This window comes from Pongo abelii, chromosome 12 (genome assembly GCF_028885655.2).
Source record: "Pongo abelii isolate AG06213 chromosome 12, NHGRI_mPonAbe1-v2.0_pri, whole genome shotgun sequence".
In the NCBI taxonomy this organism is placed as follows: domain Eukaryota; kingdom Metazoa; phylum Chordata; class Mammalia; order Primates; family Hominidae; genus Pongo; species Pongo abelii.
Genome location: NC_071997.2, coordinates 130,356,325 through 131,479,819, shown reverse-complemented (window position 1 = coordinate 131,479,819; position 1,123,495 = coordinate 130,356,325). Strand labels below are relative to the sequence as shown.

The following is a 1,123,495-nucleotide window of genomic DNA, read 5'->3' as shown; positions in this document are numbered from 1 at the left end:
GTGCATCTAGGCATGTGTGATGTGCGTGGCGTGTGTGTGTGTGCATGTGTGTGCTTTCCAGTTCCCGATGGTGGACGTCTCTGGCACTGCGCCCTTCCTTCTGTGATGTGCTTTACAGATCCTGCACCTCCTCCTGCTCAGAGCTGCCCATGGTCTCATCCAAGGAAAGCCTGAGTATTCCTCTTCAGTATCCGCGGAGGATTCATGTATGTTTCTGCCTCTGGCTTCTGGGTCCTCATCTTCAGTGACCTCCACAACTGGTTTCTGTGTCCTCAGGGTCACACCCTAGATTGTATTTGTACTCTGAATGCCTCTCCCTGGCCCAGGGCGCCCCTCATCCTCAGCCCCTGGCTCCAGGAGCCACTTGGGTCTACAGAGCCACATCCCCCTTGCTTCTCTCAGGGGCACGATGTATCCTGGGGCCTGTGCTGGTCCCTCCTGCCCCTGCAGGCTGGGTATGGCTTCCACCTGCTCCTGGCCAGTTACCCACCCTCCACTATGTATCGTGGGAGTTGTGCTGGTCCTCCCAACCCCTGCAGGCTGGGCACGGCTTCCATCTGCTCCTGCCTTTGGGCTGTGGAAGAATCAAAAAGGAGACGAAGGGGAAAGAGTGGCCACTCCAGGGTGGACATCCCACTCCCAGGCAGTGTCCAGCCCCTGCAGAGACCTCAGCTTCATGGAGAGCCAGGAGGTCCCATGGGCTTTGCTGGGTCGAACACGGGTTTCCATGACTTTCAGAGGCTCCATGGAAGCATTGAGAAGGTTTAGAAAAGGAGGAGGTCGTGTTGGATTGGGGTCCAGGGACCTGAGTGTGGGGAGCCCACAAGGGTGGGCTCCTGGTGGGCTCAGACCCCCAGGTGGCATTATCCTGGCACTCTCTTAGGGGTTAGAGCCCGTCCCCTGTAGGACACCTCCTCATCAGGACTGGACTTGAGGCCACTGTGGTGAGGCAGGGGGTGTTTAGGGGCAGAGAAAAGTGCAGGACCCATGGGTGCACAGGGGCTCAGAGGGCTTCCTTCAAGCTGCTGTGGGCAGTGCAGGGCGGGGAGGAAGGCAACTGGCCAGTGCAACCCACCAGGTGCAGGTTCCTCCCTGGGGCCTCCCTCTAATGTGTCACTCCACAGGGGGGCCAAGCCCTTTGGAGGATGAGGAGAAGGGGCCACCCTTTCTGCAAAACCCAGCTTGCCTTTCTTCCCTAGGCTGCACTGAATTCTGGTGGATGTTTGAGTCATTCATTCATAATAGGAATCCCTTAAACATCCACAGCAGGACCAGGTCAATCCTGGCTGTAGACAAGCAGCTTCACCATCTGCATCAAGCAGATGCAGGAAGGGGCACTCTCTCTCAATCCACATGGCCCCACTGGGTGGGCGAGGGGAGGGGACAGTGGGAACCCTCAGTAGGGTTCCCTGGCAGCAGTGTCAGGCAACACATCCTCCTGAGAGCCTAAGGTGAACCCCGTGCAGGGTGAGGTGGGTTGGCCGAGGCGGGGGTGCATCTTGCACCTTTGACCTTTGTCTCCTGGAGCAGTTGCAATGCTGGCTGGGAGTGCACCCTAGCGCGTCCTTCCAGGCTGCGGTCCTCCACCCACTGGGAGCTGATCCCCACAGCCAGGCTCAGGCCCCACGCCTGCCATCCCTGCACACCGACTCCCAGAGGCCTGCGTGACACCAGACTCTTGTGCCGCCAGGTCCTCCTCCCGTCCCCCTTTCACCATCCAGGAGTGCTATGGCCAAGCTGCCTCACATCCCACCACGCGGCAACCCCGCTGCAAACTTCCCAAAACATCAGACAACTGTGCTTTTTATGATGGAATGAATACATTCTCAGAGAACTTTCCTATGGAATTCTTTGAGGGCTTATTTAACTTATCCTGGTTTATTTATCAGGCTCTTAGTCATAAATTTCAGAAGCCCTTTTTCTTCAATGTCTGAAGAGAAAATATGTGACTAAAATATGCTGAGTGTCACTTTCCTTTCTGGCCTCTCCCCCTCCCCCTCCCACTCCCTCTCCCCCTTCCTCTCCTTCTCCCCCTCCACATCTGCCCCAGGAGCCCCCACCCTGAGGGGATGGAGGTCGAGATGCCCGGGAGCCACTGAGGAGCCTGAGGCAGGCGTCCAGCACCTCTGCCCCCAGACAGGGCTCCACAGAGGCCACCGGTGGCCGTGGCATGGGGGCGACTCAGCCACTCCAGGCCAGGCCGATGGCAAATGGGTCCCCGAGCGCCCTGGGAGCCCGCAGAGGATTTCAGTCTCCATCTGGTGGGCGAAACGAGGTCACTACAGATTGTGAGCAGCGCTGACATCAGCAGGGGGGCCCAGGACCCAACCCAGGGCCAGGAGGGGACGGAGGTGGCTACCACACACTAAGCAATTAATCCACCAATATTTGCCCAACATTTGCGGAGAACCATCTATGTGGCAGGCCCTGCAAGAGACAGGAAGTTACACTCCAACGCAAAGACATGTGCATGCATGCAGTACGTGTAAGGTCATGCACTGCGACCTCTGCAACAGATGGACAGAGTTGTTCTGTGCAATCCCCTAAGTGAGCTGAGCCCAGAGCCTCGGGCAGGGCCCGGTGCCAGCTGTGCACATAGTCAGTACGGAAACCAACGTCAGCTAGGGAGACCAAGGCCAGTCCAAGTAGCAGGTGATATTTGACCTGGGCTTTTAAAAATGAGTAAGTGTGCATAGTAAAGATTCGGGTTTAGAAGTCGCTCCAGGCAGAAGCAGGAGGTTGGACAATAGCCACATTTTGGAGCAATTTCACAGGAAGGTTTCAAACCCAGAGGGATTTCTCCTCAGCCCTGAGAGCATGAAATTAAACCGAACATTGCAGCTGAGATGAGGGGGACTCTGTTTCTCTTTGCAGCAAGGGAAGGGGCCAGCACTCCAGGAAACAGCTGCCCATGGACAGCGTCACCCAACAAAGTCTCCCATTCTATACACAAGAACCCGTCACATCATCCTATAGTGAGAGCCGTATACAAAATCTACCATTCTATACACAAGAACCCGTCACATTATCCTATAGTGAGAGCCGTATACAAAGTCTACCATTCTATACACAAGAACTCGTCATATCATCCTATACTGAGAGCCGTATACAAAGTCTCTCATTCTATACACAAGAACCCCTCATATCATCCTATAGTGAGAGCCGTATACAAAATCTACCATTCTATACACAAGAACTCGTCATATCATCCTATACTGAGAGCCGTATACAAAGTCTCTCATTCTATACACAAGAACTCGTCACATCATCCTATAGTGAGAGCCGTATACAAAGTCTCCCATTCTATACACAAGAACTCGTCACATCATCCTATAGTGAGAGCCGTATACAAAGTCTCTCATTCTATACACAAGAACCCCTCATATCATCCTATAGTGAGAGCCGTATACAAAATCTACCATTCTATACACAAGAACTCGTCATATCATCCTATACTGAGAGCCGTATACAAAGTCTCTCATTCTATACACAAGAACTCGTCACATCATCCTATAGTGAGAGCCGTATACAAAGTCTCCCATTCTATACACAAGAACTCGTCACATCATCCTATAGTGAGAGCCGTATACAAAGTCTCTCATTCTATACACAAGAACTCGTCACATCATCCTATACTGAGAGCCATATACAAAGTCTCCCATTCTATACACAAGAACCCGTCATATCATCCTATACTGAGAGCCGTATACAAAATCTACCATTCTATACACAGGAATCCGTCATATCATCCTATACTGAGAGCCGTATACAAAGTCTCCCATTCTATACACAAGAATCCGTCACATCATCCTATAGTGAGAGCCGTATACAAAGTCTCTCATTCTATACACAAGAACCCATCACATCATCCTATACTGAGAGCCGTATACAAAGTCTCCCATTCTATACACAAGAACTCGTCACATCATCCTATACTGAGAGCCGTATACAAAATCTACCATTCTATACACAAGAACTCGTCACATCATCCTATACTAAGAGCCGTATACAAAGTCTCCCATTCTATACACAGGAACTCGTCACATCATCCTATACTGAGAGCCGTATACAAAATCTACCATTCTATACACAAGAATCCGTCACATCATCCTATAGTGAGAGCCGTATACAAAGTCTCTCATTCTATACACAAGAACCCATCACATCATCCTATACTGAGAGCCGTATACAAAGTCTCCCATTCTATACACAAGAACTCGTCACATCATCCTATACTGAGAGCCGTATACAAAATCTACCATTCTATACACAAGAACTCGTCACATCATCCTATACTAAGAGCCGTATACAAAGTCTCCCATTCTATACACAGGAACTCGTCACATCATCCTATACTGAGAGCCGTATACAAAATCTACCATTCTATACACAAGAACTCGTCACATCATCCTATACTGAGAGCCGTATACAAAGTCTCTCATTCTATACACAAGAACCCATCACATCATCCTATACTGAGAGCCGTATACAAAGTCTCCCATTCTATACACAAGAACTCGTCACATCATCCTATACTGAGAGCCGTATACAAAATCTACCATTCTATACACAAGAACTCGTCACATCATCCTATACTAAGAGCCGTATACAAAGTCTCCCATTCTATACACAGGAACTCGTCACATCATCCTATACTGAGAGCCGTATACAAAATCTACCATTCTATACACAAGAACTCGTCACATCATCCTATACTGAGAGCCGTATACAAAATCTACCATTCTATACACAAGAACCCGTCATATCATCCTATACTGAGAGCCGTATACAAAGTCTCCCATTCTATACACAAGAATCCGTCACATCATCCTATACTGAGAGCCGTATACAACGTCTCCCATTCTGTACACAGGAACCCGTCACATCATCCTATACTAAGAACTGTATATTAATTCCCTATTTCTCAGCCTCTGCTGGTGAAGTTTCTGCCTCTTACTTCTGAAGTCCAAGCGGTGAAGAGCCCTCAGCCCACAGGTCTCAGGGTGGCAGGAATGAAAAGGCAGCTCCGAGTCTGCAAACAGAACCTGTCTGTTCTGTCTCAGAGCCATCAGGTGCCACCGGCACAGGAGTCTCTACTTACATGAGACACGGAGGGGAGGCTCCCTCTAACTTCCAACAGGAATGCAAAATGCGCCAAGCCAGGCGCAGTGGCACACACCTGTGGTCCCAGCTGCTCGGGAATCTGAGGTGGGGGATCTCCTGGACCCAGGAGCTTGAAGCTGCAGTGATCCGTGATTGTACCACCACACTCCAGCGTGGACAACAGAGTGAGACCTTATGTCTTAAAAAATATATATTAAACTAAATGTATAATTACTAGGCTTGTCTAATTTCTAAGTACGAAAAGCAAAACATAAGGAAATTTTGCAGCTTGTTTCGTGACTTGTTGCCTTCTTTCCTTCTAAGTTGGTGTGTCATCTGAGAGAGGGCAAGGTGCAGGAGCTCTTGCTCCGAGAACATGTCATCAAGCTCTCGGCTGGTGCAGGCGGCCAACGACATTGTGTTCCCAAGTCCTCCCTGCTCAGAGCATGACCTTGGCTGGTCCCGGTGACTCACATGCAGCTGGTTTCCATGGCAGCCGGACCCATCACTCAGAGCAATGCAGGTTGACTCAGCCCTGGTCTGTCCAAGTCTAAATTTCCTCTTCTGTAAAATGGGAATAACCTGCCTCCAATGGTGAGAATGAGGTGGGGTCAGCCAGGCAGGCAGGGAGCACAGTGAACACTGCCTGCCTTTACGTAACCCGGGAGGCCATCCCCAGTGGGGCCCGAGGCATCACAAAGGCCCCTGCTTGCAGGATGCTCAGAGTTTTCTGCTGTCTCCACAGCTAGCATCCAGCCTCACAGACACCCTCAGCCCAGGTGAGGTCCTCAGTGTCCCCATGTTGAGTGTCACAGGGAGATGCCAGCAGGACCCAGCTGCATCTTCCTCAGGGGAGGCCTGGACGAGGCTTCTGGGTCGGGACGTGACCCTGGATGGGGCACCAGGCAGCCGCAGTGAGCGGCCAGGACTCAGGCTGTGGGGGCCTCCCTGGCCCTGCGTGGGGGTGGTGTGGGGCCAAGGAAGCCCCAGGCCTTCAATTTAGGATTTGCTTCATCAAACGGATCAATTCAGGCTCAAGATAAGCAGCCTCAAAACTCTCTCCCTGGAGAGCCAGTGGAGCTTCCTGTTGGAACTCAGTCCCGTGGGACCCTTCCAGGCAGAGGGTGGGGGAGGCTGCGCCCATCCCTGCCACGCCTGGCCCCCACCGTGTCCCTCGGTGCACCGCAGACATGTTCTTCTGCTGACCTCCACCCTGCAGACGAGCCCAGGTCTGCCCCTGACTGTGTGGGACACAGAGGGGCTCTGCCGACCCCGGGGAAGGAAAGAATGGGAGGAATGGGAGGCGCTCGCAGGACTCAACACAGCCGCCTGGGCCCAGCCTCTCCTCACGCAGGCCAGGACAGCTGAGTGAGATCCCCCAAGGCCCCTTCCTGTCTCAAATTTCTTCAATTTTCACAATTAAAGGAAGAGAAGAAGAAAGACGTGCTCTCCTCTCTCATGCCCATGGCTTGATGACATTTTCTTCTAAACACTGAAGATCCTCAGGTAGCTGGGACCCTGTGGCTGCTCCAAAACCCCAGCACGTGTGTCCGTTTTCCCAGGCGAGTGAGTCCTGACTCCCCACTCCTGCCTCCTTCTGGTCTTTTTTTTTTTTTGAGACAGAGCCTTGCGACGTCACCCAGGCTGGAGTGGTATTATCTTGGCTCACTGCAAGCTCCGCCTCCCAGGTTCAGCCATTCTCCCATCTCAGCCTCCTGAGTAGCTGGAACTACAGGCGCCCGCCACCACACCCAGCTAATTTTTTGTTTTTTTAGTACAGATGGGGTTTCACCGTGTTAGCCAGGATGGTCTTGATCTCCTGACCTTGTGATCCACCCGCCTCGACCTTCCAAAGTGCTGGGATTACAGGCATGAGCCACTGTGCCCGGCCCCTTCTGATCTTCTTAAACAAGTTTGAAGCTCTCCATTTTTCCAGGCGAGTCCTGGCTCCCCACTCCTGCCTCCTTCTGATCTTCTTAAACAAGTTTGAGGCTCCAGGTGACAATCATGGAGGCCTCATCCTGCCTGCTCAACTCGGCAACTCGGCGGTTTCCCCCATGGCAGGTGGCGAGCTGGACCCTACCCCACCACAAGCTGCATCTGCCCCGCCTTCTCAAAGGCAGCAATTCTGGGAGTCTGATGGCTTCATCCAGAAAATAAAAAGGAAAGGCCACGTGGAAGGGTTTTGTGCAGGGAGCCACTGGCCCAGCTACCGGGCCAACCCGGGAAGAGCAGGGTGAGGAGGGGACAGGAAGGGCATGAGGAGTGGGTTTTGCCAATGCTTCTAGCCAGAGACTATGCACGCGGCTTGAAAAAACCCTCTCTTCAGCTCAAAAAAGCCTGGACTTTGTCCCTAAATAAGGGGGTATTTTGTGGCTCATCATCTGTAGAAGGAGAACTCAGAGGAAAGGGCGTGATCACAGCAGTGAGGCACACTGAGAGGGGGTCCTTCCTGCGCTATGAGCGGCCAGGCAGTGGGGCTGTCCTGCCGAACCCCACACAGGGCCCCTCACCAGCAGGTCCTCTGAGCCCACCCTGGCACACAGTGGGCTCTTTTGGGAATGGACCCGGGAAAGCCAAGTCGCCCCAGCCTGCAGGACGCCAGGGCAGGGGCAGCCCCTTATGCTGGCCTCCCCTGGGCCAAGTTCCACCTCTCCTGCCTTCCTCATCTCCTGAACCCCCTCCTCCTCAGCCACAGAGAGAGCTCCCCCGACCCTGGTGAGTGAGGTGGTGACAGTGACAGCTGTGGCCATGAGTGTGGCTGGGGAGCTTTGTACCCAGGTATTGTCCTGGTGCCTCACATCTGCTAAGTCATGTCATTTTCAGGACAATAAATGAGCGCAGGAACAGGCAAGAGCTGGTATTACCCCATTTTACAGACAAGGAAACTGAGGCACAAGGCGATTAGTGCTCGTCCCCAAATCATAGAGCTGCAGAGTGGTGAAGATAGAACAAAGCCCCAGCCAGCCAGAGGCCCTGCTCACCACACTGCCCTCATTCTAGAAGGTTCTGCTGTAAAACCAGTCCCCCCCATTGTGGATGGGACCAACAGAGACTCAACCACACAGGAGAGAGGGATGGAAGATAACCCGGTACACAGAGCACAGGGACGGCTCTGACAGCTCCTGTGCAGCCAGGCCAGTTGAATACGCAAGCGAGCGACCGTGCCCAGGCTGTCTGGACTCCATGTCCATGGCCTGGGTCACCCTCAGCCAAGTGTGGAAACATGCAGCTGGGGGCTTCCTCTGGCCGAGCATGGCAGCTTTAGGCACTATGGCCAGGCAGATTTTCTTCTGCACCACAGTGTCCTCATCCCAGGCTGGTCTCTGCTGAGGAGCTCACTTTCCTGCTCTGTGCGGTGCCCCCACCTTGGTAACGGAAAGGATTCCACCCTGCAGAGAGTAAAATTGCTGGTGCTCAATAGGGATGCATGCACGGCAGTCGCTTCCTTGCAAAGCTACTGAAAATCCATGGGGCTGGAACAGGGCCTGGCCTCTAGCTCTGGGGCCCAAGAGTGAAGGGGGCTAGCCCCTCCACACCTGTGGGTATTTCTCATCAGGTGGGATGAGAGACTGAGAAAAGAAATAAGACACAGAGATAAAGTATAGAGAAAGAACAGTGGGCCCAGGGGACCGGCACTCAGCATACGGAGGACACGCACCGGCACCGGTCTCTGAGTTCCCTCAGTATTTACTGATTACTATTTTCACTATCTCAGCAAGGAGCATATAGCAGGAGAACAGGGTGATAGTGGGGAGAAAGTCAGCAAGAAAACATGTGAGCAAAGAAATTTGTGTCACAAATAAGTTCAAGGGAAGGTACTATGCCTGGATGTGCACGTAGGCCAGATTTATGCTTCTCTCCACCCAAACATCTCAGTGGAGTAAAGAGTAACAGAGCATCACTGCCACCAGCATCTCTCGCCTCCAGCCACAGGGAGGTTTTCTCCTATCTCAGAATAGAACAAATGTACAATCGGGTTTTATACCGAGACATTCCGTTCCCAGGGGCAGGCAGGAGACAGAGGCCTTCCTCTTTTACTAATCCTCCTCAGCACAGACCCTTCACGGGTGTCGGGCTGGGGGACGGTCAGGTCTTTCCCGTCACATGAGGCCATATCTCAGGCTGTCTCAGAGGGGAGAAACCTTGGACAATACCTGGCTTTCCTACGCAGAGGTCCCTGCGGCTTTCCGCAGTGCATTGTGCCCCTGGTTTATCGAGAATGGAGAATGGCGATGACTTTTACTAAGCATACTGCCTGTAAACGTATTGTTAACAAGGCACACCCTGCACAGCCCTAGATCCCTTAAACCTTCATTCCATACAACACGTTTCTGTGAGCTCAAGGTTGGGGCAAAGTTACAGATTAATAGCATCTCAGGGCAAAACAATTGTTCATGGTACAGGTCAAAATGGAGTTTCTTATGTATTCCTTTTCTACGTAGACACAGTAACAATCTGATCTCTCTTTTCCCTACACAGCAGGCCATGGGGAGTCAGTGGAGGAGAGGAACTGGACTGTGCACCCTTCAGAATCCCCCTTTAAAGTGGAGAGCTGGGGACTGACAGCGTGCCTACAATACGGTGTACCTGCGCTCAGTAAAGAGACCTGCTGTCAGTCCATCCTCCCACAGCACCAGCACCCACAAGTGGGGACTGCAGAGTGGGTTTGCTAGGAAGAGGAAGCATGATGTGCAGAGTGGGCAGTGCAGCAGACGTGGGAAAAGCAAGAAAAGAAAAGGCAAAAACAGTGGAGAAGGAAAGCCACGGTCATGCCGATGAGTGCGCTGCCCCCTCTACCCGGCCTCCAGGAGTCTGATGACTTGACTTCTTTCATCCTCTAAGCCAAGATACTAGGAAAGCTAAAACGAAGGGCTTCAGGCTCAGGAAGATCGGAGGCAGCAGTGCTGGAGCTGGCTCTGTAAATTTTACCGACTGTTAGATTTTCCGAAAATTTGTGAGCTGGTTGATGGGTTTGTAGCTGGAAGTCGGTCATAGGTAGAGGGAGAATTTACACCACAGAAATCAGCTAATGCCAAACCTCAGGACTCCCCACCTTGACAGCAGGTGGGGGACACTCGCCACCGCTTCTGTGGGCCCCACAGGACACTCGGCACTTCTGAGCAAGGTTTGCTTGTCTGCAAAGTACGGGCAGTAATCCATAATGGCAGGGCTGTCGTGAGGTTCAGAACAGTGTAAGTGCAGTCTGCAGCCCAGCTTGATAGAAAACATGTTCAAAAAGCATTAACCAGCACTGATGTTATTACCTTAGACGCACCGCAGGCCAGCCTGGTAGGTAACCAGAGACCGTTCTAAAACATTGGCCCTGCCGATCAAACAGAAACACAGGCTGGGAAGCCTATTTTTTTAGAGGGTGGAGGAAGCGCCGCAAGATTTTTCCATAGACCTACGGAAATCAGTTTTTCCAGTTTCTGGAGCTCATTTCAGGACATGCCAGAAAGGCAGTGTTTCATTCCTGGGCTGGCTCTGCGAGGCTGCCTTCTTGAAGCTTCCAAGAGGAGGCACGGAGGTTCTCGGGATGGATGCCCTGCAGGGAGGGGACATCCTTCAGCTGCTCTACCAGGAGCCACATGATCAGGGCGGAAAAGTCGGGGGCTTCCAAGTACACAGGGACCAGAATCTCCCAAATTCCACTGGAGACAGGCCAGCGTGCCCGTTGGTCACAGACGAGAGGCTCCCGGGGACACAGCCTTGAGGAAGTGGCAGATACCTCCTCAAGTCATGCCACACCCAGACCTTACCCTGGACCATCTTCAGTGGCACACAAACCTCAAACAATGACCACTTCCCCTGCGAGTGCCAGGCCCCCAGCCCTCCCTCCCACCCCACCTGCACCTCCACGTCCTCAGCCCAGCGCCCTCCAGCCACAGGTGCAGGCACCGTTTTAAAGTTGGCCATTTCTCACATTGGACAGTGACCTCCTCCATCATCTTGCTGAGGCACAAATCTAAGTCATGTGCATTTCACTAGCTAATCGTTAGGGGGAAAATTAGTATTTGTGTTGATGGCTAGTACTGACCGCAAAAATTAAAAGAAGGTGAAGTGGGCTAAGACGACAGTGATTTATAGCCAGGAAAACAAATGTTTTGCATAAATATGAGAGTGGAATGCTAAGTTTGGTGACAGCTCATATCAGTGACAGAAACAAGAAAAAGCAATTTATGAAAAGGTTTTATTGTGTGCTCCAGCCAGAATTTATTTTTATTGCTTCATAAGTGACTTTAGCTTTGTTTTATAAAACCATTAAGGTTCTGAATGGGTCATCAAATTTTCCAGTTCTGTGTTATTAAATTTTAGGAGGAAAATGATGTGCGATGATGGAATGTGAATGGGCAGCCGTTGGTGGATGTTTCAGAATGCTTCCCTCGAGAAGCCTCACCGCGGAGTGTCCTTCAATCAACCTCAGCCCGTGCTCACTTACCACCTTGATACCCCCGTTCCTGAGTCCACATGGCACCTCCTGGTTGCCACAAATGTTCCCGGGCAGAGCTGTGCCAGCACCTATGAGAGTGTGGCCCATGTTTGCTGGTGATGTCCTGAAGGAGGCCCAGGTCCTCCGGGAACACGCAGGGCTGCATAAAGCACACATCCTCACGTTGTCTTAGAGATGATGGGCTTTCTAAGTGTAAAGCACTCTGCAAACACACACGTCGCCTCCTGACCTCCTCCGGCTGAGCACCTGCACCCCTTGGTCTCACCAAGTCCCGCCCCTCACTTCTACCCAAGCTTTACTCCTGGGAGAGGCATCTTCAGCCCGCAGAGAGCGTTTCGTAAATTATTCATCCAACAAATGTTTGGCTGTCTCTTCCATGCCAGGCATCGGGTGCGGCCCAGGGTGCTGGACTCTCTGTGAGCCCACACACAGGCTGCGGCAGAGACAGTCAGTCCGGAGGTTGTGGGTGATGCATGATGTCAGAGGGCCTGGGAGCAATGCCATGTGTAGCCGATGTTTGCGGGAGCCTCTGTATAGTGTGGTGGACCCGAATCGCCAGCAACAGAGGACACGTGCACCTGGCGGCAGCCTCTGGAGATATGGAGCCCTTGTGTGCTGGGCCAGGGCCCAGGGACCTGGGAGCCAGGGCTGCAGCTTGCGAAGCTTGGGCAGGACTCAGTGTTTCCTCCCAAATGATTCAGAAACCTCTGGAAAGTTATGAGAATGAAGGAAATCGGGCTGATGTCTCCAAAGGACTCTTCAGGCTTTGGGGTGGGGGGAGCGAAAGCTGGGAGAACGGGGCAGGGTGGGCCTGTCCATGTCTGCACGCGGGCCCAAGTGGTAGACATGGCAGCGATGAGGCAGGGGCACAAGGGAAGAGGAGGTTCGGAGCAGGTTTGCTGGAGCCCATCCTCAGATGGGCGTCTCTGTTGAGGTCGAAGAGGCCCTTGATGGGGCTTCAGAGTCTGTGACATTCCAACTTGGAACTACTGCTGGGTTCACGTGGAGGTGCAATAATGATAATAACAAGTTTGGGGGTTCTAGTGTGATCTTGCTCCCCATGGGTGGATTCCATACACTGGTGACTTATAATGACTTCACATTTCTTAGTGTGACAGAAGCCTTCAATCTTGAATACAAACTTATTCAGGCCCACAGGCGCTGCTGTAAAATGTCCTGTGGAGAAGGTAGAGGCGTCCAAAACTGCCTTGTGAACTGGCTTTTGCTGGCAGCATTTAAATCCACTTCCCTCAACCCCCAAAATGGAAAAACAATTTTCATTTGGAAGAGCTCTGGATGCCGTGGTCGGCAAGAACGACCTTCTTGGAGCCTGCGGTTTCCTGTGGGGAGGGGTTTCCTGTGCCCTGGGCCACGCGTGGACTTCTCTCCCTGAGGCAGGACGTGGGTTGGGGAGTTGGGTCCCCAGGCTTGAGATCTCTGGGTCCATTGAATCTCAGCAAAACACTGGCTCCCAGAAGAAAGGGGAAGCTGGGCGGCTCCCATGGGCCAGAGCTCCCCTGAATGCCCTGCTCATCCCTCCCACCCACAGCATTCCTGAGCCCACGGTCAGGCCACATCCTGGGGGACAACCCTGTGTGCTGAAGCAGCTGCGGCCATGCCTAGGCCACAGGGGAGTCCCCGACACAATCCCGGGAGGCTGTGGTCCCTCGCTGTACTAAGTCACCCTCTATACTAAACCACCTGCTACACCAATAAACCAGCCGCTACACCAGTAAACCAGCCGCTACACCAGTAAACCAGCCGCTACACCAGTAAACCAGCCGCTACACCAGTAAACCAGGGGAGTCCCCGACACAATCCTGGGAGGCCGTGGTCCCTCGTTGTACCAAGTCACCCTCTATACTAAACCACCTGCTACACCAGTAAACCAGCCACTACATCAGTAAACCAGGGGAGTCCCCGACACAATCCTGGGAGGCCGTGGTCCCTCGTTGTACCAAGTCACCCTCTATACTAAACCACCTGCTACACCAGTAAACCAGCCGCTACACCAGTAAACCAGCCGCTACACCAGTAAACCAGCCGCCACACCAGTAAACCAGGGGAGTCCCCGACACAATCCTGGGAGGCCGTGGTCCCTCATTGTACCAAGTCACCCTCTATACTAAACCACCTGCTACACCAGTAAACCAGCCACTACATCAGTAAACCAGGGGAGTCCCCGACACAATCCTGGGAGGCCGTGGTCCCTCGTTGTACCAAGTCACCCTCTATACTAAACCACCTGCTACACCAGTAAACCAGCCGCTACACCAGTAAACCAGTCGCCACACCAGTAAACCAGGGGAGTCCCTGACACAATCCTGGGAGACTGTGGTCCCTCATTGTACCAAGTCACCCTCCATACTAAACCACCTGCTACACCAATAAACCAGCCGCTACACCAGTAAACCAGCCGCTACACCAGTAAACCAGCTGCTACACCAGTAAATCAGCCGCCACACCAGTAAACCAGGGGAGTCCCCGACACAATCCTGGGAGGCCGTGGTCCCTCGTTGTACCAGGTCACCCTCTATACTAAACCACCTGCTACACCAGTAAACCAGCACTACATCAGTAAACCAGGGGAGTCCCCGACACAATCCTGGGAGGCCGTGGTCCCTCGTTGTACCAAGTCACCCTCCATACTAAACCACCTGCTACACCAGTAAACCAGCCGCTACACCAGTAAACCAGTCGCCACACCAGTAAACCAGGGGAGTCCCTGACACAATCCTGGGAGACTGTGGTCCCTCATTGTACCAAGTCACCCTCCATACTAAACCACCTGCTACACCAATAAACCAGCCGCTACACCAGTAAACCAGCCGCTACACTGGTAAACCAGCTGCTACACCAGTAAACCACCCGCTACACCAGTAAACCAACCACTCATTACATCGGTAAACCAACCACTACACCGGTAAACCAGCCACCACACCAATAAACCAGACACTACACCAGTAAATCAACCACTATACTTCTAAACCAACCACTATACTGGCAAACCACTCATTACACCAGTAAACCAACCACTACACCAGTAAACCAGTCACTACACCAGTAAATCAACCATTATACTTCTAAACCAACCACTATACTGTTAAACCATTCATTATACCAGTATACCAGCCACTACACCAGTAAACCATCCACTACACCAGTAAACCAGCCACTACACCAGTAAACCAACCACTACAGCAGTAAGCCAGCCACTACACCAGTATACCAGCCACTACACTGGTAAACCAACCACTACACTGGTAAATCACCCATTACACCAGTAAACCAACCATCGCACCAGTAAACCAGCTACTACACTGGTAAATCAACCACTACACCAGTAAACCAACCACTATACCAGTAAACCAGCCACTATACTGCTAAACCAACCACTACATCAGCAAACCAACCACAATATTGGTAAACCAACCACCACACCAGTAAACCAGCTACTACACTGGTAAATCAACCACTACACCAGTAAACCAACCACTATACTGGTAAACCAACCACTATGCCAGCAAACCAACCACCATGCCAGCAAACCAGCTACTACACTGATAAATCAACCACTACACCAGTAAATCAGCCACTATACTGCTAAACCAGCCACAATACCAATAAATCAACCACTACATTGGTAAACCAGCCACCAAACCAGTAAACAAGCCACTACAAAAGTAAACCAGCCACTATGCTGGTAAACCACCCACTAAACTGGTAATCCAAACACTACATCGGTAAACTAGCCACTACACCCAGTAAATCAGCCACTATACTGGTAAGCCATCCATTACACCGGTAAACCACCCACTTACATTGGTAAACCAATCACCATGCTAACGACTACACTGGTAAACCACCCATTACAGAAATAACCACTATACCAGTAAACCAGACACTGCACCATAAATCAACCACTATACTGATAAACCAACTACTATACAAGTAAATTAACCACTATACTGGTAAACCAACCACTATATGAGTAAACCAGCCACTATACCAGTAAACCAATCACCATACCAGTAAACCAGTCACTATATCAGTAAACCAACCACTCCACCAGTAAACCAATTATTTTATGAATAAACCAGCTGTTTCTCCAGTAAACCAACAACTACACTAGTAACCTGGCAGCGATGCCAGTGACCACCACAGGGACCGCCCACCAGCCAGGGCAGTGGCGCCCAGCTCTTCCAAAGCAGACGTGGTCCCTGCAGCCAGAGAGAGCCAGCCCCTGGCAGCAGAGGCCGGGTCGTCAGGGACCTGCTGCATTGGTTCCAGGAGCCTTTCCAGAACTCTGCCTGGCATGGTCCTGGGTCACTTCCAGTCCCCAGCTGGGCAGAGGAGAGGACACCAGTTTTCCTCCACGCATTAGTGACAGAGAGCCATTGAGGATTCTTGAGGAGGGAGGGGACTGAAGAAAAATATGTGGTCAGCGGTTTCGAACAGGGATTTGCTAACCTTGCAAGTCTCGTCATTACAACAGAATGAAAAGGGATATTTGACATATTTTATTTCTCAAATTGCAGCTACAGTTTTGAATGCCCTGATTACGTTGTGTTGATTAGTGACCTAATGATCTCTCTTTTCTTTTACATCGTTAGATTTCAGACTGAAGACAGTGCAGTGGGTCTGGAATAAATGTTTGTGACACAGGGGACGTGGGTTCCAGTGCTGGAGGCAGCTGTGACGGCCGCAATGCAGGGAATGTGGGTTCCAGTGACGGCCGCGACGCAGGGGACGTGGGTTCCAGTGTTGGAGGCAGCCACGATGGCCGCGACGCAGGGGACGTGGGTTCCAGTGACGGCCGTGACGCAGGGTATGTGGGTTCCAGCGTTGGAGGCAGCCACGATGGCCGCGACGCAGGGGACATGGGTTCCAATGACAGCCGCGACGCAGGGGACGTGGGTTCCAGTGACGGCTGCAATGCAGGGGACGTGGGTTCCAGTGTTGGAGGCAGCCGTGACGGCTGCGATGCAGGGAACGTGGGTTCCAGTGACAGCCACAACGCAGGGGACGTGGGTTCCAGCGTTGGAGGCAGCCACGATGGCCGCGACGCAGGGGACATGGGTTCCAATGACAGCCGCGACGCAGGGGACGTGGGTTCCAGTGACGGCTGCAATGCAGGGGACGTGGGTTCCAGTGTTGGAGGCAGCCACGATGGCCGCGACGCAGGGGACGTGGGTTCCAGTGACGGCCGTGACGCAGGGGATGTGGGTTCCAGCGTTGGAGGCAGCCACGATGGCCGCGACGCAGGGGACATGGGTTCCAATGACAGCCACGACGCAGGGGACGTGGGTTCCAGTGACGGCTGCCACGCAGGGGACGTGGGTTCCAGTGTTGGAGGCAGCCGTGACGGCTGCGATGCAGGGAACGTGGGTTCCAGTGACAGCCACAACGCAGGGGACGTGGGTTCCAGTGTTGGAGGCAGCCACGATGGCCGCGACGCAGGGGACGTGGCTTCCAGTGTTGGAGGCAGCCGTGACGGCCGCGACGCAGGGGACGTGGCTTCCAGTGTTGGAGGCAGCCGTGACGGCCGCGACGCAGGGGACGTGGCTTCCAGTGTTGGAGGCAGCCGTGACGGCCGCGACGCAGGGGACGTGGCTTCCAGCGTTGGAGGCAGCCACGATGGCCGCGACGCAGGGGACGTGGCTTCCAGTGTTGGAGGCAGCCGTGACGGCCGCGACGCAGGGGACGTGGCTTCCAGTGTTGGAGGCAGCCGTGACGGCCGCGACGCAGGGGACGTGGCTTCCAGTGTTGGAGGCAGCCGTGACGGCCGCGACGCAGGGGACGTGGGTTCCAGCGTTGGAGGCAGCCGTGACGGCCGCGACGCAGGGGAGTGAATAATCAGCGTGTGCTGTCCAGGCAGCAGGTTCCAAGCAGTCGCTTTCCTCCTATGACTTTGAAAAGTGATTTCCTTGTCGGTTTCTTACTCACTGTACTATAAACTGGAATACAAGTATGGACTCAACATAAATGCAAATCGATAGAAATAAAATTGTGGCTTTTAAATGTGACATGTTCCATGAGGAGTAAAGAGTTGGAGGCGGCCGGGCATGGTGGCTCACGCCTATAATCCTAGCACATTGGGAGGCCAAGATGGGCGGATCACTTGAGCTCAGGAGTTCGAGACCAGCCTGACCAACAGGATGAAACCTCATCTCTACTAAAAATACAAAAATTAGCTGGGCGTGGTGTGCATGCCTGTAATTCCAGCTACTCGGGAGACTGAGGCAGGAGAATTGCTTGAACCCAGGAGGTGGAGGTTGCAGTGAGCCGAGATCGCACCATTGCACTCCAGCCTGGGAGATAGAGTGAGACTCCATCAAAAAAAAAAAAAAAAAAAAAAAAAAGAGTTGGAGGAATCCTGATATGCAGGAAAAAGATGTATCTGTAAAGCCCTAATAAAGGCCTAATAAAGGAGCCGAGGCCACCAACCAATAGGACATGAAAGGCAGGTGGTGAGAAGACCCAAACCAGAGCTGGTGCCGAAGGACAACGGCTTTCCCCTCCTGCAGGTGAGTCCAGGCAGTCAATGCGGGGCGGGGTGGCCGGCACTGTGACACCCACAGTCATAACGGGGTCTGCGTGGTGGCCTCGTAGAAGGGGCAAGGCAGATGCCTGTGAGAGAGCAAGGGGGGAAACGAGGTCCCAAAGGGAGGGTGGGTCAAAAAGGAAAGGGCTGCAGAGGGTGCTGTCCTAAGGCAAGGGTGACCTGTGTACAGTTCCAGAAGAGCTTTGCTACCCGGTCTGTGCAGCTGCCTGGCTCTGGCATGAGATGGGGAGAGCACAGGTGGTTGGGCAGCTGCTGGGAGCAGGTCCCAGGCAGAAGCTGAGGACATGAGAGGGCACAGGAGAGGTTCTTCCTGCCCTGAGGGCTCTGAATGAAAACTCTAGTATATATGGTGGGGGCTGAGGATCTGCCGGAACCCCAACCCTGAGGGGATGCATGCTCCCTATGCATACCTAGAGCCTCCTCCCCAGGGGTCTAGAGCTCAGCTCTGCCTGAAGCTTGAGGCAAGGTAAGGAGTCGCTAAGCAGCTGGCCCTGGGGGCGTCGCCTCAACCACACCCAGGACGCTTGACCAAGCAGAGGGACTGGTCTCAGGGGCTGTGATAGCTGGAGGGATTTTTTTTTAAATTTTATAATGTCAATAGCTTTAGGGGTACAAGTGGTTTTTGGTTGCACAGATGAAGCTACAGTGGTGAAGTCTAGGATCTTAGTGCACCAGTCACCCAAACAGTGCACATCATACCCAAGGCATAACTTTCCATCCCTCACCCCTGTCTGCCTCCCCACCTCTGAGTCTCCAGTACCCATTATACCACCCTGTATGCATTTGCTTGCCCGTAGCCTTGTGTTCCCACTTATAAGTGAGAACATAAGGCATCTGGTTTTTTATTCCTGAGTTATTTCACCTAGAATAATGGCCTCCAGCTCCAAACAAGTTGCTGCAAAAGACATCGTTTCATTCTTTTTCATGGCTGAGTAGTATTCCATGGTGTACATGCAGCTCTTTATCCCCTCATCAGTTGATGGGCACTTAGGTAGATGCCATATCTTTGCAATTGTTAGAAGGATTTTTTTAAGCTGCAGCCTGAAGTCTCAAGAGTTCCACACATTTACAGTGGTGTCTCCCCACGTTCTCTCTGCATTTTCTTCCATGTTATCTCAGCCAGCTCAAACTGCAATAACAAAACACCACAGATGGGCGGCTTAAACAGCAGACATACATTTCTCTGAGTCTGGAGGTTGGAGGTCCAAGATCCAGGTATGAGGCAATTCTGTGTCTGGTGGGGGCTCCATTCCTGGCTTGACAACAGCGGTGCCTTCTCACTGTGTCCTCACGTGGTGGAGAGAGTGCAGCCCTGCCATCTCCTCCCCTTCTTCTAAGGACACCAGTCCTATTGGATCAAAGCCCCACCCTCATGGCCCCCTTGGACTTGATTTACTTCCTTAGAACCCTTTCCCCAAATGCAGTCATCCTGGGGTTTGGGATGTCAATGTGTGGATTCTGGGGAGACAGTTCTGTTTATAGTGGACAGACATTTTTTCTTAGACATCTAAGAAAAGAAAATCCTCCCCTGCCTTCCCACTCCCAGGAAAGAAGCCAGCAGGGGTGAGGCCACCCAGCCCCGGCACACGTCCTGCAGAAGCTGGGGTCCCATGGGCTCTCCCTGGAGAGACAGAAAGCTGTCCACACTTGGCAGCCCCAGTCCACACCCTAAGGATGCTATCTCCACACCTGAGCTGCCCACTGTCCTGCCCCCACCCACCGCGCAGGGTTTCACATGTCCCAACCTCCCCTTTCTGGCTCTCCTCCCAGCGTCCTCTCTTAAACTTGCAGTCTGTAGCTCATAGGGGTGACGAGTTATGAACCAATCTCAGAAGAGAGACAGGCAGGGTCACATTTGGGTGGCAGCAGACCACCACCTGCAGAGACCAGGTGGCAGGTCCTTCTGGAAGGTGAGGGACACACCACCAGGGACTTAGGGCACTCCACCTACAAGGTTCTTAGACCCTTATTCATACACGGGGGATGGGCACAGTATTTCTACAGCAATCCACACTTCTGAATTGCCACTGATTTCGCCAATGAAAATTAGTTTCAACATATATTATGTCAATTAACAAACTCAATTGCAGGCAGACCACGATGGCAGAGGCTGATGGGCCTGTGGTGGCCACTGCAGGGTGAGGCTGCCAGGCCTGGGGAAGAGCTCCCTGACAGTAATTGTGTGTGAGCTGACCTTCCCCCAGGTGTGCTTTACAACCAAAGACATGTGTGTTGTATGTGTCCGTATGCACACACACGCACACAACATCACAGGGATGGACACAAGGTCACAGATGACAAAACCCGCTTCAATGGGGATGTCAGAGAACAATTAGAAAACCAAAACTGTCCTGCAGCTAGTCATCATGCCAATCTGATAGATAATGCATGATCGTTATGTTAATTACTTTCAGGGGTTAGTGTCAATGTCTTTCTAACTTTCGGCCTCAATGTAGACATAGCTCAGCTGTGTCTACACAGCTGGGCAAGTCCTCCTAGCACTCTGACTTTGAGCTTTCCCTTAGGGGCTCAGAGCTGTCTTTGTCTCTGAGTCCTTCTTTCTTCTCTCAATCTCCTGTGTGGACTTGAGTCCTGCAAATGATCAAAGCTGGAAGGTCCAGTCTGGAGTCATTGCAGAGTATGTTGCTCATGCTTCCCCAAGAATTATTTCATAATTGCATTTGCAGTGACCAAGAAGGGGAGGAAACAACAGCTCGGACAATTCAAGCTTCAAAAATCTCACCCCTGGGAGAGGAGTCATTCCTCCACCCACACTGGCCCACGCCCCACCCCAGTGGATTTTCCTGCTGGGAAAACAGACCACTTTGCAAGTTGTTCCTTGGATACTCGTGGTCGGAGGAGGACGGCGAAGACTCTGTACGTAACTAGATGTCCTTAGTTCTTAGACGACCACAGTGACTCAACTGCCCTCTGCCTCCTGAAGGGCAAGGCTAAGAAGTAAAACAAAACAAAGTAAAAAGCATGCGGGGAACACCCTGTCCAGAACCGCCCATGAATGCCTACACTATGAGGTAGCCTCTCTGCCTAGGAAGGGCCCACGACTTGCTGCCCTTCTCCATCCCAATCTGCACTTTGAGATCACCAAGAGAAATGCTGACTATCCCAAGACAGATTCAACTGCCAAAGTGAATGGTGTGGACCATCAAATAAGGTTAAAGGAGACCTCCCAGCCTTGTGCCAAGGACAGGGCACTTGCTCATGAAGGTTGGTTCCCCTCATTCTCTCAACTTCCACTCTTCTCTCCAGAGCCTGGGTACCTTGAAAGGCATTGATTAAAATAGTTACAGCAGTCTTGCAAGAAAGTGTGGTTAAGAAGTGTAGGATGCCTTATCATATAAGTGAAATTAACCAGTGTGCTCAAACTAAACATGGGCATTACAAAGACAGTCAATATTAACACAATGGAAATTGCACTTAGGGTCCAGACTTACACATACAGAGCTAGAAATGATGAGTGGTTATCTGTGAACTTAAAATACACAAAAGCATGATATTTGCCGAATAAGTTGGTGCAATTACACATTGCAAAGAAAATATGTTTAAAGGGGTTATAATAAGGAGGAGGCAGAAAAAAAGCCCAAGTTTGTTTTTGTATTTAGATTCAAAAATATTCAGTGAAACAACAAATATCCTTGGGCAACAACCCTATCCAAGCAGAAGGCAAGCTGTGAGCCTGGCTCAGCGAGAAACACATTGGAAGCTCCCCTTCCTCAAGACAATGGAGAAGTAAGAGGCCAGCATACAAAACGTTTTTCAAATTATCAAAACCAGAACATTTCAGATACAATAAAAGGTGGTGTGAGTTGGAAAAGGATCATAGAAATGGGGCAATCATTTTCAGTTGGAATGGAGAAGTTCTGACAGAAAAATGTGATATCTGATCTGACTCTGAAAAGGTGGATAGAGTGGGCAGAGTGTGGAAAGGTACAAACACCAGGAAAGTATTTCTGGGAGCAGAAAGGTGGATTCAAATACCTAGAAGTAAAGAGGAGTCAGGCTTACGGGAGACAGAAAATAAATTCAAACTACCAAGCAGCCAGCCAGGGGAACCACAGATGCGGCCGCCTAGATGGGCAAAGACAGAGGGCAAGGCACTTTAGCTCCAAAGAAAGTTGGTAGGAAAAAAGCAACAAAACAAATACATGAAAAAGCAGGCAGGGGCCAGACCCAGAGCATTCTCCAGGCAGGTGGAGTCCTCCCTTCTGCTTGGTGAAGGAAGAGTGTGGTTGGGGGAGGCCGGACAGGACGGGAGATGATAGCAGGGCAGACAGGCGGTGAGGGGCAGCGGAGGAGGATGAGACGGGGACCCTCTGTGGAGGGGAATCTGGAATACCCGACACACTGCAGCGTGAGGGTGAGTAAGATGAGCGTCAAAATGCATCAGAAATGCCAAGTGTTCACGATCCGCTGGGGTATGTTAGAGCAGGTCTCATGGACAGAAGGAGGAAAACCATTGAGTGGATATTGGATAAACATTGGTCTTCATCTGTTTGGGCAGTGGTAACAAAGTGCCCTAGATGGGGGGGTCTAGAAACAACAGACATTTATTGCTCACAGTTCTGGAGGCTGGAAGTCCAAGATCAAGGGGCTACCAGGGTTGCTGTCTGGTGAGGGCTCCATTTCTGGTTCACAGATGGTGCCTTCTCACTGTGTCCTTACCAATGGGGCAGGCGAGGGAGCTCTCGGGGTCCCTTCTACAAGGGCACTAACCCCATTTATGAGGGCTTCACCCTCATGACCCCATCACCTCCCAGAGGTCCCAACTTTTCATACTGCTACCTTGAGGGTTAGGTTTCAACATGAATTTGAGGGAGACACCAACATTCAGACCATGGCAATGTGAGAGCCTTTTCTAAGTTAGATACAATACAATTGGAAGGGAATAATGTTATAAAAATCAGGCAAAGAACCTGAGATTCTGGAATAAATTGGATGTCTGAATGTTTCATACACATATCTCCCTGGAAGGCTTGAAGGCTCATCCTTCCAGGACACAGTTTTTCAGTTTATCTGGGGCTTTGGTCTCATGGGTCGATATAGTTTGTGAAGGAATTAGAAGGGAAAAAATTTAAATAGAAATGAAGGGAGGACAATGGTTAAAGAAAAGTCACAAAGTTTAGGAAAGTCGGCTGAGATAAAGGGCACCTCTGACACTCGATGATGGGAAGGGACCAAATGCATGCGGGTTCCCTCGACCATCAGCACAGTTGCCTTGGACGAGCGGCCTGTGGTCAGTGACCTGAATTCAAGGCTGCGAGACACAGATGGAGTGGGTGTGGTTCCTATCTGTCCAGATCAGTCAAAGTCGTGCACGTGGTTCCTATCTGTCAGATCAATCATAGTTGTGGACAACCTCATGGGAAAATTCACCAGAAGTGAACACAGTGTGGAAACAATGGTGGCTGTTGTGGAGACAGTTCCTCACGGGGCCCCTAGGGTCCCTGTGCAGGCTGTAGGCAGAGGCACTGAGACCCACTGACCCCCCACTGTCTTTTCAAGTATGTTTGCTTAGTGTGCAGCCTTGGGAGACACAGACAGTGCTTCCCTCTGGAGAGGAAAAGGCAGGTCTGCTCAGCATCCACTGTCATGATGTGTCCCTCCGGGGCAAAGGCCAGTCAGTCTCACAATCCATGGTAGGACCCAGATCCCCTGAGCTCAAGCTCCTTATCAGTGATGCAAACCCACAGCCACACTCACCTAGGACTTAGGGAACAGGGAGAGCAAAACCTCAGACTTTTTATAGTTTTAGCTTTTGACACTAGACATCAGAATAATTCTGAAAACCAAAGACAAAGAGATAAATCTTTAAAATGCCAAAAAAAAATAACACGACACTTTCAAAGAGCCACATTTAGAGTGTCAGTTGACTTCTCAACAGATAGAAAACAAAAGGCATGTAGTGATGGCCTTGGAGTGTTTACAGATTGTATATAACAATCCATGCCCAATAAAGATGCTTTTCCAAAATGAAGGTGGAAATCAAGATGTTCCCAGACAACCAAAACTCATGAACATGAGGCAGGACAATTTTTTTTGGAAGAGTGGAAATGCTAAAAGTAATAAAGAATACACAAAATGGTAAATATTTGAAGTAAACCTACATAAAGATCTAATATTTAAGACAATAATAAAAATGTTTCATGCATTTGAAACATGGGATAAAATGCAAGACAAAGCCCAAAAAGTGAAATAATTTAAATACATAAAATGTAGAAGTAATAATTTAGGATAGACTGTGTCAATGGTGAATTTTTGGCAAAAAGTAACCATTGAAATAATAGTAAAAATGTTAACTATAAGCTAAGAGGCAGAAATAGAGAAATAAAAATCTTGATTCATTGATAAAAACACAAGGAAGGAGAAAAATGAACATGGGGCAAATAGAAAATAATAGATGGTGGATTTAAAATAAAATACAACAGTAATAGTATTAACTGTAAATGGACTAAACATGCTAACTGAAAAACAAAAATTATCTCTCTGGATAAAACAAAAGATCCCATGGTACACTACTTACAACAACACAGGGGCCAGACCAGTGAAGATCTACTTTAAACCTCAGCACAAAGAAGTAATAGGGTAAAAGGATTGAACAAGATACACCACAAAGTTCAAAACCAAACATATCCAATTTTAAAAACTGATGCAACTAATTAAGAGAAAAGACAGACTTTGCAAGTTTGTCCAACCCACTGCCCATGGGCTGCATGCAGCCCAGGAAGGCTTTAAAAGCAGCTCGAAACAAATTCGTAAACTTTCTTAAAACATTATGAGCTTTTTTTGTGATTTTGGTTTTTTTAACTTATCAGCTATCACTAGTGTTAGTGTATTTTATGCGTCCCAAGACAATTCTTCTTCCAATGTGGTTCAGGGAAGCCAAAAGATTGGATACCCCTGCTTTAAAGCAAGAAATATTACTAAAGATAAAAAAGGATATTTCATAAAGATAAAAGGTTATTATTATTATTTATAACACTACGTAAAAGGAATAATATGTTAAGCCTAGTAGGATTTATTTTACTAATGGAAATGGGTTTTATATTTAAAATTAGTCATAGTAAAGCAACATAAAAACAGAGTAAAAGATAAAAACTATATGAGGATATCAATAACTGCAGAAATATTATATAATAAAACTCAACATCTATTCATGATTCAGACAAAAAGCAATTAAAAAGAAACCTCAGTTAACCATAAGCACAAGGATATTTCCCAAATATGTCAGAGTATTTACAAAAATGCCTATACCTATGCAATAATGGAATACTGAAGACACAACTAAGGAAATTGGAAATGAGACAACAATTTCCACTAACTCCATTTCCTTCAATATTGTACTAGAAATACTAACTGAAGACAATGAGGTAAGAAAAGGAAATTTAAACATTAGAGTTAGAAGTAGACAAATAAAACCTTCATTATTTGTCCAAACAAAAATATTTTGAATGTAGAACTTCAAAAAAACTATAACTATTTAAATTAATAAGTTAATTTATTAAGATTGCTGAATATGAGGTCAACATCCAAAATTCAATTGCGTTTCTATATGGTTGCATATCTAGAAAGTGAAATTTTAAAAAAATTACAATACCATAAGAACATCAATACCAAGAAATAAATCTAACAAAAATGTGCAAAACTTTTATAAAAGACTGAAAAAAAAGTTATTGAAACCTATTAAAGAAGTTGTACATAAAGACAGGAATATACCACGTTCACAAACTGGAGGATTAAATGTTAAAATTGTCAAGTGAGCCCAGATTGATTTATAGATTCAATACAATACAAATCAAAACTCCTGCAGGCATTAGTTTTGTTTTTGGTGGAAATTGACAAGCAGATATTAAGATACATATGGAAAGGCACAGGGGCCAGACCAGCGAAGACCATCTTGACAGACAGCAACTAAGCTGAGGCATTCATATTACCAGACATCAAGACTACTTTTATCAGCCTATAGCAATTAAAACAGTGTTGATGCAAGGTCAGCAAATCACAGTAGAAATTCCAGAAAGAGACACACTCACATATACAGTCACTCAATGACAACCGAGGTGAGAGTGCAGGGCCATGGGCAGAAGACACTCTTTCAACTATATGTCATGAAAAGTAAAACACAAAATCCTCAGCCCTCCAACTGACTGAACAGCCCTCCTCTTGGCCACAGGGACCCCAGAAAAACCTGAACTGAGTTCCTGGCCATGATGGGATGGGAGGTGGTATGCTCCTCATGACACCCCTCCCTCGCCACCACCATTAGGCTTCCTTCCCTAAGGGTTAAAGAGAAACCAGCCCTTTTGGAAGACTTGCTCCACTGCTGATTCAACCAACTTCATCACTGACCCTCCCTTTTCATGATCTTGACTCAACAACCAACAGCATTCCTTCCTGACAGGAGACCACTGGCCATGGAATGGCTCTGGCCACTCTGCGGGGAATGTGCAGGGAGGGTTTTCATATCCTCTGCTTCACCTTTTGAAGTCAGAGAGCCAAAATCTCCATGCTCAGATCAAACTAACCCCGCCAGGTTTTGAACATGTGATCCATGGAGAAGCATGAAGCTCAGGTACACGTGTGCATGCCATCTTTTCACAAATATTAATGATTCCTATACCTTATTAAGTATGTATATTGGCTGTCCCATTCTGAATAAATTTCTGTCTTAGTTTTTCCACCCATGTAGTACCTGTTTCCAGCTTCAGACTGGAGGCTACCCTTCCCAGCCTGTCAAAATGGCCACTCTTGCACTCTTCACAAGAAATAAAGCCCTTCTTTCCAAATGTATGAACCTCCTCATTCTTCAGCTGACAATCACCAGGTCAGCTATGCATGAGTCATAACATTAACCTGAATCCCTGCAATATGATATATTTAAAAATCATTTTCAAGTGATCATCAAACCTGGAAATGAGAGGTGAAATTATTAAATTTCTAGAAGATTACATAGGAAAACATTTATTTTTTATTTATTTATTTTTTCCTTGAGATGGAGTCTTGCTCAGTCACCTAGGCTGGAGTGCAGTGGCATGATCTCGGCTCACTGCAAGCTCCGCCTCCTGGGTTCACGCCATTCTCCTGCCTTAGCCTCCCGAGTAGCTGGGACTACAGGCACCCGCCACCACGCCCAGCTAATTTTTTTGTATTTTTAGTAGAGACGGGGTTTCACTGTGTTAGCCAGGATGGTCTCGATCTCCTAACCTCGTGATCCACCCGCCTTGGCCTCCCAAAGTGCTGGGATTACAGGCATAAGCCATCACGCCAGGCCCATAGGAAAACATCTTAATGCTCATTAAGCCTTCCTAAACAGGACACAAAAAGCCCATAAAAGAAAAGATTGACAAGTAGGACTTGACGAAAACTAAGAACTTCTGTTCAATTAAGAGAATAAAAGGCACAAATTGAGAGAAGAAATGTAATATATCTATATATATATAAAATAACTCATATCTAAAATATAAGGGTATATATTCTTATATATATAAGGGTATATATTCTTATATATATAAGGATATATATAGGTAATATAAGACATTACAAATCAATAACAAATTGAAGATAATTTATTTTAAGTGAGAAAAAGACTTAAGCAAGCACTTCACAAAAGATGTTCAAATGATCAAAACACACATCTGAATGGGCTCGACCTCATTAATCATCAAGCAAATGCAAATTAAAACCATAGTGAAACACCACTCCTCACTGCCAGAATGCCTGCACTTTAACGCTGCCAACACCACATGCTGGAAAAGACTTGGAGCAGCTGGAACTCTGATCCTTCGCCGGTGAGAATGTAAATCAGTAAAGCCTTTAGGGAAACATTTTGACAGTGTCTTATACAGCTGAGCATGCAGGAATTCTATCACACCCAGCAACTCCACTTCTAGGCAGGTACCCACCTGCAATGCATTCACATGTGCACCAAAAGACTTGTTCATGTCCACATTGTTCATAATAGCCTAAAACCAAAAACTATCCATCAGTACTTGGTTAAATAAATTGTGGTATATTTAACATGAAATACGACCCAACAATGACAAACACACACACACACACACACACACACACACATAGATGCCCAAAACCACATGAATGAATCACAGACAGGATATTAAGTGGGAAATGATACAGACAGAAAACTACGTACTGTCTGATTTTATTTGCATGGAGTTCATAAAAAGAGGCAAGATGAATCTGTGGTAGCGAATGTGCAGCCAGCATTCTGTCTTGACTGAGCGGTTGTTACTTGAAGGTGTTAATAAACTGTCCAACTTCACTGGGCTAAAAGCTAAGATTTGCGGGCTTTGCTGTGTAAATGCTGTACTTCAACAGAAAGTTCACCCAAAATCCTTATGCTTTGGAGTTTGTAGCATTGAAAATATTCTCTTCTTTTAGAGGGAAGAAACTTGTCTCACAAAAGAAACCCAGGAAATATCGCTCCAAAAGAAGTTTAATATCAAAGTGAAGGGAGGGAATGAATAAACCAAGCAGAGGCCAGTTCTCCTCTTGGGTGGTTCGCGACAACCATTTCACCCCCAGAATCCTGACAATGCCATGCTCTTTTGGGGATTTCTAATGGCAGCAGCTTTAGGCTTTTCCTCAAGGGATCCTATGAGATTCCTGGAGGTGGGATTGTGCTGCGGCAGCTGTGGATCCTTCCCACAGCGAAGCGGGCTTCCTGCGGGGGCTCTCACAGCAATCCACGGATCCTTCCCGCAGTGAAGCCGGCTTCCTGCAGAGGCCTCACAACAATCCACGGATCCTTCCCACAGTGAAGGGAGCTTCCTGCAGAGGCCTCACAACAATCCACGGATCCTTCCCACAGTGAAGGGAGCTTCCTGCAGAGGCCTCACAACAATCCATGGATCCTTCCCACAGTGAAGGGAGCTTCCTGCAGAGGCCTCACAACAATCCATGGATCCTTCCCGCAGTGAAGCCGGCTTCCTGCAGAGGCCTCACAACAATCCACGGATCCTTCCCACAGTGAAGCGGGCTTCCTGCAGAGGCCTCACAACAATCCATGGATCCTTCCCGCAGTGAAGCGGGCTTCCTGCGGGGGCGCTCACAACAATCCATGGATCCTTCCCACAGTGAAGGGGGCTTCCTGCGGGGGCGCTCCCAACAATCCACGGATCCTTCCCACAGTGAAGCGGGCTTCCTGCAGAGGCCTCACAACAATCCATGGATCCTTCCCGCAGTGAAGCGGGCTTCCTGCAGAGGCCTCACAACAATCCATGGATCCTTCCCACAGTGAAGCGGGCTTCCTGCGGGGGCGCTCACAACAATCCATGGATCCTTCCCGCAGTGAAGGGAGCTTCCTGCAGCGGCCTCACAGCAATCCATGGATCCTTCCCACAGTGAAGCGGGCTTCCTGCAGAGGCCTCACAACAATGCATGGATCCTTCCCACAGTGAAGGGGGCTTCCTGTGCGGGCTCTCCCAACAATCCATGGATCCTTCCCGCAGTGAAGCGGGCTTCCTGCGGGGGCGCTCACAACAATCCATGGATCCTTCCACAGTGAAGGGGGCTTCCTGCGGGGGCTCTCACAGAAATCCAAATAAGCAGCCTGTGGTTTACCGAGAGCCGTTTCACATCCACACACTCACTCCATTGCTGCCTTCTCCATGAATTTAGCAAACCATGAAGACTATACTTTCTTATATCCCATTTTCTGCTCTCTCTCTCCAACCTGCCTTCCTTCTTAGCAAAGCTGCCCCGCCAGTTCCCAACAATGGAATTCCCAGCTGGTAGATTAAGAGATTGCCACAATGTCCAAGGCCAACGTTCCTCAGCCATCTCCTCCTTCAAACCCCGCAAACCCATAAGATCTCAGCACAGAATCCACTTTATTAAAACCAGAAAGTTTCCGTCACTAACTCTTAAGACTCTTTGAGACAGGCAATAACACAGCTTGGCCATGTCATCCTGTAGGATGGGGTCTGTCCTCGCAGACTGGGATTTCCAAGTTCTTCCTAACAGCCACATTTTTTTTTTCCTGTTTGCAAAACTCGGAGATCAGTGAAGCCTTTTCACCAAATACAATAGTTTGTTTCTTAGGAACCTTCTGTCACTCATGGGGACTTTTCTGACTGGTTAACCAAAAACACACACACACACACACACACACACACACACACAGAGGAAATGTCATTTTGTCATATATTTTTCTGTTACACATTTTTTTGTCCCAGATCTGGCAATTGGAGTATGGCTATAAAAGTTGTGCCATCTTCCAGTTTCATCTTAAGTGAGAACTTGGGATTTCCTGCTTGATGAGAAACCAGAGCTGATTCCTTCTGCACATCTGCAGAGTTCCGCACTGAAGCAGAACCCAGCAGAACCCACAGAACCAGATTAAGAGCTTACACACGTGTTACCACAGGTGTGAAATGCCTGACACGCAGGACGGGTTCCCCTTCTATGTCCTCGTGGGCCGTGGGCACCCTACAGGCTGAGCCGGGTAAACAGTGTTTGCTGGAAAGAAAACAGACACAGAACTCGGCTGGCCATCACGCCTGTGTGCCCACCCAGGGGTTTCTTCAGCTGGAAGCCAACGCTGTTGTCAAACCTCATGTGGCCTCATCCTGCGCCAGCAGGAGTGGGAGAGAGTCACCGAACCGCTCATAACCCTCGCACTCCTCCTCAGCCTCCAGCCAGGGCACCTCTGCTCCGCGCCACATCCACACGCACAGACGTGCTCCGTTTCCACTCCCGCTGTGGACACACAGTCTTCATGTTCGGAGGCCTGCGTTGTGCCCTCCCTCCCCCGGTCACTCTTCTGTTTCTGCGGCTGTCCCTAGACGCTGGAGGTGCCGGGAGGGGAGGTCATGCTCCCTCACAGCCGCCCCTCGCCCCCCAACTCACTCATGTGCTTATTTCTCCACTTTGTTTTTCACCAAACATTCAATAAGCATCTTCCAGCCCCTCCTCCATCCCAGTCCCTGCGCTAAGCCTGGGGCTGTAATGACAGACAATGGTCTAAAGAATCGCAGAGACGCAGAGAAGGCAGAAAAGGAAAGAAAAACAGTCACAATGTGGCAGAATAAACAGGTATGAACCTCGTTTGTAAAAAGAAGCCAAATTCATGCCATTTATCCAAGTAAAGTATGTGGCTTACAAGCAAGGCTAACGGAGGTATTTCAATAAGGCTTTCTTTATCTGACAGCTTGAAGAGCCTATATCTTACACCATTTATACAAACTTTCAGTCAATTCATTACAAATAGAGCGGGCTCAATTCAACAATAGTTACACAGTAATCTCTCATGGATTTGAGTAGCATGTTGCTCTTTGAAGTATACTTTCGATCATGGATATACAGCCTTAATACATTTTTGTTTATATCTCACCTTTCTTCCAGAAAAGATGAGAGGTATCCCATCTGTATGAATCTATGAACAAACAGAATCCACAATGGGCAGAATATGTGTGAGCCAACTTCAAAAAACATTTAAAACTCCAAAGGAAAGTGTGTTGGTCCCAGATTAGAGGGGCGTGACTCGCTGCGCTCACAGGCTCCCCTCTGCTGTGCAGGGTTGCGCTCCAGGGGCGGCTAAGAGGGACCCCATTATTCACGGCACAGTAGTCAGGGTCTCAAGGATAACGACGTGCCAAGTCCCACTCCCACGCCCTGGCTCCACCCTGGGCGTCCCCTGCTTCCCTCCTTTTTGCCCCATGGGCTCCATACCAGCTGCTCCCTGAGAACTCGCCCAGGCCTGCTGGGTTGGTGTCTTGGCCTTGACCAGGCCCCGGGCTGAGTGCACAGAAGGTCTGGGAGACACTGGGTCCCCTGGGGAATGAGGCTTCCTTCTTCCAAGTCGGGCTGGATTCTGCGGGACTCCTGCTCCCTTTCTGTCCCCGCCAGCGCACTCCGAACCACCGTGGGCGCTGCCCTGCTGAGCTCTCACGGGAGTCCCAGCCCCCGGGTCTCAGTCAGCACTACCCACTGGCCAGGTTTCCTTCACCACTTGCCCGCTGGACCCTCCAGGACCATAAGCAGAGGTCAAACGTGGATGTCACAGACCCTCCTGAAGGTCTAGAATTCGTGGGTGAGAGCAGAGAACCCGAGCCTGGTCAGTCCTCCCAGGACAAGCGTAAGGCCCACCCTGAGCCCCACACAGGGGTCTCCCAGGACCCCTGGGGTCCGAGCCTGAGTGCCTTGCCTCCTCTCCCAATATTTCCTGTGGAAAATCTCCCCCCACTTTCAGGACAATTCCCATCTCCCTGCCTGAGGGGTGGTCTCACTCTAGAGGTTATTCCCTCCCCCAGCAGCAGCAAGAGGAGCAGTCGCAGAGCCACCCAGCTGACCCCTGCCCACCCCAGGCTGTGCCTTCCGAGCATGCCCGGCTGTGCAGATGGAGATGGGCCCCTCGCTTCGTCTCTCTCTGTCCTGTCTTCTTCCTGCCTGTTGCTGTCTTCTGTCCTGGCTGTTTAAAAACACGACACAACCTGTTCCCAGGCCCAGCAACAGTTCTCTGAGATCATCTGCTCCAAATTTTCTTAAGGAATAGGAGCATTTTCCTAAAACCAGCCTGGTCTGTAAACACCTCCCTGGCCCGAATAGAGGCTTCTGTATTCCCAGCTTCTGAGCCTTCACGGGGCCTGTGCTCGAGAACTACCCGCTTTTCCATCCATCAGAGCTCAGCATAGGCGCCAGAAAGCCTTCAAAAGCAGGTCAACTTTAAAAACCTGAGCCACTGTCTACCATAATTTGTACTTATTTATTTGCTTGCTTGGGTGCTGTCCTCTGCCGGCTGCGAGCGTGCCTGTCTCATTCACCTCTGAATCAGCAGCACCTCAGACCCCATCTGACTCAGCACCTTGGGGGCCCCTCTTCCCACCCCAGGACTCTGGGCATAGCCTCCTCACCCTCTGGTCTAGGCTTTGGTGCGGATTGCCTAGGGATGCCCAAGGAGTGATTTTTGGCCTCAGATTGACTCTTTTTTTGCCAGTCTAAACGTAGGTTATATTTTTTGCCAAGTTTTAATCTCACACCCCAGTTATATTCAAATTTGATTTTCCAAATGTCCCGGAAGCACATGCCCTGTTTCCTAATGAATCTCCGGGGTTCTTCAGAGTAAATAACAAAACATAGCATTCCTGCTTTGGGACTCCAGCCCTCCACCCTGGGGAGCGTGTGTCTCCCTGACCATGGTCATCTCCTACTAGACCAGAGTTGAGGAAGGAGCCGGGAGTCCCAGGCCGATGGAGCTGAGCCCAACTGAGCCCCGAGGAGAGACCGTGGGGCTGCCTGAGAGCATCAGCCCAGGGCAGTGGCAGACAGGAGAGGATGGCAACTCTCGAGGGACGTGGGCGGCCATCCACAGGCTGAGGGGGCGGGTGCCTGTCTTCAGGCTGCTCCTCTACGCAGGCCCGAGCCTGTGATCAAGGAGTCACCCAGAGCCCAGTTATGTCTACGGGAGCTCTTCTCAGAGAAACGGGCACAGACACCTCTAAGATGGTCCCTGGAAGCCCATGAGCTAGAGCTGTGTTCCAGATTCAAACGTGTTCCACATATCCTATGGGGAAATGGCAGGTCATCCAAGGAATGGAAGTCATGGAAAAATATTTTTCGAAACCATATTTTTTAAAATGTTCAAATAGTTACTGCCACCAAAGAAGGAACAGAAATCCTCCAGAGGAGTGAGCTCCACGTCACAGGGGCATTCAAGCCCATCCTCCCAGGAAGATGCACATCCCACAGCTGCTCAACCAGAAGACAGCTTGTCACACCTTATCCTCCCAACCGGACAGCTTGTCACATCTCACGCCCCCGGGTTCCACTGTGTGCTCCATGGCAAAGCTCTGCCCTTTGGGCTTGGGGTCTGGGAGAAGATCCCTGGACACTTGGAGGTGTCCACGGGGAGGTACACAACTGTGTCTCCTCAGCCCTTCAGATGAAGAGGGAGCTGCCAACTCTCCATGCGTCAGTACAGAGTCCGCCGAGCTACATGCAAAGGTTCAACCCAGGGCTGATCCACACAGGCTGATTCTCACCCGTGCCTGAGTCCTCCTGCCTCGGTGACCCTTTAGGTGAGTTGAGAGCACTTCTCGGGAAGTAATCACCTTGGACCTCAGCAGCTGCACAGAGATTTGGGTGAAGGCCATCCCTTTCTGGCCCCAGGTCCCCTGCATAAAGCACTGACTCAGCTTCACCTGTCCCTAGGATGAGCCTGGCTGTCCTGGGGAGGTGAGGAGCCCCACCCCCTGCAAATGTGGAGGCCGGGCACACCACAGGTGTTTATTAGAGAACTTTTCTGCCTCCTGGTCTGCAATCAAGAAGATGCTCCTTAGCTCATTAGCTTTACGGACAAGTTCCGGAAGAGGAAGACCAGGCCCCCCAAACTATCAAGGTGCCCACGATGACACCCAGCTCCTCCCCCACCCCCTTACTCCCGGGGTGCTTCAGTCCATCAGGCTGTGCCCTGGCTGCGGCCCTGGCTCCTGGCCTCTCCTGGCTGCCACTTCTCCGTGGAAAGCTGAGACCTCAGGACTGGGAGTGGAAAACAAGGAGAAGGAATGTGGAGGTGGAACTTGGCAGAGGGTGAGGCCGGCCCTCCCTGTGGTCATCTCTGCCCAGCAGGCTGCCCTCCCCGCCCAGATTCCTATCCAGGCCAGCATCCCCACCCCTGGCCCCACCCACAGGGGCCTCCCTGGAACCTGCACTGTGGAGACTGGGGGAGACCGAGTGGGGAGACCAGGTGGGGAGACCAGGTGGGGAGACACACCGGAACAGGGACACCCCATCCCCAGGGAATCCTGGAGCTACACTCTGAAGGTGCAGCTTTTATCCTAATGGGCTGGGCTCCCACACAGATGTGGAGGCAGCACCGCCTGCAGCAGTCCTTGTCAGTGGCCATGGAGAGCCTGTCCCTCTGTCCTCCCACCCTGTCCCTGTCCCCACCCTGTCCCTCTGTCCTCCTGCCCTGTCCCTCTCTCTCTTCCCTGTCCCTCTGTCCCCGCCCTGTCCCTGTCCCCACTCTGTCCCTCTGTCCCCGCCCTGTCCCTCTGTCCCTCTGTCCCCACCCAGTCCCTCTGTCCCTATGTCCCTGCCCTGTCCCTCTGTCCCCCAGTACCTCTGTCCCTCTGTCCCTGCCCTGTCCCTCTGTCCCCACCCTGCCCCTCTGTCCCCACTCTGTCCCTCTGTGCCTCTGTCCCTCTGTCCCCGCCCTGTCCCTCTGTCCGAACACTGTCCCTCTCTCCTCCTGCTCTGTCCCTCTGTCCCTGTCCCTCTCTCCCCACTCTGTCCCTCTGTCCCTGCCCTGTCCCTCTGTCCCTGCCCTGTCCCTGTCTCCACCCTGTCCCTCTGTCCTCCTGCCTTGTCCCTCTGTCCCCGCCCTATCCCTCTGTCCCCGCCCTGTCCCTCTGTCCCCGCCCTATCCCTCTATCCCTGCCTTGTCCCTCTGTCCCCACCCTGTCCCTCTGTCCCCACCCTGTCCCTCTGTCCCCACCCTATCTGTCTGTCCCCACCCTGTCCCTCTGTCCGAACACTGTCCCTCTCTCCTCCTGCTCTGTCCCTCTGTCCCTGTCCCTCTCTCCCCACTCTGTCCCTCTGTCCCTGCCCTGTCCCTCTGTCCCTGCCCTGTCCCTGTCCCTCTGTCCTCCTGCCTTGTCCCTCTGTCCCCGCCCTATCCCTCTGTCCCCGCCCTGTCCCTCTGTCCCCGCCCTATCCCTCTATCCCTGCCTTGTCCCTCTGTCCCCGCCCTGTCCCTCTGTCCCCACCCTGTCCCTCTGTCCCCACCCTATCTGTCTGTCCCCACCCTGTCCCTCTGTCCGAACACTGTCCCTCTCTCCTCCTGCCCTGTCCCTCTCTCCCCACTCTGTCCCTCTGTCCCTGCCCTGTCCCTGTCCCCACCCTGTCCCTCTGTCCCCGCACTGTCCCTCTGTCCCCGCACTGTCCCTCTGTCCCCGCCCTGTCCCTCTGTCCCCGCCCTGTCCCTCTGTCCCCGCCCTGTCCCTCTGTCCCTGCCCTGTCCCTCTGTCCCCGTCCCTCTGTCCCCACCCTGTCCCTCTGTCCCTGCCCTGTCCCTCTGTCCCCACCCTGTCCCTCTGTCCCTCTGTCCTAACACTGTCCCTCTCTCTTCCTGCCCTATCCCTCTGTCCCTCTGTCCCTGTCCCTCTGTCCCCGCCCTGTCCCTCTGTCCCCCATCCCTCTGTCCCCCTGTCCCTCTGTCCCCACCCTGTCCCTCTGTCCTCATCCCTCTGTCCCCATCCTGTCCCTCTGCCCCCTGTCCCTCTGTCCCCACCCTGTCCCTCTGTCCCCACTCTGTCCCTCTGTGCCTCTGTCCCCGCCCTGTCCCTCTGTCCTCACCCTGTCCCTCTGTCCCTCTGTCCAAACACTGTCCCTCTCTCCTTCTGCCCTGTCCCTCTGTCCCTGTCCCTCTCTCCCCAGTCTGTCCCTGCCCTGTCCCTCTGTCCCTGCCCAGTCCCTGTCCCCACCCTGTCCCTCTGTCCTCCTGCCTTGTCCCTCTGTCCCCGCCCTGTCCTTCTGTCTCCACCCTGTCTCTCTGTCCCCGCCCTATCCCTCTGTCCCTGCCCTGTCCCTCTGTCCGAACACTGTCCCTCTCTCCTCCTACCCTGTCCCTCTGTCCCTGTCCTTCTGTCCCCACTCTGTCCCTCTGTCCCCGCCCTGTCCCTGTCCCCACCCTATCCCTCTGTCCTCCTGCCTTGTCCCTCTGTCCCCACCCTGTCCCTCTGTCCCTGCCCTGTCCCTCTGTCCCCCGTCCCCATCCTGTCCCTCTGTCCCCATCCTGTCCCTCTGTCCCTCTGTCCCCACCCTGTCCCTCTGTCCCCATTCTGTCCCTCTGTCCCAACACTGTCCCTCTCTCCTCCTGCCCTGTCCCTCTGTCCCCGCCCTGTCCCTCTGTCCCCGCCCTGTCCCTCTGTCCCCGCCCTGTCCCTGTCCCCACCCTGTCCCTCTGTCCCCGCCCTGTCCCTCTGTCCCTGCCCTGTCCCTCTGTCCCCACCCTGTCCCTCTGTCCCACTGTCCCCACCCTGTCCCCTGTCCCTGCCCTGTCCCTCTGTCCCCCATCCCTGTGTCCCCCATCCCTCTGTCCCCCTGTCCCTCTATCCCCGCCCTGTCCCTCTGTTCTCGTCTGTCCTCACCCTGTCCCTCTGTCCCCGCCCTGTCCCTCTGCCCCTCTGTCCCTGCCCTGTCCCTCTGTCCCTGCCCTGTCCCTCTGTCCCCATCCCTCTGTCCCTACCCTGTCCCTGCCCTGTCCCTCTGCCCCCACCCTGTCCGCTCTGTCTCTCTCTCCTCCTGCCCTGTCCCTCTGTGCCTGCCCTGTTCCTCTGTCCCCGCCCTGTCCCTCTGTCCCCCATCCCTCTGTCCCTCTGTCCCCACCCTGTCCCTCTGTCCCTGTGTCCCTGCCCTGTCCCTCTGTTCCCACTCTGTCCATCTGTCCCTGCCCTGTCCCTCTGTCCCCACCCTGTCCCTCTGTCCATCTCCACTCTGTCCCTCTGTCCTTCTCTCCCCCATCCCTCTGTCCCTCTGTCTCCCGTCCCTCTGTCCCCGCCAGTCTATGCCCTGTGCTCATGGATTTTCCTCACAGGAACTTTCATTTTCACACAATGAACAAGCAAATGCAGCACTGGGTGAGGGCAGGGCCCCACCTCTCAAAAGGACAACTCAGTCTTTCCGAAGACTTCCATGGCCACCGCCGTAACCTCAGCCTGGAACCCTGGGTCAACAGTGCTCCCCAAAGCTCTCCAAGAGGGGCTGCCACCCCAGGGCCTGGACAACAGCACCCGTTCTCCCCGCACAGGTCTCCACCGGCCGGCAGCCACCCTGGGCTCCACTTGGCTCCTGGACATGAGAGCTGGGCAGGGCCTTGAAGAAGCTCAGTCTGTTTCCCTGTCACCCACACCCGTGTCCCTCATACCCATGTCCCCCACACCCATGTCCCCGACACCCATGTCCACCCACACCCGTGTCCCCCACACCCATGTCCCTGACACCCATGTCCACCCACACCCGTGTCCCCCACACCCATGTCCCCGACACCCATGTCCCCGACACCCATGTCCACCCACACCCGTGTCCCCCATACCCATGTCCCCCACACCCATGTCCCCGACACCCATGTCCACCCACACCCGTGTCCCCCACACCCATGTCCCCACACCCATGTCCTTCACCCACACCCGTGTCCCCCATACCCATGTCCCCGACACCCATGTCCACCCACACCCGTGTCCTCCATACCCATGTCCCCACACCCACGTCCCCCACACCCATGTCCCCCACACTCATGTCCCTCACCCACACCCACGTCCCCCACACCCATGTCCCTCACCCACATCCATGTCCCCGACACCTCCGGCTCCAGCCTTGCTCAGCACCATGGGCTGCACTGTGGCCTCCGGTCCCCTCAGAGCTCGACTGTACTTGGAGACGGCCCATGAAAGGAGGGTACACAGAGGGCCTAGAGGGGTCCATGTGAGGACACAGGGGAGGGCCCTGCCCTACCCGCAGCCCGCAGCCCACAGAGAGGCCCAGGAGGACCCCGCCCTGCCGGCCCCTCGTCCTGGACTTCCCGCCTTCAGAATTGCGAGGAAGTAAATTCCTGTGGTTCAGTCCAAAGTCTGTGGTGTTTTGTCATGGCAGCTCCAGCAGATTAATACACATATCACATTAGATGTTACTATCGGGGCCACAAGGCCAAGGCTGGACCCTTTATGATGAGGATCCTGGCGGTGTGGAGGAAGAAGCATGCTCTGACGGTAGGTGGCAGAGCCGGGTCACACCACAAATCCCCCACCCGGTGCCCCAGGCCTGCGCAGACCTGGGCAGAGCTGCCCGGTCCTTCCTTGGCTGAACGGAGCCTCTGCCTGTAACCTGTGTGTGCGGATGCATTGGTCTCCAGCACCGGGGAGCGGCATGTCTGTGGTGGAGCAGACAGACCACGCAGGGCCCAGGAGCAGGCGCCCAGTGGGTCCCATTTAGACACCCAGTGTGACTGTAACTGCTGGGTCTATGCTGATGTAAACTGCAAATCTCAGAAGAGTCCTGCAGGAGGGGCACAGACCACAGATATTGTGAGAACAGACAGCAGCCTGGCTTAGAGGGGACAGCTCAGAAGCCCGGGGTCCGGAGAAGGCCAGGAAGTGCGAAGCGCCTTCCCAGGGGAGGGGCCCAGGTAATAAGGGGCTGTCCTTCTGGCCGCAGCTTCAAGTTGAACCAGCCCCAAAACTATATATAAGACAATTGAACTAGGGTGCCCAAACCCATGTCAACCTGAAAACACAAACCTACTGAAAGTTCATGTGCTGAAGTCTGTTCAGCAGGGACCCTTTGGTGAAGAGTCAACCTAATGACGCCTCTCTCAGGGGTGGGAGTGAAAGGTGCTGTGGTCTCTGCCTTCAAAGACCCTCTGTCCTGCGCCTGCAAGGCCCCTGCACAGAGCAGCTGAGAGGTCCCCGCTGCTCCAGCCACTGGCAAAGCTTCTGGTGCCCCTTCACTGACCCAGATTTGCTTTTTAAAAAACCACCAACAGCAAATATGGTGAAAAAATCACAATCCCTAGTGCCAAGTCTGACTGCCTGTGTGCAGAGAATTCTGAGGCTGTATTGGAGTCTTGAGTGAAAAACCCACAGAGGCAGATGAGAAGTCTACTTTTGACTCTAACAAAGGTTCATTGAGAATTTTCCAGGTTCCAGACACTGTGTGAAGTGCCAGAGATCTAGGGGGGAACAATTCGAACTCTCTCTTCTGAGAGCATAAATTTCAGACAGAAATCCAGACAAAAACAATTTGTGGCCATTTTCTTTTTTCTTACTAATAAGGCCTGTGTTTGCTATTTCCCAGGCAGCAATTTGCACATCTGAAAACTTGTCTTTCTCAGTCTCTGTTGCAGACAGTAATAGCCCATGTCATACTCTGGCAAGAGAGAGGTAGGTAGAAGCTTTGGGGTGGGATTGCTATAGACTGTCTTAAAAGGGGGACAAACCCAACCAACAGGCACCACTTTGCTCTTGGACCTTGTCTCTTCCTGCTGCTTGAAACGAGTAAACAATGGCAGGAGCTCCAGCAGCCTCCATGAGGACGTGTGCACAGGGCCCAGTGCAGCAGAAACGTGGGCCTGCCAAACCAGCCTGACACTCCCACTCCCAGATTTATGAGTGAAAAATGTATTTTTATAAAAGTGACTGTTCCTGGGGTTTCTATTGTAATAATCCACTGTTCTTTGGGAAATCAGCAGCTGAACTCAATCACTAGTGTAACACGAGTAAACAAATAAATCAGGCAGATGATTCTGCTTGGCCTAAATGCTGCAAAGGAAACGACCAGGACACAAAGCACAGAAGCAGGAGGAAGGCAGCTTGGACCGGAAGGTCTGCAGAAGGAAGGACTGCCAAGCAGGGCTGTGCAGATGGTGAGGGCCCAGCCGCAGATAGGCTCTCCAGGCAGAGGTCTTGGCAGACCCAGAGGTTCTGAATCCTATCCAGCCACGTGCCGCCTGAGAAAGCTACGTAGACTAGACGGCACCTCGTGCATGGCAGGGACGTCAACAAAGTTGGAGTGGGAGAATCCCACAAGGCAGGGGCTTGTAGATCTGGGAAAGGATTGCAGATTTTATTCTTTAAGCAATAAGAAGTCACTGGGGGGCGTTGAGAGAAAATGAGCTAGCCCAGGGGCTGCCCCCTGAATTCTGGCTGTTGTGTTGGCCAGGATACCTGCTAGGCCTGCGGATGCGGGAGGTGCTGCTGTATCTCTGCCCTCCCTGCACTGGGAGCGGCGGGCACTCGCTCTTTAGTTACAATGACAAATAACGGATCCAGACCTGTCCAGTGTCCCCCGGGGGCACGATGCCTCCAGCTGAGGACCACTGCAGAATGTCTTCTGTAAAGAGAGGAAAGTCAGAGAAATGGCAGAGTGGAGGAGGGGACACTGGGCAGGTGCGGGGGCAGAGAATGTGGGGAGAAATGCAGATGTTCAAGATGCATCTTGGAGAAAATCCTGTGGAATTGGCTGGTATGTTACATTCTGTGGTTATTAAGGGGACAAGCCTAAAGGCACCTCGGAGGCACGCCTTGTTCCGGCCACATTCAGTGGCCAGGCAGGGCCTGCCTTGTGGGTGCTGGATTGCGAATGAGTCACACCTGTCATTTCCGGCCAGATTAGGCCAGCTGGGCCAGTTGCCCACCGTGCACCTCTCCGGCCTTTGCGGGAGGAAGCCCAGTCGGCAGGACTCCGCTCCATGCCAGGGACGCAGCCCAGGTCCCGGCAAACATGTGGAGGAGCATTTTCCCTGCGAGCGCCCAGCCTGAACAGGAGGGAACGACGGCGGAGCAAGCCCGCGGTGCGTGATGCTGGTCATTTATTTGCCGCAGCTGCCAGCACACGTCCGCTGACCTGACGAACACGGATCCTGACCTCTAACTTCACACACGCACCCAGGCTGAAATGGAAGCACCAGCCGGGGCAGGTGGAGGGGCTGGAGGAGAATCCAGAGGTTCCTGGCAGGTACGTGGTGGTGACCCACTCCTCGGATTTCCACAGGGAGACGTCAGGTAGCGGCCGGGCCTGAGGCTCGGGGGCCGGGTCTGGGCTGCAGAGATGCTCGGCGCATCTCCGCCTTTGCTGCGCCAGCAAGAGCACTGCCTGCTGTATCCCACGCGTCCTCATCCCAAATCCCAGATGAGGGCGCTGTGGCCTTGGCCACCCCCACACGGCGCCTGGGCTCACATCTGGGTGGCGGTTTTTCCTGCTGCACCACCAAGGTGCCTTGGCGCTGGGACTACAGGATGCACAGAGGACCGCGTGTGGTGGACGAGAAGCCAGCCTGGCCCGTTTGTGCGAGCGCGGCCCCTAAGCCCGCAGGCTGCTCTGCTGGGAGGGGAGAGTGGGAAGCGTCCTCCGGGTTGGTTCCCAGTGGTCCCAGCTGGAGGCAGAAATTCCATCTGTCTCACAACAGATGAGTATTCTCGAGTGTGGGAAAGCAACACAGACCAGAAACTTATCGGGGGGAGGAAAACTCCTCCTGATAAGATGCAAAGGAGCCTAGAACAAAAAAAAATTGGCCCAAGGAGCAAGCCCCAGTGGTTCAGGATAATTTCAGGATAAACTGCCCCAGCTATTGGCAGATGTTAAGAAATACTCCAAGAACTCAAGGGCAAGACACACCAGCCTCCTAACAGAAACGGCACCCCTGCCCAACCACACGCTGGAAGGTTCCAGAAGACCTTGGCAGGGCCAAAGACGTCAGTCAAGGTGATGGATAGCTCAGATCGCCAATATTTCCCATCAAAAGTAGCACTTAGTAATAATTCCACACTCATGGGGAATACTTTGGGCAAAACTGGAGAAAAAGCCTTTGAGTTTCCTAACACTCACTATTGCTCACGAAGTAGACATCACATTAAATGCAGTAAAAGAGCAAAAAAAAAAATGGCGGCGCGGTGGTTCATGCCTGTAATCCCAGCACTTTGGGAGGCCGAGGAAGGCGAATCACGAGGTCAGGAGTTCGAGACCAGCCTGACCAACATGGTGAAACCCCGTCTCTACTAAAAATACCAAAAAAAAAAACAAACAAAAAATTAGCCAGGCGTGGTGGCGGGCGCCTGTAGTCCCAGCTACTCAGGAGGCTGAGGCAGGAGAATCACTTGAACCAAGGAGATGGAGGTTGCCGTGAGCCAAGATCATGCCACTGCACTCCAGCCTAGGCAACAGAGCAAGACTCCATCTCAAAAAAAAAAAAAAAAAAAAAAAGCAAAAAATTAAACTGGTGGAGGACAAAATAATTTAAAGAGTGAACAAACCTAAATGACTAGTTAGTTATTCTAACAGTAGGCAAATGTCACACTGTTATTACACCTTTCCTGTAAAGAAGCTATGCTCCATTGTGGTAAAAAAAAAAAAAATGTACCTGTGGTTTATAAACACAATAAACCTTAAAATGCAAAGCGGTGCCATGGCCTTCATGTCAGTATCCCTCAAAGTGTCTAACTCCCCAGGTGATGGTTCCAGGAGCTGGGGGCCTTTGGGAGGTGATGAGGTCATGGTGTGGAGCCCCATGGGTAGATCTGTGCCCTTCTAAGAGGCCCCAGAGAGACCCTCACCCCTTCCCCCAGGAGAGGTCTGTGAAATAAGAAGCAGTCCTCGGGAGACACCAAACCCATGGGGCCTTGGTCTTGGACTTCAGCCCCCAGAGCAGAGAGACGAGTGTCTGCAGCTCGTAAGCCCCATCTGCTGTGGTTGTCACAGATGCCGAGTGACCAAGGCAGGTGACAGAGGAAGCTGGATTCGCTGCACATCTGCTCCATCCAGGCCTCTCACAGTGCCTGCAGCATCCCTGTCCTCTGGGAAGAGCCCTTGCTGTGAGGAAGAGCCCTGACACTCCAGCATGTGCTTTGCATAAAAGCTGCTGTCATCTTACAGACTCCACAAGTGACCAGCCCAGCCGCAGGCACTGACTCAGGCTGCCAGGTTGCTGCCCCTCCCTGGGACTGTGAGCAGGCATCTGGCCACAGAGAATCCTGGACTCGCTGCCAAGAGCCAGATGCTGCCTGCTGGGACCCGCCAGGTGTCCTGTTCCCAGCCGAGCAGAGGGGCCTGGCAGAGAGGCCCAAGCCGATGGCGGGGAGAAGCAGAGACGAGGCCTGGGTCCCCACTCCCATCTCTGCTCCTTTGAACTGAGGTTTTGTCACTGGCAATAAGGGTTCTGACTCACACATCTGCTTAAGCTGTGGTTCGGGCACTTAACATTTCATCTGAAGTTTTCTGAATGTCAGCCAAGCCTGTCAACTCGGCATCTAGAGCCTTTGAAGTCCGTAGGAATCTACAGATACAAGTTGTAGAGAAAGGAGGTCCAAAGAGATAAAGTGTCAAAGGACATTATAGTAAATGGTCTCAAACAAAAACCTCCAAAGACTGTTTTCCCACCATAGCACACTGACTCATAACGAACAAGAAGACAGGGAATTTTGCTGAGCTTGGTGCTTCAGGAACGCCTAGAAAGGGAAGAGGCTCCTACCGGTGGTGCTTGAACTGAGGGGCAGCTCCTGCAGACATGCTGGCCGCCATGGAAACAACAACTGGGCTGAGCTGAGACCTGAGACACAAGGTCCCCTTGCTCCACGAGCACCCGGGGACCCTCCCCTGCACGCCCCAGTGCTCCTGGGCTGGAAGCCACATCTCTCCAACCTCTGCCTTCGTCTTTTATTCCCATCCTCAAACAAGGCCTTCTGGCCTGCCTCCCTCCCACGGCCACCCCAGCCCCTTCTCATTCTGCTCTTCGCGAAGCCGCCAGAAGGTCCTTTAAACTGTGAGTGCTTCAGCACAGTGGGACCCTCCCAGGCCTGTGGCACAGCACCCAGTACCCCCAGCACACAGGCCTAGCCTCAGGCCCTGCACAAGGCTCTGCTGCCCCCTGGTCTCCCACCCCGTAGACTAGCGTCCACTTCTCTCCAAGATCTCAGCTCAGCAGACATTTCACCCTCCAGGAAGCTTCCAGAGCATCCCTTGCTGAGAGCTTACTGCCCTCTTCTCCTGGACACGCTGGGCAGCCCATCCCTGCACCTGAGCCTACTCTGTGATCAGGCCAGACATTTTCATTTGCCCCACTGACCAGGGCAGAGTTGGGGGTGGGGACAGTGGCTGTTGTCCCTGTGTCCACAGGGATGCACACAGCAGGCAGGGGGCTGGCAGCCTTCCCGGAGCGGGGGCCCATGAGAGAGGAAGCCCCCCGGGACTCTCTGCAGGGCCCAGGGACGGAGCGCACGGCAGCACTGACCTGCAGCCTCTGCCCAAACGACTCACATAAACACAGGCACACAACACAGAGCACAGACACATGCATGCATAGGCACACACACGGGCCATGGACGTGCACATACAGAAACCACAGATGCACGCACACAGATCACACACACACATGCAAACACACACACCACAGATGCACACACAGATCAGACACACACATGCAAACACACACACCACAGATGCACGCACACAGATCAGACACACACATGCAAACACAAACACCACAGACGCACGCACACAGATCAGACACACACATGCAAACACACACACCACAGATGCGAGCACACAGATCAGACACACACATGCAAACACACACAGCACAGATGCGAGCACACAGATCGGACACACATGCAAACACACCACAGATGCGAGCACACAGGTCAGACACACACATGCAAACCCACACACCACAGATGCGAGCACACAGATCAGACACACATGCCAACACACCACAGATGTGAGCACACAGATCAGACACACACATGCAAACACACACACCACAGATGCACACACACAGATCAGACACACACATGCAAACACACACACCACAGATGCACGCACACACATCCGACACACACATGCAAACACACACCCCACAGATGCGTGCACACAGATCAGACACACACATGCAAACACACACACCACAGATGCACACACACAGATCAGACACACACATGCAAACACACACACCACACATGCGAGCACACAGATCAGACACACACATGCAAACACACACACCACAGATGCGAGCACACAGATCAGACACACACATGCAAACACACACACCACAGATGCACACACACAGATCAGACACACACATGCAAACACACACACCACAGATGCACGCACACAGATCAGACACACACATGCAAACACACACACCACAGATGCAAGCACACAGATCAGACACACACATGCAAACACACACACCACAGATGCAAGCACACGGATGAGACACACACATGCAAACACACACACCACAGATGCAAGCACACGGATCAGACACACACATGCAAACACACACACCACAGATGCGAGCACACGGATCAGACACACACATGCAAACGCACACACCACAGATGCGAGCACACGGATCAGACACACACATGCAAACACACCACAGATGCGAGCACACGGATCAGACACACACATGCAAACCCACACACCACAGATGCACGCACACAGATCACACACATGCAAACACACACACCACAGATGCATGCACACAGATCAGACACACACATGCAAACACACACACCACAGATGCGAGCACACGGATCAGACACACACATGCAAACACACACACCATAGATGCGAGCACACAGATCAGACACACATGCAAACACACCACAGATGCACGCACACAGATCAGACACACACATGCAAACACACACACCACAGATACACGCACACAGATCAGACACACACATGCAAACACACACACCACAGATGCGAGCACACAGATCAGACACACATGCAAACACACCACAGATGCACGCACACAGATCAGACACACACATGCAAACACACACACCACAGATGCGAGCACACAGATCAGACACACACATGCAAACACACACACCACAGATGCGAGCGCACAGATCACACACATGCAAACACACACACCATAGATGCGAGCACACATATCAGACACACATGCAAACACACCACAGATGCACGCACACAGATCAGACACACACATGCAAACACACACACCACAGATGCACGCACACAGATCAGAAACACATGCAAACACACCACAGATGCGAGCACACAGATCAGACACACATGCAAACACACCAAAGATGCACGCACACAGATCAGACACGCACATGCAAACACACACCCCACAGATGCGAGCACACGGATCAGACACACACATGCAAACACACACACCATAGATGCTAGCACACAGATCAGACACACATGCAAACACACCACAGATGCGAGCACACAGAGCAGACACACACATGCAAACACACACACCACAGATGCACGCACACATATCAGACACACATGCAAACACACCACAGATGCGAGCACACAGATCAGACACACACATGCAAACACACACACCATAGATGCGAGCACACAGATCAGACACACATGCAAACACACCACAGATGCGAGCACACAGATCAGACACACACATGCAAACACACACACCACAGATGCATGCACACAGATCAGACACACACATGCAAACACACACACCACAGATGCAAGCACACAGATCACACACACATGCAAACACACCACAGATGCGAGCGCACATATCAGACACACACATGCAAACACACACACCATAGATGCGAGCACACAGATCAGACACACATACAAACACACCACCGATGCACGCACACAGATCAGACACACACATGCAAACACACACACCACACATGCGAGCACATGGATCACACACATGCAAACACACACACCATGGATGCGAGCACACAGATCAGACACACATGCAAACACACCACAGATACACGCACTCAGATCACACACATGCAAACACACACCCCACAGATGCGAGCACACGGATCAGACACACACATGCAAACACACACACCATAGATGTGAGCACATGGATCAGACACACATGCAAACACACCACAGATGCACGCACACGGATCAGACACACACATGCAAATACACACACCACAGATGCACGCACACAGATCAGACACACACATGCAAACACACACACCACAGATGCGAGCACACAGATCAGACACACATGCAAACACACCACAGATGCGAGCACACAGATCAGACACACTTGCAAACACACACACCACAGATGCACACACACAGATCAGACACACACATGCAAACACACACACCACAGATGCGAGCACACAGATCACACACATACAAACACACACACCACAGATGCGAGCACACTGATCAGACACACACATGCAAACACACACACCATAGATGTGAGCACACAGATCAGACACACATGCAAACACACCACAGATGCACGCACACAGATCAGACACAGACACACACCACAGATGCATGCACACAGATCAGACACACACATGCAAACACACACACCACAGATGCACAATCAGACACACACATGCAAACACAAACACCAGAGATGTGAGCACACAGATCAGATACACACATGCAAACACACACACCACAGATGTGCACACACAGATCAGACACAAACACACACACCACAGATGCGTGCACACAGATCAGACACACACATGCAAACACACACACCACAGATGTGAGCACACAGATCAGACACACACATGCAAACACACACACCACAGATGCACACAGATCACACACGTGCAAACACACACACCACAGATGTGCAGAGATCACACATGCACACACATGCATACGCATTCACACACACAGAAATCACACACACACATGCAGAGATCATACACATACACAGAGATCATACACACACAGATCAGACACACACATGCATGCACATGCACACACACAGATCATACACACGCAGGTGCACACACACACACAGCCTCCTGCCTTCCAATCTTCCTTTTCATAACGACCTGCAGAGCTAAGAGTTGGGAAGGTGAAGAGAGACCTGCAGGACAGCGCGCAGAGGGGAAGGAGGGCGCTGCCGCTGCGCTGGGACACAGCAAGCTGGAGGCAACCACTGCCCCAGGAGCAGGAGGAGGTCCTTGTGGGGTCAGGGCTGAGGAGCTGGACACCATCAGTGCCTTTGGTGACGACCACAGACACAGCTATCCCAGGAAAGTGGGAAAACAGGTGATGCGGAAAACAGGCCTTGCTGACTCCTAGCCAAGGAGGGAGGTGCCGGGCAGCTGGCGATGGGCACGGAGCACCCTCGAATCTCTCACGTCCCAAACCGGGCTGGGCCCCAGGGCAGGGCACCCACAGCAGAAGCTGAGCACGCGGAGGCTGCACCAGGAACCGGATCATACGCATACACAGAGATCATACACACAGAGATCACAGACACACACGTGCAGGCACCGGCTGCGTGGCTCTGCACACCCTCTGGGCTCCCCACTCTCGGCAGCATCTCTGGTGTCGAAGCTTCCCCTGAGTCTCAGAACCTCCAGGCGTTCCCTGGCCTCGCCCTGGGAGATCCTGTGATGCCTCCTCTGGTCCCCACTCCTCAGGGTTTGTAGGCGGCATTGGAGAGTCTGTATCTGAGCAGGTCCATGCTGTCAGGCTCCATCAGAATAAGCATGGATTTACAGGCAGAAGCCCAGGTGTCAGCCTTGCTCCGTGAACTTAGAAAAGTCGTTGAGTAAACGAAACCTCAGAATCTCCTGAAAATGAGGATTGTTCTCAAAGTTGTTGACTAAAATCAGATCCAAGTTCACTAAGCCTATCAAGTTCGCTTCACTGGCTCATAAAGTTAGGAGAAGGTTGTCTCAGGGGTGGACGCGCCTTCCCAGGGCTGGCTGTGTCCCTCTGAGATGGAGGCTGGCACCTGGCTCCAGGCTCACTTTCCTAACTATGTAAAGAAATGGTCTCATCTCACCAGAGGGCACCAGGGCCCCTTCTGGATTTGGGAAGGGGGCTTGGGAACTGCCTTCTCTGCTTCAGTAGGTGGTGAGTCTGGTGAGCATCTCATTCCAGCGGCTCAGACTATCAGCTTTGGAGCCTTTCTTGGCCCCTCTCTCTAATAAAGTTCACTTAACCAGTTAGAAATCATGCTGATTCTACCTTCAAAACTACTGTGCACGATTTTGGGGACTGAATCCCACAGCATTTCAGGGTGAGCATTAAGGAACAAGACGCATTGTACGAGGTGAAACTAACAAGAGTCAGGAGGAGAAGAGAGGTGCCCTGGCCTGTCCCCCATCCTGTGTGGCCGTGGACAGTGTCTCCTGGCCAGAGGAGTTGCCACCTCCCTGCTCCGGGTGCTGCAAAGTCTCCTGGCAAAGACGTGGGACCACGGGGACAAGAGAAACAGAAACAACAGTGCGATTCCCATGTCTTCAGTGAGCTTGGCTGCAGCCCTCCTGGGGAGAAGCTTATTCTCCAGGCACCCAGGATGAGGCACTGGCTCAAGGTCGCTCGTGATAGCTCTGCTCATGGCCTCTGCCCTCTGCTCCGTCACCAAACCCAAACCAGGGCGTTTCACTCTTTGGCTTAAGATAGCAAAGCCTTCCTTCTCCACCCGCAGGATAAGCAGTCTTCACAGTGGCCTAGGACGCCCTGGAGGCCCCAACTGTGCTGTGCCCTGGCCCCTCCTCTTCCTGCTGCTCCCTGCTCACCCAGCTCAGAGGTCTCCCTGCTGCAGCCTTTGCCTGCCTCTTCCCTCTGCCGGCAAGTCTCCTTCACAGCTCTGTGCATGCCACCCTCCTCCGATCCCCCAACCACCTTGTTTAACACCACACCCAGCTCACATCATCACTCTCCAATCCCCGTACCACCTGGTTTAATACCGCACCCAGCTCACCCCACCACCCTTCGATCCCCCGACCACCTTGTTTAGCACCGCACCCAGCTCACCCCACCACCCTCCGATCCCCCGACCACCTTGTTTAGCACCGCACCCAGCTCACCCCCCACCCCCCAATTCCCCGGGGCCCTCACCCTGTTCAACTTCTTTTTCCATAACACTATCATCTTCCAGCATTCGATGTGATGTTCTTATTAATGATGCTTATTGTTAACTGACTGCCACCTGTCCCTCCACACCCACCTGACTAGAAGGGAAGTTCTCTGGGGCAGGGTCTCTGTTTTGCTCACTGAGGCATCGCCAGTGCCTAGAACATTGCCCTGAAGATACCAGCCCTCAATAAATATGTGTTCAAGGAATGAGAGATTGGACAAGTGCTGACTGACACTCCCGCGTGTCAGGAACTGTGCTGGGCCCTGGGACGAGAGCTGGACTTTAAAAACAATACTGTGAGTGGATGAGCCGCGGCCTGTGCCCTCAGGAGCCCCTGGTCTCAGGGAGGCATGGATCTGTGTTGCTCATGAGGATGGGGCTTATTCACGGAGCTGGGCCTGGGACCCCCGGGGCCCGTTCCTCCATCATCTGCTGACCATTTCCAGCAAGGATGGTCAGCAGCGTCGCATCTGCCGATGAACAAGCAGGGGAAGGGCACTCTGTGTGTGTCAGACTCTTCCCAGATGTGGAAGATTTGCCTTCCCAGAGAAAACCCGGCTCATCAGCCTGCAAACCACAGACGTGCAGGGATCCACAGGGCCCCACATCTGGAGGTGACATCATTGTGTGTGTGCCCCCAACCCAGTGATGTCAGGCCTGCTAAGTCCAAAGTCCAAGCCATAGCTGACCTGCCATGACCTCCTTAGCCATTCTTAGGGAGAAGCTGTGACCCCACATGAGACCTGGAGATGGAAGAGGCAGGCTTAGGGCTTAGTCATTTGTTTACCAGGGTCTAAACATGGTGCTGGGGAAACAGGCCAGAAATCCAAACAAGCCTCCTCCCGGCTTCCCGCCCAACGCTCCACCTGGAGGTGCCCCAAGGCTCCCAGACGCTGCCCATGGTGCCAGCTCCCTTTAGGACTGTCCAACGCTCCACCCGAAGGTGGCTGAGGCTGCCAGACGCTGCCCGTGGTGCCAGCTCCCTTCAGGACTGTCCAACGCTCCACCCAAAGGTGGCTGAGGCTCCCAGACGCTGCCCGTGGTGCCAGCTCCCTTCAGGACTGTCCAACGCTCTACTCGAAGGTGCCCTGAGGCTCCCAGACGCTGCCCATGGTGCCAACTCCCTTCAGGACTGTCCAACGCTTCACCCGAAGGTGGCTGAGGCTCCCAGACGCTGCCCGTGGTGCCAGCTCCCTTCAGAACACTCGTTCCTCCACCTCCACTCGGGGGAGCCTCCTGCACTTGCCCTGGTTGTGTCGTGAGGCTTGGATTACAAATGTAAATATGCACCTACAGAGAAGTGTCTACTACATGTAAACACACCTCTATAAATATTTACCAGTTTATATTATAGATATTTGCATAAACATGTTCTTTTTCTGGGTGGATAAATAACTGTCTGGGCCAGTGCACAGCAGACCCAGGGCCCCTGGTGCAGACAGGCATCCCTCCTCCTCCCTGAACACCCCTGGGAAAAACAGGGTTCCCCAGGTGCCTTTCGAGAAAGAGGGAAGGTTTGGGTTTGCCAGGGATGGGCACAGCCTCTTTAGCTCAGCAAAGCTGGGGAAGGCTTCACCGCGCACTTGGTCTCGGAGCTGGGCCTTCTGGGATAAATGAGGCTTTGTCTGCTGAGTGTGGGGAGTGGGTGGAGGGTGTCCCTGGCAGACATGGCCAAGTGTGGAAGGCCCCTGAGGCCTCGGGGAATGGAACCAGCAGGGCTGCAGAGGGGTCAAGGCCAAGCTACGGTGCCCCTTGTACTCATTCTCTGGACTAAGCAGATGTGAAGCAGGGAAATTGTGTAATGTGTTTTGCTTCTTAGAATGATCATGTGGGCAGCAGAGCGGAGAGTGGTTGGGAGCACAAGGTTCAGAGAGGCAAGAGGACACGAGGCAGTGGTCGGAAAGACAGGTGAGCACATTCTGCAGCTGGACAGAAAAGGTGGCATTCACTGAAATGAACGTGGCTTTGGAGGCGCAATATGGAGACTATGACGTAATTTAAAACGTGCAGGGATGGATTTCTATGCCCAGGAGTGGCTGTGCAAGAACTGACCTCTGCTGTTTTTTCTATAAGCCAACAACACCCTCTGCATGGGCGGAAACCCGCTTCAATCCCTGTAGATCCCGGCCCCGCCTTCAATCAGGTCATGCCAGGCGCCCGGGGTGGAAGCCAGCACGAGGAGTCGGGAAGAGGGTTCCTCCCCACCCACCCGACGTAGGACGCTCTCAGCTGCCCCCCCGGGCCTGTCGCTTCGGGCCTCCAGGGTTCTCTCCGCTCCCTGGACAGCCCCTCTCATTTCCCACCCAGATGCTCACATTTCTTCTAGGCCAGCCTGCTCCTCACTTGGCCGTCTGGCTCTTCTGCCTTGCACCTTCTTCTAAAGTGCTCTAAATTCTCATAAGGATCTAGGCTTTTGGAAAATCACAGGCAAGAGAAAAAAAGAAACAAACAGGACTCCTGAGCTTTGGGCCAGCTGTTTTCTCCCCTTTGGTGCTGAAGTGGAATCGGCCACCTGCTTACAAGGACGGCGTGAGAGGGGAAAGGGGAGGAGCAGGAACATGCATGAACCCGATAGAACAGAGGGGATGATGACCATGAGAATAACGGATTATTTACTGGGCATTGCGCTAAGTATCCCACAACCGTGTCATTGAATCTGAAAATAATCCTAGACTAGAAATCATTATCTTTACTTTACAGACGACATAACCAAAGTTCAGAGAGGCTAAGCAACTTTCCGAGAGTCACACAGCAAATGGAGGCTGTGTGAAGTCTACGCAGCTGAGCGCCTGCCCTGTGCTGTCGGGTCATGCTGCCCTGTCCAGGTCACTCTGGGAGGTCAGCCCACCAGGCACCAGGTGGTTGCAGGGGCCCAGGTTCAAGGCCCTTCCCCGCTCCTCCCCTGGGGTCTCCAGTGTGCTGGAATCTCCGTCTTCTCACCATAACCTCACCCCATCCCTGGATTCTTCCCAAGGGCAACCCATGGGTGATATCGGTACAACAAATGTCACCAGAAGGAATTAAGAAAAAACTTAGAACAAGATTTTAAGGAAGAAAGTGAATTTCCCACACCAAACCCCAGTATTACTGAACCGCTTTTTGATGATGAGTCACCATCTGCTAAGTTCTCATCAAAATAGATTCCACAGGTCCCATCTGCCGGGGTGAGCTGGGGAGACCCCTGCACCATCCAGAGAGCGGAGATGCTGCTCCTCCCCTGGCTTAGTGTGGTGACGCCTCCCAAGTCACAGGAGCACACGGGGTCATCGGCACACCTGGGAGCACCCTTGGCCTTGGGTGCCTGTGCCTGGGTTCGCTGGATTTTCCACCAAATCAGCCAGGCTGGGGCTGCCATCAGACCCGTGCCTTCTGCGCACAGATGCTGCCTGACGTGGTGCCCAACTTGCCAAGGCATCAGGTAGAGAGAACGTAACAGATGCGAGTGTAGGGTTGTTTTGATGGTCTGAATAAGCTACCATACCTACTAACTTAGACCCCCTTAGGAATCAAATGTACTTGTTCTTTGTGTTTTCAGTGTCAGGAAAATACATTGTAACCAGATTGGACAACAGCGTCGTCCAACCTGTTTAAATTGTCGATAGAGGGTGTTACAACAGCTGTCCTTCTGCCCAAACTCTCAGTTAGTGATCCCCCATGCCAGGGCGGAGCATCTGACAAGGGCACTGCAGGTCCTGAATGTGCAAACACGCAGAGGATCCCCCCGCCGATCCCCATCCCAAAGACGGGGTCCTCCGTGGGCCCCCGGGGGCTAAGCAGGGCTGGCCGTGACAGGAAAGGCTGCACGTGCCCACGGAACTTTCCGATGAGTGAGTAAGCCCCAGACCTCTTGTCCAACAACATCTTCTTAGACCCCAGTCAGGAACCTAAACACGCACACACACACACACATACACACACACAGAGCTATACAGCCATATAGACACACACACACAAAAACAGACACAGACACACACACACATACACACAGACACACAAACACACAGACACACACATATATAACCCACACACAGACACAAGCATACACAACCTACACACAAACACACACACACACATACAACCTACATACAGACACACACAAACACAGACACACACATACCAACACACATATACAACCTACACACACCTAGGCATACACACACAAACACACACACATATACACAACTATACACATATAATCTACACAGACACACATATACACACCTACACATACATATACAACCTACACGCAGATATACACCAATACACACACAGACACACACACAAAAAACCACAGACACACATATACACACATACACACACATATACAACCTACACAAAGACATACACACACAATACAGACACAGACACACACAAACACACAAAGATACATATACACACCTACACACACATATACAACCTACACACAAAGACATACACACACAATACAGACACAGAAACACAAACCCACAAAGATACATATACACACCTACACACACACAGCCTACAAAGACACACATACAGATACAGACACATACACAAAAACACAAAGACAGACACACACAGACACATATACAACATATACACAGACACACACATATACACACCTACACATACATATACAACCTACACACACACACAGACATAAAAACTCACAAATACACACCTACACACACAAAGACACATATACAACCTATACACACAGATACAGAGATACAAACACACACAGTCACACACGCACTTATACACACCTACACACACACACACAAAGATACACAGACATATGCACAAAGTCACAGACACACACACATAGACACACACAGACACATACTTACACCTACACGCACAAACACACACAGAGACACAAAGACACACACTTATGCACAGACACATACAGATACACAGACAGCAGGTACATACTTACACACAGGCACAGAGACACACAGACCCACAAATACACATTTTTTTAAATCCTTTGCCTTGTTAACTCTCTGAGACTTTACGTGGAAACTATTCCACAGGGTCTGACGGAGTCACAGATATTGACACATCTCAGCTGAGAAGGGGCGAATGGACCCCTGGGCCTGCGTCTGGTACTCCCCTGGCAGACAGGATGGCTGGAAAGTGGAGGTGGATAAATGATTTTGTTTGTTCGTTTCTTCCACAAACACAGGCTGGCCACTTCCCGTGTGACAGGGACTCTGCGTGGGCCTAAGATAAAAACATCACGAGAGGCAGCGTCTGCTTCCAGGAACTGCATAGGAAGTGAGACAGAGAAGTCATTTCCCGGCGCCTGGAAGCCGCCACGACCCCGCACAGGACAGCAGGTGGGGAGAGGCGGCCTCCTGGCGTGGAAAACGGTGAGGAAAGCTGTCTGCGAGCGGGCTCTGTGCCAGGCAGGAGGCAGTGCTGATGTCGCAGGCAGCCTGTGGCCCTGACTTGGGGACAAATAGCTCCCCCGGCCTGAACGACTTCAGCATCACCCATGTGTGGAATAGCTGTTCAAAGGTCACCACCGCAGATAATTCAATTCAGCTTAGCAGAGTCTGTCTCTTTAAGAAAGTGAAGAAGAGGGCAATATAATTTTTAAAAGTGACAACAGGCAAAATCTAGATTATGTGGAAAATACACCTGAAAGCGGCACCTCCTTTAAAGTGATGCTGGATGCCCAAGATTATTTCTGGGCATTCACTCATTAGACAGGCAACAAACGCCGTCTGAGCAGCTGCCACCAGCCAGGCACTGCCCCGGGCCGGAAGCCGCAGCACGTCCATCCGTCCATCCTCGGGAAGCCTCTTAGCCCCACATCTAAACGCAGGGCACGACTCAGACAAATCACCAAAACGCAGTCTGCGGACTGCTCACATTTCCCCGTGGTGTCTCAGGATGAGGTAATACAGGGGCAGCACTGGGGGAAAGTCCCCAGACAGCAGCGGACGCCAATCCACATTTCCCGCAGCGACAAGCAGGAAAAAAGAGAAAGGAATTCTCGTCTGGCCACGGCTCTGCCTCATCCTCTGAGCATCAGCTTCTCCATCTGTAAACTGGGGCAGTCTGCTCCGCCTGCCTGTCTCTGGGAGGATGTGTGGGAGGGGATGGCCGAGGGGCTCCATGGAACGAAGGGCCTTCCTACAGCCATCCTGCACTCAAGGTTTGCCCGGCTCACAGAAGGACCTGGCCGACCGCCACAGAGCCGACCTGCAGACGCAGGTTCTAAGGAAGGCCTGGGCGATCCTCAGTCTAACTGTGCAGCTCTCCTTGTTCATCTGCCCACACTCTGAACTCCAGAGCGTGCTGAGGCCAGAGGACCCTGTGCCGAGTTCTGTTCAGCTCCCTTTATCATGTGTTCACTCACACTCCATTAAAACAGGGAACAACCCCTCTGCGCACCCCAAATTTCCCCCTCTGGGGTATTAAAGTACATGACGGGTAAGAGCTTGCACCAATTAATACAACAGCCCACAAAATGCCAAGGGAGGGTCCAGCCGCCCTCATGGACTGAGCGCTTTCTACACAATACACGTTGTACCCAGTCCTGGGCTACCAAGGAGTGCTTCTGACCAAATGTGGTGGGGAACTCAGGGAAGGCTGGAGGCTCAGGCTGGAAAGAGGGGCGGAGGTCCACCTGAGTGTAAAGGACCTGAGTGGGAGGTCCATGTGGAGGGAGGTCCTGAGAGGAGGAGGAGCATCTGGGTGGAGGCAGGTGCAATCACAGGAAACCAGCCTGGGGAGGGGGCAGAGTCAGGTCGTGTGGGATATGGCAGGAGGCGCAGGTGCTGGGCTGCACCCTGCAGAGCAGGAACGGGAGACGTGTATGCACAGGGGATGGAAAACCCCACTGAAATGATCTTAAGTAAAAAGAGAAATGAGTCTGTTGGCTCATATAATGCAAAGCTCCTGGGGAGGCTTGAAATGACAGCTGGGTCCAGATGTTCAAAGTGTGTCTGTAGGTCCCAGACTCTCTTCCTTTCTCCCTCACTCCTCTCTCTCTCTGAAGTTCGCCCTCTCTTTCCCATCTCTAGCTCCACATCTGCCCCAGCTTCTCCCCTCCACCTTTCTGCTCCTTCCAGCTCTCTTTCCTACTCTCATCCTCATTGCCTTCACCTTCCACTCAAGACCCCTCTCCACACGTTGGCTCCCAGCAGATCCACATGCACGTTAACCTGAGTGTTGGCTGTCCCAGTAGACAGGGTTCTTCTGCTTCCGAAGACTTCCCCAAAAATTCCTGGATAAAAAGTTGAACCACCTTTGGTGATGTGCTCTTCCTGGAGGCATGGCGGGGGCGAACATCCCCACCATAGCCACCTGGACTGAGAATAGGGGAAGACTGAAGTGCAGCTGCCAGGACACAGCCTGGAGGAACTGGGCACCCCGGCTCCAGGAGGACTCAGGCCAGGCATTCTTCGCAGAGATCCAGGTGGTAGAGGGCAGGGAGGGAAACCAAGGCATATCAGAAGGAACCCCAAGGAGGTCAGAGCAAGTCTGAGAATACTCAGAGCAGGCAGAGACCTTTCCCAGAGAGGGAATGAAAGAAATTTGTGGGAGAGAGGTCCTTGGGGTTGACCATGAAGGACAGGAAAGATGAGGATGGGCTCTGAGGTCACCCCAGCCACCAAAAGCAACAGAAAAGACCCCTGTGGCCTCACGCCCTGTGTCCACAACAGCAGGCTTCTCTCAACCCACGGAAGGTCCCTGCAGACCAGTCCAGATGCACAACCCACGGAAGGTCCCTGTGGACCAGTCCAGATGCAGGTGCACAACCCACGGAAGGTCCCTGCGGACCAGTCCAGATGCAGGTGCAGTGTGTAGGCGTCTGGGCAGGCAGAGAGGAAGGGAACAGTGAGGACACACCAGAGCTGCTTGGCCAGTCTTCTGGTTTGTCCAGGGACTGAGTGTTGCTGATAGTTGAGGCCACATTCATTTTTGAGATCTGCAGATGTTAGATGTTATTGATTTCTAAGTGCAATAAAGTTGAGTAGCACTGATCTAAAATACTTCCCCTCAGTCTGGTAGAAATACAGCCATTAAGGTTTGATTTAGAACCATCATTAGGAAGAATAATCAGAACACCAAGATCCTTTCTTTCCTGGCACAAGCAGGCTCTCAGCCATCAGGCATGTCATAATCTTGGAAGGTAAAACCCAAGCACATGGGCACTAACAAGTACTTCTGGGGAATTTTAACAGGAAACGCTCTCCCTCCCTGCCTCAACCCTTGGAGACACCACTTCTGCACGGTGGTGTTTTTCAGCTGGGGAAGGTGAGTCAAGAGTTTGACTCATTGAATGATTCTTATGCTTCCCTAGTTTATGTCCGATAATGGAGAGGGGATGATTAGTAACACAGATGCAAAAGAAGCCCTGCCTCGAACCACTTTTCAGAGACAAGTTCAGGCCAACTCTGCTCCGAACACAGATCCAGTTCCATCTCAACTTGGAATAAAGATTCCCAGTCCAGGTAAAGGGCACTCATCATCTTCTCACCATTGCCTTCATAGGAAGCACTTGCAAATGCACCTGCCACAGCTTCCAGCCTCACACCTGCCCTTCCTCTCCCTCCGCAGGATGACACCCATCCCCTGGGCGAATGCCCCATGTGCCCTTGAAAACAGCATGTGCAGTTGTTGGGTGCAGTGTTACACGGATGTTGATTGGATCACGGGAATTGGCAGTACTTGAAGATCATCTAGGTCTTAACTTTTTTTTCTAGTTATTTTATCAATTGCCAAAAGAGGAGTATTAAAGGCTTCTGCTTTGTGAAAAAGTCTATTTCTCCCTTTAATTCTGTCACTTTTCATGCAATCATAATTATACACTGGTAACTTATGCCTTCCTGATAATTTTTCCTTTTATTACTATGAAATGTCCTTCTTTGTCTCTGGTAATACTATTTGTATTCAGTCTATCTGGTATTAACATAGCCATCCAGTCTTCTGTGCTCAATGTTTCCATGGTACGATTTTTGCCATCTATTGAACTTCTACCTATGTGTATCTTTAATTTTAAAGCATGACTCTTGAAAACAATACTGGGGTTGTTTTTATTCGCTCAGTCTCCTTTTAAATTATTTTTAATATATAATGTGTAATTATTAATTAATATAATGTCATCATGGATACAATTTGGTTTAAAATTACCATTTTTTTCTGTGTGTCTGTTCTGTTTTTGTTCCTCTGTCTTTCAGATTAAGTCTTTTTAGTATTCCATCTAAATTTACACTGCATTTTGCTATATCTCTTTGAATCATTCTTTTTAACAGCTGCTCTAATTATTGCAATAGACACATGTCATCTTTCACAGTTGGCTTGGAATTAATAGGACACCACTTCCTGTAGAGTGTGGAAAACCTGCAGCTGCACAGTCCTCCTCAGTGACCCTCCTGTCATAAATGTCAGGTGTTTTACATCTGTGTATGTTGAAAACCAAGCCAAACAGTATAAATTTTCCTTTCCACGCTCACAAATTTTAAATAACTAAGAGAAAAAGAAGTAGTCTTTTATATTTGTTCTGATACTTACTGTTTCTACTTCTCTTTCCTCATTCCTAAATATCCAAGTTTACGCTGGCACTCTTTCCACTCATGCTGAACAAGTTCCATATGAAGACTTTCACCAGGCCAGGTCTGTTAGTGACAAATTCTCTGTGTTTTGCTTCATCTGGAACTAAATTTATTTTGCCTTCATCAAATGGATTTTTTGTTGACGACAGTCTCCTCTTTTAACACTTTCAAGCTTCACCTTTATGTGCCGGTTTCTAGAGAGAAATCTACAGTCACTCAAATCATAGCTCCACTAAATGTAATTGTGCTTTCAGTTTTAATGCAAAATGTGGGACAGATGGAAACATGCTTTCTTTGAATTTTAAATTCTATGCTTACTGGCTAAGGAACACAGTAAAAGTAGCTACGTTTTTTGTAACCTGTGAATGTCAGAGAGAAGGAGGAAGTGGTTCTTTCCTAACATTGCTCAGCTATGCCTGCTGAGGCTCGCCAGTGTGCCTTATTTACTGATGCTCCTGACCACGCCCATCTGCTACAGCCACCCTGTCCCCAAAGCACAGGACACCCGCTGGCCCCTCCAGTGCAGCCCGCCACAGCTGAGCCACCACAACTGGACACCCACTGGCCCCTATAATGCAGCCTGCCACAGCTGGGCTATCACAACTGGACACCTGCTGGCCCCTCCAATGCAGCCTGCCACAGCTGAGCCACCACAACTGGACACCCGCTGGCCCCTCCAGGGCAGCCTGTCACAGCTGAGCCATCACAGCTGGACACCTGCTGGCCCCTCCAGTGCAGGCTGTCACAGCTGAGCCACCACAACTGGACACCCGCTGGCCCCTATAATGCAGCCTGTCAGAGCTGAGCCATCACAGCTGGACACCCGCTGGCCCCTATAATGCAGCCTGTCAGAGCTGGGCTATCACAACTGGACACCTGCTGGCCCAATATAATGCAGCCTGCCACAGCTGAGCCACCACAACTGGACACCCGCTGGCCCCTCCAGTGCAGCCTGCCACAGCTGAGCCATCACGGCTGGACACCTGCTGGCCCCTATAATGCAGCCCACCACAGCTGAGCCACCACAACTGGACACCCGCTGGCCCCTATAATGCAGCCGCCACTGAGCATCACAACCGCAATTGGCCACTGAGATCAAAACCCCGCATGGTCCTACCTGAGGCTTCAAGTCACGCTTCTTCACTCAGCCAAAGGTCTGTGCACACGTCGTTCTGGCCCCCAGATTCTGCTCCTTAAGATATGTGGCTGTTCCTCAACACTAGGGGAAGTTAAAGCCTGAGTTCAAAACCCATCGAGGCATAAGCTCAGAAGTCACACGAATGAAGATCGAAATGTAATATTATTACCAACAATTGATAGCGAAGAAAATGGCTTCTTCCTGGTTGCCTGGTGAGTGTGTTAGAATTCCCTTCCTCCACCCTGTGTCCCTCAGTCTAAATCCTGGGACAGTCCACCTGAAGGGCAGCTTGGTCCACAGAGGTGACCTGTATTCATGATATTTGCTCCTACCATCCAGAGAGGAGAAACAGAGACGGAACTCTTCTCTGATGAACCCCACCGAATGAGCAGAGTCCCCAGCTGCCTCCTGTTACTGGGGAGGAGAAAGGATGAGGCCCGGAGCCCACCGAATGAGCAGTGTCCCCAGCTGCCTCCTGTTACTGGGGAGGAGGAAGGATGAGGCCCGGAGCCCACCGAATGAGCAGTGTCCCCAGCTGCCTCCTGTTACTGGGGAGGAGGAAGGATGAGGCCCGGAGCCCCCCGAATGAGCAGGGTCCCCAGCTGCCTCCTGTTACTGGGGAGGAGGAAGGATGAGGCCCGGAGCCCATCGAATGAGCAGGGTCCCCAGCTGCCTCCTGTTACTGGGGAGGAGGAAGGATGAGGTCAGGAGCCCATCGAATGAGCAGGGTCCCCAGCTGCCTCCTGTTACTGGGGAGGAGGAAGGATGAGGCCCGGAGCCCATCGAATGAGCAGGGTCCCCAGCTGCCTTCTGTTACTGGGGAGGAGTAAGAACTAGGCCAGGAGTGACTTGGGAAGATGCCTTCTCAGAAACCAAAGCATGGTGGCATGGTGTGCCCAAGGTGACTTGCCTCTTGTCTTTGGGATAAAATAGAATCAGCACCTCACCTGTGGCCTGGTCTTCCCTGGCTGGCTGCTCTCTCAGGTGATGGCTGAGGGTTCCCAGTGCTCCAGCCCCTCCTCACCTATGCCCCACGGATCTGCGGCCCAGCATTCCTCTCCCTTCCAACTTCTCCTCCTCTAAAGGCCGTCCTCGCCCTCCCCACCTTCCTCTGCACCAAAGCCCCCGCTCGTCCCTCGCTGTGGCCTACGGGCTTAGTCCTCTCCGCGCTTCTCACTGCATTGCCTGGTCTTGAGCTTCATCTTTCCCACCATTAATACCTCCAGTGCAAGGCTGTGACACAGATCCTCTCCTTGAATAATTCTAGTCGGGCTCCTCTGAACTCTCCTCTCAACGGGGTCCTGATTTGGGGGCTTTTGTGTTCTTTTATGCAGTGTCCAATTTTATCAAAAATCCCACTAAATCATTTTAAGTGGAACCCCATGCCCTTGCTGCCTGGTTATCCTTGATATCCGACCGGTTCCCCATCCTCCCGTTGTCCTGGCCTGGCTTCTGTGGGACCCTGTTCAGTGGCTTACCCTGATACTTCCTCTCCCAATTTTCCACCCACTGACCACCCCCTGCTCCTGGCTGTAAAACCCCACGTGTCCTTGTTGTATTTGGAGTTGACTCTCATCTCTCCCCACTGCAAACCCCATTGTCATGGTCCCTGCACCTATCCAAGTGCCCCCCGCAGTCCCGTGAATATAGCCTGCCTTCCTATTTCTAAACAAGTTTCAGGATAACCTTTTTCATCAACATTTGACAAAGAATCAATGTTCAGTAAGTATGCGCTGAGTGTCCAGTTACCAGTCTCCTTCCTACGGGCATCTCAGGGCAGACCACTGAGGAAAGAGGCTCAGGAGAGGCAGTGATGAGGGGAGGAGATTGGAAGGGGTGGTTTCAGGGTGGGACCCAGGCAAGGTACTGGGCCCTGACTGGGGTGGGAGGACACAAGGAGACTGAGGGGGACAAGGAGTGAACAGCCTCCGTTTTACAAAAGCCTTGGAGGCCAGAGCCCCTTCCAAAGGACAAAAAGATTCTGTGTTCATCCTCAAGGAATTCTGGTTTCAGGACTTCCTCCCATGTTTAAAGAGGCTGGCCAAATCCCCCACTCAGGGTATCATTTCCGTGTGTGATTTAATTGGGTGATGTGCAGAAAGAGATGTAGTTATTCTTGCAGTTTCCACGCAGAAAAAGACACCACTCCCACACCAACAGAGCTTTGTCCACGCCGGTCAGAGCGTTTCTTTTATGATGTGTCCACGAGGCTGCCCACGGCAGTGCACCCGGCCTCGCCTCTTCCTGCTGTGTGTCCTTCTGAGGTGTCACAGGCATGGAACACACCACAGCCCATTCACTTGGGAGGCAACAACCAAATTACCTGAGAGCTTGGGGGAAAATTACCAACGAAGAAACGCGACAAGGAGCTATGGGGTCCATTTATCTATTAAAAGAAGAAATGTGACAAGGAGCTATGGGGTCTGTTTATCTATTAAAAGAAGAAATGCAACAAGGAGCTATAGGGTCCGTTTATCTATTAAAAGAAGAAATGCAACAGGGAGCTATGGGGTCCGTTTTTCCATTAAAAAAAGAAATGCCACAGGGAGCTATGGGGTCCATTTATCTATTAAAAGAACAAATGCAACAAGGAGCTATGGGGTCTGTTTATCCATTAAAAAAAGAAGTGCAACAGGGAGCTATGGGGTCCATTTATCTATTAAAAGAAGAAACACAACAAGGAGCTATGGGGTCCATTTATCCATTAAAAAAAGATTCAAAACAGCAACAATGATCATTGCTTGAGATGAAATTTTCTAACCTGTGCTTACCAGAATTGAAAACTATCTATATTCTAATCCACAATCAGAGAAAAGAAAACCTAAAAAAAAAAAAGAATCTATCTTCTGATTGCAGGTCTCTTTTTGCAGTCAGGGAAACGTGGGTCACTCCGAGAGCATTCCCTCTCACGGGGCCAGAGCTGAGGCTTCTTGAGGACTCCCTCCCGGAAGACAGCGCTTTGGTTATAGAAATTCCTTCACATTTCACATGGTAACTTTAGCCCTCCCCACACTGTTTGGGAGGCCCGGGGCTTCCCCATCCTCATCTCTCAATAGGGCAGAGACCCTGCGGGCCTGAGACAGTCATGGGGGTGGAGGGAGCTGGGCCCAAATCCAGAAGCACTGGCCCTGAACCTACCCTTCCCACTTTCCCATACTCAGCCTCGAGTCAGCAAAACCACACCCACACCTCCTGCTGGGAGAGGGAGGGACAGCTGGTCTCCCTAAGTCATCTGCTCTTATAAGAGAGAAAGACAAAAAGAGAGAGGGAGGGAGACAGAGACAGAGTTCAGTAATTACTCATGCCTGTGAGCCAATATCACCAAATGAATAGAACAATCCCTACACAAAATCTTAGTGGATCATGAACTCCCAGGAGATGTTTTGGTAATTCAGAAGTGAACAATGAAAACCAAGTTCTGACTGAGTTTTAAAATTGTTGGCTGGAAACTTCTAAGGAGAGCTAGCACGCTGGGTGGAGTCACCGCCTAGCCTTCTCCCACTGGGTGTGTGGGGACCTTGTGCCCAAGTCGGGGGGCTCTGGGTTCCTGGGACAGAAAGGCGGGACCCACAGCCCATGCAGCCACGCACACACAATGGCTCGTTTCAAATACAAGTTGCCAAAAGGAATTTTGGCTTTGTCTATGGGAACAACTATAAGTTTTAAAAACCGCATTTTCCCTCTGGATATGTTGTAAAATGTCAACCTCCATGAGTCTTTTACAAGAGGCATAGGCCTTTAGTATTAAGGCTATTGAATTTATCTCATCTTTAATAAAAGAAGAATTTGTTTTTGAAATTTAACAAGAATATAAATATCTTTATTATGTTAATTACTCTTGAAGGAATTGTAAACAAACAAAGAATGCGAAGCCTTCTACTCCTCAATTAAGTGTGACATTGATTGAAATCCAATGTGAATGTTCTCACAATATAACAAATTACTTCAATCTGGATTTAACCATGCTGCGATTATTGTTGCCCCCGCTGAGGACGAAAAGGGGATGTGTTGGTAGGGTAGGGGAGAGAATGGAGAGAGCAAGAGAAAAAGAGAGAGAGCGAGTCAGGCTCGCTGCCATTATGAACTGCCATCAAGTTCAGGAAATCCGCTCACACATGAATGGCCCCACATGCAAATCAACCTGGGTTTTCCTCCAGGGCTGAGTTATTTGGTTCTGTGACCTTGAGCAAGTCAGTTCCACTCTCTAAGTGGCACATCTTTATTGTGGAATAACAAATATGGAAGGGGAGGGAGTGGGGCTCTACTTCCAAAATCCCTTGTTCTGGAATGGCCTGGCCTGAAAGGGGAGTGGGCCGAGGAGGGGTGTGAACCCAGGTTGCTGGGAGAGGTGAGGGGAGCAGGTGCTCCAGGAGGAGCCTCCGAGGGGAGGGCAAGGTGGGGTAGGGGAGGGCCCTTCAGGGAAGGGGCCAGGGGTGCAGAGTGCTGGGGTCTGGAGCAGGAGATAGACAGTGGGGTCTCAGCACAGTTATGGAAGACTGTGCTGCCCCTCCCCCCCTCCTCTCATCATCAATGTTCTTCAAACTTTTACATCACCCAAAGGGCTCTACTGAAACACACATTGCTGGGCCCCAGCCCCAGTAATCCCAGCTTGGTAGGACAGGAGTAGGCATGAAGAAATTTGCATTTACAATCCCATTTTTAATAGCTACAAAAACAGTAAAATACCTAGGAACACAGATAACCAGGGAGGTGAAAGATCTCTGCAAGGAAAACTACAACACACTGCTGAAAGAAATCAAAGATGATATGAAAAAATGGGAAAAACATCCCATGCTCATGGATTGGAAGAAACAATATCATTGAAATGGCCATACTGTCCAAAGCAATTTATAGATTAAGTGCAATTCCTCTCAAACTACCAATGACATTTTTTTCACAGAATTAGAAAAAGCTATTCTAAAATTCACATGGAACCAAAAAAGAGCCCGAATAGCCAAAGCAATCTTAAGCAAAAAGAAGAAAGCCAGAGACCTCACATTACACAACTTCACACTATACTACAAAACCACAGCAACCAAAACTGCATGGTATAAGTACAAAAAAGACACATAGACCAATGAAACACAAAAGATAACCCACAAATAAAGCCACACATCGGATCTTCAACAAAGCTGACAAAAACAATAAATGGGGAAAAGGCTCTTAATTCAATAAATGGTGCTCGAATAACTGGCCAGCCATACACAGAAGATTGAAACTGGACCCTTCCCTTTCACCATATTCAAAAATCAACTCAAGATGGATTTCAAAGACTTCAGCATAAGGCCTCAAACTATAAAAATCCTAGAAGAAATCCTAGGAAATGCTCTTCTGTATATGAGTCTTGGCAAAAAACTTATGGCTAAGTCCTCAAAAGCAATTACTACAAAAACAAAATTGACAAATGAGACCTAATGAAGCTAAAGAGCTTCTATACAGCTAGAAAAACTATCAACAGAGTAAACAGACAACCTACAGAATGGGAGAAGATACTCACAAACTATGCATCCAACAGAGGTATAATATCCAGTATCTATAAGGAGCTTAAATCCACAAGCAAAAGACAAATAACCCCCGTTAAAAAGTGGGCAAAGGACATAAATGGACGCTTCTCAAAAGAAGAAATACAAGCAGCCAACACATATGTGAAAAAATGCTCAGCATCACTAATCATCGCAGAAATGGAAATCAAAACCACAGGCAGACACCATTTCACAGCAGTCAGAATGGCTTTTACCAAAAAGTAAAAAAGTAACAGATGTTGGTGAGGATGCAGAGAAAAGGATACACTTATACACTGTTGTCGGGAATGGAAATCAGTCCAGCCACTGCGGGAAGCAGTTTGGAGATTTCTCAGAGAACTCTGAGTTGAACTACCACCATTCAACCCAGCAATCCCATTCCTGGGTATATGCCCAAAGGAAAACAAATCATTCTACCAAGAGGACACATGCTCCCATATGTTCACTGCAGCACAGTTCACAATGGCAAAGATGTGGAATCAACCCAGGTGCCCATCACTGGTGGATTAGATAAAATGTAGTACATACACACCATGGAATACTATGCAGCCATAAAACAGGACAAAATTATGTCCTTTGCAGCAACATGGATGGAGCTGCAAGCCATTGTAGTAAGTAAATTAACATAGGAACAGAAAATCAAATACCACATGTTCTCACTTATAAGTGGGAGTCAAACACCGGACACTCACGGATAGGGTGAAAGGAAAAGAGATCCAGGGACCCCCAAATCACTTAGCCAAAGGGAGAAGGGAGAAGCCAAGCTGGGAACTGCTTAGGACCAACCTGCCTCCCATTCTATTCAAAGTCATTCCTCTGCTCACTGAGATAAATGCACATCTGATTGCCTCCTTTGGAGAGGCTCATCAGAAACTCAAAAGGAGGCAACCATTTGTCTCTTACCTACCTATGACCTGGAAGCCCCCGTCCGCTTCGAGTCTTCCTGCCTTTGCTTCGAGTTGTCCCGCCTTTCCAGACCAAACCAATGTTCATCCTACATGTGTTGATTGATGTCTCATGTCTCCCTAGAATGTATAAAACCAAACTGTGCTCTCACCACCTTGGACACCTGTCGTCAGGACCGCCTGAGGCTGTGTCACAGGTGCGCGTCCTCAACCTCAGCAAAATAAATTTTCTAAATTAACTGAGGCCTGGCTCAAATTTTCCGGGTTCACAACACAAAGAAGGGAACAATAGACAAGATTAGCAGATGATTTCAAAATGGTCATCTTTCAATAACTTCAATAATTCAGGCTGGGGAGACAGGTTAGAGAGGGAGCCTCAGCCAGAGTGGTTGGCTGCACAGAACGGATGGTGTCCCTTCCTGCAGGGTGGCTCCATCCCACACTTTCCCTCTGCCCTGGCTGCAATCAGGTGTGGCCCAAAAGGCAGCCCCAGAGACTGGAACATGGAGAGTGAGTGAGAGCCCGCTGACCCAGACTCCTTCTAGAGGAGTCACTGGAGCTGGCTGGCGTAGGCCCCTGTCCCACCCTGGGGCGAGGTCACTGCAGAGATGCTCCCCAGGCAGCCCGTCTCCCCAGGTGTCTTCTTCCCCTGCCCCTTCAGGCCCTACAGCCGCCTGCTGTTGACCCAGAGAGTGCACCAGCCTTCAGCTGGGTTCCCTACTTCCTGCTCTGTGGATTGTCCTGATGCTGTCCTCCAGCCACGCAGCCCCAGGGCACTTTCATCTCTCCTGGGATCCTGGCTGAGACCAGTTTCTTAGGGCTCCCTGCAGATCGGAGTAGGGTGGAAGCACCTGTCCTGTTGCAGGCTAGGAAGCTGCCGAGCGGAAACCCAGCATCCTTGCTGAACCTGGGGTGCTGCTGGCTGATCTGGGATCCCCCAAACTACCCGGAACTCAGAATCACCTGGGGAGGTTGCTTCAAATGCATATGCTTGGGTCCCTCCCAAAACCAGAGTCAGAATGTCCCGAGGTGGCACCCAGGAGCGTGGGCCTTGCTGCCGCCATCCTCTCCTCCCCCTTCGTTATTTGGGAGCCCGGATCTACCTTTGCTGAGCACACAACGAATCACTGCGTGCCCTGTGACTGGGACGTGCCCTGTGACTGAGAACAAGGTCACTGCTGTAGGAGGGTCACTGCTGTCTCCCTAGCTCCCAGCACCTCTGTGATCCTGCACGGCGTAGGCGCAATGCGGCCGAGGTCCCTGTCACCCACTGCTGTGCACCAGTGATGCTGCCATCAGAAACGGCCCCACCTGGGCACAGAGACGGCTGGAAACCCTGAACTCAACAGTTAGGTTTGAGAAAAAAAAAAAAAAAAAAGATCAGTTGAAATCCTCCAGTTGATCTTCCTCACTTTGAAGAACTTTGAACTTCTGATAAGAAGGCAGCCTGAGATCAACGACGACAGATCCATCGATTGGTCACAGTTCAGTTCTGTCCCTGACTTCTGTGTCCTTGGAGGACCAGGGCCTGGTTCAGTCTGTTCCCGCTGGGAAACCTTCTTGCTGTGCAGTGAGCACCAGGCTGGCAGGTGGGGACCCTGGCCCCCGTCTGCACCGACCTGGGGGCAGAGACACAAGGCCCCCTGCGGCTGGGAGCCTGGGCTTCTCACGGGTGGTGGCTGCTCACGGGGCTACGGGCCACTCCTGTCCTCACACCCAAAGCAGCCCTACACTCAGGCCAGGCATCCTCAGTCTGGCAGAGTCACTCCCAAGGGGGCAACATTAGCTCGTGGGTGGACAAAAATTCTTGGCCATTGCAATATTTGCGATTCTCGAGAGGGCCAACACATGAACAGGTTTATAGTTCCTGTGTGGGGTCAGAAAAGGAACATTGAAAAGAAGATCTTAATAGTAGCCTCTAATGGCTGCATTGGGACCCACAGCTAATAAAACCAAGGCCTCTAACCTAAAGCTGGCCTCTTGCCCATGTAACTGGGGTTTGTTAACTATTTCACTGGCAGGTACTGGTCATAAACCTGTTTATCATAAACCTGTAGAATAAAGACAGGAGGGAACCAGTCTCCCTGTAGCCCCCACTCAACTGCATACTTACCTTATCGTGTGGGCAGTGCCACCGAGCGCTCATCAGAATCTCAGGAATGTCACGGCTGCTTCACTGCTTGCCTCTCCCACCCTCTGGGCCACACACATCCGCCTGTTAGAAAATGTAAGTGCACGGTGCCTCCTGGAGTCTGCTTTGAGATACACTCTCAGTGGACACTGATTCTGTGTTCCTGGGCTTAAGTCCTCCAACTTGGCTCAGAATAAATCTCACCATGATTTCCCTCAGTTCTAGTGCTTGCTACTCAGCTTTGGGTCAACAGTGGTATTATAATTTCATTGCAGAGATGAGGGCTTGACTAGGAATATAATGTCTAAAAATCCTCCTTAGCAGAATAATAATGAAAAAATGGTAAGGAACACTCCCGGCACACAGGCCTGTGAAAACTGGCAGGTGAAACTCATTGGCCATTCTTGGACTAGATCATGCAACAAATACACGAGAGTTGCTCACGATGTGCCAGGTGCCTCCCTTGCTGTTGGGGGTACAGCAGCAGGTGACATTCTCGACAGCTGAGAATCCTGGCGATTCCACCTGAGGCTCTTCTCCAACCCAGCATCCAGGTTCTAGACAGTTCCCACCCAGAATGTCCAAGACCAGCCTGATGCTTTCCATTGCAGAGCCTGGGGGCAGCTCAGGTCCTCAACCCCTCACCCCCCAGTGACGTGCCATCAGCTGGAGCTGCCAGCCTGAGAACTCGGCAGTACTTGGGTGCTTGGGAGCACAGCTCTGATATGATATGGCTGTGTCCCCACCCAAATCTCATCTTGAATTGTAGCTCCCATAATTCCCATGTGTTGAGGGAGGGACCCAGCAGGAGATAATTGAATCGTGAGGGTGGTTTCCCCCATACTGTTCTCATGGTAGTGAATAAGTCTCATGAGATCTGATGGATTTTTTTGTTTTTGTTTTTGTTTTTGTTTTTTTGAGACAGTGTCTCGCTTTGTGGCCCAGGCTGGAGTGCAGTGGCACAATCTCAGCTCACTGCAACCTCCGCCTCCCAGGTTCAAGCGACTCTCCTGCCTCAGCCTTCTGAGTAGCTGGGACTACAGGCGCATGCCACCATGCCCAGATAATTTTTGTATTTTTAGTAGAGATGGGGTTTCACCATATTGGTCAGGCTGGTCTCAAACTCCTGACCTTGTAATCCTCCCACCTCAGCATCCCAAAGTGCTGGGATTACAAGAGTGAGCCACTGCACCCAGCTGATCTGATGGTTCTATAAGGGGAAACCCCCTTTGCTTGGCTCTCATTTTCTCTTGCCTGCCGCCATGTAAGACACGCCTTTCAACTTCCGCTGTGATTGTGAGGCCTCCCCAGCCACGTGGAACTGTGAGTCCATTAAACCTCTTTTTCTTCATAAATTACCCAGTCTCAAGTATGGCTTTATCAGCAGCATGAAAGTGGACCAACACAAGCTCCAAGGACAGGCGGGATGAGGAGGACGTGTGGCATCCAGAAAGAGCAAAAGGTAGCTCTGTGGTCAGTCAGGTCGACTGGGTCCCTTGCTGGATTTCCATCTTTTGTGCAGTTCAGTGATTGATGTAAAATGTCCTCAACTCAAACTGTCATGGCTCCAGCAGAGAACACACTGGTAAGGCCCAGCAGTCAGACAGAATGTCGTCACACAAACAACTCGGCAATGCTGGCTGATGAAATAGCCATCTCACCCTTTCTGGGGGTTACAGACATCCGGGTCACCTTCCTCCAGTCACTCATTTCTGTCCTGATCAGTGAAGCTCCCTGAAGCACTGACATGTCATTTGGTCAAAGGTCCATTGCCGATTTGGGGCTGTAATTGTGCTAAGTCTGGGGATAAAGAGGTGAAAGAGACGCTGACCCAGTCTTCAAGGAGCATAACTTATTAAAGGGGCTTTCATATAGAACTAAAGCTTCGTTTGCACAATGATGACCGCATGTGCACCACCCAGGGTGGTCCGCAGGAAGACTTGGGTGATGCAGGATCCCAGGCAGGCGGCAGGTGCACATAGCAGGCCCATAGGTCTGCTCATCTGCTTCCTGGAGTCTCTGCTAACAAGAAAAAGATTAGTGCTGTGAGCCAGTCCCAGCGTGATGAGCCAGTCCCAGGCGTGATGATCTTCTCAATATTCTAGAAGGCGATGGAGGGATCCGTCTTATGTGACTGCCACTTTGGGAATCCTGCATTTTAGAAGCCTTGGCCTGAAGCCTCATTTCTGTTGACGGTGCATAGACATCCAAATGCTCTCTTATCTTTCCCCATCAAAATCTTCTCTCCAGAAAGTGCCTTAAGAAAACAAACACATGCAATGGCTTTGAGCAAATGACTGTATCATCTCCCTCAGAGGAACAATGCAATGGCTGACTGTGTCGTCTCTCTCAGAGGAATAATGCAATGGCTGACTGTGTGTCTCTCAGAGGAACAATGCAATGGCTGACTGTGTCGTCTCTCTCAGAGGAACAATCTAATGCTGGCACTACTCCAGGCATCTCAGGTCAGTGAATGAGGCTGCTCTGGGGTCTCAGGACATAGCCAGGGAGGGAGGTGGCGGAAGCCCCAGTGTACCAGCAAGGCACGCCCTAACCAGGGGTTGGGTGGGTGTGGATGATGCCAAATGCACAAACGCCCCACAGAAGCAAGGCTAATACACAAAGTTTAGGCCCCCGTATGATGGCTTGCAACTGGGCAGGTTGCATGTTGTGCAGCTTTGGGAGCTGGATCCACGTGGCAGCCATAGTATGTTTGTATATTTATGGTGAGTTTTCCGGCCAATGGAGGTCATGGGTCTGGAGGAGGGGGATTCATCACAGTGAAGTCTGGGCTAGTGGAGCTGCTGCCATTCCTATCAGTGGCCTTGAAACCAACTCCCCTGTAGCTGACCCGCAGCTCCCCCTTGCCTGCGGAGTCCCCTTCTCTCCTGTCTCCTGCTGGCGTTTCACCTGACACCTTTATGCTCACAGGACACACTGCTTGCCCCAGAACTCCTCTTGGACCCCTCCTCCACATCAGGGAGTGGAAAGGACGGTGCCCTCTTCCCCTGCAGCTCTAGGGGAACCCCAACCTTGATGTGACAAAGGCTGCCTGTTGAGTGCTCCATTCAGATGTGCCCCCTCTTCAGCCCTGCCAGGAGCTTCCCCAAGCCACTCAGAAAAAAATGGTCACCTTCTTTGAGGCTATTGGACCCTGCTTAGCTGTGGAGACTCCCCTGGAGCCCTGAGGCCCTTCCACCTGGGACACGATGTCACTGTCCCCTCCAATGGCTGCCCCAGCCCTGTTCCAGGGCTCCTCACTGCCAAGAGGTTTTCTTCACTTCCACAAGGAGCAAGGAGCCCCTGCTGTGTGCTCCTGGGTGGTCCTGTGCTCTCCTCACCACATTCATCACACAGCCCAACATGTCACTTGTCCACCTTCTCTTTCTCCATGCTCCTTAATGGAGTAGAACCCAGCACAGTCTCTACCTAGTCCACGTCTAGGCTATCTAGTCTATACGCAGTCTATATCCGGTCAATATCTCATCTACATCCAGTCTACATCTAGTCTATAAGTATCTAGTCAATATCTAGTCTACATCTAGTCTAATCTATATCTAGTCTACATCTAGTCTATATCCAGTCTATATCTAGTCAGTATCTCATGTAGATTCAGTCCGTCTAGTCTAATGTATCTAGTCAATATGTACTCTACATCTAGTCTATATCTAGGCCATATGTAGTCTATTTCCATCTATATCCAGTCTTCATCAAGTCAATATCTTTTCTATATTTCATCTATTAATATATGCAGTCTACATCTAATCTGTATGTATGTAATCAATATCCAATCTACACCTGGTCTATAGCTAAGCTATATAGGCTGCAAACCTGTATAGCTATACCGTCTCCATCTAGTCTATAGTCCATATGTAGTCTATACATAGTCTATATTTAGCCTATATTTGGTCTGTATTGACTGTACACAGTCTCCAGCCAGTCTGTATCTAACCTGCATGGAGTCTCTGCCTATTTTATGTCTACCTCGGTCACAGAGCTAGGAGCACAGAGCCGGGCTCCCGGTAGCTGAATGAACAAGTGAAGGAAGAGATGGCAAGATGAATGATCACTGCTAACCTGGACTTGCTTACAGTCTCCGCCACCAAGCTGAGGTTACTCTAGTGCCCACTCACGCTGACAGCACGACAATGCCCCAGGCAAAGCTCTAGCTACCTCCACACACCAGACCAGGGAGGTATTTATCCACAGGGTCCATAAGACAAACAATTCTGGAGCATCCAGAAGTGCCGTTTTCCCCAGTTACCTTCACAGATGACACAGCTGTGGCCCTCGGACCCCTGAGAGGGTGGGACTTGCTCTTTCTTGGCAGGGAAGGGGTTGACCCTGCTGGGATCTGGGCGCAGAAGACGGTGGCTCTGCCCAACAGGCTGCTGCCGCCCCCTGGCAGCTCAGATGGCTGTATCCTTTTTATTTTTTTTCTTTTTACTGACATTTATTTTGTTCAAATAAAATATACTGTTTTCTTTTTTTTTTTTGAGACGGAGTCTCCCTCTGTCACAACCTCCCCCTTGTGGGTTCAAGCGATTCTCCCACCTCAGCCTCCAGAGTAGCTGGGGCTACAGGCACAAGCCACCACGCCTGGTTAAATTTTTTTTTTTTTTTTTTTGTATTTTTGGTAGAGATGGGGTTTCACCTTATTACCCAGGATGGTCTCATACTCCTAAGCTCAGGCGATCCTCCAACCTCAGCCTCCCAAAGTGCTGGGATTACAGGCATGAGCCACTGTGCCTGGCCAAAAAATTCTTATTAGGTAGACAATTTTATAGCTGAAAATTGAGTCTCAAATGAGTTACATAATTTGTCTGAGCTCAAACAGCAATTAACAGGAATGGAGCTCACCCAAATCTCACGGCTTCAGGTGCATTATTTGCAAAAAATACAAAGACCCTGTGACCGTCAGGCTATAAGCAAAGATTTTCACTTTAAAAAGTCACGGAGCCGGGCGCGGTGGCTCACGCCTGTAATCCCAGCACTTTGGGAGGCCGAGGCAGGCGGATCACCTGAGGTCAGGAGTTCGAGACCAGCCTGGTCCAAATGGTGAAACCCCGTCTCTACTAAAAATACAAAAATTAGCCAGGTGTGGTGGTGGGCACCTGTAATCCCAGCTACTCAGGAAGCTGAGGCAGGAAATCGCTTGAACCTGGGAGGCGGAGCTTGCAGTGAGCAGAGATCCCGCCACCACTGCACTCCAGCCTGGGTGACAGAGTGAGACTCCCTCTCAAAAAAAAAAAAAGAAAAAAAACAGTCATGGAGCCACTACCGAAGTAGGACGGTGACAGAATCAGCCATGATTTAGAGTTAAGGTAAGGATGGTGGAGCAAAGCTCACCTGGGCTGTGCTTGTCCCCAGGACTTTACGTCTAGCAGGGAAGAGAACTGCACTGGGGGCGGCGGGCAGAGACTCCTGGTGAGCGGTAAAGTCTGGCCCAGACGCAGGCCTCACGGCTCATGCTGGACGCCTTCCCGGAGATTAGTCACCGACCGTGGATCCAGCTGTGGGCAATGGGGAGATACGGAGATATTTCAAGTAACAAGGATGAGGGGAGGAGAAGACAGGCTGAGCAAACACAAAGACAGGAAAGGTGTGTTTGGAATGCCTGGGGAACTCAGCCACTCAGGAAGGAGGGTGCTGGGGAGGCCTGTGCGCAGGGTCTGGGGGAAGTCAGTCACTCAGGAAGGAGGGGTTCTGGGGAGGGCTGTGTGGCAGTTTCTGGAAGGCTCCCGCTGGGCCCAGGTGCACCGTCTTTTGTAACCACATTCCTGGCCTCGGCAAGGCTTGAGCTATTAGCCACTGGCCTCTAATTGCCAGATGTTCTGGGTCTGATGCGGCTGCTTCTCATCATAACTTCGGCTGCTTCTCATCATAACTTCGTTGCCTTTACCTTCAGGCAGTGTAGGAAGTCAGGGAAGAGGTCCAGAATCTTCTCTTTTCCCTGCTGCCGGAAAGCATGAGTGAGTCTCTGTGTTTTTCTAAAAGTAATTATGGGATGTGGGGGAGGGACTCTGAGCCTGAGGGCTTTAGGGGCAAGGCTGTGCTCAAACGAGCAGGAAAGGAGAATTCAGCTCCTATGCCTGAGCTAAGCACTTTGATAGGAACATCTCAGGTCATCTGTACAGCAGACTCACAAGGTGGACGGTGTAATTCTCTCTGGTTTACAAAGAAAAAAAAGATTTGGAAAGGTCACGTGAGTTGGTAAAGGCCACAGAGCTAATAAATTGCAGTCATTTTATTTCAAGCACTCAGGTTCCTAAAGTTACACGATTCTGTCTTTCGGATGCGAAGCTTCGAATGAGCTCTGCAATTCTATCCGTGTTTCGGGGCTAGCATGGAACAAATCAAAGTTTTAATTCAATGTAGACATTGTCTCTCTACATTTGGTAAAATGAAGAGAGTACCCGACCCAAGGTCAGAGGCAGTGGGTTCGAGTCTTGGGTCCAGCAGTTCCTGACTGCAGGGCATGGGAGGCACCGAGGAGTTAGAGAGAGGCCGCTGGACACAGCGCAGCCCAGAGCCTTCCCGGCAAGCTCAGGGTCCCGAGTATCCACAGAGCGCGCGGCCACAACACGGCGTCAAACATCCTGCTCCCTTCCCCTACACACCCTGAATCATAAGAAATGATGACCAGTGGTCATTCTCTGAGTTAATTTCTGGTGCAGTAATTTTTAAATAATACAAACATGAATGTTTTCCAGGAACTTCCTCTATAAACAGGTGCATACTAGTCACTCAGCCAGGCTCCATTCCTACATCCTGATGAGTTTGCTTCTTGAGGACAAAACAACAAGAAAAGCAGTTTGCATGCTGGGAAGGATGCAGACAATTTTAAAAGCATGTGACGATAACATCACAGAGTTACTTAACTTAGGGTTTCTTTTTTTTCTTTGTTTTTTTTTTTGAGACGGAGTCTCGCTCTGTCACCCAGGCTAGAGTGCAGTGGCACGATCTTGGCTCACTGTAAGCTCCACCTCCTGGGTTCATGCCATTCTCCTGCCTCAGCCTCCCGAGTAGCTGGGACTATAGGCATCCACCACCACACCCGGCTAATTTTTTTGTATATTTAGTAGAGACAGGGTTTCACCATGTTAGCCAGGATGGTCCACTTACAGTTTTTAATTGCGGGTTAATAATCATTAAGGAGGTATGTTTTTGATAAAACACATTGAAGATAAAATTTTCCCTATAACTTAAGATTATGCTCAAGGTCAGAAAAAAATAATAATAATGAAAATCTGGATTTCTATTCCTTCTCTTCCCCAAACCACGGTAATGGAAAAGCCACACCTGTTTACCGTCCATATCTGAACAGTCACTGCAACTGATAAAGGGGTACACAGTGTTTCCTTCCGTCCTCCGCAGCACCAAACCAGTAACCACAAAGCGATTCCTGAAAACTGTGGTTTCTTGGCGGTATTGTACTAGACCATAAGGGTGACATCTAGAGTTATGATGGAAAAAGGATCACTTTGTTAAGTTAGGGACACGTTCACAACATAATGGGAAGGACAACGGAGATGTTAGGCTTTCAACCTTGGCTTCCACCCTCTGGAGTCCCCACAGTTGGAACAAAGAAAACCCAGATACTGTGATGGTGAACACAGACTGAGTTATTTTTAACAAATCCCACAAACATAAAAACAGTCATTACTGGAGTTTCAGGAATCTTCCAGATTCAAACATGCTAACTGACTGTCAATATCTCCAGATTTGGGATGTGAGCATATTTGTTACCATAAATATAAATGAAAGTAAACCTAAAATGTGAAGATTTTAAGCACAAAGGCTTAACACTTGATACATGAAAACCAAAACTGTAGTGGCTGTTTGGTGCCTTTGTTATAGCCACTAGGACGTTAAGGACAACTTGGGAATGGCAACCCATCAGCAGGACTGAGCTAAGGAGCCATAAAGGGGCATGCTTCCTCACAGTGGTGTGCAAACCGGGGTGGATACCGGCAGGCTGGGGTATCGGGCAGGTGCAATGCTCACAGCTGTGTGCAACAGCGCATGGGGCTGGGCTGATGTTGGATGAGCTCTCATATTGTTTGGTGGCCTGGTGCAATGTGGCCAGCCCTCTAGGACCATTTTTCCTCATCTGTAATTACAGGATAATCTTAAATCCGTTCAAGCTGAGGCTCCCAACTGGTCACATGGTGGGGACTTGGATAAACTTAAAGCATGTGATAGCTTAGGAATAGATGACTCTTTTGCAAATACACTTTGCTCACTCATCTATTCCATCTCCGAGATTCTAGAATGTCATGACTAGAATTGTGGGTGGTGATAAATTGGTTTCACCAGAAAAACAGTTGCATGAAACTCAGTAGGTGCCAATCAGATGCCTTCCTGAAACTTTGTCAGAAAACATTTGGGAAGTTCACTAAACGCATGTGAGAATCTTTTGGTGAATGCTTTGACAAACCAAAAACCACAGGCACAACTCATTTTATGCTTTGATTTATTGCGCTTCACAGATAGTGCATTTTTTCTTCTTTTTTCTTGAGTTGGAGTCTCGCTCTGTCACCCAGGCTGGAGTGCAGTGGCGCAATCTCAGCTCACTGCAACCTCTGCCTCCCTGGGTTCAAGCGATTCTCCTGCCTCATCCTCCCAAGTAGCTGGGACTACAGGCACCCGCCACCACGCCTGAGTAATGTCTTGTATTTTTAGTACAGACGAGGTTTCATCATGTTGGCCAGGCTGGTCTCAATCTCCTGACCTCTGGTGATCCACCCACCTTGGCCTCCCAAAGTGCTGGGATTACAGGTGTGAGCCACCATGCCCAGCCCACAGATATAGCTTTTTTTTTTTTTTTTTTTTTTTTTTACAAATTAAAGGTTTGTGGCAACTCTGTGTGGAGCAAATCCAATGGGGCCATTTTTGTGGTAACGTGCTTACTTTGTGTCTCTGGCAACCTTTTGGTAATTCTTGCAATATTTGAAACTTTTTCATGATATCTGTTATGGTGATCTGTGATCAATGAACTTTGACGTTACTATTAATTGTTTTGGGTCCCGGATGGGTTATTCTCCCTCTCTTCAGACCTCCCTATTCCTTGAGACACAATAATATTGAAATTAGACCAATTAATAATCCTACAATGACCCTAAGTGTTCAAGTGAAAGGAAGAGTCACATGTCTCTCACTTGAAATCAAAAGCTAAACATGATTCAGCTTAGTGAGGAAGGCATGTTGAAAGCTGAAATTGGCCAAATGCCAGGTCTCTTGTGCCAAACAACCAAGTCGTGAATGCCAAGAAAAAGTTCTTGAAGGGAATTAAAAGTGCTACCCCAGTGAACACACTAATGATGAAACACAATAATAAGTGAGACAGCCTTATGGCTGATATGGAGAAAGTTTGAATGGTCTGGATACAAGGTAAGTCAGACACAACATTCCCTTAAGCCAAAGCCTAACAGAGTAAGGCCCTAATTCCATTCAATTCTATGAAAGCTGAGAGTCGTGAGGAAGCTGCAGAAATAAGATTCTGAAGCTAGCAGAGGTTGGTTCTGAGGTTTAAGGAAAGAAGCCATCTCCACGGCATAAAAGCAAGGAGAAGCAGCAAGTGCTGATGGAGAAGCTGCAGCAAGTTCTCCAGAAGCTCTGAGATCACTGATGAAGATGGCTGCATTAAACAACAGATTTTCCATGTAGACAAAACAGCCTTCTATTGGAAGAAGATGCATTTCGGACTTTCATAGCTGGAGAGAAGTCAATGCCTGACTTCAACGCTTCAGAGGACAAGGTGACTCTCTTGTCATGGCTGGTGCAGCTGGTGACCTTAAGTTGAAGTCAATGTTCATTTACTTCTCAGAATCTTCAGACCTTTAAGAATTATGCTAAATCAACTCTGCCCATGCTTTATAAATGGAACAAAGCCTGGAGGACAGCACATATGTTTATGGCACGATTTACTGAATATTTTAGGCCCACTCTTGAGACCTACTGCTCAGAAAAAATCAATTATCTTCAAAATATTATTGCTCATTGACAATGCACTTGGTCATGCAAGAGCTCTGATGGGGATGTACAAAGAGATGAATGTTTACACAACATCCATTCTGCAGCCCATGGATCAAGTTATAATTTTGACTTTCAAGTAAGAAATCATTTCATTAGGCTGTAGCTGCCATAGATAGTGATTCTTCTAATGGATTGGGGCAAAGTAAACTGAAACCTTCTGGAAAGAATTCGCCACTCTAGATGCTATTAAAATATTTATGATCCATGGGAGCAGGTCAAAATATACACACTAACAGGAGTGCCTGTTAAAAAAAAGTTGATTCCTGCCCTCATGGATGACTCTGAGGGGTTCAAGACTTCAGTGGAGGCAGTAACTGCAGATGTGGTAGAAATAGCAAGAGAATTAAAGTGGAGTCTAAAGATGGGACTGAATTGCTGCAATCTCATGATCAATCTTGAATGGATGAGGAGTTGCTTCTTGGGGATGAGCAAAGAGAGTGGTTTCTTGAGATGGACTCTACTCCTGGTGAAGATACTGTGAACACTGTTGAAATGACAACATAGGATTTAGAATATTCCATTAAGTTTATGTGATAAAGCAGCAGCAGGGTTTAAGAGGACTGACTCCAATGTTGAAATAAGTAATTCTGTGGGTAAGATGCTATCAAACAACATCCCTTGCTACAAATAAATCTTTCATGAAAGTAAGGCTAAACCAATGCGCTAAGCTTCATTTTGTCTTACTTTCCAAAATTGACACAGCCACCCCAGCTTTCAACAACCACCACCCTAATCAGTCAGCAGCCATTAACACCAACACAAGACCCTCCACCAGCAAAGAGATTACAGCTCACTGAAGGCTCAGATGATCGTTCACTATTTTTAGCAATAAAGTATTTTTAAATTAAGGTATGTACATTTTTTAGACATATTGCTTTTGTGCATGTCATAGACCATAGTATAATGTGAACACAGCTTTTATACGCACCAGGAAACCAAAAAAATTGTATGACTTGCTTTATTGAGATAGTCACTGATTGTGGTGGTCTGGAACTGAAGCCACAATATCTCCCAGGTATGCCTGTATTTATGTCATTTGACATATAATTTTGCACACCAGAAACAGGTATTGTTAATAACAAAAAGCAATAGGAATGTTTCAATGCATTGTACATATTATTAAAACAAGATACATATGGTTAACTTTTGCTAGTTTTGTATTAGGCATTTCATTTAAATTAAAATTGGTATATGGCACTCGTTCCCTCGTGACAGAAAAGCACCTAATTTGTCTTTTGTTGATTGAGGAGTGTTCATCCCATGTTCATAAACATTCCATGAAAGCAGCTCAATTTCTCATTCTAATTTTGAAACGATTTGGCAATTTTAACAACATAATATTTAATTTTCGTTAATATTTCATTTTTCTCCTTACATAGACGAGTAGTATTTTTTCCAGGCCCTATAAAGATGCCCTCAGATCCATTCCAGTTTCCTTTAGAGCAGCATCCTCTATCCTACCCATCCACAGCCTGAGGGGCTCAGCAATTGTCACATGTCATCCCCGACTTCTGACCGCAGAGCCACACATGGCTCAGGCCTGGAAAGGGAGTGTCTTCCGTGCACTGTCCCCTCCTGACCTGCGCTCTTGCTTCTGGAAAAGCATCTGCCCATCACAGACACCTCGGTGTGTCGGTGTGTGAGTTGCTTATACATTCCTCTCTGACAAAGAAATGTCCTTTTCCACAACACAAAGATCCCAGGAGACAAGGGCATTTATTTGCCAGAGGTTTTTCCCAAGAGCTCACTCCCACCTGCCAAAATTCAGTCGGGTTAAAGCATCCCGGCTGCTTCGGAAAAGGAAGTCAACTTTATCTGATACCTTATTTTTAGTAATTTTTTCACATTTAGTCACAAAATGATTAGTGACTAGGACAGTTCTGGGGCTTCTTCCTGGACCTACCTCCTTCCCTTCTCAGGCTTTTCATCTCACCTGGAAAAGTTTTAGCCTCACGTAGTGGTTTCAGTTAAAAAAAATAAAGCCATTCTCCATTTGAAAATGTGACCCATTTATTTGAACTGAAATGCATCATTACAAAGTGCAAACATTTCTTTGGTAATGAACTGAATACAATGGTCATAAAAAAGGCATTTGGCTGTTGGAGCAGTTAGAAAAGTAAATAAATATGTACATTCCACTCCTGTTACAGCGATCCCGCACAGTGGCTGCTAGACACGTTCACCCAGGCACTGCCCACTGATCTGATTACAGAGAGTATCAAACTGGTGATTCCGCAGACATTTTGGGTTGAATTACGGAATTTTTTTTGGTAAATCACAGTCAGCTTCCCCCTTTGGCTTAGACAACACAATTCCTTGTGACTGGACCAGACCGCACATTATGCAGGTGTGCCGCAGGTGTGCCGCAGGTGTGCCACAGGTGTGCCGCAGGTGTGCCACCTCAGTACTGAGACCGCGAGGCCTCCAGGGCGTGTAAGAGGCACAGAATACTCCCAGTGCCTGAGCAACTTACATAACCATCAGCTTTTAGACAAACTTACACATTTCCTATTTTACAGAAATCTCTTCAACAATTTGGTCACTACATTTGACTTGCTGTTTCAAACGAAGTCCACATGTCATGAAACGCCAACCAATTTTTATCAATCATTTACCAATATGAGGATAAGAAGTCAAGACAACCATTTTTACAGATAAAACACATGAATCCAATGACCTTCCTCACAGCTGAAATGCTGCCTCCACCACAGCAACTTGGCCGGCTCGTGCTGGAAGGGTCTGGGTGTCTCCTTGGGAGGATGTGCATCTGGAACATGGGTCGTGCACAAATCACACCAGGCACTGTATGTGCCCATCCTGTCAGAAGGAAGCTGGCCTCCCCCACCCCATGGAAGCCTCGATGCCATACTCCAGTGCTGGACACCTGCCACCCTGAACTGAAATGGCCCGTGACCTCAGGGGCTTCCTCCTCCACCACCTCAGCTGGGCCCTGCTGCGGGCAGGTGGCCCGGACCTTGGTGCCTCGTGTGCCCAGCACTGTGCCTGGCACACGGTGGGTACTCAGGTCAGCGTGCTGTGCTGCACTGAAGCTGTGTGTTCGGGGAAAGGTTGCTCAGAACACAGATCGCTTTGTATTTAGAGAAAAATGGAAGGTTTTGGTCAATTAAAGAGAGACCATGAGGTATGAGAGTTGATTTTCACTGACTTCTAAAAGAACTTTGCATAGTGGAAATGGTTTTTCTGTCATATCTAATACCTAAAAAATGGACAAAATTTCATAAAACATCATGCATTTTAAAAATACAAATGAGGTATAGGGATTCTTTTTTTTTTTTTTTAACGCACTCACACAACCTGAAGTTAGACAGTTCCCGACACTCAAGCTCCTCCTTCCTTGGGAAGAGCCATCCGGAGGCGGCTCTTGTTCAGGACGTGGACGCAACCAGGGCCGGCTGGGAGTGGCGTTGTCAACGCACACAATTGGCCCTCGGCAGGTGTCAGATACACAATGGGATGAAGGAGGATTTTCACATTTGGTTCACAACTAGGCAGTACGTATGCAAGTGACAGCTGAAAGCAAATCTGTTTCTAAATGTGGTTTATGAATGTTCTAATCAAGTGTGGAAGGAGCTGACACACGGGGAGTCACAGGCTATACAGCTGCTTCGAGCAGCGGGAATGTTTGTCTTGGGATTAGATGCTGACGCGTGCTGAAATGTTACAGAGAGCCCAGAGGAAGGAGGAGCTCAGAGGTTCCCAGGGAAAAGGCCGGGGGCTTGCACTGCACCCCCAGACAGTGTCCCTGTGAACACTCTCATCAAAGGTTCTGTTGCATTTTCCAAACACCAATTTTCTTTTTAAACATAGCTTGTGATGGAACCCCGATTTCGGTGAGCCCCTCTGGCAGCTCCGAGACTCACCCCTCCTGCAGGTGACAGGTCTGCCAGCTCCTGGCATCTGAACAAGGCAAGGCTGACATATAGAGGTATCCTGCTTTATTTAAAAAGAAATGGTGTTGGGAGGCAAAATCAATTTAGGCGCCTAAATGATTCAACTGTGCAATTTAATAGTAGCACCAATTTTTCATTTTAAAAGAATTAAATAAAAACCTGAGAAGTCTAACGTGAAGCTAGGACCCCTGCCTGCTTCCCTTCGGGCACCTGCTCCGCCTCCTTCTCTGCAGATGCTCTGGTTGGAAGCCTCCTGCACTGCCTTCTGTAACAGCACCAGCTGGACGTTGTCATGAAATGTCACGAGTTCTGGGTGTTTCCTGGTCTGCAGCCTGCAGCTCCCTGCTATCGGCCACCTGATCTCACGATGGCACAGCAGACAAACTCTGAGGAGCCTCCCAGGAGCCTAGGGCTTTTCCTCCGCCCTCTTGTGTAAGCAGACTGGACAGCAGGCCCCTGGGATGTTCACGGGGACAGCACAGGTGGCAGGGGGGCAAGCTTCTATGAAGCAGGTGACCTGCCCATCCTGGAGAAGAGAGACAAAGCACAGCCTGTCAGCTCTGGGATGGCCTTCAGGTGAGCACAGCCTGTCAGCTCTGGGATGGCCTTCAGGTGAGCACAGCCTGTCAGCTCTGGGACAGGTGTCAGCCACAGCCATGAGTCAGGCCTTGCCCTGAGGCCCCTGCCTTGCCCGCTGTGCTTGCCCTGTGGGCATGGGTTTTGTGGTTCTCTAAGGATTTCATAGTTGCTGACAGGTACGAGTTAATGGGAGCCCCCATAACAAGTCTCCCTGAGGCTCCCATCACACCCTTCCGTCCATGCCCACGGTCCTCTCACCCTGAGGGGCCAAGACCACCAGCTGGGCACATCCTCCCACCTCACACCTGGATCCCCTCGGACTGTGTCTGGGAGTGGGCGTTGTCAGGAAGCAGGATGGGACTAGAGAGAAGGGGGAAGGGACAGGGCTTTGCTCTTCCCCGGTCTGCCCTTCCCAAACCTGACCAGCTCAGGGACACTGATGCGCCCTCTCCCAATGGCCATGGCAAGTGTGGTGCCCAGGCTGGCCCGCTGTTCTCACCATCCTGCCTCCTCACACTATGCCCCAAGCTTTCCACAGAGCCTGGTTCCAGCCAGACGTCTGTCCATTGCCGGCACCAGGGCACCCTCCACCTGCCACCAGTCTCCCTTCTGCAGGGACCCCAGTGACCTCTGTAACACCCGCAGCCCTGATGGGAGATGGGACAGGGACAGTGGTGGGCACGTCAGTGTTTACCCACCAGCTCTGCAGGGAGGAGCTGATCTGCCCCATTCATGGGTTTCCATGGCATGAGTATTCCTGCCACAGCTGGTGGGAGGTGAAGCCAGTACACACAAGCAGCCCCAGGTGGCCCTGCACAGAGTAGGGGCTGCCCGCCCTCTGTGGGGTGGACCATTCTGAGGTTCTGGGTCTCCTAGCACGTCCTCTGTGGACAGAGAGCTGGGCTTGCCTGGTGCTTCCATAGGAGTGAAGGAGGGATGGAGGCCGGCACAGGTGGGCGGGGAGGGGCCTGGCCCTGACCTCTGGCCCACCCACCTGAGTGGTCACATGGGACTCTCGGACTTGGGTATACCTTAGGGCATGAAGACAGACCCCCCCCCCCCCCATACTCACTTTGCATTCACAAATGGTGCATGCATCCTTTTTCCACTTGGTGTTGTTGGCGTGAGATTCGCCCCCGGCATCCACGCACTCTGTGGTACTGAGCCGTGATTCAAGTTTCTTTATCTGCAGCAAAGCAAAGAACATTCATTCATTGGCCACTTCAGAGTAACAGCTTGGCTCTTGTATTAAAAGATGTTATTTCACTGAAAATAATGCCTTAAAATAAACAACATTTGAGGGGAATATTTCTGAAGAACTTTTACAGAATCTCCAATGTCCTTATTAGACTGGCGATGGGTAACCAAACGCCCCAATGGAAGACGTTTCCACCACCGTCCTGTCAAATAAAAGCCTTGGTCACAAAGGCGACGTTCTCAGAGGACTGTGGGAGCAAGATTCAACCAGATGACAAGAACGTCCTGCACCTACACTTCCACCAGAACGAACAATGATCACTCAGAATCCCCAGAGTCAAGTCTGCCTTATTTTCCAAGTAACAACACCACTGGCTTTTCTCTGGAAGCACGGGGCCGTATAACAAGGCGCCCTTTCCAACTGCTATGCCATGCACAGGGGTAGCAGGAGCCTCCTGGAAGGGTCTCCTTCCTCAAACCCTCTCTTGCATCTTGCAGGGCCGGGGCGCAGACAGGGTGACGGTGGCCGGAAATGCCTGGGCCATGAGGTGACCTTGGGAAGAGGCCACCCACAGCACAGCACCAAGCCACAGCAGGGACCCTGCACTGCGGAGGGTCCAGCAATCTCCACGAGTGAGAGAAAAGTAAACTCGCACACCTCATTAAAACCATCCTGATTTGGGGTTTTCTGTCCCTTGCAAGTGAACCTAAACCGTCCGTGATGTCTGAAATGAACACAAATTATTTATCATATATATCCCAATTCTTCTAATAAGCCTTCTCATAAAGCATGTTCAGCCACAGGTGAGGCTGTCTGCTTTGACCGATCCACGATGAGGGATGTGAATAACTTCAAGCCTTCTCATAAAGCATGTTCAGCCACAGGTGAGGCTGTCTGCTTTGACCGATCCACGATGATGGCTGTGAATAACTTCAGCAAGCCACCCTCTTCCTTATTTCAATTAAAAGATCTTCTTTGGTCTCCTGTCAGCCATAAGTGTGTGGTCCCCAGCCTGTACAGGAGCAGTGTCTCACCTATGCACACACCATGCTGAAAAAGGTGGACGCCCCCTCCCCGTACCATCTGCATTTCATAATGACAGCTGGACATCTAAGTCCTAACTAGCCAAACAGCTACTCACTTTGGGAAACGCCTCACATACAGCTTCTAAATGAAAGCCATCTTTCCTGTATGCCTCATTCATTAGCAACTGGCACTTAAGTTACCAAAGCTTAGAACTTTCTAGCTGAAACCATGGGGGAAAAAAAAAAAAAGAGGGAAGCCTCAGGAACAGTGGCACAGGGGCCAGAGAGCACTTAGGGGTGGCAGCCAGGATGGCCTGCGGAGGTTCCAGGTCAGAGAGCACTTGGGGGTGGCAGCCAGGACAGTCTGCAGAGGTTCCAGGTGACCTGCATGTCACCTCTGTGTCTGCAGCTGACCTGCTTTAATTCACAGCCAGAGAGAAGCAGTGACCACGCCGGCCCATGTGCGCCTCTGCAGTCACCAAGATACATGAACATCTCTGCACACATGGGGTGCAGGGAAATGACCACAGACGGAACACACCCTGTGTTGCCGCCGGCCGCAAAATCACAAGGAACATCCGCATTTCTCAGACCTAGCGCTGCCACCCAGGGAGCTGCCCGTTCATCCTGAGGGTGGAAGGGAAGTCCAGCACTGTGGACAGAATCAACAACATGGGAGGGCACAGGGCGTTGGTATTTGCAGACATAGGTGGGGTGGCTGGTCCCCCTCTGCCTCTGCTCTGCTGTCCAGGGTCACCTGTGCACAAGGCCTGCCCTGAAAAACCTTGGAGTTCACAGACCCCCCCTCCCCAGTGGACCCCCCTAGGGCACCCAGGCCCCAGCACGGACCCCAAGGGTCAGCCTGGGTTTGTCTCTGCTTCTCTCCTATTGCCAGGTGCAGCTGAGTGAACAATGCATGCTGTCCACTTGGGCAGCTGCCAGGGGATGGGCACCTGATCTCTAGGCTGCAGACGGAGGAAGACCTGCCACATGCTGTCCACTCTGACAGCTGCGTGAGGACTTGCACCTGGTCTCTAGGCTGCAGACGGAGGAAGACCTGCCACATGCTGTCCACTCTGACAGCTGCGTGAGGACTTGCACCTGGTCTCTAGGCTGCAGACGGAGGAAGACCTGCCACATGCTGTCCACTCTGACAGCTGCGTGAGGACTTGCACCTGGTCTCTAGGCTGCAGAAGCAGGAGGACCTGCCACACACTGTCCACTCTGACAGCTGCGTGAGGACTTGCACCTGGTCTCTAGGCTGCAGAGGCAGGAGGACCTGCAGCTGCACGGGATGAGGGGGCAGCACAGGAGCAGTCAGGGTACCTCTCCCTGTGGCTGGGGGTAACCTTGGGGCTACACTAGGAGATGACAGAAGTTTCTCCCAAACCTAAGGGCTAAGAGTCCTGTGAGTAGGAAAGGAGCTGTGCTTACAGACTAAATGTGCTGCAGACAGCCAGCACCTGCGTACCCTGTAAATCCATCCACACCAGCGGAGTGACTGCACTTCCTTTTATTTTAGCCATAGATCTCAGTCTCTACCCCCTTACGTAAAATCCCAGAGACAACCCCCACCGCAGGCGCTGGAGAAAGCAGAAGTAAGTTCCTGGGATAGGAAGGAGAGGACAGAACTCATTTCCGCAGAGCGCCAGAGAAGAGCCCCGTCTGAAAATCCCTGTGGTCGTACCACAGACACCAGGACTTTCCTCACACCCGGAGAGGCTGGATCAGGGTGTGGAGGGCTGACCTGGAAATGCCTCCTTACCACGCTCTGGGAGAGATGATTCAGTGTTATTCTTGAATAAGAGGCTTAAGAACAGGACTTCATGTTTGAACTCTTCTACAGCATCCTAATCCTGTGTTCCCTCCAGCAAGGTTACCTGGCTGGCAGTCCCACGGCCGTGACACAGATTGCCCCTGCCCAGTGACCCCCATCTGCTGGGAAACCCAGGGACACCAGTGGCACATGGCCCGGCCCGTCCCAGCATGCAGAAATGACACCCCCAAGGCTCCAGGGTCGGGGTCCCGTGTGGGCAGTTGAACAGTCGCCTGGGAATAAAGCACTATACCCGGAAGGTTCGGGCAGGGCTGTGCTGCTGTGGAATCTTGGAGGGGGAGACACAGGCCCCCAGGCACTTCACCTGTGTTCTGAGGTCTGTGATGGTCTTCTGCATTTCCAGAACAAACTCTCTGAAGTCATTTGTCCCAGGTGCATCTGAGCGTGTGCTGAAGGCTGAGGTGCTGTTGCTGAGATGTTCCCCGTGTCTCCCAACACTGGTGAGGGGAAAGGAGGAGGAGGGAAATATAACCTCGGCAGGTCACGCCGGGTCTCATTTCAAGGTTTCCTGGGTGTGCACCGCCCCTGATGCTCTGAGCTGGGTCTCATTTCAAGGTTTCCTGGGTGTGCACCGCCCCTGATGTTCTGAGCGGGCAGCACAGCAGGACGCAGGCTGCAGCCTGGCCCCCAGTGCCCCGGGACGTCCCTGACAGGAACCATCCTCGCCACAGGCCCACAGCAGGATGCCGGTCCTACTGCCCGATGCCCGAAGTGCGAGGGCCCCTCTGCACATCATTTGACCTCAGAGACCACCATACCTGGGTATTTTCCGTGGTCTTGTTTTCTTGGTCGGCTTGTCCTCCTGGTAGCTGAACTCAAGAGACCGTCTGCCTCGGAAATGATAGGAAAAGGCATTGAACTGCCCCCTGGTCCTACAGTCTAAAATGGAAGCACAAAGCAGCATGTCAGCTCTGAAGGCTCTGACCTCGGGGAAATTAAGCACATCCTGCCGACTATGACGTCTTCACTGGCTGCCTGTGGAGCAAACTGTGGCACCTTTCAGTCAGGCAACCTGGCAGCTGGTCTGCAGCTCTTGTTCTCCTGGTCTGAGGGGCCAAGCCTCTCCCCACCTGTGCCCCAGCCCTCGTGACCTCATGGTGCTGGCCGCCCTGAGGACAGCTGGGCGCACTGAGGAAGCCCACCACGCCATCTAACCACACCCTTGCGGAGTTCCCTCCACCCACAGAGGAAGGCTCAGGCACTCTGCCTCGGAGATCAGAGTCTGCTGTTTCTGGGGGTCCCTCCCCTATGGCCAGGTGACAATCTGCACCCTGGAGTGCCTTTAAAATTATACTACACTCCCCGTATCACACTGTCAGACAAAAGGCGGCCTGACCCTGCTTCTCCTGAATGTCGCCCAAACACCTCCTGCCTAGGTGTGGCTCCCACCTGAGCCCCGGGTGAGTGAGGGGCCCTCAGTGCCGGGTCCCTCCTGAGCCCCGGGTGAGTGAGGGGCCCTCAGTGCCGTGTCCCTCCTGGTCCCCGGGTGAGTGAGGGGCCCTTAGTGCCGGGTCCCACCTGAGCCCCGAGTGAGTGAGGGGCCCTCAGTGCCGTGTCCCTCCTGGTCCCCGGGTGAGTGAGGGGCCCTCAGTGCCGGGTCCCACCTGAGCCCCGGGTGAGTGAGGGGCCCTCAGTGCCGGGTCCCACCTGAGCCCCGGGTGAGTGAGGGGCCCTCAGTGCCGTGTCCCTTCTGGTCCCCGGGTGAGTGAGGGGCCCTCAGTGCCGTGTCCCTCCTGGTCCCCAGGTGAGTGAGGGGCCCTCAGTGCCGTGTCCCACCTGGGCCCTGTGGACACACTATCTAACGAAGTGATGGGGTGTTCGGTCTGTCTTGTACATCATCCTCACCCAAGAAAGCTGTGGCAGAGCACGAAAGTGAAGGGCAAATATGGACCTTTGCAAAATGCTAATGTCTCAGGAAGCCACTGGAGTAGAAATTCTATGAGAAGAGAAGAGGCACGTGCAGCATAAACCTCAGACCCCATGCCAGCTTTCCTGTCTCCCTTGAAGGGCAGCCAGCTCCTTCTGGTCTAGCATTTGCCTGACTGGCTGGAAAGAGTATCTTCAAGACAGAGACCTAAAGCCCCCTCTGCCTCCACAGCGGAGCCCATAAACAGTCCCACTGAATGACCCACTGTTTATTTCCACAGTTAACTATACAGCTTCTGAGTAAACCCAGCTGGCTGGACCCCTCGCTGATTCCACCCACAAATCTCAGGAGCAGAGAATGGCAGAGTTTCTTAAAACTCCTGGGCACACAAATACATCATAAAACAGCAGCTGCCTCCCAGACTACCGCAGCCCCTCCCAGCAACACCCAGGGACAAGAATGAGCCTCACTGGCAGGTGGCAGGTCCATCCAGGGCTGTGCAGGTCTGGGGTGGGTCCCCGGTAGAATTACAGGGTGACAGGGAAGCAGCAGGGCCAGGACACGGTCCCAGGCACTGTGGGGTCCCTGCCAAAGCGCACACCAGCCCCAACCCCAGAACTCTTTGATGGGACCTCCATCCCTCCAGGATGGCCGTCTCTTCCTCATGCCCCAGGGCACAGCTGGGCCACCCCTGCTCAGCGGCCTGGCCTGCACCTGCTCTGTGCTGCCCAGGCTGGCCAAGCCAGGAGCAGGCTGGCTTCCCGGACCTAGTGCAGACACCACACAGCTACACTATGGATGTAGGCATCAATGAAGTGAATGATGAAGAGTTGCAGCTCAAGGACATTCGCTTTAAATGTGTCTTTTTATTTTTTTGAGACAGTTTTGCTCTTGTTGCCCAGGCTGGAGTGCAATGGCACCATCTCAGCTCACTGCAACCTCTGCCTCCTGGGTTCAAGTGATTCTCCTGCCTCAGCCTCCCATCTAGCTGGGATTACAGGTGCCTGCCACCACACCTGGCTAATTTTTGTATTTTTGTAGAGACGGGGTTTCACCATGTTGGCCAGACTAGTCTCGAACTCCTAACCTCAGGTGATCCACCTGCCTCAGCCTCCCAAAGTGCTGGGATTATAGGCATGTGCCACCGCCCAGCCCCCAATGTGTCTTTTTAAAAAGTTTAATTGAAAAGTAAATAGCAATTGACATTTGGTTCTGTCAAATCTGAGTTCTGTTTTTGTATTTTTCTGCTGTATTTAGATATGGCTTTTGGGGTAAAATAAAAACAGGTAAAGCTTATCAAGTATTCTCTAAGCTGTGTCAACTTAAGGCCATGCCTGGTATTTTAAGAGGGAAAAGTATCCGGAGGAAACAATGTCAGCAATTGCTTCAGGCAGCTAAGCCTCTCTCACAGTGCCCTGAGAGGAGGAGGGACTTGTAACATGAGGGGAACAAAGACTGGCTTTAAAGATGAAGTCTTTCAAAGAACTTTGGATTTTCTTAGCAAAAGAGCAGAAAACCTGGCTGTACTTCTTAATAAGCAGCTAACAGGGGCCTGGTAAAGTTATCAGAAAATGGGTTTTTGTATCATTGGCTTTTCCTAATCATTTTCAAGAGCACAATTTTCTACAAACAGAACAAATTTTCTACCATGCTTGTAGAAAAGCATTTTGAATTGGATAAACCAGTGAGGATATAAAACAAAAACAAAAACAAAACAAAACAATAAAAAGATATACGTTTCCAACAGATGTAATAACAAGCATGTAAATAATTTGGAAAATTGGGTACCTAGCAAGCATAATTTTATTTTTTATGTGAATTCTCCTATCATATATGCTTCCCTGCATGCATGTGTGGGTGGTGGGGGGGGCCAGATGAGGAGGCAGATGCAGAATTAAATCACACACACCCCCCACAGGAACACACACTCCACAAACACCCCCTACAGTCGCACACAGACACACAGGCACGCACTCTCTAAGAAGAAGCTGCTAAAACACAGCTCTATTATCAATGCAGATATTTCAACGCTTACTAAATTAAATAAGATCTTGGCCAGAAATATTACTTCAGGAAAAATGAGGTGGTGGAGAATATGTGTACAGTGTCTGAACTTTGTATGTCTCTTCTTAAACTACCAAGTGTCCACAGACACCACAAGCTCCACAGAGTGCCGGGTGAGGCCGGGGTCTGGCCCCACCTCCTGGTCACGCTCACCGCTCACCGCAGGTCCCCAGATCCCCCCATTGTGATGGGCCCTGCTTCTCTCACCACAAGAGTGAGTGCTCCACAACTTGGGTTCTAAACATCCCCAGTTTGGTATTTTATGGGGCTCTGATCATAGTTTGAATAAAGCCAAAATTACGTTCAAATTAGTAATGGAAATGGAGGTTAACCAAGACTGGGAGTTAGGAATGCGAAGCAGGAACTCAGCCAGGAGAACCATCGCCGCACACAGCCGGCCACTGATGCCTCTGCTGGGAAGACGGACCTGGCACGCCAGGGCACGAGTGCCGGGGCTGTGGGATTGATATCAGGGCATCCCTCAGCTATAGGGCCCCGTGCGCCAATCATGAGACCACCTCCTACCTGCAGGGCATCTCACGAGATATTTTATAACATCTATCTTCAGTCATTTACGTTACAGATATTTAGAACATTCAGATTAATTTTTAAGAAAACCTGATATATTTGATATGCTTCTTTCATATTTTGATTTTCGTCTTTCATCTGGCTACACAAGTACTGGAGGCTAGACATACATTAGGTTTTAAGGAAAAATTAGGGGCACACCTTGCTGAAGTCTGGGTTTCTGTTTCTCTTAGTGTTTTAGTTATTACGAATGTTCTCCCACAGCATGGCCAATTCCTCAGAATCACCAACTTTGTTTATATTTTTGGCTCCACAGTCCATCTCAGCATGGATACAGCACAATTTAAATCTGAAGCTGAGTATTTTGTTTTCAGTTTTCAAGATTAGGATGACATCTGCAGGTAATTAAGCACCCACCAAGCAGTCACCAAAACCAGGGATGAAAAAGGAACAGACGTGGTGCCCCTGGCACGCACCTTCACAGCAGTCCTGCCACACCCGGAGGTCCACCCTGGGGATCTCGTCACAGCTGCCGTAGCCGTGAGGGAACTCCGCCACCCTGAACACGTCGCTCTGCACCCGGGTGATGTTGTCTGCGTCGTCGCATAGGATCCTGGCCAGCGACGTCTGCTTGATCTGAGTCAGCTGGGCCGGAGAGAACACCCCGGGGTTCTCATACCACAACCTGGATCCCCCAAAATGAAAGCAGGATCAGAGAAGGGCAGGAGACTCACAGGTCACCAGGAGCTGAGTTAAAATCTCCCCCTACTTAGTTCACAGCAATACAGAAACCACTAGGTTTGATTAGGTGTCACTTAAAAATGGACTCACCACACTGCTCACATCCCCTACTCCATAACAAAACCAAAGGCAGACAATCTGATGTAAAAATGACAGTGTTGGCCAGGCACAGTGGCTCACGCCTGTAATCCCAGCACTTTGGGAGGCCAAGGTGGGCGGATCATGAGGTCAGGAGATCGAGACCATCCTGGCTAACACGGTGAAACCCCGTCTCTACTAAAACTACAAAAAATTAGCATGGTGGGGTGGTGGGCACCTATAGTCCCAGCTACTCAGGAGGCTGAGACAGGAGAATAGCGTGAACCCGAGAGGCGGAGCTTGCAGTGAGCCGAGATGGCACCACTGCACTCCAGCCTGGGTGACAGAGCAAGACTCCGTCTCAAAAAAAAACAAAAAACAAAAACAAAAAACCCCACAGTGTTAGCTCTTCTGACTAGCAGCAAAGACAATGGGCAACTTTAAAAAAAAACTGGTATGGCAGTTATTTCAGGTCTGCTGAAATAGTTAGTAATAGGTAGGGTCTGCCTTTCCACTACATTAAAGTAATGTAATAACAGTAGACTAGAGATAAAACACAGATCTTGCCTGAAGCCCAAACTCCTCTAAAGTCCCACAGTGGTTTAGCTGTAGGGACTGTCCAATAGGTTTACAGGAACAGAAATATTCCTATAAATGAAGGGGTGGGAAAAGCATCTTTGAACCTCGTGTGGTTAAGTTTTGAGGCTGCAAGGACATGTAAGCCCAAGGCGGTGCACAGAAGACACCAGGGCCTCAGTGCCTTCCTCATTCTCAACCGGGGACACACAGAAGACATTAGGGCCTCGTGCCTCCCTCATTCTCAACCAGGACAGCTCTTCTCCTCGAGAGGGTGGCTTAGGAGCGTGCTCCCCTTTCTGGTGCACGTGCTCACCTGTCCCCATCTCGCAGGCGCTTGAACTGTGTGCTGAGAAGACACATCAGGGTGGGGCCCAGCCGGCTGCCAGGCACCAGGTCCTCCACCATGAGCGCCGGAAACAGGTCAATGTTGAGTGTCGAGCCATACAACCTAAAAAATAAACAGAAAACTGAAATTTACTTAACAAAGCTGCACGTGGTAAAAAATACAGCAAATATAAAAACAGTTCTTTCTATCACTATTTTACATTATTTAGAATTTTACTTAACAAAGAAAATATTTACTTCTTTGCAGCATCTCTCCACAATGCTTTAAAGGATTTTCCCTACTTTCTGTTATATATGTGAGACACATACACACACAAACACTTTTATTATAACAAATTTAGAAAAGCCAAGAAAACAAGGAAGAAAATTTAAGCCACACCTTTTCCTACTATTCAGGGATAACCACACTTAACATCATAATGTATACCCTTCCAATCTTTTTAAAATAAACATATGAACAATAAACTACATATAGCTAAATGGATAGTTTATTGTTCATGTTTATTTTTAAAAGTATATACATTTTTAAAGAATAACATTTGATTCTACTATATATTGAAAATATATTTGCCATAAAGAAAATTTCTGCTAAGCAGAGATAGGGCAAAAAACTTAGGTTTATATGTTCAGGAACAAACACTTTCATTGACTTCTTCCAATTCCTTAGAAATATAGGCTTATAAGCAACATGTCACAACTTCTACTACAAATCATCTAATCTCAGCTTAGAACTCGACTACACAGCAGATGATGCCTGTTTCAACTGCTATTCAAAGCTCTACTCGATTTTTAACATATATATATTCTATAATTCTCACTGCCCTTTTCTACAAAACTCAAATCAGTGACCACCAACTGACCCCTAGGATCAAGACAGATTTTGTTGCTTACTGAACAAGATGCACACAGGCCTGTGTCCTCAGTGGCCATTGGTCTTACCGTAGAATAAACACAATTTCATGTAAACTAGCATTTAGTCTTTCAAAGACAAATTGTCCCTTTTTCTTCTAAGTTCAATGACATTCAGGCTGAACTTCTAGCTCTAAGATGTCCCCTGGGAGTGAAACTTGGTTGGGAGGACCCTGGCGGCATCTCGTCTGTGGCTGAGGACAGCACACTGGGGCCACCAGAAGCGTCCACACCTTTTCTCAGAGGACTCCCTCCTGCTCTGGGCGGCTCTTGCTCTGGGTGCCTGCTCTCTTCTGTCCCCCACCGCTGGGAGGGACCCCACGTCACAGGGGCTGAAATAGTCACATTCCTTAGGCTCACCAGAGTCTAAAGCCTCCACCTGAATCCAAGGAGCTTCCTCCAGGGAAGAGATCTCGCAGTTCCGGAATGTCCCACGGCTGGGGATGGGCAGCAAAGGCGAGCCCAGGCCAACGCCATGCCATCCACTCGCCGTGTGGCCGTAAAACACAAAGAGATGAGAACTAAACAATCTCTAAAGTCTGCTGAAGGCAACCCCTCTGCCCTGTGAAGTCCTCCTGGCCCCATGGTCTCCGATGGTCATGTAACTTTTCTCATGTTTATGTTTCATTTCCTCTTAGTCAGCAATGGGCTGAGACAGGAAAACATAAATAAAGAGACGAGGGGCTCAGTGTGTGGGTAACGTCCTTAACTTCTTTACCAGGGGCCTAGCATGCAACACAGCCGCGGTCCACCCGGCACTGGGCTCCACATCTAGCTCTTTTGAAATGTTTTGAAATAAGTTTGGCAAAAGAGAGAATCATCTGGGAGAGTAATCTGTGTCAGTTTGGACAAGAACAAAGGAGGATATTTAAGCACATAAAAAACACAGACAGTTCACATCAGTCCTAATTCAGCAAAACCACGATAAAAAATTACACTGGATTAATGGAGTGCGCACACATTTCCAAATGCCAGTAATTTAAGAGCATTATTTAAATGAATATTGGAACATATTAAACTTAATAGGACATCATGTTCATTTAGTCATAACTTACAATAAATTACAAGTAAAAAATCACTTTCCCTTAGAAGGCACAGGTCAGATCCTAACAGGGTATGTCCTAACTTCAGCATTAAGTAACTTAGGAGTCAACTGCAGAGTCCAGAAAATACAGGAAGACAGTCTTAAGAAGAAAGGGTTTTTCTTCTTTTTAAAACAATGTTTTTGAACGGGAATAACATGTCCTAATACACAGTGACCTATAGATCTGATTCATAATCCAAGGACTGAGAAGAATCACAATGGGAAAACACTGATGAGCAATTATTTTGTTTTTATTTATTATTATTTTATTGATATGGGGTCTCACTCTGTCACTCAGGCTGGAGTGCAGTAGCGCGATCTCGGCTCACTGCAACATCTGCCACCCGGGTTCAAGCAATTCTCCTGCTCAGCCTCCCGAGTAGCTGGGATTACAGGCACCTGCCACCATGCCCAGCTAACTTTTGTAGTTTTTAGTAGAGGTGGGGTTTCACCATCTTGGCCAGGCTGGTCTTGAACTCCTGACCTCGTGATCCACCCGCCTCAGCCTCCCAAAGTGCTGGGATTATAGGCGTGAGCCACCGCGCCTGGCTGCAATTATTTTTATTTCCTTAAAATACAAAAAGCAAATAAACTGGTAGAAATAACATGAAAAAAAGGTAGTGAGTAAAAGATGTGAATATCTAGCAAAAAGGAGAGCCACTGAATGTCTCCACTTTGGGGAATTCTGAGTTAATGAGAACCCCACTGTGGCACCGAGTCCTGGGAAGGGGACTGGCTATGGACCAGGCAGCCCTGATCCTACCCCAGTCCTAGGCCTGGGTAGTGCTGTGGTCGCTGTTTTGCCTGTAAAACTTTGCCATTTTTGCCACCCTACGTGGTCCGAGGTGCCCTAATCTACCTGGCCAGCTTTCCTTGTCTCAGGGGTGACAGCGTCCCATTTTGCCTTTGTGGCAAGACAAGGAGAACCGCACCCACAGGTGATCAAGGCTGTGGCTCAGAAGCGGCACCATTTGTGGCAGTCATGGGCAGGTGGCTCCACAGGCCTGGGTCTGGGCAACACAGTGAGTATGGAAGATGCTACAGGCCAAGCCTTAGGGGGCTGGTGGCCCCAAGGGCCCGGATCTGCAGACACCAAGCTCTGCCTCTCTCTGCCCCTGATACAACAGCAGGAACCTGAAGCTGCCCAACAACCACAGTGTCAGTTTTGGTGTTTTCTGGTGCGAATAGTGTATTTTTCTCTGCAGTCAACCCCTCTGCCAGAAAAGTATAGCTCATCTCTAAGCTGAAAATGTGCCACAGCTCAGCAAAATTCCTCTCTTGGAACAAAACAGGCTGGCGGAAGGGCCCTCCACCGTCCATCCACCCCTGGCTCTGCCCCCTCCCCACAACCACGCAGCCACGGGAGGCTGCAGGTTCCCATCTTGACCGTCATCTCACCTCTGCACGACACGAACAAAACTCACATACGGAGACAAATAACACACACACCACAGTTCAGGTGTTCCAGGTGCCTAGGTACACGAGCCATCCCACACAGCCTCTTCAGCTCACCTTTTCAGTTTCTCCCGGATCTCAGGGTTTTTTATCTCATTTTTCAGGTCCTCAAACGTGTGTGCCGCCGATAGGTTGCAGTAGACCCTGTAGTCGTGGTAGGGCGGGATCCCGTGGTCCCGGCCCCGCTGGATGTTGATGGCCGCCAGGTCCAGAGCTACCGTGTGTGCCATGGAGAACAGCCGCTCGGTGAGCTCCGTGTTCAGCAGCTGCGAGGGCACACGCATTTTCCCCGCCACCCCGAACAGCCCCCTGAGAAGCGGATCGATGCCGCCCTCATTCACAATCCGGAAGGGAGAGAAGAAAGCTTTGTGAAGGGGGAGGTGACCTTGTGCAATGGGCTGGAAGTTCTCTTCCAGCCGGTAAAGCAGTGGGTTGACGAGCGTGTGGCCAAACCTGAAGGCCGCGGTGGCGAAGGCGTTGAAGATGCCAGCATTGATGCCGGGGTCGTAGCCCTGGTACTCTCCCAGCGTCCTCATGCCCACCTCCCCCAGGATCTTCGGGAGCCAGTGCTGGTAGGTGATGTGCTGGATCTCGGCGCCCACGATCTTCCTGGTCTCATAGTAGATGGTGTCGCCGTCCCAGTGCGGGTTCAGCTTGAGCAGCTCCGTGGCAATGCGGTTGTGCTCGCGGAACCACAGCGTGTGCATGCTGGTCAGGCCCAGCTGCTCGTTGGCGCGGTGATCCCCGGCCAGGAAGCAGGGGATGGGGCTCTCGTTCTCGTCCCGCATGCACTCAGTGGGCGGCCCGGTGGCGAAGGGGAGCAGCGGCTTCCCGGACCGCTGCACGATGCCCTGCCGCAGCAGGCCGCGGTGGCTGGCCAGGTCGCGGATACTGCGGGCCTCATGCTCCGTGCTCCCGTACACGTTGGATGCGTCGATGTAGGAGGTGAGCTGGTTGATCTGCTCCCGCGGGTACACTGAGTTCATGAGCAGCGAAGTCATGCCGCTGCCGCACACAGGGCTGGAGCGCACGAAGAACATGCAGCGGGCCCCGCTCCTGGCCCGGGAGTCATTGGTGGGGATCATGACAGAGAAGCAGGGGGGGTCGTTGCTGCACACGGAGCTGCAGTGCTGTCCGTCGGAGAAGCGTGCCTGGCTCAGGGCCACCACCGTGGAGTCTAGGTCGTGGTCCAGGAACTGGCCCCACTGCATCAGCATGTGGGTGAACTGCTCGTCGGGTGTGACGGTCTCCGTCCCGATCAGGGTGGTGGACACCAGGCGCGGCATGGGAAGTGCGTGCCCGTTGTACAGTCGGTGGGGGTTGATGCCCCGAGGGGTGTTGAATCCATTCTCGTACACGGATTTCAGCAGGCGCTCGAAGGCGGTCAGCGAGGCGCCCCACATGGGGTGCTGCAGGTTGTTGCAGGTGCCATCATGCGTCCGGTACTTCTGGTGGAAGCACATGTCTGAGCAGTTGTTCACGCGCCGGTGGGCGGTGCAGCCAGACAGGTTTGCGATGAGGTTCAGGTACTGCGGAGACACCAGGTCGTTGTAGTGGTAACCTGGGACATGGAGAAAAGCAAGACGGCACTCAATTCCCCTGGAGGATGTGTGACGGCCCGGTACCCCTTGGCACCTCTGCCGCTGACATGGGGCTATCTACCCCCAGCTCATGAAACCTGTTGTGCGCCATGCAACCAGCACTTCCTGCTGGAAACCTGCTCACCTCTGTTTGGTAAAACTGCTCCTCCCCTCCTCCAGCCCCGAACACAGGTATTCTCTCCGCAGCCCCAGTTTTTGGGCCCTGTCTCCCCTCCCCACTCAGCAGTCTCCTGGTTTCAACCAGCAGCTCTCCTCTGGGAGACCCCTAACCGATGGAGCCCAACCCACGTTCACCAGTCCAGGCTGACACTGCACCAATTTTTAATGCCCTGTGTAAGAGACAGTCACCACACCTCCATACGAGTGCACACCATCAGTCTCCACATGCCACCGAGCAGGGCATTTCCTGACACCTGTCACTGCACATCTCGGTCCACTGAGGCTTCATTCTCTTCCCCCAATGTCCAGAAGATCGCCACTTCCTTTCATGCTGCCTCCAAAACGTTCCCAGCCCCTGTGCCCTCCTCTCCATTCCTCTGGCAGAATCCTGGGACTGATTTCCATGGCACTGGCCTTCAATTCCAGAAGGGCCTCCTGCCTGGTGGAGGTCATCCACACGCCCTCCCCACAGCAAGCACGCCCTCCCATGAGCCTCGCACAGGCTCCGACTAGGTCACCTTCTTGCTCAGAGACCTTCCATCTTTGCCCACTAGCTACAGAAGAAATTCAAAACATGGTAGCCTGGGCCATCACTCCACAGATGAAAGAGATCTTCCTAAGTTCAGCTCCCAGTCTTCGCCTTCAAGACATCTGCTCCAAGCAACAGCTACTCCACTTCCTGGGGTCAGACACACTCAGACCTCTGTGTTCACCAAGTGCTTCCCCCACATATTCATACATCCTAGGCCTTCACCTTCCTCAACACTCCTCCTTTCCAGGCACATGTCACGCCTGCTGAAAAGCTACACACGCACACACACACACACACACACACACACGCACACGCATGCTAAAATGTTTTCCACTCACACATGTACACACTCACATGCAAACATGCTTACAGAGCCACACTCACACTTTCACGTGTGCACACACTCACAGAGTTCCAAGCCATCACTGCCTCTTTTTTCTAAAGTTTCTCCAGCCCATTTCTGCTTGTCAAGATCACAGGTATCACTATGGACACCTTTAAAGAAAACAAGAGACAGCCCCTTTTCTGTGGGGGAGCGGTGTCCATTACACCCACATAAGAATGCAAAGAATTGCAAGTGAGGCATTTTCCAGGCTGGGAAGAATAAGTCAGAAACACACACCCTGGTGTGTTGGGTGGGAAAGGTCTGTGCAGGGAACATGAACACCGGGCTCCCCTCAGCCCCTGATTCTGCTCTGTCTGACTTTTCCCAGAGGCTGAAACAGTGAGCTGAAACATCTGGCCCTATTTTCCAGCTACTCTTAGGAAGTCCTACAGAATTATCAATCTTGAACATCCATACAGCCAAGAAAGCAGAGTGCCAGGAGGAAAAGCATTTCCTCCCAAATGCCTGGCTGGGCTGTGGGGCTGGTCTCCGGGCTTTCCTCCAGAACGTTCACTTTTTCCGTGGCGTTGGCCATTGGTTCAGAGGCAGACCAGACCCGCCAACCAGAGCAGGTGGCACCGACCCTGGCCCCAGTTTCCCAGGACTGGTTTGCCCACATCTGTCCTCACCCCATGCAGAGTGGTCACCCAGCCCGATGCTTGAAAATGCATCAAACCATGTTACTTCTCTACAGGAAACCCTGAGGTTCCCATTTCATACAGAGCCAACGACATATCCTTATATTCGCTCCCAGGCCCTTTCTGGTGGAGCACAAATCTCCTTGACTTTATCAGCCCTTCCCCACCCCCTTTCCAGCCACACTGACCACCTGCTGTTCCACTATGCCCCGACGTGCCCCACCTCCAAGACTCTGCATGTGTGGTCCCCTCAGGTGCTCCAGGGAGGCCCCCTCGCCCTTGTGGGGCCCCTGCTCACATGTCACCTTTGCCCATGGGGAACAGCACCCCATCCCAGCCAGGGCACCACCCACCTCCCGCCTGCTGTTTCTCTCTGGGTCACTTGCTGGGGCTTCTTATGTGCAGGGGCCTCTCTCTGGTTTTCCGTCTGCATTTCTCTGGAAGGTCTGATCTTAGGGCTGAGGTTTTTATTTCTTCCGTTTGTGGCTGTAGGCCCTGACCCAGGACAATGACTGGCATAGAGGATGTGCCCTGACAGGCAGGTGGAACGAATAAGTGAAGAAATGAGTGCCTGCATGTGCATCTAACTGCTGCTTGGGTAAACAGCAAACGTATAAAATGATTTCACATTGTTGGGGTGATCTTACTCTTTCCTTTCTGTCTTTCCCTGAGTCTAAATCTTTCTATAATTGGCATGTAATGACACAATGGACATGCAATTCCTCACAAGGAACAACATCCAACAGCCTGGCTTTGAGGACACATTTCCAGATGCCTTTATTTCTGTGGTGGCGGCAGAACCCACTTGCTGGGCTGCCACAATAGTGTTTAAAGAACTGATCCTGTAACTAAATGAAGAAAGGTAGGGAGTAGCAAGAAATCACACTTAGTAACTCCCTCTTCATTCTCTGGAGAAGAGAACATGGCCTTTCTACCAGGAGACTGGCACCAGGGACTTGGGAAGGGGCTGGGACCCATGCCTGGTACCTCTCATCCTAGTGTCCCCCTGCACCTGACAAGCAGAAAGTGCCCAATAAATACTTGTTGAAATAACAAAATGGGCTCTGATGCTTCTCCCCAAGAATGTGCCTGGGAGGTGAGGCTGGAGTTTCATCCATCAAGAAAAGCAGAAACGTCCAGAGGTCTCCAACTCCAACATTTCCTGCCCTGCCCCGGCCCCCAGCCACGAGAGGCCAGGAGAGGATCAGGAAGCAGGAGCTGCGGAATGCACAGCTTCACATTGGCTGGTGCCCGGGCTTCAGCACCAACAGGGCTCCAAAACCTAACAGGACGGGGCTGGCTCAGAGCAACACTCTACTTCGAAGATGGGGATAAATCACCCTACAGCTCTCAATTCCACATCTCTTTCATTTAACCCTTGAAGAACATTTTTTTGCTCTAATCATAAAAGATATGCTCATTGAAGACAATTTGGAAAACTGAAAAATTATAAAGCAGTTCTTTCATCCCACAGGGACAGCTACTGTTACATTCTCCTCTGTGCTCTGTGTGTGTACGTGTGTGTGTGTGTGTGTGTGTGTGTGTGTGTGTACAGAACCGTGAGTAACCAGCTGCTGCTGAAAACGATGTTTTTACATAAGAAAATCAGGGTCCTCTATGGGTTCATCAATAGTACTATTACCAGCAAGGACAATCATGACATGTAAAGGCATCTGTTATTTACTGGGCAAGGGCAAAGTGCCAGAGCAGAGTGAGTGGGGGACATACCTCCCCCAACAGCATCTCCACACCAGCCTGAGGTGATCTCATCAGCTGCTTTCACAGACCCGAGACTCTTCAGAAACAGCCCTCCTAATATGCATGGCACCGCATTCCCAGGACACAACGTCACTCAGGGAGCAAGCACGCTGCCAAGTCCTCCCTTACGGCTCATTTGCTGCAGAGGGACTGGGCTTGCATAACCCACCCTGGCCAGGATGGCATAACCCACTCAGGGCAGGTGGACCTGCTGTAGCCTGACCAGCACTCCAAGGGACTTCACGTCCCCCAGAGATTCCTATTAAACCAAAGTGAGAGCGACAGGGCTGTAGGGCTCAAGAGGAATCACAGTTTAAGGAAATAATTTCACGGTTCATAAGCACAGTGGGAAAGAAAATGCCGGAACTCTTCCCTAGGAATGTGACTTGACTGAGGCGTGTTCAACCCCATTACTCCGGCCATGGGGGAGGAAGAAAAGGCTTTGGCACTGACTTGTTCCGTTGAGGTCGACCATCAAGCCATGCTGCACATGCTCCTGAATGAGCTGCAATGTCCGTTCAAAGATTTCTCCCGCCCGTGCCTGTTCAACTGTGTAAGGATCCCTCGGATACCGGAACAAGGCCAGCAAATCATTTGGAGAACGAGGACGGCTAACCAGAGTTTAGGGAGAAAAAAAGGAAGAATGAAACAAATTACTGAGGATAAAATTCATAGTACCCAAAAATATAATCATTGCTATTAATATTTCTACAGCTACTTTCTACAACATAATGTACTATACCTTCCTCATCCGAAGTGGGAGGCAACAAAACAAAAACAAAACAAACAGACAAAAACCAGAAGACACTAAAAACAAATAATTAATTAAGTCAATAGAGAAAATCACAGATATTGCATTTCACATAAGATGCAGAAAAACTGCTTTGGAACCAGCAACATGAACAAATACACTAATGACTTTTAAACTATTTGTTTTTGCCAAATCATTTACTCATAGGCCAAAGGAATGAGTTGAAATTTTCAAAGAATGTTTTGGTTGTGGATCACAGCCAAATTCTATTTGAAAAGCACACATCCTTCTGTTATTTCAACCCCCAGAAAACTCAGATGCCCATGTTGTTCATGATTTTTAAATTAAACATTTTGGTCGTCAGATAATCAAATCAAAATTTGTATACTAGAACTGCATGCATTCTTTAATCACTCCCACCTTCACCCTAAAGCTCAGTGATTTGAGGGTCAGCGTGTTTACAGCCCCATGATACCTGTCAAACAAATGTGTTCGGGTTGAGTTTATAGCTCTGTCAACAGTCGCAATCGCTTCCACGATGGAAGTAGCTACAAACGGATCTCCATTTCGACTGACGTCAGGAACTAGGAAAATACAAAGTTGCGTATTACCAGGAAAAATACTGCACAATTACTCATAAAATGATGTCTAGACACTACATCATTTAGCCACAAGGCATACTTTTCTCCAAATGTTATTTCTATTTTTCAAACCCAAACTCAAATTATTTTATCACAAATTCTACTAGAAGCTGTTCCAGACAGCATGAAAATTACAGACTTTAGCTTTTGAAATCATGTTATACTTAAGAAGAAGACAGGAAGTAGTTATAACGTGAAGCATGGAAGATCTTAACGCTACATGCGACAGCATGGGGGGAGGTGTGGACTGAGGCCTCCCTGTGTGGCCAGCCCAGCAGACAAGATGTCTGTGGAGACACCTCAGTGTCCAGCAGATCTCATCCATTCCTCTCATCAAAGGCCACAGCCTCCCCGCACTCCGGGATCCTAACCCGCTCCCTTCTTTAAAGATCTGCTACCTCCATGATCCCATCTTCTCACCTGTGGACTTGTATCATTACACAGGGCAACTCCCTCCTCACACACACCACACACCACACACACACAATCACATTATACACACAGGCACACACACACCACCTACATAGAACATTATACACAGACACACACACTATACATAGCACATTACATGCACGCCACACACAGATCCACACCACACATGCACCACACACAGCACATTATACACACATGTCACATTATACACACACATACCACACACACACATCACATTATATACACAGAAACACATACACCACCTACACAGAACATTATATAGAGACACACCATGCCACACATAACACATCACACACATGCCACACACAGATACATACCACACACACACCACACATATAGCACATTATACACACACAAATCACATTATACACACACACCACACACATCACATTATACACACACATCACATTGTACACACAAACACACATACACCACACACACAAATCACACTGCACAAACACACCAGAGGTATGCACCACACACTGCACATTATACACAGACACACAGACACCACACACACACCTGCCCCTCCTGACAGAAACCTGCCCCCTCCTGACAGCAACCTGCCCCCACCTGACTGAAACCTGTCCCCTCCTGACAGGGACCTGCCCCCTCCTTACTGGGATCTGCCCCTCCTGACAGGAACCTGCCTTCTCCTGACTGAAACCTGCCCCCTCCTGACTGAAACATGCCCCCTTCAGACAGGGACCTACCCCCTCCTGACGCATCCCACCTACACAGCATATTAAACACAGACACACGCCACACATAGGACATGACACGCACACCACACACACACAGAAGATTATATATGCAGATATACACAAAAATCACACATCCATCACACTACACTCAGATACACACCACACACACATCACATTAGACACACATACACACCACACAAATACAACACACCAAGCAACTTATAAATAACACACACATAGCCCACCAAACATATGGATACACACGTCACTATACACACAGATACACACTACACATACCAACACCATAGCATACCACACATACTCATCACACTATATATAAACACACACATACACAGACACACCACTCAACACACACAAATACACACCCCAAACACCACACACAACATACACAAACACATCAAACCAAACAAAGAAACACATACACACAGAATCACACACCTTATCTACCCCTAAAGTTACTGCCCTCTTTCTAGTTCCCTCTTGTCATTCTTTTCTGCTTAATAGTAAGTCCCTAGTTGATATTTTACCAAATAATATAAACTAATTCCAACCAACTTTTATTTTAAGTGATGAAAACAGCTCTAACCATCTCACCCAATGACATGAACCCCAATAAACCCAAAGTTGATTTCATTTTTCTTCAACATACGCAATCTTTTGACAGATGCTGACACAGCCCAACACACCCTTACAAGAAAGCTTCTTTCACTTGGCTGCTGGAACGCAGCCCTCTGTGGGGACCTGCCCGCTCTTGACAGAGACCTGCCCTCTCCTGACAGAAAGCTACCCCCTCCTGACTGAAACCTGCCACTTCCTGACAGGGACCTGTCCCCTCTTGCCTGAAACCTGTCCCCTCCTGAATAAAACTGGTCCCCTCATGACAGGCACCTGCACACTCCTGACTGAAATCTGCCCCATCCCGACTGGGACCTGCCCCCCCACCCCCCGACAGAAACCTGCCCCCACCTGACTGAAACCTGTCCCCTCCTGACACGGACCTGCCCCCTCCGTACTGGGATGTGCCCCCTCCTGACAGGAATCTGCCTTCTCCTGACTGAAACCTGCCCCCTCCTGACTGAAACATGTCCCCTTTGGACAGGGACCTACCCCCTCCTGACTGGAACCTGTCCCCTCCTGACAGCAACCTGCCCCCACCCGACTGAAACCTATCCCCTCTTGACAGGGACCTGCCCCTTCCTGACTGAAACCTGCCCCCTCCGGACAGGGACCTGCCCCATCCTGACTGGAACCTGTCCCCTCCTGCCTCAGACCTGTCCCCTCCTGACTGGGCTCTACTCCCTTTGACTGAGAACTGCCCTCTCCTGACTAAAACCTACCCCCTGCTGACAGGGACCGACCTGGCCCCTCCTGACTGACACTTGGCCCCTCCTGGCTGGGACCTGCCCCCTCCTGACAGAGACACAAACTCTTTCAACTGCAACTTACCCCTCCTGACTGGGCGGGGACCTGCCCCCCACCCGGACTGAGATCTGCCTCCTCCTGACTGAAACCTACCACCTCCTCCTGGGACCTGCCCCCTCCTGACTGCAACTTGCTCTCTCCTGACCGGAACCTCTCACCTCCAGACTGGGAACAGCCCCCTCCTGACTGGAACCAGCCCCAACCTGACTGAAACCTGCCAACTCCTGACTGAGACCTGTCCTCTCCTGAAGGGGACCTGCCCTGTCCTAACTGAAACCTGCCGCCTCCTGTCAGGGACCTACCCTCTCCTGACAGGGACCTGCTGCCTCCTGTCTGAAACCTGTCACCTCCTGACTAGGACGTCCCCCTCCTGACTGGGACCTGCCCTCTTGTGACAGACACCTGCCCCTCCTGCCTGAACCCTGGCTGCTGACTGAAAGCAGCTCCCTCCTAACAGGGACCTGCCCCCTACTGACAAGGAACTACCTTCTCTTGACAGCGACCTGCCCACTCCTGACAGGGACCAGCCCCTCCTGTGTGAAAGCTTCCCCCTCCTGACAAGAACCTGCCCCCACCTGACAGGGACCTGCCCCCACCTGACAGGGACCTGCCCCCTCCTGACAAGGACGTGCCCCCTCCTGACTGAAACCTGCCCCCTCCTCACTGGGACTTGCCCCCTCACTGTAATTTCCTTTCTCCTTGTCTCTTCCTCCTGAGCACTCCATTTCAGCTGTGGGCTCTCTCTCTCTCTCTCTCTCTCTCTCTCTCTGGCTGAGGTCAGTCCTACCCTTGCTCTCTGTTACCGTCCCTGCGTGCGTCCACTCTCAGTGTCTTCTCGCTCATTCTGCCTTGCCCGGCAGGCCTCTGATGCTGGAGCTCCAGCACAGTGACCGGGTGTTCTGATCCTCCATCCTCGGCAGCATCTCCCTGTGTGGTTCCATTTCACGCTGTTGTCTTCATATTCCCAACTTCACACCATCGTCCTGACGTCTCCCTGCAGCTCACTTCATAGCTCTAACCACCCACTCCAGGCTTTTCCCTTTTCCATGCTCAAACAGGACTCCTCCATCTCTTCTTCCCCAGGCCGATTTCTCCCCAGCTGTCTCTGGGTCTCAATGGGTGACACTGGCAGAGCCCAGCCGTCACCCCACAGTGCAAGCCAACTACTGCCAGGCCCCTCAGATCTGCTACTGGCCACGAGCCCAGGGACCAGCTCCACAGACCCCAGCTGTGGGCCCGGGTGCAGGCACTCCTTCTCCCACTTGTCCCAGCACCCTCCACTGTCCTCCCCGACACCTCGCCCCGGACCCTTCATCCACAGCCCAAGCCGAATCTTAGGAAAGCAGACCGGCTCACGGTGCTCCTCTGCTGGGAACTTCCTCAGGGCGTCCCGGTATGTCTGCAAGGACAGTCGAACTCTGCAGCCCGGTCAGCACCAGGACCCCCAGGACTGCCCCAGCTCTGTGCTCCCCACCCCCTCGGCATCGGGCTTATTCTGACCCCAGGACCCCACCCCTCTACTCTCCCGGACCAGGCTGCCCCCTACCACCCCCCATCTCCCCGTGTTCCTTCTGCTCAGAATTCAATACGCAGGCGAGTGCTGACCACCTCTGCTTCCCGCTCCAGCCCATGCCTTGCCCTGCGGTTCCTCACGGACTCCTCACTATCTGAGTGTGGCTGCTCATCTCACTGCTTCCGACTCATCTCTTCACGAGGATCTAACTCCGTGAAGCCGAGTGCCTGGCACACCTGGCTCAGCACTGAGGACAGAGTCCAGCCCACGAAGGCATTTGCTGAATGAATGACCAAGCGGCGGCGACTACTGGTGATAACTGGGCCAACCCGAGGGCCCCTCTGAACCATCTTCTTACAATATGTGCTCACACCGAACTATGGATGGAAGCCTCCAGCCTGATTTATTTCACCGCTAACAAACATCACAGGCATGTGGATTAGGTGAGCTGATTGGTTATTTTGCATATTTGAGGTATGTATTCATGGACAACTCAAATGGCTGAAAAGAATTTCAGCTAGGCAGAAACCTTACTTTTTGGTGTGTATCTCAGAGCTCAAATTTACTAATTTTTGGAATGTAATATTTTTATGCCAATAGGTAGATAAATGAGACATACAATTTTATATAATTTTATGACTCTAACATTTCATTCTTATTAATGGTTTAAGTTGAATTTGTTTTTCTATAAGCAATGATCACAGAAAAATAATCCAAAAGCATTTCTTTATCTACCTTTTTATAAAAAGAAAACGAATCCAACCATAATATTAATGATGGTATTTTTGGGGGATGGAATTAGGGGTGGAAGATTAAATTTCAGATGTAATTAATTCATGTTAAGGTAGTATTTTTCAAGCAAAAAACAAATATTAATTTAAAATAATCCACTGGTTTTTAAGTTTCATCAACTTAATTTTACACTTAATTTTACATCAACTTTACATTTTACACTCTACATACAATGGGAAAATAAGGTCACTTAAGACTTTTCCTAAATAATTCTTAAAAGTCTTTGAGGAATTCCATTACGGTTCACATTTATGTCTGCCATGTTCATGGCACTGAGTGCGGGTCACTCTTCCTGTCTGTTAACAAGTCCCATGGAGAAGGCAGATCAGTCACAATGAGAGTGGAAAAGGCAAAAATAGAGTCACGGGGGAGGGCCAGTGCCTGCGGGGAGTGGGGTGATGGCCAGACGGTCCTTTACCCCGTGAAGGGGGGTTTGTGTGCGTTCTCAGAGTGTTGTTAACTCTAGGGGGACAGAGCTGGAGTGGGGAACACACCACTGATGAGGCGCAGGTTTGGGTCACACCGTAAAGACTCCATGCAAACTAAAGGGTGTGAGTGTCACCCTGGTGGCCACAGGAGACATGGAGAAGGCTCAGGGACACATCATGGGCATCATGGGGTCTGTGGGTTGAGAAAGAGGGGCCAGAGTGACCTGGGCCTCTGTTACAAGAACCTGGACAAGGTGCCAAGAGCCTCAGGGTGAGTGGGATGGAAGTGGTGGGGGACCAGGATGCAAACAGGCGGATGCAGGCATGGAGTCAGGACGGCTCTAGGACCACTGACTGGATCTATGTAAGGCTGCCTACGAGCACCTAGAGGTTCCCACTGAAAGATGCTTCCAGAGCATTCCTGGCCAAAGTCCGAGGAGAGAGAAACTGCAGCTAAGGAATCAGAATCTCTTCAAGCAACCACATTTGCCAAATTGAAACTGTAAATTACACCTGGTCATTTCTGGACAGATGTGGACGACCCCGGAGCAAAGCTCTGCCCAGTGGATGGGCTGCAGGGTAAGACGTTGCCCAGTGGACAGGCTGCAGGACAAAGCTCTGCCCCGTGGATGGGCGTCAGGGCCTGCAGGTGCCTGAGTGGAGGGGAGGGGCTGGCGAGCAGCCCAGCCATGCTTCAGGAGAGTGTCCCCACCTGGGAATCAAGGGTGCTTTGTCTTCTGAATAATTCTGAACAGCCTAAGCCAATTGGCCTGGGACCACACTAGGGGCCTGCGGGCTTTCTTTGTGGATACCATGTGGGTAGATGTGGGCATGTGGCACCTTACCGTTCACACTGAGCACCATGCTCACCGAGGCCGACCCAATGGTGTTCCGGGCCACACACTCATAGCGACCTGCGTCTGCGGGGCCAACGTCGTTGATGGTCAAGAATCCTTCAGGGCTGATGTGAAATTTTCCACTTTCTGTCACCTGAACCCCATCCTGGAGCAAAACAGAATGAAAACAGTATTAGAAATAAGACTAAGAAGCAGAAGTTATCTGACCTAGGGTTGGGGAAGGGGAGCCATTTGTTAGGATTTGCAAATGGAGAAGCTCCCAGGCTGCGCTCAGATCCATCCAGGCTGGAAAGGGAAGGAGACGTGGTCAATTATCCCAATACCAAGCTGGCGAGATAAACTCTTCCCACATCTCATTCTTCGGGAGAACAGAGCTTGATAGCTTGAGGCAAGGATGATTTTCCACAATGAGAAGAGGAGGCACCAATGACGGCTCCCTTAGACACCCGCTATGGTGGGGGGCCCTACAAAGAGACCTAGGAATGTCTCAGAAAGAGAGGGCATTGGCGCCGAGGGCAAAGAAGGATTCAGAGGTAGACACAGAGGGACAGGTGACCTCCCAGCTGAGGCAGGAACAGGAGCAGATGCCTGGGGTGTGTGCGGCGAGGAAGGAAAGGACACAGAGATTCACAGGGCAGTGCAGGGATGCAGGTGGAAGATGGGACCATCTCCGCTGAGCAGTCTCCTTCCACGGGGACCAGTGTGGCCGGCCCTGTGCTCCTGGGAGGGATTTCACAGAAACATGGGTCATGGTGTGTGAGTGCTACCCACATTTTCCTACTGAGCTCAATAAAAACAGCAAAAAAAATGAAATAACGATGAAAACCCTTCCTTATTGATGATGAGACCACAGTTCTATAAGAGGGTTTTTCTTTGCTTTTGTTATTGAAAAGATCAAAAAAATGGAATGCTCCAAGTTCGTTTTGTTCTTATTAGTAAGGATCCCCTGAGAGTATTTTTACCTCAAGGCTTAAGATCTGAATGTTTTTCTTTCTGCTACAGAAAGTCTATAGAGGAGGTGGGCAGGCAGCAGCTGTCCAGCCCATCACACCCCACAGCAGAGGGGAGACTGGGGCGTGGGCACTGGCCTGCCTACCTTGTTCCAGGTGGTGGGTGGTGTGGGTGCCAGCCCATCTACCTTGTATCTGGGTGGTGGCTGGCTTGGGCACCAGCCCGCCTACCTTGTTCCAGGTGATGGCTGGCTCAGGCTCGCCCTGGGAGCTGCACGGGAGCTGCACATTGGCGCCCACCTCCACCGTTGTGTCGCTGGGAATGCTGGCAAACACTGGGGTGACTGGAAGGCAGATGTAGAGAATCCAGGAAAACGAGTCAATTACATCAAAAAACTTCAGAAGAACAAAATCCCCTGCCCTCCAGCAGGCCCACCCAGGGATTCTGGGAGCTTGCAGTCAGTTTCAGAATAGACCCTTTCTCTGCCTCCCAGTGGCCTCTGCACAGGGCAGGAGAGCCTGAAAGGTCCCAGGGAAGATCTGCCCGCCTCCCCGCCTCCCAGGGCAAGGAGAGCAAAGCGTAACCAGTGTCTTCCCTGCTCAGAGACAGACAGCCACAGGGTCCAGGACGGGCTGGCTGCCATGTCCTCCAGCCCCCCAGTCCCTCACCGATGGTGGGGCAGTCTCAGGCATATGCTGTGCCACAGGGCCCACGGAGGACAACAAGCTCTGGGGAGAGCCCGACTCTCGGAGAAGGAAACAGAGGGGAGCTTCCTCCTCTGAAAGAGCAGGAGCGTGGCTGAGTGCCGGGATCGGGGGAGCTGCTCAGGAATCCCACCCCCGCATTCTCTACACAGGCACCCAGAGTCCTGCTAGGCAGGGACGCAAAAGGCAAACCCAAGAAATACAGAGCCAATCCGGCGGGTCAGTCATCAACAGCCTACTGATAACAGGCAGAGGGAAGCCCCTTCTAGAGGTCTGCACAGTCTCAGGACATCCCCAAAGGGACACAAAGAAATCCACCCCTATCCTCCCCGCACGACATCTCTGCCCCACTCCCCATGGTCCCCACGACAAGCTCAGGGTCTGTGGCAACCTGGATTGCTCAGCTCTGGGGGCCACTCATGCTAACGCTGGAGTTAGCACAGGACGCCTGCAACACGGGGGCTGGGCCAGGGGCCTTCACTCTTGCAGAGGCCACAATCAGTGCTACGTCGACTCTATCAGGAGGGATATGAGGTTGTGGGGATTCTTCTCATTGGAGAGAACAGGCAAAGGCGACATCCAAAAAGAACAAGAGGAAGACCAGGGTCCAAGGATGAGCGGGCAGACGGGAAAGAAACCGGATTTGGCCTCATGACACATCATCTGGGGTCTGTGCCTTGGGAGCTGACTTAATTAGACTGTTACTTAAATGACCACCCCAGAAAGGGCAGTTAGAAACAACCCTTTTCTAAAATAATCTTAATTAACCAAGGGAAAAAAACCTGATAGATTTTACTTTAACAAGTCGGTCTTATCCAAGTTCAAAACAACCATCACTGAAAAATAAGCAAATGTTTTCACCCACTAAAGGGACAGCGATTGAATGAGCTACTATGCAGACACCCTGGGGGCACAAGCACAATGACGGTGCATAAAATGCAGAGAGAAGAGCCAACGTTTTATAACGAAGAGTAATACTAACGTCAGCTGCAGAATCTGTGTTTCCTGATAACTGATCTGAGAAAATCAATTCAGTCCACAACCTCCTGGCACCTACCTCTGGGCAGCACAGTCAGGTGGGCCAGGACCTTCTGGGAGCCGATGATGTTGACAGCTTGGCATTCGTACTGGCCCTGGTCGTGGAGGGCAACTCCGGAGATTCTAAGCGTTCCCGATGACAGGACCAGGTGCCGTCGGTCCACGGAGAGCTGGCTCCCTGCGAGGGCATGGGTCCATTACACTGGACGCTCGGACGTATGGAGAACTCCTGCTCTCAAACTGACAGCGTGATCACAGAAGCTTGTCTCCACCTGGGTCAGGGCACCGAATAATTCGGCCTGGCCCTGCATAAGCAAATCTTTGCCTCCCCAGCAGACACCATGGTGATACCTGAATGTCCCCGCACCCATAACTGAGACAGAGGGGTTGACAGGGGCAGAGAACAGAGGGAAAAGCACTACACAGGGAGTCAGGAGGACATGGGGACTCGGGGAGTCAGAGGGGGGCGGATGGCCAGCTGGGAGAACCGGGGAGAGGATTGAGTGCTGGAGATGATGAAGAGTCAAGTGAGGCCCCAGCACATTCCTTTAGGGTATAAACCCCTCCTGTTCTCGCCCATAACTGTCTGAGAAAAGGGAAGTCCAGGGCATGTGATGCAGGCACAAGCCTCCTCCCCAAAGACTTTCAGGAGCCCTGGGTGGGGCCCCTCAGAGGGCTGAAGGGATGGGCTGGCCATTTGGTGCAAGCTGGAGTGGCCAGGAGGTCTCAGGGTCACTGCCTGCATCCCAGGACAGGAACCAGGAGGTCTGTGTAGCTCCTTCTCCAGCAGTTTCAGCTCCTCCCCTCACCCCAACCCCCATCCAGGCTGTGCCTTTATGCAATAACGTGCCCGGCGACTTTCCCATTGAAGGAAGAGGGCTAGGACTGTAGGCAAAGAATGTGATAAAAGGTCATGATGCCGAATGGGGAGGTGACAGTGAGGGCTCTGGGAAGCAAAGTCAGAGCAAAAGCTGTTCGTCTGTTTCAACATATTCCATGACTGTTTCCAGAAAATTCTATCCTCTATGCAAATAGATTCCTTCAAGATGCTACTTAAAAGCACATCCTAGAGACTATCTGAAACAAGGCAGGTGTGAGGGAGTCAAGGGCAGGAACCCCAAGTCTCTTCCGTAATGACACAGCCTCTTAGAGTTTCCTGCCATGATGTCCATGAGGGACGGCCATGCATGGACAGGAAGCCGCGGGGGGTGTGCAGACACCTCTGCGCTTCCCAGTGCCTTGGTCCTGTGGAATCTAGTCCCAGCTCAGCCCTATCCAGAACACGCTGGGGTTGCCTGGGCACAGTGGAAATGTGTGCTTCCTGGGTCTGTGGCCGCAGAGGGAGCAGGCAAAGGGCTGGGGCCTGGCTCTTACCTCCCTTGGTCCAGGCGATGACGGGCGGTGGGTTGCCCTTGGCTTCACACTGGAAATCCACGGTCTGGCCCTCGATAACGACTCTGTTCTGAGGCGTCACAGTGAACTGAGGAAGAGCTTCCGGAGAGAAAGCATTCGAAACAGGACATGTAAAAAACAGCATGGGGTAAAAACGCCACGAAGAAAATGACCACAGTCTTGGCAGACACCTGACCATCAGAAGCAATGTCTACAACGAAGAGACAGAAAGAGGCAGAGGGCACAGGAGAAGATGGGAGCAAAACAGAAAGAAGATGAAGGACGGGTGTGTTCTCAGCATCACCCTGGAAAGCACACAAAGACTGTTCAACCACACCGCCAGCTGCAATGCACACGGGGCACGGATGAGGCCACACTGCAGCTCGTGGACACCAGGCCGACTTACAACAATTCCTCTCAATCCTCACCCTAAACTAATATTTGCAAATGCTTAAAAAAATGCCATCTGGTATAGCTGTGTATGATGATAGTGGTTATTATCGCTGGATGAAAAACATAACTTACAGAATAGTATTGTCTGGTATGATTCCATTTTTATTAAAGTAACAGTCACAAAAAAAGTAAATCCATGTAACACAGTTGCACTGCTGTACGTGCAAAGAAAATCAGAAAGATTCTCGACAGATTGCCAGTGAGACAGGAAAGGGTTGAACAGAGGCTGGCAGAAGGAAATGATTTCTCTATCTCTAATATCATCTCTAATAATTTATCTTTTGCACTTCTGTATTGTTTGAATGTTTTCCAACAAACGTCCCACTTCACAAGAATAACTCATTTTACAGTCAATTAAGCAATGTAGAAATCCATGGCAGAAGGCGTAAAACGATGAATACTCCCAGATTACATCCAAAACTGATCTTAGGGAAGGATTCAAAGCTGTCTGCAAGGTGTATCAACCACCTTACTGCACACACACACACACACACACACACACACACACTCTCTCTCTCTCTCACTTATCTGACAGACACTCCTGCTGGCCAGGTGCTGGAGGTACAGAGACATAACAGCCAGCACACAGAGCCCATACTACAGAGCCTTCTGTTCCAAAAATCTACAAATTGCAATTGTCTGTATTTAGTCCAATGGGGATGTAATGGATAAAAATAAACCAAGTGAAGTGGACAGGGCAGAAGATTCTACGGAGCGTTTGTGGGTACGGCAGCGCGAGCTGGTGGAGGGGTGAGGATGGGGCTGAGCCCTGGCTCTGGCACAGAGGATGGATACCCACCCTGGACGATGATGAACGCGGTGGCATGGACGCTGTCAATGTTGTTGGTCGCAGAGCACGCATACTCTCCACTGTCCTCCTGGACGACGTTCTGTATGTAAAGCCCGCCAGAAGGTGTGATGTTCACTCGCGGGTCAACTGGCAAGGGTGTGCGGTCACCTCTCGTCCAGGAGATCCGTGGCGGGGGGTGGCCTGTGGCGCTGCACTCCAGCGTGACGCTCTCCCCAACCAGCACCTCTGTATTCTGTGGCTGGATTACAAAAGTGGGTCGAGCTGTCACAATTAAACAGAAATTCTCAATTAATTTCTCCCGGTTGGACATGGTTTTTGCTTGATTTTTCGTATGTCAGGCTATTAATTCTATTTACCACTGAAATAGGCAAAACAAACACAATGTAACTGCGTATTTTCTCTTTAAAGAAATGTGCAGACAATAAAAATGGTTCACAGCCTCTGGTCAAACAAAATGCAGGCCACCTGAGAAAAGTGAGCAACCATGATTGGTTAGGAAGAGCTAATTAGGAAGGGCTTTTTCTTAAAACATGTGCCGAACTCCATGGAGGGTTCTTATTTCTAAATAAAATACATTATGTCAATCTTGTTAGACCTTGCTAGTAGTTCTTATTGGCACAAATTATTGTTAGTGAAGTATATTTAGAGTATACCAAAATATCAAATTTACTCACAAAAATGCAAATTAAAAGTAAGCAAGAAATAATATTTTTCAAATTTAAATCCAGAAAAAAGTCCATACAATTTCAAAAGTGTTTCATGTGTGAGTTTGTGTGGAAACAGAACTCTCCCACGCTGGCAGTGGGAGCACACCCTCGCCCAGCCCACCTGCAGAGACGTGGCCATGCATACCGACACTGAAGATGTGCACACTCTATTGCCCAGAAATTATCCTGCTAAACAAAAGCCAGCAGAAGACAAGAAATAACTAATATTAGAGCATAACTGAAGGAGAAAGAGACACGAAAAACCCTTCAAAAAAAAATGAATCCAGGAGCTGGATTAATTTGAAAAGATTAACAAAATACATATTTTGTTAATCAGTTTGACAAACAGATTAGATAGACTGCTAGCCAGACTTAATAAAGAAGAAAAGAGAGAAGAATCAAATAGGATAAAAAATGATAAAGGGGATATCACCTCTGATCCCAAAGAAATACAAACTACCATCAAAGAATACTATAAACACCTCTACACAAATAAACTAGAAAATCTAGAAGAAATGGGTAAATTCCTGGACATATACACCCTCCTAAGAGGGTATTCAAATAGGAAGAGAGGAAGTCAAATTGTCTCTGTTTGCAGACGACATGATTGTATATTTAGAAAACCCCAACATCTCAGCCCCAAAACTCCTTAAGCTTATAAACAACTTCAGCAAAGTCTCAGGGCACAAAATCAATGTGCAAAAATCACAAACATTCCTATACACCAATAATAGACAAGCAGAGAGCCAAATCATGAGTGAACTCCCATTCACGATTGCTACAAAGAAAATAAAATACCTAGGAATACAACTTACAAGGGACATGAAGGACCTCTTTAAGGAGAACTACAAACCACTGCTCAAGGAAATAAGAGAGGATACAAACAAATGGAAAAACATTCCATGCTCATGGATAGGAAGAATCAATATTGTGAAAATGGCCATACTGCCCAAAGTAATTTATAGATTCGATGCTATTCCCATCAAGCTACCATTGACTTTCTTCACAGAACTAGAAAAAACTACTTTAAATTTCATATGGACCAAAAAGGAGCCCATATAGCCAAGACAATCCTAAGCAAAAAGAACAAAGCCGGAGGCATCACACTACCTGACTTCAAACCATACTATAAGGCTACAGTAACCAAAACAACATGATAGTGGTACCAAAACAGATATATAGACAATAGAACAGAACAGAAGCCTCAGAAATAACACCACACATCTACAACCATCTGATCTTTGACAAACCTGACAAAAACAAGCAATGGGGAAAGGATTCCCTATTTAATACATGGTGCTGGGAAAACTGGCTAGCCATATGCAGAAAACAGAAACTGGACCCCTTCCTTACAGTTTATACAAAAATTAACTCAAAGATGGATTAAAGACTTAAACATAAAACCTAAAACCATAAAAACCCTAGAAGAAAACCTAGGCAATAACATTCAGGACATAGGCATGGGCAAAGACTTTGTGACTAAAACACCAAAAGCAATTGCAACAAAAGCCAAAAGTGACAAATGGAATCTAATTACACTAAAGGGCTTCTGCACAAGAAAAGAAACTATCGTCAGAGTGAACAGGCAACCTATAGAGAAAATTTTTGCAATCTCTCCATTTGACAAAGGTCTAATTCCAGAATCTACAAGGAACTTAAACAAATTTACAAGAAAAAAACAAATAACCCCATCTAAAAGTGGGTTAAGGATATGAACAGACACTTCTCAAAAGAAATTTATGTGTCCAACAAACATATGAAAAAAAAGCTGATCATCACTGGTCATTAGAGAAATGCAAATCAAAACCACAATGAGACACCATCTCATGCCAGTTAGAATGGCGATCATTAAAAAGTCTGGAAACAACAGATGTTGGCGAGGATGCAGAGAAATAGGAACATTTTTACGCTGTTGCTGGGATTTTAAATTAGTTCAATCATTGTGGAAGACAGTGTGGCGATTCCTCAAGGATCTAGAACCAGAAATATAATTTGACCCTGCAATCCCATTATTGGGTATATACCCAAAGGATTATGTCATTCTACTATAAAGACACACGCACATGTTATGTTTATTGCAGCACTACTCACAATAGCAAAGACTTGGAACCGACCCAAATGCCCATCAATGATAGACTGGATAAAGAAAACGTAGGGCATACACACCATGGAATACTATGCAGCCATAAAAAAGAATGAGTTCATGTCCTTTGCAGGAACATGGAAAAAGCTGGAAACCATCATCCTCAGCAAACTAACACAGGGACAGAAAACCAAACACCGCATGTTCTCATTCATAAGTGGGAGTTGAACAGTGAGAACACATGGACACAGGGAGCAGAACATCAAACACCGGGGCCTGTTGGAGGGTTGGGGGAAAGGGGACAGAGAGCATTAGGACAAATATCTAATGCCTGCGGGGCTTAAAACCTAGATGACAGGTTGATAGGTGGCAGCAAACTACCATGGCACATGTATATCTATGTAACATACGTGCACATTCAGCACATATATCCCAGAACTTAAAGTAAAATTTAAAAATATATATATTCTGCTAGAAACTTAATCCATAGATATTTTTACAAGCACATAAAATGTCATATGTCCAAATAAATTTTTGTTTGGGCCAGACGTGGTGGCTCATGCCTGTAATCCCAGCACTTTGAGAGGCTGAGGTGGGCAATCGCCTGACGTCAGGAATTTGAGACCAGCCTGGCCAACAGGGCGAAACCCTGCCTCTACTACAAATACAAAAATTAGCCAGTATGGTGGCGCACACCTGTAATCCCAGCTACTCGGCAGGCTGAGGCAGGAGAATCACGTGAACCAGGGAGGCAGAGGTTGCAGTGAGCTGAGATCTTACCACTGCACTCCAGCCTGGGCAAGAGTGAGACTCTGTCTAAATAAATAAATAAATAATTTTTGTTTGTTTTCCTTTTGCCCTGTTGTTTCTTCAGGTCAACCATCCTTATCTGCCATGCTAAAATTCAGAAAGCTCCAAAAATCATTATTTTTTCATAACTTATTTGTTTGCAAAACTGGATCTATCTAGCATAAGGCTACTTATAGTCTTCATTCTACTTTCTGTGAATATCCATACAGTTTGCTATAGGATATTAATACAGTGATTACAGGGTACTATCCCAGACTCTGCTGACAGTCTAAACTGGTATGTGGATTTTACACTATGCTACCCTTCTAAAAATTTCCCCAAGTTTCTGGATATCAAAAGACATCTGGCCCAAAGGCTTTTGAATAAAGAACACAGAACTGTGATAGCTAAAGATTTGGAAAAAAAATCTAAACTCACTCCAAAAGAGAACTTGTTAAATAAATTATGGTGCATTTAGATCATGGAATTCTACGCAGCTATAGAAAGAAAGAGAGTAAGAAAACTCATGTATTAAAAGTGAAAGACTAGAAAGATTTCTAAGATATCATCTAAGAAAAATCACTTGCCTCAAATATGCTTACTTTTTTTGTATATAGATAGGGAAGAAACTACTAAGCATTTTGGGAAGAGTAGAAGGGAATAGGAATTGAGTGGATGACGAAAAGAGCCAGAAGGAAGACGTTCTACCTTTTTTATGTATGTTAATATGTAAGCTGTGTTAATCAAATATTTAAGTATAAATTATAAAAAATACAGAAATGACATTTAATATTAGTATTTCTATCAGAATAACAAACTGGAAACCATGAAGCTACTCACAGAAGTACGAACACCAAAGTCAAAGTCGGCCTTGAGGGCATTTGCAGACCCTTATAACTTAAATTTAGCCTTAAGAGCCTCATGTGATACAGAAGACAAGACACAGATCAACATAGGCCCACGAAGAGAAGTCCAACAGAAAACTGAACAGCAGCTGCATCCCCACAGTGCTGTGTCCTCGCCATAAGAAAGAACTAACTTCAAAACCTGCCTGCCCCACCCAGGGAACGATGCCCAGTAGAAGAGAGAAATAAATCTCATTTAAGTGTTGTTCACCAAAATCTGGTCCTCACATGAGCTTGCTGCCCAACTCGCCCCACATCAGGCAGAAGGAAGGTGATCCCCGACAGAAGAGCTGAGATAAACAAAGGAAGGACAAAGGAAATGGGAACCACGTGGATGCATCCAGACAAACACTAGGAGAACAAAATAATAATGTTTATAGGTTAAAAAAAAAAAAACAGAACTAAGCACATCAACTCAGAGGGATGAACGCACGCTAGAGGGGAAGGTATACTAACTTTAGACTTTGGCAATTTAAGAATGCATTTAAAATTTTCTAGGCTAACCACTAAAAGAACAGAAATGGGCATATAGTGTCCAAACTAGTAGTGGGGAGCAAATATGAAAAATAATTATTTCCAACTAAAGCAAGAAACAGAAAAGTTTGGACAAACAGTTCAAAATAAGAGCTAGAATTTATAAATCTCATATCGTTAACTAGAATAAACATATTTAAATGGATTAACTTTAAGAAAAACTTAGGATTAAAAAAAATTCTAGCTCTATGTTATTTATATTAAACATCTCAAACATATGTACATGGAAAGGCTCCGAGAAAAATGGTGAGAAAAGACACCTGAAAATACGAATCAAGTAGAGGCTGTTCTATTTATCTTACAACAAATTTACCTTGAAGCAAAAAGCACTGATAGAGATAGAAGTGTTACTGATCAAAAATGTAACTCATCAGAAACATAAAAATTGCAAACTTTTTATATGCCCCTAATCACAGAGCTTCAGGATACTGGGTGCGATACACCCCCTTATGGCCCACGGAGACCTACACGTCACTCTATTCCTATTACTATACATTATTACCATAGTCTGTGACCATTTTTTTCTGTAAAGGGCCAGACTGGTCCTGTTTTAAGTTTTGAAGGCCACGCAGGTTTTGTTGCTACTACTCAACTCTGCCATGGTAGCACACAAGCAGCCACTGACATTGTGCAAAAGAATGAGTGTGGTCATGCGCCAAGAAAACTTAATCATAGACAATGACGCCTGAATGTCCTCTAGCTGTCATGTGGTCATATTGTTCTTCTTTTAAAAGTTTTGATCATTTAAAATTGTAGAAAAGTATTCTTAGTTCATAGACCTTAGGAAAAACAGGCAGTAGGCAGGTGTGGACTGCAGGCTGCAGTGTGTCAGCCCGGCCTAGGCTTCTGGGCTTCTCAGGGCTGGTTCCCCCACACTGCAGTGACTCCCTATGCACCGGATGGCGGGAGACTTCATGTGTATCTGAGGGAGCTACACCCACATGCTCAGACTAGTATACTAAATAGGGTTGTTGTTCCTGAGAAAGACACAACAATTCAGATCAAAAGGAGTGAAATTTGGAACTCTAAAGCCATAAAGAGCTGGCTAAATATTCCTGTCCAGGAATCAATCAACCTACGAACATAGTAACTCTCCTAAGTAGTTCATTACTCATAATCCATGGTTATTCTCCTTTGTCTATAACATATACTTAACAGTACTACATAACTTTTTCTCCCTATTTTGTGGATTTTTTAATTCCTTAAAAATAGAGCCCATACTCCTTCTATGAGCAGCAGCTGTGTCTTAACTTCTCTGCACAGGCCCACAGCCCTCTGAATTTGGAAAGATGCTGAATGCCTTGTGCTAAACATGTGGAACGCTGTTTGATTAAGGGCTTTGATTCAGCAGTGCTATATCCTTGGGCTTTCCTTTGAATGGAAAGGTGATAGCCAGGAATTCCCAGTCACTGGTAACTGTTGACTGTGTCTGTGCTGGGATGTACCAGGTGATGCAGAGACCAGGCCAATTAAGGAGCTGGGATTTAAACAAGAAACACCAAAACCACTTACATTGCCAAACAAAAGGTTTTATAACCATAATGGCCTGAAATACAAAATACCAGGGAAACGGCAACCCTGGCATGATTTGTGGCTGAAGCTAAAGGCAGCCAGAAGGTTTCAGAGAGGAAGTTACACCTGCAGCCTCCCTGGGTAAGGGCTCCGACTCTACCGGCTTCTGCACAGGAGGACAGGCAGACCCATCCAGAGGCGTGAACTGATCTGCACCATTTCCCAGAGCCGTGGTGGGTACACCCATCGCCTCACTCCGCTGCTCTGCAAGGGCCCAGCTCCTCCTCTGAGCAAGGGCCATGGATAACACAGGTGGGTCAGAGCACAGTTTGCAACCTGGTGGGGCCCAGATGGATAAGAGGCCACAGCTGGACTTGATGCAGCTGAGACAGTTTTTAAATGTTTTAAATTTAGGTGCCATTATCTTAAACATGAAAATATTGGATAAAAATCTAGATTTGTGGTTTCTTTTACATAATCCAAGCCCTTAGCAAAACAGAGACCTTGTTACCACATGGCAACAGCTGGCTGTGGCTGAGTAGCTGTCCCTTCAGATGACGCCTGGGGGGGTGGGGTCGGTGGGTCAGGGTGTGGCACAGTCTCTCCAGGTTCCCAAGGCCCTCTCTCAACGGGCTGGGCTCACAGCATGGACTGCCCCGGCTGTGTGGACTATGAGTGTGTCCCCAGATGAGGGGCTAACTGGGGACCACAGCACCACTCACGGATCATCTACGACCCTGTGCTTCAAAAGCTTTGTGAGCCAACCCTGGTATTGGAGCTTCAACTTCAGACTTCAGTGTTCATTCTTATTTTACTGAGTTGGGGTGCAAGGAAAGGAGAAGGCAGATAGTGAGGGACGACAATTCTGGACGGAATCCAGGTATGAAATGCCCGCCACATACCTGGAGACCCGAAGTACCTGAGGGTCACCTCTTGCGTCTTCACCTCTCCGGCCACGTTCTTTGCCATGCACTGGTAGATACCCTGGTCCGTCTCCTGTGTGTTCTGGATCATCAGGGTCCCGTCGTCCAGCAAGTTTAGGCGGGAATCTGTCTTCATGCTCAGCTCATTACTACAAAGACAGAAATTTGGTCTGGTCAAGTGTTGAAAGCACAAAGACGTACCTCACCCATCCCCAGCACAGGGGTTTCCAGCCTTGCAGCAAGCACATCAGAACTCGTGCGAAGAACAGTTCACCTTCCAGGGTCTCCTCCTTCCTGGCAGCCCCTGACCTAACAGGCAATTCTGAAAAGGGGACCGTGTATTTGCACATCTCATTCACTCAGGTACTTACCCTTAGGATTCACGTGTTCAATCTATCTACATGTTTTAAAGTGTTCCTAATTCCAAAGGAGAAAGCAATGAACAAAATGGAAAAAATTCCAAGGAAACATTTTCTTTTGTTTCTGGTGAATTAACTAAAAAGGGTGGAAACATTTTTACATTACTAAAAGCCAGAGATGTATCTTTGTGTATTTTATTTTTTTATTTTAGAGACAGAGTCTCACTCTGCAGCCCAGGCTGGAGTACAGCGGTATAACCATTGCTCACTGAATGTCAGCCTCCTGGGCTCAAGCGCTCCTCCTGCCTCCAGCTCCGAAAGCGCTGGGATTGCAGGTGTGCGCCAGATGTCTCTATCTGTATTTTAACAAACAGTGCCTGCAAGCTGCTGACTGGCCTCCCTCTGGGATCTGGTAGGAACCTGTGGCGCTGCACCACAAAGAGGCCAGGACACGGGTGACCCCACCTTCGCATGGCTCGGCCAGTCCTCGGGCAGCAAGGACCTCCCCTGGGCATCACACACACTTCGGGCAGCCAAGAAAAGCTGCAACACCTTTACTCCAACGCTCAGTCTTGCTGCCTCTCATCCTCACCCCACCTGTAACTTCGCTTTAGTTCCCTTTATGCAGAAGCAGGTGAAGAGGAGAGAGGTGACATTGGATGCCACTGAGATCCCAGTCTACGGCAAGTGTGAGGACAGAGTAAGAACAGCCAGGCACGGAGCCCTCTGAGAATGCAGATGGGCCTACAGAGAACTCCTACTTCCAGATCACTAAGACAGACAAGGCATCTGTGAAACAGAAACCCACTTCCTCAGTGCACGAGATTCACCATCTTCCATGCGAGTTTCCTAAGGAACCTGTGCAGCCTGGACCAAGCTGGGTCGCTCATGCAGGAGGAGCAGCACCAGCACTGTGCAAAAGCACTTCCCCGCGACCGCCCTCAGAAACCTGCCAGCGCGCAGCCAAACCGTCGGGAACACTCGAAAGACCAACGCCCACCTTCTCCCAAATCTTCCTCATGCTCTCCTCTGGCTGGCACCAAGCCCCTGTCTTGCAATCTGTCCTTACTCACAGGGCTTGCTGGATGGAAGCAACGTCAGCTTAGGCCCCATAAACAAGACTCTCTGATGTGGCCCAATCCCCCTCCCAGAAACACAGCGAGCCAGCAGGTGAGGCTGGCCTGCAGGTGACTTTGGATGTTAGGTAAGGCCAGCCGGCAGGTGAGACTCCAGCTGGTGGAGGGCAGAGCCCAGCACAGGTCACCAGGCCTCAGGGCTTTGGCTGTAGCTCTGCCATATTTAGCTGTGAGATTTCAACTGTGGGCATCAATTTTTTCGTATATAAAATGTAGGTGTGATGGACTGGGGCCAAATTTATGCTTCCCTGACTTTTAAATGCACACAACATAATACTGCAGAATTCCTCCAGTGTTCTCTGAATTTTAAATCTCATCAACTTGGGAGCCATCCAAGACAAAAGCTGTGAAGAGAGTGACGGCACCTTACAAGCTCCTTGTCCGGCACTGCAGCCAAGGTCAACATGACCTTTCAGTCATGAGGATAACAAAATCTAGAGCTGGAACAAGCCTCCCATGTCCTCTTTGGCATGAACACATCTTCCCATTCTGTTTCTGACAACTGGGGACGGCCAGCTCCCTGCTCCTGTCCATCTCTTCTATAAACACCACCTTGCCTGAGAGCCAAGCCCAGCCCTGTTTGCCTCTGGAGTCTGGAACAATGACTCAGTTTGTGCCTCATCTATCTGCCCGAGTATCACAGGGCTCACATCTCAGATGCATCCCTCTTGCTCCCTCCTGACTAAACATGGCCAGAGAGGAGCAGCGCAGGAGCGCTGGGGCTGGGCCGGCAGGAGGAGCTCCTTCAGAAGCTGTCCTCACGCAGGCAGATGGGAGAAGCCAGGACACGGTGGCTTTACTTCAGGATTTTCTTTTAAGGATTCCTTTCAAAAGGTCACTTTGAAAGTGCTCCACTCCACCTCAGGACCCTCAATGATTTGGCCCCAGGTGCCTTCCAGCAATCTGACCTCATTCCCACCTAGGCCTCTCTGCCCCTGCACCATGGGTCCTGCCCCACCCACCCCCCTTGCACGCCTTTCACCTCCTCCCATCTCTCCCCCTAGACTCCATCACTCCTTAACCAACACAGCCCCAGCTCACAAACCCCAGCGGGGCAGGGGTGCTCCCCACACCTGGGCTCACAGGTGGGGCTCGCTGCTAGGACGCATGTGATGGTCAGCGGTAGGACTTCCCTCTGTCACCCTGACAGCCCGCAGCCGGGGCCATCTTAGCCTTAACAGGCCCACACCACGTTTGTGGACACAAGGGGAGACTTTCTTTGTTTGGGAGACAAGTTAGATCCACACGGGAGCTGAGCGAACCTGTGTCAGCAGCTGCATGGCGCTTCAGGCTCCTGAGGACGCTGTCCCAGCAGAGGTCAGGGCCCCTCCCGCACCCACTCAGGTTGGTCACAATGCCCCAGGTCAAGGCTGCCAACAACAGTGACCAGAGCATACAGGCTGCTGCCAGAGGTCAGCGGGCAGGGAGAGAACGACCAGCACGCTCTCCCTCCCTCCGACCGGGCAGGGCCGCAGTGACGCGTTGCCCAGCCAGGGCACCCCTGTGCTGCCCAGGAGAGAGTAGGGAAGGGGCCCCAGCCTGGCAGAAACGTCGTCACACCCCCTGCCATGTAAGACCGGAAAAGGAGCAGAAATAGTTTCTCCTTTGTACTTTTCCCTACATGGAGGAGGAAGAGTGGGCGTGGGCCTTGGTGAGGAGTGAGGTGTGGTTTGGGCGTCTGGGTGTAACTCCGAGAGATGCGCCGGGAACATCTCTGTTTGGCCCCAACTCACTTGTTTCGCAGCCAGATGATCTCAGGCTTGGGGTTGCCTTCCGCTCTGCAGGTGAAGTACACGGTGTTCCCCGAGGTCACGTCTGCGTCCTGGGGCTCGGAGGTGATCCGGGGCCTTTCTGTGCCCAACCAGAAAATGGAAACCTTTTTAGTCTAAACCATGACATGAAAATAAATGACAACCCACGTTGAGTTCTCTGTGTCCAAGAGGAAACCACAGATGCCCAAAGGCGTAATTCAGCCATAAACATCCCCCACAAAAGTGCCAGACTGGCTTCTCTACAGCCCCGTCTACGGTGCGGATCTACACAATGTCTACGCCTCAGGGTGCCACGTTCTGAGAACCCGAGAGACAGGATGGCTCAGAGCTGGGCAGACGAGCCCCAAATGACAGCCTTCGGCGTCCCCTCAAGGCCCTTCGGGAAAGCCAAACACCTGTGCAGAGTGGATACGCCACGGGTCACTATTTTCAGTGAATAAAAGACAAAAAATAGTACTCTGTAGCTAAAGCATCCCTGAAAGAATAAGTCTCTAAAAGCACAGGCAGGTGGCAGACACCACAGCTGGAGCAACTCTCAGCCTCCCTCCTCCACAGCTGCCCCACCCTTCACCCTCCACCCTGGGCAAGGGGAGGCCTCTCCCGCCTCCTGCGTGCCCGTGACTCCACATGGCTTCCAGGGGCCACCCGAGGGCTGACGGCTCCCAGGCCTTCCTCAAGGGCTGACGGCTCCCAGGCTCCCATCCCTGGCGGCCACTCTGGAGCTCCAGACCTGCACAGGGAGCAGCCTTCTCTAAGGCTCCCTTCAGCAGCCATGAGACAACCACGCCGAGGGCAGGCCTAGGCTTCCATCTCTGCCTCATCACCTCAGTGTGCGAATCTGTCTCCACGTACCTTCTGTGAGCACCACAAGAAGAAAAACACAACCACACACAGGTGTGTACAAGTGAGTGCCTGCAGTGGGGCAGACACAAGGGCGGGTAGGAGTGTGTGTGTGTGCAGTGGAGCTGACTCTGCTCAGCGCTGCCAACCAAAACAAAGGCCTCGACCCAACTTGGGGCTATCAGCAAGGGCTCCTCCAGGATTGCCTCCTTCCGTCTCCCCAGCATTGCACAGCCCAGGTCAGGAGGCTGGGGCGGCTCTGCCCAGCCCTCCCTGTGCTCCCACGTCACTCTGGGAACCGTGCCTCCTCTTGTCTCTCCTCTGCGGCACTGGAGCCCTTGGCTTCATGGAGGTTCTCACCGCTCGGGCCTTAGCCCAGCCTCCCTGCTTCCCTCACACACTCTCCGATTCCCTCTCCTGAGGGCTCCCAGAAAGCTCCTTCCAGAATACAAACATCATCCCAGCATTCCGTAAACCCTCCCATGACTCCCCGTCACCACCAAATCAAAATAAGCTTTCGCTGCTTTCTTCATGATTTAGGCTGCACAACCCTGCAGACATCCTAAAACCCACCTAATTGTACACCTGAACGGGGTGAATTGTCTGGCACGGGAACAATGCCTCCATAAAGCTATTATGAAAAACAAGAATAATCACTGACAGCCAAATTGGAGTAAGGAGTAAAATTATGACAAGGTCTCCAAGGGCACAACCTCAGCACTGGGATTACGGAGAGGCCGTGAGTCGGTTTCTTGGAAAGCCATCTGGAATGAACACCCATAGGAGCATTAGCGGCAACGACAGGGCCTCGGCTGATACACAGGTGCTCGCACAGCTCAGCAGAGCTGCCAAGTTGGGCAACACAGGTCCCTGGGCCCCCCTGAGCACTGAGGGCCCTCCCTTCAGGGACGCAGGTGGGTCAGCTCCTTCCACTGAGGGCCGTTTCTGGGAGCTGTTGACAGCCAGTGCCCTGCAGAGCTGAGGGCGGAGTCTAGGTCTGGGGTGGGGAAGCAGTGCAGGCAGGCGGCTGCACAGGGGTCTGGGCCTCTCTTGCTCCCCAGGCTAGAAACCTGAGTGGTGCAGTATCCCCAGCCACAAGGCCCGCGCTCACTTCTCACTGCCCCTGCCGTAGCTCCAGCAAGAACTGAGCTAGAAGAAACTTACAAAAAAAAACTATGTATTTTTGTCATATTACAAAACCATCACCCAGGGAGATCCTTTCACCTTACCAAAATCAACAGCCGTGTGTGTGCGTGCGTGTGTGTGTGTATGTGTGTGTCTATAAATGGTGTGTTTGTGGATGGTGTGTGCATGTGTGTGTGGTGAGTGTGTGGTGTGTGCGTGTGTGTATGTGCATGTGCGTGGTTTGTGTCTGCATGTGTGTGTCTATAAATGGCGTGCGTAGATGGTATGTGCATGTGTGTGGTGTGTGTGTGGATTGTATGTGCGTGTGTGTGTGGATGGTTTGTGTCTGTGTGTTTATAAATGGTGTGTGTGTGTGTGGATGGTGTGTGCCTGTGTGTCTATAAATGGTGTGTGTGTGTGTGTGTAAATGGTGTGTGTGTGTGTGTCTGTGGATGGTGTGTGCGTGTTGGGCCACTCACCACAGTTCAGTTCTTCCGGGGTGATGGTTGCCACTGAGCGTCCCTGGATGCGTCTGGGATATTCGCAGGTGGCTGCTGCCTGCGCGTTCCCCGACTCCGCATAGGTTTTCAGCAAATCTGCCAACCATAGGATTTCACAGTCGCAGTGAAGTGTGTTTGAGTCCAATCGCCTGTGGGAAGGAAGATGCAGCCGGTGAGACACGGGGTGGGTGGGCTTGTCCATCCGTCCATCAGAAAGGGCTTCCAGGTCCTGCATCAGGAAACATGTGCCAGGCCTGCCGGGCTTGCAACATGGGGATGGGACACGTCTCATGATGGAATCTGAGCCCCAGTGCCTGACTCAGGGAGTGATGTCGAGACACACACATCACCAGGAAGAGCCCGAGGGTGCACAGTGCCCCTCAAGGCACCAACCGGAGAGGCGTGAGTAGCATAGGGCTGGTGCACACCCAGACGTCGGGTGTCGAGTTCAAGGCGAAGGAGTGTGCCAGCGGCACAGGTCAGGGAAGTTTGTGAAGGAGACTGGGTGGGAGCCACTCACAGAAATCAGTAACATGAAAACCACATCCACAAACCACCACCGTCACTCAGTGCCCATCATCACGGGCAGGACAGTTCTATATCACCTCACTCTGGCATGAGCCTTCCCAGGGAGTGTAGGAGGGGAGGGCTGCATCTCCTGGCTGGGGTTCACACCTAAGTTTCCTGAGGTCCAAGCTGACCTGGAAAGTTTCTAGTGAGTAGCACATCCTGTCCCAACAAGGGGAACACGGGCAGGATGTGCCTGTACCCTGGGAAAAGTGTTGTCTCCACACACGGGGAAGAGGTTGTCTGGGGGACAGAGGAGTTCCAGGTAGCAAACACAGGCTACAGGGCAAGGGCTGGAAGAGGCTGGCAGCTGGATGTGAGACAGCCAGGTGGGAAGGGGTTCCCAGGCCCCTCCAGCCGGCCTGCGCACTGGGAGGGATGCACACTGGGGTGGAGCCCACAGAGGTTTGTGCCATTTGTGGCGGGGAGGAGCCTGGCCCTCCTCTTCCTGGGTGGAATTCAATCTGTGAGGCAGGAAGCCCACTGTCAGGAAACACATTATCTTGCTTTGCTAAGGGTCTCTGTTTCCCCTTTTTTTTTCCTTTTTGCCCAATAAATCCCATTTTTCTCACTCTTCAAATAGTCTGCGAGCCTAAATTTTTGTGGCCATGTAACAAGGACCCCATCTTTTGCTGAATTAGGGAAAAGTCCTGCAACAGACGTGCTCACTATTAACCCTCAATGAGGTGGCCCCAGGGCACCCCCGAGATGGGGATGGGATCCCAAGAGGTGCTCACCAGGGCGGCAGCGTGAGGGCATCACTAGGGGCCGATGCTGGCTCCAGGAGGGGAACGGGAGGCTGCACCTCCCATCCAAGGTTCTCCCAGACATGAGCCCAGAGGGGATAGGAACACAGAACTGGCCTCACGACCAGAATCACCCTTTCCCCCGTGAGCAGGTGCACAGCTCTCAGCTGAGGAGGCTGTGAGGGGGACAGTGTCAGCCGCGTGCCCAGGGCACCCAACCTGTGCCCCCAGCTGAAGGTCAGTACAGGACCACAGACACATGCAAGACCTGGATGGTCACGGTTAGGTATGTGGCATCTGGCCAGTCGGTCCTGGCGGAGGGCACCCGAGGAAGCACAGGACCCCCAACCTTCATCTGCTCTGAAGCAGAGAGGGCTATTCAGGAGGTCTGGAGAGGTGGGGCAGCTGGCGCGGCCTCCTCGGCCTGGGACCCTTCAGGGACGTGAGGTTAGAGACTGCTCCGAGCAGACAGCAGCCAGGACACAGCGTGCTCTCTTGATGCAGCTCTGTAAATCTATCACAGAATCTCAATCTGGGGTTGTAGTGTTTGAGCAACTTTAGTAAAGTGAGCAAACAGGAGAGGGGGACCTTGCCAGACACCCAGACAGAGGCTGAGAACAGAGAGAAGGCAGCTGTCAGCAAAATCCAGGCTGTTACCAGTCTGCCCTAAACTTGTCTTCGCTACTTTCTAGAGCGTTTATCTGGTGATTTCTTTCTACTCTCTGTTATCTATCAAATATGGAAGTATTCATCCCATCTTCCTACCCAGGATGTAGTTTTTAGTTTGGCTTGTGATATCTTTATCCTAAAGGAAAAAAAAATCACATATAGTTCTGAAGGTCTATGTTTTACTCCACTTTATTTCACTGAAGAGATAAAACAAACAACATAAGACCACTCTGGAGTTAGGCTTGTCTCTTGGCATTTTCTGTTTCTTTCTAGGTCTAGTTGATTGCATACACTCAGTAATATCTAACCGAAAATAAAGGCTTCAAGACCATGAAGGAAAACACAAAAAGAATGTCACAACTTTCTCCACCAGTACTAAAATGCCTTAATTATAAGAAATAGCTCAGTATAAGCAAAAAGTATATTTGGAAGCCTTAAAAAATGGGTGGAGGCCGGGTGTGGTGGCTCACGCCTATAATCCCAGCAGTTTGGGAGCCCGAGGCGGGCAGATCACCTGAGGTCAGGAGTTCAAGACCAGTCTGGCCAACATGGTGAAACTCTGTCTCTACCAAAAATACAAAAATTAGCCAGGCGTGGTTGCACGTGCCTGTAATCCCAGCTACTAGGGAGGCTGAGGCACGAGAATCACTTGAACCTGGGAGGCAGAGGTTGCAGTGAGCTGAAATCCAGCCATTGCACTCCAGACTGGGCAACAAGAACAAAACTCTGTCTCAAAAAAAAGGGTGAAGATCAGCCTCCTTAGTATGCTGTAGAAAGACATAGAATACAGCACAGAGGTTCTTTCCACACTGGTTTTATTTCTACCAGTAAAATATGCACTGGAATTAAAAATTAATTTGATGAATTTAAAGGTGATTTTTTTAAATGTTGGCTGGGCATGGTGGCTCATGCCTGTAATCCCAGCATTTTGGGAGGCTGAGGTGGACAGATCACTTGAGCTTAGGAAATCAAGACCAACCTGGGCAACATGGCAAAACCCTATCACAAAAAAAGAAAAAAGAAAGAAAAACCAAAAAAAAACCCCACACAAAATTACAAAACTTAGCTGGGCATGGTGGCATGTGCCTATAGTCCCAGCTACTCAGCTGTTTGGGAGAAATGCTTGAGCCTGGGAGGTTGAGGCTGCAGTGAGCTGTGATCATGCCACTGCACTCCAGCCTGGGCAACAGAGCAAGACCCTATCTGAAAACAAAATTTTTTAAGTCTTAATTGCCTATCAAAGGATTAACTACTTGCCACACTGTCTGAACCACATGTTTTTCATTTTGCTCTCTAATGGATTCAATCCACCCTCCATATATTCTTTCTTCCAGAATCAGATTGTTATCAGCATTTCACAATACTTGAAAAAGAACCAGGTGAATGGATAACAGAGAGAAATAAGGCTTTGCAGCAAAGGAAACACAAAAGGTATTATACTCACAATCTCTTCATAGATTCCAAGTGATTAAATGTCCCTGGAACTAAATGTGTAATCCGGTTGTTATGCAAAAATCTGTTGAAAGAGATTTTATAACAAACCAATTTTGAAAAATATTTCTTAAAATGTGTAGAAAAGAATACAAGCAGTCAAATATATATCAGCTTTAAAAAAATCTCAGTGATTACATTTATTTAATACAAATGAATCTGAAAACAAAAGAAATGGATTTTTTTTCCTATTTTGTCAACACTCTCAATTAAAGAGAAAACTTTAAGTCCTATTTCCAAATTGTTAGACTAGAAATATGGACTTTATATTGAAACAGTTTTCAGGTGTTTGGTAGATATTGACCTTAATCTAACCAAGCCAGTGACTGAGGCTGGGCTCTGTGAATGGAAAGGCAAGGAACAACACACAACTCACAGCCTCTCGAGCTTCGGGAGATGCTGGAACGAATCTGGGTCCAAAGTTTCTATGTGATTAAAGTGCAGGTATCTAGAGATGTTAAAAAAAAAAAAAAGGATAACTTACAATTTATTTTCTTAGATCCAGATTTTTGCCCAAATTTTTTTTCCTAGTCATTTCAAATTCAGTTATCGATAGCTCACTCAACAGACTTCCTACATTGTATGAAAAATATATAAAATTATTAAATGATTCGACAAATACAACTGAACACTAGGCACAGACGTCCACCCTAGTGACTGGATAAGGGTGAGGGAGGCCTAGAGGTGTTCACTGAGGTCCTTGACACCGCATGAGAAGGGCAGTGCTGGCCTGGCCCGACTCGGCCATTTTCGCTTCCAAAATATATGGAAAAAAGCAAAAATCAAAAGGATAACTTTAATGATAGCACATACATAAATAGGTGAATACCTTCACTCAAATCTTTTAACTCGTGTATGAATTTGGCAGGGGCATCATCATATACTTTGACACAGATACAAAGATATCCTTCAAGACCACAAAGGAAACAAAAAGAATGTCACACGACTTTCTCCATCAGTCCTGAAGCATTAAATAAGAGACCATCTTTCCTCGGGTGTCGTTGATTGTACAGAATACCCAGTGTTTCTGTTTCTTTCCATTTAACATGTTTCCATACTTCCACAATTTATACCTTTTGATATAACTCATTCTTTCTAATTTTTCCTGAATACGAAATTTCTCATTTTGAAAAGTGGGTTTTTTCCTCTTAAGTCAAACACAAAGTCAGTCTTCTCCCTGGGGTTGCTCTGCTGGGAGACCCCTCCTGCCCACGCAGGTGTCCCCTGCAACCAGCACACATTTTAAATGACTACTTCTTCAGGAGGCCAAAATGAGTAAAGAAGCAGCATGCCAGCGTTCACAGGTCTTCATAATTCCACAGAAAGGAAGAAACCTCAGAACACATGCCTGAGAATCAGGTCTGTGGACATTCTGAGATTACCATCACCACCAGGGCACCAGAGCGCGGCTGCCAGGGCCTACCCCGTCCCAGGGCCAGCTCCCCGGGCAGCACCCACACAGGCCACACTGAGTCTTTGCGAACACCTGCAGCCGGAGGGCCCCCAAACGCAGACTGTCCCTGCCCCTTGCCCCGGGACAGGTCTGTGCTCAGCACTCCACGCACGAATGGGAAACGTGAGGGAAGGGAAAACTGGAGCAGGAAGACAAGGAAAACCGCCGTGGGTGAGCATGACGGGCGGGCACCTGATGCGGGGGTCCCGAGGAAGGCCGAACACGACAGAATCCTTGGAGCCTCGTCTCTGCCGGGCAGTGTGCTGACAGAGCACCTGTGGTTTTTTGGGGTCCTTGGCCTTTCGCAGCCCACGCCAGTCGGAGACCGATGTGAGACCCAGGCACCATCAACACACAGTGGCTGTGAGCTGCTCAGCGAGGTTTCAGTGCAGGCAGGCAGGGGTGGAGTCCCCCAAGCAAAGCCCAGAAGGATGAGGAGGCGCTGACCAAGGGAAGGAAAGTGGGGATTTCAAGCCCTATGGAGAGCGGTGGGTGTAAAAATCCCTCCACCCAGACTCTGCAATGCAGGTTGGCCAGGGGGACGGCTGAGCGGGTGGGACTTGGCACCTGCTGCACAGGTGCTATGGGAAATGACGGTCCAGGGTGCACAGGATCTTAGAGAGGCCGGGGCCCCGGGCAGCCTGGGGTGTCCTCCACCCCTCCCTGAACAGTTGAGAAAACAGGACCAAAGACAGGAAATGGCTCCCCAAGTACACTGAGGTCATCACTGAATTCAAACGCATGTTTCCTGACTGGCCAGGTGTGTTTTCTGACCTGTGTCCACAGCTTCCCAAGGAGCCTTTCTTTCTGGATCAGGGACACTCAGATCTCCCAGGACTGCATCTGCAGGCTCCAGGGCATTCCTGCATTCCGGTCTCCCGGTGTCACCAGGAATGCATATTTTCAGTAGCTCAGGGCTGTAGAGCCGATCCAGGGAAAGGGTGCAGTTCGCCAGGGTCCGGCACAAGCCGCCCTCCCTGGACACACAGCCCTTTGCCCAAGTCTCTCACTGAGGTCTGGTGGACTCGCTTATCCCCTCCCCAACAGCTCCCTGCCTGAGGGTGGGGGTCGGGCTGCCCTCAGGCTCACTGTACAGCATTTAATGAATGGAACCCAAGTCGCAACACCAGAGACCCCAGCTCACCTAACCCTGGGTGCTAAAGGCAGCCTGGCCAGCTCAAGAAGCCCTCCCCATCATCCAAAATTTCAGCGAACATCTACTTGGTGATTCACAGATGTCCTTCCTCATTCAGCCTCGTTTCTCCCCTGACTTGCCCTTTCCTTCCTTAAAAATAACACTAGACTCACCCAGCACAAAGCCAGATGAGGATTTTCCGATCCACTCAGGATTGAAGAACTGTCTGCTATGAAGATTTTCTCACCCCCACTGAGTGAAACGTTTGTTGGATATGAGAACTTGCTCCTTTGCAAGCTCTCCCTACATCTGGGTGTTCCCTGGATACCTCCATGTGTTTCTGCAATGAGCTGCACTGTCCTTCTCTGTAGAGACAGACCTCTTCCCAAATCTACCCGCACCCTGTCCATGCTCACTTGAATCAACACACACTTTCCGAAACATGAGCACTGTGGGTCCTCAGGATGCACAATCCCAGAGTGTTCTCTCCCCCGCACCGCTTGGCCTCAAACTCTCTGACAACATCGCTGTGTCCAGTCAGCCAGTGACCCGTGACCACAGATCAGCAGCTGTGGCAGGAAGACGTCACGCTGCATCACAGCAAACAGCTGCTTTCATCCACATTTCTAAAACCGTGACAACTTGCAACTCCTCGGGAATGGGCTCAGCTTGCCGAGTGAAAGGTGACCGGCCGAGCAAACAAACCAGGACAAAGCTTCCTTTTTACCAGGACATCGTAATGAAAAATCAACATGCTGACTTCACAGCAAAGTACGACTTCACGTTGGCCAAAGAAACTAAGAGCGTTTCATGACATGCTGCATACACTAACTAGAACTACAAGGGAAAAAAGAGTTTTCTCCAAAATAATGGCATCACAGTTGAAGAAATTCAGCTTCATGTGTTCACAGTCATAAGGAGGAACAGTGAACGAGGCAAAGAGCCCTCTCCTCCCCGGGCACCCTGGATATTTCCCCTACGAAGGACGCCTTGATTGGACTTGTGCGCCTGCCTGTCTCTCCTCTAAGTTGTGACAGGGATTCCATTGATCTTACTGTCCTTGGTGTCAGGAAAGCATGGCCCAGGGCCTGGTGCCGCTGTAGGGAAACCAGTGATGCGTCCTGAGGGGTGGGTGGAGGGCTGGCTGGGTGGAAGGTGGGGCAGAGGGCAAATGACTCGCCCATCCCTATTTTTCCGTCATCATGCACGTACTCCCCGCACCTCAGGTAGCACAGTCATGCATCATGCAAACAGCTAGCTCAGTCCACTGGTGCCTACAAGAGGAAAAGAGCCAGGTGGCACCCAAGAACTAAAGCACGAAGAGAAGGGGCACTTACAGTTGCTCTAGAGAGGCAAGTCCCTTAAATGCTTGCCTGTCAATTGACTGGATCTCATTCTTGTACAGATAGCTGAAACAAGAAACATTGGGGAGCATTAGCACACAGACAGGAGGTCAAACTTCAGACGGAAAAGAAGAATTAAATTGACACGTGGAGACAGTTTCACAATTAATGACTATTAGAATGCAAACAAACCATCTGCACGGTGAGTACAGTGCCTCTCCCAAGGGCTTCCCTTCCCTCAGATCTCAAGGGAGCTAAAAGCAACCGGTGCCAACTGAAGGTGATCAAACCCCTGCGACGGGTTTTTCAGGCAACTCAGAGACCTTAGACTATGGCTAATGAATTGCTGACAATACATTTGCTTCAAAGCCTGGAGAAGATAAAAACCATTTTCCACAGGCATGTATAATGCATTGGTTGTAAGATTCTATAACTGATACTGATACATCTCTAAAATACCTAGAAATAATCTGGGGAGTGGAAAACATGAAGACCGAATGCATCTTGAATAACTCATCCCTAGAATTGCATTCTTAGGAAACAGAAGCAACAGAGGCATATTGGAAGAGCCACACAATTGGCCTGGCTCTTTTCTTTGTATAAATGGTGGAAAATCTCAATAGAAGAATCCTATTTCCTAACATGTGAACTTGGAATGCCAGTGTCCATAAATGAAGCTCTGCTGGAACGCCCACACTCGCTCACTCCGCACCGTCTGGGGCTGTGCTGGCACTGTGTGGCAGAGCTGAGTGGTCCCAGTAAAGACTGCGCAGCTCACAGAGGCCTGGTCCTGCACAGAAAACACTTGCCAAGCCCGACCTAACAGATGGAGGATGAAAATTTCCACACCAAGGTATCACAATTCCAAAAAGAGCCCCAAAACCATGTGCATTGTGCCTACCCATCTCAGACATGACTCGCCTTCAGCCAGCTTGCCTCACAACACAGCTCTAGGCCAGCAGCTTGGGGGACCCCAAGAAGGCTGTGAATCTGTGTCTGTGCCCAGACATGGGGAGACCTGCCACTACCCTTTCTTAGAATCCCTGGGCTCCATCTCTGACATAGGCAGATGGGCAAGGCAAAATCCACGCTTTTCCTACTTTTCAAATTCAGGCAGACACGTTTCTTCAAAATTGATTACTTATGCCTGGGTTTCACCTACTCGCTCCACTAAATAAACATTTTTTGTCTTAATGCTTATAATATTATATAATTCATATCCAGAAGGGCCGAGTGTTTGATTGTAAGTAATTAATAATGTCTGGTGCAGGATCCAGTTTAATAGGACCAGCCCTGCTAGCCTTACTTCTTACAACCCATCTAAGTGGCTCTCACATCCTCCCTCCATGCAAATTTGCAGAGCTGACCTCATAAAGAGTTACAAGCCTTAACACGAACCACCCAGAACTCCCCAGCGACCGAGAGCCCAGTGCCCGCAGCAGAGGCCTGGCAAGGCCGTTACTTCTCTAGGCCACATGTGTGGGAATCCTTGAACTTCCACGTAATGCCTGGGCCTCAGTTTCCTCTTCTCTAAAATGGACAGAAGTCATTGAAATTAATGTGTGTGTGTGTGTGTACATATATATATATATATATATATATATATATATATATATATATATAAAGCTCTTACAATATGGCCCCTGCACACATTAACTATTGTTCACATGGGAGTTGTTACTACACTTCTGCAGAAGGCAAGTTTAAATGTAATTTTCTGTGCCCATTTCTTTAAAAAGAAAAATAAAAACAAAGCATCAATGAGAACATTGCTTTAGACGCATTTTAAAAAATGAAAGGGAATCTTTTTAAAGAATACACAGGACAACTGAATCAAACTAACATGTATGAATGTGTGTTTATAAAGACCTTGGAATGTAATTTGTTTTCATAAGAATAGGTGAGTATCGGCTGGCCGCAGTGGCTCATGCCTGTAATCTCAGCATTTTGGGAGGCCAAGGTGGGTGGATTACTTGAGGTCAGGAGTTCGAGATCAGCCTGACCAAAATGGTGAAACCCCGTCTCTATTAAAAATACAAAAAATTAGCCAGGCATGGTGGCGCACGCCTGTAATCCCAGCTATTCAGGAGGCTGAGGCAGGAGAATCCTTTGAACCTGGGAGGTGGATGTTGCAGTGAGCCGAGATCACACCACCGCACTCTAGCCTGGGCAACAAGAGGGAAACTCGGTCTCAAAAAAAAAAAAAGGTGAGTATTGATCATAAATTGTGATTTTCTGCTTCATCATAGAGTTGACCCTTGAATGAGTCCTAACTGTCTCAAGAAATAATTTCATTAAGCAATGTGAATTAAAGGGAAGGCTTATGCCTTGCTAGAAGTAATTGGAGTTCCAAGAAATAAGAGCTGCTCAACCTCTACAAGTATACTTTGGTACTGACTCAATATAGAAGGCTGAAATAATCAATAAATTTCAGGAGAGTTCTTAAGCATTTAGGTTGTACACAGTTTAAATCACAGCATTTAAGTCTCACACAGTTTCCTGAATCAGCACTTATCAAATGTACTCCACTAACGAGAGCTGAGAGGCGGAGGCTGCAGCTGCTGTGTGAAGGGGTCCCCGGGCCTCTCTGGACGGCTTCCCTCCTCTGCCCTGGTCTTTAGTCCATTTCTGAGTCATGACCCACGGCCCCTTCACCACCAGCCTGTGCTTCCTCCACCCCAGTGATCTGTGTCCTCCACCGCCAGGGACACCGCAGTTTGTTATCAAGGGAGAGAGGGAAGAGTTTGGAGTGTGGGCGCTCAGAGCCAGCTGTGCAGCAGATGAGGTTGGATGAGGGTTATTGAAAAGAGATCAGTGAAAACAGAGCATCCCCAACAACTCCACTTTGAACACGTTTGCTGAGTGCACAGTAAGTTGCTCTTAATAATTCAAAACCAGTAACAAAAAATAAAATAAAATATTAAAAAACCTGTTAAACCTATTAAACACACATATACACACACAAGGAATGCTGGCTATCAGCTGACTGGATCTGGATCTACTTTCCAGGAAACAAAAGCCCTCTTCTGGAACTTGCACAACATTCGAAATACCAAAAAAAAAAAAAAAAAAGGGTAAATAAACAAATAAAAGGCCTGCCTCTCATTTTAAAAATGTGGGACAAGGCTTCGTCATGTTTATATGAAATTAAAAATTAACATCCTATGCCACAATGATGGAGGGAAAAAGGATGTATGTAACACTGACAAATATCTCACAGAGGGAATATATTTTAATAAACAGAGTTAAAGGTAGCTCTGTAATTAACAGTCACAGACACAGCTAGAATCAAAACAGATTTCAGAGTATACATCAACAATAACAAGACGACTTTGTTTTACAAATCAAAATAACTAGAGCATTAGGACAAATACCTAATGCATGTGGAGTGTAAAACCTAGATGACGGGTTGATGGGTGCAGCAAAGCACCAGGGCACATGTATACCTATGTAACAAACCTGCACATTCTGCACAGGTATCCCAGAACTTAAAGTAAAATTAAAAAAAAAAATCAAAATAACTTAAACATGTTTAGGTTCACATATGATAAAAATTTCCAACAAAAATGGCTGAAATAAATAATTTTTATTAAAAATAGCTCTTTTTGGAAAGTGACTAAGTCTTAAAAGAATACTCTTCTAAAAGCACATGACACACACTTCTACTCTGAGTGTTTTCTTCACCTTTCCAATTTTATAGCAGGTATGTGTGTGACTGAGACTAAACCAGTACTTTCCAGGAAGCTCATTTTCTAAACTGCAAAACTGATCTCAACGAGCAGAAGATGTGTTAAATGAAAATAAATCGATTAAAATCAGTTTTAAAAAGTGAAATAAAATTTAACTACACAAAAATAAGAGGTGAAATCACTTAGCAGGAGACAGGAAAATCTTCAGGAATTAGTGACATTCCACCGGGGTTAGTTATTTCGATTTTACATGTCACCTGCAGCTGGCAAGGCAACTGGAAACTATTTTGATAGCGGATATTCTGCAACACACCTGTCAGCTATTTATATCGGCAACTCACTGGGTCATCAGTTTCCCCTCTAGAAGCATCATCATCATTTCCAGAGCGCTTTTCAGAGGCTGTGCATTTTAATTTTATGCAATCCACTTTACTAAGGCTTAGTGACGAAACACTAAAAATCACAGAATGTAGCACTTTATATCACTGACAACCTATTTTTATAATCCCAGCTAAATGTTTACTCACCTTCTGAAAATAAAACCTCATTTAAATGAATATATTTACAATAATTCATAAACAGCATGAAATTTAGCTCTATTTTTAAGTAATCTAAATATGGATACCGTAAGCTTTTAGGTTAAAGAACTGATCATTAACTTACAGATATTTTAAATTTTCCAAGTCTTCAAATGCTCCACTAGGTATCCTCTTGATCTGATTATTATTGAGAAGCCTATGAAAGAGAGTCAATAAGAATTTTAAAAAACAACAGAAAACAAACTTCAAAGTTGTGTTAAAACATCCCGACAGCCTCGGAAAAGGTCACATAACAATTCAGTTACAGACTCTCCATCAACATTCAATGAACGCTGAATTCGCAGGACAAAACACAGCTTTAGCGTTTAACCATCATGATGAAAAAGTTGCTCAGCAATGGTGTCCGTACCACTCCACAGCTACCACCTTTTGATACAGTGGAGAAAAATTTCCTTCTCTCCTATAGAAGGGAGTTTGTAGCTTTATCCTGCTGTCTGTTAGAGTTTCTATTGTAGCCAGGACTGTAGCCAGTGCTAAGGCAGTCATGGTGGGGAGGGTGGTCTGGGCGGACAGACGTGCCAGGAAAGGTGGGCCCTGCGGCCCGTGCTCCATTCATGTGCACAGACAAGGGCCTGGGGTGAGAGGCCCCGGACCACTTGCCCTCCAGGGTCAACAGTGAACAGGCGGCCCAGGCAGTCCCACGGTCCCCATGACCCTGCCCTTACACCATCGTGCTCAGTCCTGGTGCAGAAGGGAACCAGCTTCCACTGCACTGGGCGTGTCCTGCAGAGCCTAAGGTCTGCACAGCAACACTGGACCTGGCCCTGCCTGCTCCCTCCGGGCAACATGGGACTGCCTTGAACCCTCACTTCAGTCCACTCCACACTCAGAAGCAGCACTGTCCTGCTCAATCTTGCCACAGAGGAGGTGCAGGAGCACACAGAGGTCAGCCTGACCCAGCAAGGGCAGAGTGATTCTGGAGCAAGTGACCCACGTGAAGGCCAGGGACAAGCTTAGCGGTCAGCATGGGTCCCAATCAACATGCAACAGACAGGCACCCAGCCATGAGACGAGAAACACAGTGGCCACAGTCCTGGTATTCATGGTCCTGGCACTCAGGGGCATTTCCCAGCCTCACTTTCCTGCTCCACTTTTCCCCACCCAAGCCCACTGATTGTGGATGATGAGTTCTACCTACAGGTAAATAATGTAATGATTTCTATTTTTCTATTAGTTTCCAATAGAATATTTCCACTCACAATGTGTTCAAGTTCCTCAGCCGCCTGAATGCCCCAGGTTGGATCTCTCTGATTCTGTTAAAGCGAAGATCTCTGTGAAGAAACAAGAAAGGTATTATTACGTGAAAAAGAAATCTACAAACATCGCTACACCTTTGCTGTTCTTAGTTTCAAAATGGTGACAATGCATTTAAAATATTAAACCACTCAATTCACTCCTTAAATGAATCTTCTTTTTCACTGAGGCTAATAAGTGTATGAATATTTACCTGAATGGTGGAACAACAGTATCACATTACAGAATTTTTTAAAACAGTAATTATGGGGAGAAAAATTACATAAACTACCTAAACAGCCTATCTTTGGCAACCCACTGGAAAATGTTGTGTCGATAAGTCTTAGGATAATAAACCTAGGTTAGGTTTGATGACATTCAAGAAGAGAGTGACGCCACCTGTGCAACTGAGTAAACACTTTAGGGTTTACTCCAGTGATTTCATGAGCTGGAATTCAGCGTTCCTTAGTCAATGACCTAAACTGTTACCTTCATGAGATTTAAACTGAATGTCTCAAAACCACAAAGGTGAACTCAGCATGCTAATTGGGAAAATAGGCTTTCTCACACATGGGTTTTACCCTAATGGTTCCAAACAGGTATTTTCAGTAAAGTTAAACGTCCACTGCTAAGGCAGTTATTGATTTATATTTCAGGGGTGGAGAAAGGATCCGAATAGCCCATGAGAGACCAGAGAGTACGCCAGAATCGACCAGAGACTGAATCTGGTGCTGGAAGGAGAAACACTTCAATTCCTGCTGATCTGATGCTCAGGCAGAGAAAGCTGGGGGGCCCCAGCCACGGAGGCCACGGGCCTGGGGGCAGCACAGGCAGCCAGGTCAGAGGCCTGAAGGCAGCGATGGGAAGTGCAGACACGCAGAGGCATCGGCTCTACCCTTGTAGACAGCCCATCCCAGCTTGAATTAAAACTATAAATTGAACAGGTATAGAAACCACTGAAAAATTAACAGAAAGACCAATTTATTTATCAAATACTCTTAGAAAAATGAAAATTACTTGCTCATAGGTCCAATCTCTTTTAATATCGTCCAGTAGGGATTGGTATGGGTTGAACTGTGTCTCCCCGAAATCCACATGTTGAAACGCTCACCCCCAGTGCCTCAGACGTGACTATGGTTGGTCATTAGGGTATCACAGGTAAGGTCAGGGCATTAGGGTATCATAACATAAAATGTTTATAACCTTCTAAGGAATCCGATTATCCTATGCCAATGTAATCACTGTCAGTAGTTTGTAGAATTGGTTCTAGTTTATGGTTCAATAAGATACTTCAAAAAAAGTATCTGTGTCACTGACAGCAACAGCATCCAGCCTAGAGGTCAGTGAATGAAATGTGTCCCTCCCAGCGCCGCCCCCGTGCTGTGGGTCAAGTTCTCCCGGAGGAGAAGGGGAAGGCGGCCCTCCTGGCCGTCATTCCACGCTGTGCCCTCGTACCTGGGTTCGCTTTCCTCAGTGATACCCACTGTCCACCAAGTCTCCTCAAACGCACCTTCCCCCTGCACTGCCATGCTCCTTTCTAAACAGATGAGATTTTAATTTACATTCATATTCAGAATATCACTAGTGGCTCCACGTACTCTCCACGTAGGAGCTGCTGAAAGTCAGAGGCACCGAAACTGGGAGGCGGTGCTGGAGGAAGGCACGGGAGGGGAAAGCAGCCATGCAGGATGCCCACTCACTCCATACGGAAAACACAGATCAAGTACAGATAAGGAGAGAATTCTGACCAGCTGCAATTTCGGGATAAACAAACGATTGCAAAGAAGCTCCTGGACCTGAGACACAGCGAGCTGAGGGGCTTCCCAGCATTTGAACAGGTAAGAAAGGCTGTCCTGGAAGGCCGAGCCAGGCATCACAGCTTAGAGCAGAAATCAACTCCGACCACATCTAATCCAGAAACCAAGCTGCTCCTCCAGAGCAGAGGATGGAGTGAGCCCCACTTGTTCCGGCTCCTCATTCCCCGTGGGAACCCACACTCAAGGCACGGAGGAGGCAGCGGCAACAGCGTGGAAGCTGGAAAGCAAGATGTGGACTTGGCTCCTAGAGCCTGGGAAGACAGCAGGAAGAGCCACAAAACCACCTTCCTGACATGCAGGCCTTTCCCCAGATCTGAAGTCGATGCCACCAAAACCTCTAGAGTGAAGGACAGAGAGGTGCTGTCCCACACACGGCCCCTGTGCCCTGCCGGACAGAGAGGTGCTGTCCCATCCACAGGCCCCTGTGCCCTGCTGGACAGAGAGGTGCTGTCCCATCCACAGGCCCCTGTGCCCTGCTGGACAGAGAGGTGCTGTCCCATACACAACCCCCTGTGCCCTGTGTCTGAGCACCTGAGAGGTGGCCAGTGTTGAGTAAAAGTGCAAAACTCACACTGGACCTCAAGGACTTCCTACAAACAAATAGAACATAAATATATCTTCGATAAAATTTTATATTGAGTGCATGCTGAAACATGTACAAGTTTGGCATGCAGAGTTCAATAAAACATTTTTAAAATTAACTGCTTATTTCTAGTTTTTTTCACGAAGTGACCAGAAAATGTTAAATTACATAAGTAGTTCTCATCATATTTCTGTGGGATGGCACTGGTCTAGGGTAAGGGGATCATTTCACAACCTGCTCACAGCAGTCAGACCTCCCACCATGTTCCAAGGCAGACCACCAAAAAAGACTTCTACTATGAAGAGGGTAAAACAGACGGTCCCCTTTACTGCAAAGGGGGTTACCTTAGAAGACAAAGTGAAACAATAAAAAAAGAACCAAACTGAAATTCTAGAACTGAAAAATATAGTAGCTGAAATAAAAAGCTCATTGCATGGACTTAACATATTGAATACTGCAGAGGGGAGAGGACTTGGGAGCTACTCAGCATTAGAAATGATCTAATCTGAGGAACAGAGATGAAAAAACACTCATACACCAATATTTATACACACACATATTCATCTGCATGTGTGCGTGTTTACATTTTCTGTCTGATACCACAGCACATGAAAGGAGCTAGAAAGATTGTCACCAAACTGGAGCGTGTGTTTGGGGTGGGCTGACTTACAACACAGCTACATCTACACACGTTACTGGAGGGGACTTGGAGCTGCCTCAGAAACCCTCCGGTGCCAGAGCAACAGAAAGGGCAGAGGGTCCAGGTTCTTGTGGCTCCATCCCCAAGAGACAAGCTCAGGGCAAGAAGACACCACAGACACAAGAAGCCAACGTTCGTTTCAAATATGAACCCCAACTTCAAGGTCACAAAGACAAATGCAAGGGCTGATTTTTGCCTGAATCATTTCTCACTTGCGAGATTCTAGAGAGGTCAGGTGGGGTCTGTTCCACGGCACCAGTGCTTGGCAGCCTGTTAGAAAAGCAAATTCTGGGCCCCACCCCAAATCTCCAGAATCAGAAATTCTGGGAGTGGGTCCCAGTAATGTAGGTTCTAATAAGATTTCCAAGTGATTCTAAGCAAGGTAAAGTTTGGAAGTCATTGTTCTTGGGGAATGCTGAAGATATAATGCAAATACACACTATGTATATTTTTAAGTGTGTGTGTGAGGAGATATAGGAAAAGCATTTGCACACACATGCAAACTCATAAACACTAGTAGCAGGTATTTGCTTGTTTCCTCTGCATTTCCGTGTCTGATCCTCAGCTTACCGGTCATCACTGACATAAAGCTTACAATAAATGTAAAGCAAAACTCTCCAATTAAAAAGTACTTAAATTTAAGTGCCACATGTAAGTGCTCCCCACTTTACAACTTTTAAAACAAGCTTTGCACATGTCTGGGCAGAATAAGACTGTGGAGAGGCATTTGATCCCTGCATTATGTACCTACATATGACTCAACAACTTGAAAAACAGAATTATTATTTTAACAATCATAATAAATAGTTCCACAGATAAGCCTAACGAGGGGAAAAAAACTTCCCCAAACTTTAAAGATTGAAAGAGCACTCAACAAGCCTTCCTTGGCTCTTCCCCGGGGCTCCGTGCTCCCACCCCATCCTCCTACAGTGATGTCTCCCCAAGGGGATGAGGGTACTGGAGAGGGACCCTGGCAGGTGTGGCGGCGTGGCCCTAGCTGTGCGCCACATGCCAATGAGCGGACCGCTGGGTCACCTGCCCTCCGCAGCCACAGGACCCTTCTCCCAACAAGCAAGGGGCTCTGGCACTCCCTCCATGAAGTAAGTTGGCATGATGAGCATGGAGACAGATTCTAGAAAGTTCTGGGAAACCTGTAAGTGGCATGATTACTAAAGCAAGCAGAACACAGATGAACACTGAGGGCTAACATCAGGCAGGTCATCCATGAACTCTTGCTGAAGCCAAGGCCAAAGCCCCAGGAGACCGCGATAAAAATGCCACACCCCTGCCTGGGTAAGCGTGAGGGGTGCATCCCTTCTAAAGCCTGGGGCCCTAAACCATAAAGCACCAATGACAGTAAGCAGTGGTGAACAAGGTCACAGAAGGACGACGAGTTTGTGTGTGAAAAGTCCTTCATAAACAGCAAAACTCTGTAAATATCCATCTTGAACATCCCCTGCAATTCCAGTGGGTCTTATCAGCTCATTCACTGAGCATACGAAGCATGGATCTGGGGCGACCTCTGAGCTAGGCAGCAGCACCTGCACTTGGAGAAGATCGGTGCGTACAGGAAACCCTAGAGAGCTCCCAGAAATGATGACCATAGAGCAAGGTCACCCCCTACTTCAGAGTGACAAAGGCACATCCTGGGGAAATGGTCGAGCACACTAAGACAGAGCACATGAAGGTGGCTGACTGAGGGAAGGGAGGAGAGAATGAGATCCAGGTTAGAAGAAATCCCGCTCCTGGACAAATCGGAATTTAGAAACTAAGAAAGATCTTCCAATTCTGTGAAGAAAGTCATTGGTAACTTGATGGGGATGGCATTGAATCTGTAAATTACCTTGGGAAGGATGGCCATTTTCATGATATTGATTCTTCCTACCCATATATGGAACCAAAAAAGAGCCCGCATCGCCAAGTCAATCCTAAGCCAAAAGAACAAAGCTGGAGGCATCACACTACCTGACTTCAAACTATACTACAAGGCTACAGTAACCAAAACAGCATGGTACTGGTACCAAAACAGAGATATAGATCAATGGAACAGAAGAGAGCCGTCAGAAATAATGCCACATATCTACAACTATCTGATCTTTGACAAACCTGACAAAAACGAGAAATGGGGAAAGGATTCCCTATTTAATAAATGGTGCTGGGAAAACTGGCTAGCCATATGTAGAAAGCTGAAACTGGATCCCTTCCTTACACCTTATACAAAAATCAATTCAAGATGGATTAAAGACTTAAATGTTAGACCTAAAACCATAAAAACCCTAGAAGAAAACCTAGGCATTACCATTCAGGACATAGGCATGGGCAAGGACTTCATATCTAAAACACCAAAAGCAATGGCAACAAAAGCCAAAATTGACAAATGGGATCTAATTAAACTCAAGAGCTTCTGCACAGCAAAGGAAACTACCATCAGAGTGAACAGGCAACCTACAAAATGGGAGAAAATTTTCGCAACCTACTCATCTGACAAAGGGCTAATATCCAGAATCTACAATGAACTCCAACAAATTTACAAGAAAAAAACAAACAACCCCATCAAAAAGTGGGCGAAGGACATGAACAGACATTTCTCAAAAGAAGACATTTATGCAGCCAAAAAACACATGAAAAAATGCTCAACATCACTGGCCATCAGAGAAATGCAAATCAAAACCACAATGAGATACCATCTCACACCAGTTAGAATGGCAATGATTAAAAAGTCAGGAAACAACAGGTGCTGGAGAGGATGTGGAGAAATAGGAACACTTTTACACTGTTGGTGGGACTGTAAACTAGTTCAACCCTTGTGGAAGTCAGTGTGGCGATTCCTCAGGGATCTAGAACTAGAAATTCCATTTGACCCAGCCATCCCATTACTGGGTATATACCCAAAGGACGATAAATCATGCTGCTATAAAGACACATGCACACGTATGTTTATTGCAGCATTATTCACAATAGCAAAGACTTGGAACCAACCCAAATGTCCAACAATGATAGACTGGATTAAGAAAATGTGGCACATATACACCATGGAATACTATGCAGCCATAAAAAATGATGAGTTCGTGTCCTTTGTAGGGACATGGATGAAATTGGAAATCATCATTCTCAGTAAACTATCGCAAGAACAAAAAACCAAACACCGCATATTCTCACTCATAGGTGGGAACTGAACAATGAAAACACATGGACACAGGAAGGGGAACATCACACTCTGGGGACTGTTGCGGGGTAGGGGGAGGGGGGAGGGATAGCATTGGGAGATATACCTAATGCTAGATGACGAGTTGGTGGGTGCAGTGCACCAGCATGGCACATGTATACATATGTAACTTACCTGCACGTTGTGCACATGTACCATAGAGCCTAAAGTATAATAATAATAATAGTAATAATAATAAAAAAATAAAAAATAAAAAATAAAAATAAAAAAAAAAAGAAACTAAGAAAGATCAGGTAATTTGTCTAAAGTCAGTCAGTCTGTAAGCGGCAGAACTAGAAATGCAATTAGAGTCAGCCTAGGGCTGTTTTCTCAGCATTAAAATTGCTCTCATTGAAGGCATTTCAAGAGGTTAATCCTCTCTGGTAGAACTCACCGACTCTGCCACTTACATTCAAGAGTTCTCCCAAGTGTTAGAGCAGAGCCGCTGCCTCTGACCTACTTAGGGAACGTGGACGCCAACACAAGCCCTCTCAAGTTTAAAGAGAAGCCTGCAATAACTATTAAGCATGAACTATGAATTTTTCAATTTACAGTCTCAAAAACAGAACACAGATTCATTTACATTTTACATTTAAAAAGCAAGTGAACTTCAAGTCAAGAAATTTTAGGGTAGTTTTTGTGTTTCCTTTTGTTTTGCTGTAATGTTTCCATTATTCTCAAATCTTAATGTACTAAAAATCCTACTAGGAAAAAAAAATGTCAAGAATTGTAGTGTTTGGAACGAAACATCAAAGTACAGGTTTACACTCAATATCAAAACACAAGTCACTGCAGAACCACAGAACAGCTGAAGGTTAGAACTAAAAGGAAGCTTGGAGATCCAAGTTTTCATCTAATTCCCTCCAGGGATTTTCGCCATTAGATTCCCTTCCACAGTAAACTAAAATGCACAGACCACTTGGTAATGCTTAATTTAATCATGACAAAGTTATGAATTCTAAAAAGCAGTCATTAAAGATTGTTTTATAAAGTTTATTCTATTATAATACCTTCCATAATACTGATTTTTAAAATAAAACAATCTTGACTTTTCCCATATGCAAGTCTCAGATGTGTTTGAATTCATTTTTAAATATAAAAAATTAAGAATTTGGCCAGGCACAGTGGCTGATGCCTGTAATCCCAGCACTTTGGGAGGCCGAGGCCAGCAGATCACCTGAGGTCAGGAGTTCAAGACCAAACTGGCCAACATGGTGAAACCCCGTCTGTACTAAAAATACAAAAAATTAGCTGGGCATGGTGGTGGGCACCTGTAATCCCAGCTACTCGGCAGGCCGAGGCAGGAGAATCCCTTGAACCCAGGAGGTGGAGATGCAGTGAGCCAAGGTAGCACCATTGCACTCCAGCCTGGGCAACAAGAGCAAAACTCTGTCTCACCAAAACAAACAAACAAACAAACAAAACAAAATAAATAAATAAGAGTTTGCCAATTTGCCAACAAATTCAAAGTTACACACTATATTGTTCGGTTCGAGAACCAAAATTATCTCAATTATGGAATGAAAATTTCAGGTCAGAGCATTGAAATGTAAGAAGTTACTCTCATGATGTGATGGGAACTCTTGCCTTTTGTTTTTTCTTGCGCTAGTCATGTAAGATAGGCCTATGTTTCCAACTAACAAGAGCCAGGGGTTACCTGCACAAGCTATGCATTTCAGAGGTAAATTGTCTTTTTCTCAATACATTTTTATTATGACTTTATCTTTGTTGTCTAGATTTGCATTTTTATTTATTTATTTTTTTTTTTGACACAGAGTCTCACTCTGTCACCCAGGCTGGAGTGGAGTGGCACGATCTCAGGTCACTGCAACCACCGCCTCCTGGGTTCAAGCAATTCTCCTGCCTCAGCCTCCCAAGTAGCTGGGATTACAGGCGTGTGCCACTGCGCCCAGCTAATTTTTTTATTTTTAGTAGAGATGGGGTTTCGCCTTGTTGGCCAGGCTGGTCTCCAACTCCTGACCTCAGGTGATCTACTCACCTCAGGCTCCCAAAGCGCTGGGATTACAGGCATGAGCCACCACATCCAGCCATTGTCTGGATTTTTTTTTCTTTATTTTGTGCATCTTAACATGTTACCTAAGATTTTTGATCACATTTGGATCACAATGCTAAAAATTATCTTGAAGCTAATGGCAGAAATATCATTTTAAGCTCCTCATTAAGGTACAGGATTTCAACACGAATGTGCCTTCCTGAAGTAAATCACAGCGATGATGTTGTGGTTCTTTGTCATTTGTGTTGCTCAGCAGTGAGAACACACAGGATACAGCAACACAACCAAGGCCAGGCACAGTGGGAGGCGGAGGTGGGTGGATCACTTGAGGTCAGGAGTTCGAGACCAGCTTGGCCAACATGGTGAAACCCTGTCTCTACTAAAAATACAAAAAATTAGCCAGGCATGGTGGCGCACACCTGTAATCCCAGTTACTCAAGAGGCTGAGGTGGGAGAATCGCTTGAACCCAGAAGGCAGAGGTTGCAGTGAGCTGAGATGGAGCCACTGCACTCCAGCCGGGGCGACACGGCGAGACTCTGTCTCAACAACAACAAAAAATCAATACAACCCAAAGGCTCTTAGACTGTGCTGCTTCAGAGGGGCAAATATGCAAAGTGCTTTACTGATTTTAAAGGTTGGAATTATAACCGATGCCACACGCTCTCTCCCAGGATGAATACAGGACAGAAACCGCCACCCTGGCCCCACTAGGAAAGGCAGGAGGCTGAGTCCTATCTCCCCATCCCAGTCTTGCTGAAAGTGGGAGGCTGGGGGAGTTTGAAAAGCTGCATCCCAAAGCCAGGCCATGTGGTTTTCCATTAACATTTGCCTGACCTAAAATCACTTCAGCGCTTCCTACTAAGGACTGCCTTTCGTCACTGAAGGAACACTCAGAGCTTGTGTTCTGAGAGTCACAGATGGCACTGCTTTACCACAGGGTTGAGTACATCCATGCACTTGGGTTGAATGTCAGAAAGTCTCACGTGGCCCACTGAAGTCTGTGAAGGGTTAGGACTTCATAATGTACTCGCTTCTGTACTTAACAGGTGTGACCTGAGCCACCCGTGCCGGCGGCCACAGTGACACGAAGGGCACGGACGAGTTTCAAGCCTGCACACCGGCAGACACAGGAGAAATGGGCGCCCAGAGTGGACGGCAACGGTGTATTTTGGAGGAAGAGTGGATAGGACCACTGAGGTGGGCTGTGTGGTGCGAGGGAAGCCTCAGGATGCCCCTTACTTCCCCTGCAGGTGAAGGGGAGCCGCAGAGAAGCGGGCTCAAGGTGGGAGGTGCGGGATGGGGTCAGGGGTGTCCGGCTGCCTGGGTCCAGGGCTAGTGCTCATGGCTCCCTGAGACCCCACTGCTGCAGACTGAGCGTTCGCGCCCCGTCAAATTTGTGCTGAGACCTAATCCCCAAGGGATGGTGTTGGGAGGTGGGGCCTCTGGCAGGTGAGGAGGCTATGACCGTGGTGCCCCTCGGGTGGGTGGGATGACTGTCCTTATGAAAGGACCCCGAGAGCGGCCTTGTCCTGTCCACGATGTGAGAGGACACGAGGAGAAGGGCCCTTCTCTGAACCCGGGTGGCCTCAGCAGACACCCAATTGGCTGGTGCTTGATCTTGGACTTCCAGCCTCCAGAGCTGCAAGGGTGAACTGGTAACTGCTGCTGTGTTTACAGGCTGCCCCGCCTATGGATCCTCAGAGAGGCCTGAATGGAGTAAGACGCCCACTAATACCATTAATGAGATCAAATTACATTAGTCAGGAACTGCCTGGCCCTCAGCTAAAGAAACCTGGCCTCAATCCTTTGGCTCTGAGGGTCATTTCTTGTGGGATCCCGGAGTATCGCAAATACCTGAAGGCAGAAGGAGCAGGAGGCTTGAGTGAAGATCTATCCTGGCTTCCAGGCAACAGGAAGTGGGGAACTGCCCATCCTCTCCCCTGCCAGGTGCCGCCCCCCCAACCCCGGCACAGTGTCCCGTCACCAAGGCTTCCTCCAGGACGCAGCGAACAGCCTCGGCCTGGGGCAGGCCCCACCAGGGCTGCATGGACGGGGCCAGGAGCTGCTCTAAGAGAGAAGGGGAGACAGAGGCCGACTCTCCCGCAGGTCACAGATGCCACCCCAGTGACATGTGTGAACCCCAAATATCTGAGACAGGTCTTGGCCAATTTAGAAAGTTTGTTTTGCCAAGGTCAAGGACATGCCCACGACACAGCCTCAGGAGGTCCTGACGACAAATGTCCAAGGTCTTCAGGGCACCGTTTTTTTTTTGTTTTTTGTTTTTTTTGAGACAGAGTCTCGCTCTGTCGCCCAGGCTGGAGTGCACTGGCGCGATCTCGGTTCACTGCAACCTCCGTGTCCCAGGTTCAAGCAATTCTCCTGCCTCAGCCTCCTGAGTAGCTGGGATTACAGGTGCCCGCCACTATGCTCAGCTAATTTTTTGTATTTTTAGAGATGCGATTTCACGGAGTTGGCCAAGCTGGTCTCAAACTCCTGACCTCAGGTGATCCATGCACCTTGGCCTCCCAAAGAGCTTGGTTTTATATATTTTTGGGAGGCACGAGACATCAATCAATATATGTAAGATGAACTTGGTTCAGTCTAGAAAGGGGGGACAACTCTAGGTGAAGGGGGGAACAACACCAGGTGAAGGAGGGGACAACTCCAGGTGAAGGAGGGGACAACTCCAGGTAAGGGGGGGACAACTCCAGGTGAAGGGGGGGACAACTCCAGGTGAAGGGGGGCAACTCCATGTGAAGACGGGGCAGCTCCAGGTGAAGGGGGGGCAGCTCCAGGTGAAGGGGGGGACAACTCCAGGTGAAGAGGGACAGCTCCAGGTGAAGGGGGGCAGCTCCAGGTGAAAGGGGGGCAACTCCAGGTGAAGGGGGGGGCAACTCCAGGTGAAGGGGGGGGCAACTCCAGGTGAAGGGGGGGACAGCTCCAGGTGAAGGGGGGGACAGCTCCAGGTGAAGGGGGGTCAGCTCCAGGCGAATAGGGGGGTCAGCTCCAGGTGAAGGTGTGGACAATTCCAGGTGAATGGGGGGCAGCTCCAGGTGAAGGGGGGGTAGCTCCAGGTGAAGGGGGGGCAGCTCCAGGTGAAGGGGGGGACAACTCCAGGTGAAGGGGTGCAGCTCCAAGAGGGGAGGGAGCTTCCAGGTCACAGGTAGATAAGAGACAAATGGCTGCATTGTCTTGAGTTTCTGATGATCTTTTCCAAAGGATGCAATCAGATATGCATGTCTCAGTGAGCAGAGGGTGGCTTTGAATACAATAGGAGGCAGCTTTGCCTTAAGCAGTTCCCAGCTTGACTCTTCCCTTTAACTTAGTGATTCGGGGGGTCCCAAGACTTACTTTCTTTTCATACAAGTCTTGGGAATCAACCATTATCACATTATATTCATAAAAGCAGATGATGCATTATCCGTCAGTGTATTCTGAGGATGTAATGAGAGGATGCACACAGGAGCTAGTTAGTAACCAACTAAAAATTAACTGAAGTTACAGAAAAAAAGACAACAGTACTAAGAGCACAACCCCGAAGTCGCCCGGCACTGCCCTTCACGTGAGAGTCGTGAGAGCAGAGGGCATGCTGCACACATCCCAGGGCCCTGGGCCTCCCCTGAGGGAAAGGCAGAACGGCTCAGTTCACTCCCAAACCCACAGGACCCACTGAAGACACTCCCTCCACGAAGCCTGGGGTTGGGAGGGGTGAGTGTAGGAGGCAGCCATGTGCCACTCCCCATGAGCCCAGATGCAGGATGCAGCTCCCCATGACCTGGGACGCAGGTGCGGCTGCCCATGACCTGGGACGCAGGGTGCAGAATGCAGTTCCCCACGACCTGGGACGCAGGGTGCAGGGTGCAGCTCCCCACGACCTGGGACGCAGGATGCAGGGTGCAGCTCCCCACGACCTGGGACGCAGGATGCAGGGTGCAGCTCCCCACGACCTGGGACGCAGGATGCAGGGTGTAGCTCCCCACGACCTGGGACGCAGGATGCAGGGTGCAGCTCCCCACGACCTGGGACGCAGGATGCAGGGTGCAGCTCCCCATGACCTGGGATGCAGGTGCAGCTGCCCATGACCTTGGACGCGTGGAGTGTCACCAGCCCTTTTGGAGAGTTTCCTGCGTGGAGTGTGAGGCTACAAGGAGCAGTTCTCCGTCCATTATGGCCTCCCCCAGGCACTCCAGGCTCCCGAGCAGGGCCGCTCAGGCGTCCATGTGGCTTGGACACCCCCGGAGCTTACTGGCTTCTCTGGTCCAGCTTCTTCAAGGTCTCCAGACCTCAGTCAGAGCAAGCACTTGGATCCGACTGGATGCCGGATTCAAGTTCTACCCCATCCTCCGATTACTGGGCTCTCACACCCAGAGACCGTCCCAGCATCTCTGACCTTCAGTGAGAGTTAGGAGCTCCTGGGTTATTCTACGAAATTGGGAGCTGGTCTGTCTAGCACCTAAATATCTATCGGGGAGGGTGGGGCTTCCGGGTCCCACTGTCGGCCTGGTATTCACTGGGTCACAGTCCTGCCTCCATGTGATATCAAGTCCTCCAGGGAGCAAGTGCAGTAATAACTGTTTAAATCACAAATCAGACACAGTCTCACTGCAAGCCACAGAATCTTACATCCCGCTGGCATTGCCAGAAGCCAGTCACCTGCCCCACTAATAATACAACCTGAGACCACGCTTCACTGTTCACCAATCAGCTCTAAGCATCACCTGCCCCACTAATAATACGATCTGAGAGCACGCTTCAGTGTTCACCAATCAGCTCTAAGCATCACCTGCCCCACTAATAATACGATCTGAGACCACGCTGCAGTGTTCACCAATCAGCTCTAAGCATCACCTGCCCCACTAATAATACAATCTGAGAGCACGCTTCAGTGTTCACCAATCAGCTCTAAGCATCACCTGCCCCACTAATAATACAGCCTGAGAGGACGCTGCAGTGTTCACCAATCAGCTCTAAGCATCACCTGCCCCACTAATAATACAGCCTGAGAGGACGCTGCAGTGTTCACCAATCAGCTCTAAGCATCACCTGCCCCACTAATAACACAACCTTAGAGCACGCTGCATTGCTCATCAATCCCAGATGCCTCATCCACGCCTTCAGAACATCAAACTGTCAAATTAAAGTAATCAGAAAGAAATTATGATTTAATTGTGATATGTCTGACTTTTGTGTAAATAATCAACCCACACTTTCCACCCAAATTTTTGGAAGCACGAGGTTGCCAAAAGTCTTCCAAAATGGAACAAAAGAAATCCCTGCAGAGGGGCTATCAGCTGTCAAAGACGCAATAACTACGTAGAAGAGAACAAAAAAGGGGAAGACATTTCCCTGCACGAGGCAGGGAATGAACACACTCTGGGTTCTTCATTAAAACTTGGTGCAGAGGAGGGATTCGTACCAAGGTGCCTAAAGCGACAATCTGCAGATATCCTTCCCCTAGCAACAATTCTGGTGACTGTCTAAAGGGAAGAAGAATCACCAACGTTTAAGAGGAACCCATTTAGGATCTACGTTTTACCACACTTACGTCAGCATCCTAAGGGCTAGAGAGGAACTCTTAAGGCACTGGAAAGTTACACAAAGCGAGAGGAGAACCAGAGAACGGAAACCAAACGCAGGCAATCCTCCAAGGAGCTCTTCTCCAGCTGGAACAATGAGCTTTGTCCCGCGAACAAGGGGGGCACGCCCAGGCCTGGAAGCTGCAGGATGAATGGGACTTCTCAAGTTACCCTCCCACCTCCCCACCAAGTAAACCCGGGAGCTGGTGTTTGCTTTGGAGCTGGCCTTGCTCGAGCTGCGATCGTGGGGCTGGGCTGGCTGTCGGCATGTGCCCTGGCGCAGGCCCAGGTCTCATCACGCACCCTCTGTCCCTGCCATTGTTCTGCAATTAGTTAAAAGGGGGAAACATGCTTCTTACAACCCAGCAGGACGCTTTAGCCGACAAAGCTCCTGGATTTAAAAGAGGTTCGCCCTTTCATGTTCGAGCAGCTCCTCTTTGGTTTGGGCCTGGAGTTTGCCCCTGAGGCCCCCTGTGGATTGACTGGAGGGCTTTGCTCAATCCCACCCAAACACCAAGAACCCAGTCAGCCTCCACCCTTTGCAGGAAGCCTCTTCCTGACTAGAATGGCAAAAATCGTAAGAAGCCAAGTGACTGTCCATCCTCCTTTACAGAGGCAGGAACAGAGGCCGGGGAGGTTCCGCCCTGACCCATGATGGCAGAGGAAGGGGAGAGGGGGTCCCTGATGCAGTCATGCACCCAGAACCCCCGACTCGCCCCGCAAGGAAGAAACAGAGCTCCCTGAGCTGCCCTCACCTCCAGGCCATGGTGTGACGGAACCTCCTCTCCCAGGCATCCGAGTTGCACGGGCACTGGGCACGCACATTTCATAGCAACGGGGGCATCTTTTATGGTATCGATTTGGATCACCTCACTTCCTGTGTGAGACACAAATCACCAAGAGCACATGGAGTCTGGTGTGCCCGGATGGGTTCATTAAGAGCCTCTCTACACGTACAGGTTTTATCAAGTACAGTTTTTTTAAGGAGTCACTGATGATGCAGAATGCTGGCTCCAAAACAGTCCTGCAGCGCCTTTGACCATGGTGTTGTCTGATTTCACAGACAGCATGATGACAGGCATGATCTGCTGAAGCTGCGGGTTCACCGCGGGAGGGAGCTGGTGGCCGGTCTTCCCCACGGGAGCCAGGCTCCGGTCCCTGCGCCCTGGCTCTGATCCCACCCGTGGAACGGCAAAGAACATCCCAGCCCCTGTGCTTGCCGCTCACTCATTGGTATTAGCAGCATATCTGCAGGTCATGAGCAATGCTGACCACAGGTGCGGGGACCATGAGCACAGCTGTTCAGTGAGGAGGCGGCCAGGTGCCAGCAGGTGACCACGGCGCCCGCTGCAGTGAAAGGCTCAGGAGGAGGCCCAGGAGTAGCTATGGCTGCAGGGTCAGAGAGGGCCCCAGAGTGCAGGTGCTTGATCTGACCAGGGCAGGGTGTGTGGGGTTTGCTGAATGGATACTGTGCTCGGCCCCACGGAAGACAGGGTGAGGAAAGGGCCTCTAACAGAAGCCACAGCGGGACTGGGGTGCAGTGGGGCTGGGGTGCAGCAGGGCTGGGGTGCAGCGGGGCTGGGATGCAGCGGGGCTGGGGTACAGCCGGAGCCAGCTCGGAGCTTCCCTTTCTTTATCTCAAACACTCTGAAGGTTCCAAAGTCAGGGCCATTGAACAAGACATGCTCCCGGCGGCGCTCCCACTCCACAACTGCCCAGCCCCGGAAGGCTGGCAAGGCGGCTCCCATCGGTCCTCCCGCTGTCACCCCCATGCGGTGGTGTTATCAGGAGGGGAGGCTTTGGAGGCCACGCACTTTAGATGAGGTCCTGAGAACAAGCCCCATCATGAGATTCGTGTCCTTGTAGGAAGAGGAAGAGACCCAGAAAGCATGTTCCTCTTTCTCCACCACGTGAGGACACAGAGAGAGGGCGTCATCTGCAGACCTGCAAGAGGCCCTCACCAGAACCCAACCCTGCTGGCATCGTTGATCTCAGACTTCCAGCCTTCACCACTGTGAGAAAATAAATCTGTGATTCAAGCTGCCCCATCCATGGTATTGTGGGGCTGCCCTGGCTGCCCTGGCTGCCCAATGCAAACAGCACACACTGTCTCCAAGCCCTTCCCGCCGCCCAGCCCACCAGAGGAGCACACGCAGCTGCAGAGAGGAGGGCATCTGGGTTCCTCCAGTTTTGCACTATTACAAATAGCCCTGCAATGATGAGTTTTCGGTACATCCCATCTGTGATGTGTGTTAATATACTTATGAAACAGGTTCCTAAAAATGGCACTGCTGTGTCAAAGGAGACACACGCCGAAGAACAGCTGCCGTTTGCTGCTCACTTGCTAGGTGTGGGCCACTTCTATAAATACAGGTGTTGTGCAAGCCTGAAGGACAGGAACTTGCTCAAGTCTGACCGTAGCACATGGATCTACAAAGACCCAGACCCAGGCCGCTGGGGGCGCAGCGTTTCTGGGGGACAGGTGGAGACAGCAGCACATGGTGGTGGTATTAGGAGGTGAAGCCTTTGGAGTTGACACACATTAGATGAGCACCCATCCCACCAGCATCCACTTTCCACCAGCACCCACTCCACCAGCACCCACTCTCCACTAGCACCCACTCCACCAGCATCCACTCTCCACCAGCACCCACTCCACCAGCACCCACTCTACGAACACCCACTCCACCACCATCCACTCTCCACCAGCACCCACTCCACCAGCACCCACTCTCCACTAGCACCCACTCCACCACCATCCACTCTCCACCAGCACCCACTCCACCAGCACCCACTCTACGAACACCCACTCCACCACCATCCACTCTCCACTAGCACCCACTCCGCCAGCACCCACTCTCCACTAGCACCCACTCCACCAGCACCCACTCTACGAACACCCACTCCGCCAGCACCCACTCTCCACCAGCATCCACTCCACCAGCACCCACTCTCCACTAGCACCCACTCCACCAGCACCCACTCTATGAACACCCACTCCGCCTGCACCCACTCTCCACCAGCACCCACTCCACCAGCACCCACTCTCCACTAGCACCCACTCTCCACTAGTACCCACTCCACCAGCACCCACTCTACGAACACCCACTCCGCCAGCACCCACTATCCACCAGTACCCACTCTACGAACACCCACTCCACCAGCATCCACTCCACCAGCACCCACTCTCCACTAGCACCCACTCCACCAGCACCCACTCTACGAACACCCACTCCGCCAGCACCCACTCTCCACTAGCACCCACTCTCCACCAGCACCCACTCTCCACCAGCACCCACTCCACCAGCACCCACTCCAACAGCACCCAGTCTCCACCAGCACCTCCTCCACCAGCACCTGCTGAACCACTAGGCTGAATAAAAGGAGGGCCACCTGCAGGAACCACTGGGGGAAGGCTAGTGCTGGTGCTGGTGGAGGCTCTCTGGCAGTGATGACGCCTCTCAACAGCCAGCTCCCACTGCATTTGGGAGCCACGAACCAAATCCTCACTCAGAAGGTCTGGGGAGATCTCAGCTCCCTATAAACAGGGGCCTGGACTTGTAACTGCTCTCTCAGGAGGCAGGAGGCTGACCCAGGAGCTCCTCCTCATCCAAAGCTCCACTGCACTCAACCAGCAGCTCCCATCTCAGCTTCCCAAGATAAGATGTCAAGTTAACTCAACTCTCAAGTAATCATCCAGTAAATTATTTTAAAATCTTGTCAATGAAAATGTTGAGGAATATATATCGATCAAGATCAAAGAAGGTAAAAAGCTATTTTTTCTCTCCAATTAATACAGACTCAGAAAAGAAAACTGAGTTAGTATGAAAAGCATAGGACAGAAAGCTATTTCCAAAGAAGACTGGGAAATAAATCAAAGTATTGACAAGTTGAAAGGAAGAACGTACATTATAATTTTTATTATGATTTTAGGTTTCTGAGTTCAATCAGCAAATGTAAAAATGCAGTGATAATATTTAAATATTAGGCTTCTCTGGGATTTAATGACAATATCATTTCCTTCTTAAGGTGATGTTTCACTTTTTTGTAATGCATCATGTCATAAAATAATCATAACACTAAACCTTGTTTTACTGGGTTCAACTTTTTATAATGAGCCTATAGAGAGACTGTGGAAGACAACTGTTTGGAGGATCAAGTTGAAATGTCAGGAGCCTGGTTCATGTCAGATCACATCACCAACAAAATTCCAAGCAGGCAGAAAGGGGAGAAGAATGGAAATCTAAATTTGCTAAATTCCTCTTCTTCACAGCAGCGAATCCCCAGGGACGGCCTGAAGTTGAGGAGGTCACACATGGTGGTCTTGTCATGGAAAAGCAGCCAGCAGCAGAACTAAAACGAAAACCATCGGATGAGACTCGGGGGTGGGGAAACTGTTATTCTTAGTTTTAGATTTTTTTTTTTTTCTGGAGACGGAGTTTAGCTCTTGTTGCCCAGGCTGGAATGCAGTGGTACAATCTCGGCTCCCTGCAACCTCCGCCTCCCAGGTTCAAGCGATTCTCCTGCCTCAGCCTCCCGAGTAGCTTGGATTACAGGCATCCGCCACCAAGCCCAGCTGATTTTTTGTATTTTTAGTAGAAATGGGGTTCACTATGTTGGCCAGGCTGGTCTCAAATTCCTGATCTCAGGTGATCCACCCGCCTTGGCCTCCCAAAGTGCTGGGATTACAGGCGTGAGCCACTGTGTCCGGCCGTTTTGGAGTATGTTGTATATTTTTTCTTAAAAAGAATACTCCTTTAATTAAAAGTAAATGAATGAGTCACACAGGTGGCCCCTGGTTCCTAGACCTGGTGATCTTGGGGCCCGAGTCCCCAAGCCGCTGCACGAGGCCCCCGCCACCCTCCCATCTCACGTCACAAGCAGGGCCCTCAGGATTCAGACACGCTCCCCAGTGCCTTGCAGAGCGAGATCTAAAGCAACTCTAATTTTCTGCACCAACGATCAATTACCGGAGAAGAAAGAAGGCTGAGCCTCTCCCTGCTACAGTTTTGTGCTGTGATAACTCAGCCTGGCCTCCGGGCTTCCATCCCTGCGAAAAGAAGCAGGTGGATCCGACAGGAGGCACCTGGGAAGTCTGCGGCTCAGAGGTCTTCCTGCCCCCCAGTCCAGAGCAAAATCCCCACCTGGAAAACCCATTCCAGACTCCTGCGGGTGACTGCAGGCTGGGGAGAGTGGGAGGGGCACCTGCCTCTGACAGGAAGAGCTTGGGGGCCACCTCTCTCAACTGGCCGCTCCAGCGCCAGAGGCTGCCTCCCTCACAGCCCGGGGTGGCCGCACAGCGGCTGTGCCTCCAAACGGACCCCGGGTGGGTGGGAGCCTCGGCACCCCCAACCCCCAGTGCTCGTGTGCTCGGGGCCTTGGTGTGTGCTCCTGGTACTTGCAGCTGCTGCAGTGCCTCCAGAGCATGGGGGCACCGACTGAGGGGCACACCTGAGACCCCGGGCCCCTGAGAGGTGAGAGGTGGGCAGCCAGGCAACCCCAGTGCAGCTTGCTCCAGAGAACTGCATCTCCCCATAAGTGTCCTGGGGTGTTCATTGACCCCATTTTTTTTGGTATTGCTTAAAAAGAGACATGAGAAGAGAACTTAAGAGTGCCTCAGCAGGCGGGAAGGAGCTCCCAGAGCCAGGAAGGTACAGGCTCCCAGGCTCTGCTGTGCGGGCTGGGCACGTGGGTCGTAAGGGACAGCGAAGGTTCGTTCACCCTGAAACATGGCCCAGCCTGGGCAACCTACGATAATACTGGGATTGGCAGCTTTGGAAATGGCCTTCAGATAAAAAGCTTCAAGAAAGTGCATCCGTCATCTTTGGTGACCTCCCTGCCACAACACCCATCCGCATCCAGGATACTGTTATTTTTTTCGACTGCCTCATTTATTGCTCTTACATCTGCACTTGATTATTATGGATTTACACGTCACACCCACAGCACCCTTGGGTAGGTAGTTGAGGGGCCAACCCTAGCCCAGGTCAAGCCCTCCAAAACCCCAGGAGCCAATCTTCGGAAGGTTCCCGTGTCCCCTGATGGTCCTGCACCCTGGCCCACTTGCTCCCACGCCTTTGAGAGGAGAGCAGGCCTTGCCTCTGCCAAGAAGACGGGGCTACTGTGGGAGCAGGGACCCTGCCAGTTACACTTTCTTGAACTTCCAACCCCTTCCTCATCACCACCAATCCTCGCCCAGCAGTGACCGAGGGTCCCCGCTCAGGGAAATGCCCCTCCCACAGCAGGCCCAGTGCGCGCGTTCCCTAAAAGGCCAGGTGGGGACATCTTTGCTTGAGGTGCAGATCGTGGCCTTGCAGCTCCTGAACTCCGTCTCTGCAGCAGGAATGCAGCCACAGAAGAGACGACCGGGTGGCTGTGGCCAAGCTCCAATAAGCTTTTATTTATGGTGCTGAAATTCCAATTTCATAAAATGTTCACATCATGAAATATTACCCTTTTGATTTTTTTGAACCATTTAGAAATGCAAAGTGCACAGCTCTTGGGCTGGACAAACCAGGCGTGGGTCAGATGGGGCCCTTGGCCAAGGGCACAGGAAGTAGGGGGTCCCCCTCCAGGCTCTGGGAGCCTGGCCTGGCGCCCTGTCTTGCTCACTCTGTCCAAGATTAACCCATTTCTAGCATTTATCTTTTGGGAGCATCAGGTTTTAGGCTACATGTGAACACACCACCCATTAATACAAAGCCCCCTCCCCCCATCCCCGGTTTACAAATAAACAATACAAATCTGTTTGTTCATGCATATACAGTTTACTCTTTGGGAAAAATAATCCAAAACTTCTTCCATGGGTGTTAAAAAATAAAATTCAGTATTTTTCCTGCCTTCCAGACAGAAAAACTTGGGCAGTTTTGCGATCCTGAAAACTTCTTCCAAGGCCATTTCATTCTGCCCCAGAAAGACCCTGCTCCGGGGTTAAGGGCAAGGACAGTGCGGTCATGAGAGGGAAACAGCCGACGGTCATCTGCTAAAGAACCAGGCACGTGAAACAACTGCAGGAACTCCACATTTCCCGCTAAGTATGTCCGGGAAAACACTGCCGGCCGTCATCTGTCTAATTAGAAACAGCCACAAAAACAGCGACGGAGCGGGAGCCAATTCCCAGCAGAATCATGCAAATGAAATCCCAGATGAAGAGAAGTGGGAACTCAACTCAGCTTCTGCTGAGAAACTGTAAACGCCTTCCTGTTATGAAAACAGGACACAGGTGCAAATAAGGGGCTGTATCTTCTAACTCAAGGAACACGCCACGGTGCCGGGCGGGTGTCGTCCCCAGCATCCCAGAAACACCAAAGCAACTCAGCCACAGGTCGGCCGGCTCTCTGCTGGAGCCTGGTCTCCAGCCCTGGCTTGCAGCAGCCGAACAAGCTGCAGATGGAAACAGCCAGGGAAGTGCAGAGTGGACCACTTCCCAGGCTCTGAGCACAGAGACCAGAGCGGCAGGTAACTCATGGAAAGGCCTCACCTCCCTGCCCAGCCCAACCTCTGCAGGATGAATATCTTCCATACTCAGGGTTAAGGTACTTGCCCGGGGATACCAAAATGTGTGCGTATGACACAGACATAGTTTTTTTCCAGCAAACAATACAGCCCTCACCCAGCTGCCCAATGTGTGCGTATGACACAGACATAGTTTTTTCCAGGAAAACGATATAGCCTTCACCCAGCTGCTCCGAGCAAGTGTTGGTCTTTTCTAATTTGAAGGCAGGTGGTGGAGTGTTGGCCGAAAACAAGGCAACAGCAGGCCTGGGGTAGACTCCAGCTGTGCCACCTGACTGGCTGTGGCTTCCTGGACAGATGCCTGGGCCTCTCTGAGCCTCAGTGTATGTATCTATAAAACCAGGGTGACGGGCTGGGCACGGTGGCTCACGCCTGTAATCCCAGCACTTTGGCAGGCCGAGGAGGGTGGATCACCTGAGGTCAGGAGTTCGAAACCAGACTGACCAACATGGTGAAACCCCATCTCTTATAAAAATACAAAAATTAGCTGGGCATGGTGGTACATACCTGTAATCCCAGCTACTTGGGAGGCTGAGGCAGAAGAATCACTTGAACCTGGGAAGCGGAGGTTGTGGTGAGCCGAGATCATGCCACTGCACTCCAGCCTGAGCAACAGAGCGAGACTCCATCTCAGGAAAAAAAAAAAAAAAAAAAAAACCAAGGCGGCAACATCGCCTGCCTCCCAGGACTGCGGCAAGGACCGGATGAAATAAGAGGTGTACACTGGGAAGCTGGTGGTTAAGGAGGACCAGCGTCGGAGGTGGCAGGCAGGCTGGGCACAGGGACACCCTCTACCTAGGGCGAGGGATTGGCATGCAGGCCCAGTGTGCAGCATCCTCCTCGGAAAGAGACAGGCACCTCCAATCACGTGGTGGGGCCCACAGTGAGGTCCTGTCTGGAGCCTTATGCCCTGGTGGTACCTCTCACGCCCTCCCAGCCCCTTCTCCATCAGTACAGGGGTAACCACCCCAGACACCCCATTTGACCCCAAGGACAAACATAAGGGGCTGGAAAATGATGAAAGGATGCCCAGTTCCACTCCTTCATTTCACACCACATGGACAGGTTCAGATAAGTGGGTCCCTGTGCCTGAAGTCCCACAGCCCAACAGGGGAAGAAAAAGAAGGGGTCACTAGCCTCGCCCCCATCCAGCCCCACGTCCCCAAAACTCTGCTCCCTGACCCACTCTCAACAGCCCCTTGGTAAGCATGATCTCTGCTGCACTCAACACTCCCCATTTTTAACTTGGCTAAGGTTTGCATACTGATGGGAAGACAAATCTGATGTAACACAGCCATCGATCTTAAAATGCTAAGGCCTCCCCAAATCTGACGTCTAGAAACAATGGCCATGAGAAAGCTCCCTCACTATCCTCTTGGCTGAGGCCACTCCTGAGAAAAAAAGGCTGCTTGGCTGGTGAATTCTTGGCCTTCCCCTGACAATAGATTAATGCCTAAACTGGCTGGTGGAAAGTCTGACAGGAACAGGGATTCCGCAGCTGCCTGTCCACTATTCAAGGCCTCTTTGTTCTCGGTTCTGCGGATCAGTCCAAATGCCTCTCGCCTGGGGCTATCTGATTCAACTGGGCTCAGCAGCTTTTCCTGACTGGTAACCACACAACCAAGAAACAATGGGTCCACACACTAACGGAAAAGACTTCACACACCCCTGAATCTTTGTAAACTTCTATTGACAAAAGAAAAACTTGCAACAATAGACTCACCTAATTTACCTAATAGATGAAAAGAATCAGGTCACCAAACTGTTGATGTGGGAAACTTATTTATACAAGGTCTTCTAATAAATGCAGACAGAATCACAAAATAGCTGATCCTGAGCCTGGAACCACATGGACTACTCTACTGACCTGCACCACGGACATCTTCAACTAACCTACCCTACTAACACACTCCATTAACCGACCACCCAAAGCTACTCTACTAACCAACTACCCAAACCTGCTCTACTAACTTTCTCTGCTAACTGACCACCCAAAGCTATTCTAACCAACTACCCAAACCTGCTCTACTAACCTACTCTGCTAACCGACCATCCAAAGCTACTCTACTAACCAACTACCTAAACCTGCTCTACTAACCTTCTCTGCTAACTGACCACCCAAAGCTATTCTAACCAACTACCCAAACCTGCTCTACTAACCTACTCTGCTAACCGACCACCCAAAGCTACTCTACTAACCAACTACCCAAACCTGCTCTACTAACTTTCTCTGCTAACTGACCACCCAAAGCTATTCTAACCAACTACCCAAACCTGCTCTACTAATCTACTCTGCTAACCAACCACCCAAAGCTACTCTACTAACCAACTACCCAAACCTGCTCTACTAACCTTCTCTGCTAACTGACCACCCAAAGCTATTCTAACCAACTACCTAAACCTGCTCTACTAACCTACTCTGCTAAGCGACCACCAAAGCTACTCTACTAACCAACTACCCAAATCTGCTCTACTTTCTCTGCTAACTGACCACCCAAAGCTATTCTAACCAACTACCCAAACCTGCTCTACTAACCTACTCTGCTAACTGACCACCCAAAGCTACTCTACTAACCAACTACCCAAACCTGCTCTACTAACCTTCTCTGCTAACTGACCACCCAAAGCTATTCTAACCAACTACCCAAACCTGCTCTACTAACCGACCACCCAAAGCTACTCTACTAACCTACTTCACTAACCTACTATCCAAACCTACTCTACTAACCTACTCCACTAACCAACCTCCCAAAACTACTCAACTAACCTACTCCACTAACCTACCATCCAAACCTACTCCACCAACCTACCACTCAAAGCTACTCTACTAACCTACCCAAACCTACTCTACTCACCTACTCCATTAACCTTCCACCCAAACCTACTCTACTAACCCACTCCACTAACCTACCACCCAAACCTACTCCACCAACCCACTCCACTAACCTACCATCCAAAATGATATAGTTTGGTTGTGTTCCCACCCAAATCTCATCTTGAATTCCCACATGTCATGGGAGGGTCCTGGTGGGAGGTAATTGAATCATGGGGGCAGGTCTTTCCCCTGTTGTTCTCATGACAGTGAATAAGTCGCATGGGAGCTGACGGTTGTATAAGGCGGAGTTTCCCTGCAAAAGTTCCCTCTTTTTGCCTGCTGCCATCCATGTAAGACGTGGCTTGCTCCTCCTTGCCTTCTGCCATGATTGTGAGGCCTCCTCAGCCACATGGAACTGTTAAGTCCATTAAACCCTTTTTTCTGTATAAATTACCCAGTCTCGGGTATCTTTATCAGCAGCATGAAAACAGACTAATACACAAACCTACTCTATTAACCTACCACCCAAAGCTGCTCTACTCACCTACTGCGCTAACCTACCACCCAAAGTGACTCTACTAACCAACTACCCAAACCTACTCTACTCACCTATTTCAATAACCTACCATTCAAACCTACTCTACTCACCTACTCCGCTAACCTACCACCCAAAACTACTCTACTAACCTACTACGCAAACCTACTCTACTCACCTATTCCACTAACCTACCACCCAACTCTACTAACCTACTCTAACTTACCACCCAAATCTACTCTTTTAACCTACTCCACTAACCTACCACTCAAACCTACTCCATTAACCTACCACCTGAAGCTACTCTACTAACTTACTCCACTGACCTACCACCCAAACCTACTTTATTAACCTATGCCATTAACTTACCACCCAAACCTACTCTTTTAACCTACTCCACTAATCTACCACCCAAACCTGCCACACTGTCTACCACACTATCTACCACACTAATCCAACATATGAATCTACTGTACTAACCTGCCACACTCCCCGCCCTGCCACACTCACCCACTCTGCCCATCCCGCAGGGGAGTCCTGAGCCCCTCCTGTAGGTCACCCCTTTTGTCTGGTGTCCCCACCCAAAGGAATTTAAGCCCAGAGTTTTAGGAGAGAGACTGAGCAATTCCCAGGATGGCAGCTGACCAGGAAGGGTGTTGCCAACACTGGGAACATGGACAGAGCAGAGGACACAGGGGACACAGAGGGTGTCTGGGGCCAGGGGAACAGAAGAAAGGCTAGCGTGCAGCAGGTATGCATGTGGGGATGTCAGAGCCCTGGCTCACCTGACGCGCGCGGGGACGGCAGAGCCCCGGCCCACCTGATGCGCGCGGGGACGGTGGAGCCCCGGCCCGCCTGACACGCATGGCGATGGCGGAGTCCCAATCCACCTGATGCATGCGGGGATGGCACAGCCCCAGTCCACCTGCAAAGACGGTCTTCAGAAGCCCAGGGGCCAGTAACGCAGGCACACACAGGGTGACCCCAGGCAGCACACACAGGGTGACACAGGGAAGAGACTATCTTCAGGAACCCAGAGGCCAGCAACGTCAGCACAGATGGGGTGACACGGGGCAGCAAAAACAGGGTGACGCGGAGCAGCAAACACAGGGTGACGCAGAGCAGCAAACACAGGGTGACGCGGAGCAGCAAACACAGGGTGACGCGGAGCAGCAAACACAGGGTGACGCGGAGCAGCAAACACAGGGTGACGCGGAGCAGCAAACACAGGGTGACGCGGAGCAGCAAACACAGGGTGACGCGGAGCAGCAAACACAGGGTGACGCAGGGCAGCACACACGGGGTGACGTGGGGCCACACACACGGGGTGACATGGAGCAGCAAACACGGGGTGATGTGGGCAGGGCGTGTGTGGTCCTTTTAGGGCTGCTGGATCTCCAGGCCTTTCTAGGCATCCTTTCTCTGGTGATGTCCAGTCCTCTGGTTGAGCCTGGTCTCCAGCTCTGGCCTGCCACGGCCAAACAGGCTGAGGAAGAAATGGCCAGGGCAGGGCAGGGCAGAGCGGGCAGCTCCCAGCACCTGCCACCGCGTGTGGCCCACGGCAACCTGCCATGACTCCAGCCCAAAGAGGGGTTCTTATGGCTGTGGGGGAAGCCCAGCCCCGAAGACCATACCTCGCAGATGGCATGTGAAGGGCACACCCAGGACACGCTGACAGCCATGCAAGGTCCTTGCAAAGGCAAACACTGGGCACAGCAGCCGAGCTCAGATGCCAGGGGCCAGGGGCTGGCTGTACTGGCACAGTCATGGCTCCTTAGACGAGCGAGCCAGCCTGGGGCCCTGCGGCCAAGCCTCCCGCCTGAGTTACTCGGAAGGGGGCTTGCTCCACACCTTCTCACACCACCTGCTCCCCATGTGGGAACGGAGCCAGTGGAGGCAGCCACCCACCTTTGCCCCTCAGCCACAGCCTGGCAGTCCCCTAAGAGCACGCCCCATGGAGACAGGCCCTCCCCAGGCAGCAGCCGGCAGCACCCGACCCAGCCAGGCTCTGTCCTAGGCTCTCCTGGGTGAGGTCCCTGAGTCTGTGCCCCTGGTCAGGGTCCTCTCCCCAGCACGAATCCTTACATAAACCACACAAAGCCTGTGTGCTTCGAGGGTACATGGAACCTAAGAGGGGACACTGGCCTTGCAGGAGGCATTGAACTCCCCGCGGGTCCCCGCTGACCTGCCTGCTTGGCTCCCTAGCGCCCCTGTGCCTCTAACAGTGGCCTCCAGGGCCTCTCTGGACTCTCACCACAGCCCTCCGATTTCAGCCCCCACGGCCAGCTGTTAATCCCTGAACATTTTCAAGTTCAAGTTCTCAGGAGACAGCATTGGCTGGGCTAAGCTTGGCCATCAGCGACTAGCACATGGACCACTGTCCTGGGTCAGGCGCCCACCCGGTTCCAACCAGCTGTGGTCCAGGAGGACCAGGTCATGTGACACACATCTTGAACACTGGATTGGTCAGGGTTCCCCAGAGAAATGGAGACCACAGGATGTGTGTACATGCGTGCGTGTGTGTGTGTGTGTGAGAGAAAGAGAGAGGGAGGGAGAGAGAGATTCAGAGAAAGAGAGGGAGGGATGCAGAGAGAGAGAGGGAGGGAGGGATGCAGAGAGAGAGGGATGCACAGAGAGAGGGAGGGATGCAGAGAGAGGGAGGGATGCAGAGAGAGGGAGGGATGCAGAGAGAGGGAGGGAAGGATGCAAAGAGAAGGATGCACAGAGAGGGAGGGATGCAGAGAGAGGGAGGGGAGGGATGCAGACAGAGAGAGAGAGAGGGAGGGGAGGGATGCAGAGAGAGGGAGGGAGGGATGCAAAGAGAGGGATGCACAGAGACAGGGAGGGATGCAGAGAGAGAGAGAGAGGGAGGGAGGGATGCAGAGAGAGAGAGAGAGGGAGGGAGGGGTGCAGAGAGAGAGAGAGGGAGGGGAGGGATGCAGAGAGAGAGAGAGAGAGGGAGGGAGGGATGCAGAGAGAGAGAGATGCAGAGAGAGAGGAAGGGATGCAGAGAGAGAGGTGGGGTTGAAGTTGAGGAGAGAGGCAGAAGGAGGAGGTGTATTTTAAGGAGCTGGCTGAGATGGTGGTGGCTTGGCAAGTCCAGAGTTTGCAGGGGTGCCTCGCTCCACGCCTTCTCATACCACCTGCTCCAGACCAGAGCCTGGGGAGGCAGCCAACCACCTTTGCCTCTCAGATACAGCTCTCTCTGCATCTCTCTCTCTCTCTCACACACACACACACACACGCATGTGCACACATCCTGTGGTTTCCATTTCTCTGGAGAACCCTGACCAACCCAGTGTTCACAATGTGTGTCACATGACCTGGTCCTCCTGGACTGCAGCTGGTTGGACCTGGGTGGGCACCTGACCCAGGACAGCAGTCCACATGCTGGCCGCTTACCGATGCTACAGCCCTGGGGAAGCATGGTAGTTGCAGCTCCAGTCCAAAAGCCGCCTCTGCTAGTGGAATTCCCTCCTGCTCAGGGGAGGTCAGCCTTTATTCCGTTAGGTCCTTCAACTAACTGGACGAGGTCCACCCACACCACAGAGGACAGTCGGCCAGATTTAAATGTTACTGTCCTCTAAAAACCCCTCCACAGAAACATCCAGAATAATATCTGAGCACATATCTGGGTGCAGTGGCCCAGCCAAGTCGACATAAAATTCAGCATCACAGGCAGGCATGCAGCGTGGCTGAGGGCGGGGCTCCTTCACTTAGAAGGTGCAAATGTGGAAGGCAGCTGAGATGAAGCCAACTTAGGAGAAGTGTCAGAATTCAAACAACTGAACGGGAATAGTTTAAACAACTGTACGGGTTAATTGAGGTGGTTCCTGTTGAGAAAGACCCAGTGTGCTCTTTGAGTTGAGCAAAATAAATGGATGAATCATGTTAATCCCACTGGGCATTCATCCAGGATTCAGCCAACCGGCAGGCAGGAAGCCCCTCTTCACAAACCAAGCCCAGGAAGTAACTGACTCCAGGCTCTACTGAAACAGATTCAGTTTTGCTTGTTGCTTTTCTAAAAGCCTCAAATCAGCCGGTGCAGTGGCTCACACCTGTAATCCCAGCACTTTGGGAGGATGAGGCGGGCGGATCACGAGGTCAGGAGATGGAGACCATCCTGCCTAACACGGTGAAACCCCGTATCTACTAAAAATTAGCCGGGCGTGGTGGTGGGCGCCTGTAGTCCCAGCTACTCGGGAGACTGAGGCAGGAGAATGGCGTGATCCGAGGAGGCGGAGCTTGCAGTGAGCCGAGATCGTGCCGCTGCACTCCAGCCTGGGAGACAGAGAGAGACTCCGTCTCAAAATAAATAAATAAATAAAAGCCTCAAATCAGGCTGTGTTTTAATGACCTCCACTGAGGAAATGAATCATAAAATGGAATCAAGAAATATTTATACCAAATAGTTACTAAGAGACTTAAAGGGGGATCTAACCTAGGGGAATTCCCACATACACATCACTTGTTAGGAAGGCGAGAAAGGCAAGCCAAACTGATGAGTGAATGAGGAAACCCTTTTTAAAGTGCTAAATAAGACAGTTTTATCAATGAAAAAATACCACAGGACAAAGAGGTATGTGAGAAATAATGAACCCGAGAAGTGTTGACAATGGATGGGCTGAAGATGAACTATCAGGAAGTTTCTGAGCAAGCAGACACAAAATAGAATGTGTAAAAAGAATAAAATTAAGCCAAAGCAGTCCCTCTTGAAAGCTCTCCACATGGACGTCTTCACTTCGCCTCAGGTTATTCCGGTCAGCAGCCAGCATGGCCATTCCCTCGTTCCGGGGCTGTGACGCTGACGCAGTCTCCTCTCTCGGCACTGAGTCCTCAGAGTCCTGGTGGCTTGGCAGTCCCTCTCCAATGAGAAATTGAGAACAGGAGAATCTCAACGCAGCATCCATTGCGTGCAATGCATGGGTTATCCCAGCATCCAGATTCTAGCTGGCTGTGATCCTCAAAAGAACTGGGAACATATTCACCCAAATCATTTTCTTTGGAGCTTTATTTTCTCAATAACCAGTTGAAAAAGACCGCTAGACACAGAACTCTGAGGAACCTCCCAGCAAAGGAGGCTTCTCTAACCTCCCCTCAAAAAATATAAGAAAGTTGTATTTTAAAATCAGTGCATTCTGAACTTAGGAAAAAAGAGGTGTGCGTCTACAGGTGGGGCTCCTTCCACAGCTATCTCCTTCTCTATAACCCTCTAGCTAGGCTTCCAACGCCATTCTTAAAATATGGGAGGGGGTACGAGGAAGCAGGGACAGGGCTGTGGCTCAAGGGGCACAGTGCTGCAGGGCACGGTGTGCCTCACAGCCTGACCCCTTCTAGACCACTAGCACCTGACAGCCTGCTGCTGTCACCAGTGTGGGACACTTCACAGTGATTCCTGTAGTGAGGAATGGATGGATGGGTGCATGGGTGGGTAGCTAGATGGAGATATGTATGTGTGGATGGATGGATGCATGCATCATGGATGGATAGATAGGTGGGTGATTATGACTGAATGGACAGATGGATGGACTAATGGATAGATGAATGAATGGATTAATGGATGGATGGATGAATAGATGGATGAGTGATTATGGATGAATGGACAGATGGACTAATGAATGGATACATTGATGGATGGCTGACTGGAAAATGGATGAGTAGTTATGGATGAACGGATAGATGGATGAATGAACTAATGAATGGAAGAAATAATAGATGGATGAGTGGTTATGAATGAATGAACAGATAGATGGACTAATGAATGGAAAAGTGGATGAATGAATGCATTAATGGATGGATAGATGGAGGGATGGATGGATGAATAAATAGATGGATGTGTGGTTATGGATGAATGGAAATATGGATAAACTAATGAATGACTAGATGAATGAATGGATTAATGGGTGGATGGATGACTGGATAAATAGATGGACGAGTGGTTATGGATGAATGGACAGATGGATGAACTAATAAATGGGTAGATGGATGAATGAGTAAATTAATGGATGGATAGAAGAATAGATGGTTGGTTCGTTATGGATGAACAGACAGATGGATAGACTAATGAATGGATGGATTAATGGATGGATAAATGGATAGGTGGTTATGGATGGACAGACAGATGGACTAATAAATGAATAGATGGATGAATGAATGGATTAATGGATGGATAGATAGATGGATGAATGGATGGATGAAAGAGGGGTTATGGATGGATGGGTAAATGTGAATGGATGGGGTGACATGGGCACTGATCCAGGAAAATTATACAATGAAAAAAACATGCACAAGAAAACAAATGTTCAAGACTAACATCAGCCGCCTATTGCCATGCCAATACAAACATCCCACGTGTTTGAGTAAGTTACAATCGTGAGTAACTGTATCTGCTTTAATTGATACTTTTTTAAAAGTTAAAAGTGTTGCTCTGCTGGTTATACATTTTTAGAAATATTTGCTTCATGCCAGGATGCAACGAGTTTCATCTTATTCCCAAAAGGAAGCTTGGCTATGACTAGGAAAAGGAGCATAAATTTAATGACAAGGACTTCAGATAAACTGCAGCCTTTGTTTTCCACTGTTGAAACACACAGACACTGTCGCATTTTGTCTCCAAAGCCATGTTTCTTTCCTACAACAATTCTCAGTGAAGAAATCTTCCTACCTGAAAGTTGTTATAGTCTTATTTTCATCCCCACAGAAAAATATTAATCTAAGAGTTTCAATCAGTGCTAAGTCAAAATTTTTCCATCTCTCCAACATCAGCCTTATATTTTATTTAAAGTAAGTCTGAATTTCCGTTTTTATTGTCTGTACTTCTTAGCAAAGACTTAACAGATCTATGTGAGTATGACACTTTAGAAATCGAGAACTGCTTTTTAAAAAATAAAGACAGGGCTTTGGGAAGGGAAGGGCACACTCACAGATCATGTCCTGGACCCCCAGAATGCAGAAAGTGTTGTCTCAAAAGGGAAAATCAGATGTTTCTTAAACTATAGGTCTGGTCGGTTAGACAAAATTGCCATTCTAAAATGCAGTGAACACTCGGCTTCCTTGTAATTTCCTGTTTGCATCGAAGTATCTGTTTCAATTAAAGTCAGCACATCAAGTAACCACTGACGCTGACCGAGCCCTGCGAGCACACACAGCCCACTCTCCACCCGGAGAACCGCCACTGCCTCATCACAGCCATCCCGAGTCCCTCCTGCTCCCTCCTCCTGAGCCTTGGACCAGCGGCTGCCCCTCCTTCGGACTTCTTTGGCCTCATATTTCAGTGTATCGCACTTAAATGTGCAGGATTCCATGCAAGCCGTAACGTAATAAGCAGCATCCATTGCAAGAGCATCTACTGTGCTTGGCTGTGTGCTAGCAGGTTTGCACGCACACCCTTCCTTACTCCTCAGGACTCCTACAGATGGGGAAGCTGAGGCTTCAGGGGGTGCGGTCACGTCCTCGAGGGAGCACATCTGGAAAGCACAGAGCAGGACCCCAGCTCAAGGCTGGCACATGCCCTGCACCTGCTGCTGGCTCCACCACGCAGGTGCATTTTTCCTCAGCCCTCAGTTAGGCAGCCTTCCCATCCCTCTCAAGAACAGTCTCCACCGTGTCACACCACAGGTCAGTGGAGTCCAACCCCCTGCCCACCAGACCCCCTGTGAGTCAATCGCCCAGAGCCAGCTGAGTTCATCTCCATCCCCAGCACCCGCCGGCAGGGCCTCCACGTGGCGTGTTCTCTCTGACTTCCCAATAGTATAATTAAATATAACAACTTCAGAGTTGATCTAGCCTGAAAGGCAAGATATTTTCTCCCCTAAAGAAGATTAGTTAGGGACTGCTAAACTGTTCACTGTCTTGTGCTATTCTGCACAAGACTGTCCTGTTCCTTTTTTTGTTCTCTTTTCTTTGAGACAGGGTCTGGCTCTATTGCCCAGGCTTGAGTGCAGTGGTGCAATCACAGCTCACTGCAGCCTTAACCTCCGAGGCTCAAGCAATCCTCCTGCCTCAGCCTCCAAGTAAGTAGCCAGGACTACAGGCATATACCACCATGTTCAGCTAATTTTTGTATTTTTTGTAGAGACGGGTCTTGCCATTTTGCCCAGGCTGGTCTCTAAATCCCGAGCTCAAGAGATCCATCCGCCTCAGCCTCCCAAAGTGCCGGGATTACAAGCCTGAGCCACTGCACCCACCCAGCCAACTGTCCCGTTCCTAACGACTAATGTAAACCCTGCAGCACAGATTCCGAGGCAGGTTTCGCTTGAGGCGGTCACACGGCAAGGGCACCTGCTGGCAGGGTCCCTGGGCCCTCAGCACAGAGCCTCTCTCTAGAAGCTACCAGCCGGAGAATACAGTCCCTCCGCATCATTTGCAGATTCCAAATTTGTGACTTCACCTCGAAAATCAGTACTTGGAGCACCTCCGCCATTATCCGTGGACAGGCGCAGAATGGGGAAAAATCAGAGTCACCTGATAACCGGGTCCACAGCTGAGCTGGTGAAGCTGACAGCAGCCCTCTTGTTTCCACTCTCCTGCCGTAAACAGGGTCTTTTTCAAGGTCTATTTAGGGCCACGCATTTCACACTTTTTGTGCTTTTGTTGGTGATTTTGCCATTTAAAACGGCCCCAAAGCACAGTGTTGCCGTTCTGTCTGTGCTGTCCTCACAAGGAACAGGTGTGGTGGAGAAGCTCCACTCAGGAGTGGGGGACGGTGTTCGTGGCCATAGCTCGTTAACAATGTCAGTGAATCAACAATGTACAGAAACAAAGTGTCCTTCAATAGGAATGCACGCGAAACAGGAGGATTTGAAAAAACTTTTGTGGCCAGAGATATAGCCCTGCGAGTCCTCTAGAAGCGAGACAGGCCGGACACTCTTTTATTCAGCCTTCCGGGGCTCTGCAGAACAGGACCACCACGGCTAACCAGGCTCCGCCCCAGGGAACAGCAGGCAGGGTGCTGGGCTGGCTGCTCTGTGAGCTCCTCCCAGTTCAGGGCCCGGTGTGCAGGTCCCACTGTGACTATGGGTCTGGTAAGAACAGCTGACTGTGAGGCAGAGACCAAACAAGACACAGACAAGCCACACGGCGCGAACTGTCAGAACTGTCAGAACCAGGGATAAAGACAGAGCTGGCAAATAAACACACATGACAAGCACAAACGCTAGATGGTTTGGCTCTCAGGGCATACCGAAAATCAAACCATTTGGAGAAAAAACAAATTGTAAGAATCAAAATGCAGTTACTCAGCAAAGAAACATGAGCACTTACACAGGCTGTATTTCCACCATCCCGGGGTCACAGACGGTACCTTTGGCCCCTGACCCTCCCCTCAGCCCTCCCTCCTGACCCGTTACAGGCTTCCCTCCGAAGGTGCATTCTATATTAGTCCTGTAGTAAGTCAGTCACCACTGCTCAGCTACAGAGAACATCCATCCGCAGGAAAATATGAAAGGGGCCAGGAAGAAAACACAACAGGGAAAGCCCACCGTAGGCCAACCACAGTCCCTGGTGCAGAACAAAACCTCCCAGAAGTTTCTACAGCAGGGTCGGGGAGGCGGGTGAGGGATAAAAGTCTACACATTGGATGCAGTGTACACCGCTCGGGTGATGGGTGCACCCAAATCTCAGAATTCACCACTAAAGAACTTATTCATGTAACCAAACACCACCTGTTCCCCCCAAAAAAAGAATTTTTTTTAAAAAAAGATTTAAAAAAAAAATTTTTTTTTAATTAAAAAAAAAATCTTTTAAAAAAAAGATTTCTATACAAATGTGCCCCAAAAACAATCTAGACAGATACACAAAAAAATGCATGCAATCACATTTTGGAAATATTGTTTGCAGGAGCAGAAAAGTAGAAACAAAGAAATGACCCATAATAAGAATTCTGTTAGGCAAATTCGGCCATTTCAAACAAATACTGTGTGGTCATTAACAATGATGATGGAGGCCTCCAATTATTGAACAGACACACAATCATGATATATTCCCAGATTTTAAAACCATACAAAGTGCATTATAGAGCAGAACATGTAGCATGACCCAATTTTTGAAAATAGATACATGACAGATAAATATTAACAGGTACATAAATACTGCTACGCACTACACACGCCTGAATGCCTGTGTGTGTGTGCATCTGAGAACAAAGCCCAACTAATGTTTCTCTTTAATGACAGCAATGTGAGTAATTTGTTTCATTTTGTTCCTGTTTATTTTTGAATTTTTCTAACATGAACATGTGCAACTTGCATAAAAATATTTTTAAAATATGTTGTAAAAGAAAGCTGGATGATGCAATTAGTGGGTAAAAGAGCAGGCATCATAATTCTTAGCTTACAGCTCGTGGAGAAAAAGCTGCTGAGCCCTTGTGGCAAACAGGCCTGGCAGATTATACCCCTCTGTGTGCCTAACCAAACTCCACACCTATAAGAGGTGAACATGGATGGGCAGTTGAGGGGTCCTGGGAGAGAAGGCAGTGGGGCATATTTTCAAAGCTCTTACAAATTCATACACAACTTTAGAATTGCGCTAAGTAAACAGGAAGAGCCGGGGCTCCTTGGCTAAAGGGCAGGACCGCAGTCAGGCTCAGGGCATGGCGGACGGCCCAGCACAGGCAGGGGAGGAGGCAAGGTTTACATCTGAGTAAAACCACTTAAACATCCAACTCCTGGTCCCCAGAAGCCAATGATCCAGGCTGAGAATTCGGGATTCCTGCTGGCTTCCTTCTAAGCCTCCACTGGCGACCCATTACTTCTCTAATTACCCAGGGCACACGTGAGGTCAAACCCAAATCTGTCCCATCCCTTAGAGAAAAGTCTTCAGTTAAGCAACTAGATTACAAGCAATCCGGCTGTGACCTATGGTTCCAGTCGCTGAAACCATTCTACTCTTAGCGCAATAATCACACTGGGCCATGACGCGTACATAAACTGCCTTTAATCCCCAAATGATAACAAAATGCTTCCTGTTAGAAGAGGACGGACAGAGCTTAAAACTATCTGTGGTAGTAGTTGCTACAGCCCACATTAGAAGCTGGGTTGGGAGGTGATAAAATCACTGCAAGTCCCAGAACACAGAAGCAAGCAAAGGGAATATCAACATCACAGACCTCTCTGAAAGGTGATAAGCAGGCAGAGCTGCTCCATCCATGTCAACAGAACACTGTTGAGGAGAGCGTGCACACACACACACACGCACACACACACACGCGCACACACACACACAAATGAACTAGCGAGAGGAAGTTTTAAGAGAGCGAGCAATAATTGTGTGCTATTAAACTCTGGGACAGCTATGGCAAAAACCGATAAGCTCACGGTCCACTTCCACTTCCTGGACACGCAGCTGACCTCCACATCCCAGCACCCTTGCATCTGGGTTTGCTGGACACACAGCTGACCTCCGCATCCCAGCACCCTTGCATCTGGGCTTCCTGGACACGCAGCTGACCTCCACATCCCAGCACCCTTGCATCTGGGTTTGCTGGACACGCAGCTGACCTCCGCATCCCAGCACCCTTGCATCTGGGCTTGCTGGACACGCGGCTGACCTCCGCATCCCAGCACCCTTGCATCTGGGCTTGCTGGACACGCGGCTGACCTCCGCATCCCAGCACCCTTGCATCTGGGCTTGCTGGACACGCGGCTGACCTCCGCATCCCAGCACCCTTGCATCTGGGCTTGCTGGACACGCGGCTGACCTCCGCATCCCAGCACCCTTGCATCTGGGCTTGCTGGACACGCGGCTGACCTCCGCATCCCAGCACCCTTGCATCTGGGCTTGCTGGACACGCGGCTGACCTCCGCATCCCAGCACCCTTGCATCTGGGCTTGCTGGACACGCGGCTGACCTCCGCATCCCAGCACCCTTGCATCTGGGCTTGCTGGACACGCGGCTGACCTCCGCATCCCAGCACCCTTGCATCTGGGTTGAGACGTGTACCGTCTCTCCAGTGCGCTGGGAGCAGAAACAACGCGTCAGCTCCGAGCAGGTGGGAGCAGTGAGCCTTCACATAACCTCCTCTCTTCCCTTCCGTGACAGCTTCGAGGCCAGGGACGGGTGATGGTGGAGCTTCAGGTGGGGCACAGCTGGGATCCTTGGGTCAATGTTAGAGCAGACATGTTCTTACCAAGCCAGACTAAACAGCTTGGCTTGTGACAACTACTCACCTCTGCCTCTGCCAGAAATGGGCAGCCACAGACGAAATGTAGACAGATTGGCCTGGCATATCCCACAGAGCTCAGGCACAAAACACGCAGCTATCCCACGGCTTAGAGCTGAACCTCCAGTGAAGAGCTGCCCAGCCAAGAACATTTGCACGAGGTTTTGTGTGAGTGGGGCAGGAACTCACACTGTTTTAAGGCACTGAGGTTCTGCCGTTGTTCAGGACACCAGCTAAAGCTGAATGGCCCTGACTAACGCAACGGCATTCCAAAGACAGATGGAGAACACCAGGATTGAGTCATTTTCATCTTTTCTTAAATTTGAGCTTGGGAATGTGAATGTGGTCATTATTTTATGATGTTATTTATTTTACCACACCTGCTTGCAGAAGAATTCAGAGATGTCTGCTTTAGAACAAGATGGGATTATAGAGGGAAGACTTTCTCTTCTGTCTGAAACAACCAAAAACCAAAAAAACTGACAAAATATATGAAGCAACTGTTTTCAAGTTATTGGGCATCAGCCAACGAAGCACTGATCCGTGTGACGGAAAACAGATGTAGCCAGCAGAAAACGGCCCCAGCTCATTGCCTAAGAGAGAAGACAAAGCTGAGAGCCCAGGAAGGCCAGGCGGCAGACCAGTGGCAGGACAGAGATGGGACGACTGAGCCCTCCCGGGATAGGCCCAGGGGCCTGCAGAGCGTCCAGCACTGAGCAGAGCCCTGAGCCGCACAAACTGCCCACAGCCAGAAAAGAGCCACCCAAATGGAGCAGGGATCACGGGGCCACACACACACTGGGCCAGAAGTGAGCAGTGCCGTTCTCATCAGCCAGACTGAAAACCTCATGATTCACAGGCAGTTGGTATGGGACATGGAAGGGCCTTGCCTCAGTGGTTGAAGGCGATGAGCCTTAAGCACTGCTCCAATCCTGCCCAACACATCTTAAAAGCAAGACCTTCAAGAACCAAACTGTTTCCATATAACTGCACCAAGTACAAAGCTCAAGGATAATTATAAGAACACAAAAACATCCAGTGCTCACCAAAGTGAAATTCCATTGTCCGGAATCTGCTAAAAAAAAATGATATGGCATGAAAGGAAGGATATTACAATCCCTATTGAGAAGATTAAATTACTCAATTAAAACCAACCCAGAGCTGCCACAGGTGTTAGAGTTAGCAGAGTTAGCAGATTATTAAAATTATATTTATTCCATAAGTTCAAAACATCAAGCAATCATGGAAGGTTTGTTTTTAATACCCACATTTTCTAGAGGTGAAAAATCATAATGTCTGATTTAAAAAATATGTAGAATTAACAGCAAATTAGACATTGAGAAAGAAAGACTTGTTACTTTCAAGACAAAAAATAGAAACTACCCAAAATGAAACACATAGAGAAAAAGACACAGTAACAAAAAATTAAGCATTGGATGAGTGAGCCGTGGCCCAATACATGTATAACTGGAATCTTCAAAGAAGAGGAGACAAAGATGGGGACAGAAAACATAACACCCCCACATTTTCCAAATTTGAAGAAATCTGTAAACCCACAGGTCCAAACATTTAAAAATAAAATTAAATAAAAAATTAAAATCAAAATTAAAAAACCCAAGCACAAAAAAACACAGAGAAAACCACACCAAGGCATAATAATCCAATTGCTCAATACCAGGGATAAGGAGAAAATCTTAAAAGCAGCCAGAGACACACAGATGTTCTACTGACACGATACGGGTGTCAGTAGATTCCTCATGGGAAACAATGTGAGAGGACATTTTTAAAGCGGTGTCGGCCGGGTGCAGTGGCTCACGCCTATAATCCCAACACTTTGGGAGGCCAAGGCGGGTGGATCACCTGTAGTCAAGAGTTCGAGACCAGTATGGCCAACATGGTAAAATCCCGGTTCTACTAAAAATACAAAAATTAGCCAGGTGTGGTGGTGTGCGCCTGTAATCCCAGCTACTGAGGAGGCTGAGGCAGGAGAATCGCTTGAACCCAGGAAGCGGAGGCTGCAGTGAGCTGAGATGGTGCCACTGCACTCCAGCCTGGGCAACAGAGCAAGATCCTGTGTCAAATGTCAAAAAAAAAAAAAAAAAGCAGTGTCAGAGAAAATCACCAACTCAGAATATTACTCAGCAAAATATCATTCAAAAATTAAGGCAAAGTAAAGCACTTTTTAAACATCCAAAAGCTAAAGGAATCGATTACCAATACAGCTGCACTATAAGACTTTTTTTTAGAGCTCTTGAAGTAAAAGAACTGAAATATGAACCTACGCAGAGGAATAAGCAGCACTGGAAAGAACAAAAACATGTCTCTGTTTATTTAAATCTCTAAAAAGATAACTGACAGCTTAAATGAAATAATAGAAGTAGAGTGTGAAGTTTATAACATATGTACAAATAAAATGTAGGACAACAATATCACAAAAATTGGGGCCAGAGAGAAATATACTGCTCAGAGATTTCAGGTTTGGGCCCAGAACACTGAAACAAGTTAAAAATTGCAAAACAGTTATTCACATGAATGTTTTGGTCTCCCAGTACATACAAAAGTTCTATTTTCACTATAATATAGCTGACTAACTATGCAGTAGCGTTACATCTAAAAACTATACATACTTTATTTAAAAAATATTTTATTGCTAAAAATATTTTATAAAACACCTGAACCTTCAGAGAGTTTTCTTCTTTTGGCTGGTAGAGAACCTTGCTTTGATGTTGCTGGCTGCCGACGGATCAGGGTGGTGGCTGCTGAAGGTTGGGGTAGCTGCGGCAATTTCTGAAAATAAGACAACAATGATGTTTGCCATATCTATTGGCTCTTCCTTTCCCAAAAGGTTTCTCTGTCGTATGTGATGTTGTTTCATAGCTTTTTATCCACAGTAGAACTTCCTTCAAAATTGAAGTTAATCGGCCAGGCATGGTGGCTCACACCTGTAATCCCAGCACTTTGGGAGGCCGAGGTGGGCGGATCACGAGGTCAAGAGACTGAGACCATTTTGGCCAACATGGTGAAACCCCGTCTCTACTAAAAATACAAAAATTAGCTGGGCGTGGTGGCACATGGCTGTAATCTCAGCTACTCAGGAGGCTGAGGCAGGAAAATCGCTTGAACCTGGGAGGTGGAGGTTACAGTGAGGCAAGATTGTGCCACCGCACTCCAGCCTGGCAGCAGAGTGAGACTCCATCTCTAAATAAATAAATAAATAAAAATAAAGGCTCACATTTGCCTATCCTATAAAAATTGGAGTCAAACCCTGTTACTGCTTTATCCACTAGGTTTAGGGAATATTCTAGATCCTGTGTTGTCATTTCAACAATGTTCACAGCATCTTCACCAAGAGTAGAATTCATCTCAAGAAGCCACTTTTTATGCTCATCCATAGACACAACTCCCCACCTGTTCTAGTTTATCATGAAGTTGTAGCAATTCTCTCATATCTTCAGACTCCATTTCTAATTCTAGCTCTCTTGCTATTTCCACCACATCTGCAGTGACTTTCTCCACGAAGTCTTTGAACCCCTCAAAGTCATCCATGAGGGTTGGAATCAACTTCTTCCGACCTCCTGTACATGTTGATGTTTTGACCCCCCCATGAATCAAAAATATGCTTAATGGCGTCTAGAATGATGACTCCTTTCCAAAAGGTTTTCAATTGACTTTGCCCAGTTTAATCAGAGAAATCACTGTCTATAGCAGTTATAGTATTACGGAATGAATTTATTAAATAATAAGACTTGAAAGTCAAAATTAGTCCTTAATTTATGGGCTGCAGAATAGATGTTTTGTGTTAGCAGCCATGAAAACAACATTAATCCCCTTGCATTCTCCGTCAGAGCTCTTGGGTGATGAGATGCGTTGTAAACGAGCAGCAGTATTTTGAAAATAATCTTTTTTTCTGAGCAGTAGGTCTCAACAGTGAGCTTAAAATATTCAGAGAACCATGCGGCAAACAAATATGCTGCCATCCAGGCCTTCTTTTTCCATTGGTAGAGCAGAAACACAGTAGATTTGGCATGGTCCTTAAGACCCTAGGGTTGGGGAATGGTAAATAAGCACTGGCTTCAGTTTAAAGTCACCAGCTTCATTAGCTCCTACCAAGAGTGTCACCCTGTCCTTTGAAGCTCTGAAGCCAGGCAATGACTTCTCCTCTCTAGCTATGAAAGTCCTAGATGGCATCTTCTTCCAATAGAAGGCTGCTTTGTCCACATTAATTAAAAATCTGTTGTTGAGTGTGGCCACCTTAATCACTGATACTAGCTGGAACTTCTGGAGAACTTGCTGCAGCTTCTCCATCAGCATTTGCTGCTTCACCTTGCATTTTTATCTTATGCAGTTGGCTTCTTTCCTTAAACCTCATGAACCAATCTCTGCTAGCTCCAAACTTTCCTTCTGCAGCTTCCTTATCTCTCTGCCTTTACAGAAATGAAGAGAGTTAGGGCCTTGCTCTGGATCAAACTTTGGCTGAGCAGAATGTTGTAGCTGGTTTGCTCTTCTTCCCAAACCACTAAAACTTCCTCCATAAACTAACTGATGCAAGAGACCTAGCTTTTGACTTATCTCAGCTTTTGACATGCCTTCCTCACTAAGCTTACTCATTTACAGCTTTTGATTTAAAGTAAGGGACATGCAACTCTTCCTTTCACTAGTACACTGAAAGGCCACTGTAGGGTTATCAACTGGCCTGATTTCAATACTGCTGTGTCTCAGGGAATAAGGCCTGGAAAGGGAAAAGAGATGGAGGGACGGCCAGTCAGTGGACAGTCAGAACACACACAACATTTAGATTAAGTTTGTAGTCTTACATGGGTGTGATTTATAATACCCCAAAACAATTACAATAGTAACATCAAAGATCACTGATTACAAGCCAGCCACAATGGCTCACAGCTGTAATCCCAGGGCTTTAAGAGGCCAAGGTGCAGGGAATGCTTGAAGCCAGGAGTTGAAGACCAGCCTGGGCAAATAGCAAGACCCCATCTCTACAAAATAAAAAATTAAAAATAAATTTAAAAAAAAAAATCCAGCATGGGGGCACATGCCTATAGTCCCAGCTACTCAGGAGTAGCTAAAAGTAGGAGAGTAAGGCAGGAGGATTACTTGCACCCTGGAGGTAGATGTCAAAACTCAGCAAGCCTACTTTAAGTATGTGCCCTTTTAAAATGTCAATTGTGTCTGATAAGAGTTTTGTTATCTCATGTGGACAAAGGTCAAATTGGATAACAGTCACTGGTCAAGCTTCTCCTTCTGATTTAACTGTAGAACAAAAGACAGATGCTCCCACAGGCTCCTCCTGAAGCCTCCAAAGCTCTGCAGGGCTCAGCATGCAACAGCCAGGTAGGACAGAGGGTGTGGGGCTGACCGCATACTGCTTTCCCGTAAACACCCTGCCCTGGTGCTCCGGGCTGCTCAGATGTGCAGGGCATCTGGACAGGAGCAGGGCATGAACCCTGCTTTCCACGGGCAGATGACGCAGGAGGCAGTCAGATCTGGAATAAACAAGACGCCAGAACACGCAGGGCCCTCAGACGCCCGGAGGACGGCTGCCATTCTTCACCTCGGACCTCCGGGCTAGTCTCCTTGGAGGTCTGTGTCTCCCATCCTCTTCGCTTGAAACAGGAGGGAAAGCAACATCCTCCAGAATAAAGAAACCAATGAACACAGCAGTGATGACTGATCTCGTATCTACGCCAGGGAGATCTAACCCACGAAACAGCGGACAGTCTACTCATGGTTTTTGTTCGTTTTTGCCAGCTTCAGTTTACCTTGCGTGAGTAATCATTCCACTGAGACATCTTTTGGATTTACTATTTTGCTGCGGCCTTTTGGATCTGAAGAGAAATTAGATGGGGAAAAACACAATGCCTATTTTTTTCTTTTTTTTTGAGATGGAGTCTTGCTCTGTCCCCCAAGCTGGAGTGCAGTGGCACGATCTCAACTCACTGCAACCTCTGCCTCCCAGGTTCAAGCGATTCTCCTACCTCAGCCTCCCGATAGCTGGAACTACAGGCATGAGCCACCATGCCCGGCTAATTTTTGTATTTTTAGTAGAGATGGGGTTTTGCCATGTTGGGCAGGCTGGTCTTGAACTCCTGACCTCAGGTGATCTGCCCACCTCAGCCTCCCAAAGTGCTGGGATTACAGGTGTGAGCCTCCACGCCCGCCTCAATGCCTATTTTTCAAAATAAACTTTAAAACAAAGAAAACAAAAATTACTAGTGTTATGAATTTAGAAAAATATCTATCAACCAGTTGTATTACTTTAGCATCAAAAGAAGTATGCAGCCACCCACTAACATATGCGTGCTAAGTCACATGCAGGTGGTCCGGCAGCACGCAGAGTTTAACAATTCAACCACCCAGCCTTGATCCTGGGGAGCCACTGGCCCACATAGAGAGACACCACTAAGATATAAAATGTCCTGATCGGCTATTTAAGCATCAAACATGGTAAAGTTTGTCTTCTCTTAAACTGAATTCCCTCAAAAAAGGTACTTTTAAATAAATCACATTTTCTTCTGAACCCCAAAAGCATATGGAACTATCACTATTAAAATAATTAGTAAACCTGGGCGCTGGGAAGCACGAGAGAGCCCACATGTCGGTCACTAAAGACCAGAGGCCAGCATCAGCTTCTCAGCTCCAGATCCTGAGTAGGAGCGGGGAAGATCTCTGTACTCCTGAGAGATCGCCCGATTCCCAGCCCTGAGTTCCCCTCCCAGAGCACTGCTGTGGGCCCAGCAGGACTGCATGCATTTGCATCTATTTTAGCTTCTTACTGTCATGTGCAAAGGAAAAACACTTGGATTCTCCAATCAGAAAGGTATTTATCTCATAATAAGCCAATGGGAATCAGCATAATGCAAGTTGATCTTCAAACTTTTTTTTTTTTTTGAGACTAGGTCTCGCTCTGTCACCCAGGCTGCAGTGCAGTGGCGTGATCCCATCTCACTACAACCTCTGCCTCCCAGGCTCAAGCGATTCTCATGCCTCAGCCTCCCGAGTAGCTGTGACCACAGGTGTGCACCACCAGGCCCAGCTAATTGTATTTCTGGTAGAGAAGGGGTTTCGCCATGTAGTTCAGGCTGGCCTCGAACTCCTGAGCTCAGGCAATCTGCCCGCCTTGGCCTCCCAAAGTGCTGGGATTACAGCCATCAGCCACCACATCCAGCCTGATCTTCCAACTCTTACCTAGCTTTGAGATTCATGAGATCTGCCCTGCAGACTGGAACTTTGTCTTTGTTCTGTTTACATATTTAATTTTGAACCCTGGATCTGTGCCACGGAGGCTCCTGCCCAGACAATGCAACACCCACTTCGCTTAAAAAGGCCCAAGTTTTACCCCAGGTAAGGGGCCCTCATCAGCTTCTGGCCAGTGTGTTCCGGGAAGATCAGGTGCCTTCCATGGCCCCAGAAGGCAGTCATGCACTCCAGACCCAGTGGCAAGGCCTCCTGTCCACTCATGGACGTCTTGAAAACTGGCGTGCCACACAGACCATTTGGTCCATTAAGACAATTCCCCAAACTTCTGCTTGTGCACTGAGTCACGCATTCTCTTTCCACCGGACTTAGCTCTGTCGGAAGGGAACTACACAGCTGCCAATCATCAGCAACTAGGGAAACTGAGTCAGAACACCAGAGAAGCAAGCCAAGTCACCCATCCAGGGGAGAAAACCATAGAATATCGCAGCATGTCGACCCTGGATCAAGCCACGCTTGAAGCTAGAGCTGCCCCTGGATTCAGAGTCACAGAGAAGGATATGCTTTCTTTTTACAACTATTTCCTTGACATATGAAAAAACACAGAGGAGGGAGGCAAGTTCTAACAATAGAAGAAGAGCTCAATTACTCTGACTTCCTAACAAGAGAAAGCACTTTCCAGACACGCGGCACTCATGTACTCACATACTAGTTTTCAAAGGTTAAAGTCATGGTGAGAGCCTAAGGGTCTCATATACTCCCTGGATGGCAAACTGGACATCCCAGGAAAGGTCCCAACACACACTGTCTTGGGGATGGGCCCTCTCTAAGCTTATTTTGAACACTGAAAATTTTCCTCTTCTGGCCACAGAACACAGAGAGCTCTGAAGATCAGCCACCTCCCAGGCTCCCATGCTGAGAAAATGTTTGGTCCACCCACCACCTTGCAAAGATAAATTATCAACATCTAAATACGTTTTAAGTGTCTCTATGGTACTTTTCAATGTATTTGCGTGGCAATAATAAAGTCTTTGACTCTGTTGTGCCAACAAACATGAGCATCATCTGTTCTATGGAAGGCAAACACTGACACTAGCACCTGCAGGACCGTCCCAGCAGACGCATCTGCACATCCTGCATAGGGCGGAGAAGCCCCAGGCTCCCACTCACACCCGGGGACCCTGCAGTCTCCTGCCCAAAGGAGGAGAGGCCTGGCGTCCCGGGGCTGCGGGTGCTCCCAGAAGACGCAGTCAGATGTGAGGGAACTTCCCGGGAGCAGGAGGATGCAGAGGAGGAGGAGCGTACGGAAAGTGCTGAGGGTGGACAGCCAGGGAGTCCCTGGCAGGCGGGCCCCTCTGCAGCACCAGCCAGCCGGCTCCCTGAGTGCCAGGCAACAAACACCCTGTGACCTCTATCTGCGTGTGAGGAGAAGAAGTCCTCTCCGAAAGGCAGCCAATTCTCCAAGGGAGGTCAGGGAAGCTCCAAGGATCAACCTCGGGACCGATGTGACTCAGGGGCCGATGTGACTCAGGGGACGCAGTCTCCTAGACACAGGAAGTCAGTTAAAAGGCCCAAACACCCACTCCCACCTATGGACTATGAGCCCCAGAGGGCCTGAGGGGCCTGCAGGTGGAAGGAGACCCACGGAGCAGCAACACTGGAACCTTCTGCTCATGTGGACACAGGCCGGGAGGTGGGCATCCACTCAGTCCAGACCACCAAGAGTGCAGGGTCCCAAGCGCTCTGCACCCTCTCCCCATCCCCCGTCCCACCAGTACTGCACACACCTGGGGTCATCTTACCACTCCCAGGAAGCCCCCTGACTCTCTGGGGGCCACGCTGGACTGGGGATTCCATGAGGGCAAGATTCCGGTCTCCTTTTCTGTGGGTGGCCCAACACACAGCACACGGCGCGGGCCTAACACCCAGCAGATGTTGAGAATAACTGAGAATGAGGAGCGGCGGTCTGGAGATCCTGCAGGAGAGGAGGCCCCGCCCCGCCTGCCATGGCGCCTGCCTGTGGTTTCTCTGCAATGCCACCTCCCTGAGCCCACCCCAAGCTCCACATGCCCAGACCCCTCCAGTGTCAGGGTTTCTGTCACAGAACTGCAGTTTGGGACAACTCATGGCTTTGCAGCAGCCTGGACTGTGGTGAGGATGTTAGTTTTGATGAGTCCATGACCATAGCCTCAACCGTGGCGCCTCCAGGGAAGAGAGGAAGGCAGGACAGGAGGAGGGCGTGGAGGGCCTAGCTCCAGTGTGTCCAGCCAGCACCCCAGCGGTGTGACCGCGATGAAGAATGTTTCAAATGTGACCTCCCCAAAAAGGCTGGGGTTGAGAGGAGGAAAGGAAGGGGCGTACAACGGCATACTTTATTTTAATACTAGCTTTGAACTACCATTTGTGATGAACTTCTATTGTGTTGGATACAGAATGATTCTGTATTCAAAAACCAACCATTTCTACACAGCTGAACTAAGTAAGGCCTCCAGAGGGGAGGTGCTCTGCAGGAGACCCAGCAGCAAGGCCAAACCCCCAACCGAGCAGCACAGGGCGCGCGCTCCTGCCATTCCAGGAGACCCAGCAGCAAGGCCAAACCACCGACCCAGAAGCACAGGGCGCGGGCTCCTGCCATTCCAGAGCTCCCTTCACACTTGCAACTGAGGGAGCTCAAAGGTCGATCCAAACTGAGTCGTGGATGGGCTTATTCCACTGTTTTCCAAAGCCCCCAAGCCACAAATCAAACAATCCAGTATCAGACCCGCTTAAACACACTCCTGGAGCATTTCGGGGGAAGGAGCAATAAGATGTTTCCCAATGGCTCTGATTTAATCTTTTGGGGGGCTGGGATGGAGGTGAGTCTCTTGAAAGCAAAGGGACAGTGTGATGGTTGGACGGCCCAATTAACTTTGGGGCAGGTTTTTTTTTTTAATTTTCATATATAGTATGTTCCCAATTTCTACCAAAAAATTTTAATAGAAAATAATCACATATACATGAGAGCACAATCCTGGGAGAAAGCTGAAAGTGGACATGAAATGTTGCTTCACGTGTAGCATGTATCATGTAGAACTGTGTCATCTCAAGCAATGCCCCCAGAGACTCTCAAGAGTCTCCCCAGAGTCATCTCAAGACCATGCCCCCAGAGACCCCTCAACAGGATGTCCCCGCAGAATAGCTCTCCCTCTTCCCTCGGTCTCTGCCTCCCCAGGCTGCACTCGCTAGCGCTCGCTCATGACACCCGTCCACTGTGCCTAGGTCCGCACAGCTACACCCTCACGTTCTCCTAGGGGACACGGGACTTGCTAAAAATCACCCTGTTGGAATGCATCCAGCCAGGACTCCATTCTGGCCACCAGCGCTACCCTCCTCCTCTTGGCCACAGGAATAGCGTCAGGAGCTGCGCTTCTCTCCCAGAGCTTCTGTTTCCACCGCCAGAAAATGGGTATGTTCATTTCTCCAGTAAAGTGCTTTCTATAAGGGATTCGATCAACTTAACAGCTACCAGTCTACCTGCCTCACAGAATCAACGTGACTCAACAGCAACATTTCAAAGTATCACTGAAGACTGCAAAAACCCCTGAAAGTATAAGATAGAAATGGATGCAAATGTACCCTTTGAGGAAGTGTTGTGCGAGTGGACGATGATGTCACCCGTCTAGTCTCAGCTCCTTTTTCAAATTCGGTGAGGTGTTTGTGGACGAGCACACCATGCAAAGCGGAGCAGAGGACCCCATGTGTGTCCTACAACACTTATTTTAAAATGTTATTTTCAACAAGCAATTAATATTCCAGGGCAAAGCATACCGCAAGCTTTATGAAACTGACCAGATGTGAAAAATCTTTGAGGTCCCATTTTTCCACTGGCTCAGCGAGAATTACATTATCCAGACCCAGGGAAACCTCACCCGGCTCCATTCTAAAAGTCCACTGCTGTTGAGTGAGATGCCACCGAGTCGTCCAGCCTGGGCTGACCATTCACTGGCTCTGGAAAGAAAGCCTTGGTCTCTCTCCGGAGGAACAATTTCCCAGGCGGAGAGGAACTCGCGCCCCCGCCCCGCCCCGCCCCAGGGCCTCCAGGAAGCGGCCTGCAAACTCAGCGACCCCTGGGAGCCGTGGTCTGTCCCAGCACTTTGTTTCGGAGGTAAGCGCACTGGCCGCCCACTTCCTGAATTGTTCACTCAATTTTTTTACAACTTTTGCAGACTCCTTGCTGGTGCCAAAAAGTCCTCTGGCTCAGCTAAGAAACGTGAAAACTATTTTTGGCATGCAGAAAAGTCGCTACAGGACTAAATTAGAGTCGGCGCCTGAAACGCAGCCCGCGTTCACAGATCCCGAAAATGTTGAATCCGAGTCGCTTCAGAACACAGGAGGCCTGCAGCGAACTCTGGCGGCATCTCGGTACCTGGAGCCGCGGCGCGGAGGTGGGGATTCCTGCTGTGGAGACCGTGACGCGGGGAGGCCCGCAGGCGGGACATAGGGTGTCAACCCCATCTCAACGCATCCGGTTAAACGTTTAGCGCAACTGCGAACACGCTCGCGTGGATGAGAAGCGAAAGAAGAGAAATGCCCGAGGCAGAAACCCGTTCTGAGTCCCGGCTCCGTCTAGACCCGGGCTGCCCTGAGGCTCCGTGACTACCGCGCGGCCCCTCTCGGGAACCCCGGCCGCCCGGCTCGCTCCGGGCGCAGGAAAAGCCCCTGAAAAGCGCGGGGCCCCCAGGACACCCCAGGAGAGGACGCTCAGGGCAGATGCGGGGGCAGTGGGAGCGGGGGCGCCGCGGCTGCGGGAACTGAAGCTCCTCTGGGGAGGCTTCTCCGGCGCGGGGGGATGGGGTGGGCACTGCGCTCCAAGGGGCGGGGGAGGGGGAGAGGGCGGAGGCCGGGGGAGGAGGAGGAGGAAGGGGAGGAGGAGGAGGAAGGAGGAAGAGGAGCGGAGGAGGGGAGCAAACAAGACGAGGAACGGGGCGGAGGGGGCTGGGAGGACGGAGGGGGCTGCGCCGCGCTCGGGGAGCGGAGGGGGACCGAGGGGTCCTGAGCGGGGGAAAGGTGAGCGGAGGAGGGGCCGCGAAGCAGGGGGAAGCGGGAGGCCGGCGGAGCTGAGAGGGGGCGGCGGGAGGCGAGCGGGGCTCCCCCCGGCGGCTCCAACAACTTCCCCGTCCTGCGGGGATTCCGAGTTCCGAACAAAGGCGGCTACGAAGGCCGCGCGCACAGCGCTCTGGTCCGCCCCTCGGCGTCTCCCGCAGGGCGGACAAAGGCCCAGCGGGTCCCCACGCCACGGTCCCCCCACGTCCCCCTTCGGAGGTTCGCTTCTGCGTCCCGAGTCCCCAGGCCCTCCGCGCGCCCGATGGCCCCTCCACCCCCGGCGCCCCCCCCTCCGATCACCCCTGCGCTCCCGGATCTCCACGAACCCCCGGACCCCACGCCCCCGGCGTCCCCCGCCGCACTCACAGGATGGAGGTCTGCGGCGCCACGGCGGGCACGGCCTCCAGCAGCAGATGCATGCAGCGCACGGTGGTGCGGAAGCACAGGCAGCGGCTCGGACACCCTGCGCCCGGCTTCTGGGCGGCCACCACGGCCAGCGTCCCCCAGGCGCAGCACAGCACGAGCGCCAACAGGCAGCGGCGCGCGGGGCCCCTGGAGGGCTTGGCCATGGCCGACGGCGCGGACGGACGCTCGGACGCACGGAGCCACCACGGCCGGCTCCCGACTGCGCCCGCCCGGCCGCGGCCCACGTCCCAGCTGTGCGCGGGGGGCGGGGGGCGCCAGCTGTGCACATGCGCGAGGCTCCTCCCGGCCCCTCCGAATCCCCGAGGGCGGGGCGGGGCGAGAACCCGGGGCCCCAGCGTCCGGCCCGGGCGCCCGCATCCTGGTGGGGCGGCCCGCATGGCCAAGGCGAGCGCTCGGGAGCGCGGAGGAGAGCATTGGCACCCCTGATTCTGCGCTCGGGACCCTGGGGCCTACGCGGAGCTTCTCCACTTCTCTTACCCGTGGTTTCTGCCTGCGCTCACTACGGGTTTTTTAGTTGGCGCCTTGCTGTTTGTAACACTTTTAGAGCGCTTGCTCTGATCCGGGCACGATTCCAGGCGCGCAGGCGCGCTCCTCTCTTTCTCCCTCTCCCTACCAGCAACCACGTAGGAAATTATTTAACGTTTAAAAAAGCCCCTCATTCCTTTTGAGGAAACTAAGGCCCAAGCCCCAAAGCGCACAGCAAGGGAGTCTCTGCGGGAAGATTAGACCCAGGCGGTCCGGCTCCCCGGGGCCTGTCAGCCACCTGCTCTCTGCCGGCCGCCTGGCTCAGCACAGTTGGGAGAATGAAAGGTCCTGTGTGGAGTCCTTGGCTCAGCGCAGCCCCCGGGATGCTCGTGGCCTTCAGTGCGTGCCCTCCTGGGACAGACCTAGGAGGACACCCAGGGAACCCCCCCCCCCCCACGTCGGGTGTGTCTAGAGACAGCGGAAGACTTTGGAAAGGAGGGAAGACACTGCGTGAAATACGCACAGTTAAAGGTGGCGTTCTCACATAGTTCATACATTCTCTCCAATCATCTCACAAGGACCCAGTCTGAATTTCACAGATAAGGAAGGTGAGGCCAAGTTGTTGAACCCAGGCCACAGGGTGACGGTGCCAGATTCAGAGGCACAGCATGGGTGTGTTCCCGTCGCAAACCCCGAGTCTCAGCTGTGTCCCCGTGCTGGTGTTCTAGCCTGAGCTGCGTTTGAAAGCAGCCTGGAATGGGATTGGTGGGTAATAGGCTAGTTTCCTGTTGCTATGTTAAAACACAAAAGCAACTACCACGAGACATAGCCGGGAGGTCACAGGTGCATTGCTGACCACAGGGCACCATCTAAGGACTGGACTCCCGAGACTGCTGGCAGGGGTTCCAGTTCCTTGCCATGTGGGTCTCCATGGCCTGCACACCGGACGTGGCTTGATGCCTCCCAGGGCAGGTATTAGAAGAAAGAGGAAGAGAATGAGAGTACAACGCAGAAGCCAGGGTAAAACCTAACCTAGCCTTGGAACTGGCCCCGCATCACACCTGCAGGGTGCATCCTCAGAGGTCGGTGGCTCCCGCTGACATTCCAGATTCCATCTTTCCTGCAGGATTTTATCCACCCTCTACAGTGGATGCAGCTGACACTCCGGATGCCATTTCTCCTGCAGGATCCTATTCACACACTCTGGTGGGCCCAGCTCACACTGCAGACAACATCTCTCCTGCAGGATCCTATCCACAGACAGAAGTGGGTCCAGCTCACAGTGCAGACATCTCTCCTGCAGGATGCTATCCACACACTCGAGTGGGTCCAGCTCACACTCTAGACACCATCTCTCCTGCAAGATCCTATCCACACACAGAAGTGGGTCCAGTTCACACTACAGATGCCATCTCTCCTACAAGATTCCATCCACACACAGAAGTGGGTCCAGCTCACACTGCAGATGCCATCTCTCTTACAGGATTCTATCTCCATACTTCAGTCTCCAGATGTCGTCTCTCCTGTAGGGTCCTATGTACACACTCCAGGGGTTCAGTTCACATTGTAGACACCATCTCTCCTGCAAGATCCTATTCACACACTCCAGTGATTCCAGTTCACACTGTAGATGCCATAACTTATGCAGGATTCTATCCACACACACTAGTGGTGCATTTAACACTCCGGATGCCATATCTTCTGCAGAACCCTGTCCACACACTTCAGTGGGTCCAGTTCACGCTCTCCATGTGCTCTCGCCTGCGGCCTCCTATCCACACACTTCAGTGGTGCCATTCACACTCCAGATGCCATCTCTCCTGCAGGACGACGTCCACACCCTCCAGTGGGTCCAGTTCACACTCTAGAGGACATCACTTTTGCAGGATCCTCTCTACACATTCCACTGGTGCCATTCACACCACAGATGCTGTCTCTTTGCAGAGTCCTATCCACATGCCCCATGGCTGCAGCTCACACTGCAGACACCATCACCCCTGCAGTATCCTATCCACACACCTCAGTGGGTCCCATTCACACTCCAGAAGCTATCACTATTGCAGGATCTTATACACACACTTTAATGGGGCCAGGTCACAGTCCAGAAGCCGTTACTCCAGCATGATTCTAGCTACACGCCCCAGTGGTCCAGTTTACACTGCATATGACTTCTCTTCTGCAGGATCCTCTCCAGGGACAACAGTGGGTCCAGTTCACACTCCAGTTGCCATCTCTCCTGCAGGACCCTACCCATACACTCAAGTGGGTGCAGTTCACATTCCAAATGCCATCCACCTGCAGCATCCCAGCCTCTCACTCAAGTGGGTGCAGTTCACACTCCAGTTGCCGTCTCTCCTGCAGGACCCTACCCACACACTACAGTGCTCCACTTCACACAGCAGACATCATCACTGCTGAAGGATGCTGTCCACACAGTCTTGTGGATGCAGTTCTCACTCCACATGCCATCACTCTTGCAGGATCCTACCCACACACTCGAGGCAGTCCAGATCACACTGCAGACGTCATCATTTCTGCAAGATGCTATCCATACACTCTAGTGGGTTCGGTTCACACTGCAGATGCCATCTCTCCTGAAAGATCCTGTCTACACACAGCAGTGGTTGAGTTTGGGTCCTACCCAAAGATTCCAGTGGGTCCGGTTCCCACTGCACACGCCATCTCCCCTGCAGGATTCTCTCCATTCACTCCACTCGGTCCAGTTTACATTCTACATGTCGTCTCTCCTGCAAGATTCTATCCACACACTCGAGTAGGTCCAGCTGAAACTCCATATGCTATCACCCCTGCAGGGTCCTGTGCACACTCTCCAGTGGGTTCAGATTAGACTCTGGGTGCCATCACCCCTGCAGGATCCTGTGCACACTCTCCAGTGGGTTCAGATTAGACTCTGGGTGCCATCACCCCTGCAGGATCCTGTGCACACTCTCCAGTGGGTTCAGATTAGACTCTGGGTGCCATCACCCCTGCAGGATCCTGTGCACACTCTCCAGTGGGTTCAGATTAGATTCTGGGTGCCATCACCCCTGCGGGATCCTGTGCACACTCTCCAATGGGTTCAGATTAGACTCTGGGTGCCATCACCCCTGCGGGATCCTGTGCACACACTCCAGTGGGTTCAGATTAGACTCTGGGTGCCATCACCCCTGCAGGATCCTGTGCACACACTCCAGTGGGTCCAGATGCAGATGCCATCACTCCTCCTGGATCCTCTCCACACCCTCCTGTGGTTCCAGCTCACACTGTGGACGCCATCTCTCCTGCTGGATTCCATCCATAGATGCTCTTGCGTCCAGCACATGCCACAGCAGAGCATCAACTGGGAGTGTAAGGACATGAGACAGAACCACTGGGGACCATCTTAGAGGCTGCCTACCATGTGTCACTCTTGAGTTTGTGTAGAACAGGGATGCTTGCGAGAATGCTTCTTCTGTATTTCCATAAGGGCAGAATGCTGGGTGGGAGCTGCAAACATTATGTTCAGCAGAGGAGGAGACAAGAGTCCTAGGCAGACTTCAGTACAGTCCTGCGGTTTAGTACCTGGAGCTAGAGCAGACCCTGCAGGCTATGGACGTGGATGGACCTCAGTAAGGCCGCCCTCACTTTAATACTACCTGTGTGTTCAGGGGTCCCCAGGCCATCCACACTTCTGACTGGTTACAGATTCATAGGTTTCTGAGACCCCCTTCAGCTACATCTCCTGCTGGAACCACCCACACAACAGATGAAAGTGCTGTGGTTACAAATACAGCTGTATTATAATTGATACCAATCTGAACCTCCAAATGAAATACATCAGGTGAGGTCAGGGAGGGTCCCAAATGCAGAGCCTCTGTGCCTGGCCTATGGGATCAGGGCCCATCACCACCCGGCACAGGGACGTGATCACCAACAGGGAAGCTCTACTGAGCTTTGGTGTCCAGAGTTTTCACTGGGGTTTTATGGCTCAAGCAGGACTGATGACTCACTGTCCATGGGGTTGAACTCTCCAGGGAGGCCAGGCTGACAGCACAAGGTCCAAACACTTCACCCTACAAGGTCAGTCTTGGTGATCAGCCTCCATCCTGCGTTCTTTCATCAGCGTCAGCTCAGACATGGCTGGGAGCTCATCATGAATACACACACTCCTGTCCCTGGGGAAATTCCAAGGGTTTTGGAAGCTCTGTCCCAGGAACCTGAGGAAAAGACCCAATTCCTTCTCAAACACACAAGCTTTACATGGATACTCTTGTTTAGGCAAGTGGCACCCGCTGCTGTGTCTGCCGTTTTAAGCAAGCACCCCGCTCACAAGGCGTAATCACCTTTCTGGTCATCTAGGGACCCTTTCCAAGCCATCCAGGTGTCCTAGGTACTAAGGAGTCACACATCTACCCGTAGCACGCTCTGGGGCTCCGTACTCACTTCCAGATGCTTTCCAGACATCTCCACCTCGATGTCCCACAAGAATTCCAATGTTGTGATGTCAGAAACCAGAACATCGCTCTCCATAAAGAATGCGCTTTTTCTCCAGAATCTCTAATGCGATCCTCTGCCAACCTGGAGGTCACTCTCACCTCAATCCCTACCCCGTCCTTAAATACAGCAGTCACAGGATCCTGTTAATTCCTTGTGCCGAGGACTGTTCCTTCCACGTGGCTGTTGGCAGAGCTCTGGCCCCTGGACCACCACTGAGACCCCTCCTGGGCACGTGCCTTTGGGTCTGCCTGGCTCATCACAGAGAATGCCGCTCACAGAGAACGTGCCGCATCTCGGACCCTGCCACCGCTGTATGCAAGCACCTCTCAGCCCCCTGCCTAATGGGGTGGGCTTGGGGCCACCATCTCCGGTGGCTTTGCATCTGTTCTTCCAGCCCCTTCTCTCCCCAAACACCAGACATCAACTTATTTCAACTTTATTTCCTGGCAAACTGCTACTGAACCTTCTAGAATCTGCTCAGTTGCATGGCTCCCTCTGTGCACCCCTCCAGGCCCTGGTTCTCACCGTCTTCCCAGTGTGAATATCCTTCTAGTGCTACAGCCCACCCTACGCAGCCCCAGGACAAGGTTTCCATTCCTAGCTCCCTGTCAAGGCCAGGAGCCCTCAGGGATGGACTAGAACAGTCATTGTTGAGTGAAAACAAGTGTACCGTGCAGCACTGCCCAGCCCCAGATGATCAGGCAGACTCTTGGGCAGCCTTGCAGTTCTGAGTTTGCCCTGACATTCACTGGGGTGGGTGACAAAGACTAGAAACATCTGGAAAAGACCTCTGCATTCTCTGCTTTAAGTTTGCTCAAGTTTAGAAATCATCAGAAACATCGTAATAATGATTATGAGGTCATTTCAGCATCTCAACAGAACTCCAGGGGAAGTGCTGGGTATGGACATTCCATCGTGAGGAGGGGCCCTGTGACTGCAGATACTCAATGCCTCCCAAGTGCGCTGGTGCCATCTTCAAGTGACACTTCTCAGAGTGTCACCCAGTGGCCCAGAGGCTCCCTAGTGTGTAGTCCACCCTCGCTCAGACACGGCGGCCCGTACCTGACATCCACACTCCCCACCTGCTGCCACCCACAGGAGCATTTCAGGGCATCATGAATTGGTGGCTTTTCTTTCCAGTTCAACAGGCATCTCCCAAGTCACCTGTGATGATTGCTTTTATATGTCCACATGGCCACACTCCTCTAGACATTGCTCTGAAGGTATTGCGGTTGTGGTTAATCTCTATCATCAGTTGACCTTAGGTGGAGGAGGTGACCTTTGATGATGTGAGTGAGCCCTGTCTAAGCAGGTGAAGGCATTGAGAGCAAAACCTAAGGTTTCCCAGAAAAGGAGAAATTTTGCCTCAAGGCTGCAGCTTCAGCTCCCGATTTCAGACCTGCTGGCCCCACAATCACCTGAGCCAATTTAAAGAATCTATCCATCAATCAATGTATCCATCGACCCACCAACTCACCTATTCATACATGTACTCATCCTTGCATCCATTCATCCCTCCCTCCTTCTTTCCCTCCTTCGTTCATTCTTCTCCTCTCCCCACCTCCCTCCCTCCCTCCCTCCCTTCTCTTCTTTCCTCCTTCTTCCCCCAATCCCTTCCCTCTTTCCCTCCCTCCTCCCCATCCCCATCCACGGATCCATCCTATGGACCCCATCCTATGTGTCCCTGAAGACCCCCAAGTGGCACAGCATTCGTTTGCATGTGTGTGGCATTGGCAGGGAAGTCTGGGCAGGGGGTGGTCAGTGCAATGACTTGGGCCTGAAAGAATGAGGTTTTGGTGGTGAGCTCTTCCCTTGTGGAGCTGAATGTGCAGTGGTGTGTTTTGTTCACGGCTTCCTGTGTCTGCCCTCTAGAGGCCCACAGAAGCCTCGCACCTCCCTGGCCCATCTGCGGGTGAATTGTCTGAGCAGGAGCACAGCAGCTTAAGCTTCATGTTCTCCGGGTCCAGGTGAAATACTCTCATCCCCTCTGATGGCCACTTTCCAATCCTGTTATCCGCCCCCAGTCTTGTGATTTGTCCCACAGCAAACACTCCTTCCAGGTGCAAGTTGTGCCAAGGAACACTGTTTCGTTGTCACACATAGTACTCAGAGGCGGTGAGTGAAGAGACACTTGGTCCCGGGCGCCCTTCTCTGCACACACTGCCCTGTGTGCTACAGCATACCAGGCAGGGTGCCAGGACTGCAGGCCCGTGAAGACCATGGCGGCGGCTGTCTGAAGACCAGCTCACAGCAGGAGCTGCACTGAGATCTTCTCCTGGGTGCTCATGCTGGGGCCCGAGGTCGTATGGAAAAGGCTTGTCCCCCTTGCTGGATGTCACAAGGCTCAGGTGAGTGGGTCAGAGCTCTGTTCCCAGTGAGTTCCTGGTCAGTGTCAGCTCAACCACAGCAAAGGGCAGCCGGGCAGGGCACCGGGCTCCTGGCAGACCCACGGTGAGAGGCAGCTGCAGGCTCAGAACATACTTTACTGTGTTCAGTTCAGCCACAGAAAGATGAGATGCTAGAATTTAAATGCTAAGCATGGAGAGTCACCAATTCTCTGTCCAAAGCTTCCTCTGTCCGCCAGAGCACTGGGTCAGGCACCCGGGACATGACCAGGAGTGGAGAGAAGAGGGGTCCTGAGGGTCCTCACCTTGTTAGAGCGGGACATGACCAGGAGTGGAGAGAAGAGGGGTCCTGAGGGTCCTCACCTTGTTAGAGTGGGACATGACCAGGAGTGGAGAGAAGAGGGGTCCTGAGGGTCCTCACCTTGTTAGAGCGGGACATGACCAGGAGTGGAGAGAAGGGGGGTCCTGAGGGTCCTCACCTTGTTAAAGTGGGACATGCCCAGGAGTAGAGAGGAAGAGGGGTCCTGAGGGTCCTCACCTTGTTAGAGTCACGTCTTCACTGCTCCTCCCCCGTGGGATCTTTATGTAAATTAAGCTGCACACTTAGATTCCACATTTTTCTCAGATAGGCACCAACAAGGGCTTTCTGCATGCCTAGGTGATGAAGTCAGAGGGTGGAAGGCTCATGTCTGGGAGAGGGGTCCCGCTAATAACCCCCTCCCCAACGGGGGTCCTGGGTGTAGACAGAGGCCTCCCCAGCCCAGGCCCGTGGCACGCTGTGTGCGGAGGTGGGCGACCCTCTGTCCACCCTCGGGGAGAGGGTCTGCTTCCTGCCTTCCATGAGCCGCGCTGGGGCTAGCCAAGGCCTCTGCAGGAGGGGGAGACACCGAGAGGGTTACAGGGTTACAGTGGAGGGAGTTTAATTGGGCGACTGAGAGGTGAGGCAGTTAGGGAAGCAACCAAGCATCTCCACCATGCCCCCACCCTCGGAGGCCATGAAAGGCGGAGGGAGGAACGTGTGAGCCTCACCTAGCTAGATTTATAACTGCAGGAGGGGCTGCCAGGGGCCATGGCTGCAGGTGGACGGCTGGGAGGGCAGGGAGGGCATGTGGAGCCACTGAGGCTGATGCCATCCCCTGGTCACCCAGGAGGAAGCCAGGCAGTAACGGGGACTGGGCAATTCCCTATTAGAGGTTGGTTCCGCACGACAGGCAAGGCAAGGAAGGGCAGAGACTGGACCTGGAAAATCCAGCGTGAGCACAGCACCCAGCCAGCTTCCAGGGAAGTGAGCGGGCAATGAAAACAGACAAGGAAGGGCAGAGACCCTGAGAAACTCACAGTTAGGTGGAAACACAGTCTTAAATGAAAGACACTTAGGCCAAGCGTGATGGCTCACACCTGTCATCTCAGCATTTTGGGAGGCCAAGATGGGAGGATCACTTGAGTCCTGGAGCTTGAGACCAGCCTGAGCAACGTAGTGACACCTTCTCTTTACAAAGATAAAACATATACATTTAAAAAATGTTTTCAAAGCCACGTGGATACAAGCTGCTTGGATGACCACATTAAGTGAATGGCATCTGTGCACTGGCTCTGCGGCCCTGGGCAGCAACACAGAGACAGCAGGCAGAGCGTCCGTCACCAGGATTCTCAGGCAGGTGTTTCGCCAGAGCTCATGCATGTCTGTCCCCAGGCTCTGAGCTGTGGCGCACTCTCCTTGCACATGCCCTGTAGGCTGGGTGAAATGTTGTCACTGAAGGTGAGCTAGGAAGTCACAGGGCAGGTTTCACAAGAGACACATCACAAAGACCCTGCTCATAAAACAGGATGTGGGAGAGAAGCCAGCCAAAACCAAGATGGTGGCAAAAGAAACCACCTCTGTTCATTATACACTAATTATAATACATTTGCATGCTCAATGACGTGCCTGGCAGCACCAAGGCAGTTTACAGATGCCATGGCAACATCTGGAAGTTACCCTATGGGGTCTGAAGTGGGAGGAACCCTCAGTTCTTGGGGAATTCCCTGCCTTTTTCCCAGAAAACTCATGAATAATCCACCTGTTGTTCAGCATATAATCAAGAAATAACCATAAAAATAGCCACCCTTTTATTCCTGTGTGGTAACCACCCATTTATTTCTTTACTTTCTTGATTAACCTGATTTCACTCTGTCCTCTCGCTCTTTTTTTTTTTTTTTTGAGACAGAGTCTCGCCCTGTCACCAGGCTGGAGTGCAGTGGCATGAACTCGGGTCACTGCAACCTCCACCTCCTGGGTTCCAGCGATTCTCCTGCCTCAGCCTCCCGAGTAGCTGGGATTACAGATGTGCACCACCATGTCCAGCTAATCTTTGTATTTTTAGTAGAGATGGGATTTCACCATGTTGGCCAGGCTGGCCTCAAAATCCTGACTTCAAGCAATCTGCCCGCCTCGGCCTCTCAAAGTGCTGGGATTACAGGCGTGAGCCACTGTGCCCAGCCTGTCCTCTCACTCTTGAATTCCTTCCTGCACGACACTAAGAACCCATGTGACCTCCCGGGCTAAGCCCCGATTTGGGGGTTCACCTGTGATAAAGTAAGCTGGTGAACAGCAGGGAAGCACTCTGTGTCTGTAGCTTTCTGTGAGTATGTAATTATTTCAAAATTAAAAGTTTGTTAAAGCTACAAAAATTATAAAAGAAATTAATAAAAATCATTGTCTCAATCTTCACAACAATCATGAACCTTGAAAATGAATTATTGTTTTGTTTATGCAGAAGAGGAACATGAGACACAGATGGGCTGAGTAAGCCCCCACGACAGCAGCAGGGGAGTGAAATGGAACCAGGGTCTCCAGCCCAGGCCACGCCCCCTCCCCGGGATGCTGGCTTGCTCTGAGCCGCGCGTTTCCATCTGTAAATTGTCCGCCTTGTTAGGGCAGCCGAGGACCCAGCATCCCAGGTTCTCTGTGCAGTGTTCATCACTTGTCCTCCAGATCTTCCCAACTCCCACCTCCCCAGCCTGCCTCCCCACTCCTGCGGAGGTGACTGCCAGGGCCCAGGACTCACTGTTGCCCCAAATGCCCAGCACTTAGCCCTCCTCGTGCAAGACTCAGCTCTAACCTCAGGTCCTTTGAAGGCTCCCACGTGCTGGCCCACCTGCGGGAAAAGCTGCTCTTCCTCTGTGCCCGTTATGATATCTCTGTCCCTTCCTCACCATCACGGCACTGAGTGCCTTACCTGCTCACCCACAGGGCCGTCTCCCCATCTGCCCTGTTGGATCTGGTGATTTTATCAGCGTAGGTGCTGGTAACCACGAGGTAATGTGCTGATGGGGAACTGACGGGTTAGTGAGTGGCTGGATGGCTCCTGCCATCCTGGCTGGTGGGGGCATCCCCCCTGGACTGTGGGCCCTGCCGGAGCAGGCATCTGATGCACCCCATGGCCCCCACCCAGTGCGTTCCCTGGAACACAGGCTCTGAAATGTGCAATGTGTGGATTCACGAGGCAGTGGCCAGGAGGGCTCGTGGGGCTTGCTGCCCTGGGGCAGAGGCAGGAAGGCTGACAGAGGCTCTGGGCCCAGCTCTGCCATGTGGTCCTTGGCAGGCGCTTCTGATCTTTGTGTCTTGGTCTCCCTGTCTGTTCAATGGAGCCCACCACAGGTCCTGTGGGCCTCCAGAACCACCTAGAAAGAGCACCTCACATAGGTGCAGGCACAAGGGGAGTGCCCGCTTGCACGGCTACCTTCCAGCAAAGCCCACGCTGCCCATGTGCCGCATTCCTTTGCACGATGGTTTTTCTTTTTTTCTCGTGCTCCCCACATTCCTGGGTCCCCAGCCTCCAGGTCACCCTCCTTATTATATCCAAAATGAAAGGCTCCACCTCTTCAGCACCCCCTGTCCCCAGACATTTCCAGGAGGTGGCAGGATCCAGGAGTCGGATGCACCCCTGGCACCAGTTACCTCTGGGTCCTTCTCTCCTGTTTGCACAGTGCCCACATCCTTCAGCCCCCCACTTAACAAGGGGTCCTGTCTTTACTGAGGATATGAGGGTGACGGGGACCACGGTTGCATGGAGCTGCCATTATCTCAAAATCACAGGAAATTTTCTCTCTGTAAGTACCCTAAGTCTTCCCCACTGCAGGGAACATCTCACCCACCCCATCCTGGCACATGGACTGTCCTCTCTGGGGTCTTCCAGTATTCAGAACTGGTGCTCCCAAGGCCCCTTCATTCCCTACCCTGGGCACCTAAAGCTCTTGTCTCCACAGCCCTCCAGGCAAAAACAGGAAATGCATGCTTATTGGGCAGAGTTGTCTGGTTCTGCTCCTTCCCTGCTGCCGTTCCAGAAGAGGGCCGGCCTCCTGTGCATAGATGATAGGTAAGCAGGTGCGGTTTCCGAAATGTAGTCTCACCTGCTCGCATCTCTCCCATAGGCAATAGGGGTACAGCAGCCTCCCCTAACACACTGGGCGAGCGCCTCGCTGGGCAGGAGTCTCCCTAGGGGGGGTGCCTCGTACTTTTCTCCTCCTGGCCCCTTTCTCCTTCCTTTTCCAATAGAAAGGACCTCAAACCAATAGAGCTCAATGCTGGTGATGAGATCAGTGTGCCTCTGCCCTCTGGGTGCCAGGGGAGAATTCTGCCATGCCTGGCTGTGTGTGTGCTAAGCACAGAGAACAAAGCAGAACATGTCTCAGCTAAAAGAAACTTCCTGAGAAATTCCAGCTGGAAAGCGCAGGAGTGACCACAGGCTGCTAGATAAATGAGAGTTGACTTTATAGATGGCTCAGCTAAAAGAAACTTCCTGAGAAATTCCAGCCGGAAAGAGTAGGAGTGACTGCAGGCTGCTGACCGCAGGCTGCTAGATAAATGAGGATCGACTTCGTAGACGGGCAGGAAAGTTGCAGTGAGACAGGAGAGCAATGCTGGCTCTGGGTGCCCTGGGGCTCTGATAAATATTAGTCTCTGTGGAATAAATGGATGATGATGGAGCTTCCCCATAGAGAGAAGAACTAAGGCTTTGGATGCTTGGAGCAGATATTTCCATTATTATTAAGTTTGTCTTTTGTGGATTTAATTAGTACTTATTCAAACTCCATTCGTGATCTGTCATACTGCTCCCTCAAAGCCTAATTGGTTTTCTACATAAAATGTCACGTAGTCTTACATCCACTGTGTGGCTGCTGGAAGTCTGTCGCTGTACTCAGCAGAGGCTGGTTGTGGAGGTGAAATATGGCTTCTTGAGGAGGAACAGAGACTTGTAAACAGGAGGTTGCCAGCCTGGGCTTGGGAAGCATCAGAGCCAGCTGAGGGCCTGTGAAGCTCTGGATGAGGCTCCACCCGCCATGTCTGATTCAGCAAGGATGTGCATGGCTGGCGGGTGCCCAGGAACCATGGATGCTGCTAGTCCCAACGTCGCGGGCCCCCAAGACTGGAGCTCAGCCCGGGAGGCCTTGTGGGTTCTTCACTTGGAGCAGGAAGAAATTCAAGAGCGAGCGGGCAGAGTGAAGCGAAAGCAGGTTTACTAAGAATGTGGGCCGGGCCTGGTGGCTCACGCCTGGAATCCCAGCACTGTGGGAGGCCGAGGTGGGTAGATCACCTGAGGTCAGGAGTTCAAGGCCAGCCTGGCCAACATGGTGAAACCCCATGTCTACTAAAAATACAAAAATTAGCTGGGCATGGTGGTGGGCGCCTGTAATCCCAGCTACTGGGGAGACTGAGGCAGGAGAATCTCTTGAACCTAGGAGGCGGAGGTTGCAGTGAGCCGAGATAGCGCCATTGCCCTCCAGCCTGGGCGACAGAGTGAGACTCCATCTTAAAAAAACAAAAAGAAAAGAAAAGAAAAGAAAAAGATGCGAAAGCCCCCATCTCCTCAAGAATAAATTATTTTTATAAAATACAAACTCTGGCCAAGCACAGTGGCTCATGCCTGTAATCCCAGCACTTTAGGAGGCCGAGGCAGGCAAATCACCTGAGGTCAGGAGTTTGAGACCAGCCTGGCCAACATGGTGAAACCCCATCACTACTAAAAATACAAAATTAGCCGGGCGTGGTGACACATGTCTGTAATCCCAGCTACTCAGGAAGCTGAGGCAGGAGAATCGCTTGAACCTGGGAGTTGGAGGTTGCAGTGAGCCCAGATCCTGCCACTGCACTCCAGCTGGGTAACGAGAGCGAAACTGTCTCAAAAACACAAACAAACAAAAAAAACAACAACAAGAAAAAAACCCCACATTTTGGGGCGCAGTCAGGGAATAGCATAGACAGTGGCGTGTCACTCTGCACAGGCCCCGCGTGGAAGCAAACTTGAGCAGTGAACAAGCACCCTCCCTCCACATGGGCAAGGACACTTCCTCTGCAGCCAAAAGCATGTGATCTGACGCTCAGCATGTGTTTGGCTAAAGGGGGTGAAAATCATAATTAGGTCCTGCCCCAAATGCCGCTATAATCCTTTATAACAAGTTAATTGCTTTTGGAATGACAGTGGGTGCACAGGCCAGTTCCACTCAGGCCAGAGTCACTGTTGACTTGGCAAAACCAGACTCAGTCCCCGGTGGATGTTTTCTAGTTGTCAGGAGCTTCTGCACAAGATTACAGTAAATATGGCTCACATCACCTGGAAGCCAGAGAATGTCAGCTGTCGCACCCATAACCACTGGAACTTGAGCTGCAGACATGTTTCCCACCCCCCAACATAGAATGAATGTGTTTGTTTTATGAGAAAATCCCAGGACCCTCGTTTTTAAATTCAATCCAACTTCAAAAGAGTGAGCCTCTCCACCCAGAGGAGCTGAGTACATTTCTGCGCCATCTTCAAAGGCTCCATTCCAGCTCAGAGTCAAAACCTCGAGGTTTTTGCCCCAGGACTGCCAGACATGTGGCTCCAGGGCAGTGGGTGGAGAAATTGGACTACCCTTCCCTCTTGGTCCAACACCACCTCAGGGTTGGCCCCACAGTGCAGACCCCAGAAGCCTGGCAGGTGGGAGCCCTCCACGTCTGCAGCTTGCAGAGGTGCACATGGCTTTCCTGATTGTCTGCAGGGCTGTCACATGGGGAGCTCTGTTGCTTGGCTGGAGTGGGAAAGAGTGTGGATTTATAACCAGCTCTGACAGTTACCAGCTGCCTGATGTTGAACAATCTGACCACTCAGAACCTCAGAATCCTCATTTATGAAATGGGACTAATATCCCCCAGGACTGACATAAGGGCTACAAACGATTGCGCGTGTATATGGGTTGGAAATATAAACAATGAAGGTTAGTACAAGCCTTCTGCCCTACAAGTCTTGACCTTTCTAAGGAATTAAACTTTCCATCTCAATAATGGGGGAAGGGATACAGGCTCTTCTTGGAAAAGGGAATTTAGGCTTTATGTGTTTAAAATGACTTCAACTTCACATTTCTAAACTTTTGACCTAGGAGTCACATTACCAAAAGCATCTTGATTAACCAGTACAAGCTCCTGTTAGGATTTTTAAAGACATTACTTCCTTTGGTCCAAAATAGTTTTCAGGCACACTCTGCTCAAATTTACATGCAGACCACATTTCACAGCACAAAGCAGTAATATCATGGGTAGAAGAGACAGAAGTCCTATTATTGCCACTTAATTTCCTTCCTGTTGGTACCATCAGTCCCCCCTTCCCTCCCCTGTGGGAGCCTTGGGCCAGCCTTCATCAAGCAGAAGAGCTCAAACAGCATGAAGGACTTGTGGGCCAGGCTCTTGCATTTTAGGAAATAAAACATCCACATTCCCATCAAGACACTGCGAGTGCAGGGGTGTGAAGCCGGCAGTGGATGCATGGGGCCATTTTTCCTTGTCCTGTTTTTCTCTTGTCTTTAGAGGTGCTAAGTCCCCACTAGATTAGCTAGATACAGAGTGCTGATTAGTGCATCCACGAACTCCAAGCTAGACACAGAGTGCTGATTGGTGCATATACAATCCTCTGGCTAGACATAAAAGTTCTCCAAGTCCCCACCCGACTCAGGAGCCCAGCTGGCTTCGCCTAGTGGATCCCACGCCAGGGCCACTGGCAGAGCTGCCCGCCAGTCCTGCGCCACACGCCTGCACTCCTCAGCCCTTGGGCAGTTGATGGGACCGGGTGCGGCAGAGCAGGGGGCTGCACCCGTTGGGGAAGCTCGGGCCATGCGGGAGCCCACCGCCGGGCGACTCGGGCACGGCAGGCTGCAGGTCCTGAACCTTGCCCCATGGGGAGGCGGCTGAGGCCCAGGGAGAATTCGAGCGTGGTGCAGGAGGGCCGGCAGTGCTGGGGGACCCGGCACTCCCTCCACAGCTGCTGGCCCAGGTGCTAAGCCCCTCTCTGCCCGGGGCCGGCGGTGCTGCTGGCTGCTCCGAGTAGGGGCCCGCTGAGCCCATGCCCACCCGGAACTTGCGCTGGCCTGTGAGCGCCATGCACAGCCCCGGTTCCCGCCTGCGCCTCTCCCTCCACACCTCCCCACAAGCAGAGGGAGCCAGCTCCGGCCTTGGCCAGCCCAGAGAGGGTCTCCCACAGTGCAGTGGTGGGCTGAAAGGCTCCTCAAGCGTGGCCGGAGTGGGTGTCAAGGCCAAGGAGGCGCCAAGAGTGAGCAAGGGCTGCCAGCACGCTGTCACCTCTCACTGATGACATGTGCCCAAGGTGGTCAGAGCACAGTTTGGTTTTATACATTTTAGGGAGACATGAGACATCAATCAACACATGTAAGATGAACATTGGGTTCCAAGATAGCCGAACAGAAACAGCTCCAGTCTACAGCTCCTAGCATGAGCAACGCAGAAGATGGGTGATTTCTACATTTCCAACTGAGGTACCGGGTTCATCTCACTGGGGCTTGTCGGACAGTGGGTGCAGCCCACGGAGCAGGGCGGGGCATTGCCTCACCTGGGAAGCGCAAGAGGTCGGGAAATTCCCTTTCCTAGCAAAGGGAAGCCATGACAGACAGTAGCTGAAAAATCAGGACACTCCCACCCTAATATTGCGCTTTTCCAACCATCTTAGCAAACGGCACAACAGGAGATTATATCCTGTGCCTGGCTCGGAGGGTCCTATGCCCACGGAGCCTCGCTCACTGCTAGCACAGCAGTCTGAGATCGAACTGCAAGGCGGCAATGAGGCTGGGGGAGGGGCGTCCACCATTGCTGAGGTTTGAGTAGGTAAACAAAGTGACCAGGAAGCTCGAACTGGGTGAAGCCCCCTGCAGCTCAAAGAGGCCTGCCTGCCTCGTAGACTCCACCTCTGGAGGCAAGGCATAGCTGAACAAAGGCAGCAGAAACTTCTGCAGACTTAAACCTCCCTGTCTGAGAGCTTTGAAGAGAGTAGTGGTTCTCCCAGCATGGTTAATACAGGGAGAGATCTGAGGACAGACTGCCTCCCCAAGTGGGTCCCTGACCCCCAAGTAGCCTAACTGGGAGACACCTCCCAGTAGGGGCTGACCGACACCTCATACAGCCAGGTGCCCCTCTGAGATGAAGCTTCCAGAGGAAGGATCAGGCAGCAACATTTGCCATTCTGCAATATTTGCTGTTCTGCAGCCTCCACTGGTGATACCCAGGCAAACAGGGTCTGGAGGGGACCTCCAGCAAACTCCAACAGTCCTGCAGCTGAGGGTCCTGACTGTTAGAAGGAAAACTAACAAACAGAAAAGACATCCACCCCAAAGCCCCACCTGTACATCACCATCATCAAAGACCAAAGGTAGATAAAACCACAAAGATGAGGAGAAACCAGAGCAGAAAAGCTGAAAATTCTAAAAATCAGAGTGCCTCTTCTCCTCCAAAGGAACGCAGCTCCTTGCCAGCAATGGAACAAAGCTGGATGGAGAATGACTTTGACGAGTTGAGAGAAGAAGGCTTCAAACGATCGGTAATAACAAACTTCTCTGAGCTAAAGGAGGATGTTCGAACCCATTGCAAAGAAGCTAAAAACCTTGAAAAATGATTAGACGAATGGCTAACTAGAATAAACAGCATAGAGAAGACCTTAAATGACCTGATGGGGCTGAAAACCATGTCATGAGAACTACATGACGCATCCACAAGCTTCAGCAGCTGATTTGATCAAGTGGAAGAAAGGGTATCAGTGACTGAAGATCAAATGAATGAAATGAAGTGAGAAGAGAAGTTTAGAGAAAAAAGAGTAAAAAGAAATGAACAAAGCCTCCAAGAAATATGGGACTATGTGAAAAGACCAAATCTATGTCTAATTGGTGTACCTGAAAGTGACGAGGAGAATGGAACCAAGTTGGAAAACACTCTTCAGGATATTATCCAGGAGAACTTCCCCAACCTAGCAAGGCAGGCCAACATTCAAATTCAGGAAATACAGAGAATGCCACAAAGATACTCCTTGAGAAGAGCAACTCCAAGACACATAATTGTCAGATTCACCAAAGTTGTTATGAAGGAAAAAATGTTAAGGGCAGCCAAAGAGAAAGATCGGGTTACCCACAAAGGGAAGCCCGTCAGACTAACAGCGGATCTCTTGGCAGAAACTCTACAAGCCAGAAGAGAGTGGGGGCCAATATTCAACATTCTTAAAGAAAAGAATTTTCAATCCAGAATTTCACATCCAGCCAAACTAAGCTTCATAAGTGAAGGAGAAATAAAATCCTTTACAGACAAACAAATGCTGAGAGATTTTGTCACCACCAGGCCTCCCTTACAAGAGCTTCTAAAGGAAGCACTAAACATGGAAAGGAACAACTGGTACCAGCCACTGCAAAAACATGCCAAATTGTAAAGACCATCAATGCTGGGAAGAAACTGCATCAACTAACGAGCAAAATAACCGGCTAACATCATAATGACAGTATCAAATTCACACATAACAAAATTAACCTTAAATGTAAATGGAGTAAATGCTCCAATTAAAAGACACAGATGGGCAAATTTGATAGAGTCAAGACCCATCAGTGTGCTGTATTCAGGAAACCCATCTCATGTGCGGAGACACACATAGGCTCAAAATAAAGGGATGGAGGAAGATCTACCAAGCAAATTGAAAACAAAAAAAAAGCAGGAGTTGCAGTCCTAGTCTCTGATAAAACAGACTTTAAACCAACAAAGATCAAAAGAGACAAAGAAGGCCATTACATAATGGTAAAGGGATCAATTCAACAAGAAGAGCTAACTATCCTAAATATATATGCACCAAATACAGGAGCACCCAGATTCATAAAGCAAGTCCTTAGAGACCTAGAAAGAGACTTAGACTCCCACACAATAATAATGGGAGACTTTAACACCCCACTGTCAACATTAGACAGATCAATGAGACAGAAAGTTAACAAGGATATCCAGAAATGGAACTCAGCTCTGCACCAAGTGGACCTAATAGACATCTATAGACCTCTCCACCCCAAATCAACAGAATATACATTCTTCTCAGAACCACATCACACTTATTCCAAAACTGACCACATAGTTGGAAGTAAAGCACTCCTCAGCAAATGTAAAAGAACAGAAATTATAACAAACTGTCTCTCAGACCACAGTGCAATCAAACTAGAACTCAGGATTAAGAAACTCACTCAAAACCGCTCAACTACATGGAAACTGAACAACCTGCTCCTGAATGACTACTGGGTACATAACAAAATGAAGGCCGAAATAAAGATGTCCTTTGAAACCAATAAGAACAAAGACACAATATACCAGAATCTCTGGGACACATTTAAAGCAGTGTGCAGAGGGAAATATATAGCACTAAATGCCCACAAGAGAAAGCAGGAAAGATCTAAAATTGACATCCTAACATCACAATTAAAAGAACTAGAGAAGCAAGAGCAAACATATTCTAAAGCTAGTAGAAGGCAAGAAATAACTAAGATCAGAGCAGAACTGAAGGAGATAGAGACATAAAAAACCCTTCAAAAAATCAATGAATCCAGGAGCTTGTTTATTGAAAAGCTCAACAAAATTGATAGACTGCTAGAAAGACTAATAAAGAAGAAAATAAAGAATCAAATAGATGCAATAAAAAATGATAAAGGGGATATCACCACCGATCCCACAGAAATACAAATTCCCATCAGAGAATACTATAAACACCTCTACGCAAGTAAACTAGAAAATCTAGAAGAAATGGATAAATTCCTGGACATATATACCCTCCCAAGACTAAACCAGGAAGAAGTTGAATCCCTGAATAGACCAATAGCAGGTTCTGAAATTGAGGCAATAATTAATAGCCTACCAACCAAAAAAATCCAGGACCAGATGGATTCACAGCCGAATTCTACCAGAGGTACAAAAAAGAGCTGGTACCATTCCTTCTGAAACTATTCCAATCAATAGAAAAAGAGGGAATCCTCCCTAATTCATTTTATGAGGCCAACATCATCCTGATACCAACGTCTGGAAGAGACACAACAAAAAAAGAGAATTTTAGACCAATATCCCTGATGAACATCGATGCAAAAATCCTCAGTAAAATGCTGGCAAACCAAATCTAGCAGCACATCAAAAAGCTTATCCACTATGATCAAGTGGGCTTCATCCCTGGGATGCAAGGCTGGTTCAACATACACAAATCAATAAATGTAATCCATCATATAAACAGAACCAAAGAAAAAAACCACGTGATTATCTCAATAGATGCAGAAAAGGCCTTTGACAAAATTCAACAGCCTTTCATGCTAAAAACTCTCAATAAACTAGGTATTGATGGGACGTATCTCAAAATAATAAGAGCTATTTATGACAAACCCACAGCCAATATCATACTGAATGGGCAAAAACTGGAAGCATTCCCTTTGAAAACTGGCACAAGACAGGGATGCCCTCTCTCACCACCCCTATTCAACATAGTGTTGGAAGTTCTGGCCGGGGCAATCAGGCAGGAGAAAGACATAAAGGGTATTCAATTAGGAAAAAGGAAGTCAAATTGTCCGTGTTTGCAGATGACATTACTGCATATTTAGAAAACCCCATCGTCTCAGCCCCAAATCTCCTTAAGCTGATAAGCAACTTCAGCAAATCTCAGGATACAAAATCAATGTGCAAAAATCACAAGCATTCCTCTACAACAATAAGAGACAAACAGAGAGCCAAATCATGAGTGAACTCCCATTCACAATTGCTTCAAAGAGAATAAAATACTTAGGAATCGAACTTAGAAGGGATGTGAAGGACCTCATCAAGGAGAACTACAAACCACTGCTCAATGAAATAAAAGAGGACACAAACAAATGGAAGAACATTCCATGCTCATGGATAGGAAGAATCAATATTGTGAAAATGACCATACTGCCCAAGGTAATTTATAGATTCAATGCCATCCCATCAAGCTACCAATGACTTTCTTTGCAGAATTGGAAAAAACTACTTTAAAGTTCATATGGAACCAAAAAAAGAGCCCACATTGCCAAGACAATCCTAAGCCAAAAGAACAAAGCTGGAGGCATCACGCTACCTGACTTCAAACTATACTATAAGCCTACAGTAACCAAAACAGCATGGTACTGGTACCAAAACAAAGATATCGACCAATGGAACAGAATAGAGCCCTCAGAAATAATACCACACATCTATAAGCATCTAATCTTTGACAAACCTGACAAAAACAAGAAATGGTGAAAGGATTCCCTATTTAATAAATGGTGCTGGGAAAACTGGCTAGCCATATGTAGAAAGCTGAAACTGGATCCCTTCCTTACACCTTATACAAAAATTAATTCAAGTTGGATTAAAGACTTAAATGTTAGACCTAAAACCGTAAAAACCCTAGAAGAAAACCTAGGCAATACCATTCAGGACATAGGCATGGGCAAGGACTTCATGACTAAAACACCAAAAGCAATGGCAACAAAAGCCAAAATTGACAAATGGGATCTAATTAAACTAAAGAGCTTCTCCACAGCAAAAGAAACTACCATCAGAGTGAACAGGCAACCTACAGGATGGGAGAAAATTTTTACAATCTACCCATCTGACAAAGGGCTAATATCCAGAATCTACAAAGAACTTAAACAAATTTACAAGAAAAAATCAAACAACCCCATCAAAAAGTGGGCAAAGGATATGAACAGACACTTCTCAAAAGAAGACATTTATGCATCCAACAGACACATGAAAAAATGCTCATCATCACTGGTCATTAGAGAAATGCAAGCCAAAACCACAATGAGATATCATCTCACATCAGTTAAAATGGCAATCATTAAAAAGTCAGGAAACAACAGGTGCTGGAGAGGATGTGGAGTAATAGGAACACTACACTGTTGATGGCACTGTAAACTAGTTCAACAACTGTGGAAGACAGTGTGGCGATTGCTCAAGGATCTAGCACTAGAAATACCATTTGACCCAGCCATCCCATTATTGGGTATATATCCAAAGGATTATAAATCATGCTGCTATAAAGACACATGCACACATATGTTTACTGTGGCACTATTCACAATAGCAAAGACTTGGAACCAACCCAAATGTCTATCAATGATAGATTGGATTAAGAAAATGTGGCACATACACACCATGGAATACTATGCAGCCATAAAAAAGGACGAGTTCATGTCTTTGTAAGGACAGGCATGAAGCTAGAAACCATCATTCTCAGCAAACTATCGCAAGGACAGAAAACCAAACAGCATGTTCTCACTCATAGGTGGGAATTGAACAATGAGAACACTTGGACACATGTTGGGGAACATCACACACCGGGGCCTGTCGTGGGGTAAGGGGAGTGGGGAGGGATAACATTAGGAGATATACCTAATGTAAATGATGAGTTAACGGGTGCAGCAAACCAACATGACACATGTATACATATGTAACAAACCTGCATGTTGTGCACATGTACCCTAGCACTTAAAGTATAATAATAATAATAAAAAAAGATGAACATTGGTTCAGTCCAGAAAGGTGGGACAACTGGAAGCAGGGGAGGGCCTTTCAGGTCACAGGTAGATAAAAGAAAAGTGGCTGCATTCTTTTGGGTTTCTGATGAGCCTCTCCAAAGGAGGCAATCAGATATGCATGTATCTCAGTGAGCAGAGGGGGCCATGAATAGAGCAGGAGGCAGCTTTGCTCTAAGCAGTTACCAGCTTGACTTTTCCCTTTAGCCTAGTGATTCTGGGGTCCTGAGATGTTTTCCTTTCACAGAGCCCTATCCTCCGATATCTGGGAATGAGACCTCGCTGGAACACGGGGCTGCTGCAGATGTAGTCAAGATGAGATCGTACCAGAGAACCCGGGGACCTGAACCCAGTGACAGGCGTCCTTATTAAAAGACAGAAGGCAGAGATGCAGAGGCCAAGGCCAGGAGAGGCCGAGGCAGAGACCTGGCCAGGGGTTTGTGGGATCCCCAGCCACAAGGCCGCTGAAGAGGTCGTGGAGGAAGCATTCTCCCCAGCCTGCAGAGGGAGCAGGGCACGCCCAGGCCCCACCTTGGACTGCAGGCTTCTGAACCCTGTAGTTGAAGCCTGTGGTTTGCAGCTCTTTGTTACAGCTGCCACAGGGAATGCGCCTCCAGCCTATCTGGAAGTCAGTTCTTCCCACAGGGTGTTCAAGGTCAGGTCGGCTGCTCCCAGAGGAGCAGGTGCAGGCAGAGACCACACGCTGCTGGAGGGGAGGGGACCCCCAGCCTTGGCTGAGGCTCTGTCCCACTTCTGGTTGTCATATTTTAGCCATTTGGGGTGCACCTAACCACTGAGCTTATTCCTTCTCTAGCCTCCTACCTCCACCACCCAGACCGTCCCGCTTTGCAGCAGCCAGGCAGCGCCTCTCTTCGGGACCTCTCCCCCAGTCCCCCTGCTGAGCTCTGGACACTCTGGGATGAACCCTCCACTCAGATCAGGCAGGGTCTGGGTCAGGCAGGGGCCAGGGGCTTAGCCAGTAGTGGCCCGAGCCCAGGCAGCTCGCTGAGGAGGGACAGCAGGGAGAGACTTTGGTGTCCACCCTGCCTCATGGGCTGCTGGCCCTCCCCACACTCCATCCTGCCCTCCTGCCCTCCTGCCCTGGCTGCCACCTTGTCCCCTGGACTGGCTCTCAGAACAGCCGAGCACATGGGGGGATGGCCCAGAGGGGTCCCAGCCCCCGACCAGGTAGGCATCTCTGGGTCAGCTGTGCCCCAGGGGGATGTGTTGCGTTTCAGACCGGCCAGTGACCCAGGGACCCCTTTCCTTTCACTTACAGGAGAGTTCCTCTGTCTCACTGCCTGGGGGAAAAAACCAGCTGAGCCCGTCATGCAGATCTTCTAGGGAGCTGAGCCTGCAGGAGGCCAGGCTTGTGCCCTCTGCTCCTGGGAGGTGACCTCTCGGCCCTCAGAATGTCTTGACTGATGAGAGCGTCTTTCTTTACCTGGGGCCTTGGGCCACCCTGGAGAGCTGATGCTTACAGTGTGACTTGTGGTGGGGCCCAGCCTCAGGCGGACCTGCAGCACCGGATCCCCAGAGTCCGAGCCCGCCCCACCCCCCACGCCCTCCATCGGGCTGGTGCGGCCTCCCAGGTGCTGGTCCCCTAGCACTCACCACCAAGCCGCCCCACCTGCTTCCTTCTCATTTACCCTGGCCCTGCCTCTGCCTCTCCACACCACCAGGCTTGAGTTAACTCACACCTCCTTCCTCTGGATCGTCCCTGCAGTATTTCTCAAATGTACTAAAAAATCATAAGAATGACTTTCTGTGGATGTTTGTTAAAGCATTTCCCAAGCCCCTCTCCTAAAGAATTGGAGTCAGTAAGTGTTGGGTGGGGGTAGGTAGGGGGAGGTGGGGGAGGGGACTTTTTTTTTTTTACAGGTAAGAGGAGAAACAATTTAGTATCAAAACAGCATCCTGACTGGCCTCCCTGCCTCCAGCAGCCCATCCAATCCGCGGCCACTTACTCCAGCAGCCCGTCCACTCCGCGGCCACTCACTCCAGCAGCCCGTCCACTCCACGGCCATTCACTCTTTCCAGGGCCAGTGCTCCGATGATGCTGTAGCCTCAGCCCCCGGCCTCTGTCAAAGGCCCTCCAGCCCCTGATGCCAAGCCACCTTTGAGCTCTTCTCTAAGCACCCCCTTTGGTATCTTGCACACGGCTGCCCCCGTGTGAGCAGCTGGTGTGAGTAGAGCATAGGGAGCTTATTTGGCAATCTCTTCGATGATCCTTGTGCGTGTCTAACGACCTGTGTTTGGCACACGACGTAAATGGAAACCCAGAGAAAGTTGACCAGCCTTCCAAGGTGGTGCAGCTGGTAAATGGTGGCGCACCTGGTAAATGGCGGTGCCTAGATTCAAATCCGGCTCTCCCCGGTTCCACAGCCTGGGCCTGCTTCCCCTTCCAGGAGGGCTTGGGTTCGGGTGACTGACCTGCCAGCACCGCTGACATGTTCCTATTTTATGCTGCTCCCTCTGCAGCTCCAGCCGTTCTTCAAGGCCCAGGGTGGGCGGGCACAGTGGCTCACACCTGTAATTCTAGCACTTTGGGAGGCCAGAGCGGGAGGATTGCTTGAGGTCAGGAGTTCCAGACCAGCCTGGGCAACATAATGGGACGCTGCCTCTACATAAAATTTAAAAAACAAATTAACCGGGCATGGCGGTGCACACCTGTGCTCCCAGCTACTCAGAAGGCTGAGGCAGAAGGATTGCTTGAGACCAGGAGGCTGAGGCTGCAGTGAGCTATGAAACTGTGCCATTGCACTCCAGCCTGGGTGACAGAGTGAGACTCCATCTCTACAAAACAGTTAAAAAACTAGCCAGGCACGGCCAGGCGCGGTGGCTCACGCCTGTAATCCCAGCACTTTGGGAGGCCAAGGCGGGCAGATCACGAGGTCAGGAGATCGAGACCATCCTGGCTAACACGGTGAAACTCCGTCTCTACTAAAAATACAAAAAAGCCAGGTGTGGTGGTGGGGGCCTGTAGTCCCAGCTACTCGGGAGGCTGAGGCAGGAGAATGGCATGAACCTGGGAGGCAGAGCTTGCAGTGAGCTGAGATCATGCCACTGCACTCCAGCCTGGGCAACAGAGCGAGACTCCGTCTCAAAATAATAAATAATAATAATAATAATTAGCTAGGCACAGTGTGTGCACCTGTGGTCCCAGCTACTTGAGAGGCTGAGGAAGGAGGACTGCTTGAGCCTGGGAGGCAGAGGCTGCGGTGAACTATGATCACGCTGCTGTAAGCCAGCCTGGGCAACAGAGCAAAACCTTGTCTCAAAAAAGAAAAAGACTCAGGACCCCTCCATGAACCCCATTTCCATTTCCACTGAACCTGAGGAGTCCCCATCCTCGCTCTTTTACAGGCTCCCAAAATGGGGTTTTGTGTCAACATGACATCCTTGGCACATATCCAATCTCCCTTCGTGGATTTTGAGGCAAACATTGGCGCTTCTGTTGCTTCCCGTGAGGGATCTTGGCTAACTGGAGTTGGAAATCAATAGCACTGGGAGTCCTAAAGGGAGTTAAAGGTTCTAGATTTGAGGGTCAAATAATGTAAAATATTACATTATTTTGAGCTGAAGTTCATACCTGTATTAATTCTAACCTAATCTTGGTTGATGTTTCACAAGACTGCTCTTACAAAACCTGGTTGGCTTGGGCTGATCTGTTGGGATGCCCAGAGGAATTTATTCTACTTTCCCTCTTAAAAGCCCAATGCTAAACGCCTGGGACTCCTGACCCTCCCGAGGTTGACTTGGAAGCTGCAATCCTGGCTCCTTCTCTGCTAAAAGGCCTGCTCGGGAGAGCTCGGGTGGGTGCCTGGTGATATGCTGCCCCCTGGTGGTAATCCTCTTCTTAGTCCCAGGTGCCCAAGGTGGACCTTGCCCACGTTCATAGGGAAGTATTTCATGTAAGGTGGTTACTACGCTGGTGAGCCACAGCGGGAAACAGCTCTGCTTCTAGAAACGCCGTCCAGTGAGATGTGTGTCGCTTGGGTGGGTCTGACTAGGAGAAGTGGGCGAGCTCTTGCGTGTGTCTTTGAGGTGAGGGTTACATCCCTGAGCATCTGAACACAGCCAGGGCTGGGAATCGCTGAGGAAAGAACTCTCCTCACTCACTGGCAGGCTCTTTCCTTCCACCTCTGCTGCCCACAAGCCCAGTTTCTTCTGTAAAGAAAGCCAGAGGGGACCACGCTTTCCCACCCTCTTGGAGAGTATGCAGGTGGGAGTTGGGTCGGGCAGACGGTGAGCTCTTGGCTCCTGCAACCCCAAGGCGATCACGGCTGTCACCTATGTACAGGCCAGAGCTTCCTGTTCTTTGAAATCAATGCTTATGAATATTTTTCCCTAGAACAGGAATGAGTGGTCAATGTAGAAAAATTGGTAAATAAATTCAAGCAAAACTTCTAAAACATGAAAGGCACACATCAAGAATACCACTGTGTTTCTTTCCATGTTTTTCTATTCCGTATTTACGAGAGTGCACGTTTTTCTTATTCACACTCGTGTGTGGGGCCCGGGGGTCCCACCGCCCAGGCCCCTCTTCTTCCCCTCTGCCTAGACTCCCCAGCCCCCTCTGCAAACCACCGGGGGAAGTGAGCATGCCCTTCTGGCTAGAATGTTCTAGGAAACCAGCACCTCAGGAGGCGAGGCAGAGGGGAAGGCCGTGGGGCCTGGTCTCCAGGAATAGGTGGGAGAGGAGGGTAGACACCTGGTGCGGAGTTTGAACAAGTGAGATTTCTTTGGGCATCTCAAGTGCAAGTCTGAGGCCCAAAGTCGTTCCAATGAGGACAAGGCGCTGGTGAAGGTGGCCTGGTGGGGGTCTCGGACGGCAGCCACCGCTCAGCCCTGGAGGTCCCAGAGGCAGGGCTGGGGTGGCCATGCTACTCACTGAGGCCGTGGTCACAGTGACCACAGCTGCTTAGGGGGAGGGTGCCAGGTCAGATCCTGCACCCACCACTCAAAGCTGGGCGCTGTGAGGCTGGTTCCCTAATCTCTGTCTCCGTGTGATGTGTGTGACCAGGAGGGAGCCATGTGGGGTCTGAGTGAACTGAAGCCCCAACAGCACCAGAGCACCCTGTGAGTTCATCTAATGGGCTCACAAGCACAGATGCAGCGCCAGGCCAGGCTTGGCATCACCATTGAGGCTTCTAGCTAAGGTGCTAGAGCTTGAGTTGGCGAGGTGTCACGGGAAACACACCTCCCCCCAACCCACGCCTCACAAACCTCTCCACAAATGTGGAAGGGAATGGCAACAACTGAGTTTCAGAAAACTCATTCAGCCAAAGTGCGGAATGCAGCAGCAGCAACCACGAGGAGACGGCAAAGACAGAAAGAAGTCTCTCATTTTCCCACAGCTGGGGTCAGAGGTTGTGCAGTTTGGAGCCAGGGGACAAGCTGGGCCCTCCTCCTCCCAGAAAACAGGGAGAGGGACATTGTCTTCCTTGGTGGTGACTTTTCAAGGAGACGGCTCTTGGGTCTTTGAGAAAACTTTCTGGATGCCTGAATCTGGCCAGAGGCTTCTGTAGCCATTAAACAGATTTACATACATTAGAAAAAGAAAGAAAGAAAGAATGTCTGTAGGGAAAGGGAAAGAGGAAGGATCTTATCTTCAGTAAGCAGAATGCAGCCTCTCACTGTACTTTGTATTTGTCCTGGCACTGGGAGCTGGTTAGGGTGCATGTTCCCAGGCTGCACCCCAGAGGCCCCTGGATAGAATCTGCAGGAAGAGGGTGGCCACTGTTCACACGAGGCAGCTCCTGCCTCTAGTCCTTTCTACTGCACCCGTGGAACTCTGGTCTCAGGTGGAATGCACTGGACCCTCCCTTGCACTGGGTAGAACTCTGGTATTGGGTGGAACACACTAGACCCTCCCTTGTACTGGGTAGAACTCTGGTATTGGGTGGAACACACTAGACCCTCCCTTGTACTGCTGGAACTCTGGTCTTGAGGGGAATGCACTGGACCCTCCCTTGCACTGCTGGAACTCTGGTCTTGAGTGGAATGCACTGGACCCTCCCCTGCACCGGTGGAACTCTGGTCTTCGGTGGAACGCACTGGACCCTCCCTTCTTGCTGCCCCTGAGGAATGTTCTGGGATGAACCACAAGTAGGAACCATAAAGGGCACCCGACAGAGGGGTGCTCGGTGTCACCGGGATCCCAAGGGCCTGACATTGGAGCCAAGGAAGGTGCATGTAAAGAGGCCTGAGTGAGTGGCAGGCCCCCAGCCTCTGTGAGTGTCAGGCTCGTGGCAGCCCCCAGCCTCTGTGAGTGTCAGGCTCATGGCGGCCCCCAGCCTCTGTGAGTGTCAGGCTCCTGGGCTCTTACGTGTCAGTGTTTCATCAAATTTATATTGGCCTCTCATCAGATCAGCCCAAGGATCCACGTTCCAAGCCATTTCTGCAGCAGTTAGCGTGTCTCACTGTGGGATTTCTCTGCTTGCTCCTTAAGCCTTGCTTTTTCAGGCTTGCCCTCAGAGTGGCCATTAGCCCTGATCGTTTCAGGACCCCAAGGCTGGGCCCATCTCTACCCAGAGCACACCAGAGCGAGGGCACCCAGCAGTGGATTCACAAACACAACTGAGCTCCCGGCTTCCAGTTCCTTACAATGAGATTTCTCACTGTGCCAAGCAAAGTTATAAATGAACAGAGGCCTGTGGGCTTAACTCTCAGAGTTTCTTCTGGAGAGCAGCACTGCTTGTCAGAGCAGCCCCTCTAAGCCTCAGGAGGCCAGTGCCCTTTTCCATTGGCCTATTGCCACCCTGCTCTTAAATCCACATAAGCATATCCTAAGTTTAAAAAAAAATGCAATTTGCAAATTATTCGATGAGTGGCAGGTCTCAGGAAGAGCTTGACTGGTACACAGTTTGTACCAGGAAGTGGAGGCTGCATTAAGGACAAGGGCTGGAGGCCATCTCTCCAACTGAAAGACCAAAGCTGAGAGGGGAGGAAGCGTGAGGTGGGGCTCAGAAACCGAACCCTGCCCTTCATCAGAAAATACGAGATCAAGATTCAAGTACAGACTTAAGGACGACTTTCCAGGTCTGAAGAGCGAAGGGACCCTCTGCTTGGGCTGCACTGAAAGAATTTTAAAAATGTGACTGCAGGCTAATCTTTCCAACTTTCCATCAGATAAGCCTAAAGCATTTAAGAACATTTTTGAACCAACTGTTCATTAAATTCCAGGACATATTTTGAGCACTACAGCAAATAATGACACGTAATTCACAAGCAACGGGCAAGTGGAGGCTCTAAGCTGAATGGCCCAGGGACCCTCCAGCCATGAACATCCAACATGAAGCCTGGTGTACTTTATAACTGGCTAAGCTGCTCATAACAATGCTGGAAACATGTGGAAAGAGATCAGGGTGCCAAGGCGTTGCATAGAGACGCCCGGGACAGTGGGAAGAGTCCCCAGAAGTTAGCACCAGCAGGGCAGCCTCCAGGAGGGCAGGCAACACCTGTGAAGATTCGTCCCCTGATGTTCTAGATCCTTCTGAGGCCAACCCATCAGCTTCTTTATTGTCTTTGATGTTGCTAGGACCAGGAACATACTTCTGTTAAAGCGAGAAAAAAAAATCCAAATGGTTTATTATTTATCCTAAGTGTTTTTCCACATTGCAATGCAAACCCCAAATCAGGAATGAAATTGTGTCATCTGAGCGTTGTTGTACTTAAGGAGCTTTTTCATGTTGTCCACAGTCAAATGAAAGGGAAAAGTGTTCATTATTGGGTATAGATATTCTGCATATGAGATCACCGCCAACTCTCAAAATTGAAGAACAATGATTATTCTGCCTAGAAGAAGAAAGTATACATTTTTAATTGTAACATCAATATTTCCAACAGAAAATTTAATTTACTGATCTGAGTAAATGTGAGAAAATGGTGGCCCTCTTCCAAATGCTGCCTGAGGGCCAAGGTACCAAATTTCCCAGCCCTTCCCATCACTTGTCACCCTAAAAAACAAACAGAGAGGTTCTCTAAAAGAAAAGAGATTTATCTGGAAATAAAGCATTGCTATGGGAGTGCACACGCCATAGTAAACGCTGTGTGTGTTCAGGGAGGAAAAGGAAGACAAAGGTTTTTAAAGGAAAAAAGGAGGAGGATTACATACTTGTCAGGGTAATTATCCTTGGCTGTCCTTACATTGCATTTAGTGTGAAACTACTGCCTTACATATTTTAAACTCAGGTTAAAGGTTTCTCTGTGCACAGTAGCTGGGTGTGTAAACAGACACCTACTCTTCTGCCCCTCACCGAGCTTTGGGCAATTCCAGGCAACCAAACGTTCAAACCATGTCCCAGTAAGGCAAATGCCGAGCTGTCACCCATGTGGCTGTTTCTGTGCCTGATTCCGTTTTCCACTCCTCACTTGCCTTTTTCTGTCCATAAATCTTCTCTGACCACCTGGCAATGTCCAAGTTGCTCTGAGCCTGTCCTGGTCCGAGGTCGGAGCCTGTCCTTGTCCCTACCCAATTTGAGAATTGCTCTTTACTCAGTGAAACTCTGTTAAATTTAATTTGTCTAAAGTTTTTTTTTTTTTTTTTTTTTTCCTACAAAGATATATGACAAGGGTGACACACCTGTCTGAGGTTGCCAGGTAGTTGGTAGGCAGACATCCTTGCAGAAGTGTTTCTTGTGTCCGGTTGCAAAGGCCTTTGTGTGTGGCTGTGGTTTTTGCATGCTTTTGTGATACTTTTTGTGTTCAGGCATTCATGCAAGGGCACCCTCTCCTCATGGCCTTGCCTGGCTCTATTTGTTAGGGTTTTCTTGACATCAGTGACTCCATTTTGACTGTGACAACTTTCATGCATTCAGACTTCTGTGTTACAGTAGTGGTGGTATTTCAGATTCTTTTGTTGATTGACCTCATTGTCTCCTCCAATTCCTAAGAACCACCTTAATTTAATGTAACGTTTTTGAAGAACACTATAGAAAACAAGATGCGACAACTGGAAGACCTTATATTTTCAATAGTTGCTACAATGAAATTGATGTAAGATGTTGAGAGAGAGTGTATCAAGGGCATTTGACACATCTCTTACTAACAGCTACAGTAGGAAGGCATCCCTTTTTGTGTGTGGTGTTGTTACTGGAAAGAGTTTGGATCCAGACTGCAAGAGAGGTTTCTTGGATCTCTCGCAAGTAAGAATTTGGGGCGAGCCCAAAAAGTGGAAGCAAGTTTACTAGAGAAGTAAACAAGCAAAAGAATGGCTACTCCACAGACAGAGCAGGCCTGAGGGCTGCCTGCTGGCTATTTTTATGGCTATTTCTTGATCATATGCTAAACAAGGGGTGCATAATTCATGAGTTTTCTAGAAAAGGGGCAGGGAATTCCCAGCTCTGAGAGTTCCTCCCCTTTTCAGACCCTATCAGGTAACTTCCAGACATTGCCCTGGCATCTGTAAACTGTCATGGTGCTGGTGGCGTTTTTTTTTGCATGCTAATGCATTATAATTTGCTTATAATAAGCAGTGAGGACAATCAGAGGTCACTTTTGTGGCCATCTTGGTTTTGGTAGATTTTGACTGGCTGCTTTCCCCAATCCTGTCTTATCAGTGGGGTCTTTATGACCTGCATCTTGTGAAACCAGTCTTGCCGACCTCCTAGCTCCTCCTGTGACTGACAATGCCTCACCTCCTGGGAGTGCAGCCCTGTAGGTCTCAGTCTCATTTCACCAGCCCCTGCTCAGGATGGAGTCACTCTGGGTTGAACACCTCCGACAGTGCTCTACCCAAATGTCCAATCCCCACTGCCCAGCTCCAACAGGAACCCAGCACCCCTCTTTAGGGCTGAGGTCCAGTCACATCCAGAAATAGCTTCACCTCCAAGGCCGAGCCCCAGACCTGTGCATCTGCCTCCACTTGGCCTTTGATTTTTTGGCTCCTGTGGTCTTTTCCCTGGCTGCCTGGTTTGTAGTGACCTCCAGAAAGATGGACTCACACTCACCAGAAGTGAACGTGTCCTGAAAAACGACTCTGTAGACAATAGAATGTCTGAGGGTAGAATTCAGGATGGCTATATCAATATTTCTTTTTTTTTTTTTGAGACGGAGTCTCGCTCTATCGCCCAGGCTGGAGTGCAGTGGCACGAGCTCGGCTCACTGCAAGCTCCCCCCACCAGGTTCAAGCAATTCTTCTGCCTCAGCCTCCCGAGTAGTTGGGATTACAGGTGTGCACCACCACGCCTGGCTAATTTTCATATTTTTGGTAGAGATGGGATTTCACCATGTTGGCCAGGCTGGTCTCAAACTCCTGACCTCAGGTGATCCACCCACCTTGGCCTCCCAAAGTGCTGGGATTACGGGCATGAGCCACCGCACGCAGCCAATATTTCTTTAAATATGATCTAAATAAGTTTCCTAAGTTCATACATGTTTATCATCTATCAGTCAGAATTCCTTCCGTAGGAATTACTGTCATTACGTTTTGTACTGAAAGTATCAGTTACAATACGAGTTACAAACTTTTTGGGAGTGTGTCTATTTTTTAAAGATACAAAGTGACATACTGTCAGTCACCAGTATTAATTTTTAATTCATTAATTAATTTATTTTTCTGAGACGGAGTCTCGCTCTGTTACCCAGGCTGGAGTGCAGTGGTGCGATCTTGGCTCACCACAACCTTCACCTCCTGGGTTCAAGAGATTCTCCTGCCTCAGCCTCCTGAGTAGCTGGGACTACAGGTGCCTGCCACCATGCCCAGCTAATTTTTGTATTTTCAGTAGAGGTGGGGTTTCACCATATTGGCCAGGCTGGTCTCGAACTCCTGACCTTGTGATCCGCCCGCCTCACCCTCCCAAAGCACTGGGATTACAGGCGTGAGCCACGACACCCGGCCTTTAATTGGTTTTAATTTTAATAGCCTTTATCGAGGTAGTGAATTTGTTTTTTAGTAACTATAGCTCAAATTAGTTTTCTATATTCAATAACTCTCTTGGCATACTGAGGAAAACTATTTCACTTTTTGCTTTTTCAGATGATTTTATTAAAAAGGTAAAGAGCCACACCAACAGCTAATGTTAGGCAGAAAACTGCCAAAAGTTGTCAATTAGAAACCTGGGAAACTTCTCACAATCTTCTCTGTAGTTCAGGGGAAGAAAAATATTTTGTCTCTATTTATCTCAGGTTCTCCAGCTTGGACCACACAAGTGAGACCAGCCAAAAGCAGACTACTAGGAGAAATCCAAACCAAAGATTATAGCCTCTGCTTCCACAGGGGAGCCCCCAGAGATGAGTGCTTCCCAGGGGTGTTCAGAGCCTGGGTTTAAATACCAGCAAAGGAGAAGGGTTGAGGGCTTCTGGGTGGAGGAGGCAAGTTATGAGGAGGGGATGAGGAAAAGTGCTGTGTGTGAACGAGGGCTGTCGGGCAGGGCTGCTATGCAGACAGAGGCCTGGCCTTCTCCATTGATAAGAGCAGAAACTGTCTTGTGAAGAACAGGAGGGAATTCACCTTTGAGGTCTCTGGTTCTTGAATGACCTTGCTTTAAGAGTCCTCGTACAGGAGAGAGAGACACCTTTTACGAAGGTGACTTGTCCTCACAAAAGGAAAGCTTGTGCCCTGTTCTTAGAGTTTTCCCTGCATCTACTCATTCTCAATGTCCTTCAGCTCAAAATCGAATTTATGCCAAATGGGCCTATTTTGGGGTGGCAAGTTCTGATACTTTTGCTTGACAACACCTCTTCCGTAGACCGTTTTCCATCTGCTTTGCTTCCAGTTATCAATGTGTTCTGTCATTCCTGAGAGACTAAAATCTAGCACTTTGGAGGATAAAATGACTGCGAGTTCCTGTTAAATTAAGTTCAGCCTAGAGCTTCCTTTCTCTGTACGCTGTCACCAAGTTTTGGCTCATCAGAGGAGGCCAGCTGCTCAAACCTTGTTCAAATAAGGCAAATGCCGAGCCGAAACCAGTCCGGCTGTTACCTCCATTTTCTGTCTGTCACTTTCCTTTTGGTGTCCCTAAATCTTCCACTTCATGGCTGTGCTGGAGTCTGAGCCTTCTCTAGCTCAGGAGGCTGCCCGACTCACCAATCATCCATTGCTCAATTAAACTCTGTTAAATTTAATTTGGCTAAGGTTTTCCTTTTAACAATGCATTTAACTGTCCTTTCAGCTTTCCAAAGTTTACTCTTTTAACAAATATTGAGTGCCTTTTCTAAAGTGAAAACTCTGCTGTCTCTGTATAATTCTCCTAAGGCATCTGCTCTCAGATTCCGAGCTTCTAGAATTGGGAGGGTCAGACCCGCATACACAAGAGAGTTAGAAGTTGCAGATGACACCAAGACGGGCAGGGTTGCAGCGGAGGGAACTCTCTTGTGACAAGCAGGAGGGAATTCATCTTTGAGGTCTCTGGTCCTTTAACGACCTTTCTTTCAGCTTCACAGACATTTGCATATTGGCTCCAATTTTAAACTTGCCCTAATGGGGACCCAGGGAGTCAAGATCCTTCTACACACAAGACAAACAAGGGGGGACATGAGATTTAGCCACTTCTGTATTTTACTTTTGCCAGATCATTTTGAGCTGAAGGACATTGTGAACGAGCTGTCGACCTAACAGGAAGGAAAAGGCAGAAGCACAAAATGTGATTTAAAGAGTTGACCTGAGCCAAAGCAAGGACAGCAGCCTGGAAGACTCAGCCCCAGGCAACCCTGGTCAGACACTCAGTACTCAGCCCCAGGCAACCCTGGCTGGGTTTGGCCAGGAGATCCGTTCTGCCTTTGGTATAGGGAGGTTTTTTGGTTTTTTTTAAAATTGTATTATTATTATATTTTAAGTTTTAGGGTACATGTATACAACGTGCAGGTTTGTTACATATGTACACATGTGCCATGCTGGTGGGGTGGGGGGAGGGGGGAGGGGGGAGGGATAGCATTAGGAGATATACCTAATGCTAAATGGTATAGGCAGGTTTTTAAAAGCAAAAGCGGGACAGAAAAGGGGCTGGTGCAAAGTGGTTTGCAGCAATTCTCATTGGTTTGCAGCAATAGCATTGATTAGCGATTGCGGATACATTGGTAAGCTATAGGCAGGGGGTTACAGTGTCTGGTGGGGCATAAGGAGGCTACTATGGCAACAGAGAATGGTTTTAAGAGGTGGACACACAGCTCAGGGCGGTGGTGGGTCCTGATTGCTGTCTCATTTGAGCCTCTCTGGGCCTAAGAATTTGAAAGGGTTCACATTTCTTAGATAAAAGTTATTTTCTTTCCTCACAGTAGATTCAGAAAAAGCTCTAAAAACAGGAACAAGTTTTCTTTTTGCAAAGGAAATTTACATTTGTCAAAGATGTCTCCTTCTTCTGCACCAGGAAGAGCAGAAGTCTCAGCAGCTCCTACTGGGGAGTAAGCCAGGCTTGAATCAGCAAGCCAGCCTCACCAGCAGAGCCTCACCAGCAGAGCCTCACCAGCAGAGCTTCACCAACAGAGGCTCACCAGCAGAGCATCGCCAGCAGAGCATCACCAGCAGAGCCTCACCAGCAGAGCATCACCAGCAGTGCCTCACCAGCAAAGTATCACCAGCAGAGCATCACCAGCAGAGCCTCACCAGCAAAGTATCACCAGCAGAGCATCACCAGCAGAGCATCACCAGCAGAGCCTCACCAGCAGAGTATCACCAGCAGAGCATCACCAGCAGAGCATCGCCAGCAGAGCATCACCAGCAGAGCCTCACCAGCAGAGCATCACCAGCAGTGCCTCACCAGCAAAGTATCACCAGCAGAGCATCACCAGCAGAGGCTCACCAGCAGAGCCTCACCAGCAGAGCATCACCAGCAGAGCATCAGCAGCAGAGCTTCACCAGCAGAGCATCACCAGCAGAACATCACCAGCAGAACATCACCAGCAGAGCCTCACCAGCAGAGCCTCACCAGCAGAGTATCACCAGCAGAGCATCACCAGCAGAGCATCGCCAGCAGAGCATCACCAGCAGAGCCTCACCAGCAGAGCATCACCAGCAGTGCCTCACCAGCAAAGTATCACCAGCAGAGCATCACCAGCAGAGGCTCACCAGCAGAGCCTCACCAGCAGAGCATCACCAGCAGAGCATCAGCAGCAGAGCATCAGCAGCAGAGCCTCACCAGCAGAACATCACCAGCAGAACATCACCAGCAGAGCCTCACCAGCAGAGCCTCACCAGCAGAGTATCACCAGCAGAGCATCAGCAGCAGAGCCTCATCAGCAGAGCGTCACCAGCAGAACCTTACCAGCAGAGCCTCACCAGCAGAGCTTCACCAGCAGAGCATCACCAGCAGAGGCTCACCAGCAGAGCCTCACCAGCAGAGGCCCACCAGCAGAGCATCATCAGCAGAGCATCACCAGCAGAGGCCCACCAGCAGAGGCTGGCCTACCTGCTTTCCCTGCTCACTTTCCTGTAATTTGCCAACCACACCCAGAAGCTCAAAACTCCTTGCCTTTGTTTGGGTCTGAGATGATGGATAAGCACAAGTCCTATCCACCCCAGCACTATCAACACTGGGTGCTGCTGTATGTACCTGTGAGAGGTGTGTGTGAATAAACTTCTGTTTTTCTCATGTTAACCTGTTTCTCGCGAGTCTAATTTACAAGGCCGCAGCTGTGGAAACTGTGATGGGTAGAGGAAAAGGATTTTATTTTTTCTCCCCACCACTGCAGTCCTGCCCATATAACGTTCCATTGGCTAGAAACCAGTTTGCCGTTACCTGATTGATATCTGACTGCTCTATTTAGGCTCCACCTGAGGAGAAGGGGTGTGGGAACTGGAGCCCCACCTGCCCCAGGAGGAGAGCGCAGACTTTGATGAGCTGCTGCAGTCTCTCCTGGTGAGCTCCTGCGGGGCCGTGAATGGGGACCGCGGGCTCTACACGAGTTCCCACACAGGGAGAGCCTGTCTTGGGCTCCATGTCACACAGGAAGGGGCCACCTCACCTTCTAGCCCAGTGGCAGACACTTAAAGCCTCTGATGTTAGTTCCAGTTCCCCCTTCAGCCCTAACTTTTAATTTTCTTTCCTTTGTTCTTTTTTTTTTTTTTTTTGAGAGCTGCAAGCTTGCTGTGGTCACGGTGCTGTTCTTCCCATGAGCCACCCACAGGACTGCCTGCCTCCTGTCCCCTACAGGCACATGGGCCGATGTCTCATGGAAGGAAGTGGTGCATTGGAGGGAGCTCATACACTCCCCTGGGCTCCTCATCTGGTGGCAGCTCTCAGGGTGCAGGGGGCTCAGACTGGGCTCTCTGCACTGCCACACACCTGCCCGGTGACTTGGGACAAAGCATTTGGCTTTCTCAGTTGGTTTCCTGTGGTGCACTAAGGAGATAATGACACCTACCTTTGCAGATGTTGGGGCTCAGAGCATGATACCCCAAGGTACATGCCTTGGCTGTGGTGTTCTTTGAGTTGCAGGATGCTGAAAGGCTCTGAAGCTAGGCTGTGGTCTCTCATTATCCTCTCTCACTCCTCAGCCTCCCCTAAAGCAGTCGTAGAAACTGGAATTCCTATGCCCCTAGGCAGGTCCTAGAACCTAGAGGCCACCTCCCCAAAAGCAAGCCAAAAAACCTGGAAAGGTCACTCTCTCCCTTCTCCCTTCAAGATACTCATTCCAGAAGGGTCCTGTCCCGTAGACAGAGGGAAGAAACTGTAGGGGCCAAGGGAAAATCCCCTTTTTACCCTCTGAAGGTTTGCTAAAAGTCTACTGGTGAAAGGACGATTAATAAGAGTAAAGGCACACAGATAGGAACATGCACAGGGTGAGGAAGTGGCTGCCTCACCATGCGATGGGACAGACACTGATACACCCGCCCTTTTAGGGGAAAGGGAGATGGGGCGTGTGGATGAGATTGGGGGTAGTAAATGACCTTTAGGGAAATTCAATGGGCTTGGAGAATATACAGTGATCTGAGGCAATGTCTGTCGGGCCCACAGAGCAGACAATGGCTTATGACACATGTCTGTCCAGGTGGATTGAGACTTTGGTCTTTCTTTCCGTGACAGGAATCCAGCTGAGAAAAACTCAGGGAAGAGACAGGGGTGACCATTTCCTTCTTTGGTGGGTTCAGACTCAGAGAGCAGCTTCACTCTGTGCTTTGGGACACAGGGGATTCAGATGGGACATGAGGGAGGGTGATCAGAGACCTGGAGAGGCTGTTTCTTCAGTTCAACACGTCAAAGCCCCACATTCTGGGGTGTTGATCCCCGAGCCCCCACAGTGTGCTACCCAGAGAGGCTGAGAGGGACATGGACAGAGCGGCCTTGCTGGGGCCCCTGCTGGGCAATCTCTCCCTTTGCCCCATCGTGTTTCTGCATGGCCGCCCATCTTCATGGAATCCGAGCAGAATCTCAGTTTTCCCTTGGTCTTTGGGTCTTCCTTTGGAAGCCTCAGGGGCTACATAAAACTTGGATTAAAGAAATGCGTTGTGTTTTTCTCTTGTTAACCTGCCTTTCGTTCTAGGAGTGTCAGCCAGGTCGTGGCCTTATGATGAGTGAGGAAAGGTCTCACAGCAGCGGGAGGATCGGGCGTCACCTGGGGATGGGGAGAGACGAGGAACCCAGTTAGCTACGGAGGGGGTCAGGTGTGGAGGGTGGGGGTTCTCTCTAAACCAACATAATATTTTTGCTACACCTGGGCGAGGCAGGCCCAACAAGGACAATGCCTAAGGAGCCTGAGCGGACTTCAGTCAAGGCGGGTCTTTCCCAGCACCAAGGAGGTGAGAATAAGATAATACACGCTTTGCTTTCTTTGAGGCCTTGCTCAAAATTTTTTCTTTTTTTTTTTTTGAGACAGAGCCTCACTCTGTCAGCCAGGCAGGAGTGCAGTGGCATGATCTCGGCTCACGGCAACCTCTGCCTCCCTGGCTCAAGCAATTCTACTGCCTCAGCCTCCCGAGTAGCTGAGATTACAGGCGTGAGCCACCACACCCGGCTAATTTTTGTGTTTTTAGTAGAGATGGGGTTTCACCATGGCCAGGCTGGTCTCAAACTCCTGACCTCAGGTGATTCACCTGCCTTGGCCTCCCAAAGTGCTGGGATTACAGGTATGAGTCACTGCGCCTGGCCACTCAAAGATTTTTTTTTAATGCAAAATAGAAGTTACTTCAGCTTTAAAATGACACATTGAAAAATCCTAGTTCTTTCTAAGGCTTTTATTTTATTTTGAGACGAGGTCTTACTCTGTCACCCAGGCTGGAGTGCAGTGGTGCGATCTCAGCTCACTGCAACCTCTGCCTCTCGGGTCCAAACAATTCTCCTGCCTCAGCCTTCCAAGTAGCTGGGATTACAGGTGTGCACCACAATGCCTGGCTAATTTTTGTATTTTTACTAGAGATGGGGTTTTGCCATGTTTGCCAGGTTGGTCTTGAACTCCTGACCTCAGGTGATCCACCCACCTCGGCCTCCCACAGTGCTGGGATTACAGACATGAGCCACAGCACCCAGCCTTTCCTTAAGCTTTAAAAACTCAACTTACAAAAGCTGTTCTTTTGTTTAAATACTACAGGTGTGAGCAATCGAGATTTAGGGGGTCCTCTGATTAACCTTCAGTCCTGTCCACGAAGTGGCGAACTGAACATCATTAAGCCTTCCATGCAGATTTTACAAGTGCGATGTGCTCACATTCCCCTAAAAGCTCCACTGTCTGTTGCATCCTTGTATTTTTTTTGACAGTAAAGCTGATAAGCAGCAGGGCTGTGTTTCTTTTAATGAGCCTGGGTGCACACGTGGAGGGATCACAGTTACATCAGTAACAAAAATACACAATTGAAATTTTAGTCTCATGGCTGAGGCGTCACTTTAATTGATCAGATTCTCTTAAATATTTCAATTCTTAAAATGCTAAATATGCCTAATTCTAACACAGAAAATGCTTTATTTCTTCATTCTAATTTTTGCAACGTTGAAAGATGCCTACGACTGAGAGATGAAAATACAAGCGAACAATGGACCGACCACATGTGAAAGCAGACATCAGACCCACAACTAGCACAGGAAACCAAGCCCTTACCAGCAATGAACAGCCCAGGATGCCCGCCTGCTATCTGCAAATCAGACGTGCAGGAATCCTGATCGCTGTCCCTAGTGACGATCCAAAAAGCTGAGCAACAGCGCCGTAACAATCAGCCCCAGCTGGTCAGAGCTTAACAGCTCACAGCTGCCCCGACTCCTGCCCTGATGTCCCATTGAGGACACACCGAGAAAGACAAACGTGCTCCCCCAACACCCACACGGGACGCCCCGATTCCAGTTGCCGCCCCAGCTCCCAGGCCAGCAGCCTCCCTCGGGGCTCACCGGGTGCCTTCCCTTCCGCGGGAAGCTCCCACGCCCAGCCTGCTGGAGTCTCTGCGAAAATGCAAGTGATGGTGGTCGCCTCCCTAACTCTGAGGAGCTCGGGATAAGCAGCCTCTGTCTGTTGTCATCTGGGCAGTCTTTGCTTATTTCCACCCTACTAAGGAAACAATTTGAGGCTCCCAAGTAATTTTGGGGGTGGCCTTCCCAGCTTGATGAGGTTTTGTAAACTGTCAGAGAGACAGGCTGGGAGTGTCTGGGCAGACACATGGTGCCTGAGTTATGGTCTCATTTTAAGGTAGTGTCACGACTTCAATTTTTCAGTTTCTTTGTAAAGTCAGTAACCTCCATCTAGACTTCTATATCCCCCGATTAACCTCTGCACTAAATTCTATCTAAATAACTTTAAACTAGCTCTTAAGTTCTGAAGATCTTTGAACATGACAATGCTGTATTCTTTTTAAACCTTCTTTTCTGGATAGGTCACATCTTACTTGGATTCTAATATTCTTAGGCCACATCTCTCTTTAAGAGGTCACTCCTAGTACAGGAGGGAGACAGAGTCCTCTTCACTACAACACGGTCCCCTCCTGGGTAGAAGGGCAGAGATTCTCTCTTTGGGAAAAGATGAGGAGAGGATTGGACTTTTCCATGACCCGTCTCATTGCAGTGAGACACTTCTCAGGAACACCTCTGCTGTCAGACATGCCTGACAAAGCTGGGTCCTGGGGAAAGGTCTCCGCCGTCAGACATGCCTAACAAATCTGGGTCCTGGGGAAAGGCCTCTGCCGTCAGACATGCCTGACAAAGCTGGGTCCTGGGGCGGATGCTGTTCAGGCGTCAGGAGGCCCCTTCTGTGGGGATAACCGTGTAAGACACCTCGCTTGGGACTGAGGCATACGAGATGTTTAACTATGGCACGTCTCTGGCTGTCTCCCCAGACGGTCTTGGGTGGTTTTGTTCCCCACATATCAAAGAGGGCAAATGAATTGAATGCCTGCTGTTTGTATCTCACACATGAGAAGGAAACAATTTGTTCCTTAGAAAGAGGAAACACTATGATCGCTCATGGTTTTTATCAGATGCTTCACATGTTTTGTTGGCAGCCTGTGGAAAGACCATGGTTCTCTGCTGTTGCTGGGCAAGGCTGCTGGCCTCCGACGGGAGGGACGGATCCTAAGGAAGGCCGGGCTCCCACCGCATTCAGCCAGAAAACAAAGCTGTGGTGGAAGCCGGGGACAGTTGTTGGGCCCTAAGTATTGATAGCCATGATTTACCTTCGATTATCTCTCTTTCAGGCCCTAAGATGGAATTCTCAATTTCCTGATTCCATCACTGGCCCTTCCCTCTTCTTTCCTTCTCTGATTAATTTCCCACCTTTATCTGGCCATCCACACACACATCCCTGTGTTTGTGGGTAATACTGATCCTTCATTTCCTTACCTTACCTTGCTCAACGAAGATTTGAAGGAACTGAAAGGACACGAACAATGCTCTAGAAAGAAAAAACTCATTCAATTAAAAAGCAAGAAGAGGATGAAAAACTAGGATGCAAGGATGGGGTCAGAGACCAGAGGTGACTCCATCCAGAGGAAAGTCCAGCATGCCCCACATTTGGCCTCACACAGGGAGGCCTCATTAGGACCAACAGTGAGGCTTCCCCTTAGGTCACTCTATTTGATACTGAAAATCAGGGTGCTCAGGAGCTGCCATGTGCCTGTTTTATTATTATACAAGGAGGTCTATGCCAACTACATTTATTAGGATGGGATGTTTTATTTGTGTTGTTTCCTGCTTGATTCAGTGTCTGAACAGTGACTGATAACTTGTGTGTGTCATAATAAGTGAAATACAAAGGATGAAAGCCTGATTATCTTCATATACTTAAATTGCTTCTCCCTTAAGACCCTGAACTCTGCCTCATTACCCAGCTGTGTTGTGTAAACCAGTAAGTAACTGAGACAGGTCTCAACCAATTCAGAAGTTTATTTTGCTAAGGCTGAGGACTAAACTCTGATTTTTTTTGTCTTGCCCAAATTCCTACTGAAGGGGTCTGGGGAGTCATGCCCTGCAAACTATAAATTCTCATCAGATGGGTTTTATTCAACCTATATATCATGACTTACTTTTCCAACCTGACTCTGGCATAATATTACAAGACAAGGAAGAAAATCAAAATATTTTACCCCAAAACATGTTTCTTTGCCATATTTTGAAATGGCCCTGCAAAGCTGTTCTTTGTAGGGGGAAATTTTGCATCTGTAAAGAATCTCTGTTAATATAACTGATCTTTTTCTTCCAGGCCCTCTCAATCCTGAAGAGATTAACTAAGATCCGAATCGGAAGGCCGGACGCAGTGGCTCACGTGCTAATCTCAGCATTTTGGGAGGCTGAGGTGGGAGGATCACAAGGTCAGGAGTTCACGATCAGTCTGGCCAACATGGTGAAACCCCGTCTCTACTAAAAATACAAAAAATTAGCCGATGTGATGGTGTGCACCTGTAATCCCAGCTACTCGGGAGGCTGAGGCAGGATAATTGTGTGAACCCAGAAGGTGGAGGCTGCAGTGAGCCGAGATTGTGCCACTGCACTCCAGCCTGGGCAATAGTGTGAGACTCTGTCTCAAAAAAATATATATATATATATATAAAGTAAAATCTGATAGGAAACATTAGTCATCTATTGTCTCTAAGGGGAGCCACTATAAGACTTCAAAAGAACTTTGGTTTCCACAATCTTTATCTTAACCTGAACTTTCCCTTTCTATCAATCCTAGGTCTTTAGACAAACTCAACCGATTGTCAACCAGAAAATGTTTAAATTCACCGATAGCCTGGAAGCCCCCGCTTTGAGTTGTCCTACCTTTCTGGACCAAACCAACGTATTTCTTAAATGTATTTGATTGATGTCTCATGCCTCCCTAAAATGTATAAAATCAACTTGTGCCCCGACCACCTTGGGCACATGTTCTCAGCACCTCCTGAGGGCTGTGTCATGGACCATGGCCACTCATATTCGGCTCAGAATAAATCTCTTCAAATATTTTACAGAGTCCAACTCTTTTTGTTGATAACTTGCCCCTTCATGCATTTGTAATTTTTTTCTGTACTCTTCACCTACTTTATCATAATCCCCTATTAAAAGGTTTTTATAGCCATTATTTTAAGAGCTCTCTAGTACTCCATAAAATTCATGGATCATGAATTGCTTAATCATTCCTCTATAATAGGACTTTAGGGTTGTTTTTATTGATTTTGGTACATTTGTAATTGTTTTGGTATTTCTAGTATAGACTGAGATTGAGGCAAAATATAAATTTTCTAAGATTTTTGAAAATATTGTTAAATTGCTCTCTAAAATATTGACATCAATTCTCAGGCATACTGTTCCTATGGAAAAATAGCTTTTAATAATCCTAACAGACAGACCTGAGTCACCACATCATTAACTTGGCTTGTTCCTAAAGACAGCCTTTGACAGCTTCTTCCACCCTGCGGGTCTAGAGAGACAGAGACGCAGGGTCATAGGAGTGAGAGTCGCCCCTCTCTTCTGTCAGCTCTGAGGACTCTACCAAGGACTGGAGGGGGACTCACTGCAATCACCAGTGCTTCCAGGAAGCAGTGCTGTTGCAAATGAGCCATCAGAACACACTAGCTTATAAGAAGTGCTCAGAGGACCTTGAATCGTGAAGCAGCTGAAGGTACCACTGGGAATAGATTATGAAATTTAACTAAGGTTATCAGAGTCCCTTTCTCAAATTTTATATTTTGGGTGATTGTGTCTATGAGAGGAGGGTATTTTTGGAATTTTAAACCATGACGTTTACTAATATAGTTGATGTGAAAGTGGGTAATTCATTGTTAGATTATATTTGAAGGGCAATTTAAGTTTCATGGGTGACTTGCTGCTAAGATCCTTGCCAACAGCATGGAAGTTAGAAGGCATCATCTTTCAACACCCAGGTAACCAACGATGGGCTGCCTGTCCTTCTGCTCCCCTGACGTGAAACTGGAGAAGGACACATCTCCCAGTTAACCTGAATCAGTCAGGAGGTGGCAGCCAGTTTGGGACATTTTGTAAAACAATGGCCCTGGGCAGTTGAAAACTGTCTGTGTTCTGGGAGACAGGCAGGCTGAGAAACTGCTCAGTAATAAGAGGTGACAGGGACAGGAACAGGGACAGGGACGGAGCAGCTGGGAGCAGTGCGCCTCCTCTGGGAGACAGGCAGGTTGAGAGTCTGCTCAGTAATAAGGAGGTGACAGGGACAGGGACGGACCAGCTGGGAGCAGTGCGCCTCCTTGACTGGATTCCAGAAGAAAGGCTCTACAAAGGACGTGACTGCCCTGCCTGGGGGCGCTGAGATGCTGACGCATGCACAATGGCAACGCCCCCAAGTGTGGTGGCTGCAGGGCTGCTGGTGGAGAATTCCCTGCCCAGGGGAGCCCTGTGCCGGGAGGCGCCATGTCCTCCATCCAGGCTCGCTTTCAGATGGCCTAGCCCAGCGAGGGGCAGGAGCGACAGCAAATGGGAAAAGGACAGCCCAGTGGGGATGCCGAGACACTCACACAGTTTTCTAAAAGTCATTGACTTCTATATGCCTCGGAGTTGAGAATCAAACAGGTAAAAATGTTAAAAGCAACTAAGTTGGAGTGAAAAGCTTCGAGTGGATCCCACGGGGCCCCAGACAGCATTTCCCAGACTCAAGTGAAGACGCAGACCCGGGTTAGAGATCCTTCGTGCTACAAATGTGGCAACACCTTTTTTATTTAGAGTAAGATGTGTTAACATCCAGCATGACAAAATTTGTACAAAGTTCACAATTTAAAAATGAAGTATCACAGCAACTTGTGATTCCACACATTTATAGCAAAATTAAAGTGTCAACAAACCCATGCCGTGTAGTACAAAAATAAATCAAACTTCAGTTCCACAGAGAGCACAATAAATAGTTTATACAAAATTCTGTCTTAATAAATGATTACTTAAATTAACTTAGAAATGAATATGAACAATAAGTTATAATAAACTCTGATGACTCACAATAATTCCATATGAAAGGTCAGCATTCTAATATGTGACACTTTTGTGATCCCTATATAATAGTCACAGATAACTTTTGATTTGATATTATGTACCAACGTTAGATGAGCAGCAGGTTTGTGCTTAAAATCCCTTTCCATTGTACATAGGTGATAACAATAAGAATCCAAAACTGATACTATCTAGTACTCTACTAAAAGCATTACTATATTGGCAAAGAAGCTGCAGACACAACGCGGTGGGGAAATGCATATGCTGTTATGAACAATGGGGGCCCTAAAGGCGGCTGGGGCCCTGGGCCACACGGACGGCCTCAGGTGACTGCAAGCACCTTGCTTCAGCTCTCAAAACGCATTCTGAGCATGGCAGCTGCAACCAATAGCACAACAGAAAGGGGGCGCTGTACAGAGAAGGTTCCGCAGAGCCCCGAAGTAATTACATCATCTTTTTCCCAGCTAGTTATTAAAGTCCTTGTGGAAAACTGTAAGCTTTTGTACAGTGAACAGTATAAAGTGCCGCTGGGATATACATATATTTATACATATATATATACCGAGGTTGAGTATTGTATCAGAATATTTGTCGTGAGATCCCTGTAGTCTCCCTTCGCAACATTATTGATCAGCCGTGAGGGCTCCTCTATAATCCATCCAGGTTCAGTGTCACAAGGCTACTGACACGAGGAATTGCACACCTCCGTACGGATATATAGGACAAGGTAAGTGCAAATAGTCGACTGGCACATTGTGGGGACAATGACCCTGTAAGTCCTGTTCTGCTAAAAATATTTTTTTTTATTTTTACAAAACCCATCTTTTTTTTATTTCATAACAAAAATTTAAAGTACGTCTGTACTTTCTGCATAACATCAAGACATGGAAGGAAGAGATGCTATTAAATGGAAATCAAGTCAACATCAGAAAACACAACACATCGTCAAAGGACTACTCAGAAGGGGGAACGCAGCGCTCAAAAGTGGTCTTATGCATACATATAGTGCAGTCATTTGGAGTAAAACAATCAAATCTGGAAGGTATAAACAAGTCTAAGATGATCTAGTTTAAAGCAAAAAAGTGCTGAAGTATATTTAGTTACTTTTTAAATCTGATTGCATTCATTCTTAGAATAGTCACAAGAAATCAAACAACAAGGCTCTGCAAATGCTCTATGGTCAACTGGTCTTCAACCAAGTGTAGAACAGAAACGTCGTGGTAAGAGTCCTCTGAATAGGACCAAATGCTCATTCAGAGTCAAAGTCGGGCGGGGGGAGCAGGAGAGAAACTTTACCAAGCTGCCTTCCCACCAGATCCAGCAGAAAACTCGGCCCAGTAACTAGAAGACTCACAAATCATTTGCCTTTATCCCTCAAATGTAAAATAAGAAGGTTCATAACAATAATAGGAATAATCATAATTTTTTAAAGTGAAAAGGGGAAATAAATGTTCTTAAATTATCTTTTAGCTTAAATCGAAAACACACAAATTCTGTTGATAAACTACATTGCAATAACAGACAGTTCAGAGGGGCACGAAACTCTAGGGGAGATACGAGAAGGTTGTTCCAAAGTTTATTGAAAATGGAAAAGGAAATCTTCACGTTGTCCACCTCTGATAAGATCCTGTCTTAACTGGAGTTTCCATAGTCACACCATGTAATGCTTAGGAGTTAATTTAAAAGTGCTGTTTAAGCTGCTTTGAATCTTCTGCCAAGTTTCCATGGCTTGATGTTGTCTTACAATAAATTACTTATTTCATTTCTTACAGTTAATCCATATGCCATTTCCTTGGAATGCAAAAAACCTCATTTATTGCCCCCACCATACACCATCCTCCTAAAACAAACAAACAAAAAAGTCACATAATATTTCCAAGCATTGTTCAAAAATAAAGCATTTTTGCAACCAATTCTTGCTATGAAACAATATGCACACAAAATGTATTTCTTAAATTCCATAAAGTCCTCCAACATGAGGCAAAATGATAACGTCTAAAAAGCGGCTGCTCGGCCACAACATGATCATTCAAAGCTGTGGGTTTGTGTGTGTGTGTGTGTTTGTGTGTCCATTTCAGTTCAAAATACTAAAACATTTAATCACTAAAGCATTAAAAAGAATTTACACTCTATTTATTTTGATCAGCTTACCTCTTCAGAAATAGATATACCCCCAAATGTGCATACATCAGCAGCTATAAACATTACATGGCAGAACACTATGTCAGCTTACATGGAAACGTACAAAATGTGGGTGTATTCAAAAACTATTCTGCAGGTACTATCTTTAAAGCAAGACATAAAATCATTATGAAGTCTTGTAAGCATAACACTGTTTCAAACAGAAATAAATATAGAACACTTTCTGGTAAGTTACAGCAGCAAAAAACAAGAGGCATCCTTTTTAAGCAAGAGTTTCATCACTACAGCAGCTGTTCAGACCTGAATTCCTCTCACAGCCTGCTTTATATTTTCCAGTAGGGCTTTATTTTCTGGACTCTGATAACGATCTTGATTTGTATACATTTCCGTCAAAGTAGTCACGTAAGCATCAAAATTTTGTTCATTGATTGGATCCTACGAGATATTAAATAGTAGTTCATATACAACTTTTATTTTCTTAATAGTATATTTACAAAAGCATAAAATAGTATCATAGCATAGTGCCCCTGGTTTTATACTATTTCAAAGGCCGGCTCAGAGCACACTTAAGTTTCTGGGGTCAGCCCCGCCCATGTTTCTAGCAGTTAATGGTATGGTTTCGGGGTGGTAACCACATTTGCCAAAGGCTGAAGAACCATGAAAGTAACAATAAAAACGGCATCTACTTTAGGCTGTGCGCTGTGGAGGACTCCACATTCCTGCCTTGCGTGCTCAGTCACTTACCATGTGCGGCAGCTGGATGTTAGCCAGGCTGTGGATCAGAGACTGGCTCAGGTTCGCCAGCTCGTGGAGGAGAGACTCGTTCTGCTGCTCAATCACTTTGTTCTCCTCTTCGATGGTCTTCAGGTTGCTCTCCATCGTGGTAATCTGAAACGCACAAGTGTGCGTGACATGTAACACCAGGAGGACCTAGGAGCGCGTGGTCGTTGCTGGGGGCCACGGTCTACTGGGTGCGAAGAAGGGGCCTCTCGCTGAAGGAGAAAGGCTTTGGGCTGGGCGCTGTGGCTCACGCCTGGAATCCCAGCATTTTGGGAGGCCAAGACAGGCAGATCACTTGAGGTCAGGAATTTAAGATCAGCCTGGCCAACATGGTTAAACCCTGTCTCTACTAAAAATACAAAAATTAGCCGGGCGTGGTGGCAGGCGCCTGTAATCCCAGCTACTCGGGAGACTGAGACATGAGAATAGCTTGAACCCGAGAGGTGGAGGTTGCAGTGAGCTGAGATCACACCATTGCACTCCAGCCTGGGTGACAGAGCGAGATTCCGTCTCACAAAAAAAAAAAAAAAAAAGAAAAGAAAAAGGCTTCAGCGGTGAGAGCTTGTCATTGAAGGACCTGCTGCCTATGCTTTGGATTCATTGCACTTGACAACTGGGGAGCTGAGACTGTTTCCTCGCGCGATCCTGTTCTCTCAGCCGGCCTGATGGGACTGCAGTGTGTAGGGGGCTTAGTGTTCTACTGACTTGATGCGAATACTTCTCCTTTCCAGCCTGAATAAAATTCTGCCACAGCTAAGTCCTCCAATGCTCATTTCTGTGTGGGGCTGTCACTGTCTCTTCAGATGGCACCAGGCTGGCACTGTGCCCACAGGGTGCTCTTCCTGCATTTCTCTAAGGAAAAAGGCCCACCACGGACCCTTCCTTGCATATTCCAGAGATAATTTAAGTATCAACAAGGTCAAGGGGATTGAGTTCAGGGCCTCTGCCTATAACCGCACAGGACTAGCTTCACACGCAGCAGGCGGGGAGCTGCCCTGCCCATGGGGGTGTCTGCCTCTGGCACCCAGGGGTGCCTCTGCCGTGCGTGATCTGGGGCTTCTCCCTGGAAGACCGGGCCGACCTGCAGAGTCCAGGGCTGGCTTGCCTGGCCTGCCCGCTCCTCTCCTTCCCTGACATGTCATTCCCAACTCCTCTCACGAGTCTTTCCTCTCCCTCTCGGCCCTGCCTTCTCCTATGTTCTGGCCCTCCCTTGGCTGTACTGGGTCAAATCCCGGGTTCTCCCAGTCACCAGCCTCAGGCCCAGACCGTCTGTTAGAAAACTGGAGCCCCTCGGAGATGCCCTCCAGGATGAAGTGGGGAGGGCGGGCCTTCTTCTTGGAAGGAATCACAGCCCCACCATTCCTGCAGGGACAGCGTCCTGTGGAGAACCCACCGAAATCACACAGCTTTATTTCCATGCACGTCCTGGGTGACCTTCTCATTCGTGTTCTTTGGGATTATTTATCAAATTAATGTTCCCCTCCCAGCCACCCCCTTGCAGGCTCAGGAGTGGATGCCTGCCCTCCCACGACTCCTGAGTGGGCCCTGAAGGGCTGCGTGCCTGGTGCTTGTCTTCCAGAGTGTTCTGTAGCCCTTCCTGGGCGGCCACGTGCCTGCACTCACAGCTGGTGGCAGCTGTGGCTGGGACCTCACTAGAGATGACGTCAGTGTAAGCAGACATTTTCTATGATGGAATCTAATCTAGGATGAGGCGTCATTGCCCAGGTCCCGAGGTTTTTAAAAAGGTACACGCAGGGGGAAGGCCAGCAGCAGGATGAGCACCTCTGCAGTTTCCTTGAGCAGAGGGCGGCTCCTGCCCTTTGCATCTGGTGGCTTTCCCAGTTGGCGGCTGCTCCAGGCCCCTCGGCCCCTCCTGTCTGTGCTGAGGGAACCCTGCAGAGGCCTCCCCATTGCTGGTCCTCAGCGGGCCCTCCTGGATGAGCCCAGCCCAGCTCACCTCTGGTTGAGTGTCTCAGAGGTGCTTCTGGCTATTCCACTATCCTAGCCAGGCAAAGTGTGGGCTCTTTTTCTGGAAGATGGGAATAATGCTCCTTGCATGATGAACTCACACGGAGATGTGCAGTGTGTTTGCGGTGAGAAGACATTTGTTATTCCTGGGGCCTTTGATCTGGTCTTGGGGCCCAGAGTAAAGGGAAGTCCAGCTTCTCCCCCAGCTTAGCAGAGAAGCAGCCTGTGGGGTGCCCAAGGCAGGGGTGGCACCCTGTCTCATTGTCCCTAGCAAAATTCTTGGGGACACATTTTAGATCCATTCCTACTTCAACCTATGTTCTCTGCTGGAAAGTCTAGCCCCTTCTGCAGAGGCAGAGACATCTTCCTGTGTTCAGGAATCTCTGTGAGACTCAGGAGTTAGGCTGTTTCTTCCCACGCTACCCGGGTCTGTGGCTGGGATGGGGGTGGGAGGTGGGGGCTCCCGTGCTTATAAATGCTTTGCTTTTCTCAAAATGGAACAAATCTCATTGTGTTGAATCCACTTAGCTGTGGAACAAAATGTGCAGTTTGAACAAACATCCCATCAAAGCCCTGGCCAAAATGATCATCTCCTGAACCAGGCTGCTTGGCGAGCCCCGTCCAGGGTCAGAGGGGATGTCTGGAGACCCAAAACCGGAACCAACGGGTATCTGCCAGGTCTTGCAGCCTCACCTCCCTCAAGGGCATCCCCGGTGGCCCCAGAATCTCCTGCATCTCCAGCCACACACGCAGGGCCCCGGGCTTCCTGCACGTGGACACACGTTCGCTTGCCTGAGGCCTTCCTCCAGGGTGGCAAGAAGCTGAGTGTCTCAGGGTCACTGCTGCCCGTTCCTTACTATCCTAGCCAGACAAACTGTGGGCTCTTTTTCTGGAAAATGGAAGTAATGCTCCTTCCCCACAACATCAACTCACACTGAGATGTGAGGCATGTTTGCAGTGAGAAGACATTTGTTATTCCTGGGGACTCTGACCCAGCCTTAGGGGCCCAGAATAAAGGGGAACCCTCTCAGAACGTCTTGGAGCGGCCAGCACACTGTGGCGGTCATGGGAGACAGCACTGCTGAGAAAGGTGATGTAGGGGCTCCGCCCAGGCCCTCATACGCTAGGCCTCCTCGGAGGATGGGGCTGAGCAGGCTGGGGAGGGGCACAGAGGCCGGTGTCTCCCTTCCAAACCCAACCCACAGCAGCCACAGTACATGGTTCTTGGCACTCAGAAGGCGTCCCTGGATCACAGGTGCTTACATGGGGAGGGGCCTGTGTCACGAGTGGGTCTGGGGGCCTGGCTGGGAGGTGGGCCGGCCACCTCGGCCGTCGTCAGTGATGTGCGCTGGTGAATCTGAGTCTGCATTTCCAGAAACATCGAGTTGCCTGTGGTAAAGCAGGGAGCCCTCTGACGAAGGTGGGTTCTGTTTTTGATTGTTTAAGAAACACCAAAGGTTTTTCAGGCTGCCAGGAAGCAGTGCATTCTCGGATCTTCTCAAGAAAGTTCCTGCGTCAGCAACAGCCTGATGGCCAGTCTAGGCCCAAACCCGCATTTTTACAGACTTGTCCACACCCTCTGTCTTTCCGAACCTCAGCGTTTCTTAGATTACACAGTCTGACCACACCTGGAGCAGAGAAAGGTCAACTCTAGCCCGGGGCCTGACATTGAAAGCTAAGACTGAGCTAAGAATGGCGTTTGCATTTTTTAGTGGTAAGAAAAAAAACAAAAGAATAACAGCATTTTGTAACATATAAGAGCTATTAAATTCCGACTGCGGCACCATGTGATGCTGTGTTGAAACAGGGTCACACTCACACATGTGTTGTGAGGCTGTCACACTGCAACACAGCTGCGTGGTCCAGAAGCCTAAAATATTTGCCATCTGGTCCTTTATAGAAAATGTTTGCCAATCCCTGGTCTAGACTCAGTACCTTGACGGCGTGATGTGTTTAGCAAACATTTCCGGAAAAAGGGTAAAATGGTTGGGAATCCCAAGGCATTGGCAGTGGGGTGGTGGAAGGGCGTAACCCCAAGGAAAGTGTCCTCGTGCAGGGAGGACCACCTCCTGCCCATGCCCGTGCTGACCAGGGAGGCTGGATCACAGAGAGGCTTAGCCCCAGGGAGAACAGCCATCATCTGAAAGCGGTGCAGGCTGTGGGATTAACTGACCTGCCAATCTTAGAAGAAGTCAAGCTGCACAGGGCTGTTCACGCTGGTCCATCTGCGCCCTCGCACCAGGAGCTGGGGGATTTCTTGTGAATAGCCTGTCCTGAAAACACGAGCTCCCTTTTATACTCAAATACCCCCACCCCCACCTCCCTGACAAACGCCTGCTGTTTGGGCCACGGGGGGCAGCATCCCAGCCTCCCAGCCGGCTCCGAGCCATCCTCCTTCTGTTCCTGCTGTTTCCTGTGCCGGGAGTGCTCCTTTCTCTCCTCCACCTCCCGTGTCTGCAGGACTCCCGCCGTCTCTCTTCGGGCTCCTTGCTCCAGGCCCCCACGGTGGGGTCTCAAACTCAGGCTCTCAGCACTCATGTGGTTCACACAAATGCCGCTTGCCCGGGCGGTGCCCAGCACTTGAGTCCTCTGCTCTCTCTTCCTCAGCGGCAGTTTTCTTTTTTCCCGGATTCTGATAACAAGCAACTTCTGGGTGTCCCCTGGGGCCGAGGGCAAGCTTTTCTTGTCTCTGCTCCAGGCTCTGGTGTGAACTGAGTTGAATCGGATGAGATGTGTCTGGGGAATCTTGGAGTCCAGAACCAAGGCTTGGGTGTGCCCAGCCTGGGTGCCTCAGCCCTTGAAGCTGAGGCCACACTGAATCCAGTTGAATGGGGTTGGGGAAACAGCAGACCCCACAGGCACCTCGGCCGTTCTGCTGGTGCTGGGCCACCCTCGGAGGAAGCCTGCGTTAGAGACTGGGAAGGGACCGGTGTCAGGACTTCTTTTTTTTTTTCCCGCCCATGGCGCGATCTTGGCTCACTGCAAGCTCCACCTCCTGGGTTCACGCCATTCTCCTGCCTCAGCCTCCCGAGTAGCTGGGACTACAGGCGCCCGCCACCACGCCCGGCTAAATTTTTTTATTTTTAGTACAGACAGGGTTTCACCGCCACCGCGCCCGGCCAGGTGTCTGGACTTCTGATTGCGTTTGTGTGAGGTGAAGACCCCGAGGCAGACTCTTCTTTTCAAGCTGCCAAGCGTTAAGAATGGATTTTTCAGCCACATAGGAACTGTGTTGGTCGCACTAATTGGACCCCAAATAGTGTTTAAACACATTCCAAATTGGAAAACTCATCTTCTCAATTAAATAAAATTGCGTTTGTCCTAATTTGAATTCTCACAATTGAACAGTGAAAAATACCTTTCCAAGTTTTAGTAAGAACACTCCTGGGCTTGAGATGTAACATGCAATCCCTTCCGCAGAGAGTGACAGGGGAGGCCTTCCCCGCGTCCGGCACAGGCGCGGCCGTCTCCCTCCGTCCGGAACAGGCACGGCGGTCTCCCCCTTATCCGGCACAGGCGCGGCGGTCTCCCCCTTATCCGGCACAGGCGCGGCGGTCTCCCCCTTATCCGGCACAGGCGCGGCCGTCTCCCCCTTATCCGGCACAGGCGCGGCGGTCTCCCCCTTATCCGGCACTGGCGCGGCGGTCTCCCCCTTATCCGGCACTGGCGCGGCGGTCTCCCCCTTATCCGGCACAGGCGCGGCCGTCTCCCCCTTATCCGGCACAGGCGCGGCGGTCTCCCCCTTATCCGGCACAGGCGCGGCGGTCTCCCCCTTATCCGGCACAGGCGCGGCCGTCTCCCCCTTATCCGGCACAGGCGCGGCCGTCTCCCCCTTATCCGGCACAGGCGCGGCCGTCTCCCTCCGTCCGGCACAGGCGCGGCGGTCTCCCCCTTATCCGGCACAGGCGCGGCGGTCTCCCCCTTATCCGGCACAGGCGCGGCCGTCTCCCTCCGTCCGGCACAGGCGCGGCCGTCTCCCCCTTATCCGGCACAGGCGCGGCGGTCTCCCCCTTATCCGGCACAGGCGCCGCGGTCTCCCCCTTATCCGGCACAGGCGCCGCGGTCTCCCCCTTATCCGGCACAGGCGCCGCGGTCTCCCCCTTATCCGGCACTGGCGCGGCGGTCTCCCCCTTATCCGGCACAGGCGCGGCGGTCTCCCCCTTATCCGGCACAGGCGCGGCGGTCTCCCCCTTATCCGGCACAGGCGCGGCGGTCTCCCCCTTATCCGGCACAGGCGCGGCGGTCTCCCCCTTATCCGGCACAGGCGCGGCGGTCTCCCCCTTATCCGGCACAGGCGCGGCGGTCTCCCCCTTATCCGGCACAGGCGCGGCGGTCTCCCCCTTATCCGGCACAGGCGCGGCGGTCTCCCCCTTATCCGGCACAGGCGCGGCGGTCTCCCCCTTATCCGGCACAGGCGCGGCGGTCTCCCCCTTATCCGGCACAGGCGCGGCGGTCTCCCCCTTATCCGGCACAGGCGCGGCGGTCTCCCCCTTATCCGGCACAGGCGCGGCGGTCTCCCCCTTATCCGGCACAGGCGCGGCGGTCTCCCCCTTATCCGGCACAGGCGCGGCGGTCTCCCCCTTATCCGGCACAGGCGCGGCGGTCTCCCCCTTATCCGGCACAGGCGCGGCCGTCTCCCTCCGTCCGGCACAGGCGCGGCGGTCTCCCCCTTATCCGGCACAGGCGCGGCGGTCTCCCCCTTATCCGGCACAGGCGCGGCGGTCTCCCCCTTATCCGGCACTGGCGCGGCGGTCTCCCCCTTATCCGGTACAGGCGCGGGGGTCTCCCCCCGTCCGGCACAGGCGCCGCGGTCTCCCCCTTATCCGGCACAGGCGTCGCGGTCTCCCCCTTATCCGGCACAGGCGCCGCGGTCTCCCCCTTATCCGGCGCAGGCGCGGCGGTCTCCCTCCATCCCGCACAGGCGTGGCGGTCTTCCCCATCCAGCACAGGCGTGAAATATAAAGGCTTGGACAGAGTTTCCTTTCTCCTTCTCTTGGATTTGTTCTTTACCAGATTTAAATCTGGACCTCTCCCTGTGCAGGACCCTCATCACCGGGCTGCAGGTCTGAGCACTGACTCTACCGTTCTTCCCTCCGCTCCCATTCCAGAGAGAACATCGGGCCGTGGGCACCCACTTCTCAGTTATCTCATGGCTTGGACTTGGGACAGGCCTGCAGCCCTGTGTCATCTCTGGCTTGGGCTCTGTGCACAGGTCTGCATCCTCGTGTCAGTGTGTCTTGAACATGTCATGGGGCACTGGGAGAAGTCTGCCCTTCTCTTGGGTCAGAGTGGACAAGAAAACATGGGGTCTGGGCCAGTTCCCCTTCCTGGCCATGCTCCCTGAGGGTGTGCGGGCCTGAGAGGCACGGGAAAGTCAGGACCTTCTAAAGGAAAATGCAAGGGGCATGAAGGCTGCTGCAGGAAGGCCGGGGCCATCAGGCAGGGCCGCTTTATGCCCTGGAGAGCTGGCCTGCCCCACGTTCCTCCTCCATACTCCCCGGGCAGTGGCTGAGGCACAGGCAGCAAGGAGGGCTCCTGGCTGTGGGCGCACAGTGTTTTCTAGTAAGTTTTGCCCCAGGTCTAACCCGTTTAAAGAACATCAGGCTCTAAGCTGCCTGTATCAGCAGCTGCCTGTCTCTGAGCTCAGGCCTGGTGCTCACAGAACAACTTCTAAACTGGAGCTCATCATCCGATCCTGAGAGCTGCAGAGCTGGGGGGCTCCGGCTCAGCGCATTCCCATCCCTTCTAGAATAGAGGAAGGTCCATCCCTGGGCACATCTGGGAAGTCACCTCTCTCATCAGCCGAGTCAGTGAGAATAAATATGAACTCTTCACATTCATTTTTGACATCAGGTCCAAATAGATGCTGTTAGGAGCAACTACTCATCTCAGAGATAAAGAAAGGCACAAAGGAGCCAGTGAGAACAGACACAGACCTGAGTGCTTCCTGAGGGGGTGCCCAGCCCGTGCAGGTGCAGAGCGTGCCTGGGGTTCCTACTCTAAGCAGCGTGTGTAGGCACATGCATTGTCCTTTAGGGCTCAGATCCAGGCGGCATGACCTCTAAGCCTACTCAGCCCTCGGCTGAGCCCCAGCCCCAGTACTTCATCCACAGCTGGCATCAGAGCTGCCGTCCATCCCTCATGGACAGCCACGGAGCAGTAGGCCTTCACTGCCGAGGGAGGGGTTTTGGAAAGTGGGAAGAACTCCCTTCCTGAACGGCATCCTACTGGAATGGGGTTGCCCCAGTAGACCATGGACTCAACACCCTGGACAGAAAAGGACATTCTGCCTCATCAGAGTGCCCCGAAAGGTGCCATTCAAAGGAGGAAATAAGATTTTCAGGCTTGTCACCCTCATAAACAGAATACAACTTGATATGGTTTGGCTCTGTGTCCCCACCCAAATCTCACCTCGAATTATCATCCCTATAATTCCCACCTGTGAAGGGCAGGACCAGGTGGAGGTAATTAAATCATGGGGGCGTTCCCCCATGCTGTCCTCGTGATAGTGGGTGAGTCTCACAAGATCTGATGGTTTTATGAGCTTCTGGCATTTCCTCTGCTTGCACTTCTCCTTCCTGCCACCTTGTGAAGAAGGTGCCTTGCTTCCTCTTTACCTTCTGCCATGATTGTAAATTTCCTGAGGCCTCCCCAGCCGTGCGGAACTGTGAGTCCATTAAACCCATTTCCTTTATAAACTACCCAGTCTCAAGTATTTATTAGCAGTGTGAGAACGGAGTAATACTCAAGGGTGAATTTTTGATCTGTCCCAATTAAACAATCTTTGCTGACTTGGTCACCTCCTACTCTCTCCCGGACAGCAGCTCCTGAGTGCTCGGGCAGCCATGGAGTCTCCTATACAGTCCAAGATGCCGCCTCCATGGCCTCAGCTGGTCCCGGGGGTGAGGAATGCCACAGGCTGTTACTCCATTCCCCAAGCCCAACGTTCAGGTAAGTCTTAAGGGAAATTCCAACCTGTGTTGGGTGAGCCCCAGCCAGGCCAATGCGAGACTCTGGGAAGGCCTGAACACAGCCCCTGGGGCTACCAGGTCTGTGAGATCAAGGCAGTGATGCCCTCTGGGGAAGTAGGTTGGCATCAAAATGCCCGGGCAGCAGCCACATGGCCTGCTGGGGAGTTCCCACCCTTGGCCTCATCCTTGGTACCCATGGGGGGCCTGGAAATCCCTTTCCGTTGCTTGGTGGGGCCCCAGCCCCAGAGGATGTCTCCATCCTTGGGAAAGCTGTGTCCAGTGGGTAGAAACCACCTGTTGAGCAGAGCTGTTGACCACACCTGGCTGACCATGGGAAAGGCCCTCAACCTTCCCCAGCCTCAACCTCTTCATTTACGGAGGGGGGATAATAAGGGAGCCCCTCGGAGTTTGTTAGGAGGACAGCATCATCACGTAGGCGGCTAGCGGTGACACCATCCTCATCTCCATCCAGTTCTCGGGGCTCATTCCCAGCAAACCGAGCAACCTTCATGGAGGCTGGTCAGCATCCCCTGAGAACCTCATCACACCGTGGCCTGCTGGGGAGGGGCTAGAATGGAGACCTCATTTGTAACAGGACAGGACACCTCCATTCACCCTGTGGGCAATGTGAGGGTCGGGTGGTCAGCAAATAAATTCCACTCCCAGAGTGTACTTCAGCGGGACCCTAACACAGCAAGGTGGGGGATGCCAGGCACAAGGCGCATGGTCAGACAGGGTCCAGCCTGGCCTCTGTGGCCTCGGCTTGGCTGAGAAGCTGCCTCTCCGTCTTAGAAGCTGTATGTTTAAGATGAGGCTGAGGACGTTTACCCTGTGGGCTCCTTGTGGGCATGGAGGGGGTTAGGTGACCACAGCTGCTCTGCCAGCTGCCACTGCTCTCTCGCCCCAACCCCAGGCTCTGCAGCCGCAAGTCACTGGGGCTGCTTCCCCAAACCCCAGACACCCAGGAGTCCTATGTGGCAGGCACTCCTTGTTTTAAATTCTGGGAACATAGGCTGTCGCTATACATTTAATATAGTGATTAAATAACAAGAGGACCCGAAGTATCTTGGAACGAAAACCTTCATTGTTTGCAGGAACAGGTGATCCTCTGAAAATGCCTATTCACAAATGCACTTTATTAAAAAACACAAACACACATGCAGACTGAAAACGAGAGAACCATGGCCCCTGCTACAGCGAACACTGCCACAGAATGGTGTCTGCGGAAGACCAATATCATAAGGTGGAAACATAAAGGAAATAAAAGAGCAAATAAGAGGAAACGGCAGCTCTCCTAAAAGCTGATTTCATGCCACGTATCTCTGGTATAATGGTGCATGTTAGAGCTAAAATTGAGGGCTTCAAAAACTGTTACCTGAGTTCTGAGTTTAATCATATCGGCTTCCATCTGAGAATTGGATTCATTTAGCTCCTTGATTTCTTCATCTAACTGTTTGATTTCTTCATCATTTTCTATACCTGTAATAATGAATATTAGTATGTTAAAACTATTATATACAAAAATATTAGAGTTAGAATTTTGAGAGCTTTCTTTGTTCCTTTTATATTCGTAATTGAATTTGCTTGGAAAATAGACTCTTGAATTAGAAAGGAAAAAATCATCACAATCTCTGTGTCTTTCTATTCCCTACCACTGCCCCTTCCCCACCTAAGTCCCCCCACAAAAAGAAACAAACAATTGAGACACACAGAAGACTCCTGGGCACTTTGAGGGTCAAGCTCCCAGGGACAGTTAACCTGGGTCTTAGATGTATCCCTGGGACATGAGGCAGAAACCACCTGGTCCTGAGTGCTGATTTGCTGAGCCTGGCCTATTTTCTCCTGCTTTTGTTCTCTCTCTCGACTCGCTGTCTGTATCAGTCATTCTGCAAACACCCCAGGCTTGGGGCCAGGCTCTGCAGGCACATTCACCAACAAGGCCAGGTCCTCCCTGCCCTCACTCAGCTTAGGTTCTGGGTCGGAAAATGGGCAACAGACGTGTAAGCACAAATGCAGTCCAGCAAATGCTGAGGATGACCTCACCTTATCCACCAACGGGAAGCTGTGGGAAGTGGGAGAGGGACATGGGGGCTGGCTGGAGGGAGATGGCCACAAAAGGGCTCTCTGAATATTCGACATTTAGCGAATAAAAAATCTCATTCTGAATGATTAAAAAGTATGTATTAACTAACAGAATTCCCAATTTGTAAACTCTGCCAGAATGGTGACCTCGGCCAGGTGTGTACCTGACTATCTGAGTGTCCCTGGTGGGTGACTGCTGCCCTGCCAAGGTCCACAGGGCACATGGATCAGTCCTGGCATAGCTGGGTACAGGGCCCAGATGCCGGTATTTACAAAGGCCATTCTGGACACCTGCTTCCCTGGCCGGCTGTGTCTGGTTACTGGCAACATTAAACTGCCAACACCAAAGAGATGGAGATTCCTCTCTATTTGTGGCCACTTGACCTCACACAATTGGGTGTACACAGAAGGAGAGCAGGAGTTTGGCAAACGCAATCACCCTAGAAGATTCAGGATTTGAGATTGCTGTTCTCATTGGTCACACAGCACCACAATGGATCTTTATTCAAAACTAATGGAAAATGTATCCAGGCCTCCTAGGAGGCTCCCAGTGGGTAGATGCTGTTTTCAAGCTTTGCAGACAGAAGGGCAGAAGGGGTACAATCAACCAGAGGCCGAGGCCTGAGAGCACCCCAAAAACCCTGCTGACATCAGCAGAACAGAGGTGGAGGCTCCTCTCTACCAAGACGTTAGAAAGATGAGAGTAAGAGAAAGTGACGGATCAGTGGGATTGGGCCTTAGATGCTGCTTTTAGTGAAATGAAAAAAAAAAAAAAAAGTTATTCCCTCAAGATAAAAATACCTAATGCAAAAAATCCCAATTCATAAAGCAACTAAATTATGAACAAATGTATCATTTCAGAAGCATTCCTCACAAGTTTCTGTTAAACTGCAAGCATCCAAATGCCTTTAGAACACCTCCATGTGAAGGAGGCCCTCAGAACACTGGACGTGGTGACGCTTCGACCCTCTACAGCTGTCATGGGCAAATTTCTCAAGCACGTTCCTAGGAATCCCATCTCGCAGAGGCCTTTCAATATATTTCTATCAAAAACCTTGGACTGGGATGTTTAGTTTGAAGAATTCATGATAAATGTCAAATTAACTGGCCTATCAGGCTTTGTTATCTAATTGATCTGCCAGATCAGGTCAACTGTTCTGACAGAAGTCAGTGTCATTTTAAATCCAAATAAAAGTATTGATACGGGTCCCATGACAACCTTTCATCTCTAATTTTGTTCTGGGAGTGATGGATGGGTGGATATTACTTCCGTAGCTCTGCTCTGTCCTGGGGGACCACCCTCAGGCCCAAGTGGTCACCAACAGCCCTTTGTGGGAGCCTGGGAACGTCTCAGTCCTAGGGCTGCCCACTGTGGCTCCGTGCAGCACATCATTCCTTTGTAAGGGGGAGGAGGGAGACAGGGAAACGGTGCCAGGAAGAACCGGCAGGTCACAGAGGCATTCCCGGCCCATGAGATTCTGGAGGACGAGGGAATGTGGAAGAGGAGGGCCTGCAAACTGATTCTGTAGAGCTGTCCACAGCCCCATCCCTGGGATATCCTGCGAGCCCCCAGGCACGTGTGCCTCAGCGTGAAGCCCCCTCAGTGAGAGGAGAGCTCTGGGTTGGGTGGGAATTCTTCTTATCCCTGCAGCAGGGCAGTGACTGGCCCAGGAACCAGTCCCTGGGGTTGCTGGGGCCTCTGAGCTGACCCTCACTTTGTGGATGGTTAGGCTGGAACTAGGGTTTTTTTGTTGTTGTTGTTTGTTTGTTTTGAGATGGAGTTTGCTCTTGTTGCCCAGGCTGGAGTGCAGTGGCGTGACCTCGGCTCACTGCAACCTCCACCCCTCGGATTCAAACGATTCTCCTATCTCAGCCTCCTGAGTAGCTAGGATTACAGGTGCCTGCCACTACACCCGGCTAATTTTTGGTATTTTTAGTAGAGACGGGCCAGGCTGGTCTTGAACTCCCGACCTCAGGTGATCTGCCCGCCTCAGCCTCCCAAAGTGCTGGGATTACAGGCATGAGCCACCGCGCCCAGCCGCAACTAGGGTTTTATAATACATTCCACCAGCTGGCCTTCAAGCTCTCAGGAGAAACTGCCTTTATAAAAAACTGGCCTGAGCAGGGAGGGCCCAGCCAAAAAGCAGCATCTCAGAGCCAGAAAATCCACCTACTGGACACCAAACCAAACAAGCAAAAAAATCCTACTCAAATTAGCATAGCGTGGTCCCGGAAGATTTTGATTTATTTCAGGATCCTGGTAGCTCTTGAGAGACCAGCGTCCCATGGTGAACCCAGCCAGCGCTGGTCACTCTCACTAATGGCTTGGTGGAATTTCCATGCCTCCTGGAATTTCCTTTTCCTTACAGCTGAAGTAGAAACCTGAGTTCCCACACTTTGGAGCTCTCAGGAATATTAAGCGAAATAAGTAGGTGAAGTTCCTGACAAAGTGCTTCAAGTTTTCGGGGCTTGATGGAGGTTAGAGCTCCTTTCCCTAGCTTGCTTTCTGCTGTGATAGTGAAAGGAACGAAAAAGCATTATCTTATTTCCTTCTCTCCCAAACACCGCCTCTGCCCCCACTACCCGCCAAAAAGCCACTGATTGTACAACTTTAGCCAAGGTGCCAAGGTGCTAAGAGGCATACAGTGAACTTCTGCAAAAGGGTTCTGAAAGGAGACTCACTAACAGTCACGCCGGCTGCTCAGGCAGAGCTGAGAGCTAATGCGTGATGAGATCACTCCACGGATAAAGAAAATAAGGTGATCCTTGTCGGGGAGAGACATGAGAGTAGGCTCGCCCCTAAACTTAAAAAAGAAAGAAAGAAAAATACTTTAGAGCCAGAAGGGAACCTCAAGGACATTTAGAATAGCTGCTTCCCTTTCAGACAAATGCTCAAGAGAAAGCGCTAAAATCCAGTGCCAGGGTCCTTCTTGGTGGAGTCAGTGCCTCACAGTGGATTCTGGCGGCTTCTCTGTCCCACACAGTGTCTGGGCCTCACACGGAGGGAAGCTGCTGAGCACTCTTGTTACACTGAAGGTATAAAAATGACCCCAGGAAAGGCTTTACACTCAGGATATGAAAGAAAAGAAGGCCGGACATGGTGGCTTATGCCTGTAATCCCAGCACTTTGGGAGGCTGAGGTGGGCAGATCGCTTGAGCTCAGGAGTTCAAGAGCAACATAGTGGGCAACATAGTGAGACCTCGTCTATATTAAAATATTTAAGGCCAGGCACGGTGGCTCACGCCTGTAATCCCAGGACTTTGGGAGGCCGAGGGGGGTGGATTGCTTGAGCTCAGGAGTTTGAGAGCAGCCTGGGCAACATGGCGAAGCCCCATCTCTACCAAAAATACAAAAATTAGCTGAGTGTGATAGTGCACATCTGTAGTCCCAGCTACACAGGAGGCTGAGGTGGGAGGATCGCTTGACCCTGGGAGGGGAGGTTGCAGTAAGCCAAGATTGTGCTACTGCTCTTCAGCCTGGGTGACAGAGTGAGACCCAGTCCAAAAAAAGAAAGAGAGGGATTGTCTTTTCCACATCTATAGCAAGGGCAACAGGAACACAGAGCTTTGGATGTGAAGAATGGTACCATGGCAGCAGAAATTGGATGCTGTGCCTCTGTCCCCTGAAGAGCAGCAGGAAAGGTCTCTGGACCTTTCCTGGATTAGCTACACAGACATGGAAATGATGCCTGGGCATACAACTGTGCTCTGGGGGTAAGTAAGAACTATCTCAGTTTGGTGCAAACAGTGTCAGGAATCAACAGCCTCAGGCATCAGCACACACTTGGACTTAGGAAGACCTGGGTGGGACCCACTTCCACCACCTGTTCTCCCAGTGACCTGCAGCTCCTCTTTTTTACCTATGGACGTGCGTGCATTAGGATCTGCAGGAGGGGGAACTGTTTCTGTCCTAAAACTTAGCACTACACGAACTGTGTGTCCAGCAACTAGGGTGAAATGCAGCGACCTGGCTGAAGGCTGCCCAGCAGCAGCAGCTGGAGCCAGCGGGCGGGCGGTGACCCTGGAATGCCCGTGCCCTGGCTGCTTTCTGGTGGGATGAAGCCCAGTTGTTGGTTCCTCTAGTTTAGAGTCACAGACCAACTGCTTATCTTTATCCCTCCGAGTTAGCACCTGTTTTTGTGAATTAACTCCTTGTGTGTGGCAGTAATAGGAACATCTAGTGCCCTCAGTGCCAACTCAGACCCACCGATGAAGAGATGGCCACCTCAGGGATCTGCCCACCGCCGCCCAGGTGGACCAGCCCAGGTCTGAATGGCCCCTCCTCTAGGATTGGCAGATCTGTTCTCTCCATGTTTTGTTTCCTTTTCTGTTTTGAACTGGCCTACCTAACCTAACGGCCACTTTCTTCATTAATGGGGAACAAAGGCACGTGAACTCAGATCAATTGTCTAAGGATTTCCACTTTAATCCAGGGTTATTCAGGGGTGAAATGCCCTCTAAGTATTTTGAAAAGTGCCTGACATATGGATGGGGCTCAGGGAATGTTTTCTTTCTGGCAAGGAACAGTGCTCCGTAATAACTGGGAAGCGAAAGTTGGCTATCCTGGTGTCTGAAAAGCGGGGTCCTTACGCTGGCTGCTTGGGACTGCATCCACAGGGAGAGGTTGTGAGGGTGGGTCACGGTATTCTGGAAGGCAGAAACTGACAGGAGCAGCCTGGGAGACAGGATGCCTCCAGGAGCCCCAGACTTTGAGGATCAATGTCAGGAAGCTGATGACCTTTCTGGTGAACAATGGGCCACATGTTGAGAAATAGTTTGTGCTGGCTGCTGGCAGAGGGAATCCTGCAGGTACACACACGTGGGACGTTCAGGCGTCTCTCATGCTGTCCTCAGGACCACCAATAACAGTCAGATGAGAGGAGACCCCTGTGGCTGTGGCCAGGGGCTTCATGCCTGCATGCTTGGGAGCTGCTCAGGTGTGGCTCACTCTTGGTGGATTTGGGGAGGAGGTGCCCTTTGGTAAACATACAGCAGGAGGGTCCCAGGTTCTGCCCAGGGTCAGCTTTGTAGGATGGTCTGGGAGCCTTCAGCCCAGGGCATCCGTGCTTTGTGGTGCTTGAAGAGCTGTGCAGGCTCCTTTTAGAAATACAAAATTAGGGGTGCATCTTGCAAGTGAGGGCTGAGAAGAGGAGGCTGGGCTTCTGCTGTGAAGGGGACCAGTCTGCTCAGTGGCTACAGGTTACAGCTGATCTCATTATTCCCAGGAGCCATGTGCTATAAAGTTACCTGCACACAGGCTGAGAGCAGAATCACTGCTTCTGGAAACAAAGGGCCAAGCTCCTGCTAGCCTCTGGTCCCATTTTTGTCAATCGATCAATAAAAAACCCTGTTAATATGGTTTGGCTGTGTCCCCACCCAAATCTCATCTTGAATTATAGTTCCCATAACCTCCACATGTCATGGGAGGGACCTGGTGGGAGGTAATTGAATCATGGGGGTGGTTACCTCCATGCTGTTCCTGATACTGAGTTCTCATGAGATCTGGAGGTTTTATTAGGGCTTTTCCCACTCGCTCTGCACTTCTCTCTCCTGCTGCCATGTGAAGAAGAACATGTTCGCTTCCCTTTGCGCCATGATTGTAGGTTTCCTGAGACCTCCCCAGCCATGTGGAGCTGTGAGTTGATTAATCCTCTTTCCTTTATAAATTACCCAGTCTCAGGTATTTCTTCATAGCAGTATGAGAGTGCACTAATACACCTGTTTTATATGTGCTCCCATTTAAAGACAACTTATTTAATAGATACTGGGGATTCCTTAACATAGAACTCCCAGCCAACAGTCACAACCATGACTCCTGTTTGAAGGGAGCTTGGCTAACATGCGTGTTTTCTCTGTGAGGCACATCATAGCCCCCTGCACTGAGGAACACCAGACACTTCAGCTGCTCTGTGAATGCACAGGAGTAACTACAAAAGCATTGAGATCATTGCTTGTGTCTACAAATTAATTTCAGCAGGGAGGTGAACTCGCAAATAGAGTCCCCAGATCATGAGGGTGGACTGTGGATGTTTCTAAGGGCTTAAGTGGCTCTCCTCTCTCCTGCTCCTCCAGAGGCCCCCAGTTTTCCTCTGCAGAACTCTCTACACACCTGTGCTGGTTGGTGACAAGAGAGACCCTCAGAACAAAATAGATTTGCAGGTGGAATCAAGAAAATCAGGCACCAGACATGCTGAGAGTGAGGGCGACAGGGGAGGGGGTGCCATCCTTGTTATCTGTAGCCTGGGGTGGCCCCAAAGCGGCTCCTGGGGGGAGAAACCCCAGATGAGGGCCTGAGGGACAGAGGCAGAAATGTGGGCACACTGGGGTTCCAGGGAGCAAACTGTCCAGTGCTAGAGAGACCCTCAGGACTTGGGCTCATGATTCCGGTGAGTAGTGAAGTCGGTGAAGGTGGGAGACTGTTTTGAGAAAGACTGCTTTTTTTCTCAAGTTGCTTAGCTTTATAGATGAGAGGGCCAGAATTATCTCTGCCCCCGCTTTCTAAGAAAAGTGAGCTGTAACTGTCAAAGGACACAGAGCTGGCATGGCTGTGCCCGCTGGGCCTTCCTGACCATGGGTGCCACGAGGGCTGGAGGGGTGCTCACCGTTGCTGGCCCGCTGTTTGATGGTCAGCATCTGCTCTCCAGAAAGCTTTGCCTTCTTCATCGCTGACGTGGCTCTCGGGCATCCTGACAAGCTGTGGACAAGACACAGGACGGCCATTAGTCAACTGTCTGATGTCCCAGCCCTGCAGGAAAGTGGTGGTAAGCAAGGTGTAGAACAGCATTATTTTATTAGGTTGGTTGCCAGCAAAACGCTGTCTGAAAATGAGAAAAAGCAAAAAGACCAATGCATATAGTATGACAGTTATGCACACATGGGGTGCATGTGTGTGTGTATGCATCATGTGTGTGTCTGTGTACTCATGCATGTGGTAAGCACTGATCATGGGCGCTCGGCTGGGGCTGCCTCTCGGGGGGGGTCTTGGGAGTTTGGGCTCTGAGAGGAGAGGAAATCTGCCCTTCATTGTGTAACTTTCAGAGCTTTTTGGAACTTTTGTAGAGTGATAATATTGCTTAAAAATCTTTATTATGGGAAGCATCAAGCTTATAGAAAGGTTGGGTTTAAAAGTTAATTTCAAATATACAAAAGTAGAGAGAGCAGAATAATGAACTCACCCCAAATTCAGCTGTTATCTCTCAAGGCTAGTCACCTGTGCCCCTCCTGCTTCCCCAATCTCAAAGGTGAAAACATAACTGCAATCTCCTTATCTCACTCACAATTTTTAGCCAGTTTTCTAATATCAGCAGCTATTCAGTCTGTTTTCAAACTTCCCAGGTGTCTCTTCACTTTTCTCAGCCACTGGTTTGTCGACGTCAGGATGCATCTCAGCTCTTCACAGTGTATGTGGCAGATGTGGCCAGCAGCCTCCGGGGCAGGAAGGCACCTCTGCCTCCTTTTCTGTCCTGTTGGGTGTTTGCTGAAGATGGTGTGTCCTATGTGTGGAGTGCCTCTTCCATGCAGTCCCGTGCCTCGGCTTCCTCACAACTCCTCACTCTCCGAGGGGCCATCCCTCCCTCCCAGGGGCTCCTGGACATGCTGGTCAACTGGAGTCCTCACTGTGCTAAAGGCCAGGGGCCATCTGGCACTTAACTATGGGTGAGGTGAAAAACTTCTGTATATAATGCTTTTTTTTTTTTTTGAGACAGAGTCTTGCTCTGTCACCCAGGCTGGAGTGCAGTGGTGCGATGTCAGCTCACTGCAGCCTCCGCCTCCTGGGTTCCAGTGATTCTCCTGCCTCAGCCTCCCGATTACAGAATTACAGCCTCTGGGATTACAGGTGTGTGCCACCACGCCTGGCTAATTTTTGTATTTTTAGTAGAGACAGGGTTTCACCATATTGGCCAGGCTGGTCTTCAACTCCTGACCTCAGGTGATCTGCCCGCCTCGGCCTCCCAAAGTGCTAGGATTACAGGCATGAGCCACCACAACCCGCCTATAATGTTTTATATATGTATATGACATACATGTTTATTCTCTCTATACATAATATTGTATTTCACCTGTATATTAAGTGTTAGATGGACTGTGTCCGTAAGTGGTGTGATGATGTGTTAAGGATATATCTAGAAACACTCTTTACTACTGCAGGCAGATTACATAATTATTAGAAATATCTTTTTAATATCTGCATTAATATAATTAAGCTTTCCAAATATTATTTTTGTAATACATTTTCTTTTAAATTTTTTTTAAGAAAACAGGAAAATTCATAGCAGAAGAACTTGATCATAATACATTTTCAACTGGGGATATTAGAGGTTGTTTTTGGGGAAATCCTACCTTTGTATAAAAATATTTTCAGTATTCTTCATCCACACCACAGGTCTAAGTTGTTATTTTTTTGATGTGATGTTTGCATCTCATAATAGAATATTCATAAAATTCGAAATAATCATTGCTGTTGCCTGACTGTGTCCCCTGAAAACTCGTGCACTGAAATCCTGACCCCCACCGGGATGGTGTTAGGAGGAGGGGCGTATGGGAAGTGAGGAGGCCTTGTGATGGGATCCATGCCCTTATAACAGGGACCCAGACAGCTCCTTCACCCCTTCTCCCATGTGAGGTCAGAGTGAGAAGGCGCCGTCCACCAACCAGAGAGCAGCCCTCGCCAGACGCCGAATCTGCTGGCGCCTTGGTCTCGGACTTCCAGTCTCCAGAACTTGGAGGAATAAATTTCTGGTTTCTACGCTGCCCAAGGTGTGGTATTTGTTTTTGCAGCCCTGGAATGTCTAAGACAATCACCAGTATTTGTTTTTCATACCAGAACTCTGTGGCTGTGAACTGCTGTGTTTGCTGATGATGTTCCTAGGTTCAGTGGGAGAAGGAGCAGCGGGGACTTTAACCCTGGCGTCATCAGCTCCAGCATCATCAGCTCCGGCGTCATCAGCTCTGGCGTCTTCAGCTCCAGCATCATAAGCTCCCACGTCCTATACCATCCCAGGGCAAGCCGCACGGGAAGCCCCAGGAGCAGAGAGGCCTCTGGGAACTGCGTGGCGTGACGGGGTGGGCACAGTGGGCGCCCTGCCTTCTCCTGCTCGCCCTGACTGCATCCTCAGGAATCCGGACAGACCCTGAGGGGGTCCTGGCTCGTGGTTCCCTTTGCTGTTTTTTTGTTCATTTATTCGTTACTAGACATTGGCACTGCTGCTTTTGATGGATCCTCTCACCCTGCCTGCTGCTGTTTACACCGGAAATCCCTGTGCCCCTCAAGCTCTCTTTAGTGTGGGGCGTGAACGAACCCCTCGCGTTCCGGAGGGAACAGGCTCCTCTTCATTCCTCCCTGATGGGGCCTGGGCAACAACCTGGCAGTCATCCACACTCCAGGGCACCTTCCTGGGTCTTCTCCTGCCTCCCCATCAGATCCCAGCAGGACACCGTGCAAATCCGGCTGGGGTGGGGGCTGACACTTCTGCTTCCCTAGCTTATCCGTAAATCCGCTTCTGATGGCGAGCTGGATATTTTCATTTGTAAAATAAGAAGTTATCAAAAGATCTGTTAAGGCTTTCCTAAAATAGGATGCTTGGATTTTAACGCCACTTTTCCCCTTCCTGCCACTGGACACACTGCAGCTGTCACACACATCTTCCTGCAGGTGTGCCTGCGCTTTGGCCCCCGTATCCAGGTAGACTCTGCAGTCAGGTGATTACATCTGGCAAGTCCTTCGTGAGACCAGGAGGCCCATTGGATCTCACACCGCACCCCCTGATGCTCTAACGCACATAAGACATGGAACTGGCTAGGAAAGACTTAGGCAGTCCTGTTTGCTCACTTGTGAAATGAGAATAAAATATTGAATTGTGTTTGTGAAGTTTAATGAAAAGAATGTGTATTCTTGAGGGCAAGGATTAAAATGCACTTTTTTGTTCACTGCTTTGTATCCCCATGATGGGAGAATGCTGGAGATAGAATGGGTGCCCAGTGACGATTTCTGAAAGCATAAAATGTCTGAATGCATTTTGTAATGGCTCAGTGAGTGGAGGCCCAGGGTGAGTGTGAGTGCACCCAGGCTCTGGAAGGTACAGACTGAGCCCTCAAAGAGGCCTGCGGCAGGATTTTGCAGGACTTCCAGTTAAGAGAAGACTCTTAGCCGGGCGCGGTGGCTCATGCCTGTAATCCTAGCACTTTGGGAGGCTGAGGCGGGCAGATCACAAGGTCAGGAGATCCAGACCAGCCTGGCCAACATGGTGAAACCCTGTCTCTACTAAAAATACAAAAATTAGCTGGGCGTGGTGGCAGGTGCCTATAATCTCAGCTACTCGGGAAGCTGAGGCAGGAGAATCTCTTGAACCTGGGAGGCAGAGGTTGCAGTGAGCCGAGATTGAACCGCTGCACTCCAGCCTGGGTGACAGAGCAGGACTCCATCTCAAAAAAAAACAAAAAAAAACCAAAAAAAAAAAACTTGAGTGCAGCTGCCGCCCTGGGCTAAGATGAGAGGAGTGCTGGGGTGAGGGACTCCTGCAGAGGTCCTAAGACTGTGACTGTAGGACGAGGGTGACACCTAGTCGGTCCACGGTGGGTGTGGCCCAGCCCGGCTCAGTGTGATCCTCACAAATGCAGGGGAGCAGCTCCCATCTTCCGCCGTCTGAACCCCCCCCCGGCCCTTTCGACTTTCCCTGTGTTTGCGAATGGCATTGAGGGGCCAGGAGCTGCAGCTGGGGAGAGAGGGAGGGCCACTAAGGCCCGCCTCCTCCTCCTTGCCATCCTCCTAGTGAGCAGCCTCTGCTGTTTGCGCCTGAAACCCCTCCCTTCTCTTCATCACTTCAGTCCAGGTCTGTGCTTCTCCCTCAGCGAGGCCCCCGGGCCTCAGCCTGGGTCTCATCCGTTCCATCCTACAGCTGAGAAATGGCCCCAGGGGCTCAGCTGTGATTGCCCCCACTCCCCCAGGAGAGCTTCCAGCAGCTTCTCTGAGAGCAGCTGCCAATGCTGGAATATTTCCTAGAGCAGGGGTCCCCAAACCCCCGGCCGTGGCCTGTTAGGAACGGGCCGTACAGGCGGAGGTGAGCAGTGGGCGAGAGAGTGTTCTCACCTGAGCTCCGCCTCCCGTCACGTCAGCGGCGGGATTCGAGGTGAGCAGTGGACGAGCGAGCGTTCTCCCCTAAGCTCCGCCTCCCGTCACGTCAGCGGCGGGATTCGAGGTGAGCAGTGGGCGAGCGAGCGTTCTCACCTGAGCTCCGCCTCCCGTCACGTCAGCGGCGGGATTCGAGGTGAGCAGTGGCCGAGAGAGCGTTCTCACCTGAGCTCCGCCTCCCGTCACGTCAGCGGCGGGATTCGAGGTGAGCAGTGGGCGAGAGAGCGTTCTCCCCTAAGCTCCGCCTCCCGTCACGTCAGCGGCGGGATTCGAGGTGAGCAGTGGGCGAGAGAGCGTTCTCCCCTAAGCTCCGCCTCCCGTCACGACAGCGGCGGGATTAGATTCTCACAGGAGCGCAAACGCTATTGAGAACTGCGCCTGCGAGGGGGTCTAAGCTGCGGGCTCCGTAGGAGAAGCTAATCCTGGTGATCCCAGGTGGAACGGTTTCATCCAGAAACCATCCCACCCTTTTTCTGTGGAAAAATTAGCTTCCATGAAACCGGTCCCTTGTGCCGAAAGGTTGGGGACCGCTGCCCTAGAGGGCCTTTGCGACGGGCTCTTCTCACACGTGCTGCCTCCCACTGTCCACTCACGAATTCCCCAGGCCGGCGATCTTCTCTGCCGCTAGGTGAACGCCCCTGGCTCTCCCACTTGAGTTTGCTGTCCCGCCCTGTCCCCATCCAACTGACCTCCTAACTCTTTACTGTTTTGTCCACAAAGCAGGGCCCGGCCTGCACCAGGAGGCCCTCCCGGCCCAGGCTCTGGCCCACCACAGCGCTGCCTTCCTCGAATCCCCTGCGCCCTGGAGCGCAGCCTCCCGGGACGTGGACATGGGCGGTTCACATCCTTGGTTATCTTTTCCTCTCCTGCTGGTCTAAGGATGGTTCCTCGGAATGCCGACCACATTGCTACGTGTATCGTGGTGTCCAGGAGCCTTTGCAGATGGGACGTGTTTAGTAAAAATGCACAGCATAGAAAATGGAAACAGACTGACATCATGTCAGTGATTTTTCCTTTAGGATTCGGCTTTTGCAGAAGCTGCCCCCAGCCTCCACCTCACTGGGGGTGCGAAGCTCCCCAGCCTCTTTCTCTTTTATGGGTCTTGCCGCTGAATTTTTAAAGATCTGCTCAGTTCAGTTCTTTAGGGCAGATCTCACTTTCTTTTTCCCACAGTGGACTAAATGCTTGCAGAATTGTAGGTGCAGGCCTGGCGGAGAGCATTCACCCATGAACGAACAGCTCCTTAGTGGTGGAGTGGAGAGTGGAACCTCATTTCCCTGGCTCTGCTCCAGCCTTGCTTCTTGGGGATTCTTGTTACCTACAACCTAGGAGCTCCAGGGAGAAGTGAAGTACGGGCTTGGAAGTCAGACTTTCTCTGCTAAGTCCTGCTTCTGCTGCTGACTTATTCTAGTGACCTCTCTAAGCTCGGGTGTTTCATTTGTAAAATGGGAATTTAAAAGCAAACAAAATTCCCTACCTCATGGGGATATTTTGAAGGTTGAATATAGAGAAAGGATATTAAACAAGAACCATGAAAGGCAGATGTCAGGATAGCCAGGCCTGGGAGAACAGGTGAGGTTCCGTCCTGTGGAATCAGCTCAGTGAGCTCTGGCCGCCACAGGCCTGGCTCTCTGGGTAACATGGTTGAGAGCCCGAGGTGAGGCCCCTCTGCGGCTGGGCTTGGTGACGCAGCTCCCAGAGCCTGGCTGTGTTGGTGCAGACGTCTCTGCCACCTTCGCTGAGCAGCATCAACAGGCCCCTTCCCCATCCTCTTTGTCGCTGGGGTCCCTCCCTGCTCCCACTCGTCATGAGGGGGTGCATTTGCTTCTTCAGCGGCTCTTGCCTCATGACGCTGTCAGCTCCACCCCAGCAGGGCCATCCCCGTGTCCTTTCCACCCTCTCCACTCAGAATCACGGTTCGTGCCTGGGATACCACGGGCCCTGGAAGGATGTCTGTTGTGTGAATAAAATAGGAAGGACAGTGTCCTGCCTCTCAGTTGTCAGGAAGCAGGAGGGGCCGAGAGGCCAAGCTGCTTTCCAGCTCTGATTCTGAGAAGGGAAGAGTGTGGGGGAACACCCCCCTGAGTACACCTCCATGGAATCCTAACAGCCACCCCTTCTCCATGCCCTGCCCCTGGAACTCCCGGCCTCTCCACACCAGACAGTCAGCCAGGCCAGTGTCCCAGGGCTGCCTGGCCCATCTCTCCTTTGTCCTGTATTTTATCTTTTCTAGTTTAGAATTATTTTTTGTCTCTTCTTAGCCATAGATGGCTTTTCCTGCATTCAAACCCTTAGACTGGGGAGTGGCTCCAGGCATCCAGATGCGAGGCACACAGCACCGCCCCGAGAAACTGCATGGCTCCGTGTGCATCAGCACGCTTCATCACCAATGGAACGCCCCATGGCACAGTTACCTTTTTTTTTCTTGTAAAAATATTTTAATAGAAACTAGGTCTCACCATGTTGCCCAGGCTGGTCTCGAACTCCTGATCTCAAGTGACCCTCCTGCCTCAGCCTCCCAAAGTGCTAGGATTACAGGTATGAACCACCACATTCAGCCTTTTTGTTGTTGTTGTTAAGAAATAAAACAGAAATTTTGATGGCTTAAAGTCCCATGTTAAAAATTTTGTATTATCCATTACTAACACATCACACAAGCACTTTCCAGCTCAGGTAGTGTTTGGGGACCCAAGGCAAGCGATCATTCTGAGCTACGCTGTATGGATTAGCAAATGAAGCAGAAGCACTTGGGGAAACTGGACAGGCCCCGCGGACAGCAGTTGTGTGGTGCCTGGCAATTCCTGGCTCAGGAGCAGAGCTCCCCGCTGGGTTCCCAGAAGCTTTGGGCCCTGGTGGGCACCCCCAGAGGAGAGAGGGAGGAGCCGCTCAAGCCCCCAGCGCCACTCACGATGCTTCCTCCCTCCTGTTTTAGATCCAGCAGAGAAATCAGCCTAACAGGGAGGAGGTGCTGCGTGAGGAGCCAAGGACATTCCCAGCAAATACTTTCACAGCTTAAAAGCCGCAGCCAAAAGCAGCTGCTGAGGCTACGCCAAGACGAAGGCGCATAAAATGAGGATGGACACGGTGCACGTTGGCTGCTTTGACTTGACTTCGGGGAAACCCCGTCACCCATGTTCTCTCGCTTCAGGCGCTTCTTTCAAGGCCACTGAGTGAGCACAGAGTGACAGCTGTGGCCCCCCAGGGGGTGGCCCTGTCCCGTTCCTATGCCCCAGTGTATGTACAGGGCCTCACTGCCCGGCTGGGGGCCTGGGGCCTGCATTGTAGGGTGAGAAGTAGACCAGAGGACCCCGGGGTCCTGCCAGTTGGTTCCGTCCCAGGGTGGACCCCTGTTGTTGGCAGCACCCAGGGGTCCCTGCAGACGCCGTGCTCCAGAGGGGCTGCACACGGCCACCTTGTCCTCAGCTCCCCGTGGGGGCCTCAGCTCCTGAAATCATGCAGTGTGGTCAGAAGGTGGCTCCTGCTGGGAGGTGGGCACTGGGGTACTTGTCCACTCTCATGTCAAAAAGGCCCATTTTCTCATGACTTGATTACAAAGTTCCTTATTAAGTGTATTTAAATAGTCATATCTATTAGGGATCTCCCCATCCTGGCTTCTCCTACCTTGAAAATAAAGGAACAGAACTAAGTTATGTGCGGTTAATTAAGTGCATGGGAGAGAACCACCCAGAGGACTGACGGCTCCAGGAAGCAGAGGCCACCGGTGCAGGGAGGCAAGTCCCCCATGGGTGGGGGGATAGGGGCGCCACACGGCCGGAAACTGCAGAGTCCACATTCCTGGACCCACACTGCAGTTCAGCACCGGCTTTGCCCACAGTCTCACGCTGCTTCTCTTCACTCTCAGTTAATAAAACTGCCTGCTGGGAATGACAAATAATGGTGTTATTTAAGGAGCAGGAGCCTTCAGCAAGAGTTTGGGAAACTAAATTAGGAAACAAAGACGGGCCTGAAGAATGATGCATTCTGTCCAAACGCGGCTGTGTCGGTGCTGCCAATTCCAATCCAGTGACTGCACTGCCAGCTCAGGTCCAATTTGGAAGAGAACCCTGTGAGCAGGCCCAGCGAGGCCCTGGGGGGTGGTGGCGGCCCTGGTGCGGGGACAATGCCATCTAGCGGTGGCCTGGGGGCGGTGCTGGTCCAGGGCTCTTAGCGGAAAGTCCACGCACCTGGCTCAGCCAGGGAGGTCAGCCCACGGCTGGTCTCGGGTGGTAAACTATAAAGAGGGTGCTTACTATTTTATTCACACATTAGTTCTGAACATGAGACCCAGCAGCCTGTTACTGAAACACTTCTCCAATTTAAGTCAAGTGCTGCTGAGCGTAGGTTTGGAAGTCACCAAGTTTCAGTGCGGGGAAGTTCCGGGCAGCAAGTAGTTAAGTGGCTGCTCCGCCCGCTTGCCCCAGGCCCCAGACTTCTGGCACCAGGCGTCAGCACCAGGGATTCTGGATGAAGGTTCCAGGGAAAGCTTTAGAAGGGCTTCAAACCGAGCTGGGGGGAGGCCCTGACATTTTTATCAGGACATCAGCCTAGAAGGGACTTTTTCTGGAGAACATTACAGTTGGAAATAACTAAATAAGTGAAACTTTCGAAGGGGGATATGGTTAACAAGACACAGAGATTGGGAAGAAAAATAAGTAATTTGAGAGGAGGTGGGAGTGTGTGTGGAAGCTGTGTTGCACCTGGAAGGTGCTAGGATGAGGAGAACTCAGGACAAAGAGCTCCGGGTGGGAAGAACCCAGCCAGGTGCTGTCTGCGATTCAGTATCCTCTGAAAATCAGCTCCACACAGCCAGGGACAAACAGTTTCCTTCACAGTGAGTTTCACTCTAATAACATTTTATTTATTTTACTATTCCCTATTCCACTGCTACTATTTTAATACTCTAACTATATAATTTATATGAGGCACAATACACTCCAGGGGTATACTGTTACTGTATATTTTAATCCTATTCTTGTCATTGATTGACTCATGATGACTGAGAGCATCTCCTCAATGAGCAAACGTGGATTTGGTACAGCAGCCACAGCCTGTCCTGCATTTGCCCCGGTCCCCACTAGAGCAGCTCTTCTGTGGTTCTCTTCCTGGACTCTGGCCCCAGCATATGTGAGGAAGGGCAGGAGGGTGTTCTTGGAGCCACGTGACATTTCTGCCTCTGACTGTGTATCAGATCTGCTTCCATCTCAGTGGGAAGCAATGGCATCGTGGTCCCTTCTCAAGCCAAGATCCAGAATTTGGAGGTTTTTCCCCCAAAAATATTCTGTGCCAAACAGGGTGCTCTCAAACCATGGAGAGAGGGAAGCGTTTCTAGAACAGTGACCTCTGTGCCAGGTGGACGACTCGGCCACAGCCGCACAGGCAGGTGGTGCAGGAAGTGCAGCCGTGGGTGGCTGTGCGACCACCCAGATGGCTCCCAGCTCCCAGCTCCCAGCCCAGGTCCCTCCCACTGGGGAGCATGTCCACCTGCCTCAGGAAACAAAGGTCCCTCTCAAAGCATGAGGGATGGCAGCTACCCACACAGCTCATTCCTGCAGCCCCGGGAGTCCACCTGCCTCCTGCCCAAGGGATACATTCTGAAGCCACTGCTATTCAGCAGTGACAATCAAAACACTGTTAGGAGAAGGAGGCCTGAGAAGAGACGTTCTGAAGAGCCACTTCCATAGGTCGTCAAACTTCCTATCTCTATTCACTCGTCAAACTTCCTACCTCTATTCACTCGTCAGCAACACTTACCTCCTGTCCTCAAGCACAGTCCTAACAGGAGGGTCATGACAATGCTAACAGCAGTGGTGAGCTGCTGTAAATGCTTTACTTATCACATGCTGGCATGCTCTTCAGACTTGGCCCACTGCTCAAACAATCTATGACCATCCCATTTTACAGAGGAGAGAACTGAGACGCAGAATAGCTAACTTGCCCCAGACCACACAGTCAGAAAAGGCAGGGCTGAGTTTACACCCAGGCCATCCAGCACCAGCCTCACTCTCCACTCCTCCTCCTGCGGCCTCTCTCTATGCACCTGTGAGTGACAGATGCTACACTCGGGCCCTGCCAGTGCAGTTTGGGCAGAGGTCCCTGTGAATACACATGCCCTACAGGGATGCGCATGATCTGATGATGTGATGCTCTGCACCATTACAGAGGGAGGTGGAATCTGCATGGGTGATTAAAGACAGACATTTGTTTGAAGGGGACAAGGAGCAGTGGAAGGGCCAAAGAAGCCCGAGCAGCACATCTTCAGCTTTGAATTTAGGTCTGGGTGCAACCAAGGGGCAGAGAGGCAGGGAGCTGGAGGGATGGGTAAGAGCTTATTAGGGAAGATCTCAAGTGCCTTACGGAGGAGAATGGATTTAGCTTCTAGGCAATGACAAAGGATTGGAAGCATGTAATCCTGGCAACCACACAGTAGAGTCTGCTTGGTAGAGAGCTCACTGGCAGCAGCATGGAGGATGCTTGCAGAGGGCAGAGGGCAGAGGGCAGTGGGGCGCCAGCGAGGAAGCTGGCAGAGGGGCCTGGGGGAGGAATGAGGGAGTACAGCCTGAGGCAGCAATGGGTACAGAAGAGAGCACCCACTCAAGAGGAGTAAGAAGGGCTGGGGCTTGGTCACCCATTGGATGGGGCTTGCTGCTTTTGCATTCCAAATTGATAGTTTGGTTGAGTATAGAATACTGAGTGTGCAATCATTTTCCTAAGAGTTTTGAAGGCATTGTTCTATTTGATTCTTGTTTCCAGCATTGCTGTTGAGTACATCTCTTAGCTTCCTTTTCTTTTGTCTCTCACTTTGTCTCTGTTTGTCTCTCTCTCTCTCTGTATCCCCACTCCAGGTTCTCAAAATTTCATGATGATGAACCTCTGTGTGGTTGGCTATGACAGTTTTATATGTCAACATGGAGAGGACACAGCATCCAGTTGTTTAATCAAATACTTATCTACGTGTTGCTGCGAAGGTATTTTGTAGAGTGACTAACATCTACCATCAGTTGGCTTTTTGTTGTTGTTGTTGTTGAGACAGGGTTTTGCTGTTGTGACCTAGGCTGGAGTTCAGTGGCATGATCATACTCACTGCAGCCTCCAACTCTTGGGCTCAAGCAATTCTCACTCCTCAGCCTCCCAAATAGCTAGGACCACAGTCATGTACCACCATGCCTGGTTAATTTTTAAATTTTTTGTAGAGATGATGTCTTGCCATGTTGCCCAGGTTGATCTTAAACTCTTGGGCTCAAGTGATCCTCCTGTGTCCTCCTCCCCAAATACTGGGATTACAGGTGTGAGCCACCACACTTGGCCTAGTTGACTTTAGGTAAGGAGATTATTCTCAATACTCTCAGTGGGCCGGACTTAAGCAGTCAAAAGACCTTAAGAACATAACTAAGGTTTCCCTGAGGAAGAAGAAATTCTCCCTGTGGAATGGAACTTCTCCTGACCAAGAGTTTCTAGGCTGCCTGTCTGCTCTACAGATTTTGGACTTGAGGAGCCAGCCCCAGATGGTGTCAGCCAGTTCCTTGTGATGAACCCATCCATATATAAATCCTACTGGTCCTGCTTCTCAGGTAGAGCCCTGGACGACACAGAACCATTTCATGATTGCGTGGCTACTCAACGAGGCCTTTATATCTGAAAACTCAAGATCTCTGCCATGGGGATTTTCCTTGTTTTCTTTCTTTGGGAATTTTCTTTCTTCCATTTTCTCTACTCTCTCTACTTCTTCAGAAACTCCTATTAGTTGATTATTAACTCTCCTGAATTCTTTCTCTATTTTTTTTAACAAAATCTTTTATCTTCTTTTCTCATCTCTTTATAATTTATGGGACATTATCTCAATTTTACATTTTAACTTTCGAAGTAAACTTTTTATTTTTTAAAATAGATATTCGTGTTCTCTGAATGTTTCTTGGGTTATGAATGCAATATATTTTAATGTTCTTTCTGTTCTTTTTTGTCTGATGACAAATTATAGGTTTTTAAAAAGATTGCTCCTCTTTCCAGAAATGTTTCTGCTTCCTCTGAGCTTTTTTTGCACCCCTGGTAAGGCTGGTTTGTTTACTTGGTTTCTACCATGTTGTTTACTGCTTGTCTTCAGTGGCTGGAGTCCTTGGCTGTTCACTCATACTTCCCAGACACTGGTGCCTGGAGGCCCTTTATCTTGAATCTGTTGGTTCTAGAGAAGAGGCCCCTGCTCTGTCTGGAGTGGCAGGGAGTGGAGAAGGCAGAGGAGCAGGAGGAGCCGCTGGATTCCCGGAGCCACACGGGACTAAGGCCTTGGGGCCTGTCCATCTCACTTGATGTTCCCATCTTCAGTACAACGGCTGATCCTGTTTCCAGCTCTTCCTAGCACCGGCTCCAGAGCTTCTGTTCTAGCTTATCCTTCTGCCGGGGAGAAGGAGGCCTATGGCAGGGCATCCAGGAGTCGAACCCCTCTTAGTTCAACTAGTTCTCTGTTTTCTGACCAACTCTGAATCCCCACTCTAGGTCCCAGCCTCTTTTCTATGAAGGTTCTGCATGCTCTTCACTCTTCTTTTTCTGGGTTCTTTCTTCACTCTTTCTCTCCACCCCCATCCTCTCCCTCCCCTACCAGCTCCTCTGCAGGGAGCTGAGGCCTGAGCCACGTGTGCTTGGGCTGGGTGGCTCCCAGTGCTTTGTGGATGGGATGGTCTGCACTTCCCTTCCTTATTTAGTTATTTAGTTGCGTTATATTTGTGGGTTTATAAGAGGAGAGTGGGTCATTTTAGTAGTGTTTTAAGATTTAGTGGATATATATGTGATTTCAGTCTGTAGAGCTTGGCTAGGATTCCCAATAGAGAGGCCTAATAAACCTAGTATTAAGGAACACACGTGCACCTTTCTGCAAAGTGTCTGCCATCTTTGTGTGGGTTGGGTCTGTTTCCTGGAGAGCACAGGGTGTGTCCACTGTCAGCCCCTCTTCCCCAGGGATGCTCCTGCGTGCTCAGCAGGCACCTGGCTGCCACAGGATGGCGAAGGCTGGCCCTGGGACCACATGGGTCTGAGGGTGGAGGCAGAAGTGTGGCCTGCAGCCTGTGTCCTTTGAGAGGGTCCCCTTCCTTCCTCCAGGGACAGGATGGCTGTTGTGGCAGCAAACTCACCCTGAGGTGGTCTCCAGGTGTCAGGGGCTGAGGCGCAGGACCCAGACATCTGGACCCCTGGCAGTCAGAAGCCACCGCCTCACAGCAGCTGCTGTGTCCATGGTGAAACCCTCCTGTCCTGTGAAGGGTCCACTGCCTCACCGCGGCTGCTGTGTCCACAGCGAAACCCTCCTCTCCTGTGAAGGCCTCTTTCTCAGGAGCAGCTGCCTGCTGCTGAGGACTGAGTCTAATCCTAGCAGAAGAAGGGAAATGTTTGGTTTTGTTTCTCCTTTTGCTTGCCTCGCAGGACGCTCGGTTGTTAACGTTATCACTGCTGTGGCTTGGCTGTGTCTCCTGAAGGGATATGTTGATGGCCTGGCCCCCACACCTGTGAAAGGGACCTTATTGCACCTCTTTTTCTTTTTAACATGTGAACCATAACTCTTCTGCAAATGTGAGCTTTTGCCCTAAGCTCCTCAAATGGCATCGACATGTGGGAGGAAAAGATCCTCAATGAGGAGATACCTGTCCTACTGCACAGCGCTGTGGCAGCTTGGCCTCCCCAGGCAGACCCAGCAGGGGCGCCCAGCTGGTGGTGCTGGCTGTCATGGTCATGGTGGTTGTGGTGGTGAGGGCTGTTGCAGCTGTTGTTGTCAGAGCTGTAGCTGTGTAGCTGCTGTGGCTGTGGTTGTGATTACAGCCATTGTTGTCACAGATATAGCTGTGGCAGCTGTAGTTGTAGCCTTCTCTCCACTTGAGGCACTCAGGTCCACCCTATCTGGCTCAGGGCTTCGGCTCCGGGGTCCTGGAGGAGGGAGCAGGCAGTGGGCTGGAGTGGGTGTGGTTGACACTGGAGGGCAGCCTCTGAAAAGCCCCCGAGGAGGGAAGCGAAGGCTGCAGGGGGCGCTTGGGTCAGGCTCCTGGGAGGAGCAGCGACGAAGCTGGGTGCCTGCAGGAAGACCCTCAGCTGGCTGCATGTTCAGCCCTGCAGGTGGGTCAGGCTCCTGGCAGGAGCAGTGATGAGGCTGGGTCCCTGTAGGAAGATCTGTGGCTGGCAGCGTGTTCAGCCCTGCACTGCCAGTGGTGGCGGCCCTCATCTCGTGTGGTCAAATTTACATTTATATTTACTGAAATCAAACAATTTTAAACAGTCAGTTCTCTGTCACAGGGGCCAAACTTCAAGAGCTGAGTAGTCTCAGGTGTCCAGTGACCATCACGTGGCACAGTGTTGGCCTGGGCCTCGCCGTCCCTGGCACGACCCATGGGATGAGGCCACGCCTCCCCCCCAGCGGGGCCATCGGGCAGAGGTGATGTGGGATGCTCAGTGGCTTTTCAGGGAACATGCCAAGCCCTCTCCATGGCGGTTGGGGAATGTTTTTAGTTTGGATTCTAAACAGAGAGTGATTCTTGCTATAGAACAAATTTAAATAATAGCTAATAAAGCAGACTAGACTTACTAAACATATTCCTATGCTTAGGACCCTGCATTAAGCATTTTAGATACATGACCCCAACCAATTCTTCCAACAATCTGTAATGTAGATTCAATTTGGTATTTTCTCCACGTCTCTCTAGGGTTAGGTAATTTTGCGCCCAGCAGAGCAGGGCGGCGCTCTGTCCTCTGGGAAATACTGCCTTCCTGGAATGTTCCTTCCAACCCAGAGTGCTGAGAAGGCTGGCAGGATAGAGGCCAGAATGTGTCGGACGTCAGCGCCAGCCTGGACGGAGAGCTCGGATCCCAGAGAAGGCTGAGCACAGCGAGGAGAGGGGCGTGGGCCTCTGCATTTGAGCTGCTCTCGTCCTGAAGTTTGCGCCCTGGGCCCTGTGAGACCTCAGGGGCCAGCCTGTGACACCCTGGCCAGGCCATGCGAGGGTGGCGCCGGGACACCACCCTCTGTGGCTCCTTTGGGGAGCACTGACCAGCACTCGGGATGGATCCATGCAGTGAGTTGACGAGAGGAGAGTGGGGGAGGACTCCGCAGTATCCCGGCCGATGCATAATTTGTTCTTCTTATGCATTTTACCACCATTTTGGCTAGCATTTGGTGCTTCAAGGAACAGCTGTTAGAGGTGAAAATCAGAGAAAAAGGCATTTGTGTTTCAAAGGCTTCGCTTTGTGGATGCCAAATCCCAGAGACAGGAGAAACTCCTGGCAGCAGCCATAGATTTGGAAGTATGCATCCCCATCAGGTAGTGGCAGAGGAATCTCCAGGGAGGAGACAGAGAAAGGAGAGGAGAGAAGGGAGAGGAGTAAGGTATTTGGATGCCTGTGGGTCCTCAGAGAGTGGCCTGAGAGCCAGACTTTCTCCCTCTCCCCTGACAGCAACATGGAGCTGGGGAAAGAGACCTCAGACACGCCACTCCCCTGCCTTCCTGATGGTGACAGACACAGAGAGGCCTCAGGGCTGAGAGCCGGGAAGGTGGAGGAGCTGCCCATGAGGCTGCTGCTTTGGCAGGGACGGGGCCCCCCAGGAGCTGCCACTTGCCCCAAAGGTGCACCTGGGATGAAGATGTGGGGGGGGGCACCACAGCGACCCAGGTTATGGCGAGCAAGCTCTCACCATACAGTGGAGGAGAAGACAGAAATTAGTTCAGTTACAGAAAACAGATACATTGGTAGAATTTACATGTTATAACATAATTCCATTAAAAAGTTGGCATACTCCTGAAAACCTACTTACTTTTCCCTTAAGAATCAAGTAATATTATGTTTATTAGAAATTATTTGGAGAAATGAAAAGATCGGAATCACAGTCTTAGTTTCACACTAATTATGAGAACGTCAAAGTTTTTTGTTTGTTTGTTTAATTGAGATTAATTCACATATGGGAAATCGCTTTTAAAAGATCAGATTGCCCATCTCTTTATTGGATATAAGAATGATCCTATTTGTTTGTACTGTTAATTTTTTGTTCGTATATTGGTTTTCCCTATAAAATTATAACAGGCTAAGTTTCTTGGGACAGAGACTGTCTTGATTGGGACAGAGACTGTCTTGAAATTTTTATTTTTCTGAAGATCCTAGCGCAGTGGCTGGATAGAATCCTAAGGTTCTATCCAGTGGGCAGAATCCTAAGGTGGCCCCAAAGTCTCCCCGTCTGCACCTGCCATGCATGGGCCTCTGTCCTTGAGTGTGGGTGGCCCTGTGAACACAGTACAGTCATTGCTCCCACGATGGGGTGACATCCTATGAGACCCCAGCCCAGCTGCCAAGCGGTGAGGCCACCGGCTGTGTGGCCAGGACCTGGGAACCTCATCCGCAGAGGACAACTCTGCCCAACGTCCAGCAGGACAGTCGGGCCTGACAGCTGCAAGCTCAGGAGCTGAGTTCTGCCAGGAACCCGAATGAGCTGTGAGTTGGACTGTGAGCTCCAGGGGGGACGCCACCTGCAGAGGACCCCCTTAGGCCAGCCTGGGCTTCCACAGTGGGAAAACTGAGCTAACGACAGGGCCTGGGTTTAAGCTGCTTTGTTTGTGCCACTTTGGAGAACAAATTAGAAGACCAGCACGGTGCTCGGGCATGGAACACAGTTCGGCTTCCTGGGCTGGTGCAGAGGGCCCTGCTGAAGCTCAGTGCTTTCACTCAGCATCTGCTGAATGCTTGCCAGGCCCTGGGGAGGGCTGGGGGGCGGGCGAATGTGGGAATGCTTCAGGAGGAAATCTTCCTGCAAAAACAAAGCAGGGTCGCGCTCCACCCTGGTCAGCGCTCGGCCAGAACACTGGGTTGTTTCAGGAAGAGGAGGTTGACCAGATGTCACCTCTCACTGTTGCTATTCACAGGGCCCTCTGGGATTCACAGTTTGAGACAGATGTTGAATCTTACTCTTTCCCTCCCAATTGCTTCCCATCAAACACTAAAAGATGGAGATTAAAGTAAAAGAAGCAAAGGGTCTGACGTGCTTTTGGGAGGCAACACCAGGTACTGGGTCAGTGCAGGGCAGGCATCAGGGAAAGCAGAGGGCTCCCCTTGGAGGGTGTCTGGGCCTGGGGCAGAGCAGGGAGCTGACTCCAAAGGTCAGAGAAGTTAAGTCCCTGAAGGCTTCCTTGTAAAGTGATTCAGTAAGGCCAGTTTTCCACAGGAGTGGCGTGGGGGCAGGGGGAGCATGGGGTGGGGGTCAGGAATGTAATTCTCAGAAGCGAGGTTCCTCATGAGAGCAGGCGGTGGGGTGGGGTGGGGTGGGGCTCACTGAGTCCTGCTTTCTCCAGAGCAGTTGCAGGAGGAGGAGCATCCTGGCGAGGATCTCACTTTAGCAATCCCCACCCCTGCTGGTACCCCAGACCCCTCCCCATCCTGCAGGGCTCTGGATGGGTCAACCTGCCTGGCCTCCAGGACCAGAGATCACAGCCTGGACATAGCGCAGCAACATTTCCTCTATTTTCCCTGAGGTGGTGACCTGGCCGGATTACTGAAGGGCTGATAGTGAGGGGCTGCCAGCCCAGAATGGGGGCATGGGGCTTCGTAGGAGCTGGGGCAAGGCAGGGTTCAGCCCTAGATGGAAATGCTCTCTTGTGCTGCATTTATTCCTGGGCTGGGGCCACCCTCCCTTCCACCTCCTGCAGATCACAGAGGGACCCAGAGCTCAGGAGAACCTTCTTCCTGTGTTATAAAACAAGGTATGCTATTGAAACATGCCTGGGTCAAGCAGAAAGCTCCCACTGGGCCTGGAGGAGCCCCTGGCAATGTGGTCCTCATTCCCGCCACCCTCTGCCTAGAAGGGGATCTCAGAGAGTTGAGGGGACCTCCCTGGTTGGGAAAAGAGCATCCAGGAAGCACCAGGAGAGTCCTGGAGGAACATTCTGAGGTGACACGGCCCCAGGGCTCTGTCTGCAGCAGGGATCAGCATTGCTGACACACAAAATCTTTATTCCCTGATGATGTGGAAGTTGGAATCATCATCAGAGACTTCAGTACAGAGCAACTGGAACCTCCTGGGTGTGCCCTGTCTATATATCTGGTCTCTGGACAGGGTAGCCAGTCCTTGTCCATGACAGGGAGAGCAAGGACCCCTCCCTTCCACACAATTGGCAGACGAGGAACCACCCTCCTGGGGATACAGAGGCAGGGCGACCCCTAGAGAGGACAGCTGGGGAGGGTCCCCTCACTGTACTTCCCCCACACCTCCAGACACCAGCTAGTGATCTGTCCTGAGATCAAAACCAGAATCCTAGTAGACGAGCTGCATGCTTGCTGTGGGCACCCTGCGCCCTGAGAGTCTTGTCCTGGATCGCACGGGTGTGTCCACAAATGAGGCCCAGCAGCCTCGGAGAAGCCCCAGCGTCTCTCCCTACTGGCAATGCATCCGGGAGCGTGGCTTGTCCTCCGAGTTGACCACACAGATCTCAGGGCACATTGGTTGAATGTTTACCTGTATTCTGTAAAAACTATGGCTGCTCAGCACCACAGAGAGGCAAGAGAGCACGAAGGCGTCCTGTTTGGGATCCTGGGAGACCATATTCCCAGCTTCCTGGTGCTAGGTGACACTGGGGGACCTGTTTTACTTATGGAATTCCCAGCTTCCCTAATGGTAGGTGACACCTTGGGGCAGGATTTACTTATGGAATTCCCAGCTTCCCAAATGGTAGGTGACACTGGGGGGCCTGTTTTACTTATGGAATTCCCAGCTTCCCTAATGGTAGGTAACACCTAGGGGCAGGATTTACTTATGGAATTCCCAGCTTCCCTAATGGTAGGTGACACCTTGGGGCAGGATTTACTTATGGAATTCCCAGCTTCCCAGTGTTAGGTGACACTGTGGGGTGGATTTTACAGATGGAAAGAGAAAGAGGAAAGGTGTGCTCCTCCAGATCCAGACCCTAAACCCCTCCCTCTTGGGATCCTCCATGTTCTCTTCCTCTCTCTGTTATGGAATAAAAACAGCCCTTCGAAAGTGTGTTGAAGGTGCCAGAGCCCTTCTCCCTGTTGCCTGTCCAGCACTGTGATGTGTGTAGACCTCAGCTCTGTTCAAATAGTTTGAAGTGTGTTTGTCATGGCCGTCAGCCTATTCTTGCTAATCTTGCATTAAATGAGATGATTGATTTAAAAAATAGCTCACATAGTAAGTACTCAATATGGTGACTTATTTTTGCAACAATTCCCTTGAGATATATCAAGCAAGACAAACATTCTATAAAAGGTTCTGTTCTCATTTCTAATGGACTAGAGAGGAACCAAAAAATAAACAGAACAATTCACATGTTCCAGACAGAAAAGGTTTTAAGAGGGCCTAGGGAAGGACTTTAAAAAATGTATGTTGGACAAGACTCTTAAGATATGAGTTACTTCTAAAAATATTTGTTTTTCAGAGTTAGAACTTTAAGTTTGGAGAATCTTCCTAAATTTCACTGAAGTGGAGTGAGAACTGAAGTGGTGGCAAAAAAGGATGCTCAGGGCACTGCACATGAGACAGAAGGCTCAACAGCTGCAGAGGTCCCCCCTCCACTTCCCTCCCTCTTCTGCCCCATCCTCCCTGCATCTACGGGCTGCCCAGCGCTTGGTGAGGGTCTCCCATGAAGATGGCGTTGGGCCTCTCACCTCTGGGGGTGCTGAGGACTGGACAGAGCACTCTCTGGTTCCCTCTCACCCACCTTTACCTCCTGACTCCTTTTGCTGTACTAGAATCTCTCGCCTTCCAACCTTCCCATACACCTGTGAACTGACCTTCCCATACACCTGTGAATTGCACCTGTCTCCTGGCAGGCCCTAGATTCCTCACATCTGCACCCAGCGAACACATGGCTGCTTCCTGTTTAAACACAGTCTTAAATCTCCTCTTATAAAATGTGTTGAGTCAATGGTGCATGAAAACTTTTCTTAGGAGCTGTTGTGTGCGGCGCCGAATGAGGTGCCACGGATGTGCAGGAAGGAACAAAGGTCCCCACACACAGACACTGCAGTGGAGCGTGACGGATGTTGCAGCTACTCAGTATTGGGCAGAAAGAGAAGGGACAGTGTCTGCAGAGAGGAGGCTGGGGCAGTTTCACCAAGATCATCACAGGGATCAGAGTCAGGGAGAGATGAGACAGTGCAAAGGAGTCACTCACGGGGGGTCAGGCAGCCTGGACCTGAGCCCTGGCTCCGTCACTCACAGGACCCCAGGCAGGAAGTTCTCTTCTCTTTGCCTCAATGTCCTCATCTTTAAAACAGGGATAATTACAGAGCCCATTTCTTCAGGCTGCTGTGAGGATTAAGAAGGTTGGTACGTGGAGGTGTTTAGGGCTCTGTCTGGCCCATAATAAGCCCTGAACAGCCTCCACTGACATTGTCTGGAAGATGAGGAGGCATCAGACGGCAGATGGGGAGATGGAGGAAAGGGTGCTCTCGGCACCTGGAAGGGCTCACAGGGAGATGGAGGAAAGGATGCTCTCGGCACCCTGAAGGGCTCACAGGGAGATGGGGGAAAGGGTGCTCTCGGTACCCTGAAGGGCTCACAGGTGTGAAACACCATGGAGACAAGGCAGCTCAGGATGGATAGGAGGAGATGCTCCCAGAGACAGGAGCAGGGCCAGGCCTGGGGAACTGAGGAGAGTGTCAGGAGTCCTTCCCTCAGGAGCCTCTTCACTGGGCCTAGGGGAACTGTGGAGTGCGCCTCCTTGCTCTGTCCTCCCTGCCGGCCAGCTGCGGCCTCCCTCACAGGATCCTCCAAATTCCACAGCCTCTTGGTGGCTGGTGGCCTGGAGCTGCTCCCTCTGCACCTCCTGCATGCACCTGCATGTCATTGGGGCTGGAGTAAGGCTCCCACGCTGCTGTCTTCCCCACACCCTGACAGCTGAGTGTTGGGGACAAAAGTGTGCCCTTCCCTCCAGTGGCCAACACATGGTCTCCAATTCCCTGTGTGTCCTTGGCATGGCCGTGATTCCCTTGGAATCCCCTCTCCTGAAGGTGTCCCAGACACCACCACACCCTGCAGCCCCACTCGGGTGCCCGACACGTGTGTGAACGACTCCCATGAAGTCCTTGTCCAGATGGAGCAGATGGAGCTCTGCTCTGAGGACCCCCGGCACCCCCCACATGGAGCTCTGCTCCGAGGACCCCCGGCTCAGATGGAACTCTGCTCCGAGGACCCCTGGCTCCCCCCAGATGGAGCTCTGCTCCGAGGACCCCCAGCTCCTCCCACATGGAGCTCTGCTCCGAGGACCCCTGGCTCCCCCCACATGGAGCTCTGCTCTGAGGACCCCCAGCTCCCCCTAGATGGAGGTCTGCTCCAAGGACCCCCGGCTCCCCCCACATGGAGCTCTGCTCCAGGGACCCCCAGCTCCCCAGTGCAGTTACGTCCACATTTGTCCAGCTTGTCTGTGGCTTCCTGACCTCCACCAAGATCTGTCTCCACCTGGTACCCCTGCCGCCTTCTGTATCTTTAACCCATTTCTTCCTTCTGGTTTCTCCTCTTCAGACAAAGGCCAGACCCACATTTCTCTCTGCTTGTGAGGTCCTGCCCACTCCTGCGCCTTTCCAGCTACTGCCAACGTCATTCCTCCCCTCTCATCTGGTCTGCGTTTCTAGACCATTAGTCGTGTCCTCTATGACCCCCTGAACTTTCCAGCCAACTCTCGTCCTATCTCAGTCTGGTTTTGGTGCCTGATCTTTTCCCTAAACTCTCCACAAAATGCCTCGGTTGCATTCCCACGGCCAGTGCCCCAAATGAGCCCAGCATCGTTTTGAACTCTCCACCGCACTGGCCTCTTGCCACTTTCCCAGTATTGTGTGTGTTCTTTTCTTTGGAAGCTTCTGCACATCATGGCGCCCAGCTCCCCTAATGCCACCATGCAGCTCCGTCTGCATCACGGCCTCTTCGCCTCCACCTGTCACAAAACGTGTGCGTCTCCCAGGGGTGTCTTTGCTGATGCTCTTCCCCCTGGACCCCTGGTCCCGGCGTGAACCTGCAGGGTCAAGTGTGACCTGTGTGCTGCCGATTCCCAATTCCTACGCGGCTCTCCCTCAGACACTTCGCGAGGCCCGTTACCAGCTGCTTGGTGGATATTCCCGCTTCAAAGTCCTACAGAATCTCAAGCTCACGTATTTAAAATGCAATCACCATCTTTCCCCACTTCTATGGTGTGAGTATTTGTGTCCCTCGAGGTTCCTGTGTTGAAGCCCTAACCCCTGGGTGTGTTTGGAGCTGGGGCCTCTAAGGGAATAATTCACGTATATGGGATTGTAAGGGTGGGGTCCTGATCTGATGGGATCAGAGTCCTTATGAGAGAAGACGCAAGCGAGCCTGCTCTCTCCCTGCCTTGTGAGGACACAGTGAGAAGGCCCTTGTCTGCCGACCAGGAAGAGAGGCCTCCCCAGAAACCAGATCAGCTGGAACCTGATCTCAGACTTCCGGCCCAGGGACAGGGGATAGAGGTCAGTTGTTCAAGCCACCTGGCCTAGGGTATTTTGTTGTGACAGCTGAGCAGACTAAGATACCCATGGCGGTCAAGGCTTCATTCTTTCCTTGTGTTCCCAACTGCCAGCATTGCTACCCGGGCAGCTGCTGGAGCTGGAGCCACCTCTCCTGCCAGGATTCACCCACAAGGCCCTGCTCGTTCTGTTTCCTAAACAGTCCTCTAATCTGTCCTTCCTTTCACGTCGGAGGTCCAGCCCTCATCATGCCTCACTTGGGTCCAAGGGAACGGCTCAACATGTCTGCCTGCCCATCCATTCCAGCTCTCCTCCACAGCTACCAAGGTGGTGCATTCAAAGCCCGGACTCCAAGAGTCACTTAAAGCCCTCAATGTAACCTTCCTCCCTGTGGTGAGCTATGCCTTTTTTCAAAATTCAGCTCCTATCTTGGCTCCTGAAGGGCCCTGGCCTGTTCACCCCATCTGGACTAGACATTTCTCCTCTGTGTTGCTGATCGCTGGCCTGGCACTATGTTGCAGCATCTGAATCTCCTTCACCCCAGTCCACAGCATTCTCTAAAAGATGGTCTCTTCTCTCCTCTAAAGAGCAGGCCACGGTACTCAACTTTGTAAATGAGACCTGGAAGGAGATCGTCGATGCTGGTGCAGGCATGTCTGTCTGTGTCAGCCGAATGAGATGAATGAATGACACGTCCGTCGGGGGCTTAGGGGAGGGTGAGCCGCAGGTTAAGCTCTCCTCGGGCACAGACCCCAAGGGTCTCAAGTTCCTAGGAAGCCTCCTCAGATTTCTCTGAGTCTAAAGCCAGTGTCCCCCACAGTGTGCGCCAGTGGCACTGCATCTGTCCCGTGGTTGGCCTTGCCCCAGTGCCCGCATCTGAGGCTCTTATGTGAGTCGGTTCTGGGCTCGGGGAGTGAGTGTTAGGTCTTACTCACCATCACCACCCTAGGCTCTGCCATGTCTGCTGTGTGGCTTGGCCTCAGCACCTGTCCAGAACGCTTGCTGGGGGTCTGCATGGGCCTCATGGTCCCTGGTCATGGCCTGGTACTGTCGTCAGTCTGTGTTCACCGGGACTGAGGACACCTTCCTGTCCTGAGCTGTCCGCTCTGCCGCTTCCTCATGTATAAAATCAACATTTTCTACCTGATTTCTGTCGTTGTAGAATTCTCCCTGACTCCTCCGTCCTGGGCTTCTCCATGTGCCTCCAGTTCTCCCCCTCATTTCTGGGAGGGAGTGGCCTTTACGCCTGACCTGAGGGTCTCATCATAGCTGCTTTTACAATCACAACATGGCATCTGCCCCAAAGGTCATGGCACCACGTATGCGTGTGCCCAGGAGCCAGGATGGGGCCTTGACTTTTAATCTTAGACATTGCTTTTCTAGAAAGACCTTGCCAACCCTAAAGATAAAATGTTTTCTATTTCTCTTACATCAATTCTTCTTTTTTCAGACATGACTCAGCTCAGGGAACAGGATCGGGGAAAGGAGCCCTCCTGCCTAACCCCCAGCGCAGAAAGAACAGCGGCTGCGCCAGAACTCCCCATGAAGTGAAGAGGAAACGATTTCACAGCAAATAGGGTGGATGACCAGGGGCTCCTGTCAGGTCTGAGACCCGGGGCTGGGAGTGGGCTGGGCGTGTGAGCAGGGCCCCAAACCATGGACATTGGTTCCTGCTTCCTCTACTGTTTCTATTTTGGCACCTGCTTGAAAGCAGTTCTTCATCATCTGGCTAGATTGTCACAGTTTGGGGGAAAAGAGAAATAAAACAGGCAGCTTCTGTTTTGATCTGTTCTTGCTGTTGCTTCTAACCGCTGCTTTGTTTGCGCAGTGGGTGGGATGAACAAGGGACCTCCAAACTCCAATCTTGACATGCCCGCGGGGGCTCTGTGGGAGGCTTCTGCTTACCAGGTTTGGGAAAATCACCAGGCAGTCCTGGCAGTCTGGGCAAGGCCAAGTCTTCCAAGGAAAGAGAGATGTCTGAGACTTTCTAATGCGTGTATTTCTGTGCGCTTAGCTGTGTTCTTGCCGGGTATTAATATTATTACACTTTCAGAAAATAATATTCTTCCTATCTAATAAAATTGATGAAGGCTTGCTCAACAGAGAAAAAACATGGTCAACACATGATGGAATATTATTCAGTCTCAAAAGGGAAGGAAGCTCGGACACGTGCTACAACCTTGAGGACATGGGGCTCCATGAAATAGGACGGTCACAAAAAAGCAAACCCCATGGGATTCTACTTATAGGAGGTCCCTAGAAGCATCAGATTCACAGAGGCAGAAAGCACAGTATGGGTGCCAGGGGCTAGGCAGCTGAGGAAGGGGGAGTCCGCGTTGAATGGAGACAGTGTTTCAATGGAGATGGAAGAGTTGGAGAGATCAGTTCCACAACAGTGTGAATACAGGTACTCCTCCACATACCACGGGGATGGATACAGGTACTCCTCCACATACCACGGGGATGGATACAGGTACTCCTCCACATACCACGGGGATGGATACAGGTACTCCTCCACATACCACGGGGATGGATACAGGTACTCCTCCACATACCACGGGGATGGATACAGGTACTCCTCCACATACCACGGGGATGGATACAGGTACTCCTCCACATACCACGGGGATGGATACAGGTACTCCTCCACATACCACGGGGATGGATACAGGTACTCCTCCACATACCACGGGGATGGATACAGGTACTCCTCCACATACCACGGGGATGGATACAGGTACTCCTCCACATACCACGGGGATGGATACAGGTACTCCTCCACATACCACGGGGATGGATACAGGTACTCCTCCACATACCACGGGGATGGATACAGGTACTCCTCCACATACCACGGGGATGGATACAGGTACTCCTCCACATACCACGGGGATGGATACAGGTACTCCTCCACATACCACGGGGATGGATACAGGTACTCCTCCAAATACCATGGAGATGGATACAGGTACTCCTCCACATACCACGGGGTCAGCATCCCCATAAAGCCATCTTAAGTTGAAAATACCGTATCTTGAAAATATTTTAAGTCAAAAATGCATTTAATACTTGTACTGACTCAACATCATAGCTTAGCCTAGCCCACCTTCAATGCACTCAGAACACTTACATCAGCCTACAGCTGGGCAGAGTCAACTTATGCAAGGCCTAGTTATACAAAAGTGTTGAATATCTCATGTAATTTATTGAATACTGTATGAAAGTGAAAAAGAATGGTTGCATGGATACTCAAAGCACCATTTCTACCAAGTGTGTATTGCTCTTGCACCATTGTAAGATCGAAAAATTGTAAGTCAAGGACCATCTGTATACCTCACACTACTGAACCATACACCTAAAGATGGGTGAGATGGTAAATTCCATGCCATATGTTAATATTTTACCATAGCTATAAAAACAAATGGAACAGAACAGAACCCAGGTCCGGTGTGCTCAGGCCTGGACTGCCCCTTTCCCCTTGTGCTACTGCTCCGGGTTTTCCTTTGCTGCACAAACAGGGCTGCTGGTCACCAGGCAAACACGCCCAGAGCCCTGTGACACACAGGGAGGTCCCCTTTCCTCCTCGGAGGTCACCAAAACCAGCAGTTCAGAGAGTTCTGATGGTGCCTTTTAGTAAAATGGAGGAGTGTCGACATTTCCCTGCAGCTCAGCCAGCCCCTGGCAGGGCTCTAGCAGGAGCCGCCCCTGGCATGCTGACATTTCCACCTCTGCATCCACGTGAATACTGATACCCGGAGCTGGAGCCTGGGGCCTTTCCCATCAAGCTGTGGCCCTGCAGGCTAGGTGGAGCACAGGCAGCTGGAGTCATTTCCATCATGCCTGGACTTCTGTGGGCCCTCCACGGACCTGGGATCCTGAAAGGGGAGGCTGCTGAGCCCTGGGGCAAGGGTGGGTGGCAACCAGGTGAGAGGGAAGTGAGAGGCATACAGCTTTCCAGAGAAGGGAGCTTCTAGCATTGCAAATTCTCCGAGTAACATGGGCCTGTAAGCTGTGATTTTACTCACTAACGTGGCCTGTGGCCCAAGATTCCATCAGCCTGCACCCAGTATTCCTGCACTCCAATATTCATCAGCCTGTACCCCAAGATTCCATCAGCCTGAACCCCAAGATTCCATCAGCCTGCCCCAATACTCCATCAGCCTGCACCCCAATATTCCATCAACGTGCACCCCAAGATTCCATCAATGTGCACCCCAAGATTCCATCAACCTACCAAGATTCCATCAGCCTGAACCCCAAGATTCCATCAACCTGCCCCCAAGATTCCATCAGCCTGTACCCCAACATTCCATCAGCCTGTGCCCCCAAATTAGACCAGCCTGCACCCCAAAATTCCATCAGCCTGCACCCAATATTCCATCAGCCTGCGCTCCAATATTCCATCAGCCTGTGCCCCAAAATTCTATCAGCCTGCCCCCAATATTCCATCAGCCCGTACCCCAAGATTCCATCAGCCTGCACCCCAAGATCCCATCAGCCTGCGTCCCAAAATTTCATCAGCCTGTCCCCAATATTCCATCAGCCTGCACCCCAATATTCCATCAGCCTGTGCCCCCAAGTTTCCATCAGCTTGTCGAGGCCAGCGCATACATTTCAATATGCTCTCCACTCTCTGCCAGGGACCCTGGGGAAGAGGCTCCCCTTTGGAGAAAAGAAACAGGGAAGGGTGGAAATTGAGGTGAGGCTGGCAAGAGAGTAGACAGAGGTGTGTGGGTGAGGGTCTAGCAGCAGAAATTCGTGCCTGGCATTTGGGAAGGGGCGACATGGGGCGGGGTCCTGCTTCCTACCTCAGTGGCTCCTAAGCTCTAAGCCCTCCCCCATGGAACAAGCGGCAGGACAGAGATCTTGGTGGAGGGCTGTCCTCTGACCCTAACATACCATGCAACCAGAGGCTGGGGAGTGGGAGGGAACAGCATTCATCTGGCACCTGGTATTTGCTGCTTAAATCAAATGGGCAAACTCTCAGCAGGAGGAAAGCTAAAGCACCAGGCTCTGCAGAGGCAGCTCTGAACCAGTGCCATCCCTGGAGTGCAGAAACGCTCACGTGAGAGGATGGAATTGTTTTCATTTGTGTCAGGTTAGCGAAACACACAAACCCTTACTCATAGGTCAAATGGGCAGGGTTTTTATAAAATTTTAAAACATTTTATTAATGGTGAAAGGTTTGGGAAAGTAGACACTTTTTTGGAGGGCATTTTGGCACAATCTGTCAAAATTTTAAAGCTAGCATTCTTGTTTCCAGGAATATATCGTGAAGATCTGCTTGCACAAGGACATGGAGTTGTGTGCACAAGGACGTTCACGCGGAGTTCTTTGTAACAATCAAACCTGGACAGGACACCAGGCGGCACGTGCAGGAGCAGGCTCAATGGGGAGGGTAAGGCGGCTCCGTGACACCCTGGGGTTCTGTGCACCTAATGAGGAACGCCCTGCCTGCTGGGCCCTGGGTGATCCTGGTGAGCAGCTGAGGCCCCTGTCCTCATGCAGGGTTCTGGGAGACACTGAGATCCATGTGTATAAATAGGGGTGCTTTTCAGTTCCAGAGAAGACAGGAACTGCCTGCCTTTGAGAAGGGATTAGGTCGGGGAAAGGATATTCAATTTCTCTCTCTCTCCTTTTTTTTTGTTTTTTGTTTTTAATGAGACAGAGTGTTGCTCTGTTACCCAGGCTGGAGTGCAGTGGTGCAATCTCGGCTCACTGCAACCTCCACCCCCCGGGTTCAAGTGATTATCCTGCCTCAGCCTCCCGAGTAGCTGGGATTACAGGTGCATGCGCCACCACACCCAGCTAATTTTTGTATTTTTAGTAGAGATGGGGTTTCACCATGTTGGCCAGGCTGGTCTTGAACTCCTGACCTCAGGTGATCTGCCCACCTCGGCCTCTCAAAGTGCTGGGATTACAGGTGTGAGCCACTGTGCCCGGCCAATTTTTCTCTTTAAGCCCGTTTACATTGTTTGAATTTTCTACCTGAGCAGGAATTTCTTTAATAATTAAAAAAAAAAATCTTCCTTAACATTTAAGGGTCAGAGTCACCTATTACTGAACATGCCATTATTCCTGTGATCTGCATACCCCTTTGCTCATTCTGTGCTTGAGATGGATTTGAGGCGCAGGTGTGATTTTTGTAGAAAGTGGCATATAGGGCAGCAGAAAGGAAACCATTGTAAATCTCCCCAAAGGGTATGGCCTTCACATCGTACATGTGATGTGTGTATCTTCCCCTCCGCCTCCTCAAGGAAGATGAGGGACGCCGAGTGTAATGGGTGCCATCAGCCTTGGAGACGGGTCCCATCCCAGGTCTTCACTCCCCACAGAGGGACCGACTGCACCATCTGACTGCACAGAACGGGCCTAAAATAATCTATCCTAGGATAGCTATTTCTTTTTAAATGAAGCAAATAAAAATGAATGAGGTTGATGGGGTTTTTTGGGAATTTTCTCATGCATCTTTGGCACAGGCATTCACCAGGAGCCACTGTGCCAAATGCCATCCTCTTTCCCCGAGTAAGGCCTGCCTGTGAATTTCGGGTGAAATAAGTAACTAAATCTAAAGATACTCATGTGCATGTCTTAAATGAAAATCTATATCTTGCTGTGGATTCTAATTTTAAAAATGGAAAACTGCTGTGGTCATCTATAGATGGGGCTGAAGGAGGCTGGGCTCCCTAATGTAAGTTTAAGATGTTGCAACGCTGTCCCCAAACCTTTGAATTTTGTTAGGTTGGTACGATAGTTTTCAGCCTTTTCTTTCTAAACATGGGTGACGGGAGAAGCTGGCACCTGCTGCCGTCATAAGCCGCCGTGCCAGTCGGCTCTCGGCGGCACCATCCCAGCCAGGGTCCCGCAGACGCGGCCACTCACCTTCGGTGTGTGAGGAAGCTGCCGCTGACGTGGCCTGAACCGTCGCACCCTGGCGTGGGGCAGGACATGCCTTCCGTCTTGACCGACTTCCAGGAGAACTGGGAGCCATTCAGGTATCCGTCTTTCTGCCTCTTGGCCGCCAAGGGGCACCCGGAGGCGCTGCGATGGGACGCGTACTTCCCAGTGATGTGGCCCTGGCCGTCGCACCCGGGGACCGGACACCTGCAGGCAGGCAGAGGGGACACACTTTATTGCCTGGCCACCGTCGCCTGGTGGCTTCTGTAACGAAGTCAGAATAACCTGGCATGAAGAAGAAAAGAACAACCATGCCCTCCTGGCTGGGCAAAAGGAAAAGAAAAAAGAGAAAGAAAGAAAAGTCACTAAAAGACACCACCTAGTGGAACACTGAACTATTTCACCTGCGCAGAAGGCCGGACCCATTGCAGATGGAAGGATTTTCTGGAACAAAGTGTATGTGCCTGGTGGGACTGATGGGTTCAGCACATAAAAGACCACGCAGGCACTTGCAGCTACACAAGCGTGTGTTTAAAAGACACCACTTTGGGACAGAACCATGGCTTTTCAGGTGGAAAAAATGCAAAGTCAATAAGATGTCGTGGCATTATTTTAAAAGAGGCTGGTTTGTGCTTTTCTCAAGAGCTAGAAGACGTTTATTTGTCTGGCCGTGTCTTCTGGAGGCCTTAAAATGCCCTTCCAGCTAGAGAAGATCCTAAGTTGCAGAGACATCTCATGAAGTCTCCTGGAATTGGGCCGACACAGGGACACGGGGCAGGTGTGTTCCTGGGAACTTGTGAATGGCAGGACCAAGACACACACCAGGGCAGCAGAGGCACCTGAAGGAGGCAGGGCCTGGCCTAAGCACTCCTCATGTGTCCTGAGTGGTGAGTTTGCCTGCATTGTTTTTATTAACAGAATAGTTTGCATTCCCCAGAATTTGCATTACCTATTTTGACAAATCTTAATTTATTTGAATAATTTATGCTTTAATTCATTTTCATTTTGTTGTAATTAAAATTTTTTTCTGGGGATGTGAAGTGAGGCTTACTGTGTGGGTTTCTGGGGCCCAGGCATGGCTGGCATGGGATGGGGACAAACACCCCCTTGGGCAGCCCAGCGGTAGTCACAGGCTCCAAGCTCAGTGTCCACTGTGGTCCCAAGCCCTGCCTTAGAGCAAGGCAGGGTGTAACTAAACTATTTTTATAAGCCAGAATACCAGTGAAACATCCGCTTGTGGTGGTGTATTTAGTACCTTCAGGAGCGTTCACCAATCTGCCATTCCCAAGAATTCACGTGCTTTTCCCACCAAGAGGGAAGGTTTTTTTTGGGGGGATTTGGGTTACATGGAACCTCAGATTGATGGATATCAGCTTATTGTAACTTTTCAGCCAATCAGCAGATGTGCTTTGGTTTGGGTCTAAGTTATCTGACCTTAAATTTGTGGAAATCTCAAAGAACGGCCACTAAGACCTGCTGTCTCTTTTTCTTGTTGACATACACTTGCTTTGCTTGAATGCCTCGTCCCCACATGGCAGCCCTGCTATGGTTCTCAGCCCCACTGGTGCTCATACCTGATGGGCTCTTGATCTTCTTTATCTTCTTTGCTCTGTGCTATCCTGATACCGCTTTTCTTTGCTCTCGGGCAACCTGAAAGGCTAAATAAGAAACACGTTTCAGAAAGCACCCCACACCATTGATTTCAGTGAGCTTTCATTTTTTTTTTTTGAGATGGAGTCTGGCTCTGTCGCCCAGGCTGGAGTGCAGTGGCACGATCTCGGCTCACTGCAAGCTCCGCCTCCCAAGTAGCTGGGACTACAGGTGGCCGCCACCATGCCCGGCTAATTTTTTATATTTTTTAGTAGAGACGGGGTTTCACCGTGTTAGCCAGGATGGTCTCGATCTCCTGACCTCATGATTCGCCAGCCTTGGCCTCTTTTTTTTTTTTTTTTTTGAGACGGAGTTTGGCTCTGTCGCCCAGGCTGGAGTGCAGTGGCACGATCTCGGCTCACTGCAAGCTCTGCCTCCTGGGTTCACGCCATTCTCCTGCCTCAGCCTCCCGAGTAGCTGCGACTACAGGCACCCGCCGCCACGCCCGGCTAATTCTTTGTATTTTTTAGTACAGACAGGGTTTCACTGTGTTAGCCAGGATGGTCTCCATCTCCTGACATCATGGTCTGCCCCAGACTTGATTCTCTCCAAAACCTGTGCTTCTGGGCACAAAGTCAAAATTCAGGAGGAGAGTTCTTTCCCTGTGTCCTCTCCAACGCTCTAGGCACCGTCAGTCCCCTTTCAAGAAAGTTGGGAGACGGGGGTGGGCTAGGATGCTGTGAACGGGAGAGAAACTGGTCCACCGGGAGGGGGCAGAAGCAGTCGGGAGTCACCAGGAAAGATGCTGGGGGAGGTTTTGTTGACAGAGAGCACGCGAGCGAGCGCACAAGGATGTGTGCATGTCGGGGGTGAACATGACAGAAGAAAGCAGCCTCCCAGCCTCATTCTTGGGGACTGTGTCTCTCACAGCAGCTTCCCAAGCACTTCCATCTCAGGTTCGTGTCTTGGGAGACAGTGATGGGCTAGTGACTTATTCCAGGCTTCGGGTTGTGCCTGCAGACGGGAGAGTGGGAGTTGGACACGCCTATTTTATTTAATTTTCAACCTCTTGGGTACAGAGGCTTTGGACATGTTTGTAAAGGGAATTTTTTCAGCTGGAACAGAAACATACACACACATACACACCACATAAAATAATATATAAAACAAATGGGATTTTTGGAAAAGAACTGAAGAACCAGAAATTAGGCAATCTCCTGCCATGCCACTGGGTCCTGTGGAAATAGCAGGCCTGGCGCAGGGGCCACTGTTCTCCCTGGCTTTCCTGAGCTCGGGGATAGTTTTCTTGGTCAGTTCTGATTCTTGGAAACACGCAGATTCCCAGGAGGAAATGCTCACTCCCCTAAAGGGAGGCTCCATCCCGCCTCCCAGGCCTTGGCTGTCCTCCTCCCTCTTCAGGTGGGGGCAGCACCTCAGCACAGGCGGGTGTGGGAGGGTTCGGGTTTCCTGTCTGGGCAGAAAGGAGGTTGTCGGGCCCCACAGCGCCTTCACTCCCAGGCCCCTGCTGCCCCACCTCCTGGAGCCAGCGAGGAATCCCCCGCTCCTTCCCCTGTCTCGCTCTTCATAGGAAGAGGAAAGAAGAGGCGAGGCGAGGCGAGGGCGCCTGAGCTCGCTGCCTGCTGGGGCCTTTCTTCTCCCTGCCCTCTTAAAGGAGGGAATCTGGAAAGAGGGGCCCGCCTGTGCTTCCCCCGACCTTTCCCTGTTCCTCCCGTGGCCTCCTCCGCCCCCGCCCCAGCCTCTGGCTCCTGACCTGCCTGCAGGTCGCTGGGGCTCTGAGGCCAGCGTGGGTTGACTTCACGTCCACCCCTGCACCCCACTGACCACTGCACAACTGCTCGGATGCCCCAAAATTAGACTCATCGTCCACGTCACCAACCCAAAGCCCCAGGCCAGCAGACCGGGTGCGTCCTTGCTGAGTTTTGCTTCCCTCAGGTTCCGTTGATGTCACACCCAAGGCCTCTCCTCGTCTGTCCAGCTTCCGCTTCCAGGCGCTTCCGCTTCCAGGCACTTCCGTGCGCTTCCGCTTCCAGGTGCGCGGTGCTAGAACAGGCCCCCCGGGCTGGGGCTGCGAACACCTCCAGGCCAGCGCTTTAGCATCATCCGAGGCTCTTCACTTTCTCGGGGGGCCCGAGTTCCTCCACGCGACTCGAAGGCCCCGCCATCCTCGCTGGGCTCTCACTGCAACCCTTGCCGCCATCCTTCTGGCTGACCGATTTCCCTGCGTTGTCTGTGCCTCGTTCCCAGCTGCGTGGCCTCTGCATCCTGCAAGAGACCTGGGCTTGGCTGTCCTCACAGTGCGGACGCTGCAGGCTCACACGGTTCTCTCCTCTACAGGGTCCTCTGAGAGGCGATTCCTGGTTGTATAAACCATGCGGGTGTTCATCCGCGGTTCCCCAATTCCTATCCCGACACCTTGCACAGAGCGGGTGATTCAATACATGAATGAAGAAAAGAGGAACCAAGGGGGGAATTACGGTATTCTACCCAGGGAGAATTATGGTGTCCTTCCTAGGGAGAATTACGGTATCCTACCCAGGGAGAATTAAAGTGTCTTACCCAGGGAGAATTACGGAGTCCTACCCAGGGAGAGTTACTACGGTATCCTACCCAGGGAGAATTACTATGGTGTCCTACCCAGGGAGAATTATGGTGTCCTTCCTAGGGAGAATTACGGTATCCTACCCAGGGAGAATTAAAGTGTCTTACCCAGGGAGAATTACGGAGTCCTACCCAGGATCCCATCTCCCCAGATGTAGGATTGCTGTGGGGGAAGCCGAGCCCCTGACCCCACCACAGAGGCCGGGCTCCCGTAGGCCCTGCCCCCTGCCCTGTCCCTGAGTCACTCCCTGTGGACTTGTGAACCAGGGACAGCTCTGGGCAACCATGGAGGCCTGGGCTGGGGGCAAAACTAAACCAAACAGAACAAATCTGCAACAACAACAAGATTTGGCTCCGACAATGCTGTGGCCTCCAGAAAGCCTTGGCCTTGGCACAGGGCTGCTCTAGACTCCTAGAATGCCTTCTGTGGGGCTCAGGAGCTCTTATCTGAAAGCCATGTCTGTTGGTGAGAAGAGGCCCTGTGGTCTCTTCTGGGGCGCTGGCCCAGGGCACCTGTGAGAAGCCTGTGCATGGAGGGGCGTGGTCTTTACCTGCCCCGACTCACTCGGTGGGCAGCTCAGCGCCTGTGCCCCACGGGGTCCTCTGTTCCACACACCGTAGCCCAGGGCCTCTGTTCCATCCCTAGCACAGCAGGACCTAGCTTCCCCTTCAGCACTGAACACCCCCAGGAGTCCAGGGCCCCCCGCGGCACCCTGTTCTCACTGTAGCATCTTAATGCATGGCTGGAACCTTTATACTGCTTACTTCTTGCTACTTTTCATGCTTGATGAAAACAAGGGAACATTTCCCTACCCACCAACTAAGCACTAGAACTCTAGGAGCAATGGAATTAGAACTTGTTCAGTATTTAAAACTCCCCTTATTAGCTTATAACATAGGATGGAAAGCCAGTACTTGCTACGAACCCCAGAGTGGAGATTCTCTACAGAATGACTATTTGTGAGAAGGATCTGAGCGGCCACTTCTTCCAGGCCTTGCGCCAAGGGAGAGAAGGAAGAGGCGATGCTATGTATGGGCTGTGCAGACCTGACCCGAGTGTCTGCGCTTCGGCTTCCTTGTCTGTATTTTGGGGCAGAAATACTTGCGTCATCGGCTGTGAAAACTGAAAGTGATAACATGATACATACAATGCTTGGCACAGAGAAGGAGCTCTGTGATTTTAGATCCTGACTTTCACCTTTATCTGCACTTGTGATCCCCTCTTTAGGGCCCAGATTTGAACCTAACAAAAAGTCACTCCCCCTCGTCTTCTCCTTCCAAATTTTAGAAACATAAGGGTTCATTTGCAGGTCCTTCACAAGCCCTGGAGGGAGGGGAGCAGTCCCTCCTTTCCTGGGCGTTGGAGCTGCAGCTCCATGCTCTGCTCAGGGCTCACATCCACAGTTCATTTCTTAGGATTTGGATCCATCTTCCTTTTTTTTTTTTTTTTTTTTTTTTGAGACAGAGTCTCTCGCTCTGTTGCCCAGGCTGGAGTGCAGGGGCATGATCTTGGCTCACTGAAGCCTCCGCCTCCCAGGTTCAAACGATTCTCCTGCCTCGGCCTCCTGAGTAGCTGGGATTACAGACTTGCACTACTACACCTGGAAAATTTTTGTATTTTTAGTAGAGACGAGGTTTTGTCATGTTGGCTGATCTCGAACTCCTGGCCTCAAGTGATCTGCCTGCCTCAGACTTCCACAGTGCTGGGATTACAGTTGTGAGCTACCACCACACCCAGCCACCATCTTCCATGTTTAAAAGTGTCGTTTTCTTTTTGTGAACGTGTTGGAACAGCTCATCTGCTGGTGACTCTGGAAGCTGTTTTTCTCCTCTCACCCTTCCTCCTTTGCTCACCTGAATATATCATAAGAATCCCAAAGTTAATGTGTTTAGACAGAATCTAAGGCCCACTCCTCCTGGTGGACTTCTTTATGCCGAATGATGATGTCCCCTGGGTGCTTGCTCCATCCCAGGCCCTCCCTCTTTAGCGCCTGCCTTCCTCCCTAGGGGCCCCTCCCACTCCTGGCCCTGCTGGTCACGGACCCATTGCTGCTCTCCTCACCTGAACCAGTTCTTCTCCTGGCTGCCACTGTCACTGTCCAAGTGCACTTTCGATACCTCCCGTCTCTCAGCAGCCCGCTCTCTAGGCTAAAAGCTAAGCCTGCACTTGGGTGAATACCCGTTTTCCAGCAAATAAAGTTTTACCCCTTATACTGAATTCAACGGGACTCCTAAAGCAAGTTCCATTTGTAGCTGCTCCCATAGGCTTAGACCTGAAACTGTTGCCAAACTGAATTATTCACAGTCAAATGTGCATTGATGTTGGTGTTATAAGACGTTCTCTAATACCGTTCCTTTGCTTGGAATATCCTTCTCTGCACGACCTCCTAGAGACCCTCACCATCCTTCACGCAGTGGTTCAGCGTTGCTTCCTCTCTCCTGGACTCCAACCCCCTCTTGCCTTGTCAGAATTCAGACATGACTTACTCATTATCTTCAGGCTTTGATAAGTACATACATATTTGAAAAGTCTTTCAAGGTCTTTCAGGTCGGATTCTCACCCTAGTGCCATCCCGGCCTGGAGGCCTCAAGGCCACTGCCCTGAGGGTGCGTTCTCCTGGAACCCATCTCGGTTTCCCTTAAATGTGCAGGAATGTGTTAGAGTGCGCCAGGCTGGTTAGCTTTTATCTCTTTCCTCGTAATTACCTGTACCTCAAGGCTAGGAATGCCTTAGTTATCACTGTTCCTTAGCCTCCAGGACAGACTAGTACTCAAACAGATATTTACTAATTTACTAGGTTTCTGGAATTCCACGCTGGCATTTGGGATTATGTTCAAATGATTAACAATTTCCTAGACAGTAACTGTTTTCCACAATTCACAGGGGCTTGTCATATGTCCACATCTTTATCTGGAACTTTGTAAACGATGGAAATGCTGTAAACACTTTAGAGCCCTGTGTTCTCTGGGGGAGGGAAAGGCTGGGGGTGAGCACACGGACAGAGCACGCGGACAGCTCCAGCGAGAAAGGGCCAACAACAGGGGAGTGCAGGATTATGAGAAACTGGAGGATTTGGGATCCCGGGAGACATGTGGTCAAGGGCAGTGTACCTCGTGGCCTCCAGGCCAAAGTGGTGCTAGGGTGGGTGTCCGGCCCGGAGCCCGGGGGCAGAGCACAGACCTCACTGACCCTCTGGTGAAACAGCTCAATGCCCAGCATGAGAGGGTCCCGTGACCCTCTGGACCCTCTGACTAAACAGCTTTGCACCCTGTGTGAGAGCAGATCCTGACAGGGGTGGACAAGCACCGCCTTACAAGGTTCCCAAGGCTCCCTGGTGAGGAGCCACCTCTCCGGATTTTGGCAGTGGGACCCTCCAAGGCAGACTTGCTCCAGGCTCTTCCACAAGACATCAAGCCTGTTTCTTCACTGTCTTCTTCAGGACCTGGTGATGTCTCCATTTCACAGCAGGTAAGGCCTTTGGGATCCCTGTTTAAAGTCCCCACAGCACACTGGGGTGGCATAGGTAGACACTGTCCGGCCGTTTGACTGCCATGCTGGAGGCTTCGGTTTTGCGCATTATTGTAGAAGAGTAGAGTGGAAGTGTTACAGGTGAGCACAGGCGCTGACAAGACAGGCAGCTGAGCATCTCTGTGCGTGGATACCAGTAATCTCATAGGATGGTGAGATTATAGATGTAAAATGCTCACTGTAATTTCTGGTACATAGCAGGTGCCCAGTGAATGTTCTTCTGTGATTAGAGGCCATTCGGGAACCGCAGAGGCTACGGGGTGTTCTAGTGGGAGTCGGATTCCTGGCGCATCATCATTTGTGGAAAATGTGGACTTGACTTCTGCACTGGAACAACTCCAGGGCCCTTGGAGCTCTTGCTGCTTGCCTGATCCTATGAAAAAGGCGTGTGGGACGGCTGGGGATGGCTGGGCAGAGAGAACAAGGAGCACCCCTGGGTAGGCCTGTCTGGCGGGACCTGGAGACTACAGGTGAAGGAGAGGACCTGGGGGTCAGAGAAAAGAGCAAAGGGGTCTGGAAAACAGGATCTTGAGGACACACTTAAGAAACAGTCTGTTAGTTTGAAAACAAGAGTATAAAGAGGAGCCCCGTGGATGACAGTGAATGACGCGGAAGGCTCTGTAGGCATGTGGCCAACAGGGCCTCTGTTCACTGAGGACAGAGAATCGTCAAAGCAGCAGATAGAGGATTGTTTGATAGAACATCACAGCCAATAAACATTTGTTGAAATGGACTTAGGGACATTTCAGATGCTATGTGGAGGCCAGAAAACACCACCGCTAAGAGGCAGGTACAACCCCACCTTCTCTAGGCGGTTTAGGCACGCATACTTCCTCCAGGGCCATGCTAGGCCTGTGCGGCTGCCAGGAGGTGGGACTCAGAGTCAGACGACATGGGCTCCAGTGCAGCTCTGCTACTGAATCTCCTGGCCCCTCAGTTTCCTCAAATTCAAAAGTTAATGAAATTTCTAATTCTCAGCACATCCATGGAGATGGTGGAGGACAGCTCCTCACCTAAGTTCCCAGAATGGGCCCAGGAGAAGGCTGGGGCTTGGCCTCAGTTTTCTCTCAGATCGGAGCCGGGAATGCTCTGCAACTGCAGACAGAATTAGAGTGTGTGCCTTTGTCCTGGGAGCAGGAGGAAGAATTCCACAGACACCACGGAAGTGCGAGGCATTTGTCCTGGGAGCAGGAGGAAGAATTCCAGACACCACGGAAGCGTGAGGCTTTTGTCCTGGGAGCAGGAGGAAGAATTCCAGACACCACAGGTGCGCAAGGCGGATCTGTGCTCTGAACATGTTCAGGATCATTGTTTGGTGACTTCCCCTCTCACAACAGCCCACAGTGCAGGAGGAGGATGCCTTGAACCCACACAACTACCTTGAATTGTGGCACAATTGAGGGAAAAAGAAGGCCAATGAATCATCGTCTAAGTGACGTTTGCCTATAGGTAACATTATCTTCCTGTTCCTGGGAAATAGACAATAGAAGATTAACATGAAAAGAAGTTCCTCCTACTTGCATTTCTGGCTACCAAGAGCCAACAGACCTTTAAGAGTTTCCTTGTTTGCTTGTTGGCGTCTGTCTGTCTTCAGCAGCTAATTTACACAGAACTACACTTATTTTGCTGGGGCCTCCATCTTTCTTTAGTGGGGACTTTATGTAAGAACTGTTATGTGAAGGCAACACTTCTGCTGAGCAACGTGCCAAGCCCCGTTTAGATGTCTATGCTAGGGAAGCTGTTACTAGAACAAGTAATGTCACAAGGTGCTCCACCTTCAATATGCTAAAACCCCGAGAGGGCTCTGTCTAGGTCTCAGATTTGTCAAACACAAATCGCACTTACTTTCCAACTCCATTGACTTAACCCTGGGATCATTTACTCCAGGCATAGATGGTAGCTTAAATTTGAGCTTAGATTAGATTTTAATCATGGGTTTGTGCTATATTAATACTTAACAGTCTAAGATATATGTAAAATGAATAAAATGTTTAAACCACATGATGACTAAATTTACATGATGCCAACTCCCACTAAAAAAAAAAAATCAGAAAAATAGACATTTAAACACAAAGTGACCAGGAAGTGTTCACCTTATGGGGTGCTGACATTACGCCATGCCAGAAGCTCTGGCCAGGTGAGAGGACCAAGACATCGCTTTTCTAAGATGAAATAAACACCAGCATGGAATGTTCTTGTCTTTGTATATTTAATTGGAGTTTTACAAATTTTTATTTAATCTAAACCAGTGATTTAATTCTGGCAATCTTGTTGGACGGCGTGACTCACTCTTGTTCTACCAAATGTGGTGGCTGTTTCTGTGCTGGCTGGTGAAGCCACATCAATGTCATAAGCCCTCTGCTGCCCCTGGTCTGTGGCAGTGGTCCCCCCAGGGGACACTCAGCAATGACTACAGGCATCTTTGCTTGTCACGAAGGGGTGGATGCTCCTGGCATCTGGTGAGTGAGGCCCAGGGATGCCGCACAGGTCCCGCGGTGTGGAGGACGGCCCCCATGACAAACAGCCATCTGCCCCCACATGCCAGCACTGCAGAGGCTGAGGAATCTGGGTCAAGAGCGTGCGATGTTGGCACTGAGTCTGGAGAATCCTCCCACAAGTTGCAAACTTCATTTCTCTTTGGTGGCATTCACAATTTGCGCTTTTCATAGACACGTGCTGTTTAAACATAGCTCTCAAATGGCTGGGATGTGAGCACAGGAACAAATTACTTTCAGTGAGATTTTAATGACAAAACAATCATCCTGTGAGTTCTGTTTCTAATCCAAAATGCCAGCCAGTCAGGTGAGGGTCCCCCATTCTGACTATCGGGATCTGGTCACTCAGGGACAGACAGCAGGTTTCACTCAACTACTCTGTATAGACAACCGTGCTCTGGGGGGTGGGGGAGGGGCATTATCCACTGCTGACAGTGTCTTTAACTCTCCTAGCTTCCTTTATCTCCCTCTCTTCCTCCCCTCCCTCACTCCCCTCCCTCCTTCCCCTCCCTCCTTCCCCTCCCTCCTTCCCCTCCCTCCTTCCCCTCCCTCCTTCCCCTCCCTCCTTCCCTTCCCTTCCTTTCCCTTCCCTTCCCCTCCCCTTCCCCCTTCCTCCCTCCCTCCCTCCCTTCCTTCCTTCCTTCCTTTCCTTCCTTCCCTGTCTTTTCTCTCTTTCTTTCTTTTTTCTTGCAAGCAGTATGTTAAAAAAGCAGGAGGCCTCACCTGCTTCTGGACTGCCTACTTTATAATCTAAAATTTAGAGAGATGAAAGGGAGCAGATACCTTACAACTTAGTTTTATTTATTTGATAGATGCAGCACTGTTTCCCATACAGGGAGACTTCACTTTAAATCGGTCTTATTTCAGAAACATTCTTGTCTTTACCTTGGCATTGGCTGTTGGTACATCTAAACATGACTTCAACATTCACGGCACGTAGTGGATTCGACTTTGTGTGGACAATATATTCACAAAGGTTTTCTTCTTGACCAAAACTTTAGTTGAGCTCCTCTGGGTCGTTTACTAGAATGCACCCGACCTTGGCTTCCCTCTCTGTGCTTGTAGGATCCAGTTTGAGCAAGAATCCTTCTAAATCAGTTTAAGAACAATTCCCCACCATCAGTGTCTCAGCATTCGGATATCCTAGCACCCTGGCCGGCCATCAGCAATGATCCCATCAAGTCCATCTGGCCAGAAATCCCTTCTCCTTGATGCTTCCCATGGGGAATTTTCCATCCACTGACACCAACCTGCTCCTTGGTTGTAAATCCCCACTTGTCCTCATTAGGGTTCGAGTTGAGTCCAGTCTCCCCGACTGCAGGAGCTCATTGCATGGCCCCTGGACCTCTTGCCCTGCCCACCTGCCCCCTTGAATAGTCTGATGTACCATCTTTAACAAGTGGTACATTTTTTCTCGAATAGTACCACGATTTCTTTCCATTCTCAGCTAAATAGTGCCTGTCCTAAATTCCATGTTCATCCAGTAGTTACTGAATGTCAAGTAGTATAGAATTTTTGTTATCTCACATGACCAAATCTCTATATTATATTTTAGACACTACCTTCTCTTTGGGAGAGACAGTGCCTAGACTTTGTAACATTAAGTGCTTCTTAATGTTACATTCTGCTTAGAATAACTGTACAGCTCTTTGCTCCAATCTTAATATTTAAGAGACCAACTCTCAGTGGCATTAGAATGTGTGTCTCTTGATGGCTTTTCTCGGGGATCTTATAGTAGATACTGTTCTTTTTCCTTTACTCTTCCAATTTAGAAAGAAGTGCTGCTGGATAGGTAGGAATGTTTCTCAGTGGGGCCACTTGCACTGCACGTGAGATGTCCTGAGAGGAGCCAGTGGCCCTGGAAAAGGAAGGTTTGCTTTCTAAGAGAAGCTCCAATGAGGACGTCACTGCTTTATGGCACTAAGAGTCTCTAGATCCTTAATTTTGCCCATGGTGTCAAACTTTGCAAGGCTTAGAGCCTGACGTGAGTGATATTCCTGCCATTTCAGTGAGAAAGAGCATTTTGGAGAGAAGAGTAGCATCTCTACATACCTCCGATGAGAAGCATAATTGCCGGTGATATGTCCAGAACCATCACAGCCAGGCGTGGGGCACCTACGATAAAAAATGCAAATTGTGTTAAAATGGAAAGAAATAAAGTTCCCTGAACGATTAACTTTTTTTAATCCAAAAAGCAAACTAACTCTATTGCTTCACTTCCTACTTGAAAGAGGCTGAGTGGAGCCGGAAGCTCCCTCACGGAGCTGGAAGTCACTGTGGCCACACACACACCTTCCAGAGCACCGGGAGCTTCGTGGCTGCTCAGCTCCCCACAGTCTCTGGAGCAGACACTGCGCTTTTGGTCCCTAGGCTGCTCATTCTAGAATCTGTATTCCCTCCTAACAGCCCACCTTTTCTCCCCTCATTCTTAAAGCTCAGCAGAGCCAGCAACCACAGGGCTTGTTACTGCACCAGCCCACACGTGAAGCAAGGCTCACACATGAACAGACATGCCGCGAGGTCTGAGAGAATGGTCTTAGTCTGAACTCAGACCCCAGCACTACAAAGGCACCCCTTCCACGGACTGGCCAGGGCTGCGGCCAGCCCGGGTGGCCCCAGGGAGCAGTGAGGGTAGTGACCCGCATCTGGACCATGGGAATGCGGGCCGACCGTCTTTCCGATGACCACTGTGCACTCTGTGCACTGAGGCAGGTTTGATAGACCTTAAAATAGTTGTTACTCTTGAGCGACATGAAGAACATAAATCAGTTCAGATCCACCAGGTCAGTCAGTGGAGAGGCTCTGAACAGTTCATGAGGGCATACGCTCATCTGCTGAAGCCTACCGAGGCAACCCCATCCCGTTTCTTAATTAAGGTCTTGCCATTTCTCTAATCAGAGACTTTTTTTAAGAAAAAGAGCTTTATAATCACATTGCCCTCCGTATAACTTCTTAACTATGTTGTCTCAAGAATAATGAGATCGCACTGCAAACACATTTTCACTTGGAGCTATTTCAGTTGCATTTGCACCCACCATAAATGTAAAAATTAAGAAAAAATTCCCTTTTTTCCATTACATTTGTAATTCTCCAAAAATGAAAAGGAGAAAGCAACTTAGTGAGCAATATTACCCCTAGTAGGAAGCATCAAAGCATACTCCATGCCCCTTCCCACCTCAGTGAGTACCTGAATTCTTGTCAAGATCAAGAATCACGATTTAAAAATATTTTAATACACGTCTACTGCTCCTAGAGATTTCAATTTGCTTTCCATTCAGAAAGTCACTGTGGATAGGGTACTGGGGGCTGAGACCAGGACAGCAAAGTGCTTGCTTACAGGTGGGCTTTCTCAAGATCAGAGGAGAATGGCAGGGATTAGAGTGGAAACACATGAAATTGTCCACATTTTAAGTGTATGAATGTCATATTTTGACACTTGGATGTGTAAATGGTTTTCAGTACTCTCCTTTAGTCCTAAGAAAGGGAACAGAACTCTAGATCTCAGGGTATAGAAATGGATGTTTTCCATATCATATTAGAGGAAAAGTCTAATTTGTGACCTGCTCCCGGTGAGGGTCACTGAGTGAAGAAGCAGTAAAGGGTTCTTCCGTGTGCTCCCATCGCTGCTCTTTAGCCTAAAGGGAATTAGGGTTTTTAAAGGAGGAGTTTGAGGCAGAACAGTGATGAGGTATTTCAAACAGTGTCTGCATATCATGAGCACCAACTCCAAATCCAATTGTTAGACCTGATTTTTGTTCAAGTAACAGCTGTTCACATACACTTAAAGTTTGATCATAAGACTATTCAGTCAGTTGCTAAGTAATTATTGTCTAAAAAATAAATTAAATGACTGAACTTAACTAGCTGGTTTTTCAAATGACACCTTATGTGGGTAAACTCCAAACCCATATGCTTACATAGGAAGACATTTGAAAGCAACAAAAATCATTCTATCCAAGAGAAGCTAATCGTGGTGCATGTATCTGTATTAACAATGTATTAAGAAACAAATTTTTCCTACCAGCCACCAATACATACTTGGTATTACTTTTTGCTTAAGAAAAGAAAAAGATTCTTAAACTTTGTAATTCAAGTACATAGTGCATGTTTATTTAAAATTTATTTATTTTAATATGGCTAAACATTTTTGAGGTGTTCTTTTTTGTTGGGGCAGAAGGAAGTTGACTCTTCCGCTCAAATTTAAAGTGAGATATTATAGCCAAATAATTCAGTGAAAATCATATTTTTACTACCTATAAAAGTTTTTGTGGTAGTTTTTATGTGTTTAAATGTCATTTATGAAAGTATAATCCATTGTTTGATAAGAAAATATGTGTTTTAACCAGGGCCTGTGGCAACTTAATGTCCTGTTAAATACTTTTATTGCTTGGTTTATATGTCCTTCTTGTTACAGGAGAATATGCCTTTTAAAAAAGCTTATTAATAACACTTTCCCAATTTATATCCTAAAAATCTAAAAAACACTGGATTAATAAAATTTAGGAGGGTAGAATAAAATAATTGATGGCTCTTGCTGCATTTCTTGAGTGGGATGGGGCTGTTGGAGAACCTGAACTACTTTGAAAACATTAGGTCTCAGTATAAATACAACTCACAACTGCTAGCTTTAAGGGTGGCGGGGGGACTCTGTGTGGGTTTTGTTTTGTTTATTGATTAGTCTTTAAAGTAGGGCTTTTTTTGAGATTACTGGACCATCATTAAATGTGATTATGTAAAGAGATTAATGATACGTATGGAGGGCTCTACCCAAGCCCGCTAAATAAGCACTACTCAAGTGCAGACTGCAAGCTCAAATGTATCTGTGTTATGAGATTAATGGAAAATAGCAAGTGTGGTGCTGAAGTCTACACCAATGGGATTAGATGAGTGCTGTGCCCTTAATTTAAAAATCAAATTAGGTTTCAGTAAAAGAAGTTTTTAAAATGTCCTTTTTCATCATGAAAACAAAACTATATTGATTTAGCTCATTTTTAGAGCTTTCACTGTATTGAGGAAGAACAAAAATCATTGAAAAGAGGCTTTTCTCTCTTAAAAGGATTGTTCTTATTTCCAGGGTTTCGACTTGGGTGGGTGGGGCGTGCATCCCAGGCGTGCCACCTGCTAGCCGTGTGAATGACTGTGGGGAAGCTGTTTGGCCTGAGAAGGCTCACAGTCCTCCTGGGCCTGACGTCGTCTCTTTCTCTTGAGACGCCTCTCCACCCGCCTGCATAGGTTCCTGTGAACGCCACAGTTCAGGCTGCCCTCAACGTGCTCACTAGCGCCCAGAGTAGAGACATGCTGGAAACACTGGCTGTGTCTCCCTGAGATAACCAGCCCCCGGTTTTCGGGGGTAGTAATTCAGCTTTTCCGTCTTTAGGTGGTGCTTCTAGACCACATAAGGCAGCCCAGAATGGCTTTTCAAGGGTTCCTCCTTCCAACCGCTCTTGTATCCATTTTTATGTTACTGTTCAAGAATTTAAGGCTCTTTAAAAACTCATAGATTTACATACAAATTTCCTAGCTTTAAGAAATCTCAACATTAAAAAAATACAATGTTCTGAAGTCGATGGATGGGGAAGTGACTGTTCATCTAACAAAAGGGATCTTCGCCTCTCAAACGGGGTCAGCTCCAGGATCCTCGACAATAGGCGTGGCGTGAAATCGATTTACAAACATGCGATTTGTATCTGCCCATCTAGGAGCATGCCTTTTCCACGAAGGAAGCCCAGGTGGGACAATCAGCATCCCCCGTGGATAGAATCAGATGGCAGCCTGTGCTGCACAGCTTGGGTTTGGAAATGGCAGAAGATATTGACTGGGTTTCCATGGAAACGGCCTCTCAGCTCCCTTTCAGGGAGAATCCGGCTCTCAGCGCTGCAGCACTCAGGCTGCTGAGGAGCAGAGTGGGGTTGGAAAGAGCACCACTCACCTAGCGCCCCGCCTGCTTTCCTGACAGTTACCACGAACAATAGCAGCAAGGCTATTTTAAGTTCCTGTAGATGGTTAAGGTGTAAACTTGCATTCAATACAACGGTTGGTTATATATACATATGTATATATTTTCTTTTCTATTCCAAAGATACTATTGGTAAAAACAACTGGAGAAAGAAGATGATGAACAAATAATCTTGAAACCCACACAAGCTGCCCCACGGATATTTTCAAGACAAAAATATTCCTGATCTTGCTTCATCTCTGGTCATGGGTTTGCTTGAGATTAAGAATTTAAGAGAAAAAAAGAAAAAATAGGAAAAAGAATTTAAGAGAAAATAACTTTTGGTTGTACATATTACTATCTGGTTGAAAAAATTTGTCTTGTATAGACATTTAAGAATGGTGATGGAAAAATCATAATAAAATATTTTAAGCAGTATTTATATTACAGCCGACGTGCAGAATTCAGGCAAATTCTAAAAAAACCAAACAAAAACACCCAAGCAACAACAAGAAAACAAAAAGTAAAAGACAGGGACATTCATAAGCATTTGGAACTCTGACTTTAAGGCAAGAGCCCTTCTCAGGTAGAAACAGCTGTTCCTGTTGCTTTTGCAGATCTGAGGCATCTGAGGAACCCTTGGACTTGACCCCTTGGACTTGACCCCTTGTCCCCTTTGTGCTCCTGGCCTTGTCTTTACTATTCACCACCAAAGAAACAATCTCTGTGAGCCTGTGTAAGCAGCAGCATTGACCACATGTCCATGGAGGTCATAAGATGTGTCCGCTAACATAAAAGAAGAGCTCGAAATCTAGGCATTAAAATACGTCATCATAAAAAAATCATATTGTTTTCCATTGGTGCACATCATGCAGCTGGGACGCTCACCAACTGGCTTTTCAGATGCCCTCTGATGTGTGCTTCCCAGGACATAAACCCATTGCTGTGCTGATTCCCTCCCATTTACAAAACCACAACCTGAAGCAGGGTGGTGTACATGAAACAGCTGTGTCTACCGACTGAGGCTGTATTGTAGCCAGTTATTCATACGAATGTCTTGAAAGTGCTCCCACTAGGGTCTATCATCCCATCCTCTCTCTTTCAAAAGGAAATAGTATGGAAATTAAATAAACGCTTGCAGTTCTATTAAGCAAGGCATTGAAAGCACGACATGCTCTTCAGGATAGGGCTGCCTCTAGTTAAATGAATGCTCACAGTACAGCACATTTTACTGCCTAAACCCACTTTACATCAATGCTGTTAGAAAACAAGGCAGAGACTCCTGGAGACAGAGGCCAGGACAGAGCCCACAGCACAGACATTCATTGTCCAGGGGTCGGGACAAGCTGCCACGTGCTTTTGTTAGACACGTGTTGAACACCCAGAGTCAGTGAGGACAACCTCCGACCTTCACCTGCAGAGCAAGTGCACGTGGAGGCTCAGAGGCCACAGGCCTGGGAGGCAGGGTCTGGGGGTCCTCCCAGCCTGACTCAGCGTTTCACAGGAGCATGACCACGGGGCGAGACCCAGCCAGTCAGCAGGGCCTGGGAGTCCTCCCAGCGTGACTCAGCATCTTACAGGAGCATGACTGCGGGCCAAGACCCAGCCGGTCCACCACCATCTATCTCCAAATCAGTCTAAAGGGAGAACTACCTGGAAGAGACACACAATCTCTCATCTTGATTGAGTTAACTACTTATTTATTTATTTTTTTAAAAAGTCTTCTAAATGAAGGCTAAAAGGACTCCCAGAACGTTTCAGCTCTGTCTGGATTAATGATCTCTGAGGCTGCCTTCATCTAACTGAGTCATTCCTCAAAGGCTCCCCTGATTTTGAGCTCAGCAGCTAAAATGTACAGAACAACATTGAATAATATTTGGAGTAATAATGTAAATGTCAGATGGAGAGACTTTGAGTTCTTCTAAGAATTTCTCAGAGAGACCCTTTCATGTGTCTTTTTTCATTCCTTTGTTTCATGGTAGCTCTATCATGGAGACTTAAGTAGTAAAACACAAAATATGAAAAAATAGATTTTTTTCTTTATGTCCCGAATTAAAACAAAATAACAAAAAATGTATAATTAGGCCTTACCTATAGGAGAAAAACGTATTTGTAAATCAGAATGATTCTGGCCACATGAATAAGCCTTTGCCCCACTTACATGGAAATTTCAATTTTAAAACTTGTTTTTCGCCTAAACAGATCTGGTTCTAAAAATATGTATTGCTCTGAAGCACTAGAGACATGGTAAACAAAACTTTTTAAAATACATATTACTATTTTTTTTTTTTTTAATTTGAGACAGAGTCTCACTCTGTTGCCCAGGCTGGAGTACAGTGGTGCAATCTTGGCCCACTGCAACCTCCTCCTCCCGGGTTCAAGCGATTCTCCTGTCTCAGCCTTCCCAGCAGCTGGGATTACGGATGTGCGCCACCATACCCAGCCAGTCTTTTGTATTTTTGTAGAGACGGGTTTCGCCATGTGGGCCAGGCTGGTCTCGAACTCCTGACCTCAAGTAATCTGCCCGCCTTGGCCTCCCAAAGTGCTCAGATTATGGGCGTGAGCCACCAAACCCAGCCTAAATATATAGTTTAATTTTGATTCTTATTGTGATATAAATGGGAAACAATAAAGAAATGTAGAGAAAGGCAAAATAAAGACATTTGAAATGGGAGAAAAAGGCTTGATACTCATTTTTAGTCTGCACAGGTGCAATTTTCTTTCCAAACAGAAAGAGACCAGGCTACTTAGGAGTAAACAGTTCAGAGCTGATCCTCTATATCCGACTGCTCCACATCCTCAGATTCAACCAATGAAAGATCAAAAATATTCAGAGAAAAATGATAAAAAACAATAAAAATAATACAAATTTAAAAAATACACTATAACAACTCCATCAATAGCATTTACTTTGTGTTAAGAATTGTATGTAATCCAGAGAAAGTTAAAATGCATGAAAGGATGCGTGCAGCTCGTAGCAGGGACAGGAGCCCCCTTGGATTTGGTATCCTCAAGGGTCCTGGAACCAACCCCCAGGGGACTCTGGGAAACAACTATCCTGTGTCACTTCTGGCCATTTCCTTAAAGAGATTACCTAAAATTCAAGGAAAGGCAATTCTTGTAAATCACTCTGCAGTTTGTAAGACATTCAGTGATTTTGTCTTCTTTTGGAATTCCATGTGAAGTATGCGTATTTTGCACTTTCTCCCATGCTAATACAGCAGTGTAGGATCCCGCATGGGACTTTGATATTTTCCAAGCCACCTTTTGCTACCTTCTCCCGGGTGGAGTCTCCGCTGCCTCCCCCATAGGCACCTCAGCCTCCCTGCCCGGTGCCCTCTCCGAATTCCCTTTCCCAAAGCCTCTCATTAGGAAAGGGTGCGGCGGCATGCCTGCTACTTAGAAGTACCAGATACTGCAAGAGTGCTGCACACACATCCTGACAGCCTGGGGGAAGGTGCTCTTCTCACTAAGCTTCAGCCACTCTGGGTCTCCCGGGAGCCTTTGTCCCTGAGATTCTTAGAGGGTCTCCCATTCTGCTTGGTTTCCTGAAAGTGAGGGTGTTTTTTACAAAATGATGTCTAGGATATTCCAGTATTAGGAAAACCTACACATTTCAAAGTGTGAAGTAGACTTATCTATATTAGTGGCATTTAGGTGGAATGCTTGCTTTCTGATATATGTTACCTGTAAACACAAAACACCTTTCTTTCTTTTGGTTCCCAGCACTTTTCTTTTTAAATTACACTAGAAAATAACAAAAAATACATGGGAAATAATTTTAAAAGTACCCTTATCATAATTTTTTAAAAATTTCTTTTTCATGACGCAGATAAGATTTTGGAATGGGCTAGTCCCCAGGTTGCTCAGAACGTGCAAGGGTCATCATGCAAATGAAACACCAAAGTTCTGGTTGTAGGGCCTTGTGGCTGAGAGTGTCCAAGAACTGTGAGGTTATGGCAGGCAAAATAGCAACTGGGCGGATGAAGAAGCATTATTCGTTCTATCATGCCCAATAACTGTAGTAACCAGAACACACCTAAGTTTATCTGGAGGACATGCAGATGGTATCACCCTCTGATCAGCGGGAATATTGGCCAGCGGATTTACACTGTGGCTTGCGGCTCCAGTGCCTATATTAGCACTGGGTCAGCCTCTCACCTGCACCACGTCCCATCCAGCCGCCCTGCCCCCTGGCCCTGGTGCCTGGATGCCCTGGAGGACGCACGCATGCTGCCCCAGCTTTGGGGACAGCGCGCCGGATGAGAGGGGCTCTGGGAAAGTGGACCCGGGCAGCGCTGGTGACAGGTCTGGCCCCACTCCCGGGCTTGTTTTCTGGGCACTCTCTCGCTGCGGTTTGGCTGTTTGGGGAGCACCCAGGGGCTGCCACGGCAGCGTCACTGTCCATGCTGCATGCAGTTTGTCTGTTTCCCAACCATGCAGCCTAGGAATCTTCACTTATCCCTCCGTGTTGATCATGCTGCCCTTGTTGCCAACACTGCGAACCGCTGCAGGGCCGAAAGGTGCCCCAAGTACATCCAGCAACAGGCTCCTGTCCAGTGCGGCACAACGTACCTAGCACATCCTGACGTCCCATTCACTTAACGGGATGTGTCCATGGGAACTGCTGCCAGAGCACATGCACGTCCAGCAGCAGTGGAGCGGCTAAGCAAGAGGCTGGGGCAGCCGGAGCCAGTATTGGGGTTGGACTCGGAGGACCCATGCAAAAAAAAAAATACAAAAGGTGACTGGTGCAGCTGACGCAAGGCAACAGAAACACCACCCCAGCCTCTCGCCCTCGCGTGGAAGAATGAGTTTCATCCAGGGCCTGATGTATTCAACCACACGCTCGGGATGCAGATGGGGCCCCCAGTTCCACATGCAAAGGGACCTCACTCAGGGCTGGGATGCTGGGGCCTGGGGTCCCAAGAGAGGTACTCACCTCGAGTTGATTACATTGAGCTCTAAGGCAGCTAATACCATTTATATGTAGTAAAAACATGTTTTAAAATACATTTTATGCAGGTTGTTGCAGGGAATTCCTTCCGGGCGGTGGGATCCGGGATGAGATGTGTAAGACTGAGCATCTCTACCTTACTCTCTACACAGCCATTATTAGATGGTCTGGAGATGCTTTCACAAACAGTCCTTTGTCCTTATCACTCTCAGAGGCAAGGACTGTTTGTCCCTTAGGGTAAGGAACCTGCTGTGGGATGAGGAGTCATTCATCCTGGAGGGTTAATGGTGGGGGCTGGGAGCGGTTCTTTGCAAGGGCTACTGCCTTGACAACACCAATTTTCCAACACCAGAACCCACTGGATTGCCTGTGAGACCAAGACGGAGGATCCACCACCACCACGGCGACCACGCTCATGGCCAGCACCACCACTGCTCACCTCACACACACACACTTGTGCATACACACTCACTCCTAGCCCCAGAGGGCACAGAGGGAAGCGGCAACAATGGACAAAAACTCAACACAGCTCAGACATTGTTTTTTAAATCTGAGGACCCTGAGGCTCTGAGGAACTGAAAGACCCATTCTGTGGGGTCAGACACAGACTCTTGTGTGTGCCTGGAGGGGTCCTGAGGGTAGCGCCTTCTTCCACTGCTGAACCCGAGCATGGGGACGGCCACTTCCTATCTCCCTCCAGGAGGGTTTAGACTTCTTTTCAGTTACATAAGGGAGTTTCAGAGAATTTAAAAGCAGATCAGTTTCCAAAAGCTGGTAGACTTCAGCTTGCCTTAGGAAAGGCAGGTCTTCCAGGACAGGAGAAAGGAAGGGTTTCTAGAGTCACCTACACAGGACGGGATGTACATGTTTTTCCTTTTTAGCAGAAATGTTGATCCTCATCTTTTACATTCGTGTTATTTTTGTGCTATTTTTTCTTGTTTGCCTGGTTTGTGAATCTTTTTTTTTTTTTTTTTTTTTTTATAGCCCTTAACTTGTCTCAGAGGGAAAAGAGTTTGTATTCTAATCGGGGTTTGGGGGGGTGTTAAAGACGCTGTGCTCTGCCTGCAGCCTGTGTAATCCTAGCTCTGCCTGCAGCCTGTGTAATCCTGGATCCGCCTGCAGCCTGTGTAATCCTGGATCGGCCTGCAGCCTGTGTAATGCTGGATCCCCCTGCAGCCTGTGTAATCCTGGATCCTCCTGCAGCCTATGTAATCCTAGATCCTCCTGCAGCCTGTGTAATCCTGGATCGGCCTGCAGCCTGTGTAATCCTGGATCCGCCTGCAGCCTGTGTAATCCTGGATCCTCCTGCACCCTGTGTAATCCTAGATCTGACTGCAGCCTGTGTAATCCTAGATCTGCCTGCAGCCTGTGTAATCCTGGATCCTCCTGCAGCCTGTGTAATCCTGGATCCCCCTGCAGCCTGTGTAATCCTGGATCCTCCTGCAGCCTGTGTAATCCTGGATCCCCCTGCAGCCTGTGTAATCCTGGATCCTCCTGCAGCCTGTGTAATCCTGGATCCGCCTGCAGCCTGTGTAATCCTGGATCCTCCTGCAGCCTATGTAATCCTAGATCCTCCTGCAGCCTGTGTAATCCTGGATCGGCCTGCAGCCTGTGTAATCCTGGATCCGCCTGCAGCCTGTGTAATCCTGGATCCTCCTGCACCCTGTGTAATCCTAGATCCGCCTGCAGCCTGTGTAATCCTGGATCCTCCTGCAGCCTGTGTAATCCTAGATCCGCCTGCAGCCTGTGTAATCCTGGATCTGCCTGCAGCCTGTGTAATCCTAGATCCGCCTGCAGCCTGTGTAATCCTGGAATTCGCTGAGATTTTTCACACTCGGGGGTCACTTGATGTTTTCTCTTTCTTCCTTCCAAATTCTGCCTCTTGCCCCTATCCTCTTGTTTATAAGTATGATTTTTAAACTTTTTTGGGGTTTATTTTCTCCTCTTTCAGCCTCTTATTTTACAAAAAATGGAACATATTCTTCCTTGCTACCACGGAATCTGCCTTTTCCCTCATTTCAAACCTTGTTTCATTTGTCAAATTTGCAAATTATTTCACAGACTTAATTTTTCAAGAGGTTTTTTAAAAAAAAATCAAAAAATCTTTATTTTGCAGGCAAGGAAACTTATGTAAAGAGTTAAGTACCTTTAAGGTCAACAAGGAGCAACAAAGCTGAGATTACAGGAACCATCTCTTACCTTCTGGTGCGTTTAGACTGCACTAAACTCTTCTTACCTGTTCCCTTGTTATCAATAATGCCCACCCCCCAAATCTAGAATCTATCATGTGATCTATGGGGTGAGCTCATTTGTTCCTCTTTGTGCTTTTTATTGATTGGTTCACATGGACTTTCCAGGTCATATAAAATTGAGAAGATTGAAGAAGATTCTAGGAAAGAAAATAAAATGTATCTAGACTTCTGTGTCAGGAAGTAGCCATCCATAGCAGTTGCTAAAAATTACACTGTCCTCTGCTTCTCATGTCTTCCCTCTGGTTACAAAGAGGGCCAAGGAGGGCAGAGAGAGAGGTTGGTGCACCTGCTGTAAATGCTGCAGGGATGTGGCTGTCTCATGTTCTGGCTCTGGAATCGGTGATGAGTGTTCCCCGGGGAAAGATGAGAATTGGCTGAATGGACAGGGGAGAGGGAAAATCAAGAAGGAGAGAGGTGAGTGGGGAAGATGGGAGGAGAAGAAGAAGGGAGGAGGAGAGGAGAGGAGGAGCTGCTGCAGGTGCATTACAAATACACCACAGATCCTGGAGACTCTGGTGTCCAACAGGAGGCTCACAACACTGGCATGATCCAGGAGGCCAGGGATACAGGGCTGGCCCAGATGGACACTGGGAATGGTAGCGTGTCCAGATGTGAGATGCTGGGCACCCCATGGAGATGGTGCTAGCTTTGGGGCTCAATCCCTGCTCTGACCTCTTGGAGAGAAAAACAGGGCCTGCTTCCTTGAGGCTCTCGACTTTCTATTGGGTGCCTTAACCAAAGATCCCTAACTCAGGAGAACTGAGTGTGGAGTGTGCTGTTTTCACGGATCCTGTGGCCTTTGGGACTACGAGCCAAGGTGCTGCCAGCACCTCAGTCCACGCTGGCCACCTGCAGGAGAAGCACAGGCCCTCTCCCATCTGGAATCTGTTTCAAAAGTAAGTTGGGGAAAGTAGGCTGGATGAAAAAAATGAAGATGTGCTTACAAGAGCAAAACAACAAGAAAACTGCGATCCACCCAAGGGTGAGAAGACTGAGCTCAGATGTGTTGAGATTCCGACATTCATCCCCACAGACTTCCTTTCACATGATGCCATGGCAGCGTGACAGCCACGCTTGCAGAGTACCGTCCCGCTCCAGCCTGACCCCCAGGAGGATAGAAACGGTATGTCCTGCTCCAGCCGGACTCCCAGGAGGATAGAAACGGCATGTCCCGCTTCAGCCCGACCCCCGGAAGGATAGAAACGGTATGTGCCAATTGTATTCCGACAGTGGCGGCGACAGTGGAAGGACTTGAACCATGTCACTTGAGAGACAAAAAAAGGGGGGGCATTTGGGGATGTTTGGGGGGGTAGTTAGCTCAGAGAAGAGAAGACTCGAGGGACACAAATGACTGCTTTAAAATAGATGGGAAGTAAATGTCATGAGGCAGAAAGAAATCTTGTTCTGAACATTCATGTCTCGGGACTCCCTCTCGGAAGGAGCCTCTAACCATGGTTGGCGGAGGAAAGAACAGCTGCCCTGGGTGGTGGAGCTCGCCCTCACGGGAGGAGCTCAAGGACCACTGGGGTCCGCTGAGAAGTGCAGGGAGCGTCACAAGGTGGCTGGATGGGAGCCTGCCACTGGTCTTCATGCCCCCAGGGCTGCAGCTGCAGGTTTTCTTCACAGCCTGACATGGCCCAGGCGGGTGGTGAGGGGCCGGGCCGTGCCTTGCCTCTGGGAAACAAAGATGCCTCTTCAGGGAATTCCAGGAGGCTTCCATGGCTCTTCGGGGACAGGACGCTCGGGGGGGGCAACTCTAGTGTGAGGACCATATGGTGCGAGGTCCTCCCTAACATGCAGAAAGAAGGCCCCCAGCAGACCTGGCAGGTCCGGGGCCTTCTGGAAACCCCTGCCATGGGCTGCACCCTCCACGGAGTCTCCGCAGCCCTCCCTGCCATGGGCGCACCCAGTCTCCAGCAGGCCCTCCACAGTCTTGCCGCTTCCTCCCTGCCAGTTCTGGCCTTCCCAGCTTCAGCTGGGCATGTGCTGACCTCGTGTCCCCAGCCCTGTCTGTCCTATTGGCTCCTGTTCAACATGGGGCCCCACAGAAGGTTTGCTAGACACTCCCCAGGGGAGAGCTGGCCCTGTCCCCCAGTCGCCGTCCCCAGGCTGAGCTCCCGCTTTGCCTCCTGCGCAGAGCTGTCTCTGTGTTCGGGCATCTCGTTTATTCAGGGTCTGGGAGGGCAGGGCTGAGCCCTGATGGGAGACACGGGTGCCCCTCCACAGGTGAAGCTCCCCTCCACAACATCTCTGCCCTCAACGTCTCCCAGAACAGAAGGAGGTATGGGAGGTTCATGGCCCCTGCTTGAAGCCCCCTCAGCAGCCACTTCGGGGCAGCCTTCATGCTCTACAGGTTCTGAGGAGCCAGCCACATGCCAGGCTGTCAGAGCTGGTGAAGGATGGTGGCTGCTGCCAGAGGGGTCGGCCTGTTCTGAGTGTCTTTCCTGGCTCTCAGCTGGGAGCTGCAGCTCAACCTGGCTTAGTTGTGCCCGATTGCTGAGCTTCCACTCTATTTAGGCTCTGGCTTTTCCTGTCACCAGGCTTCTGCCAGAGGCTGCTGCTCTATGGGCCCCAGGGTGCTGTCTCCACCAGGCACTCTGTGGGGAGGTGGGGGAAGGGCACCTGTGTGGGTGTCAGCATGCTAACCCTCCAGGCTACAGCATCTGCCCTGGGCTACGGGCTCCCTGGGCATCTGTGTGAACTGGGCTGGGGGCTGGGGGACTCAGCGCCTGCTTTGGGGGAAGGTACAGACAAAGGTGGGACCTGCACTGGACGTGACAGGCGGCTGATGGGGCTGAGGGACACCCCCTCCAGCCCAGCTGCTTGCACACCTGGCCAGCAGCCCTGCTCCTGTGGCCCTGTGGGGTTCCTGCGGGCTTTGAGGCTGAGGCACTCAGGGGTGCGGCCAAAGAGCCCCGGAGTCAGCGAGCCAGACCGGGTTTGGCCTGAGGCTCTGCCATTCCCTTGGTGTGGCGTGTGTTCAGAACAAGTCCCTGAACCTTTCTGAGCCTTAGTTTCTGCATCTGTAAAACAGGAAAAATAATGCCCGCCTGCATCGTTAGGATCCTTGTGAGGACTAAAGAACTAAATAAAATGCAGAGAATTTTAGCTCCCCCTCCTTGTTTTTCTTTTTCTTTTTTTTAAAGCAGCTAGGCCAGGTTACAGAGGTCCCGGATCTCCTGGAGGCTGGCAGCCTTCTTTTGTGTGGTGGTGCAGGTGATCACATAGGGACTAGTGAACTTTCACAGGGTTAGCAAGAAGGTCTGTGAGCTCTGCAGGGGTGGGTAAGAAGAGCCAGCACTTAGTACATGCTCAGTACACAAGGCGCATGGTGGGTTAGACGACCCCATGAGAAGAGCCAACAGCACTGTTTACGACATCTTCCTCCACACGCTGCCTGCTCACTTGCTGTTCCCATCAGTCCCCTGAGCAAGAGGCTACTGCCGCCATCCCTGTTTCAGATGAAATAGGCACAGGCATTCAGGAATTTGCCCATGGCGAGGAGGGGGCTTTGAACCCAAGCTGTCCCACCTCAGAGGCACTGGGTTTAGCCTCCGAGCTACAGTGTCTAAGGGCCATCTGTGACAGCGCTGCAGCAGAGGCGGACTGAAAGGTGTGAAAGGAAGTTGCCTGCCACGGAGCAGCTCGAAGTGTGCATCCAGGAGGCGGCCTGGAGATGCCTCGTGGGAAGAAGTACGGGCCAGATGGAAGCAGGTAGGTCAAGCCGAGGTGGAGACCATGGCCAAGGGGATCTTTTTTATAAATAAGGAAGACCACTTACAACAAAGGTCAGAGCTAGGGAGAGTCAGGACCATGGGGTGTTGTGAGTGGACAAAGGATGAAGGCTCCACAGACACCTCTGGCCCCGTTGCCTGCTGCCCACAGCTTCCATAGGTGCGGATCATGATGGCCTTACAAAGATGAGAGAGAGAGGCAGATGGAGAGAGAGGCAGTCAGAGAGAGAGGGGGAAGGAGAGAGAAGGAGGCAGGCAGAGAGAGACAGTGCGAGAGAGAGAGGCAGAGAGAGAGAGAGGGAGGAGACAGGCAGGCAGAGAGAGAGGGGGAGAGAGAGAGTTGAGAGAAGAGAGAGAGGCAAGGAGAGAGGGAGAGGGAAGGGGGAGAGAGAGAGGCAGGCAGAGAGAGAGGGAGAGGGAGGGGGAGAGAGAGAGGCAGAGAAGAGGGGAGAGAGAGAGAGGGGCGGGGGAGAGAGAGAGGCCGACAGAGAGGGAAGGCAGAGAGAGATGGGCAGAGAAAGAGAGAGGGAGAGGGTGAGAGAGAGAGGGGCAGGCAGAGAGTGAGAGGGTGGGGAAAGGGAGGGAGAGAGAAACAGAAAGAGAGAGAGAGGGAGGAGAGAGAGAGAGTAAAGCAGGCAGCTAGAGAAGGATGGGGGAGAGAGGGGAGGGGCAGCCAGGGAGAGAGGGTTGGGGGAGAGAGGGAGGGAGGAAGGGAGAGAGAGAGAAGGAGAGAGGGAGGGAGAGAGACAGAGTCTTGCTCACAGCAAGCACAGAGTGGGGCAGTGCCAGGGAAGCAGCTTCAGCCCCAGGAAGTCACTGAGTGGAGAGAAGGGTGCAGGGTGAGGGGGCCTGTCAGGGAGACCTTGGGCGAAAGTGTGGATGAAGGTGGGCCTTGCCGGGAAGTGAACCGAGGGTCGCACACGGGACTCAGGCTATGAGCATCTTTCAGAGGCCCCATTGTCTTGGCTCTCACCCCTGTGCCCCACAGCCCCATTTCCTCCTGCCTATCCCATGTCTCATCCCTGGAGGTTGGGTTCAGATGTCTGGCAGGTTTTCCTGCACTACTAATCACCAACTTGAGTCCAAAGTCCTCATCTTCAGTCTCAAGGGTGTTCCTTGCCTCTGGCTGGGGAGAGGAAGTTCATCTGTCAGAGGAGGATTAGGAGAAAGTCAAGTCCGTGAATGGCAGATGCCAAGAGTGGTCCTGGCAGCCATGTTCACAGGTTTCTGGGGGCGGGGGACCTCGGGGCGCTCCCTGGCTCTCCTCCAGGGAGGACGTAGGCTGCATATGGCTCCGTCTGCAGTTCCCCCTCATGGCAGTCTGGATGCAATGAAAGTTTGCTGATTAGATATAGATATGCTCATTAATGTGACTAAGTAGATGAAGGTCATTGTTCACACATTACCTTCATTACATTAGCTATTCTCCATTGTTTCCCCAAAACTGTTCCAAATAAAAGAACATGTTATGGCGGGAGGGTGGGGCTGCTGACTGTGGCAAATTTCATATTAGACATATCTATCTTTATTTAGTAAACCTTCCATAGGAAGCAACTTTGGCTCTGTGCTTTTCTTTCTTTCCTTTTTTTTTTTTTTTTTTTTTTTACACAGTCCTGCTCTGTCACCAGGCTGGAGTGCAGCGGCATGATCTTGGCTCACTGCTACCTCCGCCTCCTGGGTTCAGGTGATTCCCCTGCCTCAGCCTCCTGAGTAGCTGGGACTACAGGCGTGCACCACCATGCCCAACTTTTGTATTTTTAGTAGAGACAGGGTTTCACCAGGTGGGCCAGGCTGGTTTTGAACTCCTGACCTCAGGTGATCTGCCCACCTTGGCCTCCCAAAGTGCTGGGATTACAGGTGTGAGACACCGTGCCTGGCCTTGGCTCTGATTTTTAAGAAAATCATTTAAAAATGTGTCTGTCTCAGAGTGTATTTTAATAGAAACTGCACTTGCATAATATCAAAAATGTGCTTCTTAGGCAAAGAATCTCCTTTTAAAAAATGATCTGTTGTTATGTAAGCTACAAAGAAAGAATAGGAATGATTTTCTAGAAGAGGAAGGAAGGAAGGAAGAAACCCTTGATAATTGGGAAGGATCTTAGAGGATGAGAGGCTTGCAGTGGTTTTTAATCTTCCTGTCTTATCAGCACTGGCAAGGAGCAGGTCTCCAGAGCCCACTCTCCCCGGCCTCGAAGGCAGGGCAGGCGTCCCCAGCCAGGGAGGAAGGCTCTTTGAAGGCTTAGGAAGGGAAGGGGGTCCATTCCTTAGGCTGCCTTCTCTGTGCCCCCCTTCTCTGGCACTCGTGGGCCTGCCCTGGGGCTAAGAGGCAGGGGGGATGCAGGCGAGCGTTGCTATAGAGACACGGTTGCTAGGCTCCCTCCTCCCCCCTCCTCCCTGTGGTACAGGCTAGTTCTATCATGTGCAGGAAACCTGAGAGCCTGAGTGCAGCGCTGCCAGGCACTGAGGAGGGAGGGGAGATGCCCTCAGGTGTGGTGGCCATGGGAGTGGGCTCCCGGGAGAGGGGAAGGCCTCTCAGCGACACCGGGTTCAGCTTAACCAGCCCTCAGCCGGGATAAGGATATACGGCCCAGGAACCTTTGGAACACACACCAGCTGTCACTGAGCTTCCGCAGGCCATGGGTGCTAGAGCTTCAGCCAGGACTGCCTCCTGGCATGGCCACCAGGGCACGGTCTGTGCCTCACCGGTCCATGCACAGTCAAAATAGAAACCAGAATCACATGTTAGCTGCAATCCTCTTTTCCATGTGCCACTGTACCTCCACCAGAGACAAAGCACACAGTCCTGGACTTATCCTCTTTTCCACATGCCACTGTACCTCCACCAGAGACAAAGCACACAGTCCTGGACCTGGGTTGTGTTGTCCAACTGCCCTGGACATTTCATCTAAGAAAGTGGTTCAGGGATGATGGCGCAGCCTGTTGGGAAGGGCACTGAGTTGGGTGTCTCATGAGACCTGGCACTCCAAGTCCTCCCCAGTAGCCAGCTGCACTTCCCAGAGGCTCCCTGTCCTGTGCACGGTGCCGGTGCATGCATGTACGTGAGCCTTCGTGTGTGCCTGCATGTGGTCAGTATAACAGAGATGGGACTCTGTGCCCTACACACTTCACAGGCTCCAAGATGATGAGAACGCCCTGGTTTCAGGGAGAAGCATTTAGTTCTAAGGTGGAAGGAATGGTGACGAGGCAGGCAGGACTTCATGCTGCCGTTTCTCTCTGTTCTGGTCTGTCGTAGGTAGTGATTACCTACGGTTTGCCAGACACAGTATCAGGCACTTACAGGCTAACTCATCTAAGTTAGTCCTCATCTTAGACTTGGAAGATGATTATTATCATTATCCCAGTTTCAGAGAGAAAAAGTTGAGGTTTGAAGAAAACCAAGTACTGAGTTCAGGTTTCCCAGCAAGTGGCAAGCCAGGAGCTCCCCAGGCTGTTTGAATCTGGGGCCGGTGTCTGCTCACTATACCACACAGATCTCCAATTTCCATACCAGGAAACAAGCTAGTCACCTAATAAATGCTTTAAATTCAAACGACATTAAAAATAAACAGCCTTCATCCATTGCATTGAAAAATTGACCATTTGTAAGGTTGATGAGCTATCAGGGTTGTCAGACGGTTTTTCAGAGCCGAGAAGTCGAACTCAGAGGGCATTCTTCTTCTCCTCTACCTGTTGCATGATGTCAGTTCTGATGGTGACTCATGAAGATGCTGACTCTAGTAATGAGAATTTCTTCATTGAAACTATTCGTTGAAATCATTTCACGGTGCAGAGAAAGCTTGTTGCTTTGGCAGAAATCCAAAGTGCACCCAAACTGCATGGATTTGGGGAGGAGTCCTCAAGCTCTCTGTCCCATTATGCTGATCCGAAGGCTCGGTCCGGGACTTCTAGCCTGCTTGGTGCTGGCAGATGGGTCTTTCCCTGGCATTCTCCTTCCTCAGCTCCCTCCCTGTTCTGTGTGGCTATGGAAAGGTCACGAATGACTCTGCCCCAGAGAGCAGCAGCCTGGAAACTTCTCAAACACACAGCAGGACAGGGCAGGGTGGAGGTGGCCATAGATGGTCGGTCTGCTGGCACTAGGAGCTTGTGAAAATGGCCCAGTCTTGCCTCAGCGGCCAGGGGTCTCTTTTCAGTTGGTGATTTTGGGCCAAAGACCTCATTTGGAAAGAATTTTCCTCTTCTCCTGTAGACAAGACCTGGCCAGGCAAGTCCATCATGAACTCTGAATCATGCTGTTCTAGGCAGAACTCCAAAAGGGACATTTTACGTGATCTGTGTTTTCTCTTTATGTGATTTGTCAGAGCCTATGGCACACTGAAGATGTTAATCAACATTGTTTGCTACTCCAGTTATGGAAGATTGGGTTGAAATCTTGTCTCTGTGAAAAGCAGCATCACAATTTTAATTGAAGTACAATATTCATTTCTGAAAGTTACTGCTAAAGAGTGTCCTATGTGTGGAAGCAGGTTGCAGTATGTGGAGACCCAGCTCCGCGAGCCGGCCACCAGGCATTTGGACCGTCTGTTTCTCACCGGTCTTCTGCTTTACCCGCCCTGCCCTAGGCTGGGGCTATGTGTTGGTGCACGGGATACATGAACAATTTTCAATGCATCACAGATTCCCCGCAGAGGGAGAGGAAAGGGACAGGAAATGCAGGTGAGACAGAAGGAGCCGAGGAGGAGCAGCTGGGTCTGAGAGTCGGTCTAATCCATGGCCCTTCCTGGTTTCCAGAGTCTGCTAACACAGAAAAGTCATCATTCTGATGGATTAAAAATCAAGTGACTTAAATGTCTAAATTAAAACCTTTACTCTTAGGCAACTAATTTAACCTTTAAAGTGCTATGGAAATCTCCGTGTGCCAAGATCACGTGTTTCTGTGCACTGATGCAGGGGACTCTGTGGGAAGATTTGCCTCCAGACCTGCCTGGAAGCCGCCGCTGCTGGAGAATTCCGGGAGGGCCCCTCCTATCCGGGAGGGCTCCTCAGTTCTGTGGCCTGGAGAACCGGGATACCCATTCATGCCCTGCAGCCGCAGGCCTCTGCAGAGAGCTGGACAAAGCATGCCCCTGTGGGACCCCACATGAGTCCAGTGAAGCCGGAGGGCAGAGGGTATTGTTGCTTTTTCTAGATAAGAAAACTGAAGCTCAGAAAGTCTAATTGACTTGCAGAAGCCCAGGTGGCTAGAGGGGTGAAGGGTCTGGATCGAGGGTCTCTGTGCCCCTCCCCTCATCTCACAGGGCAGATGCCCAGCCCAGCTGCTCCCCAGGCTCTCAGGCCACCTCAGTCCTCAGCCTCTTCAGGGCCTGGCACAACGAGGATGGCTTAAACAAGTATGTGTTGAAAAAATTCTTGTGTGGGTCAAATGATAACACGACATTCTGGAAGAAGAAAAGAGTTTGCAAGTATAAGATGCCACTGGCATGGATAAGAGAGTTTAGGATTTAAACCAAAATTGTTATCACTGATAGTAAGAGGTGACCATCCGAGCCGAAGCTGCAACACAGGTTATCGCTGAGGCATGAAACTCGGAAGCGCCACACGGATTCTGGAGGAGGCGCATTGTATGAGCTGCATTATTTGTAGAGACGACGGAGCACCTTGCATTGTACTTGACGGGTAACTGATCAAGGTGATGCTGGTGCAGCCACATGAAGGTGGAGCTAGCGTGTAACTGCAGAAGTGGAAGTCTAATCTTCTGTAAAAGAGGCTGCCCCAAGAAGCCTGGGGACTGGTCTGGCCTGGAATCTACATGAATGGGAAACAGAAGGGAGGAGATTTCTGGATGTCTCCATCATTGTCTTGGAGAGCTATGTTCCGACCCCCAGTCATCCACCAGGGCATGAAAAGTGCCTCCGTTTCCATCACGTTCTCACCCTTACACACGTCATCCAAAGAAAGGTAGAACTGAAGCCAGAATTTAAGGCAGTTTGAAAAATAAAGAAATGACAGAGAATAAGACAACCAAAATATGCCAGCTAGGAAAATGGTTTAGAATTTGGAAAGTGGTGAGGACAGCGAGAAGGCAGTGGTGTGGACTAGATCAGCCATGGGCTTGTGGGCTGATCAACATTTTTATTTGATGATTTTCAGCCTGATCTACAAGTCTGAGTATTTTTAAATTGTACCATATTAGAATAAGGCAAAGACATATTCGAAAAATGGAATTCTTTTATCTTTGAAATATTTTGATCTTGGTTGTTGGAATTTCAAGTATAAGAAGTTTTATTTCATTCTTTGCTGGAAGTGGGATAAATTTTAATTTGTTAATTATCTTTGTCCTCTTTTTTCTGACACGCCCTCCCTCCTCCACAGAGTCTCAGAACTCCGGGCCATTCATGGCCTGGTTCTTACCTGTCTTTTCTGGGATTTAATTCTTTTCTGTAATAAATGCTTATACAGCTTATTCTGGGCACCAAGTGCTATTCTGAGCACGTTACAAACATAAGCCCATTTAATTTTATAATCATGACCTCTCAGGTAGGGGCCAGCATGATCCTCCCTGCGTAGATGGGGAAAACAGAGAGGTTAAGCAACTCGCTGAGAATCACACAGCCTGTGGGTGGCCAAGCCAGGGAGTGAAGCCAGCAGTCTGGCTTTGAAGGCTGTGCTCGTAATCACTGCCCCAGCTCCTGCCTCCTGCCTTGGCCTTTGCAGAGGGGCCACAGAAATCACAGGTGCTGCTGACAGGTGGAGAGAGGTTCCGCTCTCCAGGGTCAGGGCCTCACAGCACGTTTTGAGACACTCCCAGGTTTTCAAATGTTTCCAGGCCTTTAAGGAAACTTTATCAATGCAATTTAAATATTCGGACTATATTTTAAAATATATACATTTTTACAGAAAATAGTGGATTAAAAACAAATGTTAAACTATTTTTATTTTACCTAAAAACTTACTCCATTTGATATCCCTAGAAATTAACAGCTAAAGGCAGATATTTTTCAATGACAAAAACTCTTGTCATGATATGAGAAAAAAATGAGAAATACTTAAGAGAGATGCCAGCACCTCCTAGGCTGTATATGGAGAGGCCACAAATCACTACCATGTTATTTGATAGTAAGAGCTGATTGAACCCAAACTCAGTCAGGCACATGGCATTGTAATTGCTACAGATGTCCCCCTGAAATGCCAGCATTAATAAGAATGACTGAGATTTTTGCTTCAATTAAATTCACTGATGATTTGTTCAGCGTCTGGCAGGCATCAGGCACCATTCTGAGTGCACAGAAAGCCCCAATCCCAGACTCAGGGTGCTGGCCTGCTGGGGAGCACTGAGAGAGCTCTGACCCTCACCTGTGAGCTTCAGCTGAAAACATGACAGATTTAACATAAAACAAAGGAATAAGAATAGAAAAATTGACAAATAGATCTTGACTTCCTGAGAGTAGACAAGTTCTAAAGAGTAGAATACACTCAAAGCTATTTGGCCTGAAAATTCAGCACCTGATGAGTTCTGATGGCTCAGTGTCTTCCATCTAATAAACATCACCCAGATGGAGAGGGGCGGAGAGGGATGGTCAAAGATACCAGACTCTATGAGGGATGGTCAAAGATACCTGGCTCTATAATAAACACCACCCAGATGGAGAGGGGCAGAGAGGGATGGTCAAAGATATCGGACTCTATGAGGGATGGTCAAAGATACTGGATTCTATGGGACAGGGCATGAAGAAAGTGACAGGAAATCTACAGTCGGGGGAAGGACGGGGAGAGGGTGAGGAGAGGGCGGCCAGGACATGGATCCAGGGGTGTGCGCGCTGGCCTGAGATGAACGCCCATGTTCTCAGCAACCCAATGTTCTCCTTTCCCTCCACAAACAACCCAGGTGTGGAAAACAGGAAACGCTCTTTTTTTTTTTTCCCCAAGATGAGTTTTAAATGTGGGAGGTGAATATGAGTTTAAAAGGAAAGATCCAAGTCATTTCTCCACAAGAAGCCTCAGGGTCCCCATCTGTGAAGTGGGCGCAGAAGGTCACCTGCTTTGTGAAGACAAGCTAATGTTACAGGGAAAAGCGCTGTGTTTTCCTTATTTTATTAAGTGTTTTCACGTTGGTTAAGATTGTCGAACTCTGCTGACTTCCTTTAGCACTGGCCAGACTTATCTCTCTGCTGCACCCTGGGCTCCTCTCCCCTGCTATGGGGAGGGCTGTGGACGGGCCATGTGGGCTCAGGGCATGATGGGGGGCAGCCAGGCGTACCTGATGGGCAACGATGTGGCTTCCACCGACCTGTGGTCCAGCAGCTGGGCCGGATGTCCTTCCTCCATCACCTGCTCCCCCGTCCGAGGCCCTGCTGCAGGTGATGATGTGGGACGCTGGGCGGCAGAGCCAGGGGGGAGCCATGTCCCTCTGTCCGTGCTGTTTGTCACCTCCATGTCATGCTGCAACCTGATCCCACTTGCAGGCAACTCCAGCAGCCAGTCCTACAGCTGTCCTCATGGAAAGGTGACATGCTGGCCTCAGCCATCCCCCTGCCCCATTTCCACCTAGGGCAACAGGATTTTCAGGCTCGTGTGAACTTCTGACAATCTTGCCAGCCCCTCCCCTCACTAAGGAAGAGCCAGGAGCTCGGACAGGCAGCCTCCTTTCTGAGGTTACCTGGCGGCCGCTCTGCTGGCCCATCCGTGGTCCTCCCTCCAGAGTCCTTGCGTTCCTCACAGGGCTGTTTGGTGCAGATAAGTATATTCTCATTTACTCATTAGCTTTTTTACTTAAAGGCCTGGATTTTAAACAATGGGCAGCATGTGCTGAGGGGAGCTGTCAGGGAGAAGCTCAAATCTGGAAGCCTGGCGTCCTACCCCAAGGCGTCTATGTTCTGGCGCAGGCAGAAGATACTGACTGAGCACAGAGCCGCCAGGGTGAGTGCGATCGCTGCGGGGAAAGGTCACAGTGGCCGGGCTGACATCCTGAGGCGGGAAAGTGGACCCTCAGTGAGTCGCACGTTGTGCTGGTGTTGGGCCTGGGTGAACAGGCTAGATTTCAGAAAACAGGGAGGCCAAGGAAGGCCATTTCAAGGGAGTGTGCCTGCCTTGCCAAGGGCCAAGAGGGAAGGGCATGACGTGGTCCTTGCACCAAGAGACATGCATACATTTTAAATGGTTGTTTTAAGAATATAGAAATACACATTTTCAGATTCCTTACGCTGTCTTCAAGCCTTGTGGTGAAATACTTTGCACATCTCTGAAGGTGTCCCATCCTTCCTGTTCAAGGCAAAATCAAAGCAGTTCTCTCAGGAGAAGGCGAGTGCCTCAGTTTCCCTCCCGGCCTCACTGCCGTTCTGTCTCTGTCCTCAAGCACCGGGCCAGGAGGCAACCAGACTTTACTCAGGGTGGATGTCCGGGAAGCGATGAGCGGAAGCAGATCCTGTTTGATAATCAGATTATTGGCAGGAAAGAAATGTCCTCTAGAAGACCTTCATTCCGATTCTTTCTTGACCTAGCAGTGCCACACCTAAGCCTCCGCCTGCTTTGTTCAAGGGTTCAGTGAGGAAGAATTAACTCGCTGCTCCCTCTCCCACCCCAGGACTCTGCACTCTTAGTGCAGCCGTGCAGGTGAACTTCTCTACCCTTGAAAGTGGGGCCCTATCTCTCTGCTCATGTGTTACAGGAAAAACACATTATTTAATCTTATTTAAATAATCCCCAATAGTTATATCTTAACAAAGATGTACACTTCAGATTTCTGGAGTACAGTTCTGTCCATGTGCACATCTGCGGTGAGGTTGAGGGCTGGAGTGATATTGAAAGTCTCTTCGGCCACCTGATTCCCGGGTATTTTCAGTGACGTGCAGGGGAATGCTGCACTCTCAGGTGAGTAGGACATTTGGAGAAGAAATCTTTGTGATGGAATTTCCAAATTTTGTAGTTATTTTAATTCCCAGAAAATCGGATTCTGTGGGCCCCTCTCGCTGGGTGTGGAAACAGACTCAGGGCGTGGGCCTGAGCCCCAGAGTCTGGGAGAGTGAGAAGGGGTGGGTCTTGGCATCCTCGTCTGTCAACACCCACTGCCTGGTGATGCGTCCACGCATGGCCTTTGTGCCATCCGTCTCCAGGACTCCGCGTCCAGCCTGGGGACAGGCCCCCAGAGCACCCCCACACATGCACAACATCCCTCTCCTCCACATCTCCACACAGCTCCTGCAGGGACCCTGACCCACCCGTCCATCTGGGGCTCCTGAGCCCGCGCCCACCCCTCACCCCAGCAACCTTTCCCCATGGCCCGTGGCCAGAGTGGGCCTCTGGGTGACCCTCCTGGACGCTGTCCGCCCCACACCGAGTTCCCGCAGCTGACCCTACACGTGCCGCCATTGAAACCTCAGCACCTGCTTCCTCCCATCCCAGCTCTGCACCCCACTGCCAGAGCTCCGGACTGGCCTCTAACTGCAAGGCACTAGGGAGATTTGAGAAGCAACGTCTCAGTACAGAACTAAAGTCCTGCCAAGACCAGCGACCTACACTGCTCTGCTGCTCTAGAACTTTTTCCCCACCTCTCCTCTGCTGGCATCCTGGTGTCTTCTAAGCATGCTGGGACTGTGTGTCCGCCATCTCCCCAAAAGTCAGACCAGGGGAGGACAGAGACCTGGCTTGTTCACCCTGCCGGAGAGTCAAGCTGAGTCTCCTTATGACCAGGGTCTCACGGGAGGACCAGAGCTCAGAGAGCACCACACAGTCAGTCTGTGGTTTTGCAGGATAAATTATACCCCTGCAGCAGAAAAACCCACTCCGCAAAGCCCTTTAGCATCTAAGCTCTGCCTATCATCATCCTAGCTCTGGGGACACCCCCGTGGTTGCAGCTGCACAGGTGAGGAAGGGGCCCTCATGGATCATCCTAGCTCTGGGGAGACCCCCGTAGTTGCGGCTGCACAGGTGAGGAAGGGGCCCTCATGGATCATCCTAGCTCTGGGGAGACCCCGTGGTTGCAGCTGCACAGGTGAGGAAGGGGCCCTCATGGAGAACACAGGCTTCAGAATGCCTGGATTCCTGGTGCTGGAGACTTTTATCACTTGTTGGCTATGATGGAAGCTGCAAAAACACATTTTCCCCGAAATATGATGCAGTGATTAAAAATAAGATTATATGACTTATACGCTAAGCAGAAAAGCAGGTTTCAATCACACTGTGATTGTACAAAAATGCAAACGTATCTGTGAGGGTGGTGAGATTATACGTATTTTTTCTTTTTTCCAATTCTTTTCTTTCTCAATTTTTTGAGCTTATATTAGGTTTATGTCCAAAAAGTCATTTAAAAACTTCCTTGCTCAACTGATATTTTCTCCCCTTCGCTAAGAGGATGCATTTGTGCCAGAAGCAGGTGCTTTTATATATCAGGCGGATTTTTTATCCTTGTTCAGTGACAGTGCATGATGAACGCCAACAGCACTTGGCCAAGGGAGAGGGACATGAACGGTGAGAGCCGAGGAATGGGACCTGGCCACTCGCATGCCTGTGCTGGGACAGGCAGGGGCTCCGGGCGCGGCCATGGCTGTGAGCAGTTCTGCTGAACTCTGCTTGCTCTCAATTGGCTCTGAGACCAAAAATTGCCTAAAATAGGTCACTTGTTTGTATCCTACATTGTAAAAAAATAATGCATGATAATGACATCTTCCTAATTCGACATGAAAACTAATTGGGACCAGGGAAGTGCTGGGGTCCCCCCTCCATGGAGTAAGCTTTTCTCTGCAGGTACTGCTAATTAATGGATCAGCAAGCTTGGGAGAGAAATGTCGAAGATATGGGTGGAAACAGGCTTCCAAGAACTTGAAGGCCCCAATTATTAGCCATGTATGTGTTAATTATGTCAGGTCTATTTAGTCACTGAAGGAGGTGGCCTGTGGCCCTCTCTTTGATAACACCTGATTAACTAAATGTGAATTTCTGCCCATGCTTGAAAGTAATCAAGTTGCATGGCTTTTCACAATAGCGTAACTGAGTCTCTCCACTAACTTCTATTGAGTGCTGCCCCAGTGCTCGTCCCAAACAGTGAGGTTTGCACTCATCTCACCGTGCAGCTTGCAGGTATTCCATTCTGAAAATGGTAACACTGACATTTACTTCACATTTAGTTTTAATCTGTCTACAAACTGCATCAAACAAAAAAGATACCAGTATATTAATAAAAAATTATTAACCTATTTGACAATGGCTTAATAGTATAAGCCAGATGCTTAAAAAATATCATAAACTGTTCAGTTTCAGAAATGGAATATTCCTACACGTTTGTTAGAATGTAATTCTAATTAGAATTAAGACAATTTCTCTTGTTCTTTGTGTAGTAAAAACTACACAGAGAACAATATAAAATAAGTGTAGGGTTCTCTTGAGCACTGTCCAGTGTGTATACCTGCTTGGTATGTGGGCATTTAAGTTTGAATTAATGTAGATGAAATACGATCAAGAATGCACTTCCTTAGCCATGGCAGCCTCATTCAGGCAGCTTGTGACTTTCGTGTGGGACAGCACAGAACAGGCAACTTCATCCCAGAAAGCTCCATCGGGCATTTCAGGCTCTCATTTCCATAACCAAGTCACATTTTATTTTAATTATTAGAAAGCTTTTTCTTAAAAACATCAGGTAAGTGTGGGATGTCCAACCTCTTTACATTCTTATAATATTCCCAATTTCTCTTTGGAGGTAGGCGAGATGTCTCCATCTCTCATTCATGAATAGAAACATGTAATCACCTGTAGAACCTAGCAACTTTTAAAACGTCATTAAATGGAATTCACTAGTGTCAGAAGCAAACCTCTTTCTGTAAAAATGCGACAAAACAATACAAGAGAAGAGAAGAGAAGAGAAGAGAAGTAATTTCCCTGAGTCATCACCCCTGGAAGGCCACAGATCACATGGAAGAGAGAGCACAGCGACAGGTTGAAACTGCAGACATGGCTGTGAGCTTTCCTGCTTCCCAGGCCCCTGTGCACCCAGTGGTCCCTGAGTTCCTTCAAAGCCTTTCACTCAAGAAAGGGCCTGGGAGAGAACGAGTCTCTCCTGAAATGGCCAGGAAATCCCAAATCCTTGTCAATCATTTCCCAAAGGGAGCATCTACTTTATTTCCAATTTCATTCATTTTGCTCCAGGGAACTACAAATTAGTGAAGTGTTTACTAGATTAAAACCTCAGAGGTACAATTAAAGGACAACATAACCTCCTCATTCTGACTAGACTCTCCCATCAGAGAGTGCTGGCTTCTCATCCATGCTGCCCAGAGTCATATGTGGGGGTCCATGAAGTCCAAGAAAGCTCATTTCTCAGAGCCACTCCAGAGGAGCCCAGAATTCCCCCAAATTAGGAGAGGCCAAATTTAATTAGGTGTGAAATATGAAGAGACCTCAGACAATGTAACATGTCTCATGAAAGGAAATGTGTCCATCTTTGAAACCTAGAGCAAAAAATAACAAAAAATGTGTGTGTGAAAAATAATAATATATATTTATAGTTTAGTAATATATGTGTGTATATATTTTAAATAACTTTAAAACTTTGGTACTTACAATTATAAGGACAATAAATTCTTCCTTCTGTTCATGTGTGACAGGAATACTGTATATATTAAAAAGTCATCCAGAAGTTAAAAAATCAATTTAAAAATTTTTGAAATAGGTTGTATAAGATGCATTATTTTACATTTGATTTGATGACAAATGATTTTTGTTTGAAAGTATGCAATACAATTCAGTAGTTTCTGATGTTTGTATTAAATGTTTCATAATTTTGAAATGAAAGAATGGAATGCTAAGAAATATTTCATTAAAAAATCTTCCTCATGATTTTCTTCTGAATTTAAAATGTTCCAAAATTTGTCACAATAAAAACCAAAAACATCACAAAGCCAGCTTCAGTGAACAGTTAGGAATTTACCTTAATTCCCTGGGAGAGTCGAGCTCCCTATCTCTGAGTTCAATCAAGCCACCATCCTTGAAAACTGCCTTTTAAATGGTTTAAGGCAAACAGATCAATTTGGTCAAGAAGCCGGTAAATATGGCAAATTAAAGATAAAATAAAATGTCAGTAGAAGCTACCCTCTCTTTAGCAAACAGTATGCTGACTCTGCCAAAGTGTGGGGCTGCAAAGGTAAAAACATTTTTGACCTGAGCAATAAATGAGGTAAGGTAAGATGGAGAAAGCTTTTTTTATTTTTACTTTTTGAGACAGAGTCTCACTCTGTCACCCAGGCTAGAGTGCAGTGGCACGATCTTGGCTCACCGCGACCTCTGCCTCCCGGGTTCCAGCGATTCTTGTGCCTCAGCCTCCTGAGTAGCTAGAAAACTTTTAAACAAGACTTTATTTTCTTAACTGACTGTAGATTGGGCAGTCAGGTCTACATGCAGTATGTTTCATTTAGTTTTCAGAAGAATGAATAATGAAATATAAATGAAAAATGGAAAAGTTTCATTTTGTGGGGATTTTTGTACACAGTTGTTGTCAGTGGTAACAGGTATTGAATGTCAGGTGTGTGCTTGCTATCAGTACTGTCCTGCTTCACAGGGAAGGAAACTGAGGCACAGGGAGATTGACAGTGCTCCCCAATGACTGGAAAACCTATGGTCTGAGTTTTCTTTTGCACAAAGAACCTCTCCATGAAAAGCAGAGCATCTTGGCCACCGGCCTCTGATCCTGCCACCTCTTGCCTCCTTGTGTTACCCAAGTCTGAGTTTTTACTCAGTGAATTTTAATATTTTCTTCATCAAAACCATGACAATGGCGAGGCATAAACAGACAGACCTGCACTGCGTTTCAAATATTACTGGAGAACTTTAGGAACGTTTCATCAAGCCCTTTAAAAAGCTAAACACTAAAGGTTCTCGATGTGGTGGTTGTTTTGTTTTTGGCTGGCTTGTGCGTCAGTATAGTTAGTTAAAAGAAGTCAGATTCAGCCCAAACCCCAATGCCTGGGTCCCACCCTTAATAATCCAGGTCTCAGGCTTACTGTGAGAGCAGGAGGAGGCAGGAAGAAAGATTCGCAGCAGGGACCCTCCCCGCTTGTAGCCTCTTCCACTGGGCCCAGGGAGGCTCCTGCTGCTGGGCTCGCCCTGACAGTGGACTTGAGAAACAGAAGGAAAGACCAAGGTGTTTCTGGCTCATCTTCCCTCAACAAGAAACGCCGTGAACCAAGACCTGGGTGGTTTATTGTTGGTTTGCAGGTTCGTGTGTGTGTGTGTGTGTGTGTGTGTGTGTGTCTGGAGTCATTCTGAAACATTCTTGTTTTAGAAGTTTTACTGTATTATGCTTAATTGTATTTCCTATATTTTAATTTCTCCTACTCATTATGATAAAACTCCAATAGGCTGTATTTTGTAGGATATTTTTTGTAAATGCCATAGTGCAAACTTTATAAACCATTTACAGATGTGAAAATATAAATGGTAGAACTGGGTCCCTGGAGGAGCAAGTTCAAAATGCATTTAGCTGATTGTGAGGAGTGGGCGTGTCAGCTTTCCAACAGGGATGTGGCACAGTGCTGGGGGGTTGGCCACCGCTGGGCAGGTCTCAGCTCAGCTCCCTGTGCGGGTCACAGGGAAACTGCACAAGGCCAAGTGTGGAAATAAAAATAAATTCTCTCTGTGTGTGTGCATGTGTATGGCTGTAGTCATCGCTAAATGTAAACCTTTAAATCTCAATCACAAAGCAGCACACCGAAGGTGGTGGTATTAATGATTGAGGAGCAGGCATGAAGCGTGGGAAAGATTCTGAGCTCGGGCTTTGTCCTGATTTTGAGGAGCAAGCGTGAAGCGTGGGAAAGCTTCTGAGACAGGCTTTGTCCTTGCAGTTGATTGTCTCTACATCTCAACTGGGCAGTCCAACCACCCGTTCCTCAGTTCTCACATCCGTAAAATGGGTCTAAGCACCCCTTCGCCCCTTTCCTCACGAAGGTAACAGTCTGTGCAGAAGCATTTTGTCCATTGTCAGGCACCCTACAAGCCTGCAGTATTTCAGCACAAGCAGGTACCACCACAGATCTGGGGAAGGCTCTGGGGCAGGAGCTCAAACCCCGTGACCTGGGCCGTGCTTGCTAGAGTCCCAGTGGACCCTGTGCACGGGAGTGACCCGCACCTGAGAAACCCCAGGCCATCACCTCTTCTCCCCCGAGACATTCCCATTCACGCACATGGCTGATCACGTGCACTCAGGTGCTCTTGGGTGAGCCAAGTCTGCTGCCGAATGGTTCGATTTTTTATAACAGAAACAAGGGTGTTATAGGAGCAATCTTTGAAGTGGGAGATCACACATTAGCTCTCCTCCCAATGTAGAAGCTGAAATCACACAACTTTCTGTCCTAAAAGAGCTGAATTTACACTGAGGTTAACTCATTCCCCGATAAAGAAATACGGCCTCCTGTTAAAGAAACCAGACCCCAGCCGAGGGCAGTTGTAATTCACAGAGTTCTGTGGATTGACTATTGTAAACTGTGAAAGCAAAAGATTACCGAAATGAGGATTATTCCTAAGAACTTGGTGAACAGTCAAAGCAGATGACCTTCCTGCACCCGAACAATGGAAGCTGTGGGGTGAGCAAAGCTCACATCTCTCTCCAGGAGAGCCTGGTAAATAATCTCCCTGTGCCTGCGTTAAGTTTACAGCAGAGAATCTAAGCCTCGGGATGGTCTAGAAATAAGTAACCTTAGCAAAAAGCAACATCTTGACCTACGTTCAAAATGTTAATTCTTTGATTTATGATGTATTTTAAAATGCATGTGACCAGGTTAAAAAGATGTGGTAGATGTGGCTAAAATTCCTGTATGCTCAAGCTGAAAATGCCTAGGATACAAGCTGAAAATGCCTAGGATACAAGCTGACAATGCCTAGGATACAAGCCTAGAGACTACAGAGCATACGAGACCATTGCAAAGGCCAAGGGACCAAAAGTACAATCTGCTCACTGCCATGATGACTCAGTCCAAGCTGAGACATCAGGAAAACTAACAAGTGGCCCAAGGTTCTTTTTCCTACAAGGAGTTACACTAATGTCAGGACTCGTGGTATTATAAGATAAAGGCATGGATAATAAGGAGGAATCTTAATTTGGCCAACCGAAGCATCAATGGAAGCCGATTTGTTGGCTCCTCTTAAGAGCCAATTCCCTGTGATCGAAATAAGTTTGTATTTGGCTCACATTGGTTATACCTACACCATGCCCATGTCAACAACGGCACACATATCTGAAAGTAGAAAAAAATAATTCCTGGCTGGGAGAATATGGTTCCCTAAGAAAATGAAAAAGAAAAAGAAAAGGCTGACCAGCTCTGATAGGTTTTGCAAGCTCTTTCCTGCTGTTTCTTTCAGGGAATCCTAGCAAATGAAATGTCACAAGAAGAAACTTTTCTGAGAATCAGAGCTCATGGTGGGGAGAGTTCTCACCCCCAAAAACTCTAATTTGCACAAATGTATGCTTTTTTGCTTTTTGGCCTGTGGTCTCAGTGAACATCACAGCCAGGCAGGGCTCACGGCAACCCTGTGAGGTCAACTCCTAGAAAGGGCATACAAGGTGACGGTGAGCTCCACCTCAAAGCATCGACGCGCAAAAGTCTGCCAGGCACAGAGGCTTTCGGAACTGGGCGTGCCTCCTCTGTCTGCCTCCCCGAAGTGTCCCTTTTACCCTGGGGGCTTCCTCCCTGACTTCTGAGCCTCTGAACTATGTCTTCGACACCAGATGGGCTAGGGAGCAAAGAAAGCAACAATCCCAGAGTTGGAGTAAGATTCAGGCGCACGTTAAATTTTAATCCAGTTTCAGTTTACATATTATACATAATTAGACAATGAAGTGATGGATTTTCTTTTCAAAACGTCCCATGTTTGCTGCTTTGAGTAAGACCAGGCAAAGTGTTATCTCAGGAAGTTTAAGAGCTTAGAGGATCCAAGAGCCAGAGTTTATCTGGAAAATTTGTTTTGTCCATGATCAAGAATGTCCTGTTAAAGGCCAAATATCACAATTCAGTGTTGGAAGTGACAAGAAGAAAATTTCCAGAAAGTTCCATTTGTTAGCTGACACATATTGTAGAGAATAATTTTGGGGGTAATTGGGGTCCACTTTCTACTATGTGTTTATGAACGATTAGAGATTGTTACAGGACACAGTGAATGGCTTAACATCATGCTGTTAATCAGGGATGATGCTGCTGCAGGACAAATTGACCAAACCCTTGAAAATATACACAAAGAATATAAAAAAGGACCCATGTGGGAATTATTCTAAAGAAAGTTGTTGTGAGTCATGAGGGGCTCAGTCCATGCTCCTGGGCTTGAGAAACCCACCCAACAGATCTTGCTGACCCAGATCCAACAAGTAACAGATAAAGGGTGTCACCAATTACCAGGTTAAAGAAAAGAAATCATAACCTATGGTTACACCATCAAGCAACATTTGGTCATTGAAACATGAGTGTTTTTATAGAAGATGCTTGATTGAAATTTTTAGTTTTGAAGATCCATTCATAGAAAGGGACAGTTTAAGAAATTCATTCGAGTTCAGATTTCCCAGAAAGGCTCTATCAGAATAGGATTGACTTTTTGCAAAGGTAAGTTTAGACATGTGTGTGGCTTTTCGATCAACCAAAATTAGGAAAAGGCCATCCACCTCCTGGAAGATACAGTCTCCCCTCCAGGACAAGGCGGGAAGGAGGGGCTGCCCATGCGCACCCTGCCCTGGAAGGCGTGAGAGCTAACCGGCTCCCTCGGAAATGCTAAAGGTGGGGACCGTCACATCATCTTGCAAGATGAAGTAAAAGAAGAAGAAAGTGCCGATGCTGGAGAAACAGCAAGTTGGCTCAGAATTTCAAATCAACATAAGCCGCCAAGCCCAACGTGAAGAGATGCAAGCCAAAGAAAACGAATCCCTGCAGTCTCTGACCAGTTAGAGGCAACACTAGAAGCAACTTTTACAGAGGCTGTTTTCCTGTCTACAGCTGGCCTGTTGGAACTGGAGATGTGCCAATCTTTTGCAAAGTGTCCCTCATCAAGAAATTCAAAGGAATGCTGCCATGTTCTGATGTATTGGCCAAGTTCCAAGTGGAGTTAGTCATGTTTTGACCATGAGGGAAATGTGGTTTTTGAGCCATACAAAAGACGCCTGAACAAAGTGGGTTAATTGCTCTTGTTAATGCTGTCCGTTTTGAGATCCTAAAGCTACTTTGTCCATGAGGCACTGTTTTGGATGAGGCTACAGACTTTACAGCCGTTAGGTAAGAGGAAGCCCTCCAGGCGTTTACATTCCATGAAGAAAGTTCCAAGGGTCTTGTGGCGAAAGAGCTAGTTCAGGAAGTCACTGAACATAAGCAGGTGATCTATGGCCCTAGGGCCTTGGACAGGGATCCTGTAAAAGATGACATGGGTGTGAAATAGAAGCCTACACTTTGCAATAGTCCTGGTCTATCGTCAGGGTCCTCGGATGCAGAGGTGGGGTGGGATGATTGGGAAAGAGATCAAATGTGGGTTGCAAAGCAGCATTATCTTTGCGTGGATAACGCTTTTTCCAAACAAAAGTAAAACCAAGCAATTTGACATAATGATATGGCCTGTCCGATAATTTAAATAGATTATCTGGGGACTCTTGGCTGTCATCGCACTGTAAGCATCTCCCAGGTCTCACCCTCTTTCCCTGTGTGCATGTGTGCACCTGCACGTATGCTCTCCCTGGAGTGCGGAGGCTTTGAGACTCCCCCCGTGACTTCTACCCGCTTCTTCCGAACCTGTCTGGACCTACATCTAGAGATGTCTATGTGAAGGAGGAAAATCTCAGTGTTGCAGTATAAATGTAGGTATTTCACCATTTTGCCAGATTTATGCTTAAAAATTACAGGCATAGAGAAGAGGGAGGTAAAACTCTAGAATGATGTGTGTCTGGTTGAATTCCATGACTCTCCAGATCCCCAAACCGCAAGTTGTCACTGTCCTAAAGAGTATTCATGACTAAGACCACAGTGTATTGAAGAAATTAGCTATTATGATGGTAGATTTTGTCATAAGTGCTATTTAAGTATCCATATTGTAAATACTCCTATGAATTTCTTTTAAAAATTAAATTTTGATTATTTACAATCATTTTCTAAAAATTTGAGTAACTGTAAAATTTCCCTTCCATATGCATGCATATCTGAAGAGAAAACACTCATGCTTTAGGATATTCCAGATAGGAAGGATATGACATGAACAAGCTGGAGGTATGTCAGGGGAAAAGGCAGAATGGGTTGTGTGGAAAAGTGGCTGAAATTCCGAGGACTCAATCCCGTGTCTACATCAAGGCACTGGGATGCACAGGCCATGTTTTTTAACAGACATTTTTCTTTGCAAATGACATACCATTTTTTTTTTGTGAACTACTGAGTGCATGGATTTTTAAAAGAGAATTATTGTCATTAAATCTTACTTGAGTTCTTGGGAGCTGGTGGCCAGCATACTTCGAATGCTTTTGTCCGCCAGGGGGCAGCCAGACAGACTGTAAGACAGGCCGGGACAGGCAGGTCAGTCAACCGCGAAGCGCGTAACTCCCGAACAAACACAACATAAAAACCGAAATTAAAGAGTTTAATGCAGAAAAGCAATGGGCAAGTGCTGTATATTGAATTTTTTTTTGTATAATTAATTCTGAATCGGTTCGAATATAAATTTAAGAAAATATTTCTGTTAATAAGCAATTGTTTAAAAAATAAGATAAAACATTTGTGCTCTTAAATGCTTAAGAAGAATTTTACAAATTTAGGTCGTTTATTTGAAAATAAAAGACATTATACAACACATATATTAGCATGCTTTTGAAGGTCAACATATAGCACTTAAAGGGTTGACACAGAATTCAACATTTTTACTTTGACAGCATTGTTGAGGTAAGCTGAAAACAATAAATTGAAAAGACAGAATCCACCATGAGAAAAATGAAGTCACACCTTCTGTGTGAGGCGTAATTACCAGTCACATGACCACTCCCATCACACCCTGGAGTTGGACATCTGCCACCAAACAAAAACAAAAACAGCCAAAATAGTAAGTATGTTTAAAAAAAAGAAAAAACTTTTTAAAAAGTTTCATTGTTTCCAGTTTAGCTGCAATGTCTGCAAGGGGATTTAAGCACCCTGAAGAAAAGCGGCAAAATGCACGGGTTAAATGAAAAGGACGCCCCCGTCCGACAGAGCGTCACTGGGAACAGGCAAGTGCAAGGTTAGCTGCTCACTCTACTGACCCGGCAGTCGGAAACATTTATATGCTGCGAATGTCGCATGCTCAAACGGCAAGGCATATACAGATCTGGTTTTTAAAAATCAGCCAAAGAATGGGAAGATTAAGAAGATTCATAATTTCACCTCACAGCATGCTTACGTTATTAAATCCTTTTTGCTCTCCTTGCACTGAGGGTACTTGGGTTTGGGACTTGGGATGGTCACCTCCCCGGGATACCGTCTTTCTTCTAGAGCCTCCTGGAATGGGTCCAAGTCTTCTGGCTGTGGGCAAAACACAGCTTCAGAGCCACACGGATGATCACACGGCACACAGACTGAGGGAGGTGGTTCGTGGCTCTGGGGTGGCCTCTACATCTTACACCTCTTTCTGCTGTACCTTTAAGATCCTTTTTGTCCTGATAACGCCCCTTCTGAAAATGCATATTGAACTTTTCTTCCACTGCTCTAAACTCCTAAAATGATGGTCACCTGTCAGTCCCTTATTCAATATTCACCTGGCTGTGCTCACCGCATGGACACACACACGGTCTGGCAGCCAGAGACTACGTTTAGCTTGGTCTTCCTCATCCAGCATTCAGCACACACCTGTGGGCGGGCTGCTTTATCCAACAACCCTGGAACTACAGTGTCTTAGGGCTGAGCTTTCCCCCACCATTGGTCAGTATTTTACAAACTCGTGCTTTAAGATTCAAGGTAATGGAGACCAATTTAGAGGAATGTAACTGTAAATTTCCTTTTCAGCTGTGTGTTCAACTGCAGTAACATAGATGTTTCTACAGGTGGCAATGCTCAGCAGACACATTTCCTAAATGTAGCTACATGGGAAGGTTTGTCTTCCATGACAATCCAGGATGAAAACACTTCCATCATTTTAGGAGAGCTTACTTTCAATTAAAATAAATTTGGAGATTCAACCACCATGCCTTATTTGGTAGTAATGATTCAACACTGCGGGAGAAAAAAATACTTAGAAATTTAGCTTGCCACTCTGATTTGGTTCTTTTTCACAATGCCTGGATATTGAAATCAATTTGAAGAACGCAGATAATAGGCTTATAAGCAGGTGCCCTCTCTGCCAATTTCTACATGGGGCTAATGTTTCTTTTTTTTCCATTTCCTTGTTTCTGTAAGACACTAGTGCTTTGATGGTGGTCTCTCTATTGTACTAAAAATAAATTTCATTTTTCAGTGAATAAAGAAGATGTCATAGTTCTCAGAATCAAAGACTTTAAAGTCAGTACATAAAGAAAACATTTCTCTTTATTTCTTTTCGAAGCCTAAAGGGCATGATATCTATTTTAATAACCTGAATTTGAACACTGTAGCTACTTCAAAAATATGTTCTTGACATAGATGTTTTAGTAATACTGTCATAAACAAAGATTTAGGTGATGGTACTAAAATGGTTTATTCAAGGCTACAGTAAACTCTTTTGAGTACTTAGGTTTCTTAGAGAAGGGACACTGTCCTTAGTTTCGAAGAGCTAGTTAATTAATAGCACATAGTTAACCATTTAACTATCTAAGACTCCTATTAGAATTCTCTACCTGCAAGGAAAATCCTGTATTGTTTCAACAGGACACCCAGAAAAATGAACTCACGTGCTATTTATACGTTTTCTTAGAGTAATCATTTGTAACAAAACATATTTGTTAGAAAATAAACTTTATCATTTACAAGAGTCAATACTGTGTTTCACTCTAATCAATGTTAGTCGCAAATCTCTTCTGGGTCAACAAAAACTGTTTTCTAAGTCCTCCTCAGCTAAAGGTCATATTTAAAGAGAAAATATATTTTCTCATAAGGTATGTGCAAATGGCTTTTCTTTCAGCTGGGGCCCCATTTTTAAGTCTGGCAGTCAACACAGGCTCAATGAAAAGGACATACAGTAATGTCTTTGGACTCGTCCTCGTCTATCCTCCGGGGTTTCATTTTGGTGTAGTCTACGGGCAAGTCCCAGCAGTCGCCCTCGCTCAGCTGGAAACACCGGTTGTTCATCACTGCCTGCTGCTGGGGGGACATGGGCTCCAGAGGGGTCAGGATGGGGCAGCAGCTGTCCCGCGGCCTCTGCTTGTTCATGCTGAGGTCCAGGGTCCCATTCTCATCCACCTCCATGTCAGGGTTCTGTCGGTAGAAAGACATGGTGACTGTGCTTGGCCTGGCATCTTGTAACACCACGAGTCCTTCCTCCCAGATTGCAGTCCTGCTGTCAGCCAGTGTAGCATTCAACACAGAATTCCTCACTGCTGTTTCCTTGCCTAAACTCCCAAGGTGAACAGGCCTGGTCTGTTGGTACATTCCTGCTATCCCATGCTTAGCTGCAAAATTGGTTGGAGAATCCAGGCATCCATCTTTCCCTCCCTCCCTCCCTCCATTTCCCTATTTATCTACTGTCTATCCTCTCTCTCTCCTTCCTTTTTGTCCTATTGTATCTCTGATTTAGAGTTTGTTCAGAAGAAAATTACAAAGTGCTTAATTTTATTACCGTTACAAATACCTAAGAGATAAACATTTTGTGTGTATGCATGTGTGTATATACATGTATGTGCATGTATGTATGTGTGTGTGTATAAACACACATATATCAGCTTAAAAATTCTCTTTTAGTTTTATTGATGCTAATAGTTCAAGAATTAGGGAGGAGGATAACAAAAGAATTAGAAGGATGAAGGAAGGAAAGAGAACAAACTAAAATTTACCTTGTAATACAATTTTTCATTTTTTTTGAGGGACAGAGTCTTGCTCTGGTACCCAGGCTGGAGTGCAGTGGCACGACCTGGGCTCACTGCAACCTCCACCTCCCAGGTTCAAGCGATTCTCCTGTCTCAGCTTCCCAAGTAGCTGGGACTGCAGGTTTGCGCCACCATGCCCAACTAATTTTTGTATTTTTTAGTAGAGATGGGGTTTCACTATATGTTGGTCAGGCTGGTCTCGAACTCCTGACCTCAAGTGATCCAGCCGCCTCAGCCTCCCAAAGTGCTGAGATTACAGGTGTGAGCAACTGCACCTGGCTGTAATAAGAACTTTTATAATGAAGATAATTTTCCACTTTAAGAAAGAAGATCTGCAGTTGTGGCTAAAAATACCTTTACTACAGTGATTACCATCTGATCTCTAAATTTCAGCAAACCTGCAATTTAGTCTACTGGCTTAAAAAAAAACCCGAAAAGGTACAGGGTGAGGCTTTTTGGTTTTTTAAAGGATGCTTTGAAATGCATCAATAATTCTGCAGCACTTGCCTCTCAGGAAGAGAGTCAGAAGAACGGACACATGGACAGAAAGTTAAAAAAAAAAAATCAAAATACCCCTAACAATCCTGCATGTTTTTCCCCAAAGAGTGACACTCTCCTTAGCAAAATTTGATTTCAGAGCTGGTCTGAAAGCTGCTGCCTCCTCAAGGATCTAGCAGCTCTCTCCTCTGGATGCAACAGCAGAAGGAAGATGCTTGGAATGAGACCTCCATCCCTGGAGCTGTTACCTTGATAAATTATACAGTATCATTCTGCCTGAAGTCTCTTTGTCAAAGTGTACTCTGATTTGAAGCTTTGATACTACTTTAAGCTTTATAATGTTGGATTTATTCTCTCAGTCTTAGTTTAATTTTAAGAAAGTGCAACAAAATTTGGAAGGGGTCTCTGCCTTTTATTTTTCTTTTTTTGTGGTTGCCACAGAATCTCTTCCATGCTAACCTTGATCTGCATGAAAACTGCATGACCCTGACGCTTCTCCAATATCTAGGACTAAATATACTGACAGAAGAAAAAAACATTTGCAAAACGTAAGATTACTGACCTTTCTTCATTCATACCAACTACAAATATTTACAAGAACCACTGTCAGTGTTGTGCACTCAGGTACATGGCCAGGCAGCGCTACGCAGTGGAGAGCCCTTTGTTTATCAGGAGAGGAGGTGAACATGTCCGCTGCTCAGCGTCTGCTCTGAGAACACAATCGGACCGCTTCCTGGCACCGCCTGGTTCTCCCCGGCCGCCTAGTGGCCTCGGCGAGGCAGCTCTCTCCCAGGTGTGTGCTGCATCTTAAACGCTCTCTCTCCTGCCCAGCATAAGCACTGGTTCAATTGATAAGAAAATTAAAAATAGACACTCTTCCTATGCCTTTCATAGCACTATAGCATCCATGAAAATGTGGAACTAACGAGTGCTGGCTGTAAATACACGGCTGATCCCTTGGTGTGAAGTCTGATTTTTACTTCCTATTTTCCCTGCTACCCAGGAATCCATGGGCAGATCCCTGCATTTCACTTGACAACGGTGCTAGCAGAGCTTCCTGACAAAGTTCAAGGGAGATCCACGCTTCGTTTTGCACGCTCTGTGTGGTCACTGGAGACCACAGGAGGCCCACGTGGTGTCCTTTGTTTACAGAAATGCTTCTGGATCCTGGAGAGAAAGATCCATTCACGCATGTTAATCTACAAGATCTGACCCTTGTCTCTGATTTAGAAAATGGATGCGCTTTGGACAATGGTGTGTTCAGGCTGCTTTAAGGGAAGCTGCACCAATTGTTCACAGTGGCAAGGAGTTTAGGAGATCACGGCGTTTGCACCATAGAGCTGCCCTGAAAGCGCCGCGTGTCTCGGTGGCTGGGTCCGCGGCCCGGCCTCCCCCACCCGCCAGGTGGCTCCACCTGCCCAAGCGCGCGTACCCGCGTGGCGCACAGGTCCTGCGGCTTGGTGCTCAGGTTCTGCGGCATCTCGCGGCAGCGCGTGGACAGGTTGAGGATGGCGGTGGCCGCCATGTGGGCCGCCTCCATGTCGTGCGTGTAGTCGAAGCTGCTCTTGCTGCAGGTGCTGCTCGCGCTGCTGCCCCCGCCGCAGCTCAGGTTGCTGCTGCTGCTGGGCGCGTAGCTGCTGGTGCTGCTGCTGCTGGGGCTGGGGTCCTTGCAGTACCGCTTCGCTGGGGAGACAGGGACAGGGATGACTCAGGCCCCGGCCGCAGGGCACACGGCAGACAGCACACAGCAGGGCCTGCCCGCCCCGGCCGGCCTCAGCCACACACAGCCGCGTGGGACGGCCCTCAGGGTGCCGGGCTTATGCGTAAAGAAAACAAACAACAGGCAAATGAAAACAAAACAAAACCTTCTGGCTCCTTTTCTTTTTTTTCTTCTTTTTTCCTTTTTTTTTTTTTTTTTTTTTTTGCCCTGGAGGAGAATTCATCGACCTGTTGGAAAGGCTGCACCTCGCACCCAGCACAGGCGGCTACCTGGTCCCTCGAAAGACAGACACACGCCTGGCTAGCTTTCAGGAGCCACAGGGTGTAGGGAGGTGACTGGGAATTCCAGCCCAGTCAAATCCCAGTCGAGGCCCTAAGCGTGAGTGGGGCTCCTCCGCAGCACATGAGGGCTCATGAGCACTTTTGGTGACCCGACCTGGATCTGCAGTCTCTTATCTGTCAAGAGGTGGGCTGTTCCTTTCAGCCAGAGGGGCTGCGGCAGCCTCCTGGGGCCCTGGGTCCTCTGTGCAGGTGACTGGGTTTCAAGGGGACCTGGGGGCCACCTGCTGGGCCTGTGGGGACCACGTGCTTTGGGAGGTGGATTTCTGGCTGGGCATGCAGACCAGATAGGGTGAGTCCAACATCCTTTTTTTCTAGAATTCTGATACAGGCCATGGGAGTGAAAGGGATTTTGGAAATGCACATAGAGAATAAGCTCAGGATAAATGTTGAAACACCTGAGTGGCCACTTGGTGGTGGGCAGACATGCAGGGCACGTGTGCAGCTACCTCTTTCATAGCCATGGCCTCTCTGTTCCCTGCACTGACCCTCACTGACACGATTCCCACTGCCCAGTAATCCTTTCTGAACCACCACACTCACTAACAGCTAAACTGGCACTGAGGGGCAAGGGTTATTTGTTAGAGCTGTTTAAATCTCCTTTAGTACATGACAATATTTCAGTCCAGGATTTATCTGGATGGGTCCTTCTTTACTAGTTGTTATCCGTGCCAGTTAATGTCACAGGACATCATTTCTGCATGGCCAGACATTTCTCTTGGAATCCAGCAGAGTGAAGAGTTACTCAGAGGTGGACCTGGTCTCTCCCATGTCCTAAATCCCTCCGTCAGTGAGCCCCTCCCTTTAGGAAGCGCCTTCTTTCCCAAGAGATCCCCGCCTTCTTCCCTGGGACCGTTGTGAGTGTAGCTGGGAGAACTTGGTGATAGGCTAGAGACACTCTAGCCCGGGTTCTCCTGGTGCTTAGGGCTGCCCTAGTCCTAATCGGCAAAGCTCCAAGCTGCCTAATTCTGATGGAAACTATGGTTTTGTCTGTTGCTACAAGGAAAGGGAGACCTCGCAGGTGTTCATGGCTCCTGCGGTGTCTTCTGTGCCATCGGCAGCAGCTCTGAACCTGGAGCCAGGCTTCCCCAGGGACTCCTTCCCACAGAGGAAGAAGAGAACAAAGCTAAGTGAAGCAAAAAGCTTTCTCACATTGCTGATACGGTCATTATGAGCAATGCTAAGAAATTGCCCTGGATTCGGATACAAAGGGAAAAAAGAAGCGGTCCTCATTGATAAGGTTTGGTTTGGGACTGAAGGCTCTCAGGACATGGGGAAGAGGTGTGTTATTGGTGATTCTGTAATGCACAGGCCCCTGCAGAGGAAGACTGAGGACAGTGCCCAGGGCAGGAGTTGGCCACGCTGTCTTCATCTCAGCCTCTGCCGAAAGCTACAGAGAATTCGCCAAGCAAGTAACCACTTTACACCCAGATTCCTGTGCATGAACCAGAGGCTCAAATCCACACCCACAAAACCCATGAAATACAATAGTAATCTGTTGATATTATGACTGTGTTTTGCTAATCTGAATGAGCAAAGCCACCCAGAGTGGTCCCATGGCTGGTGGGGCACAGCTGTCCCTAAGAAGTGTGTCTGAGTGTCCATCAGTGTGCCCCTCCCTTCTCTCTACTTTGGGAATGCCACTCCTCTAGGGAGCCCAGCAGCGCAGGGCGGGGTGGGCAGTGGCTGCTGGCCTGAGCAAGGCCCACACCAGGGCCTTTGAGAGAGACCACGGTGGGGCTGCAAAGGAGTCAACCAGAGGGAGACAGCAGAGGCTGTAAGGACACCCCCATGGGCCCTGTGCAGTGCACACCTTGATCTACCCTGAGCAACTGTCACAAACCAGTTTGCAGTTTGTCATACTCTGGATATGAACTAAAGGTTGTGATTTTACATAATTTACAATTTTGTTAAGAAATGGTAGAAAAATTGTAGGAGAAATGAAATAATAATATGGGGTTTCGTTTTTACTAGTGAGGACTAGCCACTGGTTTAGGAAAAAAAAAAAAAAAACCATTGCCCACATAAATTAAAAAAAAGTAACACTTTTGTTTTGAAATAAGGGAATTTCAATTCCTAAAAAAAATTAAAGGAATAACACAAGTCAATGCAACAAACAACTGCAGCTGACATAGGTCGGCTAGCAACCTTGCACTCAGCGTTGGCGAGGGCGATGCTCCGGAGTGTGGGCGCGGAGGTGTGGCAGGAGCTCCTGCTCATGCCCAGAGACTTCTCGTCATGAGCTCCTCTCACTGTGACTCCTGCTACACTATGCTCACAGCATCCTCCAACAGGATTGCATCTAGACCTCCACCACCCTGTAAGATGCTACCACGTGCCCACTTCACAGATGTGGAGACTGAGGCTGCCCAACGTCCACAAAGAGCCTCGACTGCCATCAACGATGTGTTTGTCTGGGAGAGTCCAGTATCTTATTAATTAGAAAATGCTACCCTAGCATCTCTATACACCAATAACATCCAGGCTCACCATCAATCAAGCAGGCAATCCCATTCACAGTAGCCACAAAGAAAAGGAAATACCTAGGAGCACAGCTCACCAAGGAGGTGAACGATGTCCACAAGGAGAGCTACAAAACACTGCTGAAAGAAATTAGAGACGACACAAATAAATGGAAAAATGTCCCATGTTCATGAATTGGAAGAATCAATATTGTTAAAATGGCTGTACTGCCCAAAGCAATCTACAGATTCAATTCTATTCCTATCAAACTGCCAATGTAATTCTTTACAGAGTTAGAAAAAAGATGATTCTAAAATTTCTAGGAAATCAAAAAAGAGCCCAAATAGCCAAAGCAATCCTAAGCAAAATGAACAAAGCCAGAGGTTACACTCTACCTGACTTCAAAGTACACTATAAGGCTACAGTAACCAAAATAGCTTGGTACTGGTGTAAAAACAGACACACAGACCAATGGAACACAATAGAAAACTCAGAAATAAAGCCACGCACCTATAACCATCTGATCTTTGACAAGGCCAATGAGAACAAGCAATGGGGAAATGGTACTGGGATAACGGCTGAGCTATTCGTAGAAGAATGAAATAGACCCATACTTTTGCCATATATAAAAATTAACTTAAGGTGGATTAAAGATGTAAATGTAAGATGTCAAACTATAAAAATCTGAGAAGAAAACCTAGGAAATACCCTTTTCAACATTGGCCTTGCAAATTTTTTTTGGCTAGGTCTCCAAAAGCAATTGCGACAAAAACAAAAATAGACAAGTGGGACCTAATTAAACAAAAGAGCTTCTGCACAGCAAAAGAAACTATCAACGGAGCAGACAGACAACCTACAGAATAGGAGAAGATATTCACAAACTATGTCAGATGACAAAGGCCTAATATCTGACATCAATAAGGAAGAAATAAATCAACAAGCAAACCACAAATAACCCCATTAAAAATGGGCAAAGAATATGAACAGACACTTCTCAAAAGAAGACATACAAGTGGCCAACAACCATGTGATAAAATGCTCAACATCACTAATCACCAGAGAACTGCAAATCAAAACCACAGTGAGACAGCATCTCATACCAGTCTGAATGACTATTATTAAAAAGCCAAAAACAGCAGATGCTGGAGAGGCTGTGGAGAAAAGAGAACACTTACACATTCTTGGTGGAAATGCCAATGAGTTCAGCCACTGGACAGTAGTTTGAAGTTTTCTCAAAGCACTTAAAACAGAGCTAACATTAGACCCAGCAGTCCCGTTACTATTTACCCAAATGAAAATAGATCGTTGTACCAGAAAGACACATGCACTCGTATGCTCATCACCATGCTCTTCACAATAGCAGAGGCACAGAATCAACCTAGGCGCCCATCAGTGGTGGATTAGATAAAGAAAATGTGGTACATAGACACTGTGTAATACTATGCAGCCATAAAAAGAATAAAGTCATGTCATTTGCAGTAACATGGATGGTGCTGGAGGCCACAAACCTAAATGAATTAATGCAGGGACAGAAAACTTTATACCACATGTTCTCACTTTTAAGTGAGAGCTAAACATAGAGCACACAGGGACATAAACATGGGAACAATCGACACTGTGGACACTAGAGAGGGGTGTGGGTTGGAGAAATAACTCTTGGGTACTGCGTTCACTACCTGGGTGCAATATGCCTGCGTAACGAACATGCACAGGTACCCTCTGTATCTAAAATAAAAGTTGAAACAAAAAAGAAAAATGCTACCTCTATGTGACAACATTTTACTTGAAAGAATTTTTAACTAAAATGACTCTCTGCATTTCTTCCTCTCATCTTACTTGAGTCACCTTAAATTATCCTGAAGTTATAAAATGTAGATGTGACGATGCATTGACTTTCCCAGATATTTAATTCATAAGATGCTACAACTAGATGACGCCAAGTGGATGGTACCGAATTTTAGTCGGTGACTGAACTGTCAAGAGTCTTTTGATGCGCCTGTCAACTCACTACACTCAAATGGGCAACTAAGACAGTATATACTTTCACATGCATCCTTTACTGAATATAAAAATGTCATTTAAAAGTTTTAATTAAAACAAAAATAAAAATAAGAGGGCCTACAGTTAAAATTGCTCAAGAAAGGAAGGTCATTGGTCCTAATAATTATCCCTATTTGTAAAATGTCAGCATAGCCCTTGATGCCAGTATCTTTTGGACCACAATCAGCATTGCTCGGCTTAGTGCCCTGACAGCAGGGGGCGCTGCAGAGCAGGGGCTTCAAATTGAGGGTGCTCTGTTCCCCCTCTTCCAGCACGGAGAATGCCTGGTCTGATGAGAGCAGTTTCACAACGACAGAATGCACTTTCTTTTTCTTTTGGCAAACAAAGCTTTTTTTTTTTTTTTTTGAGAGAGTCTCACTCTGTCATCCAGGCTGGAGTGCAGTGGCATGATCTCAACTCACTGCAATCTCTGCCTCTCAGGCTCACGTGATTCTCTTGCCTCAGCCTCCTAAGTAGCTGGGATTACAGGTGCCCACCACCATGCCCGGCTAATTTTGGTATTTTTAGTAGAGACAGGGTTTCACCATGTTGGCCAGGCTGATCTCGAACCCCTGACTTCACGTGATCTACCTGCCTTGGCCTCCCAACGTCCTGGGATTACAGGCATGAGCCATCACGCCGGCCCAGAGCTATTTTTGATCAAATTGCTTTTCATTCCATCAGCAGACAAGAACATGTTAACATTCTTCCAGGCGCCCAGAACATCACTGTATGTTACGAGCAATGTGGCAGCTGTAACTCTAGATGCCAGAGCTGCCTGGAAACAGAAGCAGCCACTGGATCTTAAACCATCCTAAAAATACCTCTTCAACTATTCCATTTCCTCTACTGCAGGAAAAAAGGAAAAGCACACAGGATTCGTGTGATTAAATACAGCTGTTGACATAATAACAAACAAAACAACAAAATACAAAACCTTCCAGGTAGGACCTTTTCATTCACCTACTCTGCTTGTGAAATTCTTACTAAATGTACATGCCTTGTTCTCCTAGAAATGTCTGTTGCCTTATGTATTCACCTTTTCTTGCAGAGAATAGATAAACACGTCTCCACAATATGAATTTCCATGAAAACTAGACAAATGCAATCACAAGATATCCATCATGGAGATGTCTCCACTAGCTGGGACCCAGTAATCTTTAGACCTAACTTGATTCAGGCCCTAATATGTGGCACTGAGTCTCATAGTCTTTACACACGTCCAACTAGTGTTTCAAGTAAGTTGAAATACGGACGTCTAATCTTACATGGGAAAGAATGGAGCTTTCTAGCCTGTGGGATGACATCTCCAAGGCACATGGTCTACTTGCTGGAGTTGAGCTGATGTCCAAAGGGCGTCGAGGTCTAGGTTTCAGGCTCTCTTTTCCTCAGTGTCCTTGGCACAGCTACTGCCTGCCTGGCCTGTCCTGGCCCTAGAGGGTGGAGCAAATCTGCAGACCCAGCCTGTGGTCTAGCAGGAGCTTGCAGCCCGTGAGAAGACAGGCCGTCTTGGCAGGTGGTGCCCGAGAGGTGACAACAGCCACGCTGCAGGGCAGTGTGGCACCAAGCTCCATGGACGCAGGCAGCTGGAGAGTGGTAGGAAGGCCCGCAGACTGCCTGCAGGAGGAGAGAACTTCACCAGGGAGCGGCCTCTGCTCAGGTAGAGAGGCCGTGGGGAAGTCGGCCAGGTGGAGGGAAGAAGGGAGCCCTGCAGGTGGGTGTGGTGGGGCTGGAGACAGAGGGCCAGGGAGGTGCACTCCAGAGGGGTCACGAAGGAGAGAATGAGCTGAGTCTGCAGCTGCCCAGGCAGTCAGGGGAGCTGTCTGTGTGGCCAGGAGGCCAGGGGGCAAAGAAGAGGAAGTGCCAAGATGATGGGAAGGTCTGAGCACTGGAGAATTTGGAGGCTGGGAATAATCAAAAGGAGAACACAGGCAGAGCCCATTTGGGGGCTGGTAACCTGACAGGATTAGGCCCCCAAGGGTTGGGTGTGTGGCCTGGAGACACAGCAAAGGTGGAGATATAATAGGCTAGGGGTTGGCAACTTTTTCTGGAGAGGATTTCATAGCAAATGTTTAGGCTTTGGGAACTGTGTGATTGTTTTTGTGGCCACTTGGCTCTGCCCTGCACTGTAGGGAGCAACCACAGCCTGCCCACCAAGCCCTGAGGGCAGCCAGGTGCCAACGGCACTCTATGCATGGCATGAAAACAGAATTTCACATAGCTTTTATATATCAGAAAATATTATTTGTCAATTGTGCTTTGCTCCAATTCTTTAAAAATGTCAAAGCCATTCTTAGCTCACCATACAAAACAGGATGGGTGGGCTGTGGCTTGGAGCTCCCGGGAGAGGGCAGGGCCCAAACACCTGAGTGGATGCTCAGTCCTCCTCCCCTCAGCGCCTCCGTCACCCTGTGTGGATTTCTATTTCCTATAGACAACGTGAAGCCCCTTCCTCAGCAGCCCCCGCAGCTTTCCCTGTTCTTCCTTCTCACGGGTCTCCGTCCTGGCCTCCAGACCACTGGCTGTGCTCACCATGCTGTGTGTTTCCCTACCTTTGCATGATTTCTGCTCAAACTCTATGATCTCATCTAAAGTTTGCCACTTTGGTAAAGCGCACGCTAATCCTGCAGGCAGAGGGACTCTTCACTTCACTGGGCAGCAGCAGTGTGTGTTTCACTATCTTGTGTATCCTGAGGGAAGGAATGATAGACTGACAGATGGATAGGCAGACACACAGACAGACACATAGACACATAGACACAGATTGACAGATGGACAGCAAGCACTGGTGTGCTGTGTCTGGAAGGATGCAGCTGGTGAAGTGAAGATTTTGTGAGTGGTTTGATCACAGCTGGTGTGATTTAAGGGATGATTCTCCAAGGCTGTAGAGAAGGTCCTATGTTCTATTTCATTCTGTATCTCCATGGCCCTGACCTTTGATTGCTAAGATCTGTACTCTTCTCCCTTACAACAGGCCCATTTCTCTGCCTCTTTTTAGGAGCAGTGACTCAATTCTTTGTGCACCTGAAGCAAGTATTGGCAAAGATACATTGGAGGGTAACTGCAGACAGCAGTCACTCTGCAGTCAGAATCTCCCACCTGGTGCCCAGGAGTGGGGCCGGATCCCCTTGGATCACACCCCATCAACAACCTATCAGCCAGTCTTGTCCTAGTGGGCACTTTCCAGGAGGCTTTTTTTTTATTTTTTATTTTTGAGACGGAGTCTCGCTCTGTCGCCCAGGCTGGAGTGCAGTGGCACGATCTCCACTCACTGCAAGCTCTGCCTCCCGGGTTCATGCCATTCTCCTGCCTCAGCCTCCGGAGCAGCTGGGACTACAGGCGCCCGCCACCACGGCATGCCAATTTTTTGTATTTTTAGTAGAGACGGGGTTTCACTGTGTTAGCCAGGATGGTCTCGATCTCCCGACCTCGTGATCCGCCCACCTCGGCCTCCCAAAGTGCTGGGATTACAGGCGTGAGCCCCCACGCCCAGCCAGGAGGCTTTTAAAATCTGTCAGATGAGTCTAGTGAAATGGAAACAGAGTGTCACTAAAAGCCCAGACTTCACGCCCACACGATACATCCACGTAACACTTGCGCCTCTAAAATTTATACACAAATAAGCAGAGGGCCGGCTCGTTTTCTCACTGCATTGTGGTGAGAGGCTGCATTTCCTTTGCTCTGTTTTCCTGAAGCCCTAACATTGAGCTTTCAGCCTGTCTGCTCAATAGACGCTTGTTTCTAGGGGGTCGGCTGCAAAGCATGGCTCAGCCTTAGTGTCCGCAGCAGGGCCTCTGCCGGGCCTGCGATGATCAGTGCCAGTAACTAACATGTGATGGCACCACAGAGCGCGTCCTCACACCCGTCATGCCTTGGCTGATCTTCACTGCAGCCTCGCAAGGTCAGCAGAGGACACTCTTGCTTCCTCTCTGCTCCAGAAGAAACCCATGCCGCACTAGGCTAACTTGTCCAGTAGCATCCGGCTCCTAAGAATGGCACCGAGAATCTGCTCAGTGGATTTGACTTCGGGTCCCCTAGAGGCACCGTGACCTGGAGACGGATCTGCTGGTCACGACTTTACCCAGAAGCCCCCTTTCCTTCTCAGGCTGGAGTCTGACCTTAACAATGAAGCTTAAGAAATAAATCAGCCCACACGGAACAAGAACAACAAAAAAACAGGTGCGTAAAAATGAACATCTAGTGAAAGAATGGATCAAATCCCAGTAAAACATCAATGAATTGGAAATCATATAAACAGCCTTCAATTAGGAGAACTTAATTTCTTTTGATCCTTCACTTGTAGATGAACAAATGAGATGACAAGAAACCTGAAATTATTACAAAATAAACAACAAAACAAACCAACAGAACTATTTCTGTTATACGCTACAGTCACTCCTTTTATCCATCTATGTCTGTGTTTCTGACCAATATATGATACCTCCAAGAAATACTAAATTTCATTCACTATACAAATAAATTGTTATTAAGGCAAGAAATACCATCGCTTAGAAAGATGTGCAGCAATTCCTGTAGAATGGTAAAAATGGTTTCTGAAGTCCCCAAGCATTTGGTTTAAATATTGTGTGTGTATGTGTACTGTGATTTTAACTAAGTACCTTTTTCCTTGTTTTTGATGCAGAGTCTTGCTCTGTCCCCCAGGCTGGAGAGCAGCAGCACAATATCTCAGCTCACTTCAACCTCTGCCTCCCAGGTTGAAGTGATTCTTGTGCCTTAGCCTACTGAACAGCTGGGATTATAGGCATGCGCCACCATGCCTGGCTAATTTTTGTATTTTTAGTAGAAACAGTGTTTTGCCATGTTGGCCAGGCTGGTCTTGAACTCTTGACACCAAGTGATCCACCTGCCTCAGCCTCCCAAAGTGCTGGGATTACAGGCATGAACCACTGCACCCAGCCCTAAATATCTTTTTCAAAGAAAAGCTTGATGACCTTTTTTAAAAAACTATTTCCTTTCCCTGTGCTAGAGAGCATCATGATAAGACTTCTAAATCATCAGAACATTTACACCCCGAGTCCCAATTGGTAAAACTTGGCAATTACATCTATACAGCCTAGAATTTAAAGCAGACACATGGTTAGATAAATAAATAAAATTAAATAAATACAGTCTTCCCCTCTAATGAAAAACTACTTACCAACTAGCTTTGTAGTGAAATGGTAACTAGTTCATACTCTAGGTAGTGGTTCAAATAAGCATTAGTCAAAATAAACTACCCCTTTCCCGTGAAGCCTGTGGCACTGTGTTTGTTGCATGAGCTCTATTTTGTTGGTGCCACGGCAGCCACAAGCCAGCAAGGAACAAAGCTATGGCTCTGCCAGCAGCACCCCAGGCTGGGCCTTGTTTTGCTCCATCGTCCCCAGTTACAGGGGGACCCAGGTCCTGGTCTTGCTATGAAGAGACTGGGTGACAAGGAGGCCACTAGCTCTGGCTGCACGGGAATCACTGGTGAACTTCTCAAAAATGCCATCGTGTTGTGCAGGGAGCACCCCAGGGATTCTGATTTTATTGGTCATTAGGGCAGGTTGGGCATAAGAATTAAGAAAAAAATTCCCCAGATGGTTTTCATGTGCATGCAAGGCTGAGAACACCAAGGAGATGGGTGCAGAGCTCCTCAAAACTCCCGGGAGCCCAGGGCTGCCTGCTGGCTCCCCCTGCACTGTCTGTCTCAGAGGCATTTATTCAAAGGAAGTGTATAAGATAAGGGCACTGTCTTCCCAATGAGACAGTCCATAGCTTCTCCCTCTCCACATTCCACGAGCAGCCAAGTGCGCTGTCTCAGAATTATTGAGGGGAAACCATCTCCTTCCTTCCCCTGAAGTTTTGCTCTCCTACAGCTGTGTGGACCTGAGGGGTTTTCAGCTCCTGGGCTGTGCTACGAACGTCCCGTTCTTTTGGTACCCATCAAGTGACCACCACCACTCAACTAATTTGTAGGACATTGATATACACAACAACAACATCATCAATGGCAACGTGTCTCTCATGTATAAGAGTGTGCACCTCCTACCATCATCATATCCTTTGGGGGATATATCCCTGGTTTGCACCTTGGGAGCTATGGCTCGCTTGCCATAAGTATGGTTGTCGTAACTGTTGTATTCAAACGAGGTCTTGGAATATTTCTCGAGCTCCTTGGCCAGGTTGGAACGCGGTGTAGTTGTGGGGACATTGTTTCTGTAGCCATACTGAGGAATCTCCAGCTGCTTCACAAAGCACATTGGCCTGGAAGTAAACAAGAAAACAAACAACAGCTTGCTTTCCTGTGGCTTTGTACACGATGAGCTTCACGTTAAAACTAGAATATCTTACTTTTGTAAATGTATTAAAGAATCAGAACCTTTCACTAAAACTACAACTTTTTTATTTTCTGAAGAAAAGACAAAGTGTGTTTTAATTATATAGCATCAAATAAACTGCCTAAAAGTCAACTTTGGCAAAAAAAAGGACAAGAAATAAAATCTTTAAATATGTCCCTTTTTCCTTCTTTCCTGTAAGAGGTCTGGTGGCTTGATGATGACATGAGATATGAGGATGGGGACAATTCCAGTCCTGAAATTTCTTTGCAGCAGTTACAAAGAGTTGCCGAATTATACACAAAGATGTTGCCTCAATAAGAAATCCCCCTTAAAAAGTAAGAGGAAGTAAAGAAATACTCTTAGGGACGTAGACTGAGACAGAACCAGATCAAAATGTACCTAACTGGACAATGAGGGAGGCTAGGTGGTAATGTACCTTGTCAAGTACTAGAATATGCATTCAACGTTTTTATCTAGTAGTCATTTCTTATTGTCTTTGGAATAAAATATTTAAAAGGAAGGACACCGGGTCATTGCTCACTCATAGACACCATGTCGTGTGCATGTGTGTGTGTATGTGTGTATGTCCACTTCTTCATCGGTCTAGCTCATAAGTGGAGTTTTTAGACTTTATACTTGAAATAACTTTAGATTTGCAGAAAAGTTGTACAGAGATTTTTTTTACACCCTGACACCAACTTCCGCCAGTGTGACCATCTTCATAACCGTAAGACAAGAGCAAAACCAGGTGACTAACATTAGTATGGAGTTCTTTCCTAAACTAGAGGCTGTATTTGGGTCTGACAAGTTTTTCCACTGATGTCCTTTTTCTGACACAGCCATGCAGGGTTCCACAGTGCACTAAGGGTCCTGTGTTCTGTCCTCCCCCTCGACAGCTCCTCAGTCTCACTGGGCTCGAGGATTCATGGATTAGACACTGAAGAGCTGGTTAGGTTTTGTAGAATCAGATACAGCACATTCTTTTTTTTTTTTTTTTTTTTTTTTTGAGATGGAGTCTCGGTCTGGTGATCTGGGCTGGAGTGCAGTGTCATGATCTCAGCTCACTGCAACCCCCGCCTCCTGGGTTCAAGCAATTCTCCTGCCTCAGCCTCCCGAGTAGCTGGGACTACAGGCATGCACCACCATACCCGGCTAATATTTTTGTATTTTCAGTGGAGACAGGGTTTCACCATGTTGGCCAGGCTGGTCTCAAACTCCTGACCTCAAGTTATCCACCCACCTCGGCCTCCCAAAGTCCTGGGATTATAGGCATGAGCCACCGCGCCCGGCCATAGATGCATTCTTAATCGTAACACCCTACAGTCTCATCTGCCATCTCTGTATTTTTCTCAAGTGATTCTCCTGCCTCAGCCTCCTAGGCAGCTGGAATTACATCACGAGCCACCACGCCTGGCTAATTTTTGTATTTTTAGTAGAGACAGGGTTTTGCCAAGTTATTCAGGCTGGTCTTGAACCCTTGGCATCAAGTGATCCTTTTTCAAAAAAATGCTTACAGACCTTTTCACATCAGCATCATTTTACACACTATAAAGCTAACAAAATATTGAATTTTAAAGGCAGAGAATTTATTGATGAATTTTTGTCGTTCTAAACTATATAAAATGTATTCCAAATAAAGACCCAACCAAGCAGGAAAAAACAAAAGGTGGTGAATTCATGTATTCGTGTTAGGTTCATAGTCAGCTTAGGAAGGACAGTCATTTTTTTTTTTAGATGGAGTTTTGCTCTGTTGCCAGGCTGGAGTGCAATGGCATGGTCTCAGCTCAATGCAGCCTCCACCTCCAGGGTTCAAGTAATTCCTCTGCCTCAGCCTCCCGAGTAGCTGGGATTGCAGGCTCCTGCCACCACGCCCAGCTAATTTTTCTACTTTTAGTGGAGACAGGGTTTCACCATGTTGGCCAGGCTGGTCTCCAACTCCTGACCTCAGGTGATCCACCTGCCTCGGCCTCTCAAAGTGCTGGGATTACAGGTGCAAGCAAATACACCTGGAGGAAGACAGTACTTTTTGAGTAAGATCCTATTTCTTGATTACTAGTATCAGTAAGATCTGCAAATATTGCCTGTACCTCTAGCGCAAATGTGAAATTTTAGCAGATGTATGAAATTATAATATCAGCAGGTACAAACGTGTACTGTTTAGGAAGGAAACTCTTTGGCAACAGATGTGCAAACAATATTTTGATTGTACTCCCTGGGGATGGAAATCTGAGGGATTTTGATTTGTTCCTTTCCTAACTTATTTTCCACAAGTATTCTTGTGTGTCTGAATAAATATATTATCTCTTGAGTCCTTGCTCTCTTTCTAAAGGTGATGCACACAGGCACACCAAGATCATTTATACTTGCCTTACAGATAACAGGTTTAAAACTATTGTCTTGCTTTTTTATGATTATTTTCATGATTATGTTTTGCTTTTTTATGATTCACTGAAAAAATACTTAGAAGACATAAAAGCTGTTTTTTTAAAAATCACCTACAGATCTTCTAGAGACAAGAACTTTTAAGGTTTTGGTGTATTTTTTATGATTAACTTAATGTATTTTATATTTACTTAAATAGAATCTTACACTTTTACATATTTTATGCTTCCATTTTACATGAGATTTAATTTTCTTTTTTGTTTCTCAGGCTTTAAAAACAGTTCTTAATAGCAGAATGATATTGAAATCAATGAATATTATATTATTTAACTATTTTCCAACTTTTTAATTTTGTTGCTGTTATAAATTCTGACTTAATAGGCATCCATGTAGATAATCTCTTTTTACTCTGATTATTTCATAAATTTATATTGGTTTTGGTGCAGTTACAAAGTTTTGATAACTGAATCTTTTAAGAAAAGAAAGTCAGATTTTAGACTGATAGCCATATCTATACTTTTATAACAGTATTGGATATATATCCAATTATATATATGTAAATTGGATATTGGTTAAATATCCAATTTATTTACCAAATCACCAATACATTTATTGTGATTGCATTAATTTAGCCGATTTACTTCTTGTCAAATCAATAAAATCATGTAATAATTGATTGCCTATTGTTCTTGAGACATTTTCCCAGATAATATGATGGCACATAAATGAATAAACCTGTAGGCCTTGCTTTAAAAGATGCTGGGGCAGGCTGGGCATGGTGGCTCATGCCTGTAATCCCAACACTTTGAGAGGCTGAGCCAGGAGGATCACTTGAACCCAGGAGTTTGAGACCCACCAGAGCAATATAGGGAGACCCTATCTCGCCAAAAATAAAAAATAAAAATAAATAAATAAATAAATAATAATAATAAAAATATTAGCCAGGTGTGGTGCCCATTGTCCCAGCTACTCAGCAGGTTGAGGCTGGAGGATTGCTTGAGCCCAGGACATCAAGGCTACAGTGAGCCATAATTCTGCCAGTGTACTCCAGCCTGGGTCACAGAGTGAGACCCTATCTCTCAAAATTTTTTTTTAAATTAAAAAAACCCAAAAGACCATGGGTGATGTGATCATATTTCAAGGGTCCAAATGCTATGAGAATTCTGGAGAAGAGCGAACACTCCAGGCTATGGAATTCAGTTACATTTGAATGGAGAAAGGGATATTTTAAGTAAGTTTTACAGAATGGGTTGATTTTTAAGGTTAAGATCCGTGGGGGGAGTGGGGGGGGTGGTAAGAAAACATTCCAGGAAAAGAAACTCAGCGTCCAAAGATGAGGAGGCAAAAAAGCCAGGAGAACACTCAGGGAATAGCAAGAGACTGGCAGCCTGGGACCAGATCAGCCCACGGGCAATCTGTTTATTCCCCTGGCGGGCAGGGCTAAAGGGTTTGGGCCTGGGAGAAGCATCATCCCCAAGCCTTGAAAAGATCAGGACCAGATCAGAGGGAGGGAGGAGGGGAGGAGAGGCTTCAGCTAGAGGGCCGTATGCCACACCCTGACAGAGGCTGCGAGTCTGGGACTGGGAAGGAGGCTATAGACTTGGCCAGGATTGGAAGCACCTACTTAAGTCTCAGGCTCTTGTTCATTGAACGATTTATTTAAAGACTTTTTAGAATTATAACTAGTTAAACGACTGTAGGTTTAACTTCATTCACTTTTCTTCCTTCCTGTCTCTTCCTTTTCCACTGAATGAGCACCCCTACATGGAGACCCTGTGCGGAATACAGACGTGCTGGGACGGGGACTTGTCCTCCAGGTGTCACACCCAGCATGCCAGGTAAGCCCCATGGAGGCGGAAAGTCTGCAGGAGCCTCATGCAGGGCCAGTGCACGGCCCAGCACCCAGCGCCTCCCTGGACAACCAGGAGTGGCTGTGGTTGGTCAGTGTGCACTGCTGGGCTGGCCCAAGACCTCGCACTGCAGTGAGACTGGGGTCTCTTTCTTCTTGTTAAAAGCCCTGTCCTGTCCTGGTTCCCATTCCAGCCAGAGGCACAGAGGAGAACGTCTGGCAGCTGCACAGTAGTTACTCCCAGCCTCTGCTCAGTTGGCATTTGGTGGGGTTTTTCTTTGCACCAATCCAGAGACAGGGATGCTGCATTACGAAGCCACAGGAGCAGCACAGAAGGCTTCAGGCCGGAACATCGGAGTGGAGGCTGTGTTTGAACAAGGTGGTATTCACAATTGCATGCATGCCTGGTCAGTCTCCAGCTGCCATGAGCTTCTCCCTGAAATCCCCACTCTGTGCAGTCCCCGGGAGCAGGGCAGCCTGTAGGTGGGCAGTCGTAGGTGGGCAGTACAGTCTCTGAGAGCAGGGCAGCCCGTAGGTGGGCAGTTGTAGGTGGGCAGTGCAGCCCCTGGGAGCAGGGCAGCCTGAAGGTGGGCAGTCGTAGGTGGGCAGTACAGTCTCCGAGAGCAGGGCAGCCCGTAGGTGGGCAGTTGTAGGTGGGCAGTGCAGCCCCCGGGAGCAGGGCAGCCCGTAGGTGGGCAGTGCAGTCACCTGGTGACTCCAAGAAAGGCCAGGTACTGGAGTTCTTCCAGCTTCTCGGGGGTCTGGCCAAAGTAGGCTGAAGAAAATTAATAAAAGCCCTCAGCAACAAATTTCTCCCTACCAACTTTCAAATTCTCCTTTGACTAATAACGATCCCTTGTTGGATTACGCAGTCCCCCGGGTTGGTCTATTTTATTGGGTGCGGTGGTTTTCATGCTGCCAATAATTAGCTGTGGGCTGGTGGGGAGAGGGAGGGTGGCCTACGACTTGTTCAGCGTTTGGTCTTGCCATATGGAAGATGGGTGCATTTCCCTGAAGGGGTGGCTCCCTGAGATGGGTGCTCCGGGGGCACTTCAGGCCAGGACCCCCAAATGCAGAAAACTCTAGATGTACCTGTGCCACAATTTATTGAGGAGTTATCTCTTGATAGCAGGGTCGTAGATGGCTTTGTTTTCTTATTTTTGCTTAAATAAATATTTACAATTTTCTGTAAAGATTTTAACTTTTCTATTTAGGGAGGAAGGGAGTGTAATTACTACATTAGAAGCTTCTTGGGATGTTATGAAATAATACTCAAGAACAAAAAGGATATTCATATTGTTTGCCCAGTGATTTGCTCCAAGAGATTTATCCTAAATAAATAATTTACTTTTTTATTTTTTGAAACAGGTTCTTGCTCTGTCATCTAGGCTAGAGTGCAGTGGTGCAATCACAGCTCACTGCAGCCTTGACCTCCTGGGCTCAAATCAATCCTCCCACCTCAGCCTTCTGAGTAGCCAAAGAAATAACGAGGCAAAGTCCTGTATATATGAAAGAAATGTTTATTATTGCTCTCTCTTTAATAGTAAAAGCGGGAAACAGCCTGAATGCCTCAAAGCTAGAACCTAGTTTTGGCACTGGGGGGTACATCTGAACAGTAGAATATACGTAGCTGTGAAGATGACAATTAAGATGATTACATAGAGACAAGGACGCATGTTTCTGCTGTGATGTTGTGTGAAAAGGCAGGATATGTGACAACTGTCATCGTTTTCATGTGGATGAGGATTTGAAACAACACGTAAGAATGAAAGATGTATAGAAGGGCTGTGTGAATGGGGAGCTTATCCTCCTGAAACTTCAGTAAAACAGTGGTTTCAGCCGGATGATCTGTAACACTGTAACACTGATTGACCCACTGTAACATTCGGGTCAGTCATTTAACCTCTGCACTCTAGGTTTTCTCACTTGCCAAACGTAGGTGACAACACCTACTCCCACCTACACCTCAGGGCGTTGGGCATAACAGGAGGGAGCTCTGCCGGTTTTGCACGCGAGAGCTTCTACACGTGTATGTGGGGTGCTCATACCCCTGGCATCGTCAGAAACATCAGCACCAGCCTTAGTTGGTGTGAGGCCCTATCCTCCAAAATATGAGAAAATTACCTTGGACATCTCAGTAATTTTCAAAGCTTCCCTTTCATCTAGCACTCAGACTCATGAAATACTAGGTCCAGAAACAAAACCAGAAATGATTTCCTCCAATTCTCTCATGTAAATTGTCACAGTGTGTCCGCAGACACCAGGGGAAGAATGCCACCCTTGCCCTCACACAGCCTGGCCTGGAGTGAGGGGTCCTGGCCCCAGCTTCCAGCACAGCCCCTCCCTCCAGTCCCTGCCCCTGCTGCTGTAGGGACATGCCCTGAGTGGGTGTCCCCAGCGCTCCGAGGTGTGGGGCGGACTGTGGATAGAGCTCACGGATGGCGCACTCCTGCTGGGTACCTGAGCACGCGGTCTGAGGCCTGGCTGGACTTGGACACGTCGCAGCTCTGGTGCTTTTCCTGTGCCTTGGCCAGTTTCTCTGCTGCAGCGATCGGGCATCCGGAGAGGCTGCAATCACAGAAAGCGGGTTGAATGGTCTCACCTCAAACGCCTTCACAGCACACTAATCCTCCCTTAGCACCAAGACCCTGATGCAGGTGGAGCTGGTGGGGGAGGGGTAGTTTCCCAAACCTGGCACAGGCAATCCTGATGGGTGGACTGGGAGAGGGGGAGGTAGTCATGTTTCCAGGTGCATGCTTTCTGCTGGTCTCCAGCAGAGAATGCTGGCGGCCGTGCTGTGTGTGAGGTGTATTCAATCCTTCCCAATGAGAGCGTCCCAGCTCCCATGCATTCGGGAGGACACAGCTGGTGAAACTGTAGATAGATTCCATTTCTGGAGATGAAGAATTAACGGCTTGGGTAGGATGAGTTTTGAAGCCCAAGAATGGCAATGAACTGACTGTTACCAGAAGATGGAGCGCCAAGCTGATTTCCTAAATGCTATTGACTGTGGCCTCTGGGGGGTCCTGTCTGACTTTAGCCCTTTGGTGTTCTCCACCAGCAGGGAAATGAAAGTGGAGAGGAAAGCAGAATGATTTCTAGGACTGCAATAAAATGTTTTGTGGAGCCAAATAGTTCAGGCTTAGTCTAGGCGGAGGAGACAGCAGCTGGGATCTTTTGTGTGCAAGCTCACTTTATGTGAAATCACCGTGTCTGCTCTGTGGATGTCTACATGCATATCTGCTCATATGCACAGACACTCACCCTATATATGTGTCATATCCCAAAAATACGCCTGTGTTGAGGTTTGACGGAGGCCCTGACGCTGCGGATGCTGCATCGAACAGCACACAGCACGCACCTCTCCAACCTATCGATCATTTCCTGCTTCTGCAGATTAAACACCTGAATGTCTCTGGAGGGCACAGTGGTCATTTGTTTCATTATAAATTTAACACAAAGGACCAGGTTTGCCAGTCAGACAAGCAAAAATTAGAGTGAAGCTTGTAACAGTTTCCTTCTTTTAGATACAATTTTATGTGAACTCATAAAACCATAGACTGTAAGACAAACTTTAGAAGAATCACTTTTCGGCCTCTGGGGAAAAAAAAAGTTATCAAATAAGAACAGAATATTATGGGCAGCTGAGTAGTTCTTATTAAGTCTGCACAGGACAGGAAAAGAGAACTCAAATCTTTCACAAACAAAAGAGTGATTCTGAGTCCATTGGATAGCGGGAGTCCAGAGTCTATTTCCCCGGCACCCCAGCCGCCCACAGACTGCCCTCCAACCTGCTAAACATCTGCAGGTTTTCTGAAGACATCCAAACTTGTGACCTGGGGTTTCCACAGAATTCCAAGGGCAGCCAAGCCAAGCTACACACTGTACAGGCTGGCTGCACTCCAGGCCACGTCCTGTCCAATGAACACTAGGACAGCCCTGTCTTCACCCCGGAGGACTGCGAAGGCTTGGCCTCCTTCCTTCCAGCCATTGTAGATGGTCATGGTTTCCACTCCCGATACTATATCCTGCTGTGATAAGGTGGGTGGGGCAACTAAAACCATCCAGTTTGCACCACAAGGGCGTGGAGTGCTTTCACTCCCGTGCATTATATGGAGGTGCCTGCACTTGGGGAGCACCGTGGGGAGCACCATGCAGAGCATGGTAGGCCTCCCCGGGAAGAAGGCATGGAGAGTGGCCGGCACTCTCTCCCACACCAGTGACACACGCATGGCTTACCTTCGGTGGGAGTTCCTGTTGCTGTTGACATGCCCGCGCCCCGTGCAGCCCGGAGTGGGGCACTTGAGGACACTTTCATGCATGGCAAGGACTTGACAGGGAGAGGCAAAGAGAACAGCCAGCGTTAAAACAGAGGCACGGTTAGGACACATGAAAATGCAGTCATTTAACAAAGGCCAGGTCGCTCATGATAGACAGTCCTACAAACGCTTGTGATGCGCATGGGCAGGAAAACACACATGGGAGGAGGAAGAAGGTTGACTGGACCCTACGGACCCTACACGAAAGGCCAGAGAAAGAAGGTTGACTGGACCCTATGCTAAGCGCCTCGCACAGCAGGGGTGCTGGACCCAGGAGCTGGGGCGTTCAGAGAACACAGAACTGACTCTTTCCTGATGGGCTAGGGGAGTGAGGGCCTCACAGACATTACCCATGCATAAGCACGGAGGATTGATTAGCCATAGAACAACACAGAGGCTGGGGATTTTCAAAACATGCCTGTGCTTTGGAAACACACAGCATGATGCACGTGTGGTGGGTAGATGAATACAGAACCACAAACCTTAATTTTAAATAAAATGAATTAAATAATCACTCTTCCTTTAGGAATCAAGTGCTTTATTATTCTTTAAATAGGATGAGCTAGAATAGTAAGCGTTCTGCATTTTTACCCTGTGAAATTAACAAGCGGGAGAGGCCGCACGGACACCTTTTGTGGTGCACGGACACCTTTTGTGGTGCAAGGATGCTACTGGCCGGTCGGCAGGGGAGAGCTGCTTGAATTTTCCCAGCAGTGGTGTTGGACCTGATTTATTTGTGTCTTCCTTCTTTTCTGGTCCTTCATGAACACTCTACTACTCTGGGTTCTGGGGGAAGGTTAGCAGGGACGAAGGGACCCCCACACGGACCCCGTCTGCATCATGCTCTGCTCCTCTGAGCCCGCTGTCTCCAAACTCCAGGGGAATGGGGTGGCGGCTTTCCCTGACAGCAAGGTTTACCTGAGGCCAGGTGAACATGGAAGGTCTATTCAAAACAGATCTGCCTACCCTAGTTATGTAATTGTATTTTTTACACTTTTCCTCCTTCTCTAGAACAACCTCTCTTTTTCCCTTGCAGTCTGCTGGGCACTGAATCCCACATCCACATGGTGTTGCTGTTATCTGAGTCCACACCCTGTCTTCTTACTGCTGGGCAGTCCCTTCAGCAGAGTTTGCTTTGGTGTTAGCTTTATCGCTCCCACAGTTCCTGGCTTGTCCTGGATGTGGTAGGTCCTAGTAAGTGCTGTCAGAAAAATGAATGATCAAAGTGAGTCCACCTTTGGCTCATCTTGTGCTGGGACCTGGCTGGAGGGGGTCACAGGAGGGTTCCTTTCTGAGAGGATCCAAGCACAGTTCCCTGCCCCCTTCCTCCCTGTCCCAGAGGAAGAAGTGCTGCTCCTCCCTTTCAGGGAGGCCTCTCCAGGAAGCATGTGCGCGGTCCTCCTTCCTGCAGGATGTTGATCTACCTACTTCGTTCATTCTTTCTTCTTTACCATTTGTCCACCACCGTGTGACAACAGCACACAAATGCTTCTCTTCACACAGCTCCTCTCTGACATGCACCTGCCCCTTTCCTTTCCTTTTATGGTAAATCACATACAGTCTTCCCTGGGGATGGCGTACAGGGGTCACTCTGACCTGAGGTCCAGATGGCAAATGCACCTTATGCCTCTCTCCTGCTGTGTGGGGATGCACACTCCCAGCCTCGCCCCTGAATCCTCCTGAGGTGGAGTGTGCTTGCTATCCTTGGTCTACACTCTGCTGCTACTTCATCCATCTCAATCACATTCCTCAAACTTCTGCAGCATGTGCAGCTCCTATCCCTCTCTCCTCTTCTCACATCTGTCTCTTGGCGTCAACAAGAGGCTTTTACTCAAGAAACCCTGCCGGGCATGGTGGCTCACGCCTGTAATCCCAGCACTTTGGGAGGCTGAGGCAGGTGGATCACGAAGTCAGGAGTTCGAGACCAGCCTCACCAACATGGTGAAACCCCATCTCTACTAAAAATACAAAAATTAGCCAGCCGTGGTGGCATGCGCCTGTAATCCCAGCTACTCAGGAGGCTGAGGCAGGAGTATCACTTGATCCCAGGGGGCGGAGGCTGCAGTGAGCCGAGATTGCGCCATTGCACTCTAGCCTGGGTGACAGAGTGAGACTGTCTAAAAAAAAAACAAACAAAAAACAAAAACAAAAACAACAAAATCCTGTGACCCCTGCAGTTCTTCCTCTCAGACACATGGGGCTTTATCAGAAACACCTTCCTCTCCTGGTTTTCTGTTTCTCTGATTTTCCTCCACCTGCTCCTGTTTCTGTGCTCCATCTCACCATACATTCACGGCCAAACTTCCCATTTATGGGCCCTCCTTCTTTCCTGCTTTATGCCTCCTCCCTAAGCAATTCCACTATCAGTTTCCACGAATGCTGCTCCAAGGACGGTATCCAGGTAGCCACCTCTGCACCTGACCTCCCCAGGCCTCCAGAGCCACCTCCCCAAACCCTGCGGAATATCATGCAGCTCCTCCAACTCAAGTGGGAAGAATACAAGTCCCGGTTTCTCCACCAAATGTGGCCCTGCTGCTCAGCTTTCTGTACGGATTATCGGCCCTGGCGTCCTTAAGTTCTCCGAGGCTATAATCCCTGGCATCCTCTCGGTCTCCCCTCTTCTCTTACTCCTCACGTGTGCTGCCCTCCACAGCCTGCCCGCCTATCTCTGGATGTTTCGTGAATCTGCCCCAGCTTTTCCATTCCCACTACCACTGTCTTTTCCATGCCCTGATCTCTTGTGTGGACTTTTACAACAGCCTTTAGAAAATGCTATGGGTTCCTCCCCTCTCACACAGGACAGCTGGAGCATCACCTCAGGGCGGCCTTGGGGGCCCTGGGAGCGGTTCTCCATCCTGCCTAGACCATGCTGTGGAGTCCCCACCGTGCAGAGCCCCGGCCTCATGCAGAGCCCCGGCCTCATGCCCATGTCCTTCTCTCAGCCAGGCTGGGAGCTCTCTGAGGGCCAGTACAGTGTCTCGGGCAATGGCATGTCCTCAGTGGTCCTGACAACAGTGCGCTGCTGGTTTCTTTATGGAATTTAGTTGGACAGAAATGATGATTAGGGGAAACTAGCCCAGAAAAAAAAATTAAAAGCCTTCTATGGATGGAATTCTCTAATCGTTTTAGTAAATGCTTGTGGTGTTATAAAGAATCGTACAGGAGCAAAGGCTGAGAAGCCTCCTCTGTATTGTCTGGCATGCACCTGTGCCGCCCATGTCAGAGCCGAGCCTCCCTGCCTCCGAGAGCGATCTGGCCCTGGGAGGCACCTGCAGGTGGCGCAAAGGGCACCTTGCCAGTCCACACTCCACACTCCACACTCCCACTTCATTTAGGCCTGTCTTGTGAAAACAGGGAGTCAGAAGAATTTCCCATCCATAAAAAGGAGCTGATAATCTACCTTGAAGGTGAAAATGTAGGTCTTACAAAACACATAAAGAAACTCTTCTTAAAACACTAGAGCTTGGTCCTCCTGCCTCACTTTGCAGATGAGGAAGATGAAGTACAGAGAGCTGCAAGGTGCTGGGTGTCACATCGTGTGTTCAGACAGAAACCGGAACACCAAACCCAGGTTTCAGAGGAGACAGACAGGCTCAGAGGTCAGACAGATACGGATTTACATCTTAGGCCGGAGCTTACTTGAGCAAGTTAGTACCTGCTCAGATTTGTTTAAGAAGATATGGCACATCCTCAATTTGCCAGGCATTGGCTAACCTCTGGAAAGAGAGGGTGGCAGAGTCTCTGACTCTCATCTTCTTCATCCGAATGAAAGGGCAGGTGTTGCCCTGCAGTGTTGATTGGGGGTTAGGTGAACTCGTGTTTACTGGGTGTGAGCTGCGTCCCGGCACCAAGTATGTGCTGGGTACATGGAAGCTGTTGTCAAACCATGCTGTCTTCCTGCTCATGTAACACACGGGATTGAAGCCACTCGCTCTGATTTGTTTATTTTTACGGCTCTTCAGGCTTGTTCACAAGATGGTTACAAAACACACAGGTTTGCTATTTTGAGGAGCCATTTGAAAACCTGGAGCCATAATCGCATCTAAAGATCTTTCACTGGAAAATGTTCAGCGAAAACTTCCTAAGTCTCAAATGCTCCTGAGAACGTTTCTTTGTGCTGACAGGTTTTGCTCTCAAGTATCTCAAAGTTACCCATTTTAATGGGACAGTTCTCAAAAGGGCCTTAAAGTAGTTAACTGGTCATCTTGTCATCTCTCAAGCCATGTTATGACATGTTCCCCACTAGAAACTGTGTCTTAGACAGTAAGGGAAACTCTTCCCATGCCGTAGACTCAAAACCAGAACCTTAAACTCATATACTCATTTCTGAGAATGTGCCTTTTCCCTGAACCATCAATTCTAGCTGTGGTATTTAATTTATTGGCATACTTTATGTGCTGAAAGGATAAACAAAAAAAGATGTATATCATTTCAATTCTAAAAAAAATTAGCTATATTCATGGATTTATTCCACATGATCAGAACCTAATTAATTAAAAAGAATGCTTAAGATCAAAACCCATCTGATTTCAACCTCCTTCCTTATTGAAGAACCTATAGTGTTGAAATGTCAAGACAACTATGACATGAGACAGACTTTACAGGTGAAATGCAATAAAACTTCAGGTCTAAATATGCATTTGGATGATGTACAGAAATCCAGATATTTGGGCAAGAAATGTCTGTCTCAAGGCCTCTCTCCTCTGGGATTCCTGGCAGTTTCATGCTGGAAGGGACGTCTTAGAGCCCATCAAATTCAATTCTGTAATTATGAGAAAAGAAGCCTGGAAGCAACCTGCCCAAGGTCACAGAGCAGGTCAGAGCTGAACTCAGGACTAGAACCCAGGCCTGTGCAGGAGCTTTGTTAGGGGCGGTGGGCTTCATGGTGCACCACTCTCCTGGGGCTGTGCCGTTGGCACGCCCACGAATCCTGGATCAGTTGCCCATCAAGTTAAGTAGGGGCCTAGTTAAATCAGGTCGCACCGAGCCGTACAATGGAGATGATGTCAGGTAAGAGGGATGACAGAGACAGAGTCATGGGTGTTTGCACCCCCAAGGGTAGCGGTGAGACGTGGACTTACTTTCTGGAGGGACCCTATCTTTGTGCGGGCATCCGGACAGGCTGCGGTGATGTGGGTACAGCCCAGTTACGTGGCCGGTTCCATCACACCCGGGGGTTGGACACTTGCTCTCTTTCTTTTCTGTTCTTGAGGGATCTAAAAGTGACAACAGGTGCCAAGAGAATAAATGTTTACCAATCAAAGACAAATGTGATTATTTCACAATCTGAAGAAACCTTGCTAAAGAAAGAAATAAAGCAGGTGTCAGGGGGATAGGCTGTGACATCAGACTTTTGCTTAGATAGTTCTTTGGTTTTAGGTGACTTTTTTCAACTTTACACAGTATAATCATGAATCATAAAGTATTTTAATTTTTATTCTAAAGAAAAGAAAAGCCTACCCCTCACCTTAACTCTGATTCATTATTTTCCCGTGTGTTACATGATAAGCTGTGTTGCTCAAAGGAATCAACGTAAATCGTGATGAGACAGTGACCTTCTTAGAGAACGAAATTCTGTGCCGTCATCATTCAGCAATTTTCCGCGAAATTCAACCAGAGAGTGTCATTCCATTCAAAAACTCTTTAGCTGAATTTCTTTCTTATTGAGTGCTCTGATCGCATACACTAGAAGCTGCAGGATTTTACTGACATTGAAATTTGCTCTCCGGAGGTCAAGTGACATTGTTTCCTAGCACACCAATTCAGCGCTTTTCTGAAAATAAAATGAACTCTCAGAAGGCACTGTAAGCAAATGACTAAAAAGGTGGAAAGCCCACCTGACAGAGGTGACGGGTAATCAACATGTTTCAGAAGCCACGGGAGCAGCCTTTTGTTTTGATTTCTTCATCTGTACTTGGAACCAGAGGAAGGCTCGTAGAATGCCGTGCATGCATACACAAAATTAAGAAGTAATGGGTTTTTACAGCCCTGTCGGCTTCTCTGCAAGTACCAGTCAAGGGCAAATTAGGGCAGAGCTTCGGTTAAAAAAAAATTCAATACTAGAGGCCAGAAATGTAATGATATTGCTAATAAAATTATTTCTATACCCAGAATTGACTACAGTTCATAAATATGCAATATAATAACTTCAGATAATATTTCTAAAGTAAAGCTCAGACCAAACAGTAAATCTAAGTGTGTGAAACACTGTATTTTTAGCCAGTTTTTGAAAACCAGTTGCTCAGATCACCAACAGACAGTGATTATTATTAGTTAGTCCAGAAATGCAATAGTTAAATTTTCTTTAGGGATTAGTTCTTTTTGATATTCCATTAATCAGGCCAGTCATGATTGCTAGAAAATACATGTTTTACTTTCAGTTAAGAATTCACTTTATATCAATAAAAAGCTGGATTTAGAATTTTTTGAACTTTTACGGACTTTTCATTCATTCAGGTGAACTTCAAATAGACAAAGGACTAGCAGAAGTAGACAAATGTCGTCATGTTCATATAAAAACACTCCCCTTTTCTTTTTTAGCTAGCATCTTATTCTGCATAATGTGCCTCTCCTGCTGGAAACTCTTAAGCCAGCACTGGTGTTGAGGGAAATACTGTTTGTACAATCATCCGCTACTTTCCTACCATTATTTCGAGAAGAACCTTTGAGAACAAATCTAAAATTATGTGGTTGTGGCTTCAATTTCTAATTACATTACTGAAACTTCTCTTACACCTGCAAACAAAATGCCTAGCACTTTATTGCCTTTTCAGTAATTTCATAACAATGTTGATATAAATTACTGTAGATATAAATCACTACAAATATAAAGTAGTAAGTGCACAGTAACAGTTTCAAAAGAAATATTGACAATCATAAACTTGAGATAAGAGATTCTGAACTAGATGTAAATGGCTAGTGGCTGGTGCAAAAAAGTGTAAGGTGTATCTATTATTCATCCTTAAGTGACCCTATTTTATCACGACAGTTACGATTACCTAACAAAATATATGACTTCACAGATATCGAAAGTGCTGTGAAATTAAGTAGGGATTTGCATGAAAACAATGTGGCTCCAAAGCATTTTGGATTTTGGAAGACGACAAGGGTATAGTCTCCTCTCGATGCATGAGGTCCTGGTTGAGGTGGGGTCATGCTATTTGCCTTCACCGTTACCTCCCCTTGGTTTCTTTTCTCGCAATCTCAAAAGCAAACATACAAGCAAACACAAAATAACCAAGCAAGCAAAGGGACCAACAATTTAACCAAACACCTTTTGCAACAACTTACAGAAAAAAAAAAGTGCGCCGTTTAGCTTGCTCCCTTCCCTCTGTTAGAGCAGGCGATTGGGTGGAAGACAGAGGAGGTCCATGATCCAGGCCTTTTGCATTAGCTCAAGATTTTGGAAATGTTACTCGTTGATAATTTAAATCAGTTTGAGAAGACTGTGTAGAAATGAGAATACAAGTGTTCTCTCCATTTTTAATAAAATAACAGAGTGTCTGAAAATAGAGCCTGTTGACATGCTAGTGGTTGCAGGAATTCTCTGTTGGCTGTGTTGGTGAGATAGTACCACAATTTTAGTTTCAATTTAATTTAATTTAATTTAATTTAATTTTTTGAGACAGAGTCTCGCTCTGTCCCCCAGGCTGGAGTTCAGTGGCACAATCTTGGCTCACTGCAAGCTCTGCCTCCCGGGTTCACGCCATTCTCCTGCCTCAGCCTCCCGAGTAGCTGGGACTACAGGGGCCCACCACCACGCCCGGCTGATTTTTTGTATTTTTAGTAGAGACAGTGTTAGCCAGGATGGTCTCGATCTCCTGACCTCGTGATCCGCCCGCACTATTTTTTAAGGGAGTTTCTTTGCTCCACTTTGTTGGCCTTGCTTGGCTGCATGTATTTTGTTCTGAATATAACTACAGACATCTCGAAGGACATTTGGAATAATGTGGAAGACACTGACAGATATGGAAATGAGCTTTGGTCAGAGCACGAAGACCTGGAACAGCTGGGAGAGATGGGAGTCAAGGCCTTCTGCTTACAGGAAAGTCCAAATCTGCAACCTTTCCTCCCATCAGGGAAAAAGCACGTCTCAGTTCTTACTGTTGATTCCCACCCGACCCCCATTTACACAGGGGAAGCAAGCAGCTTGAATTCCATTTTCTTGCAAACAAAACAAAACAACAAAACAAAAACAAAACAAAACGAGTCAAAATTTGCATAAAGCCGCTGAACTTAAAGAGACCAAGAAACCAAAGAAGCCACCGCAACATACAATTTGCAAAAAGTTCAATCTGCCTTCTCTTGACACAGTACACCCTCCATTACTTCACGCCCAAACTCCATCCTCAGATCTAGGATCTGGGAGTCTAAAACATAAGCCTAAAATATATTTGTCCAACTGAGCAATCACATGAAAAGAAGACACTATTTCTTCCCCAAAATAAAAATGTTTCATTCCTGTATGATTCTCAAAAATTCAACTAAAAATTTCTAATAGATAATTTTAGCCCATCTTGTTAACAATGATAGCACTATAATTTTAAACATATATGCTATGTTCCATAGTCTTTAAAATGCCCAAATCAGGCCTGAAGCTCTACTGAGCTAGAGAGTCTACTGATTCTCTTTCCTCTAAAAAACAACCCCTTCGCTACATAACAACACTGCAATGGGCAAAGTTTTACCTTGCGACTGAAATGCTGTCTGTGCCCAGGCAGCTGCCGAGAGTCCCCGAGCCTCTGGCTAAGGTACCTCTACAGTTTGCATTTGGCTGTAGCGATGCCTAGCTTGCTGCAGAAGGTAGGTGCACACATTGAGAGGAGAATACACGTCTGTGCCACAGTGGGAAAAAGCGCAGTTTTTCTGATTGCTTGAAATTTATACAGCAACTGATTTTCAAGTAAATTCCTGAACCTCACTATTGGGTTCACAGTGAGGAAACTCAGGATTCGTAGTGAATAGAATGTAATAAAAAACAGAAAAGGATCTTTTGGGTGCTAACATAGAGGGATTTAATGAACTGCCAATTTCATGTTTTAAATTGCTTCTTACTGAGTTCTAAAAGAATATTGTGATGGAGATAGCCACAAAGTCAAGGTTATGCATGAGGCTGAATTAGAACCTGCCTCATATTGAAAGTGGACACCGTCTTCTTTACAAACATGAAGATAATCATTCAGGTTGGAGATACATATACACATGTTCTACTTACATACATATAGTATACATATATATGTAAAGATAGCTAAATACATTGACATATGCAAACATGTGCCTACATATTTCGTAAAATAAAACTCAGCTCAAACTATCATATTGGATAGTTTTTGAGTGTTTTATAATAAATTAATATTTGAGAAAAGCACCATAACTATTTCCACAATGGAATGGAATCAGTTAAAGGGAATGAATATCCTAAAGAAATTGCTATTGATCTTAGCTGAGGCCACACCATGCCTTGCATAGCAAATGGTTTCCATTACCTTACTATCTTAAGATAATTAATGTGCAGTCACTGCCCTTATCTTATGTTATCGGTCATTCAGTTACTGTTCAATTTCTATCAGGGGTGTTTTCTATGAGGGCAGTTTCATCAATAACTGTCACTTGCTGATAATTTTATAAATCATGATGCCACCTCCCCAATCCAATTTATAAAATATGTGCTTTATCTCGGATTGACTAATTGTTACATAAACCCTTGCCACTCAGCATAGATTGTGGTTCATTTATAACAGCACAGGCTTACCCTAATATTTTCTATCACGTGATGTGTCTGTGCTTTACCCCTGTCTGCCTAAGGAATGCATTTCCCACTGAAATATCCTACTATTCATCTGCTCTAGTAATATGACATTAAGCTGCTTTATGTATTTCTCAGACAAATATTTTATTTGCTCGTCAGAAACATAATCACAAAATATCCTTCTGGAATCAACTCTAAGAATGTGCAGTAGAGACATAATTCAGTGTGAGTCACACTTTAACTGTAGACTACCACCAACATCCTTTACCCTAGCTCATGTTTTCATGAGGCAACTTACGTTAGGTAGAAATATTACCTTTACCATAGTATGGCTTTTTGACATGGCTGTCACTGGATTTAGGCTTTCTGTCCTCCCCGGGAAGTTGTCTTGGAGACTGGTCCTCGTATGACCTCATATTGTCCCTCCTCCCGGCTTCCATGGCCATTTTCTCCCTCATGGCCTTTGCTCTTTCCGTTTCCAAAGCGATGGCTTTCTCCAGCAGGGTCAGGTTCCCCTTGGTCATGTCGAACACCTCTTCAGACCTGTCCGAGTTCACAGAGGTGGTATCGTCGTCCCGCTCATGACACCCGTCCTCCTTCGCACAGCTGGCAAACACTCTCGACCGGGGGCTCAACTGCTCCTCCAGCCGCATGAGGTTCAGCATGTCCGAGTAGTTTCTGTCCGGCGTCCTTCCTGGGAAGTCCTCTTCTGGCCGGACATGCTGACGGATGTTCATGTTCTGCTGCGGATTCCTCTCCTGCGGGTTGGTCTCACTGAGCTTCCTGGCCAGGTCGAAGCACTGATTCCTCAAACACTCCAGACTGCTCAGACACACCTCCTCATCGCTCTCCTCCACCATCTTTTCCATGAGTCCATTGTTCATGGGCTTCCCCAACATGACATAATTCATATTTCTACCATCTTGCTGCGACATGCTGTCTGCATAATTTCTGTCATTCATGTTTTCTGAAAGCACAACACCGTGTCCTTGGGCTAATAATTTAAGGGAGTCCACTGTTTCTCTAACAACATCACTGTCTAAGTCTAAACTCAACTCACTTTTCCGACCCAGGTTTTCGTTTTTGTCACTATCGTCTTCCAGACTATTGGAGGTATTGCTGTTCATTTCTGACTCAGTCCTGGCCCGGTAGGCTGCATCCTCAGCGATTTTGCCGAGGTTTAACAATGACTTGGCCACCAGTTCATCGTAATTGTCATATTCGTCATTATTGTTATCATCCTTTTCTGTGTCTTGCATTATTCGAGTATTGTGACAATTCATTTGATGGTCTTCTGCAAAGAAAATAAAAAAGACAAAAAAGAAAAGAAAAGGAAAAAGTGGCTAGAACTGGAAGCTTAGTTGCAACAGCATGGATAGCACGTTAACTGCAAGTCAAACCGTCTATCATCTCACAGAACCGTAAGTCCCATTTGCAGCTGGGTTGAAAAAGTTGACATAAAGAAAACAGATGTTGCTAAAAAGCAGAAGGCCATTTAAAATACTTGTTGTGAATTATTAATTTATTTAATGTATCTTAAGATAAACCAGTCAATGTGGCAAATATGATTTTAAAAATTAATTTTGTATTTTTCATACATTTTAAGAATGACTTATTTTCTCCATTGGCTTGCTTTATCTATAGCCTCGCCAGATGTGTATTAACTGTGCTCCTCACATTACTAGGCTTTCTAAGAGTTCATGAACTTTACTTGTTGCCAACTCTGACGCAGATGTTTGCAGCAATTGCTTTTAAATGGTCTATTTTCACAGTGGCGTGTAGGCAACACAGAGGACAGCCTCAGGTTCCCGAGAGTCAGGCAGGGGTGCCGGCTGCATTGGGAGCTCAGATTCATAAGCACATGTTGGGGCTGAATTAAGAGTTCTTTTGAATCCAATACCTTCAAGACAATTTATCATGATACACAGTGAAACAACAGAAATTCCATAGTAAGTGTTTAGAAAGTAAATCTGATTCCTCTGTCTGTGTCTCCACAGGTTTGAAAGTGAGAGAGAGAGAAAGCATGCAGCAGCCAAAGGCCTATAAAAGGCGGGGTTGAGGTAAGTCGGTACAGCTACTGCACAGTGTTTGACTGGACAGGCAGAGCTGGCCACGTTCCTCCATCTCACAGCCTCAGGAAAAGCTTGGTGAGTGGGTATAATGTATGAGTAAGTGTCATGTTTAATCTCAAAAACTTATTTAGAAAAACTCTTTGAAAAGACCATGTTAAAAATTACATAAAACCCCTATGTTTTATCTCAAACATATTCTGTTTCACACTCAAAGAGCATTTGGGATTTGTACCTCTAATCACCATGCTAGGTCATTGCTTCCATGTACATTGCAAAATATGAGTAATAATAAAAGGGTTCCTAAATGTATCTGTACCGTTAGATTAGATTTGGTTAACTGCATGCCATTTTCACATCTGTTCTTTGTTTTATGATAAAAAATCCAGAGTAAGAAAAATGTCTAAAGTTTATTAACAATTTAAAGAAATGAGGTATATTGACCTCTACAAAATACCAGTACACTAAAAGCTGATATATGGGGGCTCTGGTGTTTTCTCTATGGATTTTATGCAGAAAAGGCTTTTGTCGGTGGAAAAAAGACTGGGAGTTTAATATGTCAATAACAGAAAATAATATCCTTATTATCTCATGCTGAAGGAACAAATATTTAAGATCGGACACACCTTTCTAAACTTCATCAAATCAAATTTACCTTTTATTAGACATAGAGAATCACTAATTGTGTGAAACAAATATTGCCCTTCTTCTGGATAATTCCTATAAATCATCTTCTTTATTATAAGGATAAAAGTATTCCCCAAGAGCAGCAAAAAGAAAGAAAATCAAACTAGTGAATGAATCAGAAACATTGCGGAAGTATTAATCTCCAACGTACCCCTTGCTATACCCTAGTGTTTAAGCTTTTAGGACTTGAAGTCAATCCTGTTTTAATTAATATTTGGAAATATTCTCCTCTCAATTTATGCACTTTGTTATATTCATGGGCTGTGATTAGAGAAGTTTCCTCGGAATAACCAAGCTGTGTTACCTCTGCACAACAGGTAAGTTTTAACAGCCAGAATCACTATGTCTTTGAAGACCCAACCACGAGATGAATGATAAGCTATGATTTGAAAACAAAAAAACACAGGCCACGTGTTGGAGCATTTTGAAAGTTGAGTCAAAGAAGAAACCACAGTCAAGCAAGACACTATTTTCATGATGTTCTCCTACATTTCCTTTATGGAACGCATTGTGTGGTCCTAAAGAATTTGGAAAAGAAGCAAGACCTTGAAAGTGGTGAACAAGGAAACAAAAAGCCTGTCTAATCCTCCTTGTTGCTTCTAAAGCCACAAAAAGCCTGCAGGGCGAACAGGTCCTGGTTCCCACCTTATGAACTTCCTCACCTTCCTACAAATGTGTTATGTACAACACTGGTCATTCTCCACATTCCGAATCTCAGGATTAGCTTCAGTTTGCTCCTCCCTACATTCTCCCTTCAGCAGCACGTAGTTAAGAAGTACATCTCACCTTTTCGATAATCAGACATTTATCTGTTTCTCCACTCAATTCATAAGTTACCTTCCCCCGATAAAATTAAAACAAAAATGGACAAGCCTCTTCACACAGGGTCATAGCCATGCTGACGGGTGAAGCTGACAGCAGCCAAGGAGAAAGTCCCTGAATCGTCTGGAGATCGGCAGAACGCGGACCACCTCCCATGCATCTCCAGCTTTATACTCTAATCACAAAGCACACTGAGGGCATGGTTTGTCCTCATATCGCATTGATATGGAATTAGAAGTTCTACAGCTTGGTGCCCATCATGACTTGGCTGCTTTCTAATTGTGTGAGGCTGGTGACCCAAGTCTCCAAGACTTAATTAGCTCAGTGGGGATAGTAAAACTTCCTGGCCCTTTGTCAGATCTCCTACAAGAATCATGTCACAGGATATGCCTCCTAAAGACTGCAGTTTGCTGTCTTATCATTGGCGCCAGAGCTGACTGCTGGGGAGAGCAGCCCGTTGTAGAAGAAATCTGGAAACAGGCAGTGGAAAGCATATTGGCATCTGAGCACAGAGCCTGCCGTGTGCTTCTACCCTTCTCCAAAGTTCCTCCTGCTCAGTGTCATCTGAGCCTCTCCCAACAGCAGCAAATGTGGGGATGGCAGGTGAAGATGGCATGGGTGGCCTCAAAGCCTGGCAGGTGAATGGAATTTCTCAAGCTACCAGTATTTAACTCTATTAAAACATATGTGAAATGAAGTCAGCTCCTAATTATGTGGGCTCATGGAGGGGAACAGCCAGTCAATCCATCAACAAACAGGCTCTGAATCCCTGCTGAGCATCAGCCTCATCTGGAATTCAAAGTCGTTCACAGTGAGCTTTTGGGATTCCCTCCCTGGTTGTACATACTCCCTTCCAGGTATGCTTTTCTGAGGCTAATAATGAAATCAGTCACATGATGGCATGGGCTATGGGAACTAGATCAGAATTTTCTGGGCCAGTCTGGGGTTGAAAATGTGATACAAACAATTCACAAAATGAACATTACAACCTCAAAAAGCAGGAGGCCATTTTACTAGGTTTTTTTTATTTTTGTTTTTTGAGATGGAGTCTCACTCTGTCATGCAGGCTAGAGTGCAGTGGTGCGATCTGAGCTCACTGCAACCTTTGCTTCCTGGGTTCAAGCAATTCTCATGCTTCAGCCTGCTGAGTAGCTGGGATTGCAGGTGTGCACCACCATGTAGAGACAAGGTTTCGCCATGTTGGCCAGGCTGGTCTTGAACTCCTGACCTCAAGTGATCCTCCTGCCTTGGCCTCCCAAAGTGCTGGGATTATAGGCATGAGCCACTGAGCCTGGCCTCCATTTTATTAGTTTCTACGTAGTGACTATCATTCTATCAAATAGGGAGACTGTATGTGTGATAAAAGAGCAATTTATCAGGAAATTATTTTAAAGGACAAGTTTATGTTCTAAGTAAAAGCACATATTTAGATGGAGGTTTAAAGAGAAGAACAAAGCATTCTCAGCTCCCTTTTTTGTGGTTTTCTATTTTAAATCTGTCATCCAGCAAAGCTGCACAGCAACAGACTCTGAGCAGGAGCCTCCTGTCAGCGGGGGCCAGCCTGGGGCTGACCACTGGGTGGACTCACAGAGTTACCGCACTGGCATGGAAATCAGAGAAGAGCTGGCCCAACTACTCCAGGTGAGAAAATTGAGCCCAGAAAACAGAGCCCATTCAGTGTCTGATCTCACGGGCCCTTCTTCCTTCCTATCAGCCAATTATTCTACAAACCTGACTTGTGTTGTGTTACACATGAGATTTCAACACCTCCATGAGTGAGATTTACGAAACGTTTTAGGGCTGAATTTTATCTCTTTTGAGTCAGATTGTTATAAACAATTTATGCTCCATAGTTACAATTAGAAAATGAAAACATCTTCTTAAAACAAAAGAAATGTGGTTGCTGTGGGCCATTTATCCTCCACCCTCCTCACTAGAGTCTGGTAGAGTTAGAACTCTGGATTACAACTTTATATACAAGCCTTGGCTTCTTAGTGGTCTCTCCCTAAGATACACAACTTTTGATTCCTGCAACATCTAGTCCTGATTGAGCTATTGTTCTTTCTGGTCACTGACGCAGGCCCCAGGCAAGCAAATGTACAACTGAATAGAAAACGCAGAGGAAGCCACAAGAGGGAACTGTACTCCAAAGCAAAAATCGCCCTAGACTTCCCCGGGTCGGAGGAGACCTGATCTGCAGGTGCACTCCAGTGAGTTTCAAATAATGAAGGACCACTGCTTTCTATGGCATTACAGGGGTGATGTTTTGTTACATAAATAAATCAATATCAAAATATATTTTGACTTGTAAATACAGAAATATGACAATGTATTCATTCTAATGAAAAGATGATGGTGTTTTAATAGCAATTGCAATGATAAGGAAAAAACCCACATAAACCATCTATATATTTCTTTCTGTTTGTTTGAGACAGGGTCTGGCTCTGTTGCCCAGGCTGGAGTGCAGTGGCACCATCACAGTTCACTGCAGCCTCATTCCCCGTGGCTCGAGTGGCCTTCCCGCCTCAGCTTTTGAGTAGCTGGGACTACAGTCATGCGCCACCACGCCTGGCTAAATTTTGTATTTTTTGTAGAGACAGAGTTTCGCTGTGTTGCCCAGGCTGGTCTCAAAGCGATCTGCCTGCCTCGGCCTCCTGTAGTGCTGGAATTACAGGTGTTAGCCACTGCACCTGGCCATAAATGTTTCATATACCACATTTCCTTCTGTGCAGAGGAAATGAAATTAGTGAGTACAGAATAGTCTGACTCACCTGAGTCTTGTTCCCCTGATGACCCTATGAGAGAGGCACTGGGGCACCTACTGCTCCCTCTGAAAGGTGACAATACAGAACCACAGAGGCTGACAGTTTATCCCATCACTTACTGTGAGATGGCAGAGCTGGAGCCACCTGGAGTTCTGGGTGCAGCACAGCCCTGAACATTCTACAGTGTTGCCTCCACTTCCAGAGCAAGCAGACCTGCACAGTTCTTACCCCAGGGCCTCCCAGGAGGCACATTCTACACTAGTTAGCCAGCCATGCAGCACTTCAATAGTAGAGAGTAACGCGACTCCCTTCTGCCTCGCCATTCGGAATGTTTTTGTTGCTATTTTTGCATTTATCTTCCGATTTTTTTTTCTCCTTTCAATACTCCGCATTGATTTATGGACTGAAGGCTTGGTTGTATCACCAGCCACTCAGAGCTGTGCTGGAACTGCCAGCTTAGTGAGCCTGCCATCCACCAGGATCCTGATTAGTGGCGTTTGGGTCCATTCTGATGTGGAAAGAAGATTAGAAAATTAGGAAAATCCAGGACTCCAGACTGATATTCAGGAAGGTACTGGGTTCGCCACTCCAGGGGCCTGGGAAGCCTGAGGGATCTGCATGGGTGGGGGGTGGGAGACAGTTGAGAACCAGGATAAGGATGTGCGGGGAGGGAAGTGAGGGTGCAGGACAGGCCTGGACCCCCTGACTCTCGTGCGGGCAGTGGCCGCATGTTTATATGGAGCCCACTTACTCCCCAGGCCAGGACCAGGTGGAGCAGCGTGAGTTCACTTCCCTCTCGCTTCAAAGGCCCTGGGCGCATGCTGAGACACTGCAGTCTCTTTCCTTTCATAAGAGGGGAGAAGTCACCTTCCCAGCCTGGGTGGCCTTCAGTCGGGCACCTCTCCTAGGTGTGGCGCTGACCTCGGAGCCCCTCAGCTGCCGGCAGCACAGGACGTGGCCTGGCTCCGGGAACAGCTATTCTCACTGCCAGCATGAGATCCCCGCACTCCTCCTCTGTCTCCCTCAACCTCTACTGCCAGTGAGGCCTTTTACTAGAAGACCCCTGAGGCGCCTTCTAACTCAGAGCCCTGCAGTTCAACGCAGGTGAAAGGGGAACCTGGAGGGTGAGGCGGCACTGACAGTGGGATCCATGTGTCTTACTCACCAGGCCGCACCGTCCCTGGCTCCGCTCTAGACATCACCGTCACGCTTTCCTACTACATCTAACTCAGCACTGCTACTGTGTGTCTTATTTCCAGTATCACAGGAAATTTTCAGAATAGTCTGTCAATATGCACAGTTCAGTGATTTCTGAGTTAACAGAGGTTAAAATTCTCCCAGCAGAAGCTCCCACTAGTCTTATTCATCTTGAGTACAGATTAGTGCAGACGTTTTCTCCAGTGCCAGCCATTGCCGTTCTCCTTGAATCTTAGTGCTAGATAGAATTATTGAGATCATGCCTTCAAAATTTAATATGTGAAGAAACTTAGGTCCTGGGAGTTGAAGTCACCCGCTTGCCATTCATACGCCCTCCACAGGGACGAGTCTAGAATTGCCATCTTGGTTTTCCTACATCTCAAGCCTTTCCTCTACCTTTCAAAACCGGTACATATTCGTAGGGTCACAACGCAGTGCCATCTCTAAGATAATTTTCTGAGACATAGGAAGATCCGTGTTTAGCAGGCATTCATCTGCTTCAAGTCGGAAAGACAGATCTCGGCTTTATGTCCTGCATGCTCCCTCAGCTGGAGAGACAAGGAGGCCCGCCCGAAGGCGGCTCCACTCAAGAAGAACCCTTCCTCAGACCCCTAATTTGAGTAAGCACTCAGGAGGGACACAGAACTACAGCTGGGGATGGAACGGAGGGAATGAGTTTTGCACTAAGTGCTACATGACACGTTCCAGATCTCTTCCTAAATACCTGTCACCTGATTGGAGAGCCTACTTCTGGGCGTCCCTGATTCTTTCACTGAACTGCTGGAGTGGCATGTTATCATGGAGCAGAGCAGCACACCTGCCTCTCAAGGCACCCCTGTGGTCCCTGTGGGGGCCCTCTCTTCTCTGATAACTCATTTGCCTCTTTTGCTCAATAGATGCAGACATAATCTGATTCCACCTTGATCTCCTTTTTTCTTTCTCTTCTAAACCACAGGGTGTTTTCCTACCATAACCACCTCCCTGCAATCACAACGCTTCAAATACTGATGAGGTACCCACATCAGATCCTCCGTGATGGCACACACGCCTCGCCCGGGTCCTGCGGGCAGAAGCGTCGGGGCTGCTGGGCACGAGGACGGCACAGCGCTGGGCTGCTGGGAGCTGTGAGTACAGGTGAGGAGGTATCTGAATTTTGCTTTCAGATACTGATAAAATACTCAAAGTTGCTCTTAAGAGTTGTTTAAAATGAATGCTGTCTGGAATATGATTTCCCTATTGCTTATAAAAATATTTAGGATTGACTGGCATGTTTTTAAACTTTTAGGTTCGGGGGTCCATGTGCAGGTTTGTTTTATAGGTAAACTCGTGTTGCAGGGGTTTGCTGCACAGATTAGTTTTCACCCAGGTCATAAGCATAATTCCCCAGGATGTTTGTTTTAACAAAGAAAAGCAGAAATACTACATCTTAGTAACCATCTTCCCGCACTGCATACACTGACTAGAGGGGCCGGAGGACCTGTGGTTTATGTGCTGCATTTTGCCACTGTTTTTTCTGACTTTTGGAGATTGTGCAGGTCCGTGGTCCTGTCTGCACACACCCTGCATGCGGGAAAATGGCCTGTCATGGCCTAGGGTCCTGCTGAGACAGCATCTCACCACTCATCCCTTAGAGAGGAGAAGGGCGGGGCCGGCCTGGGGGAAATCTCCCCTCCCAGGTTGGGCCTTCCCTCTGCTCCTCACCTGCCATGGCAGACGGAGAAGCAGACACACCTGGAGAGGTTGATACCAGTGCCAGAGAGGATGCCTAGCGCACACTTTGAATACCTCACAGAGCTGCACGGGCACTTCCTCCACCCTCAGCGATGCCCACGTCTGCTGAGCCTTGCAGGGTCCGTGTGGTTGCTTCTTTGTTCTTCTCGGTGCTAATTACTGGGGAGCTGGTTTCAGTGCATTATATGCAAATTACCCAAAATACACTCCCAGCCATTTTGCGCGTGTTGTTCTCTGTATGGTTATTTCTGGGCCTCCGTCTCATTACCATAAACGTCTGTGCGTTGAGCAGCTCGACCTACTTATCCACAATAGAAGGGATTCTCTGGACTGCAGTCTGTCTCCCTGTGCCTTTGCATTGGCTGCTGTCTTTCGCTTTCTGTCTCTGTAAATCAATCTACTCTGTGCAGCAGGGGCAGTGCCTTCCTCAACTCCAGGAGAGGAGCATGCATCACCTCACTCCTGTCCACGCCCTCAGTGCAGGGCTCAGGGAACCCAGGAAGGCGCCTGACCGCCCTTCACACATACGTGAGGATGCCCCACTAAGTCACGTATTTCTAAAGTCATCTCGGTTCCTGTCACTGCCCAAAAGCCTTCTTGACGACTGAAAGGACGCACGCAGGCCAGACACTGCCTACACTCCCACGGCCATTGATGGTGTGAGGTAATAGCAGCCTTAGAGAGGCACTGGCTCAGGTTTTGGAAGATCCCCCACAGCTGATTAAGCTGCAACAACATGTCTCTCAGAAGAATGATCTTACGCAGGGAACTGAGGCATGGAGGAAAATGTCTATTTAAGATAGGAGGCATTTATGAAATTCCATGAGCCATGTATTTACCTAGGTGAGATATTGAGGTGCCTAGATACTTTCATCAAACCAAAAACTGCAAAGTCTTTGGAGAGGGCAATGTAGCACAACCCTTTTATCAGATCCAAGAGAAATGTAATGATCACAATTTTGCACAAGCAAGCTCTGCTGGGCACAGCATTGCGGGGAGGAGGAGGGAACTAACAGAATAATAGTTATTCATTTAACAGCTGTTTATTGTCACACTTAGAGATGAACAATGAACCAAAGAGACAGAATCTTGTAGTCATGGCTGTTCCATTGCAGTTGGTGAAAGAGATAAAAATAGAGAGTAATGAATACTGTGATGCCAGATAGTGACGTGTGTTCCATGAAAAATGAAGCAAAATCAAAAGACAACGGACAGTACGTGGGATGGGGGGGTCAGGCAAGTACTCATTGAGAAGGTACCACCTGAGCAGAGATCTGAAGAGGTGGGAAAGTAAGCTGTGCCAGGGAGAGTGTTCTGGGGGAGGAAAGAGAGGGTGCCAAGGCCCAGGGTTGTGTGCCTGAAGCTCCAGGAGCAGTGGAGTCACGTGCTGGTGGAGTGTGCTGGAGGGGCAGGTGGAGGGCTGGGAGGTTGAGGCTGGGACACACCAACACGGCATCAAGACACAATCCTGGATGCCTTCTGCTGAAGCCAGGGAAGCCTGGGCCATCCACATGCACAGTCTAAAGGAGAACAATGGCGCCAGCAGGCAGAAGCCAGGTTGCCTGTGTCAGCGTGCCTGGGACGCTCCCTGGAGGCTCACAGAGGACCTCTGAATGACACACTCTTCACATCTCACACTGTTTTCATCATCCTGTGGATGAAGGGATGGATCTGAGGAGGAGTTCAAGGTCATATGGCTAGGACATACATCTAGGAATCCAACTCATGTTGGTCTAATGGACCAGGCAGCTTCCACAGCCCCCACTGAGCTGACAGGGCCCTTCTGCAGAGAACCCAGGTGAGAGCTCAGAGAGCCACGGAAATTACCCCAGGGTTCCCAGGTGATAGAGAAGAGCTGGTCCCTAGGTATCTCTGTTTCTACTCGGAGGAAGTTCAGGCCACACAGATTCTAGCCCCAAAATGGAAGAAATACCACCTAGGCTGAAGAAAACACAACTTGGGCCAGAAAAAAATGCAGAGGGGTGAGGATGCCTTGGCTTCCAGTTGTTAATGTCGCTTCACTTTGAACACTGAACAAACATTTATTTTCTGAATTCTTCCGAAGACTGAACAATTTTGGATTCAAAGAAAGAGGAACCCAGTGGCTTAACGTGTAAGGGAAGATTTCTTTGAAGTGATTTGCCCCATCCAAAGACTGGAACAGATCACAAGAGACTGTGGTGCATGTGGCTCTTCAAGCACATGCGTGTGCATGTTTAGATGGGGTTTCTGGAGCATCAGGGGAAGAGGCTGCACTGAGCTCAGTGGCAACAGGCCCAGGACAGGGTGCCCAGCGCCCAGGTGTGCTATAGAAGGTGACAGGAAGTTCTGTGTGGACACTGCCCAGCACAGTGCCATGAGCCACATAGGGCAACCCACATGTGATTGGTGTGGCGAGGAAGTGAATTTTTAACATTATTCAGTTGTAATGAATTTAACTTATTTACATTTAAATAAACACATTGGTCTAGGGTTTGCCGTGTTGGCCAGCATGGATGCAGAGCTGGAAGTTCAGATGGAGCTGGGCTCTAATTTAGATTTTTTTTTTTTTTGAGATGGAGTCTGGCTCTGTCGCCCAGGCTGGAGTGCAGTGGCGTGATCTTGGCTCACTGCCAGCTCCACCTCCCGGGTTCACGCCATGCTCCTGCCTCAGCCTCCCAATAGCTGGGACTACAGGCACCCACCACCACGCCTGGCTAATTTTTTATATTTTTAGTAGAGACGGGGGTTTCACCGTGTTAGCCAGGATGGTCTCCATCTCCTGACCTCGTGATCCTCCTGCCTTGGCCTCCAAAGTGCTGGGATTACAGGCGTGAGCCACAGCCCCCGGCCTGATTTTGATTTTTATAACATACATATATATATATATATATATACAATCTCATATATGTAATTTATAGATATGTATTCATATGACATGTATTTTCTATAAGTGGCCCACCAGCAGAGCAGCACACATATGGGACAGCGCTTTCATGTTCTTGTGTGCTACAGTTATTTCAATGCTGTCCTTTGTATGAGCTAAAAGGTGAATGCATGAAGTCTCATTTATTTATAAAGCTTTGAGGGTCTTTTTATTTGATGACATTTTAGGTATCTGACTTACATAAATTAAGGGATTAAAAAAATAAGAGTCACATTCTTCTACCCAGAGAATGAGCTGTTTGGAGTCAACAGCTACTCAGATAGAGATATACTGAAACATTCGAACCAATTACACCACTGTCTCTGTCTCTCTGTCTGTCTCATTCTCTCTTTCTCTCTCTCTTCCCCCTACCCCCGTCTCTCTCATGTACACACACACACACACACACACACACACACACACACACACACACACACAGGCACAGGTCAAAGACTTTCTGGATCAGCTGGATGACCATGAAGACTCCTTGTCCCCAGAGTGATTGCTTTTATTGTCAGTGCTGGGAACCCGGGGAGCAGAGATAAGACTGTGAAAATTCTGGTTCTTCTGTTTTCCAGAATGGGTTTGAGACACAGGTGGCTGCTCACATAAATGTGCTAGATTGGGAGGGAACTTGAGAGGACATCAGGGTTCCTTCTCTTTGTCTCTAGTCTTCCATATTTCATCCGTGTCAGAGAGAAGACTCTGATCTGCTTCGGCAGAGCTTGCAGAGACAACACGACCACTTTTCTTAGCAATCTAAAGTTTAATGAGCCTCAGTATTCGGAAATGTATGTTTTTATTTTCAAATCAAATCCTTAAAGCCTCCACCCCAGTTTATGACTTCTAATTCTGCCCCCTGTAAAGAACCATGCTTTGTATTTTTTATATACACACCTCTTCCATACTGTATTATGCATTTCTTCCAGAAAATGGTGGCTCTGTTTAGTTTTGTATCTGCATGCAACCCAGTGCCCTTCTGGGCACAGAGAAAAAAAACACACCGTGTTTGGAAATGAGCTGTCATGATATTCTGAATCTTTTAAACTCTTGCAGCCTTAATATACATGATATACTTGCTGCGTGTGGGGAGGGGGTCACGGACGTTAGGTTCAGGGTTACAGAAGAGTGTGAATAAATGCGTAGGAGCATAATATCATGCTGAAATTGTCCTTAATCACAATTGTGATGTTACGGTTCTGAACTGCTTCACATCTCTCAAGCGTTTTTATATTCTGTAACTTCTTTAAGCTTCAAAACAAGACAGTGAAGTGAAGGAAGGGCACGTACTATTATCCTAATCTTAAGTGAAACTGAGGTCCAGTGAGGCTAGGTGACTCGCTTAGGACACGTGGCACAGCCACAGCTGAAAACACACCTCATTCCTCAACTCCATCTACCCGTGGATAAACCAGAACTTGGAATGAAACCTAAATTCAAAAAGCATAGCAGATAAACTGTTATTTTCTTAGAGTGGACTTTATAAGCAAATTGAACAGAAACATATTCGAGCCCACTATCTTACATTTTCTGTTTTCATTATCATGTTAAAAGGAGTTTCCCCAGGACTTTATGCATCCACCTGCATCTTTTTTTGTTTTTCGAGATGGAGTTTTGCTTTTGTCACCCAGGCTGGAGTGCAAGGCTGCGATCTCGGCTCACAGCAACCTCCACCTCCCGGGTTCAAGCAATTCTTCTGCCTCAGCCTCCCAAGTAGCTGGAATTACAGGCATGTGCCACCACACCCAGCTAATTTTTGTATTTTTAGTAGAGACAGGGTTTGCCCTGTTAGCCAAGCTGGTCTCAAACTCCTGACCTCAGGTGATCTGTCCCCCTCAGCCTCCCAAAGTGCTGGGATTACAGGCGTGAGCCACCACACCCGGCCTCTACCTGCATCTTAAATGTACATGGCATGATATTTGCAGCCAGATTTTTGCTTTGTATCAAAGTACCTGAAGGTTTATGAAAAATAGGATAAATTATATTTCTATAATTTTGCACAGTTTGCATGAAGAGAGTTTAGGTTTTTTAAAATCATATATTGACACCTAAAAATGTCTAATTCTATGATTACTCATTCCCAAGGCGCTGTGCCATGTACTTCAACATAGCTGCACATGTCATGTCCTAAAAATGCCTCCGGATGCAGGGAGAGGTTAGTTTTAAGATGATACCAAATCATCATATTCTTTCTCCCAACTGTGTCCACAGTCTTCCTCTGGTTGAAGCCTCGCATACCAAACATATGATCTTTGTTTCTATGTTGGTCTCAGAACTCATTGCCTTTTCTGCTGACTGCAGTGAAAACTGGCTGGCTAATTCTGCTTTTCACAGTCTGTCTGCGTTTCAACTTGCTTTCCTCATCAGGGATATTTCCCTGAGAAAGACAGGAGAGGATAATTGGCTAATCAATATGGAGAATGGCATCCTGCAGGGAAGCTGGGGAGTTCAGAGGCCACACAGCAGACCCCTCACCCCCTCCACGCTGTCCTCCTGTGAAAACTCAAGCCTATGAAAATTTGTCTTCCACAAATATCAGGATGCTCTAGCAACTTGGGGCTAGCACCTCATCCTGTTTGAAAGAAAACACACCCTGGGAACTTTACCATGAAAAAAGAAATGTTTCTGTGAGAAGGAATTTATATAGCATGAGTTCTGCCTTGAAATCCCTTTAAAAAAGAAAGTGGGGAGTGGAAACGCCCCGTTAGAAAATTCTCCCATGCACAGGACTGATTTACAGTGAGGACAGAGCCTGATACCAGAATGGAACAGGCACGGATTACTGGCCATGGTGATCCCATAGCTGGCCGAAGAGTCAGGGCACACTACTCCAACAAAAGCAGCCCTGCCTCCTGTTCGACTCCCCCGACCCCCACATCGACTCTGCCTCAGGGCGGCCTCCATGCCTTGCCCAGAGCAGCTGCAGCCATCATTTCACATATCAAGAAGTTCCTAACGTCCACGGCCATCAGATCGCACATCAAGAAGACCCTAACGTCCGCAGCCATCAGATCGCACAGCGAGAAGGCCCTAACGTCCACAGCCATCAGATCGCACAGCGAGAAGGCCCTAACGTCCACAGCCATCAGATCGCACAGCGAGAAGGCCCTAATGTCCGTGGCCATCAGATCGTACGTCGAGAAGGCCCTAACGTCCACAGCCATCAGATCGCACAGCGAGAAGGCCCTAACGTCCGCAGCCATCAGATCGCACAGCGAGAAGGCCCTAATGTCTGTGGCCATCAGATCGTACGTCGAGAAGGCCCTAACGTCCACGGCCATCAGATCGCATGTGGAGGAGGCCCTAACGTCCACGGCCATCAGACCGCACAGCGAGAAGGCCCTAACGTCCACAGCCATCAGATTGCACAGCGAGAAGGCCCTAACGTCCACGGCCATCAGATCGCACGTGGAGGAGGCCCTAAGGTGACCACACAGATTTCCTCTCAAGCAGCCCCTCCTCCTCAGAGGCCAGCAGCCCAGGACACCACCGCACACCTTTGGGTCACTGATCTGGAGAACGTGATACAAGATGCCAGGAAGACTTTAGAAAAGGAAGACACCTGCATGTCACCTGATTTAACCCCGTGATCAAGTGGCAAGGCAGCCCTGAGATTCAGTAAAGATTAGTGAAGAAAGAATCTCATATATTCTCCAAAGTATTCCAGAAACAGGGCATTTAAAGCCAACATCTATGTGCTAAAGGCAGCTGCACACACGGAAGCTTTCTTTAGTCTAGAAAGCACATTGCTAGGCTCTTCCTCAGGAAATGTTGATTCCTGTCTAAGGGAAGATGCAATGTCTGCTATAAAGAATATATGTATGTGTGTGTATACATTGATTTAGAGATATTTTAGTGGACTGGAGTATGAACATAAACCATACCTTGCTAGGTATTATATATCCATTTACTATATATTTCTCAAATCACAGGAATCCAAAAAATATTTATCATAACATAAAAAGATCTGATAATAGAAAAATCTATGGCCATTGAACAATAACTTTCTTAACTTTAGGATAACAAGGGAATTTTTAATTGGTGCAGACTTAGACTGTAATGATGTATTCTGAAAACAAAATTCTTCATGCAAAAGACCAGCCTATGGTAGGTCTACATATAATAAATATAACTTTGCTTAATTAAATATGAACTTAATCTGAAATGAGTTTCTCAGTATTATCCCCTGTTGTTCAAATAAGCAGAAGGTGATCAGGAGAACATGAGTTCCATTACGAGGAAAACCATGCAAAGTGTTTGATTATCTATCCCCCACCTACAGAAAATAATATAATCTTAATTAGCCTCAGTTTCTAATTTGTATGATGAGAGAAAAGGAGCTTCTGCCCTACCCATCTTATGCAATCAATGTGAAGATCAAATTCAATAACGTGATTAAATATGCCTATTGGAAACTTACATTATTAGGACTATTTTGATTCATATAAGCAACAATGCTGGAGGATCCTTGAAATTAAAATAAATACTTAATCTTAAATTATAAATAATAGTCCTTCTATAACCTGTGGGTTCCTATTGTAATAATCTGGGAGTTTGTATACATTTGTTTTATCTAAAACAAAACCTCTTAGTAAAGTCTACATTTCAGTTTATTATAGAGGTGAAAATACCCGACTGGATGAACAAATAATGGCATCCAGCCGGGATAAATCGCCTGAGACTTTCTCTCTACTCGCAAGGCTGAGGCCAGCATGACCTTGTCCCAGCAGCTCCGTCACGATGCCCTGGTTTCTGCACTCAGACGGCCACCTGTGCCATGCAGGATGGGCGCAGGAGTCACACTCCGCTCTGTGCTCTGGCTACATGGCTTCCTTTTAATCTCAGGTCGCTGTCTGTGCTTCTACGTGTTAGAAAAGGGGCACAATCAACTTCAGGGGAATCGGTTGCTGGCCCAGGGACATAGCAGTCACTAAGAGTGTCACCCAAGGAACATGAAAGGCCAGCCTTGGGATGCTGACCCAGAACTCCAGTGATCAGAGGAATGGGACACCCCAGCTTTTAGGGAGTGCATGGTTTCTGCCAAGCCACTGGAAGGGAGGACAAAAGGACATCTCTGGTAGGCACCGTATGGAATCTCCCGTACTTACACTGCACATCTCACATTAAAGATGCTGCTGTCACGGCAGACATTTACATTTGTTGATAGTGATTTTGGCACTACATTTAACAGTTAGGTAAAATATAACGTGCTCAACAAGTGAGAACATTCAAACAGGAGACGGGCTGATGTACGCCTTTCAAAGCCTCCTTTTAATACATTAAATGTAACTAGGAGTTTGAGCACATAAAATGACTGTTCTATCAACAGTTATCCTGTTCCTTTGATATAGAAGCTGCTTGGAGATTTCTGACCCTGATGGGGTGTAAGAGACTAGAAGATATTCCATCCAGCCGGAGTGCCTGCAGGTGACGTTGGCTAAATGGGGTGTTGAAACACCCAGGTGGGGCTCCTCCAATGGAGATGTCTTTCTCCCAGAGAAAGGCTTCGTGAGCGTTGTCTCCAGGAATCAGGCCTTTCAGATGATTACTTCTTAGGACAAATGCATTTGTTTGCCTCAGAAATCAAACAAGCCTTCGGTGTCCCTCCAGAGAAACTGTGGCAATGGAAACCTGGTGGAAGGTCCCCACAAGGGCATGCAAATGCTGTTGGTCTAAGTGGCTGCCTGGGATCTGGGATTCTCATGAGAGGCTCTCTGAAAGGGAGTGGAGTATCACGCTCTACTGCCAGGATGCTCAGTAAACCGGGTGCACCTGTCTCACACTGCTAGCAGGTAGGTTATCTCTCAACATCTCCCTGTGGCTGCACCCTGCCAGGATGCTCGGTAAACTGGGTGCACCTGTCTCACACTGCTAGCAGGTAGGTTATCTCTCAACATCTCCCTGTGGCTGCACCTTCCTGAGTAGCTCACTTGATTCCTTTAAAAGTCCTGTCATAGGTGATAATAGAAGTTATTTCCTTAGGGAGCCAGCTGCTGAACATGAATTCTGAAACCAGGCACCCCACAATTAACTATGAATTCTTTCATGGTCCTGCTACCTCTTCACAAGTGTTTGCTTTCAGCACCTCCTGTCTTCCGTGCTCTGGACTCGGCATTTGCTGACCACATGAGTGGTGGTCACCATGCCAGGTCTGGCCACAGAGTTAGAAATCCTGGGTCCTGAGGCACAATCGGCCAGTAGTTCCTTTGGCGGTGCTATCATACATCCACTGGGTGCCCATTTACTTGTGTTTTTCTGGCAAAAATGTCTTTAATTCTAGTTTGCTTTCTAGCGTTTAAAAACAATGATATCCTAAGTGTTCAAGTCAGAATAGACAAACCCTACGCAGTCACATTCTAAAGCTATTTCAATAAGGCTTCTGACAGCCTTTCAAAGTATATCACTTTGTATTTTTAAAGAAATATTTAAATTTGACCATAAATAAACTAAAATTGAATTTTTAATTCTAGAAAATGAAGAGCAAAACTTAAAACCTGGTTAAGGCCCCTGGTGTAAACAATACCTATTTGCAGATTTCCTTTCTTAATCTGTCGCACCAAACATGAATGCCTCCTGCTTTCCAAACAGGATGAGAACATGAAAGAACCACATTGCATACCATCTTTCTAGTGAGCCCTGGGCAAGTTATAAATCATTAATCAGCCTCCACAATTAATGAGGTCACTCAAAATGACACTCACTTAATACAGTGTCCAGAAATAATTTGCTAGGTTGATCTACTTTCCAAATATTTTACTACACAAATCTATTATTTTAATTCTTAGCATCTCATGAATGACACCGGTGCCTTTTGTGCCTGGTAGATTTAATAGTGATGATGGTAAGTCTGTTGGTGTGTGTTCTGATAGGCCTTCTCCACCCAGCATTCTACCATAGCGAGACAAAAAATCTTGGGAGACTAATTTTAATTTATGTAATGCATGTGTGTGTGCATATGCATCTATGTGTACATATACATATCTATGTGTGTGTGCATATGCAGCTATGTGTTTATATACATATCTATGTGTGTGTGCATATGCATCTATGTGTATATATACATATCTATGTGTGTGCATATGCATCTATGTGTACATATACATATCTATCTATGTGTGTGTGCATATGCATCTATGTGTTTATATACATATCTATGTGTGCGTGCATATGCATCTATGTGTACATATACATATCTGTGTGTGCATATGCATCTATGTGTATATATACATATCTGTGTGTGTGCATATGCATCTATGTGTATATATACATATCTGTGTGTGTGCATATGCATCTATGTGTATATATACATACCTATGTGTGTGTGCATATGCATCTATGTGTATATATACATATCTATGTGTGTGTGCATATGCATCTATGTGTTTATATACATATCTATGTGTGTGTGCATATGCATCTATGTGTACATATACCTATCTATGTGTGTGTGCATATGCATCTATGTGTATATATACATATCTGTGTGTGTGCATATGCATCTATGTGTTTATATACATATCTATCTATGTGTGTGTGCATATGCATCTATGTGTACATATACATATCTATGTGTGTGTGCATATGCATCTATGTGTATATATACATATCTATGTGTGTGTGCATATGCATCTATGTGTTTATATACATATCTATCTATGTGTGTGTGCATATGCATCTATGTGTACATATACATATCTATGTGTGTGTGCATATGCATCTATGTGTATATATACATATCTATGTGTGTGTGCATATGCATCTATGTGTATATATACATATCTATGTGTGTGTGCATATGCATCTATGTGTACATATACATATCTATGTGTGTGTGCATATGCATCTATGTGTACATATACATATCTATCTATGTGTGTGTGCATATGCATCTATGTGTATACATATCTATGTGTGTGCATATGCATCTATGTGTATATATACATATCTATGTGTGTGTGCATATGCATCTATGTGTACATATACATATCTATCTGTGTGTGTGCATATGCATCTATGTGTACATATACATATCTATGTGTGTGTGCATATGCATCTATGTGTATATATATGTGTGTGTGCATATGCATCTATGTGTATATATACATATCTGTGTGTGCATATGCATCTATGTGTTTATATACATATCTATGTGTGTGTGCATATGCATCTGTGTTTATATACATATCTATCTATGTGTGTGTGCATATGCATCTATGTGTATATATATATCTGTGTGTGCATATGCATCTATGTGTATATATACATATCTATCTATGTGTGTGTGCATATGCATCTATGTGTACATATACATATCTATGTGTGTGTGCATATGCATCTATGTGTACATATACATATCTGTCTGTGTGTGTGCATATGCATCTATGTGTATACATATCTATGTGTGTGTGCATATGCATCTATGTGTATATATACATACCTATGTGTGTGTGCATATACATCTATGTGTACATATACATATCTATGTATGTGTGCATATGCATCTATGTGTACATATACATATCTATGTGTGTGTGCATATGCATCTATGTGTATACATATCTATGTGTGTGTGCATATGCATCTATGTGTATATATACATATTTATGTGTGTGTGCATATGCATCTATGTGTATATATACATATCTGTCTATGTGTGTGTGCATATGCATCTATGTGTACATATACCTATGTGTGTGTGCATATGCATCTATGTGTATATATACATATCTATCTATCTTCTATATATCTATCTGTGCCTGTGTATATATGTACATGTAAGTGATGGATTGTTTGCATAAGAATCTTAAGCCACTGTAACAATCTAGGATTATTTCATAAAATTCAGGTTTCCTAGTACAAACTCCTCTGACTTCTGAAGGAGGAGTGGTAAATTAAGCCTGCACATGAGATTAGCAACAAGCAACTCCCATCTCCCTGATGTATGGAGGCCCTACCCACCGGCTGGAACAACTACCCTTTGTGTCCAGAAATTAGTTCTCCTGGAAATCAGATTCTTGAAGAACTTTTGAGCCCAAGGGAGAGGAGCAAGAAAGAAAACTCCCTTCACTTTCAACATGTTTGGGCATTTCTATGAGGAAAACCCTAAGCCAATAAAGATGATAGCTAAGCTTTGCAAAAAAACAAACAAGCAAACAAACAAACAAAACCACAAAACTCCCATCTCTTTCCTCAGAAGAAATGACTTCTATGAAAGGGTTAGTTCTGAAGTGGTATTGTGCGTCGGATAGTGACAGAACACTGGACACGAAAGCCACGTCACCGTAAACGCACCGCCAGGAACATTCCCAACACACAGCATGGCGGCCTTTTCCCTTGCGTGTCTCAGAGCACCGGAAACCCCAGATCAGAAATAGCTCTCACATATGGAAGCAGATGACCGGCTGATTGATTATCTCGTAGCAACAGTACTTCCTTTCATCCCAATTACGTGACCATCACTCAAGCAAAGCTTTGGCAATCTATAGACAAAACCCACTTTGCTGGTTGATGTACCAGTCATTAGGCAGGACTTCCAACTCCCCTAAGGAGGTACCTGGGCTAAGCCATTCCAACAACACTGTTTTGCCCAATCATTGTATCTCATGGATACAGCATTCAGGAAAATGTAAAATTAAAGACCAGGTCTGCTAACTTAACTTCCTTGATACATTTTGTTAAGCTAATCAAAAAGGTACACCATAAATATCTCAGCAAATTACTGACAACCAACCTGAATAAAAATTAGACTGACATAAAATCTGAAGTGTAACAGAGAATCTGAAGAATTCTTTAACAGAAGTATTCAGTTCATATAAGGGGTTAATTTTCTCAGTATTGACCGAGCAGAATGATTTCTTTATATGCCAGTCATTCATAGTAACAGCCGGCAATTCACCTTGAACAGTGGACCCAAATCACGACTTGTTACTTTGCTAATATTTTAAAGATTACCGTTTTCTTCTTCCTCCTCTTCCTCCTCCTCCTCCTCCTCTTCCTCTTCTTCATCCTCCACATCTCCATCCTCGTCATCGTCCTCATCCTCCTCCTCGATCTCCTCCTCCTCCTCCCGGTCCCCCTCCTCGTCCTCCTCGTCCTCATCCCCTGGCTCGTCATTGTCCTCAGAGTACTCCTCCCCCTCATCCTCCTCCTTCTCATCCATGTCCTCAGTCCCATCACTGTCGTCACACTCATCCACTGAGGAGCTGTCTGCTTTCACGGCAAATGGCTTTCGTTTAGGAGCAGGTTCCTGGGGCTGTTTATCTTGTGTTTTTCTTTTTTTCGCCAAGGGACAACCATATACACTAATAAAAAAAATAGACAAGGCAGGGGAGAGAGAGAAAAAAAAAATATCTGTGTTACTGTCTTTTAAAATCAGACCAATGGGGGCCTTGATCAAGGTACTTAAAGGCTTATCATGAATGTCATCAGCACAGACACCAGAGAGACGTAACATACATGTCCCCGACGTGTGCTGAAATCGGTTAATGAAGTGATACTGCAAATAAATACAGCTCACATTTGTCTAGTTACCATTCACATTTAGCCGAAGTCTCCCAGTTCCTCCTCCTGCAATTCCAGAGATCCTACGGAAATTCATGAAATTGGTTTGCATAATGTGTATAATGTGCAATTGACAATACAAATTTAATTTATGAAACATTTTACCAAATATATACTATGTATAAGATACATCTGAGGCAAGATTTATTTTAATCACATTATATTTACATATATATTTATGTAAAATATAAAAATGTCTATGTCGTGAAAGAGCTTTGGATATATTTGGATTTGTATATTTTATGGATTAAATTATATCTTTAGACTTGATAACCTCCTGAAACGAGATGAGCCCTGGGGCTTGTCAATGTTGTATGAAAGCAACTGCATCATTCAAAGTTGTGCAGAACTTCCTCACTCTTAGATGTTATTAGTCCCACGCCAGCACTCCAGAAAACAACTTCAGTGTTAGCGGTAATCACCACTAAATCACGCTGAAATTGGCCCAGGCTTAGATGAGACCCTTCCTTACAGCAGAAGCTCACAATCTTTCCTTGAGAAACAACGATTTTCTTTTATTATTATTATTATTATACTTTAAGTTCCAGGGTACATGTGCACAACATGCAGGTTTGTTACATATGTATACATGTGCCATTAGGTATGTTACATTAGGTATATCTCCTAATGCTATCCCTCCCCTCTTATGCGACCCCATGACAGGCCCCGGTGTGTGATGTTCCCCATCCTGTTTCCAAGTGTTCTTATTGAGAAAGAACGATTTTCAAAGCTGCGTTACAAATTCATTTTTGTTGTAGAAATAAGATATGTACTACAAAAAAATAGGTGGGGTAGGGGAGACATAGAGGCAAACTACCGCAGGCAAACACTCCATTTATGCAGAACGAGACGTGTGGCCTCTCTCATTGGCCCATTATTCTGCAGGGTGAGACGTGCGGCCTCTCTCATTGGCCCATTATTCTGCAGGGTGAGACGTGCGGCCTCTCTCATTGGCCCATTATTCTGCAGGGTGAGACGTGCGGCCTCTCTCATTGGCCCATTATTCTGCAGGGTGAGACGTGCGGCCTCTCTCATTGGCCCATTATTCTGCAGGGTGAGACGTGCGGCCTCTCTCATTGGCCCATTATTCTGCAGAGTGAGAGTGCGGCCTCTCTCATTGACCCATTATTCTGCAGGGTGAGACGTGCGGCCTCTCTCATTGGCCCATTATTCTGCAGGGTGAGACGTGCGGCCTCTCTCATTGGCCCATTATTCTGCAGGGTGAGACGTGCGGCCTCTCTCATTGGCCCATTATTCTGCAGGGTGAGACGTGCGGCCTCTCTCATTGGCCCATTATTCTGCAGGGTGAGACGTGCGGCCTCTCTCATTGGCCCATTATTCTGCAGGGTGAGACGTGCGGCCTCTCTCATTGGCCCATTATTCTGCAGGGTGAGACGTGCGGCCTCTCTCATTGGCCCATTATTCTGCAGGGTGAGACGTGCGGCCCCTCTCATTGGCCCATTATTCTGCAGGGTGAGACGTGTGGCCTCTCTCATTGGCCCATTATTCTGCAGGGGGGGTCCTGCACACCTTGACTAGCTGGGCTTTGGATCTGGGATAGTGAATCATCATTCAGTCGTGACCCTGACCAGTGTGTACTATTTGGGCAACTCCTCTATGGTGGGTCCTGGGCTGTGCTAGAGTTCAGAGATGAGTGGCACAGATCCTCACACCAAGGCTTTATGCTCTAACAAGGGATTTAGACAAGTCACAAATACCATTTCAGAACCACTCACTCCTGTGTACACCGTGGGCCAAACACCTGGCATGTCATGGACACTCAGCAGGTGTTTGCGGAATGAATGGAGGAAGTGTGAGAAATCCCGTGGTGAAAACGTGCAGAGGGTTCTGTGTCCTGTGCACAGAGGGCAGGCATGCACGGGTGCTGGCAAGGCTTTCACGAAGAGGTGAGGCTGCTGATGAGCTTTCACAGATATGTAAAGGATGTCTGGGAGGGAAACAAAGCATTTCAATACATCCCAATTAAAACAATGTGCAAAAGACATGAACGTATGTAAGAACACCACGGGCTCAGAAAACTAAAACAAAAGCAAACCCCAAAGGTTGGAGCATAAAGCGGGGCTGGGCCATGGGGTGGACGTCAAAGTGGAGAGTCTGGCGGGGTCAGATCAACCTCGTGGATGAATGATGGGACTCTGGATTTTGACCCAGGAAACAGGGAGTGATTTGAGTTCTTTCAAGCACTCAATAATGCAATTAAAAGGCATGTTGGATAGGTGCGAAGCGGAGGACAGAAGAGAGGAGGTGCAGGCTAGAGATGCGGGGAGCAGAAGACAGCCAGCACCATGTTCAGGCGGGGACTGGGATGAGGTGGTGAGCTGAGGAGGGTGCCCAGATCCTTAGACAGATGAGAGAGGCCAGGAGGACCAAGGGCCGTGAGGGAGCTTCTTGGTACAGTCAGACCCTGGGTAAGAAGTTGCTGGGAGAGAGTGTGGGAGCAGGACACAGTGTGTGTGGACCAGGAGGAGCTTGCATTGCCCATGGCAGGTCTTGTTGGTTGACTGACTTTGGACAGATGTTCAACCTTATACATTAACATCATCAGCTGTAAAGTCAGAAAAATGCTAATCTCACATGGCTGCATTAAGGATGAAATGAAAAAAAAAATATATATGTAAAGAGGTTAGTACTGTACCCGGCACCTGCTAGGTACTCCATGAATGATAGGAACTGCTGTGTAATAGTGATAATAACAAGAAACTTTGGCTATTTTTTATTTTTATTCAGGTATCCAATTATCCAACAAACATGTCACTCCTTAAAGTTTTGGAAACAAATGATTGTCCTGTTTGTTTCTTCTATCAATATTTCTAAAACAATTTAGACCAATTGCACTAGTGAAAGGGAAGATAAACAGTTTTATGTTTCTTAGGAAACCAGTTTTTCTTGATGGGTGGTGGTTCGTGGCCTGTTAGGAACTGGGCCACACAGCAGGAGGGGACAGCAGGCAAGCGAGCGAAGCTTCTTCTGAATTTATAGCTGCTCCCTATTGCTCACATGACCACCTGAGCTCTGCCTCCTGTCAGATCAGCGGCCACATCAGATTCTCATAGGAGCTTGAACCTTGCTGAGAACTGAGAACTGTGTATGTGAGGGATCTAGGTGGTGTGCTCCTTAGGAGAATCTAATGCCTGATGATCTGTCACTGTCTTCCATCACACCCAGATGGGACCATCTAGTTGCAGAAAAACAAGTGCCCACTGATTCTACATTATGGTGAGTTGTAAAATTATTTCATCATATATAACAATGTAGTAATAAAAATAAAGTGCACAAAAAATATAATGCACTTGAATTACATCCTCTCCACCCCCAAACCGTGAAAAAGCTGTCTTCCATGAAACCAGTCCCCAGTGCCAGAAAGGATGGGGACCGCTGCCCAGGAAGACACAAGCATGGGGTAAGGGCAAGAGTTGAGAGACTTCATTTCCACCTTGCGGCGTGACTCAGGGAGTCCCTTCATCAATTTGGATGCCACTTTTTAAATTTGTAAGATGAGGGCAGTTAGATGACTTCTAAGTCTCTATCAGCCCTGAAACACTAGAGTGAAATGTTATCATCCCTTAAAAACATAATAAGCAAAACAAGAATAACAATTTTAATCACCAGATAATTCAAGAAAAAAATTCATCTATAGTCTACATAACATTTCAAATATGAAATAAACAGATTTCTGGAATTCCTTTTACGCAAACATTTTCATTTGTGAGGGGATAATCTGAGATAATCATCTCAGAGCCAGCCACACCTTCATGCTGAATCACCACCGGACAACCCATCAAGTCTAAGCCCAACGCCAACCAACCTCCTCGCAGGGCCACCTGTATCAGAGTGGACTGGTTCTGGTGGATACCTTCTGTGTTTGCTCAGTTAGCAGATAATAGATGCAGCCGTGCACGGATGGCTCCTCCAGAGCCTGCCCTTGGTGTCGCGGGTCATAATGACCGGAGCTTTTCCCAGCTTCCTTCTCCTTCGTCAGTGCATCAATACATTTGTCTGACACCGTCTGTTCTGCATTGAGGCCACCTGCACAGCACCATTCACTAAAACAGATAACTAGGCCCACCGTGACCATCTATGAGTCCCGATTGCTGGGAAGTGATGTCACCCCACCTGGCTTGGTGCTATTCAGTGAGGTGACTGGAAGCTTCCTTGGAGGGTGTAAGGTGGGGCTCCTGTTTCATTTTCTCCCTGCTCATTCACACGCACAGCTGCCCTCCTTTTCAAGACGGCTCACGTGTTGCTCAGACTGTGCGACGTTGGCCCCATGAGGTTTAGAGGAGGGGAGTGGAGATTTTCCTTAATATGGATGCTGCAGTTAGAAGTGAGCACAACTGGGCTTCACTCATGATTACCTGGGACAGCTGAGAGTTTGGAGGACAACGTGTCTGGCTAGGAGGACGCTTGGGAGGATGGGGTCTGGGCCGTAGGGCATTGCTGTGGTGGGTGTCTGAGTCCCAACCTTGGATAGCATGTCTGGGCCATCAAGGCATGGGAGGCGGGCTGCCTCCTGCTCACATGTCCTCTGAACTCCCCTGCACCTGCAGCCAGCTGACTCCCTTGCAAGGGGCCCACCCACTTTCATTGCTTTTCCATCTCCTGGCAGCTGCCATGGCTCCTACTCCATTAGAACTTGCGGGGCATGGGAAGGTAGTGGAGGAAGAGGGACAATAAAAAAGCAAGAGTAGAAAAAAAATAGTTGATCAAGATAGTTGGAGAAGGTGAGTGTGTGTGGAAAGTCAAGTACACATGGAAAAGAAAAGTGAGGAGTTCATCTGGTCTCTGCCAGGACAATATTGGTATAATCCTATCAAGCAGGGTTTGGTTTAACACGCCAAACATTTCACAAACAGCCTGAGCGTATCCAGGGTGGTGATGTGGAGAGCACGCCACACGACCAAGGGCCTGAGCTCCAGGCTTGGTGTTGTTAACACCTCTTTGAGCACCCGGACTCTGGCTGGGCCTTACTTTACCTATCTATGTGATAGAAGCATCGGCTGTTCCTTTACTGTTCTAAAGCTTTCCATGTGTTAAATTTCCTAAATGATTCCCTTCCCATGGTGGGAACTTTCTGATGAAGTGTAGATTTCAGTACCTTCTAGTCTTCTATTTTCACTTGTATTGGTTTTACTTCCCTATCCCTACATTTTGCAAACTCTTGGATTCAGCATAACAACTTTTGGAATCATCTGGCCTCAAACTTCCAGTGCTTCCTGCCATTTGACATGGTTCATTGCTCAAGATTTGCTCTCTATTTGTTAATGTAAAGTGTGAATACAGTCGTATCCCCAACTACAAACAAGTACCCTCTGTCCCTTCTCTCTCTGATCCATTCTTCTACTGCAGCTCCTGGTATCTACTTCCACGATGACAACACATTCAACTGCCAGGCACATTCCATTCCATCTGTGTTCAACTCCACATGGCTCGAGGCCCTGCTTAAATCAACAGAGCCCTCTTGGTCTCCAAAGATTTAGAATATTTCAAATGGAGGCCTTGGAAAGCAATTCTGGGACATGAGCTTGGGGAGTGTGGATCCTCCTGCCCTCGTATTCTGGGAACGACGTGTCTGCTGATGGGGCGGTGATCTGGAAGGAGAGGAGGATGTGGGGGCACTGGTGGTGCCGCCCAGCAACACCCGAGAAGGGCTCAGCCCAGCACTGTGTCCTCGTCCAGGACCTCCGCTGACCCTGTCAGTGCCTCAGAGATGCTGTGCACTCCGGTCACCTCCACAGCTCTGCAGCCGGCTACTGCATACCTCAGAGGCACAAAGGCAGCCCTTTGTACTTGAACGTCATTCTGAAAGACTGAGTTCAACATCCACAATGCACTGACAGAATGAAGTTTACTCACATATCCTCTCCTAGATTTATATCTCTTTTTATGATAGATGATATTCTAAGATTCCAAAAATAATGCACTGTCTCTTTTTTCACACAGCTGAAACTTCAAAGCAGTCGTAAATATGATCACTAGTAAGATCATGGTAGCTCAATAGTTCTCTGTTGACAAAATATCCCTCCCGTCATTTTTCCAGAGTTTGTCCATAACATGATTCTCAATGCAGAAGCAGGGCAGGGAGGCCAGCAGTGGCCTCATCTCACAGAAAACCATGCTGTTTTATCCTTGGACTTCTCACGATTCAGCAGCAGCCAGCGACAGGAGTGGAAGTCCCAGACGCTTTGGGTAGAGTGAAAAGGCAAACGCCTGCTGGATTAGAAATGAGAAAACCTGGGCTTTCCATGTTTTCACCCTGTTTAGGTTACGTCGGGTTACACATGGAGGCCTGGCATCCCGTCGCCCCACCCCCTCCGAGCCAGCCTGGGCCACGCCTCCTGGGCCCATGCGGATGCCTCAGGATGTCTTTTTGCTGTTGTAGCTTTCACAGTTCTTTTGTGGTTAACTCGATGTCAACAACTTCTAGTCTTTTGCATCTGGTTGTTCTAGAAAACTGGTTGCTGGCCATGGCTTTCCCTCACAAACTCATACACATACAACGTTATGTAGTGCATTCTCGCATTTCCATGTCATGTATAACGGTCTTTTATTGAATGTTTTATTTATCCAATTTTAAGATAAACAGGGATAAGGTCTCAAGTAACTGAAAACCAAACTTGGCAGCGTGTGCTCTGCTCCCAACTGCTGTTATCACCACCGTGGAGAGAGGAACGAGGTGAGGGTGGGAAGTGTCCTGTGTATGGGCCTCTCCCACCGGAGAGTGGGGCTCAGAACATCAGGGTGATCGACCAGTCGGCTCAGAGGCCTGACAGTGATTCCCCACAACCGCCTCTTTTAGAGATGGTATTTTTCTTGTATTGCTTGAATAGCCTCCATTGGGTCAATGTTAAAACACTCATTCTGGAATAATTTTTAACATATTTAAACTGCATTTGAATATAATTCTGGAGCACTGGTTTTCAACCAGCTCAGTTAATACCAGCACTGCTTAGAAAGTGCTTCCTGTGTGCTTGGCGCTTTCTAAAATCTCTACATACACAAATCCATTAAACCCCTCGGTGACCCTGTGATGTAGATTCTGCTGTATACCTAACTTCGAGGAACAGAGATTTTTTGAGTCAGTTGCGTAAAATCACAGAGCTAAGTAACAGTGGAGGAGGTCTGCAAACCCCTTCTCCATGTCCTGATTTTCTGATCTCTAAAGGGGGATATTAATCCAACCCTGTTTCTTATTGGGCCATGGTAAGGATCTCACTAAATAAGAACATCTATTTTTCCCTAATGCCTGTTACATAGTAAGCAGGTGCCATATAAATATGTGCTGAGTGAATACATTGCATGATTGATTGATTCCTTTATTTGGAAAGCATGTCACTGAGCAATACAGACCTACTTCCAACCTCATGGGACACAGAGACACAGACAGTTACCCTGCCAGAGAGGACAGAGGAGGCTTCACAGGGGACCAAGACGGGCGTGGGACAGGGAGTGAGACTGAGACAGAGACACAGAGACACAGACAGTTACCCTGCCAGAGAGGACAAAGGAGGCTTCACAGGGGATGAAGACGGGCATGGGACAGGGAATGAGACTGAGACAGAGACACAGACAGTTACCCTGCCAGAGAGGACAGAGGAGGCTTCACAGGGGATCAAGATGGGCGTGGGACAGGGAGGAGACTGAGACAGAGACACAGAGAGATGCAGAGAGACAGAGGGACCCAGAAGGCAAGTTCAGGGCGGCTGCATGGGCAGGAGGCGGTCAGAGGCTGGAGGTGTGAGGGTGCAGGCAGTCAGGGCCTCCCAGGTGCTGTTCCTCCTAGGAGCCATGGGAGCTCCGGACAGTGTAGACAGTGGGATTACTTCTACACAGTTGACTCAGGGCTGCGAAACCATCACTGTGGCTGTGGTGTGCGAATGAGGTGGAGGAAAGGAGAGCTAGATGGTGGAAGGTCATTTAAGGAGCAGTGTCAGGTCATAGGTTGGCCTGGGAAGGTATAGGCAGGACATGCAGGAGTGAGGTGAGAGGATACATGTGGGACGCAGCCTGGTTTCCAGCTCAGGTAACTGGCAGGTGGAGGTGTGTGCACTGGTACGGAAGACACGGGAGACTCAGGTCTTTGCTGGCTTGGTTTTGGTTAGGAACAGAGGCTTACAGGTGATTCTCTGTAATCTCTTCTTTTCCAGATGCAGAAATACCATACTTCTCTAGGGCTGCTAAATTTGAGGCGTCTCAGCTTAGGTGACCTCTAGAAGGGCTGAAGTGTTGGTTTGGGGCAGTCAGTGGGTGGATGTTACAGACATGGTGGGGAAAGAGGCAGTTTCCTGGGAAGAGTGAGGGCTCCACCCTGAACCCTTAGGGACACAGGGGTTTGGGGACTGGGGAGGGAAGAAGGGGCCAGCAGAGGGGACAGAGATGAAGAGGTCAGGGGATGGGTCCAGGGAGCATGAGGCTGGCCCAGGAGACACAACCACAGACCCTCAGTCATATCCACAGGAAACAGAGAACATGGGCTAGCCCAGGAGACACAACCACAGACCCTCGGTCACATCCACAGGAAAGAGAGAACATGGGCTAGCCCAGGAGACACAACCACAGACCCTCGGTCATATCCACAGGAAACAGAGAACATGGGCTAGCCCAGGAGACACAACCACAGACCCTCGGTCACATCCACAGGAAAGAGAGAAGGCTGGGGTCATCACCCGGATCTGAGTGGTCCATGAACAGCAACCAGAGCCATGTAAACGTCAGTAATATCTGCACAGGGTCTGTGCACCTCGCCAAGTCGCTCAAGGGTCTGCCCCTGTTTAACCCCGAGAGACGTATTTATCTCAGCCTCAGTCTATCCATCTGTGAGATGAGGGGTAGTGCCCATGTTACACACTTAGGGCACGAAAAACAGTCCAGTGAAACACCCAACGACTAGCAAGTGGGGGTGCTTCCCAAATCTGAGTTCTCCTTTTCTTATTTCCTTTCTCATGTCTTAAGAACAGTTGATATCCCTTCTTACCACTAGCCCTTTAAAGGGTTACTCTTATACGTTTATAGAATACATAAAAGCACTTAAAAAGATGTCAGAAATAGTTGAAATCATTGAACTATGCAATTAAATAGCTAGCATTTCCAACCAAACGTATATACTAATAAAACCAATTCAGTTTTAACTACATACTTCCTTCATTTTAAAATATTACATTAAATATATTTTAACATTTTTTAAAGTTATTTTTTCTCTGTATTGTTACAAAGGCATAGCTGATTTGAAAACTATGTATTTTCTTAAACTTGATAGACATGTTCTATACATGAAAAACATTCAACAAATAATTGTTTAAAATGTTTACTTGACCCTCTTAGGGAATTAAAAAAAAAATCTCAGTTTCTGGAATGCAGGGAGTTTTTTTTTATCTTTTTAAAGCCACTTTAAACGATGTAGCCAGTTATTAAATATTTATTGTCTTGAATAGTAATTCAAGATTCAAATAAAGTTACAATAATCACTAAATTTAATCTCTTTCAATTCCAGAAAACTGGTTCTTTTCAACTCAATAATGAGAGTAAAGGTACCTCTCGGGCTTTGACCGTTTGTCAGTGCATGCGGACGCGCATCTTGGAGGTGGATAAAGTGCAAATGGGAGGCTCGCACGCACGTTTTCCAAATCAGCTTTCCAGGAGACGTGGTTCTCCAACTGCTGGGATTGTTTCTTACATGTCTATTTTTTCTTCTTGAAATTCCAATTCACAATTCCCAAGTGTGTCTCTGTTCCTTTAAAGCTGAAAGACTTGAACTAATGCGAACCCTTGTGTGCCAGGTCACACCACCCCCAGCCATCAGCACCGACAATTCTCCTTCATTCTCCTTCCTTCCTTTCTTCCTTCCCTTCCCTTCCCTCCTTCCTTCCCTCCCCTCCTTCCTTCCCTCCCTCCCCCTTCCTCCCTCTCTCCCTCCCTCCCTCTCTTCTCTTCCCTCCCTCCCTTCCTTCCTTCCTTCTTTCCTTCCTTCCTTCCTTTCCTTTCCCTTCCCTCCTTCCTTCCCTTCCCTCCTTTCCTCCCTTCCCTCCTTCCTTCTCTTCCTCCCTCCCTCTCCCCCCTTCCTTCCTCCCTCCCTTCCTCTCTCCCTCCATCCCTCCTTCCCTTCCCTTCCCTTGCCTTCTCTTCCCTCCTTCCTTCCCTTCCCTTCCCTCCTTCCTTCCCTTCCTCCCTTCCTCTCCCTTGCTTCCTCCCTCCCTCCATCTCTTCCTTCCTTCCTTCCTTCCTTCCTCTTTCCTCTTTCCTTCTACCCACCTCCACAGGCTCAAGTGATCCTCTCACCTCAACCTACTGAGTAGCTAGGACCACAGGGATATACTACCAAGCTCAGCGAATTTTTGTATTTTTTGTAGAGATGGAGTTTTGCCATGTTGCCTAGGCTGGTCTTGAACTCCTGGGCTCAAGTGATCCACCTGCCTTGGTCTCCCAAAGTGCTGGTATTACAGGCATGAGCCACCACGCCCAGCATCTACTTAATTTTTAAGAAGTTAAACTATTTGGTCACCCCTTTGCTGTACCATGTGAGATTCCACTGCGTGTCCACAGTCATCCTTCACGACTGTTGCCCATTTTCCATCATTCTCATCCCACAGCTCTATGCTCATTTATGATTCTTCTTGCTGGAATTTCTCTCCTACTGATCCTTTAATACCCATCTCAAGTTCCCCCTTCTCCATCATGTCATTCCTGCTCATCCTGGAATTCAGGGTCATGTGTCATTAGCAACTCTGTGTTTCTAGACATTTACCATCTAAGTGTCAACCATCTTGCGTTGCTCTTGATTTTCCATGTGTGCTCATCTTATTGTCTCAATTTAGCTGTTGTCTTTTTGGTTTTAGAGCCTTTGCCATCTAATTAACTATTCCAAGTCCCATTGTGCGAAGCAAAGGGGTGGGTGTTCAGTACCTTTGTTTCCACGGACTGAGTGGATTGACTGGTCTGCCAGTGCTTCGGTGTGTTCCTATCAGCATCTGCTTTTCATGAAGTCATACCGCCTCTTTTCTGTCAAAACAGAACTCACCGCCCTTGCCACTTGCAAGACTAGAATGTTGATAATGTTACCACAGAAGTATTCTAACCACCTGCCTTGTGGCAGTGAGATTGGCCAACTAAGCTGCTGTATGAATATACTCAGGTTACCAGGGTGCTCTTTAAGTGATGTTCCATTTTAATGAAAAACCTCAGAAGGTTGACGGGGCTCCCTGGAGTGTCCAGTTTGCTACAAGCTAGTGACTGGGACTCTACTTACTAGTGCAACACCCTCAGGACAGGAGAAATCTGGTGGAGGGAGAAAGCTTGAAAATCACTTAATCCATCTTTTCACCTAGAAAATAAAGTGGCATGCACAAAGTCAAAGCCTCAGGTCGTGCCGAGCCAGACATTCCACCCTCTAAGCAAGCACCTCCCCTGCCAGGCCAACACGAACTCTGAAGTCACCGTGAGTCAGAAAACATACTGCAAATGCGAGGCTGCGTAGCAACCGCTGCTGGCACTCACTGCCCGTTAGATGCCATGGCCACTGCCCATTTGATGCCCCGGCCACAGTCACACAGAAGAACGTGTCCAGAGAGGAAATTGCCGAAAACAAACACCACACGTGCAGTCAGTCCATCCCAGTGACATTTTCAGTGTCGTCTTTGTGACCATGCATACATCCACACCAGTGCTCTATGTCAGGAAGGTGCTAGGACACACTGAATGTTAGCACAGCAGCACAGACGACGGGCCTGCATTTAGTGCAGTTGCGAAGAGATTCTCTGCTTGGTGTGCTGTGTTCACAGCAACCACCGGGACAACATCAGCAGCAAGTGGCTGTTCCACCTTCCACTGTCAGGGGTCCTCAAAGACTCCTGGGATAGCACTGGTGCCGTTCTCTTTTTCAGGGACCCCTGAAGTTACAGCAGTACTACCACCTTGAATAACAGTAATTACAATTGATTTGAAAAAGTGAGAAACAAGCTTTATAAAAATGTATGATTCTGGCCGAGTGCAGTGGCTCACTCCTGTAATCCCAGCACTTTGGGAGGCCGAGATGGGTGGATCACCTGAGGTCAGAAGTTTGAGACCAGCCAGGCCAAACATGGCGAAACCCTATCTCTACTTAATAAAAAAAGAAAGAAAGAAAGAGAGAGAGAGAGAAAGAGAGAAAGAGAAAGAAAGAAAGAAAGAAAGAAAGAAAGAAAGTTAGCCGGGCGTCGTGGCATGCACCTGTAATCCCAGCTACTCAGGAGGCTGAGGCAGGAGAATCTCTTGAACCCAGGAGGCAGAGCCAAGATCAAGCCACTGCACTCCAGCTTGGGCAACAGACAGAGAGTCCATCTCAAAAAAAAAAAAAAAAAAAGTATGATCCTACCAGCTATGTGTTCGCACCAGGGAAAAGTTATAAGAAAATACAGAAAAAAAAAAAAATGGCTAAAGATGCCCTGTCTTTAGATGTTCAGGACAGAGGACTTTGTCTTGATGTGGTTGGTAAGAAATTATTCAATTGTGAAATATGTAAAATTCTGGTACTTGAATGATTAGATATTTCTATTTTTAGTTTGGTGATGGAGATATACATTTGAACACTCTTAGCTCAAAGAATTATGATCATGCCTACAATCACATATAAATATATTATATGTAAAATATTATACATACACACCACACTACACTCTATCCAGGCAAAATACGCCTCTCTAGAGAGATCATTAAGCTTATTAAATATGCATTTTCTAGCAAGTTAGTGCAAGCAAAATAAAAGCTGTTGCTCCACATAGATTTCCAAAGTTGCTCAATAGTTTAATGGGCATCAGGCTACAAATAATAAACCTTAAAACCCGGTTATTATAAAGAGGATTAAAAATGTTTGTTCCATGGTATCTCCCCAATTTTAATTTCTGTGGCAATGGTCAGTTACAAGCTGCCATGTCTGCACTTTTTTGTTGAAGCATAACCTTATAACTGAACCCATCTGTCCTGGGGTTCCTATATGGTGTTTGATAATATCTTGGCTGGACACAGCTATTCTTATCCTATTTATGTACTTTTCAAATGACCATTAGAAATACTTGTCCAAGGAAAACCCATGAGATTTCTTAATTGTGCATGCTGCCCCACTCTAAAGTCACCACGTGGAAATATAGCTTGGGTTGTGTATTTAATAGATCTTAATATGACTGCTTTTGTTATGTTTGTCATGGAATATGATATTCCAAGCTGTAGATCTGCATCATCCCTAGTTCTATCTATCTATCTATCTATCTATCTATCTATCTATCTATCTATCTATCATCTATCTATCCATCTTTGTATCTATCTACCTACCTATGATTTATCTATGTCTTTCTATCTACCTATCTATATGTCTATCTATCTACCTATTTTACCATCTATCTGTCTATCTACCTAGCTGTCTGTCTGTCTATCTATCTATCTATCTATCTATCTATCATCTATTCTATTCTATATTTCCTATTCTTCCTATCTATCTATCTATCTATCTATCTATCTGCCTATCTAGCTGTTTATCTATCATCTATCATCATCATCATCATGATTACCTATCTTCTTTCTAAACTTGACAAGTTGACAAGTTGACAAGAGATATAAGTTGACAAGAGATATAAGATTTTCTTGTGACAGATAATACTGGTTTTGGACAGGCAGTTCTTCTCACACAGTAATCTAGTGAAAAGCAAAAAAAAAAAAAATCCATGTGTTTCAAATGGAAATGGGGTAGAATCTTACAGGAAAAGGTGTCTTGAGGACAAGTTCAAAATATCCATTGTGCTTCCTCCTTCTAGAGTCTGTGTTCTCTAATTCAGTATCTCCATTCCATCTGTCTGCAACCTGTGGCTCTGTGTGAGCAGGAGGGGTCCTGAGGGCCATGAGGATGCCTCATGTGGCTGGGACACTGGTCGTGCCCAGTCCAGTTTCTAACCAGAGGTGTATGGCAGAGTGCCGGGCACAGGGAGGGGTGCTGCATGTCACAGCAAGCACCTGCTCCATTGAGATAGGGTTCACTGGGCGTGTGGCTTGAGTGTGAGGCCATGAGATGTGAGTGCATGTCTATCCATCTATCATCTATGCACCTGTCATCTCATCTACCATCCATCTACTCTGTCATCCTTTTTTGAAAGTTTAAAAATTTTTTCAATAGTTCTTGGGGCACGAGTGGTTTTGGTTACATGGATAAGTTCTTTCATGCTGATTTCTGGGATTTCAGTGGACCTGTTATCTAAGCTGCATATGCTGTACCCAATATGTAGTCTTTTATCCCTCCCTCTCCCCCACTCTCCCAACCTCCTGCTCAGAGTTCCCAAAGCTCATTAGATCGTTCTTATGCCTTTGCGTCTTCATAGCTTAGCTCCCACTCACCTCCCTCTGTCATCTTTCTATCAATCTTCCCCACTCTATCATCTCTCCCTCTCCCCATCTATCAATCACTTATCATCTATCTATCTATCTATCTATCTATCTATCTATCTATCTATCTATCATCTATCTATCTAACCATCTATCAGCTGTCATCTGTCTATCTATCGTTGTCATCTATAATCTATCTATCTATCTGTCATCTATGAATCACAGAGGTGCAGCAGTGGACAGCTCTTCCTACCTCCCTGGCACCAGCTTCCGAGATGAAGAGGTCGCCAGGCATTTATTTCTCTCTGCTGATTCCTCAGAAGCCTCCCACTCTCCAGGGAGCACAGGAGAAAAATCATCCTGCAGTGCACACCTGGCACACAATAGGTCCTCAGTGCATTATTTATTTTTTGTTTTTGTTTTAATGACCATATCACTCATTTAAGGCAAATGACGAGCTGTTTTGCTGAAAAGGCTTCAACCCATTTCCAGCAGGGCCCCAAGCAGGGAGTGTCTGATAAGGCAGAGGGAAGCTCACGCATGCCCCCAATGCTTCCCCTCCTCACCCAGTGGAAAATACATGCATTTTTGCTGGAGTGTCTTCAAATGCAGCCATGCCTGGTCACTGCACTTGTGGCTAAGGTCTGAGTTGCAGAACGTTTTTTTTCTGTTTTAGAGAAACACAATATTGCTTCCTTCATGTCTGCACAGAAAACTTCCTGAGGGAGCTGGAGGAAGAGGAGGTGGCTACTGCAGATGGAACCCAGACAGCTGGAGGACGAGGATGTGGCCACTGCAGATGGAACCCAGAGAGCCGGAGGAAGAGGAGGTGGACACTGCAGATAGAACCCAGAGAGCCGGAGGACGAGGATGTGGACACTGCAGATGGAACCCAGAGAGCCGGAGGAAGAGGAGGTGGACACTGCAGATGGAACCCAGAAAGCCGGAGGATGAGGATGTGGCTACTGCATATGGAACCCAGAGAACCACAGGAAGAGGAGGTGGCCACTGCAGATGGAACCCAGAGAACCACAGGAAGAGGAGGTGGACACTGCAGATGGAACCCAGAGAGCTGGAGGATGAGGATGTGGCTACTGCATATGGAACCCAGAGAACCACAGGAAGAGGAGGTGGCCACTGCAGATGGAACCCAGAGAACCAGAGGAAGAGGAGGTGGCTACTGCAGATGGAACCCAGGGAGTGGGAGGATGAGGATGTGGCCACTGCAGATGGAACCCAGGCAGCGGGAGGATGAGGAGGTGGACGCTGCAGATGGAACCCAGGGAGCTGGAGGACGAGGAGGTGGCCACTGCAGATGGAACCCAGAGAGCTGGAGGAGGATGAGGATGTGGCCACTGCAGATGGAACCCAGATAGGGTCGCTTTATCACTTCAGGTGTTAGGTGACTCATTTGTCATAGGAAAGGGCTCATCAGATCCTCAAGGGGCCTCAGCTATGTTTTCTGGAATCGGGGGGCCTTGAAGAGGTGTCTCAGGGTCCTCTGGGCAAGCCGGCCGGGGCTCCAGGAGCTGCTGCCCTCCGTCAGAGCCGCTCTGTGCTGCCTGCTTTCTACACTTGTGATCCCGGTTCCATGGGGGCTGTTCACTGTGATAGGTGGGGGCTCAGCCGGCCCACCCGACTGCAGAGGCCCCTTCTTCTAGGATTCTCCGGCCCACCCGACTGTAGAGGCCCCTTCTTCTAGGATTCTCCAGCCCACCCGACTGTAGAGGCCCCTTCTTCTAGGATTCTCCGGCCCACCCAACTGCAGGGGCCCCTTCTTCTAGGATTCTCTGGCCCACCCGACTGCAGAGGCCCCTTCTTCTAGGATTCTCTGGTGTTTCTGGCTGTTCACTATGTGAGGTGGGGGCTAAGCCAGCCCACCCGACTGCAGAGGCCTGTCATTCTAGGATTCTCTGTAGGATTCTCCAGTGTTTCCTTCAACAGCTCTTACTGCAAGGGGCTTCCTCATGGATTTCATTTGGAAATAGGTCAGTTTCATAAAATATAAAACATCAGACACAAAAAAGAGATGAGTAAGAATCAGTGGGGAGCTTGCATCCCTCTGGGGATGTCAGCGTCTTGGTGTTTGATAAATGCTAATAGAATGCATGATGACAGCAACAGTCAACAGGTGTCAGATCATCTCATAGCTATGAAAAAACAAAACGAAACCTGCCATGAGAAGGCTGGACGCTATGTTAAGGTGGAGAGTTTGAGAAGCCATGTGGATCTGCTCTTTCCAGATCATGCTCCTGGGCTTCCTGGTCCACATGCCTTAAGATACAGCCAGGAATGAACATCTGCTCCTTCAGAGAAGACCAAATTCGGACCGTCTGGATGTGAAAGTCCCTCCTGGAGAGCGGAGACAGGCCTGTGACTTCAGGGGTCGCAGCCCAGCACCTGGTACATCTGGGCACTCAGAGAAGCATCTGATGGGCTGGCATGGATTTGTGGACATGGGATGTTTTCTCATGCCTCCGTGCCTTCATGCAAGGTCCTCCCTCAGTCTGGAATCCCACACACCTCCTCCCAGTCAATTCTACAGCTCCTTCAAAGGTCAGTGGGAGGGTCTCCTCCCTTGGGAAGCCCCTGGCTACCTGCAGAGAATGGAGCTATGACCCCGCTCCATCCCTCTGCCCCTCACACACCTCCTTTACAGCTCTCAGTGCACCATGACACATTTGTGCTCAGATAGAGATGCTGCACATTCTTTGAATCAGCTCCCTTCCCGCATGGGACACGGTCCTCTGTCCACAGTGCAGCCACATGTGGTGTGGAGGCCGTGAATATTAGGATATAATCAAGAGGGCTTCCATGTAGGCGAAGCCGTCATATCTTATTATGAATTATACATTTAGATAGAACAAGACCTAGTGCCATCCATTGGCATGCAGCAAATGATCTTATTTACATATTTTCAGTCATTTGTCCTATTATTTCTTGTCTTTTTATTTCATGGGTAGCAACATTTTCCAGCAAGCATTTAAAGACTGGCCCCCGTGAGCCGTATTGTAAGATGGAGCACACAGGAGATAAAACCTCAGAGGATTCATCTGTCTTCTGAGGAGGTGGTGCAATCTACCTGGGAAGAAATTGTCTACACAGGCAGAAACTGTACAGCAGTGGAAAGACGACATACAAGGCTTTACATGCAGAAAAAGAATCTGGCCTCTGAGGAAAAGTCATGATTCCTTGTGTAAAGTAAAACATCACATGGCAGCTGAAGAATGCAGAATGTGGACTAGGCCTGGAAGAGTCCTGGTGCTCATCCACACTTTACATACATGAAAATACCAAGGACAGGGTGGCGGATGGTGAAGCGCCTTGTCCCAGGCCCTACTTCTAGCTAGAGCCAAAGCTGGGACTAAATAAAAGAATTCTAACTTCCATTTTTTTTCAAAATGTTGTCAAATTTGAAATTTTTGTGTCCAAGCCATTTATTAAACTAAAGTCAACATGCTTAGTGTAATGCAAGTGGCATGAAGGAAAATAAGACTGATACTGCCAATATTCTGTTTGCCATCCCAAACTCGTCTTAGTCTCCTGCTGAGTGTTTCAGCCACATTAGCAGAGGTTGCAAGGGAAAACCTCACCTACAGCTCAGGAGGCTTCTCCAGGATGCCCTTGTCCCTGGGCTTCTCCCACAATGCATCACCTCCCTGGACCCTTCCTTGCATGTCACCTGCAGCTAGAGGCTTCTCTCAGGTGCTCATGTCCCTGGGGCTTCTCCCGCAGTGCACCTGCCTCCCTGGACCCTCCTGTGCATGTCCCTGAACTTCCAGTGCATGTGTGCATCTGTGACTGTCCATGTTGCACAGATGACATCACACATGCTTCCAAGGCAGGAAGCCATCTCCTTGTCCCTAAACATTGTTTCTCCTTGTCCCTAAACATTGTTTCTGAAAGAGAGCTGTGCGTGCAGTTAGCACTCAACAATTAGTATCACGGAATACATTTTTAGCAATCTGTGGTGTCATATCATCTTCTACCTGACCACAGTAGACTTGATCATTTCAAACTTGACTGTATGTGATTCCCTACCAAATAGTGTAATTTCTGAAATAAAACAGCTGGATGAGTTACCTGACAGGTACAATGTACAGTACGCAGGTGACGGTTACACTAAAAGCCAGACTTCACCACCATGCAATGTATCCGTGTCACAAAACCACACTTGTGCCCCTCAATCTATAAAATTAAACAAAAATAAAAATTTAAAAAAGGTATTGACTTGGAAGTCCAGCCTGACTATTTACCCTCTCCTTGGTCTCACTGAACATTCCCAGGCATGAAAGATCACCTGTGCCACAGTGACCTGTATCTGTCCCTGGTTAGCCCGTGTGTCTCTAGAAGGCAGGGCTGGCGTCTGAAGCAGTTCTTGCTCAGAACTGGCAGCACCTTTGCCTGGCTGTGCATAAGACGCGTGTGCTGGGCCTCTGCCATCGGGCTTGGTGCACCCACACTGGCAGGTTAGAGGTAGGTAGAAAAAAATGAAAGGACTCCCAGGCTCTTGCTACACAAACTCTAACAGCCACTTCAGGCCTAAATGTCTATAATTTTAAAATTGAAAGGCACTTTTATACAATGATCCAGACCTAGAACTTGAGTACAGGCAGGCCTCGGAGATGTGGTTCCAGACACGGCAATCAAGTGAACGCTGCAATCAAGTAACTCACACAGATGTTTTGGTTTCCCAGCACAATATAAAGGAAGCTGAGTAATGGGTACAAATATACGGTTTGACAGAAGAACTATGAACTAAAGTTAGATAGTCAGTAGGGAGACTGTAGTTTACAATAATGTATTGTGTTTTTCAAAATAGCTAGAAGAGAATAATTTGGATGTTTCTAGCATAAAGACAAATATTTAAGGTGACATATATCCCAAGTACACTGATTTGATCTCCACAAATTACATGAATGTACTAAATTATCACATGTGCTCTGAAACTACATACGTCTATTACACATTAATAAGATATGAATTGCATTGTCCATCATATCCTGTTAATTTTTAAGATATAAGGTTATAATGTACTAATACCTTGCATGCATTTTTCTATTGCTAGAATGTTAATCTAAAGTAGACTGTGTCTATCACTAGTGTCTGCACAGTTCCTAACCCCAGAGAGGCACAAAAATCAATTGTTGAGTAGGTGTTTAAATAAATACATAAATATTTGACAAAAAATTTTGGAATATTAAATGTGCAATAGTGTTATGTCTAAAAATCAATGTATATACCTTAATTTAAAAATATTTTATTGCTAAAAAATGAGGACGATCACCCGAGCCTTCAGGGCGTCCTAATCTTTTTGCTGGCGGAGGGTCTTGCCTTGATGCCGATGGCTGCTGACTGATCTGAGTGGTGGTTTCTGAAGCCAGGGGTGGCTGTGGAAATTTCTTAAAATAAGACAAGGAAGTTTCTCACATCGATCGAGACTTCCTTTCAAGAAAGATTTCTCTGTAGCACATGGTGCTATTTGATAGCATTTTACCCACAGTAGAACTTCTTTCAAAATTGGAGTCAGTCCTCTCAAATCCTGCCATTGCTTTATCACCTAGGTTTATGGAATATTCTAAATCCTATGTTGTCATTTCAACAATGTTCACAGCATCTTCACCAGGAGTTGATTTTATCTCAAGAAACCACCTGCTTTGCTCAGCCCTAAGAAGCAACTCCTCATCCATTTGGGTTTTATCCTGAGATTGCAGCAATTCCATTCCGTATTTAGGCTCCACTTTTAATTCCAGTTCTCTTGCTATTTCCACCACATCTGCAGTGACTTCCTCCGCTGAAGTCTTGAACCCCTCAAAGTTGTCCATGAGGGTTGCAATCAATGTATTCCAAATTCTTGTTAATGTTGACATTCTGACCTCCTGCCATGAATCACGAATGTACTTAATGGCAACTGGAATGGTGAATCCTTCCCAGAAGATTTTCAATTTACTCTGCCCAGGTCCATCAGAGGAATCACTCTCTATGGCAGATGTAGCCTCATGAAATATATTTCTTAAGCAATAAGCCTCGAAAGTCAAGATTACTCCTGACCCATGGGCTGCAGAATGGATGCTGTGTCTGCAGGCATAAAGCCAACATTCACCTCCTTGTGCATCTCCAGCAGTGCTCTTGGGTGCCCAGGTGCATTGCCCATGAGCAGCAAAAAACGAAAGAAAAAATTTTTTTTCCCCCTTGGGAAGTAGATCTCAACAGTGGGCTTAACATATTTACTAAACCATGCTGTAAACAAATGTGCTGTCATCCAGGCTTTGTTCTTTTATTTGTAAAGCACAGGTGGAGTAGATTTAGTATAATTCTTAAGGGCCTTAGAATTTTCAGAATGTAAATGAGCATAGGCTTCAATTTAAAGTCACCAACTCCATTAGCTCAGAACAAGAGAGACAGCCTGTCCTTTGAAGCTTTCTTTGAACCCACATATTGTCTTCTCCTCTCCAGCTATGGAATTCCTAGATGCCATCTTCTTCCAATAGAAGGCTGTTTTGTCCACATTGAAGATCTGTGGTTTAATGTAGCTACCTTCATTAATGACCTTAGCTAGAGGTTCTGAGTAACTTGCTACAGCTTCTCCATCAGCACTTGCTACTTCACCTTGTACTTTTAAGTTATGGAGACAGATTCTTCCCTGAAACCTCATAAACCCACCTCTGCTAGTTTTACACTTTTCTTCTGCATCTTCCTCACCTTACCTTCACAGAACTGAAGAGAGTTACAGCCTTATTCTGGGTAGCCTCTAGCTTTAGAGAATGCTGTGGCTGGTTTGATCTTCTATCTAGACTGCTCAAACTTTCTCAGCAATAGGCTGTCTCACTTTCTTATCATTTGTATATTCCCTAAAGTAGCAATTTAATTTCCTCTAAGAACCTTCCCTTTGCATTCACAAGTCGGCTGTTTGGCACAAATGGCGTAACTTTTGGCCAATATTGGCTTTTGGCATGCCTTCCTCTCTAAGCTTAAGCATTTCTGGCTTTTGATTTAAAGTGAGAGATGTGTGACTCTTCTCTTCACTTGAACACTTAGAGGCCATTGTAGAGTTGTTAATTGGCCTAATTTCAATATTATCGTGTCTCAGGGAATAGGAAGGCCTGAGGAACAGGGAGAGGTGGTGGACTGGCCGGTTGGCAAAGCAGTCAGAACACACAGCATTTACGGATTAAGTTTACTGTCTTACACGGGCGCGGTTCCTGGTGCCCCCAAACAATCACAGTAGTAACATCAAAGATTACTGATCACAGGCGTCATAATAGATATAACAATAATGAAAAGGTTTGAAATATTGCGAGAATTATTGAAACGTGGTACAGAGACACTGAGTGAGCATGTGCAGTTAGAAAAACGGCATTGATGGACTTGCATGGTCAGGGTTGCCACAAACCTTCAGTTTGTACAAATCAGACCTTCACTGCAAATTGCAATAAAGCAATGTGCAATAAACAGGGTGTGCCTGTAATGGGGAAAGTTGCTCTAAGAAAACACCTCCAAAATACTTTGAATTGTTTATTTTTATTCTTTGATCCAAAGAAAAACAAGGGTAAAATTTTCTACTTAAAAATAATCTTAACTAGATTTATTTTGTGTTATTATACATTTTTAGATACTATTTAAAAAACAACAGACTGCATTAAGGACCTAAGAATAATATAAATTTCAGGGCTTTGACTACAAAGACTGATCCTCAGAGCCCTCCTTATCTCCAGCCCGCACAGTTTCCCTGTCATGGAACACTCACTAAACAGGTGTCTGGGCTTCCAGAAAGGCTTCTGGAGGCAGGTCTGAGGTGTCTGGGACAAGGCCCCTGCTGACAAGGAGCTTGGGGTCATGGGCAAGGAAGACTGACAGCCGTGGGTGCAGGAAATCGCCACAAGCAGCACTCACCAAGCAATCCTCACTGTTCTAGGAGAGCCATTCTCCATTTGCCTGGGGTGAAAATGGCTGTGAGAGCTCTCAAATCACCAGTGCTCAGAACATTAAGTTCACCAGAGTATTCCAGTCACCAGCAGCACTACTATGCACAGAGTTGGGGACTGTTCCCAAGACCCAGTGACCAGGCAGGGAAGAGGAGGACCCAGACTCTGTGACTTGCAGGGACCAGACAGGGAAGAGGAGGACCCAGACTCTGTGACTTGCAGGGATCAGGCAGGGAAGAGGAGGACCCAGACTCTGTGACTTGCAGGGATCAGGCAGGGAAGAGGAGGACCCAGACTCTGTGACTTGCAGGGATCAGGCAGGGAAGAGGAGGACCCAGACTCTGTGACTTGCAGGGACCAGGCAGGGAAGAGGAGGACCCAGGCACTCTATGACTGGCAGAAGATGAGCTCTTTGTTTGGAAGGATCTGGAGTTTATCGGGGATGGGGTAGGCTGGAGACAGAGGGGTCCCATCGCCCCTGCCCTGGCGTGTCCCTTTTTCACACGCGGGAAGGCAGAGAAGAGAGTAGGCCATCCCTCTGTCTTTTGGCATCATAGCTGGTGACTGGGCAGACCAAGGCCCCACCATCATCCCGACCTTAAATCCAAGGCCTCATGAATGCATGTGGGCACTGCGGGCCGATTCAGGATTCAGGAGAGCCAGCCAGGGCGATGCACAGATGCCCAGAGCTTGCTGCTGCTTTTCAGTGGCCCTGTCTGGGCAGCGGACAAGGGACTCGGGGAAACGCTTTGCCTGGCATGCAGAGCAACTGCTCACAGACCCGAGGCTGCCAAGCCCCCGTGTGATACAGTTACGTGCGGGGCGGCCCCGCGAGGGCACCAGGACTGCCTGCTTCACGACGCCCTGGGGCCTGCACTGCGGCTCTGCCTGCTGGCTCTGGGGTCTGGCCACCTAGCTCCCCTTTCAGGCTCCTGTGCTGGGAACAAGAGGCCCTGACACCCCTAGAGGGGCATGAGATCAGTGCTTTTTACTTACTGCCTGGCAGGAAGCATCACCTCTGCCTGGTGGCCTATTCCTTTATTCAGCTATGGCAAAAACCATGCCCAGGATCAGCCTGGGAGGCAGGAGCTCCTCTAATGCTGAGTGGGCGAGATCATTTGCAGGAAGAAATGGGCATCGCTTGACTTACTCACCACTCTTACTTCCAGAATTTTCTAGCAAAGGCATTGTTAAATATAATGATCACTCCTTTAAAAGCGATCGTTTTAAAAACAAGACAATTCTGTTTTTGAATAAGAAGGAAGCAATTTGAAAATCGTTATATTCTCTATGATCTACAGTAGGATAACAGGGACATCCTTTGATTCCATTGGTGGGGGTGTAAACAGGTCTGATCTTCCTGGAGAGAGGCTCTTCTGGAAACAGAACCCTCCATGCCCTCCCCTCCCTCACCCCAGCAATTCTCCTCCTGGTCATTCATCCCAGGGAAGAAACAAAAAGACATAAACATTGTCTGCAAAGAAACTTTTCCCACTTTATGCACAATATGGAGACGTTTTATGAAAACTAAATACATTTGAACAATAAAAGAATCGCAGAAATAACATTCCAGCCACAGGATGAAAGCCAGCCATGAAAATTACAACTAAAACATTTAATGGCTATTTGGAAATAAGCTCATGTTATAATGTTAAGTGAAAAAAAAGAATACAAAATACAAAAAAATTTACGTCGCTCATATGAGACTAATTCAGAAAAGAAGAGCAAAACTGTCTTAAAAAATCAGAGGAAAAATCTAGCAGTGGTTACCAATGTACCGGACGAACGGCACATTGTGACTTTGAAACAATAGATATAATTTTTTTCTCACTTTTTAGCCAGATGTGTTGATATTGGGAAGCAATGACCACCAGTAACTTTTTATTCTTTTTAAAAATTAATTTTATTTCATAGTTTTGGGGGTATTAGTGGCTTTTGGTTACACGGATGAATTCTGACAGAATAGGTACTAATAACAGGCTGTCATCTGCATTATGGGTTCTTTCATCATTTCTAGTCCTCACTTTAGTCCTCAGCAGTCTTTGAGCCAATGGATTTCTTTTGGTTTCTATTGTCAATAATATCCTCTGGGAGAATCAGTGAAGAACATTTAAGAAGCAAACTCCTTTTTAGCTTTTCAGGTTCTAACATGTTTCAAATATTGAAAAGCCCCACGGTTGGTGCCCTCTTCCCTATGAGGCCTGTGCTGTGAGTGGGGCTGAGAACCCGGGGCAGTGCCCACCTGGCCTGCCGGCCTTCAGGGTTCCCTGCATCTGGGGATGTACCCGGATGCCCCCTCTGGGAGACGGCCCGGGGTGAACGCGTGCTAAAGGGCCCTGAGTCACTGGTTCAGCCCCGGAATCTCCTTTGCTGCGCCTTCACATCCTCCCCCTTTCCTCCTTTATTAGAAATCAATTTGGGTTAATTTAAGAAGCTTCTCTGCCAAAACCATACTGGCCTCAGGGAAAGTTCAGTTCATTAGTCACTCAAAGCAGGTGCACCTTATTCTAATGTGATGAGTGCTTTCTGCGCAGCTGCAGCAGGGACGTCGGGCCTGACTGGAGCTGAAGGAAGAAAAGGTCGTTCCAGGGTGGAAGAGGACGGGCGGGGGGAGGGAGCGGCCTCTGGCCAAAGAGGGTGTGTTTCGCTGCAGCAGGCGAGACGAGGTGCAGTGAGGCCGCAGGCCCCGGGCCCTGCCTGGGAACAGCGAGTCCTTCTGGGAAGTCGCTGTTATTACCAGGATTAGGAGGCAGCAGAAGAGCCTCCTGCAGGGGAGGGCAGGAGCCTAGACTCCACTTCCGCGAAGAGTCCTGCTGTCTGTGTGTCCTCAGGGAGCCTGGGAGGAGAGGAGCTTCCTCGGGCCCCTGCACTGCTCCCTGCTCACTGCACCCCAGGAGGGGAGGAGGGGGCAGAAAAGAGGGGAGAGGCCCAAGGTCTGCATTCCTGGACACAGTCAACTCCACCCACCTGGCAAGGAGTGGCAAAGAGGCTGTGTCCAGGGTGCTCAGGGAAGCCCAGACCCAGGGCCCGCAGCTGGGCCCCTCCAGCAGCGCCGCACTCTCTGCTCTCACATCTTATCCCCTTTGAGGTTGGACTAAAGCTCTGGACTCCCCAGCCTTCCTGACGATAAATGCAGCCATTAGGATTCACTACCCTCTGCCCTCTCGGCGTGCCCGCTTCCCTCCCGGGCTCCCCAGAGAGCGTCCGCACTTCATTCAGAAGCGTGCGAAGCCGCAGGATTGGTGGAGGGAATAACAAGGTGATCCAGGCATCGCCGAATTGCTATGCATTATTTATGAATAAAATTTCTTCCAAGATGTTCATTTTCCCCCTCCTCTCCTCCCTAGAGTTTCAGGAAATGCATCCACTTGTATAGGAAGCGTGTGTCTGGCGATGTCAAGTAGCGCATTAGATAATACTCACGGCCCTGCAGAGTGGCTACCGAATTACAAGGAACGGATCTTTTAAAATCTGTTGTATTATGTAGGGGGAGCTCAGTTTCCCTCAGCAGGAGACGGAGGGTGCGTTTATCTTAAGGATGCAACCAGAGGCTTGCGAAGGCTCACACAGAGCCTGCCAGGCCCCCAGGCAGTCCTTTCTGAATAAGGGTAAAAGAGGGCCCTAGGATCCTACAGGGTCTCTGGGTCGCATCCAGATTCCCTTCCAGCTGAGAGGCCTTTGTGGTTGGCTCCTCACTGAGCTCTCTTTAGGCAGAGGCTGCACAGCACACACAGCCAGGCGGCCACAGTGCCTTGCTCTCTCAGACCCCATCCTGTCCACTGGCGACATGTGGATGGCAGGTAGGCGGGGGGCGGCTCTGAGCGACCCAGAGCCTCTGGGCCCCTCCTGCGTGTGCAGCAGAGGCCTGGCCCCCTAGGTGCTTCTGGGGCACCCCAGAGCAGGCCAGGCTGAGTCCAGAGAAGCTGCTGCCCCACATCCTCACCCCACTCCAAAGCGGCTGTCCCTTCCTCAGAAAAATATAGTCTCCTGCACTGTTCTTAAATACTGCCTTGCTTGCCAGCTACATCAGTCCACGGTGTGAACAGAAGTGAAACAGAAGTCCCTGATTAGAAATCCCCCTCCAGCATCACTGGCTTTTTCTCACCCTGCAAAGGCACTGGAAGCAGGACTACAGCGATGCTGGGCCCCAGCAGGGGATGTGGGCGGGCGGGAGGAGCTGTGGGAACGCCCCACCACCGTTAGGCGGACCCCAGGTCTGTGAGCTGCAGGCAGAATGCGTGCTGGTCTTCAGATTTGTCTATGCCGTTGGCTCTGTGTGTGAGTTGCTCACCCAGAATAAATTCCTCCTGTTCCCATTATCTAAAAATGCTGTCTTATTAGAAGTCCGGGCCTGTTTGTTGGCCGCGATTCTCAAACTCAGGGAGCATCAGAATCAACCCTCTGGAGGCGTGGCTAAAACCCAGATTGCCGGTCCCAGCCTTAGCTTCTCACTTAGCAAGTCCCAGGTGACGCTGATGTTCTGGATCAGGGAACTCCACTTGGGGAACCCTGGCTCTGGGAAGGCGGCCCCGCCTCCCACTCCGGAGGGGGCTTAAAGGTTCTGAGGATGTCTGACTTGCTTTTCAGTGGCACTCAGGAATGGCCGTGGGACCCTGGTTGTTGGTATCTCTGTAAATCCTCTTCTCTTCAGGGAGCTTCTAGAAAGGCCTTCCTGCAGCCCTCTCTGGACACTGAGGGCATCTGTCCGGCCAGGAGTGGCCACAGCCTTCTCCCACAACAGAGGTGAATGCAGCAGGAGGTGCAGGAGGATGGAGCAGAAGGCCTGAGTTAAGTCATCCTCGGCACTTCCTCTCAACGCCCAGTTCAGGAAAGACAGTGATTCGGTGTTGTCTAGGCCAGTTTGAGGTGGGTTTCCAGGTACTGCAGCCAGCAGCATCCTAAGTCACACAGAATCTTCCAGATGAAAACACCAGTATCTTATTAAAGCGACGTTATGACCAGGGGATTGTTTCTTTCCTCTAAATCTTTACTAATTTTGGCAGGAAGAGAATATGGAAATTGGCGTTTCAGTCCTATTTTGGGGTCTAACCCTGAAAGCACTGTTCTCTTTGGGGCAGGCCAGAGGGGACAGAAGAAACATCCACCTCCCAGAGCCGGACTTCAGGAGGGTCCTCATGGTTACTGCCCGCTCTCCTCAAGCTGTGCCTGTGAGTGACACTGGTGATAAGAGCAGGTGGACAGCCCCAGACAGGGACTCAAAGAGCCGGGTCCCAGCGATGCTCATGAACCTGGCTATTCCAGAAGTATTTGCCGTGAGTGCAGATTCCAAGCCCTCCCTGTACCCAGGATAGTCTTCTGAGCCAGCTTAGATGGGTGTGGTGAGAGGACTCTCACACTTTCAGCCCTGGCCCCCGTCTCGCCAGCCATCCTTGCTTCTCTAATGAGTGGGGTGCACACCCCTGAGTAGATGCAGTGGACAGAGATCTCCACCGAGGAGCTCATGGTGTCCATGAGAGGGGCATCCTGTATCGGCAGAGGCTCCAGGCACACAGGGCAGAGAGCTGGCTCAGGGCTCCCGGGGGCTCTGTGGTTGTGCTCTGTGGCTGCTGGGAATTGCACAGCTGGGCCACTGTCACATCAGGACTCCCTCTCTCCACACTTCAAGATCTCCATAGCAGCTGCCCTGCCTTTTCTAGAATCCCCACATGGATGAGGGTGGTGAGAAGTGAACTGTGGCGTTTCGGTGGGTAAACCTCAGACAACAGCTGTACTGCATGCGAATTTCTGCTGTGTATTCTGTTGATGTTCCCAAGTTCCCAAATTGCATATATTTTTAATTATTAGTTCAAGAGATCAGAACAAGATTATAATTGTGAAATCAAGGCTCGACCAATACAGGTCATATACATTACAGACTGTTCATCAGTATACTTATTGTTTTCAGTGCCCTATCTGAAAATAACTATGTTCCTTCTCCTTGAATTGGAATTATTTAAAAAATATATCTCCTTTACCAAACATCAAAAATATGCTGTAAGCCCAGCACTCTGAGAGGCTGAGGTGGGAGGATCAATTTAACCCAGGAGTTCTAGGCTGCAGTGAGCTATGATCAGGCCACTGCACTCCAGCCTGGGGGACAGGGTAAGACTCTGTCCCTTTAAAAAAATTAAATAAATAAAATCATGCTCTAAGATGCATTACATGCTTTGCATGTATTAAATCCACCGAATTAATCATGTTGCATTCACAACACAACAACGCAGGCCATGTCCAGAGGTGTGTCTCCTGGGGCTGACGCACTATAGATGGGCACCAGGCAAACTACTTTCTTTAGGATGATGGCCAGGTATTCATTTTGTACATAGAAGACTTACTGTGACAATAAAGGTTGACTGCAACCACCATCCAAAAGAGAAGGCTTTGGGCCGGGCACAGTGGCTCATGCTTGTAATCCCAGCACTTTGGGAGGCTGAGGCAGGCAGATCACCTGAGGTCAGGAGTTCGAGACCAACCTGGCCAACATGGTGAAACCCCAACTCTACTAAAAATACAAAAATTAGCTGGGTGTGGTGGCACGCGCCTGTAGTCCCAGCTACTCAGGAGGCTGAGGCAGGAGAATTGCTTGAACCTGGGAGGCGGAAGTTGCAGTGAGCTGAGATCACGCCACTGAACTCCAGCCTGGGCGACAGAGCGAGACTCCATCTCAAAAAACAAAAGAGGAGGACTGAATTTTGTGTCTGCAAATCCTATGGGTGCTCAGGCCTCTGAGCAACAGCAAGCCTGGACGTCACCTGTTTGATTCCCTTCTTCACCCAAGTAAACCCCTAGACCTCAAAATCTTGGCTCCATGTGCAACTACTGTGCCATGCTATCAAACTAATGTTATAATATGCATGCCCTACCTTCTGATTTATAATATCAGTGACGAATAGTAAAAGGACGGGCGTGCATAAAGCTTACGGGGGCGGGGGCGGTGGGGGTGAGGCGTACACAATGATGTCTCATAAAGAATGAAGGAGAGCTATTTATTCTCACAGATTCATGGAGTAAAGCACAGAGAGCCTGGTTTAGAGGCTGCGTGCACAGAATTTTTCATAAATATCCCACAGTGTACCCCATTGTACAGCAGCCGCACGTTAATTAGAGCATTCAGCAGACACTGCAATGTATTCCACTCACCCAAGTGGATCTTCATTTTTCACATGCAGGGCCTTACTAATTAAAATCAGTTTTGCAATTAAATGTGGAAAATTGTGTTAAACTTTCAAGCTGGTTAGAAAAAAAATGCAATTATTTTTAGGATATTTTATTTTAATGCAAATGAAATTTCTATCTATGTGAAACCAGTAAAGGGGAGATATAGGAACTCCTATTTTTCTCTCTGTCTTCCTCTCTGGTTCTTCTTTATTTATTTTTGGATTATAGATGCTCCTCTCAGTTGCAAGTTGCAATGCTCCACATCTCTCAGCCAGCACCTGGCTCTGTTCCAGGGCTTTTAGTGAGTGCTCTCTGTCAAGGCATGAATAATACAGCCCCTAGGCTGTTGGCAGACTCCAAATGAGGCGTGCATACATCAGGAAGCAAGCCCTTGACTTTAGCTCCAGAACAGCCTCCTGTGAAGACAGGCAATCATTCACCACGCTGTGCCACGGCACCCACACCGGCAGGCGAGAGGCGTGCGGAATGAAGAGGGGGTCTGAGAGAGGGTGTGAGCCGCAAGCCAGAGGGACCCCAGTCATGTTCTAATGAAAAGGAAAAGCCATCACTTGGAGATTTTAATTTTTAAGTTTCAAATGAAATGATTTGACTCAGTGTACCCTACGTTGGGAAGGATTTGAATGTACTACCAATACCCATCACCTAACTTTTGGGTGTTTATCGAGTGTACAAAGACCCTGACGCCAAATTGCAGGGTCAGAACCCTAAGTTCAACAAACAAATAATTAAAACAGTCCAGTGAAGGCTACATGGGAATAAAATCCATTAAATTTCAGAAATAAATTCAGAGGGATCACAAAACAGACGTGTGAGGAACGAGGCCTTCCTAGGAATTTCCTCTCTCTCTCTCTCTGGTGAATTGGCAGCTTATACAAAAATCACCATTTGGAAATAAGTATGTCCAATTCATTCCAAATGTCTTAGCATGTGTATCACTGTTGCAAGGAATGCTAAAATTCAAATTTCTGTAATCAGTTAATATTAATCTGTAATAAATATTAACAAATTTTGATTATTCCTATTTCTAATTTTTATTGGGAAATTTTAGGAAAAGGGATTTCAGAACAGCAAGTTGACCATATTTTGATGATTAGATTTCATTTCTATAGATTCCATTCTGACCACCAACTTGCACTTTGTTTTTAACACAAACAGTATTTTATATCAACATGGAAAGCAAAAGAAAAAAAATCTATGAATATAAGGCACTAGAATTTTTCATCTTAGTCAAATGTTCAAAAATAGATTATTGCAGACATGTTGACATGTGATATTTTAGCTGGAATGCTAGCATCAGTTCATGAAATATTCTGGATGAATAACGTCTCTTTAGCAGGTACTTGAGCCCCACTAAACAATCACCTACACAGACAGAGAGGAAGGTGTGGTTTCTTTCAACATGTCCCCGCCCTTCAGGAGATAGCAGGCTTTGGTGTGAGTATGCTGCCAGGAAATGCTGAGCCTCCAGGCCTCACCCTGTGATGCTTCCTCTGCTCAGGTGTCTGCATTAAGCAATGAGCTCAGTAGCAGCAGATGCAGCTCCCCAGGCCTCCTACACCGATGCAGCATTGCTCAAACCATGCACTTTGGCAGATTCACCCCACTTATCTCCACGGGGCCTTCCCGGCCAGCAAACTGCCACGAGGGTGAGGAGAAGAATATGCAGCAGCTTCCTCAATGTCAAGGTTGGTGACTTCCTAGTAGGCCACTGTTTTCCTACCATCTATCCACAAAACAATAGCGGATGGTACATTGGGACAGCTTCTGTCTTCCATGTTTTAAATGCCTGGAGGCCACACCAGGCTGGCTTGCACAGTTGGGAGACTGTAACACAGGGAATTACTCTTCCTTGATCTTGGGGACCGAAACTAAATCTTGGGAAACTCACTTAGGATGACTGAGGTTTGCTTTGTGAGCTTGGTGGTTGGACACCAGGTTTGAGGCACCAGTGCCCCTGGCCACCTCTGAGTGTGGTGTGGGGAACATGGAGGTGCTCGGAGCAGCCGAATGGACTGAGCCACATGTGCAGCCATTTAATGATGGGCGCAGAAACACAGGTGACCGTGTGCAGAAAAGACCATGTGAGCACGCTGACTCGTGTTGTAAGAATCACTTCTAGCCCTGCTTATAAAATTCACCATGTTTTTGTTATTTATATGCTAATATCATAAGACAAAAACCTCAGTTGGTAAAAGCAAAAGGCAAATTCAGGTGACTGGCTAATAATGACACTTCTGAAGATAAATATTTGTCATATTTGTTAGCTTCCTAGGAGGCCTGGCCCTGATGATCTGTATCAGGGCCCAAAAATGTTGAGTAAGCCTGGATCCCTGCTGGGCAATGTGTGGAAACTGAAACCGTTTTCCTTCGGTGCCAAGAGTGTCTGCGTCTCTAAGGAGCTGACTTAATGCTTTCATCAGATCCTGGAACTCTGTCCTTTGCCTTTCTCACTGGTGCCTTGGTAGCCAAGAGACCCAGAACAAAATGTAACACCACATTAAGACCCCCGATGTATCCTGCGTTTTCAGTAAAATTAGGTGATCATTTTCCTTATGTTGTTCCAAATTTATATTTTGATTTAAGGTTTACCATTGTAGTTGTACATAGGCTTATCAGTTATTTCAAATTCTTCATAAACTATTAATACCAGTAAATAACTACAGAGATTATCTTTTGTTCAAAGACAGCATTTGGAAATTAATGTAGAACATCCAATAAAATAAATATTATAACCTTACTCCTACCAAAAAATTTTAACCAGAGTTTTAAATCATAAACTCCTTTTTAAAATTATTTTCTTTCCCAGGTATTAAGCACTGGTTGATTCTCCTCTATTCTCAATTTCGTACAAGCCCATAACTATACAACAATCACACTAAAAAAAAATCCACTCCAGCCGCTTTCAAAGAGACCCAGAACACCACTGAGGAGGCGTGGCTCACCAAGCAGACCGCCAGCTCCCACCGCCAGATCCCACAGCTTTCTGAGACCCACAGCAGATCCCGCAGCTGTGGCAGAGAGGGTGACACATGGCCCCCAGAAACTACCACAGTGTCTGTCCTACGAAGCAATAAAATTGTAAACAACAATTGTGAGAAACATTTGATTTCCTTAAAAATCTCCTATGTTGAAAATTAAAGACTAAATGGCAGGCTGGGCGTGATGGCTCATGCCTGTAATCCCAGCATTTTGGGAGGCCGAGGCGGGCAGATCACTTGAAGTCAGGAGTTCGAGACCATCCTGGCCAACATGGTGAAACCCCATCTCTACTAAAAATACAAAAATGATCCGGGCGTGGTGGCATGCACCTGTGATTCCAGCATTTTGGGAGGCTGAGGCGGGTGGATCACTTGAGGCCAGGAGTTCAAGAGCACCCTGGCCAACATGGTGAAACCCCACCTCTACTAAAAAGTTTATTGGAAACAGCTCTTGGCCTGAGAGCTTCCATGACTCCTCCCTAACATCCCAGCGAATGGGTTCCTCTGTGACTCAGGCACTTCTGCACTAATGAGTCAGCGGCAAGTCTCCGAAGGAAGGAAAAGCCCAACTTGTTTTCAAATCAAACTCTAGGGAGCATTTCTGAAGCAGGGAAAGAGATCTCATGAACAGATCCACACACACATTACATGGGACACATCAATTCATTTCTTAGTGGAATGCACCTTGGTTAAGCATATGAATGCTTGAAATTATTTGGAAACGTCACGATTTTTCCTGCAAAACTATGGCTATAAAATTATATCTAGCTCACAGCTCATTACAACTTTTTATAATTGTACCTTTAAAAATACGTAAAAGAGGATATTTAGATTGTTTGTAACACAAAGGATAAATGCTTGAGGGGATGAAGATTCCATCTTTCACGATGTGATTATTTCAAATTGTATGCCTGTGTCAAAATATCTCATGTACCCCCTAAGTATATACACCTACTATGTACACATAAAAATTAGAATAAACATTTTAAGAAACTTTTTAGCCAAATTTAATTTTTATATAACAGTGTGATAAAGTTTAACTATGGACTAATGAAGAGATGATTAGGGGAAAATGAATTTTTCTTATGGGTGACTTCTTTTGAAAACATAAACAATGCAGTATTTTAGACTTTTAGATTGAGTGCTGACATATATATTTCTTCATAAAATAATACTTTAAGTAAACTACTTATTTCAATTATGTAATTCAATAATTTACTATTTTATACAATAACAATCATAATGTAATTGACTAAATTTAGTAATTGAAATTGCAAAATTATCTGAAAAATAGCCCACAATTCCTTTGGTCTGTAACAGAGGAAGTCAGACAATCGTTTCATGGGGGCTCTCATTAGACATTCTGGCCTCCACAAATGCTAGCATGGGAATTTGGGAGTAGTTTGTAATTTTTCCTTTGATTTTACTAATGAACAATCAAAATAATTGTCTGATGTCACTCATAAGTTAATGTTTCACTAAAAAGAAAATGAAATGCAAGGCCATGAGGAGAGGCCTCCCAGATATGCTGCAGATGCACCTGCTTTAGAATCAGTTTTGTGACCCGGGTCTGCTCACTGAGGGTTTGTTAGGCTGGAATGACCTTGGTCTTTGCAATCTAATTTGTAAAAGTAAAACATATTTTAGCCTGTACACTCTTTTACCTCATTATAATTGAAACCTTTCTATTGAAAGACACGTCTTCATGAATAGCTTAGGGAAAAAACGCTTACCAGAAAAACATCTAAAGGACTGATGTGTACCTGACAGTCAGCCATGGGCATGTAACATATAATTCTGCCATGATACATTTTGAGCAATCGTCACCTTCCCCCTTAGTTTCTAAAGGTTTTCCACACCCATCCCTGTCACAGACCTGAAATGCCGATGTTTACAAGATTAACGTAATCACTGCAGTTCCAAAGTCTTGCAAGCTTGATATGCCCTGGCCTTCACTTGACCTGACCTCACCCTGCAGCCGCCCAGATGTAAGAATGGGCTTAGTTTCCCAGGATGAACCCCGTTAAATGCTGGAAATGGAGTCTACAGACAGGTCAGCAGGTCACATTTCAATTGACCGTTCATTGTTTACCATCCTGCCACTCCCAGAATGAGGACGTGAGGAAGGAGAAATAGGACTCCTCGGTAAGCAGTGGGAAGCTCTTTGGTGGCTGTGTGCTGAGCACCACATATGCAGATGGGAACATGAGCTTAAGGCTGGCCTGAATTTGGGTCATCCTAAGGAGTGTCACCTATTCTGCCCACGAGATAGAACGGCTTATGTTTTGAGAACCCTTTCAAGAGACAAAGACTGAGTTCCAGTGAGAAAAGAAAAAGAAGGCATAATGTGTATTGCTTTCCAAGAACACCTGCTCACACAGTTCATCATCAGGACTGGGTCCCCAAATAAGTCACTTTAGACAGCACATTGTGGAAAAAAAAATGCAGGCATTACCTTCTGTGTCTTGCATATTTGCCACTGACATGACCACTGCCATCACAGCCAGGGGTGGGACAGCTGCAACAGGAAAGAATGGATTACACGGTGCCGCAGGCAGGCAGGTGAGACGGAAAGCTTCCGTGGCAGCAGAGAGAAGGAGGGCGGCTCAGACAGAGGAGAGAAATCACACAATCCAAAGGAGGGGGAAATTCGGGGAGGCTTTTTACAAGCAAGTCTCAGGGGAATTAATTTCATCAGTGCAGCAGGGCGTGAGCAAGCTGCCGATGAGCTCGAAAGTACAGTGTGCCCATTAGAAGGCGTGAATTTTCCAAACTGCTAATGGGGATGCATTTTACCCACATGGCACTAACCTGAACAGCTCTTGTATGGCTGGTTCCACGGGAACTGCAGAGAGATGGAAATAGATAAAAATTTACCATCTAACACAAGCGCCCCTCTTACACAGAAAATTACCAAAAGGGTGGCATGAAAGTGGGGTCAGCATGAATCGACCTCGGTTCTGCAGGATGAAGGTGACCCTGAGCCGGCCTCAGGATGCAGGGAAGCGCGGACGTACCTCGAACCCCTTTGGACCGCGTGCGATGCCGCTTCTCCTCGGTGTCCACCTCCATCTGGGGATAGATTAACAGCCATCAATGTGCTTATCCTGCCTGTGCAGGCCAGCCCTGCAGGGGCGGCTTGCTCTCCCTGGCATTCTATTGATGGGGCTTTAATCCTGTTTCACTCCATGAAGGGAAGCCCTCTACAAGGGCAGGGGGTGGGTAAGACCAGGGTCAGGCAATCTAAATGTATTACTCAAACAATTATAAACAGACCTTAACCTTGTAGGGAACATTTAATCAGGAGGCCCTTGCCCTCTATAACGGGGTAGATTTTGATGAATCTTGAAGTACCATCTATTTACTCTTTTTTCAAGAATTTGATGGAGACACATCTGTGTGCTTCTGAGTTGTACTTTGTACTAAGAATATAACGCCATTAGGTTTATAAGAAGGTAAACATATATAATATATATGTATTTTTATATATCTTATGTATATATAAAAACAAATATTTATATATATAACATATATATTTGTATATATAAACCTTTCAGTTACAAGGAGAATCTAAATATTATATATACATTATATATAATATATACTTTATATCTATATATATACACACACACACATATATATATATAATATTTAGATTCTCCCTGTAACTGAAAGTTTTAATCTGATTAAGCAGTTAAGACAAGAGGCTGTAGGTATAGTGGAAGAACATGTTTTACCATCAGGGGCGTGCTCTCAATGTTGTTTAGTTCCTGGAATGCAATTGTCCTCCACACTTATTGAAATTGCTTGGTTTCCTTTGAGGCATCTAGACCTTCCACTCATAGGAACTGACACATCTTATACTTGAGACATTACAAATGCTTTTATATATTACTTTGTGGGATCTTCACAACAATTTTGTAAGGAAAGTATTTTTATTATACCTATTTAATACATGAGAAAACTAAAATTCAGACCACCTGAGTTACCCAAGATCGTTTGAGTAGAAGGTTTTGGAGTAAGGACCAAAAATCACATGTCTGTCTTTGTTACCGCTAAGCCTCAGGAGCATGCTGTTGCGTGGTAAATATATACGAGTACGTTTGTTCACCAAACATTCCCACAGTATGGGAAGTGTTTGCACATGGCAAACTGGATAGTAGGAGAACTCTACTCAAGACGACAGGGGAGCTAAGAAGAGATGAGCAATAGAAGCTGGCCAGAGCCCCACTGAATGGCCTCTACACTGGCTCACAGGGCACACCAAAGCCACTTCCTCCATGGTTTAGAGGAAGAACATCGGGACTGAGTGAAGAAGACTCATTAGATGCCTGTGGCTCTATTCGAGGCACACTCAAGAGAAGAACAGGGTAGATCTGCCGCTAAAATAAACTAGCAACGCACAACTCAACAGATACAGTATGAAAGGCATCAGAAATCCACATGGACAGTGCCTGATTTAATGTTTATATCAACTAACCAGCAGCTATTTATTGATGAATACTATGGATGAGTATTATGGTATCGGGGATAAAAACATACATGTAATAAAAACATAAACTCATTTAATGAGCTTAAAAATCTCTTAATGGGCTATATCTATGAACAGATATAATGATGTGCCAGATTTAATATGAAAACAAGAACTTCAGCAAAGGAGGGGCCAATGGGAAGTGGAAGCCGAGGAAAGATGCTCGGGGAAAGCTGTGATCCATGAGAATTGTTTGTGTAGGTGTGAAAGGAAGGAAAAGAGACTGTCTCTATGACTTGCATCTAGAGGCTTGATATACAGTTATTGAGTGAATGAATGAATGAATGAGTCCATTTGCTGGGAATGCTACAGGTCAAGGAGGTGCCTGAAGTGGAATGTTGGAAAGACGATGTCAGATGGTGCAGATGACGGGCCTGAGCCAGGGCCACGTGCAGAGTTGGAAGGGATGTCCTGGGAGGCCCCACTGGTCCAGCTGAATAGACAGCTGCTGGCCTTTCTTGAGCATGGGGAGGACGAGTTGCAAACATGTTTTAGAAAAAAAACAAGTTAGCGGCAGCTTGAGAGAAGGCATGGAGGGGGCAGGCAGTGCAGTTGGGAGCAAGCTGGGAGGAGACCGGCAGTCGCCTAAGAAGAAAGGGCTTGGGCAGTGGCCTCAACAGCATCTGTGGCTTAGTCCCATCATCAGCCAATTCGGGAACATAATTGTCCGGGAAAGAAAGAAATAGGTTTAAAAAACTTTCTGATGGAAGAATCCACACAACACAATGGCTCATCAGGCAGCTTTTGGATTTTCTGCCCTTTCCTGTGATTTAAAGATATGCCTGGGATATGAAACTCTGTGGCCGCATCACGTGGATTTGACATTTAAATAAATAGCACCATGAGTAACACATCAATGCTCTGAAATTGCTATTCAACATGAAAACACTTCAAAACACCAGAAAATTCTAGCAAAGTGATCTAGGGCCAAAGTGACATGAGGCAGAGATGAACTGAGAGTCAAGAAGCCTAAAGCAATGGCGAAAACGCCATTCACATCCACGAGAAAGGGCATCTCCCGGGGTCCCCTGCCCTTGTCACAGGCCATTCACATCCACGAGAAAGGGCGTTCCCCAGGGTCCCCTGCCGTTGTCACAGGCCATTCACATCCATGAGAAATGGCATTTCCCAGGGTCCCCTGCCCTTGTCACAGGACTGGGGATGCAGAGATAATGGGGCAAAATCGTATTCTTTAAGGAATTCAAAATTGAATTAAAACATTTAATGAAGGCCTATAAGTTGAGAAACATTCTCCAGGGGTTGTAGTGGAAGCTTGGATGAGGCTTCCATTGGATTCCATGGATTCCATTCCATCATCCCATTGGATGAGGATTAGGAAGAAGAAAGAAATTTCCTGGAGGAACTGATATTTGGGCTGAATGTTGAAAGTTAACTGGATGTTTCAGGTTAAAAAGAAAAACTGTAGTGAGGGTGTATTCCTCACAGAGGGAACAGGACGTGTAAAGACCCAAAGGCTTGGAGAGACAGGTGTGTTCCAGGAGAGACAAAGCTGGGGCTGGGGTGGGAGAGACACACTCCGAGCTTGGCTATGAGCTCCCTTCAGTAGGGCACAGAATTCTCAAAGTTTCCAGCAGAACAGGGGCCAGTCACACTCAGTGATCACCCAGCTTGCTTACCCTTATCCAGCATCTTGTGAATAAACCCGCATTTACAATTTCTCTGGCTGTAGTTTAGGGGAGAACCTGTGAGCAAAAGTGCAGTAAAGCTAGTTTTCCTTTGTGGGCATTAAATAGAAAAACTTGGCCTTATTAGCTAACTGCTCATATGGTTGGATAAGGATAAGAATTGTTTTATTTTTACAATTAAATTCTTCATCCTTTCAGTATTTTTTATGCATATAGGGGCAAACTTATTTTTTTTCCAGTCAGATAGCTAATTCTTCCAGTAATCAGTTATTAAATAAATCATATTCCCTCCCTACACTAAAATATTCCTCTTGCTGAATGTGAAATTCCTGCCACAGTTGGGTCAGACTCTCTGTTCCCTCCTCCATAGGTTCCTTCCAGTGCAATTCTGCTTGGATTATGGTGGCTCTACAGTGTGTTTTCCTCTGCTGAACAAGGGCCTTTGCTATGAGCATTACAGGAGATAATTTATGAAAGATGCCGAGCACAGCACCCCACATGGAGCAGACACCAAACAGATGGGGTTCCCCTTTCTTTCCCTTTCAGCCAATGAAACCCAAATCTGAAGGGTTTCAAAAACTGTTTTAAATTTTACATTTACATAGCTGTTTAATAAGTGCCAATTGCCAGAAAGATTCAAATTAAGCAGAAAGCATAAAACGTATGGTCTGAAATGCCAGGAGGTTTTCATTTTCTAATGCGTGCACCTGATGGTGTGTGGTCCTAAGGCAGCTGGCCCTTGCCGGCGCTCTTGCACTTTATTTCTTCAGGACTCCGCAGCCCCTCCATCCTGCCCTGCCTGTCTCTCCTACGCTCCTGAAAAGAATGCTTGGGCTTGCTTCCACCCAGGGCCTGCCCACCACTGGCGACTGTCATTGGCAGCCTCAGGCGTTTAAACCGTTCATTTGAATTCATTCTTCTGGTGGTCCCAGGGCCGGAACTGCGAGCTTCACTTAGTGAACCCGTGAACGGCTCAGTTGCATTTTCTAAGACATCAGCTCTGATCTTCCTTGGAACTGGAGAAAGTTCACCTCAGTTATCACTGCTTGGGTTTCTGATTACCTCTCCAGCAATTTACATTTAGAAAATCACCCTTAAAACTCCACTTTAGCCACAATTCTTTTTATTTTGAAGTCTAATATTTATTTTTAAAATAAGGATGTTTTCTAAGAAGATTTAAAATTTGTTTTATACTTAAAGAAAAGTCTTGAATTTAAGGAATCTATTTTGAGCCAATAAAGCTGTCAGGAGTGATTCGTGGAGAGAGAGCAGGTGAATTATTTCCTAATATGAAAACTTTACATCTGGACTCAGGATTTATTTTATTTCTATGAGCTTCCTTCTCTTTTCCTTCCAATAAAAGGGACGCTTTCCTCAAGCTGAGCCTCAGTGAAGAGATTATAATGTATATATATTTGATACATATATTTAGGGGCAGGTTATCACTTTGTCACCCAGGCTGGAGTACAGTGGCACAATGTACAGTGGAGTTTGAGCTTGCCGCAGCCTCAAACTCCACTTCCAGAGTGGCTGGACTACAGGTGTGTGCCACCATGCCTGGCTAATCTTTTCAATTATTTGTAGAGCCAGGATCTCACTGTTTCCCAGGCTGGTCTTGAACTCCTGGACTCAAGTGATCCTACTGCCTCTGCCTTCCAAATTCTGGGATCCCTGGTGTGAGCCATGGTACCTGGCCAAGAGCTAATTTTTTTTTTTTTTTTTTTGAGACAGAGTCTTGCTCTGTGGCCCAGGCTGGAGTGCAGTGGCGCGATCTCGGCTCACTAAAAGCTCCGCCTCCTGGGTTCACGCCACTCTCCTGCCTCAGCCTCCTGAGTAGCTGGGACTACAGGCGCTCGCCACCACGCCTGGCTAATTTTTTGTACTTTTAGTAGAGATGGGGTTTCACCGTGTTAGCCAGGATGGTCTCAATCTCCTGACCTCGTGATCCGCCTGCCTCAGCCTCCCAAAGTGCTGGTATTACAGGCGCGAGCCATCGTGCCTGGCCAAGAACTAATATTTTAAATGCATGAAAATTTCATAAACTCAGTTAAATCCCTTGGAGTCCTTAGCGACTGCTTTCTGATGTCAAGTTCCATATTAAGCCACAACTGTGAACCCAGGAGGAGCTCACTTTGGGTCCCAGGTCTGCCAGAGACCAGCAAGGTCCACCTAACCCGAGTCTCTAGCCACAGGGACCTGCTCTCCCTTCCCCGACAGAGTTCTCTTGCAGGACCAGGACATGGGGGCTTGGACTGCAGGCTGGGTTATGGACAGCTCCCACTTTGACACCAGAACCTGAGCTCCAGGCTTCCCTCCCTGCCACAGTCACTCCTCCCCTATCCAGGAGGCAATTTCCATTTTGCCAACCAGCTGGACCCTGCCTTTCAGCTCCTGCTGCTCAATTTGCTTGGTCAATTCTCTGCTTGTCAGCACCATCAAGAGGAGGAGATGGGAGGGAGGGCAGGAGCCAGAGGTCAGTCCTAGCCTCTGTGAGGGGTAAGGAAGGCTCAGGGAAGGAATGTTGAAGAGAAACTGGAAGTCCTGGCAGAAGGCAGTGCAGGTGTGCATGTCTAGCCATATCCAGGTGTTTTCCCAAGAGCACTTCTTCCTAGGAATTACTCTCTCCAAGGCAGCTGGGAGCTGGTCAGCCTTCTACAACCCTATGTCATAGAAAATACCTCCACGTCTCAGTTCTGACTCCAGCAAGTTTGGGCTCCTAAAAATACATCTATGAAGATTAGCAAGAATCGGAACTTATATTTTCTAGTCATCCTTCAAAAATGTTTAAACAGAGAATGACAACAGTTAAAAATTGTTTTCCAAAATATGACAATATTTTCTGCTTTTTAGTGAAATTAATATAGCATAAATACATTAACATTTGGGATTTATATCTGATATTCATATTTTAAAAGGATAGCATTTTATCAGGTCACAAAAGAGTTAGAAAACATAAGTGGGTTTATAGTTCATTACATCATGGTTTATAATTTTTAAATTTTCATTGTTCAACTTAATAGGATAAAAAGGAGAAATTAAGCATATAAAACAGGAAAAAGAGGCTTGGCTTGTCTGCTCCTAATTTTTCCTTTTCCTCCTTTCCATTTTTTATTGATGCAGACAGCAATTAGTGAAGCCATCTTCTTGAGGAAAGAGATCCACATTCCTGGATCTGTCCCTTTCACCCCATCACCGTGTACAATATGTGTGCCTGTTTGGCCCAGCAAGGTTGATGCCAACAAAGCCAAGAGAAATTAAAATGAGAAAATAAAAATTATCTTGGCAAAAAAAGTGAAGATACAGCTAATGCCTGTATGGTATCTGCCACTCTGTATGCTGATCCTGACAGTCTCTAGGGTGAGACAAGGTAAAACCATCCCTCTGTACTTAGAAATCTAGATGATTTTGTAGGTTAGCACTTTTTAGAAAATGAAATACAATATTGGAAATAGCATATTTGAAGTTCACTGGAATGAGATTTGAAAGCTAATTGTTTTATGAACTAGTCGATAAGTATTTAGTAAGCTTCAAATAGGTGGCATACAAGAACACTTTAGGAAGATACTATAAAACATGACCTTGCCCTAAACTGAAACAGAAAAAGCATCCCTCCCCCATTCTTTGGTTATGGATCCCCTTATAGTAAAGTACTAAAGAGGTTTACAAATGTGTATAAAATCAAACTGAGTTTTACCCTAACATGTCTTAGTCTTTCTCCTGATTCCGGTCACTTAGGTAGAAGTTCTGGAGGGCGCCAGTTGGGAACTGATATTCAGCTACAAGTGAGGAAAACATAGAGCAGGTGTTAGAAACCTATGCGTGGCTGTGCTCTTGCTTTGGCCTGGAGGAAACTCTGGAAGACTCCTTCCCACCACTGGGAGGTTCTGGACTTGCCTCTCCACAGACAGGGAGTGGCTTGAGCCTGGTGGCCATGCTTTCAAAAGAATAGTTACAGATACATAGCCTGCCAAATAATGTTTACACCATTTCTTAGGGCAAGAAGCAGTCTGTGAGATACAGCTTTAAGGCCAAATTACTGGGACTTCTAGGACATTTGGGAAATTTCCTGGCATACATAGGATAGTTGAAATCAACACAGTCTTGGGAAATGTAGGATGCAGGCTTTCCCTAATGGCTTGAGACTATAAAACTCAAGTGATAAAGCAGCACACGTATTATCATGAAACCCTAAAAATAAATCCTTCTAAATGGCATAGTTTGAATGCTTAATAGACTTCTATGCCTAGTTTGAGACAAACACTTTAAAAATCATGCTACAAATCCTAAGAAAATAGCAATCAAAATGATGACAGGTTGCAATAAAGATGTCTTGTAATAGGCCTCCTAGAGGGGAGCTCCATCATTTTGACAGAGCCAACTTGTGAGAGTGCGACCACCCGGGATAGCAATAATTCGAGCACGGCACCAAGGACACCACGCCAGCCTGTGCCTCAATGGGTGCCCCCAGCCTCTCCCCCAGATCTGTGTGTGTTGTGAGGGTGCAGAGCTGGGAGCTGGACCCAACAGAGGTGGGAGGACAGCCGTAGGAAGTGCACTCAGCCACTAGCCTTTTGAATACAGGAAAAGCAAGTTGTCAAAACATAGGCTCCTATCTTTCAGGCAGGTGGACGTCCTGATGGAAAAGTGCCTGGCCCATGGTAGATGCCTGTAAATTTCAGTTAAGTGAGAGAATGAATAAACTAATTACATTGTACTAATGCATCTCTTGGTCAGCTACATTGTTAATAATTTTATTACAGTTTTAAAAAATTCTCACAATACAAATAAAAATTTTCAAAGAAATATCCACTCCACATGCAGCCAGAAGATACCTATGCCTCTATTTCTACATGCGTGGTGGGAATGCCACGTCAATGGAATGCTGGTCAGGCTGCATGGGATCATTCAACGTTAAGCCAGAAGTCAGCAAGGAGCCTTTCAGAGCTTCAAAAAGAGCCACAGGGTATTTGCTCTGGGAAAATCCTGGGAGTCTCCGGCCCAAGAAGTGTTTCCTCCCATCATGTCTGAGCTGGGAACCTAATGGAACATTTGAAACTAAAGCAAACCTGAACCAAGTCTCAAAGGCTTCGAAGATGTCTACAGGGTAATCGAGGCAGTGGGGATGCTTTCACAAAATAATTTACATTTGATTTTATTCAAAAATGGATGATCTAGCAGTTCTATATCCATGAAAAACAGGTTGCCCAATTTACGTCAGGTACGATAACAGCAGAGAAGCCCCAAAATACCCACGAGAAGAACTTTTGGGGAAGCGCTAGGGGCCAGGAAGAGAGAGGCCTCACTTCACTTTGGAGGCCTCATCTCAGGCCAAGGGGGTCGTCAGCTGCTGTGCAGGCAGTGGTGAACTTTGTTGTTCACACTAACAGCTGACACCCGATGAGCTGGAGTCTCTTTCAGATGTAATGGTTGCATTTCCAATCACAGCATGATACCTACTTTTACATCAAGGAATGGCTGGGCAGGAAGGCACCCCTTCCAGAACTTCAGAGGAAACGTCAAGTCAGGTGCCCTCCAAGAATTTAACTATTTCTGTTGTTGTTTTTGGTAAAATAGATGTTGTTTCAGCCCTGAGCATAAAAATAAGAAAACAGATCCTTATTTTCATTTTAAAATATGATTTTCTAAACTTGAATGTGTTTCTTATGACTTCTCCATTACTTTATCTTGCCAGCAAGTTCTGGGAGAAAATTCAAAGAATCAGAATTTTAGGGCTGGGGGTACCCGAACAGTCTCATGGCCAGGGGCTCATACCCGGCCACTTAGAACTGTTCCACCGGGTTCTTGGTGCTTAACAAATTGGACTAACATCTAAAAATCTCCAGGCTTTGTATCAAAACCTGGATTTCTGTTTTTTTTGTGTGTGTTTTTGTTTTTTTCTTTCTGGAAAAATATGATGATCTGAAAGCATTGCTCTAAATTTCTCTTGGCCTCAGATGGCCGGAGTGGAGGTGCAGCGTTTCCGTGGGAGGGGCAGCCAGTGTTCCCGTGGGAGGGGCATGTGCTACCCCACACCACAGCTTTCAAGTCTGGGGCCCTCATGCCCATTCCTTTCTGGGCTTATGCCTCCTGCCCACCTGCTTCAGGGATTTACCTCTGCTGCTCTCCATCTGTTCCAAGCTGGTTCTGAAGCTGGACCTAGCAACAGTGAGCTGAGGCTGCGTGGGGAGTGCAGGTGCTCCCTGGGTCCCCTGCTCTCTGCTCATGAGGATGACTGAGTCTAAGGGAAAGAGCAGACATTGAAGTCCCAGGGCCTCTGGAGCATCCTGGAGAAGCCAGACCTCAGTTGATGCTTTTGGGTTATGTAATTGTTACAGGAATGACATTCCCATGCTGGGCCTCAAGACTCAGAATATGGCTCATCAGGACGTTCATGGGTCCTGGGTAGATACTGGAACTGCACGTGGCAAAGGTTCAGAATGTACCAACTCCCCCTGAAGCTGTCCTCTAGCACGTGAGCTTTTGCTCAATGTTTTATAATTTCTTTGCGTTTCATCTCTGCTCTTGGAGTAATTTGTTCTTTAATCTCCCTGAAAGTTGCTCCAAACAAGTTTCCATAGACTTTGCACATGCCTTTAAAATAACTCTGGTCTTATCTTCATGTGCTTGTGAGACCTCCACCCTCCCGCCAGCTCAGCTGCACCTACAGGGTGGAAACGGTGCCACATTCCAACCCTCCTGCCAGCCCAGCTGCACCTCCGGGGTGGAGACGTGCCACATTCCCGCCTGCACCTCCCATTCCTGCGGAGCGCCGGGCACACAGCAGGGCTGCCTGACCATGCTGGGTGGGTGGAAGGTGGGCCCGTGATGATGTGTGGCTCTGAACATCTTTGCATGTGCTTTCCAGGGCCCTGTGGTGGGCAGTATCCTCCGTCTACTCTGCTGGCTCTCCAGATTTCAGTGTCTTCATATTCTCAAACTCCTCTTTGTCAGTGGCAGCCCCTTCACCGGATGGCTTTGGAGGACACCGTGGCCTGTGCACCATGCGGGGCAGCAGCAGCACACATGTGCATGACAGGGGTGACGGCCTGCAGTGCCAGTGCTGGCTCCACACACAAGCCTGCTTATGCTGGGCACAATCACCTTTATGAATCTGAGTATTTTCATGTGTAAAATCCCTGCTTACCGTATTGGGTGGTGGAGAGGACTGAATAAAAGAATCTTAGGTAAGAACCATTTACAGAGCTTGGTGCATAGCAGATGCTGTCCAACTCGTGAGCTCAAGTGATCCACCCACATCAGCCTCCCAAACTGCTGTGATTAACAGGCATGAGCCACTGCGCCTGGCTGGGTACATAGCCGATGCTGAGGAGATGCTTGGTGCTTTCTTCTTATTTCCATGTCTGGGTGTTGTAAGTTTTCCCAAAGGGATAAGAAACAAATGCTTGTGGAATCCATGTTACAGATAACTGCATAGCCCTTCTTATATAGGGTAAGATGAATTCCTCTGGGTACTGTTGATTACCTTCTCATAATACCAAATATTATATTAGCCTTTCATGTCCCTGAACTAGTATACTGGTACTTTGGCCCCAGAGTACAGTCTCCAGGACTCCTACAGCCAAACATTTAGTTGCATTTACAAAATCTAAAAAGTGAGTGTGTGTGTGTGTGTGCGTGTGTGTGTGTGTGTGTGTCAGGTGGGAACATAACTTTCTTTTCTAGATGAGAATATTTTTCTTGGACTCTTCACAGTCTCCTTTAATTCAACTAACTCTTCATTTTTAACAGGATTTGGACTCCTAAATTCCCTGTGCCAGGCAAGGGAGCAGCTGAGTGTCTTCTCAGGATCCACAGTCCTGAAGCCTGGGGAACTGGGTCATTCCTAGAAGAGGCAGCTCTCTGCGCAGGCCAGGAGAAACCCAGCCCAGGAGCTGCAGCCCGGCAATCCCGGGACAGAAGCGAGAGTGCACCCTGCATCTTCTCATTCTGCAGCCCTCAGCATGGTGCTTGGCACAGGGCAGTGGCTGGATAAATATTTGCTGAGTTGTACTAAATAAAAATAACAAGGTTTGATTAAGGATTGCATGAAGGTTGGACACACCTTCTTGACAATATGGAAATAATTTAGTTAAGAGTCACAGATGCTCTACACAGGAAAGAAAATGAGTAAAATAAAGGGAAATGTTTCCTACCTATAGGGGGAAACATCATAAATATTAGGTAAGTAATGAACATTCGAAAAACTTAGACTAGGGGCCAGGCATGATGGCTCACACCTGTAATCCCTGCACTTTGGGAGGCCAAGGTAGGTGGATCACCTGAGGTCAGGAGTTCGAGACCAGCCTGGCTAACATGGTGAAACCCCGTCTCTACTAAAAATACAAAAATTAGCTGGGCATGGTGTCAGGTGTCTGTAATCCCAGCTACTCTGGAGGCTGAGACAGGAGAATTGCCTAAACCTGGGAGGCAGGGGTTGCAGTGAGCTGAGATCCACCACTGCACTCCAGCCTGGGCAGCAAGAGTGAAACTCTGTCTCAAAAAAACCAAACAACAACAACAAAAACCACTTAGACTAAGGATAATTTTAATGGCCAGTAGTTTATGCTTTTTCACACAAGTATAGTCTGAAATAAAAATCATCTCCAGCCTTTCGGCACTTGTAAAATCAGTGTCTTGCAGGATAAACCGTGTGGTCAAGGGACACAGTCCTGATCTAGGAGGTGTGGCTGATGCTCCCCATTCCTGGGCAGACACCATCTCTTGTGGGAACTCACAGCTCTCCCTGTACCACCAGTGAGGGCTCCTTACCCTCCACCCTCTATTGTACCCATTTATAAACTCACAAATAGCTACACAGCACTGCACACTTCCTGAGGGTGGGGCTTTTTAAATTCATTCTTGAATTCCGTGGTTCCTCAATTTGTGGCAGGGTTTCTTGTAAATAAGAGACCCTCATAAATCACAAGGAAGACGGATACTCAAGCACCGAGTTGTAACACAAGACAGGATGAACTCAGCACCAAAATAGAAAAACCACTGCGGGTGCCACGGAGGGCAGTGGGGAAGAGTGGGGTAAGGAGCTCAACCTCCCAGGGTCACACCCCACCTTTGTCTCCTCTTAGCTGTATGAGTTCAGGCAAGTTATCTAAGCCCCATGGCCAGGGGTGTCTCGATGACACATATGTGGGCAACAGCACCCATATATTCCCAGGGATGTTGAGAAACCAAAGAAGGGAGTGGCTTGGAGAGTGTTCTGGTGAAAAGAATGGCAGTTCTGTGTGGACTGCCAGGACCAGCCCTGCCTTCTAAGGTGCTTTGGAACAGGCCCAGTCGTCCAGAGCCCTCAGCGTCCATTGCCACACCTCAGCCAGGACAATACTATGTGAAGAAGCAAGGTTGGCACACGCCCTGGTGCACACCGCTCTGGGATGTGTTAGAACAGAGCCCAGGACTCTGCTGTGCAGCCTCACAGGTGGCCATCTGGGTCCTCCTGCTGTGCCAGCTTCCTTTGTGGGCTAAGCTCATCCCAGGGCTGATGGAGACTGCTCTCCCTTGCAACCTGCATTTCCCATCTTGTCCCCTCAGGCAGCAACCTTGCTGTTCTCTTTATAAGGAACAGCAGAGGAGCCATTGAAGCCAGCCCCTCTACTGGTCTCATCTACGTCTCTCATGCAATATCCCCTTCCAGCCTGCTTCCAAGTAAGAAGTTTCCATTCAAATCTCCGCTCGCTGCCAGGAATCGTGGCCCCAAATCACAGGGTGGATCGGGGGCTCCTGTTGGATCCCACCTACACTTCCACATCAGACCCTGCCGCTCCCCCTCTTGTGAGGGTCTTGCTATATCTTTTTCTTTTCTTTTTGGAGACAGGTTCTTGCTCTGCTACTCTGGCTGGAGTTCAGTGACACGATCATGGCTCGTCGCAGCCTTGGACCTCCTAGACTCAAGTGACCTTTCCACCTCAGCCCCTGAGCATCTGGGATTACAGGTGCACACCATGTCTGGCTAATTTGTGTATTTTTTGCCACCATGTTGTCCAGGCTGGTCTCAAACTCCTGGCCTCAAGTGATCCTCTGCCTCAGCCTCCAAAAGTTCTGGAATTTTAGGTGTGAGCCACTGCGCCTGACCTAGATCCTTTTCTTAAAGCTGACCTCTGAGGACCTGCTCTCTCCCATCCTTCTTTCCAGCGTGTCTGTCCATCCCTCTAGCCTGGTTTGCCTCCTGCTTTCCTTCAGCTCAGTCCCCTCCACCCTCCAACAGCTAACCTGCCCTCTCTCATGTAGTCAGGACCCTGTTGGCTATCACTTTCAACATCCTTTTTTCAAAGAACACCACTGACCCATTCCCCAAATCCCCAGTCTTGTCAATTCCCCTCCATCAGCGAAGCCTAGGATCCTCTGGATCATGTTCCCCCAAATTTCCATCTCTCGGGTTCACCACACTGGCTCTCAGAGCGCTATCCTGGTCCTTTCACCTCTCAGAGGACATCATAGCTGCCTCTCCTGCTCCACAAAGAAGGATTCAAACTGGCGTTTTTAGCCCTAACCTCTCTGGTCAGCACTCCTTGCTGCCTCTGTCACATCAAGTTCATCTTAGGGTTTTCCCTTAACCACGCCCCTAATTCCTATTGCACAGTTAGGCACTGCTGTCTCCTTTCTCCTTCCTCAGCGTTTTGCAAATTTATTTATTAGACATCGGTTTTTCTGCACAGTTCACTGGCTGTAAGAGCTTGTGAGGTGGGGCCTCCTGACAACCCAGCGTCGGTCCACGTTCTCCATAGTTAGTTCCTGAATGCATGAGGTGATTGTTCTTCCCTTCCGAAGCTTTAAAATAATACTTGGCTAGTTTTTCCCCCTTTCCCCTATCAAATAATTTATCACATTCTGGTTTTGGCTGTTGTCATTTTTTCCCGTTTCCTTGCATCTGCCTGGACGCCACCCTCCTCCATGCCTGATCCTACCAAGAGGTAGCATTGCTGGAGTCCCCAGGTGCTCCCCTCCCCCGCTTTCCTGTCCATCCCCCACGCCCCACTGTGATGCCTTCTGTCCGGGAATTCTCCGGCTTAAGAACCCAGAGTGGTTCTCTGCTGATTACCCCAAGTCTAGCAATAATGTCTCCTTTTCCTTACTCGCCTCTGCAAAATTATGATTGACACAGTGAAAGAGATCTGACTTAACCCACTCCATCTTGCTTTTAACGTCCAAGCTGTCCATATTCATTCCTGGGCAAAGGCTGAATTAGCTTTGGGAGAAACTTAGTTTACAGTTTAAACAAAGATGATAACAGCCCTTTCCCAAAGCAGACCTCCTTGCCTGGGGACTACATTGCCCTCGTAGAACTAACATTAGCCATAAGATTTAAAATTATGGTTTAGGAGTCATGCAGCTGGAGGCTACAAGATTCTGACTCTCCCTAAACTGCCCCTAAGACCAGTGTTTGGATATTTTGCAGACCCTGCGCTTGATGGATCAGCTGGCACCACCCAGATCAATAAACTGGCTCATCTGATCTTATGGCCCCAACCCAGGACTGACTGAGCGCAAGAAGACAGCTCCGCCTCCCTATGATCTCATCCCTGACCAATCAGCACTCCCGGCTCACTGGCTTCCCCCTACCCACCAAGTTATCCTTAAAAACTCTGCTCCTCGAATGCTCGGGGGAGACTGATTGGAGCAATAATAAAACTCCAGCCTCCCACACAGACGCCCTGAGTGAATTACTCTTTGTTGCAATTCCCCTGTCTTGGTGAATCAGCTCTGCCTGGGCAGCAGGCAAGGTGAACCCCTTGGGCGGTTACATTATCGGGTTGAAGTACAAACAGGCACACAGGGGTCCGCCAGGTGGGGATTGGGCAGCCGCTGCTGCCTCTCTTCCCGCAGCCAATTTCCTTACTGGAGGAAACCAACCTTCACTCCACTCCACGATGGAATGAATAAACAGAGCATGCTCTTTGTATATTTATTGTTTACAAAATCAGGCTCTGTTTACAAAACTTTTTTGTAACTTGCTATTTTTCACTTAAAAAAATCACAGCCATCTCTCTAGGCTAATGTCTATCCATTGAACTCATCTTTTTGAATGGCTGCATAGTATTCCTCAGAATACACCTACTATAATTTATCCAGCCAGCCCCCCAAGTTCCTTTACTAACAAGGCTTATGTTGTTTTATTTCACTACAAAAATAATTTACCAAAATGATTACATGTATTTTGTATGTATTTCTAGACTAGAGTTTTCTAAAAAGATATCGTCACTTTACCATTAAAAAAGAAAACATTCCACGCCCTTTTTAGTAACGTGATCATGCCAGTTTCTGGAAGCGCTGGTCACCTTGAATTTTATTCCGTCCTTGGCTTTGGTTGAGTAAAGCCACGTGTCTCGTCATTTCCCCGGCCCCCAGGGAGGGTAAGCGTTCTCTCACACCCTCACCGTCCGCAGCTCCTCTTCTGTGAAATTGTGATTCCTATCCTTTGCCTGTTTTTCTTCTTTCTTTTCACATTTTTCACATCGATTCATAATAGCTGTCTGTACACTGCGGTGCTAACCCCTTTGCCCACCTTATCTGTCGCCAGTATTTTCTTACAGCTTATTGTTGATATTGTTTTGTTGTTTTTCTATTTTGTTCATGGTATTTTTTTCCCATGTATACATAAACGTTTTCGGTCATTCAGTCATTTGAAAAGAATCCCAGTCTCCATGGCCTGTATGTGACTTTCTCACTAAGCCTTGCATTTTGGGGTGAGTGGCCGAGCCCCCGTGGACTCGTTCCTTCCTGTGCCCTCACCAGACTCAGCCCTGGTTCATGCCCTGCTCCCTCCTCCCGGCGAGTCCTCCTGGGGGCATCTGGCTCCACCCCCAGGCCATGCTGTCTCCTGGTGATGTTCAGAGGTGTCGGCTCCCTCCCTAATGAATGCCTGTCCCAGCAGATGTGTGGCTACAGTGCTAGTGAAAAAAGCTCTTTTTGATAGCTACAAAAAACACAAATGTGACTGAAGAGCTGATTTTAATAAGTAATAGTGTTCTGTATTGCTGATCTATAGGGCTGTTTCTGAGACATCTGGTTTATATTCAGCATTTTCTATCTTTACTTCTCCCTAATTCAGATTTTAGTAATGTGGTAAAAAAAATTTAAAATTAAAAATTCAAATATGTTTTGCCATAGAAAAATATTACTGGAACTTCCCATTTATACAGGTATTTGAAGTTATCTTAATGATTTTTCTAGTTTGCATATTCTTTTTAATTTTTTTTAATTATTCTACTTATGTTTTTAGGGGGAGGAAAATACGAAAAGAATAAATAACAGAAAACTTAGAGAAACCTGTGTCTACAAGTGATAGAATGTGGAATCTGTGACATATGTTAAGTATTCACTGGGGAGGAAATACGTTATTTCACAGAAAAGTCATAGAAATGAAAATGTTCTGAAAATTATTAAATGGGAAACATGAAGTTTAGAGACAAGATATGGGCTTGGAATAGTTTTTTTTTCCTACTTACTGTGTCGTTTTAGCTTTCAGGCATCTATTTTATCATCTGCACGAACTATGCCACAGGAATGTCTTTCCCGTGTGTTCATGTGACAGTCGGTGGATGTGAACACTCTAGCGCGTGTGGAAGAACCCGGAAAATGCACAGGGCTCCACATGTGTGAGGGGGCGCTGCTATGTGCCCAGTGCAGTAGCTGTGAGTTCACTAGACTATCGTCCTCACTGCGCTCTCCTGCTGGGTGTGCCCTTCTCCATGAGAGAAATGCACCGCTAATATCACACTGCCCTCCCTTCAAGGAGCAGGAAAAAAAAAAAAAAAAGCATCAACAAGAGCATTCTAAATAATAAGAGAAAACCCTAAAAAACACCTGCCTCTTGCAGAAGAGAGGAGAAAATTCTAGAAGGGGTGGAAGAGAAAAGGAAGGAGCATTATGTTGTCAGCACAGCCGCTGTAGGGGGAGGACTGAAGGAAGCGAGTGGGTGGTCTCTCGCTGACCACTGCGGCCGGGTAGTGGCTGAGCGTGAGAGAGGCCCTCCCCTGTGGGGTCGAAGCACAGACGCTTTGTCCCCGGGTGATGGGCGTGGGACCAGCTGAGGCCGAAATCCCCATCCCAGACAACACCGCCTGGGCTTGGTGCTCCTTTCTCAAGGGGAGTCCCAGGAGGAGGCCAGCGTGCGGTGGGACTCTCAGGGCTACTGCAGGTGACAGGGAGGTGGGCAGCGGCTCTGCCCAGGACCGCCCCAGGGGACAGAGGCAAGTGAAGAGCTACAAGAGAGAGGAAGGAAGCTTGCCCTCTATTTCTTAGAATCCAAGATGGGGTCAATCCAGTCATCAGAAAGGAAGAAGTGACTGATATAAAAGAGGAGAGGGGGAAATCTGAAGGAATGGTTTACAAGAAAAAGCTGAGGCATCTTCTGAGGATGGAAAGTGGAAGAGGGAAGGGCTGGAGAGGCTGAGGTGGAGGAAGCGGTGTGCAGGCTGATTGTTTTGACCACATAAGGAAGTGCTTTGTGGAAAATGAGGTCTGAAAGAGGCTAGGAAACCCAGGCTAGGAGATGTGAGTGCTGCTGTTTATTTAGTTCTTTTCACACACACAGAGAGCACACAACCTAACCGTCTACAGTGGGGGCCGCCCTGCCTCAGTGCGGGCACAGAGCCGAGTGTAGACAGGCCGCCTTTACCTACTGAGTAAGGGCTGCCCTGCCTCAGTGTGGGCTGTACAGAACCGAGTGTAGACGGGCTGCCTTTACCTAGTGAGGGCTGCCCTGCCTCAGTGTGGACTGCACAGAACCGAGTGTAGACAGGCCACCCTTAGCTAGTGAGTGAGGGCCGCCCTGCCTCAGTGTGGGCTGCACAGAACCGAGTGTAGACGGGCCGCCTTTACCTTACAGGAAGTCTTCTCTCCTAGGAACGGAGGCAGCGTGACTCCTGGCAGGACGCAGGCCCAGAGTCAGGGGCTCGCTCTAAGCTCTACTCCTGGTCCTCTCCAGCTTGTGACTGTGGCAAAGTCACTTAATCTCTCTGTGCCTTGATTTCTCCATCTGTAAAATATAAAAAGCAATATACAGCACCTCATGAATTCATCGCCACCTTAGGAAGAGACATACACAGGGCGTCCTCTTTGCAACCGTCAACATGCACACAGCAGCTTCCTCCAGGAACCAAATGTTCTCTTTCATGTCCACAAGCAACGCATTCCCCTTTAGAGTTTATTTTCCTAGACTTGACGCCTGCTGTTCGGACTCTGACCCTTGCCCAGGCTCCTGTCCGGAGCAAGCCCCAGCTGGGACGGCTTGTTCTCTGCCAGCTACATCAGCTCTGTGCTCTGCCTGATATGGTTCCATGAGCTCCCAGTTCCTGTGGACCAGAAGCCCTGCACACAGCCTTATCTTCCCTCCTTCCCAGACTCGGGGTAGACTCAGCCCGTGTGGCAGCATCACGGAGGAGCTCCACCCCAGGATTCGCACTGTCACCCTTATTTATTCTGTGATGTCTCCAGGGACTTCTGGAGTGAGAGGACAAGCCTAGTCTCCTTAAAATTCATAGAACTAAAAACTTTACAAAACACTTTCTTACCCATTATGTCATTTGGCCATCAATTGAACTTTATGTGAATTTTATGAATAAAGATACTGATACTTAGAGAGGGTGAAATATGTGCTCAGAACTCCCCAGTTAGTCAGGAGATAATAATTGAAACTGAATTATCTGTGTTGAGATCCAGTATAGTTCTTCCCACCATGAATTAAGGCCTGTCCCTACACATGCTCAGGAAGGACTCACAACGCTGAGATACGGGTCAGGGAATTTGAGTCTTGCCACTAGGTCCTCGGGGAGCCTTGGGTGGTGGCATTGGATAACTGTCCCCTTATGATTTCCATTCCAAAGGATTCAGTGCTTCTTGCTCTCCAGTGTTGACGGACTAAACCTCTCTGGGCTGTTTTGAACCTCAACAGGTCAAGTGAGCAGAGAGCTCGGAGCCCTGCGATGATGCAGCTTGACGCAGATAACCATCATGGAAGTGCCGCCACACCTTCTATGCAATTCCTCATTAGAGCAACAGGAAACCAGAGAGTAGAGTTAAATAAGAAACACAGGGAGTCATAATAGGGCCATTTTCCCCAGAATTCGCAAATCTTTTCCTTCGACCTGGAAACTAACCCACCTTGTCCACTTCTGCTGACCATTAGGGACTGAGCCCTAAACCCTTTCCTTGTGTACTTAATTTTCGCCAAAGAACAATTTCATCCACACACAGAGTTAATAAGGGATGGAGCATGTATGTCTTGTCAAGAACATAATGGTAGATATGAACCTCAGAAGGTTAAAAATCCTGATTAGTCCCTTGAAAGAGAAAGGAATTAGACCAGATTGATCTTTTTTCTCTACTACATTGTAGTTTAAAACAAAAGAACTTTTCTTACCCCTCCTTTGGATATGATAACTCCCCTAAACATTACCATGAACTCTGAACTATCTTACAGAATCCTCTGTTAACGCGAGACCCCAGAGCCCACACAATTCCTACCCGCCTTTGGATCTTATGTGCCTGCTCCTAGTGGTTAATATGGATTCACTGGAAAAAAAAAAGAAAAAGAAAAGAAAAGAAAGAAAAAGAAAAAGAAAACATTTGCATTGCCCTGTGAAGACAGATTCTAAATGAACAGACAATGCTCTACATGTGACTCAACCAACAAGCAAAATCTTTAATGGTTAAACAATTTGCAATTAGACAGAATGGGGTTATAATAGCACTACCACTTACTACTTCCTGATTTGAGCATGTTGTTTTATAAGCATTAATTTCCTAGACTTTCAATGTCTGAATTAAATAATATATCAAAAATGCCTGGCTTATCATTAGTGCTCAATAAATGATAGTAGGCAGTGATATTAATATTGCTAGATACCAATTTATTAATATACATTTTCAGTTTCTAATTTCTAAATGTGATGATCTAGACAAGCAGCAAAGGTTACATACAGAAAATTCTGGCTCCCCACATATGAATGTGACCAATTAATTTGCCCACCCTTGACTGAGGGCTGAGTCTCTGGCACTCTGCTGGACATGGCTAATGCACTATGAAACAGATGGGTAAGATATCGCTACATAAACTCAAGGCAAGGTGGAGAGAAAGAATAGAGAGAAGCTGGAATGGACACAGTTGCAATCTTAAATATGTAGAAAAATAATTTATTTTGGGTGTAAAGACAAATGGAAAGTATGAAAGAACAGAAAATTTAAAAATATAAAAATGTATTTTTGTGTAAAAAAGAAATTCCATGGCCATCTTTAAATTTACCACCCCAAAGGTCAATAAATGGAAAACTCAACATAATCCATTAAAATAAAAAAAATTAAAACAAGTTAATACATTGGCAACATGCTCAATTTTCATGCTGTGACATATGTGGGGTATTTGTCTTTTTTAGTAAAGTATTTTATAAAGCTATAGTTATTTTAAAAAGCATTTTGCAATCAGCTAATATCAATGGAATATTAGTAATAATACCAAGAAACATACATATGACTAGCTCACAATATCTAAAAATTAAACAGTTATTAATGAATGACAAGCAAAGTATGCTACAATTCATATTCATAGTATAAATTAAAATGGGTGTGAGGTTCTTATTAAAGTTGTCATATAAAGCATGCTCATTTGTGGGATTTTATAAACAATAACCTTATGCTAGACAATGCTCCTTAAAGAGCCAACAGAACAAAGAATAATGATGTGATGGAGGAAGCTCCTTGCCTGAAATCCGTCCACGTTATTCTAATCAGAAGGTGGCTGTGCATGACTCCAGAACAAAGTACAAAACCCACAGCTCCCCTCCCTGGGCAGGAGCAGGGCAGCGAGTCCATCCTCCGAGCCTCTGCGGCCACAACCTGGTGCACAGACTCCTGTCCCAGCACAGGGGGGTCAAGAACCTACCAAAATCCCCATTTTGTGGCTCCTAATTCATTTTTTAAAAAATATTTCAAGTCAGAGGCAGAAATTTCCGGGAAATCTATTTTAGGCAAGCAAGGTCTCAGACCTAATTTGTTTCTGTTTATTTGCTTTTGAAAACCAAGCACTCACAAGTGGCCATCTCCAGAGCTTGACAAGAAGAGCTGGCCTGAGTGACGGGCACCCCTCCCTGGGCTGGGCAGGTCCTGTTTCAGAGGGACCACAGGGTGGATGTGGTGTGTAGGGGCTATGCCTGCCCCGCTCCTCTGCCCTCCCAATACAGCTGACTCCACATGACCCGAGGACGGGGGTTGTTTATTTTGGGTTCCTTATGAATCCCATGGTTTGAGTGTCCCACACTATTCTTTTTTGGATTTCTTCTCCAGTTTGTGGACACAGAACCCCAGGCATTTTTTTTCAGAATGGGGATCTCCAAGTAAGGGTTCTGAGGCCCTGCATATCGGAAATGTCTATTTCACTAAGGGGATAATGATCTCACCCAAGACTGCAAAGGCCCTGAGGCTATTTTATTCTATGCTATGCACGCATAGTGTTCAGGTTTATGAACGGTTCCACTCCATTGCCAGGCCAGTCTGCAGTCTGATCCTGGTTCCCCTGGGAAGCTCAGAAGCTCAGAAGCACGGGTTTTCTCTCTAAACAGGTCTAGGGTCTTCTCTTCCTGTTGGTTTTCTGGAGTTTGAAGAGTTTGATGTGTTTAGGTTTGTCAACCTTTTTTCATTCGTACTGTTTGACATTCGTGCCCCCATACAACCTGAAAACTGTTCATCTCCCAGAACTTTCTTCTTTATTAATTTCCCCCTCTTTATTTCCTTTATTACTATCAGTTTTTTTGAATTTCTACTACTAAATGGATTTGGATTGTCTAAATTTATCTTCCATTGGTTTTAGCTTTTTTTTTGCTTTTTTTTTTTTTTTAATCTCTTTGTCTTTCTTCTCCATGTTCTGGAAGGTTTTCTAAAATTTACCTTTGACTTCCTCAATTGCACTTTAAATTTTCAGTACTCCAATTTTAATTTTCAAAATTAGGTTTTGTCACAGTCACACATTTGTATTTATTTTGGTCAATTTTTGTCTTTACAAAAGGATAGAGATCATGTCGCACCACTGTGTGATTAATATCTCACACAAGGTACATTATATGTAAACATTTGATCAATAATAGAGTGAAGAAATAAAGGAAGAAAGAAGTGAGTGAGAGCGTCTCTGCACAGGGCTGGTGCCACATTGTCCCTGTTCCTCACAACTGTATAAAGTGGGTGTTACTAGCCTCATTCTGCAGATGTTGGACAGAAGCTGGAAAGGGTACACAATTTGGCCATTTTTGCACAGTTGATGAGTAAGTTGGGAATGGAAGCACAGGGTGTCCTGAAGTAATTCAGGCAAAAGTAAAATAGGGAACAATGTCAGGACCTCCTGGGTTCCCTTTGTTGGGCATGCCCTCTTAGCACCTCAGGGTTCAGCTGAAGAAAATGCCTGGTTCCAACCTGGTGCCCCAGGGATTCTTGGTTTACTTTTTCATTCCTTGAATAGGTCTTGTTACCTCCAGATCCTCTTGCTCAGAGGTGGGGGGGTCACCTTCTTTCTACATGGAAATAGGATCGTGGCTGTCAGGTTTCAACCCTGCTCCACGGTGAGAAATAGATTTTACATCTTGATCCCGTGTGCACATCCTATGTATATTATAGAGAGATTTGAAACCGTGATAAAATCAAACATTTCACAGAACAACACATCTTAATATGTATGACATCCTCAAATGCTTTCCATTTTACTTCTCTTTATTGATATTAGTACTGCCTCCTCATATTAGTATCACAACTCACAAATGAATTGTGGCCACAGTTGGAGAAACACCGGTGTAAGTTGGCTGGGGTATATTTTCTCCATGGTCTCTCGACCATGAGACTTGGTGTGTGATTGTGTGGTTGGCTCTCTGCTGCTGCCGGAACAGCAGCCTGCCTTGACCTCTTCTAGCCCAATACCTCATCACCACTTATGGTAATAAGATACTGAAAACATTATCTATGATACCAGTTGTAAAGTACAGTTGGGTATCTCTCAGTTTCATGTAGAATTCAATTTCAAAACTGCTTTCCATGTATGCCACATGCTTCAGTTGGTCTGTCATTGGATGCCACTGGTAAGTGTCAGGCCACTGTTGTGCTCCAGGTTGCCTAAGAGACAATGAGGATGGAATGTATGAAGTGACTCCTGAAGCATCCCAAGACCCTCAGGCCTTCAGTGGACCAAGCATTATACTAACTGCAAAAGGGTGTAATCATTTGTCCCTACTCACAGGGTAGGGTCAATTTTTTTCAGGGTAAATATTCAACATGATACTTCAGCCTCGTGATATGTGTCCCCACCCAAATCTCACCTTGAATTGTAATCTTGAATTGTAATTCCCACAGTCCCCACATGTCAAGGGCGGGACCAGGTGGAGGTAACTGGATCATGGGGGCGGGGCAGTTTCCCCCATGCTGTTCTCATGATAGAGAGTGAGTTCAAGAGATCTGATGGTTTTATGAGCGTCTGGCATTTCCCTTGCTTGCACTTCTCCTTCCTGCCACCTTGTGAAGAAGGTGCCTTGCTTCCTCTTTACCTTCTGCCAGGATTGTAAGTTTCCTGAGGCCTCCCCAGCTATGTTAAAGTGTGAGTTGATTAAACCTCTTTTCTTTATAAATTAGTCTCCAGCGTGTCCTTACAGCAGCATGAGAATGGACTAATATACCTTGGGAATTACTGAGAACCAATCTATGCCTCCACGTCAACCCCAGGGTAAGCTTACAACTGCTCCAAAATATGCACCTATTCTTCTTGAGTCCCATTCCCATTTCCCAGTTAGACTTGCTCGATTCCCACGGCCTGCTCTGCATGGGGGGCGTCTGTGCTTCTGGTGTGTGTCTCTCAACACAGCCTCACACTTCCTGCCAAAGGCCTTTTGGGCTTTTCCACGTGACGTTTCACATAAATTATTGAAAAAGTCAGCAGGTTGAAGGTCACTTATTAAACACCCCTCAGCCTTCTCATCCAAGTTCCCTGTGACAGTGAATAGTAACAACCCAGGCCCCCAGTCCAGGCTTGCCCACCGTCAGCCTAGCCCATGGTCCTGGCCTCTGGGTAGCTCCTCTCAGCCTCCCAGTGCCTCTCAACAGAGCTCTTCTCTCCCTCCTGCTGTGTGGCTTGATTCCCACTGATGGACCACGGCCTGTGGGCCTGCTGCTTCTTCCTCCGGCAGCCACAGGGGCTTCTCTCCTGGGGTGGGTGCCTTGGCACCTCCTGCCCCTTCTCTATGTCTTTGTGAGATGTCCCCTTCTTGCAGCTGAGTCTTCAGTGCTACCCCATCACCTTTGAGGTAAGACAGCACCCTGGTGTGGGGCCCATGGGTGTTTAGGGCTGCTGAGCCTCCTCCATGTCTGTACACCTCCCTGTGTGGACCCCCCCTTTCCCTGACTAAGTCTCCCCTCAGCCTCTGGGAGCAGCACCTGCTCTCATGGCCCCAGGCCTGGCTGCTTCAGGCACCCCCACTCCACTCCCTCAGTGCATCATGCTTCCTTTTCCGTCGTGAAGCCTACTACATTGATTCATGCCTTTCGTGCATGCTTCTTTCCTGCAGGTGTTCTCTCCTGCGTGCCTTCTCTCCTGCGCGCCTTCTCTCCTGCGTGCCTTCTCTCCTGCGTGCCTTCTCTCCTGTGCACCTTCTCTCCTGCGTGCCTTCTTTCCTCCATGCGTTGTTTCCTGCATGCGTTCTTTCACTCATGGCTTCTTTCTTTTGCACCCTTTCTTACTTCAGACACAAAGCACATCATTATGTGGTACTCTTAACAGTCTGCTTACTAGCCTAGTTTCTCCATTTCATTAAAAAAAATGTTATCATGTATGTTTGATGTTTACAACATGTTGATATGGGATACACATACATCGTAGAATGCTTACTATAGTGAAACAAATTAACTTGTTTATCATCTCAGTTACTTTTTTGTGACAAGAGCAGCTAAAATCTACTTAGTTAGCAAAGCCTCCAACACAGTATAATTTTATTAACTTTAGTTTTCATATTGGGCATTAGATCTCTAGACTTGATCATCTCACATATCTGCTATTTTGTATCATTTGACTTATATTTCCCCATCCCCCCCACCCATAACCACCGTTTCACTCTCACCTACGTGTATTTGAGCTTTTATTTTTAATTTTTACTTTTTTGTGACAGAGTCTCACTCTGTCACCCAGGCTGGAGTGCAGTGGCATGATCTTGGCTCACTGCAACCTCTGCCTCCTGGGTTCAAGTGATCCTTTCACCTCACCCTCCAGAGTAGCTGAGACTACAAATGCATACCACCATGCCCGGCTAATTTTTGTATTTTTAGTAGAGACGGGGTTTCACCATGTTGGTCAGACCGGTCTCCAAGTCCTGAGCTCAAATGATCCACCCCCTTCAGCCTCCCAAAGTGCCGGGATTACAGGCCTGAGCCACCGCACCCAGGCTGAGCTCTTTAGAAAAAAAAAAAAGTTCCACATTTAAGAGAGATAATACAATATTTTTCTTTCGTATCTGACTTATATTACTTAGTATAATATTTTCTGGGTATATCTATATTGTGGCAAATAGCAGGATTGCATTCTTCTTAAGGCTGAATAATATTTCATTGAAGATATATCCCCCACATATTTTCTATCCATTTGTCCATTAGGTTGCTTCTGTATCTTGGCTATTGTCAGTCATGCTGCAATGAACATGGTAGTTGCAGGCATCCTTACGAGGCATTGATTTTGTCTCCTTTGGGAATTTCCTCAGGAGGATTGGTGGGTCACATGGTAGTTCTATTTTTAATGTACTGTTTTTCATAATGGCTGTACCAAGCCACATTCCCATCTACAGTGTGCAAGGCTTCCCTTTTGTCCACAACCTCACCAACCCTTACTATCTCTTGATTTTTGGATAATAGCTGTAAACCAAAATGTATCTGAGATGGGTCTCAATCAATTTAGAAGGTTATTTTGCCAAGGTTAAGGAAAAAAAAACAAACCAGAATTACAGAAACAGTCTGTGCCTTTCTCCAAAGATGAATTTGAGAGCTTCAATATTTAACAGGGAAAATTGGCACTTTACATAAGATAAGGTGAATGAGGAGTTGCTACCTGTGGAGATATTTAACCTTTTATCTGTAGCTATCTGCTTCGGAACAAAAGGAAAGGCAACTTCTTGCATGACTCAGATTTCAGCTTATTTTTTTTTCTTTTGGCCTAGGAAATTGGGGTACCAACTTGTTTTTTTCCATTCACACAGCTGTCCTTCCAGGTGTGAGGTGGTAACTTATGATGAAACTACCTTTGATAAATGGTAACAGTGACAAAATTCTGGGAGTGGAAGATCTGATCCAGCCAATGCCATTTTGCCTTTACCCTCAAGCTGCCAAACTAGCTTTGGGAGACATTTAGTTGATAGTTTAAATGATAATTAATAGGCCTTCCCCGAAACCCAACTGCCTTTGTAAAGCTAGTGAGTGAGAGACCACCCGGTTAGGGGGAGAAGAGGAGCCTGAATTCTGCTAAGAGAAAGACCACCCGGTGAGGGGGAGGGGAAGAGCCTGAATTCTGCTAAGGGAAAGACCACCCGGTGAGGGGGAGGGGAGGAGCCTGAATTCTGCTAACGTGTAGACATTCACGATGGCCAGCCATTATTCCAGAGGTCCTGCAGAGAGCATCACTATGGCAGAACATAAGATTGGCTTTTTGAGGCATCTTTTCAGGTTTTTTGCATCCCTGACACCCATGGCTCCATGTGGACCCCCCAATAGATGATTCCGTCTCTCCTGTGGCACCACCCAGAAACCACTCAGCACACAGGGGGGCTTTTCCCACACCCTGTGATTGTATCCCAGTCAGTTGGCAGCAAGCAGCCACTGCCTAGGAGCCCCTCACTTTCCTCAAACTGTCCTTGAAAATCCCTTAACCTACAAGCCTTCCACGAGGTTGATTTGAGTAATTACTCCATCTGCCACGGGCGTGGCCAGCCTCGCATTAATTAAACTCTTGGTTTACTGCAGTGCCCTAGTCTTCATCTGTGCAGGAAGAACAGGCCAGGAGGTTACAATGATGGCTTTATTTTGCGTTTCCCATTTGAGGAGTGAGGAGGTTACAATGATGGCTTTATTTTGCGTTTCCCATTTGAGGAGTGAGGAGGTTACAATGACGGCTTTATTTTGCGTTTCCCATTTGAGGAGTGAGGAGGTTACAATGACGGCTTTATTTTGCGTTTCCCATTTGAGGAGTGAGGAGGTTACAATGATGGCTTTATTTTGCGTTTCCCATTTGAGGAGTGATGCTGAACACCTTCTCATTTGCCTGTTGGACATTTTTATTTGTTGTTTTGAAAAATGTCTGTTTAGGGTCTTTGCTCATTTGAGGATTATGTGCCTTATTTTCACTGTTGATTTGTAAGAGTTATTTATACATTTTGGATATTAACCCCTTATCAGATGTGATTTGCAAACATTTTTTTTCCCACTCTATAGGCTGATTTTTCATTGTGATATTGTTTCTTTGGCTGTGCAGAAGCTTTATGGTTTTGTGTAGTCCATTTATTTATTTTTGTATTGTCATTTAAGCTTTTGGGTAACATTTTAAAAAGTGTTGCTGGGACCAAGGTCAAGGAGATTTTTCCCAACATTTTCTTCTTGGAGTTTTATGGTTTCAGGTTTTACATTTAGGGCTTGCATCCATTTTGAGTTAATTTTTTTTTTTTTAATGTATAAGACAAGGATCCAATTTTATTATCTTCCATGTGAAAATTCAGTTTCCCAGCACTGTTTATTGAAGGGACTGTCCTTTCCCCATTGTGTCCTCTTGGTGACCTTGTCAAAAATTAGTTGCGCATATTTGTTTCGATTTATTTGGGGGCTCTTTGTTCTGTTCCATGGGTCTATGGTTCTGTTTTTATGCCAGTATCATACTGCTTTAATATCTATAGCTTTGTAATATAATTTTAAATCAAGAAGTATGATTCCTCCAACTTTGTTTTTCCTTCTCAGTGTTTTTTTTTTTTTTTTCCTGGCTTCTTGGAGTTTTTTGTGGTTCTACAAACATTTTAGGATATTTTCCCAATTTCTGTGAAAATTGCTGTTGTTGCTGTTGAAGATTTCAATAGGGATTGTGTTAAATCTGTATATTACTTTGGGTAGTATGGACATTTTAACAATACTAATTCTTCCTAATGAACATGAAATATCTTTTCATTTATCTGTGCCTTTTTCCATTTCTTTCTTTAATGTTTTATAGTTTTTGGTGTACAAATCATTTACCTCCTTTGTTAAATTTGTTCCAAAATATCTTTTTTGATGCTATCATAAATGGGATTGTTTTACTGATTTATTTTCCAGCTAGGTTATTATTTGTCTGTACAAATGCTACTGATTTTTGTATGCTGATTTTGTATTCTGCAACTTTACTGAGTTCATTCATAATTCTAACAGTATTTTTGTGTGTAATCTTTGGGGTTTTCTACATATTGGATCATGTCATCTGCAAAGACAGAAATGTTACTTCTTCGTTCTGAAATGGATCCCTTTTGTTTATTTTATTTCATTTCTTGTCTGACTGCTCTTGTTAGTACTTCTAATCCCATGCTGAATAGAAGTGGCGACAGAGGGCATCTCTGCTTTCTACTGGATCTTAGTGGGAAAGTTTCAGTTGCTCCCTGTTAATTACATTAGCTGCAGGTTTTACATAATAGCCTTCATAATGCTGAGAAACTTTTCTTCTATACCTAAACTGTTAAGAGTTGTTTTTTTTTTTTTTTTTTTTTATCATGAAAGGGTGTTGAACTTTGTGAAAAGCTTTTTCTGTGTCAGTTGAGATGATCATGGGGTTTTAAAATCTTTCATTCTGTTAATGGGATGCATCACATTGATTGATTTGCATATTTGAAACCAGCCTCCCATTGCATTTTAAAGATTATTCTAAAGCTGTGCAAAGGCTTTGCCTTTACATTTTGGGCATCTATGGGGTAAAATAGAGAGTACACCAAGGCAGTGCCCATCTGGCAGAACTTCAGAGTAGATTCTCCTGTTTCTCCTCCTGCTTAGCTGCTTTCCTGTGTAGAGAGTGAGGAAGGTGAGACGTACAGGCAGCAGGGGATTAAGAAACAACTTGTCCCTAAATGACCCTTCAGGTCTGGGGGAAAACATTTGGAAGAATGGGAAGCCAAATATTTTCCCCCTAGACCTAGATGTTTGAAGCTGCAAGTCTGGAGGCTGACTGTATGTTGTTAAGTTCTGCTTGGCTATGAACAAGCTGTGTAATGCAGGGACAGTTAGGTGTTGTCTGGGTGTAGACAGGGCCTGCTGCCAGTGACAGCAGTGTGCTAGGAAGAAAGGCACATGGGAGGTGCCACTCTGCTGCTGTCTGTCCATCATACCCGCAGATTCATTATACTGGATCAAGTCTCGGTATCTTCTGGATACACTCCCCATGGCTGCTACTACCCAGTGATCGATCCGACGCCCTTCTAGGGATGTTCTGTCATTAAAAGACCAAGGATTACATCCATGATCTTCTATGCAATGGCTTTGTGAACTTTGAGATTCAGAAGCCACACCCACAGCTAACATCATACAGAACAAAGTAGGAGGGCAAACACTTCCCGACTTCAAAACTCACTACAAAGCAACAGCAATCAAGACAGAGTGGTGCCACATATGGATAGACATGCAGCTCAGCGGAACAGAACCCATACCAAGAAGTAACTCACGCGTCTACTGTAAACAGACTCTTCACAGGGGTGCTGGGGCTAGTCAAAGGGGAGAGAATCATCTTTTTAACCAACCGGATATCCCCATGCAAACAGGGGTACTCATTTCTGAGTACTTCAGTCCAGTGAGATGGAGTTGGTGGCAGTCCGCCTCCAGCATGTCCCTATCTCACACTGTGTACAATAATAAACTCAAAATGGATCCAAGACCCAAACTTGGATCCATATAAGAACTAAAACTAGGCTGGGCATGGTGGCTCATGCCTGTCATCCCAGCACTTTGGGATGCCAAGGCGGGTGGATCACTTGAGGTCAGGAGTTTGAGACCAGCCTGGCCAACATGGCAAAACCCTGTCTCTAGTAAAAATACAAAAAAATTAGCCAGGTATGGTGGCGTGTGCCTGTAATCCGAACTACCAGGTTAGGCTGAGGCAGGAGAATCACTTGAACCCGGGAGGCAGTGAGTTGCAGTGAGATGCAGTGGGCCGAGATTGCGCCACTGCATTCCAGCCTGGGTGACAGAGCAAGACTCTGTCTCAGAAAAAGAAAAAAAAAAGAAAAGTAACTATACAACTGTCAGATTTGGCAACATTTTCTTAAATATGACAAGAAAAGAATGAGCAATTAAAAAGTAGATAAATTGAACGCTATCAAAATTTTAAAAAACAGACTTTTCTGTTGCAAATACACCACCACAAAAGTGAAGAAAACAATCTACAGAAGGGGAGAAGATATTTAAAAATCATATATTGATAAGGGATTTCTCTCCAGAATATATAAATAATTATTATAAATCAATAATAGAATGACAACCCAGTTAACAACTGGCAAAGGATCTGAACAGATATTGCTCCAAAGAAAATCTGCAAAAAACCCTAAACACACAAAAAGACTGTCAATATCATTAGTCATCAGAGATGTATAAATCAAAACTACAGTGAGACCATGCTATGCCCACTGGGATGTCCAGAAGCAAACATCAGATGCTGACAAGTGCTGGTCACTTGTCACTTGCTGTATGCAGAGAGCCCTCATTGCACTTGAGGATGGCCCCAGGTGCTAGAGCACCAAGGCAATCGGAACATGCCTACATTGCTGGTGAGAATGTCAATGGTGCAGTCACTTTAGAAAACAGTGAGGCAGCTCCTGAACGGATTCACCAGAGTTGAGTCACTAGGTGACCCAGAAATTCCATTCCTAAAGAAGCATTAAGAATGTGTTCACATATTCATATAAAGACTGAATATGTTTACTGTAGTTTTATTTGTGACAGCCAAAATGGAATCTCCTTAAATTTCCATCTACTGATGAATGGACAAACAGAATGGGGCTTATTTATATAATAAAATTCACTAATGTGGGATATATATGAATTCATAGATAATGAAATATATATCTGCCATAAAAAGTCATGAAGCACTGATAGATGCTACTACATAAATGAAGGTTTAACACATTATGCTAAGTGAGAGAAGTCAGTCTCAAACGGCACGTCTAATGATTCCATTTACATAAAAAGTGCAGAATGGAGAAAGTTGCAGAGGCAGAAGGTAGATTAGTGGCCACTTGGGGCCAGAGTCGGGGAACGTGGGAGTGATGGGGTTTCTTTCTGAGGTGATGAAAATGTTCTAAAGTTGACTGGGTGATACTTGTTTGTATCTGTGACTATCACAGGCCCCGCTTATTTGTGGTTTTCCTTTTCATGGTTTCAGATACCCAAGGTCAACAATGGTCCAAAAATATTCAACGGAAAATTCCAGAAATAAACAATGATGAATTTTCCATTGTGTGCTTGTGATGAAATCTCCCGCCCTCCAGTTCCATCTGGCTGGGACATGAATCATTCCTTTGTCCAGTGCGTCCGTCCACACCGCACACCCTACCCGCCTGTCAGTCACTTGGAAGCCATCTCAGTTAGGAGAGCCACCGCCGTGGTGCCGCAGTGCTGTATGCAGGGAGCCTCACTGCACTTCAGGATGGTCCCATATGCAGGGAGCCTCGCTGCACTTCAGGATGGCCCCATATGCAGGGAGCCTCGCTGCACTTCAGGATGGCCCCATATGCAGGGAGCCTCGCTGCACTTCAGGATGGCCCCATATGCAGGGAGCCTCGCTGCACTTCAGGATGGCCCCATATGCAGGGAGCCTCGCTGCACTTCAGGATGGCCCCATATGCAGGGAGCCTCGCTGCACTTCAGGATGGCCCCATATGCAGGGAGCCTCGCTGCACTTCAGGATGGCCCCAGGTCATAGAGCACCCAGGCCCGCTTGTTGTTTATCATCGCTCCATGTCATTAGTTATTATTGTTAACCTCTTCCTGGGCCAGAGTTGTAAATTAAACTTTACCGCAAATATGTGTGTATGTGAAAAAACATAGTATATGGAGTTTTGGCACTATCCACAGTTTCAGGCACCCACGGTGGGTCTTGGAATGTATCCCACAGATACAGGAGAAGACGTGATTCTAGAACCCACTGAAGTGTACACTTCCAATGGGTGCATTTTATGGCATGTGAATTATATCTCAAAGTTGTTGATGTATTCATGCGATGTCTCAAGGAACACTCAGGAAACACAAGTGAAGCAACTGAAGCCTCCTGAGCTACTCACTCCTGCTTCCACTTCCCACGGGCCCAGCAGTCACTTCCTCCCTGGACTCAGGTGCCAGGCTTCCCTCGAATGACGCATGGGAACCCCCTTTGTGCCCTTCAGCTCCAGGCCAAGATTCTCACCCATCAGCAATGGTGTCTGTGGGGCCTCTGACACCTGCCCATCCAGCCACTGGGCTCTGCCTCTTCACAGCCTCACCTGGTGAGCCAAGACCTGAGGCCTAGAACCTGGAACATTAACCCAAACTCATTGCCTGTGTGGCCCACTGGAGCCTGGAACCAGAGGCTCATGGCCACTGCGAGGGCACCAGGGCTCAGATACATGTTGCCATGCCCAGAATTCCACTTCTGACTATAACCTCGGCTGCTGATCAGGGAGTGTCTGCAGAGCCAGGCTTCAGATCATGTGCTGCTCTGCAGGTCGGGGACATGCTGGAGGCAGGCTGCCACCAACTCCATCTCGCTGGGCTGAAGTACTCAGAAATGAGGGGCAATTCTCACCAGAAAGGCGAGAGCCCTGCTGGCCCAGGTGGGCTCCAAGAAGGCGGACTGAATTCTGCTAATACAAAGCACCCCTGTGGGTTCTGCAGTGCCATTCACGCATTCACATGCTGCTGCATGGAGGCCCGTGCCCGCACCCGGGCAGTTTGGTTTAAGGTCACAGGTGGAGTCCTTCCCACATAAACCTTTTAAGGCACAGGGATGGTGAAGAAGTATTTGCTCCATGCATCACAGGATTTGATCTTGCTGGAACTCCATTCATATGACCAGAAATGTGGATGACCATGCCTTTTCCTATGCAGCCAATTTGCCTGGTAAATAACAACTAACTGCTAAGGAAGAACCAGATCAAGAGTATATCGCCTCCTTGCACCTTTTAAATGAAATAAACCTTTAAGAGCAAGTAAAGTGCATCTCGTTATTATTTCATTTTTTTCCTGGAGTGTGATATGCAGGAATCCTGTTTTTTTTTTCGGTTTTTTTTTTTTTCCTCCTGAGCAGTCAGAGACAGTTCCGCTGCCTCTATCTAGTGGCAAATTGGGGATTTAATGCCTTAATAACTAGCCCTTGTCCTTGTGAACCACCTTTTGTGGGCGGTCTCCAAGTTCCTTCCAAACAGTGACTTAATTAATGCTCACAGCAGCCCTGTGCGCCAGCAAACGTGATAATCCGCCCTTCACTGCTGATGGTCCCGGGAAGGCTGGTCATCCTGGGAGAAAACTGTGCAGGGCGGAGCTCAGCAGCAGCAGACCAGAGTCAAAGGAGTGGGTGGAAGGTCGTGTCTGCATGGAAGGTGAAGAGGTGTTTATCCTCCTTCCTCTGCAGCAGGGAGCACAGGTGTCTGCTTGCTGGCAGCTTCTCAGGAGCTCCGGCATCTGTGTCTGTGCATCCCGGATGAGCACCCTGCCTGACTCTGATTCATAATCTGAGTCCTCAGCCCAGAGCCCAGAGCTCACAGAAGCAAAGAAATGAATGCAGATAAGATGTATTTAGGCCAAGAACGGCCAGCAAGGCAGGCAATGAGTGCCAACGCTGGGGCGAGCAAGAGGACTAGATCCCAGGAGCTGAAGTGGAGCAGGCAGGTTTCCGGGGAAGAAGATTCACTGGAGTTCCCCTTAAGAGGGGTGCTATCAGCCCCATGAGAAGCAGAAGCTAGAGAGTGTGCCAGAAAGAAAGGCTTTGGTGAGTCAGGATGCAAGGCTTTTGAACTCTGAATTAAGATATTTGGACTTTTTTTCTCTTCTTACCTACAAAGGGCTATTGGATTTCTTGGAGTGACACAGCGTTAAAATCAAAATTGTGTTTTAGGGTGATCTTTTTGGCCCTAATTCAAAATGCAAATTTTCTAGCTGGGTTGGCACTTGTATCCGTAGACACCAGGTGTCCTGGTGTGGGATGAATCATAAACTCGACCACGCGGGTTTTACAAGGGATGCACGGCCTCGAGAGTACTGCAATGCCGAAGAGAATGGGTGCAAGGGCAGGGCCTTTAAGCACACGGCCTCCGAGGAGTCTCTGTTTCTGGGGACTTAATTTGGGCTCCATGATAATGACAGGAGACAGTGCAGGTGCAGCATGCAGGATGTTCACCAGCAGCGTCCTTATCACACTTGATCCTCACAAAAAGGTTGTTGCCACCGTGCTCTAAAGATAAGGAAGCCATGGCTATGGGAGGCCAGGCAGCTCCTCCCGCAGCTGGACCACCTGGAAAGCGACCTCACCTCCATGCCTGCACCTTCTGGGCTGTGAAACAGGATCCTAAAAGGGCTATCTTTGGGCCTTCCAAGCAAAACACACATCAGGGCACCTCATTAAGTAGCAAGTGTGCAAAGCATTATATGCATTACAAAGTTCTCTGCAAACTCAAGAGACTCGTAGCTGCTCTGGCTTTGCAGCTGTTTTAGAGATAGGGAAAACCACATGGGGAAACAAAAGTGGAAGGAGAAGCCTGTGAGGCAAGGGAAGGAGGGGCGGGAGGAACTTCCCACCAGTGCACCGGCTGTCCACTCTGCCCCGGGTTCCAGGACAGGTTCTGTCTCATATTTCACTTGTTCATTTCCTTCAACAATCTTGTGAAGTGGCAGCCCTTTGTCTATTTTGCAGATGTTGTATAACCCATACAAAGTGAGATTCCGGCAAGCATTCCAACTGGGGTCCCTCCAGGAATATGGGTGGGACTCCCAGGTCAGGAGGCTCGCTGCGATCATGGTACGGCAGAACAAAGGAAAGCTTCACAAAAAGTTCATGAGGGAGGGGCTGGAACCTAAAAGGATACACACCATCCACTGTTTTCTTTAATAAAATGTCAACTAAGGAAGGAAGATTTGCATTCATCTTGGGTCAGCTAAAGCCTTGTAAGGATTCACTCACCAATTAGGTGCTGGGAGCTTGGTCCACGTCCACTGTTTGGGTGCAGGGGACAACACTGTGGTGAAACCATACAAAGCCACTGCTCTCTGGAGCTTAGATGCCCAGGCAGGGAAGGCAAACAAATGCACACACATGATATACCAGGGGAGAGAGGCATTCAGACACCAGAACACAGAGCAAGGAGATGGAGAGGGTCAGTAAGTGGCTGTTTTAGGACGATTGGCCAGGAAGCTGTCTGAAAACTTGGACGCCTGAGCAGAGAAATTCCTCCTCCTGCCTATTAAGCCGCCAAAGCAAAGCCCTTTGGAATTTAGGATGGGAAAGCATACGACACCCTAGCTCAAGAGTTCTCACAGCCGCCATGGCACTGTTCACTTTTGTAAATGCTGCCAAGCCAGACAATTCCTCAGAGGTCCAGGATTCTGTAGAAATAACCAGAATTCCAACACCCTTCTCTATCACAGCACTCGGTGGCTGCTGATGCATGAGGTAGCTTCTGTGGGAACTGGGGAAACATATGTGAAAGAACTCCAAAGACAATAAAAGACAAAAATAATATTTAGAATCAAGAGGGAGAAAGAAGCTGGCATGCTGGATAAGAAAAGCAAAAAATATATAAGTACATATGTGTGCACATGCATCTGTAATTATCCAGATCACATGAAGACACGAAACCACATAGGAGCCACCAGTACATGCATCTAAGTGTCTGAATTTCCTGCCAATCTGGGCAATGGCATTCTGAAATCCATCAGCCAGAGCACAGCTAATTAAAGCAGACCCACATTTTCTTAGTATGAATTTCACTACACAGATGGCGATTTAAAAGCATCTACCTGCTTAAATTACAATGTAATGGAGGAGATATTAAAATCTTGCTAATAATTGAGTCCAAAGGCCCATCGACAGCTGTGCTGCCTCCCCTGAAAGACAACCAGGTGGGGAGGCAGGCTGGGTCCCCTGGGGCTTCACACAGAGCCATCATTACAGGCTGGGGAGTGGCTTGGGCTATTGCCGTATTCATGGACTCGTAGACTCCATACTGAGAGTTGCCCTAGAGACTCACGCTCTCTGCTCATCGCACTGGTGAGGCCAGCAGGCGCCTGCACTCACCTGACGTCAACTAACCTCCTTCCTTTGCAGCACTCTGCATCTTCTCAGGTTTGCAAAAGTTATTCAGGAGAACAGACAATTGTGAACACAATCTAATTACCCAGTGGCATAGGAAGGGCTTTGTGACTGATAACAAGTCCATGTCCCAGTATTGACGAGAGGACCTCTGATTTGAAAAAGGAAGCTAGCTTGAGAGATGGGCTTCCAGCCAGTGCCTTCAACTGTGGATCTACCTGCTCTAAGCTGCAGGTTCCCCCTTCATACTGTGAAGGTCACAATACCTTGCTGTGTGGTGTCTGGGTGAATTACATGACAAAATACACAAAATACTCAATATACAGCCAGGGCCCAATAGACACAACTCTTTCATCCCCAAGTAAGACAAGTATTATGAAGACTTTGTAGCAATGTTTAAGCACTTAAGATGTAACTTTGAAAAAGTATACTTTAGGTTGCAAAATTTTAAGTATAATCCTATCTATCTATCTATCCATCCATCCATCCATCCGTCCATCCATCCATCCATCCATCCATCCATCCATCTTATAATCCAACAGAACACAGAAGGGATGCTATGTGTTCACTGTCTTCCTGTATGTGAATGCTAGGTTTCTGGGGCAGAGACTGCATTTCAATTTCTTTTATATTTTTCAAAATTTTGGACCTTTAAGGATTCAATTTGTTGTTTTTATTTAAGTACTTGTTTCACCTAAAAGTATTAATAACATGTTAATCTAGTGAAAGCAGGTATCTGTTTTGTACACAAGCACTACACTCTTAAAATTAAGTTTGTTTCTCACTATTCGTGCCTTTATCCTGTACACACACAAACGCACACACGTACATAATTGATTTTCCACGTGGATTCAAGAGTAAAGCCTACATAAAGAAGGCAGTATAGACCCAAAGCATGTGGACTCTACTTTTAAAATCTCAGATGACATTGAGCAGGTTTAATTTTTCTTGCTCTTTTCCTCATTAATAATATTCTAGGGCAGAGAGAATAAGACCTTCTTGCCTAGTGTCTGTTTCTCTGTCTGTTGTCTGCCCTCAGACACTAACTCAGGTCATAGCAGAAGATGAAGTTGGCCGTCTCCTTGGATTGCAGGTCGAGTTTGGTGCATCCTAGAGCCCTCCCACCATTCCACTGGATGGTGGCCATGGAGAGGCAGAGGAGCAGAGGGAGGGACAAAGGAACAGGGATGGAAGGACCTGCATCGGTCACTAGTAACTTAGCGACCCATGGGCCAATATGAGGAGCAAGATTCTCACTGGGTCATGTGCTCCAGTGCTCCTTTTGTGGAGGAGGGAATCTTGAAGACGTTGGGTCAGATTGAGGCCTGGCCAGGCCGCTCATCGGATTCAGCCTTTCCTGCTCTCCACCGTTTATGGCATGGTGCCTGCTACAAAGCACTGCAAAGTTGAGGATTGATTAGACCCTCAAACCCTCAGGAAGTAGCAGGGGATCCAGGGCCTGAATACTTGGACTGTGTCCTCCCCACTTGGTCAATGGATTCTCCTGTTTCACGCAGAGATCAACAACTCCCCCAAAAAGGTGAGCCCAGTGTTTGTATAGGAGGCTGGGAAAGAGGCCCTGCAGTTCCTCAACGCCACCTACATTTCGTTTTTGAGTTGCAGAGAGAGAACGCCTCCTAAGGAGGGCTGCTCTCCACCTGTCTACACTCACATGGGCATATTACATTGAGCTGGGGGAGCTGCTGATTTGTGAGCTGACAGATGGAGAGGATGGTTTTGACTTGGGTAAGAAATATCTTCCCACCTTAATACAATACTAGATGCTGGCTTCCGTGTAAGTTTAGCTTTATCTCCATTTCTCACAAAAAGAAATTAATTTGGGTGACTTATGTAAGGTCAAGTAACATGCCTGATATGGTTTTGCTGTGTCCCCACCCAAATCTCATCTTGAATTGTAGCTCCCATAATTCTCATGTGTTGCGGGAGGGACCTAGTGGGAGGTAATTGAATCATGGTGGGCAGGTCTTTCCCATGCTGTTCTTGTGACAGTGAGTAAGTCTCATAAGATTTGATGGTTTTATAAAGGGGAGTTCCCCTGCACACATTCTCTTGCCCGCCACCATGTGAGATGTGACTTATTCCTCCTTGCCTTCTGCCATGATTGTGAGGCCTCCTCAGCCTTGTGGAACTATGAGTCAATTAAACCTCTTTCCCTCATAATTACTCAGTCTTCGGTATGTCTTTACTAGCAGCATGAGAACGGACTTATACAATGCCCAAGGCCAGACAAGAGAACAGATCTGGTATCCCAGCCCACGGGCCCTAACCCCAAGTCCACTGATCTCAAGTGATACATAAATATATTCTCAGTGTGGGGGGTTCAGACTTCATGGATAACATCCAAGTTCCTTTAGATCCATGTCATTCTCTGCCATGCAGGCAAACGCCTTTGTTAGTTTCTATGCATTTGCTCTACATGTATCTACATGTATCTACATGCACACATGCAACCCCACACACAGGCTGCTGTACCCTTAGTCCTACTACATATGGAAATGCTAGAATTACTTCATTTTTTACCATAAACGTTATACTGTAAATATTCTTCTGCTATTTTTTTTTCAGTTTGAGTTGATAACATTTGCATGCCAGTGTAATTATTTTATTTATTTTTTGATATGGTATGCTCTGTCACCCAGGTTGGAGTGCAGTAGCAGATCTCAGCTCGCTGCAACCTCTGCCTCCTGGGCTTAAGGGATCCTCCCACCTCAGCCTCCCAAGTAGGTGAAACTACAGGTGTGTGCCACTGCACTCAGCTAATTTTTGTATTTTTTGTAGAGATGAGGTTTCACCATGTTGTCTAGGCTGCTCTTGAACTCCTGAGCTCTAGCAATCTGCCCAGCTCAGCCTCCCAAAGTGCTGGGATTACAGGCGTGAGCCACCGTGCCCAGCCGCCAGTGTAATTAGCTATACCTTGATTGTCAGGATTGGTGGGGGCTGTTATTCCATAGTAGAGCTACAATCAGTTTATAAAACTATCATGTGTTGATATAAATTCAGGGTTTCTTTTCTTATTTTTCACCAAACACTCAATACTGTAATAAAATTTTTGTATGTGTCTCTTTCCCATACACACATACCTATATTTCTCAAGGGTAGAGATTTACTTAAAATTTCCACAGATGCTGACAAGTTGCCCTTGAAAATGTTCTCATTAATTTATCATCAGCACAGGAAAGTCCATGTTCGTGAACACATTTGCCAATGTGTGGTTATATCTAACTTGATTGCTGATTTGATGGTGTATTTATGTATTACAGATTATTTGAGTCTGAATAGGTAGTTCCTAGACATGTCTACCTCCTCTTCTATGATGTAGCTATTTCCTTCATCTTTTTTATTACACTCTGCATACTTAATCTTTTCATATCATAGTTCCCCCAGTTTACTGCTGGTCTTTTGGCTTTGTTTACAAACTTTTCTTGTTCCTAAGTTTTAAACTTTGATCTACTTACATTCATCAGTCTTTTGTAAGGTCTACGTTGTATGTGGCACCTAAGAAGGCCTTTCGTATTCTAAGGGAAAAGACAGGCTCCAGGATTTTCTCCTAATCCTTGCATATATTTGATTTTCAAAATGTAGATCTTTAATTAGCCAAAGTTTATTTGGGATTGATGTACAACAGGAACCTGACCCAGTTAGCATAGCTCCAAGGACCCCAGCTGCCTCTGAGCAGCTCCTTCCAGAAGACCGAGGATCTTCCCTCCTGCAGCAGAAGGCGGTGAACTGCACAGGTGAGTCTGCGTCCTCAGGGCCCCTCTCTGCTTAGTCAGTGATGATAGGCAGACACCCGAGAAGAGAACCACTGGCGACACTGGTTGGACGGTCTCCCGGGGGGGCCGTTTTAGAAGGGTGGGGAGCTTAGGAGGGTGAAAGGCTTTTCTAAGGAAGTGATCATTGGGTTCCTACTGCCTGAGAAACCAGCCAAGAAAGGCCCAGACTGATGACACAGCAGGTGCACAGGTACAGGAGAAAGGGACTCAGATTCAAGGAGTAAACAGGAGGCCTAGGATTCGCAGCGAGCAGGGGTGGGGTAAGGTGGGACGTGGGCAGGGGAAGGTTGACATAGGAGGCTGATGCCCCAGACGTGTCCAGGCTGATTTCAGCGGTGGCAGGAGGCTTTTAAAGGGTTTATGTAGGGAGCAAATGACACAGCTTATGTTTAAACAGCCCTCTGGGGCCTAGTCCTCTCTGTTCTATCTGGAAAACAGGTGGTGAGGAGTGAGGGTCGACTGGAGAACATTTATGAGGACATGGGTCATATTTTCACTTATCTGGGGCCCTTCTGATCTGAAGAAACTTAGAGGAGGACAAGGAACACGACTTTTACTTGCATTCATTAAATGTGTAAGTTTACCGGCCGGGCGTGGTGGCCCACGCCTATAATCCCTGCACTTTGCCAGGCCGAGGCAGGTGGATCACGAAGTCAGAAGATCGAGACCATCCTGGCTAACACGGTGAAACTCCGTCTCTACTAAAAATATAAAAAATTAGCCAGGCGTGCTGGCGGGCACCTGTAGTTCCAGCTACTCAGGAGGCTGAGGCAGGAGAACGGCGTGAACCCCGGAGGCGGAGCTTGCAGTAAGATGAGATCGCGCCACTGCACTCCAGCCTGGGCAACAGAGCGAGACTCCATCTCAAAAAAAAAAAAAAAAAAAAAAAAAGTGTAAGTTTACTGAGATGCCACTGTGACCAAGACATCATGCTTGCACAGCAGACGTCACTGACACAAGTGGCAGTTCCAAAATGTCCTGAGTATAAGCCAGCACAAAAGGGGCTGAAAAATCTCAGGGTCGGGAGTCTGCAAGGACGACATCTCGCGTGTGTCTGCACTTCCCGCGGACAAGTGGGCGCAGCGCATTGTTTGTAAAAGGAATAACCTCAGAATGTTGGTTAAATATGGCCTTACTTCGCCATGGCAACCCCGCAGGCACACATCTACTGAGGCTATGCAGGATTCCTTCCAAATTGGGAGGGATTTCTGCCAGGGTACAAGTGGATTCTTTCTCTCTCCTCAGGGTTAGGAGCACATGTCCCAGAGAGCTCCGGTACCCACCTCCAAGTGGTCTGACAAGCTACAGTCTATCCTCTGTGCTCGTTAACATCTTCTCATGCAAATTTAAATGCCCTTATTTAATGGACAGTGTTTTCCTTGGCAGGCTCAGAGTTCCACAGCATTAATTTTAGGTATTTTTTTTAAACAAAAGGATACACAAATCCTATCTTTAAATGACGATACAAGTATTGAGGGAGATTTCAGCCTCTCCTGTTCCACCTATTAACCCACAGACCTTTTCCGGTCTGGAAGTACGCCAACACATAACACCCTAAGTCAAAGGTCAAATGCCGCACTTGATCTCCAAGATGCCCGCTTGGGCCTCTTCCAAGTGTACTTTCCTTCCTTTCGTTCCTGCTCTAAAGCTTTTTAATAAACTTCCATTCCTGCTCTGAAAAAAAAAAGAAAGATACGCAATATGTGGGTACACAATGTCAGTTCTTTGTCCGTATTTATCTTTCCAAAAACAATGATTTAACAGCCTGCAAACTGATACGGTCAACTCAGGCACATGTGATGGAAGGTGGGTCACTGCCTACCTGCGACCAAATACTGGCGGAGGCGTTTCATCTTAAATAACTACTTTTCAGAACTGGCCACAGATACTCAGAGGCCAGCGTGTCAAATGTCAGTCACATTCAGGACTCACCTACGTGGCCCAGGAGAGGGTAAATTTTCTTCACCATCTAGGAAAGAAAGCATCTTTCATGATACTTGTTGGGTTAGCCTGTGATACTGACAAAGGTGTGCTGCCCACATCTTTGTCAATGAAACAGAGTAGATGTGAGCCAGGCTATTTTAAACTGCGCCCCAGGGAAAGACACTGTGAGGTCATCTTGATGGGAAAGAAAAAAGAGTAGAGGTGGAAGGGACATCAGGGTGGGGGCCTGAGTCATCTTTATGGCCAGTGTGGGCACTTTACCGAATCCTGGACACCAGCTGCCTCCCTCAGAGGAGTGTTGGGCTGGACTGCATAGACTCGTGCATGAACTGCTCATCTCAGCTGTGCACAGAACATCCATTAGAGAAGGGGGAAGCCTGTTTCCCAGGAGCTGCCTGGATGTTGCCTGTGGATGGTCCTCTGGCTGGCCTGTGCGTGTGCAGAACTCGGCTGAGCTCCGCCCAAAATTGTGTGGGCAATCCCTCTCTCTCCACTTCAGGAGGCTGGCATAAGCCTACACCAACAGAGTGGGTGGTGCCTAATATCCAGTGGGTGTGGACGGGAAGCTCGCAGCACGGGCTTCTGAAGGACCCCACAGAGGTAGAACTTGGAGCAGCTCCCCTGCCCTGGCGGCACAAGGCTTTTGCTTTTTTTTTTTCAAACAACATAGAGGACTGAATAGTTGGATGGGGAGGAACCTGGAAAGGCTGTCTAGCGAGTCTTCCTCTTCGACGAAGTGAGTTCTTCTTTCTCAGGGACGCAGCCTTGGACCATGTGGCCCTCTGATACAGAAGAATGTTTGTCCGTAGGCACGAACTCTTTCAAGCATTAACGTTAAAATCAATGCAAAATGTGTTTTCTGGGGTGGGCTCTTCCTTTTGAGAGAACTATAATGCAGTGATAAGATTGCGCGGTGTTCACTGGATTAGGCACCTTTGAAATTACCCGATTTTAAAGTCCCTCAATTCAAACAAAAATTCAGGGCAGAATTACTTTGCCAGCTTGCTTTCTTTATATCTGGAAAACTTGGACTCTCTTCTGAGAAGATATTTTACGTTGATTTTTAAAATACTTCTCTCAAAAAAAATGCCAATTTCAAATAATTCTGAAATTTTTTATCTTGACTATAATCTAAAAATTAACATATTTTATCTACCTTCTGCCACTACTCTTACTAAAATTAATTCTCAAAAGGCACCCATTCAAGATCCCTCTTGTAGGCGTCTTGGAATATATATACTACATTATTATTAGCTAACGTCAGCCTGCAAGGTAATAGAACACCAGAACTTATTCTTACAATTACTATGTGTTGATTAGAAAAAAATTAATTAAAAAAACAAACAAAATAACACAGCACCCAAACCCACCCAGTGCAGGTGCACACTCCGGTTCTGCCTTGCTCTTTCTGGCATTTGGTTGGCTTGGTCATTTCATCGCTCTTGAAATTCCCTCCCCTTGTGGCTGACGGAATTCACTTGATAATTTCCAAGCTGCTCTTTCTATTCCTTCCTCTGCCAAATTAAAATGTTTCCTAGATTCTGTTCTTGAGCCTCTACTTTCATCCTTGGCAACTTCATTCACTGTAGGAATTTAACTTCTACCTCTAATTAAACAACTCATAAAGCTTTATATCCAGGCCGGCTTTGTTGTTGCCGTTGGTTTTTTTCCCACCAAAGCTTCTACTCCCAAATTTCCAGTGTCTGCCTACTTTCCCCACACAGGCACCCAGTGACAGCTCATCCTAAGATCCTTCCATAGCCAGCCGCAGTCCACCAATTCTGACTTCCTCCTGTTGTCAGTATCATCAAGGTGTTCTCAATCAGCTTCCTACAACCGGAAAATCACCTTTGAGTCTTCCCTCTGTCCTTTTCATTTTCAACCAACTGCAGGGCTTCTGCATCTTTTCAGCCTTAGCTCTGACTTAGCTCCCATTGCGTGGATGTGTTCCGCCTGTCCCACCACAGCTGCCCGTGCCCAGGCCTGACTGTCCCAGCCTGGACTATCTCACTGGGCTCCCGTGGGTCTGTTTTTATTGCCCCCACTGCATCTGAACCATCTTGTACAGTGATTTTTTTCTTTTTCACTGTGGACATATTCTGTGTTTTTAATTTTATAGGCAAACCCAATATAGATGGAAGTTCAGGGGCCCTGGGTGGAGGGTGGGAGGCGCGGGGCCCTGGCTCCCTGGCATTGCTTCTTCCCTAGGTTGGCCACAGCACTGCCTCCAATCCTTGGGCTTCGCAGAGCAGTTGGAACTCACAGCAGCGTTCCCCGCCTCGGTTTGCTCTCCTCAAGCTCCCGGAGTGAGTCCCTGAACAGTTACACACAGCCTCCTGGTCTGGGGATACCAGCTCCCTCTCTACTGTGATTCCCGTTTATCAGTCTACAGGGTCCTTGAATGTGAGGGCTGTGCTGTGTTTATCTTGTCTGGTATTTCACACCAAACAGCAGCAAATGATACTTGTTGAATCAAAGTCAATTTTAAAATTAGCATCTGTAAGAAACATATAGAGTGATTTTCCCATAAAAAGACAGCTAGGTTGGGAGATAAGTGGTGTGTGATATTCCCCCTCCACTGGAATAGTGTGGGAGAACTTCTGAGATCCTTTGAGAAAAGTAATCAGATTGTTTTAAGCTGGGACATCAATATGCCCAAGTCTTCCTGAGCACGTATGGTGCACCCAGCTCCCTGGTGGACTCACCTGTGACAGTGTGACAAGGGACACGCTCACCGAAACACAATGCAAGAACACAGGGACATTAGCATACTCATTTACATAAATTTACATATAACATTCCTGTCACCCCAGCTCCCAAACCTGCACACTGGATAAATTTTTTAAAAAGGTAGTGTGACCTACTGCAATTATACTCAAACTCAATATTCAGAACAAGATACATGAAGCAAAACCAAAATCTGAACTAATCACGTGCCTGATTGGGACAAAGGCAGAGCTTCAGCAAGAAATAGAAAACCAAACATCCAGTGCCAAGTTCTCCTCCTAATCGGTGCTTCAAAGTAGCAGGGCCAGCCCTGGCTTCCTGGTCCTGTTATTGTTCGTTTAACAGACTCCCTCAGTACCACCGTGTGCCATGCTCTAGTTAGGGGTCTAGGGCTTGACGCTTTATTTAACAATTATAATAAAACCGTGGCCTAGGTGTTACTGTCCCCATGAAACACACTTCTTAAAACTTAAAAACACATTTTTACGGCTTCACCCTATGCCATATAGTTAGGTGACCGTGGCCCCAGTCTGTCCCCTCCACTGTGTGACAAGGGTGTGCAGGGGACGTGGGTGAGAGGTTTGCTGGGGCGGGCCCCTCTCTGCCCGCACCAGAGGAGACTGAGAAGGGTTCAGAGACAGCCGGGTGTCCCAAGGCCGTGCCCAGGAGGGAGACTGGAGGGTCTGGGTTGAGAGCTGTGGATCCTGGCAGCCCCGCAGGAATTCTAGCAGGGGTGGCCCAGGCCGAGGGAGGCCCAACTGTTCCACAGACAGAAAGCTGTCTCTCAGCTAAACACACGCCAACGATAGCAGCCAACCACCCACTACAAGCTCAGTGCGTTAGTAAGAAACTGGCTTCTCAGGCCTCGCTGATTTCCTGGGACAGGAAATGCCCGTGGCGGAGGCTGTTCTGCAGGTCAAGCTTCGCTGCAGGAGGGCGGGGTGCCCAGTCCGGCCTCTGCCTGCCTCCCCGAGGCCCAGGAGGTACAGGGAACCTCTCCGTCCAGGGCGGGGCCCGCTCCTCAGAGGACTCCTGAGTCAGCCACCCCAGGGTGCTTTCTGGTGGAATGTTCTTGAACACCGGCATAGCCTTGTGCGGGGCCCCTCAAGGGCGGGTCCTGAGAAAACCTGCCCCTCTCCTTGGGAGCGGAAGGCTCGCCTCTGTGGGGTTATCCTGGGGCCACGGGGTGCTTTTCTCTGGGTGTGGGGCCCTGTCACGACCAGCGGAGCCCACAGGACGAAGCTCAGCAGCCCCAAGTGAGGCCCAGAGAAGGGCAGCGTCCAGACGGGGGAACATCGGATCGCTCTACCTGGACCCCTCGCCACCTCCAGCAAAGGGGGAGAGGAAGAGAGATGAGCCGTGCACGGTTGCCTCAGTGTGAACCTCCCACTGCCGCTGCCGCCACAGACTGAGCCGCCCCTGAGAGAGGCAGGTGCAGCCGCCTCATCCGGGAGATCCAGATCCGGTTCCGGAACTGGCCAGAAGTCAGGAGGGCTCCACCCCTGGGAGGCAGAGCACCCTCCCGGCTGGCGAGTGCTTCCAGGAACCTCTCTGCCCAGCCCAGCAACAGCTGCACGTGGATCACCCTACTCTGTGTTGTAGCCCACAACAGGCTTAAACTCAGGCATCAGCTGGGCCAGTCCATGTTCTGAACAAGATACCAAAGGTCTCTGAAAGGGAGATTCGGTTGGCGAAAGGCACAGACGCTGCCGGATGACCCCCGGCCATTCTTGGATTCATGGGGATGTTGTACTGACCGGATTCTGGGAAATAAGCCAACGTGTAGAATAGCGTTGTCAAGATTACACAACAAAATTAGCTGTCAAATATGAATTGATTATTCTAATATATCATAGAAATGCAAATTAAGAAATGATGTCATGTACGAAAAGATGCAATATAATGACCAAAGAATACCCACGAAGAGGCTGGTTAGAGGGTATTTGGCAAAGCTAACAGAGGGTTTACATTCATTAACCTAGCGCTTCCATTACTGGGCGATACTGGGCCACCTGGGTGACATCTCTGAGTTTTACCTGCCTGAGTGATCAAGGGAGGAAGGTCAGACCAGCCTGGCTTGATGGGGCCCAATTTAGAAAGGGTGTCAGTGGCCAAGGGCTCCTGCAGAGAAGGCTCATTATACATGGCAGCTAAGGTGATTTTTACTTTAGAGCTCAGGAGCCATATGCAAATGTAAAACTGAAGAATGTCATTGTGTTATTACTGTTTCTGCTTGGATGCTTCCTCATATTCAATTTTGCCATGTTGTAGAGGTGAGTTCTATCACATGTGGGGTCATAATGCTGAGTTACCTAGAACAATGCTTACTTGAATACTATGCAATGCTTAGCCAATAAGCTTTTGACTCATGCTTTGCCCTGCTCCTTCAGGCAAGCACAGAGCAGATGCTGGAAGAATGAAGGGCATGGGCCCCTTGGTCTAGCATCTGGGTCTGGCACAGTGCTTGGTGCCAGCACTGATCAGCTTGGTTGGGGAGTCAGCACATGCTCATAGCCCAAACCAGGCTCAGGCTCTGCAGGAGGAGCCTGGTGTGGAAGGAGCAGGAGGCTGTGGGAATGTGGGGTTCATGCCCAAGGACCTCTTACACTTATGCCTAAAGCAGTGTCAGGATTGAAACTTTGGGGGCAGAGTTGAAGGGATTGAATAGTAGATCCACAGTCCCACCATTTTGAAGGTCAGATAGTAACAAGAGGGAGGCTAGGAATCTATGTAGTAGCAGAGTAGGAAAAGAAAATGAAGGTTCTGCAAGACACTGAAATGACAGGTTTTGTCTGAGTTCTACACTTGAAAGGAAAATTTTAGAGGAAATTAAAAAACAATAAAGTAATATTTTGTATATGGTGACAAAAATTAGCATCATGGTTCTGAAACATGCTCTTGTCAGGAGTATAGTATAAGATAAAGATCAGACTTGGTATTGGAGACATGGCCACAAACCTTGATTTGTCAATAAAACCATCTTTCATTGATTCAACAGACTTTTCCTGGGAACCATCCTGTGTGCCAGGAACTAGGGACATCAGGACAAAGCACTTTATGTCTTAAAGGATCTTACCATCCAATGGGAGACGTGAAGGAAAAAACATTCATTAACTCGTTTTTAAGAGGCCCAGAAGGGGAACATCATAACCAGGAAAATGAGGGGGATACATTGGGGGGCTTCTGTGAGGAAGTGATGGTTAAAGGACGCCTTTTTTGAGACAATCACTTGGTCTCTCTAAGCCTCGGTATCCGTACTACAAATTAGGTACTAGGATGAATGCTTTTCAAAATTCTTTTAAACTCAAGTATTACAGAACTTTTTAAAAAGCTTCAGTTTAGCACCTTGGTATTAACAACTCAGAATAAAGAATCTGACTAAATGTATCAAAAAGAGAAAGGTAATATTTTATTGAACTATAATTACACAAGGCAAATATTTGGGCTAAAGTGACTAGTGAATGACATTCGTGACTCTCTGACATATTCATGTCCATACACATATGTGTATGCCTGTGTATATTCATCCGTTCTCATGCTGCTAATAAAGACATACCCAAGACTGGGTAATTGATAAAGGAAAGAGGTTTAATGGACTCACAGTTCCACATGGCTGGGGAGGCCTCACAATAATGGCGGAAGACGAAGAAAGAGCAAAGTCACATCTTACATGGTGGCAGGCAAGAGAGCTTGTGCAGGGGAACTCCCATTTATAAAACCATCAGATCTCATGAGAGTTATTCACTACCACGAGAACAGTATGGGGGAAACCACTCCCATGATTCAATTATCTCCACCTGGTCCCGCCCTTGACACTTGGGGGTTGTTACAATTTAAGGTGAGACTTGGGTGGGGACACAGCCAAACCATATGGATGTGCATATGACAGATACAGACATCTGCACACACACACACAATATAGCTTTCCACACATGAAATGACTTGGATTTGAAATTAGGTTTATGTGCATACAATAATCCAGGTTGTATTTCACTGAAAATATATTTAATGTTACCTTCAAAATTACTAACTGAAAAGTCTGTATATAATTTAGAAAGTTATTGGCATTTTATCATTGTTTGCATATCATTCTATATGGACCCAAACCATATTTGTCAAAGTCAAAAAATAATAGCTAATATTCAGCCATTTTTATTTGCATATCTTATAATTTGTATAACTGTTTTACCTGTAATGTAAGGGCTCCCGAGAATAATTTACCTTCTTATAGAGTTCCAGTTACAGCAACAACTGGCTAATGTACAATTTAGTGTGTTTTAAAGTATGAGGCCAGAGACCAAGGAAGGAGGCATGTCCTGTAGAGCCTGGTGATGGGCACGAGGAATTGTTTTTTTTTGTTTGTTTGTTTAGTTTGTTTGTTTTCTGAGATGGAGTCTTGCTGTTGCCCAGGCTGGAGTGCAATGGTGTGATCTCAGCTCACTGCAACCTCTGCTTCCTGGGTTCAAGTGATTCTCCTGCCTCAGCCTCCCGAGTAGCTGGGACTACAGGCGTATGCTACCACACCTGGCTAATTTTTTGTATTTTTAATAGAGACGGGGTTTCACCATGTTAGCCAGGATGGTCTCGATCTCCTGACCTCCTGATCCACCCGCCTCAGCCTCCCAAAGTGCTGGGATTACAGGCAGGAGTTTTAAATATAAGTGAGGTTTTAAATTTAGATTCCTGTTTTGTCTCTAAAGCATTTGATTCTTAACTATCATTCATTCGTTCATTTGTTATGTGTGTACTCTTTTATTCTCTAAATAAAATTGAATGCCTATTATTTGCCAGCTGTTGTAATGAGTGATTAAGATTTTTTAAAAATAAGAGAAAGCAGTTGACTTCATTATAATTTAAACATGTCAATTTTAGATACTTTATTTTTGGTTTTACTACAAATGTATTTGTAAGCTGAATGTGTATCCTTACAAATTATGAAAGAGTGACAAATGCAGTTTTCTTCAATAGTTTCCTGAGACCAAATTTGTTAATTTCGTAAAACCTCCCTGTAAGTACAATATAGGTGACAAGGAATTACATCTCAGCCCACACTGATATGATGTGTAATCATTTTAGTTGTGCAGCCAGTAGTCCTTAAAATATGCATCTATTTTGACTTCTAACTAGAATGACTGTAAAATTTGGTGCTCATATATACTCAGTCTAATTGTTTTTCACTTCTTAAAATTGATTCAGGTTTTAATAAAGTCCGTATTAAATTTTGTCTAAAGCATTAGTTTCTGATTTCTCACATTGTGAGGACATACTTATTTCGTGTTTGTATTAAGCGTGTGCATGACAGCTTTCTGAAATTATGCACCCTTTATCGCCAGCTCCAAAAAGAGCATGCCTACTCTAATTTCAACAAAACAACTCTTTAACTTCAGAAGTTAAAATTTATTTCTCTGTACATTTTAGAGATGAGGCATGTCAACATCACCGGGATTTGGATGCTCAGAGCTGTCCAAAATCTTTCTGACTTCACAGTGGCTGTAATACGGAAATGAAGCCACAGGCAAGCCTGCATGAAAGAGGGCTGGGAGAGGTGCTCAGGATGGAGTGTCAAATAAGGTCTAGTTAACTGGAGAGATTAAGTGGGTTTTCCCACCGTCAAACAGCACAGCAGCCGGAGCAGATTCCAGAAGGAGGGCCTTATACACACCCCCTTGCCAGTGCCTCTCATCACGTGGCAATGAGGCAGGACTCAGGATGTGACCTGGGGGCACACCAGGTTAGTCTACTTACAATGCTACTCCCTGAAAAGAACTTTGGCTTTAAGAGGAAAATCATTCTTCAATATGTGAAGGTGAAATCAGGAACCAACATTAAAAAAAAAAAAATCTGGGTTTCACCTTGCTAAAGAAATTTGATTTGAGGTCATTACATTCTAATAGAGGTGGGTGGAGTAGGGGAATCTATTAAATCAACTCTCCGGGGAAGGTGACTGGCAATCCCCAGCTGTTTTGTCCCCATTCAGACATGTTTGAAGGACATGGTGCCTGGAGCAGCCCCAACGGCCCCTGGGGACAGGATGGCACTGTGCCTTGGCTTTGCCCTTGTCAGGAGCTTCTGCAGTGGGGCTGCTATGCCACATGCTGTCCCATGTCCCAGTTGCATTTCAGTCTAGAGTCAAGTCATGGTAATGAGAAGGGGTGCATTACAGAGAGTGTCAGCTCAATTCCGACAAATAAATGCACTTGAATTTCCAGAACCTAAGAAATGAAAACATGCCAGGGTGGGAGTCAGGAGCCTGGGTTCTTTCCGGACTCCAGCCTAAGTAGCTTCGTTACTGTACACAGGTCACTTCATTTTTCTCATTAAATCCCTATTGATTAAGAAGCTGGTTAGCAAGTCGTAGGGACATTGAAGGGAAAGGAGCTAAGAAGAAAATGTCGGTATCAACACAATTCAGGCATATCCCCAAAGTTATGTCCAGCCGACTCGGCATCTCCATGAACACCCACAACTTCATGCGGTTGCAGAAGAGAGCTCTTAACTTCTTCCCACAATCTCCATCCTCCAATATGGGTGCAGAATAGAGCTCCTAACTTCTCCCCACAATCTCCACCCTCCAATGCGGGTGCAGAAGAGAGCTCCTAACTTCTCCCCACAAACTCCACCCTCCAATGCGGAGGCAGAAGAGAGCTCCTAACTTCTCCCCACAATCTCCATCCTCCAATGCGGGTGCAGAAGAGAGCTCCTAGCTTCTCCCCACAATCTCCACCCTCCGATGTCTTCTTTTCCAGGCAATAGAATCCCATCCACACAGCTGCTCATGGCAGAAACTCGGCAGCCACGCTTCAGTCTTCCTTCCTGTCAGCCCCCCATATCACTGAGTCTTTATGATTTTATCTTCAAAACACATCTTGAATTCTTTTTTGTTGATCAATGCAATGGCCATAGTCCAAGCTACATCATCGCTCACCTGACTAACGCAGCTGCTTTCTAATTGGTTTCTCCACTGCCATTCCAGCCCCTTAACATTCAAATATCCAATCTGTTTAAGCATCAAACTTAAGACATAAACATGTCCCTGGCAGCCTTTTGTTTTGCAGTCACCAGTGGCTTCCACCGCACTTCAATTTAAGACTCATTGTGTCTGTCACCAGGCCCTGCAGGACACGGCTCCTTCCTTGGTCTCTGGTCTCATTTTGTTCTCTGATGCCAGCCAGTGAGTGATGCAACAACAGAGGCATCCCTTGGTTCTCCCAATACACCTGGCTCAGCAGTGTCCGAGGGTCCTTCCTGTTCCCTCTTCCTGAAATAGTCCCCTCACTTAGGGCTGACTCCTTTACTTTAAGCCTCAGCCTAGCTGTGGTTTTCCTTGGAGAAGCATTTCCAAATCACTCTACTTAGACTAAATTTGCCATCTCGTTTGTTCCTCACCACACTGTTTGCTGCCTGCACGATATTCTTATTACAACATGCAATTGTTTTATGTGTCCGTCTGTTTGTTTCTGCCAACCTTTCTAAGTTCTACAGTAACTGAGAAAGTGCCCACGTTATTTCCCATTGAATCTCTATCACCCAGCATGGAGCACGGCTGAGACGTCCTTTGGGGTATTACTGTTGCTAATGAGACTTGAAATCATTTATTTCTCCAGTTATGATGGTGGTTCTCTTGTCCAGGAAAATAAGTAATTAGATTCAGTTGATTTTTTTTTTTTTTTAACTGTAGTTTTGGGCCGGGGATGGCGGCTCATGCCTGTAATCCCAGCACCTTGGGAAGCCAAGGTGGGCAGATCATATGAAGTCAGGAGTTTGAGACCAGCCTGGCCAACATGGCAAAACCCCATCTCTACTAAAAATACAAAAACTAGCTGGGCATGGTGGTGCATGCCTGTAATCTCAGCTACTCGGGAGGCTGAGGCAGAAGAATCACTTGAGCCCAGGAGGTGGAGGTTGCAGTGAGCCAAGATTGTGCCACTTGCACTCCAGCCTGGGCGACAGAGCCAGACTCCGTCTCAAAAAAAAAAACCAAAAAACCAAAAAAACAAAAAAACAAAAACAACCCCCCTCACACACATCAAACTATATATTCAAAACTATAGTTTTTCAAAATATACAGTTTTCAAAACTATACATTCAAAACTAGAGTTTTGAATCCTCAAATCACTTTGTAACCTCCCCTAACTCCCAGCACCGATTCTGCACAGCCTTGATGAACATTTATTTTGTGTCTATGTCTTGCTTTTCTTACTAGGTTATAAACTCTTTGAAAGGAGGAGCTATGTCTTGGTGAACTTAGTGTTCCATGTAGACATAGCATGGGTTCATTCAGACAGAAACCTGAGCAACAGGACCGGGACTACAACACGTGCTTGCTGAATTAAACGGCATTATTTTATGATGTGTGCCTCTCACGGGACTATTAGAATGGCCTGCACTGTTTAAGATTGACTTTGTTAGAAACCATGCCCCTTTTTATCACCATTATTTTATTATAGCTGGATTCCATAGCTAGAGTTTGGGGATGCCTTTTAAATCCAAGATTACATAATTTTAAGTGTGTCTTTGGTTAAGTAGAATCTCACCCTGTTCTCAGGTGACCCCATTATCTTCTCCTTCTCCCCACATCAGTGAATGACACCATCAGATCTAACATCAAGCCAGGTGCTTGGATTCCCCCGACTTCTTCCTGCCATCACCACCCTCCTTCAACCATTACTCAATGGTTGGCCAGCGCTGCCTCCCTGGCGTCTCTCCACGGGCCCAGTTCGGCTCATCTTGTCCAGACGCCATACTTATTTGTCTGTATTTCTGTAGTATATCCTAGTTGCTGTTCCTGCCACCAAATACCTCCCCTTCAAATAGATTTTTTATGTGTAGTCATCAGTCAGAAGTAATGTGACGTTGCTTGTTTGCTTAGAATTTTTTTGTTTTAGTGGGTTCCAGTAGCCTCTGGAACCCAATCTGAACTCCCTGGCATGTGGAAAGGTCACAGGTGGTGAGGCCCCGGTTGATGTGTCCAGCCATCCCTCACCCACCTTCTTCCGTGCTGGACATCAGCCATCCTGAACCCACACCCCAGCTCCCCATATGTGCAGCTCCCTCACCCTTCTCTGAACTCAGCCCTTCTTATGTTCAGGCATCACTCTTTCCAGGGCCTCCCCTGGGGTCTGGTCCCTCCTCCTCAGTGTTCGTGGCTCCTTTCGCCACAGCCCTGGCACACTGGGTTGTGACTGTTTAGCCACTGACCACCCTCTCTGCCGATGAGGCACTGTCACCTCCAGCTTCTTGTGTTATGTGGCTAATTTCCTGGTACGTGGAACAGCACTGGCACATGGAAGGTAGTCAGCAAGCACCGCAGGAATGAACAGAATCTCACGGAGCGCATTTTCCCCAATACTGATAAGGAATAATTACGGTGACATTATGGTTCACAGCACTGTCTCACATGTATTGTGGTATTTGACCCTCACAATCTCACAATGACTATTTTATACACATTCTACCTACGTCTAGGCATGGTGACTGGCACCTGTAGTCTCAGCTACTCAGGAGGCCCTGGTGGGAGGATCGCTTGAGCCCAGGAGTTTGAGGCTACAGTGCGCTATGACTGCACCACTGCACTCCAGCCAGGGCAACAGAATGAGACCCACTTTCAAAAAAAAAAAAAAAAAAAATCTACATATGACCTTGATATAGTCTATGGACAAATCTTCAGTTCAATAAATTAGTAAATTAGTCAGAACCTCCGTTTCCTGACTGTTAGGGAACTAACTGTTTCCTGACTGTTAGGGAAGTTTACCATTTGCAGGAATGTTCAAAGGTGAATTTATGAAGGTGAAAAGGCATGAATTGTTCAGGAAAAACATGATAGATGATAAAGAATGGATATGACTTTGAACGTCACAGGTTCTCCACCCATCAACAGAATCAAAGATAGACAACTTTAACAGAAGACACTGGTGATGGGTTTTGATGAGGAATAGAATGAGTTCATTTGGGTAGAAGTTGAGCTCACACGGGCATGCCTGGGTCAGCCTGCTCATGCTTCCTCCATTTAAACGTTACTCAGTGGAGTGTGACTAGGGACATGACACTTGGGAAGGAGCCAGGGAAGCTGCTCCAGGTGGAACAGCTGCAGGTATAAGTGTGTGAGATGCATCAAACCAGGAGACCTTATTCATGCCTGGCTGCAAGAAGTGAGGTGGCTGAGGGAACACAGACATGACAAACAGGCGGGGACAACACGTGATAGAGTCATAGAAAGGGCATGCCTACAGGTGTATGCGTGAATGCCTGCGAAAGGGAAATGAAACCAGGAATGGACTCTTGCACAACATCCCCTCCACATTTAGGAATCCATCTTAATATGTGCTGATCCCAGCTGGTGATGTGTGTCAGGGCTACTATTTCAGTCTCATTTCATTTGTCCTGGTGTTCTGGTTTAATCATTCTCCTAGGGCTGTATATTTGGAAACTAGTGATGTGTCCTCAGCACTTGACACTGTGTTGAGCACACGTGTACTCTGGATTCTTGATAAGTGACTGAATTTCTATGTATGCCCAATACATTCTTGTACATGCAATGTGCACATCCAGCCTGTCCTTATGACAAGTTTCCTTGGCTACAGGATGGAAAGTTTGGAACTAGGGAGGGACAGAAATCATCCATGCAGATTCATCTTTAAAACTCGATTCTGAGAATGTCTGCTCTGTGGAGTCAGTGTGAGGCTCTGTCTGGTGCAGGCGACCTCCTGACCAAACCCTGGGTGTCCCCCTGTTCCAGAAGTTCCCTCGTAGAGCAATGTGTTTTTATCATATGCAGCTAGAAATTACTTTTCAGGCAGGAAAATTAATTATAAGTACATTTGTTATCCACATTTTTAAGTTCTGTATGGAAACTGAAATATGCCCTTATAATTAGACACTTGGCCGCTCTTCAGGAAAAATTACGAACATGTGATATTTTGGAAAAAGCATCAATACTTAATTTTTTGTCAATTCCTGAAGAATGGAACATTGTTGGGGGCTGGTCATTTTGGGGGTAATTATTTAAAAGTTTGAAGTAAAAGTAGTTTTATTAAGTGTGAGTATTTTTTAAAATTTCATTTATTATTATATCACTTTGAGGTTAAAAAAGTATAATTAACTGGTTTCTACTTTTCTACTTGCATTTGTTGAAATTGCTAATTCCGACACCATCTCCATAGTAACCAATGTGCTTAGAAAGCAGAAAAATAGGAACACTCAAATAAGGCAAAAAGAGAAACAGGACGACTCATGGTGAAAAATATTTTTTTTTATTACGCTGCCTTTTCTGGAAAGATACGTTTATAAAAATGTGTTTATGTAAAATTGCAAACTACCTGAGGTTTTATCCAGAAAAATGTTACTTAGCAGATAAACATAAAAATATATTACTGATGCATTAATAATTTTGCTTGAGGTAACTTGAACTTTTGAATTAAGTTACAGCTTTGGGGAAAGGTGAAAGTTAAATTATATGGCATAATTGTACTATTAATGAAAGCTGATGAAGATTGTGAAATCGCCACATTTGAGTCTTGTCAAGGTCAACTGCAAATCCAACATGAAGTGTTTTACTTGAAGGAAGTTGCCTTCTTCCCCTTGAAAAAGTTCACCTTCTAGATGGAAGCTACTGGGGGAGGGAGAAGTTGGAATCCTGCTGGGTCTTGGTCTACTCAGAGGTGCCCCCCAAGAGCTGCTCAGTGCTGAATTGGAATTAATTGCAGATTGGGTCACACTATACTTACTTTTCGTCTTACAAAGATATTCTTTGTCTCTTATCAAATGACCAAACATCAGAAAAATTTTCTGTTCTAGCTCCTCATGCTTCTGGGGCAGAGAGTGTTTGGAGGTGTCTCCCTCCCTGCAGGAGGAGCCCGTCCCCCATGACCGGCCCCAGGAGGACCTTTGCCTCTGCTCACTCACTGGAGGCAAATTTCTCTGGTTTCATTATGGATTTTCTGGAAAGAAGGGAAGGGCCTGGTACCTCTATCTTGCATCTTAAGCAGATGGTTTTAAAGTCAGACATCTGCAGCTGTATCTAGCCAAAATCTTTAATAACAACCATCTTCCTACTTTAACCATCATATACAGAACCTTTGAACTCAAAGATTCTCTGTAGAAAAGTTTCTTCCTTCCAGTGAGATTGTACTATAAATCTAAGTCCCATAAAGAAACAGTTTTGTGGAGCATCACTCCACACCCCTAGCTCTTTTACCAAAAAAATCATCTTTAAGCTAATCTTACAAGTAGAGTTCTGTTTTCAAGACGGTAGATAGCACAGAGTGTCTCCTGCTTCTTGTAAGTCTGTTTAAAGCCGGAGACATTCAGTGGCAAGGGAAGGGCACCCTCTCGAGGGGCTGGGCAGCTCACAGGCAGCCCCGCAATCCTGAGGATGAACCCCGGATGCTCTAAGATGGACTCTGTCTCCAGATGATTCTGCCCATCTGTAGGCTGATATGAATCTTCTGGGCATGTTTAAGGCAGGTGAGACTAAGCTATCACATTTGGCAGGTTATGTGGATTAAATGCATTTTCAACTACAAGATTTTTGACTTCTGCTGGGTTAGGAAGTTGTCCCACCATAAATTGAAGAGCATCTGTTTTGCACCTTTGGGTGGATCTCTGAAGAACCCTGACAATTGCAAGCAATTTCAAATAAGCCTTGTGATACGGAGCATATTTATTAATCCTAAGCAGTTATATTATTTCCATGCTCAAAGTCGCAATGCTATGTGTATTAAATTCAGTCACACTAATTTACTTATTTTCTAGAAATCTTGTTCTAATATATTACCTTCAATTAATAGTAAATTACAATGGGAATGCCATGAAATTTCTCGTTATGTTGTTATCAGGTCTCACCATTGGCAGAAATTAAAAGGGGCCTCAGAACCACACAAAGGCCCTGTCCCTGCACTGATGGTCCCGGCCGCCCTGTCACCCACCCTGAGGTTGGAGCCACTGCGTGGTCTTTTCTCTGCTCTATCTGTTCCCACAGCAAGGCATCTGCCCTCCGTCTCTAGGCCTCAAACGCTCAGCATGCATCCAGCTCTCACCACACCTGTCCTCATTCTTGACGTCATGACAGTGGGCGACAGCCTCCCAGGCCCATGTTCTCTCCCCTCTGCCCTTCCCCCCTGCTCTGCCCTGCAGGCAGGGTCTTCCCAACACTGGCTCTGGCAGCCCTCACCTGGTGCCAGCAGCGCTGACCCGGGGGTGGCACATGTGCTCTTGGACTCTGGACCGGTCTTCCTCTGTTTCCCTAAAACTCGTCAGCTGTGAAGCTCAGTTCATCTAAGACTCAAAGTGACACCCTGATGTGGCCCCAAGCCCGGGGACCTCACCCACCTTCTTTGAGGGTTTCAGCCCCTGGTTCACAGCTATCATGTCCAAAATCACTCTGCAAAGATTCCTGATGGCTTCTATGCACTGTGGATGATTCCTCCAAAATTGAGGACTCTTGAGCCCTCAATCCCTGACCCCCGCCTCGGCCATCTAGTCCCTTGTATTAAATGTAGTCACACATTTCATTTATTTTCCAGAAATCTTGTTCTAATATATTACCTTCGATTAACAGTAAATTACAATGGGAATGCCATGAAATTTCTTGTTATGTTGTTATCAGTTCTCACCATTGGCAGAAATTAAAAGGGGCCTCAGAACCACACAAAGTCATTGTACATTGTAGCCGCACCCTACAATGTGTTTGTTAACTTAATTACATTATTCCAAGTTCATAAACGCAGTGCTTTCTCCCCTGGGACAGTCCCAGCCGCAACTGCCTCCAGCTCCCCTTCCACTCTTTCCTGGGCACTCCTGCAAGGCATCTTGAAAGCGCTGTGCCCACTGTCTGTGCGGCCCTCCCCCGACGGGCCCATGTCTTTGCAAGGCATCTTGAAAGCGCTGTGCCCACTGTCTGTGCGGCCCTCCCCCGACGGGCCCATGTCTTTGCAAGGCATCTTGAAAGCGCTGTGCCCACTGTCTGTGCGGCCCTCCCCCGACGGGTCCATGTCTTACTCATGGGTGGCTGGCTCCCTTCACCCCCTTCCTTGCCCTGAGCTCAGGGGTGGCATCTTTATTCTGCTCCCCCAAGTGCTGCCCACATCAGGAGCAGTGCCTGCTACCCTGGAGGAACCCAGGAATATCTGTTGAATGAGTGAATGAATGCATGGATATGGTACACAAAAACTTCCCAAATTGTTCATACCATGACTAAAATAAATATTAATTTAAAAATAATCTCTATTAAACATAAGGCCAAAGTTTGACTGATGGAGAATTTGATGGATTAGAGAGAAGACATGATTTTTATCATTTTGGCTGACAGAGATGAATTCAATCAAACAGACATTTGTTGTTTGAAAAAAAATGAGTAAGGAAAGAGTTCAAAAGGTACTTTTCTTTCATTTTTAATTTAACTGATTAAAATATTGGTTTTCTGGGTGAATGTTTTACAGTGGTTGTGTTATTATTTCTCTTTTCCTGTTAATGTACATACATGTTCTGTTAACCTATCTTGGCTTACTCAGATACGGGTCCCTGTGCACTCCCATGTTAGTCATACACAAATAGATATATACAGTGGCAAGACAGTACCTAATGTTAATACTTGTCAATAAATCATTGCACAATTTTAGTTACAATTAAAGTCTTTCTGTCACGATACACCACATTCATCACTCTCAGTCACAGCTAACTATATCTGAAGTTATCAAGGCAAACTTTTATCAGCAGTTACATAAGCATAAAGTTGCAAATGCAGATATGGTGTGCCCATAGAGTATCAAATTCCTGCACCAACATTTCCTGCATCCCAGCAACAGATACCCAGAAGTTCTGATCGTGGTACAATGGGACAAGAAAATGACATGCATTCGAACCACAGCACAAAACTCTGCAACGGGCTTTTGAAAATGCTAGAGTCTCTCATCTTAGATGCAGCATGAGACAAAGCCTTCTTAGAATCTTAGACGTCTTCTTTGAAATGACTCTAGGTCTTTCTAAATATTTGCGTTGATAGTATAAACGGACCTATGATTAACCATCTTGGGGAGAGATGGCGATTGGGCAATGGGGGCCATGGCTAGCCTTCTTCCCCCAAAACCCAACCCTGGCTTCGTATACAGGCCAGCACTTTAAAAGCGATTGGTATCTGTAGTCACTTTAAAAATAATTCAGCTCACAACAAGGACTCCGTGTTCCTGATGCCTCAACCCCTACCTCTATTTTGGGATGCAAGCCCTGTTATCACTGAACAGAATGACATTCACAGCAGGTACAACTGACACATGGAAATTTGTTGGATCAGTTGTACTAATTGGATATCTGTGCTTGCAAGGATGATGGCACAAGTAGGAGGTGTTTAAACATGTGAGTTCAGAACCCTGTTTATGGTCCATTTCCATGTAAATGAGGAGCAATGGCAGTTTAAGTGCAAGGCGCCTGATAATACACCAAAGGCAGCCCCCAGACTGAAGGAATGAAGGCTCGAACAGAAAATCTATGAGGAAAAAAAGAAAACTGTGTTTTTCTCACCTTCCTGCATGTAAGATTTATGCAAGAAACTCCCATTAGCACTAATGAGAGTTATGCATGTAAATCTCCCATGAAATGACAAGGATATGAGCCTCATCCATCACTGTGCAGATATCACAGTTTCTGGGCAGGCTTCTTGCAGGCAGACGGCTGCACTGCGACTGATTTTTCCTGCCCTTCCTTAAAGTGCTGAAACAGCAAGCCTCCTGCAGCGGGCCTGGTGGGAGAGGCTCTGGGAGGGGCGCCCCTGCAGAGCCATGCAGGGGCCAAAACTCCTGTCTGCGAGTGCTTTGAATAATTCATAGAGCATCATCAAAACCACCCACCTGCTCGTGAAACTGTATTAGAAAAATAAAATGAATAACCTCATAGCCTGTGGATGGGATCCTCTTTTGCTCACCCCTCACTCTCATATTTTATTTATTTTTTCTTAAGAGAGTATGCAAAGCATTTTAAATAAGTTCCCAGCAATGAAATGTCCCAATTTCCCTAACCTCTGCTCATGTAGTTGTACTGTGAATGCATCAGAAATTAGACAAATTGCCTTTTTCTCAAACAGGACCTATATTTTTCTGCCTCAGTGCCTTTGCTCAGCTGGTGGAAGATTCTTTCCACACTAGTCTCTCAAATTCAATATAACTATTTGGATCTCCAGGCCAACTTTCTTCTTTCCAAGGGCCTGGTGTCCCTATGTTTGCCACCAATGATATGGCTCTATCCCTCCCTCCCCGTGGTCCTCCGTGGGTCTGTCTTAGCGACATCCCCAGGGTGCACATCCTGACCTGCTGCGGGGTCCTTAGCTCCTCCAGGGCCGCTGTCACCTTCTGTATCCTTGGGACCCTTTTCAGATTCAACACATTGACTTGCACATGGTCTCTCGATGAATGTGTGGCGAATATAAACATGAATAATTTATTTTAAAAAGGAATGCACATATGCATGGCACAGCATTCTTAAAGCTTCAAGAGATATACTATGAAAAGCAATTTTTCTCCGCCCAGGCACCTAATTCCTTCCCTCTGAGACAACCTGTCCTGTGGTCTTCCTCTGAAGTCCAATGCACTGACAAGCATCTATGTATACAGATGCTTTTTAAAATACACAAATCATAACATTACATGCATGGTTTTTTCACCCTGTAAATTTTGTTTAATATTATATCTTGGGCTAGGTTTATATAATCTCCTTCATTAAAAAAGCAAATTTATCATGCTCCATTACATGAATATAGCATGATTTATTTCACCAGTCCCCTATGGATGAATATTTGTTTCCAGAATCTTGTTCTTATAAACAAGACTTGTAATGAATGCAATAAAAATAGCCAACATTTCTAATACAAAAATGCTTGCTATGTGACAAGTGCCATTTTGGCTCATTCCATCAATTTTTACCACAACTCTCTTAGGTATAAATACTGTGATTATTCCTGGCATACAGAAAAGGAAACCACAGCAGGTAGAGACCAGTAGCTCGTCCAGGGTGAAGCCACACTTGGTTCCTGCAGGTGTGGTCAGAGGTCATGCTCTTGGCTTCTGCACTAGCTGTCTATTTATAAATGCTACTTTGCTCTCCTGTGTGTAAATATTTGTACACTAAATATCTAGAAGTGGAATTACTAGTACAGAGGATACACTCTTTCTGAGCTTCATTGATATTGCTAATTATTTTCTATAACTCATACTCTTCAATACTTTGCTATCAGCCTGCCTGACTACTGTCCACTGAGAGGGAAAGAAAGCCATGACTTAGTGACTCCACTTGGAAGTTATGGTGTCATGAGTTTGAGCAGCTTTTCTCATGTCAAATTCATTTTTATCTCCTCTGAATTGTCTTCCATATCCTTTGCCCATTTTTAGTTAATATTTTTATTTGTTCAATTTAATATGCTAATAAGTCACTAAGTTTACCCATTTATGCTATATTTTAATGAAGTAATTTCTTATTTATTAGTACAATATTAAAACAATACCTGCACTAAAATTTCCACCTTTCTACATTGTCTTGAACGTTCTTTTGACTCAGCAAGATTTATTCATTTCATTTCTGCAGTATCTACGTTTAAGTTTAATGTCTTACATGGGACCTAAATATGCTCTTCATTTCACTTGGCCAGATTCTATTAATTCCCACCCACAAATTTTACACTGGATTTATTTATTTATGAAAGATACCTATGATATTAACACTAACATGATTTTTATCCTGGTCAAATTAGAATTTGTCCACAAGACTAATGAAAGTGATACATCTGAGAATTGCTTCTCCTAATAAAGTGTACTCCCAATGGCCATTTTAGAACCTTCTATGGAATGTGGGTACATGAAAATTCTCCTTCACAAGTGAAAAGAAAGATTATGTATTACTAAACATTAATATTCTCTGGGAGATACATTGTACGAGGCTTAGCATATTGAATAAAGTCACACATTTCTATTTTTGGAAGAAAATTTAAAAGCTCAACACTGATTTTTCACGATAAAAATCTGGCTAACTACATTTAAGAAGGATTATTGATCTAAGCAGACAACGAAGTCTATGTACAACAAGCTTAAATGGAAGATGCTGCTAGTTATTTAAATAGGATATGCTTCTCCAAACATACTAACAATAGTACATTTTTATGAATACGATGGTATATAATCTTTTTAAAATTAGAACTGAAGGAAATAATGTAAACTACTACTAAGGAGAAAATATGAAAACAGTGAACAAAGTATCCAGCTTAAACCACCACAGTACCATTTCCCAGGAAAGCCTGCAGAACACAAATTTCTTTCCAGGTTTCTAGAAGAAAAATTGTCTCCAGGGAACTTGTAAAGGTACCTCCTTCAAGACATGGGGCTGTCCACAATAAACTGTGGAGTGTGTCAGACTTTGGACTGTGAGCTTGTTGGAGGCACAGACCTGGCCTTAATGCAGACAACATGCACCAAGCACCTGCTCCATCCGTGTTACTGCTTCTCATTTTGTGAAGGGGGGATAGAGCCTGATGCAGTCTGATGTTCAAAACCATTAGTACCAGTAATCTGAGGAACCACTTTAGACCACTCCACAGTCTTCCAATCCCTTCTGCCCTGACCAGAAAAAAAATAAAATAAAACTTAAAAAAGAATTCTGATGAGGTCAGAAACTGATACCTCTTCCTGAGATTTATGTGAATTTGTGTAGCTCCAGCAAAATGTCGTGCTTGCTTGACAACTTCAGGCTTAGAAAGTTTCCTACTTCTGTTCCAAGGGGAAATGGGAACAAGGGCACTCAAGCTTAGAAATTCTCTTGTGGAAAATCCATTTGTGTGAAGCTTCCATGGACCTGTGGGGCACCGGACACCGCTGGGACTTCTCAGCTCACGCAGCCCCCAGAAGGAGTTATAAGGCTGTGCCACACACCAGAGGTAGGTGGTCCATGCGCTGACTCCACTAGCTACAGCAAGACTCTCAGCAATGCAAAGAGAAGCTCATCTCTGGCAATCCCCGGCCTCCCATCCTCCTAGGTGGACCCCTGGTGTCTAAATCCCTTGACAATATCTGACTGCCCCTTAGATCTGAATCCCCCTAAGTGGTCCATGGTCCTGAACCACATATCCTATTTTCCAACTTTGCTTCCATCAAGGTGTCCCCTGACTTCAGGTAATTGTCCTCAGTTAGGAGGAAGGAGATGCCATGATTTGCAGTTTCCACCACACTCCGGAATAGGAGGACAGGGATCAGTAGTTTGGCATCCTACTCTCCTATAGGGTGGTGGCCCGTGACTTTGATAATACGAGTCATGAGAAATGCAAATTTCTACTATTTCCTAAACTAAAGTCCAGAAAAATAAAAGCTCAAACAATTTTATTTATTTTTAACTATCCATAATATTTTATAATATCACATTGCAATAAACATTGTTTTAATGAAATCATAACAATTATGATAGAAGCAACACAAATGAATCACTCTGAAAACAATTGAAAAGCATTCTTCCATGAGTTAAGGAGGATCTTGACAAAGCAAGACTCAAAATTATTTAGTTGCTTTCTGGGGAAACATGTATGAGGATGATGACTATAAAGTTATATTAACGGCACTGAGTCATTAAAGCAAAACAATTTGATTTGGCAGCAACCTAGCAGTTCCACAAGTTCTCTGTGTGTATATACACACAGTACATTATCTATGCACATAAGTGATATATATTATACATGGTTATCAGATAGACACAGAATAATAATGTATAATATCTGCATATGGCTTTGTAGAGATAGTAGAGTGAGTTCATAATAGTTAACAACATTGGCTTGGAAGTTAAAATGCCTACATAAATTTGAATCCCATCTGTGTCATTTATTAACTGTGTAATGTTAGACAAATTATTTAACTTCTCTGTACATTAATTTTTTCCTAATATAAATTATGAATATAGATAGATAAATAAATAGACAGATAGACAGACAAGGTTTGGGTCTGTGTCCTCACCCAAATCTCATCTTGAATTGTAGCTCCCATAATTCCCACATGTTGTGGGAGGGACCCAGTGCGAGATAATTGAATCACGGGGAAGGTTTCTCCCATACTGTTCTCATGGTAGTGAATAAGTCTCACGAGATCTGATGGTTTAGAAGAGGTTTCCCCTTCACTTGGCCCTCATTTCTCTCTTGCCTGCCACCAGTTAAGACATGGCTTTCGTCTTCTGCGACGACTGTGAGGCCTACCCAGCCATGTGGAACTGTGAGTCCATTAAACCTCTTTTTCTTCATAAGTTGCCCAGTCCCAGGCATGTCTTTATCAGTATAGTGAAAATAAACTTATGTGTGTGTGTGTGTATACATATACAGTACTGACCTCATAGGGGGTTTTTTTGAGGATGAAATGAGACGTGGTGAGTGGCACTTTTAGAACCAAGCTTGGTACAGACTGGATGCTTAATAAATGGTTAGCAGCTATTATCATCTTTTGTAGTTTACATTAGGTTCATGATATCCATCTCATTTGACCATTTACTTCTGTTTTATAAAAAAAAGGTACAAATTTTTTGTAGAGATTTGCCCAAAAACAAGTGATGGTTGGCAGTTCCAGGACTACCTTATGACATTTGTTCACTGTTTTAAATATATTTCTTTCAAAGGGTCAAAGAATATAGATTTATAGAGTTGGAGCTATTTCAGCAGATTTCTCCTTCTGGACACATGATATGCTTTTCTTTAAAATAGTCACCATTCAAAACACAATTCATGTAGTTTTTTGGGAAACAGATATTGATTTTATTTTAAGGAAAGTCTTTAGCATGGAAATTGGATGCAGAGTGTGATTTTCTCTTTGGGCTCTGGTTCAGGGGAAATTGGATTTCCTAGAGCACCAGCTGCGGAGGCGCCACAGGTGTTCACGGCTCAGCAATCACAGTGGCTAATTGGGACACATGAGGACAGAAAAATGCCCTAAATCTAAATCTTGTTCTATGGCATTTTTATTTCTCCCATAAGATCAAGCCCCAAAGTCCTTCTTAAGTGGAGATGCTAAAGGAAGCTAAGCTGCTGCAGACAGAAAAGATGACACATGGTAGGGGGAGCACTGCAGGGGAGGGAAGAGCTGAGAGTGGCAGAAGGTAGCGGGACTTGGGGTTGTGTGCAACAGCTGCTGCTTTGCCGTGGCGGTGGTGCTAAGGGCCTTTCCATCTGAGTGTTTCTGATTCTGAGTTGTAATCTGAGGGTAGGACTAGCAGAACAATTCCCGGAGTCTACAGTTGGACAAACTGCACAACAGCTACTAAAATTGAATTCAGAAAGTTGAATACAGTAACATCCAACTTTGGGGGTAGAAAGGATGGCAGGCAGATGAGTGAAAGAAAGTAGTCATCAATTTCAAGGACTGAGAGGAGGTATGCAACTTCTTACAGAGGACCATTCTGTTCTACGTTCCATCTGATAGGGTAAGAAGTAGAACTACGTCCCATTCTGTCTCCTGTGGACCACAGAACACAGACGGTACCCATGCTCATTTTACAAACACCAAACCTAAGCCATGGGGAGCTAAGCCCTTTGTCCTAACATGCAGCTATACAAGACAACTGAATAGTATTCCACGTCCATTACTCGATGCTTCCCATCTCTGAGTTTTGTATTTTTCTTCTCTTAAGCCAGCCATTTCCAGATTTATTCATCTAATAAACTAATCTTTAAAGATCCACTTTTGGGGTTATCTCCTCTCCAAAGTCCTCTTTGATTCCTCTGCTCCTAGTTAAGGTCTCTTCTGGGTCTTCCTCAACAGCTTGCACAGACCTCTGTGGATTCATTGAGATGTGACTGAGTACCTAATACGGCCCAGGAAACATGCCCATCTCTGGAACGCACAAAGGAATAAGACACATTTTGCACCAAAGGAAAGACTAGTCCTTTCCATGCCTTATGTTTGTTCAATGTGTGGCGTCTTTGAGGGCAAGGACTGCATCTCATTTATTTTTATACACCCAGACACACAAGAGTTCCTGGCACAAAATAGGTACTCAGCACTGTTGAAAGAATGAGAGAATGATGAAAGAATGATAAATACCCACTTATTACTTAGCACTGGTGACAGAAAAAGGTAGTGGTAAACAGTTTGTTCTTTGAGTGAAACTTCCGTCAGGTCATTTCTAATGCTAATGTTTTAATATTTTTCTTAGAGTTGAATATAGACTTGAATTAAGGACTGAAATTAAAGGCTTCTTGGAGTTTGTGATTTGTGCTAAGTCTAGATCCTCAAATATCATTCCTTCCCACCACACTGTACACTAGCCTTCTTTCCAGGACACACGGGCATGGTTCAGGTGCTGTCTTGGCTACTTATTAATTATATTATCTTAGGTTAGGCACTTAAGCTCTCTGATCTTCCCTTTACTGACCTCTAAAGAGGGAATAATAGTCACACCTCCTTGCAGGAGGAATTTCTTGGTTGCCAGTGCTGGTACTTATGGGGTAGGCCTCTATCAGTGATGAGTTTTATAATCTATTAATGGACACAGTTGGGGTATTAAGCATGTGCTCCAAGCCTCTCTACATTGTTAGTATTCACGGTGGTCTTTGATGATGCCCACCACATCTAAGCATCTAAGCTTGGGTATCTTCTAGTCTCTTGTCATGAGCAATGAACCCATGGACACCAGGGTATCTTCAATCACTGAGATTAGGTGGAACATCCCATGCCATTGTTGAGTTTCTACCTAAGAAATTATTGCTAGAGAACAAAGACTTCAACATTACTGCTAGAGAATTAAGCCTTAAAAACAAAGCTGAGTTTTTAAGAAACTAAACAGACACAGCATCTTCATCTTTGGGGAAGATTTTAGAAAACTTTATATTTGATATTCTTAAGTAATTGCTCATTACTAATCATACCAGGGTCAGAAAAACTAGGTAAAAATCTGAACTTTTTCTTTCCAAACAGAAATAAGGTCATGGTACATGCTTAAATTGCATATAGAAATTCATTACCAGAAAATATAAGAAACCCTGTTTCTGTCTCATTAAGAAACTTAGCCATATGATCTACAAATTCAGTGCAATCCCTCTCAAAATCTTAAGGTCATTTTTTTTTCAAAAATAAATATATTCCAAGATTCACTTGAAATCTTAAGAGATCCCCAAATAGCCAAAACTATATTGAAAAAGAACATAGTTAGACATTTCATACTTTCTGATTTGAAAACTTACAACAAAGCTACAGTAATCAAAATAGTGTGATACTGGCATAAAGACAGAGAAACAGACCAGTGGAACAGAATAGAGAACCCAGAAATAAACTGTTGCATATATGGTCAAATGATTTTTGACAAGGGTGCCATAACCATTTATTGGAGCAAGGACAGTCTTTTCAACACAGAGAGGATACCCACATGCAAAACAATAAAGTTATAATCTTACCTTAAACCTGTAAAAAGAAAAATTAACTCCAAATGGGTTAGCAACCTAAACACAGAGGCTAAAGCTATAAAACTCTTAGAAGAAAATAGGAAGGATCAGCTTCCTGACATTGGATTTGGCAATGATTGATTGGATATGATACCCAAAGTATAGGTTAAAAAAAAATCTAAATTGGGCAACATCAAAACTTAAAAGAAAACAACAAAATGTTTGTGTGTCAAGGGACACTACCAACAAAGTGAAAGGCAACCCATGAAACAGCAGAAGATATTTGCAAATCATATATATGATAAGGAGCTAATATCTATAATATATAAGAATTCTCACAACTCAAAAACAAATAACTGATTAAGGCAAAGGACTTAGACATTTCTCCAAAGAAGACATGCAAATGTCCCGTAAACACACGGAAAGATGCTCAACATCACTAATAATGAAGGAAATGCAAATCAAAACCAGAATAGGATGCCACTTCACATCCATCAGGATATCTATTATTTTTAAAAAAGAAAACCATAGAAAAGAATAAGTGTTGGCCTGGATATGGAGAAATTGGAACCCTTGTGAACTGTGGTGATAATGCACCACTTTATGGTGCAGCCACTATTGAAAAGAGTGGCATTTCCTGAACAAATTAAAAATACAATATGATCCACATGATCCAGCAATTCCACTTCCAGGTTGATGCTCAAGAAATGTGAAATCAGGGACTCAGATACATATTTCTACACCCAAGCTAATAGGAGCATAATTCACAGTAGCTGAAAGGTGGAGGCAGCACACGTGTCCACTTTCAGCCTTAGAAAGGAAAGATGTTCTGACCCATTCTACGACATGGCTGGACGTTGAGGGCATTATGCTAAGTGAAAGAGAGCAGTCACAAAAGAACAGATACCGTACAATGCCACTCACATGAGGTAAGTCTAGTGGTCATATTCAGAGACAGAAAGCAGAATGCTGGGACCCAGGGAGTGTGGGGGAGGCCTGGGGAGGTAGTGTTTAATGGAGACAGGGTTTCAGTTAGGGAACAAAAAAGTTCTGAAGACGGCAGGTGGTGGCCATTGCACCACTATGTGAATATACTTGATATCACTAATTACACATTTGAAAACTGTAAAAATGGTAAATTTCATGTTATATGTATTTTACTACAATTATTTTGAAAACAAAAGGCCATAACCTGAAGTTTTTCAAGAAGCATGACTCCCAGAGCCCACAGTGGCAGCAAGGACGTTTGTCAACAGTAACTGACAGAAACCTACAGGAACCCTGGGCAACGCAAAAGAGGCCCTAATTAATGACCTTCTCAATTTCCTCATATATAAAATATCCAAAAATAGAACTAATAATGGACACATGGATCTGATTTTAAAGGGGCTTTGTACAAGGGAGCTTCTCTGTGACTGCTGAAGGGTGAAGCAGGCCTATTAGTATGCTTATAAATTCTTCTTTTGGGTGATGTTGTAACTAGAAAACAGGAGGCTACTTGAGTCTATGTTTACCAAGAGATTACACATTCTGACTTTATACTGAATTGTTTATTAAAAGCAAGAGGTGTTGTATTCTTTATCAAATAAAATGCTGCTTCATTCACAAACCTATATTTATGCTTTTTCAAAGTAACATATTTTAAGGTAAATATGCAAAATACCTGTCTGCATGTAAAGCTTAAAATATTAATACCACATAGAGTTCCTCACCTTTAGGTGGCTCCTCGGATATCCATATGTCTGTGAGACCAACTGGAATCTTTCTTGATGGAATTTTGTTGATAGCTTGAAAGATGCAAACACTTGATTGAATTCAATAACTACATTTTTTTCTTCTTCCACCAGATGTGGCCACTCTAGAGAAGAACAAAAAGGCAGAATAATGAGGCTGATATTCATAGTAAAAGCAAAACCCTACCTGAGGGATGTGATTGTTAGGTCTTTAATGCATCTGCTGCAAGTAGGCAATGAGGCCACGCTGGGTGCACAGACACATGGAGATGATGAGACACACAGAGATGAGATGCATGGGGATGACGACACAAATGGAGATGAGACACATGGAGATGATGGGATGCATGGAGATGAAACACTAGGAGATGAGACACATGGAGATGAGATACACAGAGACCATAAGACACATGGGGATGATGAAGCGCATGGAGATGAAACACTCAGAGATGAGATCATAGAGACGCATGGGGATGATGAGACATGTGGAGACACATGGAGATAATGAGACGCAGAGATGAGATCCATGGGGATGATAAGACACATGGAGATGAGACAGATGGAGATGAAACACAGGTAGATGAGACACATGGAGATGAGACACAAGAGATGATAAGACACATGGAGATGGAACACACAGAGATGATGAGAGATATGGAGATGAGGTGCATGGAGGTGAGAAGCATAAAGATGATGAGACACATGGATATGATGAGATGTATGGAGATGACAAGACACATCATGAGCACATGGAGATGAGATACGTGGAAATGAGATGCATGGAGATGAGACACAAGAGATGATGAGACACATGGAGATGGAACACACAGAGATGATGAGAGATATGGAGATGAGGAGCATGGAGGTGAGAAGCATAAAGATGATGAGACACATGGATATGATGAGATGTATGGAGATGACAAGACACATCATGAGCACATGGAGATGAGATACATGGAAATGAGATGCATGGAGATGAGACACAAGAGATGATGAGATGCATGGAGATAAGATGAGAGGGATGGTGGTGACAACAACCTCGTATCACACCCAATTAATTTCCAATAAATCATTCCTTATAGAAAAACCTTTTAAGAAAATTAATGAAATTATTCTTTGTAATATAAAAATACACAAAACTATATTCTTATAAAACTAAGGGAAAGAGTCATTTTTATGATTGAGTCTACAAAGTATTAAGATTATAAAATGTGTAGAAATAAATTACAGAAGCATATGGGATGTATCTGCACATGTACTTCATAGCTTACATCATCGGCAAGTTGTCATGTGTGTTTGTTTTTTTGTCCTCACTTCAAAGGATAGCAAATAAGTTGTGATTTCCACATAAAAGATTTTACAAGAGCATGTTATTAATTAAAAAGCAAAACAAAATGCAACATCTTGGGTAATAATTTTAAATTTTTTATTTGTTATAGCTATAAAGCAACATCCAAATAGTGTTTAAAATGGGGCTTATGCATAAACCTCTGTGATTAATGTTTATATAGTAGGCACAGTTATTTCCAACACATACTGAGCTATTACTTACTAAATTGACTAAGAAAGGTTGGGATGGTATTTGACATAGTGGTTTTATAAAAATGCAAGTTAATTCTCACCATTTGAAAGACATCAAATAGACAAATTTAAATAAATCTTATAAACAAACCAACATAAAGCAAAACAAGTGATTGAGAAATAGTAGGATTGGACATTAATAATCAAAGCCACTCTAATATATTGCCAGTACTATGCTTAAAACAATCATAATATTTTGCTTTCATAAAACATTATTACGTTAATTTACACAATGACTTACTCTACTGGTAACCCTAAAAATTCATCTCTATCACTTTAAGCTTGTTAGCATGTTCTATAGATTCATCGCGTTGTCCATCGTTGTTTTGGGAAAAGTATTTTGCCTATTCTTCAGTGTTCACGGAAGGTAGCAAGGAGGAAGACTTGGAGACCATCAGGCCATTCCTGTGGGAGCAGCCGCAGTCCCAGTGCCTCAACGGCAGATATGACTGACCATTGTCAGGAGAGGGATAGGTTTTTCATTAAAGTGATACGTATCTACAAAACAGAATTTCGTGGACAAAATGAAAGGTTTTATTTGGAGTGTGCTCTGTTCTCCATGCGCACATTCACAAATCACGGAGTCAGAAGTGCCCTTCCCGTTCCCAGGTGAAACAGCAAAGCACCTTCAGCCTCTCATCAGGGATGCTTGTCCAAATATTCCAGTTTGGGTGCTCCTGGCTCCTTTCCTGGGTCCCTCAGGCTCTCCAGGAGTGAGGACACACCCTCACAAACATGAGAACCCCTCTTGGAGGAAGGGGAGTTAGAGTAATTGCTGGAGGTGAGACTACCGTTGTTCCAAGATGCATTCCCGTCTGGGAGTAATTTATGAGATGTAGATTTAAAAGCCACTGACAAATGGACTATAGGCTAAATGCCCTTGCAGGGTATATGATGCTGCTTACTAAATGTGTGTGTGCACATCCATCCATCCATCCATCCATCCATCCATCCATCCATCCATCTACAGTGTGCTTTTAACAACAGGTCCTCACTAGGTAAAGATTCACAGAACAATTAGGTAATGAGTGAGTGAGTCAGTGACCTCCTTTTTTCCCAGTTCTTCAGGTGCAGTAGGAAGGAATATGCACCTACGGTTCTGGCTGCTCACAGTTCCCTGTCACAGATGCTGCTTGTGATCATTGGTAATGGAATTCCCAGGATGAACTCTTAAACGGCATGTTTAGCAGGCAGCTTAGCTGCAAAACAAAAATAACACCAGCCAGGCGGAAGCTCCTTGGGGCTCAGTCACACTCTGTTCTCAGCCAAAGCTTTGCTGGCCTTTCTTCTCATCCACCCTTCCTCTAGTCTCCCAAATGAGAATGAGTGGGTTTTTCTTTACGGCATTTGTCATTATCTGGGATTATATCACACAGATTTTGGTTTTAAACTGTTTTGAGGTAACTGTAGATTCACATGCAGCTGGAAGAAAGAATACAAAAGAATACAAAGATCCCATGCAACCGTGTCTCAGTGTCCGCCAATGATAACATTTTGCAGAACCATAGCACATACAGGCAGAACGACATTGATTCGTCCCACCAATGTCGAGATTCCTACTTCTTTTGTGTTCATATATGTGTGTGCAATTTTAGCACCAGTGTAGGTTTCTGTGTCTATGACCACAGTCAACATGCAGATAACTATCACTGAAGTAGCAAGAGTTCCTGTGTCCTTTTATAGCCCCGCCCACATCCTGCCCCTTTCATCACCAAGTCCACCCTCTTCCCTTTCATAGCCACGCCCAGCCTTTTCCTGTTCATCACCACGCCCACTCCCTGCCCTTTCACAGCCACACCCAGCCTCTTCCCGTTCATCACCAAGCGTACTCCTTTCCCTTTCATAGCCCCACTCACCCTTTTCCTGTTCAGAGCCACGCCCACTCCCTGCCCTTTCATAGCCACGCCCATCCTTTTCCTTTCATAACCATGACCACCCCATTGTCTTTCATTGCCACGTCCATCCCCCTTCCAATTAATAGCCACGCCCACTCTGCCCTTTCATAGCTACCCCCACCATCTTCATTTTCATAACCAAGTCCAGCCTCTTTCCTTTCAGAGCCACACCCATATCCCTTCCCTTTCAGAGCCAACTCTCCTACCCTGAACTCTTGGCAACCACTCATCAGTGTTTCCTGTCGTTTTGTTATTTCAAGAACGTTCTATAAATGAAGTCATACACTGTGCAAAGCTTGCAGATTGGCTTTTCTTATTCAGCATAATTCCCTGGAGCTTCCATCTGGGTTGTATCAATAGTTTATTCTTTCTAATGGCTGAGTAGTATTCCATGGCATAGCTGTACACAGTTTAACTCTTCATGCTCTGGAGGCCATCTGAGCTATTTCCAGTTTTTGGCTACCATGAATAAAGCTTCTGTAAAGATGTGTGTGCAGGTTTTACTGTGAATGTAGATTTCCATCTCTCTGGGATTAATGCCTGAGAGTGGGATAGCTGGGTCATATGGCAATTACATGGCTAGCTTTAAAAGAAAACGCCAAACTGGTTTGAGTGGCTGTACCATTTCACTTTGCCTCGATCAATGTAGCAGTGATTCAGTTTCTCATTGTCTTAGTCAAAATTTGGTGTTGTTTCTGTGTTTTATGTCAGTCATTCTAGGTATGTAGTGACAGCTCATTGTGGTTTTAACTGGCATTTGCCTAATAGTTGATGGAATTAAATATCTTTTCATGTACATTTAAATTTCATCTTTAGTGAACTATCTGCCCATGTCTTTTGCCGATTTTCTTACTACATTGTTTTAAATCATTGAATTTGAGATTTCACTGTATATTCTACATACTAGTTCTTTGATGAATATTTGATTTCTAAGTATTTTTGCTACTTTGTTGCTTGTCTTTTCATTGTCTTAACAGGGTGTTTTGTAGAGCAAAAGTTTTAATTTTAGTGACATCCAATTCATCAATTTTCCCTTGTGGATTATGTGTGTGTATATACCTGTTTATGCATTTATGTTCTGTCTTCCCCCAAGGAAAAGCTACACTCCATTATGGTAGACACTTTGCTATCTAACTTATTTCTAAATCACAAGAGTCTAGAATTGTGCCTGGCACACACTAATGATCAACAAATTCATGTTGAATGAATAAATAAATGAATAAACACTAATTTATTAGGTAAAAACCATTTTAAGTAAGTCTTTCTTCTAATACTGGGGAATGATAACAATAGTAAAAGTGGCATATTAACATTCTGCAAAATGATTTTAAATCCATTATTCTCTTGGTTTTCATCATCCCCTGTGGGGAGGACAGTTCAGGTATGATTCTCTTACTTCAGAGATGAGCCCAGGGATGTGAGGCTCCTTCTCAGTGACATCTGCGTCTTGTTTCCACTCTAGTATGTTTCTGCCCAGGATTCCCTCAATATTTAGAAGAGATTGAGGATGATTAAAGAAAGAGTTCATTCATATGGGGGCAACAAAACTATAGATCTTACTACCTTCAAGTGAAATATGAATTGAAACCATACCTAAGTGTGATTGCAGTTTATATAAACTCAAGGACAATTGGGTCATGTCTGCTGTTTGAGAGAAGGAAGAATTCACTCAAGTCTTATAGACACAGTGGTCTTGTTATTCCTCGAAAGGTCTGTGTGTCACCCACACTGGCGGGAACTGAATGGCCGTTCCCATTTCTCTGAACAAAGGGTGCCTGGCTGAGTGGGCCTGCAGCGGCCATAGCATCCCCGCTTCTTACTCTGGGTGAGGGCATCAACGGGGTCGCAACTGCTTTTCGCAGGATTGTTTTATTATTTCCAGTGACTTTCCATGAAAGCACATGCCATCTTGTCCCATGCAACACAAAACATGCAGGACACCGCAGTAAGCACCCAACAGTCTCATAGCACTGCATTAAGCACCCGACAGTCTCATAGCACTGCATTAAGCACCCGACAGTCTCATAGCACTGCATTAAGCACCCGACAGTCTCACGGCACCGCAGTAAGCACCCAACGGTCTCACAGCACCGCAGTAAGCACCCGACGGTCTCAGGGCACCATAGTGAGCACCCAGCGGTCTCACGGCACCGCAGGAAGCACCCAACAGTCTCATAGCACTGCATTAAGCACCCGACAGTCTCACGGCACCGCAGTAAGCACCCGACAGTCTCACGGCACCGCAGTAAGCACCCGATGGTCTCACGGCACCGCAGTAAGCACCCGACGGTCTCACGGCACCGCAGTAAGCACCCGGCGGTCTCAGGGCACCATAGTGAGCACCCAGCGGTCTCACGGCACCGCAGGAAGCACCCAATGGCCTCACTTTCCGTTTGTGTTGATGAGCAGAGCCCCCTGGAACCAGGTGCATTGCTCAGTGCTGGCGGCATTTCATCCCCGCTGAGGGTGGACATGCATGCTGTGAGTTCTCCACACAGTCCCTGCCAAAGGCCTTGTACCAAAGCACGAAGCGATGCAGGACTGCAGTTCGGCAGGGGGCACGTAATGCATGGGTGACATTTCTATGAAAAATTTATATCTGAAAGTCCTTAATTATGTCTGCGTCGTAGGCTCTTCACCTTTCAGAATCATCGCAATTAAAAAAAGAAAGAATAAGGAAAGTCCTCAGTACAGAGAAAAATTGTTCTATAGATAAATAATTATAAACGGATGACTGTCACTGAAAATGTGGTGGGTTTCCTAGAAAGAGTTTTGTAGGAAGCTTTGGAGGCTGCAACACATCTTGTGTTATGGTTTTCTCTTGACTCTGTCACAGAATTTAGCATACCATGCTGTAACTATAGATCTACTAAGGGGCACCCCAACCCCACCACGAGCTCGTCAGGGCAGGGGACAGAGCCCATTAGACTCTAAACCCCAGAACTGGACCCACTGCAGACATAGAACATGTGTGGAACTGAAGTTTGCTCAATTTCATGAGTGAACCAAAGACGAACTAAACCAACAAACCTCTATCTGTCATCTCATGGCCAGCCACAACATCTGGGCACATCAGATAGTGTGGCAGCAAGGAAGGACTGCAGCTTCAGGGGTGACACTCTCCCTGCTCTTCAGTTTGGGACCTAGGGTCCCTTTCGCAGGAACTTAGGCCATTTCCTCATTTTCACATCGTATAGGACAAATAAGTGATTGTACAAACTCAGTTGTAGATCAATGAATTATTCATAGCTGTATTATAAAATTCATTTTAACTTTGTCATTATTAATATTCATGATATATGAAAAAGATTTTTACTTCCCCCCTTTAACAAGGGTATTTGCTGTTATAATTTAAGTTAATTATGTAGTGAATAAAAAATCATTATTTGTCCAAAAATTCAAGAATGATCTATTACTTTATGTTTAGTTATTTAGGCAGATTATATATTAAGAGACAGATTGAAATTTAATGATAGATTCTGTAATGAAAAGTAGGCATAAAATGACATTCTGTTTGAAATTTTTGCATTTGAGGCTAAAGAAAGCCAAACTTGTTTATTCACTTTTTCTCTCCTTTCTTCTCTCGCTGTCTCTCTCCCTCCCTGTCTCCCTTCCCTTCCCTCTTCTGCCCTTCTCTTCCCTTCCCTCCCCTCCCCTTCCCTCCTCTGCCCTTCTCTTCCCTTCCCTCCCCTCCCCTTCCCTCCTCTGCCCTTCTCTTCCCTTCCCTCCCCTCCCCTTCCCTCCTCTGCCCTTCTCTTCCCTTCCCTCCCCTCCCCTTCCCTCCTCTGCCCTTCTCTTCCCTTCCCTCCCCTCCCCTTCCCTCCTCTGCCCTTCTCTTCCCTTCCCTCCCCTCCCCTTCCCTCCTCTGCCCTTCTCTTCCCTTCCCTCCCCTCCCCTTCCCTCCTCTGCCCTTCTCTTCCCTTCCCTCCCCTCCCCTTCCCTCCTCTGCCCTTCTCTTCCCTTCCCTCCCCTCCCTTCCTTTTCCCTCCCTCCCATCCTTACCCACTTCCTCTCTCCCTCCCTCTATTCTTCCTTTCCTTTCCTTTCCTCTTCTCTCTCTCTCCCTCTCTCTCTTTCTCCTTCCTTTCTCCTTTTTTTTGGTTCTTAAAAAAGTTTGTTGCCAAATGATGAGGTAGAAGACAACATTCCAGGCTGATATTTGTAAGCACTTCTCCATATATATATTATAAATAGTTATTTTTATTCTTAATATATAAAAAAGCTAATTTGGTTATACATTTTACTGTAAATTGTTTTTCCTTTTAACATTTAAAGAATCAGAGAAATAGTGATCTGCAATGAGAAGGTTTTGATTAATAGATGTGACTTAGAGAGTGGGTACAGATAATTTTGAGGCAGATTTGGTCCTTGCTAGTTTGTATTTTATTCTTAGGGTTCCTTATGCTTCTTGTTTTCACTAGTGGCTCATTGTAAATGTGTAGTTTAACTCGTCCATGGCCCAGCATTAGGGAGCTGTGGACCCTGCAGCCTGGCTGTGGGGGCCACAGTGGCTGAGGGGTGCAGAGCCAAGTCACGGGGTTGCCAGCACAGGGGCTTAACCTTCGGTGACTGCCAGAGCCGCTGGCAAGCTAGAGTCCCATTTGGAGCCCCCCAAGCGGTTCTATTTGTAATGAAAACTATATTTATGCTATTCAGTTTTAAATATAGAAGTTGAAACAGCTGTGTTTAGTGCCTTTGTTCACATATACCCCCTTGCAACAACCTTGAGAACCCCAGGGAATTTGTCAATGTCAGGGAAGGAGCATTTTGTCAGTTACCAAATGTGTTTATTACCAGAGGGATGGAGGGAGGAGGGATGCTGAAGAACTTTGATGCCCTCTTCTTCCAAAGATGAAACGCGTAACTGCGCTCTCATTCACTCCAGCTCCCTGTCACCCAATGGATCTGCGATATCTGGATTCTGGGAAATTCTTCATCCTGGACCCTGAGAGATTCTGCAGCCCAGCTCCAGATTGCTTGTGGTCTGACAGGCTGCAACTGTGAGCCATCACAATGAACAACAGGAAGAAAAGGTCTTTAAAAAGGTGATGTGTGTTCTCATCAACCTCATACACGCACATGGTTTAGGGGTAAAATACCTCTACATGGCTGATTATGAAAACAATGTTCCCCAGATACCATCCCTGTCTTACTTCCAGCTCCCCAGAGGGAAAGCTTTCAATGCTTCTAGCCATTTCTTTTGGCATTTGCCTTCAGACCCTACACGAATGCATCTCTACCACAGGGGGCTGTGCAGTTTCCCATTATGAAGCACTGAACTTCCACGTCCCGTCTGGGGAAACAGGGAGGTGCACTAATGAGCTCCACGCCCAAGCCCTTCTCACAGTTTCTGCCCCCAGCATGGTTGTACTGGGTAATATGTGAGATTATTAGGCAATGCTTTACTGTCATAACTATGAAGAGACTATTTCCAGATGAACCACACATTAATACTATGTTCCTTATCTGCACATTGCCACCCTGCAACACATGCTCTCCTATGCGCTTCCCATGACTCCGTCCCAAATTCCCAATTATGTAATCGTGTCCATGTACACACATGCTCTCCTATGCACTTCCCATGACTCCATCCCAAATTCCCAATTATGTAATCATGTCCGTGTACACACATGCTCTCCTATGCACTTCCCATGACTCCATCCCAAATTCCCAATTATGTAATCGTGTCCATGTACACACATGCTCTCCTATGCACTTCCCATGACTCCATCCCAAATTCCCAATTATGTAATCATGTCCGTGTACACACATGCTCTCCTATGCACTTCCCATGACTCCATCCCAAATTCCCAATTATGTAATCGTGTCCATGTACACACATGCTCTCCTATGCGCTTCCCATGACTCCATCCCAAATTCCCAATTAATGTAATCGTGTCCATGTACACACATGCTCTCCTATGCACTTCCCATGACTCCATCCCAAATTCCCAATTATGTAATCGTGTCCATGTACACACATGCTCTCCTATGCGCTTCTCAGGACTCCATCCCAAATTCCCAATTATGTAATCGTGTCCATGTACACACATGCTCTCCTATGCGCTTCTCAGGACTCCATCCCAAATTCCCAATTATGTCCTATCTTCTTCTTAGGGAAGAACAGCTTAGGTATCAATTTGGTGTTCTGTGTAAAGTCTCAGGGAGCCGTCCGTGTCCTCCCATCTGGCCTGCTCCACGCTGGTTCTCTTGAAAGCTGGGGCTGTAATGATGCCCCTTGGCCATCACCAGGTCCCTGCCCCATCTCTTGTAATCTCTCTCCTCTTTGCTGCATCCCTGTCTTCCTCTGTCTTGATTTACTTGTTGTTGGTTTTCTGTTTGTTTGTTTTTGGTGGAAGACATAATCCCACAGCTTCCTATGGAAAGGTTGTTGGGAGATTTTTAATGATTCCTGAATGTTAAAATGTCTATTTTTGTCTTGACACCCAACTAATATTTGTCTGAGTAAAACAGTCTAGATGAGAGATAACTTCCCTGGAGGTCTGATGGCATTTCTCCCTCGTCTTCTTACCTCTTGAGGATTCTTTGAATCCTTTCCCCTAGACCCCCATGCCCAGAGTCATCATAATTTTCTCTTTGCTTCTAGTGTTTTAGTATTTCCCCAGAATGAGGGGGTGTGTAGATTTGTTTTCTCCCATCATGTGACGTATCCTGCAGCTTTTCAAGGGCCATCATCTTCCCTGCTTTCTTCAGTGGTTGTTTTCTCTCTATTTTCTCTGATCTCTTTCTGGAACTTACACGATTCAGCCAATGGTCCTGCGGGTGCTGGACAGACCCTCTAATCTTATTTTCCATCTCTTTGCCATTTTGTTCTAATCAGATTTCCTTTACTTTATCTTCTCACCTCTCTTGTGAGATTTTTTAAATTTAAATTTCAACACTCATCTTTAAATTTCTAAGTGATCTCTTAGTGATTCAACTCATCTTCTCCTTCTACTTAAAATAAATGTGTTCTCGTTCAGCAAACCCAATGTAGCTTCTCTTCTGTGACTCAGACAAAGTCAGTGATAACTTCTTTGTTTCTCTTGAACAGTCTTTATTTTCTTCTTTTTCATTTGTTTGGGCCTTTTTATATTACAGGGCTTGCACGAACATCTAGAGATCTTCATTATCTGTTCGTATTTAACAAGGCAGCATTAGAAAGCCTCCTGGAAACCCTTTTCACATGGGCGGGGCCTTCTGACCTGTGGGGGGCTTTGTGGTGCTTTGCCTCCTGGGCTCCTGACTAGGGGTGCCTGTGCCCCCAGAGCATAGAGCCAAGAACTGGATTCTGAGCCAGATGACATGAACTTGGATTAAAAAAAAGAACATGGCCAGGCGCAGTGGCTCACGCCTGTAATCCCAGAACTTTGGGAGGCCAAGGTAGGTGGATCACCTGCGGTCAGGAGTTTGAGACCAGCTTGGCTAACATGATGAAACCCTGTCTCTACTAAAAATATAAAAATTAGCTGGGAGTGGTGACACGTGCCTGTAATCCCAGCTACTCGGGATGCTGAGGCAGGAGAATCGCTTGAACCTGGGAGGTAGAGGTTGCAGTGAGCTGAGATTGCGCCATTGCACTCCAGCCTGGGTGACAAGAGCGAAACTCTGTCTCAAAAAACACAAAGCAAACAAACATAAAAACCACATTTCCTTGATAATTCCTAACACATCTCTACAGGTCTCCTTGCTTGAGGCTGTCTACACTAAAGATGTTAACACTAGATATTCATGCCATGAGATCGGGCACATAAGAATCTCTAGAAATTTAATGTAGAGAGCCTTCAACAAATGGTTATTTAATACCCATTATTTAAAACTAAGCTCTTTAGACACAGAGGTCAGTTTGTATGTGATATCTGCATTCTTCAAGTGTTGACAGCAGAACTTAGGAGGGGAGAAGCCCAGAGAAAGGGGCTATAGAAAATGGCAAGTGTGAAACCACATACGATGGGCAGACTTAACATTATTCCTCTTCATTCTCAGAAGCCACTTGGGGCAAACACGAGGTCAGTGCCTAGACCTGGTTGAGTTGGAGCCAGCTCAAGTCCTAGCTTCAGAGCCCCCGAGTCCCCTGCTTGGGAGACTGTGTCCCAACAGCAGGTGAAACGGAGTCCACACCATCACAGCAAGGTTTGATGATTTCCAGTTGTTAACAGGAGAGAAGTTGTCCAGGAGAACACGGGGAAGTGAAATTTTCGAGAAGATCAGGTGGAGGGAAGGACTCCGACACCCTGAAATGTAGATACGGTGTAGGTTTCCCAGGATGAACATGTCAAGGACATAATTATCATGACCTTCCTGAGGGAGACTAAAAGTATCTGTGTACAGAGAGGAGACTTTAAGATATTGCTTGGGGAGTTTTTTGTGAGTTTTTTCAGTGCAATAATCTATAAAATTCTGAATTAGAAACAATATAAGTTATTGGCAATCAAACTGTTTAGATGAAATCACTGACAATATTATGAAACATATAACATATCTAATAGAATTAATGTAGAAAAAGATGTTTCTATTTTAGTGAAATAAAAATACATTTCAGAGAAGCTTGTTGGAAAGTAAAATTTTCAATGAAAATTTATTTTCATTATGAAATATGAATGGTTCCTGATGAAAGTATTTTGGTGTTTAGATGTAATAAAGTGAAAATTAAGAAATGAGTGTATGACCAGGTATAGTGACTCTTGTGCCTGCCTGAAATCCCAGCACTTTGAGAGGCTAAGTTGGGAAGATCACTTGAGACCAAGAGTTGGAGACCAGCCTGGGAAACATAGGGAGAGGCCATCTCTAGAAAAATAAAAATGGTAGCCAGTCTTGGTGGCACACGCCTGTGGTCCCAGCTACTTAAGACACTGAGGTAGGAGCGTAGCTTGGGCCCAGAAGATTGAGGCTGCAGTGAGTCATGTTAGTGCCATTGCACTCCAGCCTGGGCTATAGGGCAAGATCCTGTTTCAAAAAAAGAAAACAAACAAAAAAAATCAAATGTACTTCTAAAACCTCATCACATTATATTAGTATAGTTGTAGCTACACTACTCAAATCAAAGATTAACAAAAATTTTAAAATAATTATAATACCCCAAATTAATGGCTACAAGGTCACAAATATATTCAAAGTTAGAATTTATAGCAATATAAAAACCTTGACAGCACATCTCCTCTGTCACCTTGCTGTATGCATTAATCCTTTCAAAGAGGCAGTCCCTCCCAAAGCAATTGCACTTTGATTAAATTGATCAGCTGCCTCAAACTCCTCGTCATTTTAAACTCTTCATCCCGAGTAGCCATTTTAATCACCCTCCCATAACTTGAAATTACCAGCCTCAGTAACCCGGCATCGTTTCCTGTAAGATTCTACAAAGGGAGCACATGTCTACCCTGCACTTCTCAGTGAGTGTCTTGCTTCCTTGCAATGAGTTTGCATTCAGAACAGCAGTGTCTCCATGCTGCCTCCCATTCAAATATGATCATGTGCGTTTTTCACCTACTTGGAGCAGATGACACTTTTTAATTACAAAAATGCTGCTAATTTTGGAACTTAATAATCTCCTAGGGCATATCAATCTCTCTCTTCTACACACACACACACACACACACACACGCATGCACACACACACACACAGCATCTAGAACAAAAGTTGGAAGTTAAAACAGAAAGAAGAAATTGGGCATACAATAACAGCAAGAAAACTAAAATTCTGATGTTTTCTAGGAATGATTTATCCTTTTGCAAAAAAAAGTGTGTCTTCCTGTCTCCTTGCCTCATGACGTTTTTCACACCAGCCCTTCCCACTAAATGTTTAAATTTTATTCATTTAAAAAAGCCCAGCTCAAATACCTTCTTTCTATTTCCAAAAAAAGTGATCTATAATCTTTAAATATCAAACACTTTAAACTTCTTCTAATGTGGCACCAGAATTATATCTCATGTTAGGTTAGATCCACATCCTACTTCTCTTATTAAACAAGATCAGCACAGAGAAACGGTAATGATAATAGAAAAGTTCATATGTCCTTGCTGGGCACCAGGTGTATTCTAAGAACTTTATAAACATTAATTTTTGTAAACCTCAGCACAACTCCCAGTGAGGCAGGAACCCTGGCCTCTCCATCTTCAGGAACACAGACCCTCAAGAGCAGCCCCGCCTCTTCCTGCTGTGTGATCACAGACACTCGCCTGGCCTTTGGGAACCTCACTTTCCTCATCATTAAAACAGCATGGCTCATAAATATTCTCTGTACATTTGTTGTGAATTTAAATAATATTTGTTTCTCATTCTTACCAAAGCGCTGACCTACAAACTACTGATTCTACAGCAAGACCAATTCCAGGAGAGGCCATGGGGGCAATGCCAAGAAACGAAGAAAACAGGGGTGGGGCGTGGGGAGGAATGAGAGGTGATCTGGTCAGGGGCAGGTGGCTGCCCCTTGCAAGCATGGGGGAAAGGAGAAAAGTTGCCACTGTCCTGTCCTTGCTATTACTCCATCCTGTCCTCAGAAGAACTGACCAAGAAGTATCTGGACCAGATGCAGAGCTCAGGAAGCCTTGGCAGTCAGGGTGAGTCAGTGTCATTGCAGAGGAGCCATTCAGAAAAGCATTTACGTCTGGTCAGAAAATACAAAGCCAGTAATACATTTAACAAAAGGTGTGTGATGCCTCCACAGGGAAAGTCAAAAAACTTTGCCTTAGCGCCATTTTCTTGGAAACCTCTGCGCCATGAGAGCCAAGTGGAGGAAGAAGCGAATGTGCAGGCTGAAGCGCAAAAGAAGAAAGATGAGGCAGAGGTCCAGGTAAACCGCTAGCTTGTTGCACCGTGGAGGCCACAGGAGCAGAAACATGAAATGCCAGACGCTGGGGATGCTGGTACAAGTTGTGGGACTGCATGCTACTGTCCAGAGCTTGTCTCAATGGATCTAGAACTTCATCGCCCTCTGATTGCCGATCACCTCTGAGACCCACCTTGCTCATAAACAAAATGCCCATGTTGGTCCTCTGCCCTGGACCTGTGACATTCTGGACTATTTCTGTGTTTATTTGTGGCCGAGTGTAACAACCATATAATAAATCACCTCTTCCGCTGTTTTAGCTGAAGAATTAAAAAAAAAAAAAAAGAAATGTTAAAGGAGGCCTGAATCAACAGAGAGATAAACCACATCGTGATTAGGAAAACGTAATACGGTAACAGCCTCAATTCTTCTCCAATAGATAATGTGATTTCAATCACAATATCAAATGAGACTTATAAGGAGCTTGATAGGTGTACATGAAGAAGTAAAGGGTCAAGAATATCTCCAACATTTGTAAAAAGGAGAATCGGGAAAGGGGGATAGTTCTACCTGACATTAAGAATTATTCTGAAGCTGTAGTAATTAAATCCATGTGGTGTTGACTTGGGATACAGAAATTAATCTATAAAATAGAATAAAAAACCTGTCAATAGGCCTATGAATATTGCATGAGGAGACTTCAGAATAGAGAAGGTATGCCACAGGATTAAAAATATATATATTCCTTAACAAGTAGAATGAAAAAAATGATTACTGACAAAAGATGGAACTGTATTTTCAAATCATATGCAAAGAAAATTTAAGATGGATTAAGGAGTTAAATATCAAAAACTAAGCCTTAAGTCTAGGCACAGTGGCTCACGCCTGTAACTCCAGGGCAGAAGGATTGTTTGAGCCCAGGAGCTTGATACCAACTTGGGCAACATAGCGAGATCCTGTCTGTACAAAAACAAAAACATAAAACGAAAGTAAGACTCTTCCTAGAAAACATAGATGACTATGTACTTAAATCTTGGAGTAAGGAAAAATAAACAGGACCCCCATAGCATTGACTATAAAAGAAAAGATGAACTAATTTGAAAATATTAATATTAAAAAGTTGTTCATCAAAAGACATCTTAAGGAAAGTGGAAGGTCAAATTATAATCTGGGAGAAGATATATTTTTGATTTACATGAAGAATATATAAAGGGTTAAAAATAAATAAAAGCATACTCAACACAATAAAAGACAGTGCAGAAAATGTTAAGCATTTCACAAGAGGGAACACATACACCACAAGTGTATGGAAAAATAATCAACAATTATTTGTCAGAGAAATGGAAAGTAAGCCTAGATAAGACACTGTCCCCTGCCGTTTAATTACGATGTTTTTTGAAGTCTGACAATACCAAATTTTGGAGAGATAAAAAGTGTGACAACATCCTAGATGTTTAATTTCCTATCAAGATAATGGTGTCGGGGCCTGCTGACACGTGAAAGAACCTGAGGAATCTTCTGGTCCAGTGAACTTTACATGGTGATTGCTGACATCCCAGGGGTTTGGAAGAGACACTTTAGAAGCCACCCAGGGAGAATGTGGGGATGAGCTGAGCACATGAGGAGCTGATACCCTGGCCAGCAGAGCCCTACTTGCACACATTTCCATAGAGGGCTTCCCCCAGCAGAAAGGAGAGTCCGAGGTTGCAGTGGCTGAAGTTTTCTCCAGGAAAACAAACTCAGTGCATAGACAAACTGGGATGAGGTCACAGAGCAGGTCAGCCAAGGCAAGATTAGACCCGGACCCTCTCTGTCCTGACACCCAGGCCAGGGACCCTCCAGTTCACAACTGGCTTCCTGCAAAGAATTCACGGGAAGAGAGTAAACCACTTCCCTGCACATTCCATATTAGCTAAAATTCTGAAATGCCATCATTTAAATCCTCAATAAATATAGATGTAATGTATTACTCACTTTGTAAATAAACATATTGCTAAACAAGTTACCTTAAGGAAAATATCTGAAAGATAATAGTATTTCCCTCATCTATAATGACACAAAATCATACGAAAATAATCTAAAGATAAAAATTATGATTTTATTTTAATGATCCAACAGTAATACTGGCTTTTTTTTTTTCTGGGACACAGACACCTGTGTTCTTCTTGCTTTTTTTTTTTTTTTTTTTATATGTGTAAGTGCAAGTGTGTGGAGGAAAAAGAGAGAAAGGGAGGGGGAGTCACAATTACTTAGCTATTATTACCCTTCCTTGGTAAGTAGGATAAGAACATTTCCCTCTATGAATCTGAACTTAAAATTCATCTTATCTGAGGCCACGGGTGCCAGGAGTCTGTGGCTACTGGGGTTAGCCTGGGACTGGGGCAGATTTAAGCCTGGGGCTGCAGAGTAAAACTTTTAGAAAAACACATAAGGAGAAAACTCCTTGATATTTGGGCAACAATTTTTTTTTCTTTTATTATACTTTAAGTTCTGGGGTACATGTGCAGAATGTACACGTTTGTTACACAGGCATACATGTGCCATGGTGGTTTGCTACACCCGTCAACCCGTCATTGACATTAGGTATTTCTCCTAATGCTCTCCCTCTCCTAGCCCCCGACACCCTGACAGGCCTTGGTGTGTGATGTTCCCCTCCCTGTATCCATGTCTTCTCATTGTTCAACTTCCATTTATGAGTGAGAACATGCGGTGTTTGGTTTTCTGTTCTTGTGTTAGTTTGCTGAGAATGGTTTCCAACTTCATCCATGTCCCTTCAAAGGACATGAACTCATCATTTTTTATGGCTGCATAGTATTCATGGTGTATATGTGCCACATTTGCTTTATCCAGTCTATCACTGATAGGCATTTGGGTTGGCTCCAAGTCTTTGCTATTGTGAACAGTGCCACAATAAACATAGGTGTGCATGTGTCTTTATAGTAGAATGATTTATAATCCTTTGGGTATATACTCAATAATGGGATTGTTGGCTCAAATGGTATTTCTAGTCCTAGATCCTTGAGGAATCACCACACTGTCTTCCATAATGGTTGAACTAATTTACACTCCCATCAACAGTGTAAAAGCGTTCCTATTTCTTCACATCCTCTCCAGCATCTGTTATTTCCTGACTTTTTAATGATCGCCATTCTAACTGGCATAAGATGGCATCTCACTGTGGTTTTGATTTGCCTTTCTCTAATGACCAGTGATGATGAGCTTTTTTTGATATGTTTGTTGGCTGCATAAATGTCTTCTTTTGAAAAGTGTCTGTTCATATCCTTCACCCACTTTTTGATGGGGTTGTTTTTTCTTGTAAAATTTTTTTAAGTTACTTTCAAAAGAAGACATTTATGCAGCCAACAAACATATGAAAAAAAGCTCATCATCACTGGTCATTAGAGAAAGGCAACTCAAAACCACAATGAGATACCATTACATGGTACACCATAAATATATTCAGTTTTTATTTGTCACTAAGCTGAGGAAAAATAAAACAAAAATCTACCTGATCCTTTTTTGCTGTTCCATTTCTACCACATCCCCAAAATATAGGAAAAACCTTATTTGAGTAAGAGAGATTAGCTGTAATAGTAAATTTATCATTCGTAACTACTTTTTTTGCAAAAGGAAAGTTCATATTTCCTGTTAAGGTAATCTATCCCATGTTTCCATTTTGCCATCACCCTGCCATTTGTCTATCCATCCAACTGTCTAACCTGCATTGCGACACCACCTCTCACCCTATGTGGAGGCTCTGTGCTGTGGGGTCACTCAGGGTGGGGGAAGCTACTCTTGCTTCTCAGCTCACAGCCTTACTGGGGATGACTGAGTGCCCAAAGCAATGACAGGACATGGAAGAACTTCTAAACAAGTCCCTTCTGGCTTGATACTGAGATTTGACTTTTGTTGCAAACCCTTTTTGAGATTTGATGTTGACCCAATTCGCTTTACCCTGATGAACAAGATGAGCCGACAACTGTGTTTGTCTGGACATATGTTTATTGTGTGATGTATACCATGCATTCAGCAAATCCTGACATGTCTCTCAAACTCAAAATATTAAAGCAGGCAACATCAGTTATAATAATTTATTCACTTGATAATAAGTAAAAAATCAATGATGTAAATATTCATTTTAAGAAAAAGACAAAGGGCTGTGACTGGACTGAGCCCAGGACATCAATATCGGCTTATTTGAGTGTCCTTGGAAACATCATTACTTATTTGAGTGTCCTTGGAAAAGTCATTTAATATTGATTTGAATATTCATGTGTGGGAAGTGTCTACATACCCTCATTCCTAATGACCTATTTTGAAGATAAAATGAGACAAAGATTATGAAAACACCTTAGAAAGAATGAAATGATACAAATACAAGGTAAGAATGATTATCCTAGTAGTTGTGTTAATGATAGTGGGGAAAGAGGATATGGGGTGAGGTCTAAAAAATAAAAGGGAATGGCACTGTAGAATACAATGTACAGATAAATCCTGGCCCACTGGGGGCTTTCTGATTTATACCATGGAAATAAAAAATGTTAATATGTAATAAAGCCTCATAAATCCTGACTAATTGGGGAAAAGCCAATTTGGAGTTCTGAAAGGTTTTAAAGAAATATAGTTCATTACCTTAAAATGAAAATAGTAATATGAGCTACTGGTTAATAAAAATGTGCAGACCTCCATTAATAATTAGATTAGGATAATGTTTAATCATCACTGATTCATTAATCTGGTCAGATATCTACCAAATATTTGTGTGTTCTACTACGAGCTCAGCACAGGGGAAAAAAGAGGACACAAAATGTGACTCTGTACTCACCAAGTTTACTGTCTTGGGTGTGATATTGACAAATAACTGGATGAGTACCATACAATACGATAAATGTCCTTACAATACAGAAAAGCTCAGGATGCCATGGGATCACCTTGGAAAGACAGAGTTCTCAGTTTGAGGGGGCACTGATGAGAGGAATCTCATAAAAATTAATACTGACACTGAGACATAAGAGGAAAGTAGGAATAGCCAAAAATAAACTGGTGGGAAGAAACATTTGAACTTTGTCCTAATGAAAGTCAGGCCATGACAGATTTTAAAGTATGGAAGGATAGGTGATATAATTTGCATTTTTTGAAAATCACTTTGGCTGGAATGGGGGAATTGATAAGGGGAATGATATCTAGAAGAAGGCAAACTAATTAGGAGGCTACTGCAGCCACCTAGCCATGAGGTGATCGTGACCTAAAACCAGGCTCAGGTGTGAGAACAGAGGTGTACAGAGACCAGAGGCACTGAAGAGCTGTGGGCGAGGAGGGAGAGCGGATTTTAGTTTGGCACAATTTGATTTTGAGATAAATCTGGAACATCCAGGTGGAGACTTGTGGCAGGAAGATAAATATACGGAATTGTAAATATAGATTTTTAACATTTGGGTTCTATGGCATGACATCATCCTCAAAAAAAACTCCATGTCAAGCTTCCCTTGAAAGAGGAGCCCAATGATTCAGATGACCCCGTCTTTGAAAGCTGTTCTCTGCTGACTCCTAAGGCAGTGCTCGGCAGAGGCCCTGTCTGTATGTCTTTGGTGGGCTCTTTTTTTTTTTTTTTTTTTTAATAATTTCATTCTTTTTCTTTTTTTTCTTTATTATTATTATTATTATTATTATTATTATTATTATACTTTAGGCTCTATGGTACATGTGCGCAACGTGCAGGTAAGTTACATATGTATACATGTGCCATGCTGGTGCGCTGCACCCACCAACTCGTCATCTAGCATTAGGTATATCTCCCAATGCTATCCCTCCCCCCTCCCCCCATCCCACAACAGTCCCCGAAGTGTGATGTTCCCCTTCCTGTGTCCATGTGTTCTCATTGTTCAATTCCCACCTATGAGTGAGAATATGCGGTGTTTGGTTTTTTGTTCTTGTGATAGTTTACTGAGAATGATGATTTCCAATTTCATCCATGTCCCTACAAAGGACATGAACTCATCATTTTTTATGGCTGCATAGTATTCCATGGTGTATATGTGCCACATTTTCTTAATCCAGTCTATCATTGTTGGACATTTGGGTTGGTTCCAAGTCTTTGCTATTGTGAATAACGCCGCAATAAACATACGTGTGCATGTGTCTTTATAGCAGCATGATTTATAGGCCTTTGGGTATATACCCAGTAATGGGATGGCTGGGTCAAATGGAATTTCTAGTTCTAGATCCCTGAGGAATCGCCACACTGACTTCCACAAGGGTTGAAAGCTGTTGTTCTCTGACGTTTTACTGTCTTTATAAGCCATTATCATTCTCTCTTGGAAATAGTACCACTATGTGGGATTTTGCCTACCACCTATGTGCCGGCAATTCTTAAATGTATGCTGAGCACTTCAATGAATTTCCTATTTGTGAATCCAAATGTCTAAAATTACCTATTAGAAAGTCTCACAGCCTCCTCAAAGGCTCCATGTTAAGACCTGAGCAAATTATTACCCACTGCCCCATCACTCAGAATCATCTTCCTGTCCTCAATTCTGCCAGGAAAAATGCATGAGATGTTTGTCTTAGTCCATTTGGGTTGCTATAACAAAATAGCATAACCTTGGTAGCTTACAAATAACAGAGTTTATTTCTCACAGTTCTGGAGGCTGGAAGTCTCATATGGTTTGGCTGTGTCCCCATGCAAACCCGATCTCCAATTGTAATCCCCAGGAGTTGAGGGAGGAACCTGGTGGGAAGTGGTGGATCATGGGGGACAGTTTCTCCAGTGTTGTTCTCATGCTAGTGAGTTCTCACAAGATCTGATGGTTTTATAAGTGTTTGGAAGTTCCTACTCGTCCTTCTCTCTCCTACTGCCCTATGAAGAAGCTGCTTGCTGCCCCTTTACCATTTGCCATGATTGTAAGTTTCCTGAGGCCTCCTCAGCCTTGTGGAACTGAGTCAATTAAACCTCTTTCCTTTATAAATTACCCAGTCCCAGGTAGTGTGAAAATGGACTAATGCAAACTCCAAGACCAAGGTTTGGGCAGGTTTGGTATCTGCTGAGGGCCTGCTTTTGGTTTGTAGACAGTGTCTTCACACAACAGAAGCAGGAAGGGAGCTCTCTGGGGCCTCTTTCATAAGGGCACTAATGACATTCGTAAGGGCTTTACTCTCATGCCTTAATCATTTCAAAGGAGAGAAGCCCAACTTCCTAATACCATCACCTTATAGGTTAGGATATTAACATAAGGATTTTTAGAGGACACAAACATTGAGTCCATGGCAACATTACAGATGAATCTTTCTTCCCCCTCCCTCACTCTCATACTTATGTTATATTTCCGCGCCATCTCATCTCCCATCCCCCCATCACTGCCTTAGTCCTGCTCCCCAGTTTCTCTCACTAGAAGAAGAAGGGCCACCTAATCACTCCCCAGCCTGCTATATCTCTTACTGTAAAAAGAGTACAGTAAGAAGACTTCATCCTAATGAAGAGACTTCATCCTGATGTTGATCCTAATGGAGAGACTTCATCCTAATGTTCATGGCTCTACAGAGGCTTTCCTCTCTCTCCTACAGGGAAGAGAGAGGCATCAACATTAGGATGAAGTCTCTCCTCACTTAAAGACCTTTATTGGGTTCCCATTGACTGCAGAAGAAATAAATCTAAGGTCCTTGGCTCCTAGTCCAAGTTTCTTGTCGTGTGACTACAGGCATTCTCTCGGCTCCACATCCTGCCAGTGCGTATCTTGGACGCTGTATGTGGGTGACTCCCACTTGTAAGGAGCCCCTGCATGTTCTGTGTTGTGATGCTCCCTTCACCTTCATGTCCACGTTTGACTTCCTCTTGGAGTGTTCTTTCTCCCTCCCGCTATCTGACGTATTCTTCAACGCTTAGCTCCATTTCCAAGGAAGGCCGCCTAACTTTCTCCCTGTTCCTCATGGGCTGCAGGCAAGAGCTTCAGCTCTTGCTTTTCTCCACCCTCAGCACTCTGGCCTCCTGGCTTACTGTACATCTGCCTTCTGCAGGAATTGCCCATCTCACCCACAAGACTCTCGAGGCCCTGTATATAGTCACTTTACATTCTCCATGAGAGGCACAAGGCCTAGCAAGAGGAAATCATTCAATGAATGTTTATTGAGCTGTGCTCTATTGAAAATGTTAAGAGAAACGTAAATAAAATAAATCAATTGTTTAATAATTTCACTTGTGTGGTTTATTAGAAAACTTTTCTATGGGCAGTGATAGAGAAATTTCTACCTTCCAGAGCCTGGGTCAGTTAAAGATCCTTTTTCTAACTTATTTTTAAAAAATATGCCACTTTTATTTTTGGTTTCACACAAAAGTTGTATTCTTCCCTTTAAATTGTGCCTAGTCAGTCTTAATCAATAGAAAAGACACTCTACTGAAGTTTTCTAACCAAACTGACTAGCTGCCTTAACACACCCACTGTGAGTCTGAGCTTAGTGTGACACACATTAGATGTGCTCATACCTTTACCAAAGAAGTGCATTACAAAAGGAGTGGTAAGTACAATAAATTGTGGATCATTCCAGAGAAGAAGATATCAATTTACAGAATTAAAATACCAGTTAAATGAAGACCATTTGGGGGATTAAAAAAATACCAGTGAAGGCTTGAAGAAATTCACACTCAATGGGATATGGTTAAAAGCAAAAAATAAATATGGTGTCAATACAGTAAGAAAGAGTACACTGAACAAGGCTAGAGAGATGGACATGAGCTAAAATGACCATGAGATTAAACAATCCAGTCTTCTGGACTGAGATGAAACAGCCCAAAAGAATGAGATGTTGGTTTTGATGGACAAAAAATACTCAGTTGAAGAAGAACATTAGGAGTCAGTCTGTTAACTTTTGATCTCATGCAGGGGTTTGTTCAGGACATTTGGAGACCTGAGCACTGAAACGATCTAATAATAAAAGCTCACATTTACTGAGGGCTTATTTTCTGATAGGCACTATCTTATATAATCTTTACAACAACCCCTTTGAGGTACCAGTAGTTACGATCCTTATAGATGAATCAAAACCTTACACATAAATAAATAAGGCACTCTGAAGTGAAGAAACATGTTCACAATCCCATGGGTAGTAAGTGGTAGAGCTGGGTTTCAAACCCGGGAGTCAAGCCCAAGTCCACACTCTCAACCACTCCCCTGGATAGAGAGCATTTCAGGAGAGAAGCCTTAATGCAAAGTGCAGAAAGAAGCAGAGGGAACGGAGATCACAGGCAAAAGGCTGTTTATCAGACGGCATGCTGATCGGCCTTTTTGGGGCAGAGGAAATATAAAGAAAGGATTATTTTTCCTTGTGATAGAAGTTCTTAGAGAGGATTCTACCCTTTTGTGGGTCTTTCTTCTGAACATTTGATGAAGCTATGATTCCTCTTGATGGGTGGAAGATGTACCACACACATCTGACACCCTCACCATGTGCATGTCTTCCAGCAAATTCAGTCATCTGGGCCCCTAGGTTAAGAGTTGCCATCTGAGGCTGTGGAAGTAAGAAAAGACCCTAAGATGAACGGAGGTTTTGAGGAATGTTCATTCTGGTAGGGAGGTGGAAGACTGAGGTCTATCACAATTTGACAGATATGTAAGGCCACATGTCATTGTAAGTACTCAACTGTGAGTTTCAAACTATAAGAATCATTGGAGGAGGGATGAACAAAGCTTTGCTGAATAAGGTTATGTTATTCAACTACATATGGTTCAAAGGCAGCTGAAATATATTATGAATTACATTGTTAAAAATCATAAAAATCTGGAGCATTAAAAAAGCTTATGGGTTAGCAAAACAATAAAATCAACTACTTCAGAATATGACAATTAACGAAAGCCACAGGTTAAAATGAAAATTATTCACCCAAGAGAAACTGGAAAATACTGGATTTTGAGATAATGATGAGTGTGACTTTTTAATTTGGGGCCATTCCCATCCCCTTCTTCATCCCAGCTAAAAGCCGGTGACATTGAAAACAAGGAAAAGAATTGATGGGTTTTGGAGTTCCATTAAAAGCACTGTCCTCAGAGCACAGTCAATATTTTATCTGAAATTGCAGCTCTTAGGAAATCTGGACTCTGTGGGCACAGTAGTGAGGGAGAGACTTACCTTCAGGGAATCATGGAGACAGCAAACTGCTGGCAGCATCCCAGCTGTCCAAGGCTGTGATTTCAGCTGGGACAAACAGAAGCCTGGCTGGGAGTTGAATAAAGAAATCCTAGAGAATATAGACAACCACAGAGGACTTTGGAAAGCTCTCTCACACTCTTGGGAATCTACAAGGCTGTGTGCATGTCCAGAAAAGACAGGAAAAGAAAGGCACCAGGCACTCATTCCTGGGTGACCCTGAGGCTCTTTACAAGCATGGATTAAGAGTTAAGCCCTCCTGGAAAGGGACAGGAGTTTAAGGCAACGTCTTCTCACATAGATCCCCTTGGCAGATGGTAGAAGCCGTTCAGGAAAGGCATTTAATAAAATCCTCTGGCTATTCATTGGCCGACCACTAACTTACCCTGACCCAGGCATAATACCTACAAAGCCAGGCCTTAAAAACTAACCAAGAAACAGACAAACTACAAGCTCCAAAAACTCAAAAGAAAAAGAAAAAAGGTACCAGAGGAATCAGAAGCCAAACAATGCACAATACTCAAAATCTCCAGAATTTTACCAGGAAAGTTACTAAAAAATAAGAAGCAACAAGGAAAACAAAACTAACCTAGTAGCAATAAAAATCTAGCAACAACAGCAAGTCTTGGGGGATGTAAGAATCTGATATCAGAATTGCTATAACATATTACCTAAAAATTTCCAGTTGTCATTACAAAAAGTATAAGAGATACAAAGAAACAGGAAAGTATGACACACACACACAAGAGAAAAAAGTTAACTGAAAATGTCCCTGAAAGGGCTCAGATTTGGGACTTGGTGAAGACTTTAAACCAATTATTATAAATATATTTAAATAACTAAAGAAAACTGTCTGAAAAATTCAAGGGAATTGTTGCAATTTTGCCTCACCAAGTAGAGGATTTCAATACAGAAATAGATATTATAAAATAAATAAATAAATATTGTGGAGTTGAAATATTCAGTAACTGAAATAAAAAGTACATTAGAGAAGCTCAATAACAAATTTGACCCTTAAGAACAAAGAATCCAAAACTTAAAAATAGGTTAATAGAGAGTATTTAGTCTCAGAGACAGAGAAAAAAAAAAGAATAGAAATGAAGATAGCCTTACAGATCTCTGGGGCACCACTAACTCTATCCATATATACAGAATGAGAGATTCAGAAGGAGAGAAGAAAAGGGGGGACAAAATTATTTGAAGAAATAATGGCTGAAAGCTTTCCAAATTGATGAAATATATTAACCTACACAATTAAAGAGTTCAATGAATTCAATGTAGAATATACATAAATGGATCTACATGTAGACATATCAGGATCAAATTAACAAAAGTCAAAGGCAAAAAATTTTTTTGAAAGCTGTGAGATAAAAAGGCAGAGAACAGATTTGAAACAAACAACAGACATGATTCAATTAAATGGTCTACAAAATGTACTTTTAATTCAAAGCCACAAATAATTTGAAAGTGAAAGCATGGAAAAATATTCTATGCAAGCAATAACTAAAAGAGAGCTGAAGTGACTACAAGGCAGAGTCAATAAAATTACTACTTGACTTTTCATCAGCAACTATGGAGAATAGAAAGTAGTGTGATGACATCTTCAAAGAGTTGAAAGACTATCAATAAAGTTCTCTATTTAGCTAAACTCTTCTTAAAAATATTAAAACATTCCAAGATAAATAAAAACAGATAATTTATTGCTAGAAGACCTGTCGTTTTAGAACTACTAAAGAGAGCCATTCATGCTGAAATAAAAGAAGACACAAAACCACACAAAGAAATACAGAGCAATGGTGACGATAACTGCATAGATATTATAAAAGATGGTATAAGCATATCATTTGTAATGCTTTCGTTCTTCTATACGTTTCAAAAGACAGTGGCAGAAATCAATAATTATAAAACAGTGCTAATAGCTTATAAGGTATAAAGAAGTAATCTGTATAGCAATAATAGCACAAAATTGGTGGAAGAAATGGAAGAATATGGTAACAAAGTTTTTATCTATGTTTGAAACAAAGTTAGTAACAGTCTGAACTAGGTTGCTTCAAGTTAACAGCTAACTGTAATTTCCAGGGAAATTAATGAGAGAAAAAAATTAAAATTATTAAAAGAAACAACAAAGGAACTAAAAGGTTATACCGGGAATAATATTTTTAACAAGAATATGGCAAAAATAGGGAAATAGAGGAATAAAAAAGACACAAGATATATAGAAAATAAACTGCATAACTGTAGGTGTAAAATTACCATATCAATAATTACATTACATAGAAATTGATTAAACATCCCAATCAAAAGGCAGAGAATAGATTTGAAACAAACAAACAAACATGATTCAATTAAATGGTCTCTAGAAAATGCACTTTGAATTCAAAGCCACAAATAATTTGAAAGTAAAAGCATCGAAAAATATTCCATGCAAGCAATATCCAAAAGAGAGCTGAAGTGACTGCACTAGTATCAGACACAAAAGACTGAAGACAATGTTTCAAAATTAGGTGCAAAAAATGACATTTTACAATGAGAAGAGGTTCAATGAGTCGAGAAGACACAACAATTATAAACATATATGCATCTAACAGTACAGCTCCAAAATACATGAAACAAATTCTGATAAAATTAAGGGGATAGACAATAAAAATAACTGGAGACATCAATATCCCACATTCCTTAATAGATGAAACTATTAGAACTAACAAATTAGTTCAGCCCATTTGCAGGGTAAAATATCAGTACACCATAATCAATTGTATTTTGCATATGAATTCTATGATTTAAACGTTTGTGTTTCCCCAAATTCATATGTTGAAATTCTAACCCTCAAGGTAATGGTATTAAGGGATGGGGTCCTTGGAAGGTGATTAGGTCATGAGGGTGGAGCCCATATAGAGTAGCCTCAGAAAGCTTCCCTGCCCCTTCCACCATGTAAGGATGCAGTGAGAAGACAAATGCCTGCCTATGAGGAAATGAGCCTTCACCACACACCCAATAATCTGGTGTCTTGATCTTGGACTTCCCAGGCTCCAGAACTGTGCAAAATACATTTCTGTTTTTTATAAGCCACCCAGTTTATGACATTTTGCTATAGTATGTCAAATGGACTAAAACAACTAGAATAAAAAATACAAAAATAAAAATTAGAAAACAAGCTCATTAATAAAATTGACATAATGAATAAAACATCTGGAAATAAATTTAACAAAAGAAGTTCAAGACATGTATACTAAAAGCTATATAATATTGTTTTAAGAAATTAAAGATTGAAATAAATGGAAAGACATGTTCACAGATCAGAATATTTAACGTTATTAAGGTAGCAATACTTCTCAAATTGATCTACAGATCCAAATTCTAAGTAGTATTTTTCAATGAAATTGTTAAGTTGATTTAAAAATTTACATGACAATGAAAGGACCCAGTATAAGAAAACAAATCTTGGCCAGGCGTGGTGGCTCACACCTGTAATCCCAGCACTGTGGGAGGCCAAGGCAGGTGGATCGTGAGGTCAGGAGATCGAGACAATCCTGGCTAACACGGTGAAACTATGTCTCTACTAAAAATACACAAAAAATTAGCCAGGCATGGTGGCAGGCGCCTGCAGTCCCAGCTACTCGGGAGGCTGAGGCCAGAGAATGGCGTGAACCCGGGAGGCGGAGCTTGCAGTGAGCCGAGATTGTGCCACTGCACTCCAGCCTGGACGACAGAGCTAGACCCCGCCTCAGAAAACAAATCCTGAATAAAAAAATAGGTTTAGGAATTAGTCTTCTGGATTTTAAAAATCTACTACAAATAAACAAGTGAATAAATAAATAAACAACAGTAACTTAGAGAGGATGGTACCAGCATAAGGATAGATACTGATCAATGAAATAGAATGCGGAATCTAAAAATAAACCATTTCACTTATTGTCAACTGATTTTTGACAAGGGTTTCAGAACAATTTAATGGGGGAAATCAAGTCTTTTTAATGAATGGTGTTGGAACAACTGGGTATCCACATACAAATGAATAAAGTTGGACACGTATCACACCATATACAAAAATGGACTCAAAATGTATCAGAGGCCTAAATGTAGAAGTTAAAACTATATAACTCCTAGAAGAAAACCTATCAGTAAGTCTTTGTATCCTTGGGTTAGGTGACAGCATCTTAAATACACTACCAAAAACACAAGGGATAAGAGAAAAAAAAAAGCAAACACATAAGTTTAGCTTCATCAAAACTAAAAAGTTGATCTGACAAAGGCCACCATCATGAAAATGGAGAAACAACAAAAAGAACAAGAACAAATATTTACAAATTACATATATTACTTGGGACTTGTATGCATAATATGCAAATAATCCTTACAAAGCAATAAGAAAAGTCAATACAATTTAATAATGTACAAATGATTTGAATAGACATTTTCCCAAAGAAAATCTACAAATGGACAATAATCTCATGAAAAGATGCTGAACATCATTTGTCAGTTTGTCATCTGGGAAATGCAAGTAAAAACCACAATAGATACCTCTTCATATTTACTAGGGTGGCTATTGCAAAAAAGGAAAAGAAAAGAAAAGAAGAAAGAAAAGAAAGGAACAAATGTTGGTGAGGATGTGGAGAAACTGGAACTCTCATACATTGCAGGTGGGAATATAAAATATTGCAGCTACTTTGACAAAAATTTTGGCAATTCCTCAAAATGCAAAACATAACTGTAACATGTGACACAGCAATTTCACTCCTAAGATAATGAAAATGTGTCTACATGGACATTATGCTAAATGAAAGAAGCCGGTCTCAACAAAACCCCTCATATTGTTTGATTCTATTTATGTAAAATGTCCAGAATAGGCAAATTCACAGAGACAAAAAGTGGACTGTAACTGTCAAGGGCTGTTGGGAGGGAAGAATCAAGGGTGACCACTAAGGGTCCATGGTCTCTTTTTGGAGTGTTGAAGAGGTTCTAAAATTAGAATATGGTGATAGCCACATAGCTCAGAGGATATACCAAAAATCATTGAATTATGAACTTTAAATGGGTGAATTTTATAATATGTAAGATAATTCTCAATCAAGGGTAAAAATATGGACTTCCACTGTAGAGAGAGCAAAGGGAAAATAGGCTGTCTCTCCTGTTCTGTAGAGAGAGCAAAGGGAAAATAGGCCGTCTCTCCTGTTAGTTGTATCTTCAGTTTTAGTTTGTAAAATTTATTAATGGCTGTATACATGTTCCAGGAGTGGGTGGCAGTTCTGGATTCCTGCTTCCCTCTTGGCAAATGCACCTCCCTGAGAAATCTCTGCATGCCTGACCAAATTGCTTTCTCATGGCACTGATATGACTACTAAGGGACTCAGCATAGAAATCTCTGCAGGCCTGACCAAATTGCTTTCTCAATGGTACTGATATGACTACTAAGGGACTCAGCATGGTGGAACTTGAGGGCCAAATGGCTCTCAAATTAAATTAATGTACTCTATTCTATTGCTTCCTGCTAGCCATTTGCTAGAACATTTATTCATTAATTTTCCCACTCATTCTTCATCATGTCACTCAATTGTTTACAAGCGTGTACTGAAAATCTGTCCTGCTTCATTTGGAAAGATCTCTGGAAAAAATGCAGGAAACTGCAAGGCAAGTCCCAGAGGTTATTCTTGTTAACCTCTTCATACCTTAGTTTGTTTATTTATTTATTTTTATTTATTTATTTATTTATTTATTTAGAGATGGAGTCTCACTCTGTCGCCCAGGCTGGAGTGCAGTGGTGCAATCTTGGCTCACTGCAACCTCCGCCTCTTGGGTTCAAGCGATTCTCCTGCCTCAGCCTCCTGAGTAGCTGGGATTACAGGTGCGCGATGCCATGCTTGGCTAATTTTTGTATGTTTTTTAGTAGAGACAGGGTTTCACCATGTTGGTCAGGCTGGTCTCGAACTCCTGACCTCGTGATCTGCCTGCCTTGGCCTCCCAAAGTGCTGGGATTACAGGTGTGAGCCACCACACCCGGCTACCTTAGTTTATTTTAAAGCATAATTGGAATGAGGATCAAAAAGGCTGAGAGAATGATAGCATCCATCAATAGGGCTGTTGAAAGGATCTACCACTGTCTATGCCATATTACATACATACACAAAGAACTTATGTGTTTATAGCATAAGACAGCATTACATAAAATGCTATGGAAACACCTGGGACAGTTTTACAAATGAAGAAACTGAGATGTACTGGCTTGGTTCAGTTGCTCAAGCTTTCAAAGGAAATGTCGGTGTGGGGATTGAACTAACATTGTTTGAAGTTATGGAGAACTTTAGTACCATAAAAGTTAAGTCAAATTCATGTGTTAATCTTTTTCAGAGTCACTGAAAAACAGTCTCATTTCTTCAAGTTTTACATGAGCAAGTGATGCTGTTGTAGTTCACAAGGGCAGTTTTACATGAGCAAGTGATGCTGTTGTAGTTCACAAGGGCAGTTGTCACATGCCTTAAGCTAAGCCACACATCAGAAGCTCTGACTGGCATTCCATGGCCATTAGTTGAGAATGTTTTTTTCTCCAAATGTGGCATGTAACATTGTAACATTTATAATAATAGAATCATCATGTGAAAATGCTTTATGGGAACTAAAAAATCAATAGCCACATTAGTGAGGGGACAGAGTTCCAGGAGTAATGCACTGGAATTTTATCATAATGCTGTTCACATAGCATAGCTTCTTACTGGGGATATATATATATATACATATATATATACCCTTTGGAAAACAAGGCAACCTCTTTGAAGTTTCCCCAGTTGTAAAGGGAAGACTACTGCACTATTAGGAATAAAACCAGTGGCTTTCAGATATGCTGGTCAGCACAAACACCACAGCCCACCTCCCTAAGCAATTTCCTCATCGCCCAAGACCTCATGCCTGACTAGAACAGAAGAACGTCAGGCAGAAGCTGGCATCTTGTAAGCCAACCCCGCTCTCTCCTCCCAATCAAGATGCATCTCAAGGGGCCTGAAATGAGTGGAAGGGATACTGTGATTCCTCAGCATGGCCCCTGAAAAGTGAGTCACCATGAGAACCCAGAGACCGGTGCACACAAGCTGTGAGCTTGCACACACCTAGAAAGCTGCCAATGTCACTGCTAGGGATGATGTGGAAGGTGTCTTCACTGGTTTTAAATGCAATGCACTCTAAGCCAGTTGGAATACTTTTGCTTTGAAGAAATACCTGCCCTTCCTAAGTGCTGTGGCTTTTCTCAATCCTTTACACTCGTGCTCACTTGTAGATGCAAATCCCCTACTCAGCTCTTGCCCTGGGTAGCAATCAGGTGGTTCATGAGTGGTGCCAACCAGTTACATTTCCTGATACGCAATACAGCTGGCAGCAGGATGCCCTGCACATGCGCAGGAATGGCTCCGATGAGCAGAGATCCCACAGCCCCGCTGTCACAGCTATCTTCACCTTTTTCCAGGTGGGACCAACACAGGCCTGCAGGGCCGAGGAGCTCATCTATGGCACAGTCTGAAGTGACTGAATTAATCAGGTCACAGTGGCCAAAAGCCTATCCACTGCCACTGCAAACTGTCTTTCCTGCAAGGTGATTCACTCTATAGGAAACTGTTTTAACCAGAATCTGGAATCATACAATTTTTCAGACCAGCAACAAGGAAAAGGACTGGGAAATTTGACACTTTGGAGAGGAGCAGGACTGATGGGAAGAGAAAAAGAATCAGCACTGGGGCCAGGGATGTGGGCAGGAAACCGGAAGAATAAAAGAGCTTAGAGGGAGGGAGACCACTCCATCAGTAAGCCCATGTGCTGATGACTTCCTAAGGGAAGGAGACCACTCCATCAACAAGCCCATGTGCTGATGACTTCCCAAGGGAGGGAGACCACACCATCAGTAAGCCCATGTGCTGATGACTTCCTAAGGGAGGGAGATCACTCCATCAACAAGCCCATGTGCTGATGACTTCCTAAGGGAGGGAGACCACTCCATCAACAAGCCCATGTGCTGATGACTTCCCAAGGGAGGGAGACCACACCATCAGTAAGCCCATGTGCTGATGACTTCCTATACTCATTTTAGTATAGATTCAGAGGGCTAACAAGGAACAGAAAGTTCAGTTCTTGCCCTAAAGAAGGGAGAGGCAGCTCTTTCAGAGTTCCTGCTTACCCCACCTCTTGGTCATGCCTCTCTTCGGTGTAACCGGATGACTGCCTTGTGTGTGAAAAACAGGATACACCAACAAGTGATGGGATGTCCCTCCCATGATCAGGTTAGAAAACACTGAGAGCTCCCCTGCAGGTCCTCACCCCACTGCCCCTTGTGTTTGCTTCGACTGGCCCTGGGCTAGGAGTGGAGAGGGCTCCTCAGCCAGCAGTCAGCAAGGGGCAGCACCTCCATCCACAGCCTCAGAGAAACCGAGTCCTGGCAACAGTCGCTGCAGAAACCAGGAGGCGATTGGCCTGCTGGAACCCCGCGAGGACTGAGGTCCCAAGTGACCATGGGCTGCAGCCTGTGAGAAACCCTATGAGGGAGGATCCACCCCAGCCAGGCCTGAATCCCAAACCCACAGACACTGTGAGATACTAAACGAGTCATTTTAGGCAACTAAGTACTGGTATAATTTGTTACACAGAAATAGATGATGAATACAAGGATTTAACTGGGAAAGGAATTAATTAGTAAAATAATCATCTACAGTATAACCTGGTGTAAACGTTAGAGGCGCAAACACTGGTTATTATCTGACAGATGTGCACTCGGCGCAGCCATGTGACGAAGCCCATCAGAGGCAACCAGGCCAAGGCTGCATCCCCTGGCCAGCCCTCCTCACCCACTGATTCTCTAAGCAGCTCTGCCCACCCTGTGGTCATCAGGCTTTGTGGTCAGGAAGCTTCTCTGACCAGGCTTTCTCCTTGCATGTCTGCCCTCTCATGGTGAAACTCTGCAGGCCCTTCTATCTGCACAGTTTCTTTTCCCCATCAGCTGTCTCCACCTTCTCCAGGAGCACATTTTTAAATGACTGCACTGGAGCTGTCCGCATGCCTCTTGGCTTTCTGATTATTCTGCACATGTGCTCAGGCAAGCCCCTTGAACTCAGCTCTGGCTGTGTGACTCCCCTGCCCCAAATCCTCTAGAGACCCCCACTGTCTAAGCAGCTGAGTGCACCTGTCCCCGTTTGGCACAAATATTTCCATCTTGTGTGTGTTCACAGCCACGTTCCTGGTAATTTGCCTTCATGCTTCTCTGTCTCTCCAACTCCTGTTCAACTCTAAGACTTGCCTCAAATGCACCCTTCTACATTAAGTCTATGCTGCTCCCTTTCCCACCCCAAGAACAGTTTCTCCTTCTTTGAATTCTTATCACCCTGTGGGATACCTCCCAAAGGCCTGTCATGCTCTGCCATTTGTCATGGTTGTTTATGTTCCTATTCTTCAGCCCTATACATTTCTCAAAGTCCCAAGCAGAATGAGCCTTATTCATAATAGTATCCCCAGTGCTTCGTTCATTGCCTGGAACATAATGAGCACTCAATAATGTTGGCAAAATTGAATTTGATCCACACAGTCCTACTGTTTTATGCCCTAGCTCCCCAGATTGTAAGACACTGAAGCAGCTCGGCTTCCACATGGGGTGCTGGAATCGACCCACACGGACCTCTCTCTGAGACGCCACGCTGTCAGGCCCCTCTGTCCCCGCTCGGTTTCCTGATCCACAGACTCCCTCCTTTTCGTGAAGAATGCGTTTGGGTGTTCCCTTTTCTCCCAGCCCCTCCATAGGTGGGCTTGACCCAGGGAGAAGGGAATGGAATCTCAACCTACCGCTAGTATTTCTTATAAAAATTCTGTAAACAATGCTTATTGTTTCTGTTGGATCTCATTCCGATTTCTAAGAAAAATGATGGACTACATCACTGTGATCTTATTTCTTAGGGTCTTCCTGCTTATAACATGCCTCTGTCTTGATAAAGAAGACTGAAATTAAGGGAACAGTGAATATGGATGGCCAGACCTCACAGTTTACTCTTTAGTAAGGCAACATGCTGTTAGGAAGAGATGTGCTAAATAATCTAGATAATATAGCACCAAAGATCAACATTGTGTCAACGGAGAATTCCATCAAAGCATGGAGCCGTTAAACCAATCTGCATATAAGGAATATGCATTTAAACTGAAATTATTTGTATAATTATATTACTTTAAACATTATTTTTAATACTATTCATTTTATACTTGTACATAGTAGTTATGGAAGGCGGTGGTGAAACACTAAAGCCAACAGCTGAAAAATAGGCAGTTAATCTCGGAACAGAAAAAAGCCTGCAGCTTGCCATCATACCCATTTGTCCTATCATTTTAATTTGTACTCACTTTGCAATGAATAAAACCTGAGACATTTCACATATAGAATCACTCTGCAATCTTGATAACCTCCATGGCTTATCACCCCCTTAGCTGAAGGTCCCTGGCTTCTGCCTGCCCTGCTGTTGGGTCTGAGGCTAGGAAAGAGCCCAGGTGGCCGAACCCCAGGCCTCCGCTCTCTTAGCTGCTCTCTGCTGATTGGGTCTCACACAAAGGGCTTGCTTACGTGGTTTCTTGGAACTTCCCCTTAGGAAGATTCTTTCCTTATTTGTTAGACACCTTTGGCTTCCTCTTTTTCCTCCTGAAGTTCTTACTCAGCTGGCGTCCCACACCTGTGCCACTGCTCCTGCCTTACCGCTCTGGGGATGCCTGCCCCTCAGATGCCCCCTGCCAACCTCATGCAGGCCACAGCATTCTCAAAGCAAAATCAATTTATTATGCTGAAAAAGAAGCCAAACAGCATTGTCTTAGGAGAAAATATCCCTGACTTCCCGAGCTCCAATGCCCTCTGAGTTGAAGGATGAATTATGTCAGCCCAGGCTGACCCCACTGTCCCCTGCAACCGGGATTCCACATGTAACTCACCGTGGCACCACGGTCAGAGCCCACAGTTTATCATCAGCCTGCTGCTGCCTTCAGTTTGTCTTTCAGTCTTGGGTATATTGCTGGGGTCCCCCTGATTACCGGTAGAGGCCAGGTACTATGAGCTCTGGGTAGGCTATGCTTGTCTTCTTTTTTTAAAAAAAGATAGGTTTGCAATGCCAAATAAGCTGAAAGCCTTGATGTGCACGTTTTACAAAACTCTTAATGCCATTAATGTTCTTCCCTTTTTCTTTGTTTGGGAAATTTCTCATCACTGGAGAAAGGCTAGGGTGCCACAGGTAATAGGCAAGGTGAAGCTTTAGGGTCAGGCTTCTGAGGTCAGCCCTGAAAGGACACCCAGGCGGGGACCTGCAGGTTCATCTATGCTGCTGAGGGGATCACACAGCATTTGGCAAATTGGCAGGCTCCATTAATTAACAGAAACATCTCATACCGCTTCGGCAAGGTTGGCTTTTCAAAAGTATTTTAGAATCTGTTAAATAACAGCTTGGTCCTAAATAAAATATGATTTGTGCTTATTAGTCTTGGTTTTTAACAACTGCCATGTGCCCTGTCCATGAACTGAATGTAGTTCCTATTATCCAAACACGACTCATTGACAAGGGACTAACCCAGTGCTTCTCTGGGAAGAGCTACTACAAATAGATCAAATCAAAAGAAAAAGGAAACGAAAGACCATGACATTCAAAACTAATCTATAATGGCTTTTAAGCATGGAATGGGCCGGTGACAGCTTGCTAACATGGGAACCATTCGCTATAAAGACCACACGTGGTCTACTGGGGCTCCACAGCCTTGCCTTGACCACACATCTGCTTTGTGACCACGGCTGAGTTGGTCAGACTCTCTGAGCATGTTTCTCCCTCTATAACGCACGAGTGTAAATCTCTAACTTGCAGGATGGTTAGGAGGGGTCAACAAGAGGTCATGCAGCCAACAGCACAGAGAAGAGTGCCCAGCACATGGTGAGCGGAGCATGAGTGTGGCTCATTACAGCGCTAGAGCTGAGCCACATACAGTGCGATAGCTGCCTGGCCACAGGGGAAAGGCCGTGTGTGGAGTGAGTGTGGCTCGTTACAGCGCTAGAGCTGAGCCACATACAGTGCCTGGCCACGGGGGAAAAGCCATGTGTGGAGTTGAGTGTGGCTCCTTTATAGCACTAGAGCTGAGCCACATACAGTGTGATAGCTGCCTGACCACGGGGGAAAGGCCGTGTGTGGAGTGAGTGTGGCTCGTTACAGCGCTAGAGCTGAGCCACATACAGTGTGATAGCTGCCTGACCACGGGGGAAAGGCCATGTGTGGAGAGGACTTCTTTGCCTTGGCATGGGCATCACAGAAGAGAAGGTGATGACTGACTTGCTTTCTCTAGAAGACGGAAAATAAAATGCATCGGGACAGCAGCACTGGCACCAGTGAGAAACGCAGTGGGAAACCATGAGCCCTTCTCCTCCATGGAAATGTCATATACAGAACCAGAAGCCTGAGGAATTCAGTGAGGATTCCTATCTCAGGAGACAGTGTTCTATGAGGTGTTTGCAGTCCTGGTGCTGAGGCCTGTGCTCGTGACCCTAAACTCACAGTAGGCTGTTGGCCTGGGCATCACTAGGGCAACCAGTGGATCGAGTCCTTCCCCTGGGCCCTGAAGTGAGACAATCCCAGTCACTGGTGGTGGATGAGGCTAATGGAGCCAGTGGGAGCGGGGCCAGCTGCGTCCAACCTGCACTAACAGGGGTCTGATTCAAAAGGGGTTGATTTACTGGAAAAAAAAGGATAGCCAGTTCTAAGTACTAGTATAAAAATATGTAATTTTCCCCTACTTGAGCTTCAATACAGATTAGTGTACCCAAAGAGACGCCATGCTTCTAACCTGAATAATACTTTTAAAGAAAGAATGTAGTCAGCAATTTGAACGAACAACTACGACCAGTTTTATGAGGTTTGTATCCTATTAAAAGCAAAAGCATAGAGCCTGTCTCATTTTTTAAAATCAAACCATAAGAAAACAGCACTCTCAAGTATCCTACAAATACAGACTGATCCTACCAAAAAACATTTTCCTGCTTTTTGCTTTTTTTAAAAAGTAAATTTGTTAGAAGAAATAGTTGTATCATTTCTGTTAAGTTTTAAAAGACATTTAGCAAATAATGAATATGATAAACAATGGGATACTAATACTGTTAGATACAGCAGTAGAACAGATCTACAAAAACTGATTTCACAAAAAAGAAAGGAGCCCTCTGGCTTTACACATGGAGGAAAATATGAAATGTGCTGTCATTTGGAATTTACAATCAGAGGGTCAGGTCTAAAGTAATTTAACTTCGAGCAATTTTGGGGGATCTATTTGCTCTATTGTTAAGACAATGTCAATCTAATTTTAAATACACCAGGTACAATCAGGCTTGCAAATAAAAACTGCACAGCCACCCTTCAGGAAGTACTGCAGAAGGGCTTTACAAAGCATTTGCTATTGTACCGAAAACTGCTGTAAGCACTGAATGCCTGGGGTAGGGAATGGCTGGAGGAGCAGAGCCTCAGGAGATCCATCTCTCCTCTCTTCTTAGGTCTTAATAAAGCTACACACATGAAAGAAATAGAAATCTCGATAGTGTTTCATGAAGGACTGTTGAGAGGTGGGATCTAGAGAGGACTTGGAAAATGACTGTCATTTATATGGGGTGTGCAGAAAGTCTTAAACATCAGCAGAGATTCAGAAATATGAGAGCTGCAAGGACTGTGCAACCATTTGGTCCAGTCTTCTCATTATACAGATGGACAGAGGTTAATGGCACAGAGTAGGAGGAGGAAATTGAGCTGGAAGGTACGGACTTGGTTCAGTTATTGTCTTCCTCTCTCTGTCTCTGTCTCTCTCTCTCTCCTTTTCATCCACTCCTCTCCTCTCTCCCCTCTCTATCTCTTCTTCTCCTCTACTGATTCATTAAATAGCCTTGGACAAGTCACTTGACCTTTTCCTGGCAGTGAAAACATGTCATAACACACTTGCACTCAGTTCCTGTGAACATAAGTGAGATAATATACAAAACACACTGGACATAGCAATTCCTGTCCTTCAAACATTAAATGAGACAGGTGGGATAGTCTGAGTTAGAATCTATGTTGAGTTCAAGGCTTGTCCCCATCCCATCCCTCTGCAGTTAACATACACAGTCTGCTGCCATTATTCATGGGAGTCACATCCTATAAAGTCAGAGCAAACAGAAATGAAGGATTCTGAGCCATCGCTCCTGGAGGAAATGCAGGATTAGTTTCCTGAGATGCTCTGCTCACAACATCTTTGTCAATCAATCAAAACATTAACTTGTTTTATGTGTGTTTCTGTTTAAATATGCCCTGTTTAATACAGGCATATCTTAGACATACTGCAGGCTCACACCAGACCACCACAATAAAGGGAATACTGTAATAAAGGAAGCTACACAATTTTGTCATTCCAAAAAAGTGCATATAAATGATATGTTTACACTATACTATAGTCTATTAAGTGTGCAATAGCATTATGTCTAAAAATGTACATATCTTAATTTCAAATTGCTTTATTGCTCAAGAATTCTAAGGATCACTTGAGCCTTCAGGGAGTTGTCATCTCTTTGCTGGTGGAGGGTTTTGCCTCAATGTCGATGGCTGCTGACTGATCAGGGTGGCAGTTGTTGAAGGTTGGATGGCTGTGGCAATTTCTTTAAATAAGGCAACAATGAAGTTTTCCATATCTATTGGAAAACTATTTCCACATCTTCCTTTCACTAAAGATTTCTCTGAGGCACATGATGCTGTTTGATAGGACTTTAACCACCTTAGAAAGTCTTTAAACATTGGAGTTCATCCTCTCAAACCCTGCTGCTGCTTTATCAACTGGGCTTATGTAATATTCTAAATTCTTGTTGTTGATTCAACAGTGTTTACAGCATCTTCACCAGAAGTAGATTCTGTCTCAAGAAACGACTTCCTTTGCTCATCCTTCAGAAGCAACTCCTCATCCATTCAAGATTGATCATGAGATTAAAGCAATTCAGTTGCATCTTTAAACTCCACTTCTAATTTTAGTTCTCTTGCTATTTCTACCACATCTGCAGTTGTATCCTCCACTGAAGTCTTAGGTGAACTTAAAATCATCTATGAGGGTTGGAATCAACTTCTCCAACCTTCTGTTAATGTTGTTATTTGGTCCTCCTCTCATGAATCACCAATAGTGAATTCTTTCCAGAAAGTTTTCAATCGACTTTGCCCAGATCCATCAGAGAAATCACTATCCATGGCAGTTACTGCCTTCAAATTGCTATTTCTTAAATAATAAGACTTGACAATTGAAATTACTCCTGATCCATGGTCTGTAGAATGGATGTTGTGTTTGCAGGCAGGAAAACGACATTAATCTCCTTGCACTTCCCCATCAGAGCTCTTGGGTGGCCAGGCACGCTGTCAATAAGCAGTAATATTTTGAAAGAAATCTTTTTTTTCTGAGCAGTAGGTCTCAACAGTAGGCTTGAAGTATTTAGTAAACCATGCTGTAAACAGATGTGCTGTCATCCAGGCTTTGTTGAACCATTTATAGAGCAAGAGGAGAGTAGGTTTAGTGTAACAATTAAGTGACCTAGGATTTTTGAAATGATATATAAGCATTGGCTTCAACTTAATTGGCTTCAACTTAGTCACCAGCTGTGTTGGCCCCTAAGAAGAGATCAACCTGTCTTTAGAAGCTTTGAAGCCAGGCATTGATTTCTCCTCTCCAGCTCTGAAAGCCCTAGATGGCTTATATTCTTCCAATATAAGGCTGTTCCATCTACATTGAAAATCTGTTAGTGTAACCAACTTCATCAGTGATCTTAGCTGGATCTTCTGGAGAACTTGCTGCAGCTTCTCTATCAGCACTTGCTGCTTCTCCTTGCACTTTTATGTTACAGAGATGACTTCTTTCCTTGAACCTCATAAACCAACCTCTGCCAGCTTCAAACTTTTCTTCTGCAGCTTCCTCATCTCTCTCAGGCTTTGTAGAATTAAGGAGAGTTAGGGCCTTTCTCTGGATTAAGCTTTGACTGAAGGGAATATTGTGACTGCTCTAATCTTCTATCCAGACTGCTACAACTTTCCCCATATCAGCAATAAGGCTGGTTCCATTTATTATTCTTATGTTCACTGAAGTAGCACCTTTAATTTCATTCAAGAATATTTTCTTTGCATTCAAAATTGGCTGTTTAGCACAAGAAATCTAGCTTTTGACCTGTCTGAGGTTTCGACACGCCTTCCTTACTAAGCTTAATCATTTCTAGCTTTAAATTTAAAGTGAGGGACATAAAACTCTTCCTTTACTTGAATATTTGGAGGTCATTGCAGGGTTGTTCATTGGCCTAATTTCAATATACTTCTGTCTTAGGGAATAGGGAGGTCAGTTTAGAAGGGGGGAGATAGAAGAATGACTGGTGGAACAGTCAGAACACAAACATTTATCAATCAAGTTTGCCATCTCCAATGGGTGCTGTTTGTGGTGCCCTCCAGAAATTACAATAGTAACATCAAAGATGAATGATCACAGATAACCAAAGCAGATATGATGATAATAAAAAAGTTTGAAATATTGTAAGAATTTCCAAAATGTGACACAAATACTACATGGGCAAGTGCTGTTGGAAAAAGTGACATCAATAGACTTGATTGACACACGGTTGTCACAAACCTGCAATTTATAAAACATACACGATCCGTGAAGCACAGTAAAGGGAAGTGCAATGAAATAAGGTATGTATGTTTGATTCATCACCACTGAACTCATGGCCACGGACCTGCAGCTCTACCTGAAGTCATAACACACGTATTTTTCTATGTGCTGCACATCGCAGCCTCCTTGCACTTAGAAACACTAGACAGAACCACAACACTTACAACAACCACTTGGGGGCTGTTGTAAGCAGCAAAATCAACAAAAAGTGACAAACACAGCAGTAACCAGACCTTGAAAAAGACTCTTGTTTATGGTAGGGAGCTGAAGTCAGGAGACTGGGCATCGCCCTGCCCTTTAGCAGCTGAAGGTGTGCGCTGGGCAGCTCAAGCTTTTGCCTCTCCGCATGGGTGTGTGTGTAACTGTGAATGCACCACAAGCATCGATTTTCAGGTTACAATATATTTTTGTAAGCAGGCAAATTCACAGACATAAAATCTGTAAATAAAGAGGATGAACTGACAATAATAAAAGCATAATAAAAATATTTTATTTTTGCTACCTTCTTAAAGAGCGTTTTCATTAGAGTGTGTCTCCCTCAAACGTATCATCCCCAATCTTTTTAAAAAAGATTATCAGAAACTAATGGCCAGTGATGATGAGCATTTTTTCATGTGTTTTTTGGCTGCATAAATGTCTTCTTTTGAGAAGTGTCTGTTCATATCCTTCGCCCACTTGTTGATGGGGTTGTTTGTATTTTTCTTGTAAATTTGTTTGAGTCTTTTGTAGATTCTGGATATTAGCCCTTTGTCAGATGAGTAGATTGCAAAAATTTTCTCCCATTCTGTAGGTTGCCTGTTCACCCTGATGGTAGTTTTCTTTTGCTGTGCAGAAGCTCTTTAGTTTAATTAGATCCCATTTGTCAATTTTGGCTTTTGTTGCCATTGCTTTTGGTGTTTTAGACATGAAGTCCTTGCCCATGCCTATGTCCTGAATGGTATTGCCTAGGTTTTCTTGTAGGGTTTTTATGGTTTTAGGTCTAACATGTAAGTCTTTAATCCATCTTGAATTAATTTTTGTATAAGGTGTAAGGAAGGGATCCAGTTTCAGCTTTCTACATATGGCTAGCCAGTTTTCCCAGCACCATTTGTTAAATAGGGAATCCTTTCCCCATTTCTTGTTTTTGTCAGGTTTGTCAAAGATCAGATGGTTGTAGATGTGTGGTATTATTTCTGAGGGCTCTGTTCTGTTCCATTGGTCTATATCTCTGTTTTGGTACCAGTACCATGCTGTTTTGGTTACTGTAGCCTTGTAGTATAGTTTGAAGTCAGGTAGCGTGATGCTTCCAGCTTTGTTCTTTTGGCTTAGGATTGACTTGTCAATGCTCATCATCACTGGCCATCAGAGAAATGCAAATCAAAACCACAATGAGATACCATCTCACACCAGTTAGAATGGCGATCATTAAAAAGTCAGGAAACAACAGGTGCTGGAGAGGATGTGGAGAAATAGGAACACTTTTACACTGTTGGTGGGACTGTAAACTGGTTCAACCATTGTGGAAGACAGTGTGGCAGTGATTTCTCAGGGATCTAGAGCTAGAAATACCATTTGACCCAGCTATCCCATTACTGGGTATATACCCAAAGGATTATAAATCATGCTGCTATAAAGACACATGCACACATATGTTTATTGTGGCACTATTCACAATAGCAAAGACTTGGAACCAACCCAAATGTCCAACAATGATAGACTGGATTAAGAAAATGTGGCACATAAACAGACAGGAAGATGGCCGAATAGGAACAGCTCCGGTCTACAGCTCCCAGCGTGAGTGACGCAGAAGACGGGTGATTTCTGCATTTCCATCTGAGGTACTGTGTTCATCTCACTAGGGAGGGCCAGACAGTGGGCGCAGGTCAGTGGGTGAGTGCACTGTGCGCCAGCTGAAGCAGGGGCGAGGCATTCCCTCACTCGGGAAGCGCAAGGGGTCAGCGAGTTCCCTTTCCAGGGGTGACAGACGGCACCTGGAAAATCGGGCCACTTCCACCTGAATACTGTGCTTTTCCGACGGGCTTAGGAAACGGTGCCCCAGGAGATTATAGCCCGCACCTGGCTCAGAGGGTCCTACGCCCACGGAGTCTCGCTGATTGCTAGCACAGCAGTCTGAGATCAAACAGCAAGTCGGCAGCAAGGCTGGGGGAGGGGCGCCCGCCATTGCCCAGGCTCGCTTAGGTAAACAAAGCAGCCTGGGAAGCTTGAACTGGGTGGAGCCCACCACAGCTCAAGGAGGCCTGTCTGCCTCTGTAGGCTCCACCTCTGGGGGCAGGGCACAGACAAACAAAAAGACAGCAGTAACCTCTGCAGACTTAAATGTCCCTGTCTGACAGCTTTGAGGAGAGCAGTGGTTCTCACAGCACGCAGTTGGAGATCTGAGAACCGGCAGACTGCCTCCACAAGTGGGTCCCTGACCCCTGACCCCCGAGCAGCCTAACTGGGAGTCACCCCTGAGAAGGGGCAGACTGACACCTCACATGGCCGGCCAGGTACTCCAACGGACCTGCAGCTGAGGGTCCTGTCTGTTAGAAGGAAAACTAACAGAAAGGACATCCACACCAAAAACCCATCTGTACATCACCATCATCAAAGACCAAAAGTAGATAAAACCACAAAGATGGGGAAAAAACAGAGCAGAAAAACTGGAAACTCTAAAAAGCAGAGTACCTCTCCTCCTCCAAAGGAACGCAGTTCCTCACCAGCAATGGAACAAAGCTGGACGGAGAATGACTTTGACGAGCTGAGAGAAGAAGGCTTCAGACGATCAAATTACTCCGAGCTACGGGAGGATATTCAAACCAAAGGCAAAGAAGTTGAAAACTTTGAAAAAAATTTAGAAGAATGTATAACTAGAATAACCAATACAGAGAAGTGCTTAAAGGAGCTGATGGAGCTGAAAACCAAGGCTCAAGAACTACGTGAAGAATGCAGAAGCCTCAGGAGCCGATGCGATCAAATGGAAGAAAGGGTATCAGCCCTGGAAGATGAAACGAATGAAACGAAGTGAGAAGGGAAGTTTAGAGAAAAAAGAATAAAAAGAAACGAGCAAAGCCTCCAAGAAATGTGGGACTATGTGAAAAGACCAAATCTACGTCTGATTGGTGTACCTGAAAGTGACGGGGAGAATGGAAACAAGTTGGAAAACACTCTGCAGGATATTATCCAGGAGAACTTCCCCAATCTAGCAAGGCAGGCCAACATTCAGATACAGGAAATACAGAGAACGCCACAAAGATACTACTCGAGAAGAGCAACTCCAAGACACATAATTGTCAGATTCACCAAAGTTGAAATGAACGAAAAAATGTTAAGGGCAGCCAGAGAGAAAGGTTGGGTTACCATCAAAGGGAAGCCCATCAGACTAACAGCGGATCTCTCGGCAGAAACCCTACAAGCCAGAAAAGAGTGGGGGCCAATATTCAACATTCTTAAAGAAAAGAATTTTCAACCCAGAATTTCATATCCAGCCAAACTAAGCTTCATAAGTGAAGGAGAAATAAAATACTTTACAGACAAGCAAATGCTGAGAGATTTTGTCACCACCAGGCCTGCCCTAAAAGAGCTCCTGAAGGAAGCACTAAACATGGAAAGGCACAACCGGTACCAGCCACTGCAAAATCATGCCAAAATGTAAAGACCATCGAGACTAGGAAGAGACTGCATCAACTAACGAGGAAAATAACCAGCTAACATCATAATGACAGGATCAAATTCACACATAACAATATTAACTTTAAATATAAATGGTCTAAATGCTCCAATTAAAAGACACAGACTGGCAAATTGGATAAAGACTCAAGACCCATCAGTGTGCTGTATTCAGGAAACCCATCTCACGAGCAGAGACACACATAGGCTCAAAATAAAAGGATGGAGGAAGATCTACCAAGCAAATGGAAAACAAAAAAAGGCAGGGGTTGCAATCCTAGTCTCTGATAAAACAGACTTTAAACCAACAAAGATCAAAAGAGACAAAGAAGGCCATTACATAATGGTAAAGGGATTAATTCAACAAGAAGAGCTAACTATCCTAAATATATATGCACACAATACAGGAGCACCCAGATTCATAAAGCAAGTCTTGAGTGACCTACAAAGAGACTTAGACTCCCACACATTAATAATGGGAGACTTTAACACCCCACTGTCAACATTAGACAGATCAACGAGACAGAAAGTCAACAAGGATACCCAGGAATTGAACTCAGCTTTGCACCAAGCGGACCTAATAGACATCTACAGAACTCTCCACCCCAAATCAACAGAATATACATTTTTTCAGCACCACACCACACCTATTCCAAAATTGACCACATACTTGGAAGTAAAGCTCTCCTCAATAAATGTAAAAGAACAGAAATTATAACAAACTATCTCTCAGATCACAGTGCAATCAAGCTAGAACTCAGGATTAAGAATCTCACTCAAAACCGCTCAACTACGTGGAAACTGAACAACCTGCTCCTGAATGACTACTGGGTACATAACGAAATGAAGGCAGAAATAAAGATGTTCTTTCAAACCAAAGAGAACCAAGACACAACATACCAGAATCTCTGGGATGCATTCAAAGCAGTGTGTAGAGGGAAATTTATAGCACTAAATGCCCACAAGAGAAAGCAGGAAAGATCCAAAATTGACACCCTAACATCACAATTAAAAGAACTAGAAAAGCAAGAGCAAACACATTCAAAAGCTAGCAGAAGGCAAGAAATAACTAAAATCAGAGCAGAACTGAAGGAAATAGAGACACAAAAAACCCTTCAAAAAATTAATGAATCCAGGAGCTGGTTTTCTGAAAGGATCAACAAAATTGATAGACCGCTAGCAAGATTAATAAAGAAAAAAAGAGAGAAGAATCAAATAGATACAATAAAAAATGATAAAGGGTATATCACCACCGATCCCACAGAAATACAAACTACCATCAGAGAATATTACAAACACCTCTACGCAAATAAACTAGAAAATCTAGAAGAAATGGATAAATTCCTCAAAACATACACCCTCCCAAGACTAAACCAGGAAGAAGTTGAATCTCTGAATAGATCAATAACAGGAGCTGAAATTGTGGCAATAATCAATAGCTTACCAACCAAAAAAAGTCCAGGACCAGATGGGTTCACAGCCGAATTCTACCAGAGGTACAAGGAGGAGCTGGTACCATTCCTTCTGAAACTATTCCAATCAATAGAAAAAGAGGGAATCCTCCCTAACTCATTTTATGAGGCCAGCATCATCCTGATACCAAAGCCTGGCAGAGACACAACCAAAAAAGAGAATTTTAGACCAATATCCTTGATGAACATTGATGCAAAAATCCTCAATAAAATACTGGTAAACAGAATCCAGCAGCACATCAAAAAGCTTATCCACCATGATCAAGTGGGCTTCATCCCTGGGATGCAAGGCTGGTTCAATATAAGCAAATCAATAAATGTAATCCAGCATATAAACAGAACCAAAGACAAAAACCACATGATTATCTCAATAGATGCAGAAAAGGCCTTTGACAAAATTCAACAACCCTTCATGCTAAATACTCTCAATAAATTAGGTATTGATGGGACGTATCTCAAAATAATAAGAGCTATCTATGACAAACCCACAGCCAATATCATACTGAATGGGCAAAAACTGGAAGCATTCCCTTTGAAAACTGACAGAAGACAGGGATGCCCTCTCTCACCACTTCTATTCAACATAGTGTTGGAAGTTCTTGCCAGGGCACTTAGGCAGGAGTAGGAAATCAAGGGTATTCAATTAGGAAAAGAGGAAGTCAAATTGTCCCTGTTTGCAGATGACATGATTGTATATCTAGAAAACCCCATTGTCTCAGCCCAAAATCTCCGTAAGCTGATAAGCAACTTCAGCAAAGTCTCAGGATACAAAATCAATGTACAAAAATCACAAGCATTCTTATACATCAATAACAGACAAACAGAGAGCCAAATCATGAGTGAACTCCCATTCACAATTGCTTCAAAGAGAATAAAATACCTAGGAATCCAACTTACAAGGGATGTGAAGGAACTCTTCAAGGAGAACTACAACCACTGCTCAAGGAAATAAAAGAGGATACAAACAAATGGAAGAACATTCCATGCTCATGGGTAGGAAGAATCAATATCATGAAAATGGCCATCCTTCCCAAGGTAATTTACAGATTCAATGCCATCCCCATCAAGCTATCAATGACTTTCTTCACAGAATTGGAAAAAACTACTTTAAAGTTCATATGGAACCAAAAAAGAGCCCGCATCGCCAAGTCAATCCTAAGCCAAAAGAACAAAGCTGGAGGCATCACGCTACCTGACTTCAAACTATACTACAAGGCTACAGTCACCAAAACAGCATGGTACTGGTACCAAAACAGAGATATAGATCAATGGAACAGAACAGAGCCGTCAGAAATAATGCCACATATCTACAACTATCTGATCTTTGACAAACCTGACAAAAACAAGCAATGGGGAAAGGATTCCCTATTTAATAAATGGTGCTGGGAAAACTGGCTAGCCATATGTAGAAAGCTGAAACTGGATCCCTTCCTTACACCTTATACAAAAATTAACTCAAGATGGATTAAAGACTTAAATGTTAGACCTAAAACCATAAAAACCCTAGAAGAAAACCTAGGCATTACCATTCAGGACATAGGCATGGGCAAGGACTTCCTGTCTAAAACACCAAAAGCAATGGCAACAAAAGCCAAAATTGACAAAAGGGATCTAATTAAACTAAAGAGCTTCTGCACAGCAAAGGAAACTACCATCAGAGTGAACAGGCAACCTATAAAATGGGAGAAAATTTTCGCAACCTACTCATCTGACAAAGGGCTAATATCCAGAATCTACAATGAACTCCAACAAATTTACAAGAAAAAAACAAACAACCCCATCAAAAAGTGGGCGAAGGATATGAACAGACACTTCTCAAAAGAAGACATTTATGCAGCCAAAAAACACATGAAAAAATGCTCACCATCACTGGCCATCAGAGAAATGCAAATCAAAACCACAATGAGATACCATCTCACACCAGTTAGAATGGCAATCATTAAAAAGTCAGGAAACAACAGGTGTTGGAGAGGATGTGGAGAAATAGGAACACTTTTACACTGTTGGTGGGACTGTAAACTAGTTCAACCCTTGTGGAAGTCAGTGTGGCGATTCCTCAGGGATCTAGAACTAGAAATTCCATTCGACCCAGCCATCCCATTACTGGGTATATACCCAAAGGACTATAAATCATGCTGCTATAAAGACACATGCACACGTATGTTTATTGCGGCATTATTCACAATAGCAAAGACTTGGAACCAACCCAAATGTCCAACAATGATAGACTGGATTAAGCAAATGTGGCACATATACACCATGGAATACTATGCAGCCATAAAAAACGATGAGTTCATGTCCTTTGTAGGGACATGGATGAAATTGGAAATCATCATTCTCAGTAAACTATCGCAAGAACAAAAAACCAAATACCGCATATTCTCACTCATAGGTGGGAATTGAACAATGAGAACACATGGACACAGGAAGGCGAACATCACACTTTGGGGACTGTTGTGTGGGGGGGAGGGGGGAGGGATAGCATTGGGAGATATACCTAATGCTAGATGACGAGTTAGTGGGTGCAGCGCACCAGCATGGCACATGTATACATATGTAACTTACCTGCACATTGCGCACATGTATCATAAAACCTAAAGTATAATAATAATAATAATAATAAAATAAAAAAATAATAAAAGAAAATGTGGCACATATACACCATGGAATACTATGCAGCCATAAAAAATGATGAGTTCATGTCCTTTATAGGGACATGGATGAAGCTGGAAATCATCATTCTCAGCAAACTATCGCAAGGACAAAAAACCAAACATTGCATTTTCTCACTCATAGGTGGGAATTGAATAATGAGAACACTGGGTCACAGGAAGGGGGACATCACACACCAGGGCCTGTTGTGGGGTGGGGGGAGGGGGGAGGGATAGCATTAGGAGATATACCTAATATAAATGACGAGTTAATGGGTGCAGCACACCAACATGGCACATGTATACATATGTAACAAACCTGCACGTTGTGCACATGTACCCTAGAACTGAAAGTATAAAAAAAAAAGATTATCAGAAACTAGAAAGTTCTCATGTCTAGCATTCAGCCCTGTTGTCACCCGCTGCTCCTCCAGGTGAGCTGTGTCTCCAAGGAACCCAGTCCAGCAGGGGTCTCAAATTTGCTTTGATATGTAATCAAAAAATGATCAGACAATGTAAATGTCACAAAACCTCCTAGACTTTAGTAGAGACAAAAACAGAGACCAAGAAGTGGAGAGGGAGAAGCGCTGCATCCCAGGGGGTGCCCCCAAGTTGTGACAGAAGCCAGGGTTCTGGCTTTTCCCTGGGCTTCCTGAGACCCTTACCAGGAGCATATGGTGCCATGCTTGTGCAACCTGCAGAACCATGAGCCAATTAAACCTTCTTTCTTTATAAATTACCCAGCCTCAGATATTCCTTTGTAGTGATGCAAACACACACACAGTGTAGATCATACTGCAGCACATTAACAGATTGCTTAGGCATTCCTGTAGGCTTCTTTCCTCATGGCTTTTATAAGTCAATTTATTTTTCAGGAGGCAGATGTCTTTTCAACAACACCAATAATTTATGCTTTTTAAAGGGTCTGAACATTGAATAAGATCATGTGGAGATTAAACCCAAGTACCACCTGTCTTAAGTCACACAGTGTTGGTTCTTAACATTGTGTGTTCAACAAACTAACTTAAGGCAGAGTTTAAATAATTTGTTGCATTAGATTATCCTGAGCCGTGAGTTTGGCTGTATTCTAGACCAGTAGGAGATCGTGCCTCCTAGAGAGGATTTGGCAATGTCTGGACACATTTTTGGTGTCACACTGGGGAGGAGGGTGATCTGGTATCCAGCAGGTGGAGGCCAAGGGTTCTGCTAAACGCCCTGCAGACACAGGGCAGGGGGCAGCTCCACAGCAAAGAATTGCCTGGCCCATCAACTTCCCAGTTAACCTTCGTAAAAGAAAACAAAAGAAAAAAAGGAACACAAACATTGATGTGACAGACTAGTCTGCTATGGTTGAGATATTCAGTCATGTCAGAAGCACCAGCCAGCAGAGAAAACAGGGTCTGTAAATCATTTGTGTTTGCACCACACCCTACGGTGAAATTAAGTGCAGTCTGGAGCTTCTAAAGACAGGTGGCGGGGTCTGCAGTGACCATCCTGGGAGCTGGACAACCCGCCAACAACTTTATCCCCTGCACCTCCCAAAAGGTGTGGGGAGAGACAGAAATAGGTTTTGGATCCGCAGGAAGCAAGCCCAGCCCAGCACGGAGCACAGAATTTAGCATAAGCACTGCTAGGCAGCCCATTAAAAGCATTAGGGAGGTGGAAACAAAGACAAATGCATTGCAGATCAGCCCTGCCTGCTTCTTCCAAAGGTCTTAAATGTAGTTCTTTTGTCCATTTTTTTTTAACAACATGATTTCTTTGGCTGAGATGATCAGTCCCAGAATGTAAGTTGCTGCTGCTACATGGCTGACACATGTACTGATTTTTTCTCAGATTCTCAGCAAATCATCTGTGTGTGTGCAACAAAATAAAAGAGAACATGTAGCTTTCAGTCTTCCCAGAGGACTTTATGCTTCAATTTTTAAATGCCATTTGTTTTTTTTTTCTCATTTAAGAAAAATAGGCTGATAGAAAATTAGGAAACTAAGGGCTAATTCATAAAAGTTTCTGAAAGGCTCATGGCAAACAGGTCTCCTAATGGAATGCCCTTAAGAGACACAGCACAGAGACTAAAAGCCTTCCCAGAGAAAATTTTCAGCACTTGCCGTTCTGGGTCCTTCTCTAAGAAATGTTATTACCACACTTATTTACATTAGGTCTCAAAACCTAATTGCTATTTAATGTGTTGAGAAGGTAGAGGTACACATATTTACTTAGCAACATCCTTTTTGTTTCATTTTAAGCTCTGGTTAAAATGTCCTAACAAAGAGTGAAAACAGTATAGCTGTTATACATAACTAACCCCAAGATCACCAGATACCGTGAAGACGTGAAAAGATACTTCTGCTGCAAGTCAAATAGTATAGCCATGCATTTTAAGTTATGAATTCCGTTATCTTCACAGAATCGCATTAAGACTAAGAAGTGTAGCTTAAGTTACGCCATTTGTTTTCTTCCAGTAACTCTGAGTGGGGAGGCTTGCCAATTATTAACATAGAGCCTAGGCTATTCTGAAAGACTTATGATTGACAGAGAGAGCAGAATCTGTTGAGTGGGAATGGGCGCCACAGGTCTTGCCCATCCTCACCCTGTCCATCCTCAATATATTGTTTTATATTGTCTGTGTGTGGTTGCATTTATGTTTTCCTTGTCAATTACCAAAAGTGTGGCAGGTATATTAAACTTAGGTCAACATTTAATCCAATCTTAGGTTCAATATGGAGACAGAAGGATGTATGTTATTTATACATCTCTGGCAGGAGTTTTGAGCCAGGGTTTTTTTTAAAGAGAGTAGTGAGTATAGTTTGGTTGAGAAGAAGCAAGAGCAAACCTCAAGGACAGAAGCAGGCGCCGGTGAGGGTGGGATCATCAGATATAATCACCCTTGGCTCTAGAGAATAACTAAAGATGGGAATCCAATTGTCTTTTTTGTTTGTGCAAGTATAGTAACATTTTTTTCTAAACTTTACCTTAAATTTTATTTTGGTCTCCCAACCCACTGAGCCCTCCTTTTTTCCAGATTTGTGTCTGAGTTCCCAGAGGTCCACATATTACTGATGTGTATTTCTGTGGGTAGGAGGAGGCGATACCCTTTCTTGGGAACCTAGTCCTTGATGTCATCAGAAATAACACTCAAACCCACTGAGGTGCCCATCGTCCATGGACACTGGTCTCCACAGAGAATCTTGTTTTTGAGTTATTAATATTTCTTTCAGTTTTGTTTTGTAGTGAAGTCTTCTCTGTTCCCCTAAGTGGTTTAAATTCAAAATCCTGGAAGAAAAATTTCCCCTTTCTTCTGCTAGTCCCCTGGGTAACGGTGAGACATCATCCTGCTTCTTCTCAACCAAGCCATACTCACTGGTCTCCTTAATAAAGTTCGGGCTCAAAACTCATGGCAGGGGGGCATATATAACAGACATCCTTCTATCTCCACATTGAAACTAAGACTGGATTTAATATTGGCCTAATTTAATAATATATTTTCCACACTTTGATGGTAAAAATAAGTAGAATTGCACGTAGATAATAATAAACAGATGACAATAAAACAATATTCAGAATTTACTCACACCTGTAGCACAGTTATCGCTCCTCAAATAAGCAGTTTGTTTCTACATCAGATAATGGCAAGGATTCCTCTCTTTCAACCTGGTTGCCTGAGCTTTGATTGAATTTGACCTAAAATTATTTCAATCTTAAAAAATTCTGATTAAATTTGATTGATTTTTATATGTTATACACATATTTCCTGATAAGTTTTGCGAGAAAGTGAATTTTATATCATATTTTTTTTAAAAATGCCTATTTGTAGTAGGTACTTTTTTCTCACCAATTGGCACATCTCACCAGCACTAACTCTTAAGTGGTGAGGCATGAAACCTTCAGCATCATGGACCCAGTCCTTCCTCTCTCATATGCCATTCACATGACTGTATGCTGGTTGCTTAACCCTTTTGAACCCCATTAAAATATATGCAAAATAAAGTTTTAATAATAAAATAGCTGTGAGCTATTTCAGGCATTAAATCCACTCATCCATCTACCACCCACACACCCACCAATCTATCCATTTATGCATGCATACATCCATCCATCCACCCAACAACCCAGCCACCCATCCATCAACCCATCCATCCATCAACTCATCTACCCAACCACCCATCCATCCATCCACCCACCCTTCTACCCATCCATCCAACCATCCACTCATCCACCAATTCATCCACCATCCAACCATCCACTCATCCACCAATTCATCCATCCATCCATCCATCCACTCACCCATCCATCCACCTATCCATCTATCTATCCATTTATCCATTGACAGAGATGTCGTAAAGATTGAAGAGACAATGCATTTAAAGTACTTCATAAAATGTGCTTGAAATAGCATCTGTTCTATAAATTGTAAAATGGCGGCTATTACTGTTTTACCTTATGTGAAAGGGATCACCAGTCATAACCTTTCTCGAAAAGCAGGACCTATGATTAGGTTTCTCCATTCCAAACTCTTCAGTGGTTTCTGATTGCCGAACAAATTAAGCACATATTTTTCATCTTGCTGGCATGCCCTTTCCTGAATACATTATCTCAGAAACCTTCCTTATCTCCACTGCGGCTGTCACCTTGTCTTCCTCCAAATCCCTGCAGTCCCCTACTTATACCACCGGGGGAAGCTGTTTTAGATTGATTTTTAGGCTTCTTGTGGCCTTCTGAGCTTTTTTTTGTAAGAAATTATATATGTTTTGGCAAGATACTGGCAAACTGCCATGTGCATAGTTGGTGCTTAATAAATGTTTGTATATCAAACATTTTGATCCCTCCAAACTGTTGTGAGAATTATAATTTAATAATTAGTTCAAGAGCCGCTAATGGGACATAGGTAAATTTTCTTTTCAAATGTTTACAGGTAAGTTGTTTACATGGTTAAAAGCTATAACATATGTAGGGATCTACTAGGGAAAGACGTTTTTCCTTGCTAATTTCATCTGCCTAATTCCAAGCCCTCTTAAACATATTAATATTGTTCTTTGTTGTTTACAGATCCTTCCCAAGATTTTCCCATTCTACCTTTCTTATTACAGAAAAGGTTGTCTGCTACACCGTTCTACTGTTTACACTCTCCATTTTGGCAATGCCTCTTGGGAATGTGTGTGTGTGTGTGTGTGTGTGTGTGTGTGTGTGTGTATAAAGTTAATTAGATCTCTATATTGCATAAAAACATGATAGAGATCTAATTAACTTGATCCGTGAAGCACTGAGTCCTGGATGGGTGGAATCAACGGTCTGAAGTCACTATGGAGCCTGGATTTCCTGCATCTCGGTAGCACTCTCATCCCTATCTGGTCTCTAACTTCAGCCCACACCTATTAGAACAGTCAAGATATTGCTCCAGTAGAATATTGATCTATATAAAAATTCTGGGCTTAATAAATATAAGCAGCTTAAAAACAAATTATATTAATATATAATGTCATAACACTTAAAAAAAAAGCCTTGAAATCCCTGTGAAAGTGAGTGCTCTGTGCAAGGAAGTAAGAGACGCAGCATGCGTGTATTTAGTGCTAATTGAGAATTCCTTCACAGAACAGCCTTCTGTTGCCATGGACACCATACTCAAGAGGAGGCTGAGAAAATTCCTCCACATGCTTACATGTGCCAGAGAAAGCCTGCATGTTTCCCTCTAATTTTCAACGAAATCTCTGCACGTGGGTGAAAAAAAAAATTAAGCGCTGCAATCATCCAGCAATGAAACAAATACACTTACAATGGCCTCTACATGGGCCCAAAATTAATCATCCTTGGTCACATAAAATGAGGTTATCCCAGCCTCTGCCAGGGCTCCTCTGCAGTGCTTAATCCTGGTGCTTGTCTTGAGAGCCATGCAGCAGGACCACCATGAGATTCTAGATCAATGGAGCCAACTCCCCCATGGCAACACGTCCTCCTTTTCCCTAAATACAGAATCAGCCCCAGATGCCAGCCAGTTAGTGGCGGCATGTCTGTGGGGCAGAGTGGAGGTGGCCATTCAACGACAGCTTGGCCATCAGCCAACGAGAGTGCAAAGATGCCGTCTGATGCACTGAGTGCCACAGCGTCAGGTTAAACGGGGAACTCATAGGTAACCCAGCATCCCAGCACAGCCCTCATGGCACCCACTGTGCAGAGGTGGGCTCTGCAGGTGCACAGGGCACGTTCCCCACATTATATCAGGGGCCTCTGCCTCCTGGTCCATCCCCAGTGTAGTTGCTTCTTTTCTCACTTATGCCCTGGGATGCTCTGCAGACATACTTTCTCCTTCAAGAGAAACAACAGCAATATCTCACGGTGACAAGCAGGTGTTGTCGTGTCAGATTTGGGTGACATACATAGAATTGTGAGGGGCATATTAACAAGAAGCTTCAACAGAGCAGATGCTGTGAGTATGGAAAATGGTTTCTCCACAGCGCAGTCGAAGGCAAGCTCTACTCAGCTCTCTCAGGAGCTGACTCCAAGCCTCCCATGACGGACTCACCTCTGAGCCACCTTTCTCTATCAGGGGCTCTCAGGAGCATTTGTGAGAATTATTTGAAGAGAGTTCAGGATATTTGACACTAATACAGTCTGAAAGTCACTAATGTGGTTTAAGACTTTTGTTACATTCATGAACATGAGAACAATTTGTGCCATTCAAGTTACATTAATACCACAGTATGTCCTCAAAGTAGGTACTAGGCAGCTGGGAGAAATCATTGAAATGCTCAAAATGCATGAAATAACAAGAAAAAGGGAGTCAACTAGCAAAAAAACAAACAAAATCAACGCAATAATTCTGTAACACATTTCACAGAGGTGTTAGTCCCAATTAATGATGATAAAATACTTCAAAGTTGGAAAGAACTACATTCTGAGTAATATCATGGTACTGTAGTCAACCACATATTAAAGATGGAATCAGATAAGATGTTAAGTGGCAACTGAATAACAATTTCAGGGCAAAAAGCTAGAAGAAAAACTGCACACATTAGCCCTTTAGTAAGTGGGTGAGCACTGCATGCTTTTCAGGTGGGCAGGATGGCTGGAGAATGGCACAAGGCGGTGGCTACCTGGCAACAGCGACTCCAAGGCTGGCTCGCCAGGGGCCAGAGAGGCATGACTGACCTTTACGGTCTCTGCGTCCAGTTACGTATTTGGCACCAAGTGCTTTCTGTGGCCTTTGTCCAGCTCATTGGCCATCCCTCTCCAGTTGTAACAATAAAGCCTCTGAATGTTACCTTAGGAAACACTTGCCCCTGTCTTATTCCCACCAGCATCCTTCTCTCAGGCACTAGGGGACTCTGAGGGTTCTGCATGGTCGGGGGAGGGCAGGAGGGAAATTTTCCATGCTGTTTCTGGCCTTTGCTGCTAGAAAGACTCCTGTTCTCATCCGAAGTTCTGAATCATTAACAGCTGTTACTCTTCTTTAAGGCGAGATCACACTACTCTAGAAGAATCTTAGGTCACTCAGCCCAATGAGAAAATACTCCAGTTGTACACATTACATTACTATTGAAAATAATAGATTAGATCATAGCAGTAACATTTTATGACTGGAAAACAAGCTACTAATTTCCTCGTGTTCTGTAATATCATCTACTTTTATTTATTGATGATTATATTTCATATCCAAGACAAGAGTGACTCCATTAATCTTCAGAGAATGCAATTTCACAGTGTAGTTTTGTAAAAGCTCCGGGTGATTCTAACTAAAGAGAGTAAGTGTTTCGGCCTGGAATGCGATGGATCCCCGGCAGCATGGACACCCCTTCTCTGTGCTCCGTGGACCACATGCAATGTGCTCGTGGAATACTACAGACCAGGGAACCAGAGATACTAGGAGAAGGATTTGCTTTCCACACTAGCAACTGCCATGACTGCATTATGGCATGAGAAGAGTATAATAAATAAGCCCCAGACTGTCCCAGAATGAGTGATATCTGTTGCACCCTCTTTTATTATTATGAACTTTGTAGGAATAATAAAATTCTGTCTATACTGTGTTTTTCTCCTCTTTATTTCTGCTCATGACATAAGAACAATTGCTTTCTCTCCATGTTTAATATGTTCTTTTTTAATGACAAAATGCTAATTTTAAAATGGAAGTGTATCAGTGGGGCTGGGTGACTAGTGATTGGAGACAATATTGTCTTTGCAGAGATTTCAAACATGTTTAAAAAGTAAGGCATCATACATTTACAAAAATTTCTTATAAATTACTTGTATGCATTTTTATATCTGCAAAATGAATAGAAGTTGGGGTTACCCAATGAAGCTAAATGTACCAAGTGTTCAGAGACTCTTGCCAGATCTGAGTGCCTGAACAAATTACCTTATGAAACAGTATGGAATCCAAATGGGGTTTACGTGTATGTGTTTTGTGGTTCATTGTAGAAGTGAGGGGCTCAATGCATTTCAATACAAATATTAGGCTAAATATGTGTGATGCATTTTTGTTCCCGGGACAGGGTGATTCATTAGGATAACCAGGGACTGTGCATGTCTTTAAAGCACGTGTTGGTTGAAAACAAAGTCAAACACCTTCAAATCAGAAGCCAACTCTGATTTGTACCCTGTTTGACCAACTCAAAGGAATGCACCACTGCAGTTTAGAGCACCACGCGGCCAGCTCATGGAGGGAATGTGGCTCACCAGGGACCGGATGACCAGAAGCCCTGAGCAAAGACAGGGTGAGCTTCCTTTGGAAGCCTTCCAACTTTTATAAAAATAAAGATAATATGTTAGAGAAAGTAAGATAAAGTCTTTATTGTAATTGGTTGCATTATTTTCTTTAAATGAGGCTAGAAATTTAGTATAGCTTTAATAAAGAGGGCCCTTATTAAAATGAAATTTGGCCAGGTATGGTGGGTCTTGCCTGTAATCTCAGCACTGTAGGAGGCCAAATCACTTGAGGGCAGATCACTTGAGGTCAGGAGTTCAAGACCAGACTGGCCAACATGGTGAAATCCCGTCTCAACTAAAAGTACAAATATTAGCCAGGTGTGGTGGCGCACACCTGTCGAACCAGCTATTCAGGAGGTTGAGGCAGGAGAATTGCTTGAACCTGGGAGGCGGAGGTTGCAGTGAGCTGAGATCATGCCACTGCGCTCCAGCCTGGGCAACAGAGTGAGACTCCATCTCAAAAATAAATAAATAAATGAATAAATAAAAAATAAAATTCATCTCCATGAGGGAAGTCTCTCACATTCCTAACACAATGACTTGAATGCTACCCACGAGCATTCAGGACGTGCCCTCTCAGTTTCCTGCAAATGAAATGTGAAAAATGTAAGCATTTGATGCGTCCAGTATCTTAGACGCATTTTCAAATTCAGTATGTCCAAGGTGGTGGTTACTATGTGCCCCCAAACCTGTCCCCAAAGCAGACATCCAGTATCCAGGGGTGTCTACTAATGTCTGGAGACAGCGTCCATGGCCAGCCTAGCTGTGGTGGGGGCAGGCAGAGCAGGTAAGATTCTCAGCTGAGCTGGACCCTTTGTGGCCTTCGTGGGGTTAGTTAACCTTCCAGAGCTGCAAGTACCTCATCTATAAAGTGGAGATCAACACATCTGTCTCCCACAGCTGTTGCACGAGTATGTCATATTGAACAATGCTTACAGAGACCAGCCCAGGACCTGCCACACAGTTCAGAAGCAGTCAGTGGTGGCAATAAAGAAAGCAAATGATAATGAACTTTGAGAATGTAAGACCGGGACGTGGGTTTGGGCAAGGAGGACCATCACCACGAAGCCCTGCTGTGACGTCGAGCACAATCTCCCTCCTCTGTGCTCGGGCAGGATTCAGCAGAGGATGGCCCACTTGCCAAACCTGGCCCACAGCCTACCTTTGTGAATAAAGTTTTATTGGAACACTGCCACATCTGTTCATGTGCATATTGGCTGTGTCTGCTTTTGTGCTACAACAGCAGAGGCCAGAAGTTGTCAGAAACCACCTGACTGTGAATCCTGAAACACTAGCTCTCTGACCCATTACAGAAAGCATTTGCCGGACTCTGGTAAAGAGCTAAGTGCCCAAAATAATCAAGAATAGATTCTCAGAGCCATTGATCCTGAAAGGTAGGAGATAATGCCTAAAGCATTTGGCCAGATAGTTTTTACAGAGTTCTTTTTATGTTACTTCTTCTCAGCAATTTTTGTCTCCATTGTACTTGGCAATAATGACAACAAAATATTTTAAACCAAATCAGGATTGTGCACTAGTTTTCAAAGAGAATAATGGGCTGTGTTTAATCTGTTGCTAGTTTAGAGGGAAGAGGATTCTCAGAATAGACGGTGAGCCACGAATGAGAGGACAGGAAGTTGCAGCATGGGAGAATAGGGAAGAGTAGAAGGCGGGCCGCTGCTCTGCGTTTGCCCCAGAGACGCAGCTGCTGCACACATGGAGCTGCTTGTTCTGAAGTACGGTGCTCAGAACCCAACGCTCAGCTCTTTCTTAAATAATATCTGTTCAATCTACAAGTTCATTAGAGTCAATGTCTAAGAAATCGGGGTATATGCTTGAATCAACCTCACTACCTGAGCAATGAAATTTATTTTTACCAACAGAAATGAACACCTTGGTTTGTCTTTCCAGATGCTGAGTATGTGGATAAATGCAGTTTTACGGGGTTTCAGCAGGAGATGGGCAGAAAATCAAGCCCCCTTATTCGGAGGGTGTCTGTGCTGTGAACGCCTCGCCTGAGTGGCCTTCTAGACTAACCCACTGCTAGAGTCCCTCCAAATGCATCCCGGTGTACCAACTCCACCCAGTGTGCTGTGCAAGGCAGAGGAACAGAGGGAGCTGTGGCCACACTGTGTATGCTTTCATTCCTCCTGAACATGCATCCAATGAGTTCTTAGGAATGGACTCAGCAGCCAGGCTCCTCCCCACAGCTTACCCTTCATACACAGGCATGATTAACCAAGGCCCAACTCTGTCCTATGGAGGTTCTTCCTTTCAGCTTCATCCTAACACCTTGTCTGCTGCCATATTTATGCAGGTTCTTCTTAAAGCAGGAGGATCTTCCCTCACACTGAATGCAGGTTTCTCAGTGAGTTTTTGAGACAATTCAAATACCTTTGAATATCTCTGAATTCTCCTATCACACCAAATGATGTCAAAGCCAGTAGAAGGCATTTCTTAGCAAAGGCATTAGAAATCAGCATTGCTTAAAAGCTGGTTAACTGTAAGCATCTTATGATCCACGTTACTGTGAGGATCACAGTATACATTCAACACATTTTTTCTTAAGACTTCTCACTGATGCATATTATTTTTATTTTGTTTTATTCAGAAAGATACAGTGTTTGATCTTGGCAGTATTTTTTTTTCTTTTTAGATGCGGAATATCTATTTTGCTACTTAGCTCTATGCAATATATTTTCTACACCTCCTGCACTTTTGGTGACGTTGTACATTACAAGTCACTGCAGCTGAGCTGCTGACCATCAGGTGCCTGCGTTGTCTGGCTGTGGCTGGCTGCAGCCTTCTGCTTCTCCTCCTCTCCTGTCCTGACAGCAGCCTGGCCACTCCCTGTCTATACCCCAGCCTGATCCCAACAAGGCCAAAGGGACACAGCATGCATTAGCCAATCTTTAGTTGCTAAAAGTCTGTGGATTCCTCTTCACTGAGGTCAAAACTGTCCTCACGGATCATTCCAATAATGACAGATCAGTGTGGGAACACCTTGATTGTGGACAGTCATGAATATAAAGATTTTTCCTCAACACCTGTGAGTGTTTGCTGGGTATGGTACTGTTTGCAACAGTCTTTGGAATGTTTGTTACAGAAGAAAAACATGGCAGTGTGTCCCAGGAGTAGCAAGAACACACTTGGCTGGGAAGTCCCACTCCCTGACAGCGGATCCAGCCCCCTCCAGATTCCTGTGGTAATTCTGGAAAATCCAGAGCTTCTGTTAGAGAACAGCCTGGGGAGGGGAGCGGGATGGGTGCCAGAGGTAGGAGGTGAATTGAGATGAACCAGGAAAGGGATGGAATGTCACAGCACAAGGCACCTGCTGGGCTTCAGAATCTCAAAGTACAAAGAGAAAGAGGCTGCGGAGCTTGCCCTTTCTTTAGCTTTCTTAGAAATTTCTGGAAAAAAAAAAAAACAACACTGGTATAAAAAAAAGAAATTTTAAGTTATGTCCTAGTCAATACCACTTCTTGTAGTACTTGGGGTTTTGGGGAAGGATGGAGTGGAGAGAGACTAAGAAAGTAAAAGGAAGTCTCTAGAACAAGTATTTGGATATTATTAAAAGTTTTCAATAAAGAATTTAATAGATGGCCACTTGATGATGTAAATGAAAATTGGTTTGTAAGATTTCTCTCTCTCACACACATGCACATGCAAAGAAAAAACTAGCCATGTGTGGAAGTAAAATTTCAGGGAGGAAGATTCACAAAAGTGCTGATTTTATATATATATATATATATATATATATATATATATATATATATATATATATATGTATCCCTTTCAGAATAAATTCAGAGCTAAGAGAGTCTAAATCAATGCATGCTTAACAGTTCTATATCCATGGAAACAAACAGTGAAACACAGCGTATGCACGCATGGCGTGGAGTGACGCAGGGAGTACTGTGCTGGGCAGTCCAGTTGGACGTGCCTCCACAGTGCCAAGTCCAGGGGTCCAAGCCTCTGAGGACCTTTTTCCCATCTGATGCCAGAAGATACCTGAGGTCGTGCCATAACCAGTCATTGTACAGAGGCACTACTCGTCAGAGAAGTCATTTCTAAAACCTGCCCCTATTGAATGACTTATTCACATACAGCGTTCCGGTACCTCCTACTATAATATAATATAGAATATAATATAGGTCTTCTTTTAACCTTATTATTTATTTCCAGCTCCATTTATCTGTTCCCCTTTATAGGAAATCTAAAACCTCAGAAGAATTGTCTGTAGCAGCCTGTAGCCCACTTCCCTCCTCATATTCACCCTCCGACCCATGTTAGCTTCTGTTTTTACCACTTCAGAATAACCTGCAAGTTTCCCAAAGCCAGGGGTCGCTTTTCTGCTCTCACTCGATTGGCTCTTCTCTATTAGCTTTGCCTATCCCTGCCTCCTTCTGTCCCTGTCTCTCTCCCTCCCTCCCTCCTTCTCTCCTTCTCTTCCTCCTCCCTTCTCCCTCCCCTAATTCTTTCCTTCCTCTGCCACCCTGTCTGGTACTTTTCCATCTCCTTTGCTTGCTCCTGTGTCTCACTCAGTCTTTCACGGTCAAACTCTCTGGCACCTTCTGCACTTTTCTGGCTCTGTCATGGAGCCCCTGGAAGCAGGCATGCAGATGGAGGTCACTTGCAGAAGGGGTATGAGGATGCTGTGTAGATGCTTATGGGGGGCAGTATGGAGACGGGAGTGGGTGCTGGTGTGAACAGCAATATGACCACAACTGAGGTCTCAGGCCACCCCGCGGTGGGCCCTGGAGTTGAGCTGGTCCTTCAAAGTTGTCCCTGTGGAGCACGCAGGGTGGCCCTTCCACCCCAGCACAGCCAGCTATGGGGCATGGGCTCCTCCTGGGAGGAACGCGGCCCTGGAGCCATTTCCCTTGGCCAGGAGCTATTCCCTTTGAGGGACACAGCAGTGGGCCCTGGGCAGCCCATGTTCTTAGAGGCTGGAAGTGAGGGTGTCAGCTCTAAAAAGGAGGCCTGGGAGAGTACCCCAGCGTCAGCACAGCCTAACCCTGCTCACTGGTCCCTGTAACAGGAAAAAGACCCTAAGCTGTACACCTCAAGCCCCACTACGCTCACTGAGCTCCAGACATTCATGGACAAAGATGTCCTTGGCATCCCCAACTGGTGTCTCACAGGCATCTCGATTTAACAGAGCATAAGTCCTAGGAGCGTCCTCCCATCCTCCCCCGACGCACTCACACAACGTGCTGCTCCTCCAGAGGTGGATGGGAGGGAAGTGGTAACGGCAGAGGAGATTTTAGCAAACCCGATGAATTCGAAGAACAGGGACTAGCGACCAGCATTACAAGGTGGTTAAGAAACTGGGAAAAGAAACCATTTTCAAATATTAATTTTGAGAATTTAGGGAATAAGAAGGGAATTCTTGAAAACAGAGGCTAGAAAGGTGAAGGATCTTTCTAACAAAGAGGAATTGTCTGTAGTGAACAGGGCAGTTAGTATGACACACAGAAAGACAGGGGAACAGATCGTCAAATGATCCATTTGCAATCACCAGGAACCAGGTAAAGACTGGAGGAGAAACCTACTAGAATAGTTGGATTGTGTGTGAATATTTTCTCTTGATCTCAAAATGTGCAGGAAAAAAAGGACGAAGCCAAGAGTGAGTGAATACGCCTTGGGTGTTGAAAGTCGAGCCTGGGGGTCCTCCTGGGGTTCCTGGCCTGTGCCCCATCTCCTCCATTGGCTGCCATGGTGGGCGTTGCCCCCTGGGCAGTATATCATTCATTTGCTTTTGCCATCACTCCTGTGAAACACCAGGGTGAAACGATTTGCATCAGGTAAAAGCTTGTTCTACATTGTTCTTTGAAGCGTGCAAACTTGGGACTACTATTTTTTTGCCAGCTTCCTGAGGAGTGTCACAAGAAACAAACCCCAGCTTGTAAGGAATGAGCGAGATGAGCCCAGAGCCCCCTCCCGTGTTCGCCCTGTCCGGGACCTTGTGCTCCTCGGCGTGATTAAGATGCTTAGTGTTTCATGCTCCAGTCCTGCTTTCCTGAAACCAAAATATTCTGCACCCCCTTTAAAACAAGGCATCTCTCTAGCGAAGCTCACAGCAGGCTTCTGTGACAAATGAAGTAAGAACACATTCATTTACTTATTTACAAAACCAAGAAATAGTTTTAAAAGTTTTTATAAAAAGCACTGCTTAAATGTATCACCCCACAATTTACTGGTCAAAGGAAAGTATTGTACGTTTGAAACACTTTAACAATGTTTCCTTAATCATTTGCCTAAAACTATAAATTCAAAGAAAAAGAGTTAACACAATTGTACTGACTTCCTTCTGCAAAGAGCTCATGCACACGACGCAGTGTGCGGTGGGGCATTGAGACTGCAGCCACGTGGTGACCTGGTCCCAGGCAATCCCCATTAGAGTTGTGTTATCTGATGCCCTGGAGTCTTGATACAATGCAGATTCCGGGGAAAGGCCTGGCTTCTGTGTTTTTATCAGCACTCAGGCAACACTGACGCTGATGACCCCTGGACCACCCTGAGGATGCTCATGAGGAGATGAACTAACACCAGGAGCACTCTCAGAACTAAGGAAGCATTGGCCACTGCTGACCACTGCATGGCCTCTCCAGTCTGTGTTGAGAAAAACGAATTCATTATGAACCTTAATACCATGGCTGCAATATCAGCTCTGAACCACGCAGCCTCCCGCAAGTCACACGGTGGTGCGTGGGTTAGGTTTCATCATCTGCAAATGCCTGTAATGCTGATCTACTCTGCAGAGTTGGCTTCATAATCATGAGACAATGGAGGTAAACTGCCTAATACAGCGCTTGGAAGGCAGCAAGTGCTCAGCCACTGTGTGTTGCTGTGGCCATGACGAGGAGCATAATGAGGGTGCTGATGACCATAGGGCCCTGCCAGCTTCACCATCTCCTGGCTGGGAGAAGAAGCAGATTCCTAATAACCTTGTCTCCCACCTCCTGAGCTGGGAACTAAATGAAAAGTAAAAGTGAAACAGATGGATGAAAACCAACTATTGCTTTATGTTTCATAGAACAGAATTGGAGAGTGACTTGGGATTCCTGATAAACAAGTTTCCTTAAAATGAAACTTTGGCCCTCCAAGCTGCAAAACTTCCATGCGGGGGAAAAACCTGCCCAGTAAGCCTGCTGTACAATCCAGGTGCAAAAATGCAGCTGCCGGAGCAGGGTTGCTCCACAACAAAGAGGGAGAATGAAGCGACGGGCACGCGCTCCATCCAACAGCTCCACCAGCCAGCCAGGTCACTCCTGCACCCGGAGGGGCTTTCTGGGAAGACTCCTATGTGCTCCCACTTTACCAATGCATGCAGAGACTTCCACGTGGAAATGTAAAGTTGGGCCCGCAGGTTTCCCCAGCCTGGTCCATCTCACTCTCCTCATTGTTCTGTTGTATGTACTGCTGAAAATTGGGCCACTTTAAGTGGAAAACTTGCTCAAAGTTCTGTTTTAACTGGCAGCTGCTGCCTCAGGTGATTTCAAAGTCATTGTTTCATTTAACCTTCAAAAAGTTATGAAAACATTACTGCCTCCATTACATAGAAAAATAGACTCAGAGATTTTATGGGTCAGATCCCAGCATAAGAAAGGGAGCTGGGGCTCAGAGTAATACTGCCCAGTCATGCAGTAGATTGTAAGTAGGCAAATGATCATCTGACCTTCAAAATGTGGTGCTATTTCCTGGTATAGACTAGAAATAGAAAACCAGTATTTTGACTTTCAGTGCAGGTATTTTACTTACAGCACCCTCTTAGCTCCCTCGTGTAGGAAAAACAAGTCCCAAGGTTACCATGAAGTCTGTGTCTTTCTGTTGGTTTGTTTTGGGGAGTCTGTCCTATGTTGACAAATGAAAGACCTTGAACATTTCTGTCTTTCCTACCTTCCGGCTTTAGATAAAAAGCAACCTCCTCAGAGAGTCCCCTTATGATCGCCCAATTTAAAATAGGCTTCCTGCAGCTCTGTCAGGAACATCTTCCTTTCCTTCATGACATTTGCCACACTTTGTAATTAGATAGTTATTGACTTTTCAGGTGTTTCATATCTGCTTCTCTCAGGAGATAATACTTTTTTAAAAGCAGGAGCCATGCTTTTAGTTTACTGTGATATACCCATTCTGAAATATAAGAGGTACCCAATAATGATTGTCAAACAAATGAATGGACGAGTGGATGAATGAATCAAGAGTTGGCCAATGAGTCAATGCTACGGGTGGCCAGACCCAGGATCTTCATAAATAATGCAAGGAGTCGAAGAGATCTTTGAAATGCAGCTCAGCTGTTGCTTCAGTCTAGGCTTTTCAGGTTTCCGTCATCATGTGCATAAATCACAGTGATTTTCACTCAGTGGCCTGCCTGCCTGGAAGCCCAGCCCCTTGCTGTGTGTTGTTCAATCAGAAGATCCACCCACTCTTCCAGGTCCAAAAGTTCTACCTCCGTAGTGTCTCACAGATTGTTTTCTGTTCTTCACACACAGCAGGGAATTCAGGGGCTTTACCCTGGATCTTCCCTCTGCCTGGCATGCAAATCCCCATACAGCCATGGTGCTTAGTCTTCCCCACAGTGAGTCCCTCACCACCCAGCTGTTAACACTTTTACCTGCTCCTCCTGACAGTTGATCTGTTGATCACTCTCCATCTGCTTTAGTTTCCTCCTTTGCACTGGAATCTTTGTAAAATACAGTAAAGTGTGTTCATTTGGAATGCTATCATGCGAGTGCCTCTACCAGATGTAAGTGCCACAAGTCTAGTGTTTTTACCAGTTTGTCCCCTGCTATATCTCCAGCACCTAATACAGAGAGCACATAGTAGGTGTTAAACAGATTTGCTTTTGAATAAATGAATTTATAGAATCCCCACAATAAAACTTTCAACAGGGATTAAGGGTTCTCTCGTGTTTTTATAAATCCATGAGACAGCGACAGGCATAGGAAGGCTCTCATGCTTCCATATTGACTCTATTGATAGAAACAGAAACATTAGAAAGCAAAGTGACAATGCACAGAATGCAACTTTTGCCAAATGTGTAAACTTAAACTAAAAAGGTCAAAGGCATTTACTTTGCCAAATGTTTGTGGCATGTCTAGCACATGCCAGGGCCTGGGTGACATGCTGAATAAACAGTGATGAGTGAGATGCCCCTCCCTTTCTGTGGCTTGGTCTTGTGTGGCATCTAGACTAGGAGGGCGCTGCCGAGGCAAGGCCCCCACGGGAGTGTCGGGGTGGGGACAGCGGGAGAGTTGTGCTGTGCAAATGACGAAGCTGAGGCTGAGCAGTAGGATGCATCATGTCCAGTTGATGAAAACAGGATGAGCCTCAACGTTCCTGATTCCTGAATGACCATGGTTCCACTTGATGTTCATTGAACACGTTCTGTCCTCATGAGACCCATGCTGAGGGCTAGGCACAAAACCATGAGGAAGAAAAGCCCATCCAAGGACTCAAATGCTGTGGAGGAGATGCCTTTGTCTTTGTTTGCCTTCTGGAAGCTCACTGGTTTCTCATGACAAAGAAGCCTCCTGATTCCATGTTACATTCTTGAAGAAAATGTCTGTATTTCATTCCCTTCACTGAGCACCATGCTGATTTGTCAAATACAGATGTTCTTCCAAACCTTCATTCTTGCCCCTCTTCTCCATTCTCTGCCCTTGGTCCCAGGAGATCTCAATCACAGTGATGACTTGAATTCTCAGGCTAGCAAACCTTGCAATCATGAGCAAACTAACCTCCTTCCACCTTCCACATTTAGCTTATCTACACATCATGGAACTTGTCTCCAGAGTGGGTCCCCAGGGAGCCACGCCTTGTGATATGCACAGCCTTCTGCCATGCCTTCTCCAGAATCTCTGCCCGTCCTATGACTCTCTTTTGATCAACGCAATGCAGTGCAACTGATGCCGTCTGACTTTCAGGACTGGGTTAGAAGATACCTCTCAGATTCCATATAGGTCTCTTGGAAGATCTGCCCCCGGGAAAGCCAGGCCATGTAAGACCACTGACCACTTTAGGACCACCAGGCTTGGAGGAAGCCAAAACACCCACGTGGAGAGGCTGTGCAGGGAGCGAGGGAGGTGCAGCCAACCCTCACCTGGCTCCAATTCCAGGCCCAGGGCCCAGACCTGAGCACTGGAGCCATCCTGGGCATCAGCCCAGCAGTTGTCAGAAGACTCCAGACACATCTGGTATTTTTCACCAACCACATGAAAACTGTGAGTAGACCCACCCAGTGAGGGCAGTGGGAGAGCTATGAGAAAGAAGTTAAAGTGGTTTCTGGAGGCCATTGGGTTTTGGATGGGTTTCCACATGGCAGCACCTCCTGGACCTCTCCCCCTGCAGAGCCCCCACAGCTGCCCACCCTTGTGTTCCCTCTGCCCCTGCCTTCAGTAAGCGCTCAAGGTCTCTTGCCAGAGCCAAGGAAACAATTTTGCTTTCCTGTCATTGATGTCTCCCACTTCTAATCCAAGATAAATACAGCAGTTATCTTAAAAAATACAGATGGGATCTTCTCATTACTTTAAAATAAGGTTTTTGTTGAATAAAATGCAGTAGTAAGGAATCGTGAAAAATAAACCAGAGAAAATGTGTTGCAGTAGAGAAGGAAGGAATCTGTGGACTCCGTCTGCATGTTGTCCTGGGCGTTTCCACCCTCGGGGATCCCGAGGGTCTCTGCAGAATCACCGGGACTTCAGTGGGCATCGTTGGATCAGCAGGCGGACCGCAGTGTAGGGTCTACGATGGAAGACTGTGTCACTCCCGAGGAAGCCTGGATACAAAAAGCATCTGTGCCAAGACGCAGCCCTCACTCTGGTATTGGGAAGAACTCAATCGATGCTGTGAGACCCATGAACAACACGTGACAGGGACTCCCTTTAGAATGCAAATGTTTCCCTAATCCTTATATTCTAAACAGCATAATACGTTTGTTAATTATATTAACTTAACGGAATAAGAAAACCATGACTGGGGCAGGATCATCACAATAAAACATAACAAAAAATTAGGAAACATACTAGAAATAAGAGCTGTGTCTCCACTAGACAGCAATGAGGAAGCTGCTGAGAGAGGAAGAAACTGGAGACAACCCCCAAAATAATGAGACAGAGCCAGAGTCAGTAACAGGCGGAACATGGAAAGTGAAAATCTTCAAATGCTTCTCATTTTTTTAATGTATGTCATGATTCTTATGCTTATGTTTGGGGTGTAAAGTTGATACAATGACAAAATATTATATTATATATGTACAAAAACACACATATACTCATATGCCCACACTATATAATGGATATATTTGCTAGCTGTCAGGTTTTTATTCTATATTTATATTTTTATATATAATATTTTATATTCAATAATAATTTTTGAGCATCTATGTCAAACGAAGGCTAAGTGGAGAGTTACGACAATAGGATGGAATCAAATGAAGGTGGGAAACTGACAGGCTCCTCCCGGCGGTGTGCTCCAAACCATCTTAGATATTTAATATGAAGAATTGCTTAAAATTTTTCAAGCATAAGTTCAAGTATATTAATCAATAAAACAACTGAGATAATCATATTCTAATTGAAGTCCTAATTGAAGATAACTTAAGCAAAATAATTGGTGCATAAACACTGATATTAATGATTTCTCCAATAATATTATGTGGCTATAACTAGGGTTGAGATATCAAAATCAGTGATTCCAGAAATTCCCAGAGAAACTCTACTTAGATATCCCATAGCCATAAAATCAATTACAAGGATGCCTGTTACAAACATAGAAGGGTTATAAACGTGGTTATGCCTTGTGCTAGTCAAAATATTTGAAAATTCCTCAAATTTTAAAATCGACAACAAAACAAATTCTGTTAAGGATAGTGCCTTGGATACTACCAATCAATATTAAATATTTCCAGTCATTTTGCTTGGATTTTTTTTAGTGAAACTTGAATTATTATGACAAAAGGAATTTTAAAAATCTAAATTTAACAATTATCAATCAAATACCACTTCCTCCCTCCCAGACTAAACTACCACAAGAAAATATCAAGTACATTCTACTTTCTCAACAATAGTTTTATCAGGGTTGGAACACTGACATTTTCCTAATGAGAGGTAAATAGAATAAGGCGCCATCTCCTAAGAGAACGGTGACGGAATTAAGAGCTCTCTGTATAAATGACAGCGTGCGCCAGGGCGCGCGGTTGCTTCCAGTTTTCTTGCCACCATATTCATTAGGTTAAATATTCAACCATGTGGTTAAGACAAACATTTGAAGATACAGAATATCTCTAGCTACTGGTTGGGTTTGCATTTATACTGAAACCTTACGCTAACTCTGAATCACAGCTTCACACTAACAGGACATTTTCATGTACATTTTTCAAAGGTGTGAAAACATGTTTGACCTGGCCAGAAAAAATTAGAAAAATGATGAGAGGACAACCTGTTAGGCAATTTGCTAGGAATAAATAACACTTGTAATAATACATTGCTTTAAAAATTACAGAGTGCTTTTACCTACATAAACAGGCACTTAAGAATTCATGCTTACAGTAAATAAATAGTAATCTATGAAAAATGTAGTCTAAGGTAAAAACTCATAAATATCTCATCTTATTTGGGAGTCATTACCCAAAAGTAATTAAGGGAAACTAAAAACTCAGTTTTTGTGTAATGAATATATTAAAAATTTATCTCAATGCAGATTACTGAATTAAGTATTTGAATTCTAAAACAAGTTTTCAGAATTAAATGATCATATTTCCATTTTCCATTTTCCGTGAGAAAAAACTCATCTTAAAAACTGGAGTAGGAGAAGCATGCCATGAATTTTAGGGCACATCCCTGAGTGAAGGTCAGCCCAGGTTTAACCTCAGTTCCTTACTTACTCTTCCCTTGCTAGTGACAAGAGTTAACATCATAATTAGCATTAACACAAGACACAATAATATTAATTTCATTGTGTTAGGAATACTTGAGTATACAAAATTGTATGTATGCATTTTCTTTCTAATTATAAATTATTATTTCAAATGTCCAAACTAACATACATTACCTTTTAAACATACTAACTGTAAAGTGAAAGTCTTTTTTTAATCATAGCTATCTTACGTCACTTACAAGGAAATTTGGTTTGCGGAAATATGACAGAGAAAAGAAATATGTATGTGTGCGAGTGAGGGTGTGTGTCTGTTTAAGAGAATAAAGGAGACTTAGATGACTGAAAACACCTAATATTCACAAATGAGGGAAATGGAGATCAACCTTAGGAGATTTGCCCAGCTCGTTACAAAATCTGGGTTAGGATGCCGTTCTTTGCCCCAATGATAACAGAGTTTTAGTCTAGATCGCCGGCATGCCTCACTACAACATGATTGCGTTAATCGTCAAATTAGCTCAATTAGCTGAGTTTTCTGTGAGGAATCGATACTGGTTCCTTTGCGTCTACATTCACAGCCCTGGGAGGGAGTGGTCGCTGCCCTTGCAAGCTCAGCTTAGGGTAAATCACAAGCCAGCCATGTACACCTTAAAGCTGGGGATGAAGGTCATCTGCCTGGGCCTCTGTTTTCTCATAAGTCACGTGCTGCTTGTAAAATGCATAATGTGATCACTATAACTTAACCTGTTTCAAAAATAGTACTTACCTCTTGCTTGCCTCTTCTTTCCACTACATTAAGCTTCCTATGAAGGCCTTTTTTATTTATTTTTATTTTTAAAAAACATTGTAAAGTCAATACAGGGCTTGTTCTCCATCTCATTCTTTTAAACCTAAATTATTGTGCCCTGAAGGCCGGCTCTTTAGGCAGGTACACTGTGAGGGATGGGTGTGAAGCTAAGGGGAGTCATGCTCTTACAAAAATCAAGCTGTTGGTGAAACTTAAACAAGAGAAGCTAAAAATTTGTAATTAAAGTAACTCTTCAGGTATTACTTGTTCCTATAAAGCAGTTTGTAAATTACGAAAGATGATCCCATGCTCACCACTCCGCGCTGTGGATACGAATGTGCTCATTGCACACACGTGTGTATTATCCTCATCTCTGAACCGTGGAATACCTCGCTCATAGCGACCACCGAAGATTCCTACCAGCTGTCCCCACCGAGTGCGCACTGTGTGGTGGGTGTTTTAATCTCAGGAATCCTGCAGACTCCCCCGAAGTCCATTTCCAGTGAACCTGTGTGTTAGACCCACGGCCACCAGGTGGCGATAGCGGTCACCGGGAGGCCGGCGCGGAGGAATGAGCGCCCACAGACCCTTCCTCGGGGGGAGTGAAGAAGGTGCATCCCAGCCCGTGGATCGAACGGCCGGATTTTCATTTTACAATGCAACTCTTTTAAACATGATTCGATGTTAAAAATAATTGTGTTTGTAAGTCTTTTAAACTCGCTCTCCTTGAATCATATTGGAGAGGAAAACATTTTCTAATTTGTAGCCCAGGCTGGAGTGCAATGGCGCGATCTCGGCTCACTGCAAACTCCACCTCCCGGGTCCAGGTTCAAGCAATTCTCCTGCCTCAGCCTCCCGAGTAGCTGGGATTACAGGCGCCCACCATCATGCCCAGCTAACTTTGTATTTTTAGTAGAGACGGGGTTTCACTATGTTGGCCAGGCTGGTCTAGGCCTCCCAAAGTGCTGGGACTACAGGCATGAGCCACCGCCCTCAACCTCTTTGTTTGTTTTTTGTTTTTTGAGACGGAGTTTGTTTCACTCTGTCACCCAGGCTGGGGTGCAGTCGCGTGATCTTGGCTCACTGCAACCTCCACCTTCCGGGTTCAAGCAGTTCTTCCGCCTCAGCCTCCTGAGTAGCTGGGATTACAGGTGCGCACCACCACGCCCAGCTAATTTTTGTATTTTTGGTAGAGACGGGGTTTCACCTTGTTGGTCAGGCTGGTTTCGAACTGCTGACCTCATGATCCGCCCGCCTCGGCCTCCCAACGTGCTAGGATTACAGGTGTGAGCCACCGCGTTTTTTCAAGCTTTCAGGAATTCTCTATTATGAATGCAGTCCTCGTCCTCCCACTTTGCTACTGGAGCCCAGGAGGGGGCGGCGGTCGCCTGTGATCTCAGTTCCTTCTTGCTCTATCAATGATTGTTTCTGCCACATGAGACCACCCGGGAAGGAAAGGGTTGCTTGGCTGATGCCGGCCCTGATGGTAGGGAAGCACTGCTGCTCCCCGCGCCCCTGACCAGGGAAGGTGAGGTCTTCCTAGCGGCCCCGACCAGGAGAAGGTGAGTCTTCCTACACTCTTGTTAAACTGTGCGTCTTTCAGCAGGGCGGCATCGTCATCTGGCGATGACGTGCACGTGGACCTGCTTATGGCACTGGTGAGATCCCACACTATCCAATGTGACTAGCAATGCCGTGCAGTCAACTGCCTGTATCTCCCACTCACTTTAAGAGTGTGGGCACCAGCTCCAGACTGTCTGGCTTGGAGTCTCAGTGCTTCTTCTTCCTGTACGTGCCGTCTTGGACGATGTATCTGACCTTTCTGTACCTCGGTTTACTCATCTGTCATGGGAACACTGCAGCCCCTCTCTCCTGGGGACTCTCCTGGGGACTCTGCAGGTGGAAGGCACTGATGGAAACGAGGTGCTCAGAGCAGTGCCTGGAACACGGGAGCACCCAGGACATCAGAGCCACCATCATCACACAGTGTCTGCCTGTGTCTGGCACTAGACTACACGAAGGGGTAAGAAAAAGCCCACCTTCCTCCCTGTAATGGCTGGCGTAGGCACATAACACATGTGTAACACACTATCATATACAAAGTAATTCATGTACAGGGTCCAAGTTCTTAAAGAACTCAAGTCCTCCAAACAAAATAGACGATTTAAAGCTAACAGCCATTACTTGGACATTGTTGTATAGTCTTGGGCCATGGGCAAAATTTACCAATGTGTAAGAGTTTAAAGTTGTTCCTCTTCTCTTCTCTGTTACAGAGAACGCTGGGTTGGCCATACAACTTACTGTCCTTCCCCATCAGCGGAGGGTTTCTGTCTCTGTCAGGCTGGTTCCTGGTGTTTTGTACAGAATTGTGGAACTGGGAGGGAGGATAGGAGTGTGTGTGTGTGTGTGTGTGTGTGTGTGTGTGTGTTTGAGAGAGACCAATGAGTAGAAGACAGAACTGGATCCACACGGACAGGGATTTCTGTGGGGAGGCGCAGAAAGGGACAGAAGGAGAGAGAGCTTGGGTGCAGTCACATAGGGCACAGGGTGAGGGAATGAACACAAACTGAAAGAAGCCAGGAGAATGAGGGGTTTTCAGGGCACGCTGGCTCGTCTGACCTTGTGTTTCCTCCCCAACATTCTGGCACAGTGGGGGATCGTCTGGCCCATTGCTTTGGGCACAGCATCACTGCTGGATGAAACTCTGAAGGCTCAGGCTATGTTGGGTTACCCTGTTTTTCTGTAATCCTAGGATTTAAAGAATTTGATTTGTTTGGGGCTGTTTCAGCATCTTAGAGCCCGTGGGAGGCGGAATAATGCTGTTCTTTCCAGAAAAGAAATCCCTAAAGCGAATCCCTAGAACCTGGGGATAAAGTATGTGGGTATCTTACATGACACAGGAGACTTTGCAAGTGTCATTAAGTTAAAGTCCGCAGATGGGAAGTGCTATGGTTTATATCTGTGTCCCACCCAAATCTCATGTTCAATTGTCATGCCCAGTGTTAGACGAGGGGCCTGCTGGGAGGCAATTGGATCATGGGGCCCATTTTCCCCTTGCTGTTCTCACGACAGTGAGTTCTCGCAAGACCTGGTTGTTTAAAAGTGTGTGACAACTCCCCCTTCTCTCTCTTCCTCCTGCACTGGCCTTACAAGACGTGCCTAATTCCCCTTTGCCTCCCACCACGACTGTTAAGGTTCCTGAGGCCGCCCCAGCCATGCTTCCTGTACAGCCTGTGGAACTGTGAGCCAATTAACCCTCTTTTCTTTATAAATTACTTAGTCTCAGGTATTTCATTATCTCAGTGCAAGAACAGACTAATACAGGAAGATTATCTTGGATAGTGGAGGGCCCGGTGTCAGTCCTCACAAGGGTCTCTGTAAGGGAAAGAGGAAGGCAAGAGGGTCAGAGAAGTAGACATGATGATGAAAGCAGACATTAGCGTGTGGCGGGGCCCTGAGCCCGGGAAAGTGGCTGCCGCTGGACACTGGGAAGTACAGGGAACAGCCTCTCTTGGAGCCTCCAGGAACAGAGCCCTACAGACCCACTTCAGATACTGACCTCCAAAGCTGTAAGCCAATCATCTGTGATGTTGAAACCACAGAGTGTATGGCCAATGTTACAGCAGACGTAGGCAACAATACAGAGACTTTTCCTAAGACTGCAAAATGCCCTTGGAGGACTCCCAGCCACCCACTCACTTTTGGGTTCTGCGTTTTCTTCCTCAGTTTCTTTGGCCTGAAGAGGGCCCTGAAGAATTCACATGTGGTTGTGATGTGTGTCTTACACACAATTTGAAAATACAACCACATAAGCTAATTAGGGATAAGCGAGTATTACAATAAAAACAAACTATTCTTTTTCTTTTTTTTTTTGAGATGGAGTCTCGCTCTGTTGCCCAGGCTGGAGTGCAATGGTACAACCTCAGCTCACTGCAACCTCTGCCTCCTGGGCTAAAGTGATTCTCCTTCCTCAGCCTCCTGAGTAGCTGGGATTACAGGCACGTGCCACCGCGCCTGGCTAATTTTTGTATTTTTAGTAGAGACGGGGTTTCACCATGTTGCCCAGGCTGGTCTCGAACTTCTGACCTCAGGTAATCCACCTGCCTCGGCCTCCCAAAGTGCTGGGATTACAGGTGTGAGCCACTGCGCCGGGCCCAGTTATTCATTATATTTGCATATTTTTAGAATTTTAGTAGCTTTGATTATCTGCTGTATCTCATTGATTCTTTCTTAAGACCATGTAAAGTAACAATACCAGGATACTATTTCCATTATAAATGCACAGACAGATGTAAAGGGGTTGACTTTTCTGGAGAACAAGGGGTGGTCCCGAGACAAAGGTTGAAGTTGTTTGAAGTATGGCCAGACACTTTGCTGAGGCACAGACATGTCCACCTGTGGCACAGGTGGGGCTGCCTAGAAGCCTCCCCGACTCAGGTCGGTGCTGGCCTCTCCCAGCCACAGTTTTACATCACATCATCCCGTATTTTTTTCAACAAATACCATTTACCACTTTCCTTGTGAGTGACTTTCCATGGAATTTAAACATTAAAGGCAAACCTTTTTCCATAGTTAGTTGAGGTTTTCTTAACTGAATAAGCAATGTATAACCATTAGAGAAACACAGAAGGAAGTCTAAAATATCACATAAAAATCTCAGGGCCTTTCATCCTGCTTCTCTCTTTACCTTCCTGTCTCTTACTGCCCTTTTACTAAACTACCCAGGGGCAGTTCGACACCTTGATGTCTCACACACGCCTGCCAGTCTCCCTCACTGCTGGGGTGGTCCAGGCCTCAGTGAGTGGGGGTCTACTTGCCACAGGCTCCTGTCTTGCCTTCCCACATCTGGATCCAAGTTTTATTCTGCCACAAAGATGAGCTATTGAAGATCTATTTCTGATTCTACTTAAAACCTTTAACAATGCTACAAATCAATGAGTAATTTCTGGAGATTATTTCTAGAAAAAAATGTGTAATATGATAATTTGACTCACGTATGTATCCTTTACTAAACTGTAAGCTCCACAAAGCAGGAAACACGTACATTCTGCTCACCTGTGTATTATTGGGGCTAGGTGTTAAGCACATCAACCTTAATAAATATTTGTTGAATGTGTGAGTGGGGCATGAAAACATACACACTCAGGTGTATTAAGACATGGTCCTTGAACACCCAAGCTCAATAAAAAAGGCAAATTAGGGAGTAGTTAGAAATAATACAAAATATTCTAATTTTGGAAAAGAATCATTATGAGTATAGTGCAATGGCATTCTTTTTTGGTACCCTTTTGTGTTGCAGAAGACCATAGGAAAAAAAAATGAAAGGAAAGAGTAGAGAATGAAAATGCTTAAAACCATTAATATCATCAACCTAAATAAACTTAAACAGTATAAAGTAAGTCCATAGAAGAACTGTATTTCCATTAACTTTTCAAACGTACCAAGAGATGTAGCCATTCTAGCAACAGTGCCACAATGCAAGAATCAATAGTAAGAACAGACAGCTTCTGTGTAGCTTCACAGCATTTTCCTGTGGAGCACACTGTTTCATTCTCATTATCACCCAGATCATGGTGGACACAACATTCCCCTCGTGGGCCATGGCTAACCCAGGCTCCAGGCCTTGCATTTGGAAAGGGGAGAGTAAGGGCAGGATAAGAGCTCTCTTCCCTTTCCCAGATCTCCAACCGTTCCACCAGCTTCAAGGTCCCTATGTTTACCTGGGAGGGAAGTTGCTTACATGTCTTTCTGGTCAAGCTGCTCTAAGACCACGACTGCCTTTTTAGAGGATTATTTTGAGATTTAGAGATGGGATGTCCGTGCTCAATACACAATGATCCTCATTATCATAGGAAATGCATTTTAATGTTTGCACTAGAATTGTTCCAAATTAAAGCAATCCCATAGCTCCAACTGTAAAGAATGCTTCTATAATTTAAAAAGTGCCCCTTGAAGTAAGCATTGGGAACCCCCCATGTGTTCACCACCACCCCTGCTGTTTCACAGCCATGGGATCTGGGGCCCAGAGAGAAGAGGGTTCTGACCGTGTTGTGCTTATCAAGATAACCTCAGCCCCTTACCATAGGGTGGGTAGGGATTGGCGAGCCTGAGGCCGTCAGCACAAGTGTTCTGATCAGAGGAACGAGTCCAGAAAGGGGTTTGTAACCTCAACTGAGACAAGGAGGGAAAAATGGAAGTTTGCTGCAGGACTCTCGCTCTGATGAGCTCCTTTCCAAAACTGGCCTTCTCGTCTACTGAGCACGGTCATCTGGGAGGCAAGGGCTGGGCCTGCTGCCGCAGAAGTGCCCCAAGTGCCAAGGCTCCGTCTGCACATTTTATCACCAGTTCCTGTTTGTGTATGAAGATTTCTTAAAGCATAGACCACCCAGGTGAACACTGATTTTTAGTACCAAAATTTTCATTCCTTGAGTTTCAGAGGATTTATAACCAGCATACACTGCTGCTCCATTTCACACGGATCACAGATGTGTCCATGTATTTTAGCCCAGCAATTCTCTTTCTTCATAAGGGAAGCTTCCAGGGCTCTTCTAGCCTACTCAATTCTCTGGGTTTATGCATTTCTAAAGAGCTGAATTGCCTTATAATAGTAACCAAACTAGTCAACCCATCTTTAAATTCTATATGCATTTTTTAAACTTTTATTTTAAGTTCAGGGGCATATGTGCAGGTTTTTACATAGGTAAACATGTGTCAAGGGAGTTTGTTGTAAAAATTATTTCATCACCCAGGTATTAAGCCCTAGTGCCCATTAGTTACTTTTCTTGGTCCTCTTCCCCCTCCCAGCCTCCACCCCATATGCATTTTAGAATTAGACTTTGCTGCAGGTACACGTGTGCAATTATGCACACACACTGAGGAAGCAGCTCTCACAACTAGCCAAAGAGCCTCCTCGGTAAAGACAACACTTTTTATTTAAATACAAACAAAAGGCTCTCTTAAAATCTGTTTTGGCCTTGACAGAGCATCCATGTTGTCAAGGACATAAGGTGACCTAATGTTAATTTTATAACTCTATGAAGCTCCCTAGGTGCATAAACCCATACCGCCATCTCAATCTAGAGATCCTGCCACCAAATAGAGTCTTGTCAGAACTCCAGAATGTTCCCCTACACCCTTCCCGGTAAGCAGCTGCTCTTCTGACTTGCACTAGCATCCCTTCGTTTCTCTCAGTCCTGAGTGTTATGTAAATGAACCACACAGCATATGCACGTCTGTGTCTGGACTGAGCTCGGCAGCTCTCATGCAGTGCTCCACCGAGCTGCTGGACCACTGAGCAAAGATGAGGAAGGAGGCACAAAGGCTCACATTTGTGACTCTGATGGGAAGGCTGCTCCCAGAGTCACATTTCCCTGCATCCACACACCACCACCTCCTTGCCGAATAATGTAATCAGAAGATTAGGGACTTCTGAGTCAAAGAATAGGGTTTGAATTCAGTTTGCTATTTCCTAGCTGCGTGAAATTAAGTCACTGATCCTATCTTAGTCTCTCTAAAATAAATGTATTAATAATGCTACCTAACAGATTTGCTGTGATCATTGAATGAAATAATGTATGTGAAATTACTTTAAATTGGAAAGTATCATAACAATGCTATTATGAAAAACAGCAACTGTCCTTTCCTGATATTAAGAAAGATAGTGATGCAAACCAGAAAGGTCACCAGATCGGAGATCGCTTCTAAACCTTGAACTTCTTTTTTTTTGGCATCAGAGTCTCGCTTTGTTGCCCAGGCTGGAGTGCAGTAGTGCATTTGGCTCAGTGCAATCTCCACCTCCCATTCTCAAGTGATTCTCCTGCCTCAGCTTCCCGAATAGTTGGGATTACAGGCACCCACCACCACGTCTGGCTAATTTTTTGTATTTTTCGTTGAGATGGATGGTATTTCATCATGTTAGCCAGGTTGGTCTCGAACTCCTGACCTCAAGTGATCCACCTGGCTCAGCCTCCCAAATTGCTAGGATTACAGGCATGAGCCACTACGCCCAGTCTTAAACCTTGAACTTCCAAATGAGAAGAGTATTATCTACAGTGCCTAACTTTATGGGATGCACAAGAATCAAGAGAGGCATGATTCATACATTCACCGGTGAAAGGTAGAGTTGGTGGCAATGGGGATTATTCTATGTAAAAACATAGTCTAATATACGTTAACTACATAAATACACTTATTTGTATTTAATTAAAATTTATAATGGTTATTATACCAACAAATTAAAGGAAATAAATGGAAAAACAATAGGAAACATTCTATACCCATTTGAAATAAAGAGTGTACATAAATTCCCACCGTAGTTCAACAGCACAGGTCATGTTAAATGGTGAAATGTTAATAACACTGCACTGAGATCAGGAAAAAGAGATGTCCTTCATCATCCCTTCTAGCCAACATTATTTAGGAGGCTCCAGTTAACATAGTGAGATAATTGCCCAACATTATTTGCATAAATATTAAAAGGGAAAATGCTTTGTTTGCAGATGAAATGATTTCATGCCAAGGAAACAGAAGAGAGACTCTTCCAAGGAATATTAAAATTAGTAGAAAACTCAATATAGTGGTTGGAAACAAGAAAACATACCAAAATTAATGGCTTTTCTTTCTATTATCAGTCGCCACATCGACACAGAAATGGTAAAGAAAACCTTGTCCACTTAGAAGACAGATGCAAATCCACAAACCCAGAGCAAGACCTGAATTAATGTGGTGACGCAGCAGATGCCTGGAGGAGAAGGTGTTCGGGAAGATGTTACATCCACAAGCACAGTTTCACGTGTCTCTAGTCAGTCTCCAGATAGGTTAATTTGGGGATCTTCAAAATTTATTTTGAAGATCACTTGGAAAAATAAAGATATGATAATTGCTGAACAATTAGACAAATATCATGCTCTTCTGAATATTGAGGACTTGCTATAAAGCTAATGCTATCAAACCAGTATGGTATTGACATAGAAATGGGAAAAAACAGTTTGACTGAAAAGAATGAAGAACTTAGAAAAAGTTCCAAGTGGCAAAAAGTGTGTGATAAAGAAGGCACTGCCCTAGAGTGGAAGGCAGCTGTACCCCCAGAGTGCCTGTCGGGCTGGAGCCCACGCAGGAGAGAACACAGCCAGCCGGACAAGTGACCGCAGCCACAAACACCAATTGCATATTGAGCCAAGAATTAACTTCTTTACACCAGGCGTGGTGGTTCATGCCTGTAATCCCAGCACTTTGGGAGGCTGAGGTGGGTGGATCACAAGGTCAGGAGATCGAGACCATCCTGGCTAACATGGTGAAACCCCGTCTCTACTAAAAATACAAAAAATTAGCCAGGCGTGGTGGTGAGCACCTGTAGTCCCAGCTACTCGGGAGGCTGAGGCAGGAGAATGGCGGGAACTCAGGAGGCGGAGCTTTCAGTGAGCCGAGATTGGGCCACTGTACTCCTGCCCGGGTGACAGACCGAGACTCCATCTCAAAAAAAAAAAAAAAATTAACTTCTTTAGAGAATTGTAAACTTAAGGAACATAAGAAACAGGCCACAGAACTGACCAGATTTGACTACATAAAATTTTAATTTTCTACATGGGAAAAGGCACCATAGGTATTCATAAGTATTATCAGCAATCTAATGGTAGATTGAGAGAAAACATTTGCATTATAGGACAGAAAAATAATCTATATTCCCCAAATATTAAGATAGCCTTAAATTTGAAAAGAGAAAGGCAACTCAGTATAAAAGGGGTTCCAAATAGGGACGGCAAGTCACAGAGGCAGCAGCACGAGGAGCTGAAGTAATGCCTAGCCTCCTTAGCAGCTGGAAAAATGCATATTAATATAACAGAAGAGTTTCACCAAGAACACTGACCAAAACTCCAAAGATTGATCACATCCACCGCTGGTGGTAAAATAACCAATTGCTATAATATTGTCTGCAGAAATCTGGCATTACTGATGAAAACTTTGAATGGTATTCCCCTGGATCCAATGATCCAATACACAGGCATCCCTCCTACAGAAATAAAGGCACAGGTGTCCAGGTGTGTGTGCACAAACATGTCTGCAGCAGTGGTCTTGAGTGGAAAAGCCTGGGAACCCACATTCATGTTGATGGCAGAGGAATGGTGGAGTCAATTCAGGCTAAAATGCACCATGGGATACTCTGCTGCTATTTTAAAAAAGTGAGATAGGGCAGGTCATTTTGACCCGGAGAGGCATCTATATACATAATGGAGTAAGAACAGGTTGATGACGAGAACTTCATAGTGCAATCTCGGAGTTCGCAGGAAGGAAATGCTTTGTGTCAACATAGATGCTTTTGTGAGTGGATACAAGTGAACGCGAACTTTTAGATAAAATGAGGGGAATAATATTAGCTTTTTTCTTTGTGTGCTCTTGTTTGCTTAGTTTATGACAATTTTATTTGTCGTAAACAATTTTATTCTTGAAATTTCAACAAACCCAGGCAGGAAAAAAATCTTTAAAGCTCTTTTCATGAGTGTGTTTATAAATCCAGTTAGAAATTTCCACATTAAAAATTCTAAAAAGGAGCAGTAAATATTTAAAGGAAAAATGCATGACCCCTAAATAGTTTTTAAAGCTGAAAGAGAGGGAAATCTGTGTTGCGATACCTTATGGAAGTAGAGACGAGATGGTCTTCAACAGCAGCGAGCTGTCCCTGGGCAGAGCTACCCTGGTTCTCCTTTCCCTAAGTATAAAAAGCTGTAGTAACCAAAGCAAGGAGTCCACCAGGTACACAGAGCTCACCTCGTGCAGCTCGGAGGAAAAGACAGGAAGGAGTCAATCCACCCACATTAGGATGCACGTTACTTAGGGGACTTGGAGGAAACACCACTTAGTGCACAGATGCACATAAATCAAACAGCCTATGATACAACAGTTATGGCAAAATTATGCTTGTGGCTCCTAGTTTAGAAAAAGGCAACACAAGCATATTCGTAATTTCCAGTGCAGATGTCACCTTCTCTTTTTAAAATTGCTTTTGCAATTTTAAAATATCATTTTATTGGTGAAAGGGGCTGCATGGAGAGTTTATTTACTTACTGATTAGACTAATAAATGTGATGCCCACCATTAGCCTTTGGACATATGGTTACAGAGATGACAAAGCACATTAGTAACTAAATGAGAGGTTAGTAGCTTGGCTAATAGCAGACTTTAGCCTGTAATGTGGGGGTGAGGTGGGGCCATGGACACAATATATTCATGACAAGCTGTCCCATCGAAAACGGGCCAGTGGGGAGGACTTGCAAGAGCAGTGATTGTGAGATGTAACCATGAGGTTTTGGTACTTCTGACACCTCTTCCCAAGTGGGAACTAGGTTTTCCCAAGTGAGAACTTGGTCATGTACCCTCACATGTGCTGCACAGAGACCGCTCTCTCAGATACCACCTTCTCTGCGGGAGGTACATGGCCTCTAATTCTGGAAGGGGACGTGCAAGAGAGTTCATCCTTTTTTTTTTTTTTTTTTTTTTTTTTTGAGACGGAGTCTTGCTCTGTTGCCAGGCTGAAGTACAGTGGCGCAATCTCGGCTCACTGCAACCTCCAACTCGCTGGTTCAAGTGATTCTCCCACCTCAGCCTCTGGAGTAGCTGGGATTACAGCACGTGCCACCACGCCCAGCTAATTTTTGTATTTTTAGTAGAGATGGGGGTTTCACCACATTGGCCAGGATGGTCTCGATCTCCTGATCTCGTGATCTGCTCACCTTGGCCTCCCAAAGTGCTGGGATTACAGGCATGAGCCACTGCACCCAGCCGAGAGTTCATCATTTTTGGCAGAGCTTGAGGATCTCTTAAGAAATCATTCTCCTATAAAGACACATGCACACATATGTTTATTGCAGCACTATTTACAATATCAAAGACCTGGAACCAACCCAGATGTTCATCAGTGATAGACTGGATAAACAAAATGTGGCACATACACCATGGAATACTATACAGCCATAAAATAGGATGAGTTCATGGCCTTTGCAGAGACATGGATGAAGCTGGAAACCATCATTCTCAGCAAACTAACACAGGAACAGAAAACCAAACACCACATGTTCTCACTCATAAGTGGGAGTTGAACAATGAGAACACATGGACACAGGGAGGGGAACATCACACACTGGGGCCTGTTGGGGGGTGGGGGGCAACGGGAGGGAGAGCGTTAGAACAAATATCTAATGCATGCAGGGCTTAAAACCTAGGTGATGGGTTGATAAGTGCAGCAAACCACCATGGCACATGTATACCTATGTAACAAACCTGTATGTTCTGCACATGTATCCCAGAACTTAAAGTAAAATTTAAAAAAGAGAGAGACAAAGAGAGAGAGAGAATCTATGTGATATGAATAGAGTAAGTCTACAGAAATATATGAACTAAAAAATTAAGTACTTTCAAGGCATCTATGGAATCAGAAATACTCACTGTTGGAAATTTATTGGGTTTCCTGGTAAGTCAGCCTTAAAAGCAGTCCCCCGTCCTGTCCTTAAAATCTCCAGCCCCTCTTCTTTGCTGGAGTTGTCTCTTTTCATATTCACTGACAATTGCTAAGTTTTGAAAGATGTCATAACAAGGAGGAGAGGTATGCTTCTCTCCTTATGTTCCTTGTGTGCACACTGTCTTCTTTGGGGGGGATGAAGACACACATTAGGAGACGGCGCTTTTTGAATGTTTAGGACAACGGCTCGCATGTCAGCATTACCCACCTTGTGCTTATCTCCAAATATACTTTTAAAAGTTTAGGAAGATCACAGCACAGCTGTGTAAAGCGATGATCTATACAGGCACAAAAACCAAGAGACTGCTCCTCCTACATACAGTTAGTGTCAATCAAGCGCAACTTCTCCCAACATTTGCAAATTAGGGACACACGGAACAAGGCACATCACAAAACAGTGAACTTAGCAAGAAAGGACAGCAAATTCAGTGAAAACAATCAAAGTCACTCCCCCTAATGCTTCTCAAGCATGCTAATCTCTTATGTTGTTATTTTTAAGTTACTGCTATTTGTGGAGATTAATCCCACAGCAGTTAATTTCCTCATACTCACCCAGTGTAAACTCAAAAGCATAAAAACACAAAACAGCACAGCACACCTTTTCTTGGGAAGCTGATATGAAGGCAAAATATTTTTATTCTTATCTTTAATATGCTTAATTTTAAAAGGGGATAAATAGCTGATTAATTTTTTTCAGTTTGTCGCCAAATCACAACACACTTGCTGCTTTCTGAATGGTCCCTTTGTGCTGATCTGATTCGACCAACATGTCCCTGTCTAAAGGTGGTGCCCACCCTCACACGAAAGGGAAATGTCTGCAGTGAGGTCATGCGCCCTCCTTCTCCAAGCTACTTTTCCTGACTCTCCACTATGCCCGGGTGCTTAGGGACACACCACATGCCCTAATTGTACAAATAAAGTAGATGCTTTAAGAGAGAAAAAAGAAAAGGACACAGGAATTGTTTCTTTAAACTTAACAGCACAGTGTTCATCTACATATGGTGGAAGAGAATGTTGATTCTCTTTAGAAACTGCCACTTGATCCCCCAGCCATTTTCACCTCTTCTAGTTCCAAACAGCTGAAAGTCTGCTGATAGTGCTGTGGTGATCAAACACAATTCACCACTTCCAAAACTAAACTCACCACCTCTCCCAAAAATCCATTTGCCCTCGAGTGCACCCAGCCCAGTACATTGTGTGTCCATGGCTTCAGCTCTCATGCTGGCACCCCTGGGAATCTCACCTCCCTCCTGGCTTCCACATCAGGTTCATTGTTTCTTACATCTCCCTACCAGCAGATGGCTTCTCTATCCGCATTGCCACCATGCTACCAAGATGCCTCCAAACTTTGTTCCTACTGTTGTAAATCTCCTAAGAGATCTTATCCCTCCAGTCTGGCTCCCTGAAATCCACTTTTACAGATAGAAGCTGGATCATTATTATTAGAAAACAAATGGGACTATGTATGTCCCTTGCTGAAAATCATACATGCTACTATTAACAGAATGTCTGTGTCCTCCCCAAATTCATTTATGTTGATGCCCTAACCACAGTGTGATGGCTCTTGGAGGAGAGGCATTGGATGATGAGGTCGTGAAGATGGAGCCTTTAGATGGAATTAGTGTCCTGGTAAGAAGAGAAAGAGAGACCAGAGCTCTCTCTCCACTGCATGAGGACACAGTGAGGAAGTGACTGTCTGCAAGCCGGGAAATGGGCGCTCACCAGACAGACAACAGATTTGCCAGCACTTTGATCCTGGACTTCTAGAGTCCAGAACTGTAAGAAATGAACGTTGTTTTTTAAGCTACCCAGTTTGTGGTATTTTGTTATAACCCAAAGGAACTAAGATGTATCTGTTTCCTCATCTGTGGCTAACAGTCCAAACTCCTTAACATGTATTGCAAAGGAGGGCACCTCCCACCTCCTATCTCACTTTCTCTTCATCACAGGTAGCTGCCTGCCCAGGTGAAACTCTTGCACCTCTTCAAAGGTACCATCTGCCTTCTTGCTTTCAAGTCTCCCCACATTCCATTCTGGCTGCCTTTGGTCCTAGCTATTTCTATCTAATCCACTCCACCAAATTCAGTTCCCTTCTCTGCACCTTTCCAGCTCCCTGCTCCCTCACTGGTGCAGAATTTCTGAGTTTATTGTAATTAATAATCAAGCTATCTGTGTGATATGGTTTGGCTGTGTCCCCACCCAAATCTCATCTTGAATTGTAGCTCTCATAATTCCCACGTGTCATGGGAGGGGCCTGGTGGAGGGTAATTGAATCATGGGGGTGGGTCTTTCTTGTGCTGTTCTCATGATAGTGAATAAGTCTCATGAGACCTGATGGTTTTATAAAGGGAATTTTCCCTGTACACTCTCTCTTTCCTGCTGCCATGTAAGACATGACTTTGCTCCTCCTTTGCCTTCCACCATGATTGTGAAGCCTCCCCAGCCATGCGGAACTGTGAGTCCATTAAACCTCTTTCCTTTATAAATTACTTAGTCTCAGGTATGTCTTTATTAGCAGCATGAGAACAGGCTAATACACTGTGTAAGCTACTAATTTCTTACCTGAGCAGGGCAAGAAGTTTCCTGTCTCATTGACCATTCTGTCCCAAAGTATGACACATGTTCTAAAGTATGTTTGTTGATAGAATACAGAAATGCATACACGAACAAATGAACAAAAGAGAGGAAGAAAGGCAGAGTGAACGGATGAAGAGAGAAATCAGCGGAAAAGGAGGCTGGGTCTTGTACTCTATGGAAAAAGCCATAATCATGCCATGTGGTGGTGACAGCATGCCATCATCAATGAGTGACCAAAGGGCCAGAGAATGTGCTAAGATGGCCAGAAAAAGGGGAATGTGCTTTCTTTCAGTCTATCCCCCCACTCTGTCGACCTGGGCCTGCCAGGCCTGGCCTTTAACCCCGGTCCTCTCTTTTAAGAAATCATTCTAGACACATGCACACATAAGTTTATTGCAGCACTATTTACAATATCAAAGACTTGAAACCAACCCAAATGTTCATCAGTGATTGACTGGATAAAGAAAATGTGGCACATATACACCATGGAATACTATGCAGCCATAAAGAGAATGAGTTCATGTCCTTTGCAAGGACATGGATGAAGCTGGAAACCATCATTCTCAGCAAACTAACACAGGAACAGAAAACCAAACACCACAGCTCTCACTTTTTATGTTCCTCCAGTCTGCAACTCTGCTGGGAAACAGAGTATTGAGCAAAGGAGAGAAAACGGTTCATCTCAGGGCGGCCAATTTGTTCTTTCTGTCCCTTAGCAATCCTTTCAGAAACTGCATATTCCAGCATACAGAGGCCTTTGTGGTTTGAAAGAGTTAATATGTTATCAAGGAGTGAGGAATTTAAATTCTTCCGCTCCTCACCGACAAGATCAGGTCTGATATCCAGGAAACTGTTAAATTCTTCAAACCAAGGCTGAGAATCTTCTTGACAAGCAAACACATTTCTCAGCTCTGAGTAACAGTTGCTGAGAGATATAGATATGAGAGATTATTTCTCTCCCTTCCCTCGCCCTCAACAGGAGGGAGCAAGTCAATCATGGACACGTCCCAGCCTGTTAGCAGAGCCCAATTTCTTTGTCGGTTTAAAATCAATGTATGTTCTTTCTCTATTTATTTTTCATCATGAAACCTTCAATTTTAGTAAATCCATATTATTCTTACTGTTTAGATTTTCTTGTCTTCAAAGAAATCAGTAATCTATCACACATCCTCATGAGGCTTGTTAGAAATAAGGACCACATCCGAAAGCCTGGTGTGGTTTTCCACTGGGCTGCAGTGAAGGCGCATCATGCTAGCTGGGCAGGCCACTCACCATGCCATTCTGTCTTCTAGGAACCACACTACCAACAGCACATGCAAAACAATCACGTCCCTTCTTATGAAGGGGCTTGGATTCTAGCAGGGAGATAATTACAGGGCTCTGTGTTAGGTGCAGGGATAGGATTAGGACACCGAGACCAGCATCTGGTCTACCAAGAGGCGTGAATCCAAGAGGACTTCCTGCAACAGAGCATACGGAAGACGCGCATGGCGTCTCCTCCTCCCATACATGTCCCCAACTGCTGGAATGCCATCCACTGGAAGGGGAGACGTGGTCTCCAGAAACCCAAATTCAGCCATGAAATTTCATCTTCTTTATTTAAACTGTAGCTGCCAGAGTGAAGAATGCAGGTGAGTTACAAACGAATGTGCACGTCCAGGCCAGGTGCGGTGGCTCATGCCTGTAATCCTGGCACTTTGGGAGGCCAAGGTGGGTGGATCACATGAGGTCAGGAGTTCGAGACTAGCCTGGCCAACATGATGAAACCTTGTTTCTACTAAAAAAAAAAAAAAAAAAAAAATACAAAAATTAGCTGGTGTGGTGGTGCGCGCCTATAATCCCAGCTACTCAGGAGGCTGAGGCAGGAGAATCACTTGAACCTGGGAGGCAGAGGTTGCAGTGAGCCGAGATCACACCATTGCACTCCAGCCTGGGTGACAGCGAGACTCCATCTTAAATAAATAAATAAATAAATAAATAAAAGCACATGTCCAGGCGCCAGGAGACGTCCGCACAGCACAAGAGGCAGTTCTGTTTCTCATGTTATGGCTGAAGACTGAGTAGAACAGAAACATTGGAAAGTGCTGCTTACTCGTCCATGGTTGTAGCAAACAAAACTATCATTTTGAGAAAAATATTTTCTTTATTAAAGTTACTCATATTCTTGAAAAATAAAAATGTGTTTTCATTTCCTCAGGTATGTTGGTTTATTCTTGTTCTATTTTTAAGAATGGCATTTCAGATTGGGGAGCCAGGATCAGTCAAAACTTTTGCATCATGTATTAAAAATTATAAAGCACAACATGATATATCACATAAACCAAATTAGAAAGAGATTTCTCACAGCAGAAATAAAATATGTTGCTTATTTCTTTCTTGTATTTAATCATCTGCCATAACACATGTATATCGGCAGATTGAAATTCCTAATTTAAGAGAGTCCTATAAAGCCTTTCAAAACAAGAAAGTTGTTGACATACATTGATGAGCATTACTGTTAAATGTAAAATCATCTCAACTTAGATTAAATAAAATGTTTTAAAAATGTGCCACAGCAAATTTAAAATTTTTTACACATTAAAAGTCAGGAACCAATAAGAATGTTTTGAAAGGCAATTTATTCCAATTGTTTTTGTTAAAAAAACAGTTAAACAGTGTGCCTATTCTATTTTGTAGAAATTTGCTCTTTTTGCAAGATAATGGATCAATGTCTTTATTTTTTTCTCTTTTTTTCTTTTTTTTGTTGCCCAGGCTGGAGTGCAGTGGCACAATCCTGGATCACTGCAACCTCTGCCTCCCTAGTTCGAGCAATTTTCATGCCTTGACCTCCCAAGTAGCTGGGACTACAGGTGCCCGCCACCACGCCTGGCTAATTTTTTGTATTTTTAGTAGAGACGGGGTTTCACCGTGTTAGCCAGGATGGTCTTGATCTCCTGACCTCGTGATCCGCCCGCCTCGGCCTCTTAAAGTGCTGGGATTACAGGCGTGAGCCACCACGCCCGGCCTAATTTTTGTATTTTTAATAGAGATGGGGTTTCACCATATTGGCCAGTTTGGTCTCAAATTCCTGACCTCAGGTGATCCATTTGCCTCAGCCTCCCAAAGTGTTGGGATTATAGGCGTGAGTCACTAGGCCTGGCCTGGATCAACGTCTTCAAATATAATTTTTTGGTTGTTCAGAATTAGGCAATTGCATATTGAAATTATCAAATACTTTTTAAAAATTAACCCAAAATTATATAATCATAGAAATTTCACTGTCTTTAAAAATGTCTCAGAAAGCTGCATATTAATTCCAATACCGCTTGTTTTCATTGTAAACATTATGCATGCTCTTGTAAGATATTCAAATCCCATGGAGAAGTGTATGGATGGTATGAAAATCAGTGGACATTTCATCCACAAAAAGATAACTACTGTTTTTTTTATTAAATTGATATCCTTTTATTCATTCCTTCTGTATAATTAATGTACACACAGGCATGCATAATCATGAAAATACATGGTTGTGTGTAAATGGGATCCCACAGGTAAGCCCGTTATAATCTGCCTTTCCACTAATAAACATATGGATTTTTATGTCAATATATTTAAATTTATATGACCATTTCAAGGCTGCTTAGGAGTTCCTGTGGCTGTAACACGTTTCATAAGACTTTTAGGATGCCCCATCCACCTGTTTAAACCAATACAAAGAACACATTCCCTTTTTCCATCTCTATCTATGTATTGCATTATCCCGTGAGATAATGAATTTCAGTTTCAGAAGTCGGATTTCTGGGCCTGGGTTCTGCTCGAGCACTCTTTTTCCTAATGTTGATAGACAGAGCTAAGCTTCCCATCAGAAGAGGTGCACTAATTAAACCTCTCATATCAGGAGAAGAGATAGCCCACTTAAAATCTATTTTGGAAAAGTCCGCGAGGGCCAATAATAGTTTCTGGCATATCAAGAATGCTCACTCTTTGAGGATATGTTTGGATTTTACAAGTAGCCCTAAGTCATGGGGCCAGGACAGACAAATAAGCTGCAGAGAAAGTTGAGTGCTAGAACGAAGAACAAGACTCAGCCAAACACCAGAGAGATGGAGTAAAACCTTAGTCCAGGAGCCTCCTCTTAAAGTCGCAGAGAAACTTTAAACATTGAGAAACTTCTGTGTAGGGAGACTGACTCAGTCAATGAATTTTGGAAATTTAAAAAATGATAATTAAAAACCCAAGCACGTCCTCATCTGTTATTTTGAGATTCTCCTTCCCCCACATGGGAAAGCTTAATGTTTTCTTTTTAGTCAATATAAGAAAATATCAGCTTTCCTTTAAAAATAATTACTTCTGTCTACCTCTCCTTGAAAGATCAAATTCATATCAAGTTTATGCTTTCTCTCATATGACACAAAATTATGCGGCTACTGTCCCCCTTTCTTGCCTGTTTGAGCCTTGTTCAGGATGCACGTGAATCCTTTCCTAGACTCAACAAACATCTTGTGTTATGAGTCGCAATCATCTACTCTCGAGGACCAGAGCAGTGACCTTTCCAAACGCTTATGGACGCAGTGGATGTTTAGAAGACAGTGCCGCGAATTGTCATAGCATTCTTCCTCCTACCATCCTTTACATTAATTTTCTCACTATTTCAATATCCCACATGTCCTATGCATCTTATCAACTTTGCAGATATTTTAATAGAACTTTTGCTCAAACAGTGGTGACTGAGTTTGTTGTTACGCGAATACCACCAGGATCTCTGCATAAGACCAACTCGCCAGGCATGAAGCGCTGACTCCCTGGGCTGTGTTGTACATGTTCCCATCTGGAGAGGGAGCTCAACATCCATGCACAGTAACCGTTCAGAGGTACATTTGTGTGCAGTGAACATTAACAAAGGGTTAGAGATTCTGTTTCCACTGCCTTGTGAGCTGATGTATATAGACAAGCAAACCCAAACTCTGATAATTATTTTTGTTTTTTTTTTTGAGACGGAGTCTGGCTCTGTTGCCCAGGCTGGAGTGCAATGGCATGATCTCGACTCACTGCAACCTCTGCCTCCTGGGTTCAAGTGATTCTCCTGCCTCAGACTCCCAAGTAGCTGGGATTACAGGCATGCACCACCATGCCTGGCTAATGTTTGGATTTTTAGTAGAGACTCGCCATGTTGGCCAGGGTGGTCTCAAACTCCTGACCTCAGGTGATCTGCCTGCCTCGGCCTCCCAAAGTGCTAGGCTTACAGGTGTGAGCCACCACGCCCAGCCATAACTTTTTAAAAAAGTTGTAGGCTGGGCGTGGTGGCTCAAGCCTGTAATCCCAGCACTCTGGGGGACCGAGCTGGGCGGATCATGAGGTCAGGAGATCGAGACCATCCTGGCTAACAAGGTGAAACCCCGTCCCTACTAAAAATACAAAAAATTAGCTGGGCGCAGTGGTGGGCGCCTGTAGTCCCAGCTACTTGGGAGGCTGAGGCAGGAGAATGGCGTGAACTTGGGATGCAGAGCTTGCAGTGAGCCGGGATTGTGCCACTGATTCCAGCCTGGGCAACAGAGCCAGACTCCGTCTCAAAAAAAAAAAAAAAAAAAAAAGTTTGTAGATTCTGAAGTTTAAAAACAAAGAGAGGAATGTCCTAGAAAAACAGGAACTGACGGAGGAGGCTGTGCCTGGGGCCGAGGTGGTCGGTCACTCTATCTGCACAGCCTGCCTTCACCCCACATGGCCACACTTCCTGCAATTCTACTGGTCAGGGATTCCCTTGGAAGCCAACGTTTATCTTAGACTCTCAAGTCCTCTCAGGGGTAGGAGCCTCACTTACTCACATACCACTGAGCCTTTGTTTAAGAGATTATTCTTCTCCTGATGTCTGTGTTAGGTGCTAAGAATGATGTGGGGGGCAGAGGTGGGTCATTTGGGAGGCCCGGGTGTTAGAGGGGACAGAAGGCTGAGACATGGGGTGGCATTTGTGCCCAGGGGATGGGCACAGCAAAGGAAAGGGAGCTTACCCTACACAAACTTGGTCTGATTTAAAATGCATGTTGCCATGGAATACTATGCAGCCATCAAAAGAACAAAATCGTGTCCTTTGCAGCAATATGGATGCAGCTGGAGGCCGTTATCCTAAGTGAACTAACACAGGAACAGAAAACCAAATGCCGTGTGTTCTCACTTATAAGTGGGAATGAAACACCAGGTACTCGTCGACATAAAGATGGGAGCAATAGACGCTGGGGACTATTAGAGGGGGAGGGAGGGAGGGGCGCAAGGGTTGAAAAACTATTGGGTACTATGCTCAGTACCTGGATCAACTGTACCCCAAACCTCAGCATCATACAATATACCCAGCTAAAAAGCCTGCACATGTACCCCCTAAAATCTAAAATAAAAGTTGAAGTTATGGTTTAAAAAATCCTAAAAACAGAAAAACCAATGTGCGTTGGTTGGACCTGCACCTGGGAGGTTAGGCCGTCAGGTGGGGGTGGGGGAGGCTTTGTCCCCCTCCCTCCTGCTCTGCCCTCAGCCTCCCAGGACTGAGGCCGCTCACAGTCATGGCTCCCCAGCCACCCCCACGCCTGGGCCGCCTTCGGGAGGGAGAAGCTGCTGATGGAGGTCACCAGTCAGCGGCCTCATCTCACGTTTCCACCCGCTGGGCTTGGCCATCTGTATGGCTCACAGGTTAAATTCCTCCATATTGTGTGCTGGAAAACTAGGCATAAATGGAATTGTTCACAGTAACTTATTGTTCCTTGTATAATCAAATCCATAGTCTGTGCAGAATCCCTGCCCCTGAATCTCTAATACTATGGTTTTTCTAAGCTGTGAGTGAAGTGGAAAGTAAAACCTTATGGACTAGTGTGGGAAACGGCAGACACTTTAGGTGCTGGATCCAAAGGAAAGTTCCTTTGCATCTTCCAGCCCCTGGTTCCAGTGAACCATGAAAGTCCAGCTATGTGGTCATTGGACATGCCCTGGGTAGATACACTTACATGTAATGGAATTGTTTGTAAAGGATTAAAGGACCTAGAACATTTACAATGTGCTTTAAATGTTATTTTTAATAGACTTTCACAGGTTAGCCAGCATCTTTCTGCGGCTCTCACCACTTAAAATCCCGTTTACAACTTCCACACCTCACCACCCTTCTCTTGCCCTGCAAACGTCGAAGAATATTGCAGTGAATTATACCTTTAATTATATCATTATTCTTATAAATCTTCTCTGGAAAAAAATAAAATGGGCTGAATATAAAATGTAATTTTACTTGTAAAAGTATCTCTGATCATGAAGACTATCTTAATATTTGCTTTGTTGAAAAGTATGTGTGTTTGTGTGTGCGTGATTGCACAAAAGCATACACACATCTCTTACAAGGGCAAGAACTGGTGAGACGTCTTTCAGGGCCATTGAAGGAGCCCACGCCTTAGGAAGCTCCTGGCAGGTGACTTCATGGAACTGGCATACACATGGCTCTGAAGGTGTGGCCTCATCGTCTGTGTACGACCTGTGTACGGCCCGTGGGGAGGTGATTCTGGAGAAAGCAAAGGAGATGCCCCCATGGCCGTCTGGGGCACAGAGGTGCCGCTGAATTTGTGAAATGGAATCAGCAACGCATTTCCTCCGGCGCTTCCTGAACATGCCGTCCAGCACTCTAGCCTGTCTGTGTCTGAGACAGAGACCTAAGTGGCACTACAGATAAAAGACGTATTATAAAAATAGTCCTGTCTTCATGTCTTCCTTCCTGGTGTTTCTAAACTTGCCACACCATGATATCCTGGTGGGATACAAAGGGTGTCCACAAGGCCAGATTTAAATTGGAAAGTTAGGAAGGAGAGCTCATTCTAAAGTAAAAAGGGTAGAAGATGGTGTGGGAAAGAAGGGAAGAACACCTTTCAGTATCCACTGGAAAAAAAATACACACACACAAGACACACAGACACACACACACACACTCACAAAGATACACATACACACACACACTGCCAGAAAAAGATACCTGTAATGGTAGCTTATGGCAGAATTTTAAAAAAATTAAAAAGTTTGTTATAAATGTATAGAGTTTAATATAATGTTTTGATAAATATATGTTAATTATATAAATTATTTGGCTTAAAACTGAAAGCAATTTAGAAAAGGTCAAATAGGCAGAAAATGCCCATGCAAGCATTTTATAAAATGATCACTTCAAAAAAATGATGTAATGTTCAGAGGACTTCTATCCTTTCTGTTTAGAACGTGAGGAAACAGAAGTGTTCACCCCAATCTCATGCCAATGCTGACGATCTGGAACACTGTGAGTGCATTTTCGCATCTTAACAAAAGGAATTATTAGTACCATTGTCTAAGCACTGTGTGGTGCCCAAGCCTGATTCCAATGGCCATTATGCAAGTTGCACAGAAGTACATAAATCTGTAACAGTAACTAAGCACATCGGGATAGAGTTTTATGTTTTTTCAAATAATGTTTACAAAATATTAATATTATGCAATTTGACTTAGTTATAAATGCATCTTTTTCTTTTAAAAATGAAGAAAACAGGTATATGGATTTGTTGGCATTACAATGAAATAACTGTTCTGTCATGGAGACCACACAAAGGCCCGGAGCGTGTGGCTGGGCTGAGACGCCTGGGACGATAGGAGTGAGTGTGGCACAAAGGCCCGGAGAGTGTGGCTGGGCAGAGGCACCTGGGACGATAGAAGTGAGTGTGGGTGGTGAGCACCATCCTCCTAAGGTGAGGGCTGCGGAGGACGGAGCACCTGCAGGGGTCCTGCCTCCCTTCCTGGGCTCAGTGCTGCTGTCTGCTTCTCAGCCCACCCCTGGAGACAGATATGACCCCTAGATCTAAATGAGCAAAAAGATGCAACCTAAAATGCCAAGCTGCTGTCCTCTGTGTCCAAAGAAAGGCCAGCTTGTTCAGGAGCTATTGTTGAGATCCATGAATAACAAATAACTTCAGAATTAACAAGTGCATCTACACAGTGAATATTTTCCTATTGTTTCCACGCTTTCTCCTAATTTTCTTGGTGCAATTTTCGTGGACTAATCAATGGGCTGACACCCTATTAAATAGGGGCCACCTTAGATATGCAATCACTTTACAATGCATCTCCTTTGGTGCTTCTGCAGCAAAACTCTAGGCAATGTCTTGTGTGACCCTGAACATCCTTCACAGCCACCAGCACTAAATATAAGGCTTTTTGTCCATTTGTTCCATAGAGCAGAAAGGAAAGGGGTCTGGAGTATTTGTTACTCTCATCTGAGATCATCTCTTAGCTTAGTAGTTGCCTCATGATGGCATTTCTCAGCAACAAGACTCAGTGACAATTGGGCTGCTGCAGTTATTAGCATTCAAAACCATGCAAAGCTGCAACTGAACTCCAGCTGCTAGCAGGCTTGAAAAGACCCAGTGCCTTGCAAATCTCTCAGACAGGCATTTGGAGACTAGCACTCCAAGACCAAATCATCCTCCCCATGTAAACCTTACATCTAATGATAATGAACAGCACCACAATCAGACAGCCTCCTCAGCCTGGATACTTGTAAGTCTGCGTCAGAGTGTCGGTGTCAAACAAAACCTGGAAAGACTCAGGATGCATCCACAAATATGCCACTCTGCATGGCTGAGAGGGTGCGAGCACACAGCAGGCACACTGCCTGTTGGCGATGTGGGCTCCAAGCCCCTGAGCAGAGGCGTTCTGTTGGAGTTAGCACTCGGGCAGGACTCCAGGAAGGACTGTTCCCTCCATCAGATGCCATCCGGCTATGTCCCAAGCACGGTTTGTCCTTGCGGAACTCCAAAGGGTAAATGAGGCACGAGAACCCACAGCTGACTGTCTGTTCAGGCACAAGGCAGAAGCCACATATTCTGCCACCAACACTTCAGCTCGCGGCCTCACAAGTGACTCCAAAGGAGCCTGAGTCCTCTGCACCCACAGGACGGGGGGCGGGTGGGTGGCTCAGAGGCTGACAGCGTGTGACAAGCTGCCAACCTGCTCACGAGAGCTGAAATGGCAGCCAAAGGCACAAGAAGGCAGGGTGTCTGCGTCCCAGACGAGGACAGCTGGGGCACATAGCAAGCAGCCCGTCCACCTGGGAGCCCTGCAGCAGACGGCAGATCACTGTCACTTAAAGACACAGGTCCATCTGGTACCGTGTCTCCTGGTTACCAGGATTTCCAATTTTGAATTTTAATACACTTTGTCTTTCACTTTCCTGCTTAAGAAAGAGCCACAGACACCTCAGACTTTAAACTGCATCTGAATCTGTAGTTCTAGGAGCCAGATAGAGAATGCTGTTGGAGGAGATTGGCGAGAGGCCGCCTGAGGAGAGCCTGCACCTCTAATTTAAGCAGGATGCAGGATCACACCTCTCATCCTCCGGGGCTCACCAGTTCCATTTCCCTGGTGCCTGCATGACCTATCTGGATATCAAGGAGACTGGCAGAGATATCTAGCAACAATCTCTTTACTGAAGGCATAAAGCAGTGCTCCCCAACCTTTTTGCCACCAAGGACCAGTTTCTTGGAAGATCATTTTTCGATGGACAGTGACAGGGTGGAGATGGATGGTTTCGGGATGAAACTGTTCCATCAGGCATTAGATTCTCATATAGAGCACACAGCCTAGATCCCTCCTATGCTCAGTTCACAATAGTGTTCGAGTTCCCATGAGAATCTGATGCCACCTGCTGATCTGATGGGGGTCGGAGCTCAGGTTGCAATGCCACTGGCCTGCCACTCACCTCCTGCTATGAGGCTGGGTTCCTAACAGGCCACAGATAGGTAGTAGTCTGTGGTTTGGGGACAGGGGACACCTGGCATAAAGAAAAGAGGTGAGTATAATAGGTGTTCCCTTTAGATCCTAAGTGAAACCACAGAAAGGTGCTGAGGGCTTGAGGGGCACCTGGGATTAGAGAATACGGTTGTCTCCAGGGCATGGCTTCCATCTGTATTCTTCAGAGCACGAGGTATGAACAGACAACTCACAGAAATAGAGTCCAATAAGATTGGAAGCTTGGGGTAAACAACATGAACAGGTTTCTCCACTATGGGATACTTAACACTTTTAGTAAGTTAGTGCACAGCGTGAGCCTCCAAAAAGCAGATATTGTCTTTGATGCACCCAGATTATTTTATTATGGAATTCTTCTTATGTGGCATGTAGGTTGCTCAAGAATAAAATGCTGTGTCCTTCTCGTGAAGTCACAGTCCTGTAAGGAGCCCTGCCTCCCCCTGCTCCAGTAAGATTCCTATCAGGCTGTTACAAGCCTTGCTCTCATTCCGTGGTATGTTCTGGAGGCGGCTGTCACCAAGAGGGAAAAATCCCATAGACAATATCGCTCTTAGTTTACTCTATGCAGGTTTATTCTCCCTTCCCTTTCTTTCCCTCCTTCCTTATTTCTTCCTTCCTTCCTCTCTTTTGTTCTTTTTTCCTTCCCTTGGTTTCTCAATTATGTTCTTCAGCAGAACAAGTTCAACAACATATAAAAATCATGTAAAATTATCCTTAGAGATTCCTGTAAGCAATAAGGGACTTTAATGGAAAAGTGTCTTTAAAAAACAGTGGAAAAGAATAATGAATTCAGTAACTAGTGCTGCAGATATAAACACCAAGTGGGAAGGCAATCCCAAGGCCAGCTAACATACACTGCATATGTGTGCTGTGTTAGGCACTGCATGGAGATTATCAACAATTGCATGAGGCACAAATGAGGAAAGCAATGGGGACTGACTTGCCCAAAGCCATCTCTGCCAAGTGGCTAATTCATTATTTCAACTCTGAGTGCAACCTTATTGTTCTCAGAACCATATGCAGAGCTGGGTTTACCAAGTTTCTGTTCCCTTACTCAAAGTCTGTCACAGCTGAAGGAGGAGAATTCAGTCATGTCTGGTTCAGTGGCCATACTACCTGTCAGGCCATGCAGGGTTCTTTCCAGGGCTGTTTCATTCTGGCATTGCAAGCACTCTGCTGAGAATGCATTGTTACCCTCATTTGCAGAAGAAGGAACAGAAGTTCCCGAGAGTGCATTATTAGTCTGCAGACAAGTTGGTCTCAAATTAGGCTGCCATCCCAGGTCTGCATTTCCAAAACTCAACTGCCTTTTCCCTCTCCAACTGCGTGTGTGGGATCCTGAAGTCCTGTCTCTCATCTGGACTACAGCTTCCTACCTCCACTCTCCATGCCCTGACCCAGTCACCATATTGTCAACATAGTGATCACATCCAAATTCACATCCCAGTATCCACCTAAAAAGTGCTTTTCCTCTCTCACCTCGCCTCTCTCTTTGGGCTCTGCCGTCTTCCACCTCCCTTTACACCGGTGGGACAGGTTGTCTTAGAGTCAGCCTCCAGAAGCCCAGATGCTTTGAATGGAGGGAGAGGAAGCCGTGGTGCCTGGTACTGATCTGTCTTGGGGAAGATGGCCTTTGAAGCCAAGTGAATGCAAGATACCCTAAGGCTCTCTAAAGTGAACTTGCTCTGGAACTTGCTTATTCTATACCTTCAAGAAGATAAAAAAGCACTAAAATAACACCATGTCTTCACATGTATGGGCAATATATGTTTCATCTTAATTTTTTGAGATATTTTAAAACTAAGCAAAGACAATCATTACTAATATTAGTAAGAAAATTCCATGTAGATTTCAGTTTTCCATCTACTGCAGTAAGTTACATAACTTGAAAAAAATAAGTCAGTGTTTAACTTGCAAAGTATAGTTTGAACACCAGGGTGAAACCAGTCTCTCTCTTTATCCTGGCTGTGCTGGTCTCTTTCCAACTAAGCCCAATTGCTACCGGTTTTGACAAAATTACAATTTTTTTTAGAAATTACAGCATAGATCATGATAATTTATTTTGATCTCTAACCTAAAAGGATCATCTACTCCTTCTTACACCTTAGATTTTCTACCTTATCATCCTGATGGCTCGACACTTTGGGTCCTATTTTTCTACAAAGATTCGAAAGGTACAACTAGGCTTTTGATGTGAAGAGCATATTCTTAAAGAAGAAAGTGGGGGAGGGAAGAAGGAAAAGAGAAAGAGAGGGAGTGAAGAGGAAAGGAAGGGAAGGGAAAAGAAAGGAAGGGAAGGAAGGAAGAAGAGAGGGAAGAAGGAAGGAAGGGAGGGAGGGAAGAAGGGAGGGAGGGAGGGAAGGAGATGGAGGGAGGGAGGGAGATGGAGGGAAGAAAAACGAATGGAAAAAGACAATGTGAGAAATTTCAAGGCTGGCTCTGAGGAAAACTGTCAGTTAGGATGTAAAAGTTTAGGAGAGAAGAAAATGCTACACTAAGCTCCTCTTTACGCTCTTGAAGTAAGTAAAATGAAAGTAAAAACTTTGAGTCTGTGCCAAGAAAACTGGTAGAAATCACTCTTTGGAGATGTTAAAACGAAGGAGTTATAACTTGACCAGCTTTAGAGTCTCTTAGTAAAAACTCAGTGCCTAAAACACTGTGGCTTAAAAAACATTAAGATTTTTCTGTGGAGCTATACAGTACTATGAGAAGAGACCACTGCTTTTATGAATATTGGACTCCTCTCTTGAGTAGGACAGGAGGAGGAAAACAAAATATATAGTCAGTCAGTAAGTACATGCAGCTTACTTAGAAGAAAAACAGCTGGGGAGGGATGTACTCCCTCCCAATGTCCACACCGAGAGTACTTTCAGGACTATTGAGTACTGACCATATGGCATGTTCACAGACGTCAGGGGCCAAAGCCAAACAGAAGATTCATTCCACACCCTAAGAAGCTTTGAGTCCAGCATTGAAAAACAGCCAGTGAAAATACCATAGGAAGTGCAATATCACATTTGAAATCCATTAACTCCTCTTGTTCGTGGGGGATATGTTCCAAGTCCCCTAGTGGATGCATAAAATCTCGGATAGTACCACACAATGTCTATGCTGTTTTTCCTATATATACACACCTAGGATAAAGTTTAATTTATAAATTAGGCACAGTAAAAGATTAATAACAGTAACTAATAAAAAAAGTAGCTAATAAAAACAGCACAACTATAGGCCAGGCGCAGTGGCTCATGCCTGTAATCCCAGCACTTTGGGAGGCCAAGGTGGGTGATCACCCGAGGTCAGGAATTTGAGACCACCCTGGCCAACATAATGAAACCTGGTCTCTACTAAAAATGCAAAAAATTAGCCGGGTGTGGTGGCAGGTGCCTGTAATTCCAGCTACTGGGGAGGCTGAGGCAGGAGAATCACTTGAACCCGGGAGGCAGAGGTTGCAGTGAGCCGAGATCGCGCCACAACACTCCAGCCTGGGTGACAGAGCGAGACTCCATCTCAATAAATAAATAAATAAATAAATAAATAAATAAATAAATATTAGAAATAAAAATAGCACAACTATAATAACATGCTAGCATCACCATTCTTGTGCTTCGGGGCCATGATAAAGTCAAATAAGGATGATTTGAACACAAGTGCTGTGACACTGTGACCGTTGACCTGATCACCTGGGCGGCCACTAGGGACTAACTACCAGGTAGCCCACAGGGCGTGCGCACACTGCGCAAGGGAACAATGCAGGTCCAGAGCAGGATGGAGCGAGAAGGTGTGAGACTTTATCAGGCTACTCAAAATGGAGTGCAATTTAAAACTTATGAATTATTTCTGGAATTTTCCATTTGGCATTCTCAAACTGGGGTTGACTGTGGTGAGTAGTTGAAACCTCAGAAAGGAACCAGAAACAAGGGGAGAATACTGTAGGTTCCAGACCAATTACGCTGATCCCCAAACTCAGTCTGAGGGAGGGGCAGGGTCAGAGGCAGAGATAGTGAGGGCTGCAGGAGACGATTACATGGTTAACGGCAGAGTGAATGGAACAATGTCATTCTGTGCAGAGGACAGAAAGCAGGTGCAGGGGCCTGGCGATCAGAGGTGTCCTGAATAGATGAGCCTGGTGCATGGTGTCAAGCTGCAGCAGAGAGGGTCCTGATAATCATAGCCCTTGGACATGTTAAATAATTCAATTCCACCAGTGATGAGAAGGCAGTGGAAGAGTTTAAGCAGAGGGGTGGCCTGGATAAGTTAAGATTTATGTAGATTATTTAACAAGCTATCTTAGTTAGGAGTTCCTTGGAGGGGTCCATGCCAGGGATGAGGGTGTGAATGTCAGGGCTGGGGAGGGGTAGGGGTGGAGGTGTTTGGAAAATGATTTCAGAAGCACACGGCCATCCACTGAACAAGGGGAATAGACACTCCTGTGAGCCTGGTTTTTATAGCAGTAGAGATATTGATGCTACTGAGCTAAAAAATACAAGAGGTCCAGGCATCATGGCTTGTGCCTGTAATCTCAGCACTTTGGGAGACTGAGGTGGGAGGGTTGCTTGAGGCCAGGTGTTCAGGACCAGCCTGGACAACATAGTGAGACCCTGTCTGTACTAAAGATTTAAACAATTAGCCAGATGTGGTGGTGAGCACCTATAGTCCCAGCTGCTCAGGAAGCTGAGGTGGGAGGATGGCTTGTGACCAGGGGAAGGAGGCTGCAGCTATGAACGAGACCCTGTCTCAAAAAACAAACAGAAACAAAGAATGCAAGAAGGGCAGCTATCAGAAGAAAGGTGATGGCCAAGCTCAGGTGCTGCATTTGAGACGTCTCAGGAATATCAGTGTTAAGATCCTGGGGAACAGATACCACCTGGGGCTTTGCCCAAGCAGTCAGAGCTAGAGGTGCTGGGCCAGAGTCCCTCTCCACACACGTAGGTGGTCTTTTAGACCTGAGACTGGATGAGAAACACGGGAGGGCTCACGTGGGGGTGCAGGGGTTGATGTGGGGAGAGGAGGAAGGCAGAGGCTGGGGGTGGGCTGGAAAGTGAGGAAGAGGAAAATCTTTACTAAGGGATCGATGGTGTCAGGTGTGGTTTGGAAGCCCATCAAAATTAATTTTAAAATGTCAATTGGATTTAGAAATTAGAAACTCAACTAGTGATGCTAGCGAGTTCAGTTTATACTGAGTTTGTATTCCAGCAAGCCAGCTGACTGGAGGCCGGCCTGAAGAGAGGAAAGGAAGACTCTCTGAGTGGGTTTCCATGAGAGAGCATGGTAGGCTCACCAGCAGCTGGTGTCTGGGTGGCATGTGAAGGGGCGGGGGGCAGGGGCTGAGGGAGGGAACAGCAGAACGAACACGGAGGAACCCCCGGGTGCAGCGTGTTAGAGGTGCTGAGAAGTGTGCCGATGAGGGTGCTGGTGGACTAGTGCAGGGGAGGGACAGGGCCAGACAGGAGGGCAAGTGCAGAAGAGATGGGAGAGGGCCTCTGGGCAGGATGGCAGGCGGTGCTGCCTGAGGGGCTGGCTCTGGAGCCTTAGTCCACTGTAAATGTTTTGTCCTCCTAAGGGGCTCAGTGGGCGTTTTGAAGATTGGTGACACTTCCGCCTGAGGTTTAGGTCCCTGTTCTCTACTCCTGTTTGCACTGGGAGGGCTGATGCCCAATGAGGCTGGGGAGGAAGAAGAAACCTTCCTAACTCATAGGTTTCTTAGTCCCAGGATTTGAAACCCACTCACCATCTGTTGGGTGAGCTACTTTACCTGCATGATACCTAGATTAATGAAGATTTATTAACTCAATAGCTAGGAAACTTAAAACTTGAGGTGACATCTAAAACTAATGAATAAAGAATAGATACTAGAGTCTATTCACTGCAGCACTATTACAATAGCAAAGACATGGAATCAACCTAAATGCCTATCAATAGTAGACTGGATAAAGAAAATGTGGTACATATACACCATGGAATACTATGCAGCTATAAAAAGAATGAGATCATGTTCTTTGCAGAAACATGGATGGAGCTGGAGGCCATTATCCTAGCAAACTAATGCAGGATCAGAAAATCAAATACTGCATGTTCTCACTTATAAGTGGGACTTGAATGAAGAGAATACATGAACACATAGAGAGGAACAAAAGACACTGAGGCCTTCGTGAGGGTAGAGAGTGACAGGAGGGAGAGGAGCAGGAAAAATAACTAAGGTGCTAGACCTAATGCCTGGGTGATGAAATAATCTGTACAACAAACCCCTGTGACACGAGTTTACCTATGGAACAAACCTGCACATGTACCCCTGAAATTAAAAGTTAAGAAAATAAATGCGGCCAGGCACAGTGGCTCATGCCTGTAATCCCAACACTTTGGGAGGCTGAGGCAGGCGAATCACCTGAGGTCGGGAATTCAAGACCAGCCTGACCAACATGGAGAGACCTCATCTCTACTAAAAATACAAAATTAGCTGGGCATGGTGGTGCATGCCTGTAATCCCAGCTACTCGAGAGGCTGAGGCAGCAGAATCGCTTGAACCTGGGAGGCAGAGGTTGCAGTGAGCCAAGATCGTGCCATTACACTCCAGCCTGGGCAACAAGAGTGAAACTCCATCTCAATCAATCAATCAATCAATCAATCAATGTTAGAGTTAAATTCATAGAAGTTACCACAGAAAAACTTTTCTCCTAAAAGTGTTGGACTGAATTGTTATAATTGGTAAATTTAAAAACTTCTGTGTTGTGATCACCAAATATCTAGAGTATCCAAAGTGGCTCCTGGATAGCATAGATGGGACTCATGGAAACGAGAGCAAAGCCTCTGCCTTTCCGAACCTTAAGACAGGAGCCAACCATCTTCTTGAAATCTTGTTTTTTAATATAAGCCATGCAAGATGAAAATATTTTTCTATCTATTAATGCCTATAATTTCCTGGCGGTCTATTACGTGTCAAACACCAAACCAGAACTACGATGTATGTCATCTCATCTATTCTCAGCACAATCCTTCGTTTACTCATGAAATCAAACTTGTTCAAACCAGTGTGTGCTGGAGTCAAGATTTGAACCCAGGTCTTGCTAAATTTAAAACCCTCAATCTCCCCACTGCAATATGTTGCCTTCAATTTACAAGCTTTATTGCATACTAAATGGGATGCCCCAGACACAAGGTTGCTTTCTGCTGATGACCCCAGGAATTGCTATGCCCACTGTGTCAGGGGGGTGCTGGACGTCCTCATGGAGCTGTATGGAGCCGCTGATACCAGCTTTTTAAATGTTCACATCATCTTTCACCACAGAGCCATCAACATCACTCCTTACTCCTGTCATGAGAGTTGGTTCCAGGCATCTGGAGGTTCAAAACCATGTTCCATGATTTGCTGTGTGTGCAACTCCAACCCTGTGACTCACCTTGCTAAGCCCCACTCTGTCACATACGAAAAGGAGATGGGATCTAATTCTAGGGTCTTCATAGTGACCCTATAGTGACCCATAGTGACAAAAAATCGCTAAGCACTCTCTGCTGCAGAATAGACAGGTATGTAGGTGGATAAATAAATTTTAAAAAGGTATTATTACCTTAAATGTGTCCTTCCTTAGTATAAAGTGAGTTTGTAAAATACATATTAAAACCTATTAATCTTGTAAAAATAAATTAAAATTTGGAATATCCCGGCTGGGAAGCTGTGCTAGGAGGAGGTTGAATTAGAGCTCATAGACTCAGGGACATTTACTTATTTATCAGAAACCTATTTATATTCCAGTGACCTCTTACACTTTTAGTTCCAACCTGAAGGCAAGGCTGCTGAGGAGTTATGTTCTTCTAGAAGCTGTGACTATATTAAACAATGACACAGGTTGCAGCCCCCAACAGGGGAGAGAACTGAGTGTGCAGTCTTAAAGTCAACATAGCTGCCAGCTGTATCCTCAAATAGCAAGACAGCATAAGGCACTGATTGGCCAAATTATGTAAAATATGTTTACTAAATCTCAGCTTATTCCTTTCTCATAAGCAAATGTGAAAAAAGTCCAGTTTATAAATTTAATGTAGATTAGAGGTTTATTGTGCTCAATTCATTGGTGCCATTAAAGTGTTTTTGCCCTTACCAGAGGAGAAGAAGGCTGGCTTTCTGCTTTTTTATATCTATGCTTACGTTGGCAGAGGTGAAGGATGGAAGGAGGTAGCACTCTCTGCTGAACCTCAGACTACACTGTATTGGGGCAATGGCCTCCGGGGCCCCAGGGACACCTGACATCACAAGAGGGTCCCTCCCAGTGATGAGCAAGAGCTGTTATCTTGGGAACAGAGCAAAGTGGCTGTTGGAGAGCCCTGCTGAGACAGCAGGATCATCAGGGAGGTCTTGAGGGAGACTGAGGAAAAACATACATGTTTTAATTGAACCTTGTCAAGATTTCTTTAGAAAACAAAACTGTTTTTGTTTTCCATTTGTTTCCATCCGTTTGGGGGAAAGTCTCAAGATTTCATTCAAGCCCGTTTAGGCACAACAGAGTTTTGACCATGTTACAATGGGTTCGGCAAAATAAGTGTCCTGCTGAAATGCTGATGATGTCACAGTCTGAATGGCTTATTACTCATTTAGAAGCACAGAGTACATTTTTATAAAATGAAACAATCAAGCAGATCAGTGAACCTACTGTCTAAAATTGTAAGAATAATTACTGGTTTTGTTTTTAAGTTTTATCTCAGCCTCTAAAACATAATGAAATCATATAATCTATGTGAAAGCACTGTAAAAATGATATATATAGATATAAGGCATTATTATTATTCATAACTTTGCTTCATTAGTTTAACCACAACATATCAGGCACTTCATAATTTTACCAAGTACTTAAGCAAACTTAATATGTCCATGGACTAGACTTTTGTAAAATAACCATTTAATAATAATTTCTTTATTATTCTGGAGAGTTTTTGTCACTTTTATGGGAAAAGCAGAGGTGGGAGGGAGCTGCCATTAGTTCAGGTTCAATGGTTACTATTTTAATTTCATTACAATTTTCACAAACTGCAGTGACTTGTAGTATCTTTTTATCTTCATTCTCGGCAATGTCAGAGGCCAGAGAGAAAGTCAGATGATACATGTGCTGAGCATATGAGGAAAGGCAGGAGATGAAACTTTGAGACACGCCTCCTGGGCCTTCCACTGGAGCAAAACTGCCATTGTTTCCCTTCCTATGCATTCATTTGCTTCTTTTACAGGATATGCATGGTTTGCTTTGTTCTCATTTAATTTTAAAAGAAAATGTCTGTTGCCATAGAAATATTTTTCCACACTGAGACTGCATCACACCAGCAGGTCTTTGGGTTTTTGGGTGCAGCAGTCAGCATCTCTCAAAGGGTAGATCCAGTCTTATGTCCCTAAATTTTCATAGCAGACAACGGATCCACAGAGCCAGACTCTGTGGAGGCCTCGCACCAGAGAGACCTCATATCTAGGTCAGGCTTCAGCTCTGCAGGGAGCTTCTCTCCTGGCTCCTTTCTCCATTCCTAGATCTCTTGCCCTTTCCAATATTTTCTTCAGCAACATTCCTTCTGGAGACTCAGTTTACCTTCCATATGGGTTGAAGCCTCATTTCATCTCCCTTTGTCCACAATCACACAGCCTTGCAAGACAGGGGCCATGTGCAGACACACCGAGACCACACAGTGTTTGTAGCAAGTGGGTTCTGAAGCAATATCAGTTAGACTAACTTTATATATGCCTTGGCCCTCGCTAGGCAGATTTTATTTTAAAAGAAGAAGAAGGAAAAAAAACCCACTTCTGATTCCCTGCCATTGTTTCCTAGAAAAAAATCTGCAAGGAAAGGTTTGGCAGACTCCCGGGGAGCTGTGAAACAGTGTGTTTGGCATGCAGTCACCTCAGCAGTAATTTGCATGTTCCAGGCTGTCATTCCTGGGCTGCGCCTGACAAGGCCTGCAGGGGCCTATCACAAATGCGCACCATGAGATCGCTCCTTTCTTCTTTGCACTTAAGTGACTAAAAGCAGAAACCTTGAGCTGGGGTTGGTCACTGTCCTGAATCAAAATGCAATTCATATCAGCACATGGCTCTTTATTCAGTCATAGCTCTGCTCCTCTCTCTCCTCCCACGGTGCACACACACACACACACACACACACACACACACACGTGCGTAGGTGGACATGGGTGCACACACTGCACATATGGATGCACATTCAAGTACACACACACACACACACACACACACACTTGAAATTGGATATAAAGACCTTAATATCAACATGGAGGATTAGGCAAGCAGAAACACCGGTCTATAATGACACGTGTCTTTCACCGACAGGCAGACAGCGCAGGCAGACCCAGAGCCTCTGCTCCAGGGAAGGGGTGGGGGGAATGCTGGTATTTCCTGCTGAAGGGCTCCAAGGCCTCGTGCCATTTGCACCCTTACCTATAGGGCATTTTGTTGTGTACCTTGTCTCAGGATCGCTGTTACAGCACACATGCAGCACTTGTAGGAGAAGAAGTCTAACCTAACATCTAAAACACTCATTGCATCATGAGAAGTTTCCACCTGCCCACATCTCACATCTACAATCCGCAGGTTGCTGTAGCAATCAGCCGGCATGGGGACATGTGAAGAGCTCCTGAGACTCCCAGGAAAATACTTGGTGAAGCACGGGGCTGTCAGGGTTATGGTGGCAGACCTGCTTTTCAGCCTGTGCTAAAAAGGAAGGGAGGGAGTGTACTAGGCAATCCGTATTGAGTCCGCATGGGAATTACTGACTTGGAAATGGGGTCAAGCGTCCAGTATTCATGGTCTCTTCAGGGTCCTCAAAACTCTTAGGTGTCGGCGCTGAACAGACCCTCCTCTACACTGCAAATGCATGTTTTAATTAGGTGAACAGATGTGCTTTAAATGGAGGTGAGAGGTGCTCAAACAAAAAGCTCCGGAAACTCCCTTAATTAACATACACCAGGTGTGGTATGGGATCTCGCCTGGCTTTCCTGCCCCACCCCCACATGCTGGGGAGCACCTCGCTGCTGAGTACGGGCTGCGTTCAGACCAGCACCCTCCTCACCCACAGGCCTGTGTTGAGATTGCCGACTAGGAGGTGGCCAATGCCAGCCTGGGAGCTGCCTTAGCGAGGGGGTGTGGATCCCCCTGGATGCCCCTGGAGAATTGAAGATCTCTTCAAAGAACAGAAAGGCCATTAGCAACTTCTGGCCATTAAAGCCCTCGGCAGCCTTCAGCCCAGTTAACCAAGCAGATGATCTTGAAAAGCCTTGTGCTATTACCTTGCCTAATACCTCTGCATTAAATTGTTGATCATTTGCATTTCCTCTGGGGGGCTCTTCTGTTGCTACTTTTTCTTCTTTCTCTCCTTACCCTCATAAACATGCAGCAGGCTGTGAGCGAATTCAAAAGCCCAAAGTGCTCAGATGCTGGGCCGGAGCTCCAGGTTGGACACCCTGCGATAGCACCCAGGTCTGTCACGTAACAGCTGTGTGGCCATGGGTGAGCGGCAACCCACGTCTCTCTGTGCCTCAGTTTCCTCGTCTGCAGATGAGGATGATCATAGTATCAACCTCATGGGGTGTTGAGAAGTTTAACGAGGTAATATATGTGCCTCCCACATAGCACATGACAATCTTCAACACTCAATTCATGTTAGTTCTGACTTTCATTATCGTGAGTAGCATGTGCACAAGACAGATCATGTAGGCTTTGCAAACAAAAATAAAACCTCAGGAGATACCAAATGTTTGCTTCAGTATAATGTCTGTTCACATTTTTAGTGTTGGTACTTCTCATTGGAAGAGAAAAAATACTATTATTTGAAAAAGTGGTAAAGCAAGAAAAACATTTACTTTGATTTTTATATAATAGAAACCAAATGGTTGATGAGGGAATGTTTTCTGTAGAGAAGTCCTCCGAATAATAAATTAAGAATGATAGAGTATCATCTGTAACCTTGGATAAATGGTGGATCTAGGCCGTGGGCATCACTGGCTGCTAAAGCCATGAGGTGAGAGGGTTGAGGGGAGACTTCCTAATAGTTTGGTCAGGCTGACAACCTGGGTAACATGCATCCCGGTCTGCCAACTGCAAGGCTACAGAATGGGAGGCAACCAGACATTGCATGCCATCTTCTCAAGAAGATGCCACAAGATCAAAGCTGCGGTGGCTTAAGTTTCTGCATTAACCACCAGTTTGCAGGAAACTCAGAGGTCAGAGGAACATGTTAAATGGCACCAAAGAAGTGACCCCAGGAAAACACAGACTGGGGGACCCTCTGCCCAGCTTATTCAAGAAATAAGTCACAAGAGGTAAGGCAGGGAGGAGAAGGAAGGAAAGGCTATGTAGACCAAAGAAGAGGATTCAAAACACATGTCAGTAAGATACCACTGTGGATCTTATTTAGATTCCAATTCAAAAACAAACTGGGCTGGGCACGGTGGCTCACACCTGTAACCCCAGCACTTTGGGAGGCCAAGGCGGGCAGATCACTTGAGGTCAGGAGTTCGAGACCAGCCTGCCCAACATGGTGAAACCCCATCTCTACTAAAAAAAATTCAAAAATTAGCCGGGCATGGTGGTGCGTTCTGTAGTCCCAGCTACTTGGAAGGCTGAGAATAGCTTGAACCCGGGAGGCAGGGGTTGTAGTGAGCCGAGATTGCACCACTGCACTCCAGCCTGGGCAATGGAGCGAGACTCCATCTCAAACAAACAAAACAAAACAAAAACCAAACTGTATTAATACATTTGTGAGACCATATGGGAAGTGTGAATCCTGCTTGGATATTTGATAACAAGACCTTTTTGTAAGGTTTGATGGGTGGTTATGTTTTTGTAAAAAGAACTATTATTTTTAGGAATTTATGCTAAATTATTTCTAGCTAAAATTACATGCTCACTTGGATTTTCTTCAGAGTGACCCGTGTCTACATGAGGAAGAATGGTCGGGCATCAATGAAACAAGTGAGGCCACTCTGGGAGCTTGAAGATGTATATTTGGGGCTCAGCCCCACTTGTGCCTATGTTGAATCCTTCTATTGTAAAATGATAAAAAGTAAAAAATAACAAAGAACTTGAAATGAGAAGAATGTGTCATTATATTTCCCAGGTTTCAGTTGACAAAATTAAATGAAGAAACAAAGACAAAGAACCCAGCTCCCTGGGTATGCGGCAATAGAGCAGGACGGTGCTGGGGATGCCAGCTCCCAGCAGACTCAGAGGTGGATGCATCAGCTCAGTGAATGTGCTGTCACTCTGGGCAGGAACTCTGCATTAATGTGCATATGAATTTGTGGGGTATTTATTAAAATTTTTTATATCCAGGCCCTATACTAGAAATTCTGATACCTTAGGTCTCGAATGGAGATCAGAGCTCCAAGGAGAATGAAAAGCAAAGTTTGGGGGTTCTAATGGAAGTGGTCCCAGAACCGTTCTTTGAACATTGGTTTAGGGCCAGGTGATCCTCCTGGTAGTTTCAGAAGCAGGCGCACTTGGTGGCATTTACGCTCAGGATAGACTCGCTTAGCCAGCGTCCAATTTCACAGACCAGTGTTTCTGGCCAGAAGTCAGTCTGTGCATCTCTGCAGGAAACACAAATGAATTTGGACCCCAAACTCAGCTCGGACCAGCAAGCTCACCAGAGTCCTCCCTGAAGGCAGACCTACATGGGGTGCCAGATGATATTAGCAACAGAACCAAGTTAGAACACGGGAAGTGGGGTGGATAGGCAGAGAATGGCAGACAGTGCCTGGGGTCCACAGAGAAAGGGGTCGGGTGGGAATGCAGGTGGTGCCTGGGGTCCACAGAGAAAGGGGTCGGGTGGGAATGCAGGTGGTACCTGGGGTCCACAGAGAAAAGGGATCGGGTGGTTAATACAGACAGACAGTACCCACAGTCCACAGAGAAGGAGGTCGGGCAGGAATGCAGGTGGTGCCCGTGGTCCACAGCAGCTGAGCCCTTGCTGACTCACCCCTCAGAGGGCAGCAGGGCAGAGGCTCTGCTCATATCCAGGTCACCCCTCTTCCTGGGCACATGGGATGCCTGCACCTCCCAGTTTCCGGGGCAGTGGATTGGGGTCTGGATCTGACTCTGACTAAGGGAACACTGTGGCCTGGTCCAAAGCATCCTGCATGGTTTTCATAGCCCCGCTAATTTCTGGAAGACTCAGATTCCATAGGGCAGGGCCACACACTGAAGGGGCTGTCCAGCTGGCAGTAAGTTGTGACATGAGCAAGGAATAAACTTTTATCAGGGTTCTGCTTTCTGCCATGTTTTAAACAGCCTAGTCTATTCCAACTCATTCAGATCATGGCCACATTTACAGGCGTCGGAAATGTTCTCTTGCTCTCAGGTGGCTGTTTGCACTTCTACTTTTATCAGTGCTTGCAGTAACTTGACTTGCCACCCTGTGACCCCTTGATCTGTAACTCCGTGATGTTGGAAAGGTGGCAAATAAATTTACTGCCAGCACTGATAAAAGTAGAGGTGGGGGCCTTTATTACCACCCCATTAGGTCTTCAATGGAGATCAGAGCTCCAGGTAGAATGTAGAAATAAGATCTTGGCTAAGTGGGTCTATCCGCAGAATAAACTCCACCAAGTGCACCTGCTTCTGAAACTACCAGCAGGACCACCTGACCCTAAATGAGCGTTTTTTAAAGAACGGTTCTGGGACCACCTCCATTAGAATCCCCAACCTTGCTTTTCTTTCTACATGGGGCTCTGATTTCTGTTCGAGACCTAAGGTGGGGGCCTTCATCACCACCCCGCTAGCTAAGATGCCATCTCTTACCTTACCTGCCTCGGTTATACTTATTCATATTTTCTGTAAGAGCAAATAATCAGTTGCAAATCTGTGACAAGGCATTTTGAAGACTTATCACTGAAATAGAATTTATGTTGCCTGACAGTAGTTGCAATTAAGTAAGAAACAAAACAGGCCGGGCGCAGTGGCTCATGCCCGTAATGCCAGCACTTTGGGAGGCCGAGGCGGGTGGATCATGAGGTCAGGAGATCGAGACCATCCTGGCTAACATGGTGAAACCCCGACTCTACTAAAAATACAAAAAAAAAAAAATTAGCCGGGCGCGGTGGCAGGCGCCTGTAGTCCCAACTACTCGGGAGGCTGAGGCAGGAGAATGGCGTGAACCTGGGAGGTGGAGCTTGCAGTGAGCCGAGATACCGAGATAGTGCCACTGCACTCCAGCCTGGGTGAAAGAGCAAGACTCTGTCTCAGAAAAAAAAAAAAAAGAAAGAAACAAAACAACACAAACAAAAGGACTTCGACCTCCTGTGCTGTCCTAAGTTCTGAATGGATTCTTTGCCTCAACACACCCAGGAAATTGTTAGTGGTCCATGACAAAGACGAAATGGGACCAGGTGTAAATTTTATGTCTGTCAGAAAACAGCAAAGTTCTTGCTTCTCTTTTTCATTGAGAGAAGTAATTTTTTCCTCATAGTTCTTATTCATGCATGTTTCTTGTAGTGAAAAATGACCTCAATATCATCCCCTACAGCAATACACATATTTTTATAATTTAAAAGAATACATATAATTTATATAAATTTAATTCCTTATGGATATTACACAGAAATAGTGTACGTAATTTAGCTCTTTTTAATGAACTTGGCTAATTCAGATGATTTGATTGTGGTGATGCAGTAAAGCTGTCGGAGTGTTTAAGGTCATATAGGTGAATAGGTGTTTGTTTTTTTTATTGTGTTTTTTTCTTACAGTTATGTCCATATTATTTGTCTTCTGCACCCTCTTCCTCTTTCCCTTTCTTCATTTCTTCCTTCCTGTGGTTTTACTTTTTTAGGCCTTTTAAGTATTCCCTTGGAACTTATCACTTCCTGCTGCCATTTGTGTTTCATTTTGTTTTTATCTAACGCCGTTTTATGCATCCTGTTTGGATGAGGGTGGCTTGCACGACTATGAATGAAACGTGGGGATCATGACATCTCTTTGCTGCTTCATCAGTGTGGGTCCGAGCTGTCCGAATTTCCTAAACACCTGACTTCTGAGCCACTGAGGGTGTCAACACTGGCTCTCATTTTTTGGTTACTTTTCAAGACTTAGCACAATGCCTCACATAGAGTAGCCACCCCAGATTGTCAGTTGACCAACTATCCTTTTTATTTTCTGTGTGGGAATGAATGAGAAGAAATACTATCTGCATAAACTTGTGATATTCTGCAACGCGCTTTCAGGGCATGTGAAAGAAAGACACGTGCTGTCAATAGATGATAGGCATGGTTTTCAGAAGCACATACACACCGTTGCTCAAAGACAGGGCTTGCCTTTAGCCCTTGCCTTTAGGACTGCATTCCATGTATACAAGTTTCCAAACATAGTGTCCTGCTAGAACAGTTTATTTTCATGAATCGGACACAGAACACATAAATGCACTGTGACAGAAGGAAAGAAGGGCACTCAAAGTTCACCTGCAGCTTCACCAATAAACACTTTGGCTTAGGAAACTCTGTTTGGCGGGGCTCTTTCCTCCTAACAGGCCTGCCAGCTGCTTTCCCGGATGAGTCTCTGCTGGAAGGGGGACCTGCACCGGCTCTCCAAGGGCACCAGAAGTGGAGCTCCCGGGCCTCCCCAGCCAAAGACAATTAGTCTTTCCTTAAATTGGAAAGGAGATTTCGAGTTCTATGATCTACCTCTGACAGTTTAAAGTACGTCTCTAAGGAAATGGATGCAGTAAGGTTACTTTGTAACTTTGTCCATATTAGACACCAAGTACGGGTGGGGTACATGAACCAATCACACACACACACACACACACACACACACACACACACGCACATACACATGCACATACACACACACACACGTGCACACAGGTGACCACAGACATCCACACGCCACACACACATTTTCCTGAATCTCACAGACATTGTGGCAAGCTCACACCTAAATATGTCAACATTTATCTTCTAAGAAAAAAACACATTCTCTCACATAACCAATGTGTAATTTCAACAGAAAATGAAGTTAATACTATTTAAATCATAAAATATACAGAATATTGGGAATATTCACATTTCCCCAACTGTCCATATGTGCTTTATAGCTGTTTTAATGTATAAAACATAACTAGGATCTATAAAAGGAAAATAAAGTTTTCCTTTATTATTCTAAAGAATTTCTTCCACAATTGCTGCTGTTTTCTCACGTTGTCACCTCATAGCTGTTTCTTGAATGTTGTATTCAAAAACACTTTTTAAACATAATTTTGAGATTCTGACCTTTATTACTGAAGAAGTAAATAAGTAATAATAAAATCTTTTATTTTTCTAATTTGTAAAGCAAGTTTTAAAGTAGAGAATTTTAGAAAGAAGAGCATGCATGAAATATTATGAGAGCTATGGGGAAAACTAAAGTCATTAAAAGGTAATTGTGTTTATTAGGCATATATTGTTAACTAGAAAATCTGATAGGAGAATTTCTCCCTCTTCTTATGTTTATTTTCTTCCTCGTCTCCTTATTTCCTTTCTTAATTATCTAGCCTGCCTCCCTCTTTTCCTCCTTCCCTCCTTCCCTCTCTCCCTTCCTCCCTCCCACCGTTATAAACTCATGAACCGGCAAGGCTGTTTATCTACAGGTCACTCAGATAAGTCCTCATTAAACAGGAAGCCCTCTTCAAACACACTCCTATGGCCTCCCTCCCAGCCTCCACCGTCATCACTGCCATTTTGTTTATCTACTCCTGTCACTTAGCTCTGACCCCAATCATTTAGATTGATACATCTCTATATTAGCAATAAATATTGAATAAGACTCCACAAGCATAACTGTGTATTATAATGAGGGGAAAAGGGGTGGCAATGCATGGGTTTCAGAGTCAGAATTGAAATCCAGAGCTGTTATTCTCTGGCTGTGCCCTTGGTCAAGTCATTTAAGCTATGGATCTTCAGTCTCCTTATTTGTAAAATTGCATGAATAATCCCTTTCTACCTAAAACAAAGGGCTGGTGAGGATACATTAGATTGGTTATGGGAAAGTACTCTTTCACGTTTCTTTCAAATTTTATTTTTTGAATATGAGATACATTTACATCATTCAAAAATAAACAAATTAATAAATGAATGAACAAGAACAATGAAAACATTTCCCCCTCAACCTGCCTTTTCCTTTAGTAACCTCCACATACAAATTTTTTTTAGCTTTTTTGTCTATCCTAGATTTTTTATGCAAATACATATGTGTATGTGAAGTCATAGTTTTGCTTCTCTTCTGCATCCTGCTTTTTTCTTTAACAAAATGTTCTTAAAATCTTTCTGCATCGGTTCAGAGTGCGTCTTCATTTTCCACATAGCTGCATAGTAAGTGAAGGCACTTTGATTGAATAGCATAAAGCATAACACAGATGTAAATCAGGTCACTTCCGCCTCCGTCTTTTATGGCGAGACAAGTGTGTCTTGCGTTCTTTATGAATAATAATAAGGGTAACCAGGGTTTAAAGGGCTGGTGCTTCTTGCCAGCCGCTGCACTGCAGGTTTTACAGGCATTAGTGTGTGTAATCCTCAACAACCCTGTGACGTGGGAAACACTCTCACTGTTTTACAGATGAAACCCCCAGGTTTTGAGGGGTGAGTGTAGAATTTGTTTATGTTTTCAAAGCCGAACTGTGAAGCCTTTTCACTCTTCTCCCCTGTTGGGCGCGATGATGTCTGAATCCCACCTTGATCTGCACAGCGTTGCTGCCCTGTAAGCCCACTACACACACCTTCACCTTCTTCAAACCAAATACCCCTGTCCTCCTGGAGACCCTCAACAACTTCTCCTGGACTCTGTCAACAGCCCCGTCCTCCAGGCACTGGCATTAGCTCCTCCAATCCACACTTCATACTGGGAAATCAAACCCTGTCTCCTCTTTGCTTAAACTCATCCATGGTCTCTCACCATCTACAGAGCTCAACCTAAACTCACCACGCCCACTCTGCCTTCCCTCCCGCTTCCCACTCCCAAACCTCTGGCCTTTCCCGATGCTGGTACCACGTCTGAACTGTGCTTGTCTAAGTCAGAAGGCATCCTTGGAGCCAGCCTGGGAGGTAACTCTCCAGCCCTCCGTGCCTTCTCCAGGAACACTAAGATTCTCCCCTTTGGGGTGGCTTCATCCTCCTGACTTTGCAGCTCCTTCTCCAGGTGTTCTCTTGTTGTGGTTGTTGTTATACCCTCACCCTTATTAAATGGCTCAAAAAGAATAGCTTTTCTGCAGAATTCTCTGATTCCATTTCTATATAACACCTGGCATGTAGTAGTTGACTCAAACATATGTTATATAAATGCACAAAAATATTTTTTTGTGTATGGATGGGGCATTTCAAATAATTCACTTAACAATGCATTTTATTTTTAAAAAAATAGGCATTTACTTCATTTAGATATGTGTTAAATTTTATCCCTTCACTTGCACCCACAAACAACCACAAATGAGAAACTCAAAAAAACAGGTGACTTCACATCAGTGAGATCAGTGTGTGTGGACCTATGAGGCACATGTAGATCTAGAGTAACTTTGCAGAACGGTGTGGGCTCAACAGGAGGAGGAAGCATGGGCATCCCAGAGGCTCTAGGTCGGAGGGGCGTGCAGTAAAAAAAGATGGAAGGTCACATGATGAAGGTGTGTATGGTATTTCATTTAAAAGAATACTACATGTGCATGCTAGGAAGTCAAGTGCCAAGTCATAGCTGAACATAAAAAGTAATTTTTTCTGCTACTTTTGACCTTCAGTTAAAAGCACTTGTTAGGTGTGCTGGGGTGCATATGGAAAGTTCTGGATCTTACTTTCACACTTCATACACTTACTGCAGGTCCTTGCACATCAGCTGTTTCTAAATTGTGAGCAAATGAAAACAAGGCTTTACATAGGAAGGTAATGGACTCATCCATTGCTGAGACTGATATTTTCTGGGTGCCTACACAATAGACATAGCAAACGATGTGCTGAGAGCTGGGTACACAAATAAGCCACGCTCTGCCTTCAGGACCCCAAGCTCTCTGAATGCTTCAGATGACCCTGAAGTGCTTTGGATAAAAGATGCTGACATGGAGAGTGGTCAGCCCTGAGCGTGTTTTACTCCAAATCCAGAATCAGTGTTCTGGGTTGTTTGTGCTTCTGCTACCTGAGAGCAATTCTTCTTTTTCCAAGGTTTTTACTTCCAAGAAATAATGGAGGCCAGGCCCACCTCAAACCTTTCTAATGCTCAGCCCCAAGGCCCTAGAGCTGGGTGATGCAGTTGGTGGTCTTCACTGGGGAGCTGCCATCTGGAGGGGAACCGGGTACCTCTGTCCACTTCTCATTTCAAAAACAATACAGCTCTGGGAAATTCTAAAACACCTTCTGTGTTTCAAGGACTAAATTTAGTGTTTTAGACACTTATAACATGTAATTCTTGTAACGGTTCTATTAAGAAGCAATTATTATGGCCATTTTACTGATGGAGAAACTGAAACTCAGGTTCAAGGAGACAAGTAACTTCTCTGCAGATGATGGGGTAGAATTAGGATTTGTTCTCCAGTCTGACATCCTATAACTTTCTAGGAAATTTCTGCTGGACACTGAACTACTTACAGGAACAGCAGACCTTTCCTCTCTCAGCTCCTTGGGCAGTGTGGTAGGAGCACACTCTGCAGGTTGTGTTTCTGCTGTTTCTCTCTCAATCACCTCTTTTGGCTTATTCTGTAATAATGTATTACCATGTAGAATGCTACCTTAAAGATACACAGATTCTACCAAGTCATCTCAGTGGAAAATGTCAACTAATACTCTGTGTTTTGGCTAAATCACATATGATACAGATTCACATGCCAAATAAGATTTTTTAAAGTCTGAGGCAAACATGAGGAGGCTTTAAAAACATCTATGGCATCGTTAAGGTCTTTATCAGCATTAACCTTTTTATCAAGCTGGTGGCATACAGTCCCCTGCAACCGGAAATCATTCTCCTTTGTGTTTGGCATTTTATTCTCCATGTTTGCTATTTTTTTTAATTCATACGTTTATGTTTTTGTTTTGTAGTTGCAGAGGATGTGGGAAAACAGGCCGAATGGAATCCCACCCCACCCAGTTGTGTGGTCTGGTCCTGTCGAGTGGCCACGCCCGGCTTTGCCCCACGGACTGCTGACCGGCATCCCTCACCCTTCCAGGAAGATGTTTTCTTTTGGCGTATGTGCGGTTTTATGGACAGAACTCCCTCTGTATCCAGGCGTGGAAACACCCCTTCCAGTTGGATTTAGTTTGGTTTCACATCCCACACAGTTTTCAGGATGATATTTCTAGTCAGACAGGGTGATATAGGCATAAACGCACTAGAAACGTTTTTTCCTCTTGAAATCTTTTGAGTCTCTTGAATTCGGCTCTGATTTCCACAGAGGTGACAACCTTGCTCTCTTCATCCTTCTTTCAGACTTTGTGGAAGCTTCTGCTAGCTCCACCCTGGGCACCATGCTCACCTATCAGCAAGGGCTTGCCTGGGAGCAGCACGTCTGCGGACAGTAACTTGAGACTGTCATGTGAGTATGCAAGGGTCTGCTCACCCAGGGAGGAGTCAGTGATCATCTCTCTTCCAAAACTGACTGTGGCTATTTCGGAACTGGGAACTTAAGTCTTCACCATGGGTTGACAAACTCAGGCCCACAGGCCAAATCTGTTCTCTACTGATGCTGTAAATAAAGTTTTATTGTCAGGTGGCCATGCCATTTGCTCGCTGTTGCCTGTAGCTCATTTCAGACAGCGGTGGCAGTGGTAAGCAGTTGCACGGAGACCATTCCCTCCACAAAGTCTAAAATAATATCTGGCTCTACAAAAAAATGTTGGCCCACCAGGTCTATGTAACATGATGATTTACAAATTGCCATTTTATAGTTTATTATGTGAAGATGTATTCTCATTAATAATGCTAAATCTATTTATTTCTATGTACTGTTTTACATATATTTCATTCTATCACCCATTTACTAAAGTACCATGACATACATAGAGAAAATAGATATTGACCATCCCCTGAGAGTCAAATACTAATCTTTAAAAAATAAGAACATGGATAACAAATCCCAGAAATCAGAGGCTCTACGTCTGCATCCTTCACAGCGTGTGGCTGTCATGGTGACCTTTATGCATTGTTACTATAGCCCTGAAAGTGAGAAATGATTGGTGAGGACTGATGAGGACTGAATGAAGAGAATGAGGACTGAGTGGAAAGATCGATGTGAAATGCAAGCATTGGTTGTGCGTCTTGCTCTTATTATTATCTAATTGGGTCTGGAGGCCCCTGGAGATCCTTGGGTGACAAGCTTGTCTGACACCCAGAAGGGTCTGCTCACCCAGGGCCTGGCTGGAGGGATCCCGGCGGACACTCCACTGAGGATGGCAGTCTCCAGGGCAAAGCGGGACAGGATTTCGGCTGCTAGAACCTCGAGATCTCTTTTTTCCCCTAACCAAGTCCAACTTGCTCTCCCACTCTGAAAATGGACACCTCTCAAAATCAAAGGTGATGCCTCAGCTGAGAACCCTACTGAAAGCCAAGTATAAACATGGATGTTGCTTGCAAAACCAGCTTACTCTTTCTCCTCGTTGTTTCATTTAATTCTGGGTGAGATTTGTATTTGAATGCTTTATATCCAACTACATTGAGCATCCTTATTTAAATGTGAACATCTAACTCAATGCCAGAATGCCAGTTCAATAAAGCCACATGTAAACATTACAACCTTATAAAATATTTCATTAAACGTCCTTAACTTATTACTAAAATTCAATGAGATGAGATAAAACAAGACAGCTTGGATGTATGAAACACTTACAGTTCAGAAACTTTAACTGCTTCTGAAGCCAAGTATGCATGAACACTCAATGTGAATAGGTTCTTTTGTTTTTTCTTGTTGTTGTTGTTGTTGTTTTAACCTCAGGGAAATGTACGATTAAACATAATGCCTTCCCCAAACTGAACCAATGAGTGCAGTGAGTTTCTTCAGGGAAAATGAATAGGGTATAGACGAGAAAATAATTAGAACAACTGTGACCTATTACAGCAGTTCATAAAGCTCTCAAAGCTTGCAGCACCCACAAGCTTGCAGCATATGGAAGACAATCCCAGCCTCTAATTTCTGTGCAGTGGTAAGTAGTTCTATTATCAGACAGGCAAATGGGGCAGTCGGCAGACAAATAAATCACGATTGCACAGTGAACCTTAAAATGCACGCCACAGCTTTCCTTATAGAGCATGCTGAGAAATTGCCATTTTTACCAGAATTTTCTTCTGCTCTTCATCAGAGTAACATATATAAAAGTACTTCTAAACGTGAGTATTGAGACGATAATACCAGAGTTCCCATTCCATTTACTCGTTCAGAACCAGAGACTTTGCAGGATCTGAGATTTGGGCCATATTTCAGTCTTGTCGACCTCCAGTCCTAAAAATATGTGCTGCCAGGCAGCAGCCACTGGGTATGCACCAATCTCTTCCCTCCCCAATCCTCCAAATCAGACCCCACATGCTTTACTAACCAGTTCCTTCTGCTGCAAGTGTAGATTCTGTGTGCAGTCATTCTACATGAGCCATTTCCACGTGAGGGTGATGGGCACCATTCCCTCCCCACTGGCCACCTCGAGGCATCCTCTCAGCACCCACAAGGAGGCTCACATCATTCCTGCCCTATATAACTTCAGCAGTGACAACAGCTATGCCTCATCTAATTTAACTGCAAAGGGCTCTTTTTGGCATGAATTGTCTCTTTGGAGAGGATGCGCAACGCAACTTTTAACTGCCTCCCAGAAGCCATGAAGCACCAGGCAGCTAAGATGAAAGTATTTACTCAAAGCAGCAAATGGGACAAGCACCAGAGGAGGGGCTGCCTGCAGCAATCCTGGGTGCCCCGTGCTAGGCAGGGGTATCTGCGCTGTGGCTAGGAGCCCCATGCTAGGCAGGGGTACCTGCACTCTATTGCCAGGAGCCCCGTGCTGGGCAGGGGTACCCGCACTGTGGCCAGGAGCCCCGTGCTGGGCAGGGGTACCTGCACTCTGTCGCCAGGAGCCCCGTGCTGGGCAGAGGTACCTGCACTGTTGCCACGCTGGGTGGGTGATCTCGGGACCTGATATTCTTCTGCCGTCGACCAGGGTTTGAAGATGCCCACTGGATAGGAATTCACCAATTCTCCTCTGAGTTCATTTTCTAAAGGATAGAGCAACAAAACAAAATACCTTAAGTAAGAGAAGGGAGGAGGGCATAAGGAGGGTTCGTTCCCCTGTGCTGTGACACTCACAACAGCTACATTTCAAGATAAGTAACTGCACCTTGAGAAGATGTGTAAATAATTTTACTGAGAAACCTTGTTATAAACTCTAATAATGGCTAACTAGAAGTACTTTTTAAGCATTTAGTTAATTTACTTTGAAACCTAAGATATTGAGGAGTTTTAAATACATGTCCTAGGTTTGAAGGTAAAACCAAATGCACTTAATATTTAGGTTGAGCCATTACTGGCCCATTTCTCAGATGATTGCTTCTTTAACACTTTGATGTAATTAGAAAACAATTTAATAAGGGAGAAATATTTTTTGTATTTATTTTTTGGAAATAATAGAATTTCATTCATAAGAAAATATAGTTTGCTGATGACGAGGCCACTTCCAAATGTCAGCTCAATTTTATCTTACTATAACAACAACAAAAGAAATTACCTTCATTAATGGAAATGTAGACATTGTTAACTTTCTATCATGTTTTTCTGCAATGTTATCTCAGTATTAGAAACCATTGACTGTTTTAATTTGAAGAAGAAATATCCATATTATTTCAAAGTCTACTATCAAAGAGAGAATTTATTTTGTTAAACAAAATGATGAGCTAGAAAATCAGAAAGTAAAAGGGTGATGCCTCAGTTAGGGAAGCCATTGTTTCTGGTGCAAACCTCCTAATTCCAAGAGGCTCATTAAAGTGCGTCTATGGCAATAACAGACAAGTGTTAATGGGCCTCAGTGAAGTGTGTCAGGAGAACGAAGAGACCCTGAGGGGCTCCCCATGCTGTTTATGAGCAGCTAGATGCAGCAGCATTACCATAAATCCTCTAACAGATACTGTACTTCCCGCCTGTAATAAGATGATAGCCAGAGTGCTTAGCAAGTGGAACTTGAAATAAGATAACACAAGATTTCCTAGGAAACACAAAGGCAGCCGATAAAATGCAACCATAACAATTATTATTATTTCCCCTAATAAGAATTTACTAAAACAAACACATAAAGAACAAAATAATGCCAAAATAGATACATGGAGCTAGAGAGGTTTTAAAATTACCCTGAAAAATCAAGGTTCAAAATTTGAATGAGAGTTAGTGTATTTGTTTTGTTGCAAAGTCTACAGGTATCAGTTTGGAGTTATTTTGTAACATTTAAAAATATATACTTAGCTTTTAATACAAATAATAATTTGGGGTTTTATTTATAGCAGTGCACAGCTACCTACACTGGAAAATCTCTGATAACAATGGTATGTTTTATGGCTTTTTCTCAACACCCACATAGTATAAATGCAAAGAATTCCTGCAGTTTCTTCCTCAGGCAAATGCCCCTGAAACATTTTTGCACCAGACATACCACCTTGAAGTCATCTACAAAGATTCAGGAGCATTCACCCCAGACAAACAGCTTCTTTCACCTCAGGTTTGCACTCGGACCATTAATGCTCAGAATTCAGACCCACGTCATTGTGAGACAGAGACAGACATGAGAGCGCATGTGGTGATTCCCTCCCGGACAACACAGTTTGATGAGGATGAATGTGCGCTTAGTGGATACTCACTGTGACGTGGCCTCTTTTATTTTGACCTTTTGAACTGGGTCCCTACTTCCTCAATCAGATTATACTAAGGCAACTAGCATATAAACTTGACATTATTAATACTGACATAATATTATGATTTTAAAATATAACTATTCTTTTCATCAAATGTTATTGATTGTATGGACTATCATTACTGCTGGGTTAGCAAGACCCATCTCAGCCAATCTTGGTGTGAACATTTGTTGAGTGAATAAATCTCTCTGAAGTTCAGGTTCTGTATCTGACAATAGCAGGGCTAGGCTAAAAGTTTAAATATGTTTTTTAGCACCAAATGCTTTAAGCAAGAATCCCACTGCTGTGGCACTTGATATGAATCCCCAGGCAGCAAGTGAGCCATGAGTAGAGAAGTGTGGTGCTCTCCTTGTGAGGCTCACTCAGACCTCCTTTCTATGTGTGTTGTATGTTGAGTGTGAATTCGTAGCTTTGAGTCTTGGCTCAGTGGTTTCGGGAATTACCATGCAAATGTCCTCTCTGAGAAGGGCCTCTACCATGGGGCACTGCTGAAGGAAGGAAGAACCAAGCCCGTCTTCCTCCACCCTCTCTTGCCAGGGCGGTGTTCACCACCACTGTGGGACACAGATGGAAAGAAGCCAGCTCCTGGTGACTTTTCCTGGAGGTATCAGCATCTGAGGCGTGCATATTCATTCCTGCCATCATTGCTTTTCTAAGATTTCTTGTCAAGAAGACCTTTTGTTTAGCTAAGTGTTGCTGAAATGGCAGTGCCTCTGCCTGTCTGGTAACCTGAATCACACCTGCAGGATTAGCCACTAGTGTAAATGGGTCATGCTCTTTGTTTTTCACCCTAAAAGCTCCGTGTGAGATTGGTTAAAAGATGAGAGCTACACGTTGATAGTGCTTCTTTCTCAGACGTATTAACACTGAACAGCAAGAACCAGACAAATGCCTGACAAAAGCCCACCTTAGACACCACCGTAAAGAGAAGGCGAAACCATCCTCTGTGAACTGAGTTTCAGAGGAGCCTCTGCAAGGCAAGGACGCCCGAGCCTCGTTTTACATACTTTCCTGGACCCTTGCCTCGATGCTATCTGAACAGGAAAACTGCTTTAAGAAGGTTTTCTGTGTGCTTCAGCAATCAAATTTGGGATCCATAATGGCTGGAGAGGACAGCACATTACAGCATCGGGACTGGAGGGCAGTCCTGGCCGCCTGTCCCCATTGTGATTGGCAGGTCCATCTCCAGCTCTTCCGCCTGTTTCTGTAGCTCATCTCTACCGACTAACAGCCATAGGATCTCCTTGCTCAGGGGCTGGGTTGAGATGAATAAGCTGCCTGTACTATGGAGTACATAGCAGGTTCTCTATTAGCCTTTCCTGGCTGAATAAGGAGCTTGTTTCCTTTGTACCAAGTTAAACAGATTTCAGTCAGCTCACTGCGTTGCTCACAGCCTTTGCATTAGGATGTGCTCATGAGACAGTCACTCAGCTTCTAGTTGGAGGTGAGATTTAGGATATGTCCACTTTCAGTTTTTCAGAGAAAAGAAAGTAATGGTCATTTTCAGAAGATAATGATGACCATATAGACAAGGAAAATGAAATATATAATCAAATAATTAAATAAATGGGGACATCTTAAAAAGAAAAAGTAGGAAATCAGGAAAAGAACGCACAGCCAGTTTTAAAATCACCCTTCTCATTTTTAAACACTCATGTGTCCTTTGCTTTAAGTCTAGGTCAGTTACATATTTGTGGGATGGCTTCAATTATTTGGAATATTGGAATGTATTTTTGGCAATTAAAAAGGTTTGGGTCTACCTCCCATACAAGGACATTCCCATCTCAGTTTTTCCCATAGATCACCTGTGCAATATCAATATTTAGAACATAACTTTTTTTTTTTGAGGTGGAGTTTTGCTCTTGTCACCCAGGCTGGAGTACAGTGGTGCAATCTTGGCTCTGCAACCTCCACCTCCTGTGTTCAAGTGATTCTCCTGCTTCATCCTCCTAGTAGCTGAGATTACAGGTGCTCACCCCCACACCCAGCTAATTTTTGTAGTTTTAGTAGAGATGGGGTTTCACCGTGTTGGCCAGGCTGGTCTCAAACTCCTGACCTTAAGTGATCCGCCTGCCTTGGCCTCCCAAAGTGCTGGGATTACAGGCATGAATCACCATGCCTGGCATAGAATATAACCTTAATCTCAACTTCTAAGTAAGAGATCACTGATTCCAACACGTCAACTAACCATATAAAAGGACACCAGCAAATGCAATTTGTAACCTGGAAGTATGTATAGATGAAGACATCATACGAATAATCTATCCTCTAGTTTATTAGCTATTCTTAGACATGTACCTAAAGCCACAATCACATTGTTTCACAAAACTAACACTGAAGTGGAAACAGGTTTGTTTCCCACTGTGGCTCAGAGAGGGCCGGTAGCACTCCCACTGCCGAGGAAGGGGATGAGAGCCTTCCCCGTCTGCTGTGTAGCGGGGACGATGTCGTCAACAGGACTCTCACACAGGTTTGCGTGGATGTAAATGGAACAACCTTGTTGTGTCGTGAATTTGGCAGTGTGAATGAAAATTTTAAATGTGCATATGCTAGCCTGACAATTCCAGTTCCTGGTATCTACTAAATATATACTTAGTCACACATATGCATAGATACCTGCATAAAATGTTTCAATGCAATATTGTGTATAATCAAAACTCTTCAGTGATAGAATGGTTAGATTATTTGTGGTAAATAAGCAATCTAAGACTGGCCTATAAGCACTGACAAGGCAGAATTCGCAAGATGTGTAGCAAAGTGATTAGAGGATGGTACAGGAAAGCATGCATAGTGTAACCTGTTCACATGCAACAAACTAGAACCTAGGGTGTATTCGTCTGTTCTCACACTGCTAGGAAGAACTGCCTGAAACTCGACAATTTACAAAGGAAAGAGGTTTAAATGACTCACAGTTCCACATGGCTGGGAAGGCCTCAGGAAACTTAGAATCATGGCAGAGGTGAAGCAGGCACATGGCACATGATGGCAGGCGAAAGAGAGAATTTGAGAGAATCCAGGGAAAACTACCTTATAAAACCATCAGATCTTAAGAGAACTCACTCACTATCATGAGAACAGCATGGGGTAAACCACCCCCATGATCCAATCACCTCCCACGAGGTTCCTCCCCAGTCCCTGGGGCTTCCAATTCAAGATGAGATTTGGGTGGGGACACAGAGCATAACCATATAATAGGGGCATGTCTTATATTTACATGTGCATGTGTGTGAATACAGAGGAAGATGCCAGTGTGGACACAGACCCAGTGGATAGCTGAGATGATCTTTGGAGACAGGAGTGGGGTTGTGACAACTAAGAAAAACTTTCACTTTTTACTGCAAATACTTTTAATTGTTTATTTCATATAAATAAATACAGTTTATTTATAAATAGATAAAATATTTATTTTATATAAACAGACTGTAATGATTTATTTGATTGCCAAAGAAAATTCATGTAACATTTATGTAACAAAATAAACTGAAAAATTTAATGATTTATCTATTAGTATTTTCAAAAGATATGTGTCAATTATTGTAAAAAATGACTAATAAATTTAGGTTAGAAATTTACACTCCCAAAGTCACGTAATACTTGCAAGCAACTTGCACTCCCCAGACCCCCAAGCCATTTGCTGCTTTACAATATAGTTGAAGACAGGCCCTGGGATGCACTGGCTGTCTACAAACCAATAAACGATGTGGCAAGGACATCACATTTGTGGCTGATTAGATCATTCTAGCTCATTAAAAAACATTCTTCCATGTTAAGCAAAATGATATAGAAGAGCAAGGAAAAATGGAGGCAATTAGAACAAAGGCGGATCAGTGCCCTGTCAGAACAGAGAAGGTTGTCTGGCACCCTTGCCCTCCTTCCTTCTGCAGAAAGGTGTTGGTGAGGTGGGCCTTTGGGGCTCTCTGTCCCCTCAGGGTCTGCTGTTTGCCTGCAGCCCACTCATGGATAGTGAGGACTTATCACCAAGGCAGACCCAGCAAGAAACACACATGGTAGAATGGCTTTTGGCATTGTTGAATATCAGCAGTGAAAGCAATTGTAAGGATAGTGCAGCCTGCCTCTTCATTTTTAGATTTGGTCACTGAAGTCCAGAAACCCTAAAGAACCTGCATAGGGTCAAAAGAGAAGTGAGCAGAAGACCCAGGACAAGGTGACAGGTATGCAGTCCCCATCACTCCTTTATTCAACAAAGTGAAAAGTAGTTTAAGGAAATCTAAGATTTAATTGCAGTGAATTTTATTAATAACAAGCTTTAGTCTTCAGGGCACATGGGAGACGTTTCCATGGGGCTTAGAAAAAGTGAGGAATAGCATTAACCAAAGAGCACTAACTGGGTTCTGCCATTCACATCTTACAGGCAATACCTGCTCTGGGAGCCCTTGAGCATAGGAACCTGGGGTACTGGGAACGAACACCCAATGCCCCCACACACATCCCTGGCCAGCAGCTGTAGGACGTGGCCCAGGACGTGGTTCATCCATCCATATAGCTTTCAAGGCTTGCGGGTGCCTTCTGAATTTTGGAGAACCCAGTGGTTCTGCATCTCATTGAATCCAAAGCTTCCCAAGAGGCAAATACCCAAATAAATCCCAATCAGAGGACTCAGGCATAGCCTTGCCTTCCTTTCTTTCCTGGGAAGCCCCTAGGCTCAGATGCTGAGTTCTGAGTTAGCTTAGCTGAGTTCACTTCACCCTTCCTACCAGCCCCCGAAACCTGTTCCTCTTCCCTTCACGCTGAGAGTGGAATCTCTAACAACATGCCTCTGTTGTGGATGCCTCTGACCAAGAATAAGTCCACACAGTGACCATGATTTGTATTATTATCGTTATCATGACAGCACCTTACATGTGTATCCCAATTTAACGTTAAAAGTTATTTCACACACAAACGTGTAAAGGAGGTAGAATTATGCCTGTTTTACAGACGAGGAATCCCAAGTTCCACAAGCATTGCTTGAGTGAGTGAGGAACAGTAGGAATCAGAGCCGAACTAAAGGAACGCACCCTAGCTCAGCTCCCAGGTCTCCCGAAGCTTGGTGACATGTTATTTCTCAATTCCTAAGACTTACCACCACCTTATGTGACCTTTAGTTTAAGCTGTTTTGTCCTCTCTGTGCCCTTAAATATAAACTATACTTCCTCACTTTGGTTCACACCATTCCTCTCTTTATGCACACCTCAATGATTTATCAGCCTTCACATCAAATTCCATCATCTCTCTACTCAAAGACTTTTAGGTCATTCTGGCCCTCAGGAGGAGGCTGTTCCTCTGAATGATGAATGAGGTCATCCTCTCACTGATCCGTTCATACCTTCACACACCGTTTCACACAGCCAGCCAGTGATTCCACTGTTTGCTCACTTCTGCTAATGCCACTGTTGTTATCAAAGAAACTAGGGTGCTTGAAGATGGGGATTGCACCTGTTCATTTTTGTATTACCAGGGGCCAGAGGAGAGAGAATCCATTAAATGAATGAATTAAATAACAATAATGATAATAAAGTAGAGTTCACTTCACCCTCCTTCCAAGCCCCCCAAGGAACTCACGGCTCCTTGAGAGTACAGAAGATGTTTATTACTTGGTGAATTCTTCATTTGTTTAGCATAGTCCTTAGCACATAATATGTACTCTCAAATAATTATTAATCAAATGGAAAAATATAAGCTCTTAAAAAAAAACCAACAACCAGTAACAGGAAAGAAGACGAGAGAGCAAGTGATCATTTGAATCACTGGTGCTACCTTAGGAGTGAGTGCAAGTGGCAGAGAGACAACTCGATGTGGGTGTGTGTAAACTGTGCCTGAAGGTGTGTGTGAACCTGTGTGTGCACCTGTATCTGTACCTGTGTGGGCCCGTGTACCTGTGTGTGCGCCTATGTGTGTACCTGTATGTGTGCTTATGTACCTGTGTGTAGCTGTGTGTGCACCTGTATCTGTACCTGTTTATGCCTGTGTGTGCACGTGTGTACCTGTGTGCCTGCATGTGTGCCTGTGCGTGTGCTTGTGCATGTACCTGTGTACCTGTATTTGTACCTGTGTGTACCTGTATTTGTACCTGTGTGTGCCTGTGTGTGCACCTGTATCCGTACCTGTGTGTGCACCTCTGTGTGTGCTTGTGTATGTACCTGTGTGTGCACCCGTATCTGTACCTGTGTGTGCCTGTGTGTGCACTTGTATGCGTACATGTGTGTGCACATGTATCCATACGTGTACCTGTGTGTGCTTGTGTATGTACCTGTGTGACTGTGTGTGAACATGTATCCGTACCTATGTGTGCCTGCGTGTGTACCTGTGTCTGTGCCTGAGTATGTACCTGTGTGTGCACACATATCTGTACCTATGACCTATGTGTGCCTGTGTACCTGTATGTGTACCTGTGTGCCTATGTACCTGTGTGCACATGTATCTGTACCTGTGTGTACCCATGTGCGTGCATCTGTGTGTGTACCTTTATGTACCTATGTGTCTGTGAAGTGAGATTGAAAACACGAGAGTCTACTTGGCTCTCTGTTGTCTCTGACACACAGAAACTTCATGAATGAAATCATGTTACCGATTGCTAGCTGAACTCTCCTCAATTTTCAGAGAATCCTTGGGAAGAAAATCAGAATTCTAGCAGCAAGCCCTGCTCTTAAAATATATAGAAATTACTGTCTGTCAGAGGCTGTGAATGCAGAGTGTGATTTAAATGTGCTATGAGTTTAACTTAAAGCACAGCCACACATTTCAACTAGAAAATCCTAATGGTAGGAGCATGAGTGTACTTAAGGCCCTTCATCTGTGACAGAGTCGACCACGTGGAAGTGCTTTGTCTTCCAGGATGCAGTACCAAGGACTGGGGGCTGCTCCCCTGCTCTCTAAACCTGCAGCCTTTTCCTTCACACAGCAACCACAGGAGGGTGCATGCCGAGAAGTGAGATTCATCTGCATAAATACATCCTCCAACTAACTGCTTCCAAGTGAGAGAAAAAGGACTTTCCACGTTCCAGCACTTCCATGCTCATTATTTCATTTGATCCTCAAAACAACCCTGAGAATAGGCAACCAAGATATTATTAGCTCTATTTTCAGAGAGAAACTGAGGTTCAGAAAGGTAGCTTGCCTGAGGTCACAGAGCTGAGATGGGCACCCAGGTTTCTGGGCTGGACATTGACAAGTGTCCACCCTGGCAGTCACCTCCCAACTCCCGTATGTAACAAGCTTTCAGAGCAAAAATGAATGGCATGCCCCACTCTGACTGCACTGTGTCTTGGAACCGTGGCCACAGACAGCACGCCCCACTCTGACTGCACTGTGTCTTGGAACTGTGGCCACGGACGGCACGCCCCACTCTGACTGCACTGTGTCTTGGAACTGTGGCCATGGAGAGGTGACCTCCTCTCTGCAGGATCTGATTTCAGTGGCTTAGGAAGGGCCTGTCCTCCAGATTGTTAGACCAGTACCCATGCCAACCACTGAAACTCTTCCATTAGACATCCATTTATTTGAACACTTTTTTAAAAGAATTTACAAGTGCAAATGATTCTGGGCTAGCTGATATTTTGAGTCACTATTGATTAAAAAGATATTAATTTTTCATGGAACAAGGAAGATGTTTGCAATAGTATGGCCAGCATCTATCCTCATTCTCTGTCCCTCTCTCACACCCATGTACCCCACCCCCCCCACTCTTGCTCTCTCATTTTCAGTCTGTATTTCACAAGGAAGAAAGCCAGACAGTAGCAATTGCCTGGATTTGGATGGAGGATTTAGGGAGGGCTGGAGGCTTAGAAGCAGGCATTGCCTCGGTTTTTCAAAGCACAGCATGCGCTTTGCAGCTAACCAGAAAGGCATGCTCTGTTTTTCATTTGGCCACTGTTTGTTGTGGATCTCTCCCTTTGGGTTTTGGGGAAGGAGCAGTGGTTTGGGAATTGCTGGCTTCCTACCAAACACCACCAAAGAGCAGTGCAGTCCCAGCGTGGCCCACAGTGGCAGGGACTGAGATGGATAAACATCACAGTAGATAAAGACTCCCACAGCCTGGGCCTCCAGGCAGGACAGAGTTGCAGGGGAGAGAAGGAGGGAGATCATCGCTTCTCCTCTAAGTAAGGAAGGCTGCAACAGAGATGCCCACAGTGCTCAGGGTTACACAGAGGTGAGCTGACTCTGCCACAGAGGTAGGGAGGTTTTCTGAGGAGCAGTAGCTGAGCTTTGAGAAGGTCATGTCATCAGGCTATGGATGGTAAGTCACAGAGGGATATCTCCTGGACAGAAAACAGTAACACAAAAAGCATAGAGCAGTTGGAGGGAAGGGTGTGTTTAGATGGTAAGTCCTGGGGGAGCCTGAATGGTATCCCGCAGGACCCAGCGAACCTCCTGGCCTCCCCTAGAGTAGTGAAGAGCCAGGTTGCTGTTTTAGAACAGAGAGGAGGGGAAGAGACAGAGAGGAACGAACCTGGGGGAAGCAGACCACGAGAGAGCTGCTGGGGTGAAGCCTGGTCACAGAGAGGCTGCTCACCTCTGTGCAGGGAGAGTAAGTTCCCAGGGGAGGGGAGGAGAGAAAGGGTGGGGCCAGGCGGTGGGAGGAAAGAAGGAGTCTGGAACCAAGCCATCCTGTTTCCTAAAGCTTGCTTTGTTTCCATGACTCTAGAAGCAGTATAAAAGAAACATCCTTCCAGTGCACAAAGCTTGCAAGAGTAATATTATGAATGTTTGAAATCATGCCGTACTTGATGGCCCTGTAAGGTAATGACGAGGTTCTCAGTGTGATGAGGTAGAGATCCATATTTTAGCACATATTCTTCATAGCTGCAGCTCTCTGTAAAAGTTATCAGCATATGACAATTCAGAATCCCCCATGTAGTTTCTTGCAAACTATATATTGAAAAAATAGTTTGGAGATATAACTAAAAGGAGGAAGGAAGGGAGAGAGGGAAGGAGGGAGGGAGGAAAGAAGGAAGGAAGGAGAGGAGGGAAGAAAAAAGGAAGGAAGGAGAGAGAGGAAGGAAGAAAACAGGGAGGAAGGAAGAAAGGAGGGAGGGAGGGAAGAAAAGAGAAAGAAAGAAAGAGAGAGAGAGAAAGGGGGAGAGAGAGAAAGAGAGAGAGAAAGAAAGAGAAAGAGAAAGAAAAAGAAAGAAAGAGAAAAGGGGAGAGAGAGAGAGAAACAGGGAGGGAGGGAGAGAAAAGAGGAAGGGAAGGAGGTAGATGGCTTGAATAATGTGGGTCATGCTGAGGCTGTTCACAATTTTAAACATCTAAAAAACACAGCTGATATCTACCTAGAAGGAATCACTAATAAATCATATTGTTTCAATATTATCAAAATATATTCTTATTAATGACATACAAAGTAATAAACACATTACAGTGTTAACGCTTGTGTGTGTTCAAGAGAAACAAGTAGAAAGTCAACACAAGACAGCGTATCCCTGTAGATTCCACAGTGAAAATGTGCAGCGCCCGTAAAGGTCGGGACAGAAGGGACGAAGGCCCTCAGTGCTTCCACTCCACTGATGTTTATTTTCAGGCAAAGGCACATTTTAAATACTTTCTATCAATGTTAAAATGATGAGTTTAAGGTGTCAAAGTAACACGCTTTTAAAAATTGGGGATTTTTTTCATGGGATGATTTTATCAAGAAAAAATCTCCAGGCAAAAATATCCTACACTCCAATTTGCCCAACCTCCTCTGTCCAAACAAAGGAATAACACTCATCTGAGCAAGACCTCCTCTTCCCGCCTAAGCCTCCCCGCACCGCACACCCACCAATGGGCTGGCGGCCTCTCCAGCAGAGCCGGCAGATTTCCCCAGCAGTGGGAGGAAAGCTCTGTTCTCTTCCTGTGATGATATAAGCCTCTCCTCATCCATTAGCTTCAGTTGTAGGAGAGACTCCTGCCTAAATCGGTGGTTGGGGTTGGCTTGGGGTTTTCAGCTACCCAGAAAGGGACCTGCCAAGAGAGGCGCAGCTCGGCACTTTAGCTGGAAACTGTGCAAAGCTCCACCCTATCACCCCATGAGTAGCTGGATTACTTCGGGTAAGCTTTGCCACCTTTCTGGCCTTTACTTTTGTCATCCCTGAAATGCAAATAGTAATTGCGTCTACTTTAGAAGGCTTGTCAGAGGATCCACCGAGACAGCACAGCTCCTGAATTTAGAAAATGCCCTCATGCTGCAAACCTTCCAGTCACCAGCCAGCAACTCTTCCATAGCCATCCAATAACTCTCTATTCTGTACCTAATAAGCATTCCACTCTTATATACAAGCCTCCTTATAAAAGGCCTAGACTTAAAATAATAATAGCAAACACATTGAAAGTAAATGGGAATTAGGGCACTTTCAACACACAAAACTTATATAACATATTTGTGCTATTTAATTAAAATGTAATTAGTCATTCAGTACTGTGTGGTTTTTGTTACTTCCTTGTATTTTAATAGCTCTGTTCAAATATGAGTAACTCACCACAAATTCTATGGTGTTCAAACTAATATAGTCATCTCATTGGCCTCCACACGTGAGGGGGACGCAGCCGGGCCTCCCCGAGTCCCGCGTTCCTCACGTGAGGGGGACGCAGCCGGGCCTCCCCGAGTCCCGCGTTCCTTACGTGAGGGGGACGCAGCCGGGCCTTCCGGGCCTCCCCGAGTCCCGCGTTCCTTACGTGAGGAGGACGCAGCCGGGCCTCCCCGAGTCCCGCGTTCCTCACGTGAGGGGGACGCAGCTGGGCCTCCCCGAGTCCCGCGTTCCTCACGTGAGGGGTGAGAGGTGACAGCGTGCTGGCAGTCCTCATCAGCCCTCCCTCGCTCTGGGCACCTCCTCTGCCTGGGCTCCCACTTTGACCGCACTTGAGGAGCCCTTTACCCACCGCTGCACTGTGGGAGCCCCTTTCTGGACTGGCCAAGGCTGGAGCCCACTCCCTCAGCTTGCAAGGAGGTGTGGAGGGAGAGGCGCCAGCGGGAACCGGGGTTGCGTGCGGCGCTTGCGGCCAGCTGGAGTTCCGGGTGGGCGTGGGCTTGGCGGGCGCCGCACTCGGAGCAGCCGGCCGGACCTGCCGGCCCCGGGCAATGAGGGACTTAGCACCCAGGCCAGCGGCTGTGGAGGGTGTACTGGGTCCCCCAGCAGTGCCAGCCCACCGGCGCTGCGCTCGATTTCTCACCGGGCCTTAGCTGCCTTCCCGCGGGGCAGGCCTCGGGACTGCAGCCCACCATGCCTGAGCCTTCCCCCGCCTCCGTGGGTTCCTGTGCAGCCCGAGCCTCCCCGACGAGCGCCACCCCGTGTTCCACGGTGCCCAGTCCCATCGACCACCCAAGGGCTGAGGAGTGCGAGCGCACGGCGCGGGACTGGCAGGCAGCTCCACCTGCAGCTCCAGTGCGGGATCAACTAGGGGAAGCCAGCTGGGCTCCTGAGTCTGGTGAGGACGTGGAGAGTTTTTATATCTAGCTCAGGGATTGTAAACACACCAATCGGCACTCTGTATCTAGCTCAAGGTTTGTAAACACACCAATCAGCACCTTGTGTTTAGCTCAAGGTTTGTGAGTGCACCAATCAACACTCTGTAGCTAGCTGCTCTGGTGGGGCCTTGGAGAACCTTTATGTCTAGCTCAGGGATTGTAAACACACCAATCAGCACCCTGTGTTTAGCTCAGGGTTTGTGAGTGCACCAATTGACACTCTGTAGCTAGCTGCTCTGATGGGGCCTTGGAGAGTCTTTATGTCTGGCTCAGGGATTGTAAACACACCAATCAGCACCCTGTGTTTAGCTCAGGGTTTGTGAGTGCACCAATCGACACTGTAGCTAGCTGCTCTGGTGGGGCCTTGGAGAACCTTTATGTCTAGCTCAGGGATTGTAAATACACCAATCGGCACTCTGTATCTAGCTCAAGGTTTGTAAACACACCAATCAGCACCCTGTGTTTAGCTCAAGGTTTGTGAGTGCACCAATTGACACTGTATCTAGCTGCTCTGGTGGGGCCTTGGAGAACCTGTGTGTAGAAACTGTGTATCTAACTAATCTGATGGGGACATGGAGAACCTTTGTATCTAGCTCAGGGATTGTAAACACACCAATCAGCACCCTGTTAAAACAGACCACTCGGCTCTACCAAGCAGCAGGATGTGGGTGGGGCCACATAAGAGAATAAAAGCAGGCTGCCCAAGCCCGCCGTGGCAATCTGCTGGGGTCCCTTTCCACACTGTGGAAGGTTTGTTCTTTCACTCATTGCAATAAATCTTACTACTGCTCACTCTTTGGGTCCATGCTGCTTTTATGAGCTGTAACACTCACCGCAAAGATCCGCAGGTTCACTCCTGAACCCAGCCAGACCACGAGCCCACCAGGAGGAACGAAAAACTCCAGACGTGTTGCCTTAAGAGCTGTAACACTCACCGTGAAGGTCTGCAGCTTCACTCCTGAGCCAGCAAGACTACGAACCCACCAGAAGGAAGAAACTCCGAACACATCTAAATATCAGAAGGAACAAATTCCAGACGCGCCACCTTAAGAGCTGTAACACTCACCGCGAGGGTCCGCGGCTTCATTCTTGAAGTCAGTGAAACCAAGAACCCACCAATTCCGGACACGGGGACGCAACCGGGCCTTCCAGAGTCCCGCGTTCCTTATGTGAGAGGGATGCAGCCAGGCCTTCCTGAGTCTTGCGTTCCTTACATGAGAGGGACGCAGCCGGGCCTTCCCGAGTCCCGGGGTCCTTACTGGTTAACTGCAGTCCCGCAGTGTTACGTTTTTCATTTTTTGAAGCCAAGATAGCATGCTCACCACAAAAGAAATATGGACCTCAATAGACAGATAATAGGGAGAATCTCATGCACCCATCCTGGAATTACGTTTTTAGCTTTGCCCCCATCACTACCATTGGGAGGGAAGCAGCTTCTGTGAGAGGCATTTGTAAAGTCTCCATGTCCCCCCAAGAAGTCACGTTCTGCAGACCCATCAACCATCCCATGTCCCACCACTCCCTCTAGTAAATAAGGATCCTTGGGTTTTTCTGGATGCCTACACTTACTAACTCTTGACCCAATTTTTGCATAAGCATTGCAGAATCAAAAATCTATAACAGATTGTTATAAAATTCTACAATGAATAAACTTAAATTCCAATTTGAAAATATTGTAAACTTCGCATTATAAATTAACATGGGTGTCTGTAGCAAGGTTAAGATCAATTTATAATGTAACCTAATCTTCACCTTGGTCTTTATTAGCACGGATTTAAAAAGATCTGTGTGCAATATCTTCTGAAGATAAGTTCCTTTCATTTATTTCTATTTGCTCTGATCCTCCTTTCGGAAAACAGAATTTTTTCTAAAAAAGGTATGATCGAAACTTGGCCTTAATGAACTTAAACAGCAATTCATCCTCACACAATCCGGTCTTTATGGATTGCAGGCCTAGGGTAAGCAGGTTGCAGGCGCAGTGAGTGACAGACAAGCAAATGTCAGAGGAGATGCTCTGATATTTGGTCGTGGGCTCCCTCTTCCACTGAGGCCTTTCCTAAATCTGCCTTTGATGAGCTTCCCCAGCGATCAGCTCTGTCCGTTCCCACTGGAGCTGCACAGAGTGTGCTTCATGGAAATGTCATCTGCCAGGACGGCAATTACTGGCACTCCAGCAATCACGGGCACAATGCAGAGTGGGTCGAATTCAGGTGAGAGCGAGAACCCACAATCAAGCCCGGGGAAGGAGAACAAAGCCATTTTCTTTCATTCGCCGTCAACACAACCATCAGGCCTTAATTACACGGCGCGTGCGGGGCTGGCTGCTGAAAGGCATGTTATTACCCAGCTTAGTTCCAAATCAGCTCAGTATTGATGAGCGGCAGAGGGAGGAAGCCAGCCTCGCCCCCATGGAAAGGAACAGGCACCAAACAAGCAGATGAGTGGCAGAGGGGGGCACACTCCAGGGAATTAAAAAATAATTTTAGAAGGGAGGGAGAGACCCGGTACCTAAACGCTGGCTAAAAATACGTTTCCAGAGGCCTATTGCATTCATGGCTGAATTCAACACAGGTATACCTACTTCAGCCAGGGCTGTTTAGTCCGCCAATATTTGCTGTTTATCTTACTGGATAAGTTCTTGAAGCTGTTATTCTCTGCTCACAACATTTCCCAAAGGCTCCCACAAGTCTCAGTACACCTGTGAGTACATTCTTTGTTCTTATCCCCAATTCTTTTTAAGCAATTTAAGAACATTCTGAAAAAATGTTCTCAGATTATCCCTCTCTCCATATATATAATAAACATGTATGCATTTATCAGTTATATTCTCACTTATATTAAATATATATGCATATTTTCCTCTGTCTACATTAAAATAACAAATGTTCAGTGCAAAATATTTTTTAGAGATTGGCACAATAACACTTAATGGCAAGCTCTAACATCTTTGAATAAAGCCTCTACAGTAAAAATAAATGGTTCATTTACTACTAAAAATTACACACACAAATGCATGCACACACACGTATACTTCCTTCCCATGGCAAAACACCTACATTTGTGTATGAACCTAACACAAAAAGGCATATTACTCAGTATTACCGGAAGTTAATGGTAATATTGACAAACCCAAAACAGAACATGAATTCGGAACTGTTTTGTTTAGAATTCTAAAAACGATTCTGCTATTTGGTGGGGTGCTTTGCACCTGGACGTGGGATTAAGAGGTGCATCTCCTTTCAAGCTGGGGGAACACACACTGCTAATCCCCCAAGCTGACCTTTTATGGATGCACAAACTTACCAGCAGGCACACGCTCACACCGATAGGAGCCGTGCACAAGCGTGTGCAGTGCTTAATGCCAAATTATCTCATTTAAGGGATCTTTACATTTCCTAATCTATTTAAAATGGCCTAGAAAATAAGTCCTGATCTGTGTGCCTGGGCTAGGTCTATTAAGAGTCAGACAGACGGCATAATGAAAGCCAGGGCGCAGCCCTAATAGGAAATCCAATGTTCTGTGTATTCCCTTCCTCTCCCTTTTTTGCCCAGGCATTAGACTTCCTGGGGATCTGTCTCGGGCAGATGCTCATGTTTTCCAAGCTTATTGCTTATGGGAAGTGGTAGGAGTTTAAGAAAATCAGAGAGAAGAAGCTGTCATCTTGCTGACAAGCTGGCCAAATGCAGGTGGGTCAGAGTTTTGAGTGATGTGAGTTTTGAAATCCACCTCCAAGGCAAAATTAAAATACAAAAGCCGTATGTGTCCTGCCACATACGGCTGTCTGATTTCCCTAGGATAGTTGGTTGCTGAAGACCTGGGAAGCTTCTCCTCTGACACATGCTTCAAGTGAGCGTGTTTACTCTCCGAGACTACAGGGAGAGGAAATTAATTTGAGCTGCTGCCGCCTTCCTCCCCAGCGTAGCCAAGAACATAGCCTCCTAACCAGCCTCCCCAATCCATTGCTTCCCCTCCAGTGCATTCTCCACACAGCAGCAGGACCATCATTCTAAAAATGAAATTGCATCATACTATATAAGAGCTTCTGATTGCGTTTGGGGCTTCCAAAGCCTGAACTCCTGGCCATGCCCCCACGGCGGCGTAAGAGGCGGCTCCTCCTCATCCCTCCTGACTCTTATTATGCTCACAATGTTCTATTGGAGCAGTTCTCAAAGTGGGGTTCATGAGCCTGTGGGGTGCCCTCCACCCTTTCATGGGGTTTCTGGGGTCTTCCCTCATGCAACTACATCATCTGTGGGGTTGGATTATCTTCAAATGCTTCAGCCAAAACAACTTATGCAATATGTTAAGTGCAGAGGCAGATGAGAATTCAGCTGCTCTATTAAGACACTCATGAAAGACATTTGCTAAATGTGAAACAATGACGCTCTTTCAATAAATGGCTTTTTTATGGAAAATATCATTATTTTTCATAAATATATAATCACTTATATTAACAGGTAATGGGTTTTAAAAATATTTTTAATAACTAAAAAGCAAATAATTTTTAAAATCTTAGTTTTAATTGTTAACGTGGTAGCTATAACTCTCATGAACAAAATCTCTGCGAGGGCTTCGGACTATGAAGCCTATGAAGAGCCCTTGAAACTGAACCTGGTGAGAAGCAGCGTTCTCAGGACCGCACAGTTCCTTGTTTGTGTGCACACGGAGCTCTCCCTTCCTCAGGGCCACTGCACAGCTGGTTTTTCTGAGAGGAGGCCCATGCAACACCGCAGTGTTTCTCCTCTCTCCCATAGGGCTCATCCTTCACTTTCTGTATTGGCCCTGCTGTTTTCCCATGTTTAGGGCCCTGATTTTTAATATTTTCTTATTTATTTATTTATATATATATATATTTATTTATTTATTTACTTTTCCTCTTATTGGAAGAAGGACTGGCACAGTGGCTCTTGCCTGTAGTCCCAGCACTCTGGGAGGATGAGGCAGGCAGATTACTTGAGCCCAGGGATCTGAGACCAGCCAGAGTAACATGGTGAAACCCTGTCTCTACAAAAAATACAAAAATTAGCCAGGCAGTGTCACACGCCTGTAGTCCCAGCTACTCGGGAGGCTGAGGCAGGAGGATCACTTGTGCCTGGGAGGTCGAGGTTGCAGTGAGCTGAGATCACACCAGATGTTGTAATGAGAAGGAAATCCAATGTCTCTGTATGCCTTTTTTTTTTTTTTTTTCTGCCCAGCCTTTAGACTTCCTAGGGATCTGTCTCAGGCAGATGTTCATATTTCTGAGCTCCAGCCTGGGCCACAGAGCAAGACCTGTCAAAACAAACAAACAAACAAACAAAAAAAACAAAAAAAAAAAGAAAAAGAAAAGAAGAAAGAAGAAAGCTCACAGTAGAAAGTACTTGTGTACCGGATTCCTTCAGTATCACCACAGTGCCTAGTGCATGGGGCACTTTTTAAACAAACATCTCATAAATAAGTGAATGGATGAATGAATGAGATAACCTGTTCATACTCAGAATAGGTGATTGTAATAAACGTTCTGACTCTTCTGCCATGATCAAGCGTATGGCAGGTTATTATGTGTCCAGGGTGGTGTTTTTGAGACAGAGTTTCACTCTTGTTGCCCAGGCTGGAGTGCAGTGGCACGATCTTGGCTCACTGCAACCTCCACCTCCCAGGTTCAAGTGATTCTTCGCCTCAGCCTCCCAAGTAGGTGGGATTACAGGCATGCACCACCATACCCGACTAATTTTGTATTTTTAGTGGAGACGGGGTTTCTCCATGTTGGTCAGGCAGGTCTCAAACTCCCAACCTCAGGTGATCCTCCCGCCTCAACCTCCCAAAGTGCTGGGATTACAGGCATGAGCCACTGTGCCCGGCCATCCAGGGTGTTTTAAGTGAGGTCTTGCTTGAAGACGGCAGGGTGCACTGGTTATGTGTCAGGCAGTGGGAACTTCCAGAAGCCACCCCTAGGCATGGATGGAATGGCTCCCTTCCCAGCACAGGATGGAGGAGGGATGGGAATGGCTGAGTCTGAGAAGTCTGTGCCCGCTAGGATCCCTCTTAGGGCCGATGGCAAAGAGCCAGGTCTCCGGAGACGATAACACTGGCAGGTCAGATCGGAGTTTTGCAAGTAAATACCATCTGCTTTTCATCAGGATTAGAGACTCGGGGAAAATGTCAGAACCATATCCATTATGAAGAACATGTGAGAGCACTCTGGGATGCATTTTTAAGCATCCTACAGGAAGCAGAAGACTTTCACGTCCCCAGGGGAAGAAAATGCTGGGGAAAGTACACTAATGCCATGAGCCTGGGACTGGTGTGCATGTGGACAGTTGGGTCAGGACCCCTGCAGGTGGTGGGGCTTCAGTAAACATGTATTAAAGCCAGCTACATGTCAGTAAACCACAGCAGAATCAAGACCCTTCGAATATGTAGATGCAAAGTATAGAGCCTGTGTGGGAATCGATTTATTTCCAACTCAAATTTTTCCTAAATCCCATTTACCATTTCTCATCCTTTTAAGCAGAAGGTGGCATGGAGGAAGAATCTTCAGGACATAGATTAGCCCAGGTTTTATGAATTCAGCATTGCTGCACAACCTCCAGCATAGTTTGTTAATTTTTTCCTAAATATTTTTCAAAGTTGTACTCTGTAGCAGACACTATGTTATCCATACAGATGAGATGACAGACTACAGACGGCATCCTTGTCTGGAGGAAAGTAAGAGCCAATTAGTCCCATTGGAACCTGGCAGAAATCGATCTCTTTCTAGAGACCTCTCTGTGTTGGGACACATCCTGGCCTGGGAGCTGGAAGATTTGTCTTTAAATCTAGTTCTGGTGTGTACTTTGCCATAACTTTCCCATAGATTGTGAATTTCTGAAATAGAAGGCTGACCTGAATCATCTCATACACTGTAAATATAGTTCAGATAAAACGTCCAATGCTGATGCACTTGGAGTGCGGTCTGGCAGAACACTGTCTAGAATTCCACTCCTCCCTCCACACATTACGAGCAGTTGCAAGGGACAGTAAGGTAACACGTGAAGTTTCTAAGTTAATGACTCAAATGCGCAGCTACGGCTTTGCTTCTTTTTTCTTCATCCTTTTATTCAGTGTTTCATGTTAGTTTCATTTTTTTTTTCATATAGGATGCTGCTTTCTAGCTTCCCTCTCTGAAAAGAAGTCTCATTATGAAAACATGCAGTGGAATATCTTAAACATCCCGGTGCGTACAATACGGAGAGCGTCTGTTGGTCCTGGCAGTGGGTGGATATCGTCACATACTTAATTGTCATTCAGTGGCTGGCTCTGTTTTCTTTCTTCTCAAATGTCTGGCTGTTCATCTCTTCTTTCTGTCTCACCCAAATTTCAATTGATCCTAGCAGAGCACAAAGCCTCATCCAAGTGTCTCCACAGTCCCTCATTGTGAAGGAGGAGCTACTCTCTGCGGCTGGGAGGACTGCAATTGGGGGACGGTGACGGGAGCAGAGGCTGGGATTTGCCATAGAATGGCCCCTCCTTTATGGGAGGAGGGTGCAGTTGGCTTGGGAATCTAGCCAACAAGTCAAGGCTTGAGGACCTGTCTGTTAACCCTAACAAGTTGGGGATTCTGCTTTTTAAAGTCAGAACTACCAGTTCCATACTAAGGAACGTAAACTCCCTGGCTCTTCAGGTTTTTGTTGTTTTTTTTTTTTTTAAGATAGATTCTCACTCTGTCACCCAGACTGGAGTGCAGTGGCATGATTTCAGCTCACTGCAACCTCCGCCTCCTGGGTTCAAGTGATTCTCCTGCCTCAGCCTCCCAAGTAGCTGGGATTATAGGCGCCCACCACCACACCTGGCTATTTTTTGTATTTTTAGTAGAGATGGGGTTTCACCATGTTGGCCAGGCTGGTCTCGATCTCCTGACCTCAGGTGATTCACCCACCTTGGCCTCCCAAAGTGCCGTATTACAGGCATGAGACACCATGCCCGGAGAGACTCTTCAGATATTAAGTCAGTGTCTGGATTAGAAAATCATGTTGTCTTTCTGGACTTTGAAAATGAAAACAACACTTTTGTCAAAAAGATTTGCTAGTTAAGAATCACAGAAATGCTTAAGTGCTTGAAAACACAGCAAAGTCATGTGCCCTGGAGTCAGAATGTTCCCTTGCGGTTGCAAACGGTCAGTCATCTCCCCAGGATTTGGGCTTTTTGGCTTCAGTAAACGAGGCAAATGTGTAGGGTTTGTTCTCCACAGTCCCGTCTGTAAAGCTGTGGAATATGTTATTGATCCATTTTGGGTCTGGAACTTCACCCATACAATCTATAATCTCATCTTTGGTATGCCACTTATATCTGGCAAATTCTAAGAAAAGACAAAAGAGTGAGAATTGAAAATAACTGAGCAGTCGTCTGCTGCCTCATTACATAGTTCTATGATTTTGATCAGATTTGGATAGCTAAGCAGGACTGAGTAGATTACTACATGGATCAGGAAACAGTGAACCCTGGGTGTTATGAGGGATGTTTTAGACACCTAGGGGTGAATCAGCTCCTTCTGTATTATTTTAGAGCTGGAGAAATTTCTTGAATATGAAACAGCCCAAGGCTTCATTTTATAGTTAAAATTTAAAATAAATACTTGAACAACATCTGTATATAAAATTATTTTTAATAAAAATTATGTTTTTGTTCTCTAAATCATTATAGTGATTTAATTTTTTTGATATTTTATTTATTAATGTTTGCTCAATGATCTCTAAGATTATTCCCCTGATGGTTATTTTATAGCTATTATTCATATATATATATATATACACATATATATGTATACATTTTATTTTATTTTATTTATTTTTTTTGAGATGGGGTCTCATTCTGTCCCCCAGGCTGAAGTGCAGTGGTGTGGTCATGGCTCACTGCAGCCTTGACTACTGGGGCTCAAGTGATCTTCCCACCTTAGCCTCCTAAGTAGCTGGGACCACAGGCACAAGCCACTTTTTCTGGCCAAGTTTTAAGTTATTTGTAAAGTTGAGGTCTTGCTATGTTGCCCAGGCTGGTCTTGAACTCCTGGGCTCAAGCAGCCTCCCAAAGTGCTGGGATTATAGGAATGAGCCACTGCACCTGGCCTGTAGTTATTCATATTTTATCTCCCTTTAGAACATGACAGAAACTTGTTAATACCAAGAGCTTTTGTATGATATTGAGATATAAAATATTTAGCTATATTCCTTTAGAAGTGTTACATACAGGATGGGGAGAAAGGTGCGACATTCCTCTGCTGGGACCACCTTGCTCCCGTTTGGAAGCTCTGGGTTGTGTGTACATGGCCACTTTGAGAGGCCAGTGGGGAGACTTGTCCTGCTCTTTTTTTCAGAAGCAGTAGAGTGCCTGTCACTCCAGGAAACTGACACTTGTCTGGCTGCTCAAGAAGTTTCCTAGCTGGCTGTGAGACCTTCCCCCCTCATCAATCCTTTCATTAACCCGGCACCAACAACTCTAAAGCCAAGAACCTTCAAGAACAACTTTAAGAACAACTCTAAAGACCAACTTTAAGCCAAGAACCAAGTTGATGGCTTAAAAATAGGGTAAATGTATACTGTCAAATGAAGTCATTATTGTCACTTTACTAATATGGAATGCTAAGGATAAATGCTAGAAAGAGTCTTGGACAACATCTACTCTAATGAATGATCTTCAAACTTAACTACCTAATGTAGTCACTTGTGGATTAGAGAAGTGGCTCTGCTTTTGCAAAAACAAACCATCTCGTTTCAGAATAATCCCCCTGCTGATAATAATTAGAAATGTAAGACTCTACACAACCCATTTGAAGGCATTGGGAATCAGTCATGATGTATGCAGTCAACACTGTATGCAGAGAGAAATCCAGAGAGTAAGACCTAGGTTTAGCACATCTTTCCTGCTTACAGCATTTATTGATACCAAAGAGTCTCATGATGATCTGAGTATCTGAACAGAAGGTTTGTCAAAATTGCATCATGTGGGACATAAGCTTAAGATTCATGGCCTCCTGAGAGGGAAGCTCCTTGGTAAACACCACAAGCTTCCAGTTGGGATCCCATAGGATTACATGCTAGGAAGAAGGATAAACTGAAAATAGCTCGGCTCTCACAGGTAATAAACTATGGCTTTGAATCATCAATTCATGATTGGATTGAGGTGTTTCTCTGTGATTTAGATGCCTAGAAACCGCAAATCTTTTCTGCAAGAAGATAATATAATACAGAGGCTGAGAGTAAGGCTACAATCTTTCATCTACAATGTCTGAAATTCAAGCAAAATGAAACAAGGAGTATGACATGATAGATTTGACTAAACTTCAGGAGAAAATAACGACCAATAGAAACAAATACATTGAGACTCACAGAAATTTAAATTCATTATGATGAAAATGCTAACACATTTAACAAGAAGTTAAATTTCAGGAGATAAATAAAACTTATCTTAAAAACCAAGTGGAAATTTTAGAATTAAAAACTATAATAATTGAAGTTAGGATCTCAGTTGATGAGATTAACAACAGAATATGACAGGCCAAAGAGAGAATTAGTGAACTGGAAAATGGGCTAGAAGAAAATACCAATATTAATATATAGAGAGATAAAATGGTAGAAAACACATAAAAGAATATAAAATATATATAAGACACAGTGTAAAACCCTATCGCATGTAAAACAGGAGTCCCATAAAGAGTGGAAAGAGGAACAAAAGTAATATTTAAAAAGATAAAATGTAAGAATTTTTCAAACATGATGAAAGGCATTAGCCTACAAATTCAATAAGCAATAGAAATTTCAAGGGGGTAAATACGAAGCAAATCACATCTGGGCATATCATAGTAAAACTTCTGGAAATCAAATATCAGGAAAAAAATATTTTAAAATGCCAGCAGTTACTGACAGCTCATTTCTCAGCAAAAAATGATGGTATTCAGATGACAATGGGATTCTATACTAAAAATGCTTAAAGAAAGTGATTGCCTATGTAGGTAAAAAAAAAAAAGTCCTTAAAAATAAAGGTAAAGGATTTTAGATACATTAAAAATAGAAGCATTTGTAATCAGCAGATTTGCATTAAGTGAAATGCTAAAAAATTATTTAGTCTGAAGTAAAATTATCTGCTTGTAATCCAGAGATACATGTAGAAATGAACAACAAATACTGTAAATATGTGGGTAAAATGAAATAATCATTGACTGTATAAAATAACAATAATATCTTATGATTTGGTGTATTTATAATAAAAATTACATTCAATATATATTCATATATCACATTATAATATGTGGTTTATATTATATAACATATAACACATATTTAATATTTATAAAACCTCACCTACAGTAACACACAAATTGGGGGATGTAGTTGGAGTTAAAGCATTGGTAATTTCACTGTGTTTTTGTAAAATGGTAAAACTACCCTTGATATTAAATTTTAGTAAGTCAATAACACCTAGTAAAAAATCTATCACTATCAAAGTTATAGACAGAATAAAGGAATAATATAAAATACTAAATGCAAATAAGATTAAGAAGAAAGTCATGAAAAAGGAGGAAAATTAGAAAATAGTAAACTGGAGAATGCAACCCATTAATAATTACATTGAGATGTGAAAGTAGTACACAGGACCATCAATAGTCAAACATTATCACACCAGATTAAAAATCAAACCCAACTAAATGCTGCTTTCAAGAGTTAGATCTGAAATGTAAGGACACAAAAAGGTTGAACATAAAAAAAGAAGAAATATATTACAGTGCGAATGTTAAGGAAAATTATTATAAATTTTTAAAAATATTGATGTGTAGGTCCATCGTTGGCTATTACAAATTTTTGAATGTTGGTTAGGGAACAGGCAACTGTATTATTACAACTATTTCTGGTAATTTCTGATGAACAAATATGGCTGAGAAATAGGTATCTAGCCTGAATTGTTTGTTTTAGAGGAAACAGGTCAGAAAAGAAAGTGATTTACCACAGTCCTTTCAGTCATTATTTATTCAATATTTAAGGAACATCTACTATGAGATAAATCATAAATAAGGTGAGTTTCCTTGATTTATAATTCTAAAATTTATGTATATATGCAGAAGTATCTCCAAAACAAGACAGAAAAAGAAAAGGCCTTACCCCAGGGACAGAATAAAATACTATTGATTGTGCCCAACCACAGATGAGCACATAAAAACATGGTGTATCTATCTATCTGCATGTGTATATACACACATGCACACACACATGCATACAACGAATGTGTAGAGATGTATATAACATATACACACATATATACACGTGCACACACAGGCATACAATGAATGTGTAGAGATGTATATAACATACACACATATATACACACATGCACACACACACTCATACAACAAATGTGTAGAGCTGTTTATAACATATACACACATATATACACACATGCACACACACAACAAATGTATACAGATGTATATAACATATACACACATATATACACACATGCACACACACTCATACAATGAACGTGTAGAGATGTATATAACATGTACACACATATATACACACATGCACAAACACGCACACAACAGATGTATATAACATATACACACATGCACATACACATGCACACAACGAGTATGTAGAGATGCATATGACATACACACATATATACACACATGCACACACACACGCACACAACGAATATGTAGAGATGTATATAACATATACACACATATACACACATGCACACACACACATGCACACAACACATGTGTAGAGATGTACATAACATATACACACATATATACACATGCACACACACAACGAATGTGTACAGATGTATATAACATATACACATATATACACATGCACACACACATGCATACAATGAATATGTATAGGTATAAATAACATATACACACATATATATACATGCACACACATACACAATGAATATGTGTATATATTATATATATAATATATACACACGCACGTACACAATGGAACACTACCCAGCAATAAAAAAAGAAGGAAATTCTGTTATTTGTGGCAACATGGATAAACCTGGAGGTCATAATGTTAAGTGAAATAAGCCAGACACAGAAAGACAAACACTGCATGATTTCATTCATACATAGAGGCTAAAACAGTTGATATCATAGAGAGCAAAGAATAGAACAGTGGTTACCAGAGCCTAGGAAGGGGCAGGGGTTTGGGCCCTAGGAGTGGTTGGCCAACCAGTACCAAGTTACAGTTAGGCAAGAGGACTGAGCTCTGGTATTCTATTACATAGTAGGATAACCAGAGCAAATAACAAGGTATTGTGTATTTCAAGATGGCCAGAAGAGAAGATTTATAATATTATCACCACAAAGATAAATGGTAAAAGTTTAAAGTGATGGACATGGTAACTTCCTCAATTCCATCATGATACTATGTATATACGCATTGACACATCACACTGTATTCCATAAACATGTACAATTACCACGTGTCAATTAGAAATGAAAATTAGGCCAGGCGGGGTCGCTCACACCTGTAATCCCAGCACTTTGGGAGGCCTAGGCGAGTGGATCATAAGGTCAGGAGCTCGAGATCCACCTGACCAACATGGTTAAACCCCATCTCTACTAAAAAATACAAAAATTAGCCAGGCATCGTGGTGTGTACCTGTAATCCCAGCTACTCAGGAGGCTGAGGCAGGAGAATCACTTGAACCCAGGAGGCAGAGGTTGCAGTGAGCACTGCACTCCAGCCTGGGCGACAGAGCAAGAGTCTGTCTCAAAAAAAATAAAATTAAAATTAACTAATAAAAATACCATAGACCAAAAGAGTGAAAGACCAATTTCATGATACTATGCATATACGCATTGAAACATCACACCATATTCCATAAACATGTACAATTACCACATGTCAATTATAAATAAAAATTAACTAATAAAAACACCATAGACCAAAGGAATGAAAGATCAATTTCGGAGACAGGACTAAGTTTAGTCTTCAAAGAATCAGAGACTTTTTTGTTAGATTATTTTAAAAAAATGAGTAGGCTTTGGAAAGGTTCAGAAGTGGGAGAAGAACATCACAGCGAGATCTTTACAAACATTGTCCTTAATAACAAAGTAAAGTGTGGGTCTGCTTCTTCATAAAAAGTTCATCCTTGGAACCAATCCAAATGTCCAACAATGATAGACTGGATTAAGAAAATGTGGCATATATACACCATGGAATACTATGCAGCCATAAAAAATGATGAGTTCATGTCCTTTGTAGGGACATGGATGAAACTGGAAATCATCATTCTCAGTAAACTATCGCAAGGACAAAAAACCAAACACTGCATGTTCTCACTCATAGATGGGAATTGAACAATGAGAACACATGGACACAGGAAAGGGAACATCACACACCGGGGACTGTTGTGGGGTGGGGGGAGGGGGGAGGGGGGAGGGATAGCATTAGGAGATATACCTAATGCTAAATGATGAGTTAATGGGTGCAGCACACCAGCATGGCACATGTATACATATGTAACTAACCTGCACATTGTGCACATGTACCCTAAAACTTAAAGTATAATAATAATAAAAAGTTCATCCTTTGCTTTGAAAAACAAATATTCTTTTTGATATGAGATCTTTTGAAATGGCTATTTCTAAAGTTAACCAAAGTTTTCAGAAAAACTATACTTACAAAAAAATTGTGGGGGACAGACTGCACATTCGGGCACTGCCTTCTTGCCGACCACACATTTGATGGCCTTCCCTGCAATAAGGGATGGTGTAGTCTGCGTGAAATGCAGATATCCATGACCATCTCTGGGGTATGGCATGATCCCCGTCACACTCTCCCTCCCCTGAGTCAATGGGAGAGGGAGGAGCCACAAGAGAAAAGGGTGAGGGTCTCAGGACCAGGACGGCTGCGGGACAGAACCCTGTCCTCACATTTGATGGCTCACAGGACTTGAGTGAGGGACACAGTGTTAGTGTGAGAAGCCACCAACTTTACAAGGCTGTGTGTTCCGCTGTTAGTCTCCTCTGTCTTTAGAATTGGCTCCTCCTCACCTTGGGTCTTACTGATGGAGCTGTATTCTCTGGCCCAGCTACCTTCTTCTCTCTGAAGCACTTCTTTCTCTTTCCTCCCAGGGACTGTTCAACAGAAGTGTCACCTGCCTGCCCAGTCCTCATGCAGACACACAAACCTGCTTCCCACTACACACAGTACCCCTCACGGAGGCAGGCAGCACCGAGACCACTGGGGAGGAACTTCTGAAAATAAAATGCCGCTCAGAGTGCTCCAACATTTCATCCAGGATTTCAACACACAGCACTTGGATTTAGCCAAGGGAGCAGCGTGCAGTGCCATTCCTTCCTCCAGGTAAGCCTTGTTAGGCTGTGCCCTCATACACACGCTGGGCCTTACAGTTTACAAAATGCATGTCTATAAATACGTCACGTGCTTCCCACCGTGGCACTATAGGAAGCTGAGGCAGGTTTCGTGACAAGTGAATGTTTGGTGTAGGCTGCTCGAGAGGTCCATGATTTGCAGGTTTCATGACAAATAAATTTAGGTACTTGGTGGGGGCTGCTCAAGAGGTCATGATTTGCCATTGTACTAGGAAACTAATGCAACGTTATTCCTACAACAAATTAGCTTAATGATTGAAAATAGCACACAATTACTAGGTTGGAGGGCAAAAATAAAGAAATCAAGGTGTCAGCGAACTGCCTTCCTTGTGAAGGCTCCAAGGAACCTCCGTGTCTACGCCTTTTTCTGCTTCTGGAGGCCACCAGCATTCCGTGGCTCCCGACCCCTTCCACACATCACCTGAACATCTGTCTCCATGACCACGTCTCCTCCTGCACGACCCCTGCGATGCCCTTGGGCCTGTCCCTGATCCAGAATAACCTTTCTATCTTACTCTCCTGAACTTAATCCCCTCTGCAAAATCCCTGTGTCCTGTAAGGTGACATATTCACCGGTTCCAGGACGGGCCATGGGTGACAGCACTCCGCCTACCACACCCATAGAGAGAGAGAAAGAGAGTTGAGGAGGAAAGTCTGAGCCTTCCAAAGCCACATCTTTCTACTCTTCTAAAAAGGGAGTTTCTCGAATGCCAGCAATGACTGAGACAGCCCAGGGGGTTGTGCTCATGGCTGTTCAGGCTCCGGTGCGTTGCTGAAGCGCTCTCATGCTGGAGCCATAAGGGAAAAGCACCCAGCATGGTAAGCAAATGCACCTGGGAGTACCATGGTGCTCAGCCTCCTTCCTGAGACACGCAGATTAGATTCCTACAAGTATATGATCCACTTCAAGTAAATGAGCTTTTGGAGAAGTTAACAAAGCACAGTAATCTTTACTCAGTAAGATATGATGAATTGTGTATGATGCACAAGTGCCCTAACTCACTGGGAGAGAACTAGAGTTGCATTCTGCACCAGGCCCAATACATTGCCATACCAACTACTGAGTGGAAAAAATAAATCCTAACTCTGAAAAGACCTAACATTGAAACAGACAAAAAAGCGTGTCTGTTCAGAACTGGGATGTGAACTAAGCAGTTATATCGGCTGCAATTTGACAATGGTGTCCAAAGTCAATTACTGGAGACTGTTTTTCAGGACCTGGTGACCTGGCTTACACAACTGCTCCAGAATGGACTTAGCTTAAATCTGAACTCCTCATGGTCCAGCCAGTTGTTCCAATTTGAAAATGATCTAGTCAATTGTTCAATAACCTTCTATTTTTGTCATTAATGGTTAGGTTCTTTAAAAATCATAAGTGTTGGCTGGGCGCGGTGGCTCACGCATGTAATCTCAGCACTTTGGGAGGCCAAGGCAGGCGGATCACGAGGCCAAGAGTTTGAGACCAGCCTGGCCAACACAGTGAAACCCTGTCTCTACTGAAAATACAAAAATTAGCTGGGCGTGGTGGCAGGTGCTTGTAATCCCAGCTACTCAGGAGGCTGAGGCAGGAGAACCACTTGAACCCAGGAGGCGGAGGCTGCAGAGAGTTGAGATTGCACCACTGCACTCCAGCCTGGGCAACAGAGTGAGACTCCATCTCAAAAAAAAAAAAAATCGTAAGTGTTTTAAAGTTTAGCCTTTCAAGTGGTATTTTCAGCTAAAGTCTCTAATCTGTAGTTTACTAACAATGATATATTAACTTCTGGGTTTTCAAAACACTAAAACTTTTCTAAACAATATTTCCAAGCGTTATATTTAACGACACTTAATCATTACTTGAGCAGCAAGAAATACAGACTTTTATTGGGAGCTAATGAAGAAAAATAAACATTACTAGAAATGAAGTATAGAACTCAGGATTAAGAAACTCACTCAAAACCGCTCAACTACATGGAAACTGAACAACCTGCTCCTGAATGACTACTGGGTACATAACGAAATGAAGGCAGAAATAAAGATGTTCTTTGAAACCAACGAGAACAAAGACATAACATACCAGAATCTCTGGGACACGTTCAAAGCAGTGTGTAGAGGGAAATTTATAGCACTAAATGCCCACAAGAGAAAGCAGGACAGATCTAAAATTGACACCCTAACATCACAATTAAAAGAACTAGAGAAGCAAGAGCAAACACATTCAAAAGCTAGCAGAAGGCAAAAAATAACTAAGATCAGAGCAGAACTGAAGGAAATAGAGACACAAAAAACCCTTCAAAAAATCAATGAATCCAGGAGCTGGTTTTTTGAAAAGATCAACAAAATTGATAGACTGCTAGCAAGACTAACAAAGAAGAAAAGAGAGAAGAATCAAACAGATGCAATAAAAAATGATAAAGGGGATATCACCACCGATCCCACAGAAATACAAACTACCATCAGAGAATACTATAAACACCTCTATGCAAATAAACTAGAAAATCTAGAAGAAATGGATAAATTCCTCAACACATACACCCTCCCAAGACTAAACCAGGAAGAAGTTGAATCTCTGAATAGACCAATAACAGGCTCTGAAATTGAGGCAATAATTAATAGCTTACCAACCAAAAAAAGTCCAAGACTAGATGCATTCACACCCAAATTCTACCAGAGGTACAAGGAGGAGCTGGTACCATTCCTTCTGAAACTATTCCAATCAAGAGAAAAAGAGGGAATCCTCCCTAATTCATTTTATGAGGCCAGCATCATCCTGATACCAAAGCCTGGCAGAGACACAACAATAAAAGAGAATAAATAAAAGAGAATTTTAGACCAATATCCTTGATGAACATTGATGCAAAAATCCTCAATAAAATACTGGCAAACCGAATCCAGCAGCAAATCAAGAAGCTTATCCATCATGATAAAGTGGACTTAATTCCAGGGATGCAAGGCTGGTTCAACATATGAAAATCAATAAACGTAATCCAGCATATAAACAGAACCAAAGACAAAAACCACATGATTATCTCAATAGATGCAGAAAAGGCCTTTGACAAAATTCAACAACCCTTCATACTAAAAACTCTCAATAAATTAGGTATTGATGGGATGTATCTCAAAATAATAAGAGCTATCTATGACAAACCCACAGCCAATATCATACTGAATGGACAAAAACTGGAAGCATTCCCTTTGAAAACTGGCACAAGACAGGGATGCCCTCTCTCATCACTCCTATTCAACATAGTGTTGGAAGTTCTGGCCAGGGCAATCAGGCAGGAGAAAGAAATAAAGGACATTCAATTAGGAAAAGAGGAAGTCAAATTGTCCCTGTTTGCAGATGACATAATTGTATATCTAGAAAACCCCATCATCTCAGCCCAAAATCTCAAGCTGATAAGCAACTTCAGCAAACTCTCAGGATACAAAATCAATGTGCAAAAATCACAAGCATTCTTATACACCAATAACAGACAGAGAGCCAAATCATGAATGAAATCCCATTCACAATTGCTTCAAAGAGAATGAAATACCTAGGAATCCAACTTACAAGGGACGTGAAGGACCTCTTCAAGGAGAACTACAAACCACTGCTCAAGGAAATAAAAGAGGATACAAACAAATGGAAGAACATTCCATGCTCATGTGTAGGAAGAATCAATATCGTGAAAATGGCCATACTGCCCAAGATAATTTATAGATTCAATGCCATCCCCATCAAGCTACCAATGACTTTCTTCTCAGAATTGGAAAAAACTACTTTAAAGTTCATATGGAACCAAAAAAGAGCCCACATTGCCAAGTCAATCCTAAGCCAAAAGAACAAAGCTAGAGGCATCACACTACCTGACTTCAAACTATACTACAAGGCTACAGTAACCAAAACAGCATGGTACTGGTACCAAAACAGAGACATAGACCAATGGAACAGAACAGAGCTCTCAGAAATAATGCTGCATATCTACAACTATCTGATCTTTGACAAACCTAACAAAAACAAGAAATGGGAAAAGGATTCCCTATTTAATAAATGGTGCTGGGAAAACTGGCTAGCCATATGTAGAAAGCTGAAACTGCATCCCTTCCTTACACCTTATACAAAAATTAATTCAAGATGGATTAAAGACTTACAAGTTAGACCTAAAACCATAAAAACCCTAGAAGAAAACCTAGGCAATACCATTCAGGACATAGGCATGGGCAAGGACTTCATGTCTAAAACACCAAAAGCAATGGCCACAAAAGCCAAAATTGACAAATGGGATCTAATTAAACTCAAGAGCTTCTGCACAGCAAAAGAAACTACCATCAGAGTGAACAGGCAACCTACAAAATGGGAGAAAATTTTCGCAACCTACTCATCTGACAAAGGGCTAATATCCAGAATCTACAATGAACTCAAACAAATTTACAAGAAAAAAACAAACAACCCCATCAAAAAGTGGGCGAAGGACATGAACAGACACTTCTCAAAAGAAGACATTTATGCAGCCAAAAAACACATGAAAAAATGCTCACCATCACTGGCCATCAGAGAAATGCAAATCAAAACCACAATGAGATACCATCTCACACCAGCTAGAATGGCAATCATTAAAAAGTCAGGAAACAAGAGGTGCTGGAGAGGATGTGGAGAAATAGGAACACTTTTACACTGTTGGTGGGACCGTAAACTAGTTCAACCATTGCGGAAGTCAGTGTGGCGATTCCTCAGGGATCTAGAACTAGAAATACCATTTGACCCAGCCATCCCATTACTGGGTATATACCCAAAGGATTATAAATCATGCTGCTATAAAGACACATGCACACATATGTTTACTGTGGCACTATTCACAATAGCAAAGACTTGGAACCAACCCAAATGTCCAACAATGATAGACTGGATTAAGAAAATGTGGCACATATATGCCATGGAATACTATGCAGCCATAAAAAATGATGAGTTCATGTCCTTTGTAGGGACATGGATGAAGCTGGAAACCATCATTCTCAGCAAACTATCGCAAGGACAAAAAATCAAACACTGCATGTTCTCACTCATAGGTGGGAATTGAACAATGAGAACACATGGACACAGGAAGGGGAACATCACATACAGGGGCCTGTTGTGGGGTGGGGTGGGGGGAGGGGGGAGGGATAGCATAAGGAGATATACCTAATGCTAAATGACGAGTTAATGGGTGCAGCACACCAACATGGTACATGTATACATATGTAAGAAACCTGCACATTGTGCACATGTACCCTAAAACTTAAAATATGATAATAACAAAATTAAAAAAACTATAATATACAAAAAAAAGAAAACAGTAATTATATAATAGTTTTTCTTGTTTTTAAATGGTCCTTTATTCATTTTTTACTATGTGAACCTTAAACAATTCTTAAAATGCCCCCTGGTCCTTTTGATTCTAGTAGGATGTAAGTAATGTTCCCTAAATTCAATAATTTATGTTTTTGATTTGAAAGAAACAAAAAAGGAAGACTGAATTATAAACATAATAATGCGTATATTGTAGTCAGGGGAACATCCAAACTCAATCATACGCATTCCTAGATTCCCATGCCCTTTTCTTTAGGCTTTATCTATTTCTAAATTGTCTCTCCACTGCTGCCAATCTCCCTTGAACAATGACAAGAGCCATTTTTCTGGTGTCTAGAACTTGCAAATGCTTTCATCCAGGTAACCACTCTCCTCAATGCTACCAGGGTTGATATCCACCTAGAGCAATGCTACAGGGTTGATATCCACCTAGAGTACATTTCTAGTGATGTTTCCATCCCCCTTATCTTCACATATGGGTTAAAGTCCAAAATCCTTACGTGGTCAACCAAGGCCCTTTCAATGTGGTTCTCACCAATCTTTCCAGTATTAGCTCCTTTGTTCTCACATAATGTTTTACATTATGGCAATATCAAAGTCGTCACAATTTTCCAATGCACTAAGCTGTTCCATAATTTCTTTTCTTTTCTTTCTTTTTTTTTTTGAAACAGGTTCTCACTTTGTCACCCAGGCTGGAGTGCAGTGGCACGATGTTGGCCCACTGCAGCCTCCACCTCACAGGTTCAAGCAATTCTCCTGCCTCAGCCTCCCAAGCAACTGGGATTACAGGTGCACACCACCATGCCCAGCTATTTTTTTTTTTTTTAGCAGAGATGGGGTTTCACCTTGTTGGCCAGGCCGGCCTCAAACTCCCGACCTCAGATGATCCACCCGCCTCTGCCTCCCAAAGTGCTGGGATTATAGGCATGAGTCACCATGCCTGGCCAAGCTGTACCATACTTTCATGTCTTTGAACATCTATTTGCACCATTCACCTTTTTCTTTTATTGCTGTTTACCTAATGAAGTCTTAGTTATCCTTTAAAAACAAGCCCACTTGGAAGTCCTTTTGATAAAACGTCCATGATATTAGAAAGAAAACTTGAGTGTTACTTTGTCCACACTTCTATATTGTACTGAATTTGGTTATGTCTGTCTCCCCACCTGGTCAATAAGCAACTGGGGCGGGGGTAAAACTGAGCCTTACAGATCTTTCTTTCCTCATTACCTCATGCAATCTGTGGAATAACTCAGGATCTCAAAAATCAAATTAAAACATGGAAATGCGTAAGAGAAAAGAGGAGCATTTCTTAGTTTGTCCTTTAATACAGACAAAATCCAGTTAGGTTAGTTGCTACGTTGCCACTGTGAAAGTCATCCTCCATAAAGCCCCCAAAGCGAATCCACAGTTCACCCTCCTGTTAGCAGATTCTGTAGTTGCCCATTTGCCTACTCACTCTCCTACTGTAGACCAGTGTCTTTTCCATAGCCTATTTAGAGCCACATTTTTCACTTATGTCCTTTTTCTTCTGTTTAAAGTAGCCCCCAAGCACGGTACTGAAGTGCTATCTAGTGTCCCTATGTGCAAGAAGGCTGCACTGTAGGAGTCCAGTGGGAAGACTCCATTCCCTATGGAGAGAGCGTTCCTGCTAGAGAAGCTTCCTTCAGGAATGAGTTACGGTGCTGCTGGTGGTGAGTTCAGGGTTAATGAATCAACAATGTGGTTTACATAAGGTGTCTTTAAACAGAAACACAAATAAAACAAGATAATGTATTGATCAGTTGTTGAAAATATTGTGGCCAGAGGCTCACAAGAACCCAACCTTCTCTTTCCCCCAGGTACAATGGTTTAGGATTTGTTCATTCTAATTTGTTAAGTGTGCAGAGCTGCTTTGGAAAGCATGATTACTATGAATAACAAAAATTGATTGTATTATATATTATATATCTATACTACACATATAAAACACACATATAATGTGCACTTTCCTGCTTGAAACCCAACACACTGATTAGAAGCTGCCTTTATGCTTCCTTTCCCCATTGCCGTCCTTTGTAAAGAACAGAAGCATCCGGAAACATCCTGAGGAATTGGCCGCCTGAACCCAGGCCAGCCTCACCCTGTGTTGAGCTTGCGTAGTACAATACACCATCTAGCACAATGTCGTGACATCTGTTTTAAGTGCAGCATCACCAAACAAGTTAAATTCATCAAACGCTGTATCTTCTGGAAGAGAGAATGGGGCAAGGCTCTGTCTATTTGGTCCACCACTGATCCTGGAACACTGACAAATCAAACCGATAACTAACTGTGGACAATTATTCTAGAGGCCCTACAGTGAGACAAGTTTTGCATCACAGATTCTCTCAGGATCTGATGCAGGCTATGGGCTCTCTCTTCCAGAAAACAGACAAATGCAGAAACCCACGCATTTACACAAATCTTCTAAAGGATTATAAATCCTTGAAACACTCCCGTGTATGGTTGGGTGATTATTAACTCAGATGAAGAACCCCTAAGACTGACGCCATGGAAGCACCTACTCCAGGAACCTGGGCATGATGTGCGGTGTGTTCCAGCCCTGCTCACCCCGAAGCACATCTCTCTCTGCGACTCCCTTCCACTGGAGGCCTCCTATTGTCCACTCTGGAAGGTTGGGTTCAATCCACTCCATGCCCCACTCAGTGGCAAACCCTCCTATTCATTAGGATTTAACCAGTTTCATTGTCCACGTACACTACAGTGACTTAGGTGCTCTAACCTGAGGGTGTAGATACCGGAAATATCAACAATCCAAGCAAGTCTCTCCAGCTGTCTCAGGGGAAGCCCACCATTCATTCACTGGGGAAGAACTAGGGTCACAGAGCACGAGCCCTTCTACAAAAGGACACTGGGTTTGATTGAATTCGAGTTCTCCACTCCCAGTGAATGTGGGCTCAGGCTTGTGATACCCTGTTTTAAAAATCACTTTTTAAAAAGTTCTCCATGAAATGTGGTGGTAAAGTGTCTGGTTTGTAGACCTGTTGCAACCACTACATGACGTAATGCAGTCAGAGCGCCTGTCACAGCCAGGAGTTTGGCAGGACATCCAAATTGTCAGAGTCCCACCCTCATGTGCAAGCAGGTGCAGTGCCATCCAAGCAGGTACAGATTGGGCATTCCTTCAGTAAAAAAAGGTACTGAGCCTCCTTTGTATATATGTATTTAGGCTTGTATTCTCATATACTGACATAACTGTAATAACTGAATCATACACAACAATAACAATTAAAAAGTTAAAAGACTGTAATTATAAATAACCTTTTTTCTTCTGAAAGGTATGAAGAATGTTTTAAAAGTGAGAGATATATCTTTAAATATGACATGACTTTTTAAAATTTTGCCTGACATTTTATGATAGAGCAATTTTAATCTCTATTTTTAAGTTTAATTTATCTTGATACTTGCTTTTAGGCCCCGTCAGAGTGGAAATGATACCTTACGAAGGCACATTTACCTAAAATAGAAAAACAATAAACCTATACATTGGTTACTATAACTAAATCATGATACTTATTTTTCTTTACTATCTATGGGCTATCCCAAATTTTTATCAAAATTTAGCTAATCACTTTCCATCATTCTCAAGTGTCATCGGTTGCTTTTGAAATTAAATAAGGAGGCATTTACCCACATACACACACACATACACACACACACACACATACACACACAACACACACACCCCAAATAGATTCAAAGCCACTGAAATGATTCATTCTGCCAGTTTTTAAAATTGCTTATGCTTTTTAAAACATTTTGTGTTTTCAATTTTTGTGGGCACATAGTAGGTGTACATATTTATGGATTACATGAGATATTTTTATACAGAAATGTAATGCATAATAATCACAGCATGGTACATGGGGTCTCCATCCCCCTCAAGCATTTATCCTTTGTGTTACAAAAAAATCCAGTTATACTCTTTTAGTTATTTTTAAGTGTGCAGTTAAATTATTATTGACTGTAGTCCCCTTGTTGTGCTATCAAATACTAAGTCTTATTCATTCTTTCTATTTATGTAACCATTAACCATCCAGCCCCTCTACCCCCTGCCCCACCACCCTTTCCAGCCTCTGGTAACCATCCTTCTACTCTCTATCTCCGTGAGTTCAATTGTTTTGACTTTTAGCTTCCACAAATAAGCGAGAACATGTGAAGTTTGTCTTTTCGTGCCTGGCTTTTTTAACTTAACATAATAACCTCCAGTTCTAACCATGTTCTTGTGAAAGACAGAATCTCATTCTTTTTTATGGCAGAATAGTACTGCATTGTGTGCATACATATATTTTTAATTTTTAATTAAAATATATATGTATGCATATGTATGCCACATCTTTTTAATCCACTCATCTGTTGATGGACACTTAGGTTGCTTCCAAATGTTAGCTCTTGTGAATAGTCCTTCAGTGAACACGGGAGAGCAGATATCTCTTTGATATGCTCATTTCCTTTCTTTTGGGTATATACTCAACTGTGAGATTGCTGGCTCATATGCTAGTTCTATGTTTAGTAGTTTTTTAAGGAATCTCCAACCTGTTCTCCATAGTGGTTGTACTAATTTACACTCCCCCAATCATCTTCTTTTTCTCCACATTCTCTCCAGCATTTGTTATTGCCTTCCTTTTGGATATAAGCCATTTTAAGTGGGGTAAGATGAGATCTCCCTGCAGGTTTGATTTGCATTTCTCTGATGTTCAGTGATGTTGAATAAACTTTCATAATCCTGCTTGCCATTTGTATGTCTTCTTTTGAGAGACGTCCATTCAGATCTTTTGTCCATTTTTAAATTGGCATTTTAGATTATTTTCTATAGATTTGTCTGATCTCCTATATTCTGATTATTAATCCCTCGTCAGATAGGTTGATTGTTTCCTTTGCTGTGCAGAGGCTTTTTTAACTTGATATGATCCCATTTGTCTATTTTTGCTATGGTTGCCTGTGCTTATGGGGTATTACTCAAGAAACTTTGACCAGATCAATATCCTAGAGCATTTTCCCAATGCTTTCTTGTAGTTATTTCATAGTTTGAGATGCTAAATTCAAGTTTTTAATTCACTTTAATTTGATTTTTGTATAAGGCAAGAGATAAGAGTCAAGTTTGATTCTTCCGCATATGGATGTCCAGTTTTCCCAGCACCATTTATTGAAGAGACTGTCTTTTCCCAGTGTCACTCCTTGGCTCCTTTGTCAAAAATGAGTTCACTGTAGGTGTAAGGATTTGCTTCTGGATTCTTTATTCTGTTCCATTAGTCCATGTGTCTGTTTTTAGGCCAGTTCCATGCTGTTTTGATTCTGTATAGTTCTGTAGTATAATTTGAAATCAGGTAATATGATTCCTCCAGTTTTGTTCTTTTTGCTTCACATAGTTTAGGCTATTCTAGGTCTTTTGTGGTTACATATTAATTTTAGGATATTTTTTCTATTTATGTGAAAAATGCCATTGGTATTCTGATAGGAATTGCATTAAATCTGTAGATTTATTTGGGTAATATGGACGTTTTAACAATATTGATTCTCCCAATCCATGAACATGGAATACCTTTCCATTTTTTGTTTCTTCAATTTTTTTAAAAATCAGTGTTTTATAGTTTTTGTTGTAAAGATATTGTACTTCTTTGGTTAAGTTAATTCCTATGTATTTAATTTTATGTGTGGCTATTATAAATAGGATTGCTCTTTTGATTTTTTTTTCACATTGTTCAGTGTTGTCATACGGAAATGCTACTGATTTGTATTTTGATTTTGTATCCCACAACTTTACTGAATTTATCAGTTCTAATAGTTTTTTGGTGAAGTCTTTAGATTTTTCCAGATATAAAATCATATCATCTGCAAACAAGGATAATTGCTTATGCATGTTTGATTCAAAATTTGAAAGCTTTTAAATTTGAAAGTTTTTAAGAGTTTAAACATCACTTACAGCCAAAATTTTTAAAATCACATAACAATGACCACATTCTTAAACATCCATTTTCAAAATGTTCTTTCCATAGGACAAAGTTCTTTTTAAAGTAATTCTTTCTCACTAAATGTTTTAACATTAATTTTGCTTTGAAGCATGATTAAATATATCTTTTTTTAAAAAAGAATCTGTTAGTATGATACTCCTTTAGCCACTGTCATCCACTAATAGCAAATTTGAAACACGTGTCTTTATTACAAGAAAAAAATAACTCGTCTTTAAGACTGACAAGTCTGGCCAGGTGTGGTGGCTCATGCCTGTAATCCCTGCACTTTGGGAGGCCGAGGTGGGCGGATCGTGAGGTCAGGAGTTCGAGACCAGCCTAGCCAACATGGTGAAACCCCATCTCTACTAAAAATACAAAAATTAGCTGGGCATGGTGGCAGGCGCCTCTAGTCCCAGCTACTGAGGAGGCTGAGACAGGAGAATTACTTGAACCCAGAAGGCAGAGGTTGCAGTGAGCCAAAATCATACCACTGCACTCCAGCCTGGGGACAGAGTGAGACTCCATCTCAAAAAAAAAAAAAAAAAAAAAGACTGACAACGCTTCTAGAACATTATTATAACAAGCAGAACTCTTTGTGGTACAAATGATTTTCACAGTAGTCCCATTTCATTACAAAGTATTATAAAATATTATACTATAACTCATAAATCTATTCACTGAGGCCTTCATAAACTGCAATACAGAGCAGAATGCCAAATGCCAGTGGAAGAGTCAGGGTTCCAATGTTAAGCCTCTGCATTTCAGACTGTCCATGGTCTGCAAGTCCCCATCTAGAAACATGACTGACGCTAGGAAAATGGTGGTGTCTAGATGCATATATAAGCTTTATACTTGGAAACAACACATTTATTAACCTTAATACAAATAGATTTATATTTTTCTTATACCTTGATACCTTTGAATCCCCTGAAATATGGGCATTTAACTTTGAACACCAATATCTTAGAGTCCCACATCGATGTTCAAATTCCCCCAGGATGAGTTACCAGATAACAAAGGAGAAGGTGAAATTTTAGGAAGATTGGGTGGTGCCTAGCTGAGGCTCAAACATAATTCGTAAATCCCAGTGCTTTTAAATTTGTTAATAAAAAGCATGAATAACTAAATTAACAAATACATACTATTTTATAACAACAAATGTTATATATGTAACACAATATTCATAATTTGTTAATCTAATAATACATATTTTTGTTAATTTAGTACATATACAAACACACTTTGATTTTAATTCCCATAAATGCTCTGCTGTATGGTAAGTATAAATGGTATTTAAGTTGTATAGATGGGATTAGTACTAACTAGTAATATTGTTTCATGACTAAATTAGATATTTATCTGTTTCCTCCTCACTTTTTACTTCCCCATCATCTATCATTAACCTTAATAGTTAAAATTTCTCTAGTATCATGTAGTATGTTCTCATAGTTGTAGTCACTGTCATGCATAGATCAACACATTTTAAAACAAATATCTTGAATTAGGCCACGAAAGAACTGGTATTACTTTATTCTCCCAAGTTTCTCATTCCACCTAGCTCAATTTTCAACCTTGACACAGCGACGGAATGCCCTGTGCCCATGGCCTGGTCCCCAGTGTCCATCTTCTCTGAGGGCCACAGCAAGCTGGCCATCTGTCTTTCATGAGGGGAAGAGACGAAGAAGGCAAATAAGTGGAGGGGAGAGGCACAGAGTGGACTTTATTCTCATCTACCAGAGACTTTGGGATGGAAGAACTGGAACAGAGGAACTAAGGAAAATAGGACTTCTGCATCCCACCAGGATGCAGGAACAGCTACCAAACTTAGCTTCTCACCAGAACAACCAACCAAGCAAAAATTCAAACGGACAAATTGTACAGAACAATTGCTTCAAGACACCAGACACAAGATAATGAAGGAGAGTGATCCCTGAGAGAGAGAAAACAAAATGCTTGTCCTGGGTTATTGCCTTGAGTTTCTGGAATGTGTTGCCAGCAGGGGAAACCCAGGGAGAGCCAGTGAACTCAGTGAGTTGAGGAGACAGAGCTTAGTGTCCAGGGAGACCAATATAGCTAGAGGTTTCAGGACAGAGCACTGCAGAGAAGGGAGCTACAGAGAGAGAATCCTGGGGGTACACAGAGGGTCCCCCAACAGTATCCAACATAATATTGACCAGCACAAGTCTATGAGGAGACTGCCTGAGGCCAGCCAAAAAACCACCTGAAAATCCTTGCAGGAGGAGTGTGCAGTGCTGACCCAGGGCAGGGGATGAAGCCTGTTCTCGTCAGCCAGGTGCTAAACCTTATATTCACAGTGCCTTCAGCAGAGCACTCAGAAGGCCTCAATTTAATAGCAGAAAATAATTAGCAATAGGCTGAATATTACTCAGCTACTGCCTAACAAGCGTTAAAAGCTAGACCATATCATACTATTTCCAAGTAACTTAACTGCTTCCAAGAGAAAAGCTCAAAAATATTTCTAGAAATGCAAACATATCCAGCACCCAGAAGGTAAAATTTACAATGTCTGGGATTACATTAAAATTTTCCAGGCATGAAAAGAATCAGAAAAATAAAATGCACAGTGAGGAGAAAAATCAATCAATGTAACCATTGCAGAACTGACACCACTGTTAGAATTATAAGGACAATACAAATAATCGTTATAATTGTATCTTATATATTTGAAGAGTTAAGTGGAGACAGGAGATATTTTAAAAAATTAAACCAAATTCTTACAAATGAAAGCTATAATATCTGAGATGAAAATGCACTGTACATGATTAATGACATATGAGACCTTGCAGAAAGAAATACTAGTGAATTTGAAGACATAACAATTGAAATTATCTAAATGAAACAGAGAGAAAAAAAGAATTATAAATGAACAAAATATCAGTGAGTCATGGGACAACTTCTAGTGGTCTCATATACTTGTAATCAGAGTAACCTAAAGAAAAAAGAAACATGAGACAAATATATCTATCAACCTACCTACCTACCTACCTACCTACCTACCTATCTATATGTTTGAAGTTGCTGGCAGAACAATCTCCAGATTTAATGAAAATGTCAAACCCACGGATCTAAAATAATTAGCAAAACTCAAGCACAAGAACACACAGAAAATTACATACAGCTCAAAATAATCAAATTTCTTGAAACCAGCGACAAACAGGAAAGCTTAAAGGCAGATAATAGGGAAAAAAGGTGTGAAGGATCAAAGATAATAAATATAACACATATCATCAGAAAAAGAAATGGAAGTAGAAAGATAGAACACCATCTTTAAAGTATGTAAGTGGAAAAGAAATCCCCTTACCCTAAAGTTCTCTGTCGAAAATGTCATTCAAAAATGAAGTAAGACAAAGACTTCTTCAGATATAGAGAAGCTGAAAGAATATGTATCACCAGCAGACTGGGCCTTACAGAAATATGAAACGAAGTCTCCACACAGAAGGAACATAGGACAGAACTGGGATAGCCACACGGTAACAAAGAATATCAGAGGTAGTAACTGTATGGATAAATGCATCATATACTTTTCTTATTAGCTAAATCTCTTTAAAAATAAGCAGTAGTTTAAAAATAATAATGTAGTGTGTCATTTGTAACATATATAAAAATAAAATGTATGATAATAGCACAAATGCTAAGAAGGAAAAAATGGAAGAACAACACTGTAAGATTCTTATACAATATGTGAAGTGGAATAATACAATTTGATGGTAAAAAATTAAAGACATATTTATACATCCATAGCAATGACTAAGATAATAGCAATTACAAGCATTATACATAATAAGCCTATGAAAGAAATAACAGACTCATAGACAAATAATCTAAAGCAAGGCAAAAACAAGAAAAAGGAAATAAAGAACAGATGGGATAAATATAGAAAGATGATCGACTTAGAATTAACTATATTAATACATTACATGTAAGTTATCTAAACACAGTAATAAAAATGCAGAAGTTGTTGAATTAGATACAATGTAAGATCTAACTCTATTGCCTACAGAAACACATATTTAAAGACAAAAGTAGGTTAAACATAGAAAGATGAAAAAAGATACATCATGCTTGCACTAATCAAAAAAAAGCTAAAGTGGCTCTGTTAATAACAGACAAGGAAGCTTTCAAAGCAAAGCATATTACCAGGGTAAAGAAGGTCATTTAAAACAATAAATTAATCAAAAGAAGACGACAATCTTAAATATGCAAGTAATAACTGAGTTTAAAGGACATGAAGCAAAAACTGAAAGCACTACAAGGATAAATAGACAAATCTATAATTATAGTCAGAGATTTTAACACTTCTATCCTGATAATTGATAGAACAAGTAGACAGGAAATCAGTAAGGATATAAGAGGTTTGAACACTATCAACCAACTAAACCTAACTGATGTTTACAAAACACTGCCTCCAACAACATGATAATTCATATTATTTTCAAGTCCACAGTGAACATTTACCAAGTGATATAGTTTGGATATTCATCCCTGCCCAAATCTCATGTTGAATTGCATTCCCCAGTGTTGGTGGTGGAACCTGGTAGAAGGTGTTTGGGTCATAGGGGTGGATCCCTCATGGCATGGTACTGTCTTCATGTTAGTGAATTCTCCTGAGATCTGGTCATTTAAAAATGTGTGGCACCATCTCCCCCAACCTTCTCTCCTCTTTCTCTCTCTCTTTTGTGTCTGTCTGTCTGTCTGTCTCTCTCTCTCTCTCAGTTCCACTTTCAGCATGTAAAATGCTTTCTGTTCCACCTCCTACCATTTAAGCTTCCTGAGACCTCCCCAGAAGCAGATGCTGGTGCCATCATTCCTGTACAGCCTGCAGAACTGTGAGCCAATTAAACCTCTTTTCTTTATAAATTACCCAGTCTCGGGTATTTCTTTATAGCAATGCAAGAACAGCCTAATACACCAAGGTAGATTATCTTCTGGGGCGTAACACAAGTCTCAATAAATTTAAAAGGATTTAAGTCATACAAGTACATGTTTTGACCACAGTGGAGTTAGATAAGAAGATAATAATGAAAGTTTTTAGAAAATTACCCCCAAATATTTGGAAACTAAATAACACATTTCTAAATAACCCATGGGTCAAAGGAGGAATATGAAGAGAAATTTGAAAGTATTTTCAACTGGATGAAAATGAAAAAGAAGTTCCACCAGGTATCAATTTGTGGGAGGTTGCTGAAGCATTGCTCTGGCCATTTAATTTACAACATTAAATGCATATATCAGAAAATAACAAGTATCAATGACTTCAGCTTCCGCCTAAGCAACTAGAAAGAGAAAAGCAAATTAAACTCAAAGTAAATAGAAGAAAATAAATTATAAAGATCAGGACAAAAATCAATGAAATAAAAAAACAGAAAACAATAGAGAAAAATCAACAAAGTCACATGTTTGTTCTTTAAGAAGGTCAATCAGAGTGGGAAATCCCTGGTCAGGCTGGTCAGGAGAGAGAAAGAGAGAGAGAGAGAGAGAACACAATTACCAATGCCAGGAGTAAGAGAAAATGTCAATAGTGAGCCTACACTTACTAAGAAGATAATGAACAAAAATTATGAGCAACTTTAATGAATAAATTCAACAACTTAGGGGAAATAGAAAATTTGATTTGAAAGACACAAAGTACCAAGCTCACTCAGTAAGAAATAGGTATCTTGGAAAGCCTTTTATCTACCAAAGAAATCCAAATTGTAGTTAACAACCTTTCCACAAAGAAAACTTCAGGTCTCTATACTTCAGGTATGAATTGCATCAAACATTCAATAAATAAATAATACAAATTCTTTCAGAAAGTTTAAAAGAAAGAAATACTGTCAACTCATTCTATGATGCCACCATTTCTCAGATAACTAAATCAAAGATACCACAAGATAAGAAAGTCACAGACAAATATCCATAATGAACATAGATGAAAAAATTCTAAACAAAATTTTAACAGTGAATCCAACAGCATATAAGAAGTACAGTGCATCATGACCCATTGGAGCTTAATCAAGGTTAATTTAGAATTTGAAAGTCAACCAATGTAACTTGTGACAAATAAATTAAAAAGAAAGAAAATCCAGCCAGGCAAGATGGCTCATGCCTGTAATCCCAGCACTTTGGGAGGCCGAGGTAGACAGATCACTTGAGGTCAGAAATTGAAGACCAGCCTGGCCAACATGGTGAAACCCCATCTCTACTAAAAATACAAAACTAAGCCAGGCATGCTGGCAGCCACCCATAATCCCAGCTACTTGAGAGGCTGAAGGCAGGAGAATTGCTTGAACTTGGGAGGCGGAAGTGGCAGTGAGCTGAGATCACACCATTGCACTCCAGCCTGGGGGACAGAACAAAACTCCATCTCAACAACAACAACAACAACAAAAAAAAAAAAAAAAAAAGAAAGAAAGAAGGAAACAGAAAAGAAAGAAAGAAAATCCACATTACCATCTCAATAGATGCTGAAAAATCATTTAACACTATCCAACATCCATTTCTGATTTGTAAATCACATAAAGAGCTTGAATCTAGAATACAAAAAGAGCTCTCGAAACTTAATGATAACAAGATCAGCACCACATTTTTTAAAATGAGCAAACGATCTGAACAGACCTTTTACTAAAGAAGATGTATGGATAGGAAATCAACACATGAAAAGATGCTTAGCATAAGTAGACATTAGGGAAATGCCAACTAAAATCACAACACGATGTCCTGCTAACTGTTAGAATACTAATAATAAAAAGACCAACCACATAAAGTCTTGGTGAAGAAGTTGGAGGAATAAGAGAGCTCATATACTGCAGGTGGGAATGTAAAATGGTAGACTTTGGAGAAAGTTTGGCAGTTTGTTATAAAAGTAAGCTTACTCCTGCTCTATGAACTTGTCATTTCACTGCTAGGTATTTACCCCAAAGAAATGAGAGCATATGTCCATACAGAAACTTTTACATTAACATTTCATAGCAACTTAATTTGAAAAAGCCGTAAATTGCAAATGATCCAAATATCCATCAATAGTTGATTGCCAAACAAATTGTGTAATATACAGGCAGTGGAATCCTAATTGACAATAGAAAGGAGTGCACTATTGATACACACAGCAAGATGGGTGAATCTTAAAATACCTATGTTGAGTGCAAGAATACAGAAAAAACTATATACTATGCAACACAATTCATACCAAATCCTGAAAAATGCAAACTCATCTGTAGTGAGAGAAAGCAGTTCCATGGTTGTATGGGGATGGAGCTCAGAGAGGAACCGGAGGGAGAGGCTACAAAGGAGCATGGGGAAACCTTGGCATGAAGTTTACCACTTGACTGTGGTGATACATGGGGCTCTACACACATCACAACTTACAAAGTTATATACTTTAAATATATTTATGTCATGTCAATTGTCATTCAGTAGAGCTGTTAAAACAGCATAAATGAGAGGGTTTGGTAAAGCAGAGGAAACTGCCAGCCACACCCTCATTTCTTGTCCAGATTCTATCCTCTTTTCCTTTCGAAGACCTGAAAGAAACAGGAGTCTAAGGTGAGGGCAGAGACTGGGTATGTGGGTTGGGTTCCCAGCACTCCTCATGTTACCAACACTGCTGGCTATGAAATGCCAAATAACTTTTGAGACCAAAAGACAGAGCCTTTCATTCCATCATTTGAAATAAGAAGCATAAAGATTTGAATAGCTGAGGGATACACTGGCATGGATAAGTTTGGTTAAAATGAGAATGTTTTCTATTTTAGTGGAGGGAGGAATTTTGAGTCAAGAGGATGTTGTCTTGCTGTCACATTGCTAAGAGTGGCTTGGAGAAGGAGAGTTTGAGGACAGTGGAAAATGATTTTACAGTTTTGCCATGTTTCTTTGCATCTTTTTGTTTTTTGGGTCCTATAGAAAAGCGCTGAGCGGAGGTGCTCCATTTAGTCAACAGCTAATCCTACAGCTGCTTAGTGTAGGGCCCAGGATATGGGAAAAAGACTCACAACTGCAGACTGAGAGGGTTTAGAATTGGCTTTCTGCATAATTTAAGGTGAGACACTGCCTCCAGCTGTAAAAAGTAAAGTAGAGGTTCCTCTTCAAAGACTTTCCTCCCCAACTAATTAGGAATAAATAGTAACTTCTCTTAGAAGCAAAATTTATTCAAAGACCTGTGCTAACATTCTTAATATCTGCTAGCTGTAATAAAGAAATAAATGTACTTTATGTTCTTAGCTCCCACAATTTAGCCTAAATATTTGCCCTGGCATGCTTATACTGGTCCAAGCAAGCATTAGGTCATAGCTTGTTCCTCTTCCTTATTTGAAGATGTTTTTACCTTTCTCAGCATTCCACAAGTTACTTCCTCCTTCCTTTATTCTCCTCTGCCTTTGCCTCTTTTAAAAAGTTCCAAGTTGCTAGCCAGTCAGGACAAATAGAGAATGTGAGGTCCCATTTCAGCCAATGGAAACCGGACACGGTAGAAAGGTAGATGCGTCAGGTTATAAATGACCCTATCTCCTTTGTTCGGTGTACTCTTATGGCAGAACTGCTGGTGAGTGTACCCTTTCTGCAGAAAGTAAAAATGGCCTTGCTGAGGAAATTAAATTTATGTTCAAGTGCTATTTCTTTATGGCACGAAGGAACCAGCATTTCAAACACAGCCATCTCTCCCTTGCAGAGCTTTGAGCTAATAACACCACTCCAGGTCAGTCAAGAAGGGACACAGAACAGGGGAAAAGCACATTTGCACAGTGAGTGGAGAAGAGGGGAGGAAGGAATAGTGGAAAGGAAAGGGTTAAATTTCTGTCAACGAAAAGAGTCTAACTCTGTAAAATATTTGAAGAGATTTATTCTGAGCCGAATATGAGTGACCATGGCCCATGACACAGCCCTCAGAGGGTCCTGAGAACACGTGCCCAAGGTGGTTGGGGCGCAGCTTGGTTTTATACATTTTAGGAAGACATGAGACATCAATCAAATACATTTAAGAAAAACATTGATATGGTTCAGAAAGGTGGGACAACTTGAAGGGGGTTTGGTGGGGGGGTCCTTCCAGGGTACAGGTAAATTTAATCATTTTCTGATTGACAAGTGGCTGAGTGTGTCTGAAGACCTGGGATCAATAGAAGGGAAATGTCCAGGTTAAGATAAAAGATTGTGGAGGCCAAGGTTCTTTTGAAGTCTCATAGTGGCTGCCCTTAGAGACAACAGATGACAAATTGTTTCCTATTCAGACCTTTAAAACGGTGCTAGACTCTTAACCTCTTCAGCACTGGGAGGGCCTGGAAGAAAAAGATCTTGCTATGTTAGTAGAGATTCTTTACAGAGGCACATTTTCCCCCACAAAGGACACCTTTGCAGGGCCATTTCAAGGTATGGCAAAGAAGCATGGTTTTGGGTAACATATTTTGATTTTCTTCCTTGTCTCATCATGTTATGCCAGAGTCAGGTTGGAAAGCAAGTCACGATATATATATATATAGGGTTTAATGAAACCCATGTGATGAGAATTTATGATTTGTAGGGCATGAGTCCCCAGACCCCTTAGGTAGGAATGTGGGCAAGATAAAAAAAATCAAAGCTTAGTCCTCACTTCCAATACCCAGAATTGTACGTTATTGACGGTGATGATTTGAACAATTATGGTGGTGGTTTAAAAGAGAGAGATAAAGAAAAAGCAGTGAGTTTAAAGAAGAAAATAATGATAAAAACAAGAAGTGACTGGATAAAACTCCTGTTAGCAGGCTCAACAATGGAAAAAACTTGTGCATCTTGGAATATTTGTTTTTGGTAAGCTTCTCGCTGTACCCACTTTTCTTCTCCTAAATTGTGCTTCTTTCCAATAATGATGTTTTTCTTGGGGGTTTTGAAAGGTTTGGATCCTAAGAGTACAGCATTACTTTGGAATGCTTCCTGAAGAACGTTGGGGCTGAGCCTTCTTGCTCCCTGAAGAGGGCGGACTAGGAGCCGCTGGCATAGATTGAGTCTGGGCACCTCTTGGAGGGCGGACTGGGAACCGCTGGCATGGATTGAGTCTGTGCACCTCTTGGATTATTAGTCTGAGTCTGCTGGCCTTTGCTAGGTAAACAGAAATCTGGTCCTGGTGGAGGTGAAGTCTGCTCAGAGCTTGCAATGGGCACAGAATGCATCTGAGGCCCCTGTTTGGGGACTGGGATGTCTCAAAGCAATCCTTGGGTGGCCCCACTGTAGTCTCAATTAAAGAGAAAAAAAAAAAAAGTAACCAAGTAGGAACAAATAAAACAAAATAGAATTACTGAATAGGAGAGAGAGCAGGAGAAAGAAGGGTGAAGGGAACAGACAATGACCACTGATTCCTTGCACAGCGGGAGATGCCGCCCAGGCTCCCTTAGGTCCATTACCCTGTGGCAGGAACTGGACTTTTGAAGTCCAAGTTGCAGCCTGTCTAGCCTGTTCTCTTTTGCTCTAAACTTCAGTAAGGTCTTGTCTGATGAAAACAACAAACCTACCTTAAAGTATGAACAACCTTAGAGTAACTGCATTTTGGAAGAGAACTTTTAAAGATAGAAAAGCTTTTAATTTTCGAAAGAGCAGAGATCTACAGACAAATTATTAGGTCCAGGCACTAGCACCTCTGTGAAGCTTCACAGCACTTCCTGCTGAAGCCACCTTCCTGTTTTCCCACACAAAGGCCAGGACAATGGGACAGTGGTGGCTGGCATCACTCACAGGCTCACACCTGCCTCCGTCAGCTAGGTAAACACCATGGGTTGTCTTCTCTCACTTGATGGCAGTTAATTGGTAAATCCATTTTTCTACACTTTCATAGGTAGAACTATTTTTTCTTTTGTACTTCAAGGACTATTGGATGTTAGAGCTCTGAAAAATATAATATATATTTTAAAGGACTGAAACTCAGTGAAAAGGAGTTCAATATCCTTTTAGAAATATTTTGGTGCTGGGCATATGGCTCAGGCCTATAATCCCACACTCTGGAAGGCTGAGGCGGGTGGATCGCCTGAGGTCAGGAGTTGGAGACCAGCCTGGCCAACATGGCAAAACCCTGTCTCTACTAAAAATACAACAATTAGCCAGGTGTGGTGGTGGGCACCTGTGATCCCAGCTACTTGGGAGGCTGAGGCAGGAGAATCAGAATCACTTGAACCTGGGAGGCGGAGGTTGCAGTGAGCCAAGATTGTGCCACTGCACTCCAGCATGGGTGACAGAGTGAGACTTTGTCTCAAAAAAAAAAATTTTTTTTTGGTATTTTATATTTTAATTAAATTGTGAATGATTTTGAACATATATAGGAGTTAAGTGTTTTTAAATATATGTTTGTAAATAAAAATTATGATGTTGCCTGGTTCCTTTTTTGGCCATATTGTCACAATCCTAAGGAGGGCTAAGAAGTAAGATGGACTCCAGACTAGACTACACATAGACTCAAGACTTTAAAATATTCTCTTGCCTTCTTGAGGAGAAGGAATCCTAAACTGTAGGATATCTACTTGTATTTTAACTAAAAATACAAGTTTGTCATAACAAAGTATTAATGTGATGAAGTGGCAAGAATAAGTAAAACATCAAATAAAAAATAAACTCTTGCAACTACCTCTTTAAAATGATATTGAAAATTATTATAAAATATGGGTCAGTAGCTACCATAATGAAACCCAAAACTTAGAGTAATTTTCATTAACTCCAAGAATCAACATTCTTACTATCTTCTGAATGATGCCACAAACACATATAATAACAAGCACTGTTTGAATGTTGTTCTAAGCCCCACATACTAAGCAATGAACTTCCTAGGCACTGCCTGCTGCTCAGCTTCCAACAGCAAGTGAACTACAGAGCTGAGATTCGAGCGTTGAATGACAACTGAGCTAGACTGTTGACCACAGACATCCTGCCTCGAAATGTGAGTCATGTCTGATCAGACCTGAGTTAACTCCTTTCTGAATCAAGACAAGCCAAACATAAAAACGTATGAAACATTAGAATATAAAAAAATTGAACAAGACCAACTAGTTTGTCCCTTAATATTTTTTCACACTAAAGAGAGAGTATCTTTGCTAGGCTCGTCATAGATGAAGTTTCTCTATTGAAGATTATTTGAAAAAGTAACTGAAGTGCATTGATTTATTCTAGAATTGAATTGGTCAAAAATGAAGTCAGATTTATACACTCCATACTCTTTCTTTTTTATAAAAACTGTCCAACATTTTGTTGTTTTAAAGCTAAAATGTAATTCTTGATTGGTTCTGTACCTACGTGGTATTAGGCACTTCTGTAAATAGCTGATTTGTCACATTGCAGGGAAATTTAATTTTTAAATAATTTTCTCCATATATTTGACCATTTGCCCTCATATTTTTTTACAAGACTTTATAGGCCAATTTTTGTCTTTACAAGATTGGATTCAAAAAGATAATTAGAAGTTGAATGCCCAAGTCTATTTCGTCATTAGCATTCAGACAGGAAAAATACCTACCCAGCATATTTTATGTTTTCATTTTCATTTTGGAATGTTTTAAACTTTTTTTTCTAAAAGTAACTAAGAAGTTTTAAGCAAAAGCTGTGCAAACACAGGAGGGTTGCCTGTGAAAATGGACCTCAGCTGGAGGCACTCCACCACCAAGCCTCCTCCAGGTGGGTCAGTGAAGGGAGACAAAGGAAACACAAATTCAAACTGCTGCTGAGGTCGGTGGGCCCTTTGTGTTGCTTTGACTGAGTTGACAGGTGGGGTATGTATGTTGTGTGAGGTACCTTTAAGGTGTCCATCTAAATGCAAGGCTCATCTAAGCATCTGAAAGACAAAATAATGAATTGGTGGGGAGTCATTTAAGGAGACAAGCCTGTCTGAGGGCATAACCCCATTTCCAGTGAGCCTCTGGTCAATTTGTATGTGAACAGGATCTTCTGCCTTTCTTATAGGGAAGAATCCTGTGATGAGTTGGCCCCTCCTTGCCCATCTGAAAGCCCATTGTGCACTCCCTCATTTAAAATAGCAGGGTGTGACAGCAACAGATGGCACCCAGAAAGGAGGTGTGGCGAGAGCTTCCAGCAGACAGCAAAGGAAGAAGGTCCATGGACTCAGTGTCCCTCAAAACTAACATCCCCAAAAAGACCGGAAAGCCGGCGAGGTGACAGCCATGCTGCTCTTTCTAATTGCAAACATTTGCCAGTGAGAAGAAAAGCAATTAGAATAGGTTCAGCCTCAACCCACCCCATGCCATAACTATTTTTCCCATTAAGAAAATAAATGTTTCAGGCCAGGCGTGGTGGCTCATGCCTGTAATCCCAACACTTTGGGAGGCCAAGACAGGCAGATCATGAGGTCAGAAGATCAAGACCATCCTGGCTAACATGATGAAACTCTGTCTCTACTAAAAAAATACAAAAAATTAGCCGGGCGTGGTGATGGGCACCTGTAGTCCCAGCTACTCGGGAGGCTGAGGCAGGAGAATGGTGTGAACCCGGGAGGCGGAGCTTGCAGGGAGCCGAGATCGCGCCACTGCCCTCCAGCCTGGGTGACAGAGTGAGACTCCGTCTCAAAAGAAAAAAAAAAAAGGAAAATAAATGTTTCAAATCCTTGAGAAAGGGCTTAACCACGGCCAGCCTCATGCTTGTGCGCTTGGCAGTCATGCGAGCCCTGCTTGCTAGGCTCCAGGATGGGTTTGAGGTTCTCCTGTCACTGTCTTGGAAACTTTAATATGCTTGAAGAACAGGTTGTGCATTTTTATTTTGCACTGGGTCCCACACATTGTGTCGCCAGTCGTGTCTAAGACATCCACCTTTACAGACGGCACCCTTTGGAAACGTTTAAAGGTTTTTTTTTTCTCAGTCTCCTTGCCTCAAATCAGATCTGTCCCAGCTGTGAGTGGCCACAGCCCCAGCACATAGCACTCTGTTCCTGCCTTAATCCTCTCCTCACTCCCCTCAACTAACCAACCCCAGGCCTCTTCCAGTTTCTACAACACTGCAAATTCAGCGGTTGCCAACCAGGGCAGGGGGCTGTAGTTGGCCTCTCGCTGTCCCCTTCAGTGCCCAGGTCATTGGCAGGAATGGGGATGGGACATCTCCAGCTTTTGAAAGCTCCCAAGGCAGCACCTGCCTATGTACACCCCAGTTGCAAACCACCTCCCTGTCCACTCTCCAGTCTCATCTCAGGCTAAATTCCACCCAGGTGACCCTAGTCTGGGACATGGACATTGTTGGTCGGGAGTGGTCTAAGAACCGTGAGGCTGGTCTCATTGACTCAACCTTTGCTTTCCTCAGTTCATGTTCCATAATTCCAGCACAGATGTTACTACAACGTGGTCTCTCCTGGGCTGTCCCACACCAGCCTCTCCAGCAGGCAACTCCCCACCCCTGCTTGCCTCCTCCTGCTCCTCCATGAGCCGGGGCGGGGGCGGGGGCAGGTAAAGTAGAATCTGGTACAACTGCTTAATTAGAGTGGGTAGCTAGGTATACAAATGTAAAAAAATATATATCATGGTGAAACTTAAGGGGAAAATACCCCACAACAGCAATCTGAGGAGGGTGGAGTGACAATGAAACAAAGGTCCCTTTCATGTTGCCCCATTCTGCTATGAAGTAGGAACTTTCCTAGCTGCACTTTACAGATGAGAAAACTATGCCACGAGGATAAGAAACTTGCCCCAGGTCAGAGAGTGAGAGTGGAATGGGGACATGGATGCAGGCTGCCTTGGCTCCAGATGCTAACTCCTAAGCACAATGTTAGTCATGGCACCGCCAGAGGGGTGGGGATTAGCAACTTTGCCTTTCTGGCACCTTTTCTTTCTTATAGATGCATCCACGAGCCAGTACCTAGAGGCGGCAATGCAGGAAGAGCCAGAAAGCAAAGGCCAGAACCCACTGTTCAGGCTTGTTGCACCCCAAAACTCTTCACAGCAATATGAGTCCTAGTTGTGCGGCCTGTCAGGGTGTTTGCTGATCACTTGTGAAAACTAGGAACATACTGGGGGCTTTTCAACATCGTATCAGCCTGTGCCTTCCAACATCATAATTGATGAGGAATGAAGCATATTTGTTCTATAATAAAACAGGTTAATATAAAATTAGATGGATGGAATATAATTCTCACACCATAAAATCCACCTTCATTGAAGTGTTTGTCTTATGAGTTTCAGAACATCCGGAGTCATGGCCGTGGACACCGCTCTCCTGGATCCCGTCCACCCTGGGGATGTGCTGTCCCAGGCTGCTTTTCTCCTTCTCTCTTCGGCATGTTTCAACTGCCATCTGTCTGTTCTCCCAAAGACAACACACACCCAGACCATTCTGCCTGCGACCTCTCCAACTCAGTGGCCCCCACATGCAGGGCAAAGTGCAGCCTCCAAGGTTGGGCTTCCAAACCTCCGACCACATGACCTCTATCGACTCATCCAGGCTCATCTGCTGTTGCGTTCCCGGACCCGCCCTGAGACCCAGCCCAGAGCAACACTCAGTGTTCCTCAGCGACGGTGCATCCTCTCCCACCGTCTGCCTGTAATTGGGTCTGATTTTCTGGAATGACTTTCCCAACAGCGTTTCTAGGCCAGGGTGGACTTCATGGTCCTTCTTCAACCCTGGGCTTCTGTCCAGATAGCACTAAGTAGATAAGCTCTTTCTAATGTGTCTCCCTTCCATATTAACAAGTATGCCAGCAATACCCTTATTCTCTTATTTAGACTATGCTTTGCTTTAGAATGATGACTTTTGAACAACAGGGAATTCTTACTTTTCCTGCAAGCAGAACTCAACTCAGCAGATTCTTCATTTCTCCTTGAAATGTGTGCTTCTGATTTCCAGGACACCACTCTCCTGGATCCCTTCCACCCTGGGGATGCACTTTCCCGGCCTGCTTTTCCCCTTTTCCCTTTGGCTCTGACCATGGAGTGTTGCAGGACTCAGACCTTAGACCTTGACTTTTTTGTCTGTGTTCATTCTTTGCTGATATCATCTGGTCCCATGGGATTAAATACCATCTCTACATGGATGACTCCCAAAGCATATTTCTAGACTGAGACTCACCTCTGAACCTCAGACTCATAGATTCAATGACCCACTTGACATCTCAACTGAGATATCTAATTGGAATCTCAAGCTTCCCTGTCCACAGTGGAATTCTGGGTGTTTCCCATAAGCTCACAACCCTTAGACCAGCTGCCAAACCAGAAAGGTGTTCGACTGTGAGGAGTGCATCGAGGGACTGCAGGATGGAGCCCGGAATGAGGCTTCCAGGTGGAACCCATAAGGACCTCATCTCTTCCCAGCTCGTCACACCCAGCCCTGCACTGCTCCTGTCCTGGGCACAGACTCACATGGAAAGCTGACCGCACTGTCTGCTAAGAAGCTCCTGGTCTTCTGTCCTTTTCTTGTTATCTGAGCTAGCAAAAAACTCTTTCTTTTTGGGGATAGTAGTTCAAATATGTTCACTACCATTGTTTTAGAGCTAGGCGAATTAATGTTCATGATGATACCCATGAAGTTAAAACCCCTGCATCATGTACTTTTTAGAAAGGCCTTTTCACTGAATTATCAAAAACAGCCATAGTTTAACCAATATTTTGCCATGATTTATATTATCCAGAAAAATAATTCAAAAGGAATTAACATGACCTTCTAGCATTTGTCAGAAGTTGTGCTCTGTGATTTACATATTAGCTTGTTCAATTCTTCAGATATTCTGAAAGGCAGATACTATTAACTCCATCTTGCAGTTGAGAAAATAGATACTCACAGACATTAACTAAATTACCCAATGTCAAGTAGCTCATAATGGCCAGGAAATGCCTAGGGTTGAATATAAGTTTGTTGATGTTCAGACCATGTATATCTCTATGCGAGGATTACAGATAATATAATCATCATCACTATCATCAGTATAATCATTACCTACATAAAAGACAGGGCAAGGGGTGATTCTGTAATATACATTTTATATCAGGTTTGAATATATGATAAAGTCATTTAGCTTCATAATTACCTTAAGAGCACAAAGATGCAAAAGTCCATCACACGACTTTCAAATTGGCAAAGGTGATAATATTAAAAACCTGTGCAACAGGATTATAATAATAATTTAGCTAGCCACATGGTTACTTACCATTGCGTTAGTGTTGAATACTGTAGTGAATGAATGTCTTATCTAAAAGCAAACATTTTTTAATACTGTTATCTAATTAAATAGCTAAGATTTTTGCTGAAATCAGCAAGACAAATTGAACTTTAGAACTGGAAGAAAGTTTAGAATTTTTTTTGCCAATCTTTTTGATTTTACAGAAAAAGTATTTATGTAAATTCTTGAGTTGAAAGATTAAAAACAAAAATTTTAAGCTAATAATATAAATTGCAGTCTAGAAACCCATTTTGTCTATAAAACAGTAAAATAGACCCATTTATATAATTTAGAAGGTATAAAAAGGTTTCAACCTTAATATTACAGAGAGGAGCTGTAAATACATTATTTCATGTTCCCCCAAACACCTTAAAACTTATGAAAAATTATGTTATTTAGGTTGCTTCTTTTCAAGGTAACAGAGAAGTATTGATTATTTGCCCAGCCAATATGATAAATTTGTGCTCAATATTAGCACATATTAACAAAATTTTTAAAAAATATAAGACAAGGGCAAGTTAATAAGAAGAAACACAAGCAGTAGAGAAGGATATGAAGTGAAACAAAGGAGTCTTCCCAAGTATGCAACTGAGCTCCTGGCTCCGATTTCCCAGCAGCAAACAGCCGGTTGAGAACTCAGCCAGGTATTTTCTGTGCTTTTACAAATGTATCACTCTGTGTATACACATACATACATAAATATACAGAGATGTGTTTATATTTATATTAGATGTTTTACATATCTAATTACATATTTAACATAACTATCTTCTCCATACAAATAGAATCACATTATTCCATACATTTGAAATGAGTTCTTCATACATAAAAATGATATCTTTATTAACTTTTCTAGATCTGCTTCATTCTTTTTCTAAAAAAGCACAGGATCCCTATATATAAAAATAAATATTTACTCATTATTTCCCCTACATTTGAAATTTTGGTGGTTTCCATGATTTTATTATTACAAAGCTGGCTAGCACAATGAGCATCCCTAGCCACATATTATTGAACACTTATAAAGACAGTCCCATAGGATTTATTTTTCTTTTCTTTTCTTTTCTTTTTTTTTTGTGGATACAGAGTCTCACTCTGCTGCCCAGGCTGGAGTGCAGTGGTGTGATCATGGCTCACTGAAGCCTCAACCTCCTGGGTTCAAGTGATCCTCCCACCTCAGCCTCCTGAGTAGCTGGGAACACAGGTGCAGATTTCTTTTTTTTCAGTTTTTTGCACAGATGGGGGCCTCACTGTGTTGGCCAGGCTGGTCTTGAGCTCCTGGGCTCCAGCGTGCACTCACTATAGGCAAGGCACTGTGTTAAGAATTCTATGTATATGTATGTATATGCATATATTATCTCTAAACCTTATGCCAACGGAAGCAGGCACACAACATAGCTGCTCCCATGATGTGCTAAAACTGCACAGCTAGTGAGGGCTGGAGCCACCGTCTGAACCAATGTGGATCTACCTCCCAAGTCTTTGTCCTCTCCACCGAAACAGAAAACCACATTTACAATTGTATTATTTATAAATTCTTCCGGTGAAAAACCATTTGTTTTAAATTCCTTGCATTATTAAGCAGGGAATTTTACTTGAAATCTCCTTTACCTTTATTTTTAACTGTTTACTAACATAGATTTGACTTCAAAACAATTCCTCTTTTACTTCATTTAAATTACATTTCAGATTCTCCAGTGACTTGTCAGTAGAGGGAGCCTTAAGATGCATTTGGCAACCCTTTTATACGGTGAACAGTGATTTCTCAACATGAAAACATCAGCCAGTTGAATTTGTTTTATAATAGAACAACATATTTATAGAAAGGATAAGGAAAAGGCAGGCAGCTGCTGGGTTCAGCCTGTGGGAGAAAACAACCTACAAAGTGCTCAGTGAACTCATCCCTCAGCTGCAGCGTCTTTCTGTTTCCTTAGCACTTCCAAGGTACAGTTGCCTTTTGCTGGGATTCAACTTCAAGCTTGAATTTCTGAAAGTAATTCATTAGGATGTATGCTAAGTAATATGTGCCGCCTGTTCCCTGTGAGTTTATTGACCAGCTCAATTCGGGACTATGAATCACCAATGTACTTGGAACACAGAATTCTTGTTCGGTGACTATTATGGGTCTTGCTGAGTTAGGATGGTAGCCCTGGACAACTCCCTGAGCTCTGCCATTGCCACTGGCAAGCTGCATGCCTGCAAGTTGACATGTGACAGTGGCAGCCCGCTCCCTACCCAGACGCCACACTGTGGAAAATCCGCTTCTAGCAGCAGCATCTGGGCTGTTGGCGGGCTCCACAGGCACCAAAGCTGACAGCCCTGACGTTGCCGGGGGCTGTGTCTCAAGCGGGCTGCACACCACGCTGAAAGATTCCACTCCAAGCCATTTTCCCAGTCTTACCTTTGATCCTCAGCTATTTGCATATTTTTATAAGCTTAGGTGGAGAAAAAAAGCACCTGTTCAAATACCTCCAAGATCTTTCTGTCTTTACATTCCTATGGTGGAAAAATGAGGTACCCTGAGCCTGGACAGGAGTCAGGTTCCATGGAGCACTATTGTGAGACGGCTGTTCAGGCCACGCCACTGGCCCGGGCAGACCCACCACAGGACCATCAGGGGACTTACCCAGCCCCCACCCCCAGACTCAGGGCATAGCAAAGGTGCTTCGCAAATACTTCAAAATAGGAATCAACATTATACAAGTTATTACCCTTTCCAGTCCTTTTCAACTGCAAACACAGCTTTCATTTCCTGCTTTTTATTTCACTGGTTCCCAGTCTACTGAGCTGGATTGGGAAAAAATATTAACAGCTGAATATTCAAGCATTAGAGAAGTAAGCCCCACTGTAGGATGATAGAAGGGAGATACTAGTTATTCTGCCCTACCCATATTCACCCATTCGTCTTCCGTCTGTCTGTCTGTCATTTACTAATTAACAAAGATTTGTAGGTTGACTGCAGTCTGTCTGTCAATTACTAATTAACAAACATTTGTAGGTTGACTGCATTACTGCCTAAGATTTTCAAGGCTTGTTAGGCAAAAATGGTTTTGTTTATTTTTTAAATTTTTTATTTTTTTGAGATAGGGTCTGGCTTTGTCGCCCAGGCTAGAGTGCAGTGGCACAAACACAGCTCACTGTAACTTCCTGCAACTTCCACCTCCCAGGCTCAAGCAATCCTCCCACCTCAGCCCCCCAAGTAGCTGGCACTACAGGCATGCAACACCATGCCCAGATAATTTTTGTATTTTTTGTAAAGATGGTGTCTTGCCATGTTGCTCAGGCTGGTCTTGAACTCCTGAGCTCAAGCAATCCACCCACCTCAGCCTCCCAAAGTACAGGCATTTACAGGTGTGGGATACCTTGCCTAGCCAAAAACCAATTTTTTATATATATAAAAAAAGCATGGAACAATGACAACTTAAGGACTCTAACAATTGGATTTCCATGATAACTCCTCCCAGATAACTCCTCTAGTCTTATATTTAGTCTTTGCTCATTTGTTTTGTTCTTTAGATTCTGGTTTGGTTTGATCTTAAAAGTCATCAGAACAAGCAACGGATTATTGTGGTTCTTCTCAGAGAGATGCACAAGTTCTGTCTGAACTCAAAATACCTAAAAATTGATACTGCAAAACCACTTAACAATAAAGGAAAGTTTCGTTCCACAATTATGCAAAGGCTTCTTTTGCAAATATCCCTGGGGCAGAGAACACAATGAGAAATAGGCAAGAAGATGTAACTTGCTGATTACTGAATTCCTTCATGAAAGAGTGAAGAAAGGATGCATTCAGTGGTGCAGATGGCTGAGTGCATAACAGGTAGGTTTGGTGAAGAGGGGACAGTCAGCATCCACAGGAAGAAAAGGCAGAAAAGGAGAGGTGGGGTTTGATTGCAACAAGCAGCTCTGCCCTCCAGCCGGGAGGCTTGGGTCCACCTGCAGTTACTGTGACAAACACAACAAGAACTCAAGTGTGCCAACTTCCTGCATAGGCAGGTTCTCCTGGGGCAGCTGCCAGCTATGGGCTTTACTTTGTAAGTCAGCATGGTGAAAAAGGCACTGGACTGGAAATCTGCTCTTCTACCCGCTTCATTAATTTCTTTCGGCCCAAGTAGGTGTCTCTGTAACATGGGTATGACAATTACTTCTCAGGGCTTCTATGAGTTTTCTGAACTATGGACAATATGTGAATGTTGGATGTTATTCCTGTGGCCAGAGTGGCACCGTCCCATCCATATGAGGAAGGAAAACTCATTCATTTCTTCACACGACTCCTGGGACAAAGGACTCTACCTGGGAGCTACGATAGGCTTTAGGGATGGTTGAATACTTTTATTTAAGTTTAAGGATGATGATATACATTTGAAACAGGAAGGGAGTGTGGAGCAATGATGAAGTGACTACAGACAGGGCAGGCAAGATGAGGTGGGCTTCAGTTCTTTGGCTGCTGACTGCGCTGTGACCTGCCCTCAGGCCCTGCGTCCTCACGGCTCCCTTCTCTCTGATCGTACTGCCTCTGGGTTGATATTTCCACCTAAGTTGTATTTCTTATCACTCTGGACCTTCAGAGGTCTCTGTGAACAGACGACAGCCATAGAATTTAGCTTGAAAAATCACTGGGCCGATTGGATGTAAAAACGTTCAGGAAGCCCCTGACTCAGGGCCCAGCCTGCATTAAGCACTCCTCAACATCACATAGGCATTCCCTGAAGGTGGCAGGTGCTCAATGCATATTTTTTGAGTGAATGAATGAATAATATATACATTTTTTTAAGTCCCACATTTCACATCTTGGAAATCTTGGAGAAGCTCTTTTACAGACCTGAGCTTTCCAAGGTCAGATGATCAGCGAGTGACAGGGCCAGGAGGGTCCAAAGAGAAAACAGAGCAAGGGGTGCCAGGAAGACAGGATCCAAAGAGGAAGCAGAGCACGGGGCACCAGGGTGTCAGGGCTGAGATGCGGGGGTATAGCCTGCCATGTCTCATCTCAGTCCTGGAGACCAGAGGGCTGCGGGAGCCCTAGGGTTGTGCTGTGATGCTAATGAGCTGATGTACCCAGTGCCCCTGCGGACCTTGCCTGTGTCTTGGAGGCTGCCTGCTCTGGCTCCTGAGGGGTCTACACATCTCACAGACCCTGGGGTTGGATGGGGTGGCCTCTGGTGTCTCAGGACACTTGTGTGTCCCTGGCACAGAAGGAAGAAGAGGAAGTGGCCATCCAGTGCACACGATACAACGAGAACTGGGAATCATGACTCAGAGTCACCTGTGAGTGTGGTTGTAACAAGAGAGCGGAACCAGCCATATCACATCATTGTCAGACAGGAAATGAACCCAAGGTGGGCTGCTGCCTGGGAGGGTCAGCAATCCATTTTAGTAGCTATCATGTTGAACCAAGGCAGCCCCCGTGGCCTGCAAGGGAGTCCAGATTCTCACCCTGCACTGGCCTGCCAAGCTCGTGGCCTTTAACTATGTCCAGCCACAGTCCAACATACAGGAGAAACAACCACTGCTCAAGGGTCTATTTTCTTATGGGGAGTTTGTTTTTGTGTTTTTCTTCATAAGGCCATGGCAGGATTACGGGTACACCTGGCACTGATCTTATAACCAGGCTTGTAGCTCTTAGATAAGTCCATGCTTGTTTTGTATAATAAAATGTGAAATCAATGTACTATGAAAGTCTATTCAGTGCATTTTAAATGGCAGCTCACATTTATCAGGTCAAGAAGTGACATTTGTGAAATGCACAGTCTATTTGTCTCTTTAATGTACACTCATTATTCTACTCCTTAAAAATTGGAATTAAGCATGAAATAGGGAATCAGAATAAAATTCATACATGTTGCCCTTTTCTAAATCATTTCAATTTAAAAGAATAGTGTTAGATGAGCTTATAATTTCACACTTGTCTTGGCTTTCCTGCTCTGAAGATCATAAAAAATAAAGGCCCTGATTATAGTCTGCAGAATAAAGACAGTGAAGACAGACGCACACATTTGTAGGGTGTGGAATTCAGAAGTTTCTGCGATTGTACAAAAGTGCTTCAAACAATGCATTTAAATCAAGGATAGATCTCGCAAAGTTTGAGAGATTATCTTTGGATACATAATATATACCTTTGCTGTTTATTAATGCTTGAGCCAAGAAGATTACAAAGAGAAAGCAGTGTGGCGTGGAACCCCTGCCGCTCAAGTTGGCAATGCTGCTTTGCCTTGCCTACAAAGTCAACAGTGCCTCCCAGAGGGTCTGCTTCACCTAAAACTGTAGTCCTTCCCCATGGCAATCTTTAAGAGGCGGTGCATTAAAAGGGTTATAGAATATCCTGACTCGAATTACTGAGTAATTCTCTGGTTCACATCTCAGCATGAGAATATGAAGTTCTACTCACTGAGCTAAGTGAGTTGGGAGCTTGGAGAACTCAAGCAAAATAACATAGACTATTATTTAAACAGGCTCTGATTGCACTGTGTTCGTATGTTGAAATAGGTGAGTGCTCAGGCCTCACTGCACTCCCCCGATGCCCACGCCTCTGGTCATCTTTCCAAACCCAGCCTCCAGCTCCCCTTGGCCTGCGGTCCTTTCCCTCTCTGCTGGCTCCTCACCCTGGACCTCTGCCTTTTCACTTTCCCTTTCTCTCTGCCTCTTCCATTGTCTCTTGTCTGCCTGCCAATGTATTTGTCATAACCCACCAATTTCTCTTCTCTTCCAAGCTAGATTTGTTGTGGCAACCACAGGTTCTTCTTAGAGGGGTGTCTGTTAGCTGGTTAGCATCTCCCTCACATCTTCCCTTAGAGGGGTGTGTGTTAGCTGGTTAGCTGGTTGGTGTCTTCCCCGGAGCTTCCCCTTAGAGGCGTGTGTATAGAGGGCTGTGTGTAGCTGGTTAGCTGGTTGGCGTCTTCCTCACAGCTTCCCCTTAGAGGGGTATGTGTTAGCTGGTTAGTGTCACCCTCACAGCATCCCTTAGTGGGGTCCCTGTTAGCTGGCTGGTGTCTCCCCTGCTCCTGGGTCTCTTACCTCCAGCCTTGTGTTTATTGGCACTAACTCTTGACCTGGGTTTCCCACAGAGGTTGTATTTCCCGGTTCCTCTGGCCCTCACATTGCATGAGTTTGATTTCTCACCATTCTGCCACATTCCAATTGGCAAGAGTGAACACGCAGCCCCTCCCCGGTTCCACACACTGTACACTGAAATATGTCACTGCCTTGGTCATGTACTAACCCCCGGCTGACTGGCTGATTTCCATGGTGAAATTGTGAATTCATAGTGTTTTACTTCTATATTTTTATAAGGTACACCCCTCCCTCATGTACTCTTCATTTCTAATTAAAATATTTCTCCAGCATCAAGAAAATGTGGTTGTGAATGGCTTTTACTACTAGTAGGCTGAGGGGCAGCTAATCTATTGTTTATTGGAAATCCAATAGTTTCATTTGCATTGCATCTGAATTTTTGAGACACATAGATAATAGCATATCATTACCCTTCATATTCCCAAAGGAGCCCAAGAATGAACAGATTACGAAACAACCCAGTACATCCCAACCCAACCCATTACATCCCAACCCAACCCAGTAAATCCCAACCCAACCCAGCACATCACAACCCAACCTAGCACATCACAACCCAACCCAGCACATCCCAACCCAACCCAGCATATCCCAACCCAGCCCAGTACATCCCAATGCAGCCCAGTACATTGCAACCTAGCCCAGCACATCCCAACCCAACCCAGCACATCCCAACCCAACCCAGCACATCCCAACTCAACCCAGTACATCCCAACCCAACCCAGCACATCCCAACCCAACCCAGCACATCCCAACCCAACCCAGCACATCCCAACCCAACCCAGTACCTCCCAACGCAACCCATTACATCCCAACCCAACCCAGTACATCACACGGCACATTCTGATATTCCCTCAGCCTGCCTCAAAAACTGGTGAAGACTCATTGGTTGTCCTTTCTTCTTCTTCTTTTTTTTTTTGATGGAGTTTCGCTCTTGTTGCCCAGGCTGGAGTGCAATGGCGTGATCTCGGCTCACTGTAACTCTGCCTCCCAGGTTCAAGCGATTCTTGTGCCGCAGTCTCCTGAGTAGCTGTGATTACAGGCATGTGCCACCACATCCAGCTAATTTATGTATTATTAGTAGAGATGGGGTTTCTCTATGTTGGTCAGGTTGGTCTCGAACTCCTGACCTCAGGAGATCCACCCGTCTCAGCCTCCCAAAGTGCTGGGATTATAAGTGTGAGCCACCACGCCCAACCTGGTTGTCCTTTCTTTAAATCAGGAAGACGTTTTTGAAGGAGATGCTCATATTTTCCCATCTCACACTTCCCTTTCTGGATCCCTCTTTGCTCCTCCTCCTCCCTTCCTAACTCCCTTCCCTTCCCACCTCATTCCATCTGAAGATTTCAACTACCCACAACTAACTGATAACCGGCACTTTTCACACAGCCACAGCAACCTGTGATGAGCATGAATGTGAAACATCTTTACCTTGCACAAGCCAAGTTGAAACCAGGGCAGGAGAAAAGGCCCGTTCCTTCACAGGGAGCACTAATGTCTCCTCGCATCACTGTGCTGGTGGTTTGGATAGAGAATGGCAGTATGAGGGATGTGGTTTTGTATCCTGAAGTGCCAGACATCATTTTCTTTCCTAACAAAAAGCAGTTTTTGTAAGTGTTTTAAGTTGCTTAAAATGCATAATTGAATAGACTTTCCCCTCATGGCCTCTTTATCCAAAATCCCACAGAACCTCAATGAGAAGAAGCCTCCCTTCAGAATGCCGGGGATGCCTCGTCTAGAGCACTCAGTGGGTGGCAGGCCCCTCCACATAAACTACCTAAGTCCCCTAAGCCCCTGGATTGGGAATGTCCTTCCTCCAAAGAGGCAGCCAGGCAGCTTAAGTCATTGCTCAGGGTCATGCGGGCTGCATGTCTGTGACTGACAGAGATGGCATCCGCACCTGGGTTCTGCCTCACTAGGCAGCTGGGGTCTCCTGTGAACCCCACAGACAGAGGCAACCTGGGAGGGCAGTCACCTGCAACTCCCCTCGCCACACCTTGGTACTTGTGTAAGGTAAAGTCAGGTTGTTTAAAGAGTGGGGCACAGGTACAAACACCACAGGCTTTCACTTTCCACATTTCAGATCCTTCTGACAGAAAGGCGTGTTATGATTCCTCCATAATGGAAAGACAAGATCATGACACGTTCAAAGAAGATAAAATGTTTTAAGGTTTCTTAGTTGAATATTTTTTAGGGTATTGAATTCTCAGATTTTTCTCAGGACAAGAGAACATGGGGTCGGGGGGTGGGGGGCATCTGAATTGCTGTATTAACTTATTGTAAGGAAGGTAAATCAAGGTCATTATCTGCTGTTCGGAAGTCAGTCCTTACTGGGAAACCCATGAGCTGTGTGTCTCTGTGCAAGGTACCCTGCTCTACGGGCCTCAACTCTTTAATCTAGAAAATGCTCTGCCACCCATCAGACAGCAAGGCCAACCCCTCCTCCTCCTCCTTCTCAACCTGCTCAATGTGAAGATGATAAGGATGAAGACCTTTATGATGATACTCTTCCTCGTAATGAAAATAGTAACTATATTTTCTCTTCTTTATGACTTCTTAATCACAATTTCTTTTCTCTAGATTACTTTATTGTAAGAATACAGTATATAATATATATATACAAAAATAAAAAAAATAAAAATAAAAAAAAAAGAAAATGAAGATTTGGGACTCGATCAATAATGTTCTCACTGGATTCCCAGAGAGTGGTTCATTTTCATTCCTGTGGCCACAAAGGAAGGGTGGGGTCACTGGGTGCAGTTTCAGATGTATCTGTAGTGCGAATAAGGCTTTGGTAAATATGCAGTTGGAGAAACACTTCCTCCTTTTACAAAGTGTATGGCGATTGTCGTTTGTCACTTGTTTGAGATCCATTGTGCTGGGTGACACCCGAGGAGAGTTGTTCTTCATTGTTTGGGGAACAGGGAATGCTAAGGGCTCAGCACCCACCAGCAGAATCACAGCTGAGAGGTGAAACCTGTGTGCAGTGTATATCTGCGAGATCCTGTGTTACAATCTCCGCGTAGGACCTCTGCTACTAAAGCACTCTTAGAGATCAACTTGTGATAAAAATGCTTTGTGAAATGCAGTGATTGAAAGTGTAGTAAATATGTCTCTACATGTTCCACGATAAGCAGGAAGTAAGCCCTCTTTTACTAAAAGCTGCCCTGTTCCTTAGCAGCCTCCATAGCTGTACACGTCCCAGTCTCTGGGTAGCTGATCTGTTTATCTTGGACTCTTGTGATGTGGAATAGTAGCAGGTGCCAGGATGGGTGGGTGGGGCATTGCCAAGAGCCTGCACAAAAAGTGAGAATTGGTTAAGTGTCAGCTCTCCACATGCCAGCTCCTGGGGGACCCTGACCCAGCCTCCTGGCCACGCTGAGCCTGGCTCCTGATCTCTAAAAATGAAGATAATGATAATTCTCACTTAGTCTCTTACTTGATAATGCATATACAAAAGCATTGGCAATTTGAAACTAGCACATAAATGGAAACTACCCTTTCTGGTGTAGAGCCACCCCCAGCTCCATTTCTGGTGTAGAGCCACCCCCAGCTCCTCACTATGGCTTTTGCAGCCACCCTGACATAACATAGAATGCCCAATGGCAACATGTCAAATGTGTGCATGTGTGCACACGCACAGACAAGACGGGGCAAAGGAGGGAAAAACGGACTCTCAATGAGACCTAAAATTCGTCCACAATGTTGCCTCGTGAACGTTTTTATAGACTGATAATGCTTCCTTCACATTCTTCACTATTGTCACAATGCACATGGGTGGCAGGTTTCACAGGCAGGGAAATTAGTGAAACAAATTCAAGGAAAGTGAAAGTATTAAAGACATCTAAGCAGTTCTTGGTTACTTATAGGTGAGCTATGAGTTTGTTTGAAAGGAATAGCTTCAAACTCTGAAGTAAGGATGGGCAGCGTCCTTCGGGGTTTACACTGGGGATAGGCTCTGTGATGCCAGGCTGTCAACCTAAGACTGGCTTGATTATATCCACTTCCAAAACCTGCTCTCATCACTGCTGATAGAGTCCAAAAATATTTTCCTCTTTCTCCCCAGTGGGCTGGCTTGGCTCTCCAAACTATAGCAAACCAATACAAATAAACAACAGGCAACATCAACAGAAAAGGCAGGTGGGTAATCTGCTAATTTGATATTTCATGAATGAACTGAGAGGTGAAGTCTCCCAGACAGAGCAGAGAGCTGCTGTGGGGAGCTCTTGATTCTTCTCTCTGCCCCTGGGTCCCCTTGCACTCATCTCTTTTTTCTCTAAGTTTGTGTTCCTTTTGTGCCATTGTTTTGTCCATTCTTTTTCCTCCTTTGTCTCTATTTCTCCTTGTATGTTACTCTTTTATTAAATAAAGGGTACGCCAGGCACAGTGGCTCATGCCTGTAATCCCAGCACTTTTGGAGGCTGAGGTGGGCAGATCACCTGAGGTCAGCAGTTTGAGACCAGCCTGGCAAACATGGTGAAACCCCATCTCTACCAAAAATATAAAAAATCAACCAGGCATGGTGGCGCACACCACTAATCCCAGCTACTTGAGAGGCAGAGGAGGAGAATCACTTGAACTGGGAGGCAGAGGTTGCAGTGAGCTGAGATCATGCCATTGTGCTCCAGCCTGGGCAAAAAGAGCGAAACTTCGTCTCTAAATAAATAAATAAATGGTAAATTTACTATGTGACATATTTCCCAAGTAAAATATTTTATCCTTTACTTTAAAAACTATGGTAATACAGACTCATTTAAAAAAAAAGAAATGTAAATGATCAAGAAAATGTGGGATCAATGGATAACAACATGGCAATAGTGGTCATTTTTAGATGGAGGGAATTTGGATCATTTTTTACTCTGTTTATTGCTATTTTGAAATAGTACATAATTAAATCTATTTTTTATAGTAACACAGATTAAAATATATGTATCTAATCCTTTGTCTAAGTCTCTCTAAAGCAAACGAGAAAATAATAATGCAGCTCTTCCTTCCATATGGACTTGAATTATATTATTTGAACGTGACAATTAGTGTCGCTGACAGAGCCGTGTCCACATTTTCCAAATATATCATAGCTTTCTTCACACAGAAGCAGCCCTGAGGTAAAACACGGTGTCACTCTCCTCACCAGCCCCGCGTGCATCCACGCCAGCAGCCTTCGTTAGAGGCTAAGGAGCATATTTCTATTCTTACCACTGTAATGGAGTTGGAAAGAGGGTTCCAATTTTAACAACTTAGATATTTAAGTCAAAAGTCATGTTGTTCAGAACCACAATCAGAATAATGCCTTGATTTTCCTTTCACAGATGTGTCCCTGTGATTTGGGGTTTAGCTTGTGAGTGAATGGTAGCTGCCACTTCACGTATTGGGGAGAGACAGAGGGAAAAATAAAGACAAAAAAGTATCATGCTGCAATATGTAAGCCCCTTTTATTTATTCTTGATATTGGATGCTGTAATGCTACCAAGAATTTTTTTTTGAATTTCTCAATTTTGTGTGTTAGTGAATGTGTTAATAAAGCAACAAGCTCATAGGTGCTATAACTGCACACTTCCTGCTATATCCAATGCATTAAAAATGTGTGCTCTTAAAAGGGAGTTTTAAATGTATATTGGTTTCTAGTAAAATACGTCTTTTTTATTTTGTGATGCATCCACCACAAAACAGAAATAATCAGAAAAGAGGGAAGAACAGGAACGCAATGGGGAAGCCCCATGAAGTGAATTTGCCTCTCTCGTTTCTACGACCCCAGCATGGCACGCGCGCCTCTCTCCTCAGTTCTCCGGCACTGCTCTGAGCTGCCTGTCCACACACTGCTTTACGAGGCCAGGAACTCACTGGGGCCCTGCAGAAAACTCAGCTCGGAGGTCACATATTGCACTCCAGCCACGTTGCTTTTATTTATAGGAACACATAAGACTCATATGGTAGCATACACAGGAATCCAAATGCGTTTCTTTCTTATATTTTTGTTTGTTTTTTGGTTTTGGATTTTGGTGGGAGCTGCAAGCAAGATATACATATATATATGTATGTATGTATGTGTGTGTGTCTGTGTTTCACACAGACACACATGTATATATAGTACTATATCCCACTTTGCATTTAGTAAAGTGCTCAATGTACATTGATAGGTTGATTGAAGGAAAAAAGAAAAAAAGAGGAAAAGGAAGAGAAAGGGAGAAGGAGGAGGAAGGCAGGCAGGAAGGAGGAAAAATAGAGAGGAAAAGGAAAAAGAAAAAATGTCAGAAGTATGAGCTTTCTTCACTTAACTAACTGGAAGATCAGAGTTCATTATTAGGAAGCTGAAAAGGTAAAGGCAAAACATTCCTAAAAATAAGTCCACGAGCACAGACACCAGATCCTCCTTTTTTCCTCTGCCAATCTCTGCAAAGGAGCGCAGGCCCAGTAAATATCTCCCAAATGGAAAAATGAGGAAAACAAACAAGAGACTTGATCCAATATTATTAATTTTGCTACAATGTAACTGAGTGATGGTTAACACCGCTTAAAGCGCATTCCAGGGGCTTAGTATAAACTATAAATTTTCACCATATATTACGAAAAAAACTTGCTGCTTTAGCTAGAAGAAAATGTCCTGCCCTGAGTATTTTCTCCTTCATCTTTTACTCAGAATTCAGTCTCATGAAGACAATGCCTGGCACATAAGAGAGGCTCTATCAACAAACATTGCAAAAATAAATTTAGTCTTCCATTCATCCATTCAGCTTCCATCTATCAAGCACTGGTCACTTGGAATACTGTGGGCATTTCAGAAAGAAGCAGGCAGGGTCCCCAATCCCATGAGACTGTGTATGCCTCATAAGGTGCGATAGCTGTCACCCAGGAGGAAGGCCCATTTCAAGGAGCATTATCAGGGCCACAAATAGCTTTTGGTCTAGTGAGTGGGTATACACCTAAATCACAATATAAAGTCAAATATGGCTAAGGAGAGTTTATGGCAGAAAATCCTGAGGAAATGAAGAACATTCCTCTACACAAGATGTGCCCAAGTTTTAGCAACAAACAAGATGGAAACAAGAGAGACCAGCTCTCTAGGAAGGATGCAGGGTTCAGGAAGGTGCCTGTGGAATAGGTTTTAGCAACGAAGAGGACAGGAACAAGAGAGACCAACCCTCTAGGAAGGATGCAGGGTTCAGGAAGGTGCCCATGGAATAGGAGGATGGATGGCTGTCTGTTGACCAAGGGGCAATGTCAATGGGAGGAGGGGAGAATGAAGGAAGGGCCCCAGGTGGAGAGAAGTACCAAGGGAGAGGCTGCCCTGAAGTTGGAAAACCAAAGGAAAAATCAGAAGTGTTGAAGTTGAGGAATTGAAATTGTCTTAAGTAAAAATACACGTTATTATGGTTTCCTAAACAACAAGTTAAAATCAAGGTTTGGACAGGCGTGTCCTATTTTAAAAGCTCTAAGAAAGTTTACTATTCAAAGATATTCTTGGTGAATTCTTTTGCAAGGAGAACAAAATAATTTATGTAAAATAAATAATCTTCTATACAAACTTATCTCTCAAGGTTTACTTACATCGGACTATACCTTTACTTGGCATCTCCCTTAATTGGGACAGTGGGATTTAAGGTCCCCCAACGAAACAGGGGCACAAACTAATAGACTTCATAATTTTTTAAGCTAGTTGTGAAGAAGTATCATGCCAAATCACAAACTTCCATGGCACCTAGTTGTGTATAATGTAGAATAGAGTAGACTTTTGACCTTGCACGTGGCAGGCCTTAATAAACACCAGGGGCCCTGCAGAAAAGTAGCTGAGAAGCCACATGTTGCACTCAATCCACATTGCTTTTATTTATAGAAACACATAAGACTCATACGGTAGCACACGCAGGAATCCAAATGTGTGTCTGTCTCATATTTTTGTCTTTTGTTTGTGGATTCTGGTGGGAGCTGCGAGCAAAGTAGTGGAGTCACTTTTGGCATCTGATTGTTAGATGACACATTTCACTATATGAAGCAACAAGGAGGCTCGAAGTTAGCTTCCAGTGGAAAGAGGCTCACATCATTGAAAACTGTTTACCCTAATTGGCAACCTTGTTAGCAGCCATTCCAGCAGAAAGACCACATGCAGGATTGGCAGCACACACTGACAGGAAAGTTTTTGAATGACTAAATTCCAGACATATCCAAAAGGCAATTAAATACAGATTCCATAATAAAATACTCACACAACCCTGGAGACCATCATTCCAAATATGTTTCTATTTCGATCATGCATGTTCAGTCCCACAGGAAAATACTCAAACTTATCAAAAGATTTTTACATATGAAACTACACACACCTGCTTTTATGAAAAGCCACAATCTGGGAAAACGCTGAGTAGTCTTTGTTGCTCCCCAGTCTTTGTTGGAAAAGGGTAGTTTTCCCAAAGACCACTCAATGTGGGTTTTTGTTTGTGTCCATTTGCAAAATTAAACAGTAAACTTTTGCAAGATTCTTGGTTGATGGACTTACAAGAAGGGAAAAATAATAATCTCATAAATAAAAAAGGATAAAAGTGTGCCTCCCACGGTGCTTTATGGTATGTAAAATACTTCTGACCAATTATCTTAGTTTATTCTCACAACATTCTGCACAGTGGACAGGGCACATAATATTGCCATATTCTAAATGAGAAAGTTGAGTCTTGAAGACTGAACATCCCAAGTTTCAAATATCAGTGATGAGGCTTGAAGTCCCTGGGAGAAGAGAAGCTCACACCAGCTCAGCATAAGCTGAACTATCACAGATGAGAGGCGCTCTTTCTGCTGCTCATACTGCAGGCTCCAGGAACAGAGCCAGCTCAGAGGGCAGGTGTGGGGAAGAAGGGAAATGTTGGCAAAAACACGGACTGACCTGATAAGATGTGGCCTTTGGCAAGACATGATACTTCCATAGAGTAACTGAATGGGCTGCCCTGCAGCCTGCCTGCGCCAGCCAGCAGTCCAGCTTCTCCCTGCAAACTGATGGCTAGAGATTCTTCTAGCTCTCTAGCCAGCCACATCACCTGGGAGAGCTGAGATGGCTACCATATTATTTTGAGGTCCTTATTAGAATAAAGATACAGAGAAAAGCTATTTTCCCTTTAGAAGCTATGTACAACATTGTATCCTGTTGTACATTCTAAATGATATGAAGCATACACAACAGGAATGGACAATCGGTGTCTAGCACACCACTTGCATGTTCAGATCAACAACATAGCATACTCGTATAACAGTTTGAGAACAGCTCCCCAGTGTACAGATTATTTAACCAAGGCTAACTATTGCACAAAGAGTGATTTTTTTTTAATAGGCACAGGGGATGAAAAAATAATCTTGAAAAACAGAGAAAAGATTGGAAGTGTGGATCAGAATTATGGTGGAGGATGGCAGGCTCCATCACCTATGTCAAAGCATGCACTGGGCTGACTGAGAGTGGATGGTGCTGAGCCCTGTAGAGTCCTGGAGAAGGAGGTAGACCATCCTGAGCTCTAGGTCTACTCAAAGACCTGAGCTTGGGAACTCCTTGAGCCTTGTGTTTCTTTCCTCAGGAGAAGAAAAGACTAGATAAGTTAATCAAGCTTTGAGGCTTGGCAACATTTAAACCAGGAATTCAGCAACTGGTATTATATTTTAATGCTACTTCTACAACTCATTCAAAGTGTAATGAGAAAAGAAGAAAGCAAGCTAGCAGAGAGATGACAGTGACAATCACTTAGTAGTTTCCGTGAAATACACTAGCAGCCCTCAGGAATGGAGGCTCAAGGAGTTCCCAAGCTCATGTCTTGCAGTAGGCCTAGAGCTCAGGATGGTCTACCTCCTTCTCCAGGACTCTACAGGGCTCAGCACCATCCACTCTCAGTCAGCCCAGCGCATGCTTTGACATAGGCAATGGAGCCTGCTGAAGGTCGTTAATCATCCTCCTCCATAATTCCGATCCATTCTTCCAATCTTTTCTCTGTTTTTCAAGTCAGAGAGGGATTTGGAGATGCTGGGCTGCTGGCTGTGAACATGGAGGCTGGGGCTAGGAGCTGAAGCACACTGGTGGCCTCTAGAAGCTATAAGGCAAGGACAGGGATTCTCCCCTGGAGCCTCCCAAGGAAATGCAGCCAGCTTTGATTTTAGCACAGTGAGACCCATTTTAAACTTCTGCCTACAGAACTGTAAGATAACAAATTTGCATTATTTCAACCACTGTGTTTGTGGGAATTTGTTGCAACTGCCAGTAGGAAACTAATACAGGCTCGCTGACTGCCCTAGTTCAGCTTCCTCCACCTGAGGCACCTGGTATGTTTTCCTGCAACTGGAGTACTGAATGAGAGCTAGCAGAGAGGTGACAATGACAATCATTTAGTAGGTTCCGTGAAATACACTAGCAGCCCCCAGGATTGGAGAGCTTCACCTGCCACAAAAGAGTCAGGTATTTCTGGGTCTTCAATGCTTTTCACCTGAAGAAGTTCCTCATGTTGCATATTTATGCTTCAGACTTTTTCCTGCTACCTTTTTAATAGGTACCTGGGGCTAGGATGGGGAGACAGTGTGGCTGAAATGAGCTGTTTGTGCAGCAACGGAACACCATGAGATGGGTACTGAATAGACCTTTTATAAACCTCAAAAGGGAAGAAGAAAGAAAGCTCATCAGCATGAGACAGGGGTCCCTGTACCTGTGAGGGGGCCTTTTCTTGTCCTGCCTTCAGACAGCTCTGGTGTTAACTAAATCAAAGCAACAGAGACTTATTGAGTGCCTACTGTGTATGAGTGATTGTGCTGTTATTTTTACATACAAGGTAATTCACAAGGCCTAAGTGAAACTCATACAGAAGAAGGCATGTGATTCTGTGTAAGATAAGGCTAGAGGGACTTTAAAAAATTGTAAACCTTGATTTACATCTGAAGATGAGTGCTAATTAATTTTATTGATCACTTATTAGGAGCCAAAGTATCTTAGCTTTTGCCAATTAAATTACACCTCAAGTTTATGAACATGTTCAATGCTTTTTAAGAACATGGGGTGAGAAGCCTAGCATGTAGTCCACAGAGTATGGAGGCTGAGTGTCGAACTCACTGGTGAGCACTGTTGTGACTTGGACAATTCCATAGACTTCATAATGAGAATGTAATTGTGTGGTATGATCTTTGGAAAAAATCAGTCTGTCAGGAGTAAGTTCTTACTTATTAATAATAGCAATGAATGGAAATGGATTAAACTCTCCAATCAAAAGATAGAGAGTGGCTGAATGGATGGAAAAACAAGACCCAATGATCTGTTCCCTACAAGAAACTTTACCTATAAAAATACATAGAGAGTGAAAATAAAGGGATAAAAAATGATATTTCATTCAATGGAAATGAAAAAAAGCAGGAGTAGCTATACTTATGTTAGACAAAATATATTTCAAGACAAAAACGGTAAGAGACAAAAAAGATCATTATGTAATGATAAAGGGGTCAATTCAGCAAGATGATATAAGGATTGCATATATATATTCTCCCAACACTGGAGTATCCAGATATATAAAGCAAATATCATTAGAGCGAAAGAGACAGATAGACCTCAGTGCAACAATAGCTGGAGACTTCAATACCCCACTTTCAGCATTGGACAGATCTCCTAGGCCGAAAATTAACAAAGCAACATTTGATTTAATCTGTATTATAGAACAAAATGGACCTAATAGATATTTTAAGAACATTGAATGGCTACAGAATACACATTATTTTCTTCAGCACATGGATCATTCTCAAGGACAGATCATATGTTAGGTCAAAAAACAAGTCTTAAAACATTCAAAAAATTGAAATAATATCAAGCATCTTCTCTGATCACAATGGAATAAAACTAGAAATTATTAACATGAATAATTTTAGAATTTCCATGAATTTTACAAATGCATAGAAATTAAATAGCATGTTCCTGAATGTCCAGTGAGTCAGTAAAGAAATTAAGAAGAAAATTGGAAACTTTCCTGAAACAAATGATAATGGAAACACAACATACCGAAACCTATGGAATACAGTGAAAGCAGTACTAAGAGGGAAATTTACAGCTGTAAGTGCCTATGTCGAAAAAGAAGAAAAACTTCAAATCAATAACCAATAATGCATCTTAAAGAACTAAAAAAGCAACAGTAAGCCAACGCAAAACTTAGTAGAAGAAAATAAATAATAAAGATAAAAGCAGAAATACATGAATTTGAAATGAATAAAACAATACAAAAGATCAATTAAACTTTTTTTTAAAAGGTAAACAAAACTGACAAAGCTTTAGCCAGATTAAGCAAAAAAGAGAGAAGACCCAAATAAATTTTAAAAAAAAGGAATGAAAAAGGAGTTATTACAACTTATATCACATATATTCAAAGCATCATTAATGGCTACGATGAGCAACTATCTACCAATAAATTGGAAAATCTAGAAGAAGTTGATAAATTCCTAGACACATGCAACCTACCAAGATTGAACCATGAAGAAATCAAAAACCTAAACAGACCCATAACAAGTAATGAGATCAAAGCCGTAGTAAAAAGTCTAGTAAAGAAAAGCCCAGGACCCAATGGCTTCACTGCTGAATTCTACCAAGCATTTAAAGAAGAACCAAAACCAATCCTACTCAAATTGTTTGAAAAAGTAGAGGAAAAGGGAATACTTCCAAACTCCTTCTATGAGGCCAGTATTACCCTGACAACACCACCAAAGACACATCAAATAAAGAAAAATACAGGCCAATATGTCTGATAAATATTGATGCAAAAATCCTCAACAAAATATTAGCACACTGAATTCAACAATACATTTAGAAGATCATTCATTATGACCCAGCGAAATTTATCCCAGGATTGCAAGGATGGTTCAACATTTACAAATCAATCAATGTCATACACAATATCCATAGAATGAGGGACAAAAACCATATAATCATTTCAATCAATGCTGAAAAAGCATGTGATAAAGTTCAACATCACTTTATGATAAATTCCCTCAAAAAACTGGGTATAGAAATAACATATTCAACATAAGAAAAGCCATATATGACAGACTCACAGCTAGTATCATACTGAGTGAAAAGCCAAAGACTTTTCTCTTAGATCTGAACATGACAAAGATGCCCACTGTCACTGTTGTTATTCAAGATAGTACTGAAAGTCCCAGCCAGAGCAACCAGACAAGAGGAAGAAATAAAGGGCATTCAAATTGGAAAGGAAGAAGTAAAGTAATTCTTGTTTGCAGATGATATGATCTTATATTTGGAAAAAAACTAAAGATTACACCAAAAAATGATTAGAATAAATTCAGTAAAGTTGCAGGATACAAAATTAACATACACAAATAAGTTGCATTTTTATATGTCAATGCTAAACAATCCAAAAAAAAAAAAAAAAAAGAAAAGTAATCCCACTTACTATAGCCACAAATAAAAATAAATACCTAGGAATTAACCAAACCAAAGAAGTGAAATATCTCTACAATGAAGACCATAAAATAGTAATGAAATAAATTGAAGAGGATCCAAAAAAATAAAAAGACATTCAATGTTCATGAACTGGAAGAATCAATATTGTTATAATGTTGATGCTACCCAAAGCAATCCACAGATTCAATGCAATCTCTATTAAAATATCAATGACATTCTTCACCAAAATAGAAAAAAAATCAAATAAAAATGAATTAAAGGCTTAAATGTAAGACTTTAAACTATGAAAGCATATAGGAAAACACTGGATAAACTCTCCAGGACATTGATCTGGGCAGATTTCTTGAGTAATACCCCACAAGCACAAGCAACCAAAGCAAAAATGGACAAATAGAATCACATCAAGTAAAAAAGCTTCTTCACAGCAAAGGAAACAATTAACAAAGTGAAGAGACAACCTAAAGAAAGGGAGAAAATATTTGCAAACTACCCATCTGACAAGGGATCAATAACCAGAACATATATAAAGCTCAAACAACTTTATAAAAAAAATCTAATAATTTGATTAAAAAAATGGGCAAAAGATTTGAATAGACATTTCTCAAAAGACTTACAAATATCAAACAGGCATATGAAAAGGTGTTCAACATTACTGATTATCAGAGAAATGCAAATCAAAACTACAATGAGATATCATCTCACCCCAGTTACAACGGCTTCTATCCAAAAGACAGGCAATAACAAATGCGGATAGAACGTTGAGAAAAGGGAACCCTTATATACTCTTAGTGGAAATATAAATTAGTACAACCACTATAGAGAACAGTTTGAAAGTTTCTCAAAAAACTAAAAATAAAGCTACCATAAAATTCAGCAATCCCATTGCTAGTTATACACTTAAAGGAAATCAGGTAATTGAAGAGATCTCTGCACTCCCATGTTTGTTGAAGCTCTGTTCACAGCAGCCAATGTTTGGAAGCAACCTAAGCGTCCATCAACAGATGAATGGATAAAAAAATATGGTGCATATACACAATGGAGTATTATTCAGCCATAAAAACATGAGATTCTGCCATTTGCAACAAAATGCAACTGGAAATTATTATGTTAAGAGCAATAAGCCAGGCACAAAAAGACAAACATTACATATTCTCACTTATTTGTCAGATCTAAGAATCAAAACAATTGAACTCATGAAGGCAGAAAATAGAAGGAATGTTACCAGAGGCTGGGACAGTAGTAAAGGGCCAGGCGGGGAAGTGGGGATGGTGAAAGGGTACAAAAAAAAAAAAGGACAAATAAGGCCTAGTTACTTGATAGCACAACAAAGAGACTATAGTCAATAATAATTTAATTGTACACATAAAAATAAAAGAGTATAGTTGGATTGTTTGTAACACAAAGAATGCTTGAGGGGATGGATACCCAATTCTCCATGATGTGATTATTACACATTGCATGCCTGTACCAAAATATCTCTTGTACATCATAAATATATATACCTACCATTTACCCACAAGAACTAAAAAGGAAATTAAGAAAAAGAAAAATTCAGTCAGCATAATTTATCCATTGTATGTATTCTAGTTATTCTCTTTAAAGATCCTACTCTTTAAATATATAAAGAAAAACATTAATTATAGCATGATTTATAATTAAAAAATGCTTAAAATTAGAAAATGTTAAATACATTATGATCAGTTCTGCAAACAAAATATTTTGCCGACTTAATGTTTACCTGGAACTTTAATGGCATGAAAAATGTTCATAATGTAAAGTGAAGTATCAAATCTTATTAAATGTTAATGTATATGATAAAAGCTATTACCTGTAATCGTGGAATTAGATCATTCTGTCCTTCAGGATACATTTTTAAGGCACATATCCTGAATCCTCATTTACAGGTACGTTGTGAAATTAGAGGTGATTTATTTTTCTCTTATAATTTTCTTTACTTTCTTTAATTTGCTTACAATGAGCCTATATTCCTTTTATTATTAGTAAGATAACAAGATAAACTACTGTATAATGACCTAGACGTGGAGATAGGTCCGCTGCAGCTCAGGCTTCACTCTCCTGCCCTTGCAAGTGGTATCACTCCACCAGCTCTTTCAGGGTTTCCGCCCGTGAATGCCATCACCAATGCTGTCTGCCCACACCACGCTTCCAGCTGCAGAAGCCTGGCATGACAGGACTGCACCCCCCACCTCCTGCCCCACTCCAGCTGACTTGTACCCTCACACCCTGTTTTTATGAAGCGCTGTTATTCCAAGGAATGCACCAGTAGGCACCTGGACATTGAGGAAGTACATAAGCCAGCAAACCAAGTGCACCGTGTTTATTAACAGCAGGTAAATTCAGTTTTCACTAGGTTATTCCAAGCTACTAGTTAATTGGTGCAATGACAATAGATCTATTACAGGATCTGAAAGCTCTAATATACCTGTTTTCAAAAATACTTTATTCTCAGAGAAAATTTACCAACGACTAATACAAGAGCATCATTTGAGCATCTAATAAGAGCCCGGTTTAATATGGGAAAAGAAAAAAAAAAGGAAGGAAGGATGGGAGGGAGGGAGGAAAGGGAGGGAGGAGGAAGGGAAGGAGAAAGAAAGAAAGAAGAAAGAAAAGAAAGACGAAAAGAAAAGAAAAAAGAAAAAAGGGAACGGCAAGGCAAGGCAGGCAATGGGGAACACAGCAGGCATCTAAAAAATATAAATGATGAAATGAGATTTACCTGCAGTTACCTAAATTTTGGCCAGGGGAAAATGTAAACTAAAATTCAGCTGTCCTTGTTACCAAATTCTCCATTCCTCCTCTCAAGTGTTTCAGTGGTGGAGAGAAGACAGGCTCTCTCTGCTGCCCTGTCTCAGTCAACTTTTCTGGCTTCTTTCTCAAGGAGGGTGTCCAAATGGTCTGACCCAAGCTCCTGTCTCCTGTCCTGCCTCCGCTTACCTCTGTTTGTCCCGACTACCCTTTTAACTTTAAAATTGCCCCTGAATACCAGCCCATGCTTCAGGTTCCAGGCTAAGATTCAGCCCTCCCATGGCCTCTTTCTGAACCGAGGAAACGTCTCGGGATCTCAGCTCCAGCCCTGGTCTGTGTTTGGGCATGAGTCCACACTGCCCGCCACAAGCTGTTCTTCCTATTGACCTGCAGGGATGGACGCTGGCTCCTCCATTCTACAATCCAGGAGGGACTCAGGGATGGCTCCCCAGAGGGATCAGTGCAGAAACTGCTCTTGCATACAGCAGAATTCTTATTTTAATTCTATAACAGATTTCTAAATTCTTGAATATAAAAGCAACCATAACACCACAGGTGTGTTGCTGGTAGATGGGCGGGGTGTTGAAGGGGGAAGACAGCAGCAGGGAGGGCCCTGGCATGCAAAGCTCCCCTGTCCCCACCACCAAAGACCACATCTACAAGGCTAAAGGAAAGAGGCCATCGTCTTCTTCATCTGTCCTCACCTCCCCCACGAAAAGCATCCCTGGGTGTGCTCAGTGGGGTGCTGTATGTCTTCTAAAATGCCTTCCCCTCTTTCTTCCCAACTCTATGTGAATTTTTCTAGAACATTCTGGGGCCTATAACTTTGTAAACAACATCATTCTCTCCTTCAGGACACCTTTTTAGAGCACGTATCCTGAATCCTCATTTACATCTACAGTCAAGGAAGTAAACATTTTTTAAAAAAATAAACCAAATTTCTATCCCTCACTTGAAAGCCTTTATTTTCAGTTAAGGTCTTAGGCAACTTTTTCTGCAAAATCTTAGAGTTAATCAAAGAGAAAAATATATATAAATAATGTGGCTTTTGCTATTGTGGCACCTTTGAAAAAGAAAAAAAGAATTAAAAAAAAAAAAAGAAAAAAACAGAAAGAAACATCATTGCTCACCAGGACACCTGTGAGCCGGAGCAGGCTCCACTGTCCAGCCTGGCCTCTGTTCCAGCTGCAGCTTTTGCTACCCCCCTGCCAGGAGCCTCCCTTCTCTGGGAACAGGGCTCGCTGGCTTCCATACAATGACTTCGCCTTGAAGGTGCTGAGGAGAGCGTTAGGCGCTTTCTCTACTCTTCCACCTTTGGCTGAGTCAGCATATGAAATTTCTGGATAGTAGTCCACACAGAGCATTGCTCAGCGGGAAATCTCGGTAATGGCGTGGCCCAGAGTCACCGACAGATAATGTCTTCACTTCTAATGCTCTATAGGGGGAAGGGGGATGCAGTTAAAAGGAAGGATCGGGAACGTGTTTGTAAAAACGAGTTCCAAGAAGGGCATGCAAAGTAAAACACAGGATGACAGAAGACAAATGCACCAAGGAGGCTGAGAGCTGAGAAGAGAAAGAACTCCCAGTTCATGTGCAGGAAGCAGGGCAGGAGAGCAAGTGGAAAACAAGAAGCGGGGAAGGAGAGCAAGTCGGAAAGAAGAAGCGGGACAGGAGGGCAAGTCGGAAACGGGAAGTGGAGCAGGAGAGCAAGTCGGAATTTCCTGGAAACAATCATTCCAGCCACTGCCACTCTCCTAACGTCTGCCCTCAGCGAGACTGAATTAACTTTCATCTTAAGCTTATTTAAAACATGTTTTAGATGAAAAGATTACATAGTCTGGGAAAGATGCTCCAAAATATACATGAAGACACACATATATGCACCCCCAGCACACTATGTATAAAAAATAACTAAAACCGAAGACTCCCTGTATTAAGTATGAAAGGAATGTTGTGCACTGTGGCTGTGACTTTACTCACAGAATTCTGCATTGTGTATTGTGTGTATCCCAAATAGTATATGGTACCTTTTGCAGATTTGCAACATATAAGATTTTGCATAAGAGTTTGCATATATTTGTCCAATGCACATATAACTAAGCAAATAATCTACTTTTATATGAGATTCAATTAATGCCATTCATGGGGAAAATCTTCAACAATGACTGCAGATCAGACCTGGATTCGGGCTTTAGAGTAGAACTCCATCAATCCATGGAGAAGGATGCAGAGGCCCTGGGAGGGGAACAACTCATTCAGCAGCTACAGGATCTCTGGGAGGCCTCAGGGCTGGGCTGCACCTCAGGAGACTGTGAGGGTACACTGATGTGGGCATTTTCCAGAGGCGCCGGAGCTGCTGAGAGAAGGGACCCTAGAGCCACGTGTCCATTGTTCCCTCCATGCCATTTCCTTATCTGCACAATGGTTGTTGTGAAGATTAGACAGATTCATACATGTACGTTTCTTAGAGCACTGGCTGCCACATAGATCAATAAATATTAGCTATTATTAGTACTTAGTATTTTGTTTTAAACACCCTGAAAAAGCCATATAGATACAGAATGGCAAAGTTACACAGAAAGATGTGAAATATTCATTTTTTTCTATTGAAAGTGCTTATTGTCATCTCCTCTTTCCATTTTTACTTAATTAAACTTTAATCTTCATCACAAAAATCACAGCTTGTCCTTCTGACCAAGAAAATTCTCCCCCAACTGGTCTACCATATAGCCCCAACTACTCCCCATTTCTTATTTTATTCCCCTCTTCCCCAAACTTTTACTACAAGGAAATGATCTATATTTTTTCTCCACTTCTATGATATACATGTGCCATATTCTTTCCTACATAAATATTTCCAGTTTATTTTTTGTTTTTATGATATTTAACCCATCTGCCTCCAGGAAAGATTTGAAGTGATTTAAAATAAAAGACATGTGAATGTTTAATAATTAATAACAATAGGCCAAAGGGAAGGGTCTATGGAAAGAGATAATTTTATAGAAAATAAATAGTCTTGTGATTTTAAATGTTTTGTTTTCCTAAATGTAGGAAGTGATCCTCTTTCTCCACTGAACACCATTTATGGTTCATCCTGCAGCTCCCCCTCCTGACAGCCTTTCTGGGCTGCCCAATTACAGGGTGATTTCTTACCCCCCTAAATTTCCAACACACACTCATTACCCTTCCATCCATGTCATGCAATATATCAGGAGGATATTGGGGGGGCGTGTTGTTAGTTTTTAAGCACAAGCCTCATCTTCCTGCTCAGCCCTAAGCCTCCTCACATACAAGTCTTTTGCTCCAGAAAAGGGTAACGGTTGCCCTCAGAGCATCAGAGCAGCTGCAAACCCACCTAGAAGGGAGGGGAGAAAGGAGCCACACGGTGAAATCATTCTACGATTTTCACTGGAAAATCAAATTACTCTGGAAACGATATTTACATCAGCCCTTATTTGCAACTGGATTTTCAAAATATTTGAATAATTTTGTTCTCTAAAAATATGAATCACTTGAACATAAAACATTTACAGAATGAAGGCTGGGCCGTCATTCTGTTTTTAGCTATTTGAAACACATACCCATGTGGATGCCTGCAGTGAGAGGTACAGAAGACGTCTTCATCCTCATCACACCCATGACCATATTAGAGTGGCTCTTGTGAAATAAAGCAAGCTCTGGAGGCCGTTTCTAGTCCCACCGCTTTCTGCCCCATCATGGATATTGTCTTTCATCTGGGATGAGACAGCTTATACCTATTAGGGGCCAGTTGAAGTGATGAAAGTTGTGAACACCTTACCCTTTACTGAGGCTGAATTAAATCATGGCAACAGCCTTGTTTTGCTCCCTGGTACTTTTCTGCAGCTGCTGAGTCTCATTAAATAGGGAGCCACAGCGGGGTAAAAGGACAACTTGTTTTCTAAAGAGAAGGTCCACCTGACCTTGCCACAGGTGGAGATTACTATTAATCACCTCTGTAACCATCTTCACTCGCCTCAGGCCAAAACAAGACCCCCGGTGAATAGACAGAGGCTCCAGGCTGTAGATGTGAGCACAGTGTTCTCAGTGCTGACATGGCACGCTGCTCAAAGAGGCGTGAGGCCAAACTGGTCCGCAGGCCGAGGCCGGTGTGGGCACCATCAGCAACTTGAAAGGCCACACCTGAAAGGTAAAACTATTGATCCAGTGAGCAGCTTAGGTTTTCTTAGGAAAGTGAATAAGAGTTTCAGATCAGCAGTTGTCCAACTGTGGCCACAGGTCTAATTCAGGTGCCACCTATTTTTATAAATAAGGGGTTTTAAAACACAAGCATATCCTCACAATTCCGTATTATCTATGCTGCTTAGTGCTACAGCAGCAGAATGGAGTAGTGGCAACAGGAACCATTTGGCTCTAAGGTCAAACATATTTACTATCTGCCTTTTAAGGATAAAGTTTGTCAACTACTATTTTCCACCATTTCTCTGGAAACAGAAATCCAAAGAGATGCTATAACCTTTAGAACATTGTGCAGAGGGAATTCGAAGAAACTGAGTGCAGGACAATAAGCAGCATTTGGGAATTGTGTGACAGTACAAAATGCTCCTTTTTTAAAGGCGAGAGCACTAATTGCACTATATGGCCATGTAATGCTGACATAAACATCCAAAGCCGTCATAAGAAGCAAAGGCATAGCAGTCACTATGTCAGCAGTGACAAATGGGCTGAGGATTGATACAGGGGAAGTGCAAAGCAGATGTCTGCTACTCATGTCTGTTCACATGTATGAGAGTGTGCATGTGTGTAAATGCCATTCATATAGCCACACAGACACACAGGCACTTATAAACATGCATGTAGTCATACATACATAGGTTGCTGCCTCCCTGATGTTACTGAAAAACAGATTTTCAACGTTCCCCTTGCTTCACCTGGAGAGCTTAGTGAACTATGCCTTCCCGGGCCCCGCCCCCGGAGTTTCCAATTCTGTGGAATTGGAATGGGTTCCAGAACGTCCTTTTCTAAGAAGCCCAGCTGATGCTCCTGTGGCTGATCAGGGCACCCCACTGAGAACACTGCTTGAGAGAACAATCACCATTCCTGAATTAGTAGGACCCTCTGGATACCTCCTGTGGAGTGAAAATTAATTCAGGTGAAACGCAGCCCCTGAAATTTGCTATTATGACTTTGAACTTGGGGCTCATATTGGAAATGACTGACGGTTTTCTCTATCGATGATGTCTTAATGCCCTGGGATTGTTTATCCAGGTTGGAGCCATAAAGACCTTGAAAGATCCAATCTTGGCTGTGGTGGCTTATGCCTGTAATCCCAGCACTTTGGGAGGCCGAAGCGGTTGGATCATGAGGTCAAGAGATCGAGACCATCTTGGCCAACATGGCAAAACTACGTCTCTACTAAAAATACAAAGATTAGCCAGGCATGGTGGTGAGTGTCTGTAGTCCCAGCTACTCAAGAGGCTGAGGAAGGAGAATCACTTGAACCCTGGAGGTGGAGGTTACAGTGAGCTGAGATCACACCACTGTGCTCCAGCCTAGGTGACAGGGTAGGACTCCATCTAAAAAAAAAAAAAAACAACAAAAAAAAACTAATCTCTTTTTCATACTCAAGAGCTCAGTGAAAAATACCTGAAAGTTCTCCACAAAGGCCTTCCTCTTTAATAATACAGAGGCTGTATTATTAAAGATTATTAAAGATGACGGGTTAATAATACAGAGCCTGTATTATTAAAGAGGAAGACCTTTGTGAAGAACTTCCAGGCATTTTTCACTGGGCTCTCAAGTATGAAAAAGAGATTGGACTTTTTATTTTTATTTTTATTTTTGAGACGGAGTCTCACTCTGTCACCAGGCTGGAGTGAAGTGGCGTGATCTTGGCTTACTGCAAACTCTGCCTCCTGGATTCAAGTGATTCTCCTGCCTCAGCCTCCTGAGTAGGTGTGGTCATTACAGCAATCCAAATCAAAACCACAATGAGATACCATCTCTCGCCAGTTAGAATAGTGATCATTAAAAATTCAGGAAACAACAGATGCTGGAGAGGATGTGGAGAAATAGAAACACTTTTACACTGTTGGTGGGAGTGTAAATTAGTTCAACCATTGTGGAAGACAGTGTGGCAATTCCTCAAGGATCTAGAACCAGAAATACCATTTGACCTAGCCGTCCCATTACTGGGTATATAGCCAAAGGATTATAAATCATTCTACTATAAAGACACATGCACACCTATGTTTATTGTGGCACTATTCACAATAGCAAAGACTTGGAACCAACCCAAATGCCCATCAATGATAGACTGGATAAAGAAATGTGGCACATATACACCATGGAATACTATGCAGCCATAAAAAAGGATGAGTTCATGTCCTTTCTAGGGACATGGTTGAAGCTGGAAGCCATCATCCTCAGGAAACTAACACAGGAACAGAATACCATACACCCCATGTTCTCACTCATAAATGTGAGTTGAACAATGAGAACACATGGACACAGGGAGGGGAATATCACACACTGGGCCCTGTCAGGAGGTGGGGTTTAAGAGAGGGATAGCATTAGGAGAAATACCTGATGTAGATGACGGGTTGATGGGTGCAGCAAACCACCATGGCACGTGTATACCTATGTAACAAACCTTCACGTTCTGCACATGTATCCCAGAACTTAAAGTATAATAATAAAAAAAAATACAGAGCCTGTCTTTCTAATTGAAAACTAATTCATCACAGCAGACTTTGAATTGGGAAAAGCAATCTATGAAAAGGAATATTACCCTCCTGTACAATGACCTTTCTTCCCTCTATTCATTTAGCAGTAAAATTAGGAAAGTACCACCTTCCGAACTTCCAGGCTTCTGTAAGCCTCTTGGGTATGAAAGACCCATCAATTACTCTTTTCTCAATGGGCAAATTCAGAAGGAGAAAAGAAAAAGAAAATTCTAGCAAAACAACAACAACAACAAAACAAACAAACAAACAATAACAACAAATAAAAAACAAAGAGTAAGTCCTGGAAAGAAATATCAAAGAGACATCAGGAGTACTTTCACCCTTAGGTCTAATGTTGTGAGACTTTTATAATCTCATTATCTGATGGTTCACTCTCAGGTGTTATATTCAAAGACTAAGAATGAGGAAGACATACCCTTATGTTGTACATATCACCTGGCATCATGGGACAACATAGATGTCCATCAGCAGGTAGGTGGATAAAGAAGGTGTAGTGTATATGAATAATAGAATGGCATTCAGCCTTACAAAAGAAGGGAATCCTTTCATTTGCGACAACATGGATGAACCTAGACAACATCACGTTTAATGAGATAAGCAGATACAGAAAGAAAAATACTCGATGATCTCACTCACACGTGGAATCTAAAAAAGTCCAACTCAAAGAAACAGAGTAGACGGTGGTTGCCAGATGCTCAAGGGGGTGGGGGATGTGGAGAGATGCCATTCAAGGAATAGAAAACCTTATCAGACAGGAAAAGTAAGTCCTGAGCTCTAACGCGCAGCACGGTGACTATGGTAAATAGCACTGTATCGTCTATTTGAAATTTGCTAAGAGAGTAGCCTCAAGGGTTCTCATCACTAACTTTTTAAAAATGGAACCATGTGAGCTGATAGATGTATTAGTTAGCTTGATTGTGGTATCCTTTCCCAATGTGTATATGTATCACATCATCACATTGTGTATCTTAAATATAGATAATTTTTATTTGTCAATTATATTTAAAAGAGCTGAAAAAAATATCAGGAATATGTCCCCAAAGTGAAAATTGTGACCTGAAAATCTCCAAATCTTTAGGATTAATGGGAAAATTACAATCACATTCTGACTGACCCTCACCTTATAGAAAATGTGGCTAGTATCGAGCCATTCCAGGGAGTGCTAATCCCCCTGGGATGGACGTCAAGGTACGGGTCATCCTGAAGGCAGATGGGCTTCAGGGTTGGGATTCCCGGGTTTGAGCCCTGTCAGTGTGTGTCACTGGCCAGGTGTGCCAGGTCACATTGTTTAACCTTTCTGAGCTCCAGTTTATTTCACATGGAAAGAAAAAGATGTGCACAGCACTGGCCAGGGGTTCTGTGAAGACACAATAGCCTAATGTATGTGAAAAATGTTTCAGAAACAGTCAAGCTCCTTCACATGGCTCCTCCAGCAGCCTCCCCAGCCCAGGCTCTGACAATTAGCAGGGGCTCATTTCACACGTCTTGACATTAGCACGGCCTGGCTCCCTCTAAACAAGATCAGAGTATCCACGCCATTCTTTAGTGTTTTCAGATCCACTCACCGAGCATGGAGATGACGTTACAGAGAGAAACAGGATTCACAATGCGTGATGAGATTTTACACCTGGCTCCCCGCTGACTGACGTGTGATGCTGAAAAATTATTGGTTAACACTGTCTGTGCCTCTGTGACCCCATCTGTGAAATGGGTATTGGAGTAATAAAACTTGACAAAATTTTCCTGAGGATCAAATGAGAAAAGGTTTGTGAATAGAACTTCAAAATTGTAAAGGCATGTACAGACTTCAGTGCCTATTATTATACAACAACTCTAAGAATTTTTACTGTATCTCAAGCGAAAATGACAGGTTTGACTGAAGAGTCATAGCGATAAACCAGAAACTGAAAGCCGTGCTTGTGAGTTACTATTTCACAACTTCCAGAACCATTCACACTTCTAATTTTGCAAGACCGATAGCAGAACTATCACCTACTTCAGCCTAAGTCATCTGTATCCTGCTGGAGGAACTTTGAAATTTCTTTCTACCTTCCTGTTTTACGTATTTTTTTGTATCTTACAGAAGCTTACTTTACTGGTGAATTATTTTTTTTTTGTTATATTATACTGAGACTCTGCTTTATTAAAATTTCCTAAAAGAGTTTTTCCTAGATTTCCTTTATTTTTATTATTTTCCTCTTTGCAATTGGAATATATTTCCCAGCCCATGTGGCACAATCACCTGCAGGGTGTCTTCAGAATCGGACACTCAGCTGGCTGCTCATCGGTGACCTGGCCTGGTGAGGAGGGTGATGATTTGTCTGTTTTGTTGTCATGGTAATGTCTTCCAGGACAATGCTCCTAGCATTTCTCTTGGGAAATTCTGCCAGATTCTGAAACATACTACTCTCAGGAGCCTGTCCTTGATACTTTGTTAACGGTGTTATTTATCAGATTACTCAGAGATTGGGCACCACCGAATCCTGTCTCAGGAAGTCTTGGTTATGTAACATTTGCCTCAGTCCATTGCCCCATGCTCAACTCATCCTACCGCCCTTCCTCCCTGCTGGGGTGCATGTGTGTGTGTGTGTGTGTGTGTGTTTCCAACATGTGTCTACAATAGAATCTCCAACTTTTTTGTTTCACAATTTCTTTGCATTTTGTTGTTCTTACCATCAAGTCAAACCAGAAAACTACATTTCTATTGCACTTATACACTATGTCTTTTGATGTTGTAGTTCATTTGCATTATAAATCTGATTACAGTCTTTTAGGCAAATCGGAAATGAAGAAAGAATATTATAAATTAGGAACATAACTATATCATCTGCTAATGTTAAATAGACACAAAATTATTTGAATGGAACTAAGAAGATAATTAACAATCCCCTGGGAGAGCCACAGCATTAGTCCTCCCCCCGTTAGGTAGGAAACAGAATTATCTTCCATTGCCAAGTCCTCAAAACTTCTATCAGTAGGGAGTTGGTGGGTGAGATGTTCAGATTTGGCTAATGAGGCAAATAGCAGAATTTGGCAAAAAATACATTTATGTTAGAAGTCAAAAAGAAATAAGTAAGAGAGTGGTGCAGATACAAAAACAACTTCCACAATTGAAAATAATACATTTGTGGAGATCTTCAGACCATTAAAATGTTAGGCAGTGGCCTAATGATGATGTGCTTCTGGTAAATGGAGACTGAAAGTAAAGCCTAAGTCAGGGAATTTGTGCTTGTGATTATTAGAACATTTTCTGGAGCCAGCCAGGAAGGAGGACATACAATAGGAACATCCTTCATTTCTTAAAAGAATAAAAATAAATTTAAAAAATACACAGGGAAACAAATTGTTGGAATGAGATAAAACTTTAATACTTAATGTTTCCCAAAACGGTAATATTAAATTTAAAAAGTGCATGATAAAAGGAACCCAACTCAAAGTACAGTCACGGACATTCTATGATCCATGGGTGCAATCAAGACACCCCTTAACACAGCTTCAGGAGTCTGGAGTTTTTGTGTATTTTTTACATGTTTTCAGTGTTGAATCCCAACAGCTAGAATAGTGTCTGACACATTGCAGGTGCTGAATAAATATTTGTGAAGTAACTAAATAATCAACTTTGGGGAAGAATAATGAATGAATGAATGTGTGTTTTATCTATTTCTTCAGTTCTCTTTCTGGAATTATTTATAAAATATCCAATTTTGCCATAATATCCTGTCAAGCAAAATACTTTCACAAATAATTACTATTCCTGCAGCTATAACATCTGACCTGTCTTTGCAGCTGGTTGGAGCTTTTCTAGCCCACCCAAAGTCCAAATGACTTCTGTCCAATTCCAAATAAAGACATGTGTTTCAATGCACAGCATTTTTCTTTTTTTTCTTTTTTTTATGTTTCTTTTTTTTTTCTTTTATGATGATGATGATGATGATGATGATTATTATTATTATTATACTTTAGGTTTTATGGTACATGTGCCCAATGTGCAGGTAAGTTACATATGTATACATGTGCCATGCTGGTGCGCTGCACCCACCAACTCGTCATCTAGCATTAGGTATATCTCCCAATGCTATCCCTCCCCCCTCCCCCCAACCCACAACAGTCCCCGAAGTGTGATGTTCCCCTTCCTGTGTCCATGTGTTCTCATTGTTCAATTCCCACCTATGAGTGAGAATATGCGGTGTTTGGTTTTTTGTTCTTGCGATAGTTTACTGAGAATGATGATTTCCAATTTCATCCATGTCCCTACAAAGGACATGAACTCATCATTTTTTATGGCTGCATAGTATTCCATGGTGTATATGTGCCACATTTTCTTAATCCAGTCTATCATTGTTGGACATTTGGGTTGGTTCCAAGTCTTTGCTATTGTGAATAGTGCCGCAATAAACATACGTGTGCATGTGTCTTTATAGCAGCATGATTTATAGTCCTTTGGGTATATACCCAGTAATGGGATGGCTGGTTCGAATGGAATTTCTAGTTCTAGATCCCTGAGGAATCGCCACACTGACTTCCACAAGGGTTGAACTAGTTTACAGTCCCACCAACAGTGTAAAAGTGTTCCTATTTCTCCACATCCTCTCCAGCACCTGTTGTTTAGATTATGTTATGAATAGTGATTTATTTGGAAAGAATTTTGATGTTTTTACCCCAGGTGAGAGGCACAAATATTATATATTATATATAATACATATATAATATATAATACATATATAATATAATTATATATAATATATAATACATATATAATATAATTATATATAATATATAATACATATATAATATAATTATATATTATATATAATTATATATTATATATAATTATATATAATTATATATAAAATTATATATATAAATACATAATATAATTATATATAATAATATATATTATATATAATTTTATATATATATATAAAACCTGTGATATACATATATAGCACAGGTAATAAGCATCTAGGTCTTCATTGGAGGAAACAAAATAGCATAAAATGAACATATAAAATATTTTTCCCAAAAGGCAGGGCAAAAAACAAACAAAATTTCCAGATATAAAACACACTGAAACTAATAACTTTTAAATGAGAACTATCATTGCCCTTGGAGAAGGTAGTCAAATTTAATTCTGCCCTGAATGACAACATGCAACTTACTTTTTGATGAATTAATTGATTAGGATTCCCATGAACAGTCTTCTTTCAGCATTTGTGAAAATCATGCATTTATAATCACTTTGAAAATGGAAGAGAAGGAGAACCCTACTGGCAGAGAGCGAGGAGGGCCAATCACCTTCCAGCTCCAGGGTTAACAATGCCCTCTGCTTACATCCCAGAAACAAGGGGTGCTGCACATATGCAAAACCCGGTCACAGAATGTACTGCCTGATGACGAAAACAATTCCGATGCATAAATCAATAAATGCCTGAATCGTGTGGCACAGATGACATTTTGGATGTGAGTGTGAACTATATTCCTAAAAAGGCCTTTTGCACACAGATACCAAGCAAAACAAGGGACTAACAGAGCATAACTGGTGCTGGGGTTTGCAGCAGCGCCTGTTGCTGCTGCCCTCCTCTGCCTTTACTTACAGCACCTGTCAGCTGATGCAGCTCGTGCCCCAGGATCCTGGCAGGTGGCACAGAAGAGGCCCTTTTCCCCTCTGGCTGAGTTCATCCTGATATGACTTTGGCCTCTTGTTCATGACTAGAACTTTCAGGACCCTCAGATGCTCCTGGCATCTGGGAGCTGCTAGTTGGAGGGGCCGGTGACTGTACCCATTTGCTGTATATCAAGCATGATGTTTGCATCTTGGGTTCCCTATGTGATTTCATCCTTGCAGCAATTTTGCAAGGTGACTTTTATATCTGTTTCTCACTTTAAAAAATTGGGGTAACAAATCTGCACGTTGTGCACATGTACCTAGAACTTAAAGTATAATTTTAAAAAATCCCATAAAGAATGGACCGCTAATACTTAAGTGATAATAATACTGTAATAATAAAAATCTTGCATTTATAGAAAAAGAAATTGGGGTTTAGGAAAGTTAACATGCTGGGCCAAACATCCATGGTGGCAGGGTTAGAATTTGAACCTTGACTGACCCTGAAGCCCAAGTTCCTTCCAGCACAGCATCTGAATTAAGCCTGGCAGTTTTAACACCATTCACTTACTCTGTGTTTCTGGGTCTCTATCTCATGCGAGTCTGACTGGCAAGGACTGTGCATCTCCTGAGACCCAGGGTCTCTGCTTTCCACTAATCCACAGCCCAGCCTGGACTCCTAAGAGGCTCTGGGTCTGATGCCTTTTTCTTTATTTGTGTGTATACAGAACCTCATGACATCAGTAGAAATAGCATGCTCTGATTACTCCCCCAAACCCCACCCCCCAAAAAAATCCCAGAATAATACTCAAATTTGCAAAGAATCATACTTCCTAAGTTACTTTATATAGGAATGAAAGTTAAAAAATAGGTCATAGTGAAGCATTCATACAACCTAATAATCTTAATCAGCTGAGCAGAGCAGTAAGGCACTAATTCTGCTGGGGTTGCCCTCGATGGACTTTAGGATCTGTGCAATGCTGGCCCAAGCTGCTCAGGGCCATGGCACTCGGCTGAGTGTGAACAATCCTCCTGTGGGCTGAGGATGCACCACAGTCCCAGCACAGCGTGCTGCACGCCGTGAAACTAAGACTTGAACGTCAATGGAAGGTCAGTGCTGAAGTTGAGTCCAAGCGGTCAGGAATCATAAAAATATCTAGAGGAATTCAGCACTCCTCTAGGAGAATTACGCAACAGGAAAACCCAGTGGACACAAATCAATTCAGCAACATTTTTAAAAGCACTTCTCATGGCAAAATACCAGAATGAATGTCAAAGGGGATGCAAAGCCGAGAAAAGGAGTGAGTAAGTAAAAGCACAACATTTGGAGGCAGCCAGACTTGGGTTCAAATTCCTGCTCTATAACTTATTGGTGAGAACATCTTGAGAAACTAAAATTCAGTCTTTTTTAATTTTCTTTTTTTTTTTGAGACGGAGTTTTGCTCTTGTCACCCAGCCTGGAGTGCAGTGGTGTGATACTGGCTCACTGCAACATTTGCCTCCTGGGTTCAAGAAATTCTCCTGCCTCAGCCTCCCAAGTAGCTGGGATTACAGTCACCTGGCTAATTTTTTGTAATTTTAGTAGAGATGGGGTTGGCCAGGCTGGTCTTGAACACCTAACCTCAGGTGATCCACCCACCTTGGTCTCCCAAAGTGCTGGGATTACAGGCTTGAGCCACCGTGCCTGGCCCATCCTTTTTTTTTTTTTCTTTTTTTAAATGATAATAATGACATCTATCTTTTAAGGTTGTCATTAGAGTTAAATAAGATTAGGTAAGTGAAACACTTGGTACATAACCTGTGTAGCATATTTAATAAATGATAACTTTATTATTTTAATAAGTGCGAGTCCTTGAACTCAAAGAGCTGCAGCCAGTGGCATGTGAAAGAGAACACAGTGAGAGCTAGACAGTGGGTACAGAGGGGACCAGGTGGGCCTTCCTCCCAAGTCTAACTGGGATTTTGGATGATGTTGGATGGTGCACCCGTGGCATGGGAAGAACTTCATTGTTTAAGAGCATGGGCCTTGAGGCTGTGACCGTGAGAAACATTATTTAATCTTTTGGTAAAATTTCCTTGTCTATAAAATATGGATATTTTATATGGTTGTGGTAAGCATGAAGTTCAATAATCCAAATACATGAAGAGAAATTCATGGTACATAGCAAGTAATGGAGACATTTACGTTTGACAATGACAATGATGGAAAAGAAGAGGAGAGCCTTGAGGCTGGTGGGTGGGATCTGGGGCCCTAAGGAGGCATGGATGGAGGGAGGGAAACACTGAAGGCTGTGAGCTGTGAAGTTGCTGCCTGGGGAGACGTTTTCTGAGCAATGCTAAGTGGGACTGGAGGTGGCTTAGCCTCCCATAGTGGTTAGAAACAGAACAGCTCCGGGTGCAGGTCTGCGGGGGCAATCAGCAGCTGGGCAAACACAGCACAGCCCTCCACAGCCTGCTGATGCTGCAAGAGACATTCTGGGAGTTTCACAAGTATGACCTCATTCAGTCTTCACAATAGCTCTATGAGGCAGGTTCTAGTATTATCTCCATTTTATAGGTTAATAAGGTGACTCTCAAGGAAGTGAAATAACTCCATGCAGCTCCAAATTGACTCATGGTACAGCAAGGCTGTTAGTTAAGATCTACCGGACTTCACTGCCCCTGCCTTTCCCAAAATATGACACTGCTCTCCTTGGGAATATTCATCCCATATGCAATAGAAACTGATGGAATGTGCATCAGGAGCAGTGGCTGGTTTCACATGATAAGACCTCAATATTTACACAAACTGTGCAGTGAGGATGGGAGTGCCTAAGTCCCAGAAGGGCTTTTCTGGATTTGTCTGGAAGCCACAAAGTCCCAAAGTAGTAAAAATATTGATGGGGGTGGAGTGGGGTGAGGGGCCACAGCATTTCGCAGTGGCTCCATGTGCTACATTACCCTGGCTGGAACTAGTTAGGATATTTAGGATGGCACAGGAGCAGGGAGTGGGCCAGGGTGTGGTTACAGGAAGGAGGGATAGTGATGATATGATTTGGCTGTGTCCCCACCCAAATCTCATCTTGAATTGTAGCTCCCATAACTCCCACATTTTGTGGGAGGGACCTGGTGAGAGATAATTGAATCATGGGGGCAGTTTCCCCCATACTGTTCTTGTGGTAGAATAAGTCTCATGAGATCTCACGGTTTTATAAGGGCTTTCCCCTTTTGCTTGCCTCTCCTTCTCTTGTCTGCTGCTATGTAAGATGTGACTTTGCTTCTCCCTTGCCTTCCGCCGTGATTGTGAGGCCTCCCACATGGAACTGTGAGTCCATTAAAGCTCTTTCCTTTATAAATTATCCAGTCTCAAGTGTCTTCGTTAGCAGCATGAGAACAGACTAATACAGCCAGCAAGCTAAGAAGTATGTGGAGAGTGCTTCGGCACAGGGAGGATGGGTCCTACAGCCATGGTGAACCAGAGCAAGCCAGGTGGGGAAACTGAGCCAAGGAAGGAGGCAAATAGAAAGTGTGCAGATGCTGTAGGGGCAGGGCGTGCCTGGGAGCAGCTGATGTCTGGGCAAATGGTACCCTGAAACACAAAGTCTGAGAAGAGTGTTTGAGAAGATGAGCAACAGCCCTGCGCTAGCTGCTGCCTCACAGGTGGCATGTGGGGCAGACTTTGGCCTTGCAGTCTCCCTTTCCCTCCCAGGAAGCTCATGCACAGGGGCCTCGCCCTCACCTCCATGGGGAAACTGAAACTCAGAGAGGTGCAGTGAATTCCGAAGACCCCCAAACAGGTAAAAAGCGGAGCAGAGTGTAAACCCACATGAAGGCGTCAAAGTGCATGCTTTAGTCTGTTCTAGAAAGAAAATTGGAAGCTGTATAAGAAGCGGATGTGGCGATAGACCATATTGGGAGAAATTAGGAGGATGAAACCTAATAAAGGAATGGACAGAAAAAAAATGCCCCAGATGGAAGCAACAGGATTTCCTAAATGGCTGGGTTTTAGGCGAAGGGGACAGGGGAGGCCGAGGTTGCCCTGCAGTTCACCCCTCGGTGGGCTGAAGGGAGAAGGTGCAACCCAGCTAGCATGAACTCAGATGAAAGAAGAGACCCAGTGTGGTCAGGGTGTGCTGAGCTCAAGGAGCCCAGGGGCATCGAAGGAGAAATATCCTGCAAGGAGGTGCCTGGATTCTGTCAAGCTACAGTCAGGGATGTGAAATTTGGCTGTGAAGATGAGAGTTAAAATCATGGAATGGACACCATCCTTAAGGAAAGTATGTCAAATAAGAAAAAAACCAAGGATAGAGGCTTCAGAACCACATCCTAAGCTCCCACACCACTCAAGTTCCTTTAAGGTCACGCATCCAATACCCACTTTGCATGTCTAACTTCAACATTCATTGAAGATTTACTCTTCTAATCAGTATTAATAAAAGATGAGATTCGGGGGGATAGCAGATGGGAATTCCAAAATGCTAGAAACAGACTTATAAGATAAGATAGAGTTTAAAACAAGGTCATTTTCCAATTCCATGCAAGCCCACATCCATTTGATGCATGTATTTGTAGACTTTGGATAGAAGGATTTATTTCCTGAGTCGTAAATAATCAATAAGGTTTTCTGTCATTGTTAACTAGGCATGAGGGCTAATAAAAAGTATGGAAATAATAAAGTAATTTACCTCTATAATACAGAAATTTACTTTTCACACATTTTACTCTAAATAATCAGTGAGATGAGTGACATCATTCTTTGTAAATTTGCACATCAATATGGGGGAAAATAGTGGAAAAGAGAGAAGACATGTAAAGTGGGAAACAGCTAGATTAAAATGCAAAATATTTTATTTTAAGGTCAATTTTTCCACATTTAGACCACAAATAGCCTATGAAAATTATTCATAAATTTCTTATCCTAAAAATAGTAATACATATAACAAAAGTTGCTGTTTAACATTAAACAATCAGAAAAAATGTTTGAAAACTTTTTTGTCCTGAGTAATAAACTCACAAATAGAAACCAATGGTAAGAAAGTTCAACTGGAAAACCATGCCAGGAAATCTGCGAGAGGAGCTCCATTTTTCATTAATTTCCCATATATAACAAGCTGCTCTCACTGGTGTGTGTTTTTGGCTTGAAGATAACCTGCGGCAGTTGTTAACCCTGGGCTGCCTTCCGTTTACAGAACCTTAACAACATCCCTGCTTCGAAATCAAGAATTATATGTTTGGGGAATTCAAACTCATTTAGTTATTAGCCTAAGTAAAATATTATTATGAAGATAAATCTGTAGGGAAGAGGGAAAAACCCAAACAACCCATTCACAAGGCAAATACAAATGCCACTTTGATTAACTCGTGTTTTAGCGCACACCTGAGCAGGTGTCTCTTTGCGGACATTATTATATGGTGCACCCAAGCATTCGGGGCGATGTGTAGATTTGTAGCTGTGTTTCTCTTCCATCAGCCCAGTCTCCTGCGTGTAGGATGCACACAGGCCTGGGCTGGGGCTCAGTGATCAGGGCCTCCCAAGGCCATCTATCGCTCAACACTTTCTAAATTATCTGGAGGTAAAAGGTGACGATTTTTAAAGATTCCCACACACTTATTTTAGACTAATTGTTTTATAAGATACCTTACAATACTTTTTTGAAATGGCCACGCCCTTGAATTTGTATTGAGGTCAAATTGTTACAGAAGCTTCTGTATTCTCAGGCTGTGTGCTTATCTGGACATGGTGGGTTACAAAGAGCTTGTGGCCCTGCTCGGCTGCAGCCCACATTCGAAGCAGCACTGCAATAGCATCTCTCAGTGTCTTTGCTCTCTTACAAAATGGGGGCATACTTGCCATCTCATGAAGGTTGTGAAGGTTACAGGAGGTAACAGATGTGAGTGCTTTATATGCAGGCAGCTTTTAGGTCATTCCTGCTAGCCTGGTTCCCTTCCTGACTCCCATCCTACTTCTGCCTTGCATTCTCTCCACATGCTCTTCCCTTCAAGCTGCCATAGAGATTCCCAACAGATTCAGCTTTGGAAGCCAAGTGCCATCTGCCATCGGTGAGCCCAGTAATCTCCAGTAGCCACTGGATTTGTGCTCCCCGGCAAGCCCTCACAGCTCAGCCTGGTATCAAGGCTCTCACATCTTGCTTAACATCTTGATCCTTTTCTTCTCCATAGTGCCTTCTGCCTGAACGTCTTTCCTCCAATCAAGAAGGCAGAATCACAGTGGGTCCATTTGCATAAATTCAATCCTCTGATTCTCCCAGCCAGAATTATATCTTGCTATGCCTAAATCATACAGTCCTTTATCTCTGCCTCCAAAGCTATTCATGACTTCTGACTTAATATTAGAAAGCACATATACAACATAGGCACATGGGCTGTGGACTAATGTTTGTGTCTCTCCACAATTCATATCTTGAGCCTGATGTGATGGTGTCAGGAGGTGGGTGGGGCATGTGGGGAGTCATTAGGTCATGAGGGTGGCGTCTTCATGAAGGGACTGGTGTCCTTTTAAGAAGGAGGAGAGAGCCAGCTCTGTGTCTTCGCCTTGTGAGGATGCAGCCAGAAGAGATTGTCTGCAACCCAGGAAGGGAGCCTTCGCCAGATACCAGATGTGGAGACACCTTAATCTGGACTTCCGAGCCTCCAGAACTATGAGAAATGATGCCTGTTGTTTAAGCCGTCTGGTCATTGGTGCCTTGTGGCAGCAGCCTGGGCAGCCTCACACAATGTTTGTAGACAACAATGGACTGAGAGCTGCCTGCATCTGCCTCATCACATTCCTTTAGTCATGAGCTTGGTGTCTTGTACATTCACATGAAATAATTTATCCCCTTTGCAAATCTATCTGTGAGTCTCTACCATGTGCCAGATAGAGGGATGGATGAAGAGGGACAGAAGGGAATGATCTGTCACTTAATCAGAGGTCTGTTACACTTGAGATTTGCCCAAAAAAATGACACACAAGCAATGAAAAAATTACAGCCAATCTCCCTAATTGGTACTCAATGTATTCAGGGATTCTTTAAGTATAGCCATAAAAGGACATTAAGGACAATACATAATCAAGCAAAAGTAGTTAATAAAGAAAGTACAGCACAGTCTCTGCCTGCCCTGGTGCTTCTGCCCCAGCTCAGTCAGGATGCCGTGCCCCCTCCCAGCCAGTTTGGGGCTGCAGAGATGTCACCGAGACTGAGCAAAGAAGTGCCGGGCATCCTGCTCATCATGACCTTCCTCTTTAAAAATCAGCTGACGCTGACTCCTATTTCATTTCTTTTCCCTTCCTGGTCATGTTGTCGAGTTTATTATGTCAGAATATACAAACTCCTTACCCGTGTCAAGGATGTGGCTGCGTGTTCTTCGCTTCCTGCTTCCGGGGAGCATGCCGCAGCCTTGCTGGCTCGACAGGTCCCGTGTCTGTGTGTGTACACATGTGTTTACGGATTCTCACCATGAATCACGTCTGCAGTGAAGGGTTCTGACATCTAGCAAGGAATTGACAAGTGACCCTTTTGTTTTTCTCTGTTTCAACAGTCTGGCCAGGTCACAGAGGGACACAGTGCCAATAACATGGATTTTTAAATTAGAATTTGAGGAGCCCCCCCCCAGGCATACTGGCTCAATTGCCCACACAGTCCAAGAACACCCACCTGAGAAAGGCTTTATGGAGTTCTCTCATTTTGTTTATTCCAATTAATGAAAGACAATTCTTGCATTCCTAAAACAATGTTCACACACATCAGCCATGATGTGATACGATAAAGGATGGCTTAAAAATCTCCCACCCCATTCGAATGGTAGGGATTTATGCTGCAGGTCAGTGTGTCTTTAAAGGCAGAACTGTCTTCACATCTCCTAGAGGGAACAAACAGAGCCTGCTGGCCAGATGGCCTCTCTGAGCCAAGGCGCTGATGTCATCTGATGGCTCTGGGAGTCAGCTGGGGCTGCCACACGAAGTGCCACAGGCCGGTGTTTAAACAACAGAAATCATTTCCTCACAGTTCTAGAAGGAGGAAGTGCAACATCAAGAAGCCAGAAAGTTTGGTTTCTAGCGAGGGCCTGCGTCCTGGCTGTCAAATGGCCACACTCGCCCTGTCCTCATTCTGGCATCGCTGAGTCTTCTCACAAAAATGCCAGCTCCCTGGACAAGGATGCCATGCTCATGACCTCATTCCACCCCAACGACCTCCTTGGGTTTGAATTTTGGAGGGATACACAGTTCAGCCCATAACAGCAGTGTTTTTACTAAGTGGGTGGATCAATGGTAGATCTTCAAAGGGAGATATCAGAATTCAAAGAAATTTAGAGGCTGGGAAAAGTGTCTTCATGATTCATTCTGCCTGTTGCTCTTAGACACTCACAGGCTGCACGGCCGCCTGAACTCTGGATCCTGGCGAGGCCTTGCCCCACCCAGCACTCCTGCCAGCTGCAGTAATGTCCTCCTGCCCTGCCTGAAGCTGAAGACGACAAGCACCCTTATTTCCCAGCTCTCTTCCCTCCTGCCCTGCCTGAAGCCAAAGACGACAGGCACCCTTATTGCCCAGCTCTCTTCCCTCCTGCCCTGCCTGAAGTCGAAGACGACAGGCACCCTTATTGCCCAGCTCTCTTCCCTCCTGCCCTGCCTGAAGCCGAAGACGACAGGCACCCTTATTGCCCAGCTCTCTTCCCTCCTGCCCTGCCTGAAGCCGAAGACGACAGGCACCCTTATTGCCCAGCTCTCTTCCCTCCTGCCCTGCCTGAAGCCGAACACGACAGGCACCCTTATTGCCCAGCTCTCTTCCCAACGCTGCTGGGTTCCAGCCCTGTCATCGTCCACTCCTGGCACCACCTGACCTCCCATGTTCTCTGGGCTTCTAGGACACCCACAGCAGGCTCTCCCTGGCCTCACCGTGCCCCCGCCCTCGCTGAGCCCTGGTGCTCTCAGAGGTGCCGCCTGCCCAAGGGGTGGGTGTCTTCCCTTTACTGCTACTTCTCCATCTCATGTCTTTGCTTAAAAAAAGTAATGGTCAGATCCCAAACTATAAGAGTAGAAAGCAAAACAAACTGGCCTCTCAGGGGAATACACTGTAGTGTGTGCATGTTAGTGAGTTTGGACAGGAACAAAATAAACAGCTTCTGCCTCGACTCCTTCAGCAATATCATCTCCAGCACAGGCCTCTTCTCTGAACTCCTGAAGCCCATATTCAACTACGAATTTCTCCATTAGATGAAAAGCAGGTATCTTGGCTTAACCTGTCTAAACTGATCTCTGAATGTCCCTCCCAAGGGCTTCCCTACCAGTCTTTCCAGTTGAGCAAATGGCGCTTTCATTCCACAGGCTGCTCGGAGGAACTCTTGGAAGTCACCCTTGATGCTTCTTTCTCACACCCCATGACCACTGGGTCAGGAAATCCTGCTGGCCCTGCACCTCCAGCACTTCCAGGCATCTCCCATCTCCACCCCTGGTGCCCCAGCTCCTTCCCTGTGCCTCTGCAGCCCCTGGCTCCCTCCTCTCCACTCCAGCTCCTTCTCCACCTGCTGTGGAGGGATCCTGGGACAGTGTCAGTCCCAGGAGCTCTCGGGGGGACAGTGTCAGTCCCAGGAGCTCTCAGGGGGGACAGTGTCAGTCCCAGGAGCTCTCAGGGGCCTGTGCCTTCCGGGACCCTTGCTGTCTCTCAGGGAATCCAAAGCCCGGCCTTGTGTCCACATGCCCCCAACGGGCTATATCCCACCCCCTGCCACAATTCTGGACTCTTCCCTGGTGACGGTCCTCCTCATTCCTCTGCTGGGGCACCAATGGCCTGTTTACTATTGCAGGACATTTTGGCCCTGGTCCTACCTTCAGCCATTGAGAAAAATGCTAAATAGTGAGGGAGAAGAGAAACAAAATGAGTAAGAACAAGATTTTCCTTAAGGATTAAAACACATCTAGAAATGACCCCTGATAAATGAGATGTTTGGAAACAACAGAGACCAATACAGAAAGTGGGTGCCATGGAGAAATCTCAAATCCCATCATGTTCCTGTAGGATAGGGGCTATGGTTTGGTAGCTTTTTAAATGTATCATGCCAGGAAGATTTAAATGTTCTACCTCCCCAGATAGTAATCCTCCTAAGGACCAGTCCTTGGCCTGGTCGCCCAGCCAGAGCCAGTGTCTGGAGGGGATGGGAAGCCACTCAGAGCATAGTGCAGTCAGGGCCTGTAGGAAGTGCCTGGACCTGCAGTGAGTGTCAGAGGCAGCTGCCCCAGGGCAGGGGGGCTGTGCACAGGGCCACATGTCTCAGAGTGGCTGCGGCAATGGGCAGTACCCAGCCGTGAGGGCTGCTATGCTGCATGTCTGAGAGGTTACTAAGAAGGGAATTTGGGTTATAAGAAGGAAAAACACCAGAAAAGACAATTGCCATTTACATGTCCGAAGGTGAGGCAGTAACATAAAAGTGTTGCTTTTATCCACCCACAAAAAAAATTACTGTGGGTGAAATTAGAATTCACGTTCTTCTTGGTATTTTTAAATATTTTGTCTTCATTATTAAAATACAAAAAATGCTGTAAAGACCTTACAGAACACTAATGAAATACTTTTCAAATGAGTATAGAGAACTGATACTCAATTATCCATATGATACATTTGTACAAAAAGAAACAAAAAGGAGAAAGGTAGGCACAAAGAAGGAAGGAAAGGCATCATAGAGAAATTATAATTAACAATAATTACTATATGTTTCAAAATAGCTAGAAAAGAAGAATTGTAATGTTCCCAACACAGAAATGATAAATATTTGAGGTGATGGTTATCTAATATCCTGATATGATCATTGCACATTGTGTACATGTATGAAAATATTACATATAACTCCAAAATATTTACGATTATTACATATCGACTGAAACTTTTAAAAAGAAAGGAAAGAAGGAAGAAAAAAGGAAGGAAGGGAGGGAGGAAGGGAGGGAGGGAGGGAGGGAGGGAGGGAGGGAGAGAGGGAGGGAGGCAGGGAAGGAGAGAAGGGAAGGAGGGAGGGAGAGAGGGAGGGAGGGAGGGAGGGAGAGAGGGAGGCAGGGAAGGAGAGAAGGGAAGGAGGGAGGGAGGGAGGGAGGAAGGGAGGGAGGGAGGGAGGGAGGGAGGCAGGGAAGGAGAGAGGGAGGGAGGGAGGGAGGGAGGCAGGGAAGGAGAGAGGGAGGGAGGGAGGGAGGGAGGCAGGGAAGGAGAGAGGGAGGGAGGGAGGGAGGGAGAGAGGGAGGGAGGGAGGGAGGGAGGGAGGCAGGGAAGGAGAGAGGGAGGGAGGGAGGGAGGCAGGGAAGGAGAGAAGGGAAGGAGGGAGGGAGAGAGGGAGGAAGGGAGGGAGGGAGAGAGGGAGGAAGGGAGGGAGGGAGGGAGGCAGGGAAGGAGAGAAGGGAAGGAGGGAGGGAGGGAGAGAGGGAGGGAGGGAGGGAGAGAGGGAGGGAGGGAGGCAGGGAAGGAGAGAAGGGAAGGAGGGAGGGAGGGAGAGAGGGAGGGAGGAAGGGAGGGAGGGAGAGAGGGAGGGAGGAAGGGAGGGAGGGAGAGAGGGAGGGAGGGAGGGAGGGAGGGAGGGAGGAAGGGAGGGAAGGAGGCAGGGAAGGAGAGAAGGGAAGGAGGGAGGGAGGGAGGGAGGCAGGGAAGGAGAGAAGGGAAGGAGGGAGGGAGGGAGAGAGGGAGGGAGGAAGGGAGGGAGGGAGAGAGGGAGGGAGGAAGGGAGGGAGGGAGGGAGGGAGGAAGGGAGGGAGGGAGGGAGGAAGGGAGGGAAGGAGGCAGGGAAGGAGAGAAGGGAAGGAGGGAGGGAGGGAGGGAGGGAGGGAAGGAGAGAAGGGAAGGAGGGAGGGAGGGAGGGAGGGAGGGAAGGAGAGAAGGGAAGGAGGGAGGAAGGGAAGGAGGCAGGGAGGGAGGGAGGGAGAGAGGGAGGGAGGGAGGGAGGGAAGGAGGGAAGGAGGCAGGGAAGGAGAGAAGGGAAGGAGGGAGGGAGGGAAGGAGGGAGGGAGGGAGGGAGGGAGGGAAGGAGAGAAGGGAAGGAGGGAGGGAGGGAAGGAGGGAGGGAGGGAGGGAGGGAGGAAGGTGGGCAGGTGGGTTAATGCATTTAAAGCACTCAAATATCATTGGAATTTACTTACAACATAAACTGAATTTTTTTCCTAAAACATTTGGGAGAATAGATAAAGGGACATTCTTAATCACTCATAATATGTGAGCACTCTTAGCCTCTATTACTCGTATTGGAAGCACTTTGTTTCAGGAGATTTGGGCTTGTTTTTATCTAAAGCAATTTCTTGGACTAAGGGGAGTAGCCTGAGAAAGAAGGTATAGTGTACTTAAAACATATTTCTAAAATAAACAGTATTAGCTCCAGCTATACAGTTGCAATGAACTATGTTTGTAATAACATCACTTTGCATAGGAATCTTAATTGTAGACCTTGTGAAATGTCTCCTTACGCTCATAGTCTCAGAACACGTTTAAAGCATGCCACAGTAAGATAGAGGAGAAGTGGTGATGAAGGTCTCCCAGAGCATGGGCAGAGGCTGACTCAAGCCAGCCTGTAACCTGGTCCAGGGGTCATTCCATGAGACCCCCAGAGACTCCACTCGGAGAGCTGTGAGGCTCAGCAAACACGTATTGATCCCTATGTAGTGCTATGAGGGGGCTGGAACAAGGAAAGTGGATGGCCACACACTGAGACCAGGGCAGTGTTGTACCCGGAGCATGAGTAAGTGCGGTAGAGTCAGCTGGAGCCAGTGAGCTGGCTTGGGGTGGGGACCACAGCTGGAGAGTGCTGGTGGTCGGATGTCACCTTGGGCAGACATTGAGCCAGGTCTTGGAGGATAAATGAGTAGACATGTTTGCTTGGAAAGAAATTTCAAGAAAATATAATAATAAAATGTGTGTGTGTGTGTGTATGTGTGCACACATGCCTGTTATAGCAGTCATGTGAAAACAAACTGCATGTGAGACTATCACATCGCTGGGGCCATTCTGGGCAGGACCTTCATCTAAAAGCATTGGTCGAACCTAAAAAGATGAAGCTAATACCTTAAAATCTGTTCAGTGTTCTGTGGTTTCAGCACTAGGAGCTACTTCTGGTCATGGGATGTCAGAAATCAGCCTATCTATATATGACGCACTGAGCCCCAGTGCCCCAGTTGGGCGATTTGGATGCTGTTGAATGAGAAGAACAAAACCAGGAGAGGGAAATTGGTTTCCTAGAGGTTGTATCACACCTAGTGTGAGCTCAGGCCAGTGCGCTCCATCCTGCCCTAAGCTGCCTCTTTAAAATACCAGCTCCTGCTCTGAGAGGTCTTCTCTACCTCGTCCATGGAATGTGAACATCACTTTCTTTTCATTTCAACATGTACCATGAAAACTTTCCACATATACACTGAGCATGCTTCCTGTTGCTGCCAAGATACACTTCAATGAACTCTGCATGGGTTGATGTCTTCCCAGCCTCATGTCAGCCCATCTTTCCACCTTAACCTTCCACACATAACCAGTCTATTCTTTCACACCTCCACACCGTGTTCTTGTCCTCAACAGAAAGTCCCAGCTAACCTCCTCTGCCTGGGAAAGGCCTACGTATTCTTCAGTGTCATTCCCAAATGAGATCGACCTCCACCTTGCCCCAGCGGGTCTCTCCTCTCTGCCTGACAAACTACCCTGCCTTGTGTTTGTTGCTTTATGGAGTTGTGTTTTTTATTCATCTGTTATGTTTCTTGGTGGAATGTGAGCATTCAGAGCTCTGTGCCTGGACCACCAGACACAGCAGTGTATGAGTAACAGGTCCTCAGGGTCCCTGTGAAGTCAAACAATGTTTCAGGTTTCCTTTCAAAGGAGTGAATCTTTTTGCTAGGTAAGGTCCGTACACTGCAGAGACTATGCTCTGAAAGCTGGGTGTACACCCTTGCGTGCCTGTGTGGTGCCTTCACACATTTCTCAGGGCCTGCCCCCTACACAGCCCTGAGCAGACCAGTCCTCGCTCAACCAGGACCATGATAGCTTGTTACAGGATATTGAGGTTTCTCGAGTCTGCCTATCAGAATTATTTAACTCATTGGGATGTGGATCAGACAGTTCTTTAAAATGTTACAAATATGTCAGTTAATTAATAAAGTCCTTTTACAACCACACAAAGAAATGGTTTCAGGAATCCAAGGCTGGGGAATGGGGAGGGCTATAGAGAACCAGGAAGACCCCAGTTATCTGTTTGGGTTTGTTAGTTTCCACTTCACCTTGGTCCTCCTGACATCTTCCTGCTCTGCAAGCTCTAAGGCTGGTTGTCATATGCAACAATGGTGTTAGCAACCAAGCCACCGAAAAGCAGCTTGGGAAGGCTGAATTCACATTACCATGCCTTCATTTTAGACTGAGGGCCCCTTGAATCTCACCCTCTCTGCAGGTGCATACAAGACTGTCCTTTCCATTTCCCATTTGCCTGCTTTCTACCCCATCCTCATGATTCTCTCTTGCCTCCATATCAGATGCGGGAGCCTGTTACTCTACACGCCCCTGGAAGCCCTCCTGGGCCTGTGCATCCAAAGGAACACTCCTGCCCCCAGAGCCCATGGTGCTTGACCACGGCATCACGCACGTGCGATTTCTGTTTGCCTTTACTTCACCTGCTAAATTCCGATTGATTCTTTTTTTTTCTCTTTTTCTTTTTTTGAGACAGTCTCACTCTGTCGCCCAGGCTGGAGTGCAGTGGTGCGATCTTGGCTCACTGCAACCTCCGCCTCCCAGGTTCACACCATTCTCCTGCCTCAGTCACCCAAGTAGCTGGGACCACAGGTGCCCACCACCACACCCGGCTAATTTTTTTGTATTTTTTTAGTAGAGATGGGGTTTATGTTCTCGATCTCCTGACCTCGTGATCCACCTGCTTCAGCCTCCCAAAGTGCTGGGATTACAGGCGTGAGCCACCGCACCTGGCCCCGATTGATTCTTAATTTTCCAAAATGCTCCATCTTTACTCATCTTTTCACCCTTCATACCCGAGGGTGATTTGTACAAAGCATTTGCTCAAGGGTCACCTTGTGGAAACCACTTCTGTTGCCTCCCATCAAGTAATGGATGACGGGGTCCCACGGGTGGACAGGTTGTCCCATACAGGAGGGAAGGGAACAGACTGCACACAGGTGCACTATGGCCAGAATGGAGGGAACAGTCAAAACCCACAGTTACATACATGCTCATGTTTCCACAGCCTTCACTGTGTTTATCAGTGAAAATGGATTCTTTAGAAAATAAAGTTGTCCAGAGTCCTGGGACTGGTTCCTTTCCTGTAACAGGGATGAGTTAGAATTTAAATAGTGTGGAAAAGAAAGAATTACAGGATTAAGCAGCTATAAAGTTACTGCCCTTCAGGTGTTATGTAAAGGTAAACTACAAATTGTCATATAACAATTGTAATTACAGAAAAAAATGGGGTTGTATACCCTTTGCAACAGAATACAAAAAAAAGAAAAAATACCCATGATACAGCCAGTGTTATGGCTAAGCTACCTAATCAACTAACATACCTTAATTTGAAGAAAAAAAACTATAGTATATTCCTAGCAAAATTTGAAACAACAATTTCTTTGAATATCTTTAGAAATCCATCCAATGTTACAAGTGACAGAAAAGTCATTATTAAGTTATTTCTGCTTTTGGTTGCAAAATAGAAAAGGTAATTATTAATTCCAAAACACTTTTCATATACAAAATTAGACTTCTTTTCCTATATAACAACTGTAAATCTAAGAAATTTAAAGCGGAAAGTAAAAGCGAAAGCTTTTACTTTTATGAGTTAATGGTAGTGGCCATATGTGTGCTGTGTACGAGGCACTAATGGGTGGCCTACATGTGTTGTGTACATGTAACATGTGACACACAGCAACTCACGTGGTCTCCACAATGATTCCAAGAGGTCTAGGCTACTAGTGTCTTCATTTTGCAGAAAATGAAACTGAGAGGCAGAGAGGAAAATTTACCCTCAGACTTTCAAACGTAGAAAGCTGGATTTATTTCCTGCCAGTCTGGTATAGGGATCCCTCCTCTGTCACTGTTATGCAACTTTGCATTTATTGAAGCTTTTAAGTATGGAGAATTTTAAAGAGACACAAAATTTTAAAGAGAACAGTACAATAAGCCCATATACCCATCAGTTACAAAAATGTGATTTGGCCACTGTCACTTATCTAGACACCCATTTGACAACCATTTCTATATTATTTTGAAGAAAATTCCAGAAATCATATAATTTTGCCTACAAATGTTTCAGTGTGCACACCTAACATATTAGAACTTTATTTTTAAACACAGGCAGGGCACTATTAACATACTTAAGAAATCAACAGTAATTATGTAATATCATGTAGATATTTTAAATAGTCGATGCTTTAAACTTCAGGGGTAAATTTAATGTATAAAGTTATATTTTTCCTGACTATATTTTAATACCATGTATTTCTTCTTAAGGGAAACAGTAGGACAGTGGTGAACTATGAAAGGATAAAATGTCCCCTTGAGCCTGAGGCCACATCACCTAAAGGAGAGATGCATACAACACAGGAACTTACCAAGAACAAAAGGCCCCTCTCTTTCTCTTGTTCTAACTTCTTAACCACGCTCTCCCTTGCCCAGCTCTGGGAGGCACCTTCACTAGGGCTCTGCACTCCCCTCCACATGAGCCTGTGTCTCTGAGATGCAGGCGGCACCTGGGAGGCCCTGGACTATCTCTGCTGTTATCTTTCACCCCACACTACTTAAGAGGATTCTTAAAATAAAAGGAGAGCTCTCCTCAATGGATCTTTGTTTTCAGCTATTTACCATTTCTTAGTGTCTTAACAGTTGTGATGCTGTAAGGCCACTATGAAGTTCTGGGGACAGAGGACAAAACTCCCTTGGTTTTATGGTTTAAGATTGTATACAGGCTAATAGTATCTACTTTTCCTATATTTCAAGGTATGCCTGATTGTGATGATAGTTCAAAGTATGGAGGACAATAATGCCTTCTTACATAGCAAAGAATTATTATAATGATCCAGCCATTCAACATGGAAGACGAAGAAGGAGAAGAAGAGGAGGAAGAGAAGGAGGAAGAGGGAAAGGTGGAGGAGAGAAAGGAAGGGGAGGGGAGGGAAAAAGAGAGGTAGAGTCCAGGGGGAAGGAAGAAAAAAAATGTAGTAAGAAGAGAGAAAGAGGGAGGGAAGGAGGAAGGGAGAGAGAGAAGGAGAGAAGAAGAAAGGAAGGAAGGAAGGAATCAAGATTATCCCTTAAATGTCAACCAACACCTGTTCCATGCCCAGGTTGCTTTTCCCTCTCAGTTCAACTTTTTACCTTCAAGTTTGTTAGCTGGGTAGTTTCGGGTTGAGTGACAGCCTTCAAGGTATTTCCATTTTGCCATTCTATGTTTATAAGGGTTTTAATGTATACCCTCAAGTGGGAAACACTGCACACTGGGATTTTCTTTCACTAGCTTCTTCTAATCAAAGAATGTAAACTAGGAAAGGTAGGAAGCTGTTGTCAGCAGACAGCACTTATGTGATTTATCTATTTAAGAAGCAGGACAAGTGCATGGCATAAAGTCAAGGATGGGGTAAGAGGTAAATGAAACAAAAGCTTTGATGTAGAAAAATTATGTGGAATTTCAAATAGATGAATATAAGAAGTAGTAAAAACAGGTATCAGAAAAGGAGGAAATATAGAAATAAACAATAAGTGTCATCAGTCAGAAAACATTAAATTAAAAATTAAGAAAATTTGTATGAGCAACAAAACTCATTTGTGGACTAAAGTAGAAAGTGTTAGATTTTCTGAGAAGTTTTTCTTCCTGTAAGGAGGATTTCAAGCATATAGTATTCCTGCTTATATGATGTCAAATTAGGTCATTTTAATGAATCCACCACAAAACACTAGTTAGACATTGCATACATACCCTGGTTGTATGGTTCACAGCTTTACGCATTGTTGATTTGTTGCCATTGCTTTATTTTCTTGCGTATCAAAGTTGCCTTGGTAATAGGCATTATCTCCAAGACAACCAAGTGAACCAACTCCAAGAAACTATTTGGAGTGAAAAATTTGGAAGAGTAAAGGCGTTCACCTGCTTATTCCATATAAGACAGAAATCAGGAGCTGAGACTATGGGGTGCCTTTTAAACCGAACTAAACTTCTTCTATCCGCCCTTGTGCACATTACATAACGCTCTGCCTCAGGTCTCTCCTGCTCAAAATGGGGATGATAATGTTTCCTTCCCTAGTGTTATTTTAAGGACGAAGTCAGGTAACACACGTCAACTTCTTAGGACAGGGCTGCAGTGCAGCAGTCTGTGCAGGGTGACCACGCGCGTGCAGCATTGCAGCAGGGTCAGACCCCATCAGGAGGTGGAGAGGAAGCTTCAACCAAGCAAACCATAACCTGAGAGGCATCCAGAGCTCTGTGATTTAAAACCCGGAACCCTAAGCACAAAATTTCATCCTAAAATGTTGTGGTTTGTCTCCTCAAAGATTTCTAACTCCTTCATTTAATTGATGAAGTGACCGAGGCTTAGAGAAGGCTGGTGGCTTGCCTGGGTGCGCCCATAGGGGACACACTGGGTTTTCCAGCTTTTGATGTGGGTTTGTTTTTACACCAAATATACACAACCGTGGTGATATGGTTTGGCTGTGTCTCCACCCAAATCTCATCTTGAATTGTAGTTTCCATAATCCCCACGTGTCCTGGGATGGACCCGGTGGGAGGTAATTGAATCGTGGGGGTGGTTACCCCATGCTGTTCTCATGTTAGTGAGTAAATTCTCATGAGATCTGATGGTTTTATCAGGGACTTTTCCCCCTTTGCTCAGCACTTCTCCTTTCTGTGAAGAAGATGCCTTTCTTCAGCTTTGCCTTCTGCCATGATTATAAGTTTCCTGAGGCCTCCCAAGCCATGCAGAACTGTGAGTCAATTAAACCTCTTTTCTTTATAAATCATCGGGTATTTCTTCATGGCAGTGTGAGAATGAACTAATACACGTGGCATGACTTTTCATGTCATAAGTAGTAATAGTGTGGGGCAAATGACTTTTGTTTTCTTTTTAATATGATTGTTGTGTAATATGTACAGAAGCGGGAGGAGTAAATGTCTGCGTCTTCCTGATTGATTGTAAAATTCTTTCCAACTAGCTCATGTAAGTGGTCAACAACTGAGGCCAAAATGTATTGCTTTATAGAGATTTAGCAGACTTATATTAATGATCCAATTTTCTTGAATGAGGTGAACTTGTTAACTTGTGTATTTAGAAAAACTAGAATCAAATATTGAAAATACTGTCATATGAAATAGAAATTAGCCCATAGAACCTAGAACATGTTCTGAACATAGTAGATCATTAAAATATATGCATTAAATTGAATTGAATTAGACATAGTCTGTATCTCTCCAGAGGCTGAAAGTAAGAACAACAGGTGCCTATTATAAAACTGAATAATATTCAAACCCTTGACACAATCCAACAATGGAATGAGTTGCCTTGTTGGGTTGTTAGCTATCCATTCCTGGAAATATTCAAGAAGCAAAATACCTAGGGGTAGGTGGCATGGGGGCAGAAATGTTTCTGTAGTGCATTCTGGAGTTTAGTATAACGAACACAATCCTAGCTTTCTTTAATGATAGTGGATCTCGAAATTCTCAGAGTTACACATCAGAAACAATAATGGCCCCTATATTAAATTACTCTAAGGAGATTTCATTTTTAAAGTAAATGTATTATAATGCTTTTCATACCATATATCAGAGACTCAATATAAGTGTGGATTCTACAACTAAAAGGTGGACTTCTCAAAAGCTGGGTCATGTTCTATCATTTACGTATCACCACTGCCTCACACAATGTATTGCACATAGTAGGTACTTCATACATTGATTTAATATATGAACAAAAGAACAAAAGTGTCAGATTTTTAACTGAGTTTATGAGAATTTAGAAGATATTTTGAAATACATTTTTAGCCTTTACAAAACTAAATTTGTGCTATGAGATTAGTTTTTTCTTAAGGTTGAATTTATGACACTTCCATGTGTAATGGCAGACCATTCAAACATTGGATGGCTAGCTGTGTTTTCAATAGCAGAGGAAGTGCAGTGATACGACCACACATAAAACGAAGCAGGATTGTGAAGATAATGCCTTTCTCAAAAGTCTCAAAATGTATACAGTCTTGAATCAAGCAATTCTACTGTGACTTTATCTTAAGAAAAACATTAACAGTGTGAAAGGTTTTAGGTAAAGAATGGTTATTAAAACCATGTTTATAAGGCAAAATTTTAAAAATCCAACTTATGAAATTACAATAGAGAATTGATGAAGTATATTTCAGTATATCCATAAAGTAGAATGCTAGATGAGGTAACGGAATAAAATAAGGTGACAGAAAAGTAGTTCTTCAGGCTAGGCGCAGTGGTTCACACCTGTAATTCCAGCACTTTGGGAAACCAAGGCGGGCGGACCACTTGAGGTCAGGAGTTGGAGACCAGCCTGACCAACATAGTGAAACCCCATCTTTACTAAAAATACAAAAATTAGCCAGGTGTGGTGGCATGTGTCAGTAACCCTAGCTACTTGGGAGGCTGAGGCAGGAGAATACCTTGAACCCCGAAGGCAGAGGTTACGGTGAGCCAAGATTGTGCCACTGCACTCCAGCCTGGGTGACAGAGCCAGACTCCAACCCCCCCACAAAAAAAGTAGTTCTTCATACAGAAAGATACATACGATGCATAAAGGGAAAAAGGAGTAAAGAACAAATGTACAGTTTGACCCATGTTAATTTAAAATCTTTTTGAAGACTGTCAAAGAAATCAGTCTTGAAGAAGTTTAAACCAACATACTAACGGTGGTTGTCACTGAATTTTTGAATTTCCAGTGCTATAAAAAATTATATTATCTATTATTTTAATATTCTAATTTTTCTACAATGGACATACACTAATTATGTAAAGAAAACAGAAGTTTAAAAACTTGGTCTCTCTGGCAGTTTGATGTTAATGCAAAGAATGACATTGAGAGGATAAGTTTCTAAAGATATTGACACCAAAAGTAAGAGAGTACAGAGATGATGCCTTGAAAAGTATAATTTTTGAACCATTAAAAATTAGTTGTGTAGCAAATAGAGGACATTGGGTCCAACAAATTGGTTTATTTCTCAGTCTTGCTGAAAATTAAATTTGTAGCACTTCTCAATTCCACCCACTCATAATTGGAAGAGAAAGTGAAGTCCACGGAAACTGAGAGTCTGCTTCAAATTCCCTGGGCAGTAAGGGCTGCTCAGACCTCGAACCTACATGTGGTCAGGCAATGCCACTCTTTCACGCAGCTGAGAATTTGCAAAATTACGTCCAAGATAGATTTCAAAAGGGATACAAATGATTCCCAAGGATGTGCGTCTATGGAAAAAGGAAACTACAGCCTGAAAATGGGGCTCTGATTGGAAGTAAGCTCTGAAGTCCATGCACCTCTGGCTACCTGTCCGACCTCCCTCTGCCTCAGTTTCCTCATGTCTAAAAGGGATGGTGGCAACTTTCTTACAGGGTACTCAAGGGCTTCCAGAGAGCCAGCTGTGTCTACAATGTGGCCTCACACGAAGCAGGCACGCAGGCTAAAGTGAAGGAGTAGGAGTGGGAGGAGTTTGACATTCGGAAAACACCACATAAGTATAATGAGAAGAATTAGGAAATTAAACATAACTGTATTTTTTTGGATCAAGTTCTCTGCTTGGTTCGGTTCATTTATGAAATATTTAGATTATAGGCAATGCTTTCATCAGTATAGAAAAAGTAATAGTTGATGTATGAATTTAACATGTGTATGTAATTGACTACACAATGGCATACAACTGAAGCAGGTAAGCATTAAAAACAGCAAGAAATAACTGGTACAAAAGAACCCAATTGCCCGAATTCTAAATCAGTCATGCCTTGTGAGTTCTGCTTGTTTTCAGGTACCTCCTTTACATTCCTAATACAATGGTAAGGTCCCATTGCAATACACATACCACAAGCTGTGATCCCTCAAATGTCAACGTGGATTGGACAAACGTCCAGGCAACAGCCGCACACACTTCGTCCTTGGCTACAGCCTCCGCATGACCCGCCCTGCGTGTAAGAGAAGAGGAAGAAATGGTTAATGGAACTGGGACTCTTTTCTCTTGAGTAAATGGGAATGGATAGTTTCCCTACATCTTGAGCTATTCTCATTAAAGTATTGAAGGCCCTACACACACACAGCCACACTTGCTGAAATTCATCTAAGGAGTGGCCTTGGAGTTAGACACTCCTATTGTATCTCCTCAAAATCGTATTTTTTTTTTTTTTTTTTTTAAATACAGAGTCTTGCTCTGTTGCCAGGCTGGAGTGCAGTGGCAGGATCTTGGCTCACTGGAGCCTCCGTCTCCCGGGTTGAAGCGGTTCTCCTGCCTCAGCCTCCCAAGTAGCTGGCACTACAGGCATGCACCACCACGCCTGGATAATTTTTTGTATTTTAGTAGAGGTGGGGTTTCACCATGTGCTGCGTTGGCCAGGGGTCAGGGTGGTCTTGATCTCCTGACCTCGTGATCCGCCCACCTTAGCCTCCCAAAGTGCTGGGATTACAGGTGCGAGCCACCACACCCGGCCAAAGTCATACTTCTTTTAAAATAAAAGTCTGTCCTCTAATAAAAATGGAAGAACAAGTTCAGTTGTGTGAAACTTGAGAGAGTCCCTAGGTCTCCGTACTCCCTACAAAGTCTCCTAACCCGGGGAGATGAGCTGGAGATGAGCTCCATGCCCAAAAGGCTGCTTGTCAGGCAGTGATTGCAGTTGCAAGAGAAGGTTCTGGACTTACAAAGTGCATCGCGAATTGCATTATGGCAACGTGTGCAGGTTCAATAAGGACCTCAAACGCAGCTTGCCTATCTAAGGCCATATCAGGACAAATGCCACAATGAAAAATAAGAGGTGTTTAAAAAACAGAAGTAAAGAACAATGCACAGACCAGGAAGTTTCCCATATTTCCTATTTCCTAGGTTCACTTGGAAAACTGGGGTGGTGGAAGAAAAGGACAATAATTCCTTTGGAACATTAATTCAACTTTTTCTACCCACTAACCATATTCGTTCCAATTTTAGCAGTTCTGTGGGAGGAAAAATGAAACATGAAATTCTTCTATGCTTTCAACTTTGCATATCTCTTTACCTCTACCTGGAATGCCCTCCCCTTTCTGGGTCTTCCCAATCCTGCCTAGAAGCCACACTTTCTATTTTGTGACACGTTCCTGGTGACAGAGGAGCAGGGATCTTCATGGTAAGAGCAGCACACATGTCAACCACTCCCATTTCTGAGTATCCAGCTGAGAAGCTACACGCTAGGTCAGACACTGCAGGTTCAGTATCTCTCTTAATCCTCAAAGTCGGCATCATTATTTCCCTGTACATCGGCTCAAGATGCTGCCTAACCCCTGGAGACACAGAGCTAGAGCATGCCTAGCAGGGGTTCAAAACCAGCTCTTCCCAACTTGAGGGTGCTTTCCGCTGCTGCAGGCTAGCCTCCAGTTTCTCAGGCCCTCCAATCAATCCTCCAATTTTTTGTTCTTCATTCTTCTTCTTCCCTTTTTTTTGTGAGATGGACTCTCACTCTGTCACCCAGGCTGGAGTGCAGTGGCGTGATCTCAGCTCACTGCAACCTCTGCCTCCCAGGTTCGAGTGATACTCCTGCCTCAGCCTCATGTGTAGCTAGGAATACTGGCGTGTGCCACCACCCCCGGCTAATTTTTGTATTTTTAGTAGAGACGGGGTTTCACCATGTTGGTTAGGCTGGTCTCAAACTCCTGACCTCGTGATCCACCCACCTCGGCCTCCCAATGTGCTGGGATTACAGGCATGGGATTACCACGCCCGGCCTGTTCTTCATTCTTCTAAAAGGAAATATTGAGCATTTGTGACATGCTTTGGCTCACACACAGAAACTTTCCTTTTGCAGATAGAATTGATGACTCTTCCAGGACAATGACATTCATTACTAAAATGTGGAGAGCGTCTTAGATCATTTAAAATCAAATGAAATATATGTACACTTTTAAAAGAAGTAATGCAGATATCAAGTTTCGAATGATTTCTAACAAATTGAAAAAAATAAAACATAGAACCTATTAGTAAACTTTTATGAGAATGTCTGGTCTTGGGATTTTACTTTACAACTGTAAATGACAATAAATTTAGTTTCTGCTTGGGTTAAAGTGTACTTGCCTATTGCGAGTCAATAATAAATGGTCTAATGGGTTTAAGTGGCCCCGCATGGTTTGCTACACTTGGGCACAGCAGGAGAGATCATCTGTGGTCAAGGGTGCCAGCAACACATTTACCTAAAGTACCAGGCATTGGCTTTGGAGAACTATGCCAGGACACAGCAGGCTTCCCTCCCCACCCACTTGCACTTGAAAGGCCACCTGCAGAAGGCGGGAAGGGTGCGCGAAATCACGAAGGCAGGGAGTGGAAGAGACTTAGTGTCAAAGCAATGTCGCTAGGTTCTATTTCCCATTCTGTTATCATCACCTAAGAGAGGGAGACACAGATACACACACATGCACACATAGACACACACACACACACACACAGATTTCATCTAAAATTGCCATTGTTTTGAGGCCAAGGTGGGCGGATCACCTGAGGTCGGGAGTTCGAGACCAGTCTGACCAACATGGAGAAACCCCGTCTCTACTAAAAACAGAAAATTAGCCAGGCGTGGTGGTGCGTGCCTGTAATACCAGCTACTCCGGAGGCTGAGGCAAGAGAATCGCTTGAACCTGGGAGGCAGAGGTTGCAGTGAGCAGAGATCATGCCTTTGCACTCCAACCTGGGCAACAAGAGTGAAACTCCATCTAAAAAAAAAAAGTATTTGAATCCTTTTTAAAAATTCAGATAATCCTCAAGGAGCTTACAAGACTTTAGGTATTAAATTTTTAAGTGTTGAAAAAAATTGACTACATGAAGTTATTTAATGTCAGGACTATTATCTTTCAAACATTTTTTAAAGCATCACCAGCATCCTGGTGCAAAATTCTGGACGTAAGACCTGTTCAAATACTCAAAAGTAAGTGATTTACAGAAAATCAGCTAGCATGAGTCAGTCCCAGTCTTTTTTAAAAAATAAATCGTTGAAAAAAATATAAATACTGTATTTACTGAAGATGGGAAAGTGGCAATTTCAGGAGCACAGAGTGACTTTCTCATTTGCAAAATGAGGATAATGGATTAGATCATCTTTAAGACTCTCCTTTTGACCTCAGAAATCCAGCTTTACTTCTCAGTAAGAGCTTTGTCTTTTAAATTCATATGGATATTCTAGTTAATTAATAGTTATTTCATATAGTCTTTTAAACAAAGTTGTAGTTATTTCTGTGTGGATATCACCACGTTTTAGGCAGAAGAGAAGCACTTGCCTTGCCATGGAAATTGTAACAGCAATGAAACTCAAACTCTGTTAAGCCCGACTAACTCTACAGCTCAGTTTGAAATTTGGAATTTAATCTACTGGAGATTTAAGTAGAGTAATAGCTAAACACAAGGCCTTACATTAAGAACTCTCTGGTGGGGTACACAGATCATTCTAGAATATTTACTCACCCCCTTTTTTGGCTTCTTCAGACAGACATCTAGAATATTTACTCACCCCCTTTTTTGGCTTCTTCAGACAGACATCAGATTTATCCCTAGACAGATCATCTGGTCTCATTTCCTGACACACTATAGTTCATTTCTAGAGACAGGGAAGATATATTTATAATGACCTAAAAGTAGAGACTATGTACTAAGAACTAAATATGAATTGTCATTTAATCCTCACGACCAGGTAGATACATGACAACATCAGTTTTACAGATCACAGAAATGAGGCCTTGGGAAGCTACATCACTGGCCTAACATCACTTAGTTTGTCAATAGTAGAGTTGGATTTGAACCCTGATCATCTAATTTCTCAGCAAGCGCTCTTAAATACCACACTCAAACCTCAATGCAATTAAAAGGAACTTTAAAAAAATTAGATCATCGTATGCCTAGACAGAGCAAAGTATTGAGAAGAACTGAGCAAAGTGTTTCTCATTATCTGGGTCCTCCACACCCATGCAAAGAGCAGGGCGTGCACCAGCTTCATGTGCAGTTTACCTGGAAATGTGCCGTAAAGGTAAAATACACACAAGATTTGCTCACAGCATGAAAACAATGTAAAATATCTCATTGATCATTATGTATTGATTGCTTGTTGATATGATCATATTTAGGTTAGATAGCTATATTATTAAAATTAATTCCATCTGGTTCTTTTAATTATGTTTAGCATTTACTGCAAAATGTAATATCACATATGTAATTCTTCCACTTGCATTATATTTATATTAGACAGTGCTGATCTACAGTATCGGTTATCAGGTTAATTTTACAATGAGCTACACTTTGGAATTTTATCAGACTAGAGCCACATACACATGTTCAGCTTGAACACCTCCTTGCTAGAGAACAATATAACCCATTCAATTCAGTCTCAGGAATGCCAGGCTTATATTCTTCTTCAAATCGATAGCTTCTTAACTCAAAGTTACTTAATAATAAAAGTTATTTTCTCCAAGATAATTATCCTGTTAAAAATGTTCTACCCTTCAATATAAACCACAGGCTTGCATGTTAAGTAGCTTTTCTGCAGGCTTCTGCAGCTCATGATGTCAGAGGTAGGTCAAGGTTCCTTATCATCAAATGGAGCCCATGATGACACTTGTCTGGGCAGACAGAATCCTCCACTAACGGCAGAGTAAGGCTGAAGACCACAGAGGGTGATGCCTGTCCCTTAACCCTGAGAAAATCCCAATAGGTGGCCCTGTCTGGCTAAGGTGGGAATATTCTCTATTAATCATACTGCCAGATACGTTGAAGTTTTATTGCATGTTGGCCAAAAAGCTTTATTTTAAATGCACTCAAGCTTACTTATTTATAATTTTTAGGCTTTTACTATTTTACCCCATATTTCAAGCATAGTAGTCGTATAGTGGTTCATACTCTTAATTAAAAACAATTTTTAATTTGCTGATTATCATTTTTTCAGGCCTGTTTAGTTTCATATAGTGAGCTAATTTTTACATATATCTTATAGAAAAGCTGGGCTTACATAAAAAATATCTGCAAATATGTAAGCATAAAGCAACAGCCTATAGCAACAATAATGAAAAAACATAACAACCTGCTAATTGCTGTGTTAACTTGGACAGTCATCCTTCCATAAGACTGAAATAAGAAGACCCTTGTACCACTGCTTGATCTTCTGCAAACAAATATAACTCCACCTCACTGGTACCACCCATGGAATAAAAACAGGCTAAGTGGAATAGAACAAAATCCTCTCTAACTGGGGTGAGTGCATGGCTGATACTTTAAAGCATTTGATATCTGAGACATTAGGTGAGTTTCTTAGTATTGCCTGAAGAAATTATTTTAAGTGATTTAGATGTGGATCCAATTAATACCCACAGTCATAAATCCCCAAACTCCAGCTCACCTGTGTCATAGCATAAACAGGGCTTCACTTCAGCACTGGCAGCAAGGGCAGGTTCCCAGGAGGCAGATCCCAGGAGGCAGAGGAAGGAGAGGAGAGTGTGCTGAGGGGAAATGTGCTCCCTGGGGAAGACCTCCCCATAGCAGGGCTGGGATCCCCAGTGGGAGTCTGGGTATTTATGTTCTGACACTGGCCTTGGCAACTCAGCATCACAACGCTGCCACATGAGCTCATGATGTCAGCCACACAGCCACAAATTGCAGGACACGGGCAGAGAAGCAGTAGAGAATGTTAGAACTTCTAGATTCAAGTCTAAAACCTTGTCTTGGAACTGTGCTCTGTATATCTGAGGGCCCCATGGTCACCCCCAACCTCTGATGGAGCAAATGTTTATCTGCAAGGAGAGGGAGCTGGGGAAGGCCCAGAGCCCTGGCTTCCACTTCCATCTGAGGAGCGAGGCCTTCATCTGCTTTCGTTTTTTAAAAGGTTCTTTATTCGTGCAAGTCTGAAGTTGCTGGATGACCTCATCTTGAAGACTAGGGTGCTGTGTGCTTTATCACATGCTATGTAATAGCAAGAACATGTTATACTCACACAGTTTGTATAATTAAAGGACTTACATTTTAAGGAAATACAACACTGGTGTGGGCATAAAGATAACAATGAAGAAAAAGAGTCATTAAAACTTAATTGCTCATCACATGTGCCAGCCAAGTGGAAGAATTACAGGTTAAAATGACAGCATTCTGTTAGCGTCCATGCCCCCAGTCCACACATACACACACATGCCCTGACATGGAGGCAGGAAAACAACATGGTTTAAAGATATGGTTCCTGGACCTGGTTGCATATTCCAATTACCTGGGACCTTTGAAAAGGCACTGACCCCTGCCTGCAGAGACACTGATCCAGTTGGTCTGGGGTGAGGCCCAGGCATCAGTATTTTTTTTAAGGTCCCCTGGTGATCCTGATGTGCAGCCAGGGCTAAGAAACACTGGCTCAAAAGAAATGCCCAGAACTAGCAAAAGAATGTCCAGATTTGAATTACTATTCTGCTAGTTCTTAGCTGTGTGAACTTCACAACACAACCACTTCCTCCATTAGATAAAGAGGAAAAAGATAAAACATTGACAACACCAGCCCACTCACCTTCTAGGGCCATTATAAAAATCAATTTAGATTATATAAGGGAAAGGCAAGGTAAAAAAATGAAACCCAGTATAAATTATGTTTTTACTTAAGGAAGAACTCAGAGCAACATTAAATTCTCCTATGCTGAGAACCCTGAGACAAAGCACAGAAGCAGGATAAGAAGCGAGAATGATGAAAAAAATCAGAAAAAAAGGTTGTGATTCTGGGTTTTAGCTACAAAGCCACCGTACAGCCTTCCTGCCTCCTGACTATGAAACCAGTGATTTGTGATTTGAGCTTAAATCTCTTTAAGATATAAAATGAAAATGTTCTGGGCTCAGGACAATTAGCTAGATAAGCCCATGATTTTACAGGTTGGAGCTGGAACTGAAGCCCCATGCCTGCCCATGACTTCAGAAGAAGATTTAATCTATAGGCATTTACTCCCCCCGGAAATGGAAGAGGTGACTCTTGGGGATGGGAGGCAGGAGACTGGCCAACAGGAAAGTGTCCAGGTCTTTGTCCTGAAGAAGCTCATCACACAAACTGGAAGGTGAAAATCAAAAGCGACATATTTGCTAGTGGGACAAACAAGAGGAAGCCGCTCTGTTCTAAGGAGACGGGGTGCGTGATGGGTTCTGAGTCCCGGCGCCCCCGGCCTGTGTGGAAAGTCGGGTTCTACACCAAGCGTAGGCTGGGTGCGGTTGCAGGTGGACAGCAGCCTCCCTTGCCACGTGCAGCCGCCGAGCCAGCCCGGCTCCCCGACCCACGCACCCTGTGCCCCCAGGTGCCAGCTCTTGCATTACAGGAGCCCACATGACCGGCTCTGAAAAGAACCTAAAAGTCACTGTCTCACAGAGTATTTGATAATTTTTAGTATTTCTATTCACAACCTAGCTTTCTCCGGAGCATCTCACGAGACGTCAGAGTGCGATTCTAAGAGTGCAGAGGAGCGCTCGACAGCCCGCAGGTGCAGGGCGGGGCAGGTGGCTGTGCCCGGGCTGAGAGGAGCGGGTGGGGCCCGACTGCCCATCCAGGGCGCTGCTCTCTGAGCCTGGGCCTCAGCTGCGTGGGCTCTGCTTCCCTCTGTTGGTGCGGAGCGGGAAGGAAGGAATCTTCCAAGGCAAAAGGGGCAGCGAGCAGGGCAGGTGAAGGCTCTGCTGTCCTCAGATGCAAGAATTCCTGCAGAGTGACTGGGGGCGGGCTCAGGGGCCTGCAGCTCTGGGAACCGCGGCTCAGGAAAGACTGAAGGCTGCCCTGCTCAGCCTCTCCTGAAGCTGAGTCGGTGCCGCTCAGGCAGGCCTGCCGCCTCCTTTGTTTGGGGTAGCAATTCTATTCCCAAACGTTACATGAAAACAAACCTGAAATTGGAGAAAAAGTCCTTGTGAAATGCACAAAAGACTTACTCTTGGCTATGGAAAGAACTGTTGGGAAAATTCCCCACTTCGATTTCCTTTGCTATTTTTTATTTTCTTGTGGATGTCAGGACTCCATATTGCCCTCAGCAGTGACACGGTTTCTGGACAGGACACTGCAAACCCAGAGGTGGCTCGTCAGCACTCGGGGACAGCCTCCCATCCCTGTTGGGGCTCAGCTCGGGGCCCTGCCGGGACAGGTGCACAGACATAGCCGTCTGTGTGGCCCTCACGGTCCCAGCCTCGGGAAGCCACATTGAAAACACTGTGCTCAAATCACACAGAGAGCAAAGTTTATATTTGTAAATTTAAAAAAGACGAAGTGGTTCTACATCCTGATATCACAAGCAAGTTTGCTTCCATGAAATCAGACGTATTGGATAAACTGTATCTGACAAACTATTCTCCCTAATTTATTTTAACCCCAAGTCTGTACACAGAGTAATCAGAAAGACATTTGGGATAAGGAGAGTGGGATAGGAGAGGAACGGATCTGTGGAAATCGGTGAGACAGGAACCAAGGCACACTCTTCCCTGAAACACACTCTGCAAAAGAACATTTTCCACTGTCTTGCATGTTTATGTTTCATTTGCAAATTCTGCTTACAGAGAAAATCTGAAGTCATAGAGGCAGGATCAAGAAGATAGAGGTTCTAGATTTGGGGCCAAGACAGCCACCCTAGAGGCATCCGGAGCCAGAGGATCCCAGCTTAGTGGCTCCAGGACGTGAAGCCTCAAAACCGTCATTAACATCAGGTGCCACTGGCCTCATGGGGCCTTTACTACAGCAGCTGTGTCTGTCTTCTATGTAATCCAAAGGGCTGAGGAATAAGAAAAAGAACAAGAACAGCACCGAGGAGGGAAAGAAAATGCCTGTGTATTCTTAGGGTAGCCTGCCAAGTGCACTAAGGAAAAAGGAAGGGTGAGGCCTTCAGAGCTCTGTCCCCAGCACCCAGGTACTACAGATAGAGAGAGGACATCATTACCCATTCCCCCACACTGACTGTGCTCCTGTGAGGACAGAGCGCCCTCAGTTAGAGGCAGGTCTGCAGGAGCAGGGCGTGGAGGGTGACAGTGAACACTGCTCCTGCACAGGTGGGGCTGGGCTTTCCTTGGAGCTAAGGAGGTGGAGCTTAGAAAGACAAAGGCTTCCAGGTGAGGGGGACTGAGGGGGGTCCCCGGGGAACAAAACACACCCCTGAGGAAGTAGTAACTGGTATAAGATGGTGTGTCTGTGTCCCTTAGGTGGGCAGGGCCAAAGCTTCCGCCTGAGGCTGCCCTGGCCCTTCCGGGAAGCACCTGCCCCTCGGCCTGGGGCAGGAGGTGGACATCAACCCCCAGGCGCAAGACCGGCCCCCTCCCTCCTCCTGGCTCCTCTAGAGTCAGACAGTTTTGAAAATGCACAAAGCAGAAGGAAAGATGTGGGACGAGATCCTTGGAAGGAACTCAGGCTTGTTCATGCCCAGTTCCAAGAACGCCAGCCTGCTCCGTGCTTGGCGCGCCTCTGAGGGATGCTTCTGGATAGCATCAGCCATGGGAAGGCAACGGTCACCAGCACGGGGGGCAGGACAGGGCCCCCTGCTTTCAGTGGAATTGGATGGTCTTGCTTTAAAAGGTAGCGGGGTGAATACAGAGAAGAGTAAAGAGGAAGAGAAAAAAAATCTGGGTTCTAAAAGATATCTTCATCTATCAGTATGAAATATTAAATTATTGTGACAGCTCAGACCCTGAGGAATGAGGAACATGAGAATGGCTGAGAGACAAACATGGTTGGTCACAGGTGATGGTGAGCGACTCACGGGTGGTGCCCCGGTCACCTGACTCTGCTTAGAAAGCAACTGGCCATCTGAGGGGAGCCCTGTGGTGAGGGGAGCCCCTGGTATCCTCTCAACTTATGCCAGGCCCCAAGCACAACAAAAGCCTGGCTGTCCTTGTTGCATATCTTAGGATGGTTTCAATTTAGAAAGAATGGGGGAAGAGAGTTGGCAAGGACTGAGATCAGATGAATTTTGACTTGAGCTCCAGCACAGCATCACCCAGAAGCCACGTCTGATGCCCGCGCCTGATGCAGTTCATCTGAGGCCAGGCAGCCCAGCAAGGCTCAGCTTAAGCCACTGAACACATGCTGGAGACTGCATTGCCATTCGAGACGTGAACGGAAGGAGGAAAGAGAGGGCAGACAGTGAAGTTGAAATTACCTCATTCTACACATGAGACCAAAACCGAGTTAAATCTGCTTCACTTTCCGCCTGTTCTTTTTACTGGGGAGGCTGAGGGTATCTAAGTCACATGTAACTAGGAATAAACATTCAGCCCATTATTACTCAAGTGTCAGCTGATGCTCATTTCACCATTTGCCTTGTAGAATACATCAATTATTAAGTATCTGTTGAAAGCAATAGTGTGTGCAAAGCCTTGGGCAGGGTATTGTAGAAGACATTATGTTACATTATGTTATACAATAGTCCCTGTCCGCAAGAAGCTAACATTCCGGATAGAGAAGCAATCAGTGTGCATAAATGAGATCAATAACGTGCGGTTAAAAGTGATGTTCTTTTTTTTTAGGTGGTGATCTCCCCCTCAATCTAGGTATTCAGGCAGAGACCGGATCAGCAGGTGAACACCAGTCAAGATTTCCGGAGAATCCCTGAATTAGGAGAGATGCTGGATGGTGTGAAATCTATGATCCGCCTTTCCTGATCACAGTCTGTGATACTAAAGCGTGCTGAGGCTTCGGAGCAGATGTGATAGGAGCTCAGGAAAGAGGAAGCTGAGACAGAGGAGCCAGGAGCAGAGCTCTGTAGCCCGAGTGTGATCCGATGGGAAGAGACAGATGAGGAAGGGCATTCCAGGCAGAGGAAACTGGTATCACGCTGCATTGAAGCCAGGGACAGGGACAAGGGCAATACACCTGGAACAGGAGGTCTCCTGAGAACCATTTCCTCTGCTGGGTGCTGTCTACTCAGTAAATTATATGCTGTGAGGCCATAGAGCCAGGCAGCTTTTTCTGCCACCCAGCTGTGGCAAGAGGTTCACCCTGAGCATCAGTGCTTTGCATTATGGGGGACAGAAAACCAACCCAAAGGGAATGTGGAGATTGCGGGGGTGGGGGCAGAGGAGGTGCAGAGAGAGAGAGAGACACAGACAGAGAGACAAAGACAGAGACAGAGACAGAGGATGTAGGCAGAGAGAGAGGGGATGGGAGGTAGCAGAGAGAGACAGAGGGAGAGAGGCAGAGGAAGAAAGGCAGAGAAAGAGAGAGTAATAAAGCTAGAGACAGAGAGGTTGGGGGGGGGGTGTGGAGGAGAGAGAGGCAGAGAAAGAGAGAGAAGAATAAAGCCAGAGAGAGAGAGATTCCAAAGGCTGGCAACCCAAATACATACAATCAAGCAACCCAAGAGCCGAGTTACATTTTAAAAACTCAGCAGGATAAATATAGAAAATATAGACAATTTTATTCTATTTTTCAAGGAGGTGCCTATAAACCAAGCCAGAGTCAGTCAAAAGGAAACCCTGGGTGGTTGAGAAGCTTTGCTATAAAAGTCACCTGAGGTGCAGCTAAACTTCCTCCTGTCACTGCTCCTGAAACAAAAGCTATTTAAGAGGCAAGAGGAAAGAGTGCCTTTTAAAACAAGTGGAAGAAGAAATTGATTCCAAAGAGGCCAATTCTCTATTAAACAATGCTTGGCCTGTTTGGTAAAGTGTCACTAGTCCCATTTAGATCACTTATTTTTTTTTAAGAGAAAAAATGTGATTCACAGTGACAACTATTTCCATTTTGAGGGTTTTTCCTTTTATTCAAGAAATTAGAAAACAAAAGCTTTGTAATTAATATCGAGATTTTTTTGTGTATGGGCATGGTATATGCTTTTTATTTCCATCTTAGTATTTCAGCAGTGGAGCAGATGTTTTGTTTTTTTCTAGAAATGCTGTCTGGCTGATGTCATTAACTACAGGAGAAGAGAGAAGGGGAGTGAGAGTGAGAAAGGGGCGTATGGGACTCTGTCCGTGGTACCTCAGGGTCGGTGGTGGAGACACAGAAAGGAGAGATACTTCAGGAACGGGTGCTGCCTCCTGCTGCCCCAGGGCACCATGCATCCCTCTAGTGAAGAGAAGCTGGTGGATGGTCTCGGCCTGGAGACACCACACAGTGCGCTGCGTCGGGAGCGAGCCTTGCCTCTTTGTGGGCAGGACATCACCAGGCCTCACCAGTGTGTGCAGGGCTGGCCGGCACCCCAGAGGCTCCTCATGGCAATGCCCCTGGTGCACAGAAAACAAATGACGCTCGCTTTAGTCCCAGAGCAGTGCCAACAGCAGCTGGGCCAACACCCCCTTCCCAGGTTTCTCTGCAGGAAGCTGCAGGACCTTTCAGGGCCAACTGGAACCACCTGCCTTCCTAGGTTTCTCTGCAGGAAGCCGGAGGACCTTTCGGGGCCAACTGGAACCACCTGCCTTCCCAGGTTTCTCTGCAGGAAGCCAGAGGACCCTTCAGGGCCAACTGGAACCATCTGCAATGTCCCTGCTTCAAGGGAGGGCCAGCAACAACACAAGTATCAGGGGACCTCCCGCCTTTTCGACGTAGAATGCACACAACCCTTACCCATGGCTCGGCTCTGAGTCTCTGCTTCCAAGGCTTCTCAGTGGTCATGACCCTCGGAGGTTTTGAAAATGATTTCTGATCTGAGTTGTTTCTTCCTGCTCAGCTCAAGTAGGAAGCATCATGAAATTGCATTTGAATATTCCTAACCATAGGATGGCATGACGGGGGACCGTGTGTGGGGCAGAAGTTTAAGTGGATGGGACAGCTGCACAGGAGCGTAAGCCAGGCCCATCCCAGGCCCACCAGGAGGAGGCCCTGGGGTTAGTGCCTTGAAACCCAGCAGAAACCTGTTCTCTACTACCAGTACACAAGATTCCCACCAAATACATGCTTTTCTGCAGACGGATCATGGCGTTCATAGTTATTTCATACTTAAAACCCCCAGAGACAGGTTTTAAGATTCCTGCCATTCAAATGCTTCACGCCTGTCTCCACTGTCCCCTTGGCCATGCCAACAGTTGCATGTGCCACTCAGGACGCTCAAAGGCATTCACTCCAGAAGATTCCAGGGACTGCTCAAGGAAGAACAAATGTGTCCTTTCTACAGCACGAAGCATTGCCCTCCCAGGGAGAGAGGACAGCCAGGAAGATAAAGGGAATGTCTTTGGGAGCTGTCTGAGGAAAGAAAGAGGGGCCCCAAAGTTTGGTAAAGCAAAACCACTCTGCTCTTTCCCTCTCCCCCACAAAAAGGGATATTGAGGATGCCTGAGCCCTTCATTCTCACTCACACCTGCTTCATTCTCTGCGTCCACGCCACTTAAAGTTATGCAACAAGGACCCGAGAAGAAAGCTGGCTTCACAGCTGGGGTTAATTCTAGAAGGAAACTAGGAGAAGCAAACATCCACAAAACACCCTTAACTTGCTCAGCCCCTGGTGCCCTAACAAAGCTATGCTGTGAGGACCAGTTTGTTCTCTGATTAAGCCTGGCTTTTATTAAGCCTGGCTTTTATTTTTGGGCTGAAATAAGCACGGAAACACTTGATTTGCAAACCACTGACACAAACACATTTCCCAGGAGCCTCAATCGTGGGCCTCTGAGGACCATATACATGGAAGATTCTGGGAGGATTTGGATCTGATACTCAGGATCATCTCCCTTCTGAAGAGACATGATAGAAGTACAAAAACTTAAACAGTGAAAACTTATGTGATAAGTGATGCGGTGAAAGACCATTCAATGAAGCTTAAAGTCTGAACATTCTTCTGGCATGGATCTGTCAGGGAAATATTCCAGCAGGAGGAATGTTTTAGTTTAACACATGGCTTTACAATAATAATCTACCAGATGCCATGAAGAAGCAGGCCACAACAGCACAAACTTTTATAAATTTTCATTCAAAGTGAACTTTTCTCTAAAAAACATAAATACGTAATGTGATAAATAATACCTTGAAAAATAGATACCTTAGATTCTGTTATCCGTAGTCACACACCTGAGTTCTGGGAGGAGTAAAACAAGATAATCTGTATTCAGGGGAACATGAGCTTCCACAAATCCCTGTGCCACCAGCAGCTTCCTGGTCCCAATGTCAAGAAGCACAAGACACCGCATGTTCTCGTGGGAGGTGGCACCCTCACTAAAGTTAGCCAGAGCTGCCACACGTCCTGCAGTACTCGGGAACAGTCCTCTCACTCTCTCCATGGTAACTCTGTGTTTATTTATTTATTTTATCATTATTATTTTTTGAGACAGAGTCTCGCTGTGTCCCCAGGCTGGAGTGCAGTGGCATGATCTCGGCTCACTGCAACCTCTGCTTCCCAGGTTCAAGTGCTTCTCCTGCCTCAGCTTCCCAAGTAGCTGGAACTACAGGCGTGCACCACCACACCTGGCTAATTTTCTATATTTTTAGTAGAGATGGGGTTTCACCATGTTAGCCAGGATGGTCTCCATTTCCTGACCTGGTGATCCACCTGCCTTGGCCTCCCAAAGTGCTGGGATTACAGGCGTGAGCCACTGAGCCCGGCCAACTCTGTGTTTTTTAAACAGGGGCATGACTTGTTCATGAAATCGAAAGGCTTGGGTTCCTCTCCAGGGACTTGGCACTAAGAATTTCTCTAAGGCGGAGCACCCATCAACGTGTGGAGATCCTGGCTCTACCTGACAGCAGCCTGGGCCATGATCTCCCCCTGGTGCCTCATGGCCCATGTGAGCTGTCAGCAGGGACCCGTGTCAGAGGCCACTGGAGAGCCCCATGGATGCCTGCGGGCTGGCAAGCCAGGAATCCAGTTTGAACTGGTGTGGGCAGGAGGCCATGCTTGTGATTTGGAAGCCTGAGTGTGCACCAGTCAGTTCGGGATGGTGATGTGTGCAGGCAGGGGTGGGAGTTGGGGTTCATGTTTGGAAAGGGAGATTTGCTCCTTCACTCAAGATACACAACTAGAGGTTGCTGACATTCTTACAGCCTTTCTCAGTGCTTACTAAGTACGATACACTCCTGGATGTCTTTCTAGTGAAATCACAAGTATTCAGGACATTGCAAACCTCAAGCTTCCTAACTGTTAATCCCATGTTTTTCTTCAGCTCTGCTTAGTGCTGACTGATCCATCCTTAAAAATGACAGTGAGAGACTCTTACTCACAAAGGAGAGGAGAGTTTTATCCAAAATGATTTTTTAAAACATCCAGTCCCATTACAAACTTTTTCCATGTCATCATAATCTTTCACTTGTCAGATTCCCAAATCTTACTTTGGCACTAGATCATCTTTCCAGCAGCCTGCTGATGTATTGTGTCCTTTTAATTAACTTTAAAGCAAAGGAAAAAAGAATCAATACCGTTTGGTATATCAATGACTTAGAAGTCATTCCCAAGCTGTTTAACCTGGCCTCAAGTTCGCTTATTATTACGAAACACTAGAATGGAGCAGTAAGGCTTTATATCAGGAAGAAACACAAAACAAGATTCCATAAACAGATAAACTCAAAATTCTCCTGTGAAAATGTGTCTTCTTTGTGCCTAATGATAACTTATAAGTTACTGGAAGTAAAACTGATGTGTTTTAACCTAAAGACATTCAAATAAATATGTGTTTATGAAAACACATATAATTGGATACATGTGAGTAGAGGCATTTGACTTCTGATTGCCTCTGGAGTTCCTTTTACTTACTGTGGAGAAGATCGCATGCTCATGTAACCTAAATAACTTTAATCTCTTTGTTTCATAAAAAACAGTGGAAGCAAAGCAGTATATTGTTTCTAATACTCAGCTTTCAGGCTTGTATAATCAGTTTTAGGTGATTCACAATTGTTCACAAACTGATCCTATCAAAGTCCAACAAAATGTGAACATGGTGAGAATCTCTCTCTTTACATCTCATTAGTGTGAGGCACACATTTCTTGAGGTAATTTACATAGTCACATTCTCCCAGCTTGAACAATACTCCTTAAATGAAGCACAGTTTACCAAATGATAATAGTAACACTGAAGTATCATTTTTCTCAGCAAGATGATACTTTAAAAGAACTTTGTCCCATGCACATTTTGAGTTGTCTCACCTCTGGTGGTGTGGGAGGAGAGGGGAAGTAGACGTTCTCAAATCCATGCGATTATTCTTAGTGGATTCATAGAGTTGGCTGTGCAAGCTTTCTTTGATTCACACACTCACAGAGCCGCCTGGAGCTGGGCATCTCTCTTCACATCTTAGTGGACATCAGAGCAGAGATCAAGAAGCCTGTGTGCCCATCTTCTACTCCACCAGGAAAACTAAGTCCTGATTTCTGCTGTGCCATAAAATGCCCACTCTTCTGCAGGAGCGACTGGTCACAGCAAGCACTCTTGGCTGTGCCCCATTCTCTGTTCCAATCTTCAGTAGACAACATGGAAGCCTACATTTACATGAATCCAGCAAGTGTTCTGTAAACACAGACCTTTCGCTCTGTGCCAGCCTCGCACTCAGCAGACAATATGGAAGCCTACGTTCACATGAATCCAGCGAGTGTTCTGTAAACCCAGACCTTTTGCTCTGTGCCAGCCTCGCACTTTCTCCTTGCCCTTGTGCAGCTCAGTGTTTCACCCTCCCCTGCCTTCTCTCTTTTCTTTGTTTCCAAGACTCTCCCTGCCTCTGTCTCTGTCTTTTTTCCTCTCTCTGTTTCATTTCCTCTCTATATAAGAAAACTTTATTTGAAACAGACATGGTGAAAACTCTCTTTGCTCTCCTATATACCCTAGTTCACATATGTAGGTAGACACATTCATTTTTTCATCACTTTATTAGAAAGAATTCAACTCACCTTTTTCAGCCTTACTATGTGTCAGGCACTGCCCTCAGCATTTTGTTATAAGAGAAAACAAAACAAAAATGGAAGGATTGGTCAATATAGCCACTCTAAAAGTTTTCTTTAATTAAAAATTTAAATATGAGCCCGGCACAATGGCTCATGCTTGTAGTCTTAGCACTTTGGGAGGCTGAGGCAGTAGGATCACTTGAGGCCAGGAGTTCGAGACCAGCCTGGGCATTATAGTGAGACCCCATCTCTACTAAAAAATTTAAAAAGTTAACCAGGCATGATGGCACGTGCCTGTAGTCCCAGCTACTCAGGAGGCTGAGGCTAATTGCTTGAGCCCAGGAGGTCAAGGCTGCAGTGAGCTACGTTTGCATCACTGCATTCCAGCCTGAGCAACAGAGACCCTGTCTGTCTAAAAAAAAAAAAAAAAAAAAAGAAGAAAATTTAAATATGGTCATATCATAGAGATTCACTACTGGGCCCAAATATTAAGTTCATGTGAATTTGATCAAACATAAAATTTTAGCTCTATATTATGTGTCAGGCACTAAGTTAGAGTTTGTTGATACAACTATAAAGAAAGCATGATTCAACCTCTATAAAGGAGGTCAGGCTCATCAATGGCTCTCTTTCTATTCCAAAATTTATATCCACAATGGGCTAACATTGCCATGATCAATTACCTTTAAAATACATTAAAATAAGTCCACTTCACCACTGGTGCAGAAAATGCACACACAGAGAATAAAATAAACTGATATCCATTATCCATCCATTATTTCCTCAAATGTGAAACATGGCAGAATATTGAAACAGAAATTCATTCTGCAAACAGGTGCTCAAATTCTGGACTAAAATTTCAGTAGATAGATGAGTAATTACCTAACTTATTAGTCAGTGAATGCTGTCTAAATATTCAGAAATTTTTGGACCAATCGATTTAAAAATGCACAGAAGTGATTGTATGATTTTGGTTTGCTCTTTTATGTGAGTTTGTTCATCTATATAAGGTGAGCTTTGAAAATGTGGGGCCACTTTTCCTTTGAAATGGTGAGGAGGAGGGGTTGCTATACTTCTATTTTTGCCAGATCTCAAGAAAAACTTGACTGAGATGTCAAATTGCAATGACTATGCCTGCCACTAAATATGCTGATATATGCACATTCCTGTGGCGGATGTCTGCTTACAATGAACAATGAGTTCTTTCCGTCCCTAGAAAGATAGACAGCTTTGTGTGCTCAAATGGCTGGGATCGAACAAAAAGTGGAAACCTGATCAAATTCTTGTAACTCTTAGAGAATTTAAATGGGCTCTTTTGTCTCATTTAAAACTTTGCTGAAACCCAAATTATTAATTGGATTGTAGACGTGGTAATGTGCAATAATGGTTTGATGCATGAACAAAGTCCTTGAGAGGGGCCAGTTGACTGTGGTAAGGAGTAGTATTTTTGTTATAATGAAGAAGCAAAGGCACTTTTGGCTTTTAGTACTATTCGTGAACAGTGTTTGATCATAATCAACATTGAGTCCCTTTTGCATAAATACATGTATTTATTTTTAGTCATTCAATAAATTATTCAACTTACATTTACTCATCATCTACTATTTGCCAGGGAGTAGTCAGTCAGGCTCCATTTTTAATTCTAGGTTAAAAATGGGAAAAAAACAACAAGAATAATAGTAGTCATCATAGTAATAGTTTGCAGATACTGTTTATGTTTCACAAACATTATCTTCTTGTATCCTGGCGATTGCCTTGATCAACATAATGTTCAGCATCACAGGTGGAGATGCAATGTTCAGTATCAAAAGACTTGTTGAAAAAGCGGATCGCTCAACTTTGAGTGGCTATGGTCCCACGGCATGCTTGGCTTGGCGGGCCGAGCCCTGTAAGTCTTGTCTTCCACGGGGGCACCTTTACTTCTTACTGAGGCCATGCCCCCTTCTTCCTTTATACCCCAAGGGCACCCAGCACCATTACAGACCAGTACAGACCAGGAGTCAGCCAGTTCCTACCAACTGATGCTTATTTTCCAAACATATACAAAGACAATGTAGTCAAAACATCTTAAAATCACATGTCACTGTTACAGAGTCTCCCTGCTCTCTTAATCAGGCTTGGGTCAGGATGAGGGATCCAGTCATTAGGGCTGAGATTTATTTTAGCCGCAGGAGTGCACTTAGGCAGCGTATGGACTGTGTTCAGGCAGTTCTCAACAGGCCCCACTGGATAGAGCACACATCCTAGAGGACACCATGTTAAGAACAATTCATTCACCCATAGAAACCAAGAGGAGACGTTTAACACCAAACAAACCACGGGCCGGGGGGAGGGAAGCAGCTTGTCTGAAAATGACCACAGTTCATAGTTGTGTTAGTAATAGAAACCATTGCCAAGGATAGCCACCTTCCTTCTCAGAGGACAATGTATGTAACGCAACATTCAAGGAAGAACTTCCCCGAGTTCTGCTGCCCACATTGAAAAACATCGAGCAACATGTCACATCAAAGTGTCCTGACTTAACCACAGTTGTCTCAGCTGCGGGCAGTTGTCAGCAATCCCAAGCTTTCTGTTTTGTATTTCTCATTAGAAGTGTCTCTTGAAGACCCCTTTATTCCAGAACAAATATTTGAATGAGGATTATGTGGAAACAAGAAACAAAAAAGACACTGAAAAATAAAGTGAGACGCTATAGCTGTACAAGATTTAACAAAATATTAACAAATTCATTATTTAAATTCCAAATCCATCTAAAAATTAAACAAATATCTACAGATCACTAGAAAAATCCGTATGGTGGAACGTAACACACTTAACTCATAATACACATTCTCCAGGGGATACAGTCTGGTGGTGGGTAAAGTAATAAATTCATTAGTAAGTAGCCTGAAAATTATGTAACTATGTTAGGTAAGTGAGTGGTGTAGATAAGACTAGCTATTGGGATAAGAAGAGGCAGACCTCTAAAGGATAGGTAGGGCTTAGTAGGGGAAGAGTAACATCAGCTGGACTCTGAAGTGAGGACAATGACTTAAACCTCTCTCTGTAGTCCACACCAAGTGTCTTGTCTGTGCTAATGATCCTCATCATCCTCTTCATTTTTATTTAATAATGAGCACTAGGTAGCATTTCTTTTCTTCTTTAATCTTTTAATCCTTTTTAGCTTGCTCGTGGTGAAATTTCAGGGAGCAGGTTGCTGCTCTGTGTCTGTATCACTGGAAGTCTAGTAGCCTTGGAAATATGTATTCTGCAACTCAAGCTCAGTCATAGGCAACACACAAATGAATGGCCATGGCTGCTTCAGAAAAACTTTACAAAAACAGGAAGTGGTCTGGATTTGGCATACAGACCATAGTTTGCCAACCTTGGAAAATGCATCTCACTGAAGTATTTATATGGGTATCCTCTAGTGTACTTTCTGGATACTGAAAGAGCAGGCATGGCATTAGGAAGAAACGATCACTAAGAATGAACTGTCCTGTGGGTGCCACTAGCCACATGGGCTCTTGAGCCCTTGAATGTGGCCAGTTTGAGTTGAGATGTGCTTTCAGCGTACAATACATACTTAGATTTGAAGTTTGCATAAAAGTGTAAGATATCGCATTAAAATTATCCTGTACTGTTTATATATTAAAATTATTATTATTTACTATATTGGGCTAAATAAAACATTTTTTTAAGTTTATTTTTGTGATACTGGGAATTTGGACTTACTTTGGAGACAAGGTAAAATTGATTATGAAGGTTGCACACTTATGTCACAAATCTCTGCAAAGCCTATATAACTCACCACAATTGAAGAAAAGCCCAGGCATTTAATATAAAGGATACTACAAATTCCAGTTAAAAACTTCAGGCAGTGTATGTAAAGAACATTTCACAGTGGAATATATTGGACCAAGGTGATTATATTCATTCCTATGGTTGATGGCTGAAATGCATCCCCTGAACCAACACTTGGTTTAAAATACACAGAAATGAAGTGCAACATCTAAATATCTCTTTTCCCTAAAAAAGTTAACTCAGCATAGCCATAATGTATTAAATACTAAAGTAACTTTTAGTTTTAAAAATTATCATTAAACAGGGAGGATTCCTGTTTAATGATACTGCCCTGAGACTGCCCTGCTACTAAGATCACTGTTGTGGAAAGAACTAGCAAAAATCTTGTGTTAGTCCATTCTCACACTGCTATAAAGAACTACCTGACACTGGGAAATTTATAAAGAAAAGAGGCTTAATTGAACCACAGCTCCACAGGCTGTACAGGATGCATGACTGGGGAGGACTGAAGAAACTTACTATCATGGTGGAAGAGTGAAGGGGAAGCAGGTACATCTTCAAGTGGTGGAAGGAGAGAGAGAGTGAAGGGGGAAGCGCGGCCCACTTTCAAACAACCAGATCTCATGAGAACTCACTTACAATAACAGCAAGGGAGAAACTACCCCCACGATCCAATCACCTCCCTCTCCAACACTGAGGATTCCAGTTCAACATGAGAGTTGGGTGGGGACACAGAGCCAAACCATATTAGATACCAAATGGCTGCCTATTTCTGGACAATGGCATCTTTGGGAGCCAGTGTTCATCTGTCCCACTTAATGTCAATGACCCTTTCATTTTAAAATCTGAATGGTGACATTTCTGATCCTGGAACAGGAGCAAGGTCAAAGGCTTCTTTCTTTGCCATGAACCCGAGTGTGAAGACTCCTGGAATTTTGTGCCCAGACTCTTTTCCTCATCCCAGGTTTTGACCTAGTAGGAGAAAGTATTGAGAAAAAGGAAGACTTCCTCTCCAGTATTTCAATTCAACTTCCACTCTCATCATTAACTTGATTGCTGTGAATAAGCTGCAGGAGTTTGCATTTTCAAGGGTCCTTCTCAGTTGCTTGAACTCAAGAGGCAATACACAACTATTGTTTTTTAAGTGGTATCAAATGGTCCAAAGGAAATAAAATGAGACAGAACACACATAAGTAGATAAAGTAAAATGTTGTGTGTAGAATCCCAAGGTTTTCAAATAGGAGTCTGGACGTCTGGCTTTTGGAATCTTTATTCCACACCACTGTCACAGTAAGTCTCCCAGAAATGCAGCAAAACTGCTGGTCACATGCACTCATGTGTCCTAAGTGCCCTGGGAATATCTTTTTTTTTAAAATTTTTCCATGCAATGCAACATGCCTATTTCCAAATATCGAGGTACCCTACATAACACAGATGAAACAGAGGTGATCACCACTTTCAGAAGAGATAACCTCACTGTGAATCAGAATGCCTGGAAAACCCAGGACAGAAGGTCCCTCAAATGATGGTGCTCTGGTCACAGCAACAGCACTAAAGAGAGTTCCCCATTCGTTCTTGACCCCATTCTCTCTTCACACCAACAGAGATTTACTGAGAACCAACTATGTCCAACATTTCTGACAGGAATATACATCTATGAAGAACAGTGTTTCATAGCCTCATAGGGTAGGTTACACCATTATATAAATAGCTATCAATGCAAGGTAGACAATGATAAGGCTCATAAAAATACACCTTGCTAAAGTTCAAAAGAAAAGGGCTAGAATTCATCTGGAAGGAACAGAGAGGGCTATGTGGAAAAGTGGCATTTAAACCAGACTTTGAAGAGTGAATAGAGTGTGTTTGCATAGACACCAGAGAAAGACATTGCAGAAGTAATAGTGTGAGTCATCTAAGCACAGACAATGAATAGTGTTTGGCCCAGTCCTCATTGCAATATTTGAAATAGATGAGCTTAATACAGGGATAGAAAGCATGCTTGAGAATGGGCGGGGAATTACCTCAAAGAGTGGGGTAAGGTGTTGGGTTTATTTCTGTATGAAATAGAAAGACTCTGGTATTGTTTGAGCAGAAAAATGCCAAAGCTGTATTTTGCAATAATTGATCTGAAAACGGAATATAGAATTCATTTATAAGAGTGTGGGTGATAGTGGGGGTGTGTGGCGTGATGGCTACTATTAAAAGTCCAGAATGAAGATAATGACAGGCTACTCTAAAGTAATGATGGAAGAAATGGCAGGGATAAAACATTTGGGAGGACAATTTTAGAGATAGAATTGGCAGGAAGTAGCCACTGATTGGCTGCCAGACTAATTATCCCAAAGAAGAGCTCTGACCTTGCCATTCAACTATACAAAAACCTTCAGCAATTTCACATTATTGAGAGAACAAAGTCATAAACTTATCTCATAAAGACTATTGTAAGTATGACACTCATGATCTCCATGACCTACACTTCAGTACACTCTACCTGTACTCCACCTACGCTTCAGTACACTCCACCTCTACTCCACCTACGCTTCAGTACACTCCACCTCTACTCCACCTACGCTTCAGTACACTCCACCTCTACTCCACCTACGCTTCAGTACACTCCACCTCTACTCCACCTACGCTTCAGTACACTCCACCTCTACTCCACCTACGCTTCAGTACACTCCACCTCTACTCCACCTACGCTTCAGTACACTCTACCTGTACTCCACCTATGCTTCAGTATACTGTATCTATACTCCACCCATGTTTCAGTACACTCTATCTATACCTTACCTACACTTCAGTATACTCTCTCTATATTCCACCTATGCTTCAGTATACTCTATCTATACTCCACCCATGTTTCAGTACACTCTATGTATACTCCACCGATACTTCATGTACACTTCAGTACACTCTACCTATACTCCACCTACGCTTCAGTACACTCTACCTATACTCCACCTACACTTCAGTATACTACCTAGGCTCCATCTATGCCTCAGTATACTCTATACTCCACCTATGCTTCATCTACACTTCAGTACACTCTACCTATACTCCACTTACACTTCAGTACACTCTACCTATACTTTACCTATGCTTCAGCACATTCTACCCATACTCCACCTACAGTTCACTATAATCTACCTATACTCCACCTACGCTTCAGTACACTCTATCTATACTCCACCTATGCTTCAGTACACTCTACCTATACCTTGCCTACACTTCAGTACATTCTACGCATACTCCACCTACACTTCACTATACTCTACCTATACTTCACCTACACTTCAGTATATTGTACCCATACTCCATCTATACTTCACTATTATCTACCTATACTTCACTTACACTTCAGTATACTTTACCTATATTCCACCTATGCTTTAGTTGATATACTCTATCTATACTCCAACTATGCTTCAGTACACTCTACATATACCTTGCCTACACTTCAGTACATTCTACCCATACTCCACCTACACTTCACTATACTATTCCTATACTTCACCTACACTTCAGTACATTGTACCCATACTCCACTTATACTTCCATATAACCTACTTATACTTCACCTACACTTCAGTACACTCTACCTATATCTTACCTACTCTTTAGTATACTCTATATCTTACCTACACTTCACTATATTCTACTTACACTCTACCTACACTTCAGTACACTCTACCCACACTTCAGTACACTCTACCCATACCTTCAGTACATTGTATCCCTACTTCACCTACACTTTACTATATTCTACCTATACTCCAGCTATACTTCAGTACATTCGACCTATATCCCACCTACACTTCAGCATATTCTATCTATACTCTCCCTGCGCTTCAGGGTACTCTACCTGTACTCCACCTATACTTCAGTACATTCTCTCCTTACTCCACCTACACTTTACTATATTCTACCTATACTTCACCTACACTTCAGTACACTGTACCTATACTACCTCTGTCCTTCAGTACATTCTATGTAGACCTCACCTACACATTACTTTTTTCTACCTGTACTCCATCTACACTTCAGTGTACTCTACTCATACTCCACCCACTTCAGTATACTCTAACCGTACTCTAACCATACTCTGCCTACACTTCAGCATACTCTATCCATACTCCACCTACACTTAGGTATACTCTACCCATACTCCACCTGCACTTCAGTACATTCTGTGCCACCTAAACTTTACAGTTCTCTATCTATACTCCATCTACACTTTAGTATACTCTACCTGTACTCCACCTACACTTCAGTATAGTCTATCTATACTCTATCTACACTTCAGTATACTCTATTCTCCATCTACACTTCAGTATACTCTATTCTCCACCTACACTTCAGTATACTCTGTCTATACTCCACTTACACTTTAGTATACCCTATCTATGCTTCATCTGCACTTCAGTATACTCTACATAGACTCCACCTACACTTTACTGTTCTCTACCTATACTCCATCTACACTTTAGCACACTCTACTCATACTCCACTTACACTTCATTATACTCTACCTGTACTCCACCTACACTGCAGTATACTTTATCTATACTCCACCTACACTTCAGTGTACTCTATCATCTACACTCCACCTACACTTTGATATACTCTACCCATACTCCACCTGCACTTCAGTACATTCTACTTCACCTAAACTTTACTCTTCTCTACCTATACTCCATCTACACTTCAGTATACTCTATCTATACTCTACATACACTTCAGTATACTGTGTCTATACTCCACCTACACTTTAGTATACCCTATCTATGCTCCACCTGCACTTCAGCATACTTTATATAGACTCCACCTATGCTTTACTGTTCTCTACCTATACTCCACCTACACTTTAGCACACTCTACCCATACTCCACTTACACTTCAGTATACTCTATCTATACTCCACCTACACTTCGGTATACTCTATGTATACTCCACCTACACATTGATATACTGTACCCATACTCCACTCACACTTCAATATACTCTATCTATACTTTACCAGCACATTAGTACACTGTACATAGACTCCACCTACACTTTTCTGTTCTCTACCTATACTCCACTTACACTTTAGTACACTCTATCTATATTCCACTTACACTTCAGTTTACTTTATCTATACTCCACCTACACTTCAGTATACTTTATCTATACTCCACCTACACTTCAGTATGCTTTATCTATACTCCACCTACACTTCAGTATGCTTTATCTATACTCCACCTACACTTCAGTATACTCTATCTATACTCCACCTGTACATTGGTATACTGTAACCATACTCCAGTTACACTTCAGCATCCTGTACCTATACTTCACTGGCACATCAGAACACTCTATGTAGACTCCACCTACACTTTTCTGTTCTTTATCTATACTCCACTTATACTTTAGTACACTCTACCCATACTTCACTTACACTTCAGTATACTCTATCTAAACTCCACCTACACTTCAGTATACTTTATCTATACTCCACCTACACTTCAGTGTACTTTATCTATACTCCACCTACACTTCAGTACACTATACTACTCTCTACTACATCTCTACTGATGCTCTGTTGTCTCATCAAAAACTTCCTCTAAATCATTCCCTAGAGAAGCCATGTGTATTCTCTTCTATGAGCTTTTGTACTGTAATTAGCTTCTAGAACCCTACGTTTTCTTCAAAGATTATTTTAAACAATACCTTTTATATGTTATCCCCACTCCAGCCTGGCTTGACATTGTGTCTCCCTCCTTTCAGAAAATTTTAACACAACGTATATTTACCACTTCTATCAAAGTCCAAACTATTATACAGTTATCTGTAAATTTGTCTTTCCTTCCCTGTTGGTCTATAAAATATCTAAGACCCATGGGCAGTTGTGACTCATTTTCTTATAATCCCTAGCATCTAACAAGGTAAAGAGTTGGTTGAAAAAATGAATGAAAGAAAAATTCCATAAATATCTTTCAGCAGAAAGAGGGCTCACAACAACATTCCTTTACCCAACTATCCAACCAAAGAAAATATAAAACAAATAAACAAATAGAAAAATGAAGAATTATTCTGCTTCATGGATCTGTGACTGCATTTCCCCAATTGGGTCAACCCTGAAGTGTTGGCATTTGATACTGTACCCATTCCCCACACCCCAAGGTCCCAGCTGTTGCTTGTGGTCCCTCCAGACCCCGGATCTAAACACAGCCAAGGATTTGATTTCAAAACTATAAATGACATGTAAGAAACTTAAAGGTTTGATAACCAAGACCACATAAGAGTCAGAAAAGGAGGCTGATGTCAAATCCAAGCTGACAATGCCTGAGAATGAAGACACGAACCATGTTGTACCTTCCTCCAGACCAAATCACACAGATGTGTGTGTCCAACTTGGATATTCTATGCTGATGTATCTAGACAAGGATGCGGCTGAGTGGCCTGGATCAGGCTACTGCTCTGCCTTATCTGATAAACATTCTCCAGTTCTCCTTATCAAACTTGGAAAGAGATCACGAGATGTGAGATGCACAATAATGTTGGTCTCAGATGGTATATAAGCTGAGAGCCCCAGAGCTACCTTCCTGTAATTAAATGAAGCACTGGAGGCTGTGATCTAAAGAATGAGAGTGATCTCCTCTGTTACATGACTTTGGGGGGCACCATTCAGGTTAGCGTCAGTGTGAACAGGAGTGTCGTGCATGCTTGGAGAGAAGGTCGGTCCTCCCCCCATCTCTCTTCTCAAGCTATGGCTGGCTCTTGGACAGATGTACATTGCTGCAAGATAGGGGAGCAGGAACAAATAAGGGAGCATGCGAGGCCTCTGTTCCCACCCACACCAGGCCCTTGTTTTACCCCAAAACCTTGTATACTTGGCCTACGGTGACTTGAAACAGTCATTTCAGTTGTCTGGAACATAAATGAGGAAGTGTGCACTGGCTTCAATGTATTAACAAGTTATGCACAAACAGTTTGGGATTCCAAATACATTTCCTTGCCACATTTAGGTCCTCCACCTACCTCACAGAGTGCAAATGAATCATAACACTCAATGACAAGCACTGTAGGTCACACTGTGTGTGCAGCAATGCTGCTGTTGGGGAAACAAGCCTAGATTTGTGGGTGACAGTGAGGAGAGACTGCAGTTGTAGACTTTACACAACACCTCTAGCTACTGGGGTTTGGAAAGGGGACTTGTGGAAAGGAGAACAAAGTCGCCTGTGTGATGCTCCTCATGGTCCCTTGGCCAGCCCTCCCCATTCTGTTCCGCTTATGTTTGGTACCAGACAGTTCACCTCCCTTCCCAGTGTCTCTGTCTTTGGCTTCTGATGAGGTTGTTTCTTTTCCTTAGTGACTGAGAAACAGAAGCACAATTTATTCTCTATCTCTTACTTTCTCTTTCACCTGCATGCACTTCTATGGCCCAGGGTAGTGGCTCATGACTGTAATCCTAGCACTTTGAGAGGCCGAGGCAGGTGGATTGCTCGAGCTTAGGAGTTCAAGACCAGCCTGGGCAACATGGTGAAACTCCATCTCTACAAAACAAATTCAAAAATTCGCCAGGTGGGGTGACATGCACCTGCAGTCCCAGCTACTCAGGATGCTGAGGTGGGAGGATTACTTGAACGTGGGAGGAAGAGCTTGCAGTGAGCTGTGATTGCACCATGGCACTCCAGCCTGGGTGACAGAGTGAGAAAAAAAAAGAATATAACACTTCTGAGGTTTACTAAGTATTTTCATCACTAGTAGCTTTTTTGACAGTTTCATTCTATGCTTTCTACCCCATTCCCACTCTTCTTATGTTTGGATCCCATGGAGATAGAGACAAAGTCGGCATTAGGCTAACCAAGGACAGAGGAGAACATATTCATTGCTGCATCAAGGACATTTCACTCAGAAGAGGTGGTAGAAGACTATTGTAAGCTGGGGTGTGGAGAAATGGGAAGAAAGGGGGGTTCTGGCCAGAGGAAGCAGAGAGGAAGAACAGCAGGCTGTCACAGAGAGAGAGGAATGTGTCTTTGGCTACTTGGCAAATTAGCTGATGGTTGAGTGGCTATTGTTTGAAGAATGAGTGAAGCAGAGAATTCACAAATTGTCAGTGTCCTGGGCAGAGGAGAAGAAGAAAAGAATGAAAATAGCAATGAACTTAGAGCTGAAGAAATTACAATTTGTGTTCTTTTCAGAATATGTATGACTTAAGGATTCATATCGTGTATTCACTACCTTCAATACATCAATTAAAACAGGGTGAAAGAAGGAGCTTTTTCTCCATGTCCTTGGCATAGTAATAGCATCTTTATAAAAAGCAAAGCTGATAAAATTCAGTACATTGCTTTCTGAAGATCTCAGCTGATAAAAAAAAAAAACTTGGAAAATCAAGTGCAATCAGCGGTTCACTGGCCCTTAAAATGTGCTGTCTCCACTACCGGTTGTCTTAACCCATGCTCAGAGGTGGATATAGCAAGGGCTTCAGGAGTCAGTCTCTGGAGAGGAACTGGGGCTCAGTAGAGATAATGCCTGGTTAATTTAAGTGGGATCTGAAAGCACATAACAAATCTCACATTCTGAATAGCCTTTACTTAGTTTGAAATTAGTTTAAAATACCTGTTTTTTTTTTAATGGAAGTGGTATAAGGAAGAAGCTAGAACATTTCTCTTCAAAGACTCAATATAGGGAAAGACCCTATTTGATATCACACTGGAAATCGGGGATGAATTCACTACTGTAGTAAAGTGCCAAGGGTGTGGCTATATACTATATACTATATAATACTGTCTTGGTCTTCTCCTAAAAAATTTAAGTAAAATATGATTTATACTCTTACTTTTAGAGATACTATACATTCTGCAAGTCATGTTTAAATTTGATCTTAGTCTAGAAGCATGAGCTCTTACTAAATCCAAAGCCATGTTGAAACCTGAATTAAATAGCTTATCTCCATACACAAGTTTATAAATAACGCTGGGGCCCAACCCTCACTCTAGTTTAGAGACCATTATATGTTTATTTTTCTAATGTACCTCTCTCTGTGAAGAAGAAAGAAAAAAGTTCTTATTTGGACATAGTGGTTTTCATAGCAAAGGAGAAATAACTATTCTCATTATTTTCTTAAATGTTTTTAGCTGTTTTATGACAATTCTTATAGCTATTTTTGCATACCACAAGATCAAGTAACTCTTTAATCATCTTGTAAATCATTCAATAAGAAACAAAACTCCACCAACCAATAAACTTCCAGACTGTCATATGTTTAGATCATAGAATGAAATGATATGCATTTTTGGAAACTTTTTAAAAAGCAAACCATTAATAGTTTTCCAAATGAAATTACCTGCCATATATATTTATGTATAACTCCCCCCCATGTCACTGTGAATCATATACAAATCATAGGTAGTATAACAGAATGAATACTTAATTACACACTATCAAATATCATTAAATAATAACCATTCAGAACACTACATCTATTTACCACACATACCATGTTCATAGTAATATAGAAGGGCTGGTTCTTTTTCCTCATGTATCCAAATTAAACTGGTTTTCAGGGCTCATCCCAGATTCCGCATGTTCACCAGCTCTAGTGGCCACTGGCCGTGACAAATGGCTTGCCCTTCTGTGATTTCTTTTTTTAAAATTTAATTTAATTTAATTTTAAGTTCTGGGATACATGTGCAGGACGTGCAGATTTGTTACATAGATAAACATGTGCCATGATGGTTTGTTGAACATATCAACCCATCACCTAAGTATTAAGCTCCACATGCATTAGCTATTTATCACAATGTTCTCCCTCCCTCAAGACAATCCTAAGCAAAAAGAACAAAGCTGGAAGTATCATGCTACCCAACTTCAAACTATACTACAAGGCAACAGTAATGAAAACAGTATGGTACTGGTACAAAAACAGACACATAGAGCAATGGAACAGAATAGAGATCTCAGAAATAAGACTGCACATCTACAACCATCTGATCTTCAACAAACCTGACAAAAACAAGCAATGGAGAAAGGATTCCCTACTTAGTAAATGGTGCTAGGAAAACTGGCTAGCCATATGCAGAAAATTGAAACTGGACCCCTTGCTTACATCTTATTCAAAAATTAACTCAATATGGATTAAAGACTTAAATGTAAAGCTTCTCTGTGCTTTCTATCTCAGGGACACTTCAGAGACTCACGTGGGGAACTCCAGAGCACACAGCACTTTTCTGTTAGTGTGTCAATCGTCCCTGAAAACTTTTGGGGGGATTGTTGATATTATAACCTTTTCTCTGGTTATGTCTTGGGTCCTCAGCTGGATTTTCAGTTCTTAAAGTCAAGGACTATGCCTTACACTGGCTTAAGATTTCCACCTACAGACATTCAGTAAATAAGTGTTTGGTCTATGGAAAATCATTGTTGGCAGCCAAAGTAAGCATTAAATAGAGGATGTAGAAAATCATCAATATATTATCTGTCTATGAAAAGCCTTGTATTGGGGGTTTGGTTTCTTAAATAGTATGTATCCTAGATAGCCTGAACTCTTTAATGAATATGTTTACTTATTTTATGATTATGAAGATTATAGTGGTGCCTACAGCAATCCTGTAGATTTTTGTGGGCTTTATGTGATGTAACCCATAAGGAAAGCACTCAATTTACTGTACCTGCTAAGTATTAGCAATTGTTATTATTGTTTTCAGGGTGCCTTCCTGATAGTCTGTTTTTATTAGTTTCTCAATATAATTTATCAGCAGTTTGAATTTGTAGATGAGAGTATGGGTCCTTGGCACTTAACATTACTCATTTTATAATCTTCCAAAAGTATGAGTTTTCTAGTTGGTCTATGTTTACAACATCTCACTCTAAGTAAGAATTGGAAATAGCCAAATTGTATGTGTTAAGCATATTTCTATTGCCTGTACATTTTTTACTGTTTTTAATTTCAAATGGATAAAAATGTTTCTTCTGTATTTGTTTTCTTTGCAGCCTCATTCATTCTACACAGTTACCTTTCTTTTATTACACCTCTCCATTTATTTTCATATGAGAAGCATTTCCCAATACTTAGAGAAAAGTTCCACATGTAGAAATGTGCACTTTTGAAATAGTGGATTGCTTTGTTAAATAAAACATATCTGTGTTTGAATTTTCCCAATGGAGCCTCCTTGGTAACAGTGACCTGGAAAGTCTACTTTGACTCAGATCAGGAGTCTGAGATTCAGGTGTGGAGAGAGACCACTGCCCAACCTCGACATGAGCTTGATTTCTCAGACTCCTTTCCTTTTCCCACTGTGGGCCTGATGTTCTTCTCTATTTCGCTGGGATATTTTGGGGACAATATTCAGGCCCACTCTTTTGAGTTGGTGAGAACATGCCATCGGCTACCATGGTAAAAACCTAGTGTTTATTTGTACCCACGAGTTCTTGCTTGTCATTTTGGGTGCCTTCTGCTCTAGGAGACCAGAAGTAGGACATGGATTGTATAATAGATTTTAGCTGCTAAAAATGCATTCCTGCTTAACCTGTGCATACCCTAAATACTGCTTTTAAAAAGAAAGGTAAGACATAAAGACGATGGGGCTGTTTCCTTAAGTATTATGCCAAGCCATATTAATGGCATATATCTCCCTGGCCTACATCATGAGAAGTTAGGAAGACTCACGTAGTCACCAGAGTGGTTCGAGAGAAACCAAGTAGTAACTGCAGAGCTGCCACGGCACATACGTTTCTGTGAATTGTCAGGGCAACCCACCACCTACAGCTGGCATTATTTGTGTGAAGTAAGATAAAATTCTGGTTACAAAATGTATAAAATTAATAGAGAAAATAACTTAAGGGAAAGTTAGGTTTCAGTTACGTGTCTGAGTGTCACATGGTCCAGTGATTTTTCTTTTCTTTTCTTTTCTTTTATTTATTTATTTCTTTTTTGAGACAGAGTCTCGCTCTGTCACCCAGGATGGAGTGCAGTGGTGTGATCTCAGCTTACTGCAACCTCTGCCTCCCGGGTTCCAGCGATTCTCCTGCCTCAGCCTCCCGAGTAGCTGGGACTACAGGCATCCACTACCACGCCCGGCCAAATTTTTTTTTTTTTTTTGGATTTTTAGTAGAGATGGAGTTTAACCATGTTAGCCAGGATGGCCTCGATCTCTTGACCTCGTGATCCACCCATCTTGGCCTCCCAAAGTGCTGAGGTTACAGGTGTGAGCCACCACGCCCAGCCAGTCCAGTGATTTTTCTGGATGACCATGAAACATTTGATGAGATGAATTTCATGTCAACCTGCCTGACCTTGGTAGTCCCAGATTAGACTCATCAATCAAGAAATAGCACCTACTCTAAATACTCAGGTTCCTGGTGCTGGGTTTTCATTTGCACGTCTCTGCAAAATGGTGACAAACAAGGGGCCCGTTGGTGTGGCCCTGCTGATAGCATGACGCCCACTGTTACACAGCAATGCCTTTGAAATTGCTGTCCATGTGATGATGTCAAACACGCAGTTAGCAAGCGTTAGAACTGGGACTCCCTCACTTTAAACAAGGACACTGAGAGGCAGAAAGCTCCAATCATTTGTTTCAAGTCATCTTCGAATTCTGTGGAGAGCTGACCTAGGAGAAAGGTCTTTCCAACGCAGGGCTCCTTCACAGGGACTTTATGTCATTGTCTAGGTTGACTATGGGTGGAAAATCTCACTTAGAAAATTAAAAAAGATAAAAAATAAAAATAAAAAATGAAAAAATGTTTAATATTACGTAAAAATATCCTGCTGGAGAGTAATGGAAAAATAAAGTTTCCCTGTGTTATGGGTCATTTTTAATATTTTGGAGAGTTAGTCAGAAACTTATAGCACATGTGCAACCTAGCTGATATAACCATACCAGGCAGAGTAAAGTCTTTCTGACTCTTGGAAGAGACCAAAATAATCAGTAAAAGGATTTTGTAATCATCCTCCTGACCATGCCCTTAGTTAAAAATCTAGGAGCAGGTGCCAAGAGGGACTCTAATGTAAGCCAAAAAATTGGAGGTCATGGTGGTATAAGGGCCCAAGCCACATGCTCCCCAGTCAAAGGAGGAAGGGAAAGAGACTCGATCTTGTTGGAGGAAGGACGAGATGTGTGAAAATCATTTACTGATTTTTTATTGATAGAGGCCGTTTTTGCAATGCTGACTGCCCAATCAGCAAGCCTCACACTTCAGTTATGCCTTTGAGGCTAAAATACATGATTCAATTTGCACATGTTGGATTTTGAAAATGTAAAGCATGAAATTTACACTATCATTGACTCTACTACTCCTTACACAACTTCTGCATCTAATCCTTGGAATGTTGATATTTAACATTTGGAATATGTATCATAGGCTTAGTGTATTTTCTGACTAATTCCACATTTAATATACATATATTGAAATGTTAGGTAATAAAAATGAGATGTTACCTGTTGTCTCACAAATTTGCCTTTCCACTCTTACTAACCCCTAGGATCAGATACTGTTTTGATCATTAACTTTAAAACTAGATGAACAGGTGGCTTTGCCCATTTGTAAACAGGTGTGTTAACTTGTCCCTGGAGAGCAGATACATCATTTCTTGGCTGACACTATGGGTGTGGGTCTCTTAGGAAAAAGGATTGTTTTTGAGCTAATATAATCCCAGGAACAGCATATTAGCTAAAAAAACACTTGGGCAGCAAAACTATCTCCATTCTTGTTCTCAGGACTATGAAAAGAATTGCAAAACATCTTGGAAGATTCAGAATACAAATTCAGTGGAAAATTTCACATGTTAATTCAGTACCAAATGTGCCACATTAAACAAAGGACGGGTAAGAAATTGATCTGAAATTTATCTGAGCAAATTATTAAGATTTTATTTCCTATTATATACAAGAACCTAGCATCAACCAACCCTTCTCACTTTATATAATCTCAGAATTCCATTTTTAAGCAAAGACATGTGGCTTTTTGATGCCTGAGCTACTTAAATTTCCATGCTCTGAGAGACTATAAAATGCTAATTCTAACCTAACTTGTCTTTTACTGGGTGTAATGGCAAAATTCTTAATTCTAAATAGGCAGGTATATGCAATCAGGTCTGACTCAAGGGAAATGTGGCAAATAGTCACTGGAATTGTCTGAAATACATGACCAGTTTCTAATTTGAATTCTCCTCTCCTCCTTGTTTTGATGTTTCTGCAGCCAATGGTGAGCCGGTGGATAACCAGGTTGGCCTCCCCTTTCAGCTGTCTGCACTTTGGCAGGACTGCTTATGTCACAGAGAAGGCAGAGACAAGCGAATATGACACAGGGGATCTTCCTGTTTGCTTGGAAGGTTGGCCCTCAGTCAATAACCTAGGGCTTCACCATGCCAAATCCAAAATGTTCTGTTGTTGATCTCTGGTATCAACAGCTCAGAAACTGCAAAACAGACCCCTGACAGTTACCAACACCTTCCTCCAAACAGCATTCTGTTTACTGTTTCATGTATTCTCAGGTAAGCAAAGGCTTGCTGCGATTGTAACTCTGCATAATGGAAGGGGACAGGGAACATGTACTTAGAAACCATGATGGATGAGGGCTAACTATCCAGAACTTCCAACAATGTGTAACTCTTGATTTTGTAAGAAGTCAATACACTGAAATCATACATGCCGTTGAATAGAGAATATGGTGATACAATGCCATGCTGTTGAGTGCTGAGTTTTGGAATGGTCACCTGGATTCCTGAAGTACTGATTACCCATGAAAGGGGCCTCAAGCTTCACTCAACTCTTCTTCTTAAGTCATTAGAATGCTTTAATCTATTTCAAAATGCATTCAAGAAATGTAAACCTGGAAGTATTTATGATTACCCTTTATCAGAAATATGCATATATATATATATATATATGCACACACACACACACACACACACAAAAGTACACACATTACCTGACTTTCTGTGGGGCAGAAATTTGTTACTCAGTTCTATCTCATTTGGCTCTGCACATAGTAGGTACTCAATATATGCACATTGTATTAATTATTCAGTTACGGCACTAAGAGGGAAGGGAGGTGCTGACCTTAAGGAGTCTCGCCTTTTGTCTTCAGCATTAACTTTGATAGTTTCTTTCTAGAAGAGGACAGTGAGGAGAGCCCCTGCCTGCCCACCATTGTTGCTAACTCCAGCTTGTCTGTCACTGAAAACTTTAAAATGCAGAATCTAAAAATAATTAATATATGTGCAAGTAGGTTCAGAGGGAAGGAGAACAAAAGGGAGAACTGCTACCCCAGCGGCTGGAAAGTCCCACTGGGGTGCAGACATAGTCCCCTGATCTTGAGAACTGAGTGTCTTCCCAGAGTGATGTGTAAAAGCCCCAGAGCCTCTGCCCTGGGGATGAGGGTCTTGGTGTTGGCAGTGTGTCAAGCCTCATCCATGGCTGTCTTTTTCCTACTTTCTTTAGTATGCTTGGTCTTGCGAAAGTGCTCATACAATAACAGGATGAGAGGGATGGACAGGGTTAAATTCGTAACATGGTGCTCATTCACACCACATTAGCCATAGGAACACTACAATTAGGCATAAAATTTTATTTCTGTGAAATATACTCTAAGTCCTACAAAAAAAAAAAAAAAAGCCAGCAAAGAAAGGAATTTCCCTTGGGGGGTGGGGGAGACAAGCAAAAACCAGTTACTCTTGAAGAGAAACAGCACAACACTGTTAGAACAACTACCATCATTGACACCAGCCTACAGGATGTGAGGCCAAAAACAGGTTTGAATACAGAAAATACAAGTCATTATGCCTTATCCTATTGATCACTGAAAAATCAGAACCACTGAATAATACACCTAGTTTCTACATTTCCAAGTTATTTCTAAGTACGAGTGGTCTCTGTCTCATGAAGGAAGTCAGCAAGTCCATCTGTAGGAAAGGCTGGTTCAGAGGAAGCCACAATCAGCTGCCATTAGCACATACAGCAGAACAGTTTCATTCTTGCCATCCCTTATAATCATTTCCCCCTCGCTCCTGCAACTGGTGATGAGCAACGCTTTCCACGACCCAGACAACAAACAGCTGGATGGATGCCAGGAGACCATACATCCGTGGTCTACCATGCCCTTTTTAATCAACTTCCTAATTAAAAAATGCCATGCTGGCATGAGGTATGAAGGGAGTAGGCTTGGAATATATTTTACAAAATAGCATCTCCTAATCCTGGGGTTGTTGAAAATCTGTGTTCTTACAGATGTTGATGAGTTTTTCTGGTGCAGAGATAGAATCAATTTGCTTGTGCCTGGCCCTCAAGACGTATTAAATTTATCCTGGAGGAAACTAGATTCTGAAAAGCTCTTGCCCAGATGCATTAGGGCAGGTGGGAGTTTCAGAGAAGCACAGGGTCCACCGGCAGATGCGGCACTGATTTCCTAATGTTCACAATCTACCAGACAGCTCCAGAGCAGACTCGGTTTGATGGCTCTCTATGGGGTGCCCTGCAGACTCGCTTATTTCTACAACCAGTCTGGCTAGCATTGTTTCATGGCGACAATGCTCTGTGCTTTCAGCTTCTGTTCAGATGGCACAGGCTGGTGGAATACATGCACCAGGGAGGGGAGGTTGGGCCAAATTTAAAGTCAGCCCCTAAGAATGGTCCATTGCTTTTAGGGTTCAGTGGCGTGCTAGCCCCTAGAGTCGAGAGGTGATGCCGACTTTTGAAAAACCATTCTGTTGAGGGCCATTAAAACACACTATGCATTTAGGTTGAGATAACGGCATGAAGGCACCACTCAGAACAGTGTTTGAGCTAGAAATCCTATAATGAAAATCTTTGTCAATGTACTAAAAAAAAAGACCCCCATAAATTATTAATTCATGAGTTGTTTGATTTAGAGTCCTAAACCTGACATTCCACACTTGAAAATTTCTCAAGCAAATGCCCAATATCCTTGAGGTAATTTTCTTTAAAGAAATTGGAGTGTTCTATGTAAACAGTCAGACTTCAGTGAAAAGCAGTCAGTATGTAATATTGAGTACTAAAGTTCTTTCAACTATATTAACGAGCGCACAGATGCATCTAAAGCAGGTTTACATGGCACACATACTAACCCCATGTCTCAGCTGTTGTCAGCTTACACACATTTTCACACTGGCATGTAAAAAATACACATATGCACGCACTCACAAAATCATGGAAGACAGGAATTATAGTACTCCTAAGAGTGTAAAAATACACCACAGTACTGATTTTAAAGGGAATAGAGTCAAATAACCTTTTGAATAAAAAATATTTACCTGTTTTTTTTTTCTTTCACAATCAGTGGAAACCCCACCAAAGCAATGCCCTCTACGGCTTCGTGGAGCAGAGCAGGCCCACTGAGACAGCAGACGCCCCACACTGACCAGTGTTGCCTACACAGGGCACTTAAGTCAAAGAGGGCTTCATCTTTGGACTAATATTTTGGAATCACATCAATTGATTAAAAATTTTGCCATGAAAGGCTGCTTTTCTTTCCCAAGTTGACACTCAACCTTAGAGTCCAACTAAACAGGGAAAAATTCCCTTAGAAATCACCTTTTCAGACAGGTGCACATCACCCTGTTTCAGTCCTGGGACCTTTCATTGTCTTTGCCCGCGAGCCTGCTCCACAGCCTGAGAACAAATGTGACAGAGAGTGGCACGCGGGGCTCCGTGGAGTGGAGACTAATATGACACAGTTTTGACCCTAAAAAAAAAAAAAAAAAAGCTGGGCTCCACCTTTGAAGGCAGCCAGGCACAAAGAGCATCATGGAAAAGGGGCTTTCAGGGATCTCTGCATAGAAATGCACAAGGTAAGGTTAAAAAGTAAGTGCTGATATTTTGCCCCAAGAAAGTTATAAACCACCATCATAAAGCTAAAAGCAGCTATATTAATCATATAAAGCTTGGTTCAACTCTAAAATGAAATGTAGCAATGAGAAAATAATGGAACTATGACTTTATGACTTTTCTCTAGGTAAGATTTCATGAATCTGCTTGAAAACAATTTGATATTTAAAACTGCTTGAGTTAAATTTTTAAAAACTCAATTTTTTCCTCATTCTAGTTTACCAGCAAATTTAAAAATGAAATAGAAAAAGAAATGTGTCTGTGTGTATAAACACACACACATTGAAAAAACAATAGATAATTTACCTATTATGCAGAAAAAGCTCCATGTGAGTACCAAGAAACTTGCAGGATGAGAGGGAAAATGATCAAAAGCAAGTTTCAGCAGCTTCACATGAAGGGTTAATATGTTTTTAAATATCTTGTGTTTGAGGTTTAGATTCATTAAGAGTGGTCTCTTTCTTTTTTGAAAAGATATATTTTTTTAAACAGAAAATTTTTCCCCTCCCCCCAAAAGTTGTATTTTCTGTCAAATATTCACTGTTATTGTTTAAAGCAGTTAAAGTAAAGCAACTCTTTAGAAAAAAAGCTTAAAATAAAAACAAAATAAAATCAAGTGATCTAAAATATTCAGGAATCTATAAAAAGACAGTTAAAGAATAACAATTTCTACTTGAGTTCTACCTAAAAAGCAGGTGAAATAATTAGGTCAGTTAAAATGAAAAACCTTGCCTTTTAGGGAGAATAGGAATTATTAAAACAGGATAGAACTATTTATTAGTGAATTCCTACCATGGAAGTATATTCAACTAAATATTAAAACACCCATATTGCAATAGTACAGTCACAGAATTATATAAGAAATGTGTCACTGATGACAATAGAAAATTAGGATTCCAGCAGGCTCTTTATTCTTACTTCTCAACTCAGAAGACTGATTTGCAAAAATGATCTCCATTTTTCTGAAAAGAACTGAGAGTATCACTGTGTGCTAATTTCTACATTTCCTAGTTGTAGATTCTACAGATCAATAGAAACTTCAGTTCAATTTTCACAATCTCCAGTAAGTTGCTGGTTAAATTAGCTAAAATCATCTTCCAGCTAGGAAAAATACATACTAGTCAAAACTAATTATGTCTGGGCTTTAATTGAAACAACATTTGCTAATTTTGCTGGTCTCGATGCACGGTTTCAGAAAATATTAATTAAACACATTGAATAATGGCTGCTGTAAGTTTCTAAAAACAGTCATCTCTAAACAGTTAATTTCCACTTCAGACACATGCACACGAAGACGGATCAAGCCGCTACCCCAAACCAGCAGCAAATGACTATTCTTTTGTTACTGACCATCAGGAGTTGAACTTTGCTCCACTTTGGGAAGCGGAACAAACGCTCTGGAGAAGACAGGGAGCACAGGATATATTTACCTGGAGGGGATATCAAAGAGCAGCCTCAAGACTTGCAAAACAAAGTCGTCCCAATGAATTATCTGTGCCTGCAGCCGCACTTGGCACCTTCGGCTAAGCCAGCGTCTGACAAGCAGTTGTTCCCACGGCAGCCACCCCTGCCTTCCATCTTAGGGACTCACCCAGAAAATTCTCCAACCTGCTCCACGACTACAAAACTCTTCTAATGCTTTTGAACGCCCACCATTTGTTCTCCATTCATCCAATCAACTTTCCACTGCACATCTTCTCTCTCTACCGGCGCCCAGGCAAGGGGCCACTTCTCATCTGTATGCTAATTATTTTGCCACATGGACAAAAGTAATAATGCTTTCAGACAGGAAACTAACAGGCCTGAAGTCGAAGATGGAAATTAATAAGTTGACACCACTAAACGACAGGGAAGACGGGCATGCGTACAGCGCTCTGCCGGGAGGGTGAAGTGCAGCCTCCATCAAAAGGCAGCAGACAGACAGCGCCGGGCTGCGAGTCCCGCCTGTGCTGCATGCATCAGGCTCAGGCTCCCTTAGAGACCACATCGCTGCAGCAGAAGAGCCTCGGAAGCATCCTGCTGACTTACCCTGTCTCAGGCTGCCTCCTTGAAGCAACACAAAACATATCCACTTCCCCAAATCCTAAGGTGGGAGGGAACTTCACTGCTGATCTAGATAATTTTCAAGCTACAGCTGTGCATTAAACCAGTAATTTCTAACCTTCCTGTGTATCGAGCTTGCAACACAGTCAGACACGAGTGGAGATGTGTGCTGTATGCTGCTTGCCTTGTACCCACAGGCCCCTAAATCTCTAGAGCAGAATGTGTATCATGAGCAGTGCTGTATTTAATGTAATAGATGAGAACTGTAAATACCGGAGTCAGGCTGTTAGCAGCTACCAGCTAGGCAATATATCTAAAAATATCTCCCCTATCATTGATGTTATGGTAAATTCATGCTGTGGCCAAAGAAACCTCACAGAAGTGAGCTGAACCTACAGTATTTTAGATGACATTGCTGGTTAACATCCAAGCAAAACAAAAAGAGGTTCCAAAACCTGTCACTTCTTAAAATAAAAGAATGGTGACACAAGAGTTAACTCTAACTGATTCTTAAAATCTTTTTCGGGTTGCCAACCTCACTATATTATTCTGTTTCAGTATGAGCTTCTTGTATCATTTTCTTTCAAAACAAAAGATATGAAAGTATTTGTCTAAGAAAGTTAAAACATTTTTCACCTTTTATTATTTTTTGAAGAAAAAAATATAGAAAAAGTTTTCTTTGAAAAGACAAGACCTAATAAGGTTTTTAAAATAACTAAGTGAACATAGATACCTGATGTTCATTAGCATTTTTTTCTGGCTTAAAAAAGTGCTGATTTTATAAATGGCTTCTTGAGTCAAGCCATAGATGTTTTACTCTGGTGGTGACTATACCGTTTCACTCTGCAAACCTCTCTTCTATAACACTCACCGCTATGAAAGGCTACATTAAATCATAAAGGCTACTTTAGCACCTCCCACCCTCGCCCCTGGAAACTAGCCTTGAATACACAGACTCATGTTTAACAACAACTCCGGGCAGCATGCAGACATAGCGGTGCCCACAATGGCATTACGCTGAAGGATAAGCTCTTTTGAGAGAGGGTCCATTGTTGGCGTGTTCACACGCCAAACCAAGAGACTTTAGGAAGTGTTGTGTATGCAATCAAATGAGAGCTGGAGATAGGCAGGCAGGTGGAGAAACAACTATTTTTGAAGTACTTAAGAGAAGAACGGGGAGCTGCAACCACCAGGCAAATTAAAAAAAAAAAATCCTATGTAACCTTTACAATAAAAGGAAAGAGGTACCTTTCTGTGGAAGAGCTGGTGGCCATCAAGCCAAATCCTGTTCCGCAGTCTGCTTCTCACCCACGCAGGGCTCTGTCTGCCGTGGAGAGACCATCGCACGTGCTGGTCACAGTTCCCTCTGTATTTCCATTCCATTCACCCCTACCCTCTGGTGCCTGCACTCCACCAGCCCACTATCCACAGTGAGTGAGAGTCGAGAGCAGAACAGCATGAGGGAGCAGCCACTGCAGGCTTTCCACAGAGCACAGCTCTGACTGTGGTTTCCGTGGGGAGACTGGCAGAGAAGCCCCAAGTTACCAGGAACACCCTCTCCCAGCTCTCAGAGGTAATTCCTCTGAAGACAGAGCTCTTCCCTGATGTGTTGGGACCAGACTTACTGGTTACTATAGAGGCTGCAATTCCCTTCCCATCGAGCCCTGCTAGACACCACTGCAGTCTGAAAGCAAGGAAAGCTTTAAGAGAATGTCCTGTACCATTCCATCTCCTCACAACACAATACTTCTTACACTGAGACTAAAATATCCCCCCCCCCAACTTTTCCAATAATCACCACGTGGGGAGCAGAGATTATTTTAAAAGAGGTATATGGTAGGAAAATTTTCCTAGCAGAACAGCCTAATACAGCAATGCTTATCACTCTTTCTCTGTCTAATAAATAAGCATTCATGCATTCTTTCTAGTTTTATAACACCTGGCTTACATTTTCTCTGCCATCTCTGATTACTTCTACAGATACCCTGAGGACTCATTATGATGTCAAAGCCAAAAACACTTCCATTGTGGAAACATGCATAGAAAAATCATTGTGTATGCTTGAACAATGCAGGTGTGAAAGAAACACAGAGAGAAGAGAGGGTGGCAAAACAGACAAACGGTACCAAGTTAAAGAGAGAGAGGGCAGAAGAGACAGAAAGGAAAGTGGAAAGAAAGAGAAGAGACAAGACACAAAGATATTACAAACTGAACCACATTGCATTGAAATAGCCTACTGATGGAAAAAATGGATAGCTGTTGCCTTTAAATAATCTAATATCAGAAAAAATCGTACAATAAAATACTATAAAAGTAGAATATTTGTATTATTTCATATGAGTTATGGTCACTATAGGCAATATTTTAAATATGGGGGTGGTATGCCAATTTAAAATATCTTTTTCATACCAGCAACGATATGTAGATATAACATTGCCCTCAACCACACACACACAAACACAAACCTACATCTATTTTCTTCTTCAAGTTTGTGGTATCTTTTGTTTTCAGTTTAGTTTGGAAGAAATGCAGATCAATGTCAGGTGTTGTGTTGTGGTACAGAATACAGTATGATGAAACTTAGCTTGGTGAAAAATATGTCATTTGCAAGTTTTTGTTCAAGTTTATCCTCAGTTACTCCTTTCTAAAGAATACTACACAACTTTTCAAATAAAAAAGAAGATATTCAAAAAAAGAACTCTTAAAAACTTGAAAATAGGAAAATGCATACTATCATTGCGATCAAATTATGCTATGGAGTAATTTGATTATAAAAATTTAGCAAAACTGTAGATCTCTCTTTCTGAGTCTACCATTCATTTGCCTCCTGAACAGAGTTCTGGTGAGACTTTGCATCAAGGTAGACTTCCTGGCAAAGGACAACATGCATTGGAAACACTGGTTATTGATTGAAAATTATAGCCCTGGTCTAAAAGGGACACCCAGCCAGACCAAACTATAAGTGCAGGGCAGAGTGGTCGTTATCGAACAGCATCTGACTAGTCCCTCTAATTCCACTGAGGCGTTTTTTTTAATATAAAATATTTAAGGGTAAATAAACCTTTAAGTTGTTTGAAGTTAAAATGTATCCACTAAAATATATAACAAGTAAACAAAGTCTTTCAGGTTGTATATTATGTATTTCTAAAATAATATCTCTCCCTCAAATTAAATTGGCTTACAGGTAGAGTTGGAAATCTAGTTTATGCATGTGACTTTGAAAACATTATTTACTTGACAAATTAATTTTTCACAGAGAAGTAATTGGCTTTTAAAAATTATACATGTAAAGTATTTATAAAAGCAGCTGAACAAATAATCAGATTATTAACTCAATATTTTTAATTTTAAGTATAATTGTAACAAATAGAAAAACTTTACAAATCTTTGAAATTGCATAATCACTTATTTCTTTTCCCTAATCTATTAAACATTGACACAGAAAGCAGACAGAAAACATCAGACAGTGAAATAATTGGGTATATTAAAGAGTAAGGTACAAAATAGAAACATTTTCAAGAGAGTAAAAATAAATAAATAAATTAGGTGAAAAACATAACAGGGACAGTGAAAACAGCATATTAAAGAAGTCTCATTCTCTGAAACTATCCGCATAGTCCTAAGGTCATGCTTTGACAGCCTTTATAACCCCGAAGAAGACTATGTACTCATATTCCTTTAAGAATTTTTGTACACCACTCATATGTGGCCGCAAATTATTAGCCCTTTACCTTGATCTCAGCTTCTAACACAAATTTGTGAAATTGGCATAAGTTCTGCTGTTGGATGCAAGTTGAACTCAAGAGAAGTTGAAATTTGTGTAACATGCATACTTTCTGCCTTACTGTGACACCAGATAGTCCTGGTGCATCTTTTCAAAGATGAATTTTATTAATAATTACATGTATTTGGATAAAATTTTCCAGTTGAAAAGTAATAATGTTTACAATTTTCCAACCCACAACTACACATATATACAAGTAATTTTTAACATATTGATATGTTTGAATATTTGGAAATAGAGTAAAATATGTGTATAATGGCAGATGCAAAGTCTTTACTAAATAAAAATCTTCAAGCATAGATATCTTTGCTGCCACCATCTTCAAAACATCCAAATGTGACCATGAAGTCTTCTCCTACTTCTACCTCAACTAGCACAATCATTAAGGTGATGAAAGTGAGCCATTTTCACATTGCCAATAAACTAGGAGGAAGTTAGTCACTGTTGAATGCAATCGCTATCAGCTGCGGACAGCTCCTGGTGCTGAAAGGGAAGGCACAGAAGCCTGCTCACAATAGCTCACTCCACCAGCCTTTGAAAAATCACAGCAAAACTGAATGAGGTGGCAAGTGCTCAGCCTGAATAGCACTGTCTACAGAACAATGGCAGCCAACTCTAAATCCTACTATAATCACATTAATGAGATTAATCAGTGAATTAGCAGCAGTCAAATGTCAGGGAGGCAAGGAAGAATCCAACCAAGATTGGTAATTAACTTTTTGGGGGTGGGGGTGGGGAGGAGAGAAAAATCAATTGTGCTATCTCATAGGTTTTTTTAGATGTTGACAATTTTGATTCACAAATCTGAAGACTATATGTACAGATCAAAAGGCAAAAACATAATCCTTCATATTATAATATAGATCCAGATCTCATATTACTGATTCTTATAGTCCTCTGAGAAAGCTGATGTCACTTTAAATAATCTTCATAATCTATCAGAATTTTATTGTTTTAAATTCTTTAAATTCACAATTAATATTTAAAGTAAACTTATTTCTCTGAAAAATCAAGCTAAAATATAAAGAAATATGGCTGATTAAAAGCAGAAGGATTATATAACAACTGTTATTGCTTATGAAAAGTGTATGATAGTATGGTAAGAGTTTTCAAAGTGCAATCAAGTAAAGTACCATCACACACACACATCAGTAGTGGTCTATGTTAGTTAATAAAGAAAATTTATCACTCAAGTATAACTTTAAGGAGACTTTTAAGCAATTGACTTACTGCATTTGAGGTGATAGAATCATACATGTTCTTTTAGGTCAATCAGAAAAAACAAACTTCCTTTTTTTCTGGAATGTTTCTTTTGGTAGCATTTATAACTTACAATCAACTCTTGGGATTCAAAGTTCTTGAGAGGTGAAAACTTATAGGAATGCAATGCTGTTTTTTTTTGAAAAGGAATATTGTATAAAACACTTTTCTTTTTAAAATAATTACATTTTTATCTGTATGGGAGACATGACTTTATTATTTTTAAAGCTACATGACACTTAATGAAGTTGAACAATTAGGTCTTTCTAGACCCTCATATGCCTGTAAGGGTGGTTTTGGGATGCTTTGGTCTATGATGTTAATTTTGTTTAGTAGAAAATATAAACATTTGAACAAAAAGGCTCTTATATAAAATGTTTTTACTCTAAGTAACTTAGAAATTATTTAGCTTATATAGCTTTGATGGTACAAGAAATTGTCATGGTTAATACTAAATTCAAAATCTGTTCTCTATATTTTATATAGCTAATTTTCATATAAATATTTACATATATATTTTTGCTTTATTCAGATCTATCTTAAAACTAAAGTGTAGAGTTTAAACTTTTAGTTTATTAATTTAGGTGTTACAAAAAGACACATTTCTGTTATAAATAACATTTTGTTTCACTATTATGAACTTCAAACATTTAAGTTAAATTTAAAAATCTTTATTTGAGTTTCTCCACTTCAACAATATAAATCAACTTTCTTCTTACCATTAGGTAAATTCATCCAAAATATCTAACATTTTAATTGCCTTTGCATAAAATGATGTGCTTCATTTGTAATGTAAAGTAATCCAGTAAAGTCTCTGGGAAGTTTTTGTTTCAGTATCCTCTTATCCTCCAAGCACCATACATACACCGCGTTTTGTTTTTGTTTCTTTTTTTCTTAATAAACAACATCACAGTTAAGTCATGCAACCTAATACCCATTTTAGTTTAAAGACAGATTTTTTGTGGATTACAAAGCCTCCAGTCCAGGAACATTTCAGCTACCAGCCATGCTATAAAAATAACTTTAAAAAGGAGCAGACAATGGAATAGCAGCCTCAGCCCTTGAGCTACGGTAAAACACATTCTGCTCACTAAGTTCCCCCAAAAATTAACCTAACGAACATCACGTACCTCACAATGACCACAACCGCTCACAAGCGAAAGACAAGTTCAATTTTGGTAACTGTGCTGGCTCAAAATACACAGACAGGGAAGAAAACCCTGTTCCACCACAAGTTTGAAAGGATGATGAGACATGGCATGCCACCGAGACGCAGAAAAGGTGGCTTTTTGTCTTCAGTGAATATGGATATCATAACCCATAGTCCAAGGAATGAAAAAATTAAAATGCACCCACCAACAATGAGCAAAAAACCAGGGGGGCTTCAAGAAGACTGCAGGGAAAAGCTCTCTCACTGTTTAGTGTGCAGTAGCTTAGGGAAAAAAAAATGTCGCCCGGGCAGGAATGACAAATGCAGCGCGATAGGCTCGCAGGCCTCAGGGATCTGTTTGACTTCCACACACCCCCATGCACACGCTCCCACTCATCCTCTCCTAGGCTTTTTTTTTTTTTCCACATTTTTTTTCACAAGCTCCAAATCCCCGGCATATGACCTTCTGTTAAATAGATAAAAAAAAAATTGCTTATCAGTCATGCAAATGAGGCTGAATTCATTTTCCACAACAGATGGCCTCATAGATAATGATGATGGAAGAGAGAAAATTGAATGTCTCTCACAAGGTGGCCATGGCAACCGAGAGCAGAATAATATCAATAATAAACTCACTGCATAATAAGGTTGTCAGTCCTACAAATCAAAGTCTCCAGCTAAATCAGGTATACCACCCCAGCTAGTTACCAGGTAAATAGTACACACACACACACACACACACACACACACACACACACACACACACACTCTTCCACAGAGTGGCTTGAAATCTTTCATGGTCACTGTAAAATGTGTACGTGTGTGTGTGTGTGTGTGTGTTGGTGGCAGGAAGGGGTTGGGGGAGAGAATAGTTGGATAATGAAATGACAATGTGACTTTTTTCTTTTCTTTTCCTGTCATTATGTTTTCTGCAATAGACTCGGTTTCATGCAGGACCTTCTAACTAGCCATATTGAAATCGGGATGTGGTGCTGAAGGCTTTCTCTCCTCCCTCTGCCTCGGCGCTCTCACTCTGATGTGCTGCATTGATGCAATAGCAGCTCGCCTCAGGCTTCCACCTTGGCTCCCAGGGGGACATCCTGCAAAATGAATCAGCAGCCATCCTGAGCAGGCTGATTAAAATGAAAATGGCAAGGCACATGTCTGGGCGGAACTGGAGCTCAGCTTTGCTGCTTGTCTGGCAAGCATGCTCAATATAGCTCTTGCTAATAATGGCTTACTGCCTTTCATTTTTTAAAAAGGTATCACCCTTTTTCCCCTTTACTGACTGGTGTTGTCGTGTGTGTGTGTGTGTGTGTGTGTGTGTGTGTGTGTGTGGTGTGTGCATGTATGTGTGCGTGCGTGTCGTGGGGGGAAACAAGAATGGATGGTTCTATTCTTCTAATTTTCTGCTGCTCACATGCAGACTGCCTGCCTGACAGCACCATTATTTTAACACTGAAATTACTTCAGCTTTTCTTTTGGGACAGGGTGGGGGGCGGTTGAAAAGTCTTGGGGCAGAAGGGCTAGTTTTAAAATCAAGCTGCCTAAAAGGCCCAGACAAGGTTTTTACACTCCAGATTTAATAATTTCTAACCAAATCTGAGGCAACAGACCTCGAGAGAACTCCGATGCTGTGCTTCACAGGCTCACAGTTGGACATGCTGAAACACAGCCTATGAAGAAACCTATTTCTGTTTCGAGCATTTGCAACCAGCCTGTTACTGTATCCTAGATATTATGCAACACAGAGAATTAAAATAGAGAAAGCTACTAGCTAATAAAATAATCGAACACAATTGAAAAAATAAATCTTGGATATTTTGTTGTTTAAAATTCTCAGGCATAGCTTCAAGATTGCCCTCAAATAAGCTTTACTTTGCAGCATCTCTGCTGAGTATTCCAGGGTTTTTCAAGGCATTCTGGAAATTAGACCATTATCACCTCTCAAAAAAAATTGTTGAAAAATTAGAACGAATAATTTTTCTAAACTCATTTTACTCTACTTCTCCTATACATCTTATTCTATGTTATAAACAGTCTTGAAATTTTGCTAAATTGTCACTTTTGGTTTCCTTTGGTAACAGATGCTTGATTTTTGTATAAAACTATCTATCTACTTATTTTTGTCTTTGTAATTCCTGTTTCTGAGACGTGATTTTTTTTTCTTCTGCACTCTAGCCCTGTTGCTGCAGTGTGAATCAGAAATCAATAGCGCTGCCCTAATGGAGACTCCACTCGGCACGCGGCAAGGCAGCTGCAGTCTCCTCTCTCTCTTTCTCTCTTTCTCTGTTTCACACACACACACGCACACACACACACACACACGGAACTAATGACGTCTGTGCAGCTTTTTCAGCTGATTGGGCACCACATCGGATGTTCTGTGGAGCAAAGAATAGGAGTCATTTACAGTCGGCGGAAAAAAAATGGGAGCATATATCCTTCTGTGTGTAAGACACTGATCCTGAGCTCCCCAGGCAAGCAGCATGTGGGTAAGGACAGTTCTCCGTGTTGTGGTCACCGTGGAGTAAAGAGCGCCTCCCAAATGATTATAGAACTGGAACTGCAGTACAGTGGGAGTATCTGTCCATTTAGTAAAGGACAAAGCATTCCTCTAAAAAAAAGTAAGCACAATAAAATTCCCATGCAAATGTGAGTTTTTAGGTCAAATCGTGACCTCCTGGGTATTATTTAGGCATTTAAATATACATTATATTATTACTTCAAAATAATCCCAAATGTACTTAAAAAAATAAAGTTCAAATTAAATGAATATATATGTATGTACACACACATACATACACACATATTCATGTAATCATTCCCTATGAGTTTATCATAGTTGTGTTAATAATAAATTCGGTTTTCTTAGTTAAAATTCATCCCCACATACCTCATCTTACATTAAGAAGAAAGAAATCTGTAAATAATACTGACACAATATTTTAAATCACAGATTTATACATGTATATGCGTTTCTTAGACACATTTGTGCATGTCTATGGAAACACAATGTGTATTTGATACGTGGCACCTGCACACACACGCACGGGCACAGTACTGTTTCAACAGCTCTGGTTACCTTAAGCTGTAGGTGTAACTCACTGCAATGACAGGCTGCTGTGTTGATAAGCATAGTGTCTAATGTTTTACCCTTAAGGTAAGGCATCCCTGGACCCAACAGCATTAAAGAACACGTCTTCCCTTACCACACTGTCACTGCATTTCATTCAACCTCGTCGTGTTGACAACAACTGCCCCAGCCTGAATCTGGCTCCAGTGAAGCATTTGTATTCTTTCCACCCATTCCCTGCATGGCTTTTAGAGCCGAGATACCAGCCCTCAAATGGCTTAAGAGAAGAGGAAAAATGAATGAATCATGAAGCCACAGCAGAGCAACACTGCAGTCTGCATTTTGCAGTTACATTGTAGCTCACTTGATACAGTATGATTTCTTCAAAAATGATATTGAGTACTCTGCAGTAAGGTACCATAAAATCCTTCAGGATGTAGAAGAACTGAGGAATACTCAAATGACCATTTAGATTAAAAATCTGTAGTTTGTGATTAAACCGTATAACCAAATGTTTTGTCTCTAAGTATCTGTCACATGCCTCCTTAAATTATTTCTAATATATTTTGTACTTCATGTAGTAGTTTATTCCACATGTTAAAGCCCTTGGTATTAGTAAATACATATGTCATTAATTTTGTTTATTTTTGTATGTATTTATTTATTTGTAAGAGAAAAGAAATTGGAACATATTGCCACTTCTAATGGGTATGTCCTCCAATTTAGTACAAAGAAAAAAAGTCCAGATAATTTTATGTGTGGAAATACACACAAGTTATAACCTATGATGTATTTCCAACTGTAGGATACATATTTTGATCACTTTAACAAACGATAGATTGATCTCTCATAGTATAGAAAGTGCAATCTCTTTCCTTTCTGTTCTCTGGACTCTGGTCTCAACATGAGACCAGAAATAGAAAGGAGCCGTCACGTTTCTTCAGGTGCCATGTTGCACACCAGGTGAGGAGCCAGGAACTAGACCTTCATGGAAAGCATGATGATGACTTCATGACCTTTGCTTCAGAATTATGTCTGCACCAGTGATGGAGAGCTGTGACATCTAAAGGGAGTCTGAGATTAATTTAGGTCTGGAGCAAACAGCATAGAATTGCTAGAGTTGAGTAGTAAATTGGTAAAACCTAGAATCCAGATATTACTATATCAGAGTGTACACTATGCAAAATCAGGCACTAACATAGCCCTCCCCCACTGTATTGGGAAACAACTATCCAAGTTAGGTATATATCAGAGAGGGGGTGGTTTATTAATTTATCAATGATAAGGATGGGGAACCCATTTTCATTACAGGGAATTAGCTTCAACTAATCAAAACATCTATAGAGTGACTCAACAGCAAATAGATAAAAGAAATAAGGTATAGGTGGCTAATTTGCTAAATAGAATAATGAGAAAGAAATTTAGGAGACATATCATGAAGAAGAGCTGAGGTATCAAGAATAGTTGTGGCCAGATAGAATTTGGTTGTGTAATCTCGGTGAAAGGACTGGACCACAAAGGGTAGACCATGAACCTCAGAGCTCATGCATTATTTCTGCAGCTATCCCGGGCTGACCATTCTATTCAATATAAACCCGTATTAGGGGAGTCTGGAGCAGGTAGAGTTGAGAACATCTGTATTCAGATCACTTGGCCTGATTTTATAGAACTGGTTATTTATTGGCAAAATATATAGATATAAATATGAAATATAATTCTGAGATCTAAAAGAGCATTGAGAATTTAAGGTGTAGGTAAGGGGTGCCCAACCCCAGTCCATGTCTTTTAGGGACTGGGCTGCACAGCAGGAGGTGAATGGTGGGGAGGTGAGCATTATTGCCTGAGCTCCATCAAGTCAGTGGCGACATCAGATTCTCATGAGGGTGTGAACCCTATCATGAACTGTGTGTGTGAGGGATCTAGGTTGTGTGCTCTTTATGAAAATCTAACTAATGCCTGATGATCTGAGGTGAAACACCTCCCCACCCCAACACGTTCTGTGGAAAAATTGTTTTCCACGAATGAAACCAGTCCCTGGTGCCAAAAAGGTTGGGGACTGCTGGTTTAGATTATTATAACCAGCAAACTAAGATAATCTATAGAAGGTATTTATTCTACTCAAAGTCTATAATTTTATAAAACATCTGAAATTTTATGAAAGTAAATACCTTTCATTTCACCCTCAGTGGCCCAATAAATTCACAAATACCCATATTCCAACAAAACTTTCCACATTACCTGTACACCCTTGAGACCTAGTCTCTGAACTATTTTGCATCTGGGGTTTTTATATTGCATTTTATTTCTTTATGCTATCAGGTTAGTATCTGCAATGATTCAAGCTACTTGAAGAAAGGGACTTATGCCTTTTAGCTTATGAGTACATAGGAATAGTGCTGGTCTAAATCAGGTTCTTAATAGGAGTATTTTTATTGATTTTTATAATTAGCTTATGGGTCTCACCCCTGAAGTTAAAAAAAAAGACCACTTACTTTATTCAAAATTATATTTTTCTTCACTGTACTGAAAACAGTAATAATTATCTTGCTCATTTAGAAGAGTTTTGGTGCTAAAAATCATTCAGAAAAGAGAATCTAGAAAAAAACATGGAGGCGGAGAAGACGATGGAGTTCAATAAAAGGAGAAAGATGTACAGCCTGGTCCACACTGTAGTAAATGTTTCACTCTTTCTGAATTTCCAGCATTGGAATCTCCTTCCTACATCCCAACCCTCTCCAATATTTGAGCCTCCTTAGTAGGTAGGGACTGCCTCTCACTCTAGATACTAAAATAACAAGCTATTTATTTTTCCAACTTCTCTTTCAGCAAAAATATGGACACATGGCCTACAATTCACCATTATGACATGCCCAATTTAGATTTTGAATTGTGTGTTGATCCCACAGGAAACCATATTGCTTAAAGATTCTCCTGCGGCAAAGGCGGTTGTGCAGTATAATTGAGAAAGAGTGGCAGTGTGTGGGGTTTATGGTGGTTGTAGCAGCATCCTGAGAAAACCAGCTGTGCTATATACTTTTAGGTATTATCACTAATGCGCTAATCTCCAAGTTTGAGATTTCAACCATCCTAGTAGATCTGATTTTTGTGCTTAATTCAGTCAGAATATTTACTTGTAACTAAGTACACCAAATGAGGCACATATGTGTACTAAGAATGCAGGCAACTCAATCTCTGAGAAATAGCAGTTTTGTTATCTTTCCTGGTAGAAAACATCTCATAAGACAGGAATTTGTCAGCTCATGGTACATGGTAGAAAACCAATTAAATGGCCAGCCCTGACCGTATGGAATAATTTGCTGAAATAGATGGGTGGTCTACAAAGTTCCTACTTGATTTACGGAACTGAAGAAATTTGGTATCTGTGCACAGGTGTAGCACCTGAGTCCTACCATAAAGATTTGAGGATCCTCACCCAATCTCGGAAATAAGTTGGCTTCTAGACTCAGGATATCTAGAATGAAGAGAAGCCTTTAAAGAAAGATCTCGCAGTAACATTGTGAACATAAATGTCCTTTCCCAGATGGCCCTACAGCCGTTTGTCAGAGTAATTCTGTATTTGAGAAGAGAAATGCCCCTAACTCATGGGCTTCCTTGGACTTTGGCTTGCCTTAACTTCTGGGAACCCAGAATACCAAGTGGTCCACTTGAGAAAGATGTACAGGGAGCGAGGCTGGTGATGCACGCTCAGTGGGGCCTTAAACCCTCCCTGCATTTCCCCAAAATTCCTATGAGCAGAGATGAAAGCCATATATTCAATAAGCTGGGTGTAGTGGTGCCCACATATAGTCCTAGCTACTCAGGAGGCTGAGATAGGTGTATCACTGGAGCCCAAGAGTTCAAGGCTGCAGGGAGCTATGATCGTGCCACTGCACTCCAGACTAAGTGACATACAATGATAGACTGGATTAAGAAAACGTGGCACATGTACACCATGGAATACTATGCAGCCATAAAAAATGATGAGTTCATGTCCTTTGTAGGGACATGAATGAAGGTGGAAACCATCATTCTCAGCAAACTATCGCAAGGACAAAAAACCAAACACCGCATGTTCTCACTCATAGGTGGGAATTGAACAATGAGAACACATGGACACAGGAAGGGGAACATCACACACCGGGGCTTGTTGTGGGGTGGGGGGAGGGGAGAGGGATAGCATTAGGAGATATACCTAATGTTAAATGACGAGTTAATGGGTGCAGCACACCAACATGGCACATGTATACATATGTAACAAACCTGCACGTTGTGCACATGTACCCTAAAACTTAGAGTATAATAATAAAAAAAAAAGATATTTTCAATAGCCAGCAGAATCCCCTCCCTGGATCCCTAATAAATGGACTATCAAAATAGTAAATCGAAATAATAATTTTATTATTATTATACTTTAAGTTTTAGGGTACATGTGCACAACGTGCAGGTTTGTTACATATGTAACAAGTACTGTGACATTGCTGGGGAAATGATAGCTGTAAAGTTGCCAGTGGTGATAACGGCAGGCACGCTGGTCTTCTTTCATTCATTGGTGGGGCCAGCACAGAAGATGGGATTCTGGAGAACCGTGGTGAGCTGATAGAGGACGAAGTTCCAAATGTAGCTTCTCTACTCCAGCAAATCCTCATAGCTCCAACCACATGGAAATGGATGTTATCCCAATGAAAAGATAAGACCAAGATTAGTATTTCTTTCTATTTTAGGAACAACAGCACATCTTCACTGTCTTATCCTAGGTTATATTCTTTATCTTTGCAGAAAATACAATTTCTCTCTGCCCAGAGGACATAAGGGTGGCCCCACTACAGCAATGACGGAACACTGCAAGAACCTGGAGAAGAGGGGCCGGTATTCACGCTACATTTCTTGACAAAATAGAGACCTACTAGAGATCAGAAAGTGAATTCAACAAAAATATAGGGGTCTGCACCTTATAAAGCTACTGCAATCTGATTGTTTAGGGAATGGCCAGGTTATGTTTCTCAACAGAAGGGCAAGAAGCTTTGCCTTCCACTCCTGGCTTCCTCTTTTTGGAGGCTCAGGCTACCGTGGGAGCAGGCTGCATAGGGGTTAGGTGTTCAGTAAAGAGATTGACCCAGATTATCAAAGGAATACAGGGGTCGCTACACGGGGAGGGCCCTGCTCTGACTTTAGGGCCATGAACTGAAAGCCCCTCCTTTTTTCATCTTAAATACGACATCTTGGTGGACTAATGACTAACCTGAAAGCAAAAAGAAGATTCTTGGGGCATCTTTCAATAATGCCAGATTCAGTCATAACAGCCAAAGGAAGACTAGAGCTTCCAACACTGAGAACCCATCTCTCCCAGTGCAGACGCCATCCTACAAGGTGAGCACCTCTGACCAGCTGAGGAGCCGGCTGGATGCAGAGAGCCCGGGATGGAGCCAGGAAGATGCTGATGCTCACCTTGTAGACAAAAGGCTTAGAATATTTAACTGCATTTATCTTCCTTCCTGGGTCATGCACATCTTTATATAACTGAATTAATTTTCTGCTTTTCTCTCTTTCCCCTGTCATTTTAAGGTGATAGTGGTCTATAGTACAAAGCATGTTGACATGGAATTATAGCAGAATAGAGAAGAAGTGGGCATAAGCTAGGAATCCCGGATTGGGAGCTGAGCACAGAGAATCAAGCCATTCCTTTCTAAGAATTGGGGGAATGTTCTCGATCAGGAGAGGATTGAGTTAAGATGCATAAGTGCTTTTTAGGGATGTGTGCTGATGTGGGGCAGCATGGGATGAATATAGCAGACACTTACTCCATGTTGATGCTTCACAGAGGAAGGTCACACCCTGAGAGCCTGGGCAGGTGGAGAAGGCTTCTCTGGTGAGTGCAAGAACAGAGGAGGCGCTGGAGCTGTTCTGAGTGAACCCCCTCAGCCGTGCGGCCTGGACATTGGAAATGGCCGCAGCCCTCTGTCCTCATCTTCCACTCCTGGGCATTCGGCAAGATGCCAGTATCTTGTTAATAAATGGCCTTTTCTGCTGAAATGAGCCCGTTGGTTTCCTTTGCTTGTATCTCAGAGCTTTCACTGATACAACACACAGACACAGAATACAAAGGCACACACACACACAAACACCTAAACCCTGGGTCTTTCAAGGTAAGAGCCCAAGCTGCGGCACAGTTTCTCCTTTTCTACCTCTCATCATGGATCTGCTGCCACCCTTCACCCCAAACCCTGGCCTGTTTGCTTTCTGAGAAGTAGCCTTGTTCATTCACTAATATCTTCTGAGCCTTTGTGTGGAGTGGCCCTGCTCCGTAAAAATCCGATGGAGTTCTGGATCCAAAACTTGTTTCTCTCTCAGCTGCAAATGCAAAATCCTTTAGACTCCAGAAACAAAATAAATTGCACCACAGTCCAAATCCTGTCAGAAATGAAACAAGTAAGTAGGCTAAAAAACCCCACAAACTTTATGGCACAGTTAGTTACCAACCCTTTTGTGATATCAAGCTGGAAGAAACTTGGCACGGAGAAATATCTTAACAATGTTTCTTTGATGTGTGGTCTTATTCATTTGTAATAAGGGACAATTCCTGTTTTATCTTTTAATACACTACACAGCAGGTGTTCTGTTTCCCAATTATGGACTAAAAGTGCCATTGTCTTCTATCTCATCTTATTCTTGTGATAGATGTAGGAGCCATGGGTGTCTCCTGAGAGCTTGTTGAAAATGCAGCATCTTGGGCCCCTCTCGGACCCACTGACTTAGGATCTGCACTTTAACCTAATTCTTCTGAGAACTGTATGCACAGTAAAGTTTGAGAAACATTGGAGTAGGTCAGTGCCTTCCAAAAGATATACACTGTAAGCCTCATGTTTAATTAAATTTATTCTAATAGCTACATATTTTGAAATAGAAACAGGTGAAATAAGCTTCGATAATTCATTTTACTTAATACACATAGATATTATTAATCAGCATCCAATTTATTAATGAGATGTTTTACTTTTTTTTTGAGAAGGAGTTTTGCTCTTGTTGCCCAGGCTGGAGTGCAGTGGCACAATTTCTGCTCACCACAACCTCCGCCTCCCGGGTTCAAGTGATTCTCCTGCCTCAGCCTCCTTAGTAGCTGGGATTACGGGCATGCACCACCATGCCTGGCTAATTTTGTATTTTGAGTAGAGATGGGGTTTCACCATGTTGGCCAGGCTGGTCTCGAACTCCTGACCTCAGATGATCCACCCGCCTCGGCCTCCCAACATGCTGGGATTACAGGTGTGAGCCAGGGTGCCCAGCCTTTTTTTTTTGAGACGGAGTCTCACTCTGTTGCCCAGGCTGGAGTGCAATGGTGCAATCTTGGCTCACCACAACCTCCACTTCCCAGGTTCAAGTGATTCTCCTGCCTCGGCCACCTGAGTAGCTGGGATTACAGGCACGTGCCAACAAGCCACGCTAATTTTTGTATTTTTAGTAGAGACGGGGTTTCACTATGTTGGCCAGGCTGGTCTGAGATCCTGACCTCATTATCTGCCTGCCTTGGCCTCCCAAAGCATTGGGATTACAGGTGTGAGCCACTGTGCCTGGCCTATTTTACATTTTTAAAAACAGTCTGGTGTGTGTTCTGCACTTAAACCCCATCAGAATTTGTACCAGCAGCATTTCAAGGGTTCAATTGCCACACTTAGCCCGTGACTGCCATATTGAATTCTCGGATAGAACCTGCCAGCTTTCTCCTCTAGTTTCACACTGGGATAGGTCTGCTGGACGTCCCTCGGTCTACAGAAACCATAGAAATGCCCTATGGGGGAATGTGAACTACTGTCGATAACCAAAGATCCAGCACATTTTCACACATAGACATAAATATTAATAAATATTCATTGACTGACTGAATGCATGAATGTTTGCTCAACACTGGGACACGTGCTCGGACTCTTGTCCCGCCCTTAAGAATGTCTTTGTGGATCCTTCCCTTCTGCCTGCTTCAGTGTTGTCATCTGGTTGTTACTGTATAATCTTGTAACTTGTGTTCTATTTAGATTCCTTTGGTTGTATGTAACAAAAAGAAAGGCATGGGATATTCTGCAGCTTTGGAGTTCGGGAACTCGGTCAATGCTGTTTATTCTACAACTGCTCTTCTTGCCTCACGTTTCCCTGGATCCCCAGGGTTGGCCCGTCTGTCCTATAACTGCCACAGGCCCTTCCCAGGGAGCCTGTCCATTCCCCGGGGCTCTGGACCTGCGTTTCTGTTAGACTTGTTCTGCTGTTCATTTCCTAACTTTTCTGAAAGTCCAGTGTGGACAGCAACATATATTGTATTGGCTTTTAGATCTTTTACCAATGTAAATTTCAGAGGCCTCTCCTGACAACATTCTGTGATTGATGGCAAGTTTTATACCAGGGTGGCTGAGACATGCTTCTTCAGCACTATTTCTGAATGTATGCATTCATGAGCTGTGCTGTTTTTCCTTGAACCTACTTTCACCCTCATCTGAAAAGAATTTCAAAGGCTGGAGTTGAATTCCATGTTATTTTATGGAGGCCATGAGAAGTGGTGTTTGGAACCTCTCTCTTTAAATTTGTCTTAAATAGTTGCCTAATGCAGACAATCTAGTTTGTAGAATTGGAACCTCATTTTACAAATTCACTTACAATAAAAACACAAGCAGATGTTAGAATTATAGGAAATTAGAAGTGAAAAGGCTACCTTAGAGATGATCTACGTTATAGTTTAGAAAACTGAAGTCAGGAAAGGTGGTGACTGGTCTGAAATCATTGATGAGAGAAAAAGTGAGACAGAGAAACAGAGAGAAAACAGAGATAGAGACAGAGGGAGACAGAGAGACAAAGAGAGAGACAGGCAGACAGAGACAGAAAGAGATCCTTTAAGCTACCACAGTCACTCACTCAGGATGGAGTACTAGCCTGCATGAATAAACCTGGTGGTTTGTCCAATAAATTATACTATCTTAAAGACATCTAAGAATGTTTGGTTAGCAGGAAATTAAAACTTCTTTTCTAGGCCACAAGAGCTCAAATTGGGACATTAACTCAAATTTGAATACCTGTATCTGCACAGTGGATTTCAAGCTAGGTCTCTTTTAATTTGCTGTGTTCCTTTAACCAGATCTAAGTGACAGAGGAGCTTCACAAAATACCTTCCATACATTATTTTACTTAATTTGAAAGTCAGAAGATACACTTATAGAGTAATATGAGTGATTTAAAAAATACTCAAACTTAAGACATTCAAAATCCTATTTGTCTTTCATCAGGATCATATTTATTCCAGAGCTTTATACTGTTTAAGACAAGGCTTAAGTTCTTCAAGATAAGTTTGGGATACCTTTAGGTTCTCTGGCATAGCCTATGTAATTTCTTCATTGCAGAAAAATCTTTATTCTTGGAAGATGAATGTCTAGAAAGAGCCAAAATTGTTAAAATATCAATTCTAGTAAATAAAATAAATTCTCCATTTGTTAATACTGTTCAGACAAAAAAGTAAATGTGTTTAAAAGGTAACAAGGCACATTTTTAAATGTATGCCTTAAAAGCTGGTCTGAAAAATGGGTCTCAAATAAAAAACCTATGTTGGTCACAACCTCAAAATCCCAGCCACATGAAACCCTGATTAGAATCTGCTCCTGAGGGCTCCTGGCTTCTCTGGCACTTGACATTGTGAAGAACACCAAAGGCAGATTGAGCACATTTAATAATGCAAAAAAAGAGTCAGAGATCTGAAAGTATCCAGCAAAGCCAACATGAAGGCAAAAAGAAAATAACAGTTGTTCTAACAACAGCATGGGCTTTGTAATGGGTGGGGAGTTAGACCCTAGGGTAGGTGAAGGGTCAACTTGCAGCATGACCTCCAGCAGGGGCTGAGCATCAAAACGGGATGCACAGAGGACAGTCAGGTCAATCCTTGTACCACAAGACCTGTGTGTGTTCAGTGGGGACACTTAGTAGGTCCTCAGCAGCAAACGCCTCCTCTCTGCCACTCCTACCAAGGAGCACTGTGAGATCAGGAAGAGACAGACAGCAAAGGGAGAGAAGGGCCACAGAAACTGGAAGGGGCCCAGGGGAAGGGTGGAGTGGAGAGCCAGGGCAAGGTTCCGAGGAGAGCTCAGGAGAACAGCAAGCCTGATTTCACAGGCGTGGCAATTAGGGAGGTTAGAAGGCACATTTATTAAAATATAGTGTATGTACTTAAAGCGTCTTAGATTTGTTCTCACTGTGTTTTTCAAGTTTCATGTTTATTGTCATCAATTAGAAAATGCAAATAAAGAAAGAATAAGAAAAAAAAAGCATAGAGTTCCACTGCCAGCTTTAATGCAATTAATGTTATGTTATGCTCAGACATTTTTTAAACATTGTTTTCTACTTGTTACACTAAACATAAAATAATAAAATCCATTCATCTGGCCTTTCCTCAGCAGCTTCTTTAAAAAATATAAGACATCTATCTTTATATTTTGAATATCCCTATTTTATAATGAGAACTGAGTGGTCACTTACCCAATACAACAATAACTGCAAAAATTGAAGATAAGAGAAAAACTTAGAAATATGGTAGACCCACTTCTCTTTATAGTTGAGAAAACAGGCCTCAAGAAATGAAGAATGTTACCTCCACTAAGGCCTTTTTATTTGTTGTGACTGCCATCCAGTACATTCAATGATTTAATTATTTAATGGAGTCCAAAAATCACAAGATAGGTAAGCAGTCTCCACCCAACGTGTGCCCTTTTGGCCAGGATTTTATATTCAACTTAATGCTAGAGGTCCTAACTAACATAATTTCAATGCAGACAATGTAACTGTAATCATAAGGAGGTAAGGTGCGATTTCTGCATGCAAGATCATCACTCCGTTATCAAGCTTACTCCATGCAGCCATGCTGGCCCTGGTGGTTCTGTGGACAGACACCCTGAACCCACACAGCCACCTGCCTGGGTCTGGGCACTGGCTTTGTGGCTTCCCAGCTCTGAGGTCATCAGCAAATGACCCTCGTGCCTGTGTTTTCTCCTGTGCAAAATGAGGAAAACAGCAGTACCTGCTTCATGAGGTTTTTCTGACAATTCCAAGAGTTGATTCCTATAAAGTGAGCAAAGTGTGTCCACACCTAATATGTTCAATCAATGCTGGAGGCTACCTTGTTCCTGTTTTTGTGACTATAAACCATAGCATTAGTTCCCTCTAGGGAGGAATGTTGGGGAATAAAGGAAATGAGAATTTGGGTGAAAATAAGAGGAACTAACTTATATTCAGTGTTGCATTTATTTAAAAAAAAAGAAACAAAAATGACAACATGTTAACATTAGGTAATTTATGTCATGTACTTGGTATTATATATTTCCAGTATTTTTCTACGTATCTGGAAATGCTTATATTTTAAAACATATATAATGTTTGCCAGCATAGCCTAAGACCATTTTATCTCTATCTTAGTTTCCTCAAACATAGCAGTATAGATACATAGACCTTTTCTATTTTGTCTTTCAACCTTTTTAAGTTATAAAATGAAAAATGATATGGGAATATGACACAGAACAGATGCAGAGAAAATAAATTCTTCTGAAGGAAACCACTCTCTTGTCGTACACTCAGGTCAAAAATTACGACTTTTCCAGCCCCCGACACCAGGTCTCTCCACGTGCCGAGTCCTGAACACAGTGGCCTTCTTTCTCCTCAAATTCACCTGGATCATGGAGTTTCCTGTGTTCTTCTTAACTTCATGTGCACGGTGCAGTTCAACGTGTTCTTCCGTCCTCTGCATTTCCTGCCTCCCTAGGCTCCCTCCTGGACTCCAGGCTTCAGGAGGATTGCATCCCACACCTAAAGGGCTGCCTTTCATTGGGGCCAAGTATTTCCATGAGGAAGCATGTCATGTTTGGGATATTTTGGTGGTATTATTAGTGGTTGCTGCTCAGTGACTAAATAAATGGATTCTGTGGAGATTGCAAAATGCTGACATTCTAATTCAATCACTTAATTTTTCCTTATCAGATGGAATATTTTTACAAGGAGAAGCTTCCCTCACCTGCACGATTTGGTCTCTCGTAGACTTCATGTGGGAAAGGCAGAATAAGTACTTGGTTCTTTCCTTTTTTTAACTGTTGTCAAGATAATTAGTTTCCTATCATCCTTCAAAGGTGACTGTTTAATTTTTTAAAAAGTTTTCTACGAGGTGGATTTAAATGTATTCATTAGGTTTCTATGCATTATCATTATCTTCCTCATTGAAGCTCAAGCTGTTCCATCTTTGGGTGGTGGGGCCTCTTCACGGTGAATCTTATGTCTTCAAGATGATGCCAGTAGTCTTTGATAGCTTTCTTTCCACTGGGTATGTCACGATGTCCGGGGCTCATTTTGTACACTTCTGCTCCAGTTTCCTGAGAAGTTCTAATTTGTTTTCCTGAGGAATGATATTTCCAGACCACCATCTGGGGCTAGGGATGAATGTTGCCACTGCACTCTCATGGTTTCTAGGCTTTTTCAGTGAACACAGTCAGGAGATCAAACAAGATCAAACAAGTTATAAGTTCCTACTGATACTTCCCACCAAATTCAGGACCACAGGTTTTTCATGTAGTCTCTCATTGTACTAGCCTGTTCCCATGTTGCTAATAGAGACATCCACAGGACTGGGCAATTTATAAAGGAAAAAGGTTTAATTGACTCACAGTTCCACATGGCTGGGGAGGCCTCACGATTATGGTTGAAGGTGAATAAGGAGCAAAGTCATGTTTTACATGGCGGCAGGCAAGAGAATATGTGCAAGGGGAAGTCCACTATTCACTATCACGAGAACAGAATGGGAAAAACCCGCCCTCATGATTAAATACCTCCTACCGTGTCCCTCCCATGACACGTGGCAATTATGCGAGCTACAATTCAAGAAGAGATTTGGCTGGTGACACAGCCAAACCATATCACTTATATAGCCCACATCTACTTTCTTCTGTTTAAAAAATCTATCAAGGAGTGCGCAGATGATTTATTTAAAATATCCCATAATTACTTTCTTTTTGCTTTAGCCCTAAAAAGTGTATTAGTCTCAAAATGACAGTACTAAATATTACCACCATCAATATGATTACTGAGAAGTTTCAAAATTGTTTTTCCAATTGGTTGTCTGTTTCTTCCTCCATTTTTATGGTTGAACTATAGTTATATTGTCAAAGGATATAACCATTAAATATGATCCTTTCTACCTTTTACCCATATGTAGTGTAATGTCTATGAGGAGCTGTCTGTTTGATGATGATATAGTCTTTCCATTCAAATCTGCTTCATGATTTTGATTCACAGAAGCTCACCGTCTAGAAGGCTCCTCAAGAAAAACTTATGGGAACACATTCCCTGAGGCTTGAGGGTGTTTTCTGACTGGATATAAAAATCCTTGGTTCACATTTCTTTCAGGATCTTACAAAGCTCACTCCACTTTTAGGTACAAATTTCCACCAAGCCAGGCTGTCCAGGATTCCCTCAGCTCTCTCCCCCGAACCGCCATGTCCTGGACCCACCTGCCTGCCCTCCTTCCCAGGTCCGGACAAACCCGTCTCCCAAATTCCTCACATTTTCTTTGAGTGTTCCCACTCTCCTTGCCTTGACTGACACCTGGCAGATTCTGTAGCTGTCCTCCATCCTCCCACCGGTCTCTCAAAGGAACTTGTCTCTTTGCTCACAGAACAATGAGGTGAGGAACCACGCTGCTTTGTTCACTCTGTTACGCTAATGCTCAGCAACACATGTGGCAATAGTTAGCTGCCTACTGAATGTGTGATTTGAACAAATGAGTGAATGAATGAATGAATGAATAAGGACGTTCGACAAGCAAAATCTAAGAAAAACTAAAGCAGTTTCAAAAGAGGGAAAGAAAGAAAAAATAATTGTCAGAGTGATCCCTGGAATTAAGAACTAAGGCTTACCTCAAAGTGAGCAGCCTGTGTGGTACCGTACATTGATAGAAGCTGATGCCAGAAAGGGAGGAACCTGCAGAAGTACCGTTAAAAAAAAGTAGATCTTAGAACCATAAATTTCATTTCAATTCATCTTCATTACTTCACCTCTTTTCACCTCTGGCTCTGTCTTCAAAGAAAACAAGGAGGAAAGTGACTTCTCTGTTAAAAAAGCACTTATCCACCACCCTTCAAGGAACTGGGTGAATTTCATGACGGTTTCCCATGGCTCCCCTCGTCTTCTGTCACCTTATTTGGGTTTTTCCTCTGCTTTAACCCTCACCATGGAACACTCTGTTTTGTAGTGATTTGACGTATGGCTGATTTTCCCCACAGAGAACGAATTATTTATCTTTCTATGCTTTATACACCCAAGAATAATATATTATATAAAGTAAGTACTCAAAGTTTATTGAGTTGAAGAATGTTGAATCCTAATAATTGTTCACACTGTCATTAGAAAAATGGAGTACATTTGAAGAAGCAGAGGAAGCATAGACCAAAAGATCTGATAATCTGGCTCCTCACATACTTATATACATTTATATTTAAAAAATTAGATACATCGAGACTCTCTTTAGACACTCACCAGCTCAGAAATGAGAGGAATTTTTTCATGATTAAGCAATTTAAACGGGGATTTGAGAAAAATATATTAATCTTTGGAACACAGAAAGGTCACTATCAATCCTCTAAACTCCACTTGGGCATATTTAATTAATGATCTCTTGGGGGTTAACTTATTTCAGGAGAAGATTGAAAAAATTTACAAAAATAAATCTAAGGCAATAAAACTAAAACTAGAGCACCAAATAAACAATTTAAAGAATATAAAGAGAAGAAAGTCCTCATACTAAGCAGTCAAGACTGATGTCTTGAACAATATAATTATTTTGCTAATGTTGACCTACAGTGAATTATTATTTGTCAGGGTTATTTCACCAATAATAGGACAGAGGAATAAATGTATACAATATGTCAAAAATACATTTTTAAAATTTTAACAATTTTTAAATTATTAAAATTAAGAATAAAATGTGATTATCCTATGCTCAAGTTTAACTTTTTGTTCCACTCTAAAACTAAAACATTTTAAATACAAGCATACACTGCCCTTTAATGTTTATTTTATATTTTGTGTATTAACACACACATACCGTTTTTTATTTTCCATAATTCTCTTCAATGGATTTTATCAATTTTTTGGTGGAGAAAGGGAACAGAGAAGGAACTCATCTGTGCATATAGGATATTTTTAAAGTAGATTTGCTCTCTTATCAGCAATTTTTATTGAAATTTAGTCCTTACGCTTTTTAGTTAAATTATCATTCGATTCTATTCCAAATGTGCTTAGTACTAATTTTTCTGTAATTCTTAATTCCTGGCTTTCCAAGTTTGTTTTTATTTTTGCAATAACTTCCACTTATGTTTAGTAAATTTTCTGAACAATATTGATGAATATTTATCTTCATATAAGCATTAAAACTGTTTTTCGTGTTATGTTTATAGCCACTATACAGTTTATTTCATATAGATGTAGCCTCCTGCTGGGCATGAAGAGAGTTCCCTAAATATTTCATGCATGATGACTTTAAAAACCTGTGTTAATCACTTCCCTATTTCTTAAAATTTGGCTAGAGCCTGTCTGACAGCAACATGAATGGGACAGGGTGTCTTTATTATTAACCACAATTTCTTCTTCTGATGTCTGTATCTCTTTTCTCTTTTCCTCATTTACTCTGGACTAGAACAAAATGAAATTTTCTTGTTGTCAAAATATTCTCTCCATTAATAAATTCCTGTGGGTGCCTCTGGTGCCTTCATTGTTCCTTCTGTGCCTCTGAAGTCCTCATTGCCAGCCTACACCTGAGCTAGGCCTATCACCATCAGTAACCTCTCCCGAAATCCTCCTCTCATGCTTACTTTTAGCTTGTTTCTTTTTTTGGCATTATTACACCTTGTTAGCTTCTCTCTCTACCAGAAAGTTTACTTCATGCATCTTTTCTTGCTTTTTTGTATTTTCTTTGTCCACTGCGTTGTCATTGCGACTTTCTTGTTTAGTTACAGAAAGCTTAACTTCCAAGTGTGCGTCGCTTCCTTTAAAGAATAATAGGAAAGAAACTATAATACAAGTTTTATTTCTTCCTTACATATAATTTGATTTTTCTTCCTCAATAGACACCTGACACCCGAATTTTCCACATGTGGCACTGTCTTCGCTGTGAGAGTGGGGCCCTGTGGACAGGGACAGACTGCCTGGCTCTGACAGGCTCTGGGAGTGGGTCACAGGCATCACCTCTGTGGGTTAGTGGGAAGGCAGAGTGGTGCCTTCATCCATGCCTCTAGGTACTCTGCAGATGAGCACTTTCTCTTCTGAACTACTTTCCTTCAGTGGTCAATCACAACTGTAATCACTTGGGGTCAAATATGTCAGGCAAAATCATCCTGTTCTACTGCATGTGAGCAACTCAGAACCCAATTACGAAACCCGTCTCTCTGCTTTCATAACTTCTAACCTCACTGCCAAGTTTTCCCAAAGCTGTGGCTCACTGAATGCTCATGCTCACGTGTTTCAATAGTAATAATAAATATCACATATACAAGACAGTCCAGTCCCTCCATCGTTTTTACATGATGTGTTCCCGTGTCTGCAAGAATCATTATTTGATGTCAACTGGAGTCCTACAAAGAGAAAGTTCTGGTATTGAAAATGAGAATTCCCCCATGCACTAGCGATCATAAGAAAAGCCAGAAGATAAAACATAGGCCACACTGAAGATAATAAAGTATTTCTTAATTTATATAAATTCTTAGGTAAATATAAAAGCACAAAGTTGTTTTCTCCCAGCTGGGCACTTCTAACTAACTTACTTTACAGTATTGATTTACTGAGCCCCTGTAATATGCCAGATATTTAGATATAAAAAAGTCTGGAAAAACAATAATAACAACCATTTGTAGAATAGTTTTAAGTGCTATATATTGTGGTAGGCACTTTACATCTATTAATTGTCTCATTTTCTCCTCACATAAGAGCTGCAAGTTGTGTAGTGTAGGCAGCCATATAACAGTTGAGAAAATGGAAATAAAGAGGAGTCATAAAACACAAACAAGTTATTTCTCCACATCCTCTCCAGCACCTGTTGTTTCCTGACCTTTTTAATGATCACCAATCTAACTGGCATGAGATGGTGTCTCATTGTGGTTTTGATTTGCATTTCTCTAATGACAAGTGACAATGAACTTTTCTTCATGTTTGTTGGGCACATGAATGTCTTCTTTTGAGAAGTGTCTGTTCATATCATTTGCTTACTATTTGATGGGGTTATTTGTTCTTTTTTGTTGTAAATTTGTTTAAGTTCCTTGTAGATTCTGGATATTAGCCCTTTGTCAGATGGATAGATTGCAAAAATTTTCTCCCATTCTGTAGGTTGCTTGTTCACTCCGATGATAGTTCCTTTTGCTGTGCAGAGGTGATGGGTGCAGCAAAGCACCATGGCATGTGTATACCTATGTAACAAACCTGCACATTCTGCACATGTATCCCAGAACTTAAAGTGTAATTAAAAAAAACAAGTAATTGACTGATAATTTAGTTTAAAACCAAACCCATTTAGACTTTATTTCTTAGATAGATATTTCTCTAAGACAAGATCTATGGAATAAACTTTGTGTGTGGTATTTTAAATATTTCACTGAATATACAATTATCCAAGTAAAAATCAGGTCTCTCTCAAATTATTCAACCCAAAGAATGACCTGAGTTTATTTATAAAGTAATTTTCTAAACAGTTAAATATTTTTATTAAAAAATCTAATTATAACTGCAGCAAAAAGAGACAATGTGTACCATCATGTTGAATTTTGTTTGTAATTCATTGTCATAATTGACACAACAAAATTGGAGTTCTCTCTCTTTGTGTGTGTATTTGAAAACTACAGCTTATTTTTCTAACTTAGACTATTATTTATCACAGATTGCACCTGTAATCTCAGCTGCTCGGGAGGCTGAGACAGGAGAATTGCTTGAACCTGGGAGGTGGAGGTTGCAGTGAACTGAGTTCACGCCACTGCACCTGGGCAACAGAGTGAGACTCTGTCTAAAAATAAAAGAAAAAAAGGAGACTGTTTCAGTTGAAATATGAATTACATTTCAATATGCCACAACCAATTCCAAATGCATTTCTGTCCTATTATAGGCTTATTTTTCCCCCCTTCAGCTTTGTTATGGTTTAATTGACAAAATTTATATGTGTTTATGTATAACAAAATTTCTTAATTTAGTACCTACATTGTATTATGCTAGGTTTCCATCAACATGTATACTGTTAACATCACTGAAAATATAAATAATTTTTTTTCAATGTTTAACCTCTTCACCAAATTTACCGATTTGTTGCTTTCTCTACTTGAGGCATCTATGACACTGAAATAAAACTGGCTTCCTGCAGCCGTTTGCAAAGTGTTTCTTCAGCTAATGAAACTGGAACAATGGCAGTGATTGCTTCACTTCTCGTACATGCACAGGGAAGCTTGGAATCCGAGAGATAAATTAATTTATAACTCTTTTTTGATCTAAAAGAAATGTTCTGCTCTCCTGAGTGACATGTAACACACTTTCTGCAGTCACACATAGTACATTATTGTCTTTAGGCACAGATTTCATTTTCATCAAATTCATGGAAGACAAAGAAAAAGTGAGGAATTGTCACAGATTAGAGGAGGCATGGGAGACATGAAAAGTATACACAATGTATATGGGACATTAGAACAAGAAAAGGGCTGTAGGGAAAACTGGGAAATTACGAATAACGTCTGTTAGTAGTATTAAACCATGTTAATTTCCTGGCTTGGATAATGGACTCATGATTATACAACTTGTTAATATCAGGGACAGATGACTGAAGGGCATAAGGTCACTCTCAAGTTTCAAATAAAAAGCTATTAAAAACATCTTAATATTTCAAAGAGATACTAATGTTTTCCTAGAAGATTTGTGCCTTATGAATTTTATAGGCTTAGTGACATCACTAAGGTACCTTTATTAGATAGAAATTTTGGCAAACATGGTGTAAAAGTTACACATTGGTCATTGAACTTCTTGAGAAAAATATTTATTTTTTCATTAAACACACTCTTTTATAATATATGATATGTTTCCCCCTTTCCATTTTTCATTTTTCTTCCTTTCTTTTTCTTTCTTTCTTTCTCTCTTTCTTTCTTACTTTTTCTTTCTTTCTTTCTTTCTTTTTCTTTCTTTCTTTCTTTTTTCTTTCTTTCTTTCCTTTCTTCTTTATTTTCTTTCTTCTTTCTTCTTTCCTCTGGTTAAAGAACAGCTGCGAAACAAGTCTATTGCAAAATTTAAAAATTATTATTAAATATGAAATAAATGGCTAAGTATTTACATAACAAAATGAATGCCAGAACAATTGTAGTAAAGGTATCCAGACCCCCCTCTAAATTTACTACAGAGGACTTTTGCAGCACTTTGATTTTTTATGCATACTTCACATTTACTCAACCATAATACAATCTCACCCCACTTAGTTTGTAGTAGGCATTGGGTGTTTTAGGGCCTCCCACTGCCAGGACACTAGCTGGAACAGGAGGTGGTCAGCAAGGGCTGCAGCTCTGACCACATCTTCAACCACCACCCAGACCAAAGGGCCAGCTTTCCCCAAATTCTCTCATCTAAAAACACTTAGTTTTATTCATGGGCATGCTGACCTTGAAAAAGAGCTATAATTTCTACTGTATTAGAGAGTGTTGAACAAAGAGAATGGGTTACAGCTGGTCATCTGTCAGATTTAACCACATGTGAACATAGAAAATCTATCCATCTTGCACGCACTACAGATATTTCCTCGTGAGGCCAGGGTGGTAGCTGTAGTTACAAAGTGGATGGCCACCCCATCCATCCTTCTTGTATTCAAGTAAGAAAAATAACTCACTACAATGAAAGTTTCCAGGAATCCAGATAAAGCAACGTGATATTGAGAAAACAGGACATGATCCAACTCTCAAGTTCTACTTACGGAAAACTCACCTTATCCGTAAAGACACATACGGAATGAAAGTAAGGGGATAGAAAAATATATTCCACACAAATGGAAACCAAAAGTGAGCAGGACCTCCTATACTAATATCAGATAAAAGAGACTTTAAATCAACCACATTAAAAGAAGACAAAGAAAGTCATTATTTAAATATATGAGTATCAATTCAGCAAGACAATATAACATTCCTAAATATGTGTGCACCCAAAATGAAAGCACTCAGATTCATAAAACAAATATTACAACATCGAAATAATGAGATCGACAGCAACACAACAATAGTGGGTAATAGTGGGGGACTTCAACGCCCCACTCACAGGACTAGACAGACCGTTGAAACAGAAAATCAACAAAGAAACACTTGGACTTAAATTGGACTTTTGAGCAAGTGGACTTAACAGACATTTACAGAACATTCTACCCAACAACTGCAGAACATACATTCTCCTCATCAGCCCATGGAACTTTTTTTAAAAAATTTCTTCCAAAACAAAACAAACAAACAAAAAAACTGGGATACATGTGCAGAACATGCAGGTTTGTTATGTAGGTAAACGGGTGCCATGGCAGTTTGCTGCAGCCATTGACCTGTCCTCTAAGTTCCCTCCCCTCACCTCCATCCCCCAACAGGCTCTGGTGTGTGTCGTTCCCCTCTCTGTGTCCATGTGTTCTCAATGTCTGTGGAACATTTTTTGAGACACCATATGTTAGGCCACAAAACAAATATCAATACATTTTTAAAAATCAAAATTAAAACAAGTATCTTCTCAAACTACTGGTTTTATTCTACTGTGGAATAAAACTAGAAATCAATACCAACAGGAATGTCAGAAACTATACAAATACATGGAAATTTAACAACATGCTACTGAATGATCGCTGGATCAACAAAAAAAATAGGAGGTAATTAAATGTGTTTTAAGACAAATAAAAATGGAAAGACAACATACTAAACCTGTGGGATACAGAAAAAGCAGTGCTGAGAGGGAAGTTTACAGTATCAAATTCACACATCAATAAGGTAGAAAGATCACAAATTAACAACCCAATTTCTCACCTCAGGGAACTAGAAAAACAAGAACAAACTAACCTCAAAGTTAGCAGGAAAAATAAGTAACGAAGATCAGAAAAGAATTAAATGAAATAGAGACCAAAAAATTACAAAAGATCAACAAAGTGAAAAGTTAGTTATTTGAAAAGACAATATTTATAAACCACTTGGTAGATGAACCAAGAAAAACAGAGAGAAAATCCAAATAAACAAATCAGGAATGAAAAAGAAGACATTGCAACTGATACTATAGAAATACAAAAGATCATCAGATACTATTATGAATAATTATAAGCTCACACACTAGAAAACCTTGAAGAAATGGATAAGTTTATGGAAACTTACAATCTTGCAAGAGTGAACCAGAAAGAAATAAAAATTCAGAACTGACCAGGAACAACAGTAACGAGTAGCATGATTGATTAGTAATAAAAAGTCTCCCCTAAACACCAACGAAAATATCCCAGGACCGGATAAATTCATAGCCAAATTCTACCAAATGTAAAAAGAAGAAATATAAATCATCCTGAAAGAGTTCCAAAAAGTTAAGGAGGCAAGGATTCTTTCTAACTCATTCTATGAAGCCAGTATCACCTTGATACTAAAACCAGACAAGAACACAACAACAAAAGAAAATGATAGACCAATATCCCTGATGAGCATAGATGAAAAAGTCCTCAGCAAAATACTAGCAAACTGAGTCCAACAGCATGTCGAAATGATAATACACAATGATTAAGTGGGTTTTATTCCAGGTATGCAAGGATGGTCCAAAATACACAAATAAATAAAAGGGATACATGATATACATAGAATTAAGAAAGAAATATAATCATCTCATAGATGTGGGAAAAACATTTGATAAAATTCAACATTTTTTCAGGATAAAAACCCTCAACAAACTAGGTATAGAAGGAACACACCTCAAAATAATAAAGGCCATCTATGACAAATCCTCATCCAACATCCTACCATGGGGAAAAGTTGAACGTATTCCCTCTAAAACTGGAACAAAACAAGGGTGCCTACTTTCACCATGCCTATTCAACATAGTACTGGAAGTCCTAGCCAAAGCAATCAGGCAAGAGAAAGAAAGAAAAGGCATCCAAATTGGAAAAGAGCAATTCAAATTATCAATTTTCTGATGATATTACCTTATATCTAGAAAACCCTAAACACACTACCAAAAATCTCTTAAATTTAATAAATAAATTTAATGAAGTTTCAGAATACAAAATAAAGTACAAATCAGTAATATTTCTATATACCAGTAATTATTAAGCTGGGAACTAAGTCAAGAACGTAATTCCATTTACAATAGCTGAAAACTGAAACAAAATATCTGGAAATATGTTTAACCAAGGCAGTGAAATATCTCTACAAGAAAAACAATAGAAGATTATTGAAAGAAAATTGTTGATAACACAAAAAAATAGAAAATTGTTGATGACACAAACAAATAGGAAAACATCCACAAATCTACAGATTCAATGCAATCCTTATCAATCAAAATACCAACAAAATTTTTCACATAATTAGAGGAAAACTATTCTAAAATTCATACGAAACCAAAAAAGAGCCTGAATAGCCAAAGCAATCCTAAGCAAAAAGATCAAAGTTGGAAGCATCACATTACTTGACTTCAAATTATATTAAAAGGTTATAGTAAATAAAACAGCATAGTACTGGTATAAAAATAGACATATATATGAATGAAACAAGATAGAGAATCCAGAAATAAAGCCACATATCTACAATCAACTGATCTTTGACAAAGTTTACAAGAACATGCAATGGGGAAAGAATATTCTTCAATAAACGATGCTGGGAAAATTGGATTGCTATATGAAGAACAATAAAACTGGATTTATCTCTCACCATATACAAAAATCACCCCAAGTTGGATTAAAGCTTTAAATATAGAACCTGAATCTATGGAAATACCAGAAGAAAATCTATGGAAAACTTTTCTGGACATTGGTCTAGGTGAAGAATTCATGACTAAGACCTCAAAAGCACAAGCAAAAACAACCGCCAAATAAACAAAGGCAAATAGGACTTGATTATACTAAAAAGCTTCTGCACAACAAAATAAATAATCAACAGAGTGAACAGACAGTCTGCAAAGTAAGAGAAAATATTTGCAAACTATGCATCCAATAGGAAAGTAATCCAGAATTTAAAATGAAATAAAACAACTAAACAAAACCTTCCAAATAATCCCATTAAAAAGAGAGCAAATGACACGAATAGATGTTTTTCAAAAGAAGACACATGAGTGGCCAAGAAGCATATGAAACAATGTTCAACATCACTTATCATCAGCGAAATGCAAATCAAAACCACAATGAAATATCATTTTACACCAGTCAGAATGACCAGTCAGAATGGCAATTATTAAGAAGACAAGAAACAATAGATGTTGGGGAGGACGTAGAAAAAAGGGAACACTTAAACATTGTTGATGGGAATGTAAATTAGTACAACCTCTATGGAAAATTGTGTGGAACTTTCTCAGAGAACTGAAAACAGAACTACCATTTGATCCTGTGATCCCACTACTGGGTATCTAGCCAGAAAAAAAGAAATAATTATATCAGAAAGATACCTGCACTTGTATATTTATTGCAGCAGTAATCACAATAGCAAAGACATGGAATCAACCCAAGGGTGTATCAATGAATTACTGAATAAAAAATGTGGTATATATATATACACAATGAAATACTATTGAGCATTAAATATATAAAATCATGCCTTTTGCAGCAACATGAATAGGACTGGAGGCCATTGTCTTAAGTGAAACAACTCAGAAAGACAAATACAAATGTTCTTGCTTATAAGTGGGAGCTGAATAATTTGTACAAATGAACATACAGTGTGGACTGATAGACACTGAAGAATTGGAAGGTCATGGGGTAGAAGGAAGCTAGATGATGAGAGATGATTTAGTGAATATAATGTACATTATTTGGGTGATGGATACACAAAAATCTCGGACTTCACAAATGAGATATCACTTTACACCAATCAGAATGACCGGTCAGAATGGCTATTAATAATATATACATATAACACAATTGCACTTGTACCCATACATTTATGCAAATAAAAACAAATACACAAAATAAATAGTTCTTGTTAATAAATTGACTTTTTACCATTCTTTCTTGATTGAAATAAAAATAAATAAACCGGGACTGTTCCAGGCAAATGGGGATATTGTATTGGGGCTCTTTAAGGCTCAACAAACTCTCTGACCTTGCAGGAGCTTGCAGGGTCATTTTCTTCTAAGCATTTGCCATCAAAGGGCAAATGGCAAGATTGAATGAACTCATGCCACAGATTATAAAGAAAACCAGGGAATTGAGGAATTATTAAAGAGAGATGAAAGAGACAACAAAGAGCCTGTTTGCTGCTTTTGTTGGCTCAGTCTCTGAGTACTTTTACTCCTCAAAATCTGGTCAGAGAAATTCCAGCCAGTGACATAGAAGCTTCCAGTTCACTCATATCCCAGATTCATGGAGTTGCTCCCTTGGCCAACTCTAACCCTTGGCCACACCTGGAAGGGGAATTTGCAAAATCTGTTCCCAGACTTAGAAGAGACAGTTGAAGTGCCAAGTTAACAGGTAACCAGTGAAAGCATGCATTTGAATCCCTGACAGCATGCACGTTCATCCAGTAAGAGTTAAGCAGGGACTCTTCCTCCAATATTTACATTTTACCATTCCAAGCCATCCACTCCATTGAGTAACTATGATCAAAATATCGGAAAGATTGGTGGTGAATATATTACCTCTAACACTGTTGTTTCTTCTAATTAAAGGATTAATTTATCTAAAGGAATATTTTGGTTATCTCAAATTATCAGGGAAGGGTATTTTGAGTTGAGGAAGTAAAGTTTTCTAGTTAGAGGTCCTCACTTCCACATTCATATCATGAGGCCCCATTATTACAATGACTGTAGCATCTCTAACCTTCAGCCTTGAACATTATGGCTCCCACACCACCATCTAGCTCTCCAGCCCACATTCAGTAGAATATCTACCAGGAAAACAATCACAGCCCGTGAAGACCTCTGACACTTTGTCCCCACATATGCAACGCCTACTGCCCACTTCTCTCTCTGCAGTGCTTAAATAAGTCCATTTTTCATTCAACACATTGGATAGGACTTTCTATAATGTATCACTTTTCTTTGTTCTTGATAAAGTTATTCTATATGTAATCTCACCTTTTACAAAAATCTTACACCGTTATTGTGAACATTAGTGTATTGTGCTTTAATATTTTATAATAATAGCTAACATTTATTGAATGATCTTTATCTTCCAGGAATGGTGCTAAGTACTTTATATTAATTAATAATTTATTGTTCATAAAGCTCTATGATGTAAATACTATGATTATTTCAATTTTCCAGATGAGAAAACTGAGTCTCAGCAAAGGTTAAGTACGCCAAAAAAATATAGGGTTGGAAAGTGTTTACCTAGAAACTGAACTCAGATGTATCAGTCTGTAAAAATAGGTTTTTCCACTTTTACGCTCCACTGTATTATATAAATTTGGCTGCATGTATACTAAATTACTTCAAACCGGCAATACTTGGAGTTCTATTGCCTTTTATTTTTAAAAACATGTTTTAGTAAAGAGAATTTCTGTATACTCTTCATCCAGTTTCTTCTTCTTCATCCAGTTTCTACTCTATGTTTGAAGCAATTAAGGAACCAATATCGATATGTTATTATCAACCAAAGTTCATGCTTTATTTGTGTTTCCTTCATTTTTACTTAAAGTTATCTTTTTGGTTCCAGAATTGCATCCAGAATCCCATATTTCATTTGGTCATCATGTCTGTCTCCCTAGGTTCCTCTTGCTGTGGCAGTTTCTCGGACTTTCCTTGCTCTTGATGACCTTGACAGATTTGATCTGGTCAGATATTTGGGAGAATGTCTCTCAATCTGGATTTGTCTGACATTTCTCTCAAAGCTAGACTGGAGGGCTATGTTTTGGAGAGGAAGACCATAGAGGTAAATTTCAACATTCATCATATCCTAGCAAGGGTAGGTGCCATCAACATGATTTAGGGCTATTGATGTTGGGCTTGATCACCTGACTGAGGTAGTATTGGCCATGTTTCTCCTCTATAAGGGTCTTTCTCCTCATCCCTTTTTGTACTGTACTCTTTGGAAGGAAGTCACTGTCGCCAGCCCATACTTAAGTGGTGGTAATTTATGCTCCAACTCCTTGAGGGTAGAGTGTCTACCTAATTTATTTGAAATTCCTCTGGGAGGCAGATTTGTTCCTTCTCTCACTGCTCTGGGCTGAATGTCCCCTCCAAAACCCATGTTGAGGTTTAATTGCTATTGTAACAGTATGAAAAGGCAGAACCTTTACGAGGGAATCAAGTTATCATGGCTGCACTCTCATGAAGTAATTAATGCCATTTCCTGGAGAATGGGTTAGTAATTTCAGGAGTGGTCTCCTAATGTTTGCTCCCCTTCCTCACTGTCTGTCTCCCCTGCCCTTTCCTCACTGTCTGTCTCCCATGCTCACTCCTGCCTGGTTTCTTACCATGGGATGACTGTCACCATATGCTAGTGTCTTGCTCTTGGACTTTCCAGTCTCCAGAACTGTGAGAAATATATATTTATCCTTTTATAAATTACCTAGTCTGTGGTATTCAATAATAGCATCAGAAAACAGGCTAAGAAATCTTTTTTATTTACATATTCAATCATTTATTTATATCAGTGTGAATTCATGAATATTTATTTTATACTTTGGGTTTTAATCCAATACTCTTATTTATTTTATACTTTGGGTTTTAATCCAATACTCTTATTTATTTTGCTGCTCAAATTTTTTCAGCTTTCATCCTTGGGAGCTCTAGCAGGTTGGCACCTATGTCCCTTTAACATGTCCCCATAATTGTGTTGTTTCAGCAGTTCCTTTCTTTCTGGAACTAAAAGATGCTTTGGGATCATTTTACGTATTTCCTGTAGAGCCCTGAAATTGGTAATTTATCCAAGGATCCCTGGATTCTTTTATAGGAGAATAGTATTAGAAACCAAGTTCTGCATTTGGGGTGAGCTTATTGCTGCTGGGTGTCACTGCTACTATCTTAGCAGACAGAGCTAGGAAATATATGTATGTATACTAACTGATAAATGCACACATATATACACTTATTTCTGTATCTATCCATCTGTTTCTATATTAAGTTAAACACGAGATCATACTGATGTCTCTAAATCTAACTCAGTACCACATGGTTCATTCTATTTCTCAGTTTCATTTTAGAATATATTTTCTGTCTTCTATCTTGCTAGCTATTTAGTTTTCTCTCATTAGAATACTTACCTATACCAGCTCACTTTTCATCTTTCCATCATACAGCTTTAGAATAAGACAATGTTTTTTGTTTGAATTTTGTGCAAAATAAATTTGACCCCAAGTGAGAGTTGGAAAAACCTTCTTATGATTACAAGTTTAAAGATAAAAGAGTTTTAGAGTCTCATGGGGCCATTTGGGGAACTTTGATGTTTGCATTTATGTCCTCAGCTGAATTCCAAATAGGCGAAGTTGTTAGGCAGCTGGCTATAGTTAAGTGGACTACTACTGCTTCTGGGAGGTTTTGTTTAACTGATAGGGAGTTCCTTACTATTAGAGGTTTTATTGCGTTTCCCAGGTTTTCTGTTTAAGTATGAGATTATCACTCCTCAATAAATTATTTACAACTCCTTGAAATGATTTCTATAGAACTTGTAGACATACATGAATATTAATCAGCCTTTAAAAATTTTATTTATTGTATATGTTATGGAAAATATTAAGACTGTAAAGGTTCTTTGTCTAAGGCTTGAGACAACCGTCATTATTCATATGCAATTTTCTAAACTCTATCAAAAATGTGTGAATAGTTTCTAGATGACTTAGGAGAAAAATACTTCATGGAACCATAGTACGAGCAAATATCTGAAGCCAGGTGTATCTAGAACCACGGGAGTTGGGATATAGTGTGAGCAAAGAAGGAGAGGAGGTAGGTTTTTTCCAGTCAGGGGCACAGATAGCTGTAGCAACTTTGTTTGTTTGCTTTTATTTTTTATTTTTTTAATTTTACTTTAATTTCTAGGATACACGTGCAGAATGTGCATAGGTACATGTATACATAGGTATACATGTGCCATGGTGGTTTGCTGCACCTGTCAACCCGTCAACTAGGTTTTAAGCCCTGCGTGCAATAGGTATTTGCCCTAATGCTCTCCTTCCCCTTACCTCTCTGCCCCCTACAGGCCCTGGTGTGTGATGTTCCCCTCCCTGTGTCAATCGTAGCAACTTTTATGTGGTTTCCAAGGGTGAGGTTAGGGCAGAGTCTGAAGGACTCAAATACACAGCCTGGAAAAGTAGCCCTTTCTTGAATTCCTAGGTCAGGATGTCATTAGTCAGACTACTATAAATAAAGTTTTAGGTAAGCTATATTTTAAGTATTCAGCACAATTTTTCTGTATACTTGTCAGGCAACATATCGTGATTTGGGGTCTGAAGTGAATACTGTAAGCTGATCTCATACATAGACTTCCTGGATACATTTTGAGTTGGAAGAAATATTGTTTCTTATTTCTTACTTCAGGGAGTTCTGAATATTTGTTCTTCCACTGGTTAAGTGGGCAGGGGTTGCTAAAAGGATTAGAGAAAGGAAACTATAAGAACTGTGTATTTTAAAGATGACAAATAACTTTGCCATCCTCATAAATATGGTAGATTTCTGGTTACTCTCAAAGCTCACAAAGTGATAGTAAAGGGATCAAAGGAAGGCAAAAGCCTAAGGAAATATGACCAACCCAACAGAATCAAGGATTATAGCAACAATAGTTTGGAAGCAGGAAACCCTGAATTTAGCTTTCGAGGGCCAAGGATTTTCAGGCGTATGAGAATAAGCCCTAATATAAAAAAGAAGAAGAAACCAAACAAAAGACAAACTGAGAAACTTGGAGCAAATAAGAGTTATAGAAAAAAATGGAAAAACCTGATATTTTCGGGACAATAAGAGAAGATAAGAACAAGAGTTTATATGAAAAGGAAAGAGATTCGGAGCCAAAATATCCCTTCATATTAAAATGTGATGGGATGTACAAACATTCCAAAAGAAGGATTGAGACATAATCTTGTGAAAACTTCCTAGAAAGTAGAACAACAATAAAGAAAAGATGGAAGAGAAAAATGGGTAAGAGTATGAGAGGATCCATCCAGTAGACCAACATCTGAATAATAGGAGACCCACAAAAAGAGAATTAGGACATTATCACAGAACTAAGTTTAGAGTCCATCCACAGCAGCAGGACATGGATTGACAGATGGAGCAGCCTCAGTGAGAGCCCACATTGGTGGTCACAAAGGAACACTTAATCCTGAAATCACAAAACACAGGAGAAGGTATTGGGGGAGGTTACATCAGTAGTGTAAGAAACCGGAAGTCTGGTGAGCTTTTACATAGCAGCAGTCTCTGTGAGAACACAATAGGAAATGCTTTCAAATTCTGAGGAAAAGTAGTTTCCAACCCAGAATTCTATGTTCAGGTAAACAAATAATAAAGTATGACAGCATAAATAGAAAAAATATAGATAGATAGATGATAGATAGATAGATAGATAGACAGACATACATGGAGTGATGGTTTCCACTAAAATTGCATACTACTATCTACTCCCTCATCTTCCTTATTAATAGCATCACAATGTTGCTTATCACAGAAGAGTGCTCAGAAAGTAAGCATAATAACATGCAGGAGTATTTATGTTACATAAATCTAGTCAATATGATATATGTGGAATTCTGCTGGAAAGGTTTTATTTCTCCTATTTAAAAATACAGGTATGTAAGGAGAAGTTTTTGTTCCCCTCTTTCTTCTTGGAGCACAGATGTGAATTTAGAAGTAACACCAAGGATGATGTAAAGCAAGAATGGAATGGACTTGAGACATTAGTGACATAGCAGACACCACACCAGACCTGAATTTCCTGCCTTCATGCTTCTCGCCATATGGAAACAAAAACAAAAGCAGAACTCTTTGGCTATGCCATGAAGGTTAGATTATCAGTTACAATCAGCCTAGTGTGACCCTAATGCATATGTCTCAATAATTTACCTCCTACATGGCATTCTTTCTTATGAAGTTGCTAAGGGATGGGCTCCACTGCAATTTAAGTGATAAACCAACATAGAAAAGGTTTAGGGGATTTAACTCAGGTTGCAAGAGAAAGGACCTGCCAGCACAGTAATGAGTGGGACTCCCTGGTTAAGTGCAATGAACCAGGAAGAGGGGGAAACTGGCCCATGTAGGATCAGTGGGGCCAAGGGCTATAGAAGGGATGTTTCAAGAAAAGGAGGGCACACAGACATTGCATGATGGAGATTGTCCTTCTAATACAGTTTGAACCTAAATTAGAAATTGAAACAAATTATATAACAACCAAATAAGACAACAGAGAAAACTGACAAAAATATTGTACAAGAAGACAATGCAATCATTATACCTGTAAGTCTCCACTGTGATTATCACCTGTGTGATCACAATTAAGGAAACACTGATATTTTCTCTCAAAACTGTAATATAACTGGGTTTGGAGTTTGGGTGTAGGAGAATTGCTGGTGTGTGTAGAATGCGGGCAACAAATCTAAATTCTGAACTTACAAAATGGAAAGTCACTAGACACTATCCCAGCCAGAAACAAAGAGAAACAATAATACACAAATCTTACTCAGAGATACAGAAGCAACTATCAGAATAATAGCTAAATATCAGAATCAATATTTGAAAGTGGCTGCTTCTAAAGAAGGACCACATGATGGAGAACTGCTATTTTTCTCCCTTGTAGAATGGTTTGATTTTTTAATCTAAGGGAATGTGTAATTTTCATAAAGCCAAAAATAAATTAAAGAAATATATTTTGCAAGTGATGAAGTTAGATTTATACTAATACCCTGAGTAGTTTCTTTAAAATGTGTAAGAGTTGTTTTCCTCTCTATGGTTTAGATCAATCTCTAATTTCCCATTTCTCTCATTTTAGCATAATATTTCTAGCCTAGTGATAAATAGTAAGAATGAAATTAAAGAACACAGAAAGATAATATTAGATTTCAATAGTGTTGTTTTTCTGACCTAAAATATTTGCCATTTCTGAAGTGTAATAAATATGTGCAATTATGGAATATGCACTTTTATGGATAATGACTACAGGATTGCTTGCTTACTTGTAGGAAACAGTCCCATTGAGATGCATGCAAACAACAACATTCATACACATTATTCTCAATATAAAATACTGTAGGAATGACTTTCATGTTATTTTTTTCCAAATTTCTCCATTTTAAACATGCTTTATTAATTCTGCTTGTTGCACAATTGGGGTGTCCACAGGGCTGCATTCATTTCTGAGGACTCTGGGATGAGTTCATTTCCAAGCTCCTTGCTGGCTGAATGAACACCCTTGCCATTCCAAGGCTGAGGCTCCTGTCTCTGCATCGGGTCCATCTCTGCTCCTAGAGGTTTCCAGACTCCACAGGCTTTTTGTGGGACTCCCAGCCTGATGCTTCCCTCGGGCCACGTGCTCATTGGGACCAATGACTGGCTGAGGTGCTTACGTCATTCAAATTATTTCCCGTCTCTCTCTTTTATTAAGTAGTGGATGATACATAAAAGCCTGCAAGTTAATCATGCATATGATATGAATTTACTATGTAGATAAAAGTGATTTAGAAATATGAGACTCTCTCATAGCTGCCTACAGGACATCACTAAAGCAAAGTGATATTAAATGTCTTTCTCTATTTCCCAATAATTGAACATTCTAATAACAAAGAATTACACAAATATAAAGGAATTCTTTAAATATGCTCAAACTGGGTTAAGGATATCATTTTCAAACCTCTTAATCCAAATCCAAAACTCTTCTTTGCATTTGTGTACTTGTTGCCATTTCGTTCTCTAAAGTCATCTTCATCCCACAGATTCGCAATGGCTCTCCAGCTTGTCAGTGAACCCTGGCACTGGGTGGGACTACAGCTATTACTATACAGATGGCAAACTGTTAGCATGCGAAAGACAAATGAAAATGAATATTAAAAGTGACAGAAATCAAATATTCACCTGGACCACCATTAAGTACCTCCTTTTCCTCTAATTATGTAACTTAGAAGTAGTGCAAATGCAGGCCTTCTGTGAAAGATGATTTTCAGAATAATGTTTTAACCTTGGGAGAGAGCCCCTGTCCAATCTTCTATACCCTAGATTTCAGGGCCAATTACATTCTGCTGTAAGCCACTTTTTTTTTTCGCCCATTCCATCTTAACAAAGTATGGTGTATTGAAAAAGGAAAACAAATCAGGAGAAATCAAGCCTATATCCAGAATATAAAGGGGCAATTGAGTGACCGATGGAGGCAAGCCGTCTAGCAGGTTCATATGAAGGCTCGTCAGACGTAAGTTCCTCCCTATGTGCGCATCCTAAGTTTGGTCATTCCACAATTCTAGATTAATTCTTTGACGACTTCATTTTTAAAATCCAGGTGCCAACTTTTACACTGTAATTGTCCCTAGATGGAGCCTCAACCTATGATAACGTCATTAGAACATGAACCTCAGGAGTGATTCGTCACTAGCTAAGAAATATTAAATTACTCTGGGAGCAAGACGGGGCTTCGGAGGCTTGCTGAGACAAATATCCGGGAGTAGGGATCAAAGTGAATTCTTTCCCCTTCACAGTGTTACATAGGGCTAGCCCTACATATGTCATCCTGAAACAACGATCAAGTAGAACTTTGAACACTTGGGCAAATGTTTTCCTCTTTATTTTCCCACTCGGAATGCTCAGTTATTTCTGGAATGACAACAACCATTGTCTAATGTGAATGGAGGTCAGATTATCAATTAAAGACAAAGCCCTAATTCATGGGGGAAATATTATTTAGTGAATATTTAATTACTTTAGAATTTCCAAATTCCTGAAATCATTTAACGCTTTTTGAAATGGTGAAAAACTAAGGTCAGGATTTTATCATAGCTCAAGAAATGATTTTGGCCTTGGCTAAATTTTTACAATTCACCATTTATACTGAAACTAGTGAAACAAACAGTATCACAGTGCAGAAAATCCCAAATTCAATTTTACTTCAAAATACAGACCTACAAACCCTTGCCCCAAACCCTTTGTATCAGATGTGTGTCAAATTCAGACTTATTTTTCAGATCTTAGAAAAGTTATAGGGTGCATGTGCTGTACATTATGACACCCTGGAAGGTCTAGGACAGCTTCTGGTGATCAAACACCCCCTACTGCTGCCCTAAACTGTGTGGCTAGCCAGAAGAAGAAGCTTAAATAAAGACAGTGGTGCTCCATCTGTGGGGTGGGCCTGGCTGTCTCATAACTTTAGGGCAGAGCAGGTTTGCCTCCAAATGAGTAACTAAACAAATACTCAAAACATGGTTTTTCAGGTGTTTTGGACTTCTGAATCACAGATGGCAGATTGCAGACCTATACTTTTATTATCACTATGTATGGGAGAGCACTTAAAAATTGAAGTAATGTGTGTATTCAAGAGCTTCCCAAAACAGTTCTAAAGGAGAGGAGGACGCAGAGCAGATGAAATCAAGCACATGCACACACACATGCACACACACACACACACACACACACAACATTGGTCCTATAAGGACTATTACTCAAAGGACAATGACCAAAGCAACCTAGGAGAAGCACGTGAGTTCGTGGAGTGAGAATAATTATAAAATGTAAAAAAATCAACTAAATACACTCTAGTTGTGCCAGTTCATATAGGAAAAAAACAAGAGTAACTTTGTGAAAACCATCTTAGAAAAATAAAGTATATTTAAGAAGAATATTCACAATTATTGACCAAAATTAATGAAACCGTAACAAAAGAAAAATAGTACAATTGTCAGTCTATAAATAGGAAGGCTGTAATGGGGTATAGTCACATAAATCATTTGATGCTAGAGTTGTGTTGGTGTGTCCCAGAACCTGCTGTTTCTAGATCAAACCAGTACAGACAAAAGCAAAACAAATAAACAAACAAACAAGAACAGGGCTTTTAGATCATGTAGTTTTTTGTTTATAAAAAAATCAAAAAATTACTGGGAAGAAGTAATTACAGGGGAAGAGAGGGAAGCAAAACTAAACTACTTTTTGTGAATAAAATTGTCAATTTCTACATCAAACTATTTGTTAAGTATCAGCTGACTTGGTGATCGTAGACCATAGGAAAGAAGAAAACCAACAAAAAAATCCCCAAGTAATTACAGACAAAAAGTTAAGAGACAGGATGTCTGGGCTGCGATGGACCTTTCAGATTTTAGGCTCAAGAGTAAATGAAGCTTACCAGCTTTATGCACCAAGATCTATCTTGTGCTTATTATTAGGGGGTTCAACTCAAGACTTGTCATTTCACAGAGGTCTGAGTCATATACAAACATGAACATCAAAATTTAAAGCAACAACTGAGCTCCCGTGAGTTTAGAGGCTTTGGCTTTGGCCCAATCGTGTGGCTTCTACTCTGCTTTTAAACTATTTTTAACTCTGTTATAAAAGACAGTGCACTAGGAAGCAATGCTGCAAGCGAGGGTCCGCTTAAAATACTAAAGGAAGTGCTAGACATGCCATCTGGAAAATCCAAAGGGCAAAAAGAAAAGAGAGAGCGACAAAGGAATGGGAAGTGGGTAGTAGACCTGCAGTACGGAGATGGGACACGTGGCCAGGGGAATATGGGATGACAAACACCTTCAATCATTGAACTTCTCATAAAGAAAGACACTGTGCTAATAATACATGCAAAAGGAAGTCAGACAAAAGAGAACTCTTTCTCTCTCTCTCTCTCTCTCTGTCTCTGTCTTTCTGTCTCTCTCACACACACACATAACAATACTGTATGTGGCTTGACTTTATGTAGGATAGTAGGTACTCACTGGCAAAGAAATTCTCATTACTGTCATAACTAAATTTTCATGCTTCTGGGATGTATGTGATTCAGACTAGTCTGCAAATTACTTAAATAATTTTACCTATCAATGTTGGGGTCTGTCACTCATATAAAGGGAAAGCAAAACCATATCATCTGGTGCACTTTACAGCTCAATGTCACCTGCCATATTTTTAATCATCTTGCATGCACAATTGGCAGTAGGCCATTAGAAGCAACCCTCCAAAAAGAAATCCTATTTTTTTTATTAAAAAAACTTTATTTTTTAGAGTAGTTTTAGGTTCACAGCAAAATTGAGAAGCAGATACAGATATATCCCATATACTCTCATCCACTCCCCATTATCAACATGTCCCACCACAAAGGCTCACTTGTTGCTATCAATGAACCCAAATGGACAGAGTCCCAAGTTCACATTAGGGTTCATTCTTGGTGTTGTACATTCTGTGGGTTTAGACAAATGTATGGTGACATGCAATGACATGTTTGGTTGTGTCCCTACCCAAATCTCATCTTGAATGGTAGCTCCCATAATTCCCACATGTCATGGAAGGGACCCAGTGGGAGGTAATTGAATCATGGGGGCAGGTCTTTCCCATGCTGTTCTCGTGATAGTGAGTAAGTCTCACAAGATCTGATGGTTTTATAAAGGGGAGTCTCCTTGCACTCGCCTGTTGCCATGTAAGATGTCTTTGCTCCTCATTCGCCTCCCACCATGTTTGTGAGGCCTCTCCAACCATGTGGAACTGTGGGTATATTAAACCTCTTTCCTTTATAAATTACCCAGTCTTGGGTATGTCTTTATTAGCAACATGAGAACAGACTAATACATGTATCCACCATTGTAGTGTCATACTGAATATTTTCACTGCCCTAAAAATTCTTAGCCATTAACCCAACCCAAAAGAAACACTGAGTGTTTTACTGTCTCCACAGTTTTGCCTTTCCCACAGTGCTGTATAGTTGGAATGAGATAGTATTGTAGCTTTCTTAGTTGGGCTTCTTTCACTGGGTAATATGCATCTTAGGATCCTCCATGTTTTTTCATGGCTTGACAGCTTATTTCATTTTACTGCTGACTGATATTGCCTTGTCTGGATGTACCACAGTTTGTTTATCCATTCACCTACTGAAGGACGTCTTGGTTGCTTCTAAGTTTTAGAAATTATGAACAAAGCTGCCTTAAATGTCCATGTGCAGGTTTTGCGGGAACATATCCTATTCTATGTTAATTTCACTTTCCTTTGATTTGGATAAAGTCCTAAGCAAGTAACAAGGCTTTTCACCTAGTCCTGAAGTTTAAAGTAAGCCCCGTGTCAACAGTAGTCTTCTGATTACTAGGCAAACAGCATCACAACCTCCTGATTTCTGATAGGTGGTGAAAACTCAGATAGGTAGCACAAACTTTTCAAGTCTTTCAGAATTTTTTCATACCTCACTGTATTATAACTTGGATCAAATGAAATAACTGTTTGCAATATCGGAAATCAAATATGATTATCTAGAAGGATTCTGGCATTACAATCAGTATTTCAGGTGAACCATAGACCTAGACAAAATATCAGATATAAAAAGATAAAAATCAGTGCCAATAAAGCCATTAAAGCCAAAGTCGTATTTTATGTTATTTTGCGCACATATGTGAATATATATTACTGAAATCTTAAATATTAAGGTAAAATGTTAGTTTTTTGTAACACTTTCAACATTAGATTTTGGAGCCATTGAAAATAGGTAAGGTTGACAACAGGAGGCTGAACTCCTGTGCTGCTCTTCAAATGAGGATAATTCCAAGGCAGTATTATATTCTATAACTGAATGAGAAGATTTTTGTTCTTTTTTTTAAATTATACTTTAAGTTATGGGGTACATGTGCAGAATATGCAGGTTTGTTACATAGCTATACACGTGCCTTGGTGGTTTGCTCCACTCATCAACCCGTCATCTACATTAGATATTTCTCCTAATGCTGTAATCCCCCCAGCCCCCCACCCCACAACAGACCCCGGTATGTGATATTCCGCTCCCTGTGTCCATGTGTTCAATTCCCACACATGAGTGAGAACATGTGGTGTTTGGGTTTCTGTTCTTGTGTTAGTTTGCTAAGAATGCTAGTTTGCTAGCTTGCTGAAAAGCTGGATGGTTTCCAGCTTCATCCATGTCCCTGCAAAGGACGTGAACTCATCCTTTTTTATGGCTGCATAGTATTCCAAGGTGTATATGTGCCACATTTTCTTTATCCAGTCTGTCCTTGATGGGCGTTTAGGTTGGGCATAGTCTTTGCTATTGTGAACAGTGCTGCAATAAACATATGTGTGCATGTGTCTTTATAGTAGAATAATTTATAATCCTCTGGGTGTATACCAGTGATGAGATTGCTGGGTCAAATGGTATTTCTACTTCTAGATCCTTGAGGAATCTCCACACTGTCTTCCACAATGGTCGAACTAATTTATGCTCCCAGTAACAGTGTAAAAGCATTCTTATTTCTCCACATCCTGTCCAGCATCTGTTGTTTCCTGACTTTTTAATAATCGCCATTCTAACTGGCATGAGATAGTATCTCATTATAGTTTTGATCTGCATTTCTCTAATGACCAGTGATGATGAGCATTTTTTCATATGTTTGTTGGCTGCATAAATGTCTTCTTTTGAGAAGTGTCTGTTCATATCCTTTGCCCACTTTTTGATGGGGTTGTTTGTTTTTTTCTTGTAAATTCATCAAGTTCTTTGTAGATTCTCGACATTAGCCCTTTGTCAGATTGATAGATTGCAAAAATTTTCTCCCATTCTGTAGGTTGCCTGTTCAATTTTGTCAATTTTGGCTTTTGTTGCCATTTGTCAATTTTGGCTTTTGTTGCCATTGCTTTTGGTATTTCAGTTATGAAGTCTTTGCCCATACCTATGTCCTGAATGGTATTGCCTAGGTTTTCTTCTAGGGTTTTTATGGTTTTGGGTCTTACATTTCAGTCTTTAATCTATCTTGAGTTAATTTTTGTTTAAGATGTAAGGAAGGGGTCCAGTTTCAGTTTTCTGCATATGGCTAGCCAGTTTTCCCAAAACTATTTATTAAATAGGGATTCCTTTCCCTGTTGCTAGTTTTTGTCAGGTTTCTCAAAAATCACATGGTTGGCGATGTGTGGCATTATTTCTGAGGCCTTTGTCCTGTTCTATTGGTCTATATATCTGTTTTGGTACCAGTACCATGCTGTTTTGGTTACTATATCCTTGTGGTATAGTTTAAAGTCAGGTAGCGTGATGCCTCCAGCTTTGTTCTTTTGGCTTAGGATTGACTTGGCAATGAGGGCTCTTTTTTGGTTCCATGTAAAACTTAAAGTAGTTTTTTCTAATTCTGTGAAGAAATTCAATGGTAGCTTGATGGGGATAGCATTGAATCTATAAATTACTTTGGACAGTATGGCCATTTTCACGGTACCGATTCTTCCTGTCCATGAGCATGGAATGTTTTTCCATTTGTTTGTGTCCTCTCTTATTTCCTTGAGCAGTGGTTTGTAGTTCTCCTTGAAGAGGTCCTTCACATCCCTTGTAAGTTGTATTCCTAGGTATTTTATTCTCTTTGTAGCAACTGTGAGTGGGAGTTCACTCATGATTTGGCTCTCTGTTTGTCTGTTACTGGTGTACAGGAATGCTTGTGATTTTTGCACATTGATTTTGTATCCTGAGACTTTGCTGAAGTTGCTTATCAGCTTAAGGAGATTTTCAGCTGAGACAATGGGGTTTTCTTTTTTCTTTTTTTTTCTTTTTGTGATGGAGTCTTGCTCTGTCGCTTAGGCTGGAGTGCAATCGCTCGATCTCGGCTCACTGCAAGCTCCGCCTCCCGGGTTCACGCCATTCTTCTGCCTCAGCCTCCTGAGTAGCTGGGACTACAGGCACCCACCACCAAGCCTGGCTAATTTATTTTGTATTTTTAGTAGAGACGGGGTTTCACTGTGTTGGTCTCAGTCTCCTGACCTCATGATCCACAGGATGGTCTCAATCTCCTGAACTCGTGATCCACCCGCCTCAGCCTAACAATGGGGTTTTCTTAATATACAATCATGTCATCTGCAAACAGAGACAATTTGACTTCCTCTCTTCCTATTTGAATATCCTTTATTCCTTTCTGTTGCCTAATTGCCCTGGCCAGAACTTCCAATACTGTGTTGAATAGGAGTGGTGAGAGACAGCATCCTTGTCTTGGGAATTTCAAAGGGAATGCTTCCAGTTTTTGCCCATTCATAATGATATTGGTTGTGGGTTTGTCATAAATAGCTCTTATTATTTTGAGATACCTTCCATAAATACCTAGTTTATTGAGAGTTTTTACCATGAAGCGGCGTTGAATTTTATTGAAGGCCTTTTCTGCATTTATTGAGATAATCGTGTGGTTTTTGTTATTGGTTCTGTTTGTGTGATGGATTAAGTTTATTGATTTGTGTATGTTGAACCAGACTTGCATCCCAGGGATGAAGCCAACTTGATCATGGTGGATAAGCTTTCTGATGTGCTGCTGGATTTGGTTTGCTAGTATTTTATTGAGGATTTTTGCATCAATGTTTATCAGAGATATTGGCCTGAAATTTCCTTTTTTTCTTGTGTCTCTGCCAGATTTTGGTATCAGGATGATGCCGGCCTCATAAAATGAGTTAGGGAGGAGTTCCTCTTTTTCCATTGTTTGGAATAGTTTCAGAAGGAATGGTACCAGCTCCTCTTTGTACCTCTGGTAGAATTCAGCTGTGAATCCATCTGGTCCTGGACTTTTTTTGGTTAGTAAGCTATTAATTACTGCCTCAATTTCAGAACTTGTTATTGGTCTATTCACGGATTCAACTTCTTCCTGGTTTAGACTTGGGAGGGTGTATGTGTCCAGGAATGTATCCATTTCTTTTAGATTTTCTAGTTTATTTGCATAGAGTGTTTATGGTATTCTCTGATGGTAGCTTGTATTTCTGTGGGATCATTGGTGATATCCCCTTTATCATTTTTGTATTGTATCTATTTGATTCTTCTTTCTTTTCTTCTTTATTAGTCTTGCTAGCAGTCTATGTATTTTAGATCTCAAAAAACCAGCTCCTGGATTCATTGCTTTTTGAAGGGTTATTTGTGTCTCTATCTCCTTCAATTCCGCTCTGATCTTATTTATTTCTTGTCTTCTGTTAGCTTTTGAATTTGTTCGCACTGTGGGATCAGTGGTGATATACCCTTTATCATTTTTTATTGCATCTATTTGATTCTTCTCTCTTTTCTTCTTTATTAGTCTGGCTAGTGGTGTACCTATTTTGTTGATATTTTCCAAAACCAGCTCCTGGATTCATTGATTTTTGAAGGATTATTTTGTGTCTCTATTTCCTTCAGTTTTGCTGTAATCTCTGTTATTTACTGTCTTTTGCTAGCTATTGAATTTGTTTGCTCTTGCTTCTCTAGTTCTTTTAATTGTGATGGTAAGGTTTTGATTTTAGATCTTTCCTGCTTTCTCTTGTGGGCATTTAGTACTATAAATTTCTCTCTAAACACTGCTTTAGCTGTGTCCCAGAGATTCTGGTATGTTGTGTCTTTGTTCTCATTGGTTTCAAAGAACTTATTTATTTCTGCCTTAATTTCATTATTTACCCAGTAGTCATTCAGGAGCAGGTTGTTCAGTTTCCATGTAGTTGTGCAGTTTTGAGTGAGTTTCTTAATCCTGAGTTGTAATTTGATTGTACTGTGGTCTGGGAGACTGTTATGATTTCCATTCTTTTACATTTGCTGAGGAGTGTTTTACCTCCAATTATGTGGTTAATTTTAGAATAAGTGTGATGTGGTCCTGAGAAAAATGTATATTCCGTTGACATGGGGTAAAGAGTTCTGTAGATGTCTGTTAGGTCTCCTTGGTCCAGAGCTGAGTTCAATTCCTGAATATCCTTGTTAATTTTCTGTCTTGTTGATCTGTCTAATATTGACATTGGGGTGTTAAAGTCTCCCACTATTATTGCGTGGGAGTCTAAGTCTCGTTGTAGGTCTCTAAGAACTTGCTTTATGAATCTGGGTGCTCCTGTATTGGGTGCCTGTATATTTAGGATAGTTAGGTCTTCTTGTTGCATTGATCCCTTTACCATTATGTAATGACCTTCTTTGTCTCTTTTGATCTTTGTTGGTTTAAAGTCTGTTTTATCAGAGACTAGGATTACAACCCCTGCTTTTCTTTTGTTTTCCATTTGCTTGGTAAATATTCTTCCCCCTTTATTTTGAGCCTATGTGTGTCTTTGCACATGAGATGGGGCTCCTGAATACAGCACACCAATGGTCTTGACTCTTTATCAAGTTTGCCAGTCTGTGTCTTTTAATTGGGGCATTTAGCCCATTTACATTTAAGGTTAATACAGTTATGTGTGAATTTGATCCTGTCATTATGATGCTAGCTTTTAATTTTGTCCATTAGTTGATGCAGTTTCTTCATAGTGTCGATGGTCTTTACAATTTGGTATGTTTTTGCAGTGGCTGGTACCAGTTGTTCCTTTCCATTTTTAGTGCTTTCTTAAGGAGCTCTTCTAAGGCAGGCCTGGTGGTGACAAAATCTCTCAGCATTTGCTTGTGTGTAAAGGATTTTATTTCTCTTTTGCTTATGAAGCTTAGTTTGGCTGGATATGCAATTCTGGGTTGAAAATTATTTTCTTTAAGAATGTCGACTATTGGCCTCCACTCTCTTCTGGCTTGTAGGGTTTCTGCAGAGAGATTGCTGTTAGCCTGATGGGTTTCCCTTTGTGGGTAACCCAACCTTTCTCTCTAGCTGCCGTTAAGATTTTTTTCTTTGTTTCAATCTTGGTGAATCTGACAATTACGTGTCTTGGGCTTGCTCTTCTCAAGGAGTATCGTTATGGTGTTCTATGTCTTTCCTGAATTTGAATTTTGGCCTGTCTTGCTAGGTTGGGGAAGTTGTCCTGGATAATATCCTGAAGAGTGTTTTCCAACTTGCTTCCATTCTCCCTGTCACTTTCAGGTACACCAATCAAACGTAGGTTTGGTCTTTCACATAGTCCCATATTTCTTGGAGGCTTTGTTGATTCCTTTTCATTATTTTCTCTCTAATCTTGTCTTCGTGCTTCATTTCATGAAGTTGATCTTCCATCTCTGATATGCTTCCTTCCACTTGATTGATTTGGCTGTTCATACTTTTGTACATTTCACGAAGTTCTCGTGCTGTTTTTCAGCTCCATCAGGTCATTTATGTTCTTCTCTAAACTGGTTATTCTAGTTAGCAATTCCTCTAACCTTCTTTCAACATTCTTAGCTTCCTTGCATTGGGTTAGAACATACTCTTTTAGCTTGGAGGAGTTTGTTATTACCCACCTTCTAAAGCCTACTTCTGTCAATTTGTCAAACTGATTCTCCATCCAGTTTTGTTCCCTTGCTGGGGAGGAGTTGTGATCCTTTGGAGAAGAGACATTCTGGTCTTGGAATTTTCAGACTTTTTGTGCTGATTTCTCCCCATCTTTGTGGATTTGTCTACCTTTGGTCTTTGATGTTGGTGACCTTCAGATAGGGTTTTTGTGTGGACATCCTTTTTGTTGATATTCATGCTATTCCTTTCTGTTTGTTAGTTTTCCTTCTAACATTCAGGCCCCTCTGCTGCAGGTCTGCTGGAGTTTGCTGGAGGTCCCTGTTTGCCTGTTTGCTTGGGTATCACCAGCAGAGACTGCAGAGCAACAAAGATTGCTGCCTGTTCCTTCCTCTGGAAGCTTTGTCCCAGACGGGTACCCACCAGATGCCAGCTGGAGCTCTCCTGTATGAGGCGCCTGTCGGCCCCTGCTAGGAGGTGTCTCCCAGTCAGGAGACACAGGGGTCAGGGACCTACTTGAGGAGGCAGTCTGACCCTTAGCAGAGCTCGAGCACTGTGCTGGGAGATCTGCTGCACAGAGCCAGCAGGCAGGGACATTTAAGTCTGCTAGATAACATTTTGTTCTTTAAAGGTCTAGAGAAGGATTGGAAATGAAGAAATGAGAACATGAACTAAATGTATTAAGAGACTTTATGTTTAGGTAAATGAAATTAATGTTTGTTGACCAATCCCCTAAAATGAGCAAAACCTGAGCCAGCTCCACCTGTGGACAGGTGTGAGTACACTGCCCTTAGGAGCTTCCACACTGGAATATGCAGGTAATTCCATGATGCACAACAGAGGCTAGCAGACATGCAATGCTATCCACCCTCTGGCAGAGAAGATAGACAGATGGTAACCAATATTTACAGTGAACTTTCCAGTACACTTTCCCATACACATATTGTCCACCCTCTGCCCCACAGCAACTCTGTTAGGTTAATACTTTGGGTATAGGCATTTTACAGATTAAAAACTGACATTTATGAAGGTTATATAACTAGTATAAAGTCACCCTGAGAGAAACTGAAAGAGCTGATATTAGAGATCAGGCTTCAGTCTCAGTTTTGAGTTGGTTCTTGGTAACGGGCTCACTGGTGCCAGCGCCAGCCATTCTGTTAGGATTGGAGGCAGAGCGCTTGGTGGGAAGGAGCGTGGGACACAAGAGCAGCCAGACGCCCACTACCCAGTCCACCTGGCAAGGGCTATCCTTACCACGCACCATGCACTTTCCACTAAAAATGATGCCTCTCCCAAAAAAGGAAACAGAAGGGGTGGGAGGTGCCCACCGATTTCAGAGTAAAACCAGGGGGAGGGGAGTATAATTATATTACACTTCACATGACTAGAATGGAACTTGAGATTTTTCTCCTAAAAGCTGGTCCTCTTCTGCAGTGCTGCTCAAAATCTGGTTGTCAGGCCAGCAACTCAGTGTCACCTGGAATGCACTGGAAATTCAGGCTTCCAGGCACATCCAGGTTCCATGAGGGCCACACTCACTGAGTCAAATAGGGTGGTGGGGGGAACATCTGTTTTTTCAGAAGCCATCAATGGTCCTTATGCCCTAATCTGCCCATTCTTTAACTCAGAGGACAGCTTCACCATCATCAGTTGTATGAAGCAGAAAACTAGTGTCTTTCCTGAATCCTCTTTTCCTCAGTCCCTATAAACTTCTCAATCATTTTTCCAGCAAAATGTTTCTCCATCTATTTTTCCTCCATCTCCACTGCCACTTCTTCGCTATAGTCTTTCATTGGGACACCTGCAAAAGTCTTCCCAAGACCTCCCATGTCCTCCAAGCCATTCTGCACATGAAAATCAAAATTGTATTTGAATGCACACTAACATGCAGTCCAATCCAAAGCCTTTGCCAAGCTCACTTTTAGGATAAAGACCGAATCCTTATCAAGAGTGATTGGGCCATGGCAGTCTGTCTGCTGTGTGTTCCCTGCTCCATCCTCCAAAGTGCACCACCTCTAATCACAGTGGAATGAGTGGTGCTCTCACCAGATAGCCCATTATCAGAATCCAACTTAACACTGAGACTATGTCCACTGCTATGACCATAGACAAATAGAAACCATGTGTGTCAAACTATGATATAAAAAGGTCCCAGGTGATTTGCTGTATAGAAAAGTGAACAAGATTCAGATCTTTGAAAGTCATCTTTGCTGTTTAATAGCTGTATGATCTTGGAAAAGTCTCTTCATGTCTCTATCCTTGTTTTTTTTTTCCTTTACAACCTATTAATAATATTACCTCCTGATTTCCTCAGAATTGTCCTAAAAATGAAGACTTTTGAAAGCACATTCACAACCTTAAAGTACTCATAAACTCTCTGAGCCTTTCTTTAAAAAGCAAAGGGTATTTCCTTCCCTGTGTTGAGAAAAATAGCTGTACTGTATGCTGATATGGTTTGGCTCTGTGTCCCCACCCAAATCTTATCTTAAAGTGTAATCTCCATAATCCACTAGTGTCATGGGCAGGAATAGGTGGAAGTAATTGAATCATAGGGGCAGTTTTCCCAGATTAATATAGTAAATTGGTACCAAGAATGGGGTGCTGCTATAAAGATACCAGAAAATGTGGATGCGACTTTGGAAGTGGGTAGCAGGTAGGATTTGGAACAGTTTGGAGGACTCAGAAGAAGACAGGAAGATGTAGGAATGTTTGGAACTTCCTAGAAACTTGTTGGATGGTTTTCACTGAAATGCTGATAGTGATATAGACAATGAAGCCCAGGCTGAGGTGGTCTCAGAGGGAGATGAGGAACTTGTTGGGAACTGGAGCAAAGGTGACTCTTGCTGTGCTTTAGCTAAGAGAATGGCAATATGTTGTCCCTGCCCTAGAAATCTGTGGAACTTTGAACTTGAGAGAGATGATTTAGGGTATCTGGTGGAAGAAATTTCTAAGCAGCAAAGCATTCAAGAGGAAGCACAGCATAAAAGTTTGGAAAATTTTTAGCCTGATAATGCAACAGACAAGAAAAACCCATTTTCTGGGGAGAAATTCAAGCCTGCTTCAGAAATTTGCATAAGTAACAAAAAGCCAAACATTAATCTCCAAGACAATGTGGAAAATGTCTCCAGGGCATGTCAGAGACCTACATGGCAGCCCCCCGCATCAAAGGCCCAGAGGCCTAGGAGAATAAAATGGTTTCATGAGCTGGGCCTAAGGCTCCCCTGCTCTGTGCAGCCTTAGGACATGGTGCCCTGTGTCACAGCTGTTTCCATCCCAGCTGTGGTTAAAGGGGCCAATGAACAGCTCAGGCTGTTGTTTCAGAGAGTGCAAGCCCCACGCCTCAGCAGCTCACATCTGGTGTTGGGCCTGTGGGTGCACAGGAGTCAAGAACTGATGTATGGATCTTCCTCCTAGATTTCAGAATATGTATGAAAATGCCTGGATGTCCAGGCAGAAGTCTGATGCAGGGGTGAAGCCCTCATGGAGAACCTCTGCTAGGGCAGTGCAGAGCAGAAATGTGGGGTTGGAGCCCTCACACAGAGTCCTCACTGGGGTACTGCCTAGTGGAACTGTGAGAAGAGGGCCACTGCATCCTCCAGATCCCAGAATGGTAGATCCACAGACAGCTTGGACTGCGGGCCTGGAAAAGCCACAGACACTCAACACCAGCTCACAAAAGCAGCTGGGAAGGAGGCTGTACCCTGCAAAGCCACAGAACTGGAAGAGCCCAAGGTCATAGGAGACCACCTCTTGCATCAGCACGACCTGGATATGAGATATGGAGTCAAAGAAGATCATTTTGGAACTTTAAGGCTTAGTGACTGCCCTTTGTTTTGGCCAATTTCTCCCATTTACAATAGATGTATTTACCCAATGCCTGAATCCCTATTGTGTCTAGGAAGCACTAACTTGCTTTTGATTTTACAGGCTCATAGGTGGAAGGGACTTGCCTTGTCTTAGATGAGACTTTGGACTTGGACTTTTGGGTTAAAGCTGAAATGAGTTGAGACTTTAGGGGACTATTGGAAGGACATAATTGTGTTTTGAAATGTGAGGACATAAGATTTGGGAGGGGCAGGCGCAGAGTTATATGGTGTGGTTGTGTATCCCCACCTAAATTTCACCTTGAATTGTAATCCCCATAATCCCCATGTGTCAAGGGTGGGACCAGGTGGAGATAATTGAATCATGGGAGTGGTTCTCCCATGCTGTTCTCATGATAATGAGTGAGTCTCATGAGATCTGATGGTTTTATTAGCATCTGGCATTTCCTCTGCTTGCACTCATTCACTGTCCTGCTGCCCTGTGAAGAGGTGCCTGTTTGTCCTTTGCCTTCCACTATGACTGTAAGTTTACTGAGGCCACCCAAGCCATGCAGAAATGTGAGTCAATTATTTATAAATGGTGTTTCTTCATAGCAGTGTAAGAATGAACTAATACATGAAAAAAACACCTGATACTAGGCTACAAGACCTGGCCCTCAATGGAATAACTATTGCTACTGTGCTCTTGTTGTTGCCTTGTTATCAAAATGTAGCATCACATCTTGGCTGGGTGAAAATAGATTCATAAACATCTGGAATGAAAACACACAGTTAACAGGAGGGACTACTGCCTTTGTTTCTGCCTTTCTCCCATCTGTTTTCATCCACCAGTGTTCATGGGGCAGATTCCTTTTATAAAATTCAAATCTTGTCCACTCTGGGGCTTTTATCATGGTAAGTTATATCTAGCTGGGGTCACTGGCGAGCACTGAGAACCACAGCTGCAGAGTTATAGAAGTCTTCTTGGCTTATTGGCTAACCTATCATTGAATGTTGACTTGATAACAAATTCTGAGGTACAAATTTATAATCATGCCAGGGACAGTGGGGTGTCCCTGAAAACATCTTGGCTCAAACACTTAAACTTCATGTTTGAAATAAATTAAGTAATATTGTAGGTTCAAAAATTAAACAAAACAAACAAACAAACAAACAAGAGAGAGAGAGAAGGCCCTTCTCCCTTTCCCATGAAAGCAGAATGCCAACAGGGCCCAGCTTCCCAAACGGCAAAGGTACAGGCAAAAGACCACTTTCAGTGACTATGAGGTTGCAGCCCTGACTGACTGGACCATCACTGCAATCAACCAAAAACCTCAAATATGTATTTTAAAGCTCCTCTTTCCCCTATCAATGAGCTGGCAAACGAGTAAGAAATATGCAGAAATTAAAAACTCAGTAAACAGGCATGTAACTCAGAGACTGACATTCTTACATGCTGAGAGGCAGACCTGGGGTTTTGGTTTTCATGGCCTCACAGGACACAGAGGACGGACAGGAAGCAGACTCAGAGGCTGTCCAGGGATTGCAGGCCAAGCAGTGTTCATGGGGAAAGTTGTAGCCTTAAATGCTAATGATGGAAAAGAAGAAAGACTTAAGACTGATGAGCTAAGCTTCTAAATTAAAGTAAAAGAAATAGGGTAAAAACACAAAGAAAGGATAAAAAAGGAACTAAAGGTATGAACAAATATTAACACAATTTTTAAAAATCTGTAATAGAGATTACAGATTTAACTTCACTCCAAATACACTTGCCTCCTTCCGTTGTGTGACACTCCAGCCACGCTCCCACCCCAGAGTCTTTGCAAAAGATATTCTGTCTGCTTAGCATGCTCTTTCCCCAGAATCCAAACACAAACCTCACTCCCTTACTTCACTCAAGAGTTTACTCAAATGTCACCCTCTCAATTGGTCATGCTCTGACCACCCTATTTAAAATTATACCGTTACCCAACCTACAACACCTGATCCCCATTTCCCTGCTGATGCTCCTTTCCCTGTTATCCTCTGTTGTCCTATACTTAAAACCTGGTTCCCTATATGTAACTTATTTTTAAAAATATGTTTATAATTCGTGATCCATCTCCCTTGGTCGTGGTATAAGTTCTGAGATTGCTGGGATCTCTGTTTTGCTCACTGCTATATTTCAAGAGTCTGTAACAATGCCTGATACTTAGCAAACACCCAACAAATATTTTAAATATATATTTTGAATGAATTAAATTTAAACAAGAAGCAGGCAAATCCTCCCCTCCTCCCACATCCCCAGAATCCTTCCCAAACACTGCCCATCTTCAACTCCAGCAGAGATTGAAAGCCAATATTCTGGTGACAGCCAAGTAGAGGTTTTCACATAGAGTCTCCACAGCTGTTTAGCAAATTACCAAAAGTTAGCAGCTTAAACAATACACATTTATTATCTTGCAGCTGTCCTGGGTTAGGATTCTGGGCTTGATTTAGTTGGGTCTTCTCTTGAGGGTCTCACTAGGCCAAAGTTGCATTCTCACGTGAGGCTTGGAGTTTTCTTTAAAGAGTTAGAGATAGAGGTGGAAACACAGACTATAATAAGCTTCCAGCCCTTATTACACATTTTGGTCCTTACGTAAGAGCAAAGAGAAGTCCTAATAGTTGAAGTAAGGAATAGAACAATAGGACTTTAATTTTATTGAGACTTCTCTGGCTTTAGTATAGAGACTGGACTGGAGAAGCCTCCAGGAGCCTGATTCAGTGGCCCAGGTGACAGATGACAGTCTCTGCTAGAATAGAGGTTGTTTAAGTGGAGAGAAGCAGATGTGAAGAGACATACAAAGAAAATGAAATTAACAGAATGTGAAGACTGAATCAATACAGCAGGAGAGAGACCTCAAAGGTGACTCCTAAATGTCCAGCCTGTGCAGTTGTGGAGATGGAGCTAACACTTCCTGAGGTGGGAAACATGGCAGGAATAACTGTTCAAGAGGGAAGACCACGTGGTCGGTTTTGGATTTGAGTTTGAAGCAACTCTGGGACACTGAAATAGAGATGTTGAATAGGTAATTGGTCAGAAATTGAGGACAGGATCAGAAGATGCTCACATTTAAATACCTGGGAGGGGAAGTTGAGTAGGCAAAAGCCGTTGATAAAGTGTGGTTAACAATTTAAATAGACAATTCATGTTTTACCTGTGCTTCCCCCAGTAGAGATTAAGTAGAAAAATGACCATGAGATGAGGAGAATAAGGAAGAAGGAAATAGGAAAATAGGAGAGGAAGAAAAATAGGCACAAAAGCCTGAAGAAGCCAAAACAAGGACAGCAAGCTCTTCAGTGACCAGCCTGGCGTGTTGGTTTCTAGCAAGTCATTGAACATTCCCAGCCTCAAGAAGATGGGCTGCAAATTAATTTATCACTTGAAATCACTGAGATGTCACAGCAATAAACAATTTTTATTATTGTTACTGTGATACCTAAAGGCCATGCTAAGACAATCTGAAACACCCAGGAAACGAAGACAAAAAAGAAAAAAATTTAATATTGTACCTGGGACCTAGTATTGTGAGGAAAAGTTTCAGCATTGATGGTCTTTAAGGTTACAGTTGAAAATATCCAGCATTCCCTTAATACAGGTGGAACTTAGACACCTTGGCTCTCTTCTACAGGGAGCCTCCAGCTGACCTCCTTGGAATTTTAATGGAATTTACATTGAAAGATTTTTGTAGATGTCTATTAGGTCTGCTTGGTGCAGAGCTGAGTTCAATTCCTGGGTATCCTTGTTGATTTTCTGTCTCGTTGATCTGTCTAATGTTGACAGTGGGGTGTTAAAGTCTCCCATTATTAATGTTTGGGAGTCTAAGTCTCTTTGTAGGTCACTCAGGACTTGCTTTATGAATCTGGGTGCTCCTGTATTGGGTGCATATATATTTAGGATAGTTAGCTCTTCTTGTTGAATTAATCCCTTTACCATTATGTAATGGCCTTCTTTGTCTCTTTTGATCTTTGTTGGTTTAAAGTCTGTTTTATCAGAGACTAGGATTGCAACCCCTGCCTTTTTTTGTTTTCCATTTGCTTGGTAGATCTTCCTCCATCCTTTTATTTTGAGCCTATGTGTGTCTCTGCACGTGAGATGGTGTTGGAAGTTCTGGCCAGGGCAATTAGGCAAGAGAAGGAAATCAAGGGTATTCAATTAGGAAAAGAGGAAGTCAAATTGTCCCTGTTTGCAGATGACATGATAGTATATCTAGAAAACCCCATTGTCTCAGCCCAAAATCTCCTTAAGCTGATAAGCAACTTCAGCAAAGTCTCAGGATACAAAATCAATGTACAAAAATCACAAGCATTCTTATACATCAATAACAGACAAACAGAGAGCCAAATCATGAGTGAACTCCCATTCACAATTGCTTCAAAGAGAATAAAATACCTAGGAATCCAACTTACAAGGGATGTGAAGGACCTCTTCAAGGAGAACTACAAACCACTGCTCAAGGAAATAAAAGAGGATACAAACAAATGGAAGAACATTCCATGCTCATGGGTAGGAAGAATCAATATCATGAAAATGGCCATCCTTCCCAAGGTAATTTACAGATTCAATGCCATCCCCATCAAGTTACCAATGACTTTCTTCACAGAATTGGAAAAAACTACTTTAAAGTTCATATGGAACCAAAAAAGAGCCCGCATCGCCAAGTCAATCCTAAGCCAAAAGAACAAAGCTGGAGGCATCACGCTACCTGACTTCAAACTATACTACAAGGCTACAGTAACCAAAACAGCATGGTACTGGTACCAAAACAGAGATATAGATCAATGGAACAGAACAGAGCCCTCAGAAATAACGCCACATATCTACAACTATCTGATCTTTGACAAACCTGACAAAAACAAGAAATGGGGAAAGGATTCCCTATTTAATAAATGGTGCTGGGAAAACTGGCTAGCCATATGTAGAAAGCTGAAACTGGATCCCTTCCTTACACCTTATACAAAAATTAATTCAAGATGGATTAAAGACTTAAATGTTAGACCTAAAACCATAAAAACCCTAGAAGAAAACCTAGGCAATACCATTCAGGACATAGGCATGGGCAAGGACTTCATGTCTAAAACTCCAAAAGCAATGGCAACAAAAGCCAAAATTGACAAATGGGATCTAATTAAACTAAAGAGCTTCTGCACAGCAAAGGAAACTACCATCAGAGTGAACAGGCAACCTACAAAATGGGAGAAAATTTTTGCAACCTACTCATCTGACAAAGGGCTAATATCCAGAATCTACAATGAACTCCAACAAATTTACAAGAAAAAAACAAACAACCCCATCAAAAAGTGGGCAAAGGACATGAACAGACACTTCTCAAAAGAAGACATTTATGCAGCCAAAAAACACATGAAAAAATGCTCACCATCACTGGCCATCAGAGAAATGCAAATCAAAACCACAATGAGATACCATCTCACACCAGCTAGAATGGCAATCATTAAAAAGTCAGGAAACAACGGGTGCTGGAGAGGATGTGGAGAAATAGGAACACTTTTACACTGTTGGTGGGACTGTAAACTAGTTCAACCCTTGTGGAAGTCAGTGTGGCGATTCCTCAGGGATCTAGAACTAGAAATTCCATTCGACCCAGCCATCCCATTACTGGGTATATACCCAAAGGACTATAAATCATGCTGCTATAAAGACACATGCACACGTATGTTTATTGCGGCATTATTCACAATGGCAAAGACTTGGAACCAACCCAAATGTCCAACAATGATAGACTGGATTAAGAAAATGTGGCACATATACACCATGGAATACTATGCAGCCATAAAAAATGATGAGTTCACGTCCTTTGTAGGGACATGGATGAAATTGGAAATCATCATTCTCAGTAAACTATCGCAAGAACAAAAAACCAAACACCGCATATTCTCACTCATAGGTGGGAATTGAACAATGAGAACACATGGACACAGGAAGGGGAACATCACACTTCAGGGACTGTTGTGGGGTGGGGGGAGTGGGGAGGGATAGCATTGGGAGATATACCTAATGCTAGATGACGAGTTGGTGGGTGCAGCGCACCAGCATGGCACATGTATACATATGTAACTTACCTGCACGTTGTGCACATGTACCATAGAGCCTAAAGTATAATAATAATAATAATAATAATAAAAATTAAAAAATAAAAAAAAATAAAAAAAAAGAAAGATTTTTGACTGGTGCAGAATTTTGGCTGGTCCTGGTGAGGTCTTCTTTTTTTCTTGGAAAGTCCTTACGACTCCAGTTTGGAATTCCTTGTGTGCCTATCTCTCCCATTTAGAAAATTATTATTCCATGATGCCAGGAAGAAAAGTGTTCCAGCAAACATCAGCAATGAATTCCTGATTGGCAAGTCCAGCAAAGGCCCTGCACTTCTCATCTCATACGAGCTCTTCCCAGCATTTAACCCTTCTGAACAATCTTCCTTCCCTCATTCAATGAGACACACTCGTTTTACTCTCCTGGGACCTCTCTGACCATTCTGTTCAGTCTCTTATTCCTTCCAAATACAAAGTATTATTGCACCCGATGGTTGAACTCTTACTGTTTTTTTCTTGTTGTTGTTGCCTTTTTTTTTTTTTTTTTTTTTTTGAGATGGAGTCTCGCTCTGTTGCCCAGGCTAGGGTGCAGTGGCCTGACCTCAGCTCACTGCAAGCTCCGCCTCCCGGGTACATGCCGTTCTCCTGCCTCAGCCTCCCGAGTAGCTGGGACTACAGGTGCCCACCACCACGCCTGGCTAATTTTTGTATTTTTTTAGTAGAGATGGGGTTTCACCATTCACAGGATGGTCTCAATCTCCTGACCTCATGATCTGCCCGCCTCGGCCTCCCAAAGTGCTGGGATTACAGGCATGAGCCACTGTGCCAGGCTGTTTTGTTTTGTTTTTAATCCTCACTTGAAAATATTGCTCTGGGATTTCCAGTAGGACATGCTCTGGCAGCACTAGCATATGACAATAACCAGCAAAGAACAATAAAGATGAAAGGTGATTCAATGTCTTAAAAATTACAGTATTACACCATCCGTGGAATGAAGAGCCCTCAAAGTAACAAGAGCGTCTGAAGACCTCCTACACTTCAGATGTAGATAATGATCACCTTGAGTCATCACGGAAAAGGTACAACATCATGGACACTCTCTATTTGGAAGGGCTGGAACAAATGCATTGGGCTTTAAAGAGATTTTTATATCAATTGATTACATTTAATATCCACATTTCCCAATAGCCAGAATGACACCTTGACTTGGATGTCTAGCAGACATGACATTAACACATCCAAAGTGAACTCTGTCTTTTTCCACAGTCTGCCCCTTCCACAGCCCTCCACACCTCCATAAATAGCAACTCCATGTTTTCCTATTTTAGAGGCAAAACTCTTCTTTTTCTTATAATCCATATCAATAAACATAGTATCAAAAATGAATCCATAGTCCAATGCCTTCCTTCCTTTTTTTTTCTTTAATTTACTTTAAGTTTGGGGATACATGTGCAGAATGTGCAGGTTTGTTACATAGGTATACATGTGCCATGGTGGTTTGCTGCACCTATCCACCCGTCATCTAGACTTTAAGCCCCACATGCATTAGGTATTTGTGCTAATGCTCTCCCTCCCCTTTCCCCCTGCCGCCAGACAAGCACCAGTGTGTGATGTTCCCCTCCCTGTGTCCATGTGTTCTTATCGTTCAACTCCCACTTATGGGAAAGAACATGCTGTGTTTGGTTTTATGTTCCTGTGTTAGTTTGCTGAGGATAATGGTTTCCAGCTTCATCCGTGTTCCTACAAAGGATATGAATTCATTCTTTTTCATGGCTGCATAGTATTTCATGGTGTGTATGTGCCACATTGTCTTTATCCTTTCATGGCTACTACCAGCCTAGAAAAACTACTGTAATTTTTCACCTGATTATTCCAATTGCTTTGTAAAGGATCTCCCACCTTTGTTTGTTTGGTTGAGGAAGTCTACTCTCAACAAAAAATCACAAAGCTATCCTTTTAAGATCTTACATCATATCATCTTACACTCTGTTCAAGATTATAAAATGGCTTCTGTTTTTATTACAAATGAAGAAGTTGGTCCCACACGACCTGGCTTCATTTTCCCTGTCTGATTTCACATCCAAATATTCTTGTGCACACTCTGCTCACTCCAGCACTACAGTCTCCTTGATGTTCCTCCAGCAGCGAGTCATTGACACAACTGAGTTTTGTGGAATGGGAGCTTGTGTTCCATCTTCCTGAAATGCTCTTCCTGCTGATATCCACATACCTGTGTACACATGACAAGACCCTTCCTTCATGTCTGTATTAGACCTTTCTCTTGTTATTACAAAGAGACAAGACTGAGTAATTTATAAAGAAAATGGTTTAATTGGTTCATGGTTTTACAGGCTGTACAGGAAGCATGGTGCTGTCATCTGCTTGGCTCCCAGGGAGGCCTCAGGAATCTTCCAATCCTGCAGAAAGTGAAGGGGGACTAGGCACATCACATGGCCACAGCAAGAGCAAGAGAGAGGGAGAAGGTGCCATACACTTTTAAACAGTCAGATCTTGTGAGAATCCACTCACTATCATGACAGCACCATGAGGATGGGGCTAAGCCTTTCACGAGAAATCCACTTCCAGCATCCAATCACCCTCCCACCAGGCCCCACCTCCAGTACAATTCTACATGAGATTTGGGAGAGCACACAGACCCTAACTATGTCATTCTGCCCCAGTCCCTCCCAAATCTCACGTCCTTCTCACATTGCAACATACAATCATGCCTTCTCAACAGTCCCCCAAAGTCTTAACTCCTTCAAGCATTAAATCAACAGTCCATAGTCCAAAGTTTCATCTGAGATGATGCAAGTCTCTTCCACCTATGAAATGCAAAACAGGTTAGTACTCCCAAGATGCAGTGGGAGTAAACATTCCCATTCCAAAAGGGAGAAATCAGCAAAAATAAAGGGCTACAGGCTCCATGCATGGTTGAAACTCAGCAGGGCAGTCATTAAATTGTAAAACTCCAAAATAATCTCCTTTGACTCCATGTCCCAAATCCAGGCACTCTGGTACAAAGAATGGGCTCCCAAGGCCTTGAGCAGCTCTTCCCTGTGGCTTTGCAGGGTTCAGCCCCCATGGCTGCTCTCACAGGCTGGAGCTGAGTCTCTGCAGCTTTTCCAGGTGCAGGGTGCAAGCTATCCACAGGTATACCATTCTGGGGTCTGTAGGAAGATGGCCTCCTTCTTAGAGCTTCACTAAGCAGTGCCCTAGTGGGGACTCTCTGTGGAGGCTCCACCCCACATTTCCCTTCTTCACTGCACTAGTAGAGGTTCTCCATAAGGGCTCTGTCCCTGAAACAGGTTTCTGCCTGGACACCCAGGCTTTTCCAAACATCCTCTGAAATCTAAGTGGAGGCTCCCAGGCCTCATTTACTCTTCATTATGTGCACCTGCGGGCTTAACATCATGTGAATGTTTCCAAGGCTTATAGTTTGTACCCTCTGAAGCAGCAGCTCAAGCTGTAACTGGGCCCTTTGAGTTCCCTCTAAGGCCTCTGGGTCTATGATGGGAGGAGGTGCTGTGAAAGTCGCTGAAATGCCTTTGAGACCTTCTTCCCATTGTTTTGGCTATCAGCACTTGGCCTCTTCTTTGTTATTCAAGTATCTCTAACAAGTTGTTGCTCTGTAACCTGCTTGAATTCCTCTCCTGAAAAAGCTTTTTCTTTCTCTGTCACATGGCTAGGCAGCAAATTTTTCAAAGCTTTACACTCTGCTTTCCTTTTTAAATATGAGTTCCAACTTATTTCTTTGCTCCTGCATCTGAGCTAGGCTTTTAGAAGCAGTCATGACACTTCTTGAACACTTGCTGCTTAGAAATTTATTCCACCAGATCCCCTAGGTCATCACTCTCAAGTTAAACCTTCCACAGATTCTTATCACATGAACAAAATGAAGACAAGATTTTGCTGAGGCAAACATGCATGACCTTTGCTGCAGTTCCTAAAAATTTCCTCACTTCCATCTGAGACCTCATCACTCTAGCCGTCACTATCCATAGTTTTATCAGCATTTTGGTCACAACCACATAACGAGGCTCTAAGAAGTTCCAAACTTTCCCTCATCTTCCTGTTTTCTGAGTCCTCCAGACTCTTCCAACCTCTGCACATTACCCAATTCCAAAGATGCTTCCACATTTTCAGGTATCTTCATAGCAAGGCCTCACTCCACAGTACCAATTTTCTGTATTAACCTATTCTGGCATTGCTATAAAGAAATACCTGAGGCTGAGTAATTTATAAAGAAAAGAGGTTCAATTGGCTTATGGTTCTGCAGGCTGCACAGGAGACACAGTGCTGGTATCTGCTCAGCTTCTGGGGAGGCCTCAGGAAACACAATCATGGTGGAAGGTGAAGGGAGCAGCCATGTCACATGGCAAGAGCAGGAGCAAGAGAGACGGAAGGTGCCACACACTTTTAAACAATCAGGTCTTGTGAGAACTCACTATCGCAAGGACAGCACCAAGGGGATAGGGCTAAACGACTCATGAGAACTGAGAACTCCACCGCAATGATCCAGTCACCTCCCACCAGGCTCCACCCCCAATACTGGGGATTTCTTTTCTTTCTTGCTTTCTTTCTTTTTTTTTTTTTTTTGAGACAGAGTCTCACTCTGTTGCCCAGGCTGGAGTGCAGTGGCATAATCTAGGCTCACTGCAACCTCCACCTCCCAGGTTCAAGAGATTCTCCTGCCTCAGCCTCCTGAGTAGCTGGGATTAAAGGCACATGCTGCCATGCCCGGGCTAATTTTTTTTTTTTTTTTTTTTTTTGTATTTTTAGTAGAGACAGGGTTTCACCATTTTGGTCAGGCTGGTCTGAAACTCCTGTCCTCGTGATCTGCTCACCTCAGCCTCTCAAAGTGCTGGGATTACAGGTGTGAGCCACCATGCCCGGCTGGGGATTTCAATTCTATGTGAGATCTGGGTGGGGACACAGATCCAAACCATATCAAAGCCATTGCTCGGATGCCTTCACAGTGATGGATGTCTCCATCATCCACCCACTGCAGTGATAGATGCTCCTCATCTGATTTACAATTATATTTTCTCCTTTGTGAGTTCATCTGTGTCACTGCTTCTGTTTTACCTTCCTCACGACACTTTTTACATTCTAACATATGATGTAATTTGGTTTTGCTTCTGCTCACGACATTAGAATGGAACGTTTACAAAGGTAGGTATTTTGGCCTCTTTTGTTCACTGCTGCATCCCAGTACCCAGATGAGTGACCAGCATATAATAGGTACTCAAAACATTTCTGTGGAATGAATGAATACAGCTAGAAAATTTATTTTAGAATTAGTAAATCTTTGGCTCTCTGGAAAGTCCAATTCTTCAGAATAACATGTCCCACAGGGTTCTGCTGATCACATCTTCCTGCACTGCAGCCTGTCTATGCTACTCTGTCCACATTACAGCCTAAATTAGCTTTTGTAGATGAACTTGGAGGAATGTATTTTCCATTTTCAATGTGGTGCTTATGGGATAATACATTCGTAAGTACCAAGTCATGAGCTTCCAAACAAATTTGTGGGACACATTCTCTCTGCATGATGGGGTTCCCTCATGGTGAACCCAAGGCAGCACTTATGCTGGATACCACAGGGAGCTAAAAGTCAGGTATCTTTAATTCCAGCTCTCCTCTGTCTCAGGTCAGCTGTGTAAACTAGAGCAAGTACATTGAACTCAGTGTTTAGTTTCTTCTTCTATAAAGAGAGAGGTTTAGATTGTGTGATCTTTAACATTTCTTTCAGCATGAAGATTGTGTTTTCAAAAGGCAATAAACTATGAACAGAATTAGAAGTCATCTCAGTAACCCTTGGCTTTCATGGAACTTACTGGGTTATTTTATAAAAGCTGAAGTCCACAAGGGCACCATTGAGAACTGCCCACAAACAAATAGCTGGGCATACCCTAATTCATCTGTCTTTCAAGGAGGTCTCAGAAGAATAAGCCACGCCAGGGCTTCTTTTTATAATTCAATCGTGGCCGATCAGGAAACTTTATTAGCCAGTGAACTTGCCCTGAACCACATTGTATACTTTTTATCAGCCGATTTTCACAGAGATTGAAATCCAAAGTAAAGTGGCAGATGTTGGGTCTGGCCTCCTTGTGACTAACATTTCTATTTCCTTCTAATGAACTGACTTGCTGATTCTTTTCCCAGGTCTCTAGCTGTCTGAATGGAGGAACATTGCTAGACTGCTTGTGGTTTTGATGAGGCAGGTAAGAAGGAGGAAGCGGCTAAGATTTATCAGATGCTCACTAAATGCTCAATGCTCTCCACCCAGGCACATCACAGTACATGCATGGTTTGTATTAATGCTGACCTTTCTCAGCTTTTCTATGAATGCTTCTTCATAGAAGAAAATCAAACTGGCTGAATTTTCTAGAAAGTTGGAAATATTTTCTTATTTTTTAAGGCCAATAGTGTGAGTTGTCAGAGAATAATAATTACACTCTATGTGTCCAGAAATCATAATCCAATGTTCATGAAATCTCTTATTTAGAATATGTTTCAAGGAAAGAAAAATTATATGGGAACCCCGACATAGACTTCTTAGAGTGAGAGGAGACTTTCTCTCATCCTGCAAAGATTCTGCAACTGAAAGACTGCTGTCAGCTATCAGGGAGCATGCAGTCTTACTGTAGCAATGCACTTTATGTAATGATATTGAAGGAGGAAGAGTGATAGGAGAAGAGGATTAGTTTCCATGGAGACAACAAATTTATCTTTAATGAATGACAGTTCGCTAGAATTCTGGACGTACCAATTCATGCATTCAACAAATATTTTTTTTACATCTCCCGTGGGTCATAGTAGGTAGGTTTTGAGGTACTAATGGTGAGTATAATCTGGGAAGCTGCTCTCAAGGAGTTTATAGTGTAGGGATGGAGGCAAATGTTGTCAATAATAACACAGCTCTTAGCAAGGTGGGTTTTTTTCCCATCCCAAACCTTTCTTAGGAGGCAGTGCCTTTCTTAGCTTCTCAACCACTTTTCTCCTTGTGGATTCCAGGCTTATGTTAAATAGAATGCAAAAAGGAGGAGTGGCTGGTAAGAAGAAGACAATAGTCAGAGACTTTTGTTTAATTATGCACCAGATTGGGTGGGCGCGGTGGCTGACGCCTGTGATCCCAACACTTTGATGCCTGTGATCCCAACACTTTGACACCTGTGATCCCAACACGTTGGGAGGCCGAGGCAGGCGGATCACCTAAGGTCAGAGGTTCAAGATCAGCCTGGCCAACATGGTGAAATCCTGTCTTTACCAAAAAAACAAAAATTAACTGGGTGTGGTGGTGGGCACCTTTAATCCCAGCTACTCAGGAGGCTGAGGCAGGAGAATCTCTTGAACCCAGGAAGTGGAGGTTGCAGTGAGCTGGGATCGCACCGCTGCACTCCAGCCTGGGCAACAGAACAAGACTCCATCTCAAAACAATTTAAATAGCGATGGCTCACACCTGTAATCCCAGCACTTTGGGAGGCCAAGGTGGGCAGATCACGAGGTCAGGAGATTGAGACCATCCTGGCTAACACGGAGAAACCCCTTCTCCACTAAAAATACAAAAAATTAGCCGGGCGTGGTGGCAGGCACCAGTAGTCCCAGCTACTGGGGAGGCTGAGGCGGAGCTCGCAGTGAGCCAAGATGTCGCCACTGCACTCCAGCCTGGGTGACAGAGCGAGACTCCGTCTCAAAATAATAATAATAATAAATAAATAAATAATACATCAGATTGTGCTACCTAGCGCACAAGAAGTGTTTCTAGTCTCATAGTTATTTTAACTAGAAGTAGGCTGAAAAGATAAATTTTTCTTCACTCCCTCCTTTAAAGAAGAGTCAACTGAGCTTGATTAATACCAAAGATGCTCTGGGTATTGTAGACCTAGTGGTAAGGGTGATTTGGGTAATAACATGTAATTGCATGACCAAGTTGTGTCAACCAATGTATTCATGAGCATGCTTCCTAAATGGAGTGCCCTAGGAATTCAGGGCTGTGGTAGGGACTTTCTCTCTGTGTTCTGTGTTAGCTGCCCTGGTGAAAGCTTGGGGAGTTAGAGAATCAACGAAGATTACTTATAAAGATCAAAGTGAAGGTAATTTGTTGAGGTTTCATAAAATACTTCTAAATTTCAGGACATGTGATTTTGACCAAAAATAAGATAGTCTCTGCTGAGGGTAGGGTAATCTGTGAATGTTATGACAGCTTAATTGAGAAGGCCTAAGCCAGCAACAGAAACAACACTGCTCATGTTGAGATAAGCAATTGAATGAGAAAAACAGCCTGTAAGGGGCACTACTGTGGTTTGGATGTGGGTTTTCCCTGTCAAAACTCTTTTTGAACTTTAATTGTTTTAGGAGGCTGAGGCAGGAGGATTGCTTGAGTTCAGAAGTTCAATACCAACCTGGGCAACATAGAAAAGCCCCATCTCTGCAAAAAAATTAAAAGATAGCCAGCTGTGGTGGTATGCACCTGTACTCCCAGCTACTCAGGAGGCTGAGGCAGGAGGATCACTTGAGCCCAGGAGGTCGAGGCTGCAGTGAGCCATGATCATGCCACTGTACCCCAGCTTGGGCAATGGAGTGAGAATCCCCCCTCCATCTTAAAACAAAAACATAAACAAAACAGAGGGTTTTTTTAAATAGTTTTTTAAAAGAAATTTAATTTCAATGTAACCAATCATAGTGCCTGTAAGAGGTGATTGAGTCATTAAGATAGATTAATGTCTTTCTCCAGAGACTGGGTTAGTTCCGGTAGGAATGGATTAGCCCCCATGAGAGCAGGTTGTTAGAAAGCAAGGCTGCCTCTCATGTTTGGTTCCTTCCCATACGTGCCTGCTTCCCCTTCCCCTTCCCCTTCTCTGTGAAGCAGCTTGAAGCCCTCACCAAAGGCTGAGCAGATGGCAGCACCATGCTTCTTTGACTTCCCAGCCTTTAGAATCATCAACCTAATAAACCTATTTTCTTCATAAATTTCCCAGTTGTGGGTAGTCTGTTGTAGCAATACAAAACAGATGAAGACACTTTCTTGTCCTGAAAATTCAGCATCTTGGCAGAAGTTGTACAAGGGTGGTGGAGACAGACCTTCAAACCCAGATTAAGGCATCTTGGAGAACAAGCAGCATAGACAGGTGATGGAATGTGTGCATGGTGATTCCATCTTAGAAGTGCTGAGGAAGAATGACATCAAGGCTGGCTTTGCACCTGCTGTGGACTGGCTGCCGGCTCTAAAGCAAAGCCGCAGAGGAAGCAATGCTATGTCCTTAGATGCCAAGCCGTGGTTGACTAAGAGACTATTAAATGCATTTCCACTTGGAGATGAAATTTGAAATAATAATTTGGTTAATGTAGAGGGAAGACAGAACAGAGAGGCAGGGGAAGGAGAAGCAAGTTCTGGAGGAGCCTTTATTCTGAAGGCTGTTGGGATGCTCCAGGTTATTAATGTCAATTTGGAGAAAAGAGGGTGAAAGTCCAAACTGTAGAAAACTGAGGGCACCCACAAACAGAAGAAGAATGGAATGGCTATTCTGGGGTGTTGTCCAAGGAAAAGTGTACATCCTCTTGGGTGCAAATTGTCAAAGAGACACTGGTTGGTGTGGTGGCTACCTCACTAAGGCAGTGTAAGCTGGAAACACACCAACCTTACATTTAGGGGCGGTGGAGAATGTGTAGAGGAAGCAGCTGGTTGAGTTTACAAGGTCCTCTTTCATAACAGTTCTCACTTTTATTACCTCTGAGGGGAGGTTGGACATGTAATTACAGACTATATTCAACTGGGGAGAGACTCCCTCATGTGACAAAAGACAGGAAAATGTGGGATGATGTGTAAATGGAGGTAGGCCCCCAGCAGGGCTCAGGAACTCAGGGTTGCTGTGTGCATCCTCTAGAGCAAAGGATATACTGAAAGTCTGGATACTGTCAGTGTCTCAGCACTATTTGAGATAATTTCTAATGTCATTTGGATATTTGCCAACTGCTGTCAGTCAATGGCCAACAGTATTTGGCCAAGCCCTCAACTTATGCTCAACAGATGTAAGCAATCTCATCAAAGTTCAATGCAACTAGTCAGAGATCTCAGTTAACAGTAACTTCAGTGCTTCCTAAGAGCCAGAAGAAATGTAATCAAGGAAGCTGCAAACCAAGATTGAGGCGATCTCCTTCCTTAAATGAAAATCGGCCTATTTCAAAAGATATACAGCACCAAATAAAGTAATAGGATGTGAGAATTTTTTGTTGGAGCGGGGGTGGATGGGTATTCTGGAAAGATGGTCCTCTCAGTGATTAATGATTAAAGGGACTTTATTAGAAACTCTATGTTAATGGCAGCAATATTTGTCCATTTTGGAGCCCATATGTATCCTAGATTTTGTGGTTAACTAGAAAATCTGTGAATAAGATACATGGGAGAATTACAGAGCATGGAATAAATAGGCTAAAATTAGTAATAAAATATATCCCAAGTTAATTCTATTCAGTTACTATATGCATTCTATAGGACTTTTATAAAATATGAGTGAGCTGTCATGTAATAGCTCAACATATCATATGTTTTGGTGAACATTCCACAAGCACTTAAGAACCATGCACATTCTACAATTGCTCTATGTGGTAATCTTCTAAATTCCTACTAGTCTTACCTCAGGCTGCTACAACAAAATGTCATAGACTGGCTGATTTTAAACAACAGACACTCATTTCTAACAGTTCTGGAGGAAGGCTGGAAGTCCAAGATCAAGGTGCCAGCAGACCCAGTGTCTGGAGACGGCCCACTTTCTGGCTTGCAGATACTTGTCTTCTTGGGTCATCCTCCCATGGTGAAGACAGGGCTCTGCTGTCTCTTCTTCTTCTCATGAGGGCACTAATCCCATCTTGAGAGCAGTACCCTCAAGACCTATTATAACCTTAATTACCTCCTAAAGGCTCCATCTCCAAATACAGCCCCACTTGGAGTTAGGGTTTGAACATAAAAATTTGACATGGGGGAGCACATAAACATTGAATCTATAACACTGCTTAAAAAATTTTCTTGTTCAGTTAGAACGGAAACAAAAGTGTGATTAAATATTCCATTGTGACTGTGAATTTGTCTATAACTGTTTTCAGGAATTTTTGTTTTTAGTAGTTACCTTGATGGTGTTCTCTTAACTTCTAAATCTGTGGTTTGGTGTCCATAACCGTTTTTGAAAATTTTCAACCATTCCTTCTGAAAATATATCTTTTGTCCCATTATCATTCTCTCCTTACACTAGGATTTCAGTTATGCATATGTAGCCCTTCTGATGGCATCTTGCAGTTCTCAGCTGTTCTGTTCTCCTTGGTCACGTCTTTCTCTCTGTATTTTGGTTGGGAGATTGCTGCTTACCTATACCCGAGTTCACTGATTCTTTCCTCAGCCTCTCAAGTCTACAGCCTGTCCACTGGGAAGGAAGCATTCCTCATTGCTCTTACTGCATTTTCATGTTTATGTCTAGGATTTTTGCTGGATTCTTATCTTTCTGGTTTCCTGCTAAAATTCAACCACGTGATCTTGCATATTGTCTACCCTTTAGACTACAGACAGAAGCACAATTATTTTACATTCCTGGTCTGATGACTCTAGCACCTGCATCATCTCTGTGCATGATTCTGATGCTTGTTTTGATTCTTTGCAGAATGAATATTTTCCTGGCCTTTTTTATGCTCCATATTTTTTGTTGAATTACAGATATCTTGTGTAAAACTGCAGAGCCTGAGGTGAATAGGTATTTTTTTTACCTGCAAATGGGCATGACTTTCCTTCTCTTAGTAGGGAGTGGTTTGAGGCTGTATAGCTGGAAGCTGAATTTCTTTCTCTGGGGATTTGTTTTTGTACACTAAATGGTAAATCAACAAAAGCTTTATTTTTTAATCTAATGTAATGTGATTTTTTTTTTTTTGAAATGGAGTCCTCACTCTGTCACCCAAGCTGGAGTGCAATAGCACGATCTCAGCTCACTGCAACCTCCATCTCCCAGGTTCAAGGGATTATTTTACCTCAGCCTCCTGAGTAGCTGAGATTACAGGCACACACCACCACACCCTGCTAATTTTTGTACTTTTAGTAGAGATGGGGTTTCACCATGTTGGCCAGGCTGGTCTTGAACTCCTGACCTCATGTGATCTGCCCGCTTCGGATTCTCAAAGTGCTGGAATTACAGGCGTGAGCCACCGCGCCTGGGCTGAAAGCTTTACATTTTAGATTAGAAATTAGATTTTTTTTTTCTGCTTATCACCACGTCTTTTTAACATCTTATTGGAAATTCTAGCCCAGGATAGTAAATTAAGAAAAACAAATAGAAGGTATTTATATGAACAAAATCCAAAACATTACTATTTGCGGTTGAATTTACGCATATAAAGTCTCAGCAATTCTATTCCTAGTTTATAATAATTAAAATGTTAGGTGAGCAAGTTGTGGAAATAAAATTCCATATATAAAAATCAATTAAATTTTGGTCAGAAAAACATATTAAATTAAAAAAAAAAAAGCCTCTTTTAAAATAGCAAAAACATTAACCAAGTTCTGTCAACCACGACTCTGCAACCCAGGATGTTTCTGTGTTTCTGGCCTCAGAGTGATCCTTCCCCAAGGCGAATCTGCAGAGCCCACGTGGCTCAGTCTCAAATTCCAACAAAAGTCGCAAAGAGCCTGTCCGTCTCACTGTTCCTTTTAATTCCACAATCTTGGGAGGAGGTCTCTGAGCCTCGCAGTGCTTTTCTTTCTTCGCCAGGCATGAGGACAAACGCTGTCCTAGACCCTGCCGGTAAAGCGCTCACTGTGTTCGTGTGGGGTCCGCTCTACGTTGATGGTTTCCTTGGTTCAGAAAGCTGGGCTCTTCCTTTTGACTTAAGGCCACCCACCCATCCCCTTTCTTGCGTCACATTTCCAGTAATTGACTCCGTAACTGAACATTTTTTCTCTCGCCGTATTTCCCTGCCTGGTCGTCCCACGCCCATCTCCATAGCGGAGGGCTGCTCCACGTCTCGGGCTCAGGGGCTGGATTGCTGCCCCTCCTCCCCACCTTCCTCAGCTGCAAAGGAGCATCAGCTGTGCTCTCACTGGTAACTTCTTGCCCAAATCAAGATTGGAAGTTTTAGTATACACACAAAAAAACTCATGAAATGCCTCTATCAGATGGGGAAAGTAATAATTACAATTAAATTTCATATATTTTCGCCTTAAAAAAGAGGCTGGGCTAGTGTCCACAGGGCAGGGGGTTTTGTCCATTTTTTTACAGTTTTTCCCAATGCCCAAGATGGCTCTTGGCAGGTAGTGAGCAGGCCTCAGGGAGTCTGTGTGGACAAGTGAGCTCACACGTACAGCCCAAGACAGACTGGCCAGTGGGCTTCGGAAAATTAATACGAAATTCAGATTCATCATCACTATGTACAGCACCCATATGTCCCAGATTGTCTAGGACAGACCTGATATCAAATATTCTGTCCCATTTTCAGAGCATGTTTCAGACCATATGTCCACATTTATGTTTAAGAAAATACAGTATTCATTTCTTTAACAAGAAAGTAGGCCCAAATCTCGAAGAACCACTCCTGACTCTAAATGGCTCTTCCTTGCCATGCTAAAGGGCTAATGTAAATTCTCAGTGTTCCCCTGGGGCCCACACAGAGAGCAGCATCTCCAGAGCCAGGGCCAGGGTCATGCAGAGGCGACACTCAGCACGTGCTCAGGCGTGGAATTCGAAGGCCGTGACCGTGCATCAGCCCTTCTGGGAGCCAGACCAAAATAATTCTAATCACTGTCACCATTTCCTGAATATTATTCTGTGATTCATGTAACCAACTCTGAAATTTTTCTTTACTTGTGGCAAAGTAGACACATTTAATCTCTCTTAAAGGACAATTATCTGAGTATCTCCTATTGTTTCCTGCTTTTTGGAATGGTTTAGACACACATGTGCCCATCATTGCACAGTAACACAAATAAAAAATAAGGAATAATAATTGATCCTTGTCCTAGTTTATTATATATAGTATTTTATGCTGTTTTCTGTAAGGAGTTATTCCCTTACAGGAAGAAACCACTCTTTGGAAATGCCATAAATGACATAGCATAGCATATATGGTACCATTCCATAAATTTTCCTCTGAATTCTGAAGGTCAAAATTTAATACCATGAGATAGTTATGTCACTTAACAAAGGTCCCAAAATACCACTAGGACACATTGACCACCTGGAAAATATGTATTCATATAAAAACAAAAATACCATGCCATGACTAGGTTATTATTTAATTATTTCAAAACAAGATTTATAACCCAGTTCAAATGATGTGTTATAATTTAATAAATTTATATCTGTATTTATTGAACAATTTCTTACTAAAGGAAAGTTGAAAATCTGATAGAGATAACCTAATTATAATATCTAATTACAGAATGAAATAAATCACTAAAACCAGCATAATGAGTCTTAAATACTAATTAATATTCAGACAAGAAGCTGGAATTTTGACATTCTAGTCATGCAGTAAAAATCCAGGAGCACGAGGGAGCGTGCGGGGTGTTTTGTCATTTTGAATTTGAAATTCCTCACACCTTCTGCATTGTTCAAATGAGTGCTGCGTTCTTCTACGCTTTTGTTAATAATGGTCTAGACCTGTCACTAAAGTGCTGTTAATGCCACTCGCCATGTGGAAAGTCTTAAAGATAATTTTGCTAAAATCAGTTAAGGAGGGAAAGCTACAGAAGGTTTTTTAATCAGTGTTGTAAAAAAAGCAATGACTTTTATCAGAAGAGGGTGGAAATAAAGGGTCTCCAGAGAGGCCGGTGATCTGGTAACAAGTATCTGAATGGAATTAAAATACCCCAGCGGAGTGTGCACCTCCACACTCTTTCTCATGTTGAGAGTGGGGCTGATACTGAGGCTCAGAGGCCAGACTCCAGTGAGCCTGCCAGATGCAACTCTCAAGTCCACCCTTCCCGGCAAACGTGGGGATGTGGTCACAGCTCTGCTAGCTGGGTCAGCTCCTGTGGGACCCAGGGACGACAGTGCCACACACGGCATGTAAGTCACTTTTGGAAATGTTTTTACATATTTTGCTGCAGATACTTCTCCTAACTGAGGGAGGCCAGGGCCACTCCTCTCTCCCTCTTGTGGTCCAGGTTTGTACTCAGCCATCTCCAGGATCACAGTGACCAAAAGCAACAACAAACAACAAGACACCCAGCTTGACAATGGTTGCCTATGGAATAGCAGAACACAGTCATGGAAAAAGTAGCAAAAAATAAAAAAGTGATGGACTCATACATGAGTGAATTGAAGTGAAGGACAAGTCTTGAAAGGAATGAGGCTGTGGGGACCTCACGCGAAGGAAAGCAGAAAACACCACCCCGGTCAGCATTGCTTCTGCAGGAAACTGTGCTAACACCATCAGAGGCATCGTTGCTAAGACAGCGATCCAGAAAGAAAGAGCTGCTGAAGTTTTCTCCAGCTTGTCAAGAACATTAGGAAAGTAGCTTCTTTTAAAACTTACGTAAAACTGGATTTAGGCCATGCCTGGAAGCAACCACAACACAGCTTCTTTTCCATCCCCTGGCACCCGCTGGCAGCCTCAGCAGCTGACCTCCAAATCACAGACTGGAAGGTGCCCCAGAGGCATGGCTGATCCACAGGATGCCGTAGGATCCCATGGAAGAACTCTGGTACCAAGACAATTGTTTCCAATCATATATGATTACTCTAACCTGGATGTGTTTTGTTGATAAAGTACAATTATAATAAGTGAATTGAGATGCATTTCAGGAAGCAGTAGTGTATTCTCAGCATCCTAATCAGAAGGAGAAACTCAGTAGCAGGTAGGCAGGCAGAGGACATGAAGCTGAGCCTTCCACCTGTATGGTCTTGGGTAGGTCACTTCATGCTGCTGAAATTTAATGTTTGCTTTAATAGAGGCAAGGTGACCAAATGGGTCACAAACTCCTTTCTGATTCTCCTGTTCTATTTGCTCTTTCTTGTTATTAAAGAATGTCCAAGTCACTTAATATTAAATTAAGAACACTTCATGAAATTTGCTCTTCCTAAGTCACAGATAACTTAAATAATGCTGTATTAGTCCATTCCCTCATTGCTAAAAGGAACTACCCGAGACTGGGTAATTTCTAAAGAAAACGGGTTTAACTGGCTCACAGTTCCACAGGCTGTATGGGAAGCATGGCTTGCAGGCCTCAGGAAACTTGCAATTATGGTAGAAGGGGAAACAGGCACATCTTACCTGGCTGGAGCAGGAGCAAGAGAGAGAAGGGGCAGCTGCTACGCACACTTTTAAACAACCAGATCTCATGAGAGCTCACTCACTATCATGAGAGCAGCAAGAAGGAAATTTACCCCCATGATCAAATCACCTCTCACTAGGCCCCACCCCCAACACTGGGGATTACAATTCAATGTGAGATTTGGGTGGGGACACAGATCCAAACCATGTTAGACAATGAGCCCACTGGTAGCTGGTCACACCTTCCTTCCAGAGGGGTCCTTCTCCTTGGATTTTCTCTTTCCCTCTTTCTTGGTGTCCTTTTCCTCCGAAGTCCTAATTCTCATTGGATGTCTGTTTTCCTCCATGTTTCTTCACGTCCCCCCACCTGGGAAGTAATTCCTGATATCCTCAGAATTTCTTCTGAGTTCCCATGTTTTCTCACAGTGTATATATATCTTATGTGATTTTATTTATCCATAGCTTCAACCACCATCTACAGGCTGCAATTCCCAAATGTTTATTTTCATTCCAACTTGTTATATTAACGTTTTAGACTCCCTTCTTAGCTATTTACAATAAAACTCCAGCTGGATATATGCTATATGTATTAAGATTAAGCACATTAAAATGTTAACTAGTATTGTCCTGCACCTTATCTCCTGCATATAAATATAAACACCCCTGTCTAAATTGTCACTAATATCAGAAACCCAAGAGTAAGTCCTAGACCTTTTCTCCTTCTTCCTATAAGCTGTTTTCTAATCCTTCCACCATCAAGCCCTGCCCGCTGCACTGCGTAACTGTTTATTAACTATTTCCCTCCTCTCAATCCGCACTGCTGTGAATTCTCACCTTATCGTTTCTCACCCTGACTGCCGTGATACTTTACAAAGTGCTCTCCTGTCCCTTGTCTGCCTGCTTTCCAATTCATCCTCACAGAGGCTCAAAGTGACCTTTTAGAATGTATGTTTAATCATGCAACTTCAAATCCCTCAACCACTCTCAACTATCACCCAGAGCAGTGCACACTCCATTCGGAAGATGCACCCTGATCTGGGGTGTGTGACTTCTACCCCTCCTGCCACATCCCAGTCAACAGCCCTATGCCAGCAACAGCCCTACGCCAGCAACAGCCCTACGCCAGCAACAGCCCTACGCCAGCAAAGGCTTCATGACTTGGGCTTTCTAGCAACTGTGATTTTCAGCCACTCCTGCTACATGCATTTGCATACAGACCAAGCTTCTTCTCCCCTGACCTCTTCCCTGGACCCCTCTGGTATCACCCCCACTTGACTAGAAGCTCTTTGACAGTGACAGTGAGGGTTGGCCACTCATGTCAGTTCATCCCCTGTGTAGGGCCTGGCTCCAGGTGTCCAGTTGGTGCTGGCTGAATAAAAGAATACAAATAAACTGTATGTTAGAATAAGAATAGAATGTATGTCCTTCATTCAAAACAGATTTATTGAGCATCTGTCCTGTGTCAAGAACTGTTGTAGGTGCTCAGAGGTATCGGTGATTGAAATAAAGATACCTGTCCTCATGAAGGTCACCTTCTGGTATGGAGAGGCAATAATTATAAATAGGTATAATAAACAAGTTATATCATGCATTTAATCTGCTACGGAAAAAGACAAGTCAAGCGGGCAGAAGTTGATTAAGAGTACTGAGCCAGAGGTTAGAGTGGCTGGGGTAGACATCATCTGGATGGTGATGTGTGAGCAAAGATGGGAGAAGGGGATGGTGGGAACCCACGGTGAGGGTGTCTGGAGGGGCAGTGTGCTGGTGGAGAAAACAGCCGTTGCAAAGGCCAAAGGCCAGAGATTGTGGCTCAGGTTCTACAAATAGCAAGGGGAACCATAGTAACACTGCTTAAAAGATGCTGGTAGAAATTGTATACAGCTCCAAAATCAAATCAGTATTTCTCTGGCATAGAATGTACTGTTCAGTTAGTTAGAAAGATTCTAGATCTTAGGAAAAAAACAACAACAATATATTGTTGTTAACAATATATTGTTTTTCTTTCCTAGTAAACAGAGAGGGATAAAAGTTATTTCACAAGTATCCAAGAACCACAAACTAAGAGGAGGAATGGGTTTAGAACTGGAAATAGACAGCTTAAAATTTGCATAATATCCAGTGCTGGCAAACTATATAAAGAAATAAATTATGACATATCTATAAGATTAAATACTCTTAAGCAATTACAAATCACACTACAAAAAATTAATGCAATGAGAAACTGTTTACTACATAATGTTAAGTGACTGAAGAAGGTTGCCTAATAACATAAAGAAGCTCCTATTTTAAGCTTAAATTATGCACATATGCTTTATAATACTTGAAGAAATAAACAGTATGGTGGGGAGAGGGTAGTTTGTATATTCATGTTGTACTTCTATATATTTTGCAAATTTTCTAAAATGAATAAGTATAATTTTTAATATCAAAGAAAACAATGCTATTAAAAAAGAAACAGAGAAAGCTCTGTAACAGAACTCAACATGTGTTTTAAGAACTTAAGAGAAGCCTCACATATCTTTGGAAAAGAAAAGCATTGTTCAATAATTGCTGCTGGTAAAATTGGAGTTATTGAACAATATGTAAGTCCTTCCCTCACACCATTCACTAAAATACATTCCAGTCATGTTAAATCATATACAGAAAATTCTTAAGGAACATCAGGATTAAAACCCTAAATTGTCTTCTGGTCAATGATGACAGATTGACCACATGTATTTACATATTTTTCTTTCTATAATACTGGGGAATTTTTTTAAAAATTACCTAAATCCATAGCAACCAAAATGATAAAAAATATGGATGGAGAAGTCATATTTTTTTAAGCAGGGAGGATGAAGCTACAAATAAAATGTCTGTATAGACTGATATCAAAGAGGAGAAAACTGACTTGCCAAGCAAATCATGTGAAAAATCTCAGAAATTGTTGGTATTGGTATCAGTGAAGTGAGGAGATGATGTGTAGAGATGGAAACAGGTGCACCAACTGCACATCTGTGAATGGAGATGCCACATTTTCCTGACTGTGTGTATTCAGAATAATACTAATCAGCCTCCATGTAATCCCCATGCACACAGCTAGAAAATTGAATGTAGGCTTATTTTATAGTAAAAGGAAGTAAAATGTGGGGCTGAGAAAATGGTGGTCTTTTAAATATGATTTTAAAGACAGCCCCTAAAAGAATTAGCAATTCAACTCCTAGAACATATATCCCCAGACATAATATCCAAACAAGAGATTAGATAGTTATTCTCTGGAGAAACTAAATAGTCCCGATTTTACCCAAGTACATTCAGAGTCCTAAAAGGAAATGCTTGCCTTCCAGGCTGATCAATCTGCAATGATGCTAAGCAATGAACAAGTCTTACCCACACATTCAGAGCTCCTAATCAGCTTGTCACTACACTATGTGCAAATCTAAACAGTCAGATATGTCTTTACACTTGCAATCAGTTTTCAACACACACACACAAAATGCAGTTAAGACAAGTGCAATGACTGGGTATGAAGCAAACAGAGATAATGCATTAAGGAAAAGAAAAATTTTAAGCTTCTAAATCTTAGAATACTAAGAAAATAAATTGTATCTATAAAATAAGAGCAGTTTGCTATGAAAAGAAACAACCGGAAGACAAGAAAAAACATTAAAATTAGGAATATAGAAAGTCAAATTAAATATATATTAAATACCTATGTCTATGAATGGGAACAGTGTAAGAGGATTAACTTTTAAAAGACTACCATAGATACAGAGAGGAAAGCAATCACTTCCATCCAAGAGATCAAGAATTAGAAAGACATTGGCCTTTTTGAGGAAGATATATTATGCTAGATAATAAACATAGCCTTACCTTCGAATTTTGAAGAAAAAAATATTTGCAATTTTATACCTAGCTAAGCTGTACAATGACTGTGGAAATAGAATAATAAGAGAATTTCCAAAAATTTAAGGATTCAGAAAATTTGACCATCATGTCTTCTTTCTTAGTAACATAAGGAAGAATATATTTCAATGAAAGGTGAAAGTAAGTCATGAAAAAGTAAGATACAGAAAACAGGAAACATTAACACAAAAGAATTATGAACTAAGTTTCTGCATGACAGCTATATGGTAGGTCTAGACAAAAAAAAGGTAAAAATTGGAAAAGAATATAAAGCTTGGAAAGGAAGTATTCAGGACATGAAGTGACCAATTATTTGCTGTAATGGATTATTTGGAGTAAAGTGATTTAAAGTACTGCATAACTGATGGATCATCGGAAAATTTTTTTCTTTAAATAGGTAGAGTGATATAGGCATAGATTTCTACTGCTATTGCCATGAATAATATTTACATAATACAGTGTCATGAGTTGAATTATGTCCTCACAAAAGATATGTTAAAATCCTAACCTTGAAAATACATCAGAATGTGACCATATTTGGAAATAGGGTCTTTAGAGCTGTAATCATGTGAAGATAAGGTCGTGAGGATGGGTCCTAATCCAATGTGATGAGTGTCTTTACAAAAATGGGTGAAAAGAGAGACACAGAGAGAACACTATGTGATGACGAACACAATAATTGGAGTTACAAAGCTGCAAGCCAAGAAATGCCAAGGATTGCCAGTAATCCACCAGTGTGTGGGAGGAGATCTCAGACAGCACATAGCCCTGCTGATGCCTTGATTTTGGAACTGTAGCCCCCAGAATTATGAGTTAATACATTTCTGTTGCTTGGAGCACTGCAGTTTGTGGTACTTTGCTAGAGCAAATATCCCTAGAAAAATGAATACATTATGTAATTAATGTTTATTAATTTAAACAAAGATTATGACATAACCATGCTGGCAGAGATACATGGGATGTAAAACTGCTACATCTTTATCTATTATAAAATACATTTTGTAGATAATGACTGAACTTGATAAATTAAGAAAAAGCAGTATAATCATATTAAGTGAGCATTTATTATGCATCTTTATAATGTCCACTATATTTATATAGAGACACATATCAGAATGATAGAAAATTTAACTTCATATTTAACATATAATTTATAACATGCCAAGTAGTATTCTAAATGTCTTACAGGTATTAATTCTTTTATCGATCTAGTAATTCTATGAGGTGTTTTTATTATCATCATTTCCATTTTTCATATGGAGAAACTGAGAAGGAAGTGCTAAAAAACTAAGTGATTCCACATATGAGTGAGAACATACAGTGTTTATCTTTCTGGTCCTGGCTTATTTCACTCTACATAATGTCCTCCAGGGTCATCCATGCTGCTGTGAAGGAGAGGATTTCATTCTCTTCTATGCTACATTTTCTTTATTCACTCATCCGTTCATGGGCATGTCAGTTGATTCCGTATCTTGACAGTTGTGAATAGTGCTGCAGTACTATAGTATTCAGTATTTGGTATTCAGTATTTATTTGCATACTGATTTCATTTTTGGGGAATATATACTCCATCATGAGGTTACTGGATCCTATGGTAAGTGGCAAAACCTGAATTCAACTCAAGTACCCTAGGCCCAAAGTCTATCATGGTAACCACAACAATACGCTGCATCTAAGACAATTGTTGAGGATCTGTGACAATGAATTGAACATAAATTGTCTCCAAGACGGTTTGTAAGATAAGGGACCATTGGACACTCTCATACACAGATGGATGTACAGCTTTTCTAGAATACTGTTGGTGTGAGCTATTAAATTTCTGTATGTGGATGTGTGTTTGTGTATGTGTGTGTTTCTATGAAATGATTGTACATGGGCACAAAAAACATGAAAAGTAGAATGCATAGATATTAGGTAATGGCAAAAAACACAATTACTTTTGCACCAACCTAATATATCCATGGAATATTATATAATAAAAAACTATACAGCAAATAAACTACCATTACATTGGTGTAATTTGAAAACTCTTTGGAAAATTAGCAGTCTCTACTTTAAACTGTGCATGTACATATTCAGCAATTTTACTTCCCAACAGAAATAGGGAAGTGAGTTTATAAAACAAAAAACATAGAATGCTCATAGGAGGGCTAAATGTATTAAGCCCAAACATTTTATGCAACGTCCTTCCAAAATCGAGCAGAAACATAAATTGTGGCATATTTACACAACAGAGGACTGTCTGGTGGATATACGTAGCATCATGGATAAATCTTACAAACAAAATTTTTAGCAAATTCAGCCAAACAAAAAGAAAAGAATTCATACTGTATTATTCTATATATACCTACAATTTTAAAAAGAAATATCATCTATGATTTTAGAAGTCAGAATAGTGGGTACTTTCTAAGAGAAGAGAAACGAGACAATATGGGAAATTTTGGTGTATTAATAATGTTCTATTTCTTGATCTTGGTGGTAGTTTAGTGAGTGTAATAACTTGGATATTATTTCTTGAATTGTGTACCTAGGAGTTGTCTACTTTTTATGGAAGTATATTAAACTAAAGTTGAAAATAGTATGATTAATCAATACATCTTCTCTGTCATCCCAAAGGAGAAGAGTTTTGTGCAGTAGAGAAATACAGAGAGGCTGAGTGCAGTGGCTCACGTCTGTAATCCCAGCATTTTGGGAGGCCAGGTGAGAGCATCTCTTGAGGCCAGGAATTCGAGACCAGCCTGGGTAATATGGCAAAACCCCATCTCTACTAAAAATACAAAAATTATCTGGGTGTGGTGGCGCATGCTGGCAGTCCCAGCTACTCAGGAAGCTGAGGTTGGAGGATCACTTGAGCCCTGGAAGTTGAGGCCTGGACAACAGAGTGAGACCCTGTCTCAAAATAAATAAATAAATACAGAAAAATAAATACAGGTATATTTGTAAACAACAAAACCTCCTGAAAGGAAAAGATGTGGTTAAGGATGGAGTGTTCCTTTGAAAAATGGGATGAAGATTTGCATCTTGGCTCTGCTGCTTTATATTGCAACCCCTTGGTCAAGTAGGAATCATTAGTTTCCTCGTCTGTAATATGGGGCAGATAATCTTTCCTGGGGCTTTTGTGGGCATTAAGGGAACCATCCAATGCAATGTGCTAAGCAAGAGCCTGACATAGCACAGGTGCTCAGCTGATGCCTCCCTCATTCTCTAGGCAACGTACACACCAAGCCAGGTGATGACCACCATTTCCCTCAAAACCATACTCCTCATACTCCTCTTTCTCTGCTGTTGCTGTAAGCTATTTATTGACTTGTGATATTCTTTATTTGATTTTATTTTTAATCTTTTTAGGTTCTTTGCTGTTTCCAACTGAAGCTAGACATTTTCCTCCTCCCATGAGTACAAGTTTCTTTCTCTAAAATTAAATTAGTAAAAGGGTTTATTTAAAAAGTTACACTTCTTAAGTGTAACACATTCACAAAGTATAAAAAATTATTAGTGTACTTTTGTATATTTTTGACCATACCTGAAACATTGCCTTAGGGTGGTGTCCAACGCAGTTTACCCAATTCCATTTTTAGTCTAGCCCATCTGTTCTTCCTTTCACTGCTTCTCCTGTTGCCTTGCCCATGTAACCTTTATTCTTGGCCTTCTCTGCTTTCTGTGCCACCCTAGTCCCCTCCAGAATGAGCCAGTGCCCCTACTGCTTGTGGGGAGCATTCACAAAGAATAAGCAGTTGGCATGATTCATTTTTTGTTTCAGATCTTAGACCTGAATCTTCTGTTCCGTTCTATCTTGCTCTCAGCTTCCACTTTTCCTGATTTCCTGGACTTCTTAACTCCTGCTTTACACCTGATGTTCTTCTCCTGGCCCCTTGTTTTGGAAATCCAAATATACTGCTCCCCTGGTATTCACACTGGAAGTCTTGTCTTGATTTCCATTTGACTCTACATGGAAAAGGAGAAAAATAAACTTTCATCGATGACCTTCTAAATGGGATGTGTTCTGATTATTTATTTTTGTTTGTTTTACTTGGAGGATGTGGGAGTTATAAATATAGGATGTGGGAAAAGTAAATGGGATAGGTTACAGAAAAGGATGATCTAGAAACCCAAAGAAGGCACAGATTACTTAGAACTATGGTTCTTAATCAGGGGTGATTTGTCCCCCAGGGTATATTTGGCAATATACCCTGGACTTTTTGGGTCTGCATTTTGTCTGCACTTTTGGTAAATGTCACTTGTGTCTAGTGAGTAAAGGCCATAGAAGCTCATTAACATCCTACAACGAAGAGAGCCCCTGACAATGAAGAATTCTCTGGTGACACGTGTCAGCAGCACTCATCTTGAGAAACCCAGACTGGAGAATTGCAGGGGCAAGTGGGGAGAGAATGAGAAGATGGTGAGCTTTCAGCAAACAGCAGGTGGTGGGCTAGGTCCTTATAGGTTTTAATTGCTTGCCAGCAGAGTGAGATTGGAGTAGCTACCACATAGACTGGCATAAGATAGGGGTTTCCAAAGAGGATCTGAATGAAGTCTTTCATGTTAGTCAATGTTATTTTTTCTGCCAATTCACTACTTAAGGCGTATTACTTTTCAAGTGTTTGGAAGTCAAATTTGAGTCTTTGCAGCTGTGACATTGTATTGAGACAGATTTGAGAGAGGATCAAAAAGACCTCACTGATGGGGTCACCGAAACTATTTCCCATCCTCTTTGCTCCATCTAAGCCTGTTTGAACCCTTGAGAAGGGGGTGGGGAATAATGCCAGCCCAAGGATATGACCAGTGTTTTGATGGACGTGTTCTAGCCTCTCTGAAGAAGACCCAGGCATTCTTCTCACATCCTTTCTTGTATACAGTGATGGCACTCTAGTAACTTCTCCTCTTGTAGTGGCCTCCGCATTTGAAGAAGTTTCTGCCCTGTGCACATGAACTCATTTCCCCATTTCACGAGACTGTTTATGTTGATCCTAACGGTTGCAGCTAAGCTGTTTGCAATCTTGTCAGAAAAAGGCAAGCTCAATTCCGGCAGCTGAAATTTCATGTTTAATGCAGGCATAATACGAAAAACAACTGCTGCAATCAGAAAAGGCCCCAGGGGGGACGTGTGGAAAGAGGAGTTTAGATAGCAGTCACACACGTTAACTGAGAATCGAACCCAGGGATGAAATTACTCTGATTACAAGGCTCCAGTTGTTTTGGTGCCGGCATTATTCTCCCCAAGGCTTCTGTCATCCTTATCTCCAAAGGTCAGAAAAATCCTAAATCAAAGTTAAACTTCCAGGTAAGAAGAAAATACATTGAAAATATTACATCAGTGTTTATTGTTTGGGAGAAAAGAAAAAGACATTCATTTAAGTAGAGAACCGTAACATTACTGCAGATATCTGCTCGACATCCTTCCCCTTGTTTCCTGCAAGGAGAACCCTGATGTTGCTAGGCATGTCTCTACCTCCTCCATTTAAGCCACTCATGAGTGTTCTCAGTTCCCTTGCTAGTGATGGGTTTAGGCTTGAGCATCTGAAACAATCCTGGACAATCAGATGGCCTGATGGGTGATTCCAATAAAGAAGACAGGTAAACTCAGTGGGAGGCATGGCCTGATGGGTGATTCCAATGAAGAAGACAGGTAAACTCAGTGGGAGGCATGGCCTGATGGGTGATTCCAATGAAGAAGACAGGTAAACTCAGTGGGAGGCCAGTGCCTGAGGAAGGCCAAGTAGATATGTGGAAACCCAGGATCTAAAGATATGGTTGGAACATTGACATAACCATCCTGCCTCTGGATTTGTGAAAACAATGTTTAAGTTGCTTTGTGTTGGGGTTTGTATTTGCTTGCAGTAAAAACATCAAACTAATAAAATAACTTTATATTTGCCACAGAAGGTGCACCATCTTCTTTTCCAAAAGAAGTAGTAGACATAGCAACTGTATATTCACGAGTCAGTAAAACTGGTAATCCACCATTGTTTGCACAAAGGAAGGAACATTTCAAGTGGTTCAGTCTCCACCACTTACTTTGTTTCCTTGAGCAACTTGAACTTCAATGTCCTTAAGTCTATGAGGTGCTTGTATTACTCTATACACTCAACCTGAGTACTGTTATTTGTTAATTTCACACTTCATTTCAAACTTGTTCTGAATAGGGCTCATAGAGCATCAGTTTTTATCCTTAGAACAAGTACATAAAAAGTCTCATTGACAATATGAGTCTTCGCTGTCCCTAATATTCTATATAAATTATGGCTACGTGCAGTGGCTCATGGCTTGTCATCACAGAAATTTGGGAGGCAAAAGTGGGAGGATTGCTTGAGCCCGGGAGTTTGAGACCAGCCTAGGCAATGTAGTGGGACCCCATCTCGAAAAAATAAAAACCAAAAAAATTAACCAAGCATGGCAGCATGTGTCTAGATTTCTAGCTACTGAGGAGGCTAAGGTGGGAGCATTACTTGTTGATCAAGTGAGGTCAAGGTACCCTGAGCCATAATCACACTGAAGCTTGGGTAACACAGAGAAACCCTGTCTCAATAAATTTAAAAAAATAAATAAATTCTACTTGTACTTTTACCTGTTACCTGATATTTCTAGATCAGCAGACATTTAAATGTCTTGTTTAAACTTCATCATGATCTTCAAAAGATGATTAAGAACCCAATTTTATATTATATTGTGTGTACCTACATGACTTTGATTATAAGATATTCTAGAATTATAATGCCATTAAATTTAACACATATTTACTGCATTCTTATCACTATTTTCTTAATTATTGACATCTCATATTTGTATGGTATTTTAGAAATTATAGAGTAATTTTATATTCATTCTTTAATTTTAATCAGATTAACATATACCCAGCATTGTGCCAGATGCTGAGGGAATTTAAGAAAAATAGAAAAATGGCTTGGCTAACTGAAATAACAAACAGAAGTTTTATTGAGAAGTTTTTTTTTTTTTATTATACTTTAAGTTTTAGGGTACATGTGCACAACATGCAGGTTTGTTACATACGTATACATGCGCCATGTTGGTGTGCTGCACCCATTAACTCGTCATTTACAATAGGTATTTCTCCTAATGCTATCCCTCCCCCCTCCTACCACCCCACAACAGGCCCCGGTGTGCGATGTTCCCCTTCCTGTGTCCAAGTGTTCTCATTGTTCAATTCCCACCTATGAGTGAGAACATGTGGTGTTTGGTTTTTTGTCCTTGCGATAGTTTGCTGAGAATGATGGTTTCCAGCTTCATCCATGTCCCTAAAAAGGATGTGAACTCATCATTTTTTATGGCTGCATAGTATTCCATGGTGTATATATGCCACGTTTTCTTAATCCAGTCTATCATTGTTGGACATTTGGGTTGGTTCCAAGTCTTTGCTATTGTGAATAGTGCCGCAATAAACATACGTGTGCATGTCTTTATAGCAGCATGATTTATAATCCTTTGGGTATATACCCAGTAATGGGATTGCTGGGTCAAATGGTATTTCTAGTTCTAGATCCCTGAGGAATCACCACACTGACTTCCACAGTGGTTGAACTAGTTTAATTAAAGCCAAATATCAGTAATGCTATAATGTATTCCATCCACTCTTCACATACTAGCTTGATACTCGATAGATGAGAAGTGTATTTTGATATATGGCTCCATGGCACTATCTTTCCCCCAGCTTTATTAAGGCATAATTGACAAATTAAAAATCGCATATATTGAAGATGTACAAGTGGGATGTTTCTATGTGTATACATTGTGAAATGATTACACAATCAAGCTAGTCAACTTGTTTATCACCTCACATAGTTACCATTTTCTGTGTGTGTGTCTGTGTGTGGAGTAAGAAACACATAAAATCTACTTTCTTAGCAAATTTCAATACATAATACAGTATTGCTAACTACAGTCACCATGCTATACATTGGCACAATTTTAAATCCAAAGGTAACAGATATACGAGAACTCACTAAATCATAGTGGCCTTTTTTAAAATGTAGAAAGATTTATTTTATTTGCATGACTTAAACAACTGTCCGTCCTGAGTGACATGCCTATGTAACTTGCACATCTCAAATTGTTAATTTTCTATTGGGAATCTGAAATTAAACCTGAAAAACTCAAAAAAGAATTCTCTATAAGACTATGTGGTAGATTCCTCTTTATTATGATATAGACAATTATTTAATTTCTTTTCTTATATAGCTTTGTCATTTTTACCTATGCAGAGCTAGGCAGAAAGCTTGATTGATATTTTTAGCATATAGAGCTTTTTTTTTTTTTTTTTTTAACAATCTGACTTTTTTTTTAAAGAAGGCAGTTGAGAAAACAGTCTTTCTTTGGGGGTGTACTAAATCCTCTTGAGGTCACAATAATAAACAGTATTCTTCTTCTAATCCAGGATTTGTAGTTTTAGTCGCAAAACATGTCACCTAAACTGAAAGTCACCATTACAACTAACCTCAGGCTTGAATCTTGCTCCTTCATTTTCTTTCTGCATGAGCTTGGAAAATGTGCTGAACTTCTGTAAGTCTCCCTTTACATCAATTATAAAATAAAAACAAATACTATCTACACTATAGATGCAAAAATCATCAACAGAATAATAGAAAACTAAATCTAGAAACATAAAAAAGGATTATATGCAATAGGCAAGTAGGATTTGTCCCAAGAACACAAGATTGTTTTAACCATGTGAAAATCTAATGATGTAATTCATCATATTAATAGAATAAATAACAAAAATACGTGATTATCTCAATAGATGAAGAATGAAACAAATGACAAAATCTGCTACCCCTTAATAATAATAATAATAATACAAAGCCTATAAAACTAAGAGTAGAAGAAAACTTAACTTGGTAAAGGGTGCAGCCATGAAAACCCCATAGCCTACATCAGACTCCGCTGTGAAAAATTAAATAATTTCCCCTAACATCAGGAACAACTCAGGGATTTCTGTTTTCAGCCTCTCCATTTACCATGGTGCTGGAGGTTCTGGCCCAGGCAGTTAGGCAAGATAGAGAAATAGAAAGCATCTAGATTGGAAAGAAAGGAGTAAAACTACCTTTATTTGCAGATAACATCATCTTATGTATATAAAATCCTGAGGAAACTTCTTAAAACTGTTAGAGCTAATAAAGAATTTTCTGAACATCAACATCCAAAATCAATCGTATTTTTTGCCCTAGTAATGAAAAGCCCAAAAATTAAACAAAAAAAAAAGATTCCATTTGCAAAAGCATCAACATGAATAAAACAATTTGACGAAATGAAATTAATGAAATCAAAATTAATTTAACAAAATAAATATGAAGCTTTCCTCTGAAAACCATAAAAAAATTGTTGGAAAAAATTTAAAAAGACATAAATAAATAAAAATATATCATTTGAACTTAGATATGAAGATTTAATATTATTGAGATGATATTTCCCAAATTGATGTACCGATTCAACACAATATTCGTCATGATCCCTGCTATTATTTTTGCAGAAATTGACAAGACAAAAATTAATATGGAATTCAAGGGATCCAGAATATTCAAAACCATCTTAAAACAGAAGAACGAAGCTGAAGGACTCAGGCTTCCCAATGTCAAAGCTTCCTACACAGCTGCAGTAATCAGAAAAGCATGGCACTGGCAGTCAGCACTGGTGAAAGGAGAGACACACAGATTAATAGAATCCAACTGAGCGCCCAGAAGTAAATCCTCACATTTATTGTTAATTCATTTCTGAAAACAGTGCCAGAACAATTAAATAGGGGAGGGAACAGTCTTCTCAACCATTGATGCTGGAATAATTGGATATTCACCTCAACCTATATATAAAAAGTTAACTGAAAGTGTATCAAAGACCTGACTATAAGAGCTACAACTACAAAACTCTTAGAAGAAAACCAGTGCATTTCTTTGTGATCTTGAAATAGACTATAGTTTCTTAGATGTGACGTTAAAAACAAAAAAAAAAAAAGAAAATGATAAAACAGACTTCTTCAATATTAAAAACTTGTGTGCTTTGAAGAATCCATTAAGAAAATAAGAGATAACCACAGAATGGAAGAAAATATTAGGAAATCATATCTTAGGGACTAATATAGTTAACCCTTTAACAATGCCCCTACACAGTCAAAAATCTGCATAAAACTTTTGACTCCCAAAAAACTTAACTACTAATATCCTACTGTTGACTGACAGCCTTATTGATAGTCAATTAACACATATTTTATATGTTATACATTATATACTGTCTTTTCACAATAAAGTAAGCTAGAGAAAAGAAAATGTTTAGAAATTCCTGAGAGAATATTATTTATTATTTATTAAGTTGAATTTATTAGAGAGAACATTATTTATCAAGTGGAGTTGGATCTTCACAAAGGTGTTCATCTTCCTCATCTTCACACTGAGTAGGCTGAGGAGGAGGAGTAAGAGGATGGGTTGGTCTTGCTGTCTCAGAGGTTGCAGAGGTAGAAGAAAATTCACGTATAAGTGAACCCATGCAGTTTAAACCATATTGTTCAAGGGTCAATTGTATAAAAAGTAATAGAAATAAAATAACACAATTAAAAATGGGAAAACATATATGAATAAACATGCTCCAAATAAGATATTCAAATAGCCAAGAAACACAAGAAAAGATACACAACATCATTAGTCATCAGGGAAATGCAAATCAAGACCATATTGAAATACAACTTCACATCCACTAGGATGGCTATCATCAAAAATATAATAAGAAAAATGCAGAGAAATCAGAACCCTCACCCATTATTGGAAGGAACATAGAAAGGTGCAACCACCTTGTAAACAACTTGGCTGTTCTACAGAAGGTTAAACACAGAGATACCATATGACCCTGCTATTGAACTCCTCGGGACATACCTAAGAGAAATGAAAACACATTTTTACACAAAAGTATGTACATGAATGTCCATATAAACTTTGTTTGTAAACACAAATAAATAGAAACAACTCAAATGTCAATACATTGTTTCATGCATAGATAAAATGTCATATATGTGCTTGATTCCACATGGAATATTGTTTAGTAGATGTATTTTAAACATCACCTAAAATGAAAGAAGCCAGTCACGCACAAAAAAGCGTCAGTGGCAGGCTAAGGCTGGCGACACTGAGGGGAGTGAGGAGTGACTTAAAACTAACTGTGGTGATGGTTGCACAACTCTGTGTATTTGAAAGAAATAAATTAAACTGCATTTTTTAAATGAATAAATTGCATGATATAAATCATATCTGCTACGGACTGATTTTTTTGTCCCCATGAAATGTATATGTTGAAATTCGAACCCCCAGTGTTACAGCATTAGGAAATGGAGGCTTTGGAGGGTATTTAGGTCATGAGTCCTCATGAATGGAGTTAGTGCTCTTATTAAAGAGTCCTAGGAAAACCCCTTTCCCCTTTCACCCTGTGAGGATGCAGGGAGAAGAGGACAGCCTGCAACCTGGAGGAGGACCCTCACCAGACGCTGAGTCTGCTGGTTCCTTGATCTTGGACTTCTCAGCCTCCAGAACTTTAAGAAAGAAACTGATGTTGCTTGTAAGCCACCCAGTATATGACACCATGTGATGGCAACATAGGAAAGACAATATCTTCGGTAAAGTTGGGTTTGTGTGTGTGTGTATGTGTGCATATTTTACACATATATAGTACACACATATACAAAATAGAAAATTTAATACAAAAAAGGCAAAATAAAGAAAAATAGACAAATTTACAAATGCTGATTATAAAAGAAAAATGGGTTAATTGGAATAGAAGAGGTTCTGATCATCAAATTGTAAATATGTACATACACATACATTCATATGATTTGTCTTGACAGAAAAGTTCTATCCAGCACATATAAAGAATTTCAAAAAAATCAATAAGAAAAATCAACAAGAACAAGGTAAATAATTCAAATAAAAAATAAAATACTTGACTAGCTGCTTTGGCAAAAATAGCCAATAAATATTTCTAAAGGTTTTCAAGGAAATTTTTTTAACTTAAAAATGCTTTGTGGGTACATAGTAGGTATATATATTTATGGGGTATTTGAGATATTTTGATATAGGCATGCAATGTGTAATAATCATATCATGAAAGAAACTATGCCTCCATGAATTTTCATAGTTCCTAAAATTCCTCTGGTTGTTTAATTCTAGTTTCATTCTGTTGTGGTCAGAGAGCATGCTTGATATTATTTCAATCTTTTTGAGTGTTTTAAGACTAATTTTGTTACCTAACATATGCTTTATCCTTGAGAATGATTCATGTGCTGAGGAAAAGAATGCATATCCTGTGGCCATTGGATGAAATGCTCTGTAACATCTAGATCCATTTCATCTACAGTGCAGATGTAAGTCTGATGTTTCTTTGATCCATTGGGTCTATAGTGGTCTCATTAGATCCATTTGGTCTATAGTACAGATGAAGTCTGATGTTTCTTAGATCTATTTCCTCTATAGTGATCTCATTAGATCCATTTGGTCTATAGTGAAGATTAAGTCTGTTATTTCTTTGCTGATTTTCTGTCTGAAAGATCTGTTCAATGCCGAAAGTGGAGTGTTGAAGTCTCAAGCTATTATTGTATTGGAGTCTATATCTTTCTTGAGCCCCAACAATATTGGCTTTATGCATCTGGCTACTCCAGTGTTGGGTGTATATATATTTAAAATTGTTTTATTGTCTTGCTAAATTCCCCCCTTTATCATTACACAGTGACCTTCTTTGTTTCTTCTCACAGTTTTTCTCTTGAAATCTACTCTCTTTTGTCTCATGTATGTATAACTACTCCTGTTGTTTTTTGGTTTCCAATGGTATGGAATATCTTTTTACATCCTTTCATTTTCATTCTATGAGTGTCTTTATAGGTGAAGTGTGTTTCTTGTAGGCAATAGGTTAATGGTCCTTTTTTTCAATCCATTCAGCCAGCTTATGATTTTCATTGGAGAGTTTAGTCCCTTTACATTCAATATTATTATTGATAAGTAAGGACTTACTCCTACCATTTTGTTGTTTGTTTTCTGGTTGTTTTGTGGTGTTCTATTCCTTCTTTCTTTCCTTCCTGTCTTCTTTTTAGTAAAGGTGATTTTCTCTGATGATATAATTTACTTTCTTGCTTTTTATCTTTTGTCTATCTTTTGTATGGTTTTTTTGTTTGTTTGTTTGTTTGAGGATACCATGAGGCTTGCACATACTATCCTATAACCCATTATTTTAAGCTGATAACAACATAGTACTGTTTGCGTAAACAAATACATAAGCAACAAGAAAACTGATACTCTATGCCTTAATTTTCCCCCCTCTTTTTAGCAGTTCATTGTTACTATTTCTCTTATTATACTATCTATGTCTTAAAAAGTTGCTGTAGTTAATATTTTTGACTTGTTCATCATTTACTTTTTCTACTTAATAAGAGTAGTTTACATACCACAGTTACAGAGTTATAATGTTCTGTGTTTTTCTGTGTACTTATTATTACCAGTGAGTTTTGTACCTTTAGATGATTTTTTTATTGTGCATTAATGTCCTTTTCATTCTGATTGAAGTACTCCCTTTAGCATTTCTTGTAGGAAAGGTCTGGTGTTGATAAAATCCTTCAGCTTTGGTTTGTCTTGGAAAGTCTTTATTTTGCCTTCATGTTTGAAGTACATTTTCACCAAATATACTACCTTGAGGTAACAGTTTTTTTTCCTCCAGCACTTTAGATCCATCATACCTCTCTCTTCTGGCCTTTAAGGTGTCCACTGAAAAGTCTGCTGCTAGATGTTTTGGAGCTCCGTTGTATGTTATTTGTTTCTTTTCTCTTGCTGCTTTTAGGATTCTTTCTTTACTGTTCACCTTTGGGAGTTTATTAAATGCCTTGAGGTCATCTTCTTTGGGTTAAATCTATTTGATGTTCTATGATGATTTTGTGTTTGGATGTTGATACCTTTCTCTCAATTTCAGGAGTTCTTTGTTATTATCTGGTTGAATAAACTCTCTATTTCTATCTCTTTCTCTACTTCCTCTTTAATGCCAAAACTCTTACATTTGCCAGTTTGAGATAGTTTTCTGGATCTTGTAGGTGTGCTCATTGTTTTTTATTATTTTCTTAATTTCATCTGATTTTGTATTTTCAAGTATGCTGCCTTCAAGCTTACTAATCCTTTCTTCTGCTTGATTAATTCTACTACTTAAAGTCTCTGATGGGCCAGGCACAGTGGCTCACACTTGTAATCCCAGCACTTTGGGAGGCCAGGGCGGGGGGATCACTTGAGGCCAGGAGTTCGAGACCAGCATGGCCAACATGGTGAAACCCTGTCTCTACTAAAAATACAAAAAATTAGCTGGGTATGGTAGTGGGTGCCTGTAATCCCAGATACTCAGGAGGCTAAGGCAAGAGAATTGCTTGAGCCTGGGAGGCAGAGGTTACAATGAGCCAATATCATGCCACCATACTCCAGCCTAGGCAATAAGAGCAAAACTATGTCTTAAAAAAAAAAAAAAAAAAAACTCTGATGTATTCTTCAGTATGCCAGTTGCATTTTTCAACTCTAAAATTTCTGCTTGATTATTTTTAATTATTTTAACCTTTTGTTAAATTTATCTGAAATAATTCTGAATTCCTTCTTTATGTTATCTTGAATTTCTTTCAGTTTCCTCATAACAGCTCTTTTGAATTCTCTGAAAGGTCACATACCTCTGTTTCTCCAGGATAGGTCCCTGGTGACTTATTTAATTCATTTGGTGAGGTCATGTTTTCCTGTCTGTCTTGATACTCATAGATGTTTGTTTGTATTGGGGCATTGAAGAGTTAGGTATTCATTGTAGTCTTTGAAATCTGGACGTGTTTGTATTGTCCTTCTTGAAAAGGCTTTCCAGATATTAGAAAAGACTCAGGTGTTGTGATCTATGCCATGTCTGCTTTAGAGGGGATCCTAAGCCCAGTAATGCTGTGGTTCTTACAGACTCTTACAGGTACCACCTTGATGGTACCTGATCCAGAAGAATTATCTAGATTACCAGGCAGAGACATTTGTCCTCCTCTCTTGTTTTCTCCCAAACAAAGTCTCTGTCTCTCTCTGCACTGAGCCTCCTGGAGCTGGGGGTGGGGTGACACAAGGAACCCTGTGGCCACCAACCCTAGGACTGTGCTGCATCAGACCTGAAGCCAGGACAGCACTGGTCTCACCCAAGGCCTGCCTGCTGTAACCACTCCCTGGCTACCACCTATGTTTGCCCAAAGCCCTGGGGCTCAACAATCAGCAGGTGGCATAGTCAGGGAGGCCTATGGCCTTCCTTTCAGGATGGCAAGTTTCTCCAGGCCCTTGGTGGATACAGAGTTGCCATTCAGGGGCCAGGGACTAGAGTTAAAAACCTTGGAAGTCCACCTTGTGTTCTATTGCCCTGTGGCTCAGCTGGCAATCAAACCACAAGGCACAGTCCTTTCCTCCTTTCCCTCCCCTTTCCAAAGGCATAGGAGTGTCACCCTAGGGCCACTGCCACCTCAGGCCCATGAAGAGTACTGCCAGACTCCTCCAAGATTCCCTTAAGGCCCAAGGGCTCTTCAGTCAGCTTGTGGTGAATACTGCCTGGCCTGGAACTCACCCTTCAGGGAAGTGCCCCCCATGCCAGCCCAGGGCAGGTCCAGAAAGGCCATCCAAGAGCCAAGTCCTGGAATCGAGGACTCCAAAAGCTCACCTTGTGCTCTACCCCACTGTGGCTGAGTTAGTACCTAAGGTGCAAGACAAAGTCCCCTTTACTTTTCTCTCCACTTTTATCAAGCAAAAGGGGTCTTGCCCCTTAGCCACCACAGCTGGGAATGTGCTGAGTCTCACCTGAGGCCAGCAAGTATCAGCATAGTACCTGGGTATTGCTGCTGATTATTTAGGGCCCAAGGGCTCTTTAGTTAGCAGGTAATGAATCCTTCCAGGACTGTGTCATTCCTTTCAAGGCAGTTGGTTTCCTTCTGGCCCACAGTGTGTCTAAAAATGTCTGGGGGCCCTGACCAACATGGAGAAACCTTGTTTCCACTAAAAATACAAAATTAGCTGGGTGTGGTGGTGCATGCCTGTAATTCTAGCTACTCGGGAGGTTGAGGCAGAAGAATTGCTTGAACCCAGGAGGCGGAGGTTGCGGTGAGCCGAGATGGCACCATTGCACTCCAACCTGGGCAACAAGAGCAAAACTCCATCTCAAAAAAAAAAAAATGTCTGGGGACTAGGGCCTGGAAAGGGGGCCTCATGACTCTGACTGGTGCCCTATCCCGCTGTGGCTGAGCTGGTATCCAAGATGCAAGAGAAAGTGCTCCCTACTCTTCCTTCTCTTCTCCTCAAGTGGAAGGAAGGGGTCTTTTTGGAGCCACAAGCTGTGCAGCCTGTGGTTACGGGAAGGGTGACCCCAGCACTTTCTTAGCCACCCTGGCTGGTGTCTCCGTAGGTCACATGCCCTCATAGTCTACTGTCTCGGGGCCCAGTTGAGCCCTAGGACTCATCTAGGTGTCACAGTCCTTGTGGCCTAGAATACTTTTCCTTGGGGCCCCAGAGCGCTTTAATCCATGGTGAGGCTTGTGGGGACTCAGGTTCTGACAGCTGGGGTTGGTGACTCCCCTCTGGCTAGGGCTGGTTTAAAAGCTCTGTCCATGGGTGGGTGTCAGTTGAGTTTGGTCCAGTTTTGCTTTGTGCTATAACAAGGGTAGCACTGAGCTCTGTGCCTCACAATTGCTGGCTCTCCCTCTTCCCAGGACACAGAGACACTCTCTGCACCATGATGTTGCTTCTAGGGGAAGGAGGAGAGGTGGCATCAGTGACTCAAGACTGCTTTTCCTACCTCTTCAGTGCCTCTTTCAGGGAAATGAAGTCAAAACCAGTTCCTGTGAGTTCTTGCTTGATTTGGAGTTCTTAAAGAGGTTCTTTTTTCATGTAAATAGTTCCTGAATTGGTATCCTTGTGGGGGTGGGGTGGGGCGGTGATTGGTGGAGCCTTTTATTCCATTATCTTGCCCCACCATTCTCCCTCAATGTAATTTTTTACTAAGAAAATACAAAAAAATTACAACCTGATATTATTTACATTCCTTCCCTAAATTGATTAAAAACAGAGACAGGACAAGAGACTGAATATATTAAGTGTTGGTGATGATACAGAAGAATTGAATTCACTCACCCTGCTTATGTAAGTATAGATTGATGCAAGAACGGTGGAAAGCACATTAGTAGTATTCATCAAAGGTAAACATTCATCTTCCAGAAATTCACATCCCAGGATTCCTCTCCTGGGCACATAACCAAGAGAAATTTGTACATATGGTCACCAAATGACGTGTACAAACAGGATCCCAGAACTGAGTGTCATGAAATGATGACCAACACTAGAGTGGAGAAGTATAGCATGCCATATTCCCACAATGGAGTCTCGTATAACGATGACAGTGTATGCACAACCACATGAAACAACATGGAGACACCTCACAAACGGAGTGTTGAATGACATAACTAAGGCACAGAGAGTACATACTCAGTAAATGAGAATAGTCTGTGGTGCTAGAAGTTCAGATAATGGCTCCCCTTGGGGACTGGGTGATGAAAAGGGGCTTCACAGTGGCTTCTAGGCATGACTGATGCTTTGTTACTTGGACTGATCTGGGTTCTGGACGCAAAGCTGTGCTCATTTGTGAAATGTTTTTGAGCTGTATACTTATGGTTATAACATCCTTTTCTTATGTACGTTATAACTCAATAAAATGTCTATAAAATCAATCAATATTGATATATAGTTTAGGCATATTACCTAGTCATAAAACAACTCTAAAAATCAGAGAATGATACAATTTAGAATGGTGTTTACTGTGTGGGGAAGGCTACAGGATGAGACAATTTAGAATGGTGTTTACTGTGTGGGGAAGGCTACAGGATGAGACAATTTAGAATGGTGTTTACTGTGTGGGGAAGGCTACAGGAGGAGTTTAGGGAAGGGTTGCTCAGCTACATTCTTCAATATTCGTAACAGTTATGAGGTTTGGTGCTAGGTTCATGGGTGTTGGTGTTGTGATTATGCGTCCCATGTTGCATATGTTTCCAATTGACTAGGAGCATGGGGAATGAAAATAAGCCTGATGCAGAAAGCTGGGCAAGATGTGATGGGGAATGAACCACTGTGATGGCAGTGAAAGCGTCAAGATATATTATTTTAAAGGAGAATCCATGTTAAGTGCTATTTGACAGCCTATGCAGGTGAGACACAGGCTTCTGGTCTGAACAGCTGGGTGGACAGTGGTGCTGAGAAGAAGCCAGGGAAGAAGCAGGTTTGCAGAGCACATTAAGAATACTGTTCTGAGCATGTTTAAATTCAGACGTAGAAGGAAGTTACCGGTGAAATGTCAGGTAAGCAGCTGGATGTATATAAATGTGATTCTCCGAGGAGATGTCTGAGTGGGCAATATAAATTTGAAAGTCACCAGCATAAAAATGACATGAAAAGCATATTAGATGGATGACAATATCTAGGAGAAGAGTGCATGGAGAGGTAAACAGAGTCCAAGTTCGAATCCTCAGTGATTTTAAGAGGTAGGTTTGGGTGGAAAGGAAGAGCCAGCAAAGAAAAATAGAAATTAGTCAACTGAGCAGAAAGACATCCAAGAGAGCTGGTGTCAGGAAAAAGAAAAAGTGTTCAAAAACTTTCAGCTCTGTAAGAACAGACTAAAAAGGTGAGCAAGATTAAAACAGAGAAATCACCTTTGAATTGGGAGACATGCAAATCATCAGAGACCTTTTCAAGAAAATATCAATGGAGTGATGGGTAAAGAAGACAGGAATGAGTTGAAGAGAGGATTGGGAGGTAGGGAGGGCAGAGAGTAACAAATAACATTGTTGTTATTATGACACTGTAAATAATCTAAGGTCTGGAACATAATAGGTGCTAAATAAATATTTTTGAGTGCATAAATAAGTGAACAGGAATGACCTTATACTTTGTGTTACCCAAAAGTAACTAAAAACACTTCTCTGTATGTCTTTATCTCTTCATTTTTATTTTTTAAATGTCAGACAAAGCCAGTGAGATATATGGTAAATTGCGCCTGAGAACTTAGATTTAGCCAGTGGGAGGACTGACATGTGTCCAACATCTTGGCTAATAAATGTCTCCTCTTGAGACAAAGAATATAAATTTATGAACATAAATAATGAAGTTATTGCATGTTTACTATATGAAAGATCAGTAGATATTGTAAAATTCATTCAAAATGTTAAACCATTTAATGTTTTATTCATTCTGCCATACTCAAAACAGCATGAAAAACATATGAACATAGGAGGTTTTCGAAAATGGATCTTTCCCCATACACTTGAAATACTCTGCTAAACACAGTACTGTACTACTATCCCACTAGTAACAGATTTTGAGGTTGTGTTCATTGAAATATATTTCAGTGGGTCTATCCAGGGGTCATGCTGGTTGTGAATGTGTCTGTGAAATTTGATTACCCTTTTCACTTGCTAAAAATATCAAGGCCTGCAGAATTCACTTAACTTTCTTAATTGAGGTCCCTATGGTTACAGTGTAGATAAATAGCAACATAGAGGAAAAGTTTTAAAAAATATCCTAGAAGCATCCAGGATTTGTTTTATTACAATTTACAGTGGCCATGTCTTCATTTTATTTGCAGGGAAAATAAAGACAAGTACCTTTATTTATCTGTAGTCTCCAAGTTTTGTGTTAAAAGTGGAGTATTATACACTAAAAATTGCAAGCTAGAAGTTTTAGTTGGGTACATTTTGGATTTCTTTTGTTTATTTATTTTATATTATTTTATTTTTTTGAGTCAGGATCTCACTGTGTCATCCAGGCTGCAATGCAGTTGTGTGATCATGGCTCACAGCAGCATCAACCAACTGGATTCAAGCGATCCTCCCACCTCAGCCTCCTGAATAGCTGGGACTACAGGCTCTCACCACCACGCCTGGCTAATTCTTACATTTTTTGTGGAGATAGGGTTATATACCTTGTTACAAAACCAAAAATTTGAGTAAAATGTAAAAATTCCTCAAAATAAGATTTGCCAAACTGAATGAAGAAAATAATGGAATATCAGAATAATTTTCAAATTAAAAAATTAAATACGTTTTTTCACAAAGAAGTCTCCAAGCCCACATGGCTTATAGGTGAATTCTTGAAACAGTTTGTAAAAGAAATAATACTAAACATTCAAACTTTTTCAGATAAAAAAAGTATAAAATATTTCTTAAGTAGTTTGTGTTAAATGAAGCCTACCTAAATTTTATATTTAAAAACTTGTTGCTGATGTTAAGGTAAGTACCTTAATCTCTTATGAATATGATGCAAAAATTTTAAGCAATCTATTACAGTTGGAAAAACAAAAATTTTAAACAAATTATTAACAAGTTGAACCCAGTGATTTACATTAAGAAATTATTATTATTTCTTACTATTATTTACATAATAAATTTACATAATAAACAATTATTATTTACATAATAAACTAATTATTAACAAGTTGAACCCAGTGATTTACATTAACAAGTTGAACCCAGTGATTTCAAACAAGTTGAATCCAGTGTTATCATCAATGACATATTATCATTAATGATGATTATAATTATAATTATATGATTGATTATTAGTATAACTAATGAGAACATTATTATTATACGTATAAAGTTGATCTATTTCATATATAGAAACAAATTTCATATATATTTTATAAATTTATATATGAAACATACCAACTGTATGTATGATGGTAATGTATATATTTCACATATATGTGTTTATATATGATTGTATATACATATGCTGTATATGTTTACATATATGATAATATATGTTTATATATTTCATCTATATGTTTACATATATACATATATGAATATATTTATCATATTATAAAATTTTAACAAAATTAATTTATGACAGTAACAGCAAAAGGAATAACATATATCATTAGTTCAATATACCCATTAGAAGCACTTTAAATAAAAATTCTCAGCAAACATGGGTAGAAGGATATCTTCTTAATCTGATAAAGAATATCAAACAAAAAACAGAACAGAACTTGCAGTAAAATGATTAGTGGTAAAATACAGAGAGTGTTTCCCTTTTCAGGACAAGGATGCCTACTCATAGCATTTCTATTCAAAGTTAGACTGATCCAATACTGTACCTGAACAATCAAGCAACAAAAATTAAAAAGGCATAAGAATGGAAATGAATAAATATTATTTTCAAATGACATGACTATATAGCTGGGAAATCTAAATTAATCTAAAGGCAAATTTTTAGAATTACTAAGTGAATTTAACAAAAATGGGATCCAGTATCAATATAAATTCAATGAATTGTATATTTGCATATCAGCCACAAACAAGTAAGAAATGAAATTAACAGTAAAATGCTACTTAAAATAGCATTCATAAATATCCAATGCCAAGAAATAAGTTTAACAAAAGGGATACAAGACTTCTGTACTGATAAATACAAACCATTTATATTAGTCCATTTTCATGCTGCTGATATAGACATACTTGGGACTGGACATTTTACAAAAGAAAGAGGTTTACCGGACTTACAGTTCCACATGGCTGGGGACTCCTCATGGCAGAAGGCAAGGAGGAGCAAGTCACATCTTATGTGGATGGCAGCAGGCAAAAAAAGAGAGCTTGTGCAGGGAAACTTGTTTTTAAAACCTTCAGATCTCATGAGGCCCATTCACTATCACTAGAACAGCACAGGAAAGACCCACCCCCATGATTCAATCACCCCCCACCAGGTCCTTCCCACAACATGTGGGAATTATGGGAGCTACAAAACGAGATTTGGTCGGGGGGACACAGAGCCAAACCATATCACCATTATTGAAAACAAATAAAGAAACCTAAAAATGGCTATCTATATCATATTATAGGGTTGCAAGATCAATATTGTAAATAAGTCAATCCCCCAAAATGTATCTATTAATTCAATACTATTTCACCCCCTGCAGGACTTGTGTTTGTGTGAGTGAGGTTTTTAGTGTGCATATCCACAAGTTGATTCCAAAGCGGATATGGCCATGAGAATTGCTAAGAAGAGCTAAGATAATATTGAAGAACAAAGCTAGAGGACTTACAATATCACATATTGGGACCTATAAAGGTAATAGAAATCATTACAGTGTGCTTTGGTAAACAAGATGAATGTTTCACAGTGGAACAGTGTCCAGAAATAGACTCATACACATACATGAACCCGAGTAATGACAGAGATCATACTTACTAGGGGGCCTTTCCAGTAAGTGGTGCTGGGCTCCTTGGATTTTCTATATGTAAAACCAGTTTGCATCCTTACTTTAAACTATTTACAAAAATTAACTTCAGATATAGTGCAGGTCTACACGTGACAGGTAAACCATAAAGATTTAGAAGAACATATCTTCAAAGGCATTGAAGTTTTTAATTGTTTGTATATCCTTAAAATAGGCAAAAATGATAGTGAACAATACTAAGATTAAAAACTTTGATCATCAAAAGATACTATTAAAAGAAAGTGAAGAAGCAACTTCAGAAAAGCAGGAAATATTGCCACATATATATCCTACAAAGGGCATGTATTCGGTATGTATGAAGAAATTCTACACACCAATAAGAAAAATGAGTGAAATATTTGAACAGACACTTTACACAAGAGGATATACAAAAAGCACCAATAAATCCTTCTAAATGAAGAAAACAGAGTGTGTAACTTTCAAACTGGCAGAAGTTAGAGTGATAAAAATTAACCAGTTCTACAGAAGTTTCAAAAGGAGAAAACAGATATAAAGACGTGGTTGAAAACAAAAGTATAATCAGTAATTAAAATTAGCTTTAAAAAGGCTAAATATTTAATTTAAAAGTTTAGAATAATGAATTAAAAACTATACAATATTTATGAGAAATATTTATAACTCAGGAATACAGGACTATTGAAAATAAAAATATTGAACTATATACATATAATTGGAATGTTAAAGGAAAGTCTGGCTGGGTCAGTAAATACAAAAGTGACTGAGGTATCTTGCATTAAGAGGTAAGCAGGATAACTTAATAATAATTGTATTCTCTATTATCTAGAAAGATATAACTAAATATATACTCCAGTATAAAGTCATACACATGCATGCTGGAATACATGTACGAATGATTTCCGTAGCAGCCTTTTTCATAATGGCCCCAAATCAGAAACAATCCAAATGTCCATCAAAAGTTTTAAGCCACAATGGATCACAACTAATGCACATAACATTAACAACAGAACCAGAAACTGAGTAAAAGAAGCCAACCATGAAAGAATGAAGAGGATTATGCTATTTTTTAAAAGTTCAAGGCCGGGAGAAATTATTTCATATTATTTAACAAAACATATAAACTCTACGTAGGTTGAAAACTACACATTTATAAAAGGGAATATCAATTACAAACATCATCAATTATGGAAATGAAAATGAAAATAAGATAATCTACACACTTACCAGAAGATCTAAAATGAGATTTAAAATATTAAGTATTGATGAGAAATCGGAATCATCATGTGCTGCTGGTGGAAATGTAAATTGGTGAAACATACCAAACTTTGGAAAATATTTTGGCAATATTACTAAAACAGCATGCAGAATTCCACTTGTAGATATATGCTCAACAGAAATGTATGCATTTGTTCACCAATAAACAAATACTCTGTTATTCATAACAGAAATATTTCTAGTAGCCCTAAACTGGAAAGTAACCACATACCCACCAATAATGGAATGAATGAATGAATTGTGAAATAGTTCCATGAGGGAATACTATACAGCAATGATAAGGAAAAATTTACAAGACTGAATCAACCAATGAAAGCCCAATTTTGTTCCTAATGTTAATGAGAATGCTCCTATTATTCTACTACTTTTTATGATGTTGACTTCGATTTCTGGTAGATATATTTATCAAGTTAAAGACATTTTCTTATACCTTAGTTTCGTAAGAGCTTTTATTACAGTGTTGAATTGTATCAAATGTTTATAACATTAAGATAATTGTATTGTTTTAATCCATTAATTTCCTGAGATAGAATAGATTTTCTAATATTGAACACAAGGTGATTTTTAAAATTTGAAGCTCTTTTAATATCAAAATAAATATTACAGTTACAATGTCATATTCTATTAATACACTTTTGTCTATTTGCAAATATTTTATTTCATATTTTGTGCCAATGTCCTTAAGTGGAAATGTCTTGTAATTTACCCGTTTTATCACTGTCTAGTCTTGGTATCAAGATTTTTAATTCCTTAAATTACTTTTGAAGGTTTTTGGTTTTCTTATTCTCCAGAATAGTTTACATAGAATATACATTTTCTGGCCTTTGAAGTTCTGAAAAATTATTTCAGCCTAGAAATTTTCAGGCTGGGACAGTGATTCAGATGATGATGATGATGATGATGATGATGATGACGGTGATGATTCACTTACTATTTTATTTTTCCCCATGATGCATAATTTACTCGTATTTTTCACTCATTCTTGAGTTAGTTTTGGCAATGTGTCTTTTCTAATGAAATCATTTTTCTCTTCTAAATTGTTAAGTTGTCATTAAGGTATGTATTTTATTTTTATAAGTATGTGTCAATTCCATAATTACAGTTCTAATTTCTTTGATGGCATTCTTAATATTATCTAGTTATTTTTCCAAACCTTTTTAAAAATTAGATTTGTAAAATATTTCTCTATTTTTAATAATTTTAAGAAAATATGGTTTTGCTTTTATTGATTGAATTTACTGAGTTTTAACACTTTTGGTTTTGCATTGTATTTAATGTATGCTTATATTTTTATTGAGGCATTATCTCTACTTTTATCCTAGCTCATGAAAATGAATGTATAGTTCATGCTGGAAGGGACTAGGTTGAAACAGAAAGCAGAGAAAACCAAGAATAGAGGTTATGTGGGCAAGGCTGCAGGAGAAGCAGCAGGAGGAAGAGCAGGCTGGCTGGACTAAAATTTTAATCAGGTAAAATGCACTGGACAGCACCATATGGCAATGTTTCAGGTGTGGTTAAAAATATACAAAAGTATACTAATAATTCTTTATACTTTGGGGATATGTTACACTTAAGAAGTATAATATTGAAAAAAAACTTTTATTAATTTAATTTTAGAGAAAGAAACTTGCACTCCTGGGAGTAGGAAAATGTCTAGCTTCCAGAGGTGTAACTGCTAATTCAGTTGGAAACAGCAAATAAAGAACTTAAAATCAGCATGTAAAAAGCAGTGTACTTCTGAAGACTAACAGTGAATAAGCTGAAAATTAAATTTAGAACCCAACCCCATTTATTGTACAATTAAAAAGAATAACATTCTCAGAAATAATCTTACCTAAGAAGATGAAAAACTTATATTCTGAAAACTACAAACATTGATTAATTAAATTAACATACACACAAATAAATAGAAAAACATCCCATGTTCATGAATAGGAAGACTTAATATTGTGAAAATGTCTCTAATACCTAAAGCAATCTACAGATATAATATAATTTCATTGAAATTCACCCACTAACATTTTTACAAAAATAGAAAAAAAAAATACCAAAATTCATATGGAACCTGAAAGGACTCCAAATAGCAAAAGCATTTTTGAGAAAGAAGAACAGGGCTGTAGTCATCACACTTCCTGATTCCAACATACATTACAATGCTACTGTAATTAAGCAGTATGGTAGTGGTATAATTTTTTATTTGATACTATAATAAAATGCTACTTACATATTTTCTGCCTTTTATGATTTATTGAGGTTTATTTCTTGCCCTGTGGTGTTAATAAATGTTCAGATTTTGAAAACGTGCTCTTAAATAATTCTTCAACTTAATCTATTGTTTATGATTTTGTTCTCCAGCTGCACTGATTCTAATTTTATCTATAGGCTGTCCTATCTTGAAAATCATGTTTCTAATTTCTTCAAGAGCTCTGTTTTGTAAAAATTATTATATCCTATTCTTGTGTTATGAATGCAATGTCTTCTCCTGTCCTTATGAGAACATTTTCCACCCTGTGATCTCAGGGGTATGTTTTTCTGTGTGTTGACTTTGTTAACTTTATTTTGCTTGCTAATTTTTGATGCTAACTTTTATGAAATACTTGGCGATCTTGTTTTTTGCTTAGATTATCTTCCTAATTCTCTGTTCCTCTGTCTATGGAGTTTGTCTTTATCATTACTGGCATTTTATGATTGAAGAGGCAGAGCAAAACACCATGTAGTCGGGATGGATGAACTTGCTAGTCCCAGGTATTCCGGGCATAGGCGTTCAACATTATTTTTATAATTTTTCAAGATTTGAAGTAAGTGTGGAAGGAAGTAATGTCTCCACCCTAATCCAATCTCCACCTTTATCCTTTTTGAGTCTTATAAGATCAATAAGTGTAAGAACCCTGAGAAACTCAGACAAAGGTTTTATTTTTAGGTTAATCAAAGAAGAAAAACAAAAGCTTAAACAAATTACCTGAGTAACAGACAAAATGTGCCAAAAAGATCAGCATCCAAGGATAAAAATGTACTTTAATTCACAAACTTTAATGGCAAAGTAATGTCTTAATATTAAAAAATCAGTATTTTAATCCAGTCCATCGCCTATCATGGGGTGGGGAGAGGGGGAGGGATAGCATTAGGAGATGTACCTAATGTAAATGACGAGTTAATGGGTGCAGCACACCAACATGGCACATGTATACATATGAAACAAACCTGCACGTTGTGCACATGTACCCTAGAACTTAAAGTATAATAAAAATTCAGTATTTTAATATTCCATAACAAAATAATATGCAGATGTGATATAGATTGCACTATGCCTCCTGTATTAACAAAGAAGACTACATATAGTTTAACATTTTATTCCAAGTTTAAACATCTCCAGATAGGAAAGAAAAATTCCTAGAATTTTTTTCATAAAAATCACATTGCTTTTAATTTAATTTAACCAATTCCTGTGCCTTAAAATCAAACATAAAATACTGTGAGCAGAGTCTCTTCATCCCTAGGCCTCCAAAGTGAACATTATGCAGTAGTGACCATGAGCTGGAGAAAATGTGGATTAAAATCAAGGGTGGTTGTCTCTGCATACATAGCTAAGTACTAGGTTAAGATTTTTCATATCCCTCTTAGGCATGTAAGGCAGATCCAGAAGACTACAGAAGTGGTAACACCAGTAATTATTAATAGAACAGAATCTAGGATTAGAAGGTTGGGATTTAGACAACATCTTATCTCTCAGATTTATGTATGAAAAAGTCTACTCTATTTTACCTTCTAGCCTTTGTGTGCCTATCTGTCATTACCAGGGTTCCCAAGTCAGAAGGTCGATCATCCTGTCTTTAAGAACTGCTAATCATTCTGTGTGTGTGTGTGTGTGTGTGTGTGTGCATGCACGCGCATCTCTCTCAACAAACCTTATGTAGACTCTGAAGCCTCAATCTAGGATAGCAGGATAGCACTATTAGATCATGAATTGTCACCTAAATACTTTGATTCAAGCAGTGTTGCTGAATAGGAGTTTATCCAATTATCTTTTTCTCAATTGACATCCTTGAAGCCAAAGGTTGATATTAAGAAATCAATACTAACTCACTTAGTTTCAGATATTATTCTGCTAGAATTTTATTTTAAAATAAAATAAAATTATTTTTATTTTTATTTGGTGGCTGGTCCAGGGTTGGAAGCATGTGGTACCAACATTGGCTCTTAATATGCTTTATGGAATTTAATTCATCAACATTAACTAGTTAAATTGTCTTAATCTATAAAATGTCAAGTTATTAGACACTAATATTGTATAGTATGTTGAAAGAATGCAATTGTCAAAAAGTCCTATTTTTCAGACAGATACATATGAGGTTAAAAATGTGATAGAGGAAGGGGAAGGGATTAAATTCAAATGTTGGAATGCCACTTGAAGAAAGGTTTTTATATGCTTCAAGAAATAGAGACCAAAAAGTATTAAAGACTAATGAGTAAATGGTGTAAAGATCTTTCTAAAAGCAAAGGGGCTGAGTGCAGTGGCTCACACCTGTAATCCCAACATTTTGGGAGGCTGAGGTGGGCAGAACACTTCAGGTTGGCCTGGACAACATGGTGAAACCCCGTCTCTACTAAAAATACAAAAAATCAGCCAGGCATGGTGGCGCGCACCTGTAGTCCCAGCTACTCTACTTGGGAGGCTGAGGCAGGAGAACTGCTTGAACCCAGGAGGTGGAGGTTGCAGTGAGCCAAGATCACGGCACTGCATTCCAGCTTGGGCTACAGAGCAAGACTCTGTCTCAATAAATAAATAAATAAAATAAAATAAAATAAAATAAAAACAAAAGGAAGTATAGAGAGTAGAATGAAGTAGCCAGGCTCACTTTTTCAAAGATTAAGAGGCATATACCTCACGATTTCTCCCAGGACCAGCTGTGGCCCTCAGATTTAATAAGCTGCACCATGGAGTACTCACATTAGATTCCTAGGGCGGCCATAACAAAGTACCATGAAATAGGTGACTTAAAACAACAGAAATCCACTGTCTCCTGGTTCTGGAGGCTGGGAAGTCAATCACTCAGTTACCTGCAGAGCCTGCTTCCTCTGAAATCTGTAGGGGAGGATCCTTTTTTGCCTCCTGCAGCTTCTGGTGGCAAATGACCATCACTGACATTCTTTAGCTGTATCATCATTCCAATCTCGTCTCCATTGTCACCTGTGCATCTGCCCATGTGTGTCTCTCCTCTCCTTAAAGAACGTCAGTCACACCAAAGTCGGGGCCCATCCCAGTCTAGTATGACCTCATCTTAACTAATTACATCCGCAACCGCTCTATTTCCAAGTAAGGTGCTCTCCTCAGGCACTGTGGGTTAGGAGTTTTACATGTCTTCTTTTTGGGTGGAGGGGACCACTATTTAACCTGTAGAGGCTGCCAATGACTCGATGTGAAGGCCCGGAACTACTATCTGTCCTTTCTCCTTACCCCCCAGGGTCAGTATTTCCTCTTAAATAAATAAAAAGCCCATTTTACATTTTTCCTAAGTTTGCTTGTAAATCTGAAGTGTCGGTTTTCTATTACGAACTTTTTGTGTGCCAAAATTAAATCCAACAAATATTTATTGAAAGCCTACAATTTGTAATTTCTTAAAGAATTACATAAAGAGCCTCCAATTAGCCGGTGTATCTAAAGAGCAAAAGAATCATATTAGTAACCTAACTTAGAAAAGGCATAAAAAAAAGAACAAAAATAGCCATTAGCACATATGCATCTGAAAGAAATAAGAATATTGCATATTTTAGAAGTAATCTGATCAATAAACATATTATTATATGAGACACTTAGCACATATTGGTTTTCAATAAATACTTGATATTATTATTTGAATCGACTAGAGAATTTATTTGATTTAATGAAAGATGAGTTGGGGAACAGAAAAGTAACAATGGCCCCAAAATATAAGAACCTTCAAAGAAAACAGTAGCACCAGCCATTTTAAGAAAAGGGAAAGAGAATAAAATATAAGAATCTCAACAAAGAACATTAAAAAACAAAAAGTCTTGCATTGAGCTAACACATTACTGGAAATAATAAAGTTTCAAGTTTCCCCAGCCATGTTTTAAATATGAACACTGAAGTGTAAGGATTTCAAATGTGAATTAAAAGGAAATAACGATCAGGAAGTGCTATTGTGTGAAGAAAAGGAATGCTCTAAAATCATCAAGGTGGTGCCCAACTGGCCAATTCTGTTGCCTCTGCCCTCCCCTACAAATAGTCTAGCGAGGATGACAGTGGCTAATTACTGTCGTTGCCTTGTAGCTCTTTGCTATGGTGAGTGGCACTGTGCGGGGATGACCTGACCGAGAAGATGGGGGCCTGCAGGTCCTCGCCACACCCAGCCTGCTCTGCTCTCCTGGCTAGAGCCACTCTGCAGCCCTCAGTGCTCCCACCAGCCATCCCTCTGTCTCAGTTTCCGATGTCAAAGGAAATCACTGGGCCTGTGCAGACAGCGGACCAGCCTGCCCGGTCCTCTGCCACTAGGTCCTTAGTAGGACAGATATCTTCGGGAGTGCTGTGTGATGCAGTATATTTTCGAGTTTTCTCCTGGTCATCTCGCTTAGAACCTCCCTTCTTCAGCCAATGAAATGGAAATTGTCAAACAGAATAAGGTAGTCGTCTTGAAGCCCTGTGAACTGGTTTTCCAGACACTTTGGACCAAGCACAAGCCTGCCTTGAATCAAAACCAAAGGGCTCACATTGCCTTTGATAATCACTGTGGGTTCCAGTGGCATCTAACGGACAAAAGGGAATGTGAACCTCTGCAGAGCCCTCACTGACCTCCCCTTGCATCTGGCATCCAGGGAGGGGTTTCAGCAGCAAGGTGTTTTGGGCTGCCCCTCTATTCCAGGGCCTGAAGCCTGTGAGGGTTGTACAGTGACCGTCCTTGTCATATGCAAGCTCCAGCGAAGCATTCTCAGGTAAAACTCGGAGCCCTGAAGCTGGCCTGGGGAGCCGTCTGCCTGTTCACTGCTACGCTGCATCCTTGCAGGCTACAATCAGGCTGCTCAAGTGATTGGGGGGGCCTCTAAGTTTCATAGCTGCATTCTAGATCCAGCACCTCCTTTCAGATTCACATGCTTACTCAGCAAACATGAATTTGATGCCCAGTGTGTGTGCCGGGCACTGTGGAGGTGTTGCAAATGGGCCAGTGAATGAGGGGCAGGGTTTGTAGAGTTGTGGGACCTCTGACTCTTGAAAGAGGTCAGAGAAGGGTTCCCAGAGGATGGAAGTGGAGTCCAGGCTGAAGCTAAAGTTTGCCTCTGTAGCAGGGAGAAGAGGAGAGCATTGCTGAAGGGAAGATAGGGAGGAAAGTGACCCCTTTGAGGGATTCCAGGTGGGTCAGTGAGATTGCAAGGGTATTGGAGGAAGTGAAAGAGGAGAGTGCAAAGAGTTCCTCAAATACAACCATATAAGCCAGAGTAAAATCACTTTTATGTTTGGGCTTGTGATAAGATTGTGGCTGGGGGTCATTTTAGAAGGCTGCTGCTATAATGAGAGGTGCCCTTCATCTATACACTACACAACACGATGGAGTGTGTCTGTTGTTCACATTTTTTCTCATTTTTATTATAATTTTTATTTGATTTATAAATGCTTTTACACGTGTTTTAAAATTTACAAATGCATGGGAAGAGTTTTAACTACTTTTTTTGCAACTGATCTCCAATTTCATTAGATTTTAGTGCACGTATGTGGTCAATAATATTCATTTCTTGGGTATTTATTAAAACTTCCTTTGTGGTTAAATATTTTTAGAAGACTGTTTCTTCATCCTTAGAATGGATGTGTGTTCTTTTAGCATTCAGTATATCCATGAGGCCAATGTCAGATTAAGCTTATTAAATTTGCACAAAATATTTTTTTCCCAGTTTGCTAGATCTATTTCTTTTCTAAGAATAATGTAATCAAAATATCTAGCTAAGGTTCTAAATGTTTTCCACTTTACCTACATATTTGTCTACTTTTTTAAAAAGAATTTTTGAGTTTATATGGTTAGGGACATATAAGTTTAAGCTTTTCATGACTTTTTACAGCTTAATGGAGCTGGATTGGTGCATTGAGTTATACTTTTCTCTGATATTACTGTACTTGTTTTCCTTGTTTATGTTTGCTTGGCATACCTTTTTCTATCTTTAATACTTTCTGTTACTTTTAACATTTTAACATTTGTGTTAAAAGTTCTAGGTGTGTCTCTTATAAAACACATATAGCAAATATTTTTAAAATTTATCTTCAAACTCTGTAAATATAGAATGTCAAGTAATTAGATACTAATACTGTATAGTATGTTGAAAGAATGCAATTGTCAAAAAGTCTTATTTTTCAGATAGATACATATGAGGTTAAAAAAGTGATAGAGAAAGGGGAAGGGACTAAATTCAAATGTTGGAATACTATTTGCAGAAAGTAGGTTTTTATGTGCTTCAAGAAATAGAGACCAAAATGTATTAGATGGACACTTCTATTTAAATATAGAAGGTGTGAAGAAAAGAGAATGCTAAAAATAAATTTCTTAAAATCTATTTTGATTAACAGAAAAATTTAAAATATATTTATCTTGATATTTAATATACTTTGGTCTATTTTTACCATTTTATTTTCTAATTATTCTTTTTTTTTTACTTTTCTCCTTGGTTTCTGCTATATAGACAGAGATTCTTCTATTTTTATTTCTGCTTTTAAAATTTTACGGGTTTATTAAACATTCTACTTCTATACTTTTTAGTTATTTTCATGAAATATTTATTACATAGTTAACAGAGTCAAAACATAGTAAACATCTCAGTCTCCTTATCAAGGAAAAGAGTTACTTTTGAGCTATTTCGTTCTAAACCTGTTTACCACTCTTTTCATTTTTAAAAATTTTCAGTACTTTCTGAAAGTGTTTTTGAACTTTCAAATATTTGTCTTCTGTTTTAGACTAACTCATTATTTAGCAAATAATGAAACTGGACCCTTATTTTACACCATACACAAAAATCGACTCAAAATGGATTAACAAGCATAACATCTGAAACTGTGAAAATACTAGAAAAAAAGATAGGAAGAGCTTCTTAATATTGACCTTGTCAATGACTGAATATCACACCAAAAACTCAGGCAACAAAAGCAAAAATAAACAAATGGGACCACATAAAGCTAAAAAAAACCTCTGCACAACATTAAACAGACAACAAAACAAAAAGACAACCTACATATTAGGAGAAAATATTTGAAAATCATATATCTGATAAGGAGTTAATATCCAAAATATATAAAGAACTCATGCCACTCAATAGCAACAGCAGCATCACACAAAACAACCTGATTTTTAAAATGTACAAAGTATCTAATGTGCAATGTACAAAGTATCTAAACAGATATTTCCCAAAAGAAGACCAAATGGCCTTTTCTCAAAAGAAGACCAAAAGAAGGCAAATGGCCAACAAATATATGAAAAGGTGCTCAAAATACTAATTATCAGAGAAATGCAAGCCAAAATTACAATAAGATATACCTCATTGTATATCTCATATATTCAGGATGGTTATTAAAAAAGACAAGTGATAACAAGTCCTGCTGAAGGTGTGGAGAACAGGGAACTCTTATACATTGTATACTGTTGGTGGCAATGTAAATTGAAACAGCCATTATGGAAATGGTGTGCAGCTTCCTTAAAAGATTTAAAAAATAGAGCTACCATATAATCCAACCATTCCACTACTGAGTATATATATCCAAAGGAAAGTAAATTAATGTCCCAAAGAAATGTCCACACTCCCATTGTTGATTGCATCATTATTCACAATAGCTAAGAAATAAAAACATCTGTGTCCATTGGAGAATAAAGGAGAAAATGTCAAATATGTGTGTACACCACACACACACACACACACACACACACAAAGATATTATTCAGCCTTACACAAAAGAGGAGAAGCAGCTGTGCTGCCGTTTGTGACAACATGGATAGACCTGGAGAACATCATGCTCAGTGAAATAAGCCAGGCACAGAAAGACAAGTATCTCACGCTCTCATTTATATATGGCATTTCAAAGGGAAAAAATAGTTGAATACATAGGAACAGAGAGTAGAACAGGGGTCAGCAGGGTAGGGAGGGAGAGGAAATGCGAAGGTGGAGGAAGGGTGTAAACTTGCAGTCAGTCATACAGGCTGAATAAGTCTATAGAAAGTACAGCAGGGGGACTATAGTTAATATTATATTGCATATTGAAAATTTGCTGAGAGAGTAAATTTTAGGTGCTCTCACCACAAAAACATTGAAAAGGTAACTATTGAAGATGATGGATATGTTAAATTGCCTACTCATAATAAGCATTGTACCATAGATACGCATATCAAAACATCAACTTTTACTCCTAAAACTTATACAATAAAAAATACATTGTTTAGTCATTTGTTTGTTCACCACTGCTCCTTTCCCCCTACTCTTTCCTCAAGGGTTTAAAATTTTCTTCTTTTCAAAATATATCCTTGAGAAGCAACTTCTGTTAATATTTATGTAAAAAAAGTATTTAATGCATTTTTACTTCTGAATGATGAAAATTTAAAGTCAATAGTAATTTTTCCCAGCATTTTGAACATATTCTCCCACTGTATTCAGAAGTCTAGATTTTGCTGATAAGTTTGACAAAAAGACCTTTGTATAACCCCATCTTTGTAGATGAAAAACTCCTTATAATAATAAAACATTCAGTCTTAGATGTGGCACGATGGACACACAGAGGCGCCTCTTCTGTCCCCACTGCTGAGCTGTGGGCAGGTACCCATTGCTGGCCAGGACCTCTCAGAGGTTTCCTGTGTGGCAGAGAGCCACACTGGCCTAGGTCACTCCCTTGGGAAGGTGGGAGAAGAGGAGACCTAATCCATAGCTAGTTCAGGTGGTAATACAGGACCACAAAGGCTTTTCCAGAACAACACGGGTCAACTTCATAGCCGCACTTCCCCCTCCCATGGTGTTGGCTGAGGCTGTTCAGGCTGAATTGTGCCTTGACTTTGGCCTTGGCTAGTCCTCATTCCTTCCCTTCCCTTCTGGCATCTCTCCCAAGGTTATTCTGTAAGCCTTCATGCCTGTGGAGCTCCATCTCACAGGCTGCTTACCTGGGAACCCGACCTGTGCACTTTGATTCCAGAAATGATTGCAAAGAACAGACAAGTTTAGAGCGAGTCCAGGAGCGGAATTATCTTTGTATGGCTGGTAATGAGGACTCCATCACCAGTTATAGGTGGATTAAAGTCAACCTCCAAGAATAAAGTTGAAGCCCAGTTGCTGAAACTCTCCCTGATGGTGAATTGGGATGGGAACCCCTGAAATGGTCCGGTAGCCAGTGGCAGGTTTCAGGCATTTTACAAATAAGCAAGAAATGTAACAATCAGGACAATGGACTTGGGAGTCACTGTTTAAGCCAGTGAAAGCATTAGGTAAACAGAGACTGAGATCCATCAACAAGAAGCTAAGAGCCAGGGATGAAACACAGAGGGAATCATACAGAGAAGTTCTTCTGCTCCATAGGAGAAGGCTGAGAAAGCTGAGACAGAGACTGTATTAGTTTTCTATGGATGCTGTAACAAATACACACAGACTTGCTGGCTTAAACAATACAGATTATTATCTTATGGATCTGGTGGTCAGAACTACAAAATGGGCCTCACTGAGTGAAAACCATCGTGCTTTGTTCCTTCTAAGGGCTCTGGTGAAGAAACCAGGTCCTTTACCTTGTCCAGAGGCCTTATTCTAGAGGCCACCCACATTCTGGGTCTCCTTGCCCACTTACTCCTCCTTCAAAGCCAGCAGCATTGTATCTCTGATCAATCTTCCATAGTTACATCTCTCTCTGACTTTCCTCTCCTGCCTCCATCTTCCAATTGTAAGGACCATGCGATTATATCAGGAGCACCAAAAAATTCAAGATAATCTCCTTACTTTAAGGTCAGCTGGTTAACAACCTTGATTCCACTGTAGCCTTAATTTCTCTTTAGCATAGAACCCAACATATTCACAGGTTCTGGATCAGGACATAGATCTCTGTGTGGGGAGAAGGAGGCATTATTCTGCCTGCCAACAGGCACTAGACTTAATCTTCCAAGTAGCCAAACCCAGAAGAAGGTCAAGCTTCTCACCAAGGCAGCTCTGCAATGCACAATTCTGTTTACTAAAGAATAGAACCATGATACATGGGATGGAGACATTTTGACTGGCGTGTCTGAAAATCTTGAAGTGCCATGTTCCCACATGTCTTGTTTTTCAGTATTGTTATACCCCTCCCTGTTAAGAGCAAGCACTCTTTCTTACCTAAAATGCAGAGGCTGCCCCCCATAAGACATCTCTCCTAGCTCTTAGACCATAATTAAGCTTATGTCACAGCTGGGAAGACCTGGGTCTGATAAATAGTCACAAGATCCAGCCAGTGTGCACTGGCAGAGCCAGAGAAGTACATACAGGATTGGATTTTGAGAATTTTTCAGCAAAGGGCTCTGCACAAAAAGGAGAGTTTATTGCTTTGGAAGCAAATTGGAGATACAGGATTTAGTATCCTGACAAAGCCTTTGGAGATGGAGTAAAATTGCCACCATAATGCTTCCTGAAGAATGGAAAAACTCAATGGTCCATACTAAGTCAGCTGGAATGCCAGGATTGCATGGCAGACAGTGGAAGGGGGCATGGGGAGACTCAGGGAGGTGGGCATGCTGGGATGGTTGCACTATGTAAGGCCAGCAAACCCACTAGAAGGTTCACAGAGACAGGGAGTTTGGGGCTGACTCTATATTTCCTAGAAGAAGGAGTGCACAAGAAAAGAAGGACCAGCCTCCCAAAGACTGTTGGCATTTGCTGTCCTGTAGAGGGACACCCAATGATGGGACACATATTTATAGAATTAGGCTCGCTATAAATACGGGATGACAGAACTCTGCAGAAATACAGACCAGGTGGCAGTACGTCAAGATGAGAAGCCAGGTGGATGCAATTGTCATTATGACTGGCAAGGTTGGAGTGGCAGCCAGCAGGGCCTGACCTTCAGAAGTATGAAGAGGATTTGTAGAACACAGCACCCTGGGGGTAAAATGGACAGGCAGCCAATCAAGGCACTGCTCACATCATCAGAAAAAATCAAGGATGGATGATCAAGAGGCTGAGAGCAGTATCTTCCTGGTGCAGTTTTGAATTTGAGCCAGTGTTTGGACCTAAGACCTATTGATCGAAGAAGAGGCCATGTTCCCAGAAGGAAGGACCGTGAAGCACCATGGAAAGTATGCATGGCAATGATTTCCCCAGCCCTTCCACAAAATATGTGTAATTTCTTGGGTCACTGTACACGAAGGAAAGGAAAATATCCAAGTGTTTCTAGGATTGTTGGACAGAGATTTAGAGTTGACAACAACACATGGAGCCCTGCAGAGTCATTTTCACTCCTCTGTTAGAGTTTGAATTTATGGGATCAGTGATAAATAGAATTTTGGCTGATGTCCTGCTTGAAGTAGATTCATTGATTCTACAGACCCACCAAGTGCCTAGTACGTATTTGGGAAAGACATACTAGGCCACTGGTGCAAACCCCACATCGGGTCTTTTGCATGTAGGATCAGAGATATAATGGCAGAAAAGCCAAATGGGAGACTATAAAACTATATTCCACCCTCATCTCAGACAAGATACAAAATTATATAATATATATATATTTATTCCTATATATATATATATTCCTATATATTTTTTATATAGGAATAATATATATAGGAATATATTAACTTATTAATATATTAGGAATATATTAATATATTAATTTAGGAATATATTAGGAATAAAATTTAGGAATATATATTAGGAACATAATTTAGGAATAAAATTAGGAATATATTAATATATTAATTTATATATATAGGAATAAATATATATATTTATTCCTCTCTCTCTCTATATATATAGGAATACACACATATTCCTATATATGTATGTGTGTGTGTATATATATCACCCAAGGATGGCAGGAATTAGCAGCACACTTAAGGAGTTAAAGTATGCCAGGGTAGTGATCCTACTTTGTCTGTATTTACTTTACTTTTCTGGGCCTAAGGAAAAATCAGATTATTTTGGAAAGACAATAGTAGTCCCTTCCAAGCTCAATGCAATATGACCCCAAGTGCTGTGCCCTGCCCATACCCAAGCAGGTTAACATGGCTGCAGGTGCATCATAAAAGACCATCCATCTAGCAATGCATTCTCATCTTGATCAGAAAACTAGATCAGTGTCTTAGTCCATTTTATGTTATTTTAACAGAGTATTTGAGACTAGATAATTTATAATGAACAGAATTGTATTGGCTCACAGTTCTGGAGACTGAGAAGTCAAAGGTTGAGGGGTCGGCATCTGGTGAGGACCTTCTTGCTGCATTATCACCTGGAGGAAGACAAGAGGGTAAGAGAGAGCAAGTGGTGGCCAGACTTGCCGTTTTAGAACAGCACCAATTCCACCCATGAGGGCAGAACCATCATAATAACCTCCTCATACCATCACAATGGCAAATTGAATTTCAACATGAGTTTTGGAGAGGACAAACGTGAAAATCATAGCAATCAGAAAGTTTGCATGCACATGAAACTGAAAATAGCACATATTTACAGTTCTTTTCAGGGCAATATTATGTCTTCTGCCTTTTGGAAAGAAGAAGTCTGGGCCATCTGGACATCATAAAGGTCAACTCTCTATGACATTGTGTTAATCAGGCCAACAAGAAGAGACTACAATGTTGGATGCCTTGGTAATTCACACACACTCCAGAGTGTGACAGATAAGCCCTAGATAAATCCAGGAGCATGCTACTTTAGTGAAACTTTTAGGAGTCTAGTGGTCAGGACATGTTATCCAAAATAAAGGACAAGTTGTGGCATCTCATTTTTCTACCATAAGAAAGTGCACCACCTGGCAGACCTGTTCGTCTTTTGAAGCAGCTTGTACCATACTTGAGAATACTCCTTCAGCCCGCATTTCAGGCAATGCAAAAGGATTCCTGCTTCTAGTGGGGCTGCAAAATGAAAAGGTACTGCAGCAGTTCAGGCTATGGTGCAGTCAAGACTTGGGCCAGATGATCCAACAGACTAAACAGTATTAGAAATATTAGAAGTGGGAGCAGACATCATGTTAATTTCACGGCCAACGCCATGGTAAAATCATAAAGTAGGCCTCTGGGGTTCTGAAAGCAGGAACAACCCTATTTATCATCACTCCCAATGACCTGCATGGGAGAGGCATGTTCCCGTTTTCTCAGCTCTGAGTTGTGCATGAATAAAGATCCTGGTTTCAAAGGAAGAACACATCCAAGAAGGGAAGAGTGAACATTCCGCTGAACTCATATAAGTGATGGCTGCTGTCTGGGCACTTTAGGTCTGGTTCTTCATTTCCAGGGACAGCAGTCAAAAAGAATTTGCCATCCCATCCAGGGCAATTGCTCCTGATCATCAGGAGGGGATCTTGCTGCTCCTGAGGTGAGAAAGGATGTGGCTAAAATCCAAGCGACCCATACTGGGGCTTCCTGGTTCTCCCTGGCCTGATAGCAATGGTAAAATAAACAGTTACACCAATCCCAGGCTCAGAAGAACAGAGTGACCAAGTGTTCATATTCTCAGGACTAAGGATCTGCTCATTCTCCCAGGAAAGTCACTAGGACCAGAAGGGGTGCTGGCTGCAGGTGAGGGGGAATCCAGAACAGGTGGTGGGGCTGGGACATGTTGAGCATCCGTGGCAGCCTCAAAGCCAGCTGCAGGGTCACGTGCTTGGTGCCATCTTACTAATTGTCATGACACGTGTCTTTTCCAGGAAAAGAGGCCCACCAGGATTACAGAGGAGTTACTCCTGAATGTGTGTGAAAAAGGGATCCAAACAGGGCAAGGAGTGGACTGTGGGGCATGAGGATGCTCTTCAGAGCTTTGCCCAGGAAGCTCTTATTTCCAGCTGTGGGGAGGCTGACTGCTCTTAGTCCATCAGGCAGTGCCACCTGCAGAGGCAGACAGACACTCGCCAAGCCATGGCTTCTGCAGAGTCTCCCATGGAATGATTGCTGCAAAAGCCCAACCATTTTGCCTCAGTGGGAACCAACCCCAAGGACCCATGGTCGCTCCAGAATGGGAACCAGCTCCGAGGACCCACGGTCGCTCCAGAATGGGAACCAGCTCGGAGGATCCATGGTTGCTCCAGAATGGGGACCAGCTCCGAGGACCCACGGTCGCTCCAGAATGGGGACCAGCTCCGAGGACCCACGGTCGCTCGAGAATGCGCACCAGCTCCAAGGACCCACGGTCGCTCCAGAATGGGGACCAACTCCGAGGACCCACGGTCGCTCCAGAATGGGGACCAACTCCGAGGACCCATGGTCACTCCAGAAAGCCCCCATAAAGTTGGCTAACGCTGGTCTTTGGGTTTTTCTGGGCTCAGTACCACTGCCTTCCTCTTCCTTCCCTAGGTGTTGATCCCAGCAGCACTCTGTGAAAGGCATCCTGCATCTGGGCTGGCATTGGGTGATCCAAGCTGCCATGCCCATGATCTTTCTAATGGGAAGACACTGGAAGCACTTCTAGTAAAATCAAAAGCAAGAATGGACACTATCCCTTCTAATCTATTTTATATGAAGATATTAGCCAATCTAATTGGAAATGAGCGGAGGGACTTAAAAAATAAATCAAGTAAAGATAGAAGTGAAAGAAAGAAGAAAAATTATCTTTATTTGATAATGATCTTATCAGAAAAACTAAAGAGGCCAATAGAAAAAAAAGTTTTAAATAATGAAAAATGTCAAGGAGGCTAAATAAAAAATTAGCTTACAGATATGAGTATACTTTATGTATACAAACAATTGTTTAGACTATGTATATATAGAAAATCTCTGTGACTTTCAGGGTACTAACAAGAAGCAGAGGACACATCAGCTGAGGTTTCAGAGAGAATGTAATGAAGGAGTGATTCAGAGAGTAAAAATAAACCAACAAGGAACATTAAGATATAAGAAGGAAAAGTTGTTCCACCCCTGGACCCGAGGGAGCAGGAGGAGAGAATGTCCTTGGAGCTTGGGTCAAGGAAAAAGCCTGCCCAGCAGGGAGCTCTACTCACAGACGTGCTCGGTCACTTCCCTAATCTTCGCACCAGGTCACTGCAGGGGAAATACAGGGACTCTGCAGTCACCTGTCAGTGACACTCCTCCTTATACAAACCAGGCTGTGAGGAAGGCAGGTGACAGAGCCCTGGGGAGGGTCGGGTAGGGCTGGGAGGTTGGGCTGGCCCACAGAGCAGTGCCCAGAGAGGCACTGGGCAGCCATCATGAGGCACACTCTGCTTCTCTTGGTAACAAGGAACTGTGATGTCGAGGAATGAAATTAAGGTGGCCAATACAATTTCAATATGTGAAAATCTAGAAAGCCCTCTTGAGAGACTCTAAAACATATAGCACATACTTGGCCAGAAATTATCATTACCAGAAACATTTCAATTTTTCCCATGTTAATTCAAAAGCAACATGATTTAATAAAATAGCATCAGGATTTGTTTTTTGTTAACAGGCTTGTTTTAAAGAATGTGGAAAAATAGACAAGTAGCAATTTCCATGAGCATTTTGCAAAAGAAAACAGTGGGGGAGGAAGTTATTTGTTATGATTAACGTAGAGTTCACTTTAGAGCTACAGTAAGTTAAATAATATGATACAAGTTCATGACTAGTGATCATGATCAATAAAAAAGACTAAAAAGTCCAAAACTTAATGTAAAGCTGTTATTTGCTATTAATAGCACAACAAATTAAGTGGGGAGAGATGGATAACACAATTAACTCATTAACTCAATTAATAGAAATATTAATTAATGTTCATTGAATGTTTATATGCATGGGCACTGTTGAGTGTATCTGAACTGATGTATATGAACTAATTTAATCATTAAAACAACCCTCAAAAGTAGATATTATTATTATCCCCACTTTTCAGTTAGCAAGAAACACAGAGCCGTTAAGTGATTGCCTAGAGTTCCAGAGCTAGAGATTGGCAGAGCTAGAATTCAAACCAGGCAATGGATCTCCAAAATGCATTATGTTCCTTAATAATCTGCTGATCTTGGAAAAAAAACTCAGATTGTTTTCTCAAAACTTTATATCAAAAATAAATTATAAATAAAACAATGATTTAACTTTTTTAAAAAAAACGAATTGCAAAAGTACTAAAAGAAAACATTGAATTTTCAAGTTATTATTGGTATTATTTTTAAAATGATCTTTGAGTGGGGAAGCCCTTTTTAAGTTTAATCCCAGAAAAAATGTAGCTGTAGCTAAAATCACAGACCATGTTTAATTCCCTTAATATGCAATGGGCATGCCCAAATATGTAAGGAAAACATATTGATGAATCAATAGAAAAAAATAGGCATGGATATGCAGACAGTTGATAGAGAAGGATCTGCAGATGGCTCTCAAATATGTGAAAAGAAGATAAATCCCACCCCTAATGCAAGAAATGTAAATTAAAACTGCCTTCAGCTATTGCTTTTCCTCATCAAGTGAACAAATATTCAACATCTGGAGAGCCCACCGTGCAGAGGATGATGTGGAGAAGTTGCAGATTCTAGGGAGAGCAGTTTAGCAAAATGCATCAAAATTTGAAATGCACACATTCTTCACCTTACCCTATTCTCTCATCCCAACCCACAGTATATTTTTATCACAGTAGCCAGAATGATCATTATAACAAATATAAATCAGAGCATTTCACTCCTCTAGTCAAGGCTCCCCAGTGGCTCCCATTTTTCTCGGAGCAAAAAGCAAAGTTCTCCAAATGGCTCATTGTACCTGGATCCTTCTGAACCTCTGTGCCCTGGTCTCATCATAACCTTTTCCATTAACTCTCTCATTCATTTTTTAAACATCGTTAAACCAAAGTGAGCATATCATAAGCCATAAGTAGAAGTGAACAGACCATAAATGTACAGCTTGGTGAGTTAAATGAATAATCATAAGTGACCACTCCTGGAAACAGCCGTCCTGAAATCTAACATTGCCAACATTCCTGTGTGTCCGTGCCCAGTGACTGCAAGAGGAAATCACTTTTCTGCCTTCTAATTCACAATCTCGTGGTGCCCATTTTTGAACTTTATATAAGTAAAACAGTGTGTGCTCCTTAGTGTCTGGTTTCTGTTGCTGAACATCATGCTTTTGAGATTCTTCCATGTAAATGGAGCTGGAAATGGAGCTGGAGTGTGGCATGTTACAGCATTCATATCACATAATATCAGGGCATGTCATACAATCACATCATGCCATGCACATGGATACACAGCAAGGTACCTGCCCATTCTAGTGTTGATGGACACTTGGATTGTTTCCGGTTATGGTTACAGGGTTATGAATCACGGAGCAATAAACATCTTTGTGCATGTCTTTTAGTGTATTTCTGTTGGACATAATCATAAGAATAAAATTGTAGATTATGATATAGATAGATTATAGATGGATAGACAGACAGATATGAACAGTATAAGTCCATAATATTAAACAACTTTTCAAAGTGGTTATACTCCCACCAGGCAGGACTGTATTAGTGTTTCATTTATTCCATTTTTTTCCCAAAATAAGTATTATCACAGTCCATTTAGTGTTGCTGTAAAGGAATACCTAAGGCTGGGTAGTTTATAAATAAAAGAGGTTTATTTGGCTTGCAATTCTGCTTGATGGAAGGCTCAAGATTGGGCATCTGGTGAGGACCTCAAGTGGCTTACAGTTCTGGCAGAGGTGCAGGGGAGCCAGTGTGCAGAGATCACAGGGTGAGAGAGGAAGCAGGTGGAAGTACCAGGCTCATTTTAACAACCAGGTCTTGTGGGAACTAATGGAAGGAGAACTCACTCACCCTCAAGTAAAGGTGTAAATCTATTTTTGACAAATCCACCTCCCTGATCCAAACACTTCCCATGAAGCACCACCTCCAAGATTAAGGATCAGATTTTTTTTTATTATTATTATACTTTAAGTTTTGGGATACAAGTACAGAATGTGCAGGTTTGTTACATAGGTATACACGTGCCATGGAGGTTTGCTGCACCCATCAACCCATCATCTGCTTTAGTTATTTCTCCTTATGCTATCCCTCCCCTAGCCCCCCACCCCACAACAGGCCTCCGTGTGTGATGTTCCCCTGCCTGTGTCCATGTGTCCTCATTGTTCAACTCTCACTTATGAGTGAGAACATGAGACGTTTGGTTTTCTGTTCCTGTGTTAGTTTGCTGAGAATGATGGTTTCTAGCTTCATCCATGTCCCTGCAAAGGACATGAACTCATCCTTTTTTATGGCTGCATCATATTCTATGGTGTATATGTGTCATATTTTCTTTATCCAGTCTGTCATTGAGGGGCATTTGGGTTGGTTCCAAGTCTTTGCTATTGTGAATAGTGCTGCAATAAACATACATGTGCATGTGTCTTTATAGTAGAATTACTTATAATCATTTGGTTATATACTCTGTAAGGGGATTGCTGGGTCAAATGGTATTTCTGGGTCTAGATCCCTGAGGAATTGCAACACTGTCTTCCACAGTGGTTAAATTAATTTACGCTCCCACCAACAGTGTAAAAGTTCATATTTCTTCACATCCTCTCCAGCATCTGTTGTTTCCTGACTTTTAATTATCGCCATTTTAACTGCCATAAGATGATATCTCATTGTGGTTTTGATTTGCATTTCTCAAATGACCAGTGATGATTAGCTTTTCTTCATATGTTTGTTGGCCGAATAAATGTCTTCTTTGAGAAGTGTCTGTTCATATCCTTTGCCCATTTTTTGATGGGTTTTTTTTTTTTTTACTTATAAATTTGTTTAAGTTCTTTGTAGATTCTGGATATTAGTCCTTTGTCAGATGGATAGATTGCAAAAATTTTCTCCCATTCTGTAGGTTGCCTGTTCACTCTAATTATAGTTTATTTTGCTGTGCAGAAGCTCTTTAGTTTAATTAGATCCCATTTGTCAATTATGACTTTTGTTGCCATGGCTTTTGGTGTTTTAGTCATATGCTTGATGATTATGTGTCTTGAGGTTGCCCTTCTTGAGGAGTATCTTTGTGGTGTTCTCTATATTTTCTGAATTTGAATGTTGGCCTGTCTTGCTAGGATGGGGAAGTTCTCCTGGATAATATCCTGAAGAGTGTTTTCCACCTTGGTTCCATTCTTCCCGTCACTTTCAGGTACACCCATTAAACGTAGTTTGGTCTTTTCACATAGTCTCACATTTCTTGGAGGCTTTGTTTGTTCCTTTTTATTCTTTTTTCTCTAATCTTGTCTTCACGCTTTATTTCATTAAGTTGATCTTCAGTCTCAGATATCCTTTCTTCTGCTTGATTGATTCAGCTTGATACTTGTGTATGCTTCACAAAGTTCTCATGCTGTGTTTTTCAGCTCCACCAGGTCACTTGTATTCTTCTCTAAACTGGTTATTCTAGTTAGCAATTGCTCTAACCTTTTTTCAAGGTTCTTAGCTTCCTTGCATTGGATTAGAACATGCTCCTTTAGCTTGGGGGAGTTTGTTATTACCCACCTTCTGAACCCTACTTCTGTCAATTCGTCAAACTCATTCTCGGTCCAGTTTTGTTCCCTTGCTGGTGAGGAGTTGTTGTCCTTTGGAGGAGAGGAGGTGTTCTGGTTTTTGGAGTTTTCAGCCTTTTTGCACTGATTTTTCCTCATCTTCATGGATTTATCTATGTTTTGTCTTTGATGTTGGTGACCTTTGGATGGGGTTTTTGTGTGGACGTCCTTTTTGTTGATGTTGATGCTATTCCTTCCTGTTTGTTAGTTTTCCTTCTAACAGTCAGGCCCCTCTGCTGCAGGTCTGCTGGAGTTTGCTGGAGGTCCACTCCAGACCCTGTTTGCCTAGGTATCACTAGTCGAGGCTGCAGAATAGCAAAGTTTGCTGCCTGTTCCTTCCTCTGGAAGTTTTGTCCCAGAGGGGGACCTGCCAGATGCCAGCCAGAGCTCTCCTGTGTAAGGTGTCTGTCAGCCCCTGCTGTCACCCAGTCAGGAGGCACAGGGGTCAAGGACCCACTTGAAAAGGCAGTCTATCCCTTAGCAGAGCTCAATTGCTGTGCTGGGAAATCTGCTGTTCTCTTCAGAACTGGCAGGCAGGCACATTTAAGTCTACTGAAGCTGTACCCACAACTGCCCCTTCCCCCAGGTGCTCTTTCCAAGAAAGATGGGAGTTTTATCCATAAGCCCCTGACTGGGACTGCTGCCTTTCTTTCAGAGATGCCCTGCCCAGAGAAGAGGTATCTAGAGAGGCAGTCTGGCTACAGCAGCTTTGCGGAGCTGTGGTGGCTCCGCCCACTTCAAACTTTCCAGTGGCTTTGTTTACACTGTGAGGGGAAAACTGCCTACTCAAGCCTCAGTAATGGCGGACACCCTTCCCCCCATGAAGCTCAAGTGACCCAGGTTGACTTCAGACTGCTGTGCTGGCAGTGAGAATTTCAAGCCAGTGGATCTTAGCTGGCTGGGCTCCATGAAGGTAGGATCTGCTGAGCTAGACCACTTGGCTCCCTGGCTTCAGCTTCCTTTCCAGGAGAGTAAATGGTTCTGTCTCGCTGGTGTTCCTGGTGCCATTGGGGTATGAAAAAAAAACCTCCTGCAGCTAGCTCAGCATCTGCCCAAACAGCTGCCCAGTTTTGTGCTTGAAACCCAGGGTCCTGGTGGTGTAGGCACCTGAGGGAATCTCCTGGTCTGTGGATTGAGAAGACCATGGGAAAAGTGTAGTGTCTGTGCCAGAATGCACCATTCCTCATGGCACAGTCCCTCACGGCTTCTCTTGGCTAGGGGAGGGAGTTCCCCACCCCGTGCACCTCCTGAGTGAGGGAACGCCCCACCCTGCTTCCACTTGCCCTCCATGGGCTGCACCCACTGTCTAACCAGTCCCAGTGAGATGAGCTGGGTGCCTCATTTGGAAATGTAGAAATCACCCGCCTTCTGCTTTGATCTCTCTGGGAGCTGCAGAATGGAGCTGCTCCTATCTGGCCATCTTGCCAGCCACCATCGAGGATTAGATTTTAACATGAGAATTGGTGGGAAGAAACCATGTCCAAACTATGGCAGATATAATGTCTAAAAATGAAAATATATGCAATCTTTGAGAAATAAAGCATATAACCTACCTTACAATTTTTTCATTTTAAAAAGCATTAAGAATAGCTGAAAATTAAAGCTTCTTATTAATACTAATTTAATGAGAAAATTTGATAAACATAAACACCAAGAAGTTTTTCCCTAATTATGGTTGTACTATATACTAATCTCTAAGAAGTTCTCAACAGATTCCGCACTCTGCAAACTCCCTTCGTTAATTTATTTTCTGAGGTTTCAAGGCCTATTGGTGCAGCAGGCTCATTACTTTCAGGGCAAAGCCTTTCCAACCCTGACCTTTTAAATTGGGGTCAGTATGTACATTTCCAAACAATTTAGGTTTTCATCTTTCATATCTCTAGTTAAACTCTTTATTAAAGAAGAGTTTCAGCACACACCATTTAAAATTCTTCTGACTTGTAATGTCCTAAGACTACTGTATAGCCTCTTACAAAATAGGATTTAGCCTTCATCTTTTATTTGATTTACTAGAAGTGTAATCCTTGCCTATTTCTTCTTAAGATCATAACTTTCAAACACGAGAAAACTAACCTAGAGCGATAGGAGTGTTGCACACCTGAGAATTGTAGCTCCCTATCTGTCTGCACCAACAGATTCTAATTAATAGCTGCTTTCTTTGGAGATGTGGTCCTGAGGTTAGGGATTTTGCTACACAGCCAGTTAGGCTGATGGGTATAATTAAGACTTTCTCCGGGTTTCTTCCTGTCAATTCTTGAGGAGGAGGAAGGCCCATTACCAAAATCATCCTATGAGTACAAAGACGTCTAGACAGAGACTTATTCTCCCTAAATATGTGTTGATGAATTGATTGAGAGAGAATAAGGAAGTAAGAACACAATGACAGACGAATTTTTTCCCTGGGTTGTGAAAATTCCATAGAGTTTGATAGGGACTTATCCATGCTGAAGGAAGCTGAGGTATTTGGTGATGTAAAACCTAATCCAATATTCAGCTACATTCCTGTAATACTCTTTGGCTTAAATGTCTAACATGCTTTTTTTCTGCATCAAGTATTTTAGTTAGTGGCTTGTTTTTTTCCCTGATATCACGGGACAGCCTTCTGCCCCCAAAACTGGGAAGACAAACAAGGTGACACAGAGAATTAAAGCTCACTGGAGGACAAACCCGTGAGCGGAACCTCAAAGAAAACCAGTACAGAGTGGGATAATCTGAGCCATAATTCACAGATTTCTACAACAGTGTGGACAAGTCCGACAGTTAAAAACACAGGGGGACCCAGTTATGGGGGCCCCCACACTTTTGTGAGCTTTATCTCCGGGAGCCTACCAGGCCTTCACAGCGATGATCAGAGAAAAATCCCTTGGTTTCCAACAACGGGAAATGGAAAGTAGCCTCTTGAAATATGTCAGAGCACTCTGTTCTTCTTCACAGGGACTGCCTCAGGAGAAACTATTTTGCCAGAACTTAGACTATCAGGGTTTTATCAGAACCCAGCTGACCTGGGAGAAGGCAAATAGCCAACTCCAGGCATCTATAGCCATTGTGTCACACCTAAGGAGAGGGGACGAGAAGCACAGGTGAATGTCACAGTCCAGGTCACAGAATCACCAAACACCAAGACCAGCTCCAAGGACTATGAGATGCTTCTCTCCCCTACACCTCACCTCCACATCACTAAAGATTGATTTAAAGCATCTCCTTTCACTAAGTATGTCATGTCCAGCTTTCAACAGAAAATTACAAGGCAAACTAAAAGGCAAAAAATAGAGACAAAGTGAACAGTGTGAACATCAAAAACAGAGTCAGATGCAGCAAGAATGTTGGAATGATCAGACCAGGAATTTAAAATAATCATGATGAATATGCTAAGTGCTCTAGTGGAAAATGTTGACAACATGCAAAAACACGGGTAATCTAAGTAGAGAGATCTAAGAAAGAATAAGAAAGAAATGCTAGAAATCAAAAACACTGCAACAAACAAAGAATGCCTTTGGTGGGCTTGTTAACAGATTGGACTTGTCTGGAGGGACTCTCTGAGCTTGAGGAAATGTCAACAGAAGCACAAACCTTACCAGAATTGCAGTGTACTTTTTGGTAGAAACCGTCGAGTTGATTATAACATTTACAAGAAATTCCAAGGAACCTACAATGGCCAAAATATTTTTGAAAAACAGGAACAAAGTAGAATGCACACTTCATGGTTTGAAAACTTATTACAAAGTAATAGTGATGAAGACAGTGGGCTACTGTAGAAGGACAGCAATGTAGATCAATGGAATCAAATTGAGAACCCAGAAATAAACCTATATCTATGGCGAACTGAACTTCAACAAGGGTGCCAAGACTATTCGATTGGGAAAGAATAGAGAATAGTCCTTTCAACAATTGAGGCTGGGACAACTGAACAGCCACATGCAAAAGAATGAGACTGGACTCTTACCTTACACCATAAACAAAAATTAATTCATCATGGATCAAAGGTCTAAATGCAATAATATAAAATTATTAGGCAAAAACATAGGAATAAATCTCTGTAACTCTGTATTTGGCAAATAATTCTTGCATATGACATTAAAATCACAAACAACAAAAGAAAATATAGATACATTGGACTTTATCAAAATTAATATCCACACTTTAAAGAATGCCATTAAGAAAGAGAAAAGACAATCCACAGGATGAGAGAAAGCTTTTACTGATCATATATTAGATAAGACACTGGTATGAGAATATATAAAGAATACTTGCAACTCAATAATAAGAAGATAAATAACCCAGCTAAAAAGTTGACGAAAAATTATAATATACATTTCTGCCAAGAAGGTATATAAGTGGCCAATATGCACATGTAAAGATGTTGAACTTTTTAGTCATCGGATTAAATTAAATCCAATCAAAGTGTAATGAGATACCACTGCCATCCAATAGGATGTCTGGAATTAAAAAGTTGACTAATAGCAAGTGCTGGTAAGTATAATACATGAGAAGTCAGAATTCTCACACACTACTGGTGGAAATGGTCCAGCTGCTTTGAAAAACAGTCTGGCAATGCCTCAAATGATTCAACACAGAGTCACCTTATGATCCAGCAATTCTGTTCCTAGATATATACCTATGAGAAACAAAAACATATGCCTATACATAAAGTTGAACACAAATGTTTATAGTGGCATTGTTCACAAAAGTTAACAAGTGTACACAGTCCAAAAGGTCATCATCTGACAAATGAATAAAAAATATGGAATATCCACACAATAGAATATTATTTGGCCATAAAAAGGAATGAAGTACTGATACATATGTCAACATAGATGAACTTGAAAACTTTAGCTAGGTGAAAGAAACCAGCTACATGAGACCACATATTGTGTAATTCCATTCATATCAATTGTCCAGAACAGGAAATCTATATAGACACAAAGTATATTCATTCTTGCTTAGGGCTGGGGGCAGTACAGAGATTGGAAGATAGAGGAGTTACGGTTAAAATGTATGGGTTTTCCAGCACTTTGGGAGGCCGAGGCAGGTGGATCACCAGGTCAGGAGATCAAGACCATCCTGGCTAACATGGTGAAACCCCATCTCTACTAAAAATACAAAAAATTAGCCGGGCATGGTGGCGGGTGCCTGTAGTTCCAGCTACTCGGGAGGCTGAGGCAGGAGAATGGCATGAACCTGGGAGGCAGAGCTTGCAGTGAGTGGAGATCGCACCACTGCATTCCAGCCTGGGCGACAGAGTGAGACTCTGTCTCAAAAAAAAAAAAAAAAGTATGGGTTTTTTTCTTGAGGTGATGAAAATGTTTAAAATTGATGGTGGTGCTGGTTACACATATCTACGGATATATTAAAAAACCATTGAAATAAACACTTTAAATGGGTGAATTTTGTATGTTGTATGGTGTGTGACTTATATTTCAATTACATTGTCTTTTTTTTAAAAAAAGAATGCTCCACATACATATACCCCCACCTCAAACACACATCTCATACAGACTGAGGTGCTCTCACCACAGTCCCCATCACAAAGAGAAGCAAGTTACATACATACCTGTCCACCAAGTCAAATGTTTCCTATTTGAAATAAATGAGGGAGGGAAGGGATTTTCTTTTTGATGGTTGACATCCCTTATTGATTAAAAATAGAAAAAATTTGAATAGTCTGACTAATTTCCTTTTAACTAATTGAATCAAAGCAATTTTTGGAAAGTTTGTTGTCTTAACTCCTTTCATTTAAATAGATAACCTAGATTAGAGACTAATCATTTGATTTTTAAAATTCCACTGAGTCTACTTGAAACAGGCAACCATCCTCACAGTTCATTAAAATGAATCTAAATTTTCTAAATGAACCTATTCAAAACTAATCAGCTCAATGTAAGTCTAACTAAGGTGATGGTTCTTGGGGTAATAGATGATAAACTCAAAAACCAAAATCCTTTAAATTATAAAACATACCTATGCTCTTAAGAATTGTTGGATGATGAGTGTGGTACTTTATGCTGCCAAGTGTTTTCACTGGCATTAAACACATCATTCCCAATAGGCTCATGTCAGTGACATAGAACTTACTCATTTCACAGTTTGATCATCTGCGTGGTATGCTCGGTCCATGCTCTGCCCAGTTAAGACACATGTTAGACTTTAAATTCATGTAGTAAAGTTGTGGCTTAACTGTGTCCTGAGTCAAGAACGTAGTGTTCATGTTTGTGCACCACAGTTATTTGTAGAGCCCTGCCATGCTTTGGGTCATTTTCTAGGTGCTGAGTATAAAGTAGTGAACGGGACTGCTCTAGGAAATTATCTTGGAGTAGATAAGCTCAGGGAAACAGACAATGGCAAGCGCATAACTAAAAATTACTGGAGCTATTGTCACATGCTATGAGTATAAAACAGTAAGGTGAGGGCTTGGAGAGTGCCTTGGGGAGAAGTGGCTATTTGAGATGAGAGATGGGAGAAGGGCTCTCTGAAGAAGTGATATTTGCCCGTGACAGATAGTGTGAGAAAGAAATTGTTATCCAGTCATTCTGCATGTTTTCCAGAATACATTCCCAGGCATTACTGCATCTAGTTAGGATATGCTCCAATTCACAGTTGGAATTGGGGAAATCATAAGAATAATTAGCGATTTACAGTCTATCCTGTACTCTGCTTTTATTTAGGGTGATATGAGAGGGGGTTTTTTTTTTTCCATGAGTCATAACCAGACTTGTTACAGTGAAGTCTTGCTCACTTCAAATAACAGAGGAGCACTGCCTACACCTCTAACTGCAGCCAGCCTGGGAAACTATCTGTCTCCTCTCCAAACAAATTAACAAACAATGCAAAAAGCAACATTTTATAAAGAGCATTCTTTGGAAGACTAGATCCAAGGAACATTAATACGTTTTTAATTAAAACAGATCAAATAAATTTGTAAAATCCTGGTTTAAACAGAGTTGGACTGGGGTTTTGTTGTCGTTGTTGTTGTTTTGTTTTCCCCAGATGGACATTTTGGAACCTTTACTATACCAATTGCTTTTGAAATTTATCTCCAAGTCGTATGATATGCCCTATTTTCAGATTGTTTTGGTGATGGAAACATTGGTCTCTGCCCCTTGGGCACATCACATATTTTGAAAATCGGGGTGTTGATTTTCCTTGATTCTTTTCTTTCTCTGTTTTAAATTTACACTAACTTAAAAGAGACAGAATGGTATTAGAAAATTACTACAAACCAAAAAGAAGATCTTCTGGGCTACAGAAAAAATTAATAATTTTTTTAAATTTATGAAATGAGCAAACAGCCACCTGCCAGGCCTAATGCACAAGGTGGATAGTAGAATCAAGCAGAAATGTTAAGTAGTGCTATTACTATAATAATCTCCAAAACAAACATACAGAAATTGCCTGTGCCAAACACGTGCTTGATAAGTCCATAAAACGAATTTGACAAAGTAGCTTGCACACTGGTGACTCAGATTAATTCACAAGTATTTATCAAGTGCTAGCGAGCCTGCTGTACCAGGCAGAGGCGATCCCCGCCCTCTTGGAGAAGATGTTTCCCAGAAACTTCAGACACCAAGCAGGCAGGCAGAAAAACCATAGGGTTTCTGATCTTCCAAGGTGACAAGAAAGGTGAAAAGCAGAGAGAAGGGCCAGAGGGAGGGAGAACAGGAAGAATTTTACATACGATTACTCAGGAAAAGTTCTTTGAGGAAACAGTATCTTATAGTATCTCAGCAGACATCTGGGTAAGAGGCAAGGAGCCCCACAGCTGTCTAAGTGAAGCACTGTGCAAACCTCTGTTTGCTGAGACCAGCAATTGTGATGGCCTTGAAACAGCACAGGGCTGTAAATAATAAAACATAATGCCCAGTATGTAACAGTTCAAGGCCAAAACACAGGATGGCCATACAATCCAGGTTTAAACTGAGAAAATAATATATCAGTTTTTATTATGACTTTATTGATATATTACCACTAACCCAGTCCCTAACCAATGAGATGTGCTGAAGCAGAAAACTGATGCAAATCAATAATTTCTATATGCAAATTGTTTTTCTTTAACTCACAGGACACAAGGCATTGGATGGCAAAGGCAAAAAGAAGAGTGTGACTGCTCTTTCTGCCAAAATAGCTACTTAATACTAACAAACACAATAATAATAACAACAAAAGTAACATAATATGAATCTATAAGAACAACAAAAGGACTTTAACTTATAATTAGAGATTACTTTGTCACTTTAAAAAATTACATGCATATTTATGTATTCCCAACCCTGTACAAATTAACATAAATTCAGATAATAACACTGAAGAAAATTCTTTTCAAATCAAACAAACCATATGAAAATGCAATTATGACAAATTCCATGCAAAAGCACAATCCATGAAAAAAAGAGAAGTTGGACTTCACTAAAATTAAAAACTTCTGCTCTGCAAAAGACACTGTTAAGAACACGAAAAGGCAAGCCACAGACTGGGAGAAAATCTTTGTAAAACACATATCTGATAATGGGCGTCCAAGTTATACAAAGAACTTTTAAGACTCAACAATAAGAAAACACAACAGCCTAATCAGAAAGTGGCCAAAAAGTCTAAACCGACACCTCACCAAAGAAAATATAAAATCCAGAACTCTGGCAACGCCATATGCTGGCGAGGACGTGAAGCCACAGGACCTCTCATTCATGCTGCTGGGAATGCAAAATGGTGCAGCCACTTTAGAAGACAGTTTGGCATTTTCTTATAAAATTAAATATACTCTTACCATATGATCCAGCATTCGTATTCCTTGGTATTTACCCAAATGAATTGAAAACTTATCTACACAAAAATCTGCACACTGATGTTTATAGCAGCCGTATTCATAACTGCCAAAACTAGAAACAACCAAGATGTCCTTCAGCAGGTGAATGGATAAACTAGTCCATCCAGACAATGAAATATTATTCAGTGTTAAAAAGAAATGAGCTATCCCTTCATGAAAAGACATGGAGGAGCCTTAAATGCATATTACTAAGTGAAAGAAACCAATCTGAAAAGCCTACATATGGTATGATTCCAACTATAGGACATTCTGGAAAAACAAAACTATGGAGACGTAAAAAGCTCAGTGGTTGCCAAGGGCTGGTGAGGGGAGGGCTGAACTAGGAGAGAACAGGGAATTTTTAGGGCAGTGGAATTATTCCGTATTGTATAATAATGGTAGTTACATGACTTTTGTCAAAACCCATAGAATTCCGCAACAGGAAGAGTAAACTCTAACGCAAACTATGGACTTCAGTTAATAATAATGTCTCAATTTGAGTTCCTCGGTTGTAATAATGCACCACACCAATGCAACATGTTAACAATAGTGGAAACCGTGGGGTGAGGTGGAGAGCGGGGTATGCGGGAACTCTGTTCTGCTCAATTTTTCTGTAAACCTAAACCTACTCTTGAAAATCAAGTTTGTTCATTAAAAATAAATAAATAATGCAATGATAATGTTAAAACGATCCCATTAACTTGTTCTTGTGTTAGAATGCTAGAATTAGAGCTGACACTTCAAAATATCATAGCTTTTTAATTCTTTGATATTCTTTCTCGCAGTAAGAAGGAAACAAACATCGAACATATGTATTCTCACGAGGTGACTCTAGTGACTGTATCACAGGTCTACAATATGCATGACTTTCATTTGGTAACTTTTTACCCATTTTGCAGTTTACTGTTGATTTTTGTCGTTGTTAATGTCGTGGGAAGTCAACAAACTACAGTCTCCAAATAAAAGCCATGCCATCTTCAGCTTTCTACATATGGCTAGCCAGTTTTCCCAGCACCATTTATTAAATAGGGAATCCCTTCCTTACACCTTATACAAAAATTAATTCAAGATGGATTAAAGACTTAAACGTTAGACCTAAAACCATAAAAACCCTAGAAGAAAACCTAGGCATTACTATTCAGGACATAGGCATGGGCAAGGACTTCATGTCTAAAACACCAAAAGCAATGGCAACAAAAGCCAAAATTGACAAATGGGATCTAATTAAACTAAAGAGCTTCTGCACAGCAAAAGAAACTACCATCAGAGTGAACAGGCAACCTACAAAATGGGAGAAAATTTTCGCAACCTACTCATCTGACAAAGGGCTAATATCTAGAATCTACAATGAACTCAAACAAATTTACAAGAAAAAACCAAACAACCCCATCAAAAAGTGGGCAAAGGATATGAACAGACACTTCTCAAAAGAAGACATTTATGCAGCCAAAAGACACATGAAAAAGTGCTCATCATCACTGGCCATCAGAGAAGTGCAAATCAAAACCACAATGAGATACCATCTCACACCAGTTAGAATGGCAATCATTAAAAAGTCAGGAAAAAACAGGTGCTGGAGAGGATGTGGAGAAATAGGAACACTTTTACACTGTTGGTGGGACTGTAAACTAGTTCAACCATTGTGGAAATCAGTGTGGCGATTCCTCAGGGATCCAGAACTAGAAATACCATTTGACCCAGCCATCCCATTACTGGGTATATACCCAAAGGACTATAAATCATGCTGCTATAAAGACACATGCACACATATGTTTATTACGGCACTATTCACAATAGCAAATACTTGGAACCAACACAAATGTCCAACAATGATAGACTGGATTAAGAAAACGTGGCACATATACACCATGGAATACCATGCAGCCATAAAAAATGATGAGTCCATGTCCTTTGTAGGGACATGGATGAAACTGGAAATCATCATTCTCAGCAAACTATCGCAAGGACAAAAAACCAAACACTGCATGTTCTCACTCATAGATGGGAATTGAACAATGAGAACACATGGACACAGGAAGGGGAACATCACACTCTGGGGACTGTTGTGGGGTGGGGGGAGGGGCGAGGGATAGCATTAGGAGATATACTTAATGCTAAATGGCGAGTTATTGGGTGCAGCACACCAGCATGGCACATGTATACATATGTAACTAACCTGCACATTGTGCACATGTACCCTAAAACTTAAAGTATAATAATAAAGAAAAAAAAAGAAAAAAAAACGCCATGCCATCTTTTGCAGTCTGAGACGTGAAGCCTCCGAGGGTTCCTCTACCGCCACCCAAAATTACATCTCCCGGATAACCCTATACCCTCTGCTGTGCCTCCTGCCGGGCCCCATGTCAGGCTTTTCTTCCCACATTGTTTTGCATTTCCTGGGCCAGATCCAGCCTCACACCATGCTCCTTCCATGATTGTATCTCCATTTTCTGTACAGCAACTCTTCACCTCCTCAAACTCGAACTTCAGCATAAAGCTGATTTCCTCCTTTGTATGAAAATTGACCCCTAAGACTTGAGCCATCCCCATTCTCCTTGGGGAAATGACTGAATAAACCCCTGCTTACCTGGTCTCCTGGCACCATATCTCCCACAATCAATTTCCATTTTTCAGTGACAATAATTTTTACCTTTGTCAAAGCAAACCAAGACACACTCCTACTTGAAATCTTTCAGTGGCCTCCAACTGGCTTTAAGATAAAGAACAAATCTTTGACATGTCCTCAATTGTTTGGCATGGCCCCACCCTCCTTCCTTCATCAGGCTCATTTGCTAGATTCTCTGACCCCTCTTCTTGCCCGATGCCCCTGGTCTCTTTTAGTCCTTCCTATGTGCTGAACGCAAGTCCCTCACGGACCCCATGCATTATCTCCCCGAGGGACTTCTTCCCTCTTTTGGGTTTCTGTAGCATGATGCTCCTCTCTTGCAAAGCTCCTTACCATAATTTATGCAATGATTGTATTCATGTCTCTTCCACCTCTGTAAGCTTTCTAAAAGGATACTCCCCTCCCCGCTCATCATGTTGCCCCCAAGCACTTAGAATAATAATGCCTGGTAATTAGTGATAATTGATTGACACCTCCAGAATCTGCCCATTTGTCTTCAACCCATGGACACTCCTGGGACTTGTGGCCCCTCGGATCTGATACAGACAGCCAAGCCAGTTACTCACCTGGGGCCTTGACACCCTCCATCCATGCTCCGCACTGTGGCCAGAATGTCCCGCTAAAGAGCAAATCTGATCATTTTTAAATTCTTGTCTCCCACTACTCTCAAGATACATCGCAAACTCTTTAGTGTGGTCTACAAGAAATCTTCTGGCTTATACTCTGCTTTATCTGTGTAGTCTACAATTAATCTTCTGGCTTATACTCTGCTTTATCTGTGTAGTCTACAATTAATCTTCTGGCTTATACTCTGCTTTATCTGTGCAGCTATATAGGGATATATATGTAAAAAATAGGTCATATATACATATCTCAAGAGATGCTGAATAACTTATATGTTACCAAAACAGACCAAGTCAGATGATGGGTGACAAGCCCAGTGGAAACAGGGTCTTGGACCTTACAGCTGTTTCTAGGTTCTAGCTTTCAGGGAAATGTCAGAATATCCCCTGAATGATAGAGACCTTGTGCACCTTATACTACTTACCACAATAAAACACAAACTTTTCAGAGTCTCTTTGGATTTTGGAGACAAAATAGACCACGTTTGGGTTCCCTGCCTGATCTATTTACCAAGCCACCCAAAGGCTGTCTATTTTGAGTTGGATCCAGATGAGATGTAGCAGATTCGAGCTGCTCTGCCAGTGCAACCGTGTCATAGTGCTCCAGTGAATAGTGCCCGTGCCACTGTGTCATACTGCTCCAGCCCACACTGCCAGTGCCACTGTGTCATAGTGCTCCTGTCCACAGTGCCAGTGCCACCATGTTCATACTGCTCCAGTCCACAGTGCCAGTGCTACCTTCTCATAGTGCTCCTGTCCACAGTGCCAGCGCCACCTTCTCATAGTGCTCCTGTCCACAGTACCAGTGTCACCTTCTTATAGCACTACCACCTACAGTGGCAACGCCACCACGTTCATAGCGCTCCCCTCCACAGTGCCTGTGCCATGTTCATAGCGCTCCCCTCCACAGTGCCTGTGCCATGTTCATAGCGCTCCCCTCCACAGTGCCTGTGCCGTGTTCATAGCGCTCCCCTCCACAGTGCCTGTGCCGTGTTCATAGCGCTCCCCTCCACAGTGCCTGTGCCGTGTTCATAGCGCTCCCCTCCACAGTGCCTGTGCCGTGTTCATAGCGCTCCCCTCCACAGTGCCTGTGCCGTGTTCATAGCGCTCCCCTCCACAGTGCCTGTGCCGTGTTCATAGCGCTCCCCTCCACAGTGCCTGTGCCGTGTTCATAGCGCTCCCCTCCACAGTGCCTGTGCCGTGTTCATAGCGCTCCCATCCACAGTGCCTGTGCCGTGTTCATAGCGCTCCCCTCCACAGTGCCTGTGCCGTGTTCATAGCCCTCCCCTCCACAGTGCCTGTGCCGTGTTCATAGCGCTCCCCTCCACAGTGCCTGTGCCGTGTTCATAGCCCTCCCCTCCACAGTGCCTGTGCCGTGTTCATAGCGCTCCCCTCCACAGTGCCTGTGCCGTGTTCATAGCCCTCCCCTCCACAGTGCCTGTGCCGTGTTCATAGCGCTCCCCTCCACAGTGCCTGTGCCGTGTTCATAGCGCTCCCCTCCACAGCTCCCCTCCACAGTGCCTGTGCCGTGTTCATAGCGCTCCCCTCCACAGTGCCTGTGCCATGTTCATAGCCCTCCCCTCCACAGTGCCTGTGCCATGTTCATAGCCCTCCCCTCCACAGTGCCTGTGCCGTGTTCATAGTGCATAGAGTCTTCAGAATGCCTCAAAAACTATCACACTATCCCACTCATTGCTTCTCCTAACCAGGGAAGTCACTTCAGCATAATAGAGCAGCAGTGGGTGTCTGCCCTTTCACAGATAACACCACACACTCCATCATCCAGAAGTTCCTACAGAAACCATGTGATGTCCTGCCAAAACTCAATCACATACAGCTAGGGCACAGCTCCCTGTGAGTCCAGTGTGCCGTCCTACAGATTGGGGTATATGCCTGGAACTAGCTACCAACAGGTGGTTCTCTCCCACAACCAGAACACAGAATCCGCAGATTTTGATCTGCGGAGTCAAAGACAAGAAGTTGGAGGGATCCTTCTCACCACCACTCCCAATAACCTACTAGAAATACCTTTTTCTGTGCATCTCTGGATCTGTGGATATCCTGGTATAGAATCCCAATTCTCAAAAGCAAAAATGCTTCTACTAGTGGAAACAGCAATGATTCCTCCACACTGAAAGCTGACACAACCACGTTGCCTTTTGGGGCTCGTCACAGTTTTGAATTGTCCAGCAAAGAAAGGAGTTACTGAGTTGTCTGGGGGATTTCTCCAAATTATCAAGCAGAAATAGAGTTGTTGCTCTACAATGGGGCCAAGGAGGAATATGCATAGACCTCGATAAACTCTCTGTAGTGTCTCAAACACACCCGGCAGGAAAAGTAGTTATGTACAGCAATTCAAAAAGAATAAAGACAGTAAGGACTCGGATTATTTGCAGATAAGGTTTGATTCACTTTATTCCCCCAGGGTAAAGAACTACAACCAGTTAAATACCATCTGAGGGCAACAAGATAATGTAATCAGTAATGCAACAAAGAAAATATAAATATAATAATCGCAACCTCAAGACGAATTGCAGAAATGAGGACTGCTGTACATATGCATATTTTCTTTTTTGCTTGATAGATAGATGTATAGCTATAGATATAGACATAGGTAGATATGTATTTATATATACATATGTGTATCTGCATGTAAATGTGTTTACATAGTTATATTCATAAACATATATATCCCTATGGGTTATATCCTAACAAATTACTTTGTTTCTTTCCCCTTTATCACTTCTCCTACAATTTTATCTAAGGACTGGCGAATTTGGCTAACTTTGCAAGTGAGACTTTTGGATAGAAAATACACAGGTGGGATTTTGATTTGAATTCTTGCCACCCAGAGATGGAGATGCTGACAGGCAGAAACTCATGTCTCCTTATTTTAGAGAACAGTGGTCGTAGGAGACAGCCGCATAGTGTTAGGCAGAGGCAAGAGGTCATGCTCACTGATGATGCCTGGAAGAACATCTCTAGGTCGACGATGTTTGTGGATGGGCAGAAGCCACGAGAGCGGACTGCCCGCTCTTCTGCTGGGGCCAGCCCCTTCCCACTTTCCTGGGCTCCCTTCTAGATGGTGGGGAACTGGAAACCTATAGACCTGACGCTCACACTGTCTGGCTTCTGGGGAGATGTAGGGTGAGAGATACTGGATGAAGGGTAGGAAGATGGAGGACAGCATTTGTTTTCTGCTTGAGGCAGGCTATTCAGCAGCCACAGCAGCAGATGGCTCGGCTCTAACCATGGCCGTAGCCAATGTCAGTGCGAGCAGTCTTGGTGACATTTTCCAGAACAACAGTGTGACGTGGGCTCCTTAGTTCCTCCCACGGAAGTGATGCAGCTTCAACATGGCAGCTGCAGTGATTCCAGACAGGAAGGGCGAGTGCGGATCAGAGGGCTTCAGCCCCGGCTTGGTAGAAGTTTAGTAATCTCTGGGCAAGAAGAGATATTCTCTCTACTCCTCCAAAAGTACTCTGCCTCCCTTTTGCTCTCTCAGTCCCATCCACAGCTGTCGGCTTCTGTTTTCCTGACTGAGGTGTGACTGATAGACTCACGATCCTCTTCTTTTCTACCAGCACACTCTTCTTCTGCCTGCCCAGTGAAGTTTGGGGCCCTGTCTTTATCCCTAAAGCTGCCCTAGATTGTGAGCTGCTGGAAGGCAGGGATAGTGTTTACCCATTTGGAATGTGGTCATTTTGTGCCTCTGACTACAGAATACAGCTCAGGTGCCTAATGTATAGCAACTTCTCACTAAACGTTGAATGAATGACCTCATTTCTTGTTATGACCTAAATCGCATCTGCCTAGTGATGAGTCTCATGTCCCTGTCTGCAGTTCTGACCTCTCTACTGAATTCCACATTAGTCACCTGCAGCTTTACCGGATTGTCTCAAAGATGCTCCAATTCATCATAAACCAGATCACACCTGCTCTCAGGCCACGTCACAACTGCTGTGTCTGTTTGATTAAGGGCATTGCCACCTGTCTGTGTCCCCTATTAGACCCCTTTGCATTGTTTCCAAGCTCAGCCCAGCTCTATTCCTGAGGAACTGCACCACAGCTGACACGGAAGCCAGCCATGGGCAGCAGCCCCAAGTCCCGGCTCGGGTCCCTCCCTTCTGGCTCATCTTCTCGCTCTGATTCTGGCTCCAGGACCTCCCTCTCAATTTGTACCTCTGGCCTTTTGGTTCTGAGTACCCATTTAGACTTTGCTTCATAGCTTATAAACGGCTTCTATTCAGGGTTCACCTCTCTATGTTTTTCTAATTTTGGCATCCCCAGTTTCTCTCATCAGTTAGCCCTTCCCTTAACACCTTTGGGAAGAAGTTTGGGAAGTGGAGAAAGGGCCACCAAATCCAGGCAGCTGTCCCCAGGGGTGGCCCTATGTTCCCCCACTACATCTCTAGGGCTGCTCTTAGAGTTCCTAGCTAGCACTTTCCATCTGTACTACAGAAATGATGATGACCTGATCTTCCTGCCTTTGCTCTCTCCCACTCCAATGGATTCCAAAAATGCTGTCAGAATTATTATTTATTTTAGTGAAAAATTAATCTGATGATTTAATCCATTAGCTTTTCCATTGAGTAAAATATAATAAAAGTCCTTCCCATTACGTACGTGCTGTGATCCGGCAGGAGCCCCCTGCTGCAGGTGCAGCTCCACAAGGACAGAAGCCCCTGCTTCTCTCCAGCCGTGCCAGGCCTCCTCCTCGACCTGGGGACGCCACACTCTGTCATGCTTTCCTGTCTTTGCAAAAGTGGATCTCTTTGCCTGGAAAGCCTGTCTCCTTCTCTGCCTAGCAAATATTATTTCTCTCTCAGACTGGCCTCAAACATCCATCGCTGCCTCTGAGAAGCCATTTTCATTTCCACTCAGAAAGGCGGTCACTCCCTCTTCTGCACATGGATGGCTGATTACATGGCCAGGTCCTCAGGCTTCAAAATCACATCTTACTTCACTTATTATCCTTTTCGTTTGCGTCAGAGCCTCATCTAGTAAGTTCTGATTACCCCATGCAATAGATGTTGATGATCACTTTGTTATTGTTATTATTAAGTGCTACACTAGATGTTGACATAGGAATATGTAAGAACCAAATTTGGAATCAGAATGCTGAAGATAGCATCCTGCCTCTGTCACCACAAAGCATATATGTTTCACATAATATAAAATCCAACTTACATTTATTTATTGCCCCACATTATTGGAAATGAAAATATGGAGGTGACTTTGAGCTTGCCTGGTTGGCATCAATAATGTAGCTAAGAACACATATTCCCTCTGCTCTGTCTTCCTCTATCAGCTCCTGCAGGAGGCTGGCAGCCCAGCCAGGAAGAGTGGGCCAGGTGGTGATGAGGCCCCAGCCTCCTCGTTCCCACTCAGTAGAGAGAGAACAAGGTTCTATTCCAGGTTTCCAGGCAAGACCTGCAAGTACCTTGGTCAGGCTGCTTAAATAGCATTCCCGCTCCTGACTGTGATGTGGAAAATAGCGGTGAGACCTCACTAGTCCAGCCAGGCACAGCACAGGTGCTGGGCCTTGCCATGAAACACCTGGGCATCGTGGGGAGGGGTTGGGATCCTTGAGCAAAACTCTGGGAATTTTTATTTTTCAGTTAGGCTTTCTTTCAGCTGCACATTGAAGGAAGTTAACCACAGAAATCCGCTAAAGCACTTGCTTTTTTTCTTATGTAAGTCCACAGAGAAGGGCCCTTTTCAGGGGAAGTGATTCTACAGTGTCCTTGAGCAATCAAGCTTTCTCAGATTCTGCTTCGCCTCTCAGCATGCTGCCTCCTTGCCCGCTGACATACCTGCTGCCCTTCACACATCCCCTTCCGAGTCCAGGCAGAAGGAAGAGATGGACCAAGAGCGGCAGCTCTGCACATAACCCGCACGTACCTGTGCAGCTCCCAGGTGACCACCATTTAGGCCCCACTGCGCAGAACTGAGTCATGGGGTCACCCAGCTTTAAAAAAAAAGGCTGGAAAGTGGAAATGGAGAGGGCTCTTTTTCTCTTTTTTTGAACTCAACACCCCTTGAATACCATGGGCCTCATGTGATAAGCTATAATTCTTTCTCACTGTAGGGAAACTACTTTCATGTCTAGAAAGTTTGCTTATGGCAATTTCAAAATAAATCTGGTATTTTTCCCACAAAAAATGAATCAAAAAGTCATACCTATTACTCCCTTATTTCCATTCTGAAAAGACAAACCCAGAAATCCTTGATGCAAACTGTAACAAGGAAATAAATCAAAGAATTCCAATTTGATTGGACACATTTATATGCAAACACTGTGCAAGTTAGAGGGAGTGAGATAAATAAGAATAAGACATGGTCTCTGCTCCCTAAGGTCCCACAGTCTAGTTGGGGGAAAATTGTCAGCTGGGATACCCGGGCCACTACCTTTTATGTAACATTGTCTCACATCTCAATTTTATTTCATTGAGGAAAATTTAATGGTCTCCTCAGTATTTTTGCAAATTCCATGATGAGGATGAGTGGGAGAAATTTACATTCACACATTCACCTTTGGTTAGTTTCCTACCTCGACTGAATGCCTGACCACTGCTCAGTAGACGCTACACATGAACACATCTCCTTCTCGGCTTTCTGCGCATGGGAGGCACCCACATGAACTCACGCATACATATGCAAACTCACACTCAGAAACTCACAAACACATACACATACAAACTCATATGCATACAAACCTACACTGGTTTGCTCACTCACACACTCACAAAAAGGCCTTTCCATGATAGCTCACTTTAAAAGAGGTTTAAAAATATGAAGCGCACTCACATTTCAAGCAGATTCACAATCCAGATTCTGCAGCCCACAGGCTGCTCTGGCAGGTTCCAGGCCAGCCTCCTGCAACGCGGTCACTCTCTCGATGCTGCTGAGCCCACAGGCCTCTCTCGCGGGTTCCAGGCCAGCCTCCTGCAACGCGGTCGCTCTCTCGATGCTGCTGAGCCCACGGGCCCCTCTGGTGGGTTCCAGGCCAGCCTCCTGTAATGTGGTCCCTCTCCCGATGATGCCGAGCCCACAGGCCCCTCCAGCGGGTTCCAGGCCAGCCTTCTGCAGCGCGGTCGCTCTCTCGATGCTGCTCTTACTGCCACTTGCTCTTGGCAACTTCGAAATTAAAAATACCCCACACTCCATTTAAAAAGTGGCTCCAATTTTCCCAACTCCAGCAAAAAACTTAGATCTGATTTATCTTTAATACACATTTTTACATTATTTTTAACTTAATAAACAGATGTTTTATTAGCACCTCCTGAGGTCCATACACCCCTCAAGGCACTGCGGAGATGAGGGTGAGCCCTAACAGGCACATCCTCCCCTCATGGACCAGAGAGGACAGGTTAGGAGATAGTGGAGGCACTGGTTGTGAACTTAAGACTCACAGAATATGTATAAAGTCCTGGTTGCAACAAGTTCTTCAAACAAGAGGGACATGGCCTGACAAAAGCGTATAAGGGAGCATTTGACTTGTTCTGGGAATTTGGGGAATAATGCCCTGAAAACGTGAGGATGATGCATACTGAACTCTGAAGGATGTGTCAGGGCCAACCAAGAGAAGGATTGAAAGAGAAAGAAATCAGGCAGAGGGTGTAGCATGTGGAAGCCGGCAGACTAGAATGGAGGTGCATCAGAGGAAGTTTGAGACCAGCATGACTGGGTACACAAAAAAGAGGTGTTGCATGGTGTCAGATGAGGCTATAAGAAAGGTAGTGGCCAGACCCACACAGCTACTGTGGATTTATGCATGATTTTGGTCTTTTCCTAGGAGGAACAAAGAAGAGTGCTTGAGAGTTTGCAATAGAGGCTTGGTATGACCAGAGGAGGGTTTGCATTGCATGTCAGAAAAGGTACCAAAAGACAGAAAAGACAAAGAAAGTACACTGGTTAGCAGGCTGTTGAGGCAGATGAGACTGGGGATGACCTCTGCTTGATTTAGGTGGGGGCCAGTGGAGGACAGCAGTACGGAGATTTCAAAGGTGTTTACTGGGTAAAAAGTACAGGACTTAGTGAGCTGTTATTGGAGAAACGGTGGAGAAAAAAAGATGCCCCAGATGATGCCTAGAATTATGCTCCCAATGATTTTAGAGTAGCTGATCGTTCCAACAATATATACACAAACGGCATTACACTTGTTAAAGATCCTTAGCAGCACTGATCCTCAGACCAAGGCAAATGGAGACCATGATGAAACACCCGTCTACCTGCTGCAATGGCTAAAATGTAAAATCTGCTAATACCAAGCAAAGGCAAATATGGGGAGTAACTGTAATTCCAACACTTTGCTGGTGAGAATATAAAATGCATCCACTCATTGGAAACTGATTTGAGTTACACATGAGAGTGAGGACTCTGTGCAGAGTCTCCCTTCTGGGCCTCCACACTTGGCAACTCCCTGCTTCTCTCACCCCTTCCAACCTCACCTCCGTGAATGGCTAGTTACCTTTTCAACTTAGCAATGTTTCAATTCACACCTCACAGGTGCTCAGTCCCCTTTCAGAAAGGCCAGGTGAAGTGCACTGTGAAAACACTCTCATCACATCTTTTCATTATTTCTTTGTAGGCTTTCCAAGAAGGGAGTTAAAAGTCCAGTTATTTAATTTCTCATTTGTCTACTAGAACGTAAGCCCCGTGAGCAGGGCTGGTGTCTGTCTCTCTCACTGCTTCGCACCAGTGCCTAGTTTGCTTAAATCTTTAAGGAATGAATGAATAAATGAATGCATGAATTAGCATAAAAACACGGAGTAGGAGGTAGGAAAGAAACAACAGTCATGTGTTTGGTTTTGTAGACCATGAGCTTAAGATGCATGTGGACTATTTAAGAGGTTTCTTCTCAGAAATAAATGCATATTTGGCTTCAGTTAAACTTTTGAACTGATTAAAACTATCCTGCTCTTTTGGGGGAATGTAAGAAGAGATGGCTGTGTTTGAGCCATACCTTGCAAGTGGAATATGACAGTAATAGAAAGATAAAATCTATAAGCGTGGTGAGCAAGATTGCAGTGGGCATTAGAACTATGCAGCAACTTACATTTTATTTATTCATTTTTATCTTTCTAATTACAAAATTAAAGTTCTGCATTGTTTCTTTAACAGAAACAATTATTGTTTACATAATTTTGACTACTTGATTGGAAATATAGTCATTATTGTAAAATAAGGATAATTTGACCACAGTTTTGTGTTTAATTTCAGAAATAAATAAAAATTGATTAATTGAGCTCAGATTTAAACAAAATAAGTTTATTGTGTTTCCAAAGTTTCTGCTTAAAAGAATGTGCCTCATAAAAGCCACACACAAAAAAAAGTTTATTATTTTTTGAATCAAGGGTGGATAAACCGAATTTCCAACATGTAGTAATTTTCAGACATTTATATTAAGTCTAAAATTACTTCAAAAAGATTAAAAATTATTTTTTAAAAACTGTATTGACAATTTGAAACTTACTTCAAATTGTCTTCCCCTAAATATCCCTACCAATTCTCAACCTATTTTAGCCCTGAATCTCTTTTCTAATTTTTGTTTTTATGAATCGCTTCTTGAGTCATGATTTTCTCTATTTCTGTTGAGTTTTCCACTTCCTACATTTATTTTCTACCCCCTTCTTTCCATGGCATTTATTGTCTATTATGTGCAGAACACAGTGTTGGGAACTACATATACAATATTTAAAAAGAATACACACTTTTTTTATCTGAAGTCATGCAGATTGTAGTTGGGGAGTGATGCTCTATAAAAAAAATTGTAATCCAATATGATGAATGTGAAGATGGAATACAGAAATTGCCACAGTCCCCCAGAGGGAGAAGTTGACTCAAGAGCAAGTGGAGCCTGGGTCTGCAGAGTCCAGACCTCCAGCACCACCTCCTACACGGCCTCATCATGACTCAGAGCAGCACCAGGGCTGCCTGGGATCGCCTGATGAAGCCACCGCGTGAATGAGTTAAGGCTTTCTGATTAACAAGGTGATATGGTCTGACTGTGTCCCCACCCAAATCTCACCTTGAATTGTAATAATCCCCACGTGTCAAGGGCAGGGCCAGGTGGGGCTAATTGAATCATGGGGGCGGTTTCTCCCACACTCTTCTCATGGTGGTGAATAAGTCTCATGAGATCTGATGGTTTTATAAGTGGAAGTTCCCCTGCACAAGCTCTTGCCTGCCGCCATGTAAGACATGACTTTGCTCCTCATTCACCTTCCACCATGATTGTGAGGCCTCCCTGGCCATGTGGAACTGTGAGTCCATTAAACCTCTTTCCTTTAAATGACCCAGTCTCAGGTATGTCTTTATTAGCAGGGTGAAAACAGACTAATACACCAAGCAAGTTCAGAAACAAAAGCTACCATGTAAAAGCTATATCCCAAAGACAAGAGTCTGTATCATTAAGTTTTAGTCTTCTTCTTAACCACTTCCATTTCCCTGCAGTAAGTCTCAGTCCAAGGACAAAACTTTTAAACCAGTCCGCCAAAAGAAGTTAAATGGCATTTATGTCTCCCTTCACTAAAGACCTCTTGTACTCTTAAGTGGTTCTACATAGAGATAACTTAATGATAATAAGTGGTTATATGCAGAGAGAACCTAATTGTACTCAAATTATTCATGTTATGCCTGCTTTTGTCTTAACTAGGTTGTTAGCTCCACAAGGGCAAAACTCAAGCCTTTAACAGTAATAATAGTATATTACCAATAATTATAACAATATATATTTAGTACGTTTCTTTTGTAATTTTCTGTTATGTTGTCTTCCTTAATTCAAAAGACAGATGTGGGAGGCTGAAAGGCATCTTCAGGCTTTTCACAGGTGAGGAGACAGAGCCGTCGTGGGTCTTTGCTCCCTGAGAAGCGCAGAGATGAATGTCTCCTCCTTCTCTCTCAGAGGTCTCCCTCCCTCCTATTTCACTTTTTCTGCAAGAGTTCGGACCAGGTGATGCTTAAGAAATTCATGTAAAATGTGTCCCTGGCTTGATTGAGCTGCCTGCAAATACTGAGCCCAACATTCTCTAAGGGAAAGTTCCTCGTTTTTCTGAATGAGGAAAAGAGATTATGAAGAACTGGAAAGCTCTGACTGACAGCCTCTTTCAAAAATGTGAAGCTGGTGGGTCTTGGTTAAGAAGAGCAGTAGGGCAGACAGAATGCTCTACAGCACATAGAAACCACCCAGGCCAATACCCCCTGCACTTTCCAGTCCAGCACCAAGACCACTAAAGCTGGCTGTGACAGATGCACTCAGACATAGTCCAAGAGGCTGTGATGCTCAGGAGCTGACCGGTGGCAGCATCCTCCCTTCTCCAGGCTCAGCACCTGGGAGTGCACAGCACACTCAATTGGCCTCTCTCCTCTGTTGATGAGAGGATCTATTGCTGCACAGACAGCCTGTGGGGGAGGAGGTGCTGAAGCTGCAGTTTGAAGACCATTTCCATAACTTTTGAGAGAACTGGCAGGTCGGAAATGAGTCGATAGTTCAGATAGATTGTCAGGTAATAAGGAGAGTCGTTAGAACAGGGGAATAAATGCAGCTGCTTTAAATTGAGCAGGAATTCAGCCAGATGTCAAGGTGGGAGCGATGCTGCTATCTATAACAGAAACCCCATCTTCCACCCATGCCTAAAGAGCCACGTGGGCCATGGGTTCAAACAAGAGGTTGACAGCTGCAGCTCCCAAATTGCCTTCATCTCTCGTGCAAGGGCACCCACAATGCAGTCAAGAAAGACAGATTGATCTCATGTTCAAAGACTCACAGTGCTGAAAAACACCAGTGCCTGGGCTCCATGGCCTCAGTTACTCGTACGAAATGAACTGGAAAAATTAGGCAAGGCAAGAAATTAAGGGATACAAAAGCTGGTTCGACATTTACTCTGCTATTAAGAGATCATAGTGAATACACTAATTCTCCTCAGTGTTCAATGCAGTTGAGGCACACAATGCTCAGCTCTCAGGTTCCTCCCTTTTGGGGCTACAAAGGATCTCAAGTGTCCAGAGAATGTGAAAGAATGAGAGCCTTCCCTTGTGGGCCCAGAATTCAGCCATCTCCCGAGGCTCTCACATGCTTTATGCTCATCCGCACAAAGCAATCTCCGGATGAAAGCCTGTCAGCTGCAACTTGCGATTTGAATGCTGGTGCACACACACATCAAACTAGAAATGCCAGCTGATCCCTGGGCAAGTTGAAGGGGTCATAGGATGCTGGTGCTCTCCAGGGCTCAGCACAGAGATTATCCCAGGGCACTTCGGCCTCTGTCTGAACAAACCACAGTCATTTTTAACATGAATCATGAAAGTAAACACTACATGTAATTTCATGCTTTCATTTCTTTGTTCATGTGTTTCCTCCTCCCCAGAAAGCTTTGTCCTCTCTCCTCTTCATCCATTAAGGTCCAGATCAAACATCACTTCCTACGAGAACCCACTCCCTCCCATCAGCAGCACTCCACCAACAGTTTATTGATTTACAACTCGATTACTGCACTCATTACACATTTTTATAATGGTCAATTGCCTATGTGGCCTTCCCCTGATAAATTATGAGCATGGACTATGACTTATTTATTTGGTATCCTCAGTGCCTAGTACCGTGTTGGGTGCATAGTCAGAAATCAATAACTAATTTTTGACTTAGTAATCTCTGCATTCTAGGGAGCTCGAGGATGCTTAATGAGTGAAATGTCAATAGGTATAGCAGCAACGAGCTGGAAAGGACAGAAACTGACACCATGGGTAGGTGGTCACAAATTTGCAAATGTATGGGCAAATCCATAGGTAAGCAGAGGTTCACTTGACTTAGCATCCACATCACCACTGTTGTCTTTCCTGCAATATCTAGACTCAACCCTAAACAAGAGGATGGATTGCAAGAATAGAGGTCAAACATAAATTTCATTTGTTCAACACAGACTTGCTGATGTCAAGGTACGTGATGAGACATCATCTTTAAGTGAGTTTCTTCTGAGAGACCACATTCATGCCTTTCAATATAATTTCTTTTTTTTTTCTTTTTTTGAGATGGAGTCTTGGTCTATCATCTAGGCTGGAGTGCAGTGGTGTGATCTCAGCTCAGTGCAACCTCTGCCTCCCAGTTCAAACAATTCTCCCATCTCAGTCTCCAAGTAGCTGGGACTACAGGAGTGTAGCATCATGCCCAGCTAATTTTTCTTTTCTTTTTTTTTTTGTGTGTGTATTTTTAGTAGAGACGGGGTTTCGCCACATTGACCAGACTGGTCTCAAACTTCTGACCATACACTTGCCTTGGCCTCCCAAGGGCTGAGATTACAGGTGTGAGCCACCGTGTCCAGCTGAAATTGATCACTCTAAAATATAATTCACTCTCTTTCCCTGGAAGTTCTCAACCCTCATATTCCATATCCAACCATAATGTCCAGTTGTAACGTTCACTATAAATCTCAGTCTCAGTAACTGACAGGACGCTCTCCTGATTCCTCCAAAGTCTACTTCCCAGGCTCCTCCCCTGTATTCTTGTGCTGGCCTCTGTGGTTCTGGGACTCACATTTGAGTCCTGCTAGAATGCACCTGGTTCTCTTGCTCTCCCTATGTCACCTCTCAATCCCATCCTCCCCTGAGACCTTCTAATTGTTTAAAAAGAAAAAAAGAATCTTGATATTTCTCTTATCTATTTTCCCATTGCGACTATTCTTTCCTCTGTTACCACCTGGATCGGAGCCTGAATCATTCTCTACTTCTGTATCTCATGCTAATGCTTCATCCTCAAAGCCTTCAGAATCATCTTTCTAGGCCATTGCTTTCCTCCTCTAACGTCCAGAATTTCCTTCAGGGCAAAGTCTCTGTTCTCTTGCTCAGCGCTCTGCACGTCTGCATGTTCTCCGGCCTCCCATGGGCTCTGCCATCCCCGCCCCCATGCTCAGGTTCAGCAAGGCCTGTCTACTCATCCTGGCACATCTCCACCTCCAAACCCCAGCGCAGGTCAGACTCCAAAGCCCCTCCATCCACTCTGGGTCAATTGCATCTATGTTTTAAGACTCAGCTCAGGTTCTAATTTCACAAAGAAAAATTTCCTGAGCATTCCAGCCCAAAGTGAGCTTCCCCTCCCTCCTGTAAGCTCAGAACACAGAGCCAAATAAAGACACCATTTACACAGTGTTCAGTTCATACAGTAAGCCACGAGTGACATTTAATTGTGCAGTATCCTCTACAGGTGTTCTTTTAAATTCTAGAAGAAAAGATCCTAACATTTTTTCTTCTGTGTGACCTCCACAGCTAGTTTAGAGCCAGGGCTGTGGAAAGGACTTGCAGTGTGTTGACGGGTGCATACGCATACATGTATGTGTTAGGTAATTTCTTGTGAGTGCTTAAAAGCCTTGTAGTTTTGGATTCAGAAGCTGGGGACTCTGTCTAGATCCAGGCTTCACTTCTCAAGTGGACTACAGAGGATTCCCTAGACCTGGTTCTAAAAGTGAGCAGAGAAGGAGAACAGTCTTGGCTTGGCAGACTCAGGAGATTTATTCTCATTCCTGGAGTTGTGTGGGGGGCGGTAGACAACCAACCAACCAACCAACCAACAAACAAAACCTTCTGTGCCTAAAAAAACCCAAAACCTGCATCTATAGATTGGAGAGACTTCCTCCACCCTTCTCATCTGTCCTTTGGGAGTTCTTGCAATTTCTACCCTATTAAAGAAGTAGCCATTCTACCCCATCAAGACCTTAGGACTTTCCCACCACCTCCATCATATTTCAGATTGGTTGCTTTTTTCCAGATAAGAAACACTCACAAGATGAGTATTGGGTATGTGGGCATTTATCTAAATCAGCAAGATCCTCTAGGGTAGATTTTAAAGCCCCAAAGGCTTCAGAGCTGGCACTGTACCCTGGGAGAGGGCTCACTCAATGGCTTGGGAACAGCACTTACGAAGCAATATGGGTAGTGAAGTGGGAGACTGTTGAAGGTTCCCTTTATCACATCACAAACAATCACCCTGTACAAAATGTGCCCAACTCAAGCACAGGGAAGAGTCACATGTCCTCTTCAAGGCAGACCGTGTCCTGTGTATTTCCAATTGTTCACTGATGATCCCCATTCCCCAGCTCAGTGATAAGCACTTCATAAAAGGTAAGGGATGAGAAAGTACCTAAGGGACACGATGTCCACTATTTGGGTGATGTTTATACTAGAAGCCCCAATTTCACCACTGCAAAATAGATCCATGTAACAAAACTGCACTTTACCCCCAAAATCTATTAAAATACTTTAAAAACTTAAACATCACAAAATAATTATAACAAATAAAAAAGCTGCTGGGAACACTTGTGTACTGATCTTTGTGTGGACAAATGTTTTCATTACTATTGAATTAATGCCTCGTAGTGAAACTTCTGGGTTCTATTGGTAAGAGCATACTAAACTTAGAAGACACTGCTAAACTGTTTCCCAAAGTGCCTATACAATCTCGCCTTCTCACTAGCAATGCTTAAGGGTTCCAGAGTCCACACATTTGCCCACTCTTGAAATTCAGTCGTTTCAAGTTTAGTCTTTCTAAAATGTGTGTACTGGTATAAAGGTTACCTTATCGGTCAATGATATTAAAAGGCTTTCCATGTGCTGATTGGTCATTTGTATATCTTCGTTTGTGAAATACCTGTTCAAATCTTATGTCCCCTCCCACCTTTTTTGTAATTGTCTGTCTTCTTGTTACTTAAGTTTGGCAAGTATTTATATATTATGCATGCAACCCTTTGCCAGATTTATGTATTGAAAAGATTATATATTCCTGTAGAGTGTGGCTTACCTTTTTATTTCTTCATGATGTCTCTTGAAGAGTTGTCTAATTTATCAACTTTCTTTTCCTTTATCTTTTCTTCTTCTTCTTTTTTTTTTTTTTTTTTTTTTTTTTAGATGGAATCTCGCTCTGTCACCCAGGCTGGAGTGCAGTGGAGTGATCTTGGCTCACTGCAACCTTGGCCTTCTGGGTTCAAGCGATTCTCCTGCCTCAGCCTCCCGAGTAGCTGGGACTACAGGTGCCCACCACCACGCCTGGCTAATTTTTGTATTTTTAGTAGAGACAGGGTTTCACCATATTGTCCAGGCTGGTCTCAAACTCCTGACCTTGTGATCCACCCACCTTAGCCTCCCAAAGTGCTAGGATTACAGGTGTGAGCCACCGCGCCTGGCCCTTTTTTTTTTTTTTTTAAGTCTTGTATTTTTTGTTTCCTACTTAGGAAACCTCTATGTCCAGAATACAAAACTTTTTGTATATATTTTCTATAATATTCAGAGTTGTAGTTATAAAGTTTAGACCTTTGGTCCACTTGAAGTCATTTTCATCTGCCGTGTGAGGAATGGGTCAAGGTTCTTTTTATTTTCATACAGACATCTAGATATTTTAGCACTATTTATTAAAAAGGCAATTCTTTTCTCTGAAAATAACCTAAGTACTTTTCTCAAAAATCAATTGAACTCATAAATTTGATTCATTTCTGGGCTCTCAGTTCTCTCTTATTGAGGTATATGTCTATCCTTGTGCTAATATCTTTTGTCTAAAATATGAAACATTTAGAGAAATCTTAAAATCAGTGCAGGTCTCTGACCTTTGGTCACTTACAGCTGTTTTGACTATTCTAGGCATTTTGCATTCCTGTACATTGCAGAATGAACTTATAAATTTTTACAGAAGTACTTTCATAGATTTTAGTGGGTATTACATTAAATTTCCAGATCAATTCAGGGAATATTTTCATCTTAGGTATATTGAGTCTTACAATCAGGATACAAAGTTTTTCCTCCATGTATTTTAGTATTCTTTAATTCCTCTGTTTACAGGAACCAGTGCATATTTATATTTAAATTTATTGTTAAGTATTTTACTTTTTATGCACTGTGAATGGAACTTTTTGGATTGTTCACTATTAGTATAAAAAACAGGTTTTGTATTTACCTAATCTGAAAATTTGCAAAATTATTTGTTGTAGGTTATTTTGGAGTTTCCTTAAGAGTTTCTAAGTTCATAGTCATACCATCTGTGAATGAATATAATTCTTTTTTTTTCCAAGAATATGCTCTTTTTTTCTTGTCATATTTGTACTATGACTTCAACACAAAGTTGAATAAAATTGGTGAAAGCAGACATTTTGCCTTGTTCCTGAATATAAACAGAAAATATTCAGATATTTCTCTTTAAATGTGCTGTTAGATGTAGGTATTTGTAGATGCCTTCTGTTCGGTTGAAGAAGTTTTCTTTTATTCCTTGTGTGCTGAGAGTTTCAGCAAGAATCTTTGTTGCATTTTCTCAAATGATTTTTCTGCATCTATTAAGATTATTTGACTTCTTACTTTTCTTCCAATATAGCATTACATTAAATGATTTTCAGATGTTAAATGAAACTTGAATTTTGTGTATATACCCAACCTAATTTTTGTATAGTATCCTTTTCATATGTTGTTCTATTTGGTCTGCATATTTTTATAAGACATTTTGAATCAGTGTGTTTTGGAAATATGAATGTTTTCTTTTGATTTCTTTTTCCTGTTTTGGTATTGATGTAATACTGGCCTCCAAAAATAAGTTGGAAGGTGTTCTTTCTTCCTCTTTTTACTGCAAGAGTATTTTTATAAATATTTGAGATAATTCAGTAGTGGAAATATATAGACCTAGTGTGTGTGTGTTTGTATGTGTGGTTATATGTATATAAGCAAAAGGTTTAATTTGTATTTAAATTTCTTTAGTAAACATAGGGTTGCCCAGATTTTCTACTTTTTCTTGAGACATATTATATAATTTATATCTTTCAAATAATTTGTCTACTTCATCTAAATCATCAAATTTCCTGATATAATTTTTTCATGTAATTCCTTTTTTTGTCCCTTTAATAACTGTAGGGCTTGTACTGATGTCTGACAAAGTCTTAGTAATTTTCTTTATCTAGTGTGAAAATTCTTGCCTTTTATTAATATTAGTCAAATTTTCAGCAAATATTTTCTATAAAGACCACCTACAATATCTGCTGCACCACTTCCTCCTCCTCTTCTCTGTTTCTTATAATCATTATCATCTTCCCCATCTTTGTCTTCATTTTTATGTGTGCTTTTATCTTTCTCTTCCCTTAACAGTCTTTTAAATAGATAAAAACCATTCTTAGCTCACGAACACAGTGCAGGCCATGTTTTCCTCATGGTACACAGTAGGATGAGGCCTGGCTTAGGGGGAGTCTACTCAAGTCTAATAGAACCACTGATAGGGTTGGGTCCAGATCTAGTCTGCTGCCCTTTGCTCTTTATTGGTCTCCTTTCTTCTTTTATTCCTCTCTTATTAAGTTAATGGGTTTTTTGTGTGTGTGTTGAATAAATGTATTTTAGTTATTATATTGAATGTTTATTTTTCTTTGTGTTTATATTCTAGGTAATATAATACAATATTTATTTTTAACTTCAAGTCAATATTGACATATATTCAATATAATGTAAAAACTTTTATATCAGTATGTTCCCATTTCCTTCCACTCCATTGTTCTTTTGTTGTTATTTATATTACATCAATATACATTATAAACTTTAAAATACGTTTTTATAAATTTCACTTTAAGCAGTCATATGTTTTTAATAAAGTCAAGAAAACAAAATAAACATATATATAATTATAAGATAATAATATATAATTGTTCCATTATATACGGAATATATATAATAAACCAATATTGTATTTTAAAATCAGTAAGCAATATTTTATATCTAACATTTCTTGTGTTCTTTATTTCCTTCATGGATCTGAGGTTTCATCTGAAACCTTCAGGTGAAAGACGTTCCTTAGTATTTTTACAGTACAGGTCACTAGCAAAGAATTCTGTCAGGGTTTGTTTATCAAAAATGCCCCTGTTCTGCTTTCATTTTTAAAGGATAGTTTGATTATACAATGAAGGCATTTTTTTTTATTCAGTGTTTTGAACATTTTATTTCAAATCCTACGGATTCCACTGCTTTGGATGAAAAGTCATCTATAAATTATATCCTTCCTTTTCATATGTGAATTGTCTTTTTTTTTGTTTTCTTCACTGCTTTCAGGACTTTTGCTTTGCTGTGGGTTTTTAGTGGTTTGAATATAGTGTTTAGGTGCATTTCTCTTTGTATGTATCTTACTTGGGACTCTTTGAGCTTTGTGGATTTGAAAACCAATGTTGTCATCAAATTTGGGGAATTTTCAGGCATTACTACTCTAAATATTTTTTGTGATTTGTATTTTCCTTCTATCTTTCTAGAACTCCAGTTATACATTCTAGAACTCCAATTATACATATGTTGAAATGTTTGATAATGTTTAATAAATCTCTGCATCTCTCTTCACTTTTATCCTTTTTTTCTGTGCTTTTCAAATTGGATACTTTTTAATTTATCTAATTTTTAAAATCTCAGTTCTTTCTTCTGCCAAGTCAGTGCTACTGATTAACGCATTCAATGAATTTTTATTTCAGATATTGTGTTTTTCAGCCTTAGAATTTTGATCTTTTTTTAAAAAAATACTTTTCCCTTCTCCACTGAGATTTCCTATTTACTCACTAATAGTATACTTTCTTTAAATTATTGGATCATAATTGTTCTATAATTGTTTGAACATATTTATAATAGCTTCTTTTAATTTGATGACTGCTAATTCAAAATCAAGACCCACTCAAAGTTATTTTTCTTGATTGTGGTCATACTATCCCAATTATATTTGTGGCTAATAATTTTTGGCTGAAAACAAGACATTGTAGATCGCAGCAGCCCTGGATTCTGTTTGTTCCTTAGATTTTTGTTTATTCATTTTGTTTTGTTAGTCAATTAATGTGCTTGCACACAAACTGTGAAATATTTCTTCCTCCCAGTTTAATTTTTTTTAAACCTGCCTATGTAGGTGCCTCCCTTGGTCCTGTTTATCTTAATTCTCAGCCAGGGATTTAGTCAGAGGTTATGCTCAGTTTTCTCAAACCAATTTGGCTTCAGGCACTGGTTAAGCTGTCTCTAGTTCAAGGATGCATTTTAAAATTCAGAAAGTTTGAAAGCACCCTTGCTGTTTTGGGGCTTTCTTTAATTTTCCACACAAATGCAGAGCCTAACCATCAGTCAGGGACTTGTGCAGACTTTATTATCCCAGACTTTCTCCAGCTATCACCCCTATTATTATAACTTTTCCCTTTGAATTTTTGGCTGTTCTGCCACCCAAACCAAACATGCCACAGCTGGCTACTTCTTCTTCTTCTTCTTCTTTTTTTTTTCCCTGAACAACCTGGGGAAATGAGAAACCCTCCAGGAAAGAAAATCACAAACATCATTCTGACTCAAAGTAGTAATAAAGTGTTGCAGGTTGTTCTAGAAGCCTAGCAAGAAACATATGAAGATGTGTGGTCTCCTCATGTTTCAGGAAATGCTCTGCATGGCACTAACGTGTATGTGGCATGTGCTTTCCAAAGGCGCCCGTATCCACAGACATCCCCACACCACTATTCGGGTTCCCTTTGTCCTTTTTCTCTTCAGGTATGGAATGTGTATTCAGTTATACTATTTTCTGTCAGGTGTTTTCAGCCTTCTTTCTTTAGAAAGAAACTTTTAAATGAGTTAATTAATACCATAAGATAAATTGGACTCAACAAGAACATCAGGCACATTAAAAATATTCTCGTATTATTCTTGATGTGGTGTTAACCTGAATTTCTGAATTACAATATTTAGAACAATACGTGGCCACACAAGGAAGGCAAGGTAAAACTAGATTTCCTTGAAGACTTTCTTATATCTTTGTTTCTATTTTTCTTTCTATTTAATAATGTAAATATCTGCATCAGAATCACCCAAGGTGACAGCTGAAATTCAGATTTCTAGGGTCCACCTCCATTGTCCTGTATCATCATATCCCCAGGTGAAACTCAGAAAATCTGTATTTTCAAATAAGGTTCCAGAACAATTCTTATGTATGTTGAAATTTGCTGATGAAGGCCTTAAAATATCAAAGCATCTATTTAAGAAAATACTATCAGACATTTGCTGTTTTTACTTTTTAACCTAATAATTGGTTTCAAGCTTATTTTAAGGAAATAATTAAAATAAGTTGAGATGCTTCAAGGCCTGAAGATGTATATCATCTCATTATTTATAAATAAAGCTTTAGAAGTAAGTATCCAGCAATTAAAGAATAGCTATAAATATATGATTAAGTAACTCTATGATATATTATAAGCACTAATAGTATATTTATAAAAAAATAAATATAACACTATAAAAATAATAAAAACAACATAAAATTGTATGCGTACCATTATTACCTCTGTGAAAAACATTAATTGATATAGTTAGACTAGAAAGAAACATAGAAAAAATAAACTATGTCAAGGTGATGACATTATAGATCATTAACAACATTTTTTAATGTTTTGATATTGAAATAATACTTCAAAAAGAGAAGTTTAGCAAAACCTACTAATAAGTAAATTAGATAATACTGATATTTTAGATTGTATTCAGCCCAAACATGTTTCTGTAATGCTTACTAAGTATCACCTTTTTTTCCCTGAACTACTGTAGAATCTTTTAAATGTGATATTCCATCAGCACTTGCAGAAGGAAAAAAGTCTGGGAATGGCCTTCTATGGAGGGGAACAGAGCTTCAGTCAGAGAGCACTGAAAGTGCCTGCCCCCAGAACAGAGCACTCTCAGATCCCTGTGGGTGTGAAGTCAGGTGGTGGATTGGGTCCAATAGTTATGGGTCTTTGTCTGACAGGCTAAGGAGTTTGTTTTTTTTCTCTTAGAGGATGCAAGGTGAAGATGCTTTCCTAAGCAGGTAAATGTTTGCCCTGGTTTTAAGCACAGTGCGAAGAAGCAATTGAGAGGCAGAGGCTGTGACTTTGAATAAGAGGGAGTTGACTCAGTGTCACCAGTTTTTCCTTTACAGCAAAGCCCTGCCATTGCAATATGCAAATATGAGCATGAGTTATTTAAACCATCCCTGCAGAGTACTCAGAATACTACTTTCTAAATAGTCACTTGCGCCAAGGAAGTTGCTATCCCTGTGCCAATTTGGACTTCCTTTCAGATTAGAAATTTCTTGGAAGAAATACCACTTGGGAAGTAAGACTTTGGTTATAAAAAGGAATAAGAAAGCAAACATCAGCATTTGGTCATGAAGTGGTACTACTTATTACATGGGAACAGAATTGATTATTTCCAGAATTTCCAGAATTAGACCTGGCATGTGTCCTGAATTTACGGGGATAACTTTAAAACGCCCTTCTGAATTAAACCTCTGGGTAGTTAGTGCAACTGGTCCTGCCTCCATAGTATCTGTTTGTTCATAGTAGTGCAGCCCTGAAGTTATGGACTACATGTTGCTGATACCAAGCACCTGAAACACTGGAATTTAAGATCCATCTTCATTCCCTTTTCCACTCAAAGAGGGAAAAACCTGAATTCTATCCTCAGGCAATCTATAAATGCTTATTGAGCACATACTATGTGCAAAGAACTGGGCTAGCTGCTATATACAAAGAAGGGATAGACAAAGAAGATACAGATTCTTGGAATCACACAGACCCAAATATAAGCAAAGCTACGTAGTAAGCTAGTTGCTTACTAACACTATAAAATCTTATAAATCATTGATAAGAAAAGCGACACAAGCTCTACATAGGTAAAATCCATACTGATGATCTAGTTCAAAAATAAATTGTTAAATGTGTCTGAGTGGTTTTTGGAAAGATTACCACAACTCTAGAGCAAATTCAGTTGGTTTTGTCTCTCTTTTCTGTCTGAATTCTCTTCCCATGTTGCTTTGTTTTCTTCTCCTAAAGCCAGTATTGTGCTTTCTTTTTTATGCACTGCCTAACTCAGACCCAATTGCTAGCTTTCTTCTCTGCTTAATAAAGCGTGAACCCCTCCCTCAGCCATTGTGCTCAGGGTGCCCCACACCCACACGCTTCATGCAAGTCCTGAAATGTGTCATTTAAGTGTCTACATTTTAAGTCCCCTCCTGGGGGCTGGAAGGGTGTTCTTTGTTCAGCACCATTTAATCTATTGCTCTGCACAATGTACATTCACTGAGCAACATAAATCATAAATAATAATAGTCAATATCCTTAGGGCAAAGCACAGGCAAACAGCTTGCCTCCAGTAGCCTGCCCCCAGCAGGGGCTTTGACAATGGCTAGTCACCTCGACACGAGGGTAGCATTTAGCCCACCTGTGTTTCCCATTATGTGAAGTCATTGAAGGAGACTTTTTTTTTTAATAGCAAAATGAGACAACTGAATATTTATCCTTTTAAGCATCTTTTAAAAATCAAAATTACTCTTTAATCCCAATTATGGTTATTAACCAATTAGTTCCTCCACATCTCACTTAAGTAATTTATTGCAGAACACACTCAAGGACAATTCTCAAATCCAAGTACTGCTTCAAGTTCACATAATTACTACAGCATCAGAGCGACACGCGTTCCAGAATAAGAGACTGTCCATGGATTTGCCTCAGCGCTCCATGGCTTGGCAGACTCCCTCTTTGCCAGGGCCGTTGTATACATAGCTAAGTCTGAGTGAAAAGACAATTCCACAATTCAGGTACAAGAAACATAACACCAAACTAGACTGTAAAAAATGCCAAGTGTAAGTGCTAGAAAAAAATCTCAATAATAGAAATGCTTATCACATGATTTGGGGTAGGAGCTGGGTGAGAGAGTGTGTGTGTATGTGTGTGTGAATGAACATAGGTTGAGGTGGGAGAACTGGCAAGAGTGGGTAAAAAGATCAACATTATTAAAGAAACAAGGACAAGCAGAAAAAAAGAGAGATTTGAAGGACATAGTTATTTACTGTTTCAGCAGTCAAATCATCTTACAGAATAGGAAAATAGATCACCTCTATATGCTTGCCATCATTTTTTTGATGCACGATCAGAACAAGATATTCATAGATAATAAGGCCATTGTAAACCAAAACCATCTAACCCTTTCAAAGTCTCAAGAAGGGGAATCTATATTTTCCTAAATGTCTTGAAATCACTGTTTAAAAACATAGGAGAGAGGGACTGAGGAAAGGTAATAACATGTGGCTGGCCCTCGTAATATGTTTTGCAAATAAGAAAATTCACCCGTTTCATGGAGCAGAGGTATCCCACACCAAGGCAGAGGCCAGCCTGGACCCGGGCCCCTTTCACCTCCTGAACACTTGCCTGGGGAATGTGGGGTGTGTGGTGCTGACCGCACACCTCTCCTGGAGAGGCTGAAGGGAGGGACATGTAGAAACAGCAAGTTAGATGTTGTGTCATGGAATAAAAGTAGCTTCATACCTATTGAGATAAAGTACCTTGTTCAGAAAACATTCCGATTTCCTTAGGAGTTGATTAATTTCTTTTTTTTTTTTTTTTTTTTTTTTTTTGAGATGGAGTCTCACTCTTTCACCCAGGCTGGAGTGCAGTGGTGCCATCTCGGCTCACTGCAACCTCTGCCTCCCGGGTTCAAGCGATTCTCCTGCCTCAGACTCCTGAGTAGCTGAGACTACAGGAGCACGCCACCATGCCAAGCTAATTTTTTTTGTAATTTTAGTAGAGGTGGGGTTTCACCATGTTGCCCAGGCTGGTTTTGAACTCCTGAGCTCTGGCAATCCACCTGCCTCAGCCTCCCAAAGTGCTAGGATTAGAGGCGTGAGCCACCGCGCCCAGCCTAGTTCACTTTTCTAAAATGGTACTGACGAACTTCCTTGTTCATTACTGTCTATACAGCTGACCTAAAAAGACCCAAATGTAACCACATTTACATAAATGTAGGACAATCTGCATTTCATTTTGAGAGATAATGTAGGTACAAGCTTTCACATAAAAATGCCTCTTGTCACAGAGGAAGATATGCCAAAATTTATTGAGACCTTGATAGTAGTGTATTTAAAAAGTGTGTGAATGTGTGAATTTTACACTGAATACTCTCTAGGAATCAGAGTGAATATTGCTTGTCTAAACTGATCCATGTGAGCAAGGTTATCATGCAACATCAAGAATTCTGAACTCCAGTAAGCCAAAAAAATTGATTTTACAAATCAAAGGTTTGAAAGAATCATTAAATTCATCAAATTATCTTGTTTTATATGAACTTAGTTTGGGGAATCTTCTATTGAAGAATAGCCTCTGTAAGCAAAACTATAAAACTCTAAGTGTACAGCATATGGTGCAACAGATTTTCACAAACAGAGCACATCTGTATTCACCAGAGCCCTAATCAAGAACTAGAGGACAGTCAGGATCTGGGAAACCACCCTCCATCTCTTCAGTTACTACCTCCTGCAAGACTGACCACTGTCCTGACCCACAAGACCATAGGTTAATTTTGCCAGTTTCTGGAATTTGTAGAATAAACTGAGGCTGTGCACTCTCCTGTCTGGCATTTGCTACTGAGATGTATCCACATCGTTGCAGGAAGTTGTGGTCCAGTCATCATCATTGCTTGAGAGTTCCATTGTGTGGCTCTGTCATAATTTCTGGACCCATTGTACAGGTGCTGGGTATTTGGATATTGATATTTGGGTATTGGATAGTTTTGAGCTATGATAAAGAGTGCTGCTAACAATATTGTGTACACTGACCTAGCTCTTTTCCGAAGTTTTAACAATTTGTACTCCCACCAGAAATGAACAAGGGTTCTGGTGGTTCCATGCCTTCGACATAACACAGCATGGAAAGTCTTTCTTCATCTTAGTTTTTCTGTTGGGCATACAGCAATGCCACACTGAAAATGTAATTTGCATGTTCCTGGTGACTTCAAAGGAACATGCAAATTCCTTTTTGGAATTTCAACATCTTTGAACATATTTATTGGCCATCTTCACATGCTTTTATGAAATAGCTATTTAACTTGCTTCTCTATTTTTTATTGATTTTTCTTTGCTTTTTTTCTTATTGATCCATTCAAGTTCTTTATATATCTGTATGAATCTTTTGTTGGATGGATGCATTGCAAACATCTAACTCTATGGTTTGTCTTTTCACTCTTTTAATGCCCATTGATAAACAGAAGTGCTTAATCTTATTATAGTCAAATGTATTAATATTTTGTTCATAGCTTTGTCCTATTTAAGAAATGTTTGCTTACTCCAAAACATAGGGATGATCTATGTATTCTAAAAGCTTTATTGTTTCATTTTTTACGTTTAGATCTGCAGCGCATCTAGTTTGTTTCTGTGAATTGGTGAAGTGAAGGTTAAGATGAATTTTCCGCTTTTTCCTGTTTACTCAGCCCAATTTATTAAAATGACTCCTGCCTGTCCACATTCTGCAGCACCACAGTTCTCATCAACCAGGTGAATTTTGTTTGTGGGATGATTCTACACTCTGTTCTGTTCTATTGGTCTGTTTCTCTATCTGACTCTTCTGTCTCAATTACTGCAGCTTTAGATCAGATCTGAATATCTGGTAGTTTCAGTAACTTAGCTCTATTCTTGTTCTTCAAGATTGCCTTGACCATTTGCATTGCCACAGGAATTTTAGGAACAATTTTTCAACAGTCTGTAAGAAGCCTGCTAGAATTTTAATTGTAATTGCATCATATGTACAGATTGTTGGGAGAAAAATTGAAATTAATATAGTATTTATTTTTAAGCCATAAGCATAACATATCTCTCTGCATATTTAGGTATGTAATTTCTTTTCTTCTTATTTATTTATTTATTTAAATTTTTTTTTCAAGATTGAGTCTTGCTCTATTGCCCAGGCTAGAGTGCAGTGGCTCAATCTCAGCTCACTGCAATCTTCACCTCCTGGGTTCAAGTGCTTCTCCTGCCTCGGCCTCCCGAGTACTTGAGACTACAGGTGTGCACCACCACACCTGGCTAATTTTTGTATTTTTAGTAGAGATGGGGTTTCACCATGTTGGCCAGTCTTGTCCTGAACTCATGACCTCAGATGATCCACCCACCTCGGCCTCCCAAAGTGCTGGGATTATAGGCATGAGCCACTGCACCCGGTCAACTTTTAAAAATAAAAATTATACACATTTGGGATGTACAACATGATGTTTGAAAATATGTAGACATTGTGGAATTGCTAAATGAAGCTATTAACATATGCATTACCTCACATATTTATTATTTTTTGTGGTGAGAACACTTAATCTTCTCTTAGCAATTTTCAAGTGTGCAACACACTGTTATTAAGTAGAATCACCATGTTGTACAATAGGTCTCTTGAACTTACTTCTCCTGTCTAACAGAAACTTGACACCTCTTGACTAACATCTCCCCAACCCCTTCCCACCAGCTCCTGACAATCACCATTCTCCTGCCTGTTTCTAGGAGTTCACCTTTTTTAGCTTCCAAATATAAGTGACCTTACCTCATACTTGTCTTTCTGTGCCTGGCTTATTTAACCTAACATAATGCCCTCCAGGTTTCTGTAGTTATAAATGACAGGATTTCCTTCTCTTTTAAGGCTGAAATTTGTTTTTATACCTCATTTTCCTTATCTATTCATCCATCGATGAACTCTTGGATTTTCCTTATCTATTCATCCATCGATGAGCCCTTGGATTGATTCCATATCTTGGGTGTTGTGAATAGTGCTTCCATGGGCACAGGAGTGCAGGTATCTCTTTGACTTACTGACTGAATTACCTTTGGGTATATACCCAGCAGTGGAATTGCTTTCATTAATGTTGCATAGTTTTCGGTGTAGAGGTCTTACATGCTTTTGTTTATTTTTTATATATTCTATGTGTGTTGTTTTGCTACTATAAACGTTTTTTAATTTTTATTTTGTTATGTAGAAATTTGACTTTTTAATTCTAATAGCTTACAGAAACGTTTGGAATTTCTAAACATATAATGATGTCATTTGCAGAGTAATGTCATTTCAATACAATATATATATATCAGCTTTATTCTAGGTATAGAATGTTAAAACATATAAGACATGTCGAGTTCCCTCCCCCACCCATCTATATTTCCTTTGAGAAACTCTTCTTTCTGCTGAAAATACAGAGAACACACAGGGGATCAAAACTCTAAGTATATATGGAGCAGAAGAGAATACCGGAAAATAAACAAAAAAAGTAATTATTTATTATGTGAAAACAGGACTTTCCCTTTCTATTGACAATCTTTATGAATATGGTTAATTTGGTTAATTACAAGTGTAGTGTGTTTATAGGTGAAATCAACGACATGTGACATGACTAAGAATTGCACGTTATCAATTTTTGCCTTTGTAAATTACTTCGGATATCCATAAAATGATTATTTAAGGAATTTATTGCATGTAAAAACTGTCCTGTTTCTCACATATGGACAAAGTCACTAATAACTTCATAGTCATTCTTCCTATTATTAATTAAAATGTCTTTTTGGTCTTTTGGTGTTGAGGCAACATGAGGAGGAACCCATGGGAATAAAAGACATATTATGTTGCACTTTTCTCAGAAAACGGTTTAATATAACTCATATTTGGAGCCTAGGAATACATTATGGGACTGTAGTCACAGTCAACATAAACAGAAAATGTTGAATTTAAATAAAAATCACTATTTTCAAGTATCTCTTAAGCCTCCAATTTTTGTCCTAAAATGAGAATATTTAAATAGTCTGGCACCTCTGGATTATTTTGGCTAGTGATGTGTATTACAATCATTCTGTTCTGCGTTTCATGCAACAAGACACTTCTGTAGAGAACGTTAGCATCGTGCTCCAGGGCCTTTATTCCTTGTACAGGACTGTGGGTTCCGGGTGGGGCAAAATGATGTAGAGTAGCCCCTCGTCCTGTGTCCCTTTATGAAACCATCAGATTTTGCTCTTTATAAAACCATGAGATCTCGTGAGGCATATTCACTATCATGAGAACAGCAAGGGAAAGACCCGCCCCCATGATTCAGTTACCTCCCACCGGTCCCTTTCATGACACGATGTAGAGTGGCCCCTCATCCTGTGCCTCTATGTAGAATTCTGACAAGCCATTTTCAAGGGAAGCTGGTAGCTAGAAAGGAGGAGGAAAGAGAAAAGGTAAAGAACGTTGGAGACAGAAAACAGGGATATTAAGGGGAAATTAGAATTAAACTTACAAGTAGGTGAATAGAACGGTGACACCTTCAAAGGAATGAGGCATATTTTTTTCTTCCCTCTTTCCTATAGTTTTCCCAACTTCATGCTAAAGTATATTCCAACACCACAGCTAGCCACGTGAGGGCAAATGGTAGAAAATGAGGTCAGTCAAAAACAAGGAGAACAATAATTTGGACAAATATAACAAAAGAAATAAAAAGTAGTCAAATTGTCACAACAGGTAAGGCCCTACCAGGCCTCCCCTCCGGGCTCATAGTTGCCTTCTTTGGCATTTTCCAGTGGCTGCCTCTGGGAGGGTTGTTGTAAAAGGCTGTGAACTTCAAAATAAAATACATTATGGAAAAATATAAGATGTTATTTTTGTGTCCATAAAACTAACTGGACATGTGAGACATAAGGGAAATCCCCTGTCTTCCAGAGAGAATATGAAGAAATGATTATTTATTGGCTATGAGTCAATGAATGATGGCCCTCCCATCCTCTTTAAGCTGATAAGGGGTAATGTCTGGTGTCAGTCGTCACCTGATGAGATGTCAATAGCAAGGCATGGAATGGTCACAGAAAGAAGAGGAGGACTAGAACCTGGAGGAGGTTGGACACAGGGAAATATGGCATCGTGAGGAAGGGGACTGGATGGATCTGTGTAACCCTGGAGGGGAGGATTGGGATGTATTAGTCTGTTCTCATGCTGCTAATAAAGACATACCTGAGAGTGGGTAATTTAGAAAGAAAAGAGGTTTAATGGACTCACAATTCCACATGGCTGGGGAGGCCTCACAATCATGGTGGAAGGCGAATGAGGAGGAAAGTCACATCTTACATGGTGGAAGGCAAGAGGGCATGTGCAGGGAAACTGCTCTTTATAAAACCATCAGATCTTGTGATCCATATTCACTATCATGAGAACAGCTCAGGAAAGACCAGCCGCCATGATTCAGTTACCTCCCTCAGGTCTCTCCCAGCACACATGGGGATTATGGGAGCTGCGATTCAAGATGAGATTTGGGTGGAGACACAGCCAAACCATATCATGGGGCAAATTGCCATAGGACAGCAGCATGTACCTCAAGAAAGGAGCAGCATAATTTAATCAAAGGCTTGCAAAGTGAGAGTGAGAAGTCATGAGGGGAGATGAGCACAGAGCTGCATACAGTTACAATAACAATCAAAGTACTGAATAGACACTGGAATAGGTCAGTGTTGAGGTCCTGCAGAACCAAGACCCCAGGACTCCTGGGGCACCAGTGAAGGGGGTTTAGATGGGCTTTGCTGTCCTAACCCTGGAAACTCCTCTAGGCTGCTTTATAAATGCACAGAATGTGCCTAGATGGTCAGGTTCATGTTTACTTCTAAGTTTTTTCTTCTGGTCTAAATTATAACACAACTTATGTGCTAAAACTATCACTATAAAAAATTATACCTGTTTTTCCATCAGTTACCATTATTGGCCTGAAAGTTTCCATGCTTTAATGTCTTCTGTCATTTTGGATACATTTCTTTAAAAGTTGAAAAAAACTGTATGTATTTTATCACCTCAAAATTTAGAAACACACAACCCAAGTACACATGCATCCTCCCACACCTCAATTTCTGGTGTAATTGCTGTTGGTTCACAGACCTCTAAAGCAGCATGAATCCAAATTTCACTACTCTGCATCACAGTATTTTATATTTTACTTATAAATATGAATTATTTGACTAGAGGTGAGAGGAAAAGAAAGGTAAAGTCAAAGAGCTAACGGACACACCGAATGACCAGAGCCCCAGTGAAAGGCCCATAAGCAATTGCATTTCTAAAGGTGTGACTTACACAGGACTTCTCTGAGGCCCCTATTTTGTACAAGATGACATTCAAATTTGCTTCTTCTCTGGTTTAGTCAAAACATTTGCTTTTACACTGTGTCTAAGCAACCCTGAATTTTTGTGGGGTAATGAAAAGAGCACTAGGCTGGGAGGCAGGAGGCCGGCTCCCGCTCCAGGTCTAATGCTGCCCACTTGTGTGGCCATCTCCTGTGAAGCTGTGAGCCAGTGGTAAATGATCTGGGGGCTTGGTTCAAACTCCAGGTCTCACTCTGTCCACCTCTTAACCTGGGTGAGTTCCTTCCCTGTAAAATGATGAGTGAGTAAGTTGTCTTTGAGACATGTTCCACGTTGGAAGTCAGAAGACCTCATTCCCTTCTGCTAGGTTTCCTCCAGGTTAAATACAAGGGCTTCCAAAACTCCAACTCAACATGTTTGCTGTCCACAGTAGTTTCTGCTTGTATGTTACTATAGAAAACTATTTAATCTCCGATGAACTTCTTCATTGTCCTCAACTAGTACAAGAAGAGAACTTCCTTCCAGCATTCGATGTGATGGTCAACTAAGAAAATAAATGTAAAGTGCTGATCACAGTGTCTGTCATGTACAAAACTCTCAGCAGACAGATTTTAAGACTGGACTTTTTTCTTGCAGGAGAAATGTTCAGAAAGAAAAAGAATTCATTAGAAACATCTTTCTTTTAGCATATGTCATCTTATCTGTTCTAAGATGCTAAGGAGAATTGGAGGAATGTGTATATGAATATCGTATGCTCGTGTATTTTGAATATAAACATGTATTTGCATGTATGAGTGTCCATGTCCATATGCATGTGTATTATGTATATACTTATGTATGCATATAGGTATTTATATACTTTTTCCACACTTGTTGTTCTTGGCCTCTATTGTTTTGTAATCTGCACTTTTGAATTCTGGGCAACTGGGCCTTTTTCACTTCTGCCTGTTGCCCATCCAAACCATAAATAAATAAAAAGACTTAAAGTTCTTAAGCTGAAATTCACTTATTTCACGAAGCCAGTAATCTAGAAGTGATATCAGCCTAGGGCATCTAAGTGGAGTTGCTCTCCATCCCACCTTCCGCAAAGCAGTAGCACCAGCTTGCACACCAGCTAACACAATGACATCATTCTTAGCGGGAAACTTTGATGGCTCCTGTCTGTCACAGAGAAGATCAACTTCAAACGCCTTGCCAGGGTACATCAGGCCATCCATGACTCAACCTCTCCGTGAAGGTGAATTTTTTCTGTCAACTTGACTGCGCCATGGGTGCCCAGATGTTTGCTCAAACATTATTCCGGGTGTTTCTGTGAAAATGTTTTCTGATGAGATTAACATCTGAATCAGTAGACTTGGAAACACTGATTTCCTCTCTAGCATGGGTGGGCCTCATCCAATCCATTGAAGGCCTGAATAGGACAAAAAGACCCTCTCTGGAGTAAGAGATAATTTTTCCTGCTTGGCAACTTTCCAAACTGGGACATTGGCTCTTTTCTTTTCTTTTCTTTTCTTTTTCTTTCGGACTCAAACTAAAGCATTTGGTCTTCCTAGGTTGGTACTACACATCAGGTCTCCTGGTTCTCCAGTGTGCTGACTCACCCTGTGGATCCTAGGACTTGCCAGCCATGATAATCACATGAGCCAATTTTGTATAATAAATCTCCTTATTCAACACACACACACACACAAACATATACACACACGTTTCTTCCTGCAGAACACTGGCTGACATGCCCTTCACCCTCATTAGTCAGCACCTCTGCCCTAAACTCCTCATTGCAGTCAACTACATTTAAGCAGATTCTGGAAGATACCTTGTGGCCCCTTCTCTGTGCACCCTTGCCTTTGCCCCAAGATGGCCAGATTAGCTTCCGAATCCAGCTCAGGTTGTACTCCGCTTTGTGAAGTTGCCTTGGAACCCACCCCACTCCCTCTGCTCTGTGCCTTGACCATACCTTTACAGATGCACCTTCCAACTCCGATGATTTTTGCATGACTATTGTATTCATTAGGCTATCCACCAAACATAGTGCCCAGAACCTAGTGGGCATTTCATTTGTGAGATGAATCGCTAAAAGACAGCTCATTGGGAGAGAGACTTCTGTCTGATTTATCTTTGTATGGTTTGATATTTTTTAGTACGTGCACAATTTACATCTAATGACATCGTGCTATAATTTAGAATGATCTGTTCTACAAAAGGCAATGACTTATTTAATCATTATTATTATTTTGAGATGGAGTCTGTCTATGTTGCCCAGGCTGGAGTACAGTGGTGCTATCTCAGCTCACTGCAGCCTCCGCCTTCTGGGATCGAGAAATTCTCCTGCCTTAGCCTCCCAAGTACCTGGGACTACAGGAGCACGCCATAAGGCCCAGCTAAGTTTTGTGTTTTTATTAGAGACAGGGTTTCAACATGTTGGCCAGATTGGTCTTGGTCCCCTGACCTTGTGATCTGCCTGCCTCAGCCTCCCAAAGTGCTGGGATTACAGGAGTGAGCCACTGTGCCCGGCCTAAATATTTTTAAGATGCATATCTTATATCTTTCTGTTAATTGTAACCCCACTGGCAGCATAAACCCTATGACCAAAGTGCCCCACACAGTTGACTCAGTGTTAGCCCTATGATGGGACTAAATATGTGTTGGTTGATTGATTTTGGCTCTTTGAGAAATTGTTCTACAATGATTTTGGTGAGTCAGTATAAGTAGTTAATGTCAGCTACCAATCCAATCATTGCTAAATTCTTGTTAGCCTTAGAAGCCTCCTAATTTCTGCTGTTTAAAAACATCAAGCTTTTTATTCACCTCTAAAAATATTAACAAGTTATGGAAAGACTCAATATATTTACCAAATATGTGAAATAAAATGTCTTTCTTTTATTTGTGGACTCTCTTTTGGTTTCAAATGTGAGAAAATATGCACAGGGGAAATGATGGATGAGTTTATATCAGGTGTTAGGATTCTGATGGTTTATCTACACAATTTCCTTCATAATTTCCTGAAACTTTAAAAACTAGGATTTTCCCTCAACATTCCAGGTATTGTTATTATCTTGAAGGACAGAAGGTGAATAAAATATCAATTCTGCTCTGCTGTTGCTCAAAGACTGGAAAATTCTGATTCAAAATATCTAGACAAGAGGATTTGCTTGGCAACTTATAGTAGCAGCAAGAGCAAGGACCCACTGATACACATGAACTCATCATTTATAAGTAAAATGTCCTTCCTACGTGGCAAAAACCATTTCTAACTGAATAAGATGATCTTTTCTGGGGAAGCTTTCTACAGTTTTCCTCCTAAGTGAGGAGATATGTGACATTCCCATTCATTAGCATCTTGGGGACAAAAAATGATTTTTTTTCTTATTTTATTTTATTTTATTGTTCTGGCTGGTACTTAGGTAATTCTGCAGAAATCCCAATGTCAGATAACTAGTACTGTCAGATGCCCCAAAAGAATGCTTTTTAGGTTTGTCAGCATCTCAATCCCACGGCACAGTTGCTGCTCCTGGGATGGAGGCACTCTGCAAGCACAGCTGCCAGGTGGGCACTCTGGATCCAGCTCCATGGAGTCTCATCCTTCTGGAAAGCCTGGCTGAAGAGTAAGTAGGAACAGAGACATAGAGAAAATAATTTGCCTGTCTTGTAACTCCCCATCTAATTCTAGGTAGAGATGATTGAGAGAGTAGACTATATCCAAACATTAATCAACTCTGAAGATTAATTCCTGTGGTTGGATATAAAGGGCTCTACTGAGGCATTAAAACCTAATGCCTCCACAAACCTTCAAGCAGTTAGACATCTGCACAATTCTTTCAACCTCATGACCATTTACGTGAAAATGATGAAACAAAACGGTGAAAGGAGAAAATGCAATTACTTCCCACATATTTCCTCAACTCAGACAAGGAAAATTGTCAGACATGTTCATTGAAGTGTTAATCACACACCTTGCACAGAGGAGGGGATCATTATGGGTTAAGCTATAGTTCTGTAAGTCATATGATGCTAGGTTACCTCAGTCATTGCAAGACAATTTTGGGAGTCCATACAGTCCATTCATTTATTCATTCATTTGATGAGAAAATATGTATGTGTTTCCATTGTGTGTCAGGCATCATCATAGGTTCTAGAGCCACACATGCAAATAAAACATAGTCCCTGTGTAATGGTATTTAGAGTACCAAAGGAAGACAGAGATGTATAAACAGATATGCATAACCAAAGTGTTGCAGTAAAAGACCATACAGGATGGAATGAGAACACAGAAGAACTAGAGGGAGGAGGCGGAGCTTCAGGGGAAAGATTTGTCAGGTGTCCTAGATGGGGGAAGGAGAGACACACGTCCAAGCAGAGCGGGTGGGGTAGCAAAGGCATGAACATGTTACGTGCTTTTCTTGGATTCTTTCTACAATTTCAAATGCTTTCTGAATTACCTACAGAACGGGACCTATCTTTGCTGGGTGAGATCCAATAACTTGATCAGTGCAAACTTTTAAAAATGAGAATGAGTTTCAGAAAACTAAATTTAATTTCTATGTTTTCAGGTCAATAGTGTCTAGAGTGCTTGCATGTACTATGACCAAAGGAACATGCTTATGTTCTGAAATACCATAAATTATTAATAAGATTAGATACTTTAAAAGTAATTTGAATTTATTAGATAGTTTGGCTGTAGCATAGCCTACCTGACACAGTTTAATATAACTCTCAGCTGTAAATTCTGTACAGTTAATTGGGATTTGAATCCATATGAAAAAGAGGTTTGGAAACTTGTGCTGATCAAAATGTGTTCCATTGGAGAAGGTATGTACTGCATTCTTGTTGGTCTAAGAGGATTGAGTGTTAACTTGAGTAAAAGGTGGCCAACAAGGGCTGTGACTGGTACACAGCATAATGCATACCTGGCTGGAGCAGATGCAGTTACGAGACTTCTGGACTCTTCAGAAAAGAACAAGGACTTCTTTACCAGTTGCACAAATTTTATTCTATGAATGCTTGTCCTTCACAGATAAGCTCTCAATGTCTCTATATGATTCAGCATTTTCAGGCTAAGTATAATCATGAAACCACAGATAAATTGATTACCATGAAAATATGTCCAATGTTTACAACAGCATCGTGGTGACCGCGAGATCCCTAATGCAACACCCAGAGTTCTCTCCTTCATCTTATGGTGATTCCAAGTCTAAATGCTCTTTCCAACAGGCAATGAAGATTTCCAATGGAAGTTTCTGTTCAAGGAATACAGTGTGTTACACATTGAACAGAACCAGTAAGATCTGCAGAGATTTCAAGAATGAAATCTATAGAAAATTCTAAACATTTGGCTTAAAATTTTTCTCTATATTTAATTTACAGTTTGTACCATTCCAATGACAAGGTGTGCTTTCTAAAAACAGGTGTCATAGATACTTCTTGATATTCTCTTCATTGCTGATTACTCTTCTGGGGTCTTGGTAGACAATAATTATCTGCCAGTTCAATGAATGAATAAAATATATCCATGCTCATTGGAGAATAAGTGATGTTACTAGACCATGCAAGCTGATTGATATGTGACCATCCTCCTTCAAAATAAGAAGTAGATTTACTTGATGAGGACATGGAGGATCAGAGGAAGACATCTAATGACATGCAGATAACTAGAAAATAATCCTGTAGAAATCCTGTGGCTAAGGGGCCATGGGTTATTCTTCCAGATAACCAGTGAATAGAAAAGGTATGGAATTTTGCTGCTTTGTTACTTTTGTTTTGAGTAAAACCTTGGTATGAGAAAGCATCATCAAAATAGGTAACATATCTGACTCTTGACTAGTCAGCTATTCACAGAACATGGGTATGGGAGAGACAACGAGGGTTCCCTGAGTCTCTTAGCTCCACGAGTGTTGAATGTTTCACTGTACCCACAATTACCAATTGTTCATGAGTCTGAGCATAGTAGGTGATGTGGTCAGGCTCTGTGTGTCCCCACTGAAATCTCATACTGAATTGTAATCTGAATTGTAATAATCCCCACATGTTGGGGGAGGGATCTTGTGGGAGGTGATTACATCACAGGGGCAGTTCCGCCATGCTGTTCTCATGGTAGTGAATGAGTTCTCATGAGATCTGATGGTTTTATAAGAGTTTTTCCCCTACATTGCTCAGCACTTCTCCTTGCTGCCACCATGTAAAGGGCATGTTTGCTTCCCTTTCAGCCATGATTGTAAGTTTCCTGGGGCCTCCAGAGCCCTGCAAAACTGTGACTCGATTAAACATCCTTTCTTTATAAGTTACCCAGTCTCAGGCAGTTATTTACAGTGCATGAGAACGGACTAAGACAGTAGGTTTGCGAGACAGTTATCAACAAATGCAAGCAAGGTGTCAGCTGTCAGAGGCACACATCATGGATGTATGTTAGTTTACTGGGACTGTCATAATAAGCACCAGTTGGGTGGCCTGACAGGACAAATGTTTATTCTTCCACCTTTCTGGAGGTCAGAAGTCAAAAATGAAGGTTGTATTTGTTCTTTTTTATGCTGCTGATGAAGACATACCCGAAATTGGGAACAAAAAGAGGTTTAATTGGACTTACAGTTCCACATGGCTGGGGAAGCCTCAGAATCATGGTGGGAAGTGAAAGGTACTTCTTGCATGGCAGCAGTAAGAGAAAAATGAGGATGAAGCAAAAGTGGAAAACCCTGTTACACCTATAAGATCTCGTGAGACTAATTCACTATCATGACACTAGCATGGGAAAGACCAGCCCGCATGATTCAATTACCTCCCCCTGGGTCCCTCCCACATGTGGAAATTCTGCAAGACACAATGTGAGTTGAGATTTGGGTGGTGACACACCAAAACAATGTCATTTCACCCGGGCCCCTCCAAATCTCATATCCTCACATTTCAAAACCAATCATGCCTTCCCAATAGTCCCCCAAAGTCTTAACTCATGTCAGCATTAACCCAAAAGTCCACAGTCCAAAGTCTCATCTGAGACAAGGCAAGTCCCTTCCACCTAAGAGCCAATAAAATCAAAAGCAAGGTAGTTACTTCCTAGATACTACCTAGATACAGGTATTGGGTAAACACAGCCATTCCAAATGGGATAAATTGGCCAAGACAAAGGGGTTTACAGGGCCCATGCAAGTCCAAAATCCAGGGGGGCAGTCAAATTTTAAAGCTCCAAAATGATCTCCTTTGACTCCATGTCTCATATCCAAGTCATGTGGATGCAAAAGGTGGGTTGCCATGGTCTTGGGCAGGTCTGCCCCTGTGGCTTTGCAGGATACTCACGGCTGCTTTCACTGTCTGGTATCAAGTGCCTGCAGCTTTTCCAGGGGCATGGTGCAAGCTGTTGGTGGATCTACTGTTCTGGGGTCTGGAGGATGGTGGCCCTCTTCTCACAGCTCCACTAGGCAGTGCCCCAGTAGGGACTCTGTGTGGGGGCTCCAACCCCACATATCCTTTCCACACTGCCGTAGCAGAGGTTCTCCATGGGGGCCCTGCTCCTGCAGCAAACTTTTGCCTGGACTTCCAGGCATTTCCATACATCTTCTGAAATCTAGGAAGAGATTCCTAAACCTCAATTCTTGACTTCTGTGTACTGGCAAGCTCAATACCACGTGGAAGATGTCAAGCCTTGGGGCTTCCACCCTCTGAAACCATGGCTCGAGTTCTACCTTGGCCCCTTTCAGCCGTGGCTGTAGTGGCTGGGATGCAGGGCACCAAGTCCCTAGGCTGCACACAGCATGAAGACCCTGGGCCCAGCCCATGAAACCACTTTTTCCTTCTGGGCCTCGGGCCTGTGGTGGGAGGGGCTGCCGTGAAGGTCTCAGTCATGGCCTGGAAATATTTTCTCCATGGTCTTGGGGATTAATATTAAGCTCCTTGCTACTTAGTGAAATTTTTGCAGCCGGCTTGAATTTCTCCTCAAAAACTGTTTTTATTCTTTTCTTTTCTACTGCATTGTCAGGCTGCAAATTTTCTGAATTTCTATGCTCTGTTTCCCTTTTAAAGTGTAATGCTTTTAATAGTACCCAAGTTACCTTTAGAATGCTTTGCTGCTTGGAAATTTCTTCCACCAGATACCCGAAATCATCTCTCTCAAGTTCAAAGTTCCGCAAATCTCTAGAGCAGGGGCAAAATACTGCCAGTATCTTTGCTAAAACATAACAAGAGTCATCTTTGCTTCAGTTCCCAATAAGCTCTTCATCTCCATCTGAGACCATCTCAGCCTGGACCTTATTGTCCATATCGCTATCAGCATTTTGGGCAAAGCCATTCAACAAGTTTCTAGGAAGTTCCAAACATTCCCACATTTTTCTATCTTCTTCTGAGCCCTCCAAACTGTTCCAACCTCTGCCTGTTACCCAGTTCCAAAGTCGCTTCCACATTTTCCAGTATCTTTTCAGCAGCACCCCACTCTACTGGTACCAATTTACTGTATTGGTTCATTTTCACACTCCTGGTAAAGACATACCTGAAACTGGGAACAAAAAGAGGTTTAATTTGACTTACAGTTCCAAATGGCTGGGGAGGCCTCATAATAATGGCGGGAGGTGAAAGGCACTTCTTATATGGCAGCAGCAAGGGAAAAATGGGGAAATAAAAGTGGAAACTCCTGATAAACACATCAGATCTTGTGAGACTTATTCACTGTCAAGAGAATGGTAGGGGAAAGACTGGCCCACATCATTCAGTTACCTCCCCCTGGGTCCCTCCCACAACACATGGGAATTCTGCGAGATACAATTCAAGTTGAGATTTGGGTGGGGACACAGCCAAGCCATACCAAAGGTGCCTGCAGGTCGGGTCCTTTGGAAGGTTCTGAGGGAGAACCTGCTTCCTGTCTCTCCTGGCTTCTTGTGGTGGCAGGCAGCCCCCCACCTTCCTTGGCTTGCAGATGCAACACTCCAACCTCTGCCTCCATCTTCCCATGGTGATCCCCTGTCAGTGTCTGGGTCTCTTCTCTTCTTATAAGGACACTAGTCACATTGGATTAGGGACTAGCCTAACCACCTCATCTTAACTTGATTACACCTGCAAAAACCCTATTTCCATATAAGGTCACATTTAAAAATACTGGGGGTTAGGACTTCAACATGTCATTTCTAGGAACACAGATCCACCGGTAGCCTGGTCCACAGGGCACTGGGATTCAGGGTGAGATACAAACAGGTCTCACTGCTCTCCAGCCTCACCTGGGCTGGGCTTTCCTTCAGAAAGATAGTCCATGATTGCTAGAAGCAGTGCTTTGGAGTGGTTCTCTGACGAAGAAGCACACTGTGTTCTCTCTTTTTTTTGGTGGGGCGTGTGTTCTGTATCTCATCTGGTGGTGGCTACACAAGTACACACGTGTAAAACTTCAACAAGCGGTACACTTATGGTTTGGTATTTTACTATACATCACTGACATCTCAAAGATGTTTAAAAAATGATGCTGGGCTTAATCTAGCACATATTTTCTGTGGCGTTTATACTACAGGAATCTGTACCTGCCCTGATCTGACAGTGAGCCACGTCACTTTCTGACTTACACAATATCTTGCATTCATATGTAGTAATCATATCCTTGAGTTAATTATATACATATCAGCAATGTTCTTTTTTCCCTGCATTATTCATATAGTAATTTTATTTACTTCATTTGTTCATTATTTGATTCATTATATGAGAGTTTACTATGCCCTAGATATTGTAGAAATTGCTGCAGAGGCAAAGATGACTCATACCTAGTGCCTGCCTTTGAAACACTCTCTAGTCACAGAGTCAGAGGAGAAGCAGACAGTTATGTAACAAGTAGAAGGCCACATCTGCAGGCCGCTGGGCACCAGAGGGGCCCCGGGGTAGGAGTCCTTAGCAGGCAGAGCTTGGCCAAGGCAGCAAAGGGAGTGATGTTTGAGTGAGGGCTGGAGACAGAGAAATCTAATGACAGATGTAGGGGTCAGGCAAATAGGTGAAGAATACAAAGGACAGATCGTGGGACAAAGATATATACACGTGTGTGTGTGTGTGTGTGTGTTTATGTGCATGTGTGTTTATGTGCATGTGTGTGTGTGCATGTGCGTGTGTGCATGTGTGTGTGTGCATGTGTGTGCATGTGTGTGTGTGTGCGTATGTGCATGTGTGCATGTTTGAATGTGTGTATAAACACACGTGTGCATCTACACATGCATGTATGCATTTGCAGTGAGCGTCCCCATCTCTCCTCTCGGAGGAAAGATCCCTTGCCTGCTTGGTCAGCATTAGGTCAGGACCTAGTCGTGTTGGGTGAGTGAGGCATGAAGATGAGATGCAGATGAGCAGATGAAAGCAGACCAAGTGGTTTTATCAGAGGCCTGATGTGAGAGGGGAGTGACACAGGGGCAGAGATGTTGTAGGAATGCCAGGAGATGGTGGTGATGAACAGCCGTCGTGAGCCGCCGCATTCAGGCAGAGGACCAGGTGAAGGGAGCGTAAGGGTCCTTCCTGTATGTGGTGCACTCTGGCCTGCCCCCTTCCTCGCTCCCCCAGAGACCAGGCAGTACAGGTTCACATTCCTCTCTCGCTTTCTGGGGCTGTGTTTAGCTCCTAGTAGATGCCACCCCGTGGAGCCAGGCCCTCAGGCTGGAGCAGAGAATTGAGTTGATTCTGGTTACAACAATAACAGGTATTTTTTTTTATATCTAGTGCTCTTCGGGAGTCAGCTCCTGTATAGACATTTCTCTAATTTTCAAAATAAGCTTGTGAGACTGACTTAAACATTCAGGAAATGCAGAAGTGTTGGCTTGCCCAGGCTGCCACTGATTTGCCTGGTGTCAAAGCCACCATACTACCTTTCCAAACTCAAACTTGCTGGCTTTTTGGGGTCCGTACACAAGGCTCATACCCAGAAGTCCATGTCTTTATATTCTTCATTGTACTCAACATGAGAGTTCAAGGCAAAGCAAGAAAACAGCAGGATAGTCCCTCACTGGCAGGCTGAGTCTTGGGGTGACAGGCCACATTTTTTCTGCACCCCCACCCTGGTCCTACAGCTTACCCCAGAGCCAGGCACACGAGAGCAGTGGGCTTCCACTCTCCAATCCCTCCACAGCGTGTGCAGCCCCCTCAGTAACATGGGCTCTGCTGATGGCTTTCACGCACGCTGTCTCAGTCAATTCTCAGAATAAATCTGTCTTCTAGGAAAAGCTCTCCCCACCTTCCCAGTGTGGAAGTGGAGATTCTGGGTGGTAGAGCCTTTCGCTCACTTCCACCCAATCCTTAACTCTGCGGTAGACTCAAGCCTGATGAGTGCCTCTGTCCTGCTCCATACACTCAGCTCTCCACACTCAGCTCCCATCTGCTGAGACCATCATTTCCCCAGGGACCTTTGTGTGGGGAGTCCATATCCACTCACTTCCAGGACCTGAAGGACAGACAAACGCCTTCTGCACTCTTCTGACAGTAAGAGCTTCTCTGCATTTAACGTTCACCGCAAATTCGGTGCTCACTGAGCACTTTAGTTCCATTCTCTGAGAACAGCCCTGTGAGAAGGGCGCCATTTCCCCATTCACAGGAGAGGAGACCCTGGCCTTGAAGGGCTGAGTGGTTACATGTCTTCATCCAGCAGGGAGGCACTGGTGTTGGAAGCCTGCAGGGACCTCTGCCTTCACACACTGCACTCATGGACCATGTAGGTGTCTTCCCAAAGAAGATAATAATTTATGTTCAGCTTAGTTTCAGCTTTAATTTCTATTCTGTTGATTAATTTTAATGTGATGCATCTCACTGTGGGAAAACCACTGGGTCTTTCAAAAGATCGATCATCCACTCAGAGAATATGGGTCCTGGATTAGGACTAGGGTTCATCTATACAACAAGATTATACAAATCCTGAGGACACTTGCTTGGTATTCCTGGGATTCGATCCCATCTGGGCCTCTTGTTTCAAATTCCACCCATCATTGTTGGCCATCTGACCAGCAAAGTGCTGAGGCTCTGCCATGTGGACCTTGCTATTCCTCAAATCTCCTCAGTGGGGTTTTGGCAGACAGGTCAGAGACCACTAAAGAACTCAGACTCAGAGTGCTTGGACAGGAGTGTCTGGGGCAGGTGTGGCAATGGAATTACAGAAACAGAGGCAAATCCTGCTGACCTGGTGTGGGGGCCGCAGCCAGCTCTGCCCATCTGGAGCGAGCCACAGCTTTTGCTTAGCTGTGATGTTCTGCATATCAGGCACAGGCCTCCCTGCCCAGGGCTCTGCTGCATCATTAACCAGGAGCAACGGGAAAGTCACTGTGTCTGGGAGAAGCTGCAGAGATCCCAAGCTTCAGGATGTCACCACGTGGTGCTGTGGTGAGAACAAAAACGTCTCCCCCTAGACTGGACATGCCTAAGAAGGGCTCCCAGCAAAGCTGCCAGAGTGAGCACTAGCTGTGGAACAGGCTTCAGTACCACTTCTCCTGCTTGCCAGTGGGGCCCCTACAGAGAGAATTTCAGTTCTGCAATTGAAGTGAAAATGAACTTTCAAAAACAGCTTTGCAAGTTTAGATTGAGTGTTAAATGTGCTACTAGCTTAAAAATAAGTGCATTCACCTTCAGAGAAGTCTAACATCTAGGAATTAGAAACTTAGAAGTGACATCTTTTTTCTTTCGTAGAAAAGCCTGTCAGATTTTAGTGTAAATTGCAAGAAAAATGCAGAAATTAATTTGTCTTTCTCCAACTTTGTGAATATATGATTTTAAGCCTGTACTGCACTAATTTTATAAGTCTCATACATTGCTTATATATAAATCCTTTTACGAGGACTTTTAAAAATCATCAACATTGTGCAGCTTGAGGTATAATAAACAAAATATTTCCTGGACTGAATGAGAAGCTATTCACTGAAAGCATGTCTAACCGTAGTAGAGGAAGTGAAATCCGCCTCTTCTCTGATGTCTGTATCAGAACAGCCTTTCTCATTTTTTTTTTTTTTTTTTTTTTTTGGAGACAGAGTCTTGCTCTGTCGCCCAGGCTGGAGTGCAGTGGCACGATCTCAGCTCACTGCAAGCTCCGCCTGCTGGGTTCACGCCATTCTCCTGCCTCAGCCTCCTGAGTATCTGGGACTACAGGTGCCCACCACCACGCCTGGCTAATTTTTTGTATTTTTAGTAGAGACAGGGTTTCACCGTGTTAGCCAAGATAGTCTCGATCTCCTGACCTGGTGATGTGCCCACCTCAGCCTCCCAAAGTGCTGGGATTACAGGCATGAGCCACTGCGCCCAGCCAGAACAGCCTTTCTTTTATTTTCAATGCCTTCGAATCAACACATGACCATTATTCCACTAAATAAAACATGAAGTTGCTCTGTAGTTTAAAAATAATAATTACAGGGAGTTTAGTTTGCACTAAAAATAAGTTACCCAGCAATTTCAGTTACTGAAGCAAATTTTTTCTGGGCACAGATTCAAGGGGCCACAACCTGGAGCCCCACCCTGGATGGGCCTCCCAGCATCTGCTCTCCCTTCCTGACTTCACTGAGGCCGGTGGGGCCTAACCCAGAAGTTCAGTGAGAAGACATATCTCAGGACCAGAGCCTGCCTCTCTGGTTACTTCCTCCACAGCTCCTAGCCTGGTTTCCCAGCCGTGCTCCACATTCAGCCCTTGGAGCCATCATCAGGCACTACTTCTCTGATTCTGACTCCATCCCTTATTCAGCTACAATTTACGGTCATCACTGGGGAAACGTCAGCCTTTAGTTCTGGTAAACAACCCAACAAGCTTAACACCCACCATCCAGGGTCCAGCTCCTCCTCAGCCTTGCGCACAGGCAGTGTTACCAAAGAGGAAGCCAAACTAAGGCCAGTGAGAGAAGCGATGGTTTTGCCAGAGCATGGGGTTTCCAGCAGCCTGGGGGAAGTGTCAGGAGATGTTCCTCCCCTCCACAATGGTTTTGGACAGGGAGAGTCAGACAAGGGTGAGAGCAGAAGAGGCAGGAAAACAGAAAATAGCATAAGTCACTGACTGGCACCTACACTGGGCCAGGGTTGGCGTACATAACCCTCATCCATGAAGGGTCCTGCTGGTGAGGTCAAACAAGTCCCTGAACTTGCATGGTTAGCAGGGACCAGAGGGGAGGTTTGGACCCAGGCTTTCTGACGCTAAAAACCCCTCCTATTGTAGTCAGCCTCCACCAGGGGCCGTGGATCTTGTACTTTTGTTTTTATCCCTTTCATAATTAGTTATTTTCCCTGTTTCTCCTACTTCACTCTGACAGTGAAGCCTTATTTCTTTTTATTGCTAACTGGCATGCATGGCTGAGACATTCCCTGAAAGGCCCTTTGACCATTCTGGGACTAGAGGATTCTCGGTAGGTCATCTCAGGGACATTTGCATTCACACAGGAGGTGCAGAGCAGGATCCTGTGTGAGCATCACAGACAGGCCAGCCCTGGAAGCCCCTTCCCAAGAGGCCAGAGTTCCATGTGAGATCCACACCACTCAGGTAGGGCAGGTGCAGGTGGTCAGGACAGAACAGGAAGGCCTTCCCATAGAGCTAAAGAAAGAAGAAAGAAACATGAAAAGTGGCTCAACAGTCAAAGACAGGTTTATTTTGGAGAATAAACCTGAGAGGGGCTTCTGGCCAATTTCCATCAGGAGCATTCTCTCTTACAGACTAAGGGTATTTAAGGGGTTAGGAAGGGGGAGTTTATTGCAGGCTTGGAATGTTTCTGTGTGAGGGAAAGTTTATTGCCGGGCTGGCATGTCTCTGGTCAGAGGGTAGGTTATCTTGGGGTTGGCATGTTTCTGGCTGGAGAGGGGTTTATCTCAGGGTTGGAATGTTTCTGGTCATGCTGACATTAACCATTAGGCTGACGCTTTGGGGCTGGATTTAGGCGGTTTTTAATCAAGGGAACTTAAAATGGTGGTGTGTGTCCAAGATGGTGGTGTGTGTCCAAGATGGTGGTGTGTGTCCAAGATGGCAGTGCTGCAGCTCTGTCACTTCCCTCCTCAGGGCCCCAGCCCAGAACTGGCTCCCGTCAGAGACGGCTGAGTGGGGAGGGAAAATGAACTGAGAAAAGGAGAGAAGGTGGGCGCTTATACAATGTAGGATACAGATATGAACCCTCCCCACCCACCCCTTTTAAATGAGCATTTCTGCAGATACTGTTCAGAACCCATAAGGCCTCACACTGGCTGGGGGCCCCAACTTCATCCTATTTCACAGGAGGATCACAGGAGGTGGTGTGCTCTGTGACCACATACCAAGTCACAAGCAACGGGGGCTCCAGATGCCCAGTTTGCTTCTCCATACCCTGCCCAACTCTCACTGCCCCCTTCTTCCCTTCCCTTGCCTATTGGGAGAGAAAGTTTGCATCATTCTTCATTTCCTTTGATTTCCTATTTTCCTCCCTTCCTGGTGTGAAGAGATAAAATGAATTACACACAGAGGCAAAGAAAAGGGGGTCTTCCCCTAAACCAGGAGACTGTCTGAGCAGGCATTTGCTGCAATTGAAGTCTGACAATGGGGCGAGAGATCAGACGCCGGGAAAGCCTCTGGCACCTCCTGCAGGGGCTGAGGGGCCCCGGCCTTGCTGTTCCAGGAATCCGCTCCAGGAAAAAGCTAAAAGCCTCTGCACCACTGCCGAGTTCATTAAATGGCTTCTGCCGTATTAATCTTTTGTTTCTACTTAATGGAGGTTACAGTGAATGGGAGGGGATGAGAGCCCAGGGTGTGTGGGCTCGATGGGAAATCACCATGGGAACGGCAGCTTGATCACCAATTGGTGTTAGCTGCCCAGTGCCCACCCCCGGAATTCCATCTTGGAAGAGCACAAGGTGCAGGTGGCGGCTCGGCAGACCGCAGACCCGGAGTGACAGGTGGCAAATGGCCCCACAGGTCACCCAGAGCCTCCTCCGCGGCTGGCCTGGCCACGGCCTGCCCTCCCTGTCCCGGGGGACGCTGCCAGCATCGGCGAGAAACAGCTGAGTCAGGAGCTTTCTGTGTGAGCAGAGAGTGTGCCTGCCAGTGCTGTTTTCACAGCCGACATTTTCAGAGGACAGGGAGGGAGCATCCCCCTGGCAGAGCCGCGGGGCTCCATCCCCGGCCTGGGAGGTTCACGCAGACCCGGGCCACGCCCAGGAGGCCGGAGCCTGCTGCATATGCAAATCCTCTCCCGCAGAGAGCTCGAGGTGGCCCAGCCGCTGGGTGTTCAGAGCCCCTGGGATCTACGAGGGCTGCCCCGGGTTGGGAAGCCCTGAATGGCCTTCGCAGAGGAGGAGATTCTTCTGAGAGGCAGGCGATACAGGCTGGGCGGGGTACCCAGGATGAGGGGACTAGGCAGTGTGGAAAAGGCCGCTGTTCCAGGCTCCAGTTCACACCTGCCCTCCAGAAAATTCTTTCCAAGGAATTATAGGGCTAGAACATGATGAAGGATTTTCATTCTGATGGCCTCTAGACATTTTCTTATCCATACAACTTTTTTATATGAAATTTTACATGTGGTCCCAATACACATGAGAGCAAGTGGACATGTAGCTGTTTTACTTATGATGGGGCAGAAGCAGAAAAGAAAGAACCTAGCTCCTCTTGAAGGACCCTGGGGTATGTTTATGGACCTCCAGGATTCCAAAATGCAGAGTTTTTAAACTACCAAGTTATTGTAATCTCATTTCTATTGTTGGAATTATTCTTTACAGCATACCTAACAAACGATTATTTTAAGTACTTGGTAGGAAAATGGCCAGCCTTCCATAACAAAATATATTTTTATCCTCTATTTCTGAAAGAAACTCCTACTTTTTGATCTAAATAATCATTACACAATTTAGGGAAAATTACTATCAGTGATGGGGAACTCACTACCAGTCAAGCTATTTTTATATTTGGATTAACCTCTGATAGTGTGACCTTCAGAAAGTTACTTCCCCTTTAAGAATCTTAATTTTTTGTGCAAAATAAAAATAATAATGATACCAACCTCATCAGGTTACTGAAATAATTGAATGAGATAATTAACTTAAAGCCTGGCATGTGATAAATGCTCAATGAAAGTTAGATATCATTACTGAAAACAATTGTCACTATTCAGATGCTCTTATTATTGAACTGAAACCTGCATAGCTAAATTTTCCCCAATGCCTCTTAGCTATATCCCTGAGAGCCGTCCAGAATGAATAAATTGAACTCCCTCAGACTTCAGAGAAAATAGAATCCTTCAGTCAAGACCCACTTAGCTTTCAGGCCACCAAACTGAAAAACTGACTTGAAACTTCATCCTTCCTTTGTCTGCTATCCATTTTGTTTTGTTTACTATTTTAGGGTTCTCCATAGAAACAAAACCAATATAACATATATCTATCTATGGGAATAGATATATTTATCATGGGGGATTATTGGCTCACATAATTATTGAGGCTAAGAAGACCCACAATCTATATCTGCTAGCTGCAACCCCAGGGAAGCTGGTAGTATTGTTCCAGTCCAAACCCAGAGGCCTGAGAACCAGTGGAGTCACTAGTGTAAGTCCAAGCCCAAGTCCAGAAAAGAACCAGGAGCACAAAGGCCCAAGAGGAGGAGAGGATGGATGCCTCAGCTCAAGCAGAGAGAGAATCTGCTCTTCCTCTGTTGTTTTGTTTCATCTGAGCCCTCAGTAAATTGGATGATGCCCTCTTACATTGGTGAGGGCCGTCTTCTTTACTCAGTTTACTAGTTCAAATGCTAGTCTCTTCTGGACGCACTCTCACAGAAACATCCAAAAATCATGCTTTACCAACTTTCTTAGTTTGTTTTACATTGCTAAAAGGAACACCTGAGGCTGGGTAATTTATAAAGAAAAGAGGTTTATTTGGCTCACAGTTCTACAGGCTGTACAGAAAGCTTGGCACCAGCATCTGTATCTGGTGAGGCCTCCAGGAGCTTCTACTCATGGTGGAAGGCGTAGGGGAGAAGGCATCACACAGTGGGACAGGAAGGATGAGAGAGGGAGGAGGTGCAAGATGATTTTTAACAACCAAATCTTGCAAGAACTCGTAGAGTGAGAACTCATTACTAAGAGGAGAACACTAAGCAATTCATGAGGCATCCATCTCCATGACCCAAACACCCCCACTAGGTCCCACCTCCAACACTGGAGGTTTTTAAATCTCATGTTAAAAAAATTTTTTAACATGAGATTTGGAGGGGACAAATATTCAAAACAACTACCTGGGCACCCTGTACCCCAGTCAAGTTGACACCAGTTGACCCCAGTCAAGCCTGCTTTCTTGAGAACCTCCTTCTATCAGCATTTGACCTCTCCTCTCCCTTCCAGCATCCACCCTCTAAGAGCCCACAGCAGCATGCACACCTGCTCTTGGATCATTCCAACAGCAAAAAAAAAAAAAAAAAAAACTCTCCACCCTCATTCACTTCTGGCCACAGTCCTATGTTACGTCTTCTGTCCACCCCGACTTTGCAAGAAACTTGACCTCCATGGCATCTGTGTTTCCCCACTTCTGATGAATTCTTCATGACTTTTCCCCTGGAAACACTGTCTTTGAGAATATCAGTGACTTCTTATGATAAAACTCAATGGAAGATTTTCAGATTTTGTCTTTTTGTTTGTTTGTTTTTAAGAATCTTTTAGCAACATGATAATATTGATTACTATATTGTTTATTGAAAAATATTCTCCAGGATTTTTTTGGTGTCAGATGCCCTGGATTTTGCTTTAGCCAGTGTATTAGTCACTTTGGGCTTCCACAATAAAATCTCACAGACTGGGCAGCCTGAACATCTGGAATCCATTTTCCCATGGTTCTGGAAGCTGAAAGTCTGTGAACAAAGAGCCGTCAGGGCATGTTCTCCTGAGATTGATCTCAGCATGGGCTGGACAGAGCACCTTCATGTCACCCAAGCCTCGTAAACACAGCATTCTCAACATCGATGTGGTCATCATTTCCAGAACAGGTGTCTGTTCTTTACTCTGTGTTCCACATCTCAGTGAACTCATTTATATATTCACCCACCCACCCATCTTTCCATCCAAAAAATATGTCATGAGCACTGTGCCTGAACTGTCTCTATACTCACAGAGCTTACAGTAGAAGGAGAACGTCAGATTTTAATTAAATAATTTCATGAACCAATGGAAAATTTCATGTACAGTAGGCACTATGACAGAGAGATATGCAGACACATGACAGCAGGTGCCAGGGATATTGCCCAGTTCATGAAGAAGGGGGTGCTTTCCGAAGGGAGACATCCCTCAAGCTAACACTGAAAAGATAGAGGGAGTAAGTGGGCACAAGGGAAAAGTGTTCTACCCCAGGGAAGAGTGTGCAAGGGTGGGGACAGGGTGGTGTGAGTGATGGGTTGGGGGCCGAGGAGCAGGGGAAGCCAGACCTTGTCAGGCACTGTGGAAAGTCATGAGAGCATCTTTTTGTTTCTGTGAAAAGTAATGGAAATCCACTGGGGATGTGAAGTAAGGGGGTGACAGTGTCTGATTTTCATTTTAAATAATGTATCACTTTGATTATCTTATGGTGAGTGCATTAGAGGAGAGATGCAGGTAAACAATGATACTATTGCAATGGTCCCAGCAGCTTTGGCCCAAGTAGTGGTGGGGAAAATGCAGAGATGAATTTATGTTTAAGAGACATATGGGGAAATAAAACCACATGTCATGGTGATAGATTGAACTTGAGAAATAAGAAAGGGAAAGGTGTTGCTGTAGTTTGAATATGTTCCCCAAAGTTGATGTGTTGGAAACCATCCCGACTGCAGCAGTGCCGACAGGTGGCATCTTTAAGAGGTAACTGGGTCAGGGGGCACTGTCCTCATAAATAGATCAATGCCATTGCCAGAGGAGTGGGTTCCTGCTAAAACAGATGAGTTTGGCTTCCTCTGTTCCCTCCCCACCTCCCTTTCCTCCTTTTCTCCCTCCCTTCCCCAACCCCCATCTGCCTTTTGCTACGGGATGAGACAGAAAGAAGACCCTTGTCAGACATGGGCCCCTGGACCTGGGACTTTCCAGGCTCCAGAACAGTATGAAATAAATCTCTGTTCTGTATGAATTACCCATGCTCATTACCATTTTGTTAATAGGAGAGCAAAATGGACTAAGACAGGTGTCACAATGATTCTTGGTTTCTGGGCTTGTACAACTGAATGGGCAGTGATAGCCTCAGAGAGCAGAGGGGCTGTGGGAGGGGCTTGGGGAAAGGGCCACCGGCAGGTATTTGAGACAGACTAGCGGAGAAGCCCGGAAAGAGGAATGTCAGGGGAGGGGCTGGGTCTGGGCTGGAGGTCTCGGCTAGTGAGCAAGCGTGTGCCGGGAGTGTTTTTAGTCGTGGGTACAGAGGCTGTCTGGGGAGAGAGCACAGAGGAGGGAGGGGTGAGATGGAGACCAGAGCCAAGACCCCAAGGCTTACCTACTTGTAGGGGAGGATGAAGCACCAAACAGGACTGTGAGGGCCCCGCTGGGTTATGGGACAAAACAGGAGGAGTCCGAGGTCATGGAAACCTAGAGATGTGAAGGGCTTTGCCGAGGAAGGAGGCTCTTTGCAGTGTTTAGAAGCCTGGAGGTCATTGTTTATTTAGACAAAAGTGGTTACTGAGTCCCAATGTGGGAAGAGACCAGACTGGACCCTGTTGAGGAGTGAATGGCAAGGAGGAATTGGAAGTCATGTCCTGAGACCTTGCTCAGGAAGCATGCACTTTAAGGAAGATGGAGGAGTTGAACAGAAGCAAGAGGTGGATGCAGGGTCAAGAAAGAAAAGTCTTGGCTATTTCATTTGTCTGCTTTTAAGCATGTGTTATCGAATGGAGAAAATGTTATAGGACTTACCCAGTTCAGGGTTAAACACCCGTCACCCCTCTTGCTGAGTGTTGGTGACTGAAGTCTCACATGAGTCCCTCTCCAGCCAGTGCCCATGGCTAAAGAGAGCTGTCCTGTCCAACTGCACCCCCTTTTCTGGGGGCAACCTCATCAGTGACTGGTCATTGCAGGGCTATAAAGGCCCAGTCACCTCACCTCAGTAAGGAAAGCTCCGAAGGGTTGTCCCAGCTGCAGAGGACTGGCTGATTGATTGATCTGACGAATGGCTGATTGATTGGCTGGGACAGAACTGCAGTGCACCTTCTGCCTTGCCTCCCCTGCTTACTTTACTCCCCAACGGGTTGGTCCTGGATCCTTAAATGTCAACAACCCTTTCCCAGGTAGCCAGGCACTAAATTAGGAGGTGGCGTCTGTCATGAGCACTCTAGTCCTGTTTTGTTTATGTCCTGGCAGAGTATTTGCTGCTGCAAGGAAGCTGGCAGAGGAAAGGCTGGACGTAGAGCTCCTTCAACGCGCTCCCTCCGCTCCCGTGCTCCCTCCTCTCCCGTGCTCCCTCCGCTCCCGTGCTCCCTCCGCTCCCGTGCTTCCTCTGCTCCCGTGCTTCCTCTGCTTCCATGCTCCCTCCGCTTCCGTGCTCCCTCAGTATAGCAGTCATCTCTCCTGGATGTGAAGGGCTTCATTCATGGCCACCGTGCTGCACTGAGTGTTTAAAAATGCACATTGTTGATGAAATACGTGCCCTTGCAGCACACACACACATTTCATCCACTCTCTCAATTATACTACGAACTGAGTGTGTCCTGTGACCACACACTGCATTCTCCATTTCTGTCATTTATTTTGCATTAGGTTGAGCATTTTGATCCATGATAACTGAAAAAATAATTTTTTTGAATTCACCAAAATGAAATAAAGAAAGATTATTAGGCTGCATGATAAAATTCAAGCTTTATAACTTGAGGTGTCTTCAAGTGAATGATCTAAGAGTGAAGAATAGAGTAATCAGTAAGCAATTAAGCATTGGTAGAAGTCCATTAATAATATGAAGAGCACCATAAACATCTCTCAGCCTGGGAGTATCGAACAAGAATTATATAATGCAATGCTATCTGGATAAAACTGTGGCCTCAGAAAATTTTTAATGACTGGGAATTTGAAAAAAAAAAAGGAAAAAGTTATTGCGGTCATCACAATGTATTATTAGAACTACTTTTTCCAGGAAAGTTATTTCCTTGCTACATAGTCCATGTGTATTTTTGTGGTATTTTAACATTATCTCCCTTGTCAGTGGCCAGGTTAACACTGGAGGGCCAGGATCACCCCTGCCTTGTGAATGGGATATCATCCACCACCTGGAATATAGCCTGGTGTATGCAGGCACCCAATAAACACTGGAAGGGTGGGTGGGTGGATGGAGAGAAGAATATGTAAATGCATATTTACCCCTTAAATTTGGAAGAGTGTCTAGTGAGCCTAGTTGTTAATATCTGGCACACACATATCCAAATTAATTATGCATATTCTAGAGATTTGGGGGGCACTAAACTTCTACGAAGACAGGCAGTATATGATCACTGTTGCATGCTAAGGCCTTAACTCATGGAGGAGCCGCGACCTGGATGGTATCCTGTTCCAAATCAACCAGTTTTCAGAACTGATGATTTATTTCTTCGCTCATTCATTCAAAAAACCATTGTGTGTTTGCCATGAGTTTGACATCAGAGTAAATAAGATCTTATTTCTGCTCTCATGAAACTCTGACCACTGTTAAAAGATTATCTTATGTATCAGTTCCACAATTTATTTGAATTTATTTGCTTCATTTTGTCTCATCTTTATTTTTCTTTGTTTTTATTTTAGGGGCATTGTTACTCTCCTTCAGGTAATAATTGTGTGGTTTGCTGACATTATATAACCTGCATGTGTAATATTGTAAAGCATATTATTGCTATTATGCACACTTATTTTTATCTACCCTCACAGAACATTTCTTATGCTAAACATTTTGCTAGGCGCATTATATACATGAACACATCCTCATAACTATGACAGGATATTATCTCCATACATTTGTTGTGAAAATCGTGGCTTCGATATACAAATGTTTTGTAGATAGACATACATAGGCAGAGAACGTGAATCCACATCAGTCTGATGCCAAGGCTGGGGTTCTCATAAGCTTCGATGTATCTACCACTGGCCAGGTAAACTAGATGTTAATTCATCAGGCAGTTGCATTGTTAAAGCAAATAAAAGTTGTTAAAAACAAAGTCATGTTCGTTAAATTTAGTTTTGGAACCTGGTGGCGTAAGTGACATATGGAAACTATGCAAGACATCATTAGTAATTCTGCTCGAACACCCAGAAGAGTAGTCAAAGTGCCTGTTCTCTGACAGAGTGTGGGTCTAATGCAGGCTCTTCCCCAGGGTTTTCCTCTTTCCTCCAAGCTGTATTTGCTTCTGGGAATGCACTGCCGGTCTTGTTGCTCTAGTCGCTGTTCCCCAGAACCCACCTGATCAGAACAGTCTCTGTGAGAGCACAGCCACCATTTTCACTGCGGACAGGACTTCCTTTCTTCTTCTTCTTCTTCTTCTTCTTCTTATTATTATTATTATTATTATTATTATTATTTTTTTTTTTTTTTAATTTTTTTTTTTTTACAGAGTCTCGCTCTGTCACCCAAGCTGGAGTGCAGTGGCACGATCTCAGCTCACTGCAACCTCTGCCTCCCAGGTTCAAGCGATTCTCCTGCCTCAGCTTCCCAAGTAGCTGGGACTATAGGCACCTGCCACTGCGCCCAGCTAACTTTTGTATTTTTAGTAGAGATGGGGTTTCACCTTGTTGGCCAGGCTGGTCTCGAACTCCTGACCTCAGGTGATCTGCCCGCCTCAGCCTCCAGAACTTCCTTTCCACTGCAGCCACCTCCCGCAGACTCAGGACTCCCTGACATGGCACCCTGGCCCCTCGTGTGTTCAGTAGGAGAGAGCTCATAGGATTTTTCACCAGGAGCAGGTGCAGCGCAGCCCATCGTCAGCAGTTTGGGAAATCTGAGCGACCTCCCATTATCTCAATTTCATCGTCTACAAAAGGAAGAGGTTAGACTGTACACCGGGAGAGGTTGCTGCGACCATGACACGGAATCATATAGTTAAAATTGCTTTAAGAATTCTAGGATCCAAAAACAAGATGCAGCTATTGTTACCTTCACTCCGCAGCACTGTTAGAATTTCCCCAGCTGGTCACTGAGAGCACAAAATACCCTCCTTCCAGGTGGGGATTATGTATCGTTTAATGAAATAGAGGATTCCGTCTGTGTCAGGGTCTCACAGCCGAATGTCTGTTGTTTCATTGCAATCCCTCTAAACTGAGCTGCCATGGCCCCAGATCACTCACCTCCCTGTGTGAAGGCCAGACCTTCTCTCACTGCTTTCTGGAGCTCTCTTTTTAAGGTCATCCCCAAATTAGGTCAGAGTGCACGCTCAGCCTTTAGTACATCTGACTATCTGACCAAGAACTAGTCTGGCCCTGCTGCCCGATTCCCCAGCCCTTGTGCTTCCCTCTGGGGTCTCCCCACTCCTGGGCAGCCTCTTCTTTCACTAGGATCAAAACAGGAACAGGTCATGTCTTCCTTATTCTGCCTCCACCCACCAGCCCTTAGTCCTTAAAAACTGGCACAATCCAGCCACATTCACCAATCTCGTTTAAGAAAACGTTTAAATGCAGATACAAATGGAATATCCACATGGCTGGCGGGGACTGTTATCCGTTCTGCCCGAGGATGAAGAAGATGTGACTTTGCAGCAGGGCAAGGTAAAACTCCACTGCCAGCTTCTGCCCGCTCCCAGGTTGGGATTTTTTTCACAGCTATTTTAAAGCTGCTTCTTTCCCCATCATCAGCCTCTTCTGGCCACAGTCGCTTTATCTTCCCTGGATTTTTGTCCTGAATATAGTGTCTATAGCCATTTGTTTGTGTAAAAATAGTTATTGCTGTTAACAACAGGATCCCATTTTGCACAGAGAGGAGCTGCCCAGGAGGGTGCCAGGCAGGCAGGAGAGCCCGTGGGGGCGCAGAGCTCAGAAGCAGCAGGAAGGAGCCGCAGAGAGACGCGGATCCGTGGCAGAGCACAGCCGTAGGAGTCACGTGGCCTTGGCGCGGTCTCGCTCTCGCTCTGCTCTCTGCTCATCCCTAAAACGGAGGTGCTGCACCGGGTTCCTCCCGGCGACCCTTAAGTCCCTGATGTTGTGGGGTGGCCGGCAGCCTCCTTGGGAGTACCCACTCGGAGCTGTCTTCCAAAACCTTAGAAATTACGTATCTAAAAACCACGCAGGCTAACCTAAGAAAAACACACCCACTGGAGAATAATAGCACTTAAATGTTTCCACAAAATTTTACGTGGCTACATGTTTCTTTCACTGTCCTTATCTCATTTGATCCTAAGACTCTCCATTCTATAGACTAGGAAACTGAGATACAGAAATCGAGTGGGTTTTCTGGGGGCTCTGTGCAGAGCCAGATTAAAATCCAGGCCCAGGGGCCACCGGTGACTCCAGCAACCTGTTTTTCAAAGGGGTTTTATCCTTTCTCCTTTTCCTGAACTTGGAGGGGCTCACAGGGCCCGGGCTGCAGAGACAGTGCTGAGTGACCAGCCCCACTTCTGAAAGGGATGGAGGTCAGGCCAGGAGTGAGAACTTAGGGAGTGAGCAGCCCACGGGCATCCACTGTGCCAGCTGGGGCCAGGAGGGGCTGAGGGCATAGGCTGCCTGTCCTGGTTGCTGCGAGGGCTGCTCCCCTCCCTGCTTGTCTGCTCCTGCAGCCTCGGGCCATCGGGAGCTGTCAGCATTCCGAGGGGAGAGACACCTGATTGTCTTTGATTGTTCTGAGACTTTAATTAAAATTCATTCACTTTGCCTTGGTGATTGCTCAGGAGGCTTCTGGAAGGACAGCTACTTTGCAGCCTGTGAAGTGTCCATGTCCCTTTTGATCCATGCTTGGAAACAACACAGAAAGACCCCTCCTGGTCACCCGGAGGGAGGCTTATCTAGTGGCAGCTGCTGCCTCTGCCTGCACCAGGGAGCAAGAGAGGCACTGCCTGTGTCTGCACCTCTCTGGGTCGCAGCCCCCAGATCTGCAGGACCTGGGGACTGTATGCCACTATGTCTGGTGATCACCATGCTGAGCCCACTTCTGGAGCCTTGCAGGACACAGAATCAAGCACTGGACTGCAACAGCTGAAAGGTGTATTGGCTTTTTTATGTGTTTGTGAGTTTACCTTTGTGTAATGGGGAACCTACAACTGGACGGTGATTGGCCTTTGTCCCCACATTCAAGAGCATTAGGGCGACATTTCTGAAATGAGTCTCTAGTTCTTCCTCTCATGGTGCCAACATGACCCTGGAGCTCCAGCCGTTATGCCCATGTTCCCACAGGAGGGAGGGAGATGGGAGGAGAGGAGGCCAAACCAGAGGCTCTTCCTTGCATCTCACTGGAAGTCTTTCTTCTGGGAGAGACTGGGGACATCCAGTCACAGCAGGGCACATCCCCCTCCTAATTGCAGGGGCTCTGTTGACTGGAAGGTGGGAGCTGGGGACTGGACAGCAGATTCTTGCCCCCTTATGCAGAGACGCAGGCATCCTCCACTGGCTCTGCTACCAACTAGGGGGTACAATGTGAGCTAATCACTTACTAACTGTGTGTCTTCTTTTTTTTTTTTTAATATGGGAAAGGACAGCAAGGCCCACACTTCTGCCTGTGGAGGTAAAATGAAAGCATGCATACCATGATGATAATGTATAAAAGCCACACTTGGCCTGAACCTTTGGAAGTACTGTCACATGCATTAGTAGCTACTAATTTTCCGATTTGAGTTGATGCTACTTAGAGCTGCAGGCATCTGTCGAATGTCTTTTGGGTGTGAGGTACGACACCATGGGCACACTGGAGAAGCCCCATCAGAGCCGAGGATTCTGAGAGCGCGTGATCAATGCTCCGTTCGGCTTCTGCAATCTCATGTGTGGGCCCCATCCCACAGCATGTCATTTCTAGAACCAGATCCAAGGAAAGAATTCACCCCACAGTGTGAGTGGCCAGTCACAGTTTAAGTGAGCTCTTAGACAGAGGTGTTCAAACCATTAGAATGAACTCACAATGGTGACTGTCAGGTGAAAAAGGAGGCTGGGTCCCTGCTGCAGACTCCATCAGAGCAAGTCCAAGATTTGAAGCTGAGAAATCTGAAGTCAAAGTTTGCCTTTTCTCCTTGCTGATGGTGACTTTCTTAGTCTGCAAGAGGGTGTGAAAAGTCCAGGGCTGTCTCGGGTGTGGTGATGGCACAAGGCAACATAGGGGGGAGCAGGCTGCAGGTCCCCAGATGAGAATGGGTGTGCTGTGTCCTGGAAAGGGAGTGTAATTAACGCTTGTTCAAGTCCCAACTCTGCCACTGCTGAGAAACTGGCTCTTAAGAAAGTCACTGAAACTTCAGCTTCATGAAGTTCACATGGAAAACAGAAATAGCCGCATCTATTGCTGTAAGGCTACTGTGAAAGTTTAAGCCCGTGGTGCGTACAGTGGCCCTTGGCATGCACCAAACCTGCAGGTGGAAACACAGTGAAGACAGACAGCTGACCGCTGGCCACCTTTACCTGGTTTCAGAGTCATTTTTGTTGGCACATAGACTTGAACATCATACTCTTGCCTTGCACCCTCCAGTTTCAATGCCCAGAGTCTCGGGAAAAGAATCCCACTCACGGCACAGAAGATACCAAGCTTGCTGATTTTCATGTTCCTGAAGATGTGGCATTCAGCTGGGAACCAATATTTTTCCTCTTCCTTCCTTTCAGGATCCTGGAACAGAGATTTTCAGAGAGAAAATAAAATGTAGCCGAACATTTTCTTTAGTGATGGAATCCATGCCTGGGGGTTTTCCTGGGAGCTCACAGTCACTTATGATGGAAGCTCTTATCAAGATGACTTGGGATAGAATCCCTCTGAAAATTATTGGAAAACTAATTGGAAACCTTGTGTCTAAGCTGGAATGAAAGGGCGCAGCTGGGCCCTCAACCTATGACATCACAGATGGGTGAGGCCCTGGGACTGGGTCCCAGACGGTTCCTCTCGTTCCTGGGTCTCAGCCCAGCACCACCAGCCAAGGGTGAGCATGAGGCTCTGCAGACATTCAGATTGCTAATTCAAATGATTTACACAGGAAAGGAGCTGTGACCTAGGGCCTGACTTTTCCGGTGATCAATTCCCCATGATATTTTCTGTAGGACTCACAGAACAGGAATAGCCCCAGCTGTCATGGTCTGCTAAGACTCTCCTACTAGAGCGTGGTGGGGGCTGAACGGGGAGTCGGAGGAACTCAGACCCTTACCTGGAGGCCCCAGGAGCTCCCCGGGCTGCAGAGTCTACTCTGGGAGGGCGCTTTCCTAGAAGGAACACATGAACTCAATGTGCCAGTGACTAGTGGTGACCGGCAGATGCCCATCAGGGTTGTTCTTTGGGAAGAAAGCTGCTCCCCTTAACCACGGGACAGCTGGAGCTTGGAGGATAGATGCCCTGCAGCTGTGCAGAGAGAAGTTGTCCCAAAAGAAGGTGGCCTCCTTGCAACCCAACACGACTCAGGACGAGCAATAGGGGTCACCTGAAAGCTTTTTAGAAATGCAAAACCCCAGGTTTCACCCCAGAACTTCCCAGAATCAGAATCTGCATTTTGATAAGATCCCAGGAGCACCTCCCAACCCGCTACGCTCAGTGTATAACTCTAAGTCTGGGAAGCCCTGCCCTGAAGGAGGTACCGCTGCCCTCTCCTTGGCCAGGGCTGGGTTGCCTGGGAATTTCATTCGTCTTTTGGTTTCTTCGGTTCTCTGTCCAGCCTTTACAAAAATTAGTGCCATTTTTCTATTTTAAACCAATGTCACCTTGATCAAAAGTTCACCCTGCACTGCCCTGGATTCTGAGGGCAGCGTGGGAGGAGGCGGTGAAGGCATCTATATTTTTCCTCCACTCAGATATTACAAGCACCTCAGGTGTCTGAAATATCTCAACTCCCCCTGTGCAAATTGCAGGCACTGAGCCGCATAAGCCGGCGCTGGGCTGGCACTTCATCCCGGCAGGCGCTCAGCCTGCAGACACAGGGAGTTTTCCAGACAAGGGGAGAGGCAGCAGCTCTTTGTCCTCGGAGGAGGAGGGTGGGTCTGGGCTGCTGCCCCCTGTCAGCCCAGCTCTCCTCCTGCCCGATCCAGGACCAAGGGCAGGGCACCCAGAGGATAATGAGTAAGTAGGCTGGGCTGTCTGGGGCTGAGCAGCTGAGGATTGCACACAGACAGACAGGAACAGCTTTTCTTTCTAGAAGGAGGACCAGGGGCAGTTTTGCAGCAGACTTCAGGGACTTCACCCTTTCAATTCCCACAGCCAGGGACAGACTCAATCTCAATGCTTGCCACCCTGGAGGCACCCCTGTTTTATCAATACCACCTGCCTACTTCCCATAAAGCCAGCCCCATTGTCCTCACCAGTACAGCATGTCCTGTGAGGGGCACATGGCTGGCCATTAGTGTCTGCTTCCCAGAGGCCATGCCCTTTGACTGAGTATCCATGGCCTTGGGAGACTCAGTCATCAGTTTGAATTCCAGAAAAAAAAAGTGACTGCTGTGCTCTCTCAAAGAAGTTGTTCAACCCCTCTGAGGCTTTGTTTTGCCCCTCCTACCTCACTTGTGTTAAAAATAGAAGAAGAAGAATGATAAAAGAGTACCTGTAATTTGTTGGGGAGAATTAACTGAGATAACATTTAGAGTGTGTGCAGCAGACAGTCCTTTAACATGTGTGTGTGTGAAAGGGAGTGTTGCCCTCAGTATCTTCCTTTTGCATCCTTTCTTCAATTCCCCAGCCTCCTATTTGTGTTGCCCCTCCTTTCATTCCTTATTCTTCTACAAATAACTCTCTGAACCTCAAACTGCACTTCATTATCAATAATTGCCTGAATGTCCTCCTTGGAAACCCTTTGCTAAATTACAACCAAAAATGACATCCTCCATTATTTTTGCATTTTAATAAATTAAAGCTAAAGCACCATTTGTCTGGCTATCGTTCATTCATTCACCCATCTACACATCCACACATCCATCAATCCACCTTCTTATACATTCGTCCAGCTGACCCTTCGTCCATTCATTCACCTGTTTACCCATCCATTAATTTATCCATCCATTTATTTACCCATCAGTCCATCCATCATTATCCATCCTTCCACCCTTCCACCTACCCATCCATCAATCTACCTACCTATCCATTCATTTACTCATTCATCCATCTCTCCATCCAACTGCCCATCTGCCCACCCACCTATCCATCCTCTCACTCAGTCATCCACCCAGTCATACATTCATCCATTCATCTAACCACCCAGCCATCCATAATTTATCCATCCATCCATCCATCCATCCATCCCCCCATCCATTTACCTACCCATCCATTAATCTACCTACCTACCCATGCCTCCATCCATCCACCTACTTATTCACCTATCTACTTACCCATCCATCCATCCAACCATCCATCCCCCATCCGCCCATCCATCCACCCACCCATCCATTCATTCATCTATTCATTAATCGAGCCAGCCATTCCTTCATCCATCCATGTATCTATACACTCATTCATCTACCCATTCATTCATTTATTCACTCACACATTCATCCATCATTTATCCTCCATCCATCTATCCGTTTATCCATCCATAATCAGTCATCCAGATGTCCATCTAGCCTATGTTGTATCTATCTATCTATGTGTCCATCTATTCCTTCACCCATTCACCTGCCCACCCATTTGTTCTTCCATCAGTCTTGTACTAAGAAGCATTTAAATACCCAGCTGTGTGTCACCCGTTAGGAAGAACTCAAAGTTGAATAGAACAAATCATGAAACCTCTCAGTCCCCTTGTTCTTCATCTGTAGAAAAAAAAGCTTTGATTGGTAAGCTCTAAGGCCACTTTTAGCTCGAACATTCTATAACACTTTTATCATCCTCATCAAAAAGCATACATAAAGAGACCCCATAACACAGGGAGCTGGGCTCTGCCCATAGAGAGCTCTGTATGCCTAAGGAGAGCTTTAGATGGGAAACAGATGTGTAGCCCTCACAGTAGACAAATTCCAAATGATGTATGAATCATAGAACTTTAAGGAATCACACTAGATGAAGTCCTAAACATCATTTAGCAACAACACTAAGGTAGTCCTGGCTGTGTGTTCCTACTCTAACACAGCTCATTTATCATCACTTTGTATCCTCACAACAACCTTGTCAGAAAGGTGCTTCTGTTATCCACCACTTACAGATGAGGAAGCTGAGAAATATGCCAAAAACTTGCCTAAATCCACTCAGCCAGAATGCGAGCCGGAGTTCAGCACCAGGCAGCCAGGTGGCCCCCTGCCCTGCCTTTGCAGCTGTGGACCTGCCTTCTGACTCCTCGCTTGGCAGAAGAGCACTGCACAGTGAAGCACAGTGCCTTTTGCTTGACAAAGGCGAGTGTAAAGTGAGGGGTGTGCTAGAGACAAGCCACAGGGCCCTTTATTTTCAAAAGTCGCCTATTTTCCTGAGTTAATTATCATGAAGGCCTTGTCCCACTGAGAATAAGAAAACTATTTTATTAGTTTACTCGAATCCCCAATGAATGAGTGAATGAATGAATTTACAGAGCTTCGGTAAGGGACAGCGGTGTGACAAAGATACAGATGGGTCAACATCCCTTTAGAATCTTAAGCCCTGAGGGCCTAGAGACACGCTCATTCCTCATGAAAAGTCCTCCTGTCATAGGAGAATAAAATACATGATGTTATGCTGGCCTCCTTAGCCTTTCTAGTTCCACAGAAACTCACTTTCTCCTGCACCCCTTTATTTTAAACTTTTTAAATATAATTATTCATTTGAACTGTGTTGCAGTCACTTATGTACACTTCTGCCCTCAGCACCTCACCCACCTCCTTAGATTGAGATTCCTGAGCTCTAAGTTTACAAACCCATTACTGTTTCTAAGGAGCCCCATCCACACATGCACATGCTTGCAGACGCACTGCACACAAACACACACACACACACACACACACGCACGCACGGCCCCTAACATGCAGGGTAACACATAGCAGGTGTCTTATGCATGTTTATGGATTGGAAGATAGATTTCTACCCCTAAAGAAGCAAGTTGTCATCTGAAAAGTTACTATTTATAGCAGGAACAGAAGAGAAGGGAGCCTGCTGGATGTGATCCATGAACTGAGTGTGGAAGGGAGTAGGGAGGTGCAGACGACAGAGAGAGGGAAAGAGGAGGGGGGAGATTTTCTAGGGGTTACAGACATGAAGAAAAAAAGACCACGCTGTGGAATCTTGATTTATGGCAAAATGCAATTTTAAAAGATAAATGCACAGGCTGAATTCAGGAAAGCAGGGCTGCCATTCCAGGTTACATAAGAGAAAAATGAGTACTGGCATTCCCTGTCAGGTCAGGCTGCACCTACCTTGCATACTCTCCCTATCCCTCCTGGAGTCTGTCTCTCTTTCTCTTTCTCTGTCTCACACACACACATGCACACACACACACACACACAGGCACACACATGCACACACATGCCTTCCCTGCTCCCACTGCGAGCACTCTCACAGCTCTGCTCTCTGCATCCCTCCTGGTCCTGGCTCTGCAGTGGGTGCAGGAGGGAGATTTATAGCTGCTGCATCTCTGCTCCTGCCTCCCAGACACAGGATCATCCCACGCAAAGCTTCTTTATATGGGGCTGTTAGCTCTGCTCTGCTGACTTGGGAGGGTACATATTTTTAATCTTTATTATTTTAATGCCATACTTCATCCCTGGGCTTCTGGCTGCAACCTCATTCGGATCTCAGAACACCAACATCAGTAAAGCCACTGCCATTTGTCACCCCACACTGATTGCCTGGGATCCTGAAATGAGAAAGTGTGGGAGGGAACACATCTTGAAGCTGCTCCGTCTCAGCCCCAGGGACGGTCTCTGAATGCAGGGACACTGGCACACCCTGGCCTCTGGCTGAACAGTGCACCTTGAGCATGGCATCGTGGACTTTCACTAAAGGGAAAGCCTGTACCTGAGCTGGGAGCAGCATCAATGGGTAGGATCAGAATGTGCTTAAATGCTTCTCTTCTCTGAGAGAACCAGACACATGGAGAGAACCAGACACATCATTGGCAAAGAGCCAATGATGGAATGGAGGGAGGCCCCACGGCAGCCGCAGCTCTGTGAGTCCATTGGAACTGGGCAACCATCGTGCCTTGCAGCCCTCACGGCTGTGTGTCATCAGACCAGAGAAGGCCGTCACAGGCACCTTCTTCAGGGCCACTCCATATCCTGTCTCTGGTTGTGGTCTCCCTGCTCCTGCTGGGCCTCATTTTCCTCTTACCTCTAACTCCTCTGTGATGTGAAGGGTGAGAAGGCATAAGGAAAGGAGGATTTAGAGAGCTTAAGCTTGCAGAAGGAAGTGCTTCATCCATAGCTTTGAAACCTTAACACATTGGGTGCCTTCCTGGAGCATGCTGGTGCCATCAGCCCTCTGTATCCTACCACCAGGTTGTGGATCAGATTTGCAAAGACATCGTTTGCCCCATTTTGGACATGAGAAAAAAAGCCCAGAGAAATTCCACGGTTCCCCTCGTCACACACTAGAGGGTTGGCAGCCAAGGTGTCTCAGGGTCTCAACACTCCCGTGTTCCTTGGCACCCCAGCCCAGCCAGGGGGTCAGGCCAGGAAAGAAACTCCAGGACCCACCACTCACAGTCTAGTGACATTGACCCTTGGGACAGGGATTTCCCTTTTGGAGAACACAAAGGTGAAGGTGTGTGTATAGTGTGACACTGATGCAGCAATAGGAAACGTGTGCTGCTCGCCCCAAATTCCGCAGTCTCATAACAGATAAGAAGACGGCCCATTGCTGACCTGGTTATGTAGGACAGAGCCTAGTTCCAGGAGCAACGGAAGCTGCCCTGTTTGGATTGATTTTCTGAATTCAAGCAGAGCTCTACTCCTGCCAAAACCTTCCCCATCAGCTTCCCTAATTAAAATTAATTTTCGTTCATCCATTAGAATTAAATTTTTAAAACACAGAGACTACTGGCGAGAAGTGAACTCAGGAAAGCGAATCCATACTCCTATGCATGGTTGAGAGCTCAACCTTCCCAAAAACAGTTTCTGTAAGGAAGGAGGAGCATATCCGAAACCAGTGTCCAGACATGCAGTACCATTTCCCACCTCACCATGGTACTCGGGGCAGAAGTGATTTTTATCACAACCCAAGTTGAAACACATGCTCCTAAATATTGTTCTGGACATTTTGGTTTTGCTTTACTGTTTCAGTTTGTAATTAAAGAGGGTTCTTCTATTAATGACTTTTACATATTAACCTTCTCACTAGTCCATGACAGCATCTATTAGACCTCTCGAGATTAGACATCTTCAGAAGACAGCTTGATATACACAGCTTCACCAAGGGGCCACGCCTGCTGAGAAATTCCAAATCCTGCCTGGTAACAGAATACTGCAGGTGGTGGTGCACGGTGATTTTCTAAGCCATTGGTAAAGCCTTTTCAGATGGTATGAAACCTTCTTCATGCAACCTTAAAATCTGACTGGGTAGTTTCGTGTTTTAAATTTCCTAATGAGGATTTGTTGGTATTAATTTTTGATTTAATTTTTCTAGGCTAGTAATATAACTAGGATAAAGAGAAAATTTTTAAAGTTTTAAAAATGTAGCCTCCTAACAATCAATCAATTGATGGACCTGTTGCAAACATGTGATCAGGACAAGTCCTGGGGGTGTGGGAGGCTGTGTGTCCTCACAACGTACCCTCTCCTATGGCCCGCACGTGGAGCTGCCTTGGCCTTCTAGCAGGGCACCAAAGATGTCTTATTGCTGAATCAAAGGCCTTGTTGTTGGCCCTCATTCTTTTGGTTCTTGACATCTTCTCTGCATCACTTTTTACCATGTTCCCTCGTGGAAAACCTGTCTTTTTTTTGGCTTTCAGGGACTTATGCTACCTTAATTTTCATCTTACATTTTTAATGGCTGGTTTGCTCCTTGGATGATGGGCCTCTGTCTCCTGTTTGCTAAGTGTGGGCACTGGCCCAGGGGCAGCTCTTGGTTCTGTGTGCTTCATTTCCTATACACTACCCACTCAGTTGTCCCTTCCTGTTCCTGCCTTTGCAGAATGAGAAGAGAAGGCTCCACAGCCTTGCACAGCCTTCCCCTGACCTCCCAGCTCCTCCACCGCTCTTCACCTGGAGCCCATCCTCCCACCTGACGGAGGAGGGGAGGAGGCCCTGAGCAAAACAGCAAAGCCAGTCTCCCTCCCAGATTTTCCTGTTCCTCATCCTATGTGTGTGCTGGGCACAGATCATTAAAAATAAATAATCACAGTATTTAATGATGTCAACACTGGAGCCATCAGAAATACCATTTGCAGTATACAAAATGTTCTCATGCATATTACCTCATTTGATTTTGGGAGGCAGAGGGCTGATCGTGTTTCTGTTTTACAAATGAGAACATTAATGCCCAGAGAGGTAAGAATCTTGGCCAAGGACAGAGATGTAATAAGTGATTGATTAGAAATTAAAACATAGCTCCTCTCCCCTCAAGCTTAGTGCCCTTTCTAGAATTCCCTGTAAGATCAGAGGAGGGTTCTATGACAGATCCCCTCTGGCTCACCGAGCCCTCTTCCCCAGCTCCTCTGAAAAGGTTATGTCTAGCATTCCTAAGATAAGTGTTAGTAATGAAGTGTGTGACTTAGCCCATTGTATCATGGGTGACTCAGCTGCAGCAGTGCATGACATCACCAACCCTAGTCAGCAAGAGGTCATTTCCTGCATGTCAGCTGAAACACTCATTCCTAATGAGGTAATGACGTGACACCTACTGTTCACAGAACTGCATGTCTCTGGACTACGTGGCCGAGGTCACTATCTATGGACTTCTTTTATTGAGGTAGAAATTATTCTCCAGGTAAGGACTTAAGCCTCATCTACCTTTGAGCTTCGCTCACTGGTGTTCACAACTTCTCCAACTTTATTACCTCTGGATTGTGTCTGGGATTCCCACTTGCACAATTCAATGGTGCATTTGGTCCTGCTGATGCTGCAAAACTAGATGGAGATGTGAAAGTCATTCACTCCGACCCTCTTCACCCTCCACCAGCCCTGCCTGCTGTGCCAGGCTTCTACATTGTCACGTTTTCTCTTTATTCAGTAGGGCACCAGCATGATGAGGTACAGACAGACTGGAGAACACAAGGACTCTAATGCTCTCTGCGGGTTCCTGTACATGCCCCTTAACTTTCGGGGCCTCAGTTTCCCTAACTCTGTAGTGAAAGTTGTGAAATCAGAGCTAATATATGCATTCATATGTTATAGGTTCTAAATGAGCACCAAACATTATTGCTATTATCACCATTATTACCATCTATGAGGTGAATACCCCGAAAATGTGGACTCCAGAGCACCTGTGATTCCAGGCTGGCTTGCTTGTTTCATATTTAAAGCTTGTTTGAAACCTCAGGACATCGGGAATGAGTTTAACAAAAAAGAAAGAAAAATGGCTGCTTCCCTGTGGCACGTATAAGGAATAACTAAAAGCAGCCTTGAACTTCATCACTTCTCAGTAGTTTTCCATACGTACATCTGGTCATCTTCACCACCATCCTCTAAGAAGATATTAATATGGCATGCGTTCCACAGGAAGTGGAGCATCGGAAAGCTTGTCACCTGCTCAGGGTCAGGGAAGGAGCTTCGCCAAGTTGCATACATGATATGGAGAGTCTTAAGTTGTAAGTAACAGAAGCTGACTTGGTCTAACTTGAGTATGAAAAAAAAAAAGAACAATGAAGAAATCGATGAAAAATTAAGGTTTATTGGAAGAATTATGGGATAACTCACAGAACCAAAGGGAAGTATTCCCACCAGTGTTTGGGAAGGTCAGGGCCCATCTCAAGAGCTTTAATGCAGGCCACTCTCATCTCACAAGAAAGCTTTCCTACCTCCTTCCATCTCTGTGCATCTTTTCTGGCTTTGAATTCCCAGGAGAGGGATTGTCTTCAGTCAGGCATCTGGGTCTGTGTCCAAAGCACATCATAGTCCAAGTACATGGGTCACTGGGGGAGCCAGCCGCTGAGAGCCAACAGCCACCTAGAGTGACCAGCAAGGCCGGGCAGGGGTGAACTTGGGGCTTGCTGTCAGGGCACCTTGCAGTTCAAACCCTTTGTTACTCAAGGTTCTAAGGTAAGATTTTCTATGTTCATTTACTCTGTTTGGTTAGGTAGTGTCATCTAGACTTGCTCTTTGTTAACCAGAAATGAAAGTCTTTCAACCATAAACAAAGGTGATAGATTTGGAGAGCTTAGAGCTGGATCTCGGGGGAGTCATTTCCCAGAGCATGTGCCGCATCTGTGGCCTCCTTCCCATGGATTGCAAAGGAACGGTGCTGAGTCTCGGACTCCAGCCCAGGAGCTCAGCGTTCATGGGTATCTTGTCATTCAGGAATGTGGCAAGGAGCATGCACACAGAGTATGCTGTCTAAAAGGTCCCAAAGTACTGATGCCTCCTGGCCTGCCACATTGTCTGAAATTCCACCTTGATTACTTATCTACTTAGGACAAGACCCAGTTTCTTGTTAGTAAGTGCCAACTCCTTGTGAAGGCTGTTACATCGAGCCATATCAGTTGTAAACCCCCTGACGAGGTAGCGTTGATCCTTTTCCATCTGACAGGCAGCAGAGGTGAGGTTTGGCTATTGAAAGCAGCAGGACTGGGGTCCTAACACAGCCTGGCCACCATGGCCCTGATCTCAGAAAAACAGAGAAAAATGGGGACAAAACAGTAAGGAATCATGATGCTGAGTATGTTCAGCTTGAACAATTATCTCCATGTTGGCGTGATGCAGTCCTACATTGGGTGTGAGTAAGATGTTCCTTTTATAAAGTAATGACAACAAATAAGGTAATGTTTTTAAAGCCAGCAACTAAATTTCAGCCTCTCCCCACATTACATTTTTATAAAATAGCATGAGTCCATTTAGCACTAAATTAGGAACTATTGACTAAGGGCACAGCTGAGGAGAGATGAGATGTGGCTGGTTGCTGGGGCCCGCTCTGCTGGCAGCAGGGGTGAGAGGTGGAGTCCCTCAGGAGGGACCAAGAAGGGCAGGCCATGGAGGGGTCGCCTTTGTCATCACTAGTTTGGTTGGGATGAGGTCAGGATGGGAGAGTGAGGACCATCCGTGCTCATTTTGTCCTATTCTCCAACCCTAACTTCACTGCACTGTTCTTGCAGAGTGTTCTTTTCTATTTCTTTTTTTTCCCCCAGTGGGTATTTTCAAAAGTATACTTTCCCCCCTCCAAGCTGTCACTAAAGATGGACCCTGGGAGCAGTGGAGCAGCGAGGTGCCAGCCTCTGCCCCAGGACGCTAATGATACCAGCCGCAGGGCTTCTGGAAATCTTCTCCCAGCAAAGAAATGCTAAGCCCATAGTCTGGCTGCTTTCAGGTGGGGTCAAACTGGCCACTGCCCCAGCTAGCACAGGCCAGGAAGATGAGGGACTCGGCCACCGTGATCAGCATCGGGGTCTACTGTTCACCCAGGGCAAAGTGGAACTTGCAACAGAGCCATTTCTACTCAACCCTCTGCTGCAGGCTGACAGAATACTGTCTCCTCCCTCTGGCAGGTGCCACAGACTCTCTCCTTCCAGGGCACAGGCAGCTGCACACGTGGAGCCTCTACGAGCCTTGAAGACAGTGTGTGTGTGTGGGCTTGGAAGTGTGAGTGCACGCACAAGTCTGTGGGGGTCGTATGGAAGAAACTTGATGTGGAAGGAGAATCTAAGGTCATCCCGCAAGAAAGTGTCCTTCGAGTCACATTTAGCCAGGGCGCCTTTTGCAGCCTCCTCCAGCCTGGCACAGACACAGATGGCCACATGGCGGCCACAGCTGGTGGAGAGCGGAGCTGCCGGCCTACTAGTGGGAGCTGGCTGCCCACTCCTCTTCTTGGGAGTGCTTGGCTATCTCCTCTGGCTGCCGATGCAGCCTGGGAGGGGCCTGAGCGTCTTCAGCGCTGACTAACCTCCTAATTCATTTTGCATATGCTCCTTTTGGCTGGCACTGCCACCAACTGCTCCCAGACCTGACCTGGTTAGAAGTGGAGTAGGGTACTCCAAGGTTGCTCTCACATACCAGCAGTTCCTGCTGCGTGGACTGATTTGACTACTCTGCCTCAAGAGCGAAGTTAAATTTGTTCAACTCTGCACACAGTTGCTTCTGGTGTTACCAGTTGATTACATCTTCAGGTTGACTGTTTTTATTTAAATTAATTTAGTTTGTTACATAATAAACACTTGGGAAAAGGTAAAATAACTGGCTCGGTGACCCCCAGCACACCTTAGTTTTTCTAGAGCTCCTTATTGTTATTTTCTAATTGAGAAATGGGAGACAAGAGACTAATTTTCTCCATGTTATTTTATCAGATGAAAACTTCAATCAACTATTTATTTACTAATACTTTTTGAGACAGGATCTCACTCTGTCACCCAGGCTGGAGTGCCGTGGCACAATCATGGCTCACTGCAACTTCCACCTCAGCCTCCCAAGTGGCTGGGACTACAGGCACATGTCACCACACCCAGCTACTTAGAAAAAAAAATTGTAGAAATGGAGTTTTCCTATGTTGCCCAGGCTACTCTTGAATTCCTGGGATCTGGTGAGCTTCCCATCTCGACTGCCCAGGGTGCTGGGATTACAGGTGTGAACCACCGTGCCCAGCCTAATCAACTTTTTAAAAACAGTGAAAGGATACTTGATACCAGGCAATGAGCCAACCTCCATTGGCTCAATTAGGAAAAACCTATTGGCTTAAGGAATAAGGCAGAAAATGGAATAGGCATGGCGACATTCCAGTCTCAACTAGTCTCTGATGATCTTTGTGATTTGGACTTATTCTCTCCTGCTACAATCACAGTCAAACCACATGGTAGGGGAAAAAATTAAAGATCAATGTTCCTACAACGAATAATCACAAGATAAGAGAAAGTGATTCCCCACACTACAGATTGGAAAATTCTGAGGAGAGACGGACTGGCCCTGTTCGGGCCACCTGCCAACTCTGACTTGATGGGTTTGCCCAGGGCTGTGGCCCAGCCAGAGTCAGACACAATTTCCAGGGGCCAAGGACACACACAGGTTACACTCCAGCAGAGTCACATGCAGCAGCTGCTGGGTGGGTGATATGATTTGGCTGTGTCCTTACCCAAATCTCATCTTGAATTGTAGCTCCCATAATCCCCATGTGTCATGGGAGGGACCCAGTGGGAGGTAATTAAATCATGGGTGTAGGTTTTTCTCATGCCATTCTCATGACAGTGAATAAGTCTCATAAGATCTGATGGTTTTATAAAGGGCAGTTCCCCTGCACACGCTCTCTTGCCTGCCACCATGTAAGAGGTGCCTTTGCTCATCCTTTGCCGTCTGCCATGATTGTGAGGCCTCCCCAGCCACGTGGAACTGTGAGTCCATTCAACCTCTTTTTCTTTATAAATTACCAGTCTCTGGTATTTCTTCACAGCAGTATGACAATGGACTAACACAGTGGGGCTTTCTTGATTAGAAAGGTAACCCAGGCAAACAAAAGAGCCTATGGGTTACAGATGTAAAAAGGCAGTTCACAGGTCAGAAATATTCACCAAACTAATGCTTAAAGAAAAAAGCACTAGAGCAATGATTAAATCCATTTTAGCTCATCATGTCACAGAGGTCAGTGCATTTGGTAATTTTTACTGTTGGCAGGATGAGTAGGGACAGGTTGCTGGAGTACATGCACACTAGAGCACAATTTTTAGAGACCAAATACTTACTGCTTTTTGAAATGAGTATATAGCTTGACTCAGAAATTCCACTTCTCAGAATTTATTCTACAGAATAAATTGGAGAATTCTCACAAGTGAAAAATATATGCATTTGGAAGTTTACTGCTGTATTATTCAATTAAAAAAAATGGGAAAAATCTAAAGGGTCCTCATTTGATGGCATATTAAATTACTTGAAGTATATACATTAAAGTCATGAAAAAAAACAAGTTAATTCTTTACTTACTGACATGGAAATAAGCACAAGATACATTATAGATGAACATGCTGCACAATCATATGCAAAAACCGTTCAATTTGTGCTTTTTATTTTCGAAACTCTTTGTGTGTGAGAGAGAGAGACAGAGAGAGACAGAGAGAGAGAGCATTTGTGTTGAGAAAGACAGAGAGAATACACAATTCACAGTCCAAATTTATTTAACTAATTCCTCAGTGTTGGGCTTTGGGTTACTTTTTCACTTACTGCTGTTTTAAATAACATTTTGGATATTTTCAAAAATATATACATGGGTGTTTCTCTAGAGGATATATCCTAGTGGGTTCCTAGCTGATCTAAGGTTATAACCACCTGTAAGGCTCTGGGTGCACATTGACAAATTGCCGTCCAGATCAACTGGACCATTTCACACTTTTCCTAGGCATGTGCGAGAATGCCATGTCTTTTCCACCTCAAAATGTTGAATATTGTGACTAAACAGTAAAAACCTTTAATTGCACGATGTCATCCTGTGAGTGGACTGGAACCACAGGTTACTGTTCTTGGTTTATGGCAGTAGGAATCTCCCTTTAAAAAAATTAAACATCTTATTAAGGGATAATTGATATAGAATGAATAACACATATTCAAAGTGTATAATCTGATCAATTTTAATACATGTATACACTTGTGAAACCATTACCACAATGAAGGCAGTGAACATGTTCACCTCCAATGCTCCCTTTTGCTCCATTTGTTAACCCTCTCTGCTGTTCCTCCTACTCTCTTTATCCCCAATCAATTGCTGATCTGTCCTCTGTTAATATAGATTAATTTGCATTTCTTAAAGATTGATATACATGGAATGTTTTTGTTTGGCTTCTTTTATGCAGCATGCAGAGTTAGAGATATAGCCATGTTGTTGTGTATGTCAATAGGCCATTTCTTATCATCGCTGAGCAGTATTCCATTCTATGGATAGACCACAATTTGAGTATCCATTTGGCTGTTCATGATACTTGGGTTGCTCCCAGTCTTGGTCTATTACAATTAACATTACTATGAAGATTCATGTGCAAGTCTTTGTATGAATATATTTTTCTATCTCTTTGGAAAATATCTAGGAATTGAATGGCTGGATCACATATATAGTAAATATATGTTTAATTTTTTAAGAAACTGACAAGCTGTTTTCCAAGATGGCTGCACCATTTTACATTCCCATCAGCAGTGAAAGGAAGCTCTAGCTCCTCCACACCCTCACCAACACGTGGTGTGGTTAGTCTTTTTAATTTTACACATTCTAAGAAGTATGTACTTATTAGAATTGTAGCTTATGGAAAGTCTATTATTAATTCACATTCGTAGTTGCTTGGGTGTCAATTGTTTATGAAAATGCAGAGTATCAAACATGTTAGTGAAGTCATTTAAATATCTACTGTATTCTCTTATGTCACAGAGTTTGTTAATCCTGTTGGAAAGAGCTCTGAAGTCTGTAGGGCATGTGTTTTATAAATTTTTTTAACTTGTTTTAGATAATGCCTTCAATGTTATGCTATATCTTCCATTGTTCCATGGGTTGAATTATAAATTGTTTCTATTAAATTTATGTTAAATAAACTTTCTAATAAATTTATGAGAAATATTGCAACATTTATAAACTTTATTAAAATATCAGAATGTATATGTAAACTTTATTGAAATAGATGGTATCATATGTGGAAAGATAACATTCGTGAGATTGACTTTTTATTTCAGGGAATTTGCAACGGATTGCATGCACATTTGGAAAAAAATGTTGCATTATCAGATATTTTGAGTTTTATATTACAGGTGTCTGGCAGTTTAAAATTTATTTCTGCTTACTTATTGTTAGGTGCATACAATATACAGTTGGTTTTTTTTTGTTGTTTTTTGTTTTTGAGACGGAGTCTTGCTCTGTCACCCAGGCTGGAGTGCAATGACATGATCTCAGCTTACTGCAACTTCTGCCTCGTGGTTCAAGTGATTCCTCTGCCTCAGCCTCCCAAGTAGCTGGGACTGTAGGTATGTGCCACCACACCCGGCCAATTTTTGTATTTTTCAGTAGAGACAGGGTTTCACCATGTTGCCCAGGCTGGTCTTGAACCCTTGACATCAGGTGATCCACCTGCCTCGGCCTCCCAAAATGCTGGGATTACAGGCATGAGCCACCGCGCCCAGCCAGTATACAGATATTTTGAGTTTTATATTGCAGGTGTCTGGAAATTTAAAATTTATTTCTGCTACACTTATTGTTAGCTGCATACGCACAAGCATGTGCACACATGTGTTTAATAAAAGGGGGAGGCTCCCAGCAACCCAACAATGCTATATATTGTTAGGTGCAAACACACAAGTGTGCATACAGAGTTTAATATAAGGGGGGTATGCTCATAGCTGAGGAGGGGAGGAGTGGGCTTTCCTAAGAAGACAGTCTGGAGCAGGCAGTGGCAGAGGTGAAGAAGGATGAGCCTAGGAGACTAATCCAGTGCCACCTGCTGAGCCACCCCTGGGAGTTCTCAGTCCAGGTATGTCTGGTTGTAAGGTCTGTGCCTTACCCAGGCTGGGTAAGGCTGGGTACTGCTCTCACATATTAAGAATATTCCACATTAGCCAACTCCTTAAGTATATTAATACAAACAGGACCAAAATAGTATTGATATTAATTGGATTGGCTGCTGAACAGCCTGTTTTTTGTGTAGTAAATGCATCCACATTAGCAAAATCAAGCTAACATAGATCGTTGCTGGTATGTGGAGGTGAATAAGTGCCATCTTCATATCCAGGAAGGCGAAACCCTAGGGCTTTTCCCCATGCAGGCTATGGTTCCTGTACATTCCTTTGAGGGTTTTCAGAAATGGCTGCCAGCAATTCTGAAAATTAATGGATGATTTCAGCCCTGTGGGACAGACAAAATCTGTACATCTCCAGCATCTTCTAAGGATTTACTTGTTTCAACTGGCAGCTTTCCTCCCTACTTTCTTCTTGTAATTTTGTGAATGATACAAAGCAGGATGCTCCACACTGCTCAGAACCACAGCAGGCTGGTGCCGCTCGGCCAGCTGACCTGTGGACGCTCACATTTTGGGTGGGAATTTCCTTTATGTCTGCATAGTACTTGGCAGCTCATGGTGTTTATGTATCCAGAACTGCCTTTGAGATGTGGTCACCCCACGAAGCAAGCAGGGCAGACAGCATCAAGAGTCCTCTGGTCTGGAAAATGGGTTCAGGACAGTGAACTAAAAAAACTTTTGTTCTTCTCCCACCTGGTATCTTAAACGCAATGAGTTTCACCCTACCACCCTTCCAAAAAAGGAAGTCTTTATTCCAGGAACAGGATGCTTAGTTCCCTGGATCTATCCTCTCATGGCAGGGTGTGGAGACCTCTCAGAGCTGTCCTTGCACCAGCTCAGGTATGTTCATCTCCTGAGTGTGGTACCCAGAATGGGGACTAATGACCGAGGGGTGGCCCCATCCATTCCGAGAACAGAAGAGCCGCCGTCTCCCCTTGCTCTGGAGCTGCCATACATCACAGCACCCTGGAATGCCCGCAGCCCTTTCAGTGGGTATTTTTTGGTGGGATGAGGAGTGAGTTTGGGAGGGGCACATGGGAAGGCTTCATCTTTCTTTTAAATTTCAGGCTCAAGGACAAGGTGACCAAAAGTCCTCTGGTCAGCAAGGGACAAGCCCAAAGACAGGGTCCTGGGTCTATGTGCTGTGCTAGTTCCACTAGACGGGCTTCCAGCCTGCCCAGACTAATGCCACTGAGCCCCACTCCATTGCTCTCCTTGCCGCCTCTGCCTGACTTCCTAACATAGAAATTATTACATTGCTTCCTCCCCCAGGTGATTCCTAATCAAACCAGAGCCTTAGAAGCACCGATGTTTTAGAGCCAGCCTCTGTCGTCCCTGACTTGGCGGACTTTTGCTCTTTCATCTGAAGCGCGTCTTTCCTCTGGTGTATTTGCAAAAGTGCCCTTTGATTCCTTTTGTCTCATTTTCTTTGAATGAATGTGCTGTGCATGCTCTTTGTACTGTTGGCAAAGGTGTGGCAAAATGTGTGGGTCTGGGGAGGGAGGCAGAGCAGACAGGAGCAAACAGGCAGGAGGGTCTCCTGTGTGTCTGTCTGTCTGTCCTTCCCGGGGGCAGGATGGTCTCCTGTCTGTCTGTCTGTCTGTTCTTCTCTGAGCAGCTGTCTGCCTGTCCTTCCCGGGGGCAGGAGGGTCTCCTGTCTGTCTGTCTGTCCTTCCCTGAGCAGCTGTCTGTCTATCCTTCTCGGGGGCAAGATGGTCTCCTGTCTGTCTGTTCTTCTCTGAGCAGCTGTGTGCCTGTCCTTCCCGGGGGCAGGAGGGTCTCCTGTCTGTCTGTCCTTCCCTGAGCAGCTGTCTGTCTATCCTTCTCGGGGGCAGGAGGATCTCCTGTCTGTCTGTCTGTCCTTCCCTGAGCAGCTGTCTGTCTATCCTTCTCGGGGGCAGGAGGGTCTCCTGTCTGTCTGTCCTTCCTGGGGCTATCTGAATCGCACTCCTCCCACCAGCACTGGCCAGGCTCTGTTATCATCAGCCATTTGTGTCTGCTATGTCAGCTGATGAAGGGTGCATAATGGATTTAAGTGTTAATTCCTCTATGGGTTATTTGCTTTTTCAAAACAATGACAACATTAAGGGCCTGTCTTTGTTATGCACGATTTTTGTATTTTTGAAAGAGGATATGTGCATAGTGTTGCTTGTTCATTTTGCAATAACCCTGAGAGATTGGCATGATGCAGACCATTTTGTGGATATGATAACCAAGGCCAAAGATTTTAAGTTAATTTTGAAAGGTTGCTCAGCTGTGCAGGCCCCAGGGTTCCACTGCAGCATTGCCATGCCCAGAGCTTACCCTTCAAGCACCTGGCTTTGAATCCTCAAATGTCTGTAAAGCTTAAAAGAGTGACAGGTGAACTATAGCACTGAGTCTGTTCACAGGCATTATTTACCACTTGCTGCTGGTCAGGCTGAGTGCTGTGGGATGAGGCTATGAGGTCCAGGATCTAGAGCAATGCCTCCCAAAATGTGGGCCATGGAGCAACCCCTCGTAACAACCCAGTATCTTCATTTAAAATCCACATTCCCTAAATCTCTGAGATCTCCTGAATGAACACCTCTATTAATGGGGCCCAGAAATCTGTATTTTTAACAAGTGCTCCAGGTGACTTCTGCGCAAACTAAAATTAAAAATAAAAAACAAATACAAAAATTCTAGGAAGATATGGAGAGATTTACCAGTTACGGAACTGATAGTCTTAGACCTTGAGTATCCCTCACCTCCTTCATCTGGCTGGACTCATTCCCAGAGTTACAATATAACAGCTAACATAGAACTGAGGGTGAAGTCTGAAAGAAGGAGTTGATTTGGGTTGAATTAGAGAAGAGCTTATTAAAAAGGAGGCTTAGGGCTGGGAACCAAAGAATATGGAAGGGTGCTAATGGCAGAATCACCTGCCCTTCATGCTTCACAACCGTGGGAGAAACTACTGGCCCACACACCAAGGGGATGCTTTCATTACAAAACGTACTTTTCATGTGGGATAGCCTGCTGGTCCTTGGGGTGCCGAATAGACCTAGAATGACCAGAGAATTCTACTGTTGGAACTGGGGTAGTTTGAGAGTGAAATGGGGATGCTAGTAATCTTTGCACCAGCTGAATAGACCTAGAAGGACCAGAGAATTCTACTGTTGGAACTGGGGTAGTTTGAGAGTGAAATGGGGATGCTAGTAATCATTGCACCGGACTATAGACTTTCTTCAGGACCATACCCAGCCAATTAGGAAATACAGTGTGTTCCATGATAGCCCTGGTTTCAGAAAAGCCAATTTGTTCCAACAGGATTGATATGTTAGGAAGGAGCTTTGGCCAAATGTGGATTTCATGTTTGCTTCTGCACAGACTCATCTGAAAGAAATACTGGGTGACCCAAAGAACCAAACCAGGTAAGAGCTAGAAATGCATAACACACCTCAAACACTACTGTTACCTCAGCTCCTCGCTGGGTGCGGGGCCACCCACACACATCAGGCATTACTGCTTTCCCATCACTTCAGAGAACCTGCCTTCCACCACTCGCGACAACCCCCAAGCAGCAAACCCTCTCACAGCCACTTCCACAAGCTCATGGCAGGTCTTTCTCAAGGTAAAGAGCTGCATTTATGGTAGGATTCTGATTCTTAACCATTTACATGTGGAAAGCTGTGCTGACATTTTTGTTAGGTTCTTCTCTCTCTGTCTTTCTCTAAACATGTCACTGATTAAGATTTTGAGTGTTTTGTCTTCAGTCTCATACACCCTGGGGTTTTTATTGCAGGATTTTGAATAGCATGGTAATTTTCAGAAGCACATATGTTGTTTTCTAGTAAAACTCCAGGGAGAGTTTACTAGGCTAGAGTAGAACCTCTAGCCTACTCACACCTCCAGTTTGCTTCCCCTTGAGGCTTGGGAGCAGAGATAACAGGAAAGGTCACCATGTCTGTAAAACCTAAACATGAACCTAGAGTTTCCCCAGGGTCCAAATGACCCTGCAGAAGAATGGACAAACACTGCGATTTATTTCCCTCTTCCTTGCAGAGGAAGCTCATGGTGAGAATAATTTAGGGCGTGCTGAAAGTAGGGGTGGGAGAAGATGGTGGGTCTGAATATTAGCAGATTTCTATTTTTGGTAGAGCCGGCTGCGCCCCTCCCAGCTCTCCCGGGAACGTTCCGCCAGGTTCCTCCTCAGCAGTGAGGGCTTAGGGGCCAGGTCTGTGTGGTTATCATGGCACCTCCCGTGTGCAGCAAAGGGGCTGTGAGACATAAGTGGACGATGGATATGTGAACGAATTCTTTCATTCAAGTGAATATTTGTTGAATCAAATAAATCAGATCCACCAGTTGACAACAGGTGACAGGCACAGCTTCCCCGACCCCTGCCCTGTCCTCACCAAACTCCCAGGGTAAGGTTGTTTGCAGAGTGAGGTTTGCAGCTACCCGCCATAATTTGCCAGGTCTCCAGAAAGATGTTGTGAAGTGGAGACTGCCTGGCACCACCCACAGTTAGGGTGCAGCTTAGGAGCCCCCAGGAAAACCAGCTGGAGTGGGTTCCAGGGGCCACCTGGAAGCCGGGAGAAGAAAAAAGCTAAACTTTTCTGCCTGCACTCAGGCCTCTCTTCCTCCCTCCCTTTTTTAAAAAATAAAATGTTTAACTTCCCATCCTAGGCCCCCTCATTTTCTTCTTTTTTCCTCTCTTTTTCCAGCTCTGGCTAGATTTTTTTAATCCTTTATAACATCCTCAAGAAAACTCACTGCCTTTACCTACTAGAATTTCCAGTGAATTGCCAATGAATCCGTTGATAGAAAAGTTCCAGTGCCAATTAGGAGAGTGGGAAGAAAGGAACAGAGAGAGAGAAAGAGGAAAAGGAAAGCGGGAAACCCCCAGGTGCAGGAGAGAAGAAAGAAAGAGTGGAAATCACTTGCCAGGAGTGACCACTGACGGGCACGGTACTGGGGACTTAGCAACACTTAAACATTTAATGTTTAGAGTCCTTCAAACATGTATGATTACCTGCAATATATAGTAGAGGATATTTGAGCAGTAAAATATAAATAATTTACTTAAGATCATAAATATTGCACAGGGGCCCCATCTAATCAGGTTGGATACCTTCCTCCTCAACCCATGCTCCACCGCCTGGCAAGAGGGGGCCTGGGAAGATAGAGAGGTGACCTCTGAGTGTAATAGCTTCTGCTCAGGTATGAAGTCGCCCTGGTGCGTGTCCTGCACCATCCAGCCCGGTGGAGACTGACAGTATAGAGACTCAAGGTGCTTGGGGCCGGACACCCCAGTTTCCTGGGACATGGTCTGTTTGGCTCCTCCAGACCCAAGTGATCTCTGAGTACCTTCTGATATGTTCATCTCAGCTGTTCAGAAAACCACCATGACGATTCTACCACAGTCCCTCTTGGATGACAACAGCCCTTTCAGAAACTCGATGTAATGTTTTAGATTTAGTTCTAAGCATGGACAGGAAATGTGTTGTGGTCAGGCAAACACTTTCAGGGTGTGGGAAACTAAATCCAAAATGCCTGTGTCTCCCAAGCCAGCTCCTCATGCCTGACATTCTCATATTATAAACGGATGCCTTTGAGTTGAAGAGTTGCCTAGTGCAAATATCCTTGATCTGTAGCTATTATTAACATACTAATTCAGCCAGAGTTATTCTGATATCTTTTCCAGGAGAATGACTTGCTGAGATGTAGCCTGAATAGGTGTGGAGACAGAAAGAGAATTCAGAGGGGCAAAGTTTTAAGACCACTGAAGGGTGGGGAGGCAGGCTGATGCTCCAGTGGGTGAAAGTACAGGGCTTTGTATAAAGGGGGGACAAAGGGAGATGATCACAGAGCTGAGAAGAGGCAGAGGCTGTAAGTGGTCTTTAGAAAAGAGAGTTGCCTTTAGATCATTTAATAGTTGTCAAGTCCAAAGAGAGAGAGGATGCAGGCAGCAGAGAACAATTAACGATGCTTTCAAACCCTCAGTTTCACCACCCACCAGGGGCCCTGTCAGAAGGTTGTGGATTTGGGGGAAAGGCAAAATTATGTGTCCTCTGAGCTCTTGCCTGAGTTCTGGGTCCACAAAGCTCAGGAATCTGGGTCTGGAGTGCATCTAGGAAAGTCACTGGTCTGAGTCATCGCCCTTCATCTCAACTCTTGTGAGGGGCATATGTTGATCATTTCAGTTGTGTGTGATGGAAATGTCAGCGTTATCATGACTAAACAAAGCAGAAGGTCGCATCCCCATAGAAAGCTCGCAGAACCAGGCAGTCCAGGGCTCGCTGGCATCCTTAGCACTGGAGTTCAAGCCTCCCCGCTGTGCCGCTGGGCCACAGTGCTGTGTGGGGTCCTGAGCCTGCCCTCACCCATCCTATCCACATCCCAGAGCACAGGAGGAGGGAGGGAAAGAGGGGGCATCCCCAGTTTAGAAGAACATTTCCCAAGCATCAGACACAGCTCCCTTGCCTACAACTCCTTGGCCTGAACCTAGTCACTGGGACATACCTGAGCTGCAAACGTTACAGATGGAGGTCTTTCCACCGAGGGGCGTTGTACTTAGCTGAAATTTTACCCTTAGTAGGTTCATTTTAATTAAGAAAAAAAAATGGAGACCTTCTACAGGGAAACAGCCAACATTCCCTGCAACAAAAGATGCTTTATATGACCCTAAAGATCAGCAAACAGGCTACTAAATATATACATGCAATTTCCAGGCTTTGCGTTCAAGTTCTGCCATTAGCTAAAACATCTGTACAATATTCACCAGTGTAAGAAAACAGCCCAAAGAAATACAAAAAAGCAGAGGGTCCTGAACATTAAAGCCACTGGATTTTGAGAGTTTACAACGAGAAACAATGTCGTGTCATCATGTGGTGGAGGAAACTGATGTCAGAAAAATACGTATCAGAATTCTAGCTCTGCCTCTTGGTATTGAGTGACTTTGGGAAAGTTATTATCTATTTGGAGACAAACCTGTCCCCAGCACCCAATAGTCCTGCATGTCTGTCTCCAGCAGTTCCCCTGTGTCATGGGAGATGGTGGATGCAGCTCCAAGCACTCTCTGGGGACAGCCTGGCCTGCGGGGAAGCATAGGAGGCTCCACAGCCTCCCCTGCTGAGCCCGTCTGTCTCAGACGGAAGGGAGCACAGCTGCCACAAGACAAGAGTGATGGGGAGGCAAACCACTGCCCAGTCCAAATGCCCAGGAGACGGCCTGGCACTTAGCAGAACCCAGGGGTGTCCCTGGGGGTGACAGGTAGTGTCTTAGGCCTGTCTTGTGTTGCTATAAAGAACTACCAGAGCAGCATTTTGGGAGGCCGAGGCAGGTGGATCACCTGAGGTCAGGAGCTCGAGACCAGCCTGGCCAATCTGGTGACATCCCGTCTCTACTAAAAATACAAAAATTAGCTGGGCATGGTGGCGGGAGCCTCTAATCCCAGCTACTCGGGAAGCTGAGGCAGGAGAATCTCTTGAACCCGGGAGGTGGAGGTTGCAGTGAGTAGAGATCATGCCATTGCACTCCAGCCCGGGCGACAAGAGCGAGACTCTGTCTCAAAAAAAAAAAAAAAAAAAAAAAAAAGAGCAAGGCCCTGAGAAGGGCCCTCCGAGGCTGTGGGCACAGATCCTCCCAGGTGTCTGCGCGCACAGATCCTCCCAGGTGTCTGCGCGCACAGATCCTCCCAGGTGTCTGCGCGCACAGATCCTCCCAGGTGTCTGCGCGCACAGATCCTCCCAGGTGTCTGCGCGCACAGATCCTCCCAGGTGTCTGCGCGCACAGATCCTCCCAGGTGTCTGCGCGCACAGATCCTCCCAGGTGTCTGCGCGCACAGATCCTCCCAGGTGTCTGCGCGCACAGATCCTCCCAGGTGTCTGCGCGCACAGATCCTCCCAGGTGTCTGCGCGCACAGATCCTCCCAGGTGTCTGCGCGCACAGATCCTCCCAGGTGTCTGCGCGCACAGATCCTCCCAGGTGTCTGCGCGCACAGATCCTCCCAGGTGTCTGCGCGCACAGATCCTCCCAGGTGTCTGCGCGCACAGATCCTCCCAGGTGTCTGCGCGCACAGATCCTCCCAGGTGTCTGCGCGCACAGATCCTCCCAGGTGTCTGCGCGCACAGATCCTCCCAGGTGTCTGCGCGCACAGATCCTCCCAGGTGTCTGCGCGCACAGATCCTCCCAGGTGTCTGCGCGCACAGATCCTCCCAGGTGTCTGCGCTGAGAGCGGACTGGGAGCGGGAGGGAGGTCACAGAGGCTACCTGTGCCTGAGGTCAGTGAGAAGAGGTGGGAAGTGGGGCCTGCAGGACCCCAGAGCTCTCCTTGAAGACACTTTCATGTTGCCTAAGCTGGTCTAGTTGGAGAAGACAGAATAAATCAGTGCTGCCAGAGGATCGCAGTGTCCCTTCTCTGGGCCTTTCCCCTAGAACTGGAGTCTACTTCTAGCTGTAAGGAGCCCGAGCGCAGGTGGCCTCTGGTTCTGGGGAGGCCCCCACGGCCCCTCCGAGGTGGAGCACGGAGCTCGCCAGCGTCTGGGGAAGCAGCTGCAGGCGCTTCTTGCTTCTGTGCGGGAAGATGGCGCCCGGCTCTGCAGCGGCCCTGCCTCCCCTCGCCGTTAGATGTCTCTGCAATCAATCGAAGCCGTAGCCTGTCACCAGAGTGGGGGGTTGCTGCTTTTCTCCTCAGAAAGAGAACACCGTTGCCACCCAAAGCAAATTAAAATTAAGTGCAAAGCTATTTCCGGGTCAGTTAAGCACAGCAGGTCACTAGCTTTCCGTTGCTCTCAGAGCACGAAGCAAACATCTCTCAGTTTGCATGTTCTGGGACCCTGTGAATTGCTCGCTGAAGATGAAACACCTAGGTTTGTGTGTCTGTATTTCAGATGTACTGCATAATGTAGTTCAGACCACAGATTGCAGCAAAGGAGGTACTAAATATCTCAATAAAATCAATTTATAAATGACAAATATGAAAATCAGCCTCTACCTTAGTTGACATGGGTTAATAAGTTGTTTGCTTCTCAAACTTCAATATGCACACGAATCTCCTGGGCCTCTTGTTAAAATGCAAATTCTGCTTCAGTAGAGGTAGGTAAAGGCTTGTGATTCCACATTTCTAACTGCCTCCTAGGTCAGGACTCCACGGACTGCCACCCACCCAAGGACCAGCCCCAGCTCCTAGTCTGTGTGTGTACACAGCAAGCTAAGAATGGCTTTTTATATTTTTAAAGGATCGAAAAAAAAAGAAGGAGACCAAACAACAGAGGCCTTGTGTGGACCAGAAAGGCTGAAACATTTACGGTGTGGTCCTTCACAGGGAGTGTCTTCTGACCTCTATCCCAGCAATGCCGATGCTTGCTATCCGTGGACCACATCTGGAGCAGCGAACATTTAGGATCAGCTCTAAGCTACATTCTCTTTCATGCCCCAAACCAAGGAAACATCAAGTTGGAAAAAGATTATGTAGGGCCGGGCATGGTGGCTCACGCCTGTAATCCCAGCAGTTTGGGAGGCTGAGGCAGGCAGATCACCTGAGGTCGGGAGTTCGAGACCAGCCTGACCAACATGGAGAAACCCCATCTCTACTAAAAAAAAAAAAAATTTCCAAAATTAGCTGGGCGTGGTGGCACATGCCTGTAATCCCAGCTACTCAGGAGGCTGAGGCAAGAGAATCACTTGAACCTGGGAGGCGGAGTTGCAGTGAGCCAAGATCACACCATTGCGCTGCATCCTGGGCAACAAGAGCAAAACTTCGTCTCAAAAAAAAAAAAAGATTATATATTGGAAATGACTAGACAGGCACAAATACTATATCTATATGTGTGGGTATGTTTGTGTACATATGCATGTATGATAAATAGATGACAGACAACAGAGACTAGATAGATGACAGACAGAGGTTAGATGAGTAGATAGATGATAGGTTGGTAGGTAGGTAGGTAGATAGATACGTAGATAGACAACAGAGATTAGATAGATAAATGATAGACCAGTACCCAACGATCAGCTCCAACCCATAGCCTATTTGTATACACAGTGAGTGAAGAGCTAAATAGACAGATGATAGATAGACAATAGGTAGATAGGTGGATGATAGACATTAGATAGAGAGATAGCGATATGAATGTAGCTATAGATGTTGACAAACTTTAAAACTGCACAAGACAGGAGATAATGTCCTTAGCTTACTGTAGTAGGGGGAGCACCCCAGATCCAAGTTCAAGGTCTCAGCAGGGTGGCTTTGCTGCACTTTCATAGGGAGGCACAGGCAGGTCGCAGCTGAGTGATTTGCTCTTGGGATTGTTCTGCAGTCAGGGGAGGTCTGATGGGGAAACGTTTGTCTCTGTGTCTAGCCAGTTTCAGGGGACAAGCAATTGTAATCTCAGGCAATCACTCTTGAGACACAGAAGTGAAGGTGGGGCCTGGGTCTGGCCTGTCAGCAAGTTCAGGAAAAGGGGAAAGGTCAGTGTGGACACTTGTCACAACACAGCAGGAGTCCCCCGTGGGTCTCACAGGAGTCACAGGGAAGCACGGATGGTGGTTGCATCTAAGTCATACAGGAGGGGGTGCCTCACTCATACCTTCAGATGTGCGCACCTGTAGTTTACAGGCGTGCCTTTATGTAAATCATCTGTGAATCCCTGAAACTCCTTAGGCAGCAATGTTCACATTTTACAGATGAGAAAACCAAGGTCAGTCACCCGGCAGACCCGGGAGCTGACCATGAACCTGATCCTTCTCATGACATCTGTTTCATCTCCCACTGAGGAATCTGTCCTCATGGACATGGATGGGGTGGACGTGGATTCTAACAGTATTTAACGTCTCTAACTTAACTTGAAAAAATGCTGCTTCTAAAGCGCTGCACCCTCCAAAAACTATCACTGATACTTTCAGCTTGGGGCAATGTTTCTCTTTCTTGATGGGGTGGTTTATGGGGGATGCAGTGTGGGGGAACATATACCATTTGTACAGCTTGTAAGTAGTTTTAGGTACAAGGGCACTTGGTTAAAAATGTACATTTCTGAAAGGAGGATTTGCAAAGATGCAAATGATTGTATTTCTTTAAAACTGAACTGCATGAAGTGCACAAGCCCCCACTTCTCTCGGCAGCAGAAAGATCATGAACTTCCCAGCAATGCAAGGTGACTCAATTCCTTCAAACGTGAACCTCACTTTTTCAGGGTGAATGCTCTCCCCAGCAATTCAATGGCTCTCCCCATCACTCTTCTGCTCTGTCCTCCTCGGTGATTCATATCCTGGCATTGTGCTGGGTTGGGGAGGTAGGCACCAGGACCATGGGCTACATTCTCTACACTGTGGACTCAAGCTCAGGGGCGCATGTTACCAGGATTGCAGTCTTGGTGCATGGGCAACCACTGTGGAAATGCACGGTCCTGCGGTGGCCTGCAGTCCCAAGGCCAGTCCATTCTGTATCCTCCAGCTCGGGTCCTCTCCCGTTCTCCCCATTGGCTCAGGTACTCCATTCTTTTTGTGGTGGAGGGGTGGGCTTTGGCTGCTTTCTGCTTTTTTCCTCCACTATGGAATGTGCAGTAGTTTGAGGAGTTTGCAAATGGTCCAGCCCCCAAAACCATCTTGCTCAGCCATCGCTACCCTATCTCTCTGGTGCCATGTTGGATAAAGGTCTTTTCCTTGAGATTCACAGTTCCTAGGCTATTCATTAAGTGGTGAGACAAAAGTTCACTCTCCTCAGGTTCTGCTCTTAATCGATGCTTTCTGCCAGTGTTTCTGCAGAACCTTGCCATGTGCCCAAAGGGAGGTCTCCAGGAAGGGCCTCCAGGCCCTTTGTCATGGACCCATGATGTGTCTGGAGCTCCAGCTGTGCCTGCTGGTGAATCTCTTACATCTCTTTCAGTGGGAGTGCAGCTCACAGGACATCAACTGCTTCTGCCTACCTTGGGCCTTATGATATAAAAATCTATGCCCAGTTCTCTAAGGCCTAGCATGTTATAATCCATAAATCCATTTTTATTACAAAATAAAACCTGGCTCCTATAAAGGAAAGTGTTGCTTTCAAGACAATTGTGTTTTCATAGATTTCCAAAGGTCTATCCAGCACATCCATCAGCTTCTCTCTCCTGCAGACATTGGTGGTCCCTTTGTGGTACCTCATGTGGACAGATCTCAGGCTGCCTGAGGATGGGGAGGATGGGACAAAGGCTGAACAGACGCCTTAAGACCAAATGCTATTCCTCTGCACAGGCATTTAAGCTCACCCTTGACTCTAAATCACAATTCCAGGCTTAAGCTGCCTTGGCATCACTGAGGAACTTGTTGAAAATGCACATTCCTGAGCTTTCCCCAGATTTTCTCGTCTGGGGAGTGTGTTTTTAACAGAGGTCATGTTTAGATGCTTTAGATGAGGGCTGACTGAGAACTGCCTCTCAGAAAAGCTCTGCGGCATCAGGCTTTAAAGGAGAGGTTCTTCTTGCCTCAGCATTGCTTGTGGCACTGAGATAAGGGGTGGGCAAGGGGCAGCTGTTTAAAGGAGAACTTGCTCATCCAGACCCCACTGGACATATGTTGGGTTTTTTTTTTTTCTCTGTAGGCATTAAAACAAACATTTTCAAACCCTACGTGGTAAAATCCAAGATCCATGGGTGAGCCAGACACTCTAGTAAGGAACCGGAAAAATGGACTTTAAATACTTTTAAATGACTTTATTTAACCTTTAAATAACATTAAAGAGATGCAGTCATGATCCTGGGCTGAAGATAACAATTGCTCACTTGCCTTTCACACAGAGAGGGCCATTGTACCCAGGGAGGCTGCCTGCTGAGATCTGGCAGAAAACATCTTCAGGCCCAGGTGGAGCTTGCCTCTGCCCCTCTCCTGGAACCCTCAGCACTCTGGGCACTGGCCTGTGTCTGTGTGTCCTGCCCATGCTGAGGGACCAGCTTCCACACGGGATGCTTTCTCAATCCTCCCAGGAGAGAGGCCATGTCCACTCCAGGTTGTTGCAAAACTCAGACATATGACATTGGTGGTGTCTGGGCTCTGCCATCTTTGTCCTGCTTTCTGCACCTGCTGTGAGGTGGCTGCAGAGCTCTGGAGAAGGGCTGGGTGAGGTGGCCGCTCTGATACATCTCTCTGCATCCTTCTGTATTGGCCAAATGGGGGAGTTGGATTGGTGAATGTTTTCTAACAGGCTCACATGACCTGGCCTCCATCTTCTCTCTGTCCCCCTGTCCCATATCCAGCACGCTATTCCCAGGCTCACTAACCGAGCACAGCTCCCCCTGCCCCCAATCCACACTGCATGTCTCTGTCCCTGCCCACTGTCAGGACCCCCATTCTCCCAGGCTGACCTAAGCTGAAGCCCTTCCCTGTCACTCAGCCAATGGGACTTGCTTTCCTGACGAATTCCTTCACATCTTCTGCACATCAGTGCAAGAGCAGCCTTCCTGCGAGTGTGTCAGTGTTTGATTCTGTGTTTATTTTTTCCTAACTCTTTAAAGGAAGGGAAGAGCTTGTTTAGGACAAGTGTTTGTCACACAGTAAGTGCTCCATAAACTGCTTAGTGAACACCAAAGGCAGCTGATCTGGACACAGAGCAGCTACTGCAGCCCCTACACACACTCGTGCCTTGTTATGCTCCATATATTTCTCTATAGATGAATCATCACATGGAAATATGTTTATAATACAATACACGTATATTATGCATTATGTTTTTATAGATTATATATAATATGTACTATATGATTTTGTACAGTTGCCCCTTGAACAACATAGGGATTAGGGACATCAAATCCCCTGCACAATAAAAATTCTGCCTGTAACTTTTCACTCCCATAAAACTTAACTACTAATAGCCCACTGTTGGCCAAAAGCCTTAATGATAACATTAAGCTAGAGAAAAGAAAACATTATTAAGATCATAAGAAAGAGAACATATATTTACTAATTAATAAGTAGAGGAGGATCATTATAAAGGTTTTCCTCTTCGTCTTCTCCACATTGAGTGGGCTGAGAAGGAGGAAGAAGAAGGATGAGTTGGTCTTGCTGTGTCTGGAGTGGCAGATGTGGAAGAATATCCACGTTTAAAGGGCCCTGTGCTGTTCAAACCCGTGTTGTTCCAGGGTCAATTGTGTACACAATATCCTATTATATATTGTATGTGTGTTTACGTACAATAACTGTATTTGTCGGGGATCTCTAGAGGGACAGAATTAATAGGATAGATGGATCTATGAAGGGGAGTTTATTAGGAGAATTGACTCACATGATCACAAGGTGAACTCCCACAATAGGCTGTCCCCAAGCTGAGGAGCCAGGAAGCCAGTCTGAGTCCCAAAACCTCAAAAGTCGGGAAGCCAACAATTCAGCCTTCAGTCTGTACTGAAAGGCCTGAACTCCCCTGGCAAATCACTGGTGTAAGTCCAAGAGTCCAAACGCTGAAGAACTTGGAGTCCGATGTTCGAGGGCAGGAAGCATCCAGCATGGGATAAAGGTGGAGGCCGGAAGACTCAGCCAGTCTAGTCCTTCCACGTTCCTCTGCCTGTTTTTATCCTAGCCATGCTGGCAGCTGATTGGGTGGTGCCCACCAAGACTGAGGGTGGGTCTGCCTCTCCCAGTTCACTGACTCAAACGTTAATCTCCTTTGGCAACACCCTCACAGACACAACCAAGAACAATACTTCTCATCCTTCAGTCCAATCAAGTAGACACTCAATATTAACCATCACAACAACTATATACATTACATATATGTATGCTATACATATGTATTTTTTTTTCAATGTGGCAGTATGGCAGTGGGTACTTCCAGCACCTGATCAGACCTCACTTATATCTAAGCCCTCATTCTAGACACACCCGCTTCGGCAGTCTGCTCTGTGGAGTATGCCTTGCCCAGGAGATCTTAGCCCTAACCATCAGCAGGACGTGTTCATATGTCATTGAAGAAGAACCAGCCTCTGACTCCTTGGAGGCCGTCGTTCAGCTTTCTCCTCTACTTAGGTCTCATCTCCTCACTTAGACCAGGCACCCTGAGAGCACAGTTCACCAACTAAGACTGTTCGTTTCCTCTTAGCTCCTGACATTACCCTAAGCACCTTTGTCCCCTAATGTATATTTGCTGGCTGGATGGATGAGTGGCTGGCTGGCTGGCTGGAGGATACTGAAGAATAGGGCAAGAGATTGACGGTCATGTCGATACAAATTTGAATCCTGGTCTTGTGCAATCTCAGGATGTTTACTGAAAAATTCCTGAGCTTTAATTTTTCCATCCATAAAATGGAGAAATTAATAATCTAACCTTGAAAAATTGTTGAAAGGATAAATGAAATAATATGCCCATTTTGCATATTTGCCATGTGACCCTGGATAGATAATAGCTCTTTAATATTAATGCTTAGGCTAATACAACAGTACTATCCTGGGATTCTTTGATGTCTGGATCTTATTAACAGGAAATAGTGGTATACAATGCAGAAAAGACAATGGAAAATGTGACTTAATCCAGGACCCAAAGTTATATCTACCTAAATCTACTTAAAAGCCTCCCTGGCAAGAGCTCACAGTACTGAAGGAAAACGTACAAGCTGCAGTATGACCTCAGAGTGAGCCAAGGAGATACTACAGAGCCATCTCCCAGGACAAAATGAACACTTAATCAGGTGTTGCCGGAGCAGATGAGAGGTAGGTGCATTGACAGGAACAGGCCCACTCTGAGAATGGACAGCATGGGAGGGGCTGAGCTTCGTGGGCTGGACAGCATCTAGAAGGAGAATAACTACCTGTATCTGCTTGTCCTCAGGCACCTGACAAGTTCTGAGACCTCTTCCAATGGTTGCAGGCCCATGGGGTCCTTCAGTGAGCATAGGGGTAGCTGTCAGCTAACAGCAGGTGCCCAATAAGTGGTTTTGAAATGAAGTTATTGGTGAGAGGGCATGACAGAACTAGAATCCCAGAAGAAATAGGAGAAAAGATTCGGATTTTAATTTATAGTCAGGCAGAGCCAATGAGGGTCTATTTTCAGGAGATAAACTGAGTGGTCCAAACTGCATTTTTGTTCCAAATAATTAGGGAGGGATGAGCACTGGTTCATGATGTGCTGAATTGAAGGCAGGTGAATGAAGAGTAACCCACGTTGCTGGTCCCAGCCATGTTGTGTGGTTCCAGCCAATGGGCTGAGGGTGCAGCTGACAGTCCCAGCCAGGCTGAGTCCCTCTGCAAACTTCTTCCCCAGGGCAGCTGCCCACATGGTCTACCACATTAAGAGCCCCTGGATCCTGAGGGGCCAGGTGGAAGGGAGCATTCCCTAGAGCCCGGAGAGGTGCAGCTGACTTTGCATAAGTGAAACATAGGCTTTAGTTTTGCAGCATCACAGAGATTTCAGAGTTTTCTTGTTACCCGGCATAACACAGCCAAGCTGACTCATCCCACATCCCTTGATGGATGAAGCCTGGCACAGGCAGAGAGGTGCAGGTTCTAATCCTCCCCAGTTCTCTTGGCTGTAGAATTAGAACATGAGTGCTCAGGAAGCATCACCAGGGCTACATTGTTTCTCTGACTCCCACGAGAGAGAAATACTGACATGAACCCAGCCAGCGAGTAGAAGACGGTGGTGATGGTGGTGAGTGATGCCTCCACTGGGCACAGTATGTTAACAGAATGTTAAGGAGACATTTTGGCAGAGAGCCTAAGGAAACAGAGGTCAGACACCTAAGTGAGTTTCATAAGTGGTCCCCCTATAAAAGTATCAAAGTAAAAAAAATAAAAATTGTTTACGTGACAAAAAATAACCCAAACTAACAACGTGTATTAGGCTGTTCTCACATTGCTATAAAGAAATACCCAAGACTGGGTAATTCATGAAGAAAAGAGGTTTAATTTGGCTCACAGTTCTACAGGCTGTATAGGAAGCATAGCAGTTTCTGCTTCTGGGAAGGCCTCAGGAAACATACAAAGGGGAAGGAAGCACTTTACATGGCCAGAACAGGAGGGGCCACACACTCTTAAACAACCAGATCTCATGAGAACTCTATGACAAGAACAGCACCAGAGGGCAAAATCCTCCCCAACAATCCAATCACCTTCCACCAGGCCCCACCTCCAACATTGGGGATTACCATTTGACATGAAATTTGGGCAGGGACACAAATCCAAACCTGACACCTCTCAAATCTCATGTCCTTCTCACATTTCAAAATATAACCATGCCTTCCCAACAGTACCCCAAAGTCTTAACTCATTCCAGCATTAAGTCTAAAGCCTCATCTGAGACAAAGCCAGTCATTTCCACCTATGAAACTAAAATAAAAAGTTAGTTACTTCCAAGATACAATTGGGGTACAGGCATTGGGTAAATATACCCATTCTAAATGGGAGGAATAAGCCAAAAGACAGGGGTTACAGGCCCAATGAAATCCGAAACTCAGCAGGACAGTCACTAAATTTTAAAACTCCAAAATAATCTCCTTTGACTCCAGGTCTCATATCCAGGCCACACTGATGTAAGGGGTGGGCTCCCAAGGTCTTGGGCAGCTCCACTCCTGTAGCTTTCCAGGGTTCAGCCCTGGTGACTGCTCTCATAGGCTGGGCATTAAGTATCTGCAGCTTTTCCAGGCACAAAGTGCAAGCTGTCAGTGGACCCATCATTCTGGGATCTGGAGGACGGTGGCCCTTTTCTCACAGCTCCACTAGGCAGTGCCACCGTGGGGACTCTTTGTCGGAGCTCTAACACCATACTTCCCCTCCACACTGCCCTAGTAGAGGTTCTCCATAAGGGCTCTGCCCTTGTAGCAGGCTTCTCTCTGGACATCTAGGCTTTTCCATACATCCTCTGAAATCTAAGTGGAAGCTCCCAAGCCTCAACTCTTGTAGTTTGTGCACCCACAGGCTTAACACCATGTGGAAGCCACCAAGGCTTACATCTTGCACCTGCTGAAGCAGTGGCCCAAGCTATACTTGAGGCCTTTTGAGCTGAAGTTGAAGCTGAAAGTGGCTGGGATGCAGTGAGCAGTGTCCCAAGGCTGTGCAGTGCAGCAGAGCCCTGGACCTGGTCCACAAAGCCTTTCTATTGTCCTAGACCTCTGGGTCTGTGATGGGAGGGGCTTCCTGGAAGGTCTCTGAAATGCCTTCAAGGCCTTTTTCCCATTGCCTTGGCTATCTGTACTTGGCTCCATTTTATTTATGCAAATTTATGTAGCCTGCTTGAAATCCGCCCCCGGAAAATGAGCTTTTATTTTCTACTATGTGGCCAGGCTGCAAATTTTCCAAACATTTGCACTATGCTTCCCCTTTAAATATAAGTTCCAATTTCAGTCCATTCTTTGCTCATGCATATGAGCAGACACTTTTAGAAGCAGCCAGGTCACACCTTGAACACTGCTTAGAAAGTTCTTCTCTCAGATACCCTAAATCATCACTCTCAAGTTCAAAGTTCTACAATCCCTAGGGCATGGGCACAATGACTCCAAGCTTTTTTTGCTAATGCATAACAAAAGCAATCTTTGCTCCAGTTTCAGTAAGTTCCTTATTTCCATCTGAGACCTCCTCAGCCTGGACTTCATTATTCATATCACTATCAACATTTGGGTCACAACAATTTAACAAGTCTCTGGGAAATTCCAAATGTTCCCTCATCTTCCTGTCTTCTTCTGCGTCCTTCACACTCTTCCAACCTCTGCCTATTACCCAGTTCCAAAGCGGCTTCCACATTTTCAGGTATCTTTATAGAAATGCCCCACTCCTCAGCACCAATTTTCTGTATTATTCCATCCTCACATTGCTATAAAGAAATACCTGAGACTGGGTAATTTATTAAAAAGAAGAGGTTTAATTGGCTCACAATTCTGCAGGCTGTACAGAAAGCATATCAGCTTCTGCTTCTGGGGAGGCCTTAGGAAATTTTCAGTCATGGTAGAAGGTGAAAGGGGAGCAGGCATGTCACATGGCTGAAGCAGAAAGAAAGACAGAGAGGAAGGAGGTGTCACACACTTTTAAACAACCTTATCTTACGAGAACTCTATCACAAGAACAGCACCAAAGGGGGAAATATACCCCCATGATCCCATCATCTCCCACCAGACCCCACCTTCAACATTGGGGATTATAATTTGACATGATGTTTGGGCAATGACACAGATACAAATATATCACAAGGTCTGTCTCAATTGGTGAGCTTACTTCATTTGGAGGTATTTGGATCACTAGCACATTTGGAGTTGTCTCTATCATCTTACCATTTTGCATTCTGTCTGCTCTGGACTTTTTTTGTCTCCTTTTTTTCTATCTTTTTCTTTATTTAGGCTGAGATTTTTACTCTGCCCTATTTTCTGTTTTGCACTCTACTGATATAAAATTTGTACAATCTATTTTTATTTTAACTAACCTTGGTAATTTCTATGCAAATTCAATATAATATCTAGAATTAAAGAAACTACAGAACCTGGCAAAATAACCTAGGCAATGCCATTCTGGACATAGGAACAGGCAAAGGTTTCATAACAAAGATGCCAAAAGCTATTGCATCAAAAGTAAAAATTGACAAATGAAATCTAATTAAAGAGCTTCTTCACAGCAAAAGAAACTATCAACAGAGTAAACAGACAATCTCAAGAATGGGAAAAAAAATTGCAAACTGCATCTGACAAAGGACTAATATTCAGCATCTTTAAGGAACTTAAACAAATTTATAAGAACAAAACAAATAACCCCATTGAAAAGTGGGCAAAGGACAGAAACAGACACTTTTCAAAAGAAAACATATATGCTACCAACAAGCATATGAAAAAAAGCTCAACATCACTGATCATTAGAGAAATGCAATTTAAAACATCAGAGAGATACCATCACACACCAGTCAGAATGGCTATTATTAAAAAGTCAAAAAGTAACAGGTGCTGGTGAGGTTGCAGGGAAAAATGAACACTTATACACTGTTGGTGGGAGTGTAAATTAATTGAACCATTGTGGAAAACAGTCTGGCAATTCCTTAAAGACCTAGAAACAGAACTACCACTTAACCCAGCAATGTTGTGATTGGGTATATACCTAAAGAAATCTAAATCATTCTATCATAACGATATATGCTTGTGTATGTTCATTTCAGCACTATTGACAATAGCAAAGACATGGAATCAACCTAAATTCTATCAATAGTAGACTGGGTAAAGAAAATGTGGTACAGATACACCATGGAATACTATGCAGCCATAAAAATGAACAAGATCGTGTCCTTTGCAGGAACATGGATGGAGCCAAAGGCTATTATCCTTAGCAAACTAACACAGAAACAGAAAACCAAATACTGCATGTTCTTACTTATAAGTGGGAGCTAAATGATTTGAACACATGGACACATAGAGGGCAGTAACAGACACTGGGGCCTTTCAGAGGGTGGAGGGTGGGAGAAAAGAGAGGATCTGGAGAAATAAGTAATGGATACTAGACTTAATACCTGGGCGACAAAATAATCTGTACAGCAAATATTCATGACACTAGTTTACCTATATAACAAACATGCACATGTACTCCTATACTTAAAAGTTAAAAAATAGAAAGGAAAATAAAAGAAAAAGAATATCTTAACATTCTTCCAGAAAAAAAATTATCTTTAATTACCATGACTTTGCTCACATGATCTTTCTCAATAATTTCAAGGTATCTCCTCTTTTTAACACTTATGTTAATCATTGTTCTTATTCTTAATTTACAGAAGCTGTGTTTATTTTGAGTTACACATTTGTTTTCCATTTTATATACTTACCATTTGTTTTTATTTTAGAAGCTTCTTTGGGGATTATTTTTCTTTTCTCAGAATCATATCCTTCAGAAAGTTCTTTAGTTTAGAACTCTTGGTGAAATATCCCTCTTATTTATTTAACAGCATTTTTTTTTCTTGTACTGAAAAGACAGTTTGGCTGAATAAAAATGCTTTTCCATCAACGTTTTGAAGGTATTGTTTCCTTGTCTTTCATGGTTGCTCTTGAGGGTTCTCCTAGCTTTCTAATTGTCATTCCTTTCTTTCTCCTTAACATCTTCTCCTTGACTTTGATGTTTTGCAATTTCGCTAAAGTGAGAGTAAGCAAAGATTTCAGTAAGTCTTCATGCAGAGGATACATGGTGCATCCTGAAACAGGCATGTGTCATGCTTTTAATCATTTCCGGAAAATTTTTAGGCACTAGCTCTTCAGATTGCTTTTCTTCCATTTTTCTCTCTCCTCTTTTCTGGACTTTGACAGTATGTGAGGCCTTCTCTCCTTTTTTGCTTTTTATGTCTCAAATTACAATTCATATCTTCTCCTTTCTATAAACTTTTTTGACATATCTTTAATTTCTTTCATTTTTTTATAATCATGACTCACTGGACATTTAATTCATCCACCGAGTTATTTATAATTTTTAGTTTAACAAATCACACAGACTTAATATATATTATATATAAAATAAATGAATTTTATTATGTAAATATTTATTATAAATAAGAAATAGAGTTTTTGAATTTTTAGGAGTTCCTTTTATATTTTTTCAGCTTCTTGAGGTATAATTGATAAATAAAAACAACATATATCCAAGATCTACAACATGACAGATTGATGTAAGTATACATTGTGAAACGATTATGATAACAAAGTTAATTAACACATTCATCATCTCACATAGTTACCAGCTGTGTGTGTGTGTGTGTGTGTGTGTGTGTGTGCATGTGTATTGAGGATACTTAAGATCTATGCTCTTGGCAAATTTCAAGTATACAATATAGTATGATGATGATGATGATGATGATATTGATGATGACAAGATCTTGCTCTGTCACTGAGGCTGGAGTGCAATGGCCATCTTAGCTCACTATAGCCTCCAACACTTGGTCTCAAGCAATCCTCTTGCCTCAGCCTCCCAAAGCACTGGTATTGCACATAGGAGCCACTACCTGGCCTACATAATAGCGCATTGTTAACTATAGTCACCACACTGTGCATTAGACCCCCAGAACCCATTCATCTTAGAACTGAAATTTTATAACACCTGACCAACATTTCCCCACTCCCAGCCGCTAGCAACCACAGTCCTCCTCTCTGCTTCCATGAGTTCAACCTTTTTAGATTCCACATGTGAGTGAGATCGTGTAGTATTTGCCCTTCTGTGCCTGGCTTATTCCACTTAGCAGAATATCCTCCAGGTTCATCCATATTGTCATAAATGGCAGGATTTCCTTTTTTATGGCTGAGTGATATTCCATTCTATGTATCTGCTGTATTTTCTTTGTCCTTTCATCTGTTGATGGACATGGAGGTTGTTTACACCTCTTCTACATAATAATATTAACGCTGCAATTTACACCACTTCTACATAGTAATATTAATGCTGCAATGAACATGAGGGTGCAGCTATCACTTTCAGACACTGATTTCGTTTCCTTTGGTTATATACCCAGAGGTGGGATCACATGGTAGCTCTATTTTAAAATTCTTGTATTTATTTTCTAATTTATCCACAAGCCTCTTGTTGCCTGCTCATTTTTGTAACTATATCTTCTATTTCTCTGAATATCTATGTACACCTCTACTGCATGCTGTCTGAAAATTGCAGTGTTTGCAAACCTTGGGAATATACATTTTCCTTGTGGTTTCCCCTGACTTCAATACATGGTCACTTTCTTGGTGGACATTGTTGTATCTCTGCCTGGGATGGTCCTGTGGCCCTAAATTAGGACTGTTCTTCTCTACGAAGATTTGCTTCTTCTAGCAGCAAGGGGGAAGCGGGGGGACCTGCCTAAGACCACATCAACCTGGAATGTGGTTTTGTACTTCGTCACTATTCTGCTGTAAACATCCACCCCTGGGAGTACCCCTCCTGACTGCTCTGTGTCTAGGTCATAATTTTGTGATATTTTTCACAGGGTTTGGTGGGGGGAGGTGGCTCTTTAGGAGCTCTGACGGCAGCAGAGTGGTAAGTTATTGTTGCATGGGAATCTTCCTGTATTCCTGAGTTATCCAGGGAAAGAATACATGCATGCTTCCTAGGAGCCACAAGCAGCCATGCACAAACCAAGCTGTCATGGGATCATTGTAGCTCTGGCGCAAGAAGATGTGATAGAAAAGATGGATACTCCATCGAGCTCCAGGCTGGGAGACAACATGGGACCAGTCAGACGGGAGAGCTGCTCACCTAGACTGAAGACATTGTGGGCAAGGGCAATGCTTCAGCACCAGAAGGATAAAACATATGCACTTTGTGTGGTGAGGGAGGAAAAGAAGAGTTTGATGGAAAGAAGAGGAAAAGAACCAAACCCCTCTTAGCTGGCTACCACTCAGCTCTGATGAGCATCACCTGGGGAAGGTGAACAGACTGCCCTTCAAATCAAATTTGGAGTAATGGAGACAGGAAATGTGGCTGGGGTGGCTTCTAGGAGTTACAGCAGGGGAAGGAAGATTAAGTCACATTTTTCCAGTTTAACCAACCCATGGGCATCTTTTACTTGCTTTCCTAAAATGATAATTATAAAAAAGGAGTAGTTCACAATATAATTTAAAAAACACAATATATCCCTACTATAAGGAACAATGTATAGCATTTAAAAGCAGGAAAACATGTCATTCACCAGCAGCCTTAACTTTTCTCTTTCCTCTTGTCTTTTTGCAAAACAGAACTTTTTGCAGTTGGCCGTGGCCACCCTGCACAAAATTAGTAAGTTTATAAGGGAGACCATCATTTAATTGCAAATCATGTCCATGCTGGTAGAAGTTGAAACCATCTTCCCTTCACATCATCCCATTCACTTTCTTTTCTTTCCCCAACGAGCAGATGTGCAGTGGCTGGACCGAGACATGAAAGAATGGCAGGAGGATCTGGACACCACTGTGGCTGCACTAATATTCTGGGGCTGCTGTAACGCAGGACCACACACTGCCAGTCTCAAAACAAGAAAAATGTGTTCTTTCCCAGTTCTGGAGGCCAGAAGTCTAGGATCAAGGTGCTGGCAGGGCCATGCTCTCTCTGAAGGCCCTAGAGGAGGATCCTTTGGAAATGGACTAAATTGTGTCTATCCAAAATTTCTAGGTGAAGCCCTACCCCCACGTGACACTATTTGGAGGTGGGCTCTTCATGGCGGTAATTAAAGTTAAGTGAAGTCATAAGGGTGGGGTCCTAATCCAATAGGACTGTGACCTTACAAGGCGAGGGAGGGACACCAGAGCTGTCTGTCTCCAGGCACACACAAACCGTGTGAGCACATAGAAGGAAGGCACCATCTCCAAGCCAGGAGGTAGGTTTCGCTGGAAAACATCCCTGACAGCACCTTCACCTTGGACTTCCCAGGCTCCTGGATGGTGTGAAATACATGTCTGTTGTTGAAGCTGCCCAGTCGGCAGCATTTTGTTACAACAGCCTGAGCTGCTTAATTCACCTCCTGCCTCTTCCAGCTCCTGGGGACCCCAGGAACGCCTTGGCTGTAGCCCTACAGCTCCAATTTCTGCCTCCATCTTCATGTGGCCTCCTCCTCTGTCTCTAAGAACATTTATTAGACTTAAGGCCCACCCAGTTTGTCAGGAATGATCTCATCTACAGATCCTTAATCCACAGAGACCCTTTTCCCAAAAGGTTATGCTTGTGGGTTTCAGGAGTGAGGACACAGGCCCGCTTCGGTGGAATCCACTCACGAGCCTGTTTGCTCATCTGTGTGTGTGCAGGAAATTCACTGAGTGCCTTCTGGGTGCAGATTGCTGCTCTCAGTCTTTGGCTGTGGCTCCTTCTGTCCAAGTACCTCTTCCAGGAGCATCTGTTCTCCAGCAGCACATGGGGTGGCATAAATTCACTCTATTTGATTTAGGGAAACCTGGGTTTTGTTCTAAACCTGAGCCTTTGAATTTATTTTCATCTCTTTGGCTGCCAGGTTAGTGAACTCTGTAATGAGTGAGGAGCCTTCAGTGATTCCTGAGATCCTTTCTGGTTTCATAACATTATAAAATTCTTCACCCCATCCCCAGACACCAGGATTTCATTCCATTTCTCTAACAGGACAACACATCTGGAGAGCAGGGACCCAAGACACATCTTCTCCAGCAGGTCCCTCATCCCTGTCACAGAACTGGGGACTGGCCTCTCCAACTGAGCACTGCTGCACACCTGGTGGGGTGCAGGTCACACTGGATTCTGTCGACCTTCAAATACACAGCCTTGGTGCGTTGGGAACCTGGTGTTCATTTGCAAGTTCTGAACATCTGGCATGCTGGCTGGCACAAAATAGACACTCAACAAAGCCCAGGGAAAGGGAGTACAAGCAGCTCTCTGCCCTCTGCAATAGAAGCTGCCAAGTCTTACAAAGTCTGTTAGCCTGGCTTTGAGCTGATAACTGGACTGTGGGTACAGAGTGAATAAAGCACTGAGGGGAAGCTACCGCGGCAGGATTTGCCTCTGTATTTATGGCAGAGTGTGTGCTGTGCACAGCGGCAGAACACACAGCATGTGCCCAGCTTGTGCTGCATGTGGCTGAGCTCCCCTGCTCCCTACTGCCCTCCCCATTGCCGCTTCGGGGCTGGTGCAGGGTCCGGTTCCTCCACTGTTACTCTCCCTGGGTCCTACTTCTATTCCCAAATGCAGTGTTTTCCCTGATAAACTTTCTGAAGACAAAGATGTGTCCTCTGAGACCCTCCAAAGTGCTGACTTCCTTGTTAGCTCAGCAGGGCCTGACAGGGAGACCGGCTGTGGGGTGTGGATGCTCATATGAGTTATGGGGAGCTGGGGACTGGAGCTGGCTTTATGTCCATCTGTGAGTGGGCACCAGCCCATGGGGACAGATGGACGCCAGCCCAGGCTCCTCCCAGGGATGATGTGACCTCCGTGTCTAAGGGCTTAGATGTTGCTCTTGACTCTGGGCAGCACTTGCAAACCACTGTGTATGTGGAGCCTCAGCCAGCCTGCTCAGTGCTCTCCTTAAGAAAGGGGCATTTTCATAATGCATTGAGCATGTCCAGTGGACGCCCCGGAGGAACCTGGCCCCACTTGACTCAGGAGGCTGGAGCTGCCTGAGTTGTGGGAGAAGCCCCTCACTGAGGACAGGGAATAAGCAGAAGCAGTGGCCCAATGTTCAGGTGAGGAAGATCCTCTTTCTCCTAGGCCACTTCTGTGCCAATTTTTTTTCCAGGAGCTCTCACTAGCCAACCGGTTATGATGCACTTAATCACAGCACATCCTTATCCCAACACACTTCTCAACATTCAATAGATTCTTCTTAGATAGAACTGCAAGAGCAAAAGACAACTTCAGCCTCTTCTCTCTATGATCTCATTTAATCTCGTAAGAGCCATGGGAGACATCAATGACTTTCTGATGCAATGCATGTTGTGGCAGGTCAGATTCTGTCCTCCAAGTGATGTGTTCACATCCTGACTGCTGGAACCTGTGGATGTTTGCTAATTTGGAAGCAGGTTCTTTGCAGGAATAATCAAGTTAAGATGAGCTTGTGCTGGATTGCTGGGCCCTACTCTAATGCCAAGTGTCTTTACAGGAATAGAGAAATGTGGACACGGACACACGGAATACGCCACATGAAGACACAGCCACACAGGGAAGGAGTGTGTGAGGAGGGAGGCAGAGATGGGAGTGATGTGGCCACAAGCCAAGGAGCAGCTGGGGCCTCCAGAAGCTGGAGAGGCAGAAAGGGTCCTCCCCTAGGGCCTTGGGAGGGACATGGCCCTTAGATGTCTTGATCTTGGACTTCTCACCCCTCAATCTGTGGTGACCTGTTACAGCAGCCCAGGGAAGCTAGTCCTGATGGGCAAGGGAGATGCAGCAACCTCCAGCCATGCCAAGATGCACACAGCAGGCAGGGGCAGAGTTGGAGCCGAGTCCAAGCTCCCTCCGCCTCCAGGGTGGCGTCCTTCCCTTTCGTGTTGCGGCAAACCCCTTGCAGGGTCCTCTTTTGAGTGTATCCACTTTGACTCCCTAAATACACAGAAGTGATATATTTAAAGGCAGGAACACCAACTCCTAGATTTCTTCATCTATGAAATATGAATAACAGTAACTACCCAGATGGTGTTCATGCGGATTCGTGAGGAAATGCACAGGAAGCTCTGGGGGCAGGGCCGGGCACGCAGGAAACGCTCAGCAGATGCTGTTAGTGGGCGCCATCAATCCTGTGCCCCAGCACAGAGCGAGCTGCCCCGTCCATCATCCCATCACAGCTCCTTCATAAACACCAGCTACCTGGGAGGGAAACATTCATCTCTCCTTGAGAAGATGGACACCAGGGATGTGATCTAACTTACCCCATGTCCCAGAGCCAGTGGTGGTGGCAGCATAATTCCACCCAGAGCCCTCAGAACCCAGAGCCCACCTGTCTCCAGCAGGTGACACTGCCTACCCTCATCTGTCCCTCTGAGTGTCCAGCACATTCCCAGGTGAATGGTGGACACTCACTGCATGCACCGTGTTTGATATTGCCATGGTCAGAATGGTGGTGAGGAAACAAAGTCATCTTTCTGTTCCCCAAAGCCCACATTGATTAAACCCGTTTCTTATGGAATGGCTGAGTCGCTGTCTTTTTTCCATTTCACTCCAAATTAAGCAGGGATGTCCACATGAGGGAGAGTCTGTGATGTCTTAGCATGGCACAGAGTCAAGCCACACAGCTGAGGTGAGCTTTTTGCTTTTGTTTTTGTTTTTCTGGATGGAGTTTTTGCTCTTGTTGCCCAGGCTGGAGTGCAATGGCACAATCTCAGCTCACCGCAACCTCCACCTCCTGGATTCAAGTGATTCTCCTGCCTTGGCCTCCCAAGTAGCTGGGATTACAGGCATGCACCACCATGCCTAGCTAAAGTTTTTGTATTTAGTACAGACAGGGTTTCACCATGTTGGTCAGGCTGGTCTTGAACTCCTGACCTCAGGTGATCCACCTGCCTCAGCCTTCCCAGGTGTTGGGATTACAGGCATGAGCCACCACGCCCGGCTTGAGGTTGGTTTTGCTTCAGCTCGGTCAGCATGGGTCTATGACTTCCTCAACTCTTGAGATGATGGAAAGGGCCTTGGGAGGGGGCAGAGGCTCAGTTAGGAGCTGGTGCGAAGTAGCATGTGCAGTTGGAAGGTCTCAGTTCTGCTACAGCCCATGCCATTTGTGGTGGTGGGACCTGGAACACATGAACGACTCTCTCAGCCCTCACCTGCAGAGGGGGTGCTGATGGTATCTGCCCCTGAGCTATTGGGGAGCCTCCACGGGCCTCTGGGTTGGGCTCCTCGAAAGGCTGCCAGGCTACCAGGTGGAAGTCCTGGGTCCTTGGGCTCTAGAGCTCATCACACCATGTGTGCATCCTCCCTGCAACACCTAGAGTGTGCCTTCTCCTCACACATCTGAGCAGCGCAGCTGCTCCCACCCACTCATCCCTTGAAGCCCCTCTCTGTCACTCAGAGACAGTTTGGGAGATCCCCACCCCCAGCCTGCAAGAGGCAGGTTCCCTTCGTTTGGGCACTGAAAGGATTATGCGCACAGTTTTGCCCTTCCAGGATATCTAGCTTATGAAGAGTTCTCCTGGTGTGAGGGGTGTGAAAATGCCACCCTTGGCAGGTGATGCAGGTGGACAGGTGGGTAGATGAGGCAGGTGACATAGGTGGGCAGGTGGGCAGGTGATACAAGTGGGCAGACGAGGCAGATGGGGAGGTGGAGCAAGCGAGGCAGGAGAGATAGGTGAGCAGATGAGGCAGGTGAGACAGGTGAGCAGGTGAAGCAAATGAGGCAGGTGAGATAGGTGGGCGGGTGAGACCGTACGTAACACCACTCAGGCCTCCTTCCCAAAGGTGGCACCAGCCTGGGCTTAGGAGCCAAGATACCCATAGAGAGAAGGATTTGTGGAGACAGCGGGAATGAGAAATGTTGTCTTGGCAGAATCTTCAGAGATGTGGTCTTTCCAGTGGGCTGCAGGTGGCTGCAGTGGCTCTTGTGGGCCAGGAACTCTGTTTCTGGATCTCTGTAAGGTGATTCAGTACAAGGGCTGGGGGAGTCACACAGCAGGGCTAAGCAGGGCAGCTTCGTCCCCACTCTGTCAGGCACCGTGACCACCGCCTACCAAGTAAGACCCCCGTTGTTATTGGGCAGGTGATATGTTTCCAAATCCATAGCCTTCAGATCAGTCACCCTGAGAATACAAAGATGACGGCACCCATTGGAGCCCTTCCTCCACCACCCCCTTGTGATGTGACCCTGGACCTTTGAAGAAAAGCGGCTGAGGCTCAGCCCATGTGTGTAAACCCAGGGCGATGCTCTCACCTGGTTATCAGGGTTACCTGTAAAGCGGCTGAGCCTCAGCCCGTGTGTGTAAACCCAGGGCGATGCTCTCACCTGGTTATCAGGGTTACCTGTAAAGTTCGCATTAAAACAGATACCATAATGTCTGGGACACCAGGAGACCTAGAAATAGCAGCTATTGCTGTTAGCATTTTTATTATTATTTAGGAGAAACACAGACCCCCAGGTCTCAAAGGCAGTGCCACACAGTGTCATGCACATTATCTTTTGCACCCTCAGGAGAGCCTTTGCAGACAGGCCATAGGGGCGGGGGGCATTGTTCTTCCCTCCCCCTCTTCAGGGCTGGAGACAATGGGTTCAAAGAGGGGAGCGACTCCCCAAGGCCACGGAGGCCTCCGAGTTCCCTGAGGCTCCATCCTGAGCTCAAGAGCTCCCATAATCCAAGAAGACAGATGCCCTCTTATTTGCTTAGGAATAATTCCTCCTCTTTAGCAGCATCTATTATGACTTTTGTGGATTCAGTTCTTCCTCCCTCTTGCTGCCTTTACTGCCTTCCTTGCCATAGCAGAAATGTCTCCCACATGGAACAAGCAGGAATTATCTAGCCAAATAGGGTGCTTATTTGTGCATATGCCCTGCCATCTCTTCCTTAACTAGGGCAAGGGGAGAGAAGAAAAAGCAGACCCAGATGATTCCAGGACGCAGTCAAAACACAGCGGCAGGCAGCCCTCCACGTTTCGAGAGCTGATTAGGCGCCGCAGAGCTGCTGAGCTGCAGCCAGCACCTGGAACTTAATCAGGTCCCCAGGGGCCGGCGCTGTTAGGGCAGCTCCACTTAGGGATTGGTGCTAATTGGCGCCCCTTGTTCACCCTCTCCCAGTTCACTCCCCAAGCCAGGGTGCAAATATTTAGAACTCTCACATCCCTAATAAGATATCTTTCCTCCCCCACCTACGAGAGGAGGAGATAGACATTAAGCAAATGTGTGTGGGCTCACACACATACACACACACACACACACACAGAGACAGACACAAAAATACATCGATACACAACATACACACTCATAGAGATATGCAGACACAAACACATACGCAAACATTGTTGCACACTCGATACACACACACACACTCTCACACACCACACACACCCCAGAGGTTCCTGTGTTGTCAGATGATGGGTGTCATGGATTGAATTGTATGCCCTTAAATTCATATGCTGAAGCCCTGGCTCCAGTGTGACTGTGTTGGAGACAGAGCCCTCATGGAGGTAACTAAGGTTAGATGAGGTCGTCAGGGTGGGCCCTGACCTGACAGGGCTGGTGTCCCCATAAGAAGAGGAAGGGACACAGTGGGCGTGCGTGCACAGAGGAAACCCCACGTGAGGACACAGTGAGAAGATGCTGCTTGCAAGCCCAGAGAAGCAAGTCAGTCGGCACCTTCATCTTGGACTTCCACCTCCAGGGCCTTGAGGAATAAAGCTCTGGCCTATGTGCCCGGCCCGTGGTCTCCATTAAGGCAGCCCCAGCTGACTGAGACAGGGGGTCTGCACACTCTGCTGTGGAGGCAGAGACAGGAGCCACTGTCTTACTGGGGGTCACCATCTTACTGGGGGTCACTGTCTTACCAGGAGTCACCATCTTACCAGGGGTCACCATCTTACTGGGGGTCACCGTCTTAACGGGAGTCACCGTCTTACCGGGGTTCACCATCTTACTAGGGGTCACCATCTTACCCAGAGTTACCATCTTACTGGGGGTCACCGTTTTACCAGGGGTCACCATCCTACCAGGGGTCACTGTCTTACTGGGGGTCACCATCTTACTTGGGATCACCATCTTACTGGGGGTCACCATCTTACCGGGAGTCACCATCTTACTGGGGGGTCACCGTTTTACTGGGGGTCACCGTTTTACCAGGGGTCACCATCTTACCAGGGGTCACCGTTTTACCAGGGGTCACCATCTTACTGGGGGTCACTGTCTTACTGGGAGTCACCATCTTACCGCGGGTCACCATCTTACTAGGGGTCACTGTCTTACCCAGAGTCAGCATCTTACTGGGGGTCACCGTTTTACCGGGGGTCACCGTCTTACTGGGGGTCACTGTCTTACTGGGAGTCACCATCTTACTGGGGGTCACCATCTTACTGGGGGTCACCGTCTTACTGGGAGTCACTTTCTTACCAGGGGTCACTGTCTTACTGGGAGTCATCGTCTTACCAGGGGACTTGAGAGGTGGGTGGAGCTAACCACTTTCTGGGAGGAAAGGAGTCTATCTGACAGAAAGGCCGTTCCTCACCCGAGGACAGCGTTTGCTAAGGTGGAGGTCTGGACAGCGCTGACCCTGGAGAGCAATCAACTCAGGCTGCAGCTCGGGGGCGACACTGGACATGGCCTTGCTGCTGGCAGGCAGCCGTATGTACCCATCTCGTGGGCCGAGGAAGCCCCTGATATCTTCCAGGGCCTACTCCAGTCTCCTGGTAGTGGGTGAACTGCAGAGTTGGCTGGAAGGAGCAGGGGCCACACAGGACTTGTTCCCGCCTTGGGTTGGGGCGAAGGGTCTACCGTGACCTGTGAGTACCCCAGGCCGCCACTGCACCAAAGGAAACTCCGTGAAGAAGGAAGGACACCCACTCACGGCTTTTCATGAGAATTTTTAAATGCTTATAATTTACGGTAGGGAAAAAATTAGTTGGAAAAATTCAGTTCTCACAGAATTCAGATAACGAAACTGTCTATTCTTAACACAACTGTGTTTTTATTCAGATTAATTTTATGGTTTGAAGTCACTATTTCAACATTAAGTTTATTTGAATAACGTTTCTTGAACCCCTGAACTGTCATATTATGGACAGATTGAAGAGGGGGGCTGGTTGTTTTGTTTACGCACAGCTATCAGCCAGGAATGTGCATCAGGCCTTCTCTCCTGCCAATTTGCAGCTAGAAAATCAACTGGCCTGAGTATGCTTCATACACGGCTTCATGTTTGTCACTGACCACACTCTATGACTGATCCTCAGCCTGTGGGGTTGATGCCAGGGCGGTGGAGACATGTGGGGCTGAGAGTGAAGGGAGTTTAGAGTCACTGAAGCCACCCAAGTGACCTGGAGCCAGTCCCTTTCCACTGTGAGCTTCAGTTCCCTGGGCTGTAAAACATCATGGGGTCCAGCACCAGGCTTCCCTGGGAACCTGCAGAGGCTTCAGAAGTTCAAACTCTCAGGCCCAGCCCCATAGACCCAGTGACATCCCCCACATTCCCAGTGAGAGACAGCCACACCGAAGGTGGGAAACCCAGGCTGGGGGACGTCCAGAGCACGTCCGGCCTGAAGGTGCAGGGACACCGGCCTGGGCCTAGATGGGAAGGGCCGGATCTTCTCAGGAGAAATAGAATATTGTTGCAGGCACCTGGCACTAAGCTGTCCACAACATAATTTAATGTTTTCATTGGGCTGGCCATTCTTTGCCTATCTTCAGAGCCATCTTCTTGGCGTAAATTGGGCCATCATAATTTAATGTTTTCAGTGAGCTGGCCATTCTTTGCCTATCTTCAGAGCCATCTTTATGGGCGTAAACTGGGCCATTCAAGCCAATACTCAGGTACGGAGGAAGTCACAGGTGTACCAGGAGAGAATTAGGTGCAACGTCCCACGAATGCTGGACACCTGGCGCCACCACCATTGACTCAATGACCCTCGGCAGTGGGCACAAGTCATCGAAGCCTCAGCTCCTCCAGATGGTCACCGAGAAACTGGGCCTGACAGAGCCGGAAGGCCACTCTAGCCTTTAGAGATTACGGGTCCAGGAACAAGGCCTGATTCTGCAGTGACCTCAGAGACTCTTTCAAACTGCTTTCATGGGATACGCTGAAATCCTCTATATGTTCTCGTCCTGTTTCTTGCCTAAATACATAATGTGGAAAAATAGCATCTGGGTTTTTTAATTTTCCTGTTGTTTTCCTGTAAGTTGGATACGTTTTCACTCTTACGAATCTGTTACAGTGTCACTGACTTCATAAACATTTGTTTAATGAATTTTGTCTCACCTACTTTGTATTGTTGAAGCTTATTCCAAATGACCCCCTTACAGAAGTTAACTAAATGTCATTAAGGTGGGTACAAGGCACCATATTACTATGAGCTGTGATGAGGAAGTTCAGCCCTTTTCACAGTGGAAATTTTTCAAATGTCTGCTATGTACAAGAAGACAACTTAGTGCCTTTAGGCTGAACTCTCGCTATTCAGGAATCACATTTCCATCTTGACTTGTGATAAGGAGCTGTCTCTCTGCCTGTGTCTTGCTGAACACCTAGGAAATGGGGCAGCTGAAGGGGAGAGTCTTGTTCCCAAACAATGAGCTCGTGGCGGAGGAAACGGCCCGGGGTAAAGGGAGCACAATACTGGGTGAGGAATATGAGAGCATCCGACACCGGCAAGCAGGCTCTGGGGCCAGGACCAACACAGAACATCAAAGCATGCAGAGCCTCGATCGTAAGAGACAGAAGTTCAGTGGAGTCTGGACTCTGTCACTCCCTTAGAAAAGTGATAGGATGACCTTGCACTGCCGGGTGGAGTGTAGCCCTTACGTGCCCCGTCCTCAGCCCAGGTTGCCTGTTCAGTGATACTCACAGGAACTCCCTGCATGGAGCTCAGTCCTCTGCTGCCACGGTCCCCTCTGTATATTTAGTGCCCCAGCACGTGAGGCAGCTGCATGGCAATGGAGTTGATTCCAACAAAACTGGAATGGAAGCTCCTTCTCCCGTCCTCTGCACATGGACCCTACAAATACCCCTGAAAGTGTCCACCATGTGCCTGCTGTGTTCTAGACACTCACGATTCAGTGCTGAACTAGACAAGATTCCATAAGGTTCACTTCCTAATAGGGGTTACAGATGGAATACACATTGACTTAAAATATAATGTCTACTTCTAATAAGTGCTATTATGAAAATAAGAGACTAAAAAAGGGAAGTACTTTGTTTAGATCAGGAGGCAAAGTTGTCCCTCTCAGGGTGTGTTCCTTGATCTGGCAGCAGACTGCCTTGAAGGAGAAGACCTGGACAAAGCTACCTGAGTGGGGAGAGCTGATGGGCAAAGTTTTCATGCTAGAAACAAACCAGGTCAGTTCCGAGTGGAGGCCCATGCGGCTGGAGCTAAGAGGCAGGTGATGAGATCAGGCAGGTGGAATGAGCACCTGTCAGTGTGCAGCTGTCCAGGTGGGCGATGGAGAAGGTCACACTCAGCACTCAGCGTGCAGCTGTCCTGGTGGGCGATGGAGAAGGCCACACCTGGGATGGTGGTGGTGAGGAGACAATCCAGTTCCAAGTGTACTCTGATGGGAGAATGAACAGAACCTGCTGAAGGTGTAGAACTGTTTCCATCTTCCTTTCCTCATTCTCTCAGTGACCCCTTGGCTAGAACCTGAGCTTCTGCAGCCATCGGAGCAGAGCAATGGGATGGTGCCATCCTCTCTTGATGGGCTGGCCCAGGCCTAGGAATTTAAATGTCCGGGAAGGAGAACACCAGGGCAAGGTACACATCGCACCTACAGAATGAGCATCTAAGCGGAGTATTTCAGGTAACTTTAGGCCAAGACAGGGGAGGTTGAAGAACCTTTCCAGACTGGTGGCTGACCTCCTACTGGATACAGCATAATGCTGGCTGGGGCTGGATGCAAGAGGGCTGCATTTTCCTCCTCGCTGTCTGTTGTAAGAGCATGCCTTTGAGGCATTTATTTTTGTACCACCTACAGGTTGCATCATGGGTGAAAACAGAGCCCTCAAGGCATAAAAACCATAAGCCTTCAGTGGATGTCATGATACAATACAAGGGGCTGGATTGACTCTATTTTTCAGGAGTTCACCTATGACAGGTGCCTACTGTAAATGGGGAACCTTGTGTTGGAAACCTACAGCATGTCAGGGGAATGCCCAGCAGGGGCCCTGCACTGCGTGTCCTGAGACGGGATCCCCGGGACAGCTGCACATCCTCAGCTGCAGTGAGGGGTGAGCAATTGTGTCCAGAGGCTTCCTGGGAGGCAGCATGGGGAAGAACCAGGTAGTGCAGGGACACAGGGGATGAGGAAGAAGGTGGCATGGATCCGTGGGCAGTGGGGGCAGGACGCGCATGTCCCAGGCTGCGGAAGCAGCTGTCATTCCTGTCCAGGCACAGCCATATCTGCAAATTATGATGTTGTACCGGCAGGCTTCATGTCAAGCCTTCTCCCTAGATCTGAGCTCAACCTTTAGAAACCCCCATTGACTGCCCGGCTGTGGAACAGTGGGCTGGGCAGGGGACACTGAGGCATTGTGACCCGTGAAGGCCAACAGAGGTCACAGGGATAATTGTCACTTTCTGACACCATCATTGGAGTCTTCTGGGTCATTCCATGGTCTGAAATGGAAAGTTTCAATCTGAAAGCAAGACCTTATGTGAGCTTATTAGATTGAACCATTCAGAAAGCTCTCTAGGGAAGTAGCAGGCTGGAAGTCCTCTCTGGCTTCCACGAGCACATGCACATTAGGAAGCTGGCTATTTTCCTGGAAGGAGGAAGGCGGTCTGGGGCAGACAAGCGTGGGCTGGATTCAAAACCGTGCTGCTTTGCTTTGCTGTTGGAGACAAGGTCCCAGGAGGTTTGGCTGCTGCTGTGGGCGGGCTCCATCCGGCAGGCCTGGGGACAGCTAGTCCAGCCCTGCCTTCCCAGACAACACAAGTAATTAAAGAGGAAGGCTTTGAATTGTGGTCATGACATTATTACCAAAATGTTCTAGGGACCAGTAGATGGAGAAGCAATTGTAATTAATGGGAATTTTACAGGCAATAGCATTAGGATTCAGATGTGGTCTCAAAATCTCGAGCGTCATCGCCTCTGTGTCAGGACAGCTGAGGGCAGGCTCATGGGTTTCCCGCAGCGTGCACAGATGCTGGGATTTGAATGTTGAGATTCTAACCTCACATCACAAAAAGGAGAAGCGCCTCACACATGCGGTGAGAACAGGGAGGCTCCGGCAGCCTCACACAGACCACTCAGTTCAGGCAGTGAGGCTCAGTGGGGCAGGGCAGAACCAGAGACCCCCAGGGTGGCACCACGGGCACCCTTCAGGAGGGAGTCCCTGTCCTGTGGCCAAGTGGTGCCGGTGGTAAAGTTTGGGTTGGAATTTGAAGAGAAGGCAGCATTGGCTGACCTAAGGAACCTGGAAGTGACCAAGAGTTGCGGTGGGGTAGTGGGGCAGACGCTGGGGGACGGGGGATGAGGCAGACATGGCTGAGTCCCTGAGACAGATGCCGTAGGCATGGCTCCAGGGCATGGGTGGCTGCTCTGGTCTGGTCAGATTGCTCTCTTGAGGAGCTAGAGCCACGGCCAAAGAGGCCAACCTGGCTGTCAGCTTTGTTTCTGGTCAAGGTTTCTGCGGTCACCTGGGTATCCTCAGAGCCCCTCACTCAGCAATCCAGTGTCCAGTCTACCTGGGACAGATTCGGCACATGCCAATGACTGTCCAAGTCTCTAGGAGGGAAGGCACACAGCCCATCCAGGTGCACTTAGTAGGGGTGTGAAGGGGTGGCTTGAAGACCCCTGACAGGTGCCACACTGGCCCCCCTTAACTCAGACCCCCAAGCGGGCTTCAGGCTCTCCTCTGTTCCCAGCAAAGCAGACACAGGCCCCAGGGAAGCCTCGTCCCTGTCCTCTGACCCACAGGAGGGAGGGTGACCAGGCACTGGCCACAGAGTTCAGAGCCTGTGGCAGAAATTCCCGCCAAGCTCAGAGGTCCATGCAGACTTCCCGGGCTCTGCTTGTGGGGTGCAGGCAAGGGCGACCATGGCCACCCGAAACCTGAGCTTGACCCAGGTACCTCAGAAAGGAAGGCCCTGCTGGACAATCCCTTGCCTCGCGTACCCCTTTCCCAGGTTCAGACTTTCCATCCCAGCGGTCCAGGGCCATAGCTTCCCGGGCTGGCAGGGACCTGGTGACAGGAAGGACCCCTCCCAAAAGCAGAGCTGACCTTGGCCCTCAGGTGAAGTGGCCTCGGGGGCCGTGAGCCCCCACCATGTCTGCAAAGGGGAGAAAAGGGGTGGTTTGTGGTGACTGCAGCCTCTCCTATGGCAGGAAACGCGGCTGGAGAGGGGCCTTGTCACCCCTGTGGGGCGCCTGTGGAGGGTATCTGGGGTCGGGCAGATGGTGGGGCCAGCACCTGAGATATCCCGTTCCCCTGCTGTGCTGGAGAGAGGGACATGGTTTGAGGTGGGGGGCTTCACACGGCCCCTGGCCCTGATCCGGGAGGCCCTTCCAGGCCAAGGCAGCTCCCGGCTTCCTCTTCCTGCTGCTCCTCTTCCTCCCCATGCCCGCCTCTCCCCCACGCCTGCCTCCTCCCTCCCGCTCCTCGCTGCCTCCTCGCCTGCAGGCCACAGTTTCTGTAGCTGGGTCTTCAGACTTCGGAAGTGTCCTTTTATTGTAAAGACTTCAGTGGTTTCCTAGAAAACACCGGATTTTCGAGCTTTCTTCCTGGCGGGGTTGCTTTGTCCTGCGCTATGGCAGGAGTTGTGGGCGGCAGCTGCAAGGCCTGCTCTGGCTCCGTCTCCCTTCACAGGTGTTGAACCAGGAGTCACCTCTGGGTCTGCACAGCAGTGGGCCTGGCAGAGGAGCTCTGTCCACACCTTCTCCTCCTCCGCATCCTCCCCGGATGGGGGACGGAGAAACACGGGTCCCGACAAGTGTCCACAATAAGTCAGATGAACACCGTGACTCAGAGCAGGGAGGTTCCTTCTGATTTGCCCTGTCCTTCTTCCAAAATGACAGAAAGATTTAGTAAAGGCTTCAAAGAACCTTAAATGCACATTTCTATAAGAGACACAGAGGAAAGTCGGTTTAAAAGGCTTCTAAGTAATTGGATTGCCAGGCTTTTCCCATTGATGGAGAAAAGAAAACACGCCTCACACAAGCACAGGCACGCACACCACACACGCCACACACGCCACACTCCACACACCACACACACCACACACACCACACAATACACACATCACACGCCACACACGCCACACACGCCATACATGCCATACATGCCACACATGCCACATATGCCACACACGCCACACACGCCACACACCACACACACCACACACCACACACACCACACACATCACACACCACACACGCCACACACACCACACACATCACACACCACACACGCCACACTCCACACAACACACACACCACACACACCACACAACACACACATCACACACCACACATGCCACGCACACCACACACACCACACAACACACAAAACTCACATCACACACATCACACACCACACATCACACACGCCACACACGCCACACACGCCACACACCACACACACCACACACCACATACACCACACAACACGCACATCACACACCACACACACCACACCACACACCACACACACCACACACACCATACACCACACAACACGCACATCACACAACACACACACCACACACTACATACACCACACAATACACACATCACACACCACGCACACCACACACCACACATCACACACACCACACACACCATACACCACACACACCACACACATCACACACCACACACCACACACCACACACATCACACACCACACACCACACACACCACACACATCACACACCACACACCACACACCACACACACCACACACATCACACACCAGACACCACACACATGCCTCACACACGCAGGCACAGGCACACACACCACACACACCACACACACCACACATGTGCCTCGCACACACAGGCACAGGCATACACATGGAGAAAGCATGCAGACAGGCACACACACCTCACACATGCATCACACACAGGCACATGCACACACATGGAGAAAACAGACAGACACACCACACACATGCCTCACACACACCACATACAGAGAAAACACACAGGCACACACACCACATACACCACACACATGCCTCACACACACAGGCACAGGCACACATGAAGAGAAAACACACAGACAGGCACACACACCACACATGCCACACACACACCACACACAGAGAAAACACACAGACAAGCACACACACCACACGTGCCACACACACACCACACCTAGAGAAAACACACAGGCACACACACCACACATACAACACATGTGCCTCGCACACACAGGCACAGGCACACACGAGGAGAAAACACATAGGCATACACACCACACACACCACACACATGCCTTGCACACATAGGCACACACACCACACTCACACCTTGCACACACAGGCACAGGCACACACATGGAGAAAACACAGACAGGCACACACACCACACATTCCACACACACCACACACAGAAAACATGCAGACAGGCACACACACAACACACACAGAAAACACACAGACAGGCACACACACCACACACATGCCACACACACAGTTGCATGCACAGAGAAAACACTCAGACAGGTGCACACACCACACACATGCCATACACATAGGCACATGCACACACAAAGAAAACATGCAGACAGGCACACACACCACACACATGCCTGGTGATGTCATGGTGATGTGGTGGTGTCATGGTGAAGTGGTGATGTCATAGTGATGTGGTTGTGTCATAGTGGTGTGGTGATGTCATGGTGATGTGGTGATGTGGTGATGTGGTGATATGGTGATGTGGTGATGTCATGGTGATGTGGTGATATGGTGATGTGGTGATGTCATGGTGATGTGGTGATATGGTGATGTGGTGATGTCATGGTGATATGGTGATATGGTGATGTGGTGATATGGTGATGTGGTGATATGGTGATGTGGTGATGTCATGGTGATGTGGTGATATGGTGATATGGTGATGTGGTGATATGGTGATGTGGTGATATGGTGATGTGGTGATATGGTGATGTGGTGATGTCATGGTGATGTGGTGATGTGGTGATATGGTGATGTGGTGATATGGTGATGTGGTGATGTCATGGTGATGTGGTGATATGGTGATGTGGTGATGTCATGGTGATGTGGTGATGTGGTGATGTGGTGATGTGGTGATATGGTGATGTGGTGATGTCATGGTGATATGGTGATATGGTGATGTGGTGATATGGTGATGTGGTGATGTGGTGATGTGGTGATATGGTGATGTGGTGATGTGGTGATATGGTGATGTGGTGATATGGTGATATGGTGATATGGTGATGTGGTGATGTGGTGATGTGGTGATATGGTGATGTGGTGATGTCATGGTGATGTGGTGATATGGTGATGTGGTGATGTGGTGATGTGGTGATATGGTGATGTGGTGATGTGGTGATATGGTGATGTGGTGATGTGGTGATATGGTGATGTGGTGATGTGGTGATGTGGTGATATGGTGATGTGGTGATGTGGTGATGTGGTGATGTGGTGATGTCATGGTGATATGGTGATGTGGTGATATGGTGATGTGGTGATGTGGTGATGTGGTGATATGGTGATGTGGTGATGTGGTGATATGGTGATGTGGTGATATGGTGATGTGGTGATGTGGTGATATGGTGATATGGTGATATGGTGATGTGGTGATATGGTGATGTGGTGATATGGTGATGTGGTGATGTGGTGATATGGTGATGTGGTGATATGGTGATGTGGTGATGTGGTGATATGGTGATATGGTGATATGGTGATGTGGTGATGTGGTGATGTGGTGATGTCATGGTGATATGGTGATGTGGTGATATGGTGATGTGGTGATGTGGTGATGTGGTGATATGGTGATGTGGTGATATGGTGATGTGGTGATGTGGTGATATGGTGATGTGGTGATATGGTGATGTGGTGATATGGTGATGTGGTGATGTCATGGTGATGTGGTGATGTGGTGATATGGTGATATGGTGATGTGGTGATATGGTGATGTGGTGATATGGTGATATGGTGATATGGTGATGTGGTGATGTGGTGATGTGGTGATATGGTGATGTGGTGATGTCATGGTGATGTGGTGATATGGTGATGTGGTGATGTGGTGATGTGGTGATATGGTGATGTGGTGATGTGGTGATATGGTGATGTGGTGATGTGGTGATATGGTGATGTGGTGATGTGGTGATGTGGTGATGTGGTGATGTCATGGTGATATGGTGATGTGGTGATATGGTGATGTGGTGATGTGGTGATGTGGTGATATGGTGATGTGGTGATGTGGTGATATGGTGATGTGGTGATATGGTGATGTGGTGATGTGGTGATATGGTGATATGGTGATATGGTGATGTGGTGATATGGTGATGTGGTGATATGGTGATGTGGTGATGTGGTGATATGGTGATGTGGTGATATGGTGATGTGGTGATGTGGTGATATGGTGATATGGTGATATGGTGATGTGGTGATGTGGTGATGTGGTGATGTCATGGTGATATGGTGATGTGGTGATATGGTGATGTGGTGATGTGGTGATGTGGTGATATGGTGATGTGGTGATATGGTGATGTGGTGATGTGGTGATATGGTGATGTGGTGATATGGTGATGTGGTGATATGGTGATGTGGTGATGTCATGGTGATGTGGTGATGTGGTGATATGGTGATATGGTGATGTGGTGATATGGTGATGTGGTGATATGGTGATATGGTGATATGGTGATGTGGTGATGTGGTGATGTGGTGATATGGTGATGTGGTGATGTCATGGTGATGTGGTGATATGGTGATGTGGTGATGTGGTGATGTGGTGATATGGTGATGTGGTGATGTGGTGATATGGTGATGTGGTGATGTGGTGATATGGTGATGTGGTGATGTGGTGATGTGGTGATGTGGTGATATGGTGATGTGGTGATATGGTGATGTGGTGATGTGGTGATGTGGTGATGTGGTGATGTGGTGATGTGGTGATGTGGTGATATGGTGATGTGGTGATATGGTGATGTGGTGATATGGTGATATGGTGATGTGGTGATATGGTGATGTGGTGATGTGGTGATATGGTGATGTGGTGATGTGGTGATGTGGTGATATGGTGATGTGGTGATGTCATGGTGATGTGGTGATATGGTGATGTGGTGATATGGTGATATGGTGATATGGTGATGTGGTGATGTGGTGATGTGGTGATATGGTGATGTGGTGATGTCATGGTGATGTGGTGATATGGTGATGTGGTGATGTGGTGATGTGGTGATATGGTGATGTGGTGATGTGGTGATATGGTGATGTGGTGATGTGGTGATATGGTGATATGGTGATGTGGTGATGTGGTGATGTGGTGATATGGTGATGTGGTGATGTCATGGTGATGTGGTGATATGGTGATATGGTGATGTGGTGATATGGTGATGTGGTGATGTGGTGATATGGTGATGTGGTGATATGGTGATGTGGTGATATGGTGATGTGGTGATGTGGTGATATGGTGATGTGGTGATGTGGTGATGTCATGGTGATGTGGTGATATGGTGATGTGGTGATGTGGTGATGTGGTGATGTCATGGTGATCTGGTGATATGGTGATGTGGTGATGTGGTGATATGGTGATGTGGTGATGTGGTGATGTGGTGATATGGTGATGTGGTGATATGGTGATGTGGTGATGTGGTGATATGGTGATGTGGTGATGTGGTGATGTGGTGATGTCATGGTGATGTGGTGATATGGTGATGTGGTGATGTGGTGATGTGGTGATATGGTGATATGGTGATGTGGTGATATGGTGATGTGGTGATGTCATGGTGATGTGGTGATGTGGTGATGTGGTGATATGGTGATGTGGTGATGTCATGGTGATGTGGTGATGTGGTGATGTGGTGATATGGTGATGTGGTGATGTCATGGTGATGTGGTGATATGGTGATGTGGTGATGTGATGTGGTGATGTGGTGATGTGGTGATATGGTGATGTGGTGATGTCATGGTGATGTGGTGATATGGTGATGTGGTGATGTGGTGATATGGTGATATGGTGATGTGGTGATGTGGTGATATGGTGATATGGTGATATGGTGATATGGTGATGTGGTGATGTGGTGATGTGGTGATGTGGTGATGTGGTGATGTCATGGTGATGTGGTGATATGGTGATGTGGTGATGTGGTGATGTGGTGATATGGTGATGTGGTGATGTGGTGATATGGTGATATGGTGATATGGTGATGTGGTGATGTGGTGATGTGGTGATGTGGTGATGTGGTGATGTCATGGTGATCTGGTGATGTGGTGATGTGGTGATGTGGTGATGTGGTGATATGGTGATGTGGTGATGTCATGGTGATGTGGTGATATGGTGATGTGGTGATATGGTGATGTGGTGATGTGGTGATATGGTGATGTGGTGATGTGGTGATGTGGTGATATGGTGATGTGGTGATGTGGTGATGTGGTGATGTGGTGATATGGTGATGTGGTGATGTCATGGTGATGTGGTGATGTGGTGATGTGGTGATATGGTGATGTGGTGATGTCATGGTGATGTGGTGATATGGTGATATGGTGATGTGGTGATATGGTGATGTGGTGATGTGGTGATATGGTGATGTGGTGATGTGGTGATGTGGTGATGTCATGGTGATGTGGTGATATGGTGATGTGGTGATGTGGTGATGTGGTGATATGGTGATGTGGTGATGTCATGGTGATGTGGTGATATGGTGATGTGGTGATGTGGTGATGTGGTGATATGGTGATGTGGTGATGTCATGGTGATGTGGTGATATGGTGATGTGGTGATGTGATGTGGTGATGTGGTGATGTGGTGATATGGTGATGTGGTGATGTCATGGTGATGTGGTGATATGGTGATGTGGTGATGTGGTGATATGGTGATGTGGTGATATGGTGATGTGGTGATGTGGTGATGTGGTGATATGGTGATGTGGTGATGTCATGGTGATCTGGTGATATGGTGATGTGGTGATGTGGTGATGTGGTGATATGGTGATATGGTGATGTGGTGATGTGGTGATGTGGTGATGTGGTGATATGGTGATGTGGTGATATGGTGATATGGTGATGTGGTGATGTGGTGATGTGGTGATATGGTGATATGGTGATATGGTGATGTGGTGATGTGGTGATGTGGTGATGTCATGGTGATATGGTGATGTGGTGATATGGTGATGTGGTGATGTGGTGATGTGGTGATATGGTGATGTGGTGATATGGTGATGTGGTGATGTGGTGATATGGTGATGTGGTGATATGGTGATGTGGTGATATGGTGATGTGGTGATGTCATGGTGATGTGGTGATGTGGTGATATGGTGATATGGTGATGTGGTGATATGGTGATGTGGTGATATGGTGATATGGTGATATGGTGATGTGGTGATGTGGTGATGTGGTGATATGGTGATGTGGTGATGTCATGGTGATGTGGTGATATGGTGATGTGGTGATGTGGTGATGTGGTGATATGGTGATGTGGTGATGTGGTGATATGGTGATGTGGTGATGTGGTGATATGGTGATGTGGTGATGTGGTGATGTGGTGATGTGGTGATGTCATGGTGATATGGTGATGTGGTGATATGGTGATGTGGTGATGTGGTGATGTGGTGATATGGTGATGTGGTGATGTGGTGATATGGTGATGTGGTGATATGGTGATGTGGTGATGTGGTGATATGGTGATATGGTGATATGGTGATGTGGTGATATGGTGATGTGGTGATATGGTGATGTGGTGATGTGGTGATATGGTGATGTGGTGATATGGTGATGTGGTGATGTGGTGATATGGTGATATGGTGATATGGTGATGTGGTGATGTGGTGATGTGGTGATGTCATGGTGATATGGTGATGTGGTGATATGGTGATGTGGTGATGTGGTGATGTGGTGATATGGTGATGTGGTGATATGGTGATGTGGTGATGTGGTGATATGGTGATGTGGTGATATGGTGATGTGGTGATATGGTGATGTGGTGATGTCATGGTGATGTGGTGATGTGGTGATATGGTGATATGGTGATGTGGTGATATGGTGATGTGGTGATATGGTGATATGGTGATATGGTGATGTGGTGATGTGGTGATGTGGTGATATGGTGATGTGGTGATGTCATGGTGATGTGGTGATATGGTGATGTGGTGATGTGGTGATGTGGTGATATGGTGATGTGGTGATGTGGTGATATGGTGATGTGGTGATGTGGTGATATGGTGATGTGGTGATGTGGTGATGTGGTGATGTGGTGATATGGTGATGTGGTGATATGGTGATGTGGTGATGTGGTGATGTGGTGATGTGGTGATGTGGTGATGTGGTGATGTGGTGATATGGTGATGTGGTGATATGGTGATGTGGTGATATGGTGATATGGTGATGTGGTGATATGGTGATGTGGTGATGTGGTGATATGGTGATGTGGTGATGTGGTGATGTGGTGATATGGTGATGTGGTGATGTCATGGTGATGTGGTGATATGGTGATGTGGTGATATGGTGATATGGTGATATGGTGATGTGGTGATGTGGTGATGTGGTGATATGGTGATGTGGTGATGTCATGGTGATGTGGTGATATGGTGATGTGGTGATGTGGTGATGTGGTGATATGGTGATGTGGTGATGTGGTGATATGGTGATGTGGTGATGTGGTGATATGGTGATATGGTGATGTGGTGATGTGGTGATGTGGTGATATGGTGATGTGGTGATGTCATGGTGATGTGGTGATATGGTGATATGGTGATGTGGTGATATGGTGATGTGGTGATGTGGTGATATGGTGATGTGGTGATATGGTGATGTGGTGATATGGTGATGTGGTGATGTGGTGATATGGTGATGTGGTGATGTGGTGATGTCATGGTGATGTGGTGATATGGTGATGTGGTGATGTGGTGATGTGGTGATGTCATGGTGATCTGGTGATATGGTGATGTGGTGATGTGGTGATATGGTGATGTGGTGATGTGGTGATGTGGTGATATGGTGATGTGGTGATATGGTGATGTGGTGATGTGGTGATATGGTGATGTGGTGATGTGGTGATGTGGTGATGTCATGGTGATGTGGTGATATGGTGATGTGGTGATGTGGTGATGTGGTGATATGGTGATATGGTGATGTGGTGATATGGTGATGTGGTGATGTCATGGTGATGTGGTGATGTGGTGATGTGGTGATATGGTGATGTGGTGATGTCATGGTGATGTGGTGATGTGGTGATGTGGTGATATGGTGATGTGGTGATGTCATGGTGATGTGGTGATATGGTGATGTGGTGATGTGATGTGGTGATGTGGTGATGTGGTGATATGGTGATGTGGTGATGTCATGGTGATGTGGTGATATGGTGATGTGGTGATGTGGTGATATGGTGATATGGTGATGTGGTGATGTGGTGATATGGTGATATGGTGATATGGTGATATGGTGATGTGGTGATGTGGTGATGTGGTGATGTGGTGATGTGGTGATGTCATGGTGATGTGGTGATATGGTGATGTGGTGATGTGGTGATGTGGTGATATGGTGATGTGGTGATGTGGTGATATGGTGATATGGTGATATGGTGATGTGGTGATGTGGTGATGTGGTGATGTGGTGATGTGGTGATGTCATGGTGATCTGGTGATGTGGTGATGTGGTGATGTGGTGATGTGGTGATATGGTGATGTGGTGATGTCATGGTGATGTGGTGATATGGTGATGTGGTGATATGGTGATGTGGTGATGTGGTGATATGGTGATGTGGTGATGTGGTGATGTGGTGATATGGTGATGTGGTGATGTGGTGATGTGGTGATGTGGTGATATGGTGATGTGGTGATGTCATGGTGATGTGGTGATGTGGTGATGTGGTGATATGGTGATGTGGTGATGTCATGGTGATGTGGTGATATGGTGATATGGTGATGTGGTGATATGGTGATGTGGTGATGTGGTGATATGGTGATGTGGTGATGTGGTGATGTGGTGATGTCATGGTGATGTGGTGATATGGTGATGTGGTGATGTGGTGATGTGGTGATATGGTGATGTGGTGATGTCATGGTGATGTGGTGATATGGTGATGTGGTGATGTGGTGATGTGGTGATATGGTGATGTGGTGATGTCATGGTGATGTGGTGATATGGTGATGTGGTGATGTGATGTGGTGATGTGGTGATGTGGTGATATGGTGATGTGGTGATGTCATGGTGATGTGGTGATATGGTGATGTGGTGATGTGGTGATATGGTGATGTGGTGATATGGTGATGTGGTGATGTGGTGATGTGGTGATATGGTGATGTGGTGATGTCATGGTGATCTGGTGATATGGTGATGTGGTGATGTGGTGATGTGGTGATATGGTGATATGGTGATGTGGTGATGTGGTGATGTGGTGATGTGGTGATATGGTGATGTGGTGATATGGTGATATGGTGATGTGGTGATGTGGTGATGTGGTGATATGGTGATGTGGTGATATGGTGATGTGGTGATGTCATGGTGATGTGGTGATGTCATGGTGATGTGGTGATATGGTGATGTGGTGATATGGTGATATGGTGATGTGGTGATATGGTGATGTGGTGATGTGGTGATGTGGTGATATGGTGATGTGGTGATGTCATGGTGATGTGGTGATATGGTGATGTGGTGATATGGTGATGTGGTGATGTCATGGTGATGTGGTGATGTCATGGTGATGTGGTGATATGGTGATATGGTGATGTGGTGATATGGTGATGTGGTGATGTCATGGTGATGTGGTGATATGGTGATATGGTGATGTGGTGATATGGTGATGTGGTGATCTGGTGATATGGTGATGTGGTGATATGGTGATGTGGTGATGTCATGGTGATGTGGTGATATGGTGATGTGGTGATATGGTGATGTCGTGATGTCATGGTGATGTCGTGATGTCATAGTGATGTGGTGATGTCATAGTGATGTGATGTAGTGGTGTCACAGTGATGTCATGGTGATGTGGTGATGTCATGGTGATGTGGTGATGTGATGTGGTGCTGTCCTGGTGATATGATCATGGTGATGTGGTAATGCGGTGGTAATGTTATGGTGATGTGATGTTATGGTGATGTGATGTCATGGTGATGTGATGTCATGGTGATGTGGTTGTGTCGTGGTGATGTGGTGTTGTTATGGTGAGGTGGTGATGTCATAGTGATGTGATGTGGTATAATGGTGATGTCATGGTGATGTCATGGTGATGCGCTGTTGTCATGGTGATGTGGTGATGTCACGGTGGGGTCGTGGTGATGTCATGGTGATGTCATGGAGAGCAGGTTCAATGGGAGGGTGAGGAGTCCTGTGTGGGACTGAACACCCTAGGGCATCGTGAGCCTCACCGTGATGATCACCTGCCCAGGGCAGGTGGACTGTAGGTGCTGGCATTGGGGCTGGGCCTCCCCCTGCATGGCACTGGCTGGGTGGACTCAGGCATAAGGAGCACCACATCCTGCCTGCGACCACAAGCTGTCGGGGAGCCATCCTCGAGCAGGACCATGAGCTGTCGGGGAGCCATCCTCGAGCAGGACCACGAGCTGTCGGGGAGCCATCCTGGAGCAGGGAATAAAGAGTAACTCAGCCTTCAGCCCATGCTTAGGACCCCTGGCTGGGAGCTGAGGCCGCAGCCCGTGAGCCTGGCTATCAGAATGAGGCTCAGGAAAATTTGAGGTCCAGAGCCCACAACCAACACAGGGAACAGGATGTTAACCCAGGTAAACAGCTGGGGTGGAAGATTCTTCCAGAAACTCTTCTGTCCCGTTTTCCTCCGTGCTGGCTATTGCCTAACCTCTCAAAGTGTTAGAGATGATGCAGGTCTGGCATGGAGATACCCTCAGGGAGGCCCCTGTCTCTGGAGCAGGGTCCGGCCATCCCATCTGCATCTCTGCACCCACCCTGGAGGCTCTGCTGGGCTGCCCTGCCCCTCCTGCTGGCCTCCAATCCTGCCATCCCCCGGGACCCCCACAGGCCACCGGCTCCACTGGCCCTTATTACGTGTTTATCAGACTCAGGGGCCAGGCAGCCCCACTCTCCCTGGGCCCCCACAGCTCCAGACCCTACCTGGCAAAGTGCTGGCTATTTGTCCTCAGCATATTGTAGTTTTGAAAGACGAGACTCCTTGCATGAGATAACAGCTTTAAGGACCAGTGAAACTGATTCCATTCTAAACACAACTGCAGCAGGGATGGTCGGCAATACAGTGAGTGGTAGCAGAATCAAAGGGTAAGAGCTGAGTTCTACTCGTGAGGGGCTTCCCGTCTAGCAGAGCAACCGGAAAGAGTCCACCAGACAGGTGTTCAAGCTACACTTTCCTGAGTATGAATGACCCTGTACCCGTAGCATATGCACCTGACCATCTCAGTGCAGGGGATGATGGATAGATGTCCAGTGGCTTCCTTGGGATGATGGTACTGCTTAGTGAGAACCAACTGTTAAATTTTCAGGAATTTGGGGAGGCAGTTGATGTCACATGAGTAGCTTGAAATCAGCCAAGTGGGAGAATTTACATCACAGAAATTGGCAAATGCTGTAATTTTTTTAGAGCCAGTTATTAAGCATCTACTAACATACCACTTATTAAACCCATCTATTAATGATTATTTAACACTAATTGTTTATCGAGTAATAATTATGAGCATGGCACTCAGATATGCATAAGATAAACAGAAGAAAATAGGTTTTTCCTAAGTAATTCCCCTTTAGCTTTGGAGACCTAAAAATTGAACTATGTGCCTAGAGAACTGCCTGAGTGCTGGGTGTGCCAATGTCCTCTACCTAATGGAGATGGCAGGTGTCTCTCTGTGGGCCCTACTTGCCCTCCACCACTGCCCCGGTACAGGCCATGTTAGAACATGTATTGATAATGCTTTACGGGGAGGGGATGCTGTATTAGAGTTTCCGGTTTGCTTCTCAGGCTTCAAACACCAGAGCAGTTGACATCAGTGACCCTAACACTGGAATGACTGGTGGGAGCTTTGACACTGCCAGGGATCTCAGACCAGAGGCGCAGCCCCAGAGACCAATGGTGTGCACTCCATGCAGTGTGGGGCTCACAGCCGGAGATCTGCCTAATTCTCTGTCTTCCAAACCTGCAGTTCCCAGTCCTTGGGGAGCTCCCTGACAAGTGCAGAATGGGACGAGCGTGCAGGGGCAGTGCCTGGCTTTAGGGGTGGCTCACCTGCCTGTCTGACTTGCTTACAGGCCTGAACCTCCATGAGGGTTGCCTGTGCGCTTTTTCATCTTTGTCTCCCTGAACCAGGACAGAGTGAAAACAAATAGAAGTCAATAATTTCTTGTTTAAGCAGTGAATGAATAACAGAAAGATCCAATTATAATAGGTCCAGTTGGCAGCTGCATTCATGTAAGAAGGACCTATCCTATGGAAAATACTCATCAGACGTGCTATGTTCCACCTAAGCATGGGAGAATGAAGAACAGAGAGGAGGTGGGGAAAAGGAGGAAGGGGAGGGGAGGGAAGGGGAGAAGTGGGGATGGGAGGGGAGGGGAGAAATTTATTTTAGTTGAGACAAGAAAGATTTAAGATAGGGACTAGTAATAAATTTCTTTCTCTAAAGGTTGTTTTTAAGGAACATTATGGAAAATGGTCTCTTAAATAGTACAGAAGTTAGAACAATATTTGAGAAAAATTTCTGAAAAATTGTCATCTGGAAACAAGTAATTTATTTGAGGCTAAAGAGAGTAAAATATTGAACTTTTTACAGAAAGTAGAGATTATCTCTCTCACTCAGTCTCTCTGACACACACACACACACACACACACACACACACACACACGCACAGCTGACTTCCTTATTCCCCTACTCATTAACCATGTGGTAGATTCAAATATCCAGCAAATGTCCAACAAACATCTTTAGATCTTGTCCAAGACACCCAGGAAGGTGCCCTCAGCATCCCAAGTCACCAACCATAAAAACACAGAAACGATGGGGCTTAGATCCAGCCGTCTTGTATTTTAGAATGTACTGGGAACAGAGGATTCCTGGGGTCATGAAGACAATCAAAGCTGTTGCTGATTTACAGTATGTGCATTAAAGCCCATTTGCCTTTTCCATCAGCTAGAAAGGGCAGGACAGTCATATGGGAAAATACACACCTGCTTAAACTGAACTTATTCTGGAAAACTGCTTGAAATATCCCTAGGCTAGAATTAATGAAATTATTAACACTAAACGTATGTTCAGAAAAAGAAAAAAAAGTGGAGATTTTCGGGATGCGAATTACAGAGACCATTATACTATTTAAAAAAATCAACATCCACATGTCATATTAAACTGCTCTGTCCCTGGCATTGTCACATACATCACAAAGTGCTGAAATATCACCATTGTTTGCAGGAACACAGCATAGCAGCCCCGAGTGTACATGGGGAAGCCTTTAAATCAATGCGGGCAAACAGCTCTGCTGCACACCACGTGGGTGTTCTGGCAGCTGGCGATGCACGGCCCAAAATGTGCACTTGGAAGCAGGGGACGGGGCCTCGGCCTTGCTCTTTGTGGCTTTCGTTTGCTCTACGCTGGGATTTGCAAATCCAGAGTGGAGGCTGTGGTATTTCACTGAGATCATTTGGAAGCCACTTCATATTCTTCTGTGACACTAGATTCAAAGCTTAATTTATCAGATCTAAAGGCACTGTTTTTTCTTCAATGCCCGAGGCAAGAAGCCAGAGGCACCGCTGTGTGTAATTAACATCGCATCCAACACGGGCTGACCTGGACCTGGCGTGTGCAACGCTTTTCTTCCGGGATATTTATTGATGGGTAACTTGATTTAACAACAATTAGGAAATAACCATATATTATACTACAAGTCCCTAAATTGTGTGTACATGCATTCAAAATAATTAATAATTTGTCTTTTTAAAAATAATGTGTGTGTTAATTCAAGTTAAATGTTTCTGAACACTAAAGTATTTCCCTTTAAAGATTTAAAACAATCTCAGCAGTTGGGGTGAAGGGGGTTTTAATAATTTTAATAAGTTTAAATATGTGACTACGATATATACAAATATACATATATATTCATGCACGCATATGTGCACCTATGTGCACACACGTGCACACAAATATGTCACATTGCACAGGGTCAGCCTGCTGCTGGGCGCCCTCTGAACCTGAATTCTTCGTCTCAGCCACTGAGCCTGCTCCCTCTGTCACCCACTTACTGGTTCCTCCACCTCCAGGCACAGCCTCTTCCAATCCATCCCTGCACACTGGAGTGACCCTTGTGAAATGAAAATCCTCATACTCTTCACACAAAAATTAACTGAAACAGTATGGTAGATTTAAACATAAAACTAGAAAACTTTTCCAAAAGAAAACATGAGAGAAATCTATGTGGTCAAGGATCAGTTTGACACAGCATTCAAAGGCAGGAGCCACAAGGGAAAATTTGGTTATCTGGACTTTATAGAAATTAAAAATGTTTTTTGTCTATGAAAGTCTCTGTTAAGCAGATGAAAAGACAAGCTACAGACTTGAAAAAAAATAGTTTCAAATCAAATCCAACAAAGGACTTGTACCCAGAACATCCAAGAACTCTCAGCTGCACTGGATAACAGTTTGGCAGTTTTTTACAGAATTAAATACGAATTTACCATATGATCTAGCAACCCCGTACTTGAGTATAGAGCCCAGAGAAATAAAAAATTAATGTTAACAAGAAAAAAATCTGGAAATGAAAGTTTATAGAAGTGGCGGTCATAATCACCAACGCCCGGGGGAGAAAACGAGGATCCATCATCCTTTGATAGGTGAGTGGATAAAATGTGGCACATTCGTGCAATGGAGCCCAACTCAGCAGTGAAAGGGAACGGAACATGGATGCCCAAGGCAACTTGAGCAGATCTCCAGGACCTTTGGTGGATTGCAAAGCCAATCTCAGAAGGCTACAAGCCAGACGACTCAATTTGCATGATATTCTAAAAATGACAACGTTTTTCCTTTTTTTTTTTTTTTTTTTTTGAGACAGAGTCTTGCTCTGTCACCCAGGCTGGAGTGCAGTGGCACAATCTTGGCTCACTGCAACCTCTGCCTCCCAGGTTCAACCGATTCTCCTGCCTCAGCCTCCCTGAGTAGCTGGGACTACAGGCACGCGCCACCATGCCCAGCTAATTTATGTATTTTTAGTAGAGACGGGGTTTCACCATGTTGGCCAGGCTGGTCTTGAACTCCTGACCTCAGGTGATCCGCCCGCCTCGGCCTCTCAAAATGCTGGGATTACAGATATGAGCCATCGTGCCCGGCTGACACTTTTCTGATGGAGAACAGGTCCATGGTCTTCAGGGGTGCATGCTATGTTGTGGCTGTGACTGTGTAGGGGCAGGGTGAGGGGCAGGGATCATTCTGCGCGGTTCCTACATGAATGTTTATGTGTGACAAAACGTCAGAGAACTGAACCCTTCTCCTTTCCCAGGGGAGCAGGAAACAGAGCACATCTAAAACCTGGTAAATCTGAACAAGTCTGCAGCTTCCCTGATATCTTTGTACCCATGTCAATTTCCTGGTGCTGACGCTTTTTTTATTATGTAAGATGTCATCTCGGGAAGCTTGGTGAGGGATATTTAAGGACTCTGCACTATTTTTAGAACCTCTATGTGACCCTAAATTTATTTAAAATAAAAATTTCTGAAAGTTCTTAGTAGATTACCACTGCGATTAAAACGCCCCAAAAATATCACATCATTCTCAATCTAAAGACCAAGTGCCTTCCCAAGGCACAGAAAGACCTGTGGGATCCTGTCACTGTCTCCCCTCCTTCTCGCTTCCACCTGCTCTCCAATCTCTCAGGCTTCAGCGAAGCCCTGAGGTCTGTTTTCTCTGCCTCTTGCGGCCTTGCTGATGCCAACAGACTTCCCCAACTATTGGCTGAAGATGTCGCTGACCCCCCAGGCCCCAGGCTGAATCACGCATCCTCTCTCCACTAGGACACCAGGCACGGTCTGGCAACAGCTGATGCACTTGTCTGAGTCTTCGTCCACCTGGGCACAAGCAGAGAAAGGACCATGGCTTTCATCTCTGCAATAACTGGCACAACGTGGCTTCCTAAGCAATGTACAAGGAGGGTGTATGTATGGAGGGTGCACTGTGCATGTCTGTCGAGGGTGGATGTCCGGGGGGTGCACTGTGCATGTCTGTCGAGGGTGTATGTCCGGGGGGTGCACTGTGCATGTCTGTCGGGGGCGGATGTCCGGGGGGTGCACTGTGCATGTCTGTCGGGGGCGGATGTCCGGGGGGTGCACTGTGCATGTCTGTCGAGGGCGGATGTCCGGGGGGTGCACTGTGCATGTCTGTCGAGGGCGGATGTCCGGGGGGTGCACTGTGCATGTCTGTCGAGGGCGGATGTCCGGGGGGTGCACTGTGCATGTCTGTCGAGGGCGGATGTCCGGGGGGTGCACTGTGCATGTCTGTCGAGGGCGGATGTCCGGGGGGTGCACTGTGCATGTCTGTCGAGGATGAATGTCCGGGGGGTGCACTGTGCATGTCTGTCGAGGGCGGATGTCTGGGGGGTGCACTGTGCATGTCTGTTGAGGGTGAATGTCCAGGGGGTGCACTGTGCATGTCTGTTGAGGGTGGATGTCCGGGGGTGTGCACTGTGCATGTGTGTCGAGGGCGTATGTCCAGGAGGTGCACTGTGGGTGTCTGTGGAGGGCGTATGTCCAAGTGTGCACTGTGCATGTCTGTCAAATGAACAGATCAACAGTACAAAGCAGGACGCTGACGCAGGCGCACAGACACGCTCGGCTTCCATAGACACTCTCTACGGAGCAGCCTGTGCGGCCTCGGGGCTCATCCCTCAAGAGGGCCACAGACGCCGGGCCCAGAATCCTCAAAGAGACCCCCAAAGATCCCGTCTTCCTCTGCTTCCTTCCCTTTGCCTTATTTTATTTACCTTTCAAAAAATATGTTTCGAGTGCCCGCTCCCTGCCACGCCCCACTAATGCCCTGGAATAGATGTGAAACTAAGACACTGAGAATCCAGCAAGCACGCTTAAGGAGAAAATCACCCCACAGAACAGTAAACTCTGGCTGTGACACAAACACGAGCTCAAGGTGCCAGGGGAAGGGGACCACCTGCCTCACGGGCGCAGCACAGCTGCCTACAGCCATCGCCAGTAGCAGAGCTGGGAGACCGGCCCTTTAAACTGTCCCCGCTGGGGAGCAGCTCCCAGTATCTGGTTGAGTGAGTCCCACATCCCTCTCGTGGTTTCTTTCTTCTCTTGCTGTCATCACCTGCTTATTTGAGAATCATTAAAAAGCTTAAATATTGATTAAAATCCTATTTCACTATAAAATTGTTTAGGAAAGACTGATGTCATTCTAATATTAAATGTGATTATAAGAACATATTTGGGGAAACTTCCACCTTTCAAAATTAACTATCAACTTAAATGACTAAAGAATTGAAAAGTGAAAGAGAAACAGCCCCCAGTAGGAACACTGGCAGCCAGGGCAGTGCCTGGCTATCACTGGAATGACCCAGATTTACAGCCAGCTGGACAAGGTAGCTTCGGGCTGCCCTTGAGTCCTCACAGCAGTCCCATGGCTCCCAAAAGCTGCACTCTGGACTCGCTCTGGATCTTTAATAAGTGCTGATGACTTTCCCCATATTTTCACATGGCCAAAATGTGGTTCTTCCTGGACTCCAGATTTTTAAAAGCTCCTCAGCTAGTTCTAAAGAGTGGAACAACTGGGAATCACAAAATTTTTCATCACCAGTTTGATTACATCCATGTTAGAAATGAGAAAACGGAACGTGACTAACGCACAGGGAAGTCTTTGTACCTAACACAGTTAGTTAAGTTGGAGAGACGGGATTCAGTGGAGGATTTCTGATACCTAAGCATGTGCCCTTGGCCATAACGCCTCCAAAAGCGGAGACCCCAGCCCACTTCTCAGGCAGAGCAACACTCAGTGTGCTGATCAATGAAAACAGGATAGAGGCAGAAAGGGGTTCAGCCCCATGACCTGGTGTTGGTAAAGCCAGAGTAAATGCTGGTGTTTTATTACCATTAGCTCTGGCTGTGTTTGCCAAACCTCAGCTCTTTCCCAGTTTGAATTAACTGGTCCTTTGCCATTTAACTCCTGACTATTCTGGTTGGTCAAACGATGAGAATCTTGCCTTCGTGTTTAATTCCCTGGTGTGATTTTGGAATCATTTATACCTCAAATCATTTTGCCAGAAAGAGGAAGGAATAAAAAAGGAAAGAGGAGTTGCCTATGATTGAGAGAAATGACAGCTTAGAAGCACGGGAGGCAGCATCGCAGCTGGTGTAAGTCCTTCAGCGGCAGCAGGGTGGACACGGAGTAATGTCCTCACGGTGCTGGGGTCTCCCGAAAGCCCTGGGCACATGTTCCGGAGGAAAGGAAGGTGGCATTCCTTTGGATTCTCCAGACAGAGCCATCTCATCTGAGGAAAGCAGCTGCAGAAGATTGGTGTGAAGAGGCCAGGTTGCAGCTTTCTGGGGGACACAGGCTGTTCTCAGGGTGTAGACCTCAGGAGGTCTGCACTGTGTCAGCAGGGCTGGGGGCCAGCACTTCTGCCGCCTCTGGGCCTGTGCTCCTCCCAGGGAGAGATGAGGACGCCTTGGAGGAGAATGAATGAACTTCCTCGGCAGGAGTGACAGGGAGAGACTGGAAAGCAGGATGAGAGGTGCTTACGGTAAAATCAGTTACAAAGAAAATAAGAATCTTATTTTCTTATTGTACAGGGAAGTGCTGCTGCTTAAAGGCGGGCATGCAACCTGGGAACCAAAAACAAACCTCGGTCATCTTGTTCGTACCAAGGACTCAGCTGGTCACAGCAGGGGAGCACCCCCTAAATGAGAAATTTCCCAAAGCTTGTGAATTAAAAACAAAATCCTAGGCCCTCTTACCCCAGTGAAGGTGCCCCCTCTTAGCCAATGAGATCCCAGGAAAACCTTAAAAACTGAATTCTGGGCGTGAAGGGAGGGGAACTCAGACACGCCTCCTTATATCCCCTCCCTTTTGGAGTTTAGACACAACTGACCAGCACTGATGCTGAAGTAGAGATGGTAGGACTGATAGAAGGGACTCCTTGTGACCATACGATACCAAATTACAAACAGGACCTAAGGCCATGTGGGGCAAGGGTTAAGTCACCCACCCCTACAGGTCAGTCTGACCCAGCATATTGGTTGACAGACTTCCTTAACTTAAATCATTTATTTCTAAATCTAGGCAATACCATTCAGGACATAGGCACGGGCAAAGATTCTATGATGAAATTGCCAAAAGCAATCACAACAAAAGCCAGAATTGACAAATGGGACCTAATTAAACTAAAGAGCTTCTACACAGCAAAAGTAACTATCATCAGAGCGAACAGGCAACCTACAGAATGGGAGAAAATCTTTGCAATCTACCCATCTGACAAAGGTCTAATATCCAGAATGTACAAGGAACTTAAGCAAATTTATGAGAAAAAAAAATCAAAAAGTGGGCAAAGGACATGAACAGATACTTTCCAAAAAAAGACATTTATGCAGCCAACAAACTTACGAAAAAAATCTCAACATCACTGATCATTAGAGAAATGCAAATCAAAACCACAATGAAATACCATTTCATGCCAGTCAGAATGGTGATTATTAAAAAGTCAAGAAACAACAGATGCTGGTGAGGCTGTGGAGAAATAGGAATCCTTTTACACTGTTGGTGGGAGTGTAAATTAGTTCAACCATTGTGGAAGACAGTGTGGCAATTCCTCAAGAATCTAGAACCAGAAATGCCATTTGACTCAGCAATCCAATTACTGGGTGTATACCCAAAGGAATATAAATCATTCTATTATAAAGATACATGCATATGTATATTTGCTGCAGCACTACTCACAATAGCAAAGACATGGAATCAACTCAAATGCTCATCAATAATAGACTGGATAAAGAAAATGTGGTACATATACACCATGGAATACTATGCAGCCATAAAAAAGAATGAGATCATGTTCTCTGCAGGGAAATGGATGGAGCTGGAAGCCATTATCCTCAGCAAACTAATACAGGAACAGAAAACCAAACACTACATGTTCTCACTCATAATTGGGAGCTGAACAATGAGGATACTTGGACATAGAGAAGGAAGCATCACACGCCAGGGACTGTCAGGCAGGCAGGGGGAGGGAGAGCATCAGGATAAATAGCTAATGCATGCTGGGCTTAATACCTAGGTGATAGGTTGATAGGTGCAGCAAACCACCATGGCACACGTTTACCTATGTAACACACCTACACATTCTGCACATGTATCCCGGAACTTAAAATAAAATTTAAAAATATATATTTCTTTCTGCTGACTCCAGATTTTTAGGCAGAGCTTTAATGCTTTAACCAGTTGCAACTTATTGAATCCACCTGTAACCTATAAGCCCTACTTCAAGATATCCCGCCTTTTCTGGCTGAACCAATGTATACCTTCCATGTGTTGATTTATGTATTTGCCTGTAACTCTTGCTTCCCTAAAATGTTTAAAACTAAACTGTAAATTGTGACTGCTCCAGTCATACTTTCTATGGACCTCTTGAAACTGTGCTTCTATTGAGCTATGGTCACACATGTTGGCTTAGAATAAACCTCTTTAAAATTGTTTACAGAATTTGGATTTACTGTTAACAAGCTTCTACAAGATTCATCCACTAGAGGAAACTGGTTCAGAATTCTCTCCAATATGACACTGAATGTAATAGATATGTGAGAAGGACAAGCATTACTATAGCTGGGAAGCTAATAACCCTGGTCAGTGCATTCCTCAATATTTCGGTAGCTGTTATATCAGACACCTGCAAAATGACACTTCTTATTCAGTGTCCTTATAATTTATGCTATACTTTCAGCCCAATAAAATCAGGTATATTGGGCTTCAACATCTGGTGATAAGTCAGCATCTGGCGTTACTAAGTATACATGCATCCACAGACATCCGTATACTCATATATCCATGTGTGTGGTTATATCTGTACCCTATACATATGTATAACCTTATTTCCAGTTGGCATCTGGCAACAAGTTGCCTGATGGTCTGTGCTTGGGCCTTGTGATATTGGTCTATGCACATCATGTGTGCATGATGAAGAATGTGATCTACTTTCCCTTTTTTTCTAAGCATCAGTTACAGTTCATTTAATAATCATAAAATTAATAATCACCATCAGCCCTTGTCTTGCTAGGTGATGTAGACATTCACTTTTAAGACATCTGCACTGCGCAGGCCCCATGGTCTGAAATTGCATTCTCACATAGAAAAGTCTAGTTTCACGACGATAACAGGAGCTCAGGAGAGGGAGGTGTTTCTTGCTAGAGGAAGCAGGAGCCTAAGTAGAAAGGAGCAGGAGTCCATTCCAGACCAGCCATGTCCATGGGCCACATGGAGGAAACACACTTGAGAAGCGATCTGGAGGATTAGTGGGGAGAGTCGCAGGTGGGGGGCAAAGCAACAGTGTTCACGCTGATGAAACAAGGGTGTGGCTCGGACGCAAGCTCCCGGAAACGGGGTGTGGATTAAGGTGAATTCTGAAGGTCTGAGTTACGGAGCGAACTGATGGGACTCATCACAGTGGCTGTACTTGCAGCTGGAGCCAGAGTTACATGGTTTCCAAGAAAACACGGGTTTTCACACTAAACTCCTTTTCCACTTTGAAAACCAAAGCAAATTAATCATGAGCAGAGGACGGAGTTGGTCACATGGTGTCCATGCCTTTGTCACGGAATGTACCCGCACAGCAGGAGGAGCTGGAGGAGCCGGGAGAACACGGAGCTGCGGGCCCCAGTGTGGCACCAGCTGCCCCTTCTCACCTCCAGGCAAGTTCCTTCGCATCTTTGATTCTCAAATTTTTGTTGTTGTTGTTTTGTTTTTTTGTTTTGTTTTGTTTTTTATTTCACTGTGAGCAAGGATTTGGATTGAATGTAGAAAAAGAAATCTTTTGCTCTAAAATTTTGATTATATAAAATTATCTACAATTCAACTTGTGAAAGTTATAGTCACATTTTTTCTGCCATTCACAACTCTGCTGTCAAGCTGCTTGGATCACATGGATCTGGTTATCAATTCTCTTTCAGTGTATCCCCTTCGCACAGCTGCAAAGGTGGCTGCGAATCAAAATCACTATCAAATGCAGATGCACGAGCCCATCTCTAGAGCTTCTGGTTGAGTTCGTCTGAGATACGTCCGAGCCTCCTGCACAGTTCCACATTTTATTCCAAATCATCAAAGAAGGTGTTTTCTCAGCAGGGAAAGACAATGGCAGAGCAGGGAAGGACAAAAGAACCCAGATGATGAATCCAGCCGGCCTGTCCACCTCCTGGCAATGTGGACTAGGCTGGGCCCTTGAGACTCTCTGGCTCTCTGTGTCTTCACTGGAGAACAAGGGTGATGAAGCCTGCTTTCAGAGCGAGTTGAGGACTAGTAATAATGCATGAGATGCATCTGGCCACAGTGAATGCTCAGTATTTTTAGTGATTATTTTTTCTAGTACTGACTCTTTCCTCATCTCTGAGGGCAGATGTTCCTGCCTTTTGCTGGCTACTTAAATCATAATAACCTGATTTTATTTGGGATATTTTCAGAAGGTGAGAGAAGAGAAATTTAGAATGCAGACTCTACGCTCAATCCTTTTTATTCTTTGCTCAAAGCTGCCCACAAAAATCCCTGCTTGATCTTTGAATCATTTACAACAGAGGCTTAAAAGGAGATGATCATAATCCGATGAGGGGCAGGAGGAGTGCGTAGCTGAGAAAGTGCAATACAATGGCTGGTATTTTAAAAAGGCTGCACAATCTTTTGTTGCATAGTATGTGTGTGTCTGTGTGTGTGTGTGTTCTTGAATATGTTTGCACAAGAAGCATGAGCTTCAGCTTTATAACACTTGAATTCAAACCCTGACCCGACCTCTCACTAGCAGCGTGAAATAGAGCAGACAGCACACCAGTCTGGGCTCCAGCTAGATAGGATTAGCTAAGATAATGAGTAGGAGAGTGCCTCTCACAAACCAGGCCTACATGAGCTCGGCACATTTAATTTTACTTCATTAAAAATTAAAGGGCCGGGCACGGTGGCTCATGCCTGTAATCCCAGCATTTTGGGAGGTTGAGATGGGCAGAGTGCTTGAACCCAGGAATTCAAGACCAGCCGGGGAAACATGGCAAAACTCTATCTACAAAAAAATGCAAAATAATTAGCCAGGCATGGTGGCACATGCCTGTAGTCCCAGCTACTTCAGAGACTGAGGTGGGAGGATCTCTTGAGCCCAGGAAGTTGAGGCTGCAGTGAGCTGTGATTGTGCCACTGCACTCCAGGGAGTCTAGGAAATAAGGACTGCAATCCCTAGGCAGTCCTTATTTTGGGTGACAAAGCAAGACTCTGTCTCAAAAATTAACAACAAAAAAAGTCAGCCCATGTAGGGTCTCTTTATAGCCTAAGCATCACATTTGTTACACAGATTTTAATTTTTTAAAGGCAGCAGGAAGAGAATCTTCTGCCAAAGCACCCGAGGTTCTTGGCTATTGGGGTCTGCCATGGGCCCCAGGTCAGATAAGAACTCTTGGCCACAGCTGGGCCCATCCCATTGGTATCCACATCAGGAAGAGACTCTTGGGTCTGAGGATTCACCCAAGTGTGGTCTTTTAACTACTGGGAGTCCCCAGGCTACAGCCCCCTTTCTCAGGGTCTCTCTTGCCCCAGCTCACCACAGCTGAGGCTGCCAACCCATTAACAGGAAGATGTCCAGAGGGAAACTGGGGTCCAGCTCTTCTTGTCCCCTTGAAGATTTGAATCTTGTCCCAAGATTTCGGTCTGAAAAGCTAGTTGCTAGCTGTGTGATCGCACATCTGCCAAAGAAGGGCTGAGATGCACAGGGCCTGGCCAATCTGCAGACCCATGATTCTTAAAGAGGGACTCAGCAATGGGTGAGTGCTGTCCAGGGTCACCCAGGAATTTTTTTGTAACTTTGTGGATAAAATGCAGCCTGTGGGTACCAGCCTGAAGGTCACAGCATTTCATTACTGTCATTCTGTCTGGACGTTATGTGTTCACGGCTCAAGCCTGTAACATTTCTTGCATCCATCTGGAGTTTCCACAGTACCTTGGACCCCAGTTTCCAGCCTGAGATTCACCTGTGGTGGTAAACCCTCATCGTGAGATGCTGTGAAGGCCAAAGCGACTCCATCTTGGACACGAGGCCAAAGTGAGTCCATCTCAGATGAGAGGCCAAGCAACTCCATCTTGGACAGGAGGCCAAAGCGACTCCATCTTGAATGGGAGGCTAAAGCAACTCCATCTTGGAAGCTAATCTGCCATGTTGACTTCTGATTAACCCCAGTTCTGGGAAGGCCTTTAAGATTTCCAGTTAATCTGTGGTCCCTTGTGGAAGGGCAGATACTTAAATCCTGCCCTTGAGGCAAATTCTTACCCATTCCCGCTAAAGAACACGTGTCTGTGTCCCTCCTCTGAAGTATATAATCTCAGGGTCTGGGTGATGATGACGTGAGGATCCACCATCTTGTCTCGTCCTGTCCAGGACACAGACATAGCTTCTGTTTGTAATTCTCCATTAAATGTTTCTTTCTAAGAAACTGGATTTGGCAGCCTCTTTCTTTGAGCTCTCAGCTTTCTTGGACTTTGGGGCTGGCCTCCATGGGCCCACCTTGTTTCATCTTTCAGTGAGAACCAGGGTGGGCCATAGCAAGTTTGCCTCAGCAGGCCTGGTTTTAACTTTCCTAACTTTCACACAAACATATTTTCATCTCTAATAGAGATGTGTGCATTTCATCGTTTTAATAATTTAGTTCTGAAATGATTTATGGCCAGCATGTTAATTATGAATACATACATTACCATTTTTATAGTATATTTGGATATGGATCAGCAGAGAAGGAACCGTAACCCTATTGTTTTCATTTATCACTCGTGCTCAGTTCTGCATATTTGTATAACAGAAGCTGGTTCCAAACAGTGAGGATTAACCCAAACATTCTTCAAAGCCCCTTTGATTTCATTGAATGTACAGAATGTCAAGCTTCCATCTAAAAATCGTATCTTGCTAATAAGCCTTGACAGAGCCATCTGCAATTTCCCTCCAAAATGCTATGAAAATAGAGAAAAAAAGTAACAAATCACACATAGGTTGCCAAGGAAGCCTTACAACCCCGCCTAGTTCCATAGGTGGAGAGGGATTTGCAATTATTAAAAAGACAGTGGAAATTTAGTGGAAAAAAAAAATAAAGGAAATATTTCAAATAGTAACAATTCCATCTCATCTCAGCCCCTTTCCCTGCCCCCAGCCCCAACCCCGCCCCATTTTTGCCAACACCTAGGGCTCCTTCAAAGTGACACTCAAATGCCCTTATTCCTGGAGCAGCCCAGGATCCACCCACTGGCTGTGGCCTTGCCTCACTCCAAACTCCTGAATCTGCCCCTCTCTTAGCCCCATTAGCCCTGCCCCCTGGACTATAGTGATGTCTACAGAGAGTGATTGCCCTGCCTCATCTTACATCCAGCCATGTGCTTCCTCCTGCATGGGCCTTGCACCCTGGTGTTCCCCTCATCAGCCTTGTCTGCACAGCGGTGCTAGTGACTGCTCACCTGCAGGTTGGCTCCAGGGATTAGAGGCGGTTATGTGAAGTGCTAGCACAATGTCTGTCAAATTATAAGTATTTGCGAAGTATTTGTCAAAAGAATTTTTGTTGAAAAACAAAAAAACTGAGAAGGCACAGCCCCCTCCCACCTTTCATGGGGCTCTTGGATCTTTGTGGTGCTGGTTTGGGAAATGAGTGAAGCAGAGCTGGAAATGCCAGAGATGGCCCTTCCTGAGAGAGCCTGAGCCGATACATGGGAAAGAGGGTCCTGGGGAGATCCCTCTCTCTCTCTCCCCGCCCCCCGCCCTGTGTCATATTTTCAAAATATTTTTCTATAAGCAGAATCTATTTTGCATTTCGAGACTACAGTAGGGGCTTGGTGGAGCAAGATGGCAGAATAGAAGCCTACAGTTTGTCCCCCTCACTGGAACACCAAATTTTAACAACTATCTGCACGTAGAAAAGCACCGTCACAAGAACCAAAAATCATGTGAGCAATGACAGTGCTTGGTTTTGTCTTCATGTCACTGAAATAGGTATTGAAGAGGGCAGGAGAGAGAGTCTTGAATCACCAGTGCCACCCCTCCCCCATCTCCTGGCAGTGGCCTTGCAACTCAGAAAGTCTGCACACTTTGGAGAGGGAGAGCACTGGGGGACGTTACATTGAACTCAGTGCTGCCCTGTCACAGCAAAGAATGAAACCATGCTGGGCTCAACCAGCACCAGCACATGGAGGGGGCATTTGGACCATCCCTAGCCAGAGGGGAGTCACACATCCCAGTGGTCAGAACTTGAGTTTCTAGGCAAGCCTTGCCACTGCAGGCTGAAGTGCTCTGGGGTCCTAGGTAAACTTGAAAGGGAGTCTAGGAAATAAGGACTGCAATCCCTAGGCAACTCCTAGTGGTAAGCTGGGCTCAGAGCCAGAGGACTAGGATGGCATGTGTTCTAGAAAAACACCAGCTGGGGTGGCTAGGGAAGGCTTGTCCCATTCCTCCCACAGCCCCAGGCAGCACAGCTCAAAGCAATGAAAGTGTCTGCTTCCCTCTGCTTAAGGAGAGTAGAGTAAAAAGTAAGGAGGATTTTGCCTTGCATCTTGGATACCAGCTCAGCCACAGTAGGAAAGAGAAGCAGACAGTCATGAGCCCCAAGTCCAGGCCCTAGCTCCCAGATGACATTTCTAGACAGGCCCTGGACCAAATGAGAGCCCACTGCCTTGAAGGTGAGAACCAAGTCCTGGCAGCATTCATCACCTGCTGACTAAAGAGCCCTTGGGTCCCGAATAGCCAGTAGCAATACCCAGGGAGTACTCCAGGGGCCTTGGGCTCTGAGATGTGCTTGCTTTGGGGGTGACCCTGCACATTCTCAGCTGTGGTGCATATGGTGAAAGACCCCTTCTGTTTGAGAAGAGCAGAGGGAAAAGTAAACGGGATTTTGTCTTGCACTTTAGGCACCAGCTCAGCCACAGTGGCGTAGAACACCAAGTGGGCTTTTGGGGGTCACCATTCCAGGATTCCAGGACTTGGCTCTTGGGGTGACCGAGTCCAGGTCTAGGATCTTGGACAGCATTTCTGGACCTCCCCTAAGCCAGAGAGAAGCCTTCTGTTCTGAAGGGTGAGTTCCAGGCCTGGTGGCAATCACCCCACAAGCTGACAGAAGAGGCATCACCATCAGTCAACATTGGTAGTGGCCAGGCAAAAACCCCTGGGGACAAGTGGTAATGGTGGCCACAAGGATAGGCTCCTCTGCCTACAGAAAGGGGAGAGAAGAGCCAGAAGGACTTCATATTGTGCTTTTAGAACCAGCTTTGCAGAAGTAAAATAGAACATGAGGTAAATTCCTAAGGTTTTTTACTCTAATCTCTGGCTCACAGACAGCATCTTTGGACATGCATGCAGCCTGGGGGAACTCACCACCCCGAAGAGAAGGGCCTTGGTCAAGGCCCAGGGCTGTGCTGGCTTTAGATCTGACCCAGTGCAGTTCCAGTGGTGGTGGCCACAGGGGTTCTTGCATCACCACAGCCCCAGTTCCAGGTGGCTCAACACAGAGAGAGACACTTTGGGGGAAAGAAAGGGAAAAGAACAAGATCCTCTGCCTGGTAATCCAGAGAATTCTTCTGGATCTTATCCAAGACCACCAAGGTGGGATCCCTATGAGTCTTCAAAATCATAGCGTTATTGGTCTTGGGGCCCAATCCCTTCCAATACCTGAAAAGCATTCCCAAGGACAGCCACAAATAAGTCCAGACTGCAAATACCACCATAAATTTCTAACTCTTCAATGCCCAGAAATCAACAAACACCTGCAAGCTTCAACACCATGCAGGAAAACAGGACCTCACCAAATGAAGTAAATAAGGCAGCAGAGACTAATCATGAGAAACAGAGATATGTGACCAATTAGACAGAGAAGTCAACATAGCTGTTTTGAGGAAACTCAAAAAATTCAAGGTAATACAGAGAAGGAATTCAAGATTCTGTAAGATAAATTTAACAAAGAGATTGAAATAATTAAGAAGAATCAAGCCGAAATTCTAGAGCTAAAAATGCAATTGACATGCTGAAGAATGCATCAGAGTCTTTTAATTAGCAGAATTGATCAAGCACAGGAAAGAAATAGTGACTTGAAGACAGGCTATTTGAAAGTGCACAGTCAGAGGGGACAAAATAATGAGAAACAATGAGCACACCTACAAGATTTAGAAAATTGCCTCAAAAGGGCAAATCTTAGAGTCACTGGCCTTAAAGAGGAGGTAGAGAAAAACATAGAGGCAGAAAATTTATTCAAATAAATAGTAACAGAGGACTTCCCAAACCTAGAGAATGATATTGACATTCAAGTACAAGGTTTTAGAACACCAAGCAGATTTAATCCAAAGAAGCCTACCTCAAAGTATTTAAAAATCAAACTCCCAAAGGTAAAGAACAAAGAAAGAATCCTAAAAACAGCAAGAGAAAAGAATTGAATACCATAAAATGGAGCTCCAATCCATCTGGCAGCAGACTTTTCAGTGGACACCTTACAGGCCAGGAGAGAGTGGCTTGAAATATTTAAAGTGCTGAAGGAAAAAAAATCAAACTTTTACCCAAGAATAGTATAGCCAGGGAAAATATCATTTAAGCATGAAGGAGAAATAAAGACCTTCCCAAACAAAAGCTGGGAGATTTCACCAACACCAGACCTGTCCTACAAGACATGCTAAAGGGAAGTTTTCAATCTGAAAGAAAAGGATGTTAATGAGCAATGATACATCATCTGAAGGTACAAAACTCAATGGTCATTGTAATCACACAGAAAACCACAGAAAAATATAATACTGTAATTGTGGTATATAACCTAGTCTTATCTTAAGTAGAACTAAATAATAAACCAATAAAAAAACTACAACCACTTTTCAGGACTTACACAATACAGTAAAACATAAAGATAAACAACTAAAAGTTTAAAAGTAGGGGGATGAAGTTAAAGTGTAGAGTCTGTTAGTTTTATTTTTGTGAGTTTGTGCAATCAGTGTTAAGTTGTTGTCAGTTTAAAATAATGGGTTATGATAGTATTTGCAAACCTCAAATCAAAAAAACATTTAACAGATACACAAAAAGTACAAAGCAAGAAATTAAAGCATTCCATCAGAGAAAATCACCATCACAAAAAGGAAGACTGGAAGGAAGAAATGGACCATTGAATGTAAATGGACTAAACTCTCTTATCAAAAGCCATAGAGTGGCTGAATGAATGAAAAAACAAGACCTAATTTTCTGTTGCCCGCAAGAAACACACTTCACCTATAGAGATATACATAGACTGAAAATAAAGGGATGGAAAAATATATTCCATGCCAATAAAACCAAAAAAGAGCAAGAGTAGCTACACTTATATCAGACAAAATAGATTTCAAGAGAAAAACTGTAAGAAGAGACAAAGCCATTATACAATGATAAAATAATCAGTTCAGCAACAGGATATAATGATTGTAAATATATATGTACCCCAACACTGGAGCACCCAGATATATAAAGCAAATATTAGAGCTAAAAAGAGAGATAGACCCCAATAGAATAATAGCTGGAGACTTCAACATCCCATTTTCAACATTGAACAGATCTCCCAGTCAGAGTATCAAGAAACACTGGAATTAATTTGCACTATAGACCAAATGGACTTAATAGATATTTACAGGGATTTTTTTTAAATTATACTTTAAGTTCTAGGGTATACGTGCACAACATGCAGGTTTGTTACATAGGTATACATGTGCCATGATGGTTTACTGCACCCATCAACTCATCATTTACATTAGGTATTTCTCCTATATTTACAGAAAATTTATCCAATGGCTGTGAAATACGCATTCTTCTCCTCAGCACATAGATCATTCTCAAGGACAGACCATATGTTAGGTCACAAAACAAGTCTTAAAACATTAAAAAATCCTGAAGTAATATCAGTCATCTTCTCTGACCACAATGAAATAAAACTAGAAAGTAACAAGATGAATTTTGGAAACTACACAAACACATGGAAATTAAACAGTATACTCCTGAATAAAAAGTGGATAAATGAAGGAATTAAAAAAGAAATTGAACATTTTTTGAAACAAATTATAATGAAAACAGAACATACCAAAACCTAGGGGTACAGTGAAAGCAGTACTAAAAAGGAAATTTATAGCTGTAAGTGCCTACAAAAAAAAGAAGAAAAATTCAAATAAATAAGCTAATGATGCATCTTAAAGAACTAGAAAATTAGGCACAAACCAAACCAAAATTAGTACAATAAAATAATAATAAAAATCAGAGAAGAAATAAATTTGAAATGAAGAAAACAACTAAAAAGATCAATAAAACAAAAAAATTGTTATTTTGAAAATGTAAACAAAATTGACAAACTTTTAGCCAGACTGTAAGAAAAAAAAGGAAGACCCAAATAAATAAAATCAGAGATGAAAAAAGAGACATTACAACTGACACCACAGAAATTCAAAAGATCATTAGTGACTATTATGAGCAACTATATACCAATAAATTAGAAAATCTAGAAGAAGTTGATAAATTCCTAGATACATACAACCTACCAAGATTGAACCATGAAGAAATCCAAAACCTGAACAGATCCATAACAAGTAATAAAATTGAAGCCATAATAAAAAAAAAAAGTCTCCCAGTAAAGGAAAGCCCAGGACCTGATGACTTCATTGCTGATTTCTACCAAAGCTTAAAAGAATAATTAATACCAGCCAGGCATGGTGGCTCATGCCTATAATCCCAGCACTTTGGGAGACTGAGGCAGGTGGATCACCTGAGGTCAGCAGCTCAAGAGCAGCCTGGCCAACATGGTGAAACCTCATCTCTACTAAAAATACAAAAATTAGCCAGGCATGGTGGCAGGTGCCTGTAATCCCAGCTACTCCGGAGGCTGAGGCTGGAGAATCACTTGAACCTGGAGGTGGAGGTTGTAATGAGCGGAGATCGTGCCATTGCACTCCATTCTGGGCAACAGGAGTGAAACTCCATCTCAAAAAGAGAAAAAAAAAACCTAATACCAATCTGACTCATGTGTTCCAAAAAATAGAAGAGAAATAAATACTTCCAAACTCACTCTGAGGCCAGTATTACCCTGACTCCAAAACCAGACAAAGGTGCATCAAAAAAAGGAAACTGCAGGCCAGTATCTCTGATGAATATTGATGCAAAAATCCTCAACAAAATACTAACAAACCAAATTCAATAATACATTAGAAAGATCATTTATCATGACTAAGTGGGATTTATCTCAGGGATGCAAGGATGGTTCAACATCAATCCATCAATATGATACATCATATCAACAGAATGAAGGACAAAAACAATATAATCAAATCAATTGATGCTGAAAAAGTATTTGATAATATTCAACATCCCTTTATGATAAAAACCCTTTAAAAACTGGGGATAAGGAACATACCTCAAAATAATAAAAGCCATATAGACAGACCCACAGCTGGTATCATACCGAATGAGGAAAAACTGAAAGCCTTTCCTCCTGTATTTGGAATGTGACAAGGATGCCCACTTTCAGCACTGTCATCTGACATAGTACTGAAAGTCATAGCTAGGTCGATCAGACAAGATAAAGAAATAATAGGCATCCTAATTGAAAAGAAAGAAGTCAGTTTATCCTTGTTTGTAGATGATATGGTCTTATATTTGGAAAAACCTAAAGACTCCACCAAAAAAAACTATTAAAATTGATAAATTCAACAAAGCTGCAAGACACAAAACCAACATACAAAAATCACTAGCATTTCTATATGCCAACAGTGAACAATGTGAAAAAGATAACAAAAAGCAATCTCATTTACAACAGACACAAATAAAATTAAATACCTAGGAATTAGCCAAAGAAGTGAAAGATCTCTATAATAAAAACTATAAAACACTGATAAAAAAATTGAAGATCACATGAAAAATTGAAAGATATTTTATATTCACAGATTGGAAGAATAAATATTGTTAAAATGTCCTTACTACTCAAGCAATCTACAGATTGAATGCAATCCCTATCAAAATAACAATGACATTCTTCACAGAAATAAGAAAAATAATTCTAAAATTCATATGGAACTACAAAAGACCTAGAATAGCTGAAGTCAACCTGAACAAAAAGAACAAAACTGGAGGAATCACATTATCTGACTTAAAATTATGCTACAGAGCTATAGGAACAAAAACAGCATGGTACTGGCATAAAAACAAACTGATAAACCAATGGAAAAGAATAGAAAACCAAGAAAAAAATCCACACATTTACAGCAAACTCATTTTCAACAAAGATGGGGAGAACATACAATGGGAAAGACAGTCTCTTCTTTTTTAAATAAATGATACTGGGAAAACTGGATATCCATATGCAGAAGAATGAAATGCAATCTCTATGTCTCACTTTATACAAAACGCAATTCAAAATGGATTAACTATTTAAATCTAAGACCTCAAAATATGAAACTCCTACAAGAAAACATTGGGAACACTCTCCAGGACATTAATCTTTGCAAAAGTTTCTTGAGTAATACCCCATGAGCACAGGCAACCAAAGCAAAAATGGACAAATGGAATAATATTGAGTTGAAAAGCTTCCTCTCCCAAAAAAGTGTCAACCAATGGTGAAGAGACAACCTACCAAATGAAAGAAAATATGTGCAAACTACTCATCTGGCAAGGGCTTAATAACGAGAATATATAAAGAGCTCAAACAACTCTATAGGAAAAACATCTAATAATCTGATTTAAAAATGGGCAAAAGATTTGACTAGACATTTCCCAAAATGGTAAACAGGCATATGCAAAGGTATTCAACATCAATGATCATTAGAGAAATGCATATCAAAGTTACAAGGAGATATCATCTCATCCCAATTAAAATGTTTTTTATCCAAAAGTCAGCCAATAACAAATGCTGGTGAGGATGTGGAGGAAAAAAGGGAATGTAAATGAGTACAACCCTGAGACAATGCTTTCCTGACTCACAGCTTGACTACAGCCCTGTGGGAAAGAAACCTTGACTCAGAACTACCCTGAACCATACCTGGTTTCCTGAGCATCACAAACTGTGTGAAGTGATCGAAGACTTGCGTTGTTGTTGTTGTTGTTTTGAAACAGAGTCTTGCTCTGTTACCCAGGCTGGAGTGCAATGGTGTAATCTCGGCTCACTGTAACCTCCACCACCTGGGTTCAAGCAATTCTCCTGCCTCAGCCTCCTGAGTAGCTGGGATTGCAGGCATGTGCCACTACACCCAGCTAATTTTTGTATTTTTAGTAGAGACGGGGTTTCACCATGTTGGTCAGGCTGATCTTGAACTCCTGACCTTGTGATCCACCTGCCTTGGCCTCCCAAAGTGCTGGGATTACAGGTATGAGCCACTGCACTCGGCCAGTCTTGTGTTAAGTTGCTCAATTTTGGATTACATTGTTATGCAGCAATAGATCGCTCTAACAGCTGTGTATGATGGAAGGGGCCTGGACTGGAAGTTCGATTGGAACTGAGCTACACCCACTGTACCGCTGACCAGCGTGGTGACACTGAGAAGTCACTGATTCTCTGTGAGCCTCAGTTACATCATTTTTAAAATGAAAATGATCACTGACATCTGAGTTTTACTGTAAGGACTAAATGTGAATTTGCCTGGTGGTACCAGCACACAGTAGGCAATTTATAAATACTCAACAAATCAACAGATATCTCTCGACCCACCCTTATACATTGATTTATGGTGTAATTAAAATACTTAAATGGAATGATGCATTTTAAAAGTCCTTAGTGCTCTATAGCTTTGGATGATGCTCACTGCTTTCACCGAGTTACTAAATTCAGCACATTGAGCTTCCTTAGATGCACGTGATTGTTCCATGTAGCGGGAATGCCCCTTGACCCATCAGTCTACACCAACTGCCTTGACAGTCAGTGTTACCTGGACTCCATTGTGAGTCTTTCTAGGGAAAGTTGGCCCTTGGATGCTTGGCTCATGCTGTGGTCTGGTTGGGCTCAGTAACAATCTCAGCAGCAACCACCCCAAACACAGCAGGAAGCAGAAATATATACACTGGGAAAAGGCATTCCCTGTCAACAAAAATAGCAGAGATGTTGAAGCCATAGTCTTGCACCTTGGAAGAAGGATGGCAAGTGGTAAAACCCCAGAGACGGACATCTTACTGCAGCTAACAAAGTGCATGGTTTTAGACATGTCGACAGCCTCACTGGATTTTACTTTTTTTTGTTTTATCAAAAGAAAAGCAATGGCAATTGGGTTTTTTGGAGCATTGACTTTACTCTAAGAATGGTCTTCTAGTTCTAATATACACCAGCACGTGTTTAGATCAGAGTGGGAAGGATGGAAGAAATAATTCAGATGGGAAAGTGTTGAAGAAACTAGACTCAAGAAGATCTCAGTAGCTTTCCCCAAATTACTGAAAGACTGCCATAAAAAGAGGACAGATTTGCTCCGTGTGGCCTTGTAGATTGTAGCTAAGATAAGCAGCAAGAAGCTCCAATTTTCCAATTGTGTAAGTGAAAATGTCTTCGTGATCCTAATCATAAGCAGGATGATCTCCATGAGAAGCAGAGGGTTCTCTGTTACAAGGAGCGTTCAAACATATTGCATTACCATTTGGAAGGGATTTAAATTCAGCAGGGCTGGGCCTTGAGAGACATTTACAGGAACACTGTCCATGGCCACACTGACTGTGCGCTCAAAAGGCAGGGGGACCACTCCCAAAGTCAGCCCCGTGATGGTGCCCCCGGAAGCTGTGGAAGGAAGAAGACGGAACATGGAACACAGAAGCTGTGTAAAGGCCCTGGCCATCAGGCCTCTTCCAGCCTTGAGCATCTCTGAGCTAATCATGACATCACCTGCAGATCTCTCAGCCACTTTAGAGCCCTCTCATTCTGTGAATCTCTGAAAACACCACTGCTGCCAGAAATTTGTGTTGCTTCATCTTAGTGTTTATTAAAATATTGTGTTGTGTTAAACCTGTCTTTATACTTAGACCAGTAAAATCTGATAATAAAATCTTACTGATTCTAAAAGGAGTCCAATGCTCTTTTTTCTAATCAAAGTTAACAGATACTATCACTGAGGCACTAGCATCTAATGTATGTATGTGGATATGCCCTTGTGTGTACTGAGCAAGCATAACTCACGTCGTAATCAACTAGAATGCAGCTCGATGGTTAGCATCTGGTCCTTTAAGAGTTTTTCAGTGAAAATATTTTTCCCAAAAAAAGTCTCTCTTTGTCTATTTTATTCATTTTTAGGTACTAGACGATGTTAAGGTCACTTAAATCACAGAGTCTCAATTCAAAAGTTAGAATGTTGAGGGCAAATATTAATCAAAGCTGTGAATCTGATTTCACAGCACAATCTCCTGTGCTGCTGTGGCTTGGCCTGGAGTGGAAACGAAGCCTGCATTTAGCTTCCCTGTTTCTCTTCCAGCCCTTCTCCCTCCTCCTGCACCCAGCTTTTAGTTTGCTGGGCCCTCTCCCATGTTGGAGCCCGGAGAAGCAAGATGAAGGACAGAAGCATTCTTGTTACGCTCATGCTGTTATAAGCTGGCCTTCCACTCTCTGCGGCAGATTTTTGAAACAGATTCTTTCTCTCACGGACACTTCTGAGTGTTTTTTGAAAATTAGCTTCGCTGTGGCTTCTCTCCTGCCGTACCTCTGACCCGGTAGATGAATCTGTCTTGCGGGAGGCTGCATGACCCCTCCCACGGTTCTCAGTGAGTGCGTGTCCTCCTCCAACTTCTTGGCGCTGGGTCCCTCTGCCCCCCTTGGCAGAACTTCTGGCGAGATCTGTCGGCAACCTGCTCTCAGCAATCTCTTCCCCACACAGCATGTTAAACTCTTATCCAATCCTTACTTCAATAAACTCCAGGAGTGTGCAGACCCCTCTCAACACAGCAGCAAGAGGCTGAATGGCGTCCTCCAGCAGAGGCAGATACCAGGAGACTCTCTTGTCAACTGCAGGGGACATAGACTTTGAAGTTCCTTCTCACCAGGGCTGGAGACACAAAATAATGCTAAAACATTTCTTCACACCTTTTCCTTTCCCCCCGGCCCAGCAATTGTGTATTCAGAGTGGGTGAGGAAGTTCGGGAGTGGAGGAGTTATTCTGAGCGATTTCCTTTGTTGAGTCTGCTTAGAGGGTTTCCCCCTCTCCTGGATGTCTGATAGCTGCCAGATGGATGCTTCCATTGACATCGAGGCAGGAAAATTACCATTTGACATCCCACTTCACATACAAGACATAATTTCCTATGAAACGTATTTAACATAATATATAACATATTTAATAGCACCCTGCCAAGGGAGGCTTAATTGTCTCCGTTTACATAGAAAGAAACTCAGACTTGACGAAGTGGAGTAATCTGGGGGCGCACATAGGCAACAAGAGGCAGAGTTGAGATTCCGCCGGACGCCAGGAGCCCTTTGCACGAGACCTGTGACTTCCATGCTTGAACATGTACCATAATCACCTGGAGGGCCTGGGGAATGCTGAGCCGCACCCCAAGAGCTTCTGATTCAGGAATGGGGTGGGGCCTGATAATTTACGTTTCTAACTCCTTTCCGGGTGAGGCCGCTGTGGCCACTGGTCTGAAGGCCCTGTATGGAGAAACACTGCATTCATGACACTGACCTAACTTCCCTAAATCAACACGCTCCTCTCTTCTCTTCCCTTTCCAAGCACCGACACAGTAGTCTTTCTCAGCCTGTTTCTTGTCAGGGAATGCCTAATTGGGCTTTCTGGTTACTTGGCTCGGGGGATCTGCATGAGAACAAGAGCACTCTGTGAGTCGCAGGTGCATTCAGGGCACAGCTGACTGAAGACACCTAATTGCTCTCCTTGATGGGGAGAAACTTGTTAAGGTTTCCTCAAGGGAGAAAAGGGAGCGTTACATGTGGTTAAAAGGGCCGTGCTGGAAATAAGATATGGCCATCTCAACACAATTTCACCTAAACAAGTGCTCATCTGAGGAAGGCGCGCCCAGCACCACGTGCTCTGTGGGGCTTGTGAGGTGATGACCAGGTAAGGCAATTTCATTGAGCACAGTACTCCACTTTAGTTAGCCTTAAAGCATACGCACGTGCACAGGAAACTCATCTTTTATGCTTTTGCCTACTGGTTGGTAGATTTAAGGAGCCACATAAATAGGTGGGAGAAGGAAAATAAATACATAAATACATAAATAAAAAGGTAATTTAATCTTGAAAACTGAGTTTTCATTTGGAATAAACCAATTTATAAAGCTGGAAGTGACAAGCTAAAATTAAATGTACTTTCTCTTTATTACTGTTTCTCGACACCCTCATCAGCCAATTACACTCTTAAATCATTTAGTAGAAGGATCAACTTTACTCTCTTTTGAAGGAGAAAAATTCTCCTTAAAAATCCATTTTAATATCTGATTGACAGCTAATTTACATTTTTATTTGTCATGTTCCCTGAATTTTCTCTGTAAGAATATGTCCATTCAGAATCTGTGCATCTGGACCTGGGTCAAGTACTCTGATAGGAAGATATCTGAACATCATGAAAAACTGAGAAGTCCTACACAATTTCTGAAATCTGGCCCCACAGTTTAGACCTAAGCTTGTGAAGCTTTGTTGAATATCTTCACATTCAATAAAGCTTTTACATTTAAGAATATTGTAAATGAGTTATATGTTCTGTCTTCAAAGATATCTATATGTAAGCAATATGATTGTAGGTCAATGTAAATGCCAAATCTTGCCAAATGTTTATTTCTTGGTCTAGGGACTGGCTGCTTAAGCAAGATTTGTTTTATATAACAGTCCAAACAGCTTTCATTTCCTGTTTACATCAAAGCCATCAGCTGTAATTTTAAACGTAAAATTTCAATTGGATTAAATGTGCCTTCTACTTCTGTTATTTCATTCATTCTGGAATACTGCTAAAAGACACCAAATCAAGAGCATTGTCAGGGACCACCAATCCATGCACTATGGGCCGTATCATCCCATCACATTCTAGATGTTTGAAGGAAAATTTTTCTAATACATTACATGTACAGATGCTCCTCAACTTATGGAAAAGTTGTATCCTGATAAACTCACTATAAGTTGAAAATATCATAAGTGGAAAATACATTTTATGCACCGAACTTACTGAACATCATAGCTTAGCCTAGCCTGCCTTAGTTCTCAGAACATTCACATTCGCCTAGAGATGGGAAAAATCAACTAACACAAAACCTGTTTTATAATACATGTTTAATATCTCATGTAATTTATTGAACACTGCACTGAAACTAAAAAACATGATGGTTGAGTGGGTATGTGGGCACTCATAGCACGGTTTCTACTGAAAGGGCAGCGCCTTCACCCCATCCTCAAGTCAAAAAGCCGTCAGGTGAAGCCACTGTAAGCCAGAAACCATCTGCACATCTAGCCCACCCTCAGTATCCACGGGGTATTTGTTCCAGGAAACCCTCTAGAAAACCAAAATCCACAGATGCACAAGTCCCTGATCTAAAATGGTATAGTATTTTCATATAACCTACGCACACCCTCCTGCGTACTTTTATTGTTGTTGAGACAGAGTCTCACTGTAGCACTCACGCTGAAGTGCAGTGGTGCGATCACAGCCTCGGCCTGCTGGGCTCCAGTGATTCTTCCATCTCAGCCTCCTGACTAGCTGGGACTACAGGCATGCAGCACCATGCTTGGCTAGGCTCATGTTTTGTGTTGTTTGTAGAGATGGAGTCTCACCATGTTGCCAAAGCTGGTCTCGAAATTCTGAGCTCAAGTAGTCTGCTGGCCCCAGCCTCCCAAAGTGCTAGGATTACAAGTGTGAGCCACTGCACCCGGCCACCTCTTGTATACTTTAAATCATTTCTAGATAATTTATAATATCTAATACAATGTAAATTCTATGTAAATATGTGTTATCCTGTATTGTTTAGGGAATAATAACAGGCAAAACAATCTGTACATGCTCAGTGCAGATACAATCAATCATCTATTTTTTTCCAAATGTCTTTAATCCGTGGTTGGTTGCATTCACAGATGTTGACCATGCAGACAGGGAGGGCACACACACACAGAATCATTCACTGCATAATGACATCCACACACATACACACACACACACAGAATCATGCACTGTATAATGACATCGCACACACACAGAATAGTCCACCACATAATGACATCACACACACACACACACACACACACACACACACAGTCATGGACTGCATAGTGACATTTTGGTCAATGCTGGAGCACATGTGACAGTTTTCTCATACGATTATAATACCATATTTCCACTGTACCTTTTCTGTGTTGGGGTGTGCGATGTGTTTAGATATACAAATCTCTACCTTTGTGTTATAATTGCCTTCAGTATTCAGTATGATAACTTGCTGTATGGGTTTGTAACCTAGGAGCGATAGGCTACACTGCATAGTCTAGATGTGTGGGAAGCTCTACCACCTAGGTGTACACACTCCAGGATGTTTGCACAGGAGCAAAATCACCTAAGACGCATTTCTCATGATGTATTCCCATCCCTATGTGATGCCTGCCTGTATGTAGAGGTGTTCTAGTTGCTTGGTGTTCACTTTCCCGGACATGTTTCTTGCCACCCCTATATCTGTCAATACATTGACATCATTTTTGAGAGATCCCTTAACCATGAGGCACTGCCAGGACATAGCTCCCAGCAGATGTCATGGAAGTTCCAGCAACTCTGGAGCCCGTAAGGGGAGGGCTTAGCAGCTCTACCCATGGGCCATAGGTGAGAGAGCTCACAGCTGGCAGGGGCCCAGCAAGGATAGGGTGGATCTCCCTCTGAACACGGAGCTGCAAGGAGTCTTCCAGCCAAGCCTTGGGACCCTCTCTGAACCCTTACCCAAATCATTCACCACATCCATCCTTCTATCCTGGGCGCGGCCCCTGCCCTATGGTAACTTTCTGGGTTACCATAATTGATGTATCACCCCTCTAGAGCTCTGTTTCCTATAGATAGGGATGGTAAAACTTATCCTATGCAATTATTAGGAATAAAAATCCTGTGCACAGCATGTAGGTCCTTCTCCCTTCCTTTCAAGGTGCATGCCGATTTCTAAGTTAAGTTAATAATGAACAAATGGGCTGCTCCTGCAAAACACATTTGCCTTTTAACAGCAGTCTCCCGGAGACAGGTTCCCCAGATTAAAAAATGAGTTCCTAAGTGCAGGACTCAGCCATGGTGGTCAAACTGTTGAAGGCACAGTCTGAAAATTTGCTATTCTGTTGCAGGCCATCTGTCCACTCAAATGGCAAAACATAATATACAAAAGATAAATAAGTAACTAAAAGTACAAGAGGTACATAACCCAAGAGATATTCCGAGACAAAATTGGGAAACAGGTTTCATCTTGCAGGTCAAACAAGATAGGTTAGCAGTGGAGGAGGACCGTGGGCTGCCTGGCTACTCTGGGGAGGGTCCTGCTCAGGCACCATGGATAAAGACCTTGGCGAGAAACAGGAGATTCGCACAGAACAGTGCTGCAGTCAAGGGCTGCCTCAGTCTTTTACAGAATCAACAGCAAAGAACCTGACACAAGTGACCATGCATCAATCTCAGATGAGAGGGAAGTCACTGGTGTTGACACTAGACTTCCGGTGTCTGAGTTAGAATTGGCAGGATGATAGAATATGGATAAAAATAATAATAAGGAGCTGTCTCCAGCTGAAGGCAGCCATTAAGGCAAACTGTGGGGGAGAAAGAAATAGAAAAGGTTATTTGCATAGTGAGGGGATTCATTTGTCTGGGGTGGAACTGTGTAATGGGTGAGCTGTGAAGTGCACATAGGACAGAGATTCACTTTAAATGAACCCACTTTAGGTCAGGCTGAGTGCTTTTGGAACTACTCCTGTTATAGATCTTGAACTTGCATTTTAAAAGTTATTTTGTGACCATAGCATCTCTAAAATGAATGAGATCTTTAAAAAAGCAAGAAACACACCAAACACCAAAGCTCGTCTTTGAGTTCAGAGCTTAGCTTAGAGTGAGGCATTCCAGGACTGACTCCCTCGGGAAGCAGGGTCAGACTCAGTCCTTGGAGACATAGGCATACAACAGGGACAGTCCCCCAGAAGCAGAAAGCGCCTCACTGAGTGCACTCCTGTGCTTACTCGGAAGCAGAGCCGGTGAGCTCCCAGGACGGAGGTGGGAGCCTCCTTGCTTTCATTCCTGGGTCTGCGCCGCTGCTTGCAGCATTCAGCCCTGCAGTTCTAAGTCCTTGGAGACCCTACATGCCTGGCCCAGCACAGAAACACGTCTGATGTGCTTTGGATCTGTTCCCTGCTCAACTCCCATGTTAAACTGCAGTCCCCAGTGTGGACAGTGGGGCCATGTGAAAGGTCAGTGGGTCATGGGGGTGGGTTTCTCACGAATGGTTTTACACCAACCCCTCGGTGCTGTTCTCCTGATAGTGAGTGAGTTCTTCTGAAGAGACTTGGTCATTTAAAAGTGTGTGGCACCTCCCTCCCTCTCTCTCTCTTGCTCCTGCCCCTGCCATGTAAGACGCCTGCTTCCCCTTCGCCTTCCGCCATGAGTGGAGGCTTTCTGAGGCCTCCCCAGAAGCCTAAGCCCCTATGCTTCCTGCACAGCAGAACCATGAGCCAATTAAACCTCTTTTCTTTATGAGTTACTCAGTCACAGGTATTTCTTTACACCAGTGCAAGAATGGACTAACAACGTCCCACCTACTCGTGACCCACACGACCTGAATCTGCTCCCCTCCCAGCTCTTCTGACCCACGGCTTCCTAACTCCTCTCATCCCCCATGGCGTGATGCCCATCTTCATCCTTTCAGCTGAGCGTGCCAATTTTACCGACCCTGGCTTTTCCTGTCTTCATCTTTCTGTCGTCCCACTAGGGGCGAAGCTGACCCCCGGCTCATTTGCTCCTCTCCCCACCCTCACTCCCAGAACCCCCTCTAGAAATCTCCCGATTCACATGCCCAAGGGCCCATCTGGAGCAGACTCCAGCTGTTCGGACATCACTCTTGTTATAGTTTGAAGCTGCAGCTTCCCTTTTCTGATCTGCTTTAGGTGCTGCTTCTGAAGAGATGTTGCCTCTGCCTCTTCCATTTGAATGAAACAAAAGCCCACCAAGTGTGCTCAGTGTTGTGGGGCTCCATGGGAACGAGCTCATTAATGTTCTCCTGCTCCTCAGAGGCGGGTGTCAAGGGGCCCCTCTTTGCCTGCAGCCTTAAATACACTCCTCGGAATGCTGAGGAAACCGCAGCCATCCCTGCAGGGTGTCTGGAAAACAGTGTCAACAACTGTGATATGTGGTCAGAAGCTGCTTCGGTGAAGCAGAGCCCAGCCATGAGTGTTTGCTGGATGAGATATGTACTGCTGTGTGTTAATCCACAGACCCTATCACCACAGCCACCATTGCTGCCCTCAGCTGAGATCCCACTGTGTGTCAGGCACCTGCCGGGCGCTTGTCATGCATTATTGAAATTCTCACAGTAACCTCACAAGGCAGACACAAACAGCTGCATTTTTTTTTTTTTTGAGATGGAGTTTCGCTCTTGTTGCCCAGGCTGGAGTGCAATGGCACGATCTCAGCTCACCACAACCTCCACCTCCCCGGTTCAAGTGATTCTCCTGCCTCAGCCTCCCGAGTAGCTGGGATTACAGACATGTGCCACTATGCCCGGCTAATTTTGTATTTTTAGTAGAGACGGGGTTTCTCCATGTTTGTCAGGCTGGTCTCGAACTCCTGACCTCAGGTGATCTGCCTGCCTCAGCCTCCCAAAGTGCTGGGATTACAGGCATGAGCCACCGTGCCCAAATTGAACAATGGTATTTTATGCATGAACAATGGTTTAGAGAAGTAAGTATTTTTCCAAGGTCCCAAAGCTTGCAAATGGCAGACCCAGAATCCAAACACAAAGCAGCCCATGTCCTCAGAGAGACAGTCCCGCTTGGAGCATCAACCAACGAATTGGTCTCTGCGATAGGAATGCACAGGTTATGCAGATCCGGAGGAGGTCCTCAGGAGAAATGAGTGAATTCTAGGTGGGCAACTTAAACAACCATCAAAATTGCAGTGATGCACAGATGAAACTATGTATAGCTCATTGAACTTGAGCCTGGAATTTCTCCCAGAAGCACATCAGGGGAAGGATGTGTCTGATACTCTGTCTCTCAAGCAAGCAGTCATTCATCATTTGCTGAGCACTCATCATGCTGGGGCTGCTTTATTGGATAAGAGGGATAGGACACCATGCACCAATCCAGTCCTGAGAGAACCCTCAAAATTCTCCCCAGCCACTGGCAAATACCCACCGACAGCCACAGGCCTAGCAAGCCATTACACACAGACGACCTCTGTGATTTGACTGTTTCTTCTAGTTGTCTCTTCTTGTGAGCCTTGCTTGTTAAGCTATCTTGGAAATAGAGGTCTTATGCACCCTTGCATCCTTCACAGAATCTTGTATGCTTCTGAGCCCACTGAACATACAAACCCTGCCAACCGCCCCTCCTGTGAAGCCTTCCCCGCCCATATCCTGCTCCCGCCTCCTGTGAAGTCTTCTCTGCCCATATCCTGCCCCTGCCATAAGACATGCCTTCCTCCCCTGGACCCCAGAGCACATGGTTCCTGTCTCAGCCTCAGCCACCAACACCCTGTGGCCACAGCTTCCCAGGCCTGTCTCAGACAGAGGGCCCCAAAAGCATTAGATGGAATCACAGACAAGACATAAATTGGGAATTGGAGGGGACTCTACGTCTAACTGTGCCTTGACCAGAATGAGAATTACAATCACCCGAAAAGGCAGTGACACAGGTCCAAGCCCGGGGCCCCTCTGGGGACCCAGGACAATGGCAGAGGGTCTGGACACAAAGTGAACACCAGGCACTTCTGTTCAGTTCTTTCTAAACTGGTGGTCTTTTCAAGGGTTTTTTTTTTTATTTTTAAAAGAAACAGGTATCCTACAAAATGTTACCAATAAAGATACACAAAAATGAAAGTATCACTCTTGGTCCACACCAAAGATAATCAATTGTATATTTTTGTATATTTCCCCTCTAGGAATTTTCCCAAGGATAGAGACGTTTTAGTGATACTAAACTGGACTTCTGAAACTGGTGGTAAATTCTAATTTTTGGAAAGGCTTTTCTAGAAAGATTTATTGTATTCACTGAAAGGAATTTGTTTTCAACTTCTTAGGAAGTTATTTTATTTATCATCTGGAAAAATATTTTTCTCTTCACCACTTGCAATGCAGATTTTAATTTTGCTGTCTTAATTTTCACGTTAAAACCATCTTCCTTGCTCTAATCAGCTCTGTTGTTATCTTTGCTTATTGACTTTGCAACACATCAGTCCAGTGTTAGGAGCCTGAGCCCTGGTAATGACTTGGATTCAGATCAGTGGTTCTCACTGGCCACAAACCCTGGGGAAAATCACTTCCCCTCACTGTTCTTCTGCTTCCTTGTCTGTGCCACAGGGGAGATTCAGAGGGCTGCTTGTGAGAACTGAGTGGGTTAATATATTAATATGTCTAATACCTAGAAACTATTTGCCATCGAGTAATCACTCAATACATGTGAGGTATTTGCTATGGTTTGAATGTGTGTGGACCTGCAAAATTCATGTGTTGAAATAGGAACTCCCAGGTGACGGTGTGAAGAGATGAGGCCTCTGGGGCAGTGATTAGGCCGTGAGGGCTTCACCTTTGTTAATGGGATTAAAGCCTTTATTATAGAGGCTTCAGAGAGCTGCCTGGCACTTCTGTTGCTTCCACCCTGTGAGGGCACCACAAGAAAACACCGTCTTGGAAACAGAAAGCAGCCATCATCAGACACAAAATCTCCCAGTGTCTTGATCTTGGATTTTCCAGCCTCCAGAGCTGTGAGCAATAAATTTATATTCTTTTTACTTTACCCAGTCTCAGTTGTTTTGTTATAGCTGCACAACCAAACTAAAAAGCATTATTATTTCTATTACTAATATATGCAGAATGAAATTCTCCCCCATTTATTAATTTTATTGAGGGCAATAAACAGAAATACAGATCATAAGAATAAACAAATCATAAGAGACTACTATAAATAATCATATACCAATAAATTGCATAACCTAGAATAAATGGATAAATTCCCACCATGCAGTGTATCACATTTATTTACACATATTCCCTACCAAGACTGAATCACGAAGAAGTGAAAAATCTGAACAGACCAATCATGCACAAAGATACTGAATCGATAATCATAAATCTCCATCAAAGAAAAGCTCAGTACCTGATGAGTTTATGGATGAATTCTATCAAAGATTTAAGTTACTAATAACAAGCCTTCTCAATCTCTGAAAAAAATTAAGACAATGACATGCTTACAAACTAATTTTAGAAGACCAGCATTACTCTTATAACAAAGCCAGATAAATAAAATACAAGAAAATTAATTACTGGCCAATATCCCTGGTGAGCATAAATGCAAAAATTACCAAAAAAAAAAAAAATACTAGCAAATTGAACTCTATAGCACATTAAAAGGACCAGTCAGCTTAATCAAGTGGGATTTATCTGTGGGATACAGGAATGGTTCAACATATGCAAGTCAACAAATGTGATACAATGGATTAACGGAATGAAGAACAAAAAAATATGATCATCCCAACAGATGCACAAAAAAGTATTTGACAAAGCTCAACATTCTTTTGTGATAAAAACTCTTAACAAATTAGATATAGAAGGAATGTACCTCAACACAGTAAAGGTCATATATGACAAACCCACATCTAACATATTATACTCAACAATGAACAATGAAAAGTTGAAAGCTTTTCCTATAAGATGAAGAACAAGACAAGGATGCCCACTCTTACCACTTCCATTCAAAGGAATTCACATCAGAAATTGGGTAGTTAAATTATCTTTGATTTCAGATGACAAGATCTTATAAATAGAAAACCACAAACGTTTCACCACAATGACTATTCAAAGTGTTGAAAAGGAGAAAACAACAAAAGTAAAAAGATTCCACCACAAAACTGTAAGAAATAAAAAGCAAAATTAGTAAAGCTATATGATACAAAATAAACATACAAAAATCAGTAGTGCTTCTACAAACTAATAACAAACTATTCAAAAAAGAAATCAAGAAAACAGTCCCATTTATAATAGCATAAAAATAGAATAAAACACTTATGAATAAATTTAACCAGGGCAGTAGAAGATCTGCACATTGGACACTACAAAAGATTGATGAAAGAAATCAAAGAAGACGCAGATGGAAGGAAAGATATCTTGTGTTCTTGGATTGGGAAAATTAATAATGTTAAGATGCCTACAGTACTCAAAGCAATCTGTAGGTTCCATGCCATCCTTAGCAAAATCTCAATGACATTTTTATAAAACTAGAAAAAAATTCCTAGAATTCACATGGAACCACAAAATACCTCTAATCACCAGAACATTCTGAGCAAAAAGAACAAAGCTGGAGGCATTATGCTACCTGATCTCAAAACCTACCCCAAGGCTGTAATAATTAAAAGAATATGATATTGGCACAAAAACAGACACATCAACCAATGGAACAGAATAGAGAGCCCATAAATAAATCTGTGAATTTATGGTCAAATAATATTTGACAAAGGTGACCAGAACCCCCACTGGGGAAAGGACACTCTCTTCAATAAATGATGTTAGGAAAACTAGACTCCCATAGGCAGAAGAATGAAACTGGACTCCGATTTCACCTTATAGACAAAAATTAATTCTAAATGGATTAAAGACTAAACTCTAAGACCAAAAACTACAAAACTACTAGAAAAAAAAATAGAGAAAAGCTTTCTGGCATTGGTCTGGGTAAAGATCTTTTGAGTTTGATCCCAAAATCAGAGACAACAAAGCAAAAATAGACAAATATGTTTACATTAAATTAAAAGCTTCTGCACAGGAAATGAAACAATCAACAGAGTGAAGAGACAGCCTGCAGAATGGAAGAAAATATTTGTGGAACCATGCCTCTGATAAACAGTTAATATTTAAAATACACAAGAAACTGAAAAAAACTCCATACTAAGGAAACAACAAACCTGATTAAAAAATGGACAGAGAATCTGAAAAGACATTTCTCAAAATAAGGCTACAAATGGCTAACAGGTGTATGAGAAAATGCTCAACATTACTTATCATCAGGGAAATGCAAATTAAAACCACAATAAAATATCACCTCATACCTGTTGTTAGGATGCCTATTATCAAAAGAGCAAGAGGTAACAAGGATATGGGAGGGTGTGGGGAAAGGGAATCTTGCGTTGTTGATGGAAATGTAAATTAGTGCAGCCATTATGGAATGCAGTGTGGAAACTCCTCAAGAAATTAAGTAGAGCTGCCATATGATCCAGCATTTCACCTTCTGGCTATATACAAAGGAAATGGAATCAGTATGTCAAAGACAGACTGAACTCCCATGCTCCCTGCAGTATTATTTACAACATCCAAGATATGGAATCCACCCAAGTGCCTATCAACAGGTAAATGGATAAAGAATATGTAGCATATATACACAATGGAATACTATTCAGCTTTAACACAATGGGGAAATCCTATCATTTGTGACAACGTGGATGACCTAGGAGGACATTAAGCTCAGTAAAATAAGCCAGAAACAGAGAGACACATCCCGCATGACCTCAGTTTTATAGAGAATCCAAAAAAATCAAACTCATAGAAGAGAGTAGAATGGTGGTTATCAGGGCAGAGGGAAATGCAGGGAGGCATGGGGAAAGGCTGATCAAAGCATACAAAATTGTCATTAGGAGGAATAAGCTGAGGAGATCTATTGTACAACAAGGTGATTATAGTTAATCATTAACTATATTAATTATATTATTAATATATTAACATGTATTGCATACTTGAAAATTGCTAAGACTACATTTTCAATGTTCTCAAAGTACACACACAAAGTATGTGAGATAGTGGATATCGATTAGCCTGATTTATTCATTCCACAATGTATACATATATTAAAACGTCATTTTGCACACCATACACATATTTCATTTTCATTTGTCAATCATTAAAACTAAAATTATTATTATTTTTTTTTTAAAAAGAAAGATCCTAAACAGTTTTCTAAATATCTTTATTTCAGGTTCAGAAATAGTGTTCAGAGGCCTGGTGTTCCTCTGGGTCTTCTGCCTGATGGGGTCTTTTCCTTGTTCAGTAACGTCCTTTAGGTCCCATGCTAGTTCTTTTTATTCTTGTTGTTTTCCTTTTTGTGAGTTTTTATTTTGCTTTAATTCTTCTTCAGGGAGAACGCAGTTGTCTAGGACTAGTGCCTGCCAACTGCCGCGTGGTTACATGAATGAGCCTTGGGTAGACTTGCTTCCCAGTCCTTAGCTAGAGCACAGCGTGATATGGAAGCGCCGGGCTCAGCCTCTGATTTAAGCCACTCTGCGCACTGAGGACACCGCCCCACACCCCACGACTCTACCCAGAATCCAAGCAAGATGGTGCCAGGGCGCACTAAATCCCCAGCATGCACTGCGACTGCCCTTAGTAGCAAGCGTAAACTACAATCCCCAGCATGCACTGCACCAGGGCTGCGCCTGCCTGGAGTCACGGGCGTGAATTACAATCCCCAGCATGCACCGGAGTAGCGGGCGTGATCAACAACCCCCTACATGCCGCGCGCGGCCTCTAGCCCTCACCTGTGCTCTGCTTGTTCGGTGCATAGACAAGGGTCTATGAGGGTGCAGAGGGGGATCTGAGGGGCGGGGGTGGGAGGGGCGGTGGGAGAAGACTATTTTGGCCACCAAAACAGCAGCACCGCTGCAACAGAAAAGATGCCTGCTTCTCTGGAGGGTAATCACGATGCTCTGAAGCTGACTGTGCTGCTGCAGGCATGCAAACCCTCTGACAGTTTTAAAGAGAGCACAGCACGCATTTTAAGACATGGCTCCACCAGCCTTATGGCAAGCGGAATTCTTATATAATGCGGCAATGTATGGACAGTCAGTTTTTGTTTTAGGGGGCGTCACAGATTGTGTTCACTTTGCATCCAGAACAGCTAGCCAGCGTCATTTCAATCTCTGGACGCCTTTAATTTGGGATGTGCGCATATGCATCTGTAATCTTGTGCATGTAAATCCAAGTGTGTGAGTACTTGCATTAAAAAATAATAATAAAATAAATAAAGAGGGATTTCAAGATGGTGACAGCAGAGACTGAAGCCAAGCATAGGACCCTCCTGGCTGGGGCCCAGGTTAGTGACCAGGAGGTGGCTGTGGTGCACGACAAGGGCTACAAGTCCTTATAAATGCAAGTGTGTGAGTACGAGTGCTCAAGCGTGTGCATGTATGCATATCCCCTTCTCCAGGAGAGAATCTCCTCCCAGTGGTAACATTGTTTACAGAGAAGGTTTTTACACTAGCTAGCTGAGAGGCTGTGACTACATCCATCCCCAGGCCTGAATGTCTGAACTACTAATCAGTATCCTCAACCTGGCTCCTGCCTTCTGAGGTTTTCCTCAGCCCACAGGCAGTCGTTCGAGCTGGGGCTCAGTGCTGTCTCTGTTAAGTCTCTCCAAGCCCGGCAGAAGACTCCTGAGACCACCAAGAACACGGAGCCTGTGCTAGTCAGGAAGGCTTGGGCTTTAGGGAACTGCTGTACCCCAAACAGAGACAGCCCCCAGCTGCTTCTCTAAGACAGGCTGAGGCTCTGCACAGCTGGGAGTTGCTTGGAGGAGCAAGGGACAAGGTCGACCTGTTCTTCCTCCTTGCTCACCAGGGTTCAGCAGGCATGCTTCCTAAGCTGTGTTCCTGTGGGCGCCTCCTCGGGGGTTATGTTTTTGTTCTTGATTTCAGTTTGTATGCAAGGACAGAAGATGGAGTGCAGCAAACCTGTGAAACCATCAAATCTGATATGAGCTCTAAGTAAAGCATAACTGCAAGGAGACAAGGGGAGCAGATGGTCAACAATTCTATTCAACAAGAGAGAGCAGCCCCAATTTACCATGATCAGAACTAGACTTATAGCCCTTGCCAGGCACCACAGCCACCTCCTGGTCACTGACCTGGGCCCCAGCCAGGAGGGTCCTATGCTTGGCTTCAGTCTCTGCTGTCACCGTCTTGAAATCCATCTTTTTTTTTTTTTCTTTTTTGACACAGAGCTTCACTCTTGTCACCAGGCTGGAGTGCAGTGGTGTGATCTCAGCTCATTGCAACCTCTGCCTCCCAGGTTCAAGTGATTCTCCTGCCTCAGCCTCCTGAGTAGCTGGGATTACAGGTGTGCACCACCACGCCTGGCTAATTTTTTGTATTTTTAGTAGAGATGGGGTTTCACCATGTTGGCCAGGCTGGACTTGAACTCCTGACCTCAGGTGATCTGCTAGCCTTCACTTCCCAAAGTGCTGAGATTACAGGTGCGAGCCACTGTGCCCGGCCCCTCACATTTTTGAACAAGGGGCCACACATTTTTATTTTGCACTGATTCTCACAAATTTTGTAGCTACCAGCTGTCCTGACATAAACTTCCTCCTGTGGGCCTCAGTGTTCTTCTTTGTAAGATGGGAAGATTGGAATAAAAAGTTTTCAAAGATATTTTTGCTGCAAAACTTTTTTGTCAAAAAAATATATTTAGAACTTGAGACATAACGCATGTGGTAGGGTAATATTTCAAACCCTTTCTTTTCTTTTTCCTTATGTTGCTGCTTTTTTTTCTTCACCTTTCTTGCTCTTTCTGCACTGTGTCTCTGGGTCTCTGGAGGTGGGATAGGGGTTGTCTGGGGAATCTACTGTCCTAATTATCTGTAGGTGATTGTTTTGTTGCCCTGTAGGTCAAAGGGAAGGTGATTCCAATGCTTGGCATTTATCTAGGGGAATCCCTATCCTTCCTCCTATGCCTTCCTCGTCTGTGAAATGGGGATAGTAGTAGCACTACCTCAGAGATGGTTATTAATGAGAAGCAAAAATGAACACTTAACACAGGTTAACTACTTATATTTTCATACATATTATTATTCGTATGTTTAGCTGCATCTCACTTTTTTTTTTTTTTTTTTTTTTTTGAGACAGAGTCTCACTCTGTCATCTAGGCTGGAGTGCAGTGACATGATCTCGGCTCACTGCAAGCTCCACCTCCCAGGTTCATGCCATTCTCCTGCCTCAGCCTCCTGAGTAGCTGGGACTACAGGCACCTGCCACCACACCTGGCTAATTTTTTGTATTTTTAGTAGACACGGGGTTTCACCACGTTAGCCAGAATGGTCTCGATCTCCTGACCTCATGATCCACCTGCCTCGGCCTCCCAAAGTGCTGGGATTACAGGCGTGAGCCACCGTGCCTGGCATCACACTTCTTAAAGTAGTTACACACAGAGAGGCGCATAGAGAGAAATCAAAGTAAAAAACACGCAACACACACATACATATGGTACCATGACCTTCTGCCTGGGGGCATGTTTTAGACAATGGTGCAGGAATGAGGATCCCAGCTAGGGCAGTGGTCTTGCTTTGGACACGGAGATCGCAGTCAGGGAGGTAGAGGCAGCTGTGAATGCCTGGGCACAGTCCACAAAGGTGGGAACAATGCAGAAAGAGAAAGTTCTAGGAATACGCACAAGGGCTCGTTAAGTCTTTGAGCAAACACTTATTTGAACATGTCAGGAGTGAAATTCCAGGACACAAAGGAAAAACAACTGCCTGGTAGCTGTGAGGTGAGAGATTCTCCAAGCTCATAGGGAAGGAAGGCATTTGAATTTTATTCAGTCCCAGGTCATGGACCTCATGCTCATGGGACCATCAGGATTATCAGTGAAGACACAAGAATGTCAAATATTTCCTCCAGTTTGGCTACATTAGATCTAGAGTAAGGACTACTATCTTCCCACCACAATAAAGATTAAAAAACAAGCTTAGAATTGACCAACCGCATCTAAAAGGAACTTAACCGTCTATTAGACCAAACTTCAACATTCTTTAAAGGAACAAGACCAAAGCCAACTCTCAACACTGTGGCATTCACAGCATCTGGCAGTCAATCGAATAGTACTGGGCAGGTAGAGAAGCTGTAACTGTTAAGCAGATCCAGGAGGAAAGTGAATCAATAAAAACAGATCGAGAAATAACAGTTATAGTGGAATTAGCAGACACAGACATTGAAATAGCTATTATAAACCATAAATCTTGCTCTGGTATTAAAAAAAAACAAACATGATGAGCAAAGAAATGTAAGTCCTAAAAATGACCATCTGTACATCAAAGGATGCTACGAACACAGTGAAAACACAACCCACAGAATGGAAAGCTACATGCAAATCATATATCTGATTTAGGATTAATATCCATAATATATAAAGAACTTTACAACTCAACAACAACAACAAAAGACAGAACCCATTTAAAAAATAAGGAGAGAACTTTAATAGACATTTCTCCAAAGAAGATATATAAATGGGCAATAATCACATAAAAAGATGCTCCATGTCACTAATTATTAGAGAAATGCAAATTAAAACTACAATGAGATACCACTTGACACTAATTAGGATGGTTACAATTTTTTTAAGTGTTAGCAAAGATATGGAGAAATTGAATCACTTGTGAATTTCTGCTGGGACTATAAAGTTGTGCAGCCACTGTGAAAAACAGTATGGTGGTTTCTCAAAAAAGTTAAACATAGAATCATGTGATCCAGCAATTCCACTCTTAGCAATGCACCCAAAAGAACTGAAAGAAGAGACACAAACAGATATTTGTACACTCATATTAACGGCAACATTATTCACAGTAGCCAAAATGTGAAATCAACAAAAGTGTCCATCAACAAATGAGAGAATAAACAGAATGCTATCTGTACAGAACAATAGGATATTATTTAGCCTGAAGAAGGAAGGAAATTCTGACACCTGCCACAATATACATGAATAATGAAGACGTTATGCTAAGCGAAATAGGTCAGACAAAATGGACAGATACTGTGTAATTCAGTCATATGAGGTATCTAGAGTAATCGAATTCATAGAGACAGAAAGTGAAATAGTGGTTCCCAGAGGCTGAGAGCAGCAGGAAAGGGGAATTATTGCTCAACGAGTACAGAGTTATAGTTAGGCAAGACAAAAAAGGTCCCGGAAATGGGTGGTGATGTACTTATATGCTTAAAAATGGTTAAAATGGTAAATTTTACGTTATCTATATGTTACCATAATAAAACAACTACAGGAAAAAAATCAAATGGAACTTCTAGGGATGAAAATGACAATGTCTGATTAAAAACAACAACAATAACAACCTGTGATTAACAGCCGATTAGACAATGCAGAAGAAAACAGTAGTGCATTTAGGACATAACAATAGAAACAACAAAATAAGGCTGAGAGAGAGAGAGAAAGAAAACCTGGGGAAAAAAAAGGGAGGGGTAAGAGGCAGCACAGATAAATTATTTCAAAAAATTATGGCCAGAAATTTTATAAATGTGATGCAAGAAGCTCACTGGACCATGAAGTTGGAAAACACAAACAGAGGCAAACCAAAGAGCATCACAACGAGACGTTTGAAAACCACTAATAAACTGAAAACCTTTAAAATAGCCCAAACAAAATCCACGTTACTTAGAGAGGAATAACAGAAAAGACAACAGGCTGCTCAGAAACCAAGAAAGCCAGAAAACAGCTGGACAGCATTTTTAACATACTGAGAAAATAAATTCCACATAAAATTGTGTATCAAGTATAGAAGTATCCTTTTTAAAATGAACATGAGAAAAAGAATTTTATCAGCTGAAGAGAAAGTAAAAGAATTCATTGCAAGCAGTCCTGTACTACAAGAAATTATAAAGGAGGTGTTTGGTGTGGGAGAAAATGATATCAGTTGGAAAATTGGACAGAGAGATATAAAATACATAAGAATAAAATTAACAAGATGAGAAGAACCTATATGAAGAAAACCACTAAACCAAGGAAGATGAAAGAACACAACTAAATTGAACAATGGTCTATGTTCTCTAACAGTAATACAAAGCACTATAAAATTATTATTTCTCTCCAAATTAATTTATAAATTTAAATATCTTTAGCGAAAGATTACAACTGGGTTAAAAATTCAAACTATATCTAAAGTTCATTAGAAAAAAAATAAATGACTATATTATAGAAAATATTTTTCTTAACATTTTAAAAATGTATAAAGCTACAATAATTAAAGAAGCATTTTACTGGAGCTAGGAAACTGCCTCATAATGGAAAAGAGTGGAAAGTACAAGAACAGAGCTGATTTATGTTACAATGTAGCACATGGGTAGAGTTGTCCTAACCTTAAAAATCATCAGGGAACAATGGCTTAATATGTTAAAATTAATGAATGGCCACATGTAAGAGTAATTATCTCAAAAACTTTCAGAGGCCAATTATATAACAGGTATCAGGAGCCTTCAAATGTGTATATGCTATGGCTCATAAACTCTACTTCTAGAAATTTACCCATGTAGAAATGTCAAATGAGAGATTCAATCTGCCCATATAAGAAAGCTATGAACTTTACGTTCATAATTGTGAAAAATGGGAACAACATAAGTATCCTACGGTAGGGAGCTGGTTGAATAATTCTGGTACAATAGAGTGTCGAGTATAGGGTTTTTGTATTTATCATGTATAAACCATGAACATAATTTTATTTATTTATTTATTTATTTATTTATTTATTTATTTTGAGATAGCATCTCACTCTATTTGCCAGGCTGGAGTGCAGTGGCTCAATCACAGCTCACTGCAGCCTTGACCTCCTGTGCTCAAATTATCCTCCCATTTCAGCCTCCCCAGTAGCTAGTACTACAGGAGTACATCACCATGGCTGACTAATTTTTTTTTGTTTGTTTGTTTTGTAGATACTGGGTTTCACCACGTTTCCCAGGCTGGTCTCAAACTCCTGAGCTCAAGCAGTCCACCTGCTTTAGCCTCCCAAAGTGCTAGGATTACAGGTGTGAGCCACCACACCTGGCCGTGAACATAGTTTCATACAATCAAATATACATATACAATATATTTTTTGAAAATCCGTGACTCGGTTTGTTGAGGAAGTCCTCTGTGCCAAGCAATAAGCCAAGTGCCAGAAGTGCTCATGAATCAGAGGAGGTGTTTGTGATCTGTGCTTGAAAAACTCATGTGGTGAAAGGGCGGTCACAGGGAGATGAAGTGTGTTATGGCAAGTGCCACTGTGCAGATAGGATGAGAGCACTTTGACCATCCCTGAGGAGATGAGGAGCTACTGTGGACTGAACGTCTACCGCAGCCAGACACCGTACCTGCATCGCCTTTGTTAACCATACACGTCCACAAGGGCACAGCAGGCAAGTTCATGGGGATACACAGGGCTGTGGGACATGTCCAGTGTCCAACCCGAGGAGGTGGAGGAGGAGAGGCTGAGGTTTCCGTAACACCGATGCCCCTCTCTCCTCTCTCCTCCTTCTAGCACAGCACTCTGCCTCCCCAGCTGCCCCTGGGATTTCCCTGCTTCAAAGGCAGAATAATGCCTGGAAATATTATAAGTCATCATCTTGGATTTGTTTTTGTTTTTGGGTTTTGTTTGTTTGTTTGTTTTTGGTCTGTTGTCGCTTTTCAACAGATGTGAAGGACCCTAAATTCTAAACAATTGCATTTCAAGGTACATCTCTTTCCTACCTGGACTACGTCACCATTACCAGGGAAGAGGGCACGCTGACATCCTGAAATTGCCTGGAGTACTTGGACTATCGGCTCTGAGACCCTTGTGCTTAAGGAGCTGATTTCCTTTGAGGGAAAGCAAGGATGACAAATGGGTGTCCAGTTGACAGGGACATTCCTGGTCCAAATCTCTGTCCCCAGGGACAGGTCATGCTCACAGAACTTTCTGAGAACATTCTTGCTGTCTATACAAGTTCTTCCAATGCAAGTAGACTCAACCACAAGGCACCCAAAACAGGCTCCTTTTGTGGGTTCACCTGTGTGTTGTTCTGTGCTCCTGCGCTCTGGTGTGTGTGTTTGCTTTGTTGCCAAAGAAATTACACATTGAAGTAGAAATGTTTGGAAGTCATTATGCTCAGGAATTTAAACACACTGAAATCAGTTTTTAAAAGGATCTTTCACAGAACAAAAGTAGCGTAACAACATACCTCTAAACAAACACATAAACAATGCATAATAATTTTTAATAGCTATTCACATATAGTTTTTATGGATATTACCAGAGTTGTAAACTTCTTTGGGCCAGTGTATATAGTCCTCATCTTTTTTTATTTTTATTTTTTGACTGTAAAATAATGTTAAAAAAAAGAAATTGTCTAGGTGTCATGGGGGCACTACCTATTAAATGCTATGTGGGGTTTTTGCAACTATCTTTATAGCTATGAGCTCTCTTTTTTCTGTAAAATGAAAATAAGAAGCCGTAGCTCAGAGGGTTTAGTGAGATACATATGGAGCATTTGGGCCAAGATTTTCAATAATGGTACAACATGCTGAAGATGGTTTGTACCAGCGCACGAGAACTGATTGTTACATTTTCAGACATTTTTGTGAGCTGTTCTTTTTTTTTTAGAGAGAGTCTCGCTCATGTTGCCCAGGTTGGAGTAAAATGGCACAATCTTGGCTCACTGTAACCTCCGCCTCCTGGGCTCAAATGATTCTCCTGCCTCAGCCTCCCGAGTAGCTGGGATTACTGGCACATGCCACCATGCCCAGCTAATTTTTGTATTTTTAGTAGAGACAGGGGTTTCACCATGTTGGTCAGGCTGGTCTTCAACTCCTGACCTCAGGCGATCCACACACCTCAGCCTCCCAAAGTGCTGGAATTACAAGCTTGAGCCACCGCGCCCAGCCTTGAGCTGTTTTTTAATATATGCATTACTAAAAATTAAATTATAGAAACTTACAATCAAATAAATTGGTTAAAGCAAAAATAGTAAAAATAAGAACTACTTGGGCTTTCGCTTCCTGATTATTGCCCTGTGCTGTACTGTGCCCCATCCCCTCGAGGTCACTTGCACCTACTGCATCTGCGCAGTGGGACCCTGCCGCACAGTGAGCTGGTGCAGGCCTCTCCAGTGCTCATTCAGTGACGCCACGTTGGCAGCTTGGAACTGGGCACAGTGAGAGAAATTTCACCATAGACATTGGCATGCTCACAAATCAGGGCTGGATATAGTGCTTTGTTGATTGCCCAGATTTATGATGGAGAAAAATATTAGTAATGCAGATTATATTTAAACATGTGGGATATCCACAGCCGTCACATTGTGAACAGCACAAAAACTGAGGAAGTATTCTTCCAGTGTCCAAAAACTATTATCTGATTTAGCAAAGAAGCCACATACACCACTGACGAAGGTGTGAGGTTCCAGCACGCATCTCCACCAACCCCCTCCATCTGACTGGGTACGCGTTACATCAAGGAGAATTTTAACCAGCATTGATGTTTTAACTACATCAATTTACAAATAAGAAATCATCATTTGGCTATAGTTCAAGAGTTGTTTTTTCAGTAGACTCTGTTGTTTTAGAGTAGTTTTAAGTTTACAGCAAAATTGAGTAGATACGAAAATTTTCCTTATACTATCCTTGCCCCTATACCTGCAAAGCCTCCAGCATTATTAACATTCTCCACCAGAGTAGTACATTTGTTACAACTGATGAGGAGTTTTGAAAAAAAAATTAAAACATTTAATGAAAATCATTTTTGTATAAAATTTATAAAAAAGAGTACTAGGTATTTATTATTATTTGTAAATATTATGTATCACATCCTTATTATCATTAAAACTAATAATAAGCTATGTTCATATACATTAGCACATGTGCATTAATGCATTAATACATTAATGTTTTTGTGGACATCCAGTTGTTCAGCAATCTCCAGCACACCATCCTATCTGACGGCACCTCCGGGAGTGGGCGAGCAGAAGGTCCTAGGCTACTCTGAGCCAGTTCTCCAGGCCTGGAAGTGATACCAAAGGCATCCAAGCAGTAATTGATCTTACGGTAAAGTTGAGACCAGTGGAAATCTCTACAAGCATATGGCAGTACTTTGAATCATCCTTTGAGTCCTAGGAAGACCTGGCTTTTCTGGGTTTGTTGGTGGTAGTGATGGTTGGTTGGCTGGATGGTTGGCTGGTTGGTTGGTTGGATGGCTGGTTGGTTTTAGCAAAGTTGTAACACATGTCACCACTGTCCACCTCCAGCAATAAAGGAGCAGAAAGTCCCCACGAGACATTAATCTGTTTCATGCCAACCATGCATTTGCTCATGCATTTCTCACTCCCTAGAATGCTCTGCCACTTGCTCCTTCCCTGTACAATATTTCCTTACTTAGTAAGACTCAGCCCAGTCACCAAATTCTTCGGGAAGTTATCACTGGTCAGATTTCTCTTCTCTTTACTCTCTTGGTACCTGAATGTAACACTTACCATGTTGTATTTTATTTAGCAGATTCCAAAATTGACTATACTATCCTCAGGGACAGGAAAAGAGAATTGCTCATCTTTGCTAATAGCTAACTAACAGCAGTTTCCTATTGAATTGAGTAGTGGGATGTACAGATCATCCCAAGGCTGTGCCCTTCCTTAGTGATTCTATGCTGATGTCATGGCCCCATTGAATGAAAGAGTCACATAGAGAAAACAGTCTGGATGCTTTGCTGCACAAGTGAAAATGTAGGAGTCATATTTAAGTTGGGATTCTTATAGCCAGGGCAGTACATGGGATTCAGCTGTGTGCCTCCATGGTCTATGGAATCTGGAATCAAGATATATCTGAACATCAGTGTCAGAAATCTTTTAGAGACTGAGAACCAAAATATCCAAAAAATGTTCAGGCTCACAGTTGGAAATGAAGTCTAGTATAAAAGAAACACAGTAGGCATATGAAAGTAAAAAATCTAGCTTGTAGAAATTTCCTGAGGCAGATGTGAGTCTCACCCATGGGAAGTGAGGCAGTGCTTATGGTCACTGAGCTACACAACGAGAGTAAGAGATCCACTGCTGTAAAAATAACCTTTTATTACTGTTTAATGAAGGATAACATAGACAAAAACAGGCACAAATGACAAGTGCACAGCTTCATAAGCTCTTACAACATTGAGCACACCCATGCAACCACTACCCACTCAAGATACAGGAAAATACCAACGTCCAGGAAACCTCCACTGTGCCCCTTTCAAGTCAGTTTCGTGTCAACGGAGGCACTATCCTGCCATTCATCACTGTAGATTAGCTGTGTGCTCTGTTGTGCCTGGTTTCTTTCACACAATCATGTGTTTGTGACATTCGTTGATGTTACTGCATGCAGCCTGAGTTCAGTATTGCTCACTGCTCTGTAGCATTTGTGAACCCAAATATCTGAGACAGATCTCAATTAATTCGAAAGTTTATTTTGCCAAGGTTAAAGACATGCCCGTGACACAGCCTCAGGAGGTCCTGATGACATGTGCCCAAGGTGGTCAGGGTACAGCTTTCGTTTATACATTTTAGGGAGACGTGAGACATAAATCAATATGTATATGATGTATATTGATTCAGTCCAGAAAAGCAGACGTAGAGTCAAGGGCTTCCAGGTCCTAAGTAGATAAGAGACAAAAGATTGTGTTCATTTGAGTCCTTGATCAGCCTTTCACTAAAAACACAATTTGGTCTGGCTCAGTAAATCTGAATTTTTACATAAATAATAGGGCAGACGAAGCCATCAGATATGCATTAGTCTCAGGTGAGTGGAGGATGCCTTTCTGTCCTGCACCTGTGAAGATAAGCTATCAGGTTACATTGCCAGGGTGAAATTCAACAGAACTGTTTTAGGTAAAGATCTGGAGGCCCACAGGGAATTTCCTTGTTGGCAAATTGTGAGGGAGGTATGTAGCTTTTTAAATCTTTGGAGTTATCGTATTTAGAAATAAAATGGAAAGCAGGTTTGCCTGACATAGTTCCCAGTTTGACTTAGTGATCTGGGGGTCCCAACATTTATTTTCATTTCACGCATTTCATTACATATTTAACCAGCTCTCATCCATGCTACCCTTGATGGACACTTGATAGGCTGTTTTTAATTTGGGGCTATTAGGAATGGCATTGCCGTGACTATTCTTGCACAGATCTTTTGGTGCACATATTTTGGAATAGATACTTAGAAGTGGAATTACTAGGTCAAAAGGTAAGTGTGTATTCCACTATAGTAGGTGCTGCCAATCCATGTTCCAAAGGAGTTGTCCCAACTTTAATTCCACCTCCCATACATGAGAACACTTGTGACTCCACATCCTTGTGAGCACTTAGTACTGTCAAATTTTTAGCCCATTCTAGTGCACACATGCGAGCAATGATGCTGAGCATACACTTTATAAGTTTATAGGCCATTGGATACCATCTTTTGTGAAGTGACTTATCAAGCATTTACCCATTATTGTTGTAAAAGTTATTTAAATATTCTGATTTGTGAGTAGATATATGTATCGTAAAACCTTATCCTACTCTGTGGCTTGCATTTTAACTCTCCTAATCGTATGTTTTGATGAGCAGAAGTTCTTACACTTAGTAAAATATTTTTTTTTAGCTTTAAAGTTAATGCTGCTTGGCTTTGTTTAAGGACTATTTCTAATATTACAACTTCATAAAGATCTTTTTCCACTGTGTCTAGTAGAAGTTTTGGTACTTTATGATTTACTTTTAAGTTTATGGCCCATTTGAAACTGATTTTCTTGTGTATGCTATGAAATGGGAATCAAGGTTAACTTCATTTCCATATGAATGTTCAATTGATCTGGTGCAATTTTTTTAAAGCCCATTTTACCCATGCAGAAGAATGGTAATTTTGCTGTGAATTCGTTGATCATACTATGTCAGTTTGTCTCTGGACTCTCTATACTGCTTTTTCAAAATTTATTTTTATATGCGTCTGTCACTATCACACTGTTTATATTACTGTAGCTTTATAATAAGTCCTGAAATCTAAGTCACCAAATGTTTTTTTCTTTTTGAAATTGTTTCAGCTATTTATTACCCTTGGCATTTCCATAGATATTTAAGTATCGGGTTGTTGGTTTCTACAAAAAATTGTTGAGGTTTTGATGAGAATTGCATTGAATCCATTGACAAATTGACAGGGAACTGACACTATTATAACACTGAGTCTTCAAGTCAAAGAACACGGTGTATTTCTCCTTAGGTCTGGAGAAGCCGGCCTGGTACCCACCCTTGCATTCCTTGAATAACCCCAACTTCGTCATGACATTGCATTGTTTTTATACATCACTGGATTCAACATTCTAATATTTTTGTTACACACTTTACAAAAATGCTCATGAGAAAGAGTGATCTATAATTTTCCTTAGTTGTGATGTTATTATCAGGTTTGGTATGAAGGTTTTCTGGTCTCATACAATAAATTTGGATGTCCTCCCTTTTTTTGTATTCTTTGGAAGATCTTGTGCAAAACTGGCATATTTTTCCTTAGATTGTTACAAAAAATAATTACCAAAATTACTTGAGGCTAGAGACTTCTTTGTGTAAAAGTTCTACATTGCAGATTTAATTTTGTTATAGACATAGGACAATTTAGATTAGCTGTTTTGTCTAGTGTCAATGTTGGTAAGTAGTGTTTTGGTAGAAATTTTTCCATTTTTATACCATTTACATTTATTGGCATAAAGTTGCTCTTAGTCATTATAATATCCTAGGATTTAAGATGTATTTTTTCTAAGCAGCATAGAAATTATTTACCCATTTTTGTAGTCTTACTCTGTAAGTTAACAGTATGTAACCCACTTGTGCATAATGTAATTAATCATTCATGTGGGATCTTTATCAGCCTCAGCCCTCAGTCAATCTAGAAAGAGAAACCATGTAGTAAGTTGAAGAAGGAAGTTTAATATAAGTTATGATTAACTACAACAGAGGATGGTGGTAACAACTAACGAGAATGCTAAGGAATGTAGAAATAAAGCAGCCATTACCTTGAGGGCTGAGTGCCCCAGAAAGGTCCCTGCCTCTCATCTGCCCCAGGGTGAGATCCAGAGCCTATGAATGCCAATGGGACTCACTGGATGTCAGAGGGGTGACTACAGTGCTGCAGTGGAAATCTGCCTCCTGTGTCTTGCCAGAAATCCTGGGGTGCTAAGGAAAGCTGTTGGATGACAGGTGTCTCTCCAAAGGCCTTCTTCTATGAAACCATCTGAGATACGGTGCTCTGTGGGACCACTGGCTGGTGCATGAACCACCATGGAGCCTGGGGCTGGGGAAGCTGACATCTGCAGGACCCTGGTGCCAGAGAAGCCACACATCTGCAGGAGCTGAGTCCTAGACGAACTGCACAGCTGGAAGGATCTCACGTCAGAGAAGCCACACATCTGCAGGAGCTGAGTGCCAGAGGAACTGCACATCTGGAAAAACCTGGTGTCCGAGGAGCTCCCATCTCGATGAACCTAGTGCCAGAGAGGCTACACATCTGCAGAAGCCTGGTGTCAGAGATGCCACACATCTAGAGGGACCTGCTGCCAGGGAACCTGCACCTCTGGAGGGGTCTGCCAAGGGAGCACACCAGAACCAGGAAGCAAAACGCTTCTCCTGCAGTGTCTCTGCAGCCATCTATTTGCAAAACCTGACTTCATGCCAGACAGCAAGGTAAAAAAATCTTTAAAAGGCCCGGATCCTTTTTCACAAACCAGGCTACAAACCTGGATTTGGAGCCCAAAAGTAATAAACGGATAACAGCACAGAATCACTTATATCTCTTCTGATAATATTATTCTGCTAATAAATATGCTCATTTGCATTTAATATAATTACTAATTCATTTGGGATCATAGCTACCATCTTACTTTTTAAAAAAATTGTACTTTAAGTTTTGGGATACATGTGCAGAACACGCAGGTTTGTTGCATAGGTATACATGTGCCATGGTGGTTTGCTGCACCCATCAACCCGTCATCTACATTTTAAGCCCCGCATGCATTAGGTATTTGTCCTAATGCTCTCCCTCCCCTCCCTGCTCCCCAACAGGCCCCGGTGTGTGATGTTCCCCTCCCTGTGTCTATGTGTTCTCATTGTTCAACTCTCACTTATGAGTGAGAACATGCGGTGTTTGGTTTTCTGTCCCTCTGTTAGTTTGCTGAGAATGATGGTTTCCAGCTTCATCCATGTCCCCTACAAAGGACATGTTGTTCTATATTTTTATCTGCTTAATGTTTCTTTTCTCTACTTCTTACCTACTTTTGATTGAAGCAAGTGTTTTTAAACTTTTTATCTGTATTATTTTATTAACTTTGTAAACAGCTCTGATCCTGATTAGGATTACAAACTCACTGTTATAAAATGTACCCTTTATGAATTATAGTGTAAGTTAAATTAATACTATTTATTCCTCAATCAAATAACCTTAGAAGATGTAATTTCTGTTATCACTCACTGTTATTATTGTTAAGCATTTTTAATCTCCATTATTTTAGACTACAGCACATATTATTACTATTGTACAGTGAATATTTATTTATATTTACATATATATTTCTAATTTACCCTTTTTCTCACTTTATTCCTGGATTTCTGTGTTTCTCTCTGGGATCATTTTCTTTCTTCTTAAGCAGTTTTCCTTTTAATATTCATTTTTGTGTATCTTCTGGCAACAAAATCTTTCAGCTTTTGCTTGGGGTGGAAATGTATTCTGACTTCACTTGTGAAGGACGTTTTCTTCAGGCAGAACTCTAGGTTGCCAGTTATTTTCTTCCAGAGCTTTAAGGAGGCATTCTGTTGTCTCCCAGCTCCCACTGCTGCTGTTGAAATGTCAACTATTGGAATCCGTGTTCCTCCATTGAAGGCCGTAGTTACTTTGTTCTCCTCATCTTGGGATTTCAGCAGTTGTCATTACCATGGGTCATCACAATGGCTCTCACTTGTGCTGCTTGGGGTTCTTAGTGCTTTGTGCATCAATGACTTGAGTTTGACCATCAGTTTAGGAAAATTCTCTGCATTATCTCTCTCTTTTTTTTTTTTTTGGACAGAGCCTCACTCTGTCACCCAGGCTGGAGTGCAATGGTGTGATCTCAGCTCACTGCAACCTATGCCTCCTGGGTTCAAGAGATTCTCGTGCCTCTGCCTCATGAGTAGCTGGGATTACAGGCTCCCACCACCACGCCCGGCTAATTTTTTGTATTTTTAGTAGAGACAGCGTTTCACTATTTTGGCCAGGCTGGTCTCGAACTCCTGACCTCAGGCGATCCACCCTCCTCGGCCTCCCAAAGTGCTGGGATTACAGGCCTGAGCTATAGGCCTGGCCTATACGCTGAAGTTTTAACCCTCAATATGGTTGTATTTGGAGATAGAATCTTTGGGAGATAAATGGGTTTAAATAAGATGGTGAGGGTGGGGTCCCCATGATAGGATTAGTGCCCATATAAGAAGAGGAACAGACACCAGGGCTCTCTCTGCTCAGTGAGGTCGCAACCAGACAGAGGACATCTATGAACCAAGGAGATGCCCTCACCAGGGACCAACCATGCTGCACCCTGATCTCGGACTTCCAGCCTCTGTACTGTGACAAAGCAGATGTCTGTTGCTTAAAGGCCGCTAGTCGATGGTATTCGGTTATGGCATCCTGAAATGCCCAAGACACCCCTGTACCTCCCTTTTCTCTGGGATCCTCGTTCCTTGAGTCTCATCACATGCATGGGATTAGCAAAGTCCTCGCCGGCTTCACTGACCCTCAGTCAGTGCCTGGCAGGTTTCTTGGGCTCTCTCCCAGCACAGAGGAAGGCAACATCTTACTTCTAGGTGGCTCCTTCTGTCTGGGATCCTGATTTCTCCAGTCGCGATTGCTTGGGCAGCTTGCTGATGTCTGCAAGCTCACTTTTTAAAAATCTGACCTTTCTGCATGTTCTCAATGAAGCATTAGTGTGTGGCTGGCTTCTCCATCTTAATGGGAAGCTGGCAGGTCCCACTGCCCCAGTATTGATCCAAACAAGGGGGAAAATAATGAAGCCTGTGATTTACCAGTTGTCTGCTCCCAGTCCTTAAATGATGCTCCTGGTGCTCCCAATCCTTGGATGATGCTCCTAGTGCTTCCAGTCCATGGATGATGCTCCTAGTGCCCCCAGTCCATGGATGATGCTCCTAGTGCTCCCAGTCCTAAGATGATGCTCCTAGTGCTCCTAGTCCTTTGGATAACATTCCTGGTGCTCCCAGTCCTTTGGATAACATTCCTGGTGCTCCCAGTCTTTGGATGATGTTCCTAGCACTCCCAGTCCTTGGATGATGCTTCTAGTGCTCCCAGTCCTTGGATGACCCTCTTAGTGTTCCCAGTCCATGGATGATGCTCCTAGTGCTCCCAGTCCTTGGATGATGCTCCTAGTGCTTCCAGTCCATGGATGATGCTCCTAGTGTTCCCAGTTGTTGGATGACATTTTAGTGCTCTCAGCCTTTGGATGACACTCCTAGTGCTCCCAGTCCATGGATGACACTCCTAGTGCTCCCAGTCCATGGATGATGTTCCTAGTGCTCCCAGTCCTAAGATGATGCTCCTAGTGCTCCTAGTCCTTGGATAACATTCTTGGTGCTCCCAGTCTGTGGATGATACTCCTAGTGCTCCCAGTCCTTGGATGACACTCCTTGTGCTCCCAGTCTTTGGATGACACTCCTAGTGCTCCCAGCCCATGGATGATGCTTCTAGTGCTCCCAGTCCTTGGATAATGTTCCTGGTGCTCCCAGTCTTTGGATGAGACTCTTAGTGCCACCAGTCCATGGATGATGCTCCTAGTGCTCCCAGTCATGAATGAGACTCTCAATGCTCCCAGTCCATGGGTGATGCTGATAGTGCTCCCAGCCTTCGGATGATGCTCCTAGTGCTCCCAGGCCTTGGATAATGCTCCTAGTGCTCCTAGCCTTCGGATGATGCTCTTAGTCCTCCAAGTCCATGGATGATGTTCCTAGCTGACCCTTGTTCTATTCTTTGTATCCATGATGTAATATCCGGAATTTTGTCAATACATAGCTCTAGAGGTTCACATAGTATTAAACCTATCTGCCTGACCCATTTTAGGTTTCTGATGGAGCTTACTGAATCATTTTGGTCGAACACTTGCCAATCTCAAGCAAAAAGTGAGTCTGCAGTTGTCTGAATTCAATAGTTTTTCATAGCATTATGGGTTTCTTGGCTAAATTCAGACTGACTTCATGTGTTGGAACAGTTTGCATCTCTTACTTTATCTGCTTAAGAAATGAAAAGAATAATACTTGTGACTGAAAAAGAGGGTCATGAAGACTATGCAAATATTTGGAAAGCAGCATCATTTGAACACTTGAAAGAAAAGTGCAATAGAAATGATTATTTTTTAAAGCACCATATGTAGGAAATGCAATCCAGCTTTTTAAAGAAGAAGTGTTTTGGTGTTTCATCCCAATTTACTGATGAATGGTAACTAATGAAATGTTTGTCTGGGATTCTGAAGAGGCAATTCGATTGCTTCATGTGGATAGAGAACGCCAGTTGCTTTTGATCCTGCCGACCAAGGCATCTTATATAATGATAAATTATACCAGATTTCAAAATCCTCTGAATGATGCTATCTGCAATACCATTGCCTCTCCTTACTATCTCCCATTTTTACTTCCTCCCAGTGAAGGAAATAACAGTTTGTAAAGGCTTATAAATTCCAACTCTTATCTTTTAAAATGGTTGTTCTCTTCCTCATCTTAACATGCAAATAGACTGCCTTTCTTAAGCCTTTGATAAAGAGCCAGAAGAAAAGTTCACAAGGTTTTGATAAACTATCCTGAGAAATCCAGCCAATGAACAAAGATCCACGAGGAATTTACTAACTACTAATGTCGCTGTAATAAGCAGACCCTCACCTGACATCCTTAAAGGAAGCTGGGTGAACACTGTAAGTGATGCTCAGAAAAGGTAAAGGAACACCTAAGCAGAAATCTGGTGAGGAATTTGGAATCATCTACTCACAAAAGAAATTTACTTAATTGTCTTCAGCACTGTTCCCAGCAGTGGGGCTGTAGGAAAAGCGGAGTCCCCCAGAGGCGGCTGCAGGCGAGGTGACCTTCCAGGGCACTGTGAACTCCCGTTCTGTGTTCTCATCCTGACACAGCCGCTAATTTGCTGCATGACCTTGGCAGGACACTCCGGGCTTGCAGGATCTTTTCTCTGTGCACTGATGGGATGAGGCTGGATCTCTGTTGCCTTCAGCCGCGCTGTTTATGCCAACAGGGTTTGCAGTTTTAGTTCAGGAGGGGACACCACGGAGTGCGGGGCCCCTCTCCATGTCATGGCAGCCGAACTTCCCAGGCTCAGGCCCTAGGACTTTAACCCAGACACACGAAGCTCTTCATAGCCCCCGTTTCCTGTTCCTTCTCCTCATCCCAAAACAAACTTCCTTCCAAAACTACTTTTCTGAGTTGTTGGTATCATGTTACATTTCTTTTTAAAAGCTCTCACTCCGTGGCCCGGACCTATTTTTTTGTTGTCATTGTTTACAAGAAAGTCACTTTTAAAAATATTTTTAAATATTTAATGTACAAATAAAATTGTGTATACACAAGGTGTACAATGTGATGATTTGATATAGTCATCTGTTATGTAATAATGATCACAACTTATCATTTCCGTCATCACTTGCGTTGTACAGGAGATCCCCAGAACTTGCTCATCTTATAACCGCAAGTTTGTGCCCTTTGACCAACATCTCCCCACTTCACCTCCAAGCTCCTGGTAACCACCATCTAGTCCCTGCGTCTGTGATTTCAACTTTTTTAGACCCCACGTACATAAGTGAGATCATGCAGTCCTTGTCTTTATGTGCCTGGCCCATTTCACTCAGTACAATGGCCTCCAGTTTATCCACATTGTTGTGAATGGCAAGATGTCCTCCTTTATCAAGGCTGAGTAATAATCCACTGTGTGTGTGTGTGTGTGTGTGTGTGTGTGTGCATGTGTGACATTTTCTTCATCTATTCATTTGTTGAGGGGTGCTTAGGCTGCGGCATCTCTTGGCGGTGGTGAGCAGTGCTGCAGTGAGCCTGGGGGACTGTGTTCTGATGCCTGGATGCCTCTCAGTGCTGTGGTGAGCAGTGCAGCAGTGAGCCTGGGGGACTGTGTGCTGATGCATGGATGCCTCTCGGTGCTATGGTGAGAACTGCTGCAGTGAGCCTGGGGAACTGTGTTCTGATGCATGGATGCCTCTCCGTGCTGTGGTGAGCAGTGCTGCAGTGAGCCTAGGGGACTATGTTCTGATGCCTGGATGCCTCTCGGTGCTGTGGTGAGCAGTGCTGCAGTGAGCCTAGGGGACTATGTTCTGATGCCTGGATGCCTCTCGGTGCTGTGGTGAGAACTGCTGCAGTAAGCCTGGGGGACTGTGTTCTGGTGCATGGATGCCTCTCCGTGCTGTGGTGAGCAGTGCTGCAGGGAGCATGGGGGACTGTGTTTTGATGCATGGATGCCTCTCCGTGCTGTGGTGAGAAGTGCTGCAGTGAGGGTGGGTGACTGTGTTTTGACACCCAGATGCCTCTCCATGCTGTGGTGAGCAGTGCTGCAGTGAGTGTGGGGACTGTATTTTGATGCCCGGATGCCTCTCGGTTTTACCTCTCATGCCCCTTTATTGGTGGTTCTCTTCTTCAGCTTTAAGCAAACTTCCTTGGCACTGACCTGGCTCCTCACATTTTTTCCTAAGGGTTCTGGACCCCGGTGTGGTTTCTATCCCGTGTCTCCCTCTGCGTCTCCGCCTACCAGTAATCAATATCTTCTTATTATTATAAATGCGGCCTCTGCCTATTTTGTAACTGCTGATCCTACTATTGTTTTTAATATATATATTTTCTGTTTTATTATCTCCTGTCCAGAAGGCCTGAGTGTTTGCTTTCAGTGGAGCCTTTTATACCCCCAAAATGTAAAAAAAGAAAAATAGGAGTAGCTTAATGGCATCACCTTCGTTTTACAATGAAAACTAATTTTCACAACATCAAAGAGGTCATCAGACCTAACACTCTCCCCGATAGGGTTTTTACTTCTCCACCCACACTGAAGAATTCCTCAGTGAGTGGCCATGCTGTTAGTTGGGGTTGGAGTGAATTAGTTAGTTGGAGTTGGGGTGAGTTAGTTAGTTGGAGCTGGGGTGAGTTAGTTGGAGTTGGGGTGAGTTAGTTGGAGTTGGGGTGAGTTAGTTAGTTGGAGTTGGGGTGAGTTAGTTGGAGATGGGGTGAGTTGGAGTTGGGGTGAGTTAGTTAGTTGGAGTTGGGGTGAGTTAGTTGGAGTTGGGGTAAGTTAGTTAGTTGGAGTTGGGGTGAGTTAGTTGGAGTTGGGGTGAGTTAGTTGGAGTTGGGATGAGTCTGCGGCCTTCAGCCCCTTTTTAGAGGCGAGACTAAGAAAAATCTGATGCCGGCCTCTGCTTTTCTAACAATGTCAAATTCAGCAGGTAGTGGGTGCGTTCTGATGGTTGTTAGGATTCCCATTGTTAGGACAATGGAAAATGGATGTCACAAAGCAGAAATATGCCTTAAAGAGTGTGCTGGTCACCAACCGCTGCATAACAAATTACACAAACTCAGTGTCTTAGAACAACAGGCAGTCTTCATTCCACAGCTCCCCGTGTCAAAGCGCGGCCATGGTTCAGCTGTGTCCTCCACTCCAAGTCCTCCAAGGTCACAGTCAAGGTGTCAGCTGGGCTGCATGCCTCTCTGGATACCTAGTCCTCCTGGAAGTGTATGCATTTGTTGTTGGAACTCAGTTTTTTGTGATTGCAGGGACGAAGTTCCCGTTCTCTTGTGGGCAGTCAGCCAAGGGTTGCTGTCAGCTCCCAGCACTGCCAGCAGCTCCCTGCCCCAGGACTCTCTCTGTGGAGATGGAAGCTGAGCCCTTCAAGGCCAGCAGGTGACACTGCTGCTCCCCATCCCTGAGCTTGGAGGAGAAAAACACCTTCCATTGAAGGGTTCACCTGATTAGACCAGACCCACCGAGGGTCATCTTTGCATTTACTTAAAGTTGAGCTGATTTGGGGCCTTACTTAGGTCTGGAAAATTCCTTCATCTTTGTCCTAAAATGTGGCCTGACTCCCAATCCCATCTCCTTTGCAGATGAGAAGCCAGTCACAGGTGCTGCCCTCACCACAGCCTGGCTCAGGGGGCTGCCCGGTGTGTTTTCATGACAAGAAATCACTCAAAGAGACAAGCAGTCCCGCAGTGTGGGGTCAAATATGTTAATTAGCATTGCAGGATTAAAAATGTTGAATCAGAAGCATGGAGGTTAGAGAAAAAGCTCATATCCAGGGGGCGACTTCTGAGCCTGTCTCCCCACTTGCACGGCTTTCCATAAGGAGATCACTTCATCTGGGAGTCAGTCCTGGCCCTAGGAGACCTCGTCCTTACTTCACAGACAAAGAAACTGGGTCTCAGCACAAATAAGAAACATGCTGGAGGCTAGCAGCCCTGCCGGTGCTGGGGGCTGGCGCTGGAGCTCAGGCTGCATGCCCTGTCAACGGCTGTATTTAGGCCTCTGATGTGTAGGCAGAGGGGGCATCACTGCCCTTGGATCCTGCATGTCAGAGCTTGAGCATGGGCCCACCTCTTCCACATGGAGAGTGAGAGATGCGGAAGCTGACCACAGGGAAGGCCCCCCGCCTTGCCCCCACCCTTCAGTCAGGTCCAAGCCTCTGATTTCCTGCCCTCACCAGCCCCTGGGCCCCTGTCTACCTGTCTATCTCCTCGTCCCCATAAAGACCAGATGACACTTCCTTTTTTTTTTTTTTTTTTTTTGAGACAGAGTCTTGCTCTGTCACCCAGGCTGAAGTCCAATGGCGCAATCTCGGCTCGCTGCAACCTCCGCCTCCCGGATTCAAGAGATTTTCCTGTCTCAGCCTCCCAAGTAGCTGGGACTATAGGTGTGCACCACCACGCCCAGCTAATTTTTGTACTTTTAATAAAGACAGAGTTTCGCCATGTTGGCCAGGCTTGTCTTGAACCCCTGGCCTCAAGAGATCCTCCGCCTGCCTCAGCCTCTCAAAGTGCTGGGATTACAAGCATGAGCCACCACGCCCAGATGACCAGGTGACACTTCTAATCCAGCCACCTTGTCTCTCACCCTGATGGCTTGTCACACATTCCCTGACACAGTCCTGCCCATCAGCCAAGCCAGCCTCCATTCCAGGCACTCAGAATATCTTCCCAGGGGCACCTCTGGTCACATTCCTCCTGCACTCATGCCCACCAAGCCTCAGCTTTCCTTCCTGGAGATTGAGGCCTTTCTGGCTCCAATGCTCTGGGCGACTTCTCCTTTCCAGCCCTGTGTGACTATCCTGCCTCCCTGTCATCTTCCCTCCTTCCACTGACACCTTCTATTTGTCCTCCAGGGTCTGGGGTCCTCCCAGAGGAGGCCCAGCAGCCTCAGGTGTTATAGGCCCCCATGTCCACTGGACACTCTCCACAGTCAAGCTTGTCACTCATCTGGAGCCCACCTGCTCCTCCGATGCCACAGCTGCCCTGGCAGCTACTATCGCACCAGTAGTGTCATGCGTCAGGCTGGGCGTGCAGTAGGCGCTTGGTACATAAAGTCTGCTCAGTGAAGATGGGCCAGAAAAGACAGAGGTCCATCCCTGACCCACACCTCAGTGGCTCTCCGTCAGGACTGCACTGATGTTCTATGGGGTGGCACTGAGTGCCCAGGGGCCTGGAGGAATGCCAGAGGCATGTGAGTTCACACCATGTCCCATCACCGCGTGGACTCGCACAGGGCAAGAGCAGGTTCCCGGCATTCACCCTTCTGGGAATCTCAGGAAATCCTGCCTTTAAAGCTCCTTTGGGAGTAAGCGGATCTCGCTGGAACCCCCTTGATCAGATCCAGGCGGGACTTGGGGTGTTTCTTCGCCTGCCCAGAGCCCCACCCTGCTCAGGAACTTGCATAGCTTATCCCCTCTTGAAGGCTCTGGAAGCTCCCGCCTCTGTGAGCAGGACAGAGCTGTGCTTCCCGGCCGTGTAGGCTGAGCTGCTAGGACTCAGAATCTGCCTGCCGTGTAGACTGAGCTGTTAGGACTCAGAATCTGCCTGCCGTGTAGACTGAGCTGTTAGGACTCAGAATCTGCCTGCCGTGTAGACTGAGCTGTTAGGACTCAGAATCTGCCTGCCGTGTAGACTGAGCTGTTAGGACTCAGAATCTGCCTGCCGTGTAGATTGAGCTGTTAGGACTCAGAATCTGCCTGCCGTGTAGATTGAGCTGTTAGGACTCAGAATCTGCCTGCCGTGTAGACTGAGCTGTTAGGACTCAGAATCTGCCTGCCGTGTAGACTGAGCTGTTACGACTCAGAATTGCTGACCGCCCAGCTGCTCAGATGGGGAGGGGCAGTGGAGCACCGGAGGGCCTAGGAGACCCTCCCCACAGCAGCTGATGCCTGTTAATTGTAGAATCATAAAACAATAAAGGGGCCTTGGAGATCAATGCATTTTATCCGGCATTGCTGCAAACTGCAGCTGTTGGCGTTCATTCTTCCAGCCCCCAACCTGGATGAATAAACACGTTGTCCAAAAAGTGCAGCAAAGACAGTGCTGCTCTTAGCCCCCAGCCCTCTGTTTTGGAGATTTCGGCCTCTTTCAAGCTCTAACCTTTGCCCAAAGGAATAGGAAAGTGTGGGGGGGCCAGGGCGGGATGATGGAGACAAGAGCCGGATTCTAACCTGAGAGAATCTGAAAGAGCCACAGGATCTGGGGTGTGGCCTCGGTGTCTCCATCTGGGGAATGAGGAAATTGACCAAGATGACCTCTGAGGTTCTAGACAGCCTTAAAGATTTAAAGATTTCAGAAGGCTGCTTTATATGATGGGGAAAAAAGGCAAACTCCACATGACATAAAATTAACCCTTTTCAGGTGAACAATTCGGCGGCATTGGTACAGTCACAAAGTGTGCAACCAGGTGGGCCATTGATAGGTTGATCTGTTTTTGTATAGACAGGACAGAGATCAAGCAGAGGCCTGGGAAACTAAAGGAGGGGGTCTTGGCTCTCATCCTGGACCCCATGGATGTCACTGTCCCACACAGTGACAGGGACACAATCCGGAGACTGCCCGTGGGCAGGAAAGCAGCAGGAGCCTGTGATGTGTCCTCAACTCCACCTGCCACCTGAGAAGGCATCGCCAACCTGCTGGGGCCCCAGGTGTTCAGGCCGCAGCCCCCTGACCCTCCCTTGGGTCTGCGTTTACACAGATGCTCTTGTCACCAGTCAACAACTGTGACATAAGGAGAGCTTGAAGACAGCACCAGGTCCAGGTCCTGAGGGGACCAGAAGAGAGGAGGCAGCCCAGGCCTGATGGAAGAGGAAGCCTCTGAGAGCCCCAGGACCCAGCTCTGTGTGGCTCTGGCCAGGCAGGAGGCAGGGACAGGGCCACAGAGAACCCACATGGTGAGAGATCTCCGTGTGTCCTGGGATGGCTGGAGCTGCCTCCCAGCTCACACACAGCCCGCCTGCTCACCGTGGAGCCATATCCTTCATTTCTGCAGAGAAGCTGGGCTTTGGGGAGAATAGAAATGAGAAGCCAGCACTGCAGCTGAGGAGGGGGATGCAGCCTCGCCGGATCTGTCATGTTCAGAAAGCAAAAGACAGAGTGAGAAGCTAGCACTGACCTCACAGATTCCTCAAGGTGCTTTGTCCTCATCACATTCCAGCACCTAAAACTGGCTGCTGCTGCCTTTCTTTCATTTTTCTTTATGTTTATCTCCACCTCTTTAGCATGAGTGGTGTTTGTGAGGATCTGCTCATTTGCTTTCTCAGTGCTATGTTTTCTGGAGAAATCTGCGCTTCTGCACTTACATTCTCTGAAGACATAAAAGCTATGCTTTTTTATGAAAGCTATGAAGATGGAGATAAATATACGTGTGAGGTGTATTCTTGTCTCCATGTGCCAGGGGCAGCACATGCACTGTTTTTGGTTCCTGAAACAACAGGAGATAGGCACGCATCATCTACTGAGATGATTTGGGGGAGCAGTAAGTTACTCCCAGGGGGTCATGGGGGGAGCAGGGAGAGTGGAGGGGGGTGCACCTGCGGACATCGGTGACTCATTTCCCAGGGAGAAAGCTGAGGCTGCAGAGGTCATGCAGGTGACCGGGGGTGGCTTCCCAGCGTGGGGTCTCCAAGCGCTTTTCTGAAAGGCCTGGACTGCCTCCATCTCCTCCTCAGCCCCTTGCTTCATCTGTGTGAGCTTTCTGCCATGACCCCTGGCTTCGGCAAGGGAAAGGTAATTTTTCCCTGAAGCACACGGAATGTAGTTTATGGTTGCTGCAGCGTGCGCTTCGAGAAACTCTAAATTACCGTGTTTGCCGAGACCTGCGTGCATGAATAATGGATCCAGCCCAGATGCAGCAGCCTCGTGTGCGACTTCTCAAGGCGCCTCGAGAGTCTCTCAAGGGTGCTCGCTGAGGTCACAGCCTACTTGAGCTATTCTGGGAGGGGAGCAGCAGAAATCTGCAGGTGGAGAGGAAACACCATTCCTCACCAGCATCAGCCTCCCGCAGAAGCTGCCAGAGGCGAGCTCTGAAGAGCGCAGGCCTGCCAGAGGGAAGGAGCTGGCATCTGTTCAGCTCTGCTCAAGAAGCAAGGGGCATTGTGGCCGCAGCTCTGCAGGCACTGTCCCATTTAACCCTCCCAAATGACCACCTCCAGCAGGGCAGGCATGGGATCAAAACACAGAGCGTTCTGCCAGCCCAGAACCATATTCCTTCCAGGATTATGTGACACGGCAGGGGAAGGTCACTTAAACATTTAAGAGCAGCCTGGCCAACATGGTGAAACGCCGTCTCTACTAAAAATACCAAAAATTAGCCGGGGGTAGTGGCGGGCACCTCTAATCCCAGCTACTCAGGAAGCTGAGACAGGAGAATCACTTGAACCCAAGAAGCGGAGGTTGCAGTGAGCCGAGATTGCATCACGGCAGTCCAGCCTAGGCAACAAGAGCAAAACTCCATCAAAAAAAATTTTTTTGAGAGCAAAGTGTGCAGGGCTTTGATGACTGCGGCTCCCCTGGGAAGCAGGGAGCCTCACTTGCAGTCTCTTGCTGGGCTTGGTGACCTTGAGCTCGTCACTGACGTTCCTGGAGCACACCGTGTCACAATGTGGACGCCGTGCCTCAGTGCCTCTCTGCCATGTGGGCAATACACAGCACTGTAAATGGAGCAAGATGTCACTGGGGGAAAGGCAAAGGCTCTGCCCCAAAGATGGCACCGTGGGTCCTTCTCTTGCTCTAATTCTTGCAGACACAAGGTTGGCCAATGTCTTGGCTTGGTGTGCTGTGTCATCAGTGCGTAACCTACTTCATTCTTCCCTGTTAGTGTAAATTCAGTGACAGTTTGGGAAAGAAAAAGGCAGCTGGCACTGTGTTCACAGTGTTGGTGAACAAGCAGGTGCGTTGCTCTGTGCATTCTGTGTTTGCCATCAAAGTTGCTTCACACACAGCCCTGGAGGCAGAGTAATGGCCCTCAACGACATTCAGCTCCTAATCCCCCAGAAACTGCAAATATGTCACCTCCTGTGGCAAAGGGAACTTGGCAGACATGCTTATGCTACAGTCTTGAGAAAGGAGATTCACTTGGATCAGCCAGGTGGCCTGAGGCAATCACTAGGGCCCTTAGAGGGGACAGAGGCAGAAGGGTCAGTGGCAGGGGAGGAAAAGCGAGAGCAGAAGCAGAGGAAGAAGGGATGTGGGGAAGGAACTGGGAGAGTGGCAGCCCTTCCTGCACCACCCAGGAGCACAGTGCAAGTCCCAGTTACACCCAAGCTTTGTTTCTCAAGCACATCCCATGTTTCATAGGTGTGTTATTTGCAAACTGCTTCTCTCTGCCTGGAAAACACGTCCTTGAAGGCTCAACTCAAACCCCTGCTCCCTGGGAAAGCTTCCCCTTACGGCTCCTCCTGCAGAGCTGGGCCCCCAACCCTGCAGCATTCTCGACAGCTCCTGACCACACACCTGCCCTCACCATCCCTCCCGCAGACACAGAGGCAGCCCTACCTGTCTCTCTCAGGGTCCCACAGCCTGGTGGCCGAGGGGTGTCTTGTGCTGTTGAGAGTGTGCAGCCGTGCACACACACGAGACCTCTTCTCTTGCACACTCCTCTCTAGAGGCAGACAGCTGTGGAGGTCGGTCAGGAGAGAGCCAGAGGCCACCTGAAGATCTCATCTCAGAGTGGAGGAGAGCTCTGTTCAGACTGCTGGGGACAAGGACAGTCACTCTTCATGGTCACGGGGTTCAACATCTGGTCACATACCTGGGTCCTTTGTGAGTTCCCAGTGACCAGGGTTTCTCAGCAGGGCTGCTGTCTCAGGTGAGGCTGCCTCACCCTTGGCTCTCCTCTGGGGCTGAGTTATTCCAACAGCAAAGCATGCCCTCCATTTCCACAGTCCCGGGTGCAACGCTGTCCAGAATCTGAGCAGCGGAGGGGCTTTGAGAAAAGCTGCTGTTAGGCCACTGTGGGTGGGGGTCAGAGGCTCTCAGCCCAGGCTGCTGTCAGGAAATAGGGGACATGGAGGGATGGCCATTGCAGTGAATCTTAACCAGGAGGCACAAGTAAGGAGTGAGGTTAAGGATTTCTTTGTAGGAGCACATGAGTCGCTCATATTGCCCGGGAACGGGGGTATCTGGCACTGCCGGGCTCTGGATGTGGTCTTGCTTTGTCTGTGCTGAGACATGATCGCAGAGGCCACCTCTTTTCAGCTTTGATGTGCGGTGAGACAGGCTTTGGCCGAGCTGGTGTCCTGTTCACTGTTTCTGAGGCACAGAAAACTCTGGGTCCCAGGTGTGAGCGGCAGGTGCGGTCAGGGCTGCGTTTGCCCCCGGAAATGCAGGTAGTGCTCCTGCTCTCAGCTTCGTTGGGAGCTCTGGAGTGCGGCCTGTCCCCGGGTTCATGGCAGGCCTTGTTTGGCTTGTGTGGCTGCAGTCCATGCGCTCCCTGGTCCTTGAAAGAGACAGGCAGCCTTCACAGGCCGGCGACACCAGAGTGGACCTAGACAGCGGTCATGTCTCAGGTGAGCCAATGTTATCGTGATCAGGGTTCAGCCACAGGCATGCATCTCAACCTTGAGCAAATAATGGTATCCAGAGAGAAACCAGCCATCTAGAAAATCTAGGAAAACATGTGAGGAAAGTTTCATTTGTTGAAAAAATTTATTTCAATGAGAAAAGAAGTAGAGAGTCAGAGAGAGGGAAAATCAGGGAGACAGACCCAGAGAGAGAGAGCGGGAGAAAGAGAGACTATACAGTATACTAATTTCTGATGTAGTGCCTTAAAATCATGGTTTAAAGAAAATTCTAAATTAAAATATTTTCTATATGGTTACAGAGAGTAAATCTTACTACTTATTATGTTTTATTTATCCTCATTTCAGCATTTTAATTTATAGGCTATTTAAGCCCAGCCAGTAATAAGAATCAGAAGAACGTTACCTCTTAAGACAACCTTGCGTGCAGATTGTTTTATATGAGTCTAGGGAATTAAACATTTTTTTGTAGCACTTTTTCTTTTGCTCAAATTTGTAAACTGTATTAGGAAGTATATAAAATGTAGTACACATTTGTAGAATACCGTGAAATAAAGTGACAGGATGCTGTTGAATGCATTTGAACACCGTCTGATACCAACTTATCATCTTCCCAGTGTCTGCCTGCCGTCGTGGGGAGGTGCAAGGTGGTACAGTTTTCTGAGTAGCCGGAGCTTCCGAGCACCAGGCCCAGCCAGAGGTGGCAGCCCCATGGGCTTGGGAAGCCCCAGCTAGGGGACGGACGGCCAGAGACAGAGCTGAGAGGCCACCAGGCAGACATGGGACTCGCCGTCCTGGGGGAACGAGGGCAGCCCAGGATGCAGGGAACGGGCGGGACACAGAGGCCAAACCTCAACCCCTCAGCCCTGAGAAATGGGCTCCACGCAGCTGCACCTTGATTGCAGTGGGCTCACAAGCAGGGCAAGACTGAGCCACGTGGTGTGAAATTTGATTGCCATGGTGCTGAGCAGGCGTGGGACTGGCACAACACTGGGGATCTCTGCTATCACATTTCCTTACACTGAACAGCTTGGCTTCTGTCGGAGGAGGCACTTTGGCCTTAAGAGGCTGAGTCCTGACTTGCCAGCCCTGGATGCCCGCCAGCCGCTATGTCTGCGCCAGATGCTCTCTGCCCCATGCTAGAGGCTGGCTGTGCTCTGGGGTTTGGTGCCTCTTTCTGTCACTGGGAAGGGACCCAGGGGTCCATCCAGCCCCTTCTTGGGCATAGGCATCAGGGAATGTCAGGTCATTCTGTCGCATGCCCAGGAAGCTCAGGCCACAGTAACCAAGCCAGGCTGGACGACATCACCGGGGTCAATGTCAGCCCACGTTGGCCACCAGACGTCCTGGAGCACCATGGTTTCAGCAGCTGGACTGCGGCCCTCCTCCAGCCTGTGGACCCCTGGGCTGTCTCCCCTTGTCTGACTTGGTGCCAACTCGAGAGAATCTGGTCCCAGCAGAGGGATTGCAGGTGGCCCAGCCTAGGCACAGGGGTTGCTGCCAGCCCCAACCCGGCTGAGGCCCCAGCAAGCCGTGAAGCAGAACCTGTCCAGGTGGCATCTTTAACTTCTTGCCCTAATATTACATTAATGTCAGTGACAGAGGACACAACAACACAACAACCATACAACAACCACACAACCACACCACACACCACCACCACCACATTACATTCCCACCAGTGATAGAGCACACAACACAACAACCATACAACAACCACACACCACACCACACACCACCACCACAACACAACATCACAACACAACCACACAGCAGAACAACAACCACACAACTACACCACACACCACCACCACATTACATTCCCACCAGTGACAGAGCACACAACACAACCACACAACAACAACACAACCACACAACAACACAACCGCACCACACAATACCACCACAACACATCAAAACACAACCACACAGCAGAACAACCACACAACCACACTACACCACCACCACCAGTGGCAGAGCACACAACACAACCACACAACAATGACACAACCTTATCACACACCATGACAACATCACAACACAACCACACAATGACAGAACAAAACACAACCACAGAACCACACCACCACACAATATCACAACAACACAACTGTACAACAACAGAAAAACAATAACACAACACAACACTACACAACACAACACCACCACCACAACAGCAGCAGCAGAGCGTCCCAGAGTCTCCCCGCCTGCTCTGGAGGCTGTGGCCTGGCCATGCAAGCTCTTCCCCTCCTCAGTCTTCCACAGGGATTCCTGCCTGGTCAGGCCTCTTCTCGGAGACTTGGTGAAGTAGAAGCAGGCAGAGATAGGCAGGAGGTGCAAGCTAAAAGCCACTGATGATCAGGCTGGAGGAGAACTTGGGGTGGGAGATGGCTGAGCTGAGCTCAGGAGCAGGTGTGGATTGAGAGGAGCACGTGGCTGCGCCCTGTCCTTTGGGCTCAGAGCCCCTGGAACTGGGTCCTGTGAGAGCAGCTCTTGCCACCACCTCCCCTCCACCTCTGGGCACCCTGTCCACCATTTCAGCCATCATCTACCCCCCACCTCTGGGCACCCTGTCCGCTGTTCCAGCCACCACCTCCCCTCCACCTCTGGGCACCCTGTCCACTGTTCCAGCCACTGCCTCCCTTCCACCTCTGGCCACCCTGTCCACCCTTCCACCCACTGCCTTCAGAAAACCTGGCCTCCTCGGCTGCCTGCACCTTGTCTGCTCCCAGATCTCTGTGTGGCTCCCACACAGCCCTTGGCCATTCTGCCTGACATGGAAAGGACCAGGGCTGAACACGGTAGCAGCGCCTGCATGGCGCAGGCTGCGGAGTTGACAGAACTCTTCCATACATTGTCTAAGTGTCTCTTGTACAACCTTGTGAGAAAGGACACTGATCAGAGGCCATGGGGCTTGCCAGCATCCATGCTCTCCCCTCCTTCCTGGGCACACAGCTGGGCTCGTATCTCTAGCCCCCTTGGGCTGCAAGGTGGAGCTCTGGTCACCAGAATGTGAGCTGAGAGCCCAGCCCCACTTCCAGCCATGAACCTGAGAGGCTCCTATGAGCCTGAATTTCCTCCCCAGTGGGCTGATGGGGGAACCCTTTGAGGACCGGCGGGAGGAGCTACCACATAGAAGGGCCCTGGGGTGTCCCAGAGCCCTGCTGATCACCATTCTCCTGCGATGTGAGGCACAGCCAGGGCGGGGGTGAAGGACGCCTCCAGGGGCACACTGTGAGCAGGAGCCCTCTCTGGACCCCGCAGGGTCAGGTGGCCTCACCTTCATTCTGCACCCGTGGCACCTGCTTTCCTCAGTTGGCTCTGACCATGGTGAGAAACAGACCTCAGTGGTGCTAAGCCACTGAAATCAGGTTTCCTATAGGAGTTATAGGAATTCAGGTCTATAGGAGTTATAGCCATCCTAACTAATGCAGGTGGATGGGTATTTTGTGTTTCTTTATTCAAAAGTGAGGAAACCATGGCTTTAAAGCTCTGTGATTTACCCGAAGTCACACAGCAGAAAACTAAGCAGAACTCCTGTTAGCATACAAGGTGCCAGTGTAGACCATCTGGTGGGTTTATTCTGCTGCTTCACACACCTGGCACCAACCCCCTCGCATCCAGGGCACGTGTGAGTGCCGAGAGCCTGGTTGTTATTCTATTATTTACCCCACACAACCCTCACACAGAACCTCGCATGGCATAGATGGTGCTCAAGAAACTGTTGAATGGATAATCCCTGGGTTAATGTGGAATGCAAGTTTTCTGTAAGTTTAGTTTGTTTAATTCAACTTTAAGTTGGATAATTATTGTTTACTTTGGGAAAAAATTGTTGAATTTCAATTGTTGAAGTCTATGAATGACCCTTGAGTTTAAAAGTTAGGGAAGGATGAGCCCGAAGAGCTTTAATTAATGCACTGAAGAAGGATGTGACAGAAAGCTTTGCACTCGTCACACCTACGCGTCTTGTCTCCAGGAGGTAACAGGGAGGGTGCGGGGGAGGCTGCTGAGTGGTTTTGAAATTATACAAAGCTGGATTTGAACCCCTTTCAGCAACATGCTTTCTGTGGGACTTCTCTAGGACTCATTTTTCTTTTCCGTAAAACAATGTTAAAAAGTCCTGTTTCTAGGGTTGTTAATAAAAAAACAACATTTATTAATCATTTACTATGTGTCACAAACTGTGTTATGCATGTATAGACATGGTCTTATTTCATCAAGCTACTGTGGCTGGTGAGTGGCAGAACAGAAACTGAAGTCTGGGTATCTCTGACTGCAGAGCCCACGTGTTTACCCCGTTTCTGGCACCTCCTCCAGAGCACAATGTGAGTTCAGATTAAAGGAGACCACTGCGGTGAAATGGAAAGCAAAGCCCTTTGATCTGGCAGCTCTCAGACCGCTAGTGCCTCCCTCCCAGCCCTCCTTCCTCTCCCTGCACCTCTCAGCGCCTGCAGGTGGGATCCTGACCCTTCCATCTGGGCCGTCCCCCAACTCCTCATGTCTAAGCTGTCGCACTCCGAGTATCCCCAAGAGGAGATGCCACTCAGAAAACTCTTTGGGGACTTAAAAAATTGAGTTACAATTCATACACCATTCTGGAGATTTTAAAATCTAGACAGAGAAACTGTTCTCTTGCTGGTCACGAAGATTCCAGTTTCAGAGCAGGAAGTGGCCAGAGGCCAGAGGCCCCAGCCTCTTGGAGGAGCTGATTTGAGAGAAGAAACCTGAACCCTGAGAAGACCAATGAGAAGGAAGCGCTGAGGGCACCTGCCCTGGGCTCTGCACCCCCGGTGTGTGCCGCTCCCGCAAGCTGGTTATGTGGGCCAAGTGTTCTTCTCAGAGGGTGCACAGCTTAAGCTGGCTTTTGCCTCATGCAAGCGTTCACTCATCCTCAGAGGTACATATTATTATGTTTTACTGACAGAAATCCTGACAACTGTAATCCATGCGGTGATTCATGTGCAATTGCAGGAAATGAGCCGTCCCCTCTGCTTGGAATTCTCTCCCCTCCACCCTCGTAGCTTTCACTCCTTTTCTTTTTAAGATCTCATCTTAATGAAGTCTTCCCCGACAAGCTTTTATGAGGGATGCCCTCCCTCCTGCCCATTCCGTCCACATTACTGCATGATGTTCATTACCACCAGATCATTTATTTCAAGCTATAATAGCATACTTATTTGTTTATATGATTATTTTCTGTATACCCACATTATTTGGGAGAATTTAAGCTGTGTGAGTAATAGGACACTGAAAATAACTGGGTCTTAAATAAGACAGAGGTTTATTTTTACCTCACATAAAATAAGTTCAGAGATAAGCAGTCTGGGGCTGGTGTGACAGCTCCACAAACATCAGAGACTCTGATTCCCTCAATTCCACTCCTCAGCCATCCCCACACGACATGACCCATTCTCCAAGAAGGCTGCTTGAGCTCCTGCCCTCGCATTCCTATTCCAGCCAGTGGAAAGCGGGAAGGGACTGAAACAGAGATGGCTTCTCCCTTATATAGGCACCTTCTGGAATTTTAACCCCACTCTTCTGCTCCTGCCTTTTGGATCAGAGCCCATTCTCATTCTCTTGCCTACAGAGGAAATGGGGGAATATAATCTCATATTTGATGGCCACGTGCCTCACTAAGAATTTGAAATTTTACAATTAAGAAGGGATAAAAGAATATTGGGGGTGGAGGTAATCTCTATCCTTCTCCACTCACAGGCAGTGACACACAGGAAGGAAGGTGCCACGTGTTTGTGGCTGACCAACAGGTACCCAACACTGTGCAGAGTCAGCACCCTGTGCACAGTTGTGAAAAAAACGAATGTATGGAACAAATGAACTCCTGCCCTTAACTAGACTGTTCGGAGAATCGGATGACAGCTAGAGTGTTTGAAAAACTGCTCTTTCCGGCTGGGCGTGGTGGCTCACGTCTGTAACCCCAGCACTATGGGAGGCCAAGGCAGGTGGATCACTTGAGGTCAGGAGTTCGAGACCAGCCTGGTCAACATGGTGAAACCCCATCTCTACTAAAAATACAAAAATTAGCAAGGTGTGGTGGCACATGCCTGTAATCCCAGCTACTCAAGAAGCTGAAGCAGGAGAATCACTTGAACCTGGGAGGTGGAGGTTGCAGTGAGCTGAGATCACACTACTGCACACCAGCCTGGGCAACAGAGTGAGACTCTGTCTCAAAAAAAAAAAAAAAAGAAAAAGAAAAAGAAAAACTCCCCTTTCCTATGTATTATTATGCAGAGAATTAGCAAATCACTAGGCAAGAAACACAAGAAAAATGATTCTAATAATTTCTCTCACTCTATGCCCAAGCTTGCTCATCTGTTGATTTGCATTCCTACGCCTTCCCCTTCCTGTCTCCTGCTCCTGCTGAAAGGGAATGGGGAATGTACCCGGCCCTCTGGTCGTCTGCGTCCCGTGTTCCCTCGGCTGCTTCACCTTCAGCCTCCACGTCCTTCCTTTTCCTTAGGGCTGGTGAGTGTTCAGTGCCTTGCACCCAGACCCCACTTCGTTAATGGCAGAACACAAAGCCAGGACCTCCTTCGACAACACATCCCTCTCCTGCTGCAGGCTGTGCTTCTCCCCGTCCTTCTGCAGCCCCGTCTCTGGACAGGCAGCATTCCCCTCCCTCACTTCTGCGGCCGGGATCCAGCCCCCGTGGGCTGCTGGGGTTGGCAGAGCTGCTGAAAGACCTCTCTGTCCAGACGCCCAGACTCCGACGATGCGGACCTGCACTCGGGCTGCCTGCTTCCTCGGTGGCGGGACGTGGGACTCTGCTCCTCCCCACTCGCCTCATTTGGTTTCCAGGCAGCCTCTTTCCTGAGCTTCCTGCCTCTGCAGCCACCTCCCGGCATCTCCTTTGCAGTCCCTGCATCCTCCTACCCCACGTGTAGTGATATTCCCAGGCTACGCCGTGATTCTTCAGTTCTCACTCCCAGGAAAACCTTATCCCAGCTCGCGGCTGTCACTGCCCATCCATGGCACTCGCCACGTCACGCCGCCAGTGCAGATGGAGACACAGCTCCCCACGGAGTTACCCTTAGGGGCCTCATCAGAACCCATAGCTCAAGTTCCTCAAGGGTTCCCAGCCATGCCTATCTCTCCATCTCTCTAGATCCGGCCTCCGGTTGTCCAGGGCAGCCTACGTTTCCTCTCCTGTCCCCTCACATTCCACTTAGCGCCTAGTGCTGCTGGTTTCTCTCTCAGGCGCTTCCTCTATCTGCCTCTGCCTCTGCACCCCATGGGCGCTGACCTAATCCTCTCCCCGTGGCCTCCCCAGGTTCTGCCCCAGCATCCGCACAGGATCCACACTTCCACCCGAGGTAGGCCCAGGAACATTTCCCACGGAAGTCTGGTTACCCATGCGCCCTCTCTGAGCGAAAGCCTCCCTGTCACCCCAGACCCAGCCGTGGGTGCTGATGGTGATGTTCCTGATACCTGTCCAGCCCAGCACCCTGGATTATCCAACACACACCCCCTGTGGCCGTCTGAGTCCCCTGGACTCCCTGAACACGGTGCCCCGCCCCCCCACGCCCTCCTCTGCCGGTGAGCTCCTTCCCCGACCTGCTTACGGCCCCACTAATCACTTCATCTTGCCACTCAGCTTGGACATCTCCAAGAGGCTTTTGTCACCTGTTCACCTTGGTGCTTGTTGTAACTGCACCTAATTACTTGTGTAGAAATGGGACTCGGTCTCACCCACAGGGCTCCAGGCCCTATGAGCAGGACAGGGGTCAGAGGCCACATCTGATTTGCTCACTGCTGCGTCCCTGAGATCTGATTTGCTCACTGCTGCGTCCCTGAGATCTGATTTGCTCGCTGCTGCGTCCCTGAGATCTGATTTGCTCGCTGCTGCGTCCCTGAGATCTGATTTGCTCGCTGCTGCGTCCCTGAGATCTGATTTGCTCACTGCTGAGTCCCTGCGACCCAACCAAGGGCCCAGCACGCAGGACGGTTTCAGGCATTATGGGCACGTTTGCCTCCTGCCTGTCTCCTCCTCAGACGCAAGATGTCAGCACCAGGGCCTGGAATCATCAGATCCTCTCTCCCAAGCTGGAGACCCTAGCGGAGGGGTTCAACATGTATTCCATGGAGTAAATGACAGAGCATTTCTGTCGCTCAGGCTTGGACGCCCTATTTGATGATACAGCATTTCTGCACAGTTAGGCAGGGTCCACACAGCCATCAGAGAAACGTTATTCCTGCTTGGACAAAATGTGCACACTTTTTATTAACAGGTTGTTTGGGGGAAAGATGAGGGTCCTATTTGAGTTTTTAAAATCCCGATGCCAAGGGGAGGATCCTGGGAGGCCAGGGCATAACATAGCGTGGGTCCCAAGAGGTGAGCCTAGTGCCTCTCCAGCGCCTCAGCCTGCCTTCCCCAGGCTCCCCGCATCTCTGAGGGGTCAGGTGACTTCCCAGATCCTGAACCCCTTTGCAACACAGCTTGGGGTAACCCACCTGAGCTGCACTGCAAACCCCATCACACTCTGCTGAAGTTCTCCAGGGCTTCCCATGGCCTGCCGGAGAAACAGTCCCTTGCCCGGCACAGATCTCTGTGGGGTCCAAGCAGCAGGCGTGCTCCACCCACGTCTTGCACAGTGCCCAGCATGGTGCTGGCACAGGACAAGTTCTCAGAGGGCCCTTGGGTACCGGTGATGTTACAGAATGTTTTGCAGGTCTTCATCGGGTCCTTAATCTGTTGCTTGTGTTTTTTCACTGTTAGGAAGAATTGGCCTATGCTGATATACTAGTGATTTTATTGCTGTCTAGACGTGATTTCCTGCACACGGACCTCTGTAGGAAATGAGGCAGGTGCAAAAATTTGCAGCAGCAGGTGCCATGAGGCCTGAGAAAGACTCAGACACAGAGAATAGCAGGGAGGGAAAAGCGCCCTGTGCTGGGCAAACAGGAGTCAGGGACACAGACCTGGCTGGAGGGTGGGGCCAGTTAGAAGAGTCACAGCGGGAAAGCAGGGAGGCAGGCTGGGAAGAAAAACAACTTTTACAGTCCCTAGAGGGAATTCAAAGGAGTTGTCCTCATCCATTTGGATGAACCCTGATTCTTAAATAAAACCAGACTGTATATTATACACTCTTTGTGTGTGTATGCTATATGTGCATGTATATGTGTACCTAAATACTGTGTGTGTGCATGCTACGTGTTTGTATGTATATGCTATGTGCATGCGTGTGTATGTTGTGTGTGTACATGTTTTGTGTTCTGTATGTGTGTTTATACTACATTTGCACTTGTGCTTATGGGGATATGCTATGTTTGTGAATGTGCTTCTATGTGTGTGTTTGCATGTGTGCACATGTGTTCTACATATGTAATGTGTGTGTGCATGTGTATGTACGCTATGTGTGTGTTTGTGTATGCTGTATGTGTGCCTGTGTGTCTACATAATATACGTGCATGCACAATGTGTGTGAATGCATATGTGCATGAGGTGTGTGTGTATGTTGCAATGTGCTTGTGTGCACAACGTGTTTGTATGCTGTGTGAATTTATGCTATATGTATGTGTGTGCTATGTGTGTGCTAGTGTGTGTGCCTACATACTAGATGTGTGTGCATAGTGTGCATGCACTCTATGTGCATGTGTGTATGCTATATGTGTGTTTGTGTGCTGTGTGTGCATGTGTATGCTGCATGCATGTTTGTGTGTGTGCTGTGTATGCACGTGTGTACTCTATGCATGTATTTGTGTGTGTACATTGTGTGTGAGCATGAGTGTATGTATGCTAAATTTGTGTGTGTGCTTGAATGCTATATGCGTGGGCATGTGTGTACGTGTATACTTTGTGTGCATTTATACTGTGGGTGTGTGTGCACATGCACTGCCTTCTGTTCAGAGTACATGACACACAGTCCTCCACAGGGCCACACATACAAGCCAGGAAGCCCAGGTCTGTGGCATGTCTGCCTCCCGCCCTCCGGATACAAGCCAAGCAGAACCAGCTTCTCCCCCTACACCCTCAGGACACCAGGGACTTTGCCAAATTGCAACTCACTGTCTGTCTCCACAACCTGACCCTTAGCTTCCACAGCAAAGTGCCTACCTAACTTTAAGCTGCTGCCCCAAATAGATTGCACACCTGGTATCAGCGTCTACAGACAAATGCCTCACTGTTGTCCAATAAATACTGATGACACTGGCGAAGTTATGGCCTTGGCCCAGCATTGCTCATTGAAGTGATAAACCAGCAGCTTTGACATCTAAACTCATTCCAAAAGCAGTTTAAAAAAACAAATGAAGCAAGATAATTCAATGACGCTTCACAACTTAAATTTTAGAGAGACAGGCTGTGGGCTCCCTATTATTTCCCAGCTCCTGACTGTACAGATGATGCTTATTTCCTCTGATACCAAATTAGAAAACTCAAGTCTCTGTCTCCTGAAATGGAAGAACCATCGGCAGAGCCTCAATGCCACGAAGCCCGTCTGCCCAGGAGTCTCGGCTCAGCCCAGCACATGCTGCCCTCTTCTTCAGATCAGGGCATCAGGCCATTCAGTTTAAATAAAAGACTCCGAGACACTGAAGGCAGCTTTGGAGAAACCTGACAAGGGCTAGGTGAGAAGTGAATGGCTGACAAGGAGCAGGGAAGCTACATTTCTCCTCCCCTCTGCGAGCACAGTAAGTCGCACAGAAAGGTCTCCCTTCCGATGCCCATGAGTGTTCTCCCATCAGAGTTAATGGGACTTACCCTGTGCATGGAACACTGAGAGCCAGTGATTGCAATCTCAGCTCTAAATAGCCTGTTCTTATTCAAGATGCTCTGGAGTCCTCTGCCTTTATGGCCTTTCTGTGTTCTCTCCCACAGTTCCATTTCCTACTGAGTCAAATCACGAGTTCAGATTTTTGAAAATTTCCAAGTCTTGTCAGAGTGAGACTTGGCTAAGATATAAATTTGGTGAAGACACGGTCCATTGGAAGATATCTCTTTTTATTTCGCCTGCACAAAATAATGAGGGTTTTAAAAATGGCTCTAATTTTCTTGACAAATAATAGAGTTTGAGGTGATATCAGTAGAGGGATTAATAAGGACAACAAAGCATATTTTGTAGACCAAAGCAAAGAAATAAAAGAGTTGTGATGAAAGCTGAGAGATCTGGGCAGGAGTGACTGCACACTGAAGGTAATGAACATATGGAATAAATGAGGAGACAAGGCAAATGTAGCAAAAAATTAATTCAAGCCCCTGACTTATTTCAAGGGAGGGAAGGCATGTTGACAGATGGTAAAACATCAGGAATGCAGGATTAAGATAAATTTTAAGAGAACAGGTGTGCGGGACAGAATGGCCTTTTCTGCTCTGAAATGCTCTTCCCTCTTTAATATTTCATTGCTGGTTGGATCCCAAGGCACAGCCCGCATTAGGTGCCCATTGCAATATGCCCTTACAAAAGGGCTGTACATCTTGTCTCTGCTACGAGGCTGAACTTTAATCCACCCTGAGAGATGTATGGCTCCTTCCGCCTCTCCAGCAGGGATGCTGAAGAGCCTAAATTCAGGAAGGAACGCTCTTTTAAAAGGCGATCCTGCTATTAAGGCAGGCTCTAATTTAAAATTACCACAAGGTTTCTGTGCACAAAATACCAGAAGTCCTAAAGACATAAATGTGTTTGACTATATACAAGAGTAATATTTTATGTATCGAAACACTATACCCATGTTAAATGACAAGTGGCAAATGAAAAATATTTGCTACATGTGACAGATCAATATCCTTAAAATATAAAGAAACCTAACCAAAAATAAAAATAAAAATAACACTGTCAAAGAAAATGAACAGGCAATTGAAAATATAAATGAAGAATATGTGAAAACATTCTAATTCATTAGAATTATAGTTCAAATTAAGATAAAATCTATCTACCATTCATACCTATCAAATTGGTAGAGATGAAAATATTAATAAATGCCAATGAGTATCTTGGAATAAGTGAAAAAATAGAGTTCTCTTATATGTTGGCAAGAATACAAGTTAGAGAAGAATTTCTGGAAGATAATTTGTTGATTTTTATTAAAAGCCAACTAAAAGTCCATACTTTTTGACCTGGAAAGGTCACATTGAAGATTTGCTTTAACAGCAAAAAGGTTTACATACAATGTAGTTTATTACGTAGTCACTTCAAGTGTCCACCAGTGGATGACTGGTTAAAGCCATTCGTGTATCCAACAAATATTTGTGGACCGTCTGCCATGTGTCACTTATTATTCTATGTTCTTTTAATAAACAGTGGACAAAACCAGCAAAGACCCTATCCTGCTGAAGCTTCTATTTTAGCTGAGGACACAGACAAGAAATCACTAAATACATCGTAAAATGGCAGATGGCAATGCATGCCGTGAAAGAAAATTTGAAAAGGAAAGAAATGGAGAGTGATCAAGGGCTCTTCCAGCAGAAACGCTTAAAGCCACGAAAACAATGTCATAGAGAATACTTAATAAATTCTGAAAAAGTCTAGGATGTTTTAAAATATAAAAGGATATTATAAACCAATAAGTACAATACTATTAACATCATGTAGAAATTAATTATATGCACTGAAAGAAACAGAGATGTGCCCTGAAACGTTCTCAGTAGTTTTCTCTGGCCTAGGAGATTATATGTGATTATTTCTAAAGCTATTTCTCCTATTTTCCAAAATTTCTACTCCATTGTGTACTTTGACAAAAACAGAAATACAGAAGGGTTCGGGTCTTTTAAAAAAAAATAGCAATAAGTCTCTCTCCTCAGCAACTTGTTTTATGCATGGAATGATTTGATATGGGCTTAACAGGAGTGTGCGACAAGGGCAGAGGTGATGAGAAGCCTGGGGGAGGCTGCTGCTGCGTCCTCATCCATCTGAAGAGTGCTCACAGCACAGGGGTTGAGCTCCTCCCTGCAGTGTCAAGGGCGAGACCAAGGGCTGCAGGTGGCAGACAGTGAGAAACGTTTGAGCCACGGGTGCCCAGCAGTGTGGGGGTAGCAGTCAGTGTAGAGAATCCATTTGGGTTCTCCACAGTGTTTCACCCTTGTCTTTCTAGCTCTGCCTCAGCTCAAAACAGCCTCATCCCAACAGCGCTCAGGCTTTGGTTAACAAGAGCAAGCATTCTTCAAAAATAGCCGGACTGCACCAGCACACAGGAGAAACATTTTCAGGCTATGAAAAAATAAAACCATGAAAATGTGTTGATGGAGACAAGGCTAGCTTTGAAAGAAATACAATATGCAGGGACCATCTTGTTCCAGGGGGAGATTCTGTACCCAAATGTGCAGCATTCATAACGCCTCCACTACTCAGATTGCTTAAATTTACAAAACATATTCCCATTCACGGTTGTATTTATTTTCCAGATTGCACTGTGTTGAGTAGAGGGGCTCTTATCTGCCCTTGACAGAGAAGGAAAGTGACCCACAGAGAGGCAACCCCTGCGGGAATCCTGACTTTTGCCTCTGAGCAGCCGCAAGGGAGTCAGCACAGAGCCCTCACACGTGGCTGTCGGCGCTGGGTTAACAGCCAGGGCAGACAATGAAGACGGTGGCTGGCTGCTCGGATTCCAGAACAGAGAGCTGTTTATCTTGTACTTTTGTGTCCCAAAGGGTTGGATTTGGCATTTTTAAACCTTCAGATGATAGCCTCTCAGGGCTCAGTCTGAGGTTTATGAGAAAATGGATGTGAAGCAGGGCAGCCTGTGCCTGGGAGGAACCCATCCGGAAGGGCTCGCCTCTTACCCTGTGTGTCCATCGACCAGGACTGCAAACACTTCCCCTGGTGGGGCCAGCCAGCCTGCCCATGGCCTCAGCGCCTTGGAAAACCGCCAGCGTCTCACTGTCGCTTAACACTTTGTGGGAAGTCACTCCTACACTGGCTGCAGACACTTTGGAAGAAAAGAAAGGATCGATAGACTTGCAGAGCCAGGAGGGGAAATACAATAAGCATTTGGTGTTACTGGCAAGGAAAGGTTCATTTTGAGGGTATGCATAATACCCTGAGCAGCAGAGTTCAGCTGCTGTGCCCGGCTCTTCCCCACATTGCTGGGAGCTTTCTCCCAGACTGCAACAGCCTCCGACCCCTCCCCGAATTCTCGGTTCTGTCTGTTCTGTTTGTGTTTGCCGTTCAGACTCAGGCCTTAGCTTTTTACTGTTTTGTTTTGTCTCTGCATAAACTACTGGAGGAGCTCATTCACTACTGGATGTCTGTGGAAAGTCCAGTGAGATGGTACTTCGACCTTTGAATGCAGGCCTGACTTCCCTGCCACCTGAGATCTGTGCGCGGAACACCTTCACCAGGATTCCTTCAAATTCAGCATACCTGAGCCAGGTGTAGTCTTTTTTTTTTTCTTCCCAGCCCTCTTTCCTTCCCAGTTGCTGCAGCACTCCATGTAGCAGCACATCACCCAGACTCCAACTCAATTGTGTTTCCCTCGAGCAATCGCTGCACCCGCGGAGCTGTCTTTTGGTCCTCATAGCAACCCCACTGATGAGGAAGGAGGTGTGGCTCAGAGAGGCAGACACTGGACCCAGGTATCAAAGTGCATCAGAGGCAAGGTCTGCATTTGGTGCAGCTTCTCACGCTCCGCATGGCTCCACTGCTGCTCCTTGTACATGCTTGGCCGCCATGCCCCAGCAAACCCCACCAGCATGTCTGTTGAGAGGTACCCACATGTTCTTCTGCGTGTTCACTTCACAAAGGATCACGCAGCCTCCTCGCCCCAGGCTGTGCACACCAGCCCCACCTCCCGTGGGTGGCGTGCTCCACCCGGTGCTGTTCAGAACCAAGGACCTCTTTGGTGTTTTCTGCCTGAGGAGCCCCTGCCTGCAGCCAGCAGGGCAGACCCACACCAAGGTAAAGCTATGAGTGCAGTTTGAGGACAGACAGACCTGACTTCAGGCCAGACACACCTACAGCTAGCTAATGGTTCCCATTTCCTGACCTGCTCTGCCTCATCTCAGGGGAAAATAACAATTGCCCCTGCCCTAGGGGGTCATTTAGAGGTGACTGTGATGATGTGGCAGGAAACTCATTTGTATCCACAGTTACTCTATTGTCAAAATAAACACCTGTACCCAGGTGGTCTCTGCCCTCCTTCATGTTCTTCCTCTCCTGCCCATCTTTGCAAATTCTCGGTTCCCTCATGGTTAAAACATTCCTGAGGATGCCCCTCTTGCTTCCTGGAAATGTCCAGTGACCTGTCCATAAAAATCCCACCATCTGCTAGGTGAGACCTAAGGCCTGGGGAGAACCCCCTGGGGGAGGTGATTTTTATCAACACTGCAAGATAGAGAAATACAACTCAGGCTCTATAGTCAGGCTGCAGAAATGTCATCTGATCTCCCAGTTACAGTTGTTCAAAATCAGTTTCCTCATCTGTGCAGTAGGGGTAGTGACTGAACTAACTCCTTGTGTAGACTGTGGAATGGTAGGGGTTTTAAACAAAATTTTCTAAAGTAGGGATAATATTATTGAATTCCTTGTAAAATCATTATGAGATTGATCATTTCAAAATAGATAGAATTAACAATCTTCAAGTAAACAGGCTTGCACCAGAACAAAAAGCAAAACCAAAAGTACAAAGATAGTGAGGATAAATAAAGCAGGCCAGATTAACAGCATCTAGTGTCTTTAAAATAGAGTGAGCAAGAGATGACCAGTCCTGCACTGTAGTAGTCAAATCTCACACTACTATAAAGAGCTACCTGAGACTGGGTAGTTTAGGAAGAAAAGAGGTTTAATTAATTCAGTTCCACAGGCTTTACAGGAAGCATGGCTGATAAGGCCTCAGGAAACTTACAATCATGGCAGAAGGTGAAGGGGAAGCAAGCACACGTTCACATAGCCAGCAGGAGAGAGAGGGAGAGAGTGATGCTACACACTTTCAAACAACCAGATCTCATGAGAGCTCATTCACTATCACAACAACAGCAAAGGGGATGTTCACCTCCATGATCCAATCACCTTCATTTTATTCCATGGGGAATACAATTCAACATGAGACTTGGGTGGGGCCAGAGTCAAACCATATCATTCCACCTCTGGCCCCTCCCAAATCTCATGTCCTTCTCATATTTCAAAGCACAATCATGCCTTACCAACAGTCCCCTAAAGTCTTAACTCATTCCAGCATTAACTCAAATGTCCAAGTCCAAAGTCTCATCTGAAACGATGCAAGTCCCTTCCACCCATGAGCCTGTAAAATCAAAAACAGGGTTACTTCCAAGTTACAGGCATTGGGTAAATTCTCCTATTCCAAATGGGATAAATTGGCCAAAACAAAGGGTCTACAGGCCCCATACATTTTCAACACCCAGCAGGGAAGTAATTAAATGTTAAAGCTCAAAGGTAATCTTCTTTGACTCCATGTCTCACATTCAGGCCACATTGATACAAGGGGTGGTCTCCCAAGGCCTTGGACACCTCTGCCCTGTGTCTCTGTAGAGCTCAACTCCCATGGCTTCTCTCAAGGTTTGGCATTGAGTTTCTGCAGCTTTTACAGGGGCACAGTGCAAGCTGTCTGTGAATCTACCATTCTGGGGGCTGGAGGATGGTAGCCCTATTCTCACAGTTCCACTGGGCAGTGCCCCAGTGGAGACCCCTCACATTCCCCTAGTAGAGAACTCCACACTGCTCTAGTAGAGGCTCTCTATGAGGGCTCCACCCCTGAAGCAGACATCTGCCTGGACATCCAGGCATTTCCCTACATTCTCTGAAATCTAGGTGGGGGCTCCCAAGCCTCAACTCTTGCCTTCTGTACACCTACTGGCTTAACACCATGTGGAAGCCACCAAGGTTTCTTATGGCTTGAAACCTCTGGGGCAGTGGCCTGAGACATATCTGGGGCCCTTTTAACCATGGCTGGAGCTGTAGTGGCTGGGAATCAGGGTGTCATGTCCAAAAGCTGCACAGAGCAGTGGGGCCCTGGGCCTGGCCTGGTCCACAAAACCATTTTTCTCTCTTAGGTCTCCAGGGAGGCCTCCTGTGATGGGAGGGGCTGCTGTGAAGGTCTCTGAAATGCCTTGGAAGTATTTTCCCCATCATCTTGGCTATTAACATTTGGATCTTTTTTGCTTATGCAAATTTCTGAAGCTAGCTCAAATTCCTCCCACTGAAAATGGGTTTTTCTTTCCTACCACATGGCCAGGATGCAAATTTTTCAAACTTTTATGCTCTGCTTCCCTTTTAAATATAAATTTCAGTTTCAGGTAATTTTTTTTTGCTCATGAATATGAGCACACCCTGTTAGAAGCAGCCAGGCCAAATATTGAACACATTGCTGCTTAGAAATTTCATTCACCAGATACCCTAAATCATCTCTCTTAAGTTCAAAGTTCCATAGATCCCTCAAGCAGGGGCACAATGCTGCCAGGCTCTTTGCTAAAGCATAGCAAGAGTGACCTTTACTCTAATTCTCAATAATTTCCTAATCTCCATCTGAGACCACCTCAGACTGGACTACACTGTTCATATCATTATCAGCACTTCGGTCACAACCATTCAACAAGTCTCCAGGAAGTTCTAACCTTTCCCACATCTTCCTGTCTTCTGAGCCCTCTAAACTGTTCCAGCCTCTTCCCATTACCCATTTCCAAAGTCACTTCCACATTTTCAGGTATCTTTATAGCAATGCCCCAGTTCTCTTGTACCAATTTCCTGTATTAGTTTGTTCTCACACTGCTGTAAAGATATATCTGAGACTGGGTAATTTATAAAGAAAAGAGGTTTAGTAGGCTCATGGTTCTTTGGGCTATGCAAGCTTCTGCTTCTGGGGAGGCCTCAGAAAACTTACAATCATGATGGAAGGTGAAAGGGAAGCAGGCAGGTCTTTACATGGTCAGAGGGAGAGAGAGAGAAAGAGAATGACAGGGAAAGTGCTACACACTTTTGAACAACCTGATCTCATGTGAACTCACTATCATGAGAACAGCAAGGTAGAAATCTGGCCCCATGATCTGATCATCTTTCACCAGGTCTCTCCCTCAACATTGGGGATTACAATTCAACATGAGATTTTGGTGGGGACACAGAACCACACCATCTCATGCACATCTGGATCACAGAGGCGCAGTGCAGCATGTGCTGGAGACAAGAGGTAGGGGCATGGGCAAGTCAGCTCTGGAATCTCACCACGTTGCCTGGGAATCCATTGTCGGGATTGAGCTGTGGAAGCAGGAGGTGAAGGATATGCAGCAGAGGCCCCCTGAGGGCACCAGACCAAAGCAGGGTTGGCCTTAGGAAGGATGGAATAGGAGACACACAGGAAAGTGAGTCCTGGACCAGGATAAGGTAGGCGTCACTCCCACAGCAGAGCCCGGGGAATGATGGCTCCAGCTTGCTATCAAGGCTGTGGGGAGGGACAGACAGCAGGTATGACATCACTCTCCAGACGTTTCTGGTGCAGGAGGGCTCAGGAAGCCACCATGCTTTACTTTGTTGCTGTCTTTGTCATTTGTCTATTTGTTTTAGCTCTGCCTTCCTGGTTTTCTTCCCAGAATCTCCATTCCTTACCCAAATTAACTCCCCTTTGGATAAAGTTTAGCCAGTGCTGTGTGCCAATTGTGTCCCCAAAGGGACACATCCCAGTGCTAACCTTGGTGCCTGTGAGTGTGACCTTGTTTGGAATAGGGTGTGTGCAGATGTCATCAAGGTAGGATTTCAGGTAGACCCTACGTCCAGTCGCTGGCTTCTTGACGGAAGGGGTGAGGTCGCAGAGCCTCATGCAGAGGGAGGACGGCCCGATGGCGATACAGGCAGAGATGGCAGTAATGCGGCCATGGACTGGAGAAGGCCTGGAGCCACCAGGAGCCAGAAGAGTCAAGAAGGGATTCTCCCCCAGAGCTTGTGGAGGAAGCATGGCCCTGCCAACACCTGCGTTTGGCTTCCAGCCCAGCACTGTGAGATGATAACTGTCTGTTGTTTGAAGCCACCACATGTGTGAATGTGTCACAGCAGCCCTAGGTAGACCAGGCAGCCAGGTGCCGCGGCTGGATCCAGTGAGGGCATGCACTCTGCTGATTTTTTTTTTTTTTTTTTTTTTTTTTTTTGAGGCAGAGTCTCGCTCTGTCACCCAGGCTGGAATGCAGTGGCGTGATCTCGGCTCACTGCAAGCTCCGCCTCCTAGGCTCACACCATTCTCCTGCCTCAGCCTCCCAAGTAGCTGGGACTACAGGCACCCGCCACCACGCCCAGCTAATTTTTTGTATTTTTAGTAGAGGCAGGGTTTCACCATGTTAGCCAGGATGGTCTCGATCTCTTGACCTCGTGATCTGCCCACCTCAGCCTCCCAAAGTGCTGGGATTACAGGCTCTGCTGACATTTTGTTTTGCAGCCCTGCTGAGCTGGCTGCCCTGGGGTCCCTGCTTTCCAGCCTGAAGCTTCCTGAGCTAGCGTTTAGAGGAGACACTTTTAAACAACCAGATCTCATGATCCAGTGCTCACTGCCCAGAAGACTTGGTGCCAAGGCCTGGCCCAGAGGCTTCCTGGCCAGCTTTCGGATGAATCAGGAAGTGCAGGGCCCAGTAATGAGCCTCTCCTGAGTTGCCGGCAGGAGTCAAGGCAGACCAGGCAGCCCTTGTCATCCACACGAGCTCCCCAGGCAGCCCACGTCAGTCCCGGCAACTGAAATGGCTGCACAAGCTCTTGTTTATATTGCACCAAGCTCTGATTCCCTCCCCAGTCCCCACCAGCACACACACACCTGCACACTACCTGCCTGCCCCTGGCACTCCCAGCTTGTGCTGTCCCGGGAGCATTCACAACCCAGAGCCGCAGCTGTGGCTGCTCGTCCCAGCCTCCCAGCCTCAACAGCCACACAGACTTGCAGGGACAGGGCTGGCGGGTTAGGAGGCCACGCTCCCCATAAGACAATTCCCTGTTTGTGCTGCAGGGTGGAGCCAGCTGTGGCGACGTCTGCTTTCCCGTGGGGGTTGCAGGCTTATAGGACACCTGCCCGCAATCTGGGGAAGGGCAGCTCATGGCCCCAAAAGGAACGTCCCAGGCAGATGGGGACCCGCTCCCCCACACCCATCCTCCCCTTGGTCCTGAGCTCCCAGGGTATCTGTCCTGATGTCCCAGACCCCTGGGAGGCCCTGAGCCCTCACCTGCCCTAGCAGGGTACAAACCCTCTTCTCTGTGACTCATGTGAGCAGAAGCTGAACAAACACGGGAGTCTCTCCTGCCAAAAACGAGAGCTGTACATCCAACACAGGTCATCCAATTCGACCACTTTCTAGCTGGGAGACGCAGGGCAAATAATGTATCCTCTGTGAGTCTCAGTCTTTCTGTTTTAGAAACGAGGAGTATGATTCTTACCTTAGAGAGTTACTGCGAGAATTAAATCAGATGCACTGCACCAAGAGTCCAGTGTAGTGCTCTCCGCGAGTGAGCCCTCCAAAGGCGCAGTTCCTCCCTTCGCCAACCTTTCTGGTGAACAATACACA

The 1,123,495-nt window shown here is 45.0% G+C and overlaps 3 protein-coding genes and 3 long non-coding RNA genes across 21 annotated transcripts; 3 read left to right on the top strand and 3 right to left on the bottom strand.

Annotated features, from left to right (window-relative positions):
• Positions 1 to 81,773: 81,773 nt before the first annotated feature.
• PXDN (peroxidasin) lies at positions 81,774 to 192,258 on the bottom strand. 3 transcript variants are annotated; one of them, XM_063713804.1, is made up of 23 exons: positions 192,208 to 192,258; positions 142,062 to 142,133; positions 140,927 to 140,998; positions 136,569 to 136,640; positions 133,020 to 133,091; positions 132,597 to 132,668; positions 129,150 to 129,319; positions 126,667 to 126,784; positions 123,418 to 123,587; positions 115,974 to 116,246; positions 114,704 to 114,820; positions 113,349 to 113,507; positions 111,818 to 111,930; positions 110,625 to 110,781; positions 104,281 to 104,389; positions 103,508 to 103,665; positions 98,039 to 99,542; positions 94,502 to 94,636; positions 93,267 to 93,475; positions 89,090 to 89,210; positions 88,636 to 88,768; positions 85,344 to 85,457; positions 81,774 to 84,218 (listed from the first exon to the last, which is right to left on the bottom strand). In XM_063713804.1, the coding sequence occupies exons 6-23, from the start codon at positions 132,605 to 132,607 to the stop codon at positions 84,099 to 84,101; spliced, it is 3,891 nt and encodes a 1,296-aa protein (XP_063569874.1). In that variant the 5' UTR covers positions 132,608 to 132,668; positions 133,020 to 133,091; positions 136,569 to 136,640; positions 140,927 to 140,998; positions 142,062 to 142,133; positions 192,208 to 192,258; the 3' UTR covers positions 81,774 to 84,098. The 3 variants fall into 3 exon arrangements, with proteins under 3 accessions (XP_063569874.1, XP_024097933.2, XP_024097932.2); XM_024242165.3 differs by lacking the exon at positions 192,208 to 192,258 and adding an exon at positions 191,671 to 192,026; XM_024242164.3 differs by lacking the exons at positions 136,569 to 136,640; positions 192,208 to 192,258 and adding an exon at positions 191,671 to 191,993.
• On the bottom strand, positions 159,882 to 191,599 carry LOC134759727 (uncharacterized). The gene is made up of 2 exons (XR_010136411.1): positions 181,692 to 191,599; positions 159,882 to 160,344 (listed from the first exon to the last, which is right to left on the bottom strand). It is a non-coding gene; the product is annotated as an uncharacterized LOC134759727 (long non-coding RNA).
• Positions 192,259 to 236,819: 44,561 nt separating the features above from the next.
• On the bottom strand, positions 236,820 to 781,221 carry MYT1L (myelin transcription factor 1 like). 14 transcript variants are annotated; one of them, XM_054548446.1, is made up of 25 exons: positions 780,832 to 781,221; positions 734,109 to 734,208; positions 619,556 to 619,672; positions 498,435 to 498,580; positions 446,427 to 446,583; positions 428,432 to 428,486; positions 428,226 to 428,259; positions 427,870 to 427,932; positions 392,366 to 392,715; positions 370,555 to 371,532; positions 365,572 to 365,706; positions 360,411 to 360,501; positions 358,632 to 358,739; positions 351,652 to 351,866; positions 340,492 to 340,742; positions 337,717 to 337,953; positions 335,969 to 336,090; positions 335,022 to 335,090; positions 299,822 to 299,884; positions 289,111 to 289,194; positions 287,522 to 287,743; positions 257,673 to 257,764; positions 250,358 to 250,467; positions 240,014 to 240,157; positions 236,820 to 239,704 (listed from the first exon to the last, which is right to left on the bottom strand). In XM_054548446.1, the coding sequence occupies exons 6-25, from the start codon at positions 428,484 to 428,486 to the stop codon at positions 239,564 to 239,566; spliced, it is 3,564 nt and encodes a 1,187-aa protein (XP_054404421.1). In that variant the 5' UTR covers positions 446,427 to 446,583; positions 498,435 to 498,580; positions 619,556 to 619,672; positions 734,109 to 734,208; positions 780,832 to 781,221; the 3' UTR covers positions 236,820 to 239,563. The 14 variants fall into 14 exon arrangements, with proteins under 14 accessions (XP_054404421.1, XP_054404429.1, XP_054404428.1 ...); XM_054548454.1 differs by having other exon boundaries at positions 236,820 to 238,967; XM_054548453.1 differs by having other exon boundaries at positions 370,561 to 371,532.
• On the top strand, positions 512,616 to 513,046 carry LOC103889919 (small ribosomal subunit protein eS32). The gene has a single exon (XM_009237576.2). It carries the CDS (start codon positions 512,648 to 512,650, stop codon positions 512,723 to 512,725), a length of 78 nt encoding a protein of 25 aa, XP_009235851.1. The 5' UTR covers positions 512,616 to 512,647; the 3' UTR covers positions 512,726 to 513,046.
• LOC134759726 (uncharacterized) lies at positions 769,111 to 776,889 on the top strand. The gene is made up of 2 exons (XR_010136410.1): positions 769,111 to 769,262; positions 776,638 to 776,889. It is a non-coding gene; the product is annotated as an uncharacterized LOC134759726 (long non-coding RNA).
• Positions 781,222 to 849,131: 67,910 nt separating the features above from the next.
• LOC129057607 (uncharacterized) lies at positions 849,132 to 859,196 on the top strand. Its single transcript, XR_008522246.1, has 3 exons — positions 849,132 to 849,244; positions 851,250 to 851,846; positions 858,917 to 859,196. It is a non-coding gene; the product is annotated as an uncharacterized LOC129057607 (long non-coding RNA).
• Positions 859,197 to 1,123,495: the final 264,299 nt, after the last annotated feature.

Coding starts and splice junctions, on each gene's coding strand:
- LOC103889919 (XM_009237576.2), top strand. CDS start 512,648: ATGAGAGCCAAGTGGAGGAAGAAGCGAATGTGCAGGCTGAAGCGCAAA.
- PXDN (XM_024242165.3), bottom strand. CDS start 191,873: ATGGCCAAGCCCTCCAGGGGCCCCGCGCGCCGCTGCCTGTTGGCGCTC. Junction 110,782..111,817: donor CAGCCATCACCTGGAACAAG/GTAGGCGGGCTG, acceptor GTTTTGCTCCAG/GATGGGGTTCAGGTGACAGA. Junction 88,769..89,089: donor AGACCACGGAAAATACCCAG/GTATGGTGGTCT, acceptor TCCCCTCACCAG/TGTTGGGAGACACGGGGAAC.
- MYT1L (XM_054548446.1), bottom strand. CDS start 428,486: ATGGAGGTGGACACCGAGGAGAAGCGGCATCGCACGCGGTCCAAAGGG. Junction 371,533..392,365: donor AGAGGAGGAAGAAGAAAACG/GTAATCTTTAAA, acceptor TTTTCTTTGCAG/AAGACCATCAAATGAATTGT. Junction 360,502..365,571: donor AGATAGGGTCCCTCCAGAAA/GTAAGTCCACGT, acceptor CTCCCTGTCAAG/TCCTTGCCATGCATGAAAGT.